General features: G+C 36.2%; 4 protein-coding genes, 1 long non-coding RNA gene, 1 other non-coding gene and 3 pseudogenes across 16 annotated transcripts; 4 read left to right on the top strand and 5 right to left on the bottom strand.

Annotated features, from left to right (window-relative positions):
* The first annotated feature begins 55,315 nt into the window (after window positions 1-55,315).
* On the top strand, window positions 55,316-56,295 carry LOC140529474 (annexin A2-like; annotated as a pseudogene).
* Window positions 56,296-150,594: 94,299 nt separating this feature from the next.
* On the bottom strand, window positions 150,595-152,799 carry SSTR1 (somatostatin receptor 1). The gene is made up of 2 exons (XM_072641197.1): window positions 152,291-152,799; window positions 150,595-152,154 (listed from the first exon to the last, which is right to left on the bottom strand). The coding sequence occupies exon 2, from the start codon at window positions 151,795-151,797 to the stop codon at window positions 150,637-150,639; it is 1,161 nt and encodes a 386-aa protein (XP_072497298.1). The 5' UTR covers window positions 151,798-152,154; window positions 152,291-152,799; the 3' UTR covers window positions 150,595-150,636.
* A 19,049-nt stretch (window positions 152,800-171,848) lies between these two features.
* LOC140517457 (CD99 antigen-like protein 2) lies at window positions 171,849-172,772 on the bottom strand (annotated as a pseudogene).
* A 4,901-nt stretch (window positions 172,773-177,673) lies between these two features.
* TTC6 (tetratricopeptide repeat domain 6) lies at window positions 177,674-477,016 on the bottom strand. Of its 6 annotated transcripts, XM_072629756.1 has the most exons (35): window positions 476,746-477,016; window positions 473,045-473,159; window positions 449,707-449,817; window positions 449,068-449,218; window positions 444,216-445,244; window positions 406,167-406,340; window positions 404,679-404,882; window positions 395,433-395,557; window positions 382,594-382,788; window positions 372,637-372,766; window positions 369,278-369,382; window positions 366,281-366,373; window positions 358,086-358,154; window positions 352,139-352,521; window positions 340,816-341,296; window positions 339,656-339,785; window positions 322,745-322,917; window positions 310,313-310,449; window positions 303,335-303,504; window positions 290,912-291,032; window positions 289,423-289,573; window positions 271,631-271,713; window positions 259,550-259,626; window positions 255,726-255,886; window positions 253,539-253,673; window positions 251,382-251,531; window positions 242,604-242,744; window positions 218,446-218,559; window positions 213,800-213,919; window positions 209,868-209,941; window positions 205,412-205,622; window positions 203,139-203,291; window positions 187,435-187,605; window positions 182,020-182,245; window positions 177,674-179,817 (listed from the first exon to the last, which is right to left on the bottom strand). In XM_072629756.1, the coding sequence occupies exons 5-35, from the start codon at window positions 445,227-445,229 to the stop codon at window positions 179,684-179,686; spliced, it is 5,805 nt and encodes a 1,934-aa protein (XP_072485857.1). In that variant the 5' UTR covers window positions 445,230-445,244; window positions 449,068-449,218; window positions 449,707-449,817; window positions 473,045-473,159; window positions 476,746-477,016; the 3' UTR covers window positions 177,674-179,683. The 6 variants fall into 6 exon arrangements, with proteins under 6 accessions (XP_072485857.1, XP_072485856.1, XP_072485860.1 ...); XM_072629755.1 differs by lacking the exon at window positions 473,045-473,159; XM_072629759.1 differs by lacking the exons at window positions 253,539-253,673; window positions 473,045-473,159.
* Window positions 245,336-246,543, top strand: LOC140529467 (phosphoglycerate kinase 1-like; annotated as a pseudogene).
* LOC140521752 (U6 spliceosomal RNA) lies at window positions 469,722-469,825 on the bottom strand. Its single transcript, XR_011973054.1, has one exon. It is a non-coding gene; the product is annotated as a U6 spliceosomal RNA (small nuclear RNA).
* Window positions 476,995-482,335, top strand: LOC140518034 (uncharacterized). Its single transcript, XR_011971810.1, has 4 exons — window positions 476,995-477,139; window positions 477,627-477,726; window positions 481,028-481,159; window positions 481,956-482,335. It is a non-coding gene; the product is annotated as an uncharacterized lncRNA (long non-coding RNA).
* A 6,172-nt stretch (window positions 482,336-488,507) lies between these two features.
* Window positions 488,508-493,257, top strand: FOXA1 (forkhead box A1). Its single transcript, XM_072629761.1, has 2 exons — window positions 488,508-488,997; window positions 491,565-493,257. The coding sequence occupies exons 1-2, from the start codon at window positions 488,923-488,925 to the stop codon at window positions 492,888-492,890; spliced, it is 1,401 nt and encodes a 466-aa protein (XP_072485862.1). The 5' UTR covers window positions 488,508-488,922; the 3' UTR covers window positions 492,891-493,257.
* Window positions 493,258-599,917: 106,660 nt separating this feature from the next.
* Window positions 599,918-1,139,553, bottom strand: MIPOL1 (mirror-image polydactyly 1). 6 transcript variants are annotated; one of them, XM_072629749.1, is made up of 16 exons: window positions 1,130,981-1,131,104; window positions 1,118,801-1,118,855; window positions 1,110,022-1,110,124; window positions 1,087,267-1,087,325; window positions 1,053,070-1,053,205; window positions 1,051,921-1,052,000; window positions 1,010,899-1,011,130; window positions 1,008,953-1,009,088; window positions 1,006,755-1,006,860; window positions 958,660-958,789; window positions 930,978-931,011; window positions 930,548-930,718; window positions 829,541-829,648; window positions 739,356-739,450; window positions 660,405-660,635; window positions 599,918-601,018 (listed from the first exon to the last, which is right to left on the bottom strand). In XM_072629749.1, exons 4-16 carry the CDS (start codon window positions 1,087,274-1,087,276, stop codon window positions 600,952-600,954), a joined length of 1,536 nt encoding a protein of 511 aa, XP_072485850.1. In that variant the 5' UTR covers window positions 1,087,277-1,087,325; window positions 1,110,022-1,110,124; window positions 1,118,801-1,118,855; window positions 1,130,981-1,131,104; the 3' UTR covers window positions 599,918-600,951. The 6 variants fall into 6 exon arrangements, with proteins under 6 accessions (XP_072485850.1, XP_072485851.1, XP_072485852.1 ...); XM_072629750.1 differs by lacking the exon at window positions 1,130,981-1,131,104 and adding an exon at window positions 1,126,184-1,126,305; XM_072629751.1 differs by lacking the exon at window positions 1,087,267-1,087,325.
* Between the last annotated feature and the right edge of the window lie 1,436 nt (window positions 1,139,554-1,140,989).

Genomic DNA, 1,140,989 nt, shown 5'->3' with positions numbered 1-1,140,989 from the left:
CTACTCTCAAGGCTTGGGTTCAGGGTCCCAGGATATTTTCCATAGCTATTTGAAGGGAGAAGGTGGTGAAGGTGGTGGCTGCTTGATTTTGTCTGGCACTTACTATCATTTTTCCCCTGAAGTGTCCCACTGCTAGACTGGCTTGCCTGCTCCTTAAGTGGCAGTTAGCAATTTGGGGATGGTGGTGAGGCTGTCCACTTTTGCACAGGAGTTGCTTTTCTGAATGATGGCTGAGGGGACTAGGCTAGGAACAGAACTGGCATAAACTACCTTCTTTCCTTCCATCAGGGTGCCTTGAATTGATTAACAGTGTTTAAACTATTGATGACAGATATTCTCACTTAAGACTATTATTTTTTGGAAAATGTGTTCTTTTATGTTCACAGGATAAAAATGGGAAGATGCATATTTACAATTGTAAATAGCTTAACTTTAAATCTTAAATCAACATAGGTAATTTTAGTATTGTATGTAGAATATATTAGCTATGTAACTAGTCTATCAAAAAGTCCTCAACCTTACAAAGAATTTTTTTAAAATAAAAGCACAGTGAAGGAGCCCAGCCAAGATGGTATAGGAGGAAGCAGCTTGTCCAACAGGTCCACTAACAAAGACGTCAGATCAATGCCAGTAGGGATCAAAGAGCTAGGAGGAAACCACAGTGGATCCTCCTTCCAGCACAAGACCACAAGTTTGATCCATATGCAAGTGTCTAGCTTAGGAACTATGGAAAAGGGGAGGATGAGGATCTGAAAACTAGACCCCGAGGATTATGATATCTGATTTAGCACCAGGGAACAGGGGTCACAGCACTGTCATTATAACCCAAGAGTAGAGACCTCAGACTGAATCCTGTAAAAAGAACAGAGCCAGTGCTATCTCAGCTTCTTGGAGGGAAGGTCTAAGATTTGCATCTTACCTTGTGGGTGTAGGAGCTGAAGTCGTACTCATCCCCTAGTGGAGCAAGGGCTCAGCACTGCCCCTCAGATCCCTGTGGGGATCTGAGAGGCCAGTAGCCCTTTAACTGGTGCTAGATCCTTATAGGTTAGTGGGAGAATCTAAGACGGCTCTTGTGTATAGGGGCTTCACTGCTGTTGCTCTGCCTGGCAGAAGATACCTCGAAGCCAAGACTGTGGAGTAGAAGAGGTCTACTCTGACTCCAGCAAGCAGAATGATGGGTAAGACAGGCCAGGACCAAGGTCACAACAGACATACCAGAGTTGCGTAGATTCTTGCCTTAGCACAAAAGTCTGAACCCAGGAAGACTTGGGAGAATGAGTAAATGACAACAGAAGGACTATTATGTTGTCAGAGATGCCCAAAACAAGTCCCCAGAAAGAGAATATTTCCAAAATGCAAAGCTTCAAAGAAAAAAAATGGTCACAATATGAATTAGAATTACCAGAAAAAATTATTCAAGAGATTAAAAAATGTTTTTTAATGATATAAATGAAATGAGGGACTAGAGTAATGAAGTGGAAAATAAAGAACTGTGAAGGAGAGACTTGGAAAGAGAATTAACAACTTAGCACAAAGGGTATACACTTTATCTAATAGGCTCCCTGAAAATTACACTGGACCAAACAGAAGTTAATGACTCCATGAGACAATAAGATACTGAAACAAAATCAAAAGATTGAAAAAAACAGAAGAAAATGTAAGAGTGATTCAAATCAGCAATTTATTAAATACCTACTGAGCTATATGACAGATACTGGGCAAAGAAAGAAAGGCAAAGGCAGTCCCTGCTTGCATGGAGCTCTAATAGGAGAGGGAAGATTTATAGTTAGGTATCCTGTCAAAACAACTGATTTAGGAATGTCAGAGAGAAAATTTAAGAATCCTTTAGCTGACTGGATGCCATAATTTAAAAAAGTTTGATAATATTTCAAGATAAAGCTGGCCAAACATAGTTGAAGAAGAGGGAGAACAAAATAGAATCCCCCAGTCACCTCCTGGTAGACACCCCAAAATGAAAACTCCCGGGAATGTCAGCTAAAATCCAGAACTTAGAAGTAAAGGAAAAAAAATACTGCATGCAGCTGAAAGCAAGGAGTTCATGTACCAAGGAGTCAGTCAAGCCACGCAAGATTTGACTGCTGCCACTATAAAAGAATAGGGAGTCTGGAATGTGATACTCTAAAAGCAGAAGATACAACTTACAACCAAGAATAATTTACCCAGTAAAACTGAGTACAGAGAGGAAATGGTTTTTTGATGAAATAAAGAACTTAACAGCATTCCTGATGAGAAGACAAGAGCTGAAGAAAATTTTCAAATAAAAGCATGGGAATCAGGAAACAAAAAGGTAAATACAAAGAAAACACTCTGGAGGAGTATTATAAGGATAAATTATATTCTAAGGAAGGGAAAGTTAATGGAAGGGCCCTTTGAGAACCCTCATGTCAGGAATCGAAAAATGAGTCAAACACCTGGGAGTAGTTTTATGTTTTGGTGCTCTTGAAACAAGAAAGGAAAAGGGAGGAAATAGACTCGAAAAAAAGGGAAAGGGAACTTTCTCACATGATAGGAGTATGCAAGCAGAAGTCTATTCAAATGTGAAGGGGTTGGGAGAGGGGGATCCATTGGATGCCCTCATCTGAATTGGTCAGAAGAGAATAGAACGCACACACGTGAAGTGTTTGGTGTTGGTAACTAAGCAGGGAAATAGAGAACGGAGATAGGAAGTAAGAGGGCAGATTTAGGGAGGGATTAGTCTTAAGCAAAACAAATTCTAAGGTCAGAAGAGGGATCATAATTATAGAAGGGTTTAAAAGAAAGGGTAAGTACTTGTGATAAAAAAGGGGGCAGAAAGCAAAGAGGAAAAAGTAGAAAAGGATAGGATGGAGGAAATCAACAATCGTGATTGGGATGAACTCATCCGTAAAACAAGGATAACAATGGGTTAAAAAGAACACATCAATGTGTTATTCACCAGAAACATTTCAAAAGTAAAAGGCACACAGTGAAGGGTTGGAGCAAAATTCATTTATTTTATTTTTTGATATTTGAATTCAGCCTCTACCGAAGCAGATTATTGTTCAGATAAAGCAACAACAAAAATGGATTTAATTAAACAGGGAAATTGCAGAAGTTGGAGATGATAGGTCCTTGATGACTTATGTGGAAGTAGGAAAGCATATATATGCAAATGTATATATACCTGTTTGTTCACAATTTCAGTTGTGCTTGGCAACTTTACAAACTACAAAAATCTATCACGTATTAAAGGCATAAAAATGTTAGAGATCCAGAAAAGCAGTTTTAAAACACATTCTTTACCAAGCACAGTGCAATAAAAATTATAGTCAATAAAGGGCTCTTGAAGAAAAGATAAGTCAACCACAGACATAATAATCCTAAAGTACTGATGATTCAAAGAAATGTTAATTTCATTAAAGACAATGAACAGTGAAATGATATACCCAAATTTTTGAGATGCAGCTGAAGCAGTCATTAGAAATTTATATCTCTAAATAATTTCATTGAGAAAAGAAAGAACAAATTAACAAATTGAGCATGCAAATAAATAAAATTAATTAGTAAAATAGAAGTACCAATAATCAAAGAAGAGAATAATAAAACTGGAAACAAAAAAACCCCATTAAATTAATTGATAAAACTAGGAGCTGTTTTTTTTTAAATAATTGAAAAACTTAGATAATTTAGTTTAAAAACAAGAGGAAGACCAAAGTGCCAGTATAACAATGAAAAAAAAAATTCGAAACAAAAGGGATATTTATAGAGACTTTGTCCAACCACATGGCAATAAAACTGGCACTTTAAATGAATAAATATTTACAAAAATGAAAAGTAACCTATATCAGCAGAAGAAAAAATAGAGAATTTAAGCAATCCAATTGCAGGAAAAAAATTGTAGTCGTAAATGAATTCTCAAAGAAAAAATTCCAGGACCAGATGGATTTACAAGTGAATTCTAATCAAACATTTTAAGAACCATTAATTCCAACACTGCACAAAATAGCAAAAAAAGGGGTGCCACCAAATACCTCCTATGATACAAATTTGGCCTTGAAATGTAAAACAAGAGTCCAAATGAGGCAACATAACTATAGACCAATATTTCCAATAAGAATTGCTGAAAAAATTTTAAATAAAATGTTAACAAAGAGGCTATTGCAACATATTACAAAGGCTGGATTTATACAAGGAATGCCTATACATGTAATGATTATACTAAAAAATAAAAATGATATGATCATGTAAATAAATGAAAAAGCTTTTGCAATATAAAATAGCCATTTCTGTTACACACACACACGCACACACGCACACACACACACAAACTCAAGAATCTGTGAACTTTCCTCAAATGATAAATAGTATATCTATATATATCTATATACCTATACATGTATCTAAATCAAGAAGCAAAGCTAATTCAGTTAAAATTTTCACATCTCATTGTCAAGATATATACAACAAATTAATTAAAATTTATTAGAACAAGATCTATTCCTCAATTGATAAATCCAAAAAAAAAAAATGAACAGGAAAGGAAGAAATCCAAGTTATCTATAGCCATATGAAAAATGCCCCAAATAACTATTAGAAAAATGCAAATCAAAGAAAATTTGAGATTTCACCTCATACGCAATAGATTGGAAAAGACAAAAAAAAAAAAGGAAAATGACAAATGTTGGAGTGACTATGGAGGGAAAAGCACATTAATAAACTGGTGATGGAATAGTGAATTGGTCCAGCCATTCTGGAAATCAATTTAGAAATATTCCTCAAAAGTTACTGAACTATGCATGTACAGTCACTATTAGGCCTGTACCTGAAAGAGATCAAAGAAATAAATGATCCATATGTGTAACATTTTTATAGCAACTCTTTGCATAACTTGAAAAGGAAAATTAAGGGAGTACCCACCTATTAGGGAATAGTTAAATAAGCTATTTTTATGTGTGAATATAATGGAATATTATTATGTCCTAAGAAATGGACAGCTTCAGAAGACATTTGGAAGACTTCTATGATCTGAAGTCAGCAGAACTAGGAGCACAATATAGACAGCAGCAACATTATGAGTAAAATGGCTTTGAAAGACACCAGAATTCTAACTAATGCAATAATAAACCATGAGTCCAGAGTACTTAAGATGAATCATACTACCCACCTTCTGCTAGGAAGGTGATGGACTTAAAATCCAGCACAAGACATGCATATTTGGACACGATCAATGTGGGTCTTTGTTTTGATCCATATTTATGGGGGAGATTTTGTTTTTTGAGTTTTAAAATTATTTATAGGTGGGGGAAACAATGGGAGGGAGAAATAATAAAAGATCATAAAAATAAGTATATAATTTTTATATTATGTATATAATATATACTATAATTTATAAATAGAAATAAATATTTAACAATTTAGAAAAACTACTAGTATTGTCCTTCCAAAAGAATATGAATATTAAATTGAAGAATGTAAACGTCCCTAAACTGTGGTGCCTACAATATAGCAATTACTGCTTACCCACCATGCAGTTTTAAAATTAAGTTTTTTTCAATTCTGAAGCATTTATTTTTCTCCCTCGTACCTCCCTCACCTCACTGGAAAAACAAACAAACAACAACTGAAACAAATTCCTATACTGGCCATCCCCAATGTGTCACATTCTAAATATTAGTCCATGACCTCTCTATCATAAGGCAGGTAGCATTCTTCATCATTGGACCTCTTAAATAATAGTTGGTCATTGTTTTGATAGAGGTCCTTCAGAATTCTTCATTTTTACAAGACCTGGGGCCTCTCCTCCCTGGGATATTCAACCATCTTTTTTATTCTTTTCAATATTTTGTAATATCCCTCCAGAAAGACCACCCTTTCTTCCCATTGGCACTCTTCATTCTTTCTTTCCTCTCTTCCTCCCTTTCTTCCTTCCTTCCAAACTTATGTTAAAAACTGTTCTCCTTGTTCTACTTTTTTTACTGTGCATCAGTTGATACAAATCTTTCCAGGTTTCCCTGAAACTCTCTTCATTTTACAGCACAATAGAATTATAATACATTCATATGCCGTATTTTAAAGCTATTTCTCAGTTTATGGACACTCCTTTAATTTCTAGTTCTTTGGTCACTACAAAAAAGAGTTGCTATATCCATTTTTGTACTTATAGAATATTTTCCTCTTTTATTTCTTTGGGGAATAGACCTAGTAGTGGTATAACTTGGTCAAAGAATATTCATATATTTAAGGCATACTTCGAAATTGCTTTCCAGAATTACTAGACTAGTTTATAGTTCTACCATTTGTACATCAGTGTACCTCTTTCCGCATAGCCCCTCCAACATTTGTCATTTTCTTTTTCTATCAACTTTTCCAAATTGATTATTGTGTGATAAGAAACCTCATAGTTGTTTTTATTTAAATTTCTTTATTAGTGATTTGAAGCATTTTTGTATGACTATAGATAGCTTAGATCTCTTCACTTGAGAATGGCTTGTTCAAATTCTTTGATGTTTAATCAATTGGGGAATGACTTTTGTCTTTATAAATATGGTTAAACCAGAGAAAGAGATGGGAAAGGTGTTTTCTTTAGCTGTTTTAACAGATTCTGTAATATTGTAATAAATTGGTATTTAGAATTCATTTGGGAGTTCACTTTTGGCTTGTTTGATTTTCTTTTCAGATATTACATTATTTAAATAACATATATCTTCTTTTGTTAATCAAGATATTTAATATTTCTTCAGCTATTCACAAATTTTCTGTAAATAGTTTTGCTAACATATAAATTGGCAAAATAATGTCTGATAATTTGGCTTTCAAATGTTTTGAATTTCCCCATTTCATTTTTGATACAAGTAATTTTATTTTCCTCTTTATAAAAAGTCAGACAGTTGTTTATATTCTTATTAGTTTCTTTAAAAAAAATAGGTCCTAGGTTTATTAGTAGTTCAATTTTTTTTTGCTTTAAATTTTATTTTTTCCTTCATTTTAGAATTTCTATCTTTTGTTCAATGCTGATGTTAACTGTTTCAAGTAATTTTTTAATTGACTCTTCAGAGTTCTCTAATAAACCATCATGCCATCTGCAAATGGTGACAGTTTTTTCCTTTTTGCCCACATTTATTTATCAATTTATTTTTCTTGTCATTGCTATAGCCAGAATTTTTAGTATGATATTGAAAAGTAATGGCAATAATGAATCTCTTTGCTTCACTTCTGCTCTTATTGGAAAGGCTTCTAGCTTATTCCTGGTATAGATAATTCTTTCTCTTGGTTTTTATCATTTTGGAGAAAGTTTTATTTCTTCCTATGCTTTCTAGTGTTGTTGTTTTTTTAAACAGGAATGGGTGTCATTTTTTGAAAAGTTTTTTCTGCATCCATTTAAATGATCATATTTGTTGATGACATTATTAATATGGTCAATTATGTATGTAGTTTTCCTAATATTGAACCAACTTGCATTCATGGTATAAATACAGCCCAGATATAATGTATGATCTTTTTAACATATTGCCAACTTAAAGGAAAAATTCTGTGAGCAGCCAAAAAGAAAATTCATAAGACTTGAAAGCTGCCATATTAAAGGAGTAGTAAACTTGGAATATGATATTCCAAAATGCAAAAGATAAAGGCTTAACAATCAATAAAAACCTATCTGAAAAATCTGACAGGGAAAAATGGATTTTTATCGAAGTAGAGGACTTCAAATCATTCCTCATGAAAAGAGGCTGGAACTGAATAGACATCTACAATTGTGCAATGCAAATTCAGGAGTCAAGAGAAACATGGAAAGGTTAAAAAAAAAGGTTAATTGGAAGAAACTAGGTGATAACTTTGTGCATGCAAGGGAGATGAATCAATTGCCCTCTCAGAACCTCATTTTCTTCAGGGGTCATAGAGAAAGTTAAAGAAGATAGGGAAGAAGACAGGGGTGATTTTGTTCTGTTTTGAGCAGTTCAATCTGTTTTGGTCTTGGGAGAAGAAGAAAATGATAGAGAAAGGGGACTATAGCAGAAAGAGAAGGTAGCTTACTGTCTCACATAATACAATGCATGAGACAAAGTGAATGCAGACATAAAAGGGATGGGGTTAAAGGGCAAACATCCCATGAAAATTTCATCTGAACCAGGCAAGGAAAGGGCACACACACAGAGTGTGGTGTAGAAATACATTAAATTCAATAGGGAAGTATGTGGGGACAAGGAAAGGGGAGGGAAATTTAAGTGGAAGGACTTGGATGATTAGATTAGAGGGTAGTCATAGACAAAAGACCTGTAACGGAGGAGGAGCAAACGTAAAAGAAGAGGGATCATAGAGATTGTTCCAATTATAGATTGCATTAGGCAAATTCCTTCTCTTTCTCCACTTTTTTTTTTCTAAAGTAGGGGATTAGACAAAGAGTGGAAAGAGTACAAGTGGACAAATTAGACAGAAATAATTTTCTAAAGGGCTTTGTTTTTATCTTTTTTTAGTGGAGAGTGTGGCACAAGGAAGGGAGGGAATAGGGATGGAGTAACAACAAAAATAGAAAACAGGGTCACTGAGATATCTTTTTTAAAAAAAGTACACAGAAAAATATGAAATCCAGAAAAAAATCACAGACAAGCAGGATAATTTGAAAAAAACCAAAATTAATTGGAAAACTCTATAGATTGAATTAATTATAAATTGAAAAAGAAAAGCACGATTTATGTAACAGAGAACTAAAATTTCATGTACAATGTTCTTTTTGTATTATCCTATGTATCTGGCACCACTTTACTTGGTGCTAGTTACATAGCAGAACTAAATTAAAAAGAAAATGGTGGCTTGATAATGGAGTTTGGTAATGGAGATATTTTCCACTCAACTGAGAAGTTGCAGGTTTAACATCAAATCCTCAGGAAATATGATAATATAGGGGAAGAGCATGGACCTCAGTTCTAAAGTCAAACTATTTGTTCTAAGATCACTACAAATCTCAATGGATTTTTTTTCGTTTTGTATAAGATTTATACTTCTAATTTAAGGAGAAGATACTTTGAAAAATATTTTAAAACTACTTAAAGACTAAAAGTAGGATTTTATATCCAAGAGAGGCAGAATTCCCAGGGTTATTGTGTAGTGGGAACTAATTATTCTCCTAAGAAACAAAGTTCTTTGATTTTCTTTTTAGCCACCAGGAGCAACATTACTCACAGACTCTTTCTCTGTTACAGATGTCCTTTATACTGGAATCCAACCTAGATAAAAAAAGAAATTCTGAGTACAGACTACATCTATGGCAGATACTGTACAGTTTTTAGACATAATAAAAAATATAACTTATCTGTATTTTGCCAGAGTTGATATGTCTAAAGAGGGGATGATTGAGCCACTGTCTACATTGTTAGACCCTTTGGCATTTGGAAATCTATCTAGTTTTAGCACAAGGCTCTAGCAAAGTCTGGGTCAATGTCTTGCCAAGATCATAAAGAGGCTGTTACAGGTACATAGTTGCCCAGGAATGGAAATTTAAGACATAGGCTGCTTGGAGGAATTCATGTAGCAACTTAATTCATTATACATAATTCAAAATCTTATGATGGGTACTTGACAGTTTGATAGCTATTCCTTGAGAAAATGGAACTAGAATTCCTAACAAAAGGTGAAAAAACACTGAATAGAGATCAAAGCCTTAAATATCTGTTTTGAACTTTTAAAATTGTCTGCCACTGAAGCTAAGGTTCCAAGGGCAATAAGTTTTCATTGGAGCAAAGGTTCATTCCCTACATTTTTTCAGTATAGGATTGTGTGGGACCTTTGATTTGAAATATTGTGTATCTGATCAGCTGTTCCTTCAACAAGTTATGGTATTGTTGAAAGCAGAACATGCGGATCCTAAAACAAGGATGAGTGCCACGTTGTTCTGAGATCATAGTCATGAACCAGAAGTATGATTTTTATCTGTTCACCATTAGGATACATCTGACTCACATTGACTCTATCAGAGGAAAAAATATTAAAATTATACTCTGTATTGAAGGCACTCTGCTAAGCACTGACGATACAAAGAAAGGCAAAAACACGGACTTTGCCCTCAAGGAGAGTATACTAATAAGGGAGAAAATAGGCAGATAATTATACAGGCAAAACATATATATGCATATATAACATATATATTGCAAATAGAAGATAATCTCAGAAGGCATTGAGGGTAAGGAGGAGGAAAAGTCTCTTACAGAAAATGAAATTTGAGCTAAATCTTGAAGAAATTCAGGGAAGTCAGGAGGTGAAGGAAAACCTTTTCAAAGAAAAGGTACAGAATTAGTAGATGAAATGTAATGTTCAGTGGTTTGGGGAACACAGAGGACAGTAAAATGTAAGAAGACTAGAAAAATAGAAAGGAGTTGAGTTGTGAGAAGTTTTAAAAACCAAATTTTATATTTGATTCTGTAGGTAATACGTAGCCACTTAAAGGTTATCAAAATATTCCAGGAGGGCTGTGCCAAGGTGGGGACCTTGTGAGTGGAGAGTAAGAGACCTATATGAGAAATGTGAAATCAGAAATGACAGTCTTTAAAATCACATTGGATATGAGAGGTGAGTTTGAGTGAGGAGTTGAAAATGACACTGAGGTTTCAAGCCTGGGTGACTAGGAGAATGGTAGCACTGTAACGGGGAAGTTCAGAAGGTTTTTTCAGATAATGACATATTGAGTTTGAGATGTCTATGGGAAATCCTATTTGAAGTGTTCAAAAGGCAATTGGTGAAGACTGGCACTCAGGAGAGAGAAGTTAGATCTGGGAATCATATGCACAAAAATTATCATTGAATTTATGGGATCTGATAAGATCACCAAGAAAAGTAATAGAGAAGGAGAAGAGAAGAGAGGCCAGGACAGAGCCTTGAGAAATAACTGTGGCTCAGTGTCATGTTTTGAATGGAAGGCCCAACGAAGGAGACTGAGAAGGAAAGATTAGACAGGTAAGAGAACAAGACTAGAGCTGTATCACAAAAACCTAGCGAGGGAGAGAATCCAGGCCCATTATCTGTCTTATTCTTCATCAGTAGATGGCTTTGACCTTGGCCTATTTTTTAATCCAGCCAAGATGGTTGAAGACTAGTATGTGTTCAGGCTTCAGAATGTCCACAGGCTTTGGGATATCTACTTGTGCAGTCTTAGACTGCCTGGCAGAGGTCACTAGTGTTTTCCTTTGCTTTTATTTACAGGAATTATATGAAGACAATTATAAAACATTCTTTGCACAGATAAAAACAAATCCAAATAACTGGGGAAATATTAATTGCTCATGAGTAGGCCAAGATAACATAAAAATGATAATACTACTTAAATAAATTTATTTATTTGATGCCATACTGATTAAACTATCAAAGAATTACTTTATAGTAGAAGGAAAATAGCAACAAAATTAATCTGGAGGAACGAAAGATCAAGAACATCATAAAAATGAGAATGGTGCCTAGCAGTACCTGATCTTGAACTATATTACAAAGCAGTAATTACCAAAACTATTTGGTAGTGGTTAAGAAACAGAGAGGCTAATTGGTGGAATGGATTACATACACAATATAAAGGGGTGGGGACAGAGAATAAGCATTATTTATAAACACCTTCTACTATGTTCCAGGCACCATGCTAAGAACTTTACAGTTAGTGCTGGAGGTAAACAGAGGTTAAATGACTTGCCCAGGGTCACACAGCTAGTAAGCATCTGAGACTGGATTTGAACTTAGGTTTTCCTGATTCCAGGTCCAGTCCTCCATCCTCTGCATTACCTAGCTGCATACAGAAACAAACAATCCCAGTAACCTACTGTTTGGTAAACTCCCAAATCCTGGCAATTGGGGCAAGAAGTCCCATTTCAACAAAAAATGTTGGGAAAACTTAAAAAAGTCTGATGGAAGCTCACTCTGTATACCAAGATAATGTGCATATTATGTAGACATAAAGGGTGACATCATAAATAAATTGGTAAAATGTGGGAGAAATTACCTTATATATGGATATAGGAAGAGTTCATGAACAAATAAAAGGTAGAGAGATTCATAGGAGGTAAAATGAAAAATTTTGACTACACAAAATTACAAAGTTTTCACACAAACAAAAACAATGCAGCTAAAATGAAACTAGAAATTGGGGAAATATTTAGAGCAAACTTCTCTGATGAAGGTCTCATTTTTCAGATATATAGGAAACTGAGTCAAATTTGTAAGAATAAGAGCCATTCCCCAATTGATAAATTATCAATGGATATAAATAGCCATTTTTCAGAGGAAGAAATCCAGTTATCAATAAATGAAGGGGATGATTTCAGAAAAACCTGGAAAGCTTACTGAACTGATGCAGAGTGAAATGAGCAAAACCAGGAGAACAATTTCTATAATACCAATAATATTGTAAGTGTAATCAACTAGTGTTAGGAATTTTGATCAACATAATAACCAACCAGAATTCCAAAGGACTCATGATATAACATATTATCCACCTTCAGGTAAAGACATGATGGACTCAGCATATTTTCTTTTTCTTTCTTTGATATAGCTCATATGTGAATTTGTTTTGCATGACTACACATTTTTGTAATGGGACAGAATTTGGAATTGAAAATAAAATTAAACATTTGCAAATCTATCTATCTATCTATATACCATGAGATACACATATAGATATATACTATATATTATATATAATATTGAGGGGTTACTTTGCTTTTCTACATATGTTAATGTTATATTTATAACATTTAATATAACATTATGTATTAACAATATATGTGCAAATTTTTAAAATTAATTTGTTCCCTTTAAATAAAAATAAAATATGATCATGTAATTAGATACTCCCTCCCTTCCACTCCCAACTCTTTTTAGACATAGGTATGGAAAAGGTGGGGTAGTAGAAAATATCAAAACTTATTGCACCAGGAAGTCAGTAGAAGGAGGGAGGGGAGTCACTGACCAGTCTGATCAGTCAATCTCTCCCCTTTTTACTTCTTCTTTTCCCTTTCCCTTCTCCCTGTTCCCATTTTCTTTTTTCCCCAAATTTATTCATTTATTTGTTTTCAGTTTTCAACAATCACTTCCATAAGGTCCAAATTTTCTCCCCCTCCTTCCCTCCCCAAATGGCATGCAATCTTATATGGGTTCTATACCTACATTCCTATTAAACACATTTTCAGATTAGTCATGTTACATAGAAGAATTAAAATGAATGGGAGAAACCTGAGAAAAATAAAACATAACAAAAGAGAAAATAGTTTGCTTCATTCTGTGTTTTGACTCCAGAGTTCTTTCTTTGGATGTGGATGGCATTTTGCATCATGAGTCCTTTGAAAATGTTTTAGGTCCTTGCAATCCTGTGAAAGGCTAAGTCTGTCAAAAACAGTTCTTGAACACTGTGACTGTAACTGTGTATAATGTTCTTCTGTTTTGCTCACTTCACTCAGTATCAGTTCCTATACATCCAAGTTTTTCTGAAGTCTGCCTATTTGTCATTTCTTATAGCATAATAGTATTCCATTACATTCATATACCACAACTTGTTCAGTCATTCCCTAGTTGATGGGCATCCCCTCAATTTCCAATTCTTGGCCACCACAAAAAGAGCTGTTATAAATATTTTTGTACATGTGGGTCCTTTTCCCATTTTTATGATCTCTTTGGGATACAGCCCTAGAAGCGGTATTGCTGGGTCAAAGAGTATGCACATTTTTTAATAGCCCTTTGGACATAGTTCCAAATTGCTCTCCAGAATGGTTGTATCAGCTCATAATTCTACCCACAATGAATTGGTGTTCCAACTCCCCCACATCTTCTCCAACATTTATAATTTTCCTGTTTTGTAATGGTAGCCAGTCTTAAAGGTGTGATGTGGTACCTCAGAGTTGTTTTGATTTGCATCTGCCTAATCAATAGAGCATTTTTTCATATGACTATAGATAGCTTTAATTTCTTCCTCTGAAAACTACCTGTTCATATACTTTGACTATTTATCAATTGGGGAATGACTGGTATTCTTGGAAATTTGACTCAATTTTCTATACATTTTAGAAATGAGGCCTTTATCACATATACTAGTGGTAAAAATTCTCTCCCAGTTTTCTGCTTCCTTCCTAATCTTGGTTGCATTGGCTTTGTTTGTGCAAAAACCCATTTCCCATTTTCTCTTTCAGCTTTTGATCACCTTAAAAGTTATGATCAATAAGAGGCAGCTCACTTAGGGGCTGTTCCAAACAAGATTATCCCCAACACAACATGCCACCTGCCCTGGGCTGATGCCAGGAACATATTCTGAAACCCCCACACTGGAGACCTTTTATGGACTGGGATGACCTTTGGTCTGATCATCATGGTTACGTGGTATTGGTGTACTGATCAGGTAAATGTAAACATGACATTCCTTCCTCCCGTCCCTTATATCAGATATACAACATTTGCAATTCTACCATCCAAAGTCCAAGCAGCAATGGTTTAAAAATACTTGCATTATCAGAGTTTAGTCTCAAGAGTTCCAAAGAAAAGAATGAGTGGTTCTGGGCTGAGCAAGAAAGACCTTGCTGTTTATACATATATATATATGTATATACATGATAACATATATTTATATACAAATTCAAGCAAAACAAATTTCCACATTAGGCAGGTCTCCCCCAAAATATTCCTCAATCTGCACTGAGTCCATTTCCTCTCTATCTGATGATGGGTACCATGTTTCTCAGGAATCCTCTGGAATCATGGTTGGTTATTGTGCTGATGAGTTGCTAAGTCTTTCAAAGGTATTGATCTGTATTACATTGTTGTTATTGTATACATTGTTGTGATTCTGCTCATTTCACTTTCCATTAGTTCATATAGGTCTTCCCAGGTTTCTCTGAAAACTTCCATTTCATCTTCTCTTACAGCACATCTCAGAGAGTTTTTACTTTAATTCTTGGTTAACCAACAATAGATGCATGGGATAGTGGAATGAACATTGGATTAGAAGTCAGAAGGTCTGACTTTGAATCCTAACTCTAACCTTATGTAGCTGTGTGATCTTGGATATATCACTCTCTGGACTTTAGCCTCCTCTTGGTATAGTGAGACTACTGGAATAGATGGTGCCCAATATCCCTTCCAGCTTTATAAGAATGTGTGTGTGTGTGTGTGTGTGTGTGTATGTATACACACATATATATGTATACATATATACATATATATTTCTGAGTTCCATTTTTGTTTTACAGGGAAATTTTCATCTTTTTTTCATAAAAAAACCAAGATAGCTTCATTAAGGGTCAAAAAAGGGATAATCACCATCAATGTGTGAACCGAGCAATCCATGAGCACTTATAAAGCAATATAGAGTATGCTAGACTGGTGATACAAAGATAGAAAATAAGCAATTCCTGCCCTCAAGTAGATTATATTCTATTGGGGTTTTGTGGTTTTCATTGGGAAAGCAGTTATCAAAGCTACTAATGAAACCTACTTGCATTCTCGTCTTGATGAATTTATAATCATAAACACCCTAAATGAGAAGAACTTGAATTTATTTCTTAACTGATATATGATTTCTTGAAACCTTTGCCAGGGAAGGGAAAAGATTATATTGAAAATTCCATTTCCATGAACTACCCCTAAGCTATTTTCACCAGATGATCAGATATTTGCAATATGCAAATATACTGTATAATATCCAAGTTCATTTCTATTTTTTATCCATTCATTTTTATTTTTCTAACTTTTTCTTATAAACTCATTCCACATATATGTGTTTTCAGTGGCTGTCTTCTATGCCTGGAAATCTCTCCCTCCTTATCACTGCCACCTCTTGGCTCCCTGGCTTCTGTTAAGTCTCAGCCAACGTCCTACTTTCTGCAAGAAGTCTTCCCTTTTCTCCTTAATTCTAGTGAATTCCCTGAATTGATTATATGTGTGTGTATACACACACACACACACACACACACACACACACACATTTGTAAATAATTGTTTGCATGTTTTCTCCTCTATTAGACTGGAAACTCCTTGAGAGCAGGGACTGGTTTTGGGCCTTTCTTTGTATCCACAGTGCTAAGTACTGGGGATTATAGGTGATTAACAGGTAATTAATACATAGGTGATTAATAAATAATTGTTGACTTGAATTTACTGCCTACACCCTGCACTCCCACACTAAAAAGGGAATCTTGGTTTGAAACTTGGAAATTCAAAATAAAAAGTCAGGAGAACATGCTTATTATAAGGTTTTTAGGAATAAAACTATTTCATCCAAACATGCAGCCAAAGTGCAAATTTTTAGGGCGATTTGGACACTGTCACAAGGGGAAGGGAATAGGTGAATTTATATTTCTTATAAATTTATTTGTTTTCATTATGAGGTCAACACATTTTCTATATTAAACTCTATTTATCCTGTCACACTGTTAAATTAAAGCATTTGCATAACTAGCTCATTTTCAAGGATGGCCATTACCATTATTAGCTTGAGGAAATTATAAGGATCATACTGATAAAAAGTGTCAAGGGTTTCACTTTTCCAATTTTCAGTGTGACCAATTGCCCAACACTGTGTAGTGTATTAGCAATGAAAGCTACCCTGAGATATGTGTATGAGTGTGGGCTCTAGCACTTGGCTTATGGTAGGTCTGCATTCCCACTTCCAACCTAAGGCATTTCAGGTTTCTGTCACCTTATAGATTTCTTTTCATAGCTGTCTTTCTCAAGAAGAAATTTTTCAGAGGAAATATTATTGTAAAACATCGATAAACGTCAGAGTAATGAAAACAACATCCTATTGGCTTAGATACCTGTCTTCTAGGAAATGGACTGAGATTTCCACAGTTTCATGTTTTTCACTCTCCCAAAGTTTCAATGAGTAAACTAGAGTGACACTCATGGTCAAATGACTGTTTAGTTCTCTAGGAAAACCTCTTTTTTTTTTTTTTTTGAAAATCTTTCATTAAGACATGACTTATTAATAGACTCCTTACAGGAGAGTTAGGGCCTGAAACTGAAGGATACCATGTAGCAAAATTTTCTAAATAACACGAGTGGCCTGAAAGAATTGACGCACCTACAGAAGTGTCTCTGTCCTCAGAAGAAATTCATTCATGAAGGAGATCTAATTGATTAAGACATGAATAGGAAAGAATCATAGAACCTTAAACCTGAGTGGAAACTTAGAGGTAATTTAATAATAGTAATCACCGATATTCATTTACTGCTTTATAGGCTATGAAGTGCTTTCCATTTATCTGGTTGGAACCTTGCAACAAGTGGTCAGTTTCAGACGGTCTGAAATGTGAGAATAAGGCTAATTGTTATTGACTGAGGGCGGAAATAAAAGTATCGGGCTCTCATGAATAATTTTTAATTTTACAGTTCAAGATTGGCTTCCAAAGGTATATGCAAAAATGGAATATCCCCACCCCCTTCAAGAGTTTGAAGCTCTGTGCAACTGGCAGTGAATTCAGTGATGCAAGATACGACATGACCATTAAATCAGTGAAGAAGGACCTGGATAATGAACTTAGAGCAATCTTCCTTTCTCTACGTAGCCCATCACTTTATCTTATTTCACTCCTCTGACCTCTGTATCAGTGATTCATTTTACTAGTAAGTAGAAAATAACTCCAGAGCAGGTTTAACCTTTGGCAGAACATTTTCTATTTTTGTCTGTGCCTAATAGCGTGATGTCTTTCTGCTTTATTCTGAGAAGAAATGGGGAAAAAAAATCTTTTCACTATTCAAAAAAGTGCCTGTATATGTAAGGCATTTTATGTTTACAAAGCACTTTGTAACCATTATCTTTGTAGCTGGAGTTTGGACTGCCCCTTCCCTGAGAAAGGTTGCCATGGAGACTTGGTGTGCTGGGAGAAATATCTGGTAGCAAGTACACATTACGCAGACTTCCCCATATTCCCATGGGCTTTTGACCTTGAAAGAACTTCCTTCTGGGGGGAAGCCAGGTGGAGAGATGGAGAAGGAGGATACGTGAACATATTCTGGTTCCGTGCTTCTCTTGCCAAGCCTAGCAGCAAATTTAGGATGGGCTCTTTCTACTGCTGAAGGCAGGGAATCTGGGGAGATGATCAGTCTGGGAGTGAAAGTGAGCTGCTAACCAGACCAGAGTGAGAGCTGAGAGCAGATGCTTTTTGTGGCAGAGTGGGACCAGTAGAAGAGCAGAGAGCAATCGAAACCAGAACAGCAGATGTGGAGTTGAGGAGGCCACCAGAATGTTAGTCAATAAGCATTATTTGAAGTGTTTGCTATGTTCCAATCACAATGTGAAGCACTGGGAATACAAAGAAAGGTGAAAGAAAGCAGTCCCTGCTCTTAAGGAGCTCCCAGGCTAATAGGGGAGATAATATTCAAAGAATTATTTACTATAGGATAACATACACAATAAATTGGAAAAAATCCCCAAAGGAGGGCACTAGTACTAAAGAGACTAGGGAAAAGCTTCTTGTGGAAAAGGGGATAGCCACCCCAACCCCCTTTCCTTCCTTGGGGCACTGCCCTGGGAAACTCCCTCTCTTTTACCTGCTAGACCATGTTTTTTCAGGTTTCCCCTCTCTGACCAGAGAGAGAGGAGAAAATGACAATGGTAAGAAAGTATACCTGCAAATCCTGTTTTTTTGCCTTATTTTACCTTATTTTATTACCTTTCTTAAAAAGTCCTTTAAACTTAAGAATTGAATAAATATCAACAAACATGAACATTTCTCCCTACAAAGGAAAACAAGAGTATTACATATAAAACTGAGAGATTTTGTTTGTGTTTTGTTCTCTATTCTGTACAGCTTTATTTTTTTTGTATGTGTAATAAAATAAGTCTTGCCCCCACATATAAGCAGAATTAAGGGTTGGTCTTCACTCTTGGACTTCCATGGGAGGTGGCCTCCACTTGTCTGTAAATACTGGTGGTGGGTGTGAGTCCTGAAGGAGGTCCTCATTGTAAATATCCTCTTCCATAGGTAAGGGGAAGGAAGGGGAAACAGGGGAGTCTCAGGTAAGCACTAGAAAGAAATCCAAAAAGGACCAACATATTGTCCATAGAGGATATTCTCCTTCCTTCCCTTCTCTCAGGTTTGCTCACCTGTGCCTAGGCTAGGGGATTTTTGATTTACTCTAGTTTATTAATCTCTGTTTACAATCTCTCCAGTAAATCAACTTTGAGATGACTAATGAATATGATTGCAGAGTGACCATAAAGTTTTGTGATCTTCCTGGGAGAAATTATTACCCTACCACCTCATTGTATGCCTTTGACTAGGCATCTTCTACTTTTCCCAGACTGACCAGTTGTCCAGTATCCATGCACTAACACTGTGAAGGAAACAAGGATTAGTCACTGCCAGTTTCTCACATAAAGACAACATAATAATAGGGGAGTGAATAAAAAAAAATGAGAGACAGTTTATTGGATATACAGTGGCTAGTGGCAAGCACTTATGAAAGCAGAAGCGAGAAGTGGATTTTCTTTTCTTAGATTCCTTTTCTTATCATGAGAAGAACGAAGAAACAGACCACAAAAGAGCTGTTCTGGCATCTTTCCCTGACTCAGGCAGAGAGAAGGAGGTCCTTGCTTGCTCTCTAATCTATTGCTCTCATTTGTGCAGCAAAGCACCCTCATGAGCCTTAGGAGCAAACTTGGTGTATCAGATTGGTGCTTGTAATCTCTGAAAAGAGAGTTGAGGAGGCAGAACTCCTGGGCATCTTAAGGTCTCTCCACATGACTTCAAGGTGGAGGAAAATTTACACTAATTTCAAACCTGCTTCCTTTCTGGTGTCTTCCTCTCAGAATTTTCTTTGAAGAATCTTCCTAGCAGTCCCCATTCCTCATTTTATTATGCACACAAAAATGTATAGAATAGAGAAAAAAAAACACAAACAGAAGCTCTCAGTTTTATATGCAATACCCTTGTTTTCCCTTATGCAAAAATGTTTATGCTTGTTGACATTTATTAAATAACACCACTGACTGATGGATAGGTAGTGGTATCTGCATGGCCAATGTAGCCTGTTAGGCAGGCTGCATTTATATAATTCAAATTTAACACAGTAGTTACAATACTGCCTTGCTTATCTTCACTTTCTGGATTTCCTTGTGCTCTCTACTATCCATTTATTTATTTAGTTTATTCACATTTATTATCTCTCCCTCCTATTCCCTACTATTGAACAATAAAGTGGAAATAAGTACTTTTTATCAACTGTGCATAGCTTACTTAGCAAGACAAATTCCCAATGATCATATAAAAATGTATTTCAAGTTCTGATTCAGAATTTAAGTACCTCACCTCTCTGGCAGGAGGTGAGTAGCACGTTTCACTTTAATCCTCTGACATTGTGATTTATCATTTCATTGATCAGAGTTCTAAAGTCTTTCAAAGTTGATTTTCTTTATAATGTTCTTGTTATTACAGAAATTGTTTTCTCAGTTCTGCTCATTTGGTTATGTATCAGTTGCTAGAAGTCTTTCCAATTTCCCTTCAAACTGTAGATTTCATCATTTCTTATGGCCTAAAAATATGTATTGTAAAAATGATTATTGATGTTCTTTTTCTCTTTTCTCCCATTTTTAGTATCTCTCACAATACCTCATTATCTTCCCCCCTTTCCCTCACAAAAAAAGAAAAAGAAAAACCCAATATAATATGGTATAGTCAAGAAAAATAACATTTCCTACATTAGCTAGTGATAGTTTGTGGGACCAGTAGTATGTAGAAACCACTCTAAGCCCTTTTCCTCCAGCTACTGAGGTGGTATAGGAGTGTGCCCCTGTGGTGTTAGGGGAAATGCTTATATTGCTATTCTTGCACACTTTTCTTGTTTTGTTCTATATCCAATTAGTGTTTACAGAGGGATATTTTATTTAAAACTTGTTTTCAATACAAAAATCTTCTTAGCGGAGAAATCAGCCCAGGGTTCCGTTCTTTGACCTATTTTTAAAAAATTATTTATTTTGTCAAGTATTTCCCAATTATATGTAATTAAAAAAAAAAAGATCATATTTTAGAATTTTGGGTTCCAAATTCTCTCTCTCTCTCTCTCTTTCCTACCTCTCCCCCCTCCTTGAGAAAGCAAGCAATTTGGTCAATTATAGGTGTGAAATCATACAAAACATATTTCTATATTAGCCATGTTGCAAGAGAAAACATAAACAAAATAAAACAATAAAAATAAAATAAAAAATTTTGCTTTAATCTGTCTTCAGAGTTCATCAGTTTTTTCTATGGAGGGAAATAGTATTTTTCATCATGATTCCTTTGCAATTGTCTTGGATCATTGTATTGATTTGAGTAGTTAGGTCTTTCGGCCGATTATCCTAACAATATTGCTATTATTGTGTACAGTGTTCCCTGGTTCTGCTTGTTTCACTTTGTATCAGTTTATATGTTTTCCTAGTTTTTTCTGAAACTATCCCACTCTTCATTTCTTATAGCACAATAGTATTTCATCATAATTATTTACTGTAACTTATTCAGCCATTTCCCATTTGATGGGTATCCCTTCAGTTTCTAATTCTTTGCCACCACAAGAAGAGTTGCTATAATTATTTTTGCACAACTAGGTCTTTCCCCCTTTTCTTTGATCTCTTTTGGATACAGATCTAATAGTGGTATTGCTGGGTCAGAGGGTATGCAAAGATTTTTAGCTCTTTGGGTGTGTCTAAATTGTTCTCCAAAATGGTTGGACTAGCTCATAACTCCACCAACAGTACATGTGTCCCAATTCTTCCACATCCCCTGCAGCATTCATCATTTTCTTTTTCTGTCATTAGTCCAATCTGATAGGTATAAAGTGATATCTCAGAGTTGTTTTATTAGCATTTCTTTTATCAATAGCAATTTAGAGCATTAGTTCATGTGACTATTGATAGCTTTGATTTATTTTTCTGAAAACTGCCTGTTCATATTTTTTGACCACTTATCAACTGGGGAATGGGTCTTATTATTTATAAATTTGGCTCAGTTCCACTGAGTTCCACACACACACACACACACACACACACACACACACACACACATTGAGAAATGAGGCCTTTATCAGAGAAATTTGCTGTAAAATACCCACCCCCTAATTTTCCTGTTTTCCTTTTAATTTTGACTGCATTATTTTTGTTTGTGCAAAAGTTTTTAAATTTCATATAATCAAAAATATCTATTTTATTGCCCATAATCTTCTCTATCTCTTGTTTGGTCATAAACTCTTCCTTTATCCATAGATCTGACAGGTTCATTTTTCCACGCTCTCCTAATTTACTTATGATGATAAACTTTTGTGTCTAGGTCATTTATCCATTTTGACCTTTTCTTGGTATATAGTGTGAAATGTTGGTGTATGCCTAAGTATTTCAAATTACTTTTCAGTTTTCCCAGAAGTTTTTGTCAAATGTTGAGTTCTTACCCTAAAATCTTGGATCTTTGAGTTTATCAAATATTTGATTACTGTAGTTGACATTAGATTATTATGGTCAATACTAGATTTACTACTGTGTACCTAAACAATTCTACTGATCTACCACTCTGTTTCTTAGTTGGTACCAAATTGTTTTGACAATTACCGCTTTGTAACATAGTGTGAAATCTGGAACTGCTAGGCTGTCTACCTTCCCATTTTTTTCATTGATACACTTGATATTCTTGACCTTTTGTTCTTCCAGGTGAATTTTTTAAAATTATTTTTTCTACTTCTATAAAATAATTCTTTGATAGTTTGATAGCTTTTTATGGCACTGAATAATTAAATTAACTTAGAACTGTCATTTTTATTACATTGGCTCAGCCTAGCCATGAGCAATTATTATTTTTCCAATTATTTAGATCTGTCTTTATGTGTGCAAAAAGTGCTTTGTGATTGTGTTCATATAATCCCTAGGTTTTTCTGGGCAGGTAGATGGACAAATATTTTATATTGTTTACAGTTATTTTAAATGAAATTTTTCTTTCTCTATCTTTCTTCTGGGTTTTCTTGGTTGCATATAGAAATGCTGATGATTTATGTTGGGTTTATTTTATGCCCTGAAACTTTGTTGAAATTAATTGTTTCAACCAGTTGTTTGAGCATTCTGATTACACCTAGCAAATATTTTCTTATGAGCCTGATTTTGGTATGCTTCACCTCCGTCCATGAATCTGTCATTCTTGTCGTTTAAACCATGGTTCACAAGTACAAATTATCACCCATTCTCTGATCCCACCTTCTTAGCTAACTATTCACTTACCAAATTAATCTTTCTCTTTTGTATCCTTTGATATTAATGAGGAAAATGCAAGCATTTTCCCTGTGGTCTCCAATTTCTTGCCTAAGACTGCATATGTGTTGACAATGCTTTTTAAACTCCTAACTAATAATAACAGAAGGAAGGCACTAGAATTAAGAAGGGTTGGGAAAGTTTTCATGTAGAAAGTGGGATTTTAGTTGGTACTTAAAGGAAGCAAAGATTTCAGTAGGCTGTGGAGAGATGATACGTAATTTTAGAGTCTGAAAGTAATTGCAGGGAGCAAGAGTATTCCTCCTCCAGGGCCAGTGTGGGTGAAGGTATAGCCACTGGTGAAGATGATGGTGCAAAGTGTAATTGGGATAGGAAGAAATAGGAGGGAGGAGAGTTAGGACAAGAAAGAACAGAATTAAGTAGATTGGAGTACTAGAGTTGCAAGGAAAAGTATAAGAAAAAATTAGAATTTGAGTCAAATGAGAGGGATATCAGGTAGATGATTTGGAGAAGTTCAGACAAGTGAAGTAGGTCAGAAGTTGAACTGGGGAAGGAGAAAACTGGCAAAATTGGGGAGATATTGAGGAAAATTTGAAGGACAATAATCTCCAGGTCCAAATTCTACTTCCAAGTTGAAAGAGAACAGGATCAATGACAAAGAGAATTTGAAGAGAAGGTAGTTGGTTGACAAAGCATGGTAAACAAGGAAAAGTAGAAAACTAGAGGATGAAGTAAATTGATGTATCAGATTGATAGGTGGTAAAGTAACTACTATTTGCCAGAGCTCCTCTGCCCCATATGGGTCAGGCTATTCTTTTTTTTTTTCTTCTTCAAAGAGGACCATTCATTTGCACGTGAATTGGATTTAAGTGAGTCAGAGTTGCACAAAGTTGTTAGCCTCACTCTCTCTTCCAGAGTCATCACAATCCAGTGGCAAGACAAAAGTCAGGATGACTGGTGATACCTAGGGTACAGTGAATGACCTTGGCATCTGTGACATCTAATCAAGTTCTAAGTGTCTCATAGTGCCTGCTTCAGTCACTTTTATGGCTATTGGAACAAATTGCTCTCATATGTCCATCCCACTGGGGAAAGAGGGGGGGGAATCTCCACATGCTACCCCAGGTAGACATTCCCCTAAATCATTGATGGGTTCATTGGTTTTCCCCTGAAAGATAACAAAGCTACTCTCAGGACTTGATTGACCCAGTGCCCAAGGTCCAAGTTGCTTTTCCATTGATGAAGATTTCTAGGGGTCTCTGGACATGTTTACATGGCTTCCTGATCTGTCCGCTAGAAACATTTTTCTGGTGTAAGATGCCGTTGCTGATGGAGAGGTGGGTAGTGTGCCAAGAGTTTTCAGTGTCCTTGCTAGCCACTGAATGAATAAACCAATACAGACTATACACAGACACCTAGGGACACTGCAGCTTATTTATCTACACATAGTAGGTGTCACATAGCGATGATGGACATAAGTACCTCACAATCCCACTGATCACACACACACCCACACCCACACCTACACACACACCCCCTTTTCCTCCTGAGCCACATGACCCAGAAAATTAGGATACAATCAGGTAGAGAATGTAGATAGGAAACTGTTACAAAAGCCTTTAGCGCAGATACTTATACCAGACCAAAGAAAATTGTCTTCTTTATCAGTTAGTTAATTGTCATTGCAAGGCTCCTACTATGTACCTTATTAGATACAATAAAGAGAAGTTGGTGAGTTCCTAGAACTACTCAAAGCCCTGTGAGTTTTCTTTTGCAATTGTAAAGTATTTGGAGGAAAGAAGGTATATACTGAAGGAGACATTCAGTACATTCAATGTCACGGAAAAAGAAAGAACTATAATAACAACAAATAGAACATAAAATAGAGTCAGTTATGTTCTAAAAATCTACTTTCATCAAGTAGGAGAAAGAAATCTCCCCTGGCTTGGGGTAAACAAGTCATTAAGATTTTTGCTGTTGTCGGTCGGTCACCTTAGACTCTGTGGCCCCATTTGGGGTTCTATTGCAAAGATACTGGAGTGATTTGCCATGTTCTTTTCCAGCTCATTTTACAGCTAAAGAAATGAAGGCAAACAGGGTGAAGTGACTTGTCCCAAGTCACACAGCTAGTAAGTGTCTGAGGTTATATTTGAACTCAGGAAGATGAGTCATACTGACTTCAGACCTGGTGCTCTATCCATTTCATCCCTAGGTGCTCTCATTAAGAATGAGGGGCTCTCTTCTCAGCTTAACTATTAGCTTGATATATATGTCCCCACCCAGGAGCAAATTCACAGCATCTGCCAATTTTCAGTCAAATTTCCTGAGTTTTTCATATGCAAATAGAACAAATGCTGAAAGCAGCATACCCTTGCCTGGGTGTAATGCCAGCCAAAGTCTAGGTCTAATGCCAATCAAAGTCTGAGAGGGGGACATTCATATGTATTTTTCTTACTTGCTCCTTTTGTCCTCTAATTTAGTCTGTAGATTTGGGAACTCAATTGATTAGGGGTCCTTGATCAACATCTCGATGCCTCCCACTCACCCCCAACACCTTACAAAGAAAATACAAAGAGTCAGAGGAGATATCTGGAAAGGCCTGTGCAGAAAGTGGTACTTGAAGAAAGCAGGGCTTCCATGAGACAGAAGTGAGGAAGGATTTCAATGACTTGTACCAACACGTGGAGGTAAGATTGTGTACAGGGAATCACCAGCAGATCAACTTGACTGGAATTTATAGTCATTTAACCTCTCTGAGCCTCTGGTTTTTTGTCTGTCAATTGTGGATAATGGTATAATTTGTGACAAATAGCCATTGGAATTTCAAAACCACTATAAAAATGACGTGTGTGTGTGTGTGTATGTGTATGTGTGTGTGTGTGTGTGTGTGTGTGTGTGTGTGTGTGTGTGTGTGTGTGTGTGTGTGTGTTTGAAAGGTGAAGGAAAAGAAATGATAGGGGAATTTAGGGAGGATTGAGGGTTGAATGAAACCTAGACCCAACTACCTTGTAGGATACATGTGATGAGGTTTGTGAGGTTCAGGAGTCATGTTGTCCAGAAAGAATTCAAGAGGCAGATATTCTCCTAGTCAGGAGGGCTTTATTAACACAAAAGCAGTGGACTAGTCCTTAAGGGCATTAGCAGTTTGGAGAAGGACAAGGGATTTTTTTTATACCCTAGTCTTAGGCACTTAGCCAGGAGTCCTGTATGCTCTTGTGTGGGTAGTTACCCACAGGGAAGGATGTCAGGAAAGGGGAAACAAGTGTGTTGGATACTTTTCAAAACAGTTCAGGAATATGGTCACAAAACAGGGAGCTTTGTTTGTACATTCAAGGATATGGTCACAAACCATAGGGGTTAGTAACATATATAACAAGGTTTTCTTGTCAACAGATAGAGATCCCTGTTACTGAGCAGATTTAGATTTAGCCAAGACTGTTATTATTGCTGGGCAGAAGTCAGCCTCATCAGATGGGCAAGACCATAAATAGGCATTTTGGAAAGTTGAAATCACTATATCCTTGTAAGGTATTATTATTATTACTACCAAAAATATTTTGCATGTAAAGAATTTATTATGATGATGATGATGTCATTTTTATTATTAAAGCATCATGAAACATAAAAGAGATGTCCCACCCCTCAAGCAATGAAACTATGTTGAAATTGATGAGTGTATATTCTCTATAGGCTATTTCATTTTTCATATTTGCATTACCAGCACTTAGCACAGTGCCCGATAGAAAGTAGTAGGTGTTTAATAAATGTTTGTTGACTTAAACTCTAGAAATTACTTACAATACATAATCTACCATTTCCAATGCTTTCTAATTTGTTCTTCCTCCCCCACTTTTAGATGTTTGAACAATCGAGTCATGCTATCAAGGTCAAAAGAAGACAAAAGAATGGTATATAAGTAATACTAGTTATATGGCCATTATAAGACCAGATTTCTTAGAAAGTTTGCATCGTTTTAATTTTTTCCTTCATGTATAAGATTGAAATTTCAATGATGTTTGAGGCTATATTCTAATATCTTTCATTCTGTTCTTCAGTGAAATAAGCCCTGTTATAACTGATTCAATTATGTTCTCAAAACACCATAGAACCGATCAATCAATAGCCATTCATTGAACACTTACTACATGCCAGGCATGGAGTTTAGGTTCTAAGGACACAACTACAAGAAATGAAGCAATGCTGCCCCACAAGGAGCTTACATTCTAATGGAGGAGAAATGAGTACATAAAAAAGTATGCATACCATAAACATAAAGTGAATAAACATAAATATAGATGAGGTAGTTAAATATAAGGTACTTCAAGGGGGATAGTACTAGCAGTTGTGGGGACCAGGAAAGACTTCATGAAGAAGTTGGTGCCTAAGCTGCATCTCAAAGATAGAGAGGGATTCTTTGAGGTAGAGGGAATGCATACCAAGGCATGGGAGATGGCCAGTATAACCTTAAGGATGTTATTGCTGAAAAATAAAACTATCCACCTCAATAGTTATCAGTAAATTTTTATTACATCTTTGTTAAATAGTATCTATGCTTATATATATATTAATACATATATATGTAAATACATATATATATACAATATTTATTTATTATTACCTACTCCTACTCCCAGGATTTAAAACAGATATCGGTGCTTGTCACAAAGTGCTTGCCATTTAATTATTTTTGACTCATCTACATAAATTAACAGCTATCCAAACAGATGATTTCATACCCTATATCCACTTAAGAAGAAAAATCAATGAGTCTCTGCTCTATGTTGGTTCAAATTTGTTCTAAGTGGCTTATTGTGTTACTATTTAGTATTTACATACATACATAAATACATATAACTGTCTACCATATATAAAAAACTACTTACATATAACTAACTATGCATATATGTGTGTGGGTGTAATATATGTATGTGTACCTGTGTCTATATCTATATCTATAAACTGTCTACCATGTATATAGGCAGTTTGTAGGTTCCTTTATAATGGGAATGTTTGTCCAGTGAGACCCCATTCCATTGGTGTATACTCTGCCTGATACAATCTCCTGTGAAGGGTAGAGAAAAGGCTACTTATGGAACTTTGTGATGACTTGGTATAAAGGGGCCTGGCTCTCCACTTCTTAATATGAGTAGGTATCTTATGACTGTTTTCAGGTGAATGATGGTGCTGCGAAAAGAAGCCTTTGTTGGCTGCTGGACAGAAATTGGGTTTGTATATAAAAGGCCTACTGATCAGCAAATTGTTCTCTTTCCTTGACTGCTTTCAAGTCAGGAGGATGAACTGCTGTCTTCTCAGGTCTGGAAAGAGGTTTTTTTTTCTCCCTTCCTCCTCTTCCAGGTTACCAATATGTGACCTGTGAGTGCACAACACTGCTGTTGTTTCTGCTTACTGTTTGTGTTCCTTTCCTTTGGAACAGGGTCTTGTGAACTTCAAAACATCAGAAGAATCCTAAAGGTCTAAGAACTGAAGTATATGCCAGAGTTTCCCAAAATCCTAGCATGTAGAGATTGCAAACTTGGGGAATGATCTTTGGAATTCAATCCACCAGTGAACCAACCCTGTAGCCCAAGATGCCATGACTTGTACTAAAAGAACAACTCGTTAATTGGCTAATGAAGTTAACTTGGTGGGGCTAATGCTTTGTAGCAACTGTTTTAAGTTTGAGACTATTGTCTCTAGTTACTGATGTGGTAGAGGAATGAATATTCCCTTAGTTTTGGGTGGAGGTGTTTTTGTGCTTTGGTTCTTTGCTATATATTTTCAGTAAATATCTCTTTGAAAAAATAATTTGTATTAATTATTTAAATGATATTGATGTAGGGATTACTAACAATTTAATTTGGGAGAATGAACACTGGAATGTAGGGGCTCAAGTCTATAGTGTGATAAAGATTATCTCCAGTCTTTTAGGGACATATTTAGAATCCTGAGGTAGAGACATAGCTGGTAACCTACTGGGAACCTGACCTATTATTGTGGGTCTAAAGAATAAGTCTAGAGTCTTAATATACTTTTTTTTTTTTTCAAAGCTTTCATTTTGCAGCCTAAACTTTTCAAAGAACAGAAAATGAAGCACAGTTAGTTGATAGAAATTCTCAGGAACAAGACTCATGTTAGAAGCTCTTTAGTTCAAGATCTCCCTAATTTAAACTATGGCCTCCCACCAGTACTGAGAAAGAAGAAAACTGTGAGTCTTGTATCCATGATATACTTCCCATCCTGAAAGAGATATTCCAGATGAATGCCATTTTATCAGATCATAATAACCACTGATGGCCTAGGGGGATTGGGATATTCTACCCTCTCCCTCATTAATGTAGATCTTCTCTTGTTTCTGGACCCATTCATGCCAATTAAGTTCAATCCTGAACTCAAGAAAAAGAGCACTTAAGAATAAGGGTCAGGCTCTTTTTCTTAAATTCTTTGACTCCTTAAACATCCCTATCCTGGAATTCCTGGGAAAAGAACTTAAAGTTTAGGTTTTAGCTCATGCCTCTTCAAAAAGGATCCAGTAGAAAGGTATTCAATATGCAGTGTAGATTAGATGTAGAACAGCTATTTCTTTCCTTTACATAAAAGAAATGTTAACCATAAAACACTCATAAATGTGCATTGACAGAAAATCTTAAATAATCAGCTATCATATTTTCCAGAAAGTCTGAACTTTAAAACTATCAAAACATAAAGCAGTTTTCAAGGAGGCTAAATTGATATTTTGCAATTCAATTTTGCTCTGTAGCAACCCCCTTCTATTGTTCCATGTTTTGCAGTCAGGCTGAGTTAGAGATTGTCCTTATCTTTCTGGTAATGGTTGTGTTCTGTAAGAAGTACTGTAATGGATGAAGAAAGGGCACCTTCTCCAATGCACTTTGTACTGTCAGCCATTCACAGAATTTGTTCTAAAAAGAGACAAACAAAATTCGGTTGTCCAAGTTCATTTTTTTATTTCTCAAGATGGCTTGCACACATGCAAAACTCCAGTCAAAGACTGAGCTCCTTCAAGGGAGCCAGTTTAAAACTGGACTCGATTTAGGGTTTGAGGTACCAAGTTTATATACCTTTTCAACAGGGGCTTCACCACATCATTGTTTTAGAGGAAATCTCTCTTCTATCAGACCACCCCCAACTATACTAGACTACTTCCTGCCTTGGGCTATCTAGGAAGAAGAATTTGCCTCCACCCACACCTGAGCACAGTGGAGTATTTGATAAAATGATCTTTGATAAAATCAATTCATGCTTGCCTTGGAGTCCGACTATGATAAGGAGATTCAATGCAATCTCATTATCATTAAAGTCTTTCTAAAGAAGAGAATGACCTTTAGAAGAAAGGAGAGAGGCCTGGGGGGTAAATGGGAAGTTCTTAGTCTCCAAGATACTGATTACTAAGAAAAGTCATTTTTCACAGTACCAACTGAAGATCCAGGCTCTCCCAACCTCTCTAACCCATAAGCCTGGCTCCAAGCCTAGATCAGCCATCTGGGATTGTTGCTTATAATCAGGCAAAGAAACGAAAAATAGAAGAGGCAGCCCAAAGCCCAGGCTCAAAATTGTCTGAGTTCCAGTTCTAGCTACTATGTATGAGCAGATGTGATGCTACTGAGGTAGAGAAAGCCACACCTCTCCAATCATCACTATAAGTCCTAAAGTTATATGATGACATCTAGAATATTCAAGGAAGAGAGAGAGCCACAGGGCAAGGTTGTACCTTTTTAAAGGTCCTTTGAGTCAGTGGGTCTTCCTGCTTAATGGCCTATGGGGGATTTGCTTCATCATCTCAAAGTGCCAAATCATTTCAACATTGAGTCTGTTGACCTGAAAACTTGGTTACAAAAAAGGCAACAGGCTAAATGCATACATTTTATGATTTAATTAATTAATTGATCAATTCCCCATAAAGAAAACGGTAACATAATGCATTATGGAGCCAGAAATGTTCTGGCTACCCAGTGCAGAAATCTTCTGGCTTATATACATTTTGCCATGAGAAAGGAACTCTCCTAATTGAGCAAATCATAAATTCAGTAAGACAGGACAATTAACAAAGCAATGTTGGTCAGGCCTTGGGATTCCAGGCTGGATAAACATATGTCTCGGTGATAAGGAAATCCCACCACTAGTGAGTGGCAGGCTTCCTGCCCTAAACAGATAACTGACATAGGAAAGGGTAAACAAAGTTCAGTAGAAATTACGACCTAAGATGTCTATATTTTCTTTACCATTAACATGCCATAACATAGTATATGTCTACAAATATTAAGATATGGAAAATGTCCCATTATTCAAGATAGTGTCTTAGGTTAAAGGTCTCTTAAGGAATGTAGAGTCAGCCTTGGCTGGCTTTGTTGACACAGGAAGAGGCACCCTCTGAGTTTGCTTCAGAGAGAACAAAGAGATTATTCTAAAATTTTATATTAAACATTATCAAGTCATACCCTAAAGTTCAATGAAATTTCTAGGGAAAGTTTTGATACACATTCTCTGGAATGTTCCTTATAGGTCTATTCCCACATATACTCCATGAGGTACAACTCCCAATCCATTTAAAGTGTCACTAATGGAACCGGATTACTGAGTAACAACTTTAGACTATGTTTTGGAGTTTACTGAATCAAGAGAATAGGTAAATAATCCTTGATTTGCACATAAAATGCCAAGGAAATTTAATTTAGGTACTATTTTTGGTCTCTGGTAACCCCTTGTATTAATTTCAATGACAGATCAATATTAAAAATTTCATTAGGAAACCTTAATTTGTTAAGCATTCTTATTCATCTAGGAGTTAGAAGTTGAATACAATGTTTAGATCACAAATTCATAAAAACATAGTACTTCAAGAAATGAGACTTAAAAGGAATTCACTTTTCTTTAAAGATCAAGTATGCAAAGCAAAACAAAAACAAAAGAGTGATTTCAGTGTAAGTCTCAATTGAGCATGGAACCAAGAAATCCAGAAATGTTGTTCCTCTAAAGCAAGTAAAGTCATTATTCAGGAGACTTAAGAGGAACTCTATGAACAAAGGGAAAAATTTGGGAAGAGGAGTTTCATATCCAAAATGAGATGTCCTTAGCAGGGCTAGGGACAGAGAGGAAAGTAGACAGATAATTCTTATCTTGATCTATACTTAAAATAAAAACAACAGGAATAACAACTACCCTCTCAAAGCCCTATCAACTGTTCATGTCATGGGGTAGGATCGGGATGTAAAAATAAAGGAATCTCAGCTAGTGTGATGTATCATTTAGACTTAGTGTGATCTGAAACTGAAATTAGTAGTTGAGAAGGCATGGTAGAGGTCAGTGGCCCATGAATTCAGGAGGGGAGGTTGAGAGTAAGGGATGGAAGGGTGGAGAGCTCCTCTCTCTTTAGTCTCTTCAGGTCTTGTCAGGTTCTTCAAGAATGTTGAATCTCTTCAGGCTCTCTAGTCACTTCAAGTGCTTCTAGCTTCCAGTTTTGACAGGGAAGATGGATGATGCCAAGCCTACTTTAGGTTGCAGAAGGGAGAATAAGACTCTGGGAAAAAGCCTAAATGAGAAGAGGTTGGTAGTCTCCATCATGTTCATATCTCCAATTTGCTACAAAAGAGACTTCAGGGAATTTCCTCTTGGATGAAATCTAGGACTCTTTCTTGGTTGAACTGAGTTGCCTCACTCTCAATGGGAGAACTCCTTCACTTTGTATTGTCTCTAGTATATAGTTTCCTCTGTGTATTTTCTCTAATTTCTTGACTTGGATAAATGGATTTCTTGGCTGCTGCCTATGTGTGTTCATTGTAGAACTGGTATTAGGTGGGAAGGGAGTCAAGCCTTGTACTTAAAGTTTGGAGTCCTTTTTTTCTTGTTAATGATTAGGGATCAGAAGTTTAGCTTGAGTCTAAAAATCATATTCCCTAGATTAATTATATTTAAGGGAGCAGATAGCTACAATTCCAGTCTGTCATCCCTCTCTCTGAGGAGAGCAGAGTGTCCAAAGTTCTGGACCCAATCCCTGGTCTTTCCTCTTGGCAGAAAATGAAGTCTGCCTTGGAAAAAGATGGGAGGAAAAGAGCCTAGAGATGTCTCTTCTGACTCCCTTAAAGACTCACATTATACCCCTATGCTACCTTTGCAGGGGACGGTCCTCACTCCATTGATATAGTCCTAGAAATGCTAGCAATAACAATAAAGCAAGAAAAAGAAATTGAAGAATAAATACAGGCAAAAATGAGATAAAATTATTTTTATTTGCTGATCACATCTGTAAAAGCAAGCACCTTGACATACACAGGAGGGCCTGCTATCACAGGTTCTTTGATCTGCTTTTCTAAAAGGAAAGCAACATTTGAGGGGTCAACAGTCCCTTTAATAAAGAACATATGGGAGAGCAGAGTAATAACACATACTTTCTAGAATACTGTCCCCAAGCCCAGCCAAATACTTGTAAAAATAGCTCTAAACAAATTCTAGAGCTGCAGAACCCACAGAATGATGGAGTGAAGCAAATCTCCAGTCCAAGATAGCCTGGAAGATCTCTGGGAAGTATCTATTGTGCCACACAGGGAGCAGGGGGCAGTCCAGCGTGGGATGCATCGTCACAGACAGAACCTGAGCAGGCGTTGGGGGGACTGAATATCTCACACTTGTGGCAGTTTCCAGACTTCAGGACCCCCCCAAAATGAGGACAAATTGGAACATTAGTGGAAAAAGCTTGTGGGACCAGTGTGGGATAGTGGAGTATTCTGGCCCTAGCCCCAGGGCAGCATTGGGGTAAGGGGGTGGAGGAGTCTGTAGCAGTCACAGCAGCAGCAGGGGCAGAGACAGCTACTGTTTCTAGAACTCTAGGTCCACAGATTGTGGGGGAAGCAAGTGGCTGACAATATACCCCCCACCCCCACTGGAAGCAGAGATTTACCTTGACAAAGAGTTCAAAAGTCAAGTAAATTGCTGGGGAAATGAACAAAAAACCGAAAAAAGAATCAGACTATAGAATCTTACTTTGGTGACAAGGAAGACCAAAACATGCAAACAGAAGACAACAAAGTCAAAGCTCCTCCATCCAAGGCTTCCAAGAAAAATATGAATTGGTCTCAGGCCATGGAAGAGCTTAAAAAGGATTTTGAAAATCAAGTAAGAGAAGTAAAGCAAAAATTGGGAAGAGAAATGAGATCAATGCAAGAAAATTATGAAAAGCAAGTCAGCTGCTTGCTAAAGGAGACCCCAAAAATGCTGAAGAAAATAACACTGTAAAAAATAGGCTAACTCAAATGACAAAAGATATCCAAAAAGTCAATGAAGAGAAGAATGCCCTAAAAAGCAGAATTGGCCAGATGGAAAAGAAAGTCCAAAAGCTCACTGAAGAAAATAATGCCTTAAAGATTAGAATGGAGCAGATGGAAGGTAATGACTTTATGAAAAATCAAGAAATTAAAAAATAAATACAATGGAATGAAATAATAATAGGCAATGTGAAATATCTCATTGGAAAAACAACTGACCTGGAAAATAGATCCAGAAGAGACAATTTAAAAACTATGGTACTACCTGAAAGCCATGATAAAAAAAAAACTGTCCTGATATTCTAGAACCAGAGGGCAAAATAAATATTGAAAGAATCTACTGATAATCTCCTGAAAGAGATCCCAAAAGAAAAACTCCTATGAATATTATAGCCAAATTCTAGAGCTCCCATGTCAAGGAGAAAATATTACAAGCAGCCAGAAAGAAACAATTCAAGTATTATGGAAATACAATCAGGATAACACAAGATCTAGCAGCTTCTACATTAAGAGATCAAAGGGCTTGGAATATGATATTCCAGAAGTCAAAGGAACTAGGATTAAAACCAAGAATCACCTACTCAGCAAAACTGAGTATAATACTTCAGGTGAAAAAATGGTCATTCGATGAAATAGAGGACTTTCGAACACTCTTGATGAAAAGACCAGAGCTGAATAGAAAATTTAATTTTCAAATACAAGAATCAAGAGAAGAATGAAAAATTAGGGAAGAGAAATCATAAGGGACTTACTAAAGTTGAATTGTTTACATTCCTATATGGAAAGATAATATTTATAACTTTTGAGATTTTTCTCGGTACTAGGGTAGTTGGAGAGATTATATACATATAGACAGAGAGCACAGGGTGAGTTGAATAGGAAGAGATGATATCTAAAAAATAAAATTAAGGGGTGAGAGAGGAATATATTGGGAGGAGAAAGGGGAAAATGGAATGGGGCAAATTATCTGTCACATGAAAGAGGCAAGAAAAAACTTTTTCATTGGAAGGGAAGAAAGGGGAGGTGAGAGGGAAAAAGTGAAGCTTACTGTCATCACATTTGGCTTAAGGAGGGGATAACATGCATACTATGCATTTGCTATGAAACTCTGTCTTATGCTCCAGGAAAGTAGGGGAGAAGGGGATAACCAGGGGGTGGAGGGTGATAGAAGGGAGGGCAAATGGGAGGAGGGCATAATTAGAAGTTAATACTTGTGAGTAGGGATAGGGTCAAAAGAAAGAATAGAATAAATGGGGAGTAGGATAGGATGGAGGGAAATATAGTTAGTCTTCCACAACATGACTTTTATGGAAGTCTTTTGCATAATTACACATGTGTAGCATATATGGAATTACTTGCCTTCTCAGTGGTGATGGGTGGCGAGGAAGGAAGAGAGAGAAGTTGGAACTCAAAGTTTTAAAAATGAATATTAACAATTGTTTTTACATGCAACTGGGAAATAAAATATACAGGTAGTGGGGTATAGAAATATCTCTTGTTCTCCAAGAAAATAGAGGGGATGGGGATAAGAGGAGGGAGAGAAGATTGAGGGAAGAGGTAATCAGAATGCACACAATCTTGGGGTGGGTAGAGAGAAGAGATGGGGAGAAAATTTGGAACTTAAAATTTTGTGGAAACGAATGGTGAAAACTAAAAATAAATAAATAAATTAGAATTTAAAAAAACATATTTAGTTCAAGGTGCAAATATAGTGAAATCAAATTCAACAGACAGGGCTTCTAGCTCTCTAACAGATCAACAGACAGATCAAATTGTCTGACCATACATACATACTTATCAGGGAGAGAAGCACCAACATCTTGGTTTTCTAAGCTGAGGGCTGCTTAGCAGCTTCCCAGAGTCTCATCTGGCACACAAGCCTTCTTCCAAAAACAAAACCCTGAAGTAAGATCTCACCTCAGAGTCTTTATGCACTTTTTAGATCCAGAGGGCATCACAACCCTTGAGAACCAGTGCCTCATTAACAAAAGGTGTGGGCCTTTCTACAACTTTCCTAATCAAACTCACCTTAATGGGCAGGTTCATTAAAGGATGGGGAAGGTTTTCTTTATACTGTTTCTAGTTACAGACTCTTGCTTAATTCAATGGAAGACAAGATTAAATCAGAGGACCTTGATTATACTAAAACAAAAACAGCAAAAAATCTTATTTTGCTCGCCATTACAACATGATGGTTTACTTAGAAAATTCTAGGGAATTACTAAAGAAACTAATTGACACAACTAATAGCCTCAGCAAAATTGCAGGCTACAAAATAAACCCACAAAAATATCAACATAATTTCTGTTATAATAGCAAAATATGTAGGAAGAGATGGTCTCATTCAAAATAAGTACAAAATGCATTAAATATTTGGGAACCAGCCTACTAAAGACAATCCACAACAGTTTCTGGGTAATTAATTATTTCATTAATAATGTAAGTATATTATTAATAAAAGGGGCCAATGGCAATCTCCTATGCCAAAGACCCCTTATGGAACACACTCAATCCTTATATGCCCTTAGAAGAGTGGCAACTGACTCTGATTGGTTAACAAGTAATTGGTTGGTTGTTGTCGCTTGTTCTTGAAGAGGATCAAAATGACATCACTATGATAAAAGCCAAGTTTCAGTGTGTTTGACAATGGCTGATCAGAGCGGTACGAGCTCAGAATGCTCTATCGCAAACTGGCCACAAATAGTCCGTGTGAATATTTGGGATGGATTCTCTAAATCTGTGCATCCTGAGTTTCCTTTGAGCTGTTTCAGTTCTGCTTTCATAGCACCTTCTCTGATGTGGGCATGCCATGTTGAGCGATCCTGTGCCAGTGGCTCCCATGCCACACAATCAAATCCAAAGTTCTTGAGAGAGACCTTGAGAGTGTCCTTGTATTGCTTCTTTTGAACACCATGTGATCACCTGCCCCATGTGAGTTCTCCATAAAATAGTCTTCCTGGCAAGCATACATTTTGCATTTGAACAATGTATCCCATCGGACTTTCACTCTCTGAAGCATAATTTGAATGCTTGGTTGTTTAGTTTGAGTAAGGATCTCAGTATTTGGTACCTTATCCTGCCAGGTGATCTTAAGAATCTTCCTAAAACAATTCAAATGGAAAAGATTCAGTTTCCTGGCATGGCACTGGTATACTGTCCAGATTTCATAGGCACACAACAATGAGGTCAGCACAACGACTTTGTAGAACTTCAGTTTGGGAGTCAGTCTAATACCTCTTCTCTCCCATGCTTTCCTTTGGAGCCTCCCAAACACTGAGCTAGCTCTGCCAATGCATGTGTCAACCTCATGAAAACCAATGGTTAACAAGTAATGAGAAGAATGAATACTATATTAAGAGGTAGACGTATTCTTATGAGGGGGTGGAGGAGTGTGTGACTTTGGTTATGTCATTTACTTTCAAACCACCCCCAGCCGTGGGCAATCTGAAAAAAAGAATTTATCCCCACCCAAACCTGAGCAGAACATTTAGAAAAGAGAAAAAAAATATTTCCTTGCCAAAAGAAAAAAAGAAGAAAGATTGATAGAAATTCTTAAAGCATGTGGTAAACAAGTAAAAAATTTATGGGAACAAGTAGTTATTTTACTGAGTAGTAGTAAAGACTAATAATAATTATATGTCATTGGATTTATCAAATATGACTGAAAGTGGTTTACCTACAGGTGGAGCCCATTAAATAACTAAGATCTAAAAATGGAATTGCATGAACTCAGTGAACAATATGGCAACAACAACACAGAAAACATTGCACAAATACCATGAAAATTGCTTTATGAAAACAGATGCTAATTCACGACCCAGGTCCTTGTTATCAGGAACCATAGAAGGGTTATCTTTAAGGGATGTTGATCAGGAAGTGTTATCTTTGAGGAGCCTAGATGTAGTGATCAATGTAGATTATTCAAAGAAATAGTAGAGATTGTGCAGTACATCACTGCAGAATGTAAAAATTCAGTACCTGCCAAATAAATAGAGAGTAATGGCCCAGTTTCTAGAACTATGCATCAGAAGCTTGCTATTTCTTATGCAGTGACAGATGACAAATTTCCATAGTACAAATATAGACCTCAGAATTTCCTTGAGAAATCAGTGACCAAGCTTTACCAGAATCAGAGTATTATTCCAGACAATACTACTGTCTATAATGAACCTGATATAATAAAATCCATAAAAATGCATAGCATCTGTTAAAATAGATTTTGTCATACCCAAACACTTACCATTGCTAAGCTGCATGGATAGAAAAGCTTTCAAAATACCAAGTCCTAGCAGAAATTATCAAAATTATGTGGGAACAAGATGAGATGCCAATCATCCCCATTATTCTGAGGTTATACTTTCAGTGAGTCCACTGAAGATGAGCTTTTAGCCTAAATACTTTTATTCAACTACAAAAAACCCATCATTTAATCGACCTTGCAGCACTAAATTAAAAGAATAATAGGAGAATGATTTGTCCCAGGACCTGAATTCCATTGAACAAGATGAGAATGATTTTTCCCAATAGTAATGATAACAATTACATTTTAGGTTCATATGTCACTTTTGCAGTCATTTGATTTTCAGAATAGACTAGCAACATGTCAGGGAAGCTATTCTTTTTACCTTTTTCAGATGAAAAAATTGAGTTTTGAGTGACTTGGGCAAAATCATACTTCTACTAGGTTAAGTAGTGGAATCACCTGAATCTGGACACATGCTGTCTCACATTCCCTTATCAGTTTAACACATATTTATTGGGTATTTATTACTATATCAGGGGTCAGCAGCCTTTGAAAAGGTGTATGACACAGTTCCTGCAATGGGGGAGCTGGTAATAGTTCAAGCTATATGTACTAATTGCTGAGATTAGAAATACAAACAAAAAGAAAGACAGACCTTGTTCTCAAGAAGTTTACATTTTAACGAGTAAAGACTGAAGCTAAAAAGAAGCTGAATGGGAAAGGAGAGAGAAGAAAGTATCTTCATGGGGGCATAATGGAGAAAGAAGTCTGGAAATCCAGGAATCTAGAAAGTCCAAAGAGGAATGAAATGAAGATGCCTGGCCTAGGTACTGTTCTCAATATGCAAGTTTTGGGAGGTACTGGCCAACCAGAAGAAGAGACTGCAGAGTAGAATGATCTACTAGGGTGAGAAGGCTGCTGGGTTATGATGGAGAAAGAGGTCTGGAGAATCAGGAGCAAAGTCTAGTCTTATTCTTTGTCCTGGGTTTGAAAGGATAATTTCAGAAACTGGAGAGGTGAGAAGTCTCTCTGGCATCTTCTGCAACATTTAGCAGCAAGTACTCTCCAAATGGATAGTTATGTAATAAGTGTTATTTTTGCATCACTAAAAAATGAAAGCACAGTCCATCACATAGCTTCTGTATTCAAAGAGGAGTTTATTAAAAGGCAGAACAACTAGCCAGCTCTCAAGATGATAAAGTATAGTACAGCTATTAACTCAGGTTTCTTCTGTGTTTGTTGTGGGTCTCCATATCTTGTCAGCACTTGTGTATGAAGGGCAAGAAGCAGTTTCTCCTTAGCAGTAGTTATCTTTGGCAACAGTTTACCTTTGGCAGAATGCAATTTGAGATGAATTTGATCTAATGTACAATAAAGCCTTGCATCTTATGCCACTTATTAATGACATCATGTTTTATAATCTGCCTTCAGGATCATAGGATCCAGAACTTGAAGCATTATGGTCCGACTTCATTTAAACAAAAGAGGAAACTGAGTGAATTAAGTGAATTGCCCAAGGCTACCTAGATAATAAATGGCAGAGGCAGGATTCATATTCTGAGAGTCCAAAATAGGCAGCCTTTCTATTAAACCATGTTGCATCCCTTAAAAAGTTTGGGGAGCACTGATTGACCAGGGTGCACATGACTGAGCTCATTGTCTTTCTGAATTTAGGGCTGCTCTTTACAGCTGACTTAATGTCCATTCAAAACCATCAGTGACATTAAACTCAGGTGACCTGCATTCTGGAGGGGACCCTTGTATCTGCCATTTTTTATAAATAGCCTAAGAATGTCACAAATTCACTAACCTTGGGAAGTGGATGCTACCTCAGGGTGCCCAGGGAAGGGGATAATAATTATCCTGAGAATGATCTTCAAAGGACCTGCTACTGTTATCTTAGAGTGGAACTTCTCACAAAAATTGCAATGGCTGGGAAAGTCCTTTGCAATTGTCAAAGGCCAGTAAAGAGGTTGCAAATTTTCTACTTTAAAAACTATAATTCTTCACATGAAAGAAGAAAAAGGCTATGAATGTTTCTTTTACTTGGATTTTTTTAAAAAATTGATTCTGAGATTTTATAGGTTTGGGGAATTCCTACAAATTCAGATTACCACCTGCTCTGAAATTTATAGTCTGAAAGTGCTGCCTAGGGGCACATATATTAAACTATCATTTAAATGATTTATCCAGTGACTTGTTAAACTATTGTTTAAGTGATTTACCTAGGATCTTATGCTCAGTTTGTGTCAGAAGCTGAACTTGAATTTAGGCCTCCCTTATTCCAAAGTCAGGTTTCTATCTACTCTGTTATGTTTCCTCTTCTAATTAGGAAGTGAATTTGTCAAAATTGGGTTACACTAGAAGTTTCAATGTATAATGAGAAATAAATGGATTAAATCCCACACAGTGGCTTCATTTATACTTAGCCTTATTTCATTAATTTAAAAAAAATAAAATTACATTAAATTTTTTTTCAATTCATAAAAAAATTTATTTTCTTTATTACCTTCATGGGGCAAGGGAGGACACGAAACCTGTATAATAAATATGCATTCCAGCAAAACAAAATCCTACACTAGCCATATGCAAAACATAATCTATGCCCTGAGTCCATTAATCTCTCTGACAGGCAGTGAGTAGAATGTTTCAAAATGGGTCTTCTGGAATTGTGGTTGGTCATTGTGTTGATCAGAGTCTTTCAGAGTTGTTTTTCTTTACAATGTTATTATCATATAAATTATTCTTTTTATTCTATTTATTTCATTCTATATCAGTTCATACAAGTCTTTGCAGGTTTCTCTGAAACCATTTCCTTCATCATTTCTTATAGTACAATACTATTTCATCATTTTCCTAGGCCATAACTTGTTCAGCCATTCATCAGTTTATGGGCACCCACTTCAGTCTTATTTCTACAGGTAGAATCTTATCTGAGTATTCTCCCCTAAATAAAAGTTTTCTTCATTTTCCTTAGAGAAATAGAAAAGATCTTTACTGTTGCTGCTGCTCTGAGATATATTTCCTTGTTTCTATTTCTGGATGTCTCAACATGAAATCATAGTTGGGTTTTGACAGATAGAAAAGTGCTCTGGCTCCTGAACTTGCTATAACCTTGACTTACCCTGCATGACCATCCCAGGTCCTAACATAATAGTATAATATCAATAGTAGTTAATGATAAACTGCTTGGAGTCTTGGGGGGGTACCCAAAGTTTAAAAAAGAGTTTTATCTATTTTCATTTCAAAGACTGATTTTTTTCCCTCGTTAATCACAAGTACAACACCCTAGGTCCTTAATAGACAGGGAAAGCATTCACTTCCCAGGGATAAGGTGCAGATTGTTAGTCATAGTGATAACTATTGATCACCAAATGTTTTCCTTTCACTCTTGTTCAGAAATGTTGTGCCCTGTGGAAGCTTTCATATTGTCCATTTCTTTGCATCTGTGAACACAAAATAAGAAAGGATTTAAGGCAACAATGAAAACTCATCTTTTTTTGTGTGTGGCATGTACTGAATGAAGCAACAGAGAAAAAAGATCAAAGGACATACTTTAAATGTTTTCTGGGCATACCAGAAATCCTAGAACTGTTTTACTTAGTGTTAGTTATGACAGCAGTAAATATGAAAAGAGAGACTAGTGGAGAGTAAGCAGGTCACAGCATTATAAATGCATCCAGAGAGTTCAGCAGAGGAGACCAAGGTCTGTTGTTAAGTGACAGTTCTGAATGTCATTATTTTTACCAACCACAAATTTTACTGTTTGCAGATGTTTGACTGCTTTTTTTAAAAAAATATTTTATTTTAAATTTATGGAATAAAACAAGCATTTCTGTAACACAGTATAATAAAAAAAGATGGTTGCACATGAAACTGCAAATCTACCATACATAATTTGCTATTCCTTTTAAATATATAACAAAGTTATCATGTGAATTTTTCCTTTTTTTCTCTTTCTTTCCTCTCCCCCCTTAGCCCTAGAGATGGCCATCATTAGACACAAATGGGTATAAATATGTATGTATGTATATATGTACACATCTATCAATCTATAAAAATATGTGTGTATGTGAAATTATTCTGTTTATCAGTTCTTTTTCTGAATGCAGATAGCATGTTTCTTCATATGTCCTTTATAGTTAATTTGGGTATTTATAATAGTCAAAATAGCTTATTTGCTCAAAGTCATTCTTTAAACAATATTGCTGTTACTTTATACAACGTTTTCTTGGTTTTGCTCATTTCATTCTTCATTATTTTACTCAAGTCTTTCCATGTTTTTTTTTTTTTTAAGATCATTGAGCTCATCATTTCTTATAGAACAGTAATATTCTATCACAATCATATACCACAACTTGTTCAGTCATTCCCTGATTGATGGGCATTCCAGTTCTTTGCCACCACAAAGAGAGCTGCTATAAACATTTTAGAACATATAGGTTTTTTTCCTTTTTCCCTAATCATCTTTGGAAATAGACTGAGTAATGGTATTGCTTGGTCAAATGGTATAAATAGTTTAATAACTCTTTGGGCATAATTCCAGATTGTTCTCCAAAACGGTTGGAATATTTCACAATTCCACTCACAATGAGTTAATGTCTCAATTTTTCCACATTCCCTCCAACATTAATTGCTTCCCCCTTCAAGTACTTTAGCCCACCTGGTAGGTATAAATTAATATCTCAAGGTTGTTTTAGTTTGCATTTCTGTAATCACTAATGATTTAGAGATTTTTTCATGTGACTATAAATTTTTTTCATTTCTTCAGTGGAAAGCTTCCTGTTCATATCCTTTAACCATTTATCAATTGGGGAATGACTTATCTTATAGAGTTGATAAAGTTCTTTATGTATTTTAGATATGAGACCTTTATTTGAGAAACTGTCTATAATTTTTTTCCCTCAATTTTCTACTTTTCTTCTGCTCTTGGCTACATTTGTTTTATTTGTACAAAATCTTTTTAATTTAATGTAATTGAAATTATCCATTTTACATCTAATTTTGCTCTCTATCTCTTGTTTATCCTCAAATTGTTCACCTATTCATAAATCTGATAAGTAATATGTTTCATATTCTTCTAATTTTCTTGCAATCTCTTTCTTTATATTTAGATCATGAGTCCATTTTGGTCTTATCTTTGTAAATAGTGTAAGATTTTGGTTTATGCTCAGTTTCTGCCATACAACTTTCCAATTTTCCCAACAATTTTTACCAAATGATGAATTCTTATCCCAAAGTCCTAAGTCTTTACACTTGTCAAATACAAGGTTATTTTACTTATTTGCTCTTGTAAATTATATGTCTATTCTTTTCCATTGATTTACCTTTCTATTTCTTAGCCAATATCAAGATGATTTTATTATTGTTTATAGTTTAAAATCTGATATTACTAATCTTCCTTCCTTTACATTTTTTCATTATTTCCTTTCACATTCTTAACATTTGTTCTTTCAAATTAATTTTTTTATTTTTTCTAATTCAGTAAAATAATGTTTTGGTAATTTGACTGTTGCTTCTAATCCTTAAAATTCTAGAGACATCCTCACAATACACATAAAGTGGTTCTCTAGCTAACAGTAACCTTGGGCACATACCTTCTCATTTTGGATAAAATGGGAGACTTTCTAAGATGGACCCACTTGTGTCAGAAAAAAAACAAAAACAAAACCAAACCAGCCCCAAAACCAAAACCAAAACCAAAACCAATCTGTAGGGAGTTAGTTACACAGTTGTCTCTTTTTCTGTTCTCCACATTTTCCTCTGCGAAACTATAATAAGCTTTACTCAGAGTTTTCCAACTCCAGAAGTCCCACAAATTTAGAGCCAAGATTTGGAATCTCAAGGACAGAAGCTTGTTGTTGAGCAGTGTTGTTAGTCTTATTATAGCAAAGGTTTCTCAACACACACAATGAAGAATCTGCACACTGCTCAAAACCTTTTACAATACCTACATTGACCAATCCAGAATCATAGAAACCAACCTTCCCATTATCTAGGGCCTCCTACCTTCCTTACACTAGGTGACAACAATAGGCATGAGCTGGACCCTATTCTCTGAGTTCTCTAACTTGTGGATCTCATCCTGGATCCAGGACTGTGGGATGGGGAGAAGAACAAAAGAACAACAGTCATTTAATTTAATATTTGGATGATGTTGCAGACCCAAGGGTCTGCTTGAAGAAAGTGTTGATGGTCCATCCTACTGACAAAATCACAGAATATATGATAAAATACACAGGACAGCACAAAAGAGAGAAAACATTAACTGAATTATGCTTTATTTAGTTCAATTATGCATGCAGTCTTTGGCTCCTAGGCTACTGCCTGGAGACTGTTACTATAGAGATGTCAGACTCTGGAACTGGTGATAGTCTGTCCCAGAGCTCACCAATTTTGTTACATCTTTTTGAACCTTACTTTTAGAGACTTATGGGAAGGATGAGCCAGAAAAGATTGTCTATGTTTGTGGGTGCTGCCTCTGGTTGATGGTCACTTATTCCCTTGCCACCTTTCCTCCTGGATTCTGGAAGACTAGTGTTTTAGGAAGGTGATATTCAAAACTTATGGGATTCTCACTACCACCTCCACCAGATTTCCTGATTAATTAGAGGAAGAAGAGACAGAAGGAAAGACAGAGGTTTGACCCTCTAAGTTGCTAGTCAAAAATGCAACCATTGCTTTTATGTTGTTTACTCCCAGTTGGGTCTTCCCTTGTATTATCATATATGTTCCACATGTTCAGAAGGCAACTGTAGGGTTAATGGAATATAAGATCTTCCTCATCCATTAATAGGTCTAAGTGACCACATGTGTCCCCTTTTGCCTTGGAACAAAAGCAGTGTTCCCAGGTCTAAAGGTACACAGGTATTTCAATCATGCATGTCTTGCTGCTTTGAATTTTGGCTCAGTTCATAGCTGTGATACATTCTGAGTCATGCAGAGCCCTGGCAGGCTGAGGGCTTAGCCAATTAGGCACTGAGTCACATGTGTTGTAATGCCTTCTGGCTCTGAGCCTATTAGTTGAAAACTATATATACTGAGGTTGGTATTTTATTTTGGGCTTCACTCATGGGAAGAATGTGTCTTTGTGATTTCCCAGACCAGATGGTAGGTAGCTATTGTTAAGGGGCCCCTGGGCTTTGTAAACCCAGATGTTAGTGCTCCCTGGTCTGGTGATGTAAATTTCTTTGTTTAGGCAGTTGGAGTCTGTCTCTTGGATTCTTTCTTGGATATTCACTTCTTTCCACTTACATATTTTCATTTTTCTACATTGTTTAATTAAAGTAAGATTATTAACCCTTTTGAAGCTGTCTTTCCTTTAGAAAAGCAGATCAAGAACCTGTGTTAGCAGCCCTCCTGTGTGCTGGTGTTATTGGTCTTATACCTATACAGCAACTGCTAGTATCATTCCCAATACAGCAACACTCCACATGGACATCACCAAATGTTCGATACAGAAATCAGATTGATCACATACGTTGAAGCTAAAGGTGAAAAAGTTCTATACAGTCATGTAAAACATGACTTGGAAGCTGACTGTGGCTCATATCATGAGCTTCTTAGTGCAAAATTCAGACAAATTGAAGAAAGTAGGGAAAAACTTCAGGCAATATAGGCATGGCATAACATCTCTTATTAATATGATGAAGAAGTGAAAAATATATTGAAAAGATCAGATCTGGTAGATAGACTGCCTGAAGAACTATGGACAGAGGTTCACAATAGTGTGTAGGAGTCAGCAACAAAAAAAATCCCAAAGAAAAAGAAAAGCAAAAATGCAAAATGGCTATCTGGTGAGGCTTGACAAAAAATTGAAGAGAAAAGGAAAGCAAAAGGTAAAACAAAAAAAGAAAGATATACCCAAAATGCAGAATTTCAAAGAATACCAAGGAGTTAAGTTTTCTTAAATGAGCAAATGCAAAGAAATAAAATAAAATAATAGAATGGTAAAGGCAAGAGATCTCTTCAAGGAAGTTAGAGATATTGAGGGAATGTTTCTTGCAAAAATAAGGATGATAAAAGACAAAAATGGTAGGGACTTAACAGAAATAGAAGAGATTAAGAAAAGGTGGCAAGAATACACAAAAGAGCTATGCAAGAAAGATCTTGACTTCACTGAATAACCATGATGACATGGTTAGTGATCTAGAGCCAAACATCATGGAGAATGAAATCAAATGGACCTTAGGAAGCACTGTTAACAATAAGTCTGGTGGAGGTGATGGAATTCCAGATGAGCTATTTAAAATCCTAAAAGTTAATGTTGTTAAAGTTCTGCACACAATATGCCAGCAAACTTGGAAAACTTAGCAGTAGTCACTGAATTGGAAAAGATCAATTTTCAGCCCAATTCTAGAGAAGGGCAATGCCAAACAATGTTCAAATTACCAAACAATTGCACTCATTTATATGTCAGAAAGGTTATGCTTAAGATTCTGCAAACTAGGCTTCAGCAATACATGAACCAAGAATTACCTGAAGAGCAGGCTGGTTTTCGATGACACAGAACAACTACAGACCAAATTGCCAACATTCACTGAATTATGGAGAAAGCAAGGGAGTTCCAGAAAAAAACATCTACTTCTGCTTCATTGACTACACTAAAGTCTTTGAGTGTGAATCACAAAAAAATTATAGTACCAAGTATCTTACTTGTCTCCTGAGGAACCTGTTTGTGGTCAAGGCAACAGAACCAAACATGGAATAGCTGGTTGGCTTAAGATTGGAAAAGGAGTACAACAAAGCTGTATGTTGTTACCTTATTTAACCTATAACAAGTGAAATACAAGGCCGGATAAATCAAGAGATGGAATTAAGGTTGTCAGGAGAAATATCAACAATCTCAGATGTGCAGACAATACTACTCTGATGGCAGAAAGTAAAGGAGAATTAAGAAGCCTCTTGATGAGGGTGAAAGAGGAGAGAGGAAAAGCTGACTTGAAGCTTAACATAAAAAAATCTAAGATCTTGGCAACTGGTCCTATCACTTTCTGGCATATAGAGGGAGAAGAAATGGAAGCAGTTTCAGATTTTATATGCTTGGGCTCAAAGATCACTGCAGAGGGTGACTGTAGTCATGAAATTAAAAGATGCTTGCTTCTTGAAAGGAAACTTGAACAGATTTTGAGAGATAGTGGAGGATAGTTGGCCTGGAATGCTATGGTCCATAGGCTCAGGAAGAATCAGACATGACTGAAAAACTAAACAAAAACAACATAATTATAGACAAAAACTCTGACAGTTGCTCAGTCCTATTTATATGTGTAATAGTTGACTGGGCCTGGCCATTGAGCCCAGTCTTTATCTTCATTGCCTCTTAAAGGATCATAGGAGTTTGTACTACAGTGCCAAAAAAGATGGAAAGAACCAGAACCAAGACACTTATCCAGGATGGCTAGTGTCTTTTGAAAGCACCTTAGTTCTGGCCCCACAGATATTCCAAAAGTTTCCTCTTTACCACATGGTTAGCAGTCTGTTACCAGTGGCAGAATGTCTATGCCTGCTCCAAAGTCCCATCAGCTGATTATGGTGCACATGTTTATAAGGACTGGGCTCATTGACCAGGACCAGGCTTTCTTTACATATGTTTAGTGCCAGAATGGATAGAGATTTGAGAAGAGGTTTTGATACCTTTAATTAGATGGGAAACACTATCTCTGACCCAGAGATAATGAATCCAAAGGCATGAGAGGAGGGGTTGACACTGATCACCTTTGGATTGTCCACAAGCAAGAGAAACATTATAATCATACCCCTAAGCAAATGCAAGTTTCCCATAAACACCAGTGTATATAAAGAGACACCATAATTGGTCTGTCTTTAGATTGTAATGGTAATTTTTAATTTTTTTTTAATTTCTCCTCCAATTTTTGGTTAACTGAAAGCCTGTCTTCTCCTAATATTAGCCTCATCTGACCAAAATTGGTCCTGTGGGATGTGAAAACTTACTTAAAGCCTTAGATATTCCTTAGTAAAGAAGTCAGAGGAAGACTCTCAACTGTCCCTGACTTCTTAACTCCTTCCTTGACTCCTAAATATTCCTCTTCCTTTAGTCTATTTGTGAACCCTCTAAATGTAGCTTAATCTGTAACTTGATTTAGTTTACCTATAGAGTTTGTTTGATGAGGTTTGTTTCCTTAGGGATACTTGAAATTATTACTCTTCAACTATGTTTGTTCAACTTTTGTAGCATTGAAGAAAGTGTGGGATTTTGGATATATCTTTTCTTTAATTTTACGGTCTAAGAAAAATATACAAGATTTCTCCATCACTCTGATATAATTTTGCCTGTAAAAGGGCTTGTTAGAATACTAATGACAGTACTCTCTATGGTCTGAATCCATGTTTGAGGATAATAATAAAACCTAGGTTTTTACCTCTATTATTTCTGCATTGTGGTAAACATATTTTTTGGCAGCAGTTACCTACTCCATGAACTAAGAGAGGATATATTTCTCCCACAAGACTTAACATAGATAAACCCTTGAGGCACCCAAAACCCCTGTCAGGAAAAACCTTACAGGGGAGCATTCTGAGCTGACCACCAAGGAATGAGGAAGCTGTCTCGTTCCTCATCCTTATTTCCCTCAGTTCCGTTTATTGCTATTTTTGGAGCACAATGGGATGGAATATCTATAACATATAGAATTCCTAAGGGGTAGGGAAAGATAAAATTTTCATCTAAAATATGATCTAGATACCACTGCTAAGACTATAAGGAACAGGAAAATGAAAAAATCAGGAGTAAACACATGAGTCTTTTGCTCTTCTTTCCTGTAGATGTATAAAGGGCTCCCTTTGGTTGCTAGGGGGCATTGTGGTGTAGAGAAAGGGGCAGGGATGTCCAGGTCCAGAGACAGAAAACTATCTTTGCATCTGAACAGGTCAACATCTGGTGGTCTTGGAAGTCAAACTACCAATTTTTTTCCCTAGTCAGTAAGGTCCAGAATAGACCCTTCCAGGGAGGCTGGAGGAAATTCTTTTATTGATGGACCTCCACAAAGATTCAGTCTTGTGACTGAAGATTGTGGCAGGAAAAATCAAGTGGTCAGGGCAAAATTTCGAATATTTGTTGGTGAATAGACCTAGCAGATTTTATTAGTGCCTTATAATAATTATTTGATTACACTTGTAAGTAGAAGGTCTTTGTGACACAGGGCATCTGGAGATCTGCTGGCCTTCTTGTAGAATGAATGTGAGCCTGAAGTGAAGGAAGAGATAGTGGCAGAAGCCATGCGTGAAGTGAAATGAACAAGTGAGGAGAAGATAGGCAACTCTTATTGAATAGCCTCAGTTTTTTTCAGCAAAATATTAGGCAAATTTCTCATCTAAGAGGGTGGGAAGGGGGAGTCATGGGAGGTTTGAGAAAGGACTGAAAGATTTGAAAGAACTGTGGTCAATGGGATAGTGACTTAATTACAGATATGTAAAAGGATTGCCTTTCAATAGTGAGGTACAGTTGAGGTTATCTAATATAAATTTGTAGTGGACCTAATCAGCACAATTTTGTGTTTCTCTTGATTCATTTAGCAGCACCTACGTAGGAAGAAAATTAGCAAATTGTGGGAGCAATTCAAAGTTGAGGGTTGTCAGGCCAAGATCAGTGAGAGGATAGGGGGTAAGGATGGAAACTCAGGAGGACAATGTAGAGTTTAACTCCTTCACCAAGGAGTCAAGATGGGGAAAGGAGAGGGGGTAATGGCCTGGGAAAGAACTGAGGGATGGAGGGGTTGAAGGTTACAGTGTGAATAGAGAACTTTGAGGTTGCAGGCAGAGGGAGGGGTGGAATGACAACAGATTGTGATCAAGTAAGGGAAATTCAGAGTTCATAAACACGAAAGTGATGTCTTTGGGGGTAATGGCAAGATCAAGGGTATGACTATTTTTTGTGTAGCTAAGGTGGGATAGAGGAGTAGGTCATGTGAGCGTAGGGTGTTTGAGGGAGTATGAAAAGGTAGGTTGTATGCTAATTGCTTTATAAAGCTTCAATTGGGTAACCTGTGAAATACGTGCCACTGTCACGAATCCCAGCAAAACCTATCCTAGCAGGTGCCCCTCTGACCTCTGGTATAGTTACCTATGAGCAAAAGCTACATTTCCTCTCCCCCACCTTTTTTTGGGTAAGACATACAGGATGAGTAAGCATGAATGCATTGTGATTTTCATCAAAGATCTCATATCAACATCTTTTCCCTTCCAAAACCTCTTCTATTCTGAACTTCTTTAGTATAGTTAAGGCCATTAAGGTCCTTCCCATGTGTATAACATAGCTCACAAATTACTTGACTCCTCATAGTCATTCACTCCACATATTTAAGCAATTGCAGATTTTGTTATTTTTCTCTCTATAAAATTGTTCAGATTTGTTTCCTTATCTTCAGTCACCTCCTGGACCATAATCTTAGCCTCTTAATTGGTCTTCCTGCCTCAGGTCTCTCCTCACTCTAATCCAATGAGCCACCTCTATGTCTCAATTGACCATGCTACTCTCTATTTAATAAACCAGTAGGATCAGATAGATACAAACCGTTCAGCATTTAAGTCTTTCACAGTCTGGTCTCAATCTACCTTTTTAGCCTACTTCTTTTTGTACTTGATGGTTCAGCCAAAGTGACCTTCTTGTTGTTCCTTATGCTCATACAAAATACATAAAATACCCAAATGCGAGTAGGAGATTAATGTAAGATAATATCATTAAGCAGAACCCCATCAAACAGAATGGAGTTATATTGAAATCTTTCTGCTGAATTAAAATCAGTGACAATTCACTTTTGCTTACTGCTTTGGCATTGTAGTCAATGCTATATTTTCACACAGAAAGATGTGACTCTTGCTGAGAAGCTGTTATGTTCATTTACTGTTATGACCTATAAGATTATTGTAATTAAATAGGATCTAAAAATAGAAATTCATTTGCTTGGCTAGCTCCACTGATCAAATTAACTGAGTAATTAATTACTAACAATTATAATCTGTAAGTTGGCCCAGTCCCTCAAGACATACACAAAAATTTTTCAGAAATGATGAAACATACTACTCCTTAAAGAACATCAAAATAAAAAAAAAGTTATATTTAAAAATATTTGCTTATGTTTATCTCATTCCTTTAAATATCTATTTTATGTTTAGTAAGATATGTAATGTTAGTATAATAGTACATATATGTCTACAACATATAAATACATTTATTATAAATGTATATTAGAGTACTAGCTCATTTTTTTATTGATAGAAGTTTATAGTCTAAGATGTGTGAGCATAAACTAAAACAAGGATGTTTCATATTGTCATGGAAAAAAATGACAAAAATTTAAAAGAACAAGCACAAGTGAGGAAGATATGTTTCCTCATTTTGGAAGAAATGGAAATGGTTTCTAAGATGGAGTCATTCATGTTATAAACCATTGAGAGTTACTTGGCCCACCACTTTTCTTGACTCTACAGACTAGATGATCTTGAAGTTCCTTTGATAGCTTTAAATTCCATGATCCCTTTTATCTAGTGACATGCATTTCTGCCATATGTGTGAAATGAAAAAGTTTTTTTAATCCCTCTTATACAAACTTAACTGATCTGGAGAGAACCTGAAAGTTCAACTTCACCAACCATCGTGTACTAACCAACTGAATTAACTAGTTTAGTTTATATCAGTTTAATAATCTTCCCTTCCCCAGTCCTCTCCCCTCCCAATTAATTACTCTGATTAGACTGTTCTTTCCTAGGGTGGGGTGGGAGAGAAACTTTAGCTCTCTCCTCTACCTTTTCCCTCCTCCCACACCCTCAGTCTCAGCAGATGAAGTTTTTTTTTTATTGTGTTAAGATGTTAACACCCTCTTCTCCCTTTCAGTCTGAAGGGAGCAACAGCATGAGATAACTAATGATTGGTCCCATCCCTCGCTGACCATTTAAAAGTGTGTCAAATGAGTTAGAGGCAGTTGAAGCAGCAGTCAGGAAAAAGCCTAGTTCTTCATTTCTTGGGGGGGAAAGGGGATTTCCCTTTTCCATTTCTCTCCTCTTCCCCATCAGCAGAACTACTCATTCTGAAGGATATACTTCATCTAGCAGTTAAAAGAGTTAAGAGGACAGTCACATGAAAGAGTCTGAGGCACACAGGTTAAGGAAGGCACATGGATACAGAGAGAAACACTTGTGACTGGAGGAAGCTTAAAGGAGTGTGCCCTCTGGCAGCAGGGAAACAGAGAGCGGGTTAGGGATGCAAGAAGGAGGCTGAGAACCTTGACAAATGAGAGCAGAACTTTGTGAAGATTCCATCAGGAGGGAAAGAAATTCGAAGATCAGCAATACTAGAGTTGTGAGTATCCAGTGAGTATATTTTCCAAAGAAAATAGCTTGAGGATTAGATGGTTTTACAAAAGAATTCTATCAAATATTCAAAAAACAATTCCAATATTACTTAAATGATTTGCAAGAACAGAAAAAGAAGGAATTCCTACCATATTCCTTCTATGATAAAAATATAGGCTTGATACCTAAACAAAGGAGAGAAAAAGTAAAGAAAAAACTGTAGGCTAATATACCTGAGCCACATGGATGCAAAAATTTAATAAAATATTAGCACAAAAGCTATAAAAACATATTAAAAAGATTATATACTATGACCAAGTTGACTTCATACCCGAAACTCAGGGTTAGTTCATTATGCAAATTAAATGTAAAATATCTCTGAGGTTGGCAAAGAAGACAAAAAGGAAAATACTAATTGTTGAAGGGGTTGCAGGAGAATAGGGTGATACTGCTAGTAAAGCTATGAATGCAGTTTTTGTGGAAGGCAATGGGATCTCTGACTCAAAAGTCACTCTGCAATTCCACAACTCAGAATATACCTCAGAGAGATTATAAAAAGAGGGAAAGGACTTGTGTGTACAAAACTATTTATAGTAATACCTTTTACTACAGCAAAGAACAAAGTGAGTGCTGATAAATTGGGGAATGAATGAATGAATTACGGTATATGAATGTAATAAAACATTATTTTGTTGGAAGAACATAATGAATTCAGAAACATCCGGGAAACCTATGTGACCTGATGAAGAGTTCGGCTAGGACAGAGTAATCAGAACTTGGAATCAGGAAGACCTGAATTTGAATTGTGCCTCAACTACTTACTACCTGGGCAAGTCACTTAACCTCTCTCATTTCAAGTTTCCTCATCTGTAAAATGGAAATAATAATAGTACATCCATCACAGATTACTGAGCTTGAATGAGATAATATATGTAAGGCACTTTGCAACCTTAAATCACCATGTATGTTTGCTATTTTCTTTTTCCTTTTCCCCCTCTTTTTCTTTTTCTCTTTTTTTCTTCTCATCCTCCTCTTCCCCTTCCTCTTTGTCCTCCTCCTCTCTCTCCTTCTCCTTCCTCTTCTTTCTTTTTCTTCTTCTTCTTCTTATTGATAATTAACAATTATGTAACAGCTGTTGTTAGTCATTTTTATTAGTGTCCAACTTTTTATGACCTCATTTGAAATTTTCTTGGCAAATATACTGGCCATTTTCTTCTCCAGTTTATTTTATAGATGAGGAAACTGAGGCAAACAGGGTTAAGTACTTGCCTGGGGTCACACAACTAGTATGAATCTGAAGCCACATTTGAACTCAAGAAGACTATCTGAATCTGATGGGGGCTGGAAAGGGGGATGGGATGGATGAAATTCTGAAATCCCCCAAAGACCAGAGGACAGGGGCAGGTCACGTAGAATGAATTTTCAGACTCAAGCATTCTTGAGGCCAAGGTAAAATTTATTACACTTTTCAGTGGGCAAGAGTTCTTAGGGAACCTGTGATTTGAATGGGATACAGGTAAAGTTTATATAGAAGATTCTATAGTAAAACATGTGCCAAGTATGATGACTAGGTAATTCATGGTGGGATTAGAAAGTGGTTAGTTCTTAAAGGAACTTGCACTTTTAGTATATATACTGCATGGGTATTTTACCCAGATTTCATATTCCTAAGGAGGGGCTACATGGAGGTGTGGTTTTAGGCCTGAAAAGTCACTAAGTCAACTAATGGTCAGGACTGACTAAGGAATACCAGGCTGCTCTCATCAATGTCTTGTTAGGCAAAATAAATGTAAGGGAGTATATGTAAGGTAGTCTAGGATACATATGATTAGTCAGTGAGCAATAAATATCTTTATGATCCAGTATACAGTCAGTTCAGCAAGTACACTGCTGATTCAAACTAATAAATCCTATAGGTGCAAGCTGGCTATTGTAGCAGGAAAAGAGATAAAAGTTCTGCTAGGGCAGGCTGTGTCCTTGGGCTGGGAAGAAACTACCTGGGATAGTGTTCTGAGGCTAGAGAGAAATGTGATTTTTTTAGAGAGAAAAGTGATTAAGAATTGAGATGCAAGCACATACCCCATCAAAACCACATTTGAACTCAAGAAGATGAGTTTTCCTGACTCCAGGCCTGGTACTCTGTCTACTGTTCCATTTAGCCATCCTTATATAACAGCTACAACACTGAAAATGAAAACAACTCTAAAAGACTTGTTCCGATCAGTGCAATAACCCATGATGAGCCATGATTTTCGCCACCTGACTGGGAAGTGAGGGGTTTGTCTGCCTGAACAGCTCCACTAGCTCCTTGCTCTCCCAGCTTCTTTCAGGATGTCTACAGTTGATGAAATTTTGTGGAAGCTCAATTTGGAGGGTTATCATTCTGCACCTGCAAGTGCATATGACTCCTTTAAGGCTTATAACAACTTTGATGCTGAGAAGGATGCTAGAGACATTGAGGCAGTTATCAAGACCAAAGGGGTGGATGAAGTTACTGTTATTAACATTATGACGAATTGCAGCAACGATCAGAGGCAGGATGTTGTCTTCACTTGTCAGAGAAGGACCAAAAAGGAACTTGCATCAGCACTGAAATCTGCCTTATCTGGCCACCTGGAGACAGTGATTTTTGGGTCTTTTGAAGGCACCTACTCAGTATGATGCTTCAGAGCTGAAAGTCTCCATGAAGGGCCTGAGTATTGATGAAGATTCCCTCATTGAGATCATTTGTTCATTATGGACAAACCAGGGTCTCTATGGAATTAACAAAGTCTACAGAGAAACATACAAGATGGAGTTGGAGAAAGACATTTCAGACACATCTGGGGACTTCTACAAATTGATGGTTACTCTGGCAAAGGGCAAATGGGCAGTGGATGACTCTGTGATTGATTATGAGCTAATTGATCAAGATACTTGAGAACTCTATGACACAGGAGTGAAAGCGAAGGGATCCGATGCCCCTAAAGAGGAGTGTGTGCCTCCTCCAGAAAGTATCTGATGGTACAAGAGCTACAGCTCTTATGACATGTCAGAGAGTATCAAGAAAGAGGTCAAAGGTTGAAAATGCCTTCCTCAACCTGGTCCAGTGCATTCAGAACAAACCGTGGTATTTTGTTGTCTGACTTTATGATTCCATGAAGGGCAAGGGGACCCATGACAAGGTCCTGATCATGGTCTCCCACAGAGAGACGGTCTTGCTGAAATTTAGATCTGAATTCAAGATGGAATATGGAAAATCTCTGTATTATCTCATCCAGCAAGACACAAAAGGAAAGTACCAGAAGGCATTCCTGCATCTGTGGAGATGAGGAGAGAAATGATCAAATTATTTGTAATAACCAGAAAGAATGCTTTCTGCTGTTCCCCCTTGTAATTTTAGAAAACCAACTTGTGGCAATTTGCAACTAATAGTAACTTGTATTAGTCCTATAGGGTGATGTTTTTTGCTTTCTTGTACTTTTTTTGTACCCTTGGGCTTGTGCTTGGCTTTCCTCAAGTTTTCTTCTTAGCCAAAGGAATGAGCTTTCCAAGGGAGTGGAAATGAAACCTCTGTTATGAAACATGACTTCTTGTGTACTGTGTGACAAATAAACTGAATTTTTACTTAAAAAAAAGAAGTGAGGGGATCAAGGTGTGGGTTTTAACATATTTTGGACATGTCAATGTGTGCATTTGTTTCACCTAACTATGATTATTTGTTGGAAATTTTTTAAAAATTAGGGTGGATTTGAGAGTGAGATGAGGATTATTGATAGTGAAAGGGAGAGAGAGAGAGAGAGAGAGAGAGAGAGAGAGAGAGAGAGAGAGAGAGAGAGAGACAGACAGACAGACAGACAGACAGATAGGCAGGCAGACAGACAGACAGGCAGAAGTGGATCATCAAACGTTAAAAAATGGACAGAAGAGAACAGAGGGAGGGAGAATAGAAAAAGAGGAAGCTTTGAAAATAATGTGTTGAATTTATTATTATGTAATTTTAAAAAAATGTAAGCTGCACACAATGTAAATTTGTGGTTTCATTTTCAATCCTCTTGACAATAGTTAGCAAAAATCTGCCAGACAGAGAGATATAACTACCACATGAAACATCAATTTAGAATGTAAAATTTTGTGAAGAAGGATCATGGGTGATTATTAGTGTCATAGAGCTGAGAGAAGCAGTGGGAAAAGCTTATCAAAATAGTCAATTAAAGAAAGCCATCTAAGAATAAAAATGTAAGGAAGCCTAAAGCATTAAAAATGAAAGGAATTGAAAACATCATTATCATAAATTGTTTTCTCCATCAAGGATTCTACTCTGACCCTAATATCACAGTTTTAGATGTACTTATAGAAAGCATATGTTTGTAGATGGTACCTAAGGCAACAAAAATGGGAAAAGCAGCCAGATTAGACCACATGTATATAGAGGCAATCAAAATCATAAGGTATTATTATTAATAAGAGGTTGAGGGACCAACATGGAAAGTATTTATAGAAGGAAAAATGTTAAAGGCATGGGAAAAAATCAGATCTTTTAATACAGAAAAAGATGTGACTGATTTGAGGACATCAATAACTCCTGATCTATATGTGTACTCTCCTGTGTTCACCACATCTTTTTGAGAGTCTTGTATATACAAATTAGAATTATTCTCAATGAGAGTATTAGAAGGGTACAATGGACTTTTGCAAGTAATACCTAAAAGTGGGCCATATCTTTACCATTAGGTAAGTAACTAAAAAATGTAGAGAATAAAATATCCATTGTTTTTTGATTACGGAAAAGTGAATACAGTAGAACCAAATGCCACTTTACAGGCTTCCTTGCAAGAGAGTATCTCCTATTCATATGTTAAAATTCATTCAAAATTTATTGAAAGATATAAAAATAGACATAATCCTATTCAGTGACCCTCTGATGATAAATATCAGGTAAAGCATAAAACAGAAAGAAAAATGTTCACTAAAGGTACTGCACCACTGTGATGGTGTGTATTCAGGTCAGAGTTCAAGTTGAAGAGGGACCCCCTGTGGGTGAAAACATCCTCCAGATGCTTCTATTGTCAGATAATATTGTGCTAATTGGCTCAAGCTCTAGAACACTGCAGAGTCCCCCCCAGAAGAGATATGTAATCACTCAAGGGAGTTTGACCTGACCATTCATATAGAAAAGATCAAGTGGATGAAGAATGTCTATAGCCCTGATTACAACATGCATTTGGATGGACTACCAGAGGTTGTTCATTAGTGTGTGTGTATGTCTATACATGTACATACATACATATATACACATACATATATAATATACATGCATATATATATGTATATACTGAGTTGACTTGGAGGAAGAGAGCAGCTTGGATTGCCTTAGGGTGGAGGTTCTTAACATAGAAACATTTTTTGACAACTATTTCAATATAATTGATTTCTTCTGTAATCCCATACATTTTTTTTAATGTATTTAAAAACATTATTTTGAGAAGGGGTTCATAGGCCTCACCTACATGATACAAGGTGAACAATTCCTGCCTTAGGGAAATTGCTGAGATTCTTTGATGTCTCTAAACTTCCTATAAAAGTGAAAGTCTATCTTTTCAATTAAAAATGAAAACTTGTCCTTTATGAACTGTCAAATTTGCTAAAGTTTTCCAGTTGTAGTTATAGTCCTTAAGTTAGTCAATGAGCATTGTGATGTTCACTTTTCATTTTTTATTTCCCTTTATTAAATTTTATTATGCCATTCCTCATGGAACATTTTGTCTAATTGAAGTCTGTTTTCTATTAATTAATCTCATCTTGCTAAAACTTGACTCTTGGAATGATAATATTAAGGGAAAACTTTTTGACACACCTCAAAGAAGAAGCCAAAGGGCTTTAATAGGTGATTTAGCTAACTACTTGTGAGAAGATTCTACTGGCTCTTACACTGTGGTTATCTTTGAGGAATAAAAATTTCCCTTCTCAGTCAGCTCATTGCAAATCCTCTAAATGTAATTTAACCCATAACCTGACTTAGTTTACCTGAAGAGTCTGTTTAACTAGGCTTCTTTCTTCAGGGAATGTATGAGATTACTTCCATACATTATGGTTCATTGTATGTCAATTGTATGTACATTATAGATCATTGTATGTCAAAAATTATTTCTCTGTCCTTCTGACATAATTTTTTTCTATAGAAAAGCCTCCTCAGAATCTTAATTTTTTTTCAGGCTTTTTTTTTCTACCTCCTGAACCTGTGCTTAAGCATAATAAAACTTAGGGTTTTTTTACCTTTATAATTTCTGCATTGTGACAGGTTTATTCTGAAGTAATAATCTGCTGTATGAACTCAAAGAAGAGACATGTCTCCCATAACAGTAATTGTTAAGCACCTACTATGTGTCAGGCCCTGTGCTAAGCAGCATATGCAAAAAAAGGCAAAACCAAATACAAACTAGAATAACCAACCCCTTCCTGTTCTTACGGTGCTCATGGTCTAATTGGAGAGATAACATGTAAATATCTATGTACAAACAGGATGTCTACAGAATAAATTGGAGATGAAATTAAAGAGGACTGAGAAAGGCTTCCTGTAGAAGTAAGACCTTTACCTGAGACTTGAAGAAATTCGGGGAAACCAGGAGGGAGAGATGAGGAGAGTGAGAGAGTTCTAGGTATGGGGGACAGCCAGTGAAAATTAGTTACAAAGGAGGGTTTTGGATGGAGAGGGTATATAGGGAAATGATTGTAATATAAAAAATTCATAGAGACATTAAAAATTGAAAATAAACTTAACATGAACTATTTGAGGGTACTGTATTTAGTAAGAGGGGGTTGTTTGAATGTTTGTCAGTAAGAATCTACTATATCAAAACAAAAATTTGGCAGCAAAAGTGATACTTAAAAGAAAATTAGTTAGACACATAAGAAAACAGAAATGTGACAAAAAACTGTTTAGATTGTAAAGCTTACAGATACTTAGAAGGAATCCTGCCTTATACCTTGTTCCTTTAAGTAAAAAATATTTTTTGACAAATTTATTATCTTGTGTCCAACAGGTGATAGATGCTAGTTTTCAATTATAAACCAAAAGGAACCCTAAATCACAAGGGAACAAAACTTAAGAGCTTTATGATCACTTAAAGTATTCTCATATGTTAAAAAGAAAGAAACATATTGAAGCTTCAATACTCTGTAGTTAAAACTGTTAAAAGGAATGTATTTGCTAATTATAGAGATGCTCATAAAATTATTCACATATGCTGAGAGTTTTGAAAAGAGGAACAACATAAGGAGTGAGAGAGGGAAAAAAACCCTCTTGTGAGACCTAGGGTGTGTCAAGCACAACCAACAGATATCTGAAGTGACTAGAACTCATCATCGGGATGATGTCAAATGGGTCAACTTAGAGTTTGTAGGTGAAAGAAGCAGGTATTTAATGCCATCCACATTAAAGGCAGCTCTGTGACCCTGGGCAAGTCACTTAATCCTGTTTGCCCAAGATTTCTAATCTATAAAATGAGCTGGAGGAGGAAATCGGAAATTACTCTAGTAACTTTGCCAAGAAAACTCCAAATAAGGTTATGAAGAGTCAGATGTGACTGAAAATGACTTAACAACAACCTTATAGAGAGCATCCTCTTTGGTATCATCTCCCTATCACCTGCCTAGTTGAGGGTATCATCTAAACACTCTGACTCATTACTAACATTCCTGTTTCAAGGTTTGGCTCCAGAGAAAGTGAAGCTGGTGACTTTGCACAGCATTGCTTCCCTTAAATCCAATTCACTTGCTAGTCAGGCTTTACCTTCCTGATGCCATGGTCTTCTTTGAGAATGAATGACACAACAATTTAAAAGCAGTTCCCACTACATCTTTTAAAATACTTAATACTCTACATTTTTATTTTAACACAAATACCCTCCACCATGGCTAGTTTTCCTCTCCATCAGTCCCTTGTGAGTAGTGTAATAGAGGATCTACTAAGGAAGAATAGAGGGATTGTTATGCAGCAGGGAGGGCTCAGTTGAGCTTATGTAAAAAATTTGTAGTGAATTAATTCAGCATGGTTGTGTGATGTCTCTTGGTCTAGGAGGGGTTAGGATTTGGAAAGGGATAAACAGCAATAGTATAGGAAGGCAAGGAATTCAAGGGCAGAGAATATTATAAAACTGAACTTTTAAACTATAGTGTTAAGCTTCAGAAGAGAGGGAAGTGAGACCAGAACTTTGCTTTCAAAGGGAGGCAATGAGGTAAGGGAAAACAGGGAAGGTTGAAATTACTGAAGCCTGCCTCAGAGATGGAAAAAATATTTAGAAGGGGTGAAACAGGGGAAAATTAAAGAAAAAGAGTCATGACTAGATAGATAAATTACTGAGTTTTGGCTTGCAGAAGTGGAACACTTATAGGTGATGGCTAGATTTGGGTTATTACCATACTTCTATATATCTGAGGTGAAGTAAAGATGCAGGTAATGGGAGCTGAGAATGAGAGTCCGAGAAGAACTGGTGCTTGAGAGGACATCAACAAATGTAGTAAAGTTCCCAAGTATAAGGATATGGGGTAGTGTGAATTTGGTATTGAATTTGAGCAAAAAATATGAGAACCTATGGAGGGAACTTTTCAAAAACTACCATTAGACTCTAGTTAGTGTAAGATACTTCAATGGAGAGAACCTCAAAGGAGGAGATATTGCTGAATGATGGGGTCAGAAAGGAGATCCAGAAGTCCCTCTTCTTGTTTCTGGCCCAGTGCTACACTGGACAGGAGACAAGGTACATCTAGTGTTGGAGAGGGTTGTAGGGTCTTCTTGGATGGGGTCAGGTAGCTTGCTAGTGAGGGGAACAAGATGGTAGTCAGGTGGCAGGAGGCCTGGTGTGTGGACCATCGTCCTAGTCTTGTAGCCAGGTGGCCTAGTTAAAAAAAAGTCAAGAATGTCAAGGGAGCTACGTAATGTCAAGTAAGAAAAGGTATAAATGAAGAGCTCAATATTATCCACTTTCAAGTTACCTTTTAAAGAAGTAATTATTTAAAAAATATTTAAGATTTGCATTTCTCTAATTATTAGTGATTTGGAACTTTTTTCATGTTGACAACTTGAATTTCTTTGAAGGCTGCCTGTACATGATTGGGGAAATGTATCTTATTCTTACAAATTTGAATAAATTTCCCATATATCTTAGAAATGAGACCCATATCACAGAAAGTTACCGTGAAGATTTTTCCCAATTCTTCTAATTTTAGCTAAATTGGTTTTATTTGTGCAAAACTTTTTAATTTCATGTAATCATTTTTATGTAAAAGTTTTATCTTTTGTGATCCTTTCTATCTTTTATTTGGTCATGAACTCTTTCCCTATCCACAGATCTGAAAGGTATTTTCTATCCTTGCTCCTCTAACTTACTTATGATGTCACTTTTTATGTCCAAGCCATTTAAATCTTATTTTAGTGTACATCATGAGTTGTTGGTATATACGTAGTTTATGAAAGACTGATTTTAATTTTTCCTAGTAGTGCTTGTCAATAGTGAGTTCTTATTCTACTAGCTGGGATCTTGGAGTTTATCAAACACTAGGTTTGTTTGCTTTAGTTCATTGTGTTGAATAATCAATCTGCTTTACTGTTAGACTTCTCTATTTCTTAATCAGTACTGAATAATTCTGATGATTACCTTTTTGCAGGGTAGTTTGAGATCTGGTACTGCTAGGTCTCTTTTTTCCCTATTTCTCCCCTACTCTCCCTCTTCCCCCATCTCCCATTATTTCCCTCAAGATTTTTTATGTTTTGTCCCTCTGGCTATATTTTGTTATTGCTTTTTCTAGCTCTATAAAAGTAATCCTTTGGTAGTTTGATTGGTTTGATGATAATGAATAGGGAAATTAATTTAGGTAGAATTGCTGCTTTTATTATGTTGGCTTAGCCTACCCATGAAGAATTAATATTGCTCCAACTATTTAGATTTGCCTTTATTTGTGTAAAGAGTATGTTGTAGTTTTACTTGTATAGTTCCCATGTTTGTCTATGAAGTATTTTATATATTCTGTAGTGATTTTATGTGTAGTTTCTTTTTACATTTCTTCCATCTGGATTTTGTTTGTAATATAGGGAAATGTTGATGATTTATGTAGGTTTATTTTCTATCCTGGGGACTGCTAAAAACTATAATTTCAATTACTTTTTCAGCTGATTCTCTAGAGTTCTCAACAAACATTTTCATATCATTTGCAAAAAATAATACTTTTGTTTCTTTGCCTATACTTATTACATCAATTTTTTTCTTGTCTTACGATTATAATTAGAATTTCTAGTACTATATTAAATAATAATAATGACAATAGACATTCTTCTTTCACTCCTAATCTTCTCAGAAAAGCCTCTACTTTATTTCAAATATAAAAATGTTCGCTTGGTTTTAGATAGACAGTACTTATGTCATAAAAGAAAGATTTGTTTATTCCTATGCTTTCTACTGTTTTTAACAGGAATGGCTGTTATGTGTGTCTCTGTGAGTGTGCGCATGTGTGCATATTGGTAGAATCATATGATCTTTGTTGTTCTTTTTATTAATATGATCAATTTTGGCCCTAATATTGAACCAACCCTACATTCCTGATATAAATCCAACCTTGCCATAGTGAACAATCTTTATGATATGTTGCTTTAGTCTCTTTGTTAAGATTTAACTATTTATTATTTATTTATTTTTGCACTGATATTCATTATGGATGTTGGTCTATTGTTTTCTTTTTTCTGTTTTGACTCTTTCTGGTTTAGATATGAAAACTATATTTATATCATAGAAAGAATATGGTCAGATTCCTCTTCCTATCTTTTCCAATGTCTTATATAATGTTGGAATGAATTTTTCTTTAAAGTTGGAAAGAACCTGCTCATCGATAATCTGGTTCCTGGTTTTTCTGTCCTTTCATAACTCATTTATGGCTTGTTTGATTTCTTTTTCTATTTAATGTTATTGTTAATATGGGCATTTTATGCTTTTGTTAATATTAGTTTCATTTAGATAATTAGTTTTATTGGTTTATAACTGGGTAAAATATTTCTAATAATTTTTTTTTACTTCAGCTTTATTTGTTGAGAATTTAACTTTTTCAGTTTTGGTACTGGCAATTTGATATTACAATATTAGCCTGTGATTAGTTGTTTTTTTTTTTTTAAAGAAAAACAGCTCTGAATTTCATTTATTGATGCTTTTGCTTTCAATTTTGTTAATCTATCCTTTGATTTTTATGAATTTCTATTTTGGTGTTTAATAGGGGTTTTAAAATTGCTTTTCTAGGTTTTTTGGTTGCTTGCCCAACTCAGATCTGTTCTTTTTTATTTTTATGAAAGGATTTGAGATATACATTTTCCCCTGAAGACTGCTTTGGCTGAATCCCCCAAATTTGGGTGTGTTGTCTCATTGTTGTCATCTTCAGTGAAGTTATCTATTGTTTCTATGACTTTTTTTGGACACACTTCTTTATTAGAATTAAGTTACTTAGTCTCAAATTTTAATAGATTGTTCAAAATCTTTATTGAATATAATTTTAATAACTATTCATAAAAGTTATGTTTCATATTGTATCAGCAAAGACCCCAACATACATAGGAAGGTCTGCTCTACAGGTTCTTAGATCTGCTTTTCTAAAAGGAAAGCAACTTTTGAGGGGTCAACAATCTACTTTGATCAAGCACATATATCATTCACTTAGTTCAAGAGTAAAAAATCAGCACCCTGAACTTCTGAGAAAATGCAGAGAAATAAAAATCAACAGACAGGGCTTCCAACTGTCTGACCATAAGCAATACATACATAGTTACCAGAGAGAGCGCACCAACATCTGGGTTTTCAAAGCTGTGGGACTTTTTAGAGGATATCCAGAGTCTTATCTGGCAAACAAACACTTCCAGTAAGTCCCAAAGTAAACCTCACCTCAGAGTATTTATACGCAGGACCCTCTGACCCAGAGCCTCTATAAAAATTTACAAAAGGTATTGAGGCCTATTAATGGACAGGGAATATCTTTAACTCTTCTCCTCCTCCCCATTAACTTTAAATTACAATTACAAATATTTATGCTTTTCTGCATTTGTGAGGATTTTATTCCTTAATAAAAATTTCATAAAAATACAAGCCCAACTGAGAAATAATGTATTATTTTGTATTCTTATTTAATAATCGTTGGAGGTCTATCATATCTTATTTTTCTAAAATCCAATCCACATCCTTAGCTTCTTTCTTGTTTATTTTTTGGTTAGATTTTATCTATGTCTGAAAGGGATATATTGAGTTTCCCCACTATTTATAGTTTTACTATCTATTTCTCCATGTAACTCATTTAACTTGTTCTTTAAGGAGTAAGGTCCCATATCATTACACACACACACACACACACACACACACACATACATACACTGCTTATACTTTCAGTATTTTTGGAAACAAAAGAAAGCAAATGCTCACTAACAGTACAGACAGTATACATGACAATATTCAAAGCACCACCTGACAGAATTCTTCATAGCAACACACCTAAATTGTAGCTATGTGGCAATATGGACCAATCACTCTGCTTGGTGTCCAAAAAGCCCAAGTTCAAGTCTGGTCTCAGACACTAGCTTTGCAATCCTGAGCATATCACTTAACCTCTGTTTGCCTTAGTTTTCTCAACTGTAAAATGAGGATAATAATAGAACTTACCCCCCAAGGTTGTTGTAAGGGTCACATGAGATAATATTTTAAAGCACTTAGCACAGAGTCTGGCATGTATACAGAGCATAGTAAATTCACTTCTCAACAGTACAAGCATAACCATTGCATACAACAATTAATGATAAACTACAAAGCAAAGCTGACTAATTAACAAAGAAAAATTAGCAGCTATAACAATAACACCATTAATTTTTCTAAATACTTTAACTTTAAGGATTAGAATATATACAAATAATGAGCAAAACAATTAAGAAACAGACATTGCTTATAGCATGAACTTAACACTAAACATAGACAACAACAAAATAAGAAACAAGTATACTTAATAGATAGTAATTAACAGCTATTGGTGCGGCAAAAAACACACAATTCATTAGTTGTAAGGCACACTTCTCATGGACAATCTTTAGAATTGTTTCTTATTTCATGTATAACTATTTCTTCATAATATAATAAATATTAAATAATAAATAATAAACATTATTTAGTTTAGTGACTTGTTTGACGTGTCTAGTTTCCCTTGTCACTGACTGAACTCATTGCTTCTATATCTTACCTCACCGATGATATGGGCTGACCATCAAGATCATCATATACCTGGGCTGACAACAAGGGGACATTGGATATCAATGTGTTTGTGTCATCCAAGATTTTTTGTGTGAAAGGAAGAGGACACGCGGCAGGCAGATAGCAAGAGTGAAAGTGAACAGCCAGAGTTTTCAACGGGATCCTCACAAAATCAGGAACAACTAAGGAAGGTCTTCCAGCACATTGGGTGGACCTCCTCTGCGACTTTATGGCAGGACATGGACAAGAGTCACACAGGACACACAAGCGTGGATGGATTGTCTTTTATATCATTGGGGGGAGTTCCAGACCCATTGGAGTATTCAATCATGTTCCCTAACACCACAGGTAATGCTAGAAACAATTCCTTTCAGTTCTTTCTGCTTCATTCTTGCTAAACATGTATAAAAGGCTTATCTTTTTGTCACTGAATTGCCAAACTACTCATAGTTTCTGTAATCTCTTATCCATTTAAATTTTAGACCATCTGTCTTCTTGATTACTCCTGCACGAATTTCCTCTGGTTTACAATAATGTATCAGAGGCTAAAAATGAGCCTCATCAGAATGGTCTGATGCCTGGTATTCAGTCTGAATTCAGTTAAGACTTCATTCTTAAATAATAACAAGCAGTAACAAGAGAAAAGCCCCAGGTCTTGGAAGATTTGCTGCTCATTTAATCTCTTGAAGGTGCATTCTTGCCTCCCAGATTTCTTTCCCATGCCAAAAGTGTCTTTCAAATTAAATTTTCTCCAGGTTTGTTAGTTCCTTTTGTATTGTACTTCAGTGTTGGGCACAATTGAGTGGATTTGAGCTACAGCTGGCTAATGTATTCAGGAAAAATCTGGAATGTGACAAACTGATTACTTTAACTATGTTTCTTTTCTCTTTTTTTGGTAGGTCTGTAGATAAATGCAGCCAAATTGCTTTCTTGGCAGACTCTGCCTAAAATCCCAAAGTCATAGTCAATAGTAGTTTTTTTTTTTTTAATCTCCATATCAATTCCTTCTGTCCAGAGTGGCTTCATATTTGAACTAATTCATTGTCAGGGGCAGCTAGGTGGTGCAATGGATAGAGCACCAGAGCAGGAGTCAGGAGGACCTGACCTCAAATCTCACCTCAGACACTTGACACTCCCTAGCTGTGTGACCTTGGGCAAGTCACTTAACCCCAATTGCCTCATCTTGGGTCATGTCCAGTCATCCTGATGAATATCTGGTCGCTGGATTCAGATGGCTCTGGAGGAGAAGTGAGGCTGGTGACCTGCACAGCCCTCCCTCACTCAAAACAAAGTCAAGTGCAAGTCATGTCATCATTTCTCTGATGTCATGGTCTTCTTCAGCAATGAAGGACAAACACACAGTTCATTGTCATCAGGTAATTTTGACCTAAGCTGCTCAAAGTGAAAGAAGGCCAAGACTGGCCTGTGTCCATGCTCATTCATACAATTATTTTCCCTCCTACATATATTTAATCAATGAGTCAGTTTTTTTTTTTTGAACTGGGCCTTTGATCTCATCAAGGGAGTTTCCAGTGACAGAATTCTTTTCATTGAGTAAGGATAATAATTGGCCTTCAATTTTATAGATGTAGAAAGATGTCTGAGGGCACTGGGAGTTTAAGTGATTTATCCAGCATCATACAAGTATGCGTCAGAGGCAGGATTTGAACCTTGGTTTTCATGGTTCTAAGATGAGCTTTCCACAGCATAATTTTGTCTCTCTTAGTGTTGGAAAGGACTGCAAAGGTCATTTTGTCCCACCCAAACTGAATAGAAATCACCATTGTAATCATCATCTATGCCCCAGGGCTGCACAACCTACAGCTGGCAGGCTACTTACAGCCAGTGGACTTGTAGCGTGCCCCAACATCGGGCAGCCAGTGAAAAATATAGAGGAAAACATCCTTTGTATGTATGTAGAGGAAATCCTTTGCCAAGCTGCAAGCAGCTTGCGGACTGTAATTGACCTTTGGGCCACAGGTTGTGCAGGCCTGATCTGCCTTTTGTTTAAAGATCTTGGAGGTGGGGAACCCATTATCTCCTTATTAGCTCCTTTTTTTCTCCTGTATTTATCTGGTTATATAATTTTTCCCTCACACCTTTTATTTCCTCCCAATCCCTTTTTTCTCCTCCCCCTTCAATTAGCTATTTTCATTAGTTTTAAAAATGTCATTTTTTTTATGCCCCTTTCCAAAAAGAATTTTTCTCACCATAGTCATCATCCACCCTTGATTTCTGTCCACTCCAGAACCTCATCCTCTGATTCATGACACCTACAACGACCTGGTCTCTCTCTAGCCTCAGGAGTCCTTACAATACCAAAACTTCCAAGGTCTTTGGTCGAGGCTCTCCTCTCTAGCTGGTTTCTGCCACTGTTTTGTAGAGTTTATCCTGTGAATTCTCTTTTTCTATTGTCCTAGAATAATGCCAGTTATTGCAGATGTCAAAAAGGACATTGCCCCATGGTAGGGCCCCTCCCCTACCACAACCCTAGTTATGCGGTCCACTACTGATCTGTGCAATCCCCTGATTACCTTTTCCCCACATTGGCCTCAAAATCTCTTCCTTGATTCTATGTTCTTCACCTTCCCCTCATTGCTAACCTTTGATTTGACCCCATCATGCATTCTTTTCTATTCCCTTGCTTTCCTCCCCATCCTCATGTACCCTCCCGTGTTGTAATATAGTCCCACAAAAAAACATCTATTTACCTGTAGATAGGGTGTTGCCATATCTTCACTGTTACTTTTACCAGATATTCCCCTTCAACTCTGTCTCTGTGTACATTTAGAAAGAAGTCTTTTACTGATTGCTCTGATGTCTCTCTGTTGCTGTCCTTGTCTGTTGCATTTATTTACTCGTACATTTTTGTTGTTCGGGGTGTTTGAGAAACAACTAATCTTTTCAATTGTGGTTGTTCTTTTTATAAAAATGTTTCAGATACCTCTTTGTTATTGAATGTCCATCTTTAAATCATTTATTTAAGCTCAGATCTGCAGGGTAGAGATCACCTTGTGTTGCATCCTAAGCTCCATTGCTCTTTGGAATACATTATTTCCTTTCCTCCTACATTTTCAGGTGAGCTCAGAAGAGTCTTTTGTTATTCAAATTTCCTTTCCCTTTTGTCTGAAAGTCTTTCTTCTGATCATTTGCAGAACTTGTTTCTAAATCGAATTGTTACATTTAACCACTATATGTCTTGGAGTTTATAGCCTCGGATTTTTTTTCTGAAGGTCATTTATCACTTCTTTCAATTGATATTTTATTTTCTATATTCAGAAGTTCTGGGCAATTCTATTATTTCTGCATTATGCTGTTAAGGTTATTAAACTGTCATGTTCTTCTGGAAGACCTATGATCTCTACTCATGCTGTCTGAGAGCAGTATGTTTTGCTTGTATAGTGAGCATGCTTTCTTCTAATCTTATTCTTTGTTTCTCTTTTTCTAGATTGTCCTTCATTTTTGTATATTTGATTCTTAATCTATATTCTCTCTTTTGCTCTTTGGTGAGATTTGTCATTGAAGATTCTAGTTTTCCAACTTTACTTATAATTTTTGATATGTAGGCCATACATTCTGATCCCAGAATTCTCATTTTTCTTTTGAACCAGTTTGTTATGTTGTGGTTCTATGGTCTCTTCACATTCCACAGGTCCTCTGTCTCAAATATTGAATTATTTTCCTTTGTTTTATGGTATTTAATAACAGATGCCTGAACTTTTTTTTTACTAGACCTAGAGGCCATGTTTTACTCTGTTATTGTTTTCCTTGTTGATTTATCTGCTAATGTTTAAGATCTTTGAGTGTATTTTTTCCTGAGATCTTTGGTAATTTGTCTCTCCCCCTCCCCCATTTCCCTCTATTATTCATTTTCTGACTTTGTACCCTCTGGTGGTGGTTTCATTGGGGGATGCATCTCAAAGCATCTCAGTCTTCTCCCATGCTGAGCAATTCATAGTTCAGCAGTCTATGCTCCAAGTAACTTTTTGGTTGACAGATCTGGTCACAGCTGGATGTTGTGCTACTTCCCTTAGGTTTAATAGAGTGCTGCCATCTTTCCCCCAACCCCAGTGTTTTGCTCTGGTGTCCTGTCTCCCTTCCTCTGTTCTTAAGTTCTCTGGTCTGACACCAACAGTTCTACTCATACTTACTTCTTCTCTTACCTACAAACCCTACTACACATGAAGTGAGTCAACATATAACTCTACAAAATCCTCCTTAAGGAACTTGATTCCAGACTGTAACCCCTCTGAGTTACCAGCACATAGTGTATTAGAAAGGGTAGGGACTTGGTGTAAGAACACATTCCTTCAAGTGTAGGTTTCATACTAGTTGTGTGATCCTGGGCAATTGACAATCATGGTGAGTGGGATAGATTTAGTGAAGACTTCTCGAGATTGTAGTTCTTCTCCCAGGGGTGAGGTAAGACTGAGAGGCTCAAGGTTACTATATTTTTAGAACAGAATAATTCCATATAAGGATATAAAACTGTGTAGTACATTAAGGTCTCAATGATTGGATAAAGTTTACCTAATTCTTCAATGTCTTCATTTCAAAAGGGATTGGTTAGATTTCGTGTCTAGAATGTAAGATCATATTCTCAGCTAATGAGAATAATGGTCAGTGGGGGGGGGGGGGAGGGACTTGCGTTAGAGTCTATATAAATCACTGCCTTTTCTTTGTCTTCGGCTTTCCTACTCCAGGTGAACTGCTGTAGGATTGTCCAGATTCTCGAGAATCGAATAAATCTCTTTTCTGTCATCACTTTGAGAGGCCTCTGAGTAATTGATTTATGTAGGGACCTGAGCCATCCCACACAGTTTGGGGGCTCGTCCGGGATCTGTGACCTTTCTGAGAGATGGCTGACAGCTCAGTTCAAAGACTGGGCGCCCGTGGGGAGATTTCCCCATCGTCCTTGAAAAGGGCTGCTGGGCCTCCCTCTCTGCAAGGTAACGACCCGAAGCAGAGGAACTCAGTGAAGACAGAAAAGAATAGAGATAGGGACTCCAAAGACTCCGAAGCTGTGACGTGTGTGAAAATGCCAACCGGTTGGTGTTGAAGGTTGCAGTCAGGCAACTTGTACGCATATACGACCCAGCGGTAAGCGCGGGGGGCGGGGCCTGGGGGTCAATTCGTTGAGTCTTAGATAGACTCGGGGAGAAGGTGACAACTCCCAACCAAATTGGTGGACTGCAGGACCCCAGGGTGAAGGGCCCCCCCAAAAAACATTTGCTGGGTGACTGTGGGTGGGTGGGCGACCCCCACTGAGAGCTAGCGAGGGAGCTAGCAAAATTTGTTGAGTCATAGACTCGGAGGTGTTGGTGACAACCCTTGACCAAAAGAATGGGGAAGGGGCAGTCCAAACCCCACCGAGCTTCGGAATGGAGTCAGGAAATACCGGTAAATAGTCCTTTGGGAAATCAATTACAAAAATTGGCACAAATTACCAAATTATAGAGGAAAGGACAAGAAGAAGATGATTAAGTATTGTTGTTTCATATGGGGTGAAAAGATATCAGAGGAGGAGGCACAATCTGGCCCAAATATGGTTCCTCCGAGGATTGGGTTTGCCAAAAATTTAAACCTATATGTACTATTCTATTCTGTTAAATGTTTTGTCTGTATATGTTGTGTTGATATTTCTGTGTGAATGAAAGTCTGTGTGTCTCTGTTTTTATCTGATAAGGTTGTAAATTTAGCCAGCCAGCCAGCCAGCAGGAGCAGAAAGGCTGAGCTGAACTGTCCTTGAAATTCCTGTTACTCCCTTTCTTCTACCCCTCCATACTAGTTTCAGAGGGGCGGAGGGACAAGGAGGGAGAGAAAGGGAGAGAAAAATTATTTTACTGTTCAGTTTATATAGTTGGTAACAGCAAGTAAAAGAATGTAGGAGAAGTAGAAAGAAATAAGTTATGTGCAGTTTCAAAGTGGCTTGAGGGAAAGGCAGGAGAATTTAAGCAGGTAGAAATGATGAGCGGGGGTACTGTGTAATCAGAAGGCTTGGAAGAAGTATAAAAGGGAGGGAGGGAATTTATCTTTTTCCCTCAGATCAAAGAGGCATGTTAGCAACCATTTAACCATTTCCTGCCTCACCCAAAAGAAGAAATTTTAGTGTAATGGGAAATAACAGAAAGTTAATTGAATTCATTCTGGTTGTATTTGGAATTGTGAATAGGTGGAATGTGTCATTGTTAATTTAATGTTTAAGACAGGTTAGAATTTATTAAAGTTTGGTGTAAGTAAGCAGATGATTAGAAAGTAAAAGAAAATCTCAAGTAAGCAACTTAGAGCTGAGAGTTTTGAATTTAGGTTTAATTAGATCAATATATTTGATGCCAGACAATGTATTTAAAGTAAAAAGATAATAAGTTTAGGTTTTTCTTTTTCTTTGCAGAGTGGGAGGGCCAGAAAGGGGTGGCCTTGGGAATCCTGGCACAAATAAGAGGAGGGCAGAGACACCCAGTAGCATTTCTGCCAAAAATGTTAGATCCAGTAACAAAAGGATAGGTATTTGTTAGATGCAACATTAATCTAATGTAACTGTTACACGATTTTAAATTTTGTAATTTATTACATATAGACTGGGGTTTTAAAAAGAAGTGATAGAAATTTGATAATTTGAAACTTATATTTGTCATCAAAAAAAGGAGTTGAATACGTTAATGGCATATTTTAAGTTTTAAGTAAACTTAAATAAGTTTAAATTTTTAGGTAATCCATCTAAATATTGTATTAGAAATTGCATTGTTAAGTTAATTAATGAATTGGTTAAAAAGAGCTGTTATCAATTTTTTTTTTGTAAGAGTTTCCTTGTTGTAGCATTCTTATTAAGAAAATGAGAACACTTTAAAAATGTACATGTATATATATAGGTGTGATTTTTCAGGCCTGTTTCATCTGAGCATGTATTATGTTAAAACTTTATTTCTGCTGTTGAAAAGGAAATTTTAGCTAAAATTGTTTTTGCCATGAATCAAGCATTTACTCTGAAGTTATGTTTGTAAAAGAAAGTTTATGGGCAAATGTGAAAAGGCTTTGGGTTTAGGTCTTTTCTTGTGATTTCTGTCAATTAGTTTCAAGGGGATTGTGATAAATTGTAAACTGTTCATAAGAGAGGAAATATTTGTTGTATTAAGAAATACTTTGTAAAATCTTTTGTATGGGTTTTTGGAAGGCCTACCTATCCAATTTGTATTTGTAAGTTACAAAAGTGGGAAGAATTTAGTTTCTCTAATAGGATATGAAAATGCCATTGATGTCATCTGAAATTTATTGTTCGGATTCATAGCTAAAACAATTTGTTATCACTTATAAAAATTATGTTTGCCATTTGTAATTCTAATGCTAAAACCTAAAGCTGGTACACTGTGTGTATATGTGGGAAAAGAAGCAGTCCTCAGGCTAGTAACAAGTACAGCCCCAGCAGCTGAGGAGATTGTATATAGAACTTGCTTTGGTGAGAATTTGAAAATGTACAAGAAATGATCTTCAGTGATTGGCTCTTTAGGGCAAATTTAAGATCTAAGATGTAAATAAAATCCCTGGGAACATTCTTTCTAAATCTAATGGGAATAAATAGATGTTGTATCATTGTTCCATAGAATAAGATTGGGATTTAAAGTTAACTGTAATTGTATTTTATTTACAGAAGGATTCAGGGAAAGGAATCCCTTACAAAAAAAAAAAAGGGGGTGGTGGCCCCAGGTGGTCTGGGAGCTCCAGGAATGGTCTTGATGGGAGTGGCCAGTAAACTGGAGATTTGGACTGATAGAATTAAGAGTGGGAAGTAGAATAGACTTGGGCATAGTGATAGAGTGGACCTTAGGAGAGCCGGTTCATGTGGAAAAAAAAAAAAACCAAAACAAAAAACCAAGCAGTTTTTAAGGTGAAGTTTTCCAGGGCCTTTAGACAAATGAGACTAAAACTCTTTTGGGGTAATAGACAAAGGTCCCAACTTGGGATAAGATCTTTACAGGTTACAAAATGATGTAAAAGCAATTAGTATTAAAACAATTGACTAAATTAATTACTGAGACTAAATCAGAGACATCTTCAGTTTGGGAAAAAGAATTTCAGTCTAATTTTCTTAGAGGTAGGTAGTCTGGTAATATTTGGCATTGAAAGTTAAACGATTGTTTTGATTTGAATTCATTACGTGAACATAAAAATTCAAGTTAGTGTTTGAACTTATCACATGTGTAGCTCATTCTTTTAGATTGAGCAGGGTTAGAAAGGGATAAAGTAGTTTGGGAAACAGATATAAATCTATTAGAGCAATGACTTATGATTGTTATTCAATCAGGAACTAGAACATGTATAGAAAGGCATGTAGGCTACTTAAGACCTGCTTCAAAAGATGTTCCTTGGCCAATGTGAAATTAGTCATGTCTGAAACTGATTATTGGAGCCTGCTATTTTAAGATTTTTGTGGGACTATTAACTGACTGTTCTTCTGAGTCTAACTCCAGGTGTGGATGGCAAGAGAGGTGGTTTGAGCCACTGATCCATGATGCCAGTAAGCCTGTGAGATGCTGGTATGAACTGCAAAAGGTGATCTCATGGGAAGGTCGGGAGAGTGGCTGTTCAGCCTGAGCTGAGGTAGGATTCTCCTGACTCAATTTCCCCACTGACACCTGGCAGACTTGAAGCCTGGCTGAACGTCAGTTGACAATCTGCTCCTGCCTGGAACTGACGTGAAGTCAGGGAGATGTTGTTTCCCTGCAATGTCCCCACTCTTAGTGGCAAATTCCTAAAATCAGAAGTTTTGTAAGTAATAATACCAGATCTGTTGAATAATAGATTGTTGGTAGGGGAACATCTGAGGTTAAGTCTAAAATTAAGCTAACAGGTTTAGGACTTTAGACCAACAACAATAAGTTAGGGTTCTTTAATTCTTAGTAATAGTGTGGAGATGATTAGGTCAAGGGCTTGTGAGACTAGCATGCATAGTTATTATTTTGTCTCAGTTGGTTAATGTTAAATGAAAAATGGTTTGTGGACTATATTGTAAATTCTTTAAAAGAAGCATCACATGATCAGAAGTTGGAATTGTTTTATGATGTGATATGCACTGTGTTAAAAATGATTATTTATTGTATTTATATAAGTACTGGAGCCTGGTATTGACTTCTTAGTGAAATCTCATCTTCCCAATGAGGGAATGAATAATGACTTACTGTGAAATGTAGAAGCTGCATTTTAATGTGAGTTTTCTTTTCTTTTAAAAAAAATGACAATTTGTCAAAGTTTCAATTTTGATTTTTGTAAGAGTGATAGGAATGGTAATCTAAGATGGTATTAAGTTCAGTTCTGTAGGAGAGTGGACATCTGGATTTCTACAAGAAGATGAAGAGAAGAAGATGCTGAGATGCTGTGCTGAAGACTGTTTGAAGGAGCATCCAGATCAGAAAATTGCATAAGATGATACTTCTCCCCAGACTGCTGTATGAGATGGAACCTCTAAATGGACAATTCATTAATTTACCTTTCAATTTGAATCTCTGTATGAAGGGAAAGATTCATAAGGGAAAGAATGTGAAGGGGTCATGACTATGACTATTTGTAGAGTTGCATATATGTATGAATAGTTCTAAGAATAACACAGAATATAAAGAATGGGTATGGAAGTGGGAGAATGGGACACATAGGATGATGTTTGATACTTTCTGGAGTGTAATCAATAGAACTGGGAAGAATTATCAACATTGTATATGGAAGAGGAAGCAACAACTATGGAGGTGTAAGTCAGAGATCATGAAAGGAGGACCATTAGGCCTGGAAGATGTGAAGTACTTTCTGGCTGTGGATTATAGGGTAAGACTGTTTCTAGAGGAACATCCTGCTTTGAGAGGACATTATTGGATATGTGGACAGACAGCTTATACTCAGCATCCGTTAAACTGGAGGGGTGTTTGTTATATTGGATTGGTGAGACCTAAATACTTTTTCTTGCCTGAATCAGGGAAACGGCATCTGAGGGTTCCTCTATATGATGATCTAGCCAAAAGGAAGAGGAACATTGACACCTCCCTCACTCAAACTGGAAATGCAAATGGGTGGGGTGACACTTGGCCTCCTGAAAGGATTATCAGAGAGTATGGGCCTGCAACTTGGGCTCAAGATGAGAGTTGGGGTTATAGAACCCCTATATATCTATTAAATAGACTAATCAGACTCCAAGCAGTAGTTGAAATTATTACCAATCAAACAGCGGAAGATTTGGACTTATTGGCCGATCAAGCCACACAAACTAGGGAAGCAGTACTGCAACATAGGTTGATCTTAGATTATTTACTTGCAGAAGAACAGGGAGTTTGTGGAAAACTTAATTTATCTACATGTTGCTTAAAAATTGATGATAATGGAAGGATAGTGAAAGAGATCACCAAAAATATCAGGAACGTTACTCATGTTCCTGTACAAACTTGGAACTCCTTTTTCAATACATCTTGGTGGTCCTGTTTTGAAGGGAGCTGGTGGAAGAGATTACTGTGGTTTGGCATCATAGCAATTAGTGGTATCATATTACTTCCTATTTGTTTACCTTGTTTGATTTCACTTATTACTAAAATAGTTAGAAATTCTCTACTAAAACTTGCTAGAGTAGAAGAGAGGACTGAAGGAGCCATTCGGTTGATGATACTAAAGAAGGAAGGTTGGGCACCTGTGGAGGCAAAAGACAGGAATGACCCTGATTGGGATGAGGAGATTAATAGACAGTGTGAGATCATGTTACAGAGCTGTGGTTAAAATATCCGTGAGAAGTCTTCAGGTTAATAAATAAGAGGAGGGATTGAGTGGGATAGGTTTAGTGAAGACTTCTCAAGATTGTAGTTCTTCTCCCAGGGGTGAGGTAAGACTGAGAGGCTCAAGGTTACTATATTTTTAGAACAGAATAATTCCATATAAGGATATAAAACTGTGTAGTACATTAGGGTCTCAATGATTGGATAAAGTTTACCTAATTCTTCAATGTCTTCATTTCAAAAGGGATTGGTTAGATTTCGTGTCTAGAATGTAAGATCATATTCTCAGCTAATGAGAATAATGGTCAGTGGGGGGGGGGGGAGGGACTTGCGTTAGAGTCTATATAAATCACTGCCTTTTCTTTGTCTTCGGCTTTCCTACTCCAGGTGAACTGCTGTAGGATTGTCCAGATTCTCGAGAATCGAATAAATCTCTTTTCTGTCATCACTTTGAGAGGCCTCTGAGTAATTGATTTATGTAGGGACCTGAGCCATTCCACACAATGGTGTCCAAAAAAGATTATTGAGTAAGCAGCTAGAGAACCTCTGTTTGAATTCTAACTTTGCTACTTACTGCCTGTGTGAACTTGGGCAAATTACTGCCATTTTATAGACCTCAGTTTTACCATCTTTAAAATGATGGCAAACTAGACTAGATGATTTCTAAGGCATAAGTATCCAATTCTACTATGTAAACTCTATGAAATTTTATTGCTTGCTACCTCTTTTGTATCTGTACTTTTAAAAACAGGCTGAATTACATCTTCTTCCTATGTCAAGTTGGAAATAAAAAAATAAACTTAACTTAGACTGAAACTAAGCCCAAGAAATGGCAATCTGAAAGGGAGAGATATGAGAAAGGTAATTTAGATGAATTTGTTCCTTGCAGCTGTGTTTACGCTTTTAGCATAATGTTAAGGCTTCCATCAAAGAAATCAGGATAGCTGTAATTCAGACTTTTCTTAAAGTGCCCCAAATCCAAATTTAAGATAAATAGCTATACTTCTCTGCCTCCTTTGGGTTTCATATGTAGGTCTTTGGGAACTAACTAGTATCCTGGAATTCGTAGTTCAGAGGGACAAACATTCCTTCTCAACCCTGAGAGCGATTTGGGAATATCACTATCTGGAAGTAAGATTTGAGTCATATTTGAGACTTTTTAAAGGGACATACAATATTAAAGACAGGGAATGCAAGGAAAGAGTGAGATTTTAAAGAACTGAAAAGCAGCAGGAACAAGGAGACAATACCCAGCTGGACAGAAAAAGAGAAAAGAAGACAAAAGAGAAAGCAAGGCTGGCTGCTGGACCTTTCAAGTATTTCAGAGCAACCATTTTAGGCTGAAGTTACTGGTTGTATCTATTTCTTCAAGGACCAAAGGTCATACACGAAAGATGTTGTGAAGATAGAAATGATAGGATTTGGTAACTGTTTAGATGGGGGTAAGGGGAGGTGAAAGAGAGTGAGGAGTTGAGGATAACATCTAGATTTCCAACCTGGGTAACTGGAAGTATGGTGGTACCCTTTATAGTAATAGAGAAGTTAGGAAGAGAAAAGGTTTTGGGGAAAGATATGAGTTAAAATGAGTTTATTTTTGACCATGTTGATTTTAGGATGTTCATGAGACATTAAAGCTGTCTAATAGGACTAGATAGATATGGGACATCTGTATGGAGATGATAACTGGACCCATGGGAGGTGATGAGAACACCAAGTGAGACTGGTGGTTGTTCTTTGTTCTCGAAGAGGACCAAAATGACATCACTATGATAAAGTCAAGTTTCAATGTGGACAACTGTGGCTAGTCAGACCAATATGAGCTTGGAATGTTCTAGCACAGATTGGACACAGATAGTCCATGTGAACATTTGGGGTGGATACTCCAAATTTGTGTATCCTGTGCTTCCTTTGTGCATCCTATGCTTCCTCTATGCTTTGCTCATAGAGTACAGCACCCTTTCTGATGTGGACACACCATCCTTAGTTGTCCTGTGCCAGTGTTTCCCATGTTGCACAATCAAATCCAAAGTTTTTGAGAGAGACCTTGAGAGTGTCCTTGTATTGCTTCTTCTGACCACCATGCGATTGCCTGCCCATGTGAGTTCTCCATAAAATAATCTTTTTGGCAAGTGTACATTTCACATACAAAAAACATGGTCAGCCCATCTGAGTTCCACTCTCTGAAGCATAGCTTGAATGCTTGGCTGCCAGCAACTGGTGGATAGGAGGCGCCACGGTTATAGAAAAGAAAGAAATAACAGCAGCGGGGGCTGGGCAAGCCTGTACCATCTGTACATAACTAGTACATGACTGATTTATTGATCTGAGGGTCAAGTTTATATACTCTCTCAAGCAAGCAAGGTTATTCCCATGAGAACATTTTTAGTTTACATCTTTTACTTCCGTATCTTAATTCCTTCCGCATAACAACCTCGGGGGTACACAATCAAGGTCAGGACAATCTTGTCCTTGCTTATCAGGAGTGGAATGGTGACCCAATTTCTTGAGAACATCAGCCTTTATGCTAGTACAAGTCTCAAGTATCTCACATTCCGGACTCTATCAGTACTGGCTCTCTACACTTGACAGTTTAGTTTGAGCAAGGAGCTTAGTGTCTCTGGTACCTTATTCTGCCAGGTGATCTTCAGAATCTTCCTAAGACAATTCAAATGGAAGCAATTCAGTTTCCTGACGTGGCGCTGGTAGACTGTCCATGTTTCACAGGCATACAACAATGAGGTCAGCACAACAGTTCTTTAGACCTTCAGTTTGGGAGTCAGTCTAACATCTCTTCTCTCCTATACTTTTCTTTGGAGCCTCCCAAACACCAAGCTAGCTCTGGCATCAACCTCATTATCAATGTGTACATCCCTTGAAAATACACTATCAAGGTAAGTGAACTTATCTACAGCATTCAGAACTTCTCTATTTCTTGTAACTGATGACTCCACATATGGATGTTGTGGTGGTGGTTGATGGAGCACCTGGATTTTCTTGGTGCTAATTATTAGGCCAAAATTAGCACAAGCAGCAGAGAATTGATCCATACTTTGTTGCATTTCAGCTTCAGAGGCTGAATTGAGGGCACAATCATCTGCAAACAGAAAATCATACACCAATACTCCCTCCACATTGGTCTTGGCATGAGAGCATTGTCCATTATCCAGAACCTGGGCAAACATGCCATCATGAAACTGACGTACAATACTGATGAACTTCTCTAGGCAACCAAATTTTGACATAATTTTCCATAAGCCCTCACAACTAACAGTGTCAAAGGCCTTGGTCAGATCTACAAACATTGTGTATAGACTTCTGTTCTGCTCCTGCCATTTCTCCTGGAGTTGTCAGGCAGCAAACACCATATCGACTATTCCTTTCTGAAGCCACATTGGCTCTCAGGTAGATGACCATCTTCCAGTTTATTAAGGAGGACTCTAGCAAGAATCTTGCTAGAAATGACTAAGAGAAGGACGCCCCTGTGATTGTCGTAGGACAATCTATTTCCTCTACCTTTATAGAGAAGGACAATGGAAGCATCCTTGAACTCCTGGTGGATAACCTCCTCTTGCCTGGAAAATCTGGAAAATTTCAGTCAGCTTTTGTATGAGCAATGGTCCCTTTATCTTGTAAATCTCAGCTGAAATAGAATCAGCACCAGGTGCTTTGCCACATGAAAGAAGCCTAATGGCACACAAAACCTCTTCTTCAGTGAAATAGTGTATAAGTAGAAGAAAAGATGTCCCAAGAAAGACTCTTGGGAAATAAATACCAAGAGGATGGTATCCAAAGATCATACTATAAACCACCACCCCTAGAGGAGATAGAGAAGAACTTAAGTTTGTGTCTATTGAAAATAACAAACAAGGGAACTAAATAACAAGTGTTTGATAAACCTAGAAACGTGAATTACTTAGAAAATAACTCCTATTTGATTAAAAAAAACTTTTGGGAAAACTGAAAATCAGTCTGATAGGAATTAGACTTAGATCAATATCTTATTCCAAATTCCACAATAAATTCAAAATGGATATGTGAACTGAATGTTAAAAATCATGTCATAAAAAATTAGAGAAGTAGATCATGTATTTTTCTTAGCTACGAATAGGAGATATATTATTACCTAAACAAAAGAAGGAGGAGTGAGAGGTGGAGGAGAATTGTAATCTATTAACAACCATATGAACGAAATCACTAATGCAAATGGAACCCAAAGATCATTGGTATGGGACTCTATTCAATATCCCAAATCTGTCCTAGGGGTGAGGAGGAATTGTCACAAGAGAATCTAGACTCTTCATTCCCTTTGGGCTCTTCAGTCTCTTCTGACTTCCAGCTTTGAAAGATAGATGGGCAAAGTCAACCCCTCTTCCGATCACTAAAGAGAGAAAAATGCTCTGGAAAGAAGCCAATATGTAGAACTTCAATCATGTCCTGATTTTCAGCTTGCTACACCAGGGATTTGGGGGAATATTTACTTTGGGTAAAATCTGGAACTCTCTCAGTAGAGCTGAGATGTTATGCTCCCCATGGGAGAGTTCCTTTAATCTGTATTGTCTAGTGTATACCTTCTCTTATTCTGTTTGGATGTTGACTTGTGTAATGGTTTTATTTATTTGCTATATATTCACAGTAGAAGTGGCATTTAGTGGGAAGGGAATCAAACTTTGGAAACAAAACTTGGGGTTCTTTTTGCCCCAGTATGGAAGAGCAATCAAGAGTTTATCATGAGGCAAAACAATTTGAGGGATAAGATAGATATAATTCTAAGCCTGTGCCTTCTCTCTCTAAGGAGAGCAGAGGCCAACTGTCTGGTTTTTCTCTAGGTAGAAATTGAAATTTCCTTGGAGAAAGGTTGTGGAAGGAAAAGATAATCTTTCCTCCCCTTGAGGTACACTAAGAATAAGAGAAATGTAAATCAAAACCTTATGACCTACAAATCAACAAAGATGATGAAAGATGAGAATAGTTAATCTTGGAGGGTTATGGGAAGATAGGTACACCAGTGCATTGTTGGTGGGGTTATGAATCAACATAATAATTTGTCAAGACAATTTGGGATTTTTCAAATAAAGTAGCTAAAATGTATATACCCTTTGACCCAGAGATTCCACTATTAGGCTAATACACCATGGAGGTCATTGAAAAGAAAGTCTCCATATACATGAAAATATTTACAGCTGTTCCTTTTGTAGTAGCAAAGAACTGGAGATAAATTATGTCCTCATCAATTGGGAAATAGCTAATCTAATTGTGGTACATGAATGTAATGGGTTATTGTAATGTAATGGCTGCAGTAAGAAAAAACAAAGATGATGAATATAGAGAAGCATAGAAAGCCTTAGAGGAACTAATATAGAGTGAAGTAAGCAAAGCCAAAAAAACCAATATACACAATTATTTGTTCAGTCATTTCAGTGCTGTTTGACTCCTTGTGACTCTGTTTAGGATTTTCTTGGCAAAGATACTGAAGTGGTTTGCCATTTCCTTCTCCAGCTTATTTTATAGATGAGGAAACTGAGGCAAACAGGGTCAAGTAACTTGCCCAGAGCCACACAGTTAGTAAGTGTCTCAGGCCATATTTGAACTCAGGTCTTGACTGACTCTAGGCCTTGCCCTCTATCAACTGCATTACCTGCTCCACACACAATACTACAAAAACGTAAATGGACAGGACAGCAATCCCAAAACAATTAAAAGTGAATTCTGTAGAATCACAAAGAACAAATTCACACCCAAAGAACAGATATGAGTAGATGCCTTCCACCATTTCTTTGCAGAATAGAAGGTCCACAGATATAGGACAGTGCAAAAATTCTCCAGGTTTTTTCATGTTTTGATTAGTTTGGCTGATTTTTCTCTTCTTTATCTTCTCTTTATCCTTTTCCTCCTTCTGGGAGAGTGAAGGAAAAGGTATTGGGAGAAATTTAGATAATGCGAAAACAAAAGATACAAATAAAATTTTAAAAACATAATAAAAATAAAATCTTCCCCTATTCAGCAGGGAGGAAGGAACAGACAGGCAGTCAATCCTTCCTTTCCACAGTTACACCCACTGGTGTTACACATATAAACATGTATTACTCATAAAGCAATTTATGAAAACAGCCTCTTAAAATCAATGAGCCTTCAGTTAATTCCTACCATATTCCAGTAAACAGCTACAGAATCAAGCATTATATGAAAAAACATCCATATATTAATTTTGACTTGCGTGTTCTGGGTTGGAGGGAAAGAATTTGGTGACTTTTTAGCTTGGTTAAGAAGAGTGAATTCTGAAAGATAAAAAGACTAAATCATAGTACCAGGCTTCAAAGGTTATGAAAAAGGCATTTTCAAATGTTTACCCGGAACACTATGAACGATAACTTTTGACAACTCGGATGTTTCAAAAAAGTAATTGGAAGTTCATTATCTGTTTGTTCTAAAGCTTGATGACAGAAAGAACAGCCAAGTGGTGCTAGCCAGTTGCATCCTCTAAAGGCCAGGCACATAACTAACTGTATGCAGGGATTAAGGCTGACCTACACACCAGATGGGTCAAGTCTATACTAGCAAATCAGAGTGTTGCAAGCAGTTATCTAAATAATTCAAGGTCTTTTAGACCTTGCTACATCTGTATGAACAAAATTAAGCATTAAGATGGAAGAGAATTTATATATCATTTAGCTCAATCCCCTCATTTTATTTTGAATCTCCAATGATATCTTGCTTTTGTCACCTTAATTTTCGGCTGCGTCTTTACAGTAAGTCATCCATGGTGACAAATATTTAAAAAATAACAATAACAGCAAAAACAGTTTAACAAAACCAACCAATGCAGCAATCAGATCTGAAAGTATAAGTGATATTCCACACACACAGTACCCCTACCTCTGCAAAGAGGAGAAGGAGGTACATTGTCTAATCTCTTCTTGAAGGGCAAGTTTTAGCCCCCTTATTTTATGGATGAAGAGACTGAGATTGAGAGGTTAAATGACATATGCAACTTCACACAGGTACTAAGTAGCAGATGTCTAACTCCTAATTCAATTCTCTTTTTGCCATCCCACTATGACTCCTGAATACCAATGAATTAGATTAAGTAGACCTAAATAGCTCAGACTACAAACTCTTTCTTAAAGGGCAGGACTTGTCAGGAGGAGACATTGATTCTCAGCTGTCAAATGGATCGTCCTTAAATGCAGGTCTGACCATGTCATCCTTCTCTGCACCACCTCCTTCCCCCTCTCATTCAATAAACTCTAGTGGTTCCCTATTACCTCCAGGATGCAAAAAGAAAATCTGACTTTCAAAGCCTGGTCCCTTCTTATCTTTCCAGTCTTGTACTATATGCCTCTCCATATATTCTATAATTCAGTGATTGAAATCTTCTTAGCGTTCTATGCCCCAAACATTCCACCTCCTACCTCCATGCATTTTCATTGGGAAGATTTGATTTTTATTATGTTTGAAAACTTTTTAAAATAAAAATTTCATTTGTATCTTCTGTTTCTATATCATCTAAATTTCTCCTAATACCTCTTCCTTCCTCCTCTTATGCCAAGAATTCTCTTCCTTCTCATTTCCTCTTCCTGATTTCCCTGACTTTCTTTAAGTTTCAGCAAAAATCCCACCTTATACAAGAAGCCTTTCCTAATACTCTTTAATGCTAATGACTTCTCTCTGTGGTTATCTCCAGTTCATCCTGTATATATCTTGTTTATATACAGTTATTTGCATGTTGACTACCTCATTAGACTGAGGTTCCTTGAGATCAGAAATGGTTTTTTGCCTTTTTTTATGTTGCAATGATTCTCTGGTTCCCACACTGCATGAGAACTAGTTGTGTTACATTTCATCCCTCCCCCATCAAGACTCATTGGCACTCTTAGGGGTTCACGGAATTTCTTGTTCCTGCCATTAGATCAAGCCCCACCGATTGTGTTCTCCCAATTTTTAGGGGTTTGTCCACCCCAGTTGCACCTAAGCATCAGATTTGTGCATTTAAGGAACTATTTACCTGAAAAGTACAGCAAGAACAAATGTATAAATATTTAACACCCCTCCCTCCACCACATCAGGAGCAGGATCCTCCTTCTATCACCTTGGTCACTGGAGAGGAGAAGGGGATTGGGTTAAGATTAGATTAGTTTCCATATAGGATTAGTTCCAACAAGTTCCCGGCCCAAAGTTGCTCCTAGGGCTTGTGTTCTAGGACCTTGGTTTCTCAGGGTTTCCTTGATAGGTTGGTTGTAATATCAGGTCTAGAATCCTAGGCTCCAAGGTCCCCATGGCTCTAGAAGCAATGAGTGAATGTACTCCACTCATTGAATCTTGAGCTGAAGGTCAAAATCTCAATTCCACTTCACAGGACCTACAGGGTGGGGAAGGTGACTCTCAGGCTTTTTCTTTTCTCAGCTTACTGTATAGTGAATGTCTTTTATCCACAAATGCTGCTGGAATGAGAAAATGACTGTGCCTCCGTCAGGTAGATTTAAAGACACACACTGTTCTCTCTACAAGGCCCATTGAAAGAGGCTGCCCTCAGCTATGTGGGGAATCAACACACAATGTCTTCTAGTCCCTGATGTCTCCCAAGTGGGTATCTTCATCTTGGATGACCTGGGCATGTGCCAAAGCCCCATCACACTTTAATCTCCAGCACTCAGCACACTGTCTGGTACACAACAGCTATTTAATAAATACTTATTGACTCGAGTACCCAGTACCTAAAATTTTTACTTTAATTGAAGAGTAGCATGGTGGATAGAGCACTGGATTTAGAGCCAGGAAGACATATTCAAGTCCTGCTTAAAATATCTATCCGCCTATGGGTAAGCCACTTTACCTCTATACGCTAGAAATAACTCATCTGTAAAATGAAGTAAATGGCAGTTACTTCACAGAGTTTTAGGAGGCTTAAATCATGTAAAGAGTTTTGCAAAATTTAAAACATTATATAAATTTAGCTTTATTATTGCTAACACTTGCCTTCTGCACCCCCACTCCATTTGAATTTGTTTTTTTTTTTTTTTGGAAAGGAGACATTGGAGTATGCTAACCTTAATCCCTTAGAATGTCAGACTCATTCTCAGAACATTAACTATGAATTCACATACTTTGTGCAAATTCAGTTGACCACTGGTGAGGTAACGGAGTAGGAGTGGGTTTTCTAGGATATTTTCATTCCTGCACATGTTTTTTGAAGTCATGGAAACTGAGAAGTTCAAAAAACTGGGAAGGTAATTTAAGGAGACAGTGGTTGGATGGAGAAGACTCGAAAACCAGGGTCTCTATATGTTGGGGAGAAGGGAGAGCAACCACAAATGACAGCCACAAGGACCTGTACAGGATGAACATCACTTAGAAACCTCTTTCCCTCAATTCTATACTTCCCAACTTTCCTCAGTTCAAAATCTCTCCTTTTTCTCAGTCCTGCACATACTTCTCCCCTCAGTTCTAGGCTTCCCTCTAGTAACATGCATAAAGAATAATTCCTTGCCCTTTTACCACTTGTACAATGTATAGTTGAGTTAATCAGCTTTACTTGGAGGTCGCCCTTCAGACTCATTCCCATATTTAATCTTATTATCCCAAATTCTGGAGCAGAGGTTGACCCAAAGGCTAAGTCCAGTCTGACACATAGTGCCTGTAAGCTAAGAATGGTTTTGAACACCTCCAGCCATAGTTTGCTGACGCCTGCTCTAGAGTAATCCAGGGCTATATTTGGATGTTATCTGACTGATAAAATTACAACTTCTTTTTCATCAGTTTACCAGTTGGTTAGAACCTCTTACTCCAGGTTATTCAATATAATTTATTAAATAAATTAGAGAAACTTCCTATTTCTCTATCCTTCCCTTAAATTTTTTAGTTTTCTATGATCAAACAAATATAAAAATTCCCAAATATACCATTCATTAACAATCAAATGAATAAGACAAAGAAATAAATAATTATTTAATTTTGCTTTTGAGAAATGTTACAAAATCACCTCAAATCCTCCCACTAATAGCAGACGACTATTTTTCTTCACACTATTTACTTTCTCCCAAAATAGACTCTGACTTTCTTTGATTTTCTTTATGAAATAAATGCAAGAACAGCTCCACCAGAAAAGATCTCGATCTTCTTTCTCTCTACAATCCCCAGCTTCTCTGTAGCCATGACAAAAAAAAGAGACTTTTCACCAGACTGACTTTTCATAGAATTCTACTTATAATATTTTTAAACAATAAAGCAACTAAGGCAGTTATAACAAAAAGGAAGTTTCTCTCACAGTCAGGGGATGAAGTCTCTTCTGCAAGAAACAGCAAGGAAGCTGGTGTCACTGTATCAATTTGTGGAAGGCAGTAAGGTTTAAGAAGACTGGACAGGTAGAATGAGATCAAGTTATTAAAGGCTTTAAAAACCCAAAAGAGTATTTTCTATTGGATCCTGGATAAAAAGAAAGGAGCTGAAGGAATTTACTGAATGAAGTGAAGGGAGTTACATTCTCAGCACTGATTTTTAGGGAGGTCAATTAGACAGCTGAGTGAAAGACAGATAGGAATGGGGAGAGATTTGAGGCAGGTAGACCAACTGGCAGACTACTACAATAGTGTAAGAATGAGGTGAGGAAGGCCTGCACCACAGTGGTGGCAGTGTCAGAGGAGGGAAGGGGACATTCGTCCTATTATGTACAGTTTACAGTTCTTGCTCCAGGTGCAAAGATTCCTAGGTTTTGATCCCTAGAGAGTTTTATTATTTGACACGGTAGATTCTGAGCATTCTGTAGCCTCCAAAAGAAAAAGAAACTGCTAAAGGAAAAGCACTATAGACCCAGAACAATAGCGAGAATGTGTGCATTTGTGGTCTGATTGTAAGACTGTCCCTAAGTCCCAAATAGACAGAAAGGAGGAGGGAGAGAATTCTAGATTGGGAAAACAGCATAAAGAAAGGTTCATTGGTGAGCTTAAATATGTTGAGCCTACGGGTCAGAGAGGAAGCTGGCACAGAGATATGAATATTAAATATTTATGTCCTACTACTTTGAAGCCCTATTCCTTTAATATTGCAGCCCGGGCCTGCTCTCCAGAGCTAAACCGACTCATAGAAACTGTATTCTTTAGGAAAAGGGGCTTATCAGCTTCATCTGGACATATCCTTTGCCAATTCTTTCCAATTTCTGAAGGCCTTATGATCTTCTTGGAGGCTGCTACATTAGGTTAAGAAATCATTACACCCAAGTATAATTATAATTATTTTTGTATTTCTCTCCCTTATCCTGATCTCCCCCTCCTCACCCCTCAAGGCCTCTTAACTTGGTAAAGCAGATATAAAAGCGAGAAGGCAGAACTAGCTTTCTTTATGCAATTCTTAATCCCAAACGATCCATGGTAATCAAATCATCTAATTCTCTGCTTTTTAACACAGGACTCTGCTCTACCATGGCATTTCCTAGTTCTTTAGCCAACCTAATTTCAAATGACATGAATCATTTGTTTCATAATCTCTAACCATTAAAAAGGTCTTTGTCTGTAACATCCTGTTGTGTTTTTTTTAAGAGAAGCCTGAGGTTTAATCAATGGGTTGAAGACTAATTTAATAGACCCACATGTTGCTGCTGAGCTCATGGTTTAAAAGGTATATTCAATAAGTAGTTATTGTATTTGATATTTTCTGTCTTAGTAAATAAATAGCATCAATAAAGTCTATGCTATAGATAACAAGGAGTTTTCTATGCTAAGTGGGTCATGTTATCATAAAAAAACAAGGTCCAGAGGAGTTTGAAACATCTAAAAAGACAAGTCAAACTACCTACAAGAAATCACTTCATCCGCTTTTAGGACAAAGAACTTAGTTCACAGATCTGAACTATAAAAGCACAAGTGACAAGAATAGCAGGCAGAAAGCCCTGTAGGGTATCCTGGACTGATGGTTATCTGCTTTGGTGTGAACATTTACACCACAGAAATGGGCAAATACTACAAACTAGAGCTTGATTTATCGTTTTGTTGATTGTCTGGATGAAGAAAATGTCAGTAATGCAGATTAGACTTTAAAGTGTGTTATAGACACATTTTTAAACTGGAAATTCAGTTAAACATTACCAGCCCACTACTACTAAAGGAAATAGTCAAATGTCAATTATAAACTGCCTACTACCCCTAAAAATATTGCTGCAATGCTCATAGAGGGTAGCTAAGTGGTAGAATGCGAAGTCTGGAGTCAGGAAGACTCATCTTCCTGAGTTCAAATCTGGCCGTAGACTCTTACTAGCTGTGTGACTCTGGGCAAGTCACTTAATGCTGTTTGTCTTGGTTTCCTCGTCTATAAAATAAACAGGAGAAGGAAATGGCAAACCACTCCAGTATCTCTACCAAGAAAACCCAAATGAATGAGGTCACAAAGAGTCAGCCATGACTGAAACAACTGAACAACAAAGGTTCATAGAAGTAAAGAAACAATGGTACTGTATAGCAGAAAGGGTCCCAAATAAAATGGAAAAACCCTTTCCCCTAAGTTCAGCAACTCATGTAAGAATCATTGCAAAGAACTTAAAAAAATTTGCACAGAAAGAGGTAAAAATAAACAACATTTAAATTATTCTTACATCTGCCAAGGAGAGCCTTACTGAGTAACTATTAGCATTTCCATTGATATATAATTGGCTTTGAACAAGATCTTCTGAGTACAAAGCAGCAACGTAATCCCAACAAAAAATGGAAGTTTTTAAGCTCATAGGTCCATTCTGAGTACCTATGCAATATTATATGTTGCAAGCATAGAAGTGTACTTCTTTTTCATTGTTTTGATAACCAAAGATTAAAAAAGAAAAGTAAAAGAACAAATTAATTCCTATGAGTAAAATGGCACTCTCTTCATATACAAATTATATCTGGCTATAATTATTTGATAGTCCTTTTTTCTTTGCTGTGTTTGATAATAATAAAATGGAGTGAGAATATGAAATCAAACACATAGTTTAGAGTCCTTACTTCAGACTATGCTAATTTAAAACATGCCATCATTTGAGCAGTGCTTGATTGAAATTTAGTTTGGAGTAAAGAGGAAGGGTTCAATATCCAAGCTTGAGATGGCAAACAAATTTATAGTAGAAATGTTTAACCTATAAACTATCCAAAGGAGATTAATTCTTCCTATGAAAATGGCTCTGCTAATTGCAAATGAGTTTCATTTACAAAAAAATGTATATATTGTGGAAGTCTACTTCCCTCTACTTTGTTAGTGGTTAGTTCAAGTTATTATAGGTAACTGGCTCTTATTTCTGTGCCAAATCACACAAGATTTAACAGATTCCATATTAAAGGAGCAGAGGGTTTGTAATGTGATATTCTGGAATGCAAAGGAATTAGGATTGCAACCAAGAATAATTTACTCAGCAAAACTTAGTATAATCCTTCAGGGGGAAAAATGGATATTTAATGAAATAGAGGACATTTAAGAATTCCTGATAAAAAAAGTCGAGTTGAATAGAAAATTTGACATTTAAATATTCAAGAAAAGCATAAAAAGGTAAACATGAAAGAGAAATCATAAGTGATTCAATAAAATTAAACTGTTTATATTTCTATATGGAACGATACGTGTAACTCCTAATGGTTGTTAGTCAATTATGTTGGGATTATCTCCAAAAAATATGGAGGGGTAAGGAAGAGTGAGAAATGGGAAGGAAGAGGTAGGATGTAATTTTTTTTCTTTTTACATAAAAGCAGCATCCAAAGAAAAGCTTTTATAGTAGAGGGGAAAATGGGAGTGGATGAGCAATACTTGAACCTCACTCTCATCTAAATTGGTTCAAAGAGGGAAGAATATATACACTCACTGAACTGGGTATAGAAATCTACCTTACCTAACAGGAAAAATGGAAGGAAAGAGGATAAGAAAAAGGGGAAGGGGTGATAAGAGGGATTAGGGGAGGCAGTGGTCAGAAGCAGAATGGACTTTTGAGGAGGGACAGGATAAAAAGAGAGAAAATGATAAACAGAAGAAAATGGGATAGAAAGAAATGCACAGTTGGTTATCATCATTGTGAATGAGAATGTGATGAAATGGAAATGGATAGTAGAATAGATTAAAAACTAGAATCTAATAATATGTTGTTTACAGAAGACACACTTGAAACAGAAAAATACACACACAGAGTTAAAATAAGGACTGGAAGATAATCTATTATGCTTCAACTGAAGTAAAAAGGCAGAGGTAGCAATCATAATCCCAGACAAAACAAAAGTAAAAATAGATCTAACTCAAAGAGGTAATCAGGGAAATGACATTTTGATAAAAGGTACTATAGACAATAAAGTAAATTTTAAAAAGTTTCTATGAGTGGTCTCATTTTTCAAATATATACTGAGCATAGAACTAAGTCAAATTTGTCAAAACAAGAGTCATTCTTTTATTGATAAATGGTCAAAGGATATGAACAGGCAGTTTTCAGAAGAAGAGATCAGAAAGTTATCTATAGTCATATGAAAAAATGCTCTAAATCACTATTCATTAGAGAAATGAAAATTAAAATAGCTCTGAGGTACCATCTCACATCTATCAGAAATGACAAATGCTTAGAGGGGCTAAGGGAAAACAGGTAGAGCTGTGAACTAGTCCAGCCATTCTGGAGAATGCTCAAACTAAGCCCAAAGGACTATAAAATTATGCATTCCCCATGATCCAACAATATCACTATGAACTCTGTATCCCAAAGAGATTAAATCAAAAGGAAAAAGGACCTATCTGTACAAAGATATTTGTAGTAGGTCTTTTTGTGGTAGCAAAGAATTGGAAATTGAGGGGAAGCTTATTAATTGGGTAATGCCTGAAGAAGCTGTAGCATATGATTATGATGGGATAGTGTTGTGCTACAAGGAATGGCAAGGGTGATAGTTTCAGGGAAACATGGGAAGACCTATGTGAACTGACACAAAGTGAAGTGAACAGAACCAGGAGGTCATTGTACACAGAAACAGCAATATTGTAATGTTGATCAATTGTGAAAGACTTTGCTACTACAGTGATCATTTCAGTGTAGGACTCATGACGAAAAAATGCTATACAACTCCAGAGTGAGAACTGACTGCAAATTGAAGTATAATTTTTCTCATTTTCTTTATTTTTCTCTTTTTTTGATAAGGCTAATATGGAAATGTTTTGCATGACTTCACAGGCAAAATTGATATATTATTTGCCTTCTCCATGGGTGGGGAGTGACAAAAGAAAGGGAGAGAATTTGGGATTCAAAATTTAAACAGAATGTTAAAATAAACAATTAGTACCTTTTTAAAAGAAAGAAAGAAATCAACAGCATATAATAGTACATGCCATGAGGCAATTAATAGAAAGGGTAAGCCCATTTCAAATATTTATAAATTGCACACAGTTAAGTGAAATATTTAAGGATCAGACTAACAGAGGACACTAATACTTACACAGATCTAATTACAAAGTGCTCCTTAAAGAAATAAAAAGCAATTTAAATAGCTGGGGAAATATTCAGTCTTTAGATATGGTCTACTTGTTGGTCTGCCTGCCACAAGCCTCTCCTCACTCCAGTACTTCCCTCATAGCTACCAAAGTGGGTAACCATGTCACCTCCCTTTTTCAACAAACTCCAGTGGCTCCCTATCATCTTCAGGATCAAATATAAAATCCTGTTTGGCATTCAAGCTCTTCATCATCCAGGCCTCTGTACTGATAATGCATTTTTGCTTATTGTTAAAGTAAATTTACTCTTGATGGGAAAATTAATATGACTCAGGCCATAGGGTCATTTCTCACTGGAAGCAGCAGTGGGACTCAGCAGCCCATGTGACCTGCTTAAGTCACATGGAAGCCTGAGTCACATGGGTCTAAGTCACATGGAACAGTAAGGGGTGGAGCAGGAAAGGTGGAACAGGAAGAGGCAGAGCTAGAGCAGAGCTGAGAGGAAATTTGATCAGAGCAGTCAGAACTGAGGGAGAGAGAAAGGCAGACAATTAGGCTCATGAGTGTTTGTTTGTGGGAAGGCTTGATAATGTGTATAGACTTCTTTACTATGTTACTATAATGGATTTATTTGTTACTATGATGGATATGGCTTTCTGACGTTGGGATTTGGCTTTCTGATATCTGAATAAATGTTTTGGTTCTGTCTTCCATGTGGAGAGTCTGTTGTATTTCAAGATTCAGAATTGCACCGCAGTATTCATGGCTACCATAGGCACTGTGAATATCACATTGGTGCTATACCCTTCTCCCCTACTTTCCAGTCTTCTTATACCTTTCCACCTCCTGCACCCCTTATCCTTATGACCTCTTTGATCCAGGGACACTGGCTATTCTGCTGTTCCTCAAATAAGACACTCCATCTTCAGACTCCAGACATTTTCACTGGTTGTTCCTCTTCCTCTCCCTCCTCATCTCTACCCTCTGGCCTCTCTGGCTTTCTAAAAGTTCCTTCTAAATTCCCATCTTCTACAGGAAACTTTTCTCAATCTTAAGTCTAGTGCCTTTCCTTTGTTGGTTATTCCTGTTATCTTGTATACAGCTTGTTTGTATATAGTTGTTTGCATATTGTCTCTCTCATTAGACTGTGAGCTCCTTGAATGCAGAGACTGTCTTTCAGCCTTCTTTGTAGCCCCAGGCCTTAGCACAGGGCTCGGCACATAGTAGGTGCTTATAAATTTTTATTAACTAGCTGATAGAATTGGCCAAAAGATTCAGTTCAACATGCACTTATTAAATGCCAGGGGTTTATTATAAATATTTCAGATATACAACCTCTTTGGCCTTAGTATTTTATTCCTCTCTTACTAGAATGAAAATTTTTCTTTTTTTTTTTTCTTTGACTTCATCAGGGTTTGTCATGGTTGGAGCATAGGCACTGATGGTGGTGGCATGGTGTTTTCCTGAGAATGGCAATTGCATTGTCATGAGCTTGTCATTCACTCCTTTTGGCAGGCATGCCAACTTGCTGATTAGATTGGATTTGATTGCAAAACCCACACCAACTTCACAGTGCTCCCCTTCACTGCACCAACTCCAGAAAAAGGTGCATCCAGCTCCAACTTCAGTAAGCTGGCCTTCATTTGCCAACCTTGTTTCACTCAGGGCTGCTATTTGGATGTGATACTTGTTGAGTTCTCTTGCAACAAGAGCAGTTCTTCTTTCAAGTCTACTGGATTTTGTGTTGTCTATTAGTGTGCGCACGTTTCATGAGCCAATGGTGACTAAAATCATCTTTGCAGATGTTTTTGTACATGTTTTTGTTTTTCAACCATGTAGTGGGATTCCCTGCCTGCCACGGTAATCAGGTCAGAGTTGGGTAAGCAGGCAATCTTTAGGGCATCTTTTCTAGCCCCCTTTCTCACATCAGGAGGTGAGCAGTGTGATCCTTAAAAGGCTGCTCAGACACCCAGGGGGCTGCTGAATCCCACTGCTGCTTCCAGTGAGAAATGACCCTATGGCGTGAGTCACCTGTGTGCAGGGTTGTGGCTACAGCTCCCAGTGTACCCGCACCTGCTGCTTCATCACTTGCCTATCACCACAGGACTTTGAGGCATAACAGTGAAATAGTATGGGTGATGTCTTTTGATTAGTGCGTAAATTGGATTTAAGTGAGGCAGAGTTGCACGAAGTCATCAGCCTCACTCTCTCCTCCTGAATCATCATAGTTCAGTGGCAGGACAGAGTCAACATGGCTGGCGATGGCTCAGGATGCAGTGGATGACCTTGGCATCTTCAGTGCCTAACCAAGCTCTAAGCGTTCCACATTGCCTACTTCATCTGCCTTCATGGCCATTGGAACAAATTGTTCTCATCCGCCCATTGCATCAGAGGAAGTCTTCACATGCTTGGGGTAGACACCCCCCTAACTCACCAATGAGTGTGAGAACCCTTGGTTACCCTTAACCTGCCTGTCTGCCAAAATGGTTTACTGGGGTGTGGCTGCTGCACATGCTGCAGCTTCTTGGAGCCACAGGTGAGAGTTAGGTGGAACAGGTGGACAACAAAGGTGGAAGAGCCCTGAGAAGGACAATATTGTATGTCAATTTCATGATGGCATGTTTGCCTGGGTTCTGGATAATGGACAAAGCTCTTGTGCCTTCCCAGTCACCAACGGAGTGAAACAGGGCTGTGTGCTTGCTCCCATGCTTTTTAGCACGATGTTTTCAGCCATGTTGAAAAATGCTTTCAATGAGGATGAACACAGCATCAAGGTCAACTACTGTACTGATGGTAAGTTCTTCAATTTGGAAAGGCTACAAGCCAAGACCAAAGTGGAGGGAGTGTTGGTGCATGATTTTCTGTTTGTAGATGGTTGTACATTCAATGGAGCCTCTGAAGCTGAGATGCAACAAAGTATGGATCAATTCTCTGCTGCCTGTGCTAATTTTGGCCTAATAGTTAACACCAAGAAGACACAGGTGCTCCATCAGCCACCACCACACCATCCATACATGGAGCCATCAGTTACAACAAATAGAGAAGTTCTGAATGCTGTGGAGAAGTTCACTTACCTTGGTAGCATACTTTTCAGGGAGGTACACATTGACAATGCGGTTGAAGCACACATTGCCAGAGCTAGCTATGTGTGGGAGGCTCAGAAGAAAAGTTTGGGAGAGAAGAGGTATTAGACTGACTACCAAACTGAAGGTTTACAGAACTGTTGTGCTGACTTCATTGTTGTATGCCTGTGAAACATGGACAGTCTACCAGCACCATGCCAGGAAACTGAATCATTTCCATTTGAACTGTCTTAAGAAGATTCTGAGGATCACCAGGCAGGATAAGGTACCAGACACTGAAGTCCTGGCTTGAGCTGAACTGCCAAGTATTCAAACTATGCTTCAGAGAGCACAACTCTGATGGGCTGACCACATTGTTCGAATGCAAAATGTATGCTTGCCAAAAAGACTATTTTATGGAGACCTTGCATGGGGCAGGCGAGCACATGGTGACCAGAAGAAATGATACAAGGACACTCTCAAGGTCTATCTCAAGAACTTTGGATTTGACTGTGCAACATGGGATACACTGGCACAGGACAGCTTAGCATGGCGTGCCCACATAAGAAAAGGTGCTGTGCTCTTTGAGCAAAGCAGAATTGAGATAACACAAAGTAAGCGCAGGATGTGCAAATTTGGGATATTCACCCCAAATGTTCACATGGACTATCTGTGCCCAACCTGTGGTAGAGCATTCCGAGCTTGTATTGGTCTGATCAGCCACAGTTGGACACAATGAAATTTCACTTTACAACGGTGACGTCATTTTGGTCCTCTTCGAAGACAAAGGACAACAACCAACCAGCTAGAATGAAATATCAATTAACTAGCATATATTGAAATTGCCCCTAGCACAGTGTTTGACATATAGTAGACACTTAACAAATGCTTGTTTACTTGACTATGTTCTGCTAAAGTCTAGCCCTGTAATTTATCCAGACCTAGGTTAATTATGGTGTCATGTATGCTGCAATGAAAGAATGTTGTTTTTCAGTTGTACTCAACTCTTTATGATGTCATTTTAGGGGCTTTCTTGGCAAAAATAATTGAATAGTTTACCATTTCCTTCTATAGCTCATTTTACAGATGAGGAACTGTGGCAAACAGGGTTAAATGACCTGCCCACTGGTCACATAGCTAGTAAGTGTCTGAGGCTGGATTTGTACGCATGAGGATATTTCCTAATTCCAAGCCCATTGATCTATTCACTGCACCATCTAGCCGCACACAATGAAAGAACAGAAAACGTATTTCTGGAATCCCAAGGCCCACTTTATGCCCTCCAGAAATGTGGAACAATTTAGCAGAGCTCCTTGAAAGTAAATTCAACATTTACCTGAAATTCTGGGTAGTCTTAACTTTAGAAAAACACAAATGTTTAAGTACTTTTTTTCTTCAACCTATTTTTCAGTACTTCCAAATGCAAAATCAATAGTTATTTAAGTTTTTTTTTTGTACTGTTATTGAACATCCTCAGAATAACTGATTTGTTTTTGGGTGATTAAAGTTCTTGCTACTAAACAGCTATTAAATGTGCATACATAAGTAACAGTGTTTGGGGACTAATTTTGTACTTTTCATTTAGGAATGCTGAAGTCACTCTAGCCTTGAAGATTATTTTAACCTGTTCTGCTCAGTTGCTTGTATCTCATTAAAAATGTTTTAAAATTTATCTTTAAATACCTCTTGTTCACTCACTTCGCAGAAATTGTTTGATCCAATGACTTTGACCTCCTTGTTCTTTCTCTCACTAGACTGAGCATTTTCTCTGGCTATCCCCCATGACGAGAATTCTCTCCCTCCTCTTCTCCATCATCTGGGTTCTTTGGCTTCCTTCAAGTCTCAGTTAAAATCTTACCTCCTCTAAGAAGCTTTTCTCAATTTCCTTAATGCTATTGCCTTCCCTCAATTGTTTACTCTACAAGTTATCCTGTATATCATTGACTATGCCAAAACCTTTGATGGCATGGGTGACAAGAAGTGATGGCAGAAAGTCCTCAAGGAGATGGGAGTAGCAGATCATCTTACTTGTCTCCTGATGAACCTGTTAGGCCCCAAAAGCAACAATTGGAACAAAACATGGAATAACTGATTGGTTTCAGATTGGAAAAAGAGTATGAAAGACTGTATATTGCATGAATAAAAAGCTGGAATTAAGGTTGCCAGGAGACAACAACAGTCATCACCAGGAGACATCAACAATCTCAGATGCACAGATGATGCCATTTTGATGGCAGAAAGTGAGGAGGAATTAAGAAGTCTCTTGATGAGGGTGAATGAGGAGAGTGGAAAAGCTGGCTTGAAGCTTAACATAAAAAAATCTCTAAAATCTTGGCAACTGATCCCATCACTTCCTGGCAAATGGAGGGAGAAGAAGTGGAAGCAACATCAGATTTTATATTCTGGACTCAAAGATTACTACAGATGACAACTGTAGTTTTGAAATTAAAAGATGCTTGTTCCTTGGAAGGAAAGCTAAAGGCAAATCTGGACAGCATACCAAAAAGTGAAGATATTACCATGTTGACAGAAGTCCATATAGTCAAAGCAATGATTTTTTTCCAGCAGCAATGTATAGCTGTGAGAATTGAACTATAAGGAAAGCTGAGCACCACAGAATCAATCCCTAAAAATTGTGATGCTGGAGAAGACTTTTGAGAGTCCATTGGACAGCAAGGAAGTCAAATCAATTAATACTTAAAGAAATTAATTCAGGTTATTCACTGGAAGATCAGATACAGAAACTGAAGCAAATACTTTGGTCAAATAATGAGAAAATCTTAATGTTGGGAAAGATTGAAGGCAAAAGGAAAAGGGGATGGCAGAAGATGAGATGGATAGATGTGTCATAGAAACAATGAACATGAATTTGGACAGACTTAAAGAGATAACAGAAGATTGAAGTCTGGTGTGCTATGGTCAATGGGGGCATGAAGAGACTGGACAACAACAAACATCTTGTTTTTCCATAGTTCTTTTTACATGTCTTCTTCATTAGATTGTGAGCTCCTTGATCAAGGACAGTTTTTTTGCCTTTTTTTTTTTTTGGTATCCCTGGTGTTTAGTACAGTTCCTGGCACATATTAGATGCCTAACTGTTCCTACAAAACCAAGATTAAGATGTTTACTGAGAAAATGAACAAAAACCATTTTATAATATATGAAGAGCCAGCCAAGTCTTTAACCTAAAAAGCCTAAAGCTGACTGTGTCCATTTTTATCACTCTTTCAGCTTAGATCTCAGAAAACTCACATACAAATATTTTTTGTTTTGTCTACTAATCTATCAAATAACAAGCATTTATTTAGTTCCTACTGCATGCCGAGCATTGTAGTAGGTCCTGAAAAGAGAAAGACAAAAATAAAAGTCTTTGCCTTCGAGTTTTTGTTCTATAGGAGGAAAATATGCATCCACAAGTACATACAAAACACGCACTGAGCAAATACAACAGAACTATAATACCTGCGGGATCAAGAAGCATATTAGAGATAACCCTAATCTCTCTCCTAACATCTCTGACTGTTACACATATCAAACTGGACATTCCTTAGACATTTTAAACCCAACATGTTCAAAACTAAATTCATTATCTTTCCTCCCAAATCCTCCTCTCTTCCAAACTTCCCTATTTCTGTCAAGATCACTATCATTTTCCCAGTCACCCAGGCTAGACACCTAGTTGTTATTCTCAACTCCTCATTCTCTCTGATATTATTCAAACTATTGTGAGGTCCCATCGATTTTACCTTCATAACATCTCTCATATATGCCCCCTTCTCTTCTCTGACAATGCCACCATCTTGGCATAGGTTCTTATCTCTTTATACTGGATTACTCAAGTAGCTTGCTGGTTAGTCTCCTTGCCTCAAGTGTCTCCCCACTTCAGCCCAACCTCCTTTCAGCTGTTCAATTAATGTTCATGTCACTCCACTCCAGCGACTCCCTATTATTGCCAAGATCATATATAAGATTCTCTATTTGGAAAACAAAGTCCTTCAAAACCATACTTCCTCTTACCTTTCTAGGCTTTTTATGTATTACTCCTCATACACTTCCACACACTTTTGGATCAAGAGACACTGGTCTTTTTACTGTTTCTTTCAGAAGCCACTCTTTCTCCAGACTCTAAACATTTTCACTGGCTATTCCCCAGATCTGGAATATTCTCCCTCCTCATCTTTGCCTCCTAAATGCTTTTTGACAGACTGACATAATATTAACAATTATAATCGATATTTAAATATATTTTTTTAAAGTTTATAACATGTATTGTATAAAGCATCTCTTTTCAATCTAGCAACAATCTAAATGTAACAATATAAAGTAAGTACTATACATGTTATTGTTCCCCATTACATAAATTAAGAAACTGAGACTCAGAGGTTAGGTGATTAGCTATGGTTATATAGATGATGTCAAAAGCAGGAATGGTAATCTAGGTCCTACAGATACCAAGTAAACGCTCTATCCACTAACCACCAGCAGAGTATTCCCTGGAAAGTTGATTGTGTAAAACATTTGACTGCCCTAGCGAATTATAACTAATTTACTGAAACCATCATAAATATCATAATTAAGAAATCTCTCAAGGAAAAAGAACTTTTGTGTTATTTTAAAAATGAATGATGAAGTAAATCTGCCAGGTTGACTAATAGTTTGGAAAGAATATAACACCATTTAATGAAAATGAGGGGCAACTGATTTTCTAATAAAAAATGATTGTTGTTGATTTTGCACAGCTGGAAACACCTGCTTAGGCAAGAATATCTTCAAACATCCTAAAAAACTAAAAATTAAAACTAAAGGTGATCAATGAAACATAAAAATAATCCATAGTTTCCCAAGCAAATATTATACTTACCACCAATTCTCATAAATGTTTTAAGGGGGTGTTGAAAAATTGTTATAGTCTTTTCAACTCACAATACTGAAAATAAGATCTTTAGCATTAACATTATTTGGCTATTCATATGCGGCTCCAATAGTGGCTGTATGGACAAAGACATAGGTCCAGGACAAAGAGTACCATCACAAATAGTTGCAAAGGTAGGACCAGTTTAATCACCCTCTATTTTATTTTTATTATAATTTGGAACATTGTTACCATGTCATGAGGCAACTCTACTTCAGGAAGTGCTTACAGGATCAAAGGGATGGCTTTGTTGGGAGGTGGTTTGCTTTCTGGTGATGTGGGATAAAGGAAACTGTCTATTCAGTCCCTGTGGAGAAAGTGGGGCCTTCTCTTGAAAGAGGACTATAATAAGGCAAAGATTTGGTGTCCCGCTTCCCCATGATGTCCCCCGGGGAGAGTTCCTTACCATTGGGCTGGGGAACATTAAGAGGATGATGGGGATGATAAAGCAGCTCTTAGTATCAATCTTGGACTAGTACAGGCTATGTATGACTTCTTAGTTACTTTTTTACAGCTAACTCTGACCTGTGATAAAATTTTATGATTGTACAAGAAGTGAAATCATCCTTATTGTGTTCTTACTTTTTCACCTGCTCATTATCACTTCTTTACAGCGGGGAAACTCATAATAAACTATATTTTGCATCACCCTCAATGTGGACCAGATCATCTAGATTTAGGACTTAGTCCTTTTGAAATCAAAATCAAAATCCTGTGATTCCTGCTGCTAATTTCTCATATTCCATTATTCTTTTGGAGGTGGGAGACTCTTTGCAGGAATTTCATTATTATCCTTTGTTTCAATTTATTTTTGTTATCATTTTGATTTAATTTTTCTTCTTCTAAGGCTACGTGTGCCAGACTCTTCATATTCCCAATGTCAGGCTTATTGAATAACAACTCTAAAACTATGTAAGGGGTGGAATATTCTCTAGAACTAACCTTGTAACCTTGCCAATATGTCATGGAGTATGGTGGAAATAACATACTCAGGTCCATTCCATGCAAGGCAGGTTCATTTCTTCTTAAGACGTATTGGAGTACTTCCTGCCAAGATAGATGCTTCCACATATCTACTCCAAAAAAACTCTGAAGTTTATACTATATTGAATAATGATCAAGAAGTCAATAGTAGATGATGTTTTCCACCTCAGAACAGTACAAAAAGCCAGAAAGAAGTCCAACAATTAAGGAACTCCTCTAGCAAACCAGTGCCAGTACTGAGAAGCCTGCCAGGATGACTGGGGATGGAATATCTACAGGGTGAAAGACTATGTTTGTTTCTTTTAATTCTTGTGATCTTTGACAATATGGAATGTGAAGGAAAAACCTCGTAATTTTTTAAATTTGCATTTCCCTTATTCTTAATAATTTGGAGCATTCACCTATGGTTTATTCTTCTTTTGATAATTGTTTGTTCTTAAAATGGTCAATTTTTGACCACATATCCATTAAGGAGTGACTTTCTGTCATATATTTATCTTAATCCTCTATATATCTTGTATATTAAGACCTTATCAGAGAATTTGACACAAAGGTTTTTTCCCCAAGTTGAGCATTTTCCTTAATGGGATGAGTTGCTGTTCTAACCCTAATTTCTGTCAAACAGATGTCCAGTTTTCCCAGAAATTCTTTTCAAATAAAGTTCTTCTGTAAATAATTTGTGTCTACTTTTATGTTTCTTAAACTAATACCAAACAGTTTAGATGATTATTGCTTCATAATATAATGAGACCCAGAAACCTTCTCTAACACTTAATGTCTTAGAGACTTGCCTAGAGTACTTAGAGTTTAAGGGATTTTTCCAAGGGTTATGTAGTTAGTAGGGATCATAAATAGGATCTGAATCTAGGTTGTGCTGATTCATAGGATACCTTTCTATCTGCTGTGCCATGAATCCTTTCAATGTAATGAAATACTTTAATGCATTTAAGTTGGACAAATATGAAGAAGAATATAAAGACATCTAGGAAAGGCTTTGTGAAAAAATTGGATATCCAAGAAAAAGCATAATCAGAAGAATGTTATATATACTATAATCACACAGTGTGAGAAAAAGTGAATGAGGATAAAGAATCAGGATGGAAACAGAGAAAAAGGCTGAAAAAATATTATGAAACATTATGCATTGAAATTAATATAAATAAAAGTCATTGCTAGTTAAGTTTAGGTATTTGTATTGATACTTAAGGTTACATTTCTAATAAAATATTTAATTTTGGTAAAAAACATGAATAACTTTTTTTTGGTAAAACAACTAAAATATATCCCTGACTCTAAATTTTCTATTGTCCTCTCATCTATGATTCAGAGCTTTTTGACCTCCTACTTATTTTTAGGTTCTAGCATGGCACAATTAAATATCTTATACTAGCTATGATTCCTAAAAAGAGCCTTTTCATTTCCATCCACTCTACAACTTAAGGTTAATAACATTCAAGGGCTTTTTCATTTTAACAGTTTGAAAAAAGTGCATTTTTCTGATAATCAGAGTACTCATCAGACATTTTGTCATTCAGGATAAGAAATAAAAAATGGTGTTTTAGGAGAAACTGCACTAAATTCACCCTCAGATTTTCTGTGTGTGGGAAAACTGACATTAGTCCCATTGGAAAAGAGAGGTGGTTTCTGGAAAAGCTGCTACCAGAAGAAGAATAGGGAAGGATAGGTCAGGGAGCTCCACGGTCAGTATAGCCTTGGTACAGCTCTATGGAAAGACACTCAAGTCATCAAAGTTCAGTTTTTGCCCATCTCCTTACAAGATCTATTTATCCAGGCTTTAAAGGAAAAATATAGAGATAATTTCATGTATTCTGCCTCTTAGAGGGCCTGACCTTAATATATACAAAAATCTTGAAGATCATTTGACCTTTAGTACACTGTTTCTCATTTTGAAAGCAAAACAGTCTTTTATGTGAAAACATAGGTCATTTATAAGTGTTGAAGTTCATGGAATGTTGGCTAAAAATATTAGTTTATAAATAAAATTCTCTAGACGTGCTTTATTTTCTTTAATACAAAAATCTACCCTAACCAGAGTTTTGCTGAGTAAAAAAAAAAAAAAAAGCAATAAAATGAAACAGTTCCCAGATTTTTTGAAAGTATTTAAAATGGACAATAAAACATGAGAAGAATAAAAAAGTATGAAATGGATCATTGATTCATATAATTGAAATAAAGATTTCTCTCTCCAAATATTGTTAACATGAGCCATTAGCTTGTGTGATTGTCAAATGATGACAACTTCAATGGAATACTTTCCGCATAAACAGGTTGGAGTTCAATGAAGCTAGGAAGAAATCTGAATTATTTCTAGCTATATTCTACATGACTTGAAAAAAATATTTTTTTAAGAGAATGAGGTTTTCTATTCAATTAGATTGTGGTCTTAGACATTAACATTTAGCTGTGTTTATTAGATGGCACAAAAGACCAATGGGGATTTAAATGTCCTCAATACTTCAAGGATCAGTAATTTCATTAAGGTGACATAAATTGCAATTCCTTTATACCTTAGCAATTGTTCTCTGAGAATTGCTACAATCAAAAAATTTATTACCCAGTGGCCAATTCACTGATAATCTTCTCTGAACTTAACTGGACTAGTCCTCAGAAAAAGAGACATAAGGTCGATACTTAAAGGTTTTCCAGATTAGTGTTTTCTGTCAGACCTTGAGCTCCATTCACAATGTCTACCAAAGGTGTAAAAAAGATCTAACCACACATAGATTTTGAAAAGGCAACATAGAGAACATCGATAATTACCAATTTATATGCCTACCTTCCTATTAATATCAAAACTTTATGAAATTCATCCAAACATACATCAAATATATCTATAATAAGAGTATTAGTAGGAACAGGTAAACTTTCATAAGTTGTAGTATACAATGAATTATACAGTAACCATTGTGGTATTGATTGAAAGATACAGGATTATTATTGTCTATTAGTTATGAAAAAAATATTTGATTCAGTGGAACAAAAAACTTTCTTAAAGGCTCTCTTCCAACAAGGAATTTTCTAAGTATATATTAGAGTTATTCATGAGCTCTTGAAAGATAGAACAGAATTAACTTTGTTTAATGGCCTATCGTACAGAAACATTAGATGAGGCATAAAACAGCAAAGATTGTGTTTGTCCTTCATCCTCAAAAAGGACCATGACATCAAGATGATGACATGACTTGCAGGTGACTTTGATTTGAGTTAGGAAGTGCTGTGCAAGGTCACCAGTCTCACTTTCTTCATCTGAGCTGTCTGGATCCAGTGGTTTGATATTCATCTGGACAACTGGAGATGGCCCAGTATGTAATATGAGACCCTGGCTATTTTAGGCTAAGGTCATCACATTCTCGCTTTAAGAGAGATGCCCTCATTCAATGAATAGGACTCTTTAAGTAGTTACTCAAGGGATGGCCCCTTTTAATTAAATTTTTTAAATTAAAAAATATAATGTGATCCTCTCTCCTCCCCTCCCCTTTCCTCCCCTCTCCTCTCTTCCTTTCCTGGAGTGCTCTACCTAGGGGAAGGTACACTTCCATGGCCAAAAACTGCCTTTTTCCTTTGGGTTTACTGGCTAAATTTCTTGTTCAAAGACCAAGCTTTAAACCCAATTCACTCTGGAGCTCATAGATTGGACAACAGGTCCCTGCCCACTTAGCACAGAGTGAAGACAGAGAAGATATATGTTCTCCAAAGGTATTTTCAACTGTGGTGGAGGATATCTAGTAGAGAGTTCGAGTTTAAGAAGGATTCATTGTGATTGATGTTGTCCTTCAAATGTTGCTGTTAGCACATTATTTTGATCGCGTCAAGCTCCAGGATATTGCTGTCTCATGGAAAAGATCTGTAACCCATTCAAAAGAATTTGGTTTGGCCAGTCACAAAGGGAAAACCAAATGAGTGAAAAATGCTCATTGCCTAGATTATAACATGCAACTGGACAGTCAACCTATAGAGCTTGTCCATTAGTATAAGTATTTAGGACAGACAGAACCAATAAACAAGTTGGGTCCAGAATTAAACAGGTGGAGAACATGCAAGTGCCTTCAGGAAACTGCAAGTTCCGTTAGTGATACCAAGCTTTTCCTGGAAACAAAAGCCCACCTTTTTAATATCATGCTTCTACCAGCATTTTCGTGTCTGGCTATTATTCATGGAACATAATAGATTTGGAAGAAGTGAAAATGAATACCACACAGAAGGCAGGGAGAGGAGCATGTTGGGTGTGAGCAGACTGCAACATATAACCATAAGGAACTTAGAAGAATAGGAGCGAAAGATAACATCAGAGAAATGTATAATAGGGGAAGATTGGCTGGTCATATGGCAACAGCGACAAGAAATGGGGAACCCAAGTGCCCCAATGGTGTCCTTGATTTGTCAGGAAGAAATAACGCAGGCCTACAGTACGTTGGGTGGATGCCCTGTTTTAAATATAGGAGAAGGCATGGATAAGACCTGCAACAGGATAGGTGGACATGGATGGGCTATAATTTGTATCACTGGAGAAAACATTCAGAGCAAGGAGACTGCAGATCACTTTGAATATTTGAGTAATATTTTTTGTTGCTGCTTTTTGGGGGAGCAAAAAAGGAAAAGGTGCACACATCTTTTAGTTCTTGGTACTAAAAGGACATGATATGTTAGTTATGGCATATGGGTTGAGTATTGAACTAGGAGTGAGAGCTCTTTGAGTATGCAACTTTAGGTGATTCAGTAACTTTTCTGAGCCTCCGTTCTTTTTCTGGCTGAGAAGGGAGTTAGACTAATTCCTTCCAACAAGAAAATTTTGTGATTCCATGAAAGCAGAGATGAAAGCAGCCATATCTCAAATTCTCAAGGAAAGGTTATTTATTTGTTGGATTATGCATATATTTTTATTGTTACCTTTGCAATCCAAGTCACTTATTTGTCAGCTGACTCTTCACAAAAGGCAGGGTCCCAAAAGGGGTGGGGATTTAGATTGATGACTAGGCAGTGAAAGGGTGTATGTTAGGGGGTGGGGGTAGGGTGGGGAGGTGTGAGGTGTGGGGAAGTGTTGGGAAGACTTCCACAATTTCACCTTTCTTCTTAATTGTTTTCTTTTTAAGAGGAGCTTATGAGAAGAATTTGCCCAGATCAGGGCAATTAGAATTAAGTGGAATTTTATGATTATAATGCACATAAGGGTTAAACTGAATCAGGGAAGGAAGCAGAAGAGAACAATCCATTTTGAAACAGACTGTATGATTAAGGGCTATCCCTGGTTAGATACTTAGGCAGAGCTATATGGAGCCTGAAACTGGAAAAAAAAAAATAAACTAGTGTAAGCTATGCGTGTGGGTTTTCTGAGTATATAGATAGAAGTGACTGGTGGGTGGCATTGGTGGTTATGATTTGGAGTCTGGCCTGACTTTCAAAAGAGTAGAAGGGCTGTGCTTGTACTGCCAGTATGGTAGTTGGGGGAGGGGCAGGCAAAGTCAGGAATAGCTGAAACTGGTAACCACTCCTTCAGTCTCCAATAGAGATATTGGACCAGAATTATATGCATCTGCTATCTCTCAGATATCTCTGGTATTGGCCTATGTGTTTGGGTTCAGAGGGAAACCTATTTCCTTTATGACTTTTAAGGGAAGGGTAGCTCTTAGCTTATACTTGTCAACATAGCTTCTTTTCACAAATGCTAGTTGCACAACAGACTATCACAAATAGCAAAAAGAAAGTAAACCCATTTATCTAAGCATAGCAACAAGTAGAACTTCTGCACATAAGAATATAGCAGGAAATATACAAGAGTAAATCTACTTATCATCTGGGAGCAAGATAAGATCTTAGCTCAAACCAGGAGAGAGAATGATCTATTTCATCCAATGATTTTGTTCCTCTTTCATTAAGTTGTCTCTAGAATAGAAAGGTATGGACGTCAGTGCTGGGGTTCAGACTCTGGGAACTTCCTTGAGCTCCCCTGGAATCTCCTCACTTAACCTGGCTTTTCATACTCAAATTGAGCTCTCCTTGTATCTCCTCACAGAATCTGGCTTTTCATACTCAAATCTGCGACCATTGTCTGTTATCTCTTGATTGCCCTACCTGCTTCTCACCTAGGCACCCCCTAGTCTGATATCTCCTGACAGCCTCTAGCTGTTTCCAGCCTTTGACCCTACTTGGACTTCTCCTCAAGACCCTTCCTAAACCCCTCCTCCCATCACCCTCAACTACGGGACGACTCCCCAGATCCCTCCTATACTCTTTTCTGCATTTAAGTTCCATCTTGCCTCCATGAAGGCGCTCAGATTCAATCCAGCTTAGACTCTGTCTAGCTGTGATGGTATCTGGCCCACTTGTGAATACAAGCATCACAAATGCTTAGGCTCCCTAAGAGGCAACCCAATTTGGCAAATCTTTAATAAACTTTGTTTTCTTTGGCTTTAAGAAGGCTTGATTCGAATTCATTCGAGCACGACCCAGACCGTCGGTATTTTGGGGTCCCCTATCACCCCTCAACCTCATCATCAGGAACATGATAGGGACAGCTTCCATACCTGTCTATGGCTTGGAGGGCTGTGGTTCACCATTAAAATCTTTCTCCAGTAATTATCAGATCTTTTCACTTTATGTCTCTCACAAGTCTGGAATCACCTGAAGTCCTTTAAAGCAGGTGTGTAGCATTACAGTCAGCATTCTTTCAGGCAATGAGGAGTCATATCTTATACAATATGCATCACCCCAAACTACCTCAGACTTTGGTGGAATCTGGGTTACGTCAGGACTGTGAGTTTTTCAGGGATGAAAGCTCCTTCAATTTACCCTATAATATCTCATATTAATGAAGACCAGCAGAGAGGGGCATAAATACCTAGTAAAGAGCAGTGTGGCAGAGAAACAGAGAAGCTAAAGAACCTAGCTCAGTGGAGAAAGCAGCTCTCCTAATGACATCATCAGAGGTCATCCAGGGGTCTGCAGAGGGAGGTATGGGTTGCCCAAGCCTTGGTCACACATATTTCTTCCCTGGGTGGGCTTTGGCTATGTGTGTTCTCTGCTATGTGTTGTCCTGGGCACATGTATTTACTATCTTTGTCCCTTCTCCAGTGGGTTGGGAGAGTGTGTCCCTGTACGTATAGACAAAATCTTTCTTGTAACATCTTGAAAATTGAATTTATTGAAATTAATTAAATGTTTCATATATTTTGACTTAGGTAACATTGACTCAGAAAAGAAACACTTCGGTGGGGGATCACAATAAATGGTTTTGAGTGGATATTGACCACCCTCTCACCCCCAATCACAATACATCATGATCCTAGGACAACATTAGGAGGGATTCATTTGTAAGGGGTGTGATTGGAGTAGGATCTATATATCCCTGGATCTCCAAAATGTCCTCTAAAGTGTTTGGAGGCCTCTAGACTACCTAATGATCCAGTTCCATGTTGAAATAACTTTCAGTTTTGTTTGACTTCCCCATTTAAAAATGCATATGTATAAGCATAAAATAAAATATCAATTGTAATGAATATTATTGTGCTGTCATATTTTCAAATTCTGTATAACTTCTTTTTTATAGTTTGAAAGTAATATGTAGGAAGTCTGAACAATCTTATCTCCTGCACTGACCACTAAGTATTACATAATGTATTTTTTCTTCAAAAAAACAAACTGGAGAGAAATGAACTTCTTATTTGGAGAATAACTGTCACCCCCTCAAGGAATCACCTAGAGAGACATATACATTTCCTTTATGGGCAGTGATATCTTAATCATGCACCTTAATATGTGAAAATGATTTATAATTAAATAATTCATCACTCATCTTCTCATTTTCATAAGGAAATTCACTGAAATACCATGATCATTGTGCAGAAATCAGAATCAAAGACTTTGTTTTGAAAGGGATTGTATTATTATAGTTCTATTTTAGTTCAATATTAACTGTAATAGTTGATGTAATTTCATCTTACTTTGGTTTCTTCATTTATAAATGTCAATTGCCTGTTGTAGTTTGTAGTTTCATAGTTTCTTTGATGGTATTATTATTACTGTCCTTTAATCTTTGACATTACCTTTCATCATTATGCAAATAAGAAAAAGAGATGATCATAACACAGTCCAGAGAGAAGAAATCCCTATAAAGGATGACGTCCTCCAGATGCACTTGTTTGTGGATGACATTGGTGTTGATTATATCAAGACTTAGAACATTACATAACTTCTTAAAATGAGACCCAAGATCATTTAACAAATATTGCCTTACCTATCCACCCTGCAAAAAAACTAAGTGGATGAAGAATGTCTATTATTAAGATGACAGTAGGTATTTGGATACATGGCTTATATAGATCTGACTTATCATTATAAAAGGGTATGGATAGACAGGTATTTCTGACTTCAGCTTCAGTATCACCTAGCTTCCTAGAACATCTTCCTGTCATAGCTTGGCCTCCAAGAATCTCCAGGTTCCTTCCATATAAAGTTTAAGTACCACATCCTGTATGTTAGTGCCTTCCCCTCTAAGGTAGCCCTGTATTTGATGTCTTGTATATACCTCTGTAGGCATGTACCATCTTTCCTATTTGAAAGTGAGCTTTCTTCGAAGAAGAGACTTTCATTTTTATCTTTGAATCCTCAGCACTTAGCACATTGTCTTGAACAGCACATGCTTGTTGGTTGATTGCAACATATTAACAATGAAGAACTGTGCAGGAGAAGTAGTATAAAAGACATTATCAGAAAGATGTTTGAGTGGAAAAGAAGGGAGGACAAACATGTTGTGAGAACAAGGGATAACTGATGGACCATCCACATATTCTACAAAACTTGAGAGGCTTCTTGCACTCCTAGGTCAAGGGGTCTCTGTTCTTTCTGAGTGAGTATAGCAGTGCCCTGGATAAAGTCAACAGATGTAACTGAAGTTGAAGGTGGTGGAGACTAGAACTGACCTTTGAGAATCAAGCCCAGTGAATCTAGTAGATCAAACAGTCCAGTGGAGAAACTGAGGAGCAAATCCAGTCTAGTAGCAAAGAGACTCACCATGCCCAGACATAAATTTGTGAGGAGTCTACGAAGGAAGAAAGGACATTGAGGTTCTGCAGTTCCAGAGATAGAAAGGATAATAACACTATGGTAAGAGGAATATGAATATCTGTCAGCATTTCCAGGTATGTGGGATGAACTAGTTTTTTTCTTCAAAAGCAATAAGGTTTTCCTTAAGTTTTAATTGTTGAAAGTGTGCCCGGGGCGACTCCCGGGCCTTCGCCTTCTACTTACCTATCCCCGGTCCTCAGACGTCTCTGGCCCTCCTCCTGGTTCGGGGGAGGGGAATTCCCTCTCCCTGTTGGGGGAGGGGAATAAACAGGCAGAGCACCCGAAAGGAGTTGCAGCCAGCAAGCTTTATGGCGTTTCTTCTCCTCGAGCTCTCGTGGTCATCCCCTTTTATTATCCCCTGTCTCCTCCCCCGTACCTCCCATGGGCAGGCGAGCTCCTCCCAAGTGCCTCCCCGTGGGTGGAGCCAGCCTGTTACCAGGGCCATCCCAGTACCCCACAAGGGGGCAGGTTTGGACCCTCAGGCGTCTCACGGTCCTCACGGGGGACCCTGGTCCAGAGCTGTCCCCCAACAAAAGTGGTCACTGATGAGGTTTCCTGGTCTCTTAAATACAAAAAGAGATAGAGTTGTGAGGTATTCTGCCTCCTCCTTCAAGTGGCTGACTATAGGCTATCATGGGACAACACAGAGGCAAGGCAACTGTGCTGCACAGTTAGGACTGAATCCTTTTTGAGTATCCTTTCTGTGCTGTGAAAGTCCTTCCCTAACTATGCCTAAGTAAAGTTCCTTTTGTTAACCATTAGAAGGGTATGAATATTTCACACCATTCCCAAAACTGAGAGTATAGGACTGAAGTACTGAAGTACAGGACTGGCCTGAGTCAGTCTACTACAGAACCTCTCCAGATTGGCCTGTCCAGCCAAGATACCACCCCCTAAGAGGGAGAAACCCAACTGAGATAGTCCATTAGAAATACTGTGCCCTGCAAAGATCCAGTCCTCAGGAGAGGTAATCCAGATGAGCAGTAGAGTGACTTGTAGTAAGCTTTGTAAGGACTCTTGGGAGAGGGAAAGGCATCGAGACTGTAGTATTGGAGTTGTGACTTGCCTTGGCTACATGTGTTACCTGCTTACTATTGTATTTTTGTGAGTGTACCCCAGGTTTATGGTGGGATAATTTGTAACAACTGTTCTTGTTATGCCATTTGAGTAAATGCCTTTGTTATAAGAGCTAACTGAATCCGTTATCTGATTAGTAATGGGTAGGCTTTGAGCTATAATAGTAGAAGTCTGAACCCATAGGGTTAGCCCTAGAGCCCAAGGTTGCATATCCTCTTTGGAGATTTAACCCTAGAATACAAGTACAAGTTGGGAGAGTAATCCAGAGGTAGTGCTACACTGTAAATCCCAACCTCCTCTTTCCACCCTGATCTCCAGCCCTCTACCCCCCATTCAAAGTATTTCTTGGATGTTTAAAATAACTGCTGGGAACTTAGATTTGTGTGAGCCCTGATAAATTACATCAGTTGTTTTATCATGCTGTTGTGCCATGTGTCAGTTACCATTTTTCATATCCACTTTAATTCAAAACATTAGAATTCTGTTTCTTCTAAAGCACTCTTATGTGAGTACTTTGCATCCTGAAAATTCTAATGATCATTTTTGGAGCACCATACAAATTTCTAAATGGCTGTCAAGTGCTGATGCACATTTCTCCTTTCAAACTGTTGATGATATGAATGAAAATTCAATCAAATTGAAGCAGTGAATAGTAAATGTAGTGTTCCCAGAAGGAAACTTTCTAGCAGATGATGCAGGACATCGAAATCCTTGTTCTCCCTTTCACAAGTGAGACAGTGCATAGGAATGATTATTATATTGGTTTGGAGAACATGGTATATAATGAAGATATGCTTCCAAAGTAAGAAAATGATGATCTACACAGAGGTCTCACACAGTTGCATCATATTTGTTTTTGTTTTTACTATGAAGGAATTAGTATACCCATAGGGTAATGACCATCTGGCTAATGTACTTCAAGACCCTTTGAGATCACTAAAACAACATTATATGAACCAGCATTCTTCATACACCCAGATGCTTCTATAAACCTTCAAAAAAGAGAAAACCAAGTGGACCCTAAAATACATAATCAAAAAAGTATAAATATGCAAGTTTAGTACTGAACTTTCATTGGGTGACTCTGAACTTCTAAAATTTATTCCCAAATTTTTTGGCTCTTTATGATTTAGCATCTAAACTTAATTTGTCATTTTCATAATCACATTTTAAAAAGTAGACTAAATTTGCCATTTTAACATGCATATTTTGAAAACATGGCCAAAACATTGCTTTCCATCTTTATAGTCACGTCCCTATAGTATTTTTAGCCTGATAGCATTTTAACCCTACATGGCCTGCAAAGAAAATAGTCGCAGCTGTCCTGAGCCTCAGGGGGTGACCATTAATTTCAAACCTTCCTTAATTATAGTCATTTCTGGTTCCTCTCATTATACTGACTAGCTCAATGTTCCAGCTGAAACTCTGCCATCCCTAATATACACTCTCCATTATATCCTTGAATTCATAATAAAGTAAATTCTCTTCTCCCAATATTCTTGCCAAGACCTAACCACATTGACAAATTAACACTCAATTTATGTTATAAACATTTGTAATTTGGCCATGGACTTTCCCCCCGTACATAACTTATTCTCCTCATTTTATTGATGTTCTCTTATTCAATCTTGTCCCATTCAGATATCTTCTATGTTACATAGGTGTCAGTATTACAAGGACCTGAGTTCAGAAGCTCTACACCATTGCCATTATCAGGTTTATATTGTAGTGCTTCTCTACCTTCAAATGTTAGTGACAAGATGCTAATTGAATATGTTTTGTCAAAGAAGTAGAAAGATGATTTAAGAGGCAAAATTTCATGTGTTGATCACTAAGAACATAATTAGGCATAAAACTGGAAGGATCTCAAGACATCAGTTGGTTTGGCTATCAGCCAACTTCTTCAAGATTTTCAGCGATAGAAACTATACCAGTATTTCATCAAAGAATGAGTTCTTGCTTATATTGAACTGTAGTCTTTCATGCTTTAAATTAAATCCATTTTCTCTAATTAAGTTTTCCACAGACTTAGAGAACAGATGGTTGGCAATTCCATCATAAAAAAACCCTTCATATACCAGAAGACTGTAATCAAATCATCCATTAATCTTCTTTTCTCTAGGCTCACCATTCTCAATCATATAACTTTTCCCCATAGGAAATGTTTTCCACCCTTTTATTCATTTCTGATGTATTTTACTCTATCATCTCTATATTTTCCAGTGTCATATTTAGAGTAGGTGATATAGCATGGACCAAAGCAAAATTCTGTCCTGGTTTGATAAGGTGGAAGAGTAAAGCACATGTGTAGCACCTACTATTTTCCAGGCACAGTGCTAAATACTTTACAAATATAATCTATCCTAATAGCCCTGCCTCACCCCCTCCCCAAGAGTGGCACAGTGTTGATTCATTTTTATCTTGTGGTTGACTATAACTTCGACATCTTTTACATCTGTACTTGTGTTGAACCAATGATTGTTCATCCTGGATTTGGATTATTGAGTTGTTGTGCCTAATTGTTTCACTTTTATATGTTGCTACATAATTTTTTCCTGTTATAGGAAATTTTTCAAATGGTCAAAGTAGTATTAAATTTTATTTCTCTTTTTCAAGGTATAGAACCTCCACCTAATTTATATCTGCAGTGTGTCATGTGAAATTATTTCGAGAAATTGAAGTTATTTTTATGTACAAATAAACACAAATATTTGGTTTTAATGAGCTAGTAATTTGCTTGACAATTTATATGATTGCTACTTCTCATCAATTATCCCTTCTCCCTCTCTTCTATGCCATTCCCTTCCTTCCCACCTTCCCTCTTTCTCTCTCCCCTTCCTTCCCTCCCTTTTTGCCTGCTTACCCTCTCCTCCACCTATCTGTTCTCTCTCTCTCTCTCTCTCTCTCTCTCTCTCTCTCTCTCTCTCTCTCTCTCTCTCTCTCTCTCTCTCTCTCTCTCTCCCCTTTCTCCCTCTCTCCCTCTCTCTCTCTCTCAGAATATTGGGTCTCTTTTAATTGAACTTAAGCCCACCCAAAGCAGTCCAGTAGCCAAAGAAGAGATAATACCAATGTGAACTCAGCTGTAACCTCAGTCCCTGACCAGAGCAATATTTTTAAAACTGAACTTTAAACATATCCTTAAAATATGAGGCAGCCCTTAAAATTCCAGACCAGAGGAGCTGGGCTCCTCCATCTAGTTCTTGTATATACCAACACAGAAATGAAGACATTAATGTCATGGTATAGGAGAAGAATAGAACTGGAATCAGAGGATCTGCTACATTTATCATCTTCATGACCTGGGGCAAGCCACTCCTTTCAGGTCCTTAGTATTATCCTTATCTATAAAATAAAAGGATTAGTCTAGATGAATGTTCCCGTCCATCTTCAGATCCTCACATCCTAGGATTATGCCTTCTTTTCTCTCTTTCCTGAATAAATTAAGCCCTTCTAGGGTGCACATGAAGACTATTTTAACTGATCTCAAATATTATTATAATATCATGACTGTAGTCTTAAGCTCAAGATCCCTGGTTCATGCTACTTATTGCATGATCCTCATGTTTGTTTATATTCATTTAAGGAAGACATAATGTTGTGAGCAGGGTCAAATGGAGGTTTATCTTATTTAGGCTAAAAATTGGATTGAAATGTGGCACCCATAGTCCATCTAACAGTTAACAAAAGGAAGTTTACTTTGCTATAGCGAAGAAGGGCATCCAGAGAGGGAAGGGAAGTTCATTAGAATTTACCCTTAATTTAGCTGAGCACAGATCTCCTGCATTGATCATCCTACTATACTTCTATCAGATGCCTGAGGGAGGAGCTCCTCCTCCCCCTTCCTGCCTCTCTTTGTACTCAAGCAAACAGTAAGTCACATCAACGACTTTGACCTTAATCCTTTTAACCAATTACTTCTTAAGAACAGTTTCAATATCTTTTAAGGAAAAGCTAACCTAACTTGGGTGTGAAGGTGTGTGGGTAGGATGGTTCATAAAATAGATGAATGAAAAATTCTAGCCAAACCATGCTACCTACACTTTCGCCTCTCATAATGTAAGAAAGATGCAGAACAATCAAAAGAAGTTCACCCATGGTAATCTCATTAAAACAATATCAATTTAGTATCAGCTGCATATTTTACTCTCTCCAACCCCCCACCTAATTCTTTTGCATGTACTTTTGGAGAAGCAGGTCCCTGCTCCACAGCTCAAGACTGGGCCAAGAGCCTGGGCTCAAATATATCAGTTAATAAACCAAAGAAAGATTGAAGCTAGCTGTGGTTGGGGTGGATAATCACAAACATCCTTTACCAGCTATGCCTAAACATCCCCTCTAGGCAATGATTCAACAAGAGTCCTCCACCTCTTAATATGGAGAAGTTCAAGAATGAAGCTTCTGGTTGGTTGTTGTTCTGCGTTCTCAAAGAGGACCAAAATGACATCACTATGATAATGTCAAGTTTCAGTGTGTCCGACTGTGTTTAATCAGACTGATATGAGCTTGGAATGCTCTACCACAGACTGGGCAAAAATAGTTCATGTGAATATTTGGGATGAATACTCTAAAAAATGTACAAAAATGTCAAGAATGAAGCTTCTAAGGAAATGCTCAAGGAATGGAAAACTAGTGGGTTGCAGAGATACGACAGAATATGATGGTCCCAAGATATAGTTTCAGAAAAAAAGATAATAATTCTGAAGTAATTACAACTAGAAGCAAAAGACAGTGTAATGGCAGGAAGGACTATGAGAGAAGTTGGAAGAGCTAATGTAAAACTCAAGGAAGAGGGTAAGGAGTGGACTAAATAGCTTAGGATAGAATCTGGGAAACCTCAATGTGCTCCCTGAAAAAAAAGAATAGAGGAGGAAGACACAAAAATGCAATGACACAAAATGAAGTATTATAGCACAATCAAAAGACAGAAAATTTAGAACATGTGAGGCTTTTACTATCAGAACAACTAACTTGGAAAACAGTGAGTGAGGAGATTATATGCTCATAGAGGTGGAAGGGATTTTTGAGGCTGTGATAGCAACAATATCCACTTAAGTAGGCAAGGCTAGTTTTTTCCTCAAAAAGTCAATGAAACTTAATTGATCCAGATGATTAAGGCTCATATCATTGGCATAGCTTCCTGGTACCTTACGGCATAAAAAAAAGCACAGGAAGAGAAGGAGCTTCTCAGTCTTGAGAAGGAGGGAGGAGGAGTCCTACCACCCTGTGAGTCAATACACCCACCTGACAGTTGGCCTGAATTAATGTTATAAATATCTTTCCATGCCACTGTTAAGTAAGTTTCTTGTGTTATATACTATCTGGTCTACATATGTCTCATTTCATCCCATTCCCAAGTCTGAACCACCAGACTAGCCTGAGTCATGCCTCAGTCATCCCAAGTGAGGTATTTCTGTCTTTAATTGTATACCTAAAATGATAGAGTGGCTTTCCTAAGAATGTATTGTTGAGCATGCAATTCAGTTTGGTTAACATTCATTAATTATCTGCTTTGTACTACACACTGTGTTAGACCTGGGAATAAAAATACAAAAGCTAAAAATTATAAGCTCAAGGGGCTTATGTCCTGTTGGAGAGATATGATACGTACACAAATAAAGGAGGTAGCAAATGAAATATTCTTCAAAGGAAGCTGGGGATTCTATGAAGTAGAGTTAAGTAAGGAGTGCATTCCATATACAGGGGGACCATTTGTACAAAGACATGGAAGAAAGAGAAGAAATGTTGTATATGAGTAAGAGGTAGAAGACTGCTTTGGCTTGAATGGAGATGAGGTGGGGAGACGGTAGGGAGGAGAAGGGAATGAGTGATGGGGTGCTTGGGTGCCTGTGCTTGGACTCCAATTCTAAAATCACATTTCTCTCTAAAAATCACATTTCTCCCTAGACTTAAAACACTGTCTCAGGAAGTTTCTTCTCAGTCCAAGGACAACCTGCCCCAGATGTACCTATAGAATTTATTAGTTTGAACCAGCTGTGTACTGGCTGAACTGGCTGTGTACTGGGTCATAATGACATTTACTACTCACTAACCTACAAAGTGTCTGATTTGTGCAGAGGATTTCTGACAATCCTGTCTGAGCTTTTGAATGTTTCTTCTTATTGTCTGTATATGTTATGTCTCTATATGTTCTGTCTGTGTCTGTGTAAATGAAGTTTGTGTCTGTGTCTTTAATCTAACATCCTGTAAGGTTGAAAATGCAGCCAGCCAGCTACACTATCCTTGGAATGCAGCTATTTCTTTCCCTCCCCCTCTCTCCCTGTCTGATTACAGCATCAGAGGAGTGGATGGGTAGGAGAGAGAAAGAGAGAGAAAAATCTTTTACTGTTTAATTTATATGATTGCTAAAGGTAGTATCAGTCAATAAATAGAAAGGAATAAAATATGTGCAGTTTTAAAGGGGCTTTAATCAAAGCCCACCAGAAGGAATAAGTAGATAGAAAGAAAGACAAGAAAGTTTAAGGAAAGGATAAAAGGTTTGAAAATTTATGGAAAGTTGTTGGTAAAAATTCTCTGTCTTTTTCTATCTTCTAACTCTGGACAAGTTTTGAAGATGGAGGGAGAGACAAAAAAGAAAGCAGGAAACTTTACCCCTCACATCAAAGAGAGGCACACTGACTAGCATTTAACCATTTCCTGTCTCCTCTAAAAGAAAAGATTTTGTACAACAGGATACAATCAAAAGGTAATTGAATTCATTCTGGTCATATTTTAAGTGAAATATGTCACTCTTAATTTGGTGTTTAAGATAGGTTAGAATTTATTATGCCATTTGGCATTAAGGTAAATTGGGAAAATGCATAGATTTGAAAAAGAGACAAAGCTTTGAACTCTCCAGTACAGGAGAGAAGGGAACTAGGTGCCAATGAATCTCTTTCCAGAATCTCACTCACCTTGACTGGCAGACTCACAGTGCTCAATTTCTTTCTTTTTTTTTAAGGTTTGTTTATTTATTTTTAGTTTTCAACATTCATTTCCACAAAATTATGAGCTCCAAATTTTTTCCCCATCTCTCCTCTTCCTCTACCCCAAAATGCTATGCATTCTGATTACCCCTTCCTCCAAGCTGCCCTCCCTTCTATCACACCCCTCCCTTCCCTTATCCCCATCTTCTCTCTTTTCTTGTAGGGCAAGATAGATTTCTATACCCCATTGCCTGTATTTCTTATTTCCAGGTTGCATGCAAAAACAATTCTGAATCTTCATTCCTAAAATTTTGAATTCCAACTTCTTTCCCTTCCTCCCTCCCCACCCATCCTCACTGAGAAGACAAGCAATTCAATATATGCTATATTTGTGTAGTTTTGCAAAAACTTCCATAATATTAATGTTGTGTAAGGCTCCCTATATTTCCCTCCATCCTATCCTACCCCCCCATTTATTCTATTCTCTCTTTTGACCTTGTCCCTCCCCAAAAGTGTTTACTTCTAATTGCTCCCTCCTCCCATTTGCCCTCCCTTCTATCATCCCCCCTATCCTTTTTATCCCCTTCTCCCGTACTTTCCTGTAGTGTAAGATAGATTTTCATATCAAATTGAGTGTGCATGTTATTCCCTCCTTAAGCCAAATGTGATGAGAGTAAGCTTCACTTTTTCCCTTTTCCCTTCCCCTTTTCCTCTCCATTGAAAAAGCTTTTTCTTGCCTCTTTCATGAGAGGTAACCTGCCTTATTCCATTTCTCCCTTTCTCCTCTCAATATATTCCTCCCTCACCCCTTGATTTTATTTTTTTAGATATCATCCCTTCCTATTCAACTCACCCTGTGCTCTCTGTCTATATGTGTGTGTGCGTGTGCATGTGTGTGTGTGTGTGTGTGTGTGTGTGTGTGTGTGTGTGTGTGTAATCCTTCCAATTACCCAAATACTGAGAAAAGTTTCAAGAGTTACAAATACAATCTTTCTGTGTAGGAATGTAAACAGTTCAACTTTAGTAAGTCCCTTATGATTTCTCTTTCCTGTTTACCTTTTCATGCTTCTCTTGATTCTTGTGTTTGAAAGTCAAATTTTATATTCAGCTCTGATCTTTTCATCAAGAATGCTTGAAAGTCCTCTATTTCATTGAATTACCATTTTTTTCCCCTGAAGTATTACACTCAGTTTGGCTGGGCAGATGATTCTTGGTTTTAATCCTAGTTCTTTTGACTTCTGGAATATCATATTCCAAGCCCTTTGATCCCTTAATGTAGAAGCTGCTAGATCTTGTGTTATTCTGATAGTATTTCCACAATATCCAAATAGTTTCCTTCCAGCAGCTTGCAATATTTTCTCCTTGACCTGGGAACTGTGGAATTTGGCTACAATATTCCCAGGAGTTTCTCTTTTCAGATTTCTTTCAGGAGGTGATTAGTGGATTCTTTCAATATTTATTTTGCCCTCTGATTCTAGAATATCAGGGCAGTTTTCCTTGACAATTTTATGAAAGATAATGTGTAGGCTGTTTTTTTGATCATGGCTTTCAGGTAGTCCCATAATTTTAAAATTGCCTCTCCTGGATCTACTTTCCAGGTCAGTTGTTTTTCCAGTGAGATATTTCACATTATCTTCTATTTTTTCATTCTTTTGGTTTTGTTTTGTAATTTCTTGATTTCTCATAAAGTCATTAGTTTCCATCTGCTCCATTCTAATTTTTAAAGAATTGTTTTCTTCAGTGAACTTTTGAATCTCCTTTTCCATTTGGCTAATTCTGCTTTTTAAAGCACTCTTCTCTTCATTGGCTTTTTGGATCTCTTCTGTCAGTTGAATTAGCCTATTTTTAAAGGTTTTATTTTCTTCAGCATTTTTTTTGGGTCTCCTTTAGTAAGCTATTGACTTGCTTTTCATGATTTTTTTGCATTGCTTTCATTTCTCTTCTCAATTTTTCCTCTACCTCTCTTACTTGATTTTCAAAATCCTTTTTGAACTCTTCTGTGACCTGAGACCATTGCATATTTATTTTCGAGGTTTTGGATGCAGAAGCCTCGAGTTTTAGGTTTTCCTCTGATGGTATATACTGTTCTTCATCATCTGAAAGGATGGAATAAAATACCTGTTCACCAAGAAAGTAACCTTCTATAGTCTTAATTTTTTCTTTTTGGAGGGGGCATTTTTCCAGCCAATTACTTGACTTTTGAGTCCTTTGTCAAGAGGAAGGTATACTCTGGGGACCTGTAAGTTCTCAGTTCCTCCAAGGTGGCACAATCAAGGGAGAGGAGTTTACTCCTCTCCTGGCCTGTGCTCTTATCTGTGAGCAATTACCAGCACTCTGTTCTGCCCAGGATCTGTGAGTACAATTCACTCTCCACAACCACCTCCAGCTCCACCATGCCAGCACTCTTCTTCAACCCAGGAGAGCCACTCAGGGCTGAGATCTAGATCAGTTGTTCAATTCCCCTAGGGGCTTTAGGCTAAGGATTCTAAAAATGGACTGATGTTGCTGTTGCTGCTGCTGGTGGGCCAGGCCTCGTTCTATTCTCACACAGGTGAAATAGCTTTCTCATTGACTTTTGAAGCTGTCTTTGGTGTTTGTGAGTTGAGCAATCTGGAAACTGCAGCTGCTTCAGGGTATTCTGCCCCCTGAAGCCTGTTTTGGTTCTCTTCTTCCCGTGCAATTCCACAGTCAAGTCAGACTGCACTCTTCTCTGCACCTGGTGCGATAGACCTTTCCTGTTGGCCTTCCAGGCTGTCTTGGTCTGGAAATCTCTTTCACTCTGTCATTTTGTGGTTTCTGCTGTTCTAGAATTTGTTTAGAGTCATTTTTTACAGGTATTTTATGGGCTATGGAAGGGAGCTTCTACAGGTCTGTTGTTCTAATCTGCCATCCTGGCTCCCCCCCCTCACTCCCCACATAGTGCTCACTCTCAAACAAATTTTTAAGGAGTGGACAGAGAAGTGAAGTTTACTTGAGTAAAAGTTAGAACCATTAAGATCCTTTACCCTGTAGTCTTTACTCTGACCACTGAGCTAGGGCTGTAGTGAATAGTTAGAACAGCTAAAAACATTTTAGCAGATTCTGTTAACTCCTCTCAATCCAGATCAGATTAAGGGAAGAGAGTGCTAAAGAATAGTAGGGAATTTGAATTACCCTACCCTACCTGGCAAAAAGAAGGAGGGGGGAGGCATTACAGCTATTTCAGGGCCCCACTGGCAATGGCCCTGAGTTCCTGGGTACCCTGAAGCCTACCTCTCTAGGTAAGAAGAGGAACCTCTCCTGTCAAATCCCCCAGTCTTTAGTCCCACACCACCAGAACTGGAGTTTTTGCTCCAAGTTCCCCAAAGCTGAGCACCCTGTATCAGGACACTCATAGGTTCCTCAAGGACTATCCTCCATATCCACCAAATCCTCCTCTCAATCACCCCTAGACATCTAATTTAGGTGCTGGACTCCACAATCTCCCAGCACTTCCTGGTCCTTAGTCCCTCTTTCTCCCCCTTCCCAAATCCCTGGCTCGATAATCCTCATAACCAGGCTCTGCAACTATGGGAAGAGGAGGGAATGGGCCAGGACAATATGAGTTCACAAGCCAACCAGCCTCTGCATTTGGTAAGCCCAGTCTTCTATCAATAATTTTTATATGTGATGGTTTGGAAATGCAATTATTATCATCTAAAGTTTATTATTTATGTTACTATTGTATTTCCAAATTGAGGTAAGATTGTCTTATGTTGTAAAAATGTAGTGACCTTTGTGGGCCAGGATGGGTGTTAGACAAAGCAATTTTAATCTGAATTTTGTTGAAGGTAAAAGATTTTGGAAAAATTGTGTAAAACCAGTTATGTTATTTTATCAGTCCTGCTAGACCTGTCTTATAAAGTTTTATAACTGCCATTTAGGAAACCATGTATTTCCATCTTTGCCTGTTGTTAAAGAGGTTACAGTTCAACCAATTTGGCTACCACTTATGAAAATTGGAAGATTGTTAATTAAGTTATTTGAGGTTACTCTTTTAATGCTAAACCCTAAAATTGTTTATTGATTACTATGTATGGAAAGGAGGGAATTGGGTGAAAACTTTATTTGGATTGGTTCTGCCCATTCAGAACAGTCCTCCTCTATGTTTGGAGGTTGACAGAGAGGGGCAACAGTATCATTCCCTTCGTGGGGTCCATGCCTATTTCCCTTATTTTGCAAAATTGCCAAGGCCCCTGGAAACCATTTGTATGGGTAAGGTCATCAGCCCCAGGAAAAGAACTTGTTTCGGTTATGTATTCCTAAACAATGAAAGGATTTTTAACAATTGGTTTTTACACGAGGACAAGTTAAAATTTGAGACGGAAAGATGTTAAATGGAATCCCTTATGTATATGAGTTCTGGTAAATCTTTATTGCTTATTGCAACTCCATGAGAATAAAAATAACTGTATCTGCCTCTGAGCTGTGATTAGTGAAACTTGCTGTTTAAGGTAAAAGGCACTTGGGACCATAACTAATTATGTTTTGAGTTTGAATTTGGGCATAGTTGTCTGCATTAAATCAGTATCTGAGAGAAATGCCAGTAGCTACTCAGAGAGAATGTGATCCTGTACTGTTAACAGATGGAAGTTTGCATCTGGGAAAGAAACACCGACGGGATAATCCTAGTCTCAATCTAGGATAGGGTTCTTCTGGTTCAGTTTCCCCATTGTGTACCTTTAAAAAGGAATGTTTTCTACCTGATAATTCCTGAGTCTGGCTATGAAACAGATACTGTATGATTGGAGAATTTCACTCTTATCCAAATTCAAACAGAGTCAAGGATGTTTTATCTTGTCATATTTGGTATATCACACATTGCTGCTTTTTTCCTTCTGTAGCAAATTTCTGTGATCAAGAACAAGTGGCTAGAAAAAATATGAGCTGTTTTGTGTAATCTTACTGGGAAACCTAATATTAATTTTTAATCTAGAATTAGAACATGTGCAAAATTTTATATAAATTACTTAAAACTCACCTTAAGATGCTCTGAATACCTTAAAGGATTCTAAAAGAAGTATCTTTTAAAAGTAATGGTATTTTCCTGTGATCAGTCTCTTACTGTTACCAATGTGAGATTCCATTACAATACCTTTTTGACTAAGAAATTTTGTGATATCAAGGAATTCTGCAATAACTAAGAATTTAGTTTGTTATAATACTTTAGGAATGTATGTTACCTAAGGACATTTTTACACAGCTTAGTTTTAATGAATTTCCATCAGGTTTATTTTTTTGCTTTAAGGTGAAAAGAGAGCTATTATTTTAAAGGTTTTAACTAATTTTTCTTTATAAAAATTTAGTGACTCAACATCAGGATAAATTTTAAACTGTTTTAAAAGATAAGGAAATGTTTAAAAATAATTTCTCTTGTAAGGCCTACTAAATTTTCATTTTCAAGACAATTTATTGCTAAATTAATGTAATGATCTATAAAGCAGAAAAGATCTTGCTATTTTTATCTGAATTTGTAGTCATTTCATGGTCTAAGCAAGAATTAAAATTAGTGTTTGAACTTATCATATGTAAAAAAAAAATTCTAAAGTTTCTCTTCCAGAGTGAATATGATCAGAGAAGGATAAACAAGCTTGTGAAACAAGGATGCATGTCTATTTAGTTGTGAGTTTCAAGTTAGAAACCGCTTTTGTTTAAGGCAGTACAGTTATGCTACTGAAGAGTCTTGTCTATGGTAGAGTACTTGTCTATGGTAGAAATATAAAGGCAGTCTGAATAATGGGTTCAGAAGATTTGCAAAGATAAATAAAGACTTGATTAAAAAATATAGAAGGTAGATAAGAAAGGTGGGGACAAATGGGGGTCATTCAAGTCCCTCTTGAATCTGATAGTTACTAAGTGTATTGAGAGGATGTGAGGAAGTTTGACATCACCCTCATATCCACCCCACTTCTAGTCATTTTCTTCCTACTCCTTTTTGGTCCTTGTTTATTTAAGCTCTTTGCCAGATTTGTGGCTCAGCATCCTCCACTTGCAGATGACAGCTTGGGCTGAGTACCAATTCTTGTTCAAGACCATGACTCATTACCCCCTGAACCTGGTGACGGCCAAGTTGTGGACACTGGTTACAAACCCAACCCCTCTAATGGTGGGACCCTGTGGGGCAGGGACAGTTCTACATCCTCTCTTAGCAGGAAGCAGTTTCAGAAGCCTAGATCTTCATCCCTTTTCCCAAAAGATTTTGGGCCTCATCTGTTTAAGGGAGGAATGATGGGATGCTTGGGTGCCTATGCTTGGACCCCAATTCTAAAATCACATTTCCCTCTAAAAAATCACATTTCTCCCTAGCCTTAAAACACTGTCTCAAGCAGTTTCTCCCTAGCCCAAGGAGAGCCTGCAGCAACAAAAACTGTTATCTCTCTCCCTGATATAGTAGGTAGCCAGCTGTACCTATAGAATTTATTAGTTTGAACCATCTGTGTACTGGGTCATAATCACATTTACCACTCACTAACTTATCATATGTAACCTAGACTTAGATGTGTGTATGCTCCCTCACATTTATCTTATCTAACAAGACATTGATGAGAGCAGTTTGGGTATTACTTAGTCAGTCCTGACCATTAGTTGACTTAGTGATGTTTCAGGCCTAAAACCACAGCTCCATGTAACCCCTCCTTGGACTATTTCCCAATAAACTCTGGTAAAATACCTGTGCAGCAGATACTAAAAGTGCATGTTTCTTTAAGAACTAATCACTCCTTAACCACTTCCTAATCCCACCCTGAATCACCTAGCAAGCATACTAGGCACATATTTTACTATAGTAAGTATAATCTATATAAACTTTACCTATAACCCCTTTAAAGCACAGGTTCCCTAAGAACTCTTGCCCACTGAAAAGCATAATAAATCTTTATCTGAATGTCAAGAATACTTGAGTCCACAAATTTATTCCAGACGGTCTACAACCTGCCTCTGTGCTCCAGTCTTCAGGGGATTTCAGAATTTCATCCATCCCATCCCCCTTTCCAGCCCTCATTGTGAGCATATATTAAGTGCTGACTATGTGCCAGGCATTGTGTTCCAATATTAGATTGGACAGCTAGGTAGCAGTACGTATGAATAATGATCACATAATTTTAGAGCACATAATTTTGATCAGACTGACAAGTCATTCCCCAAATTGGATCAGCATTCATCATTAAAAACTTTATGAAAAGCAATATAAAATTGATGATTAAAACATTAAAAACTAATGATATAGTTTTTTTTGTCAGAGAATATGAGTTAATCCTCACCTTACCCCAGCTGTTAAACTTGTTAAACATACATCCTTTTCTCCTGGGAACCCAGGAGGACTTTAAGATGTATCTTGAAAAGACAGAGGAATTCCCCTTTTCCCTAACCTCATAGAACATTTATTTTGTAAAAATTCACTTTAACTATTGCATCTTTAACCAAATATCTAGCTTCTAGGACTCTCACTGAGTGTGTACTGGTATGTGTTGCATGTTCAGATGATTAGAAAAATGAAGGAAAAGATAATGAGATACCTGATTGAAGGATTCATTGCCTCTCCATTTCTTGAACACCTGATAGAGATTCAATAAAAGGCTATTTTAGAAAACAATTCATTTTCTTATTTCAAATTTAACTGATCAACTAAAACTTTGGGCTTATATGGATCTTGGTTTAATTTTAAGAACTTCTCAGGAGTTTAAATATTCCCTTATAGCTATGCATCTAGAACCAAGGTTCTTATCCCAAGAGTCTGTAGATAGATTTCAGGGAATCAGTGATCTTGAATGGGAAAAAAAATGCATCTTTAATTCAATGTAATTATTTTATTTTGCAATTCTATGTATTTAATTTTATACCTTTAAAAACATTATTCTGGAAAGGGGTACACAAGCTTCATTGGACTGCCAAGGAGTCCATGACACAAAAAAGGTTTAAGCACCCCTGGTGTTGAGCATCAGAATATGCTTCATTTTTAACTCTCCCTTAAAGATATGCAATTTCTGTCTGGAAGGCAATTATGATAGGGGTAATCAGGGAAGCCCTTGATCAGTGAGAGTCTTGAAGTCAATATGATGAGATAATAGGGCATAGATTTTTCAGTCAGTCTGAAAGAAGCCTCTCATACAGGTAGACATATGCTGTGACTTCTTGCATTGATATCCAGGGACTGGGGCTGCCTTCGAGATAATTAAAGAGTGAGAGTCAGGAGGGATGGGACTATCATTTGAAGACTTGCTGTTTCCCCAGACCCTGTAAGAGTGAACTAGCTGTGAGATGGCTTATTTTCTTTTTTATTTCTTCCTTTCCTTTCTCCCAGATCAGAGGTGATAAAGAAGGGGAGGTGATTTCTCCCTCCCATGCTACAAAAACAGAAAATGAGCTTGCTCAGGAAAGCTTGAGAGGAAATTTCCTGAACCTAAGGCGACCTTCTTGCTTTCTGCTTACTTTTCTGAACACAGATAAGAAACTAGTTGAATTTCCAGTCTTGGGGGTTACCTTGTACTGAGTTTAAGAGTTCCTAAAAGATCAAGAGTTGCTGAATTTGAGAATTGGGCACTAACTTCCTGGAGAAAAATTTCCTTAACAGCATGCGTTTTGCATTTTGGAGAAGGATAAGAAGATATTTTACAGAGAATTACCTTTCAGCTGATGTACTAAAGTCATTCCAAGAGGGGGGCCCCAGAGACTGGTATCTTGACAGCCCTCCATGATGTTGAGTTTCTCGGATAATGCAGAGCAAAGTTAAATGGCAAGTATTTCTTCAGAAGCCCCACCAAGAGGAAGACAGTAGAAGTGAGTCTAGTCAGTTATTTGAGTGTTTTATGTTTCTCTATTTGTTTATGGACTCCTCTGAGTTCCTTTCATCCTAGACATTTTTTGTGGTAGAGGAAATAAAGGCTATCTCATACCCAACATCTCTATTACACATTAAATTCCTGGGTAGGAGTTAGAACGTTGTCTATATTTGGAGAAACCATACCTAATCAGTTTTATTCTAATTTCTCTGGAGTTTTTCTTTGGAGTGAGATCAGGGAGTCAAAGATAAATAATTACACCTTCGGGGCAAGACCCCTAAGATTAGACCCAGGCCAAAAATTTCCATCCTACCCCGCTCTGGTTACAGTTCTGAATGTGGTGAATCAGAATGAAAGTTGCCCAAAAGAAAAATTCCCTTCCTTTGCTATCATAAGTACTCAGAATTTAGAAATAAAGTTTTAAAAAAATGGTCTTATAGTGTGTTGTCAAGACGGAATTGTCATCTCTTCCTCTATCTTTGTGGGTTTTTTGTATGTATTTCATTAAGTCTGATGTGCTTATTTTATTCTAAAGGGTACAAAGGCTCTTTAGTGTATTTGTATTTTTTTTAGATTAACTAATTGAGATTTGGACAATTTCTCTAGTTGCCTGTTCTTTAACTCAGAATTAATTTGCTTTTAGACATCGAATCAAATAGAATGATTAATTCTCTGGTCTCTTATGTTCAGATAGTTTGGAGTTTTAAAGTGTACATAGTTCAATACACAGATGAGAATCAGCCTTCTTGCCCTCTGTAGCATTTGGCACTGTTGACTTCCATCTCCTAGATGCTCTCTTATTTCTGGGTTTTTAAGACCCTGCTCTCTCCTGATTCTCTTCTGACCTGTCTGACCTCTCTTTTGTCCATGTAATGCTCCCTAGCTGAGAGGAGAACTCAAATTCTGTCCTGAAGTAGCAGCCATCAGCAAAATTCTTTCATTGTCTTGACTTCAAAGTGGAGAACCTTTGTCCAGTTATGTTTACTCCAGATCCGAACTGCTTGGCCAGATCTGTTATGATCTTCCAGAAACTGGTGTAGATGAAGATCTTCTCTCTCCCTTTGCTCAAGGCTCCCTCACATGCCAGCCATGAAGCCTGAAGGTCAGTCCAGTGGGAGAAATTGCCAGGACCCCTATTCCACAGAGCATATCCTCTGTCACCAGATTAGTGGCCTCTGAACTCTAGTTGTAAAACCTCTCGTCGTAGATGGAGGCATTGGTAAGATGGGCAAAACAGCCTTCTTCAAGAGCCAGGTCCTTATAGGTGAAGACCATTAGGTTAACAGATGAGGTAGGGTTCTAGAGCATAAACTGGAAGCCTCAGTCTCTGACATAGTAGTCACCTGCTTATGAAGGGTATTAGCATTGGAGGCATTCTGTGCCCTGTCAATTTTGTTAGAGGGGACAGTTTGCATTATTCAGTTTGTAATAGGTGACTAAATGAAGGGTGATAGTATGACTTTATGCCACTTGTACAATAGCAACCAAGATCCAGTAACTGGTGAGCAGCTACTCTCCAAAAGTGGTGTATAGTGAATGACTGCTGTTAGACAGGGCTTGCAGGTCAGTTAGCCTAGAAGTCAGTGATTCTGGCTGCTTCTTGGAACTTGCCAAAGTCTCCATTCAGTCTGGTATTTATGGATATAGTTAACATTTACATAATGCCTATGTTCCAGACTCTGTGCTAAGTGTTTTACAAATATTATGTCATTTGATCTTTACAACAACCCTGGGAAGTAGGTTTCAATATTACCCCCATTTTACTGAAGAGGAAACTGAAACAAACCAAGGTTAAATGACTTGCCCAGGGTCACAGCCAGTAAGTGTCTGAGGTGGAATTTGAACTCAAATCTTTTTGACTTCAGGTCCACCACTTTATCCACTGCACCACCTTGCTGGTCTTCTAGAAATATGGACCCTGCAGGATCATATCGGACCTAGGGAAGAGATGACTAGATAGTCTCTTTTAGATTTTCCTGTTTTGGGCCCCATTGAAAGACACAGCATTATAGGGGACTTGGTAAATGGGGGTCATTGAAACCACTCAAAGGGGCAATGTGAATTCTCCAAAATTCAGAGTCCAATAAGGCTCTGGGTCTAGATCCTGGGGAAATGAGTGTTAATGGCTTATTCTGAATACTCAGAATCTTCCAGGTTTTCTCCATCTACAGTATTCTTAAAAACTTGACTGAGAGGGATCGCATTTTTTTAAGGTTTATTTTCTATTCATTGTCTACCATCTGATATATGGTTTCAGTCACTGTGGACTCATCCAGGGCAGTCAACATTATATCATCAATGAAGCAGAGTGCATCAATGTCTTCAGGAAGGGGAAAATATAGCGGTCTGAGGGAGAGTTCAGGTAGCTCCAGGTAAGATCACTAAAAGCCTACAGGACTACTTCCTAGGTGAAGGAAAACTGCTCCTAACTTGCCTCAGTCACAGGAACAGAGAAACAAACATGAGAGGAGGGGGTATCAATAATCCCACATCACATCTAAGAATAGCTGGCATAATAAAGTTCCCCCATTCCATGACTAGAGAAGAAATAGTTTTTAAGTCCCTGAGAACCTGATGATATATGGTGTTAACTTGGGATGACTTGGGTAACGCCAAGGTTTTCCATTTGACCCTATTCACAATAACACAGTAGATGTTGCTAACAGGCATTCTATACATACTGACTCCCAAGAGCTAATGATACCCTTTTCCTCTATGGTCTGCTCTCTATAATTTCTCCAGATGATCTAAATATGGTCAGGGGTTTAGGATGGAGTGGTGCTGGGCCCCTGTTGCCCTGGTATTGAATTTCCCTGCGCAGTTTTACTAGTACCCCCATAGGTTGGCCATCACTTGCTTTCTTTCTTTCATGGAATCAGTCTCATGTATTAGGAATCACACCCAATGTTTCCTCAAGGAGAAGGTGTTATGGTGGTAGGTTCTGTGCCTCCTCATCCCATTCTCAGAGTACCTATTCACATTGACCAGTAGTGTTTGCTCAAGCTGTAGTCATGTCATTCTCCTGTTCAAATTTCACCAATTCATCAGGGTCCCAACCTGAATCAGATCCACCCCTAACAGTTTGCATTGGGCCACAATGGCATTATGGTTCACTTTGTAGTTGAAGTGGGGGAAAGATGCTGCAAATATGTCTAGGAGGTAACCTTTGGGGTTTGAAAGGTCGAGAGATTCAAGAGTGTGGTGGCAGTAATATCCATCAGAGCTATGGCTTGAGACAGTAGCAGAGCAGAGATGTTGACTATAGAAGTGGTTGAGTATAAAGTTCAGAGAGGTTCCAGATTAGAGGGAAGTAACAATGCAGAGCCTACTCAGAAATCTCATAAATTACTTTTTATTTAGATGAACAATGCTCTTAGCAGATTATACCAGTAATTATGTTGAAGTAATGAATCCTATTCTGCTAATGTGTGCTTGTGAGTTCTTTATGTTTAGCTTCTCTTGTGTGAGTAGGAAAAAAATTAACTATATACCCAGTTTATATCATTTGCTGAATTTATTTTTTTACTTTCTCCTATTTTGTGGAACTCCTAGACTTGTGAGTCAAACCAGGAAGTTATAATAGGAAACTTAATAGACCAATTAGAGTGAAAAAAGGAAACTGCTCATTGAAGGAAGGCTCCCTGAATGCTTGGGTACAGAGAAGGAAGGTGGTGCAGTACTCCAGTCCTGTGGGTCCAGCAACTGTTTCTTAAGGCCAGACTATGCACAGGCATGGGGGCATGAAACGGAATGCAGAGTTTAGGGAAGAGTGAGTAGATCCATTTGAATGAGATGGCTAAGATAGTACGTGAAGAGTAGAAATGTAAAATAACTCTGGAGAAAGTGACCAAAGTCAGAGAATGGAAGATGCACTATCTTATATGCTCAAATCCCTAGCTCTTTTGTTCTATTACTGATCATTCCTTGCCAAACTCCCACCTTCCTGCTGAAGACAGCTCTAGGAAATTACAAAACTGTGCTGACTGGGTCCATTACAAATTTATATTACAAGGCAATCCTTTTTATACTTCCCTAATTCATTCACTATTCTCTATCCACTATCATCATAGAGGTGATTCCAAACTTTTTCATCCCTGCTGAAGCCCTCCCATGGCACTCATTGTTCTGGTCATGAAACCTTGAAGTTTTGTTTTAGGTTTTAAATACATGATGTTATTTGTGTTATTTTTGTATTTCTAAATTCTCTAATATTGTGAAATTCGAGAGACCATTGTAATAGAAATGCTGTTAGACAAAATAAATTTTAAATTTTGATGCTGTTACACATGAATTCAGCTTTTAAAAGGATGTGATAAAAATAGATATTTGAAAACTATTAAACACTTAATGAGGTATATTTTGTTAAATGTGGATGATATATAATAATAATAAAGTAGATTATATATAATAGTGAATTTTCATTTAAAATTCTTGGCTATTATGAAAGTTTATAGGGTGATTTAAAGATATAACTTCAACATATTGATGATGAATGAACTATCAGGTATTTGCTGTATGTCTGAAACCTCAGAATATGGTTAGTTTTAATTTATAAGTAAAGGATTAATGAAATGATAACTGTTAGGGAAACATCAAGAAAGATATTAAAGGTTGTGGTTAGTGACATTTTGCTATTTAAGGTAAAAATTCCGGGGATTGTAATTCACTATGGTTCTGAGTTTTGGTTACAGGGATAGTCATCTGAATTGTCATGAAACCAATAGTAGAAAATAGAATGTGCTGCAGTCTGGAAACTGCTAAAGGTGGATGTCTGTGCCTGGGAAAAGTTTTGGGGATGGCCTTAGGAAGGCCAAAGTAGGATCCTCCTGACTCTGTTTCCCCATTGTGCTTTTTTCTTTCTGAAAAAGAAATTTCCCTACCTGGTTAATCCTGAGCCTTGTTTTTGATCCACTAGGATTATATGTTTGTCAGTTATGACTCATGTCTGGAATAAAACAGAGCTAAGGGATTTTTCCCTCCATTACGATACATGATATTGTTATAACTATGTCCCTCTTTTCCCTTTTACAGTATATTTCTATAATCAAGAAGTTTTGTAAGTACAATACTAAATCTACTAAGTAATAGATTGACACTAGAACATCTCTGAGTTACCATAATAGGATGCAAGTATGAACATCTTACAATTTTAACCTGTATTTGTTATCAAATTATAATATATGGATGACATCTTCCTAAAGGAGAAATGATTAGATAAGAATAAGATAAAGATGTAATATAAAATTTCTCTAAATACATGGAATAGTAAATTTTGAAAAAGCAACAGGATTATATGATTGACTTCCAAATTTATTTTTGAGTATGTTGTAGTAATAAATTTAGTAATAAATTCCCTAAATTAAGCATTTATTAGTTAAGGATTAAGGAAGGTATACAGAAATTGTGTTGATAATAGTAGAGAGTGAAATTATTTTCCCATTATTAAAGTATCTGTCTGACAATTTTAAAAGGCAGAAGAGTTCATTTTATGGTTGAACCCTCATAAATTTTTAAAGATCCTTATATTAGGTACAGGATTTAGGTAAAGTTAGAAAGAGGAAATGGAATATAAACTAAAATTCTCAGAAGTTTTAAGGTTGGAGAACCAAATTTACTAAATTATATTAAATGATATTACCAGAAGAATTATCTAGGAACCTCTAGATTTGGAACCAGAGAAGCAGAGCCCCTTTAGAGCTGTCCTGAGAATAAGCCTATTGTCCAAGAAAAAACATCCTTGGACCAGATAACTACATGAACCATTTGGGACTCAAAATGTGCTGGTTAAATGGATATTGAGAATGGGTTATTAGAATATAAGGAGACTTGATTTTAGTTATATTTAAGTTTTATTGATTACCTTAGTGGCATGTAAATCTCTTTTCTCAGAACTAGTCCATTGGGAGCCCTCTAAGTAGTTTGATCTGTACCTGATTTAATGAAACTATGCAATTATGGGAATTGTGAGAAAAAATTTATTGCATTGTTTGAATCTAGCCCTGTGAGGCTGGGAAACTGGATCATCTCTGTGCTGTTTAGAAACTCTTAAATTAGGACCTATGTTATCCTTACCAGAAACTCAGATCCAAAGATTTATATGACGAGTTTTCTCACAATTGTCAACCCATATGTCTTCTAAGGTCCCCTACCAGGTCCTTTTGACTACTCCCACAGCTGCCAACTTTGTGGATGTGGACTCCTGGATTATCAGAAGAAATGCCTTGCTCTTGAGTGGATCTTCAAACCCTCCAGGGACTTCAAGGTTTGTCTAGTATGGACCCAGAAGCAGCTAACATTCAGATGAGACAGCTGTCCTAAGATACTGGATGAGACTGAATATACTGTCCTCTTCCCTTTTGCTATATGTCCAAGCACCAAGACCCTGATTCAAGCCAGTGCTGCCATTATCTCCCTCTACATTCTTGCCCCCTCTTTTCTGCTTAAAAACAAACAATGGCTAGCAATGATACCCGGGACACACTTTCCCAACAGGTCTCAGGGAAGTGACTTCCTGGGATAAAAGTGCTTGTCCTAGTCCAACTGGCCTCTTATGGCCTCTTGGTTTATACCTGCCTCTCCTTTATTGGATGGAAGGATAAGGGTTCTTTGAGAACCTCCACTGTTTGTCCAAAAGAGTAAAATGTCAAGATAATAGGAGACATACTGTTTCCCAGAGCTAAAGCCCAGCAAGCAAGCTGTGCCCTGAGTTTGGCATAACAACAATCCTTTGTACTCACTCACTGGCAAAGTCATATAACTATTGTATTGCCTTGAGCAGGTGTTCTCTGAGCTTGGACAAGTACCTGCTGTATCCATGTTCCTGTCATGAAGCCCTGTTATGAATCAAACTTGTCACATTGTTGCTGTTATCCTTCATTGTCTAGGTGATAGTTCACTGTGTAGTGATTGGTATAAATACTGAGATTTGCCTACACTAACGTGGGTCCCCCCACTAGATGCTGGGTTCTGACACATGTGTCCTTGCTTGTAAGCTGTTTCCCTCACTTTGAAATTAAACTTCTTTTTGATTCCTGACTCTTCTGTGTCTAGCCTGCTCTGTTTGACTTTCACTACCCACAGGTTAGAGGCTGGTTCTGTCTGATTGACTGTTGACTGACTCTTCTGGGGCTTTGTCCTAGGGTGTCAATATCTTTTGGGCTTTGGTCCACCATTCACATAACCAAGGACCCATTATTGTAGAGTTCCACTTTTGAGACATGCTTCTCTCTACTTCCTTCTGAGAGATTGGGGGTTAGGTATTTTACTAAGACATAGGCTAAATTTTTTGGCAAATGAGATACCTCCTCTTCCAGTACGGTTGCACCCAACATTGGAAGAGTAGTAAAGAATATTTAGAGGAAGAGGGTGGTCAATAGTATCAAATGCAGTAGAAAGGTCAAGAAGGATGAAAGTTAAGAAAAGACTATCTGATTTGACAATTAACAGATCACTGGTGACTTTGGAGGGAGTGTTTTCAGTTGAGTGATAAGAGTCAAAAGCCATACTTCAAAAGGGTGAATGAGAAGTATGGCTATGAAGACAATCAGTATTGGTTGGATGGAGGTTGGACCTCCATCCCTGGAATGTAGTTCCCTCACCTGTACCTCTCAGAATTAACCACAACTGAGAAAATGAAAAGGGATGTAGCATGATCACCAGAGGGTCTAGTGAAGAATTTTTTTTAAGGGCAAGGGGAATTTTGATATATTTGGAATGCTTGATGTGTTGAAGGCAGTAGGAAAAGGACTAATGGAAAAGGAGAAATTGAAAATTAAAGGCAGGGGATTATTGGTAATCTGATAGAGAACAGGAGGGAATCAAAAGCAAATGTAGAGGGTGTGAGCTCAGCAAGGGAAGGGCCATCTCATAATCAGGGCCTGGAGGAAAGGAGAGAGTAGCGGCTGATGTGAAGAGATTTTGAGGTGAAGAGGAAAGAGAAGGAAGAGCTCTTGATCAGTGGCCCCAATTTTCTCAATAAAGTGAGCAGTGGAGTTTTCAGCTGAGGACTGGAGCAGGGAGGGGAAGAAGAGCTGTGGAAGCCTTGAGGAGAGTCACTAAATTGTGATCCTTTATCAAATCACATCATTACCTGGTATATACTCCAAGGGAAAGAACCCAAGTGTATGACACTATTTATGGCAACATATTTTTGGTGTGACAAAGAATTGGAAATGTAGTGAATACTAGAAGTGATATTGAACAAATGATACTATGTTAATGTAATATAATATGATCCCATAAAAAATGACTGAAAGGGTGGATTCAGAGAGACCTTGTATGAACTGATGAAGAATGAAGAGAGGAGAACCAGGAGAACAATTCACATGATAACTACAATACTGTAAAGGAAAACAACTTGGAAAGTATTAGGAACTGATTAAGACAATGACCAATCATGACTTCAGAAAACTAATGAGGCATACTTCTACCTCTTGTCAGAGGAGTGATGAATCAGAGGTGCAGAATGAGACACACATGGCCAATGTGTAATTTCATTTTGCTTGAGTATACTTATTTGATACAAGAGAAGGTTTTTTTGGTAGGGGTGAGTGGGTAAGGAGATAGAGTTGTGGAGGAGAGTGGGTGGATAGTGATAGTGAAACCAAAAAAAAGCAGAGGAGAAAGAAAAATGAGCCAAAGAAGCATTAAAAAATACAGAAAGCAGAAGGAAATTCAGAAAGGAACACAGACGAGTAGGACAATTTTGTTATTACATTAAGCTTATTATACACTTAAAAAACAAATTATGCAGCAGACATACAATTCCATATATAGTCCTCTTTTTCTATTCTTTTTTGTATATTGAAATGTTTATGTTTTTTGACGTTTATAAAGTTCGTAATACAAATGAATGTTTTCAAAAAAGATTTTTCACTAACTGTTTCCTAAGATAAGATTTAAATTCCTCAGCTTGGCATTTAAAGTCCTTCACAGTCTGAATCCTGTCCACCTTTTAAGGCTTATTTCACACTTCTCCCCCTCATGTACTCTATGTTCTAACCAAAGTGGCCAACACAAAGTTTCCTGAACTTGGAATTCCATCTCATGCTAATCTGCTTTTGCTCAGGTTGAATCTCCCCATCCCTGGAATGTAATTCCCTCATCTGTACCTCTCAGAATTAACACACCTTCTTTCAAGATAGCTTGAATGACTTTTCTTGCTAGAAGTCTTCCTAAGCCCCTTATTTGTTAGTGCTGTCTTCCCCTCCTCAAGCCATCAAGTATGTACCTATCTCATTTCATGTTATATCCACCCAGTAGTCCTTGAGGGATTTTTATCCCCAGCACCTATAATGTGCTTTACACATTGAAAATTCTTAGTAAAAATCTTGTTTTGGACAGTAAGCCCTCAGATGATTTGCAGGATTGAGCTCCTTGCACTCTCTACTTTTGCACTCATGTCCAATAGATTCCTCTCAACCCTATCCCTTACCGATTGAGGGCACCCTTCCTGATCCTTGGCCCAGGTGCCAAAAAAAAATCTTAGTTGTAATTTTGCTAATAATTTTTTTTTCTTCAATTTCATAGACTCATCTTCCTGAATTCATATCTGGCCTCAGATACTACTAGCTGTGTGGCCCTGGGCAACTTACTTAACCCTGTTTGCTTCAGTTTCCTCATCTGTAAAATGATCTGGAGAAGAAAATGGCAAACCACTCCAGTATCTTTGCAAAGAATACTCCAAATAGGGTCCTGAAAAGTCACACGCAGCTGAAATGACCAAACAAGAAGAAGCAGAAACAGATATAGTAATATATGAGTCTTGTCTTTACCATAGAAATTCAAATATATGAGGAAATTTTATATGTATAGATTCACACTTTTTTGACTGATATCTTAAAATGTACACAGACTTACTAAGTAATCATCTCATAACATTTTTTGGTTGAATAAAGAGAATTAGTGACTTCCTTATGCTTGATAGCAAGGTAGTACAAACTAGATCCTTCTGAATCACTTTTGGATGACTTCTTGTTTATTATTTATTTATTTTTATTGATTATTGTTGCTTTGTGTAGGGCAGGCCTGCACAGCCTGCAGCCTGCCAAAGAATTTCTTCTACATATAAAGGATATTTTCCTTTGCATTTTTTTTTGCGGACTACCCCAAATCCTTTGGCCTGCCCAAGGGCTATCAGCAGCCTGTCAGACACAGGGTGTGCAGGCCTAGTCTAGGGCTTTCTCTTTTTGATTACAAACTACAAACCCAGTGCAATTGATAATACAATACTATTACCTGATACCAAATTAGTTTTCTCTGCATTAATGTTGCATGGTTCTGTGACAAATGTAATTATGGGTGCTATCAGTATCTCCTTCTAGAAAATAACTTTGGAACAAAGACAAAGCATGGGAGAGTTTGGGAAGCAGAGTGAAATCTTGAGTGAAGGTAAAGGGAATATGGTCCTTCTTCATTTTGGTTGTTCACAAGTTTGACCTAAGGAGAGACTGTTGGTCCCCCATTTCATTTATTCCATGAAGTGTGGAATAGAAAAGGGGAGGAGAGAATTCTGGTTGGCAGAGATGTCACTTGCATCTTGAGGGTACAGAGGCACTGAATGAGGAAAATAAAGCTGGGACAGATAACTAAGGAGCTATTGATGTCCAAATCAGAAAACTTAGGCTGATGAAGACAAACCAGCAACTAGAAATAGAGGTGGAGTGGGACTAGAATGACCTTTGCTGTGAAGCCTTAACCACTGATAAAATGAGGCTATGAGACCCAATTACCCTTCTCCTTTCCCATGTGCTACTAGCTGGGAGGAGATTTGGTTGGAGATGATCAGGCTTGGCAATTCTTTTATCATTTTTAACTTGACTATGCTTTAATAAACTATGTGACCACTGAGAACACCATGAGTCTTATGAATGATGATCAATGGAGACAGGAAATTTCTTAGATAATTAGGGAAGCTAGGATGAGCCAGATGGAGAATTTCATAATTGTCATAATTCTTGGCAATATTCCAGTTTCCTTTTCAATATATGATCTTGTGGTGATAGAAAGGGTAGGAGTCGAGAAACTTAAAGATGAGCATCTTTTGGTGAGCAATGGGTATACTAAAAATTTTGGGGAAGTCAACACATGCACAATAAATATGCTCTAAGACAACTGCTTGGCTCAATGGTAACACCATGTGGTGGCCAAATTATATACTACGTTTTCTAGGTGGTTAGTTCACTGATTAACCAACTGGTTCATTAAAGTGAAAACTTGTTTTTCTATAGCCTTTCTTCAGAAGGCAGGACATAAACCAATAGTGGGTTCCTATTGTTAATGTGTCACCTCAAGTGACATCTGGAACACACACCAGGTGTATAGGTAGCAGGGTGCTGCCACAATACACTGGGTTTGTCATTTGAAAAATTTTGGATTATATATTTTTTTCTCTAAGATTTTTGTTATTGTTTTCTTTTTAGCAGGACTTATTTTAGTGACATAAGAATCATGATTGAGGAAGCTCACTCTGGTATTTTTTTTATGATTCTGAATTTTGAGCACAATTTTATTATACACATATGTCATATATATACATGCACATATACACACATATATGTGTATACACATGTATATGTATATATGTATACATGTGTGTATACACACATATTTCTGTCTCTATTGCTATCTCTAACTCTTTTTTTCTCTTTATTCCTCTCTCCCTCTCTCTTTTCCATCCCATCTCTTTCTCTTTCTTTGTTAAACTTCAGAGAGAGTGGGAAGCAGTGCAGGAACTGCCCAGGCCCCTGAACTGACAGCAAATCCAAGTCCTTAGTGTAATCTGTAACTAATGGGTTTTCATTGATACTAATGCCAGTACAGTAAGCAGAGGCCATTGGGTTTGGCAATTATTCCGTATAGGTACTGAAATCATCCACAAGGTTTAATTGGCTTAGGGGACTAAGGCTCCAGCTATAGCAATTGATCTTCCTAGTGGGCTAGGTACAAAAAAGTCAAGGTGGGAAGTCAGTAGCTCCTCACTCAAGCTTTAAATTAGAAGACAAAGACAGGGAGTTATGCCCAAATGAATCAATGCTGTGTTGACTATCCATTTTCTCCTCTGAACATCCTTTTCCGGCAATGGCTAAATAATCCTTCTTTTGATAATTGTTAGATGGATTATAACTATCTAATTGTGTTTCAATTTCAAATGTAAACTTCCAAAATGGCTTGAGTCAGACCTGACCCATTACAAAGAAAAGCTACCTTTTACTGGAATGACTATAAGAAAAACAATTTGGTTCTTTCTTGGATTGGTTTGGTTGAGTTTGACAACACTAAACCAGTGGAGTTATATTGAAAGGGATCCCTTAAGACTGCACATTGACTTGGAATACCACAAGTTAACATTATCTGTGTTGTATTATATTTTCATTTATTTTGATAAAATTGTCTATTACATTTTAATCTGTTTGGTGGCTGCCAAAGGAGTTTTACAGACTACAGTCAGGTCAATGAGTTTGACACCACTGCTCTAAACAGTAAGTTCAGTGAAATACTTTGTTTTAACAGAAAAAAACTCCCCAACAACTATATGGATTCTTAAACTGTAGTTAATGTGGAAATATTTAAAGTTTATTTTGGTATGAATTGATATTTTCTGTTATAATAACTTTTTAAACTATAGGATTTCATTTTACCTTTATTCCATTTAAAAATGATTACACACATTCGACGTCAAAATTTTTTTTATTATGTAATTTAGAAAATAAGGAATTGGAAAGATGCATTTTTGTGGTCCAAAAGATGGAGTAGTCAAGGTTTTCCTTTTTGTAATCACTATTTTAGTGATACCAGTTAAGGAGATTAGCCTTAACTAAGGATAATGCAACTAAGCTGATGCAACTTAGATTGCTTTGGGAATTGTACTGTTTTGAAAATCCAGCAAATTACAGTTATCTACATAGACATATTAGATAATTTATGACCATGCTAAAGAACAAACTTGTGTGTTGTTTTGTTTTTGCACTTATGATTAAGTGATACAATGTGCCTTTTCTATGAAAGACTGCATTCTCTTGATCATTTACCAACAGAGCATTTAATTTTGTCCTTATAGGGTAACAAAGAATAACAGATAGATAACATGTGTGTTCCATTGGTATCCATCCAAGAGATACAGAGGAAGTCACTGAGCATGTTGTGTAAACCCCCTGAGAAAGATTTATGGGAAAACCTGGATTAGATTGCATATAAGAATGTAGAGAGAGTACCTACTCTGATAGATTACAGATCCATTAATGTATCAGACTATTAAAGAAATATAGGTACAAACTAAAACTATGGTGATTGTTTCTGTTCCCTACTGACTTATGCAAAAATAAAATAGCCTTCAAAGTTTTTATAATTGATACTCATGTTGGGCATTCAAGGGCTAGTGGAACATACACTGGAGCAGGCATTGGCTGAATCCCAGCCTTGTCACAGTCTTGAACACCATCCTTTGACAACAGTCTTTACATCTCTGGCCTCCATTTCTTCGCCTATAAAATGGAGAATAGATTCATCCTATTTCCTTTACAAGGATGTATGGATCTAAAGATAGATAAAGCGTTTCTTAAGCACTTGTTATGTGCCAGGCATTGTACTAAGACGGGAAAGTGTTTTGAGAAGCACAAAACACCGCAGAAATGTAAGTTTCACATCACTGAAAAAAAAAAGGAGTGATTTCAATATAAGTGTTTTAAGGGTTCAATAAAGGGAAGACTTTAATAATGAAAGGTGTAAAAAATGTCTACTTTATGAAATACTGTTTCCCACAAAGGGGACAAGTGTTCACTTGGGTTCAAAGACAGGTTAGATAAACACTTCTCAGGGCTGCCCCTTATTGATGGATGAGGTAACTCAAAGATTCTATAACTTTATATAATCAGTTCTTCTATAATCCTGGACCAAAGTTCCTTTAATATCTATGTAGAACCCCCCCAGGCTCACTTTTCCAACACCCACTCCCACTGGCAAGTTGGGTCCGCAGAGAGCAGACCTACTTCTCCCTTTAAGATTTTAGGTGTAACACAAGAGGGATGATATATTCTAATACTACCATTCCTGAGCCCCCATCTGTTATCTCTGATATCAATTATCTTGATTTTGCTCAGTTTTTTTAGTCGTGCTCAACTTTTCATGATTCCATTTTAGACTATTCTTGGCAAAGCTACTGGAATGGTTTGTCATTTTCCTTCTCCTTCTGAGAACTGAGGCAAACAGGGTTAAGTGATTTGCCCAGGGTTCCATCACTAGTAAATGTGTGAGGCCAGATGTTTTTTGACTCTAGGTCCAACAGTCTATCTGCTGTGCTGTCTACATCAATTAGCTCTTGCAAAGGAATATTAACTGAGAAAGTATAGTAAGGACTGAAGTACAGAAATGTTCCTTCAAATCAAGAGAGGATCTATTATTCCTTCCTGTTCATACTTGATCTTTAGTTAGATCAGGTTAAAACCTAAAGTAGTTGGTATAAAACATGTACACCCTCTTTACCCTCCTTTCCATTTAATGACAGACTTTCCTTTCTGAAAGCAGTCCCTGTGGAGAGTGGACTGGAACTTGGAGCACAAAAATACTGAAATGCACATGTAGGGAAACCATGAGGCTAAAGGGTACCTTGAGACTCCTGGCCACAGCAGTCCTTTTCTATCTTCAAGGAATCCCTATTAAGTTCTCTTCAGGCTGAGATACTTCCTTCCTCAGCTGGGCTGACACCAATAGCAGCTTTGACACACTGTTAATTATGAGGGCTTATGGAAAATTATGTCAAAATTTGGTTGTCCAGAGAAGTTCATCAATATTGTACGTCAGCAGCAACTAAATACCTGATAAACCACATTCATGCAAAAGGGTTTGCTTGAATTACAAAGATTTTGTTTCTAATCTTTTCTTTCAGTGTACATATATCACTAAAAAAATTGATAAAAGTCAGTCTTTGAAAGTCACTTCACCCTACAAATATGATTTTTAAAATAATAAATAAGAACAATACTTTTTTTTCAGTTAAGAAACTCAGAATGATTTGTGATATAATTTGGAATTGGATGAATTTCAAGCATTCTTGGAAGTGCGTCTTAGTGATTCTTTCACCTGGGCACAAATGTCTAAACCCCATAATTATAATTCAATGTCTGTCATGGTACTTGTCACAAAGCAAGCACTTAATAAATATTTTTATGTTGATTGATAGGCATATTTTTCCACAGATAAGTCTTTTATCGTGTCAATAACTTGCTTATACTACCAATGGCAGGACTATTGAGTTAACTTTTGCAACTTTTTGGTCATAATGTTGCATGACTTAAGACATTTTTTTAATCCTGAATTTAAATACAAAAAAAATCAAACATTTTCACCTGTACAGTAGAAGACAAACAGTATCTTCATTTCCAATCATGTATTTTTTAAAGTGTAAAATAAATTCTGCATGTTATTTCTAAAACTGTCCCTCCTTAAAAAAAAAGTTTCCATGCCCCCCCCCCCCCATTTTATTTTTTGAGGAGAGGCATCGCGATCATTAGCTTGACTTTCCCTAAACCCTTCTCCCATTAAAAAAAAGGGAACAAAATACTCCTTTGTAACAAATAGCCACAATGGAAATGTCCAGAATTTTTTTTTTTGCCCCTTACGTCCATCACCAATCTGTCAAGACTGTATCATGCTTTATTTTAGGTCCTTGAGATATGTTTGGTCTTTGCTTTGGAGTTAAGTCTTCCAAAGCTGTTTTTTTTTTACAATGTTGTTGTCCTTGTGTAAATAATTCTCATATTCACTTCAATCTGCATCAGTTCATATATACTACCCAGGATTCTCTGAAGTAGTCTTTCATGTTTTATAAAATTACACAATGCTGTTCTATTGCATTTATATACCATAGTTTATCCGGCCATTCCCTAATTGATGGGCATGCCCTTTGATTTTAGTTTTATCCTTTTTCTCCTTTTAACCCTCTTGCCCTGCTATGGATCAGGAAGTTGTTTTGCTTGTGACTCATCCTTCCCCAATATTATGCTCTTTTCCCTGAAGTATTATACTCAGTTTTGCTGGGTAGATGATTCTTGATTTTAATCCTAATTTCTTTGACTTCTGGAATATCATATACCAAGTCTTGTGATCCCTTAATGTAGAAGCTGCCAGATCTTGTGTTATCCTGGTTGTATTTTCACAATACTCGAGATGTTTCTTTCTGGCTGCTTGCAATATTTTCTCCTTGACCTGAGAGCTCTGGAATTTGGCTACAATATTCCTAAGAGTTTTTCTTTTGGGATCTCTTTCAGGAGGTGATCAGTAGATTCTTTCAATATTTATTTCACTCTCTGGTTCTAGAATATCGGGGCAATTGTCCTGGATAATTTCTTGAAATAAGAAAGAATTAGTCTAGGCACTTTTTTTGATCATGGCTTTCAGGTAGTCCCATAATTTTAAAATTGTCTCTCCTGGATCTATTTTCCAGGTCAGTTATTTTTCCAACAAGATATTTCAAATTGTCTGCTATTATTTCATTCCTTTGGTTTTGTTTTATAATTTCTTGGTTTCTCATAAAGTCATTAGCTTCCATCTGCTCCATTCTAATTTTTAAAGAACTATTTTCTTCAACAAGCTTTTGAACCTCCTTTTCCATTTGGCCTATTCTGCTTTTTAAAGCATTCTTCTCCCCATTGGCTTTTTGGACCTCTTTTGCCATTTGGGTTAGTCTGTTTTTAAAGGTGTTATTTTCTTCAGCAATTTTTGGGTCTCCTTTAGCAAGCTGTTGACTCGCTTTTCATGATTTTCTTGCATCACTCTCATTTCTCTTCCTAATTTTTCTTCCACCTCTCTTACTGGATTTTCTAAATCCCTTTTGAGCTCTTCCATGGCCTGAGACCACTCCCTATTTTTTTTTGGAGGTTTTGGAAGTAGAAGCCTTGGCTTTTATGTCTTCCTCTGATGGTATGCTTTGTTCTTCCTCATTGGAAAGGATGGAAGTAAAAAAGTTCACCAAGAAAGTGACTTTCTATAGTCTTATTTTTTTCCCTTTTTGGGGGCATTTTCCCAGCCAGTTACTTGACTTTTGAGTCCTTTGTCAAGTGGAGGGTATATTCTAGGGACCTGTAAGTTCTCAGTTCCTCCAAGGTGGCATAATCAAGGGAGAGGAGTTTATTCTTCTCTTGGCCTGTGCTCTGATCTGGGAGCAACCACAAGCTTTTCTGCCCAGGATCTGTGAGTAGGATTCCTTCTCCAGAGACTCCACCAGCTCCACCATCAGTGCTTCTCCTCTCCCCAGAGCCACCACTCAGAACTGAGACCCCTAATGGTTGTTTCCCCAGGGTCTTTAGGCCAAGGGCTCAAAAAATGGATGCTGCCCCCTGAGGCTGGGGCTAGAGCAGGACCCTGCTGCCTTCTCACTCAGTTGAAAGAGCTTTTTTGCTGACCTTTGAAGCTGTTTTTGGCATCTGTGGTTTGAGTAATCTGGGAAACACAGCTGCAACCTGTGATTCCATGCCCTAAAGCCTGCTCCAGTCCTGTTCGAGTGGTGCAATGTAGCCCAAGCTGGGCTGCGCTCCACTTTGAACCTGGTGCAATAGACCTTTCCTGTTGGCCTTCCAGGCTATCTTGGGCTGGAAATCTTTCACTTTATCGTTTTGTGGCTTTTACTGCTATAGAATTTGTTTAGAGTCATTTTTCACAGATATTTTATGGGCTATGGGGATAGAGCTAGAGCAGGCCGTCCTTCTACTCTGCCATCTTGACTTCACCCTTCTCTATGATTTCTTTCAATATAGCATCTAGAATTTTTTAAAATCATAGTTTTCAGGAAGTCCAATGATTCTTAAAGGATACCTTTTTGACCAGTTTTCAGCTTTTAAAAAAAATATTCAATATCTTACATTATTGTGATTTCATTCTAACACTTCCAGCTGTTTCATAGATTCATTAATTTTTATTTGGTTTATTCTAGTATTCAAGGTGTCTTTTACTTGGGTAAAATTTAACCACTTTCTCTTCTAAGCTATTTATTCTCTTTCCAATGCTTTCCCAATGTGCCTTTATTTAATTTTTAAAAAATCAATAGCTTCAATTCTTTTAGTTTTTTAAAAAAATGTAATTCTTTTGGAAAATCCATTTTTTCTTTGAGTCTTGGCTAGATGATTTTATGAATTAATTTCTTCATTATGAAGATCTCTAAATTTATAATGATTTTTACAGTGGTTGGTATAACCTTACTTTCTGAAATGGGGTTTCATGTCAGGGCCAAGCCCAGGCCAGGGACTGTTGTTGCACTCTAGTGTGGGGTGGTTGGCTTTACTTGGCCTTTCCTTGGGTCCCCTGGGTTCCTACACTGATCTTTATGTCCTGAGGTTAGGCCCAGTATCTCTGAGTTTCAGAGTAGTCAATTACATCATAGGCCAAATTTTAGCAATCTGAGAGTATCTGGGTATTTGGCTGCTCTGGGTTTAGTGCTGTTTCATGGCACTGATTGTTACTACTCTCTGGGCTTCTAGGGGCTGGTTTCCTGTTTTCTGACTTCCTCATGGGGGTCCTGTATTCTGAGGAAAACAGAGCCTTGAAAGCTCCACATATCTGTGCTACTGGCTTGTTTGCCTATGTAGTTAGTGGCTTTGCTGGTACTGCCCTTTCTTATTGTTTTTGGGTTTCTGACTAAATTTTTGTCAGATTCTAGAGTAGAAGAAATCACTGTAGATGCTCATTGGTTTTCTTGATCATTACTTTGTCTGAGGAGAATTTTAGGTTTTTGCTGCAGTCAGAACTGGGCTACTATCTTGACTGGAAGTGTCTGTAATATTCTTTTCAATAGAGTTTAACCCACAGATAGCATACATAAACAGTCATATCATATCCCAGTATCCTAAATTGATTAGTCTGAACCTACCAGCTACTTTTATAGTTGATACCTCTTTCTAATGTTCACTGGAGAAATATTAATTTAATTAAATTAAATTTTTCTTCCTACCATGGTATGTTAGAAGTCAGAAGCTGTGCCGTATCTTTAAATTCCTAAAAAAGCACCTGATGATATATATATATATATATATATATATATATATATATATATATATATATATGCTCATATTGAATGGCACAAAAACATGATGAATTAGTACCACAGTATTAATTAAAGTCTGTCATGTTGGAAGGGGAATTAATTTATTCTGGTTGGTCCCAGAAGGAAGAATTAGGAGCCTGGATTACCACTTGTCAGGTATGTTGGAGAGAGGATGCTTTTTCCCAGTGATCAATTGACCAAGATGTCTGCTCGGGTTCCTATCAAATCTTAAATTATGTGATTTGCATGGTCCTTGGGGAATTACACCTCAATGTCTGCTCTATATAGCTTCCTTCAAAGCCAAATTGGCTAGAATTTGAGGCAGCCAAGTGGTGCTATGGAAAGTGTGCAAGACTTGGATTCAGGAAGACCTGAGTTTAAACCCTGCCTCATACACTTACTAACTGTATGTGATGTAACCTCTTTCAATCTCAGTTTCCTTTTCAGCAAATGAAGATCATAGTAGTAGGTACCATAAAGGGTTGTTGTGAGGATCACATGAGGTAATAGGTGTAAAAACACTTCACAAATCTTAAAGTATTGTATAAATACTAGCTATTAATACAGAATAAAATACTCATGTAAGAATAAAATATCATCTCTAACTACAAAGGTCTCCAGTTTATTGGGGGACCAAATAGTATTCTGTAATGCTGTAGGCATATTGTATATTTTAAAGTCCCACCATCAAATGTACTCATGGTGTACATTCTAATCTACACCAGCTCTGCTCTGATTCAAATTAGGTTCAATGGATTTTTTTTTTAGAAGTTAATCATCAAGTCTCCAGTCAAATAATTCCATCATTAATCAGCCTCATTACCTTCACCACCCTGTAAAAAAGGTATTTATATGAAATATTTCTATGAAAGCTTGAGCAAAATAAAACATTTTCTCCGAGCTTCAACAATAGACCAGGAGAACCTGGTCTCTCTTAGGTTATAACCATCCCATAAGCAAGTTATGATGTTCTGCTCTCAAAGTGAATGGGAGGATGAGGCCATAGAAATATCTTTTAGTAAATAGGGTTATGCAAGAACAAGGCTAGAAAACACTTTGATCATCAAAGATACTTTTAAAGCAAAATTTTAAAAATGAAGAAAAATATGGATACTTATATTCCATTTATCTTGAAATACCTTTATAATGCAGTAGGCAGTCATTTTTCTCCTACTACCTTTTCCTCATTTACCTGTGTATATGAATCAGTGGTTAGTTGTCTTTCACAACAAGGTTCTAGCACCAGAAGCTTGATTTCTAATTTAAAAAGGCAAAGCCAGGGACCCCTAGTTAATCTGGTAATGACAATAGAGAATAAGAATAGTTATATACTTATAAATAATAATTTATAATACAATAACAAAGTAAATATCTTACATGAATAATCATTCAATAATTTTTGGAAACATTAAAGGATTCTTTTTTCTAATGGTAAAATAATAGAGTATATTTCTGATGGTAATCCAAATCCATCTAGTCAAAACCCACGTTAATTTCCATAGCCTATGAGGTACATGCTTCTGAGTAGTTGATTACAGCAATAAATTTAATTTTGTAAAATTACACATATCCAATCCAATCTGACAAACATTTATTAAATACCTACTATGTACAAGGCACTGTGCTAGGCACTGGGGACACAAAGACTGAAACAGTCTTTGCCCTCAAGAAGGTTACATTTACTAGGGGTATGCAACATGTAAACAGATTAGAATACAATAATATGACTTTTATTAAGTTAACACCATAGTTATATTAATTAGAATGACACAATAAGAAGACCAAAGTGGCATCTTAAGACAATTATAATCAAGATTTTTTTATATGTAAACTTCACTGTTTTTAACAATTCAATTCTATTTAACAAATAAAGATATTTGGGTCAAAATTTTATCTTAATTACAACCAAAAGCAACACTTCATTTTTAAAAGGGACCTTTTTTTTTTAAACATTGCTATTTTAAAAGCAAAACCTTTTGCTAAGGAAAGGTAATTATTCTTGAATCATTGGGTTTTTTTCACATAGTGGCTGGAATTTCTATTTTGCTTCATCTGTTATCAATGGAAGAATATGAGGGTTTGTTTTCTATACTTTTTATTTAATATTTATACCTGCCTACTTTCAAAAGTGATTATGGTTGAGAATTTCTAATGATGTGACTTTGTAACAAGGCTCCGTCTTACCACTCATTAATATAGATTTATGTAATGCTTACTATGAGCTAGACTGAGTTCTTCCAGCTCCAATTTAGTTAGGGAGAATGGAATACAAAGCAATATATTCTTCCCATGTTCTCCACGAGCTAAGAAGATTTCATAAGATAACCTCTGCTTGAACTAAGTCAAAGCCCAGGAAACACAACGTTAAATGTTTCTTGGTCTTACAGTACTAAGTATTTTATAAATTTCTGAGCTTTTAGCTTGAGTCTTTTTGAGTGGTGTATGTTAGGTTTTCTGTTAGCTGTATTTGGCATTGTTTCACTGGCACAGAAATATATACGTATATATGCATATATATATACACATACATACATATTACACATTATATTTATAAATACATACATTTAAGTCTGCTCAAATATGACACAGTATCATGCTTGAAATGCTAAGAACTGGGACCTATCACTGTACATTGCAGGGTGCTGATTGATATAATTTGTCATATTACAGACAGGAGACCATAATAAGAAATGAAAAACTTCTAAAAAAATTACTAGGCAAACATCAAAAAGTGGAAAGAGAAAAGAAGGAAAAGTGAGAGAAAAGGGGGAAAAGAACCCCCAACGAGTGAAAGATATGAGAAGGAACCTTCTAGACTAGATCACCTTCTCTCTACCAGATTTTCTTGAATGCAATTCAAAGACCTGGGGAGGGGAGGGAAGATAATTTTCAAATACAGTCTGTGAGTGAATAAATGAATAAGGAAATCAATGAATGAATGCACAAACACATGCAGCTAAGTTAGAAGGACTCATTTGTCATACTATTATAAAAATAGCAGCCCTTGAAAGTTAAACTTCTGGGATCCTGAAGGGTGGGGTAGAATGGGGGGACATTGGAAGAGGGTAAGTAGGCAAACATCAGAACAACCCTTGCAGCCACAGATTCATAAAAATCTTTTATCTGCTCTGGTCTGGTCCCACTTAATATCCCACAGGTGGACTGGTCTTACTTAATATCCCACATTGCACCCCATCGTTGTATTTTAGAAGTAAAGACTGGAAGATAATGTGGAGAGGGCGATGGGGATTACCAGGGGACTAACACCTATAAAATCAAACCTGATTTCCCCCGGGGAATTGCACTCTCTTTGCCTAAATTTTCTTGGTGTATGATGTTAGCTGGATGGAGTGACAGCAAAAAGAAATGTTAGAAACCAGTGCTAGGGAGTAGGTGGTGATAAGTAGAAGAAAAAGGAGGGAATCACCCCAAACTTGGGATTTTAGGCTCTTGGATGACTAAGCTAATGCTGGTGCTAGTGTCATAAGTAAATTCCCATAGTTCTAAGCACCCAGCTCCCTCTGGGCGAGGACTGGATGTGGATAATTTCTTTCAGTATTCTCCCAGAAAAGTTTTCTTTTTTTGTTTGGGAGAGTAAATTTGCTTTCTATGATCTTAAACTTGGTTAAAGGTCCCATATTATTCATGTGTCTTTCTACCGAGTCCCTAAAAAACAGATGAAAGGAGGGAGTGGTTTTTTTGAGGGTACCGAAGTGTTTTTCCTTCTCTAAGACGAGTAGACTAGTGTATGAAAAATGGCAGCAGAGAATGAGAGTTCTGGGCCCAGCTACTCGTCCTTACCTAGATGAGTCTGGAACGGGGAGGAGGGCAGGGTCAGGAGATGGAGAAGAAATACAAAGGGAAAATGACATTTTTAACAATGGAATTTGCCAGCTCCCCTTGTTTGACCAAACAGAGAGGTGGAGTAGCTGAACAGAGGGACCCAAGGTCCACTGCGAGGTTGAATAAGGTAACAACCACAAATCATCAGCTAGAAACTGACACAGCGAGCCGCAGAGAAATTTTGAGAGGGTTAAAAGGGTGGGGAGGGAGATGGTAAGAATAGGGACACTATAGAAAAGAAGACTGGAGAAAGCATAGTATGCAGTCCTGAACGCCATCCCAGTTTCAGTGCCCCTGCTCATTTCAGCAACTTATTCCTTTCTTTCAACACTACAGTTCTCCCATCTTTTCCTTTGATTCCTTTGTACAACTTTCTGGTATGCCCTTTCCTCCTTCAACTCGACTCACAATCTATGGTATGCTTCAAGGAAATGTCCCAGTATTGTGATATCCCCTTCAGTCCATTAGAGTACATCCCACCCCCCACTCCCCCCGCCGCCCCCACCATCTCTGAGCCCAATTCACCACCCAGCATTGTTTCCCCAATAGTCCCTTCAAAGGGTGCTAATCCTGGAGGTGCAGGTTCCGTTGCCATAGACGCCTCTGGATTCCACATTATCTGGTTGGTAGTCCTCCACGCTGTACCCCCGACTTTTGAGTGCGGTGGCGTAGTAGTCAAGCGGTTCCTCTGTATTTTCCATCCAGCTAAGGCAAAGGATGCGCTGGAAGGAGCGCTTGAAGTTGTCCGAGAGGAAGCCGTAGAGAATAGGGTTGGCACAGCTGTTAGCGTAGCCCAGGATGACTGAGAGCTGGCTCACAGTGGCATCGTCCTGTTCAGCAAAGACATTAACCAGTTGCACCACATAGAAGGGCATCCAGCAGATGACAAAGACCATCACCACCATCATCACCATCAGGGTGATTTTGCGCTCTGAGCGCTTGCGTTGCTGCCAGCCGGCTTTGAGGGCTACCATGCGTATCTTGGCAATGATGAGCACATAACACAAACAGATGGCCCCGACTGGGAGGAGAAATCCCATGAGGAAAGTATACAGGACGAAACCTACAAGCCAGCTCTGAGCCGGCTCTGGCATGAGCATATTGCAGGCCACCGTGCCGTCGCTGTTGGCAGCCGTGCGGGAGAAGACGATAATGGGCAGGATGACCACTAGCGAGAGCACCCACACCCCCAAGTTCACCACCTTGGCCACGGTGGGCCGACGGTAGCGGGCGGCCTTGATAGGGTGCACCACAGCCACATAGCGGTCCACACTGAGCACAGTGAGGCAGTAGATGCTAGTGAACATGTTGACTGCGTCCACACTGAGCACCAGGCGGCAGAGCAGGGCGCCGAAGGGCCAGTGGTGCAGCAGCGTGGAGGTGACTAGGAAGGGGACGCTCAGCATGAGAAGCTCATCTGCGATGGCCAGGTTAAGGATGTAGATGTTGGTGGCCGTCTTCATTTTGGCGTAGCGCAGGATCACATAGATAACCATGGAGTTGCCGCAGAGCCCCACAAGACAAACCACGGAATAGATAAAGGAAATGAGGATGGCGCTCCCTTGCCCCTCGCTCAAGGTCCCATTCTGACTAGCGTTGCGCCCTGGCTCCTCAGTGCCTTCAGGAGCTATGGACCCTGGGCCCGGGCCGCCGCTGCTACTGCTGGGGTTGCTGCTAGAGGAGGAAGGAAACGAGGCAGTATCGTTGGGAAACATTTCGCCCTGGGGGGCAGGAGGGGTCTGAGACGCGCTCTCCCGCTCTGGTCCGGCCCTTGTGCTCCGCAGTCTGTCCCGGGGGCTCCCACTTCTCAGATTGCTCCTTCACCTCTTTCAGGTTACCGCTGTAGGGCACGGTGCGAGAGACTGCAGCTTGGAAGGTTGCTCAGTCTCGGGAGGGCGGCTGGGCGCATTGCCGGAGTCTTGTCCGCCCGCTGCTGACCGATTTTCTGGGTCTTTGGGGAGCAGAATAGCTTGGGGAGGGGAAGAAGGCTGGCTGAAGGACCAAGCTGCGGAAGATTAATTGGAGCGGCTCTGGTGCTGGTGAATGATTAATAAGCTCTAGCACGTCAGCAGCTACGAAAAGGAAAAGAAAAAAAGAGGGTGGAGGTCGATATAGTTGTATCCCTTTCCCACTCAGTTTCCCCGCTTCTCTCCCCTCCGCCTTATTTTTTCTTCCCAGCCCCAGAGATAGATCTACATGAAGTGAGACCTTGTTTCTGTTACTGTCCCACAGAGGGATGGCACCTGGCTAAAACTTAATTCTATCTTCACTTCTCCCTTCTCAATCTCGAATCGAAATTGGGAAGTTTTCCCGCAGTACTGGAGAGCTACCGATGGCTCAGACAGAGACACTGCAAGACCTCAAACCTAGCTCCTGTGCCAAGGGCTCTAGTGACAAAGTTCCCAGGGACGGATCTCTAGAGCTCCACCAAATGTCCCCCAGATTTTTCTTGGTCTGGCTTGTGACTCAGAGTGGAACCTCGGATATAGTCACTGCGCTGTACTTGGTGACAGAATCTTTAGTCCTGCCCCTCCTCACTGCCCCCTCTCTACTTATTTTTCTCTCTGAACCTCACCTACAATAGCCCGCTAAGAGCAACATCCTAGTCCTCCTTACCTTCTTAAGCGCTGCTGGGATACGGACACTCAGGTGTTCAGTCCAAAAGGCATGTGCTGCCTTTAAGCTTTCAGATCCATAATACTATACAATCTAAACCTAAACCTAAACCCTTTCTTTTCTCCTCCCCGCCTCCTCCCTCCCTGCAATTCTTATGCAGTTTGGTAGGCCCCAGTTGGCGCGCGCACACACACACACACACACACACACACACACACACACACACACACACACACACACACACAATTTGCATAAGATCCAGCGTTATGTAAAGCCAAAAATATTGATTTTTTTTTTTAAAGAATAAACATTTTCAATAATAGGAATCACCTACCTGGCCATATACTTAGGAATAAACAGAACAACAAATAAAATAACCAAAAATCCTGTTTGTTCAAATCTCTCCAAGTCTCCAAGGCGCACATTTGTGGCTGAAGTAGGACCTACGGCTCCCTCTGGAGTATGCTGGGTGCTACTGGAAATCCATGCTGGCTTTCAATGAAATTTAGAGGGAACATGCTGCTTGTGCCCTGACTACACTTGGTCGCACAATAAAGACTGTGGACTTCAGTTCAAGAAATATTTATTAACCTCATGCTTTGGACTTGATTTTGTGCATACAAACTGTAAAGCAAAGCCCTTTCTGCTCTCAAGAAACTTAAATTCTTTTAGAGAGATACAATATGCCCTCAATAAGACAAGGCAATTTGAAGATCAGTAGCTTTACATAGCAGGTGGTCCCCCAGCTGAATGTGGGTAGGGTGATGAGTGTAAAGATAGGCAAGAAAAAAAAAACCAATTGCTCTATGGAGCAGGGAGTAGAGGGTGACAGATTTGGGAAAACCTCAAGGATAGTTTCATGCAACATTTCATGAATACATTTTAAGAATTCATATCATGAAACTATCTGGAACCTCAGACTTCCATGTATTTTGGACAAAACCAAGACGGGGAAACATTAGATGGAGAACTTTGATGCCAATAATGATGAGGACATTCTGATAAAGTGCTTTGCATACATTGCTACATAAATTATCACATTTGATCAAGGATACAGAAGTCTCAGGGAAGTGTTACACTAAATTTGTATTCACGTGGCTCTTTGTGGAAGAAAGATTATATAGCAGAGGCAATGTGGTGCAGTAAAAAGTGTGATGAACTTTGGAGTGCTGAACTTGGAGTCCGTGAGGTCTGAATTCAAATCCCAGCTCAACCATTTAATCCTGCGTGATCTTAAGCAAGTCACTTAACTTAATTCCTCATCTATAACATGAAGTTCTTTTCTGATTCTATAGTGTCCCCAAAGTTTCAAGATACTCTGCATATGGTGGTGCAATCCTATGAGCAACTAAATGAATTAAAGGGACTCTTGAATGTTTCCAGCCTCATTTGTCTCAAATTTACCTAGTTTTCTTCCAATGGCTGGTGGCAAAGGGAGGTCCAAACTCCTCTAGCTCTTCTGTTTCCTATGAATTTTGACTTTTACAACACTTCAATGTCTTTACCACAAAGACTTCCAATTCAGACAGGCTCCGTTAAGGCTTTTTGCTTGATTTTTCTTTCTCTCCTTTTGGCAGTCATTGAGACATAGCTGAGGTTGTTGGTTTCTCTTGGAACTTAGCCCACTTCATGAGAGGTGTCAATCTCAATAAACTCCTATATTTGAATTAGAGGTGGGTGGTCTGACTGAATTCTTTGAGATGGTTTTACCACCACACATCATGAAACCTCTAACAGTTTTTGGCTTCCCTAGGTTTCAACCACAGCACTACTGTCAAAGTGGTTGCATTTTAACAAAGAAGTAAGAGGCCATCAGAGTTTTCACTTTTTAAAAATCAAACGTATAGATAGAGAATATGGAGAAGAAGATTCCTTTAGGAGGCTAACAATTCGAATAAATGCTGCATTTGGCTAGCAACTAGGAGGGTCAGAGCTCTGTATCTTCCATCTTATCTTCCTTGATTGGGCACAGAGCAAGTGTCCCATATTTCAAAAGGCCATATGGTCCTGTAGCTGGAGCCTATCAGACATGAAGGAAGGAAGGGTTAGGAATCAGCACCCAGAGGTCAAGCACACCCGCTTAACCCAGTCTATATCACTTTCTACCTGGCAGCATGCAAGATTTCAGATCGCTTCTGGCTTCTCTTTTCCTACAATTTCAAAGTCAAGTTTAAACATGTTTCTAAACCAATAAACTCTAGGACCATCTATTTTTCTGTTTCTGGAGACTAAAATCTTTGGGGCAATGTTCTGATAGCAACACAGTAGTTAAGGTTGACATCTATATTACCCTTGGCTTGAATATCTTTCACTTGGCAAGAAAGTTGTGTTTATTCACTAAGGTGCTTTTTGTACTCCTCTGCTCTCCTTGATACAGCAATTGACATATCTCAGTTCAGCAAAATTGTTGTGACAGTGTTAATAGCGTTTCCTCCAGGTCCCTTTAACTTCCAGTACTTTCTTAGGCCCCTGTACTAGTCTCTCTTTTGTCAAATCTGAAAAGAAATGACCAAAGTGTCACAGAGGTTATGAAATTGCTGTTAACTATGAAAATACCAAAGAGTTCACAACCACAGTTAACTCTAAGAAATAAAAAAAAACAAACAAACCAAAGAGTTAACCATTCATAAACAAAAACCTTTATTCTGTTAGAGAGGGAAACTAGAGAATGTGCTGGGGCTTCCTACAGGAGACCACCTTTAGTGAGTCAGATCCTTAATATGTATAGCAATGGCCATGCAGTGAGATGTAGTCTTGACAATGAAGGGTTACAGCAGCAATGAGACAAGTTTGATTCATGGCAAGGCTTCAAGACCTGAACATGGTTCCTGCAAGGTGTTTGTCTGAGCTCAGAGACCATCTAGAGTTGGTGGGAAACAATTTTGGGATTTTGCTGTGACAGAGTTTATCCAGAGGATGAGCAAAGGATTGTTGTTATGCCAAGCTCAGGGCACAGGCTGCTTGCTGGGTATTAGCTCTGGAAAACAGGGTGTCTCCTAATAATAAAAAAGAGAGGAGTAAAAAGAGAAGTGAGGTCTTGGCATGGGAATTCTGATGCTATTTTCCCCCAACTTGACCCCTTGATGAAATAGTTAAATTCTGTGTTATCCTTTATTCTTGAGTCCCTAGAACCCTTATCATATTATTGATTATACACTGCCAAGCCTCAGCCTTGTATTGTTCTTCCAGTCTGCTGCCTTCACTCCTACATATATATTGCTGAGCAAAGGTGGAGCTCTGACTGGGTCTACTACAAATTTGTTACACAGCCTCAACTGGCTCCTCACTGCTGCTAGGCAATCCTTCTTCCTTATGAACTCATTATCTCACAATTCATGATGATTCTTTCAAATATTTTCACCCCTCCTCGAAACTCATGGGTTCTCCCCATCTCAGCTGAGAATTTTACTTCATATGTTATAGAAAAAATTAAAACCATTTGTTGTGAGCTCCCTCTTCTCTTCTCTTCCTTATCTCTTATTACCCAGATACCTTCTACCACTTTTTCCTCCTCCTATCTTCAGTGAAGAGGTTACCCTACTCTTTACTCAAGATAACCCTACACAAGGATTCCATTCCAGCCCACCTCCTCCAAAAGATTGCCTTTTCTGTCATCCCTACTCTCTCACTTATCTTCAGTTTCATCCTGTCTCCTGGATTTTCCCCTGCTGCCTACAGAAATGCCCAAGTCTTTCCATCTTCAAAATACTTCATATATATATATATATATATATATATATATATATATATATATATATATATATATATATATATATATATATATATATATATATATATATATCACTTGATCTTTCCATCTCTGCTATTATCTAATTATCTCTTCTGCCGTTTGTGGCTTGAGATGGCCATCTACAATAGGTGCCTCCATTTTCTTTCCTCTCAGTTTCTTCTTAACCTTCCACAATTCAGTTTCTGAGTTCTGTTCCACAGGTTCTGCTCTCTCCAAATTACCAGTGATCTCTTAATTGCCAAATCCTATGGCCTTTTCTCAATTCTCATTCTCCTTGACACTGTTGATCACTCTCTTCTCTCTCAATTTTTGGGACACCATTGTCTCCTGGTTTTTCTCCTACCTATCAGCACACTTCTTCTTAGTCTTCTTTGCTGGATCTCCAACCAGGTCATGCCCTCTAATCATAGGTGTCCCACAGAACCCTGCCCTGGGTCCTCTTCTCTTTTCCCTTATATTATTTCATTTGGTTGTCTTACCAGCTGTATGCTAATTGTTTTCTGTATTATCTATATTATCATCTGTATGCTGATTATTTTCAAATTTATCTATCTTGCCCTAACTTCCATACTGACTTCCATTCTTGTTCCTCCAATTGCCTTTCAGATATCTTGAACTGGGTGTCCAGTGGACATCTTAAACTCAGTATGTTCCAAACTGAACTCGTCATCTTTCCCCCTAAACCTTCCCCCCTCCAAAATTCCCACTTACTGCCAAGGGTATCACTTTTCTCCTATTCCCTCAGGCCTGCAGTCTAGATATTATCTTCAACTCCTCACTGTATCTCATCCCCAATTACCAATTTTAACCTGTTGCCAATACCTGTAGATTTCACTCTTGTAAAATCTTTCAAATACATCCCTGTTCTCCTCTGATACTGTCCCCCTCATCACCTATTGCAATAGTCTGTTGATGGGTCCACTTGCTTCAAGCTCTTCCTCTCTCAAATCCATTCAAGCCACTAAAATGGTTTTCCTAAAGTGAAAGGGTCACCACACTACCCCACCCCCCAGTTTCCCACTCCATAGACTCCAGTGGTTCTCTATCACCTCCAGGACCAAATACAAAATCCTCAATTTGGCATTCAAAGCCCTTCATAATCTACTTAACCCTCCATACCGTTCCATTCTTCTTATAACTTGCTCTCCACCTTGTACTCTTTGATCTAATGACACTTGCTCTTACCTCTTTGATCTTCCTTAAACAAGATACTCCATCTCTGTGGTCAGGACATTTCCTCTGGCTGTCCTCCATTCCTAGAATGCTCTTCCTCCTCATCTCTACCTCCGGGCTTTATTGACTTCCTTCAAATTCCAACTAAATGGAGCTTAGAGAAGTTGTGTCCTTCAAATCCCCAAAATATGGGGCATAGAGAGGTTAAGTGACTTGTCCAGGTCTATATAGCAAGTGTCTAAGGTAGGATTTGAACTAAAGTTTTCCTGACCCCAAGAGCAGCACTCTATGAACTGAGCCAACCAGTAGATTTGGTTTCAGGAGACCTATGTTTAAATCTAAGCTCTACCAGATATATGACCTTGACAAATCACTATTTGGGCCTATTTCCTCATGGGTAAAATGACTGGACTTGATAACTTTTGAGTTACCTTCCAGTTCTAAATCTATGACACTATGATCCTAGTGTGTTCTAACTTTGCTACTGCAAAAGTGTAAATATTTTGGTGGGTGTGGGAATTTCTTTTTAACTTTAACCTTTTGGGGATATGTGCCTAATAATAGAATCTCTGTGTTAAAGAGTATGGATATTTAGTCATTTTTAAAATCATAATTCCAAATTCTTTTCCAGATTGATTGGAATAATTCATGGCTCTGCCAACAGCAGAATTGTTTATAATTCTTCTTTAGAGAACTATTTATTTATATTATTTGGACAATTATTTATTGGAGAATGTCTTTAGGCATTATATATTTGCATTAATTCTCTATTATCAGAGACATTAGATGCAAAAGGTTTCCCCCTCAACCATCAGCCTCCTATCTTATTCTAGCTACATTAATTTGGTTTGTGTGAAAACTTTGCAATTTCAAGTGATTGAAATTAAGTTTTTTCTTTTGTGGTCACCTTTATCCTTTATTTAGTTGAGAATTATTTTCTTAGCTCTAGCTGTGAAAGGAACCTGGTTTGATTCTCCTGGCTTCTTTTAGGACCTGGCAGCCTAGCACAGGATACCTGTCACCTGTGTCTCCCAACTTCGTCTTAAGATCATCTGTAGTGCCCAGTCCAAGCAGCATTACTCTCCTGGACTTTTTCCGGGCTTGTACCAACCTATACAAGCCCCTTGACATTTCCCATCCCCAGGGCCTTCCCCAGGCACCACTTCCTTCTGACACAACTCCCATAACTCCTCCTATTCCTGTCTGCTGTGAAACAGGTCTGCTGAGGTCTCACGGGATAAAACATTATCAACTATGGGGAGGATAGACCTCCAACAGTCTAATCACATGCCTTTTTCAACAGACCTCTCTCAAACCACTGTCAAGGTACTCGGTCTGTTAAGGTAGTGAATATTCCAGTAATTCTGAGCCTCTAGCTACTGATATGCAAGTCTGTGCCCCATTCCCAACTCCCCACTGCACTGCTCACATCTATCTCAACCTTATTTTCCCAATATCTCATTCCAGATCAGCCCACCCCTCCCACTGTTGCTCTCTCTAATGCTTGCTCTATAAGGAACTCCCTTTCTCCTTAGAATTCTTACTTTCTTACTGTTTTCATTAGCTGGTACTCACTGAGGCCTGGCTCCATCTAGCCTCATCACCTTTTCCAATAATAGCTATACTTCTCCAGACTCCTTCCCACTCCTCAGTGGTTGTAGTTGGGGAATTGGAATATGACTTGTTCCACATCGCCATTTTCAGACTTTTCATTTACTATTATTTAATCTACCTCTTTTTCGATACTCTCTTTTCTGGATGATATATTTTATTCTACATCTAATAGCAGTATTTTTCTACGGCTTGCTTATAACTATCATGAGTCTTGTCATTGCCTCAGGCTCATTGGTTTACCTCTACTTTCACTTCTTTAAGGATTATGTTCAATTATTCATGACCACATAAGTTTTTTGGGAGATTACTGTTAAAAAGTTTCCAAAATCTCAAAATGCTCTGCAAAAAAAGGAAAACAAACAAAAAAAACTGTTTTGCAATATTATAGGTAGAGCAACACTTAGCTTCTCTGGACATGACCCTCTTTGTCTCCATATGGAAAATTGTCTTGTCACCAGGGCAGGGTGAGGCAACTCCTGTGATCTTACACCCATCAAGTCTGAAAGGCCTAGAGTCCACATGATTGGGACTTTTTAGGTCAGGAAGTTGCATTAGGGAAATACTGATCTTATCACAGGGCTCAAGTCTAGAAAATACAATCAAGCAAAGGAATAACTCATAGCTCCTAGTTTCTAGAAGTCCTTTTTTCTCCACCCTAAGGCATGAAACTTCTTGCTAGGCTCTATCTGAAGTCTTGAAGCTGCCTTTCCTAGGTAAGTTTAGTTTGTTCTCATCTCCCAAGGCAGACACTACCAACAGCTATTGTTGATCCAGCCACGCTGCTAAAATTAGGATGCCAATGGGAAGTTCAAATCCTCTGGATCCTTTGAAGTTCATAAGGTCCTCCTCCAACCAAGAATGGTGTGGAGAAGAGGGAAAGAAGAAACTGATATTGAGGTCAAAATAAAGATTAGGGTTCTTCCTTTCCCTCCTTGAAGCCATCAAGTGACATCTTCATGAAGTGACATCTCACTCCTTTCACTGCTAGGCATTCAAATCTTTGATCTCCAATGATTTTACAAATAACTATCAGGGCATAGCAAGTTTCTTTAACCAATTTAAATATGCATTCTGTGTACCATTACTCCAATTCACTGAATAGCTTTTAAAGATATCTTAAAAAAGCTCTTTTTTTCTTCCACTTAGTCAACAATCAGTGATAGATTGATTTATTCAGAAAAATATTCTCACCTCGTTGAGGCCATAAGAGTATAGTTTATTGTCAGTCTTTTTAGCCACTTTACTTTCCATTCCTGGCTCCCTAGACTTTACCACCATGCCACATCTGCCTTTTCATCCTGGAACATGCTATATGACTTTCTTTTTCCACTGGGGAGTGGCTTTGACTACGAGGTGATAAAATCATAAATCATGACAAACCAAGAAATAATTAATCCTTCCCTCCTAATATTTGACTCTCATATATGATTACTCCCACATTCCTTTTTTTAAGGGTGCACTTGTAGAAACATTTAGTCTCCATTTTGTAGCAGACAAAAAAATGTAAATTCAAAGCAAAGAAAGAAACAGAGGTTTGTAGGAGACAGGGAGAAGGGGGCCATAAAAATAGCTTCTTATATGCTTTTAAGAGAGAAAAAATAAAAAAAGTGAGTAATACAATAGGAAATTGTAATGAAAAGAATGCTACATTCACAGTCAGAAGACCAGAGTTTTCATCCTCCATCTCCCACTTAAGCTTTTGCCTAGTAAGTGGTCCTCAGAAAAGAAAAATTCAGTCTCTTACTGGGCACATACTCAAAGTCTTTTCAACATAGTAGGACCTTCCAGAAGTTGTATTCATCTGACACAGCTCTTTAGAACCCAGGGTCACCTCCAAGTCACAATGAGGCATTACAAGAGGAATCTAACAAACTAAGTTTAGTTAGTTCCTTTTAGACAGTAGACCCAAAGATTCTTATGGTAACTCAGTCACGAAAGTGGTAAACATGCATCTTCACACTTCATACATCTAAAAATATTCCTATATCTCCAGAGAGAAATTTAAATTGCAAAACCAAACTAGTTTCCCAAAGATTCTCTAGACCTAGAAGGTTAATTTTGGACCAGTTCAAATTTCAGAGGAAAACTAGCAACAATGTGGAGCTGTCAAACCTAAGTTAGGTTTCTAAGTTAAACCTGCTATATTACAAAATAATACAAGACACTAGATCATTCTTCAAGGTAGCATGAAAGAGCTTCTTAGTAAACTAACAGGGTTGTCATGGTCATGTCAGCTACCTGAGCAATCATTTATTTTATTGAAATTACTTTTGGTCAGAGATTAGAAGGACTGAATGGTCTGTTACTTTCAGCCTTGAAAATGGCAAAAAATAATTTGAAAACCTCTTATGGTATTGAGATTACATCATTAAAATATTTTAAATGCACATTTTAAATTTACTTGGCAGTTATTGCTTTAACTATGGTAACAATGGAACAAAAATAGCTGAGAAGGAGTTTTGAGAAGTTGGGGGAAAATATTGTAGGGAATGGCATGTACAGTATATAAAAATTCTTCATGTTCTATGCACTATATGGGAGTAATTACACTAAGCTAGATTTAAATCTGAATAATAAAATAGGCCACTTCCTCCCAGACTCAATGTATTCAAAGTTCTGTGACTTCCAGGTCTGCCTTTGACCTAAAATATTGAAAATCCTCCCAGACTACAACTAGGAAACAGTCTAATTTAGTAGTAAAGTACGAATATTGGAGAGTGGAAAGAAAAAAATCTATGCAAAGAAGTATAGAGAAGGTTAGCAAAAGATGGGAATTATTTCTGATGGACTATAATGAATTAATTTTTAACTTATGGCAAATAGTATGGAAGTTATTGGACACTTCTGATTTTCACATATAAGCCTGAGTGTTGACTGAGTCAAACTACCTAGTCAGTCTACCTCACTTAACATCTTCAACCCTTTGAGTGTTTCTGTAGAAGTAGAGTAAAAAAGGTATCTGAGTTCTGGGGAGCCAGCCTGCTATTTGGAGTAGAGTTTGGGAGAGAAAATTTAGATTATAAGTTACAAATAGAAAGTAGGGTAGGGGAAAGAGACAAGATTGCAAAGTGAGTGGTTGTGTTGGAGCCCAGCTCTTTCACATCACCTCAAAAGTAGGAATATGTGCCAATGTAAAAAACAATGAAATGAAAAATGAAAACCCTAACAAGAAAAGTCACTTTATCAAAAAGAAAAACAATCAGCCAAAGAAATAAATGGACCAAAAAATTCCTCTTTTCCCTCAACTAAGATGAACCAAACCAAACCAAACCAAAACCCCCCAACAAATGTAGGACTCCAACATAATGAGGAAGTAGGGATAAAAGAAATGAGGAGTGGATACCAGAAGGCAAAACTAAGTCCCAGAAGGGAGTGTGTGATATACCCTCCCCCATATAAATATGTGTGTGTGAGTGTGTATATATATATATATATATATATATATATATATATATATATATATATATATATATATATATATATATATATATATATATATATATATATATATATATAATATTAATATACTCTTTTCAGAATGGTTAATAAACTTAATAAAATAAATTAAGGAAGATCAGGCATTTACACAGATAGAATTAAAATCAATCAAAGAAGAACAAAGATAGATGAGATTCAACAGTCTGGAAATTTCTGTGAAGATTCTGAAAACCCTCCCAACAGAATTTGGGAAGAAGAGAAAAGACTCAGAAAAAAAAAAAACTTAGTAAATAAGATTAAAGAGCAGTAGAAGAATGCTATAGGTGAAAGTAGCTAGAGGGTAGTGGTTGGAGATACAAGTCTAAAATTATTGTTTTCCTTTCTTATACTTTTCAGTTAAAATTTATTTTCTCTTCCTTTATGAGTAGAGGAAAAAAAAGAAAAACAAACCCTCATGGTAAATATGCACAGTTGAACAAAACATATTCCCAGATTGGTCATGTTAAAAAATATGTCTCATTCTGCATTTTGAGTTCATAACCTTTCTGCCAGGAGTGGAGTGGGTAGCATGATTGATTTACTGTCAGTCCTCTGAAATCATGGTTAGTCATTGCAGAGTTCTTAAGTCTTTCAAAGTTATTTTCATTTTCAATTTTGTAGTCACCGTTTTTATTCTTCTGGTTTGTTTTACTTCACTGTGCATCAGTTCATATAAATCTTCACAGAATTCTCTGAAACTATTCCTTTTGTCATTTCTTGAGCAAAATAGTATTCCATCATATCATAAACTGTTATTTCCTCAGTGATTTGCCAATTGATGGGCATTCCCTTAGTCTCTGGTTCTTTACTATTACAAAAGTGCTGATATAAATATTATTGGACATATGATCTTTTTGAGAAATACACCTTGTAGTGTTATTCTGGGATGAAAGGGTATGTACATAATTTAGTGTGTGGGGGGGAGGAGGGAGAGTTAATTCCAAATTGTCTTTCAGGATGATTGGAGCAATTCATATTTCTACCAAAACTTAAAATATGAATTAATGTGCTGTTTTCCCAAGCTTCTCTAATATTTCTCATTTTCCCTTTTTGTAGTCTTTATCAATTTGATGTGTGAGGTGTTTTACATTTTTCTTAATTAGTGATTTGGAGCACTTTTCCCACATTTGTTGATAGCTTTATTTCTTCAAGAATTGCCTGTTCATATTCTTTGATCAATTGGATAAAATCTCTCATTCTTATAAATTAGAATCAATTCCTTTTTTTATCTTGGAAAGGAGAATTTTATTAGGAAAATTGCTATGAAGAATTTTTTTTCACACTTAAATCCCTTATGATTTTAGCTGAATTGATTTTTGGTTTTGCAAATTTTTAAAATTTTATGTAATCACAATTGTCCATTTTATCTCCTCTGATCCTCTCTGTCCTTTGGTTATGAACTCTCCTTCTATACGTATATATGAAAAGTAATTTCTTCTTTTTTCCTTTAATTTCTCTATGTTGTGACATTTTATATATCAGCTATGTATTCATTTAGAGCTGATCTTGGTATACGATGAGATATGTTGGTTTAAAACTACTTTCTGCCAGACAGCTTTTCAGTTTTCCCAGAATTTTTTCTTTTGTCAAATAGGGATTTCATAGCTCATTATCTGGGGTTTACCTAAGTTACTATGTTTATTGTGCATCTAGTCTGTTCCACTAATCCACTTATTTATTTTTAACTTGTACAAAATTGTTTTTATTATTACTCCTTTGTAACATGGAAGAATTTATACCTGGGCTAAAACACTGTAAAAGGGGAGAAACTTCAAAGACTTAAGAAGCCTGATTAATTCAATAACCAATCATAGTTCCAGAAGACTGATGATAAAGCATACTTCCCACCTCTTGATGGAGAATCGGTAGAATGTAAGTATAGAATGAGACATACATTGCCAGTCACTTGATGTATCCTAAATTTGTTTTGTTTGCCTATTGTGGCGTTATTCTAAATTCAATTTCTTTTTTATGATAAAGTTAAATACAAAAAAAGAAGAAAAGCATTGTCATGTGCACAGCAGAATGCAAGAAAGAATTCAAAATATACAGCAATAAATTTCCTTTTCAAGAAAGTCTATATAATAAATACTACTCACTGTGTTCAGAGCTGTCCACTTTTCTTTGCTTCTTTGTAAGTTTTCTTTTGTTCTCTGCTATGCACTTTTTACTTTGTTCTGTTTGCCTCCTTCCTCCTTCAATAAGGTGACAATTAAGTGTGGACACAGGCACACATACACATATACATACATGCATACATACATAAGTACACACATATATACACATATACACACAAAGATATCTACGTACATATACCCATACATACATATACTTATGTACACATTACACACATATACTTAGGTATCTATAATCATACTCATATATAGACATATACATTTATATACATCTATGTAAAACCATACTATACTTATTTATCTTCTGTTTCTCTGAGAGTAGATAACTTCTTCCTTCATAAGTCTGAATATTTTCATATTTTTCTAAGTCTACCAACTCATCATTTCCTACACCACAGTAATATTCCAACCTTATACTGTCTAGTTATTTTTAAAATAGTCTAAAACAATATTGATTAATATGGCTGACATACGGTGGTTTCCTTATTTTTCTCTTTAAATCTATTATAGCTTTAACTTTGTCTGAGATCATGAATAACTACTCTTGCTTTTTTTCCCTAATAAATTCTACTCCTAATCTTTATTTTATGTTTTTGTATTTTTTTAATTTCCTATCCTTTCTGACTCCTCTACTTCTACCTGTTACATTGCCCTCTTATTACTTAACTTAACCCTCTCCAAAGATCCCTCCCTTATTTTCCCAATCCCGTTAATCTAAACAGCCTTCCATATTCCATCCCTTATCTTATTCCCTCATCCTCATTTCTTTGTAAATTTAGAAGGCTTGTATTCCCTTTTAAATGTATATATTGTTCTCTCTTTAACCCAGATCTGATATAAGTAGGGCTCCCTGTAAAAATCCCTCTCTTGTCTTCTCCCCTCTCCCTATGCCCTTAGCTTTTTATTTATTTCTGAATTTAAAAACTTTCATACATATGTATATGTGTGTATATATGTGTATATATTGTGTGTATATGTATGTCTGTATGTATATATGCATTGTCCCCTCTTTAGCCCATTCCCGATGAAGTAGGCTTCCAGAACTCCCAGCCCTCCTCCCCCATCTAATTCCTCTGGGTCAGTTCTTCCTCTCGCACTTCATTTATATAAGATAATTACTCTTTTTACCTTTTCCTAAATGGTTACTTTTTAGAATCATATCATACCGAGGTCTACCCCAATTTTTATTTTGAATATCCAGTTACTAATAACAATCTTAGACATACTTTTACATTTCCTCATATAAAAAGTAAACAGTCTGATCTTATTGAGTCCCTTGTGATTAGTCTTTGATGTGTACCTAGTTCTCTTGGATCTTATATGTCAATTTTCTATTGAGTTCAGTTTTTTTTTTTTTTTGCAACAAAATCCTGAAAGTCTAGCAATTCACAAAATGTCCAATTTTTAAAATTTGGGATTATGCTTAACTTTGCTGGATATATTTTTGACTGCAACCCTAGTTCTTTTGCATATATATATATATATAGATAGATAGATAGATAGATAGATAGATAGATAGATAGATAGATATATACACATATAAATTCACTTTCCTAGAGCAGGGTTGGCTACATCTTCCCTCCTGGTTCTGAGTATGGCCTGAAGAGGTGTAATGCTATTGGTTCAAGTTTCCACTGGTGTTAGTCAGCCATCCCTAAGTAGCTTTTAGAGAGGAATATTTAGTAAAGTGGTACGTTAAGAACACCTGGTACAAAATGTCCCCCAAAAGTCTATACAGTTTTGTATAGTGACATATTGTACAAGTATTTACAGAGTCCAGTGGAAAATGGCCTCAAGTTATGAAAGCAAATATGACAAAAGAATTACTCATAACTCATGGTTCTTGGAAGTCTTCATGAATGAGGTACTCAAAAAGTTCCCTTTAGGCATGGTATAATTTCTTTGCAGGGCTTCTTATAAGAGCTGCTGAGTCTAGTCTGTGCTTGGCTTCCAATGCAGACACCACTTACCAAGTACTGATGTCCTAGGTGGAGGAGGCAATTCTAAGATACAGAGAAGATGGAAAGTCTAAAATGTTTTAGACTCTATGAAGCATATGAGGTTCTCCTCTAAAGGGAGGGGAGTAAAGGAGACTTCTTTTTCTCCTCACTTCCCCTCAAGGTGGTTCCTCTTTAGAGATATGAGAAGAAGCCACATTTGTTCCAGGTTCTGGAATTTCACCCCTTCTCAATTTGCTTAGTAACTTAGAAATGATCTCTGGCTTGTGGCCAAGCTTTGCTTGTCTGTCTAGCCATGATTCTCAAGCAAAACTATTACAGCTTCAGTTTGAAAACCTTTTGCTACTTAGTCTAAGTGTATTGCTGAAATTGACTGAAATACGTTTTTACCTTTACACTGCATTTATTTCTGTTATTGTTGAGAACAACAACAAAAATTACACTGCATTTATTCCTAGGGAAGTCTGTTATTGAGGGTAGAGCAGTTTTCTGGATGAAAGTGAGGTATAATAAGTGATTAAAAAAAGAAAAGAGCATAAATAAAGTATATTAACAATTATACAGAAAAAAGCATAAGCACATTCACAAAGGAAGTGGGATAGAAGAAGCAATGTTGGCACTGCTAGTTTACTTTTTCTTTATAACTTGCTTCTGACTGTTAATTAAAAATGATTTTTTAAAAAAATTCTAATTTATTTATTTATTTTTAGTTTTCAACATTCATTGCCACAAGATTTTGAGTTTCAAATTTTCTCCCCATCTCTCTGCTCTGCCCACCGCAAGACAGTGTGCATTCTGATGACTCCTTCCCCCAATCTGTACTTCCTTCTATCACACCCCTCCCTTCTCCCCATCTCCTCTATTTTATTGTAGGGTAAGATAGATTTGTATACCCCATTACCTGTATATTATATTTCCCAGTTGCATGTAAAAATGATTTTTAACATTTGTTTTTAAAACTTTGAGTTCCAACTTCTCTCCCTCCCTCCTGCCTCACCCATCCCCACTGAGAAGGCAAGCTATTTGTTATATGTTATGCATGTGTAGTTTTGCAAAAGATGTCCATAAAAATCATGCTGTGAAAGACTAACTATATTTCCCTCCATGCTATCCTACCCCCCATTTATTCTATTCTCTTTTGACCCTATCCCTCCTCAAAAGTGTTTACTTCTAATTACACCCTCCTCCCATTTGGCCTCCCTTCTATCATCCCTCACTCCCCACCTATCCCCTTTTCCTCTTCTTTCCTGCAGTGTAAGATAGATTTTCATAGCAAATTGAATATGCATGTTATTTCTTCCTTAAGCTAAATGTGATGAGAGTAATCTTCACTTTTTCCCTCTCAGCTCCCCTCTCTTTCCTTCCATTGAAAAAGCTTTTTCTTGCCTCTTTTATGTGAGAGATAATTTGCTCCATTCTATTTTTCCCTTTCTCCTCCCAATATATTTCCTCTCTTATCCCTTAATTTTATTTTTTTAGATATCATCCCTTCCTATTCAATTCACTCTGTGCTCTCTGTCTATATGTATATAATCCCTCCAGCTATGCTAGTACTGAGAAAAGTCTCCATGTAGGAATATAAACACTTCAACTTTAGTAAGTCCCTTATGATTTTTCTTTCCTGTTTACCTTTTCATGCTTCTCTTGATTCATGTATCTGAAAATCAAATTTTCTAGTCAGCTCTGGTCTTTTAATCAAGAATGCTTCAAAGTCCTCCATTTCATTGAATGATCATTTCTTTCCCCTGAAGTATTATACTCAGTTTTTCTGGATAGGTGATTCTTGATTTTAATTCTGGTGCCTTTGACTTCTGGAATATCATATTCCAAGTCCTGTGATTCCTTAATGTAGAAGCTACTAGAGCTTGTATTATCCTGATTGGATTTCCACAATACTTGAATTGTTTTTTTTTTTTGGCTGCTTGCAATATTTTCTCCTTGACCTGAGAGCTCTGCAATATTCCTAGGTGTTTTTCTTTTGGGATCTCTTTCAAGAGGTGATCTGTGGATTCTTTCAATATTTATTTCACCCTCTGGTTCTAGAATATCAGGGCAGTTTTCCTTGATAATTACTTGAAAGATGATGTCTAGGCTCTTTTTTTGATCACAGCTTTCATAGTCCTGTAATTTTAAAATTGTTTCTTCTGGATCTATTTTCCAGGTCAGTTGTTTTTCCAATGAGGTATTTCACATTGTCTGCTATTTTTAAATTCCTTTGGTTTTGTTTTATAATTTCTTGATTTTTCACAAAGTCATTAGCTTCCATCTGCTCCATTATAATCTTTAAGGAATTATTTTCTTCACTGAGTTTTTGGATCTCCTTTTCCATCTGGCCAATTCTGCTTTTTAGGGCATTCTTCTCTTTGTTGGCTTTTTGGATTTCATTTGTCATTTGGGTTAGTCTATTTTTAAAGGTGTTATTTTCTTTAGCATTTTTTTGGGTCTCCTTTAGCAAGCAGTTGACTTGTTTTTCACAATTTTCTTGCATCACTTTAATTTCTCTTCCCAGTTTTTGTTCTTTTTCTCTTAATTTTCAAAATCCTTTTTGAGCTCTTCTATGGCCTGAGACCAATTCATATTTTTCTTGGAGGCTTTGGATGGAGGAGCTTTGAATTTGTTGTCTTCAGTTTGCATGTTTTGGTCTTCCCTGTCACCAAAGTAAGTTTCTATAATCTGATTCTTTTTTCATTTTTTGCTCATTTCCTCAGCCATTTACTTGCCTTTCAAGCTCTTTGTCAGGATATATGTCTGCTTCCAGTGGGTTTGGGGTGTGTACTGTCAGTAGCTCAATTCCCTCACAGTCTGTGGGCCTACAGCACCAGAGCCAATCTCTGTCTCTGCCCCTGCTGCTTCTGTGGCTGCTGTGCATTCCTCTGCCCCCTTCCTCTTCTGCCACCCTGGGGCTGGGGTCAGACCACTCTACTTTCCCACACTGGTCCCACAGGCTTTTTCCACTGACCTTCCAATTTGTCCTCAGTGTTTTGGCAACCTGAAGTCTGGAAGCTGCTACATGTGTGAGAGATTCAGTCTTCCCAGTGCCTGCTCAGGTCCTGTCCTGTGCCAGTATGGCACACAGTGAACTGTGCCCTGCTCCCTGCCCCCTGTTCCTTGCCCCCTGTGTGGCATGACAGACACTTCCCAGCAACCTTCCAGGCTATCTTGGGCTGGAGATTTGCTTTACTCTGTCATTCTGAGGGTTATGAAGCTCCAGAATTTGTCCAGAGCCATTTTTTACAGGCGTTTGGCTGAGCTTGGGGGCAGCACTCTAGAAAGTGCTTGCTGTTACTCTGCAGTCTTGGCTCTGTCCCTCCAAAATGATTTTTTAAAACATAGCTTTAAAACTAAGAAAGTACTTCAAAAAAGTTTCACAAGACATTTGTTATATGAGAATATTGAGGATAGAACTAATTTAAAAATATTTACAGGAAAGCAGAGTGGTTCATTTGCATGGGAATTGGCATGGCAATCCAGGTAAGCATGGCTAGAATGTTATTTGCAGTTGAATGATTCTGTGCAAATAGAATTCTATTACTCCGATGAAATGTTTTTTATTTTTACTTCTAAAATAGCTCTTGATGGTTTAATTTTAAGCTACTTTGTTGCAATTCTTAATAGATTTCAGACTTTGAGTGGCAAGAATTTTTAGTGATTGGTTAAATCTTTTATTTTATGGAGAATGAAACAGAAACAATGACCTTTGCCCCAAGTCACATTAGGCCCAGTAGGGACCAGTAATAAAAATGATCTTTCACCAGTGAACGCACCAAGTTTCTTTCAGCTTGACAAATACATAAAAAAGATTTTTGTATCTTGCCCCTTGGACAAGTACTCAAGGACCAAGATTGAATTTTTAATTCTCGTGTTACCAATGCTTTCAGTTTTCTAAGTGATGGCCAAGAGAACTGTTTCTTTTAGTTCATTTTCATAAGCTTAAGGATGTGCTCTCCATAATAGAACAATAATCTTCCTTTTCTGTCAAAAAAATTTTTTTTTGAAAACAAATCAGGAGGGGATCAAAACATGTAAGCATGTATTTTCTATTCTATGTTTTTCTATCCAGTATCCAATGTCTAATTCAATGTCTACATATGTATTTTCAATCATGCTCTTTTGCAGATATATAAATACATTCCCACATACTGACGGTAAAGACATCAATCTTTAAGTCACAAGCTCTTGCCACAAGATAATAATATAAGTAAATAAATAAAAATTGCTATCCTATATACTATTTTCTACAACTGTGAGTTTTCCAGGCTGCATTTCCCATTTTGAGAGAGCAGAGGAGGAGTAGGGTTGCATACTCTGAAGACCGTCTCATCAGCCAAAGTTTCAGGAAAAAAAAGTCCAGGTTTGGATTCCCTAAGACATAGTATTACCATGACATGGATTTTTCTGCCTCTACTCTGACCTTGGTGTTCATTTGCATCTCTTTCTCATGCTTAGTTTCTGTGTTTTTTTCCTTTGTTCTATTTCTATATCACCTAACCTTGCCTTATTTCACTTTTCCAAATGGAATAGAGAAGCATTGGCCTGAATTTCTGTGGGAGAATTTCTGTCCAGGACAGGGGGAAGCCTGCAGTCTCAAGGCCACATGTGGCCTTCTAGGTCCTCAAGGGCAGCCCTTTGACTGGACTCAAACTTCACAGAATAGTCAAAAGGCTGCCCTTAAGGACTTAGAGGACCACATGTGCCCTCGAGGCTGCAGGTTTCCCACCCCTGGTCTAGCAGTACAAGGAAGTCAGAGGTACCTAGTAAATCTCCTGGATTTTCATCACCTTCATCTCAGATACTTCTATTCCAAAAGGCCTTAAACCAGTTATCTCATAGCAGATTAGAGTGAATTCTACTTTTCAGACTCCAAGCACTTTTAAATGCATTGCATCTAAGGTTTTTCAGCCCTGTATAATCAAATCACTTCAAAAAAGCTTATACCATTAAGAGGTCAGTTATTCCATAGAGCTGGAGAACAGTTTTCAATTCAAATTAAATAAGCAAAATTACAAGCATTTGAAATGTGTATATGTGCATTTGCTGAGGACTTAGATCTTTGGAATCTCTTGGGAAGGTTTCTCTGCAGATTGGGTTTGCAATGCTGAATATTTAACTTGAAGTATCTCAGGGCTCACATCTTCCAGTTTTTTCCCTTTGACATAGCCTGAACTAAGACCCTGTGGAATGTTAAAGCAAAATTTCTTTTGTTGATAAGGAAATATAACTGGAGACTGTTCCAATGAGTGCTACTGTAAGGGCACTGGCTATGCCGGCAATTGTCCCAGTTTCTGCTGTTCCAGTCCCAAGGGTCACCGTTGCTATCATTCCTGCCATCACCTTTGCTCTGATCAAGTTTGTAGCCACTCCCTATTATCTGTCCTCCACCAGGTTTTACATTGAGCCTGCCTCCACCACCATTGAATCCATAATTTCCATCATCCAAGGCATAAACCAAGTCAAAACCAGGAAATTCAGAATCTGTTTTCTTTGGAGAGAATTTAGTGGTTGTCTAAAGATCTAAGGCATCTCTCAAGCAAAATCTACGATAGGATTTTCATTAGGCTTACTGCTTCCATGTTTGAATTATTCAATTTGCTCATACAAGGAATCAGTCCAGTGAAATATTAAATTTTTGGCAACTTCTCTGCCACTGACTAGTTGAGTGATCATGGATGAGCCACTTCCTTCTCTGAGACTCCCTGTCTTCATTCATAAAATGTTGGGGCTGGGTCATCTTATTTTTAAGACTCCTTCCAGCTGTAGGAATAAATGTGTCTATGACTGTTGTCCATTCTTTTAGTTTCACCCAGCCCATCTTCCAGACTCTTCCCAGCTCCAAAATTATTTGCCACTATGATGAAGATCCAGCACAGAGTGATGGTCAAGGGAGGATTCCCTGTGGATGGTGAGTTCCTTCAGATGCTACTCCATGCAACAGGAGTGCCCAGGTAAAAGCCAGAGCTAGGAAGCATGCTGAGCCCCTGTGGAGCACTGCAGGAGAACAAGTGGCAAGGAGGGAGGGCCCCAGGGGACTCTCTCTCTCTTTCTCCACATATTGTATATTTTCAATACACTTCACCTTTTCTGTCCTTTATACATGGAAATGTTTATGATTTCTTAATAGGTGTTATTTTTATAATAAAAATATTTATTTAAATAAGAACAATAAAAAGTAAACAATAAAGAGAGATACTATCTTAGATATATTGACCAAAAAAAGGAGTTTGTTGTTGAAGTTGGGCAACTACGATGCACAGTGGCTAGAGTACTGGGCCTGAAACCAGGAAGACTCATCTTTATGAGTTCAAATCTGGCCTCAGACACTTACCAGCTGTGTGAATCCAGGCAAGTCACTTAACCCTGCTTGCCTCAGTTTACTCAATTGTAAAATGAACTGGAGAAGGAAATGGCAAACTGTGGAGTCACAAAGAGTCGGACATGACTCAACAACAACAAAAGTTACTGAAGTAGAAGTGATGGGAACCTTGGGAAGAAATGACCCACTGCATCTTAGGTGTTTTGACAGGTAAAGAAGGAAACAAGTATTCGTTAAGTGACTACTCTGTGCCAGACATGATGAGACAAATATTATCTCAATTGATTCTTATAACAGTTTTGAGAAATAGATGTTACCATTTTTATCCCCACTTTATAGTTGAGGCAGTTAAGGCTTTGAGAAGGTAAGTGACTTGCCCAGGGTCACACAGATAGTCTGAGGATGACTTTGAACTCAGGTCTTCCTAATTCCAGGACCAGTGCTCTATTCCCTGTGCCACCTAGGAACGGAAGAGGGAAAATGGGCATAATCTGATGAGTACCACAAATTTTAGAAGAGTAGATTTTAAGGAAATCAAAGGAAACACAAACAGTTCCAAGAAAGAAGAAAACAGGGGGCTGTCTAAAAAGATGGTTCTGGATGTGCAGGTAACTCTCTACGTTAAATCCTTTTGTATCCCACTGAATAGTTTTTTATCCCCTTAGAGGTTTCCTTCTAAGCTCCTAGTACTTATTTTTGAATACTCTAGGAGAGCCATAAGTAAAACATAGCTGGCATCTTTTATCATGTTCAATTGTGTGTAATTCTTCATGACCCCATGGACCTCTGTCCATGAGGTTTTCTTGGCAAAGATACTAGAGTGGTTTGTCATTTCCTTCTCCAATGGATCACCAGTCCATAGGCAAGCAGAGGCTAAGTGATTTGCCTACAGTCATACAGTTTGGAAGTTTCTGAGGTTGGATTTGAACTTAGGTCTTCCTGACTGAGCCTAGCACTACTTGCTCTGCCACTTAACTGCTTCATAGGCATCTTATAGACATTCCAACAATTATATACATGTGGCCATAGAGTACTGTTCATTGCATGTTATCAAAGGGACTTATGTCTTTCTTCACTAATAATTTCTCTCTACCTTTCCAAGAGGGCAAATAAAGTTTAAAGATACTGTTAGCTATTTCCCAGCTCTTCTATTTTTAGTAAGTACCATGAATATTAAAAAGAACCTCAAATCTAATCAGATAAATGATCAAAGGAGATGGAAAACAGTATACATAGAAAGGGCAATGAGTTGATGTGGTAGATAAAGTGCAGGCCTTGGAGTCAGGAGGTTTCTTTCCCTGGGCAAGTCACTTAACTGTGTTTGCCTCAGTAAAATGATATGGAGAAGGAAATGGCAAAACACTCCAGTCTTTGCAGAGAAAACCTCAAATGCAGTCACGAAGACTCAGACACTACTGAATAACAAATACATAGAAAGGAAAATAAAGACAGCAACTTATGTCTTGGAAAATTGCCTTGTTTCACTAGTAATTAAAATTAAATTAATTCAAAATGAATACCATGAACCTTACTAATATCCCCTTATGATATTTTATTATGAGATGGATTCAAACTTTGATTCTCAAAAGCTATGGTAGTGGAGCCCCAAATCTGATAGACTCCAACAAGCTAGAAAAACTTGAAGTACTTGCCTGGTAACAGATTATCACATGGAGACAAATCTGGATAAATTCAAGGAGGATTACCAGAAGATTGACACTTAGTTGATGAATTTTTTTTTCAGGCCAAAGCAACTTATGAAGGCATTTATTGAGACTTGTAAGTCTGTATTTTTCATTTTTACTATTCAGCTAAATGATGGGTTGGAGTGGCTAAGTAGATGGAGTCAGGCCTGAGCCAGGGAAATGGGTCTTTCTGAATTCAAATCTGGCCTCAGACACTGTGATCTTGGGAAAGTCATTTAACGCTGCTTGCTTAAGTTTCCTCATCTGCAAAATGAGTTGGAGAAGGAAATGGCAAACCACTTCCAGTATCTTTGCTAAGAAAACCCCAAATGGGGTCACAAAGAGTTGGATATGACTGGAAAAATGACTGAATAACAAAAAACTGAATGCAATTTTCATGAGAAGAAAAAGTAGAAGTAGAAACTTTTCTCCAACACTGTGGAACATATTCTCTCATGACCACACAGACCATCCACTGGAAGAAATAAATCCACTTAGGGAAAAAGTAATGATGGGCAAACATAGAGGGAATGTGTATGGAAGGGAAACACTTATGATATTATAGGTCTAATGATGTTTTCTGGGGATTTTATCATGGTGTTTTTCATTGGTTTAGCACAATGTGCTCTTTCTGCCAGGTCTCTGAGGGCATGGCATTAATGACATGTCTGTCAGGTTTGGCTTCCTATTGGTCTTGAGTAGATACTGTTTGCTTATGTACTTCTGGTTGTGTGATTACTTTTAGTCATTTTGAGGTATAATACCAATAGGAATGAAATGCCTCCCTCCCTCCCTCCCTCTCTCCCTCTCTTCCTTCCTTCCTTCCTTTCTTCCTTCCTTCCTTCCTTCCTTCCTTCCTTCCTTCCTTCCTTCCTTCCTTCCTTCCTTCCTTCCTTCCTTCCTTCCTTCCTTCCTTTTCTTTTGCTTCTGCCACCCTCAGCTGGAGGGGAGGGGTGTTAAACTCTGTCATTCCTGTTTTATCTTAAAGCTAATTGGATCAACTAAGCTTCAGTCTTTTTCAGACAGGGAACTCATATACCCAGTTATCAGACTAAGGAAAAATCTTTAGCTATTTTTGTCTGTCAGTCCAAAAAATAATTTTGATGGGAAACAACAGAACACAACATAATGTGTACACACAGATTAAAAAAAAAAGTAAAATGGGGCAGTCTGTCAGTTTTCAGAGTTTTGGTTATGCTAGACTTTTCCTCTTGAAAAGAAGAACTTTGTCTCCAGAGGGCAAGTACTTAGTCAACTAAGTAATGACCACAGCTAATAAATTTATGTTAAAACCTCTACTATCTCATCAAAGTTTCTGTCTAATTTAGGATTAGAAAGTCCTTGTAATGCCCACTAAATATCCAATTGTTAAACTGTGCCCATTCAAAATCATTTTATGGGCTATGCTTTCAATAAAACATCAAGGGCTATTTGAGTCTGAGGCTACCCAGTTTTCTTAACCATAAGATTCTTTTGTGTTGCCTATGCAAATGAGTGGAATTGGGGTGAGCGGGATGGAGGCCAAAGAAGCCAAAAACTTCTAGGTGTACATGCTTCAAGGCACCATTTTTCACTTCTATCCCTTCAATCCTTTGTTCCAAATTCCAACCTTTAGTATGTATATATGATTATCAATTAAGTTGTTGGACCTTTAGGGAAAGATAGAAGGCATCATGAATCAGGCAATTTAAAACTACTGCCATCATGCTAACCATCACCTCTCCTCAGACCTCAACTGAATCAGCCCAGGACCCTGGGCCCAAGTGTCCTGGAAAGATCAATACCTCTCACACTACAGGCCCTACTTCCATTTTCACCATTGTAGCCATCATCAAGGAGAGCACTGACCTCAACTTCATGTGTGGCAATGCCAACATGAGAAGCAGACATGATTTTATCAGAGGAAACAGTATTGCTGTTATACCCTAAGGACCATGGGTCCTTTCCATCTTACTTGCAGATGAAATACCCTTTACATTTATCTTTCCCATTAGAATATGAGCTCCTTGAGAGCAGGGACTGTCTTTTCTATTTGGATCCCAAATACTTAGCACAGTGCCAGGTATATAATGATTGGCACTTAGCAAAATAAATGATAAAACCTCAGGTTGGTGGGAATGTAGGGAAACACACACTTTAGTACTTGTATTGTTAATTAGATCAGTCTTTCTATAGAATTGTCTGGCAATATGTGAAAGAACTACAAATTCCACTTTGAGGATATATTCTCCAAATAATTGAAACAAAAACCAATGTAATTCTTATAGATATTTTCATAGTACCATTTATAACAGTTACAAATTGGAAACGATCCAAATGCCCCACAACAGGGGAAGGTCAAGAAAACTATGATGTTATATAGTTATTATAATGATACCTTAACATTATGATATAGCTATTAAAATGAAAGATATGTGGGCTTTGAAAAGTCAATACCTTTAAAAATCATATTTCATCCTTGTGGTACTCCCTTCAAAAAAGACAAATTATAACTCCTGTTGCCATAGTAGATGGCTCATTGTGAATTTCTGTGGCCAACAAAATTCCATTTTCTCATGGCCAACTTGTTGGCACTGAGCCTATCCATTCTTAGTGAGGTTGGTCCTAGGGCAGCCAGACATAGAGTCTATTGTTGAACTTATACCTGAAGTCCTTGCCAGAGTCTGTGCTCAGCCAGCATAGCTTTCAAGGTCATCTACATGCAACAATGAGATATCAACATAGGACATGATTTGGACTATAAGAAACATGGAATTTTTTTCCTTAATAAATAAGGTTAATAGAAAACAGCAGAACATAAGATTATTTGTACAGACATTTAAAAAATGTAAAATTGCATTATATGCATTAAGAAAGACTAGAAGAGAATATGAATGTTGAAAATAGTTTAATGCTTTTTATTTGCTCTTTTCTGAGAAGTGGTTTAAATTTACATGTTTTAAAAACTATCAGAAAAAAAGTGATCTTTCTTTGCCAGTTCATCAACTGAGCAAAACTTTTGCTTTTCCTCACTTTTCCATTAAATCTGTAATCCTAAAATGACATTAATATAGTTGATTTGAATTTATTTGAGTTCCAAGGCTCAAGTAAAGGCAAAAATGATGTGCAGGATGGAACCAAAATTCAAGGTTTGAAGATTCACTTGGTGTAAATCTTAGCCACGGAAGCTAGTTCAGGTTTAATCCAACACATTTCTGAGTATTATGAGTATCTTAGCTGCCTACTGAATTTTAATATATATGTATAAAAATAACCCACCAGAAAATGGATGTTTGACATTACAAGACAGATTCAGAATCAGGGTCTCGTGGATGCATTTCACCTCTGCCAAGAATCCAAATAACCCAGACAAATTTAGCTAGCACCTTAGCAAATAAATGACAAATCTGAAATCATTTAGGGAGTTATTAAAGTGGATGTTGAAGGTCACAGGAAAGGGATAGGATCTGTTGGCTACAACTGAGACAGTCATCAGATATCTATTTCCTAAAAAAGCCATGATTGGGTATTTTCTTACAGCTTGAACACTCTTCTTTTACAACATAGCTTGAGTCATAATCCTTATCTTTCAGCAGTTAAAGTAAAAGTTATACTACTTGCAAATAACAATTGCTTATCTTTATGTAATGCCTTGCCAACTTAATCAACTATAAAATCACACTCCTGGAAATCAGCAGTTAAGGAATGGAGTTGAGTGACTCCTTCTAGCAAGAAATTGATAACCTGTTACTGATCTGATAGGAAATACTAAGACAAGAAACTTAAAACAAGAAGTATCTCCCCAAAGGAGAAAAATTAAAATCTATTTTCTCATGTTGCCACCTGGTATGATCAACTAATTAGTATGGGAAGTGGGTGAGCATCAATTACTTTAAGAATATTGATGAGTTGAAGTGAGATCAGGCACTTGAGTTGGGGAGGATATAAGTCAGTAGAAATGAAAGTGGGAGGTAGAAAAGGAATTTTCGCATCCATCTCATTCTTCACTGACTCCATGAGGGTTGAAGTAAAATTCACTGCAATACTAGCAATTTGTTATCATCAATAAGGCGAAATGAAGGAAGTTCCTAGAAGATTTTGGGGAAGCTCTCAGGGACTCATTACAGAAAAGATTTTCTAAGTGAAAGAAATGGATCACTGTGGCTAAGTACTTGTTCTGATGCAATATGTATACTTAAGCCAGGGAGACAGAGTGTTGATACTGACTATATCTCTCATGGTCCTAGGATATCTGAAAGAAATAGGGTATGTGCACCCTTAAGAAGTGTATGTGGATCAGGAGAATGCCTTCATAAACTAGTATGTTCAAGGAAAAAAATTGTTTACAGCAGTAATACAATTGGAGAATACATATGCCATTGAAAGGATGCATATAATGCACATTATTGTGGGCAGTAAGAAAAAAAACAATTTCCCCAAACTCATACTTCTTTTTGTAGTCAGAATGTTCATTTTTCTTAAAAAAATTGAAGTCTACTGAAAAGATTAATATTTGGCCCTTTAAGATATGTCACTTTTTTCTTGTATCCACATGGTAGGTATTATTACTATTTCAAAAAGAAATTCTTTTTAAAGAGACTACTTCAATAATTTTAGTATTCTTTAAGGGACACCAGCAATTCAATATCACCAAGAACTTCAATTATTTCAATTGAAATATTCAATTACTTGGACTGGCCAAACATAGATAGCTGATAATCTAGTAATCTGAAAATCACCTGATGGAATAAATATTAAACTGCTAATTGTTTTGGTAATTATACGAAAGTTGAATAATCATTCAACAGTGATACTAATCCATTCTTTTCAAAAAACAGATTTCAATTTAGAGAAGAAAGGCTATTGTTTCTCTGCAGTACTTTGCTTTGATATCTAATCTAATCTAAACTTTAGAAAATTCTTGAAGGTCCAAAGATCGGTTATAGTCCTTCAGAGCTTCTTCAATCAAACCCATTTTTCCACGAACATCTGCTCTTAGTTTATATGCCAGATGATCATTAGGTTGTAATGACAAGGCTGCAAAAGACAATAATACATTTCAAGATTTATTATATTCCATTCATTTTAAAATTGTATCATTTTTTGGGTTATACATTTCTTAAAAACTTAAATATCACTAATATTGAAATCACATTCCAATAAATCATCTATGGTGTCAAAATTATTTTACTATGTCACTATATATGCATTCTTCCTAATATACCTTAACTGGCAAAATGAGAGTTTACAAACTTTTAAAACCTAACATTTGATTTAGGATGAAGATACCTGATTCTTGAGCAAATGAGTAAATTTTAAAGAGATGTACTTGGAGGGATGAAAAACATGGAGAGGTTTAAAAAACAGCTTAAAGGATAAAGCATGCTTATCTCTAAATTCAAGTCTGAATTATTTTGTAAATTATATTATTATTTATTATTAACATTTTAATATTAATTATTAATGAAATTGTTTACATTACTATATTAAATAATATTATGTAAATATTATCATGTGAATAAAGGAAATACTTTAAAAAACAAATTAAGTTTATATAGAACCTAAGCACTCTCTATATTTACTTACACATTATTTTACTTTCAAAAAGGTATTTTTATTTTTTAAAGGAATGGCCTATACTAGGTCTAAAATGGGCCCAGTGTAGCATCCTATGCAATTTGCTAATGGAATGTATGGTGACATGACTAATCTAAAAACCATTTGTATTTTCTTTTGAATTTTTTTCTCCTTAAATTTGAATATTTGTATATCTATTTTGGAAATTCACAATCATTCAAAATAAATAATGAAAATGACTGTGAAGGTCCCTTCCCATGCATGTTAAGTTAATACAAAAAGCTACCACTGGGGAAAACCAGAACATTTCTTTTAGGTATCCTAGCTCTCCTCATCCTATCCCCTCCCCAAATTTCCCTATTTCTAAATCCACTGGTAACTATACTTCTCAACAAATAAAAGGCATCAACCTAAATAGAGTTGCTCTCTGAGTTTGTTGATTTATTTAAGTTTTCCCAAAGCTAACGGGGATACATTAATTATTCTGGCTTAAAATGTCTTTCCTTCTACATCCTAGGAAAGCTGCATGTGGAAATAAGAGTCAATCCTAATGTAAACAGAAGGTACTATGTAGACAAGGAGTAATGCCATCAATAGATTTTTAGGAAAAAAAGACAAATTCTTCATATCATTTCTATACCTTCTCATCCACTGCAATATAAATAACGATGCATAAGATGCCATGATATTGGTGTATAACTGCCATTTCCATGCAGTCTTCTTGCAAATTGTTTATCATGAACAATACAAGATGGTGAATTGTTTAATGAAATACTATTTCTTGAATTTTGTAATAGTTATACCAGTTCCTTTATTTGCTTATTTCTAAGGAGAAGCTCTGATACCTCCTTCTATTTAGCTATGATTTTGTTTTGTTTTCTGGTTTCACTTGTAGTGGGATTGCCAAAATTTATAAGCTGTTGGTCTTTGGTTACTGGACAAAGATCTAATATGTAGTTCTCACTAATAGTTTAAAGAAGGTGATTTTTTGCCCTATTTGCCCCACTTTCTGCCACTTTGATATAACCAATGCAAAAACAAAATAGGAATACAAAAGTTTGAGGGCACTTCTGTATTTTCAGTGGGTTGTCATTACCATAGAATTCCATAACCAAGTTGACAGCCATTAGAGATGAGTGTCTGCACATTTCATGATAGTAGTCTTTGGGAAGCATACTTGGGGCTGTAGGCAAAACTTTTCTTACATGGTAGAACCAATGAGAGCTTAGGTTCTGTTAGAATACTTTGAGAGCTCAGAATTATCACAACGCCATGATGAGACATCAAAGCAAGAATTTATGGAAGCTTAATTATTAACCATAATATAACTCTTTCTATATAAAACTATAATAATTATTAACTAAATGTTTCATCATGTTGACTCTTTGAATTAAGAAGTTAATATGAAAGAGATCTGTTGATATAATTTTTGAACTAATACTATTTATACTTCTAAGTTTTATTTTTGTTTCTTTGGGTAATTATGTGATTTTCTTGTTTTTCACCTAATTTCCAATTAGGAATTATGGAATCTGAATGAAGATGAAAGCAGATTAAAGCATACTATTCTCTCTTTTTTGTTAATTCATGTTTTGTGTTTTCTTTCTCCAATTTCTCTTTCTCTCAATTTCACCAGGAAATAAAAAGTGTGAATATATATACCTGTACTAAGGTCCTCATCAGCTGTCTCATATTGTCGTAAAATGTAGTATAAGTGTGCCTTGTTATAATATACTGCGGCCCAAAAAGGACAGAGATGAACGGCCTTTATAAAATCTTCTTCTGCTTCTTCAAATTTCTGTAATATTAGATTTGTGATAGCCCGATTCAAGAGTGCAGAATCATTTAGTGGGTCAAATTGCAATGCCTTGGAGTAGAATTCATTAGCCTACAAAATAAACAGATAAAAAAAGCTGTGAAGCATTTTCTCTCTTAAAGAGAACCTCCAGAAAGTAAGGAAAACATACCTTTTGCAAACGAAGACAATTTTCAAGTGAGAGAAAAATATTGCAACTTAGGTTCTAAACCACATAGCTAGGTATAACTCAGCTATATTTTGCAATGACAAATAGGTTAAAAAAAGAATAAAAATGCTGAGGAAGCTCACATTTCTGGAACATTCAGAATCACAGAACTTTAGAGTTGCAAAGCATCTTGGAAAGTTTTTCATGTAAATATAGTAGGGATATGATTAGGAGATCCCTGGTTAGTTGAGTTCCCTCAAGCCTAACGATGAAAATACAGGATGAAAAGGGAGCAGCAAACAGCAACACTTAACTATTAAGATTTTGTCCATTTCAGGTGTTGAGTGGCTGCCTTCACAACTTGGTAATTGTGTGAAACCTGTTATTGAATTGTATTGACTTTACTTGAATTGCAGATTCATAAAAAAGGAAAGAAAAGGGAACAAGCATTTATTAAGTGCTTTGCAAATATTATCTCATTTGATCTTCACGTCAGCTGTTGTAGATAGGTGATATTCTGATCCCCATTTTATAGTTGAGGATACTGGAGCAGAATGAAATATCTTGTCCAGGGTCATACAGCTAATAAGTACATGTCTGAGACTGGATTTGAATTCAAGTCATCCAGCTTTTAGGCAAAGAATTTTCTCCACTGTGCTACTTATCTAGAAGAATCCAGCACTTAAAAAAATTGGATTTTTTCTTCAATGAACAAAAGTCTATTTTTTTCTCTCTCTCATCTCCTCCCTCCATAAGAAAAAAGAAAAAGAAAATCCTTTTAACAAACAGACACAATTTCATCATCTATGCTTATTCCTTCAATTTCTGTTTCTTTGTTTTTTCCCCCTGCATTAGTCATCTTGTGAATGAAGAATCAGAACAAAAAGGGATAACTAGGAGAAAGAAAAAACAAAACATGAATTAACGAAAAAGAGAGAATAGTATGCTTTAATCTGCTTTCATCTTCATTCATATTCCGTAGGTCTCTCTCTGGGTGTGAACAGTATTTTCCATCATGAATCTTGGAATTGTCTTAGATCACTGTATTGCTGAGAAGTGCTAAGTCTATCAAAGCTGGTCATCGCACAATGTTGCTGTTACTGTGTATAATGTTCTCCTGGCTCTGCTCACTTCAGTTAGCATCAGCTCATGCAAATCTTTCCAGGTTTTTCTGAAATCTACCTGCTTATCATTTCTTATGGAGCAATAGTATCCCATTATATTCATATACCACAACTTGTTCAGCCATTCCCTAAATGACCAAAAAGAGCTGCTATAAATATTTTTGTACACATGGGTACTTTTCCATTTTTTATGATCTCTTTGGGATATAGACTTAGTAATGGTATTGCTGGATCAAAGGGTGTGCACAGTTTAATTGCCCTTTGCACATAGTTCCAAATTGCTCTCCAGAATGGTTGGATCAGTTCACAAGTTCACCAACAATGAATTAGTGCTCCTATTTTCCCACACCTTCTCTAACATTTATCATTTTCCTCTTCTGTCATATTAACCAATTTGATAGGTGTGAGGTGGTACCTCAGAGTTGTTTTAATTTGCATTTCTCTAATCAATAGCAATTTAGGGCAATTTTCATATGATTATAGATAGTTTTAATATCTTTCTTTGAAAACTGCCTATTCATATTCTTTGACCATTTATCAATTGGGGAATCTTCAATTTCTTTTTTTTGTGTGTGTGTATTGTTGCTATAGATAGCATTTCTAGTATGACGTTGAATATTAATGGTGATGATGCACATCCTTACTTTACTCCTATAAGGTTTATAGCTTGAATGCATTACAGATAATGCACTGGTTTTAGATAAATATCATTATCATTTAATGGAAAACTTTGTTTATTTCCGTGTTTTCCTATTTTTTTAAAAATTGGAATGGATGTATTTTGCTAAAAACTTTTTCTTGCCTCTATTGAAATAATCATATGATTTTTTGGATATTTTAATTATGCTTATAGTTTTCCTTATCTTGAATCAGCTCTGCATTCTTGGTATAAATTCATTCTGGTTATAGTGTATGATCTTTGTGATATATTGCTGTAATTTCTTTGTTAGTATTTATTAATTGTTCTTTAAATGTTTGATAGAGTTGATTTGTAACTCTGTCTGGTCCTTTTCTTTCCCCCTTTGGGAGTTCATTTATTTGTTCAATTTATTTTCCATAGATAGGGTTGTAATGTTGGTATAATGATAGGTATAATGTTTAATTTGAGCAATTTACATTTTTATAAATATTCATCCCTTTCACGTATATTGTCAGTTTTATTGGTATATAGTTAAAAATCACTTTTAATAATTGCTTTTATTTCTTCTTCATCACTTGTGAATTCACCTTTTCATTTTTTGATGTTGGTAATTTGGTTTTCTTCTTTAAAAAACCAGATTAGCCAATGGCTTGTCTATTTTATTGTTTTGTTTCTTCAAAAAAAAAACCACAGCTCCTAGTTCTATTTGTTCAACAGATTTTTAACTTTCAATTTTTAAATATTTTCTTTTGATTTTCAGTATTTATATTATGAGGTTTAATTGTTGTTAATTATTATAAAGTTTAATTTTTGGCTTTCTAGTATTTTTTAGTTCCATGCCCAATTCATGCATATGTTCTTTCTCTCTTTTATTGATTTGTGTATTTAAAGATACACATTTCTTCCTAAATACTTCTGTGCCTTCACCCCAGGAATTTTGGTATGTTGTCTCATTGTTGTCATCATCTTTGATGAAATTATTGACTATTTCTATGACTTATTCTTTGACTTACCTATTCTGTAGGATTAGTTTATTTAGTTTCCAATTAATATTTTTTTGTGTATTTCAAAGGTCATTTATTCCATCTAATTTTTATATATATTATGGTCAGAAAAAGATGCATTTACTATTTCTGTTTTTCTGCATTTATGAGGTTTTTATACTTTAATACCTGGTCACTTTTTGAGAAGGTGCTATGTACAGCAAGGAAAGGTATGTTTCTTTTTATTTTCATCAATATTCTCCAAACGTCTATCATAAACATTTATAAAATTCTATTCTTCTTAACTTCTTTCTTGTTTATTTTGTACATGCATAGCCTGCATAAAATTGCTTCCATTCTCAATGAGGGGGGAGAGAAAGGAGAAAAAATTTGGAACTCAAAGTAAAGAAATGTTAAAAATTATTTTTACATGTAATTGAGGGAAAAGAAAATATTAATTTTTTAAAAAAAGAAAATGGTCCAGAAGTAAACAATGAAATTGATAAAATTCTCAGATGATACCAGCACACTACAACATCAAAATATATCTGGAGTAACTCCAGATACAAAATATCCAGATTGCCAAGATTCAGAACAAAATTGAGATTTAAACAATTGAAAAGATGTTTCTTTGTTCATGGTTGGATTAAAAATAAATGGCAGTACTTAAATAAATTTGGAGTGGACTCTATGCTTTTTTGTTCTGTTTGTATGACATCCAGAGAACCTTCCAGGAATGACTTTCTAGGAAGGATGGGATGGCCTAAGACTACACAATCAGCTCTGGAGCTTTTGCTTATTCCCTAGGTGGAATATGCCTAGCTTTAGGATGGAATTCATTATTAATAAAATGCCTTGAAGATAGAGATATATAATGCACATAATGAACAGTGCACATCTATGAAAGGATAATACCTAGGAAGCCTAACTATTGCTCCTTTGCCATTCCTATCTACCTCCTCCTTGCCCTTGCTCTTTGCAAATAATCTTTCTGTAATTGCAAGATTATGTCAACAGTATTTCCTTCTCTCTTTTTATGAAGCTCGCCTAAATTCTTAGGAGCTTCATCCCAATTCCCACAGAGGAATTTCAAGTCCTAGAGCAAGGTTACACCTCTTCAAGGTGTATCCTGGAGTAGTTCAGGAGAATGTCTCTTCAGGAGAATATGTAGGGGATATCCCTAAGTATTCTTTAATGCCACTGGCTTGAATCCACATTGATGTGCCTAAATGTTATTTTATTTTAGCTATCAGGCAACTCCAAGTAGTTTTTTTTAGAAAAGGAGCATTCATTAAAGTGGTACAGTAAGAACAATTGGTACAAAACATCCTTCCAAAAGTCTGTAATCTGTTCTTCCACAAGTAAGTAGATACAGAGTCCAGCTTGAGCTAAACTGGTGACAAATAGATAATTCACAGCGTCTGGTTGTTACAAATTGTTTTGCCCATTTGTGGTAATGCTCAATAAATTCCCGTTAGGCATGCTGTAGGTTTGTTTGGTTTTTTTTGCTTGGTTTCCTTGTGGAGCAAAGGATCCATATCCAGTCTCTCCTTGGTTCCCACGCAGACTTTGCAGTTGGATGATTGGGAAATGCCATGAGGACACTGATAGGAAGAGAGTAAGTCCAACATCCTCTCTATGTTTCAAAGCTTGTAAAGTCTTCCTCTGACCAGAAGAGGGTGGGATGAGGAAGACCTAAGTCAAGACTAAAGACCAAACCTTTCCTTTCCTTCTTTGCCCCCCACCCCAGGAAATTCTTCCTTATGTGTTTGCTGGAATGCTCTATCTTGGCTTGTCACTTGCTTGAACTCTTAATTCAGCTAACTTGATGCTTTTATATTGGACTCAGAAAGCAGGATGAAATCCCTCAGAGTTCTGGTCTGGCATCATTTCATTTTGTTAATTGACTTGCAAAGACTTTGTACACATAGTCTAAGGTTTATTAGTGAGACTGAACATCTTATCACTTATTTCAAATGGGGTGGATTGAGTAAATCAATCAACCCCACCCTTACATTTAAATATTTAAGATAATGTAGATAATACAGCCCAGAGAGGAAACACCAGCTGGCTTACCACAGGGTACCCACTTGGGCTAACGGAACAATTAAGAATGAAATGTTATTATTAACAGAAATACAGAAGTCACTCTGTGGACAAAACAGAGAACCCATCCTCATCAAATAGGTTCTCATCTTTGTCTTATAACAATTCTCTGGCTTTGGAAGGGTGACATGGCAAATAAAGTTGAAAAAAGTAAGTGGTAACCAGATTGTGAAAATAGAATGGTTAAAGAATGAATCCATCTTTGATAAGAAAATAGTTATTTTTGAGGGGTAGAGGTGGTCAAGTAATGATCATCTTACCTGGGAAAATTGCCTGTGGTGTAAATAGATATTTCCTGCATTAAAGTAAGCCAGAGAATACTCAGGGTTTATCGTAAGAGCAGTCTGATAGTCCTTCATAGCAATGTGCCGTTCACCCATAAATTCATGAATCACACCACGATTTGTTAAAAATTCTGCTGAAGTACTGATCTGAAAGACAAGAGTAGGAGTATTTCACATTTAAGAATGACATTTTCACCCTTTCACCCTTTCATTCTTTGTAAAGACAAGTCCTGTGAGAGATATTAAAAAAAAAGAAAAAGATGACTAGGAAGTAAAATTGTTGGAACAAGTGTTCCAACCTTTATTCAAAGAACTCTAGTGAAGGGGAGCTGATGACTGCCTGAGTTAGTCAATTCCACTTTTGAAGAGCTCTGTTAGGAAGTTTTCTTTACATCAAGCTTAAATTTGCCTTTACCGTTTCCACTCTTTGCTCTTGCTTCTGCTCTGTGCTGCCAAGACAAATGTCTTTCACGTATCCTTGAAGACAGCTATCATCTTTTCCCTAAATCTTCTCTTTTCTGGGCTAAAAACACCTTCCTGTTGTTTATAGTGGTTCCCCTTTTCTGGATGTTCTTCAGTTTGTCCTGAAAAAGTAGTGTCTGGAATAGAATCTTCAGATTTGGTCTGACTACGGCAGAGCACAATGGGACTATTATCTCCTATTTATGAAAGCTAAACCTCTTTTTATTGGAATCTAATACTATATCCAAGCCAATAAACATTTATTAAACATTTAGTATGTGCCAGGTACTGTGCTAAGCTCAGGAATACAATTAATAAAAAGAAGTCTTTGCCTTCAATGAGCCTTTAATCTAAAGGGGGAGACAACACACAAAAGGAGATGGGTTTGTGGGGGAGAGGAACAAGACACTGGGGGTAACCAAGACAGTGGCATCTTGTTCCATTTATACCAGGCAGGGCAGCAGATGCAGAGTGGAGTGAGCTGAGAGTCCAGTTTCTGCCTTCTATAAAGGCATTAGGAAAAGTTTATTACTCCACTCTCCAGCCCTCCAATCAGAGGGAAAAGAGGCTGAGGGAGGTGGTGTCCATAAAAGCTTGAGTTAGCAGCACGCTGGCAAGTTTAGAAGTGATGTGCTTATTTTAGGATGTCCATCTTGTTCCCTGGAGTTGAAACCAGGCAGGACAACAGATGCACAGTGGATTAACCTTCCAGGGTGCCAAATCATACTACTGACTCAAACTGAGCTTGCAGTTCATTAAAATCTCCAGACCTTTTTCAGATGAAATTCTGACTAGCCATGACTCTACATCTAATTACATACTATAGACAATAGTTTAGTCTCTGTCTCTCCATCTTGTTTAGATAAATGGTGTGAGGGACTGTTAAGTATTTCAAATTTCTCTGAGTAGCCATTTTAGTAATTCCATATAAAAAATAAGTTAATCTGGAACAACCAATTCTTAATGGAATATGTGTGTGTGTTTGTATGTATATAGATAGATATAGAAACATGTGTTTAGATATATATGCATATATATATATATATATCTAAATACACACACACACATTTTCTTTCCAAGATCTTCACTAATCATCCCTTTAGTACTATGCATTAGGGGCAGCTAGATGGCTCATTGGATAGAGCATCAGCCCTAGAGTCAAGAAGACCTGAGTTCAAACCTGGCCTCAGACACTTGACAATTACTGACTGTGTCACCTTGGGAATGTGACTTAAGCCTGATTGCCTTGCCAAATATGTATGCACACATGTGCATACATGCATACATGCATAGATGTTAGAATTTTGTTAAGAATCTAGCTCAGAAATCATTGTCCTATATTTTGAGGACATCATTTGTCTTTTTGTGACAATTATCTGGTCCTGTGGCACCTTTTCTGTTTTTCACAATTTCTCAAACATCACCAACAATGGGTCAATAATTATAGAATTCTTCTAGAACCTTGGGATGTAGACTCAGGGGTGTGCTGGAACCAGAGAGCCAACTGTTAAATTGTAAATCAGCAAATGCCACAAATCAAGACTTTGTTTTTCTGATTGCCTAGATTTAAAAGTGATGAAGAAAAGATTCACAATGCAGAAAGTATGTCAGTCCTCAGTATATTTTCCTCTCCCTTTCCTTTTCCTCCCCCCTTCCATGCTGAATATTTATCTGCACAACCCTGGATGTTGTTCAAGTTGCTCTGGTAATTTGAACTAATCAGGGTAAGTAAGTTCTCTCTTGCTAGCTTGCTTGAACTTTTTCTTGAGTTTCACCTCTACATTTATAATTTTTGTTCTGTTCTTTCCACTTCAAAGATCATTCTACTTGCCAGGGAGAAAATGAAGTTAAAAGCTGATGTTCAGCTTCACCTTCTCCGTCACAATCCCATCCACCCCCAAGCAATGGTCCTAATATAATCCTCCTATTTTCCCCAACATAGTACCTAAAATAACCCCCTCAAACTCTCTTGTTGTTGCTGCTCGCCATCCTCATTAGTTTCAATTCATTTCATACTATATTTCTTACAATACTATTTTTGTAGGATTGTGATGTTTTTCTCTTTTACCATCCCTTCTTTCCATCTTATGTGTATATAAATATATATGTATATACGTAGATATGTCTTTTTAAAATCCAGGCTGGCCTGGAATCCCTGGGCATCCAAACTGGTGTCTTCTCTTCGTGAGGGTTATTTCTCTTTGTATCTTTAGAAACTCATTCTTGAAAGATTCCCATTCCTAATTGACTAACTTCATCAAAATTTATTCCATGGTACCTGTCATGCCCTACATGTGAATCCTTTTATAGCTGCATTCGTGTAATGTCAATTATGCTAATGAGAGTTAAAGACCTTCCCTATCCATTAGTCCGCCTGCCCATTAAGGGAAGCTTGATTAGGGGAGATTTGTTTTGTAGGAAGACCCATACCTTTTGTTAATTTCTAATGAGGCACTGGTTCTCAAGGGCTGTGATGCTCCCTGGTTCTGAAAAGTGTATATATACATATATATATACATATACATACATATACATATACATACATATAAACATATATATGTACATACATATATAAACACATACATATACATACATACATACATACATACATATGTATATATATATATATATATACACATATATTCTCATACTCCCTGAGGTGTGGTTTTGTTTTGGGGCTTACTCATTGAAAGTGTTTCTTTGGCCAATTGAGACACTGGGTAGCCATAAGGAGTTCTGTGGCTTTGAAAACAGATGCTGATGCTTCTCTCTCTGGTAACTATGTATGTACGTAATGGTCAGACAGTTGGATCTGTCTGTTAATCTGTGATGTATGTTTTGCTTATGGTCAGACAGTTGGAAGTCCTGCCTGTTGGTACTTATTTCTCTGCTTGTATTTTCTCTGTTGGTATATATGTTTGATTAAAGTGATTGTTGACCCCTCAAAAGTTGCTTTCCTTTTAGAAAAGCAGATCTAAGAACCTATACAGCAGGCCCTCCTGTGTATGCCAGTGTCCTTGCTATTACAATTCTCCAATCTAAAGTACATGTTAGTGTAACCAGAAGGTGGCACTATGGAGCAAAGCTGGCATGACACTCTCTTCTTAATCTTATTTTTCATTTCTTTGTTATCTCCTGGTTTAGTACAGTGCCTCACATGTAGCAGATGCTTAATAATATATTATGTTTGCTGACTGATTCCCTCCTTTCTTAAGAATTTGAGGAGATGATTCATCCCAGAGCACATTTTTCTCTGCTCACTAGGTGTATCTAGGTGCCCTCCCTTGTGGTTTCCCCCAAACTCTGAATCATTGCATCAGAGGTTGGAGATTTGTTTAATGCACCTATAATCTGAGCCACCTCACCTAGCTAACACACTGTCTTGCTTATTAGCTTAGGACTTCAACAAATCAATTCAGAGAGCTTAAAAATATATTTTACTAATAAAAAGAATCACTACAAAATTCTCTCATGCATATAGCTCTATAGCCCCCAGGTTGGAACCAAATTCTAGTTCTCGTTCTCTGTAGTGTGTAGTCCAGTTAGTCATTGATGTCCATTTCCCCTATTATCACATAGAAAAATATAGATATTCAGTATATGATCATGATTCATGATCAGTTATGGATTTTATACTAAGAAGAATCAAGATAAAGAACTGGTTAAAGGAATACTGAGAAAAGTGACATAAAAGCAGAGAAATGGGAAGAAGGGATTAAAACCTTTCCCACAGCTTTCTTCAGTTCTAAAAGGACAATTGGACATCCCCAAAGGTTCAGCCTGAGCTGATACATGAAAGAAAATCTTGCTTAAGTCTCTACACAGGTTGCCTTTCTCCTCTGCAGACAAGTTCAAAGTTTCCATTTTCTATGAGAAGTTCACTTCTCCTAGCTCAAAGACTGTGCTAATTCCAGTCCCTCTTTGGACAGGCAGAAAATGCTCTCTCTCACTGCCTCCTTCTCTTCCTTCACTTTCCCCGCTCTTATCTCAATTTCGTTTCTCTCTCCAAATCCCCGAATTCCAGGCAAGTTTCAATCCTTACCCCAACTGCAAAGCAATGAGTTCAAAAACTTCTTTATACTGAAGCAACTGGCATGAGGGCTGCTTGAGTTTGAGGAATTTGGAAAGAAAAAGAGGACACTTGATCTGTTTTGTTCTGCCCATTTTATTTTTTTCCATTTGGTGGCAAATGCCTCTCTAAGCATAAAATATGGTAATCCTGCATCATCATGGGGGTAGGGAAAAGGAAACCCATATGAAAGACTTACATGTCCAAAGGTGATTTATTTAAAATAGTTTTTACAGTTATCTAGAGATGGGAGTTGGTTACTATGGGTTTCCAAATTTACATTTAGATTGGGATGAGGATGTGGGAACTCCTCATGGTAGGACAGCTCCATGATGGATTCTTAGCTTTTCCATTTTCTAGAGGAAGACTTCATCTCTAATATTTGTTAAAGATGCTCTCTTTTTGGAGAGGATTCCAGGATGGGTTATCTGTTATCTCTGTTTTAAGATGTATAATTTAGGATCTTAGTGTGGGGATTGTTTCAGTTGGGGAAGGCAGAGAGAAGATAATAGTATGGCACTGAAATGTTCTTTGATAACTCCAGGCTAACTAATGAGAGGATCATGGAGAGTCTTTTCTTTCCTTTTCTTTTTCTTTTTAAAATTGTTATTTTAATTTTCAACATTCATGTCTACACAATTTTGAGTTCTAAATTTTCTCCCCATCTCTCCCCTCCACCCATCCAAAGAGAGCATGCATTCCAATTACCCCTTCCCCAAATCTGACTTCCCTTCTGTCACACCCTTCCTTTCTTTTATCTCCACCCCCTTTATTTTCTTGTAGGGCAAGATAGATTTCCATACCCCACTGCTTGTATGTCTTATTTCCCAGCTGCATTTAAAAATGATTTTTAACATTTGTTTTTAAAACTTTGAGTTTAGGGATGAAGCCAAGATGGTGGAATAAGAGCATGGACTCAATTTAATTCTACTACAAATTCCTTCAGATACTTCTTAACAGAAAATCTGAACAAATTTTGGAGTGGCATAATCCAGTAGGAGACAGTGTGGAATACTTTTAGCCTAGCACAGCCCAGAAGGTCAGCAGGAAAGATTGTTATGCAGGGCTGGAGGAGCTCAGAGCACACAGGCTGCACTAGTGCAAATTCTGCCATAGCAGAGTAGAGGGGAGCAGGAACTGCCACGGTGTACTGAAGCAGAAGCAACAGTGTGGATTCTCCAATATGTCAGCACAGGAAGGGAGCCCAGTGGAACTGGGAGAGAGAAAAACAGGACTCTCGGTAATAGTAGCAGCCACTCTTGTTTCAAAGTCACCTACTTGAACTTCCAGGAGCCAAGATGGCAGAGTAAATGATAAGTGCTTTCACCCTCCCCTTGCTGTCCTTGAAAAACCCAGAGAATAATGCCCCAGGAAAAATCCTGGAGTAGTAGGATCAGCTAAAGAGATAAACAGTCTCTCAGCTTGGGAAGATAGGGGGATCATCACAGACAGGTTCTCTTGCTGTGGCTGCCAAAGACCAGTGCAAGAACAGAGCAGTCCCAGACAGCTCCACTTCAGCAAACCAGGAAGAGATCCTTATCCCCAGGGGGGTGGAGCCTGTAAGCACCAACACCAGGATCCCAGGCATGCCTTAGCACAGGCAGAGGAATTGGGCAGATACCAGAAGAGAAGGGGATTCACCAGCCTCTGGGCCTGCCTGTGCACTAGCTTAGGGGAGTCACTCTTGTGACTGACCACTCCTGCTGGGGATGGAAGCTCAATTCCATGTGGACAGTCTCGGGTGGGTAAAGGTGGGAACTTTTAAATCTTAGAGTTCTCATGAGGCCCCCCAGAAAACAGCAGGGAATCGAGGAGTGAGACCGAGCAATCTCGTGGATTTCCGCCTCTTCCCGTGAGAAACGTGATGGGAGGAGCATCTCCGCCCTCGAGACTGTCCCAGGTCTGAGCACACCTATTGTTATCTAACAGGCATGGTATTCAGGTGCAAACTATGCAGCCAGAGAGCTTAATTAGGATCAGGAAAGCCTGAAGGCGCTCTTAGCTCGGGAGGGGTCGTTACAGGACAGAAGGCTCTGTTTTTCCTCTCTTCGCTCTCCCCTCCCCCTCTCTCCCCACTTACACTTCTGCTTCCAATCTCTTACTGCAAGATCTTTGCCTCCTTGGGAGATTCCTCGCTCCCTCCTAAGGAAGAATTCCCCCTGCACTTGTAACCAGGACCCTGAATAAAAGCTTAACCCTTGTTCGACTCCGGAAAGTCTCTTCTCTCATACGTTTATCCAGTTTGGCCAACCGAAGACCTGCGATAGAGGTAAGGTAAGACTGGGGTAGCCCTCAGGCCTCTAGGCCTGGCACACCCCTCTCCCAAATCTCACATAGTGAGCTTCAGGGTAGCCTTGGGGAAACTAAAAAAGACTTCACTTGACCTCTGCCTTGGCACAACAGCTAGCTCAGCACCAGGTAAGCTGCAGCATTCTAGCTTCTAGCTGAAAGAACCGGAGGCCACCACACACAAAGCCTCAAGTTCTCAGCACAAGAAATGTGGGACAGAGCCCCATGTGCCCTAGAAGCAGAGATTCACTTTAAAAGCCAGGAAAAAGACAATTATCATGAGCAAGAAGCAAACCAGAAAAGCAAAGACCATAGAATCTTACTATTGGTACAAAGACCAAAATACGAATACAGAAGTCAGCATTGAGACTGTACTCATATCTAAAACCTTAGAAGGGAATATAAACTGGTCTCAAGTACAAAGAGCATTCTTGGAAGAGCTCAAGAAAAATTTAAAAGTCAAACTAGAGAGGTAGAAGAAAAATTGGCCAATGATTTTGAAGGCATGGAAAAATAATTCACAGAAGAATTGAAAAGGAAATTGGGCAAATAGATAAGGGAATATAAAACCTAACTGGAACAATTAGACATATGGAAAAGGAAGTACAAAACTTAACTGGAGAAAAATAACTCCTTAAAAAGGAACAATTGGACAAATGGAAAAGGAGGTGCAAAAGTTAACTGAAGATAATAATATATTAAAAATTAGAATTGGGCAAGTAGAAGCTAATGACTCTGAGACATCAAGAATCAATCAAACAAAATTGAAAGAATGAAAAAATAGAAGAAAATATAAATGTCTCATTGGAAAAAACAACTGACCTGGAAAATAGATCCAGGCGAGAAAAATCTAAGAATTATTGTTCTCCCAGAAAGCCATGATGAAAAAAAGAGCCTGGACAATATCTTCCAAGAAATCATTAAGGAAAACTGCCCTGAGGTCCTAGATGTAGAGGGCAAAATAGTCATCAAAAGAATCCAACAATCACCTGAAAGAGATCCCAAATTGAAAATGCCAAGGAATATTGTTGCCAAATTCCATAACTATCAAATTATGAAGAAAATACTTCAAGCAGCCAGAAAGAAACACATCAAATGTCAAAGGTCTACATTCAGGATCACACAAGAACTTGGAGCTTCTACATTAAAAGACTGGAGGAATTAGAATATGATATTCCATAAAGCAAAGGAACTGGGACTACAAGCAAGGATCAATTGCACAGCAAAATTGAGCAAAATATTTCAGGCAAAAAGATAAGCATTCAATGAAATAAGGGATTTCCAGACCTTCCTGATGAAAAGTCCAGAGTTCAATAGAAAATTTGATCTTCAAACAGAAGACTCAAGAGAGGCATAAAAAGGTAAATGGGAAAAACAAAACATATTCAATATGGGCAAATTATTTATATCCCTATATGGGAGGATGAAGTTACTCTTGAGAAATGTATATTTATTATGACATTTAAAAGGGATATTCATAAACAAAGTGAGTGAGTAAAAATTAACTGATGCGATTATAAAAAACTTGATTAAAAGGAGCAAAGGGATTGGAATGGGAGAAGAGAAAAGGAGGAAGCAGAAAAATGCAAATTACATCACAGAACGAGGCACAGAAACATATTACAGTAGAGGGAAAGAGGAGAGGGAGATGAGGCTTGCTTGAGATTTACTCTCATCTGATTTGATTCAAGGAGGGAACAACATATTCAGTTATGTACAGAAATCTAACTTGCCCAGTAAGTAGTAGGAGGGGAAAGGGGAAAGAAAAGAGAGGGGAATTTAAAAGGGAGAGGGGAAGAAGTAGTAAGGGTAAAGGGGAATAAAAGGAAGGGAGGCTGATAGAAGGGAGGGAAGATTGAGGGAGGCAGTGGTCAAAAAACTAAACTCTATTGTGGAGGGAAAGGGAGAAGAGAGAAATTCAAGCACAAACTGGGGGAAATAGGATGGAGAGAAAGACACAGATAGTAATGGTAACTGTGCATGTGAATGACATGACCTCTCCTATAAAATGGAGGCAGATAGCAGAATGAATTAAAAACCATAATTCTACAATATGTTGTTTACAAGAAACACATTTAAAGAGAGGGGATACACACAGGGTAAAGGTAAAAGGTTGGAGCAGAATATATTATGTGTCAGCTGATGTAAAAAAAAGCAGGTGTAGCAATCTTAATCTCAGACAAAGCAAAATCTCTAATAGATCTAATCAAAAGAGATAACGAAGGAAACTATATCCTGCTAAAAGGCACCATAGATAATGAAGCAATATCATACTAAACATATATGCACCAAGTGGCATAGCATCCAAATTCTTAGAGGAGAAGTTAAGGGAGTTACAGGAAGAATTAGAAGACAAAACTATAGTAGTGGGGGATTTCAACCTCCCCCTCAGGAGATGAGTAGAACTCTGCATAAGGTAGATATGATAGATCTCTGGAGAAAATTGAATGGGGATAGAAAGGGATATGCCTTTTTGTCAGCAGTAAGTGGCACATACACAAAAATCAACCATTTATTAGGGCATAAAAGTCTCACAATCCAGCACAGAAAGGCAGAGATAGACAATGCATCCTATTCAGACCATAATGCAATACAAATTTTAAAAAATAGAGGGCCATGGAAAGAAAGACCAAAAAGTCATTGGAAACTAAATAATCTAATCCTACAGAATGAGTGAGTTAAACAACAAATCATAGAAACAACCAATAACTTCATTCAAGAAAATGAAAATAATGAGACAACCTACCAAAACTTATGGGATGCTGTGAAAGCAGTTCTTAGGGGAAGTTTTATATCAATGAATGCCTATGGGAATAAAATAGAGAAAGAAGATATCAATGAATTGGGCATGCAGTTGAAAAAGTTAGAAAAAGAACAAATTGAAAATCCCCAAGTAAATATCAAATCAGAAATAGTGAAAACCAAAGGAGAGATTAATAAAATTGAAATTAAGAAAACTATTGGACTAATAAATAAAACTAAGAGTTGGCTTTATGAAAAAACTAATAAAATGGATAAATATTTGGTCAATTTGATTTAAAAAAAAGAAAGAAGGAAACCAAATTAGCAATATCAAAAATGAAAAGGGTGAACTCACCTCCAATGAGAAGGAAGTTACAACAATACTTAGAAATTACTCTGTCCAACTGTATGCCCATAAATTTGACAATCTAAGTGAAATGGATGACTAATTTAAAAAATAAAAAAAATGCCCACATTAACAGAAGAGGAAGTTAAATACTTAAATAACCCCATCTCAGAAAAAAGAAATTGAACAAGCCATCAATGAACTCCCTAGGGAAAAAATCTCCAAGGCCAGATGGATTTATAAGTGAATTCTATCAAACATTTAAAAAACAGTTAATTACCATACTATATAGACTATTTGGGAAAGTTGGTGAAGAAGGAGTCCTACCAAATTCTTTTTATGATACAAATATGGTTCTGGTACCTAACCCAGGAAGAGCCAAAACAGAAAAAAATTATAGACCAATTTCTCTAATAAATATAGATGCTAAAGTTTTAAACAAGATATTAGCAAAAAGATTACAGTAACTTAACATGAGAATAATACATCATGATCAGGTAGGATTTATACCAGGCATGCAGGGCTGGTTCAATATTAGGAAACTCTCAATATTATTGATCATATCAACAACAAAACTAACAGGAATCATATGATTATACCAATAGATGCACAGAAAGCTTTTGACAAAATAGAACACATATTCCTATTGAAAACACTGGAGATCATAGGAATAAATGGAGTCTTCCTTAAAATAATGACTAGTATCTACCTAAAACCATCAGCAAGCATTATATGCAATGGGGACAAGCCAGACGCATTTCCAGTGTGATCAAGGGTGAAACAAGGATGTTCATTATCACCACTGTTATTCAATATGATACTAGAAATGTTAACTTTAGCAATAAGAGAAGAAAAAAGAAATGGAAGGTATTAGACTAGGCAAAGAAGAAACTAAGTTATCATTCTTTGCAGATGATATACTTAGAGAACCCTAGAGGATCAAGTAAAAAAACTACTCGAAATAATAAACAACTGCAGCAAAGTTGCAGGTTACAAAATAAACTGACATAAATCATCTGCATTTTCTTGTATTTCCAACAAAGCCCAACAACAAGAGATAGAAAGAAAATTCCCATTTAAAGGTATGGTAGACATGATGAAATATTTGGGAGTCTACCTGCCTAAACAAACTCAGGGACTATATGGACAGAATTACAAAATGCTTTTCGTACAAAGGCAGATCTAAGCATTTGGAAAAACATTAGTTGCTTGTGGATAGGCTGAACTATTAAAATCAAAATGACAATTCTGCCTAAATTAAGTTACTTATTCAGTGCCAAACCAATCAAAGTACCAGAAAATTATTTTCTAGAGCTAGAAAAAATAATATCCAAATTCATCTGGAAGAACAAAATGTCCAGAATATCAGGGGAATTAATGAAAAGAAATGTTAGGGAAGGTGGCCTAGCTGTACTAGATCTCAAATTGTATTATAAAGCAACAATCATCAAAACCACTATTACTGGCTAACAAATAGAGGGATAGATCAGTGGAATAAGCTAGGTACTCAAGATGCAGAGGTAAATGAATATATCAGTCTTCTGTTTGATAAACCTAAGGACCTGAACTTCTGGGATAAGAACTCAATGTCTGACAAAAATTACTAGGAAAACTGCATAATAGTGTGGCATAAACTAGGCATAGACCACTGCCTGACACTGTACAAAAGAATAAATTCCAAATGGGTACATGATCTAGTTATAAAGGCAGATACAATAAACAAATTAGGGGAGCAAGGAAAAGTGTATTTCTCAGATTGATGGAGAAATTTAACAAGAGACAGAGAACATTATGAAGTGCAAAATGGATAATTTTGATTATATTGAATTGAAAAGTTTTTGCACAAACAAACCCAACACAACCAAGATTAGGAGGGAAGCAGAAAACTGGGAAAGAATTTTTGCAACTAGTATCTGTGATAAATACCGCATTTCTAAAATATATAGAGAATGGAGTCAAATGTACAAGAATACAAGTCTTTCCTCAATAGGAGAATGATTTGTATTCTTGTACATTTGATTCATTTCTCTACATATTTTAGAAATGAAATCTTACCTCCCTCATTTTCCCCTCCATTGAAAAAGTTTTTTCTTGCCTCTTTTATGTGAGAGATAATTTACCCCATTCTATTTCTCCCTTTCTTCTTCTCCCAACATATTCCTCTCTCACCCCTTAATTTTATATTTTAGATATTCTTTCATATTCAATTCACCCTGCACCCTCTGTCTACATATATAATCCCTCCATTTATCCTAATACTGAGAAAACACTCAAGGATTATAAATATTATCTTTCCATGTAAGAATGTAAACAGTTCAACTTTAGTAAGTACCTTATGATTTCTCTTTCCTCTTTACCTTTTCATGCTTCTCTTGATTCTTATATTTGAAATTCACATTTTCTATTCAGCTCTGATCTTTTCATCAGGAAGGCTTGAAAGCCCTCTATTTCATTTGATGACTACTTTTCCCCCTGGAGTATGATACTCAGTTTTGCTTAGTAGGTGCTTCTTGGTTTTAATCCTATCTCCTTTGATGTCTGGAATATCATATTCCAAGTCCTCTGATCCCTTAGTATATAAGCTACTAGATCTTATGTTATCCTGATTGTGTTTCTATAGTACTCAAATTGTTTCTTTCTAGTGGCTTGCAATATTTTCTCCTTGACCTGGGATCTCTGGAATTTGGCTACAATATTCCTAGGAATTTTCCTTTTGGAATCTTTTTCAGGAGGTGATTGGTGGATTCTTTCCATTTCTATTTTACTCTCTGTTTCTAGAATACCAGTTTTCCTTGATAATTTCTTGAAAGATGATGTCTAGGCACTTTTTTTGATCGTGGCTTTCAAGTAATCCAATAACTTTAAATTGTCTCTCCTGGATCTACTTTTGAAGTCAGTTGCTTTTTCAATGAGATATTTCACATTGTGTGTTATTTTTTTTCATTCCTGTGGAAGCTTGATTTTTCATAAAGTCATTAGCTTCCATCTGCTTCATTCAAAACTTTAAGGAATTATTTTCTTCAGTGAACTCCTTCTCCATCTGACCAATTTTGCTTTTTAAGGCATTCTTCTCCTCATTGGGTTTTTGGATCTCTTTTGTCATTTGGGTTAGTCTATTTTTTTAAAGTGTTATTTTCTTCAGCATTTTTTCAAGTCTCTGTTAGCAAGCAGTTGACTCATTTTTCATGATTTTCTTGCGTCACTCTCATTTTTCTTCCCAGTTTTTCCTCTATTTCTCTTACTTGATTTTCAAAACCCTTTTTGAACTCTTCCATGGCCTGCAACCAATTCATATTTCTCTTGGAGGCTTTGGATGCAGGAGCTTTGGCTTTATTGTTTTCTTCTGTTTGTATATTTTGGTCTTCCTTGTCACCAAAGTAAGATTCTATAGTCTGATTCTTTTTCTGGTTTTTGCTCATTTCCCTAGCCATTTATTTGGCTTTGAGTTCTTTGTCAAGGTGGTTCTCTATTTCCAGTTGGAGTGATGGGGTGTACTTTTAGCCCCTCGATCCCCCCACAATCTGTGGGCCTGGCACTCCAAAAACAGCTATTGCCGCTGCCCTTGCTGCTGCTACAGATCCTGTGGGCTCCTTCTACCCTCTCTGCCACCCTTGGCCTGCGGTTGGATCATTTTGCTCTCTCAGGTCTGACAGTTTTTTTTCCACTGACCTTCCAATGTGTTCTTAGCATTTTGGGGTCATGAAGTCTGGAAACCACCACAGGTGCCAGAGATTCAGTCATTCCTAGGTCCATGCAGGAATGTGTTCTGCTCCTAGTGCAACCTGATAGCTCCCATTGACTTTCCAGGCAGTCTTGAGCTAGAAATTTGTTCATTTTGTCATTCTGTGTGTTCTGTAGCTCCAGAATTTGTTTAGAGTCACTTTTATAGGTATTTGGATGGATTTTATGGGGAAAGCTCTAGCAAGTCCCTTCTTTTACTCTACCATCTTGGCTCTGCCCCAAGAATCTTTTCTATGATACATGGGAGCATGGGACAGAGAAAAATTTATTCATGAGGTTATTATTGAGCAAACAAGGAGAGATACTCAGCTTGTTTTATAGGGTAAAATAGTAAGAAAGGGCAATTAACATATAAGGAATTGTTAGCTTTAGTCAACAAATATTTATTAATCACATAATATGTGTCAGATACTGTGCTAAGCTCTGGGAACACAAAGAAAGAGGCAAAAGACAGTCTGTGCCCTCAAGGAACTTACAGAGTAATGGGGGAGACAAGAAACAACCAAATATGTACAAATAAATTATATACAGGATAAATGGGAATTAAAACAGAGAGGGAAGGCACTAAAATTAAGAAGAGTTGGGAAAGGCTTTCTGTAAAAGATGGAATTTTAGTTAGGACTTAAAGAAAGTTGTTGGAGATGAGGAGGGATAACATTCAAGGTAAAGGAGACAAACAGAGAAAATGCTGGGAATCAAGAGATGCAGTGTCTTGTTCATTAAATAGCCAAGAGAAGAGTGTCTGGATTAAAGACAAGAGTATGTGGTAGAGTAAGGTGTGGGAATACTGGAAAGGTAGGAGAAGGCTAGGTTATAAAGGACTTTGAACACCAAACAGAAGATTTTGTATTTGATCTTCGAGATGGTAGGGACTGGAGTTTATTGAGAAGGGGTGGGTGAGTGACATGGTTACATCTGTGCTTTGGGAAAATCACTTTAGTGGCTGGAGGATGGATTGCAGTGGGGAGAGACTTGATGCAGGCAGACCCACCAGCAGGCTAAAGTAATAATTCAGGCATGAGATAATGAGAGCCTGCATCACAGTGGTGGCAATGTCTAAGGAAAGAAGGAAGTTTATTGAAGAAATGTTGCAAAGATGAAATCATTAAGCCTTGGTAACACATTGGATGTGAGGGGTGAGAGATAGTGAGGAGTTCAGAATGACTCCTACGTTATGAGCCTGAGAGACTGGGAAAATGGTGTTACTTTCCGTGATATATGTCAATTATCCACAAATGCTAAATGCTAAACTAGATTCCATAAGGATGAGAAAATAAACTTACAACCTATAGCAAGTGTATTAGTGGGGAAAAGTCTTATTTATCAATGTGGCTATATATTCTACAAGCAACATTAATTCAAAGGGAGAAAGGGTAGTATTCAGTTAAAAAATCCCAAAAAGCAAAACCATATCCTTTTACACATAACAAACTACAGATAATGGTTGGTTGGTTTTTGTCCTTCATTCTCAAAGAGGACCAAAATGACCTCATTGGAAAGCATCATAGTTGTTAAAAATTTGATGGTCCTAGCGCAAAACTATGAAGGACCAGCCTACACACAGGTATACGAGTAGGTGAGGAAATGAGGTAACATGGAAATAAGAAACAGGCCAGTTTGGCTGGGATATAGCATGAATGAAAAGAAACAATGGAAATGTCAGAAAAGTAGCTGATTGAAAAGGATTTTAATTACTCAATTGAAGCATCTATGTTTTATTTTAGAGGCAATAGGGATCTAGATCATATTCTTGAGCAGGCGAATGATATAGGTATGTGTTTTAGGAAGGTTATTTTGGCAGTTTTGAAGAATGTGGACTGCAAAGGGGAGAGACTGGAAATGAGAATAATTAGAAAGTTATTATAGTAGTCCACATAATTAGTCCAGGTGATTAGAGGTCAGAGTAGGTTGGTGATTATATGAGAACAGAGATGTGAAGGTTCTTCTGCTTAAATCCTTTCTCCACTGTTTCTGTCACTCAACCTTGTCCCACCAAATTTACATTAATACATTTTTATGTTCTTATCTTACTTTTACAGCAGCATTTATATCTTGAATAGCAGCAAAATTATCTCCCATCTGAAGACACACCACTGCTCTTCCTTCATATGCCTGGCAGTTTCCTAGATCGATATCCATACAAATGGTAAAGTGATTCCAAGCTTTCTGAAATTTTCCTAGAGCCTGGAATGATATGTCATACACATATGGTGAGAAATAGTCCTTAATATGAAAATAAGCCAAATATTAGAGTATAAATGCTTAAAATTCTACCTCAATCAAATAAAAACACACACATATATGTGTGTGTGTATGTGTATGTGTATAAAAGATATTTGGTATAATTTTATCCTACCTTTTTAAATGAGACTAAACAGTTCAGAGAATACCATATTTCACTGCATCATCATCACCACCACATAATCATCGTGGCCTGTTTCTTTAGTCCAAAAATTGGATTATATCATGTAATTGTCACATGGTATGATTTCGTTCTTCACACCATTTAAAAGGTAAACAGAATAGCAATATATTCACCAGTGGCATATGGAAATGCATTTCTCTTGCACATGTTGTGAGTATATTTCCAAAGGCTGACTTGTGTGGTTTGTTTAGAGCACTGTAGTACAGATGGTATTGGCACTCAACCCAGTGAAGAGCCTTAGGTGCAAGGGGAGAGGGTGAGCAGGTGAACTTGCCATGAATAAGTCACTTGATATGGTAAGACTTTCATCTTTCTGAGCTAACTAAACTGTGCAGTTCATCTGCCAGTAATGCATTAACAAGTGAAACATTTCTTTATGATTATGTATTATGGGTAAATATAAAAACTATCTTGCAGGTTTCAAGCTGAAAGTGATTGTGTTTGTTGAACAGTGTGAAAACAGAGTTGAAGAAAGAGTTTTCAGTGAATTAAAAGTTGTGAGAACTGGTGGAAACTAAAGGACAAGTAATGTTGGCACAATTCTGAAAAAACTTCACATAATGGTCTGCTTTTTTGCAAAAAATTTGTCATGAAATCTGTGATGATTATGTGGTGAAATATGGTGAGTTAAACTGACTGGTCACATCTGAAAAAGTGTTAAAATTTGAATCAATTAAAATAAATTTTGTTGTACAATTTCCATTTACACATATGCCTTTGGATAATATTTTAAAATCCCAGACACTAGATGGTAGGGGGAGACCCTCCAATATTATTACTGGGACAATATACACTGTTTCAAATGTATACTTTGAAAGAAAAAATCCAAGTAAGAGAAGAAAAATGTCAATAAAATTATACATGTTCATTTAGCTTCAAGAGTGCTCTCCTTCCCTAAACTATTACTGTATTGTATTAATTTTATATGTATTCTGTATGTGATATGTGTACATAAAAGTATATATATGTGTATATATATACGCATGCATACATACATACATACATACACATACTCCATTAGATCATAAACTTCTTGAGGGCAGATAGCCCTTAACACAGCGCTTCACATATAGTCAGCACTTAATAAATGCTTGCTAATTGCTGAAATAACCTCTTCTGGCTGCCATATCAGAATGTTAACAATGAAACTCTATATTAAATGCAGAGATTTTTCAGGTGAACTCTCTAACCCTGACTCTTTCTTCTGGTCTTGGGATGGGGGGGCTGATTTTTTTTCTTTTTACTGCAACATAACAATCCCTATTTACTTTCACCTTATCCCATAGTTCTAGCCTTTCAAGTTCCTTTTGGATCTTGATTCTGTAATGCAAAATATTAAATATATGTCCCAGCTTTTTATAATCTGCATATTTGATAAGTATGCTAATCATCTCTTTATCCTATCATTGATTTAAAAAAAAAACTACTAAACAGTTCCAGGTTAAACACAGATTCCTGTGACACTCCATTAGAGTTAATATTAAATCATTAAAATTCTAGTCTGCTTTAACCTGTAGAAGAAAGGGCTTGGAAACTGAAAATTAGCAAGTTTCTTTTATATGACATAAATCCTTTGTTTGTAGGGACAGAAGGGCCAACTTAAAAAAGAAACCAAAAAATGACCCACCCAACAACAAAAAGACAGAAAAAACAGAGGAAAGAAAATTCAGGCTTGTGAGAACCAGGCTTGAATTAAAGGCAGCTGGTTCTTAGCTGTCATGAGAATACTAAATCACTAATTTGTGATCCTATACTATATATAAAGAAGTTGAGGAGATGGTAAGTCTTTCATAACCAAAGAAAATACATTTACTATACCTCATTTGCAGCCATATCCAGTGAAAAAGTTTAATGAGAAAGCATCCCTTTGTTTAATTACCTGTAAATTATATCCCAAACTAATTCTGGCTTTTGAGTATGCTGGATTGAAGTGTAAGGCTTTTATAAATTCCTTTTGGGCTTGTTTATCAGCTTCTTTATGACCATATTCCATGTAAGAATTTCCTCGACCAACATACGCATCCACAAAAAAAGGATTGAGTTCAATAACACGAGTGAATGAATAGACAGCTTCTTCAAACTCGCCCATTCTGAAAATAAATTTGTAGCATGAACATTTTATTTTCCAACCTTTCCCTAACCCCACAAACCATAACATTTTGATACTGATATTTGTTGGCCTTTTAAAATATTCTTCATTAAAAAAAAACAAACACAAAACTTGGTATGAATCTTAGGAGGTAAGTACTATACCAATGCATCCTTTTTTGGATAGATAAGGCCTCATAATTTCCTTTCAGTTTCCTAGGTAGTTTGATGAATTTCAATGTGATTGTTACCTAAAGTTACCACTATCTTACCACACTCCTCAAATTGGTACCTTATATGTTGTTATTATTGTTTGTTCTTTATACTCGAAGACCATAACATCATGGAGGTGATACTATGACATACAAGTGAACTGGATTTAAGTGAAAGACAGGGGCAGAGGAGACAGTGGATGCTAGTATTTCACATTATGGCATTTTTTTCATCTCATGACACAATGGACTACAAATTCCTATCACCACATTCCCAGTGTCACCCTGAAAGACAATTTTGAGTCATGTCTAAGTGATAAGTATGGCAGTCCCTGATGAAAAAACTATTGGCCAATCCCAATTAGAAAGTCAAGTGCATTGCAAAAAGGTCACATGGCAAGTCAATTTCAAGTCACAATTAATATAACTCGTCCTTTGAGATTTCAGACTGGTAGCATCTGACACACATATTAGTCAGTTGACAGCTGTTGAATTCTGGTTGTAGGCAAGTAACAAAGAACAGGCATGGCTCTTACGCAGCTTAAAATCATGCCTACCTTCCCTACACAATTTGGTATTATTTGAGAAACAACAATCCACAATACATTTTACAATTTTCACTTTATTATTATTGCAGAAAAAGATCTCAAGGCATAATTTGAAGAATTCTTTATAGAACATACTTGTTATTTTTCCCCTTGGAAATGTGCTTATGGGTCAGATCTTTGTATTTATTATGACTAGTTCTATCAATAAGAAAAGAATTGCTAACTGAAATCTTCTTTTTTCTCTGGAATATTAGAAAAAATGGCAAACTGAAGCACTGTTAGTTCCCATTAAACTGACTACTTACTAGAGTTGGTAGTATTTATTGAGTACCTACTATATGAGAATATATTGAATAAATCTTTACTTAGAGAATTTTAGAATTGGACAGAATCTTAGAGAACATGTTATCACAACCTCTTTATTTTATAGATGGAATAAATTGAATGGAAAGAGGATAACTTGCCTTGTCAGAAAGCTAGTTAGTGGCATAGTCAGAAACAGAACTAAGATTTCAGGGTCATCAGACCAGTATTCCTTCTTTTGTATCACATTATTTCTTGTAACAAAAAGTAGAGGTGAACTTGGGGTGTACGTAAAGAGGGACGGGGATATAGATCATTATTACTAACAATTATCAAATATTTCTTATTGTAATATTTTCTTGTTTTAGAACACAAAACTGGCAAAAATGAACTTTTAACTGAATTTTTAATCCATCAATCAATTAGCATTTATTAAACACCCATCATGTACCAGGCACTATGGTAAATTTAGAAATTTAGGATTTTATCTTTAATGCTAGATAATCTAGACTAGCAAATGCAAAGCAATGCCAGTTTAAAGACATTTTATCATATGGTTGCAACTACATTTCAATAAAATAGAATATGATCATATCTATACAAAAATCTCCAGATCAAAACAGCTGCTAAATATGAAAAAGAGTTTTTGAAAGTGGAATTGTCAGGTCCCCCCTCTTTGAGAAAGTCGTCACTTCAGTCACTTTAGCTTCCTCTATATATAGACCCTAAACTGTTCTCTGCTCGTTATTGCAGCTGCATTTAACAATGCTCAGTTTTGAGCTCAATAATGGTAAGAATTGTACAAAGATAATTAGAAAGCAATATAGTTGAATGCAGGCAAATGGGAGAAGGAGATGACTCATTTCGCTTCGGGATAGAAGAACCCACTAGTGATATTCACCAACCGTCAAGTTGAATCTATCTCTCAATCCCAAACTATTCCTTGATGGATTAATATGCAAACTGGTGATGATGCGATGTTGGGCAATTACAACTTCTCTGGGCTTCAGTTTTCTCATCTAAAAATGAGAGGATTGGACTAGATATCTTCTAAGGTCCTGTCCAGTTTAAAATCTACCATCCCTATGACTTTTGAAGCGCTTATTTTGATATAATTTTTAAAAGTGTTCTTTTCCCCCAAATATATTATGCTCAAATGTTTATAAAATCACAGATTTATGTAAATCAAGTCAATCTAAATGGTATATTATATTAGCATATGGCCAAAATGAATAGGAAATTATGCAGAAAATGTTATGCTTCTTTTTTTTCTTTAAAATCCTTTGGTCTGATTCTAAGAATCAGGAAGACCTGAGTTCAAATTCTATCCCAGACACTCGCTAGCCATGTAACCCTTGGGCAAGTCTCTTTGCTTCTATCTGCTTTCAGTATTCTAAATGAAAAATGGGTATAGGAATAGTACCTTCCTCACAGAGTTGTTGTGAGGATCAAATGAGAAAATATTAAGTGCTTAGCATAATGCCTAACACATAACAGATCAATAATAAATGTTTGTTTCCTTTTTTTTCATAGTTAAGGGAATTAAAAGCTTTCTGAGGTTCCTTTCATAAACAACATTTTTGTAGACTGTACTAATATCTATAATCAGGATAGGAGCCTTCACTTACAGAAATCATTGGCCTGTTAGAACAAAGATTTAAAGTACACTTTACTTGTTCATTCCACTTACTTATCCTCTTCCTCCACTTGAAATGTATAATAAAAAAATTAGAAAGCTCTGGAAATATTTGCCTTACTGAAATTTGGAGATATAAACCTGAATGTGTTCATTCTTTAAATAAAAAAATTTCCTTTTTAATTAATTAATTTAGCTAATAATTAAAAATGATATCCTAGGAACTCTAAACGTTGTAAAATAAACATTTGTTTTCACTACAAAATAAAAAAAAGATTAAGAAATCACAAATTTGTTTAATTCTCTGCCCACCTATTTTAATATTTGGAAAGAGATTCAGTCATATAACCAAGAGCAACTTTAACCACTTATTTGAAAAAGTATTTTGTGCCCATATTCCACCAAGGTAAAGAATAATTTTGACTTAATACTTTACTTAAGTAATAATTTAAGTATTATATAATTGCAATTTATTTTTATTGCTTATTATGTGGTGAAGACAATTGACTTGGACTTCCCAAATTATTCAAACTTTTTTTAGTTCTATAAATGTCACAGTTATTTAGTTCCTCCCCCTGTATAATTATGGTCTGAGCTCCAAATTGTCTCCTCTAAATTAATGGTGTCAAACTCAAATAGAAACAGGACCACTAAGCTGTACATAAGGATCCCTGTGGACTTAGAAAACCACATATTAACATTATGTTCTATAGTATTCTTACTTATTTTGTTAAGTATTTCCTAATTACATTTTAATTGGATTTGCTGCCTGCAGTGTTTGACACTTTTGCTCTAAATTATGGCTATGTAAAGTTTAAAAAAATGTACTGTTCAATTTGGGGAAGGAGTGGTGTGAAGACAGAGGAGCACTCAACCAAAGTGTGGAATTTCTTCTATACTTTCAAAACTTAAGTGAGTACTAATTAACTTGAGAAGATAAATCTTATTTTTAGAAAACTAAAAATACCAGAAAGTTGTCTTGTGAGTAAACAATATCACAATGTATAATAAGCTCATGATTCTTATAAAACAAAAGAAATACTACATATCGTAGAGGGTTGACCTGATATCTATTATTTTTCATTCAAATTAATTTGTCATTTTATCCTATTTACTTATTTCAATTAACTCACAAATCAATTGAACTTATGATATGCCTAAAAATGGAGAAAAATGCTTAGCACAAAAATGGTATAGGTTACACCTGATATTTAAAAACTTTTCTGTGTCATTAAAAACGTTTTTAGAATTAAAATTAATTTCAAAAAGGTTAAAAAGTAACATCTAGCTTTCCTAAAAATAAATGATGTCTTCCAATCTCTGGATTTAAAAAGTTATCTTCTATTTTAACGTTAATTTTATGTGTAGTTGGTATTAAATAAATATTTATTATCTGAATCAATGAATGAAGCCTTAAGATAAATATACTATACTATACATATTTCCCAACTTATATACAAATATAACTGTATATAACTTATATGCAAATATCATTAGGTAATATTGGCTAACTTCACTTCCTAGTTCAACACAAATCACTTTGATTACCTGTGATGGCAAATTCCAGCAGCTAGGAACAGGTTAGCATCATTTTTATTTATCTGCACTGCTTCCCTAAAATCCTGAAAAGATTTCACATTTTCATTATTTTTGCAACATTACTTTGATTACCTGCATGTACCATAAATACATACTTTCCCATGGAATCAAAAATTTTAAATTCCTGATTCAACAGCTAAAATATTTAGTAAATTTGAATTTAAATAAAGAATAAAGAATAAAAATTAAATGAATTTAAATATTTTAGGAGTCCTGGGAATTTTCTTTATTGCAATTTATCCATGTCTTCTTATCCTATACAGTTATTGTCCATATTCTACGGATGATCTAGAGAACATGCCAATTACTTTCTTTCCAATCTTGTGGCCTTTTGTGGCTACCAGTGAAGCCCTTGTGCTGCCCATCTATTGAACCATCTCCTTTCCAATCATGCATTTTTTCAATGTTGTCCTTTATAACACTTCTGAGCATAGATCATCATTGCACATTGTTACAAGCTATTAGAGTCCACCCTAAGCTCTCTGTTGTCTGCAGGTGAACTAAGAGTGGTGGTTTTTTGATCATGGCTTTTGGGTAGTTCAATAATTTTTAAATTATTTCTCCTGATAGAATTGCTTCTATTTTCCTGATCAGTTGTTTTTCCAATGAGATACTTCAAACTGTCTTCTATTTTTTCATTCTTTTGGTTTTGTTGGGTAATTTCTTGATTTCTCATAAAGCCATTAGCTTCCACTTGCTCCATTCTAATTTTTTAGAAATTATTTTCTTCAGTGAGCTTTTGGACTTCTTTTTCCACTTGGACCATTCTGCTCTTTAAAGCATTCTTGTCTTCATTGGCTTTTTGGACCTTTTTTTGGCATTTGGGTTAGTATAATTTTAAAGTTGTTATTTTCTTCAGCATTTTTGAGGAGCTCCTTTAGCAAACTGTTGACTCATTTGTTGTCTTCTTCTGGTTGTATGTTTTGATCTTTCTCATCACATAAAAAATAAAGAAGTAAGAATCTATAATGTGTTTTTTTTCTCATTTGCTCATTTTCCTAGCCAATGACTTGAATTTTGAGCTCTTTGTTAAGTGAAGGGCTCCAGAAGCAGATGCATCTTCCACAGTGGTTGCTGCCACCCTGGACCTAGGGCTGGGGCTGGGGCTGGACCATGCCCCCCTCTCAGTCAAGTGAGAGACCCTTCCTACTGACCTTCAAAGTTGTCTTTGGCTTTTGTGGGTTGAGAAGTCAGGAAACTGCTGCAGACACCAATGATTCAGTCCCCTAAGGTCTGCTCCAGCTCCATCCATGCCAGCATGGCCCACAACTAATTGTGCTCTGCTCCCAGCCCAGTGTGATAGACCTTTCCTGGCAATGTTCTAGGTTGTCTTGGGCTGGAAATTGACTTCAGTCTGTCATTTTTTGGCTTCTGCTGCTCTGGAATTTGTTTAGAGTCTTTTTTTTTTTTTTACAGGTTTTTTGAAGGTTTAAGGGGAAAGCTCAAGCAGGTCTCTGTTTCTACTCCACCATCTTGTCTCTGCCCCTGAGATTTATGATTCTTAAATACTCTTTTAGCATCCTACCTTCAAGATTATATAATGGGTTATGTAAATTTTGGCTTATATAAATATCATATGTTCTCTTAACAAACATTAACTTGTTTCTCTTCTGTCAAACTTTTCTTCAGAATTTTTGTATTCCAAATATTCTATTCTCTCCTTTTTACCTTTAGAGAAGTTTTCTACCATGAATATAATTTTTCTACTCTAATTGAGTTGAAAAACAAACTCTGCTTTGATAGTGACAAATTCTGGCATTTGTTTCTTTTCTTGTCTTCTCTTGATCCTAGTAGAGGATACAGATATGGATGTGGCCAATGGTCTCTATGTGTAGGAGGCAATCCCAGCATGGGTTCCAGGCATAAGCCCACAGGTCAGCTTGGGATGTTTCCTGTATCCCTACTAGAAGCAGATACTGGAGGAGGGGTATAAAATGAATACTTTACGGATTAGTGTTCTCTGGTGTTAATTTATAAGTTTTTACTTTGTCAGGGCTTTTCCTTCCTTTTTAAAAAATCCTGTCACTTCTGGTGTAATTGCTCTATTTCCAGAACATAATTCCTCTTTTTGGAGAGTTTTGAGACAGTGAAGTCTTACTTTGCCACCCAGTCACATGACTTGGACATCTAGAATATTGTGCAGAAATATCTGCTTGTTTCCTGCTTGGTTTTTCATCAGGGATATCTATACACATGTAGATAATTTTTATAAAGTTTTTATAAAGATGAGAATGGCATATAGATCCATAGTTGCTGACATCTCTTGATTACCTTTTTTGTGTGTCAAAATTATTTGTGGTTTTTTCATTCTTTTGGTTTCTTTCCCTGCTGAGATATCTTGTAAAACTAAATGTTCCTAAGTTTCCCATCATTTCTAGCAAATATCTCCTCAGCATATACATGATCCATATGGTCCAGACAATCTTCTGAACTCCATTTTCTTGAGTACCATTTGTACTTTTTCATTTTTCCATTACTGATGATGAATATGGGTTATTAAAGAAATACTGAAGAATTTTTTCCATTTTGTGCTTTTTTGGTTATCCCACTATTTAAAAATCTATGAATCCTTTTGTGATGATACAGCTCATGTAAGTGGGTCTCATTTGAAGCTTTCTGTACAGTTTTTTTGCTTCCACTGTTTTTCACTTTTTAAGAGGTGAAAATACTCAGTCTTCTACTATCTTCCTTTGTAGTGTTTTACAAATGACTTTGTTTTTTAAACTAGCATTCTCTGTATGAAAATGAAACAACTAAGAGCAATGGAATAAATCATACAAAAAGGGCTTTGTTATTTGTCAAGGAATTGGATATGCGGTATAGTTTAAATGCTGTCTTGGTAAGATGGTAGCTTTGAAATTTTATATATATGTACATATATATATTTCAGGCATATTAAATAAAGCATTTTTCTTTATTTAAAAATCATGCTGCACTACAAGTGAAGAACTATGCAGGAGAAGTGGTATAAAGAATGTTGGATGAGAATTTTATGAAAAGAAAAAGCAGATGAACTGATGAAAAACCAATGGATAGTCTTCATACTCCACTGATATCTAACAAACACTAAGTACTCAAAGTAGATTTTCAACATGTGGAGTAGATCTCCCATGGTGAATTTATAGGAAGACAGAGATGAAAAGTCATATAAAGATGGGCAGACAAGGATGGGCTGAGGTGTCTATTATTGAAACAACACACACATTGATGAAAGCACGAATTCATTGATGTATTGGAATAATAAGTACCTAAAGCATATTGTTATAGATAATAACGAATTAATTTTGTGTCTTTGTCATTAGGTTCACAATCTAAAAGAAGTCATATATTTGGGTATCTTCAGCCTATCTTAAAGTATACTGCATTTGGAAATAGTTATTTTAGCAAATGAGTAACATAACAAAAGCTTTACTTCAAATGTAGTGTGAAATTGAGACCTTGAATATAGTCTAATGATCATTTCAACTTGTATTTTAACATTTCTTCCCAATATCTCTGAATTACTTATAAGACAAAATATACCTTCAAACTAAGTAAGAGGCATATACCAAACAATTTTGAAATTTCAGTGGACAGTTTTCTTAAATGTACATAAATGTATTCCAATTTTCATTGTAGTCATGTGTAGTCTCTCTCTGTCTCTGTCTCTGTCTCTGTCTGTCTGTCTCTCTCTCTCTCTATATATATATCCAACACATAACATTAAATGTGTTGGATAAATAATAAAATAATTATATTAAATATAAAATAATAAAATAGTTATATTAAATCTTAAGACAATTGAATTTCCACATCTTCTTTAATATTGCCATTTTATGTGCATTGCTCTTCAGAAGTAGATAAACAATATCAAATAAGCAAATTTCATAAGATCCATTTACCTCTAATGCATTGGCAGTCATTTTTAGTTCCGTGTAGATCAGGCCACGATTTATTAAAGTTTTTGCTTTAATGTCATCTCCCACATTGAGAAGAAGAACAATTCCATAATCCTTTAAAGCCTATAAAATTTAGACAGTCATTATTCCCATTGCCCCATGCACACAAACAATTGAAATGTCTTACCCTGAGCTCTTTACTGTTCATTTGAATTAATGTATACTTCAAGGCCCACCACAGATCCCAACTCCTTTGTGAAGTCTTGCCAGACCATCAACCATCCCAGCATTTAATGATCACTTTCTTCTATTAATTTCCTTAGCAAATTAACTTTTTGCCATCTGATCATTTATGATATACTACCTTGTATCAGTCACCTTTTTGTGTATTTACTCAACTACATTATAAGCTCTCTAAGGGCAGCAATCATGTTGATCTCCCTTACAACATTGAGAAAACAGATTTTTAGTCCCAATCAATCTCAAATCTGGCTCATTCCCCTGGGAAGAGCAATAGTCTATTCTCTTCAGACAGCTTCTGTATTAGGAATAACCATACCAGAGCAATGGGTTTGAGTCAGAAGACCTGGATCTTCTACCTACTAGCTTTGTGACCTTAGGGAAGTTGTATCATTACTTTGTGCTTCACTTTCCTCATCTATAAAGTGAGGCAGGTCATACTAGATGGTCCCTAAAGACCCTTCCAACTTTAAATCTTATACTCCTTTGTATGAGTCTTACTTAACAGGAGTCAGCCTTATTTATTTTAGTAAATGAATTAGATAATTAATGTAAATAAATAATGTAAGCAATGACAGTTGTTCTAAAAGGAATTGTATGACTTAAGCTACTAAATCAAAATCTTTCAGAAAAGAACTTAAAAACAGGATCTTAATTAATCAATGTTAATATGTGTTTTTTGAACAAAGACATTAACTGGAATTGCTTTAGACAGGGTGAATAAAATGCTGAACCAGTGGCAATGTGTAAAAGCTGCAAAGGTTTGCAAATTTACTTTGGTATTAGGAAAAACTTCCTAATAAATCAGAGCTGTTTAATTGTGCAATGCCCTATCTCAAGAGATCATGGGCACCTCTTCCTTGAAGGTATTTATAATCAGTGCTAGGATTGCCATTTGTCAGGTATGTTGGAGATTCCTTGGATGTAGAAGTTGGACTAGATAGGTGGCCATTGAAGTCTTTTCTAACCCTTAAGTTCTGTGATTCTATGTCAAATCGGGATCTAGCACAATTCTCCATTTTCTTTACCTATATTTCATTCTACAGCATAGATTGGAGCCATGTCTTCATTCAAGATGAAGCCACATCTACCCATGGAGTTCTCCGCAAAGAAATGACCACAGCTCCAAATGCTTTTATAATACTAAAGCACAAAAATAACATGGAAGCTGTGATAATATAGCTTGAGAACAAGATAATATAATCTTTAAAAGCTATTTACAATAAGCATCCAGAGAAAATCATTGCAGCTATAGCCAGGATGCCCATGAAAATTCTGCCTTGAAGCCTTTAAAATTTGGAATAGCTCATTTAAATCAAGTTGTAGATACTGAAAAAAATCAAGTTATAGACATCAAAAAATTAAGTGGTAGGACTAGAAACACATTTAGCATCAACTTTCATGGAACTTTTCATAAGAACATTAGGGTTGGAAAGGATGTTTGAGATCATCTAATCTAGCAGTTCTCAACTGTTTTTGTCTTAGGATCTTTTCATACTTTTGAAAATTATTGAGTGCTCCTTTGCTCCCCAAATTTCTGTTTATGTGAGTTATGTTATCAATAATTTACTATATTAGAAATTAAACATTTTTGTATTATTATGAAAATGATTTTGACTGCTCTGACCCCTAGAAAAAGTCTCAGAGAATTCCAAAGGTCCCTGGCATACACTTTGAAAACCACTGGTTTAACCCTTATATTATAGGGTAGGAAATGGAAACCTTGGGAGGTTTTGTGACTGTTTAAGGTAGTTAGTGGTAGAGCAGGACCAAAGCTTTCCCTCAGTGTGGTTTTCATATACTTTATTTGTTGGACAAGCCTACATCATTTTGGGCAGTTTTGTTATTCTACTAATATGGAGCAGTGATAGGATGAAAATAGAGGGGCAGAGTTTCACAAGAAACTGTCAACCAATCTGAATTTTGGAGGTAAAATGTTTTTTTAAAGTTATTAGTCCAGGCTATATTAATCCTGGGGGTGGGGCTAGGGGTAAGAGAACAACCCAAACCTCCACTATAAATACAGCAAATTGAACAAGGTGGTCTTTAAAGTTCTTTTGGTACTAGAAGTCTAGCATTTGAAACAAATCTCACTTTAAGTATTTTTTACTTAAGGTCATTTGATCACGTAAGTAGGTTAATTATCTTAAATATCATATCATTAATAATAATAATATTCACATTCATATTGCCCTTGAAGGTTCTGAAAAACATTTTAGATGCATTTTTTTGATCCCAACAGCAATCCTGTGAGGTAGGTTGCTGTAAAATGGAGATAACCTTTATGTATGAAGACTGAGCTTTGGAGGCTTAATCATGTTCACACAGATATAAAGTTTTAGAAACGGGATTCAGACCCAGACATTCTTGACTAAATGCTTAGGGCTCTCTGAAACCCTCTTCTCAGTGAGGTCTAGCAATTTCTAGAGAAGCAAAACTGTCTTTTTTAAAAGAACAAACAACAAAACTGTTAGGCAGTTACAAACATCACATATTTTAATCAGTCTTCAGATGCTGAAGGACTTCCAGTCCTTCATTAGGTCAACAATATTTATTTTAACAAAGCAAGGCTGCCATGAATCCACAATTAAAATTAGAGTAATTTTTTAACACTAAAGCAATGCTTTCCCGAATCTTTTTATTAGCTACTCATTTATAAATGTCTGAAATTTTCCATACGTAACCTCGTTTTACAACAGAAGAGAACTGATGAAAGAGATTAAGAAGGTTATCCTTTTAAACAAAGAAGTTTAATGTAGAAAGTGTGAAGGAAAGGAAAGAAAAAAGACAATAAGGGAAAAGATAGGAGGAGAGAAGAGAGAGAGGCAAAGTTGTGCAGCAGGGAGGCAAGGGCAACAAAAGCTTTTTTTGTGGAGGGGTCCAGAAACTGAGGACTATTTACTTCTCTGACAAGGAATTCTGATACTGAAAGGTCTTTTCTGAAAGGGGAGAGATCAAAGTTTAGCAAGGAACCAAATCATCTGGGTGGGGACAAGTTAGAGAAAGGAAAAATCACAGGGCTTGCTAGGTGGCACAGTGCATAGAGTGCTGGCCCTGGAGTCAGGAAGAGTCAAATCTACTGAGTGACCCTAGGTGAGTCACTTAACTCCAATTGCCTCAAAAACAAAAAAGTGACTCCTTTCATTATGTGATGGAATCCTTGTCATCATCAGGGAGTTTTTGACACCAGGGAATAGGTGAAAAAAAGGCATTATACCTTTAGAGATGGAAGAGCTCTAGTTCAATAAGTCTTATTTTATAGATGAAGAAACAAAATACTAGAAATAATAATAATTGATATTTAGATGGTGCTTTAAAATTTCCAAAGTGCTTAAAATACAATATTTCCCTCTGATCTCATAACAACTCTATGAGGCAGGTACTACAGGTACTGTTGATCCCATTTTATAGAGGAGTCATTAGAAACACTGAGTCTCTGGTCACATTAATAACAATAATAATTATTAAAAATAATAGCAGCCACCATTTATTTATATAGCACTCTAAGGTTTACAAAGTGCTTTACAAATATTATCTCATTTGGCCCTCACAACTACTCTGGGAGATGTTATCATTATACCCATTTTACAGAAGAAGAAACTGAGGCACACAGAGTTTAAGTGATTTGCCTAGGGTCACATAGCTAGAGAGTGCCCAAGGCAGGATTTGAACCTGACTTTATGTCTACTGCTCCACCTAAATGATTTTTAAACATTAGATGCAGGAATTGAACCAAAGTCTTTCTGATTTCAAGTCCATGGCTCTATGCAACATTGCCTCACTAAACCAAGGCCCAGAAAAGGGAGATGACGGGTCCAAAGTTGCCTTCCTAGAACTAGGTCTTGAGCCCAGGTCTTCTGTTTTTAAAATCCAAAGTTCTTTCTGTTCCATTATATGGGACTGCTGAGAGTTCCATCTCCACAAAGAGGAGTGAGAATGAAAATTTAAGAGAAATGACTTTTAATATCAATTAGATGTTTGCACTGTATTTGTATTTGTCCTGGTCTATCGCAGTTGAGAAAGGTACACAAAGAGGATACAAATGGGTCCCAGGGTCTCAGGCAACTCCTGCTCCTTTCTCTTATACTACAGTGCTTACTTTGCCCAGTCTCCCTCTCAAGAAATATCTCATTAAATTCTTGAAGTAATGGAAGAGACAATTTGTTTGCTTAAATATGCAAGTCCCACAGAGTCAATAAAAGCTCCTAATGAAACTGGAATTGCCTGCATACTGAATTTTAATTTATGTATGCTTTTAAATGGGAGTGTAAAGGTCATGGCATTGACCTTCCTTTTAACCTCTTACCAGAGCAGTGTTTAGTGTAAAAGTGTGCTTGAGCAGTTTTGTTCAATAAGAAGGGATCTATTCACTTTCTATTTAGTTAAAAAAGAGATGTTTGTTGTCTTACCATAAAAAATTCCTTTATTTTGCTGTAGCATATTGCTCTGTTATAAAATGCTAGAAAACAGGCTTTGTCCATGGAGACAGCGATAGTTAAATCTGTAATTGCAAGCTTATAAGTCTGCAAAGAAGAAACACGTATATAAGTACTAAAAACTAGTCATTAAATCTTGGCTCTCTGACAGATTTTGGACAACAATAATATTTAGCATTTACATAGCACTTCAAAATTTGTGAAGCGCACAACCCTTGGAAGTAGGCGCTATTATCACCCCCATTTTACAGATGAGTAAACTGAGGCAGACAGAGGTTAAGTGATTTGCCCAGGGTCACTCATCTAGGAAGTGATTAAAGTCACATTTGAACTCCAGCCTTTCTCTGAATTCCATTCACTGTGCCATTTGTTTTACCATATGAAAAATGAAGACGATCACAATAGTTGTTATAGAGTTGTTGAAAGTAACTCCTTGTAGAAATTATTATAACTTTTTATTTTATTGCAAGTATCTATGAGGTGGTAGAGAGGCAGTTTCTGAGACAAAGACTTAGGTTTAAGTTTGCCTCTAATAATAAATGACTCTCCGACCTTAGGCACTCTCTCAATGACCCCAAGCAAACTTCTTACTGGAGAACAGTTACCATTTCCATTGGCAAAGAGAATTTCCTCACTGAGAGTTCCTATCTCCAATGACATAACAAGTGCAAAGGAAAAAACAAAAAACAAAAATCTAAATAAAACTCTACTCCAAGATTTCACTGATGTGGCAACAATTCCACCTGCGTAGATTATACAACTCCTCAGTACCTTAGGAGAAAGTATTTATAAGTTGATATGGCTAAAAAAGTCATCACCTACCAACTTATCTGTAATAAGCTTCTTCAAACTTAGGGAAGATAGACCTCCATTCCTACCCTGGAGCCTGCATAGGATTCTTTCTAGCTTAGTAGGACATGCCAGAACCCGAGATGGGATGAATATTCTTTTTTTTTCTGTTCCAGTTTTTTTCTTTTTCTTTTTAAAATTAATTTTATTTATTTTCAGTGTTCTACAGTCACTACGATTTTTCCCTTTCCTCCCCCTCCCTCCCCTCTGCCTCCTCCCTCCCTCCTCACTCCCTCCCTGAGACGGCATACAATTTTATATAGGTTCTACACATATATTCCTATTAAATACATTTTCACTGTAGTCATGCTGTGTAGGAGAATTAAAATGAATGGGAGAAATCATATTACAAACCAAAAAGTAACACACACACACAAAATGATCTGCTACAATCTGTGATTGAATTCCATAGTTCTTTCTCTGGATGTGGAAGGTATTTTGCCTTAAAAGACCATTGGGAATTTTTTTAAGACCTTGCATTGCAGTGAAGTTCCAAGTCTACCAGAAAAACTCTCGTACACTGTGGTCGTTGATGTGCACAAAGTTCTCCTGGTTCTGCTCCTTTCAGTCAGCATCAGATCATATAAGTCTTTCCAGGCCTCTCTGAAGTCTTCCTGTTCATCATTTCTTATAGCACAATACTATTCCATTACATTCATATACCACAACTTGTTCAGCCATTCCTCAATTGATGGGCATCCCCTTGATTTCCAGTTTTTGGCCACCACAAAGAGAGCTGCTATAAATATTTTTGTATATGTGGAACCCTTTCCTATTTTTATGACCTCCTGAGGATACAGTCCTAGAAGCAATATTGCTGGATCAAAGGCTATGCATATTTTTGTGGCCCTTTGGGCATAGCTCCAAATTGCTCTCCAGAATGGTTGGATGAGCTCACAGCTCTACCAACAATGAATTGGTGTTCCGACTCTCCCACATCTTCTCCAGCATTTGTCATCTTCTTATTCTGTCATGTTAGCCAATCTGCTAGATGTGATGTGGTACCTCAGAGTTGTTTTGATTTGCCTCTCTCTAATCAATAGTGATTTAGAGCATTTTTCCGTATGATTATAGATATCTTTAATTTCTTCCTGTGATGAATATTTTTAAAAGACCCAGACTCAACTTCATACCACAATAATAATAATGAATAGTAAGTTATTATCATAGTTGACATTTGTATTTTGCTTTAAGGTTTACAAGGTGCTTCACATATATTATGTCACTCAATGCTCACAATAGCTTTGTGGGGTAGGTACAATGGGCATCATTCATTCTTTTTTTAAGAGAAAGAAAAGGTTTAGAGAGTTGAATGAGTTGTCCATGATCATGCCACTAATATTAGTCAGTGGTGGTTATAGAATCTCTCCTGACTTCAAGTTCAATATTCTTTCCATTATATTGAGGCGTGTAAATTGGACTTTAATGAAGGATTATTTAAATTATATAAATTAAAACAAAGTTTCAAGTAAAATTTACTTATACGAGAGTAGTCACATTTCCCCCAAATATTCCCCAATAATGAGAAATTAAATGACCAATTCCACCTTTCACTGAATAAAAGGAGGCTTTAAGGAATTTTTAGCAAGCTAGCAAAATCAAAATTTGTATATGAATCTAACTCCCCTTCATAATCTCAAACAACCAATAAATGTACCTTCACCCAAAATTTAAAAATACTAAGAAAAGAAATCGACATAAGCAAACCTCCACCTAAAACACCAGTTGAGATCCTAAGGAATTGAGCAAGCAGATAAAAACTTCCAGTACATTTTCAGACGTGGCAGTGTTGACTTGATTTACTTGGATTATTAAGAATTAAGTGTGGATAGTTAAGAATTGATATAATCAACTCCATTTTTGGGGCTAATTTATCATTTTTTATGTGTAGCCTCAGTACATACTGCAGGATTAGCTTACAGCAGCTATTTTCCTTCTGTGTTGTCTTTCGACTTTTAATTCCTGCAAAGGACTTTTCTGCTCTTCATCTTGTCAAAAATGATGAACACTCTTTTAATCTCATGTGAATAGCTATACTTTAACAAGCACACATTCCTTCTTTATCTCCTCTAATTAGTGCTATACATCCTCTTTAAAAAGCATACCTTTCTTTTTTTTAATGTAACATTTTGCTTTGTAAAAAGTAGCCATCCTCCACTTTGTTTGTGAAACAGAATCTGTCTCCTCTCTCTCTCTCTCTCTCTCTCTCTCTCTCTCTCTCTCTCTCTCTCTCTCTCTCTCTCTCTCTCTCTCTCTGTCTCCCTCCTTCCCTCCCACCATCTCCCTATCCCTCCCTCTTGCTTTCTCTCTTTGTCTCTGTCTCTCTCTGTCTCCCTCCTTCCCTCCCACCATCTCCCTATCCCTCCCTCTTGCTTTCTCTCTTTGTCTCTGTCTCTCTCCCTCCCTCCTGCTCTGTCTCTCTCTCTCTGTCCCTCTCTCTGTCTCTGTCTGTCTCCTTCCCTCTCACTGTCTCTGTCTCTATCTACCTGCCTGTCTGTCTGTCTTTCTGTCTGTCTGTCTGTCTGTCTCTCTCTCTCTCTCACTCTCACACACACACACACACACACACACACACACACACAAGTAGGTAAATTGTAAATGATGTGCATTTCCATTCAGTGAATGGTGAAGAACAGTTTCCCTCTGAGTGAATAAAAGTTACAGTGACCCATCTCACAGGTCTGGTACCCAGGGAGGACTGCTACTCCTAGGTACTAGCATCTGTATTCTTAATACTCATGTCTCTCTATTGGTGTGCTTCTCATTAACAGTCATCTACTGGACTAAATTAGCTCCAAAGCAAAGGCATTTATTAAGATATCACAGTAAAACAGTAGCTATAAAACACTGGCCTTTCTCCATAAATCTATAGTGAACTCTCTCAAAATACACACAAAATCTTTGGGCAGAATGGGTCATAAACTTAGAGTATAATGATAGTAAAGTATACATGTGGCCAAGGAAATTCACTGCTCCCATTACTGCTGAGTCTTGGAATTCTTCTTCACCTGTGTATTACTTATGAAGTCCTCTTGGCCCCTCCCCAACCTTGGCACTACATTTCCTCTGGATGGATACATCAGTTGGGTTTCTAGGGTCTGCTTTGCACAGGACATAACAACTCTCATGAGTCCATAGTTGGCTGTCTTCTTGGTTGCCAGGAACCATGCTCTTTGAAGTTGTTTTCATGGATGAATGACTGCCTCTCGTGTTCTGTGTGCCCCTCTCTCCATTCAAACAGCCACCCATCCTAGTTCAGACCCTCATCATCTCTTGTCTAGACTATTTCAAGAGTCTCCTTGTATCTAATCTTTCTCCTTTCCAAACCAAGCATTCACACATGTCATTACCATCACCAAAAAATTCTAATTGCTTCCTATTTCCTTGAGGATAAAATTGAAATATCTCTTTTTGACATTTAAAGTCCTTCACAATTTTAGTTTAACTTATCTTTCCAGGCTCATTGCATGTTAATGTCTTTCATTGTTAGGTTTCTGAAAAACTGGCTTACTTGCTATTAACTATACATAACACTCCATCTCTTTTTTATGTTACATTTAATTTAGTTTACTTTTCTGTGTACATGTTATTGTCCCCTCACAATAGGACAGGAATGGGTTAATTTTTTTCCAGCATCCCCATAATACCTGGAACTTAGTAGGCATTTAAAAAATTTATACTGAATCAATGAACAAAGATAAGAAGATGATTTAATTTAAAGCAAGAAAATGCATTAAATATTTGGAAATTACTATACCAAGACCCACACATAGAGGCTTGATAGAAATAAACTATGAAACAAATTTTATGTTAATAAATAATCATATGCTATTCAATCTCATGGATGAACTGTGCCAATATGCAATCACTTCTTAGCATTCACCTGTTTAACTTTTAAGACTTCATTCAGTGATTTTTATTAGTAACACTTTCACATTGGCAACACCCATTCACTGCTACGTGCAGCAGAGGAAAAATGAGAAGTGCAATGCTAAGTGATGACTGGTGTCCTCTTAGGCACTTCACTGGCCATGGTCCCCACTACTGCCACAGTAGAGTTCCCTGTGCATTTGTTTGTCTTTAAAACTCAAATTCTGTGTTTCAATTATGTCCCCCAATATAGTTCAAGTCCTTTGGACTCTAAGTCCAAGTGTGTAAAGTGATGTGGCTTATAAAGGTGCTAGATAAACTTTGTGCCAGAATGTCTGCAGTCACTGTTTGTCTTGAGTTTGGTGTGACAAATCAGTAAATCTGCAAAAAGGAGGAAAGTATTCATAGGAGTGTTTGTGAATATGTTCTGGAAAGTCCTAAAGTAACCTCTTAAGTGTGCAATGAGGGAACTGAAAAGAAGGAAAAGTAGCTGTTTGTAGGTAAATGAGATGGTGGAAGAATAAAAAGTGTGGCTGATAACAGCAACCATCCTCTTGAAGGTCTAACAAATCTATAAGCATGTAATAAAAGACCAAGGAAATGTGAAGCCTTTTATAGCTAGCCAAGTGTGGGTTTATTGTTTTGAGTTTGGTATGAAAATTTCTGGCAAAGCTGGTTCTGCTGCTGCTGTGGCTGCCACTAAGTTTCAGATTATGTTGAACGTGCTGATTGAGAAAAAAGGTCACAGACCTGAATAAGTGTTTATGCTGAGGAGACCAGTTTGTTTATGAAACATGTAGAAAAATGCACATATATAACAAACCATCACCAAAGCCCCTGGTTCAATGCTTTTAAGGATTGTTTGACCCTACAATGCCAGTGGAGACTTCCAGTATAAGCCGCTGATGATCCACCATGAACCAAATACCAGGTTCTTGCAAAAAACAAGGCCAGAATGCTAGTACATTGATGCTGAAATAGAAAAGGATGGATGATTGCTGAGATCTTCTGGGACTGGTTCAACTACTCCTTCATTCCAGAAGCAGAATGGTATCCTCAAGGAAAGAACCTTCCATTCCAGGTTCTTTTAATATTTGACAATGTGCCAGTTCATATTCATGAGCAGATGGAAAATGCCCATGAAAATGTAGAAGTTGTTTTAGGCCACGTAACAGCACATCTTTCATCCAGCCTACGGATCAGAGAATCATAAAAGCCTCCAAGTTCCATTTTATCAGAGAAATCTACTGCCATGCCTGCAACTATTTGGAAGTGAACTTGGAAACCACCATGATGGATTTCTGGAAATGTGTTACTGTGCTTCAAGTCACAGCTTGGGGAGATGTTTCACAGGCTATCTTGGACAACTGTTGGAAAAAAGTGTGGTCTGCTTGTATCTGGGGTTTTGATGTCTTTAAAGGTATTGATGAAACAGTAAGGGAGAATGTTGAAGCAATCATATTAGTGCACACCACTGGAGGTGAAGGTTCTGAGAATATGGGAGGAAATGTCTCTAACATCCTGCAGGAGCAACCCCAGGAGCTGATGAATGAGGAGTTAGATGAGATAGTTCAGGAAGTTCATCACATCACAAGACAATGATAACGAATAGGTGCCCAAGATTGTGCTCGCAGTTTCCAGACTTAAAAGGTGACTTGGAATAATTGACCAGCTGACTAGAGACAGCCAGGCTGCTGATCTCATCATCAATCACAGCCTCACAGTTAAATGTCAACTCACCTCTGCTACGCTCTCATACACTGAGACTACTAAGGATCTCAAATAACGTATTAAGCAGACACCACCAGTGGGTTATTTCAAGATGGTGCATCCTTCACTATCTCCTTGCCATTCACCAGCTGTGAGGGACAGAGTGTTGGAGGTGATGTTGAGACCTCACCAGTCTGGGTATTTTCCAACAGCAATGACTGAAGTGCCAGCAACCTTTCCATTGGTTTTCAGAGGGTGACCAAGATAGAGAGGTTTACAGCACTATAGTATATAGTATAACGCCCTCACATAACCACCTGAAACTGTGGAAGGTAAGATTCAGATTAAAAAACGTTTTACTTTTAAGAATTTTACTTGTTGCACAGTATTTATGACTGTAGATTTCAAGTACATTGAAAAGTGAATGTTGTCTGAAATCAATATTTTTTTAAATAAATTGATATGTTAGCACAAAAGGTCAAAGGATTCTAGGGAATTACTAGCAAAAAAAATGTTTTGCATGTTATCAATTTTATTTGGTAATCTGTATTTTAAGGGTTATGGTTACTATATTAGGAAATGTGTATGTTATCAGAACTAATGTGTTTTTTTTTTTAAATAAAGAATTGTATGTAGGAAAGTGTATTTTCAGTAATGTCTAGTGAGTGATTATGGTTTTTGATGTTCACAGGAACCTAACTCCCTATTTCCCATAATTTAATATATCAACATTCATGCTTTTTACTTTTGCACTATTTTCTAGGAATGTTACCCACATGGAAGTTGAGGATTGACTGTAATAAAAACTGAGAATACTACTCATAATATTAGACAAGGTCTTGCTATACCAGCTAAGTTGCCAAAAGGATATTTTAGAGAATTAGAAAAAATAATGAAAGTCATTTTAAAAAAAGGCCAAGAATATTGAGATAATGGAAAAAAAACAGGGGAACCTGGTGCTGCTAGATATCAAACTATTAATATTATCTAGGATAGGATAAAACTTCTTTTTTAAAAAAAAGTTATTCAATGGACCAGAATAAATGAAAAAGACCTGAAACCTAAATATCCACCAGTCTAGTGTTTGGTTAAGCTAAGAACAATAACTACTGGGGAAAGGATTTCTTGAACTGCTTGAAAAAACTGAAAAGCAGTTTGCTGAAGAATACATTTAGTTTGGCATATCACACCTTACACTACAATAAATTACAAAAAGATAAATCATTTGAATATTTCTAAAAATTGTATCTCAAAAAGTTACAGAATATTTGGGAAATAACCTTATAATTACAAAGGGGAAAATATCATAACCAAATATTGTGTAGAAAAGAAAAAGATAATCTTGATTATATAAAATTAAATGTATTTGTAAAAACAAAATTAATGTAGCTAAAATTAGAAAAAAGATACTGACTGGGGAAAATCTTTGAATCAAATAACTGATAATAGTTTGATATCTAAAATCTTTAGAAAATTGATAAAAATATAAGAGTAAGAGTCAATTGCTAATAGACAAAGAGTCAAAGGATATGAACAATTTTCATGAGAAATGTAAACTAAACAACTGAAAAACATTCAAAATCATTAATAAATAGAGAAAGGTAAATCAATACAACTTCAACACACTTCTTTTTACTTTCTAAGCTAGCAAAGATATTGACGGATGGGAAAATTCACTTTTGTAGGAACTGTGAGTTGTAAATGATTCACATATTCAGGAAAACAGTTTATAACTATGCAAGAAAAGTTATTAAATTGTTAATACCTTTTAGTCCAGATCTTCTAATACTGAGATGAAGAAAAAGCTATTAAATATATGCATTTACAGTAACAATGTTAATATGTAAAAGCAACAAATTCTAGTCAATTATTGTTGACTATATTCTAGTTCAATATTAGTACCATATTACCAAAATTGAAGGACACTTCTCTTCTTTCTTTGAACAATTAACTGTTTTCCAAGGAATTTACTTTATATGAGGAGGAGGTTGGTTGGGTGTTAGAATATGTCTGTCTTGTCTAAATAAAATGTTATCAATAATCTTTTAAAAAGAGAAGCTTTAAACCCAGCAAACTGGCAAAGATGACAGTAGATGTATCAACCTGAAATAAAGAAGGATGCCAAACAGCAAAACAATAAAGATCAAGGTCCTTTAACTGAGGCAAGGAAATTGCAATCTGGGGCTACCATGCAGCATCAGGGTACAGGAGTGCCCAAGAAGGGCAGAGGGGGACAGTGTTAGCTATGTTTCAACAAGGAGAGGCCCCCGTGGGAGGCAACAACCTTCAGAAGCTGTTTCATAAGCTGTTTTACATAAAAACCAAAAGTCTATAGAGAAGGCTGAGGGAGGCTGAGTGGAGGGGAGGTGACATCTGGTTACAACATCAGGCTCAGACTCCAGGTGAAGCAATAGGAAAAACAGTTGGGATCAGTTGGGATCAAAGTCAGACAGCTCCTTCTGATGTTTGCACTCAACATTCTTTTTTTAAAAACTGGTTTCAATAGCCCTCAAAGCAATTCACAGGTCTAGGATTGGGCAGCTGCATTCAATACACGCTGTTAGTCAACAGAGGAAGGGACATATAAAGATGAGAACACCAATTCACTTTAAGTGGAATTGTGAATTAGTTCAACCATTCTGTGAACCAATTTGTAATTATGAAGAATGGGTTTAAAATGCCCATGCACTTTTATTCCACTGTTAGGTACACACTGCAAGGTCAATGACAAAATGCCTGAGCCTGCTGTTCTAACCAGATTTAAATAAGCGTTCCTTAATGCAAATTTGCTCCTACCCACCCACTTCACTTATCAAAGGCATTTTCACATAACAAAGGCATACACAAACTAATACCTTTATGCAATCATAAAATGTACTAAAATGCAGACATAATAAATCCTGTACCATAATAATAAACAGAATCATGAAATGATAATAGAGTATACATAGTAGTGTTGCTGTTTGGTCTTTTATTTTGAAGAGAATCAATGATGTCACAGGGTGATATCTTGACCCTTGCATTAATTGGATTTAAGTGAGGCAGAGTTGCACAAAAAAAAATCAACCTCACTATCTCTTCCAGAGTCATTGAAGTCTAATGGCAAGACAAAAGTCAGGATGACTGGTGATGGATGAGATGCAGAGGATGACCTTGGTATCTTAGATGCCTGACCAAGCTCTGCGTTCTTCTAAGTTCTGCTTCAGCCACCTTTTTTTAGGGCCATATTCCAATAGGTGAAGTCTTTACATGCTTGAAGTAGACCTCCCCCAATTCACTGATGAGTTTGAGGTCTGTTAGTTACCCTCAACCTGGTTTAACCTGTTGGTGTGGATGCTGCACTTGCTACAGCTTCCTGGAGCCACACATGAGTTGAGTGCCAGGTGGACACCAAAGGTAGATGAGCAGTCTTGAAAAGGTCTCAGTAAGCCCTCACACCAGAGGGGCCATTCCTCCTTGCATACTCATAGTCCCCACAGTAGTGTCTAGTAAAGTTAACACAGGTGTGCAGTATATTGTCCCTTCCCTATCCACTGCACCTAACCTTTATCACTAGTGGTTGACTCTGCAACTTTTTTAATGAAGCTGTCAACAGATGTTTGGACAGTGGCTCTCTTTTTCTCCTCATATATTTGATGATAGTGAGTAATATTATACTCAATTATACTTTCAACTTTTAAAAATCCCTCAAATAATGAAATGCTTCTTCCAAATGTTTCATCATGAACTTTTTTGGTTCAACCTAGCTTCTGAAGCATCCCTTTCTTCTTCTCTAATCTCTGCAGCTAGCAGCTCAATCAGATTCTCATTCAATAGTTCATCTCCGTGAGACTCACAACTCTTACATATCTTTCTCATCCATTTCTAGTTTCAGTTCTTGTGTTAATTTTACAATTTTGTTACTCATGAAAAATGGGATCAAACTGTGGGCACATTTTCCCCAAACTCTCTTCATACGTCTTCCTTTTACATCTTCCCATGCCTTGGCAATACTCTAGATTGAATGGAATATATTATTAGGACTCCCAGAAACCTTTCAATGTCAAGGCCTCTCTGCATTCAAAGCTGCAATTGTCTGGACAAATGTGAAAAAGGAATTTATAATTTTCATATTAATCAAAATGATATGTGTAATGAATAAACTAACAATTTAGTTTTCTCAAGAAATTCCTTTTTCAGCTCGTGAGTCAGATTCACAACGCAGCTTGAACTGATCAATCAAACCTTGACAAGGCTCACAAACATTGGCATTCTTCTGCCTGCATACCTGTGAAGTGAATCAAGGGCTGTAGAAACTGTTCCCATCACAGAACTGTGGAGAGGTGGTCACAAACCCCAAAGACTTGACTCCAGAATTGCTGTATTGTGACTTATGGGTTTCTCATGAGAAACCACTAAATGATTGCTTGTAATATAGCTTTCACTCTCCTTCCCCAGTTGTGATTTAGGTATATAAACTGTGCTTTTACTCCAGCTCAGAGAACATTTCTCATTCTGAAACTGATTAATTAAACTACTTGATTACTGGCACTTCCATGTCTGGGCCTCCTTTGTGTAGCTCTGAGCAGTCTCAGGTTAGAGATGGGCTCAGTAAAAATTCTGTTAACAAATATAATGTGTAAATAATTTGCCTTGAAATTCACAATCTCTCCCTGATCCATAGGTTGTGCTGATTCCTTTCAATGCTCTGGGATTTTCTGTGGTGCGCAAGATCAGGTTTTAATTTCCAAGTTCCAGATGGATTTCCTCCAAGAAAAGTAACTATTTTTTGGAACTTAATGCCCTGACATAGTTTTTTTCTCTACTGAGATGTAGGTTCCAAATGGCATTCTTTGATAAAAACAATTTTGTCCACATTAAACATATGCTCCAACAAATGGGGACATTCATCTATTATTTCTTGCAGGAATTCTGGGAACTTCTTTGGTGTTTCAAAATCTGTACTAACAGCCTCTCCTGACACTTGTACATTATGAAATTCTGCACAATTTTCAAATGGTGCAAGCTAAATACTGTAAATATTTGTGTTTCTTCAAGGTACTTTACCTTTAAATCTTCAAGTAGTCTTTGAGCATTGGCTTGAATTGTCATCAAGCTTAAAGGAATATTTTTCTGAGTCTGGTTTTCTATCCACAGAGTTAATAGCTTCTCTATCTCTAGAAAGCAGTTCTCTCTCTCTCTCTCTCTCTCTCTCTCTCTCTCTCTCTCTCTCTCTCCCTCTCGGACCCTTTTGCTTGCTCCTTTATCTGGCCAGCATCCTTCAGTGTAGGGTTCATAGTCCATACACTACAAGACTAAATTCATGTGCTATCAATTATCATTTCCAAATCTATTGGCTTACACTTATGAGATGGTCCACTTTTCCCCTCAGGAGCACATTTGCTGGGGGGTGGAGCCAAGATGATGGAGTAGAAAGATGGACCTATAGAAGCTCCCCCCACAGCCCATAAAATACCTGTAAAAAATGACTCCAAAAAATTCTAGAGTAGCAGAAGCCACAAAACAACAGAGTGAAAGAGATTTCCAACCCAAGACAGTCTGGAAGGCTGACAGGAAAGGTCTATCATGCTGGGCTCAGAGAGTAACACAGCCCATTGTGGGGTGTGTGGCAGGGCAGGGACAAGACCAGAGAAGGCTTCAGGGCACCACTGGCAGCAGCAGTTCTTAGACTGCTCAAGACACAAATGCCAAAGACAGCTTGAAAGGTCAATGAGAAAGCTCTTTCACCTGGGTGAGAAGGGAACATGGTCCAGCCCTGCCAGCAGCAGCTACTGCAATGGCAGCATCCACTTTTGGAGACCTCGGCTTAAAGACCCTGGGGGAATTGAGCACCTGATATGGGTCTCAGCCTTGGGTGGCAACCCTGGGTTGAGAAGGAACGCTGTCTTGGTGGATCTGGTAGAGGCTCTAGGGAGGAAATTCCACTTGCAGATCTGGGGAACAAGAGTGCTTGTGGTTGTTCCCAGACCAGAGTGCAGGGCAGGAGAGGAAGAAACTCCTCTCCCTTGATTTTGCCACCTTGGATGAACTGAGAACTTACAGGTCCTCAGAGTATACCTTTTCTTGACAAAGGACTCAAAAGTCAAGTAACTGACTGGGAAAATGCCACCAAAAGGGAAAAATATAAGACTATAGAAGGCTACTTTCTTGGTGAGCAGGTACTTTCTTCCATCCTTTCTGATGAGGAAGAACAATGAATACCACCAGAGAAAGACCTAAAAGTCAAGGCTTCTGCATCCAAAACCTTCAAAATAAATATGCAATAGACTCAGGCCATGGAAGACCTCAAAAAGGATTTTTAAAATCAAGTAAGAGAGGTGGAGGAAAATTGGGAAGAGAAATGAGATGATGCAAGAAAATCATGAAAAGTGAACCAACAGCTTGCTAAAGGAGACCCCCAAAATGCAAAAATGCTGAAGAAAATAACACTTTTAAAGACAGGCTAACTCAACTGGCAAAAGAGGTCCAAAAAGCCAATGAGGAGAAGAATGCTTTAAAAAGCAGAATTGGTTAAATGGAAAAGGAGGTTCAAAAGCTCACTGAAGAAAATTGTTCTTTAAAAATTAGAATGGAGCAGATGGAAACTAATGACTCTATAAGAAACCAAGAAATTACAAAACAAAACCAAAATAATTTAAAAAATAGAAGATAATGTGAAATATCTCATTGGAAAAACAACTGACATGGAAAGTAGATCCAGGAGAGGCAATTTAAAAATTATGGGACTACCTGAAAGCCATGATCAAAAAAAGAGCCTAGACATCATCTTTCATGAAATTATCAAGGAAAACTGCCCTGATATTCTAGAACCAGAGCGCAAAATAAATATTGAAAGAATATATCAATCATCTCCTGAAAGAGAACTGAAAAGAGAAACTCCTAGGAATATTGTAGCCAAATTCCAGAGTTCCCAGGTCAAGCAGAAAATATTGCAAGTAGCCAGAAAGAAACAATTTGAGTACTGTGGAAATACAATCAGGATAACACAAGATCTAGCACCTTCTACATTAAGGGATTGAAGGACTTAGAATATGATATTCCAGAAGTCAAAAGAAGCAGGATTAAAACGAAGAATCACCTACCCAGCAAAACTGAGTATGATATTTCCGGGGAAAAAATGGTCATTCAAGAGGACTTTCAAGCATTCTTGATGAAAAGACTAGAGCTGAATAGAAAATTTGACTTTCAAACACAAGAATCAAGAGAAGCAAGAAAAGGTAAACAGGAAAGAGAGAAATCATAAGGAACTTACTAAAGTTGAACTGCTTACATTCCTATATGGAAAGATAATATTTGTAATTCTTAAAACTTTTCTCAGTATTTGGGTAGTTGGTGGGATTACACACACACACACACACACACACACACACACACACACACACACACATATAGACAGAGGACACAGGGTGAATTGAATAGGAAGGGATGATATCTAAAAAAATAAAATTAAGGGGTGAGAGAGGAATATATAGGGAGGAGAAAGGGAGAAATACAATGGGGGAAATTATCTCTCATAAAAGAGGCATGAAAAATTTTTCTCAATAGAGGGGAAAAGGGGGGAGGTGAGAGGGAAAAAGTAAAGCTTATGCTCATCACATTTGGCTTAAGAAAGGAATAACTTGCACAGTCAATTTGGTATGAAAATCTCTCTTACACTACAGGAAAGTAGGGAAGAAGGGGACAAGTGGGGTTGGGGGGATGATAGAAAGGAAGGCAAATGGGAGGAGAGAATAATTAGAAGAAAACATGTTTGGGGATGGACAAGGTCAAAACAGAGTACAGAATAATTGAGGGGCAGGATAAGATGAAAGGAAATACAGTTAGCCTTACACAACATGACTACTATGAAAGTCTTTTGCAAAACTACACATATATAGCTTATATTGCATTGCTTGTCTACTCAGTGGGAATAAGGGGGGAGACAGAAAGGAAAGGAGAGAAGTTGGAACTCAAAGTTTTAGGAATGAATGTTGAGAATTGTTTTTGAATACAACTGAGAAATAAGAAATACAGGTAATGAGGTATAGAAATCTATCTTGCCCTACAAGTAAAGAGAGAAGGTGGGGATAAGGGAAGGGAGGGGTGTGATAGAAAGGAGGGCAGATTGGGGGAAGGAGTAATCAGAATACATGGTGTTTTGGGGTGAGGGGAGGGGAGAGATGGGGAGAAAATTTGAAACTCAAAATTTTGTGGAAATGAATGTTGAAAACTAAAAATAAATAAACAAACAAAAAAGAGCACATTTGCTGTTAGCCATGGTGAAAATATAATGATCATTAATGAGCACAGGATGAGGCACAGTGTCATGCACTGTTTCCAGACATACTGGAACTAAGAGATGCTTCTCAACTTTCTACCACTGTTTATGCTACCTGGATCATACAGCATTTTATTGCACAGGATCTGCTTTATGTAAGGAATTTTGTAATTTTTTCTGAATGCATATTTCTTTTAGAATTTTTTCTATAATGTGAATTTACATAAAGGGAAGATTGAGTATATTGCAAATATTTTTAGCAGCACTTTTTATAGTAGCAAAGAATTGGAAACAAAGTGGATTCCCATTCATTAATAAATGGCTAAAAAAACTGGAACATGTACATAATGGAATATATTATTGTAATGTAAGAAAAAATGAATATCGTGAATACAAAAACACACAGGAAGACATAAACTAAAGTAAAGTGAAGTAAAGAGAACCAGGAAAATAATATACATAACTAAAATAATATAAATAAAAGGATCAAGACAACAAAACAATCAAAACCAAATATTGTAAAATAATAACCAAGTTGGGTCCCAATGAAGAGCTATAAGAAGATAATCTACTCCTCCCCCTCTTCTTGGCAGAGACAGGTGGAATATTATATATAATGCCAGACGTTCTGATATGTCAACAAATTCTTTTCTTTTTTTATCCTTCTTATTCCATGTTATAAGAAATAGCTGTTTGGGAGAGTGATAGGAAATATAGGTGATGTAAAAGCAAAAGAAACAGGTTAGTAAGACAATATATTAATATTAATATAAAGTAATGTGAACAAATCCAGAATCAGAGTAGAGAAGCATGGGAGAGAGTATCTGGAGGCAGAAAGAGAAACAATTTTGTAATTGTAATATACTGGCAGACTACTTGGACCGAAAGAGGAAATATATGACTAATTTAGTTAACACATGATAAGCCTGGCATAGAGCATAATGGGAGACTTCAATTATCCTCACATCAGTTGGAATTCTTTCTCAGCCAAAAGCAGAACAGCAAACAACATCTTGATCTGCCTTGATATTTTAATTATTTAAAGATGGAGGAACTGGCAATGGTAAATTCTATTGTGATTCCATTCTATTCTGATTTTCTCCAATAGGAAGACACTGGTTGGTGAGATGTAAATGTTGAGACCTGGAGTTAGAGTTAGGGGAGATTGGCTACTTCATCTTAGGCTTTGTGATAGAGAAGGAAAGGAAAGGAAAACCAAACATAGTATAATTTGGGAGAGTAGATTTTGAAGGGTTCAGATACTAGATAAATAGAATCCCTCATTTTTGGCAAAGATGATGATATAAAAAGCCTATCTCTGTTTAAAACCATGTCAGCAATTATGACAAAATAGAAGGGAACAAGTATTTATTAGGTACCAATTATGTACCAGGCACTGTGCCAGGACTTTGAAAATATTATTTCATTTGATCTTTTCAACCACCCTGGAAGCTGGGTGCTATTATTATCCTCACTTACAATTGAGGAAACCAAGGCAGACAGAAGTGAAGTGAATTGCCAAGGGTCACACAGAGAGTAAGTGTCAGAGACTAAATCTGAATTCAGTTTTCCCTGACTCCAAGTCCACGGCTCTATTCACTGTTCTACCCAGTTGTATTTAAGTAGGTTTCATTTCATTCTTTGTGTTTGTATTCCTAGTGCCTGAACATAGTCAGAATTTAACAAATCTCTATTGATTGATTGATTAAACAAAGAAGTGACAGACAAAAAAAAATAGAAACCAATATCTTATTGAAGACTGTAGCAGGAGACAAAGCTCAAAGTTGATGGGCTTCTCAATTGGCTACCATGTAAGGAAAGTGGGTCTGAAGCCAGTGAGATCTCCTGGTTAGGGAGTGTTCCAAGAAATGGGCAAACACCTTCTATCTGCTAGCTAGGGGAAATACCAGGTCAAAAGGGACAAGGTCAAAGAATAAGACTGTCAAGGACTGTGCTAAAATAAAAGACCCGAAGCCAGTGCAGCTAGAGACTGAGAATAGGGCCTGATGACTTGTCTTTTAGCAACTACATTAGGGAGATCCAACTATAGCAAGTCATCCACACTGCAACGGGGGACATGACCTAGCTCCAGTTCTACAGCATCTGTCTCCAAATTCTGCTCCAATCTGTTCTCAAAGTGGGAAGTAGGACTTTAATATAGCCATTTCATTCCAGATTGTTGGAAGGCATGGATTCTGAACTTGGCACAAAGCCCCAATTAAGGGAACTAAAACTGGAGACATGAATAAATAGAAGAATACTGCTTATACAAAGAAGAAAAAATTGGGTGTGAGAGACTGTCAATGTGAAATTCAAGAATAAGAAAACAATTCAGTAGTAATTATAAGTAAAACTTCAGAAAAAAAAGGACATATTGGTCACCAAGACTATAAGAGTGAATGCAAGAAATGAGGGGAAAGTTGAAATATGAGATAAAGAATGTAATTGCAATACTTGGAAGAGAATAAAATATCTCAGACTAGAAAGTAGAAAACTTTACCCAAATAGTGGAATACCAAAAAATAGAATACGGTCATCAGAAATTGAAAATTTAGTGATGTAGTAATACATATTTGAACAAAATCAAAACACTGAAAAATTAGAATACGTGAAGAAGCTAATATAAAAAAGTAACACCCTGTGAACAGAATGAGGAGAGATGATTTAGGAATCATTTTAATACCTGAAAATCTTGACTGTACAAAAGAATCCAAATACCATACTTCAAGAAATCATAAATGAAACTGCCCTAGATTTTTGGAACCAGAGGGTAAAATGAAAATAGAAAGAATAAAAAAAAAATCCCCTACTAAAAGAAACCCTCAGTTGAAAATATCTGTTTCACTGCCAAACTCCAAAGCTTCCACATTAAATTAAAAATTACTTGCAAGCTACAAAGAAGAAAGAACTCAAGTACCAAGTAACTAGAAAGGATCACACAAGATTATGTAGATATTACTATAAAGTAAAGTCTGGGAAATGTCATCTAAAAGGTGAAAGAAAAAGGCTTCTATCCAACATACTGAAAAACAGTGAGATTTTACTGGGGGTAAAAAAGTAGACTTTTAATTCAAGAAATTACTTTTAAATCTTCCTGCTGAGAAAATCAGAGCTCAGCAGTATCCTTGAAACAAAAGAGAAGAAAAACCTTGAAAATACATTTGAGTACATTGAAAGAGTTAAATGCTTACATCCTAGTAGGGGAAAGAGACTACTATGTCTTCAGAATCTTACTATATTCACAGGTTAAAGCGGGAACAAGAAAAAAAATTCAGGGCCTGGGTATAGTTTTCCTCCATTTTACTTTGAGAGAGGCAAAAGAATACATGCGGGAAGAAATGAGGAAAAAAGGGGAGGAACTTATTTCTCATAATTAGAATGCATCAGAAGGAGCATATATAAAAATCATAGAGGTGAGGTTGAGGGGAACAGGCATCTCATGAATCTCATTCTCTTCTCCACTGAGCCTAGCAAGGCTGAAGACACTGCATACAGAATGAATATAATCTAAAAGTGAAATTAAACAGGGAAATAGAAACAGAGAGAAGGAGGAGAGGGGTTAAAGAAAGATGGTAGAGCTGCTGGGTGAAAGTCAAAAGGAAAACACTCTTTAGTGACTAAAGGCTGATTTTACAGAGAGGAATACAAGTACAGAGAAAGGCTAAGATCCAGAGATTTGGCTATCAGCTGAGTAAGGAGGAAACAAGTAAGTCTTCCTATTTTTTCCCCCAGCAGTTGTTCAAGGTAGCCTGTAAAACATTTCCCCGGGTTATATTAATGTAGTCTATGACTTAAAGCAATGACAAATTTCCAGAAATCCATAATGGTGATTTCCAGGTTCACTTCCAAGTAATTGTAAGCATGGCATATAATGGAACTTAGAGGCTTTTATGATTTCCTTATCTATAGGCACTGTCAAAGTTTCATCATTGAACAACTTAAAAAGGAAAATAAAATAAAGTTTCTTATCTCAAAAGGTAAGCTTAGTCACTACAGAAATCCCAGAGTATGTGGGACTCATCTGAGAGCATGGAGGACTCATTCCATGGGTATTAGGACTTGGAGTTGACTGGAAATCACTTTCTCACCTTTGGGTGAGAAACTAAACCAGTTTGCTTTTGGTGCTGGCAGACTATCTCCAGGCTGCAGGGAGGCTGGGGAATTTCACCCTTTTCCTCTTCCACTAATCTCTTTCATCCTTCATTCCCTTCCTCTAGACCCACATTCAAAGAGTGACTTAAAGACTGTATAATTGGTCTGTGCCCCTAATAGCAAAAGCTAGCCCAAATTTTCTCTAGGGATTCATGAAACATATAGGGAATTCAGCACAAATCAATAGGAATTCAACAGGAAGTCTGGACAAAATCTCCTATGGTCCCTTTTCACAAGGACACACTAAAAGTTCTCAAGAGATGATCTTAGAAAGAGAAATTTCCCAATGGATTCTTTCCACTTCAAAGGCAATGGAAACAAATCAAAACACTCCAAAATAGGACAAATAGCTTTAGCTGGGGAAATAGGATCAGTTAAACTCTGAACAAGTGAGAGGTTCCCAAGAAAAGAGTTTAAGCATTTAGGGTGGATCACTCTGGGTTTCTAGGCCAATAGGCAAACTTGACCCTATGGATCTGCAGTAGTTAAGGACCTCATAATCTAGGATTGTCCAAAAGCAAAAGAAAGATGAACATTTATCAGCTAGACACTGCATGTTAGAGATGCAAAATACATACTTCTTGAATTATCTGCAATAATCAAATAGTGTGGCGTAATACAATTGCTATAGGTATACAGACATTCAGGTAAACAAGGGTTGTCTCAAAAGAACTGGTCTATTTTACAAAGAGAAAACAGATTGGTCAATTACAGTCTAAAAGAGAAAAAAAATTGCTATTTTTTTCTCTGGTCGATCCTGAAACTAAGGAACCCAATAATTAAAATTTCTAGTTGGAGAATTACTCCAGGAATCCCTACAAATGTGAAGGGACCAGTATTTATACTGAAAATGCTTCACATGTAGCATATATAGGCTCTGGGGGCTGTCTCAGCTTCCACTTTAATTGATAAATCAAATCCTCTGAGTTGACTGAGAGTGTTTCTGAGGAGCTGGAGATACCTTTTTAAGGTCATCAACTTGAGCCCCCATTCTGGTGTTTTCTCCCCAATAATAGTAGTTGATATAAATTAGTCAGACAGACCTAATTAGCATTTAGAAAGGGGGTAATTTAGTATAGTGGCAAAGTTGGTGTCATTGATACAAAATGCCCTCAAGATGTTTACAATCTAATGGAGGAAGAAAACACACAAAAGGAAACTGAAAAATAGTGGTGGAGAGAATGGATGTGAGGTTGGGGAAAGCAAGGTAACTCATGGTAGAGAAGTTCAAAGGAGTGCAGTTGGATGGGAAATGAAAAGAGGCACCTCTTTAAATGAAGGCTATAAAGGAACATTTGTGGCCATGGATCTTTTAAACATTTTTTTTTTGCTACATAGTAAAGGATATTTTTGGAGGATCTTTTCTTGGATTCTGTCTCCTGTGAGCATATGAATATCTATCTTAATAGCAATTTTTCCTACATTGTAATTCTCTCTAGGGTCTCTAGTTTGATGGAAGTGCTTCCACAGTTTTCTCCTTTCTTCATCTTAAGTTTTTTTTAAAAATAGATTTGTAAGACAAAAGGGAAATAAAGGTAAGACTTACAAACCTTGGTTGCATTCCATTCCTGTCCAGGAGCCTACCATTTCTGTATTTTGAGCTGTGGTCTAGAAATTCACCGTCATTTTCAGATGGCACTTTTAAAATTCACCTCTCATGTCAGATTTTTGTGCATATGTGCTTTGACTTCGTTGATCAATGAAGGAAAACACTACTCATATCTTTATGGACTTACTGCCATGTGCGAATTGGTGCTGAAAGGTTTGTTGCTTTGAGATGTAGGTCCTCTGCTTACTGGTCACCGAGTGGGAAGAGTGAATATTAAAAAGGAGACATCATCCTCAATATTCTCTTCCCTTCTGAACTCAGATCCTGTTTGGATGGAGTTGCTTTTCTTTGATGGACCTCCACTCCATCCATGAATTGTTCAGGTGTTCATAGCTCTGATAAGGTAAACCTGAGCATGGATTTTGGACTTTCTCTTTGGTTTTTTCCTTAGGTGAATGAGTATTTATGGATATATCCAGAGATGGATGTGTCCGGGCATGGAGGCTACCTTAGGAGTCTGAGAAGAGCCTGGTTGAGCTTGTGAAGCTTATTTTCAACAAGAGATATTCAATGGAAAAAAAAATGACCACAGACAGGGAGTTGTTTGCACAGTGTAGAGCCAAGGTGAAACGTGGAATGCCTCTTTAGTAGTTCTCCCCACTACTTTATGTTCTGATGAGATTTAAGTGTTAGCTTTAGGAAAGATGGTAGTGTGTTATGTTACTTGTCAGTGAGTACTTATGAATGGTTTTGTGTTAAGAATTTCTTTTATGCATAGAAATAAATATCTCTCTCATATTAATTAACATTGTACAATGAATATTTTTCTACTCCCCACTGTTTTGGAGAGCCCTTAGATAGGAGCCTTAAAGCACTTTCCCCTCCAGAGTTGGAGTTTAACAAAGAGAACAGAGAGTTGATACCTCACTCCTTTTCTTTAGAGACCAGACTTTCTTAGGAATGAACCCATTATAGACCATGTTGTTGGGTCTTCAGAAGAAGGGTCCCTTATTTGCCCACCTCCTCTCGGTCCAGCAGTCATTTCTCAGTGTTAGAACTGAAAACCTGAAGTGCTAAGAGGCATTTCTCCAGTTCTCTCACCTTCTCTTCTGAGGAGAGGAGCTTGCAGTTTTTGCATCTGGCCATAGCAGAAACATAAATATTAAATATCCAACTAAAATTCTTCCCATTTTTAATAGTCACTTATGTCTTTTCTTCACCTCTTTGCACATTTAATCTTTTTGTTACCTTGTTTGATTCCTTTATAGCTCTATTCCTCTTCATTCTCTTTCTAGGTTTACTTATATTTCTCTTTTTAAAATCTATTCCCTTTAGTGACTTATTCCTTTTATAATCTATTCCCTTTAATGACTCCTTAACAATTGGCTAGCCACACTCCATATCTTTTTCCTTCTCTTACTAGATTCTTATCTTGTCTTATTAATTTGTTTTATTTTTCTTGCCCTACCAAATAAGGCTCTTTCTCCTTAAGTTCTTTACTTCACCACTGGGTCTTTTCCCTCACGACTTTTTCTCTTTTCAGTTGAGTTTTCTCCTCCAACTTGAGTCAGTCTCTCAATTTTTCTTCAATTTTTTTTTTTTTACTTAACAGAGTATTTCCTAGTAGTTGAAGCTATCTAAGGATGGGTAGGTAGTGTACAAGAGATGACTACATAATTACATGTTGAGGCTGTATTAGAGTCTTTTTCTCTGAGATAATTTCCATTTGAAGTTTTATAGCTTTAATTTTTTTTAAACTAAGGTAGCATGTAATACTATATACTGCATGCGAGAGGGCAGAAAATTTAAGGAAGCCTATAACTATGTATTCTTTAGTAGAGACATTGTTTTAATATCTACAATAAATAATATAATTAAAATAAATAATGCTGCAAGCACTCATATTAAAAACCATGACTTTAAACATGATTTAAATACATAAATGTATTTTATTATGAAAATATTTTCAAAGTGTAAATCAGACACAACATAAGAAAAGAAATTCTATGGTGGCCAAAAAATGGAAATCAAGGGGATGCCCATCAATTGGGGAATGGCTGAATAAATTGTGCTATATGGAATACTCTTGTGCTATAAGAAATGATGAACAGGAAGACTTCAGAGAGGCCTGGAAAGACTTATATGAACTGATGCTGAGTGAAAAGAGCAGAACCAGGAGAACTTTGTACACAGCAACAACCACAGCGTGTGAGGAATTTTTCTGGTAGACTTAGTATGTCATTACAATGTAAGGACTTAAAAAATTCCCAATGGACTCTTGAGGCAAAACGCCTTTCACATCCAGAGAAAGAGCTATGGAATTTGATTGCAAAATGAAGGAGACTATTTTCTTTTGTATTATGTTTTGTTTAGTTTTATGATTTCTCCCATTCATTTTAATTCTTCTATGCAACATGACTAAGGTGAAAATTTATTTAATAAGAATGTATGTGTAGAACCTATAGAAGACAGTAAGCCATTTCAGGTAGGGAGTCGGGATGGAGAGGGGGAAGGAGAGAGAGGCAGGGGGAAAAAATCTAAGATACATGGAAGTGTTTGTAGAACACTGGAAACAAATAAAATAATTTAATAAAAAAAGAAAAAAATTCTCTTTGTTACTGAAATGATGATTGTAATTATCAAAGTACAAATCTTAATGAAGCCTTGATTTACCTACAGCTATTAATCTAATTCATATTATATTCTATACATCAATAAATCTGTGATGACATCAGTATGTTCCTTCCACTGTCACATATCAAAACCAATAAATGTCTGTCTGTCCTGCTCCAAAGCCTTAGTGTGGCATGAAGGAGATTCTGGGTTTTTGAATGATATGATAGCAGAGTGCTAGAAAGATTTCAAAGTCAAACTTAGCAACAGATTGTATCTACTTTTTGAGGACCATGAAGAGGTTTATCACTCATGCTACACACTGATGAATTCCTTTGGCTATAACCCAGCAAAATCCATAGTATATTAAAATAACATATCAATTGCCACAAATTAACAGAATACATAGATAACTAAGATATTCTTCCACTTATCAATAATAAAAATACCTTTCATAATTAATTTTAATTTACTAAATATATTTTCTGAACTTGTCCCACTGATTGGCAGGACCATGTGATAAATCCACTACATGTGACAAATATATCCTAAGATTTGTTCCTGTTCATACAGTCTTATATACTAAATAAGAAATTAATTACTTCTTATTTCATAAAAAAATCCAAGATGCAGTTATTCCTTTATGGTAATTAGTGACAGGTGAAATAATTTTAGAAAACCATTGTATGCAGAACTCTCTGAGATGTATATATGCACTCTCAAATACTTCACTTAATCGCTCAGTGATTAATAAGAAATAGAAAGAAAAAATGATTTGGAATTCCATATTTTATCAACTTGCTAAAAATTACCTACATTCTTTCATATAATTTTCGGAGATATTTTCTAGAATTATATCACGTTTTTGTAGAATACTATGAATGAAAAGGGTTTTTTTTTCCTGCATTTAAATAGAGTATTGTTCAATTCTATACTCTACAGTCAAGAAGGTACTCCAAAGACCAAAAGTAAAAGTTACTTTTGGTTACCTCTGCTACCCCACTCATTCATTATTTTCTTGAGATAGAGTCATATTTGGTTAAAGAGAAAACATGACAAAGCAACAGTCAGCATTTTGAGTATCCTTCAGCTTCTCTATCTTAAAAAAAACAAAACCCAACACAATCTTACCTTGTTGTAGAATTTCAAAACTCCTCTGTAAAGAAAGGCTCTCACACTGTTAGGATAAATTCTGATTGCTTCATTACAGTTCAAAATTGCCTTGGAGTATCTTCCTTTCATTCCATAGTAAGCTGCACGACTTATATATGCCTTTTTAGAAAAGGAAAGGTACACACTGCAATAATGTTGATTCTTAAAAAAATCAAGATTCTGTATTTTAGGTCCCAGAGGTGTCAAACTCATATGCGGGCAACAAACTCCCACAGATCTCCCTAATAGGGCCCAAACCAGATTGGGAAGTGTTTAGCAAAATAAATAAAAATACAATACCAGAGATAATGTTAATTTGTGGTTTTCTAAGTCAATATGCAATCCACAGTAATCTATTTTTATCTGTTTGAATCCACTAACATCTAAGACTCAAAATATGCTAGCTTGAAAATATATAGCACTTTTAAAAAGCAGGCATCAATATAGCAGCACTTAAAACAAGAACAGAAAAATGAGTTTGGAACTCGTGGAGCTAAACTTTAGTTATGAAGCACCATCTAAAGAAAAGGGAACTGAATGGACAAAGTGTGGTGTTAAATTAATTATCTGAAATAGAAAAAAGAATCTGAGGCATAAGACTTCTGAGTATTGATTTAATTTGCAAAGCTAGCATTTGCATCTCAAATCAAGTCATCTGACCCCTCAGATGTCAGAGACAAAGGAGTGATCTACAGAGTTTATTTTCAAAGCAGAAAAGAGGAATTAAAAATTACAGCAATCTTAGGAATCTTGTTTTGAACATAATTCAATTGGACAAGGCAGGTCATCTAACTAGTTCATTTTCCCCAGGCTTTCTTAATCTAAATTTCTACAATTGGCAACATTTAGAGCCTGGACATGTCAGGGCGCATAATGGGAAGTTTCTCGAGTGGGACAACTATTAAATCTTATATTCTATTGGGTTAGTCCCTGTCTATCAGTCTGTCAAAGTGAGGTTGCCTTAGGAATTTCTGCCCTGCACTTTAGCATTATGCAATTAAAAGGCTTACTGATAGGGGGCTGTAATTATAACTTACTTCAGGGAATTCAAGAAAAGGAGAACTAGAATAGGAAAGAGGAACATGTGATTTGTAGTTGGTAAATTAGCAATCTAATGCCCCACCCCATCACCTACCTCCAGATGCCTGAGAGGGAAATTTAGCCTTTAAAAAAATCTTATAATCCTATGGTTATTTTATTCCTACAAAGATATACATCTTACTCTAAATTATCTGCTACTAAATAATGAAGTCTTACCAATCTATTTCCTAAATCTATTGGTTTTAGGCTAAATGGAATGTCTATGTTGGCTTAGCTATTAGGGTTAGTTTTTTTTTTTTTTTTTAAAGAAGGAGACTTAATTTTTCAATCAAGTTGAAAATAAATCAAAGTAATCAATACTAATTGATTTAAAGGCTCCTCCTTTTCAGTGCAGAGGAAGCAGCTGCTTGCCCCCTAAGGCATGGTGATGTGGAGGTGACAGAGGAAATAGCATCTAGTAAGAGAGGAGGAAAAGACAAGCAGTTGTGTTGCCTACACAAATAGTTGTGTAGCCCTTTTGAGAGCTAGTGAGGAAGCTACTTATCAGTCTGGCAATAGTTTGCTGCCCTCCTGGGACAAGTATTTATGACTTCAAAAGGAACTTCTCAAGAAATATTTACTTCTGGTAAATTACAAGGGCAAAAAAAAAAAAAAAGTTATTCCCTAAAGAATCTAGAAATAATTACTTGGGATTATCACCTTTGTCCTTAAGAGGCAAGGGCTTCAAAAGAAAAATAACAGTTTCGGGGCAAATGTCTTAGCTATCTTTAAAAAACCCTCACTTGATCCAACCATCCCCAATAGCTATTCCCTCTTTTTCCCAGCTAAATTGCTTGAGAAAGCTACCTACAATCAATGCCTCTGCTTCTTTTCCTTTCCTTCTCTTCTAAACCCTCTGCAATCTGACTTTAGCTCTTAACATTTGACTGAAATGGCTCCTTCCAGAGCTAATACTGATCTCTTTATTGAAACCTCATGTCCTTTTCTCAGTCCCCATCCTTCTTTTGAAACCTGTGACATAGTCAAAATCCCTTTTCTCCTGGATGCTACCTCCTCTTTAGGTTTACCTGACACTGGTTCTCTTTCCATGTGCAGGTCTTATAGTTTCTCATCTGACCTCTCGTTAGTCTCTTTGCTGGATGCTCCTACTTACACCTACTAACCATAAGTTTTCTCCAAGGTTTTGTCCAGGGTCTTCTTCTTTTCTTCCCTTATGCTATCTTACTTGTTGAACTCAACATAAATTCAATGATAATATCTATGCAGATGATTCCCAGACCTATATATATTCAGACCTAAGCTCATCCTGAGCTCCATTCTCACTTCACCAGCTGAACTGGATGTCCCCATAGGCATCTCAGAGTCAACATATCCAAAACAGAATCCATTGTCTTTCCCCTAAAACTCTCCTTATTGGTTGGGTGGTTGTTGTCCTTTGTTCTTGAAGAGGACCAAAATGACATCACTATGCTAGAGTCAAGTTTCAATGTGTCTGACTGTGGCTGATCAGACCAATAAGAACTTGGGATGCTCTACCACAGGTCGGACACAAATAGCCTGTGTGGGCAGTAGGTGCTGACCCCGGTGTGCAGAGCACTTTCTAACTCTGGCAAGCTGAGCTCCAGCCACCACTGCTGCCACCACACCCCCGCCATCTCCTCACTGTCAACATGTCTCTTTCCAGCAAATTGACCTTGGACAAGGTGGACCTGAAGGGGAAAGGGGTCATTATGAGGGTGAATTTTAATGTTCCCATGAAGAACAAAGAGATAACTAACAACCAGAGAATCAAGGCTGCTCTTCCTAGTATCAATTACTGCTTGGATAATGGAGCCAAGTCTGTTGTTCTGATGAGCCAATGGGCCGACCTGATGGTGTCCCCATTCCTGACAAATACTCCTTGGAGTCTGTGGCTGCAGAGCTCAAATCCTGCTGGGCAAAGATGTTTTGTTCCTGAAGGATTGTGTGGGTCCAGAAGTGGAGCAAGCCTGTGCTAACCCACCTAAAGGTTCTATCATTTTGCTGGAGAAGAAGAAGGAAAAAGCAAAGATGCTTCTGGGAACAAGATCAAAGCTGAGCCAGCCAAAATGGAAGCCTTCCAAGCATCCCTCTCCAAGCTGGGGGATATCTATGTCAATTATGCCTTTGGAACTGTTCACCGTGCCCACAGTTCCATGGTGGGAGTGAATCTGCCCCAGAAGGCATGTGGTTTCTTCATGAAAAAGGAGCTGACCTACTTTGCCAAGGCTCTGGAGACCCTGGGAGGCCCTTCCTGGCCATCTTGGACAGAGTTAAAGTTGATGACAAAATCCAGTTGATCAACAATATGCTAGACAAAGTCAATGAGATGATCATTGCTATTGGGATGGATTTCACCTCAAGGTGCTCAACAACATGAAGATCGGAACTTCTCTTTTTGATGAAGAAGGGGCCAAGATTGTCAAAGACCTCGTGGCCAAGGCTGAGAAAAATGGAGTCAAGATCATGTTGCCTGTTGACTTTGTCACAGCAGACAAGTTTGATGAGAATGCCAAGACTGGCCAAGCCACATTGGCCTCTGGCATCCCTGCTGGATGCATGGGTTTAGACTGTGGCCCTGAGAGCAGCAAGAGCACCAAACAGATGGTGTGGAACGGACCTGTTGGAGTATTTGAGTGAGAAACCTTTGCTCAAGGAACCAAAGAGCTAATGAACGATGTGGTGGAGGCCACCAAGAGGGGCTTCATCACTATCATAGGAGATGGGGATACTGCCACTTGCTGTGCCAAATGGAATGCTGAGGACAAAGTCAGCCATGTGAGCGCTGGGGGTGGTTCCAGTCTGGAGCTGCTGGAGGGGCAAATTCCTTCCTGGGGTGGCCGTCCTGAGCAATGCCTAATGGATACCACTTTCCTGCCTGCAGATTCCTGGGCACAGCCCTTCCATTGTGACCCTGCAGTGCTTCCAATACCTTTCCTTGGCATTAGGCAAGTTTAAGCTGCTGTTGGCCATACTCTCTTGAAATAGTTTGTTTTGTTCAGCTTTCTCAACAGCTGTTTTTGTCATTACCCACACACAGTATGGAAACAAGAAGAAACTCCAGTTTGGGCTGGGGGGGAAGGTTGACCTGTTAAATAAACATTTCAAAAAAGAAAAAAAAACAAAAACAAATAGCCTGTGTGAACATTTGGGGTGGATTCCTTTGAGCTGCTTCAATTCGGCTTTGCTCACAGAGCACAGTACCTTCTCTGATGTGGGCACACCACCATCTTTGTAGTCATCCAGGCTTGCAACTGTGACATCATCTTCAACTTCTCACTCTCATACCATCTCACACATTCAAACCTGTTGCCAAGTCTTATTATTTCCACCTTCACAATCTTACCTTTCCAATCTACCTTACATCTCTCATGTAGCCCCCTTGTCTTCACTCACATAGCCCTCATTCTGGAGCAGATCCTCATCATCTCTCAGCTGCCCTATTTCTGGTTGATGTCTCTGCCTCACAACTCTCTCTATTCTTGTCCATCCTCCTCTCAGTTGCCAAAGCAATTATTCTAATTTTAGCACAGGTCTGACCAGGTCACCAAACTTCTCCTCCACTCAGTAAACTCCTCTGGCTTCCTTCAGGATCAAATATAAAATCCTTTATTTGACATTTATTATCCTTCACAATCTGGCCCTTTCCTACCTTTCCAATGTTTTTTTCCAAGTTTTTCCCAAAACTTTACTCACCTAAATATATTACATAATCCAGTGGTACTGACCTTGATATTTTATTTTGCATACAATATTCCATCTCCCTACTCCAAGCCTTTTCAATCACTGTGGCCCATGCCTTGAATACTCTCCTTTACCTGCCCCTCCTCCCTTTTGATTTTATTAGCTTCCTTCAAAGGCTCAGTTCAAGTTCCAATTTCATCAGGATGCTCTTCTAGATCTATTGCCTCTACTTTTCCTACCATACACACTGCTATTTCCTCTACTCTGAAATTATCTTGCACTCTGTGGATCTTTTATATACAATTTCCTGCATGTTGTCTCTCCCGTTAGAACGTGAGTTACTTAAGGGCAGGGACTATATTTTTGTCTTTCTTTGAATCCCCAGCACTTATCATAGTATCTGGGATCAAGTGCTTAATCAATGCTTGTTGACTGGTTAAAATGATATTGACAGTTAAGACCTTTTACGTTTCTAGGCTACCAATTAAAATATAATTTTTGGCTCCTGCTCAGGGATACACTGATTCTAACAAGAATAAATGATTTGATTCTGTTCTTACAAATCTAATTTAAAAAGAAACTATAAACTAAAAAGAGAGAGGGAGAAACTACCAAGATGGACACCATAAAAATAGCTACTATATAAGATGAATAAATATAAAATAAATATAAAAATGAATCAATAGTAGAAATATCCAAAAATCCTCAGGAAGGAAAATTTAAGAAAAATAGCAACAATAGAAGTGATGACCTCATAGTTCTATATACAAGTGCACAAAATGTAGGGTAAGAATAAGATGATCCTAAAACAAAGAGGCAAATTTGAAACCACAGGTATGACTGAGATTTGGGGGAAATGGGACTTGTGATCAGGATGTGGCTCCAGAATGGTGTGCCACATTCAAAAGAAATAGCATAGGTAATGTTTGAACAGAATGGCATTGTATGATGACGAAGAAGTCCAGAAAACAGAGTGAATAAGTATGATGGAGAACTTTGGGGCTAAAGTCAATAAAGACAAAAATAGAAGTGATATTATCATCCACACTTCTTAGATATAAGGGGAAATAGATGAGATATCTTGAAATCCAGGAAACATGATATAGTTGTGATAAGGAATTTCAATTTAGGGAATCTAGACCAGTGGTCTCCAAAGGGGGTGGAGGTGGGGAGGAATGTTTAATATAGTGCTCTGGGGTATAGAAAAAAAATTAGAACTTCCATGTCTGTTAATTGTTTATAAAAGAAAATAAACTTTATAGGGTTTAACATATTGATTGATACTGATATCCTCATGTTAGTTACATTACAGGAGACATCCTAAGAAAAGTATAAGAGTAATGCAACAGAGAGGAGTTAACAGTGGTGCCCTCACTCGTTCATTTGTGTTGCATATTTTAATACATTTTACATGTGCCTGGTTAAATGGATTTACACCTAGTATTATCTAGTTTTAACTAAACAAACTCACAAAATAGAGAAGTGACTTAAAAAGATTCCTGAAAAGAAAACAGTTGAATAAAGACAATATAACTCTGGCATATGTCCCCTTCTCTTCACCTAATTCAGGTCCTCATTGCCTTTCATCTGTACTAACAGCCCTTTAATTGATCTCCTTTCCTCAGATCTCTTGCTCTTGGTACTTAGGTGCCTAGTTGATTTTTCTAACATATAGGTCTATGTCAGCTCTCTTCTCTGTTACTTCTTATCTCCAGAACCAAAGATAAAAGTCCTATGTTTGGCATTTAATATGTCTGATATTTAATGCTCTTCATAACCTAATCCCTTCCTACCTTTCTAAGCTTTTAATTTCTTCCCCCTCCCCATATATACATTAAGATACCGCAAAAGACTCCAGCTCCCAACTCTGTTAATTTTTGCTTATTGGTTATCTTGCTAGCCAGAAAATATTTTCCTTTCTTACATCTGTCTCCTGGCTTCCTTGGCTTACTAAAGTATCAGCTAAAATTTTACCTTGGCAAGAAGTCTTTCCTTTTTCTCTTTAACCTTGGTGTCCTGCCTCTGAGATGGTCTGTAATTTATTCCAATATTCTATCTATCTATCTATCTATCTATCTATCTATCTATCTATCTATCTATCTATCTATCTATCTATCTGTCTGTCTGTCTGTCTGTCTGTCTGTCTGTCTGTCTGTCTGTCCGTCCATCTGTCTGTCTGTCTGTCTCTCTGTCTCTCTGTCTCTTGTTTGTACATAGTTGTTTGCGTGTTGCTTATCCCTGTTGGATTGTAGACTCCTTGAAGACAGGGACAGGTTTTGCCTTTCTTTTCATTTTCAGTGCTTAGCAAAATGACTGCCACATAGTACGCATTTCGTAAATGCCTCTTGACTTGCCTAATAGTTTGTCTATTTTGTTGTCCCATCCCCCCAAACTCATAGTTTTATTTATTAATTCAATGGTTTCCTCGCTTTCATTTTTGTTAAATTTCTTCTTTGGTTTCCAAAATTTTCATTTTAGTTAGGAGATCTCTCTCCCAGGATCACATGGTAAATACTTGAGGTGATATGAACCCAAATTTCCCAAGTCAGAGCTCTATTCAGTATATTAGGTTTCCACTTTGGGGATAAGTGACTATTATATCTCTTATAATTTGTGATAAAGTAGGAGAACAAAGCTGAGTAAGATCCTCAGATATCCTAGATCTTAGGAAAATAAGTTTGAAAATAATATTAAAAAGAATTGGTAGTGTACCATGGACTAAAATTCTTAAGAAGTCAGCTCAAGAAGGATGGAAAGCTCTATGAATGAAATTCTGAAAACACAAAGAAAAATAGAACTCTTGTCACCTTTGTCTGGAAGGTTCTTTCTACATACCTCTAATTCTCTTTAGTTTCCCTGGCTTCTTTTAAGTCTCAACTTAAATGCCACTCTCTTCAAGAGATCTTTCCTAGGACCTAATCTCTCCTTGTCCCAGCTGTGATCGATTTGAACTTTAAGATTACACCCAATCTACTTTGTACATATCTTGTATGTACCTACTTATTTTCATGATGATTCTCCCATTAAAATGGGTTATTCTTGAGGGTCAGTACCATGTTTTTGCCTTTTTTGGGGGGGTGGGTGGTGGTATCCTCAATTAAGGCCAGGGCCTTAATAAGTACTAAATAATTCCTTTCTAAAAATTGATTGATTGATTAAATCCAGGGCACCACATTTGAGGAAGATAGTGGGAAGTTGGAGTATGTTCAAAGGAAGGAAACCAACATTACAGAAGGCCTCATCTTCATGCCTCTTCAATTGAAAAACCAATTGAGAATCAATTGAAAGAATGGTTAGCTTAGAGAAGATGTAGGTGTGGCATAAGTGTCTTTAAATATCTGAAGGATTTTCATGCAAAAGGAGGATTAAAGTTGCCCTGCTTATCCTCACAAGGACAATATTGAAATAATGGTTAGAAAGAAACTACAAAGAACTAGAGTAAGCCTTGATGTAAAAGGAAAAAAAATATTTAATATATAATATATAATATAATATATAATAATATTTAAGCTATCTAAAAACTAATATGTAAAACTAATGGTTTCCTTCTCACATCAAGTAAAGCTGATGAATAACCATTTGCTAGACAAGATGTAGAGGAGATTCTCATTCAGGTGTGAGATGGCCTGGAAACCAATAGAACCACTCTCAGAATATTTTTAAATGCATAAGATAAAATACGTAATATTACAAAGGAAATGTTTTGAAATACAACTATCCATTTTTTTTTTAAGCTTACACATTCTAGATTAAGAACCCCTGACCTAGATGGTCTCTAAAGATACTACTAATTCTAGGATTTTGATTTAGTTTGAGCAAAAAATAATGTATAAGTAGCACATAGAGTGAAGAAAGGCAAAATTTGTTTCCTTAAGAAAAAAGTTAATAACGATTTACATGAACTGTGGTTATTGATCACATTAAATAAGAATGGCAAATTAAGGATCAAAGGATTTAGATCTAGAAAGAGTTTTAGGATTTCATTAACTTTTTAACTATTTAACAACATAATACCTGATAATGTTGTGGATTGATGGTAATTGCTCTATTGAAATCCAGCACACATCTTTCCTTCTGGAGTTTCACTTTACAAAGACCTCGTTGATAAAAGGCCTCAGCATATTCAGGATATGCTTTTACTGCTTTGTTAAAACAGTCAAAGGCCTAGAAAGGTTCCATAATAGAAAAGAAACAACTTGGATCAATGAAACATATGCCATCACTTCTGAAAGGCCAGCAAAATTGTATGTGAATTTTAAAACAATAACTGTCCCTATGGATACTTGTATTGCTCTTTTTAAACAACATTATAAAAAGCAAATAGAAGTGAAAATTTATAAATAAGAAACATTCTGTAATTATTTACAAACCTATTTTACTATATGTTACTTTGCAAAATATTTGCAATTGAGCTAAAGAATACTAAGCAATGATTACCATGTTTAGAAAAATAATTGTTCCTCGCTTGAATGGTATGGATAATAACAATAATAAAGTTGGATTATTATCAATTTCTATTTTCATAGTACTTTACGGTTACAAAAACTTTTCCTACACATATTATTTAATATTATATTTAAAATAATGTGTGTGAGGGATGCAGAACAAAAAAAACCTATTTTTTACAGATTTCGAAAATCAACTAAATGACATGACTTTTTCATATTGACATAGTTTACCATGTGACAAAGCTGGAACTTGTACCCACATCCTTCACCATTACTAGCTTTATCATAGTTACCAATATACTAACTTCAATTTTTGCTTACAACAAGGAGGAATACCAGGTTAATTTTCAGTGGAGCCCTCTTAAATCTCTATTAATGTTTTTCAAGAATCAGGAATGAAATTTCAATTATTATGCTTCAAAAGTATTTATTTTTTTAAGCTCTTATAATCCCAATATATGTAAGGTTTTTCAAGGACAGGAAGTAAGAGTTGTATTTCATCTTTGTAATCCCAGTGCTTAGCTGTCTAATAGGCAGTGGATATTTAGGAAGTGTGTGTGTGTGTGTGTGTGTGTGTGTGTGTGTGTGTGTGTGTGTGTGTGTGTGTATGCTTAAATTAAAATTGGGCTCTGGCCATCCAGAAGAAACAAACAACCAAATCAAAAAAAAATCAGGAGGGCAAGGAATGAACCTTAGATTCTTTGGAATTTCTTGTTAGAACAACTAACATGCAGTCCTGTTAAGTACTAATGTGATCTTTGGGCCAAAATATACAAAAGTCAGTGCAAGAGCATAGCAAAATGTCACATACAACATAAAGATTACCCATGGATCCTTCTGTTTAGCTGTAAATTTAGAACACTGACCAACTCCACAGATATTGGCCCATGAAACTACAAATGTTCATGAGTTTTTTTTCATTTAAGGATGAAAGAGTTATCCATTGCAATTATTTGCATATTGTTGTATACTATTTTTATTTTTAATGTGAAAGATAATGGTCACAATATTAAAGTGTGAATTTTATTATGTGCTCTCAAGGTTGTTCATACAGCATCCCTAAAATCTTGGTGCACCTTTAAACTATCAATAGCTTTTATTTTTAATAAAAGAACACCCAGTATTAGCTGCAGAATCACGTGCTAGACTACTGATGTTAATGACTAAGGTTACACAATTTGATCAGCCACTATAATTGCCAGTACAGAGCAGCTAATTGGTTACTATCTAGTCTGGTGTTTTTCATCACACTGAGACGTGTTTCAGGAAAAAAATTGCTTCATAAAACACATTTGGATTATTTTATGAGAACATTTTCTAGAATTAGACTTGTTGAATATATTGTGAATATTTTTAACTAAGATACCAGTCATGAAATAGACATGAAGAATCATTATTGAATGATGACATCATAATAATAATAAATCGTTACAATGAATAATGTCAAGTCTCATTACCGAGTAATCATATCTGGATATGGTGGAACCAGGATTAAGTGAGTTGGCTCAATAATGTTTACATCATTTTCTTGAGCTTGACTTATCACAGAATCTGTATCAATGTTGATATTATACATCAATAAGTCATAAAAGTAGTCTTAGACTACTTTGGGGGAGACATAACCTTTGTAAGTAGGATTCTTGTATATAACCGAAAGATGCTATGTTCCTTAACAGTTTCTAAAAGTACCAAATACATTTATCTTAAAAATCTCAGAAAATACCAAATAGAGACTCCCATCTTGCATGTAACAAAGACCTAAGTAATAGTAACATTCTGCAGCCTGAAATGATCCCTTTGGTGTCTTCTCTGTAGGAGTTATGGAATCCAAAGCCCTTTTAAAACTTATCACAGCATTCTACAATGACAAAAAAGTGAAACTTTTTATTGTTTATTTAGGATCATAGAATTTTAGAACTTAAAGAAATATTAAAGATCATCCAGTCTAACTTTGTCATTTAAAAAAGAGGTTCAGAGAAGTTAAGTAACTTGTATCATGAAGTTAGTCACTCACCTGGGCAGCATCAGACCAAGAACTAAAAGCTAAGCTTCCTGACCCTCCATCTAATATTCTTTCTACAACAACATACAAACTATTGTAGTATGTTTATGGTAAATACGTTGGGTGAATTTTTTTTTAGAAAATTAAAATTTAGAAGTATTAGCTTAAGGAGTTCCTGAAAATATTAAAGAATTATATCCTTGAAGTTCAAGTAAGATATTCATTCTTTTTCAAGCTACCTTCTCTAGTGGATTTGTGGAGGCAAAATATTATGTCTAATTAATAGCAAAGGAGTACTCATGAAAAAAATCTGATATAACTTTAATTTTTAATCAATTTTATTTTGCTTTAGAAAAATAAAAGTACACTACTAATATTTGAAACTAAACTACTAACAAATCATTTTTTAGCTGTTGAGTAAATACCAGATGAACAGATTAATGAAAAAAAGTCAATTTCTTGAATTCCTAAAACCAACTCCATAATAAAAAAAATGAATTTTATATGGATCTTCAGATTTTTAAGTTCATTGGGATCTGTTTTAAAATAGCTCTTTAATTTTGCCTGTATTTTTTTTTTTTTACTGTTTTAGAAACTAGAACAGTTGAAGGAAAGTTTAGTTTCTGTAAAGTGCAACCTTGAATACCTGGTTTAGTTTGGACTGCAAATCTAATTAGTCCAGAGTTCCCTTTCTGTCTTCTACTCCCACCGCAGTAAAACATTCTCAACCTGTCTTATTCCTCCTATTCAACCTTCAGGAAGCTCAACCAAGTACCTGGTGCTATGCCCTTCTCACAGGCTTCAATTTATATTATACTCACATCTCAAATTGGTCCAGACAAGTTTAATGTTTGATTGGCTTATATCCATTGTATCTGATTCTGAACATTCAAACTCAACCAAATAGAAGATACCTTCATTCCTAAATCCACCCTACCTCCAGAATTCTTCTCTTTTTTCTCTATTGAATTCACTGTCAACTTTGCAAACATTCAGGTTTGCAGTTATAGCATCGTTTTTGGTTCTTCCTTCCTTCTTCCCACCCCCCGCCTCACCACTTCCCCTCACCCACCAGCTCTCCAATTTAATTAGTAGCAAAATCTTAAGTCTACCTACACAATATCTTTTGTATCTATTCCCTTCTCTTCTCCAGCGTAGCTACTTCACCTACTATTAGAGCCTCCTAATTGAGCATCCCACCTCCAGTCTGTCCCTTCTCCAAACTAAGGATGCCAATGAAACTGTTATCAACCAGATTAGGAGGTCGGCAAATCATGACCTAGGGCCAAATCCATCTCACTATCTGTTTTTGTATAGCCTTCAAGGTAAGAATGAGTGTAAAAACCATTATTCAGCAGGCCAGATTTAGCCAGTGGGTCATAGTTTGCTTATCCCTTATCTAGACTAGTTATCATTAGCTCTCATACTTATAAAGCAAGAGTACAAGAGCTGATAAAAATAGCTCCTGCTTCAATACTCCAAGGATTGGTGATTTTTGTCAGCATTCCTTTCATAAGCTCAGATCATATTCCCTCCTCATCTTAAGGTAAATAATCATTATAAATTATAGGACTGAAAAATAAATCCCTTGAAACCAATGTACTGATGATGAATCTTGAATTGAATTAGAGTGATCTTCAGATGGGTCTGCCATTGGGCTTGTATTCAGATCCTTTCTAGTTTGGTAAGATCTAAAAAATCTTGTGCTCTACCTCTAAGAGTCCAAAGTTACCTCCATGCCATCAGGATCCATCTTTGTAAGACTTCCTATAACAGTTTTTCAAGTCCCATAAAGTAAGGCATTATATGGAAAGAGAAAACTCTGCTATAAATTTAAAGGCAATGTTATATGCAGCACATTGATTCCATCAACTCATTTATTAAAATTTCTAAATTAAATTCTCTCACCTGTATTTTTTTGGCCTTCATTTGGGCTTTTCCTAATAGCATGTACATGGCAGGTTCTGGCTTAGATAATGTAACTGAAAATAAGAGTTTTATAGCTTCTTTATGATTATCACAAAATGAAAAAACCAGTGATTGCTGAATAGGAGACAACTCGAAGGAGCCTAAAAGTGAAGGAAATTTTCTGTAAATGTTTCATGTCACCTTCTTTCAATTCATGTAATATAAAAAAGGTATTTAGTTTTTAGAGATTGCGTTGAGAAAATCTTGTAATTCAAGAACTGTATAGTACAACCATACCAACTAATTCATAAGTGTTATATTAAGACCTTAAACAACTAGTAAACAGTGCCCAGCTATGCTAACAAAAGAGAAAGGATTTCTATAATCTATATTAGATGGGAATTGGGGCTACCAGAAGCACCAGGCAACCATCAGTTTGTTGACTTCTGTGTTACTTGTACTCAGAAATTGTGTTCACTTAAGAGCAGTACTGATTGATTGGCCCTTGGAGGGAGAGGGAACCTAGTGAGTGAGTACTGGCACAAGAACAGTTCCAGGTTTAAGCTACTTTGTGAGTTTAACTCATGAGCCCCCACCAATAGTTAGGCAAAGAACACAGTCAAGCAACCAAACCATCAATCAGCAAACCAGGTGGCACAGTGAATAGAATATTAGATTTGGAGTCAATAAAAATTGAATTGGAATCTGGCTTCAGATACTTACTGTGTGACCCTGGCCAAGCCAATTAATCTGACTTAGCTTCAGTTTCCTCTTCATAAAATGGGAGTAGTAACCTACCTTGTTGGAAGGATCAAATAGAAACTACGTGTAAAGCACTTTGCAAACCTTAAAGCACTTTATAAACATTAGGAATGAGTTATTATATGTGAGACATTGGAGATACAAAGACAAAAAACCCCCAAGGGGTCCCTGTGCTCAAGGAACTTGTATACTTCTTGGGAAAACAATATGTAGAAAAATGAGCAAATACAAAATAGAAACATAGTAATTTGGGGAAACATTCTTAAGGGGATGAAGAAAGGTCTCAAGTAGGAGAGGGCACTTGTACAAAGCTTTGAAAGAAGTGAGGGATTCTAATAGATGAAGGTCTGGAGTGAGCATATTCCAGGCATGAACTTTATATAGCTTATGTAAAGGCATACAGATGGGAAGTAGAATGTCATTACATGAGGAACAGTAAGCAGGTCAATTTGGCTAGAAATAAGAGTGCATGAAGCGTAGTAATATAAGAAGTTTAGAAAAGTAGCCTGGAGCCAGAGTGTGAAGGACTTTACATATCAAACTAAGGAGTTCAGATTTTCTCCCAGAGGCAGCTAGGGGTTCTGGGACTTTTTGAACAGGAGAATGATGTCATATAAACTATGCTTTCAGAATATCACTTTTCAGTGGTGGAGGGGACAGATGAGGGAAGTGATTTGTAGCAGGGAGTCCAATTAATAGGCTCATGACATCACCTTTGCAAGAGGTAATGAAAGCCTGAATCATATGGTCCTTGGTGCTATGTGTGGAGACAAGGGGACGATGTGAAGGATGTTGTGGAGATAGGACTTAGAAGGTTTGTCAAGTGACTAGAGACAGGTATGGAGTGCCAGTGAAGCATCAACGATACCTCCCAGGTTGCAGACCTGGGAGACTGGAAGAAGAGTGGTAATAGGGGAGAGAGGTGGGCTTTGGGAGGGAAGATAGGAGTTTTCTGTTATGATGTTTGACTTGAGATGTATTTAGTTCAAAGAAAAAGAATAGTAAGAAAATTAATAATGAACATTTCCCCCATAAAACTGACTCTTACTCCTTTGCAAATACACCCCATCGACAGTTCTATAGCAGGAATGGAGGGATACACATTTGGAAGTTACACATATGACATATTCTGTTGGGGAAAACACCACATAGACAAATAAGTAAATACCAACTTCATAGGAAACAAATATAAAGTGATTTGGGACTCATCTTCCTGAGTTCAAATCTGGCCTCAGATACTTGCTAGCTGTGTGACCCTGGGCAAGTCACTTAACTCTATTTGCCTCAGTTTCTTCATCTGTAAAATAAGCTAGAGAAGGAAAACTCCAAAATGGGATCATGAAGAGTCAGACATGTCTAAAACAACTGAAGAACAACAATAACTGTTTATTCACATTTCCAGCCTCGGTTCTTGGATTCATATTTTGTATTGGATCACTCAACATTTTAGGATGGGTTGAGTAGGGCTTGTTTAGTTCTACCCCCTCTATATTCTGGATGCCACTACTGTTGTTGATCTACATGGAGTGACTGGCATTAAGCCCACCCTCTTCCTCAGTTCTTGCTTTCTGTCTCTGCCTTGGGCTTTGACCTTGGAGGGTTTCTGTCTTCTTTTTCTTGAAGGATCATTCCATTCCTGCTGTAGCTCTGACACGGATTTTGGAGTTTATGGTGTTCTCAACAGCCCCTTGGCAATGATGCCCAGACACTTGTCTTCTGCTATGACTACCAGTGCCAAGACATGATTCTCTGAGTAGCCTACGGTGACCCAAGTAGCCTCTATTTCTCTTCTAATAGACTAGGGCTGAGATGTGACTTCAGGTCCTCCATTACTGGAGATTGTGTTGGTTTGTATTTAGTAGTGGAGGCTCACAGCTTTGCTATTACTAAAGACATATCATTGTCTTATCAGGGAAATGCTTTCTAGTCTTAGTACCTTAGCAGTTGCGAACAAAAGTGGCCAACAGATGCTCTGAAGGGGTCAAACTCAAACTCTATTAACAGATAGAAACTCAGCACTAACAGATAAATGGTGACAAATAGCCACAAGATCAGAAAACTGTCCCCCACCATCTGTAAGAGACCATCAGGGAGCAGGACCAGCAGAGACAGCACCTTTAAAAGCAGAATTATTGCCCACAACCAGCTTGACATGACCGTGATTCAGAAAAGATTAAGTACAAAATCCTTAATAGATGTTCTCATACCAAATATTCATAACCTGAAAACTACATAGAATAAAAGACTAGTTTTTAAAATATAGAGACCTCCTAGAAGAAACTAAAACCATGTGGAAATGGACCAATGTCCATGTCATCCCTGCCAATCTAGTTGCTACCATATTTGTTCTAAGGAAGTCTCTAGCAGAGAAAGATAAATTTCAATCTTATTCAGTTATGCAAAGCAGTTATTTTATCCACCTGCACAATAGTTAGCAGAAAATAAGTATAAAAGAATAATACCAGGATAGCAAAATGGTCTGAGATTGTTTCTATCTGAAATCCACTCAGAAAGGTGAGAATGAAGTAATAACAGTCAAATGGTAAACAAATATTTATTAAGTACTTAGTATATGCCAGACACAGAGGTAAGTGCCAGGGAAACAACTATAAGCAAAAAGAATAAGGAACCCTGTGTTCAAGAAGCTTCTGTACCATAACAATAATATCTTTGAACTTGGTTATCATCTTAAAGTACTCTCCCACGACATAATTTTATCTGATCCTCACCACACTCCTGTGCAAAACCAGGCATTATTTATTTCATTTTACAGATGAAAAAAGCTGAAATTCAGACAGATTAAGTGTCTAAGGTTATGCAGAGAGTAAACAACAGAATCCGTTTAAGACAAAGGTCTTTTGACTTTTTTCCCCTTCTGTTACCTACTCTTCCTTTTCACATCGCTTTTCTTCTCCAAGACTACCATTTTTTATGTTCTCTAATTCCTTCATTGTTTTCCTCTCATGAAGCATCAGAAAAGGGGCACAGAAATATTTTCTCTTGTATTATTTGTTTAAAAACTGTAATGTAGTCCTATAGCTATAGTTATAAGGAAAACTTACCTTTGTTCATTTTTGCTACTTGGAGAATAGCGGACTTTGCAAGATCATACCGCTTCATCTCAAGTAGATAGCGTCCTCTGTAAGGGAAAAGAAAAGTTTTCACACTAAATGAGGAAAAAAAGGCAAATTTAAGGAGTAACTTAATGGATAGTCATTATGAGCAAATACACACATATGTATACATATTCATAAGAGCATTATATGTTTATATATGATGTAAGTTTAGAACAGCACTTCTTAAAACTGTGGGTCACAACCCCATATGGAGTCATGGAACTGAATGTGGGAGTCACGAAAAATTTGGCAACAGTAAAAGGTTTCTGAATGCGCAACAACCAAAATTAATTCAAAATCTAACGCATAATGACCCTGAGGTATTTTTGGCAGTGCTTGCCTGTGTTGCATTGTATGACTTCACGGCAGCCTTGGTTCTGAACACACAACATAATGCAATTTGCATTATGCATGCTGTCACGCTACGCAATCTCAATGCATGCTGCCAGAAATACCTTGGCTAAGATTCAAGACTATTGCTATGAATTGCAGTGTTTTTACTGTACATACAAAATTTTCTGCTCTTACAGAAACATCATAGTTTAATTATGGAAAATAAAGACTTTTAATATTTTCCTGTCATTCCTTAGCATGTATCAAATTAGTATATCTTTGGATTGTATTGTGTTAGAATGTTTGATTTTTAAAATTGCTGTTATCTCCTTCTTTTACAGAAACATAAGTGTTTAATTGCAGCTAGTAAAGACAAAATCCCTGTAATGATATTTCTCCATCATCACCACTGTATGTGTATGTAAGTGTGAATTTTTTAAATCAATTTTTAAACTTAAGCACAAACATATGTAATTTGTTTGTAGTATTTTGCAACAAACCAAAGGAATATTTTGAATGACTTTTAAAATCTTCAAATAAACCAATGTTTTGAGAAATTTGTTATTGTCAATGTAAAGTATTTACATCTTATGAAATTTATTTAGTTGCAAAAACACAAAAAGTCCTATGCAAAGGAGATCTTGTGTTACTGCTGCTCTTAAAATGTCAGAAATAGTTCACGGGAAAAAGTATGGGGATGAAATTTGTAAAATTCCTTTATCAGATAATACCATTTCCAAAAGAACTTTTGAAATTAGTAATGACAAGTTCTAGCAGCTTATTACCAGGCTCAAGGGTAGCTAAAAGTTTGCAATTCAATTTGATGAAACAACTGATACTTCTAACATGGCACAGTTGTTACTTTATGTAAGATATGTTTATAAAGTATTGTTTTGTGACCATTTGGAAGGGCACACAAGAGGGGAATATATATATATATATATATATATATATATATATATACACACATATATATATAATATGCATGATCCATTGGGAGGCACTTGTAGCCAAAAAATATCACCAGCCTTAGATGTTGTACTTTGCAATATTATTAAAATCATTAACTTGATTAAAAGTCATGACCTTAACCATCACTTGCTTTCAAACTTTTGGAAAGATATGGATTACATGTCTTTTGATTACAAAACCTTATTAGTACATGCAGAGGTAAGGTGGCTCTCAAGAGGGTGAGGTTTAAACAGATTATTGAAACTGAAACATGAAGTTGTTATATTTTTGATTGAGTAGGAATCCAATTTTGTTATTTTTTTTCTAATGACTTACAGCTTTCAAAACTGTGTTATCTGTTGGTTATTTTCTTTTTGTTTTAAGATTTTTAAAAATTTTAGACTCAAATACCAGAACTCAAATACAGAATAGAGAAAAGAGAAAGAAACATATTATGAACTCAAATGCAAAGTAAGAAAAGAAAAAAAAGCATGTCACGTACATAGCAGAACATAAGAGAGGATTCAAAATATATAACAATAAATTTTCATTTCAAGAAAGCCTGCATAAGTACTACATATTGTGTTGAGAGCCGACCATCTTTTCTTTATTTCCTCGAAAGTTTTCTTTTGTTCTCTGCTGTGCACTTAAGTGCAGATATATCTATGTATAGATATATACATACACATATGCATATGTAAACATAAATGCATATATAGACATATACTTTCCCTAACAAATTCTATACTTGATCTTTGTTTTTATGTTTGTGTGTATCTCTTATTTTCTATTCCTTCTGACTCCTCTAGTTTACTTCTACCCACTACCTTGCCCCCCTACTATTTGGCCTCCCCCCCCAAGGATCCCTCCCTTATCTTCCCATTCTCATTGATCTCAATACCTTTCTACACCCACTTTTAATCTATTCCCTCATCCTTCCACCTAGAGACCGTTCCCTTATCCTCTTCCCCCACTCTATTTCCTTATCATTTCATTTCTTTTGAAGTTAGAAGATTTTCATATATGTATATATAAATACAAATATATACATATATATATATACACATACATATGCAGTGTCCCCTCTTGAACACATTCCTGATGAAAGCAGGTTACCCGAACTACTAGTCCTCCTCCCCCATCTAATTACTTTGTGTCAATTCTTCCTCTTGCACCCCATTTGTATAAAATAATTGCTTTTCAGCTGTTCCTAAATGACTTTACTTTTTAAACTTATAGCATATGCAGGTCTACCCCAATCTTTCTTATAAACTACCAATTGCTAATGACACTCTTAGATATATATTTTACATTTTAAATACATAAAAGGTTAATGGTCTATCCTTATTGAATCCCTTTTGCTATGTACCTTTCGTTTCTCTTGGCTCTTGTATGTCAAATCTATTAAGTTCAGGTTTTTGTTTTTGTTTTTGTTTTTTAATGCAGTCCTGGAAATCTAACAGTTCATCAAATATCCATTTTTTTCAATCTGAATTATGTTTTACCTTGCTGGGTGCAATATTTTTGGCCAAAACCCCAGTTCTTTTGCTCTTTAATATATGGTGTTCCAAGACCTACAGTCCATTAGTGTCTCTGCTGCTAGGTCTTGTGCGATTCTAATTGTGGCACCATCATATTCAAATTGTTTTTTTTTTTTCTTGTTGCTCTCTTAATATTTTATGCTTGAGCTAGGAGTCTTGGAATTTGAATATTTCCATGATTTTTCCTCATAAAATCTCATTCAAGTGGTGATATGGATTTTTTTTTCTATTTCTACTTTCCCCCCTTGTCCTAACACTTCAGGATAATTTTCTTTAATTATTTCTTGTATAATTGTATCAAGGTTCTTGTTTTGATCATAGCTTTCAGGTTCTTATGTTTTCTCTTCTCGATCTGTTCTTTTTAATTCTTTTTCTTGTAAGATGTTTCACTTTCTTTTCCATTTTTTCATTCTTTATAATTTGTTTTATTATTTCTTGCTGTCTTATAACTTCATTGGCTTTCTTTTGCCCAATTCTCATTTTCAAGGTGTCATTTTCTTCCTTAGGATTCTGGACCTCTTTTTCCAGTTGGTTGACTTTCTTTTAATAACCTTTTGAGTTTTTTTTGGATTTTTCTTTTGTTGTTGTTTTTAATCTCTCACATTTGACTTTTAAAGTCTTTTTAAAGTTCTTCTATAAATTCCTTTTGGGTAGGTGACCATTTGACATTACTCTTTGGAGTAGAAGATGGTTTCTTTGCTTCAATATCCTCCTCTAAGATGAACCTCTGTCTCCTCTATTCCCATAATAACTTTCTATGGTTGGATTCTTTCTCCTTTTCCTGTGCATTTTTTGGAAGTAATAGCTTAATTTTTAATCACCTCTAGTCCTGGGGCTTGGGGGCTGGTGCCTCTAGCCTTAGATCTTCAGTTTTCCCCTCTAGCCTAGAACCAAAGCCAAACCTCCAGTCTCCTGTAAGTATCCACAGCCAGGGGAATCCTGCTGCACTGCTTCTGCACTCACCACTTCTGCTCTCACTGGGTGAATGCTGGTTTCTTCACTCCTCTCTGTAGCACAGCTGGACGTGGCATTCCTTGTCAGCAGATGTTCTCTTGATCTTCTCTGGCTCTGATAACTCCCTTCATTGTTCCTGAAGTAAAAGTTCCTGTGGCTGGGGCTGATGCAGTCTCTCATGCCAGCTAACCACCATGTTTGTTGTTTAAGCAGGCCTGAGCCTGGAGGCTAGGGACCAAACCTTGTGTTGGAATTTTCCTTCAGATCTTCTTAGATTGTCACAAGAGGACCTCTGTTGTGCCCATATTCTTATTTATTTTTACCCACATTTTGTGGGTACTACTTTATCTCTTTTGTGGGGGAAAATCTTGAGAACTTGGAATTTTCTGACATACTCTGCCATCATCTTCCCAGAATCTTCTCTGTTGGATATTTTAAAAAACCTCAATGATTTAAACATGTTGCTTCAAGGAATGGAAAATTTTACTAAAAAAGTTAACATAAGGAAGAATAGGGTGGAAAAAAGTTTCTTTAGAAATGTTTACAGCTACAGATGGCTTTATGATTGAAAATAATCTTCCCAAAGATTTAATTGTAAGAGTTATAATTGATCATCTGAAGTGCCTCAAATACTTCCCTTCAAATTTTGATTCTAAAAAACCAAGTTTGGTTTATAAACTATACACAATTGAAATAAAAAACACCGGTCATCTGTCAATAAAAGTTCAAGAAGAATTGGCCAAGATATCAAGAGACACAGGTTTAAAACTTGAGTTTCTTAAAAAGTCATTAAATGAGTTTTGGCTTGGAATTGGGACAGAATTTCCAACAGTTTCTGAAATGGTTTTAAACATACTCCTACCATTTTGTAATATATATTCATGTGAAGCAGCTTTCTCAGCATTGAAAATTATAAAATCAAAATATCAATCAATTCTGAAAAAATATTGAAGATGCTCTGTGTTTTTCAGTATCAAATATTCCACCAAGATCTAAATCTTTATGTAAAATAAACAAGAACCTGCATCTCATTAGTATGCAAATTTGCTTTCATCTATAAATGGTAAAATTATATATAGGCAAAAGAATTCTTTTAAAATAAATTTCTTTATGATTTATTATCAGGAAATGTTCAGTTTTTATATCTATTTTGTATACTCATATTCCCAGGGCTGCATAAAGTTTCTCAGGTGAAAAGAGGTTGTGAGTGGAAAAAGTTTAAGAAGCCCTGGTTTAGACAGTGCAATTTACTTGAATGGAGAAATAGTAATAAAAGGAAATATTTATGACTATTTATGAAGACATGATATCAAAATTTTAAATCTAACTTTAATTTTAAAAATAATTTTTTGGGGGTGGAGCCAAGACAGTGGAATAGAAAGATGCACATACTTTAGTTCTTCCCCTGCAGCCCATAAAATACCTGTAAAGAAAGACTCTCAAAAAATTGTAGAGCAGCAGAAGCCACAGGACAACAGAGTGGATTTTCAGCCCAGGGTGATCTGGAAAGCTGACAGGAAAGGTCTGTTGCACCAGGTGTGAAGCAAAGTGCAGTCCCACCTTGGCCCATGGTGCTGGTAGGAGCAGGACCAGAGCAGGCTGTGGGGGCAGAATCCCCAGCAGCAGCAGTGGTTCGCAGATCCCTCAACCCACAAACACGAGAGGCAGCTTAAAGGTCAGTGAGAGGGCTTTTTCACCTCAGTGACAAGGGAGCAGGGTCCTCCCCCAGCCCCAGCCCTAGGTAGCAAAGGCAGTGGAGGCAGCAGCAGGTGCCTGTGGTGGTGGCAGTGCCCTCAGCAGGCATTGTTGGAGCCTCAGATTAAAGCCCTGGGGGTATTGAGCAGCTGATCTGAATCTCAGCTGTAGGCCAGGCAAGGAAGTAAACTCTTCTCCCTTGATTGTGTCACCTTGGAGGAACTGAGAACTTACAGGACCCCAGAGTACACCCTACTCTTGACAAAGGACCTAAAAGTCAAGTAACTAGTTGGGAAAATGGCCAAAAAATGGGAAAAAATAAGACTATAGAAGGTTACTTTCTTGGTGAACAGGTATTCTCTCCCATCCTTTCAGATAAGGAAGAACAATGTTTAGCATCAGGGGAAGACATAAAAGTCAAGGCTTCTGCATCCAAAACCTCCAACATAAATATGCAACAGGCTCAGACCATGGAAGAGCTCAAAAAGGATTTTGAGAATCAAGTAAGAGTGGTAGAGGAAAAATTGGGAAGAGAAATGAGAGAGATGCAAGAACAGCATGAAAAGCGGGTCAACAGCTTGCTAAAGAGACCCCAAAAAATGCTGAAGAAAATAACACCTTTAAAAATAGGCTAACTCAATTGGCAAAAGAGGTCCAAAAAGCCAATGAGGAGAAGAATGCTTTACAAAGCAGAATCAGTCAAATGGAAAAGGAGGTTCAAAAACTCACTGAAGAAAATAGTTCCTTAAAAATTAGAATGGAACAGATTGAAGTTAATGACTTTTCATGTAAAATATCTCATTGGAAAAACAACTGACCTGGAAAATAGTTTAAACATTTAAAAATTTAAATTATGGAGAGACAATTTAAAAATTATGAGACTACTTGAAAGCCATGATCCAAAAAAGAGCCTAGATATCACTTTTCATGAAATTATCAAGGAAAACTGCCCTGATATTCTAGAACCAGAGGACAAAACAAATATTGAAAGAATCCACGGATCTCTTCCTGAAAGAGATCCCCAAAGAGAAACTCTTAGGAATATTGTGGCCAAATTCCAGAGTTCCCAGGTCAAGGAGAAAATATTGCAAGCTGCTAGAAAGAAACAATTCAAGTATTGTGGAAATACAATCAGGATAACACAAGATCTAGCACCTTCTCCATTAAAGGATCGAAGGGCTTAGAATATGATATTCCAGAAGTCAAAGGAACTAGGGCTAAAACCAAGAATCACTTACCCAGCAAAACTGAGTATAGTACTTCAGGGGAAAAATGGTCATTCAGTGAAATAGAGGATTTTCAAGCATTCTTGATGGAAACACCAGAGCTGAAAAGAAAATTTGACTCTCAAACATAAGAATCAAGAGAAGCATGAGATGGTAAATTGGAAAAAGAAATCACAAGGGACTTACTAAAGTTGAACTGTTTGCATTCCTACATGGAAATATAATATTTGTAACTCTTAAACATAATTTTCAACATTCTATTTCATTTATAGTAAAATTATTTTTGAAAAAGCAAAAACATTCAATTTTTCTACTCAAGGAGAGACAGCTTTGATGCACTGAAAAAACTATTTCAGTTGTAACATACTTATGAAGGAAATTTTCCCCACACAGGAAATAACATGCTTTGTTAAATGTTCTAAACCAGTATTGTGAACTGAATTAATGAAATGAAACTATTTAGGAAAGCCAAGCTAGTTCTACTTCAGCATCTCTTGCATTCATCCCCTTTTGTCTACTCACAAGGCCACTGCTCTAGTTTAGGTCTTTCATATGGTTTATTGCAAGAGCATCCAAATTGACCTCCCTGTCTAAAGTCTTTCTTCTCTTCAATTAATATTCTATACAGATGCAAAAATGATATTACTAGAGCATAAGTCTGGTTCCAACACTTTCTTGGCTCAGAAAGCTCTAGTTCTAGAAAGCTTCACTGGCTCTATAACAAAACACTCTTCTGTTTGATATTTAATGCCAATGCAAATCTGTTTACAATGTACCTTCTAGACTTATTACATATTATTTTCCTTCACACACTCTAGTGGTAGAGGAAGAGTATGCTCCATGTTCAGAAGAAAGGAGATTTCTTTTTGTGTTTTGGCTCTTGCTATATCTTTTTAGGAACTATCATTTTATATAAATTAATTGTTAAATGGTTAAAGGAAACCAGCACACTAATCGCCTGGTAAATCAATGATATAAGTGACACTACCTATAACTGGTGCTTAATATTGAGAGAGCACAATAGAATGGGGGCATTGTAAGATGCATATAAATTCTCAGTAGTATCCCTAGAAAGGATAGGTTGAGGGGGAAATGTAGCCATTCACCATGGACCAAATTTGTCAGTGCAACTAAGAGCTGGAATAAAGACTCTCCAGAGCTTAAAAATGGTACATAAGATTATGCCCTTGTCAGAATGATTAAATATCATCAGCATAGCATCAGAAATGGCATTTGACTACTTGTGAGAAGATTCTGAATTCTAGTCCCAATTCTTCCATTAACTTGCCATTTGATTTCCTAAGGTTTTAGTTTCCTTATCAATAAAATGAGAAAATTCTAGTTGTCATCCTTCATACTTGAAGATGATCAAAATGACATCACCATGTTGGGGTCAGGGTACAATGAGACTGACTATGACTGATCAAACTAATATAAGCTTAAAAGGCTCTACCATAGGTTAGGCACAAATAGTCCATATGAACATTTGGGATACAGATGGTTTTAAATTTGCACATCTCATGTTTCTTTTGAGCTACTGCAATTCTGTTTTGCTCATAGAGCACAGCACCTACTTTGATGTGGGCAGCTGCTGACTGTGGGCACTTGTGTAAGATCACAGTCCCCGATTTCAGCTCCAGGGCAGAGAGGATAGTGTAATTTGCAGCCACCTGAGGGACTGCAGGGAATAAGATCATTTGTGGGATGGTGTGACCAGAGACTCTAGCCATCACTTAAGAGTGGAAAGGAGAGCCCAAAGTTGAACTCCAGGAGAGACCTAAGAAAATAATAGGAAAAAGGACCTGAGACTTGGGACATCATTCCCCATACTATAACTTGATAACACTAGTAAATGCTAAGAACAAAATAAACCAAAAAAAATGAGTAAGCAAAGGAGAAAGAACCCAAATGTAGACAGCTACTATGGTGATACAGAAGATCTAGGTTCAAGTTCAGAGGAATATAATGGAGCAAAGAAAGCCACTCCTTTTTCAATGAGAAACGTCAAATGGTCCCAAGCACAAAAAGAGTTTTGGGAAGAACTTAAAAAAGGATTTAAGAATCACATAAGAGACACTGAGGAAAAATTAGAAAAAAATAAGAGCACTTCAAGACAATCAAGAAAAGAAAGTCAACCAACTTGAAAAAAAGAATCAAAAACCTAAGGAAGAAAATAATTCCTTGAAAACTAGAATTGGGCAAAAGTAAGTTAATGACATTCTAAGCTATGAATATTTTTGTACATGTGAGGAGAAACCCCTTTTTTATGATCTCTTTGGCATACAGCCCTAGTAGTGGGATTGCTGAATCAAAGAGTATGCATTGGCTACATTTTCACTCATTACTCTTGACTCAAATGATTGAGGAAAGAGAATTAGACTATTCCTTGCTCCCCTTTGCCACTTCTAGGTTCTTCTCTACCACCATCACTTTTCATTTGAGGTTCATGCACTACACATCTACCACCAATCAGTCTACCACTAATCAAAATTCTAGTAGCTGTTGTCTACAGACCTCAAAGATACTCACATTCCTTCTTCAATGATTTCAGTCCCCAGCTCACATTCTTTCTTTCCTCCTCAACCTCTGCCCTTATACTGGGTATCTTCAACATACATTTCTCAAATACCCTTCCAATTCCTCAGTTTACTAAATTCCCGTGATGTTCATCCATTTTATCTCAGCCACACAAAAATATGGCCATACCCTTGATCAAAATATCACCACAAATGCACTACTTCCATGTTCATGAACTCTGAAATTTGCTTATCTAGTCACTGACTTTTCTGTTCTCCCTTGCCCTTTTAACATAATTGCTTATTATGGCCTGCCAAGCCTCAGCCTTGGGTCACTTTCGTGATCTGCTGCCTTCAATTCTATATATGTGCTGTTGAATGAAAATGAAGAAAAGTCATAAACCCATTCAAACTGGGTACACTACAAATTTATGTTACATAACTGCAACTGGGTCCTTACTGCTATTGGGCAATTCTTTTAAACTTCTCTAATTAACTCACTATCTCATTTGCCACAGCAGCTTTTCCAAATCTTTTCATTCCTTCCTAAACCTCCCATGAATGTCCCTCCCTCAGCCTGACAGCTGAGAGACCTGCATTATATTTTATTGAACAAGTAGAGGTCATTCACCAAGAGCCTTCTGTCTCCCTTCTTCCTTGTCTCATGTCACTCAGATGCCTTCTGCCACTATCTCCTCCTTCATCCCTGTTTCACATGAAGAGGTGGCCCTTCTCCTTGTTAAAACAAACTTCTCTACCTGCCCAAGTGATATCATTTCATTTCATATTCAGCAGATTGCCTCTATCATACTCACTTTCTCTCATTTATCTACAATCTTTCCCTGTTTACTGGCTGCTTCCCTATTGCCTACAAACATAGTCTTGAATGCCCCATCGTCAAAGTAGCCCTCATTTGATCCATCCATTCCTGCTAGCTATCAACCCATATCTTACCTGCCTTTTGCAGCTAAATCCCTTGAGAAGGCAATCTATAAGCAGTGCCTTTATTTCCTTTCCTTTCACTCTTTTGTTAACTCTTGGTAGTCTATTTTCTGGCAGTTTCATCCAACTGAAACTTCTCTTTCCACAGATCTCTTAGTTTCTGAATCCAAAAGCCTTTTCTCAATCATCCTCTGTCTTGACCTCTCTGTGGCCTTTGACATTGTTGATCACTCTCTTCTCCTTGATAATCTCTTCTCTCAAGGTTTTTAGGACTCTACTCTCCTGGCTAATGTGATCACTCTTCAGTCTCCTTTTCTGGATCTTCACCCAGGTCAGGTCCACCAAGTGTGATTGTTTCACAGGGCTCTATCCCGGGCCTTCTTCTTTTCTTCCTTTATGCTATTTCAATTGATGATCTCATAAGCTGCCATGGATTCAATTATCACCTCTATTTTTATGATTCTCAAATCTACTTGTCCAGTCCTAACCTTACTGTTGACCTCTGGTCTCATATTTCCAACATCTCAGACTGGATGTCTTGTAGACTAAAGGTGCCAATCTCATGGCCAGAACTTCAAATGGCCCACAAAACTCCCAAGATAATTGGGAAGTGATTAACAAAACAACTAAGAATACAATATAACAGATAATGTTAATTTGTGATTTTTCCACATCAATATGTGGACTACAGGAATCAGTTTCTATTTGAGTTTGATACCACTGCTACAGACAATTTAAACTCAATATGTCCAAAATGGAACTCACTATGCTATACCCTCGCACCCTTCAAAACTTCCCTATTGAAGGTACCACCAGCCTCACAACCTAAGAATGAACATTGACTCTTTATTATCTCTTACTTCTCCCCACCCCCATATCCAATCTGTTGCCAAGGCCTGTCAATTTCATCTTTGCAGCATCTTTCATATACATCCCCTTCTCTCCTGCGACAGTGCCATAAATCTGGCACAGGCCTTCATCTTTTCATTCCTTGACTATTGCAATAATCTTATGGTGTGTCTTCCTGCCACAAGTCTTTCCCCACTTCAATCTATCTTCCACTCAGCTGCCAAAGTGATCTTCCTAAAGCACAGGTCCAATTTTATCTCTTCCCTACTCAATAAACTACACTGGCTTCCTGTGACCTCTAGAATCAAATATAAAATGCTCTATTTAGCACTCAAAGCCTTTTACAACCTAGCCCCCTCCTACCTTTGCAGTTTTTTACACCTTATGTGCCTCCATTTACTCTTCAATCTAGTGAAATTGTCCTTGCTGTTGCTCAAACAAGATGCTACATCTCTCAGCTCCAGTCATTTTCTCTCACTGGAACCCATGCCTCGAATACTCTTGCTCTTCGTCTTCACCTCTGGCTTCTCTGACTTTCTTTAGGTCTCAGCTAAAATCTCACTCTTTATAAGAAGCCTTTCCCAATCCCTCTTAATTTTAATGCCTTCTCTCTGTTGATTGTGATCTCCTTCAAAGCAGGAACTGCCTTTCTTTGTATCCCTAACACTTAGGACACTAGGCACAGAGTGGTTTCTTAATAAATAGTTACTGATTCACTAATTGGTGGAAATAATGACAAAAATGAATGTAAAAATCTTACTAACGTGTTAAGTAATGAAATTTGTTGTTTTCCTAAACTAAATAATATAGAATGTATGTATGTGAGTGTATATACATAATATATACTCACATAATACATACCAGTATATGTCAGCACATATGTATACATGCATATTCATGTATAAATGCATTTACATATTATATAATCATATACATATTATTTACATCAATGTATATGTGCCACTTTGGTCCTTATCTTGATGTAATGAGGGTAGAACAAAGTTCTTTTTGTGTACTTACCTCATTATATACAACTGGATTCCATCTGGCTGGAGGTGGATGGCTCGAGACAAATCCTTCACTGCTTCTGGCAATTTATGGATCTGTTGAATTATGAATAGGAGCTTAGTGTTTAATATTAGTAACTGCTTCCTTTCAATAATTTTGTACAGTCCCTTGAAAATAAAAATTTTGGGAATATATTTGAAAATTTTGTTTCATGGGTTCTACAAGGTATTAAGATACAGAAACATAAGAAAAGAGATAATTATATAAATGGCCTTTCTTAGGAATTGAAACTTTTCCTTTCTCCTGAGCTTAGTCAAAGGACTGCAACTCAGATGAACTTCAGAGATAATGTCCCTGTGGTCCATGTCAACACTGTCATGATTAATTTTACACTTTGGTATGTCTTTCTTACTGCCTAAAAACCTTCCTATCCTACCCTGTGTCTTTCACTGACCATCAGATTACCGTACCCCATATACCTTTCAAACAAGCAGAAAGCCCCACATCTTCCACAAGCCAGTGAAAATTCCTATTTTCTTTCAAGTTGACAAAAACAGCCTCAACTTGTTCAGTTGCTGAACACCTAATTTGTTCTCATCAGATAAACTGGGAGGGTAACTCAAACAATATGCAAATAGAGTATACTATTCTTTAGGATCTTCAGGTACAAATGAGCAAACTTCTACTATATATTATACCAATAAACTTTATACATATACACATGTGTCCTCTTCAGGAACGAAGGACAAACATAACAACCTGGAGAAGCAGTTTGGCATAGGACAGAGTGCCTGGCTTGGAGTCAGGAAAATCTAGGTTTAAATCCGAAGTCTAACACTTAATAGTCATACTGAGCAAACGTACTTCAAATAACTCCCTAAGACTGATTCATTAAGTTATAGATGCATGCAAACCACCTTGGTGGAAGGAAGCCCCATGATGGAAATTCTCCTCGGCTGGAAAATATTACATATCCATTGTGTGTATGCATATGTATGTATGCACATCAATGACAAAGATTATATATTGGATTTATTTTTAATCAATAGCCTAAGAATAATTATCTTTTAAATATTCAACAAAATGGTAATATCTTGAAATACTATTCAATTCTTCCAAGTCCATATACCCTGAAGTAGCTCAGTCAGTCTCTCAAAGATTGTAGCAGCCTATTATTTGACTTCAGGTCCAATCTGCTTCAGGATACATAGATGTGTGATTCCTTCTGAAAGTGTCAAGAACCAGAACCATTTTTCTGACTGTTTCAACTTGATTACACCTAGTTGGTGGGGGAGAATTCAAATTACACTTATTAAACAGTCACCTTAAAAGGATGGTTTGTGTGACACACAAGCTTCCTGTCAATCAACCAAGCAAGAAGGACATTTGTGGATCAGATGGGGTTCCTTGTATTACTATGCAGAAGTGATCATGGAATACATAGAGAATTCATTAGTCAAATGGAGAAAAAGAGGACATTGGACTCTTAGGTAGTATGAAGAATGGGGAAATTCATTGTCAGGGAGAGTAAATGATAAATTAGGGATGCAAAAAAGGACAGAAGGATAGAATTTATGTCTATGGAAGAAAGAACAAGTAATCAAAATATTTGTATTTTTTTTGACCACAAATTAACTGACTTGGGTGGGAAAAAATATCCAAAGCACAAGTGAATATAATTAACATGAATATCATCACACAAATATCTCACTACTTCCCAAGATGATCGTTCCATTATATTTAGTTTTCTATTCACTGTTCCACAAAAATTGTTTGCACATTATTTCCTCTACATCTGTTCTGCAATTTCTTCACAGAGCTCTGAAATGTCCTTCCTTCCATACTCAGCTTCACATCTCACCTCTTTTTCAAGAGCCATCTGAAATCTCACCTCCTCTTCAAATACACTCACCTAGTAGGTAATCTCTAAAAGATTTTCCCTGTTAACTACCTTTGTTTGGTCAGTGCTGTATCCTTTCTTTTCTCAAGCTAAACATGTCCCTCTCCAGCCTACATCTTGCCTCCATACTCTTTATTATCTAGAAACACACCTTGTTACTCCTCTTTCTAGACCTTGTTTATCCCTCTACTAGTTATTTCCATTACATTAGCTCTCAGCTTCATACATGCTTGATACTTTTCTCTTGAACTCTTTTCATTAATTCTATTTACTTGAAATCTGTCTATTCTCCTGAGGATACAGATCTGACAAAGTTTTCTAATTATGGTTGCTATTAGATACTCATTTTTCCAAACTCACAAGATTAGAAAGAGGTGTTACTATATTAAGTATTTCTCATTGCTTTTACTGGACCATCACTCCCTATCTCCCCATCCAACACTGTCATCTATGAGTCTCCAGATTACTCTCATACCTTCCTCCAAAACTTTGACATTTGGGTGACATTTTCTCTTTCTACTCCTATCTCTTCTTAAATTCAGCATCCAGGTTGATGACTCTTTAAGACCTTGATCTAACTCCCTATAACCTAGATAGTTATATTTTAGTTCTCATCAATATTCAAGGATTCTTTACTCCCCAAACCTTCAAATAAGCTCTTCTGATTATAATTACTTTCTTTTCAATTATATAATACTCTCACATCTATTAATTCATTTCTATACATGATGACCTTTGATTTCTCAATCTTTACCTATTCTCCCATTTCATCATACCTGGTTCTGCCATTATACCCAATTTGACCCAATAGTTATCAATTTCTAAGAAGCATTTGCTTCCATCCTTGAATATCTTTTCCTCTTAACATTCTGACTATAATACCCTAATGATTTCCAGTCTTGGATAACCTATACCATTCACCTTTTTCAACAAGAGAAAGTCACAAAATGGTATTGACTTGATCCAATGCAAATTTATACTATCTGACATCTGCTAGAGCCCCATTGCTGCTTAACAATTTTTATATTAGTCTCTAACCAATCCACTATGGCAGTCCACACAGAACTGTTTCCAAGTTTTTCTGCTCTTTCTCATACAACTTGAACACAGTAGGTATTTAATAAATGTTTCTTTTTTTGAGATTAAGATCATCCAGCATGAGTCCTTTTGATTTCCTTCTTCCACTTCTTAAAAACATTCTAGAGAGCAAGTAACTAAGTCAGAAATGTGTCTTTGCTGCCTTTCCCCTTCTGATTCAAATGAAGAGATAGCCCTTTTCCTTGCCCAAATTAGCCCATTTATCTATTGCCCTTGCCTTGCTACACCAATCATTATTTTTTCTTTCTGGAGTATCATTAATCTCTCCTTTATGAATCCTTTCTTTCTCTGAGCATTCCCTCTGCTTTACTATCACCTTATCATTCTCATTTCCTTCTCTGTCAATGTCTTAGTTTACATTCAGTGATTTCATTGCTTCACCATTCACTCATTTTCTTCTCTTGCACTCTGGTTTCTATTCTCATGAATCTTAGAAAAATGTTTTCTTCAAGATCATTAATGATCTTTTCATCACCAGATCCAAAAGGTTTTTCTCAATCTTTCTGCTCAATTACCTTTGTGAAATGTTTGTGACGACTCCCTCCTTAGCATTTCCCCCTTTTTGTTTCTGTGTATTTTCATAGTTCTCCTTCTACCTCTCTAACTACTTTCCATTTCCTTTCCCCTTTACCCTTTAAGTGTGGCATCCCTATAGCTTTATCCTCCACAATCTTGCTTGGCTATCTTATCCACTCCTGGAGCTTCAATTTGTCACGTCCTAGAAATGGTTCCCCAAACTAGATCTCAAGCCCAGAAATCTAGATGTGTTCCCTTAGCTCAACACCTTACATTTTCCAATTGCCTGCTAAGTATCTCCACTTAGATATTAAAGTGGCACCTCAAATTTAAACTGTCCAAAATTGAATAAATTCAACATATGTATCCCTCCTTCTAATTTCCTTATTATATTTAATGGTGATTCCTAGATATCCTAAAACACAGGCCTGAGTATCACAGCTCAAAAAGCTGCAGTGACTTTCTATTATGTCAAGGAAAAAATATGAACTTCTGTCTTCAGCATTTGAAGTCCTCCACAGTTGAGCTCCAGTCTCCCTTTCTAGCTTTATTACATATTATTTCCCTTCACGTACTCTGTGATTCAGTTTGCTCTTCACACACATCATTGCATCTCTGTGTCCTCATACCCTCAGTTCCCCAGTCTGGAATGCAAGTCCTTTTCATGTCTGCCTCTTAGACTTCCAGGTTTCCTTCAAACTCAGTTCAAATTTCCCTTACTACATGAGACCTGTTCAGATCTCTGCTCCCCTCTCTGCTAATACCTGTCCCACCTCGAAGATATCTTGCATTTATTTCAATATATTTTAATTTACTTACATGTGTACACATTGTTTTTCTCCATAAAATATAAACTTCTTCAGGGCCATTACTTTCACTTTTGTTTTCATAGTGCTTCAGGTCCTTGAAAAGTGCTTAGCCTATGTAAGCACTTTAATCAATGCTTAAATGATTATTGATTGATTATCATGCTTCAAAACCATAAAGATATTTTTTATTCTTTTTTCCTTCCATCCCTCCCAAATGTAATGACTAAGTCCTATCAGTTCTTCTGTGACAATAGTACTACCTTCTTCTTTCTGATTCTCCTAGTCTAGCTCAGGGCTAAAGACCCCCAACTGGTATCCTGACTCTGGTACTTTTATATTTCAACATATCCTTGTAATTCATCATAGTTTGTCAAAGACTTGATAACTGATCAATATAATGATCCATCACAGTTCCAAAGGACTCTTGATGAAAAATACTATCCACCTCCAAATAGAGAACTGATGAACTCAGACTACAGGTTGAAGCATATTTTTTTCTTCATTTTATCTTTTCTTTTGGAATATGGCTAATGCAGAAATATATTTTGAATGATTTCGTATGTTAAATGGATATTGCATTTCCTGCCTTCTCAATAGGGGGTAAAAGAAGGAAAAGAATTCACAAGTTAAAATTTTAAAAAAACAATGAAAATAATTCATCACAGTTCAATTTGTATTATGGTTATTTCTGCATATGTCCTTTTCTCCCCATTAGATTGTTAAGCTCCTTGAGGGCAAGAGATGTCAAAGGTCAACTTCTCTGTTTGCACAACTGATTTCAATCCCTCCCGTTTCTTCTAGGAGTTTGTTCCTTCAGTTATTCCCTTTTCTCACCTTCAATCCTTACCTACCACTTCTTTCCCCAGAAGGCTGAAAAATATGCCCAGAACTTTTTATCCTTGGAAACATTCTTAGAATGTTGTATCCTTAGAAACATTGACCCTGCCAGTCCTTCAAGCAATTGTCCAAAAACCTGCACATGTTCAGAGCAAAATTAGAAAAAAAAACGTTTGTACTTACTGCCTTTGTTTTCTTACTCTTATGTTTTCTCATGCTCTCTCCAAAGTTACAAATTGCTTTGTAACTGTTAAATTCACTGGCTTTTTCTCAGTTTTCATATTGAGTTACCTTTCAGCAGTTTCTGACATTTTCAACTACCTTTTCTTCCCTGACATGTCTTCCTCCTCTGACTTCTGTGACATCATTATCTGGATTTTTTTCCAAATTGGTATGTCAGTCATCTTTGATCCTTTCCTCTGCCTTGCTATCCATAATCGATTGTCCAGTCTTGTCCATTTTCCCTCCACAACATCTCTCTAATTAGTTACTAACCTCTTCATTCTCTCACCTCTCTAATCCATCCCAATATTATCTTTCTAAGATTCAGTTCTTCCTTCAGCTGAGGAAGAAAATATCTTGTATTTGAAGTCAGACAACTAGGTTTGAGTCCTGGATTTGCCTTTTACTAGCTATGTGACCTTGGGCAAATCATTTAGTTTTGCAAGGTCCAATTTTCCTCATATCTAAAAATGAGGGTGCTGCATTATATGTCCTTTAAGATCTCCTGAAGCTTTAAATCTATGATCCTATGAGATCCATAAGCAGCTCCCTATTGCCTCTAAGATGAAATAATTTTTTCAGATTGCCATTTAAAATATTTGAGAGGGGTGAGAAAACTGGGCGATGGAATGGTGGAGGGACTTTGAACAGGATGTGTAGAATAAGTTTAGGAGAATAGGGGGAGAAGATAAGGGAGGGAGTTTTAGCAACAAGGGCAAGTGGAAAAGATGAAGTAACATCAATAGGGTAAAAATAGAGACTGAGGAGGAAAATAGGGAGTAAAAACAAGATGCAGAGAAATTCATAAATAATCATTATGATATAATATAATATAATTAATATAATAATGATATAATATAATATTATAATTAATATAATAATTAGAATTCATAAATAATAATTAGAATAATTATTAGAATAAGTCAAATCTAGAAGAGTCATTCCCTTACTGATAAATGGTCAAAGGATATGAACAGGCAGTTTTCCAATGAAAAAATCAAGACAATTTATAAACATATAAAAGTGTTCTAAATCATTATTGATTAGAGAAATGCAGATTATTTCTTTAGATATCATTTTACATCTACCAGATTTACCAAAATGATAGAAGGGAAAAGTGACAAATGTTGGAGAGGATGTGGAAAAATTGGGAAACATTCATTGTGTGTGGGATTATAAAATGATCCAACCATTTTGGAGAACAATCTGGAATTGTGCTCAAATAGTTATTAAACTACCTATACTCTTTGGACATAATAAGAGAACATTGTATACAGTAACAGCAATATTGTTTTAAGAACAATTTTTAGCAAATAAGTTATTTTGTCTATTTATTAATACCTGAATTTACTATAGAGGACATATGAAGAAAGACACAATCTGCATTCAGAGAAAGAACTGAAAAACAGAAGTATGTGTAGAATAACCTTACTATAAATATGTATGTGTGTATGTATATATATATATATATATAAAATACACACAGATGTGTATATATGTATTTATATACACAATATAGATGTGTATATATATATATATATGTACACACATACACACATATATATATACACACCTACTCATGTATGAATGGTAGCCAACTCTGTGATGGGGGTGGGGGAAGGGAAGAAAAAAAGAAAAAAATTTACACGATAATTTTGTTGTATATTTGAAAGGAATAGAAAGTTGCACAAAAGTAGATGTGCAGTTTCATACACAATCATCTTTTTTTTATTGTACTACATTGTAGAAATGTTTGTTTCATTCCATAAATTAAAAATAAAATTAAAAAAAAATCTTCCATCATTTGACTTCAAGCTACCTTTCCAGACATTTCACAATATCTTTTCCCCCATTACACTCTCTTTTTTTCCAGAAAAAACCTGGCCTAATAGTTATTCCCTGAATTAGGGACGTTGTCTCTCAGGGCCTTCATAAAGATTATTCCACATCTGTTATCTCCTTACCTCTGCCTGTTAGAATTAGTTTCCTTAAATCAATCGATTAACCATCTACTAGGTGCCAGGCACTGTGTTAATATCTGGTTGGTAACATAGTGTGGGTACAAAATAAAAGCTACTGTGGGAACAAAATACAAAGAATGAAATGTAAGAGTGGGGTCAAAACTATCGCACCCCATTTGCTATCTTAACTAGGTGAGAACACATCTCAAGAAATCCGTCAAAAACATAGGTTGCTACACACCATAAAATATTTAGGAGTCTACTTGCCAAAACAAACCCAGGGACTACAAAAACACAATTACAAAACACTTTTTGCACAAATTAAGTCAGACCTAATTAACTGGAAAAAACATCAGTTGCTCGTGGATAGGCAGAGCTAATATAATAAAAGTGACAATTCTACCTAAATTAATTTACTTATTCAGTACCATACCAATCATACTACCAGAAAATTATTTTCTAGAGCTAGAAAAAATAATATCAAAATTCATCTGGAAGAACAAAAGGTCTAGAATATCAAGGGAACTCATGAAAAGAAATGCTAGGAAAGGTGGCCTAGCTGTACCAGATCTCAAATTGTATAAAGCAGCAATCATCAAAACCACTTGGCACTGGCTAAGAAATAGAGGGGTAGATCAGTGGAATAGATTAAGTATACAAGATGCAGTGGTCAATGATTATAGCCGTCTACTGTTTGATACACCCAAGGACCTCAGCTTTTGGGTTAAGAACTCAGTTGACAAAAAACTTCTGGAAAAACTGGATAATAATATGGAAAAAACTGTGTGTAGACCAATGCCTGACACTGTACACAAGAATAAAATCCAAATGGGTGCACAATCTAAGTATAAAGACTGATACTATAAACAAATTAGGGGAGCAAGGGATAGTTTATTTGTCAGATTTATGGAGAATGGAGAAATTTATGACCAAATAAGAGACAGATAACAATATGAAATGCAAAATGGATAATTTTGATTACATTAAATTGAAAAGTTTTTACACAAACAAACCCAATGCAACCAGGATTAGGAGGAAAGCAGAAAACTGGGAAAGAATTTTTATAATTAGTGTGATAAATATCTCATTTCTAAAATACGTAGAGAACTGAGTCAAATTTACAAGAATACAACTCATTCCCCAATTGATAAATGGTCAAAGGATAGGAAGAGGCAGTTTTCAGAGGAAGAAATTAAAGCTATTTATAGTCATATGAAAAAGTGTACCGAATCACTATTGAGTAGAGAGATGTAAATCAAAACACCACCTCACACCTATCAGATTGGCTAATATAACAGAAAAGGAAAGTGTTGGAGAAGATGTGGGAGAGTTGGAATATTAATTCATTCTTGGTGGAGCTGTGAGCTGATCCAATCATTCTGGAGAGCAATTTGGAACTATGCCCAAAGGGCTGTAAACATGCATACCCTTCGATCCAGCAATATTGCTTCTAGGGCTGTATTCCAAAGGGATCATAAAAGTGGGAGAATGGTCCCACATGTACAAAAATATTTATAGCAGCACTTTTTGTGTTGGCCAAGAACTGGAAATTGAGGGAATGCCCATCAATCTGGGAATGGCTAAACAAGTTGTGATATATGAATGTAATGAAATACTATTGTACTGTAAGAAATGACAAACAGGTGGACTTCAGAAAAATCTGGAAAGACTCATATGAACTGATACTGAGTGAAATGAGCAGAACCAGAAGAATATTATACACAGTAGTAGCCACAGTGTGTGAGGACTGTTTCTGACAGATTTAGCCCTTCACAGCACTGCAAGGACCTAAAGGATTCTTGATGCAGAATACCATCCACATCTAGAGAAAGAACTATGGAACTGGAACACAGAATGAAGCATATTATTTTCTCTTGTGTTATGTTTGGTTTGGTTTTTCTCATGGTTTCTCCCACTCATTTTAATTCTTCTATGCCACATGACTAATGTGAAAATTTGTTTAATAAGAATGTATGTGTAGAATTCATATAAGACTGTATGCTGCTTCGAGGAGGGAGGGGCAGAAAATTTAAAACTTATGGAAGTGACTGTTGAAAGCTGGAAATAAATTAAATTTAAAGAAACATAGATTGTGTGAAGATTTTTGAAAGCCAAGATGAAGTGAACCCCTTTGATGAACCACTCACTTTGTAGCATGAGTTCTCTAAACCTGAGCCTATCTTCCCATAGATTCTGTATGTACCTATGAGTGTGTCACAAAGTTTTTGGAAGATACCATCTGTTCTTGTTGTAGTTTTTTTTTTTGAGGCAATCACTGTTGAGTGATTTGCTCAGGGTCACACAACTACTAAACGTTTGAGTCAGGTCCTCTTGACTCCAAGGCTGGTGCTCTATCTATTGCACCACCAACCTGCTCCTTGTACTGTTCTTGTAAATACCAAGTTGGGGCTCACAATCTACATAGTATTAGTTAGACAACTTGACCTCTCAGAGATATCCCTAGAACCTAGAGAGAATGGAGTAGCTGTATTCTAGGAGTCTGACTCATCAGTGGGAACTGGAGCTGGGAGAGTAACCTCAGAGTGTGTTATAAAAAATTCCCACTATTAAAGCCATTGGGCAGTCAGGTGTCAAAGTGGATAGAGTGCCAGGCCTAAAGTCAGGAAGACTTGTCTTTCTGAGTTCAAATCTGGCCTCAGATAGTTACTGTGTGACTCCATGCAAGTCACTTAAACCTGCTTGCCTTGGTTTCCTCATCTGTAAAATGAGCTGGTGATGGCAGATCACCCCAGATGAGGTCAGAAAGAGTCAGACAAAATTGAAATGACTAAACAACAACAATCCCTTTCCAAGTTGTTCGTACTCTTTCCAGCCTCAATTGCCTTCTATTTATCTGTGTACAAGTTTTATACCTAATGTAAATTCCTTTAGGTTAGCAATTACTTCATTTCTGTTACTGTATTCTCTAGTACTTAATAAAGTGCCTTCCATATTGCGTGACATTTAATAATTTCTTTTTTGAATTAGGTTTCTATTTACCCCTTCACCTGCTATCTGATAATGTGATTTCCTAACAGCTTTCCAAAAGCCCTCATAATGGTAGAACTTAACTAGCCAATAATAAAAGTGTCAAATTTAAGATTCCTATGAATTCATACTCAACGTGTCCAGGATTGCTCTTTCTGATATGATGACATGACTTTTCTTGTAAGGAAAACAATCTCCTAAAAAGCTACAGAGTTCACTGATACTACTAATAACCAGGCCACATGTAAAGGCAAGGTGAACTAAATATGTCTTTTTTAATTATAAAAGCTTTAATCATTCACTTTTTTCTGACTTTATGATTTTTCTTCTTTATATATGCTCTCAAAATTCATGCTGGATAAAGGAGAATGAACAAGATTGCAAATTTAAACATACTTATCTGAGAAAAAGCAGATTTATAACCATATAATTATTTGCTTTGCCTGCTCAATGGTTGCTATTTAAAAATTTAATTCAACAAATATTTATTAAGGACTGTGCTAGGTACTGTGGATACAAAGATGAAAAGGAAGATAATATTACTCTCAAGGACACAAAATAGTATTAAAAATTTGGGAAAGGAGAAATTAATTTTAGCATCAAGGAAGTCTTCAGGAGGTGGCAACTGAACTGAGCCTTAAAGAAAAGCATAGAAGGTCTGTGCTGCATGTACTAGAGCAAGGGAGGTGAGGAGGGAGAACTTGCTTGAATGGATGAAAGTGGAAAGGGCAAGACAAGATCTGGCAAAAGCTAATCTTGCTATTTGATTGGAAGGTAGAGAATATGGAAAGTAGTTCTAAATGGAACTGAGAGGGTAAGGTAGAGCCAGACAACAAAGTGTCTTAAAGGATAGGATAAAGGGGCTTTTGTTTTGCTCTATAAACAATGTGGAGACATTGACAGTTTTTAATAAGTGAGTGAAAGGGTCAGATATGAATTAGGAATTTGGCAGTTGTTTGAAGGGAACTCAATTAAGTTAAATCATTAGTCCAGACAAGAAATAGTGAGGGCTTGAACTAGAGTGGTGACAAGGTAAGCAGAGAGATGTGAGAAATATTACAGATGGAATATGTGGAGGAGGGGAGAATCAAAAATGACTTTGAGGTTTTGAACCTGGGTGATGAGGGAGAAAGCAGTGCCATTAATAGAAATAGGGAAGTTGAGAAGAAAGGAAGGTTTGGGGGTAAAAATAACGGACTTCATTTTGGTTGGACATGTTGAATTTCAGGTACTTTTGGGGTATCCAGGCAGAAATGTCCAACAAGAAGGGGAAATGTGGAATTTAATCTGAAGGGAGAGACTGTTACAGGATTACAGAATTATAGAATGTTAGAAGCAAAGGGGATCCTCATCTGGGTCAGGCAATCCTACTAGGAAATTTTCGTATTAGGAAAATGAGGCTCATGGAGTTGGGGTTATTTGGTCAAAATCAAAAGAAGCTGAGTCAGAACTAGGAACTTAGGTTTCCTGATTCTCAAGCTGATGTTTTTTTCCACTCTCATTTGTCAGCAACTATCACAAAAAGAGCTTGTTTCCTCTCAATCTAGAGTTCTAGAAGGGGATGACTTTTAACGGCACCTCTTAGTAAGGCAGTGAACAAAATAACAGCTGCTATTATTCTTCACTTGCCAAAATTACCTTAACGATGAGGAGCTCAGACCCTCTTCTATCTAACTTCTTCCCTCCCCTGTCTGTATGTCACATGGACTCCTATTCTTCTCAACCTACCAACACTGATTTCCTGTTACTGCCACTGCTTCCATATTCTTATGCAGGTTTGAATTAAGGTATGGGTTGTTGTCCTTTGTTTTGGAGAGGACCAAAATGCCATCACCATGATAAAGTGAAGTTTCAGTGTACTGTGGATGATCAGACCAATACGAGGTCGGAATGTTCTACCACAGGTTGGGCACAGATAATTGGTATGAATTTTTGGGGTGGATACTCCAAATTTGTGCATCCTACGTTTACTTTGTGCTGTCTCAATTCTGCTGTGCTCATAGAGCACAACACCCTTTCTGATGTGGGCATGCCATGCTGAGCAGTCCTGTGCCAATGTCTCCCATGTTGCACAGTCAAATCCAAAGTTCTTGAGGAAGACCTCTCTGTATCTCTGTCTCACATGGATTCCTTCTTCTTCTTAACCTACCAACCCTGATTTCCTGTTATTGCCACTGCTTCCATATGCTTATGCAAGTTCTCATTATAGAAGCCTGTAGAAGAGTCTCCTGTAGGCACACTAACCTCTCCTCTTTTCTGCAGGAATTGAGAATTTACTTATCATCTGAATAAAATTCAATAAGGATTTATTAGGCACATACTACATGTAAGGCACTGTACTAGGCACTGGGGGTAAAAAGACAAAGCAAAAAACAATCCCTGCCCTCAAGAAGCTTATATTCTACTGGAGAGGAGATACAACATTTAAACAAGTGCAATATGATTTTAGGAGAGATACAGCATGAATAACCAAGGGGATAAGGAAAGGATTCCTTTAGGAGATAGCGGTCAAGTAGTACTTTGAAAAGAAGCTAGCAAAGGGAGTGTGCATTTTAGGTATAGGGAATTGTCTGTACAGTGGAGGAGGTAGGAAATGGTATGCTGGATTCTGGGGAAAATCAGGCCAGTTTGGATAGAAGAGAGATGAGGGAGAAGATGAAATACATCTGAAAAGATATGGATATGATATGAAATATCTGGAAAGATAGATTAACAACAGTCTGTGATGGTCTTTAGATGCCAAGTTGAGAAATTTGCATATTATTATAGAGTTATTAGGAAGCCACTGAAGATTCTTTGGTGGGAGGTGACATGGTCAGACTTTAATTTTAGGAAGATTATTGTTTGGGGGATGAAGGGAAAAAAAGAGACACTAGAAATAGGGAGACCACTTAGGATGCTATAGTAATAGTCTAGCAAAGAAGTAATAAAAACTGAATGAGTAGAAGCAAAGAAATGATCCTAAGAAGTATCATCTTATATTTTGAAAATAAAAATCAGTAAGATTTGAAATCTGATTGGATAGAGAGGTGAGTTTTGAGGGAAAGTCAAGAATACAATATTATTCTGAGGTTATGTATCTGGATCCCAGGAATGATGGTGATGCCTTTAAACAGAGACAGTAGGCATCATGTAGGACATAATGTCATATCTGTGATAAATCAAATATCCGATTTTGCCTTGGTCTTCTTTTCTTGTCTCTTGTCATTTCAATGACTTTTGTCATTGGCAATCACTCCTATGATTCAAACTTCCCCTCCTCTATTCTCTAATGGGGTATCCATTACAAGAGCACCCCAGACTCAAAATGTGTGTAACAAAATTTCTTCTCTTTATCCCCTAAAATTCCTCTTCATGATTATTTTTATACTTGGTACTGCTATTTATCCAGTTTCCCCTATTTACAAACTTCTCCGTCCTTCACCTTGTGTCTTCATGACCACATTTTTTGGGTTTTCTTGGCAAAGATAATGAAGTGGTTTACCGTTTCCTTCTCCAGTTCATTTTACAGATAAGGAAACTGAGGCAAACAGTAAGGGCCGGAGGCCAGATTTGAACTCAGGAAGACAAATCTTTCTGACTTCAGGCCCAGCACTCTATCTACTATGCCACCTAACTACCTCTCTTTTGTTGGTGTTGTTCAGTTGTTGTGAGTCATTTTCAGCCTTTCTTATACAGCTGCCAATTCTTATCAATTATACCTTTGCAAAATCTAACATCTATCTTGTCTGTTCTCTCTGCCATCCTTTGTTACCACAGCCCTGAACTATTGTAAGAGATCCCTAATAGATCTTCCCACTTCCACTCTTGATATTTTCTAACCCACTCTTTACACCATTGCTAAAATAACGTCCTTTACCCAATCCTCCTCTTTTCATAAACCTTCAAATGTCTCTACCTGGCATTTATGGCCTTGCACAATCTAGCATAATGAGGCTTTTTTTTCTAAGACCTCCAGGCAGTAACTGGGATCAATGAGGTTTAGGGGAAGCTGGTAAATGTGTGTAGGCATACACTTCCAGAGTCCTTAGGTTTCAGTTTCTTTTATCCTTAAGGACACTTCTTGCTGTGAGTCTCATAGGTTTAGAGTGGAAAAAAAAAGTGGCACCTGTCCAAGATCTGTTTTGAGTTTTCCTTTTGAGTGCTGCTGCAGTTGAAGGCCATTTCCTTGCTCCTTCCCTCCTTCTCTTCCTCTCTCTTCCCTAAGCCATTGCTGAGGAAACCTTGATGAATTCTAAAGCTTGCCAAATCCTTCCCTCTTCTACTTACTGGAAGGAAGTGTAGGAGGGAGGGAAAGAAAGGGGAGTCAATACAAGCTGCAAAGAATCCTGCAGCTTGCTCTTTCAAAGCCTTTTATAGCTAATTTTTTTTATGATGGATGATTGTTTAAATAAAGCATGTAGCCATTAAGAAAGGAAACAACAAACTGTTTAAATCTATGAATGTCAGCTAGCATATGAGGAACAGAGATGAACGTTTCCTGTTTGGAGTAATTTTTATAGCAAATTCTAGATCTTAAAGAACCTGAGGCCAGCTGCAGCTGAACAACATAGGAGAGAGATCAGGCAGATGAAAGGGGAATTAGGCTGAGTGTGTGGTTGGAGTGCCACTTGATGGCCAAATAATATATTACACTTCTTTGATTAGTGAATTTCAACAAAGCTCACTATTTTCTCTAAGTCAAGGTGGGGACTGATCAAATTCTGAAAACATTTTTATTCAATCAGTCAGTTAAAGACATCTTAATGACAATTTAGAAGGAATGGTTGGTTGAAATGAAATGACACTGCAAAAGAAGTGGATTGTGATTAGTTGATGATATTCATTTGTACCTTGTGAGACTTGGATAAAATAGCAAGTCAGTCTGGAACTTGACCTGAAGTTAGCCCAGTAGTGGAAACAGTTTTAACCAAGGTCCTCAAAAGGGAATTGTATGGGGTTGGAAGTCAGGGGAGACCTTCTGTTTCTTCATCTTCCCTATCCACAGGATGACCCTGTAAATTTCTAAAAGTTAGAAAATTTCAGACTTCTCGTGAGCATCCCTAACAGTGTTCTCAGAACAATGATAGCAACATCTGCATTAGGAAGCAAAAATATATTAGATGCCCTGAGAAAAGACAACTTCATAACTCTACTAGAACCCAGCAGAAACCTGCTCCCTGCTCAAGGGGAACTTCATGAGTACCTTACAAAAAGGAAAAAAGGACTTCCAGAAACTAAGAGGTCTGAGTTACCCTGTCTCCACATGTACTCTCTAAGCTTGAGCCCACTTTCCCCTGCGTGCTCTATGCACTTGTGAGTGAATATACCCCTGGTTTAGGGAAATGTTTGTACCAACTATTTATACTATACCAACTTAGTAAATTGCCGTTTTAAAAAGATAATTAAATCTGTGCTGCAGTCTGACAATACAGGAGAGAAATCAGGCAGATGATTAGGGAAAAAGAAAAGAACCTATATCTTCTGAAATATTTATTGCAGCTCTCTTTGTGGTGGCAAAGAACTTCTGATGGGATGCTTGGGTGCATGTGCTTGGACCCCAATTCTAAAATCACATTTCTCTTTAAAAATCACATTTCTCCCTAGCCTCATAACACTATCTCAGGCAGTTTCTCCCCAGCCCAAGGTCACAGCCTGCCCCAGCAACAACTGTTATTTCCCTTTCTGATACAGTAGCCAGCTGCACCTATAGAACTTATTAGTTTGAACCGGCTGTGTGCTGGCTGAGCTGGCTGTGTAATGGGTTATAACAACATTTACTACTCACTGACCAATTATATGTACCCTAGACTTAGGCATATATGTACTCCCTTACATTGATCTTGTCTAAGAAGACATTGATAAGAGCAGCCTGGTATTCCTTAGACAGCCTTGATCATTAGTTGACTTAGTGACGTTTCAAGCCTAAAACCAGACCTCCATGTAGCGCCCCCTTCTACTATTTTCTGATGAACTCTGGGTAAAATACCTGTGCAGTAGATACTAAAAGTGCATGTTCCTTTAAGAACTAACCATTCCTTAACTAGTCCCTAATCCCACCCTGAATCACTTAGTATATTTGGCACATATTTTACTATAGAATATCCTGTATAAACTTTCCCTACACCCCTCTAAGGTTGCAGGTTCCCTAAGAACTCTTGCCTGCTGAAAACTGTAATAAATCTTTACCTTGACCTTAAGACGTATCTTAATACCTCTTGAGTCCGGCAATTCATTCCAGGTGACCTGCCCCTATGATCCGGTCTTTGTGTGGGTCTCACCCTTCCCCTTTTCCAGCCCTCATCATTTCCAGTTTAAATCTGTAATTTCAGGGATGCCTGTCATATGGGGAAGGGCTGAACAAGTTGTGGTATATGATTGTGATGGAATACTACTGTGCTATAAGAAATGATGAGCTTGCTGATTTTAGAAAAACATGGATAGACTTGTATGACATAATGAAGAGCAAAATGAGCAGAACGAAGAGAAAGTTGTATACATTAATAGCAATATGGTTTTAAGAACAACTTTGAATGACTAAGTAATTTTTACTTTTATAAATACCCAAATGAACTAAAAAAGGAATTATGAAGGAAGAAGCTATCTGCATCCAGAGAAAGAACTGATGAATAAAAGTATGTATAGAATGATTTTACACATATGTACATATTTGTGTCTAATGGTAGCCATCTCAAGGGTAGAGAAGGGAGAGAGGGAAGGAAAAAAAAGAAAGTTACACGATAACCATTATATATTTAAAAGGGATGGCAAGATGTATATATACTAGATTTGCAGTTTCATGTGCAATCACTTTTCTTTTTGTTCTACTATGTTATGGAAATGCTTGTTTTATTTCATAAATTAAAAACAAAATAAATAGATATTAAAAAAAAATCTGGCTTACTAATTGATGTCAACTGACATAATAACAGTGGAGGAGTCACACTAATGGGGGCTCATGAGCTATAGTACTATAAAACTATCCCCCAAACCCTCAATTATCCCTGAGGGAGAAGTAGCCAGCTCTTCTTGAGTGTTCTTTTTCAGTAGAAAAATTAGTAGATTAGATAGCTGAGAGGAAAGCCTAGAGAAAACAATGTCAGAAAAGACAGAGGAGATAGTATTAAGAAGGAAGGAATAGTTAGTAGTGTCATTTTTTGCAGAAAGATCTAGAAAGATGAGGAAGAGAAAAAGTCACTGGACTTAGCAACTAAAAGGTCACTCACTTGTGACCTTGGGAAAGAATTATCAGTCAATGGGGTAAGAAGCCACATTTTAAGGGGGTGAGGGTTTGAGGAGCAAGGGATTGAGATATAATTGGGGAAGGAGAAGTTATAGTCTAAAAAAGTTTTATTTTGTAATAGTTCATTAAAGGGAACATGCGTCAATATATCATGTTTTTAATAATGCTGAGGAGAAAAGATTTGATATGTTAAAAATAACTTCATAATGGTTCAACAAATTTTTAACTGTTTTAAGTAACAAACTCAATACCTTACGATAAGTTTCTGCTCGACAAAGATAGCTTTGAATATACAAAGGATCAACTTTTATAGCCTCTGTAAACTGCTGGATTGCTTCAAAGTACTTGTCCATATGCAACAGGTATATGATGCCAATATTTATAAAAGCAAAAGATATGCTTCTAAAAAGAAAGGAATACAAAATTCATCAATTTGGTTATTAATAGTATCTGTTACACCAAGTTGCCTCCATAATCCTATATGCAATAAGATGTTTTTCATATCCATGTAACACAATATTGTTTTAAATGCTTAAATTTTGGAAAAGATTATATACATTAACATGACAAAAATTCCATTCAAGGTAAAGGAATGAAAGAGCCCTTTCTAATGTAATAAAGACTCTATGCTACTATTTGCTACCTAAATATAAAGGTTAAGAAATTGCCACAAGAGCTGTTCATGTGCCCTTGTGGGAGCTCAAGGGCCTTCCCTCCCCTAATTACCATCATATGGGAAAACATATGGGAAATCAGAAATAGAGACAGCAAGAAAGGTATCAAGATTTTATGGATAAGGGAAGACTTTATGACCAAAGAAGACACAGAAAGCATTACAAAATATAAAATAGATCATTTTGATTATATAAACTTAAAAAGTTTTTTCATAAAGAAAATTAATGCAACCAAATCTTAAGGAAAACAGAAAAGGCCTCATTTTTCAAATATAGAGAACTGAGTAAATTTATAAGAATACACGTCATTCCCCAACTGATAAATGGTCAAAGGATATGAACAGGCAGTTTTCAGACAAAGGAATGAAAGCTATCTACATTCATATGAAAAAAAAAAGCTCTAAATCACTATTGATCAGAGAAATGTAAATTAAAACAACGCTGAGGAACCACTTCACACCTATCAGAGTGGCTAATATGACAAAAAAGGAAAATGTTGGATGCTGAAGGGAATATGAGAAAACTGAGACACTAATGCACTGATGGTGGAGTTGTGAACTGATCCAACTGTTCTGGAAAGTAATTTGGAACTATGCCCTAAAGCATAAATCCAGCAATACACTGCTAGATCTATATCTCAAAGACATCTAGTAAAAGAGAAAATGACCTATTTGTACAAAAATATTTATAGCAGTTCTTCTGTGGTAGCTAAGAATTGGAGGTTGAAGCGTTCATCCAACCTAGCATTTTTATCTTTGACACTAACACCATGGGATATTTTGTGATAAAACATGGTAACTGTTTTTTAACTATATTTAACCTTAAAAAGATTATAACCCAAAAATCTTTTTAATAATTTTTGCAATCTATGCAACTTTAAAAATATATTAAATAAAAAACATTAAAGTTAAGGATATCTTACTTTTACAAGTATTATCATAATCTAATAATTCTATAACTGCCTCTTTTCCTTGTGTTTAATAATCTTTGATAAATATAAAACAAAGTAGTCATAACTTATTTATTCTATCCTCACTTAATCTTCATATAAGAAGAGAAAAAGGACCTGTCTAGTTCAAGTACACTTTCAAAGTCAGCAACTGCCAGCCCCCAGCAACTCATTTCTGTATACAAGATGCCACGGTGTAGAAAAGCAGGAAGATTCTCAATAGAATCATTGATGAGCACTAAAAAAACAAACAAACAAACCCATGTATTTTGATTATTTAAATCCTAAGTAATCATATGTGAATGACATTTTACTTTAAGCTTTTTCATATTCTTTTAAATTTTTAATCAGTAAGAATAAAGATACCACACCCAATTTATAGTACCCAAAATGGATCTAACCAAAATGTTATTTAGCAAGAAAACAAATCAAGATAATACCTAGGAATAGCTTTTCTTACCTGAAATGGAGGAGGCAGAAGAGAAAGGTCTGAACATGAGATTTTCTGAGTGTGAGGAATTCCCAGTGTGGGAACTTCTTCCACTGATGCAAATCAGCAATTTGCCAATAAGCTCATAGTGCTAAGAAATATGTTGGGGCAAGTTTTGAATCCAAACCATCTTGACTCCCTTGCCCTCAGGACAAATATAGAGCTATTAATAAAGTATTTCTAGATTCAGTGGATTGTATAGTTAGAAGGGATCTTGGAACTCATTGAGTTAAATGCCTTCATTTTACAGATGAGGAAATTAGCTATTGTTGCTCCTGGTTGAACATATCCCAACATGCTATAGTCAGGGTAGTCTACAGTGCCATTGTGTTGACCTCATTGTTGTATGCCGATGAAACATGGACAGTCTACCAGCTCCATGTCAGGAAACTCAATTGCTTCCATTTGAACTGTCTTAGGAAGACTCTGAGGATCACCTGGCAGGATAAGGTCATTGACTGAACTAAACTGCCAAGCATTCATACTATGCTTCAGAGAGCACAACTCCAATGGGCTGGCCACGTTGTTCGAATGCAAAATGCATGCTTGCCAAAAGCGATATTTTATGGAGAACTTGCATGGGGCAGGTGATCACATGGTGGTCAGAAAAAGTGATACAAGGACACTCTCAAGATCTCTCTCAAGAACTTTGGATTGTGCAACATGGGAGACACTGGCACAGCACTGCTCAGCATGGCGTGCCCACATCAGAAAGGATGTTGTGTTCTATGAGCAAAGCAGAATTGAAATAGCACAAAAGGAAATGTAGGATGTGCAAATTTGGAATAACCACCCCAAATGTTCACACAGACTATCTGTGCCCAATCTGTGGTAGAGCATTCCAAGCTTGTATTGGTCTGATCAGCTACAGTCATACACCTTGAAACTTCACTTTATCATGGTGATGTGATTCTGGTCCTCCTCCAGAATGAAGGAGAACAACTAACCAGCCCAACACCTCCTCATTCATGGGCCAAGGGAATGTTATTCCAGCTTCTTTGTGGATCAGATAACTCTCCAAATCATTTCTCATAAGCTCTCCCAGTATATTTACTTTGACTAGTTAGCCAGAGGACACACTGAGTTCAAAGCAAAGGCATTTCATAAAACAGAATAGTAATAAAACTCACAACAAAATTTTCTCTGCATTAACCCCAAACCTGTTATCTCCTAAATGCACACATCAATTGGAATACGTAAGTGGGAAGCAATGTGGTGAGGGCAGCCATGTAGAAAATATATGTGCCCAAAGAACATGCATAAAGGCAACTCATGACTCTTACACTTCAAAGTTATTGCAAGTACTTTTCTCTTTTTATACTCATTAGATCTATTTGTTTAACCTTAAGCAAGAAAGGAATAAATTATTAAGATGACCTCACAATAGGTCTAATCTAAAGAGAGTTAGTGTGCAAGGAGGCCACTTCCTCAGATTTTTGTGCTGGTACAGAAGGGAAATTAGAAATTCCTGGGGCAACTAATATCCAGAAGGATAGGAGGAAAGGCATCTAGAGAGGAAAATATGTGGCAAATGGGAAAGAAAATGATTATGGGAAAGACAGAGGGTAGAACCATACTACATGATTTGGGACACAGAGAATTTTCTGCCATGAAGCAATATCCTCATTATATCTCTTAACAAATTCATACATCTAAGAGTGATGCTCAACAGAAAAAACAAAGGATAAAAAGAACATATTTGCAAGGCAATGATATAGAAACTGATTAGAAGAGGGAACCCAATCTAGGCACTATGAAAGCTTTAATTTCATGAGAAATATAGAGAAGGTAAAGAAAGAGTAAATAAGTGTAATGGTGCCATTGAAACCATCACCTCCCACTGTAGCCTCAATTATTTATCCAGGTGAGATCATCTATCAGTCAACTAGTTACTCATAGGCCTTGGGCCACAGGTTCCCAACCTGAGGTCCATAAACTAGGAGTAAAAAAAATTTTGATAACTATATTATTATACTTAACTATAATTAGTTTCCTCTGCAATCCTATTCGCGCATTTAAATCATTATTCTGAGAAGGGTCCATTGATTTTATCAGACTGTCAAAACAAAAATGGCGGTGTAACCCTTGCCTTAGTGCTAAAAGGGACTGGAATTAAATTACAAAAGAATCATATTTGGACAGGCTAAACCTAACCATGCCCCAGGGACCATCTGCAAATTATCAAATAAATTAATAAAGTATTTATTTCTACAAATTGGAGCAAGTGTGACTTTCCAACACATTCCTGAAGAGGAACTGGTGGGATGAGTGGTAGCAAAGGCACCAGTGGGGAGCTTCAGCTTCAGCTTTGACCAAGTGTCTTCCCTGAGAATGCGATAAGGCTTACCCTGAAAGGACCAGGGTCTCACATGGCAACCTGGGCCATCTCCAGTCATCCTGATGAATATCAGGCCACTGGCCCCAGATGGCTCAGGAGGAGAAAGTGAGGTTGGTGACTTTGCACAGGCCTCCCTCAGTCAAATCAAAGTCAACTGCAAGTCATGTCATCTTCTTGCTGTCATAGTCCTCTTCCAGAACGATGGACAAACACAACAACAATCCCTGTCCTTTACAGATGGATAATTCTGCAAGTTTTGCAGTAACAGGAGGATTTTGAACTTCCTATCTTTTCTTCATTGCCTTAGCTATATCTCTAGCAGTGTCTGTGTCAGGATTCAACAACAGGTGACTGAAGACTCACCACATGTAGGGGGAATTTCTTCAGCAAGAGAAAAATATTTCCCACACCCAGGTGCTGTAAATTACCCCTCTGTCACACATATTCCCTAAGCTTGAGTCCACTTTCTGTTGAACTCTGTAGGTACTTGTGGAAGAGCATGTCACTGATTTTTTTTGAGGGAGAGGAGGAATATTTTATACCAACTATTCTTACTGTACCACCTTTCTAAAAGTTACATAAGATTGGTTTATAAAAATGATTCTTAACTGATTTAGAGGGAAGCTCACCAGTGGGAGTTCATAATGATGGCTTTAGTGAATTATCTCTTACCCCTCAGTAGCATTCCTAGTACCCTGAGGGAATATAGATAAATTCTAAGAACCCAAATCTTCTGCAGGAGTGGGAGTGGGAGTTGGGATAAAGAACCTCAGAGTTTACATTAATGACATGAGAATATAGACCATGAATTAAAAAATCAATGTTTGGGACTATTAACAAAGAAAAGTTGTAGAGGAAAAGAGGAGAGAGAATTTTGAATGAACTATTTAACTGATAGGGGAAAAATAAGGAGAAAAAGAAAATTCAATAAATAAGTTAAAGAAAGATAAGTCAACAAATTAAGAAAATTCTAAAACCAGGGAAAGGATTGACAAATAAGAAAGGGAGCAGTTGAGAGTGAGAGGAAGAGAGTCTGTAGGAACAGGGTTGCCTTAAAGTAGGCTAATCAAAACTCCTCATAGGAACAAGGTACTGAATTGAAAGAAAAAAAAAATCCTAATTCACAAAAACCCTTCTAATACTAGAGACACAAATGGAGGAAAATATGAGCTAAACTCTAACAAACCTCCATAACTAACATGGGGTCTGCCTCCATACTCTAGGACCAAACAATATCCAACGTGGACTGGTAATGTTTAGCCACCAATTCCCTGTTTAACTCACTTTTAAGTTTAACTTGTATTATTAATGTTTTAAGTTTAATTTGTATTATTAACATTTTCTACATCATTTTTTTCGGCCTAAACATTCAAGAAAACAATAAATTAAGCCATGGTTTGTAAGATTTGCTGATTTCTGAGATGTAAATGCTCACGGTGAAATTTAACAATAAGTTCTTATAAGCCAATATGAATTAGCCCTAGCACACTCCTGGTCAAATTGTTCTTCAGGATATTCAGATATACCCTGAGAAGCTGATGAGTATTCTTTTCTCTATTGCAGTTGGCTTGAGTCCTTACAATTGTGTTTATCCTATTTTTAAGGACTAACACTCTGGTTCCATTTAAGCACATAACACCCATTAGCTTTTACAAAGGAATATTTACTTCAAATATAAAAAATAAACATTTTCCATAATATCTTTGGAGCATACTCTCCCCTATACCATCAGGTTGTCTGGGGGAGTAGGTTTAAAAATTAGCTCAGTTTCTACAAACGTTGGTTCCACCAAGGTTAGGTCCAGATATGCTATTCCTACTGGGTGAGTCTTCTGGATGCTCTAAAATTTCCTCTTCCCAAAGAGGAAAAGGTCACTCTAGGCTCCTTGATGCTGCACTGGCTACAAAGGTGACCTATCTTCCAATTTCTGGATTTCTATAGTTTGCTCTCTCTATTTGTGAAACCCCCAAGGTCAAAGATTCCTCTCCCATCACTAGAATGAAGAATAAGAAACAAAAGGCCAAGAACCAAGGCCTGTTTCTCAGGGGCAAATGGCCTCAGAAGGGAAGATGGCTTTAAAGACTTATCCTTTACTGCTCTGTTTTTGTGTTTCCTCTGATGTGAACAAAGGGAAAGCAGCTGAAGCTCATGTATTTTTGAATGCCTTTGTATACTGTCAAAGAGCCTCCCACTCATCACATGGCTACTAACCCAGAACAGTTGCCAATGTCTGCAGAACAGTTCTTTTATGTATCATCATAATTCACCTTGAAGCTTAGTGTCCTCTATGTGGAAAGGTTGCATCAGCAGAGTAAGCTGATGGGGTCTGTACATGCATTAGGCTCCATTACAACTCTACATATAATGGTCTAAATAATCTAATAAAAGGAAAGTATGACTTATCAGTTAAGAACATAATCTGTTACTTATAAGAAATAATCTTAAAAGCAAAGATGTCCACAGAAAAAAACAGAGAGAAAAAAAACCCCAAATTTACTATGCATAAGCTGAATCACAAAGAAAGTAGGAATTGCAATCATGTTATCAGACAAAGCAAAAAGAAAAATTAAAAATATAAACAGAGACAAACAAGGAAATGACAATGTTGAAAGGAATCAAAGACAAATAAATCAATATTAATATTAAATTTATATGTTCCAAATGACAGCATCTAAAGTCACAAATAAAAAAAAATTGAAAGAAGACATAGATAATCATATGATAATAGCAGAAGACTGTTTCTCTTACAGTGTTGGACGAATCTAACAAAAACATTAACAAAAGGAAAAATACAGAATTGAACAAATTGCTGAAGAAATTAGATGAAAGACGTGATGTCTTTTGAATGGGACTGCTGTAGAAGATGATTTAAATTTTTTTTTACTTTGAATTTAAAACACCAAAAAAAAAAAAAAAAGGGAGGGGGAGTATTTCCATATATTCAACAGAGCATGAAAAGATTTCACATGAAACCATAAATATCCACTTCATACATGTTTTTTTAAAAAAGTTCATAATAAATTCTAAGCATTACTTTTAAAACTGTCCTGCTTGTCTATGCTTTCTTCTGAATTTCCTTCTTTTCTCTTCTGTGAATATTAAAAAATAGTTCAATGCTCCTTTTTAATCATTATTGCTAACCCTTTCCCTCATAATCCTTACTCCATTTTACTAAGGAAAAATGTGTATAGGAGTGACCCTTGTAAAAAATAAGCATTGTCAAGTAAAAGAAATCCACATAGACACCATATTCAAAAATATATGCCTTTGTTTTTCTTTATCCTGTTGTTTTTATATATTCTCCTGATTCTGCTCATTTCACTTTGTGTCATTTCATACTATCTACTGAAAAAAATTAATATTGTGGTGTCTCATTTGATAATTAATGTTATTGTAATATACATTTTTTTTTTCAAAACCCCCATCTCTTAACTCAAAAGGAGACCTCTCCCAGCCCCAGCTATGGCATGGTTGAGGAATGTGATGGCATCTACTCCCCCAAGGCATTTGCTCCTTCACCAGCTTTGGGCTGGGTCCCTCCAAATGGACCCCTTAATTCTGTTTTCTGTAGACAGAGAACCAGCTGCCTCTAACCGTGGGACAAGCCTCCTGTCCTTGCATTTTAATCAAGATTTCAGGCAACTTCCTCTGCAATGGGAAGCCAAAACCAGGTGTGAGTTAGTCAAGTCAAGATTACTAGAGGAAGCTTTCTCTCATGGAGCAACTGGCATTCCTAGAGTGTCAAAGAGGGTATAATCAGCCATACCTGGGATCAACTCACATACCAAACAGGATCGTCTTCCTTTTGTTGGAGGGGTCCCAGTGATGTACTGTCAGATCAATCAGAAGGAAGACACTCTGGATTTAAAGGCCTACTGACCCTCAGTTGGGGTCTTTGATAACTGAGACATACCAATGACCTAAATTTATTGGTTATTGCTAGCCTAACTTATAAATTGATTGGTCATGCTTGAATATTGTGTCTTGGAATTTCGTTTGACATTACAAGTCTCTGAAATAACTTCTTTCATCATATCTTATAGCAAATAACTTTCCATTACATGAATGTACTACAATTTGTCCAGACATTTCTTAATTTTCCAAGAGAATTCAATTACTCTGACTTAAATGTTGATTCTTTAATCTTCTTTAATCTTTCCTTCAGAATCAAGAAATTTGTTTTGCTTGTGACTGCCTGGTATTATTTTCCCTCTTAACTCTTCCATTCCTGCTTGTTTTCTTGGTGAGTTTAAGGTATTTCTATACTTGTGTGTATGTGTGTGTGTTTAACTCCTCTTTTTCTATTTCATGAAATAGTGAGATTCATCTGATATCATCCACTTCTTTCTCCCTATTTGTGTAATTCTTTTACTCTCTGTTTCTCATCTATAAATTCTCATTAACAGAACCAATCTATCTGCATGGTCTGTTTTTCTTATTTAACTTCCTAAACAGTCTTCAAAGACATGAAAATTCTAAAGGAACACCTGCTACTTTTCTTTCTACTAGAATGTTAGTATACATCATCACACTTCTAGTTTATTTTTCTGCATTTCTCTGGACTCTTGTTTACATTTTAAATTTACTACTTAGATTTGATCTTTTCATTAGAAATGTCTGAAAGTTGTCTGTTCCATTATAGGCACATATTTTCCCTGTACGATTAAATAAGCTTTTCTGGGTAAATTATTCTTGTTCGTAAACCTATAACTTTTGACTTTTTGAATGTTGTATTCTTAGAGCTCTTCAACTTCTAGTAGTTTTCAGATGTTGTCTGATTCTGACTGTAGTTACTTGGTACTTGAACTGCTTGTTTCTAGATGCTTGTAACATTTTTTCTTTGATGTGGGATCTCTGGATTTTGACTTGGACATTCCTGGGACACTTCTTTTTGGGGTTCTTTTCAAGAGGTAATTGGTAGACCCTTTCCTTACTTTGCCCTTTGATTTTAATAGATCTGAACAGTTTTCATTGGTGATTTGTTGACATTTAATATTCAGGCATCAAAAAAATTGATTTTCATGGAATCCAATAAACTGAAAGACTATGTTTTTAATGGACAGAACAATTACCACAAGACAATAGAAATGAATGCTGAAAAATTACAAAAAAAAAGTTTGATCACAAAGAAAAGATATGAGAAGACAATTCCCTCCATTCCTTTGCAAAATAGAGGTGTCCGTAGGTGTAGAACATTGCATATGTTGTCAAATTTCTCAAAGTGTATAAGTTTTGCTCATTTTCTGTTCCTTTTTTTCTTAAAAGTGTTTTTATTGTTATAAAGAATGGTTCTCTGGAGAGACTAAAGGTAAGAATACAGACAGAAGTTTAGAAAACATAAAATCAAAAGATATCAGTAAAAATCTATTTTTCAAAAAATCATATGAACTTTAATTCAGATCTTAAAGATATGATGCACAACTACTAAATTAAAAAAATAATAAAGCAAAGCAGGGAATGATACAAAAAAGTCCAAAATTTCAAAACAGAAACAAAAAAGCATTGAATGAGAGAAGCCACAAATCACCACAACAGTAATCAAGGAAATATTAAGTAATGGAAGAAGATGATGGGTAACTCATCTAAGAAGCATGAAGAAAAGGGAGACACAGAAAACGTTCTCAAAGGAGAGGAGGTATATACATCTGCAGTAAGAGAAGTGAGTATAGGAGACCACTTTTATTGTAGCTCTATAGATAATATCTCACTCCAGGAAAAGGGATGTATGACTTCCAAAGGGCTGCCAGCACCCATCTTGACAGGGGGGACACACAACAAAAGAGAGAATAGCATGGCTTAGGAATTGAGATAAATGACCAAAGAAGGTGATAGGAATAGGCTTCACAATATGGAATACAGATTGATCCCTCTAACATGACACAGTTTACACTTAAAGAAAACAAAAACATGATAATGGCAGGATAAAGGAAGGATTTTGGGGATGATAAGGGAGGGATCTTTATGGGAATGAGAGGATTGGGGAAGGTTCCATGGAGGGAGGGCAAGGTGGCTGGTAGAAATGAATTAGAGGAGTCAGGAGGGATAGGAAGGAAGAGATATGCACAAGCATAAAAACAAGGATCAGGTCTAGAATTTGTTAGGGAAAGTATATGTTTGTATATGTACATATGTGCGTATGTATGTATGTATATTCATGTACATGTGTATGTATATATTTATATAGAAATATATGTGCACTTTAGTTGTAAGCTTTTTGTGATGGGAGGGAAGGGAGAAAAAAGAACAAAGAAAAAGTGTACAGCAGAGAACAGAAGAAAACTTAGAAGGAAGGAAAGAAAAGATGGTCAGCTCTCAACACAACATGTAGTATTTGTCATACAGGCTTTCTTGAAATGAAAATTTATTGCTATACATTTTCAATGCTCTCTTATGTTCTGCTGTGCACATGATGTACTTTTTTCCCTCTTCTCACTTTGGAGAGCCTGCTGTATAGATTCTTCGATCTGCTTTTCTAAAAGGAAAGCAAATCTTTAGGGGTCAACAACCACTTTAATCAAAAAAACAAATCATTCCTGTAGTTCAGGGGGAAAAGTCAGAACCCTGAACCTCAGAGAAAATAAAGAGAAATCAAAGATCAACGGACATGGCTTCCACCAGTCTGACATAAGCAATACATACATCACAGATCAACAGACATATCCAGCTGTCTGACCATTACCTACATACATAGTTACCAGAGAGAGAAGCACCAACATCTGGGTTTTCAAAGCTGGGGTAGGGTGGGGATGGGGCTTGGGGGGGGCGCTGCTTAATGGCTTCCTACACTGTCATCTGGCACATAAACCTTCTTCCAAAGACTAAGCCCCAAAGTAAAATCTTACCTGAGAGTTCTTACACATTTTTCAGAGCCAGAGAGCTTCACAACCCTAGAGAACCAGTGCCTCATTAACAAAAGATGTAGTCCTTCCTACAAATCTTCCCAGGCCCATTAATGGGTGGAGAAGATCTTCTTTAATCACATTATTCAATCAAAGGTACTTGATTATACTAAAACAAAGACAGCAAAAGATCCTACTTTGCTTGCCATTACAGTATTTAAGCTTATAAAATTTCTTTTATTTTTTTCTATTCAGTATTTGAGTTCTGGTGTTTGAGCCTAAAGTTAAAAAAAAAGAAAACATAAACAATGAACAAAGTAAAGTTAGTATATGCATGAAATGGCATAACACCCAAATTAACAAAGGAAAACAAGTGAATTGCAAAAATGATACCGATAGTAATGCAATAATATTTAGAGACATGTCTCCTAAATGGGAATCTTAAAAAATATGTGTGTGTGTGTGTGTGTGTGTGTGTGTGTTAATCTCAAAAGGCAGAAAAAAATAGATCATATACTGGGAGACAAATGTTGAAAAAGCAGAAACTCTAAATATATAATTTATAAATGGTAACTTAATAAAAATAATAACTACTACATGGAACACAAGTAAAGGATATCAATCTAAATGGAGACATAATGACATCTTGAATAATGTATAGGTAAAAACATCATAGAAACAATGAATAACTGTGAAATGGAATGATGAGATAATATGCTAAAGTTTCTGGGATGCAATTAAGCTAATTTTCAGAGGAAAAAGTATGTCTTCAAAAGCAGATAAAAATAGGAAAAATGAGGATTAGTCGACAATATAAAATATTTTAAAAATTAGATCAATAAACCCCCCAAAAATATAAAAAGGAAAATCTTGAAATTAGAGAATTGAAAATCATTTCCTACTGCCTACAAACATGCCCATGTCTCCCAAAGTCTGAATAACACTCATTTGATCCTTTGAAGCATCCCTAATATCAGACTATTATGCTATATCTCTTCTGTAGGTATACCCCTCAAAAAGGTCATCTACAATAGGTACCTCTACTTTCTCCTTACTCTCTTCTTATCCCCTTACTTACAACATTATCATTCCAACAAAACCGCTCTCTTCAAAGTCACTAAGGATCTTTTACTTGCTGAAATCAATGACTCTCTACTCTCATTCTCCTTGATCTCCTTTGACGTTGTTGATTGATTTCTCCTCCTTGATATTCTCCTCCTCTCTAGGCTTTGTCAACACCACTCTCTCTTGGTTTTTCTCCAACCTATCTAAGTGCTCATTCCGTCTCCTTTGTTGAATCCTCCTCTAGATCATGCCCTCTAACTGTAGGTGTCCCTCAGGGTTCTGTCCTTCTCTTCTCTCTCTACACTATTTCACTTGGTAATCTCAACAGCTCCTATAGTTTAATTACCATCTCTATGCTGATGTTTCACAAATCAACCTTTCCTGTTCCAGTCTTCCTGCTAACAGCCAATCTTTCATCTCCAACTACCTTTCAGATATCTCTAACTGGATGTATCGTAGACATCTTTTATTTTCTTTCTAATTTATTTATTTATTTTTAGTTTTCAACATTCATTTCCACAAGATTTTGAGTTCCAATTTTCTCCCCATCTCTCCCTTCACCCACCCCAAGACACTGTACATTCTGATTCCCCCTTACCCCCAATATGCCCTCCTTTCTATCACACCCTTCCCTTCTCTTATCCCCATCCCCTCTATGTTCTTGGAGGGCAATATAGATTTCTATACCCCATTGCCTGTATATCTTATTTCCCAGTTGCATGTAAAAACAATTTTAAGCATTTGTTTTTAAAACTTTGAGTTCCAACTTCTCTCCCTTCCTCCCTCCCCACCCATCCCCACTGAGAAGGCAAGCAATTTGATATATGTCATACATTTGTATTTATGCAAAAGACTTCCATAAAAGTCATGTTGTGCAAGACTAATTGTATTTCCCTCCATGCTATCCTGCCCCTCATTTATACTATTATCTCTTTTGACTTCGTCCCTCCCCTAAAGCGTTTACTTCTAATTACCTCTGCCCCTCTTTTGCCCTCCCTTCTGTCACTCAGTGAGATTGTTCTTTATTCTGGTTAGAGGTCCTATGTATTCTTTAATCTATTTTAATCTATATAACTTCCCCAATGTTTGTTTCTTGATTTTCTTTTTTAAACTGTTACTTTGATAAAAAATGTGAACTAGCTATTCATGAGATGGTTTTTCCTATGATTAGTATGTGTTTGAAGGGAACTAAGCTTCTCTATATAAAAGCTAATATTATCCCCTCCCTTTGAGTGATAAGGGAAAGTGACATTGACCCTGACCCAAAGCATTGGACCCCTAGACTCCAACACATGAAGTGTGGAAAATAGATAATTCTAGCTTTATACCCCTCTTGGAACTAGGTGAAGGACCTAGTCGGAAGAATCCTCCTTCTCCCAACAAAAGTAGAAATCATAATCCCTTGGGAATGGAGTGGGCAAGATACCCAATCAAATAAACCATTCGTGCTACACTTGAGTCAAATGCTTTATATTTAGACAGCAACTACAAATATGTTACACTAGGTTGTAAGCAAGCTATGCAATACAGAAAATTGTTTTGTGAATTACCATTTTACTGATTTAGTTGACAGTAAATTATAAAATAATTCATAATACCACATACCTAGAGTTAGTGCCTCCAACTTTTAGAATACGAATTAGAAAACTGACCTGACCTAATGATGTTAATATTAAAAGTATAATCTGGCCACTTTATGTTAGCATCCTCCTAAATGAAAATAAAGAGCTAGACAACAACAAATTATTCTATTTTGGTCAACTAAGCTTTATATTAACATAATGCAAGTAAAAGTGAAGAAATAATACCTGATACACTGAAATCCTGAAGAGATTTATTTTGGTTACTTCTTCGCAATATACAGCCTCTATAATAGAATGCCACCCAATTATTAGGATCTAAATGAATTGCAGCTGAAAGGTCTTCAGTTGCTTCTCTATAGTGGCCTTTTTTAAAAAAAGCTCTTCCACGATATGTCCTAGAGTTATGGAATAAAAGTTATATTTTAATATATATTTCTCCATTTTAGAAGATTGTGATTTCTTTTGCATGTAGAATATTTTTTGTTTCTGCATTTTTCTCACGAGCTTTTCAATATTTTATTGATAACTTTTGTTTTTACATTGCAATCATTTCTGGATTTACTGTTCCCCAAACTCATCCTCCCACCCAGACAACCAACACAAATCATTTGTGATTGGATATGCAATATTCTGCCCACTTCCCATACACATAGATATACACACATCCCTGTCTGTGTATACACCCCCCCATATACACATATGTATATGTGTGTGTGTATGTGCATGCGTGCGTGTGTGTGTGTGTGTATGGGGACAGGCAGGCAATGGAAGACTGAAATGGAAGAGTAGGAGGGAGATCTTTCCCTAGAATGTAAATGCATATTTGCATTTTGTGTGTAAATGTGTATATACACATTCAAGACCCATTCTCTAATAGACTGGAGTTCAAAAGATATGAATAGACAATTTTCAAAAGAAAAAAAATCTAAGGTTATCAATAGCCATATGAAAATAAAGCTCCAAATCACAACTCTGGGATTCCACACTGGGAAAAATGAAGCAGAGAAAAAACTATAGACTAACATGTCTATAATAATAGACTAATATGTACACAGATATGTGTATATATACATGTATGTATATGTATGTATATAGTATAATAGCTAGATCAACAGAAAAATTGCTCTATAGATCAATAGATAGTACCCTTCTGAGATCATTCCCCCAACCTGTGCTCACAGGACTGGGATTGGATCTCCAGAGGGCTGCTGCTAAAGGTTCTAAAGTTAACCCTATAGGCTATACTCATGCTCCTGAGCATCCGCCAGCGTTCTTCCTTTTAACCATCAATCACTACCTTTTGGAATTTACTAAAATGGTATAGCAAATAAGATAGGGAATAGATTTGTGATTTCATTGGTGAAAACTCCCTCTCACTTATCTGAAACTTACAGTCTTAAAGAGTTGATTAGAGCAATGGTGTCAAAATCAAATAGAACTGATTTTGTGGACCACATATTGACTATGTCAAACAGTCAATCAATAAACATTTATTTATCACCAACTATATGTCAAGCCCTGTGCCTAGTGCTGGGGTTACAAAAAGAGTCAAAAGATAGTCTCTGCCCTTAAGGAACTCGCAATCTAATGAAGAAGGCAAAAAGCAAACAAATATGTACAAACACGCTCTTTACAGGAGAAATAGGAAGTATATAAAAGAGGAAAGGCACTAGAATGAAGTGATTGGAGGGGCTGGAAAAAACTTCATGTAGAAGATGAGATTTTAGTTGAGGAAAAAGGAAACCGTGGAAACTAGTAGATAGAGATGAGGAGGGAGAGCATTCCAGACATGAAGGATAACCAGGGAAAATGCCCAGAGTTAAGAGAGAGAATGTTTTGTTTGATAAATAACAAATTAACAATATTAATATTTATAATATTTTTATTTATTTTGTTAAAAACTTTCCATCTACATTTTAAATCTGGTTCTGAGCGTGCTAAGGAATTCTGGTTGTGAGTTTAACACCTCTGACCTAAAGCGCTCAGGACTTAAGTTGCCCAAGGTAAGACAGCAGATATGTATCAGAGATAAAATGTGAATCTAGGTTTTCATGACTTTGAGGCCAGCTCTCTCTCTACTACGACATGCTGCCTATTGTGAAAACAGTTGGTACAAAATCTTTGACTTCAAATCCTAGAGTATATTCTCCCCTAAATACATATATAGAAATAGAGGGATCAAACTTAAAGTACAATGTAATAAGGCACATATGTAGGCAACACTGTGGCAAAGGGGTAACTCACGCTGCCTGGTACTGGAAATTCTTTCTTCTTTTGTAAGAGTACTCATTCTGCCCTCTTCTGAGTGAGTCACTCAGTTGGGCTCTTTGAAATAGATAGAATAGAAATTCCTTCTTTGGGTGACCATCTGCCCACATCCATTTATCATCTATGTATCTCATGACTAATGACTGGGTATGCTATTGACTATGCAGTCTCTCCAGTGGTTATAGTTCTTAAGTCTTTCAAAGTTTTTTTTTACATTATTATAAGTGTTATAGAATTTGTTTTACTACTTATGTTCACTTCACTCTGCATCCATTCATATAAATCCTTTCAGGTTTTTCTATATTTATCCCTCTCAATATTTCTTACAGAACAGTCATATTTCATTACATTCATAAGCTAATAACTCAGCCATTCCTCAGTGGATGAATGCCTACTTTGCTTTCAGCTGCTTGATACAACAAAAAGTCCTGCTATAAATATCTTTACAAATATGCCTTCTTTCTCTGATCACTTTGGGATAAAGTCTAGTAGAAGTATTGCTGAGAAATATGGAGTATGAATACAGATTGAGGCACACTATTTTCTTTCTTTTCCCCCTTTCTTACGTTTTTTTCCCTTTTGTTCTGATTCTTCTTTCACAAAATGACTAATGTGGAAATATGTTTAATATGAATGTACATTTATAGCCTATATCAGATAGTTTGCCATCTTGGGGGTGGAGGAGGGAAAGGAAGGAAGAAAGAAGAAAAATTTGGAACTCAAAATATAAAAATGAATGTTGAAAACTATCTTTACATGTAATTGGAAAAAATAGAATACTATTAAGTGGAAAAAATATTGCTGAGTCAAAAGATAGGGACAATTTAATTACTTTTTGGATATAATTCAAAAGTATTGTCCTAAGTGGCTGAACAAATTTCCGGTACTACCAACAGTATATTAATATACTTGTCTTTTGACAGTTCTTCCAACAACTGACATTTTCTTTTTTATTATCTTTGCAGATTTCATAGTATGCAAAAGCACTTTTAATGCATTAAATCTACATTTCTTTTATTATTGTTTTGCATCCTTTTAAAATATATGGTTATTGGTAGTGAGTACCACTTTTAAGAATTGCCATTTCATATACTTCGACCAGGTAGAAAGAGGTTACATGACTTGCCCAGGGTCACACAGACAATAAGTGACTGAGGTTAAATTTGAGCTGAGGTCTTATTTTTCTCTGATTTGCTGTGAATACATTTTATTTTTGATATTTAGAATTTGACAAACCTTTTTTTTTTTATTAAATTGGCTGGCAATTTATCTATTTGATTAATTTTTTAAGGCTCTTAGTTTTATCAGTTCAATGTTTTTTCTCTTTGTTATTTTCAATTTTGATTATATGTTCTGTAATTTTTAGAATTATTTTTTTTGTTTCATTGAACATTGGAATTTGTCACATTTCTGTTTTAGTTGCGTGCCTAATTGCTTTGTTCTCTTTTATTGTGTTACAGATATTACTTTTCTCTAAGGATTGCTTACACATTGCATCAGAATGCTTTATGTTTCCTCATTGCCTTTTTCTTTAATGAAGTAATCTGTTGTGTCTATGACTTGTTCTCTGTTCCATCAATTCTTTAAGATTAAATTGCTTAGTGTCTACTTGTTTCTGTTCTTTCTTCTAAGTCCCATTTTAGAATTTAATTTTTGTTGTGTTGTGATCAGCAAAGGATATGCTTAATATTTCTACCTCGTTTATTTATTAAGTATTTATTACTCAGTACATGGTGAGATTTTGTAATTATGCCACGCTTAGCTGAGAAATTCTTCTTTAATCTTCTCTATTCTCACATTCTTTTCTATTTTTATGCATTACTCACTAGAGAGCTATCACAGCTAACCTTCCTAAAACTGCATTCAGATTCTTAAATTCTTTGTTTTTTTCTTAAATTTTTCCATCTGAGTTGGAGCACAGAAATTTCCAACCTTTATGATAGTTTTGATGTCCATATACCCATGTAATTTTATAAACTTTTTCTTCAAGTATTTATAAACCATTAAGTATATATAATATTAATTATTGATGTTTATTTATCTATTATGCCTTTAAACATAAGTGTAACTTCTAAGCTTAGCTTTAAAAAAAAAATCTATTTTTTGCTGTCTCCTTGTCTGAGATCATCATTGCTACCCCTATTATTAATTTGCTTCAAGTGTAATTGATTTTTTAGCCTTTACTTTTAACTCTATCTGAATATCTGAAGTGTGTGCATGTCTTTTTTTTGGGTAAATATGTTGTATTCTGCTTTTGAATTTATTCTATTTCCTTTCTCTGTTTTATGGGTGAATTAATCATGCTCATATTCACTCTTCTGATAGTTAATTCTGCATTTCCCTCTATCATAAACTGATAGTTTTCCATTTCCTCCTCCCAGCTCCCTCCTTAAAAAACAGAATGGGTTGGAAACAGAGAAGGAATCTAATCAATAATAGTAATGTTATTGAATTTGTCTGTTTCTTCTCCTTTATCCCCACTTTCTTCAAAACAATTTCAGTTTATTATGCTTCCTTTCTCCCTTTTACATTTTTCCTCCATGATACATCTTCAAACTACTTTGTTTTGCTTATTACTTATTTGCTTATTACTTCCTTAAATCTACTGTATTATATTGCTTTCCCCTTTACCTGACCTCAGTTGAGTCTCTGTTGGACTTAATATATCTCTACACCAAACTGTATGTCTGTCATGAATATACACACACTCCTTTATCCACGTTAGAAAAGAGATAAGATGATCATTACCTAACATCATCCTCCATTTTTGTATATTCTTCTACTTTGTGCACCCCATTATTTGAAATAGTAACTTCCTCTTCTTTCTCAAAATTCTCAGTTCATCCCAAATATATTCCTTTTCCTCATTAATTCTCTCCTACCTTAAAAATAACAAAACAGAACAAAACCTTTCTCCTGCTCTCTAGTTCTCTTTAAATGGTGGTGAGGAGACTGTTTCGAATAGTTTGGATTTGATGTTGGGTTAGACATTTCCCTATAGTATATTTTAAAGAAACTTATGTGATTGTTGTGTGGTATGGAAATAACATTTGAAGGGCTTTTTTCCTTCTTTATTCAGTGCTAAAGTAAATTGCATGAAATAACTTAAGGACATATATTGATTCAAATTTGATTGATTTAATCATTGAGTGTCTTACCTTTCCTTAGAAGATATGTTCTTAGTTTTAGAAGCATTTTTCACATAATGCCTTCATTTTTTCTTTATGTAATTTTTACTCAAGAAGTCAATTTAAAAACTAGTTAATGTCAACAGAAACAGAGATTCTATCTTTGGAAATAATTTATATCTAAATTCCATATTATTTCTTTCCTATTCTGAATTTGAAAATTCTTATTTCTACCCTAATTTCATATTTTCTTCTTCCAGTTTTATATTTCCTTTGAATAATCTGGAGCTGCTTGTTGCTTTTCTGAGATATATGACCTCTGCAGAGTCCACACAAGTCCTTTCTTTTCATCTGGGAGCTTTAATTCACTTTCTTTCAAATATGAAACTTTTTAACAGTGTTTTGGACTTTCTTTGTATTTTTACTCATTTTTCTTTCTATCTATGAATTTATTTTTGTTTTCTTTCTCTAACACTTTTTAATGGATGGTGTGTATATTTTTTAGCATAGAAGTAGCTATGCAGCTCAATGGATAGAGTGTTGGAAGACCTGAGTTCAAATGTGGCCTTAGACACTAATTCGCTGTGTGACACTGAGCAAGTCACTTAACCGCTGTTTGCTTTAATCCACTGGTGAAGGAAATGGCAAAACACACCAGCATTTTTGCCAAGAAAACTGCATGGACATATTGGCAAGCTTCTATCAGTGTGTGGGTTGATTAGCAGAATCAATTACTCACTTATGGCTGACCCTTACCCTCATGTGGGTGGCACCTCTGGTTTCCAACTCCTACCTTCGTGCTTGACTTTTTAGTTACTGCTCTCAGCACCCTTCTGTCCCCCCACCCCCAAAGAACGACTTCCTTACAAGAAAGGAGTAAAAGAACAAAGGTGTGCTGAAGCAACTGATTTCAGAAGAGTTTACTTATCTCTCTTACCTCACAACCTAGAAGCTCAGTTGTGACTTAAGTTTCTTTCAATCTTTATTCACTTGATCTTTTTTTTTTTTTTTTTACTTTTCTGAAGTTCTAAATATACGAATCAATAAAATCTCCTTTTTGTCTGACTCTGAGTCCCTGTGCTGGGAATGTTCCCAACAGTTATAAATTTCTTTGAATATCTCTACTTCTGTTTTTTCTGTCTCAGTCTTTCTATCTGTCTGTCTCCCTCTGACAGCAGCTGGATTTCTAGTCTCCTTTCCTTTGAGAAGTTCTTTCCTATCTAGCCTGCGACTATGGGCAGCACTCTTCACTGCCCTAATTTTCTTTTCCTTACTCTTTTCCTTATTTCTAGTTCTTCTCCCTTTTCCTTCTGTGGCTAGGTAGAACCAATCTATTGTATCTTATAGGGTGGTAGTTAAGTCGAGTCCCTGCCTTTGGGGGTGAGGAGTCCAACAACCAGAACTTGAAATGAAAACTTGAGTGACTGCTTAAGCCTCCCCACACCAAGTGTACTTTGAATAGATCTGAGAGTTAGGATCCTGAGTGGGAGCTGTCATGTATTTAAATTGTTTCATGAGATTTTTACAATGTGTGATATTTTTGTCTTATCTTATAGGATCAGTTTTAGATACTCTATATCTTGCACATAATTCTTTTTTTTAAGGTTTGAGTCTAGAGAAGTTTGCACAAAACAGCCGTTTTGCCAGTCATGAACCTATATGAACCCTTTTAATAAGTTACAAGCAAATTTGCATATTGTCTGGATATTGTATTGTATCGTATATTATTCAGTAAGTAGCAAGTTAATATAATTGTGAGTGTTATCTTTAATTTTTTTGTCCAGAAAATTGTTATATTAGCTTTTACCTTGCTTGAACATTTTTGCTGTCAAATTTTAACAAAGAGGAAAAATCTTGAATAGCTGAATTCCAATTGGCACCTTCAAAATGATACAGGCCACGTTTTAATAATGCATCTGTTCTTTCTGGGTTAAAATATATACACTACATTGAAAAGGAAGAAGAAAGGACATAAAACACTAGTCATTATGAAAACCCTTTAAAAAAGCAAAAGCTAAAAATAATTCTCTTTTGCATTAAAAAAAAAAAACCTTTTAAAAGGGCATTTAAAAATAATTCTCCCTGGAGTTATTTATTATTATATCTAAATAAATAAATCAATATTTTGTCAATACTTGAAGAACATAAGGGCACAAGATCTCAAACATCCTGCTCAACTTTTGATTAAGATCAAACCTGTAAAAATACCATTCTTTGGGTAAGTTCTAGAAATGGAAAGGCTTTAAGGTGGGAAAACTCATGTACAAATGTGTAATTGCTTTAAAGGAGGTTGTCCTTGACCATTCTCTCTATCTGTGCCTTTAATCCCAACTCATCCTATCTTCTAGATAGGATGCCCCTATCCCTAGAGGCAAATTATCTCCCTTCTCTAATCTTCAATGCTTCTTTATCTACTGCCTCCTTCTCTGCTGCCAAAAAACTTTCCCAGGTCTTCCCAAGCCTAAAAATCTTCACTTGACCATGTCATCCCATCAACCTATCATCCCATATCTCTCCTTCCTTTCACTCTACTCTCTCCAGAATAACACTCTCTTAATTGCCAAATCCAGTGGCCTTTTCTCAGTCATCCTTCATGATCTGTCTTCAGCTCTTGACACTGCTGACCACCCCTCCTTTTTCCCCTTTTAATTCCCCTTTTCCCTTTCCTCTTTTCCTTCCCCTCTTCCTCCCTTTCTTTCTCCCCATTCTCCTATTGTCCTTCCCCTTTTTTCCTTTTCTCCCCTTCCTTCCTCCCCTCTTCCTCCTCCTCCTCTTCCTCCCCCTCCCCAATCCTAACATTTATATAGTGCTTACTATGTTCCAAACACTGTTTGAAGTGCTACACACAAAAGCCCTGGGAGGTAGGTGCTAATGTAGCTGCTAAGACATATATTTCTACACCTCAGTTTCCTTTGCTGGATCATCATCCATGTTCTACCCTTTAAGTGTGGGCGAACTACAGGTTCTCTTCTCTTTTTTCACCATACCCAGTCTCTTACATGGAATAATGTGTTCAATGTTCACCTTTGTGTAGATATAATGGGCAGGCCAGACTCAGACAAATTCTCTGTTAGTTTAGGTTTAATAGCTGAATGACACAAGACACTCACACTATAAAAGTTAACAGAAAGAGGCTTCCTTAGCTATTGTATAGAAAGAATACTAAACAACATTTAGCTCAGGTAAACTTTTATTCTACCCTACCCTTCAAGAAGCATCTGGTTCAGCCCAACAAAGGTCAGCCAAAAAACTCAGCCAAGAAAGATTCTCCAAATTTGAATGGCATGGAGTTCAGGTAGGTGGGCCTTTGTACTCCCTTAGACAAACAGAAAGATACATCGATACTGTCAAGCAAAGTTCAGCTTGACCCTTCTTGGTCTCTTGATCAAATCAAGCAGGTGCACAGGTTTTAGTTCCTTACAGAAAAAAAAAACCCCATAAAAATCTGGTCTAACTCATATGGAAGAGGCAGGGCAGGGGGAAAGAAGTATTGAAAATCTGGAAATTAGACTGGCATTTGATCATTGGTAACTTTGGAAAGTGCAGTTTCAGGTGAATGAAGAGTTTAGAAACCAGATTGCAAAGGATTTAGAAGAGAGTGGGAGGAAAAAAATTAAGGCCACAGATTGGAGACAGTTTTCTCAAGAAGCTAAGCACAAGGAGAGAAACAATGCAGGATAATATCTTCTGAGGGATGGATGGATTAAATGAGGGATGTCTTTTTAATGGGGAAGACACTGGTATGTTTGTAGGGAAGAAGCTGAGGAGGAGGAGGAGGAGGAGAGAGAGAGAGAGAGAGAGAGAGAGAGAGAGAGAGAGAGAGAGAGAGAGAGAGAGAGAGAGAAGAAGGAGAAGAAGAAGAGAAAGAAGAAGGAGAAGAATAAGGAGAAGAATAAGGAGGAGAAAAAGAGGAAGAAGGAGAAGGAGAAAAAGGAGGAGGAGGAGGAGAAAAAGAAGAAGAGGAAGAAAAGAGAGAAAGTGGGAATGATTTTTCTTTGAGAAACCTGGAGGAGCTGGGCAGAAAGAATAGTCCTGGCAAGGGGAAGAGCTCATTTAGTAGCTAAAGCTCTTGATTTTTAAGGACTATGCAATGAAAGCCAAAGGGTAGCTAACTGTACAGATGTAAAATGTGCCACGGTGATGGGGAAGAGCCCTACCGGCAGCAGCTGGGAACTAGGAATGCAAACTGTGATTTCAAACCAAGCAGTTTTTCTTCATTCCACTGAGATCACAGTCATACAACATGAGCTTGAGAGAAATATTGAAGATGAGACTTGGAAATCCCTCACTGGTGGTAAGAAAGTCTTAGGCTTATCTTAATACTATACCCACAGATAACCTTTGCTTGTTTGGATACTTAAATATTAGTATCTATTGTATAGTTATACTCATCAATATGGAAGCAATGAGTTGTGTGGTTTTGGGTTATTTTCTTTTTTTTGCCTGCCTAAAAATCTGTTCCTAGAAATTCATCTAAGATGCACTGTGATAGCTCAGAAATGTTGTTTTTTTTTTCTTTTTACTTTTAAGTAGACCTAGAATCCTGACTTGTTTTTGATATGAGTGCAGACAGCTTTTCTGAGATTCTTATGGATCCATCCACAGGATAAGATTTACCTGCTGGTCTAAAAATCTGAGTAAACAACCTTAAGTGTTAAATCCCTTTTTCTACTCCTTGGGACTTTTAATTTCCTTCAAGTTATCCTGCTTGTCCTAGGTAGGGGAAGAGAATGAAGGTAAAGGGAGGGAGGGAGGGAGAGAGGGGGAGAGAGAGAGAGAGAGAGAGAGAGAGAGAGAGAGAGAGAGAGAGAGAGTGTTGAGGGTAACTCTGAACCTGGGAGACTGAAAGGATGGTGGTGCCTTCAACAGAAATAGAGAAATTTGAAGAAGGGGCGGGTTTAGGGAGAAAAATAATGACATATCAGTCACCTGATCTTTACTGTCCCAACTAGGTAGTGCAGTGGATAGAGCTAGTACTGGAGTCAAGGAGACCTGAGTTTTTCCTTAGACATTTACTTACTAGCTATGTCACACCGAGCAAATCACTTTCAGTTACTCATCTGTAAAATGAACTAGAGAAGGAAATGGTAAATCACTCCAGTATCTTTGCCAAGCAAACTTTAAATAGAGCCACAAAGAATTGGATATGATTGAAATGACTGAACAACAAGAAGGAATGATGGGCTCAAGTCTAAAGTAGTTGGGTCAAAATTATTTCCTCCAACTCCTGAGCATACTCTTCTGCCTCCCTCAGTGCCCTCTTCCCCCACCATGCACAGTCTGTTCAGAGAAAAGTAATCATGAACTAAAAGTGCTATGGTAATGGGACATATGTGCACACATGTAATAAAGAGGAAACTCCCAGCTCCAGCCAGGTTATGGCAAGTCCTCTTCTGCTTTTGTATCGTTTTGTATTGTTCCCCTTAGATGTAGTTCTCTGCTGTGCTTGAAGAATCAGTGCTCTTATAGAATTCTGAAGATGCCTTTCCTTGGTCCAGTCTCTTTTGTCCTTAGTGTATGTCAGCTCATAAGGCCAAGATTTGCTTTGGTCACTGAAGTTCTGGGGACACTATTCTGGTGGACACTGCAAAATCCTGAGCTGGTCAATGGAGCATGCAGGGAGTTAGGGTGGGGGTGGTGGAGTTTAACCTTCCACCGAGGCTCACTGCATAAACCCCTTTTTCCTTTGTTGTATAGGTACAGGCAGAAAGGGCCTGCGTCCCCAAGATGTTTCTGAGCTTGGAAGCTCCTGATGGAAAGGAAACTTGTGAAATAGCTTGCTGCACTATACACAACCCCTCAGGGCTCTCTTTAACCAATTATAAAATATTTTTTGTGAGGTTTCATATGCTCTCATAAAAGGATCAAAGCACTTTGCTCCTTTCATATTGATTCAGGAAATGTCCAGATCTAGTTTATACCTCTGACTGACTAATTGATTGATTCAACTGAGAGGTTTGGGGTCAGAGAGGTTAGGGGATTTCTATCCCTGTCTTTATACTAATTACTCTCTGATCTATGGTTCTCTTTACCAACTTCCCAGTTAAACTCTAGTCCATAGTATAGGTAGTTGATCAAAATTTAACTTGATGAGCTTTCTTTTATTCAAAAAGGATGTGGATATACCCATTTGTGATTTGTTGAGCTTCCAAAAGATAGCTTCTGGTTAGTTCTAAGTGACTGGGATTGAGTTCAAGATAAATTAGTTAGCTTGGGACAAGTGAATCATAGGTGAGGCTTCCCCTTTGTTTTGGTCCAAAGAATTAAGCCAATATACCACTTTGGCCTTTTGCCCTTTCTATGCTTTTATCCAGAGCAATCCTAAGGTTGTAGCAGGGGTGGTGATGGAAGAAAGATCACAAATGTCTGTCTTATAGAAGAAGCAGGCATTTGGTCCAAATGGGGAGTTGCTAGACAATGTGATTTCAAGATAATGTCATTCCTGAATGATATTTGGAATGATTTCCAAAAAGAGTAGGAATTTCTATGGGAAGCCTTAGCCTCAGGAGTTACCTTATGATAACTCCTTAGAATTAGGAGATCTGGTCTTGTATCAAGAGAAAGAGAATGACTCTTGGCACAAGAAGAGATTCATATACTTGGACCCTCTATGGCAAGGGGCTGAAGTCAGGATGTGGAAGAACAATGAACAAACAAACAAAAAGGTGAAAAGGTTTGGGATAAAAATACAAGCTAGCAAACTTTCAAAAGCTTATATTCTAATGGAGGATAACAGCATATAGATAGCAGAGGAAGATTAGATAGCAGAGGATGGGAGTCAGGGCATAGTCACATGTAAGAATGCTTTATAAATGGCCACAAAGTAAGGTAAAGGACTTTTTTGGGGATATGCGTAAAAAATCCTCACCTTTCAGAGCCAGCAGAGGCCAGGTTCTGGTTTTATGAAGTTGAAAAAGATAGCTGAGGTTCATATGGCACGGTTTAGAAGTGATATGAAGACTGAGGCTCTGTATATTTATAATGGTAAGGGAATTTGAAGATCTTCCCTACACTTTAATAGGCCCATCTGACCTGCGTTGAGCTTTGGCTCAGCCCACAGTTTGAGTCACATGGAACTCATGGCGAGAGGAGTAGAGAGGAAAGGGGATTTATGGACTTCAGGTCTTTTAAATATTTAAATTTATTTTAAGCAAATTTAGTTTTGTGACTTTTGAACAATGGATTTTTCATTTCAATTTTGGCAAAACAAGGCATCTGTCATTATGCATTTTGTGTGGGACAGTTTCTGGATGACAGTTTCAGACTGGTGGATCAGAAGAGGAGGTCCTCTTGCTCCGACACCTCAGTTGCTTGGTCAGTCTCCATTGACTTTATGTATGGATAAAAATCTCATTCTTTGGATAATCCTGAGACTAGTATTACAAATACAATCCTTTAGGTCACTAAGAAGCAGCTGATGAAAATTTTTACAAAGTTAAATAACTGGGGGGAGGGAAGTGGGACCAAGATGGCAAAATAAATGTTCAAGATCAGTGCCACCAAGTCCTGCCAAATACCTGTAAAAAATGACTCTAAACAAATTCTGGAGCTGCACAACTTACAGAATGACAGAGTGAAGCAAATCTCCAGACCAAGATAGTCTGGAAGGTCACAGGAAAGTGTCTATTACACTGCTGGGCACAGGGCATGTCCAATGTGGGTTGTAAGTACACAGAGGGGACCTGAGCAGGCCTTGGGGAGACTGAATTTGTGGTGGTTTCCAGACTTCATGACCCCAAAATGCTAAGGATAAATTGGAAGGTCAGTGGAAAAGTCTGTGGGACCAGTACAGGAGAGTGGAGAGGTTCAGCCCCAGCCCCAGGGCAGCTGAGGGAGGAGGGGGACAGAGGAGCCGTTGGCAGCCACAGCAGCAGCAGGGGCAGCAGCAGTCACAGTTTCTGGAGCTCCAGACCCACAGATTGTGGGGAGATTGAGTATCTGACAGTACACCCTCCCTCACACACACACTCATTTGAAGCAGAGAACTACCTTGAGAAAGAGCTCCAAAGGCAAGTAAATGGCTGGGGAAATGAGCAAAAACCAAAAAAAGAACCAGACTATATTAATCTTACTTTGGTGACAAGGAAGACCAAAGCATGCAAACTGAAGAAAAGAAAGTCAAAGCTCTTCCATCCAAAACCTCCAAGAAAAATGTAAATTGGTCTCAGGCCATGGAAGAACTCAAAAAGAATTTTGAAAATCAAGTAAGAGAAGTAGAGCAAAAATTGGAAAGAGAAATGAGAGTGATGCAAGAAAATCATGAAAAACAAGTCAACTGCTTGCTAAAGGGGATCCAGAAAAATGCTGAAGAAAATAACATTTAAAAAAATAGAGTAACCCAAATGGCAAAAGAGATCCAAAAAGTCAATGAGGAGAAGAAGGCCCTAAAAAGCAGAATTGGTCAGATGGAAAAGGAGATCTAAAAGCTCACTGAAGAAAATAATTCCTTAAAGATAAAAATGGAGCAGATGGAAGCTAATGACTCTGAAAAATCAAGAAATTATAAAACAAAACCAAAGGAATGAAAAAATAGACAATGTGAAATATCTCACTGGAAAAACTACTGATCTGGAAAATAGATCTGGGAGAGATAATTCAAAAATTATGGGATTACCTGAAAACCATGATAAAAAAGAAAGCCTAGACAACATCTTTCAAGAAATTATGAAGGAAAACTGGCCTGATATTCTAGAACCATAGAGCAAAATAAATATTGAAAGAATCCACCAATCACCTATTGAAAGAGAACCCAAAAGAAAAAACTCCAAGGAATGTTGTAGTTAAATTGCAGAGTTCCCAGGTCAAGGAAAAAATATTGAAAGCAACCAGAAAGAAACAATTTGAGTATTGTGAAATACAATCAGGATAACACAAGATCTAGCAGCTTCTACATTAAGGGATTGAAGGGCTTGGAATATGATATTCCAGAAGTCAAAGGAGCTAGGATTAAAATCAAGAATCATCTACCCAGCAAAACTGAGTATAATATTTCAGGGGAAAAAATGGCCATTCAATGAAATAGAAGCCTTTCAAGCATTCTTGATGAAAATTGCAGAGCTGAATACAAAATTTGACTTTCAAACACAAGAATCAAGAGAAGCACGAAAAGGTAAACAGGAAAGAAAAATCATAGGGGATTTACTAAAGTTGAACTGTTTACATTCCTACATGGAAAGATAATACTTGTACCTCTTGAGACTTTTCTCAGTATTTGGGTAGTTGGAGGGATTATATACATATAGACAGAGGGCACAGGGTGAGATGAATAAGAAGGGATGATATCTAAAAAAATAAAATTAAGAGGTGAGAGAGGAATATATTGGGAGAAGAAAGTGAGAAACTGAATGGGGCAAATTATCTCTCATAAAAGAGGCAAGAAAAAGTTTTTTCAATGGAGAGGAAAAATGGGGAAGTGAGAGGAAAAAAGGGAAGCTTACTTTCTTCACATTTGGCTTAAGGAGGAAATAACATGCACACTCAATTTGGCATGAAAATCTATCTTACACTAGAGAAAAGTAGGGGAGAAAGGGAGAAGTGGGGTGTTGGGGGGTTGATAGGTGGGAGGGCAAAAGGGAGGAGGAGGTAATTAGAAGTAAACGCTTTTGGGGAGGGACAAGGTCAAAAAGAAAATAGAATAAATGGGGGCCAGGATAAGATGGAGAGAAATATAGTTTTTCTTTCACAACATGACTTTTATGGAAGCCTTTTGCATAACTATACACGTATAACCTATATTGAATTGCTTGCCTTCTCAGTGGGGATGAGTGAGGAGGGAGGAAGGAAGAAAAGTTGGAACTCAAAGTTTTAAAAACAAATGTTAAAAATTGTTTTGACCTGCAGTTGGGAAATACAATATACAGGTAACAGGGCATAGAAATCTATCTTACCCTAAAAGAAGATAGAGGAGATGGGAATAAGGAAGGGAGGGATGTGATAGAAGGGAGTGTAGACTGGGGAAAGGAGTAATCAGAATGCATGATATCTTGGGGTGGGGGGAGGGGAGAGATGAGGAGAAAATTTGGAACTCAATATTTTGTGGAAATGAATGTTTAAAACTAAAACAAACAAACAAATATATTTTTAAAAAAAAGTTAAATAACTGACCAGAGTGATACATAGCATGAAATGGGATTGTGTTGATATTTAGCTAAAACATATAAATATTTTAAAATTTTAAATAATTAACCTTTCAAATGTTTTAGGAAATGTGTAGCATTTATACTTCTGAAATTGTTGAAGTTTAAAACTGCACTGAAACTTTAAAACTAAAACATGATTTCCTAAAGAAAAAGGATATGAAGAGTTGGAGTCCCATTGTTACTTATGGGTGTGTTAAAGGGAGAGATGCAGAATAAGGCAATATTGACCCAAATCAGTGTTTCAGCATGACTACTTCAATATGCTTAATTTTGTATTTCAGACAATGGTTGACAATGATGAATGAAAGAACTTCATTCCAATGAATTGTTCTTTCTAGCCTAGAATTCTAATAACCTGACTTCCTTGAGCAAAGTGGCAGGGTAACCCCCAAACTGTGGTTCCCACCTATTCATAGTAATATCCAGGTTCCATTCATACCCTAGTACTTGTTTATAACAAAATAAGTCCTGCTGATTTGGATGTAGCAAGAGCAAATTATGATTGATGTCTGTATATATTTAGGAATGATTTTAAATGCTAGCAAAAATAAATTTAAAAAAAATTAGCTGTAGAAATATTTAACCTATGGATTGATACTGACACCCTTACTGTGTCCACTTATTCTAACAATAGGAAAAGTAACATGAAGGAAGAGTGGGGATTTCACAACATAGATGGGTTGACAGTTGAAGCTATCTGCAGCATTTGAGCAGCCTCTCCTTATACAATTTTTGTGACGTTGCTCCCTTTTGGTCTTCCACCTGCTCTTTAATCAGACTGCTTTTCCTCAATCTCCTCTGTTAGATTATCATTCATATCCCACCACACAACAGTGTAGGTATACCTCAGTACTGTCCCAGGCTTTCTTTATAGAGAATGGCAGCACCATTCTTTCAGTCATCCAGGTCTGGAATCAGCATTATATATTCAACTCCTCATTCCCTTTCATCCCAACCAGTTGGCAAATCTTGTTTCTTTTATATCTACAATATATTTTGCATCTTCCTCTTTCTTACATGGGCACCACCTGAGCTCAAACCTACAAAACCCTTTACCTAAACTATTACAAGACATCTCATTGTTCTTACTGTCTTAAGTATCCCTCTATTCCAGTCTATGTTCCATAATGCTGGTAAGTAATTTTCTTAAAGTGCAGGTCTGAAAATATCTTTCCTCTTTTTTAGTAAATCCCAATGGCTCCCTCTTGGCTTTAGGTTCAAACATAAACTTTGCTGTTTGACTTTTAAAGTCCTTCAAAACTTGCCCAAATCTACCTTTCCCATTTTATTAAGTATTACTCCCCATCACATTTAAGAACCTGTACAGCAGGCCCTTCTGTGTATGCTGGGGTCCTTGTTGTTACAGAAAGCAAAGGTTGACAAAATAACAACAAGCAAAATAAAAACAAATAAGTTATACTGAGGCAAAGAGAAGCATAAAAAGAGACCAGGGAGTGTAAGGCAAGGATACTGACAACAGAGATAAGGACAATTTCCATAATTCATATGGAGAGGTAGTGCTGGAGTAGAAATGATGAAATTTAGCCTTAAAATTAGGGAGATCTAAGTTTAAGTTCTAACTCTGACATATAATGGCCGTGTGGCTTTGGGCAAGTCATTTAAATGGTGTGAGCAGCTGCCTAAGACTATGACAGTGCCAGCCTGTATTGGTAAATGGAGCTTTGTCAGTCAGGAGTTTCCTATACCAGTGAACTCACAGATCCAGTCCTTATGTCAATCTGTTCTTTCTCTGTCAAGGAGACTGACCTTTGGACTAGAAATGAAAAAAACAGACAAGGCCAATAGTTGATGCTCAAGATAAATAAAGAACTATTAAATGAGCACCTTCATGAATTAAAGTCACCTGATTCAGATAAACCATATCCTATATTAATGGAAGAATTGACAGACATGATTATCGAGTCACTGTCAGTGACATGTGAAAAAGAATGAAGTTTTGTAAAGGTACTGCATGACTAGTTAGTGAACCTAACTTTAGTTGTTGAGAAATTTGTAAGAAATTATTAAGGACATAGTTACAATCACAACAGAAAGCAATGATTACACAGAATCAGACATGGCTTAATTAAGAACAACTCATGAAAGATAACCTTCTGGGTTCCTAAACTGGTAGACCAGATGGTTAAATGATTTGACCATGTAGCTAGTAAGTATCTGATGCCAGATTCAAACTCAGATCTTCCTAACTCTAGGATTAGCATTCTTAGCACTACCACCTACCTATATATGAATAAGTTAAAGGAATTAAAGATGTTTAGCCTGTAGAAGACTCAGAAGGAATATTTTAGAGCTATCTTATGAAAGAGAACTTAAGACTTTTTAAAGATGATTTGTTCTTAGACCTAGAAAGTAAAACCAGAAGCAAAGAGTGGTTTTATTTCAGTTTGTTGACAAGAAAATCTTTCTAACACTCAAAGCTATTCAAAAATATTATTGATTGCCTAGTAAAGAAGTAAGTTTCCCATCACTGGAGGTTGTCAATTAAAAGCCTTATGGCCACTCATCTGTGGCTCTGTAACACATAAAATACAGGTAGACAGAGAGACAGACAGACACACACACACACACACATGCAAGCATGCATGTAAACTTGTATAGTAGCATAATGAAGAGAAAGCAGGCCTTTGGGCCAAAAAGACAGGAGTTCAAGTCCCAGCTTTCGTACATACAGTCTATATGACTGTGGGCAAGTTAGTTAACTCTCAGAGCCCTCAGGCAACTCTCTATGGCTTTAAATTGCAAAACAGTGACCAGGCCACATTAGTAGAGGTAGTTTCCTCACCAAGAGTTTCCCATAGCAATAAAATCAGGGTCTGGTCCAAAATATATGACTTATTCCTGAGCAGTCTGAGAGGCCTCTTATCCTAATGAATCACCACCTGAAATGCCATTAAGCAAGCCTCTATCTCTGTGCAGTATATGAAAAGTTTGTGTAGGCACCCCCGAGCTGAGCCACCTTCTCCACTAATTATAATGCCCCAAGACCCGAAGGTACAGATCTTAAAGCAAGATGACGAAGATGATTCAATAGAAAAAAGACCTCCTCCAACAACTGTGGTACATAAAATATAAATCTTGAAATAAGAAATTAAAAAAACAGTACTTTACTTCAGATTTTCTGAAGTAAAAAAAAAACAAAAACAAAACACAATGATGAAGTCACTTTGTGTACCATTTTTACTTATAGATGTCCTTGCTTTACAATGGCATGGGGTTCCACAGGCCTGGAGAGAGCATGCTCTGTTAGAAAAATCAAAGGGCATATATAGGGAAGCCTTATCCTAAATGATGGAGAAGTGATTTGGGGAGTGCATCATGAATGAGCTGTTAAACTAAAGTAAACTTTACTTAAGTAAAGTAACTTAAAGTAAACTAAAGTTAAACTTAAGTAAACTACATAAATGTTTGTGAATAGTGTCATTCATGTGATAAAGAAAAACCAAGGTTTTTTCACTGAGTCTTAGAATTCAGAGCTGGAAAGAGATTGACTACCACATTCCCTTCTCTCACTCTCTTACTTGTCAAAGACTGAAAACAGTGCCTGTTAGTTTGTGTGTGGGATTTGTTTTTTGTTTTTCATAATAGAGGCAGAAGGCAGCAGGGATGAGGGGTTAGAAAGGGTAGGGTGGAGCAGGGAGGGGAAAGTGACTTTCTATAGATAAAATACATCTGTGAATGGATCTCACCAAGATTCCTGGCTGTGAAGCCACTGACAATAGTGAAGAGAATGAGAATTTTTATGTTTCTTTTACAATCAGCCTGTAATTCTAGGAGAAAGGAAAAAAGAAGGTAAAATTCTTTGAAATTGCCTTCAGTTATAAAACCCTACACAATGATTCAACATCAATATGCTGAAAGATAAGCAACTAACTACAAAAAATAACTATTAAGTCATTAATTCGTCTAATGACAAAAAAACCCCAAACTCCAAACCTTTCAACCTACAAAGTACCTATTTCACACATAGATTTTCAGAAAGTGTCCCAAGGTCTTATCATGACAATACTATATAAAGAAGGAAAAGATGACATAAAGACAAAAAAGAGAAAAATAATAACATGATATGAAATAAAACTTACTTTAGAATAATCATCAATGGCCAAAAATTTGTTCCCAACATCAAGTATCTGAGCTCTCTTGAAATAGATGTCATCATCTGTAGGTCTACACTTAATTGCTTGGCTATAATTTAGCAGTGCCAATGTATTATTACCTCTTTTGTTGAAAATTTCAGCCTTTGATAAATAAACATCTAAAGAAAATAAAATGAGATGAAATTCAGTGTTTCAATAGTTTATTCACCAGTAAAAACAATTTCCTCAAAATAAAATCCTTAGTTATTTCTCCTTAAAAGGTCTTAAATATGGGGGGGGAGGGTGGTGGAGCCAAGATGGCAGAGTGAAAGCAGGGATGAACCTGAGCTCATCCACAAACTCTTTCAGATATCTCTAAAAAATCTGAATCTGAACAAGTTTTAGAGTGGCAGAATCCACTAGGAGACACAGTGTGGCAGATTTCCAGTCCAGGACAGCCAAGAAAGTTGATGGGAAGGATGTACTACACAGAGGTGGGGAAGCACAGAGTGTGTGGGCTGCACCAGGGCAGACTCCATGATAGTGTAGAGGAATGACCCAGGACAGATTGAATCAGAAGCAGCAGTGTGGATTCTCAAACCTCTCATCTCAGGACTGGAGAACAGCAGGACTGAGTGAGAAAGAAGTACAGGACCCTGGACAACAGCTCCTCAGTCTATCAGTCCACAGACTAAATGTTTGAAAGTTATCTACTTGAAGTGCCAGGAGCCAAGATGGCAGAGTAAACTGCAAGTGTTCCCATTCTCCCAGGTTAACTTTGAAAAATCCAGAGAATATTCCCCCAGGAAAAATCCTGGAATAGTGAAACCAGCAGAAGGCGAAGGGGGGGTTGGGTATGATCGATGGGAAGGGTACTTCTTGCTGTGGCTGAGGGGACCAGTGCAGGACCAGAGGAATCCCAGCAATCCTCAACTCCAAGGAACAGGAGGAGATTCTGAGCCCCAAGGGGATGGAGCCCATAAACACCAACACCAGGACACCAGGTGTGCCTTAGCACAGCCAGGGGAATTGGGCAGACACTAGCATAGATGGGGGTTCATCAGCCTCTAAGCCTGCCTCTTCTCTAGTTCAGTCCTGAGGGAAGAGGACTCCTCCAATGGCCAGATCACCCCTCCCCCAACCTTACCCAGTGAGTTTCAGTGGAACCCAGGGAAACTCAGAAAGAGTTCACCTGGCCTCAACCTCAGCCCACACTAGCCAGCTCAGCACCAAGTAAGCTGCGGCATTATACAACTTTTAGTTGAAAGAATCAGAGGCCACAACACACAATAGCCAGTAAATAGGTCTTGAGCTCCCAGCACAAGAAACGTGGGACTAATTTCCCTATGTCCCAGAAGCAGAGATTCCCCTTTCAAAGCCAGGAAAAAGGAAATCACCATTAAAATCAAATCAGAAAAGCAAAGACCATAAAATCTTACTATGGGGAAAGGGAAGATCAAAATATAAATTCAGAAGAAGATAGCACTGACAATATACCCATGGTAGAAACCTCACAAGCAAATATGAACTGATCTCAAGCCCAAAGAGCAGTCTTGGAAGAGCTCAAGAAGGATTTTAAAAGCCAAATTACAGAGGTAGAAGAAAAATTGGCCAATAATTTAAAAAATACAATTGATGAAATGAAAAAAAGATTCACTGAAGAGAACAGCTCCTTAAAAAGGAAAATTAGACAAATGGAAAAGGAGGTACAAAACCTAACTGAAGAAAATAATTCCTTAAAAGGAACAATTGGGCAAATGGAAAAGAAGATGCAAAAGTTAACTGAAGAAAATAATCTATTAAAAATAGAATTTAGCAAGTAGAAGCTAATGAATCTATGAGAAATCAAGAATCAGTCAAACAGAATCTAAAGAATTAAAAAAATAGAAGAAAATGTAAAATGTCTCATTGGAAAAACAACTGACTTGGAAAATACATCTAAGAGAAAAAATCTAAGAATTATTGATCTACCAGAAAGCCATGGTAAAAAAAAAAAAACAAAACCAACAGCCTGGAAAATATTTTCCAAGAAATCATCAAGGACACCTGCTCCAAGGTCCTAGATCCAGAGGGCAAAATAGTCACCAAAACAATCCACCAATTACCTCCTGAAAGAGATCCCAAACTGAAAACACCAAGGAATATTGTTGTCAAATTCCAGAACTATTAAGTTAAGGAGAAAACACTGCAAGCAGGGAGAAAGAAACAATTGAAATATCTAGGAACTACAGTCAGGATCACACAGGACCTTGCAGCTTCTACATTAAAAGATCTGAGTGATTGGAATATGATATTCTATGAGGCAAAGGAGCTTGCAATACAACCAAGGATCCTTTGCCCATCAAAATTGAACACAATATTTCAAGGAAGGAGATGGACATTCAATGAAATAAGGGATTTCCAGACCTTCTTGATGACAAGGCCAGAGTGCAATAAAAAAATTGATCTTGAAATTTCAAGAGAGGCATAAAAAGGTAAATAGGAAGAAAAAAAACTTGTTATTCAATTTGGGCAAACTGTTCACATCCCTATAAGGGAAGATGATACTTGCTCATCTTGAGAATTATATATTTATTGTGATATTTAAAAGGGATATACATAGAGAGAGGGAGTGGGTATAAATTAAACGATGTGATGACAAAAATGTGATTTAAGGGTGTGAAGGAACTGTAATGGGAGATGTGAAAAGAAGGAGGCAGAAAAATATAAACTACATGAAAGGAAGAAGCACCAAAACATATTATAGTGGAGGGAGAGAGAGGAGGGAGAGGAGCATTGTTTTAGATTTACTTTTATCTGATTTGGTTCAAGGAGGGAACAACAAATTCAGTTAAGTACAGACATCTAACTTGCCCTATAGGCAGTCGGAAGGGAAAGGAGAAAGAAAATGGAAGGGAGATAACAGAAGGAAGGGAAGACTGAGGGAGCTGGTGGTCAAAAATTAAAACTCTATTGTGGAGGGGAAGGGAGAAGGGAGAACTAAAACCATAAATAGTGGGAAATAAAATGGAGGGAAAGACAAAGCTAGTAATCATAACTGTGAATGTGAATGGGATGAATTCTCCCATGAGACAGAGGTGGACAGTAGAATAGAATAAAAACCATAATCCAACAATATGTTGTTTATAAGAAACACATTTGAAACAAAGGGATACACACAGGGTAAAGGTAAATGGTTGGAGAAGAATATATTGTGCTTCAATTGATGTAAGAAAAAATAGGGGTAGTGATCCTGATCATGGACAAAGAAAAAGCAGAAATAGATCTAATCAAAAGAGATAAGGAAGGACATTATATCCTGCTAAAAGACACCACAGACAACGAAGAAATATCATTATTAAACATATATACACCAAGTGGTATAGTATCCAGTTTTTCAGAGGAGAAGTTAAGAGAGTTACAGGAAGAAATAGACAGCAAAACTATACTAGTGGAGGACCTCAACCTCCCCCTCTCTGAACTTGATAAATCTAACCTCAAAATAAACAATAAAGAAGTTAAGAAAATTAACAGAACCCTAGATGAGGTAGATATCATAGATCTCTGGAGAAAATTGAAGGGGAATAGAATATACCTTTTTCTCAGCAGTACATTCCGCATGTACAAAAATTGCCCATGTACTAGGGCATTAAAAACCTTACAATCCAGTTCAGAATGTCAGAGATAGTAAGTGTATCCTTCTCAGATCATGATGAAATAAAAATTATATGTAATAAAAGGCCATGGAAAGATAAACTAAAAATTAATTGGAAACTAAACAATCTAATCCTAAAGAATGAGTGGGTCAAACAACAAATCATAGAAAACAATCAATAATGTCATTCAAGAGAATGACAATAATGAGACAACCTACCAAAACTTATGGAGTGCTGCAAAAGCAGTTCTTGGGGGAAATTTTATATCATTGAACACCTACATGAATAAAATAGAGAAAAAGGAAATCAATGAATTGGACATGCAGCTGAAAAAGCTTGAAAAAGAACAAATTGAAAACCTGCAAGTAAATACCAAATTAGAAATACTGAAAACCAAAGGAGAGATTAAAAAATTGCAATTAAGAAAACTATTGAACTAATAAATACAATTTTGAGTTGGTTTTATGAAAAAACCTATAAAATTGATAAGCCCTTGGTCAATTTGATTAAAAAAAAAGAAAGAAGAAAGACAAATCACCAATATCAAAAATGAAAGGAGTGAACTCACCACCAATGAAGAGGAAATTAAAATAATAATTAGAAATTACTTTGGCCAACTATATACTGATAAATTTGACAATCTAAGTGAGATGGATGAATATTTAAAAAAAACATAAATTAACCAGATTGACAGAAAAGGAAGTTATATACTTAAATAACACCATCTCAGAAAAAGAAATTGAACAAGTCATCAATGAACTCTCTAGGAAAAATTTCCAGGGCCAGATGGATTTACAAGTGAATTCTATCAAACATTTAAAGAACAGTTAATTCCAATACTACATAGACTATTTGGGAAAATTGGTGAAGGAGTCCTACCAAATTCTTTTTATGATACAAATATGGTTCTGATACTTAAACCAGGAAGAGTCAAAACAGAGAAGGAAAATTATAGACCAATTTCCCTAATGAATATAGATGCAAAAATTTTAAATAAGATATTAGCAAAAAGAATACAGCAACTTATCACAAGAATAGTACATCATGACCAGGTAGGATTTATACCAGGAATGCAGGGTTGGTTCAATATTAGGAAAACTCTCAGTTTTATTGATCATATCAACAACAAAACTAACAGAAACCATATGATTATCTCAATAGATGCAGAAAAAGATTTTGACAAAATACAACACCCATTCCTGTTGAAAACACTGGAGGGCACAGGAATAAATGGAGTCTGCCATAAAATAATAAGCAGTACCTGCCTAAAACCATCAGCAAGCATTATATGCAATGTGGATAAGCTAGATGTATTTCCAATAGATCAGAGGTGAAACAAGGATGTCCATTATCACCTCTGTTATTCAACATGGTACTAGAAATATTAGCTTCAACAGTAAGAGAAGAAAAATAAATTGAAGGAATTAGAATAGGCAAAGAAGAAACTAAGTTATCACTTTTTGCAGATGGTATAATGATATACTTAGAGAATCCTAGAGAATCAAGTAAAAAACTACTGGAAATAATAAACAACTTTAACAAAGTTGCATGATACAAAATAAACCTAAATGAATCATCTGTATTTCTGTATATTACTAACAAAGCTGAACAGCAAGAGATAGAAAGAGAAATCCCATTTAAAGCTTTGGTAGACACTATAAAATATCTGAGAGTGTACCTGCCAAAACAAACCCAGGGACTATATTAACACAATTACAAAACACTTTTCACACAAATAAAGTCAGATCTAAGTAAGTGGGAAAACACCAGCTGCTCATGTGTAGGCTGAGCTAATATAATAAAAATGAAAAATTTATTTACTTATTATTTACTTATTCAGTGACATACCAATCAAACTACCAAAAAATTATTTTATAGAGCACAAAAAAAGTATCAAAATTCATCTGGAAGAACAAAAAGTCCAGAAAATCAAGGGAGCTAATGAAAAGAAATGCTAGGGATGGTGGCCTAGCCTTACCAGATCTCAAATCGTATTATAAAGCAGTAATACTCAAAACCACTTGGTACTGGCTAAGAAACAGTGAGGGAGACCAGTAGAATAGCTCAGGTACACAAGCCATAGTGGTCAATGATTATAATAATCTACTGTTTGATAAACCCAAGCACCTTAGATTCTGGAATAAGAACTCACTGTTTGACAAAAACTGCTGTGAAAACTGGAAAATAGTGTGGTGGAAACTGGGCATAGATTGATGACTGACATCCTATACTAGAATAAAGTCCAAATGGGTACATGATCTAGACATAAAGGCTGATACTATGAACAAATTAAGAGAGCAAGGAATAGTTTGCCAGATTTATGGAGAATGGAGAGATTTATGACCAAACAGGAGACAGAGAACATTATGAAGTACAAAATGGATAATTTTGATTACATTAAATTGAAAAGTTTTCCCACAAATGAACCCAATGAAACCAAGATTAGGAGGGAAGCATAAAACTGGGAAAGAATTTTTATACTTGTGTTGTGATAAAGGCCTCATTTCTAAAATATAGAGAGAACTGAGTCAAATGTACAAGAATACAAGTCATTCCCCAACTGATAAATGGTCAAAGGATATCAACAGGCAGTTTTCAGATGAAGAAATTAAAGCTATCTATAGTCATACGAAAAACTGTTCTAAGGCACTATTCATTAGAGAGATGCAAATGAAAACAACCCTGAGATACCACCTCACAGCTATCATATTGGATAATATGACATAAAAGGAAAATGATAAATATTGGATAAGGTGTGGGAGAATTGGAACACTAATTCATTGTTGGTGGAGCTGCGAGCTGATCCAACTATTCTGGAGAGCAATTTGGAACTATGTCTAGAAGGCTATAAAAATGCTTCTAGGGCTGTATCCCAAAGAGATCATAAAAATGGGTAAAGGACCTACATGTTCAAAAATATTTATAGCAGCTTTCTTTGTGGTGACCAAGAACTGGAAATCAAGGGAATGCCCATCAATTGGGGAATGACTGAACAAGTTGTGGTATATGAATGTAATGGAATACTATTGTGCTATAAGAAATGACTAACAGGTAGATTTCAGAAAAACCTGGAAAGACATATATGACCTGATGCTGAGGAAAGTGAGCAGAACCAGAACATTATATGCTAATAATCACAGTGTGCAAGGACTGTTTCCAGTGGACTTAGCCTTTCACAGCAATGCAAAGACCTAAAATATTTCCAAAAGAATCTTGATGCAAAATCCCATCCCCATCCAGAGAAAGAACTATAGAATCAGAACGCAGAATGAAGTAGGCTATTTCATCTTTTGTTATGTTTTGTTTTTTCTCATGTTTCTCCCATTTGTTTTAATTCTTCTGTGCAACATGACTAATGTCAAAATGTGTTTAATAAGAATGTATGTGCATAACCCATATAAGATTGCATGCTGTCTTAGGGAGGGAGGGGGGAGGAAAGGGGAGAAAATTTAAAACTTATGGATATGATTGCTAAAAACAAATAAATTATTTTTTAAAAAAATCTTTAGATTTTTTTAAAGCAGTGAAAGATGCCTGATTTGTCTCCTGTGTTTAATAAACTACTCACTAATATAATTTAAAAGTTCAGTTGTTTGTTATATATTTCAAAGAGTAGCCCAATTTTGAAGTCATAAAATATAGCCTTATGATGAAATATAAATGTAATGTTGGTGAGACATCATGTTTATAAGACTAATGTCATGAGTTTGATTCCTATTATGGGGTGTTTTAAGGCTGTCTTCAAACCTATATCTAATCTGTTGTTTCTCAAATTGATGTCATTAAACACAAGAAGGAATGGCCGAGGGATAAGTGCCATTGCACTATCACTATTAGAAAAATAACTCAAAAAGCATTTAAACCAAGAGTTGGGTAGAGGAATGGAATAACTTTTATTTATATTGTGGACAAAATGTAATTCAAAATATAGTTAATATTTAAACAGAAGCTCAGTTATGTTTCAGAACCTTGTAGGGAAAATCATTATGTTGATCAGAAAATACTTTTTAAATCCATTCTTATGTGGTAAAAGGTTATCAGCATCCAGAATGACTCCTGACCTCAGTAACTCTCTATAAATGTTGGAGATGGCAACAAAGTATCTTGGATTACCCCAGGTCCTGGATTCACTCAGAGCATTCTTGTTTTATGTTACCCTCTCCCAGAACTTGTTTAAGGTTTCCCCAAACTTGTGTTTTGGGTTTCCTTCAGTAGGTGATTGTGTTTAATAAGTTTGTCAGATGATTTGTATGTGACCCCTCTACAGAAACCTTCATCTAAATCCCGTATAATGTGAACCTTTCAGCACCTAGATAAGAGGGAAATGCACCCCCTTTCCAGGTCACTTTCCTTTACCAAATGACCTAATATACTTCTTTCTAAAACTATTTTCAGAAATTAAGAGGGTAGAGTGTAGGCTGGGACCCAGGTGAACTCTCCCACAATTCCCTTCCAAACAACTTTAGGACAATGTCTCAAATCAAATTTTGGAGCAGCAGAGAAAACAAAAGGTCAGAGGGAGACATTTTTTCATACAAAGACAACTTAGGAGGTCTGCAAGAGACATTTGTAACAGTGGGTTGGGTGCAGGTCTGGAGTGTGCCAGGAGCACCAGCAGTGGGCTTTAGAGTCAGCAGTGACAGCAGCAGCAGCAGCCTCTGCAGTTCCCAGTTTAGATACAGTAAGGGGACTGGACAACTGGTCAGAAAGAGACAACAGAGAACTCTTTGCTGGCACCAGGTGTAGCTAGCACTGATTGGCAACATTATTGCCCATAAGTTGTTCTGAATCACAGTTGCAAGACAGAGAAAAATATTTGTGATTCATTCCAAGGGATACATTTCCCAGGTCAAGAGGACAGAAAACACTTATGACTGAAGGAGAGTAGCGTACCTGGTCACAGTTCCAAAGCTAAGAGGAGCACTAGTATTTGTGGTTTTAGGAGACTGAGACCCTTTATGGGTAAAGACCAGAGCACAGAACAGGAGGGCAGTAGTCACATCTTTCCCAGGATAACACTATCTTAGAAGCATACCCCTAGAAATAGCTCTGAAAACAGCAGGAAAAAGACTAAATTTTAGAACAAATGAGTAATGCCCAACATTAACATAAAGTTCAGAGTCAAGAAATAAGCTGGAAAAATGAGCATACAACAACAAAAGAGACCTTCACCATAAAAGGCTACTATGGTAGCAGGAAAGACCAAGACATAAACTTAGAAGAAGGAAACAATATGAAAAAAGCTAAGCAAAGCTTCAAAGTAAAATGTCAATTGAACCCAAGGCCAACAAGAATTCCTAGAAGAATTAAAGAAAGATAAGAGTGGTAAAGGAAAAAACTGGGAAAAGAAGTAAGTGTGAAGCAAGCAAATTATGAAAAGAGAATTAACATTTTGGTAAAAGAGATACAGAAAAACATACTGAAGAAACTATCAGCTTAAAAATTAGAGTTCGCCTAATAGCAAAAGAAGAACAAAAGTTCCTTTTAAAAAAACAATAAACTAAATGGGAAAAGGAGGTACAAAAATTCACTAAATAGAAGGACTCCTCCTGGGAATTGTGGAAAGATGTCAGACAAAAAACGGTAGAAAATTACCTGGCTCTCTCAAATTCCTTTCCTCACCCCTCTCATCCCCATCAATAACTTAAAATAATGTTCAAACTGAATGTTAGTGTGGTAGAAATAATTTAAAGTTGGGGTAAAGCAGTTGTTCAGCCTGACAATCTGGGAGGATGTTAAGAAAAATCTGACCTGTCAGGGTGGTGGTCTGTCCAGAGTAAAGGGTATTGTGAATAAACAGCAAGTTCTGGGAGCAGCAGTGGTGGGGCAGCACCCTTGGCTTCAGGAACTTTTCCCTGATGGTGATGTTGGAATCAGGCAGCTGATTAGGGTAAGATTGTGAGGCCCTCTTCTGGCACTGGATGTGAGACCATATTGCTAGCTAGATACAGTCCCAGACTGTAGGGTAAATGCAGTTGCAGAGGAATGGGGGCTCTGTTAGTTGTGGTCACTCACAGAAAAGCAGAGTCTATCTGTTCCTTTTTTGGATCTATCAAAGATGGGCAAAGTGATGCTTGTTGCTGGGCAGGCCTGTGACATATACTGGATTGCAGGGAGTGAAAGTGTTTGAAGTGGCAGTGGTTTGGGAGCCCTCATAGTAGTTCAGTGGTGAAGAGAAGCACCTGATGTCACTAAAATACCAAGGTGTGGACAAAAGAACTAATGACCTCATCTGGTTTTGGATCATAGCACATTGGAAGAATCAAAAAAGTCAGACACCTTCCCCGATATAGCTCTAAAAACAATAGCAAAAAAATCTGAAGCCTGAGACATTACCCCTACACCCAAGGAGCAGAGCCTGACATTAACATAAACTTAGGTAGGTTAATGGTAAAAAATGAGTAAACAACAAAAAGAACTTGACCATAGATAGTTACTATGGTGACAAGAGAGGATCAAGGTGCAGTGTCACAAGTCAAAAGAGCTACTTGTAAAGTGTCAAAGAAGGATGAAAAAAGCCCAAAAAGAGTTCTTGGAAAGACTTAAAAAGGACTTTAAAAATCAAATAAGAGATGTAGATTACAAATTGGCAAAAGAAGAGCAATGCAAGAAAATCAAGAAATTATGAAAAGAAAGTCAACTCCACAGAATCAGAGATTTGAAAACTTACTGAAGAAAATAATACTTTAAAAACGAGAATTGGACAAGAAGAAACTAATGGCTTCATAAGACACTAAGAAATAATAAAACAAAATCAAAAGAATAAAAAAATTGAAGAGATCCTTCAACCTACACATGCCAAAGGCAGCTTCAAAGGTCAGTAAGAAAGCTCTTTCACCTGCATGAGAAGGGAACATGGTCTGTCTCAGGCAGCCCTAGGGTGGCAGCAGTTGTTGTGGCACAGCGTGCATTTTAGGAGTCTTCAACCTAAAGCCCCTGGGGTAATTGCGTGGCTGCTCTGGACCTCAGGACTGAGTGGCAGCCCTGGGGTGAGGAAGAGCTCTGGCTGGCCTGGTGGAGCTGGTGGAGGCTCTGGAGAAGGAATATTACTCACAGATCCTGGGCAGAAAAGAATGCTTGTGGTTGCTCCCAGACCAGAGCGTAGGCCAGGAGAGGAGGAAACTCCTCTCCCTTGATTGTGCTACCTTGGAGCAACTGAGAACTTACAGGTCCCCAGAATATACCCGCCTCTTGATAAAGGACTCAAAAGTCAAATAACTGGCTGGGAAAATGCCCCCCAAAGGGGAAAAAAATAAGACTGTAGAAGGCTACTTTCTTGATAAATAGGTGTTTCTTCCATCCTTTCAGATGAGGAAGAACAATGCATACCATCAGAAGAAAACCTACAAGTCAAGACTTCTGCAGCCAAAACCTCCAAAATAAATATGCAATAGACTCAGGTCATGGAAGAGCTCAAAAAGGATTTTGAAAATCAAATGAGAGAGGCAGAGGAATAATTGGGAAGAGAAATGAGAGTGATGCAAGAAAATCATGAAAGCATGTCAACAGCTTGCTAAAGGAGACCCAAAAAATGCTGAAGAAGATAATACCTTTAAAAATAGGCTAACTCAATTGCCAAAAGAGGTCCAAAAAAGCCAATGAGAAGAATGCTTTAAAAAGCAGAATTAGCTAATTGGAAAAGGAGAATCCAAAGTTCAGTGAAGAAAATAGTTATTTAAAATTAGAATGTAGCAGATGGAAGCTAATGACTTTATGAGAAATCAAGAAATTGCAAAACAAAACCAAAAGAATGAAAAAATAGAAGATAATGTGAAATATATCATTGGAAAAACAACTAACCAGGAAAATAGATCCAGGAGAGACAATCTGAAAATTATAGGACTACCTGAAAGCTATGATCAAAAAAGAGCCTAGACATCATCTTCCATGAAATTATCAAGGAAAACTGCCCTGATATTCTAGAATCAGAGGGCAAAATAAATATTGAAAGAATCCACTGGTCATCTCCTGACTTCAAATTGGAAATTCTGAACACTAAAGGTGAAACTAATAAAATTTCATTAACAAAATAAAAACTATCAAGGTAATAAATAAAACTAGGAGTTGGTTTTAAAAAAAGAAACCAATAAAATAGATAAACCATTCATTAATGTGATTATTTTAAAAAGAGAAGAAAACCAAGTTAATAGTATTAAAAATGAAAAGGATGAAAAGACAGCTAATGAAGACAAAATTAAAGGAATTATTGAGTTACTTTACCAACTTACATGCCAATAAATTTAACAATTTAAGTGAAATGAAAGAATACTCACAAAAATATAAATTGCTCAGATTAACAGAAGAAGAAATAGAATATCTAAATAAATCTGCTTTAGAAAAAGAAATTGAACAAACCATAAATGAGCTTCCTAGGAAAAAGCATCAGGACCAGATGGATTAAAAGGGAATTTTATCAAACATTTAAAGATTATCAAACATTAATTCTGATATTAACTAAATTATTTGGAATAATTGGTAAAGAAGGAGTTCTACCAAACTCCTTATGAAACAAATGTGGTGTTGATACTTAAACTGGAAAGAGCAAACACAGATGAGAAAATTATAGACCAATTTCACTAATGAATATTGATGCAAAAATCCTTAGTAAAATACTAGCTGGGAGATGATAGCAATATATTACAAAAATTATTCAAAGTCATCAAGTGGGATTTATACCAGGAATGCAGAGCTCTTCAATATGAAGAAAACTATTAATATAATTGATTTTATCAATAACAAAAAGAACAGAAATCACATATTAACAGATGTGGAAAAAACTTTTGGCAAGATGCAACACTCATTCCTATTAAAAACACTTGATCCCTAATTGATAAATGGTCAAAGGGTATGAACAGGCAATTTTCAGAGGAGGAAATTAAAGATATCTTTATTCACATGAAAAAATGCTCTAAATCACTATTGATTATTAGAGAGATGCAAATCAAAACAACTCTGAGGTACCATATCACACCTATCAGATAGGTTAACATGACAGAACAGGAAGATGATAAATGTTGGAGAGGATGTGGGAGAGTTGGAACACTAATTCATTGCTGGTGGAGCTGTGAGCTGATCCAACCATTCTGGAGGGCAGTTTGGAACTATGCCCAAAGAACTACAAAAATATGCATACCCTTTGACCCAGCAATATCACTTCTAGGACTGTATCCCTAAGAGATCATAAAAATGGGAAAGCGTCCCACATGTACAAAAATATTTATAGCAGCACTCTTTGTGGTGACCAAAAACTGGAAATCAAGGGGATCCCCATCAATTGGGGAATGGCTAAATACATTATGGTATATGAAATGTAATGGAATACTATTGCACTAAAAGGAATGATGAACAGGAAGTCTTCAAAGAGACCTGGAAAGACTTATATGATCTGATGCTGAGTGAAAGGAGCAGAACCAAGAGACTTTATGCTCAGCAATGACCACAGCATGCAAAAGTATTTTCTGGTAGATTTGGAACTTCATTGCAATGCAAGGATTAAAAAAAATTTCCAATGGTTTTTTTAGGCAAAATACCTTCCACATCCAGAGAAAGAATTATGGAATTCAATAGCAAAATGTAGCAGATCATTTTCTTTTTTATTACGTTTTGGTTTGTTATATGATTTCTCCCATTCATTTTAATTCTTCTATCATGACTATGGTGAAAATATATTTAATAGGAATGCATGTAAAATTGTGTGCTGTCTCAGGCAGGGAGGGGGAAAGTAGGGTAGAAGGAGAGGGAAAAATCTAAGTTATATGGTAGTGATTGTAGAACACTGAAAAGAAATAAAATTAATATAAAAAATAAAAAAATACAATAGCATAGAGATAAGTGAAGACTACTGAACCAGTGTAATGGTCACAAAAATGGAGAGAAGGGAATGGATATGAACAATATTGTGATGTCAAAACTGACAGGAAGCAGCATGCTGGTTCTGAAGTCAAGAGAAGCTAGGTTTGAGTTCTGCTTCTTCCTATGTGTGTATAACCATGTACAAATCATTTAGGCTTGGTGAAATGAGGGAAATTATGCTACTGGGTCCTACTTCACTGTTATTGTAATAAAATGAGTTTCTGGCTTAAAAAAATAAAAACACTTGAAGGTATAGACATAAATGATTTTTTACCTAAAATTATAAGAACCATCTTCCTAAAACCACCAGCAAGCATTATCTGTAATGGGGATAAGTTAGAAGCCTCCGCAAGAAGATCAGGAGTAAAACAAGAATGCCATTATCACCCATGTTATTTAACATTATACTAGAAATGCTAGTGATAGCAATAAAAGAAGAAAAAGAAATGGAAGGAATAAGAATGGGCAATGAGGAAATAATACCTCTTTTTGCACACAATATTATGATATACTTGGAAAATTCTAGAGATTCAACTGAAAAATTAATTGAAACAATAATTTTAGCAATGTAGCAGGATATAAAAGAAATCCACATGAATCATCAGCATTTCTACATTTCACCAACAAAGCCCTGCAAAAAGAAATAGTAAAAGATATTTCATTTAAAATATCCATAGACAATTGTGGCAGTAAACACTTCAACAAACACGGGGAGGGGCTTCTATCACATCTGCATTCATAACAGGAAAGTCAACTTTTGAGGGGTTAACAATCACTTTAATCAAACATCTGTAGCATTCCTTTAACCAAATACATATATGATTCAGTTAGTTCAGGGAATCAGAACCCTGAATTTCAAGGAAAATACAGAGAAATCAAAAAAATCAACAGAGATGGCTTCCTCTGCCTGAATTCGACAGACAATTGGACCCCACTGATTGACCATTGCTACCAGAAAGGAAAGCACAACACCTGGGTTCCTAAAGCTGGGCAGCTTCTTTAGCAGCTTCTCAGAGTCCTCATCTGGCACTCAAACCTTCTTACCAAAAACTAAGCTCCGAAGTAAAACCTAGTAAAGACTCTTGATCGATAAAGGCAAAATTCAATCAGGCACTTGATTATATGAAAACAAAAACAGCAAAAGATCCTAATTTTACTTGCCATTACAACAATATAAAATACCTGGGAGTATACCTGCCAAGACAAACCCAGAAATTATGTGAACATAATCATAAAACACTTTTTATACAACTGTAGCAGATTTTAAAAGTTGGAGAAATATTAATTATTCATGAGTGGGTAGAGCCAATATAATAAAAATGGCAATTATATCTAATACACTTATTTTGTGCTGTCCCAATTAAACTATCAAAAATTATTTTATCATGCTAGAAATAATAATAAAATTTGTTTGCAAGAACAAAACATCAAGAATATCAAAGGAATTAATGAAAAGAAATGAAAAGGAAATAGTCTAGCAGAACCAGCTCTTAAACTGTACTATGCAGTAGTAATTACTAAAACTATCTGGTATTGCTAAGAAATAGAATGGTGGATCAGTGGAACAGAGTAGGAATACAATATACAGTAGCAAATTATTATAGTAACCCTGTATTTGATAAATGTAAAAATCTAATGGGATAAGAACTCATTATTTGTTTAAAAAAATACAAGGAAAGTTCTCTGCAGAGGAAGTCTGCCAGAAACTAGATATAGATCTTACACCATTTTACCAAGATAAGGTCAAAATGGATACATGACCTAGACATAAAGGGAGATATAAATAAATTAGAACACGGATATATGACCTGTCAGATTTATGTACAGGAGAATAATTCATGAATAAACAGAGAGCAATAAGGAATATAAAGTGGATGATGTTATTACATTTTATTAAAAAGTTGTACAAATAATACCATTGTAACCAAGATTAGAAGGAAAGCAGAAAATGGGGAGGGGGGGATTATAGACATTTTCTTGGATACAGGCTTCAAATATATAGAAAACTGAAAAAAATTATTTAAACTTATAAGAATATCAGTCATTCCCCACTTGATAAATGGTCATAGGATATGAACAGGTAGTTTTTGGAAGAACTCAAAACTATATATGGTCACATGAAAAAATGCTCTAAATCATTATTGATTAGAGAAATACAAATTAAAACAACATTAAGGTACCATTTATACTTATCAGATTGGCTAAAATGATAGGAGAAAATGACAAATGTTGGAAGGTATGTGAAAAAATTGGGACACATACACTATTGGTGGAATTGTGACCTAATTTAACCATTCTGGATAACAATCTGGAACTATACCAAAAGGGCTATAAAACTGTGCCTACCCTTTTACTCAACAATACCACTATGAGGTCTGCATTCCAAAGAGATCAAAGAAAAAGGAAAAGGACTTATGTGGGAAAAAAAATATTTATAGTAGCTCTTTTGTGCTGGCAAAGAATTAGAAATTCGGGGAATGTTCATCAATTTAGGAATGGCTGAACAAGTTGTGGCATACGAGTGTACTAATAGCATTATTGTGCTATAAGAAATTACAAGGGATGTGGTTTCAGCAAGATCTATATGAACTGACGCAAAGTGAAGTGAGCAGAACCAAAAGAGCATTGCACAGAGTAACAGTAATGTTGCAATGATGATCAACTGAGAAAGACTTGACTACTCAGATCAATACAATGATCCAAGACAGTTCCAAAAGACTCATAACAAAAAAATGCTGTCCACCACCAGAGAGAGAACTGATGAACTCTCAGTGCAAACTCTCTAAGGTTACTATGGAAATGTTTGGAATGATTTCACATGTATAATCGATATATTGTTTACCTTCTCAGTGGATTTGGGAGGGGGTTGGAGGGAGGAGAGATTGTGGAACTCAAAATTTAAGAAGAAAAAATGCTAATAAATAAAAATTTTTAAAGGAAAAAAACTTTTCAGATTTTAGCCTCTGTATTTGTGAACAACAACCCTGAACATGAAAATGTACGTAGATAGAAAAATCCATTTCATAACATTTACTTGTTTTTAAAAATTACAGTAATGACAATAATGACAGCATTTATGTAGTACCTACTATGTGCCAGGCATTGTACTAAGCACTTACAAATACTATCTCATTTGATCCTCACAACAACAATAGAAAAGAGCTGCTATTATTATCCTCATTTGACAGTTGAGGAAACCAAGGTAAATACATGTTAAGTGGCTTGGCCAACATTAAACAGCTAAAGTGTGGGGCAGAATTTGAGCTTGTGTCTTTCTGAGTCCAGACTCAGCATTCTATCTAGTGTGTTATCTAGCTCTCTCCCAAAACATGGTTTTAACAGTGACTGTAAGAGGAAGGAAAAGGCAAAATTCTAGGTAAATATATATATATATATGTATATATATATAATATCTCTATAGAAAACCTACCTGCATTATTTCTATTATATTTAGTTATATAATTTAAGTCATCTAAAGCAAAACCCGTTTTGTCTAGGAAAAGGTATATGAAATGCCGGTGCCAATAGGCGTTAAGCAATTGAGGTTCTAAGAATATAGCCTAGGAGGGAAAAAAAAAGTATATTAAATTCAGTTTTACTTGGTAAGTGTTCATATATAAAAAATAAAACTTGCAAAGCACTTTATTGTGAATAACTACTTATTCAAGGAATAAATTTTAATATTAATGAACTATGAGAATAAAATTATAACATCCAGTGCTAGAAGGGAAATCAACTACATCCACTGGGAAAGAACATCAGAGGCCATCCTTCTACAACAACACTGACAAGGGAGCATCCAGATTCCACTTAAAATGCTACAGGAAAGGGGAACCCACTTCCCCAGACCCTCAGGACTAACACTGATGCCCAGAATGGAATGCAATATTCCAGATGTGGTCTGCCCAGACTGTAACAAAGTGATTACATCCCATGTTTTGGAAACTATGCTGTTGTGAAAACCACCCAGGAAAGCATGAGGTTTTTGGTTTTTTTTTTTTAATGAAGAAATTTAAGCTCAAGTTCAGAATGCTAGGAATTATTAAAGCTTGTATTTGAACCTGAGATCTTTGACCAAAATTTTGGCGTATTTGTTATGATAGGCTGCCTCTCAAGTGTAGTCTTTTAAATATCGGTCTTCATCTGGAAAGATGAAAACTTGTATTTCCTTCATTCATTTCATTAGTATGTCAACTCAGTTGTTGGACAAGGATCATACAATTGTAGTACCAATAGTTAGAGTGATGAGTATAGAAGCTCTAAAAATTTTATGATTTGGGACATCTATGCTCTTCCTCTCACTTTTTTTCTTTTTACCTTTCCACCACTGTTTAACAGAAAAAGTGGAATGGTCTAGGTATCACATCTTAAATTTTCTTAGGCTACTACAGCCAAACAGCTCACTACTAAATTTGTAACCAGTCTATTGATATTCAAGAAGGTTGGTCCTTAGGCAGAACCTATGGACAATATAGGACATTCAATATGCCCTCATACTAGACATTAAAACATTTCTCAAAGTGACAAACTGCCATCATGATAAAAGTCAAGCATAAATGATGATATGCATTTCACCTGGATGAAATTTACCTCTTGTAGATCATTCATGGCCTTCTTTAGTTTGCCTAGTTTTCTATAAATAGCTCCACGTCGGCAATACAGGAAGGCAACTATTCTCTTTCTCTCTTTAATTTCTTTTGTCAGCCTCTCGATTTCAGTCTCCAAATATTTCTTAACAATCTCAGAGAGATTTGGATTTGAGAAATCCTCTAATTCTATTTTTGGTAGTTTTTTTACTTCTGCAGGTTGGACGGGCTCAGCAGTAGTTTGAACTATTTCCTCCTCAACATGTTCTGGCTCTTGAGCGAGAGGAGTGTCTTGTAACTCTTTGGTCCAGAAGTCCAAAACCCATTGCTGAGAAGTGGTATTTTGTGGAATTCCACCATGCTTCTGGGCAAATTCATGAAAATTTAACACAGCAGGCAGACTTGGGCACCGACTTCGACGGACATATATAGGTACACGAAGAAAATATTTTTTCTGTTCCCGAAGAATGACAAGAGATGCCGACCTAAATTTTTTAAAAAATAATTTTATTCAAACATTTCATTTTACTACAAATGGTCAATTAATCTATTTGAAGTATATACTAATTTTTCTTAGTTGCTATTTATCAAAGCTGAATTATATAAACATCATTTATACAAGCCATAACACTCCACCATTTGCATTAAGTAAAAGAAAATTTCATATATATATATACATACATGTATGTATATATGTACATATATACATCTACACATAAATATATATATATGTGATGCAAAGTCCATGAATATAGATATGTTATGAAAAAATTGTATACAATAAGTATGAAGTATTGAGGTACAGAAATCAGTACTCCTTTCAAGTCTGATTTCTAATGCCATGCCAGAAGGCATTTTATTTTAGCACAGTGGCAAAGTTAAAACTAGACTTGAGAAGACCACTGACTTTAGGAGATAATTAGACTTATGAAAGAGTGTATGCCTACTGAAGAGTTGGGAAGAGTATAATGAGTTGGTTGGTTGGTTGGTTGATTGGTTGGTTGGTTGGTTATTGTCCTTCATTCTCAAAGAGAACCAAAATGACATCACTATGCTAGAGTCAAGTTTCAGTGTGTCTGATGTGACTGATCAGACCAACAGAAGCTTGAAATGTTCTACCACAAGTTGGGCACAAATAGTCTGCATGAACATTTGGGGTGTATACTCTAAACTTACACATGCTGCATTTCCTTTAAGCTGTTTCAATTCTCTTTTGCTCATAGAGCAAAGTACTTTCTCTAATGTGGGCACATCATGCTGAGTGGTCCTGTGCCAGTGTCTCCCATGTCCCACAATCAATTCCAAAGTTCTTAAGAGAGACCTTGAGAGTATCCTTGTATTGCTTCTTTTTTTTAAAATTTATTTATTTATTTAACTTTTAACATTCATTTTCACAGAATTTTGGGTTCTAAATTTTCTCCCCCCTTGTCCCCTCCCCCCACCTCAAAACACCGAGCATTCCAATTGCCCCCATCACCAATCTGCTCTCTCCTCTATCATCCCTCTCTGCCCTTGTCTCCATCCTCTCCTCTGTCCTGTAGGGCCAAATAACTTTCTATACCCCTTTACCTGTATTTCTTATTTCCTAGTAGCAAGAACAGTACTCAACAGTTGTTCCTAAAACTTTGAGTTCCAACTTCTTTTCCTCCCTCCCTAACCACCCACTCCCTTTGGAAGGCAAGCAATTCAATATAGGCCAAATCTGTGTAGTTTTGCAAATGACTTCCATAATAGTCGTGTTGTATAAGACTAACTATATTTCCCTCCATCCTATCCTGCCCCCAATTACTTCTATTCTCTCTTTTGATCCTGTCCCTCCCCATGAGTGTCGACCTCAAATTGCACCCTCCTCCCCATGCCCTCCCTTCCATCGTCCCCCCCACCCTGTTTATCCCCTTATCCCCCACTTTCCTGTATTGTAAGATAGGTTTTCATACCAAAATGAGTGTGCATTTTATTCCTTCCTTTAGTGGAATGTGATGAGAGTAAACTTCATGTTTTTCTCTCCCCTCCCCTCTTTTTCCCTAAACTAAAAAAAGTCTTTTGCTTGCCTCTTTTATGAGAGATAATTTGCCCCATTCCATTTCTCCCTTTCTTCTCCCATTTATTTCTTTCTCACTGCTTGATTTCATTTTTTTTAAAGATATGATCCCATCCTCTTCAATTCACTCTGTGCACTCTGTCTCTATGTGTGTGTGTGTGTGTGCATGTGTGTGTGTGTAATCCCACCCAGTACCCAGATACTGAATAGTTTCAAGAGTTACAAATATTGTCTTTCCATGTAGGAATGTAAACAGTTCAACTTTTATAAGTCCCTTATGACTTCTCTTTGCTGTTTACCTTTTCATGCTTCTCTTCATTCTTGTGTTTGAAAGTCAAATTTTCTTTTCAGCTCTGATCTTTTCATCAAGAATGCTTGAAAGTCCTCTATTTCACTGAAAGACCAATTTTTCCCCTGAAGTATTATACTCAGTTTTGCTGGGTAGGTGATTCTTGGTTTTAGTCCTAGTTCCTTTGACTTCTGAAATATCCTGTTCCATGCCCTTCGATCCCTTAATGTAGAAGTTGCTAGATCTTGTGTGATCCTGATTGTATTTCCACAATACTTGAATTGTTTCTTTCTAGCTGCTTGCAATATTGTCTCCTTGACCTGGGAACTCTGGAATTTGGCCACAATATTCCTAAGAGTTTCTCTTTTTGGATCTTTTTCAGGTGGTGATTGGTGGATTCTTTCAATATTTATTTTGCCCTCTGGTTCGAGAATATTAGGGCAGTTTTCCTTGATAATTTCATGAAAGATGATGTCTAGGCTCTTTTTTTGATCATGGCTTTCAGGCAGTCCCATAATTTTTAAATTGTCTCTCCTGGATCTATTTTCCAGGTCAGTTGTTTTTCCAATGAGATATTTCACATTATCTTCCATTTTTTCCTTCTTTTGGTTTTGTTTTGTGATTTCTTGGTTTCTCATAAAGTCATTAGCCTCCATCTGTTCCATTCTAATTTTGAAAGAACTATTTTCATCAGTGAGCTTTTGCATTTCCTTTTCCATTTGGCTAATTCTGCTTTTGAAAGCATTCTTCTCCTCATTAGCTTTTTGAACCTCTTTTGCCAATTGAGTTAGCCTATTTTTCAGAGTGTCATTTTCTTCAGAATTTTTTTGGGTCTCCTTTAGCAGGGTGCTGCCCTGTTGTTCATACTTTGCTTGCATGTCTCTCATTGCTCTTCCCAGTTTTTCCTCCACCTCTCTAACTTGATTTTCAAAATTTTTTGAGCTCTTTTTGAGCTCTTCCATGGTCTGAGCCCATTGAGTGGGCTGGGATACAGAAGCCTTGACTTCTGTGTCTTTCCCTGATGGTGAACATTGTTCTTCCTCATCAGAAAGGAAGGGAGGAAAAACCTGTTCACCAAGAAAGTAACCTTCTATAGTCTTATTTTTTTTCCCTTTTCTGGGCATTTTCCCAGCCAGTGACTTGACTTCTGAGTGTCCTCTCCACCCCCACCTCGCCTCCAGATCTGCCCAGCCAGCACTTGGGGTCTGAGATTCAAATGCTGCTCCCCAGACTCAGGGCTTTGGGTGGGGGCAGGACAGCTGTTCAGTGTGAGATTAAGTTCAGGTGCTCAAGTCAGGGCAGGGCCACCTCACGGGCTCAGTTCCCTCAGGGGGTTTATGCAGAGACCTTCAACAATGGATCCAGGCTCCTGCCTGCTTGGGGAGCCCAGGTCTGCTCCCACCTCCGCTGCTGCCTCCTGAGGGGGCCTGAGTTATGGGGGCACCCCACTCCCCTCTCGACCTGCCAAAGAGACCCTCTCACCGACCCTTGTCACCTGTGGGTGGAGGGACCCGCGTGGCTGCTGGAGATTCTGTCCCTGAAGCCTGCTCGGATCTTCTCCCTGCTCGGATCTGCTCCTCTTGGTGCTGGGAGGCCAATGCAGGGCTGGGCTCTGCTCCGCGTCCACAGAGCGAAGAACCTTTTGCGAGAGGTTTTCAGGCTCTCTGGAACAGAAATCTCATCCGCTCTGCTGTTCTGTGGCTTCTGCTGTTCCAGAATTTATTGGCAGTTCTTTTTTACAGATATTTTATGGGCTGTGGGTTTGGAGCTAGTGTATGTGTGTGTTTCTACTCCGCCATCTTGGCTCCGCCCCTGTATTGCTTCTCCTGCATTCAAATAATGTGGCCAGCCCCGCTGGAGTTGTACTCTCTGAAGCAGAGTTTGAATACTTTGGCAGTTTAGTTCAAGTAAGGACTTCAGTGTCTGGTACCTTATCCTGTCGGGTGATCTTCAGAATCTTCCTAAGACAATTCAAATGGAAACGATTCAGTTTCCTGGCATGGTGCTGGTATACTCTCCAGGTTTCAGAGATGTACAACAATGAGGTCAGCATGATAGTTCTACCATTGGTAGTCAGTCTAATAACTCTTCTGTCCCATAGTTTTCTTTAGAGCCTCCCAAACAATGAGCTAGCTCTGGTAATGTGTGCATCAACCTCATTATCAATGAGTACATCCCTGGAAATTACACTACCAAGGTAAGTGAACTTATCCATAGCATTCAAAACTCCATTTGCTGTAATCAATGCTTCCACATATGGATGGTGTCGTGGTGGCTGATGGAACATCTGAGTTTTCTTGGCTTTGATTGTTAGGCCAAAATCAGCATAAGCAGCATAGAATTGATTCATACTTTGCTGCATCTCAGCTTCAGAGGCTGCATTAATTGCACAGTCATCCACAAACAGAAAATCATGTACCAATACTCCCTGCACTTTGGCCTTGACTTGTAGGCTTTTCAAGTTGAAGAATTTATTATCAGTGCAGTGTTGATGATCTTGATGCCATGTCCATCCTCAATGAAAGCATTTGACAACATGTTGGCTGAAAACTTCATGCTAAAAAGCATGGGAGCAAGCACACAGCCTTGTTTCACTTCATTGGTGATTGAGAAGGCATGAGAGCATTGTCTATTATCTAGAATCTGGACTAGCACACTGTCATGAAATTGATGTACAATGCTGATGAACTTCTCCAGGCAACCAAATTTTGACATAATTTTCCATAAGCCCTCATGACTAACAATATCAAAGGCCTTGGTCAGGTACAAACTACAAACATTGTATGCAAATGTCTGCTCTGTTCCTGGCATTTCTCCTGGAGTTGTCAGTTAGCAAACACCATATTGACTATTGCTAGGCCCTTTCTAAAGCCACCCTGCCTCTCAGGTAGATAACATTTTCCAGGTGAAAGATCAGCCTATTAAGGAGGGCTCTGGCAAGAATCTTGCCAGCATTGACTAAGAGAGAGACCCCCCCATGTGATTTCACAGGACAATCTATTTCCTTTTCCTTTACAGAGACGGGCAATGGAAGCAACCTTGAAGTCCTGAGGAATAACCTCCTCTTGCCATAAAACCTGGAAAATTTCAGTCAGCAATGGTCCCCCTACCTTGTAAATCTCAGCTGGAATAGAATCAGCACCAGGTGCTTTGCCACATGAAAGGAGCCTAATGGCCCTCAAAATCTCTTCTTCAGTTGGAACTTCAGCTAGGGAGCGACTGACTTCAACCATGTGCCAATAGTGAGTGGAATCGCGTTGCAGACATTTTTGTACATTTTTTGTGTGTTTCAACCACAGAGTGGGATTCTCCACCTGCTATGGTAATCATGCCAGGGCTGGGTAAACAAACAATTTTAGGGCACCTTTTCTAGCCCCTTCCTCACACGAGGAGGTGAGCAGTGCAATCCTTAAAAGGCTGCTCAGACACCCATGGGGCTCCCAAATCCCATTGCTGCTTCCAGTGAGAAACGACCCTATGGCCTGGGCTACCTGTATACAGGGTCATGCCTACAGCTCCCAGTGTATCTGCACCTGCTGCTTCATCACTTGCCCTGTTACCACAGGACTTTGAGATAGGTATGTTGGTAAAATGGTATGGGTGATGTCATTTGATTTGTGGGTAAATTGGATTTAAGTGAGGCAGAGTTGCATGAAGTCATCAGCATCAATCCTCCATGGTCATCACTGACCAGTGGCAGGTCAGAATCAAGATGACTGGTGATGGCTCAAGATGCAGACCTTGGCATCTTTGATGTTTAACCAAGCTCTAAGTGCTCCACAGAGCCTGCTTCAACTGCCTTTATGGTCACTGGAACAAACTGTTCTTATCCACCTATTCCACCAGGAGAAGTCTTCACATGCTTGAGGTATGCACCACCTTAACTCACCAATCGGTTTGAGACCTCTTGGTTACCCTCAACCTGGTTTAGCCTGTGTGCGAAAATGATTTACCAGGATGTGGCCAGTGAATTGCACATACTACAGCTTCTTGGAGCCACAGGTGAGAGTTGGGTGGAACAGGTGGACATCAAAGGCAGAAAGTATAATGAGCAATATTAGACTTAAGGATGAGAAAGAGAATTTGTCATTCCATTAACAGAGTGATGACAAGAGCAATTTTAATCAAATTGGATTACCAGTAAGATTCATTTAGATTTTAAGATCTTACTATTTTTCTCCAGCCTTCATCCTTTCCCATAAAGCGAAACATTTCCTGGGAAGAGTGGTAAGAATTTTTGGTTGCTTTCTAAGTAAATTAAGTCACTTTCTTAACTCCAAGAGATATAGCATATTAGAAACATTTGCAGGGTATTTATAGTAAAATACTAGCTGTAAAATGTTATGTCTATTTAAATGCATTTTCATAAGTTATATTTTAGAAGGCTTAGACTTATACCTGGAAAGGGTCTATAGAACCTTTAAAAGAAGGCAACCAGTATCACAACGCAGTTTTTTTAAAGGCAAAAAGAGAGGAACCCTGTATGTTTACTTTTATTGAATGAGAATTGTGAAAACTCTATTCCACACAAAGTAAGAAGGCATGTTTGTCTTTGTATCAATTCTCTTAATCTCTTCCCACTTCTGCTGTTGCTTCTAGCTAATAAAACAGACAATTCTATTTTCGGCTGAAATGCAAAATAGCCCATCTACAAAGCTAATGCTGTTTAGAAGGAGGCTGCTTCTCAACTGTGTTTGTGTCTGTCATGAAATTAAGTTTCTACTGACTTGGCTTAGATGTATTTTTTTTACTGCAAAAATAGTTTATCATGAATTAAAGTCACTACAAATTGAATAAGATAATAGATGTGAAGTATTTTACCAGCTGTGAAGTGGTTAATAAGTATCTGCTTTTGCTTTTAGTAAGACAACTTTATATTAATCAGTGAACCCTGGCAGCTAAGAATTGCTGTTCAAGAGGGGCTCTCTCCTTGGAAAGGAGAAAATTACTTTTTTCTGATTAAAAGAGAGGTGGATTTTAAGTGAGATCGTGCTACTGTGGAACTGTTTCTGCTTTTTAATAAGGCATTAGATAAAGGAGAATATAAAAGAGAAGAAACATAGCAATAATCTAATAAATGAGAAATAAATGATAGGAACACCAACTATAGGTCCCTTTCATTAATTTTTAAAGCTCAAGAAGAAAAATGATCAAATAATGAATAGAGGTGATCATAGAAGATAAAACTGATCATTTATATTACAAAAGTAAACATTTTAGTTTAAGGAAAACCAAAGAAGCTGGATGAGGAAGAGAAATTGGGCAAAAATTCTTCATAGCAAATATCTCTGATAAAGGTCTGATATAAAAATAGAGAATTCATGCAAAACTATAAGAACAAAGCCATTTAACAATAGATATCAACAAAGGAAGTTAAAGAGAGAATTTTCCAAAGAAGAAATGCAAGTTATCAAAAACTGTACTAAAGGATGTTTTAAATCATTGATAACAAGGGAAATACAAATTAAACATTGAGGTTTTACCTTAAAAGTGGTAAGTTATATATGTGTGTGTTCATCCTTCGTTGCCAAAGAAGACCATGCCATCAGAGAAATAATGACATGACTTGCGCTTCACTTTGTTTTGAGTGAGGGACAGCTGTGCAGGTCACCAGCCTCACTTCTCCTCCAGAGCCATCTGAATCCAGTTACCAGATATTCATCAGGATGACTGAAGATGACCCTGGATGAGGCAATTGGGGTTAAGTGACTTGCCCAAGGTCACACAGCTAGTGAGTATCAAATGTCTGAAGTGAGATTTGAACTCAAGTCCTCCTGACTCCTGCACTGGTACTCTATCCACTACACTACCTAGCTACCTTTGCTGTTAGTGTATACGGTAAGTTAAATAGAGGATAATGGAGCTATGAATTAGTCTAATAATACTGAAAAATAATTTGGAATTATGCTAGAAAACTCATGACTTCACAAACCCTTCAACCCCGCAATACTACCACTGGGCACATACCCTGAAGAGCTCAAAATAAAAGAGTAGAAATATTAATTATAACTGTAAGAGATAGCATGATATAACAGACAAACTTGCCTTGGAGTCAAGATAATGGGGGTTCACGTGTCACTTCTCACACATTGTGTCTAAATAAAAGCCTTGAGAAGGTTTTCTTCCCATATTAAGAAATTTGGGATTGGTTGAAAAAACATTCTACTTAAGTCTAAGGGAAAACCATGGTCAGCACAAACACAGGGAATGCTTGGTAGGACCTAGGATTCTTCTACATCTTGCTCTTAATCTTTTTTTTTAAATAGTGTAGGTTATTGTATCTCACTATAAATGGTCATCCAGACTTTGCTTGATGCCCTCCAAGAAGGAGGAAACCCACTACTTCTGCTTTTGAAGAACTCTACTTCTCAGGAAGTTTTTCCTAATAGTAGTCTTAACTTCACCTCTTTGCAACTTTTTCCCATTGATACTGACTCTGCCTTCTAGGGCCAAACAGAACAAACCTAATAACTCTACTTCACACATACCTTAAGACTGCCATCATATTCCCCTTGAGTTCTCCCTTTTCCAGGCTACACATAGAAAGTTCCTTCAACTAATCCTCATGTGAAAAAAGACAGGGGCAGGGGTGGGGGGGACTCAAACACTTCAGGGCACATTTGAAATTCTTGTCTGTATACCTTCCCCTACATAACAATATCAAACTACTAGGCATATTCACCACTATTTTTCTTCCTGTGACATACCTACTGCTCTCTGTGGTCTGTAGTCACAGGAACGCTAATGTTATCCTAGGGCTGTGTTTGCAGGGCCGTCTAGATTTGTTGAGAGAAAGGTTGTACCAACCAGAGTACATGAACATGGATAACTGATTCCTGACAATGTTTCTTATGATAATAACTCAGGTAAAACATATAATGGAATAGGTATGTAATGGGTATAGAAAGAAGTCCAGAATTTATTGGACATACATCAAACTCTTATTTGGACATACATCAAACATTTGTTCATGATAATCAGGAGGGCTGGTATGAGATAAACATATAGATCTATGGCCCTAGGGTAGAAGAGGATTATCACTGGATGTTAAAAGTATCTTGGAGAGACTTGGACACAATATATGATAGGGATTTCCAGTTAATATGGTGACAGGAAGAGACATAAAGAAATTCATCTCTTCCACTTCAACTCCAAAAAAAATCTAGAGTCACAGAAAGACCAATGATAAAGGGGAAAAAATACCTTTTCTTTCTTTATCTAATCCAGAACTGTAGAACAATTCTGGAAATCAATCTGGAACTATACCCCAAAAAGTCACTAAGTTGTTAGGGTGCAACAAGCTTATACCCTAAATAAGTCAAAAAAAAGAAGGAATGGACTCATGCACAAAAATACTTAAAGTGTGTGTCTATCATCTGAGGAATGGCTAAACAAATTATGCATGTAGAATATTGCTGTGCCTTAAAAAATAATGAAAGAGATAGATTTGGAGAAACCTGAGAGGATTTGAATGAACTGATGCAAAGTGAAGCAAGTGGAACTAGAAGAACAATTTATACAAGAATTACAATGTTGTAAAGGAATACAACTTTGAAAGACTTAAGAACTATGAACCATGTAATCACATCTATGGAAGACTGATAAGCATGTCTCCCACCTCTTGCAAAGGAGGTAATGAACTAGAGGTGTAGAACAAAATATATGCTTTTAGACAAAGCCAGTGTGTGGATTTGTTTGTATGTCTATACTTGTTACAAAAAATGCACATATTTCTTTGGGAAGATTTAGAAGGACAGCAGGGGTCAATGGAAATGATATTATAAAGGAAGAAAAGATTTGTACTGAATCATTTTTTAAAGGAGAAAGCAAGAGAGAACAGAAGGAAGTCCAAAAGACGACAGATAAGAAGGGCAGTATTGGAACTAACTTGTTAAATTAAAAATAATTAAATATATATGTGCATATGTGCTTGTTTAGATATATATTTATTTAAAAACAAGCTATATGGAATGGAGATGTACAGTTTTGCACACAGTCTTTTCTGATCTTTTGTATAAAGAAATGTTCATGTTTACTGATGTTTGTCAGAGTCATAAGAAAAGGAAAAATCTTTTAAAAAGTAGAATTGATAATATAAGTGATAATCAACACTTACACAAAAAATTATCTAATTTTTTTTGTAGTTTACCCTTATTATGGTAGACAGCTACTAACTGGTTTCACTGGTCACTATCTTTAAATCGTCTATAATTTATATGTTTTCATATGATTTTTGTGCTTACTACTTTTTCTTTTTCAATCAATCATGTTCTTTACTTTTAAGTGGTGTGTGTTGGACTTTGGCCCTTTCGAGAAACATCTGCAGACAGAGAGAGCCTTATTTTAAAAATCTTTCCTCTATCTGCTTAACATTCATATATTACTACAATTTTAGCTCCTTGTTATAATAAGCCAATTTATGTTTGTAAGCATAGTAGTTTTGTGTACTATTAACAAAAATAAAGTAAGAAAAACTTACCACAGGACAATTTGTTAATAAAAAAGAAGCAAAATACTCAATTAAATTCAGTCAATTGACCTAGGTTTGATTGGGTTTAATTTTTTTTTCTCTAAAGGGTGCAAAATGTCTCTTTTGTCTTCTTCCCTCATCCACCTGTTTTTCTTCTAATGTAACCAGGCACTTTCAAAACAGATAGAAACCTTTCTTGTATCTTCCTCTGTAAACTCAAGGGGCATATATTTAAACTATGCTATTAATTAACCATGCTATTGGTTTCCAAATATTGGAAAAATAAAATTATTTTAATTAAACTAATATCTATCTAACTCTTAAATTTACAAAGTGTTTCATATATTATCTCATTTAATAAAAGATTTCCCTTTAACAAAAAGTTACACATAATATACTTTATCAATATAAACATTATATCTTATGATCATATGCATATATGTAGCATTAACACCTTTAGAATGTGAAATTCTAAGATTTAAAGTGTATTCTTTTAAAAAGTAATGATAATTTGAAAAAAACCCAACCTTTCAAGAGTCCTTGGAGGTTTTGATAATTCTTTAAGCACTGACTTCATTTTTTCAGTATTCAACTTTTTCTTAAATCTCTTTCTTTTCCTCTTAGGAAAAATAATGTAACTGGTTTTTGCTTTTCGAGCTTGTGGAGGACAAGTTTCCTTTTGTTCACTGTGCTCAATTGTCTCTTCTTGTACACTAGTAGATACAGTCACATTCAAATTTTCATCAGTCTCAATGCCTTTTTCGTTTTCCTTAGCCTTTATCTTTAAAACATGTTCTTTCTGAATCATTATTTCTTTCAGGTTACTTCGTAGATCGTCAGGCACCATTGGTGATAGTGAATCACTTTCCATAGAAAAACTAGATATACATGATGATCTCCTAAGACTTTTCTAAAAAGATTAAGAAAAAGAAATCTGATTTAATTGTTCATATACAATGCAGGGAACTACAAATTTTATTAGTTTCTAAAAATTCACCTAATTTTAAATATGCAAAGTTAAAATGTAAGCATACTATTCAAATATAAGTTTAGCAATATTAGTTACCCAGAAATTATACTATTAAAATAGTTGATTAAAGAATACATTTTAGACAATTGTGACCACTATATAAGGTACATAAGAGAAGACAACAATATTGGAAAAAATTGAGGAGCAGTCACCACCACAAAACTAAAAAATATTGTCAAGAGAAAACAAAAACCATTCAAAAAAACCTATCAACTTTTAAGAAAGATTCATCTACTGCTGTAGTTAAAGAAACTCCCAGGTAGCTTAACAATTTCTCAACTGTGCTGTAGCTATTTCTCCAAGAATGAAGGAGGCCAGAGGAGCAAAGAAGTTGTCAGTGGTCCAGAGGAGGAATAGGGATTGCTGCTCTCAGCCAAGAACTTGCCTAGTATTGTGGTATACATGGCCAAAAGAATGAAGTCTCTGTTCCTCCTAGGATCAAGGGCTAGGGAGAGGAAAAGAGAGCTAAACACTACGAAGAAAAAAAAGAAGGCAAAAGCCAGTCTGCCATTCTAAGCTCTTTAAGAGCAGGGATGGCCTTTGCCTCTTTTTTTTTTTTGTCTCCCCAGTGCTTATCGCAATACCTGACACCTAGTAGGCACTTAATGAATGTTCATCGATTGACTGTTGATGAATTGATTGTAATCAGAAAAATGTATGAGCAGAAAAAAAGATTGGCCAGTCCTATTGAAAAAGCAAATGATAACTGATAGACAGCCTGCATGTCCCACTGGAATCCATTCAATGTTGAGAGAACTAAAAGAAGGTCCTTAGGACATTTGCTGATTTATGGTAGAGAACGAACAAGAATCACACAAGGTATTGCACAGATAGGTTGCAATTTGTATCATTTGAAGAAGTGTACTCCCTTAGATAACACATCCACCCAAGAAGATAGAAAATGTGTTCTTTTTTACTGGAATGAGACTTAGCCCTAGATTATAGAATACCTGGAGTTTCATAATGACAAAAAAACACCTCCTATCTTCTCCACCCCATCTCCTGCCACTTTTCAAAAAGAGGCAGGTATTGATTTAACCTAGCCACGAGGAGGAAAGTGGGAGAGACAAGGGAAGAATTAGGGTAAAAGACTAGCATATATGCCCATGATAGCTTACAGAAATGGTAAATGAAATCCAGATGGAGTCAATTCTTTCCCCTCACAGAATATTCAAATTAAGGTTATAGGCCAGAGAATACTCCAATCTGTAGGGGCTGAGACAGCTTTCAACCCAGCCTCCAGGTTGCACAAACCAGAAAAGATGAGAGTAATCAAAAAGTAGCAGGGAAATATAAAAAGTCTGAGACATCAAAGATTTTCAAAAGACTAAGTCTTCAATAAAAATCTAGAGCACAGGTACATAAATCAATTTGTTGTTGTTCAGTCATTTTTCAATCCTGTATGACTCTTTGTGGCCTCATTTGGTATTTTCATGACAAATATATTAGAGTGCTTTGCCATTTCCTTCTCCAGCTTATTTTATAGATGAGGAAACTAAGGCAAATAGAGTTAAGTGACTAGTCCAGGATTACACAGCTAAGAAGTGTCTGAGACCAGATTTGAACTCAGGAAGATGAGTCTTTCAGACTCTAGGTCTGACACTCTATCCACTGTACCATCTAGCTGCCAATGTAAATCAGTACAGTGAAACAAAAAACCAGAAAGGACAAATAATAATTCTTCGAAAAGATCAAAAAACTCTCATAACAAATATTACAAGACAAAAATAAATGAGCCAATGTCTGATGGAATGCAGATTCTGATGAACTCCCAAGAGATCGTAAAACAATAACAAATAATTGCATAAAGGTTCAAAAAAGAAAAGAGGTTGATAAAAAGAAATTAGAACAATAATAGTTCATTTATTAAGTGTGTGCCAAGTAACATGCTAAGCATTTTACAATTGTTTTCTCATTTGATCCTCACAACAACCTTGAGAGGTAGGTGCTACTATTATCCCCATTTTACAGATGAAGGAACTGAGACAAATAAAGGCTAGGGTCACACAGCTAGTAAGTATCTGAGGTCAGATGTAAACTTAGGTCTTCCTGACTCCAGACCCAGCACTCTATCCACTGTGCCACCTAGCTAGTCAAAACTTGAGAGTGCCAGGAAAACAATTTGTAGAATAACAACATTTAAAGAGAAACAACTTTGAAAGACTTATAAATTCTAATTAATATAATGACTAACCACAATTTCAGAGGAATGATGATGAAGCATGCACCCATTTTCTGAAAGATGAACTCAAGATGCAGAATAAAATACTTACTTACAGAAACGGCCAAATCAGGGATCTGGTTTACTTGACTACATGTATTTGTTAGAATTCATTTTCCTTCAAAACATTTAGGGAGGGAAAGATGTGAGAGAAATGGAAGTTAGGGATAGAGTTGTCAAAACAAAGAAAGAAAATGAAAAAAAAGAAAAAAGAGTCAATGAAACACTTTTTAAAAGAACCAAAGGAATTACAGACAAGTAGGAACACATGACAGACAGTATATTACAAATAATAGAACCAGAAAGCCATAACATAGGAAATTATCAAAGAAAATGGACTAGAACTTCAGAATGCAAGAAAACATAGTATTAAATGAGAAAATCTGCAGGCTGTCTCCAGGAAAACAAAACCACAACCTGCTCTTCAAACTCTAAGACCACTCTAGTGGCCAAATTTAATAGTTTCGATAGCAACAAATTCTGAAAGAGGCCAGGAAAAAAGACGTTTAACTAACTATAAAGGAAAGGAGACAAATAGTACAAAATTGTGTGTGTGCGTCCGTTTTCAAACAGGACCACAGTATCAGAGAAATGATGACATGACTTGTACTTGACTTTGTTTTGAGTGAGGGAGGTCTGTGCAAAGTCACCAGTCTCACTTTCTCCTCCTGAGCCGTCTGAATCCAATGATCAGATATTCATCAGGATGACTGGATACAGCCCAGAAAGCAATGGGAGACCTTGGCCTTTTAGGTTAAGGCCTTTTCAGGTACTCATTTAAAGTGAGGTAATGCCCATTCAGGACACAGGCCTCTTTAAAAAGTAGTCAGAGGAATGGCCCCTTTAAATAGAAAAGTAAAATAAATCAATACATCAAGCTGGGAGGGGCAGTACAAAAACAGCACAAAGAAATCATAGGGAGGAATGAAATAGTAAATCCTGCTAAAGTAAAGATGCTCAACTTGTGTACTCAAATGACATACTATATACTCTATAAACTTCAACAATCAATGAACAATCAATGAAAAAAGATGGACATTCAACAAAAGAGAAACATTTGAGGCACTCCTGCAACAATGGCATTCTTGTTTTTCCTCCCACGTGATCCTTCATCTTTAGTCACTGAATCATTTCACTGGCTCTGTCCCATGTCTGGAATGATCTTCCTCTTCACTTGTTAAGCCTCTTGGTTTCCCTGATTTTCTTGAAGATTCAGCTCACATCCTTCCTCCTTTAAGAACCCTTTCCCTTTCCCAATCTTCACCCCCTCTCCCCCAAAAAAACTTGAGTCCATCCCTCTGAGACTCTGAGATTATCCTCCAATTTATCCTGTATATATTCTGTTTGTACATAGTGTTCACATTAGAACCTGAGCTCCTGGAGGGCAGCACATATCTCCAGCATTTAGAACAGTGTCTGGCACCTAGCAAACGCTCAATAAATGCTCGTTGATTGATTGACAGGAACAAACCATTATCTAAGAAAAATCAGATTTATAAAATATTCTCAAAATATCATAGGGAAATTGAAAATGTATTTTTTTTGCTTCATCTGAAAGAATGTAGAGAGAAAAAGGAGAGGAAAACCCTGGTTGTTTTCCCAGATTTGCAGGAAGAGACCATTCAGTTCATTTAGACTAATATTTCTCTTTCATTCACTTGTTCTGTTTTCTTGTTTGCTCATCAGGCACTGGGAAAGTGAAATATTTCTGAATTGCTTCTCTCTATCCACCTCATAATGCTGCTGTTGCTACTAGTGAGAAGAAAGCCCAACACTTGCTCCTTCTCTTTTTTTGCTCATTCTCTTTCTTTCTCTCTTTCAATTCCATCTTTCCTGGACTTTGTGCTCCAAATACACTACAAAATATACAATACAATACAAACGATTTTGAACAATACAAAAATATACAATATTTCCTTAGCTGGGAAAGTAAGCCCAAACTACAAACCCCATAATTCTCATAGAGAAAACAGAATCTTTCCCTGAGAGGACTGATCACAATAGAATCAAAGACTCCTGTTGTTCTGTGAAATAATGGTCAGAGAATAAAATTTCAAAATATACTGTAAAGGAAAAGAATAAAGAGATCAAAGAAAAGAACTTTTAAGAAGAAGATGTGGTTTTTACCACATAAGAAACATAAGATAACAAACATAAATTTCAAGGACAGAAATAAGGGAAGATTTTGAATGAATTTCATAATTGAAAAAGGGTAGGAATAGAAAGAAGAAAGGGGGGAGAAGGAAAGGAGAAAGAAAGAAAAAAGAGAAGAAGGGAAAGAGGGAAGGAAGGATAATCAATAATTTAGGCAAATCTCAAAACTAGAGCTAGGGTAGACAAACAGGAGTTAGGGTGGGTGGGAAGGAAGAGAGCCTGTAGAAAGAGAGTTGCATCAAAACAGTCTAAGCAAAGCTATCACAGGGGTAAAGCATTGACCTCAGCAGAAGAAAACTTTTTAAATTAAAAAAAAGTACTAAGGAAATAAATAGAAAGAGGGAAAAACACTGAACTATCATTAACTGTGAATGGACTAAACATGTTGACCTTGTGATACCATTGCTAGCTGTACACCCCAAAAGGACCAAAGACAGAGAAAAGAAATCATATATTTTCAAAAAAATGTATAAAGCTCTTTTTGAGATGGTCAAGAACTAGAAACTAAAAGGGTTCTCATTAATTGGGGGATAGTTAAAAATGTGGTATATAATTATATTAGGATATTATTATCTTTTAAGAAATGATGAAAAGGAAGATTTGAGGAAAACCTGGGAGGACTTACATGAACTGGAAAAGAGGGAAGTGATCAGAATTGGAGAACAGTTAACGCAATAACAACATGATAAAGACAAACAACTCAGAATGAATTAATTCTTACATTAATTCTTAATTAATTTTTAAATACAATGTCAGAGGAAAGATGATGAAGAACAGTATTCTCTCCTGACAGAGAGGTGATCGATTCAGGGTGAAGCAGATAATATAATGGAGCATATAATTTTTGGATATGGCCAATGCAAGAATATGTTTTCCTTCAGTCTTCACATAAGTTACAGGGATTTTGCTTTTCTTTCTTACTTTCATTCTTTGTTTCTCTTACTGAGGAAGAAAGAATTGGAGGGGAGAGGAAATGAGATGGAGAGAAAATGAGTTTTTGTCAACTGAAAAAATAAAAATAAACTTAAAAACACATGGAAAAATTATGAAGCAATAAAATGTACAGCACCTCATCTCTTGTTCTGGTAATCTTCTGCAAATCTGACAGAGATTTGCTTTTTCTGACTTTTATCTTTGGCTGTAAAAATATAAAATGAAAAAAAATAAGGTGACTGATAAAACTGAATCTCACATGTAACTTGATACTTAACAAGGACTGGATCTGTGATTTCACTGATATAAGGAAAACCCTGGTGAGGAAACTACCAAAACAGGTTAACATTTTCTGTATAATTTTAAATTTTAAAAAGTTGCCTAGAATACCGAGACTAAATGACTTGCCCAGGGTAGTCACACAACAAAAATGTTTTAGAGATAGAACTTGAACCCAGTTTTTATTGTCTCCAAGGTCAGTTTTCTATTTTCTACACTACAATTTTCTCTTATATATATACTTAATATATAGATTCTAATTACAAATGGAATATTTAATAATAAAAATAGTTAACATTTATATAGGACCTACTGTGTTCCAGACACTATGCCAAATGCTCTGCAAATATTGTCTCATGTAATATTTTCCAGAACATACTTCTTGTGGATGATCCCAAACAGCATTATAAAAATATTTAAACTTTAAAAATTTACTTTAGCATTCAGAAAGATACCTGCTAAAAGAATCAAAATATTTCACTTACTTAAGAAACAAATTATTATTAATTTCTAGGTCCTATGGAGGGAAAAATGTTTCACAGCATAAAGGTATTAAACCAGCAAGGACACACTAATCCAAACTAAGATTTAGAATGCTAAAATTATGATTTAAAATTTAATTGTAATTCAGATATGCACATTCAATTATTCAAATAAAAGTTCATGAATTATATCAAAAGTGTTCGTTCTAAAGGCTGGTAATGTAAGTAAAGGGAAGACAGGTCAGCAGTTATACAGAACTGAAGGAAGAAAGGGTGCCTTATGATAGTACTTCAAGATCAAGTCATTGCCACTAAAAATGAGAGAAAGTTTATTTCTTAGGAGCCCAGACTTACTGATTGATACAGATTATGCAAAGAAAAGGTGGTAACTATACAACATAACACTAAAGGATGTAAAATGTTAGCATCTACTGGATATTTCAAAAGATACAATTAGATGGCTATGATCACATATTAGAAGCTACTCTTTCTGAATTTAAAGATGATAAATTCTCATACTACTATACAGTCCCCTAAATTTCCTCAAGAATTCAACAAGCTGTGGCACAAGTAGAGCATCGTTACAGAAGGAATTGTTTTTTCACAACTGTCTGATTATAATATCACAAAAATTTAACAACTTTTGCTTTGTCTTTGTAGGTTGTAAGTCTTTCTTGCTGCTACTGTTGTTGTTTTGGACAAACTTGTGATTACAATAGAGTAGGAAGAAAAGAGAATTATTCTGAGTGATGAGAGATCCAGTGATCCCACAGATAGTAATGTGTCAGGGGCAGGGTCTGAAACAAAACTATTCTTTCTGAACTAACAGATGATAAATTTCCAGACTAACAATACAAACCACTAAATTGCCTTGAGAATTCAATAAACACAAGTTTGTTCAAACACAAGTAGAGCATCATTATAGAAGCAATTATTTCAGGTAGATGTTAGTATTATCCCAATTTTACAGATGAGAGAAATAATACTGAGAGAATTTGCCAAGGTCACACAGCTAGTAAGTATCTGAGTTGGGACTGGAATTCAGGTTTTTCTAACTTCAAGTTCAGTATGCTATCCATTAAACCACAAAGCTGCAGTCTTCTGAAATTGTGATTAATCATTGTATTGATTAAAGTTCTTAAGTCTTTCACAGTCATTTTCCTTTACAGCTTTGTAGTCAATGTATATAAATTGTCCTCCTGGTTCTGCTTACTTCACAGCTCCAACAATGTGCAAACTGGGTTTCAAACCAATCTATGAGCATTTTGCAGGCTGCATATGTATGACTTCAGAATGGTGGAGAGAATACTGAGTGACATTATATGTGAGGGTTTGAGTTGATATGAGAAATTTGGAAAGAAGAAACATTCTTCATTCCTTCTTTAAGAGACAAATCTGTGATTCTAGATTCTCTCAGGGATTATATCCAGACACGTCAATGGAGAGACACAGACTAACATGTCTCCAGTTTCCAAGTTGTCTTCCTTGAGACTTCAAGGAATTTCTACTTTGGTGAAATCAAGATCCCTCTCTTGGCTGAGCTGAAATCTCATCTTTTTCTGTGATAAAGAGCTCATTTACTTTGGGTATTTTCTGATATATTCTAATTTTTGTAAGTTCTCATTTCTATTTGTTATTTTCTTGGGAAAATGGGTTTATTTACTATTTATAGTGGTCTTTTGCATAACTATACTTGGTAGAACAGAGCCTGCAAGTATAAGATTGAGATAACCCTTCCCCCTTAGGCTGATCAAGGGATTAGCTTTCTGTTATGAATTAATAGTGCCCTGGTTCAACAACATTTAGTAGATGCAAACAGATATAATTCCAATCCAGTGGTACTCTCAGAGACTGGAGACCAGAGTGGCCCACATAAAGGTTCCTCCCCCCATCCTCAAGTCAAGAATCACAGTATCCTTTGAAGATAGGTAGGTTCCAGAAATATCTATTAATACCTATCAATAAGCTGCATTTAGATGTGGCCAAATGTGGTTATATAAAACCTGAAGAGTCAGCACACACATTATAAGTGCATTAGTGTGCCTGTCCTCCCACAGTCCTTTTGATCTTTTCATTTTCATTTTTTTGGTCAGTTTTGCCAATCTTATAGGTGTGATGAGGAACCTCATAGTGTTAATTTGCATTTCTCTTATTAGCGATTGGTAGATTTTTTTCTATATAGTTGTAGAGAGTTTGTCTTTTTTCTTTTGAAAACTACTTATATCCTTTGACTATCTTTCTATTAAGGAATAAACTCTTATTCTTAGATATTTGTATCAATTTCCTATATGTCTTGGATATTGAGCATTTATCAGAGAAATTTACCATAAAGATATGTTTTCCAGTTTGCTATCCTTTTACTTTCCCTTCCAAATGATTCCTGTTGGGATTGGAAGCTCAATTCCGTGTGGACAGTCTCGGGAGGGTAAAGGTGGGAGCTTCTAAATCTTAGAGCTCTCACGAGACCCCCCCCCAGGAAACGGCAGGGAATCGAGGTGAACCGAGCTATCTCGAGTAATTCCTCCTCTTCCCGTGAGAAACGTGATGGGAGAGAGATCTCCCCGCCCTCGAGATTGTCCCGGATCTGGGCACACCTAGTTACCTAACAGCACGGTATTCAGATGCAAACTATGCGGCTGAAGGTTAAGTAGGATTGAGGAAGCCTGAAAGCTCTCTTAGCACGTGAGGAGCCAAGAGGACAGTAGGCTCCGCTTCTCTTCTTTCCTCTCTCCCCTCCCCCTCTCTCCCCGCTTGTACTTCTACTTCCAATCCCTTAAGACCTTAGCCTCCTTAGGAAATCTCCCCCTCTTCCTCCTAAGGAAGACCTCCCCTGCACTTGTAACCGAGACCCTGAAATAAAGCTCAACCCTTGTTCAACTCTGGAACGTCCTTTCTCTCATATGAGCATCCGGTTTTGGCCAACTGAAGACCTCGGAGGTGAGGTAAGAAGACTCGGGTAGCCCACACAAGCCTCTAGGCCTGGCAGATTCCCTTCATTGATTTTGTTGCAATAACTTTTTAGTTCTGTAATCAGCACTGTCCATTTTATGCCAGGTGATCCTTCCCATTCTTTGTTTGATCCTGAACACTTTCTCTAAATGTTGTAAAGGTTATCTCCTTCCCTGCTTTTCTAATTTGTTCATAGCATGCTTTTTATATATTGGTAATGCATCCATTTTTGTCATATTGGAATAGTTCAAACACATGCAACTAATATCTCTCCAATTATTTAATGTGGAATTTTGTAGCTGCATTTGTATAATTTGAGTTAGTAGCTTAACTTCCAAATATTACATAGATTCTCTATTATTTAAAATGGAACTGTTTTTTTTTTAAATCTCTGGCTTGTGGGGTTTGTACATAATATATAGAAATCCTTACAGGCTTTTTGGTTAAGTTTATTTTAAATTCTGCTACTTTCTCAAGTCAATGTTTTCAACTAATTTTTTAGTTGACTCGCTAGGGTTTTCTAGTTAAATCATCAGATCATCTGCAAAAAAAAAAAAAAAAAAAAAAGGTAGTTGTGTTTCCTCTGTGCCAATGCTTATTTGCCCAAGTTCTTTTTCTTGTTTTATTACTACAGTTAGAATTATAATACTATATTAAAAAATAGTGGTGAAAAGTAACAATTACTCCTGATCTTAATGAAAGACTTCTAGAGTTACTTCATTGAAGACAGTATACATTCTTGGTTTTAGATGAATACTACTTATCATATTAAATGATATCATACTTATTCCAATGCTTTTAGTGACTTTTTTACATGAAAGGGTGTTACATTTTCTTAAAAAAAAACTTTTTCTACAATTAGTGACTTAATAGTTGTAGATTTTTTATTGTTTGTTATTAACATGTATATTATATTTATAGTATTACCAACATTGGACCAATTCTGCATACCTAGTAAAGGATTAACCTAGTAATAATGAATAATTGTTTAAAAATATTGGGAGATGTCCCCTTGACTAATATTTTGTCAAATATTATTGTATTATTATTTCTGCAGATATTGGTCTATAGTTTTTCTTCTCTGCTTTGTTTTTTCATGGTTTAGATATCAAGATGCTATTTGGCTCATAGTTTTATAGAATCCCTTCTCTCCCCATTTTTGAAAGCAATTTATGTAATGCTGGAAGAAATTTTATTCTGAATATTTGATAGAAGTCACTTATAAATCAATCTGGTCCTACAGTATTTTTCTCTGGGAATACATTTATGTTTTGTTCAATTACCCTTTTCTGAGATTGTTATTTGGTGCAAATATATTAAGCATTGATTCTATTTTCTTATCTTTTATACTTTTAAGGATATTTTATCTATGTTTTAACAATATCTATTTTTATAATTGCTTCTCCTTTTTTTCGCATTTGCCTAAAGAAGAATAGATTTAATTCCAGACTCTCGTTCTAATTCTTTGTGAATCTTTGTTCCAAGTGCATTTCTGATAAACATTATAGAGAATGAAGCAGAAGAAATCTGGTCCACACTGGTAGTATATAATTGATATATTGGATACATCAGTATGCAATGGATAGAATCGTGGAGCTGGAGTCAGGATGATTGGAGTTCAAATTTGGCCTCAGATATTTACTAGTTGGGTGACCTTGGGCAAGTCACTAAACTTCTCTCTGCCTCAGCTGTAAAATGGTGCTAATAATAGCACTATATTGAAAGGTTGTTGTAAGGGTCAAATAAGACAATATTTCTTTGTAAAGTACTTAGCACAGTGCCTGGCACACAGTAGGTGCTATATAAATGCTTATTCCCTTCCCTTCTTTCTGTTCTTTTCCCCTAACTTGTCAAGACCACAACCTCTGGTTCTTTTGCTTTTTTTCTCTTTATTATTCCCCTCTTATTGATGAAGTCTCTGAATTTTAAGCTTATTTTAGTTGTGAATATTTCCTCTATGACTCTATTCTGGGGTGTGTGTGTGTGTGTGTGTGTGTGTGTGTGTGTGTGTGTGTGTGTGTGTGTGTGTGACCTTCCTAAAGGACTCAGATAGGAGTGAGATTCTTACATGTCCATTCCTCCATCCCCTCCATGTTTATATACTCTTTATTTCAAGCACCTCATTTATGTGAAATAGTTAAGTTCTTCCACCTTCTTCCTCTTCTCTTCCCTAGTGGTTTTCCTTTTTCCATATCTTTTTTTCTTTAAAACAACAAATCCAAACAAAATCACATCCTCATCATGTGTCTGTCTTTTTTTAAACTGTCTCTGACTGAAGGAGTAAATTCTCTTTTCTTACTAGAATGTAAGCACTAAGTCACTGCTTATCTTCTTCTAATTGCTAAACAGTGTTTAAATTTCTAGGTTTCTTTCCATTTCTTTCTTTGAATTTCAATATTTTCACTCAGCTCAGGTCTTTTCATTAGGTATGCCTGAAAATCCTCTAATCTATCAGGAGATGCATTTTTCTTCTGTTAGATTCAGTTTCATAGGATACGTTATTCTTGACATTTAAAACTTTATCATTTTACCTTTTAGAATGTCACATTCCAAGAGTTTCTATCCTTTATAGGATATAGTTTTCCTCTGACTTGGAAGTTTTGGATATTGGCTATGATAGTCCTAGGTGTTTTATTTTGGGACTTCTTTAAGGAGGTGATTGGTAACTTCAATCTCCATTTTTCCCTATGGTTCTTAAGCGATTTCTCAAAATGATTTTTTCATAAAAGTGTCTAGGAGAAATGTGAGCATGCATAACCTTGGGAACTTTAGGAAATGGTGGTCCTAGGCAGGAGCTCATTGATCAAAGGTCATAGAGGCACCTCCAAGGTAAGAAGGCTGCTAGGAGGTGAGAAAGTCTAGAGAGTCAGGAGTGAAAGTGGGAAACAAGTAGAGATAAGACATGTTCTAATTTTTCAGTCTTTTTACACGTTCTGATATTTTTTGTCTCATAGAGTAATTGAGTTCTATTTGCTCCTACTCTATTTTTTATGGAGTCCTATATTTGTATGAGGTTTTCCACTTCCTGTTCTAAGCTATTTATTCTCATTTCAATTTTTCTCCTCAACTTATTTCATTGTTTATCTCTCTTCATTTATTTTAACTATTCTTTTAGTCTTTATGATCAAAGCCATTTCCCCCTTCTGGGCTTCTACTTACAGTTATTGTAGAACCATGCTTTTCTCTTGGATTTATCTCATTGATTTCTCTTATCTTATACCATTTCTTCACTGTGTTGGGTATTTCATTGTTTACTCGCATTTTCAGTTTCAGTTCTTGGTTTCCAATTTTGTTCTTAGACTGGTCCCCTCCAGTATTCTTAAGTGAATTAGATAGTCTTTGGGTCTGGAGAGAACTGAAGAATTTACTCCTGTTTCTTTTCATTTTTTTTAAAGTTCGGGGGTCTTTTCCAGGTATTTTATGAAGTTTCTATGAGGAATCTGAACTACTCTATGACCTATAACATTACCATATTAACTGGGATATGAAGAACAATGTTTTGATAGATATTGACATAATACATTCTCAATCTCCAATGACAAGGAATATAAAGTTTTTGAAATACATAAAACTACTAGAAGAAATTAAAACCACATAGAAACAGAGGTAATCCCTGTGATCCTTTCTACTGCTGAAGTTGTCCTGAAGATGACTTGAGTAAATCTACTGAAGATAAGCCTGCAAAGCGTTAAATGTAAAAGGATAACAGGATGGTTCCTTATTTCTGAACTCCATCAAAAAAGGTGAGAAGAATAAGATAATGCTAATAATAGACATATCGTGTTCATCCTTTGTGGCCAAAGAAGATCATGCCATCAGAGAAATGATGACATGACTTGCACTTGACTTTGTTTTTTGAGTGAGGGAAGGCTGTGCAGGTCACCAGCCCCACTTGTCCTCCAGAGCCATCTGGATCCAGTGACCAGATATTCATCAGGATGACTGTAGATGATCCAGGATGCACTAGGAGACCTTGGGCTCACTTAGGGTGAGGTAACACCCATTCATTAAATACTGTTTAAGCAGTACCCAGGACATGGCCCCTTTAATGAGACCAAGAAAAAGAAAGACATCAGGCTGGGAGGAAAACAGCAACTGTTACTATTGATAATCACTCTAAAGCTAGGAGGGCCCAGAAGAGCCCTTAGGCAGGGGCCTATTGGTGTCCCAGCTTCAAAGTGCGGTAGGTTTAAGGTTTGGGGAAAGGAAAAGGAAGGGAAGGGAAGGGAAGGGAAGGAAAGGGTAAAGAGAAGGAAAGGGTAAAGGCAAGGGAAGGCAAGGGAAGGCAAGGGTAAAGAGAAGGCAAGGGTAAAGAGAAGGCAAGGGTAAAGAGAAGGCAAGGGTAAAGAGAAGGCAAGGGTAAAGGCAAGGCAAGGCAAGGCAAGGTAAGGCAAGGCAAGGCAAGGGAAGGAAAGGAAACTGGCCAGTAAAACCCAAGTCCAATAGCCATATTAATAACAGCAACAATAATAACTGTCACTTAAACAGTTTAGGATTTAACAGCAGCAACCAGAAGTTTCTGGAAAATGTAGACAATCTATTTTGAATAGTAAGAAATTAAACTGTATATGAAATATTTCTACAAATGATTTAAATAATTTGCTTCCAAACTTATACATACCAGTTCTAACTTTTTATGTTTTTCCCTTGCGATAACACTGTCTTGACTCTCAGAAAACTGCTTTTCCACAACATATTTAAATGTACAGCTACTCTGTAATAAAGAGAAAAGGTGATTTAATTTATTTTATGGTTCATTGTAAAATTGTTCTAATTTGTATCATTTTAATAAATGAGTTCATTATTTCTTCATCTTAATAACTCAAAAATTGTCAGAAAACTACATGGCTCCTAGTTTAACAGGACACAATTACAACCAAAAGTCAAGAAACAGAAAGAATATAAATGAGTAAGCTGAAATGGCAAAGTTTTTATGGGTTTGGGAGGAAGGAATGGAATAGGGTAAAAAAATGATGTGGTGTTACATGTGTAAATAATTAACAAAATGACACTTTCTAAATGAAAACACTACATCAGAATAACAGAACTAATTTTTTTTGGAAGGGAAAAAGTCCTCTATGAAAGGAGAAGTTTTATTTACAGTAAGGGAACAGCTTTTGGGTGGGGAGATCTCCTGAATTTGCCTACACTATTTATAATCTTCTGCCTATGATTTCCCATTTAGAATGATCTTGAAAATTCAGCAGTCCTTCAAATTCCAAACTTGTTTTTAAGGGATTCCTTGAAACTATACTTAAACTTTGATACTGATGTTTCTTTTGATTTTTCCTCAAAGGCTGCAATTTCCTGTGTTTTCAAAGATAATCCAAACTTCCTCATGCTTCTCTTCCCCCTCTTATAGAGGTGACAAGATATATAAACATGAAAGAAAAATAACTAAGGAGATGGGAGCTAGAGTTTCAATTTTTAGATTTTTTTCCCTTTTATATTTCTCTAGTTTCTTAATAGTTTAACTGTGAGAAACCAAACAGAGCTACAAATTTGAGTCTCCCCAATCTCTGCCTGTCACATCCTATAAGCCAGAGGATGTGACCTCCTCCATGTATTTCTCTTTAATCCCCAGTAATGTTTGCTGAATAAATGTTTGCTGAATTAATGAATCTGTGAGGTATTAATATCTTCCTTATTACTTTCTAAAATAAAACATGAAACACCTTTCTAAAATAATCTAATAAAGCCCAGATATGTATGACCAATCTGAACATGGTTTTCTATTTTTAAATTTTTCTTACAAGTTATTTTAATAATTTTATCTGTTAGATAATCATAACATAATTACCATAAAGCAATTCTTTAAGTGGAGATCATTATGAAGATTGTAAATGTTTAGTCAAGGATGCTTTTAATAGCATCTTTTTCAATTCACTACTTTAAAACTTCAAGATATACTTACTGATTATATATGAAATTCTTATTAAAGCACCTGCTTAATGGATTTAAATGTAATACTAATAAAAAACTTGCCTGATACAACATAGGAAATCTAAATTTAAAATTTTGAATCTAAATTTAAAAGTTGATTTTAAAAATTAACTGAAGATAATAAAAGTTAAAGAGTATTTAGGAGTTGGATTTTTTCTCTTCCAAATCGTACCAAAACTTGGTATGGTATTAGGAATCTAGGCCTGTCTTAATTTGTTGTGCTTTGAGAGCACTTGATGTTACTTCAAAGGCAGACTAGCTGTCACTAACCAGAAGAAACTAATAGGGAATAGATTTCCATGGAAAAGTATGCCATCTCTAGGTAGATGAATGAAAAACACCTTCTCAACTTGCAGAACTTGTTTCCAAAATGTTCTAATCATAATTCATATTCTACCCAACTGTACCTTCATTAATCTCCTAACTTTATACCATTCTCTCCAAGCATTATAATTATTCTCCATATGTCTTTCAATTCTGTATCACCCTCAACTTATTCTTTATCTGTTCAATCCAGTATGCATTGACTAGCCATAGTTAGAGAATATACTCAGCCTTGAAGACTGGAACTTTCTTACACATCTATGGTTTTGCTCTCCATTGCCCAAGTAATAGAATATCTTGGTTAGGTCAGAAATGCAGAGTACTGAATCAATTATTCAGCATGACTATTCCAATAATTTCTGCTACATTAATGATCAATGTCAGTTGAATTTATGTTGAATATTATCAGTTGAATGTTGTTTAACTGATCATGTTTCAATAATCTATTGAAAAGACTATAAGAGTAAATAGGCTGGTCATATGATGTTCTCACTTATACGCACTTTACTCATGTAAAATGTCCCAAAATATTATCTTGGGTCACAAAAAGATTACACATCAATTATAATTAGATATCATGTCAATTTCATCAGTGTTCATTGTTTTCCTATGCTAACATGCTTCAGGATCAAAATATTACTAACCTACCAGTAATGAGTATGTAGTTTTCTCATAAGGCTTCCCCAAAGCTTTTGAATTTTTACTTTTGAAAAATGTAGGATTATCAGAAATAGAAATAATTCCTAAATGGCACTTCAAGGCAAACTGAACCTTCTCATAGGTGATTATGGATTTCAATTTGACTGGCCATTTGACAAATTTTTACCTTTTCTTCTATAGTAGTAATTTTACATTATTATAAAACTTCAAACAATTAAACACTGAATAGTAGCTAACCTAAATTTTAACAAATTTCTTTTTTAATGCAATTTGTGGGTTGTCTACTCCACATACAAATAAAATAATTAGTTTAGAAGTGCACAGGATTTTATGAAGACTATCTTAGCATATAGCTTAGGAAAACTACTAAGATGGTTGAATATTTTTAACTAAACATCTCAAAAAAAGTATTTTTTCCATAAAAACCCTAACATCTTTATCCTCGTAATTTAGATAAGGTAAAAACAGATAAAATGTCAACATTCAAGAGAAGCATTATTTTTAAAAAATCATCAACTGTCACAGTTCCCTACCTTTTACTTTTTAATTGTGATAGATTATTGTTTCTTATTTGTTGATTTACAATAAAATCATCTAGAAACAACACAAAGTTCATATCCAACAATGATGTTTTAACTCATTAGGGGCATAAATACTTTTAAGCATTAACGGAATTTATTTAGTAGATTACCTCATATTGTGGATATAAGGTTTGCCTTATGAGAGATACTGGAGCAGAGAATTTGGGGGGAGCTGGAGCCCAAAACATTTTCACAGATCCTGGGTGAAAGAATACCTTTGAAATAAAACAAAATACAGTTGAAAAGGTATATCTAACAAATAACTGTATACAGTCAAACATTTTTGTCATTATTTCTCCAACTCACAAAGGGGAGACAAGGCCAGATTCAACTGATCCCATGACCTCTGAAGGGCCTTTTTAAGTACTCAAATCCATGACTTCTGTGAAAATACCAACTATCAATTCACTTATTTCTGCTGGTCAGTTACAAAGTTCTTAAGTTTATCAGTTCCAAGAACCCAGGCATGGAGATGTAGGTGGTTTCACACCATAGGTTGGTTCCCTCTGTGATCCAAGGTGAATATACACCCAGTTTGCTTCCACAAAGTAAAAGCAAATGTCATGTACTTCAAACTCCATTGGGAAAAAAATCCCAATTTTTGTTTAAATTCACTCACATGCAAAGACCAAAAAAGACAGAGTTCCAAGATCATTGCTAGTTATAGGAATTTTCATCAAGCTGTACCCCTATCTCAATGGGTCTCGTTAGAATAATTATTCTGACTTTCGCAGAACTAAGCATGATAGAATAATATTCACTAACATCCAACCTCACCCTCATTTGGCCCTTCTCATACCAAAACCCTACTCTTGAGGAGTAATTCAGAACAGCTAGCTATGGTTCATTATTGTACCTTCATCCCAGAATTTTCTCTCTATACACAAGGGGTATTTCCAACCTTTCCTCCTCCTGCAGAGGGTAGCAGCTTCCACTCATTAGTGGATCTCCCCTACTCTCTCTACCCTCTTCACTGCTGCTATTACAGTGTTTATTTTTCCATTCTGTAAGAACCCCACTCTCTTTGGTGGGGAAATAAAATATTAAATTTTTTAAAAAAAGAACTCCACTCTCTTTTCTGTAATACCAGTGGATTTCTCCCCCTCTGCTTCCTCCTGCCTTGGTATATCATTTCCCTTGAGTCTGGGTTAAGCACAGGGGCCACCAGATTGCAATCTGTTATTTTATCTCTTCTCAATCACTAACATCAACCAGCTAAAAAACGTTAAAGTCATTATCATCTAATATCCAGATGAAGACTGGAGTGTTCAGTCAATAATTCACACATTTTCAAATATCCTTATGTTCAGTGAATACACACAAACTCTTGGATACTTAATTGAATTTTAAAATTTCCATTGTAATGTTTGATATTATGTAGATATAACATATGGTTGTACCTGTATTGTCACAGAAAAGCATATTAAATGCAAAACATTTAAAATTCCAATGCCTGGGCAGAACAGAAAAATCTTCATAAATGGAACTATGGTTGATTTTTGTCAAGGAAGAAACCGTGGTATAGAATTTTTTTATAATTAATAATATTAGGCATTTCCAATATTAAGCAAATCCAGTCCATCCTATTGAAATGTTTCCTCTACTAAAAAAAATTTAGTTAAGCAATTTTTGGAGCAGACTATTTAGCTCTACATACATTACTCTTACTTTAACAAATGAATTCTAACAGTGGTATTGCCTGCTATGTGAGGTTCCAGTCAAAAGCAAAAAATACAAATTATGAACTGGAACATAATCTAAAATACTTTACTCAGTTTTTCTCTATATTTCTGTGTAAGAGCACACCTAAATTATCCCATACAGATACTATTTATCTGATCCTTATAAATCTTCTCATGGAACACATCTTCTTTCTATCCAGTATTTAGCTAAGTGAAGAACTGACATTTAACTACTTTAATCCGATCATAAGACAGGCAAGGGTAATGTTTTACCTGACATATTGCTTGGCTATCAACTTTGATTAAACTAGCTAGATAAATACCAAATTTCTCTCCCACTTTGTGTCATACAATATGGTATAGAAGAAATGTTTCAAATCAGTTTGTAATTCTTCCATAGATGGAGACCTTCAAGAACATAGTGATTTAGGATTATGTGACATATAAAACAATTCTATAAACTATCTGGAAAAGATCTGAGGGTTTTCATGAATTTGCAAGCAATGTCATATGGCAACTTAGAAAGATAATGCAATCTTAGGCAACATTAAGACAGGTGTAGCTTCTAAGAACAAGAGTCTGTCTTCTGTCTTCTGTCTGTCTTCTGCCCTACATAGTATATTCAATTCTGAGAATCACCTTTCCTGCAGGCTGTTGATTAGCTGGAAAGTATACAGAGGAGGGCAAATAGTGTGGTTGAGATTGAAGGCTGATGGAGGGTTGATTGAAGTAAAGGAGGTACAACCATAGATTATTCCTACCCAATATCAAACTGGAGAACAGAAAACTTAAGGGAAACATTTTCCCTACCTTCAGATATTTAAAGAGATGTCTCACTGAAAAGGGATTGGATTTATTCTATTTGGCTCCAGAGTACAAATGTAGAAATGGTGGGTAGAAAAGCAAATTTAAGCTTGATATTTGGAAAAGCTTTCTAATTAGAGTTATTCAAAAGTGGAATGAGCTGTCTCAAAAAGTAGAGGACTCCCTTTCTTTGGAAGTGTTTATATAAAAAGTGTTTTAGACTTGTTTAGGTATGATGCATTAGAAATTAGTTTTTCAAGTATAGATTGGACTAAATGGGTAATTAAAGACTTTTCCAACTCTGAAATTCCATAATTTCTGAGGTCTAATTATCCACACACAAAAAATGGATGGAAAGCATGTAATATCCAAACTACACGTAAGCTGATATATCTAGGATAGATCCTAGCTGGGCCCAGAACTTGCATTTAGGAAAATGCAGAGCACTTTTAATGATCCCAAGATGTTTCCCAAAACAAAACCCCATCTTTTTTTATATCTATGTTCTTCTAACTTTTCTGTATGGCTGCAAATCATATAACACCACACTAGGCAAAGAATCTAATATACGTGTCCCAAAGGGAAACGGAAACACATGAGATGGATATAAGTAGGCTGACAAACATTTCCAATGATGACCTATGAACAAGAAATGGATATAGGATATTACACAGGAAATGTATAACTGGAAAAGGAGGTAAGCTGGTCACAGGAGCAGTAACAGTAATAATAACTAATATTTATATAGAACTTTGAAGTTTGCAAAACACTTCTCAAATATTATCTCAAAAGACAAATAATCCATGACTACTAATAATGAGACCTACATAATATTAAAAAAAAAAAACTTAGAAGAAGGTCTCCGGCAGACTGAGTAAATATTCAGTGGAGGATCTACGGGAGAACATAAGAATTACATAGCCTAAGAAGGCATGAATGGGTTAAATGAAGCATTACATAAAGTTATCAAAAGCAGTTCTTACTTCTTCTCCTGAGAGTTGAAGAGCTGGTTTTTCCTCTGGTTTTTTCAATTCAACTAAAGGTGTTGATGTTTCTAGGGAAATAATTTCATTTTTGTCCTCAGGTTTTGAAGTGGGAATTCCATAGAGTATTCTGTAATGAATTTTCAGAAATTAAGCTAGTTCTAAAAATAATTGCTAATCTGACAATATGGATAAAATTCATTACTATTTTAAATTATGTAAAACTAGATGCACTCAACTCTTGAATGTAGTAAAAAGATATATTCTAATAGTCATATTTGAATATCACTCTAGAATACCTCAAACTAAAGAGGCCTGGAGGTATAGAGGCAACACTATCAAATACCTCAAACCAACAATAAAGTCATCTAAATCAATTAAGCAGAATAAGCAATAAAATACCATCCACTTAGGGAAAAAATGACACAGAGAACGCATATTGCCTAGATTATGACAGTGGGCAATCCCCTGAGTTAGTCCACATTTGAAGGACACAGACTCGGTAAATGAAAGAAAAAAATTAGGATGCACTTGGGAGACTTAAAGTGCTTTTTGGTTGATCTCAAAGTGCTTATGCACAAAAGTCCATTTTAACATGAGATATTTTCCCAGTTATGGCAGTGATTCAGAATGAATGAAAACTGAAAATGAATGAAAAAATATTTATTAAGCACTTATCAAAATACTTTATTATGACTGCATACATATAGCCTATATCAAATTTGCTTTTTCAATGAGGAAGAGAATTTACAACTCAAAATTTTTAAAAATAAATGTTAAAAATTTTTAAGTGTAATTAAAACAAAAATTTGAAAAAACCCACTGTGATAAACACTGCCACACACAAAGAGAAAAAAAAGACATTCTCTTCCTCTAGAGGAACCCACAGTCTAATGAGGAAAATGTCATATATCAGAGGTTGCCATTGCAAGGTCCAAAGTAACAAGGCAGATGATGATAGAGTTTCTTTAATTTGATTTCCATTAATAAAATCTGTTTATGATGTTGAAGCATTCTACAGTTGCAAGGACTTTGGTGGTAAGTACTTCTCCCTGCTTAGGTCTTCAGTAGCTAGGAGGTGGGAGCTGTCAGTTGTCAGCTTACATCTCTACAATCTGGATGATAGCTGTATGGGCTGGTCTTGAAACAGGGCCAGTGGTCTAGTGGGCACTGTTACTCCTAATATCTTGGGTTTACTTCCTCACCAATGGCACTTGGCTGGCCATTGGTGTTGGTGGTGGTCAGGAGTGGCGGTTCCCTTCTAAAGGGGTTACTCCTCTGGATGATGGTTCTGAGTGGCTGGGCTTGAGGCAAGACCAGTAGCTTAGGGAGCTTGCTGGTATTCCTTGGAACACTTACGACCTCAGAACAAGTTTTCAGCACATTTGCCCTCTTGAAGTTATTTGATATTGTATAAATGTTTTATCTACTTATTTGTTTACCTGTGGTATCCCCAATAGTTCCTTGAAATCAAGGGACTAATTCATTTTTTTCTTTGCTGTTTTTTGCTTTCTTTGTACCTAGAACCGTGCCTGGTACATAGTAAACACTTAATATTTGCACTTATTGACTGATTATGTAAACACCAGGGTGCCTCTTTTTTACTATATGTATGTGTGTATTTGTGTGTGTGTGTATATGTATATATGTATGTATGTAGTCAGGATCTAAAGGTAGGGCAGCAAATATAAAGGTAAGGAAGATTTTCTTATTCTTTTTCCCCTCAACTAGTACATAGCAGAAGCTCCTTCCCAAATCCTGATAGCTGCCAGAAAATGCATGTCTGTGTCAATCAGAGATATTTATGGGAAGGAAAACAAGGGGAGTAAAAAAAAAATGTAACAGAGTAAATGAACAGTAATGCTCAGTTGAAGCAGGACAGACAAACATCTGATGAACAAAGACCATCGTTTCCCTCCACATTCCCAGAACACATATGCTTTAATCCAGCCACAAGGGTGAGCAGCCAAGATTACAAGCAGTTTTATACCTTGCTGCTTGTCCCTTTGGCTTCTATTTGGAGAAACTGCATCTAAGTCACTCTCCTTGGCACTGATGCTGTTACGAAATTACTCTCACTATTTCTACATACACTCCTTTCCTACTGCCCCTGCCTTTCAGTAAGGGAACCACCTACTTTCTGTTTCCCTCTCAGCTTCCTTACTCTTTCCCATGGGCCCCTTCAAATCCCACCTCTGTCCCCAAACTGTGGTATTTCCTTCACTCAGGAGATAAGCAAAAACTGAAAAACCCAGAAAACCATATGGGTACAGGTCATTCTTCCCTCTTGAGGAGGCAGAATCTCTGCCTCCCAAATTTTCAAGAGGGTTGTTACCATTGAATGATTGAATCAAAACTTGGTGATTTTAGGCAAATGATATATGGAGGTTAAAAACAGGCCCAGGCACACCGCCAAAAACATTGTGTGCAAAAAGTGGCCTAGAAACTTTAGTGAAGACATACATGACCAGAAAAGCCAAAGTGGTGATCATGGAATAAGTGTGAAGGATAGCAGTTGGACTGACCAAAGACTGAATGTGGCTTTGGTTGAATCTTTTAATGTTTTTCTGTTAAAATACTCCTGGTGTGGAAATTCCTTCAGCTGAAGCAGATCAGCAGCTCAGCAGCCAATAAGCATTTACTTAAGGCAATGCCTTCCATGTGGCAGGCCCTGTGAGGGAGGGATAGGGACAAGATAGAGAGTGGTGGCTTTGGAGCACAGGACATTTCTTGAGAGAGAAAAGTCATTGGGAGAATATTATCTCATAGAAACTTTAATTAGTCAGAGGGCAGCAAAAGAATATTAGATGCCTGAGCAGGGGAAGGTATTGGGAGCTTAAAGGATATCAAATACAAGCCATCTACACTGTCATCTTTTCAGTCAGCTCTACTGTTTCTTCTTCCAGAGATTAAAAAAACAACACCCAGATCCTCATCAGCGGGGCCTGATGGAATTTCTCAGTCAATGTGGATTCTAATTTTGACAAAAAGAAATACCACCCCCCCCAGCCCACCTGAGGACCCAGTCAGTTGTGGGGGAGGGGTAGCCAAGTTCTGTAGTCCTAACCTCTGAGCCTTCCACAGACAAAAGCATCTCTTCTCTGTGGGACAGGGAGCTTACCCACCAAAAACCTCTGACTACAAATGAAAAGCTCCTCTCCACTATCCTCCTGTCAGCTTGTTCACCTGCCTGTCCTTCCCTCTTCAAACATATTTTAGGCAATGTGTTTAGCTTAATAGCTTGAAATGACAGCACCAGAAATTATTTTAAAAGGTCATATTGTCACAAAGTAGAGATTTGACTATGTGTGTGCGTGTGCGTGTGCGTGTGTGTGTGTGCGCACGCGTGTGATGAAGGTATTCAATGGGTGGGTAGAAATGAACTTTTTTAAAAAAAAAAATGTGATGACAAGGACCTTTCTTTTCTTAAGATGAACATTAACTTCATCACCACATGCTAACAGTGACATCTGGTGGCACGATATTGTTTTACTCCTTTAAAACACTTCCAGAGCTCAAGTATTTGTTTTCCCGTTAATTTGCATTCAATCCTAATTGTATTCTGTATTAAAGTTTCCCTTAAAAATAAGGGATGATACTGGAACAAAAATGGGTAAAAAGATATAGGAGGAAAATTCTGAGAAAGTTATGATCTTGAACAAGTTCCAAATTAATATTAATATCTAAAATGAGAAATGATCCCAATTATGATTACATGAGATGTACTATATTAGAAACGAGTTATCTAGTACCTACATACAAAGGCATAGTACAGACAGGAGATATAAGGAAAAATAAGATATGACTCTGCCTGAAACTTACATTCTACTATAAATCCATGCATGGCATCCCCACATTAGTTAATTTGTGGAAGCTGAAGCAGCCAGCCTTTGTCAATTGTCTATATATCATGGTTTTATTGAACCTTTCTCAGAAGTATCTAATGTGAAGAATTTTCCCCAGTTGATCATTTCCCTTCTTATTCTAGTTGCCTTAATTTTGTTAAAGTCAGTGTTTTTCAATGTTATGTAAAATTATTTATTTTAGCTTCTGTAATCACGTCTATCCCTTCTTTGGTTAGGAATTCACTTCTTCATCAGTAGTTGCAAAAGGCATATAATCAGCTCCTCTTCTAATTTCTTTAATGTTCTGATCTTTAATATTCAAGCTCACATATCTATTTTGAATTTATTATGGAATATGATATAAGAAATCATAAATTTAATTTGTCTGACTTTTCTATGTTTCCCAGAAATTCTTGTCAAAGAAGGAGTTCTTTCCTAGGTAACTGATGTTTTTTGTTTTTTGAATGTTTTTTGAACATTGGGTTTTCATGTTCAATTACATCTGATTTGTCTTTGCCTAGACTGTTCCAGGGATCTGCTTTTTAGACTTTTTAACCAGTATAAAATAGATAAATGATTACTGCTTTATAATATAGTTTGTTGTCTAGAAGTGCTATTTCTCCTTCATTTGAACCCTTTCCTCCTAATTATTTCCCCATATAGTCTAGATTTTTTATTGTTCCAAATGAATTGTTACTATAAAAGCCCCAAAAGTAGACCGTTGGTAGTTTTAAAGGCATAGCACCAAGTCTGTAAATTAACTTCAGAAACTCTGTACTTTCATTTTTCTTATACTGACATAGCTCATTTATAAGCTGAGTTAAGTTAGGCCTATTTATAATCTTTAATTATTTAAATTGTTCTTTATTTCTTTAAGAAGCATGTTGTAATTAAGAATGATTTGGTAAATTGACTCCTAGATATTTTATGCATTTTGGGGCTAATATGGATTGGACTTCCTTTTTTATTATTTTCTCCTGAACTTTGTTATTGCTATATAGAAATGTCATTTTTGTGTGTATGTCTATTTTTGTAGCCTAAATATTTATTGAAGTTATTATCTTAAGTTAATTTTTTTGTGGATTCTAGGACTTTTTTTTATTAGTTTTCAGTTTTCAACAATCACACCCATAAGTTTTAAATTTTCTTTCCCTCCCTTCCCCACTCCCTGAAACAGAATGCAGTCTTATATGGGTTCTACACATATATTCTTATTAAACACATTTTCACGTTTGTTATATTGCAAAGAAGAATTAAAACAAATGGGAGAAACCATGAGAAAAACAAAACAAAACACAAGAGAAAATAGTCTGCTTCATTCTGTGTTCTGATTCCACAGTTCTTTCTCTGAATGTGGATGGCATTTTGCATCAAGAGTCCTTTGGGAAGGTTTTAGGTCCTTGCACTGTTGTGAAGAACTAAATCTATCAGAAACAGTCCTCGCATACTGTGGCTGCTACTGTGTATAAGGTTCTCCTGGCTCTGCTCATTTCACTCAGCATCAGTTCATATAAGTCTTTCCAGGTTTTTCTGAAGTCCACCTGTTCATTATTTCTTATAGCACAATAGTATTCCATTATGTTCATATACCACAACTTGTTTAGTCATTCCCCAGTTGATGGGCATTCCTTTGATTTCCAGTTCTTGGCCACCACAAAAATAAATACTACTGTACTATTTTGTGATAAATATTTTTGTACATGTGAGACCTTTTCCCATTTTTATGGTCTCTTTGGGATACAGCCCTAGATACAATATTGCTGGGTCAATGGGTATGTACATTTTTATAGCCCTTTGGGCATAGTTCCAAATTGCTCTCCAGAATGGTTGGATCAGCTCACAGCTTCACCAACAATGAATTAGTGTTCCAGCTCTCCCACATCTTCTCCAACATTTACCATCTTCTTGTTTGTCATGTTAGCCAGTCTGATAGGTGTGATGTGGTACTTCAGAGTTATTTCAATAATCACTAATCAATAGTGATTTAGAACATTTTTTCATATGACTATAGATAACATTAATTTCTTCCTCTGAAAACTGCCTGTTCATATCTTTTGACCATTTATCAACTGGGGAATGACTTATATTCTTGTACATTTGACTTAGTTCTCTACATGTTCTAGAAATGAGGCCTCTATCACAGACACTAGTTGGAAAAATTCTTTCCCACTTTTCTGCTTCCTTCTTAATCCTGACAGTATTGGCTTTGTTTGTGGAAAACCTTTTTAATTTAATGTAATCAAAATGACCCATTTTGCATTTCATAATGTTCTCTATCTCTTGTTTGGTCATAAATTTCTCATTCTCCATAAATCTGACAAATAATCTATCCCTTGCTTGCCTAATTTGTTTATCGTATCCGCCTTTTTACCTGGTTCATGTACCAATTTGGACTTTATTCTTGTGTATGGTGTCAGGCATTGGTTTATGCTCAGTTTCTGCCACAGTATTATACAATTTTCTCAGCAGTTTTTGTCAAACAGTGAGTTCTTATCCCAGAAGCTGAGGTCTTTGGATTTATCAAACGGTATACTGCTATATTCATTGACTATTGTGTCTTGTGTACCTAACCTATTCCACCGATCTATTTTTTTTCTCTATTTCTTAGCCAGTACCAAGTGGTTTTGATGATTGCTGCTTTATAATACAATTTGAGATCTGGTAGGGCTAGGTCACCTTCCCTAGCATTTCTTTTCCTTAGTTCCCTTGATATTATGGACCTTTTTTTGATATTTGAATTTTGGTATTATTTTTTCTAGCTCTAGAAAATAATTTTCTGGTACTATGATTGTAGGGCAGATTCCTAGGACTTTTTAAGCAAACCATCATGTCATCATGAATTAATGGATAGTGTGCTAAGCCTAGAGTCAGGAAGACCTGAGTTCAAATATGTCCCCAGACACTTATTAACCGTGTTATCCTGGTCAAATCATTTAACTTCTGTTTGCAACAGTTCCATCAACTGTAAAATGGGGAAATAATATTAGTACTTCATAAGGTTCTTGTGAGGATCAAATGAGATTATATTTTTAAAAGCACTTAGCACAATGCCGCGCAACATAGTAAGTGCTATCTAAATGCTTGTTCCTTTCCCTTCCCTACTTCTCACACTCATTTGCTAACAGTGATAGTTTTTTCTCCTCTTTCTCTTCATGCAACAAGAGATACAGCATACACAATGGTGCTGTGTGCTGGTAACCACCAGCAATAAATAATTATCACTACCTTTCCTCTCTGTGCCCTTTGTTTCTGGAAATTTAATCAGCCAAACCCTGTGACAACATTCAGCTCATTTTTTTGCCTAGGGGCAAAGACCCTAAAAACCACATGGTTCACTACTTTGCTGCTTTAGGGAGTTCTTATTAAATGAAATGTTAGGATTAGTATCACAATCAGATAGACCTAAGTTAGAAAAATTCGTAACATTTTAGGCAGAAATTTGGTTCTCTGCTTTAATTTAAATTTATATTTTTGTCTACCTATCCCCAGATACATATGTGGTTGTGGTAAAATAAAGTTAACAGAAATGTTTGAGTAAAGAAGTCCTATTTTTCTTTGTTCCTTATCCTATTGTGTCTATATTGACTATTATTTCTGGTTCAGTTGCTTAAATTCTAAGTGGGTCTTTGGAAGGCAAGAAGGGAAAGTAGAAAACTTTAAACATTAAAGGAGAAATAGATCAGTTGGAAACCAGAGAAACTACAGAGCTGATAAGGAGAATGAAAAGCTAGTCCTCTGAAAAGACTAACTAAATTGATAAACTTGTAGCAACAAATTGGGAAGAAATTAAAAATAAGTGGATTGTTGTAATGTTACCTTATTTGTTTTCCTGACTTATTTTCATTTTTTTTAAATTTATTGATTTTCTAATTGAGGGATATAATTTTTCCTCTGAGGACTACTTAAGCTATACCTCAAAAATTTTGGTATGTTATCCCATCATTATTGTGTTCTTTCACCTATTTATTAATTATTTCTATGGGTTTTTTTTCCCTTTATGCCACTTACTATTTAGAATTTTGTTAATTTTCTATAGGAAATTAGTCAATAAAGAATTAGAGGAAAAAAAAGAAAATATTTGTATCAAATATCATTAATACACAAAATACACTGGAAATTGACAAAAATCACTAATAATGAGGAATGAATATTAAAATGACTCTGAGGTTTTTGCCATATACTTTAGCAAAGATACTATAAAACAGAAATCATATTTATCAATTGTGGGAAAACAGGCACACTAACATATTACTGGTGGATCTGTCAATTTGCCCAACCATTATAGAAACTAATTTGGAATTATGTGAGAAATGTCATTAAATTATTCACAGGCTTTGACTCAGAGCTTTTATGTCTACCCAAAAGTATATATAGTTTAAGGAGGTCAATGACAGAATGATCCCATATGTTATTACAATATGTTCATTGCAACAATCTTTGTTGTAGGCGGGGAAAATCTGGAAACCAAGTGGATGGCCATCAATTGAAAAATAGCTGAACATTGTTGCATATTAATTTAATGGAATATTGTTATGCCAAAAGAAATGACAAATGTGAATAATTAAGAGAATCTGGAAAAGTTTGTATAAACTTATACAAATTAAAATAGAACTAATGTAACAATATATACATTGACCATAAAATTGTAAAGGAAAACAACTCTAAAACCATCAGAACTTGGATCAATTTAATGAATAATCATGATTCCAAAGGTCTGATGATGAAATATGCTTCTCTCCCCTTGGTAGAGAGGTGGTGGACTGCAGGTGCATAATAAGACACATGCTGTCAGATGTAGACAGTGTATCAGTTTATTTGCTTAGTAGTACTTTTGCTACAATGGTGGGTTCTACTGACAATGTGGTATTGGTAAGTGTAAGCAATATTTTTTAAAAGTATCAATAAAACATTTTAAATTAAAATAAGTTGTTGAATTAAAAATTGAAAGGGGTACTAGAATAAATTTGGAAATAGTGTTCCACAATTAATTAAGCTGAGAAGTAATTGCAATCAGGTTTGTTTTGGGAGTGTCTAGTCTAAATGGTCTGAAATAAAATATATAAAGTCAAAGTACTTGAATAGCTACAAGGGAATGGTCATTTTACAATACTATTTGTACTAAAACATTACATAATTTCTAAAGGACAGTTCAACATGAAGGAAAGTTGTTCAGTACTTGGGATGATGAGATAGAGCTGAAATATCCAAAGTGCTTCCCATAAGAATTTTTTTTAATATTTAGCTAAGACAAAACATTTAAATAATGATTAGCTAATGACTGATACAAATATATTCCCCCCAAAAGTGCATCAATAATGTGAATTCCAGAGTTTAAAGCAACTATGAAACAGGAAACTAAAATGTACATTTTATGTCTATCATCTTATCACCCTTTAAAGATCCATTGAGCTACCTTTCCTCTGAATTCATTTTGTTGTTGTTTGCGAAATTATAATTTATCATCATCCCTATTCCCATAGATACATCATTAGAAATATAAACAGATCCCTAGGAAGTTAGGAAGTCCTGAATTCAAAGTCAATCTTAGACACTTAATAGCTATGTAACCCTGGATAAATCACTTAACCCTTGCATCCTCAAATGCAAAATAGGGATGATGATAGCACTTGTTCCTAGTGTTGTATTGTGGATCAAATAAGAGAATATGTGCTTAGCACAGAGCTTGGCAGATAGTAGGTGCTTAATAAATTTTCCTCCTGTGCTCTTGTCCTATGGACAAAGCTAGAAAATTGCTCACTGCACCTCTAGAAGAACTCCAGGGTACCAAAGGAATGCTGGGCAAAAGGTCAAGTGATGCTGATTTTTCTATTTTTCTATGGGTTGCCCAGACTTTGATGGTATACCTTACACAAGACCATATCTTCTCCCCTAGTTTTCTACATAATCATCTATAGTTCACAGTAATAATGGCAGAGAATAGACAGGTCAATCTTCATGAATTCTATAGATAAAATAAAATGTGGAGCACCAAAATGAGTATCTCTGAGAAGCTAGTATGAAGTCAAGCCCCCTCAACCCAACTTTCAAAGAAAATTGATTTATACTGGTAATATTTTTAAACATAGTACTTTAGAAAATGAGAAATTCATACCTGTTTTTTTCTTTTTCATCCCTAACATGATCATCTATAGAGTCTCTTTTATCACTTCTCAGAAAAGTATCATGACCTGTTTTGTCTATAGTGTGACATATTCTAGAAGCAAGTTGTAAATCAATAGGCAATACAAATTCTGGAGTTGCAGTACATAGCTTATGAAGGGTGTAAGTAGGCTGCTGATATGGAATCCTAAAAAAAGAAAAAAGAATATGTTAGTCTATTTCAGCACTTTATGATCTACAATAAAAGAAATTACTAGTTCATATTAATAAATAGTTTGGAGTGAGAAAGGAGTCAGAAATGTAGGAGGTCAGATTTTAAATATTAGTAAAGATACTTAATATATATAATATCACAATCAGGAGGTTTATCCCACTAATGTGAAGTTGAGGGCAATGAGAAAGTTAATTCAAGACAACCTAAAAAGTAAAAACTGCTTTTGGCTAAAATAACCTGATCATTCTTAGATTTCTCCCAAGTGATCAGAAAGTCATGTCACTTTCTTTTTCAGCGACTTTATAGACATCATCTGGGCTGGGAGTTTTTGCTGTTGTTTTAAGAAATGAAAATTCATACCAAATTGTTGAGTTTGAATTACAGTTTTAAATAGGGATATGTATTTTACACATGAGAATAAGTTCATCATAACCAATTATTTTTGCTATGTAAAACAAAGAATTTTCAACTAAGTGCTAAACGATGGGTCAATGGCATCATTTTATAGTTACATAATATGGAAGCAGCACGATATAGTGGCAACTCCTATAACATGGAGTCAAGGAGACCTAGGTTGGAAATCTGTCTACACCTACTAGTTGCATGACCCACAGATAACTAACTTTGCCTCTCTAGGCCTCCGTTTCCTAATCTTTAAAAATGCAGTGATAGCACCTGAAGTGCCAGCTTCACTGGGTTGCTGTGAGAAGAGGATAATGAATTTCAAGCAATTTGAAAACTGTAAAAAATTGTATAATTATCAGCTATGATTATGTGTATATGTTGAAAGAGACCCTCTAAAAAGGCATTTTTCACTACCAAATGAAATGCTTTAAAAAAAATAACCAATAAACTATGAATACAATGAGAGCTTTCATTCACTACAACTTTGAGTAGAATGTGTGATGATAAAGATGTAGTCATCTGTGGAATACTCCTTGCCAACCCTGCCTGTTCCCTACTAATATTTTCATCAAGGATTCTCTGTGTGTAAATTAATCTCATATAATTTTCCCAGGATGGAAGGAAAGATTATAGGCCTATAGGTCAATAGTCTCTGATGCTCTCCCAGTCACCTTTTTTCAGTCCAAGGTCCGTAAGTTCCAAGACTTTGTCAAGACTTTTTGTATTTCTCCCTACTTCCAATATCTCATAAATTAATCCCTTAAGAGTCACAAAATTGTGTCACTTCCAACTGGGAGCTCCTTTATGTACACTAAACCTAAAGCAGATATTTTTCCCATCCTGATTCTCTTGAATATCACTTCTACCATTTGAAAACACAGGCAGAGAATTATGATATTAGTTTCCAAGTATTCCAAGTAAGTTTCCAAAATAATACTTGACCAAGTATTATTTCCCAGTGTCATGGTTCAACCGTTCTTGATAATGAAGTTCTATTTTTCTTCTGTTTGTCCTGTTTTCATCCTTAGATGTCCTCAGGGTGACTCTTAGTTGTGTATTTCACTAAAACTTCTTTAAACTTATTTTTCTCTTTTATTGCTCCTCTGTTTTATGAGGCAGTACTGCTTATAGGCCTTGATCATCTACCCTATAGCAGTTGAGTTTATATTCTAACCCAATATTGCCCTGACTAATTGTATCTTTACACTTAAATAAGTAAATCAATGGTTTGTTCACTAAGAAACTTTTTACACTTCTTTTATCTCCTTGTTATGGTGATTTATTTTCATCTGTTAAATTCCTGTATATTATTATAATCTGTGTCTATATCCTTTTTTCTGTGCATATCAAATTTTTCATCATCAATAACAACAAAAAAAATGAAAAGGAGGTTATTTCAAATGTAAGCACATCTTTTTCTCACCCCCATCTTTATATACATTTTTATTTTTGTTCTTATGAATTCGTGATCTGACTACACAAAGACAGTTGATTCGAGAATGATTCCCATATCATTAATGAGGCATCTTTAGGCATCTAGCTGGACAGAGTATTGGAACTTGAATCAAGAAAATAAGATTGAATTTTGAGTGTTATAAAGCCCTAATTTCCTAAGTGCTATTATTACAGTTTCCCTTCTATCAAATTCATTTTTGTTACATTATTCAGTTGTTCATCTCCCAATTCTTTTCTAAAGAAAAACATGAATGAGTCTTCTGTTTAATTATTTGTTTGTTTATATGCTTATTTATTTTGCCCAGTGAAATTCTAAGGGAAAAAAATGACAAGAAAAAACTCAGGAAAATCTTGTTCTTACTGGTAGATAAACTTGTAAAACCAGCTTGAGAGAAAGAGTTCTTTAGTTTCCCATTGTGTTAGCAAGGACAGAATTTGTTCAGGGACAGAAAAGAAATTATACATGTGATGTTAGTATCTATATATTACATACAAATTTTTCAAATTTTTGGCCAATGTTTCATTCAGATAATACAGAAATACCTAAAATACGCACCTAGTATGTAATTACATACTAGAATTTCCTTCCATTTCATTAGAAATTTATTTTGTTTTCACCTAAAACTAACTCTGTTGTGGTGAAATAGAATTACAATAGCTAAGATTTATATAACACTTTAAGGCATGCAAAGCACTTATATATGATATATGTATATATATATATATATATATATATATATATATATATATACACACACACACATATATATATATATATATATATATATATACATGATCTTAATGGATCTTAACAACAACCCTATAAGGTAGAAGCTGTTATGATCCTCATTTTACAGATGAGGAAACTGAGGTCAGCAGAGGTTCAGTGACTTACCCTAAATCACATAAATGTTTGAGGTAGGATTTTAGGATTCCAAGCCCAGCACTCTATCCTGATACATTACCTATCTGCCTCAAGTTATGCGTAGACCTTTGGCAATTACTGAATAAAAATAGAACAAAATACTCCTATTTCTCAGCTGTGCAAGGTGCCTTTACATAAAATGGACCAACTACCAGGGCATACAAGCTATATGGAGAAAAGTAGACATAGTAAACATAGGCTTTCCTGACCACAACTCAATAAAAAAAAAATTATAATCAATACAAGGTCTTTGAATAAGGGATTCAAATTTAAATGGAGACTAACAATCCTAAAAAATTGAGAGATCAAAGAACAAATCATAAAAACAATAAATATTTTTATCAAAAAAAAATTATAAAACCAAATACCGTGCCCTCGGGACATAGCCAAAGCAGTTCTTGAGGGAAAATTTATATCATCATCATCAACAAAAGTGAAAAAGAACAGATCAATGAACTGAACATGCAACTAAAAAAAATTAGATAAGCAACAAGTCAAAAAACACAAAAATAGAAATTCTGAGAATCAGAGATCAAATAAAAAACAAAAAAGTTATTTCATTGATAAATAAAGCTAGAAGCTATTTTTTAAAAAACCAATAAAATAGAATATACACCTAGCTAACCTGAGGTTTTTAAAAAGAAGAAAATCAAATTGCCAATATCAAAAAGTGAAAAAGGAAAATTCAGATAGATATAGATTCTGGAATCTAGATTTAGCATGTAAATGTCACCATTATCACTGCTTTATTTTTATTGGTCAACCAATGGTGAAAGCTCATATTGTTGCCTTGATAGCAAGCCCTGCCTTCTGGTGTAATGGTATGACTGGTCATTCACTACGGAATAAATTATTAGGGGCAGCAAGCAAGAGTCACACTCTTCATGAATGAATTCCAAGTCCATACTCTTCTCATCATTAGAAGAGGTTGCTTCATTACTTCATTGAGGACAAAGGCACCATCCTCATTTCCATAATTTATTCATCAGTTCTTCATCATATTCCTATTCTGTTCCCTAGAGTGTTGTTCAGGTGAGAAAGGTGAAGGTGCAAATGAGTTCCTGCGGAATCTTTTTTTGCAAGGACTGTACTTTGTGATTACAGCCATGGTTGAAAATTTGCACACAGTTGCTCAAGTACTCTTTGCAAGTAATGTTATGGTTATTGCCACGGTTACCATTCAGTGGTTGGAGTAGCTGTGACACTTTTGTACCCATGGCATGACTCAGAAATGCCTCTGTTGAGTGACATAGAAACGTTTATAGCTCTGCTAGTGAAGAGAAGCACACGGTCTGGAACAATTTTTCCAATCCTGACTCGTACTGGTAGTCTGGGTCCCCAGACCAAAGATGCTACAGATCCCCACAGAGTCTAACAGTCGAGTAATAGTCCTAAGGAATTGGGGGTGTTTTTATGATGGGATATTCCATGAGCCTCAACAAGGGTGCTTCTACCTTATGAATACCAGTTGATATCAATTAGGAAGCCAGACTTGTTTAGCTTTTAGAAACCACATAATGTGGTTAGTAAGAACAGTTGGTTTAAAGCATCTCCTCAAAAATCCGGGACACACTTACCCATGAGTACATACAGAATCTGGGGCCACGTGGACTCATGCTTAGAGATTACATGTGGCAAGCATGGGGTGGGGAGCCTGTGGCCTCGAGGCCACATGTGGCTTTCTAAGTCCTTGGGTGCAGTCTTGTGACTGAGACCAAATTTTATAGAACAAATCCTTTTATTAAGAGGATTTGTTCTGTGAAGTTTGAATTCAGTCAAAGGGCCACACTTGAGGGCCTAGAGGGCCACATGTGGCCTTGAGGCTGTAGGTTTCCCACCCCTGGACAAAGGCACATCTCCTGGTTGCTAGAAAAAAATCTTTTTTTCTCCTTTGTGAGGAAAATGTGAGGAAAACTTGTGAAATTTCCCTTGGGAATGGTTTAGCTTTTCTGCTGAACTCCTTGTAGAGCTTAAAAGCTTTCTTTCCTTGATTTATTTAGTTTGTCCTTGGCTCCCAATACAAACAAGACCACCAGTCATTGCTGTTCTGAAAACACTGTTAACAGGTCAATAATTTAAAAATAGAGATCCTCTGGTCCTTCTAAGGTTTATTAAATCCTCTTTGGGTCAAGGGATGGGGAGAGTAAACCAAGACACTCTCCCTCCATGCAAGAGATTCCTTCTCTTGAGACTTGGCTAAAGGCTTCTACAACTAAGCTGCCAGATTCTCAAAAGCCAAACTAGCTTCTTGAGCTTATTATACAAGCCCCACTAGGTATGACTAAATCCCTCAGCCAATCAGAACAGACTTCCTATCTAACCTAGTTGAAATATATGTAATTGAGTGATTCAGCTCTAGGCCTTGATAAACTTCTGACTCATTAAATGGACTCACTTGAAAAAGGTATCAAGAATAAATGGGGTAGAGTGAATGATCTGATTCAATCAACTTCTGCCTTTACAAAGGGAAAATATGGACTGTTTTAAACCACCATTATAGTAATTCCACATCCTTCAAAGGAGGCTCTATGAGCCTATAAAGTAACATCCAGAATATAAAGCCAGATGCTTTCCCTGAACCAATGGGAACTATATATACTTTTGCCACTACAACATCATACATACAACTTATGAACAGACATTTTTTGTAAACCTTCTTCTAGAAGACACATGGAAAATAAACATAAATATTCCCTAAGAAGAACTGAAAAGTTTAAGGAGATATGGCATGATCATGCTAATGTTGATATAAATGTCTAAATGCCAGTAGTCAGAGAAGAGCTATTATCCCTGCATGACCTACACTCTGGGTAATTCATTGGATTTGCTCTCATCTCTTTCCACTGCTTTCCCAGCTTCCTTCAAGCCCCAGAAAAAATCCCACCTTCTACAAGAAGCTTTACCCAATCCCTTTAATGATTGTGCCTTCCTTCTGTTGATCATCTCAAATTTGTCCAGAACACACACACACACACACACACGCACACACACATACACATATACACAGAGAGAGCTCATAGACAGTTGTCCATAGTTGTTTGCATGTTACTTCTCTACCACTTCCCTCACATTTTTTTTTTTACCTTTCCTTGTATCCCCAATACTTAGCACTATACATGGAACATAGTAGGAGTTTAATAAATGCCTAGTAACTTGGCACTCAAAGGAGAATGTTGCGCTCTCTTCTTTTTCCAAAGAGTATGTTACATCAGTAAATCACTTTCTAGAAGGTCTAGGGCACAAATTCTCTATTTGGAGACACTGAACTGGTGGTCATTCACAAGACAATTCTCAAAACCAGTTCTATCCAAAAAACATCCCTTCTCTGTCACAAAGCTAGATTTCAAGGTCATGCTGCCTAGGGAATTCAAAATCCTCCCCTTCTTGACTCAGGAGGTTGTGGTTCAAGAAGACTGTTGTAGAACTCCCCTCTCAGGCTATGCTTTTTTTTTCTGTTGTGTTTCTCCTGTAAGTCACTGTTATTGCTCCTAATAGGAGGAGAGAGCAAAATCTGCTCCCTTACCTCTTACTACATTTTAGAAGAAGACACAAAGGAAGGAAGGAGCAAAGTACAAGTCCTCAAGAGATCACCATCTAAAATTATTTGAATGGCTATCTAATTACATGTAAAGATAGTTTTCAACATTCATTTTTGTAAAATTTCGAGTTTCAAGTTTTTCTCCCTCCCTCCTTCTCCTCCTTCCTCCCCAAGACAGCAAGCAATTTGATATAGGCTATACATGTACAATCATGTTAAACATATTTCCACATTAATCATGTTGTAGAAGAAGAATTAGAACAAAAGGGAAAAAACCACAAAAAAGGTGTAAATAGTATGTTTTGATCTGCATTCAGCCTTCACCGTTCTTTCTCCAGATGTGGTTAGCACTTTCCACCATGAGTCTTTTGCAATTGTCTTGGATCATTGCATTGCTTGGAAGAGCTAAGTCTAACAAAGTAGTAAGCTGACTGGTCATTACATTGATCAGAGTTTATTAGTCTTTCAAAGTTGTTAATCTTTACAATGTTGATATTCTTGTATTGTTTTCCTATTTCTTCTCACTTGACTCTGTATCAGCTTATACAAGTCTTCCTGGGATTCTCCAAAACCATCACTTTTATTTTTTCTTATAGCTCAATATTTTATTCCATTCACATACCATAATTTGCCCCAATATTCCTCAATTATTGGGCAATCCATTAGTTTCTAGGATTTTGCCATTACCAAAAAAAAGAGGCTATTATATTTTTATTTTGCATATTTGGGTTTTTTTCCCTATTTCTTGGAACTTGTGGGAGTACAGTATGTACTTTTGTGTCTTTTGAGTCTTTTGAGACATAGTTCAAAATTGTTTTCCAGAATTGTTGGACTAATTCACAGCTTTACCAACAGAGGATTAATGTGTGTCTTTTCCTATAGCTTTTCCAACTCTTTTTTTTCATTTTTCTTTTGTGTCATCTTTGCCAATCTGATGGTATGAGTTAGAATCCTAGAGCTGCTTTAATTTTCATTTCTCTACTTATTAGTGATTTATAATATTTTTTCACATGGCTAATGCTAGTTTTTTCTTTTCTCTAAGAACTACCTGTTCATATTCTTTGCTTATATATTATATATTGCTCCTTATCCATTCTGGAAATGAATTATTTGTCCAAGAAGTTGTTTCAGAGATATATTTCCAGGAAATTGTTTCCCTTCTATATTTAGCTTCATTGGTTTTGTTTGTGTAAGAACTTTTCAATCATGTAATTAAAAGTTTTCCTATTTATCCTCTGAGATTCTCTGTGTCCCTTGTTTGGTCATCAATTCCTCTATCCTTCCTAGTCTCAAAAGGCAATTTCTTCCTTGTTCTTTGAATTTGTTAATTATTTATTTTACATTTTATATCCAAATCATAAATCCATTTGAATCTTGTACAGGTCATCTACTATATCTGCAATGTAAGTCTTCCTTTACTTCAGCCTCATAAAGTCTCTCTTTTCAGCACTATCTTCTGTATGAAGCCTTTCCCAATTCTCCCACTTTCTAGCGCTCTCCCACTTACCTTGTATTTAACTACTTTGTATATCTTTATATTTGTGTTATATGTTTTTGTATGTACTTATTGCCTCTCTCATTAGAATTCCTGTATAGCAGAAATTGTGTTATTCTTTTGTATTTGTATCCCTAAATAAGAATAAAAAGAACAAGGCTGAACCAATATGCCAAGCCAAGAGTTCAAGATGCCCTTAATTGTCAGCTAGTGGTTTTAATATTCAGTGAGTCAGTCAATAAGAATTTATTAACTACTTAATATGGGCCACCTACTAAGACAGGCTCTGGCCTCATGGAGCTTAAATTCTAATGAGGGAAGGCAAAACATAAAAAGTTGAAAGGGGTAAGGAGTAGGGAACAAAGGTACCAAGGGAGAGGGGTATGGTAGAGTAAACCCAGAGGACTTGGAAAGGATATCCTGAGCACCTTCCTTAAGGGTAAGTTCTGGGCAGAACCATCCAAACAGAGGGAGGGTCCACACGGGTGGAGAGTACTTCCACTATGTGAATTCAAAGGCTGAAGTGATGCTTCAATATAAAGAGCTGGGGCATGGTAGAAAAAGTTTTTAGAGCAGCTTGAAGTGGTTATTACTGGATTCACAAGGCAGATGAAGACAAAAAGATAACCATTTTCATCTGTCCAGCTGTATCAAGGTATCACAGAAGCACCTGTGACTTTCTAGAGATTGAAGACATAAACACCTTGATGACATCATCCCAAAAGGAAACACAAGCAAAAAACTGATGAAAATGTTGAATTGGCTAGAGGAAAATGGCCTAAAACTCTCTATTGATTAAAAAAAAGATTTTTTAGAACCTCTGTCAAGTATATGTGTCACACTGTATCTCAAAAGGTTCAGCCTCAGAAAAAAATAGAAGCATGCAATTTGGCAACACTGAAAGGACCTTAAAGATCTAAGCTCTTTTCCAGAATTTGGCAAGTACTATTAAAATTTTGTTTTAAAACTATGCTATTGCTTCCTAAACCACTGAATGACTTCACTCTGGCATATATGATTGAGGAGGCAAAGAAACAGAAAAATAACAGACATAGAAATGACTTAAAGCCAATGCGGAGCAAGCCTTTGGTTTTGCATACAAATGTCAACTTTGAAGGACTTAAAGGTCTTATGAAAGCAACTACATTTTCCCTCAGATACATGAGCAACAGTGAGATCTATTACTTCCTTCACAAGCTTCACTTCACCAAGAAATTCAAAGACTGTGCATATGGAGCAAAGTTGTAGTGAGGACTGCCACTTGCCAGAGATAGATGGCAGTGCTGGGAAACTATGAATTTTAGCATTTACTACCAAACAAGGAACACTAATATAGATTGTAAATGCCCTTTATAGAAGTCCATGGGTCACTGAAGCTATAGTGATATTGGAAAGAAGGACTGAAAGTTATATATGTCAGCTCCCAAGAAGCTGGATCACAAGAAGAAGGTAATACAGCTTAAAGTATGGGATTTCCACCAGATAGTATGTCAGCAGCTTTTCAAACAAAAGGTTTGCTCAGCTACAGCATAGAAGGGAAGAAACATTTATCAAGCATCTACTACATGCCAAGCACTATGTTAAGTGTTACATAAATATATCATTTGATCCTCACAACCTTATGAGGAAACTGAGGCAGGCTGAAGTCAAGTGACTTGTCCAAGGTAATAATTGTCTGAGGCCAAATTTGAACTCCAGACCCAGCACTTTATCCACTGTTCTACCTAGCTGCCTCTACAAAAGATAATCGACAATAATACAGCACTTAGCTCAAGTAGATGCAGCTCCTCACCTCAACTCCCACTGCCTTCATGAGAAAACGTTCTGGTTAGCAGGAAAGGATTTGGTGAATCCAACAACCTTGGGACATCTCTCAGGTCTGAAGCCTCTACTCCACATGAATGAGTGTCTTTCACACCGTTATATCACCGGGAAGCCATGTCAATACCCAAGCCTTTGTCACCTGAACCAATCAAATCTCAAGAAGTTTCAATACCTTTAACTATCCCTACATGCTTAGCATGGGTTGTCAGAAGATAATATTCCAACTCATTCTCCAGGCTCAGAACTTAGCAGAATTCTCTCTCCTTCGTTCCTCATATTGAAAGTTACCAAATTTCTCTGTATCTTTCTTCACAATATCTCTTAGATTCATTCCTTCTTGTCCATCTCAGCAGGTTATTGTTGTTATTGTTCAGCCTTCATTTTCTAAAAGGACCGATGACATCAAGGGGTGATATCTGAACTCACATGTGAATTGGCTTTAAGTGAGGCAGAGTTGCACAAAATTATCAACCTCACTCTGTCTTCCTGAGTCATTGAAGTTCAGTGGCAGGATTTCAGTCAAGATGACTGGTAATGGCCCAGGATGCAGTGGATGACCTTGGTATCTTCGATGCCTGATCAGGCTCTAAGCCCTCCTCCACAACATGTGCTTCAGCTGCCTTCATGACTGTTGGAATATATTATTCTCATCTACCCGTTCTACTGGATGAAGTCTTCACATGCTTGGGGTGGACATCCTCCTAATTGATGGGTTTTAGGCCTATTGGTTACCCTCAATCAGGTTTAGGGGTGTATGGGGTGTTCAGGGAGAACTAGTGCCTCTGGTATGCAACCCTTCCAAGACTTTTTCAGGGCTGTTCATCCATCTTTGGTGTTCACCCCCAACTTTCATCTGTAGCTCCAAGAAACTATAGCATGTGCAATGATCACACCTGGTAATTCATCTCAGCAGATGGGCTAAATCTCAATAAATCAACCCATGGAAGGCCTTTATCATCTCATGCCAGGATTATTATAATTGGCTTTTTATTGGTGTCCCTGTATCCTGTCTCTTCCCTCATCAATTCATCCTCAATCATTGAGAAAGATGTTCAGATCAGAGAGGAAAAGTTCACTCCTGGGTTTTCCCTCATACTGTGCCTAATAATTCACATAGCAATACTTGTCAATTTACATCTTAGCATAGATTCATTTGCAATGTGACAATTAGCTGAGGGCAGAGTTCTATAGAAATGGGAACCAGGATAGATTAAATTTTTAGAACAGGGAGAAAAAACGGGTATAACTGGAGCATGGATAATTACCATTAGAGGCTCTGGGCAGCATGAATTTGGCTAGGGTTTAAGAAAGTGATATAAAAAGACAGAAGATAAAAGTACTCTGAAGACAAACATCTCTACTTTGTGATTTTGCCAAAGACCGGACCTGGTTAGGGGCATAAATCACATGCTATGCTTTCTGTATAAAACAATAAAACCTGAACTCCTTCTCTCTCCTGATCATACTGATAATTTATATGGCAGCAAAGGATTCTCAATTAATGATTTTATTATTATTGTTAGTTATAGAAAACAATTTTGACTACCAGAATTGTCACTGATGAGAGAGGTTGAACATAAATTTGCTTAAAGAAAAAGTGAAAGCAGTTGTCTATAATACTAATAAAACAAGAAAGAAAGAAATTGAGCCTTTATTTCTACAGATCTCATTCTTGTTCCTGCATGGAAAAATATTAATTCATTTAAAAAATGAAAATAATACTGCACATCAATAAACTCTACAAATATTTTTGGCATGCTCTAAGAAAAGCTATATGTTTTTACAGCATAGTCTCTTTAAACAGACTATTTATCATTCCTTGAAAAACTAAGACAAACACACACACACACACACACAAAATAGTTCTGTGTGTGGTCACACTATTTTACTTAATTCACTAAGTGCAGGTGTGTGGTTTTATTTTTTTTATCATGAAGTTTCTGCACCATTGATAATCTGACAGTAACTATTTATTGAAGGCAAAATACTCTTTGTCTACTGTCACTATTTGTTTTAATATATAATCTTGTTAACTAAATGAACTTAAAGCAATGCAGATAAGCATTGGCATGTACAGGGTCACTTAGATGCCAATTTGTTTCATAAACTTTGGAATTCTTTTACCATGAGTACACTCTCAACTAGTAAATTGTGAGCAATATCCGTTTACAAACTTTAGGTCTGCCATAAAAAGGCTCTCTCCCAGATCCAGTACACCTTTCAAGGCCCCCAGCAACAACAAAAGCTAATAATTAAAGCTTCTTTAAGCCCTTATAAAGAGTGAAATGAAGAAGAATCTAAAATAAACATTGTCATAAAAAATGCATTGACAAAACCAAGTAAATCAGGGCTTCCACAAAATGACTGGCAGAAGACAAAGCCTATACTTGTAAATATATACTTATCACATTATTATTGTATTAAGTCTTTAGCTTATAATATACTAAGACGACATTTTGAAACATTAAGGCCTTAACAATACAAAATTACCAAAAGCATTGCAACATGGCCAACTTCTTTTTTCTACCATAGTAACAACCAAGTTTCTAAAAAAAAAAAAATCAAAACAAAATCACATCACAATGACTGATGATATTGAATCAAATACTATTGTATGGCTATTTCTTTAGTCCATAAGATAGCCTTTGGGCACTTTTACATTAGCAAAATAAAATGGATGGATAGAACAGAAGTGGGTCCATGAGATTAGACAGACCCTGGTAGTGGAGCTGGAGAGGAACTATGATGGCTTGCCACCTAAAGTCACTGTCAGCCCTTTTCTACACAAATCTTCTAAATGAGTTTTGTATCTCTGACAATTTATGTGATTTATGTGAATATAGGTTCTAAATCACTTGCTTTATTTTTCTACAATAAGCCTCCCTCCCTGCGAATCTCCATTTTCTAATGATATTTTTTTTAGAAAAATACTTTTCCTAAGACTTTTCTTATAATGAATTTAAAATTTAAGTTACTTTGAAGTTGTTTTGGGAATCTGTGAGGTCTCAGCATGGAATCTTCTCATATGACATTTTGGTTTGACTCTTGAGGAGGCTGCAGCTGTCTTTCCTGTTATTTGCAAAGATTCCAAACTGGAAACCTAAATAAAAAAGTACTAATATAAAAACTAATTGTTTTTTTTTTTAAGGAGAAAAGCTGTGTACAATCAGTCTTTAATTTTATTTCCACTTCTATGCAAAACCTTTAAGGGGACTACAATTTTTCTTATTAGTTAATATTTAGCTTCAAATCCACTGTTAGACTATCAAATGTTATGAAATCATGAATTCAGAAAATCACAAGTGTTAAAGCTGAAAGAAACCTCAGAGATTATTTAGTCCAACCTCCTCATTATAGAAAGGAGGAAAGTGAGACCTAAAGAGGGTCTCACTTTGAAATGACTTGACAACGGTCATATAGAGTCACACTTTTGATATAGAGAGCATATGATGTTGGAGCCAGGACCAGAAATTCAGGTCTCCCATCTCTAAATCTAGGCTTCTTTTTCATGAAACACATTAGACGATCATAACCATACTTTTACAAGTAAAAGTATTAATACCATATTTGCTCACATTATTACCCTGGGGAGGAAGCATGCATGGTGTACAGAACTGGAGACTCTGAGTTCAAGTCTTGTCCCTTTCACCATCCATGACCCTGAACAAGTCAATGCCCCTGGTAACTTTCAAAAATTATAAGCTGCAAAGTAGTTGCTAATTTGCATAGAGAAAGTTCCTCACCTAAATCCCCAGCATAGATATAATTTTAAAAATCCACCTTACCTATATTCCTCAAAAAATATTTTGAAGAGTAAAAATGCAATTTTTAAAAACAGCAGATTATTGCTTTAAAATTTCAAATCCCAAATTATTCCAAATCTCTGATAAGATTGATTTCAATCTCAAAGCACAATTTTTAGCACCTTAATGTAAATTCAGATAACATTTACAAATTTGCATGTTTTACAGGATTATTACTTACTGGGGATAAAGTAAGTAATCTGTCTGCCTGACAAGGTTTTCATTAGTAATGACACTGACATTTTCACAGTTGTAAGGATGCTTATGTACGAATGCAGATGAAGTCTGCATTCTGAAGAGGTTTTCCTATTTCTCATCATTTTGGGGCCCAGCTCACAGCAGAGTAACAATAACAATAACTCACATTTATATACCATCTTTTAGATTTACAAAGCAGCTTCCCCTCAAAATAACTGTGTAAAGTAATCAGTTAGTCAACAAGCAATTTATTGAGCAGTTAGCTTGTGCCAAGTATTGTGCTAAGTGCTAGGAATACAAAAGGAAAGGCAAAAACATGTTCCGCATCCTCAAGAAGGTTACATTTTAACAGAGAAGACAGCATGCGAATATATATATATATATATATATTGCATATATATATGCATATATAGACATTTACAGAGTAAATGGAAGACAATTTTAGGAGAAAGAGCCTAGCCACTGGGGTAGGAGAGAGAGGAAAGGCCTCCTGCAGAAGGTGAGATATTAGCTGAGTCTTGAAGGAAATCAAAAAAATTATTCGTCAGTATTGAGGAGAGATCATTCCAAGCATGGGGACAGCTGTGCAGAGGCATACACATACTAGGTCGAGCTTAATAAATGCTTTTTGACTAACTGACTGATTGAGTTGTGAGACACTCCATGTGTCTTATTTGAGGAAATGCAAATAGGCCAGTATTGGACTCAAAAAGTGTGGAGGGGAGACTAAAGTGTAAGACTGGAAAAGTAGGAAGGGAGGATTAGAGAATGACTGGGAATCATAGGGGGAGTAAATCCACTGGAGAACACAAAAGAGGATAGGATTCAAGGGGCATGTAGTAGGGCTGGCCTTGGCAAGGAGGAGGACTCTCTCTTCAAGCAAGATGGAGTGAAAGAGGAGATACTGGAAGAAGATATCTGAGTGATGTATTAAAAAGTAGGGAGAAGAGGGAGCTTTTAGGGAATGGCCTCCATTTTTTCAGGTAAGTTATGAATTAAGGTCCTCAGCTAAAAGTGTGAGGGGAAGGTATGCTGGGAAAAGCTTGAGGAAGTATGAAAAGGTTTTGAATAGTCAATGGGATGGAGGAGATAGTTAGTCAATTTTTGGGTGGGGGACAGTGTAAAAGAATTGCCTTGATTCAGAGACAGGCCAGATTGTGTAGTATCAATGTGTCATCAGCATTTTTCTGTTATTTCTTCTCACTCCATTCAGCATTATATAAATAAGAATGAAGAAGGCAGAAGGTAGACATAATCCAAGGATGGGTGAGCACATGTGTTATTATCTTTATTTTCCATTTCAAGAAGCTAAACCTCTCCAAGAGTTTACCTCATTTGCCCACGATGACACAGCTGGGAAATATAAGAACAGGAATTTAGACCCAGTCTCCTCAGTCTAAAGCAACTGCTTTTTTCACTATCCTCTTTTGACTTCACAGGGTAGAGCCAAATTATGGAGGACTTCGAAAACTAATCCAAACAGATTTGACGAGGTAAGAAACAATGTAGTATAATAGAGTATCATTAGTAGACATGGGTTCTAATTCCACCTCCATCACTGATTCAATTCAGGAAGCATTTTATAAGTAGCTGTTATGTCCTACTATGCTAGGGTCCAGGGTTATAAAGAGAAAAGTGAAAACCATTCCTACCTTCAAAGTGCTTATATTCAGTCATCTAGTCAGTTAACTGGCATTTATTAAATGCCTACAATGTGCCAGGCACTCTGCTAAGCACTGGGGATACAAGAAAAGGCAAATGCCAGTGCGTACTCTTAAAGAGCTCACTGACTAAGGGGGATAGAAGTTGGAAGACTATATGTAAACAGCTATGTACTAACAGAATAGATAGCAAATTGGAGATCATCTCAGAAGGAAGGCACTTCAAGATTAATAAGGACTGGGGGAATAAGAGGAAGGAAGAATTCAACATGTACCAGATAAAAATAGATACAAGATAATTTAATGAGCATCAGTAGCTAGAAGGATCCAGAAAGACTGGAAAGTGAAAAGAAAATGCTAGAAGTGAAACTTGAGCTGAGTGTTGGGGAAAAACCAAGGATTCTAAAAGGTTTTCATCTTTTAGGGAGGGAGTATATTTCATACATGGAGGACAGAGTCTATGAAAAAGCATGAAGGAAGAAGAAGCAAAGCCAAGTTCTAGGAATGTCAAGTAAGCCAGTTTGGCAAGAACACATGGAGGGGAGTGATATAAAATAAGCAAGGAAAAAGTAGGATAATGCAAGATTGTGAAAGGCTTTATGTGCCCAGCTGAGGTGGTAAACTGCCTTAGAAGCATCCTGAGTGGGAGAGCAAAATGGTCAAACCTGTATTTTAGGAAAATTATTTTTACAACTGTACGAAGGACAAATTGGATAGGGGGGAGCCTAGATTGCTAATAATAGGGTATGATAAAAACCTGAACTAAGGTAGTGGGTGTGTAAGTGGGAGTGAGAGGAGGTAATGGATGGAAAACTGACAAGACTTGGCAACTGATTAGATTTGGCAGGAGAGAATGAGGAAGGGAAAGAGTTGAGAATTAATTACCTCAAGGTTGCAGACCTGAAGTGACTAAATTTAAGGGAAGATATTGAGTTTAATTTTGGACATGCTGAATTTGAGATGCCTACAGAACACTCATAAGGACAAGTACATTAGGCAGTTAGTGATATGGAGACAGTTTTTTCCACCTTTCTTTGTATCCCAAGTGCTGCTTAACATATAGCAGGTGCTATATTTATTAAAAATGCTTGTTGATATGTAATTGAAACATCAACTCATGAGAGAGACTAAAGATGAGTATATAGACTTGAAGGTGATCTGCATAGAGATGAGAATTGAACTCAATCCTCTGGGACCTGGGTCAAGTCCCTTAATATCACTGGCATTTCTCATGTGTAAAATGAAAATGTAGGCTATACCTTCTGAGGTCATTTCCAAGTCTGAGATTCAATGATTTGATTAAGCAAGAATCCAACTAGATTATCTCTAAAGAACTTTATAGACATAAAGCTATGATCCCCGATGATTACTAGAGGTGGAGTCAAATGATCAGAGTTTGAATAACAACTCTGACACTATATGTTTGATTATGTCAAATCACTTATAATCTGGGCTGCCTTATCGGCAAGATGGAGATCATTATATTTAAACTGTGTACCTCACAGGGTAGTTGTGAAGGAAAGACTTCAGAAACCTTCAAAATGTTATATTAAGTTCTCCTCTAGCTCTAAAATTCTATAACTCAATGAAAAAGCCATGATAGGTTCTTGAGCAGGGGAATAACACACAACAAAGTAGTATTTTTAGGAAGTGTGATATGGTAATGACATTCAGAATGGATTGAAGGAAAGAGAGATTTGCTATAGTAGAACCAGTAGTACCATAACAGTATGTATTCTAAGGTTAGGTGGAAAAGAGCTAAATAAGCGTGGTGGGAATATGAACAGAGAAGAAGGAAATAGAAAAGATGTGGCAGGATGACTCAGTGAAGCATGATTAAGTCCAGTTCTCCTCTGCACACTTTTTACTCCTTTGTATTCCCCTTTTCTTCCCAAAGCAGTAATAAAAGTACTAACTCATTTTTTAAAGAGGAAGAAGAAAAGAAAACCTCATGGGAAACAGTGCACATTAACACTAAAAGACACTGAAGAAATGGGCAAGCAAAAGAGATTTTCTAATATAGTGAAAAAGTATGATGAGTATTTCTTTTAAAGGTGAAATCTTCAGGAGGAAAAAAAGACAAAACAGCAACAAGGAACATTTATATAGTGCTTCCATAATTTAGATCAACTTGAGGCACAGGGTTTAAACCAGGGCATAAGGAATCAGGCAGCCCATGTAAGCAGGGATATAGTTAGGTAAATATAATCTCCAGATCACGTGACCCATCTCATCTCTGGGAAAACTTTGATTTCCTATTTTGTGAAGAGTAGGAGGAGAGCTGTGTCTATATTGCTAATAATTAAGAAGAGGCAGGCAAGATGCAGGGCAGCCATGTCTAGGCAATCATTCAGCTCTCCTATCTCCAAGAAGGGTATTGGATTGTATCTAGTTGCTACACATCACATATTCAAGGATAGTCTAGACATCAGATAATCTAGGGATACAATATTCTTTTAGATTTTCAGAATAAAAACAACATTACCAGATCACTCTAAAGGAAAAGCAAATTGAGCTTACTCTTGGCCAGCCAAGTTTTCCTCCCACCAAATTCTTCATGCCCACAAAAGACAGTCATGGGCAGCAAAGAAATGTATTGGAGTAGACAATAGAACACTTCAGAAATAATGGGCTTTCAACATGGAAGTGAAATAAAATTTCAGCTCAACTAAGGAAAAAACAATCTCCCTGGAGAAACCCATTCTTAGATATCTCTGGGGTATAGGCAGTGGGAATCAAGAGACATGATGGGGAAAGGGGGAATGATTCCCCCATATACCCGTGACCCTATGGAGTTTTCTGCCATTCAAAGTTTCAAAGTCTTTTCTCTCGCTCCTGTATTTCAAACTTGTACTAATATCTCGAAGTCTTTCCACCCAATCTCAAGTCACATCTCCTTTATGTATATTAAACACAATGTCATGGGTTCTGAAGTCTTTCAGTCAAATATCCCCCCCTGCATAGGCAACATGCATCTTAGGACTGTCCTTCAATGAATTCCCAAACCACTGGGGCCAGGAGTTTGTAAAGTACTTGACAAACACAGTGGAAGTAGTATAATCCCCGCCCCCCTTTTCTTTCAGATTAGCAACCTGAAGCTCAGGGGCATCTAACGATTTTCCCCAAAAGCTCTTACAATTCATAAATGTCAGAGGTGGGAATTTCAATTCAATACTCTACCTAGCTGACTCTAGGTGGGCCCTGAAGTGGGGAGAATTTCAGTCTTGTTTCATTTTTAAAACTATGTAGAATAGAAAGAGCACTAGGTTTAGAATCAGAGGACCTCAGTTCAAATTCTGCCTCTGTCATACAATCTTGGTGACCTTGACAAATCACTTCACTTTACCTAACCTCTGTTTTCCCATATGTAACATGAAGGAATTAATATAAATTGCCTCTATTGTCCTTTCCAGTTCTGGATGTGTGGTTCTATGATACCATGCAATATTATATGCAGAATCAAGACAGGAAAGTGCTTTAAGCCTCATTAAAAAATGTAAAGAAGGATCTGGTATCTATAAAAATAAGTAGGGAGAGAAAGAAGGAAAAGAGTAAGAGGAGGAGAAAAGGGAAGAAGAGAGAAAAAAGAGAAGGAAAATATAGCAGTAGAAAGAGAAGGGGAAGGAGAAAGAGAATTGAAATAAATAAAAAGATGAACATGACTCTTTACTCAGAACATTAGCTTAAAATGCAATGTTTTTTTTCTGAAGAATGACTGAGATGAGTATAAAGAGATGAAATAATGAAACAAAAAATTTGAAAATAGCAGAACTACTATAGCAGAAGACTTGGGATCCCTAAAAAGTAAAACAACAAATTTAGAAGAGAGAACTCAGCAAGACAATGTGAGAATTATTGGTATTCAAAGAAAAATATAAAGGAGCAAAACTCCTGAATACTATATTCTGGGAAATCTAACAAGAAAACAGTGTGGAAATATTAAAAACAAAGGGCAAAGTTCAGAGAAAAAATAAGCTCCCATCAAAGAGGAGCAGAAAATTTAACTCATCCAGAAAATTTATCATTAAAATGCAAAGTTCCAGTACCAGATAAGATATGACAGGAAGCCAGAAAGAGTCAAATCACATATAAAAAAACTCCAGTAATTCAAATCACAGAATATTACTCAGTGAGAATGCGGAGGCAAAGAAGATGGAATGTGATATAATGAAATCAACTGCCCCACAAACATTTATTAAGGGCCAGGCATTGGAGATACAAATGTAATGAATGAAATAATTCCTACCGAAATCAGCAAAGAAAATAAGCTCTAACTCCTAAATCACCTATCCTGAAAAATCGTGTACAATTTGTTCATGAGGGAAAAAATGCTAATACTTAGGTTTCCATTCCTTTCTGAAGAAAAAGTTAAGGCCATAGGATGCTTTTGACAAGATGAGTCTTCTTGACTACAGATCTACGGCCTCTATCCACTGAACTACTTAGCGGCCCCCAAGACAGCCTTGACTTCATGCCATATGAGGATTAGTTTAAAGGAATAGAGGGTGGATTAGTTTAGTGAAAAGTGTTATGGGAAGGGTTAAATATTTCAAGAGATGTCAAAAGTAACACTTCAGAATTGTTTTAGTGATCATTAGTGACTGATTTCTTTTTGTAAGGGATAGGCATCGTTTGTTTCTTCTGATTTTTCCTATCATTTAATGAGTAATCCATTTGGGAATGACCCTTTATCTGGTGGATTTGTGTCAATTCCTCCCCTAACCCTACTTTTAAAAATTTCATCTGTGATACCATTGATATTTAATTGCATGTGTACGTTCTTATGTTTTTTCCTCTAATATCTTGTTGATTTTAATCTTTGCTCTAACGAGTTGATGGTTTAACCATGCTCACGTAGCTGATTTTGATAAGACTCCCATTCCTTGTTTGTTAAGATATAGGGAATTTCAGGTTTGTAATGCTGGGTGTTTATTGTGTCCAGACTCACTTCTTGAAGAAAATATTCATGACAAGCATCTCAAGTTTAGGTTCTCAAAGTGGACAGCAAGCTCTGGTAGGCTCAGCTATTCTGTGTCTATCTTCAAAGGACCAATCTAGCTAAGCACAGATAGGCTCATCACCATACATTCTTCCTCCCCAGTAATCTATGAAAAAAAAAAATGAAACCACTCTCCTTCCTGTGTTTCTACAGAAATGGTTGCAGAATGGTGGAGTGTGTTTTTAATTATTTTAATTTCTTTTAACAATTGATAAATAACAATAAAAACTACAAAAAGATTGCTTCTGCTACAATCACCTCTTTATGAAGCTTTGCCTAAATGTTTTCAGGGATTATTGAGGGACTACCTTGCATTAGAGATTTGTGCTTTTGTTTTAGGCTTGTCAAAATAAATATTAATATATATTATATATGTTAATAATATGTATATATAAATTAAATATATATGACACATTTATATATATAAATAAAAATTATTAATTTAAAAAAGAGGGAGAATGCCTAATCTGACAGGCTTTTAGAAGGCAGAATCATCAGGAAATGGTGACTAACTGTATTTGTTGGGGGAGGGGGTCAAAGAAGAGAAAGGAAAGGAAGGGTCTAAGATGACAGAACTTCATCAGTGGAAGAACTCTCAAAAGTTTCTTAGTCCAACTTGAAGCTAAGCAAGAATCCTCTCTATAAAATGCCCCTTAAGTGATTATCCAGCTTATGAGGAATTCCATCCAGTAAGGGAGACCAAAGTGTTAGAATGGAGACATTTAGAATGGAAGCCATTGTTGGGCAGGGAAGAGGAGGTGACAAGTTTGAGTTTTATAGATGGTGGATTTGAGGTGGTAATGGAGCATGTATGTAGAAGTTAGAATTAGACTAAGACATATGGAAGTGATTGTAAAAAACTAAAAACAAATAAATTAATTTTAAAAAAGTTAGGAATAGAAAAAGAAAAACAAGCAGTTAGACGTTGTGGACTGGATTTTGGGAGAGAATGTAAAGGTTGTGCTGACAGAAATGAAGGAGATTATTTGTACAGTACCATTTACTTTGTAAGAGGAAGAAAAAACTCATAGTTGAGTAAAATTATGCTTTAGTGATTTAGGCATGGTTACACAATTCTATGTTCTGTATATTGGAAGCAGACAGAGGGAATTCTATGCACAGAATGAGGCACTAGGCTATATATCCGATACCCAATATAAAAACTGGGATACAAGGGGGAATGAAAGTAAAACTTCAGATTATCTGCCTTTTCAGATATGCCCAGAGGAAGGAAATTTCAACAACATGAAAATATGAGTAAAACTCTCCAGTTTAAAAAAAAAAGAAACATTAATGATAACTGGAGTAAACTAAGGTATAAACAGGTAGGCTATACATTTTAAGTGTATGCATGTCCTGCATTTTTGCCTCAGATGAGAGAAAACATGTAATGTTCTCTTTTGTAGTTAAAGATATTGAGAGTAAATGGAAAATTTATTATTTCAGCTTTTCTCTAGAGGGAAATTTCACCTTCTGGAGAAAACAATTTAGCTGTTTGAAATTTATCCTCGTTTTCCACATCCTCATTTTTTGTTTCAGTAAGAATAAATTGATTTTTACCTGGAAAGGACCAGGTGTCCGTATTGGCAATTTGTTCTGAGTAGTATCCAAGAGTGTAGGGAGTTCACTCAAAATCTTGGTATCCAAAACAGTCTGAAGAAGTTCCACATTTGTGCGCTCAGTTTGTGGCTCTTCCATGTCATGTTCACCGACAGTTTGTACATGACTTCGCTCATCTTGAGTCATTTTTTCAATTTCCTCTGGCTATAAATATACATATATATGAACACTTAGTTTTTTCTTTGTCTTCCCAACATTGTAAATCATACAACTTCTTAATACCTCCTAACAAAATCACCACTGAGCTATAAATAATGTCTTGTAACTGAACAAAGAAAGCTAGACTGCCTAAAAATTTAGAAAGGGTCAAAACTGGCTCAAGAAAAACAAAGGCATGCAAATGAACCTTGTACTCTTAATTGTATTTGTTACTGCTGAAGTTATTACATCTCGACTCTAGTAAAGCCAGCTTAATACTGACTTCCCTCACTCAACAAACACTTATTGTCAACCTTCGGGCCTTGTAATAGTGTTGTGCCACAGAAAGAGCACTGGATTTGGGGTCAAAGGACTTAGGTCTGAATACAGGCCCTCTTACTTGGGCAAGTCACAACCTTCTCTCAGCCTTAGTTTCCTCAGCTGTAAGACAAGAAGGTTGGGCTATGATGACTGTGATCCCATAATGACTGACTGCTCCCAATTAACACTGCCATTAATTGATTTGATTTATAATATATTGCCTGAGTAATTAGTTCCAAACTACAGAGAGGTAGAGGAGCCAGTACCTCTGTAGCATAAAAGGTAAAGTCTTGTCTCAGGAGATTAGCAGAGGTAAGAGCATTATGGTAGTTTGGTTATAATGCCTTAGACAACATTAGAGGAAGATAATAGCGTCTGGGACGATTAAACCTTGCTCCTCATTAAACAATGCTCTCTCTTCACTCTAGGGTCATCCAAACCAACCTCTGTTCCTCACACAGGATACTTCATCCACCATCCTTGTCCCTGAAATGCCCACCTCTTCATCTCTGACTCATATAATTCCTCACTTCCTTCAAGATGTTATTCAAACACTTTTCTTCTGACCCGTGTGAATGACTCCCAGCTATTAATGGCCTTCTTCCCTAACTTTCTTATATTTAATTCCCTTATGCTTTCTTTGCATTTATTCTGTATAATCTTATTTATTTAGGTATAAATTGGTTCCCACGATGAATAAAATTCCCTTGAGGAATTATTTGATTTTTTGGATCCCCACTGCCCAGCACAATGGCTATCACATAGTAGCAGCTTAATTGTTGCTTGTTGATATTTCTCGTATCCTTTTCACATCATGAATTATGATTTGCAATTGTGTTGTTCACAGCTACCGCCTGAGACACAAAAATATTTAAAGCTGATTTCACAAATATGAAATGCTAGATTTGCTTGAATCTAGCACAAGAATGTTTCTAGAAGGGAAAAAAAAATGAAAATCACTAATTTTACCCCTGGAACTTGTCCAGCACTTTCCTTGTCTTCTGGCTTTTCTTCTTCTTCTTCTTCTTCCTCTTCCTCTTCTTCCTCTTCTTCTTCCTCTTCTGCTTCTTCTTCTTCTTCTCCTTTTTCTTCTCCTTCTTCAACCTTTTTCTGATACTTTAAATGTGTGATTAAAGATACCTCCTTCAAGAGAAAAAAAGAAAGGATATTTAAAACCAGTAAGATGAATTCTGTGGAACAAATAATGAGTCAATGTGTACTATAATAGAAAATATAGAATATGCAAGTAAAATATTATTATTTGTTGATTTCAAATTTACAGCACATAAAATTATTTATAAATTATAAGGATAAGTTGATTACCTAAAATCTCATCATCACAAAGAAGTACTCAGATTTGGATATCTACCTTCTCAACTCATTACCTCTCCTCCTGGAGGGCTGGAGGGTGGGGCACTAAACTCTTCCTAAAGCCTTCCTTCATAGAGAGCTCACAACCTTCCTTCTGGCTCTTCAGCTTCCTTTTGGGTATCACCTTTCCCTATTAGATTGTAAACACCTTACGGATAGGAACTCTCTCTTTTTTATTTATTTAACTTAATTTTTATTTTATTTTTTATTTATTATTTTTATTTTATTTTTTATTTATTTTATTTTTGTCCCAAGTACTTAGCACAGTGCCTGGCACACATTGATAAATGCTTATTGAATTGAAATATTGAAAATTATAAATTAAAATAAGAAAATGTTACTTTATAACATTGTGTTTATAAATTTATTGTGTGAAGAAGATGAAATAAAAACCACTATGAATTTAGGCTATAGCAAGTAAAATTTTAATAAACTTGAAAGAATGACTTATATTTTTTCAGGTTACAAATGCCCAGCATCACTATATGTACGCTTATTTAATTCAGTAATAAGAAAGCCTTATTATCTATAAAAATAATGGATATGAAGGACAATCCAATGCATGGAGATAAGCTTTGACCCATTGCTAAAGGATATATACATATGTGTGTGTGTGTGTGTGTATAGATGTGTATATGTGATATATAGGTAGATATAGATATCACATACTCATATCACACATACATATACTATACATACACATACATATGTATACACATATATGTGTGTTTGTGTGTGCATGTAATATGTGTGTGTATCCACAGACTTCTAGTTATTTTCCAGTTATTTCCATGATTGGAAAGGGGAAGGGTCTCCCAAAGAAGACTGCAGACTGAGCAGGGAAGATTTGCCCATTGACTATAAAAGGATAATACCTCTAGCTCTCTCTCTCTCTCTCCCTCTCTATCTCTCTCTCTCTCTCTCTCTCTCTCTCTCTCTCTCTCTCTCTCTCTCTCTCTCTCTCTCTCTCTCACACACACACACACACACACACACACACACACACACACACACACACTTTATCTCTACCTCTATCTCCCTTTGTATATCTTTCTATCTCTATCTCCATTTCTGTCTCTGTTGATCTATCTTTTCCTCTCTTTTCCATATGTCATTGAAGATTATGCCAATTTTCTCTTCTACTTCTTGAAAAAGGAGGGAGATTCTCTCCATTCCCTATTCCTTCTTCAGATATGGTGGCTACAAGCACATGGCAGTGAGAATATGTGCTTGCCTAGGCAAGTCTGAGAATGGATCTCAAGTACCTGGCTGTTTTTGTTTTGTTTCTTCTGCTAAGTACAGGTAACTGAACAGCAATGTCAAGGGATGGACATTTCCAAATTTGGCAGCTACCTCTTGAGTTGAAGAGACCAGGAATTTCAGTCATGTGTTGGTTACCAAGTAAGGAATGATTGCTCCAAATATACACCTTTTTGGACGAAGGATTTTAGTATTGGCTTTGACATTTACTGTGTGACTAGAGAGAAGTATATTGAAATTAAGACTACTTTCAGTTGTACTTTTCTTTTTAAAAAATATTCTCTATTACAAGGGATTACTCACTAGATAGGGAAGACATATTTAGAAATGGAGGTTATGTAAAAACAAAAGATATCAATAAAATTTAACTTTTTAAAGTTTTATTCCAAGATATAGGGACATCACATCCCCATACCTCATTCTCTTTTCTGTTGCTCTAGTTTCTCATGAAGAAATGGAACAAACAAAACCCTCACCAAAACCAATCTCTCCACTTGTGCCCTTGATCGTATCTCTTATCATATCTTCCAGGAGGTTGCCCCTAAAATCATCCCCTCTTTTAAATTTTCAGCCTCTCCCTGTCTACTGGCTTTGTTCATGATGCTTACAAAAATATGTCCAAGGTTCTCCCATCTTTATTCAATATAGGGTTGCACAGACCATTCCCAGAGTTTTCCTGCCTGATTCTTGCTAATAACATAGGTTAGTGTAGCACCCCTTCTGGGCTCACTCTCTCAACTTCCACTGGTTGGTTGGATCCCCAGGGGAAAGCTGACTACTTTTCCCCTCAGGATTCTAAAGATAACTTGAAGGCTAGTTTTTTTTTTTCTTTTAGTGTTATCACTCATGAGCCCCCATCTGTTATGCTCCTTATTGGTTGTTAATTATACAGCCACAGTTAATTAGCTTGAACAAGGGAATATTTACTAAGGTAGTCTAGTAAGAACAGTTGTTACAAAACAGATTTCCCCAAAGTCTGAATGCAAAGAGTCCAGGAGAAAGTGAATTCAAGCTTAGAGAGCCCTTGTGGCCAAAGGTTGACTCATATCTCCCTGTAATGAAAGTGCTTTTTCTCCCTTCATGTAATTTTCATGAGCTTCCCTAAGATGCAGCTCTGCTAGGTTCTGAGGATCCATAAAAATACTTTGTAGAGTCTATAAATGCACTCCTCTCCATCTTAAAGAGCTCACATTTCCTTCACAGATCCAGTTTATCCTTTCTCAGTTCTAGATGGATGTATTACTTTTTACTGGTCCAAACTCTCTGATGTCACAGTCATTATGAAGTGTGTAAGTGAAGTGTGACATTTTCCTCTGGGCTTACTCTGAACACAACTTCCTCCCCACCCTCCCCACCCCCAACCCTTTACTATACTCTGGTTTTAGTAGGCACAGGATCTGGCTCTTTAAAGCACTCCTAAAACTTGACTGCCTTCTTCTGAAGTCTCTCCTCAGATAGACATAGCCCATGGTTGTGTCTAATTCTATCAACCAATCCCCACACATTTCCTGTGCAGCTTTATCTCATATCATTCAATGGTTCAGAGAACTTCATTTCTCCCGAATTGACTATAATAACACAAACAAAATCACTAATATGCTATCAGCTTCAGGTTAATTGCAATAACCATCTGTTCCAAGAGAACAGATTAAACCCATTTTGTTTTACTCCGTTGGGAAAGGTACATAATGCTGTTTATGTCATCAGGCTGGATTGCTTTAATGACTGGTATTTGCTTAAGTTTCTCTATGTTACAACTGATGATTCATTGAAGATGAGGTGGTGGTGGTGGTGGTGGTGGTGATAGATGGGACTCTAGATCAATAGAATTTTTAAAATAATGTCCTATCTCCCATGTCTTTCCATAATATGTCTGTTGACAAACAATGAGGAAACAGCCTGCTGGAGAAGAACTACTGGAATCTCAGATATGCGTCAGTAGTGGGTAACACTGGAAAACTGTAGAAAATGCTGGCTTGCCATTCTGTGTATTGAGGTCTGCCTACCCATTATATTTCATTCTTGGGGGATAAATACATTCTTATTATTCTTTTAAGTAAATAAAAAATTCAAACCAGTTTACTCCATTTCCAAAAAGAATGTGAAACAAAAATAGAATTTTTCTTTTTAAAAAATTTTATTTGTTTTTAATTTTCAGCATTCACTTCTATAAGATTTTGATTCCTAAGTTTTCTCTCCCTCCCTCCCTCCCAACTGCTTCCTCAAGGTGGCATGAAATCTGATATAGGCTATACATGTACAATCATATTAAACATATTTCTACATTAGTCATGCTGTAAAGAAGGATTAGGACCAAAGGGAAAAACTATGAGAAAAAAGAAACAAAAAAAAGAGAGAGAAAGAAAATAATATGCTTTGATCTGCATTCAGACTCCATAGTTCTTTCTCTGGATGTGGGTAGCATTTTCCCTCACGTGACTAAAAACAGAATTTTTAAAAACTATGTGGATTTAATATACTAATGACTATAATTCAAGACCTCATTCTGACTGCTCACACAGTAGCAGCAATCCTGTGGCAAAGGAAACACCACTCTCAGTACTCATCAGATGAGAAGTCCAAAGTCAATTTAGTTTGAACATCAAAGAAATGATCTTAAAAATTCATGGATTACTAAATCAAGGTAATATGTGGAATAGGCAAGGGGAAGGTTTTGAAATGCAATGGATTCTTTTACAAGGGCAATCTGTTATTTCTTTTCATAAGACCTTTATCTGGTAGAGAATTTTCATAGAAATTTACTGTTATACAAAAATCAGGCAGCTAGATAGCACAGTGGATAGAATGTTGGACCTCAAGTCAGAAAGTCTCAATTTCCTGAGTACAAATTTGGCCTCAGACACTTACTAGCTGTGAGATCATGGGCAAGTCACTTCACCCTGTTTGCCTCAGTTCCTCATCTATAAAATTAGCTGGAGAAGAAAGTGGCAAACCACTCCTCTACCTTTGCCAGGAAAACCCCAAAATGGGGTCACAAAGAATCAGACAATGACTGGAAACAACTGAACAAAAACAATTCAAAAATATACTCACTTGAAAACTATTGTCCTATATCATTTTGTTTCAAAATGACTGACTAAAACTCATATCAGATTAAAAGTGCATATTGACACTATCACACCTATGGACTGGGAGAACTCCATGGACCCTACCCACAAAAACTTTGGAGACAAGCAGTTATTGAGATTGGGTGATTTAAAACAGGAATATGAGAGAGAAACTTGAAGAAATGTTGACTGGCTAAGTCAGAGCTGTACATTTTCCCACTCTAGCTTCCTTGACAGGAATAAGAAAGAGATCAAGGTCCTTTATGGTCTATACAAAGAAATCCTGGGTGGAACCAAGATGGTAGAGTAGAAGGATGGACCTGCTCTAGTTCTCCCTCCATAGACCTTAAAATACCTGTAACAAATGACTCTAAACAAATTGTAGAACAGCAAAAGCCACAAAATGAACGAGTGAAGCAAATCTCCAGCCCAAGATAGCCTGGAAGGCTGATAGGAAAGATGTATCGCACCAGCATTCCGAGAGGAATGCAGCCCAGCAGGGACCGTGTGGAGGCACAGACAGGATTGGAGCAGGCTTCATGGCACTGAATCACAGTTAGCTACTATGGTTTCTAGATTTGTCAACTCACAAATGCCAAAGACAGCTTCAAAGCTCAGTAAGAGAGCTCTTTCACCTGAGTGAGAGGAGAGGACAGCCCAGCCTGGCCTCAGCCCCAGCTCCAGCCTCAGGATGGTGGCAGCCACTACAGCAGCAGCACTCACTTTTGGAGACCTTGGCCTAAAGACCCTGGGAAAATCGAGCAGCTAATCTGGTCTCAGTCCTGCGTGGAGGTCCTGGGGTCCTGAGGAGGAGCACCAGTGGCTGAGTTGGTGGCAGCTATGGAGAAGGACTGCTACTCACAGTTCCAGGGCAGAAAAGAGTGCTTTTGGTTGCTCACAGACCAGAGCACAGGCCAGGAGAGAAGTAAATTCCTCTCATTTGATTATGCTTGGAGGAACTGAGAACTTACAGGTCCCTAGAGATATCTCAGAGAATAGCTACACAAAGCCTCTGAAGCCTAGGGTAGTAAACCTTCCACTTGACAGAGGACTCAAAAATCAAGTAACTGGCTGGGGAAATGCCCCAAAAGGGGAAAAAAAATAAGACTATAGAAGATTACTTTCTTGGTGAAAAGGTATTTTCTTCCATCCTTTTCGATGAGGAAGAGCAAAGCATACAATCAGAGGAAGACAGCAAGTTCAAGGCTTCTACATCCAAAGCCTCCAAAAAATATGCAATGGTCTCAGGCCATGAGAGAGCTCAAAAAGGATTTTGAAAACCAAGTAAGAAAGGTGGAGGAAAAGTTGGGAAGAGAAATGAATGTGATGCAAGAAAATCATGAAAAGTGAGTCAACAGCTTGTTAAAGCAGACCCAAAGAAATCCCCCATCTAATCTTGGCTATTACTACAGGTTCAAGGAATCTGATCTTCCTGGTACTACCCTTCTTTTTCAAACTAGATCATTCTCAGGAAAGTCAGAATCTAACTAGAGTACTCTGAGATTCACCCCAGACAAAAGACACTGAGTTGCCAGAAAGTTTTGCTATGGCGATAACAATTCCAGTGCGAATACCTGCTAGTTCTCTGGAAGAAGAAAGAGAAACTGAATTCTTAGGTTTTTAGGAAGCCCATCCCTTATCTACACATCCTTTCCATTTTTTTATTCCCTCTGAACAATCAAAATCAGATTTTAACTTTTTTTTTTTAAATTCTTAAAATACCTACTGCATACAAGGCACTGTGCTAGGTACTGAGGATACAAAAAGGAAAAAACCAATACCCTGCCTGCCCTCAAAAAGCATATCTATGTTGTTGTTGAGGTCTAGGGGTGCTAGGAACCCCAAAATGCAAGGGTACAGAGTGTGGTCTGCCTCAAAAGAATTCGACCACTCAAGCCTTCTTTCAGTACAAGTAGCAAGTTCATTATGACACCAGTTGGGTAGGTGAGGTTCCTAGTGAGTCTGAGGTATTTGTGACTCCAATATGAGTTCAGCCAGATTTTAAGAATCTGTGCATCTGATGAGGAAAAAATTGGTACTTTTATATACAAAAAGACTATAAGAAAATCTGAATAGGGTCAAGGAGTAACAAGTAGCCTGGGGTGGTTCAGAAATGAAAGAGAGAAAGGGAGAGAAAGACAGAGACAGAGACACAGAGAGAGACTGAGAGAGACACAGAGAGAGAGACAGAGACAGACAGACAGAGAGACAGAAACAGAGACAGATTGAGAGAGAGAGGCCTGGATGAGATTAAGGAGTGGCAAGTAAACTGTTTCACAAATAAAGCACAGGAGGCAGTGGAGTTTTTGGACTTAAGCCTCTAACAGGTACACTCTTGATCTGATCAGACAGGAAGGACAGGAAGATAGCTTCAGAGGGGCTAATGATCTTACCTTATCTTAGTCTAGTCTTATTAAAAAGGTTGCTGATTAAGGGAGCACCAATTCCTTCTATAAGGGCCAGCATGAAGGGGGTAGCAACTACCCCTATGTTTCGATGGGGTCAATAGAGACATGGCACAATTTATACACTCTCCTAAATCCCCTCAAGCTTCAATGGGGGACAGTTGAGGCAGGTACATGCATTCCTCTATGCATTACCCGTGGTTTCCCCCCACTCACTGACCAGTGTTTATAGGGCAACAGACAAAGAAGGCATCTTGCCAACATTAAGTTCACAGGTTAGCTTTAGCAATATTGTCATTCTGTGCAGGAGTAGTAAATATCACATTATGTCACCCCTTATCTCATTGTGCAGTCTCAGTAGGACTGCCTATCACTATGATTCTAGGAGTTACTATCTAGGATCCTTGGGGCTATTCTGGGAGTTATTATTAATACTTGGAAACAAGACATTGCCATGGCCATAGATCCAGAGAAACTAAACTCTAAAAAGGATAAATAAAATCCTCTTTACTTACATAAGCTAATTAAGTAATTAAGGTGGGTTTGGGGTGGGCCAGATGCCTCAGAGGAATACCAGGGACTAGGCCATGTGGGAAAGTCTGGGCCTTTTAGGGGACCATCATCGTGACTATCAAAGTATAGGATCATAGATTTTTGAACTGTAAGTGACAGTGCTTTTGGCGTATAAGTTAAATTTCTTCTCTAATTACTGATAACTATAATAAATTTATTAGGTAACAGCTCATCTTTTCCCTCTCCCTCTCTTCCCTCTCCCTCTCCATTTTCCTCTCTCTCTCTCCTCTCCAAAGGAAGGCAAATTTGATGGCCAAAAGCTGCCTAGTTCACTTGGGGTTTGCTGGCTAGATTTTTTTCTCAAAAACCAAACTTTAAACCCAATTCACTCTGGAGCTCACAGATAGAGGAACAATAGGTCTACCCCAGCCCCACTTAATGGCTGTTTTTGGACCCTCTTGGCTCAGAGTGATTGTAAATAGTAACTGCTTCTCTTTGGGCCAGCAGCCCTGAGGGTCTTCTCCTCCCAGTTTGATTTTTTTTTTTTTTTATTAAAGGGGCCATCCCTTGACTGATTTTTTAAAGAGGCCACTGAGTGGGTATTACCTCACTCAAAGTGAGAACCTGAGAAGGTCTTAGTTTAAAGGGTCAGGGTCTCCCATTGCATCCTGGACATTCTTCAGTCGTTCTGATGAATATCTAACCTCTGGATCCAGATGACTGGTGACCTTGCACAGCCTACCCTCACTGAATCCAAGCCAACTACACGTCATGTCACCATCTCCCTGATGTCATGGGCCTGTTCCAGAATGAAGGACAAACTTAAACAACTATAAAGATGCAAAAGGCTTCATGAAAGATTAATGTGGTATTGTTTTATATTCTATACAAAAATATAGGTTAGTATTATATGACCAAAAGTGATAAAACTTCTATTTTGGATTACCACTTGGCAAGCTGTGTTTATTTGGACAAGTTATATCATTTAAATGAGCTTCATCTTTCCAAATTTTTAAAAATATAAATATCTTCTCTACCTCCCTTACAGGGTTGTTATGAGAACGAAATGAAATAATATATATGGAAAGTATTTTTTAAACTGATAGGCAATATATAAATAGAAGTTAATAACAATGTGTTACCATTATTATTATCCAAAATATTTGATCCACTAGCAGTTGTTTTTCTGAGCATGGTAATCACTGAATAGTATCAAATGCTTCACAATGTAAAATATAGTAAATAGGCATTACATAATTATATTTTTTTTTCATTTGCTTTAATGGTGCTTTAAAAACAGTAAAAATGTTGATAAAATAATAATATGGTCTTAAATTTTGCATGCTACATTTGATTAATATGTAAAAATTAATTGATCTAAATTGTTTCCTTTTCATGATGTGGCTTTACTGGTCTTTGATGTTTTTAGCAAAGCTGGAAGAGCATAACCTGAATTTTCTGAGACCTTGTATCAACAAGGGTTTGCAGGATGTAACTCTAGAAGGTGACAGTGTAGGAGTGCAATGGAACAATTACCATAAATCCAAAACAATCTCAGGCATTTGGATTTTCAGTACTAATAATGTGGATGATTAAGAATTTTACCAAATATTTAAAAGATCGTTGAAATCCTAAGGCCCCTTCCAGCTCTAAATCCTTTGATCCTTTATTTGCCATTCTAATCATAATTCATGCAATTTTTTGCCAATTATGTTTTAATAAAACTAACATTTTTCTCTTCTTCATTAGATGTGTTATTCATAGATTGACTTTTTCTTTATTGAATAAAAATCTCAGAGTGGAAAGGGACCGTAGAGGCCACACAGACTAACTCATACCTAAATAAGAATCCTTACTACATCATGCCTAACAAATAGACATTCATTCAGCTTTTACTTGATGTTTCCAGTGAGTGCGAACCCAAATGCTTCCAAAACACCCTAGTCTACTTTTGTATGGCTAGAATGGTGAAAGTTTTTTCTTACATCAAGCCAAAATATTTTTATATCTTCCATTCATTGTTCCTCGATCATTCGTGTGAGGTTAAAGATGTGATTATTAAATAATTAACTGTTAGTATTGGGGAGATACAGGAGTTATCCCTCTCTAAAGCCTTATTCTCTACAAGGCAAGCCAACATCTGAAGCACCTTGCTGAAAATGAGATTGAATTAACTTTCTTCTCAATCTTGTTCAGCTCCCACTCAGGTAGGGAAGCCCATTGTGTTCTACTCAGGTTTGGGTGGGGATAAATTCTTTGATTAGATTGTCCAGGGCAGCATGATTTGGAAGTAAATGTCATGCTTAAAGTCAGAGATCCCTCAGCCCCTCATTAAAGTAGGTCGGGGGGGGGGGGGGGAGAGTCGAAGGGGGAAAAAATAATAAAGTAAAAAGCGCTCAGCAGAGAACAAAAGAAAACTTGGAAGCAAAGAAAATATGGACAGTTTTCAACATAACATATAGTGTTTATTATATAGGCTTTCTTGCAATGGAAATTTATCACTATATATTCTGAATCTTCTCTTATGTTCTACTGTGCACATGACGTGCTTTTTTCCTCCTTTTCTTATTTTGTATTTGTTTCAATATTTAAGTTTATAATATGTTTCTATTTCTTTTCTTTAAGTTTTATTATTTAAGTCTAAAATGAAAAAAATAAAATGAAATAGGTTCATCTCTCATTATAATATTCATTCTCTCCGTTTACTTAGTCCTAAATTCTGGTGCCATACTTGGTTACAACTACTTCTCTCCATACTGGATCTGTGACTGAGATCCAGGTGATGTGTAACAGGGCTACCAGATGACTCCTCCTAGAATTAATTTAGGGGTCCCTGGAATCTCTTTCTGCCCCAGAGCTTTTTGCTCTAGTGCCCTTTCAGTTCCCTTTCCATCCTGACCCCATCACTACTGCTGATGCTACCACCATGCTGTATTCCTGGCCAGTTCCTCCAAATGTCCCTAGGCCTCTCTGACTGTCTGCCCAAGCTGCTCTTGCCTGGAAAAAATGACTCAGTTTAACTTTTTTCTTGACTTTCTCAATCAAAATTCAGTCTGTCATATTTTCTAGGTGTCTGTAGAGGAGATGTGTTGGGCAAAAATGTGCTAGGCAAAAATGCTGATTCTCTCTCTATTCTGACTCTGTCCCTAAACTCATATGTTTTCAGAAGGATGTAACTCAGGCAAGTTCCTAGGCCACTGATGCATGTTTATTTCCATCTATCAATTTCTCAATCCTTCAGGTTCAGAGACATGGATTTCTGACAACAGCTTTTGATATACCCTTGAAAGAAAAAGTGAGTTTCATCAGTTACAAAATCACCTTTTCCCAGTTTTCAGTACATCATTCTTTGTATTGTCTTGTCCATGACAAGAGGGTTTTTTTTTAATAGCAATGTTTAGCAGCAATTTTTTCTTACTGGTGTTCTCACTGTTCTTCCACCTTCAAGAAGTCTATGCTACACTTTAGCTGCAGGTGACCGTTCACTGTGAAGATCTCTGCTTGATTTTAGTGAATTGGTTAAGCTGTTTTATAGCAATAATTTGTTAATTCTTGGTATTTTTAAAATTTTCAACCATATTTTGCACTTTGATGCAATTGATCCTTCTTCTTGTGACTTTTGAATCATCTTTGAAACACTCAACTTTCCCATACCAACATCTGCTTCAATATCTCTAACAGTCATTGAATTTGTTGTGTCCCAACTAAGCCTTCTTGACTTCAAACTGGATATTCTCAACTCCTCTAGTTGATCTTGATATGCCATGATGCTGAGGCCCTGCATCACAATGGTCAATTTAACCTTGATACAGTCCAGCTGATCTCTGTCCTTCCTTCAATATGGTACCCTAAACTAACCATTAGATTATAAGCTCCATAAGGGCAAGGATTGTCTTTTGCCCCCCTTTTTTTATCCCAAGCACTTAGCATAGTGCCTGAAATGTTGTAGGTGGTTCATAAATATTTAGTAGTTATTGACTAATTGACAATAATACTCTAGGTATGGTCTTACTAAGGCTGAATACAAGTGGGACTATCATCACTTCATTTGTCTTAGACAACATGCCTCAGTTAATGCTGTCTGAGGTCTCATAAGCATTTTTTGGCTACCGTGTCACACTTGGTTTATAAGAGTTTGAAGTTCACTAAAACCCATCAATCTTTTCTCAGATGAATTGATTTCTACTTATGAAATGTCCACAATCTGTACTTTGATATTATAGGATCATAGATTTAGAGCTCAGTAGGACCTCAAAGAACATCTAGGCCAACTCTATTTTATAGACAAGGAAACCAAAGCCCAGAAAAGCAAGGACTTGCTCCAAGTGATATAACAAAAAGTGTCAGAAACAAAATCTTAACCCCAGGTTTTGGTTCTCACATCACCAATTTGAGAACCTCCTCCATTCTTATTCACAAGTCACTGAAAGAAGCTGGAGAAATTTCTATACAGGGAGGGAAGAGAAGATGTGTATATGTGTGTGTGTGTGTTTATATGTGTATGTATGTATCTTGTATATGCATTATGTATCTACATATATTAAAATATATCCACATGTATTCAAATATATTTCATATTTGTGTATGTACACACATACACACACATATATATGTTAATACACATATACATACACATACACAATTATACTTCCTCTCCCCCTCCCCTTAGCTAAGGATCTTATTCTTATTTTACTGGAAAAAAATTGAGGACATTTAAAATTAACTCCATTTTCTCCCTTTTTCTTCATCCCCAAACCCCTTGACATTATCTCACATTCTCTCCTCCTCTATTTCAGTCTCTGACATAAAGGTGGCTCTTCACCTTGCCAAGACCAACTCCTTGACATGAGCACTTGGCACCATTATCTTCCTTGTCTTCTCCACAGATTACATCATCAATCATCCCCTCTCTCAAAGCTTTAATCTCTTCCTATCAACTGGCTCCTTTCCTGCCACCTTCAAAAGAATGTTTCCTGCCACTTACTCCTCAAACCTTTGAGATTCAGCTTTTGAATTCATCATTTAACTGAATCTGCTCTCTCCAAAATTACCGATGATTTCTTAATTTTCAAGCCTGATGGTCTTTTCTTGGTCCCAATCTTTCTTATTTGCTGCATTTGACATTTTTGACAATCTTCTTCACCTAGATTTTTATTCTCTCTAGGTTTTTATGACATCAGTTCTCTCTTAACACATCTTCTATCCTCTGAGAACTCAGTTTCTTTTGTTGTTTCATTTTCCACATCACATCTACCTGTGAGTATTTCCTCAGTTCTATCCTGGACCTTCTCTCCTCCCCTCTAACCAAAGGTTCTTAACCTTTTTTCTATCATGGGTTTCTCGGGCAATCTGCCGAACCTCAGAATAATTGGTTTTTGGTTTAAAAAAATCACAAGTGAAGAAAATGCTAAATTTTAGTTTGAAGTGAACGAAAATAAATGTGTAATTTTTCTCACTCGAGGTCACAGACCCCCTGAAATCTATTTACAATGCTCCTCTTCACCTAGATTAAGAATATCTGCTCTATATTATCTGACTCTGTCTTTGTTTCTATCTCTCTGTGTTTCTCTGTTTCTACCTCTCTTCTTCCCCCTGACTTCCAGTCACCTCCTCAATTCCCTTGGATTTAACTATCATCCCTATACAATGATTACCAAATCTATATATTGAGTCTGAGTTTCTCTTCCAAGCTTCAATCCTAAATCAACAGTTGGATTGTACATGTCAAACTGCAGGTCCCAGAGACATGTCTCAACATGTCTAGAAATGAATCATCTTTTCTACTAAAACCATTCTCTCCCAAACTTCCTTATTTCTATCAAAGGCACCACCATCCTTCCAATGTCTTATGTCAACATTCTTGGTATTATTCTAGACTCTTCACTCTTTCTAACCCTCTAAATCTCTCCATCAGAACATCTCCACATCTGAATCCTTATGTACCCTCACACAGGATCACATCATTTAATAACTAAATTATTCCAACAGCCTCCTAATTTGTCTCCCTGTCTCAAGTCTTTCCCTGCTCCTGTTCATCCATGACCCTGCTACCTAAGCAATTTTTCCTTTAAGTGCAAGGTAGGGAGATTCAAATGAAACAAATGCACCACTGACTTTACTTGCTAAATCATGATATTTATCATTCAATCCGATCTTTCAACTACGCAACAATTTTTGTTAAACTCAACAAATTTTCCTCTTTCCTAATATCAATCAATTGCATTTGCAAACTAAATTGAAAGGTTAGTGTTTGTGTTTTTTTTAAACAAGTTCAAAACTCACTGAAATCCTTTATTTGGAAAATTTTTAAAAAGATTAAACTATTCTGTTGCTAAGTTATTTGTGGGGGTTTATATGAGTGTTTTTATAAGGGAGATATATCAAGTCATTTTCAACAATCAAAGCTTAGCTTTTATATGTTTGAGTTTTTAGTCCTATTATCATTACTTAATGTCTCAGATCACAATATATATTTAAAGGAAAAGTTCACTGCTAACAATAGTGGGCTTAAAATCATATTTCAATAATTTTGAATTTTTTATGCATTTGTCCATCTTTTGAAGACTAACTTAATTAAAATTGGGCAATAGAATCCACAGATCCACTAAACTGGGCTCATACAAGATAAAATACATAGTATTGTGTTCAGAAATGTGTTTGCCAATGTTTAACAATTGGTTCCCCAAAGAAAGGTACACATAACAGGCTTTTAAGTTTAATCTGCATTATTAATATCTTCTGCATTACTTTCTTAACTCTTAACAATCAACAAAATAATAAACCAAGTTCTGAGTTGTTTCCAAGGTATAACATTGTTACACTGAAAATTTAACAAGCTGATCCCCTAAGTCTGATTCTAGAAGACCAGTAAACAAACAAGTATGTCACTGTCAAACTAATCTCCTTGCTCCTGCCTCCCCCCTTGAACTATAATACTTTCAATACTTGGTGTCACATAGAATATGTGACCAAGTGAGGATGCCACCCTATACCAAGATAAGGTTGAAATGGGTACATGACTTAGACATAAGGGATAATACCATAAGTAAATTAGGAGAGCAAGGAATTTTATGTAGATTTAGGGAGAAGGGAAGAATTTATGACCAGACAAGAGATAGAGAACATTATGAAATGCAAAATAGCTCATTTTGATTACATTTAATTAAAAAGGTTTTCACAAACAAAACCAATGCAAACAAGATTAGAAGGAAAGCTGAAAGCTGGGAAAAAATTTTTTATCATCAATGTTCCTGATAAAGGCCTCATTCCTCAAATATATAGAGAACTGAATCAAATTCATAAGAATACTAGTCATTCCCCAATTGATAAATGGTCAAAGATTTGAACAGGCAGTCTTCAGAGGAAGAAATTAAATCTATCTAAACTCATATGAAAAAATGATCTAAGTCACTTGATTAGAGAGATGCAAATCAAAACAACTCTGAGGTACCACATCACATCTATCAGATTGGCTAACATGACAAAACAGGAAAATGATAAATGTTAGTGAAGATGTGGGAGAGTTGGAAGATTAATTCATTGTTGTTGGAGTTGTGAGCTGATCCAACTATTCTGTAGAGCAATTTGGAACTATGCCCAGAGGATTATAAAAAATGTGCGTACTCTTTGAGCCATCAATACTGCTTGCTTCTAGGGCTATATCCCAAAGAGATCATACAAATAGGAGCATACAAAAATACTACGTGTACAAAAATATTTATACTAGTTCTTTTTGTGGTGGCCAAGAAATAGAAATCGAGGGGATGCCCATCCATTGAGGAATGACTGAACAAGTTGCGGTATTCACATAATAATGGAGGAGTGTGTTGCAGAGACTCTGCTCACACAAAGTGAGGGAGAATAAAGAAACTACTTGCTTGCTTCTCACTCCTTCCCCACCCCCCTCCGCCAAGTATTACAAGTAGGAGATGTTCTGAAGATTTTTTTATTTTCTATTTTTCTCTTTTTTATGAATTTGTCATTTTGAATATTTTAATTCTTCTTCATAGTTTTTTTTAATTATCCAGAGATACAAGCACTAGAGATACTCTCAGTCTGATAGACAGACAGACAGACAGACAGACAGATAGATAGATAGATAGATAGACAGACAGATAGAGGGATAGAGGGATAGATGATAGATAGACACATACATTTTTTTTCCCTTTGGACATTTTTGAGTTTTGAGCTGAGTACAGTCTGGCTTTTCTCACTGTTTCATGGAATATTTTCTTTAAAATTTCAGAAAAGTTTTGGAGTATCCTTTGTTCTTTCACTAATGTTTTATAGCCTGATTTATTTCAATTCTGTTTCTTATTTTAATTGAGCCAAGTATATTCCTCTAGGATAAAATATGAATTCCACTGTTTCTCTTTTAAAGCCCTACACACAACTTGATCCCAACTTATCTTTCCATGCTCATGAGGCATTAATTCTCCTCCTGCACTCAGCAATTCAGCCAAACTGACCTTTGTCTCTTTTCTTAATATACAACATTCTATCTCCCATCTCCACATTTTTGCTTTGGCCATTTATTCTCCTTTCCCAGAATGCATTTCCTCTTCACCTCAGGTAAGGAATATAGTAGTCTCCCAAACTCTCTAAATGAAGAAGGCCTCAAGGAAGTGTGAAAAGACAGAAGAAAAGAAAAGGCAAGGGGAAGAGAAGAGAGACCCATCATTTCTCTCCTGAATCTCTTTAGCTTCAGCCAGCAACTTCTTCTGAAACTTTCTTGTTCTATGCCTCATGTTCAAATATCCTACTTCTGGTCTGCTCCTAATGACTGGCCCTAGTGGATCCAGATTAAGATTTGACAATAAAACATCCTCCTGTATTTATGTTGGGCATTTAGCTGCAACCAGACTTCAAAGATTAGCTGGTATGCATGTACTTTCTGATCCCCTTTCCACTGGGGGATTATTCACCTCCTCTCCTCCATAAACTTCACTTATTTTATCTCATTGTCCGCTCCTGTCATTCTGCATATTTACATGTTGTACTGTCCCTCTCAGCATAGGCAGTGTGAGCCATTTGCCCAGAGTTGGTTGATTTCTAGCAGAAGCCAACTGTATTCCAAGTTAAGGAATGTAGAAAGCGAGGATTGAATCAGGAACTATCTAGCCTCTATGACCTGGCTGTTCTCCTCCCAACACCGGGATTGTGTCTAGAGGCCTGTCTCAATCAGTGCCCTTCCAGCTTTTCCTCTGGCAACATCAATGGCAGATAAGAGAAACTGAGACTTCCATTTTCCAAATGTCTTTGAATCTGGGTTAGCACCTCTATACCTTACAACATACTTCTCTTCCTTCACAACTCAGTGCAAACATTACCTGCTACATGAAGCTTTTCCAGATCTCTTCAACTGCTAGTACCCTTTTTCCTAAACTATCTAGTATTTTTCTTTGTATTCATTCTCATATTCTCTCTGTCCTTGTATTCTTTCCCATTAGAACATAAACTCCTTGTACAAGGAGGGATTGTTTCATTCCTTGTATTTTTTATCCTCAGTGCCTACCAATCGTGTCTAGTACATAGCAGGTACTTAATAAATGCTTGGTGATTAATTAGCTGCCTGGGTTTTTATTTTGTTTTAATATTGGTTACATTTGTTCTACTATCTTGTGGTCCTTTCCCTCTATCACAGTCGTTTGCATTTCCATAATGAATAAAGTTTGCTATTCAATGTTGCTAATAATGCAATAATGAAATTATGTATCTGTGCTTTGATTTTGACTTTGATTTGAATGCTAGGAATAAGAATGCAATTCTCTATTGCTGTCTTATTGGCTAGATGTTTAGTGTGCATTCCATGATTCATTGAATCTCTGTCACTGCATATACAATAAATATCTAGCACTTAGAATAACATCCATTTCTTAAATACTGTCATCATGGAGCAATCATTTGAAAATGTAGATATTGCCCAAAGGGCTATACAAATGTGCATACTTTTTGACCCAGAAATACCACTTCTAGGGTTGTATTCCAAAGAGATCATAAAAATGGGAAAAGGACCCACCCCACATGTACAAAAATATGTATTAGCAGCTCTTTTTGTGGTTGCTAAGAACTAGAAATCGAGGGAATGCCCATCAATTGGCTGAGCAAGTTGTGGTATATCAGTGTAATAGAATACTATAGTGCTATAAGAAATGATGAACAAGCGGACTTCAGAAATACTTGGATAGACTTATATGAACTGATGCTGAGTGAAGCAAGCAGAACCAGGAGAATATTATACAAAGTAATAGCCATAGCGTAAGAGGGCTGCTTTTCATAGACTTAGTCCTCCACAGCAATGCAGGACCTAAAACATTTCCAAAGGACTCATGATGCAAAATGTCATCCACATCCAGAGGAAAAAAAACTATGTAGTCAGAATGCAGAATGAAGCAGACTATTTTCTCTTTCATTATGTTTAGTTTTTCTCATGCTTTCTCCCATTCATTTTAATTCTTCTATGCAACATGACTAATGTGAAAATGTGTTTGATAAAAATGTATGTATAGAATCCATATAAGATTGCAGGCTATCTCGGGGGGGGGAGGGGAGAAAATTTAAGACTTATGGAAGTGATTGTTGAAAACTGAAAACAAATAAATTAAAAAAAGAAAAAGACATAAGAAAAAGAAGTTCTGTCTGGAGGATGGCAGGAAATTGAATATTGGTTTCCTTTTCTACTCTATTGTCCTCATATTGGACATCTCTTATAATTTCAAATAGTCTTTCAGGAGTTTTTTTTTTCCATATTTCATTTGGCTATAGTAGTGTTTTTATTATGTGAAGTAATGCTGCTGAGAAAAGGAAGTTCATTGTATTTGGTTTATGGTGGAAAAAATGCAGCTTGTGAGTGAGTGATCACCTCATTATTAACGCCTCCTAACTAAAGCACTGGTTAAAAGGCAAAAAGAAAAAAAAAAAAAAGTAATAGATTCATGGGCACTCATTGATAAAGACTTAAACCTGAAGTAGTAATTTACAACTTCTATTATGTTTATCCAATAAAGTGGATACTTTAAGCATTTCCCCTTCACTTCAGTTCTGTCTTGACTCATTCTAAGTTCATATCTTCTGATTAGACCAGCTAGAGGTTAGGTTCCTCTTCTTATCGTGGATTATCTTCACTCCGAAGAAAGTTGTAGTTGCAGAAAATTCTCCTGCTGCCAGTAAGTTCCAAAAGAGGAATCCAGGACTTCTAACCTCTGAGAAAATACATTATTGCTGCCAAGGCTAGGCATATCTATTTAAGGATCACTGTTCAATCACCTAGAGAAGGTCAAAGAAACAAAATAGTAGAGGTCGCCTCAAGGACCAAGATAATGACTCAGTTTCACCTGAATGAGTGCTTCCTAGCTTTAGCAGCCATATATGAGCAATAGCCATTTATGCTGAGAGGGGTGACGTATTACAGGAAGTCTCATAGAAAGAGTTACCTATATTTAAAAAAAAAACAACACAGACATACCCTGGCAAGGGGAATGACTGGCCAAAAGACCCTTGGGAGTTGTAGTTCTTGCTAATTTGGAAAGAAAGGAAACTAAGGTGAGATCAGGTCATGTGGACAGGGCTAGTGGAGGTTATTCATATGTAGATACAGGTAAAGATGGGGGTTTGAGTCATCTCAAGGAGAACAAGGGGGCATCTAGGGGGTGTAGTGGATAGAACACTGGACTGGAAATCGGGAAGACTCATTTTCCTAAGTTTAAATCCGGACTGAGACACTTATAAACTGTGTGAACCTGGGTTATCCTGTTTGCCTCAGTTCCTCCTCTAAAATGAGCTGTAGAAACAAATGGCAAGTCACTCCAGTATCTGTGCCAAGAAAATCTCAAATGGAGTCAAGAAGAGTAAGACGTGACTGAAATGACTGAACAACAAGGGGGAGAAAAGAGAGCTATTTGTTGTCTCATGGCAGCAGCACAACGATGGCAACTGATATTTGTCATACTGAGTTTCTTTCTTTATGACAGATGTCTTCTATATGGCTAAGTGGAGAGGTTTGACTGTATTTTTTTTTAATTGCAGACATTTACTGTACTTTTTAATTGTGTTTTAAAAATTCTGTTAAAGAATGTATTTGCCAGATTTGACACTTCTCACAAACATCTGTGGTTGACTTTATTCTTCCGTTACCTGATTTCCCTTTGTGACATGAGACTGCAGTGGGAACCACACAGGAGAAGGATTTTTACTAGTACAAAGTTGAACTCCTCCAGCTCATTGTTAGAAAGTTTTGCTCTCTAACTGGGGATATAAGCATGAGTCATGTAACTATACTTCCCCAATGCAGAATTACTACAAAAGTGGGCCATGTTAAAATAAATCTAAAATGAAAACCCTAAAGACAAGAGTCTAAGAGTAAATGGATGTTACACATGCCTGAAGACAGTAAGGAATATAGCATGTCAACACAGAAATGTCTTTTAAGGTCTCTGAAGCGCTAGCTCTTGTTGGCTCAGTGGTCAATCCTCTCTGAGACAGCTTTGATACAACACCTCACTCTTATCATCAATATGTGAGGAAAGGAACACATGGAATGCAACCAGAAACTGATGGCACACATCTTTGGCCTATCGGAAAGCACCAGGGCAAATATGTCACCAGAAGGGGACCATCTCCAAGGACAGCACTTGTGGTGCTAGAAGATATCCAGATATAGGTATGCTACATTAGGAAGTCTTGGTAGAGCCCATGGAGGAGAGAGAGGTGGGTTCTAGAGGTTCCCCTCATTATACATATTGTATGTATTAATCTTGTCACTCCAGTTAGATTCTAAGATACTTGAGTAAAGGAAGCAGATCCTCTACAGTATTTAGCATGGTACTAAGGAAGATTCTTTTGTTTTTTAATGACTGAAAACTCACTAAATATCTTTAAGAACTATTGGTCAGCGTTATCATCAGAGTCAAATAGCTCATATGCATTCACTTTAGGCACTCACTTGATCGACCAAACTAGAGTTTAATTTCAATTACTGGATTTTCTCTTTAACCTTCATCCAAGAAAAAGCACACAACAGTAGCACCCATCACAGAATTTAATTAGGAAAAAGCCTCAAAGGTCATCTAGGCTGACCCCCTCATTTTCAGATGAAGAAATTGAGGCCAGTGACTTGACCAAGGTGATATGGGTAATAAGTAGCACAACTGGGATAATTGGGCTTCAAATTCAGGTCCTCTGATTCCAAATGTCCATTATACCAATTCATACCATGTTAATGCCAGAAAGAAACTTCGAAGTCAATTAGATCAATCTCTTCATTTTTCGGGTGAATGTGAATGGATAACTAGTCCTTGCTCTCAAACTCTAAAACTTTTTAAAGTCTTCTATTAACAATAGCATCACTGTTCTTTCCATGCTTTAATCCATTCCAAATTTTTGCTAACTCTCCCCTCCCCCCACCTTAGCACTTCAGACACAGTCTTTTTTCATGACAGCAGCATTTACTTCAGTATATACTGCCTTAATGTCTAACTGAAGATGAAGCTAAAATTTGAATAAGCTAGGTTATTTCGTGAGTTCTAAACAAGTGCTTGTTCCTACAGGTAACCTTCTTGAGAAACTTCCACGATTTGCATTGCTTTTCAATAGCTTCCTGCAGGCAAACCCTAAAGGCATTCACCTGTAGAAGTCAGTTTGCAGGAAAGAGAATATATATATATCTACTTTACATATTTTCTTACTAGTATAGCACCTGCACTGCTAAGTGCTGTTATAGATTTGGGAAACTCAAGCTATTGTTACCACTGAGTTCAATAGTTTAGCCTTCTGGGACTGGTTTTAGAGGCTTCTGGGAGGAAGGAGCTGGAAAAAGGAAGTTAGACCACGTATTGTATTCACATCATGTGAGAGGAAGTGTGGCAAGCAGGTCAAGCAAGTGGAGTGTACGATTTCTGAACACCTGGTACTCCTCTGTCCCCATCCTCCTTAACCCTGTGAGTTCCAGGTGGATGTGGAAGTGGTTAGGAGCCGAGGAGTAACCCTTTCCCCTCGATGAGAATGGGTAAAATATGCCAGTTAGCTTGCAGAGCTGCCAGAGCCAGTCTCCCTCTGTACCTTGACTATTAAAGAGGAATTAACTCAAAGCTCATATTTCCATGAAGCTGCTGGACAATCTCTTTCTTGGGCTTCTACAGGAGAAAGGGAAGCTACAGGGAAGAAGCCAATTCTATTCCCTATCACAGACAGCTCACGCAACTGTTTCCTTACAGACAGTTTCCTCCATAATTGTTCACCATTATTACTTATGAATGTTTCCCTTCCATAAAAGAAAAATCAGATTATTGTAAATCCCTATCTGGGATAATTAATGAAGCAAATGAGAGAGATTCAGGAAAAGGTTTTGTTCCCCCAAAACAGGAGACACATTCAGCTTCAGCATGGCTAAAACATAAGGAGGGAAGTCATTGATCCCATTAGGAAGTGCCACAAGAAAGGGAGGAATGCTAATATATCCCCAAATACTCAGGAGAGACCCTTGAAAAAGTGCTCTGTGAATTACCACACTCATTTGATCATTCAAATATTCCTACTGTACTGACAGTAAGAGAGAGTAGTTAGGAATTAATATGTAAGCCACTTGGGGAGGAAGAGAAGGAGGAGGAAAAACTACTTTTAAAAAAAGAAATCTATTATGAGAAAAAGAAAAAGGCCTGCCCACGGAAAAATTGAAAACTATCCTTACTTCTGAGAAGGACACTTACACTACAGGGAAGACCAAGGCCAGAACCTTCTATGTCAGAGAGATATTATAGAAACAAGTTGGAGATTTTCTCAGGACAAAAATCATCTCTCCAGGAAAACAACAATGGAAGTGTTGGACTAACCAGGTGTCAGGTACATCATCATGCTGGCAGTCTCTTAGAGGCAGAAAATAAGAGTGGATTGATGGTGACCTTCAAAGGAATAACATTTGACCTTTTACAGGGCTAGATGAGGAAGACACTCAGGAAGAGGACAACCCTATTCTCATTGCGGGAGTGGAATGTGTGTTGTTCTCAAAGAATGATCCACAGAATCCATCTCACCAACACTCAACCATTCCCAGAATGGTCTGAAGAAATCAGATTGAAATCCACAGAAAACTTCTTTATGAATTACCCCTGGTCAGTGTCATCATCATAGAATCAAATAGCTCATATGTAATAACTACAGTGCTGATATGAAGAAGCATGGAAAGATTGTGTAGTAACCAGACTTTGAACAAAATGTGTTAAAACCCACAAAGCTATTTGGACCAACGTTAACAAAGCAAGCATTCAAATACCTGGTCAACTGCCTTGGTTCATGAACTAGAGTTGTCTATTTAGCTCCAAGAATGTCTTTTGTCCTTTATGCAGATGTTATCCTGAGGGCTTGAGAGCTGTCCTATACCAAGAAAGTTATGCTCACCAGAAACCAACTGCATTCTCCAGCACATGTTTAACTAACAGCAAAACTGTCATTGAAAAGTTCAGAGAGCATGGGTGTGGAACAAAATGCCAAGTGTAGACAGACAGTAATCAGTTAACATATTTTGATATGTTAGTTATATCAGTGCTAAATTAGATATTATATTCCAAAGAGAGAGTGGCACTAGCCAACTATGAACTAACTCAGTACATACTACAGGACAGGGAAGACTAATGGATATGCAGGTGCTTTGTCCTAAAGGCCTCATGACAACAAAACTATAATACCAAAGAAAATGTGAAAGCTATATGTGATGCTCAGGTTGCTGAGTTGTAACCAAATGGAAGTGTTGCTAAGAGTTGGGGACTTCTACCAAATAGCATGACAGCAATATACGTGAACCTTGTTTCACTGAATCAGTATTCTTTCTCTCATTTATCTATATATTACTGACAGTGAGAGCAGATAGCAGATAAAAAACTTAGAAACGATAGAGGCAAAGAAGCAAAGAAATGATAATGAGACTCAAGTTCTGGTGTCTTTGTTGTGCTGTCTTCAGCATGGCTAAAACATGAGTATAAGTTGTGCTTTTTTGAGACAATGGCAGAGGTTGGAGCTACGTAATGGAGAGCCATACTACACTATGACTAATCACATTCATGGTACCGTAAAGTAGTTGATGCTACCAAGAACATATTATTCTATGGCCATGAAAATACTACATGATGACTGGACATATGTGTCAAGAAGGGACTCTGCAGCTAATAAATAACAGAATTTATTGGCTCAAGATGGCAGCAGATGTCATCAAGAAGTGTGAGATTTGTGTTCAGTGATAACAAAGAAACATGCTATCAACTTGTTCTGAATGTTTGGAAAACATAAGCACTAGCAAACTTTTGAAAGCTGTCAGTATTGTTATCTCACACCTTTTAGATTAGCAAAGAAGACAAAAAAGGAAAATGGCAGTTGTTGGAGAGGAAGTAAGAGGACAGGCACATTAATGGAGCATTAGAGGATTCGTGAAGTGGTCCAACTATTTTGGTGAGCAATTTGAAATTCTAACATAAAAGTCACTAAAACTGTGTTTGACTACATTTATTTATCACAAAGGAGGACTTTTATTTTGTGTTTATGTGGGGAAGGGAAGTGGAGATGTGGAGTGGGGAAATAGTGATGGAGATTTTAAAAAAATGAAACTGTAAATTAAACATTTAAAAATACACAGAAAAGAGAAATTTAGCAGTGGGCACAGACAAGCAAGGTAGTATTAGTATTACTATGTTAAATGTATATATATTATCAAAAAAGAAGCAATATATACATAACAGAAATTCATGTTTTCATATATAATCTTTTTTCTGCATTTCTTTGCACGTAGAAATGTTCATGTTTGTATTTGTCAAGATCATAATAGAAAATGAGGGAGAGGGAGGGAGAGAGGAGAAGAAAGAGAGAGAGAGAGAGAGAGAGAGAGAGGGAGGGAGAGAGAGAGAGAGAGAGAGAGAGAGAGAGAGAGAGAGAGAGAGAGAGAGAAACTGACAACCTTCTATAAACTCAGGTTTAGGAAATGTGACCAATAGCTATGATACTGATGATGTCCAGTCCATACCATTGACCAGCTCAGGTAGGAACAGAGAGGTCAAGTAGTCACAAAAGAGCTGAACCTATTTGAACTGTGAGAAGACTAACTTATGATATTATAGGAAAACTGAAATAATGTTATACATATAGATAGGTGACAAGAATAGATATTTCCCATGTAAAAATATTTTAAGTATAAGTGGATAGATTTATTGAAGGCTTCCAGTTTTCCAGGACTATTCCAAGTGTTGGGTCACCCTCTGGAGATGAGTTCTTTCATCTCTGACCCACCAAGGCCTTCTCCAGAGCAAGCAGGCACCCGTGCCTCCTTACTATCAGGTATACCTCTGCCTACTCCTCCCTTCTTTGAGATGGACCTCTAGGGGCCTCATAAGATGCACTATATGCCAGGAAGTTGAACCTCAAGGGAGGATCTTGAATATTTTAATTTCATACTTCATTTCAGTGGACCTCCCTCCAATCACTGATAATCTGGCTCGAGTCATTCCTCACTGGTGAGCATATTCTCATCCTTTATATTCTCAAAATCCCAATGATTCTGTACTGCTGGCTGATAACGTATAAATCCTCTTCCCCATCCACCTATCCCACCTCAACCTTACTTTCCCAGTGTTGCATTCTAGATCTGCCCATGCCCCTTACATTGGTCCCTCTATAGTGCCAACCCCATAATTAACAAAATTCCTTTCACCATAAACTTTTTCCTTCCTCATCCTTCCATCTTCTAGATCCTACTGGTTTCACTTTCTTTCCTCCCCCTAAATTTTCTGGTTATGATGGGGGAAATGAAATACTCATTGTTTTCCATAGCCACTTCCAGATTCTTCCTCTATCACCTTCCCCAAGCAACCTCTCCTGTTTTGAGGTTTCTGCTATTGAAATTTATCACCTAATCCAAATCTTGGTGGCTATTATGTATCAATCACCCCTTGCCCCGGCCAAATTCCTTTCTTCCCCTAATGAATTCAGTGGCTAGCTTCCAGTCTTTCTCTCCTCTCCTCATATTAGGGGACTTAAACGTATATACTGATGTAGTCAAATACCCTTATTTCCAGTTCTTCAAACTACTCAGTTCCCATGACCTATTTCTCCACTCCACCTCAGCTATACACAAAGATGGTCATGTGCTTAATCTTGCCATCTCAAACAAGTGTTCCACTTCCTTGTTCACAAACTCTGAAATTCCTTTTTATGATCATAATCTTTTATCATTCTATCTTTCCCTATGCCTTACGACCCCAAGTTCTTTGTCCTCATTATGACCTCCATTCCATCCACCCCTTAGTTCTTTCTCAGAACATCACCTATGCACTGACGACATTCTCCTCCCTTCTTAATTACCTGGTGATCCAGTTCAATCCTACACTATAAAATTCTACTCTCAGATCAACTGGCCTCCTGTTCTGTCACCATCTGTGCCTTCCTAAACTGTAACCCTGAATTATTCCATCCATCCCCCACCTTTCTTCTGATTCACATGCTGCTGAATTGAGCTAGAGGAAATTATGAAACTGGGCTGACTGGGTCCGCTACAAATTTATATTATCTAATCTCTGAGTACTTTCTACAGAAGGCAAACATTCTAGTTCCTCCTATTCAATTTACTATTCTACTCTCTGTAGGAGCTCTTCCAAACCTTATCTCATTTCTCTTCAGGTTTCCAATAGCACTATCCTCTTAGCTGAGGGCTTTGCCTCATACTTCAACAAAAAAAAAAAATTGAGTCAATTGGAGAAGAGCTCCCTCTTCTTCTCTCCTCACATTATTCATGTTCCCCCACTATCTCCTCCTTCACTCCAGCCTCAGCCCTTCTCTCTGCCAAGGAAATCCCTTTATATATATCCGTGATCTCACACCTTCCTGCATAGAGGGAAAGGGGTCAAGCCTTGGATAAAGCTTAGGATGGTCCTTCTTCACCCATTAATGAAGTCAGATGTCAGCTTAAACCTGAAAATCTCATCTCCTAGACTAACAATATTTGAGGCAGCAAAGAGATATAATTCTAGGCTGGTGCTCCCTCTCTGAGGTCAGCAGAGTGGCCAAACTTCTGGCCACAACTTCCTGCTCCTCCTCTTGGTGGGAATTAAAGTCTCCTTTGGAGAAGGGTCTGGATGGAAAAGGATAGAGATGTCTCTTCTGCCTCCCTTCAAGGTACACAATAATACTTCCATGCTACATGTGCTCATTACATCATCCTTGACTCCTCATTCTCAATCACCCCTCAAATCCAATTTGTTGCAAAATCTTGTCATTTCTACCTCTCTCTCATAAATGTCTCCTCTTCATGCACCACAACACAACCTTTTTGGACCTGTACCACCTCTCAACTGAACTACTGCAATAGCGTTCTATTGGAGTCCCTCCCTTAAGATTTTTCCAAATGGTGGGTCTGACCATGCCATCACCTGCTCACTGAATTCCAGTGGTTTCCTTTAACCTCCAGGATCAAATATAAACTCCTCTCTTTGGCACTTAAATTCTTTATAATCTGACCCTTTCTACCTTTTCAGTCTTCACAGACTTTACTTCCCAATCACACACTCTACAAATACAGCTACACTGGCTTTCTTACACTTTTCCTCAGACATCACATTCTGCCTCCCGTATTCATGATTTTGTAATGGCTGTCATACCTGGAATGCACTGCCCCCTCATTTCTGACTCCGTTTCCCTGGCTTCCTTCAACAAGGTTCCTCTCAAATCCTACCGTCTGCAAGATGCCTTTCCCAGTCCCTAGTTATTTACGTATGGTTCCTTGTTAGAACTTGAGCCCCTCAAAGGCAAAGATTGGTTTTGTCTTTCTTTGTATGCCCAGCAATTAGCAGAGTGATTGGCACATACTAAGCACTTTAAAACAAGACTGTTGACTGACTGGTGCAAATTATTTCATGTTTGAGTTATGCTTTTATTTATTATTTTGCTATCATGTCTATTTACTTACATATGCATGTTATGCTTATAAGATAATAACTGTTTGTTAGCTATGCACTATTTTGCTCATTGTTTGCATATACACCAATGATTCCACTCTTGTTTATTTTTTACATGCCTATTGGTATTGTTATATTGAGCTAGATTTCTTGGGTTATATATAATTTTTTCTTATATGGTGGCTGTGCATCTATTCTTAGAGCATGTATGAATTATGTCTTCTATGTAATTTATATATGTAGTTGCTGAAGCACCCTATCAAGGAGTGTTTATACTGTCTTGTGCCTATATGAATGTATTGTTAATGTGCATATGTTTTCAACAATGCTTTAGGATTGTTACTTGCAATGCTGGGATAACCACTCTTGGTATTTTAAAGTGTCAATATTTCTTTTGATACTTACGCTGTAGGACTGCAGATTGTAAGTGATTTTTTGCCAGGGACTATAAAATTTCTGACTCTAGAGAAAACATGGGAAATGAACCCAAGTGGATGCTATTCCCAGGTTCACTGGTTTGGTGACGTCTTGGAATGTGGCTTTATGGAATTGATTCCGATGGCTTCTGGGAGAAACCTTCCACCTACCACACGTGAGGAAGTATGGCAGATAGGACTGAATGGCAGGATGCCCACTGCTGCCCTGCCCTTTCTTCTACCACTCTACAAGTTCTGTTTTAAGCAATGGAGGTGACCTTCTCAACCAAGAACTGATAGATCATGTTGTTGAGACTGCACAGCAGCCAGAGGGAAATTCAGATCAAAGTCTTTCCCTTGATCTTTCCTGTTGAAGGAAATTTAGCTCAAAAGTCATATCTTCATTAAGCTGATGAATAATCTTTTTCTGGACTACCCTCACCACTATCCCAAGAGAGGGCAAGCTAGGAAAAGAAGACAATTTTATTCCCCATCACCGGCAGCTTAGAAAGCTATTTAAATGCAATTAATTTATTCCTCAATTGTTAATTATTATTATTATCATTATTTCTTATTAATCCTTGTCCTTGTTTTCATATAAAAGAAAGGTCAGATGGTGGCCAAATCTTAATCTAGTGTGCTTAAAGATGGCAATGGGTAAGAAATTCAGGAGGAAGTTTGGATCCCTAGAGGGAGAAGGGAGACACACCTTTACCCACACAGTATGCCACAAGCAAAGTATAAGGAGGACTGGACACTGATTCCATATGGAAGCTCCACAAGCAAAGGAAACATACTAATGTCATACCACAAGCTCAGATTTTTAAAAATGGAAACTATAAGAGAGGAAATGATATAGATATATACAAGTATCTCCAAAATTTTAGTTGTTTTAAATGTTTATAGCTTTAATATGTTCATATATTAATACATATTTAATTTTAATTTATTTAATTTTATTTAAAACTGAATTAAGATATGTAAGTATGTGTGTATATGCATATGTGCAGATATGTATGTATACATATGTGTATATGTGTGTGTTCATCCTTCATTGCCAAAGAAGACCATACCATCAGAGAAATGATGACATGACATGCACTTGACTTTGTTTTGAGTGAGGGAGGGCTGTGCACGTCACCAGCCTCACTTCTCCTCCAGAGCCATCTGAATCCAGTGACCAGATATTCAGCAGGATGACTGGAGATGACCCAGGATGAGGCAATTGGGGTTAAGTGACTTGCCCAAGGTCACACAGCTAATGAGTGTCAAGTGTCTGAGGTGAGATTTGAACTCAGGTCCTTCTGACTCCTGCACTACCTAGCTGCCTCATGTATGTATGTATACATGTATCCCAAACACATCTACTACTCTTGGAGCACCTACCCCTTAAACAAGCTACAAGGTAACCAATTAAATCCTATAAGCAGGAACCCACAATACATATCCTTATGCATGACAGGCTGAGGCTCTCTTTTAAACTCAAAAGTTGTCTATGACAATCAGATGCCTGCATTAAGTAAAGTATCAGTGTGGTGAGCTCTCAGGTAGTGCAGGATTCCACTGGGTGGCCTAGGAAGGGATTGAGCTGGTCCAGGTGGTCCAAGTCAGGATCAGAGCAAGCAAAAGCTCCTGTGACCACCAATGACAGGATTTAGCCTGCGAGTAGCCACTGTACCTCTAGCTTAGATCAGAAGGAGAGAGACCCAGTCTTTAAAAATAAAAATAATAATAGCAATGAGTCTCTCATTCCTGATTAGAATTAAATGTTTTTATGCCCTTTCTGAGACATAAAATGGAGTAAAAGTCACTTCTGAAAAAATGTAAGTTGAATGGAAACATTATCTTGAATGACTGGCATACCAGTTCAAACTGCAAACAAGTTACTGTGCCTGCGTATATCCAAACATGAATGGCATCTTGTCAATACAGATTCCAAGTGCTGTACAAATAGAAGAGAGTCCTGCTGCTCAGCCCCTTTTCAGGAAACAATTTCACTATGAATAAACTGTTTATATAACAACTGCTCTTCTGTCAAGACGTCCATCTTTGCAGTCATTAGAAGCATCTATTGGAGAGCTTACAAAACTATGTTGTGCTTTTAGATAAAACTACTGAAGCATTAGTAAAGGGTTTGTTCAAGCCAAGTCATCTACATTGCTAAAAGAGAATGCAATTATCATAACATTAAGTCTAATCAGGCACAGGCTTGTATAATACTGTAGTGATCAATTCAGAATATTAAGCATTTTTACTGACTTTAAGCATTTTTACTAAAGAAGATATAATACAAACTCAAATTTCTCCTTTCAGCGATACATAGATTTCAGATGTCTCATACGTATTAAGCTGTAAGAGTTATTGTGCCAAATATGGTATTCTACATTAATCTGAAAGTATTTTAGTTCCTTTGTAGGCTGCTTTGCTACAGTGTTAGAGGATAAAAGAGAGGTTAGGACAAAATTCTGCCTCCAATTCTAGTTGATGGAAACTAGATTAACAACCAAAAAATTAGCAAGGAAGACAAGATATTATTATAATGAAGTGGTAAGCAATATAGTGTAGACTATAAATACAACAAGAGCTTCAATACAGGATGAGATTTGGGACAGAGGACAGACATTCAGAAATTAGTGCACTTAAAATTTGCCAAAGAAAACTGTATTTACAGGTATGAAAAGATCGTAAGAAGAAGTAATTTTTCTTAATCTACATATCAAAATAGCACATCTACAGACAACTATGTATAAACATTAAAATTTAATCTGAAAATTCCTCAGATTATGCAGCCAAACATAATTCTCTTACTATCTAATTTCAAAATGGCATAGGAACTTGTCTTCATTGTTACTTTTTCTTCAATACCAAAACTATATCCAGATACCTGTTTCAGAGTTTTTACCATCTATAGCAATTTTACCAACTATAGCAGTAAGACAAAAATAAATTGAGAAAAGAAGCATAGGCAAATCATTTTGCCTTTTTGGAGAACCCTAGAGATTCACCTAAAAATTAATAGAAACAATTAAGAACTCCAGTGAAGTTACAGGATATAAAATAAAAGTACAAAAAAAAATCAGCCATTCTGTATATTATCAACAGAATCCAGAGAGAAATAGAAGAATAAGAAATTCCATTCAAAATAAATAGAGAATAAGTAAAATGTCTGAGGGTCACACGCAGGAATTAAATGAATACATCCAGGAGTATCTATTCCCCATTCACCTTCTCATCACTCTCCACAACTGAAGTCCTCCCCCTATCCTGTCCTCCAACAAAGAAACTCATGTGTAGTTAAACTAGTATTATTACTATAATACTTCAGGGGCATCTTAGACTAGGTCATCAATGACTTCTGCAGTTAAATCACATAGGATCTTAGTGTTTTAAGGAACCTTAGGGTTCATTCAGCATATCTAACAAATAGCTTACAAATAGAGATCTTTAGCCCTAGAGAGACACTACCCACTGGCTCCCAGTGCATCTTGTGCTACTTTTAGATAGTTTCATTGTTGGGAAGTTTATCCTAATACCAAGCTAAATTGACTTCTTTTGTAACTTCTACCCATTATTTCTAGTTCTATTAAGTCTAATCCTTCTTCCATATTATAACCTTTAAAATATTTGAAAACAGCTATCGTGCCCCTCTATCCTTTTTAGGCTAAACATCCCCAATTCTTTCAACCAATTCTCATGTGGCATGAACTTGAGGTCCCTTACCAGTCTGATTGCTATCCTCGGGGCACTCTCAAATCTAATTATGTCCTTCTAAAAATTTGTCAAAACCAGAACTAAACACAATATACAACACAGATTCCAAGCATGATACCAAGAAGCAGTTGATGCTACTCAAAGCATTTTACTTTATGATCCTTACTTTATGAAGGCACAACATGAAGACCTGGAGTACTTGGGGCCAGAGAAAATGTTAGAATAGACACAAAACAGATTCTACTGACCCAAAACTTACTCAAAGGTAAGTATTACCAACTGGCATTATACACTCAGAGAGTATAAGTAGCTAGCCTTTTAAACTTGTGTTGGTCCTAAATGCTGTAAAAATGAATCCCTTAAAGTAGTCCTATGTATTTGAATTTGTACTATTCAAAATCATGATTATGTAAAATATGGTCATTGGTTCCAACCCAAAGAAAATGTGCAGTGTAAATTTTAATAAAAGGACCACATCAAGGGATTCAATATTCTCACTAATCTGGACCAAGCTGTATAAAATTGTTGTTGTTTTTAACACAGGAAGAATGTGAGTAATATCCCAATGATGCCAGACCACTTCATACACTATACATATATATGTATATATGTACACACACACACACACACACACAGAAGCCAGAGAGCTTCTATGATTGCCAAAGTACTCTGGAATAAGTATTCATCTACATATACCTTTCCCACCAAGATCCCCGCTGTTCAAGTCTGAAATTTTGAGAACAAATTATTTAAATAAGTGCTGACCTTGACCAGAATTCAGAAGTCTAGGATTTTATACCTTATCATCATCTTACAACTTGAAATCATTAACTCAGTACTGGACATGTTCAGTATGAGGGAATGCTCTTATAGTCTATTGAACAACCATTAATTTCTAAATAAACTTGCCATAAGAGGTGGCATATGCTTGTAGCTCCCACTGCTAGGGAGACTATGGCTAATAGACCGCTTATACTTGGGGATTCTGAGCTGTAGTGGGTAGGACAGGACATCAAGGGGTACTCCCCATTCTACCCTAAATAAAGGCACAATCTGTCCAATTTGCACACTTCTCATAGCCTAAAAGATTTTTGACCTCCATGGTGAAAGGAAAAACCACCTTTCTCTTTAAGACTTATAATCCCTCTTCTGACCGTGGATTATAATAGATAAATAATTCTCATCCCTGCCAACAGAATTTCATTCCCCAGTCAACGTTTTCTCCTAATCAAAGAACTACCAAAGGTTATATTCAGAACATCTACTGGGCAAACGACCATTTTAACAGTCTTGAATTCATTCATAAGATAACTGTTTCTTCAAATATTATAGGAGAAACCCAAAGTTTACTTAAGCTCATGGGATAAAGGACATTACTAAGTTTTATGTGAAATCATTTATAACTTATTCATACTTAACATTGTCATCATTACAAAGAATTAAGAGTCATGTTAACTAAAAATAAAGATAACAGGTATGACAACTCATGTTACACATTCACTAGTCTGGGAATAGCAAGAGCATTGCTGAACCATCTAAGTCTAAGGTATGAAGAAAGACTTTAAAAAATTTTTACTTTGCAGTGGGCTGAGAAAATTTGGCTAACTAAAAAGAAATATTCAAAAATCAAGTGTATATACCTTACTCAGCTAAATATTATGCATTGCATTCCACACATACATTGTTTTAATTTGGTAGGAAATTTAGAGATAGGATCGTAATGGGCTGGTTTTAAAAATTTGGCTTTACTGCTAAAATTGTTATCTGCCAATCCATGTTGCTGTTGTTGTTGAGTCATGGCCAACTCTTGGTGGCTCCACTTGGGGTTTTCTTGGCAAAGATATGGAGTGGTTTGCCATTTCCTTCTCCAACTCATTTAACAGTTAAGGAACAGAGACAAGCAATGTTAAGTGGATTGCCCTGAGTTACATAGCTAATAAGTATATGAGGCTGGATTTGAACTCAGGAAGGTGAATCTGCCTGACTCCAGGTCCCTAGTCACTGTGTCATCTAGTGGCCTTGCCAATCCTTAGACCCCATATAATGATTAGTCTTGGACTACAGGAATGAATATTGGCTGATACTTAGAACCCATATTTATCTCTACTGTGCAAGACTAATCATTATACAGCTTTAGGCTGTTGACGGCTGTGTGCTGGACACATACACAACAAAACAAAACATATACCTGTCTACAATTAAAATAAACTCCATGTCTATCCATGACATGGATTTAATATTTAAGCTATTATTTGAGCTGATTACCATGCTTCACTGATGAATTAGTTGTCAAAGTAACCAAATCATTACATTCCTCATTATTCAAATTTAAATTAAAATTACATTAAGTGGGATCTGTTTTAAAATTCATAAGTAAACCCTTAGCTCTGGGATCATACAAAGAAAAACAAAACCTTGGTGATATAACTCAATTACCCACAATGTGGGTCTGCACTAATTGGCAATAATTTTGTGAATTTGAACTGAGTAGGTCATGAATTCTAGTTAATAATGGTAGAAAGTGAGAGGCAATGTGGCATTAGCGGGAAAAGGGCCAGCCATGGAGTCACCAGAAGTTATGAGCGAAAAAAGTCACCAAATTACTTCCATGAGGAAGAAGTGACATATAAGGCCTTTTTGAATGCTTAGTTAGTGTATGGTTAGGCACCTGGAACCATGTCCCTCCATGCTTTAAAGTCTCTTCTAAAAACATTTTCATTTCACATTATCATAACTCTCCTGGAGGCATGCTCCTTAAAATTTTATGACACAGTCTGGAGAGATCCTTGTTAAAATTAAAATTTCCTTTAAACATTGCTCAGAATAGAGTGAAAAACTGCTAATTATTATCAGGAAATGAAACCCAAGATAAAAGCACACAAAGCAAATAGACAAGATTTACCAGTAAATTATACTGGATACTTACTCACCAGTAACAGCCATGAATCAGGGAGGGAGTGGAGAGTGGATAACACCACCAGTAGCAGTCAAAGTTAGGAAAAGCAGGAAATTCTGTCCTAGCAGTTCTCTCCTTAAGAGGGTCAGTGAACCACACAAGCATTCAACCACTCATGATGACATTCAGTACCAGAGAGCAGCACCTTTCATTTACAAGAGGTTGCTGCTGGCTCTGGAATGCATACACATCTTCATCCTACTGCTCCATTTGTTTTCTGTGGAGTTCTTAAATTCCCAGGGTTACTGCCTCCATACTTCTAAGTGGCTTCTCTCTCTCATCATCCTTTAGTCGCTTCTTTCAAATGAGAAAAACTACACCTCCCATCTTTCTAATAAGGGACTACACTAAGGAATCACAGCTTCTCACTCTATGGGATCATCTATATATACTATATAGTATACTACAGTGCCTACTATGTGCCAGGCACTGTCTTATATGCTTTACAAATATTATTTGATTTGATTTTTACAACAACCCTAGAAGGAAGGTGTTTCATTCACATTTTACAGATGAAGAAACTGAGGCAAACAGAGGTTAAGTGACTTGTCCAGGGTAATACAGCTATTAAGTATCTAAGGTTGGATTTAAACTCAGGTTTTCTTTAGTCCAGGCCCAGGGCTCTCTCCACCTTGCTGCCTCTAAACTAGATCTTCTCAAATATGCCTGTATTCACCTTTTCAAAACACATTGTAGTGGAAGTTCATGGCTGTGAATATAAGGCCTTGTTTTCTGAAAACAGGATCAGGAAAACCTGGGTGCATATCTTACCTCTCATATATACTGCTTGTGTGACCCTGGGGAACTAAAAGTGCTCCAATAAACTCTCTAAAACTATAAAGTACCCATATATCTCCACTGGTAGAAAGAGCTTTTCATTGGGCCGATTTCATAGGTATAGGGAGGGTCCAGTGAAAAACTCCTTTCACTAACTGAGATTGATGAGTATTATATGGTTTTAGGGAATATATATACACATAGTGCACATAGAGAAACCTCTATTCCAAATGGGGGGGTGGGGGGTAGGGAGGAAGGGGGAAACAATCTCATTTTTAAAAAAAATTTGTGTGGTTTCATCATATTCGTCTCTTATGGAAAGTAAACTTTTGATCAGATTCACTGCTTCATGTAGATTACTGAACTGACTGCTATGCTATAAGACTCGGATTCTAACAACCACCATAATAACAATAATTAACTAAATTTACATGGTCTTTTATGGTTGACAAAGTCCTTTACTCACAACAATCTTGTGAGAAAATAGTATGGGAATTATCTCCATTTTAAAAATGATAAATGTTGGAGATGTGGGGCAGCTGGAACATTAGTTTATTGTTGTTGGAGCTGTGAGCTGACCCAACCATTCTGGTGAGCAATTTGGAACTATGCCCAAAGGGCTATAAAAATGTGCATACCCTATGACCCAACAATACTGCTGCTAGGGTTGTATCCCAAAGAGATCGTAAAAATGGGAAAAGGACCTGCATGTACAAAAATATTTATAGCAGCTCTTTTTGTGGTGTCCAAGAAGTGGAAATCAAGGAAATGCCCATCAATTTGTGAATGGTTGAACAAGTTGTGGTATATGAATGTAATGGAATACTATTGTGCTATAAGAAATGAAGAACAGGTGGACTTCAGAAAAACCTGGAAAGACTTATATGAATTGATGGTGAGTGAAATGAGCAGAACCAGGAGAACATTATACACAGTAATAGCCAGAGCGTGTGAGGACTGTTTTTGATAGAACTTAGCCTTCACAGCAATGCAAAGACCTAAAACATTTCCCACTCACATCCAGAGAAAGAACTATGGAGTTGGAACGCAGAATGAAGCAGATTTTTTTCTCTTTTGTTTTGTTTAGTTTTTCTCATGGTTTCTCCCATTCGTTTTAATTCTTCCAGGCAACATGACTAATGTGAAAATGTGTTTAATAGGAATGTTATATGTAGAGGTCATATCAGCTTGCATGCCATCTTGGGGAGAGGAGGTAAAGGAAGGGTAGAGAATTTGGTATTTATGGAAGTTGAAAACTGAAAACAAATAAAGTAACAAATTTTGGGGGAAAAAGAATTATCTCCATTTTATAAATGAGAAAATTGAGTGTCAGCGAGATTAAATACCTTGTTCAAGGTCATTTAACTAGTAAGTGCTAGAACAGGGATCTCAACCCAGGTCTCCTTCCTCCAAGACCATTACTATTTCCACTATACTACTTTACTTTTAAAAATTTTTCCCAAATCTCAATGTAAACCTAATGAACAATGGTTAACAAAGGTGCAGTATAATGAAAACAGTGATTAAGTTATTTCCGAATTACAATTCCATACATTTGGGGAGACTGGAGAAGATCCACTTTTGTAAAATCACTGTTAAATCATGCAGTTAAATGATGGAAGCTACCCTTTGTCCTTTTTAGGTGACTAAGATGGGAAGTTGTGAACTGTTGCAGCTAGTTTCTAATGGACATCTGCAAAGAGGATGAGATTCCTGAAAGAGGTGGGTTTGGTAGCCTGAATTTATGCCTCTCCCCCTACTCTGTCCAGCTAGTGTCCTATCCATAGTCCCACCTAGCTGCCCCCCACAGGATTCATAAATTCAACATATTAAAATAATGTTAATCAGCTAAATTTTGGGCATCTAGATAGTGCAGTGGATAGAGTGTTAGACCTGAAGTTAGAAAGACTTGTCTTCCTAAGTCCAATTCTGACCTCAGAAACTTCCCAGCAATGTGACCCTGACCAAGACACTTAACCCTGCTTGCCTCAGTTTCGACTATGTAAAATGAGCTGGAGAAGGAAATGGCAAATCATTCCAGTATCTTTGCCAAGAAAAGCCCAAATGAGGTCACAAAGAGTAGGACACAATTGAAATGACTAAACAACAAAATAAGCTAATTTTCTTGTGATTTCAAAATGCTTTCTGGAAATTACTAACACAGTACTAGACTTTAAAACTGAAGAACTTTTTCCAAATTCAAAGCCTTTCTTTGGTGTGGAGGGATTCCTCTTACCAAGACTATGACTAAGACTTAGCTTCTAGGAACTTGCTTGAGGCACATGGAAGATAAGTGACTTAAAGCCAAGCGGACTCTATTTAAAGTGCAAAACCCCCAACAAAACCACACACCCTTTAAAAAGTGCGCGAGTTAAAAGGAGAAGACCATAAAAGACATTGTATTGTTTGGGTTCAGAAATACCGCGCTTTAAGCCAATTTTTAAAAATTATTTCACTTTGGAAAAACCATGCATGTACCCTGGGTGAAAAGGTCAAGACTCACGGGTGTGTGTGTGTGACCCTTTTGTGTCTTGCCTGACTGCGGGCTCTGAAAAGAAAAATTGCACTATGGTAATACGTATCCAACAGAAACTCTAACTCTTCTGGTTCACCTACTTCCATTTTAATGTCGTAGTTCTGGCCAAGGACACTCTCTATGAGATCTTTGATCATCTTGTCCACCGCTGACTGACGTTCAGACTGAAGGGAAACAATTATTTCCTCAATAGACCTTGGGACGTCTCTGGAGGGCAAAGGCATTGCGGGTGCTTTTTGCTCCGGTTCCTGGGCTTGCGATTCTTCCTTTATTACTGTCGGAACTTCTGTCGCTTGCTCTTTTCGTATTTTGAAGTCTGTGACAGGGCTAGAGATGGAACTTTTTTTCCTTTTCTTTTCAGCCTGAAAACTATAAGAAATACCTTCTCTGCGGAGTCCCACCCATCTCCTTTTTCTCAGCAAGATCTTTTCAGTCTCCTGTTCACTTCTTGCAGTTTCCTTACTTCGGACTCCTTCAGCACGATACGATTCTGGGAGAGGAGAAGGTTCACTTTTCCTGTCTCGTTTATCTAACGGAAGAGGGAACTGGGGAGTTGGCAACCTTCGCCGAAGAATAACTCGGCGGTACCTAGACTTGTGAGGAGGAGCCGGCTGTTTAAATAAAACAGCTTGTTTAGAAGTGCCTGCTAAGGAGGCAATCACTGGTTTTTCCTTTCCACGCTGATAAATATACGCTGTATTTTTCAAATAAAATTCTTTGAGACAAAACGGCTGATTTCTAGGTCTATCAGCAAGTGCTGTCTTCCTCTTCCCTTTGAATGGAAATTTACTTTCTTGAATCTTCTTTCTGGGATCATAACTTTCTGTGACTTGAAGTGCAGAACACGTGTCAGATGGGACAATGTTGTCTGTAGCGAAGGTTTCGTATGAACTTTCCGAACTCCGAGAAGAGTAATCCTTATAATTTCTTGGTAGAGGTGAGAAGGCTCGCGGACTCCGCTTTGATTTCGATTCCTGCACCAGCTTGAATTTAAGGAAATCTTTCTTAGTTTGTTTTCGGACCTTCTCAAGTTCCTTCAGCATCTTCAATTCTTCGTCATAACTTAGTCCAAAATGCTTCGGGACCCTAGCCATTTTGTTATATGTGCCCTGTAAAATAAACAAAAATGCACAGCTCTTAAAAACATTTCTATATTTTTACAGATATGAAAAGCATATTAAGGTAGAATTCTCCAATATTCTTTGAGGCACACGTTTGTATTCCATTAAATTTATATTGTTTTTATTGTATAATTATGTAAGATTCTCATTGTTGACCTCCTTCACAAGAACTTTGGCAGACTTAATTCAATGGACATTACCCTTATTTTGTCCTTACGTTTCTTTTGATATTTGCAAAACTGAATTGTAAATGACTTCCCATCAAATGGAACTGCCTCCCTAGGTCCCTACCTGTTCTTGATTTACCCGAGATTATCAGAATAAATAAATATAATAAGGAATAAAATGTATCATTTTTTCAGGAAGGGTGAAGCTGAAACACTGCTGCAAGTTTTCTTAACCTCTCCACTTTATACAATCATTTCAATAACAACTTGTGAGAATGTGATTTCTAAAGAACACTATAGGTTTGAGGTTTCTTATTTTCTTTGGGTACAAGAAGTTTCTGCAGTTGGGTTCACTTTTTCTATAAAAACAAGTTTCCACTGATACTTCAAGGGAATGATTTATTTCCTATTTACCCTCTAGATAGCTTGCTGTGTGTGTGTGTGTGTGTGTGTGTGTGTGTGTGTGTGTATGTTTGCATGTAGTCTCCCCAACTGGACTGTGAGCACCTTGAGGGAAAGGACTGTCTTTTGCCTCTTTTTGTGTCCCTACAGTTGGCACACTGTCTGACCCTTAGTAGGTACTGAATTAATTAATTGATTGATTGATAAGAAATCAAAGTAGAATTGTTTTATTATTGTTTTTTTTTTCTAAAAAGATTTTTCCAGATTTATTTGTATTGAGCAAGCCAACCCCTTTTGTATTGTATGGGTTCTTTTATACTCAGTCAGGACTTAACATTAACTAATGAAAGTGCTACCAAACCAATAAGATTAATAACATCAATTCAACTTAGTAGTGAAAAGAAAAAAATCAATTTACCTTCTAAACATGTTCATATAACTTTTTATTTTGAAATACTCCCTTTCATTCTTGAAAAAAAAAATATTATGTGCCAGGTACTATCCTAAACATTTTACATCCTCACAACAACCTTGGGAGATAGGTGCCATTATTATCATGTTTTACAGATGAGGAAACTGAGATGGATTAAGTGACTTGCTCAAAGTCACACAACTAGTCAGTCTAAGGCTGGATTTAAGCTCAGACCTTCCTGACTCCGGGTCTACTGCCCTATCCACTGTGCCACCTCATTTGCCCTCTAAAAGATTAAGATGGGATTGTAGAGTGAGGGAATGAGAGTAATACAAAACAAAGCTGGAAAAATAGGTTGTGGCTAAGTTATAAATTGCTTTAACAACCAAGCAGAGGAATTTATATTTGATCATAGAAGGAATTGGGAGGCACTGGAATTTATTAGGCAAGAGAACAACATGGTCAAGAGACATTCACTTAAACTACTTGGTCAGCTGACAGGAGGATGATGTGAATGACGTGGCAACTGTGGGGTAAGGAAGCGTAACAAGTTGGGGACAAAGTCAAAGTTATGAACCTGGGAGACTAGAAGAATAGTGGTGCCCTTAGACATAAATAGTGAAATTTGGGGAAAGGGAGGTTTAGGGACAAAGAAAATATTTAGGACATTTTGAGATTAAGATGTTTCTGGGACACCCAGTTTGAAATGTTCAATAGGCACTTGGTGATGTTTGACTGAACCTCAGGAGAGGTACTGGAGCTGGATATGTAGATATGTAAGTTATTTGCATTGAGATGATAATTAAACCCATGAGAACGATGAACATTTTCTTGACACTAGGACTAGCTCTGGATCCCTTTCTCTTCCTTGGTAGCAAATGGTCATCCTAAATTTAACTTTCAGGCATTGATGGAAGATGTTATCCTATCCTCTTAAAAGGCGATGATTTTTAAAACTTTAAAGGTTTTTATACAATATTTCACAAACCAACTCATGCCTCTAAGGTTGCATACCCCAGCAAAACATTTAATACTTTGTGGGAAAATAAACTTTTATTTAAAAAATATAGCATGATATTTGAAAATAAAAACAGAGAAGTTGGCTGCCAAAATCTGATGCAGTGTAGTTCAGTAGATCAAGCTTGGACTTGGAATCAGAGGAAATGAATTCAAATCTCAGCTCTGCTACTTAATACCAATGTATTCTTCAGTAAGACCCTTATATCTCTGGGTCTCAGCTTTCTCATCTACAAATTAGCTTTCTCATACAAAATCTACAATTAGTCCAAATGACTAATTATTACCAAGGCCTCTTTTTTTGCTTCAAAATCTATGGCTATAATTAAAAAACTATTTCAAAAGGGAAGTTTCTAAAAGATTTATTATTTATTATTTATTATAACTATTATTCATTAATTATTACTCAATTTGCCATCCAAATCTCAAGTGCTGTTGCAAGGTCCAACAAAAGTAGCCCCCAGAGACCTCATCCTCCCTGTCCTCTGATTGGTTCTCCATTTTTCTGTTTCTCTCATCCTCAACTGTATCTACATCTTTTAACTTTCATCCACTTTGACCCTAACATGAATGAGAAGCAGCATGACAGCCAGCCTTTGGAGTAAGGAAGATTTGGGTTCAAGATCTTCCTTTGACACATACATACATAACCAGCTAAATGACCATGGGGCAGGCAAGTCACTTGTACTCCCATGCATCTAAGACAAGCCGTCCATCTTTTTTAGATGGATAAAATTAACACACTGGGAAATCTTTAGACCAATGAAATCATAGTTCTGCTCGTTTTTAACCCCCATGCAAGTACAATTTATTATTGTCATCATATTTAATGACATTTTAATATTTTTAATTTCAAATAGTTTGCACATTACATACTTCTTTTGTGGGGAAAGAAAAAACTCTGTTGAGTTGCTTTTATAGGGTCTCAAACTTTGTGGTGCGTGTGTCTGTCTGTCTTTCCCTTTTAGGTCAAAATGAGAACTCAGGAAAAAAAATGGATACCCATCCCACCCCCACTGTTTGCAGTCACTGGCTGGCTATCAACTCTAAAACTGGGTACTTTGTATTTGGACTGCTAGATATGTTTCAGTTCTGTACAAACTTACGTAAATAATGTTAATGTAGAGGGAAAAGAAATTTAAAATCTCACAGTGCGTTATTCCCACGACTTTTGGCCCGTTTCCAAAACATCCTTTTCCTCATTTCTCCCACTGCAGTCCTTTCTCCCTTTCCCAGGTCCCCCTACCCCTCTCTGCCTCAGTCCCCACCCCTGCCACCCCCTTCCTTTTCCCAGCTCCATCTCTGCTCCACTCTGCCCGAGTGGGAGAGAATGGTTGAGCTTGACATTTGATTTGTCTGGTTCCCCTCCCCGTCCTTTCATTCCCTCACCCTTCTCGGGTGGTTTCTTTCCTCCTGGTGTCTCGTAGTAACAACTCGATTTGACCTCTGGAGGGTTCCCCGCCCCCCGGCCTTTCAAGTTGAAGGATGAGGTTGTAGGAAAGAGAGGACGCTCTCCGTTACCTAGCAACCAGGTACGGTCACCTGGCAACCAGGTACGCCGCCAGCCTTCGTCCTCCCTCCAATTAGAAGACTGCTTTTCCCCTTTCCTCTTTCTCTAACCTATGGGCCCTGAGCACTGTGGGTCGGGAGAGGGGCTTCTACAGTTCAACTCGTGTGCTCCAGAGGCAATGTGGTAAACTTCAGAACAAAGCCCAAGTAGGAAAAGCGAAGGTTTTTCCTCCATCTCCCGCTAACGAGAATGTGCTGTAAAAATGGAATACATATATGTGTATGTGTATATGAACATACATACCTATATGAAAGGAGGGTAAGAGAGAGAAAGGGCACTGCTGGTGAACTTTGGTTGTGTAGTACTTCGTTTGCTGTTAGACACAGTGATGTATTGGTTGGTTTTGCTGAACAGCTTTTTTCCTTCTTTAATCCTTTGCTTTAATCTGTGATAGCTGTGTAAGGATGGGAGAGCAATGTATTCTGAATTGAGGATAATGTAAAAACAAAAGATATCAAAAAAATTTTAAAAAAATACTGAAATGTGGGGAGAGGAGGGAAGAATTAAGAGCTTTGGCCCAGAGTTAGGAATACTGACAGCTGATATTTTAATACAACATTAGAGTCTTGTATATACTCTTATCTCATTTGATCCTCACAAAACCCCGAGAAATAGAACCTCCCTTACATTGGTGCAGAAACTGAGGCTCACTGAAATTAAATAACTTTGCCCTAGTCAAAGACGTTATTTGAACCCAGTCTCCTGAGGACAGAGTAAAGAAAATCAGTTAAAATCAAGAGGATTAGAGTCTGATTACTTGACCTCCTAGCCTACTGCTTACTGGTAGGCTTTTTAAAAAAATGAATATTAGGTCAGGAGACATTGGTTCAAATCTTACTTCTGATGTCTTTTAGCTATGTGACTTTGAGTAAATTATTTTACCTCTGTGGTCCTCATTTTCCTCATCTGTAAAAGCAGGGTGATGGACTAGATGACCTGAGGTCCCTTCCAGCGCTATGGTCCTAGGATCTTTCTTCATCCTCATCTCCTTTGCTTTAAAAGACCAATTCAAAGCATAGTTATAATTAGATTTGTATCAATTTGTAGAAAAGTCTCAATGGAGTGCCCAAGTGATCTATCTTTGACTGCTATTTCATATTTTTATCAATATCTTAGATGGAAGGCACAGAAAGCATACTTATTAAATTTTTTACATTAACTGATAAAATCAGGATAAAAAAATCTCAAAAGGCTAGAAAACTGAGCCTAGTCTTACAAAATGAAATTAAATATAATGTACATTTGCGTAGGGGGAGGGGAAATGTGTTCCTCCTACACATCCCTCAAAGTGTGGCCACAGATAATGAGGTATTGAAGTGCTAACAAGGTGTTTGAAACAAAGGATACATTTACAAAATAGGAACATCTCTCTCTCTGAGTCAGAGGGTACAAGCAGTTTTTGGGCTTTTGAGCCCAAGAGTTCAGAGCAGTTGAGTAAGGAGCCAGCATTCAGGGAAGAACCCAACTTGTTTACCTCTTGATGGGGGAGGAGAATTTCTCTCCTTCCTCCCTCTCCATGCTCCCTTTAGCCATGGTATCTAGCAGCCAGAAGAAAGCACCCCATCTATAGTCAATAATCAATAAACTTTTACTAAGTACCAACTATCTACCAGTTGTTGTTCAGTTATTTTCAGTCATGTTTGACTCTTGTGACCTCATTTGGGATTTTCTTGGCAAAGATACTGGAGTGGTTTGCCCTTTCCTTCTCCAACTCATTTTACAGTGAAAACTGAAGCAGAGTTAAATGACTTGTTCAGTCACCTAGCTAGGAAATGTCTGAGACTAGATTCAAACTCAGGAAGATGAGACTTCCAGATTCTGGGCCTGACACTCTATCTACTACATCACCTACTTACCCTACTATGTGAAATGCTGGAGCTGTCAGTTTCAGAGAAGCCTGGGCTAGTTGAAAGAAAGAGAAACCTAGTTCAGACAGATATTTATACAGAGGAGAAAAAATTTACTGAAAGCCATAAAGAGCTGCAAGGACATCTGGCAGCAAAGAAGAGAGTCAGCTATGGACTCAAGTAGTTTTGGCCATCAAGAACCGGACTTCAAAGAGGAGCAGACCCTGGGAGTCCAACTAAACAACCTAGCCAGAAAAATCACAGTCCCCAGGGGGTAGTGATGATTTTACTAGGAGAGAAAAGAGATTGAGTTGGAGTGCCACCTGGTGATCAAAAAATAAACTACATCCATCTCCCCCTCCCCCACCCCAACACTCCACCAGGCAAGTAAATGACAAATCATATGTTAGCCTTTTCTACCTCTTTCACTCTACCAGTAGAGTCCATGGGAATCAGCCAGGAATTGTTGCAATATTTGCTTGGTGTGCTTTTTAGCATTGGGTCTAGCACTTTCACAATATCAGTTAGAGAAACTGGGAATGATTAGCTTTAGGAAACCTCAGGGGGTACATATTATCTGACTTCTGGTATTTGAAGGTCTGTCTTGTGAAAAAGGGATTATCAAAATTGTTCTGTTTTGCCCATGCATGGTAGAATTAGGAACAATGGGTGTAAATTCCAAAGAGGCAGATTTCAGTTCCATGTAAAGAAAAAGTAATCATGGGAGCTGTCCAAAAGGGGAATTAATCAGCCAATCAAGCATTTACTAAAGTGCCTCCAGGCACTGTGCTAAAGTGCTGAGACAAAAGTGAAGCAACCCCTACCCTCAAGAAGCTCAACAATGAATCTGAAAGACAAGACCATATATAAATTAATACAAAATACAAGATGATATGGAGTGGGGAGGCATGGGAAAGATTGGTCAGAAGAAGGATACCAGTAGCTAGGAGTTGGTAATGAAGCTCATTCTTGAAAGAAACTGGAAATTCCGGGAAGTTAAGATGAGGGTGTGTGTGGGTGGGGGAGAGGGAGGGGGAAATGGGGAAATCCAATGCAAAGGCACAGAAATAGGTCATCTATGAGAAATAGTAAGAAAGTCAGAATGACTGAACCATAGAAGGTATGAAGTATGTGTAATATGGCTAGATTAGGGCCAGATTGTGAAACATTTTAAATTACAGGGGACTTTTAAATTTGCTTCTAGAGTTGATAGCAAGGCACTGGAGCTTATTAACTAGATGAATGACAGTCATATTTTAGGAAAATTACTTTGGCAGATATGTGGAAAATGGAGTGGAATATGGAGAGATCTAAGGCTGAAAGACTAATGGGAAAGCTATTGAAATAGCAAGATGTAATGAGTACCTGATCATATGGGTAAAGAAAATAGAAAGGATATAAAAGTTACTTTATAGGTAGAAATAACAAGCTTTGGCAACTGAGTCTATATGTGGGGTGAGTGTGAGTGAGGAATCAAGGCTGGTACAAAGACTGGGATCTGGTTGCCTGGAAAGAGGGTGGTTTCCTTGAGTAAAAGGGAAGTTTGGAAGTTTGGATGAGATGGGGGGATGGAGACAAAATATCCAAAAGGGAGTTGGTCATGCAGGACTGGAGTTCAGAAGAAAAGTGAGGGATGGATATATAGATCTAGGAGAGTTAGCTACAGAGAAGATAGTTAAACTCTTGGGAGCTGATGAGGTTTCCTAGCATGAGTGAAAAAAGAAAGAACAAGCATTCATCAAGCACTGTTGTGTGCCAAGAACTGTGCTGAATGCTTTACAAATATTATTCCATTTGATCCTCATAACAACTCTGAAAAGTAGGTGCTATTATCTCTATGTTATAATTAAGGAAACTGAGGTAGACAGAGGTTAAGTTGCTTGTCTAAGGTCACACAACTAGTAAGGTATTAGGCCAGATTGGACTGAGGTCATCTTTACTCAGGCCCCACATTCTAATCTCTGAGCCACCTATCTTCATCTAAGATGAAGAGAAGGCAGAAATTAGGACAATGAGGAATACTCATAGTTAGATATGTGACAGGGATGATGATTCCATAAAGGAGAATGGTCAAAGGGGTAAGAGGGGAGAAAGAGTAAGTCATGAAAACCCAGAGAAGAGAATATGGAGAGGGTAGTAGCTCAATAATGTTTAATATTAAATGGAATAATGTTTTCCAAAGAACAATGGTGCTCAAGATGCAATTGAGCCATTTGAAACATTCTTAGAAAAAAAAATGAGACCTGAAGAGATTGTTTGCTTTGCAAATACCCCAGACAACAGAAATGCAAGAGGCGTGAACAAATGCAGTAGCCAAAGACAGCAACAGCAGCACCAATGAAGTGACAGCAAGGAGACCAGTAAGAAACTTCTTAAACGTCCACAAAGAGACAGGGGTAAAGATGGAAGTCAAGAGAAGAGTGAGCTGGGATGATTATGACAGAACCTGGTGAAACTCTCCCTGCAGATGAATCAATATTTTTTTTTTTATGGGACAACTTTACAAAATGGGAGGACAAATGAAAGGGGAGGAGAAGAACAAGGGAATAGGGGAGAACATGTGATGTGCATTGTGAAATGAAGGGTTAGCAAGGAGGGTTAGATGACCCTTATGGTTTCAGGGAAAGAAGAATCTGTAGAAGAGTGGATGAGGAGGTGAGAGAAGGACTAAAAATAGTGGAGAAAAAAGGAAGCCTTGCTTTCATGGTGGGAGGGGGATGTCACTGATGAAGACTCCTATGGATGAAGAGAAATGTTTTATGAGAGAGATGGGGACCTTGAACTAAATGTTGTGGGGTGCATAGAAGCACTGCATCTAACCTCAAGAAGAAGGGGATTGGATATCCTGGGGGTTTCTTGACATCTGGGAGAGTAAGAGGTCATGGACCCAGGAAGATGTTGAGACGAGTGGAGAAAAAGGTTACCAAGGAAAGGATATAAACCAGTGGTGGGCTACATAATCAGAGATGGGGCAGGTATCCTGCCACAGGCCAATGTCTTCTCTACCACCTGAAGGAGTGGGTCTTTTTCTGAGAGTGAGGTAAGGAGAATTAATGGGGCAAACCCTACACTGGCAGACACTGCCAAGAGGGGACAGTATAGAATGGATACCTCAGAGGTTTTATTCCATGAAAAATACAGAGAATAGAGAGAGGCTAGATAATTATAAGGGCCAGAAGCCAAAGAATGTGGATACAGAGTAGGCAAAAAGAGAAGATGGATAATGGAAAGAGTGAAGCCCACTCTGGAAAGGTGAAAAAAATTAAAATTTAGAAATTAATGAACAGTATTAGCAGAAGGGGAATAGAGAAAGAGGGTTTCCTCTATTTGGCTGAGAAGGAAAGAAAAAAGGAAGAATTAAATAACCAGAAAAACACAGGAAAGGAAAAGGAACTAATAAGCAACCCTCAAAGGAAAAAGAGCAACTAACAGGAGGAGGGGATCAAGGAGAAGGGGAAGAGCACCACTGTGAGTAGGACCACCTTTAAAAAAAAGAATAAGCTAAAGAAACTTAGACAACAAGATACTGTGTTTATAACAAAGCAATATTAGAGACAAATGGAGGAAAATATAAACACAACGCTAGGTGTGAATGAATTAAACAATCCAATAAGATTTAAAAGTGTGATAGATTAGATAAGAAAACAAAACCCCACAATCTGTTCCTTACAAGAAATGTATTTTAAAAACAAAGACAAATATAAACAAAATTGAGGGAATGAGAGGAAAAAAGTACTATGCATCAGGTAAATAAAACAAAAGTGAGAGTTGCAATCATGCTATCTGATAAAGCAAAAACAAATATTCAAAAAACCAAAAAAGATTTTTAAAAAATTACATTATACTGAAAGAAATCATAAAAACAAACCAATGTCCATAATAAATTTGTGCTCCAAATGCCTTAGTATCCAAATCATAAAGGAAACATTAACTAAGATACAAGAAGACAGAAACAGTACATAATAGTGACAGGAGACTCCAGCATCCCTCTTTCAGTTTTAGATAAGTCTAACAGAAAGATAAACAAAAGAGAAAACAAAGAACTGAACAAATTGTTAGAGAAAATAAAATCCACAAAAGAATATATATATTTCTGAACCATATGGAAATTTGTAAAAAAATGGCCCATATATGAGGGAATAGAAATATTGCAAAAAAAAAATGTTTAAAAAAAGTAGAAATAGTTAATACAACCTTTACAAACCACAGTGCAATAAAAATATCCTTTATATACAGATCAAAAAAAAAACCATAAAGCCACCAAATGGAGATTTAATAATGAAATCCTAAAGGAGTGAGTCAAAGAGCAAATCATAGAAGTAATTATAGGAAAAATTATGATAATAAAATAACATACTAAAATTTCTGAGATGCAGCTAAAGTAATCTTGAAAGGAAAAATATTTCTCCAAACATACAGAAAAAAATAGAAGAGAGAATTAATGAACTGAATATGCATTTTACGAGCTTAAAAAGTCAGCAAATAAACAAATCTAAAAAAAATCACAAGAGAAAATATTAAAGGTTAGAGGAGAAATAGATTAGAAACAAAAACATTAAAATGCTAAGTAAAATTAAAAGCTGGTTCTTTGAAAAGGCTAATCAAATTGATAAACTTTTATCTAATCTAATTAGAAAAAAGATGGCAGAAAATCAATGAAAGAGCAAATGAGTAAAGTGAAATCACAACAAAACTAGAAGAAATAAAGAGAATAATTTGAACACGTTAGGCATGTGTTAACAGCATTGAAAACACAAAAGAAACAGAGTAATATCTTCAAAAATATAAAATACCCAGACTACCAAAAGGTCAAATAAAGATCTTAAATAACTCAATCTCAGAAAAGGAACTAGATCTAGCTGCAAAGGAACTAGTAGTAGTAGTAATTGTTGCCCTTTGTACTCCAAGAGGACCAAAATGACATCACAGAGTCAGGGTCAAAGTACAATGTGTCCATTTGTGACTGATCAGACCACCAAGAGCTCAGAAGGTTCTACCACATGTTGGGCACAAATAGTCCATTTGAACACTTAAGATAGAGATGTCTTTAAATTTTTCTTTTTGTTTCTTTTGAGGTACTGCACTTCTGCTTTGTTCATAGAGCACAAAGCTTCCTTTGATGTGGATACACCATGCTATATGGTCCTGTGCCAGTGTGTCCTATGTTTCACAATTGATACCAAAGTTCTTCAGAGAGACCTTGAGAGTGTTCTTGTATTGCTTCTTCTGAGTTCTGTATGAACACTGGCCTTGTGTGAGTTCTCCATAAAATGATCTTTTAGGCAAATACACTTGACATTTGAACAATGTGGCCAGCCCATCGGAGTGCTGTTTTCTATAGTACAGTTTGAATGCTTGGCAGTTTAAGAGAGGACCTCAGTGTCCAGTACCTTATCTCACCAAGTGATCTTCAGAGTATTCTTGTGACAATTCAGATGCAAATAGTTCAGTTTCCTGATGTGGTACTGGTAGATTGTCCAGGTTTCACAGGTGCACAACAATGAAGTTAGCAAAACAGTTTTGTAAACCTTCAGTTTAGTAGGCAGCCTTATTCCTCTTCTCTCCCATGCTTTCTTTTGGAGCCTCTCAAAGGTTGATTTAGCTCTGGCAATGCATGCCAATGAATGACAACCTCATCACATATGGGTATATCACTAGAAAGTATAAAGTAAAAAACTTATCCACAGAATTCAAAATTTCTCCGTCTGCTATACTCAGTGGTTGGTTACACATGGCTGGTGTGGTGTTGGTTGGTGGAGAACTCTTTTCTTGGTGTTAATTGTCAGGCCAAAATTAGCACAAGTGGCAGAAAATCAATCCAGACTCTGCTGCATCTCAGCCTCAGAGGCTGCATTGAGTGAACCTTTACCTGTGAACAAAAAGTTGAGCACCAACTCTGTCCATTTAAGTTTTGGCTTGTAGCTTTTTAAAGTTAAATCATTTACTGTCAGTACAATAGCTGACCTTGATGCTGTTTTCATCCTCATTGAAGGCGTCAGACAACATCTTGGAAGACATCATACTAAAAAGCACGGGAGCAAACACTCAGAGTCAGATACAACTGAATGAATGAACAAGACAACATGGTCCTAATGGCTAAAGCAGGGAAACATAAAGCACAGAAGGAAAACTATAGGCTAACATCATTAATTTAGTCTCAAAAATTTTAAACAAACTACTCCCTAATAGATTACATCAATTTATCCAAGAAATCAAGTGCAATTTATACCAGAGATACAAGGACAGTTCAACATCAGGAAAGTAATCAACATAATTAATCATATAAAAATAAAAATATATGAAACGACATTATTATCTAAGTAGATGCAGAAAAAGCCTTTGACAAAGTGAAATATTCTTTTATGCTTAAAAACCCTACAAAGTATAGAAATAGACCCTTTTTTAAAAAAAATCATAAAAAACATCTTTCTAAAACCAACAGCAAGCGTCATATATAATGGGAATACATTAGAGTTTTTCCCAATAAATATGGGAATAAAGCAAGGATGCCCACTCTTCCCATTCCTATTTGCTAAAGTGCTAGAAATGCTAGCAACATCAGTAAGAGAAAGAAATTGAGGAGATAAAGATAGGTAAAGAGATAAAACTATCCCTGTCTTGCTGATGATTTACTTGGAAAATCCTGGGAACTTAGCAAATTTGGACCTTTGAAAGCTTTAGCAAAGTCTCAAACTACAAAATTAAACCTCAAAAATCAACAGCATTTCTATGTAATATTAACAAAACCCAAGAAGCAAAAATAGAAAGGGAAATCCCATTCCAAGTAACTACAAAATTCATAAAACATCTGGGGAACTGACCTACCAAAGCACATAAAAAATTGTATATATTCAATTACAAAGTGCCCTTTAAAGAAATAAAGAACTTAAATAACTGGAACAATATTTAATGCTTGTGGCTAGGCCATGCAATATAATAAAAATGACAATACTTCCAAAGTTAATGTATACTTTTAATGCTATATGAATCAAATTGCCAGGGGAATACTTTATATAATTTGATAAAATAATAATAAAATTAATTTGGAAAAACAAAAGATGTAGGATATCAAGAGAATTTATGAAAGGAAGTAGGGATGAAGTGGGAAAAACATCTCCAGACTTCAAATTATATTATAAAGCAGCTGTCATTACAACCATTTGGTATTGGCTAAAATATAGATAGATTATTGAAACAGTCTAGACAAGGGAGAATCAAAAATAATGGAATTCAATAACTCAGTGTTTGATAAAGAGGAAACATGAATTACCTAGGGAAAAAAAAACTCCTTATTTGATAAAAATTTTTTTTTAAGCTGCTGGGAAAACTAGAAAGCAGTATGGCAGAAATTAGGCTTAGCCCATCCCATTACGCCATATTCTGCAACATATTCTAAGAAGATATGCAACCTTTAATATTAATGATCAGACTATAATAAATGAGAAGAGGAGCAGATCATATACCTCTCATAGCTACGGGTAGGAGATGTATCCTTAACTAAACAATACAGTCCTTTGCAAAAGATAAAATAGATCATTTTGATTCCATAAAATTGAAAAACTTCAGCACAAGCAAAAGTATATTCCTAGGATAAGAAGGGAAATAGTTAAATGAGGAAAAAAAAGTCTTTGAATTAAATTCTCTGACAAGGGTTTAGCATCCAAGATATATAAACAATAAATATGTATAGGACAGTCATTCTCTCATAGATAAACGGTCAAAGGATGTAAACAAACAATTCTCAAAAGAAGAATTGCAAAGAATTCACAACCCATCCAATCCAATAAACACACCTCCTATGTGCTATGATCCAGGCTTCCTATGTGCTAAGGATACAATTAATAAATAGAAAAATAGTCCGTCTCCTCAAGAAAATTCCAGTTTAATAGTGAGAGACAAACATACAAAAGAAGGCAGGAAAGTGAGGAGAGGGAAGACCAAGAATATGGCAAGGAGGCATCTTGCTCCACGCAGTTGAAGCCAGGTAGAGCAGTAGGGACAGAGTAGAGTGAGCCCAAATGTCCAGACTTTGGGAGGAATTTGGTACTTGACCCTCCAATTAGAGAGAAGAGGTTAAGGGAAATGGTATCTATCAAGGCTTGTGTTAGTTGCATGGCTGTGAGATTAGACATGAAGTGCCTAACCTGAGAGGATCATCTTGTTCTATGGAGTAGAAACCTGGCAGAGCAGAAGACGATGAGTGGAGAACCACAAAAAAGAATGCTTGAAATCACCAATAAGAATAGAAATGCAAACCAAAATAGTTCTGAGACTTCACCTCATGCTCTTCAAACAGTGAAAAATGACCAAAAAAAGGTAATTTTTTTGTCATTTTTGTCCAGCTCCTTTCCAGGTTTTTTTTTTTAATCAAATAAGAAGTTTTTTTCCCGAGGTAATCTCAGTGTTGGAGGGGTTGTGTAATGAATGATAGGCCCTCTAATACATTGTCTGTGAAGTGTGAAATGGTACAACTATTTTGGAAAACAATTAGGAAATATGCAAATAAAGTAACTATGCTGTCCATACTCTTGGACCCAGAGACTCTGTTGAGGGTTTATACCTCAAGAAAGCTATCGATAAGAATAATGAGCACCCACATACACCAAAATATTCATAGCAACACATTTTGTGTGCTAGCAAAGAACTGAAAACAAGGTAAAGGATCATATATTGGGGAATAACTAAACAAATTGTGGTACCTGGATGTAATGGAATACTATTGTGCTGTAAGAAATGGTGTATATGACAAATACAAAGAAGCACCAAAAGATTTACATGAACTGGTACATGAGCAAAGACAAGAAAAGAATAGACATATTAACTACAACAATATAAATAGAAAGAACAGCCACAACAAAAAAAATACAATATAGATGTAACAAAATTAAAAATATCAAGCAGATGTTGAATAAATTGATATGAGAAGATGTTTTCCCAACGTACCCATCTGTGGAGGTGAAACATCCACAAGAACTACACATTGCCTAGGTTTTCATACTTTATCAATTTATTGATCAGTTGTGCTGATATTATTTTTCCTTTGAAAAAATATGATTTGTTATAAAGGAAGGCTCTCTGGAAGGGGAAGGGATACTAGGAATAACTGTGATGATGTATGAAACAGAAGACATCACTAAAAACATTTTGAGAAAAAGGTTTAAAAAAATCCTACATGAAAGTCCTACATAAAAACATACAGTTAGCTGGAAACAGGGAATTCCACTAAATATTCTGAGCCAAGAGAGATAATATTCCAGCAACCCCTTGCAGTATTACCTGGGAGTTTGGGAATGGAAAGGAGGGATTTTGGCTTTGGCCTTCACCTAGGTTTCCTTCCCCCTCTCCCCTCCTCTCTCCATTTTGGCCAGAGGACACTGAGAAGCTTTGAAAGGTCAAGTTAATACTGGACCTCTCATCTTTCTTTTGCTGTCCTTATGGTATTGAATTAGATAATAGCAGAGTTAAATCAGACAGACGATGTAAATTCATGATTCCACAAGAAGTCCAACGATAAAATGACATTATGCCTGTGGGGAAGTTCTTTAACACTTCCTCAAATGGGAAAAAAGGACTTTCAGCAATCAGGATGGCTAAAGGTTATACCTTTGCTATGTATGCATTCTTTCTAAGCTTGAACGTACTTTTCCCTGGACTCTGTATATACTCATGAAAGAGTATGAATAGGCTCTTGGGGGGATGTTTTATACCAAATGTTTTGTGCTACCTTAGTAAATACTCCTGTCCAAAAACTGCGTAAGGCTGACTGACTAAATAGATTCTCAAATTATAATCATGGTAGGAGCATATTAGTAAGGGCTTGAACATCTGCGTTAGGGAATATCCCCTTATTCTTTGGACATACCCCTAGATCCCTGATGGGAAAGTTGTTGTACAGTAGTCTTTTGGTAGAACCCAAGACTCATCTGTGAGAATGATTGTTTGGCATAAGTGTTTTCAGAGCTTTAAGGGGCTACATGTATAAGAATATATTTGCTGCTTTTGATATTTGTAATTAATGACAAATACCATCCTTCCTTTATAAATGTAAATAAATTAAAGTGCATAATATACATACACACATTAGTAGTTGCCTCATAGATGCAAGGCACTTCAATATATGAGGTATATTGTTCAATATATGAACAAAATTTTGACCCTTAGTGAATGTTGCACCTCTAGTGTGCCTTATATTCTATAGACTGGTTCAGGAAAGTTGAATTAAATTATAACTTCAGGTCATGAACAACTTTGGCTCCTGTTTGTTATTTCGCCCTGGAGTCCCTTGTGAGTTCATGACCACATGTGCAGAGAAATGGACTCTTGGACTTCGGAAAAGTTTCTTGAAACTAAGTCAAGTCCATGAAATCAGGCCCTTCCTGCTGTGAGACTATGCCCCCAACAAAATTTCAGATTCTCCCCCTTACTTTTATTCTTCTTTTGTTGCCTCAACCCATTATAATACTCAAACATTCTAAAATTTACATCTGGGAGCAGAGATCACAGAAAACATCTCGGCTCCCCACCAATCAGGGCCTTGGAGACCCTAATGTGGAAAATTATTGAAACATTACTGATATATCTGGGATATGGGACTATCATAAAAAAGGGAAAGTTTAGAAACCTTCTTTGCAACTATCCTACCCCACTATGAGTTGATTTTTGCATCACCAATAACCATTCTAGACTGCTAATAGAGGCTAAGATGCAAATATTTGCAACATACCCTGTCTCTAGCACTCGACCAAACACTGCCCATGTTCCCTGTCCACTTTCTCCCCACTACTTTCCAGCTCCACTTTAGATGTTGTCATCCTCCACTGGAATGTAAGTTCTTTGAAGACAGGGGCTGTCTTGCTTCCTTGTTTTTGTATTCTGAGGATTTAGCATGGTGCCAAGAACATAGCAAGTCCTTAATAAATTATTTGATGGCAGAGAAATCTGAAATCATAGATATTTATACCTGTCATATTCAAAATGTTTTTTTAAAAACATGCCCTTTAAATCATGCCTTTTAGGATGATACTTTCTACCAGTCACTGTCATAAGCGTATTTTTTTTAAAAGATAGCTATTTTAACACCTGCTAATGGGCAGCAGAAATACAGTTTCTATAGGTTTAGAAAGTAATTACCCTATGAGAGTAGGTTAGATACTCTGGAAACTCACTTTTATCCCTTCATAGCATTAATAACATTGATATGGTATATGAAATAACTATCATCAACACGGTGTCCAATTGTGCCCAGCATAGTGCTAGATGGAGGCACGAGTTCATGTACTCTTTCAAATGTGTCTAACCACCAGAAAATAATGAGCAGTAGGAGAATCTTAGTCATTAATGCTCATTATTATCAAATAATAGTTATCTCATTAGTATCCATTGCACTGAGCTGAGCACCTAAAAATTGACTTCTACACATTTAATTTTCTTTTTTTAGTTTTTAAAAACATCTCTTGTAGTTAACATCATTGCTATGTACCTCAGCCTATGGAAAGAGAGGGAAAGACATAATAGATCAGGGAAATATCTCTGTAAGTCAAAACCCTGAGTCACTCAGTCAATAAACATTTCTTAAGTGCCAAGCATTGTGTTAAACAGTGGAGATACAAAGAGAGGCAAAAGATAGTCTCCGTCCTCAAGGAAACAAGCTATGTACAGGACAAGGAGGAACTAATTTTCAGAGAGAAGGCAATGGAATTAAGAGGCGTTGGGAAAGACTTCCTATAGAAGACGGGATTTTAGAAGGGACTTGAAGGAAACCAGGGAGGGAGAGCATTCCAGGCATGGGGGACAGCCAAAGAAAAAACTAGAGCTGAAAGATGGAGTGTCATGTTTAAGAAATAGCCAGGAGCTATGCTTCTGCGACTTTTGAACCCTCCAATATATGGTTCAACCTTGAGCATAGTCATTATTTTAAAGTTATAGCAGTAGTGAAACTATCAGTTACTTTATAGAGATTAATTCATGTTCAGGAGGGGTTAAGGTTAAGTTATATTTCTAGGCAGCTACTTGCCAGGAGAAAACAAAAGAAAATGTAGAGTTCCACATCTATCTCCTAGGGAGAAAGAATTGTGTTCATCTGTAGTTACTGACCTCAATTGGTTATTTCTAGGAAGAATATGTAAATAACTAGCATTTCTATAGCTCTAGGGTCACACAGAGCCTCTCAGTTTGGAGAATCCAGGGCCAGCACCCTTCTTTACTATACCTACATGTTAGTTGCCACAAAGCTCCCAGTCTTTCTATCTTTTTTTTAAACAACAGCAGTTGAATTCAAGAACGGAACAATTTAAATACCATTAACATTAGGCTCCCCCACTGACCTCCATAGTGATTAAGAAAAAAAAAAAATCTGCCTTCCTAAAAGTCTAAGGTGGCTAGAATGTAGTGAAATGAAACAAAAATAGCATCCTGAAAGCTTCCTCCTTGGCCTAGACTTATTGGAGCTTAGTTTATGGGGAGGGGCCAAAAGGACGGCAACCCAGAACTCCCATTGTGGCAGGAAGAGAGTTGTCTTGCCTAATATTTTCCCATGTTAGTCTAATATTCTTTCCAGAGGGGAGGCATGAAATTTTAGCATGGTTTAATTAGGACACAGTTCATTCAGTTTGTAATTTAAAAATTATAATATGTAATAACTAGCTAAAATCTGCCCAGCCCTTAGCTCTAAAACGGGTTATCCTCATCTTTTAAAATTCCTTGATAACCCAGCTTCAGAGTGGAATGTTTTGAGTAATCGTCTTTAGGCAAACACAGCTCATGGCTCCATCCAGGGCATCATTGGCAGGAATTTTCATTGCTCCTAAGCAGGTGGTGGTGGTTGTGGTGGTGGCTAGAGGAAGAGTAAATAAATGCTTCTTAATTGACAACTAGATGACGCTGTGGGTACAGTCCTGGACCTGGAGTCAGGAAAACCTGAGTTCAAATCCTATTTAAGACCCTTACTAGCTGTGTGACCCTGGGCAAGTCTTTTATCTACCTTTATCTACCTCAGTTTCTTCATCTTTGAAGTGGGAATAATAATAGCACCTATCTACCTCCAAGGCTTATTGTGACAATCAAATGAGGTAACATTTGTAAAGTGCATTACAAACCACAAAGCACTATATAACTGCTAGCTACCATTGCTATTATTATTATTTTTCATTATTTATTTATTTATTTTTAGTTTACAATCTTTAGTTCCACAAACTTTTGAGTTTTGAATTTTCTTCCCCTCCCTCCTCTCTCCCCTCCCCAAGATGGCATGCAATCTGATATAGACTCTACATATATGCTTATATTAAACATATTTTCACATTAGTCATGTTGTAAAGAAGAATTATAACCAATGGAATGAACCACAAGAAAGAAGAATCAAAACAAAAAAGAGAGAGTCAATACTCTGCTTCGCTCTGCATTCAGACTCCATAGTTCTTTTTCTGGAATTGGATGGCATTTTCCATCATGAGCCTTTTGAGTTATTATTATTATTTGAAGTTCATTCTGTTAACCTTTTTTCATGGTTTTCCCTAGACTCATTGCTTTGGGACTGTCTCTCTCCTCACTAGCAGAGTTAAGCTCGACAGTACAGCAAAGTCAGAAGTCTCCTCATGCCTGGGATGCACTCCCTTCTCACCTCTACCTCAGGAATCCCTCACTTCCTTCAGTGCTCAGCTCAAGCTTCAGAGCCCTTCCTGATCCCCCAACTTACAGTGTACTCCTCTAACTACCTCTGTATTTATTCTGTATACACCTATATAATAGGGGACTGGCTGGCCTGTATACAGAATAATTTTAATGCAATTCCCCTAGCAGAAGTTCTACAGCCTGTTCTGGGCAAGTTGCCATGATGTACGATGAAAGTTCTTCAGAGAAACTTTGGACTATGCAAAGATATTCTGGTCAGCTAACCACCCGGTAGACAATAGTTTCTTTGGTTGGCTTAGAGCCAGGAACCAGGACTGGGAGTGTATATTAGCAATCACACTAGCACACAGGGTGACTAGCTAGCACAGGTTCTTTGACCTGCTTTTCTAAAAGAAAGACAATTTTAAAAGGGTCAACAATCTTACTTTAATTACAGATAAGTAGAAAGAAGTAAGTACAGAAAATACAAGCAGGGAAATTAGCACAGAGATTCCACAGATAGGGCTCCAAGTATCTGAACAAAATAATACAACCATCCACATACACCACCAGAGTAGGAGAGCACAAACCTCTGAGTAGTCCTGGGGGAGGGGGTGAGGAGATGGGAGTGGGCTTTTAACAAACAGCTACTCAGAGTCTTGTCCAGGGAATCAAAAGGTCATTTTCATGACCCTAATGCAAAATGCCAACTTCCCAATATATATAGTTTTCAACTAATAGGCTCAAAGCCAGAAGGCATCACAACCCACATGACTCAGCACAGCTGTGAATTACCAAGGTGGTCCTTCAGATATTTACAATTTGGCCTGAGCCTAGGAAACTGAACTCTAGAAAAAAAAATCCCACTCTGCTTACACTTACAGAGTACTTTCAAAAAGGTATTTGTCAAGGTGGCAGAGCCAAGATAACAGAGTAGAAGAATGGACCTGCTCTAGTTCTTCCTCCATAGCCCATAAAATACCTGTAAAAAATGACTCTAAAATTCTAGAGCAACAGAAGCCACAAAATAACAGAGTGAAACAAATTTCCAGCCCAAGACAGCAGCCTAGAAGGCCAACGGGAAAGGTCTATCACACCTGACTCAGAGCAGAGACAGTGGGCAGCGCAACACGGACAGGACTGGAGCAGGCTTCAGGGAGCAGAATCAGGGGGAACAGCTGCAGTTCCCAGATTTCTCAAACCACAAATGCCAAAGACAGCTTTAAAGGTCAGTAGGAAAACTCTTTCACCTGGGTGAGAGGTGAATGTGGTCTGGCCCCAGCCACAGGGTGACAGCATCCACTGAGGCAGCAGTGTCCACTTTTGGAGCCAGGTCTCAGTCCTGAGTGGTGGTCCTGGGATGAGGAGGAGCGCTGGCATGATGGAACTGATGGTGGCTGTGGAGAGGGAACTCTACTTGCAGTTCCAGGGCAGAAAAGAGTGCTTGTAGTAGCTCACAGACCAGAGTGTAGGTCTTGATTGTGCCAGCTTGGGGGAACAGAATTTACAGGCTCCTAGAGATATCTCAGAGAAAAGCTGCACAAAACCTATGAAGCCTAAGGTAGTATACCCTCCACTTGACAAAGGACTCAGAAGCCAAGTAACTGGCTGGGAAAATGCCCAAAAAAGGGGAAAAAATAAGACTATAGAAGGTTACTTTCTTGGTGAAAAGGTGTTTTCTTCCATCCTTTTGGGTGAGGAAGAACAAAGCATACCATCAGAGGAAGACATCAAAGTCAAGGTTTCTACATCCAAAACTTCCAAAAAAATATGCAATGGTTTCAGGTCATGGAAAAGCCCAAAATGGATTTTGAAAATCAAGGAAGAAAGGTGGAGGAAAAATTGGGGAGAGAAATGAGAGATATGCAAGAAAATCATGAAAAGTGAGTCAACAGCTTGCTAAAGGAGACCCAAAGAAATACTGAAGAAAATAGACTAACCCAAATGGCAAAAGAGATTCAAAAGCCAAATGAGGAGAAGAATGCTTTAAAAAGCAGAATTTGCCAAATGAAAAAGGAGGTTCAAAAGTTCACTGAAAGAAAGAGTTCCTTAAAAATTAGAATGAAGCAGATGGAAGCTAGTGATTTTGTGAGAAACCAAGAAATTATAAAACAAATCCAAAAGAGTGAAAAAATAGAAGACGATGTGAAATATCTCATTGGAAAAACAACTGACCTGGAAAATATACCCAGGAGAGATAGTTTAAAAATTGATCATGAAAACCATGATCAAAAAAAGAGCCTAGACATCATCTTCCAAGAAATTATCAAGGATAACTGCCTTGATATTCTAGAACCAGAAGGTAAAATAGAAATGGAAAAAATTCACCAATCACCTCCTGAAAGAGATCTGAAAAGGAACACTCCTAGGAATATTGTAGCCAGCTTCCAGAGTTCCCAGATCAAGGAGAAAATATTGCAAGCAGTTAGAAAGAAACAAATTCAAGTATTGTGGAAAAACAATCAAGATAACACAGGAGTAGCCTCTTCTACATTAAGGGATTGAAGGGCTTGGAATATGATATTCCAGAGGTCAAAGGGGATAGGATTAAAACCAAGAATCACCTACCCAGCAAAAATGAGTATAACACTTCAGGGGAAAAGATGGAATTTCAATGAAATAGAGGACTTCTTGTTGAATAGAGCATTCTTGTTGAAAAGACCATAGCTGAATGGAAAATTTGACTTTCAAATATAAGAGGCAAGAGAAACATGGAAAGGTAAACAGGAAATAGAAGCCTTAAGGAACTCATTAAAGTTGAACTGTTTACATTCCTATATGGAGAGATGTTATTTGTAACTCATGAGACCTTTTTCAATATTAGTGTAGTTGGGGGAATATGTATGTAGGCATGTATGAGTATGTGTGTAAGTGTATATTATATGTGTGTACGTATGTATATGTACATGTGCATGTGTATGTGCATATGTGTATGTATATATACACATGTGTACGTGTATATATATATATATATACACATACATACATACATAGGGGGCACAGGGTAAGCTGAATATGAAGGGAGAATACCTAAAAAATAAAATTCACGGTTGAATGGAATGTACTAGGAGTAACAGAAAGAGAGAGGTAGAATGTACTAAATCATCTCACATAAAAGAAGAAAGAAAGAGCTTTTACAATGGAAGGGAAGAGGGAGGAGATGAAAGGAAATAATTGAGCCTTACTTTCATGGGATTTGGCTTAAGGAGGGAATAACACACACTCAGTTGGATATGGAGATCTATTTTACCCTGCAGGAAGGCAAGGGGAAAGGGATAGGAGAGGGAAGATAATAGAAGGAACAGCAAATGGGGGAAAGGGATAACCAGAAGAAAACACTATTGTGGGAGGACAGGTCAAGGGAAAGAATGGAATAAATTGAAGGCAGCACAACACTGAGGGAAATGTGGTTAGTCTTTTACAACATAACTATTATGGAAGTTCTTTGCATTGTTACACATGTATGACCTATATCGAATTGCTTGTTTTCTCAATGAGTGGGTGGAGAGGGAAGGAGACAATATGGAACTCAAAGCTTTAAGGATGAATGTTCAAAATTGTTTTAGCATGCAACTGGAAACTAAGATATACAGGTAGTGGAATATAGAAATCTATTTTGCCCTACAGGAAAATAGAGGGAAAGGGGAATGGAAGAAGGGTGGGTAATATAAGGGAGTACAGACTGGAGGAAAAAGTGAATGGGGTGCATGCTGTCCTAGGGTAGGAGGTGGGGAGAGATGGGGAGAAAATTTTGAATTCAAATTCTTGTGAAAGTGAATGTTGAGAATTGAAAAATAAATAAGTTCTATATTATAAAATCCCCCCTCCCCCCCCCAAAAAAGAGGCATCTGTCAGACTTGGTGTCTACCTTGGTTAGATCTAATCTAATCCAATCTCTTTTACTGAGTTCTTCGTGCTAGATGTCATCCATTAAGACCAATTTGGAAAGGATGATGCCCCTTGGGCCTTTTCCTTCTTTGATGCCAACAAGTGGCCCTATAAAAATGACCCTTGGTCCTTTGTCTGCCTCTGCATTTGTTCTTTTGTTTCAGGTGAAGGAAGTTCACCCAAATTAGGGAGTGTAATGGTAATTTAAATGGGAACATCTTTCCCATTCATTAATAGGCCCATGTGACCTGCTTGGATAACATGAAAGCCTAAGTCACATGTAGTGGGAAGAGCTTACTGAGTGGGTGGAACAGGAAGAGGTGGAGCAAAGCTGAGAGGAAATTGGTCAGAGCAATCAGAACTGAGGGAGAGAAAGAAAAGCTGGTAGCTGGCTAATGTGAGTGAAAGAGTTTGTTTGTGATTTTGTTTAAGGGAGCTGGTTTGTGGGAAACCTAACAGAGGAAAGGCTTAGGGATGGTGTTGCCCTCTGCGTTGTTATTCTGAATAGATTTTTGTTACTATGATGCATTTGGCTTTCTGGTGTTGAAATTTGGCTTTCTGGTGTCTGAATAAGTGTTTTGGTTCTGTCTTCCATGTGGAGAGTCTGCTGTATTTCATGATTCAGAATTGCACTGGCATATTCACGTGTACTGTAGGCGCTATGAATATCACGTTGGCACTACAGAGAGTCTGGGAGTTAAGTCCACACTGGCTTTTGCAAACATCAGTGCACCAAGAAATGAGGAATGAGATCAGGCTCCTAGGTAAATAAGATGAGTACTCATTTGGCAGTCATTCTATATTTGGGTGTGAACTTTGTGGGATCAGTAGTATGTAGAATATCCATTAAGTCTGAACCCACTCTTCCTAGGAACTGAGATGCTACAAAGAAGAGTGTGCCACTATGGTACTGGAGGAGAAATGTTTATGCTTTAGTTTAACTTTAATATAACTTTGTATTAAATATTCCTTTGTAAAAGCTAATCAATACTAAATGACTAAATGGAAGTTCATGACTAACACTGAAGGAACACATCTAGAATAGGACCTTGAACTGGTGACATTAGAGAGGAATTACTTCAATCCCTCTGGGTGTGCCTCTAGAGCCCCAGTGAGGAGATAAAGGTGGACTTGCTCTGAGAAAGTGAGGCTAGAGAAACTGATAAAATGTAAGTACCTTGAGGGTAGGGATCATTTTATTTATTTTTGTCTGTTTGTGTCCTCAGCACCTAGCACAGTACCTGGTATATAAATTAGCGCTTAATACATTTTTGTTGATTTATTGAACCATAAATGAATTAGTAAAACACTTATAATTAGGACAGAATAGCAAAGTCAATAACAAGGGAAAGTCAAATACAGTACAATCATTCTTAGCCCCATGCATGAAGGAGCACAATTTCCCATAAGATTCCTACACTGATGGGGAAGGGAGCACCACCAGAAAAATACATGTTCCTAGGTAAGGGAGCATCACATTGGTTCTAGAACAGGTCTTTTAGCTCAGGTCCTTGGCAATCATCTCTGTCTCTTTGGTCCTTTAAAGAAAAAGTAAATAATATGAAGCTCTTCACAAATTTGTATGTCATCCTTGTGCAGGAATCATGCTAATCTCTGTATTATTCCCATTTTAATACATGTGCTGCCAAATCAAGCACTCTCACTGCTTCTTGATTCCATCTAATACAGTTCTCTTGTATGACTCCATCCCTCAACATTCCTCACCATTTCCATTCCATTCTGCCTCCAAAAGGAAAAATCCACTTAATTTCCACCATATGCCATTTCTGTGTCTCTACGGCTGCCATTCATTGCTTTTCTGCTAAGCTTCTACAGTCATCTGGTAGTCCTCATCTACTTTTGTGGTTTCCTCTACCTTAGGGGTTGAGGGAGGGCTTTGATTTGGTCCTTTATTTTTTTATACCTCACAATAATTTCCTGATATATGCCTTCCCCTTGTAATAAAGGAAAACAGTTAAGCAAAACTGACAAAATGACAATGCTTGACAGCATTTGCAACTTTCTGCCCTCACTACTCTACTCAGATGAGATAATTGTGTCTCATCATCTGTTCTCTGGGACTAAAGTTGATCATTTATATTGGATCTGACTTCAGCTATCTGTTGCTAGTCTTTCCATTTCCATTATCATGATCATCATGAATTGTGTTATGATTTTGCTTTTGCACTCTACATTCCATGTTTCTCTGAATTCTTCATATTTATTATTCCTGATGTGACAATAATATTATGTTGCATTCATGAACTATGACATGTTCAGCCAGTCCCAGATATAGATATCTACTTTGTTACCTATGTGTTGCCACTACAAAATTTACTCATACATAAATACTTTAGCGTAAATACTTACCTTTTTGTGGTTATTATTTAGTTAGAGCAGTGGAATCACTGGGTCAAAGGTATATATAGTTGAGTGAGTTTTCTCCCATAGTTTCAACTTGTTTTCCAGAATGATCAGATCATTTCACAACTAAAGCAACTGTGTCTCTGTGTTTGTGTGTGTATTCAAAAGATTTCCATTTCTTTACTTCATCATCTTTGGTAGTTCAATATGTGAATAAAACCTCACAGGTATTTTAATTTGCATTTCTCTTAATATTAGGGAGCCAGAGCATTTTATATGGTTACTGAGAGTTTATATTTCTTCTTTTGAAATGAACAAATACTTACAACTTTTGACCATTTATCTATTAGAAAATTACTCTTTCTCATATATATTCCCATTAATTTCCTATATATCTTGGGATAGCAAATCTTTATCAGAGACATTTTATGCAGAGATTTTTTTTCCTAATGAACATTTCTTTCCATTCTACCTGAACTGATTTTATCATGTAAGAGTTATTTAATTTTATATAATCAAAATTGACTCTCTTATCCTTGATGATGTTTCATATTTGCAAAAAGACTTCCTTCTCAGCCATAACTGAGAATCACCTCCTTCCATTCTTCTCTACTTTATGTTATGATATGTAGTACATACATTTGTAGTAGTAAAGCTTAGCTAAAATGAGTGTTGCATAGCTAGATGGATATCTTATCTGAGATTTGGCTCAACCCATTTCACAGAGAAATCATGGTAATGGAGAGTAAGAAGTAAGAAGAGGGCCTTAGCTGTACTGCCAGGATCCTAGTGGAGGAGAGCCAGCAGACTCTAGCACAATTTCTCCCTTGCTCTCCAAGGATGATATTTGAGCTAGAATTGTATTTATTTACTAAAAATCAAATGTTGATAGTCCAGGTATGTTCTTTTTAAAGGATTCAAAATAATAAATTCTTGCCCCAATATCTGACTGTGATCTTTGGGTTTATCAAACACTAAGCTACCATGCTCACTAGCTTCTACATATTGTGTACCCAGTCTTTTCCATTTATCAATCACTCTTTCTTATCCAATACCAAATTGTTTTGAAGATTACCAGTTTTTAATATATTTTGAGATCTGGTACTTCTAGGTTGCCTTCCTTCACATTTTTTCCATTGATCCCTTTGCTAGTCATGACCTTTTGTTCCTCCAGATGAATTTTATTATTTTTTTAGCTTTATAAAATAATCCTTTGCTGGTTTGATTGATATAACACTGAATAAGTAAATGAATTTAGGTGATATTGTCATTTTTATTATATTAGTTCTGTCTACCCATGAACAATTAATATTTCTCCAACTATTTAGATCTGTCTTTGTGTAGAATGTTTTGTAATTGTTCATGTAATTCCTGTATGTGACTTGGAAAATAAAATCTCAAGTATTTTGTGCTATCTTCAACTACTTTTCATGGAGTTTTTCTTTCTTTTTCTTCATGCTGGGTTTTGTTGGTAATAAATAGAAATGTTGATGATTTCCATGGGCTTACTTTATATTCTGAAACTTTGCTAAAGTCGTTAATTATTTCAAATAGTTTTTTTAGTTTATTCTCTAAGTTTTTTAAGTAGAGAGGGGGCCTTCAGAGTCCTAGAGAAGTCAGTTTACACATAGCCTCCAATTACACATGGCCTGTGTCAGGCCTGGAGCCACCTCCTGTTTGGTATTCATTTTCCTTTAGTACAGAACTTCAAGAGATCTCAAAATACCAGAAACCCAAACAGGAGTTTGCTGGCAGTAGAATCTGGTGAAAAACCTTCACAACATTAAGAGGGACTTGCTTGATTCAGTGGATTGATGGCAGCGAAGACCCCAAGACCTATAGCAAGAAAAGACCTTGTCCAGTGACTATGTTGTGTTTGGAAACAAAGTTAGTGGGGCAAATATTCTATCACAACTTCCTTTAAATTTGAGCCCACTCTCACCAGGGAACAAGGTGGCAAAGGAAGAAATTCACACCTGATATTAGGGGAAATGTTTTCTTTTGGGGAAAATATATTTCTCTTCTTACTATTTCTTCTTAGTAAGTATCCCTTTGTAAAAGCTAAATAATACCAATTTTTAAAAGTTATACTGAGACACTAATTACTGGGTTAATCAACGTACCAGGTAAATACTAACTGTAACTAGTGTTTGACATTGAAAAGAACACCTAGGAATGAGGTCTCAAACTAACAGCATTAGAGAACATTTCAGTTCCATGAGGGAACTGAATCCTAGGGAACTAGGATCCTGAGAAAGTCATATAGCTGGCCACAATCTGGGACTTTATCCTTCAGTGTCTGTGGGGGTTGGGATAAGGGCCCCCAGTGTCTAGAAGGCTGCATTTGCAACAACTTTAAGAACAATAATAGCCAGTCACCTTGTGGTAGAAGCAATATTCTTCTCCTCCCCAACCCCTAAGTAAGTTAGGCTAGCTTTCCCTTAAAGAACATTCCTTGAGGCTAGATTGGCTCAAGAGACTAAAGTAGGCTTAGACTGTTAAGTGTCACTTACTCATTGATGGGGGTGCTCTGGATGCTTGACTGGTGCATTATGATAATGTTCAACTGAATCAACTCAGAGTATCCTTGATGCTTATCCTTTCTTGAATAGCCTTCTTCTTCTATGGCTAAATAAACATGTTTTCTTAATTGTTGAATGACCTCATTTTGTTCCAATATTGAGCCTAAACTACTAGAGGACCCACCTGAGTTTGGCCCAACCCAGAACACACCTCTAACCACCTCTGAAATTATAAATGCCTTCTCTTTGCTTCTGGAAACAAAGATCCACAACTCAGTTTACTCAAGATAATAAGCCAACTCTTTTCAATATTTCTCTTCCACTTTCCCAAATAGAGGTTATGATAGGTTATTAAAGACAGACAATATCTTGAACTTCTTTCTCTCATCTCTCTTAGTCTTTATCTAGATATGACAGGTAAATAATAAGATTTTCTCAAGTCCTCATTCTTAATAGACTCTCTCCAGACTTATGTTTCATAAAATTGTCTTTATAATATTTCTTCATAAAATAATAGTTGATAGTTTGAACAAGAAAGAAGTTTCTTCACAAGCTTTCCATAGATCCTCAGAGAACAAAAATGAATTCACAAACATTCTCCCTTACTCCATAAGGAAACGCACCTCAAAAAAAGTTAAAATTATAATTTTTAGCATTTGCTCTTAAAAAGACAATAACAGTTCCTATATCCTCTGTAAGAAAGGCTGTTGGACCAGATGTTATGTATACAAGAGCACAAGGCAAATTTTATTTGGAGGGTAAAAGACAGAAATAGCTTGGGGAAATTAAGAAAGGCTTAATGTAGAAAGTGGAACTTGAACAATGTTTTGAAGGAAACAAAGATTTCTAAGATGAAAAGGATTTCACAGGTCTTCCTAACTCCAACTCCAACAGTAACTATAATGTCATTCCTGGGATGGTATATAAAATGGTTTGCATAGGAAATTGTTAAAAATTTCCTCCTCACCAAAAAAGAAAAAAAGGTAACAAGTTCTTACTTCTGGCTGGGTCACAGTGAACAAATTCCTTTTACTTTTTCCTTGAACCACAGCCTACGCTGTCTGTCCTTGCCCCTCCTCCAATCCAGTCCAAAATATTTAAACACCTGTTCTGCTTTTTGTTTGCCCCTTCTGTGATGCCTAAGCATCTAGCTCCCAGACCAGGCAAATTGTCTTGATGTTTTGCTATTATAAAGAGGCATTTAGTAATACTGGAGGGAGGGGTGGGTAGAGTTGGCCAACCTTTGCCATGTTCAGGCTATCTCAGCAAAAAGTCTCTGGCCCCTTTTCATAAAGAAACAAGGTCTCTAGATCCATTCAAAGGACAAAGGAATGAGGAGTAAAGGATAAAGGAAGCAAGATCTTGGGCTCCCCTCACCCTCTCCTCCTCTCCCCCTCCCCGAAAAGTAAGTAGCCTAAACTAAATTAGCCATAAGGCCTAGAATGAAAAGTTATTTTGCCTGGAGTTAGTTACTAGTATTTAGCATTCCAATCACACTTAGCAATTGAAAAGGGTTTTACTTTGGTATTTCTTGAACTATGGGTAATGCACAGAAGGTTTTAGTTATTCTGAAGGCAGAACAATTTCTTTTCTAAAGATAATTATGTATGAAAGTTGCCTGGACTTTGTAGCCCAAACATTGGGCTTAGAGTACCAATGCCCTGTTTACTCTTAGCCAAACTAAAGGTTATCCCTAAGTATACTGTAAAATCTGAGCTTGCATTAAGTGATGATAACTGCCTGCATATATAGGCTTCTTAGATCTGACCCCACTAATATAAATCCCTACACATGCAAGAAAAAATTAATAAGCAGCAAAATTCCTTCTCTTCTCCTGGGAAATAAAAATAATTTTATTCTAACTACTTAAATTTTGATTACTATTTAAAGCAGAATTTTCAAAAATAGCACATTATTTTGAAGCTTTCTTTAATCATGCAAGTATCTTAAAAAAATTTACAGGGTATTTTGAAATAAGGTAGTTAGTTGCACTGCCTGCTAATGTTAGCATGCTTATTTAGTACAAGAATTTTAATCAGTTGATGCAACGTCATCTTCAGCAGATGAATCCATATCTAGCAAAAAGTCTTGCATGATTTAGTCACTCAGTACACTTTATTATTTTTCTAAATTAGATTTCAAGATCACCTGAGTTTTTTCCTGTACCTAGGTAATACTTTGAAATAGAAAGAAACCAAGAATTAAAGCAGTGTCCTATTTAAGTCCAGCTAGACTTGGACTCCGAGAAAGAAACATTCTGAAGAAATTTAATATTTCCTTTCCCAAAGATGTCAACTCAATTTTTTCTTTGCTTTTAATGTTCTTTTATTATTATTATTTTTGAGTGGCAGCTCACAGTTCTCCCAGAAAGAGCTAGGGGACATAGGGACTCATTTTTGCCTTTGGCTTTCTGAAGAAAAGAGGGAGGAGATGAATTATTTTGGAAATCATCTGGTAATTCTTTTCATTTTACAGAAAAGAAGAATAAGAGACCGTCTCACTAGAGAAGACCGTAACCAGTCAGGATTCAAACACGGATCTCTTGACTTCACAGCCAATTTGATGCCTTTACTGCCTTTCGCCTAGGTGAAAAAGATCCTGAGTAAGCTCTAATTTACTTTAAACATTTCCTCTAAATCTCCACTCAGTGTTTCTTTGCTTTCCCAAATCCTCCTAGTTCAATTTCTCCTTCCCCATTTTCTTCAGGTAGTCCTTAGACTGGGCACTCTGACTGGGCTCTAGGATATGAGAGGATAAGACATAATATGATCTGTTTGCATCTTGCATTTAACCATTTTTGTTTTGTTTTGTCTTAAAGGGAGGAGGGTGGAAGGACCAGCACCTCCTCAGCCTCTGTAAGGCATTTTCATTCATTGCCTTCTGATTTCCTCTCTTCCTTCCCCCACAACTTTCGAGCTTGACTGTGAGATGTTAGGGTAGGGACCCAGCAACTCAACCGTGTGATGGAGTAGTGCTAAGCATTGTTCTCGTAAGTAAGCCAACTCTCAAGCGGCAGAGATTTTTTAAAAGCGGGAAGGCAGTGCACCTCTACCGTGCACCCCTCAGAGAAGTGCTCCAGAACTCGCAACCAGTGACCCTCAGCCACTAGGGGCCAGCGCAGCGCAATTCAAGATCGGTGTGGGCGGGATGTGGGATGCTGGTTATCCAGAACGCAGACTCTAAATCGGGAGATTCTGAACCTACAGTCTGAGAATTCGGTTTGGGGGGGGTGGGGGTTGGGGTGGAGGGGAAGTTTTGAAAACTACTTCAATTCCTTTGGGATCTTATATATTTTATTCATTTAAAAATCTTATTTTGAGAAATGGGTGTCCGTAGGCTTCAACACAAGGTCAGAGGGGTCTATGACGCGCAAAAAGTTTAAGACTCACTGCTCCAGATCTTTACCTTGCCTTTTAGGAACTCATTGTTTTAAAGCCCCACAAGAGGCTAAATAAAGGTTGTTGCTAAAGTTAAGTCGAACTGGCAAATACTGCAAAGTGGAAGAGAGAGCTCTGGGTGGAAAGAAAACTTCCTTCCTTTGCTCTCTCTTCAACTTTCATAGGTCAAAAGTAGCCGTAATTTGTTGAATAAGTGGGTGCATCCGATCCCTTTAGATGGTACCTTTTGCTCTCATCAAGAAAAAAAGTGTTAAAACTCGAGTACTCTCTAATTGGATTACAAGATCAGCTTACCCTAAAACAGTGTGGTTTAGTGGAAAGTGCTGTAGACTCATTGTCAAATCTGGGTTCCCATGGTTGTTCCTGCTGTCACTATGAGCAAAGAAAGTCATTTCAGCTCCCTCGGCCTCTCGTTTCGTCATACCGAAAATGAAGATAATAATGCTTGCACTATCACCTCACAAAGTCTTAAGGAAAGCACTTTAAAGACCTTAAAGCAGCATACAAACGTTTATTTACAATGGCTGTGGCAAAATTTTCTTTTAAAAAACAATAAATCTTGATTACACTTAAATGAAAGTAAGTGAATGCATCCAAACATGCCATGCCTTCATTAGCCCCGATACAAATCAGAAAATGACATCAAGGAATTCGATAAAAGAAGACGTCATGATTGGCACAACTTAAGGTAAAAGGATGGATGGGGAGTAAATGCCCTTACTAAAAACAGTGAAAGAGACCCGCAACAATCGATGTTGTTCAGTTTTGTCTGGGAGACATAGTGGAAAGAGCCGGCTTCAGAACCCACCAACACCTGCTTCTGACACGTGTGTGACAGGCTGTGTGACTAAGGAAGACACAACCTTTTAGTACTCTAGAGACTACAAGTTGCAGAGAAGGTGCTGACTGGCATTGATAGAGGGAAAGTCTTCAATAGCTAGTTTCTTATTGTACTGAAATCACACAAGATCAATCCCTATTCCCTTAATATTAGATGAATTTTTGAAAATGATAATCTTAGGAGCTCTGTTGCAAGGACAATTCTAAAAATATTCAAGGAATGATCAGTCATATTCATCACGGAGTTTTAAAATGTGCAAAGGAATTAAGAGTACAGGCTTCAATTTTTTCCTAGAAAAAATACTAACATTTTGATGTTGCTTCCTTTTTCCCAGTCAAGGAAGTTCAGGAGGGAGAAAGAAGATATTTGAAAAGACGTCATGATTGTCTCGGTACAGATTTTGGCAGAGGAGAAAGCTGACTGGAGGTGATGGTGTAAGGAAGATCTTCATTTGAATACCACCTTGGATTACTGCTTACGTAGCCATGGGCATCATTTAAATTCTTTGAACTTCAATTTTCTCATCTATAAAATGAGGATTACACCTCCATCACTGGAGTGTGGTGGAAGCTCAAGTGAAAACTTAGGCAAAGTGTTTTGCAATCCTTAAATCTCCATATAAATACCAGTCATTATTGTATCTTTAAGAAAAGTAGTTTAGAGGAAGAAAACTAAGGATTCAATTAAAATAGGAAATCCATTCCTGTGGCTTTTTATACTGATGCTTTTTGGAAAGGCTTTCTCACCAAAGAAATGTATTACTATTTCAGTGTCGGTGTTCTTTCTCTTGTTTTATCTCTCTCTTGTTTTCACACTCTTCCTTGTGTCCATGGCATGAGTCCATGTCCATGCCCAATGAAGTTCACTCCTGTAATTAAAAACTGATTTTGTGATGGCTCTTTCTACTTCATTTTCCCTCTCTGGCGAATCTTATTTTCTTATCCCCTTGGTACTTTGAATTAGTTGTAAGGCTTCTGCCAGTGCTATTTTATAGGTCCAGAAGGCCTTTTGTAAAAAATTTTTTTAAATGTTCATCTAAATTCATGTTACTTCTAGGGTCAAAAATATGCCTTCTATACCTGCTCCTCTTTGGCTCTGACACAAGGGTCTGGAATGTCTTGGGAATATGAAATATCTTTCCAGTCTCCCACTGAGCAGATGCTTAAGGGACCTCTGGATCTAGAATTTTGGCCTGAAAGCTGGGAGACTACAGTGATGATGAATCTATGTTAAAGTTGACTGTTGCATAGTTAGAAATTCTGAGGTAGGAACCCTATTTGCTGCAGTCTAGAAAGCAGGAACTATGTAAGAGATACAAGGTCTTGATTGATGGATTGTAACTTTGGTGGAGTCGCTCAAGCTCTCGGTAGTCTAGGCAACTCTCTAAAGACTCTAAGTTACAGAGAAGGTGATGACCTGAATTAGTAGAGGGAGTACCTCACCGGGGAAGTCTATATCATTTAAATCACAGCTTTAGTCTCTTTTCCTATTCCTAATTGACATTATGCTTTGGTTTTTGCAGCTTTTCTGTCTGTGACACTTTTTCCACTGCTGCTTTATAGTGCAACCAACAGCTAGAAAAAAAGAAAATGAGCCCTATTTGTCAGAGATTTGCTTTTGTCTTCTAGTGAATCTCCTAATACTATTTTCATGGCAAATAAACCTTCAGGAAGAAAGGTTGACACTTTGGGTCTCTGATTAATACCTTGCAACAACACAGCAGGTTCTGGCAGGGATTTGGTGGTGCCCTGAAATGATTAAATTACACAGAGATAGGCTGTAAAATAAAAGTATTTGCATCCTAAAAGTCAGAGTAGTATTTAATTTAAATGATCTAATTTAAGGAGCACTGTTAGTTACCCTCATAGAGCTCAGCTGCTCAGCAAACTGTCAGTGTCAGTAACCAGGGCATCATATCTGTGACCCTTAGCAAATATACACACATTGGCTCCCCTAAGCTCCATGTGTGTGAACTCTGCATGGCTGTTTGCAAGATGTCTGTGCTTGCCAATCTTATGCCAACAGAAATAATTTTGTAGTTACAAGTCTTTTCCTTCTAAATTTGTAAGCTTTGCTTTATTTGTTTGCCAATTTAAACACGTAATTTAAACACAGGGATTTCCTTTACTACTAAAGTTTAGCACTTTGGTTGATGGAAAGTTGATGGGTTATTTAACTTTTAATCAATATCTATTGAAAAGCCAAAGGGTCATCTTTTTATTTGTGGAATAAAGTGAACAAATGGGCAATGTGAAGAATGCGATTACCCCTAGAGGCCAAGGAAAAGGAGAACAATTTTCTCACATTTTCTTTTGGAATTTTTGTCACAACAGTAGTTGTATCTGATGTGACAGTTATATAACTTTCACTTGCTGGGTGTAAACTTTATACAAGTAAACTCAGCAAGGCAATAAATGTTAAAAAGGAAAATCATAGAGATACAAGTAGAATGTTGTAAGCATGTGAGTATGCACAGTTTTATACATACAGCTTCCCTCTTGCTTTCTTTTCTTACCTACTCCCCCAAATTAGATTACATGAAATTGATATTGCTAATAAATACACATTCTGCTGTTGGAGAATGCCTCCAATTTCCTGACTAATGTCTGGATACCAAGATGCGAATAGAGTTTACAATCAGAATTGACTTCCTTTGACACTTTGTAGCCGAGTGGACCTAAGTAAGTCACTTAACCTCTAAGTCCCTAAGGTACCTCTTTAATTCGTTGATGGGTTGAGATCTGCTGATGCTAGGAGCTGCTCATGCTGATGAAACCACAGATGTTCCCAGTATATCCAGGTAGCCAGCGTACTGGAATTAGTGGATCAACAAAAATCATCATTCTTGAAAGTCATCATGTGGCCAAATAGACTACTTAATATCATTATTTCAGATGTAAATTCAGTTTCAATCTAAAGCTCTGCATTCATGTTTTGGTATATGTGCCCTACTAGATGTGTAACAAACCACAAAGGTTTGAACACTTGCCCTTTTATTTTTAAAACTTGCCTTTTTTCAGAGTTCCTTTCAAAATGACTGCACAAACCTTAATAAAAAATAGTAATCAGAAAGTACATTATTATTGAAAAAATATCCCACTCTTTAGTGCTCTATTAATGAGTTAATGGTTCTTATATGGAAAACATTAACACAAGAATAGAGACTCAACCTGCAATTTCATTAGTATAGAGAGTTCCAGGATAAAGAAACTCCCTCTACAAATGAAGATTAATACCTTCTCTGCAACTTAGACAATGAGAAATTATGTGACTTGTCCAGGGTCACATAATCAGTATAGCTGAATGGTAAGAGTTGAACACAGGTCTCCCTGGTTCCAGGGTTGCTCTCTATCCATATTCTTCCTTTTAAAATTATGATTACTGATAGAAAGCTTATGAAATGCTATTTTTTAAAAAAAGCTGGCTATGCTGTAACTTTAAAATTTTCTAAACTAAAGATTTTTCAAGAATAGTACATAATGCATAGTTGCTAAAATATGCAATGTTTTATTATTCTATTGTCCAATATCCCATTATTATCCCAAGAATCTAAAGGATAGTGGAAACTATTATCAAGGAAATCTCTGAGTTCCTTTCCTGTAGTCTGGATCAATTTAAGGAAACCATAAACCTATACCCTTATCTTTTGTTCCCTTTTGCTTTGAAAAGGGATTGGATGACTTCTTGAAGATGTTTCCAATTCTAATATTTTGTAAATGACTCCTCCACTCTTAGGTGAGTGTCAGGGAAGACGACATCTTACAGAACTTGCTGAGAAGATGGTGTGTGGAAAGAGACCTGAATCTGGATTCAAAGAACTTGGATTCAAATCCTGCCTCTGACCCTTACTACTTGTGTGACTATTGGGTAAGTTGAACATGTAAATTTTCTTCACATAAAATAGAGTGGGGTAAGGGTGGACTAGGTGATCTCTAAGATCACTTTCAGCTGGAGATCTCTCACCAAAGCTCACCTGTTTAAGACAAAGGTAACTCTTTCAGGAAAGGGGAAATGTATAGATTGAGAATTCAACTAGTCCACTTCCCTCATTTTATGAAAGAGGAAATTAGGACCTGGAAAGGCTGTGATTTATCCAAGACCACACACAAGATAGGGGCAGAACCGGAGACCTGAACCCAAAACTTTTGACTTTAAAACTAATGATCTTTCCACTGCACCATAATACCTCCCACTTAAAAAAAAAGTTTACAAACTCCTTTTCTCAAACAACCCTGTGATGGAGAACATTGCTTTTAAGAATGTTATACCATTTCACAGATGAAGAAACCCAGATGCTCAACAGTTCAGTAACTTTTCTGAGAGGGAAGGCAACTGGCCTCTCCATGTAAAGCCATGGGTTCTAACTAACCACATAATTGAAGAATTTGGCCATCTTTATTCAATTCTAAAAGTAGCCATACAATCACACTTTTTCCTACTTCGTGGACAATGGAAATAATCACAGAGAAAAATAAGATGTGTATGTGGGGGTGAGCGTCACTACAGTGAAGGTCAGTCTTGACACTTTACAAGGGGCTTTAAATTTAGTTCAGAATGAGGAGAGATCTTTTGTTCCTTTGGAAGGAGGAGGATGTGTGTTGTCCTATAATTTCCATATACTTGATAACTGCCTCCTTTCTAACACTGACTTACGTTTGCATAGAGCTGATAACAACAAAGGTAAAGCTGCAGAGAAATGAACAGCCAGTGAACTCCTGTCAGGGGACTTAACTCCTGAACATTTCCAGACTCCAACACATGCTCATAGCTCAACCAGTTCACCAGAATTCGACTTCTGGTGGCAAGGATTTCCATTCTTCCTCACTCCCTTGGAGAAGTTTCTCTTTCCGACAGTATTTGTTTGGCAGTTACCAAGATAGAAAGTCGCCGTTTAAATCCTAGCTCGTTTGAAGAGATCAAAATACTGGCTGACTAGGGAACAACGGCTGTTACCTGCAAAAAGGGTTTTGTAGCCTACGGCTAAAGGGAGGAGGGGGAGCAGGTCCGGGTTTGACATCCTGCTCTCCCTGTATTGAATAAATTCCCCGCGCATAAAATGTTCTTTTTTTTTTTCCTTTTTCCTTTCCTTTTTTTTTTTTTTTTTTAAGGTTTGGAGGAAGGGTGGCAAGATTGAAGAGTGAGGGGCTGGGTGGTGCAAAAATGCAGGGGGGAAGGGCTAATGGGGCTAGTGGGAAAGAAAAGGAGGAGACAGGCGGGGCGGAAGAGAGGAGCTTGCCAGGTGAATGAGAAGGGAGAAGGATGGAGAGGAAGGGAGGAGGGACAGGAAGAAGAACGAGGTGGTGGGGGAGGGAAGCGGGTCTAGATGCAGGGGCGGGGGAGGGGGTAGGGGGGAGGGAGGGAGGAGCAGTAGGGAGGAGATCCCCAGCAGGTTATACCTGTATTTTTTATCATCGACTTTGTACAAATGGGTACTACTCAGATTAAAATACTTTTCAAGTAAAGTAGGTGAAAGAGGGGGAGAAAGGAAAGCCCTAGAGACACTGCAGAAAACATAGTTGACCCTAACCCCACCTCCCAAAAGCATCTTCCGAGGGGTGCATAATGCCCAGTGCCCCTGTTTTTCTCCAGAGCCTGTGATACTACTCCCTAGGTTTGCAGTTTCGCACAGGCTTTGTGAATAGATCTGCTAACCAAGTCTTCTCAGCAGCTGGCTGGTGGGGAACAATACTACCCTGGGAGAGCTACAGCAGACCCACACCCTACAGGTCAACTGAGCCTAGCCTTTGACATGCCTGAAGAGTTAGACGAAACCACCGCGCACTTGAAGGTTTCTGGCCTTCACTTTCAATAACGTGCTGGATATGGGAAAATGGTGGGTATAGAGCCCGCTACTCATTAGATTTAAGGATTGCCGTTGTTTCTAGATCCTAATAACACCGACGGCACCCGGAGGAAGTCATTTTTACCACATCAAGAGGCAAACCTCGATTTCATTAGGACTACTGAGTTCTTTCCTTGCTACTGGGGAGACTTAAGCTTCTTATCTAAGGAATGGAGATAGACACCAGACCATACCACAACGGTCTTACAAAGAAGAAAACTATCTGGCAAATTCCGCTAGGGATCCACGGAGTAAACATCGTATTTAGTTGGCTGGGAAATCCTGCCTGATAATGACCAAATATAATGAACGGAACAGGTCAGCAAATAAATGAGGGGAGTGGGCAGGGGGGGAAGGAAACAATTCCCTAGAGGGGGCTGGTTCCATCTCATTGGAACCAAACTAGAGACTCCCTCACCCAGTGTGGTGGTGTCCCCGCCCAACACTTGTAGATTTCTAGGTTTCTGTGCTGACAGATAATGTTGTGCTAAATCTCAGCTAAGTAGAAGCAAGGGATAATCAAAGGAGCACAACAAAACCCTTTACCTAAAAAGGCAGAATATTAGATAGCAGAAGACTATGTGATGTAGTGTATGTTGAACCTGGAGTTAGGGGAGAAATATGGAGGACTGAATCTTATCATTGACATTTATTAGGTGACCATGGGAAAATTACTTAACCTCTTTGAGCCTCAGTTTCCTCATCTGTAAAGCAGGATTGGATCTTAATAATACCTGCAACTGACTACCTTTAAAAACCATACATCATACCTTCCTATCTCTTGCTTTTCCTTGACTGTGAAGTGTCTCAGAGCACTTCTGAATGGAATAATATTAAGAGAGAAAAATGAGTATAGAACGAAGGTTTTGGTACTTGAATTGCCTTAAAGTAAAGTAGCCTGTTAAGGCTGAAGAAAAGAGGTAGTAATTCCATCTTAAGAAGTTGTCTAAGATAGAGGAAGTGTCTCTCTTACCCTCTTCTGCCCTACGTTTTATGTACACCAAGATTAGCTTTTTCCCTTTCGACCTTTGGTATTGAGTACTTCATTAGGACCTTTTTTTTCGTTCCCACCGATCATTGGTTTATCAAATTTCAAAAAGATGGAATCACAGATTCAGAGAATTTCAGAGCTGGAAAGGATCTCAGTTTCCACCTAGCCTAACTTACACATGAAAGGAATACTCACCATAATTCAGGTCATGACTCTGCTTGAAGACTTCCAAGAAGGGAAAAGTCACCATCTAAGGAAGCAACCCATCGTACTTTTGGGTAGCTCTGATTGGTCGGAAGATTTTCCAGATATCCAGCTTAAATTTGCCTATTTGAAAATAACTTAATCTTTCCTCATCACAACAGCCCTTCAAATACTTGAAGGCTGATCAAATTCTCCTTGAGTCTTCTCCAAGCTAAATATGTCCAGTTCCTTAAACCGATGCTCATGTCATGAACTCAAGACCATTCACTGGTTCCACTCCTCTGGACTCCCTGAAGCTTATCAATGTCCTTCTTAAACTTTGGTGCCCAGAGCTGAACTTAATACTCCAGATGAGGTCTGATGGTAGTGAATTCTAGTGAGACCATCACCTCCTTATTCCTGCCTCCCTTAATGTACCCCAAGATTAGCTTTTTTTAGCTGCCACTTCACTGTGCTGACTCCTGTTGAGCTTGAAATTCATTAAAAGCCCTATTTCTTTTGCAGAATAACTGCTGCCCAATCATACCACACTGATTATTCACAGAAAAGTAGTGTATACTGATACTGCCCTTGCCTCATACTAATTCCCAACTAAAGCATTGGGTTGACTCAGCTAGCCTAGGTCTTAGCTTTTCTTTAGATCACCTGGTCCTGATCTTACACACAAGAAACAACATTTTGAAACTTAAATGACATCTTCCTAGAATCAGACAATTTTAGCCTAAGTATAGGACTAAGAAACAATTTCTCTTTTCAGTAAAGATTTTTAGAAAATTCCTTAAAAATAAGAAATGGGGAAGAAAAGATGTGAAAGAGGATATCTAAGGGATCCAAAAGGGTGAGTCTGGCAGGAAGATTTAGGGAACTTTTCCAGAACATCTTCTGGGTACATACAAGCTAACTGAAGATCAGTGCAGATGAGATGCTTTCCATGATTTAGGAAATTGACTTTCTTTGTATTCATTGTGCTTAGTACAGTATTGGGGGGAGGGGAATTAAGACCTCAAAAGACAATAAGTGATTATAAATTATGAAGACTCATTTTCAAGACCCTGGAAGGTTCATTTAGTTGATAATTAAGGTACAGTTACCCTTAAGCTCTATTATACCTAATGATCCTGAAAGCCATTCTTCAAGAAAGAACATCACGGAGACAGCTGTACTTCTAGTGGTTTCACATCTATGAAATCAATTTTGGGCCTTAGGCAACTATACTTAGAAACCACAATCAATCAGAAAGTCCCCCAAAGCAGGAAATATGTTACTGTTTAAATGCAGGATCCCTATACCACTAATACATTACTGGCACACTGATGGAGAATGTATGTTGCACAATAGAGAAACAACAGGAGGCGCTATGACTGTTGTAATCTGAAGTTTCCAAACCAAAAAGAAAACAAAGACAGGGTATATAACTTAGTAGTCAAAATAGTTTATGTTTTAGCTCCTAAAGACAGTGTTAAGAAATTTATTTGAATTGTTATTCAGGTTTTGTAGGCAAATAAGGACCGCTGTCTCTGCCTGCCTGCCTTCTTTCTTTCCTTTTTTCCTTCCTTCCTTCCTTTTAAACAAATAGTGCCTCAGGAGGTAGTGAGTTCCCTCTTACTGGAGGTCCTTAAGCTAAATAATCACTTGCTGGATGTTTTGTAGGATGTTTCTTTTTCACCTATGGGTTTCCCTAGATGATTCTATAGTTCTGTCAAGTTAATTTTCTTGGACCAGTCAAGTCTAGGAAGTTTTGGAAAGTAAACTAGGAACTTGTTTGTTATATTATCATTATTACATTATATATTATTATATTATACATATAATATTGTTATGTTATATAAAACTTGGCATTTTAGCTCAAAATTGGTTTTCTTTACAAACATCCCATTTCACAAACTTTCACCCCCAAAGGTATTACCAGATTTCAATAGAATAACTTTGAAAAATACTCAAATAATTAAAAAAAATTGATGGCCAAAGAGAGCAACAAAGTCACTCACAGTACTCAGAATGAATAAGAAAAGCTTTATTTAATAATGTGCCTGAAGTTAACATCCCTATGCCTTTTAAGTGAAATTCAAATTCTGCTTGTGACATGAAGTCACACAAAAGAATATTTATTTAATAAATTTGTATGTCTCCTTCCAGATTTTAATGAAGACTTTAAAGGACAATGAGCAGAAATAATTATTATTATTAGCTATATATGTATGTATGTATGTATAAAACGTACTTATTTAGAAAGGTCTAAACAAGTCTCTTAAAATAAGATTAGCAAGATAAAAACCTATGAAAACTCAGGGTTGTTTTGTTTATTCAGAATCATTTTTGCCAGAAGCTCAATCAAGGAACAGTAGAATAAAAAAGGAAAAACCTCTTTAACTTTAGTAACATCACAGAATCAGAGCCAAAAGGGACCTAAAAGATCACATAGTCCAATTTCCTTATTTTACAACTGAGGGAAATGAGGGCCACATAGAGAAGTTAGGTGACTTACCTGGCATCACAGGCAGGAAGTAGCTGAGCCACTATTTGAACCCAGGTCTTCTGATTTCAGGACAAGTGCTTTCCATTGTGAGTGGAGAACTGGACTCCAAGACAAAATGCCTTGGGTTCTAATCCCTTTTTAGACACTTTATAGACACCAGGGCAAGCCACTTAAGTTATATCTGGGATGTTACTAGAAGTCCTCTAAGATTCCTTCTAGCTCTAAATCTCTGAATCAACGACACAACTAGCTTGGACACACACACACACACACACACACACACACACACACACACACACACACACACACACACCCTCTTCTATTATCATCCATGGAGTTGATACCACCTTAGACCTAGACTCAAGCAAAAAGAAAAAAATTGCTTTCCCTATTGCATAAGTTCTGTCGGCACCATTATTTTATGATGTTCAAGAGATTTTTTTTTTTATGGAATTTTTCTCACCTCTAATCTGTAGTAGTCATGGTAGACAATAAGGCAGGAGATTGGAATTGTCTTACCAATTATCGTTTAAATAAGTTATAGATGAAAATGAAGTAATGGTGGAGGTGGGGGGCAGTTGAGGGAACAGTGCTTTTTCCAGTTCAGAGATGGACTCTGAGAGGATCTTTCTCTTTCAAATGAGTTAGATGATTTAGGGAATTTCAGTTGCCTCGCCTCCCCCCAGAATCTCCAACCTTACTCTGACCTTTCTCTGTTAAGGAAAGCTATATAACATGCCTCCAACCCCTTTCCAAAGGGCAGAGGAAAAGGAGGGAGAGAGGTGAGGAAGCAAAAATAACTGCTTCCTACTGCCTGCCCTAGCACACAGGCATCTGTCTCATTTTCTTTTTTCTTTTTATGATTGCTTCAGATGACAAGGGGAGTGGACAACTCAGTCAAGAAAAAATGTCATAAAGATATAAAATTATTACAATGACTCACCTGCTGTAGCCGCAGGTACGGGTTATATTTCAGTGCATCCCGGTCTGCTGCTAGCCTGGGTGTTCTGGGGTTGGCTTTAACGTCATTTTGGGGTGACTCAGATGACTGGATTTCCAGTGACAGAGCAAAAACTATTATTATTTTTCTAATGAGGCGGAAGCTGGGGCGAAAAAAAAGAAAGTCCTGGGTTTGGAACACGTCAGCCTCCTAGACCCTTCTCACTATAGAAAATCCCAGGTTTGAACTTTGGGAAGTTGAACAAGGAAAAGAGGCTTGAGGGAAGGCGATGTAGAATTGGGGGGAGGAGAGTGAGAATAGTGGGCGTAAAAAAAAGACTCTAAGCTGGCATTACTAGGCTCTGTGATGGCAGCCGTTCCCAAGCAGCCATCTGGAAAACAGTAGGGTGCCCAAGTAAGGGGAACCTCGATTACAGTTTAGTGAACACAGTCTTCTAATCTCCAGGCTTTGACGCCGGCTGTCCTTTGACTTTCAATTCAAACAGAGCCTTCCCCGCCACTAGCGCCTCAGCCCCAGAATTCATTTAGGGAGATCTGCTATCCTGAGGCCGGCCCCACTTTTTTCTTTCCAAAGGAGAGTATTTTCCTTTTTGTTTTCTTCCCACTTCCCTCTTTTCTCTCCCTCCAAGCTTAAACCAATTACGTTGCTTTGCAAATAAAGTGACGCCTTAGTTTGGGGGAGGGGGCGGTACGAGAAGGAAAGAAGGGAGTTAGGGTGACCGTAAGGGAGACTAGGTGGGGGGGAACTGCGAGTGGCTGGTGCCCGTTTGTTTGCAGGTGCATCTTTGGCTTTGTAGGTGCAAGCGTCTTTGTGCAGCGGACAAATGGGGAGAGGAGAAGGAGGTGGGCACTTGGGCGACGTAAGATCCACATCAGCTCAACTCCACTCGCATCCCAGCCGGCACTTCCTCACTTTCTCAAGTGTCTCTCACCCACGCCGCTCTACGCCCGCCTTTCCCTCTCTCCAACCCTCCCCCCACCAGCTGCAATAAAGCATACACCGGGAATTGGCTTCCTCCTAGGTGGGGTGCTCGTTTGGTTGATGACCAGGGCTTTTTGTAGTTATTATTGTTGCTGGTCCTTTCTCCCCCTTCTCCCTTCCTTGCTGCCCGCCGCTTTGCAAAGGGCTGGATGATTACACCGGGCAGGTTGGCTCCATGATGTTAGGTACGGTGAAAATGGAAGGGCACGAAACTAGCGACTGGAACAGCTACTACGCGGAATCTCAGGAGGTGAGTGAAGCTGGGAGATCTGTGGTTGGTGCTCATGAAGGGGAGGAAAAGACGATGGGGCCACAAGGAATCGGGGGAGGACAAACTAATTCGTGGGACTGGGGAGCTTTTACGTACTGCGACGACTGCCAACCATGCCTAGTCTTGAAAGAACGAAAACAAACCATAATCTAAGGACTGAGATTTGGGGTCAGATGGATCAGGAGGCGGAGAGATGTCACTTGGTTTAGAAAAAGGGCTTAGACCTTTTGAGGAGCAGGAGCTTGGGATTTTGTAGGTTTTCTACTTTGGGGAAGCACTTGCCTCCACGAAGCGGAAAGCTGGAACACAAGCCCTTCCACAGTGTAGGCAGGCAGGAACATGGGCAAGTTGAAATGAACCCCTTGAGAAACCAGAGCTTCGCTGCAAGGCTGATGTTGCCATCCTCACTCCCTCCCCCACCCCCTTTTCATTTCCAAATATCTCTCCGACCAGAGTAGCTGAGTAACTAATGGACCCAAGGGACTCAGTTGTTCATTCAAAAGCAAAACAAAAACAAAACAAAAACTTAATCTTTTAGAAAGATCTTTGAGGAAAAGGCGAACTCTCTTAGGTAGAACCACTGGGTGGCGATGGTGAGAGATGAATCGACCCAAATACAGACCGAGAGAGCCTGTTTCTCTTCATTGTGGGACTTCTTTTCCCCCTTACCTCTTCCTCCCCCCCCCCCTCCCCATTCCCCTTTGCGTGACTTTGGATGACTTTTTGATTTTTATTTTACAATAAGCACAAAAGAATATTGAGAAAGAGTAGATAGGCCTAACCACCTACTAAAACTCATTTTCTCTTGAAATCACCCTGTGATTACTCAGAAGATTTATTATACTGGCACTTCCTGGACACATCCATTCAACCTGCATTTGCTGAGAATTGTGTGTCCCTGTGTAAAAAGTAATAAGAATATCTAAACGCCACAGACAGCTTAGTATGGCAACAGAAACTATTTTCATAGATACTATAGTTGGATTCCTTTAACATATATATCTATCTGTATACAATGTGCACATGTGCATGGTGAATTTAAAAACGAGTAAATGTAACCTTTTAATCTTTAATTCCCTTTTATTTTCTAGAGTAAGAAGAAGATAAAACATAACTGTATGACACTTGCTTATAGGAATTCAGTATTCTCCAATATTCTCTTAAATTAGCAATTTGAAAAATTATGATTGTTATTCAGGATACACTTTCAAAACGCTACTGTGAAATGCTTTAATTTTAGGATAATTTTTAAAAGAATGCAAACTCTTTCAGCTACTTAGCTGTCTCAGTCATACAGAAATTCCTATTTCTGGTTAAAGAGCTCCTATACAGATTTAGGCTGTGAATATGAATCAATAAAGTGATGCATGTCTTAAGTGGAGTTTTAAATGGATAGAATTAGCATCTGAGAAATTTTAAGTGGCTGAAACTGTTCTTTTCCCAGCTTCTCTGATACATCATCAAGTTTGTAGCTAACTGATAAAGCTCTCTGCTTTGAGGTCACATTTTACAAAGATCAAAGTGTACATTTTAGTATGTCAATAAATATTACAACTGAGATGTGTTGTATTAGTGTATTCTGGAATACATCAAAGGTATTATTAGAGAAAAAGGGGAAATTATTACAAATATGAACATTTTCAAAGGTGTGTTATATACTTGTAATAAACCTAAATGTGTACATTGGGATCTCTATTCTCCCCCCGCCAAATTTACTTTAAATATTAATTTACACAAACCTAAGTTAAATTTGATGGTGATTTTGTAATGCTATATGGGAATTTTTAAAAAAATACACAAAACTACTGTTTGCATAAGATTTCTGAAGGCCAATTATGCTCTACATTAGGAAAATTAATCACTCTTTCCTTCATATGAATTAGGCAATTTCTGGTAAGAAAGAGTATAGAAACAGTGTATAGAGACAGAGGAAACTGAAGGAGAGAGTGTTGGTTAAAAAGCCTGTTGCAACTCCAGCCTCAGGCCTTGCAAATTACACTTGTTAAGTAACAAAAGGAGTTTTCACTCTTTGGTTTTTTTTTTTCTTGAATAGAGATCTTTTTGAAAGTTGATTTTAGTAAATAGAATAGGAAGAAATGTGTTCTTTTAGGGGCAACAATAATCGATAAGAAAGGTCTTTAGTTTCCAGAGGGTTTTTTTTGGGGGGGGGGAGGGAGGGGAACATTTTCTAAAAGAAATCAGATTTAGGATAACAGAATAGAGGGAGACACAAGGAAAGTGAATTTTGCCTAACTTCTTGTATTAATAAGGTTCATATCCCTCTTTCTGGGTCATGTTTCATGTTAGTATTTCCTCTATGTGGACATTTGAATTTGTTTTTTCCTTTTTTTCCCCCTCCTTGTTCCTCTGGGTGCACATTCTTTGCTGAGTGTAGGGCAGTCTATAGATTATTTATATGGTAGGAGTAGTCCTTTGGATTAGAGGGCAATGCAGGTGGCTTTAGGTCAACCCATTGCCCATCCATCACTCATCCCCCTCTATACCAACTCACCCCTCTTTATCTTCTTTTACTCTCCCTACTGCAGGCCTATTCCTCAGTGCCCGTCAGCAACATGAATTCGGGCCTAGGCTCAATGAACACCATGAATACCTACATGACTATGAACACCATGACCACCAGCGGCAACATGACTCCAGCTTCTTTCAACATGTCCTATGCCAACCCAGGCCTAGGGGCCGGACTAAGCCCAGGTGCAGTGGCTGGAATGCCGGGAGGTTCAGCCAGTGCCATGAACAGCATGACTGCAGCAGGGGTGACCGCCATGGGAGCAGCCCTGAGTCCTGGGGGCATGAATGCCATGGGAGCTCCACAGGCTGCCTCCATGAATGGACTGGGTCCCTACACTGGGTCTATGAACCCCTGCATGAGCCCTATGGCATATGCCCCTTCCAACCTGAGCCGCAGCAGAGGGGACGCCAAAACCTTCAAGCGAAGCTACCCGCATGCCAAGCCCCCCTACTCCTATATTTCCCTCATCACCATGGCCATCCAACAAGCTCCCAGCAAGATGTTGACCCTGAGTGAAATCTACCAGTGGATTATGGACTTATTTCCCTACTACCGACAGAATCAACAGCGCTGGCAGAATTCCATTCGCCATTCGCTCTCGTTCAATGACTGCTTTGTCAAGGTGGCTCGCTCTCCCGACAAGCCCGGCAAGGGCTCTTATTGGACCTTGCACCCGGACTCTGGTAACATGTTCGAGAATGGCTGCTACCTGCGCCGTCAGAAGCGCTTCAAGTGCGAGAAGCAAGCTGGGGCGGGAGGCGGCGGCGGCGGCGGGGGCGGAGGCGTGGGTGTGGGCAAAGGAGGTCCAGAAAGCAGGAAGGAGCCCCCGGGAGGCTCCGGCACGAGCTCCAACTCCCCGTTACATCGCGGGGTGCACGGCAAATCCTCCCAGCTGGAGGGCGCCCAGGCATCAGGTCCTGCGGCCAGCCCCCAGCCTCTGGACCACGGTGGGGCAGGGGCGACAGGGGGCGCCCAGGAGCTAAAGACAGCGGTCTCCTCTTCGGCCCCGCCAATCACCTCTGGGCCCGTGGCGCTAGCCTCCGTGCCCCCCTCCCACCCAGCACACGTCTTGACACCCCACGAGTCCCAGTTGCACCTGAAAGGGGACCCCCACTACTCCTTCAACCATCCCTTCTCTATCAACAACCTTATGTCCTCCTCCGAGCAGCAGCACAAGCTGGACTTCAAGGCCTATGAGCAGGCTCTGCAGTACTCACCCTATGGAGCGGGGCTGCCCCTGAGCAGTGCCTCCATGGCCGGGAGGAGCACCATTGAGCCTTCAGCTCTGGAGCCTTCTTACTATCAAGGTGTGTATTCCAGACCGGTCCTAAATACTTCTTAGCTCCTGTGACTGGTGTTTTTTCTGGGATGGCCATTCTGGGAACAGGAGGAATTATTAAAAACAAAAACAAAAACAAAAAACAACCATTCATGAGACCCCAATAAACTTTTTATTTTACGTTTTTGCACAATCTCTTCCCCCTCCAGTGCAAAGGACTGTTACTTTATTATTGTATTCAAGACGCGTTGTGTATGTTATTATAAAGCAATCCAAATAACCAAACACAAACTAAAATCCTTCCTGCAAAGTTTAGTGATCCACAATTGTATATAAGAAGATATTTCCTCTTGTTCTTCCCTCCCTCTAGTCCTATCTCTTTCCCTGTGTATTTAAAAAAAAACAAAGAGGTGGTCAAACTTGTAAAATATTTGTGTGTTTTTTTTTCACTCTCTTTACTGTCCAGCTTCCCAAAAGTTTACAAGTATGTGGCAATGCTCTTAATGTTAAGAACCCAGATAAGTAAGCAAGTAGATTTGGGGGCTCTTTAAAAATTATTGAAGGAGAGTATTGTTCTTAATGTAGCAAAATACAAACAGAATCCAAGAATCAAAGGTACTTTTTTTAAAAAAAAAAAAAGATCATCTTTTTATACATTCAGATAACTGTTGACTTAAAAGGATATATGTATATTATGTATAATTTCTCAATACATATGTACACATACATGTATATCCTCTCTGCTTGCCTATGTATATGTGGCCTACATATACCTAGGTAATATACATATCACATCTTCAAAAGTTGCCTGGCCAAGTGATGTTACAAGGACCACTGCTCATTTGGTACACCAATCCCTTTTCTTCTCACTACCGTATAGATCTGAGAAAAATTGCTAAAAAAATGCCCACATGTAGATCTCTACTCTTTGATTTGCAGACTAGCAATCACTCAATGAGCATCAACCATGTGCTTGGCACAGTGGGAATATGAAGACAAAAATAAAAGAGATTGTGGTCATTTTATTCTGGGGTCACTTAACATATAAAAAATAAACCTGTGTGTTATGCCATTATAGAAATGTGATTTTTCCGGGGGGAAAAATGAGCTATTACAACATTAGGAGAGAGACAAGGTATAGGGTGTCTCATTTTGAAATCTGGTCCAAGATCCCAAAATTATTTTTATTGTGTCGCTTATTGCCATTGTTCACTTGTTTCATCCAGTGTTAATGCACCTTCCACAGGTTGATGTGGTGTTAGCATAGCCAGATGGATTTTTATTATTATTCCTGTTTGCTTCCTCAGTGTTCTTAATTTATTGCATGGTTTATATTTCTTTCTTTTACAGATGATATTGCTTTAAATGATGGTTAAAATAACAAATTAAAAGGTTAATTTTTATAAATGTGATTGTAATGGGAAATATTTTCATTTAATTAGCAAAAAAAATAATTGCGATTTAAAGCTGTGGAGTATGTTTTTGATCACTTGCAGTTAAGGCCTTTAAATAAAACAAATGTTACCAAATGAGGATTTCTGCTTTCTTACTATTGCATGCTGGTAAAATATCAGACAAATATTTTCAAAACAAAGAGTTGAATATAAGAGAAGAAGCACTCTCAACAATGAAAACTGGTGTATTTATTCAATAAGAATGTCTCTAACATAAGTAAAGTCAGTTTTCCCAAAGAAAAACGGCTGCAGGCAGAACTGGCATATGCAGGCCGATATAGGAGACTTAGTAGAGGAATTCTGGGAATCAAGGTTATAAAGATTATTTTGTTCTGAGAAATGCTGATTTCCATTTTAAGAAATGGAGGTATGCCACGATGTTTGCTTTATACAGCAAAATTTAGTATCGTATATTTAAATCATTTTCACCCTGAGCCGAACTCATCCGGCGTTTTCCTCTTTATTTGAGATATGTGCGAACATAGTGAGATCTAATTGGACATAATTAAAATGACAAAATTAACAGAGCTGGTTAATACTGTTCTTACTATTCTTATTTTAAAACAAACCTTAAACAGAGAATAGTCCTAGCTGCAGCGGACTCCAAGTGGAGAACACAGAATAAGAGCGTTCGTTTCTATGCCTAATCAGTGATGTGTCTTGGTTTTCCAAGGTATTTGTGATTCTGTATATTGTAGTGATTTTCAGTGTCGTCGTTTCTAAAATTATAGTCGCCAGGATTCCGAACTGGTGATTTCTATTGAACTCTAAGAAGCTTAAGCGTAATTTCACAGCAATAGTTATCCATAATCACAAAATCATTAATCTCCTCTAATAGCAGGCTCGCTTTCCAGTCCACCTATTTCTTTGTCAGTCTTATGCAGATTGACATCAACAGCAGCCCAAGAAAAAGCTGATCTTGGGCGAGGATGTTGTGTGAACTCCGTCCTGTAGAAAGGTTTGAACTTGAACAACTCTTACTTTGATCATTCGCACTCCGCACCGGAGAGCAAGATAAGAAAAATTGTGTAATTCTCTTAATTATAGCATAATTGATTTTCCAGGTGAAAGAAGGGAAGATTACTTCCCTATTTAAATATCTAGAGCTCCCAATCACCTTTCTTCAAACTATTGTCCATCTGAGGGCAAGAAAACAAAAGACTTATTTGAGTAACCTAACAACTTATACAAGACAACTAAGGTGTAGAAGGAATGCGTAAAGACCTAGACAAAGGGGTGGGGGAAAACCTGTAAGTCCCAATTCTCCACGTTTGTAGTCGTAAAATTCTAATTCCAAGTATGATACAAACGCGTGGCAAGAAGTCAGCTGCGTTAGAGGTTCTTGCAGGCCACGGCATTTCATTTTGCTGCTGGTCTCATTTTTTTAAGGGCTAACTCTTTTGTTTTCTTGTCTGTCTCACCTCCTCAACAAATCATTAAATTAATTTCTTGTTCCTTTCTGCAGCAACTGAATCTGTCTTCTACAATTCTTGCTGTTCTGTTTAGTAAGCACTTTAATTTGAAGGTGGAGAGAATCCCTCCATTCTACTGGTGGTGTTTTGCGGCGGATGCAGCAGATTTTAGCGATAGAACTTGGGCGATTTTCACTTCTCTAGGAGTCGGGGATTGAACAAGGAAGGCTGCTCAGTGAGGAGTTGGGGAAGGAGCCCTGTCTTCACTCAGTGCCTTCTGAAAGGTTATGAAAAGCCAAAATAGTAAAACTTTAATAAGAAAATAGAAGCCGCAAAACATTCACCCAGTCAGATCATCTAAATCAGGGCACGAGAGCTTCAGCGGCCTACCCCAGAGCTCTTTAAAGCTATTTCAGCATCTTTGCACTTTTTCTGGCTCTAGGGACAACTGTGCAGTGGGGGGATTGTTAGGGGCGGCAGGGCAGGGAGTGACTGTGGCGAAATTGTCTGCACCTCCGAGGAAGAAGTGTAGTTTTTCATTGTTCGCCGCCCCACCCCCAGCGAATAACGCTTTTGTTTGGCCCGAGACCTAAAAGTCAACAACAAAAAAAGAGGAAAGTCGCCTATTTACTGCTCCTGTAAGCACAACTGTGCCTATTTGCTGCGGAGGCTCTGACTGTTAATCCTCTCCTTGGAAGCCTGCAACAACAAGAAAAAAAAACATCCCTGTTCTTCTGCGTTACGGAACTTGGTGCAAAGCACCAAGCTCTAGCTAGAACAGTTGTGAGCGGGGAAGCAGGGAGAACGTTTGTGGATTTAATGAGTTGGTTTAAAACAATATTGCTTTCCTGACACCCTCTTTTCCGGTGCGGAAACATCTACTTTTTGCTACCCAGGACTTACTAGAACTTCAAGTTTCGGGATAAATTCTAATGACCTTTCAATGGAGATGTTGAAGGCTCAGCTTCGTTCCTGTACAGTTTCCTGGGTCTTAACAATTTCTTTTTGGTAGTTCTGCATCTCCCCCCTCTCCCGCCCTTTTTGGTGGAGAAGGAAAACGAAACATACTTCTCATGTAACAAAAACGTAAAAGTATTTAACTGAACCATAAGGTCCCTAAGATTCTATGGGACAAGGAATTCGAATCATTAGGAAAATTTTCCAAATTTTCACCAAGCACAAGTAGTAATGTGGTGGAGACATGGGCACTTTAAACCTTTTAACTCCTTGAGGTCAGGGACTTCTTTTTCACCTGTGTATTCCTAGCACCTAGCACATAATAGCCGCTTAATAAATGTTTGTTGAATTGAACTGAAAGAAAACTGGACACTAGGGAGTGGGGGGGAGATAAGAAGAGGCCAATTCTAGCAGTCAAACACTGAGAAACTAAGTAACGCTCTTAAGACAGATGCGAGTTCAGTTACAACATAATGTTTACTACAAGATTGTAAACTAAATAGAAATCTTAATGTGTCATTCATTGCCCGTGGTTCCTTGCTTTCCTATACAGGAGAATGAACTTATAATTATCAACAGAAACTAAGAAATATAAAGCAAAATCTCCAAGAAAAAAACAACACAATTTCCAGTTTCATTTTTTTCTAATTGATACATGCTCAAGACAGATTTTCTTGAGAAGAAAATTAGATATTACATGATTTTAAAAACCATATGGCCCCTCATATTTTCTATTTGAACCAAGTACAAGAACAATTTCTGAAGAGAAATACTTTTAGAAAATCATACTTTAGCATTTTGCAAATTGACCTCCATCTCTGTGTAAATTAAAGTAAAACTTTTTTTCAAAAAAGTTGAGTAACCAGTCCTCTAAATGAATCCTGAATGAAGTGAACTATACCCAAATTTAGTTAACATTTTCTAAAAATCAGTCTTCTTTGGATTTAGCAGTAATACTGTAGACTAAGATGGTATTGCAGTGATAATGTACTTAGTAAACTACATAGCATTTTCATTTGTGATAAACCAGAATGTTGAGAAGGAAAAAATTTCATAGAAATTATGTAATTAGCATTTAATAAAATTGTATTTGCATTACTTGCCCTCATAACTTTAATTGAAAACTATTTTAATATTAATTCATGCTGAATAATATATATTTTTTCACTAAAAAGAGTAAAGGGACAAAACCTTGTAATATACTGGATTACAAAGATGTTGGCTTGTGTGTATCTCTATGTGGTTAGGACTTGCCTAGAAACTGATATTTATATTACAGGGAAAAGCCAAAACCACCTGACTCAATATTGGAAATTATGCAATAATTTAAAATTCAGTGTTCCCTAAATGAGAAGTTGGGTTATATACAAGACAGCCACGCAAGTAAACATAAGAAAAATTATATAGAATTAAAAGTTGTTTTATCACATACCAGGTTTAAAAATAATTCCCTTTAAAAATGTGAGATTAAAAACGATTCCCTGAGTGTTTTTATATTTTATTTCCAATCGATTGTAGAAAGTATTCAACATCATACCAACATTTAACAATAGATTAGTAGAGGTCGTCTTGCGTTTCGCTCCAAATAAATGCCCTTCTAGGCTAAAGCAGTTCTGTTTGTATTTCTCTTCTTAGTCTCCAACAGAGACTCACTGGGATTTTAGATCTCTGAACTTTGGACAGCTCAACTGCGTCCCTCACCTTTGTTTCCAGCTACCACCCGAGCAAACAATTTTGGGCTCCCCAAAAAGTCCATGTGGCTTCATCTTAAGACGTCAAATGTATTTATTTCTTCTACTAAAAAGATCTTTTTTTAAGCCGGGGAAAAAGGGGGAGGAGGAGGATGTCTTGCTGCCTCAGTTTAATGTTTTAAGGTACTGGCTCTTTTTTGTGAGAAAAGAAGCTCTGAGTTCACATTGAAAATGTGTAGTTTTTCATATATGAGAAAATACATCCCCATCCCAGCCTCCTCAAACAAATTCATTTTTCCTCTGCCCCTCCCACTTCTCCAAAATAGTTTTGAGGCTCTTTGTGTAAGTTCCTTATTAGCTATGACTAGACATGTGTTTTCTGCTGTTCAGTCTGGAAAATGGATCGTTCTGGAGTGGAAGAGGCATTCCCAACCTGGAGAATACTGACGGAATGTTGGTTATGTCACCAAGAGCAAACTCAAAAGCCAAACGAATGGATTCGATGGCTAGTTTTAAACATATTTAGCTATTGTGGATGTTAAATTGACTTAGGGCTAATGGAGCTGCAGCCTAATTCATCTTTCCCCTTCATTCGCCCCTTCCCATTTAAAAATATTTGTGGAAAGTTTCCTATTTCTGAAATTAGGAAATATTACATGGAAAACCCCTTAGAATACCTTGCTTGAAAACGGACTGCACATGCAAGTATAAATCTCACCAATGTTGGTTGGGCTTTCCCCCCTTGGGTTTTTAGCTACATATCTGCTTGCAAGATCATGTTCTGGATCATCTATTTCACAGCAAGGAGACGATGTATAATTAGTTATTTTAAAACACAAACGCTTTAATAAGAAAAGTGTACAAGACTTTTTTTTTTTTTTAAAGAAACCGTCGTACATGTCACACGTAGCCCAAATGGGAGTCTATCCGTTTGAGTCTATTGACACTGGAGATTTGCTGCTCTTGAAGGTGATTCAGGTTGCTGGGGATGGCTTTAGAAAGTTCCCACTGCTCTTTCCTGCATACGTACACGCCCAGAGCTTGTGAGCCTGCGTATTTCATTACTACAGCCTGAGAGGAAAAAAAAATGGTACAGTCCAGTAACAACAGAGCAACCCATGCGGCTCAGATCCAGCCCCGGAACACCAGTTCTCAGAGCTTCCCCCTGCCAGTATATTCCCCTTGGAGGCCTCCGATTTACTAGCTAAAATTGAAATGAACCGTGCTGCATTTCAAATACTTCTTCCTGATTTTTTCCTTTCTCTCAGGAATCAAACCTTATCATGCCTGACAATAATCAACTGATAGGGTCTTTAAAAGTAGGTGGAAGGGAGAGTGGGTCACTTCTATGGGTGTCCTTCAGAGGAAACCCTAACCTAAACACATCTCTGGTAGGCCCTGTGGTTGACGAGCCTTGAAATTAAGGGCTGGGGAATGGAAAGAGGTAGTGTAATTCCATATTGGGGGAGCAGGAAATTAAATTGAATATATTCAACAAACTTTCCAGATGACCTGATGTTAAGGAGCAGTCCTCAGTTTAGTTCTGGTCCATACATTCTAGGAAGCTCTCAATAAATCGATATCGATGAAGATAATGATCTCATTGTAAAGTGTCTAACTTTTAATGAGCTTGAGTCTGTGGTCATAATCTCCCACCTCTGTTGAGTTTCAAATGAATAATTTTGATTTTTCATTTTATATTCCAGGGAAGTCCAAAAGCAAGGTGAATTTTCATGTTACAGAGATATTTAAGGATACCTTAAAGTGCTTCTACATGCTCTTATTATGTGTGAATTATTATGTCTTGAATACATAACTCTCGGTTCCTGTAGTAATTTTGTTGTTTCTGAAATAAACAGTTTTGAAGATTTGATTAAATGTACCTTTCCCTTAATGACTGAATGACTATTCCCTTCTTTGCATGCACTATTATGGGCACCACATCTGTCTATAATTAGGCTAGCCATTTGAGATATGTAAAGAACTTTAATGGCTAAATTAAAAAAAAATATTAGTGAATGTTCCATTCCTAATAGAGTTGCAAGAAGTTACCCTGAGTCCTAAAAAAAAAAAAAGTATTGGATCTGTAAATTTGAGTTTCTCTTCTGAAGTCTCAACATATTTTAAGCACCAATCATTAAACGGAAGCCCCAGTATATGCTAAGAGATAAACCACCGTAACCACAGTGAAAGCAATCTTTGTGACTTCAAGTTGCCCTATCGGGGTTCCCCAGTCTCGTCTTTAAAGCTGAGATCAGCTTCTACCGGACATTTCGGAACCCTTAGGGCATTTGTGGCACGGGCCAGTTTCTTCATCACCCCTCCCCTATGCAACTTCTTGCTGGCCACCATCATCCCCTCTGTTCCCTGGGTAGCCCCCATCGTCTCCTTTCCCGTCCAATTGTTCTCCCACCCTCCCAATTAATGCGGGACATATGTTATCCACAGGCATCAGGGCAGTTGGAGAGGCTCAGGCAGCCCGACTTGTTGCTCAATTGCATCGCCTCATCAAAAGCTGCCGGGCTTTCTTCAGCCTTATGGGCCGCGATGTGAACAACAATGCCCTGTCCCTCTCACTTCAAAAGCGGCGATCAGGGGAAAGGCTACCCCAGAGAATTTTTTTCTCCTTAGCTTTTCATTCCCGGTTTACACTCCCCCCCCCCCCCAACTCCTTGTCCTAGGGGGAAAAAAAAGAAGGAAAAAGAAAAAAAAAAGTAGCAGCCACTACAGGGCTCAGGCAAGCCTAATGCCCTTTGATGGGGATTGAATTCATTATCTCCAATAACACAATTGTGCTTGGCCAACGAAAAGAGCAAAGTAATACTCCCTAGCCCCGGCCGGAGAGGGAGAGGGAGAGCCTTGGAGGCCTGGACACAGGGGGTGATGATGGGAGTTTCTTAAGGACCGCTGGGGGAGGAAGACGTGCACACCTCCCCCACCTCTGAGGAGGGACTAGGAAGCTCTATCCAGATAGCACCAGGAGCGTGGGTGTGTCTCTGGCCAGTCCAGGAGGCGGCCTCTCTTACTCTCTCTCCCAAGGCTGTTGAGCTGGTCGGACTTTTGCTCCTAGCTAGATGGAAGAGTAGACCAAGGAGGGAAGCTTTAATTTGTGCATTATTTTTATTTTATATTTTGCCCCCAAGTCCACCCCCATTTCCTCTCTCTTTTGCAAACTGTGCAACCAAGCAAGGCAAGCAGGGTGTTTACGGTTCCCGCGTCTCTTGGTCCCAGCCTCCAAGAGGGCGCTGGTGATAAATCCTGTCCTCTCTGCGAGCCTGCAACAGAACCCCACGGACCCTGCCCCCCAGGGCTACAGCTGAACCATCTTCTTTGCCTCTTGACCCGGGATTATTAACACCTGTAGACAAGCCCTAAAACATCCTCTCTCCAAGTATTCCAGCCCTCTACTCTCTTCCTTCACTCAAAACCTACCCCAACTCCAGTCAGTCATCTCCCTCCCCCTCACGGTTAAAAGTAGGGGAGCTGTCTCCTACTGAACTAATCACATCAAATACCAACGAGCCTAGCTCTTGGGTACTACTAGGCCCTCGCCCCTCCGCAAATTCTGCTTTCCATTTCTGATCTCTCAAATTATGGGTAAGGTGAATGAAAAGAGTTGGCCAAGTCGAATTTGACGCAAATACTCCCCCCTCAGAAATTTTGCTTCATTCTCAATCTCTTTCTCCTACCCCGATCCTAGCACCATTTAACTCAGGAATAGAAATGAAAAATTAAAGCGTTAACCAAATTGTGCTTGGATCTTGTATCTCCCACTCTCAGTTATGATGAAAGAAGGATCCTTCACTATGCCTCTCTAGAGCATCTTATTAAATACTCATTTTATGCTCCACTCCTACAAACCCATTTTCTTCTCACCCAATACTTGGGTCAAAAAGCAAACAAATCTTTTATCTAAGAGCTTTCAAACATCCTTCAGTTTCATAGAGAATAATTAGAGAAACAAAAGTTATAAACAAAAAGAATGAGTCCTTATGCTACTTTTAATACTTATGAAATGCTATTTGGTATGTAACCTTATGAACTACACACTTCTCATAGATTGGTAATAGTCGTTGTAACCTTAAATACACACACCTATTCATCTTTTTTAGAGAAAGGTCTAACAAAACTCTGAAGGTATATGTTGAGCAGATTTCATCAAAGCAAAAAATAAATAAATAAATTAGTGAGCTGATTTTGTCTAAGTCAACAGGAGCTTTTCAAAGTTACGAGTTTTTAGCTATGCTCATCAGGTCATATGGGGTGCTTGAATCTCTTCAGTATTAAAGGGAATTACTTTTGCAAATTCTGTCCATTGAAATGAAACGGATACCCTTCAGTTTTTAGGCTTAGGCATTTGTGAAAAGAAAAAAAACTTTCACTGTAGTAGGTAAGATCAAAGAGAATGATCACCCTTTTTCCCCGTATATAGAAGGTGAATACAATTTGTGATTTGAAATTCCTGTATCAAAATTCATTGAATTTTTTTATTTTTAAACTTTCCCTTTGAAGGTCATTTAAAAATATTTTACTAGAAATGCCCTGAGTTTTTCATAATCATCTCTGTAGGGTGGAAAATATTCCTTATACTAGACATAAAACCCCAGGTCCTGAAATGCATAGAATACGTTACTTCTCTCTTCCTTTTTTCCTTCCTTTCTCTCCTGTCCTCTACTTTCTTTTTTTCTTGTTGAACAGTAGAGGTAGATAGATCCTGGTGTCCCAAATCAAGTCCATTTTACAGACAGTTCTGCTTTGATTAAATCAATTGACAGCACCAAATGGATTTTAAATTCCTGCTCAAATTGTGGTACAAGTTCAGAAGCTTTCCACTTTGGGCAGGTTGCTGTGTATCCGTTGCACGTGTAATTTCATGCTTAGAGAAACGTGGGAAGGGTTGTCAATAAATATTCAATGGCATAAAGATAAAAGTTATCTATATAACTTACCTGTGTAGATTATCTACACAAGTATAATTAGATTTCAGCATCACATCTATGATGAAAAGATGTCATCCTAATATATCTATCTGGCTAATAACTTAGACTCATACATGGTACTAATTCTCTCATAAACACAATTCCTTTTGCAACGTCATGAATATTTAAGGAAGAAAAAACCCCCACTACAGTAAGTAATAGGAATTTCCTGAGTTTCAATATATAAGTTTTAAAAATGAATTTAATTGCCATTTATTCACTAGACTATCTATTTTGGGGATGTACTTTTTTTTTATTCTATCAGTAATTTGTATTGTGCAATAGTAGAAATATAGAATTGTACCTTCAGGTAAGAAATTTACCATAGGATGAATAAATTTCCAATAAATAAGAATCGTGTTTTCCTGTAAGTGTCTATATACATAAATGGCCCCCAAAAAAATAAAAGAAGGAGAAAATATTAAACACTTGAGCTGAGTTGAGGAATCAATGTCTCTTTAAATTGCTACCCCAAAGCAAAGCATATTTAAATGGCATTAAGGTTCACTGAATAATAGAACCATAGAAAATAGAGATGGAATGTCTTCTAGTCCATCCACCTGCAGGATTAGTGCAGGATTATTCTCCACAGAATATTTTCTAGCCTTGTCCAGTCAAGATTTAAATGTCAAGAGCAGCAGGATTTCCACCTCTTCAGAGGGAAGACTAATAGATCTATGTTATGTAGCCCTACCTATTTCTCTATCATCTATATACTAAAGACAATTTATGCTTACAATAAACTGAAATTTATCAAATGACAATTTTCCATAATATTAAACCTAATGTTTTATTTCATTTTGAGTATACTCTGAAATCATCTGCCACTTGTGTCTATCTACTTCAGACACCTAAATTTATGTTTCTTTTACTTTTCACACATAGTTAATTCAAAACACATTTTTATTTAATTGATTCATTTTATTATTACTGCCCTATGACAATATGAGCAAATTCAGAAATTTATTCACAGATCTATTAATTGAATAGCAGTGAGGGAGCAGTGGGAGGGGGAAGAAAAGAAAAAGGGGAAACAGAAAATGGGGCAGAAATGAGGAATTACAAAGTTGAGTAGAGTTTTTTTTTAAACATCAACTGTAGATTTTCTCTGGGTCATAATTATAAAATACAAGATTTATCCCACAAGCATGCAACTTCTTTGATGCTTAAAGGTGTTTCCAAGAAATTTTATGCAGTCTTAAGAATTTGTCTTTGCAGCTGCTTACATTATAAGAAATTTGTGTGTGTGTGTGTGTGTTAACATAAAAGAAAAAAGATTCATTGCCCTTCTATTGGGCATATTAGAGTATATTTATTACAAGCATAATAGATGATGATGATGCTAGGGTTTTGTGTACTATTGAATAAAAATATTTAGGGAGCAATTCATATTGTATTATAGTTATACACTTGCATTATAGTTATTTAAGCAAATTTTTAAGAACCCCAAATGACCTAACATTGCTAATAAGGTAGAAAGAATTTTGAAAATATTTGAAGGGAGACAAATCTTTGGTATCCTTATTTATCAGAAAGTTGAAACAAGAAAATTATACTGAGGTTTAAAACAAGGTTGGAACTAAAATTGAATGTCCAGGCTTCCAGGCCTTTATTTTAACTGCTAAATCATGGAGTGTGACTTTCAGTGAACTGCAGATCTACAGGACTATGCCACTGTATGGGTTAAGCTCACCACATCATTCTTATCTGATAAATTATAATCTCTAACCTGAATCAGACAAAGGTGAAACAAACACTTATTTAATTTGATCATCAATCCATACTATAGCTATGGTTATCATAGATCAACAGATTTGATCTGTCAGGGGCACCAGATTGTGTCTTCATGCAAAATAGTGGGAGCAGTTGAAATACAACTATCCTGGAAAAAATCCCATTACTTAAATTATCTTTATCTTATGAAATAGAAAGAACAAGAAAAATTGAAGGGCAAAAAGCTGGAATTGTTAACAAAATGAGAGTTTCTCAAAGACATTTTTGTTTCTTTGAAAAGTAATACAAGCAATAAAATTAGCAAACTTTTTATGTCTACAGTTTCATGTGATGTTAAATAGTATAGGTACTTGTTTTCCCATAGCTGCCATATCTGAATCCCTTTCAAATGGAAAGATCAATTAAGTCTGTACTTGATTCAGATGACATGTGAAATGACAATAGGTTTTAATTGTGTACATGTATTAGAATAATAGCATTTAAAACTTAGATGGGGGCATTAGAAATCATCTAGTCTATCTCACGCATTGTACAGAAGAAAAATCAGCATGGCACTGGCCAAATGACTTGATCAAGGTCATACAAATATTGAGTGACAGAACCGGCTTTTAAATCAAGGTCATCTGACACCAAACCCAGTGAAATTTCTATCATACACACACACACACACACACACACACACACACACACACACACACACAAAACACCTTTATAAATGTAGTATCTCAAAATTCCCTAACCAAAAAAAAAAAAAAGGCTATTTCTCAAGCAATCTTAACTATATATTTTAAATTAACTTTAGATTCATTTAAAATTCTTAGGGTAAAATTATTTCTGCTCATGGAAGAAACTGAGATTTCAAGGGAAAATATTAAACACAAGAATTCTTCATTCTCCACAGCAGTTTAGAGCATCTTTAAGTGACGTATCATTCCTTTCTGTATCTGCATTTGCTTTAGCAGCAAGAAGAGAGAGCAGAATTCTCTGTCAGGAAACCTAAAAAGAGGGAGAAGACAGTGAAGTACTTTAGGAATACACTCAAGGTCTCTGGGGTGAAAATGTTTTAGGATAAAGCGGAAAGACAAGGTAAAATGGAAGCCATATTAAGAAAGAATAGGAAATTTATTTCAGAATTCAGAAGAATAAATCTGTTTATAAGAAGAAAGATTTTGCCAGGGAGAAATAACAACTTAAAATCATTGAATAGGAGAATGAAGAAAGAAATGGAAAGAGGAAAAAGTACACCAGCAGAAGCAGCAGCAGCAGGTGTTGGATAATGTGTAGACACATGGACAGAGGGATTGAAGGATTGAGAGATGGGGCACAGTCAAATTAATGGCTGGAGAGATCTAGTCAGAATGTACTGAGGAAAGACAAGGAGTGAAAAGATTTGGTGTCGTCATAGCAACGGACTCAGCCCTGCTCCCCCTGAAGCCCATTCATCTCTGAGCTGCCGGAACACGTTTTTAATTAAAGCGTATAAAAAGTTGTTTTGTAAGGACTTCTCATCCGATTGGTTTCAAAATGGTTAATCAGGCTTCATCCCCTTTTGATGCTCAGAAGAGCATGGGATGCAGCATGGACAGAAACTGCTGCTATGGCTGTGGGAGTTATCTCTCAATCACACCTAATACCAGGAGAGGGAATGCATCTAGTTAGTTAGTGATACATAAACACTAGGGTTAAAACTAAGGTGGGGGTTGGGAAATAGATTTTGTAGATTCCCTGGCTTTGACCAAACTCATTCCCGAACTCATCCTGCTAGGAGTATCTGCTATAACTGGCTCACAAATTTAACTTTGGAAGCATCAGGATTTTTCCTTGGAAGATATTTCACCAAAACTTAAGAACTAAGACTCCAATTATTTTGATCAAATACTACTCAACCTAAGTATGCCTATTGTAAGAAAAGATTTGCTGTGCTATTACTATAGAGACTAACCAATAATTTGCACCTTTTGCTTGTGAAAATGAAAGGATTTCATCTCCAAATCCTCCACAGTTTCAGCATATGTAGATGCATTTGTAAATGTACACACATACATATATACACACATATGTATACACACGTATCACTAGCATTTTGTCCCATGAATGAAATCAACAGAAGAAAAGGAAGGAAAAATAGATCATCTCTTATTGATTACATACTGAAATACCTCTAATAAGAGGCATCCTGAACTTTTTTCCGCTCTCATTAAATCTTCCCTCTCAGTCTGGGAAAATAACTTAATCTCAATTCCACCTAGAGAATTGAGACTATTATTTGCCAGCTACCTCAGTATATCTCTATGTTTATACCTATGTTCTTTTCCTTTCAGAGTTCTAACCAAAAATCTAGGGAGAGAAAGGGAGGAAGCTGACTTCAGAGAGAAACCACTGGTAGGCAGGCCAGGCCTGAAGGAGGGAGTAGGGTGGAGGGAATAGGCCAGGTTAGGAAGGAACTCATCTGAGGTTTAGGAAGGTCTTAAAGGAAGGATAGGAAAGGAATCAGAGGAAAAAGAACAAAGAAGGAAGGGAACAAGAATCTATTAACAACAATCCTGAGATAGGTGCTATAATGATTCCCATTTTGTAGGTGAGGGAACTAAGGCAGTTAAAGGTTAAGGGACTTATCCAGGGTCATACAACTAGTTAAGCTAGTTAAGTATCTGAAGTTGGATTTGAACTCAAATCTTCCTGACTCCAAGCTTAGCTGAAACTTTGCTTCAACCACCTAGTCATCTTGTGATTCCAACCCTATTGGTCGTGGCCTTCATGCCTGCTGTACTACAAGAGATTTTCATGCAATCTGCAGTTTATGAGCCAACAGTACAGTTATGGACTACTAACTTCCTAGGGCCCAGGAGGGTATGTGGGTAAGATGAATGTGGGGGAGGACATAAACATCTGTCCTCCTCAACCCTGGGATTTGTAGGAGAGAGTCAGCTGACCCTGGGAAAGGGACAAGAGAGTAACAAGCCAGGGTCTCAGAAAAGAAGAAAAGGTGGTTGCGTTGTGAATGTGGGTTAGAGGGCCATTGAAAAAGGAAGTATGCCCTCTAAATTTCAGTGCATTAGGGAAAACCTCAATTGTCCCCATCCTAATTATTTATCACTTTGTATTCTTTCCTATTTCAGTGTCTTGTGTCCAAGACTAATTTGACCTATGGATTCATTCCTCTCATCCTCTCTTTCAATTTTATTGCCTATTTTTCTAATATTTTAAATCTCTATCTTTCTTGTAGTTCTTTCCCTTCTGCCTTCAAACCATAATCACTTTGTCTTTAAAAAAAAATCCACTTTGTTAATAATTTCTATTGCTTTTTCTAGTTATTTTTCTTCTTATCTTTGTTAAACTTTTCAAATGAACAATCTAGAGATCCAGAACCCCAGAGGCAGAGGCAGCAGAAAGTACGTGTTTCTGAGGATTCAGAGATTGGGAATGATTGATTGTTCTACCTGTAGTGTGTCTTCTGAATGTTCCCTGACACCTTGGGAAAAGACTATGGGTCCATGAATCTAGCCCCTAGGGACTCAATCATCACTTTAATTATCTGTCTTGGAGTTGTAGTTCTTAGTTCATAGATTTTTAACTGGAAGATAACATGTCAACTAGTCTAATCCCATCATTTTATAAATAAGGAAACTAAGGTTCAAGCGACAATGCTAACTATTTAGACATCTCCACTAGGATCAGTATCTCAAATTCAACCTGATTAAAACTGAACTTTTTACAAAATAATGGGGGTGATGGTCTTGTGAGTTCATTGATAAAGATAGCCTCCAGATAAAGGAAACTCTCCAACTTCTTGTCTTAAAGCTAAGAATTTTTATTTTGAGGCAATGGGAGTTAAAATGACTTGCCCGGGGTCACATAGCTAGTAAATGTCTGAGGTTGGATTTGAACTCGGGTCATCCTGATTCCAGGGCCAGAGCTAATATTCTTAACCAGAAGTTCATGGAGAGATTTCAAGGGTTCTATGAATTTGAATGGAAGACAAAATTACACCTTAGTTTCACTAACCTCTACTGGAATTTCTTTCTGCATTTCCTTTATATTCCTTTATAAATATTGCATTTCCTTCCATTATTAATATAGTTCACAAACTTTATTCTGAGAAGAGTTCTGTAGTTTTTAAAAGACTGCCAAAGGGATCTATAACACAAAAAAAGGTTAAAGATCCATGTGAGAGATGCCTTGAGCACTAAAAGATTAATTGACTCCCAGATTCAGACAGTATTTTCAGACTTGGACCCAGATTTTCCTGGTTGTGAGATCAGTTATCTGACACTATGCCATGCTACCTCTCAATTAACCAGTTTTATTTCACCCCAAACTCCTCCCTCTTTCAAACTTTCATAATTCTGTAGAAAACACTGCCATACTTTTTGTCACTATCTTCCCAACCTCAAAGGTGTCCTTGAACTTTCAATTTCCTTGACCCCCTCACATCCAATCAATGTCACCACATTTCTCAAATCCATTCACTTTTCTTCGCTCACATTGACACAACCTTAGTTCAGGTCTCCATTATCTCTTACCTTAATTGTTTGGGGTGGGGGGGATGGAAACAAATTAGCCTAATTATCCCTACTTCATTTCATTCCCCACATACTGCCAAACTAACATTCCTGCAAGTTTGACCAATGTCATGCTCAGGGGCTCCCTGTTGCCCTGAAGACAAAATACAAATACCTCAAACTATGTTTTTAGGTCACTCACTTTCTGTTTTCCATCTGTCTTTCCAGATTATTTCCCATTATTCTCTTCCAATAAAATTAGCTTGGTACCTGTTCCATAAAGTATACATGCCATTTCCTTTGCTTTGCCTTTGCAAAAATTTCCCTGATGCCTGGAATTCACTGCTTTTTCACTTCCACTTTTAAAGTTCATAGCTTCTTCCAAGATTTGGCTCAGGAGTAACAGGAAGCCTTTCCTGTTCATCAGTTAATATTACTCCATTCCTCCTAAAATTACTTTCTATATAATTATCATCCAGTAGAATGTAAGCTCTTGAGAGAAAGAACAGTTTCATTTTTCTCTTTCTGTTCCCAGCACCTGGCATAATCCCTTGCATACAACAGTTACTTATGAACCAATTGATTTAATTGATTTTCCCTCTTTATCAGTTATCTTTCCTTATCCTCGTGCAATATGTTCTTTTTACTGAAGTGAACTTTCCATCACCTCACAGAATTATAGATTTTGAGAATTGTCAGAAACATTGGTGACCATCTAGTTTAACCTATAAATGAAAAAAATTCCCATTATAACATGACAGACAAATGATCCTCTAACCTGTTTTTGAAAGACCTCCAACGGAGAAAACCCACCACCTCTGATGTAATCTATTCCACTTTGGGATAGCTCTTATTATCAGGTTTTCTGACATTAAGCCTACTTGTTCCTCTTTGTATCATATCTTTGGTATCTCATTCTGCATTCTGGGACCAAACAGAAGAGACAGGAATGTTAACTTATCAGTACCCTTTCTAAAATGTGCACTCAGAATTTAAAACAATACTCTGGAGCACAGGACATTCCAGTACAATACAGTGGTACAATCACTTCCTTATTTCTGGAACTTCTGCCTTTCTCAAAGTAATCTAATATAGCACTAAACTTGTTTCACATGGCTGACTCATGGTGAGATTGTAGTCAATTAAGAGCCCTAGAAATTCTTGAGATAAACTGTTGTCTAATCATGCCTCCACCATCTTTTATTTTATAAATATATATTTATATAAACATATAAAATTATAGATATATGTATTATACATATATATATATTTGCTCAATTATACAGATTATATTTATCCCTAATGGACTTCAGATTTAACCCAATGCTCAAGTCTGTCATGGTTTTGTGTGTGTATGATTCTCACCTATACAGTTTTTTTTTGGTTTCTAGGTTACTTTTGCCTTCTATTTTTGTGTTTGAAGATTCTACCTAGCTCTAAACTTTTCATCAGGAAATCTTCAAAGTTCTCTATTCAATTAAAGGCATTTTTTTCTCTAGTGGAATTATATTCAGTTTCACATAATAAATTCATTCTTTGTTCTAAAGCTTTTTATCTTTTGCCTCTTGCAATATATTGTACAATCTCTTTATATTGAGTATTCTTGTGTGATTCTCACTTGGTTCCTTGGTACTTAAATTCTTTCAGGCTTCTTGCAATGTTTTTTATTCTTTCTTCTGGAAACTGGATTTTGTATCATACTACTGGGGGTTTTCAATTTAGGATTCCTCTCAGGAGATAGTAGATTCTATTTTCACTTTGTACTATGCTTCTAACTGATCTATTCATTTTTCTTTTATGAATTGTTGAAATATAGTATGCCGATTTTTTTGTGTAATCATGGCTTTGAAGAAGTGTAAAAATTTTCCAATTTTATCTCCTCAACCTCTTTTTTTAAGGTAAGTTATCTTTAATAATCTATTCCTCATCCCCTCCCTCCCAAATTATTGACTGGATAATTAGAACATTGCCCTGCTTATCTGTGTCCTCTTCTGAAACTCCTAATACTGCTATCCTATGGATAATTGGGGGGCAGGGAGGGGAAGATGTGAGAAGTCTACTCACAGAAACAACTGACCTAAACAAAAAGTTAAGGAGGTATAATTGAAAAATGTTCTAATATCATCTTGTGGAATCATTGAATTCTGTTCAACTTTCTGAATTGAATTCTGTATTCTATTTTTCATGAAACTCACTATTTGGATCCTGCTTTCTATTTGTCTTCTGAGCTATTTATTCTCCTTTAAAGTTTTTCTTCAACAGCTCTAATTTCATTTTCAAAAATAAATCTCATGTGATTTCTTTTATCTACTCTTCTAATTCTTGTAGCCAAGTCATTCTTTTCTTTTTCCCTAAAGATTTACTTACGCTTATTGTAAAGTTATTCTCTTTTGGGTTTTGCTCTTGGAAAATCTGCATAGGCTTGGGATGCCAAGATGATGGAGTACAGACAGTAACCCAGCTGAACTCTCCCAATAGTTCCCTCTAAGCAACTTTAAAATAAATCCTCACATCAAATTTTGGAGTGGCACAGCTAACAAAAGGTCAGAGTAAGACATTTTTTCAGCATAAGACAACTTAGGAAGTTGATGGGAGAAGTCTGTGACACTAGGGTGGGGACCAACCCAGAGTGGGCAGCAACACAAGTATTGGGCCTTGGAGGTGGTCACCACAGTGGCAACAGCAACAGAAGCAGCATTGGGAGCATCTCAGGTCAGAGATAGTAAGGAGATGGGAAAATGGTCAGAAAGAGATTACAGGGGATCTTTTGCTGTAACAGGATGCAGCTAGTGTTGATTAGCAACTCTATTGCTGTAAGCTCTTATGGATCTCAATTCAATGGTGGAGAGGAAAACTTGTGGTTGGTCACAAGGGAGCAGGGGCCCCAGCCACAGTTGTAAGACAGAGAGGAGCACTAGCACTTTTGACTTCGGGAAAGCAAAGGACTTGGTCACAATTTGAAAGCCAAGAGGAGTGTTAGCACTTGTGGCTGTAGAGAAAAAGGGATTCTTCTTGGGTGAAAACCTTCCTGGATAAAAACTAGAGTGTAGATCAAGAGAAGAGGAAGAGAACACCTCTTCCAGGATCCACCACCTTCCAAAAACTTTGCAAAACTAGAAATAGCTCTGAAAATAGCAGTATGAAAAAGCTTGAAGCTTGGGACAGTGCCTCCCACTCCCAGGCAAGCAGATTTCAATTTTAATAAAAAGTTCAAAGTAAAAAAATAGGTCAGAAAAATGGACAAACAACAACAAAAATAACTTGACCATTAGAAGCCTCTCTTGTGGCAGGGAAGACCAAGATATTAACTCAGAAGACAATAATCATTTGAAAACAGCTATAAGCAAAACCTCAAAGGAAAATACTAATAAAATAAGTCTTAAAAATAAGCTCAATAGGAATTCCAAGAAGAGTTAAAGAGATGAGTGGTAGAAAAAAAATTGAGAAAACAAATGAGAGTGATGTAAGAAAATGAAAAAAAGAGAATTAACTGTTTGGTAAAAGAGGCACAAAAATACTGAAGAAAATAACACCTTAAAAGACAGAATTGATCTAGTAGTAAAAGAGGCACAAAAACTCATTGAAGGAAAGAATTCCTTAAAAAGGAAATTGGCCCAATGCAAAAGGATGTAGAAAAATTCATTAAGAAAATAATTCCTTAAATGTTAGCACTGAGCAAGGAGAATCTGATGACTACAAGAAATAATAAAACAAAGTCAAAAGAATATGTGAAATATTTCATTGGAAAAGCAACAGACCTGGAAAATTGGTTGAGGAGAGATAATTCAATCTACCTGAAAGCCATGATCAAAAAAAGAGCCTAGATATCACATTGCAAGAAATTATGGAGGAAAACTGCCCTGATATCCTACAACCAGAGGGTAAGATAGAAATTGAACAATCCACAAATCACCTCATAAAAGAGATCTCAAAATAAAAACTCCCAGGAATATTATAGCTAAATCACAGTGCTCCCAGGTCACAGAGGAAATAATTCAAGCAGCCAGAAAGAAACAATTCAAATATCATAGAATGACAGTCAAAATGACATAAGATTTAACAGCTTCCATGTTAAAAGAGTGGAGGGCTTGAGATATGACATTCCAAAGGGCAAAAGAACTAGGATTACATCCAAGAATAACCTACCCAGCAAAACTGAGTATAATCCTTCATGGGGAAAGTGGATATTTAATGAAACAGAGGACTTTCAGGCATTCCTGACAAAAAGACCAGAACTGAATAAAGAACTTGACATTCAAACACAAGACTCAAGGGAAGCATAAAAAAAGTAAACATGAAAGAGTAATCATAAGAGACTCAATAAAGTTAAACTGTTTACTTTCCTATATGGGAAGATGATACATGTAATTCCTAAGAACTTATCATAATTAGGGCAGTTAGAAGGAGTTTATGGGATGATCTCAAAAAAAAAAGAAAATGAAGGAGTGAGAAAGAGGATTGCACTGGGAAAAGGGGGAAGGAAAGGTAGAATGGGGAAAATTTACTCACATAGAAGAGGTTTGTAAGGAAGACCTTTTATAATGGGGAAGAAAATGGGGGCAGAGGGAGGTGGGCATTACTTCAACCTCATTCTCATCAGAATTGTTTTAAAGAGGGATGAACATACATATTCATCTGGGTATAAAAATCTATTTTACCTGATAGGGAAATAGGGAAAGGGAATAAGAGATACAGGGAAGGTGGGTGACAAAAAGGAGGGATGACTAGGGGAGGCACTGTTCAAAAGCAAAACAGACTTCTGAGTAAGTACAGGATAAAAAGAGAGAGAGAAAGATAAACAGGAGAAAATAAGATGGAGGGAAATACACAGTAATCATAACTATGAATGTAAATGGGATGAGCTCATCCATAAAACAGAAGCAGATAGCAGAATGGATTAGAAACAAGAATCCAACAATCTGTTGTTTCTGAGAGACATACTTGAAACAGAAAAATACACACATTTAAAATAAAAAGCTGGAGCAGAATCTATTATGCTTCATCTCAAGTAAAAAAGTCCAAAGTAGCAATTGTGTTCTCAGACAAAGTAAAGTTAAAAGACCTAATTAAAAGACATAATTAGGGAATCTACATTTTGCTGAAAAGTATCATAGACAATGAGGTAATATAAAAATAATTTATAACAAACTTCTCTGATAAAGACCTCATTTCACAAATGTATAGAACACTGAGTCAAATTTACAAAAAAAGAGAGCCACTCTCCAATTGATAAGTGGTCAAAGGATATGAACAGGTAATTTTCAAAAGAAATCAAAGTAATTTATAGGCATATGAAAAACCTCTCTAAATCACTATGCAAATTAATGCAAATTAAACGACTCTGAGGCATCTCCTCATACCTATTAGAAACGACAAATTTCGGAGGAGATGAGGGAAAATAGGTACATGAGTGAACTATTGGTGAAGTTGTGAACTGATCCAATAAGTCTGGAGAACAATTTGGAACTATACCTGAAGGGCTATAAAACTGCATACTCTTTGACCCAGCAGAAGCACTACTAAATCTGTACCTCAAAGAGATAAAAGGAAAAGGAAGAGGATCTATATAGATAAAAATATTTATAGGAAAATTTGCATAGTATTTCTTTATTGTATTCTGAGGATTTTTTTTCTGTTTAGTCATATCTCCAGAATAATTTTCTGGATGCTGACTTTGTGACAGGTTTGAGCTCTCCTTACTTTTGCAGGCTTTGACACAGTGATCCTACATTGCCTTCATGAACTTTGGATGCACTGCCAAGACTCTGCAGTAATTCTGGATGGAGTGGTTGGGACCAAGTTCCACTCCCTGCCACTCTGGCTCCAGTCTACATCTCCAGCTAGCCCAATGTTGGTGTTGACCTTGACCCTATACCTGTCTTCTTCATCAACTGGAACTTTATGAAATGCTTTATGAAACACTTTGCTGAGACCTAGGTAAATTATATTTAAAATATTAATGACAATGACTCAGTTAACACATCAGTCAGTTCTTTCAGAACTCAGAGATGTAGTTAAGTTGGGCTAGATGACTTGAATATATGAAGGACAACCAATTGCTCTTTGATTCTCATTCTTTACTTTTATCTTTGGTATCAACTCTTTGTTAGACATTTTGGTTCTGTCAGTAAAAAAAATCTATTTGAGAGAGAAAATAGAAGCAAAAAAAAAGAATTAAGCTGAACTATTTGTCATCAGTCATCATCATCCTATTCATGCCAAGCAAAGTTTCATATCTATATTTGATTTTTAGTTTTCTTCAAATCTAGCATTAAAAAAAAACCCAATCCCTTTTTTCCCATTCATATCTAGTCAAACTTGGCTCATTCTGTTTTAGCATTTCTTACTCTTTTATTGTCTTATTTATTAATTTTTGAAATTCTGAACTTAGAAAGTATCAGATAAGATGGGTATTTCTGTATACAAAATAGAATAGAAAAAAGAGGATTATACATGTAGCTATGAATGTGTACTAAACAAAGCTTGTTTTTTTCTTTTTGAGCATAGGTAAGAGCTCTTCTGGTAAAACTGGATCACTTGCCTTCAAGAAGACCCAAGTTGATGATTTTTCAAGCTTGAGCAGAAGAATTTTTATCTTAGGGTCAGAAATGGAGTGTGGGTTTTCCAGAACTTTGGGCACAGGAAAAGTTTGAAAGTTTCTCTGGAGAGGGTCAGGGGAGGAGTCAAAGACAGAAACCCTAAAAAGTGGCAGCAGAAGATGCTGACTCTTCCTGGGAGATTTAGAAGCCTCAAAGGGGCTTTTCCTGACCTGTAGTTTGGCTTAGTAAAAGAATTCAGCAGAGTAAATGAATTCTGGCTCTTTGAAGAAACTGCTAGGACAATAGTGAATCTGCTCCCCTCTACTTCTCCCTTTGTTCTGTTGTCCCAAAGGCAAGATTGATTGCCAAAGATTTCTTTGCTATTTAAACATTTTGCCGACTGGTTCTTTACTTTTTAAAAACGGGTTGATACTCAAAGGAACATAATTATAAAGGCTTTTTTAGTTTGTATTCTTGCTCTAGAGACTGAAAGAAGGAAAGACAACTTGTATGCGTTTAAAGACCTGCTCTTCTAATGGCTGAGAGATTATGATCCCAGCTTAATGATCAATGGATTGACTGGAGGCTTGAATCAGTTTATGAATTAGTTGGTTTTTTGTTTTAAGCTTTGAGAAAAGTGAAGCCATGTGGAACTAGGACCTTCTCCCTACCCCTCACCTAAAACACTTTTGAGTTAATATTGTTATTTCCAAGCAGACTGTGGTTTTTCTCCACCCACAAGAAAGATGGAAAGAGAAGAAGAGGGCTCCATGACCCTCTCATGCCTTGAGTCAACTACAATGATCTCTTCTGGACAACATATATAACAAATTCAACATGGTATTTTCAACACTATTCTTCCTGCCTGTGTTTCTAACATTCTTGTGCTATTCTCTTCTGTGTGTTTTTGAAAATTGTTTCAATGACCCTCTTTTCTAACTCTTCTTTAAAAAAAAAAAAAAAGATAATCATGTCATTAACTTTCCTTGCCTTTCACAACAGCCCTCACCCTAAATCAAAAGAAAAAAATATACATAGTAAAACAAAACAAATCTCCACATTGAACTTGTCTAGTTCTTTTTCTTTACTTTGAGCTAATTACCTTTTTTCACTAGTCCTCTAGAGTTTCATTATCATTCTCTAGGTTATGCTCATTTCATTCAGTATCAGTTTATACAAATATCCCTAGGTTTGTCTGAAACATTTTTCTTCATTACTAATAGCATAAAAATGTTCCATTACTTTCACATATCATAATTTGTTTAGTCATTTCCCCATTTGATGGTCACCCCCTTAATTTTCAGTTCTTTGTCACCAGAAGAATTCCAATGAATACTATTGTACAAGTGAGTCTTTTTTCTCTTTTAAAAAAATCTCTTTGGGTGTAACTAATGATAATATTGATGAGTTAGTGAGTATGCATAGTTTTGTGACTTTTGGGGCAGATTTTAAAATTATTTTTCATAATGGTTGGACCAAATCTCAGTTTTGCCAACATTGTGTTAGTGTGTTTGTTTTCCCAGCATTGTCATTTTCCTTTTTTTGGCCTTTATTCCTCTAATTATTAAAAATTTGGAGAACTTTACATGGTTGTTAGCTTGAGAACTGTCTCTTTATGTATTTTGACTACTTATCTTTTAGAGAATGGTTCTTATTCTTATAATTTTGAATGGGTTTCTTATATATCTTGGATATCAGATGTTTATTGGTTAAAATTGGTTTCAAAGTGTTTTTTTTTTTTACTCCACATTAACTATTTCCCTCCCAATCTTAATTCATTGTTATTTTGTACAAAAACTTTAAAATTTTATGTAATCAAAATTGTCCATTTCATCTCCTGGGATTCTGTCTCTCACTTGGTTGTGAATTCTTTCCCTCTCCATAGTTGTGATAGCTATTTCTTTCTTGAGACTCCAGTTTATTTATGAGGTGATCTTTTATAGGTAAATCATATATTACTTTGGAAATTATCTTAGTATATGGTATAAGATTTTGTCTAAACCTAATTTCTGCCAAATTTCCTTCTAGTATTCTCAGGAGTTTTTGTCAAATACTGAGTTGTTGTCTTAGTGGTGAGAGACTTTGGGTTTATTAAACATTGAGCTACTGTGGATTTTTTTTTTTTGCTTTTGTATGTTGTATACCTAATCTGTTTCACTACTGACATCTCTATTTTTTAAAAACAGTAACAAATCACTTTGAAGTTGATTGCTATAGCAAAGATTCATTCTCCCAGATGAAGCTTGCTCCTTCCTCAAGATTCCAATGTATATCTGAGAGACAATGGAATTAATTTCTCTAATGGTATCAGCTTGAGTTCGTATTTTGGTGTACTCCTCTAACTGCAGTTGATTAATGTCCCAGTTCCATTCAAACAACTACCATACAAAGGGACATTTACTGCAAAGATACGAAAGCTTAAAACTGCACTAAGACTTTTGAGACACTCTCTATAGCAAAAACATAAGTTCTAACATTTTCCCTCAATACCTGGTACAAGGGAAGAAGGGAGCTTATTCTCTCCTATACCACCTTGCTCTCTGGATCTCTGAAGAGGCTCACACCTAAGGAAGTTTCTACATAGCATTAGCCACATCAAGTTTACTTCCAAAAAGCCCCATAGCTGATGGATGAATGAATTTACATCTCTGCTGTTGCTGGATTTCACTTCTCACTAACTGACTTTCAAAAAAATCTAGGCATGGTCTCCAATGGCCAGACTTCTGGATGCTGGCTCTCTTGACTTTCAATGTTCACGAGGTCATTCACAGTCATCTTCAGTCTTTTCCACCTAAAAAAACAGCAGGAAAGAATAGACACAATAGTGATAGAAGTAATATCAGGTTAATCAGTTAGTCAACTACTGTGTACCAGTTAGTAAGCACTGGGGATGCAGAGAAAGGCAAAAAATATTCCCTATTCTGAAAGAGCTCAGAATCTGATGGGGAGACAATGTGTAAACAGCAATATATAAACAAAATATGTACAGGATAAAATGGAGATAGTCTCAGAGAGAAGGCACCAAGATCAAGGAGGGCTGGCAAAGGTTTCTTGCAGAAGATGAAACTTGAAGAAAGCCAGGCAAGCCAGGTGATGAGATGAAGGAGAGTATTTCAGTCCTGGAAGAAAGCCAGTGAAAATTCCAGAGTCAGGACATGGATTGTAAGAAAAAGTAAGGAGACCAGTGTCATTGGATTATAGAGTATGTGAAGGGGAATAAGGTCTAAGAGAACTAGAAAGTCAAGAAAAGTTCCAAATGGCTACATGACTTAGACGTAAAGGATAATATAAACAAATTAGAGCAGCAAGGCAGAACTTTGGAGATGGTAAAGAGCCACTGGAATTTAGTGAATAGGGGAGGTGATGTGATCATATCTACACTTTGGGAATATCATTCTGACTGTTGAGTAGAGGATGGAGTACAGATGGAATGTGTCCATGCATTCTCAGCTTTATGTCAGCTCTGGGTAAGAGGGGCCCCCCCCTTCTCCACAGGGAGGTGCTCAAAGGCTTTTCCTAGATATAGAATGTCTGCGTATGCTCCAAATTGGGGGGTGGGGAAGGGAACTTTAATCAGCATCATCATGTCTTTTCAGAAGCAAGCCTCTTCCACCTGGGGCTTTCCCCCTGGTATAGTGCTTTTTAGTTTGGGATCTGCTACTGCTAACTTCCCTTCCTTCATATTTTCATTATTTCCCTTGAGATTCTTGACCTTTTGTTCCTTCAGATGAATTTAAAATTATTTTTCCAGCTCAATAATGTAATCCAATGGTAGTTTTATTGGTATGGTGCTGCATAAATAAATTAATTAATTTAGTTCTATCATTTTTGTTATATTTTTATGACTCAATTGTAAGAATTAATATCCCTCCAATTATTTAAGCATTTTTATTTTTAAAGTGTTTTAAAATATGTTCATATACTTTTTTACGTATTTTGGTAGGTAGACTTTTATATATGTTATGGTTATTTAGAATGCATTTTCTTTTTCTTCTTGCTGGGTTTTATAGGTAATATACAAAAAGACTCCAGGGATGTGCTATTAAATGTCTAACGACTGGCTCACCCAAAGAAAACAAAGTCCATTCAATACACTTTTAAATTTAATCTGCATTAATACGTCTTCTTAATCACTTTCTTAATTTTAGGCAATTAATAAAGCAGCAAATTAGGCCGTGATTTGCAGCACTTGCTGATTTCTGCAGTATATATGTTAATGCTGAAAATTTAACAAATGGTTTCTTTGAAGCTGGTTTCAGCTCACTCCTATACACTTCTCAAAAAGTTGATACTTTATATGTTCTGAAACTATTTTCATAGATTGTGCCATACTCTTATTCATCTTTTGATACCAAGCTAACCTTCCATACTTTTCTTTTTAAAACCTAACTTGGTTGGTGAGTTAGTGAGTTCTCTGTGCAACCCCACACATCTTATTTTTCCCCTTCAATGGAATTCTCTTTGTGTCTTCAAATTTTCATGCTTGAACATCTCCATTCTTTCCTGGGCTGACTCTTCCTCTAGAATTTTAGTCTATGAAATATTCTTTCTATCCTTCCTTTGAACCATTTCAAATCTGCTTTCCTAAAACTTTGAGCACATGTCACATCTTCCTAGATTTCTCTCCTTCTCTAACACAAACTTTAGAAGGAAATGACATCTTCCTCCTAGACAATTCCATGATAGGATAATGAATTTTCATAATTTTCCCCTGAAACACCAGTTCCTTTTTGTTAGTGAGAATCAGATCCAGAATAAAATTTCTCCTTGTTAGTTCCTCTACTTTTTGAAGGATGAAATTATCATTAGGGTAAGTCGAGAAGTTTTTAATTAATCTATTTTTGGCAAAAAAGATAGTTCCAGTGGATATAAAAATAATTCAAGTGCCATTTTCACTATTGTAGTGAGGTACATAGTTTACTGGGGCATCATTGATAAATTGACTTACCCCTAACCTAGATGGTGAAATTACAGGAGATAAAGGAATGAGACAACAGAATATTTAGTTCTTACACAAAGTCTAAGACACTCTCCAGTCAAAGCTGATGGAATTAGAGAGAAGCTAGTCATTTTCTGAACAATGCTGAGCCATGCCCCCAGTGGTCCTTTAAAAAGCAAGACATGCTCTCTAATTTGGTAGTAGAAGTAGAATACGGCTCTGAGAAATATGACCTCTGGCAATAGGGAAGAAACAAGTCACAAAAGAACGTAGCTCTTGAGACCAAATTCATCCTTGTCTCTTGGAGAAAGGAGAACAAAAAGTAAAGATTTGGACTCTCTCCCAACCCTATGTCTTACAGGAATTCTTTCCTTCCTCACCACCAGTAAAAAAGAGACCTTGATTTGACTAGTTAGTGCCTGGTGCACTTTGTATGCATCAAAAAGCTTTTGCTCACCATGAAGTAAGTAGACAGAAAACAGACATAATAGATTCTCTAAAGTAGGATTCAGGGCCTTCCATTCTATGTCATACCACCTTCCCAGAAGCAGTTCACCACTCAACCTCCCATCACTATGAGTTGCCAGCAGGCAGAGTCTATTGTACCTGCTCCCCAGGCTAGGCCATAATTTGCAAAGATGAATGTGGATGTGGATGTGGAACAATATAGATAATGTCAGATTTTTTTGATATATAAGTTGCTTTTGCTGCACTTACCCCACTTTTTATTCTTTTGTGTAATGGATGGGTGATAGAAAACCAAAAAATACCAATTAAAATTTTGTTTAAAAAATTTTTCCTGGAACTACTTTCAGGACATTGGATAAGTTATGTAACATCAGTTTTTCAATCTTTAATAATGAGGGAATTAAACTAGATGATTTCTAGAGTACCTTATAGTTCTAAATTTCTATGATATTGTGAGAATGTGTTGTTCAGCAGTTTTGAACAATTTCCCATTACTTCCAGGATAAAATTCAGTAACCTGGTAAAATCCAGTCTCTGAATGATGCTACCACTGGTTACAATATCATCTGCACATATGAAGAATTTGGGAAGAGCGGAGAGCATGGACATATTTAAGCAACATTAAAAAAGAGGGAGGTTGTAGAATAGTTGTGAATTAACTGGCAACTAGAAGTACTTTGGCAGAGAAATAAAGTAGAGTGATTTGATTTATGTTTTATAGAATGAAATGGGAGGATTTGACTGTGGTATGGATAGAGGGTGAAGGATGGAGAGGAAGACAATGAAAGTGAAATATAGGGATAGCTATGGCTGAAGTTAGGTAAGAAGGAGAGTGAAAAACTTATTTTTGATCTGTTCTTTTGCCATGTTAAATTTCAAAATTCCATTTGGAAGTCAAAGAAAAACATCTTTCCACACGTAAAATTTACTAGGACAATAGTTTTGCTATGGAGAAAAATTAGGAGATTTGTGATTGATTGAGGAGAAATGGTTGAGATAGTGTAAGGAAAGAAAAGTAGTGTTATAATATGCGTATGACTGATAACTGATATAAGGAAGGAAGATCTCTGGAGGAGAGTCTTAGTAAAGGGTTGGGGAAAGGATTATGCATTTTAGGTACTCTAAGTGTTAGGGCAGAGGTGGGGAACTGTGGCCTTGAGGCAATAAATGACCCTCAGGTCCTCAAGTGAAGCCCTCTGACTGAATCAAAACTTCACAGAACAAATCCCCTTAATAAAAGGACAAAAATAAAAATTAAAACCCCCTAAATTAGGGTTAACATAGTACATTAGAGCAATGGTGTCTAAAAAGGGGAGGGCAGTAGCCCATCAGAGGGCCATGGCCTGACCCCAATGTGTATGATGAACCAATCAGAGAGTGGAGAGAGGAGTTACATTTCACTTGTCCCATGACAGTCCATCACTTGCTCATCTCTAACAGGACTACATATTAAGTTACCATTATGGCTAAACACATTTTGTTTCATCCCTTACAGTTGTTGACCTCCTGTTGGGCTTTGGTATCAGATCCTCAAAGAAATTATAACCTAATCATCTGGGTGGACAAAATTCCTGATCAGATCATTTCATGACTGTGTCAAGGTTCACACTCCTTGCTAAAAGATAGTGATCAATGAGTAAGTCCCCTCCTGCCTAACTAAATTTAAGTGAGAACAAGTCACTTGAACTGGATAAATAGGTATGAATGGACTGCAATTTGTATAACAGATCTGATTACAATTCTCATTTTTGTTAAGAATGAAAATGTGTCTTTACTGGGATTAGTTAACAAATTGTATTCTTCTAATGCAGTAACCAGTCATCCAGATTTGAAACCTCAATTTTATTTTCAACTCCTAATTCTCCCTTATTCCATATATCTACTCTTGTCATTTCTGCCTACACAATATCTTTTGAATCTATGTACTTCTCTCTACTCACATAGTCACTACCCTAGTTTAGGTTCTTCTTTTCTTTCACCTAGACTATTGAAATAGCTTCTGATTAGTTTTCCTGACTCAAGTCTCATCATCTACATAGCTGGCAAAATAATTTTCCCAAAGCAAGGATTACCCATGTTACTCTCTTACTCAAACTCTAGCGGCTCCTCTTGACTCTAGGACTGAATTCATTTTTCTTACATCTTTTTAATTTCTACTTTTTATGCAGAACATTATTGAATATGATTGTATATTTACAAAATTTACAAATAAAACAAAAAATATTTTGCATTTTTGCTCAAATTTTTTTTTGTTGCATTAGAGGAATATAATTTATTAACCAATCCCAGGAAAAATCCATTGTCATTCATATGTTTAGGAACATTTGTCAATGTGCAATCCAATCTGAAGTTTCATAAAATTAAACCAACCAAGGTTCTGCTATACATACATAAACCTTAAATCCTAGTCTTAGAAGGGGATTTTATTGGTCTTTCCTGTAGCTTGGATAGGTAAGATACCTCTTCTGATTCTTTTAAATCCCTCTTCCAGAAAAACCCAGAAAAATCCCTCTTTCAGAAAAACCTCATAGGGTATTTAGAATTCCCAAAGACCAAAATGCAAATATTTCTATAATGGTGAATTATTCCCATCTAACTTGTCTGTCCTATAAATGATTTGTAAACTATTTAACGATTCATTTGTTGATGAGGCTTAGAGTATGGTAACTATATTTCTTTGTCTCCCATTCTTTATGCCACTTCTAATGGTTATTACCCATCCTCCCTGTTTATTTACCTACCTAATTATCTATTTATCTATCTATATCCAAGTATACGTATACATAGAAACACACACACATCACAACTCATTGAAGTAAATAGATCAAGTTTTCTTGTCCATATTTGACAGATTAGGAACTAAAGCTAACAACAGTTAGGCAATTAATTGATGTCGCATAAATAGTGTCAGAGCCAGGACTCTGAATCCAAATCCACTCCACGTTTCATTACATCATGGCTATCAGCACACCCACTTTAGAATTGTGACAGGGCCACTACACTTTACACTTTTCTTGCATATTGTCTCTTAAATTGCAATCAGGCATTTTACCAAATATTGTGTTTTTTTATATTGATAAGCCCCATGGAGACATAATAGAGAAATTAGACTAAATATTAACTGTCTTCCTTCCTTTTTCCAGCTCGCTTTTGTTTTAATCAACCAACAAGCACTTTTCAGTGTCTATGTGCCAGTTTTCTAACTAGGTACTGGAGGAACAAAGGCAAAACTGAAACAATCCTTGCCCTCAAGAAGCTTATATTTTTTCAGAGAAGACAATGTGTACACCTGTAAATATTTTCAAAATAAATGCAAAGCAATTTTTAAAGCTTTCATAAATTATTTAAAATTTTTTTAAACAAACATCTATTTTCTCTTTCCCTCCTCTTCACTTCCCTCCTTTAATAAAAAGAAAAACAAAACTATTTTTAAACAAATTTTCATAGTCAAAATAAATTCCTACATTGGTCATGTCCAAAAAAAATTGTGTCCAATCTGCACCTTGAATCTATCACCTCACTGTCAGGTGGTAGGTAACATGTTTCATCATGAGTTCTCTAGAATCTTAGAGATCTTAAATCTTTTAAATTTGCTAGTAAGGAGCAATTTTAATAGATATATAAACTACGTCTATGCATACGCACTAAGGAATTACCAAACATCAGTCAATATATCTTCTCAAGATGTAGGGGCAATGTTTTAGTAGGTGAGAGAAGTGCAGTGCTGATTTCATTTATGTTGGTATTGTTTGACTTGGGGTAGAATTGGTCAGTATGAATGTGAAGGTGCTGCTTGGGGATGAGATAAAAGTTGCTAATATCTAGGTTTTCAAAATTCTGGCAAAAACTATAATACAAATAACACAAAAATGATATCAATATCTTTATAACAAAAATGTAAAAGTGGAAAAAAAAACTCTAAAAATAATCATTGCTTTTCACTTTGGATTGGAATATGCTTATAAGAGATCATGGGAATTTCCCTATGAAATGTGTACCTCTTTTGTTCTATTTCTATTGTGTTCATCAGAATGCTTTTCTTTTCTCCAGATAAGATGGACAAAGAACTGGGCTCAGAACTGATTAGGAAGAGATTGAACCAGATTCCATTTTAGGAAATTGCACAGTGCTTTTAATGTTCCTAAGCTGATCACTGGTACAAGAACCCCCTCCTCTTTTTTAAACAGTAGTGTTCTACTAGTCTTGCTCTGAATGCTATGAAGACACAATCTTGCAAGAATAAAAATCACAAGTGATCCAAGGGATAAGGAAAAGAATTATAAAATTTGAAAAGAGGAAGCATAGCCCATAAATGAAATGAACCCACAGAAAAATATCCCAACTAGTCATCGTGCTTAAAAACCTTTGAGGAAGAGGACTCTACCACCTCTTGATGCCGTTCATTCCACTTTTGGACAACTGCAATTGTTAGGAAGTTTTTTCCTTACATTGAGCCTAAATTTTCCTGACTTCCATCTTTTTTTCTCGGGTTTCCCTTCTGGGCACAAATGGATTCCAATTCCTTCTTTATGGGACAAACCTTTCAATACTTAAAAGATACTTATCCATGAGTCTTCTCTTCTTTAAGCTAAACATCCTCAGTTTCTTCAAGTGATCCTCACATGTCATGGTCTAAAATCTTTCATTATCCCAGTTGTCCTCCTCTGGACATCCTGTAGATCTCCTTCATATAGCATGGTTCTCGGAACTGAGCACAATACCACAACAGCTATCTGATGAGATATAATTCAATGGGACTATCATCACCTTAGTCCTGGCAGTTATCCTTCTCCATACAGTCAAAGATTGAATCAGCTTTTTGGGGGAGAGGATGAGGGGTTACTACATAATACTAAAAATGTTAGATAGCACAGAGTACCTGAGATACTCTACTGGAGGCCTCTTACCATGTTGATATTGAACTATTAACAACTACTCTGACTCTGGCCATGCGATCGTTCTGAATTCGACTATATTTTCATCTAATCCATATCCTTCTATATTCTCTACAAAATGCTGTGAGACACTTTATGAAAAACCTTGCAAAGACCCAGGTAAATGTTATCTATGGTATTTCCCTTATCTACTAACTTAATTAACCTTTTAAAAAAGGAAATGAGACATATGGTGGGTATAAGCTATTTATTAGCAAGAATGACTAACGTTAAGTGAGTGGTATAAAATATCATCAAAATCATGTATGACCGGGCAAGGAAGTAGATTTTGTAGTGAAGATGAGAGATAATAGTACTAGTGTGTACAAGTATAAATTAAATATTGAAAAGACCAGATACTCTATGGAAGATTTGTAGAAAGATCTAGAAAAGTATCAGACAGCATGAAAGGAAACGTAGATTTGCATCTGTGCTGATGAAGAAAATACTTCTGTTGATGATACATCCATTAACATTTTGGAGGTTTCCTGAAAGTTACTTAAAACTGGTTTAAAGTTTCCCCAGGGGAAATGAGGACCTTAAATTGGTTATACTATAGGCATAATTTACTAAACTAATTTCAAAACCTGAAATTCTACATTTAAAAAGAAGTGTAAGATAATGGAGACTGTAAAACAAAAGATGTCATGGAGTTCTCTATGGAAGTTTTTGGAATTGGTTTGAATGTAGTTTAGTCCAGTGTCAGATGAAGTGATACTTTCTGATCCAGTTGACACATGTTCTACACTTCTTTCATGATTCTAAGCATATGCTTTGACTCAAATTTTGTTTTTCCTTAATCTGATAAAAGCATTAAATATCTAATTAATATATTTAGTTTTAGATAATTGGATGACATTCTTGTTTATTTTTATCTTTAATAAAAACAGTCTATTCATCTTTCATTTTTAGAAATATTAAATGAAAATCTATTTTTTTTTTTTGCTCTTTAAAAATTCTTTTGTAGTCCCTGCTTTTGTTTTTTTTAACACCAGTGTTTCATGAAGAGAGCTAGGTTATAAGGAATGGCGGTTTTCTATAGTCTTAAAAGGGGCACTGAAACATTTGAATTCTTTAAACACATAAAAAGAATTATAAAGACTTTTCAAACAAACCTAAGAGGTTAGAGTTTGATTCTACTTATAGGACATACCCTACCACTACTTATATTGAATTTTTATTGCTCCTAATTTTCTTATTTTCAAGAATCTCAAAGCGAAAAGCATAAGTAGGAATGGAAATCTGCAGAAATGACATTGTACTTGTAGTGGTGTATCTTATGGTAAATCATCAGGGAATTAAAGATCCCTGACAAGGTATCCTTATCATCTGTCTGTAATCAAAATAACAAACATCAGAGATGTGTAAAAGTATTGACTCTGCCATGGGTTTGTATCTTTAGGGAAGCAATCCTTCGTAGAAAATCATTTATTCTTCTCATGAATAGCGTAACCATTTGAAGTGACAATTTCATCATATTCCAGTTCTAAGATAAAAATTTCAAGCACTGGAAACAGTAGGAGCTTGGAATTGCAAGAGTTACAAAGTTAAGAGGCAGTAGTGACTCCATTTAGATAAGGGGAGAAAAGAGGTGGAGCAGGAGAACAATACACCAAAGTGTTTTCTTTCATACATCTTGGTTCAAAGTAAGGTTAAATTCCAAAGGAGGATGTGTATTTCCCCATATGGAAACTTAAAGGACCTCACCTTTGTTTCCATTTTCCCAGAGAAGATATATGTTAATACAAACAAAGCACTTTATAATAAATTTAACTTTTATATGATGACTAATGCCTTCTATAGAGATAAGGCAGACTCTTAGTTACCTGAGCTGAATCCAGGTTTCAGGAATTATGCCAAGGGTAGGAGGAAATTTTGTTCCTGTGGAGAAGGTAGCAGTAAATTTGGTGGGGAGTAGAAAAAACCTTGGCTTTTAAGATCTCATTGGAAGGAATCTTCACTGCATCATTGTGAACATGATTTGACATTTGTGTACTTTGGAAGGACAAAAAGGAGAGGTAAGCCTGCCAAAATCTGAACCTTTGCTTTTGGGCACCTGTCAATAGGGCAACTGATATTTATACAAGAGGTGAAACTGCAAAGGTTCTGTGAGCAACAAGAGCTTGGGAAACAGGCTACAAATAGTCCAGTTAAATACTAGTGAAGGCAAACCACGAGGTTATTCTAAGTCAAGTCATTCTAACATCTATTCATAAAAAGACTGACCAAACAACCTGCCCTTTAAACAGAAAATATGAAAGAGTGAGCCCCTCTTTCCTGGGGAGGTTTGGCTTATGTTTAAAGCAAAAAATGAGAACTTTGGAAATAGTCCTTGGAAGATTTGTTTAAAGTTAACATTTGTGCTGAGAAAGACATTCATCAAAACTAGGTGTGAACAAGTCTGGATGACTCTGAGGCACAGACGTTTTAAGTGGGGGTGATAGGAAGGATGCTCTGATTGTGGGGGGGGGGACTTGGTAATATCCTGTGGAACCCATATAAAACCAGGGAACTCGTTCAGAACCTCAGAGATTGAAGTGCCCTGCTCATGTCCAGTTCACAGGCAAATCATCCTTGCGATGTCATTGGTTTTCTTTGAGAATGAAGGTCAAAGGAATGCTTGGCAGTAGAAAGGAGAGATCATTCCAGGTAAACTCCTGAGAAGGAAGTTACTAAACAGGGAGCAGAGCCCCCAGCATTGGCCTTTTGTCTCAGTCACCTTCCCACTTTCCCAGTCTTGGACAGAGGAGGAACTGGTTAGAAGATTTGGACTTTTACCTCTGAATCCTAATAATATCCTCTTAATGGTTGAGGGCAGAGTCTGCAAAGCTGGCCAAGGACAGACTGCACTCAATGAGGATGGTGATTCGAGGTTTCTACAAAGGCTTAAGCAGAAAAGTTATATTATTCTGAACAGGGATGTCTTGAAGGATGTCTAGCTAAAGGATTTCTAGAAGTTATAACCCCTTTTCCAGTTCTTTCTAAGCTCAAGTTGAATATTCCTTGGATCCTGTATTACTAGTGAGGAAGTGTGTCACAGAAATTTCAGTGGGATATTTGTGTCAGTTGTACCAATTATATAACCTAATTAAATACTTATTTGTTAAAGGCAATTAAATCTGACCGACTGATATCAACTAATAGCAAACATATTTAATAGGATTTGTGAACTAGGTGTAGTCTACTTTTGTCCACCTATAAATATATACCTGGAGAGGAACAGGAATTTGAAAATGAGACAATTGAACAAGATAGCCATTCCCTAGTTAAAGCTACACTCTTCATCTCTCCTTCTGTGAAAAAAAGAAACTTCACAGCGTGAGATCCACAAACTGGTGGAGGAATCAAATCATGGTAACCATTTATATATTCCAGTCCTAATCTCACAGATCACCTGTTCATTCTGTCCCCTCTGACTGCCAAGAAAGGCCTCTATGTGAGCACATGAGAACACTTAGTACCCACAGTGTCCCAAACATGTCAGGTGCCATAGACTGTCCTTTGGATTGCCCATACTCACACAGACCTAGTAACCATTCATACTGTTCATGTCCTGTGAATCTTCCTTCTCTCACTGCAATGCAGTTGTGGAGAGTTCTACAGGATATCCAAAATTCACAGCAGTTTTTCTCAGTATCCAGTGATGAGAGGACACAATCTTGCTGCTGCTGCCCCATATGCTACTCAGAGATCATCTATTCTACCTCTTTATGAAAATGAATGCTTTTGTTTGTATAATGCAGCAGTGTTCATGGACACTCTGCCTCCTCCTAGCACTAGACAAACAACCTCTCAACCCTTCAAGGCTACTCCTAGAGCCCTGAGGGGCCATAGTAGACTTGCTCAAGAACCTGGGAATGGGGATGGAGAGAGTAAGGCCCCACAGACTGCATTATGGATTGTCTGAGATAAATGTTAGGCTCTTCACAATTTCAGGTGTTCACTGGACAAATTCTTTACCCAAGATTCTTGTTACTAGATATCTTAGTTTTTAGAACATTTTTCTCTACATTTTGTTTTAGACTATAATTGTACAGCAATTAATTTTTTGGTGTGATTCCTTAAAAGTCAGACTAGTTCTTCTTGAGATAACTTTTGCCTAGTTAAATGGTTAAGTATTAATCATTAATGCTGCATTATTAAATTCTCTGTAACTATTGATATTGAGGCTAATATGAGAAGTATAGTTTTCATCTCTAAAATGCTGATGCATAGTTGATAAATGTTCTTGTTTTTCTTTTGCCTTATTGTGAGGTCTTTAAGGACTGAATATCAACATAATGAAACTTGCCTTCTGTTCTACAAAGAGCAGCTAGGTGGCACAGTGGAGGAAAACTCATTTTCCTAATTTCAGGTCCGGCCTTGGACACCGTGTGACCCGGGGTAAGTCACATAACCCTGTTTTCCTCAGTTTCTTCATCTGTAAAATAAGTTGGAGAAGAAAATGGGAAACCATTCCAGTGTCTTTGTCAAGAAAATCCCAAATGAGATTGCAAAGAGTTGGACACAACCGAAAATGACTAAATAACAACAATCTGGTCTATAAAACCCAAGTAATTAACCCCAAGAAATTCATTACTTTTCTTTAGTACTTCATGTTTTTTGGGAGCTTCACTAATCCTATTCTTTAGTGTTCAATAGCGCCTAGGGCTATTTTTGGGTGAATTTGTAGGATTCCAGTAGGATTGCCCTTTCAGTGGCAAGAATTCACTGGGAGAAATTTTGGGAGTTCTTTAGTATAAAGACTCATAAGAAATTTCCCTGGACTTCCAAGGTATCATCTATAGTACAGAGATACTTGGATAAATTTGGTGGGGGATGAGGGGAATGGTGGAAGATGTCCTATGTAGATAAGAACACATAGGACCTCCCTACCCATTAAAATGGTTCTATGGAACAAAGGAATCATGGAAGAACTTGATTCCAGTTCCTCAATTTAGGACCTTATGTCCTAAATCCTTACATTAAAAGCTTTACATTATCAGATTTCCACCTGAGATAGGAGGCTGGGTTTTCTTTTTCTTTCTTTTCCTTTATTGGCTTTAGGCTAAGAAAGGCTACTTCACAACCAAGGTAGGCCAGTAATGTCACAAGGTCAGAGTCTGTCTAGTCCATCCATCCATCCTAAAATCTAATAATCTCAACTCTCCTTTACTTTAGGCAGGAAAGAATGAACGTAACAGGGAAAGAAAGAGCAACAAAGACATTTGCTTGTAGAACTACATGGGGAGGATAGGACACTAGAATTCTCCACACTGTCTCCTCAGTCAAACAAACTACAAAGGAAGGGGAACAAGGTAAGTAAGCAAGAATTTCTGATAAAATTTGTCAAATGTTTTTTGTTGAATTGCATAACTCTGTATTTGAAAACAACTGTGACTTTCACATATATGTGTAGAATTATATAAGATCTCTGCAATGTTGACTGCTTGAGCCTTTTTTCTGTATGACTTTTGTGGGAGAGGGGGAGTGACAAATACTGATATCTCTTGGCAGAGAACTACTCTGCACTGACATGAACAATGTGTTCAAAACTCATGTCAGCCCATTTGACAAAGATGGCAAATTTTTAAAATATGGTAACATAAAGGGGTAGAATATAACTGGAGACCAGCCAAGGAAAGTCCAGCTCTGTATATGAGCATGTACAGTATAATACTTGACCTGATTTAATTACTCATGTCTACTTCAGATCATTTGAAGATATTCTGTGGTATGGATTTTGAAACATGCACAGATGTTCTTTGACTGTTTCTTGTCTGCTTACCATGTACTAAGGAAAGGCTTTTTGATTGGCTCCTCAGCCAGCACTGAATATACATAGAAAAATTCCCAATAACTTAACCTTGTTTTCCTTCCTGCCAGCTTTGAGAGCCAGTGACCTCTTCTCCCCATATAGTTCTGTGTGAAGCCATAAGCAGATGTCTGTTGTTGCTTCTGTCTCTGTTGTGTTCATTCTTTCCTGCCTTAGCTGAAGGAAGGATGGGGTTATTAGATATTAGAGACAGGCTGGACTAGGCTCTGACCTTGTAAGCTTAAAAAGGTTTGAAAAATGTCACAGGTTCTGAAACTGTTATGTATGCCAGACTTTGTGAGCAGCCATGCCTGGTAAGGTGTGAAGCCCTGAGAAATCCATTTGTCCTAGGTCAGCAGTATATGAACGCAGAAATGCTGGTTTCTACAAAGAAGAATATGATTCATTCATTGGCTGTGCTTTAATCATAAGTGAACTTGGTGGGGCTAATGCTTTGTAACAACCACTTTGAGTTTGAACTCACTCTTGCCAGGAACTGAGGTTTTTTAGGTGACGAAGTACTCCCACCTGGAGGAGTTTGTACTTTGATACTTTCTATTATTTTTCAGTAAATACCACTCTGTGGAAACTAATTGATATTAAATGCCTAAATCAAGAGAGAGAGATACCGAAGTACATGTACCAGGATGGGAATTCAAGCATTACCAAAAACACTTGCAACAACTCAGGGATACCTATCAAAATGCTAACGGGGTAGGTAGCCAGCATTATTCTGGTGTACTCTACTTGGCATGAATGAGAGTATGGATAAGGATTCCATAGACTTTATATAGGATACAGAAATATATATGAAAAAAAGTCAAAGTAGCTTAGGGAAATAGAGTGCTAGCAGTAAAAGGTAACTCAAATTAAGTCTTGAGAGAAGAAAGGAAGAAAGGAGGTGAACGTAAGAGAGAATATTCTAGATATGTGAGTTGACCATTTGAAAGTCATACAGCATCATGTGAGATTAATGGCAAGAAAAACAGTTTACCTAAATGGTAGTATGTGGGAAGGGAAATAGCAAATAGTGAGACTGAAAAGGTACATTGGGGTCCAGTTTTGAAATGTTTTAAAAACTAAACAAAAGAGTTTATATTTCATCCTAGAGATATAAGGAACCAAAGTGGTTACCAACTGATACTGGTAGAATTATATGGCCAGACTTATTCTTAAGGAAGATCACTTTGGTAGCTGTGTGTGGGGATTTGGAGTGGGAAGAGACTTGAAGCAGGGAAATGAATTAGGTCAGTGCAACAGTATAGACAAGAAGTGATGAGGGCCTGACCAAAGACAACGACTTTGTGAATATTGAGAAGAGTATGTTTACCATGGATATGGTGGAGATAGAAATGACAATATTTGGCAATTGATTGGATATAAGGGGTAAGAAAGAGTGGGGATTCAGGGATAACACTGAGGTCATGCATCTGAGAGACTAGAAGGATCAAGATGCCCGACAGAAAGAAGGAGTCTTGAAGGAGAAATGAGTTTTTTGGAGAAAGATAAAAAATGGTGTTTTGTATAGTTTGAATTTTAGATGTTGTCAGAATCCCTATACCAAGACCACTGCTCAGTTTTCATGCTTCTCTTTTTGCTAGTAGGAGACACCCTTTTTCCATAGCTAAGGCCCCACAAACTGTACCCTGAGCTTGGCATAACAGCAATCCTTTGCACTTACCCTCTGCATGAATTCTGCTGTAACTAAATCACAGAATTGATTCATACCAGCCTCAGGTGGTTGCTGAGTTTGGACAAGCACCTCCAGGAACTATATTATAGTCACGAAGCCCTACTATGAATCATACTTGTCTCATTTTTGCTGTGATCCCTCATTGCCACATCTATATCTCACTGCTCAGTTCTTTATCTAGGCACAACTATATATACCACGGCTTAGCCTCACTGCCTTGAGGAGACCCCAGTATAAGTGTCTAGTTTCCTTCCTCCAACAGAATAAAGAAGGGTTTTTGTCCATAACTTGTACGAGCTCTTTGGTATTTTCAGAGGCAACAGTTGTTGCATAACTTCTGTGGCTCTTTGGTTATTTTCCGGGTTTGACAATGTCATTGAGGCATCCAGTTTGTAATGGTGAATAGGGAGTAGGTGATTTGGGAGTAGAGCTTAAAAGAGATTTTAGATATGTAGATTTGGGAATCATCTGAAGTGAGATAATAATTGAACCCATGGGAGGACTCAGGTCAAAACCTTGGTCACATTGGCAGTGTGGGGCCATGATTTTGTTGAAGTGCTAATTTAACACTCTGCATTTTCCTGCCTTAAGCCATGGAATTTTTACTACTTGTATATATGAGGAAAATTAGATCAGGGATATGCAAGTAGATTTTCCAGTCATGTTCTCCCCTATATAGACTTAAAACTTGTTTGAGAAAAAGAATAAATTGGGAGTGATACAGAGTTAAAAGCTGAATGAGAGGGGGACATTACAATGTTGAGAGAGACAAATACAGTTAGGAGAGCGATAAAAGTGTGGTTAACAAGATACAGTGACCAAGCTGGGATCCAACTTTTTCAGAATCAGTATTACAAGTTAATCAGAAGTATATATAGAGTAATTTTACATATATTTATATGCATAGATACCTTGAATTTTAGATGTTGTCAGGATTCCCATGCCAAGACCAGCCCTCTGTTTTCACACCTCTCTTTTTACTATTAGGAGACACCCTTTTTCTAGAGCTAAGGCCCCACAAGCAAGCTGTGCCCTGAGCTTGACATAACGAGGGGGGAGTGTGGAAGAAAAAAAAGAAATTTATATGACAATTTTATTGTATATTTTAAAGGAATAGCAAGCTAGGTATAGTAGATTTGCAGTTTCATGTGCAATCATCGTTTTTTATTGTATTATGTCATGGAAATACTTGTTTTATTCTATAAATGAAAATAAAATAAATTTTTAAAAAAGTCACAACAAATTAGATTGGTCTAGGGTCCTGCTTTCACATTCCCTACTTCTGTAGGGAATCACAAAGGAAATCAGCTTGGATATTAGGGCCTTCTTCAGAATCTATGAAGCTAAGATCCAGCTGTGGACAGGTGATCCTTACAATGATCAAGGACATTAAAAGGACTTCCAACTGACGTGGAGGGAGTAACAGGATGGTTGCTTGGTAGAGGGTAGAAGAGAAGTAACAACCAAAGACAAAAGATTGCCTAAGATAATGATATGGGTAAGAAAATACGAACATCTCCCAAGGACCACTATCCAAATTTACCAAGGTCTATTCAGCTACCTATCAGATTGGACAGATTGTTTCCTTATTTTGGGTCAGTAAGCATTTTAACTATATTTGTATTTAATTAATATCTAATAACCTGTTAGGGGAGTCAGGGATGTGAATATGACAATTTTCTCCTCTTATGGCACAGATTTCCCTTGATAGCTAGAATATAACCTGCCTAATCTTCAGGGTGCTTAAGGGGTATAGCACTGGTATCACTGTCCCAATTCCTAACTCCTATGCAAAGTCCCATGTTCACAGAAATAGGTCAGAAATAGATCTTGGATAATTTGGTAGGAGACAGAGGTGTAATCATTCCAAGGTCCCCAAGTTCACTTGTGTCTCTGAAGTGACAGTTTTTCTTCATGCTGGTCATTTTGCCACTGCTGGACTTGTCCCTTGCTTCTGTGCACTGAAGTTTTCGAAAGACTTAAATTGAAGTGACGGTAGAGTTGCTGATACCTCAAAATGGAGACAAAGTTGTTCATATTCATATAGGGAGATCTTGTTACTTCATGGAAGTTTTGATATTGAGAAGAATCTGGTATGGAACAGGATTCTACAAAAGTCTTATAATCATTTTATCCTTGTTCTTTCTCACCCCCTACATCCATGTCAGATCTTGCCTTTTCTACCACTACAGTATCTCTGCTATCTATCTTCTTCTCAATATTTGCAAAGCCATCACATTAGGTCAAGTTCTCTTCACCTCTTTCCTAAACTGTAGCATTGACCTCGTAATCATCTGGACCCAATCACCAAGCGAGATGGGATATCAGAGTTCCTCTGGCTCTTTGAACAAGGGTGTTCCCATTTGGATATATTTCATTAATATCTTATTAATCACTTAATTTGTCAATCATGGCTAGATCAGAAAATTGTCTGCCCATTAAAATTTTATTCCATAGAGATAGTTTCCCTGTTGGTGGTGGACCTTGAACTCATGAGGAAGTATGAGTAAAGCATAAGTAAAATCATTTACATTGTATTTTAACTATTTTGTTTCTATTCCAACTTGTCACTTTATCGTTTCTGTAAGACAGAGTGATAGGTACAGTGAATATGTAGTTGGGCTTATATTGTCTTGCAGATATCCTTTATAGTTCATCCTATAAAGTAGCTTCTGAAATTGCTATTGATAGAGGAGTACCAAATTAAGAATTAATTCTTAATTAAGTATTTTGCTGACTTTAATAGAATCATGTTTTCGTGTAAGGATGGCCTTCTACCCACTCTACATAACAACATACCCATCCTGCATACCAACATACAACATTACTCTATAATAATAATATATATATACTTGAATAAATCTACTCATGTATTTTTAAGAGTTCTCCCTGGTGGTGTGAGCTAGCTTTTCTACATTATAGGACTAGACAAATAGTCAGCTCAGATATTATATTTGTGGTCTCTGTGGGAAAATTTGGAGCAAACCAATTTTTGTAACTATTCTAATAATCTTTCTCTCATGTATTCTATGCTTCAGAGCATGTGTTCAGGGTATAAAAGATACTCCTTCAGTCTTGAAAATATTTTTCTTGATTTCTAACTTGGAGGATAAGAACATTCTCAAGAATTGCCTAGAGAATTACTGGTCTTTAAAGAGGGAAACAAACAAAGATGTGGCATATTCCATGCTTTAATTGATGTGCTCATCTCATAAAGCCAGTTACAGTGTGGTTATCTGAGACCACACCAGGCTGTTTACAAGGAAGTGATTTTGGCCCTCTTGCCCTGTTAGGCTGAAATTTCTTAAGTATTGAGGAACAAGGCTCCCTCAGCTTTATTTGTTCCTGGGTAAGGGTTGCATCATTTGCTCATATTGTTCAAGGAGTCTAAGAGCTAGGTTTGGGATCTGACAAATCAGAAACCTTCCATTTATAGAAATATCTAACTAGAAATGGTTTGGAGATTTGCCATTGAGCATTTTCCAGTATTTTCATCTAAAACAGTGGTGATTTGTCAACATTATCATGTTCACTGAAATAAATGGAAACATTAAGTTAAATTTGAAGTCCAAGATATTTCTCCTTATGTCTTATGATTAATTGAAATCACCTTTTAGAAAGTTGGAAGACCATTATGCCTTATCATATGTTCTGCCATTTTGTCCTAATGTCCTCCAAGCTTTATCATCTGCCCCACTTCTCACACCCTCCAGACCTGATTTGCCTTAAAGATTTTTAAGTCTGTGTTCACTCACTTTTAAGTCTGTATTCACTCACTTTAGAATACACTAAATTCTCTTTTACCTGATGTCTCCCCATATTAGAGTGTGATTTCCTGAAGAGCAGGAACTTGCATTTTTCTACATATATTCCCAGGGACTGGCTCATGGAAAGTTCTAAAAAAGTATTTTTTCATTAATTTGTTCATTCATTAATTTATTAAAAGCAAAGTAAAATTGCCTTCACAAATAACAACAATACATACTTATACTGAGATTTGTTTATAATTGTAGCAAATACTTGACAAACACATTAGCATTCAGGTTTACAAGGAAAAAAAAATCTTCAAATTCATTATTTAAATATAGAGTAGGCAGCTTATTTAACCTTTTGATAACATTCAGGATTTTCCTAGTCGTGTGAAATGCACTCTTGTGTTCCTAAAATGGCATTGTCTACTTGCATTAAACTCCTTAATAAATTGCTTGTAGAAGCACCATTTTACTATCTGTTCAGGAAGGCAGAAAGAGGACTGAGATACACCTAGATATTGTAGAGATATCTTGTGCCCAGATGTATAAATTTTATAAAACACATGTAACTTTTTGGTCATAATTAAATTGAATTTTTCCAAGTTCAATCCCAATTCTTTAATTACTCTGTTCAGAGGAATTCCAATGTCCATTCATTTCTGATTACAACTTATACTTAGCCTTAAAATTTACAATTCTTCCACCCCGTTTTTAAAGCTGAAAAATCCAGGAACATATTTCTGGTAACTGTCTTCTAGTCAGTGTACTAGCTATCAAGACTTATTTCTTCTTCCTGCCATTGGAGAATCAAAGACTGAAGCCCCAAGTTTCGAATCATAATTTGTATCTGTTACACACTTAATTGTACTCTTAATTTTTTGTTTTAGCTCTTAAGCTATTTGCAAAAACTAAATTAACTTTTGGTGTACTAGTATACACGTATTTTACTTGCTTAAGCAGTCACTGGCTAAAAGACATTCTATGTCTCCTGGCAATTTTTTCCTATTCTGTGAACCCTCAAGTCTAATGGAATAGTCTAGATACCATTTCCAAGAATTTACTGTATAACTTTTTGATACTTTCTTTACTTAGAGTAAAGTAATCCATATACATAGCATTAACATAAAGCAATCTTACAAACAATGCATAAAACACAAAATAGAACTTATTGTCATCAGTTTAATAACCTTCGTCCAGCAAGGTAAATCTCCAAGTTATTGACACAAAGTAAGAAAAATTCTGCATCTTTATCTCCCAGTTTTGATGTTACATGCTGGAATGCCACACCAGTTACCCTCGGAATTACTTCACAGTTAGAAAAGTAGAATATTATGATTCATCACACTATCTACAACTTAGAGCAACTATGCTATATAGATGACAATTATCACCAACTGTGTAATTGTCCCATTTTAAAATTGTTTCATGATTCCTGCTTTCTTTTCCAGATCTATACAATTATCAACATATATGAAGTTAAGCTTGAAATAATTTGAAATCACCCTTAACTATCCAAAGAGGAATTTTTTCCCAGTGTCCTATTCTAACAGAAAGATGCTTTTCTATGAATTTTTTTCATCTAGTTTTCTAAATTTCCACTGGGTTGCAAGTGTCTTGCACTTTAACCTTACTCTCTAAGTTGCTGTGCATTTTTTCTCACAGAATGTTTATAATTACTTTTTAAGCATGCCATTGTTAATTTCTCAATCTTAACCTCTTCTACTTTCAAAACATATTTCATGTTTTTTATTTTGTTGTTAGTTTTCCTTTTCCTATTATTTCTGTCTCTTTTCTATATAGCATCATCTCAGTGTATTGAATTAATTAGCTCTTTAAAAAAATTTTTTTCTTTACGTGCTAAGATCAGTATAAATAGATCCTGGCAAAATTCCTTCAATTTGACAAACAACTGACATAAACCAAATCATTTATTCAGATTGGTTCCTGTGGGCAAAGAAACTTTTCCCAGGGGAAATAGTTTCTCTTTCAGTAGCAGTAGTTACTAAGGGAGAGGGTTTAAATTAATTTCAGTAATAAATGAAGCCAGTACAAGGGTTTCATAAAAGAGAGTATAAAGAATGAAGTTGGTTGAAGATATTAAAGCTTCTTCAATTTCAATTTAATGATCTGTAGTAAATTCAAAAATATTTCACTATGAAATTTAGTATGAACTCAGTTTTGTTCCCATTATAATTTGCATGATTTTTCTCTGTTCCATGATTGGCTAGATGAGAGGAAAAGAAAATCAGTGTTCAAACTGGGAATATTCTCATTTTCTTTCTAAACTAACTCCATTTAAAAAAAAAAATCTGTTCTCAATTAAGAGTTAACCATATATTATTGAAAGAGAAAAAAAGATCAAACTCTTGTCAGCATTATACAATAGGTTATCAGCCTTTTCTAGGATCCATTCCACTTATAGTTTTGACGTACCTTTGGCACTGATTGCTTGAGATCAACTTTTTTTTGGCTATAGAGATTTAACTTTCCTTTTTAATTTTTCCTCTCATTTTCTAACAGGGGGAAACATTTCTGGGTCACCTCCTATTTTCATAACTAATTTAAAGAAACTTCTTAATGTGACCTAGAGGAAAGAGTTAACTTGATATTCATTCAACTACTAGGAACAGTTTCTAGTTACAAATCACTTTAAATACACTTTCTACGCTAAGAACATACAAGCTGAGAAAACACCCCTTTTATGCTGGAACTTAGTTCACACACAAGAAGCAAAGTTGGGATAGATGTCTCTATAACAACAGACAGTAGACATAACAACATAAAATAGACACTTTTAAGCTTACTGAGAATCAAGGCAAAGTAAACCAGAAATAGATGTGGCAACAACAACTAGACACATACAAAAAGTTAACTACCAAGACCAGAAAGGGGGGAGAAAAGCTCTCAGAAGAATGATCAGAAACCTCCCTCCTACCACTTGGGATTTCTTAGGGAGAAACTTCTCCCATAGCTGAGGGTTATTAGAGAGAACCTTCCTGACAGCTATGGAATTATTAAAAAGAAACTCACCCAATATCTCCCTCCCACTCCCCCACCAATAGCTGGGAGATTACCAAGAAAAGTAGCAGCTACCAAGCCTTCCAAGAAGACCACATTGAGTAGTTTGGATAATGGCAAAGAAAATTAAACACTCACCTGTTGGAATCCCTTTCAAAACAATATGTTGGAAAAACCATATCTTTGCTTCTTCCCCTCCTCATCCAATAAAGGTATTCTAAGAAAGAAGTCAACCTTCACCTAATCCCTATTTAGAGATTTCAAAAGGTCATTGTACCTAAGGGAGGCCAGGAGTCTGAAAGCAGACTTCCCTGTCAAACATACTGAAGTTAGAAAGAAGTACTTTTTCTGGGGCATAGGACCAGAATTGTCAAAGAATTAATCTAGTAGTTTGCATTTTCCTGACTGAGCCAGGGAACTTTTTCTGACTGTGTACATAAAAAGAGAATCAAACCATGGACACAGAAACTGGTCCAACAGCCACATTCTTCCCTTCAGACTTACTAATTAAACAATCATTGGTAATTTTATACAGAGCAATTTCAGTTGAGTGATGAGGTCAGAAGACAGATTACAAAAGGCTGACAAATAAATAAGAGAGGAAGTGGAGGTAATGAATATTGATAACTTTTTCAAGGAACTTGGCTAATAAAGGGAGGAAAGAGACAGGGTGATTGTATGAGGGGATGGCAGAGTCTAGTTAGAGTTTTTATGGATGGTGGAGAGAAAAGGAAAAGAGGGAGCTCAGAGGGAATGGTTTCCATTTTCTTAGTAAATTAGGAATAATGGTCCTCAGCTAAAAAGATATGGCAGAAAAGGGTGTTGAAGTTTTGAGGAGAGAAGACAATGTTTAAATCAGCCACTGCAAGAAATAGGAAAGAGAATCAATTTGGGAAGAGTAAAAAGATTTCCCTGTGAATTGAGGACCCAGATGAGATTAGAAAACAAAAATTTTGGGATCCAGTCAGCTCATATAGGAAACTTACTTCAGGTCTATCCAGCAGAAGCAGAGGAGGCAAATGGTGGGAGTAATGTAGGGTTGGGATTTGGCAAGACCTGAAAAGAAATAAGAGGAAGGGCCAAGGAACTTGACAAAGAAATTAGGTCATGCCTAAGGACAACTTCTTGAGTACTCCAACAATGAGAGAAAAGGACTTCTGGTAATGCCCAGGGGGCAAGTTACTCCTTTGCCACATAGGCTTTCTAAGTTTGATCCCACTTTCCACTGGACTTTGGGTATTTGTGGAAAATTATGTTGCAGACTTTGGGAGGGGGGTGTTTTGTTTCATCTGTTCTTTTATACAACCTCAGCAAAGTTTAAAACCTATTTAAGGCTGGGTGACCAAAGATATTCTCCATTGATAATATGGGAGAGAAGAAAACAATGAAAGCTCAGGATGAAAGCCTAAAAAAGTAACCACTGATTTCTAACGGGTACCCCTAGAACCGTGAAATGGGGCTATAGCCTTGATCTGGGACCTGAAACTAGTCTATGAGACTAGGAGTGATGATACGAATCCCTAGAGCTTAACTAGATTACACATTTCTTCAGATTAGCATCAATAGGTCAGCAATGCCAAGCCCAAGTAAAATCAACTACAACTTTAATATTTTTCCAAAGTTCATTTCTTCACCATCCTATCTTATATACACAAAAATGCAATACATACACACTTATACATGTGTGTATATACACACAGCACATATACATACATGTATACACACGTGTGCACACAATACATGCATGTGCACACATGTACTTAAGCACCATGTCTACAATACACAAGCATGTGTATGTATACATACTATATAGATTTCTATATACACACATACCCACATGTGTGTGTGCGTGCACGTGTGTAGGCAGTGAGTGGATGAGGCATGATATGAGACAATGGAGGCCCCTCCACAAGGCTGAGAGATCACTTCAGCTACCAAGTCACATAACATCTGTCTGCCTTAGTTTCCTCAATTATAAAATGGGGATAGTAACAACACCTGCCTCCTAGGGTTGTAGTGAGGATCAAATAAAGTAATATTTCTCAATTGCTCAGCATAATCTCTAGCTCAATAAATGCTTGTTCCCTTCCACTCTTTGTTAATGCAGTTAACCTTCCTTCTTGGGTCCAGAAATTTTAGAGCCCCTTGTAAAAATCAGTCAAACTTGCTTGAAATATGAAATTAAACTACGAAATTTTGAATTTACTCTTAATGGATTCAGTGTTTTGTATCTTTTAATGGCATTCAGTTATGTTTTCTTTCTCAATAGAACTCTCACTTGTAAAAATATATCCCTAAAGTTAGGTGAGAACAAAGTATGGCTCACTGATTACTTTGACACACCTTCAAGGTAATATATCACTTTATAGGGTAGTTCAGTGGTTAAATGTGCCAACGATAAGCAGAACAGAGTACATGCACATCCTAAGAGTATGTGAATATTTATAAATAGAAAACAAAACAAAAAGCTAGCTAACTATAACAATATCAACAGGCCTAAAAAGAATAAATATAACTAACTTCTAGCACACATACATAAATATTTATGCATAGAGCATGAGTAAAAAAATAGACTTTGCCATACTAAAACGCAGCAAGGCAAGTAAACGTAATAAAATAAAAGCACAGCTCAAAACGTAGTAACTGAATGTGCAGCAATAAATATCCAATTGCACATGTAGTAAGTAGGCCATGGGCTCATTCTACCATGGTCAGCCTGGTAACAGCTGCCCTTCAGGATGCTAGGGTAACCAGAGAGGATTGGAATTTCTATTTTCTAATGCCATTGGTTTAAGTCCCCACTGGCTATGTTCCCCTTACTCCTAGGTGCCAGTGAGTAGTGCCCCAGTTCCATGTAAATGCTCCACATTAATTAGATTTTAGAAAATTATATATAATATATATACACATACACACATGCATACATATGTATGTATATAATCAAGGAGACACATTTCCCCATTCTCCCTAACCTCATCTTAGTCTCCAGGAAGAGTGGAATCACTCCTCTTAGGACGGTTACTATATAACACTGGCAAGGTCAGGTCTAGATGTAATATGACTGTTGGATGAGTCCTTATGACAGATATCATGAACTGGATCCTGGAGGTGAGTCCTTGCTCCTTGGATCATTGATGCTGACCTACCTGCAAAAACCCAGCTGCTGAGACACTGCTGTCCGTTCACTTAAAGTGAAAAAAAACAAATATTGAGGTAGGCAAAGAACCCAGGCCTGTAGCCCCATGGGAACATGGCAGTCTTGGTGAAGAGGGCCCAAAGTCTCTCCCCTTACAGCATTGTCCCTTTCTGGATACCATCAGAAAAACAGCCCTGAAGATTCACCAAGAGCGCAGTAGAAGAGAAAATGTTCAAATGACCACCTTTTCATCACATAGTCAGCTGGAACTGGTTCCACAATGATTCTTCAAATCATTTCCATTATATGTTATCATGAATCTCCAGGAAAGAGACTCTCAGGCCTCCCCTAGGTAAAAAATTTGCATCGACTAAGCATGCTGAACTCTGCACATGTGCCAGTTTACCATTACAAATGCAAAATACACTTCACATAGGCAATCTGTACCATTGCCTGGATATACATGTAACTATTCATTGTAGTCTGTTTGTAATCTTAGTTAGTCTAGTGACCATTTGATTAAGTCTAGTTCTTCTGTAACCTGTCAACATGAGGAGACTAGCAAAGCCATGCTGCTTCGACCCTGGTGTAGGGCTGAGGAAGGATAGAGTTTGGAACTTGCAACCATGTAGTAGCACAGGAAGTTCAAAGCAGAGAGGAGTCTACAGCTATTTCCCTGACTTTGAGCAACATCACAGAGGGTGCCCATTGACCAAGACTGAGGTTTTCAGTTGAATGTGAAGTATGAACTAGGAGAGAATTTGCAGTTCCGTCACTCTGAACCTTCAGAGAATTCTAGTTAGCTGACAGTGGTTGGTGTCTATTAGAGCTCCAACCAGAGGCAAAACGGTGGTTTTATTACTCAGACAAAACTACTCTAGTGTTGATAGCTTTGGCAGCCTTCAAAGTTCAGACTGAGAGGGCAATGATCAGATCATTTAGGGCATGCTGAAAGTTTGGAGTTCGTTGGCCTGAGCCACTCTTGAGATCCTTGAAGAAAGCAGCAGTTAATACCTAGAGAAAGTAGTCTCAGGGCAACCAGTATATAATACATATCAAGACTGAACAATGCCACAATATTCCTCCCACAAGTTTACAGAATTTGTTCCTGATGTAAGTTTTAATTCAGGAAGCAAATTTGGAAGAATGAGGAAAAAAACCATTTATGAGTTATTAAGAAACCAGACCTACCCAAGACAAAAAACTGAGAAGAGGAGAATAACATCATGAGCAAAGCCTCAAAGAAAAATATAGCTTGCTCATGAGGCCAAATAGAGTTATTGAAGTAAATGAAGCAAGACTTTTTCCAAAAAATAGTATTATAAATGAGATATATGTAGAGGAAAAAATTGGAACATTTAAGAGAGCTCTAGAGAAAAAAAAAACTTGTAACAAGAATTAGCAGCCTAGTACATGAGGTATAAAACCTTATCTAATTTACAGACTCCTTGAAAATTAGAATGGTCCGAAAAGAAGCTAATGACTATATGAGACAGTAAGAAGTGCTAAAAACAAAAACAAAAGATTGAAAAAATGCAAGAAAATGTAAATAACTGACGTCAGAAATATAAGGCCTGGAAAACAGGTCAAGGAGAAAAAACAATTATAAGAATCACTGGACTATCTGAAAGTGATGATGAAAAAAAGAGCCTGGTTGCCACATTTAATGAAATTATGAATGAAAACTGCTCTGACCTATCTTAACTAAAGGTCAAAGTAAAAATAGAAATGGTCAACCAATAGCTTACTGAAAGAATTCCTCAAATGAAAACTCCCAGGGATTCCATAGCTAAAAGCCAGAGTCAATGGAAAAATAATGCAAGCATCTAGAAATAAAGAGTTCAAGTACTGAGGAGCCAGTCAAGATCAAATGAGATTTGGTGGCAACCATAATAATGGAAAAGAGAGGATGGAGTAAGATATTCCAAAAGTCAAGATATAGGCTTATTACCAAGAATAATTTACCCATAAGAAAGCAGAGAATAGATTTTAATGAAATAGAATACTTCTAAGCATTCATGATGAAAAGACCAAGGCTGAGTAGAAACTTTGAAATGTAAATGCAGGCATCAAAAGAGAGATAAAAAGGTAAATATGTTTGAGCCTCTGGAAGGGACAATCCAAGGATTAAATATTTACATTCTAAGAGCAAAAGAAGAAACTAGTGTTCCCTCAGAACCCTAATGTCATCAAAGGTCATAGAAGGAGTTAAATAAGACAGAAATCTTGGACTTTTTTTATTATGTTTTGATGACTTTAAAAGAATGAAGAAAAGGGAGGGGGAAAGGAATATTCCAGGGGAAAAAGAGCAGAAAAGGGAAAGAATTTACTATTTCACATAATTAGGGTGTAGAAGTAGAAGAGTGTATAAACAAAGAGAAAGACAAGGAGGAAGTATCACTTGAACCTCACTTTCATCTGCACCAGCAAACGAATGGCAGAACACACACACACACACACACACACACACACACACACACACACACATTCCTGTGCTTATGCATAATGATTTTGGTATAACAATACATTTAACACAACAGGAAAACAGAATGGAACTGGGAGATGAAAGACAGGGGAACAGGAGGAATGGTAGATTCAGGGAATATTTAGTAACAAGCAAAACAAACTCCAACCTCAAAAAGTGGATTGTGAAGAAGGATTTAAAAGGAAAGAAAGGGCAAGAATGTTTTATTGGAGTCATGATGAAGCGGGGAAAAGAGAGATGGTGGAGCAGAGGCAGATCAAGCACAGATCATTAGTGCTGAGAAAACTCACTATTGTTTCCTTTGTAAAGAGAGGAGGGAAATGAGGTAAAGAGAGGAAAATAACATACAATTAGTATCAGTACTCACAAATTATTATGAAAATGGAAAAAAGCACCTCATCAAGCTTTTCTTATGAGACAAATATAGTCCTAAATATAGTGCAGAGAAAGATAAAGCAAATAAAAAGAATAATAGATCAATGTAATTAGTTAAAATCACTTCAAAAATTAAAATAAAATCTTACAGACTACAGCAATTAATACATGAAATAATTGTGTTCACATCGAATTTATACTATGCATTCAGAAACTGTTTAACATTAGGAAAACAATCAAAATATTTAGCCCAATTTAAAACAAAAAATGACTAAAACTACATGATTATCTCAATAGTTATAGTAAAAGCTTCAGAAAAAGACAACATTCCTTTGTAGTTAAAAAAAAAAAAAAAGCCCATACAACAAAACTCTACCAAGTATGGTCAGAGACAGATTTTTAAGATAATAAAAATATCTATCTAAAACCAAGCAAGCATAATATGCAGTGGTGATACACTAGAAATTCTTGGTGAATATAGGAGTAATGCAAGGATGCCTACTCTTCCTCATATCATTTGGTAATTTTCTAGAAATGCTACTAATATCAACGATATAAGAGAGATAAATTAAATATTTAAAGATAGACAAGAAGGAGCTGAAACTATCTTTGGTTGTTGTTGACATGATGATCAACTTAGAAAATCCTAGGAAATCAGGAAAGGTAGTAATTGGGATGATTAAGTTGAGGACTATAAAATAAAGGTACAAAATCATTATCATTTCTGTATAACAATAATAATGAGATCCAAGAAGTAATAATAGAAAGGGAAATCCCATTAAAAATAACTACAAAATGAATAGAATATTTGGAGATCAACCAGAAGCCATACAATACTTGTATAGATTCAAATACAAGGTGCTCCTTAAAGAAATTAAAAAAAAAAATACCTTATAGAAGCTAGAGGAACATTCTTTGCTTATTCTTTAGTTGGGTCAATATAATAACAATATTAGTAAAGTTGACTTACAGTTTTATTGCCATACCAATCAGACTGTGAAAAGAATACTTTATATAGATAAAATAATAACCAAATTTATCTGGAGCAGCAAAAGATTTATACTACCAATCTAAATAATTTTAAGAGATAGGAATGAAAAGGGAAATAGTATGACCATACCTCAAACTATATTATAAAGCAGTTCATCAAATCAAAATAAAGAACTAGATCAATGGAATAGAATAGATAAGGGAGAATCACAAATAATGGAGTTCAATAAACTAAAAATGTAAAATAATTCCTTACGTGATAAGAACTCAGAAAAGTAAAAAGTAGTCTTCCAGAAATTAGTTATAAACTAGCATCTTATACCATATTCCACAATAAATACAAAATGGATATATGATCTTATTACTAAAGATTATATCATAAAACATCGGAAGAGACACAAATCATATTACTTTCATAGCTATGGGTGAAAGATGTATTCTTAACCAGAACTACAAAGGATAAAATATGCAATTTTGATTAAATGAAATTAAAAAGATCCTAGGAAGACAAAATTAATTGATTTAGCATAAGGAATGCAGTAGAATGGGGAAAAAACTCTGTATCAAAATTGTCCACAGATGAGGGTTTAGTATCCAAAATACACAGAAAACTAAGAAATCATCAATCAGACCAAATTCATTTCCAATAGATAAGTGATCAAAGAATATGAAGAGTTCTCAAAAGAAGTATTGTAAATTATTAACAACCATGTGAAAGTATGCTCCAAATCACAAATAATAAGAGAAATGCTAGTACAAACAAATTTGAGGTTTTACTTCACATTCTACAAATTAGTAAAGATGACAAAAGATGGAAATAGCCAATATTAGAAAGGTAGTTGGAAGCAGACGCACTAGTGCATTGTTGGTACAACCATTTTGGAAATCACGTGAATTGGATTATGTGATTTGGTATTATGTGAATAAAGTGAATAAAATGTCCACATCCTTTGACCCAGAGGTTCTACTATTAGGCATATACCCAAAGAGATCATTATTAAAAAAGAAGTTCCTATAGACACCAAAATATTTATAATAGCATTTTTAGTTACAGCGAAGAATTTGAAACAAGTAGATGTCCAAAGTTGGTTGAGGAATGGCTAAACATGTTGTGATGAATAAATACACACATGTATGTAATGAAATATTGTTGTGCTATAGGAAGTGATGAACATGATTAATACAGAAAAATATATCTAGAATTAAATGAACTGATGAGGAGTGAAGTAATCAGAACCAAGACAACAATAAACAGAACGAATGCAACAATGAAAAGGAAAAAACCATCAACTACAAAACAATTGAAAATTAATACAGCAAAATCACAAAAAGGAAACATCCCCAAAGACCTTTGCCCCTACTCCTTTGCAGAGGTAGAAGGTCCACAAGTGTGAGACATTGTACATAACTTTATATATTTTCAGTGTATTGATTGATTTTGTTGATTTTTTTTCTCTTCTTCCTCTTTCTCTTTAAAAAATATTCTTTATCATATGGAAAGGTTCTTTAGGAGGAGGATATAAAGGGATTCAATGGGAAATTTAGTCAACATAAAGACAAAAGATATCAATAAAATTAATCTTTAAGAAAGTCATTGCAAACAAATTACAAAGGTTTGCAGGTACTTATATTCTCTAAGCATGCAACATGAGTTGGCATTTCTTTTCTTTTCACACATGGTGGTGCATTAAGTTCTGTACTTGATAATATTTGTTGCCTTCTTGGGTCAATACAATGTGATTTTTCCCAGATCTAATTTCCACTCCAGATTTATAAACTCAAAGTCATTATGTAAATTTTTCACGGCTATAGAGCAATATGATCTGGTACCACTACTTCTTGCTACCATAGATGGGATTTTAATTTCTGCCATCTTATCAATAGTGAGGTATGTTCTGACACTCAGAACCTTGAGTACTGTTTCTTTCCTTCTTAGCTTTTATCTCATGCCCCTTTTTAATCGAGGGTTCCCACTGCAAGTTGTTCATGGACTGTTGAGGCAAGGAAGGTTGGTCCATGTATGCAGTTGACATACCGTCTGATGGAAATTTCAAGTAACAGGTCCCTTTGAGTGTAGCACAGCTCCATGGATATCACATATAACTTTTACACCAGAATTCAACATCATTATAGCCTTTAGGAGAGGACATCTGCATCCACAATAGTTTTTTCTGACCTGCATTGTATACTGAAATTAAAATTGTGAAGTGTTGCTACCCATCCCTGATTTACATCATTCAATTTTGCACTAGTCAAAATGTAAGTTAGTTGACTATGTCAATCCATACTTGGAATATTGGTTTGTACACATAGTCCTGAAGTGATAGTCTACCTCAAAGTCAAGAACTTCAACCTGTGATTGAGATAACAAGCCTCACGGTCAAATTCCAGTCAACAAATATAATTGTTCTATAGAGGCCATCATTCTCTTGGTAAAGGACATCAATTCATACCTCCCAAGTTGGCTCCCATCTGGAGGACAAAAAACCTATTTGGATCTGCACAGTCCAGCACTGATACATATGCAGAGCGGATGATTAAGGCTTTGAGGACTTTTTCGGTATCTATCGCTATTGTCCCAGTGTTGTAGCTTTCTAAAGGCAATGATGTCACCAAGGTAACCTAACACTTCTTGGAAGTTCATGTCTCCAACTACTTTCTCCAGTAACTGGTGGAAAATGGCAGGTGCCTCCAAGATGCCTTGATTCATGTGCTCATATTGGTAAAAGAATAGCTAGTCAGCTTGCCTCTACCAAAAGAACCTAATAGTATTCATTATATAAATTCAAGAACCATTAGCTATCTAGCAGATAATTCAGGGCAACCTGAGCCAGCATTATGGTGTATCAATTCATTGTAGTTCTTTTATTTAAAGAAAAACATTCAAAGAAAAAAAATAATCCTGTACTCTGCGTTACATAAGCTTGCCAGAAAGAATTTTAATAGTCAGATTAAAGCTAAACATTGTACTGCTTAGAGAAAGAAATGTCCATACTTATAGAATCTCTTCATGCTCTCAGACATTTCTTTATTGTCATTTTGAAGTTTCATTCTATGAAGTACTTAGAATGTATTTCACAGTTAGTATTGCAAAGGGTTTAAAGCCTTTGTTGCTATAGTCATGCCCAATTCTTTGTGACATGAAAATCCCATTTGGGATTTTCTTGGCAAAGATATTGAAGTAGTTTTCCAGTTCATTTCACAGATGAGGAAACTGAGGCAAACAGGGTTAAATGACTTGCCCAGGGTCACATAACTAGTAAATGTCTGAGACCAGATTTGAACTCAGGAAGCTCAGTCTTCTTGACTTCAGGCTTGGCACTCTACACACTGGGCCACTTAGCTGACCCTTAGGGTTTAAGTAACTTTAGAGAACAGGTAACTTTACTTAATAGTTTACTTCATCAAACAGACTATTGGCACTTAACTTTTTAATACAAACTTGGACAGTCATCTTCCTAAAACCATTAACACCTCAATGACTACTCTTTTAAGGTTTCTCTTCACCAGCTGATCAAAAGAGGCATTTCCATCAATTGAAGCCATTAAGGTGATTTCTTTCTTCTCTTAGATGGATCAGTCAAAATCTCTTCTGCCACCACCACAATTACTTCAGGGAATAATCTTTCCTGGGTTAATCTGGGGAGAAAGGAGCTAGGCATTTCTTTGAAACTGATAGTTTAAATATATATATATATATATATATACATATATATATATATATATATACACACATATATATGTATATATATAAAGTTCTCATATAGATTAGCCTCCATACTTCAGACTAGGAGGATTTTTAAATGCTTTATTATATTTCTTGAAGGGGGAGGGGCAGGGATTTTGTCTGATTCCAAATAACCAAAAAATTGGTATTTTTCTATTCTTTTTCAATACTATCACTATAAGCAGTATATTTGACTTCTGGACTTGGTGATGTTGCCATGGACTATCATTTCTTTTTTTTTTGAGATGCCTTTTGAGGCTTTCCATAACAAATCAAGGAATCTTCCTAGATCATCCCTCATATGGTTGTGAATTGGAGAGTTGGATTTTGTAGGTGACCCCATGGCATATTCTACGGCCCATTCAAGCAATAAGAAAATGACTGCTTTTTTGCTGAGCTTTCACCTCAAATAATCTTTCCATTCTTCTGGTATTGTGCTATCACCAAAATCAAAACTTCTGAACACTCCTGAGTTGAAAAGTCAGTGCTTTTGTGGTTCATTGTCACGTCTTTACTCTTCTATTGGCCTTTGTACAGACTGCATGAATGATCAAGATATAAGGGCACTAGGTCCTAATATGCTGTTTATAGCACACTACTAGTGTTTTGTGTAGATTAGAATTGGTTTCAATCAGTGCTGAAACTTCAGTGAGTGTTGGTGGGTGGGTGTGTGCACGTAGTTGGGTCACAGCATCCACTTTCCTACTGACATTCACAACTTCTTTGGGGAACTTTAAGCTTGAGCATCCCAGATAAAGGTCATTTTAACACTCAGTCTACCAAGTCTAGTCCTTAAAGGTACTTTTCTAAAGAACTCTTGTAAAATTATTGAAAATGGTGGCAACTTGAGATCCATTTTCCTAGGTAGTGTTGACATTCTGAATCTTTATCATCATCTCTGTGTGGAGTCCTATGTATTCAAGTGGAATAGACTCATATAGAACTGATGATGAGGGCAGTTACCTCCCTCAGGTTCAAGGGTCACCTCTCTTCCCTTCCCTGGTTTCCTAAAACTGGTTCAGAAAACTTTAGCATCTATTCTACTACGGCTGCATTCTCCTCATTATTATATCTGACATATACATGTTTGTCTTATATGTGTGTGTGTATATATATATGCACCCAACATATATATGCAGTATATTGCCATATATGTGTGTATATATATGTATATGTGTATATATACATGGCAATCTAATCAACAATTTTAACAGCAGAGAGATCTGCTTCTCTGATCATTTCCTGATGGAAGTGTTCTTGTATCAGGTATTTGATTGCCTCCATTATCTTGGTCCATTATCTTTCTAAAAACATTGGCATTTGTCCACTACTACCTCTCTTATCCGATCTTTTCTGGGCTTCTGACTTAAGCTCTGCATCTGCAGATGCTTATATGGCCCACACTCAAGATATTCCTAAGGCAGTGGTCATTGAATCTTTCTTTCTAGGGATAATGTGATGCTCCATCTCTATTAGAAATGTTTCAGCATCCCTCTAAACTGTATGTCAGTACAGTTTTATGTGTTTGCTGAAGTTTGACCTTACCCACTTTCTCAAGTGTCTCTGCAACCAAGCATCTGACTACAAAGCTGGACCTTTCTCCTTTATGCTGAATAGTAAAAGGTTAAATGCAGTAAGCCCTTCTGTGATATCTCACAACTACCAATTTGTCTTGAGATTTTGTAAACAAATCTTTCAGGTGATTCCAGGCCATTTGGTCTTAAGGCCCTATACAAAGCCAAGTGCTGTCCCTTTGAGACCCTCCATCATTCTGCTCATCTTTTATGACTCTAGTGCCAGACCAACATTGGCCTCATTCCTGACATATGACATCTATGTTCCTTTGAACTGGCTCCCATGTCTGTAATGCTCTTCCTTCTGACTTTTCATTACCTGTACTTCCTTCAAGATTTAGCTCCAATCCCATCTTCTATACGAAGCCTTTCCTAGTCTTTCCCATGACCCCTACCCCTGCTCCACCTCCTAATACATTCACCTTTCAGATTACTTTCATCGGTTCTGTATGTACTTTGTATATACCTAATTATTTCTACGTTGCCTTTCCCCTTATAACATATGTTCCTTGAGATTAGGCATTGTGTTCACTTTGTGATTGTTTTTGCCTTTCTTTTTATCTCTATAACTTATCACAGTGTCTGGAACATAGTAAATGCTTAACAAATGCTTTTTGATTGCCTGTGCCTTAGAATATCTTACACCTAGATGATTCATGCCTCCTAATGTACTCCTGGGGAGCATGGTTGATTTCTTGAAAAGATCTAAAATGGAGGCCCATGGTATTTCTCTGCTGTCGGAGAAATTCTGACCTCACAGCCTTAGCTATAGGGGAAATTTAACTTTCATACTTGAATGTGACTGTCAGTTTCTCTGTAGGAAAGCTTAGTACAGCTACCATTTTTCCTAAGCATTTCTTTTTCTACAAAGGATGACTTGCTAATTTACTCTTGCTAATTTATCTCCTACTTCTAATACATTAGGAATATTTGAATGACCAACATGAAGCCAATTATTTGAATAATCAAATAAATCAGTTAATTCAGAAAGCACTTTCTGAGTGACCTCATGTGGCATTGTGCTAGTATACTCTGAAATGTTTTGCAATAATTATTGCAATACACACACACAGATATACAGACACATACATACATACATACATATATACATACATATATATATATATATATATATATAATCTGGGTCTACTCTTAATATTAAGAGGATTTTATTATTTTTAATTTCTATAACATGATAATACCTTGTAACCACTTCTGTACACACCTTTTCAAAGGACTGCTTCATGTATGACCAAGACCAAAAATACTAACTTACGTAAAAAACAAACATAGTTCAAGATTATGCCCAATGGCTGGTTAGCTTCCATTTTCCAAAAGGACCAAAATGACATCACTATGTTGGGGTTAAGCTACAGTGTGTCCAGTTGTGGCTGATCAGATCAGTCTCAGCTTAGAAAGCTCTAGCACAGGCCAGGTACAAATAATCCATATGAATATTTGGAGTAGAGATGTCTCTAAATTTCTGCATCTCATGTTTCTTCTGCTACTGAGATTCTGCTTTGCTCAAAAGCATAGTGCCATCTTTGATGTGGCTTGATGATGGTCCTGTGCTACTGTCTCTCATCTCACAATTGATTCCAAAGTTCTTCAGAGAAGAACTTGAGTGTCCTTTTATTGCTTTTTCTGACCTCCATGTAAGTGCTTGCCTAGTCTTTTAGGCAAACATATATTTGGCATTTGAACAACACAGCCAGACTATTACAATAGTTCTGTTGTATTGTATTACATTGACTATTACAAGGTTCTATACAATAAATACATGAAACACAAAAAAATAAAGTAACAGTAATAAAACAGGCATAAACTCAAAATTATGCAACAAAAATAAAATTTTCAAGTACCAACATATTTCAAATAATCATGTAAACATTATGCAGTCAAACCCTGCTTACAATATAGGTCACTAATTAAAATCAATAATAACCATTTTGCATAAAAATATGTTCATACTAGTAAAAGGTAGACTATGGGAGAAAGATTTTCCAATAGTGGATTGGAGATAGCTCCCAAATAAAATGGAAATGAGAATAAATAATACTTTTCTGGAATAAACTTTCTAAATTTTGTAGTAGGTAACTAGAAAGTGTAAAAAAAAAATCTATGCATCCCCAAAAAAATGAAAACCAAGTTAAAGTGAAAATGCAATCAAAAGACTGGAGAAAATATACTCACAATGGAGAGAAAGCAGTCTAAAATGCAGATTTTGAAAACTGGACATTAAAAAACCCCCTTTGGTGGGAAAAAATTTTTAAAGGAAAAAAAAGATTTTTGAAAAATAAGATTTATGTCCCAATCGCTGAAAGAGTAAGTAAGAGTAAGAAGCAACAAAGAAAAGAAACCCACTTTCAAAAATCAATTCCTAAGGACAGAGCTTCAAAAGTGTTTGTGATTTTCAATGTGAGAAAAGGAACAAAAGGTAGAAGAGAAACTATGAGAATAGGGTTGTATCAACGTAGATCAAGTAAAACTAATTGCAGTGGTAAAGTACTGATTTAAAAAAAAAGAAGGTAGAACAAAAATATCCTAATATAATAAAGACAAAGTGTGATTTTCAATGGGAATCATTACCCTACCTTTGCTACCTCCTTATTCCTCATACTTAGGCAGGAAGTTATCACAGTTTATGTTACTAACATTAGCAAATTTACTGTATTTTTTTTTACTTTATTTTACAAGAATAAGGATAGGGATTGTTGTTATTTAGTCATTCATGCATAACTTTGATGTATAACTCTTGTAACCCCATGGACCACAGCACATCAAGCCCTTCTATCCTCTACTGTCTCTCAAAATCTGTACAAGTTCATGTTCATTGTTTCCATGACACTCTTCATCCATCTCATCCTCTGCCATCCCCTTTTTCTTTTGCCTTCAATCTTTCCCAACACCAGGGTCTTTTGCAGTGAGTCTTGTCTTCTCATTATGTGGCCAAAGTAATTAAGCTTCAGCTTAATTACTTTGTGAATAGTCTCAATTAATTTCTTTGATTATTGACTGATTTGATCTCCTTTCTGTCCAAGAAACTCTCAGACAATCTTCTCCAGCACCACAGCTGAAAAGCACTGATTTTATGGTGTTCAGCTTTCCTTAGACTCCAACTCTTACAGTCACACATTACTACTGGAAAAAGTCATAGCTTTGACTGTATGGACCTTTGTCAGCAAGGTAATGTCTCTGCTTTTTAAGATACTGTCCAAATTTGCCATAGCTTTCTTTTCCAAGGAATAAGCATCTTGTACCTTCATGGCTGCAGCCACTGTCTGTAGTGACTGTTGAGTCCAAGAACATAAAAATCTGACAATGCTTCCATTTCTTCTCCCTCAATTTGAATTTTCCAGGAAGTGATGAGACCAGTTGCCAGGATCTTAATTTTTTTTTTGATGTTAAGCTTCAAGCTAGCATTTACACTCTCTTTTCAGTCCAATTTCTGTGAAAGCAGCCTACCTTCTACAAGGTACAGTACAGTCTGAGACCCACCATTATATCTTACTGTGTCTATAACTTTCCCTTTGCATATTTGCTGAAGTCTAAAAGGGGAACACCCTTACCAAAAATATATATATATAATTGAAGGAAAAATTTACAAAAATATATTTAAAAAATTTAAAAATATATAATTGAAGGAAAAAAATTTTAAAAAATATATAATTGAAGGAAATTTACATAATTTAGTGGATACTTTTTGAAAAATTCCATACTCTAAGTGACTCAGTGCAAGGACCTCCAGTGTACAGGCTGATTCAGAAAGACAAAGTGACTTGAAAAGTCAAAGTGACTGTTAAAACTTAAAGCTAGGGATAATAAATTTATCCAAGTGAGTATTATAGATATTTATAAAATAACCTTTTTTATTTATTAATTTAACAAATATCCATCTGCAAAGGAAGTTGGAAAAAATCTTATTAACCATTTGAATGGTGTACAGAAGCATTTCTAGTTTTGTTTTTTAACATCTACATATTTCACAATATGAATAAGTAATCCTTTTCTGTTGCAAAAATGTGACACAATTGCTCTTATTCCATCTGAATGAGAATGACTAACAAGACTTGTATTACAAAATAAGCTTGAACCTAAAAATCTTTTAAAGTTTTGGACATATCTTGGAAAGCAATTTAAAGCAATGTTCAAAGGGCATCTGTGCATACCTTTTGATCCAACAATACCACTAGTCGGTCTGTATCCCAAAAAGATGGGGGAGAGGGAGGAAAAGGATCTATTTGTACAAAAATTGCTACAGCAGTTCTTTTTGTACTGGGAAAGATTTGGAAATTGAGGGAATGCCCATCAGTTGGCATATGAATGGAATGCAATACTATTGTGCTATAAGGTAGATTTCAGAAAAACCTGGAAAACTTACATGAACTGATGCAAAGTAAAGAGAACAGAACCAGGAGAGCATTGTTAACAGTTATAGAAATATAGTGCAATGATCAAATATGAATGACTTAGCTATTGTCAACAATACAATGATCCAAGACAATTCTAAAGGACTCAGGATGAAAAAAATACCATCCATATGCAGAGAAAGAACTGATGGGGTCTGAAAGCTGATTGAAACATACTATTTTTCACCTTTTTTTTGGTCTATTTCTCCTTTCACAACATGACTAATATAGAAATATATTTTACATGATTGCACATAGATAATCTACATGAAATTGATTACTGTCTTAGGGAAAGGAGAGAAGAAGGAAATTTGGAACTCAAAATTTAAAAAAACGAATGTTAAAAATTGTCAACATGTAGTTGGGAAAATAAAATGCTATATTAAAAATGAAAATAAAAAATAAGATTTCAGACCTATGTAAGAATTAACTGATCTATCATATAAAGCAATATAAATTTTATTATCATTCATACCATCTTATTTGTATGAAATAAGATTTTCTGCTATTGTTGTTATAAAGTCAAAATCTCTTTTAACCATTGAAAAGGAACTATAAGTTATCATTCAGTAAACAAGCATTTGAAACATTTAGGAGGTGCCTGGCATTGTGCTAAGTGCTAGGAAGCTATATCATAAATGAAACACTCTGAGAAACTTTGAGCTGACCAACCTATCAATTATATCAATATTCTTATGGTTATTTTTAGAAATTATAAATCTAAAATTATAAAAGATTTTTATCAGTCAATAATATATATATGGTATGTTTTTATTTTTTGTTTAAAATGAGGTTTTGTTATAAAATGGTAATAAATTTGAATTTTATTTTAATAAAATGCAACTTAAACATTTTTTGTAGTTTGTTTTATCAAATGTGCTTGGGGGAGACATGATTTTTTTTTCCAATGAAAAGTTGCAGGGGTGGGGGAAGCTGAAATAGCTTAACAGGTCTTTCAGTCACTATCCTCTCCCCATTCCAATATATGCTCAATATATCTACCACAATTATCTAATGTATATATATACATAGAACATATTAATCCTCAGCTCCAAGATCTTCAGTGGCTCCCTATTCCTTCCTGAACTGGCATATAAGACCTTCTACAATCTGATGTCACTTTACTTTTCCACTTTAATTTCCTCTTATTACTCCCCTCAATGTGCTTCTTCAATACTTTTCTCTAGCTCAACTGGACTCTTTCTTTGCCTCCAAATAAGCAGGACACGCTCCTATCTCTGTACCTTTTCTCTCTGTGTGGAATGTTCTCGTTACTCCTCTCTTTCTGAAGAATTCCTATTCATTCTTCAAAACCTACTTAAAATGGCAATTCCACCAAGATGCCTTTCACAATCTCCAAAGTTCCATATGTGTGTGTATGCATGTATGTGTGTGTGTGTGTGTATTTTTCCCCGTCATATGTTATATAAGGGTTTCCCTTCCTCATAGGATCACTACAGATTAAAAAAAAAGGCAGGGGGTGGAGCTGAGCTACTCAGATACTGTAATCTCTGTGGACACCACCAGGTGGTGCCCTGAGCTCAATCTAGCATCCTTTGTGTAGACAAGTTCCTGTAGGACTTTGACTGAGTCCCCCTTTAATACCTCTTGCACATGGGTAGACACACTTGCCTAGGCTCCACAGCTCCCAGTTTTCTACTCTGGATTTCTAACTCACCTAGTTTAGGGTAGAAAATATGATGAGCTTCAAGAACAATTTATAAATTGGCCAAAATGGCTGATGCCTTCATTCCAGAACTGTGTCTTTTTCTCCTCAACTTTGCATTACCTGGAAGGTCTACACACAGGCATTATGTAGTACATTTACTGAGCAGAATCAAAGTAAAAATATTCGAAATTAAAACTCCTGAGTGACTGAGTTCCAACTGTTCCTAAAAAGATCTCATTTCCCAACTTCTGTCCTCTCAGTCTTCAAACAGGTAAGACTTCCACCACCTTCATTATCTCAAGAGGAAAGTGCTAAAATCTTCTCACTTCTATGAACTCTCCTAGTTCCCGCGACAGTTGGTGGAAGCCCTTTTCTCCTAATGGTCAGGATGGTCAACAGAAGGATGGTCAACAAAGTCCCTTATTGGAATTTCCAAGATCCATGTGGTGCCTTCCCATGAACTCACACTTTGAGCTCAACATCCATGTTGTTCTTCTCCAATTTGAAGTGTTTCCCATGTAATGTACTTTCATCTAGCATGTTTTTTCCATAAAGCAAACAACCCTCTATGTTTTTTTACATGTCTTGATATGTTGTGACATTGAAAGTTTGGTTTGTTTTTTTTTGGTAACTCCATTTAGATTAACTTCAGGAGACAACTCAGACCTCATCCTAGATGAACAATGCAAAGATATATGCTAAAAGAAAGAGGAGGAACCTAGCTCAGCAGGTGTTATGTCAATAAATCACTTTGAAACTCTCAAATGCATCTATATTATATATTGTATATTATTATTAATTATTTTGCTAATTTCTCTATAAACTGTAAACTCTCTGAGAACAGCTGATTCATTTTGTAGACTCTTCACATACAGTTTCTCTCCCCTTATCCCCCTTTTGCCCCTCCCATCATTGTGTTCTATACACGACAGGAATTTAATTTTGTATCAGACCTAACACTGGTAATTTGTATTATGTCTATCATAGAGAAAGACAGTGAATCTCATACAAATAGTATTCCAATTTCATAGTTATATGGCCAGTTTTTTTCAAGTTTTCAAAAGATGTAAGATAGAAATCTTTGATAGTGAGTGATAGTGGGTATTTACATGAATAGAATTATAGATTTAGAGTTGGAAGCTGAGTTGTAACCAGAGCAAGGCAATCCAAGCTTTGCCCCAGGATGTCAAATTTTGTGGACTATATAAGTCCCACTGTGCAAAAGTTTCCAGTAGAGAGACAGATAAAGTCAATGAACTTTTGCATACCTCAGCTGTGATCTGGACATTTTCTACTAGCAATAGTAGTAACTAAGATAAACCCGAGAAAAGACTTAGGATTTGTGGCACACAGAAAGAAAGATGATAGACATCAAAGTATAGGATGAAGGTTGGACTGAAGACCATTCTGAAAGACTATTAGAAGCAAAGTCAATTACTATTAATTTTTTAAAAAAATCACTTCCTGAGATGTTCCTTCTTTATTTCACAAATCAATTAAGGAAAATGTGACTTATTTTTGTTGAAAAAAAGTACACTGAGGACAATATTTTGTTTCTGTGTTTATTTGTTTACAACACATATTTCCTGGAAATAACTACAAAGTGTGTTGCCCTCAGTGATTCTCTATGGTAATATAAAGGTCCAAAATAGTGCTGCAGTCCTGTGTTCACATGAGCACAATTGGTTTATTTTATTTATGTGTTCTTTTAGTTAACACCAGTAAAATCTGTTTCTGGGTTTATAATGGTAAATTTTTAAATATAAAATTTTTTTATTTCTAAAATTCAACTTACAACAAATTTGCAGCATCAAATGGAAAGATTATGGAAACTGACAAAACATTTTATTCTTAGCACCCTTTGCCCTCTTTTCTGGTATGGTTGACCAATCAAAGAACTTGAGATACACATTTGCTGAGGTGGAAGAGATTTACTTTTACTTTATATTTTACTTTTACGTTACATTTGAGATACACATTGCCCAATCAAAGAATTTGAGATACACATTCTCTCATAAATAGTAAATCTCTTCCACCAGCAAATATTTGTCACAATAAAAAAAATCACTTAATTCTTCTTTGCCTCATTTTACCCAGTAGTGGATAGAGAGTCAGGAAGATGTGTTCAAGTCCTGCCTCTGATACATACTGACTGTATGACCCTGGGTCAGTCCCTAAGCCTCTCAATGCCCAAGACAACTCTCTAAGACTGCTTTTCTCACCATATGTCAGTTCTGCATTGGTAATAGAAATTTTCTCATCAAGTGTTTCTTTCCTACATCAGTAAAATCAGAGGTAAGGTTAAAAATACAATTCCTGTAGGCAGTTGGATGCTGAGTTTTAATTACTTAACTTTGCAGTGATTTGAGGTCCTTAGATTGAAGGTACAATTCTAAGAAAAAAGTAAACTTCTGGTGGTTAAGAGAGTGGCTAAGAGTCTGAGGCATTTTCATTTCTTTGGGTATGCATTTCTAGAAAAATTATGTCTGAACACAGGTAGGTTCTTAACCTCTGTGTTACCTCACAAGAATGATGAATCATTTGGCCACGGACCAGCATTTGAGCAGTATTAGTCTTACTTAATTAAAAAGAACTTTACTTTTTCAATATAATATGCAGTGTTAGCAGTTTTTATTATACTGTTCCTTTATGATCTAAGCACCTGTATTCCCTAGAAAACCACAAACAAAATACTATTAATGAAAGTGAAGGATTCTGCTAGTACTAACAGCTTAGCAATCAATGTGAACAACATATTAGAACCAATTTCAAAGACGAATATATTGTATAGAAAAAGAGTAATTTGATTAGTCACAGCTGGGACAGATTTATGAGAAGGAATTCTTATTTAAGTAACTTGGAGTTTTTCAAAGATACCCACTGTCATGGTCACACAAGCAATATGCAGAGGATATTAAGACACCTGAGAGTTTCAAAAGGCCTTTGATACAGACGACCTACTTATCAAAGAACAAGATAATTAGTAAGCTTTGGAGACTTACCTGATTTTTAAGACTAAGCTGAGCTCTGTCATCAGGCATAACATTCAATAGCCCAATGAAGTTTGGAGATTTACAAATCAAAGGTAGACTGCAAGCCAGGCTTCAGTGAGCAAGTCAATGTATACATATGAGACTGAGAAACATGCTTTCTGACATACCAGTAGGAGCAAGAAATAGTGACATGGAAGAAAATGGCTGCTTGACTAGTTCCCCCCCCACCCCCTTCTTTTAAATCTTTTACCTACCATAAGTATTATAGAATTGCAGTTCCTCTGTTTTAGGTCAGCATTCCCAAAGTTTTCAATAAGTAAGGATCCGAACTCAGCTCTTTCCTGACTCCAGGCCCGGTTCTCTATACACTGTACCACTTAGTTGCCCTTTATCTTATTTGGTAGGAGCTAAATAAACTGGGATGTCTGCAGTCCCATTTAAGAGTTTATTAAGTGTCTTTTGGTTGATTTATGAACTTTTCTTATATAATATACACTCTGCTTTTGTTATAGGTATAAGCAGGCTTGCATGTCTGAAGAAAAGCAAACCATTTGGTTTTAATTACAAAGTCGCTGATATTGCCCCCCAGCCCTTTCTTATGCACAGACCTGAGTCAAGTCTGTTAGCTAGAGCTTAACCACACAATGACTGAGAGGTGGGAGTTACTGCCTAAGTGTTTAAATTCCATGCCAGAGTCCCTAGCTACAATCTAGCAGAAAGTTCAGACAACAAAAACAGAGTTGCAAGGTCTGGACTTGTGTGTCACAGATACCCCTGACTTACTCATCATGAGGCAGTTGTTATTTCGTACAGGCAGGCCCTCCTAAGCAACATGGCTAATTGAATGAGGATTCTGAACCTTTTGGTTGCAGATGAAGTAAAGCTGACACGTTTCGCAATTCAGATTTCATTCTAGGCAACTGTCAGTTTTCTTGCCTGTGCTATTTTATAGTGTTCAAACTTCATTTCTTTAAAGAAGAAACTGTTTTGAGTTGCTTATTGGTACAATAATTGCACCAGATGCTGTCAATTGTAAATCCTGTCAGCTTTACAGAGAAACTGATCATTTACCCCTCATCTTCAGGATGTAAATCTTAGTTGTGTTACATGAAAATTTATGTTGTTTTAACATGATTAAAAGATGTGGTTTCCTTTTTATTATTTGAGTAAAATTAGAAGAAAATTCTACAAATCTCTTATCTTTCTTGGTAGATTGAAAACTGACTAAGCTTGAGAATTTACTGCGTTTCTTGCAGTGTATATTGGCAGGGTATAAGAACTGAGAAACTAATTTTAATGATTCCCTATGCTAGTTTATCTTCTATTTGCATTGCCCTCACTTTCTTATTTTCTTTTTTTGGCAAGACAGTCAGTGCTAAGTAACTCGTCCAGGATCATATAGCTAGTAAGTGTCAAGTGTCTGAGATCAGATCTGAGTTCAGATTTGCCTGACTCCAGGACTGGTGCTCTATCCATTGTGCCACCTAGTTTTCCCTTAGTCTCTTATTTTCAAGATTTTATCTTCTAAAAAGTCAAAATTGTATTGATTCCTTTTTATTTTTTACAAGTAGTCATTTCTTGGTGTAAAAGCAAGCAAGGACCCGACATATACAGGAGGACCTGCTATCACAGGTTCTTGGATCTGCGTTTCTAAAACTAAAGCAAGTTTTGAGGGGTCAACAATCACTTAATCAAGCACATGTATCATTCATTTAGTTTGGGGGGAAAAATTAGCACCCTGAACTTCAGAGAGAATACAGAGAAATCAAAATCAACAGTTTCCAAACTGTCTGACCGAAAGCAGTACACAAATCAACCGACAGATGCAACTGCCTAACCATACATACATAGTTACCAGAGAGAGATGTGTAAACATCAGGGTTTTCAGAGCTGGGGCTCTCCTTAATGGCTTCCCAGAGTCTCCTCTGGCATACTAACCTTCTTCCAAAAACTAAGCAACAAAATAAAACCTCATCTGAGAGTACTTATACATTTTTTGGAGTCAGAGGACATCACAACCGTTGAGAACCAATGCCTCATTAACAAAAGGTGTAGGCCTTCCTACAAATCTTCCTAGGTCCATTAATGGGTGGGGAAGATCTTCTTGAATTGTATTAGTCAATCAGAGGCACTTAATTATACTAAAACAAAAAATGCATTATCAATACACTTGGTATATATCAATTTCTTCCCAATTGAATCCTCCACTTGAACAAAGAAGAAGTTAAACAAAGTTATCCAACAAAAAGAAATCTGATGGCATGCAATGTTCCACATCTGTTGTCTCCCGCCTCTCTACTGAGAAGAAAGATGTTCATAGTTAAAAATTATGTTCCCTCGTGAAATTTGAATACGTATTACAGACATTCATTTGTACCACAAACTCTGCTGTCCAGAAAGATAAGTAATGCAATTTCAATTCAACTGCTTTTCAATGTTGTTTCATATAGATAGCTTGATAGACAGACAGACAGACAGGAAGGCAGACAGACAGATAGATAGATAGATAGATAGATAGATAGACAGATATAAAGAGATACCTAGTAAATTTGCATGTCATCCTCCTGGTTCTGTTTGTTTTGCTCTGCTTCAAGTCTTCTCATGTTTCTTTGAATTTCTCACATTTATCCATTCTTTGGCAAAATAAAGCACCATTATCTCCTCATAGCCTGCTTGTAACTTGCTCAACCATTCTAGAGGATCTCTTTTACTTAAACTTGGAACACATTAAATTTGATACTGAGGCAAATTCAGCCAAAGGTTCCACTTATCTTCTTACCTCTTTTCTTTCTTCCTGTGCTAGGACAGTTCACATGACTTTGTAACTGGTCAGGTTGGCCCCATTGGGCTCTCAAAGTTGCAAGGAGGGGCAGGATCCAATAGGAGACAGATTGTAGCAAATTTGCTATGGCAAATTTACAGCCCAGGACAGACTGGAAGGTTGATGGGAAGGATTTGTTGCATGGAGTTGGAGGAACATACAATGCACAGGCTGTTTCCCACTGTGACAGGGCCGAGCAGGAAGCCCCAAATGATCTGAAGCTGCAGACGTGCTGCAGATTCTCAAACATATGAGCTCAGGACAGGAGTCCAGTGGAATTGAGGGAGAGAGAAGTGTAGAACCCCAGGTAATTGCAGCAGCCACTCCTGAGACTATCAGCCCACAGATTAAATGTCTGTAAGTCACCTACTTGAACTTGTGGGAGCCAATATGGCAGAGTGATTGGTAATTGCTATCTTCCTCTCCTTGCTGACCTTGAAGAGCCCAGAGAATATTTCCCCAGGAAAAATCCTGGAACAGTGGGATCAGCCAAAGACGTAAACAGTCTCTTAGCCCATGAGGCTAGGAAAATTGCTAAGGAGGGTCCCTCTTGCTGTGGCTGAAGGGAACCAGTGCAGGTCTGGAGCTGTCCAAGACAGCCCCACCTCAGCAAACCAGGAGGAGATCCTGAGCCCCAGGGTAGTAGACCCTGCATCCACAAATACCAGGAACCCAGGTGTGCCTTAGCACCCCAGGGGAATCGAGAAGACACTAGAGCAGATGGGTTCACCAACCACTGAGTTTGCCTATGCTCTAGCTCAGCAAAGGAGACTTCCTGTGGTCAGACCACCCCTCCCCCACTCCTAACACAGCTAACTACAGGGTAACTCCAGGGAAATACAGAAGGACTTCACCTGGCCTCTGCTTGTGAACACCAACCAGCTCAGCACCAGGTAAGCTGCAGCATTTTAGTTCCTAGATGAAAGAATCAGAGCCACAACACACAAAGCCTCAAGTTCAAGGCACAAGAACTGTAGGACAGAGATCTTTGTGCCCCAGAAGCAGAGATCTACTTTAAAAGCCAGGAAAAGGGTGATCATCATGAGCAAGAAGCAAATCAGAAAAGAAAAGACCACAGAATCTTTCTATGGGGACAAGACCCAAAACACTAATACCAAAGAGGGCATTGAGACTGTACTCCCACCTGAACCTTCAGAAGGGAATATGAACTGGTTTCAAGCCCAAACAGCATTCTTGAAAGAGATAAAGAAGGATTTTAAAAGCCAAGTTAGAGAAATAGAAGAAAAATTGACCAATGATTTTAAAAATATGAAAAAAGAATTCGCTGAAGAGAACAACAGCTCCTTGAAAAGGAAAATTGTGCAAATGGAAAAGAAAGTACAAAAACTAACTAGAGAAAAAAACTCCTTAAAAGGAACAATTGGACAGATGGAAAAGGAATGCAAATGTTAACTGAAGAAAACAATTTGATAAAAAAATCATTTTTATAGTAATAGAGGCAGAGTCAAGATGGCAGAAAAAAAGGTAAGGACTCACTGTGATGGCAAGCAAAATAGGATCTTTTTCTCTTTTTGTTTTAGTATATTCAAGTGCCTCTGATTGAATCTTGCCCTTATCAATCAAGAGTCTTTACTAGGAGTACAGTACAGAAACAAGAGTTTCTTTAACTAGAAACAGTATATGTATTTGCATTGTCAATTATTTTAATGTGATTAAAGATCTTCCCCACATATTAATGGGCCTGTCCAGTAAGGGGAGTTTGATTAAGGAAGATTTGTGGGACAGTCCAAGTCTTTTGTTAATGAGACACTGGTTCTCAAGGAGTGTAATGCCCTCTGGCTTTAAAAAAGGTACAAATACTCTGAGTTGAGGTTTTACTTTGGGGTTTGCTGACTGAAAATATTTGTTTGGCCAGATGAAGATTCTGGGAAACTATTAAAGGAGCCCCCTGGCTTTGAAAACCCAAATGGCAGTGCTTCCCTCTCAGGTAATTATGGTCAGACAGTTGGACCTGTCTGTTGAATTCAGGCAGAGGAAGCCATGTCTGCTGATCTTTGATTTCTCTGTATTTTCTTTGAAGTTCAGGGTGCAGACTCCCCTGAACTAGGTGAATGATATATGTGCTTGGTTAAAGGAATGATACATATGCTTGATTAAAATGATTGTTTATCCTTTGAAAGTTGCTTCCTTTTATGAATGCAGATCCAAGAACCTGTGATAGCAGCACCCCCTGTGTATGTTGGTGTGCTTATTGTTACACTCACCTGAGCTGTTCCCCAAATCTCTCTACACAACTTTAGATAATGCCTCCAAACAAATCTAGAGTGGTAGAACCCACATAAGGACAGAATGAAACAATTTTTCCACCCAAGAAAACTTAGAAAGTTGACAGAAATGGTTTGTGGCACTGAGATGAGAGTGGAGCTCAGTCCAGTGCAGGCTGGGCCAGCACAGAGTGGGCCCCAGTGAACTAGGAGCAGGGAGTGGGAGAAAATGAATCATCATCAGCAGGAACCTCTTCTGGAGCTCTCAGCTCACAAATAGAAAGGGGGATCAAACAACTTATCAGAAGGAGATTACAGAGGTTTCTCTGCTGAAACTGGGGGCAGGACTCTGTCATGTTCCTCATACTTAGATCAAGGTTGCAATCCTGGGTCACTGTCCTAGGTGAGAGGGAGCACTAGCACACCAGAGCTTCTGGCAACAGTGAAGGGTAGGGGACCCTAATCACATTTCCAAGGCAGAAAAGAGTGTTTGTGGTCAGTCACAGAGCAGAGCACAGGGCCAGGAGAGTAGTAAACACACTACTCCTTAGATCCTACAATCCTGGAAAAACTGAAAACTTATAGGTCCCTACAAGTATCTCTGAAAACAGCTGCACAAAAGCCATGAAGTTTGGGACAGTACACCCTCCACCTTGGAAGTAGAGCCCCACTTTAGCAAAGAGTTAAAAGTCAAGAAATAGAAAAAAGTTAGCACACAACAGAAACAAGTCTGATTAAAGAAAGTTACTATGGTTTCAAGGAAAATCAAAACACACACTCAGAAGACAACAAAGTCAAAACTCCTACATCCAAAGCCTCCAAGAAAAATATGGCTATGGAAGAGCTCAAAAATGATTTTAAAAATCAAGTAGGAGAGGCAGAGGAAAAATTGGGAAGATAAATGAGAGGGATAAAAAAAATCATGAAGTCAATAGTTCATTGAAGAAGTAACAAAAAATACTGAAGACAACAACACATTAAAAAAGTAAATGGTAAAAGAGATACAAATACAGAAAAGAATACTTTGAAAAGCAGAATTCGCCAAATGGAAAAAGATATGACAAAATTCACTGAAGAGAAGAATTCCACAAAAAGCAAAATTGGCCAAATGGAAGAAGAGGTACAAAAGCTCACTGGAGAAAATAATTCCTTAAAAATTAGAATCTACTATTAGGCATAGGACTTTAGACCAACAACAAGTTAGGATCCTTTAATTCTTAGTAATACTGTGGAGACAATTAGGTCAAGAGCTTGTGAAGTTAGCAACATAAATATTATTTGTGTCTCAGCTGGTTAATGTTTAAAAAAAAAATTTCTTTTGTGGTCCATATTGTAAATGCTTTAAAAAGAAGTATCACCTGACCAAAAGTTGGAATTGCTTTATCTGTTATATATGTGCTTTATATGTTTAACTGTGTTAAAAATAAATTTAAAAAAATTAGAATTGAGCAAGTTGAAGCTAATGACTCTTTGAGAAATAAAGAAGCAATAAAATAAAACTAAAAGAATGAAAAAATAAAAGACTGTGAAACATCTTATTGGAAAAACAACTGACTTGGAAAATATAGATTCAGGAGAGATAAGTTAAAAATTATTGGCCTACCTGAAAGCCATGATCAAAAATTATCATCTTTCAAGACATTATCAGGGAAAACTGCCCTGATTTTCTGGAACCAGAAGGTAAAATAGTAATTGAAAGACTCCACTGATCACCTCCTTGAAAGAGATCCCAAAATGAAAACTCCAAAGAATATTATAGCCAAATTCCAGAGCTCTCAGGTCAAGGAGAAAATATTGCAAGCAGCCAGAAAGAAACAATTCAAATATCATGGAGCCACAGTCAGGATAATGAAGACATAATAGCTTCCTCATTAAAAAATCAAAAAGCTTGGGACATGAGCAGAGGGCAAAGGAGCTAGAATTATAATCATGAATCATGTACTCAGCTAAACTAAGTATCATGCAGCCCTGCACAACTTGCAGTCTGCAAGCCTCTAACAGCCCTTTGGCCACTTACAGAACACCAAAGGATTCCAGGTAGTCTGCAAAAAATGTAGAGAAAACATCCTTTTTATAGAAACTCTTTTCTGGTGACAAAGAGTTGGAAGTTGAAGGGATATTCATCAACTGAAGAATGGCTGAACAAGTTGTGGTATATGATTGCAAAGGAATATTATTGTGCTATGCGAAATGATGAATAGGATGCTTTCAGAAAAGCCCAGAAAGACTTATATGAACTGATGCCAAGTGAAATGAGTAGAGCCAGGAGAACCCTGTACACAATAACAGCAATATTGTACAATGGTCAACCGTGAATGACTTCACTCTTTTCAACAATACAAGGATCTAAGACAACTCGGAAAGCCTTATGATGATGAAAAATGCTACCTATCCCCAGAGAAAGAACTGATGGGTCTAAATACAGATCAGAGCATACTTTTTAAACTTTATTTTTCTTGTTTTTCTTTGGGAGGGGTCTTTGTTTTCTTTTATAACATGACTAATATGGAAATTTTTATAAACAAATGTTAAAACTTTATATGTAATTGAGGAAAAATGGAATACTAATTTATAAAAAAAAAATTGGATTTCCATATAATTTGTTTCCTTTTTAATCTTACTTTTTTTATTTTACACATTAAAAAACTTTATTTTGAGAAGGAACCCACAGGCCTAATTGGATTTTCATGACACAAAGAGATCCGTGACACAAAGAAATGTTAAGAAATCTAGCTACGTGGTCTCTGTTGGTGAATTCATAAACCTCTATGAGTTAATTAACATCTCCATTTGTGTCTATATCTCCTATATCTATATAGGTCCTTTTTCTATTTCTTTATGGTAGAGGACTAATAGTGGTATATTGGGACAAAAGATAGCTTACTGTATTTGGGGGAACAATTCAAATTGCCTATCAGAATGGATGGACCAAATTATTGTTCTACCAATAACGTAATAATATACTTGTTTTCCCTCCAGCCATTCCAACAATTACTACTTTCCTTTTTTGTTATTTTGCCTCTCTTATTGGTATGAGAATAGTAGTGGTAGGTATTTGAATGATCTGAGAAAAGAAGGAGGGGAGAAGTATGAGATTAATTCCCAACTACTTTATGCATTTTAGAGTTATTTTGAATGAAATTTATTTTTCTGTTATTGCCTCCTGTATTTTATTATTGCTATAATGAAATGCTGTTGATTTTATAGATCTATTTTGTTATTGCTATGGTGAAATACTGTTGATTTTGTAGATGTATTTTTGTGGCCTGTAACTTAACTAAAGCTATTAGTTTCTCAATTAGTATCTCTAAAGATTTCCCATGATTTTCTAATTAAACCATTAAAGTATCAGTAAATAGGGATAATATAGTCCTCATCGCTTATCTTTATCTTTAAGTTAGGGTGTAGTGTGTGTTCAGAGAAGACTAATACCTTTGGTGTGAGGTCTGCTTTCCACCTTTGGTGTCCATCTGATCCACCTCTCATCTGTGGCTCCAAGATGCTGTAGCATGCACAGTGGCCACACTCGAGTAAAGTATTTCAACAGATGGGTTAAACCAGGTTGAGGGTAATTGAGAGGTCTCAAACCTGTGATGGGTTAGGAGGGTATCTGCCCCAAACATGCGAAGACTTCCCCTGGTGGAATGAAGAGATGAGAATAATTTGTTCCAATGTCCATGAAGGCAGCTGAAGCTTTTTTGGTTTACATTTTCAAGATTTCTTATTTTTCTGTTTATTTGGGGTTTGTTTATTTCTCAGCTTTAAAATTTTTTTTTAATGTTTTTCATTTTCTGTTTTGTTCATTTAAGTTGTAAGGGATGCAACTTTTCCTCTAAGGATTGCTTTAGTTATATTTCATAAATTTTCATTTGTTGTCTCATCATTATCACATAATTTGTAACTTTTCTGTGATGCATTCTTTAAGCCACTTCTTATTTAGGATTTTATTATTGTCACTATTTAGGACTCTTTAGGGGTTAATACTCCTTGAATTGACTACAACTTTTATTTCATTATAGAATACAAAGTCAGGTGGTTCTGCCTTTTATGTTTATTGGTAATTTTTCTGTGTCCTAATAGTTGGTATTTTTTGTAAACATGTCATGGTACAAAATATGCATATTTATTAGTTCTCATTCAGAAAGCAAAATAAGCTTTTTAGCTCTGATTTGTTTAGTTCTATAATTTATTTTTGTTTATCTTTTTGTTATATTTGTCTAACTCTGAGAGAGGAACATTAAAATCTCTTATTGTGTTTCTATATATATGCATGTCTTCTTGAAGCTCATTTAATCTTACTTCATGAATTTAGATGGCATTAACTTTAAGAGCAGGTGCTGGAATTAACACTAATTGACTTTCAAGAACTAATTGTGAAATTTTCAATGGGGGCATATACACTTCAGAAATTGGAAAGTAACTTCAAATCAGGCCTTTATTTTATTGATTTTCTAGGCTTAAGAAAATTAACCTTTAAAGTGTGTGTACACATTTTTCAGTCCCGAATGTTTATATTTACTAACACACCTTTGTATTGCCCTATAAACATTGGTCAAGCTCAGGAACAGAATGCTCAGGGGATGGCCATTACCAGATTGTAGGCTTGGTGATTGTAAGCTAATAATAATGATAATAATAATAGGCACTTATTAACTTACACACAGTGCTTTACATCTATTATATCATTTGAGCCTCACTTCACCTTTGATTTAGAAGGGTTATGAAAAGTTTCTTGTAGAAGGTGGAATTTTAGCCAAGAGATGAAGAGGGAAAGGCAGAAAATTCTAGACATGGAGGATAGTTAGTGAGAATGCAGAATCAGGAGATAGAATTATTTCAGTGTAGGGGTGTTGGGAACCCCAAAATTCAAAGTCAAATGACAGGTCCTGCCTTGAATGAATACCACTCAAATCTTCTTTCAGTCAGAGACAGGTTTATTAAAACACCAGTTGGGATGGGCAAGATTTTAAGAATCCACGCTATTTGTGATGCTTGTATTGACAAGAGGCCAGACTCTTAAGGAATCTGAGCACTTTAACGGAGGCAAGATGGACCTTCCATACAGAAGACTGTGGGAAGATCTGGATGTGATGTAGGAATGGCCAAGTAGTCTGGGAACAGAGGAGAGGTCTAGATGAAATTAAGGTTTGGTGGTCTAGGATGGGGCTAGGTGCAGACAATGAGGGCCATAATGAATGAATTAACTGTGAAAGGTCAATTGTCCCAGGGACCTTGGCCATGTGGGAAAGTTCAGGGACTTTATCTTTTTCTGATCCAGATCCCCAAGACATGGTCTTTTCATTTTAGAGGTTCATATCCCATCCCCATCATTATAAGGAATAGCAAAGGGGCCAGTGTCATTGGATTATGGAGTATGTGGAGGGGAGTAAGGTATAAGAAGACTGAAAAAGCAAAAAGATTTTAAAGGACTTTCTTTAAAAGCCAAACAGATGATTTTATGTTTGACATTAGAGATTAAATAGATTTTCCTACCTTTACAATCTTCTTATATCTTACCTCTCTACATGTACTCTGTCATCCAGTGACACTGGACTCCTTGCCTTCCATACATGACACTTCTCCTGACTTTTTATTTTCATTGGTTGTTCTCCCATGTCTAGAATTCTTTCCCTCCTAATATCCTACTGCTTACTTCCCTGTCTTCCTTCAGGTTTCAGAAAGTCCTATCTTCTGCAAGAAGTTTTTCTCAGTCCTCCTTAATCTTAGTGCCTTCCCTCTGAGACTAGCTCTGATATATTGTGTGTGCATTCACAGATGCTTACATCTTGTCTCCCTCTTTAGACTGCACTCCTTAAGAGTAGATTATAAATTTTGCCCCTCTTTGTATCCCAAGCATTTGGGACAGTGTCTAACAAATAGCAAATGCTTAATAAATGCTAGTTAACTGACAGATAACTTACATTCTCACTTCCCACCTCCACCTTGGCTGGACAAAATCAAGGTCTGATACTTGTTGTAAGAGGGTGGGAGGGTATGCAGAGGGTAGAATGTACTGCCAGGACATCTGCAGCAGGAGAGGATTCCTTGTATGAATTCCAAAGCACAAGCTAGTGGGTAGTTTTGTGCACCTGACTGAAGCGTGGAGGCTGGTGAGGGAGGGATGCTATGTAAACACACCAAGGATTGGCATTTTTTCAGTATTAATTCATAAGACTTTTATCTTGTTGGACTTCTTGCTTTCTTGACCTGGGGATTTAGGTGAAATTACTTTGACTCTGGTGCATAATCCCTCTTTTGGGGTTTTTTGAGAATTTGTGGGGAATGGAGAATATTTCTGTTCTTCATCTTGTTGGTTACATCCTTTAACTTGAAAGAAGATAAAGATTCTCATATAAGGTACATATGAAGAAATAATGTATTCTAGTCATGTAGGATAATTTATACAAATGTATGGGGGTAGGAGATGAACTGGTGAGTTCAGAATCATATAGCATATTGATTTGGGCTTTGAAGGATAAGTAGACTTTGAACAGGCAGAAGTGAGGATGGAAGGTATTTCAGGAAAGAGGTAAGGGAATATGGTATTATTAGCATAGATTTAAAGCTGTTATTTCTTGTGAGGTCATCTAGTCCATCTCCCTTATTTGACAGAAGAAGAAACTGAGGTTAAACAGATTCCAGGCAAATTGTTTGTCTTCTAACTGTATGAGTCCTTGTCTTGTCCCTTGCAGACAGGCTACTTTCTCTACTTTATTCTGTATAACATTAGGCTGTCATCGTTTAATGATTTCTCCAGATAGAATGATTCCTCTACTGAAAAGTCATTCAAAAGCTCCTCATATCAAGGAACTCTGATTCATGGGCTTAGACCTTACAGTGTATCCCTACAGACTGCAACTACCAGGATTCTTAGTTAGGGTTTTATTCTTACCCTGTCTATAGGGAAGGCAGTACAAATGCCCTTTTATGTTGGCCAATGAGTAATTAAATCTGCATGCTTAAAACATTTACACTCCTTCCATTTTTTTCTTTTTAAATTCTTATTTTTACTGTTGTTTTGCACTAGACAAACATCACCAAACAACACTTCCATGTACACAAAAGAACAGCAAAAAGAGTTGCACATGAACTTACAAACCTCTATTAGGTACAGCTTGCATTTTTATTTGTTTATTTTCATTTTTTGCTTTTTTATTACTGAAACAAATACATAATAAGAAAAAGAAACATTATTAACTTAAATAATGAAACAAATACAAAATAAGAAAAGAAAAAAAGCATGTCATGTGCACAGCAGAATGTAAGAGAGGATTCAAATGATACATAGCAATGAATTTTCATTTCAAGAAAGCCTATATGATTAACACCATGAGCTGTATTGAGAGCTGTCCATCTTTTCTTTTTGCTTCCTTGTTAGTTTTCTTTTGTTCTCTGCTATGCACTTCTTACTTTGTTCTTTTTTCCTCCTTCCTCCCCACTCCCACCAGAAAGCTACAATTAGGCACAAACATTTATATATAGATACACATATATACACATACATAGATATATGCTTTCTCTAACAAAATCTACTTCTGATCTTTGTTTTTATGGTTGTGCATATCTTTTATTTCCTAATTCCTCTACTGTATTTCTACCCATTACCTTGCTTTTCTATTACTTACCCAGGATCCCTCCCTTATCCTCCCATTACCATAAATCCAAATACCCTTCTATACCTCCCTTTGACCAATTCCCTCATCCTTCCCTCTAGAGAGCCCTCCCTTATCCTCTCCCTCTTCCCTGTCCCCTTAGCATTTTATTTTTTTCTGGATTTAGAAGACTTTTATACTTTTCTAGATATATATGTATTGTTCCCTCTTGAACCTATTCCTGATGAAAGTAGGTTTCCAGAACTAACAGCCCTCCTCTCCCTCCTAATTTCTCTATGATAGTTCTTCCTTTTGCACATCATTTGTATAAAATAATTACTCTTTTTAGCTATTTCTAAATGGTTTTACTTTTTAAAGTCATATCATACTCAGGTCTACCCTATTCTTTCTTGTAAACTACTCAATTACTTAACAATCTTAGACATACATTTTACATTTTATACACATAAAAAGTAAGCAGTCTGTCCTTACTGGGTCCCTTGTAATTAGTTTTTGGTATGTACCTTATATTTCTCTTGACTCTTGCATGTCAAATCTTTTATTAAGTTCATGTTTTTTTTTTAAAGTCCTGAAAATCTGACATATATGTCCATTTTTTCCCCATTCTGGGTTATGTTTAATTTTGTTAAGTATGATATTTTTGGCTGGAACCCCAGTTCTTTTGCTCTTTGATACATACTGTTCCAAGATCTGTGATCTTTGAGTTTCACTGTTGCTAGGTCTTGTGTGATTCTAACTGTGGCATTGTCATATTTACATTTTTTCTTGTTGTTCATAGTATTTTATCCTTGAACTGGGGGTTTCAGAATTTGACTATAATATTTATGTGTTTTCCTCATAGAATCTCTTTCAGGTGATGATCAGTGGATTTTTTCTATTTCTATTTTCCCCTCTTGTTCTAACCTGCTTCAGGACAATTTTCTTTAATTATTTTTTTTATTATTGTATCAAGATTAAGTTTTTCATCAAAGCTTTCAGGTACTCTGATTATCCTTCTGTTTTCTCTTCTTGCTTTGTTCTTCAGATCAGTTGCTTTTCTTATGAGATGTGTCACATTCTCTTCTGTTTTCATTCTTTATGTTTTATTTTATTATTTTTTAGTATCTGCACCCCTCTGCTTCTGCACTCACTGGTCATGTGTTGGTTCCTTCTCACCCCTGCCGCATCTCCTCACCACAGCTAGGTCTGGTGTTCCTTAACAGCAGAGGTTCTCTTATCTTCCCCAGTTCAGTGGCCCAGCTCCCCTCATGTCCTCAGGGTAAAAGTTCCTTGGGCTGTATTCAAGGCATACTCAGCTAACCCCAGGGACTGCCACTTGTTTTTTAAGCAGACCTAGGGCCTGGAGGTATTTACTCTTCAAGGGACCAAATCTCATTCTGGGACTTTTCTGCGGATCTCCAATTGTCCCAGGAGGACCCCTGTTCTTCCCTACTCATTTATTTTTACTGCTGAATATTTGCCCTGAGGCACTATTTCATCTCTTTTGTGGGGGGAAAATCTTGAGAACTTAGGCATATTCCACCATCTTCCCAGAATTCTCTCCCCAGCTTGCATTTTTAAAGTGTCAAAACCATCCTGTTTGTCTATGTCTCTGAATCATGTATTCTTTAGTACATTGAAAAAAATTACAGTGATCTTTTTTCTCTTCTTTCTTTCCTTCCTTCCTCCCTCCCTCCCTCCTTCTCTTCCTTCCTTCTTTCCTTCCTTCCTTCCTTCCTTCCTTCCTTCCTTCCTTCCTTCCTTCCTTCCTTCCTTCCTTCCTTCCTTCCTTCCTTCTTTCCTTCCTTCCTTCCTTCCTTCCAACACATAAGTATAGTCAATCAAATCAAATGTACACAACTGGCTGTTTCTTAAAATGTACATCTCAATTGGTCCCTGGCAATCCTCATCTCTATATTAGGATGAATTTCATCACTGGTCCTTTGGAGTAGTAGTTAGACACTATATTGATTGATTTTTTTCAAAGTTGTTTTTCTTTGCAGTATTGTAGTTGTTATATAAATTGTTCTGATTTTGATCACTTCACTGCATTGGTTCCTACGAGTCTCCCCAGGTTTTTCTGAATTTATCCTTTTTATCATTGTTTATCACATTACATTAATCTACCATAATTTGTTCATCTATTTCCAAATGTATGTGATCCTTTAATTTCTAATTCTTTGCTGCAGGACAATGCTGTTATAAATATTTTTGTATCCACATGTCCCTTCTCTATTTCTATGATCTATTCAGGGATATATGACTAATTGGGTATGGTTGGTTTAAAGAGCATGCACAATTTAATGATGTTTTAGGAATAATTCTAAATTCTTTCTCTTTTTTTTGAGACTAGTTGTCTTTTGACAACTACTCTCAAACTAGTCCACCCAGGCTAGATGTGCAGCAGCCCTTCAAGGGCTTGATCCCACTATTGACAGACATGGGAGCTTTGACCTGCTTTGTTTTTAATTATTAGGTGACCTGTTAGACCTTTGCTCCTTAGGGTTTACCATAATTGGTGCCCAACATAGTTCAGACACATGATTGACTTCTACCTGTAGCTTAGAACTCTGAGCTTAAGTATTCCACCAGCCCCACCTTATGCATAACCCAAATTACTTTCCAGAAAGGTTAGACTAATGTATAATTCCACCAGTAGTACATTAGTGTGGTTGTTTTCCAACATTTCTTCCAACAATCATCATTTTCCTTTTTTGTGAAATAGAGTCTCATAATTATTGTAAAATGCTTTGTTCTTATTATTAGTGATTTAGAGTATTTTTGATTTGGCTATTAATAGCTTGAATTTCTTCCTTTGAGGACAGTTGCCTGGTTATACCCTTTGACCATTTAACTATAGGGAAATAGTTCTTATTCTTATAATTTGTATCAGTTCCTTATTTTTCTTGCCTATTAGAACCTTATGCCAAAGAAACTTGTCAGAAAGATTTCCTCCAATTAATTATTTCCATTCTACACTTTCAATTTCAGGTAATCAAAATTGTTCATTTTATCCCTTGTGATTCTTTCAGCCCTTCTTTGATCACGAGGTCTTTCCCTTTTTTGTTTCCCTAATTTATGATGTAACTTTTTATAAACAGGTCAAGTATCCACTTTTAATTTATAATAGTATATAGTATGAGATGTTGGTCTAACTATAATTTCTTTCAGAATGCATTATAATTTTTCCCAGCAGTTTTTGTCAAATGATGAGTCCTTACTACAGCAGTTAGAATTTCAGTGTTTATTGCACAATATGCTACTATGTTTAATTGCTTGTATAGGCTGTATACTTACATAGTTCTATTAATCAACTTTTTTATTTTTTTAACCAGTGCCAAATAGCATTAGTGATTGCTGCTTTGAAAAATAGTTTCAGATATGGTACTGAGAAGTTTCTTATTTCCCACTTTCCCCCCTATTATTTCCCTTAAGATTCTTGAAAAATATTTATCTGCATGAATTTTATTATAACTTTTTCTAACAAACAATATCTTGATAGTTTGATTGATATGGCACTGAATGAATAATTTGTCATTTTTATTATATAGGAATAATACAACCATGAATGTTTAATTTGTTTTCAATTATCTAGATTTATTTTTATTTCTGTGAAGAATGTTTTACAAAGCTTTTTAAAAACTTTATTTATGTAATTTCTGGGTGTGTCCTGGTAAGGGAATGCCCAAAAATATTTTGCATATTATGTTGTGATTATGAATGGAATTTTCCTATCTTTTCCTAATGAATCTTATTGATAATCTATGGAAAATCTCTTAATTTCTGTGGATTTATTTTATATTCTGCTACTTTGATAAAATTACTTTTAAAATTAATTTTAGTTCAATATCTAGAGTTCTCTAACTCATCGTATTATCTGCAAAATTAGCAATTTGTTTTTTTTTCTGCCTGAGCTTATTCTTAATTTTTTGTATTATTGCTTTAGTTAGCATTTGGAAAATTATATCAAATAATAGTGATGATAATGGCTATTTATTTATACCTTTAATATTATTAGAAAGTCCTCTAGTATTTCTCCATTACAGACAAAGCTGCCTTCTGGTTTTAAATAGAAATTTATCATGCTGAAGAAAGATCCATTTATTCCTATGGTTTTTCAAATGTTTTTAAAAATAGAAGTAGGTATTGTATTTTGATAAAGACTTTTCATCTACTTATGTGATCATGATTTTTTTTTTATTGTTTTTGCTATTAATATGGGCTTTTAGAATTTTCTCCATATTGAACCAACCCCTGCATTTCTGGTATAAATCCAATCTGGTCATAGAGTATAATCTTTTTAGTAGTCTCTAGTCCAGGGATTGGGAACCTGTGGTCTCAAGGCCACATCTGGCTTTCACTATATCTGAACTTCAAAGAACAAACACCCTTGATAAAAGAGTTTGTTTTGTAAAACTTACTCACTCAAAAGGCCACACCCAAGGACCTAGAAAGCCATATCTGGCCTAAAGGCTGCAGGTTCCCCACCTTTGCTCTAGTCTCTTTGGTAACATTTTATTTAATATTTTTGAATCAATATTCATTAGGGATATTGATCTACAATTTATAATTTTCATTCTCTCCTTTTTTCCGGGTTTGTATTTCAGAAACTATGATTGATTTTACACACACACACACACACACACACACACACACACACACACACACACACACACGTACATATATTTATTTGCAGAATGCAATACTAACCTCCTCCCCTCCCACCCCCATCCAAGTCAGGCTACTTTTTCCTTAAAAGGAAATTGAGACCTTCATTAAGACTTGGTTGTTTTAGGGAACTAAAGGCTCAGACTGTTGACATTACTCCTCATTGTCTCAGTACAAAGCAGTCCTAAGAAACTCCAGTGGTGCCATGACAATGGGTTGGCAAGAACATTTTACTCAGCTGAATCAACTTGAGGTGTCCTCAATACCTATCCTGCTATGATTAAGTTAATCTCTTATTTTGTTCAGAGTTGAATGTCACAAAAGTGTATCATTTTGTTCCCATATTGAGTGTAAACTCTCAGGGAATAGGTTTGAATCAGGACCTGCTTAGAAAGAAATCTAGAAGGAATTTATTGGAAATCTTTTCTTTACCTATTTTAGCAAATAGTGTATGTAATGTTAGAATTAAGTTTTCTTTAAATAACTGATATTGTTAAATAATTTAGTTTTGTTTTATGGAGGGGAAGATCACATACGGATAATGTAATTCTTTTTCCTAATTTTTTGGGCTTGTTTTGATAAACTGTATATTTTATATTCCTGTAAATATTCATACATATCTTCAAAATGCTGTTCTATGACATAATTGGGCCAAAACATTACTAATAACTTTCTTCATCTTCCTCTGTTTTGATTTTATTTTTCATTTTCAATGATGCAATTTGGTTTTCCTATCTCTTTAAAACCTATTTACTATTTTATCTATGTTATTATGTCTAAAATTCAACTCCTTTTAAAATTTATCTCTTCATTAGTTTTCTTACTTTCAGTATTACTAATCTCTTCCTTGATTTTTCTGAATTTCAATATTTGCGTTTTGTTGAGATTTTTTGATTTCTTGCTTTTCTAGTTATATGTCTAATTCAGTAGTCTTTTCATCTTTTGTGGGTGAAATTGTTAGTGGTATACATTTTTACCTCAAAATTGCTTTGACTGTACCTTAAAAGTTTTGGAATGTTGTTCAACGTTTTGTTATTTTTTTGTTATTTTCTTTAATTAAGTTATCTATTATTTTTCCTTTAAACAACCAATTCCTTAAGATTAAATTGTATTTAGTTTAAAATTAAGTTTGAATTTGTTCTTCCAATGTTTTACAATGACTATAATTTTTTGCTATTGTAGTCAGTAAAATATGTCTTTAATGTTTATGCTTTTCTGGATTTGTTTATAAGATTTTTGTGTTGTACTACATGGTCAATTTTTGTAAAGGTATCATGAATAATTAAGCAATTTCTATACACCTTTCCATTCCTATTGAGTAACTGGCAAATATCTATCATTCTAAAAATCTATTCAGATGTCTTCTTTCTTTGTTTATCTTTTGGTTAGACTGGTCTAAGTTTAAAAGGGGAACACAGATTTCCAGTGCTCACATTCCTTATGTTTATTTTTCATTTTAATTTGATTGATTTTCCCTCCATATTTAGATGTGGTTTTATTCGGTGCATATATAATTATTGATAATATTTCATTTTCTGTGGTGCCTTAAAGGGCAGCAAGGTGGTGCAATGAATATAGTGCTGGACCTGTAATCAGGAAGACTCATCTACCTGACTTCAAATCTGGTCTCAGACACTGGCTGTGTGATCTTGGGCAAGTCACTTAACCCTGTTTGCCTCAGTTTCCTCATGTGTAAAATGAACTGGGGGAAGGAAATGGCAAACCACTCCATTATCTTAGCCAAAAAAATCCCAAAAGGAGTTGCAATGAATCAGACATGAATGAAATGACTGAAGTTCCCTTTTATCTCTTCCTTATCCATCTTACTTATTTCCTTTAATTATGTTTATTTTATACTTACATAATGCTGGCTACCCTTGCTTTTTCAAGTTTATCTAAGGCATGATATGTTTTGTTCCACACCTTTATGTGTTAATATTTATATATACTTTTAAGCCATGAATTCTTGGATTCTGCTTTTTAATCCATTCTGCTCTGCCCACTCACCTCAATTCTTTAGCAAGTCTCACCCATTCATGTTCATGGTTATTATTGTTCATTGTATATTTCTCTTTGCTCTTTTCTCTTGTACTTTTCACCCTATTTGCCTTTTTTCACTTTTTTGTTTGTTTGTTTAAAGAGAAGGAATGTGATTGACATTAGATATATATAATTGGAGCAGGTTGCTTCAGTTTCATGCTGCTCCTCTCTTCCTTCATATTACTTTTTCCCCTTTCTTCCCTCCTTTTAATCTTCCTTCTACCCTCCCAAGTTGATGTTTGTTTTGCTTGTGAGTCCAGGGCTGTGTTGGAGCCAAATCAAACTGGCTTATGAGAGCTGACTGTCAAATTTTCGGTGTGAGCATTTACACCTTAGAAATTAGCAAATGCTACAAATCAGGGCTTGATTTATTGTTTCATTTATTGTCTAGACATAAGAATGTGATTGAGAAAATGTTATTAATGCAGATTAACCTTGAAACTGTGTTATTTGTACATTTTTTCTTCAACAGTTGATTTTTTAAAGATCTATCAGTGTGCCAATGTGTGTGACTATTTCTTCCCTGACTCTACCCTCCCTTTTAAATGCCCTTTCCCTTCTCTCTTTCCCCACCTGTGTCCCTGGAGAGTTTAATGTGTTTCTACATAAAACGCTCTCTGTAGGTCCAATCCTCCTTTGGATAAGAGTGAGATTCATGTGATATCACTTCCTTCAACATCTTCTTATTCCATATTTGTCTACTCTTTTCACACACTGTCATAGGCTAGACCTCTCTCTCCTTCCTTCTTTCTCTCTCCTCTCTCTCTCTCTCTCTCTCTCTCTCTCTCTCTCTCTCTCTCTCTCTCTCTCTCTCTCTCTCTCCTCCCCTCCCCCCCATCCCTTTCTCCCTCCCTTTACCCCTACCCCCTTTTCCTTCCTAGATCAGAATGCTGGGTGGACATCCTTTCCCCACTGTGAGATTTCTCGAATCAGGGCATGGAGTAGTCTTCAATCCTCCATGAAACTTCCCAAGTTAGTATGTTACTGCTTCAATCCCCACCCCCCAACCTTTGGGATTTCCCGTATCAGGGCTTTAGTTAGTCAATCAAGAAGCATTTATTACTTACCTACTATATACCAGGAACAGTGCTAAATAAACACTGAGGATACAAAGAAAGGCAAAAAGAAAAAAAGAGCAGCCCCTGTTCTCAAGGAGCTCACAGTAAAAAGGAGTAGACAACATGCAAACAACTATGTTCAAATAAGATATATACAGGATAGATTGGAGCTAATATTAGAGGGAGGGCACTAACATTTTGGGACAATTGGAAAGTGTTCTTGTAGAAGGTGAGATTTTAGTTTGTCAACTGGACCAGAACCAGAATCTAACCTGTGTGTGGTCACAGCCATACAGAGTGGGCTAGAGACAGGAGAGTCAGGGATCAAATAGAAGTTCAATTAATTTCAAAGTGAGGAAATGCTTACAAGTGGAAGCTCCCTTCCCCCAACATCCTCCCCCCACCCCAAAAGAAGGGCTTAACATACTGGGGCAAGGCAGTGCTTTATATACATAAGTGGGACTGGACCATGACATTAGTTTGACCAATAATTAGTAACTGTTCACATGGTAGCTTATATGCGGACAATGCAGATATTCCTGGGAACAGTCTTCTCATTGGTTGTTGCACAGACACAAACAGAACCAGAGTTAGCATGGTGGGAAACTTCAGAACCTGGTTTGGTTCACTTAGCTGTTACCCAAGCACAGGGATTGTGAGCATGTCAAGGGAAGTGATGGATGGCTTTAAGTTGCAGCACATTGGCTCTCAGGTCCCTGGAAAATAGGGGGCATCAATCCCTCAGTGAACACCTGGTGCTGGTCAAAGCAATATACCTTGCAAGAGGGTGAGATCATCCAAAGTGCAAAGAATTGTTGAAATGCCAAGTTCAGGGCATAGCCTGCTTGCTGGGGCTTAGCTTTGGGAAACAGGATGTTTCCAAAATATTTTGATAGGGGGCTCAGGGGATAGACATGAGGAAGAGAATTTCAGGCATAGGGGACAGCCAGTGAAAATGCTCTATATAAAGCAGGAAGAAGGGGTATCTTGTTCTAGAAATGGCAAAGAGGCCAGTGTCACTGGATAGCAAATTATGTGGAGGGGAATAAGGTATAAGAAAACTGCAAAGATAGGAGGGGACCAGGCTGTGAAGAACTTCAAAAGACAAGTGACGATTTTATATTTGAGTCTGGAGGTGATAGAGAACCATTGGAGTTTATGAAATAGGGAGTTTATATGGTCAGACATATTCTTTAGGAAGATTATTTTGACTGCTGAGTGGAAGATAGACTGAGAGAAACTTGGGGCAGGAAGGGAAGTCATCCAATAGGTTATTGAAGGGTAAGGTGATAAGGACTTGAACCAGGGTGGTGGCAGTATGAGAGGATAGGAGACATATCCAAGAAATGTTATAAAGTTAGAAACAACAGGATTTGGCAACAGATTGGATATGTGGATGAGGATGAGAAAGAATGAGAAGAAGATACCTAGGTAACAAGTCTGTGTAACTGGGTGGATAGTGGCACTCTGGACATGAGAGGAAAATTAGCAAGAGGGATAGGGTTGGGGGATGAAAGATAATGAATTCAGTTTTGGACGTGTTGAGGTTATGTTTATGGGTTATCCAGTTTGAGATGTCCAATAAGCAGCTGGAGATGAAAAATTGGAGATCAAGAGAGAAGTTAGGGCTGGATATAAGTGGATCTGTAAATCATCAGCATAGGAATGATAATGGAATCTCATCACCTGGAAGCTGATGAGATCACCAGGGAAAGAGTATAAAGGGAAAGAAGAAAGTCCCTGATAGTCTTTGTAAACACCCATGGAGAGTAGGTGTGACCTGGATGAAGATCTAGTAAAAGAGACTTTGGAATAACTAGACAGGGAGGAGAACTAGGAGAGCATAGTCACAAAAACCTGCAGAGAAAAGAGTGTCAAGCAGAAGAGGAAGATCAGCAGCTCCAAAAGTTAGGAAGGATGAGGACTGAGAAGAGGCTGTTACATTTGGCAATTAAGAGATCATTGATACCTTTGGAGAGAGCATTTTCCTTGGAATGATGAAATCAGAAACAAGACTGGAGTTATGGAGAATAAGGAGAAAGGAAGTAAAAAAGTTTTAACTATAGATGACCTCTCAAGGAATTTAGCCACAAAATGGAGCAGAAATATGAGGTGAGAGCTAGAGCGAAAGGACAGAGCAACTGAGTTTCTTTTTTTAGGATGGCGGAGATGGGAATTGACTTATAAGAGGTAACAAACTTTCAGTGTGAAATTTTAAAGCTTTGATATTGACAAATGCTGCAAAACAGGGCTTGGTTTACTGTTTTGTTGATTATCTAGACTCAAGTGACAGAGAAAATAATAATACTGACTAAAATTAAAAAGGATGTCATGAATATATTTTTTTTCTCCTGGAGAGCCAGTTGTTAAACATTTACCAGCACATCACTGGAACTAGTAACCAAAGAGACATTAAAAATTAGTGAGAAAATAAGGATAATGGGAAGGGCAAATCTTTTGGAGAATACAAGGTGGAATAAGGATCATTTGTGTATATAGAGGTGGCAAGAGAAGGGCTACTTCTTAATGTGAAATGTGTAGAGGAAGAGAGAGAGGCAGAAGGTATCTGAGTGAAATGAGATGAGGAGGAGATAGTTATTTCATAAAATGGGCTCTTTTCTCAGTAAAATATGAGGTAAACTTTTATTCAGTCAGTCAACAAGCATTGAAGTGCCTACCATATTCCAGGCACTGTGCTAAGCATTGGAGATATACAGAAAAGCATATAGCAGTCTTTACTCTCAAGGATCATACAGTCAAATGTGGGGAGGAGGAGGTGAACATCATGTAAACAACTATTCCATTAATAACTATGTATAATCGAGAGATATATAGGATAACTTGGATATAATCAACAGAGGGGAAGGCGCTAGAATTAAGAGGGATTGGAAAAGGCTTCCTGTAAAAGATGGGATTTTAGCTGGGACTTGAAGGAAGCCAGGAAAGCCCGGAGGCAGAGATGAGGAGAGAGAGCACTCCAGGTACGGAGGACAGCCCAAGAAATTGCCTGGTGTCCAGATATGATTTGTCTTGTGTGAGGAATAGCAAGGATGCCAATGTTATTAGATCACAGTGTGTGTGTGTGTGTGTGTGTGTGTGTGTGTGTGTGTGTGTGTGTGTGTGTGTGTGTGTGTAAAGAATAAGAAGACTGGAAAGATAAGAAAAGATCAGATTATGAAGGGCTTTAAAAGCCAACCATGGGGTTTTATATTTGATCCTGGATACCTCTGGGAACCTCTGGATTTGATTAAATGGGTAGCATGGTGACATCGTTAAACTTGTGCTTTAGGAAGGTCAATTTCACAGCTGATTGTAGGATGGATTGGAATAGGGAGAGACTTGAGGTAGGGAGACCAGCTAATAATGTTTAAAGCTAAGGGTGGAAAGAGGTGGGGCAATGGAAGTTTTGAGGCAAGATGAAGAGGTTTGGAAAAGCTGCTGTGGTGAGTGGGATAAGGAATTGATTAGTTAAGTGAAAAGATTGTCTTGTTCCAGTAAAGTCCTGGTTGAGATAATATAACATAAATTTGTAGTGGATCCAGTCAACATAATTTCATGATTTTCTCTAGATTTATTTAGCATCGCATGATTTGGGATGTAGGCAGTTAGGCAGTGGATGGTGGGAACAATCCAAGATGGGGGCTAGCCAAGGCAAGATCAGCAATAGTACAAAGGGGCAAAAGATTCAAGATAAGAGGACCATGTTGTGTTGGACCAATTATCCAAGGAGTCAAGATAGGGAAGGGAGGCAAATGCTGTCACTGAAAAGGTGATGGCAGGAATGAATTGAGGGGGTCAAGGGACTGGAGGTCAAAATGAGGATGAAGAACATGATTTGGGTTTGCAAGTTAGAGGGAAATGTGGAATGTCAATAGACTGTGATAAGACAAGTGAATTTCAGAGCTTATGAACATGGAAGTGGAACACTTGGGGATGATGGTATGATCAAGGGCTGTGTGTGGCTGTAGTGGGGGTGGAAGAATAGGTTATGGCGAGTCAGTTGAGGAAATGGGAGGTTAGAGTGAGGAGGAATCAGTATAAGTTCCTTGGTATAAGAGTAAGAATTGGAGACATGAGAGATAGTGAGCCATGCACTGAATCAATGGTCCTTTGTCCCTGTTTGGGTTTCCTTGCTCAGGAGAGTGTGTGATAATTTCCTAGTTTGAGTTCTGTCTTAGATTTTTGTAGGTTTTATGACTGACCACTTGCACTTGCACTTCTTTGGGAGGACTCTGTTTCCAGTTTCCAGTTTCTGACTGTTCATTTGGGAAGTCCTGAGGAGATGAAGGTGATTCATAATGTTTCTCTTTGTATTTCTTGATCATTGTTCAATCTAGTGCTCTTCTTATATGACTGCTGAGATAGAAGTGGGAAAGTCAGGATCCTGTGTGATCAAACATACTGCCATCTTAGACAAACCACTCTGGTTTTCAAAATAAAATACACAGGAGAGTTATGGGTAGGTTGCATGCAACCTATCCAAGCACATGACTATCAAAGCTAAATGATTTCACTCAAGTTCATGAGACTTTTGAAATATATAAAAAAGAGCTATATGCCCATTAGAACAGTCTTCTTAATGGTGTAGAAATTTTAAAAATATATTTATTAGAACTTTTGATTCAAATATAATAATCTTTTATGTCTCTACCCAGCCTAGGTTTTAAACACTAAACATATAGACAAAAATCATGCTTTTGTATGAATAATGAAGTATTCTAAATCCTGTCAAAATTAAATCGCTTATGCTATTGCAATTAATCAATTAAAATAGTATGTATAGAATTGCCTTTGGATGTGAGGTTTAATTTGTGGCTAAATTTAAAGGTTTAGTTCTAATATTAGTTCATTAACATGGACATTAATTTAACTAGACAATTTGAAAACTAGAGCTTCTGATCTCTCTCCAAAAATCTCTCTTCTTTATATTTTATTTCTTTGAAAGAGCACTGGTCAATGTGATTATTGAAGACAATTGTAGATCAAGGAGAATCGAAGAGAAACTGCAGGATGAGAAAGGAGAGAAGAGGAGAGACTAGTATAATTAAAATATTATAAAAAATTAGAAGAGAAACAGATCATATGCCTTTCACAGATATGGACAGGATATGTATTCATAACTAAATAAGAGATAGAGACAATTACAAAAGATAAAATAGATCATTTTGATCACCTGAAACTGAAAAGTTTCTTCATGGACAACATTAATGTACCTAAGATAAGAGGAAAAATGGTTGAATGGGGAAAAAAATCTTTGCGTCAAGTTTCTTTGCTAATAGTTTGGTATTCAAGATATATAAACATATACGTATCTGTATATATGAATAACTAACTAATAGTCATCCCCCAATACATAAATGTTCAAAGGATAGGAAGAGAGAGTTTTCAAAAGAACTGCAAAGTATTTACAACCACATAAGAAATGCTCCAAATCACTAAAAATAAATAAATGCAAATCAAAACAACTCTAAAGTTTCACCCCATACCCTGCAAATGGGCAAAAGTGACAACAAATGGCAACAGTTAATGTCGGAGAGGTAAGACAGTCATACTGACACATTGTTGGTGGAACTGTGGAATGGTACAATCACTTTAGCAAGCAATTTGGAATTATGCAAATAAAACTACTAAGGTATCCACACCCTTTGAACCTGATACTCTATTACTGATCTTACACCCCAATGAAGCTATCAGTAAGAAAGTCCCCACATATACCAAAATATTTCCAGTAGACTTTTTTTGTGATAATAATTGAAAACAAAGTAGATACCATCAATTGGGCAATGGCTAAACAAACCGTAATAGAATGTAAATGTAATATAATAGAATATTACTATGCTGTAAGAAATGACATGTGTGATAAATATAAAGAAGCATGGAAAGATTTTCATAAATGGATGCAGAGTGAAGTAAACAGACAAGAAAACAATATATCAACAGGATACGACAATGTAAACAGAAAGAACAACTACATGCGCAAATCAAAAGGGACTGTTGCAATATTATAAAGATTAAGGAAGAGCTATAAGAAGACTCTCTCAACCTACCCCTTCATCAAGGTAGGAGACCCACAGGTCTTATCATTCCACATTTCTAGACATTTCTCATATATCAATCAGTTGTGTTGACTTTTTTTTCCTCTCCAAAAATGCTATTTTTCATATGAAATGACTTTCAAGGGATGGGGGTAGGCTGGAGGAAGAAGAAGGATCCATGGGATATTAGAGTGACTAAAAGAAGCAGAAAATATCAACTAAAGCTTTTTTTTTTTTTAAATGTATGATCTGAGCAAAAACAAACAAAAAACTAAAAGAATCTGCATAGCTTCATCAACACATCCTTCCAGACTCATCTCATTTCCCTGTTTTGGTAAAATGATTAGACTTGTGCCTAACATGAGTGCTATGGCTCTAACTTAACACAATTCTAGTCAAGCATTTGGCATGGTCTTTCTGGTGGAAAAAAAAAGAGATGAGAGATGTGCTTTACATCAAAGTACTATTAGGGCAACTCAGAACTAGTTGAATGGCCAAACGATTAATAGCTACTAAAAAGTCAATTCGAAAGTTTCTAGCGGAGTGCCTCAGGAATCTGTGCTTGGTCTTATGTTAATTAAGTAACATTAAAGTTTTTTATCTGTTACTTAGATGAAGCATGAATGTCATGGCCTTCAAATTTTCAGATAACATATAACTAGGAGAGCTAGTTAACGTGCTGGATAAAAGAATCAGGACCCATAAAGTTCTCAACAAGACAAAATTGAGTAAGACAAAAGGTAATGAGGTTAAAGTCTTGAATGTGGGTTCAAAAATTCATTTTTATTAATTTATAAAATAGAAGAGGCAAGGATAAACCATTGTTTCACTGGAAAAGAACTTGGAGTTTTCTTGGTCCCTTAAGACTCTGAGTTTCTGTAATAGCTCTTACTTTTATATTGTATCTCAATAGAGCTGAATTTAACTTGTTACAATGTATCTAATAATTTTCATTAATAATCATTGCTTAATTTTTAGCTTTATCAAACTAATCAAAGAAACTATAGGCTGTTTGATGAAGTAATTAGCTACTTCACTTACTTTATGATCAAGTATAGTGACATCATGATTTTGCTTACACACTTACTAACCAGCATATATAATAAATTCCATTGAAGAAAGGTTTGGATTTTTGGGCAAATCACTTAACTTCTTAATTCCCTAGGCAACTTTGTAAAATAAAAGGAAAAGGTTTTGATTGGCATTGTGGAGGGAGTTTCTGCACTTGAAGTTCCCTGTACTAATGAAATTCCAGATCCAGGAAAAAATTAAAGTGTACATATTAAATTTTTGAGAGATATCATGGAACTTTGAATAGGGAACCAACCTTAGAGTAAGGAGGACTTGGGTTCAAATTGTACTTTTCACATATTTTGTCTTTGTGACAATGAACAAATCAATTCACCTCTCAGTTACTTAAATAACTTCCAGGCAACACTAAAACTCTCAAAGTGCCAATCTGCATCGGTGGGGAGAATTTCTACAACTAGGAACTTCTAGGTTTGGACCCAAAATATTAAAATTTACCTTTGTCAACAGCCAACCAGATAATTAAAGAAATGAGCAGATTCCTGATTACTCATGCATCCCAAACTAAGTATGGAAAGTTATGGAATTAAAAATAAAAAAGGAATTTATTTGGAGAAATTTTTAGCAATGTTTTCAAACTTATCAACATTGTTTTATTGTCCAAATGAAATTTATGAAGGTTAAAGTAACACTTTAAAAAATAACAATTTTTAAAGTAATAATTTTAAAGTAACAATATTTTTTCAACTTCTATTCCATCACGAAAAGAAAATAAGCCTTTTAAAAAACTGTTTTAATGAACAGATTACAAAAATGAGAAATAAAGGCTACTAAATTGAGACATGATTCTGAAACGTATGCTATTAGTTCAAATGTACAAGCTTGAACTTAACAAATGTTTAAAATATTTGAGTTTTTTAAACAGTGCCAAAACAAACCACATCTTTTATAAAGATGACATATTTAGCTAGGCATTGGCAATGTAAATCTTTCAACCATTCCAAGTATTTATTTAAAGGCTTCAGAGAACATGTGCACTCCCAACAAAACAAGAATGAAAAGTTTAGACCACTGGAGCCTAACAGCTGACCTACAATCAAGCTTAAACAAGACAAAAACATTTTTGGGGGGAGACTTGCAGATACATTTCAGTTACCAAAGCTGGGCAAAAGATTGAATTTAAAAAAACAGCAACACTCCATATCTTACCTAATGAAATCATGAGTAAGGATTTCTTCATCATACTATAACCACACAGCACAGTATTTGTCAGATGACTATTTCTACATGGAACATTTAAAAAATAATTTTAGTTCATTAAAAAAGAGTGGGTAAACAAGACTAAATTTTTATTTAGAAGGCATTGCTTATTGCTTATTCTGAATTCAACCAACTCTGTGAGTAAACAATTTTATAAAGATATTTAAGGATATTCTGAAGTTTGTTAGAATTCAGACATTTGAGATTAAAGGAAATCTTGCAATCAAATTCTGTCATTTGGAAGGAAACAAGTAAAAGTTTCCCTATCCCAAAGTTAAATGACATGATTAAATGGTATGAGGGCTTACTTATAAAAACAGAACTAATATGGCTCACACATTAGGGATTAGCTATTGAACTTTGCTATTAGTTGAACTCATTTAAAATGCCTTGTAACTGGATTTTTCTAGAGATATTTTGTCTATGAAAAGATTTAACTAAGCTATGAACTTTTCAACTTTTTGTGATGTCATTTTACAAAATGACATTTTTAGGTATTAACTTCAGGCTGAATTAGCAACAGTGCAAAAATAACTAAATCTACATTTCTGTTAAAAAACTGGTTCCATTATTGTTAATTAGTGAAAGCACAATGTAGGCTCACTATGAATATAACTATGGTGCTAAATAATATTCCTATCCTGAAACATTGTGCTATTTATGTATTCTGCTGTGGTGAGAGTTTATAGGGCTGCAAATCACTGAGAGATTTCGGGAGAAAATGCATGACTCTTGATGAGTGTGTAATTTATGCATGCAACTATTGTGTTTTAAAGAAATAGTGAAATAACTCTACAACACACAGTAATTACATTGATCAAAATTTTTGCTTCTATTTCACTGGAATTATGGTCTTCTAGGGAGTAGAAGATCTGGTTTCATGTTTATCTTTCCCAACTAAACTAAATATTCTCTATGGCTCCATTTCCTTAGAGATAACAAAGATTATTTTGGAGAAAAAGGGAAAAAAATTCATTTTTCCTTCACTGTTTTGAATTATTTATAGAAAAGCAAAAAAAACCTTATAGAATACATCTCATCGTTATTATTTATATCTCTATAATGAATTTTTTAATCTTATAAGGTGAAAGTGAGCTCTGACTTCTCCATAAGATTAAGGTGAGTGTTGTTTGAAACAATTACACAATGAAACTTACGAACAATAGGATGATGAACTTGAACAATAATCAATCTATAATGCACTCAGTTCTGATAAGCAAGAGTGCTCTCACACCCCAAAGATATTTATTTGCCTGTAGAAAAAGATGACTATTATGAGTATATATATATACACATGTATATATTGGATAGACAATGCATGGAGCTCATTTATCAGACTAATATGTACAGTGTGTACATACATACATACATACATAGTATCTTGGACAGACACTGCAAATGGGTGCAGAACTGGAGGAGAGTGGGCTAGATTGCATTTGGGATACTGCATAGTTCTTTTGCTGATATGAAGCTTCTCCATGAAACAAATTCCATCTTTTAAACACCAGCATTCTTCCAGTGACATTGTATGGCTCTGATTCATGTGATATTAAAGTCTCCAAAGAATTCAAGAAGATCAATCATAAGGAAATGGAGAGGTGTGGGGTGGACAAATACAGGTTGCAACATATTGCAAATTAATAATTTACAAGAAAAAGCAGAGTAAACACTTTTATCAGAAAAAATATATTAAAAAAAAAAAAGATAGGCCAGTCGCAAGAAAGTGTGAAGGTTAACTAATGGATATTCCATATACTCCATTGGTCTATGTAACATAAAGATAATGTGAGAAAGGACCCTTACACATTGCTTGAACATCTCTTTGGTGGATTTATGGAAATGACGGACAAAATGCAAATATACAGATGTTCCATTCACACATACCCAATCTTCCACAATAAATTCAGCTTGTCTTTGGAGAAGACATCTAAGTGTTCTATGATAAGTATTTAGGCAGTATTTTCCTATATTTAAGAAAAAATATCTTTTGGTAAAGTCAGACTAGTGATATACTAGAAAAAAATTAATAAGAACACCCCCACCACAAGAAAGTGTGAAATGCTAATGATATCTATTTATCCTGAGAGTGTATATATGTGTATGTGTATAAATACTGAAAGGCCTTTTTTTTAAGAGTAAGATTTTTCTCTTTTGCTGATGCTTCTTTTCCCTCCCATCCTCCACCTCCTGAGGGCTAAGAGGCCCAGAAACCATCTTGCTTTTTCAACCTAACCAGGAGTGTCTTTGCACACTAGCAAGAGGGGTCTGTTGGAATCTTGAGAAAGATTGTTTATAGGTAGTAATACCTAGTGAAGAGATATCTACTAGAGTACAGAAACTATTTCATTTATATTCCAAGTGGATTCTGAAGCACTATAGTACTTTAAAGGTACAGGAAAAATTTATTAATCACTATTTTAAATTATATAATAATTCCATTGTAAGACATAGTGACCTTTAAGGTCCTTTTGATATGGGACAGTTTAGTAATAAAACTATAAGAAAAAATGTTTTGTGCAAATTAAAATATTTATGTTAAATGTCAAAGTACATAACATGTTTCAGTTGTTAATAAGTAGTATTTATATAATGCATATTATGTGCAGGAACAGTGCTAAGTGTTTTACAAATATCTCATCTGAGAAAATAGAATATTTTGATACATAAAAGGAGTAAAAAGACTGTTTTAACAAACACTTAATATACATATAAAAATATGGTTTGAACATGATAAGAGAGGAACTGTGATGTTAAAATAAAGACCCAACTCTACTTGTGCACAATGTAGAATGATGCATTTCATCATTCAGATGAATGTTGAAAGCATTCAGAAGCAAAGAAATATGTTTTATTTATTGAAAAGTGGAAACAAAAGTTCCAAGGACACCAAAGCAATGGGCAGAGTATGTTGAAACCTTTAGAGCTGCAAGCAGTTCATTTGCCTATATGTTTATTGACCATAGAGGGTAAAACTAAAAAAATGTTGTTGTTGACTTTGATTTGAGTAAAGGAGGGCTATGCAAGGTCACCAACCTCACTTTCCCCTCCTGAGTCATCTGGGTCCAGTGGCCTGATATTCATCAGGATGACTGGAGATGGCCCAGGAGGACAACTTGGAGACCCAGATATGATTTTAAAAGGACTATAGATTTGATGGGGGCAATTTAGAGAAATTACTACCTTTTACGTGAAAAATGAGGCACTGAAAAATGCCTTCCACACTCAGAGAAAGAAATATGGAAGTCACTCACAAAATGTAGCAGATCATGTTTGTGTATGTGTATGTGTTTGTGTATCATGTTCTTATTTGTTATATGATTTCTTTCATTTATTTTAGTCTGACTACATAGCATGACTATAGTGAAAATATACTCAATAGGAAGGTATATGTAGAATCTATACAGAATTGTATGCAGTCGTGGGGAGGGAGGGGGGTACTGGGGGGTAGGTGGGGGGGGATAAAATCTCAATTGTATGGCAGTGATTGTTAAACATTAAAAAATAAAAAAAAGAAAAAAGAAAAAAAAAAAGAAAAAAACAGAAAAATGAGGCACTGAGAATCAGAAAAACTCATTTAAGACACCAAAGTAGATCAAAACTAGGTATAGGAACCTCAGAAGAACTAAAGATATAGCAGGTGGGGGCTGAAAGTTGCTTTTCTGAAGTTGTGACAGAAACAATCAACTAACATAAAGCTTCAGCTAAGTGGTTCTTAATTGGTGGGATAAAGAATTGACTTCCTTGGCTAAGAACTCCAGGAATAGCTATCATACTCTACTGCTACCTAGAGTTGGAAAGAGGCAAAGCTCATGAGGACCAGTTGATTTCTTTGGTCACTTCGAGAAAGAAAAGCACAGGGGACTTTGTCCTTGCTTCAGTATCCTGGTGAGCTTGCTAGATTTGTTTTCTGGCTGAGGCACGATTTTCTGAATCAGCTGAGTCATTCTGTGAACTTCATTCATACTGGACAAAACACTATCTGTGTGAGTGAATACCTAGCTGCTTTGGTTTGTACAGCTGAACTTTGCATTTCTACAGCTTAAAATGCAACTGCTATTTACATTAAGAGGTAACACTTTCTAAACATCTTTTAGAGTGTAATTATAAATCTACAGAGCTGCTGTTTTTGAATAGGGAATAGAAAATTTGCCCAGCTAAGTGTTCAACAGTCAAGCAAGATAGCAGTTTTGTATGGTGCAAATGTAGCCGAATGAGCTAATGACATTAAAGCCAATCCAGAATTGTGAGTTATTCTAAGCAAATGTGTTTTCCTCCCTAATGTGTCTTCCTGATGGGTTCCTACAAGTGTGTGTCCACTGTTCCCCAGAGAAACTGAGTATATTGGTGAGAGAGTGTGATATATGTTAATACGTGTATTGTGATATATTCTTTTCCGCTTTAATAAATAAAAATTTAATAAAATTTCTTTTCTTTTTATATTTTGAGTTCCAAATTCTCTCCCTCCCTCCCACCCTTTCCCTTGTCCACTGAGAAGGCAAGCAATATGATATCGATTATACATGTGGAATCATGCAAAACATATTCCTATATTAGTCATATTTCCAAAAAAAGCAAGAAAAATAAAGTGAGAAAATTACACTTCAATTTTCACTCAGAGTTCATTACTTCTCTCTCTGGAGGCAGACAGCATTTTTTTCACCACAACTTCTTTCATTGGAATTGTCTTAGATGACTGTATTGATCAGAGCAGCCAAATCTTTCACAGCTGATCATCATTCTGTAATAATATTACTATGCACAATGATCTCCTGATTCTTCTCACTTCACTTTCTGTTAGTTCAATATACATCACACCATGTTGCACTGAAACCACCCCCCTTCTCATTTTGCTGGATAGGTTATTCTTGGTTGAAATTCCAGTTTGTTTGCCTTTCAGAATATAATATTCCAAGCCCTCTGATCCTTTAATATAGAAGCTACTAAATCTTGTGTGATCTTGACTATAGCTCCATGACATTTGAATTGTTTCTTTCTGACTGATTTAAGTATTTTCTCTTTGACTGGGATCTCTGGAATTTGACTATAACATTCCTGGGAGCTTTCATTTTGGGATCTCTCAGATGAGGTGATTGGTGGATTCTTTCCATTTCTATTTTATCCTTTGGATCTAGGATATCAGGGTAGTTTTCCTTGATATTTTCTTGAAATATGATGTTTAGGTTCTTTGTTTGATCAAGTAGTCCAGCAATTCTTAAATTTTCTCTCTTTGTTATACTTTCCAGGTCAGTTGTTTTTTCAGTGAGATAACTCACATTTTATTCTATTTTTACTTCTATTGATTTCATTTGATTATTTCTTGATGTCTTATGGGGTCATTTGCTTCTGCTTGCCCAATTCTAATTTTTAAAGAATTATTTTCTTCAGTGAGATTTTCTACCTCTTTTTTTGTTCGGTCAATGCTGCTTTTTAAGGAGTTCTTTTCTTCAGTGATTTTTTAAAAATTCTTTCTCTCTTTGAACTACTTTGCTTGTTAAGAAATTTTTTCCTTCAGTGAATTTTTGTGCCTCTTTTACCTAGTTCAATTCTGTTATTTTCTTTAGTTTTTTTTTTTTACCACACTGTTAGTTCTCTTTTCATAATTATCTTGCACCACTCTCATTTTCCAATTTTTTCTCTACCACTTTTACCTCTTTCTTTAACTCTTCTAAGAATTTTTGTTGGGATTGGGTCCAATTAACATTTTTTTTGAGATTTTTATTTTTTGAGTTTATGTCTTGGGCTTCCCTGCCCACAGTAGCTTTTGATAGTCAAATTATTTTTTCTTAGTGTGGCTTGCTCATTTTTCCAGCTTATTTCTTAGCTTTGAACTTTATGTTCAAACTGTAGTTGCGTTATGCTCACCTGAGGGTGAGGAGGCCTTGTCCTAAGTTTAAGTCATTTTTGTGCTGTTGTTTTCAGAGCTAATTCTGGGGGTCTGCAAGTTTTTGGTACTTCCAAGTGATGTTGGGAGACATATGGTCCCTGCTCTCCTGATACTGACTCTGTTGTTTACCGAAGAAGGGTCCCTAATGCCTTGCTAGCACTCTTCTCTACCTTAGTACTGTGATTACTCCTGCTCCCTTGTGGTTGACCACCAGCACTCCTCTCTGCCCTGGAACAGTGACCCAGAACTGAATATGGGCAATAGAGTTGTGAATCAGTGCCAGATGTACCCAGTACCAGTGAACGTTCCCTGTAATTTCTTTCTGAGCAGTTGTCTACCCTCTCCCCTCTTCCATCTTTGTGTTGAGAGCTCCTGAAACTGCTGCTGCTATGGCTCCTGTTGCCACAGCCACATATGTTGGCTCAAGATAGACCTCCACCATGGTGTAATAGACCTCCTGCTGACTTTTTAAGCTTTCTTAGGCTGGAAAAAAAATCTCATCTTGATTTTTTTTTGTTGGTTATGCTGTTCCAGTATTTGATTTGAGGTGTTATTTTGAAGTTATTTGGAGGGGAATATTGAATTTAGCTCAGCAGCTGTCCATAATATGCCATCTTGGCTCCATCCTTGTGATGAATTTTTTAAGCATTGATTTTTATATATTATGATGGCAACTGATCATTATTATAAATTACAGATAGTGATGTGTTTGACAGAGCACTCAGCTTAGAGTCAGGCAAACCTGAATTAAAATCCTTGCTCAGATATTTACTAGCTGTGTTACGTGGGCAAGTCACTTAAGCTGTTTGCCTCAGTTTCCTCAGCTATAAAACAGGGATAATAATAGCACTTACCTCATAGGGTTGTTCTGAGGATCAAATGAGATATTTGTAAAGTACTTAGCATAACGACTAGCACATAATAGGTGATATATAAAAATGCTTATTCCCTTCCCATTCCCTTATTTCTTTTGTCTTTTTGTTATAAAAAATAGTTATGTATAAGATCTTGAAGAGCCATTGTTGTTTTTGACTTATAAAATTTTTAGACTGGTTATATTACATTTTAGCCTGGTTATATTACATAATGAGTCTGTGGTTATGTGGGTAGAAAACACATTGAATAGTAGCTAAAGAGCTAGAGTGGCAAATAGGGAAAGTATATTTCCTCTCAAAAGGATTGTCCCTACTATCCTGAGAAAGTTTCAGTGTAACTTTTTAATGATGGTCTGTTGCTGGGAAATCACACCTAGCAAGGTGAGGGTAGGTTGGAGTGACTGAGTCAAATAAAGCATGAACGGGAGCCACCATACTCCATGAAAGAGATCAGTGTTACAGTGGTGGGTAGCTATTTCATGTAACATTACCACACCATCACCTTGCTCTATTTGGGTGGATGTATGTATGGATTGTTTATATCTACTGTGCTCATTGATCTTCATATGACTGTTTTACAGTCTTTGACATTTTGTAGATAATTCATTCTACCTCAATGATATTTGATGTTTCTGACAACTTATTCTAACTGGGGTGTGTATATGTGCAGAAATTTGGAGGGGCTGACTTGCAAAGTGATCTCTTCTTTCTATAAATCTTATAATATTTTGTCTAGATATCTTTATTATCCATATATCTTACCTGGTATCATGCTTATTTGTGATATATTCCCTAAATAGACTATAGGTTTTTTGAGGACAAAGATTGTGTAATTTTTCACCTTTGTCTCCACAGAATATCAGGAGGCAATTAGGTGGCTCAGTAGATAGAGTGTGAGACCTGGAGTCAGAAAGACCTTAACTAAAATCTGGCCTCAGACACTTAGTAACTGTGTGACCATGGGCAAGCTACTTAACCTCTGTTTGCCCTAATCCACTGGAGAAGGAAATGGCAATCCACTGCAGTATCTTTGGCAAGAAAATCCCATTGACAATATAGTACAGTCACAAAGAGCTGAACATGACTGAATGATTGAACAACAACAAATGCACTGAATATATGCTTGTTGAACTGAATTTGTTGACTTAAATGGAAAACAAAATATGGCACTGCAAAGTCACTTCTCCAAAGCCACAATGGTGGAATGAGGAAGAAAACCCTTGTCATCTTTATTAAATCAGTATTACAAATATGAGTTCTACTCATGGTATTTATAGTGAAAGTTCACAAAAGATATGTTGGCACCTTTTTCTTGGCAATTATTTCTCCATTATGGTCACCTAGGTATAGAAAAAGACATCTGAAGAAGAGTGAATTGTTTTCTATACTTTTCTGCAGTCTCTAAAACCCAAAGCAAATAAATCTGAGAAAAAGTTTTACGTCCTTCTAGGAGGTTGATGATGGTGATTTGTGGGTGTCTGGGAGAGGTGGTGGGGATTCTACTTTCCTTCTGATTAAAAATAGGTTTGGTAGGACTTATAAATGCATGTCATCTTCATTACTATGTCATGAGAAGAAATAAATTATTTGACTCTAAGCAAAACTGGTGTTATGTGGGGATTTATAAATTTTTGTCTCTTTACTTTATACCCTTTTTTATAACTTAGGGCACGTGCTATTGCTCTCCCACATAATCATCTTGAGTGAATATGCAGCATTTGAGACTGGAACTCTGTTTGATATAATGGAGAGACCATTGCTAGTCTGAGAAAAGTTCTATTTCTTTCTGATCAGATCTGGTTAGTATGGGCTTGATACCTATTAATAACTCAGGCAACAGGAGTATCATATTAGTTTGGAGTTCCAGGAAAATGCTTCTAATTAACATTTTTTTAAAACAAGGAATAAAGATGGACAAGTAAAGAACTGATTTTGTACTCTCTATACTTCTGTATTCTATGAGAAACCTTTCAGAGCGGTTCAAATGATTTTTCTTCTACAGGACACAGAAGAGTATACAAGTTATATTGCATTTTGATATTTTTAAAAATGTAGTTGGCTTAGAAAATTTCTTACATGCTCACACAATTCTCATTGATTTATCTGAGTTGCTTTATTCATGGCTAGCCATACTCATTCCCGTCTTTTCCCACATGACAAGTATCTATCTAGCCAAAGACAATGCTAACAGGTTCATTTGAAATTACATGAAGCTACTGCTATTCTCTTACAACTGGATTATCAGTTTCAAGAACTGAAAGAGATAATGTATGCAAACCAATTTGTAGAACATCCAGCACTATATAAACATGCACTATTATTATTGTTTTGTTCTCCTTTAAGAGAAATAATTGGTAATTCTTACTTTGCTAATTCAAATTTCATTTTAAAAAGATCTTTTTATTTTAAAATATCATGGTTTTATTAAATATTTCTCATCCCTCCTGCCAAATACAAAGAAAATCTAGTTAAAATTAATAAAAGATTACCTATCATACTCCATGACCTAGTATGTTTTATGCCCAGGCCAAGGAGATGCATGCTAATTTACATGAGACAGACAACAAGCACTGTAGAAAGAAATTTTTTCCTTTTTATATTTTTTTTAACCCAGGCTAGCTCATTGTTATCCATTGCAATTCCTAATAACAACAGTAGTGACAATATACAGCGTTGCGAAGGCATGTTAAAAATAAAACAGTCTTCAAACATGTTCTTAAGACCCTATGATACATTTCTCTGTGAGTGTGTGACTAAAACATGATTCCTTCATGAATGTGACCTTACTGATAGAACTCTTCATAAGGCATCTTTTGCACAACTGCCTCTTGGTGCATAAACTTAATTCCCTTTAATGCTATCAAAGGTTATGTGTAAGCACTGAGAAAAGACTGTATTCTTATGTCTACACAGTAATCATAGTTTGTTCTTAAATCTGCACTTTTTTCATTGATTCAGAAACATATTCAATATTAAAATATGCAGGTATTTGAAATCTTGACCTAACACAGTGGATTTAGATTTGTACAATATTTGCCTTGCTAAGTTTTGATTCTAAAGCAGGCAATATGGGAAGACATGTCCAGATCAGCTGCACCCTATTTCTATGTTGGTTCCTCAGTAGAGAAACACCTTAAAAGAAACTGGGACAAAAGAAATAGTTCCAAAGTATGCTCTAAGCCTTTAGCCACCCATTGGTAAAAGTCTGTGGTTAATACATTTGGATAAATAACCCAAACTCAGCAGCAAAGTGGTTAAACATTTGTGATTTGATTTTATCTCAGCTTGGTATGTCGTTGAAGTGTCCCACTTCTAACAACTGTTTGTTAAGTGAAGGCTTTAGTGTTTACACAGTGTTGAATGAAGCAGCCTGGTCACCAGATGTGATTGCTTCCCCAGACTGAAACTTTCAATCAGATCACCGTCCTAATGGTCCCCGCTCCAACCTTCTTCCTCAGGACGTCCACCAACCTTTCCAACCTGCAGTGGGGGGAGGGGAATGAGGGGAGAAAAAGGGAATTAGTGTTAGGAATGTACTGACTGAAAGGGCCAGTGTTTGCACTGGACCAAGCTGTCCTGGTGGTCATGTCAAGAAACAAAGCATTATTGTAAGGGAGACACACGGGTACAGAATGCCAACAACTTGAGAAAAACTTTAACTGATAGCCTAGATGAAAGGAGAAGTAGTTCAATTCTGATTCTATCTCATGGAATATCAAAGATTTCCATGACAAAGATTTCCAGGGATACATTATAAGTGGCTATGCAAGAATACAATTTACAGATGACTCATTCTGTAACAATAATATAGTAAATGTTGACCGCTCCCTCACTAGAGTTGTGGCTATACCATAGTTCCTTTCAAGACAAGTGCCCATTTTAGCACCCATAGAAGCATTGGAAATCTTGCACCTGTTATTTAGCTCTTAAGGGTTTAGCACATTACATAGCAATTCAATTGCTCTAATACATCTAACTTTTCTTTATTTAAAAATAGACAGTGCTGGCAGTGGACCATTTAATAATCAGAATGAGTGTACTGGTGTGACAGGGAGTGCAAAGAATACAGTTCCATAGCCTTTAAGTCCTGTCCATGTGCAAATTGTATAAAATGATTTGTGAGTAATTCAGTTAATAATTTCAAGAGTAAATAAAACATTTTTATTCCAAACTGCTGCCAAAAAGCTAGGAATCATACATACATTCATACATTTTATAGTCAACAAAAACAAAAGACATAGTCAGTTTATGAGACCATTCTTTGGATGTTATTTAGGCAACTCATTGGGAAGGCAGTCATGTTCTTGTGTACTCAGTGGGAGTTTTCCTTGATGAAAAGACTATACAATTAGGCTATTAATTAGATTTCTTCTTTGGGAGAGAGAGGTTCTTTGCTAAAAGCATAACACCTAGAATCAAAATCCCTTTAGATGTTACACAGAGAAATCCTTCTTTAAAAGTGCAAAATTTTCCCAGAAGTTTTCATTTACACTCATTTTTCCCCCTCAAGGACTTTCCTTGCAACACATTCCAGTTTGCTCCATGGTTTGTCTCCTTTTTACGGGATCCATGCATGGAGGTTCTTTCACAAATAAACACATAGCACAAAGCGAGACACTGAAGGAATGAAGGTATTCTCTGTGCCATGTATGTTGGATTAGATCGTGTGGACATTTAGGGGGAGAGCAAATCTAGTCAATTGCTTATAGCACTGAAAATTAACTCAAAGTTAATCGAGCAATTTATTTTACAGACTTTGTTATGCCAAATAAAATGACTAAACTTTAAGCAGAAAAAGTTTTTGCTTTGAAGAACACAATGATAACCTTAAAGAAAAGCACAATGCTATTTTTTTAATATGCATGATGAGTATGATACAAGTAACCTTAAAATTATCAAAGTAGCCTTCAACAAATGGCAAACATAGCAGCAGCAGCCAGGAGAGTCATTGGAAAATTCATTATATTCACAGATTAGGAAGCATTAGTTAGATTTCCCACAGAGATAAATCCAATGCTTTACCTCTATATATCAGAAGGTATACACATTGAATATTAGCACCCATATTACTATAAATATCTTACAATAGATAGTAAAGCCTCACTAATTAAGGCTGATTGAGAGACAAGGTGATGAGCAATATGAATGAAGTCTGAATATTTTAATATTCTGTTCTGTCATTTTTACTACTTCTTAAAGAAATGGCTAATAAAATGTTTTCAAATAGAGATCTTACTGTCTGCTTTAACAGTTAAATGACATAATTAATAACACTCCATACAATACATTAAAGTACCTAAAACTGTTCTTTTAAATAGGTCAAATATATATATATTGTCATGATATTATATACATGATTAATTTGCCTCAACAAATCCTTCAATCATCGAGCAAAAGTACTGGTCAAGCTATTACAAATTCAGAATCAGAAGAGTCTTAATTAATGAAGTTTGATTAGATCATACTTCCTTTGTTACTTCTTTCAGATTGACCCATATTGTGTTGGGCTCTTAATCATTATAATACCTTTCTCTTTAGAATAATCTTGCTGAGATAAAGGGTTAGTAAAAAGTATTTGTGTATCATGTTTTGCAGTGTCTGGTATTTCAACAACTACCAGAACAACAACATTCTCAATTTATCCTGGTTGAATGATTTGTGAAAATTTGATCTCAGAAATGAGAAAAATGTCAGTTACTTAGCTTCATAAAACCCCACTGACTCTTGAAACACAATTAAGCTACTATCCCTAGAAGGTATGGAAGAGACCCAGGCAAACATGGGATGAGCCAACAGGAAGCTAAATAGTTGTGACTCATACATCTACTGTCTATCCAAGCAGCTTACATGATCAGCCCCCCAGGCCAGTTTGATTAAATAAATCATTAATACTTTAAAAAAAGTGATATAGCTCTTGGGGCAGCTAGGTGGCACAGTAAATAGAGCACTGGCCCTGGAACAGGAAGGTCTGAGTTCAAATCTGACCTCAAACACTTACTAGCTGTGTGACCCTGGGCAAATCATTTAACCCTCATTGCCCCCCTCCAAAAAAAATGATATAGCTCCTTCCAAAAGGCTCCAAGTATTTTATAAATTACCTCACTATGATCTCCACAACTACCTCAATGAGAGAGAAGATAATAATTCTCATTTTAAAGGTAGGAAAATAGGCACAGAAAATTAATTTATATTCCCATTATCATCTCATCAATACGGGTACTTCCTCCAGTGGGGCAAATAATAACTTATCTATGCCTTCTTATCACGATCAACTCTTATGTCATTCCTTACATCCTCTATCCAACATATTGTGGGCCTTCCTTGAGATTCCTTAACCTTATGTAGATACTAGTGGAGGAGGCACACTATCTATTTTATATTCTACCGTGATTACACGACCAGTCCATGTCCTTTTCTAGTTATACATTGATGTAATTGTCAATGTCATCTTTTGTTTACTCATTTTTACAGCCTTATTTCCTGAAGTGTGACTTTGTCTTAGGGCCAAATTCTGTACACTTCTTCAGGGAATAGTTGATCTTATTTGGTTGTGATATGTTTTACCAAGGGTCCTGTCACTGATTCCTTCAGATAATGAGAAATATGTTCTTCAAGGATTTCAGGAGCAGCTCAGGGTAAGGAGCTGCAAACTCTCAGTGCCCTAAGTACTGCCCTTCCACTCACAGCTTTATTGGCTCCTAACTCCAGTTTGAGGTCTGGGTAACACAGCTGCAGGATGGCACTTAGAGCTCTAGCAGAGAGCTGCTGGCTCCAGTTGTTGTGTTAGAAAACTCTCCAGAGGACGAATAGCCTATCTCTGGTATGAACCATGAATAGTTCTTTCTGGTGGGTTGTCCTCCCCAGTACCTTCAGGCCTCTAACTGTTTCCTTGTGCTGACTAGACCTGCAAAAAGGCACTCACTGTAGTTTCTCTGTGGATTTCTTGATTAATACTTGGTCTAGTGTTTTTCTTAAAGCTTTGCTAGAGTCCTTGGCTGTGATGGGCTGGGCTGCTCACTCCTCTTATTCCATTATTTTACCTGTCTCTCAACTCTTTAATATTGTTCTTCTGGCACAGTCTCAAAGAGGAAGCCAAATATCTTCGGCTATGCATTGAAATAGATTTATAGATTATTATTCAAATTTAAGGATAAGTTTAGGGTGAAGTAACTTGGAACCAACAGTCATACTTTTCACAGAATCAGATTAGAACAGAAAGGAACTTGGGATCAGTTTGTTAATAAAATATAGAAGAACCATTCTTTGTCCATTCATTTTAATCCTCTCCTTTGACACTGCTGCCATCCCAGTGAAGGTCCTCATCACTTCATGCCTAGACTAACAGTCTGCTGGTGGGTTTACCTATCCCCACATCAGTCCATACTCCTTTCAGTCACCAAAGTGAAGATCTGACTACGTCAACCCCTACTCAATAAATTCCAGTGGCTTCTTGTTACCTTCAGGATCAAATACAAAATCTTCTATTTGGTGTTCAAAGCCCTTCATAACAGCCTCACCTCCCCTAACTTTCCAGTCTTCTAAAACCTTACGTCCTACCAATGCACTCTTCCATTTAGTGACATTGGCCTTTCTATTTCATGAACAAGGCACTCCATCTCAGCTCCAGGCATTTTCTATGTTTGTCCTTCATGCTTGGAATACTTTCTTATCTCTTCTCTACCTTCTGGCTTCCCTGGAGTCCCAACTAAGATCCCATCTTCTTCAGGAATCCTTTCCTAAAACTCCTTAATTCTAGTGTCCTTCTTCTGTAATTATTTCTTATTTATCCTTTATAAGTTTGTTTATACTTTGTTTATTGTCTCCCATTAGATCGTGAGCTCCTCACGGATAGGGGCTGTCTTTTGCCTTTCTTTTTATCTCTAGTTCTTAGCACAGTAAACTGGCATATAGGGGGCACTTAATAAATGCTTATTTATTGACTTTCTCATTCACTCATAATTAGTGTTGTTTTATTTTGCACAATAAATATCTTTTCAAATTTTTTATATTTATTAATTTTAATTGAATGATATTATCTTGTCACATTAATGTACCACAGCTTAACTACCAAGTATTGTTAGATGTTTAGGTTGCTTCTAACTTTTTATAATCACATATAATTATGCTATTAAAAGTTTTGAAGGTATAGATCTTTTATTTTTAAATTTTTCTTATTTTCTAAAAATAATTTTGTTGATTTTAAAATATTTTATATCACTCTAATTTCTCTTCCCTTTCTGCCTCCCACTTAGCCATCTTCTATCACAAATAATACTTCTAAAGGAAAAAAATGAAAAATAAATTTATTTTAAAAACTCTGAAAATACAAATGATGCATCACTCTCTTTGATCTTTTAATGCTGCAAAAGAGTCATACAGGGTTGTCTGCTTTAGAATCAAGATTATTCTTTGTAATTTTGCAACTTTTACTTTTGCTTGTAGCTCTTCTTTTAACTTTATCATAGTTTTTTATTTTGTTTTCTTGGTTCTGCTTCCTTCACTTCAAATCAGTTTGTGTAAATCTTTATTTTCACTGTATTCATCATACTAATAATTATATCCCATGAAATTCATGTACCACAATTTGTTTATCTATTTCTCAAGTGATAGGCATCTACTTTGTTTCAATTCTTTGCTAACAAAATATGTTCTGCTATATTTGGTGTATATGGAATATACATCAAATGGACTACTTGGGATATTAGCCTAGTAGTGGAATCTCAGTGTCTGGACATTTTTAGCTGCTTTATTTGTAAAATTCCAAATTGCTTTCCAAAATAACTATACCAATTCATAGCTTCTCCAATAATGTGCTGTTGTGTATATCTTCATACAACTCCTCCAGCATTGACTATTCTCAGCAGGGTGTGAGATTCAGCATTATTTTGATTTCTATTTCTATTATTGTGGGTTATTTGGAACATCCTTTCCCATAGTTTTTAAAATAGTTTTCAGTTCTGTAGAGATGTTCATATCCTTTAACAACTTATCTGTTAGGAAATGACTTTTATTTACTATACATCTGCTAGCTGCCTATATAGTCTTGTTTTCTTCATAACACTTTTGGGAAACATTCTTCATAATGGATTATTGGATCAAGGATATTAGTTTTCTTTTAGCATTTTATAAGTTGTCAATTTCATCAGCAATGAATAAGTATGCCTATTTCTCCACAACAGAATAATCAAACAGGTAGCTTAGGGGGAAAATCAAATCATATTAAAATGTAATTGGAAGATTTAGCAAGATATAATGTTAATATATGATTTTCTAAGTCAATATGTGGACCATAAGGATTCTTACCTATGGTATAGTGGCCCCTGCTTCTGTTTGGGTTTGATATCACTGCTCTACCATCTCACCATGATTAAATTTTATTACTTTTAACTATTTTTGCAAAATGATAAGTCTGAAGTAATACCTCCAAGTTCCTTTAATTTGTATCATTTCAAGCACTAATGAAATCGAGTATTTTTCAAAATGACTGTTAATAATGTAAAGTTCCTATTTTTAAAACAAAATTACATCTACTTTCTACTGGACAAGCAATCTCTGGGAAAACTGGAAAGCAGTTTGACCAAAATTAGATTCAGACCACTAACTTATACCATGTACCATAATAAGCTTAAAATTGATATGTGACTTAAGTATTTTAAATCATACAATAAAATATTAGAAGATAACTAGATTAGATACCTTTCATAACTGTGACCCAGGGAGGATTCCTAGTCAAATAAACTATAAAGGCAATCACAAAGATCAAATGGATAATTTGATTACATGAAACTTAAAAAAAAAAAAAAAAACTTTTGCACAAACAAAATCAATGCACCAAAGGTAAAAAGGGAAACTTTCGACTGGGGAAAATCTTTGCATCAATTATTTCAAAATATCTCTGGTAAGCATCTGATATTCAAGATTTATAGGGAACCATACAAATATACAAGACCAAAAGTTATTCCCCAATGAATAAGTAGTTGAAGCATAGAACAATTGCAAACTATTAACAATCATAGGAAAAGCTGATCTAATTTCAAATCAAAACAACTTTGATGTTTTACCTCAAATCCAACAAATAATAAATTAAAACAAATAAGGGAGATAATCCTGTAACTAATACAATATTGGTGGAATTGTGAATTGGTATAACCATTCTGAAAAATGATTTGGAATTATGCTAAGATAGTGACCAGAATGCCCATACTTTTTGACTTAGAAATATTACTGCTAGACATATGCCCCAAATAAAGGCAATAATAAAAAGGACCATATCAAATACATAAGAATATTTATAGCAATGATTTTTAAGTAGCATGGAACTGGAAGCAAAACATATGTCCATTGATTGGAGAATGGCTAATTAAAATGTGGTACATGAATGTGATGAAGTAAGATTATTGAAATGATGAATCTAATATATATACACACAATTGCATATATCTATCTGTGTAGACTTATATGAACTGATACAAAGTGAAGTAAGCAGAACCAGGAAAAGATTACATACAATGACTACAACTATGTAAATGGAAAGAGCAACATGAACCTAACAAATGAAACTAAATGTTAAGAACATTTAATGAGAAAGTTTGGCCCAAAGAAGAGGTATGAGAAAGTTCCTACTCTTCTTTGTAGAGGTAGGAGATTATGGATGGGAAATGCTACATATAACGTTGGACCTGGTTGATATTTGGATTAGTTTTGTCTCTCTTTTTTTGTGTTATAAGTGATGGTGGGGGAGGGAAACAAATTTGCAGTCTTTATATCCCTTCACCATTTTCCTATTAAAGATTAGAAGTCTGAATATACATACACATGTTGTACAGGTTTTTAAAATGTAATTAAGCATATCTATCTTGGCAATGAATTCTCTCACTTGAAGTGATTACAGAGTATGTATCTTTGTTAGACAGAAGCATTTCCTATGGGGCGAGGCATACTCACTCCTTGGTTCCTCTCCAGGCATGCAGCGAACTCTTTTGTTTCCATAGTGAACAGAATGTCCTGATATTTGGTAACTGAGAGCGAGGAGGAATCTTATCAGAGAGATTTTCCTTCTCTATAGTCATTAAGAATGAGGCTCCACTTTATAGGGGGGCCTTTATTCTGCAAGATACCATTTTCTGTTGGGGGAGTGCAGAGTTCTCAAAGTCACAAATCAAAGTAGATTGATTTCTTAAAGATTTATTGTTGATAGTCTCTTCATTAAAAATAACTGGGGGTGCCAATTTACATCTTAAATATTCTACAGAAAGCATCAATTGTTCCTTTATTACTGACTAAAACTCTTTATCCTCAAGAGATACAGTGAATAGAAATTTGAAATATAATCTTCGTCATGATCTTACCCTTTGACCCATTCATCGCCCTGTTCATAATTTTAAGTTGTATGCACTTGTTACTGGATATTTGTTTAGATAGACCACTGAAATTTTTCTTTGAGCAACAAAGCTTCATTTTTCTAACATGAGGAATTTGACAAGTTACAGAAATCTATGTACCTGAGCTTGAGGGTTTACAATGCATACTTAACATTGCCATGGTAAAAGATTTAGAGGCTTGTTGGTGATAAGCCTTTCCATATTTGGCTACACTGGTCCCTAAAGAGCAGTCTGTTTCTGGCACTTCCTGAATGTCTTTCCAACCTGATAGAACTTGCCAGAGCTGAAGAACTTAGGAATATCTCAACAATGGGAGGAGGTGTTACAGCAGAACCTGAAAAACTCATTTTCTTAATACTAGTAATTTTCCAGTGGCGGAATACAATAGTCTTTGAAGAATAAGGTTTGTAGATTGCTCAAAAGACCAAATAACCCAGTGTAGAGGATTTATGTGGTGATATGAATAAAGGTCATGGTGATGATGGAAAGGTGTAGGTGGGTTGCAATCTTTCCCTTACATTGATAAAATTAGTAACTATCAAAGTATGAAGTAAACCACTGAGATAGATTTTATTTAAAAATTACCCCTGAGAGAACATTGCCAAAATGGAAAATAACTGTATCAAACGAAAGGCCTAAAACCACAAATGTTGAAAAAAAAGGAGTTTCTGAATTTGGGATTTCATTAAGTTTACACAAAAGTGCCTATTTCAAACACACATATTTTCTGTGTGCTGGAAAGACCTAGAACAACAGATGTACAGAGAAAATAGCAGTTCTGACCAAATTCCTTTTATATTTGAATTCTGATTTCCATGACACTGGCAATGCAATTTCTTATCTTTAATATCCATGTACTCCACAGCTAATACTTTTCAAGCACTACAGCAGAATTGAAATTAAATTATACATATCTTTCTTTTATGTATTAAAGCTTTTATATTAAGGATTAATGGGTCCTCTTCTCCCCAGTGGCTAAATCCCTCCATGGTAGTAAGTTAGATGCTTAGGGAAGTCCATTAACTCTTTCAGGGTACCAGAATATGACAGTGAACTACAGGAGGTAATTCTGGCACTCAGAAGAAACCAGTTCATCATTTCCTAAGGCCACAGAATATGGCACTGGATCATCAATATTTGTAGACTTCTATATTTCAGAGAATCTATAAAATTTAGCAGCAATGGGAATAAAAAATAACATCGTGATTTTAGGTCATGTGATCAACAAGATGGCAGACTAGATTTTTTTTCTGGAGTCACCATTAACTCCGAACCCACTCCTTTCTAGTCCCTCAAAGGGGAATTGTGAGTCTGATACAGAATTTAGCTGAATATATAGGACAAAAAAAAAGAGAAACCCCTTAACAATATAAACATCTTGCCAAGTAACATTGAAAAATATTAATCATTAAGTTGCTCAGTATCCTTTTCCCATCAGCCCTCATGACATAGGACCACACAAATCAGCAGAAACTGACCTATGGGCTTGTGTCTGGAACCCACACTTGATACTCTTCTGTTGCAGTTTCTGATGGTCTAACACATTCCCTGTCTACAACCAATTCACAAGATATGCACAAATTCTGTTCAGTAACATGGCAGGGAATGCATGCTGCCTTATTACTGAGTTGGTCCTCAGGCCCACTCTTGTTGCAAAGAGTCAATATGGAGCACCCTATCTACCCTTGCCCAGTTTGAAAAGAGGGCAGATATTGATTGAACCTAGCAGAAAATAAAAGAATGAAAGCTAAGGGAAGAACTGGAGCACAGGATTATTGTTAGTGGATAGGCTACACATGGAGAAAAAGGGATTGAAATCTAGATGGGGTTATTTCTGTTGCCTGAGAAGATGCTTCCAATAGGGACTAACGGTGGCAAAACATGAATCTCCCAAGTAGGAGGAGACTAAGGCAGCTCTACAGTCCAGCACCATGTTTATATCCAAGAACAAAGAGGAAGAAGAAAGTGAGTGATGGAGGAAAAAAACCTAACACCAAAAATTTCAAGAGGAAAAAGACAATGAAAACCTAGAGTGCTATGAGCATGCATGCATCCCACCCCCTCCCCCCACTAGAAAGGAACTTAAAGTCAGAAGGAAGTATGAGTACTCAACTCAAAGATATTATAAAGGTCTCTTAATAAATACTAGAAGACAAGGGAAAGTGAACCAATTTCTGATAAAATAGAGGAAGCTAATGGCATAGTGATAATGTGCTGGGCCTAGAGTCAGGAAGACCTGAGTTAAAATCCAGAGCTAGCCATTCACTAGCTATGTCACCTTAGGCAAATCACTTAATTCTGTTTGCCTCAGTTTCCTTAAATATAAACAAGGGATAATGAAAGTACTTACCTTGCAGTGGTGTGTTTAGCACAAAGCCTGGCACACAGTGTTGTTGTTACTGTATAGTCATTTACTTTCATATATGATTCTTCGTGACTCCTTTTGCGACTTTCTTGCAAAGATACTGGAGTGGTTTCTCATTTTCTTCCCCAACTCATTTTTCCAGATGAGGAAACTGAGGCAAACAGGGTTAAGTGACTTGCCCAGGATCACACAGCCAGTAAGTGTCTGAGGCCAGATGTGAACTCAGTCTTCCTGACTCCAGGTGCAGCACTCTATTCATTGTACCTGGGCACATAGTAGGTGCTAAATAAATGCTTATTCCTTCCCCTTCACTCTCTCCCTCTGTCCTTCGTGTGGAATCTCAAGAAAGAATGATATAAGAACAAGAAGTTCCAGAACATTTAGCAGAGAAGTGTAATTTACAGAAGAAATAAGAACTGAATAAATATCAAAATTTATATCTATCAAAGCAGAAAACAAATGGTTGAATTAGCATGTTAGAAAAAAAATTGAATCCACAGTGTTAAGCTTTAAAGAAGGAAAAAAGAAAGAATAACAGATTTGGAAAACAAAAATACTGAATCAGAGGAAATCCTGTCAAAAAATGAAGCAAGAGGCAATGTGAGTTGAAAGTTGAATATTCAAATATTCTCTATGCAAGCCAAAATCACTGACCTTGAAGAAGGGGTACATAGAAATAACTTAAGTATAATAGAGCTCCCAGAACTTGACAATTAAAAAACAAACCCTGAACACTATAATTTATGAAATAACCCAAGAAAACTGCCCCAAACTTCTGAATAAAGAAAACAAAGCACCAATAAATGAACATACACATTTCTCCCCATGCTATGCCCACTCCCCCATCCCCATAAAACTATGAGTAAGATTTCAAGACACAGGATGGTTAAATTGCACAATTCTAATTTCAAACAAGAAATTTTGCAAGCAGCTAGGAGAAAAACTGAGTGTAAAAGAAAGGGAATTCAAGTAACACAAGATATTCTGTACCCATCAGAATCCATAGAAATATATAATGAAAAGCAAAGGAGCTGAAGATGCAACCCTAAATGACAAATCCTGAAAACCTGAGCATAATCATTAATTATAAAAGATGGACATTCATCAAAAGAGAGATATAAGGCATTCCTGCAAAAAAAAATAGATGTAGGCAAAATAATCAATTTTCAAATATCCCAAACAGCAAAACGCAAGAAAGGTATAATGACAAGTAATTATATAAATATTGTATAAATATATTATATCAAAGTATAATTTCCAAGGAAAAATAAGTAACAAAATAAATTTCCTGTTTTTAGAGAGTGTTTAAAGAAAGGGAAATAAAGAGAAAGACTGATTTATGGGGTAAAAAACAATGATCATCATTCAATAAAAAGCAAACAAGGAGATAATAAGCAGAATTTAAAGAAATGGGAGAAGTAACAGCAGAAAAGCAAAACTAAAATACTATTGACTATACCATTATCCACTTTCAGGTGCATCAAAGTTATTTTGTGAGACAAAATTGCAGAGTGGGAGGATGGATAAATGGAGAGATGGAGGTAGAAGACAGTGAAGAATAGGAATGTATGTTTATCATTGCTACACTAAGTGTTTTTAGTAACCACTCAGTAATGTTCCAGCCTCCATATAATAGGGCATAAGAATGTCTGCTATAGAACCTATAGCAGAAATAGTGCTACCAAACAGCAATGGCCAGGACACTTTGTAATAATAGCTGACATTTACTATATTTTGTTTTAATCCCTTTAATTTTCTTTAAGACATATGCGCTATATAGAAGACACTACTCAATGGAGAGCACCTGGGGCTAGTCCATCCCAACGTCTGGGTGGTGGTGAGAAAGAAAAGGGCTATAACTAGCCTTGAAGAACCTCTGCCTCTCAAGGCTGGACTAAGGATAATCAATTTTAAAAAACAGCTCAGTCACGAGGGATGGGTGTGGAGGAGAATATAGAAGAGGTATAGCTTGGGATCTAGGTTCATTTAAAGGACTAAGAAACCTAGGCATCTTCTTTCTCTTGTTTCCCAGGAGACTGGAGTGGGGCATATCCACAAACATGGGATCATCAAAATTCTAGGACCTCAAATTATCTCCCTCTTGAAGGGCCCCTTAATTATTAATCTGTGGGTTTTTCTTTTGCTGAGGCTCTGATATCTATAAAACTTCAAGATCCCAGGACAGACACTGATGTTCTGTCTTTTTAAATTCTAGTTTCTTCTTCCTTAAACTTTGTCATCATCTCTACTGGCCTGTGTTTTAGCTTCAGTGTTGGACGATGGAGGAGATATGTGTACCTTGCAACACTCTTTTCTACTCAGGGGATGTTATTAACTTCTACTTTCTCTTAGCAAGAAGAGGAGAGGCAGGTGAATGAAAGAAGTGGTGGAAAGGAGGAATTGATGTTGAGGAACTCAAAATGGGAGGTCTTAACTGGGTTTGTTTAGAAAATACCAAGCAATTAGTAAAGAAATTGAGATAATCAATAAAGTTTCAGGCTAAAAAATAAATCCACAAAACCCAACAACATTTCAGCATAATAAAATTCAGGAGAAAATAACAGAAAGGGAATTCTCACTTAAAATAGCGACGAAATGCATAAAATATCTGGATGTCAATTTACCTATGAACATGTGCATTGCTAGGCATGCCAGGTGGAATGGTGGGTAGAATGCCAGGTCTGGAGTCAGGAAGACTCATCTTCCCAAGTTCAAATCTGGCCTCAAACACTTACTAGCTGTGGGACCCTGGGCAAGTCAGTTAATCCTCTTTGCTTCAGTTTCTCATTTGTAAAATGAGCAGCAGGAGGAAATGGCAAACTATTCCAGAATCTTTGCAAAGAAAACCCCAAAAGGGATTATAAAGAGTCAGACCCAAGTGAAACTACTGAATAACAACAACCTACATTACTATAATTAGATGTTCATTAAAGAAATTTATAAAACAAATGAATACATATTTATTTCTCGTGACTAGGTCATGCCAGTACAGTATAACAAAAAATGACAATACTATTTGAAGTAATTTATTCTTTTAGGGTCATATCAATTGAACTACAAAGAGGATATTTTACAAAATTAGACAAAAGTATAACAAAATTCATTTGGAAGGGCAAAAAAATCTAGAATATAGAGGGAAATGATGAAAACAGTAAGCATGAAAGAAGAATAGCGCTTCCAGAATTTTCCTCTTTTTCTTATTCTCTGTTACAAAGTATAGCTCCAGGTGGTGGTTAGGGGAGAGTAATATAATAGTGAAGGCAATGTAAAAAAAAAAAGATATCAATTAAATTTATTTTACACAAGACACAATGCCTTTCATTTTTACCATGTAATCATTTTTAAAAAAAAATTCACATTTATTAATATAATAATAATGATTTGCTGAGCAATTGTAGGGCAATTGGTTAACAGCTAAAGGTTTCTTTTTTTTAGCCTAATTGGAAGAACAATTCACAGTAGAGGGCAAAGAGAATAACTTCAAGCCTACCCTCTGATGACAAAAGGATAAAAAGAAAATCCTCGTGGATTTTTCAATGCCATGTAAAGAATGATGCATGAATACTATAAACTCTTATCTTTTCATAGATTAGATTAGGCTTGGGCAACACAGTGGCCTTACATAGCTGCTTTTAAAGGAATATTTTCCTACCCTAAATTTCTAAGAAATATATTTTCTGAATGAATAACTCAAACATTTCTCAGTGGTTTGTGGAAACACTTGTTTTTAACAGAGTAATCTCAGCATATTTTAGAAGCTTGACACATAATCTAGTTTTCCAAAATTTGTAACTTTTTTCAGATGGTGCTTTTAAGCTGCTTATACCTAGTCTTACACATAACTACAAATTAAAGGTAACTCCAGTATTACAGAAACAAAATGACATCATCTCCAAAACAGGTCTGCTGCTTCGATTGATACTTTTTTGGGAAAAATATGTCACTTCAAACTCTAGTTTTGCCCTTTGCTGTATTCTTGAGTGGGATTCAGATACAGGCTTTAAAGGCAATCGTCAAAATTCAGAGTAACTTTGTGAATTCTGACTCTGAGCTTCAAAGTATGTGGAAATAGTGGCTTTTATCCAGCAAAAGGAGTTGTATAATTTAAGTGCTCACAGAGCCAGATAACTACTTATATGTGGTCCCGTTATTACAAGACTGAAGTGCCATTTGGGACACAGAGCCCTTGAGAGTTTTCTACAGGCAGAACTCTGGATGCTCATGCCAGCTTCTGCTCCTCAGTTTCTTAAAGCTCTTTTGTTGCTTGCCACGGAATGGCATTACTTAGGACATCGGTTCTTGTGCTCAAGACTGTGTGATAAGAAGCATTTTGGTGAAGTTGGTTTTCAGAACTGAACCAGATGACCTCTGAATTGAGTGAGATCTGAGTGTGAAAGAGTGAGGTGAAACTAATCATGAAATTTTATTATCCCACAGATCCCTGTAGGTTAATCTACAGGTAAAGAAACTGGGGTTCAGAGAAGTTATGACTTTCCTAAGGTCACAAAGTCCTGGTAGAACTAGGACTTGACCCTGTATCTTTTAGCTCTAAATCTAGCACTCTTTTCACTCTTTTATTCCATCTATCACAGATTTAAAATTTTTAACATATACTAGAAAAGTATTAACAAATATGAATATATATATATAAAGAGTAGAAAACGAGGATTGCATATGAAACTATGAATATACTACCTCAATTGACAAGCATTTATTAAGCTATAAAATTACATAAAGCTTTTTATTTTAAATGTAAATTAAGTTGAACATGGTAAATTCTTCTAAACTTCACAATTACTGTTGAGGGCACCACTCTCCACCTAGGCTCACAATCTTCACATCCTTCTCCACTCTTTTCATTCATCACACATATCCAAACTATTCGATATTCAAAGTGTTGTCAAGTCTTGTTATTTCTACCTTTATATCATCTGTCATATATAGTCTCCTTTTTTCACTCACATAGCTGACATCTTGGTGTCCCTCATCTCCTCAAGGCAGACTACTGTGATAATATTTGCCTTCCAGTCTTGTCTCTCTCTACTCCATTTCACCCTCCACTCAGCTACCAAAATGACTTTCTGACAGCTCAGGTCTGACCATGTCATCTCTGCCCGTGTCCTGCTCCCCCCCTTTATACCAATGATTATTATCTCTAGGATTAAATATATAATCCTCTGGCATTTTAAAAAGAGTTCCCTAACCTATCCCTTTCCTACTTTTTCAGTTGTTTTACATATTACTCTGTGTTCCAGGGACACTAGATTTCTTCCTATTCCTTGCACAGGATACCCAGCTCCCGACTCCATGCTTTTATACTTCATGCTTACAAAGTTCCCCCTCCTTACTTCCACCTCCTGGCTTCCCTGACTTCCTTAAACTTAATTCTCACCTTCTGTACAAGTCTATCCCCCTTCTTCTCCTACCACTGCTAGTACCTTCCCTCTAAGATTACAGTCATCCAGATCAATATCTTGCCACCAAACCTAGATGGCTTCCCGAGAAGAAATTGAGGCTGGTGATTTTGCACAGCCCTCCCTCACTTTAATCCAATTCACTTGCAAGTCATACCGTCACCTTCCTGATGTCATGGTCCTCTTTGAGAAGGAAGGACAAACAAGGACAACAACTTTTCCATCATACTGTACTTATCTTGAAAGAACAATTATCGTCATGTGGTCTCCACAGTAAGAATGTAATCTCTTTGAGGGCAGGGTCTATGTTTTTGATGTTGGTTGTATCTCTAGCACTTAACACTTTGCTTTAGTAAGCTCTTAATGAAAGCTTATTGACTAATGATGGTAAAAATACTGCTCTGCTTGTTTGGGTCCTCTTCTGAACTTTCTTTTGTTCTCTCCTATGTGGTTTCTAAATGTTTCAATGAATTATTTTTTCTTCTTTTGCATCATTATTTTCTTCAGAGTCCTCCCTTTTTATAAATATAGTCAAGAAAAACAATCTGTGTTGTATTGTTCAATTCTTAAAATGTATGTTTGATTCTCTATCTACAGTCTATCATCTCTCCATCAAGAGATGGGAGGCATGCATCACTGTTAGTCTTCTGTAGTCAAAATGGACATTGTTTTGATCAGAATTCTTAAGTCTTTCAAAGTGATATGAACAGTTCTAGTTCTGCTCATTTCACTCTGCATTAGTTCATATACCAATAGGGGCATATGTTTAGCTTGACAATGTTTATCTAATAAAATATTTCTATCTTTTTCTTCTCTCTCTCTTTCTTCCTCCCTCCCTCCCTCCCTCTCCCCACTCTTAGTGGTGAGAGTTGGTCAGAGGCAAAAAGAAAAATGAAATTTTGCTAATGAAAAAATAGAAAGGGAAAAGAATTCATACTTTTTCCACATATGCTTCCCAGGTTTCCCTGAATCCTTTCCTTAACATTATTTCTTATGGCACAATAATAATAATTCCATATGCTTTAGTTTTTTTCAGCTATATCCCATTTGAGGAACAATCCCTGTTTCCAGGTTTTTGCTACAACAAAAAGTGCAATAAATTTTATTGAATGACTGAAGCACTTTTAAGTACTTATTATGTGCAATGTACTATGCTAAGTGATGATGACACAAACAGAAAAGACAGCCCATACTCTAAATGAGCACACCTTCTAGTGGGTAAGATATCATATAATGAAGGTTTTAGCTGCATGTCAGATAGAAAAGCCCCACAGTCATTAGGGAACAAAGATGATGTTAAAGCTTCTTCTTTAATAGACTGATAATGTCCTGCTTTTTTTTTCTTTTCTTGATGTTGAATGATTTGACAAAGCCAATAACTTTCCTTTTTGGAGCTTAAGTTTTGGTTATAGCATCTGCATGAGTAGTTGTCAGATTACATCTCCACAGGACTGGACCCTGGGCAAGTCACTTAATCTCGCTCTGTCTTAGTTTATTCCTCTATAAAATAGGAATAATAATAGCACCTACCTCCCAGTACTGTTGTGAGGATGAAATGAGGTAATATTTGTAAAGCCCTTTGCAAACCTGAAAGTACTACAGAAATGAAAATTATTATCATCAGCAACTATAATTTTCCTTTTTCATGTTTATCATTTTTGCCAATCCAATGAGAGTGAGTCTATCTTAATACTGTTTTAATTTGCATTTACCTTATTAATGATGATTAGAGCAATGTTTCATAAAATTACTGATAGCTTGAATTTTTTCTCATAGGAACTGGCTGTTCAAATACTTTTCATCATTCATCCATTCATGAATGGCTCTGGTGCACATAAAATGTACATGGCACATATATGCACATAAAAATATAAATACCCTATATATTTTGGATATTAGACCTTTAGGAGAGAAAGTGCAGCAAATATTTTTCACAATGAATTATTTCCTTCCTAAGTCTAATTTCATTGCTTTTGTTTAAGCAAAACTTTTCAATTTTATGTAATAAAAATCCATTTTATCTCATGTGATTATTTCTCACCCTTATTTAATAAATATCCCTATCCATAGTTGTGAAAGCTATTGCTTTCCATTCCCCTCTAATCTGCTTATGATATGTCTTTTAGTTATGAATCCATTTGGATCTTATATTTTTGGTGTGAGATGGTGATCTAAGACTAATTTCTCTCAGACCTTCCAATGTTCCAAGCAGCTTCTATAAAACAATGAGTCCTTACCTCCAGAGTTTATATTTTGGATTTACCAAACACCATACTAATACTTTCATTTACTTATACATCTTATGGGCCTTATCCTTTTCATTAATTGTAATTTCACCAGTACTACATGGTTTTATTACTGCACTGTAGTATAGTTTGAGATCTAGTCCTGTTAGATCCCCTCCCTTCTCACTTTTTTCATTATTTCGATGAGATTCTTGACCTTTAGTTCCTCCAGTTGAATTTTGTTATAATTTTGTCAAGTTCTATAAAATAATCCTTTGGTGATTTGATTGGCATGGAACCGAATCTGTAAATTAATTTATGTAGTATTGTCATTTTTATTATATTAGCCTATCAAAAAAACTGATGTCATTCCCTAAGAGCTACCTCTTCTCTCTCCCTTCTCATCTCACATTAATCATACAAACCCCTCAACTTCCACCACTAATCCTATCTTTTCCTGTTTTCTCTGAAAGAATGCCCTCTCTATAATATAAGCACTCTCTAATCTCAAACTCTCTATCTATTGAATATTTCTTTGTTGCCTGCAATTACACCCTAGGTCTCTCCCATGCTTAACGCAACCCTCCCCCCCCCCCCCCCCCAAAAATTCCTACCATCCCTACTAAACCCAATTTATATGTTTCTTTCCCATCTTGGCAATTCGATCTATATTTGGTGCCTCCATTTCCTCTCCAGTCAGTCAGAAGCATTTAAGTACTTACAATATGCTAATACAAATACCACCCCTGCCCTCAAAGAGTGAACAGTCTACTGAGAGAAACGACACATAAACAACTATGTGTAAAGATGTATATAGTGTAAGTGGGAGGGAGTCTCTGAAGGAGGGGAGAGAATTTGGTGGGGGAGGGGAGAAGGACTCCAGGGAAAGATTCTTTCAGAATGTGCCTGAATGACACCTTGTTTTAGTCAATTGTTCAATCGCTTCAGTGAAAAAAAATGAAAAACTTTAAAAGTAAATTAAACATCTTTTTGTTCAGTATCTATAAATAAGAGGACAAGATATTTATCATTTAGTTCACAAGGTAAAGTGTGAAGTCTGAACTTTCTTATGAAGGTTGCACTTGAATATCAAACTATGCCAAGGATAGTTATTAAAGATCTCAGAGCAGCCATTGACTTATACCTAACTCTCTGCCACCATTACCCTCTCCTCTTGTATTCTCCATTCTTAGGAAAACCTAAATTGCTTCCTCCTGTTTTTCCTTCTACCTGTACAACCACTTTCTCAGTCTTTGCTGGTGCCTCATGCCCATTAATTGTGGGTTCCCCCATGGCTCTGTCTAGGACCCACTTCCTTCTATATTATTTTATTTGGCAATTCATCAGCTTCCCATGGGTTCAGCTACTGTCTCTATGTAGATGCATATATCCAACAGTGATCTCTCTTCTGAGCTCCAGGCTCACATCACCAACTGCCTTTTTGGACATCTCAGACCATATATTCAATAGACATCTCAAAATCAACATGTCAAAAACAGAACTCATTAGCTTTCCTCCCAAACTTTCCTTCTTCTCAACTCTTCTTTATCATCAAAGTTTCCACCATTTCCTAAGTCACCTAGGCTCACAACCTCCTCCCTCTCCTTGTCAGCTCCTCACTTCCATTCTCTCCACATATCTAATCTGTTGTCATATTCTATCATTTCCTACCTTTTCAAAATCTCTCATATGCCTCCCCTCTCTCCATTCACACAGTTACCACTCTGGGGCAGGTCCTCATAACTTCTAGATGCAACTGCAATAGCCTTCCGGTTGGTCTTCCTACCTCATATCTCTCTCTACTCCAACGTATCCACCACTTAACTGCCAGTGATTTTCCTAAATTATATGTCTGCCCATTTTGTATCCCTACTTAAAAAACTCAAATGATTATTACTTCAAGGATCAAATATAGAAATCCTGTTTGGCTAAAGCCACAAGCTAGCCAGCCCTTTCCCTTACAATCTCTTCTACCTTACTTTCTATCATGTACTACCACGATCCAAAGACATTGAACGTCTTGCTGGTTCTTGAACAGGATACTTCATCTACTGATTCCATGCCTCTTTCCTTGGCTATCCTCCTTCCTCACCTCTTGGCTTCCCTGGCCTCCTTCAAAATCAGTTCAAACCTCACCATTTGCACTAGACCTTTCCTAGTCCATTCCAAACAATACATATAAAGCTAGTGGGTTCCCTAAGATTATATTCTATTTTCATTGTATATATTATCTATGTACATAGTAATTAGAATGTTTTCTTCACCATTAGAATATGATCTCCCTAGGATCACAGGTATAGTGTCTTTTGCCTTACTTTGTATTTCCAACACTTAGTGTACTGCCTGACATGCAGTAAAAGCACTTGTTGCCTGACTAATCCAGTCCATGAAGAATCTCTCTCCAATTATTTAGCTCTTTCTTTATTATTCTTGTATTTTACACACACACATACACACACACACACACACACTCACTTCAATTGCTTACAGCATTCCACTTTGGTATTTTTTTTGCTGTCTCAAACTCAACATGCATAACGTCATATATCTATCTGCCCCCAAATAGCTTCCTTCCTTAACTTCTCATTTTTTTGGTTAATAACACTAAGATTCCCTCCATTTCCTAGACCCAACAAAAAAGTATTTGTTAGACATCTTCTATGTACTATGTTAGCCATAGTCGGGAAGAAAGTACTGTCATAAATAAACATATGAATGTAAATAAACATTTATATGTATATGTATATGTATATACACACATATATACACATACATTTGTTTATATACAAACATACATGTATATGTGTGTGTAGACATACATATATACGTACATAAATCTGGTGGATATCGATTTTGTGGGAGAAGGTTCAGCTGGGACAGTCTCGTAGTCCTCTACTACTTACTGTCTTTGTTTCTGGAGACTGAACTAACCATATACAACAATTATCTAAATTATACACTATAATTACATATAAAAATTAGTTTATTTAAATAGAAGTCCAGTGTTAATATAAAATAATCTCTGATCCATGAAGTCCTTTGCTCTGCTGCATTATAAAGTGTATATTAAGTTAAAAGTTAGAAATATAAACACAATGGCTCGCATTCCAAGTTTGGAAAATTCTTAATATTTGGGCAGATGTTTGGCTTACTGACTAAATTGACGTATTTTTCTTTTCTTTTTTAAAATTAAGGAGCGTGCATTTTCTCTCCCTTCTATCCTACTCAATTTCAATTTAAAAGAAAAAAATAAAACAAAACCTTTGCAACAAGTATAAATAGTCAAACAAAGCAGATCCCATATTGCCCATGTCCAATAAGGTATGTATTATGCAGGATGTTGAATCCATCACCTCTCTGGCAGGAGGTAGGTAGCAGAGATTAATTTTGTGGAATCCTGAATCAACCACTGGTCAATGGTTTTTGTTCGGCCAATCAAAGCTAATTATCTTTAAAAATGTCATTTATTAATCTCAATTAATTAATTAATTAAATTTGTTCCTGTTTCTGCTCACTTTATTCTGGAACAGTTCATCAAAATTTTCTCAGGTTTCTTTTAAACCATTCCTTTTGCTATTTCTTATTGCACAGTAGCATTCTATTATATGCATATACCATAATTTCTTCAGACACTCATCTACTGATGAGTAGATAAGTTGCCTTAGTTTCAAGTAATTTGCTACAACCCCCAAAGGAGTTACTATAAATGTTTTTATACAGATGGATCTTTTTCCTCCTTTTTGAAAAAAAAAATCCCTTTGAGGGTTTAGGGAGAAAGAAGGAGGAATACAGCACTAAGTGCCAGGCAATGTGCGAAGGATTTTTAAAAATATTATTTTATTTGGTTTTCACAACAATTTCACAAAGAAGGTACTATTATTGTCCTCATTTTCCAGTTAAGGAAACCAAATAGAGTTTAAGTGACTCTTCCGACCTTTTTGTTAGAAACATATAAGTCACTTTTGATAGAGCAGTGAACTGACAGGCCATTTTGGAGTGCAATTTGAAACTAAACCCAAAATATTACCAAATTATCTTTACCCTTTGATCTTCTACTAGGCCTAAACTTAACAATTAGGCAGTTGGTGGCATGTTGACTGAGTGGTGCCCCTAAAGTCCGGAACACCTGAGTTCAAATTTGACTTTAGATACACTTCTGTTTTTCTGAATTTATTTGTGAATTTTTATGCCTTAATAAGTCTTGAATTTTTATAAGAGTGCATAACTGAGATATATGTATGCTCCTTTCTATTCCCATTTAATAATCACCATAGCCACCATACCCAATTTAAAAAAAAAAATCCTATTTACATTCTTAACTTCTTTTTTACTTATTTTAAGATTAATTTTGACTAGGTTGTAAAAGGATATTGAGGGTCCCCACTATTATAGTTTTACTGTCTATGTTTCCCTGTAATTTGTACCTTTACGTAATTATGTGGAATGTCATTTGGTATATATGTCAAGTACTAATATTGTTTCATAGTTTAAGGTATCTTTCAGTGTAGTATAGTTTCCCTATTTATCTCCCTTAATCAAGTCCTTTTTTGCTGTTGTCTTCCCTGAATTCCTAATTGCCATCCATGCTGTTTTCAGTATAGCTATAGCATAATACATTTTCAACATTACTTATTTTAACTTTGTGTGAGTCTGTTTCAAGTGTGTTTCTTTCAAATAACATATTGTTGGATGCTACTTTTTAATCCATTCTGCTATCTTCATCCATTTTATGGGTGCATTCATCCTATTCATATTCACAGTCACGATAATTAAATGTAGATTTCCTTTAATCTTATTCTCTTATACTGTTTAGTTAGTTTTGCTTATTCCCTAAAACCATTCACCCTTTAATTCTTCCCTTTCACACTCCTAATTTCCTCCTATTTCCCTTCTGAGTTAAACATATTTCTAAAACAAGATCTGCATGTGTGCATACACACACACACACACACACACACACACATTTGTATATGTTCTACCCTCCTTTAACAAGATGGGATTAAAGTAAATTTCAAATGAGGTACACTCTTCCCCTTTGTTTGTACATTCTACTTGTATACATCAATTTCTTGAAGTAAATTCTCCACCCCTTTTTTCTCCTAGTATATTCTTTTACTCTCCCATTTTCTTTCTTCTTTTAAGGACATCAAAACAGAACAAAATCACTTCCAGGCCCTCTCTTATTTAATTCATTCTATGAATCCTTATAACATTAGGATTCTGAGAAGGACATATATAAACTCCTATTCAAACACAAACACTTCATTGTTGCAAATATAACATGCTCATTATAATATGCATATATAACAATTGCTCACTCATATCTATATTTTGACTTTTCTCTTGATTCCCATATTTCAAATTGTCTACTCTGTTCTGAACTTTTTGTTAGAAATGTTTGCAAATCCTCTACTTGAATAAAGGTCCTTTTTTTCCCCTGTAGGATTATACTTAGTTTTCCTGGTCAAGTTATGCTAAGCTGTAAAGCCATTATCTTTTGCCTTCTAGAATAATAAATTCTATATTCTACACTCAGAGTGGTAGCTACTAAATCTTGTGTGCTCTTCATTGTGACTCTTCTGTATTCTTTCTGAATGCATGCAGTATTTTTCCTTTGACTTGGAAGGTCTGGAATTTGTCTATGACATTCCTGGAAATTAAGAGTCTGAGGTGAGGTGGCATTGGGACAGACAGGGCAAAGACATGGAGACTGAAGAAAAAAATGTTATATGTGAGGAACATCAAAGAAGTCACTTTGGTTGAACAGTAGAATGTGGGATATAGAGTAATGTGTAAAAAAGGTTGGAAATACAGGCTGAAGTGAGCTGCTAAAGGATTTTGAAAGGTAATCATTGCAAAGAAAGCTTAATTAGTTGTACTAATATTTTATTGGGTTAACGATAAATCATTAAAATATGTTTATGGAATGTAAAGTTAGAAAAAGAGGTGGGCTAGATAACTAGTAAGAATAAGGGATGAGAGGGGATGGAGCCAAGATGGCAGACAGATTGGCCTAACCTGTAAAAAATGACTCTAAACAAGTTCTAAAGCAGGTGAAGCCACAAAATGACAGAGTGACACAGATTCCTAGTCCAAGACAATCTGGAAGGCCAACAGACAGGTTTTATTGCATTGGACCTAAAAAGGAGCACAGCCCAGCATGGGCCACACCAACATAGAACTGGAGCAGACCTCAGGGTACTGAATCATTGCATGGCAGCTTTGAGACTTCTCAACCCACAAATGCCAAAGACAGTTTCAAAGGTCAGTGGGAAAGCTCCTTCACATGGGTGAGAGAACTTCATCAGGACTGAGACCAGGGTAGCAGGAACCACTGCTCCAGCAGCAGGCTGCTTCTGGAGCTCTCAGTGGTCTACATACTGTGGGGGAATAAAATGGCTAATCTGGGTCCCAGTCCTGGGTGGCTGCCCTGGGGCAAGAAAGAGCACTGGCATGGCAGAGCTGGTGGTGGCTGTGGAGAGGGAATCCTACTTGTCAATCCAGGGCAGAAAAGAGTGCTTGTGGCTGCTCACAGATCAGAGTGAAGGCCAGGCCAGGAGAAAACACCCCTTTTTTGATCATACCACTTTGGAGGAGCTGATAATTTATAGGTCCCTGGAGATATCTCTGAAAGCAGTTGCACAAAACCCCTGAAACTTGGGGCAGTACATCCTCCACTTAACAAGGAGTTCAGAGGTCAAGTAATCAGATGGGAAAATGATCAAAAGGGGGAAAAATAAGATTATAGAATGTTATTTTCTTGGTGAAAAGGTACTTTCTTTCAACAAGGAAGATCAAAGCATACAATGGGAGGAAGATCAAAGCATACAACTGGAGGAAGACAGCAAGGTCAAGGCACCTAACTCCAAAGCCTCTGAGAAAAATATGAAATGGTTTCAGGCCATAGAAGAACTCAAAAAGGATTTTGAAAATCAAATAAGAGAAGTAGAGGAAAAATTTGGAAGAGAAATGAGAGTGAAGGAAGAAAATCATGAAAAAAGAGTGAACAGCTTGCTAAAGGAGACTCAAAAATATACTGAAGAAAACAACAGCTTTAACGTTAGACTAACCCAAATGGCAAAAGAGGTCCAAAAAGCCAAAGAAGAGAAGAATGTTTTAAAAAACAGAATTGGCCAAATGGAAAAGGAGGTCCAAAAGTTTGCTTAAGAATATAATTTCTTCAAAATTAGAATGGAGCAAATGGAAGCTAATGACTTTATGAGAAATCAAGAAATTATAAAACAAAACCAAAAGAATTTTAAAAAATAGAAGACAATGTGAAATATCTCACTGGAAAAACAATTGACCTAGAAAATAGACCCAGGAGAGATAATTTAAAAATTATTTGTCTACCTGAAAACCATGATCAAAAAAAGAGCCTAGACATCATCTTTCAAGAAATTATCAAGGAAAACTGCCTTGATAGTCTAGAACCAGAGGGTAAAATAGAAATGGAAAGAATTCATTGATCACCTCCTGAAAGAGATCCCAAAAGGAAAGATCCTAGGAATATTGTAGCCAAATTCCAGAGGTCCCAGGTCAAGGAGAAAATATTATAAGCAGTCAGAAATAAACAATTCAAGTATTGTGGAAACATAATCAGGATAATACAGGATTTAGAAGCTTCTACACTGAGGGAGTGGAGGGCTTGGAATATGATATTCCAGAAGTCAAAGGAGCTAGGATTAAAACCAGGGATCACCTCCCCAGGAAAAGTGAGTGTAATACTTCAGAGAAAAAAAATGGAATTTCAGTGAAGTAGAGGACTTACAAGCATTCTTGTTGGAAAGACTAGAGCTTAATAGAAAATTTGACTTTCAAATACAAGAATCAAGAGAAACATGAAAAGGTAAACAAGAAAGAGAAGCCGCAAATGATTCATTAAAGTTGAAATGTTTACATTCCTACATGGAAAGATGATACTTTAACTCATGAGATCTTTCTCGGTATTAGGGTAGTTCAAAGAAATATATACATATGTGTGTGTGTGTGTGTGTGTGTGTATGTGTGTGTTTGTGTGTGTGTATGTGTATATTTTATATGTGTAGGTATATGTATATATGTGTATGTACACACACACACACACACACACATACAGAGAGCACAAGGTAAGCTGAATGTGAAGGGAGGATACCTAAAAATTAAAATTAAGTGTTGAGAGGAATGCAATGGGAGAGAAAGGGAGGGGTAGAATGTAGTTAAGCATCTGACATAAGAGGCAAAAAAGAGCCTTTACAATGGAGGGGAAGGAGGACAGGTAAGAGGGAATAAATGAGCCTTACTGTCATTGGATTTGGCTTAAGGAGGGAATAACACACATTTAAATGAGAATGGAAATCTATCTTACCCTACAGGATGGGGGGAAGGGGATAGGAGAGGGAGGATAATAGAAGGGATAGCAGATTTGGGGAAGGAGTGATCAGAAGCAAACACTATTTTGGAGGGATAGGTCCAGGGAGAGAATGGAATAAATGGAGGGCAGGACAGGATAGAGGGAAATGTGGTTAGTCTTTCACAACATGACTGTTATGGAAATGTTTTACATGGCTACACATGTATGATCTATATCTAATTGTTTGCTATCTCAATAAGAGGAGGTGGGGAGGGGGGAAGAGAGAGAATGTGGAACTCAAAGATTTAAAAATGAGTGTTAAAAATTGTTTTTGCATGCAACTAGGAAATATATTGTAATGGGATGTAGGAATCTATCTTGCCCTGCAGGAAAATAGAGGGGGGGTGATAGAAAGGAGGGCAGATTGGGGAAAGAAATTGTTGGGGTCCATAATGTCCTGGGGTGCAGAGAGGGGAGAGATGGGAAGAAAATTTGGAATTCAAAATCTTGTGTAAATGAATGTTGAAAACTAAAAATAAATAAATTATATTTTAAAAAAAGAAGGGATGAGATGGAAAATGAGAATGCTGCTAGAATGCTGTTTCCTATGGGTTAAGAGCCTTTGTGGAGGATTTGTAAGAAGACATGGACAAATATCACAGAACATTAGAAGGTGTGACAGTAAGAATATCAAAGATAATACTGACAAATGAAGTACAAATTGCAGTAGTCATGGCTGTGTCTACGGATAGTAATATGAATGGATATGGATACTACTATGAATAATAGTCATGAAACTGCATCTATGGATAAAGCAATTGAATCATGAGGTAAGAACACTTTGGCATGAAAATCTTCTAAGAAAGAAGAGATTTAAATAAGAGGTCAATACAAAGTGATACTGCCAAAAAAGGGGATAAGTTGGGACTATGTTATTTTAAATCTGGGTATTTTGGCAGACTGCTGATGACCTCACAGAACAAGTAAAGATGAATGACTGCACTAGAGCAGCTTTGGAAACTCTCATGGTGAACGATGGGCTTGGAGAATGAGAGAGTGTCATAAAGACTCACATCAGAGATGGAAAGTTTTCTAGTTGGGAAGACAGACTGCACTGACACTTAAACCCTTCCTTACCAGCACATGAATAAGTAGTACAATACATTAATTTGGCAAAAAGGTTCTATGAATGTTCCTAATATTTTATACCTTATGTTTCAATAAAATACATTCATTGATTCTGTGCTGTTATTTGCCTAGATTTTTGTTCTTACAAAATAAGGTTTTTCCTTTTGTGTGGAGAGCAATGAACAATGTCATACAAATTTACCATAAATAACCACTATTTCTACCCTTTTAACATCCCTTTCCCCACCCCCCAAATATATATATAAGTATGATGAGCTGATAGGCTACTGTTGGCTGGTTTAGACAAGATAATAGTAAGATCAGAATGACAAAAACAGAAGTTCCATTTTTAAACGAAATAGCAAAGTGACAATGCACCAGTAGTCAAAGCACAAACTGACCAAAGCACATGTAAGGATTTATGCTATTTATAATAGCTTCAGCTTCCTTGACAAAATTTTTCCATGTGCTTTTTTCTTTTAAGGCTATGTACACATAACTTAGGACTTAAGTCACTCACATGAACCTGTCAAAGGTATTGCACCACCATTTCAACATGCTTACTGAGAACAGAAGGATGGCGAACTATCCTCAAAAGCAAGCTAGGAAATCCCATGTAAACTTCTGTTTTTAAATTGGAGCTACTGTAAAATACCTTCTTAATGGGAAGGTTGTCTGCTTTTTTTCTGTTTCAGACTATACTGCTCGATTATTTACCATTTTCTTTTTGGAATGCTTTAAAAAATTTAGCCATTTTACGCAATGCATTTGTGCCATAAGAAGATTTTTACACATGATTTTAATTTTAGCTATTATTACATATTCCTTTATACTACATTAACACCAATAGATCATTCAGGATCATTCATATTGGAAGGTTTATCCAAAACAATTGTAAAGTCAAAAGACAAGTCAAGCTACATTCTATTTTAAAGAATCTATGAGTAATCAGCATTAATTTTTTTTATATTGACTAGTACATTAGGCTATCATAATATCTTGAATTCTTAGTATTATCTTAAATTTTTCCTAAGAACAGAATATATAGAAAGGGCCATGGTCTGTACCCCATTAAAGAGATATCGCAGCAAGATGGAAGAACTATTGCTCCCTTAAATAAGACAGTATGTCACCATCTTATATATTACTCGACTAAGAATTTAAAGTATTTAGAAGTTTCATTTTATGTGGAAGTGGTGAAAGTTTCTAGTTTACTTGGCAATGGTTCATTTCAGGTATTTCTTTTTCACTCTCTCATGTTCAGTGAGTCCAAATGAGGCTAAACCAGACTCTATATGATCCAAAACTCTTATATTGTTTTTATCCTGTTTATTCTCTGTAGTATATTTGCTTTGGAAGAGATTTATGGTAAAAGAGTGATGACTAAATACCTTATTTCACTGAGTAAACTAAGATGAACCACTACTCTACTATGAAAACTATTACTTTTAAGATGACCTTAATATTAAAAAAAAAAAAAGAAACACTAACCCAGGCTCAGATGGACGTACAACAAAATTCTATCATAGAATGGTTAGCTCAAATATTTCAGAAACTGTTTGCCAAAATAAAGAAGGTAGAAGGCATTCTACCAAACTCTTTTTATGAGATAAATATGGTGTTGATACATAAACCAAAGAGAGATGCAAGAGACATATTCTATAATGAATATTTGACATAAAATATTGAATAAAATTTTAATAAAGAGGCTATAGAAAAATATGATCAAGTTGGATTCAGACCAAGAATTCATGGTTGATTTACTATTAGGAACTATAAGGAAAATAGACCACATTAATAATAAAATAATAAAGTCACATCATTATATCAGCAATAATGACTAATATTGGCAAAATGATTTATATATTTTCTTCTTTAGAAAATAAAAACATTTTAATAGAATACAATATCCTTTTATGTTGAAAACATTAAAATGCATAGCAACAAATGGACTGTCCTTTAATATAAATAGCATCTATGAAAAACAGTCACTATTATTTTAATGGACAAAATCTAGAGGGGATTTTAATAAGATCATTGGTAAAGAAAGGATATCCATTGCCAACATTATCATTTTATATATTTCTAGAAATGCTACTATAATATTGCCTCTGTTATACGTGTGAGTTTGAGAACATTACTTATTCTTTCTACACCTTGTTTACTTATCTGTAGAATGAGTGGATTGAATCAGGTTATCTCTTAAGTCTCTTGCAGCTCTATATCTGTAATTTGATAAAATAAAGAAATTAAACTGGCATAAGTCATGCCAGTCATCATAGTTATTGGAGAGGTTGAGGTAGCTGGATTACTTGAGTCCAGGAGTACTGAGCTGCAGAGAGGCTAAAGTTGATTAGATGCCCTGGTTAAGTATAGCACCAGTGTGGTAAGCTTTACATAAAAATTACTTGTCAATAAAAGGTACAAGAGTACTTGGCAGAAATGAAGAAAGAGATGAAAAAAATAGAATTATAAATGAAACAAGAGTTTTGGAGGAAAGACTTGGAAAGAAAATAAATAGAACAGAATGTGGAAATCAATACTGAAATAATGAGCTCTGAAAATGACAATAAACCAAAGAGAACTGAAGGATTCCATGATCAATCTGAAAATCTCAAGCCATGATAAATTCTTTTTATACATTCACCTTAATCATTCAAATGGACAAACTATAAAGTTACATACTTATAACAACAAGAAAAAACCCATCCTGTTTATGGACTTGACCTAGGCTTTGAAATACTAATCTTTAGTTTGCAAAAAAATCATTTTTTAGCTCTTGAGTAATAGGAAAAGACCATGGAAGAATGCCATGATTGTAATATTACCACATATAGTCAATTTCCTATTTGTGATTAGGGAAAAAAGACTTTCAGGGATTATGAAATCTCAGAATTTTGAGGTATATTGAAAAATCATCACTCTATACTTGTTTTCAAAGAAAGGGACTGGGGAATAATAATAAGAGGATAGGATGTAGGGAAATAAAGTTAAAGTCATAACTGGGAATGTGAATAGGATGCACTGACAGAAAAAAAAAGGGAAGACAGTAGAATGGGTTTTAAAGCAAAATTTAATAATATGTTGTTTACTAGAAACACATGAAACCTAAAGATCCACAGAGTTAAAAAAAATTATGCTTTAGCTGAAGTAAGGGAAAGAATAATCACAAAACCTCAGATAAGGAAAAGCAAAAATATAAATGGCTAAAAAGGGATAAACATGGAAACTAGATTTTGATTATAGGCACCAAAGACAATAAAAAAACCAGTGTTTAATCTATGTTTCCCAAATGGCATGACATCCAAATAATTAGGGAAAAGCTAATGAATTTATTGGGAGAAATAGAAATTAATTGATAATTGTTGGTGACTTTACAGACATAGAGAATTCTAACAAAATGTTCAACAAGAAAGAAGTTAAGGACCTAAATAGAATTTTAGAAAAGTTAGGCATGCTAGAATTCAGGCAATTAATGAATGGGAATAGAAAGGAGTACACATATATCTAAACTGCATATGATACGAATGTAGAAAAGCAGACATATTAAATAGATTCTTTCCTAACTTCCATGAAATAAAAATTATATTCAATAAAGGTTCTTTGGAGAAAGGATTAAAATGTAAATGAAGACTAAATAATTTAATAATTGGTAGGTCAAGGACAAAAATAATTAAATAATTGCATCAAAGAAAATGAAAACAATGAAACAACATGCCAGAACTTTTGAGGCACACCTAAAGCAGTCTCATAAAGAAAAATTTGTTCCTCTAAATAACTTCATCCACAAAATAGGGAAAGAATATATCAATAAATTTGGCATACAACTAAAAAAATCTAGAAAAGGAACAAAATTTAAAAACACAACTAAATGCCAAAAAAGGAATGATGAAAATCAAAGGAGATTCACAAAATTAAAAGCAAAAAAATACTGACTTGATCAATAAAACTAGTAACTTAAAATAGATAAAGCACTAGCAAGTCTGATTCAAAAATGAGAAAGGAAATTCAGATTGCCAATATTAAAAGCTAAAAAAGGAGAATTCACAAAAAAAGAAATAATGGATATTATTGGAAAATATTTTGCCTGCATATGTTAGCAAATTGAACTACTTAGATGAAATAGAAGAATATTCACATTCTTTGCAATCTTTCATGGTTAGTAGTTTTCTTCTTTTTTAAGGAATGAAAAACATTTATTAAGCACTTACTACAAGCCAAGCATTGTGCTGTTGCTAAGTGTTGGAGATGTAAAATGAAACAACTAGCTATTCCTTGCTTTCAAGGATCCCATACTCTAATTATGGGAGAAAACACATGAAACAAAGTCCAATTTCATGATAGATAAAATAGGTCATAGTTACATAAATATGAAATCCCCAAATTAATAGACCATGGAATAAAGAATTTAAACAGATCAATCTCAGAAGAAGGCATTGTAAAAATCATAAACGAGCATTCAAAGGAAAATTATAACAACATCAACAACACATCTTAGAACAGATGAATTTGTAGTGAATTCTATCAAATATTCAAAGAACAATTAATTCCACTATTATACAAACTGTTGACAAAACTAGTAACAAAAGAGATGTCACCAAATTTCTTCCATGACGCAAATATAGTCCTGAGGTGTAAACCAGGGAGAGATAAAGCAGAGAAAGAAAATTATAGACCAGTATCCCTAATGAATATTGACATAGCAATTTCAAATAAAATGTTAGCAAAGAAGATTCAGCAACACATCAATATGGCAATATACTTGATGAAATTTATATACTAGGAATGCAGGATTGCTTCAATATTAGGAAAACTATCTTGTGAATCATATTAAAAATAATAAAGATTGCAAAATTATAGAAATAGATTCAGAATACAGCTTTTGATATGCTATGACAAATATTTGTTAAAAATAATAAAGAGCATAAGAATAAAATGATCATTTATTAGTATGGCAAGGAACCTCTAATTTAAAAAATAAGAGCCAGCATTATATGTAATGAGGATAAACTAGAGACCTTTCCAGTAAGGTCAGAATGTTCATTTTTATTACCATTCCTTGATAAAAGGCTAGACATGCTAGCTATTACTATGAGATAATAAAAAGAAATGGAAGAAGAGAGCATGACCAAAGAGGAAACAAAATTATTGATTTTTGCATATGATAGGATAGTCTACTTGAAAGCTGCTAGAAAATAAAGCAGTGAAATAATTAAAATAATAAATATAGCAAAGTAGTAGGACATAAAATAAATAAAAAAGAATCACAAGCCTTTTAAAATATTTATATCCAGCAGGAAGAGATCAAAGGAGAAATTCCATTAACAAATTATGGAATATATAAAATATTTTGACATCTACCTATCATGGCACACACAGGAATTATATGAATACAACTATAAAATACTCCTTACAAAAATAAAGATAGGCATTTATTGGAGGTTGGGCAATGTCAATATAATAAATATGAAGTATGTCATATAATAAATATAATAAAATGACAATACTAACTAAATTAATTTAGTCATTCAGTGCCAGAGCTATAAAAAAATAATAAACCTCATACAGTAACAAAAGGTAAAAAATTTCAAGGGACATAATGAAAAAAAGTGGAAATGTAGAAAGCCTAATAGTACCAGATCTTTGATTATAATAAAGCAGTTATCATTGATACTATTTAGTAGTGTTTTAAAAGTAGAAAAGTTAGGAGAAAGATTAAACACACACTATCTAGATGTAAACAAAAGCAGTAGCATGGTATTGTATAAACCCAAAGACTCCAAATATTGGAGTAAGGACTATTTTATAAAAACTCTTGGGAGAAACTGATGAGCAGTGTGGTGAAAAATAAATTTAGACCAACAATAAACTCCAAATGGATGCATGATCTAAATATGAGAGGTCACATCATAAAGAAATTAGATAAGCAAGGAAAGTGAAGAAATGTCAGACATGGCTAATGTGTGGATTCATTTTGCTTGACTGTGCTTTTTTGTGATAAAAGTTTTAGTATTGCAATTTTGGTTAAGAGAAGAGTTTATTATCAAGCAAAGGCTTGAAAGCAATGCTGGGGATAAAATGGACATTTTGATCATATGAAATTAAAATATTTTCACAAACAAAATCAATATAGTTAAAAATAAAACAGAAACAGTTAATTGGGAAAAATCTCTGCAGTAAGTTGTTATTATAAAGGTCTGATATACAAAATACCTAAAAAACTGATTCAAATATATAAAAATGATAGTTCATAGATTGGTCAAATGATATGATAGGAAATTCTCAAAGGAAGAAATTCAAGCTATTAACAGCCAGAGGAAATCCAAATATTCATTAATTATAAGGATGCATACTAAAACAACTCCAAGGTTGCACTTCATGTCCCTCAAATTGGCAAAGGCCAATAATGACTAAAGGGAAACTGGCAGTTGTTGGAGGGGTTTTGGCAAGCCAGGCATGCTCATCTACTATTGGTAGGGTTATAAATTGGTCCAGATGCCTGACATCCTTGAAAGAAATTTGGAACTATACTCAAAAAGTCTTGACTATGCTTATCTGTGATAAGCGTTTTGTTTTTCTTTTTCTTAATTAGGAGGGGGCAATAGAAGTTTTGTAAAAAACAAAATAAAAAGATGGTATTTGAATAATTTTAAAGAAAATTAACAACAGAAAACAGAATGTAGTTCAGAAGGAAAGAAAATCAGGAAAATTTTGAATACTCCAAATCACTAATATGAGACAGAAAAGTTAAAATAACTGAAATTTTATCTCACACTCAATCAGATTAGCAAAGATGATAAAAGATGAAATGGGTGATGATTTTGAGGGATGTACGAAAACAGACATTACAATTTTTTTGACCCTGTGAAAATATTAGGCTATATGCTTGTTAGTCCTTGGGGTATGTACTACAAAGGGGTCAAATACAGATGGAAAGGTCCCATATATACAAAACTATTCAAAGCAATACATTATAGAAGAAAAAGACTCAAAACATAGTGAGTACTAATTAACTGAGGAATGGGTAAACAAATTGTGGTATTTGAATGTGATGAAATATTGTTTTGTTATAAGAAATGACAAATATGAAGACTTCAGAGAAATTTTTGAAGACTTATATGAACTGATATAAAGCAAATTAAGCTGAATCAAAAGAAAACATTATTCATTGCCCACAGTAATGTCATAGGAAACAATACTGAAAGGCTCTGATCAATGTAGTGAGTATCCGTGATTTCAGGTTGTGAAGCATGCTCCCAATTGTTGGGAGGCTGTGGATATGGAATGAGGCATATATTTCAGATTTGACCTGTCAATTTGTTTTGCTTATTTTTTTTATTGTTCATTTTTAAAATTCTGAACTTGAGATAAAACAAGCATTTCCATAAAAAAGTAAAATAGAAAAAAGAGGATTGTACATGAAACCGCAAATCTGTTATATACAACTTGTTTTTCCTTTTAAATATATAATAAAATTATGTAACTTGCTCTCTCCTTCCCACCCTCCAGGATCTGCCCTAAAGAAAGTTACCATTAGACACAAATATGTGTGTGTCAATATATAAATATGTACTAATATGTAAATCTATATTATACATACTTCTATTTATGAGTTCTTTCTCTGGATGAGCATAGTTTCTTCTTTCATAGGTCCTTTGTAGTTAGTTTGGGCATTTATAATAGTCAAAATGACTTGGTTGCTCAAAGTTGTTCTTAAAACAATATTGTTATTATCATATACAATGTTCTCTTGGTTCTGCTTGTTTTGCTGTTCATTATTTCATGCAAGTCTTTCCAGGTTTTTCTAAAATCATCAAGCTCACCATTTTATAATGTTCCATAAACATCATATACCACAACTTATTTAGCCATTCCTCAGATGATGGGCATCCGCACAATTTCCAGTTCTTTGACACCATAAAGAGAGCTGCTATAAACACTTTAGAATATATAGGTTCTTTTCCTTTTTCCCAAATCAACTTTCTTGGGGAAAAGACTTAATAGTGGTATTGCTGGGTCAAAAGGCATAGGTGGTTTTAAAACTCTTTGAACATAATTCCCAATTGCTCTCCAAAATGGTTGAATTAGTTCATAGTTCCACCAACAGTGAATGTGTCCCAATTTTTCTTTTTTGCTAAATTTTAAAAGAGAGGATTCCATGGGGGGGAGGGGAGTGGGAAGAGTGAAGTGGGGAGTCACTGGAAAATGACAGAGATGTAAAAAATAAGAGGATCAATAAAACATTCATTATTTTTTTTTTAATGAAGCGAAAGGATAAAGTAAGTAGTAACAACTAGGGGGATTAGGAAAGGCATTCCAAGTAGATGGCACATGAGCTAAGCCTTGAATGCAGGTAATAGACAGGGGTAAGCAAGGAATGCATTCTGGTCATAGAGACAGCCTATGCAAAGGCAGAGAGGCAAAAGGTGGAGGACCAGGCTTGGGGAACAATCATTAGGCCTGCTTGCCTGGAATGTAGGGTGGATGAATGGGAATGTGTAGACTGAAGCCAGATTACAAAGGACTTTACTTGCCAAAATAAAGAATAAATGCTTAGACATTGACATTTCTGTGCAGCAGAGAGATGGAGCTGGATCTACACTTGAATATGATTATTTTGGCAGCTGCGTGAAGGATAGATTTGAGAAAGGAAAGACTAGAAGCCAGGAATCCAATTAGGAGCCTTTTGAAACCATCCAGGTGAAAGGAAAAAAAGGGCTTGGAGCTAGGGTTCTTATTTCCACCAACTCTGCAATTTTTATGTTGCAAGCCAGAAGAAAAACAAAAAAGTTCAGATAGATTAATAATTCACTACTAAAACACCATTACTTTCCTTTAGAAAATCTTTTGGTTAGCTCCTACAAAAGACCACAGACAATTTTGACAAAACGAGATATGTCACTATATTAGGGTGGCTAATAAAGTCTGTTAATAGGGCAGCCTTACACACCATAGAACTTTTGAATGCCCTCTCCCACCCCATATCCAAAGAAACGATTTGGTTAAATATTTGCCTAATCTATATGCGCCCATCTCTTTTTTCATTAAAATGTAAGTTCATTATTAGTTGAAAAATAAATTTTATTTTTTTCTCTTTTAGAAGAGCTCTTGAAGGAAGAGTAGCTAGTTATCGATGTGATGAAAAAAAGCGACTATCAATTTTGGCAGAAAATAAAGTGATATGTGTATATGATGTTTTCCTACAGGATCAAAGAATTCAAAAGGTCCTCAGAAGTCACTCTTTAATCTGGTATATGGAGGAGAGACTTCTTGAAATACTTCACTATCATGGGATCATAGAACCACATTAAGCTTTTGTCTAGTCTTCCCATTCAGCGCAGTGGTGGGGGTTATCTACTTTGGGTTATCCTAAAGAAACCACATACTCCCTGGGGGCTTTTTAGGATACTTATACATTCCTGATAAGACCTCAAGACATTTTCTTTAAGAATATTTACTATTATAGCTTATTCTCTTTTATGTATTCTGAAGAATTCTCTGTTATACGTAAAGGTATGTCTTTGCGAATGTGACATAAAATTTACTAAATTAAAAAACCTAAATGTGTAATATTTTCATTCAGCAATCTATTGTAACTCTAGCAGATTCCTCTCAACCCAATTGAAGTAATTTATACTTAGAAAAAATAATTGAGCCTAGGCATAGTAATATGTCTGTAACCTCATTACTGGGAGGCTGAGGCTGGTAACGTTGGAGTTTTGAACTGCAGTGGGCTACGGGTTCTGTTCAGATATTACTTACAATGTAGCTTGTTACAACTTTTTAAAACACATTCCTAGAATTCACATAAGACTTTTATGATTATCTTATTATTTACCAGCTTCACAATTCAAGAAAGTGTAATTAATGCTACCACTGACTTGTACTACAACAAGAAAGAAAGAAAAATAGGAAGAAAGAAAGAGAAAAAAATCAAAAGGAAAGAAAATAAGAAAAGAAAAAGAAACAAATCTAGGATCACTAAGAAGTAAGACGTAGGCCAGCCAACCAGTGATGAATATTGACTCCTACAAATAACATTTTCTAGAAGTCAAATAGGACTTCTTAGAGTAACATAAAGTCTGTCAGAAAATAAATGTCAACATTAAGTGTATTCATGGAGGTGCACCGTTAGGCAAGCAGTGTGGGTTAGTTTTTTTCAGATCTGGACTAACTCCATTGATGAAGTTTGTTTACTGTAACAGCTGTTTTAAATTAAGCCAGATGCCATGACTCTAAAATCCTATTTGGGTTACTTGGACTATTCAGCACATTTACCCAGTGTAAAGTATACTCTACATTAATGAGACTACAAAAATAATGTAGATGCATTATTTTATAAAGTTTATGTTACAATGTTGGTATCTCATCACAAAATACACTGCATCTTATGGAAGCAATATATGTTAAAAATAAACACGTAATTAACAGTTATACCTTTTGAAACAACTATAATAGGAAAACTGACATTCATTTTGGTTATTCTAGTCAGATACTTCTTATGATGTAACTCATTATAATTCTCCTAAAATGCATTCGTAGGATTCAAATATGCTTTTTGCAATATTCACTAGCATCACAATTCAAGAAAGTGAACTTAATACTATAACCAACTTGCACTACACAATAAAAGATGTATTCTATGAAAGTCAAATGTTTTCAGAGTCAACATAATCACAACATCCCATTTTTTTGACCCATGTGTTCATTTACAGTTTGTTTATAACTGCTTCAGAGAGATGGAAGTTTGTACATTACAACATGGTTTTATTGATTTATCAGTAACAAAATATACTAAGCATACTCAGTAAACTGGAAAAGCCAGCTCTGGGGCTAGGGTTGTAAAACAGCAGCTTGTTGTGGAATACTTCAGAACAAAATCAGTATGTTGGCATAGGAAAGATAAATGGTGTAAGCCAGACTAGCAAAGGCTAATATTTAGTAAGTCCAATAACACAAACAAATTAGGTTTTAGAGTTGTACACTTTGTCCATGACTAAGAAGCATATTTACACAGTATTTTAAAGCATTGAGTCAACTATTCTATAACAAACTATTAAATTACCATTTTTGAAAATGCTTTATTGTTTGCCCAAGTGTAAGGAAAACACTAAAATGTACTTTATAAACTGTAAGACATATTTCTCCTTGCAAGTGATCCCTGCTTTTGACAAATTACATCTAAGCTTAAAAAATATGAATAATTTATAACTTCAATACTTGCTTATTTCATTAGTTCAAAAGAGTTAAGATTATTAAGAAACATATGAGAGAATAAAACTATTACATACCAGTAAATATGTTCCTAAATATTCAAAAGGATAAAAAGAACAAATGGAAATCACACAATGAAATGTTCTAAAACACTGACGAACATTTTAGCTAACTTAAAATTGGAAATGTTTAAATTATTAGTGAGAGAAGTAAGTTTCTGATTTGCTTTATGGTGCCAAATGAAATATGTAGCAAGTTAGGAAAAATTAAAGTATTTTTCTTAAGAAGGCTCATTAAGATACTTTAGCATTTTCACAGGATTTCAATCTGATACTCAAGTCTAAAATGTAGGTTTCTTGCCTTCTTAACCTCCATTAAATTCCTCTGTGTTTTAGAATTAACATTGTAAATAGTAATATTCTAAACTGAACACTTCCTATTGTACCTAATGTCTTTGATTGATTTTTGATTCGTGTGTAAATTGGATTTAAGTGAGGCAGAGTTGCACAAAGACGTCAGCCTCACTCTCTCCTCCTGAGTCATCATAGTCCAGTGGCAGGACAGAGTCAAGATGGCTGGCAATGGCTCAGGATGCAGTGGATGACCTTGGCGTCTTGGGTGTCTAACCAAGCTCTAAGTGCTCCACATTGCCTGCTTCATCTGCCTTCATGGCTATTGGAACAAATTGTTCTCATCTGCCCATTCCACCAGATGAAGTCTTCACATGCTTGGGGTAGACACTCCCCTAACTCATCAATGGGTTTGGGAACCTTTGGTTACCCTCAGCTTGGTTTGGCCCATCTGCCAAAGTGGTTTACCAGGGTGTGGCTGCTGCACATGCTGCAGCTTCTTGGAGCCACAGGTGAGAGTTAGGTGGCACAGGTGGACACCATAGGTGGAAAGAGCCCTAAAGAGGGTTTGGTAGCCATCACACCAAAGGTCCTGATCTTCCCTGAACACACCAATGATTCAGTGAAGATAGACAGGAATATTTGTTCACACCTAGTTCATATCTCTGATTGATTCATTCAACCCAGATGTATTCTCACTTGACAAAAGTATCAGATATAAGTATCTTGTTAAATAGCAATAGTACTAAATTTATTAATAAGTCAAAGGCACAATCATTTTCTCTATGTAGTTTACCCAGGGTTCAAAAGGTCCATAATAGGTGCTGAAGGAGTTACAAAAAATAAATTAGATGGAGAGATCAGGTAGAAGGCCCTGAGGTGCATTTTTGATACTAGTATTATAGCTATAAGTCATTGGACTGGACTTATTATAAGTAGAATATTGAAGTATGTTAGTCAATAAGCATTTACTGAGCACCTACTATGTGTTAAGTACTGGGGTAAGCACTGGGGTAAGCACTGGGGTAGAAAGAAGGGCAAAAGATAGTACCTCCTCTCAAGGAGCTCACAGATTAATGGGGGCAATAATATGAAAACAATTAAGTACAAACAAAGCATATAAAGGATGAATTGGAAATAATCACAGAGGGAAGACATTAGAATTAAAGCAGATCAGGAAAGACTGTTGGTAAAAGGTGAAATTTTAGCTGGAACTTGAAGGAAGCCAAGAGAGTCAGGATAACCTGAAGAGATAAAAGGAGAGCATTCTCAACATGAGGGAAGTAAGTGGAAATGCCCAGAGTAAGGAAATGGAGTGTCTTGAGTGAGGAACAACAAGGAGGCCAATGTCACTGGACTGCAGAGTACATGGGGGTGAGTAAGGTGTAAGAAGATTGGAAAGGTAGCAGGACTAGGTTGTTGGCTTTGGATGCCAAAGAGAGGATTTTATATTTGATCCTGAAGGTGCTAGGAGTCACTTGGGTTTAGTGACTAGGGAGGGGAATGAGACAGTCAGAATTGTACTTTAGAAAAATTAATTTGACAGCTGAGTGGAGAATGGATTTGAGGCCAGGAGGTCAATCAAAAGGTTACTGTCACAGTCCAGATGTGAGGTACTGAGGTTCTGCAGAAGGGTTGTGTGTGAGTTTTGTCCTTCATTGCCAAAGAAGACCATGCCATGAGAGAAATGATGACATGACTTGCACTTGACTTTGTTTTGAGTGAGGGAGGGCTGTGCAGGTCACCAGTCTCACTTCTCCTCCAGAGCCATCTGAATCCAGTGACCAGATATTCATCAGGATGACTGGAGATGATCCAGGATGAGGCAATTGGGGTTAAGTGAATTGCCCAAGGTCACACAGCTAGTGAGTGTCAAGTGTCTGAGGTGAGATTTGAATTCTGGTCCTCCTGACTTCTGCACTGGTGTTCTATCCACTGCACCACCTAGCTGCCCACTGCAGAAGGGTTATGGCACTGTCAGAAGACAGTAAGGGGGATATATGAGAGATGTTATGAAGGTAAAATTGACAGGACTTGGCAATACATTGGATACGGGAGTGTGTGTGAGAGAGAGAAGGAGGAGTCAAAAATGACACTCAGCTTGGTTGAGCCTAGATGACTGGTAAGAGGGTGGTGCCCTCTATTGCAATAGGAAAGAAGTTAGGAAGAGGGGATGGTTTTGGGGGAAAAGAAAGAAAGTTAATTTAATGTCTATAGTACTTCCAGTTGGAGATATCCATTAGGTAGGTGGAGATAAAGGTTTGGAGATTAGGAAAATGACTAAAGTAGGATAAGTAGATCTCAGAATCATCAACATCAAGATGATAAATGAATTCATGGGGAACTGAGGACACCATTGGTAATTTTGGAGAGAGCTCTTTTGGCTGAATGATAAGATCAGAAGTCAGACTTTAGAGAGTTAAGAAGAAAGTGAGAGGAAAGAAGTGGAGGTATTGCTTGTTGCCAGGTTAAAAGAAACTGAGAATGCATTCACTTTGGACATATGAAACATTATAAAATCATGAGGAAGTACATCATTACACAAAGGAGCATAGCAAGCGACCTGAGAGGAACCAAAGACACAGAGACTAACCTGAAATGTTCACAACCCCCTATTTCTAATCTAATTAGATACTGGGTAGCTTTTTTTGGAAAGAGGTATTTCATGGCTTACTAGGTAAGAAGGACCACAAACAACAGTTAGTCCTGCCAATAGCATTAACAATGATCAACTATACTAATTCCACCTGTGCAACAGCAGAAAATATATTTTGTTCAAATGTATACCACAAATATCAGAAGGATAATATTTGAATAACTACAAGACATCATTCTACATAAATTAAATTATAGGTAATAGCCTAATGCTCTTCGACATGAGTGTATAGTATCTCTTCTTTCACAAGATATGTCATCTATATTTGATATTAATATTTTAATGCAATATACACTATCATTTGCATAACCACAGAAAATTTGAATTTGGTGAATTTCTTTAAAAAATTTAACATTAATTACTGAGATGCCTACCATCCTGAGTCATTCCAGCATTCAAGTCCGCCCTAATTTATAAGCTTAAAATTTCTAGGGATGCCAAGAAGGTTTTCCAGAGTATCTAGATAGTTAAGTTGATTCCACAACCAAAACTGCTTCTTGTAACCCAATCTAAAGGGAAATAGGCTTTAGCTGTTAAATTACCCATTTCAAGGAGAAATGACCAGCATAGCATGAATGGAAGAAATTGATATGATAATAAATCATTGTACTTTCTTTATGTGGCTTTTTTAACTTGTAATTTTAAAGGAGAACATAAGGGAGCATTGTATTTCTTGATTCTAGTTTTATACATATTATTCACCTTAACTGGGGCACTCATACAAGAAAAGTAGCTCTCTTAGTATTGGTGGGTTTGGCTTCAACTATCTCTATTGTTGTGACTATGTTGGTTCAATGATTAGCTAAGACTTTATCCCCTAAAGGTTCATTTTTAAATGAGGCAGATACTCAGATTGGGGACACATTTTAAATTTACTGAAACAAAAGAACCATTGATTTGGGCAAGTGTTTCCTGTCCTGAAATGAGGATGTAATGTGACAAGTTAAAAATCTAAGAAAAATTATACCACTTACTTATTATTAACAGGATGGTTCAATACCTTCTATGAACATACAGATTTGAAAAAAAACTTATTAATCTTATTAGAAATTCTGGATTCTACAAAAAGAGGAGAAAGCATTTTTGAATTAACATAGTTCTGAAATATCAACATTTTTAAAAGAGAACAAAAAAGAAAAATAGAAAGAAGGTGAGAATATTAGTGCTTGATCCTGTGTGGGGCTCCAAATAATTTTTTCCAAGAAGGCAATGTACAGTAAATAGAATGACTGGTTTGAAGTTGGGAAGACCTGGAATCAAATTTTGCCTTGGACATTTACTAGTTGTGAGACCATGGGTACTTAAGTTGTGTGACTTAACCTCTATCTACCTCAGTTTCTTCAACTGTAAAATAGGGGTAATGATAACTATAGTACTTAACATATAGGGTTGTTCTGAGCATCAAATCAGGTAATATATCTAAAGTGCTTTGCAATCTTTAAAATATAGCTAAGTTATTATAGAAAGAATGAAGAAAGAGGTTTGTGACTCAGTACAGTTTTAGTTGTGTCATTGAGTAAATTCTCAAGAGGGAGGTTAGCAAGACATGCTAAGTCTCTTTTCTTCCATCAGTCCATCCATTAGTGACTACCTTTATTGTAAAAGGACTGTATTAAACTCTCAGGGAAAAAGACACACACAAAGAGCAAAGTCTGCTTTCATGGAGTTTACTTTCACTCAAGTTAGCCTATTAGGTTATCTTTTGTATTTTATCTTCTGCTAAAGTCCTACTGCAAGGTCTCTTTGTTATCCAGAGATGTCCTTGGGCTCTCAAAGACTGATAAAAGACTGAAAGCTCTTGCAGGTTCTACCAAAGTGAAAAGGCTTTGAGTACAGGCTTGTCAACTGCCTATGTCCAAGGACCATCCAAACTAAACATAAGAGGCTCACCAATAAGAGAATGATCAATAAGGAATCTGTTTTTCAGTCATAGTAGCTCCCCAAACCAGTTGACTACAGTATAGAGAAAGGGACTGCCAGAATGATGATATCATGGAATATTGAAATATTAAGTCTTAGGGTTAATCTATGTAGAGTCAAAATGTAGCTGTTAATAACTATTCAGTGGGTCAACTTTTATTGGCTTTCAAAAGCTGCATTACTGTCAGATTTCCGAGACTATAAGTATTTTTGTCTGGAACCAAAGATATGATTACATAAAGATAAGATACAAAAGATAACCTAAAAGGCTAATATGACTAACAGTAAGTTAGTAGAAGGCAGAGACTGTGGGTTTGGGTTTTTTTTTATTTTTCGTATATTTCTCTGAGAACCTAGCACAGTCCTTTCACAATGAAGGTGATTAATGCATGTCTGCTGAGTGAATGGATGGATGGATGAAAAGAGGGAATTTGCATTAGTATTAGTTAACCCCCCTCTTTACCCAATGACATACCTAAAAACTGTATTGAGTCACAAATCCTTCTTCATGCTTTCTTCATTCTTTCTTTAAAAATAATTAGTAATTTCTATTCTGAAATCTCAATCTCAGAATATAGAGTTGGAAGGGACCTTGGAGACCATCTAGTATAAGAATACCTGAATAAAAATCCCTGTTTCATCACTTCATGGAAATGATCATCCATACGGTTTGAAGATATATATTCAGGGGAAACACTGCCTAAAGAGGCAGTTCATCTTGCCTCTTCACAGCCTGCACTCACTGTTCCTGGTTCTGCCCTCTGGAGTCAAACAGAATAAATCTAATCTCAAATTCAAACGATAGCCTCCAAACATTAGACAGTTACCATTCTTTCCTCCCCCCTTCCCTATCTTCACTTCTCCGAGATAAACATACCCAGTTTCTTGAAGAGATTCTCCTGTCTCATGAATATGAGGTCCTTTATCATTCTTGTTGTACTCCTCTACATGCTTTCCTGTTTATCAATGTCTTTCCTAATCTGTAATACTCAGAAATTACTAGAATATTTCATATGTAATCTGATGAGTTCAGTGCAGAGTGATTCTATCAATTTATTCCTGGAAGCTATGCATTTGAATCTCACATCAGCTTTTTTTAGTCTACCTTACCATACTGTTCACTCATATTGAGTGTATAGTCCACTGAACACCCTAGATCTTTTTCAAATATATGGATTTCTAGCCATCCTATACTTGTGAAATTGTTTTTTGAACCTGAGGATAAGACTTTACATTTATTCCTATTAAAATTAATCTTATAGATTCAGATCAATGTTGTAGATTATCAAAATCTTTATGAAATCATCCTTTGTTATCTGGGTTAGCTCTCCCTTCCAGTTTTGTGTCATCTGAAAATCTGGTGAGCATGCTATCTAGGGTTTTATCTAAGTCATTAATGAAAATGTTAGGCATAATAGGGTCAAGCACAGATCTCTGGGGCACTCCACCTTTCAAAATGACTTCAAGTAAGTAATGGCTAAATGGTTACAAATTCATCTTGCTGTTAAGTCATTTATTTCATTTCTCTATGTTTCTACAAGAATGAGAAATTTATATTTACTGTATTCCTCTTATCAACTAATCTAGTAACTCTGTCAGAAAAGGAAATGAGTTTAGATTGGCACGAGTTGTTCTTGAAGAAGCTATGCTGGGTCTTTTTAATCAATATTCTTAATTGCGTTCTTCAAGAAAAAAGTTAATAGGGGGTGGAGCCAAGATGGCAGAGTAAAAGTAGGGACTTGTTTGAGCTCTCCCACAAAGCCCCCCACATACCTATAAAAAATGACTCTCAACAAATTCTAGAGCTCCAGAACCCACAAAATGACAGAGTGAAACAAATCTCCAGCCCAAGACAACCTGAAAAGTCAACAGGAAGGGTCTATTGCACCAGGCAGGGAGTGGAGCACAGTCCAGCATGGGCCATGCTGGCACAGACTGGCAGAAGCAGGTCTCAGGGGACTGAATCACTAGCAGCTGTGGCAGTTTTCAAACTTCTCAATCCACAAACACCAAAAAGGTCAGTGGGAAAACTTTGTGGAACCTAGGTAAAAAAAGGGGCACATGGTTTGGCTGGGCTCTGGACCCAGCCCTGGGGCAGTGGGGGTGAGGGTGGCAGAGGCTGTTTCCAGAGCTCTGAGCCCACAGACAGTGGGGGATGGAGGAGCTGATACAAAACACCTGAAGTCTGGGACTTCAGACCATAAAATTTTACTTTGGTGAAAAAGAAGGTCAAAACATACAACCAGAAGAAGACAGAAAAGTCAAAGCTCCTACATCAAAAACCTCCAAGAAAAATTTAAATTTGTCACAGGCTACGGAAGAGCCCAAAAAGGATTTTGAAAATCAAGTAAGAGAAGTAGAGGAAAAGTTGGGAAGAGAAATGAGAGTGATGCAAGAAAATCATGAAAAATGAGTCAACAGCTTGCTAAAGGAGACCTAAAAAATACTGAAGAAAATAACACCTTAAAAAATAGACTAACCCAAATGGCAAAAAAAAGTCCAAAAAGTCAATGAGGAGAAGAATGCCTTAAAAAGCAGAACTGGCCAAATGGAAAAGGAGACCAAAAACTTGCTGAAGAAAATAATTCCTTCAAAATTATAATGGAGTTAATGGAAGCCAATGACTTTGTGAGAAATCAAGAAATTATAAAACAAAATCAAAAGAATGAAAAAATAGAAGACAATGTGAAATATCTCACTGAAAAAATGACTGACCTGGAAAATAGATCCAGGAGTGATAATTTAAAAATTATTGAACTATCTGAAAGCCAAGATCAAAAAAAGAGCCTAGACATCAAGACTTTCAAGAAATTATCAAGGAAAACTGCCTTGATATTCTAGAACCAGAGGGTAAAATAGAAATTGAAAGAATTTACCACAAAGAGATCCTAAAAGGAAAATTCCTTGGAACATTGTAGCCAAATTCCAAAGTTCCCAAGTCAAGGAGAAAATATTGTAAGCACCCAGAAGGAAACGATTTGAGTATTGTGGAAATACAATCAGGATAACACAAGATCTAGCAGTTTCAACATTAAGGGATTGAAGGGCCTGGAATATGATATTCCAGCGGTCAGAGAAGCTGGGATTCAAATCAACAATCACCTAACCATCAAAACTGAGTATAATCCTTCAGGGGAAAAAATGGATATTTAGTGAAACAGAGGACTTTCAAGCATTCTTGATGAAAAGACCAGGGCTGAATAGAAAATTTAACTTCCAAATACAAGATTCAAGAGAAGCATGAAAAGGTAAACAGGAAGAGAATCATAAGGGACTTATTGAAATTGAACTGTTTACATTCCTACATGGAAAGATATTTGTAACTCATGAGACCTTTCTCAGTATTAGGGTAGTTGGAGAAATTGGAAAGATAGATAGATAGATAGATAGATAGATAGATAGATGGATGAATGGATGGATGAAGGGCAGAGAGTGAGCTGAATATGAAGGGATATATCTAAAAAATTAAGGGGTGAGAGAGGAACATATTTGAGAGAAAGAGAGAGATAGAATGGGGTAAATTGTCTCACGTAAAAGAGAAACAATGGAGGGGAAGAGGAGGGAGGTGAGAATGAATGAATGAATCTTACTCTCATTGGATTTGGCTTAAGAAAGGAATAAAATACACACTCAATTGAGCATCTTACTCTACAGAAAAGTAGGAGGGAAATGGATGAGAGGGAGATGATAGAAGGAAGGCAGATTGGAGAGGGGTAGTCAGAAGCAAACACTTTTGAAAAGGGACAGGGTCAGAGGAGAAAATAGAGTAAGTGGGGGTGGGATAGGATGGAGGGAAATATAGTTAGTTTTTTACAACATGACTTATGGAAGTGTTTTGCATAACTACATATACATAACCTATACTGAATTTCTTCCCTTCTCAATGACGGTGGGTGGGGAGGGAAGAAGGGAGAAAATTTGGAACTCAAAGTTTTAAAAACAAATGTTAAAAAAAAAATTGTTTTTACATACAACTGGGAAATAAGATATACAGGCAATGGGGCATAGAAATCTATCTTGACCTTGAAGAAAGTAAAGGTGAAGGGGATAAGAGGAGGAGATGATAAAAGAGAGGGCAGACTGGGGGAAGGGGTAAAATGCATGCTATCTCAGGATGGGGGCGGGGAGAGATAGGGAGAAAATCTGGAACTCAAAATCTTGTGGAAATGAACGTTGAAAACTAAAAATAAGTTAATTTTAAAAAGTTAATAAAAATAATTTGAATTTACATAGTACATTATTTTTTCAATCCCCTCAAGTGTCAGTGCCCTCCTTCCCAAAATACTCTGGGAGGTGGTTTAACTCTCTTTAACTATGTTTTTTAAAGAGTAACTTTATATTTAGCTATTTTTAAAGGTTAAACAAATCTGTATTTATTCACTTTATATTTATGCTGCTTACATTTATATGATTATTATTATTAAAATTATAGCTAATATTTACTTACTCTGCTTACTATGTTCCAGTTACTATTGCTAAGTGTTTTACAAATATTACAAGTGTTTTACAAATATTATCTCATTTGATTCTCACAACAACCCTGAGGGATAGGTTCTAATATTATCTCCATTTTACAGATGAGGAAATGACACAAACAGACAGGAAATGACTTGCCCAGAGTCATCCCTAGCATTTGAATTCAGGTATTTCTTACTTCAGGCCCAGCGTTTCATCTACTTCACCGCTTCATGGCCAGTACGCCCTTGTCTCCTCTATTACATAAGCTTTTTGTGGCTCGGGATTGTTTCATTCTCTCCAGCAGTGCTACGCAACTGTCTAGCACTTAATAAATATTTTGGATTGATTCTTTTCAAAGCATTCACATTCTAATTTGATTTGATTCGTGAAAATATTAAAAATCCTGTTTTACAGGTAAGAAGAAACAGAGGTGAAGAAAGAAGAGATGATAAGAAGAAACAGAAGTGACAAATGATTTAAATGATTTGGAACTAGTGTTCTTAATTCTTAATTCAATGTTCTCTCTATACCATATTTCTTTCTATTTAACTTCCAATCCAAAATAATTTCTTTAAAAAATAGGAAATTGTTATAGGTTGCCTATTTAAAGTACTGATAGGTGATCTATACTACACACACGCACACACACACACACACACACACACATATTATAACTAAATTACAGCTATTTGAAGTAAGAAAGATATGTTCATCCTATAGAATTCAGTGAAAAATTCTTTCTTAAGCAGATTCAGGTCAAAAACAGCGTCTCTAATAATTCCTTTGTTTTGTTTAAAACATTAAATTTAACTCAAATGCAAACTTGGTACCTGCTAAAATGACCACATTACTATGGCCTCCTAAGAGTTTTGAAACTGTTTGGCATGAAACAGCCAAAATTTAATTCCCAAGTTTAAAATGAACAAATTTTAAAATAAAAAAATTCCCAAATATTAGTAAATTTCCCCATTCTTCAAAGAGACAATGACTACAAAAAGTATTTCTTTTGCTGGTATCTTTAATTCATTATTTATGTCATTATCTTTAATTAGTTTGGCTCATTCTTGAGAAAGGCAGAAAACATTTAGCTTATTATGTTAACTTTAAGAAAATATTAAGGGATCTAAATAATAGACTATGAATCGAGAGACTATGTAGAAATGACAAATCTGTCAGCATAAGCTTGAATCCTGGTTTTGGTCTCCCTTTCATAAAGTAAATTGTTCTCTACAGCATTCAATCTGCACACTACAGATCTCATTTTGGTTGTTGAAAATATCAAAAAGACTTTAGACCTACATATAAAAGATACTTATTTTATCCTTTTCTGACACACTGACCTGTATACTCATTTAAAAAGGAACACCACATCTTTATGTTATTAAATCTTTGTTTTGATCTATTAGTATTCACCAAAGTGCCATTTTATAAAACCCCACACTGAATAGGCAAGGCTGGAGGTGACCATCTGCAGCTTTGGAGTCTGCATTTGAATTGATGAAAAGAGCTTTGTGTTTTCATTGCCAAGTTTGATTCTTCCAGTCATTAGGCATTCCCCTCAGATTGCATCAATGAAGTGGATGCTCTTACACCAACGTGTTAAATTTTCTTCTCCTCATGGTTTCCTTTGCCAGCTATACTCAAGAATCATTTTTGGGTCTAAGTCACATTTTTCTCAGAGCTATGTTAGAAAAAGGGAGGGGGGGCTATCAGAGCATCTGACTAAAGCACATATGTGTTTCTGGTCAGTCTCCTGGCTGAGAGGTCACCTCACATTGTGGTGTGATTATACAGAGATTCTTTCTTCTTGAACTGTGTTGCTCTGACCATTCTGGGGAAGATTAGACCCTAGTCAGTAGTAGAGAATGTCTTGAGATACTGATGTGAAATGCATAAAACTCAGCCAGGGGAGCAGATTAGTTTGGTTTTGGGGAAGATAGTGGATATGCTTATATGTTCCCTTTATAACTCTGTAACGTATTATATATCAAATGCTAGTATAAAGAGAGATCTATTTTTTCTCTGCTCTTATATTATTACGTGTATTAAATCAGCTCACAAACACTGATGACACTTCAAGCACCATGAGTTTTCATGACAAAGTCGGAGTCTTTTAGAGTCTAAAGACCAGCAGGTTTCAATAATGTCATTAAGTAGGCCATTCTTTTAAATGATCACTTTTGCTTTGTAGAAATAACTCAGTAAAGCCTATTTACTGTAATTCTTCATTTGTATTTTTATTAGGAAGTGGAACACAATATTTCATGTAAATGAGAAGGAAAGACTTTATATACAGCAAAATATTTACAGCAGGAATTTTGTAATAGCAAAGAACTGGAAACATAATAGATGTCCATTAACTGAAGAATGACTAAATAAATTTTGATATATGAATGCAGTGGAATATTACTGTTCCATAAGAAATAATGAATATGGAGAATTCAGAGAAATATACAAAGACGTATGAACTGATGCAAGGGGAAATAAGTATAGCTAAGAAAACAATATATGCAGTGATTATCACAATGGAAACAGATAGACAATACAAAACACAGTATTGTTACAATGACCAAGTTTAGCTCTGAAGATCAGATGAAAAAATATACCTTTCTTCCTATTTTTCCAGAAGTGTAGATCACTTCATATACTGTTCCATTCAATTTCTTTACTGGCTAGTCTTGACGAACTGATTTTTCCCTTCCTTTTCTTGTGCATTGCTATTGAAGATGTTCTCTGCTCAGGGGTTTAGGGAAGAACATATGAAGGCAACGTGAAAGCAAAAGCTATCGTTAAAAATTGTTTTGAGAGAATTGTCCAGAATGGCTTCTGTTGAACTGGTTATGAACTACATGTATAGTCTTCATCTGTCTAAATGAAGAAAAAGAAACAAGGAAACAACAAGCAAATACCTTTTGGACCCTGTTAAAGATGCTAATCTTTAATGGGCATAGTTTTAATGAATTCATTATAATAATCAACAAAGATTTATTAAGTTCCCAACATAGTTATGGGGTTTATTAGGTGGACAAGTAGCATATTGGACATTCAACTACATTTGCTCCTGAGTTCAGGTTTTATTCATCTAGCTTGGGGTTGTAAAATTTGTGCTAGCTAAAGGAACTCTGACTGCAAAATGTCCTCTTAGTTTAAGTATGTAAGTAGAAGCTTGCTATATTCCATATTAAACTGGGACACAGAACTTCCTGAGGAAAAACGTATGTACTCCCAGTCTCGAGAACTGTCATTTTTACCACTGGTATATTAAAATATGTACATATTAGGTAGAACCTATGAGAATGAAAACAAGGAAAAAGAAAGTACTAGGAGAGAAATAAAGTGTGGGAAGGAGGAGCAAATCTAAGTAAGAATCCTAATGAGTCATATATAACCTCCATAATAGCTCATACTTTTCCTTATTCCTTTTCCAAGGATCTCAAGCCATATAAACATTGTTTTATTAATACTTATAATGTTTCATTTAGCTGAAGGTAGACAAAGTCTTCTTTCTACAAGGATGGGTAAAATTAAAACACTCAGAAATAAGGAAACACTGAAATAGCTTAAAAAGGCTATTCAAGGCTAAAGGTTATTGGTTCAGAACTCATTTGACTGTTAGCCAAAAAAGCCCATGTGACTTTTCCAAGGAAACTGGATCTTATACAGGGGTACACAAAGGAAGAAGCTATAAATGTCTATAGGCTACAAAGATTTCTGCTCATAGAAGGCTCATATGCCCTTCCAGGTTCTGATTTAAATGAAAGCTATCTTTGTCTTTGGCTCTTCAGAAAATGTCTGTTTGCCTAAGACAAGGCTTGATAAGCAACAGGAATCATGTTAGAACATTTTATCATAAGAGCACCTAACAGTCTTGCATGTGGTAGGTACTCAATAAAAATATATTGAAAAAGAAAAAAAGGGATGGGATAAAATATTTTAAAAATGGGGCAGAGGAGAATTAGAGGATGGGGAGAGAAAGGGAAAAGGCGGGGGGATAAGATTATGCCAAGGTTAGCTAGTATTGACTTCTTTTCTTCCTTGCACTCTGTTCTATAAGGATCTTTTTCTAATCCTTATGTTTCCTTCCCCCAAATCTTAGTCTTTTGAAATTTCCCTAAGATGACAAAAGTTTGAGGTCTGATCTATATTGCAGCCTTGGATACAAATAAAATATACACAAAATTTGTCTTCTATTGCCTGAGGCTGATACCAAATTCTTCCTTCTTCTCTTCTCATATTCCCTTTATTCTTTCCCCATTAGCTGAAGTGTTCTTGAACACTTAGATTATGCAGGAAGGTGAACTAGTGCAACTCTAGATCATCCTTTGAAAGGCAGCTTTTATAAACAAACATGTTAGCAAGAGGGTCTAGAGTCCAAGTGGCTGCTACATTTCACCTCTCCTCCCCTGCTTCCATGCATTTGGAAGATCATGTCACAATATTATGAGAGATTTTGAAGAAGAAAGCACAGATTCTCCTTCCTCTTTGAGTTTCTAGCTGGCAGCTTTCATCTGAGTATCTCATTCTGTGTTCTATTGGCCCAACTCAAATCCTGGGTTAGTTCCCCAAAGGCAATAACCCTACATTAATCCTCCATTAAAAGCAAGGGACCAGCCAGAGAACTGAAACTGTTTCTTCCATATGTAAAAACAGAACATTCCCAGTAGGTCACTGTGTCAGCCCAAATACTTTGCTTTTAAAAAAGTAAATGAGCACAGTAATTATTTGTCTTCAAAGCCTGGCAGGTATCTCTGTGTACAGTATAGGCTGCTGCTAAAGAAACCTACCTTATGTACCTAGTACAGGAGAGTGGTGATCCACTGTGCAAATATGCACAGGTATTGATAATTTTTATAAAATACATACTTGCCTGACAGACTTGAAAAAGACTTGGATTTCACAAACTAAATATGTATTTAGGTAATTTTTTTAAAAAGCACATACTGCAATTCACAAGCCGAATAGACTGGAGTTGTTTGATCTATTGTTGAAATCTATATTTATACACCTTTGCAAAAAAGCGTATCGTGTCCAAGAAAGCAAATCTAATATGTTAAGATGCTACTCTGTAATGGATACATAGAAGGTATTCAAGCCCATCTTATACACACACAAAGATCTGCTTACTAATGTTACAAATGTAGGATTACAAAATAAAACTAGATATAGCAGGTGCATTTTGAAGCTATTTTTTTTTTTAATTTGTACATACATCTTTGCAACCTAGATGGTGCATGGTTTATCTAGGACAGTTTTATGCTTCATTCTACACCTTGGCCATCCTGTCACAATCTTCCCTACCCACCACACCCCTCCCTCTGAAGCCATAATCAAATAAATATTGCTTTAGTTACTGGAAAAGGATTGTCATTTTACTCTGCTACAACCATTCCTATAACTCTTGAAACCCTGAACATAATACCCCTATGGGTACTGTCTCCCACTATCAGAGTATAGGCTTCTTGAGGGCAGGATTATTTTATATTTGTATCTCCAGTAGTTTGCACACGATAAGCACTTAATTAATATTTTTTAATTCACTCCTTCCTTACTGCAAATGAGGAGAATTTGACTACTGATCAACAATTATTCTCTATTTCACAGTACTTCTAAGTATCATAAACATAAAACCCATACTGAAGGAGTGTTTCAAGAAATATTTTGATCCACCCTCTCCTTTTCTTTACCAATAATATAATAAAGCACAGCAAAACATTCCAAATTTTGATAGAAAATCTGACGTTGAGGTGGAGAATTGATAAAATTTTATTCTTCAGTCACTCAACCCATACAGGAATCAAGCATTTACTGAATGCCTCCTAAAAGTCAGATCTTCGATGAGAGATATGGAAAAGAGCAACAGGTTTGCAGCCAGAGGAACTCGGTTCTGTCCTGGTCAATTAACTGCCTCTATGACCTCAGACACATCACCGAATGTCTCTGAGCTTTAGTTTCTTCATTTATAAAATGAAGAGCTTGGATTAGATGACTTGTAAGATCCCTTGCAGCTCTAGGTCCACAATCCAGTTATCCTTTAGTTATTTTGTCTGAATGTGTAGATGCAGACATAGGAATTGGAACTGAAATGTGGAAAGAAAGAATGATCTTGGCGGAAAGATACTGACATTATGGGAACAATTTCATTAATTTGATACATCTAACAATTGGGGAATAAGTTTTAGTCAGTTAAGGTTGGTTATAGATAACATCAGGCTCATGTGCTAGGAACAAAATTAAACAGTTGGGTAAAGTCTTTGATGACAATAGCATACTCTTTTTATCAAGAAAGTGTGGAAATGCTCTGTTCGCCTTCCCAGAACCCAGAGTCATCCACCCCTATCTTATAATTCAACCTGCAAACAGATTAAGCAGTGGAGTTTGTGGAAAGTGTGTTTGCTCTGAGCTGAGAACCCTTGTGTGACACTATGGTGACTCTCCTGACACGTCTAAGGGAAATATATATGCAGTTCTTACTCATCAGTGGGGAAACCAAGCTGAGAATTCACAATTTCTTTGTAACCTCAAGTATTTCACACAAATCATTATTCGGCTGTGAAGGCAGGAAATGGTTTGTTAGCTATCCTTTCAGTTATTTATTTTTAAAGATGTAGAATGACCTATATTTCATAAAGGAACTAACTATTTTGAAAGCCATCAGTGGAAAGAATTTATACTAGTCTTTGATATTTTTTTATTCCTGAAGGTATTTATTTGGAGTTTTAAATTTTAAAAATGTTAAATGACTTTTCCTCAAAATGAAACTAAAAAAATGGCCACATGTGAAGAACCTGGTATACTCTGTATGGATTGCTCTATTTGAAATGTATCTATACTTTAAAAAAAAAAGAAAAAAGAAAACACCTTTATTTACATAGTTTGATTCTGATCCATGATAATATGGCTCATACTAAAGATGTTCTATCATAACAGTGACTTCACTCAAAAAAGGATTTTTGTGAAGTGATCAACAATCTAATTAAGCTAGGACCTGTGAGGAAGATTAAAACCTTTTGAGACTGTTTAGTTTAGAAAAGAAGAATTTTAAAAAAAGTCTCCAAACATGAATCCAAACATATGCACTGAGATCAGATAAAGAAGAAATGAAGGTAAGCTGAAAAATTTAGTAAATATGAGATTTGTAGCTAGCAAAGCATTATCAAAGGAACTCGGTCATTTTCATTCTGGGAGATTTATTTATTTATTTACAGTTAGGTTTCTATCTATGCTGGCTTAGGGATCTAATAACAAAGAGAGAAATGGTGCATATGACTCAAAGTACCATGTGTCTATAATTTTATTTGTTACTACATATTAATCAACCTAGTTACGTTAACTTAGCTACATGGTGTTTGCTATGTAATCTCAATACTTAAAATAGGAAGAAAGAAAAACAAATAGATTGATACATAAAAATCATTTAGAAAACAACTGCTTTAGGTCAGAAAAGGATAAACAAACAGAGATAAACAAATAGTCATATTCCTTGCCAATTAGCAAATATAATTTGGGAGACCTGTGTTTGTATCCCTGTATGTTCCCCTACAAATAATTCATTAGTTTTGTGACTATTCCCCATTAGTAAAAGAAGGATTAACATGGCCCTAGGTAAAATTTTGAACATTAGTTTCTCTAACAGACCCTTTTACCTTTCAATATTCATTCTTTCCCCTTACCTAACACCTAAAATATCTAGTACTCTCATAATAGTTCTTGTGGGAGACATGTTAAAGTCATTTCTTCTACAGAAGAATATATTCTATAGAATAGAGAGGCAAATGGAAGGGTTAGGGGTAGAAAAGAAACTAAGTCATACTAACATGTTAGTGACTGGATGTGCTATTCTACCAAGGATATGCACTTTTAAAAACAGTGTTTCAACCAAGATAATTTCAGACAGTATGCTTGATTAGGGAAGAATTTGTGAAGAGCAGATTTTTTTTGATACCCTTCCTATGACAACACATCAGTTGAATAAATGATCATTCTATCTGTCCAGAAGACTGATGCTGATGTGGATAACAGAATTGTACAGAATGTCTCCTTCCAGGTATATGTCAAAGAAAAAATGAGAACATATATGTGTACGCATATATACATATATATGCATATACATATACAAATCTTTGGGCTCTCTGGGGAAAAATCATTATGTAAATGCAAAATTTTATAATTATTAAAGATATGAGATTGTCTTTATTCACAAGTTTCCACATTTTTTTACATGTAATTAGATTAGAGCTGATTAAAGGAAGTTCACAGATTAGAGGAGAAAAGATGGTGAATGCTGGAGGGGCAGAGGTCAAAGGGGAGCTGAATGAAAGCTCCTGAACAATTGTAGAATGGCAAGGAATGGATAGGGGAGGGCAGAGCTAGTTAAAGTGTCATAGTTTTCTATGAAGACACTAAGCTGTTTTTGGAGGAGAACTGGCAATCAAATACTAAACAAGAATTGAGCCCAAAGTGAATATTTTCGGCACATGTTAGTGCTATTCCATGTTATTCCCCAGCTCATTGCTCATTTCCAACTAAATCAAATAATTTGATTCTTAGCTTTCTCTTACACAATTTAAATTCAAACTTAGTAAAAGATATAAAGTTCGTTCTTTGAAAACTAGGCTAGTATGCATTCCCTTAACACCTCTCTTATTGTGTTCTCTAACTTTAGAATGTAAGCTCCTATTTGGAAGGGAATACATCTCAGTTTAAATTATTATTATTTGTTTTGCACAACAGCATCTAGCACAACGACGTGGTAAAGTGCTTGCTTTATAAATATTTACTATGGTACCAAGCACAATGCCTTACACGTAGTAGGCACAATATTTGCTGAATGGTATATGGTAGACACTCATTCTGCCTAATTTGGTCTTAAAAGTAGGCTTTTAGAATAACCATCTTATTAAAATTGATGAAGTAGGCATACCAGTTTATATGGGGAAGTACAACTAGGCAGCTAGGTGGAGCATCAGAGAAGAGTGCTTGACCTGCAATCAGGAAGACATCTTACTGAGCTCAAATCTGGCCTCAGACAACTACTTACTAGTTCTGTAATGCTAAGCATATTTACCTCAGTTTCCTCATCTGTAAAATGAGCTGGAGAAGGAAATAATAAACTACTCTAGTATCTTTTCCAAGAAAATCCTAAATGGGGTCACAAAGTGTCAGACATGCTTGACAAATGGCTGAACAACAACACATATTAACAACAAATCCAAAGCTTACTTTGGTCAGCATATGGCAATTACAAATGATCAATAATTGACTATTGTTAAAGAAAGACATTTAGTTATTTAAATTAGATTATGCTGTAGGCAATCAGAAAAAAAATTGAAAAAACACCTTTTGCACCTAACACAATTATGATGCACATAATTAGGGGGTTATGCACATTTCTTTAAGAAAATACAAAAAAAACCCTGAAGATTAAATGAAACACTCTATTGTCTGAGTATATTTAATAGCTCACATTTATGTAGCACTTTAAGGTATATAACACACTCTCCTAATAACCACTCTGGTAGTGTATAAATATCCCCATTTTACGGATGAGGAATGTGAAGGTCAAAGAAAAGAAATTTTTCCAGCTTCACACAGCTGTTCTCTTTTGGAGTCAGGATTAAATCTAGGTTTCCTGACTCTAGACCTAGTCCTCTCTTTCCACTGTGACACAGAGTTTCTCAAAATGCTTTAATTTGTTCTCTTTTATTCATTTGTATTTAATTTCTATTCTAATCTTTCCAACTACATTCAATACAGATTTGATAAAATCTTATCCCTTTCCTTTGCTAACAAGAACTCTGTCAATATAAATATTTTTTCTTCATATTAGGTACATCTGTCCTCATTTGTAAATTTTTCCTTTTTATGTTGCTTATTTATTTACAATAATTTAGCATCCAAAGCTAAATATTGTATAAATTGTAGAAAAACAGCTAAGTTTAGGCCTGGACCAAGGTATAGAAAACTCTAACCATATTTACATTGTCCTCTCAAGTCACGTATGTATTTGTAAATTATTTTACTTTCGATAAACTCATTGCTATTTTTGAAAATTTGGGACAGAGCTTTCACAATCAGCTATCCTTAATGAATGGACCTCAGGGTTTTCTGACCCTGTGGTTGATGAACTTAACCATTAAATTAGAAAAAAACTTACAACACTTAAACAGACAGTTCAAGGCAACCTAGTAGAAGAGATTAAGGAAGCACATAGTGTCTAAGCCTGCTTTATGTGTCTAGACGACAAGCTTGCCTGGATCTAGGGTCATAATAAAAATACGAAATACAGGGAAGCATGATGAGCTTAGAATACAAATAGATAATTTAGTCTCATGGATGGCTTAAACTCCAATAAGAAAGCAAAAAATCTTACACTTAATTAGTATTACTCATTAATAATGTAAAACTGAGGAAGTCATCCAAAAAACTAAGTATGCCTTGGGAGATAAAATGATTTGTCCTTTTACAGTTTGTTAATGTGATGATATTAGCAGTGCATAAAAAAGGATCAGTTAAGTTCCATTATCTTTCAGCTCCTGAAAAAAATCTCGTGTTGCTAAAGAAGTGCCATCCTTTTGTTACATTGTCAACGTTGAGCTATTTTAACCAAGATCAAAGGACTTTGTAATTGTTTTGTTTAAAATATAAATGTAAAGAAAATATCCCAAGCAAATAAATGTAGTTTTATGTGTAAAAAGGTGGATTTGTTTGCAATGAAGTGTCTCATATCTCATTAGTACCAGTCTACCTGCTTTCAGTATAGCATATTGAAATGTAGCATACTGCAAAGTCATAAGTCAGTTTAGCTCCATCAAATTCACCTCTAAACCAAGAGAGTAAAAAACAAAAAGAAACATTTTTTTTGACTGTTGGCTCTTCCCTTATAAGATGGGGTAGGAAGGGGTTAAACAATCCTATAAGGTGTTTCTAGCGCTAGTGATGAAGCTGAGTTGCTTTTTAACCAAGGTGGTAGAATGTATAGAGTGCTGGACCTATAGGCAAGGATGATCTGAGTTCAAATTCAGACTCAGACAGTTAGCCATGTGACACTGGGCAAGTGCCTCACTTTCCCCATCTGCAATATGAGACAATAATAGCATTTAATTCCTAAGGCTGTCGTGAGGATAAAATAAGACAATATTTTCAAAGAACTTTTCAAACATTAAAAAGTGCTATATAAATATTAGTTGTTTTTATTAAAAATGATAACATTATTACAAGATGCCTCATTCTAAATAGTAGTGATGGTTTCCAAAGGGATCCCAAGAGAATATTTTAAAACTTTGAATGGACAAAAGAAATGAACCAGGAAAGCCGACCATTTGGCCCAATCTACCCTTTTTTTAAACAAGGCAAACAGCATGAAGAATACCTTGTCTGACTGCCAAATGACAGCATTTTTTAAAAAGCAAAATCATTTTACTTACTTTTGAACTTTTTCATTGGCCTCGTGGGAGGCCTCTAAAGCTTGCTGAAGCTTTAATTCCGTGTTTGCTCTCTCTGTCAGGGCTTGCTGCAGCTGGATGGCCAATTCTTCATTTTGTTGATGAATGATGGAAACGATATCATCTCTGTTTTTTAAGGCATCCTCATAGGTACTAAGAGTACAGTTAAATTGATCCTTTAGACTTTCTTCTTGGGATAGCGATTTGTGTAAACTATGAAAACAATGAGGGGCAGTAATTAGTTCTAAGCGAAATTGTAAAGACTGTAAATTGTAAAAATTATGAATGGCCTGTTTAAAATTCCTATTTTTCTAAACATTATCAAAATCATTTCAATACATAAACATTGGTATCTGTTTATATATTTCAATAGAGAAAATTATTATTTCACAAAATTAGAATAAACCTTCATGTATTATTTGTCCATTCCATATTTCTTCTTGCAGAATGCTGCTTAAGACATTCAAGGCAGATGATTATCTACCTTGACAACCCAAACATATTAAAATATATCACCATATGTCAATTTAGCGATATCACTATAAACTTTACATTTGATTTTATCTAAAAGGAAAAGCAAAGAACTGGAAAACAAAGTATTTCTACATAAGCAAAAAGAAAATGATAAACTTTCTAAAAGCAAGGCAATGAGAAGTGGAGGACTGAGCCTTAGACTGGGATTTAGTAGAACTAGGGTTTATTCTGCTAATACTTAATGAGTATGAACCAGGACTGTGCAAACATGGATGAACCATATATAAAGCATTTTCTCATTTTCATACCTGAGATGCAGGCAGAGTTAAAATAACCAAAAGACACTCTACAGGGGACAGCAATAAATACCTATAGATATCTTCTTTGTGTTAATAAGTGCTGTGCCAAAAACATATATCCATTAAGTCACATTGCACAAAGGCATACAAATTAAGACTAAATGAACACAGAAGAAATATACAGATGAATAGAACTTTAAAATGCTAAAGGTCAGATCTTTCATAAGTCATTACACCTACCAGCTGAGGTTATTTTGAAATGGCACCAAGAACCTCACTCAATTAAATAAAGACATTTGAAAAATATAAATATTTAATAACAGAAATTCAAAATCCACAGAGGAGATGTACCTTTTTATTAAATAAAATCATTTCAGTATTTGCATACAAAGGAAATGTCAATTGGAGACTTGCAGTAAAGTGGCTTATCCGCATACTATGAATTGAAAATGTGACCAAAAGGTGAATATAATTCTTAAAGCTGGTAAAAAAAAATTTTTTCTTTAAAGTTAGCCTCAGAACTTTAGGATGTTTCCAGATGGAAAATAATATGCAACTCCATACAAGTTTGGCTAAGGATTTAAAGCTGAGATATATATTTTTAAATGTCTATCGTATCATTTTGAAAAAAGTGATGTGGTATCAAGAGAAAAGCAGAAATGGAATAGTAAAGTTTAGCATCTTTGCTAAACTTCTGTATAAGTGTCTGTTGCACATAAAACAGAGATGATACTTCTACATCTGTAAAATGTGGTCAAACATCAGTCTTCAGTGTTTTTTCACCTTATTTCTCTTATCCTTCCTCTTTTCTGTCTCATCTCATATCATTTCCTATAGTCTCCATCTTCTACATATTTTCTTATTATGTTTTCCTTCTTTGATTTTTTTTGTAAAATTGTCATTTCTCTGTATTTGAATCTTCTGTGAAACATCTCATTCCATCATAAACACATGTAGCAAGGATTATGGGGTCTGTCAACCTCACTTATAGACAGATCACACAGCTTTCTGTCTAAATCACTCTCATATTTAGTCTTATCCTGAGTTACAGGATAATTCAGGAATATATCTTTATATTTCCTCATTAATTAATACAATTTCAATATTGGGTTCGTCCTTCGTTGCTGAAGAAGACCAGACAAATGATGACAATATGGCTTTCAATTAATCAAAACCCCTATCCCATTTCACCAAGAGAATGGAGAAACCTCCTCTCCTAACAGTGGTTATTCATATTTCTTTGGAACTCCTTCTACAAGCTTCTAGTGGAGAGAAGAGAATGTTGGGCAAGGGAATACTGACAGTGTTTGGAGCTTGAGACAAAGATACAACATAAAAAGGAGAAGAAAAGTGGGAGATATAGACAGCCATGGGGACTGGGAAAAATGGCAGAGATTTTTCAGTGCGGTGGAAAGCAACCAGCATCTTCCTGGGGAAATGGACTTTATTGTACATGACAGGCTGACAGGTGAGTAGCAAGCCAACTGGAGAAAGGACCAAATCAATAGTTCACTCTCTTCCTCTCTCCTTCCACCTTCCATTTAGCCTGAAAACTGCCCAACTGTGTCCTATCTTCATACCCACCAAGGGTGATGGTATTTTGTAAACCTGATTCTCTTTTTATTAGGTGGTTTTGTTTCCATTGTCTTAGGGTGTGGTGTTACTGGAAATCTGTGGGGAGGGGTGGCAAAAAGAAGGAATAGTTCCTGGATCTATGTTGTATTGACTATGGCACTAATTGGCAGAAGAAAAAAAAGACTTCCATGGGGGCTTTCAAGTCTCTATTTAGTTTTATGAATGATCCAATAACTCTTCCAGATACAGCACTCTAATTTGAATTCGAGGCTCACTTAAATTTCCTGTAGAAAAATGAGAGGACTTGAAACCATGTTTAGTTGAGGGTGTGAATTTCAGGTCCTAGATGCTAAGTACCCTTTATATCTAAAGGGAGGGGGAGATATAGGAGAGCCTAGCAGAAAAATCTTGCCTCTGAGTCAGTCAAGTAGGATGATCTGTGAGGATTTCAACTCAGACCTTTACAGTTGGGAGGAGAAAGGGAGAACACAGACGCCTTGTACTCCATAGCGACACTTAGTGAGAAATTTTTCTATATGAAATCCCTAAATCTTTTGTAATGTGAGAAAGGGACCCCATCATTTTGCTCAGTTGATGTAACCTCTTCACATGGAATGACTCTAGGGAGCTTGCTTCCTCTAGGAGAACTGATGATATATAAGGGAAGTGCCTTGGGGAGACTGTGGAGTATTATTTATACATTGTGTAACTAACATCAGTGAACCATGTGGTTCTTTGATTGTATTGGGAGGAGGGCATTTAAAAAGGTCTGACAGCAGCAGCTTACCTGCTTTGATACAGCAAGTTCTTCACATAGGAATTCCTTTACCAGCAGTTCTCAAAGTGTGGTCTGAGAACCACCAAGGGACCTTAAGACTCTTTCAGTGAGTCCATGCACTAAAAACTATTTTCTTTTTCCTTTTTTTTTTCCTAAATTCAATTTTATTTTAAGTTCCCAAATTTACCCTTCCCCTACCCCCTCTGAAGCTATTGATTGAGAAGGCAAGAAATGAAGAACTCATCACAAATATGAAGTCATGCAAAAGAAATTTCTCCATTAGTCATGTTCCAAAATAAAGGCAAGAAAAAAAAGAAATAAAATGCTGCAATCTGTACTCTGAGTCCATCAGCTCTGTATCTGGAGATGGACAATTCTTTTCATCATGAATTCTTTGGAATGGTGGTGGATTATTGTATTGATAAGTTACTAAGTCTTTCAAAATTTTTAAAATAATATTTATAATATTGTTGTTCTGTATAAATTGTTCTGGTTGTGCTCACTTTATTTTGCATTAGTTCATATAACTTCATATAAGTTTTCCTAAAACCATTCCCTTCATCATTTCTTATAGCACTATTGTGTTCCATGACATTCATATACTATAACTTCTTTTAGCCATTCTCCAACTGATAGATGTCCCCTCAGATTTCAATTCATTGTTACCACAAAAAGAGTTTTTATATATCTATCTTTCTATATATCCCGTATACATAAATACATATGTATATATATAGACACACACACATATATGTATGTATGTATTGTACAGATGAGTCCTTTTTTTCTTTCTTTGATCTTCTTGGGATGTAGAACTAGTATTGGCACTGATGAAAAGTTCAATAGACTTTGAGGTATAATTCCAAATTGATTTCCACAATGGTTGGACTAGCTCACAGCTAGCTATACCAATAGTGTATTAATGTATCTATTTTTCAACATCCTCTCTAGTAGCTATCATTTTCCTTTTTTTGTCACTTTACCCAATCTGATGAGTATGAATGAGGTGGTACTTTAGAACTGTTTTAATTTGCATTTTTCTGTTGGTGATTTAGAGCATTTTTTAATACAATTACTGATTGTTTGGCTTTCTTCCTCTGATACTATCTATTTATATTCTTTGACAATTCATTGATTTAGGAATGGCTCAAATTCTTATAAATTTGACTCAATTCCCTATATATTTTAGAAATGAGAACTTTATTAGAAAAACTTGCTGCAAAGATTTCCTGCCAGTTTTCTGCTTTTCCTCTAATTTTAGCTGTATTATTTTTTTCTTTTTTTTAAATTTTTTTATTTTTAGTTTCCGCAAGATTTTGATTTCCAAATTTCTTCCTATCTCTCCTCTTCCTCCACCCCAAGACCTCATGCATTCTGATTACCCCTTCTCCCAGTCAGCCCTCCCTTCTATCACACCCCTCCCTTCCCTTATACCCATTTCTTCTATTTTCTTGTAGGGTAAGATAGATTTCTATACCCCATTACCTGTATTTCGTATTTCCCAGATACACGTAAAAACAATTTTTAATATTCATTTTTAAAACTTTGAGTTTCAACTGCTCTCCCTTCCTCCCTCCCCACCCATTCCCACTGAGAAGGCAAACAATTCAATATAGGTTACACATGTGTAGTTATGCAAAAAGACTTCTATAAAAGTCATGTTGTGAAAGACTAACTTTGTTTTCCTCCATCCTATCCTGCTCCCCACTTATTCTATTCTCTCTTTTGATCTTGTCTCTCCTCAAAAGTGTGTACTTCTAATTGTCTTCTCCACCCATTTGCCCTCCCCTCTATCATCCTCCTCACACCCCACTTATCCCTTTCTCCCCTGCTTTCCTTTAGTGTAAGATAGATTTTTATGCCAAATTGAGTGTGCATGTTATTCCCTCCTTCAGCCAAATGTAATGAGAGTAAGCTTCACTTTTTCCCTCTCATCTCCCCACTTTTGCCCTCCATTCAAAAAGCTTTGCCTTGTCTCTTTTATGAGAGATAATTTGCCCCATTCCATTTCTCTTTCTCCTCCCAATATATTCCTCTCTCATTGCTTAATTTTATTTTTTTATATATCATTTCTTCTTTTTCAACTCACCCTGTGCCCTCTGTCTATATGTATATGCATTATCCCTTTAACTACCTCAATACTAAGAAATGTCTCAAGAGTTACAAATATTATCTTTCCATGTAGGAATGTAAATAGTTCCACTTTAGTAAGTCCCTTATGATTTCTCTTTTCTGTTTACCTTTTCATGCTTCTCTTGATTCTTGTGTTTGAAAGTCAAATTTTCTTTTCAGCTCTGCTCTTTTCATCACGAATGCTTGAAAGTCCTCTATTTCATTGAAAGACCATTTTCCCCCCTGAAATACTATACTCAGTTTTGCTGGGTAGGTGATTCTTGGTTTTAATTCTTGTTCCTTTGACTTCTGGAATATATTTCAAGTCCTTTGATTGTTTAATGTAGAAGCTGCCAGATCTTGTGTTATGCTAATTGTATTTCCACAATACTCAAACTGTTTATTTCTAGTGGCTTGCAATATTTTCACCTTGACTTGGGAACTCTGGAATTTGGCTACAATATTCCAAGGAGTTCTTCTTTTTAGATCTCTTTCAGGAGGTGATTGGTGGATTCTTTCAATATTTATTTTTCCCTCTGGTTCTAGAATATCAGGACAGTTTTCCTTGATAATTTCATGAAAGATGATATCTAGGCTTTTTTTTGGTCATGGCTTTCAAGTAGTCCCATAATTTTTAAATTGTCTCTCCTGGATCTATTTTCCAGGTAAGTTGTTTTCCAATGAGATATTTCACATTGTCTGCTATTTTTTCATTCCTTTGATTTTGCTTTACAATTTTTTGATTTTTTATAAAGTCATTAGCTTTTATCTGCTGCATTCTAATCTTTAGGGAATTATTTTTTTCAGTGAGCTTTTGGATCTCCTTTTTCATCTGGCCAGTTCTGCTTTTTAGGGCATCCTTTTCTTCATTGATTTTTTTGGATCTCTTTTGCCATTTGGGTTTGTCTATTTTTTAAAGCGTTATTTTCTGCAGCATTTTTTTTTGGGGGGTCTCTTTCAGCAAGCAGTTGACTGGTTTTTCGTGATTTTCTTGCATCACTCTCATTTCTCTTCCCAATTTTTCCTATACTTCTCTTACTTGATTTTCAAAATCCTTTTTGAGCTCTTCCATGGCCTGAGACCATTGCATATTTTTCTTGGAGGCTTTTGATGGAGGAGCTTTGACTTTGTTTTCTTCTGTTTGCATGCTTTGGTCCTCCTTGTCACCAAAGTAAGATTCTGTAGTCTGATTCTTTTTCTGGTTTTTGCTCATTTCCCCAGTTGACTTTTGAGCTCTTTGTCAAGGTAATTCTCTGCTTACAGTGGGGTTGGGAGTGTACCGTTAGCCTCTAGATTCCCCTGTGATCTGTGGGCCTAGAGCTCCAGAAACGGTCTCTTTCTCTGTCCCTGTTGCTGCTGTGGCTGCCACGGGTTCCTTCATCCCTTCCCCCCTCTGCTGCCCTTGGACTGTGGCCCAACCACTCCACTCTCCTGCACTGGTCCCACAGGCTTTTTTCACTGAACTTACAATGCATCCTCAGCATTTTGGGGTCCTGAATTCTAGGAAACTGCCACAGGTGCAAGAGACTCAGTCTCCACAAGGCCTCTTCAGGTCACATCTGTGCTATTCAGCCCACACTGGACTGTGCTCTGCTGCCAGCATGGCTTGATAGATACTTCCTGGTGATCTTCCAGGCTGTCTTCGGCTAGAGATTTGATTCACTCTGTCATTCTGTGGGTTCTGCAGCTCCAGCATTTGTTTAGAGTCATTTTTTACAGGTATTTGACTGGACTTGGCAGGAGCCCTTTAGAAAGTCTGTGCTGTTACTGTGCCATCTTGGCTCTGGCCCTGAAATAGTTTTGTAGATGCAACATACATACATACACACACACACACACATATATATATGTATTAAAAATCAAAATGATCCTTCTTACTGTCTGTAAACTTCTCTTGTTTATCATGAATTCTTCCACTATTCGTCGATCTGATGGGTAATTTCTTTTATGCTCTCCTAATTTGCTTACATCACTATGTCTAAATCATGTACACATTTTGAGCTTATCTTGGACACAGGGTGAGATGCCTATAACCTAGATTGTTTATGCCTAGTTTCTGCTAGACTGTTTTCAAGTTTTCCCAGATAGTGAGCTTTTGCCCCAATAGCTGAAATTTGGGGGTTTGTCAAATACTAGGTTATTCTGCTCCTTTGCTTCTATATATTATGTATCTAATCTCTTCCACTGGTCAACCATTCTATTTCTCATCCAGTACAATTTTATTGGATGATTATAGCTTTATAGTATAGTTTGAGATCTGGCAGTGCTAAACTCCCTTCGTGTTCTTTCCATTTATTTCTTTGATGTTCAATTATGCTTACCATTTTCTCAGCACTGAATCAGTGCACATTCCAGGTATAAAATCCACCCTGGTCAAAGTATATGATCTTTACTATATATTAATGTTATCTTTCTTCTATATTTTATTACATTTTTCTGCATCAATATTCATTAGGAGAATTGGTCTACAATTTTTCCCCTCTCTATTTTGGCTCTTCCTGGTTTAGGAACAAAAACCATAACTGAATCACAGAAGGAATTTGATAGGATTCCTTCTTGACAATTTTTTTGAAACAGTCTATGAAGTATTAGAATCAATGTATTTATAAGGTTTGGTGGATGCTTGTAAATCCATCTAATCCATGGTTTTTTTCCTTAGAGAGTTCATTTATGGCTTGTTCAATTTCTTTATCTAAGCTAGAGTTACTTAAGTGTTCTATTTTTTGTTCTATTAATCTGCGCAATTTAGATTTTTGTAAATATTTAGCTATTTTCATTTGGATTGTTGGTTATATTGGGGAAATAGCTCCTAATTATTGTTTTTATTTCAGCTTCATTGGTTGTGAATTGACCATTTTAATTTTTGATTCTGGTAATTTATTTTTATTATTTATTTTTATCAAATTAGTCAATGATTTATCAATTTCATTGTTTAAAAAGATTCCTAGTTTTATTTGTTAGTTTAATGGATTTTTAAAATTTTCAATTTTATTAATCTCTCATTTGATTTTCAAGGATTCTGTTTTGATGTTTAATTGGGTGCTAAAATTTTCCAGTTTTTTTTTTAGAAGCATGAGCAATTCATTGATCTCTCTTTTTCTCTCTCCCCTTTCTTCCTCTTTCCTTCTCTCTGACATAAGCATTTAGAAACATACATTTTCCCTAAGTACTGCTTTGGCTGCCTCCCACATATATTGTTATATCGTGTCTTTGTTGTCATTATCTTTAATGAAATTATTGATTATTATTATGATTTGTTCCTTGATCCACTACTTCTTTAGGATTAGGTTATATTTAATTTCCAATTAATTTTTAATCTATGCTTCCAAGGTTCTTTTTGTATGAAATTTTTATTGCATCATGATCAGGAAAAGATAAATTTTATATTTCTACTTTTCTTCATTTGTGAGGTTTCTATGTCCCAATACATGGTCAATTTGGAGACGGTACCATGAGAAATATGTATACACTTTTCTATTCCCATTTAGTATTCTCCAAAAGTCTCTCACATCTGAATTTTCTAAAATTCTATCCATCTCTTTAACTTCTTTCTTGTTTATTTTTTAGTTAAATTTATCTACGTCTGAAAAATTCGCTGTTATTATATCTTTTCTTTCTATTTCTGCCTGAAACTTTTTGAACTGTTCCTTCAAGAATTTGGATTCTAAGCTATTTGGCACATATATGTTCAATATTAATATTAATTCATTTTCTATGGTACCATTCAGTAGAATGTAGTTTTCTTGTTTATCTCTTTTAATTAGGTCTATTTTACCTTTTACTTCCTCAGATATCATGATTGCTACCTCTGCCTTACCTGAAACATAATAAAGTCTGCCCTTGCTCCTAATTTTAATTTTATGGTATAGCCTTCTGTTTCAAATGTGTTTCTTGTAAATAACATATTTTTGAATTCTTGTTTTTAATCCACTCTGTTATCTGCTTCCATTTTATTGAGTTCATCTTATTCACATTATTCACAGTTATGATTGTTAACTGTATTTCCCTCTCTCCTACTATATTCTTCTGGGGCAGCTAGGTGGTGCAGTGGATAGAGGACCAGTGCAGGAGTTAGGAGGACCTGAGTTCAAATCTCACCTCAGAAACTTGACATTCACTAGCTGTGTGACCTTGGGCAATTCACTTAACCCCAATTGCCTCATCCTGGGTCATCTCCAGTCATCCTGATGAATATCTGGTCACTGGATTCAGATGGCTCTGGAGGAGAAGTGAGGCTGGTGACCTGCACAGCCCTCCCTCACTCAAAACAAAGTCAAGTGCAAGTCATGTCATCATTTCCCTCATGGCATGGTCTTCGACAATGAAGGATAAAAACACACGCTATGTTCCATTTATCCTTCTCTTTTTTACCTTGTTCCCTTCTCAAAAGTTTGGGTAGTTTTCCCTTCTAATTTCTTAAAATATGATGTCTAGTCTCTTTTTTCTGTTCATGACTTTCTGGCAGTCCAGTGATTCTTAAATTATCTCTCCACAAACCATTTTTCCAGGTCAGTGTTTTTTTCCTGTATCTCACATGTTCTATTTTTTTTTCAATCTTTCAGTTTTGTTGTCTGGATATTTCATTTAGTCATTAGCTTTTACTTGGCAAATTCTAATTTTTAAGGAATTATTTTATTTAGTATTTTTGTACCTCTTTTACCATGCTGTTAATTTTCTTTTCATAATTTTCTTACGTAGCTCTCATTTCTTTTCCCAGTTTTCCTCTGCCACTCTTAATTGATATATCTTTTGCTGTTTTAATCTTTTTCTTTAACTTTTCTAGGAATCCTTGTTGAGCTTTTGTCCAGTTTTCATTTTTTCCCTGGAAGCTTTGTTTGTAGATGTTCTTGAGTGAATGTCTGGAGTTTCCCTGTAGCCATAGTTGATTTTTATGGTTAGGCTATTTTTTTTTTTTGCTTGTTTGTTTGCTCATTTTTCCAGATTGCTTCTTGACCTCAGACTTTATGTTAGCATTGGATTCTGCTCACTTCAAGGGGAGATGTCTGACCTGAACTTCCACCTTTTTATGTCCTTCTGTTGTTTTCATAGTTTAGTATGGGGGCCTTATGAGCTTCCAAAGTAGTGTGATCTGGGGAGAGGTCTGTTCATTGCCCTCTAGATCTGTGTTCTGCAAGTTTCTGGCACAGGTTTGGTTATGTTGGCTTGTATATGACTGAGTTTCTGTAGACTGCTGCTGGATTCAGTCACTATTAGTCTACTGGAAGGTTCTGTAGGTTCAGAGTGACTCAACTGCTGGCTCCCTCTTGGTTTTGGTCTCCTGCCCTAGTTATTTCATTTCCTATCTTATTGTGGGGTATAGGTTAGAGCTGACTCCTTACTCTGCTCTTGGTCTCAGAGTCACATGTTTCTGGAACTTGTTCCTTGATCCTTAAACAGGTAGCACCACTTCTCCCTTGAGACTCTTCCTTTTTGCACTGTAACTGTGGCCTGGCATTGGGTAATGGGTAACAAAGCTGTCAGATGGTAACTATTCTGCTTCTCAGTGCTAGTACAGAAATCCTCTGGAATCTCTTTTTGCCTGGGTTTTTCCTGCCCTCAGTCCTCTCACCAGCCCTTGGTACTGGAGCTTTCCTCCCCACAGCTACCACCTGCTCAAAATTTTTCATAATAATATGGGGCTATTATATTATCCTTTTCAACTATATCCTTATTTTACATCTATTTGTATTGGAAAAGTGTCTAGTGTTTCTGCATTGCAAAAATGCTAGCTCTTGGTTTTAGTTATTTGCTTTAGATCATATTAAAGAAAGTCCCTTCTATGTCTATGCATTTTAGAGTTTTTACTATAAACAAGTACAGTATTTTGTTAATAACTTTTTGCAACTATTTAAATTATGTGATTTTTGCTAATTTTGTTATTTATGATTATGCTAATATTTTCCTAGTGTTGAACCATTCTTGTATTGTTTCATATGATTCATACTTCTTTTAAATTCTTGAAGACTAAGTTTTCTCTACTCTAGGCTAAATTTCCCCAGTTCTTTCATGAAAAATTCATGTGGCATGATCTCAAAGACCTTTACTACCCTGGATGCTTTCTTGATTCTCTTGATAATCTTTTCCAAAATGTGATAACTAAGACTGAATAATACACCATTATGGCCTGACCAGGGCATTGTATTATTATTTGTCTACTCTTGGATAATATACCTCATTAGTGTAGCCCAAGATTGTATCAGCTTTATTGGCTGCTATATACCACTATTGACTCGTAATGAGCTTAAAGACTTCAAATCTTTTTCTAATGAACTATTGTCTAGCTATGCCTCCTATATGTTGTACCTGTGATTTTGTAAAATTCAGGTTTAAGATTTTATGTTTATCTCAGCCTCTGATGAATTCAGTTCTCATCCCATGGTTCTCACAACTTGCCCAGCTTAGATCAGTGACAGAAAATCTCTAAAATTGAAACAAAGGACTAAATGAAGAAGGAATTTCAGATCATAAGGGTAGAGAACCTTTAGAATTCAAGGTTCTGAAGAAGTATTCTTGTTCTTAAATTACAAAGTACTTCTCTGTCCAATAAACATCACTAGCAAATGGGGACACAAGTGACAATTAATTCACCAGCGCTAGACTCCTCTGGGTAACAGACACAACTATCCTGCTTTTAGGTATCAGCATGGGTGAAGCCATAATACCTGGGAGACTTTTTCTCGGTCTGCTCTGCATTTGCACCCTTGGTTTTCAGCTAAAAATTGTTAGTTTATGGGTATGACTCTAATTGAGCTCATACAGATCTATTTACATCCTGTTTTCCAGTGCTTTTGAGCCCTCTGGCATGTGCTGTAAAGCTGTTTCTGTTGTCAGTTGTACTAGTAAGGCAACCAAGAACTTATTTCAAATATTTTTTGATAGAAAAATTTCAGTACAACAAAAGAATTAGAACAGTCTCTTAGACTATTATCAGAGGATTATTTTAATAGGATTTATCTTTTATTTTCAGTTTTTAAAAAACAAGTCAGACAATATTCTTAAATTCAGCAGATGATACTCTACTATTTATACAGCTATGTGTTACAGTGCCCAACAATAAGTATTACCTTAATGGATCTTAGTTCTAGACCTATTTATTTATCAAGATATGTATGTGCATGGCTATAGAAAGTAGTCACAATTTGTTTTTAGACAATTTAGTCAGTTTTAGTAGAGAACCAAAGGCACATCCATATTTATGTTGAAGTGCTGTGCCCTGGGGTCACCACATTGTGCAATATTTAAATAAAGGTTCTGGGGAGTTGTCTACACCTGTTGCTTCCACATTTTCAACTTTTATTCACTTTTCAACTCTATATTTCTGTTGGAGAGCATGAGCATCCTTCAAAACACTGAAGTTCATAACTTTTTCTCCCTCATTCCACACATTGAGTAAGTTGCTAAATGTCATTTCTATCCCCAATATCTCTCATACTTGTCCCTTTCTTCCCACTCATGCAGCCACTATCCTAGCTTAGACCCTCATCATCTCTTGCCTAGACTACTGCGATAACCTCTTACTTGGTCTTGATGCCTCAAAATCTTTCCTCATTCCAATATATTCTCAACAGAGCTGCTAAAGTGATGTTTCCTAATGTATATGTTGGATCATGTCACTCTACGACTCAATAAACTGGTTCCCTATTGCTGGTTTATCTTTTAAAGCCATTTATGACCTAATCAAAACCTGCTTTTTCAAACTTGTTCCATCTTGGTCCATCCAAACAGGCCTTGTTGATGTTGTTTACCTATGACACTATATCTCTTATCTCCCCACCTTTGTCCTGGCCCTCCCCTACTCTTGGAATGCCTCCTCACCTTCCCTTCATTTCTTAGAATCCTTATTTCCTTCAAAACTGCTTTCAAATGACAACTTTTCCATGGAATCTTGGCCCCAAAATTTACCCTCTACTGATTGTGTATATATTTTATAAAGTAATAACAGCTATCATCTGTATAATGCTTTACAATTTCAAAAGTATTTTACACAGTTTAATTCTTTTGATACATACTAAATTACGTACACATTGTCTTCCCCAAAAGAACATGAGCTCTTTGAGTGAAGAGACTATTTGTCTTTGCCAGTGCCTGACACATCGAAGGTGCTCACCAATTATCTGGTTTCCCCTACCATCTTACAGGAATGTTAATTAGTGTAGCAGGGCTATGGGCATCAATTTATTCCTCTTAAGGACTATGGTTAGTTCTGAATCGTCTAGGGAACTGCAGGTTAGGAATAAATCAGATCTTGGTGACACATTAGTGTTCTGGAGAACCTATCCTGAATTACCTTGACCCAAGTATTGGCTATAGAAATGTCTGGGGTCAATAAATTCTAAAGTTGTTCTAATATAATGTAGATTGTGCAAACTCCTATGAATGAAATCAGTACGCTTAGGGACTGACTCATCAGGGAAGTCTTGAGCGGATTTAATGTATTTGTTTGTACTAATCTAGAATACCTTTCTATCTTCTCCCCGTGCTCCCAGAATGATGTTATGTTTTGTGGAGTATATACTATGGCTATCTGATGACTTCAGTTTGTGCATCTAAACTAAGTACATATGAAAGTTTAGTGCTTTTTCTGAGGGTCACTGAACTTTCACTGAAATGAATTTAATCAAATCAAGTTTACTGTGAATTATTCTACTTTAGAGGGGAATTTATTTTCATTGTGACTGAAGCATCATTCTGGATTTCGGCACTTTGAAATATTAACTCAGACGCTGTAAAATCTCTGAACTAGACAAAAGTGTTAGTAGAGGCCCCTTTATATTTGGGTGAACCTTGGCCAGAGGTGAAATAATGTTCCAGTTGGAGAAGTAGTCTACGAATAAGGAAAGCAAAAGTCTGTAGAAAATTTATCCTACGGAAAGTTCTATTTTCCCTAACCTTCAAGCCAGTAATATCATCTATAGTTAGTCACAAAGAAATTCCCACTTTCAACAAAGCTTGATAGTTAATCTTTAACCTACTAGATTTTTTTAAACCATATTTTGTAATGTACATATAGAAATGCTACAACTATGAAATTGAAAGTTTTTTTCCATATTAAACTGAAAAGAAAGTTATAAGAACTAACCTCTTTTCTAACTTAATTTTAACTGGTCTTTATAAAGCTATTGATATAGGCAAGCATTAGTTGCTTAATTTGAGAAAATCATAGCCAAATTATATACCCTTTTCTAAGTAGAAAATTCCATTTGCCATTTTATTCTTTCTTTACACTATAAGGAAGTTTCATTGTATAATGCACATAGACTGAAGACTTGTACAAAATGAACCTTAGCTTCTATCACACTGCTTAACTTGACATGCTTTTGGGATTATGAAAGAGAAAAGCAGCAAAAGTATTGTTTCTTTAACAACTGACACGCTCAGAGAGGTATTCATTCACCTTTTTTTTTTTAAGGGAGTACATACACACACACACACACACAGAGGGCAACAAAGTGGATCAAATCCGAACATATCTTATATCACCATGCCTGTGGATCTGGAGAAAAGTTCTAGCTAAAGACCAGGATGTACGATATTTACTTTTATTTTGGTCTCCAGGGAATACTGTTTATCTTGCTTTAAAATTTATATGAGTCATTTTGTTATGTGCCTTTTTAATTAGCTTGAAGGAAGCAATCATTGTGTAGAAAGTGGAATCAATTTGGATTCAATATTGATAGCTACTGTGCTGCAGATTTCTAATTAAATGCAAACACTTTGCTAAAGTTAAATGTTCTAAAGTCCAGCAGCACTGATAACAGCCACTAGAAAGAATTGCTTAAGCACTGCTCAACTGATTTCTTTTGGCCCGTCTGTCTGTCCGTCTGCTGCTCTTTCACTGAGTTGTGCAATACATAGGGTGAATGCCAGCTGTAACTGATTTTTTTAGGTCATCTTCTGAAAAAAAAAAAAGAATGTTGAGTGCTCTGCACTACCTAGAGTTACTTATTAACCGTGTGCTGATAACTAATCAATGGCACTGCATGGAGCCAAATTTGCCCCACAGAACTTGTCCCCCACTTTACCACCTCCCTAAGCAAAGGCTCTGTAAATACCTAATGGCAGTAAAGGTGTTTTCCAAGATAGCATACTGATATGTTAAAGAGTTTTTAAAAGAAAGTTTATCTGGCTTTCTTCCACACAAATAGATTGCTTGGGGGCAAACCATTATTATTAGCAGTAAAAGCACTTAAATTAAGGCATTTTAACAAATACCTTGCCAGAGGAAAAATGAATTGCTGAAGGAAGAAAATTATGGCAAAAAGTTATTTATTTTAACCAGTTTGTGACACTTAAACAGAAGGAAAAACAAAAGGTTTCTTTCATTGGTAAAATGCCAACCTCAAGCATAAAACCCAAACCCTTTCATTTTACTAAACACTGCACTAGACTTGTTCAAAACCTGTTGTACAGCTGCTGTCACAAGGAATAAAGTTTCTGTTGCTCTAGGGTTGCCATGAGGCCTGTTAGAATCAGAAAAGGTTAGGGTTTTCATTCTTTAACCATAGCAGAGATTAGGCTTTTAAGTCTTTTGCCTCTTTGTAACTGCTGAGTTTTAAGTCTCTATTAATGTATCTGCAACTTTCCTCTCTTCGAACCTTCCATTATGCACGCCTTTTTATTGCTTTTCTTTTTTAAAGGGGAATACCTTCAGCCTTTTAGTATATTTTTCCTGACCTCTTTTTAAAATCAGACAGGCTAAAGGTTTACCAACTTTAATAGTCTTTTCTAAGAACCAGCTTTTTGTCTTATTTATCATTTCTACAGTTTTATTAATTTCCAGTTTATGTATTTCTCTTCTAAGTTTTAATATCTTTTCATTTGTATTTATTCTAAGTTTGTTAGCTTTCTAATTTTTAAAGTACACATTCAGAGCATTAATCTCATTTTTTTTACTTTGTTAATTTATGTTTGTAGAGACAGGATTTTCCCTCTGGGGACTCCTTTAGTTGCATCATTGAAATTTTGGTATGTTGTTTCATCATTAACATTTTCTTTAACAGAATTATTATTTATATGATATATACATTCATCTGATACACTCATTATTTAGGATTTCATTGATAAATCTACTTCATTGATAAGTCTGTGGTTTTTGCTTGTGCTTCCTAAACTGATGATTTTTTATGATGTTATAATTTGTAAAGGATGTTTACTATTTCTGCCTTTTTACATTTGCTTACAATAACTCTGTCCCCAATTCATGGTTAGCTTTTGTAAAAGTTCCATGTAGTACTAAGAAATATGTGTATTCTTATTCTTTTGCAGTACAATTTTGAAGATACCATAGGTCTTTTAGCTATAATTTCTCCAGTAATTTTTTCAATTCTATGTTTTCCCTTTTATTTATCTTTCCATTAGACTAATGAAAAGGGAGAGAAGGATGTTGAAATCTCCAGACATTATTGTATAACTGTCTTTGTCTTGTTGTTCGTGGATTCAGGCATTTAGAACATAAATATTTAATACTGATATTAGATGGTTATCTATGGTTCCTTTCAGCATAATGTAATTTTCTTCTTTTTCACTTGTACGTTTTGAATGTTTTGTTGTTGTTTTTTTTAAATCTGATGGCATAACTGCAACTCTTGCTTTTTTGGATTCACCTGACACATGGTAAATTTTTTTCCCAGTTGCTTGTTTTTATTCTGTGTATATCTTTTCAAAAATGTATAACAGGTCACAGATTATGAGGTGGTGTTTTCTTATTCACATTCTTTTTCACATTTAAAATTATGACTTAGACGGCCATTTTTATCCATTTCTCTTTCATTTTTTTCCAAACTGGGATTTTTAGCCACATCCTTATTATGTATATACTTTATCTCTTCAATTATTTTAGCTTAATTTATTTTAAAGCAACCCTATTCCCACTAGCTTCTCACTCTCATGCTCCCTCCTCTTTCACAATTCCCATCTGTAGTCCTTTCTCCTAGTTTTTGCTTATTAGTTTGCTTTTGTCCTTGTCTTTATCTAGTTATTCCACTTTCTTTTTCTCTCATTTAAGTATTCAAGTGGTATACCACTTCTTTTTCCCTTCAACTTGTTTTATTTTTTTAAATTTCATTTTCTATACCTTTTTCTAAAAAAGATGTTTTTCCCTCATCCTCTTAATTATTTCTCTCTCAGCTCTGACTATTCTAGATTTAGTTTTTCATTCATGGCCTTTGTTTGTACTTAAGCCCTTCTTTAGTCTTTGTATTTCTCAGAATACTGACCATGGGTTCCCTCCCCTAGACAGTTTCTACATTATTACCTTGTAGAGATTAACCCATCTCTTTTTTTCTGTTGTACCTCTAAAATGTACCAATTGCTATAGGTAATGTTAATATCCTACAAGCTAGGCTTCAGCCATGTGTGAACTAGAATTACCAGAAGAGCATGGTGGTTTTGGAAGAGGCAGAGGAACTAGAGACCAAATTGCCAACATTCACTGAATTACGGAGAAAGTAAGAGGGTTTTGGCAAAATATCTACTTCTGCTTTACTGATTGCACTAAAGCCTTTACCTATGTGGATCACAATAAAATGTGGAAAGTCCTCAAAGAGACAAGAGTGCCAGACTCTCTTACTTGTCTCCTGAGGAACTGGTATGCAAGTCAAAAAGCAACAGTTAGAATCAAACATGTAACAACTGATTGGTTTAAGATTGAGAAAGGAGTATGACCAGGCTGCATATTGTCACCTTATTTGTTTAACTTAATGCAGAGTACATCATGTAAAAAAATGCCAAGTTGGATGAATCAAAAGCCAGAATTAAAGTTTCTGGGAGAAATATCAACAATCTCAGATATGCAGATAGTACCACTCTGATGGCAAAAAGTGAAGAATTAAGAAGCCTCTTGAAAAAAGTGAAAGAGGAGATTGTAAAATCCTGCTTTAAGTTTAACATTAAAAAAAAAGACAACCATAAGATCTTGGTCACTGGTCCCTTCACTTACTGGTAAATAGAGAGGAGAAAAGGAAGTAGTGTCAGATTTCATATTCTTGAGCTCAAAGATCACTCGCAGATGGTGACTTTGTTGTTGTTTAGTCATTTTTTAGCCATGTCTGACTCTTTGTGACCCCTTTTTCTTTGTGAACCCTTTTTCTTTGTGAACCCTTTTTGGGGTTTTCTTGGCAAAGATATGGGGGTCATTTGCCACATCCTTGTCCAGCTCATTTTACAAATGAGGAACTGAAGCAAACAGGATTAAGTGACTTGTCCAGTGTCACACACTAGAAAGCATCTAAGGCCAGATTTGAACTCATGATGATGAGTCTTCCTGATTTCAAGTCCAGTACTCTATCCACTGCACCACCTAGTTACTCTGCAGACAGTGACTGCAGCCATGAAATTAAGACACTTGCTCCTTGGAAGGAAAGCTATGGCAAATCTATACAGCATACTGAAATGTAGAGATGTTACCTTGCTGACAAAGGACTGTATAGTCAAAGCTCTGCTTTTTTCAGTAGTAAGGTATGGCTGTGAGAGTTGATGTATAAGAAAAGCTAAGTGCCACAGAATCAATATTTTTGAATTGTGGTGCTAGAGACTTCTGAAAGTTCCTTGGGCAGTAAAGAGATCAAATTAGTCAATACTTGAAGAAATTAATTCAGACTATTCACTGGAAGGTCAAATACTGAAGCTGAAGCTTAAATTCTTTGGCCACATAATGAGAAGACAGGATTCACTGGAAAAGGCCCTGATGTTGGGAAAGATTGAAGGTAAAAGGAAGGGGAAAGCAGAGCATGAGATGGATAGATAGTGTCATGGAGGCAATGAGCATGAGGTTGGACAGACTTCAGGAGATAGTGTAATACAGAAGAGCCTGGAGCGCTGTGGTCCATAAGATCACATAACTGAATGACTGAACAATAACAAGAGAAGAAATTTCTCCATGATAGAAATTTTGCTGTGTCCTTGATTATGGTATCCCCTATTACCCCGAAACAAGATTTTCCCTGTTTTTTCTTCCTTTTACAATCCCTACATTCCTTCCTCACCAATTCTCCTATAGATTCTCTTTCTCCTGAGAGATTATACGGAGTTATTTTTCCTTCATTGGTAAACTTTAATTTGATTTGGGGATATCACCTATTCTCCTCTATTTATTCTTTCTCTCCCCCTTTTATGTGCCCTACCATTCTGTAATTTAGTTCCACAAAGCCATAGATTCACATGTAGGTGTATTGTGAAGTTTATTCCATGATGGTTAAGCCCAGTTTCTTCAGCATCATTTCTATTTGACTTCTGCTTTTACCCTTGTCTGCTCGTGTACTTCTAGAAAGAAATCTCTTTTAATTGTCTCTTTGTTGTTATTGTTGATTGGCATTTTCCTTTCTTTGTTCAAAAGTTCCAGGCAGTTTTCTTGTAGTATTTCTCACATTATGGTGTTCAGATTTTTTTTTGACTTGCTGTATTTCTTTGCAATATTTAATATTACAATATTTAGTAAATATTAAGTATAATATTTAACTTGTCTCTACACATCTTGCGTTTTGAGATCAATATATTTTATTGATGTGGAAATAATTTTCTTTAATTGTTATTGCTTTTTGCTTCTCTTTTTCCAGATTATTCTTCACTTTGGTGTATTTTCATCCTAATCGGCTATTTTCTCCTTTGTTTCTTTGGAGAGATTTGTGACCATGGAACAAGTTTTTCTATTTTGCCAAATACTTCTGCTGTCATTCATTCTGCTTTCACAATTCTTATTTCTTTTTTAAACTATTCAGGAATATCATGTTATGGTTCTATACTCTCTTGATAATCTACAAGGTCTTCTGCCTTATCAAGTGTTAATTAATTTTTCTTTGCTTTGTAAAATATATTGTCAGATGACTGGACTTCCTTAGCTCAACAGGAGACCATATTCCTTTCTGGTATTGGCATCTTTCCTACTGGTTTATATGATCATGTTCAAAATCTTTAGCTGAATGTTCTTCCTCCTGAGATTATTTGCTCACTTTGATTGTGGCTTTCTTGAGGATTGGACCTTGAAGCTTTTGCAGCCTCCTCTCCTGCTGGGCAATTCCCATTTCAACTGCTTTAATTTTTGCTCCAGGTGACTTCTGGGGGGACAAAACTGGCCCCAGCAGAATGCTGAACTCTTTCCCTCAGTTTAAGTGGAGTTCCATGTACCCATATATTTTTTATCTATTTCTTAGTCTTCTGGATGAGTTTGGTTGTTACATAGACCATTGAACCATTGCCATCCCAGCCAGGATGAGTTTCTGTCTTTTTTTTTTTTTTTTTGGTGGTGCTTGGTGGAGAGAAGCAGAGTTGAATTCTCTTGTAAGCCCTGCTGCCCAACAAGGTGGAGGTAGAGGAGGAAGTAGGTGCTGAGTGAGTAGCAGGAGTTATGGATGTCTTTTCTACTTTTTGTTCAGTGGACTCTTCCCTTTTTAGTCTTCTTGGTTCCTGAGTCTGTGGAGGCTGCATAAATGGTTTTATTTCATTTGGATAATTCCTATTTAAAAGTGGTCTGAGAAAAACTCTAGTCCTCCATGTTGTTGGGCATGTGACCTGGAAATCTGTAGTCTGTTTTAGCTTAATCAGAAGGATCTGTAAGAACTTAGGTAGTGATACTCCATAGTTTCTTTAAATTTACAGTATTTGAGTCTGTTTTATTTAATATCTATAAACTTTAATACATAAAATTAAGTATTCTTTCTCAGGGTAGAAGGAAACAATATAGATTATTTCTTTCAGATTTAAAAACACAAATTATTAGTGAATATGTAATTTATTTAAATAATGTATTTAAATATATTTAAATAATATGTATTTATTATACTAATGTATTTAATAGGCATGTATTTAAATAATACAATTATGAGAGAGGCATAGGATAGTAAAAACATAAATGATGATTATTATCATAGTAGTAGCTCATAGATTCATATAGAACTTTTAAGGTTTGCAAAGTGCTTTACCCTATGTCATTCTTTTCATCATCTTTCTAGTCACCCATGTTTGCAATCTGGGCACATTACAAGATGCTACCTCTTCCATCCTGTCTCCTTTTATCACTTTTTCCCACCTATACCCAATCAGTTGCCAGTCTTATTGATTCTAACACAACATCTTTCACATCTGTCTCATTCTCTCCACTCATATGACCACCATGTTAATTCAGATCCTCCTCATCTTTCACCAGGACTATTACAAAGGCCTCTGAATTGGTCTCCCCACCTCTAGTATGGCCTCTCTCTAATCCATCTTTCTCTCAGCTGTCAAATTGATATTTCTAAAGGATATGTGTGACCATATCACACCCTTGTTCAAGCTCTAGTGGCTTTCAAATGTCTCTAGGATAAACAATGAAAACCTCTGTTTGATATTTAAAGTCCTTCTTAGTCTGTCTCCAACCTAACTTTCCAGGTTTATATACTCCCAGTCCTTCATACACTCAACAATCCAGGCAAAATGACCTACCTCCTGATACCTGTACTATAGTTTATATCTCTTGATTTTGCACAGACAATCCCTCCGTACATGGAATAGATTTTCTCCTGACCTATATGCCTTGTAGGCATACTTTAAGGTTCAGTTCAAGTATCATCTTTTTCATAAGATCTGTCCACATCCCTTCAGTTGCTAATATATTTGATCTCCTCATTCACCTTTACAATTATTTTGAACTAATTTATTTGTCAGTATTTGTGTTGTTTCTTTTCATTGGAATACAAGTAAGGACTGTTTAGTTTTTGTATTGGTGTCTCCATCGCCTACATAATTCCTGATACGCAGCAGTCACTTAATAAATGAATCACCTTGAGGTAATCAGCCTTCATAATTAATCTCCTGGAGACAACCAACACTTAACGTTAATTTTTATGATTATGGGTAATAGAAAATTATCACATCTATAGTGGTGTTGAACTGAACAGTAATTGTAATCTTTTATGTGGCAATCTTATTTATGGTACACTTGTATAGCGCCATCTCTAGTGTTGCTTCCCCAATTCCCACGCATACTTAAGAGTCTGAGGTCCTCAAAGGGCAGCTGTTTATTTCTCTTGGGGTTCTAGGGATAATCCTAAGGGAGTATGGTTTTTAGCACTTTTATTCAATGAGAAATGCACCAATGAAGAAATATGAGCAATAACGTTAGTTATCTTTCAGAAAGGGTATTTACTAAGGATAATTCTTACAAAAAATAATCCCCCAAACTAGTCACATGTTCTCCCCTTGTTTACACAAGGTCCCTGGAAAAAGTATCCTCAAACTTAAAATATGATTATAGTAAAGCACTGGTATAGAGAGCACATGGGGCCAAGAGATTGGAATTCTTCTTCTTCCTTTCTAGCATTCTTACTCTAGATCTCTTCTGGACTCCAAGGACTGGTTCTTTGCAGGGTCCAGAACTGACACTTCTCTCCCTCGCAACCTATCCTCCAGTGACTACCTTTTTATATCTATCCACAGGCACTTCCTCTTTCTTCAGCTGTCACATTTCGGGAGGTGGGGGAAGGACACTGCTGCTGTCACCAATGAGAACCTCAGATCGTCCAGTCTTTCAAAGTTTACAATGTCATAACCTGGTCAATGCTGATGGGAAGAGAAGAGAGAGATGAAATTCCCCTATTTCCCAAGGCCAATTCACTGTCAGGAGTTCTTTACCATTAGATTCAACCACCACTTGACTGACTGACTCCAAATTTGGCTTACAGTTTTTATATGTAGCTCAAAAGTATGCTTGATTCTTTCTGCCAATGACAAGATATTTTCTATGTAGCTCATATGCATTTATCCAATGATCAAAAGATTTATTTAATCTAAAATTCATTAAGTAATTAAGCAATCTGATTTTTTCATATGGGATACCCCAATATGGGGTCACAACCCACAGTTTAAGAAGTACTGGAGGAGTCGTGAATGGAAAAAGTTTAAGAAGCCCTGCCTTTATATTATTGACTGATTCAACTGAGCTGTCAGGACCATCTGTAATTAATTGGTATGGGAGAACTTCCCCCTTACATTTGGCATAAATGTATTTTGCTTGATATTGATGGTATGGTTAGGAATCTCTAATAAAGTTTCTTAATTTCAGAAACACATGGAGAATCTTTTTAAAGTAAGAGTATATGGCTACAAATACAAAATTCCTGAAATTTGCCTTTACTGTTCCATCTGGGTAACAGCTGAATCCTATGCCATTTCTACACTTTTGGTGAATACTTCTGGTCTAGTACTAAATAGACCATGCTGCTACAACAGTCTAGCATTGACCTAGTATTAAACTAATTCTTAGGGAGAGGCATCTAGTTCTGACAGATGATCAAGTTGACCAAATGGAGGAAATTCTGGAAAGGATTCCAAATGTTACAGAAATAAAGGAGAAATATTTAAATTCCTATATGGCTATGATATTTATAAAGTTAAGGAGGACAGATTAAATGATGAGGATGATCATATACAATTTTTAATAGTTGGGTGGTTGTTGTCCTTCATGCTGGAAGAGGACCCAAATGACATCGTTATGTTGAGGTCAAGGTACAGGGTCTTCAATTGTGACTGATCAGACCAATATGAGCTCATAAGGTTCTACCACAGACTGGGCTTAAATAGTCCATATGAATATTTGGAGTGGAGATGTCTCTAACTTTCTGCATCTCATGTTTCTTTTCAGCTACTGCAATTTTGCTTTACTCATAGAATACAGTGCCTTCTTTGATGTGGGCATGCCATGCTGGGTAGTTCTGTGGCAACGTCTCATATGTTTCACAGTTAAATTTAAAATTCTTCTTCTATGACCTCTCTGTAAATAGTCTTTTAGGCAAATATATGTTTGGCATGCAAACAATATGGCCAATCCACTGGAATTGTGTTCTCTGCAATATAGTTTGAATGCTTGGCAGTTCAGCTTGAAAAAGAATCTCTGAGTCTGGTACCTTATCTTGCCAGATGATCTTCATAATTGTCCTAAACCATTTCAAGTGGAAGTGACTTATTTTTCTTGCATGGTCCTGGTATGCTGTGTAGGTTTCAGAGGTATACAACAATGAGTTCATCAAAATGGCTCCATAGACCTTCAGTTTGTTAGGCAATCTAGTACCTCTTCTCTCCCATACTTTTCTTTGGAGCCTCCCAAACAATGAACTAGCTCTGCCAATGCATGCATCAACCTCATCATTTATGTGTACATTCCTGTAAAGTATACTTCCAAGGTATTCGCAGTATTCAAAATTTCTCCATTTGTTGGGACTGATGGTTCCACCTACAGATAGTATGGTGTTGGCTGATGAAAAACCTGTGTTTTCTTGATGTTGATTGTTAGGTCAAAATTAGCACAAACAGTAGAGAATCAATCCATACCTTGTATTTCAGCTTTAGAGGCTGCACTGAGTGCATAATCATTCATGAACAAAAACTCATGCACCAATTCTTCTTCCACTTTAGTCTTGGCTTATAGCCTTTTCAAGTTAAATATTTTAGCATTAGTATGGAAGCTGACCTTAATGATATTGTCATCATTGTTGAAGACATACAACATCACTGAAGACATAATGCTAAAAAGCATAAGAGCAGGTATATGGCTCTGCTTCACTCTGTTGGTGACAGGGAAAGTATGAGGGTATTGTCCATTATCCAAAGACCATGCAAACATGTTATGATAAAACTCAAAAGAGTAAAAAAAAATTGTAATAGTAAAATGGGGCCAACATTCTAGCCCAAAACATGAACTACAGGATGAAGCTAGAGTCGTCCATATTTGGGAAGCTTTGGGAACAAAAATGGTTTTCTGACTCTATGGTCTTTTAGAAAGATAAAAACTCAATTTCATTAAGAATCTTATCCTAGGCATTTGAGATGTTGGAGTAGAAAAGGGCTATATTATCCTCAGGGACACAGAAACACTTAAATTATTTATCCCATTGTCTAGTTTTAACAACTTTGTGCCATACAGATATAATATGTATATTGCTATAGCATTAGATGCTTAGAAATAAGGTGACTTTTCTAAGATCATACCATGGTTACAAGCATTACTTTCATAAATCATGCAAAACAGTGTTGCCTTGTGTCATGCACCTTTCTGGCAAGGTTCCCAGTATGTGCATATAGTAAAATACTTCCTTGAATAGTTTTGATTTGTCCACATGCAGTTTAAAGGGAAACTGGGGAGGCCTGTGAAATTCATTTAAGCTCTTTGATTTTTTTCCCCTCCTTGGAAGTGATCCCTTTTTGCCACTAGAGTAGTTCAGCGTTCTCTTGGTCTCTAGTGTTCTCCTCTCCAGAAAAAATGGATAAGGAGAATTTCACAAAGACAAAGAATATCAACAAGTTGGATAACCTCACAGATTATTTTAACTCTGTATTTACCTAAAGAGGAATCTGTTTTACAACAGCCCAGACTCCACTGGAAGATGGCTAGTGAGTGAGAACCTATTACTTCTTGAGTCTGGACTCACTACTACCACTTTTGGACAACTCTGATTCTTAGGAAATTTTTCCTTAAAATAATTCTAAATCTTCCTCTGCAATTTTCACATTACCCCCTAGGATCAAGTACAATAAATCTAATCTTTTCTAAGTGGCAGAAAAATGGCAGCCAAATGACTGCTTGACCTGACCTGCCCTGGCCTTTTGGTTTAGGTTTGCTTAAGTTTGAACCAGTCCTTCCTACTTCCTCCACCATAATGTATGCTTAAGATAGTTTGTGTCATAAAAATTACAGACTTAGACCTGGAGGAAACACTTAAGGTTACAGAATCCAATACCCTTATTTTACAGGTGAAGAAAGTTTAGTTTTCTAAGGTCACACATGTAAGTGACAATGCAGGAATTTGAGCCTAAGTACTCTATCTCCACCACTTTTTCTACTGTATTCTATTCTCACTCACGTATTGGATCGATGAGGTCAGAATCCGAATCTAAATAATTTTTAAAACTCCTCCCAGAAACCTAGATTCTTAAAGTACGGAAATATTAAAGAATGTTTTCCAGTGTAAGTGCAGAAGATTTAAAATGTTTCTACTGTAAGAGTTCTAAAGACATGTAAGCATAGGCCTGGGGTAGGCACACTAGTAGCACTAACAATAAGGCAATTTTGATACTGAGTCAGTCTTATTTACCAGCCAAAAGAACTAATATCCAGTCAATCTGCAATGTAAGAATTTATTACACTGAGTAGATAGTGACACCAAGTTGCTATAATAATATATCATCTTGCCAGAGAGAGAAGATCCCATAAAATAGAAAATTCTCTAAAAGTCATGTCTGAAAAAAATAAGATTCAATATTATTTAATTTGCCATCATTCTTTTATACAGCATTGCATAAAAATATGATCATAACCATACTGAGGAGTAGTGTGGTGAATAGAGAGCCGGCCTCAGAGTCAGGAAAAACTCAGATCCAACTTATGACACATACTGACTGTGTGACTCTATGCAACTCACTTAGCCTTTGAATGCCTCTGGGCACCTCTTTGAAAATACAAATTATGGAGTAGTTGCTGATCTGTAATGGAAGAAGTGTCCTCATAAAAGTTCTCTTACAACAGTGAAATCAATGGTATGGAGGAAAAAAAAGATTAGTTCACATTTACATTGGACTTGAAGTTATACAAAGCACCTCCCTTACAACAACTTTATATCAAAAATGGATAGTACAAGTATTTTTATTCCATTTTACACATGAGGATATATTTCTCAGAAGTAAAAAGACTTTCTCCCTCAATCATGCTATTGTTATTAAATGGCAAATCTGAGTTTTGGATTAAAGTCTCTTGATTTCAAGTTCAGTCCTTTTTCAGCTATGTCATATTGCTTCTCTAAATAGCTCCATATTCTTTTTAAAAAGACCTTTCTTACAGACCAAAGTAAATTGCATTCTGTTTTATATTCCCTAAAGGACTGGTTATAATATACTGAGAAAAATACTTCTACTTTTCCAAACTTCTGAAATGAGGATAATAATTCTTGCTATCTAATTATCTGACAGCATTTTAAATAAAACAATATTTTTGATACTAAACTGGAAGATTCAGTGAGTTGCTTATTAATCTTATTGTTATTATACATTTTAGAATGGAAGTACTTTGAGGGAAGGAAGTTCTTTGTCTTACTTTTGCACTTGTTTTGCCAGAGCTTAGCTTAGTGCCTGGACACATAGTAGGTTCTTAATAAATACTTGTGGATTGATTGACTGACATGAACCAAAGGTGTTTTTTTCCTTATGTTTTAAGTATGCTAATGAGAATCTCCAGAATAAATTTTTAGCATTTGAAAATAAAGTGCAGCCTGAGAACATTATTCCTTATTCAAACCTCTGGAAAGACTGGACAAGGATTCATGAGATTTTGGTACTAGTACCAGACTGCTACTAACACACTGTTACCTTGGGCAGGTAATACCTATTTAGACCCCAATTTTCTCATCTTTAGAAACAGGAAGTTGGAATAGAAAATTTCTAATGTTCCTTTCAGGTCTAAGATTCTGTAGCCATAATACCACTAACATTTCTTTCTCTTTTTTTGGTAGAATTTTAATTTTTTAGCTGTTATAAACTTTATAGATAACATAAACATGAATATTTCAACATATAAAGAACATGAAAAAAGAAGATTATATATGAAACTTTGAGTTTCTATTAAAGTCTTTTTAAAAGTGTGTGTATATATATATATGTATGTATAAAACTAATTTAGTTCCAAAGTTTAATTTTTTTTAGTTAGTTCCACAGCTGTACTACCTGTCTGTGTCTTCCTCTGAACTTTTTTGAGTTCTCTTTTGTGCATTTAAGAAAATTTCCACTGATGCTTTCTTTATTTTGGTGGCACGTTGGTCATGTCTGAAAATGGGTCACATTATTGACCACTAGTCTATCACTGCTCTATCAAGAGGTGGGAAGCATGTTTCTGCACTGGGGAAGAAGCATAGTACGTATCAAAGTTCTTAGATTTTTCTAAGCTGCTTTTCTTTACAATGTAGTCATTTTATTATTCTGTTCATTTAGTATCCATTCATACAAATAAATCAATCAACAAGCATTTATTAAGTACTTACTATGTAACAGGCACTGTGTGAAGTTTGGGGGATATGTAGAAAAAGGCAATAACATGGTCTCTGTCCTTGAACAGGCTAAATTTTAATAGGGGAAAACATAGAAAAAATTGTACATAGGAAAACTGTACAAGGTAATTTCAAAGAGAAAGCATTAGAGGTGGACAGTGGGATCTGGAAAGATCTCTTGCAGAAGGAAGGATTTGAACTGAGTTTTAAAAGAAGGGAATCCAGAAGGGTGGAGCCAAGATTGTGGAGTAGAGGCAGAAACTCAATCAAACTCTCCCAACATTTCCCTCTAAAACAATTTAAAAATAATGCATCAAATCTAATTCTAGAGCAGCATGGCTAACAAAAGGCATTTTTTCTAGCTGAAGACAACTTAGGAGGTTGGAAGGAGAGGTCCATGAGACAGGGTTGGAGGCCAGTTTAAAGGTGGTTGTGACAACAGCAGCAGCAGTTTCTTGAACTAGCACATATGGCTATAGGGGAACAAGGGACCTGGATACAGTTAAAATGTTGAGAGAAGTTCTAGCACTTGCAGCTTCAGGGGATCAGGGCCCTTTCCAATGTAAAGAGCAGAGCCCAAACTAGGACAGAACATATTTCTCAATGGATTATATCACTTTGGAAGCACTGAAAACTTACAGATTCCTTAGAGCTAGCTTTGTAAAGATCAACAAAAAAGGCATGAAGCTTTGGAAAGTCTTCTATCTCTGTCCTCGGGGATCAGAGTCCAACTTTAACAGAAATTTCAAAGTGAAGAAATAGGCCAGAAATGAACAAATAACAACAAAAAGAACTGGGCCATAAAAAGCTATAGTGGTGACTGGAAAGTCAAGACACAAAACCAGAAGATAATGAAATAAAAACATCTACAAGCAAAGCCTCAAAAGGAAAAAAAGGGAACTGGACACAAGCCCAACAAGAATTTCTGAAAGAGCTAAAGAAAGTGATAAGTGATAGAAGAAAGATTAGGAAAAGAATGTTGTAAGAAAATTATGAAGAAAATTAGCATATAATTAAGTTAGAATTAGGTAAAAGAAACACACAAAAATCCCTGAGGAATAGAACATCTTAAAAAAGTGAATTGGCCTAATGGTAAAGGAGTTACAAAAATTCACTAATGAAAAGAACTCAAAGAAGGAGAATTGAGCAAATAGAAAAAAAAAAGGTACAAAAGTTCACAGAAGAAAATAATTCCTTAAAAATTAGAACTGGGAAAGTAGAAGCTAATGACTCCATGAGACATCACGAAATGATAAAACAAAGTCAAAAGAATGAAAAATTAAAAGAAAATGTGAGATATTTCATCAGAAAGACAACTGACCTGGAGGAGAATTATTGGATTACCTGAAAGCCATGACCAAAAAAAGATTCTAGACATCATCTTTCAAGAAATTGTGAAGGAAAATTGTCCTTATATTTTAGAACCAGAGGGTAAAATAGAAATTGAAAGAATCCACCAATCACTCCTTGAAAGAGATCCCAAAATGAAAACTCCCAGGAATATTATAGCCAAACTTCAGAGCTCCCAGACCAAGGAGAAAATATTGCAAGCAGCCAGAATGAAACAATTCAAATATTATGTAATAGCAGTCAAGATTACACACAATTTCTACATTAAAGGAGCAGAGGGCTTGGAATATGACATTATGAAAGGCAAAGGAGCTAAGATTTCAACCAAGAATAACACATCCAGAAAAAATGAATATAATACTTCCAGGGAAAAACAGATATTTAATGAAATAGAGGACTTTCAAGAATTAGTGATGAAAAGACCATAAAGGAAAAGGTCCCAGGTAGGACCGTGATAGATATTCAAGCTTAGTGGACATGACTTGGATGAAGATCCAGCAAAGGAAACTGAGAAAGTAGTTCAACAGGTAGCAGAACCAGGAGATGGCAGTGTCATGAAATCTTAAGGAGTAGAGAGTCTTTAGGAGAAGGGGATGACCAATAGTATCAAAGACTATAGGGAGATAAAGAAGGATAAGAATTCAAAAAGACCTTTAGATCTGAAAATTAAGAGATTACTGGTCATTTTGGAGAGGAAAATGTGTCCTCTAGAAATTGTCACTTTCCTTTTTGTCATCTTTACCAATATGGGTATGAGGTGGAACTTCAGAATTATTTTAATTTGCAATTATCTGATTAATAATTAGGAATATATTTCACATGGTTATTGATAGCTTGTTTTTCTTCAATTGAGAATTGTTTATGTCCTTTGAACATTTATCTACAGTTTATCTACAGTTGGCTCTTATTCTGATATATTTAAATCAATTTCTTATATATCTTGAATATCAAACTTTAATCATAAAAATTCTGAATGCAAAGATCTTTCCTCAGTTGTTTTCCTTCTCCTTCTACCAGTGCTTTGGTCTATCTAAGAACTTTTACATTTAATATAATGAAAACTTTCCATTTTATTTCCCATGATCCTATCTAATTCATTTTTTTAAAAAAAGAACTCTTCCCCTACTCATTATTGTGATGATGAGTTCTTCACTGGTTCTCTAATTTGTTTATTATATGATATTTTGTGTCTTAGTCAAGGTATTCAATTAGAACTTTTAGTGGTATATAGAGTGAAATGTTAATCTATACCTATTTCTGTCAGATTATTTTACAGTTTTCTCAGGAGAATCTGTCAAATTTGATTCACATACCAGATGTGTACTGGAGCCAGCTGGGTCAGAAGAGTTAATTTTTAAATGATCAGTTCAAGCATTTATGCCTCAGAAATCAGCAAACGGTACAAATCAAGACTTGACATTATTGTGTTGATTTTCTAGGGTTAAGGAAGTGACAAAGAAAATATTAATAATGCAGATTAAATTTAAAAGTGTGCCAAACATACAGATTATTTTTTTCTCAGAGAACTGGTTGTTAAATATTTACCAGCACACATCTGGTTCATGTTTTATCAGTTGTAGTCTCTAATTTATTGCTGCTATGTTCAATTGCTTCTGGGTGTTAAATATATATGCTTCACTGATCAAAGTATTAAATCTTGATTCAGGGTCCTGTAATTGTGGTGATTAATGTTACTTTCCTCTCTTTTATGAGTGAGTTTATTCCATTCACCTTCATGGTTAGGAAATAAGCAGGTCAGAGAAAGGGAAGGTTAACGAGGGTAGGTTCAAGCAGGATGTGGTAGCAGCAAAAAACAAACTTCTCCTTCAAAGGTCACATCTCCCCCATTTTAATAGGGAGATTAAAAGAAAAAAAGGAAAGATTATAAGAACCAGTGATTAATGTCTGAAATGAAGGGAGAAAGGTTAGAACAATAGGAGTACATAGTTACTATTTCCTTACTGAGGTTAATGCATTACTATACAAAGCTTCATGAATATGTGCATGTGTATTTTCAAAACCTTCCTTCTGCCAGTTCAGAGAAGAGTTAGATTATATGCTTCCTACACTCTTCACCCCCTCCCATTCATATGAAAGAGTACATTCATTTACCTCTTCCTTATTTCTTCATTTGTGGATTCTTTTTTATGCTTTTTAAATTAATTTATTTGTTTCCAGTTTTCCACAATCACTTCCATAAATCTTAGATTTTCTCCCACTTCTTTCCCTGTCCTCTCAGAGATGGCATGCAATCTTATCTGGGTTCTACACATACATTCTTATTAAACACATTTTCACCTTAGTCATGTTGTATAGAAGAATTAAAATGAATGGCAGAAACCATGAGAAAAACCCAAACAAAACAAACATAACACCATTTGTGTATTCTTTTCCTACTCCCATTTCTTTCTCTCTCTTGAGAGCATCAAAACAGAAGAATAGCCTTCAACCTTGTATTTGTCTTATTTAGTCCCCATTATGACCCTAGATGGTACAGTGGATAGAGTGCAGGTCCTGGAGTCAGGAGGACCTCAGTTCAAAACCAGTCTCAGGTACTTACTAGCTGCCTAGGCAAAACACTTAACCCTGTTTGTCTCAGTTTTCTTATCTGTAAAATGAGCTGGAGAAGGAAATGACAAACCACTCCAGTATCTTTGTCAAGAAAATCCCAAGTAGGGTCATAAAGAGTTGAACCTGATGACTGAACAACAACATGACCCTTGAGGACATAAGGATTTGACAGTTCTTTCTTTTCTCTCTATTAGGATATAAACAATTATAATTCCTTTCTCCTATCTCACTGCTCAACATTCTTTTCATCAGGCATGCATGAAAGTTTTCTATTGCTTTAAAGACCCATTTCCCCCTGTAGGATTATATCCAGATTTTAAGGGTAAATTATTCTTAATTGCAGTCTTTAATTTTGTCTTTTGGAATACAATTTGTATTCCAAATTGATTTATCGTTGTTGCTGCCAAGTATAATGTAGCACAGACTGTGGCTTCTTGGGAGTTTTTCATTGACTTGTAGTTGCTGAGTAGTCAAGTCTTTCACAGTTGATCATCATTACAACCTTGTTATTACTGTGCACAATGATTTCCCAGTTCTTCTCACTTCACTTTGCATTAGTTCATATAGTCCTTGCCCTGTATTTTTTTAAACTACTCCCTTATCATTTCTTACAGTACAATAGTACTCCACCACAATCATATCATTCCTCAACTGATGAACATCCTCTGAATTTCAAATTCTTTGCCACCACAAAAAAAGTTTTGTATAAGTAGGTCCTTTTCCTTTTCCTTTCATCTCTTTGAGATACAGACCTACCAATCATATTGTTGGGTCAAAGGGTATGTACAGTTTTGGACATTGTTCCAAATTGCTCCCCAGAATGGCTGAACCAGTTCATTACTTGACCATATCTATTTTTTCTTCATCCTCTCCAGCATTTGTCATTTCTGATAAATGCGAGGTGGTACTTCAGAGTTATTTTAATTTACATTTCTCTATCAATCATGATTTAAAGTATTTTTATATGACTATAAATAACTGATATCTTCTTCAAAAAACTGTCAGTTCATATCCTTTAATCATTTATAAATTGGGGATAGGCTCTTATTTTAATAAATTTGACTCAGTTCCCAATGTTTGAGAAATGAGGCCTTTATCAGAGAAATATGCTATAAAACTTCTGTTTGGAGTATCTGATACATCCTATTTCTTCATTGTGTTTGGTTTCTCAAGTCTTTTACCAAAATGTAGTTTCCCTGATTATCTTTTCTAATTAGGTCTAATTTTACTTTTACTCTGTCCAAGATCATGATTGCTACTGCTGAAGCATAAGAAATTCTTTTTTTTCTTCAGCTGAAGCATAATAAATCCTGCTCTAGCCCTTTATTTTAACTTTGTGTCTCTTACAAACAACTCTGGTTTCTCATCCATTCTGCTCTATCCACTTCCATTTTATGGGTGAACTCTTCCTATTCTCATTTATAATTATGATTATTGATAATTTCCCTCCATCTTATGTTTATCCTTCTCTCTTTCTTTTTATCACACCCCTCCTCAAAAGCCTGCTATACTTCTTGCCACTGACTCTCTCAATCTGCCCTCCCTTTTCTCACCCTTCCCTCCTGTTATCTCCTTCCTCTCTTTTTTCCTTGTTGGTTAAGACAGATTTCTATGCCCAACTGAGTGAGTATATATATTCTTCCATCTTTAAACCAATTCTGATGAAAGTCAGGTTCAAGCAATGCCCACCACTTCATTCCCATTTTCCCCTCCCCTATAAAAGCTCTTCTTTGCTAGCCTCTTTTTACATGAGAAAAATTTCCCTATTCTACCTCTCCCTTCCCCCTTCTTCTAGAGCATCCCTCTTTCTTAATCTTTCCTTTTTTCGAGGCAATCATCCCAACAAAATTGACTCATATTCATGCCCTCTGTCTATGTAAATTCCTTTTAACTACTCCAACAGGATAAAGTTCTTAGGAGTTACATGTATCACTTTCCCATATAGGAATATAAACAGTTCAACTTTATTGAGTATCTTATGATCACTCTTTCATGTTTACCTTTTTATTCTTCCTTTGAGTCCTATGTCAAATGTTTGAAAGTCCTTTATTTCATTAAATATCTATTTTTCCCCTGAAGGATACTCAGTTTTGCTGAGTAAGTTATTCAGGATAGTAATCCTAGTTCTTTGCCTTCCAGAATATCATATTCCAAGCCCTCTGTTCCTCTAACTTGGAAACTACTAAATCTTATCTTATCCTGACTGTGGCCCCTAGATATTTGAATTATTTTTTTCTGGCTGCTTGCAATATTTCTCCTTGACCTTGGAATCTGGAATTTGGTTATCATATTCTTGGGAGTTTTCATTCTGGGATCTTTTTCAGGTAGGCATCGGTGGATTCTTTAAATTTCTATTTTATCCTCTGGATTAAAGATACAGGCACAGCTTTCCTTGACAATTTCTTGGAATATGATGTCTAGGATGTTTTTTGATTATGGTTTTCAGGTAGTCCAATAATTCTTAAATTCTCTCTCCTTAATCTATTTTCCATGTCAGTTGTTTCTCTGATGTCACATTTTCTTTTATTTTTTTTTCATTGTTCTGACTTTGTTTTATTGTTTCTTGATGTCTCCTGGAATCATCAGCATCCACTTTCCCAAATATCATTTTTTTGTTTTTATTTTTATTTGGAAGGCTATCAGGATTAAGTGACTTGTCTAGGGTCACACAGTGAAGAAGTGTCTGAGGTCAGATTTGAACTCTCCAAATCTCATTTTTAAGGCATTATTTTCTTCAGTGAGCTTTTGAATCTCTTTCCATTTGCTCAATTTTCCTTTTTAAAGCATTCTTTATTTCAGCGAATTTTTGTACCTCTTTTACTAAGTTGTTAATTAATTCTCTCTTCATAATTTTCTTGCATCACTCTCATATTTTTTTCCCCAATTTTCCCTCTACCACTCATCTCTTTAATTCTTCCAGGAATTCTTATTGGGGTTTCATGCAATTAGCATTTTTCTTAGAGACTTTATTTGTAGCTATTTTCAATTTGTTGTCTTTTTCTGAGTTTATCTTGGTCTTCTCTGCCACTGTAGTAGATTTTAATTGTCAAGTTTTTGGTTTTTTTTGTTGGTCATTTGCTCATTTTCCAGCTTATTTTTTGACTTTAATCTTTATGTTAAAATTGCGCTCTGCTCATCTGGAGTTGGGGAAGTACTTCCCAAGCTTCACATTTTTTTGAACTGCTGTTTCTATAGTTAGTTCTAGTTCAAGTTTTCAGAGCTTCCAACGTGTTGTGATTGGGGGAGGAGTTGTGGTCACTTTTCTCTTGGTCTGCACTCTGTAATTTGCCCAGGAATGGCCCCTGCTCTCCTTTAGCTACAAGTAATAGCATCTCTCTCTGCCTTGGAAATGTGGCTGGGGCCCCTGTTGCCTTGTGACTTGTCACAGGCACATTTTGCTGCCCTGAACTTCATATGGGTTAGAGTTACCAATCAGTGCCAGCTGCAGCCAGCAAAAGACTATTGTAAACTCTTTCTGACTAGTTGTCCAACTCCCTTACTTTCTCTTTTTGAAGTTGCTGTTGCCATTGTCATGGCCTCCTCCAAGACCCAATGCTTGTGCTGTTGCAGCATGGTCTGCCGTCTGGGCCAGCGTCTATCCTGATATCACAGGCCTCTCCTGCCAACCTTCTAAGTTGTCTTGAGTTAGAAAAATGTCTTATCTTCACCTTTTGTTGTCTCTGCTGCGCCAAAATATGATTTGAGGAGCTATTTTAAAGTTGTTTGGAGGGGAATGTTGGCAGAGTTTGGTCAGGTTGCTGTCTCTACTCTGCCATCATGGCTTTACCTCCCTTGGAGCATCTCTTCATACATCCTATCTCTTCATTGTGTTTGGTTTCTTAAGCCTCATTTCTTAGTATGAGACTTTGTGCCAAGGCTATAAACTATGCTCTTGGAGAGTATGGTCAGGTCCTATTGAATCCCGATCCCAAATTCCTGGGCTCTTGCTACTAGCTTTCACCTCGCTTGTTGTATTGTGTGCACAAGTTTCAGGCATCTCTAGTTATCCTGGATCAGAGTGCTGTGGTCTTTAGGTCTTCCTGAAACCCCTGCAATTTAAGTGCTGCTTTCATCAGCCCCCTGGAATGGTTTGGTCAGAGTGTTTTCAGTTTCCAATCCTCTTAAAACTTATGCATAAGAATACTTCAGGCTTCTTGCCCCCCAGTTAACATAGTTTAGGTTTCAGGTACCCTCGAGTATCCCTGGTCAGAGTGTTAGCAGGCTTCTGGCTGGCTTGCTTGAGCTCACAACTGGCTTTCTTGATAGGATCTCTCTCACAGTTCCACTACACTTCTGCTACATTTCTGGTGCAGCCCTGAGATTAATGAAGTAGCTTTCTATTGTTTCTATTTTAATTTCTTGATAATTATTGATTCAGTGGCCTATTTAGATCCTTTGCCAGAGTATAGGTATGGGAGCTGGGCTCCTCTATGACCTTTCATATCATCATCTTAACCGGAAGCCCAGTGACTTATTTCTGAATGGAAATTCATTTCAAGGCCTTTTAATTTTTTTTTTAAAGTCTAAGGAATAAGTGTAAAAGAAGAAAGAAAGAACATTCTTGAATTTGACATTAATCTCATTAAGTCATAGTAACCAACAGATGGCTATGGCATTATTCCTCAATAGAAGATACTGAAATTAAAACCTGGGGTTTTAATATTAATGGGACTTACACAAGTGAAATACTGTGTGTCAAGTTGATAATATGCCCCCAAGTTATTATTCATGGAGAGTGTCAGTCCTCTGTTTAATCAGGAGTTAAAGCATGTACAATAATTCCTTATTTTCACAATATTCCTTCTGACAATAAAGATAACACTTATGAGAACAATTTCTAGCTGGCTAAACCTGACATACTGGTTTTGTTAATAAAAAATTCGTGACTTAATTAATGAAATGGATATATTAAGGCCATCCTCCAATGTAGCAGAGCTGCCCCACCTATAACTGAACTTCTTATGACCTATATTATACAGATAGAATTGCAATAAGTTGAACTAAAAATTGTAACATACTTAACAGTTAAAACAAAATCAAAGCACTACTCAAAAACTGGTGTGAAGCTTCAAGTGAAGAATATGTTATGATAATATTTATTTAACACCCTTTTCCTTTACCATAAATATGAAGCAAAATATTACTAGAATTTATGCTTTTCCTCACTAACACTAAATTTGCATAAGTGAAATCTGTACATTTTAAAAGTAAATTTATAAAGAACTAATGACTAACTATTGGCTGAGATTCAAATTTTCATAACCTTTCACTTCAATTATATTTACAAGAGAGAATGTATAGCAGTCATATCTCTTTTCATCTGAAATTATTACTAGTGAAGGACTAGAAACAGATAAAAAAACCTTTAAGTTTCACCATGGTTTGTGGGTTTTAGCTTTCAAACCTCAGTAACAAATGCATTTCATGCTTATTCACGTTCTGAAAAGGCCAGTTTCTCTGTTCAGGTCATCGTCATATTTTCAGAATCTATTCTTGGTTAACAACTACAAATCATATCTTTTCCTAAACTTCTTTTCTTCAAAAAAAGAAACAAAAACCAAACCTGGACACTTCTGACTGAGATGACTGAGTGAATGGTTCAACTACCCAGCTGTCACTCATAAACGCCAGCAAACACCCCCAAATAGTACCCAACCAAATACCCGTCAGGGTATCCAAAGAGAAACTACATTAAACTGCTTGATCCATCCCAGGATTATACAAAAAGAGAGCTAGATGCTTGATATGAGTCCCACCAAGAAAGTTGGTATGAGATAGTTAGCATGGATCCTTTAGGACTCTCTAAACCCTGCAACACTCTGTGACCAGAGGGAGGAAGACCAAGAGGCTTAGATGAGAAAATTCTAGCATTATAAGAGACCTATTGTAGCATGATATTGGACCTGGACCAGGAGCCAGCATCAGCATGACCCCAGAAGTCTCAAAAGGGTCTGGCAGTTATTGTGTTCATCCTTCATAACTGAAGGAGACCATGCCATCAGAGAAATGACGACATGACTTGCACTTGACTTTGTTTTGAGTGAGGAAGGGCTGTGCAGGTCACCAGCCTCACTTCTCCTCCAGAGCCACCTGAATCCAGTGACCTGATATTCATCAGGATGACTGGAGATGACCCAGGGTACACTCATCATAAGGGATTTGGAAGTCCAGTGCACTCTGACCTGAGAAACTCCAGAGGGACTGAATATTCACTATCCTGAATTCAAGTCAATAAGCCTTTATTAAGCACTTACTATGTTCCAAGCACTAGGAATACAAACACAAGCAAGATTATTTGACTTGACTGACCTGAGATTCTTCAGAGGGATTTGATTATTCAGGACTCTAAATCCTTAGAGGAAAGACTCAACTGGGAACATTAGTCAGAAGTATGGACCCAGGAAATCAAGATCGAAAACAAAGAGTGCCCAACCAGTCACCCATAGGTACAGAAGTGGGCAGTGTCAGTCCTGGACACAATGTTCCAGTTCAGGAAAGATATAAATAAACACAAGGAAAATATAGCCAAAATCAAGAAATAAAGATCCAGAGAATTCCAAGTTCAATTCAGAAGAGAAAAATTCCAGAATAACAGCAAGCATAGTCTCAGAGAAGAAAAAGAGTTTGGTCATAAGAATTTCAAGAGTATCTAGAAGAAATGAAGCCAAAGTAAAAAGTGTACGCAGAGAACAAAAGAAAACCTGCAAGGAAGCAAAGAAAAGATGGACAGTTTTCAATAAAATGCACAGTATTTAACATATACACTTTTTTGAAATGATAAATTATTGCTACATATTCTGAATCCTCTCCTATGTTTTGCTGCACACATGATATGTTTTTTCTTTTCTTATTTTATATTTGTTTATAAAGTTTTTTTCTTTCTTATTATGTACTTAAGTTTTTGTACTTGTCTAAATTTTTTTTTAATTTAAAAAAATAAATAAATGATTGATATCAAGAAAAAAAATGGGGCAGCTAGGTGGCATGGTAAATAGAGCACTGGTCTTGGAATCAGGAGAATCTGAGTTAAAATCTAACCTCAGACACTTGACACTTACTAGCTGTGTGATCTTGGGCAGTCACTTAACCCTGATTACTTCATCTCCTCCCTCCAAAAAAAAAAAAAGAAATCAAGACAGAAATTTTTTAAAAAGTTACGAATGAAGTAAGAACTCTGAGGGAAGAATCAGTAGGAGTAAAATAGAAAAGGACTAGTAAACATGACCAAAGTAACATACTCATTCAAAAGAAATATTAAAACCAAAGGATCGAAAAAATAGAGGAAAATTTATGATATACTATCAAAACCAATTGTTCTGGAAAACAGATCAAGAAAAGAATCATCAGATTACCTGAACAGCATGTCTAGAAAAGAAAAAAAGTGAGGATATCACATTTCAAGAAAACCTAAATAAAAACATCCTAGCTATCTTAGAGGGCAGTAAGGTGGCACAGTGGACAGAATGCCAGGCCTGGACTCAGGAAGACAATTACTAGCTGTGTCACCCTGGGCAAGTCACTTAACTCTGCCTCAGTTTCCTCATCTTTAAAATGAGCTGGAGAAGGAAATGGCAAAACACTCAATTATCTTTGCTAAGAAAATGTCAAATGGGACATGAAGAGTCAGACACAATTTAAATGATTGAACAACAACAATAGTTATCTTAGAACCGGAGGACTGAGGGAAAATAGAAAGATTTTACTAGTCACCTCCTGAAGGAACTCCTAAAATGAAAACTTCCAGGAACACCATACCCTGAAAGATAGTACTTGCAGGTCAAAGAAGACATGCTGCTAGTGACCAGAAAGCAAGAATTCAAGAAACCATTGACAGGATAAAACAAGATTTGGCAGGTAGTAAGATAAAGAGATTTTTGAGTAGGATATCCTTATACATATAAACAAGTAAAAAAGCTTACAACACAAGAATAATTTACCCAGCAAGTTTGAGTAAAATCCTACAAAGAAAGAAAATGGCTCTTTAATGTCAAAGAAGACTTTAAAACATTCCTTGAGATACTTGTAAAGGAAGACTCTCAATAAATTCTAGAGCAACAGAAGCCACAGAACTACAGAGTGGAGGAGATTTCCAGCCCAGGGTGACCTGAAAGGCCAATGGGAAAGGTCTGTCGCATAGGACAGGGAGTGGAGCTCAGTCCAGCTTTGGCCAAGCAGCAGGGGGCCAGGAGGCAGACCTGAGGGCCTTGGGGGCGGAATCCCCAGAGGCAGTAGCAGAGGTTTGCTGGTTCCTCAACCCACAGGGCCAAAGGTCAGTGAGAGGGTTTTTTTTCAGCTGACCTAGAGTCTTCCTATACCTCCGGCCTCAGGGGTCTTCCCACAGCTCTGGCCTCAGCAGCTCCCACAGCAGCCAGCAGCCAGTTTTGGATTGTAAAACCCCTGGGGGAATTGAGCAGCTGATCCTTATCTCAGCCCTGTGTGGCTGCCCTGCCCCCACCTAATGCTCCTGGAGGAATTGAGCAGCTGATCTTTATCTCACACGGAATGGCAGGCCTGCTTCTGCCTAAAGTCCCTGGGGCAATTGAGGAGCTTATCTGAATCTCAGCGACCAGTGCTGGCTTGGTGGAACTGGAGACCAGGTGGTTGTAGAGAGGAAACTAATACTCACAGATTCTGGGCACAAATGTTTCTGGTTGCTCCCAGACCAGTGTACATACTTGATTGTGCTACCTTGGAGGAACTGAGATCTTACAGATCCCCAGAGTATACCCTACTCTTGACAAAGGACTCAAAAGTCAAGTAACTGGTTGGGAAAATGCCCAAAAAAGGGGAAAAAAAAAGACTACAGAAGGTTACTTTCTTGGTGAACAGATATCTTCTCCCATCCTTTCAGATGAGGAAGAACAATGCTTACCACCAGAGAAAGACATAAAAGTCAAGACTTCTGTATCCCAAGCATCTAAATAAAATATTCAATGGTCTCAGGCCATGGAAGAGCTCAAAAAGGATTTTGAAAATTAAGTAAGAGAGGTGGAGGAAAAATTGGGAAGAGAAATGAGAGATGCAAGAAAATCATGAAAAGTGAGTCAACAACTTGCTAAAGGAGACCCAAAAAAATGCTGATGAAAATAACATCTTTGAAAATAGGCTAACTCAATTGGAAAAAGAGGGTCAAAAAGCCAATGAGGAGAAGAATGCTTTAAAAAGCAGAATTAGCCAAATGGAAAAGGAGGTTCAAAAGCTCACTGAAGAAAATAGTTCTTTCAAAATTAGAATGGAACAGATGGAGGCTAATGACTTTATGAGAAACCAAGAAATCACAAAACAAGACCAAAAGAATGAAAAATGGAAGATAATGTGAAATATCTCATTGGAAAAACAACTGACCTGGAAAATAGATCCAGGAGAGACAATTTAAAAATTATGGGACTACTGGAAAGCCAAAATGACCAAAAAAGAGCCTAGACATCATCTTTCATGAAATTATCAAGGAAAACAGCTCTGATATTCTAGAACCAAGGGGCAAAATAAATATTGAAAGAATCCACCAATCACCTCCTGAAAGAGATCCAAAAAGAGAAACTCCGAGGAACATTGTAGCCAAATTCCAGAGTTACTAGGTCAAGGAGAAAAATATTGCTAGAAAGAAACAATTTAAATATTGTGGAAATACAATCAGGGTAACATAAGATCTAGCAGCTTCTACATTAAGACCCTATATCGAAGGATGTGGAATATGATATTCCAGAAGTCAAAGGAACTAGGACTAAAACCAAGAATCACCTACCCAGCAAAAATGAGTATAATACTTCAGGGGAAAAAATTATCTTTCAGTGAAATAGAGGACTTTCAAGCATTCTTGATGAAAAGACCAGAGCTGAAAAGAAAATTGACTTTCAAACACAAGAATGAAGAGAAGCATGAAAAGGTAAAGAGGAAAGAGAAATCATAAGGGACTTACTAAAGTTGAACTGTTTACATTTCTACATGGAAAGACAATATTTGTAACTCTTGAAACTTTTTTCAGTATCTGGGTAGTTGGTGGTATTACACACACACATATATATAGAGACAGAGAGCACATGGTGAGTTGAATAGGATGGGATCATATCTAAAAAAATGAAATTAAGGGGTGAGAGAGGAATATATTGGGAGGAGAAAGGGAGAAATGGAATGGGGCAAATTATCTCTCATAAAAGAGGCAAGAAAAGACTTGTCAATGGAGGGAAAAAGGGGGGAGGTAAGAGAGAAAATCTGAAGCTTACTCTCATCACATTTGACTCAAGGAAGGAATAAAACACACTTATTTTGCGGGGGAGAAGAGGATAAGCAGGGTGGGGGGATGATGGAAGGGAGGGCAATGGGAGGAGGGAGCAATTAGAAGTCAATACTCTTGGGAAGGGCCAAGGTCAAAAGAGAGAATAGAAGAAACAGGGGGCAGGATAGGATGAAGGGAAATACAGTTAGTCTTATACAACATGACTATTATGGAAGTCATTTGGAAAACTACACATATATGGCCTATATTGAATTGCTTGCCTTCCCAATGGGGATGGGTGGGAAGAGAGGAAGGAAGAGAAGTTGGAACTCAAAGTTTTAGGAACAACTGTTGAGTATTGTTCTCGCATACAAGAGAAAAAAGAAATACAGGTAATGGGGTATAGAAATTTATCTTGCCGTACAGGACAAAAGAAAAGATGGGGATAAGGGAAGGGAGGAATGTTAGAAGGGAGGCTGATTGATGATAGGGGTAATTAGAATGCTCAGCGTTTGGGGGTGGGGGTAGGGGAGAGATGGGGAGAAAATTTGGAACTCAAAATTTTGTGGAAATGAATGTTGAAAACTTAAAATAAATAAATAAATTTAAAAAAATAATTAAAAATATAAAAAAAATAAAATATTCCTTGAAATACAAATATAGTTTAAAATGAACTCATAATTTTCTTTAAACTCAACCTTACAAAAGCAGGAGGATGATCGTAAAGGGGAACAACCAGCCAAGTTTCCAGAATTTTCCAGGTTGTTGCTTTTTTTAATGGCTAATGAATGTGCACATTATCTTCATGCCTCTTAAAATTTTTATTTTTAAAATCAAATGTGATTAAAATGGACAGCTGAGAAACTGAATTTCATCCCACACCTAACTAGAGGTAGAGAGAGCACCATCCCAGTGGAATAATCCTTTACCCAAGCCTCACAGCCCAGGGAAGAACAACCATTGAAGCCCATGAGTTCTATTCTAGGCACAGTTGCCATTCATAGTCAAGAATCCTTAAGGAAGTTTCTCTGACTGTCCAGGGGCACCAAAGAGACTTTGCTCGGAGAACAAATGTGTGTGTGCGTATGTGTATACATGTCGATACACACACACATGTATATACACATATACATATATACAATTTTATTTTTAGTTTTGTTTTTTTCAATGATAAAACCAACTCTAGCCTTGTCCCTGCCCCTTACTCTGTGCAGTTGCCAAAGGAATAAAACAAATTTCAGAAAAGATATCTTGTGTGTGTGTTTGCATGGCTAGATCTGTGCATAGAATCTTGTGTCACTGAGTGTGCAAAACAATTGGCTGTCTGGTGTCTGCTGAATTCAACTTGTAAATGAGACAACAAAAAAATGAAATATTGTATTTTCCATGGATGATCTGTGACATATAGTTTTGAGGTAGTTTGTGGCAGAGTGGGGAATTTCTTCTCCCAGAATTTATACAGGCCAGTCCACAGAGCAGGAGACTTGTCACACATATTGTATCAAAAGGTGGAAAATATACAGAGGGAATAGTGTAAGTTTTTCATGTAAAGCAACACAACTGGCATTAAACAAATTGTAACTTAGAGAAAAAATTACAAACACAATAATAAGGAGAAGCCTAGAAAGTAACCATATTTGAGCAAATAGAAGGGGCTCAGCAATGATGAAATGCCAATATAGGGAGAAGAAACAAGGGTCCCTGAAAAAACGTAAATGTCTTCAAATGGCACAAATAAACAGAGAATCTGGGAAGAATTTGTTCTCCTTTAATGGTCGTAAACAGGAAGGAAAAGAGAGAAGACAAGGAACACAATAGGAAAGAAGGGTCTGGTTAATTATTTTTCATAATTGGGGATATTACAAGAAGAATTAAGAATAAAGAGGAAGGGGTAGATGGAGTGGGCACTACATGAGTCATACTAATCTTATATGAACAAAAAGAACTGAATATACATATATTCTTAAACACTCACAGAGTTTCACATTGAAATGTGTTAGATTAGGGAAACAGACGGACGGCGAGAAGGCATGGGACTTTAAGAGAGATAGTATCAGGGTGGGAATAATCTCTCACGCACACGTTCACACACACACACACACACACGCACACACACACACCTTCTTCGTCAGAAGTTGGATCATGAAGAAGGGATTAAAAGGAAAAAAAAAACGGGTAAGAACCAGTGACTGGAATCTGGTTTTGCAGAGGAAAGTAGAAGCAGACTGCTGTAATTATAGACCAGTACGAGTGCTGCTCGTATTAATTCTTTCTCACCACTTCCCTATTCTTTATAAGGAGGGGTCTGAGAGGAGAGAGGAAAGAGTATGTGAAGACAGAATGGAAGGATATGCACAATTAAAATCATAACCATAAACATGAATGGGATAAATTCACCCATCAAACAGAAGGGAATTGTAGAATTGATTAGAAAGTATTTGAAATATAACGAGTGATCAGTTACAATAAAAGGCTGGAACAAAATCTATCATGTCTCAAATGAACTCTTAAAAGCAGGGACAATCATCATGATCTCAGACAGGGCAATAGTGAAACAGACATTGTTTTAAAAGAAATTACATCATCCTTAAAGGCAACGTAGATGATGAATATCTGTATTACATACATATAAATGTAAACTGGAAGACATATCATGCATGTACTTATAGGAAATATAAATTATAGGGAAGTATAGATAGCAAAACCATCATAGTAGGCATTTTACTATACTCTTTTCACATGTAGACAAAACTAACATAAAGATGGAGAAGATGAACAACTACCTAACCATATGCGGTCCTCCTCAACCCTTAACAACAAACAAACAAATAAAAGAAGAATTCTGTGCCAGAGAGAAATTATAGCTGTTTCTACAGGACAAGAAACCAAGAGGAAAAAGAAGGTAACAAACTTATAAATCAACAATCAGAAATACTAAATTTGAAGGAATTCACTTAGCCCCTTTCCATAAGCCTCCAACTTCTGTCAGGGTGTACAACCTATGGGCTCATGCTCTGGCACCCAGTTGGATTTTCTTTCTATTGTAGTCTCTGCTGGTACACCTCACTCCTGTCCTTATCAAAGCATTCTATCTCAGTGAGCAGCATGCATTTACTTTGCCCATACACTTGAGGTGCAGGTATAGGATGAGAGTATTGGGATTTCTGTTTCCCGAGGGAACTTCTAATTTAGGAAACTCCAAGTTAGCAAAAACTCTTTATTGAACACCTATATCACCATCATTCAACTCATGAAAAGTAGCAAGCACTGATTTAATCCAGTTAGAGAACTAAAAATTGAAGGGAAATGGGGCAAGAGGACCATTGTGGCCTGGGTCTAAAGGTAAGGTGACTGGAGTACAACTCGAATAAATCCTGTTTTCCTAAGTGAGCAAAAGCTTCTTGGGGCATGGGAAAGGACTAATGAAAAGTAAACTCTCCAGTGCAGGAAGAGGCTGAGATAGTTTTGAGGTCATGTCCCAGGATTAAACCTAAAATCAAAGAGTGGGGAGTCACAAAGGCAACAATAGTAGGAAAGGGAAAAAAAGGCTAAGAGCACATAATATCTCAAGAGGAGGAAATGTCAGTTACAAATGTAAAGAACAAGTACACATGTGTATACACATACATAATACATGTATGCTGATGTGTATGTGTGTATATATATACATGCATATATATATATATATAAAGACAAATTCAAGAGAGAATAATAAAGTTAGAAGAGGAATACCACAACATCTAGAGATTACAAATATCTCTAAATAAATATTGCAAGAAAAAAGATGATGAAATATAGAATTTTGTAGACTTATGACAGAACATGAAGCCACAATAGTATATTCTAGAATGGTTTGAGAGTATAAGATTCTTGAGATAAGACAACAAAAGGGAACAAATAGCACAATTTATAGCCTTCACAGCATAAATAATTAGCATAATGGTCTGGTGCAGGCAAAGAATATCTCAACATTGAGACACTGGGAAACCTGCTTCAAGTAGAATACTAATGGAAATGCTTTGTAGACACTGTGGCACAGACATTCTGTAACTGAAACCTTCTTCAGCTGGCTGCATAAACAGAATTGAGGACATTTTCAAAACTTGAGGGCCAATTAAAAAAAAAAATGGATTACCATATCCAATCTGTCTGAAGTAGTCACAGTCTGTTCTCTTCATATCAGTTCTTTTGACTGTGTTGTTTGTAGTCTGACACCTTTGCTCACATCTTTCATTGAGAGCCAATGCTATAAGGACATAGCTTAGGGTCTTCTCCTTCATAAGACTTTGTGGTCCTGAGAAAAAGGTCTCTGTCCTTGGTAGTTCTGCATTCCAATCTTCCAGAGTCTTAGTACATTAGCAGAATAGAAAAACATGAATCCATTTTGGTGTATCTTTCCAAAGAAGTGAAAGAGAAAGAATGGACTGGGAATGCAAATATACTGAAGTAAAGGACAAGCTGGAAAAAAAGGGAAAAAGCAATCCAAGACAAACAACATGATCCATAGATCAGAAACACTTGAAGATAGGATATCTATATATAACTTAAGGAACATAGCTCTTCCAGAAAAACATGACAATTAAGAAAACTGAACATCATAATGTAAGAAATAACAATTTTTAGAAACACACAGATCTCCTGAATATAGAAAACAAAGCACCAATAGAAAAAAAATGAAAGATCATTTGCAGGGGGAAACATACCTATCCTTCAAACTCCAAGACACATAGTGTGTTAAATTTAGCAATTCTAATAAAAAAAAATTATGTAAGTGACCAGAAGAAAGACCTTCAAATATAAAGGAAAGAAAATTTGTATTACACAGTAACAATCAACTCAAAAGAAACATCAGAAAGGAATAGAATAATAAATTCTGAAAAGCAAAGCTTAAAATGAATACCTAAATTACAAATCCTACAGACTTAGACCTAAGTATCAATGGAAAAAAAGGTATTCAATAAAAGGGGGGAATTTAAAGGAGCTGAAAAAAACAAAAAACAAAATCAGACATGAGCAGATCATTCAACTGCAATCTACACAAAAGAAATAAAAGGAAGGTAAATAAATACAATTACCAAGGAAATAATAGATAAATGTCCCCTTTTCTGGAGACTTTAAGAGAAAACAACTAGAACAGAGAAAGACACACCCAAAGTTAAAACAACAACAGAAATCATTAAGAAATTTCTTTTTAAAAGTACACAAGGTTATTAAGATGAAAGCAGAATAAAATAAATAGAAGTGATGCTTGGAGGAGCAGGCATGAAACACCTGGAACTAAACCTTGCCATACCCCCTACAGGCAAGTCAATATATTTTGCAGGACTCAGTTACAGAATGAGAGTGTTGCCCATAAGTGGGGTAGAGAGAGGAGAATTTGGAGGCCAGGAGAATGTGTGATATATCCCAATCAAGCCCATGGGTAAACAACAAAGAGGTGATAACTCTTGAAGTCCCTCAGCAAGAAGAGAGGCTACAGGAGAACTGGTGGGGTGGCAAAGGAAGGATTGAAACAGTTGGGAAGAAAGGGTAATAAATTCAGTGGGAGGAAGATAACCCATTGAAGAGCACTCTCACAGAGGAAGAGATATATTCTGCAATGGAATACAAAGACCTTAATATGAGTCTAATCTTACACTTTACTCCCTGACATGTTTGATCCAATGACACTGGCTTCCTTGGTTCTAAGTAGAAGATGCTCCATCTCTTAGTTCTGGGCATTATCTCTTCCTTCCTTCCTTCCTTCCTTCCTTCCTTCCTTCCTTCCTTCCTTCCTTCCTTCCTTCCTTCCTTCCTTCCTTCCTTCCATCCTTCCTTCCTTCCTTCCTTCCTTCCTTCCTTCCTTCCTTCCTTCCTTCCTTCCTTCCTTCCTTCCTTCCTTCCTTCCTTCCTTCCTTCCTTCCTCTCTCTCTCTTCCTTCCTTCCAATAATTATTTATTTTTAGTTTTCAACATTCACTTCTATAAAGTTTTGAGTTCTAAACTTTTTCCCCTTACTTCCCTCCCTGATCCCCAAGATGGAATGCAATTTTATATAGGCTATACATATACATTCATATTAAATGCATTTCCACATTAGTCATGCTTTAAAGAAGAATTAGATCCAAAGGGGGAAAACAATCACGAGAAAGAGGGCACAAAAACAAAAAAGAGTATTTCTGATAAAGTATGCTTTGATCTGCACTCAGACTCCATAGTTCTTTCCCTGGATGAGGATAGCATTTTCCATCATGAGTCTTTTGGAATTATCTTAGATCCTCGCATTGAGGAGAAGAGCTAAGTCTATCATAGTTTATCATCATACAATGTTTCTATTACTGTGTACAGTATCTCCCTGGTTCTGGTCACTTCACTCAGCATCAATTCATGCAAGTCTTTTGAGGTTTTTCTGAAGTCCACGTGCTCATCATTTCTTATGGAACAATAGTATTCCATTACATTCATATACCACAGTTTGTTCAGTCATTCCCCAATTGATGGGTATCCCTTCCATTTCCAATTCTTGGCCACTGCAAAAAGAGCTGTTATAAATATTTTTGTACATGTGGGTCCTTTTCCCTTTTTTATGATCTCTTTGGGATACAGACCTAGTGGTAGCATTATTGGTTCAAAGACTATGGATAGTTTTATAGGCCTTTGGGCATGGTTCCAAATTGCTTTTCAGAATGGTTGGATAAGTTCACAACCCCACCACTAATGCATTAGTATTCCAACTTTCCCATATCTTCTCCAACATTTATCATGTTCCTGTTTTGTCATGTTAGCCAGTCTGATAGCTGTGATGTGGTACCTCAGAGCTGTTTTGATTTGCATTTCTCTAATCAACAATGATTTAGAGAATTTTTTTATATGACCATAGATACCTTTAATTTCTTCCTTTGAAAACTGCCTGTTCATATCCTTTGGCTTTTTATCAGTTGAGGAATTGCTTGTAGTCTTCTAAATTTGATTTGGTTCTTTATATACTTGAGAAATGAGGCCTTTATCAGAAATACTATCTGTAAAAATTGTTTCCCACCTTTTTGCTTTCCTACTAATCTTGGTTGCATTGGCTTTGTTTGTGTAAAAATTTTTTATTGTAATCAGAATGATTCATTTTGCATTTTATAATGTTCTTTGTCTCTTCTTGGTCATAAATTCTTCAGTTCTCCATAGATCTGACAGTAAACTATTTCTTGCTCTCTTAATTTGCTTGGAGTATCAGCCTTCATATCTAAATCTCATACCATTTTGACTTTATCTTGGCATATGGTGTAAGTTGTTGGTCTATGTCTAGTTTCTGCCATACTATTTTCCAGTTTTCTTGGTAGTTTTTGTTAAATCATGAGTTCTTACACCAGAAGCTAGAGTCTTTGGGTTTAGTAGATTACTATAGTCATTGACTACTGTGTCTTGTGTACTTAATATGTTCCACTGATCCATCACATATTTCTTAGTCAGTATCAATGTTTGATGTTTTGTAACACAGTTTTGGATCTGGTATAGCTAGGCCATCTTCCCTTGCATTTCTTTTCTTTAATTCCCTTGATATTCTGGATCTTTTATTCTTCCAGATGAGTTTTGTTATTTTTTCTAACTCTATAAAATAATTTGTTGGTATTTTGATTGGTATGTCACTGAAAAAATAAATTAATTTAGGCAGAATTATCATTTTTAATGACAATTTTTATTTGAGTTTCAGAATTTCTAATTTGATATTTAATTGGGGACTGTTAATTTGCTCTTTTTCTAACTTTTTTTAATTGCATGCTCACTTTGTTGATCTCCTCTTTCTCTATTTTATTCATATAAGCATTTAGAGATATAAAAATTTCCCCAAGAACCACTTTCACTGCATCCCATAAATTTTGATATGTTGACTCATTATTGCCATTTTCTTGAATAAAAATTGATTGTGTCTATAATTTCTTGCTTGACTCACTCATTCTTTAGGCTTAGATTATATAGTTTCCAATTAATTTTTATTCTATCTTTCCATGGCCTTGTATTACATGCAATTTTTATTGCATCATGATCTGAAAAGGACACATTTGTATTTCTGCTTTTCTGCATTGGATTGTGAGGTTTTATGCCCTAGTACACAGTCAGTTTTTGTGTAGGTGCCATATACCACTGAGAAAAGGAAAGACTATATTTCCCTCCATTCTGTCCCACTTTCTATTCATTCTATTCTTCCCTTTGACCTGTCCCTCTACCAAAGCGTTTGCATCTGATTACCCCTTCTGCCAATCTGCTGTCCCTTCTATTATTCTCTCTCTCTTATCCCCTTACCCTGTGGTTTCCTGCAGGGTAAGACAAATGTCCATACCCAATTGAGCATGTGCGTTTTTCCCTCCTGAAGCCAAATCCAATGAAGGGAAGGCTCACATATTCCATTTCCTTTTCTTCTTCTTCCCCTCCATTATAAAAGCTCTTTCTTGCCTCATTTATGTGAGATGATTTACTACATTCTACCTCTCCCTTTCTCTTTCTTCTAGTACATTCCTCTCAACATTTAATTTTCTTTTTTTGATATCATCCCTTTATATTCAGCTCACCCTGTGCCCTTTTTCTCTCTCTCACTCTCTCTCTCTGCATACATACATACACACACACACACACACACACACACACACACACACACACATATTCCCTCTGTCCAAATATTGAGAAAGGTCTTATGAGTTACAAACATCATCTTTCCATGCAGGAATGTAAATAGTGCAACTGTAATAAGTCCCTTATGGTTCTCTTTCCTGTTTACCTTTTCATGCTTGTCTTGATTGTTGTATTTGAAAGTCAAATTTTTCTATTCAGCTCTAGTCTTTACAAAAAGAATGCTTGGAAGTCCTCTATTTCACTGAATGTCCATTCCCCCTTCCCCAAAAGTATGATAACCAGTTTTCCTGGGTAGGTGATTCTTGATTTTAATCCTATCTCCTTTGGCTTCTGGAATATATTTTTCCAAGCCCTTCAGTTCCTTAGTGTAGAAGCTGCTAAATCCTGTCTTGTCCTGATTGTGTTTCCACAATACTTGAATTGGCTGCTTGCAATATTTTCTCCTTGACCTGGGAACTCTGGAATTTGGCTACAATATTCCTAAGAGTTTTCCTTTTGGCATCTCTTTCAGGAGGTAATCAGTGGATTCTTTCCATTTCTATTTTACCCTCTAGTTCTAGAATATCAGGGTGGTTTTTCCTTGAGAATTTTTTGAAAAACGTCAAGGATCTTTTTTTTTTTTTTGATCATGACTTTCAGGTAGTCCAATAATTTTTAAATTCTCTCTCCTGGATCCATTTTCCAGGTCAGTTGTTTTTCACATTGTCTTCTATTTTTTCATTCTTTTGGTTTCATTTTACAATTTCTTGATTTCTTATAGTCATTAGCTTCCATTTGCTCCATTCTAATTTTGAAAGAATTATTTTCTTCAGTGAACTTTTGGGTCTCTTTTTCCATTTAACCTATTCTGCTTTGTAAGACATTCTTCTACGCATTGGCTTCTTGTACCTCTTTTGTCACTTGGGTTGGTCTAATTTTAAAGCTATTATTTTTCTCAGCGTTTTTTGGTGGGTTTCCTTTAGCAAGCAGTTGACTCATTTCTCATGATTTTCTTGCATAACTTTCATTTTTCTTTCCAATTTTCCTTCTACATCTCTTACTTGATTTTCAAAATCCTTTTTGAGCTCTTCTATGGCCTAAGACCAATTCATATTTTTCTTGGAGGCTTTGGCAGGAGCTTTGGCTTTGTTGTCTTCTTCTGATTGTATATTTTGATCTTCCTCATCACCAATGATGGAAGAAAATACTTCTTCACCAAGAAAGTAAGAATCTATAGGCTGTTTCTTTGTCCTCCATTTGCTCATTTTTCCGGTCATTTATTTGATTTTTGAGCTCTTTGGTAAGTGTAGGGCTCCAGAAGCAGCCTCTTCCTCAGCAGTGGCTGCCATTGCCCTGGGGTTGGGGATGAGACTGAGGCTGGAGCTGGGGCCAGACCATGCTCCCCTCTTAGCCTGGTAAGAGACCCTTCTCACTGTCTTTGGTATTTGCGGGTTGAGAAGTCTGGAAACTAGAACTTGAACAGCTGCCAGCAATTCAGTCCCCTAAGGCCTTCTCCAGCTCTGTCCATGCTTTTCATGGTCCATGCCAAATTGTGCTCTGCTCCCAGCCCAGTGCAATAAACTCTTCCTATAGATCTTCCAGATCATCTTGGGCTGGAAATTTGTTTCAGTCTGTCCTTTTCTGGCTTCTGCTGCTCCAGAGTTTGTTTAGAGTCATTTTTGACAGATTTTTTTGAGGGGTTTAGGTGGAAAGCTCTAGCAGGTTCTTGCTTCTATGCTGCCATCTTGGTTGTGCCCCTCTCCTCTCCCTTTTCTTCCTCCTTTCCCACACTACTGCTTCTCTTCCTTCTATCTACCCACTCCTTTTCTTTCCCCTTTCCCCTCCTACTTCCTATAGGGTAAAATAGGTTTCCATATCCATTTGAGTGTGTATGCTCTTCCCTCATTGAGCTAAATCTGATGAGAGTAAAGTTCAAACAATTCTTGTTTCCCTCCCTTCTTTCTCTCTACTGTAACAGGTCTTTGTGCCATTTCATGTGATGTTATTTACCCTTTTCTGCCTCCTCCTTTCCTCTTCTCCCAGTACAATCTTTTTTTTTTACTCCTTAGTTTTTTTAAATCATCACATCAAGGTCAACTTACAACTACACCCTCAAGTGCTGGCAGCTGGAGGCTGTAAGGGTCTGATAGCTTACCTGGTGCTGAGGTGGGATTTAAGTAATGGTGTCTGATGTGTGCTGTGGCCAGGGTGGGGTTTTTCTGTGTTTCCCTAGGGCTACACTAAAGTATGTGGAGGTCTGGCCACTGGGGGATTCCTATTAGGCCAGGGTTGCACTGAAGCATGGGGATATCCATTGCTAGAGGACACCTGCCTGCCCTGGGCTGCTCTGGATTATGGGGAGGTTGGGCCACTGGAGGACACCTATCAGCCTAGGGCTGTGTTGAAGCATGAAGTAAGACTGCTGGAGGATGCCTGCAGGCTGGTGCACAGTTGGAGTCTGCAGTTCCCCTGGTTATTCCAAGGCATAGAGGGCGGGGATGTCCTGGTGTTGGTATTTGCTTGCTCTACCATCCTGGGGCTCAGGATCTCCCACTGGTTTGCTGAGGTGTGGTTTGTTGCTAGCTTGCTAGGATGTCTCCTGTCTTGGACAATGCCTCCCTTCCATCAGAGCAAGAGGGGGTCTTTCCCTCTGATCCCCCAAGACTCCTGGGTGTAAAGACGGCTCCATCATGTCTTTCTGTTACATTCACTGTTCCAGGATTTTTCCTGGGGTAAAATTTGAGGGTCAGGAAGAGGAGAATGAGAGTGACTTAGTGCTTACTCTGCCATCTTGGCTCCCAGAAGCCCGTTCTGGGCATTTTCTCTGTCTGCCATGCCTGAAATGTTCTCCCTCCTCTATTCTTACTACTGACTCTTTTTAGTTCCAACTAAAATCCCACCTGATTCAGAAAGCATCCCTCAACTATCTTCCTTCTGTTAATTATTTCCTAGTTATCCTGTATATAGCTTGTTTTGTATATACGTGCTTGCATGCTATCTCCTCCATTAGTCTGTAAGTTTCTTGAAGATAAGGACTCTCTTTTAACTGAGTGCCTGGCACATGGTATGTGCTTAATTAATTGATTTCAGGGAGTTGGGGCACAAGAAGACTATTTCCTTTGAGAGAGTACTATGCTGGCATGGGCAATATCCTGCCTCAGGAAATGGGAAATGAAAGCTCCTTTTTGTCATCTACAAGAGTGGGAAGAAATGAGCTTAGAGAGATCACATGGCAAATGCTGTTGTTCCTGAGTGGTATCAGTCAGGTACAACTTTTAATGGCCACATTTAGGGATTACTTGGCAGATACTGGAGTGGTTTGCCATTTCCTTTCTCCAATGGCAAATATTAAAGAGAATGATTTGGGACACAAAGAGATTTCTGTCAAAGGGTAATGTTTCTATCCTCATTGCTTCCCAAATAAAATGATGCTTCTAAGAGTAAGGGACAATGTAGGAAAAGTGTGAAGGAGAAAGATCCACAAAAATAATAGCAAAGAAACTACTTAAAAGATGTAATTCAAACTTGGTACTTTAGAACACTGGTGTTTAATTCAAATAGAAATTGGGGCCACTAAATCATATATAAGGATTATTTTGGGCTACATATTGACTTACAAAATCATATATTATCACTTTGATTTATTTTATTTTTATTTATTGTGTTAAATATCTCCCAATTACATTTTAATCTGATTTGGATAACAAACAGAGTGTTGTGGACCAGATGTGGACAGCAGGAGGTATATTTGACCCCTCTGTTTTAGAAGACTTAAGAACACAAAGAAGTTGAAGAAAGAATAAATATGTAAATAGATAAAGAATAAAGATTTAAAATAGAAATAGAAGAGAATAAAGAAAAGAATCCTTAGAAAGAGGCAAATAACTAACAAAAGAACAAAGAAAGGAGGTGATGAGGAGGAATTTCAAACTAACACTTTCAACAGTGAAAGGGGAAAATGGAAATTTGGAAAGAATTAGATAACTAAATTGGGAGAAAAAAGAAAAAGGAATTAATAAGTTAAATAAAACTCCAAATTTAGGAAGAGGACTGATGGAAGATAGGGATGGCAATGGGGTGAGGGTGAGGGGAAGAGAGTCTGTGGGAATAAGATTGGTTTTAAGTAGAATAGACAATACTAATCACAGGGATGAAGTACTGACTGAAAAGAAAAATAACTTAAAGATTTTCTTAAAAATTTTAATTTAGACAGACAAATGAAATGAGAGAAATGAAGTGAGACAAACGAAAATATGAATGTCATAGCTTGAAACATAGATGACTAGAAAACCCAATAAAACAAAAAAGAGTAATAGATCAGATAAGAAAACAAAATATAATTTGTTACTTAGAAGAAACATATCTGAAAAACAAAAATATACACAGAACAAAAATGAAAGACTTGAAAAAATTTGTTATGCATCTGGTGAATACAAAAACGCCAGGACTTGCAATCATGGTGACAAACAAAGCAAAAACAAACAAAAAATCTCAATATAAAAATGGATAAACAAGAAAATTACAACTAATATCAATATTAAACATCTATTCCAAAAGGCATAATCTCTAACTTAATAAAGGAAAAATTAAGAGAAAGATAATCAATTGATGTAATTCTTTAAGACATTTGAAACACAAAAATCCTCAAATATTTATACTTCACACTTCATGATTTTTTTCTATATGTTTGCTATCAATATTCCTTAGCAGTCTAAAGAATTTACAAATAGTATAAGAAATGAAACATGTGGTTTTACCTAAAAGAATTAGATGAAATAAATGATATATATACTGAACTGCAGAAATACAAAGATAATAATTCAATAATAGAAGAATTTAATATTCCTCTCTTAGACCTGGACAAGAATAACAAAGATAAACAAAAGCAAACCATAGACCAGAATAAATTACTGGAGAGTTTAGAACTAAAAGAAAAACAAAAATTGATTATTTATTAGGCTTGGAAATAAACGTAAAAAGACTGAAATGCCAAGCATACCCTTATACAGACCACAATGCAATAAAAATAGCAATCAGTTCAGGGAGCACAAACAAAATACACAGACTTAAAGGAAAACCTATTAATGAAATCCTGAATAATGCAGGAGGAAAGTCAGAGAACAAATGAGAGAAACAGCATACCAAAGTTTCTGAGATTCAACTAAAGCAGTCCTCAGAGGAAAACATATCCTTAAAAACACGTATTAGTGATCTAGAAAAGGAGATTAGTGAACTAAACCTGTATTTAAAATGATTAAAAACAACAAATAAACTCCAAAGAAACACAAAATAAGATGATATTATTGTTTATTTAGAATGCTTTAGTGAATCAGCAAAGATGCCAAGACAATAGCATCAGTAATGTTGCAGGCTATAACATAAACCCTCAAAAATCAATTGTATTTCTATACAGTGACGACAAAACCCAAGAGGCAATAATAGGAGAATTCCATATCAAATAACTACAAAATACATGGAATATTTCAGAGTTAATCTACCAAAGCACAATCAGTACTTGAATATATACAATTAGAAAATACTCCTTAAAGAAATAAAAAAAAAAATCTAAATAGCTAGAAAAATATAGATTGTTTGTGACTCAGATTATAATTTATAATTAAATGCCAATCCAATCAAAACTAATTTATAGCTATAATGCTATATATTTATACTATCAAAGGGATACTTTATAGAACTTGGTCAGATAATAACAAATTCATTTGGAGGAATAATCTAGAATATCAAGGAAAATAATGCAGAAATGTAGATATGAAGAGGGAATAGAACTTTAAGACCTCAAACTGTATCATACAACAATAGCCATCAAAACAGTTAAAAAATAGAGAAATAAATGAATGGAACTGATTAGGCCAAGAGAGAATCAGAAATAATGAACCTCAACAATCAAGTGCTCCTTAGTGGATAGAGCTCTAGACATGGAGTCAGAAAGAACTGAGTTAAATTTAGCCTCAGATATTTACTAGCTGTGTGACCCTGGATAAATTACTTAACCTCTGTTTACTTCAGCTTCCTCAACAGCAAAATGGGGATAATAATAACACCTACCTTCTCAGGTTGCTTTGAGGAATAAATAAAGATATTTATAAAGCACTTAGCACAGTGCCAGGCACATAGTAGGCACTTAATAAGTGTTTATTGACTGACAGACTATTCTTGTACTGCTGAATAGTGCTGGAAAAAAATCAATAAATTGTGTTGACGGGGTCCATTACAAATTTTTGTTACATAATCTCAACTGAGACCTCACTGTAGCGAAATTCTTTTATATCATCCTAACCGATTCACTATACCACAGTGACTTTTCTAAATCTTTTTATTCCTCCACCTCCTTCCACACCCTCAGTTCCCTCAGATAAGAACCTTGACTCATAGGTCACTCAAAAAATTGAGGCTAATTGCCAAGAGAGTTCCCTGTTCTCACTTTCTCATTTTTCACCCCACTGTCATTCTCATACAAAGAGGTGGCCCTATTCCTTGTGAAAGCTAACTCCTCTACATGGACCCTTGATTCCATTCTATTTTGTCTTCTCCAACAGATTGCCCCTCAATCATCCCCTATCTGTCATGAATCTTTTTCTAGCTACTGGCTGCTTCCCTAATACCTATAAAGACACCAAAGTTTAACTTATCCTTAAAAAAAAAATCCTCTCATTTAATCCATCCATCTCTGCTCAGTATCATCCCAAGTCTCTACTACCCTTTGTAGTTAAACTTCTTAAGAAAGTAGTCCATAATCAATACCTATATCTCCTCTTTTCTCATGGTCCTTTAAACTCTTTAGTCTATCTTTTTGACCTCATCATTCAACTGAAACTACTCCTTTTGAAGTTGTCAAATAAGTCTCTGTCAAGTCTCATTTTTCTTAATTTTATTACCCACCCCTAACACTGCTGATTAACTTTTTTTGAATAGTTTCTTCTCTCTAGGTAGGCAGCTGGGTGGCACAGGGGATAGGGCACAGCACCTGAGATCAGGAAGACCTGAGTTTAAACCTGGTCTCAGAAACCTACTAGCTGTGTGACCCTTGGCAAGCTACTTAACCCTATTTACCTCAGTTTCTCACCTGGAAAAAGAACTGAAGAAGGAAATGACAAACCATCTACTATCTTTGCCAAGAAAACCCCAAATGGGGTCATGAAAAGTTGGACATGACTGAATGACTGAACAGCAAAATCTCTCTAGGTGTTTGTGACACTGCTTTTTCTTGGTTCTCCTTTTACTTGTCTGACCTCTTCTCTGTCACTTTTGCTGGATCTGTAGCTCTTTCCTAGGCTCCCATCTCTTCTCCTTACTATTTCACTTTGTCATCTCATTGACTCTTATGGATTCAATTATCTCTATGCAGATGATCTTCTGTTCTACTTGTCTAGCTCTGTCCTCTCTCCTGACCTCCAATCTCAAATTTCTAGCTACCTACTGGTAATCTTGAAATGATACCCCATAAACATTTTAAATTACATGTCCAAAACTGAACTAATTATCTTTCCCTTCAAATACCATCTTTTCTGAACATTTCTAGTACTGTCAAAGTTAGTCCCTAATACTGTCACTCAGGCAGACTAGTTGTTAACTCCTTAATCTCTTTTCACCACCTCCCTACTCCATATCCAACCTGCTGCCAAGTGCTGTCAATTTTACTTTCACAACATCTCTCATGTATGCATCTTTCTTTTCTTTGACCTTGCCATCACCTTGGTCCAGGCCCTCATCACCTTATGATGGACTACTGCCATAAAGTGATCTTCCTAAAGCACAGATCTGACTATGCCATCCCCTTACCCCAAAATCTACACTTCAGTCCCTCCAGTGACACTGGCTTTTCTGTTAACTGAACAAGACATTCCAACTTATTCCTGGCATTTTCACTAGCTGTCCATTATGTCTGAAATGCTCTCCTCCTTATTTATGCCTCCTGGCTTCCTTCAAGTCTCATTGAAAAGCACTTTCTATGAGAACTGAAAAATAAATAAATTATATATTAAAAAAAGAAAAGCCACTCTCTGATAGAAGCCTTTCTTGGTACCCATCAATGCTAGTACCTTTCCTCTGGGATTATCTCCACTTACTCTGTATATTTCTAGTATATTCAAAATTATTTAATTATCTTCCCATTGAACTGTAAGCTCCTTGAGGGCAGGGACTATTTTTACTTTCTTTGCATACCCAATCCTCAGCACAGTGCCTAGAACATGGTAAGGACTTAATAAAGGCACCTTGCCTTATTGACTCAAAAGATATGAGCAAATAGTTCTCAAAAGAAAAATTCAGACTACAAACAAGTGTATGAAAGAATGCCCCAAAGAACTAATATAAGGGAAATATAAATCAAAACAACTCTGAGGTTTCTCCTTATACTCAGCAAACTGGCGAAGATGACAAAAGACAGATAAAATCAGTGCTGGAGAGCATATTAATGCATTGCTGGAGAAGATGTGAATTAATAGAAGTATTTAGTAAAGTTATTTGGATACATGCAAATAAAGGGGCTATTCACAGAAATTATACTAGTAGGCATATATGCCAGAGATATACACTTTGTTTACAGGAGAGCACTCATCAAAAGAAAGATCCCAAATATACTTAAATATTTATAGTAATACTTTTTATGGTAGCAAACAATTGAAAACAAAATAGATGTTCATATATTGAAGAAATGTCTAAACAGACTGTGATATGGAAATGTAATGGAATTTTTGGTGTGCTGAAAGAAAGGAAGAACATGATGAATATAGAAATGCGTGGAAAGACTTACGTGAATTGATGTAACTTTCTGCAAAAAGAACTACAAAAATAATATACATAATTATAAGAATATGAATGGAAAGAACAACAATCATAAAAAATGTAAAATTAATTGTTCTGCATTAAGATGCAACATGTACTTTGCAGAATTACAAAGTATAAGTCTGACTTCCAAAGGAGAAATATGAGAAGAAATCTTCTTCCCACTCCTGTGCAAAGGTGAGAAGTACCTGGACATACGGTGTTAGGGTTAGTTTTATTTTTTCTGATATCTTGATTGAGTTTGCTAATTTTTAAAATTATCTTCCTCTTTTTTTAAAAAAAGTTGTTTTATTATCAGGGATGGCTCTTTTGGAGAGGTTGTGGAGAAGGATGAAGAGAGAAATCTAGGTGATATATGATAAAATATTATCAAAAAATCTACATTTAAAATATTTTCAAAAATTCATAGAGGGGCAGAAACAAAAAAGGAAAATTCTGTTATTAACTTAGCATATATTAAGTGCCTATTATGTGCCAGGTACCATACTAAGTGCTTGTTTTCAGCCTTTGTATATATGTGTTTGTGCTTTTTTAAGTGTTAAAATTCATAATAAAATAACAGTTGAGCAATTTTAAATTTAAAAATGGAGTTATATAGGTAAGCCTTCTCAACATGGTCTGTTATCATAATGCCACCCAGGCCCAAATTATAATCCTAACCCTTCTTTCATTCATTTCTTGCTCTAATCATAGCTTCTAAAACAAATCACCTTGTTGTTCCAAGCACTCATCATCAACTTTGGTTCATTCTGAACTTCAACACTCCTGAGGTTATGACCATAGGACTCTATGTTCATTTTTAGTGATTTTACTTCTCTACACATTAAATTAAATAATCTGAGCTGTTCATAGTTCCCTATGCTCTCTTTTTCAGTCCCCCTTGTCAGGATAGTTTCTGCCTGCTTTTAGTTTAATTTTTGAGGGTGTCCTATTTCCTGATGGCCACTGACACCTTATATACGCTTTCTCTGAACTTTTAAAAATCTTCTCTTACAAAACCTATGTTTTCTAGATTCTTGTATCTCTCAAGAAGCACTTTAGCACAGTGCTTACTTAGCACCATAGTGGGCGCTTTATAAATATTTGCTGAACTGAAATGACTATTATTACATGTTTTCTTATTGCTTCTGAACTTATTTCATTGTGTGTAGTCAGTGTTAGAGCAACGATGAGACAGCATGACTGTGACTATTAATGATAATGAGGGGCACAGTAGCATGGGTTAAATTACTTTCAAACACAGTATTTCCCTTTTGCAGCCTGATATATGATATTATACTAAAGCTTAGGGGTTCTCAAAACAATTTTTTTTCAGAAGCAGCCACTCTATTTATACTTCCAGACACAGACTGTGGTTGTAATTTGTACAGTTTGGTTGAACACAAAGACTATTAAACTCCAAAGCAGGTCATATTCTTTTACTGTTTTAACACGTCTCTAACGTGGTCTCATTTGTGAAATAAGCATATTAAGCCTATCCAAATCTGGAAAATAATGCTGAAGTACCAGTTTAGCTGCACTTGTATGTCTGAGGTAAAAGGTGTAGATTAATGTGTTTGGAGTAGGGGGTGGGGAGGGCAGTCTAGCGGATAGAGGAAAGGTCTGGGTTTTAGGCAAATTGGGTTATGTTCTTGGCTCTATCGCTGACCTGGGTGTGACCTTGGGAAAGTCAGTTAATCTCCCAGTGTTTCACTTTCCCTGTTTGTAAAGAGAAGGTAATACCTGTTCCCTAGGGTATTGTGAGGATAAATGAGATAATGTCTGTAAGGAATTCTAAGTGAAGAAATGAAAAGGGTTATAAATGTAAATGCAAAATTACATTTCTATTATTTTTAAGCAAGCTCATAGTATATGGGCAATGAGAAAGCACTAGGCTGAACTTTGACAAGGTCCCTTCAACTGTGGAAATATGCTTAGTAGCAAGACACTGTGCTCTTAACCCTGGTACTTACATGCCCTCTGTTCCACCTTTATTCTCTGATTCCTGCAAGGACATACATTGCACAACTTAAAAGCTTACAAGTATGAGACATGGCAGTATTTGCTCCCAATATTTACCAATTCAGTTCCCTAGTGGATCCATTTTCTGGTCTGTGTTACATGTTGACATGTGTATGGAGATAGAGGTAGTATACCCTAGAGTTGTCTGTTTTTACTTCTCAAGAGCAATCTGTGTTCTCCACTTCTTATTCTTTGAGTTTCTCAGCATTTTAATTGCTAAAGAATCAGGTAAAATCTCTGCTTACTCCTTCTTGACTTTTTTCATTTTAAGGGTTATTGACTTTTTAATTGTTCTTGGTCTTGCTTTATAGGGTAATTCAGTGGAATTTGTTGCATTTACCACATGCAAAACATTTAGTCATTTTATATAGCCTTTTACAGAGCCTCTTATTTGGGTCACATTTATAAAATTCAGAAATAGTGAAAAGTAAATAAAAGCATTACCAATATTTTTGTGCTAATGTCATACAAGCAACGCCCTCCCCCCCCCTCCCCCCCCATTTTTACTGGAGTCAGTAATTGGTATGAAGTGGTTGGAGGATTTGACTCCCAAATGACAATTTGCTGTGTGCTTTCATCAGACATAAACTTTCTTAAATTGTAAGGTTGAGTGCAATGTCTATATAAGCAAGTGGTTACAGGAATTCTAAATTAGGAGGTTTTTTTGAACAAAACTTCCATGACTCCACACTCATTTGCTTCCTCTAAAGCCATTCCAATATAAAGATAGTACAAATTTTGACTAAAAAGGTGGGGAAAGTATATTTAGAATTTATACTCTGTACAGAAGAACTGTAATGTCATGTTTGAGAAATCCTGATCATTGTATTAGCCTATCTATCATAGCAAATACAAATATAATTTTGGGCAAACTCTCTGTAAATTGTTAATCTTAGAGAAGATGAACCAAAGTCTCTAAAGTACCATTTTGACAGCCTAGTGATCTTGGAAAATATATTCTCTTCATACATGCAAATAATTAAACCCCCTAAAACAGCTTACCCTTTCCTTCTCGAGGCCACTTTAATTCATTTGAGCATATAGAATGGGCTAATAGTCTTAATTTGGAAAGGTATTTATTGGAATTTGATGCCAAGTGGAAAAAAGAAAATCCAATCAGAAGTGAAATTTTAAATGACAATTTTTATAAATAAAAAGAAAATCAAATATCCAGTTGGTAATTAGATATTAGGTAATACTTTCCTTTTAGTATATTATCTTTATTATTTTTCATCCAACTTTTCAGCATTTGAATAACTCTTATCAGTCATTATTTAGGTTTCTAAAGGAAGTACTTGAAAAAGACAAGGAACAAAGTGGCAATATGTGACTCAACTGTTAGGCAAATTCTAGTTCAACCTTTCATTTTCAGATAAACATACTAGGCGCAGTCCCTAAAAAGGGTTGCCTTTTGTAGTGGTTCAGTGGTTTAAGTCCTGTCCAAATCTTCATGTCTGCATTTGGAGTTTTCTTGGCAAAGATACTGGAGTGGTTTTCTATCTCCTCCAGTTCATTTTCCAGATGACAAACAGGGTTAAGTGACTTATGCAGGGTCATACAGTGTCTGAGCAAGTATCTGAGAATGGGTTTGATGCAGGAAGATGAGTCTTTCTGACTCCAGGCTTAGCACTCTATCCACAGTGTCACCTCCTGGATCACTACCTTGTTGTGGTAGAAGAAACCATGAGCTGTGCCATGTAGGGTTACCCAAGAGGAACAGGTCATGGAGGAGATTTCTGACAAAAGGGGATCCACTAGAAAAGGAAATAGCAAACCACTCCAGTATCTTTGCCAAAAAGCAAGGCCAAAAATCAACAACAACAAAAACCCCAGGATAGTACTAAAATGATGAAAGATTTGACACTGGAAGATGAACCCCTCAGATTAGATGGGGACAACTACAAGTAGTTTCACTACTAAACTAATGAAGCAGCTGGGTCAAAGCTGAAAGGAAACTTAGCTGCAAATGTGTCTGGTGACAAAAGAAAAGTCTGATTTCATAAAGATCAGTATTGCATAGGAATAAGATTTACAAAAGCTGGATGTAGTCAAACAGGATATGAAAGATTAAACATTAACTTCTTAGGTGAACTTAAATGGATGGATGGGAGCAGGTGAATTTAATTCAGAGATTGTTATATATACTACCGTGGGCAAGAATCCCTTAGAAGAAATGCATTATCCCTCATAGTAATAAAAGGGTGAGAAAAGTAGTACTGGGTTATAGTTTCAAAAATGATATAAACATAGATGTCTGAATCCAAGGCAAACCATTCAACCACACAGCAATTCAAGTCTATGTTCCAACCACTGATGCCAACAAGACCCAAGTTGATCAGTTCTACCAAGACCTATAACATGTTCTAGAAATAACACATAAGCACACATGCACACAGAGACATCACAGTCATCATTGGGGTTTATAATGTTAATGTAAGAAATGAAATGATAATTGGAATAATAGGTAAGTTTAGCCTTGGAGTACAAAATGAACCCAGACAGAGACAAAAAGAGTTTTATCAAGACAACTCACTAGCCATAGCAAACATTCTTTTTTCAACAACACACAAGGTAATTCTACACATGGACATAACCAGGAAGTCAATAAAGAAATCAGATCAATTATATACTTTGCAGCCAAAGGTAGATAAATTCTATACAGTCAGTTAAAACAAGACCTGGAACTGAATAAGAGTCAACTCGTGAGACATTGCAAAATTCAGACTGAAATTGAAGAAAGTAGGGAAAATCATCAGACCATATAAGTATGACCTAAATAATGTCCCTTATGAATATGAAGTGGAAGTGATGAATAGATTTAAGGGATGAGATCTGGTAAGTAAAGTGCTTTAAGAACTATGGACAGACAATCACAATATTGTATAGGAGGCAGGAACAAAAACATTCCAAAGAAAAAGAAAAGCAAGAAAGCAAAATGGCTGTCTGATGAGGCTTTACAAATAGCTGGGAAAAGAAAGTAAAAGGGAAAGGAGAAAGGGAAAGATGTACTGAACTGCATGCAGATTTCCAGAGAATAGCAAGGAGAGGTTAAAAAGGTTTTCTTAAATGAGTAATAAAAAGAAATAGAAGAAAACAATAGAATGTGAAAGACAAGAGATCTCCTCAAGAAAATAAGAGATATCTAAGGAATGTTTAATGCAAAAATGGGCATGATAAAAGACAAAAATAGTAGGGACTTAACAGAAGTAGAAGAAATTAAAAAGAAGTGGCAAGCATATGTAGAAGAACTATACAAGAAAGATTGTAATATCATCAATAACCATAATGGTGTGGTTACTATTGACTACAGGCAGAAATTGTGAAGAATGAAGTTAAGTGGGCCTTAGGAAGCATTGCTAACAATAAGGCTAGTGGAGGTGATGGAATTCCAGGTGAACTATTTAAAATCCTAAAAGACGATGCTGTTAAAATTCTTCACTCTACATACCAAGAAATTTGGAAAACTCAACAATGACTACTAGATTGGAAAAGATAAGTTTATGTACCAATACTAAATAAGACCAATGCCAAAGAATGCTAATTTCTAAATTACTGAACAATTGCAATTATTTCACATGCCAGCAAGGTTATACTGAAGATTCTGCAAGCAAGACTTCAGCAATATGTGAACCAAGAATTACCAGAGGAGCAGGCTTGATATGTATTTATTTATTAACAAATTTATTTATTTTTAGTTTGCAACATTCATTTCTATAAGATTTTGAGTTCTAAATTTTCTTCTCCTCCCCAAGACACCATACAACCTGATACAGGCTATCCATATACATTCATATTAAACATATTTCCACATTAGTCAGGTTATAAAGAAGAATTAGAACCAAAGGGAAAAACCACGAGAAAGAAGAAATAAAAAATAAAGAGAAAATAGTATGCTTCAATCAGGATTCAGGCTCCATAATTCTTTCTCTAGATGTGGAGAGTATTTTCCCTCATGAGTCTTTTGGAATTGTCTTAGATCCTTGAATTCCTGAGAAGAGCTAAATCTATCAAAGTTGGTCATCACACAATGTTGTCATTACTGTGTACAATATTCTTCTAGTTCTGCTCACTTCACTCAGCATCAATTCATGTTAAGTCTTTCCAGGTTTTTCTGAAGTCCACCTGCTGATCATTTCTTATGGAATAATAGTATTCCATTACATTTACATACCACAACTTGTTCAGCCATTCCCCAACTGATGGGCATCCCATCCATTTCCAATTCTTGGCCCCCACAAAAAAGAGCTACTATAAATATTTTCGTACATGTGAGTCCTTTCTCCATTTTTGTGATCTTTCTCCATTTTTGTGATCCCTTTGGGATACAGACCTAGAAGTGGTGTTACTGGTTCAAAGGGTGTGGATAGTTTTATAGACCTTTGGGCATAGTTCCAAATTGCTTTCCAGAATGGTTTGATCAGTTCACAACTCAACCAATAATGCATCAGTGTTCCAACTTTCCCACATCTTCTCCAACATTTATCATTTTCCTGTTTTGTCATGTTAGCCAATTTGATAGGTGTGATGTGGTACCTCAGAGCTGTTTTGATTTGCATTTCTCTAATCAATAGTCATTTAGAGCACTTTTTTATATGGCCATAGATAGCTTTAATTTCTTCCTTTGAAAACTGCTTGTTTGCAACATGACTAAGGTGAAAATGTATTTAATAGGAATGTATGTGTAGAATCTATATAAGATGGTATGTTGTCTCAGGGAGGGAGTGGGGAGGGAGGGGGAGTAAAGTGGAGGGAGGGGAAAAAAATCTAAGATATATGGAAGTGATTGTAGAACACTGAAAGCAAATAAAAAAATTTAATAAAAAAAGGAAAAAAGAAAACTATTTGTTCATATCCTTTGACCATTTATCAATGACTTGTAGTCTTATAAGATTTAGTTCTTTATATATTTGAGGAATGAGGCCTTTATCAGAAATATTGTCTGTAAAAATCGTTTCCTACTTTTTTGCTTTTCTTCTAGTCTTGGTTGCACTGGCTTTGTGCAAAAACTTTTTATTGTAATTATAATGATCCATTTTGCACTTCATAGTGTTCTCTATCTCTTGTTTGGTCACAAATTCTTTAGTTCTCCATAGATTTGACAGGTAAACTATTCCTTGCTCTCCTAATTTGCTTATTTTACCCTTTATATCTAAATTTTGACTTTATCTAGGTATGTGGTACAAGATGTGTCTAGTTTCTGGCATACTATTTTCCAGTTTTCTTGGTAGTTTTTTGTCAAATAATGAGTTCTTCTCCCAGAAGCTGGAGTCTTGGGATTTGTCAAACAGTAGATTTCTGTGGTCATTGAGTATTGTATCTTGTGTACCTAACATATTCCACTGATCCACCACTCTATTTCTTAGTCAGTATCAAATAGCTTTGATGATTAGAGCAGGCCTGATTCTGAAGAGGCAGAGGAACTAGAGTTTTTGCTGGGTTATAGAGAAAGCAAGGGAATTCCACAAAAACATGTACTTCTGCTTCATTGCCTATTAAAACTTTTGACTGTGTGAATCACAACAAGAAAACTAAAATTTTGACAATTGATCCCATTACTTCCTGACAAATAGAGGGAGAAGAAATGGAAGCCATGTCAGATTTTATATTCTTGGGTTCAAAGATCACTGAAGATAGTCACTGGAGCCATGAACTGGACTATCAGGAAAGCTGAGTCCTGCAGAATCAAAACTGAGAGTCCCTTAGACAAGCAAAGACATCATCACCTTGCCAATAAACGTCTATAGATAGTCAAAGCTATGGTTTTTCCAGTAGCAATGTATGGCTGTGAGAACTGGACTATCAGGAAAGCTGAGTCCTGCAGAATCGAAACTTTTGAACTGTGAGTCCCTCAGACACCAAGGAGATCATATCAGTCAATACTTAAAGAAATTAATTCATACTCTTCACTGGAAGGTCAAATACTGAAGCTGAAGCTTAAACACTTTGGCCACATAATGAGAAGATAGGACTCAGTGGAAAAGATACAATTGGGATAGATTGAATGCAAGAGGAGGGGGGGATAGGGAAGGATGAGAGGGATAGATAGTATCATGGAAGCAACCAACATGAGTTTGGACAGACTTCAGGAGATAGTAGAGGATAGAAAGGTCTGGTATGTTACGGTCAATAGGGTCACAAAGAGTGGGACAGAACTGAATGACTTAAAAACAACAACATAACAGGTAGTGCTACTATTTCACTTCTGAGTCATATGAAACTGAAAAACTGCTAGCTTAATACTGAATCAGACACCAGAAAAAACTGATTTCTCACTTTTTTCATTTAATTTGCAAAGCAGATATGTACTTGCAATTCAGAAAAAAATAACTGAACTAGATAGTACAACTCTCCCTTAAACTACAGAAAAGGAAAACCATTTTCAGAGTTGAAATTATTTAATAAAATCAAAATATAAAAATCCATAAGCTTTTGTATTTCTTTTGTCAAAATCAGGGTGGTTATAAAACACGTATAAGGAAATAATGTGACAGAATTAACTCCATCCTTACTGCTGTTAAATCTATGTTGGAAAAAAGGTGTCAATGTCATTGTCCACCAAGGTTTAAAATTTAGAAATAACAGAAAAAGAAATTTAAGACTGATAATTCAGAAGTCATATCATACAACTTTGGTTTAGAGTTTCTGAACTGAATGCAAACTTTTGTATTGGCATGTATTTGTAAAAAATGTTTTATTTGGTATTATGGAAAAAGATAGGATAGATAATTTACTTGGAGATTCAAACATAAGTGAAATGGAACCACTATACATAATACTGGATTGGGGTATTTATACATTTAAATGTCCAACCACAGGTAAACATTTATCTTTTTGGGAGAGGCACAGGTGGAGAGAGGCCGAAGGCAAAGTAACACAGTGGTGGGTCCAGGATCTTTGGCTTCACTGCCAGTGTCATCCAGCCTCAGGAATACTCCTGTATCACATCATCATCATGTCAATATTAACTTAGCGCTCCAGGCCAACAGCGGCAGAAGAGAGAGCAGTGTGAATCTTGAGAAGTCTACAGATACTGGATTTTAATCTGTCTTGTTCTGCACATTCACATTTTTTCATTTTGAAATAAAAAATGTTTTGATGCTAAGATCCTCCAATCATGGCTATTATTTAGGTTTGTCAAATACTTCAAATTAATTTTGAGTATATTTTAAAAAAGATAACTATGTTGTGACAAATGAACTTATTAAGAGGTTAGAGCTAAAGTACCCTTTATATGGAACAATTCCTTTCAGTAGTTAGTGTTCCTTAGAAGGAATTAAAGGAAAAAACAGCAATTGTACTCCCTTTCACATTAGACTTATTCTGAAAGCTTCTATGTAACTGAATGATTTACAACTCAGTACTTCTAATCTGTCCTTCCCATTCACACGAAATATATTGCATTTTTCTAAAATTAAAATTGTTTAAAGAAGGACAAAATCCCTGAGTTTTCTTGAATAAAGAGTGATTTTTCAGTTTTGAGGAACATCTAACTATTACTATATGCAGCTAACACTGTCTATCACTTTCTAGAATTACAGAACTTAAGAGTTGGAAGGTACTTAAACAGCCCCCTAGTTCAATCCATATATGAAAGTAATCTCCACTATACCCTCTGACAGATGGCAATTCAGACTATGCTTAAAGAGTTCCAAGGAGGGATAACCCACTCCCCTTCGAGACAGTCCATTCCACTTTGGGACGGTTCTGATTATTAGGAAGCTTTTCCTGGCAGCAAGCTCAAATGGGCCTCTGTAATTTCCTCCCCAGTGCCCTGGGTTCTTCCTCTGGGGACAAATGGAGTAAGTCTAACAGCTGTCATGCCTCTCCGGAGTCATCTCTTGCATGGGCTAATTGTTCCCAGTGCCTCATAAGAGATGGGAGCAAGGTCTTTTACCCTTCCCTCACAGGGTGACCCTCCTTTGTCTGGATGCTCCCAGGCTTACTGCATGCTGTTTACTGTAGAAGAAGCCTGGAAGGGCAGATGGTATCCAGGGGGCACTCTCCTCCCCAGCCCTGGGGGGCTAAGTTTCTCTATGCAGCCCAAGATCGCATGAGCTACTTTTGGTTACGATATCACCCACCTGACTTATATAAACATTACAGACCATTACAATTTCTACTGCTCTTTCAGAAAAACTTCATTCTAACCATGCTTCTCCCATTGTGAGGGTGATTATTTTGTCCACAAGTGCAAGACATTCCATTACGCCTTAACCAGATTCTCTGCAACTGTCAATTGTTGCTCTTACGCTTGCCCTGTGGGGCCAAGCAGAATAAGTCTAATCCCTCTTCCACAAGAGAACTCTTCAGATACAACGCATGCTGCCTTTCACATCATGAATGCCCAACATACAGGCTTATTGATTATTTGGTTGAAAGAATTGCTCAAATAGAACTATTTTTGCCTCATAAATCTTCTCTTATTAATAAGTCTTTAACTCTTTCAACTGGTCCTTCTGTAGAAATGACTCTCTAGGCCTTCCAAGTACCCCAGCTCCCTCCTCTGGATGCTCTGGAGCTTTATAGCATCTTGTCATGCTGGAATTAGAGAGAAGGGGCCTCAGACGTTATCTAAGCCGAACTTTTCAAAAACAAAGTATATGCATGAGCATATCTTACTTTACTAAACATTAAGTGAGCCAATAGCATAGCTGTTTCACACAGGTGTCAAACTCAGAGCGCACACGCCAGAAGCAGACTAGCAGAACTGAGTACGGCCCAAGCCAGATTAAAATACAATTTGGACAAGTTTAACAACAACAAAAAAATACAATGCAAAACAGAAAATGTGAATTTGTGGGGGTTTTTAATAGTGGTCTGTAGGATCAATCTGGTTCTTTTTTAAGTTTGATACTGCTAGTTTAGAGCATGTATTAATGAAGTCCAAGTAGAATGATTATTTCCTATCCAGACCAGTAAGCTTACAGAGAGAAAAACATCTCAGTTACCAAAAGACTTCTTTCCTTAATTCTGTCTCTTCAACGCATATGTTTGGCTCAGACAGAGTACATAGTTCAGTGCAAATCTGTGCATGTCCTATTGCTTGTGAGTCAACAGTGTCATCTTTATGTAGAGAAGAAAGGGCAAAGTAGGCAAGAAAAGGCTCATATGAGTAAAGGCCTCATCACCTCTTACTTCCCAGCCTCCACTCCCTGTTTTCCTGAAATAATCCAGAATTTGTAGGGAAATTGGAGAATCAAACATAGTTGAAGATTTTAAACATCTCCTTTTGAATGTAATTCCTTTCTTCCCATTCCTCTCATCCGAGGCATTTAGATTGTGAGTCTAGTGTTAAATTCTATGTTCTATATCATATCTTGTGGTTGATAAGTCAACACACAAGGCAAAATTTTATAGTAGACTGACATTCATAAATTCATATAAGCATACACACAAAATCTTGGCAAAGACTGGAAGCAAAGGCAGCAAACACTTGTGAGAAGTCCCGGGGCTCTACAGCAAGCAATAGAAGTGGCCTTGGTTTTCTTTTATTTCTTTCTCCCAATAGTTTGTGAGGAGCAGGGGAAGAAAGTAGGATGGACATAGTAAAGTATGTAGATACATTTGGAAAATACTAGTGAAAGATTATTTGTTGGATGCTGCAGGCTGACAGAGTTGTTAGAAAAGCAAGGACCACTGGAAGAGGAAGAAAGAAGAGGGAATAAGAAGGAACCAGAGAAACTAATGGCAGTGCCATGGAACTAGGAGACTTCAGAAGGGAGAAGGCAGCCAGAGAGCAGATGAAAGGAGATGGCCGTTGTGAGGACAAGAGCCACACGCAGCCAGGGATGCAGCACCTGTACCACCATTGGATTTGTCAAGGTTATTGTGACTCTGACAAGATTTCTCCCACTAGATTTCCTTGTTTTTTCTCGAATAGAGACTAACCATTTTAGGGATAGAGGGCAAGAAATGATAACTGTCAGGAAGGTGGGCTGTAATTACTTCCTACTGTATTAACTAAGGGAGAGTTGGGATATTAGCCCCTTTCTCTTGGTTTCTTTCTCTGCTCCAAGTAATTATTCAATAGTTATGTACTTACTGTTAGTCTTTTGCTTAAAGAAAGGAAACTGAATGTACTGTTAAGGAGAGCTTAGGACTAGTCAGATTTGGATTTTCTCAGAAACATTCTAATTGAGGGCATGAATCAAGGACAGTACTAATTGTTGGGAACCCTACAACGGAGGCTGTATCCATATCAGTTCAGACTCTGGTAACAGGTGACAGGTTACAAACATTAAACCACAAATATCACTGTAACTAAGTCGATTAAATCCTGTTCTCCTGGCAACAAACAACAGGATCCAGTTATCATCTGAACATTTCAATTTACATTTTCTTTAAGCAAAAGGAAATATAAGGAAGTGCTGCAAATCAGCAAACATTAGGACTTGGGCATTTCTTCAATTAGAGAAGAGGATGTCATTATTATGCCTCCTGAACTTTGGAATGTAGCACTACAGGTTTGTAACAACAGGAAGAAAAATCATGTACTAAGTATAACTTTGACCCTCAGAGTTTCAGAATCTTACTTGATGAAACTGTTTAGGGCTAGACTTGGTAATACATTCAGCTCCTTGTAAAAGATACCTTATTTTGAATAGCATTTAAGGGAATAAATTCAATTTATCTTCAAGATAATGAGGCAAATGCCTTGCCTCCTCTTGATTTATTTTAAAATCAGGGAATAAAAAAATTAAAAGGCCAACTATTTCTGTTTCCTGACATGTAGAGTGAAATCCTTGGAAAATTAAAAAGAAGCAAACAGCCCAGAGAAACGAAACTCTCCAAAAGTGTCTCAAATTGTTTAGAGCACCACTAATTTAAGCCAATTCAACAAATAGTAAATTTGGGTCTTTCAAAAACTACTTTTCAAATAACAATATGATTACCAGACTGGTAAAAATTAAAAGAGTATAGAGGCAGATATTGACAGAATAAGCTGCAACTGATTTAAATCAACATGATCTCTATTTGAGTAGTTGAAAGCACATTCTGGCTGAAATACATAACAATATGTATGTACTTTTTGTTTTTACATGAGAAATTAGGAACATTTAAAGATGTTAGTTAATGTATTATGTTAGTCAAAATAATCTCCAAAAAACTTGTTCTTGATTTAAAAAATGGATAAGGCCACACTTGGCATCAGGAAAATCTGAGTTCCTAAGCCATGTCAGATAGTACCGTGTGACCATGTCATTTAGCCTCTCTAAACCAGTTTCCTCATCTATAAAAATGGTAAAAATCATTCATAATTGAGGACATTTCCTTTCTTCCCCTTTACTTCTCAATCCATTCTAATCCTCCATCATACAAGACAATTCTTGTCACCAAAGTCCTTGGCAATACTGAATGATTCAGCATCAGAAACCTGTGTGGTTTTAGTAATGGAGATGACATTATAGATGCATTAATATCTGCTTTGCTGTTGTACCCTAAGGATCACTGGGTCTTCTCATCTGACTTAAAACTCCTTGAAAACAGAGACTGTCTCTTCTTTTCCATTTGTATTCACAGCACTTAGCACAATGCTTTGCAGGAAGTCACTTAATTAGAATTTATAAAGTGTCTGGTAGGTTCAAGCCACTGTGCTAGGTGCTGGCAATTCAAAGAATTGTGAAAAATGGTGCCTGCTCTCAAAAAGCTCAGTCTAAAGGGGAGACAACATGCAAACGATGCACAAACAAGATCTCTATTGGACATGCTGTTTGGGTAGTCCTAGACGGAAGATGAGGTTAAGGAGGACTGGGAAAATCTTCTTGCAAAAGATACTACTTTAGCTGAGACTTCAAGGAAGCCAGGAAGCAGAGATATGGAGGGAGAGTTCTCTACGAGTAGGGAGATAGACAATTGTGTATGAAGAATAGGCAGGACAATGTCACTGGTGCAGAGAATGCTGGGGAGGGAGAGTAAGGTTTATACCTTATAACCAGAGAATTTTATGTTAGATCCTGGAGGAAATAGAGAGTCACTGGAGTTTAGTGAATGGGGTGGGGGAGGTAGAGAGGGAAGGAGGCTTGGTGGCGATTTGATCAGTCCTCTTAGTAAGATTACTTTGATAGCTGAGTAGGGGAAAGCAGTCAGAGAGAAAGAGTGGTGGGATAGATAAGAGCAGAGTGGAGAGAGAACAGTGTCCCAAAAACCTAGAGAGAAGACAAGGAGAAGAGGGTGATCAACAGGGTCAAAGACTGTAGAGAGGGCAAAAAGGGTGAAGACTTTTAAAAGGCCATTGGGTTTGTCAATTAAGAGACCAGTGGTAACTTTAGAGAGAGGAGTTTCAATTGAATGATGAGATCAGAAAGAGTTAAGAAGAGAGCAAGAAGAAAACAAGTAGAAGAACCTCTTGTAGAAGACCTTCTCATGGAGTTTAGTCTCACAAGGGAGGAGAGATATAGGATGACAGCTAGAAAGGATGGGCAGATAAAGTGAGGGTTTTTTAAGAATGAGGGAGACATGGGCATGTTTTGTAGACAGTAGGGAAGCAGCCAGTGGACAAAGAGTGGCTGAATATTAATGAAAGAGCAAGGATGATAGAGGGAGCAATCTGCTATAGAAGATGGTTTAAAATGGGATCCCTTGTACATGCAGGGAGGTTTGCCTTGGTAAAAAGAGCTACCTCTTTGTGTGAAGTAGTCGTGAAGGTGCAAATAGTGATAGGAGGTATCTGAGTTATGTGAGAAGAAGAGGGAGCTCTCAGTCTCAAAGTTTTCAGTGAAATATGAGGCAAGGTTCTCACCTGAAAGGGTAGAGGAAAGGGGAAATGTGGCAAGTTTGAAAAGGGATGGAAAGTTTTGGAAAAGCCACTTGTGGTCAGTGGGATAGTGAACTGGTTAGGGAGGTATAAAAGGATTGTCTTGATAGAATGTGAGAAAACTTGACATTATGTAACACAAACCTGTAAGGGACTCAGAATGATTTCATCATTTTCTCCAGTTTCATTTACACCAATAAATGCTTTTTCATTTGTTCATCATTTAATTAAAGACATTCTCTCCAATGTTACCAAAGATTTCTTAATTGCCACATGCAAAACTTTTAGTCCTCATTCATCTTGACACCTTGGCAGCATTTAACACTATTTGACACTATTGACCTTGGACACACGATTCTCTTGGATATTTTCTCCTCCCTGGGTTTTGTGAAACAGTTCTCCTTGATCCTTGTGGCTTTTCCCTTTAAATTTTCTTTGTAAGATAATCATAGGTACTACTCTATATGCTTAGGTGTAACCCAGGGCTCTATCTTGGGTACTCATTTTCCTTTATACATCCTCACTTTTTGGTAGAGTTTAATTATCATTTTTACAAATATCACTTCAAGATCTATTATATCCAGCCTTAGTCTCTCTCCTGAGCTAACATAGTGTCAACTATCAGACATTCTAAATTGGACATCATCTCTCTCTCTCTGTCTCTCTCTCTGTCTCTGTCTCTGTCTCTGTCTCTGCCTATCTGTGTATCTCAGGCCTTTCTGATTCCAAGGCCAGCAATTTATCACTGTTCCACCTAACTGCTTTAAGTTATCATTATTATTGTTATTAATTGTTCATCATCACCATCATCACCTCAAGACAAAACTGAAAGCAGTGATACTGTAATTTCCAATAAAATAACTTTGTAGTCCAGACAAACTATAAATGGCTCATTACGGGGCTATGATGGAGACTAACTTCTTGTGATCATAGAGTCAGGTGATTCATGAATAAGGACAGTAACCATGAAGATGAAGGAATCAATAAATCAATAAGCATTTATCAAGTACTTACTTTGTGTCAGAAACTCTGCTAAGCTCTGGAGATAAAAACACAAAAATGAAATAATTCCTACCTCAAGGACCTTATACTCTATCTGGGAAGGCAAGACATATATATGTGCACGCACCCACACACAAACACATATACACTCTGTGTGTAGCATATGATTCCCTCATTTCTGAACCTCTAGATATCTCCATGTTCAGTGAGGGAAATAATAATTATGCTAGTATGATCAACTCCCATACTGATATACACTGTACTAAACTGGACCTTTGAATCAAACAGCCAACACATTTAATAGAAATAGAATAGGATGGTGGTAGCCTTGATAGAAGTGGGGAAAGTCTGGAAAGGGAAAAGACAATGTACTCTGTCTCAGAAAGTGGAATTTAAGATGCTATATGTCATAAAGCCTAAAATATCCAATAGGCTGGAGCCCAGGAGAAATACTAGGGTTAATATATAAATTTGTGAGTTTATCTGCATTGAGATCATTAAACATGAGGGTTGTTGATCAAGTACAGAGAGAGTATAAAGAGAGAATAAAAGAGAAGCCATACGGAGGCTTGGAGTACACACACACACTTAGGGGATGTGAAGTAAAAAATGAACCAGGAAACAAGAACTTGAAAAAGAGTAATTAGTTAGTTATGAAGAAAACCAAGAGAGAAGAGTGCCATAAAAACACAGAGAGAAGAATGTACGTAAGAGAAGCTTGCAGAGACCTCAACAAAGGTGAAAATTCTCATTATACTCATCACTATTACACTCAAAAGATCCTCAGAATGGTTAATTAAGAAATCATTGGTAACTGTAGAGAGAGTTGTTTTCAGTTGATTGACTGCTTTACAAGCTAAACTGCAAAGAGTTGATAAATGAGTAAAACTCCTTTCCAAGAAATTTGTGAAAAAAAGAAAAAGATCCAAACTAAAAATGTTTTGATCTACTGAGAGCTTTTTGGAATGGGTGAGGCTTGGTCAAATTTGTAGGCAATGGGGAGGAAAACAGTAGACAAGAAGAAACTGAAGATTAAGGAGGGAGGGAGGAATGAAGGGAAGGAGAGAGAGAGAGAGAGAGAGAGAGAGAGAGAGAGAGAGAGAGAGAGAGAGGGAATGACTGTGGGGACAATATGCTGCAGAAGACAGGAAGGGATGGAATTAAGAACACATGTAGAGGAGATAGCCTTGGTAAGAAAAAGGGTCACCTCTTCATCAAAGACTGGAATGAAGGAAGAGAGAATGAGGAATGATGTTAGAAGATTTTGAGAGGTAGAGAAGAGGGAGCTCACAGTGAACCATTTGCATTTTCTCATTAAAATAAGAGGCCAGATTTGCAGCTGAAAGAAGGGGGCACAGGATAGTATGGGAGAATGAGAGAGAAGAAAGTCTAGAATAGTCTCTGTGGGAAGTGGGACAGAAAATCAATTAGGAATAATAGGACTATCTTGCTGAGGTGAGGGTCTAGTTGAGATTTAATAACAAATTTATAGTGGACTTTGCTCAATTGATCACTTTCAGTTTTATTCCATTCTGTTCAATAAACATTTACTAAGCAGCTACTATGTGCCAGACACCGTACATGTGAGTAGGAGCAAAGGTGGTAGATACTGGGAGTAGGGGATTCAAGATCAGAAGGCAGTATAGAGGTGAACTGGTTAACTGTAGGGTCAGGTTTGGGAAGGGGGGAAAGTGTAGACAGAGCAGAGGTGATAGCCTGGGAGACTGATAATGGATGGAAGGACTGGAGGTTAGTCTGGATAAAGAATAGGTTTAGAAAGAATAAGACACGTGAAGAGATGGAATGTGTGATAGCTGATCATGATCTGATAACAAAATATGAGAGTTTTTATTCACAGAAGTGGAATTAAATTAATGGTGAGATCATCCTTGTGTATAGTCAAGGTGGAGTCAAAGAGTAGGTCATGGGTGTTGAGGAAATGGGAGATTATAATATTTGAGGAGATATTAACATGCACATTGAATTCTTGTACCATAGGAATGGAAAGAAAGACTATGGACCATGTACTGAAATTCTTGAGAAAGGAATTGAAGGAAAAGAAGGACCAGGGAAGCATATACTGCTGCCTTGACTAGGTTATTATCAGTGACTCTCACTGCTGGCTCTTCTTCTGTCAAAGGGCATTTGGGGTCCTAAAAATGCTGTCATTTTATTCCTTAGAAGCAACTGTGGTAGGACTACTTAGATGCTCAGAGAGTATACTGCTGCTGCCCAGCTAGGTTGGTTCTTCTAAAACTGGAAATAGGGAGAAGAGGAAGCTAATTTAATGATCCTAACTCTATTACTTTACAACAGCAAAATGAATCTACAGCCCTAAGAGATCTGACCAGGGCTACCATTATCATTAAGGGAGAATGCGAAGAGAATAGACTTAAGAAATGCAGTACTTACTGCAACAGAAAGAGAAATGGGCAGTCCTGACAGCTGGTGGTAATTTGTTTTCTTGTTTAAAACTGGCAGTTAGATTGCTTCTTGAGAGGCAAGAATTTATGACAAATGGCAAATGTGTTTTAATATCCCCAGAATGTATTGTCACCCTAAATAGTTTCAGTAATAATAAGGTGTTACCAAACCCTGGTCTTTGAAAATCTTTTCCAACTGATGGCATCTGTTAAAGACAAACGGGTAAAAGATCGGATAACAATGCATAAGCTTTGTTACTTCTACAGAAACTTTAATAACAAGATTCATGAAGTCCTAATTAAGAGATTTAATCATAGGGAATAAGTTCTTTCATTTCCCACTTTAGGCATTTGAGCTTTGGTGCAAAGATGCTCACACACTATGTGTCAGACTAATTTTCTTCTATTACAGTTTATTTTCTATTTAATTTTATTTTCAGTTACAATTTCTCTTTTTCCTCCAACTCTTCTCCCTCCTCACCCATTGGGAAGGCAAGAAATACAAAACCATTATAAATCTTTTGTATAATTTTAGAGGCAGAAGTATACATATATAAATATATACACACATATGTATACATGCATGTGTTATACATATATGTATTATTCCATAGCCATAGTCACTTAGACACTTCCCTTAATATATTGTAATGGATCAATACCCAAGATTACTAATAAAATAAACAATACTTGCTCATATAATATCCCTTTAAATGTGCCTTACTTTCAATAGTCAATGGAAATTCTATTAAACAATTAGTTACGAATTATGACATTTCTTTATATTATTGCTGGTAAAACATTTTTTCCTGACTATAGTAATAATACTTAATTAACAGGAAAAAGAAGTTGAAAAGCTGAATGTTTTATGACACAACCTATATTTTCTTTTTATGGCAAAAAATTTAACTAAACAGAGTTTGATTTCATAAGAATACTTCCTTATGATCAGGTTCAACTTTGCCAACACCTTAGGCTAAAATCGATGTAATCTTACCTGTAGTAAATGCGTAGTGTCTGCATTTCTTCTTTTAATTTTTTATACTGTTGCACAGCAGTTTCTCTATCTTGTTGCATAGATAACAACTTTTCCTGCAAATAGATGGTTCAAAATTTATGAAAGGTGCTATTTTCAGTGTTTTTTTAACTTTCCATATAATACTGCTACGTGAATGTCAGAGATAAGGCATGGCCTTTGATTATAGAGAACTCTCTTTGAGGTAACTCTCTGTACCAAACAATACAGATCAGCCCTTTATCTACAATTTATATTTGTGAAATCTGGAACCAATTTTAGCACTATTCCATAGGTTTATCCCATAAAATGCTACAATTCTATATTAATATTGTCATTATTGTTATTACTACCAATAAAACTCAGAAAATTCTGAGTGTGTGGCCAGGCCATTTTCTGGATTCTCCTTGCGGGGACAGGGGAAAGAGCCATGCAATCCAAAGTTGATCTCATTAACTAGTAATTTGGTATTTTAATGTTCTTTTATGACAATCATTTCAAATAAGCACACCACAATATCTAAAGAACCACAAAATTTGACAGTTGGAAGGAACCTCAGTGACTATCGAATCCACCCTATTCATGAAAGGCGTCTCCACTCTTAACATACCCAACAAGTATGCCACAGATTAATTTTTTCCAAATTTATCAATTTATTTGTTTTCAGTTTTCAACAATCATTTTCATAAGTTCCAAATTTTCTCCCTTTTCTCCCCACCCCTCCTCAAAACAGCATCCAATCTTATGTGGGCTCTACACATACATTCCTGTTAAACACATTTTCACCTTAGTCATGCTGCAGTAAAGATTAATTTTTTAAAAGAATAATCATAGACCTACTACTAGCCACAGATGTAGAAATTTGATGAACCTGTTCTTTTCTTCTTTTCTCAGAGTTCAAAAGCAATAGTTTAAAATGAATTCACTTTATCACTGTACACAGGAAGAAGTTACACCTCAGAGTCCCAAACTGGGACCTGAGCTTGAGTCCCAATTCTGACATGTATACTTGACTGACCTTTGGCAAGTCATTTAACTTCTTCAGGTTTGTTATTTCAGCATTAAAAAACAAAAGCAGTTAAATCTGGTCTTCCACACCTATTCTAGTAAAAATCTAAAACTCATATGAGGACAAATAATGTTTAAGAAATCCAGTGAGAAACAATAGTAAGTGACATCTTCCTCTCCCAGAACAGCACACTAAGCCAGCCAGAAACCCACAGGCATAAGAAAAGGGAGCTGCCAGTAAAGCCAACGTAAGGCCATGTAAATGAGCCAGCAATCTCACAGTATAATCAGAGATTGGCCAAGTACAGTTATTGCCTGCGGAGCTCTGTCTTTGAAAGCACAGCAGAAGTTCTGAAGAGAAAGCCTTAGGGGATTCAGAACCCCTTAGAAGCTACATGAAGTATTAGGGACCAGTGTGGCATCATATTACTCAAGATGAGACATCTCTGGGATCTGAGGTCCCCGACAGTACTGAGACTATGGAGGGCAGTGAAACATTCAGCTCTTTGAACCTCAAAGATTCAAGAAACTTAACAAGTTTTAGGTCAGTGCAGAAACCTGGGTGACCAGGGATGAGACCAATTAGGGGTGACCATCCCTTCCAAGAGCACAGTAGGAGATGGAAATTGGATCTTGCCAAAACCCTAAGTGAAGAACTAAGGCTAGTGAGATAAATAAACCAAAGGAAACTTCCACAACTCTAAAGAACTATTTATAGATCCAAAGAAGGGCCCAAATCCAACCCTGGAGAAAGTGATGCCATAACAATTCCAAACATTTTCCATTCATGAAAAATGGATTTTCCCCAAGGATTACATGAATACTGAGAAAAAATAAAGAGACAAGCCCAGAGGTAAACATCAAAATGAGAAAGAGAAGGTGGAACTGAACTATAGCAGAGAAAAGAGATATTAAGGATGGTCATTGGCCCTACAAGCATCTCAGAGCAGAAAACTCAGCCAGATTTCACCAATGTACTCATTGACTATGAGTACTTAGGCAAGATCTGTTTTCCACCCAACTTCTCATTTCTTCTGGTGCCTGACTAGTCTTTCTCTGTCTGTATAAATAATCTGTTGTTTTATTAACTGAACATTTTCAGTAATCTGATTTTTGCCTCAACAAAAGAGGCCAGAGGCAGAGGGCTCAACCTCTGCCTGTTAGGAATTATCTTTAATGGAGTCTCAGAGTGATTGTAATTAAACTCACAAATTTTCATGTAAAATAAACTCTGTGAAAGTTGCAAAGGAGGAAACCATGTAGGTTTTGGGTTGATTATATCACTCCTGGGTATAAAATAAGCAAATTAGCAGATTATTACAATATCATCAAGACTAAATTTGCCTCTCTGCAACTTTCACCTGTTGTTTGAAAACACCAACTTTGCCTCTTGGCTTTCAGTCTCTTTCCAGGGGGCCAGCTAGGTGGTGCTGTGGATAGAGCACTAGTGCAACAGTCAGGAGGACCTGAGTTCAAATATCACCTCAGACACTTGACACTCACTAGCTATGTGACCTTGGACAAGTCACTTACCCCCATTGCCTCATCCTGGGTCATCTCCAGTCATCCTGATGAATATCTGGTTACTGGATTCAGATGGCTCTGGAGGAGAAGTGAGGCTGGTGACCTGCACAGCCCCTCCTCGCTCAAAACAAAGTCAAGTGCAAGTCATGTCACCATTTCTCTGTTGGCATGATCTTCTTTAGCAATGAAAGATGAACACATACACTTTCCAACCTCAACAAGGTGGCCAAATGCATATTGGTAAAACACAAATCTGACCAATCACTCTTATGCTTAACTCAAAATTCTTTAACATCATCCTTTTTCATCTAAACTGAACTAAAAAAACTCTTCAGGCTGGTATTTAAACCCTCAACAATCTGACTCCCTTCTATATTTCCAGGTTTAATATTCTCCTTTTCATGAACTCACTGTTCGAGTCAAAGTGACCTTCAAGCACTTTCCTGTATTTGACCTTTCATCTCTCCCACCCAAGCCTTTGCACACGTGGTTCTCATGTCTGGAATAGATTCTTCTCATCTATGCCTCTTCACATTCCCACCTTCCTTCAAATCATAGTCCAGGTGCCACTTCCTACATGAGAGCTTTCCTGATTACTTATTAGCACTCCTTCCCTCGCAAAATTACTTTGTATTTACTCACTTGTGTACATATTGTTGTCCATTTCCTATTTTTGATTGTCAATTACTTGTTTAAATAGTTCAGGATTAAGTTATTTCAACTGCATAGCATATCTTTTTCTCATTATTATTCGTTCTTCCTGCTTTTTACCAATTCTGATCTTAGCTCTGACAAGTCAGTGGTCTAATTGTATACACACAGCTGATTCGGGGATAACTCCTACATGAATAACAAATATATTCCTGTCTACTGAAATATAATCTATTTCTTTTTGTGGTGTTATTTGGTGCGTGCCATGTCCTGAATATACCAATTCTTTTCTTGAAGAAAGTGTTCATGATAAATGAACATGAATCTTCTGTGTATCTATGTCTTTAACTCCTTTCATTCCTCCTTCATGAACCATACTTTTCCATGCATTTTTATTCCTATTGTCCCCTTTTCCTACCTTTGGAATGAAGTCATCAAGTATCAGAATGTATGTTGGTTTAATTTAAAGGGCATTATCAAGTTTTTTCCATAGAGTTTCTCTACTTTTCATCCTCAGCAACCAATATTGGGGCATGAGCTACAGTTATTTTCCATGATAATCTTTTCCCAATTACTAATAACTGTGATGACAATTATGATGGCAATGTGTGATGACCAAATATCCCATAAAGTAATATTTCTTTTTGTCTTTGAGTGTATAATAAAGTCTTCTCATCTCCATATTTCTTGACTTCTGGTTTCCTTCAAATCCCAGCTGAAATCTCATTTTCTACCACAAGACTTTCCTGAGCTCCCTTAATGTTAGTGCCTTTGTCTATTGATAATTTCCAATTTATCCTATGTATATCTTTTTGGTATATAGTTGTGTGTATGTTGTCTCCTGCATTGGGTTGTGAGCTTCTTGAGAGTAAGATCTGCCTGTTACATCACAGATCCTGGCACACAAGCAGTCACTTAATAGATTGACTTGACTTGATTCATTGTTCATTTTCCCCAAATTACTGATTATGATGGAGGAGTTGTACTATGACATTCCTTCTGCCTTCTTCATTAAGTAACTTCTCCTTTTGTTCAAATGTATTATCCAAACCAGATCCAGGTAGCCTTATCTTATGACACCGTCCCCCGCCCTGCCCCAGCCAAAGACATTCTATTTCTATCTTCAATGAGTTCTGTACCTGCCTCTGAGTTGTTTCCTCTGCCTCAGCTCTTGTCCTCACAAAAGAGGATTTCAACATACATGCTGATGCTCTCTCAATACTGTAATATCTCAGTTCTCATTCTACTCAATTCTCATGACCCACCTCAGTTACACACAGAGATGTAGTAATCTTTGGTCTTGCTATTGCCCTCAAGTGTTCTACTTCCATGTTCATGAATTCTGAGATTCCTTTATTAGATCACAATTTTTTATAATTCCATCTCTTTATAACTTATGACATATACCTCTGTTCTTCATTCTTACCATAATCTACATCTCTTTCACCCTTTAGTTCTTTCCCAAGCCATCATCCCTGCCATAATATCATTCCCATTTTCTAACTAGTCTTTAGTTTAACCCTGTCTACTATGTGGTGGATGCAGTGCTGGAATTCAAGTCAGGAAGAGCTGAGTTCATATCAGACACTACCTGCGTGATCCCGGGCAAGTCACTTACTCTCAGTTGGTCTTCAGTTCTTACAACCATAAAAAGGGGTTATAATAACATCTACCTCTCAATGTTGTTGTGAGGATCAAGTGAGATAATATCTGTAAAGCACTTAGCTTTCCACCTTAAAAATGTGTCTTGTTCATGTTCCTCTTTAATCACATAGCCACCACTCTGGTATAAGCTCTCATCACTTTACACTCAGACTACTATAAGAGCCTTCATGTCTCATGGCTCTGTCTACTCCATCCTTCCTTAATCTGACAAAGGGATCTTCCTTTCAGTGCAGGTCTGACCATGTCATCTTCTACTCAGTAAATTCTAGTGGCTTCTTATTATCTCTAGAGACAAATATAAAATCTTTTGTCTTTATAGCCCTTTATAACCTGGCTCCTTTCTATCTTTCTTCTTTCACTTTATTCCCCTCCATACACAGATCTAGCTACCCTAAACTACTTGCTATTTCTCATACAAAATGCTCCATCTCGTGACACATTTTTAACTGGTCATGGCCCATGACTGCAATCTTCTCCTTCCTTACCTCTTCCTTCTAGCTTCCTTGACTCCTTTCATGATAGCTCAAATCCCATATTTTGTAGGAGGTCCCCTTACTCTTCCTTCTGAAATGACCTTCCATTTATTCTATATAATCTTTATCTATCTATCTATCTATCTATCTATCTATCTATCTATCTATCTATCTATCTAGTATGTAAAATTATTTCATGTTGCTTCCTACATTAGTATATGAGATCTTTGAGAACTAGGACAATGTTTTTGCCTTTCTTTGTTTCTTCACTGCTTAGCACAATTCCTAGTACATAGTCAGGACTCAATAAACATGTATTGACTGAACTGGAAAATGCAGCAGAAACTCAATAGATACTTTTCCTTCCATCTCTTGTCCTCCAGATTGCCTCATGGCTATGACAAGTTACTTCTAAAGGGCCTTCTAGGCCAGTGGCTGGTGAATGAGGGCTCTCCTATTTTTCCTTTTGCATGGCATGAGTCCATATATCATCTCTCATTATGTTTTCTTTCTCCTCAAACTCTGAACTTCTCTATTTCTTTTGAGGGCACCACTACCTTCTTTCTTGGGGCAGGTAGGTGATGCTGTGGATAAAGCACCAGTGCAGGAGTCAGGAAGACCTGAGTTCAAATCTCACCTCAGACCCTTGATACTCACTAGCTATGTGACCTTGGGCAAGTCACTTAACCCCAATTGCCTCATCCTGGGTCATCTCCAGTCATCCTGATGAATGATGGTCAGTGGATTCAGATGGCTCTGGAGGAGAAGTGAGGCTGGTGACCTGCCCAGCTCTCCTCACTCAAAACAAAGTCAAGTGCAAGTCATGTCATTATTTCTCTGATGGCATGGTCTTCTTTGGCAACCAAGGATGAACACAAACACACCTTCTTTCTATTCCTTCATCTAGGCTCATAACCTTGGTATCATCTTTAATTCCTCACTTTTCTTCATTGCACATATCCAATCAGTTATGAAATCGTATCTTTTTTTCTACCATCACAGCATCATTCACATCTGTTCCCTCTTTTTATTCACAAATCTATCACACCAGTAGTTCAGGACCTCTGAACCTCTCATTTACCCTACTGTGACAGCCTTTTGATTAGTGCCCTGCTTAAATCACCCCATCTCTAATTAATCTTCCATGTAGCAGCTAGCCAATGTGAATTTCTTAAAGTTCAGGTTTGACTATATCACTTCTCTATTCAAACTACAGTGGCTTTGATTCTAGAGTCAAATAGCATTTCATTTTTTATCTTTTAAAGAGGTTTATTTTGTGTAAATTTTACAATGTACATAATTATTACTATAGAAGTACTTTCATTAAATTTGTAAAGTACACATATATAATAGGGATAAACATCAAAATTTTTTAATGATGGGGTGGTGATCAAAAAAGTCTGAAAATCACTGTTCTAGATGCCCTCCTTTCTCCAAGTTGGCATTCCTGGGACTCTGCTGGTATTCAGTACTTACACATATGCCCTACTTTAAACTCAAGCAATAAACATTTCTGTACATGCCAATGTCCTTCTCCACTGAGCATTTTAGCCAACGGTGTTTTGTTTGTTTGTTCAAAGGATCTTGTATGCTTTCTGATTGTACTCATGGTACACCCCATAACCTGAACACCTGCTGAACAAAACTTGTCTTGCCAGCAAAAATTTTTAGAATTATGCAATCTCTACACAGTCAATGGCAAGCACTTGGGTAGAATTTCTTCTATACCTTTCAACATACCTAAGAGACAATTAAAGCACTGACTATAAAGAAATATTTGCCAACTGTAATGTTAGTGAAGCAAGTTTAATCAAGTGAACTTGACTAACATTTTCATTAAAGACATCTCAGTTTTTAAGAACTAAACAAGTACTTTAAATATTATTTACCAGATTAACTTTAGTAATTCTACAAGAAAGAACTTTCTTGTATATCTTAATGAAAAGTAGCATGATTGTATATTTATTTTATGATCATAAGATGTAGTTGTTTTCTACTGGTGTACACATAGAAATATTTGATTATAGATTTATAAGTAGGGGATAGGGATAGGAATTAGAATTTTGCTATTTTACTGGTATAGGGATCTCTCAGAGGAGGAAACTTCTATCAAAGCAAATTAGCAATTTTTCTGTCACTTAGAATCTTGAGAGTTCCCTCAAGCACTGAGGGGTTAAGTGAGTTGTATAGAGTCACAAAGTCAGTATGGGTAAAAAGCAAGAATTGAACTACGTAGCTAAAAGGCCAGGTCTATATCTCCTTTACGATGCTGCCTATTTAGATCTAGATCTAGAGCTATTGGCTATTTTAAAAAGCGTAAACAATCATGAAAAATTACACTTAAAAAATCTGTTACTATTGGATCACAGGACTGATGGATTAGATATTTTCTTCAGATGCTCTTACAATCTGAAAAAAAAAGAATTATGAGCTAAATGTAAAACAGTTATAGCAAAATCCACAGGACAAAGATGAAACCACCTTGATGTGGCAGAAATTTTTATGCATGTTACCGGAGAATGTTAATCTTACAGTATTTATTTAGCACCTCTCCACAACCAGCTTCTAGTATATCATCAGAGAGTTATAAACTGACCCATAGGTTTGGGCCTGACACCTATAATGAGATTCTCTCTTGCTAATCAGATTTTTCTGAAACACCCCAGCACTTGCCCTTATTTCCAGCCTATGAAAAGTAGTAGACACTAATTTTGTCTTTTGCTCAGTCACATGGAATGATGGGGTCTGGAAGACACAGGAGGAAGTATTTCACCTAGGTGTGGCCCTCGATTAGGGGACTTTCTACACTACATGAAATATTCTCCATCTCCTTCCTGTTTCCATTCTGTAAAAACCAGGAGATTATTATTCATTCCAATTAGATGAAGAACCAAAGGGAGGAACTGGGCTAGGGGATCAGTATGCACGTAGAGTATGCATGGCCAGTCCTATCCCTCTATGGACTACTTAGGGCAAAACTCCAGACAGATGAACCTGAAGTTCCCCAACTCAGGAACAACTGAAGCAGCTTTGCAGACCAGCTTTGAGGGTACCCAGCAGCCAAGGGGGAGGAGTCAGAAAGTAAATAAAGGGGAAATATAAAAGAAGAAAGTTGAAACACAAAAGATTTCAAGAGAAAAAAATGAAATGAAGTTTCACAGCACAAGCAAATAAACTAATAGAGAGAATCCTAAAATTACAAAGATGCATGAACATTAAACCCTAAGAGAGATCACAAAGCTCTCTTATCGAATATCATAAGATAAATTTAAGTAAACCAAATCTTGAGGCAAGAAAGACAAACAGTAAATTGTAGAATGCTTCAAAAAATGAAAGAAACTAAGAATGAGTATGTCAGAATTTAGAACTCTGGTCACAGAAATAAAACAAACAGCAGGTTAGGGAAAAACAAACAAAAAACCAAAATTTCAAACTGCAAAATATATTATGATTAAATTGAACAATCTCAATGATAAACAACAGATAGTGCAAGTGGCCAGAATTATCTTCAAATCAAAGGAAATTAAAGCCATACAATACTCTTCTGCACATATTAGAAATTGCAGAAAAGAAAAGTATATTCCAAAAAGCAAAGGAGCAAACCCTGCAATCCAAAATGACATATCCTGCAAACCTGAAGTTAATTATCAATGAAAAACAGTGGGCATTCAAGAAACAAGAGGCATTCCAGGTATTCAAACAACAACAAACCAAACAAGAAAAAAGTAGAATATTCAAATTACAAACACCCTAAACAATTAAAATACAAGAAAGCTAAGTAAGTTTAATTACAAAGAAAAAAAAATTACCATGTGTAGAGGCTATATGAAATAGAGATAGAGACAGAGACTTATCTGTAGTATTTTAAAAAGGGGATCATCAAAAGATAAGAAAACATACATAGGCATAAAGCCATATGAAATTGGAGAAATGGATACAAAGGAGAAACACTATAGCACTATGGACTTTAAAACTGCATAACCTCACAAAAAGAGGATCATTATGTAATCTGGGACAAAACTTCAAAGTGGGAGTTCGCATAAATGGAGAGAAGAGGGAGGGAACAGCCTACTATATATACTAGGCATTATGCTAAATATTTTATAGATATCACATTTGAACCCTGCAACCCTGGGAGGTAGCTGCTATTATTATCCCCATTTTACAGTCGAGGAAATAGAGGCAGACAAAGGTTAAGACTTGTCTACAGTCACATAGCAAGTAAATGTCTGATGCCTGATGTGAACTCAAGTCTTCCTGATTCTGGGTCCAGTGCTCTATCCACACCCCAGCTAGCTGCCTGTAGAGATAGAAAGGGGGGAGAGGGTCAAAGGGGAATTCGTTATTCACCTTTACTAAGTTAATGGGTGAACAATGAAAAGATCATTATTTTTTCACTTCTATAGACCATAATACATAATAAGAAGGGCTTTAGTAAAACTGAAGAGACAGAAGAAAAAACAGATCTAATGTGGGGGAATTAAAGAAAGAGGCCTCAACCCAACAGGGGTGAGGGGATCCAACTAAAGGGTACTCCAAAAGCAGAAGAAATATATACCTATAGTGGAGCAGGCCTCATCATGTGTTAATCCAAGAGCAGTTGTTGCACTGAAAGATCACCTTCTCTAGGTAAGTATTATGATTTTCATGGTCAACACCCTGTCCCAAAGGAAGAGATGTGTGAGTTCATAGGAAAAGCTAATCCACAAGGAAGGAGGAAAATGCAATCAGAGATCAGATGATATGACCAACAGGAAAGGAAAATGATCATGCTGAAGCTGGGGGTTGAAAAGAACCACATAATATGTGGTACCTAGAGTACCTCTTTTACTCCACATTACTTCTCTAAGAGTGATGCACAGCAGGAAAAAAAGGGACAAGGGGGCAAATCTAGTACAAATCTACTAACAGAGTTACTTGTTACAAGATAGAGTTGAAACCAGGCACTTTGAAAGCTTGAACCTCATGAGAAACACAGAGAGATTAAAGGAGGAATAAATAAGGGTATGTAGAGACAATGAATCAAAGAGAAATATTCAGAATAGATTGGAATGGGAGAAAATTAATGAAAAGAACAAAAGGAAATATATTTCTTAGAAAGAGGTATAGGAAAAACCTTATCAAACAAAAGAAGTCAGAGGAGGAGAGGTGGGATTTTTTTTTCAACAAATAACCTAAATGAGAGGTGAAAGAGAAAAAAAAAAAGGGAAAGGAAGAAAGAGAGTAAAAGAGAGAATCAATAGCATTTCTACATGACAATAAAAAAAATCCAGGAGGAATAGGGATGTATCCTTCAAAATAACAATAAAATTCATAAAATATATGGGAGTCAATCTGCCAAAGTATACTAAATAGATTCATTTGGAAAATGTTTTTTAAAGAAATAAATAAGTTAAAAGAAAATGGAAGAATATTTAGAGCTTACAACTAGGCCACACCACTAAGTTAAACATGATCAATATATCTTAAAGATTTAGTGCTAGGCCAAGCAAACTAGCAAAGAGGTACTTTATAAAGCTAGAAAAAAATAACAATTCATATGGTGGAAGAAATTATCTAAACTAATATCTAAGGAAATAACGGGGGGAAATGCAGGAATGAAGGGTATCTAGCATACCTGGACCTCAGACTATTTTATAAAGAAGCAAACAGCAAAACTATTCAGTTAAAAAAATCAGTTACTGGAATAAATTAGACAAAAAATAACTGAATTCATTATGCCAGTATTCGATAAACCTAAAAACATAAATTACTTAGGAAAGAACTCCCTGTCTGACAATTATCTGAGAAGAATTGATAGAAAACTTGGAAAGCAGTCTGGCAGAAATTAGGTAGGATCTACTTCGTAAACCATATATGACAATAAATTCAAAATAGGTGGGACATGAATATTTAAAATAATTTTAAAAAACTTAAGAATAAAATCAGATCACATACTTTTCACAGGTATGATTAGGGAATACATTTTTAAAAATGTGAATAGAGGTTATAAAAGAAGAAAAACTAGATAATTTCAACATGAAATTGAAAAAGTTTTTTCATTAATAAAGTTAATATGACTAAAATAAGAAAAGAAAAAGTCATCTCAGGAAAAAAAAACTTTGTATCAAATATCTTTGACAAGGGTATGATATTTCAGACACACAGGCAGAAATTAGAAATATCAAAGGCCAAAATATATTCCTTAATAGATGTCATGAAAGGATTACAAACGATTCTTAAAAGAAAAATTGTAAACTTTTAAAAACTACATGAAAGAAAGTTGCATATCACTAATAAAAGAAATAAAAATTAAAACAACCCTGAGGTTTTACCTCACACAAGCAAATTGGTGAAGAAATGGGCAAAGATGATAAAAGATAGGAATGGTCAATACTGGGTGAATTTTGAGAAAGCAGGTACCTTAATGCATTGTTGGTGGAACCATACATCCATTTTGGAAAGGTATGTGACATTACGCAAAGAAAACAACTAAAATGTCCATACCCTTTGACCCAGAGATTCCAATGGTAAAAACTTACCCTAAGGAGGAAAATGACAAAAAGAAAGGCCTTATATATATTAAAATATTTAAATTGCACTTCTTGTACAAAGAAAGTAAAACTAAGCAGAGGCCAAGCAATTGGTATACGAACAAAACACAACATTACTTTGTTGGAAAAAGCGATGAATAAGCATGGAAAGACCTATATGAATTGATGCAAAGTAGAAAAGAACCGAGGGAAACAATCTATACAACGACTACTACAATGACAATGAAAAGAAAAAAAAAACTAACAAACAATTAAAACTGAATCATAAGCTCTAAAACTGAATGTTAGGAAATTATGACAAGCCTGGTTGGGGAGAGGCGGGACTCTGTGGTTGTAGAATACTGCATATATCAGACTTTTTTTTTCAATAAGTTGGTTAGTTTTGCTCAACTGTCTTTTTCTTTATTCATTATTAGGATGGCTTTTTTGGAGGTGGAGTAGGATGGGATACATTAGGAAATATAGTTGATACAAAAACAAAAAGATATCTGTAAAATGTAAGTAAATGTCAGTCATGGTGTTTTGAATTAGCTGTTGAAAAAAGGAAACTTTAAGCTTTGTTTAGTGATCATTTTGGTGGGTTATCAGAATGTATTGACTGCAGTGATGCAATTAACAAAAGTTTATATATTTATGAATGCATTATATACAAGTATTGAAATCTGTACCAAAAGGTGTCCCAAAAGTCTTAGTATGGTTTTAAGCTTTAATATCTATTAAAGCTATTATATGACTATTGATGAAAGTCTTACTGGCAACAGTCCAATGTAAATATCAACTCAGTGAAAGGTTTTAAATAAAAACATTCCAAATGTCACAAACTTTTTCTCTATGAAATATCTCTGCTCTAATCTGAGATTTAATAGATGCTAATTATCTATTCAGATGTCATATAAAGTAAACAGCAACATTTTTAGCTGAGTGTTTGGCGAATCTTTAAAAAAAATATAATTGCCCTTTAAGAAAAGCAAATGAAACAGAATTTCTTAAATATAATAATTTTAAATTTTAAACTATTGTTGAGTTATATAAAAAAACTAAAGTTAATTACATTGGAACACCAAAATAGGTAAACATTTTTTTAAAAAGACATGACAGTATAAAAAAAATTTTTTTATAGAAGGATAATAGGAACCAACAGTTTTCTTTCTTTTAACCAGGAAAAGAATAAACATATGCATTCAAATTCTGCATACAACCAGTCTTTCTGAATGAGGATGTGCTTTAATTTGGGAGCAGTGCTTAGGCATGTGAAAAAACAATTAGAAAAAAAAAAGCCCCATCTTCTTTTGAGTGCTTCAAAAATTGGTAACGTAATTGCCTAGGGCACATTGCTGAGGATTTTAACTATTGTATGGAAGTACTCACATTGCTTTTGATCCATTTTATTTTGCAATTTAGCAAAGAAATTGTTGCAATGAGAAAAACAACAAAGATCTGAAAAAATTAAACTCTGGATTAGCATATTGTGTTCTCTTGTCATTCAATGCTTCTACAAATATAAGAGAAAGAGAGACAGAGTAACAGAGGCAGACAGAGACAGATAGAAAGACAGAGAAAGGGATAAATTGCTCATGGAAATATTCTTCAACATCTTCCCCTCTTATAAATTGTATGTTTAAAAAAGTTGCTGCAATTATGGTTTTGTTAATTACCAGCTGTTGAAACAGATGTGTTGACTATTCTTATTAGCCAACAGCTGGGCGGGGAGAACAACTGATGCTCTCTAAAACCAGCAACCAGCTGCTCTGTAGTAATTACATCTAATCGATAATACAGGTAATGATAAAAACAACCGCAAAAAAGCTTATAGCCCTGTTTGCAATAACCAAGGTAGTTTTATTATACATTAGTAGTAGATACACTTCTTGAGAAGATGAATAAGATTAATGTATTACAGGAGATTTAACTCTATGACCCAGAAGAATTCTTATTAGCTCTTCATTCATCACCAAGCATCCAGGCAATTTATAGGAATTATAGAAACTTTAAGCAATATACAAATGAATCAAAATGGACAAAAGAAAACATGTTTTTATCACTCAATACCATTTCAAATTTAAGTTTTAAGTTATTTAAGATAAGTAAAATCTGCTTTTTTCTACATTTTATCTCTGATCATAACTATAATTGTCACTTAACTGGTAACAACATTTTTCCTCTTGGTATGCCTCACTGTCAATTGATTTTCTAATGGTTAAAACTCCCAAGTGACTGATAATAGTAATCTCACATTTTAAATTTTAAAACCTGAATGAACAAACCAATTCACAGTTCATTTTAGAATCGTGTTTCCAAGCATCTGAAAAAACCAATTTATATCAGAAGCCATTTTGTAACATAAAAACTTGCAGATTTCTAATAGTGGTGGGCACAAGAATGAATATGAAACATCACAAGGGGTTATATTATGAAAATAATGCCACACTTTTTTTACTTTTATTTGTGTAATGCTTTATACTTCTATATTTTCTTCATTAAACTTTCATTTAAAAAGGCAATGTAAAATAGAGATTTACAATCACTTATACTACTGACAATTCATCTCAGTTCAACAAAAGACAGGTCTACTAGATCCTTCACCCATATCTATTTACTAATTAGTCTCCTCTTAAAGACACTGCCTTACTGAAAACCAGGATTACAGCTGGTTGATTATACTCCTTTCAAGGACTTTCTTTACATCTCTGTTGGGTCATCATAAGTAGCTTGTTCTCTAGGATTTAAGATGTCTACTGAATATTGGTTTTGCATTTATCAACAAGCATCAGATCATTTATAAGGAACTATAAGAAAAATGCAGATAAGTAAAAATGTACAAAAGAAAATCAAAGTATCTAGCATTCAATATACTTTTCCCCTCATTTTGGAGGCATCATGAACTAGGCACTTAGAAAATCTAAAATAAAAATTTATATGTCAAACTCTAGGCTATCTAGGTATGTGATAAAAAAAGCTTTGAGAAATGGGAACATTTTAATATATACATAATTGCCAACTAACAAAAGAGAAAAACACATTATACGAAAAATATCTTTAAATATGAATTAATCCTACCCCTACCATGCTTCCCACCGAGCTCCTAAAATCTAAGACCCTTAAATTTTATATATCTATATCTTTACATATCATCTGTTATGTGGAAGCTTATTGAATTTGTTAACAACTTATACTTAGGTTAATTAAGATGTTAAATCAGGGTAAAATTTTATTATTTATAGATTTGGACTTGTGGGAATTTGAAGATAATGTAGTATCAGTCAATAAGCATTTATTAAGCACTTACTAAGTGCCAGGTAAGGTGTTAAGTTCAAGGGACAGAAAGAAAGGGAAAAAGATGGTCCCTGACCATCAAGGAGGTCACAGTAATGAGGGAGACAACAGCTGTGTACAAACAAGCCATAATCAACAAATGGAACGCACCAGAATTAATGCACTGTCATCAATACCAATTTGCAAGAGTAAGATACAAGTTTTTTGATTTCTGGCCCTGCTTGATTCTTTGCTTTTAGTTAATTTGTCCAAGTAGAGATAATAGAAAAGTAATTATATGATCATAAATCTAGAGCTGAACTTAGAGGCCAGTTAGACTAAAACTCTCACTTTAAAAATAAGGAAACTAAGGACTAGGGAGATAAAGTGATTTACCTGAGGTTACGTAAGTAGGAAGCATCAGAAACTAGATTAGTGACTATGCTGGGCATTGTCTTTGTAGAGATCATTTCTGCAGATCAATCTGCTACTAGGACAGACTCAGTAGGGCACCTGGCTATTGAGGGTTCCTCATTGGTTTTGATTCTTAAGGGTTAGCATGGGAAGATCATAAGGCTTTGAGGCCGCTATTGCTGGAATGGTCAGGTTGGTCACTCAGCTGGCTCTTCACAGGTTAACATGTTCCTGCTACATGGGTCAATTAGATGAACTTCTTGAGTTTGCCCTTCATTGGGAAGCTGCAATCTCTTCCATATTCAGATTCTGACTTGGGGTAGGGCAGGGGGTAGAATCACTGCTTTCTCTTCAGTACTGTTACAGTGTTCTTTTGAACTGGAGTTGTTGTGCTCTTTTGGAAGAGGCAGAAACCCTCATCCTGACCACTTGGCACAAGTTTCTCCTCTTTGATTGCCTCAGGGTTTGTCACCTCCAAGTAGGAGATGGGAGATTTACAGCCTCTCTTATTTAACATTTCTTCCTGATTTCCTTAAGGATTCCCTATGGGGAGGGATCCATTACTTATGTTGACCAGTCAGCTAAATTTCCCAGATTCCTATTTGGAATTTGTTCCCCTACATATCTTTTGAAAATGAGTGATGGAGAACAAAATACTGAGGCAGTCTGAGGTCTCTGTGGAAGGTCCATTTTCTTTGCTGGCATTTTCATATAAAATTGAGGTATTAACAGCCTTAGTCTCCCCCTTTACAGTACAGTATATTTCATTTATCTCTGGAAGAGTCATTAACGTTCCATTGTTTCTGCCCCTGTCCCTTTGCTGGTCTAAACAGAGAAAACACTTTTCTTTTTTCCTATTTGCAAAATTTTCTTATCAGCATATAATAAGATTCATAGTTTCATATATAATACCCTTTTCCTATTTCCTGTGTATGAAAATGTTCACATTTGCTGGTGTTGGTCAAATTCAGACTAACAATTAAAAAACTAATTAGACTAAAGAACCTTAGATGCTTCTATAATAAATAAACAGAAGTAACCCTCCCCAAGAGTGCCAGAATTTCACAAAAAAAGATGGCCAGAAATCAGCAGAGGTTGGGAAAGTGGGCACAGCAGAAAAGTCAGTAAGTTCCCATAAGTGGTTCTGAAACCAACTGGCACTCTGAAGTCAATACAAGCTTCAAAGCTTTTCAGAGGCCTCAGGTCAGATCTTGACCCTGGTCTCCAGGAGAGACAAAGGGGATAGATATAGTATGGTTAGAATATTATTTGTCAAAGGTTATTTATTGCCTTTTCATACTTTTATAAAGAATATCCTTTATGTATATGTAGATCATTTTCATAAAATTTTTGTAGAGATAGGGAAAAAGGCATATAGGCCAGCATTTGATGTTCTCTTTTTCATGCATCTTTAGAAATAATTCTTCCATGTCCTCAAAATTATGTAGCCTCCAACATGGACCTTCTATGTACATACTTGTTCCCATATAGCTTTTACTTCCAATCTTTATTCTCTTGAGATTATTTCTACTTTCACATTGAGGATCTGATGTGAGGTTCCAATGGTCATTGCCACTACACTGTCATTGATGGAGTAAATAGTTTACTATAAAATTATTGTCAGATCTTTCCCATTATAAGTTATTTTTGTTGTTTTCTTTTCTTTCTTTTCTTCTTAAACTCTTGGTATAATCTGGCCCATCTCCTCCACCAGATTTTCCTCACTGTTATTCCTACTCTTTCATTAATATTCAGTCTCTTACCATCTATTGGTTGCTGCCCAAATATATGCGTATCTCTTCCATCTTTAAAGGATCCACACTTGATCTGACCATCAATGCTAGCAATTTGCTCTATATCTCTTTACTCCCCACTTTATTTGTGTCCAAGCTCCTTGAAAAAACTGATTATACATGGTGCCTGCTTCCACTTCTCCTCTCACTCAACTTTAAACTCTATGACATCTGGCTTCCAACCTCAGCATAAACTCAGTTTGCTGCAAAGTTACCAATGACTTTTTAATCTTTTTATTATGTTTATTTATTTTTAGTTTTCAACATTCATTTCCACAAAATTTTGAGTTCCAAATTTTCTCCCCCTCTCTCCCCTCCCCCACCCCCAAATGAGTGCATTCTAATAATCTCTTCCCCCAATCTGCTCTCCCTTCTATCACACCCCTCCCTTCCCTTAACCCCATCTTCTCTCTTTTTTTGTAGGGCAAGATAGATTTCCGTAGCTCATTACCTGTATTTCTTATTTCCCAGTTGCATGCAAAAACAATTCTTAACATTCGTTCCTAAAACTTTGAGTTCCAACTTCTCCTTCCTCTCTCCCCATCCATCCCCACTGAGAAGGCAAGCAATTCAATATAGGCTCTACATATGTAGTTATGCAAAAGACTTCCATAATAGCCATGTTGTGTAAGACTAACTATATTTCCCTCCATCCTATCCTACCCCCCATTTACCAATGACTTCTTAACTGTCAAATCTAATGGACTTTTCTCAGTCCTTAGCCTTCTTGACCTCTCTTCAACCTTTGCAACTGTTACCTTTCTTCTCCTGGATAATCTATTTTCCAGGTTTTTCTAACACTGATCTCTCTGAATACTTCTCACACCTTTCAGATCACTCCTCAGTTTCCCACTAGCAGTGGGCGGCCCCCAAGAATCTGCCATGGGCTTTTTTTCTCTCTGTTCTCTACATAGAATCTCACTTGGTGATCTCATCAACTCCCATAGATTTAACTACTATCACTATGCTGAAGATATTTAGATCTATACATCCAGTCCTAATTCAACATTGTCAACTACTTTTTGAACATGTATATTACAGACATCTTCACCTTAGTATATTTAGCACAGCATTCAATATAATTCTCCCTAAACCCTCCTCTTTAGAAGTTTAGAACTTTCCTATTATTGCCAAGAATACCACTATTGTCCCAAATACCTAGGCTCCCAACCTAGGGATCATCATTAACTCCACACTGTCATGCAGTCTGCTGTCAAGTCTTGTCAGTTCTCTCTTTACAACAAATCTCTTGTGTGTCTGTTTCTCTCCACTCATACAACTGCCACCCTAGTATGAGTCTTCATGACCTTACACCTAGACTAGTGACATAGCATTATCTCCTTTTACAAACTGACCCCCCCTTTCCCTTTCCAGCCCTCTTAGACTTTGTTCCTGTCTACCTACTCTGTGATCCAGCAAAACTGACCATCTTCATTTTCCCCTCTGCTAATGCCTTCTAAAAATACCTTCCATTTATACTGTATACATCTTAGTATTTTTTTTTTATATATACTGCCTACCACTTTAGAATGTGAGGTCCTTAAAGGCAAGGACCAAATTTTATCTTTCTTTATATATCCCCAGTGCTTAGCACAATGATGGAACACAGTAAGCTTGTTGACTTATTTGGTTACTTTTAGCCTTTTTATAGATCTGCTTTTCCCTCTTCACAATAATTTGCAAGCTCAGTAGTACAAGTTTTATCTTCATTTTATGAAAGTCACCCAAATAAATATCAGAACTGAAATCCAGTCTATCTGAATGAATGATGAATGTTCCTTTCATTACAGTCATGTCATATACATCTTATATTGTCTTTTCTCATAATTCCAGTGTTAATTTTTTGTGAACGAACCAATGTCAAAAATAGGAGAAAATGTCAAAGATGACTGATATTAATGACCTTGCTAGATTGTAAAATAATGAATTAACATAACTTTCTCTAATAACAGTTCAAGAGGGCTAAATCATTCTCTTTTCACAGCTGAATTCTTATAAGTGGCCCAAGAAACGTGGCTCATTTAGCTTGTGTTGACTCTGTTTTTCAATTGTTTAGATCATGATCTCTTATTTGCAAACGACATACTTGAGACATTTTACTTATATTTTTCATTCTTACAAATAAAGTGACAAAATGAAAGGATAAAAAAAGAAATGTTGGTATTTCAATCCATGAATTTATAGTGACATTAGAGATACTACCAAAACATGAACTGAACATGTTTGTGAAATTTGAAGGATGAGTTTTTAAACTCAAATAGTGAGAAGAATGCTTTTAGTGACTAAATAATGTTGAGAAACCCCTTATTTAGCCAGTGAATTCCTTATATTTCTTTATCATGTAATTGTGTAAGCCTTGCTAAGAAAAATAAATAAATTAGAAGGCTCTTGCTGATCATCGTTATCTGCTCCCTAATATTTCCACGTGAAGAAAAAAATACTCAGGGACTAGTGACAAATCAACTCCTGTAATATCTAATTGAAGCATAAAGAGAAATACTTAATGACACTTATATATTTGGTAAAGTTGATATAGCTAGTGATTATATCATCACAGGTTACATAAGTGGAAGAAACTAAGAATGCACATAAAGAAATATCAGTTGTCACAAGCAGTTTTGCTTAAATATTCATTAATACAATTTTAAAGTCATGCTTATCTCTTTTCATATGCCCTTTATAATATGTCACAAACACAGGCCAACATTTTTTTCAAGATATCAATAAAATGTGCCTGGCAATGGTTGAGCAAACAAAAGTGCTGCAATTATCATCACTGTCTTCTCCCCGCAGCCACTCTGAAGAAGAAGCAAACGTACTTGCAGCGATATTACCAAAGGTCTAGCAACTTCTGTCTGTTAAGGATGTGGACCAGTACCACCTACCCACTGCCCTACTCCTCCCCTAGTCACCTGGGATAATGAACAGTCAGAGGTGACCTAGATCCAGTGCCCTCTGAGGGGCAAAAGAGCAGAATGAGGGACTGAACTGGGACTCCTCACCCCCTTTTTTGCCTCATATTATGAACAAGAAAGAGTGACAAAGGTCCTCTACTCCCACCCTTGCCCAGAAACAGCATCCCTTGGAAACTATGAACTTTACTTTTTATCTGCTCCTCACTATTGCTTTTTATGACTGACAATTTCCCCACCACCTGCTTCTTTCCTCACCCTTACCTTAGTCAATCACTGGTCATATAGAAGAAAACTATCTCTATCCCCTACCTTTTGTTCTCTCCTCCCAATCCTCCTCCCTACCTCAATCATGACTACTATGTGTAAATGGGAATGGACTCCAGCTAGTGAAAATAGATAAGGCAGAATTTCAAACAAAAGTTGCACAAGAACTTACTCAGCTAAATCCTAAACATACACATATGTGCTTATATATGTATATATACATATACACATACATATATACATATATAAACTTACTGATGTATTTTTTAATACTTTAATATTCCCCAAAGGTAAAGAACAGAATTTCCTTATTTTTACTCTTTGAATAAAAATCAATATTAAATTTCACCCTGCAACAAAAATGAGCATTAAGAATATGTCTTCAAGCAAATTCGTTTTACTGGCCTTTAAAACTCTTTTTTGACCTTCAAATCACTGTCTTCATGTAAGAAAAATTCATGGATGTTGCTAGTTTTAGAATTTTAAAAAATTTACAATGATTTGGACTTAGATAATAAACAGTATATGGAAACATTGAATAGTCTTGAATCTGTTCTTCTAAAAATAAAATACCTTTCTAAATGTCTCCAATTAGGCTCCATGCAGCTATTACTGTTAAGAGTATGCAAGGGCAGGTAGAATTCCTGGGCTTTTGAGTTTTGATGGAGTTGTGTCTAATACTAGACGTCTGGTATTCTAAAAATATTCATTTTAAAAGCATTCACCAGGTTTATAAGATGAAATTCTCATGGTTTAGAATGATGGTCTCCAAAGTTTTTTTTTTTTTTACCATGTCCCTCTAGCAATTAAAAAATAATAATTTCTTATCCCATATTTTCCTTCAAGGTTAGCTAGGCTTCTAGCCCTACCTTTTATATGAACCTTTCCCTAAACTTCTTCGTCACTTTCATGCCTTTTCTCTAAAAGATTTGTTGTTTCTCCCAAAGAGGACCAATGATATGTCGAGGGTGGTCTTGACTTGCAAGTGGATTGGATTTAAGTAAGGCAGAACCATGCAGTCTTTAGCCTCATTCTCTCTTTCAAAGTCATAGGAGCCCATGGCCCATGGCCCCCAAACTGTGGCTCCTTCCTCATGCCCTACTTTAAACCATTTTTTACGTAGAGCAAAAATATGTTAGAGATTATTTACTTCAGTGACCTCATTTTCCCAGAAGAGTAAACTGAGACTAAATGGCAGAGCATGTATTTGATTTGTATCTGCAGATTTCAAATCCAATGGGTTTTTTTCCTACAGTGATAAATCTAATGGTTTCCTCATCAAATCAAATGACTTATTACCAACTCCCCTGATCTTTGTGATATCTGACATCATGAATTACCTTCTCTCTCTTGAGTCTCTATCTGCCCTAGGCTTTTGTGATATTGCATTTTCCTGCTTTTCTTTTTTCCCCCTCTGAGCACACCTTTGCCTCCCTTTTTGGTGAATCTTCACTTAACCTTAAAAGTGAATGTTCAGTCCTTGGATCTTCTCTCTATATTCTCCCACTTAGTGATTTCATCTGCTCCCATGGGTTCAAACCCATATGCAAATGACCCCCAAGTCAAAAACTCATCTCCCAAACTCCTCTTCCACCCCAAGTTTTGCCCTTTATTTCCAACTGCCTACTGGATCTTTTCATTAAGATTTCTACTGATACATAAAACTCAACTCCTCTAAAACTGAACTCATTCTCTCCCTAAAACCTTCATCTTTCTCTAACTTGTCTGTCTGTACTACCCTACTCTGAGGACTCAGGCTTCTAACTCTAGAATGATTTTTGACTGATCCTTTGTTAAGGCTATGTCTTGTGCTTGGCACTGATCCATCCCCTCATTGAAATCTGTCCTTTTCTTCCAGGTCCAACTCAGATACTGCCTCTTCTATGAAACTGTTCTTGACCCTTCTGATAAATGTAATTTTCTTTCTTCAAATTTCTCACAATATTTTGTTTAGGCTTCTTCTTTGCAGTTACATCTCATTCCTTCTCCTATCATTGATGCATTTGACCTTTCCCATATTTGATTACTAAATCATTGTTAAATTACCTTTGTTGTGCCTCTCTTCCTATGATCTCTGCCTTGCACAGTTGGTTTTAAGTGTTTGTTGAATAGAATGGAAAAGGAAATGATGTAATATTATTTTAATGTCCTTTACTTTCTTCATCACAAAGTACTGATTACTTCTGTAGTGAAAGAAAGTGATATTTCATCTAACCAGATATAGGTTTACATATGTGACAGGGCATTCTGATTCACTATTAGTCAACTGACTTAGTAATTGAATTAAAAAAAATCTAGGCAATCTCCTGGTTCATCTGCTTCTGAATCATGAATCACTAGATCAAAGAGTAAAAATCCATATCAAAAAAGTAAAAAGGATGATCTTGCTATAGCTATAAATGAAGAAACCATATATCTACACACCCCAACAAAATAAATATTACATAGAGTGTAAGATTATTAAGCTATGAATCAAAAATTATAGGAATGAATATTGAAATGACCAATTTTGCTTTCTTGTTTCTAGTATTAAAGTCATAACAGTTGAATAGTGGTTTAAACTAGTAGAACTGAGGACTATGAGAAGACTAAGGCATTTAGTAGGGGTATACAAAGTATATTTTGCCATTTACGGGAAAAGTTAAAAAATGACAGTTCAAGGCAATGGCAGTTACATTAGCATACATTATTTTTCTTATCTTCAATATCTAGAAATATATTTATATATACACATACAGATGTTTATACACACATTATACATGTATGTATGCATATATATGTATACACACACATATATCAGCACAGTGCCTGGCACAGAGTAAGTGCTTAATAAATACTAAGTCTGGTGGAAGGAGTTGAAAAGAATATGGAAGTCAGTGAATAATCAAGAGTCAAATTAAAACTATGAAATATAGAGTTATAATGTCAAGCTAAATTAATACTTTAATAGTTATATTTAATAATGTTACTCATGGAGCAAGCTTGGCTTATTCTTTAAAAGATTTCATTGAAGGCCTTACTATGAGTAAAAAGATTTTATCCTTTGTTGAAAGAGAATGAGTCAATAATCTGATTTACCTGAGATGTGCTTTGTGCAGGTTTAGATGATATCCTTTTTAATACCCATTTAAATGAGGGGAAAAGGGTTTTATTCTTTGGTGAACAATATATATATATGGAAAAAACCATACACACACACACATATATGTATGAAGCAAAAATATACTTTTAGTTTGTATTAGGAATAGTATGGAGAATCACCATCATTCTTGAAAAATATTCATTAATCCCTGAGATGAACTGTTTGCTCCTTCCCAGTCCTTGGCTTAAGTTCAATATCTGCATGCGTTTAATGGATATTTATACTTGACTCTTCTTGTTGCCTCAAAATAAATATTTCCAATGACTGACATCTGGTAAGATAAAAGAGTAAATGGTCATTACTAAACTTACCTCCTCTGTACCACCTCAAGACAATGACAAATAAAATAAAGTAAAAGAAAAAGGAAAATCAAAAGAAAAAAAGATGCTTACAGGAAAACAAAAGAAGAGTAAGCCAAAAGAAATCCCAATTGAAAGGCAGCATGATGGAGCAGGAGTATTAGACGTGAAGCCAGGCAAGCCTGAGTTTATATCACACCTCAGACATGCAGTAGTATGTGGCCCTGGGAAACTTAATCTTTCTAAATTTCAATTTCCTCACCTGTGAAAAGGGGACAACAATTGTACTGGCCTCACAGGGTGGTTATGAGGATCGACTGAAATAAAGTATGTAACTTTAAAGCTCTATAGAAATACAAGTGATCATCTATATATTATAATGAATATATTTGACATAGTTACTTCTCAGTCAGCTAGATTATATTTATAATAGTAATATATATATATATGTGTGTTGTGTGTGTGTGTGTGTGTGTATCTGATAGGGCAACTATGCGGTGCAGTAGATACAGCAGGAGTCAGGAGGACCTGAGTACAAATCTCACCTCAGACACTTGACACTCACTAGCTATGTGACCTTGGGCAAGTCATTTAACCTCAATTGCCTCATCCTGGTTCATCTCCTGTCATCCTGATGAATATCTGGTCACTGGATTCAGATGGCTTTGGAGAAGTGAGGCTGGTGACCTGCACAGCTCTCCCTCACTCAAAATAAAGTCAAGTACAAGTCATGTCATCATTTCTCTGATGGCATGGTATTCTTCGGGAGCAAAGGACAAACACACATATATATATCTGACATGTCAGTTATATCTGTTAGCTACACTATGTATGCATATATACTGACACGTCAGCTATTACATTTCAGACATGTATACATATGCACATACACACATATATACAGTTTTAAATTTTGCCAAGTGCTTTAAGAAACAGCAGAAAAAAAATTTGAAAGAGGCAAAATGGAAGATTCCAGAGCACTAAAACCCTAAGCAATGGGGCTAGAGGATAACTTGTGAGACACTCTAAAACTGATTAATTTCTCCTGACCACTCACCCCACCCACTTGTCATTCAACAAAAATTTAATGTTTAAAGTACCAAAAGCTGTTAAAGTTTAGAAATGATCTAAAAATATACTATCTTTAGCACTCTCTGGCACCTTTATTACTATAGTACTGAGAGGCATTTTGTATTTTGTTATTGTGGTTGTTTCATGGGTTTCCTTGGCCATCAAGTGGACAGTCTACTGGTGATATCTTTCTATATTCAACTTTTAAACTAAACAAAATTGTTGACATCAGAGGTGTCTTAGGAAAAGGAAATGAAACTAGTAGGTTTAGTGGATAGCTTTTGGATTTATTGGGATATGCCACTAAATACATGTTCAACTTTGAAGCATGAAACTTCAAGGTTTTCTAAGAAAATGAAGTACAAAGATTAAAAATCTAACAAGAAAAACTGAGACAAGTCTTTGAAACTCTCAAATTACATTAAGAATTCAAATTTTATCCTTGCTTAAAGAAAGTATCTCATGAGGATCCTCCTCTAGAGGAAGAAATCCTAGAATGCAAAGGCCTACCATTTTATTACAAGTCCCCTCAAAGTCTATCCATTAGTTCCTTTGAAGGATCAGTGGAGAAAAGAGTCTCAATTTTGCCTGACAATCCTATTCTTTTAATACCACCTCAAATTATTTCCTAATTTTATAAGTGATTCCTCTGTCCTTGTTCCCCATTTTAGTACAACTGGGAGATAGTTCTCTCAGTAGTATGAGAGATTTAGGATCTTAATTTGCAGGAGAATTATTGTTGTGATATACTTTTCCTGGTCAGCTGATGACCATATTAGTCTGATGGTTCACAAAAATCTCTGAATAAAAATTCCCAATTAAATTTCAGGATCAATTGAGGATTAATCTAGAATGACAATATCTTTGCTTATTAAAATCGAGATTGGCCTGCCTGACTGTAACCCAACTACTGCATTCTGTCCTCTCCAGTGATAAAATGGAAAAAAACCCCAAAAACAACAAATCAAACTCAGAAAAAATGGGGGGGGGAGGGAGAGGGGAGAGAGAGAGACAGAGACACAGAGACAGAGAGAAAGAGGAGAGAGAGAGAGAGAGAAAGAGAGAGAGAGACAGAGAGAAAGAGGAGAGAGAGAGAGAAAGAGAGAGAGAGAGAGACAGAGACAGAGAGAAAGAGGAGAGAGAGAGAGAGAGAGAGAGAGAGAGAGAGAGAGAGAGAGAAGACATAAATAAAATGCTTGCAAAAAAGAAAAGGATGAAAGACTTAGTGGCTTTCTGGACAGAGTCACAAAGATTTTTGAGAAGCATTCAGGCATTGAAAATCCCTTGACAAATGTAAATCTTAATGTTGGAGATGCCTTTGTCAACAGACTCCTCCCCAACATTTAAAAGCATTTGAAGTACATGGCTAGGCTGTGAAAGAGACCTTGAATAAATTAATACAGTTAACAGCCCACTGCACTAGATGCAGTGACAAATCAGAGAGAGGGCAGGTTAGACAAGAAACTACTGGCCTTTATTGGAAATCCTGAGTGGGGGAGGCAGGAAGTGCCCAGATCTTTATGGCCAAAAGTACCTTGGACAGCGTAGAGAGTCATGATGAATTCCCTCAATTTCCAGGAAATTACCTAACCACAGAAGTCATCTGTATTTATCCTTGGGGAATTACTTGTATTGCCAGGAGCCTGAACACTAGAATTCTCAGTTATCCAATTGACTCCACGCCCCCACAAGCAAAACTCCTTCACATGGATAATGAATAGGAGAATGAAGGGGAAGGAGACTTAATCATTGCTTTTGATTTTCCTACCCCCAAAGGAGTCTTTTTTCACTTGCCACATCAATAGAAAGTGTACCTTAGTGAATAAAGATTCTACCTACTCTGTGATATGGCTCTCAGAATTCCCTAATACAGGTTCCATGTGATCAGTGAATACTAGTAGCATTTCCAAACAAACATGTCATAATACCCCCTATACCCAAACTGCTTGACTCCTTGGACCCTGTTTCAAATGACTATGCCTTTTTACTTAGACCTACTTCTTATGTGAATCTTCTAGGGAACAAACTTCTGTGCATACTTATGAGCATTATCACACATAAGATGGGAGTGTTTCTTGAGATTCCCTACTTTGCCAGTAAAAAGGCAAGTATTCTCTTGTCTCTCATAATATCATTGGTTTAATTATTTTGCACACCCCAGAGACCCTTGAGATAGGCCAGGTCCCATTTCAGTTATGAACCATTTAGTCCAATTAATTCAGGCACCTGATGACCAAACTCATCTTATTAAGCTTAACCCAAATTCTCTCCTTCTTACATTTACCCAATAATCCTTTCACACTGATGCCAAAAGGTGGATCTAATCTATTAATTTCCTCACTATTGGTACATGGCAGTTTGGGCTCATGAATTAGTCAATGCAATAGCCCAATGCTCTCTGTAAAGAAGCTAAGAAAGGACATATAGGGTCAACAAGGTTCATCAAGTTACCAACAAGGGAATTCTATCATCTCTGTGTTCCATATTCTAGCAATTATTTCATTCTACAGTCTGGATTAGGCTTCATATTTCACAGCTTTGACCTATATAACTCCTTCTTCAGCATCTTCCTGATTGTCACTTGTTTTCCTTGACTTAAAACCATGTGCAGTGGTAAACATGGCCAAGGCTGTCATTATAAGTGTCCCTTTCTCAAAAGTTTTAAGAGAAAGTGTGGGCCTGAATTAGGTCAGTCTGGTCCTTCAGATTTGTGTTTTAAATAAAATTTGACACTCAGATAATTTAATATTTAACAAAAGGAGGTTTATTTAGTCATAGGAGTGACAGGATATTCATAATACTACAGAGTTGATTCATTTGGGGATAACATCCCTGCCTCAAGGTGGTACATGCTTATCCACTAGTCAGAATATTGAGGGAGAAGACACTCCTGGCTCTTCATAGGATATCCTTTGTACTTGGGTCACCAGGAAGCTATATTCCCCCTTGTTTGTATAGACTTCTATTTGCTCACCCCAATTATGTGAGATAATTTGCCTCATCATTCTTTTCCCTTCCTCGATCCAGTTTATTCCTCTTCCCTTCCATTTCCATTCTTCTTTTAAGATCTTCACACATAATAAAATCATTTCCAGGCCATTTATTTAATTGGACTACATCTATGATCCCTAATAACTATAGAGTTCTGAGGTGAAACATATCATATCCCTGTATTAGAATGTAAACAGTTAATGCTTGCTTAGTTCCTTATAACTGTTTGCTCATGTTCTCCATTTTACGTTTCTGTTGATGCCTATGTTTGCACTTCAAAAGGTCTATGTACCTTTAGTCTTTTCATTGGGAATGTTTGGAAGTACTCTCATTAATAGAAAGGGTCCATTTTTCACACTGCAGTTTTACATTTGGTTTTGTTGGACAAGTTATTCTTGATCATAAGCCTGTATTTTTGGAAATGTTATATTACAAGCTCATTGCTTCCTTATATTGTGGTTAACAAATCATGTGTTATCCCAACTGTGACTCTTTAGTACTTTAATTATTTCTTTCTGATTTCTTACAGTATTATTTTCTTTGACTCACAAGCTCTGTATTTGAGTTGTAACGTTCCTGGCACTTTTCATTTTGGAGTTTTTTCAGGCGGAAACTGGTGAATTCTTTCAATTTTTACCTTACTTTCTGGTCCTAAGAGTTCTGGGCAATTTTCATGGATGATTTATTGAAACATGATGTCTATTTTTGGTCATGGGTATCAGGTAACCCAATAATTCTTAAAGTATGTCTTCTCCATTTGTTTCTAGGTCAGTATTTTTCTACAATGTAATTGTGCCTTCTGTTTTATTCTATTTTTTTCATTCTTTTGACTGTTTTAATATTTCTTATCTCACAGTCACTATTTTCTATTTGATCCACTCTCATTTTCTGAGAGTTTCTTTCTGGAAAAAAGTTTTCTTTGTACCTCTTATCTCAAGCTGTTGTTATTTTCCTTGCAAATGCTTTCTTGCATAGTTCTTATTTTTCTTCTAATTTTTCCTATAGTACTTTCATTTCATTTATTCCTCTTTTTTAAACTTTTGCTCAATCTCTTCCAGGAATTCTAAATGTAATTATGTTCAAGTTACATTTTTCTTTGTGGCTTTGCTTACAGATATTAGAGACATTCTCTTCTTTTGTATCTTGAGTGTCCCTGACACTGACAGTTTTTTTTTTTTTATGGTAGAAATCTTTTCTCCCCATTATTCATCCAGTATGCTTCCTGACTTAGGACTTTATCTTAAGGCTGGCTTCCTCACACTTCTGGAGGGAATCTGGGTTGAACTTCCTTCCTCTAGGGTCCTACTGTTGCTTTCTTGGGGGTATTAAATGTTCCATGATAATAAAGATAACTCAGTAAGGGAACTTACAATCTTTTAGTAATCTTAATGTGATCCATTCAAGGGCAAAGTCTAATTTCAGCATTCCAGTCTGAGCTCTTCAAATTTCTGATCTGGGTTTGGGTCTGAGCAACACACTTGCGGGCTTGCCCCTTTTCAGAGTTCCAGTAGACTAATGCTGTACTCAGTCACTATTGGCTAGATGGAAAGTTATCCAGTTCAGTGACAGAACTACTGACTTTCCATTTGTCTGGGATTCTTGCTTTGGTTATTCCACTGCAGATTTCAGACTGGGACCAGGTTCTGCTTATGTGGTCAGAGACAGTTACTTCTTTCTGAACTTGCTCCTTCTTTAATGGCCTGTAATCCCACCCTAGAATACCTGAGGTGAACATCTTTAGGTGAAGTTCCTATTCTTCTGCTCTAGATCTGTAACCTGGAACTGGGAAATAAGCAACAAACCTGCCAACTGGGATTTATTCTTGTAACCTACATAAGGTCAGTCCCCTTTGTGGCAGATCTGGGACCTCTTCATGCTTGGGGCACAACCTTAACAGGGATTAGAAGGCTCATGTGGAGCTTCCTGGCTAGTCCTTAGGATCAACAGGTCTCTCTCTCCCTACACCAACCTAGGCTGGAAAAGAATATACTCACTATGTTTTTGTTTTTGTTTTTTGCTTTGATTTTCCAATCAAGACCTGGTCTGATACATTACCTACATTTGTGTAAAAGACATTTAGGAAAAGCAAAGCTATATTTTTTCCTGTCATACCACCATCTTGGCTCTGCCCTCAAGCAACTGTTAGTTGGGGGTTTTGTTGAAATGTTCTCTTCATTCATAGTTCAATAGAAGTTGCATTTTGGTATTCAGCAAGTATGGTTTTGTAGAAGACTGAGAGAGCACGCCTCATTCAGTCAATTCAAATATTCTCCTAGGGTGCAATGTTACACCATTTTGTCCAATAGATCAGAGACATCTATGATCAAGGCCCTTTCATACTTAGGTGGAATGTATCTGATTGATTTGATTAAATTAAGATATATTTCTATCAAGTTGAGGTACTAGCATTTTATCCATTTAGGTCTTTACCCATTTAGGTCAAGTGGGATAATTGGATTAATTTAGTCAGTTAATCCCTCTAATCCTTACATAAAAACAAACAGGTTGCACACAAATAAAATAAGCAAAAGAAATGGCAAACCACTCTGATATCTGTTAGATATGACTGAAAGAACTGAAATGACTGAACAGCAACAATGTAGAATGAAAAAGAAAATGTACAGAATGGGAAAATAAAACTTGCATAAAATATCTCTGATAAAATTATGATATCCTACTGATTCAAATCTAAGAGTCATTCCACAATAGACACATGGACAAAAGATATGAACAAATAGTTTTGAAAAGAATATAAACTTATCATTTATATTAAAAATGCTCAAAATCTTTGAGAAACAAAATTTAAAACAATTCTGATATCAACTTATACAGTTAAATGTAGAATAGATATTAATAAATGGAAAATTCAGTGTCGGTGGGGAAGAAGAGAAATAGCACTAATCAGTGATAGAAAACAATTTTGAACTGTGCAAGAAAAGTTTAAAAATTGTTTATGTACTAACATCAAACTACTGAGTTCTTGGTTCAAGGAAGATACTGGCAACAAAAGGTCATATCTTTACCAAATACTTGTGGTATTACTGCATAAAAGAGAAACACATGAACACATGTAATGATGCAAAGTGAACAAAACAGAATATAAAGACACAATTATCATAATGTGTAAACTGAGAGTAAATTTAAATGGCAACAACACACAGATAAAAATAATTGGATGCAAGTCTAACATAAAGGTTTTTTAAAAAATCATATGAGAGATGCTTAGTGATTATCAAATGGAAATCTTATAGACTATATTAATTTTTCAGAACACACAGAATGTTTGTAAAGACTGATCACTCATTTGGGCATAAAGAAACCATGAATCAATTCAGAAAGCCAGATATAATTCTATGATACTATTAATTATCTAGGGAGGTGGTTCAGTAGAGACTGCTGGACGTAGAGTCAGGAAGTCTGAGTTCAAATCCTACCTTACACACTTACTAGAGATATGAACCTGAATTTTCAATTTTGATTTTGATAATTTAGTTTTTCTTGTACATTTAAAGCATCAATTTTAGCTTATATATTTTACTTTTTAGGCATAACATTCCCATAGGCAAGTTGAATGATTCCTTGAAGGACAACCCTGTGAAGTTGTGTCTCCATAAAGTATACAGTGGCATCACAAGTCCAGCCTTCAGGGAAACCTCTTTCTCATCTGGGGCAGGTATGCTCCATAAGTTTTCTACATCTGTACTTGTTTGAGAATTTTTAATTTGATGATTTTTCTATTTTTTTAAAAAATGTTATGCTAGTCACCTCTGTCTACCCCAGTTTCCTCATCTCTAAAATGAGGATAATAATATCACATAGCTTATAGGGAAGTTGTGAGGATAAAATTTTTTAAGGTTTGCTTTGTGCAAACCTTAAAAAATTTATTACTCAATAAATTAATAGTTACTTAAAGCTATTATTACTGCTATGAGTTAATGAAAGATAGAAATGTGAAAGGCATTTTATTAAAAATTATAATAAACAAAGGAAACAGGAAGAAAAACAAATGAAATTGATATATGTTGTTCTGATTAATACAGTACAACAAAGAACAAATCAAATAGATAATAATTATTAAGGGAAATGCTAACAATTATCATAAAATTTGTAGGATGCAGCTAAAGTAGTTATTAGAAGAAAATCTATTTTCTAAACATGTTAATAAAAGAAAGATGAGTCAACCAAGCATGAAAATTTTTTTTTTTAAATCTAGAAAAAATCATCAAATTAAAAATTCTCAAACAAGTACAGATGTAGAAACTTATGGAGCATACCTGCCCCAGATGAGAAGGAGGTTTCCCTGAAGGCTGGACCTGTGATGCCACTGTATACTTTATGGAGACATAGCTTCACAGGGCTGTCCTTCAAGGAATCATTCAACTTGCCTATGGGAATGTTATGCCTAAAAAGTAAAATATATAAGCTAAAATTGGTGCTTTAAATGTACAAGAAAAACCAAATTATCAAAATCAAAATTGAAAATTCACAACAAATGGAGAGAAAATATAGAAAAATTTCAGAAACTATTATACGTAATTATATCCAACCCAAAAAAGCATTTATCAAGCACCTAATATGAATATGTCATTGGCCTAGGCACTGAGTATAAAAAAGAAAAAATGAAAACCAAGCCTTATCCTTAAGGAGTTTATAGTTGCCCAGGGCAATATTTGTGTAAATATGATTATTTGAGAAGAGGTCACTAATAATGAGAGGGATCAGAAAAGTTTTCAATGGAAGGGGGCATATGAACAGAAACTAGGGATTCCAAGAAGTGAAGAGGGACTACGTTACAGGACTATGGATAACCTTCACAAAGGTAAAGAAAGATGTAGATCAGATACCAAGGGTCTTTTTTCCCCTATGGAAGACAATAATGTACAGTAAGTTTACAAAAGTAGATTGGAGCTACTTTGAAGAACTTTATATGAAAAGCTGGTTCTATCTTCGAGTCTTTAAGGAGATTTTATTAACAAGGTTATTCTTAATAAGAATAATTATTATTCTTGATAAGAAGGTTCTTGAGCAAGGGGTGATATGGTAAGATTTGTGATTTAGGAAGATTTGACAACTACAAGGAAGATGGCTTGGATAGGGAGAGACTGAGGACTGAAGTGCAATTTAGATAACAATTTTAATAGTAAATATGAGATGATAATGGCATGAGAAAAAAATGATAGCAGTATGAGAGAGATTTATTGTATAAGTAGAATTGATATGATATGGAAACTGATTAGATATGAAGAAATGAGCAAAAGAAGAAGAGTCAGGGCTAATACCAAGAAATGATAGTGCTCTCAAGAAAAGGATCCAGTTACAGATGTTATAACAGTCAGATGGAACTTGGGTTCAGAATAGTGATTAGGGCTTGACATAGACTTGGGAATCATCTGCATAGACATTAACCCATATGAGACAATTTAATCATGAAAATAAGACATAGAGAAGGAAAAGGGCCCCGGACATTTTTCTAAGGTTGAGAAGAGTACAGAAAGGATAATCCAGAAAAGCAAATTGAGGAGTGTTGGGCAGAGAGAACCAAGGGAACAATTGCATTAAAAATCAAGTGAAAAGAATGAAAGGACAGTCATCAGTATCAAATGATGCTGAGGTCAGGAGAAGTCAAGGACACACAAAGAATCAAGGACTGCATCAAAAGGAAACCAGAAGTTTATGAGCAAGAGGAAAGGGCTCCTGTCAGAAAAGACAACATGAGCATAGGTAAACTCAGTAAAAGTCCAAAAGCATAGGTCAGAAATGTTTCCAGAATCAGAAGCCTGAAATACTCCATACTGGGAAGGGAAAACTAAAGGGCTCAGATGATAAAGGCAAAGGGAGAGCCAGAAATCTATAGCTCTATGCCCATGGATACAGACTGTGAGCTGGCAGTGATTATATCATAATGGAAATAGCCAAATCAGGGTATACCAGATGCTCCAGAATTTTGTAGCATTGAGTGGAGGTGATTCATAATGCTCTTTAGATCCATTGCTGTTAACCATGATATTAGAGAGACCACTGAAAATGACCAGCATTCTGAGGGCAGTTACAAAGCAGAAGTCTAGGTAATCAAGATCAGGGCCAAACAAGTACTGTTCAAGAGTTCAGGAGGGGAAAGTTTACAAGCATATACCCCCAGCCCACCTCTTCCCCCTCAAAAAGGTGATCTTTGGATTCTTTTTTAGTTTCTACATTCAGAAGTTCTGGGCAGTTTACATATACACTCATACACACACACACACACACACACACATTAGTGTTCAGGTTGACTTTTAATATTTTTCTAGGAGACCTAATACAATATTTAACTTGTCTTTATGTATCCTCTCTTTAAAATCAATGGTTTGCTTAAACTATATCATAAAGTGGCAGTTGCCAAAATCATTATCAATAAAAAGAGAGAAATCAGATCAATAGAACTGAGAAGTGAAAATCAGAAAGAGTGGAACTCAATAACAAATGTTCAATAAACCAGAAAACAAAAATCACTTAGGAAGGAATTTCCTATTTAATAAAAATTGCTGAGTTAACTGGAAAGTCATCTAGCAGAAATTAGCCTTAAGCCAACAACTCAAAACCATATTCCACAATAAATCCTAAATGGATAGGTGACCTTAGTATGAAAGATCATACCATAAAAAATGGAATATAAATGTTTGGTTCTTAACAAGAGAGAAGAAATTAGAAAAAAAATCTGAAACTATGTGTAATTTACAAAGTCTGTGGACCTCTTATCTCTGCAGAATGGCATGGAATGAGGATGCCTTCTCACATCTCTTAATTTAAGTTATATTTTGTCTTTGTAATTTTTTTGAATGAATGCTTTATTGAGCACTTCTTAAGTACAATGCATCGGGCTAAGTACTGGGGATACAAACAGAAAAATAAGACAGTCACTGCTCTCAAGGAGTTCACATTCTAACAACATATATGACAAGTTTCAGCTTTAAGTTATATGAACAAGTCTCATGGCGCTCAGAGTGAAGTGGCAAAGCAGATGGTAATACCTCATCTTTACTGTTTATTATCATATCATTATAAAATCTTATCACTTTTTGAGGTTGAATGACTTGACAGTAACAAAGACTATGGTGAGAAGAACTTTCTTTTCTTTTCTGGGAATCCAACAAATGCGGCTACAGCAACTGCAGTAGCAGTCACCTGGCTGAAACTCCACTGCAATTGCTTCCTAGGAAGATGGCTGAAGATATTGAGCTAGAAGAGTTGCTAAACAACCAAGGTTTTTGCATTCAGGATCCTAGGATCTCTCTCCATCAGAGTCTGAAGGGAAATGGTGATTAAGGTGGTGGTAGTGTGACCTGCCTGGCACAAGCGACCTCCTATCTCTCCCTCAGAGTGGCTTGCTGCTTCAGCTTGGCTGGCTTACCTGCTCTGTGGGTAGCAATTGATTGGCAGTTGTATAAGATGTTTGCTTTTGGTTTTAGATAGATGCTTTTTATAATACTTTAAAAGGTCTCTATATGCCTATATATACATACATATATATATATATATGTTAGCATAAAAGAGTGTTGTACTTTGTTAAAGGCTTTTCTGTATCTATTGAGAAGATCATGTGGTTTCAGTTGTCTTGGTTTTTAATGTGATTAATTATGTTGCTTTTTATCCTAATGTTTAATTATTCTCATATCCTTCATATAAATCCCACTTGGTCAAAAAGGAGGCTATCTTGTATAAATTGCTGAAATGTATTTGATAGAATTTCGTTTAAGTTCAGTCAATATTCATTAATGACAGTGGCCTATAGTTGTCTTTCCATGCTTTAGCTTTTCTTGGTTTAGATATTAGCACTATATTTGTCTCATAAAATGATTCTGGGAGGGTGTTTTCATTCTAATTTTTTGATAACAATCCATGAAGGATGGGTGCTAACTCTTCTTTCAAAGTTTGAAAGACTTGTCTTGTGAATCCATCAGATGCAGAATATTTTTTCCCTGGCAGTTCCTTTTCAGCTAGACCTATTTCCTTTTCTGAGACTGGGTTATTTAAGATATAGCAGGTCTTCTGATAATTTGAGTATTTTATATATTTGAAGGCATTAATCTATTTCTTTTCTATTCTCACTGTCATGTATAAGCTTCTGATCATTCTTTTTACTTCATCTAGTTTTGTTGTGATTTCACCTTGTGAATTTATTATTTTACTGATTTGATTTTCTGCTCTGTTATTTTTAATCACTTAAGCTAAGGATTTATCAATTTTATTAATCTTTATAAAAATCAGCATTTAGTTTTATTCATCTTTTTTTCAATTTATTTCCCCTTTAAATTTTCATTTCTCCTCTTTTTAGCTTTTTTTAGGTTTATTTTTTGATTCTCTAATTTTTTTAAAAAAATGCATATTTAGTTCATTAATGCTCCCTTTTTTTCTATTTTGTGAACATATGATTGTAAGCCCATGATTTTCCCCTAATGGACTGTTTTAGCTTTTCCCAGAAATTCTGGTATGATATTTCATCATGATCACTTTCCTTTACATAGTTACCAATTATTTCTATGATCTGTTCTTTAGCTCAGTTATTTAAAATTTTATTGTTAATCCTTTTCTGGGTCTGTGTCTTTTGTTCATAGTCCCTAAACCTATTGCTGTTTTTATTACATTATAGTCTATAAAGGACATATTGACTACTTCCACCTTTTTACACTTATTTGCAATATTTCTTTGCCCAAGCGCATGTTTAATTTATTAACAGATTCATGTGGTGTGGAGAAGTGTACATACACACACACACACACACACACACACACACACACACACACACACACGCACGCACAACATATTCTTTTGTTATCCCATTCAGAGAAGGCTATAAGTTTTTAATGCTAGTTTCTCCAGAAATTTGTTCAGTTCAATATTTTCCCATCTTTCTGCTAGCCTTACCCAAAATTGATAGGATAGTGAAGTCTCCTGATCCTGTTATGTTACTGTCTATATCTTCTTGAAGCTCCTATGTTTCCTTTAGGAATTTTGATGCTAAGGTATTTGGAGAACATACATTTATCACTTATATTGATTTGTTGTCTATGGTTACTTTCAGGATAATAGTTTTCTTGTTGAATCCCTTTTTATTTTTTAGGATGTTTGTTTTTGCTTTATCTGACAGAATGATGACAACTCCCACTTTCTAGGATTCACTTGATGCATAGTAAATCTTTTACTATTCACATAATTATATTTTGTTTGTGTCTGTTTCTTAATTGCATTTCTTACAAGCAACAGATTGTAGGTTTTGCTTTTTTATCTAATCTGTCACTCATTTAATTGGATTATTTAATCCATTTACAATTGAAATCATTAATTGGGTTTATATTTTCTTCCATCTATCTATAAAATTCAGTGTTATGATTCCCCCCAATCCTTACCTCTTCTGCCATAAGAACAGTATTATGTCCATTCAGTTACTTTAATCTTTTTTTTTTTTTTTAAGGTGACTGTTCCTACTGGCTCTCTTCCCCTTACCTTGATCCTATCTTCTCATTTGTTACCACTTTCCTTTTAGGGTTTTGTTTATTAGTCCCTCCCTCTTTTTTTTTTAATTGGCTTATATATTTCTATCTTCTTTTTTTCTCTCGGTCAGTTAGACTCCCTTCCTCCGCTCCTCATCAATGTTCTGTCTAGTAATCTGTCCCACTACCTCTTTTTTCTTAGCTTTTTGGCACAGGCAGTTCAAAACTTGCCTTGCCCAGCACCAGCAGTTTGGAGCTTTGCAACACTGGTGCTCCTGGGTTGGAGTCCCCAATGGGCTTTTGTCCTGAAGGGTAGAGCAAAGCTGGCTATCAAGGCCCAAGAAAACTTCAACAGCCTGGATCTAGGTTCTCCATGGTACTGGAAAGAGGAATTTTTTTTTCTTACAGATTTAATATTTTGGTTTTCCCCAATTACATGTAAAAATAATTTTTAACATTCATTTTTGAAAAGTGTAAGTTCCTGGTTTTATTTATCAACTCAATGAGTTTTTTCACTTTCAATAAACTTCCTTTTATCACATTCCCAGGGAAAAATGCTGAAGATTTTGTGTTTCCAAATAAAAAGCTCTTAGAGATTTGACTGTAAACTGTGATTACCCCTGTGTGGTTTGCATGTAGGAGTACTATAATTGTGTTGCAGAAGTGTATTCTGGAGAAGTTAGTCAAAATGACAGGATGCTTGAGAGATTCGCTAATGAAACAGTATATGCTAAGGTCCTAATGACCTCCTTCAGGCTAGCTATCTTCAACCCTTTATAAACTGTAACTCTTGTGAAGATTTTCATCAGTGTAGCAATACAGTACCTAAACTATTACAATAGCTTGTTAGTTGCTCTTCCTCCCTCACCTCTCCCATCACTCATCTATGAGTGATCTTCCTAGAGTGTAGTCAACAAACTCCACTGGCTCCCTATTACCTGTAGGATCAAATATAAAATCTGTTTAGCTTTTAAAGCCTTTCACAGTTTGAATCTTTCCAATCTTTTTATATACCTTATACCCTCCTTATACACATCATCCTGTGACAACTGGCCTTTGTGATGTTCTTTGCACAAGACACTCCATCTCTTGACTCCATGAATTTTCTTTTCTTTTTTTAATTTATTTTCAATTTTCAACATTCACTTCCACAAGATTTTGAATTCTAAATTTTCTCCCCATCTCTCCCCTTTCCAGGACAATGTGTACTTCAATCACCCCTTTCCCCAATCTGCCCTCCCTTCTATCACCCCCCCCCCCCCCCCCGCTTCTCCCATTCCCCTCTCCTCTATTTTCCTGTAGGGCAACATATATTTCTATATACCATTGCCTGTACAACTTATTTCTCAGTTGCATGCAAAACAACTTTTAACATTCATTTTTAAAGCTTTGAAGTTCCACATTCTCTCCCTTCCTCCCTCCCTACCCACCTTCATTGAGAAAGCAAGCAATTGGATAGAGTTCATACGTGTGTAGCCATGCAAAACACTTCGATAACAATCATGTTGTGAAAGACTAAACACATTTCCCTCTATCCTGTCCTGCCCTCCATTTATTCCATTCTTTCCCTTGACCTGTCCCCCCAAAATAGTGTTTGCTTCTGATTACCCCTTCCCCAATCTGCCATCCCTTCTATTATCTTCCCTCTCCTATCCCTATCCCCCTGCCTTCCTGCAGGGTAAGATAGATTTCCAAACCCAACTGAATGTGTGTTATTCCCTCCTTAAGCCAAATCCAATGAGAATAAGGCTCACTTATTCCCTCTCACCTTCCCTTTCTTCCCCTCAACCTCTTTCTTTGCCTTTTTTATGTGATATGATTTACTACATTCTACTTCTCTCTTTCTGTTTCTCCCAATACCTTCTTCTCAACACTTAATTTTATTTTTTAGGTATCCTCCCTTCATATTCTGCTCACCCTGTGCCCTCGGTCTATACACACACACACACACACACACACACGCACGCACACATGAACACACACACAAATGTACATACATAGTACATATCTACACATATGTAATATGCACATACACACACATATACTCATATATATATATATGTACACACACACATAAAATTCCATCTAACTACCTTAATACTGAGAAAGGTCATGTGTTACAAATATCTTTTCATGTAGAAATATAAATAGTTCAACTTTAGTGAAACCCTTATGGATTTTCTGTCCTGTTTACTTGTTCATGTTTCTCTTGATTCTTATATTTGAAAGTCAAATTTTCTATTCAGCTCTGGTCTTTTCAACAAGAATGCTTCTAAGTCCTCTATTTCATTGAAATTCCATTTTTTCCCCTGAAGTATTATACTCAGTTTTGCTGGGTAGGTGTTTCTTGGTTTTAATACTAGCTCCTTTGACCTCTGGAATATCATATTCCAAGCCCTTCAGTCCTCCAGTGTAGAAGCTGCTAAATCCTGTGTTATCCTGATTGTGTTTCCACAGTACTTGAATTGTTTCTTTTTGGTGACCTGTAATATTTTCCCCTTGACTCCATGTATTTTCTTTTTTTGATCATGGCTTTCAGGTAGTCCCATAATTTTTTAAATTGTCTCTCCTGGATCTATTTTCCAGGCCAGTTGTTTTTCCAATGAGATATTTCACATTATCTTCCATTTTTCCATTCTTTTGGTTTTGTTTTGTGATTTCTTGCTTTCTGATAAAGTCATTAGCCTCCATCTGTGCCATTCTAATTTTGAAAGAACTATTTTCTTCAGTGAGCTTTTGAATCTCCTTTTCCATCTGGCTAATTCTGCTTTTTAAAGCATTCTTCTCCTCATTGGCTTCTTGAACCTCTTTTGCCAATTGAGTTAGCCTATTTTTCAAGGTGTTATTTTCTTCAACATTTTTTTGGGTCTCCTTTAGCAGGGTGCTGACCTGCTGTTCATGCTTTGACTTCATGTCTCTCATTTCTCTTCCCAGCTTTTCCTCCACCTCTCTTGATTTTCAAAATTCTTTTTGAGCTCTTCCATGGCCTGAGCCCATTGGGTGGGCTGGGACACAGAAGCCTTGACTTCTGTGTCTTTGCCTGATGGTAAGCATTGTTCTTCCTCATCAGAAAGGAAGGGAGGAAATGCCTGTTCACCAAGAAAGTAACCTTCTATAGTCTTATTTCTTTTCCCTTTTCTGGGCATTTTCCCAGCCAGTGGCTTGACCTCTGAATATTCTCCTCACACTCACCTCGCCTCCTGATCCTCCCAGCCAGCGTTTGGGGCCTGAAATTCAAATGCTGCTTCCAGCCTCAGGCCTTTGGGCAGGGGCAGGGCTGCTATTCAGTGTGAGGTCAAGTTCAGGTGCTCAGGTGGGGGCAGGGCCACCTCTCAGGCTCAGTTCCCTCAGGGGGTTTATGCACAGACCTTCAACAATGGATCCAGGCTCCTGCCTGCTTGGGGAGCCCCGGTCTGCCGCTGCCCCTCAGCTTCTGCCTCCCGAGGGGGCCCGAGCCATGGGGGCACCCCACTCCCCCCTCGACCCGCCAAAGAGACTCTCTCACCGACCCGTGTCACCTGTGGGTGGAGGGACTTGTGCGGCCTCTGGAGATCCCGTCCCTGAAGCCTGCTTGGATCTGCTTTTCTTGGTGCCCTAGCCGCGGCAGGTCTGGGCTGGGCTCCGCGTCTGCAGTGCGACGGACCTTTTGCGAGAGGTTTGCAGGTCTCTCTGGAACAGAAATCTCCCTCGCTCCAATGTTCTGTGGCCTCTGGGTGCAATGAATTACTTCCCTGTAGCCGTTCTATGGGTTGTGGGTTCGGAGCTATGTGTATGTGTGTCTTTCTACTCTGCCATCTTGGCTCCGCCCGACTCCATGTATTTTCAATATCTATTTCTCATGCCTGGAATACACTACCTCAGTGGTGTCAAATTCAAATAGAAATTGGGGCTCACTAGAGTGAATATAAGGATTCCTATGAGATGCATAATGATTTGGTTTTAAATGTAGCATTATCTATATTTTATTGTATTTTATTTATTTAATTTTCCAATTTCATTTTCAAGTTGGTTCAGGTTGCATTTGGGAGTACATGTTTGACAACTCCACCCCATTCCATGCTCTCTGCTCCATGGTCTTCCTTCAAGTGTCAGCTAAAATCTCACCTTTTGCAAGAAGCCTTTCTCAGTTCCCCTTAATGCTAGCATCTTTACTTTGAGATTGTCCCCATTATACAGTGAATATATGTTGTAGATATTGTAGATATGTTGTTTGTATTTTGTCTCCCCAATTTGAGTGCAAGCTTCTTGAGGGGAGGAACTATTTTCACCTGTCTTTCCATTCCTAGTGCTTAGCACAGTGCCTGGCACACAATAAGTGCTAAATGCTTGCTGACTGATGACAATATTCCTGACAGCATTACCCCGACATATCAGTAGTCTGTACTTTGTCCACAATTCCACACCTTTGTGTGGTCACAATTTGTTCAGAAGTAACAGTGTGTGTGGTTCTCACTCCCTTCCTTCCAATATCAGTGCTTCATAGCTCATGAAGCTTCCTGTGTGACAGTTTCTCATTCCAGAGTGTCCTCTGTGAAAAGTGGGTTTGATGGTATGGGAATTCCCCTGAGATAAAAGTAATTTTATAGCCTCATTTTCATCTTTTCCTTTGGGGACAAAGGAAGAGTCATCTCTGAGGCACAGAGCTCTCTCTTTCCAGAATCGGCTAAATCTGATGGGAATTAAGTATGCCTTTTAAAATCCACCTGGTAGATCATAGCAGTCGTCTTGTTTTCCTCATCAGAAGATTGATCCTCAGTTGTTCTCTTTCATAGTGAAGGATTAAATACAGCATCTCTGAATATCCTATTGATAGTTGGCTAAGAGACCAGCAGCCAGAATAATAGCAAAACTTAATAGAAATCCCAGAAACCCTCTCAGTTGTATTACTATTTGTTAATATGTCGATGTAAAATGCTTCTCTCCCAGGTATTTTATAAATTTGTATCTCCTTTTAAAAACACGTATTGACATTGGTGACAGTGGGATGTCCTTCAAAGTGTGGAGAAGAATTTTTTTATAATTATTTTATTTGTTTTCAGTGTTCTATACTCACATATATATTAAATTTTTTCCCCTCCCTCCTCCTCTTTTCCCTCTCTCTTCCCTCTCTCTCCCCAAGAAGGCTTGCAATCTTATATAGGTTCTACACATACAATTTCACCATAGTCATGTTGAATAGAAGAATTAGAATGAATGGGAGAAGCCATAAAACAAAACAAAACATAACACAAAAGAAAATGATCTGCTTCATTCTGTGATCTAATTCCATAATTCTTTCTCTGGATGTGGAAGGCATTTTTCCTCAAGAGTCCAATAGGAATTTTTTAGGTTCTTGCATTGCTATGAAGGACTATGTCTACCAGAAAAATTCCTTGCACACTGTGGTTGTAGCCGTGTACAAAATTCTCCTGGTTCTGCTCCTCTCACTCAGCATCAGTTCATATAAGTCTTTCCAAGCATCTCCGAAGTCTTCCTGTTCATCATTTCTTATAGCACAATAGTATTCCATTACATTCATATATCACAACTTGTTCAGCCATTTCCCAATTGATTTCCAGTTTTTTGCTACCACAAAGAGAGTTGCTGTAAATATTTTTGTACATGTGGGACTCTTCCCCCTTTTTATGATCTCTTTGGGATACAGTCCTAGAAGCAGTATTGCTGGGTCAAAGGGTATGCACATTTTTGTAGCCCTTCACGCATAGTTTCAAATTGCTCTCCAGAATGGTTGGATCAGCTCACAGCTCCACCAACAATGAATTAGTGTTCCAACTCTCCCACATCTTCATGGAGAACAATTTTTTGCTATGCCTGAAACTAAGGTCATCAGAAGCAGTGAATGGCAAGCATGGCTTCTTTCTTTTAGGGGATAGATAGCACAAGTAATCTTAAAGGTTCATATTTCATTATGTGCACTGAGACATGCTGACTGAAAAGTTGGTGTGTGTGTGTGTGTGTGTGTGTGTGTGTGTGTGTGTGTATAAGAACAGTGCTCTAAATCCTAGGAACTTTATAGAGATTTACCCAGTGTTTCTTCAAGGTGATCTGTCTGTAAAAAGGCTAGTTCCCAAATTATATTCCATTTAAATTTACCAGGAAGTATCCTTAGGGTTTCTTCATGGTGGTATCGCTGGTCTCCAAAAAGAAGTGTGACTGGGTGCGGTACATTTCTCATATATGTATTATGATTTATAACTTGTAGCTTTTAAAAAAAACTATGTTTTTAATGTTTAGATAGAGGATGTAGCTTCTTTTAGCATAATAAGAAACCAAACGGACTGTATAAAGGATGCTAAGACTCTTGAGATGGGCATAATTGGCCATATCATTTTCAAGTTCATTATTGTTACATTTGGTTCATTTAGATCATCCATTATCATCATGTTGACAAGGTTAGTAGTTCATATTTTTAAATATGGTAGGGGAGGTCATCTAAAATTGAACTGCCTGGAAATTGATAATGTAACTCCTGACACAGTGGCCATCAGTAGCAATAGCATCAAATAATGCTCTAAGGACTGAGACAATACATTATCACTGTTTTCTCATTTTTCTTTCAAAAACAGCAGTTAGCCAAATTATATGGTTCCACCAGGATAATGAAAATGGATGTTACCATTGCCCATCAAAAGGTTCAGCAGCCAGAAGGGAGTATTTTTAAATCCTCAATTATAATCCTTCTGTTGTAGACTATTTGTTGTGTGTTTTCCAATGTTTTGGGTTCTATAAGTCAATGTCTCTTATCGCATGCAATACCCTTCTGTTGTACCATGTCATTCTCTCTCTCTCCATGTAATAGTCAAACAGCAGATCCTTTAAGCTGTCAAAATTGACCTCTGTGTTATTCTCAACATTTGATGTAATCCTCTTGACCTTAAAAATAGTCTTCTGACCTGAAGTCTTATAATCATATAATTTGAGGCCAGCTGAAATGAATTCTGTGATGTGTTCCCCTGCTGAGAGTTCCCTGCCAGCTTACCAACATAATCCTCTAAAGGTGCATCCTACTTACCCTCTTGGTTAGTGAAACTCACAGTCAGTATCATGGTAAATTCTAATTTTATCTAATTCTTGTAAACATTTAGCTTCTCAAGTATCAGTTGGTTATAGGAGGCAGTGAAGGATGCTATGAAGATGTCCAAGGCCCACTCTGCTATGTGTTAATCTTTGGCACACTTCTACTTAACCATAGTCACAATATGCTCTATGTGACTTTACCTATGAGAAGGTGAAAGGATATGCTTGAAAAGCTCTAATGGTTTTGTCATGATAGTAGTACTGGGGAGGTTGATCTGCTAGACAAACTCATCCTACAGTGAATTCAAGGACAACTTTGCAATCTTTTTTTCAGGCAAGATTTACTTAGCTGCTTTTGATGGCAAGTTTTATGCTCACTTTTAATGGTCATCATAAAATTAGAGATTTATAACTGGTAGAGGCCAAGCTTTCATTATAGAGATGAGTAATATGAGACTTAGAGAGATTAAGTGACTTGGTTACTATCACATAGCCAGCAAATGTCTCTGATAGAATTTAAATCCACATCTTCTTGACCCCAGATTCAGTACTATAGTCACTATAACAGGATGCCCCAATGAACTTTGCTTCTTGATGTAGTATCTCAAACCTTAAGTTTCTTGTTTTTAGTGCAGATAGAATGACTAAAGATCTGTGTAGAAATTTTAGAAAATGCCACATTTCATACATCTAGTTTACTCGATATTCTTTTTCTAGAGTGAAATTCAATTCCACAATGCCCCCATTAAAAGCATGTCTCTCAAATTCAAGTCTGAAGGATTCTTGAATATGTCTTCCCAAAGGTTATGCATAATATCAACAGTAACTGAGCAATTACTTGGTAGGGCTGGGCATATACCTTTAAGAGGTAAGCAGTTTGGCTACTAAAAGAGGGAAAAAAAGCAATTTTGTGTAAAGAAGAAATAAATCTCCTTGTGAAGAATATTAGATAATGCTCCTTTGGTAGATGAACAGTTTGGTGCTGAAAATGGGTGGAACAAAAACTTTTGTTTAATAAAAAAAATTAAAATTTGTGAGTTAAAAAAGTGGTTTTCAGATGTGATATAAATGTTTCAGTTGCAAAATGAGGCAGAAAATGGACTCAGGCACAAATACAAAGGCTTTGCGAATTTTGTAAAGGATATAAGAGGATGCCTCTTTCATATGTGCAGTTTAGTGGCTGAAAGGGGCAAGGAAAGAACTTTGCTTTAATAAAAATATAGAATGTAAATGGGAAGAAACAGCTTTCAGAGACACAAAATACTGGTTTAAGGACTGAGAAAAGGCAAAGGCTACAAGGTACTGTGGTCCCTCCACTAATATTCACATAGTTTTTAGTCTGAAGAGGTTAAAATGGACACAATTATAATTTACATTTTTTTTTAGAGATTGTGGTTGTATATAAACATAAATCATTTATATAAATATTAAAAAATTTTATATAAAAATAAAATATATAAATAAGAATGCTGCTTTTATAACTAACAGGAAAGAGGACAACATGAGTTGTTTTTTGTTTTTTGTTTTCACTCACAAGGGTTGGAAGAATCACTGAATACCACAGAGCACTAGGTTGAGCAACTGAAAGTGAGGTAAAGCATCCGAATGAGTGGTAAAGAATGGAAAGGAGAGGAGCTGTATGTGGAAAAGCCAACTGGGGTGAAGAAACTTGCAAGTTAGATGAGAGGAAGGCATAAGTTGCTAGTTCCTGATTTGCTAGAGAAGGAAGGATTCTTCTTGGAAGACAGTCCAATTGCCCTTTAGTGCCATCTATGTTATGAAGCAGAGGCAGGGAGGAGGGAATTTTGACACTTCTCAGAAGTGCTTATTGATCTTTTTTGTGAGAATGAAACCCTTTCCCAGGCTACATTGTGAGTGGCCATGCTTAGACATGTCACACCCCTAATGTAGTAGGACAGGAAAAAACAAGCTTAGGGACATTCATACCTATGCTGTTGCCACCCCAAGGCATAGGCTTTTAAGGTCCCCCAAAATGTTGCATTCAATCTCTAATTTGACCAATGGATAGAATATAACACCTTTGCTTATGAATGGATACAGGCTTGCGAAGACTTATTAGAATTTTTCTCTTATTATTAAATGTAATGGGCAAAGATTATATTTGTGTTCTACCCCTCCCCACCAAAAAACGATAATTCCTAGGCTTCACGGCACTGGCATATCATACTTACTGCAGAAACTCTGAAGCAAGGGATATTCCCAAAGCATTTTTTTTATCTGTGTTCTAAGATGAACCTCACTTACAATTTTGTCTCTTGATGTAGTGTACTCATTCATAATTATAAAAGCTCTTCAAACTAGCTTTGGTAATAGGGTTCTTCTCACAATAGCAGGTGAGGCTACTTGGCTGGAGGGGTATCAGTAACAAAAATCAAAGGCAACTGCTCTTTACTTACTATAGCAAAACGACCCAGAAAGTTGAGAAAATTTTGGACTCATGTATTTCTGGTGTTAGGTTTGAAATTTGGGAATATTTTTAGATGAGAATTATAAGTGGGAAAGGACCCTACCTACTTAAATAAAACAGTTTGATTCAAACAATTTTACTTTTTCCTTCTCTTCTGGTCCACTAAAATCCAGTTGACATTTTGTGTGCTGTATGAAATAACATTTTTGGATTACTTTAAATAGTAGTTCAATTTGGTAATGGTACACAATAGAATGATAAATATATTTTAAAGAGGTCATTCATGTTATTATGATAGCTTTTGTAAAAAAAAAAAGTTTTAACATAAGTCAATTCCTTGGCAATGAATATGGTTACAAGAATAATTTTGCCATAAAAATTATTTCTAAACTTCAGTCTGGTTCATTTATTTCTAATAACAATAAAATAATTTGAAATATGCCTTTGATTTTGTTATTATATGATGATATGGCATAAAATAAATGAAAGGGAGATTATTCAAGTGATGGTTTGTACAATAGTCAAGATGCACCATCTTTTCAAGTTTTCAGCAAAGAGCCTTGCTTTTGTTTTAGAAGTTTGTCTATATATACAGGAGTTTCAAATATAAGTTTCAAAACCATGAGAATTTTTAGTGTCTTGTACAACAGTTTTGTTTTTGAAAATGCCTTTAGATATGAACATTTGGAACCTAGTCTTTGGTAACAGTTTGGTTTTAGAGTCTTGTGCAAACACTGAAACTTCCAACTAGTGTCTATAAAAAATTTACCAATGAAAAACAGTTAAATATTGATCAATAAACATAAAATACTATACTGAATGATGATATCTCCATTAACTTGATCAACTACTCCCTTAAAATAGTCAAGCCCACTTACCAGAAGCAACATGACTGAAAAAGAAAAAGGTGGTGATTCTGCCAGGTCATTCAAACTACTGTACCATTCTGACCACTATCTCCCCTGAGACTGTGATGGAAACTGACCATGAAGGATCCTGAACCTAAGAACCCTGGGAAGAACAATGAGGCAGACCACCAGTCCTATTTCTAGCCTTCTCATGGAGTCACTAACAAGGGAAACTTCATCACCACAAACACCAATTACAAACCAACTGCTACCAACGGACAGGTAATCCCAAGAGCCCCAGGAATAGCAGCACTTTCATCTGCCCACCTCACCCCACTGGTCCAGACTACTGCTCTTGCTTCTAGACCATTCCCAAATAGTGGGCATAATTAGAAGAAACCCTAGTGGAGATACTAACCTGTTAACTGCCCCTGAAGATACTTAATGAAGGGGTTTAAGTCTTTGCCTGCTCTGCAGCCACAGCTACAGAAGACCCAGAAAAGAAAGTTCTCATTACCAAAGTCCTTGGCACTGTCAATATCAGAAATAGATATGGTTTTATCAATGGAAATGATATTAAATGATATTAAAGAAAGATGATCATCTGCTTTGCCCCTGCATCTTTAGTGCCATCTGTCCTGCTGCTGAAACCTGTCTAGGCTCTCATCAGCTAATCAGAATGTAAGTTCCTTGACAGCAGGGAATTCTGTGCTTTCCCTTTTTTTATCCTTGTTGCTTAGCACATTTGTATTTAACAAACATTTTTTAGCTCCTTTGATAACTTAGAGATATCATGCCCTGTAAATGTGACTCTGTCTTGTACCTCTTTTCTCTCTTTACACTCTCCCTCAATGACTTCATCAGCTCCCTTGGGTTTAATTATTATCTCTATATAAATAATTCATAGATCAATACAATCACCCCTCCCTCAGACTCTACCTTGAGCTTCAATTACTCATAATCAATTAACTATTGAACATGTTTTTTTTCCTTTGTAAAAAAAGAATGTTTTTATTTTTCTCAATTACATGTAAGTTTTTTTCAGTTTTTATAAATTTTGATGTCCATATTTCCTTCCTCTTGCATTTCCCTCTTCTCTCTGATATAGAGTTTACATGTTAAAACATGAAAAACATATTGCCACATCTTAGCCATACTGCAAAAGTAAACACACACACAAAAAAGGAAAGAAAGCAAAAACAAGTTTCCATCAATTTTTTCCCTAGAGATGGAGAGTATTTTTCATTATAAATCCTTCAGAATTGTCTTGGATCTTTACATTGCTGAGAATAGCTAAGTAATTCACAGCCAATCATTGTACAATATTGCTGTTATGGTGTACAATGATCTTCTGATTCTGCTCACTTCATTTTCATCAGCTTGTACATGTCTGCCCAGGTTTTTCTGAAACCATCCTGCTCATCATTTCTCATGGCACAATAGTATTCTATCACAATCGCATACTACAACTTGTTCAGCTGTTCCTAAATTGATAGACATCCCCTCAATTTCCAATTCTTTGCCACTGGACCTTTTCCTTTTTCATTGATCTCTTTGGAATACAGACATAGTAGTAGAATTGCTAGATCATAAGGTAGACACAGTTTTATAGCCTTTTTAGCAAAATTCCACCAAGAATGCATTATTATCTCAATTTTTCCACATTCCTTCCAACATTTGCTGTTTTCCTTTAGTCATATTATCCAGTCTGATAGGCATAAGGTGGTACCTCAGAGTTGGTTTAAATTGCATTTCTCTAAAAAAACTAAACATTTCAAATTGATTATCCAGGAGAATGCTTAAACATGTCACCATGTCCAAAAGAGAATTCATTATGTTTCCATCCAACCATTTCCCTCCTGCCCAATTTCTAATTTCTGTCAAGAGTACCAATATTCTTCTAGTTTACCAGGCTCAAAATGTTAGTATTATCCTTATGTAGGACATTCTTTGAGGCTACTGTCCCTCCTATCATTTGCATTGATAAGTTTAGTGCCCAGACTTCAACTACTGCATCCTCTTTGGATTCTAGGGATAGCCTTGTGAAGGGTAAGGAAGTTTATATCTAATGCTAATGCCTAACAACCTCCCCCTCTATCACCTTGCTTTCCATAATGATCATCACTTAATAATAATTAATTAGGATTAATTTTCTAACATACACTTTATTTTGCTACTTCCCAATTACATGTAAAAAATTTTCAACTTCATTAAAAAATTTTTGAATTCCAAATTCTATTGCTTATTCCTGTCCCTCTGCTATCCCTTGAGAAGGCAAGCAATATAATATTGAATATACATGTAAAATCACACAAAACATATTTCCAGTAAAAAGAAAACATACACATATAAAACAAAAAAATAGAGAAAGTAAAAAAGGTATACTTCAATCTGCATTCATTCATTATTGTCTCGATCATAGTAGCAAAACATTTCATAGTTGATCATCCTTATGATATCACTGTTACTGTGTTACAATGTTCCCTTGCTTCTGCTCAATTGATTTTACATCAGTTCACATAACACTCCCAGGTTTTTCTGATACCATCCTGCTTGTCTTTCTTTATAGCACAATAGTATTCCATCACAATCATACACCACAAGTTGTTCAACCCTTCCCTAACTGATGGTCATCCTGTCTGTTTCTAATTCTTTGCCACCACAAAAAAAGTGGCTATAAATATTTCTGTACAAATAAGCCCTTTTCCCTTTTCTTTGATTTCTTTGGGACGCAGATCTAGTAGTGGTAGTTTTATAGTCCTTTAATTCCATAATTCCAGATTGTTCTTCAGAATGGTTGAAATAGTTTACAACTCCACCTTCAGTGCACTGGTGTTTGTGTCTTCTCTAGCATTTAACATTTTCCTTTTCTGTCTTATTAGTCAATATGAAAAGAATGAGGTGGTTTCTAGAGTTGTTTTAATTTGTATTTTTCTAATCAATGATGACTTATAGCATTTTTATGTGACAATTGGTAGCTTTGATTTCTTCTGAAAACTGCCTATTCATATCCTTTGACCATTTATCAACTTGGAAATGGCTCTTATTTTCATAATTTTGGCTCAGTTCTCTATATGTTTGTGAAATGAGCCCTTTATCAGAGAAACTTGTTGTGAAATCTCTCCACCCTCCCCTCCCATTCCCTGTTTTCCTTTGGCTGCATTAGTTTAGTTTATGCAAAACCTTTTTAATTTCATGTAATCATTATTATTCATTTTACTTCCCATGACCCTCTCTATCTCTTATTTGGTCATGAACCCTTATGCATAGATTTGATAGGTATCTTTTTCTATGCCCTCCTAGTTTATTTATATCATGCTTTATGTGTAAATCATTTTTCCATTATGACTTTTATTTTGGCAATTAGTATTTCTCCAGTTGTTTAGCTCTGTCTTTATTTGTGTGAACAGTGTTTTGTAGTTGTGTTCATATAGTCCCTGGGGTTGTCCTGCAAGGTAGACTCTGAAGTATTTTATATTATCTGCAATTATTTAATATAGAATTTCTCTTTCTATTTTTTTCTGCTGGGTTTTGTTGGTAGTATATAGATATGCCAATACTTTCTGTGAGTTTGTTTTAGATCCTGAAACTGTGCTAAAGTTATTATTTGATTAGGATTTTAGTTGATTTTCTAGGACTCTCCAAGTATACCATCATATCATCAACAAAGAGTGATATTTTATTTTCTCATTGTCTATTTTTTATCCATTTAATGCCTTTTTCTTATCTTATTTCTATGCCTAGCATTTCTGGTACAAGACTGAATAATAGTGGTGATAATGAACACCAATGCTTCACCCCTGAACTTACTGGGAGGACTTCAGGTTTATCTCTGTTGTAGATAATGCTTATTCCTGATTTTAGTTAGATACTTCTTATTTTAAGAAAAGTTCCATTGACTTCTATGCTTTCAACTGTTTTAAATAATAATGTATGTTGCGTCTTGTCTAAGGAGCGGTTATTTTTGCATCTACTGATGTAATTATATGATTTTTACTGTTATTGTTATTGATAAAATCAATTATACTTCTAGTTTTCCTTATATTGAACCAGTCTTGCATTCTTGTTATACAAGTCACCTGGTCATAGTGTGGGATATTTTGATATACTGGTATAAACTCTTTGCTAGTATTTTATTTAAATATTTTGCATTAGGGAAACTGGCCTATATTTTTCTGTCTCTATTTTTGCTCTTTCTATTTTAGGAAAAAAAACCATATTTGTATCATAAAAGGAATTTGGTAGGTCTCCCTCTTTACCTATTTCCCCAAATTGTTTATATAGTATTAGAACTAATAGTTCTTCAAATGTTTGGTAGCAGTCACCTGTGAAACCATTTGGTCCTGGGGGACTTTTTCTTAACTAATTTATAGTTTGTCCAATTCCCTTTCCTAAGATTATTTATGTATCCTAATTACTCTTCTGTTAATCTAGGCAATTTATATTTTAATAAATATTCATCCATTTAACTTATATACCAGTTTTACTTGTATATAATAGGACAAAGTAACTCCTAATAATTCACCGTTTTAATTTGTGACACTAGCAATTTAATTTTTTCCTTCTTTTTTAAAAAATAAATTAACCAATTTTCATACATTTTATTAGCTTCTCCCCATCCTCTATACAACCAGATCCTAGTTAAATAGTTGTTTACTTTCAATTTTTAAAATCTCTCCTTTGAATTTTTTTTTTTGATGTCCATTTTGATGTTAAATTGGGGAATTTTAATTTGCCCTTTTCTCACTATTATTAGCTCCATGCCCAATTTGTTGAGCTGCTCTTTCTTTCTTTTATTGATGTATGAGTTCAGAGATATAAAATTTCCCTAAGTACTTCTTTGGCTGCATCCCAGAAATTTTGGTATGTTGTCTCATTGTCATTCTCTTTAATGAGATTATTGATTATTTCTATGACTTCCTCTTTGTCCCACTCATTCTTTAAGATTATTTCATCTCCAAATAATTTTCAGTGTTTAGTATTAATATTATTTCATTGTCTAAGCTGTCTTTTAGCAAGACATAGTTTCCCTGCTTAATTCTTTTAATTAATTTTATTATGCTTTTGCTTTGTCAGAGATCATGATTACTGCCCATTTTTTTTACATCAGTTGAAACATGATAGATTCTGCTCCAGCCCCTTATTTTAATTCTATGTGTAGCTCTCTATTTAAAGTGTGTTTCTTGTAAACAGCATATTGTTGGATTCTGTTTTCTAATCCAGTCTGCAGTCTGCTTCCTTTTTATGGGGGAATTCATCCCATTCACAGTTATGATTACTGTGTGCCTCCCTTTATCCTATTTTCTTCTCCTGGGACTGTGGTCCTTACCCAGGAAGGGGCCCTGATCCCTTGTAACTTCCAGTGATACTGCTCCTCATAACTGAAGTGCTCTTTTTCTCCTTCAAACTGTGACCCAGAAGTGAGTATAGGCAATGGAGTTGTCAAACAGCATCCTGTCCCATACCTAGTTCTAGCAGACGGGTCCCCTTGTACTCTCTTTCTGACCAGTTGCCTGATCCACTTAATATCCCTTGCTTAGAAGTTCCTGAAACTGCTGCTGTCATCATTACTAATCCCTACCACTGGTTTTGTGTCCACGTGAACTCTGGGCCAGCTTCAGTGCTCTTGTTAGAGATTTCTCTTTCTGACTTCCCAAGTTGTCTTGGGTTGGAGGAATATCTCACCCTGATGTTTTGTTGGCTCTGCCACTCCAGAATTTGATTTGAGTCATTATTTTAAATTTGCTTAGTGGGATAGGACAGCTCAGCTGTGGTGTTTTCTCTGTTCTACCATTGTGCCTCTATCTACAAAAGTCCCCTTAATTAGCCTTTAGAAAGGGACATTTACTAAAGTGATAGAGCGATAGGAGTTGGTGCAAGAAAATTCTCAAAATCTGTGACATACTCTCCTACAAGTATACAGAGTCCAGGGGAGAGTGGGAACCAGTCTAGCTAGCACATGTGGCAAAAGGTAACTCACAGCTCCTGGAAGTACTGCTGGAATCCTTATGCTGTTTCCCCTAAGTAAGGTATAGTTGTGTTTTTTTTCTGCTACACTCTTTTTAAATCTGTTTTCCTCATCTCATCAAACGCCCAATGCAGAAACTGATATCAGCTTTTCCAGAGAGACTGCTAGAATGTCTTATGAAATCCTCCAGAACTCTGAAGCTCACAACGTCTTCCTTCAGTAAAAGGATAAAGAGAGGAGGCAAAAGCATTCTCCTTCACCCCTCACATGATTACTTCTTAGGGTTTTGCCTGTAATATTTTCTCCTTGCTTACTGCTTGTTGGAATCTCTGATGCCAAGTAGACTGATGGTTTTCTCCCTGCTTCAGAGGGTGTGACCAAGGTCCTCAGTCAATATGAACATACTTCCTGCTTCAGTTAGGGTGGTGTCCAGGCCTTGTTCACACTTAGTGAACAGGAGAAATGTGCTTTGAACTGATAAATATATCAGGGCTAAGTGCTTGGGGAAGGGTGTTTTTTCAACCTCACCCTTACATTTCGCTTCTTTAGTCATGTCTTATATCTAATCAACGGCCAGATCTTTCTGTTTCTGCCTGCACAATATTTACTTATAATGCCCTCTTACATGACTCTTCAGCCTCAACCCTCTCCCCACTCTAGTCCATTCTCCATACTGCTGCCAAAGGAATTTTTCTTAAGTAGAGATCTGGCCATGTTGTGATCCTACTCAATAAACTTCAATGGTTCCGTATTGCTCCTAGGATAAAACTTTTTCAAAAATTATTTTTAAAGACCTTTCCAACTTAGCCTCAACCTACATTTCGTGCCTCTAGAATTCAGTGAAACTGACTTTCTCCCTGTTTCTCATTTGATACTCTATCTCCTGTTTCTGTGCCTCTACAATGACTTTCTCTTATGCCTACAATGCACTTTTCCCTCACCTCTGCCTCATGGACAACCTGTCTTCTTTCAAGACAGGTCAAGCATCATCATGTTTTACATGAAAATTTTCCTTGTCCAACCAATTGCTAGTGTTCTCCCTCAATAACTACCTTATTTCTGTTGTTTATGTTCAGTCATTTTTTCAGTCATGTCTGACTCTTCTTGACTTCATTTGAGATTTTCTTGGCAAAGCTACTGGAGTGATTTGGTGTTTCCTTCTCTAGCTTGTTTTATAGCTGAGGAAAAGCAGTTAAATAGGGTTGAGTGACTTATCCAGGGTCACATACCTAGTAAGTGTCTGAAGCCAAATTTGAACTTGGGAAAATAAGTCTTGCTGACTCCAGGCTTGGTTATCTATCTAGATTATCTATCCACTGTTCCACCTAACTGTCCTGTCTTGGGTCTAACTATTTTCTATTTATTTTTATTTATTCTGTATATACTTACATATGTATACTGAGCCATTTAGTTGCTTCCCTTTCATTTTTCAGTCATTTTCAGTCATGTCCAACTATTCTTGACCTAATCTGGGGTTTTCTTGGAACAGACACTAGAGCAGTTTGTCATTTCCTTCTCCAGCTCATTTTGCAAACTGAGGCAAAGAAGGTGAAGTGACTTGCCTAGGGTCACATATTGTCTGAGATCAGATTTGAACTTAGGAAGGTGAGTTTTCCTGATTTCAGGTCTGGCATTATATGCACTGTGCAACCCTAGACCTTATGTATAACTATCTTCTATTGATTTACATCTATTTTGTATATACTAATATATGTCTACTTGTTGCACAGTAACACAGATACATTAAAGGCTTAATAAATACTTATTGACTGAGTGATAAAACATCAACCCTAATTTCACAAGTGCCATGCACCTAAAGAAGATGAAATCATCTTTGTCTGATTCTACATGATATCCAAATGAATGTTTAAGAAAAAGACAGTAAATCAATCATCTAGATGCTTCCAAATAGTTAAATACAAAGTATATATTTTAAAAAGTTATAGACAAAAATTTTTTAAATTTAAAACAAAAATTTAAGCTAAGTTTATGAAGGTGAATATAGAACACTGAAAACAAATAAAATAATTATAAAAAAATTCTTCTCCACACTTTGCAGGACATCCCACTGTCACCAATGTCAACACTTGTTTTTAAAAGGAGGTGCAAATTTATAAAATATCTGAGAGAGAAGCATATCTGTAGAATGTTAGTCCATTTTATAATATTAAATAAGAGCCCCAAACAAGAAGTATCTTGACTGCATAACAAATTCTTTAGCCATTAAATGTGAACTACTTTAACTATAATTTGTAATCAGCCATTAAAAGTAACCTACTTCAACCTCTATCCCTCCTCTTAGTAAATAATAATAACAATAATGAATATTCATATATCATTTTGAGGTTTTCAAAGACATTTAAACATTATTTGATCCTTATAGCAACTTTTTGAGGCAAATTTTAGGCAAGATTCCCCACATTTTACAGATAAATAAAACTAAGGTGGAGATTGAGATTTGTTTTAGGACAAACTTCTAGGAAGGATCTGAGAGAGGATTTAAAGTCACTTGTTCCTGACCCCAAGCCTGATGCTTTGTCCACTCTATCACATTGTCTTGCAGTTAATTCCAGGGAATTATAATCAAAACCTTACTATAGAGTAGAATTTTGTAAAAGACATTCAAGTGCTGGACAGGGGTACCCCACCTGTACTCAATCTCACCTATTGATAAAGTTCTTATGAGGGAGAGATTCTGAACCTTATTTTAATGTTTACTTTCAATGTCTAACAATTCTTATATGATGTCCTTGTTACTAAGTTTGATTTTTTTTGCCTAGAAATTATTAAAACATTTTTTATAGTCTGACTGAACAGGTAGAGCCTTTTCAATTCTCCAAATAATATTTCCAATACTTAATCTATTTAAAGTCATGCATTAGATTTTTCTTTTCCTGGTTAAATAAATGCCCTTAACACTAATACATTAGTGGTGGATCTGTGAATTGGTACACCTGTTCTGTAAATGAATTGACACTGGATTGAAAAGTTGCTAAAGGTATGAACAGGACATAGGTTGCCCAGAGCCCTGATAACAACACTAGCAAAACCTGAAGCTCTCACTGGACTGAAAAATGACCAAGACGTTCAGTAAAAAATTGATATCCCTTATGCAGACCTGCACAAAAGTCAGAGGGAAGCCCATCAGCAATAGGAAAAATGGCATCTTAAGCAAAGTGAATACCAGTGATTGAAGCCTGGATACATGTGGTCTAAAAGCCTCCTGTGAGGGAGCAATAATGAAGGGCTCTCCTGAAAAAGCCCTATGAGGCAGTATGATCAGGGAATTGCTTACCAGTGGTGTCTATAGGGCTCAGACTGGCATAACAATGGTGTGGGGGCTTGGAAATCCTAACACTCTGCCCAAGATTTCAGAGAAGACCATGAAGATTCAGTATTCTGAACCTCAAAAATCTGAGGCTGAGGGAATACTCTGAGGTGAATGTCAGAACAAGAATCCAGGGTACCAAGGGTAAGGCCAATAAGAATTGACAATACTGATTAAAAGTGCCTCAGAGAGAAGAGTCTGACCCTAGCATAAAACTCCAATTTAGAATCTAATGCTGGGGAAATGAGTAAGTCAAAGAAAATACCAATTAGCATAAATAATTGCAAGTCTAACTCCATAACAACTTCATACAGAAATTTAAAGAAAAAGGGGCTTTTCCACAATGACTACATAATACCTGGAAGAAACAAAGCCAGAGATAAAATATGAAAGAAAAAAAATTAAATCAAAGCTTTGAAGAAAAGAATTGAAAGGAGAATAATTAGCATAGATGAGAAAGTAGTAAATACTGCCCAAGAAATTAAACTCTCTGAAAATTGGAGGAGAACCAACATAAATCAATGACGGTATAGGACAGTAAGACAGAACAACACCAAAAGATTTTTTTTTAAAAGGAAGAAAACATAAGACATTTGATATAAAAAAATGACCTGGAAAATCCGTAAAGGAGAGTTAATTTAAGTACCATTAGACTTCTTGAAAATCATGTGGGAAAATAACCCGGATACTACATTACAATATACCATAAATGAAAAGGCAAAATGAAGATAGAAAGAATTCACCGATCACCTCCTGAAAAGTCATGGGAGTGATAGCCAAAACTCACAGCTTCCACATCAAAGAAAAAATACTACAAAAATCCAGAAAGGGAATGGTTCAGGTATCGAACTACAGTCAGGATCACACAGAACTGGCAGTTTTTACTAAAAATGAAATGAGATCTTAGAATATAATATCGCAAAGGGCAAGAAAGACACAACCAAGAATAACTATCCCTGTAAAGCTGAGTATAACCTTACAGGAGGAAAAATGAAATTTTATTGGAATAAAAGTCTTTCAAGCATTTTGGATGAAAAGATAAGAGCTGAGTAGGAACTTTGAAATATGAATGCAAGAGTCAAGAGAAGCCCAGAAAGGCAAATTTATTTGAGCAACTGGAATTATGTAGTGCTAACATTCTAACAAGGGGAGGAGAAATAAGTGTTCATTCAGAAATTTAATGCCTTAAAAAGACATTTAGGGAGTTAAATAAGAAAAAACAGAGGTCCTGGGAATGGAGAGGGTCTGTTTTAAAATTTTAAGAGAAGAAAGAGAAGGGAGAGCAAAAGGAATATACTAGTATATAAAGGAAAATGAAGAGGTGAGAAACTTGTTTTTAAGCATTCAAGTACAGGAAAAGAAGAGAATATAAAAATGGAGGAAGGATCAGGGGGAATGGGAAAACAGATAAACTTCATGTAACTGAATCTCATTCTGATCCCAGCTAGATGTGTTAACTCATTCTAGTCCAGTTTTGCTGATTCCATTGTCTGATGGAATGACTCAAAACAGAGGGTCAAAGGAAATGGAGAAGGGGAGGAGAAACAAATTCTCCATTCTCAAAGAATAATTTCCTCTCATAGTCCTGGCTCCAACTCTGGAATCCTCAATTCCTTAGCTGCTAGATTACTCCACTTCTGAACTAGTTACTGTTTTTATACACAGACTAAGACACATGTCTTTTTCTTTCATCTGATCACAAGATATTTTCTTGTGTAGCATCATTTGTTTTCACCCAATAATTAGAATCCTATAATCCTTTCAGATTGATAAATGATTTATTCCTACATTATGGTGGGGTTGGAAGAAAACTATGAAGAGTAGGGAGGGAAGGAATAAGAATCTACATAGCACTAACAATTTGCCAGGCACTGTACTAAGCACTTCAAAAATAGTACCTCATGTGGTTCATGCAACAACTTTTGAGGTGGGTGCTGTTATAACCCCCATTTTACAGGTGAGGAAAATGAGGCAGAGGTTAAGTGACTTTCCCAGGTCACATACCTAGTAAAATGTCTGAGGCCAGATTTGAACTGACACATATCCAGGATGACTTGCTGTCACAGGTTCTTAGACCTGCTTTTCTAAGGAAAGCAACTTAAAAGGGGGTCAAATAATCTACTTTAATTACATTCACCAACAGAGAAAATACAAGCATAGAAATAAAGACCAACAGACAGGGCTTCTGTCTGACCATAAGCAATACATATAGCACAGATCAATAGACAGATCCAACTGTTTGACCATTACATACATAGTTACCAGAGAGAGAGAAGCACCAGCATTTGTGTTTTGAAAGGCAGGGGTTGAGGAGATGGGGCAAGTAGGGGAGTGGGGGCTCCATCTGGTACATGAAACTTCTTCCAAAAAGTGAGCTCCAAAGCAAAATGCGAACCTCATAATATATAGAGAGCCAGAAGGCATCACAACCCACATACTTCAGTGAATTACCAAAAGATGTGAAAGACTTCAAGCAAGCAAACTTCCACATAAGCAAACTTTTCCTTTAAAAAAGTTCCTCCTCTGATGGGCTCCACTTGAGACCTTTTATTGGGCAGGAAGATCTTTAACTCCCATTAACATAAATTCCATTAACTTTACAGAGGAATAGAAAGAAGTTTAGTTTGGCAGGACCATAGAAAGAGAAGTAGCAATGATGACACTAGAAAAGATGTTTGGGGACAAGTTATAAAAAGCCTTAAATGCTAGAATTTATATTTTATCCTAGAGACAATTGGGAGCTGTTCAGATTTACTGAACAGGAGAGTGATATGGTCTGATGAAACACATCCTTTCAGTAGAGAAATAGGGATTGTGAATGTGGAATATGATGGAGCCTCAGACATGACCAGTGTATGCATTAGTTTGTTTGAATGCTTTTCTTTGTTACATTATTCTTGGGCTGTTGGGAGTAGGGGTGGGGAAGGGAATTGAATAGACAATGTGGAATGAAAACTAAAGAAAACAACAAAACAGAACAAAACAAAATACAACCCCCTTTTAAAAGTCTTACCTTTTGCCTCAATTTTTTAGAAATTTTCATTCTATATCTTCTATAATTTTCTTTAGAATTAATGCTCACAGTCAATTAAGTAAGAGTCAAGGAACTTTGAAATGCTTATAAGACAAAATGACAAATGAAGATTTCCTAGGGGCATTGTGTACCTTTATAATGGCAGAAATGACAATTTGCATAACACTGGTTAAAAATACACCTGTACAAGGCTGGGGTTATAGATCAGAAGTAGAGCTTTTGACTGCAGATCAAGAAATATATCAGTACAGTCCAATGAGAACTGACACCAGAGAAGACCAATCCTGGTTTCATGGTATATGTTACTATCTGAGTACTATCTGAGTGCCAGTAGAGCCAACTATCTGAGTTGGCACTACTGAAAACAAATGTCCTTGTCAAGGGGACCCCCTTCTACCCCTCCTTTTAAAACTTCCTTACCAGAAGTAATTGGAAATATTGGAAATGTTATATTAAAACTGTTTTATAACTTCATAGTTCATCTGACAAGAACTTTTTCCTTCTGAAATGAAGCATTTTATCAGTAATTTCCAGTGTTGTATTGAATCATTTTTTGTTTACCTAGCATAAAAGGATGATTTACTAAAGTTCTTAGTTTAAGTTTATAATAGGTTTTTCTTGTCATTTCTTCCTTTTTTTCTAACTTCAAGTTGTTAAAACTAACTCAATGATTTTCATCAAAACTTCACTCTTCCAAGTAAGAACCATTATTGTTTTTCTTTAATTCCTTTAAACACTGTCAGCAGCTGAGCCATGGGCATCAAGACAGATGACAACATCAGTATTACATCACCTTAGAAGCTGAATTCCCCCCCTTTTTCCAGCTGCTGTGCTGAAATAATACTTAGACGCTTTCTATGTAGTATAAACATCGCTTGCCTCTGGTCTGATAAACTAAAAGGTCTGTAATTTGATTTTTCAAATCCATGAAGATGCTGTCAGCCTTGGTAAATTGAACCATCATATATAATATGAATTCACCTTTCTTTTTCTCTCCCACATCCATGCATTTCTCTTTTGGTACGCAAAATCAAATACTGTTACATTATAACCCTTTAGAGTACTATCTCATATAGACTATAGATGAAAATACTATAACCTTAAGAATCAAATAATAGAATGTGGAGAAAAGTGGAAAATGGTAGTAAAGAAATATCTTACTATGCAATACTTTTTTCTATAGCATTACAGAGAAGGTATGAGTTTTATCTGTGATATAAGGACATATGAAGAATCTGCATGGAAGACAGAAAAGGAGAAATGGATGCGGAACTTCTTCCTCATCAGAACTAGTGAAAATTATATTTTATACAGAAGACCTACGAGGAGATGACAAATACAGTGTATTTGGAGAAAAAAAACTTCTTCCTTTTATTACTGAAGAGAGGACCATGGAAAAGGATTGATCTCATTTATTTCCCAAGAAACTAAAATGATTACCTTGAGGAGAAATATGAAGATTCCTAAGAGACATTAATCAGTATTTAGAATGAACTGAAGGATGAGAGAAAACTTACAGACAAATGAAGAAGAGACGTACTGTTATACTGAGGCTGAAGGTGACTCATTATGGACAGTCATAAAATCAAAATATCGTAAATAGTTGTATGTATTTGTTTATTATTGATTTACCTTATTAGTAAATTATACTTAGTCATTTTAATATTTATATGGAAATATGTAATGACTAAGGAGGAAAGAATTTCTCCAGTTGGTTAAATATTACATCAAAACGTGTATGAATTGATAAAGAATGCAGTAAGCAGAAACATAGAAGAGCATACTCAATGACTATGATATTTTAAATAACAAAAAATGTCCACTAAACGGCATCTGAAGTTTGATTAACTGGATGATCAATCTTGTTCCAGAGAACAGACAAAAATCAATAACGCATTTATTAAGTGTATACTACGTGGTAGGCTGGAGACACAAAGACAAAAAGGAAACTCCCTGCTCTCAAGGAGCCTAAATTCTATCTAATTACATCCTATGTAAATAATCAGAGAGCAGGATTGAGGCTTGACGTAACTGGTTAGCTAATTGAATAATTAAACGATATGGCCATTTTGTTAATGTAAAGCAAATTATCTCACATACCAATGGATCATTCTTAAAGCTTGGGATGTCAAGCAACTAAAAATAAGACCATGTCAAAAGTAGTAGACTGAATGATGAGTCACTCAATATGGCTCTTTCAACTTGCTACATGTTCCAAGTTTTCAATGTCCAGCACATTGCAAATGATTCACAAATGATTTGAATGTGACTTACTTATTCAGCCTACTTTTATATTTTATATCAAATTCTAAGACAGAATAAAGTTCAGAGAAACAAATGGAATAGTTCTATTTTCAATAACCAAAACTGGACCATTTTTATATTGGCAAGAATGGAACTTGACTGAAGTCTCATAGAAACTATTTGTTGCTTGCCTACTATATAAGGATTTTGTCTATCACAGAGTATCTAATATATGTCTAATGTCTATCAAAATACAGATCTGAAAGCAGTCTGACAATATAAAATTATAAAACCAATATCAAAGACAGTCATTTTGATCAGACAGTTAAGTTGCTGATATTTTTTCATTTTAAGAAGAGGGAACCGAAAGCAGAAATGTATAGATATTGCAAATAATCACAAAATGTAAAACAAATTTAAAACTGAACTAAAGTTAATTCAATGTGATTACTGCGTGACTTTAAATCTTTAGACTAAAATATTTAGGACTGCCTAGATAGGTGATCCTAAATATATAATCTAGATGATATGTAGCTTAATTAGCTACATACAAGTTATTAGTTACAAATAAATTAACTACATATAGCCAGAATAAAAGGCTAGGAAATTATTAGTCTAAAGGGGAATGTACGCTTACAGATACAAATAAAATGTTAAAGAATTAATCATTTCCATAAGGATAAATTTATGTACAGCAGAAAGGATACGGTGATTTTGTATTAGAAACTAAGGAAAATATCACAGGAGACCATCTCAATAAATATTAGGATACATTCTGATGTCAAGTTGGAGCATAAAGTCAGTTCAAATGGTGTGTGTATGGGTGTGTGTGTGTGTAACCACAAAAAGCATTAACACATTTATCTATTACCTTTTCAAGTTTGCACTTGTCCGTATGCACTTATACATATGTATATATGCTATATAGATACAAGGTATTAATTAGAATCCTATTAAGTACTCCAAAAGAAATGTGTTTGAAATTGAGAACAAAAGGATTGTTAATGATTAGCTATCCAAAAAGGTTTAACTTTCCTTCTCTTCTCTGCATTACAGAAGCCGACTAACTATCCTGCAGGTCTGTGCCATTCTTAGGCCACTTTCAGGCAGATTGAGAAAAGCTGGAAAGTAAACACAGGTGTTTTAAAACTGGAGCCTGCTGTCATGGACAACCACAAACACCCTTAACTCTGATGTGGCAACACCCCTTTCCTGCCTTCTGTTTTTTAAGTAATGCCCAAAAAGAAAATGTCAAATGTTTCACCTTTCAACACCTCAAAATAACTTGGAGCTTAAAGTATTGTTTTGCAAATCTCCAGCAAATAGATAAAATTTTCATTCCTTTTCAAATGTAGCCAATTAAACATTACTCATATAAAATAAAATGTAAAACTTTTTTGGGGGGGGGGAGTGGGGAAGAATTCCCCTTACTTAAAAAAAAATTATTTGGTTCCCTTGGGGATTGAATGGATTATTTCTCTATAGCCAGGTTTAAATTACTTGCTTGGTGGTCTAATTTTGCCTAGGAAGTGCCTGAGCTAATTCTTCTAGGTTTAACATAAGTAAATTTGAACCAAACAATAACAGGATAAAGAAAGTTATTTGTATACTTCTCTTCACTGTATTATAAAAGAAAATGCAGATGCTGAGATTCAGATCTCTGAAAATACATAACATAACATACAGAACTTATATAGTAGACAAAACTCAGAAAATCTTGCATTTAATAGATAGCCAGGTAGAGATAGACGCAATAATAAGTTTTTCAGAAAAATGCGGAAAGTATGAAAGAAAACTCCCAAATATCACTTGTCTTTTAAATTTCTGCCTTATTCATGATAAAAAAAAATGGAGTATTGAGTATATGCTTCCCGTGGCCAAAAACAAAAATCTTTTTTAAAATCTGCCCAACATTTATCTAGTTTCAAGTCAACACCATCATTCTCAATCTCAAATCTGCACCTGCTTCATAACTTTGAATATAGAAAGTACAAAAATAAAAATGTATTGAAAATCAAATATAACATATCTATTAGTCATAAAACCAAAAACAAGAAGAGTTCTTTACCTTATTCAAGAAATGAGCACTGCTGAGAAGGCAGTCAAGTCTAAATCAATCTCCAAATCACTTATTTTAAAGGCTGCTTTTATGTGGGAGGGGTATCAGTCTCAACTTCAGAATTCCACAAATGTTTTTCTGTTTCATTCAATACTTACTCATATTTAACATTAAAAAAAAAAAAGCACTATGCATCAGACTCCGTATGCCCTGTGACCTAACATAAATAAACATGGGAATTACTTTGTGAGATCAAACTTCTGTGTATCTTAGGCCACAAGCAGGTTTTTTTTTTAATAGGGAGAAAAGTTTGTTCTTCAATATAGCATATTATTAAGGAAATTAAATAAAAATTAGACAATAAGACAATTAGCATTAATATAGAAAAATATTTTATGCTAATTTGAAGAGAAGGCATAGTTTTACAAATGTCCAGTCAGACATTTTAGAGCTATTTGATTTTTTTTAAAAGTATTTTATTCAAAAGGTAAGTGGTAACATCCATGAAAGAACTACATTCTACTTAGTTAAATATAGACAACCAACTGTGATTTAAAGGGAAGCAAACATACAGCCTATGTCATCTTAATCAGATCCATTGACATATTGCTTCATTTCATATATAAAGGATATTATGTAGAATTGAGATGATGTTCAGATTGTGACATGTCAATAAAACAAGGAAATTCAAAATTAGATTGATAGTCCTTAATTGAGTCTACAATACCTTAGTATTATAACACATTAATATTTAGAGGCATAATAGAATAAGTAAAAGACAATGGGTCAGCTTTGTAAATTATTCTCTATCCTTGTAGTTAGTTTGTGTTACCATTTAATATTACATCAGTATTGCATTTCATATCTATTGTTTCTAGACAGTTTATTTTTGACCAGGCTACATGAGGTTTTCTGAGATCTAATCTGTTGTGTCAATTAGTATAAATCTGAGTATATCAAAATTCAACTGAGTAAAAAAGTATTAAATATTCCAAGTTATATTTTATATAGTACACAAAGAACTCATGGCTTATTAAGTTGATTTTTAAATGCATTTTATTAGCCTAATAGCAAGGCTGTTATTTACATTGGGACCTCTAGGAAGGCATTTGACTCAGAAGAATGTATTGTAAATCATCCCCTTAACTTTGAGTATTCATGGCTTTTAAATATTTTTCTTGTGCTTATTAAAAATGTGTTGATTGCTGAAAGTTTTCAGATACAAATGTGAGATGTATATAATCATAGTGCTCACACTCTCATGCTAATGAATTAAATTTATTAAAAGAAAAAAACAAAATTTGCTTCAAGAGGAAAAGCTTTTGCTGTTACTGTAGGAGTCCTTAAAGCAAAAATAAACTAGAGAAATATTTTAATTAAAATCAAATTCCTATTTGGGTCTAATAGAAACAATGAGAAAAAGACCAGGAGTTTAAATGATTTTGCATAATCAAGAAAAAAAGTATGAGAAATTAAAGCTTTTAAGTCTGTTTTTAAAAGCAGATAAAACAAGGCTAATAAAAATCACAGAAGTGAAATGTGTGAAAATGTTGTTCCTGGGCCTGCTATTCTAAATATTAGGCTGAAGTAAAGATGTCACTGTGGACTTCTGAAAGCCTAAGTTTATAAAAGAAACACTTCCTTGGTGTGCACAGCTACAATAATACCAAAAGTCTTTCAAAATTTTAAGCAAAGACATTATATTTGAAACAAACTAGAGCCAAGCATAGCTGTGATGCTATATGATTCTGAGTTGGATTTTCTAAAAAGGAACTATAAAGTGTCAGTTACCAAAGGCAGAAACTCATCTGAAAAAAATAGACAGTGCAATTTTTCAAGATTTTTGAAGACAATATGAGAAAATGTTGTCATAAAAATAAAACATAGGTATCTAAATTTTTATCTTATATTTTAAATGGTAAACCATAAATCAAGAGAGTTTTTAAAAATGTGTGGTTCCACGCGTCACTAGGAAAGAGTAATTTTTCAGCCCCCCTCCTCTTTTTGTTAAAATTAAAATCCATGCTGTCTAATCCTTGGAGTCAATCTGTAATTAAGGGGATTTGATGAGAGACCAGGCACTGAATTAATGATAAATTTTAATATCTGTTTTAATGCATCAACATAATAAAAAAAAACTAACCAACACTGAACAACACAATTGATTCTTTGTTTTTCATGTATACAGTAGAGAATATGGGGTGCCTACTAGGAAGTTAAACTTGAATATGGCAGGGTTTTTTCATCATTGTTGTTAACAAACTCAGTGTTAGAGGATCTAATATCTGTGCTTCTTAAAACTATCTGAAACTTGACATAGCGCTTAAAAAGACTAAGGGAAAAAAGATTTATTTTGTCTAGAAAGCTACATTATTACATTTAACCACTTTTATTGAAAATTTTCTATTATCAAGGATTCAAGTGCTTTTCTTTCAACATCTAAGCTAACTTTGTCTCAGATCTTGAGATTGAAAGCTATTTCAACCTTCACTTGGCAGGCAGTGGAAGTTGATTAATTCCATTATGATTAATTTTTTAATGGTTAAAATGGTGACTATCTACTTTATTCTTTAAAAACAATCCAATTCAATAAATAGTTGTTAAAATTTCATGTTAGTTAAGTACATTTATGCACAATGTACTATACTACATTGCACTTTATATGTAATATATATGTGTACATATACAGGTATACACACATATGTAACTAGTAGCTCATCTGCATGTGGCATTTACAGATATGTTCTGAGGTCTGATCTACCCCATTTCCAAGAGACCCTGTGATTTTCACCTTTGTGAAGAGCAATAGGAGGACTATGGCTGCACATTTGCTCCTTCACTTATGTATCTTCAAGGGGATTAATGGGCTCAAATTACATCTATCAACTACACCTAAAATATTGGCGGCCTAGCAGTATAATTCCTTGGGGATTCAAGATAAATGCCACTTTCCCTGGTCACTGTAAAGAGGAGGCTAACAGTTTACTCTTATCAGCTTAATTCTACATCAAATGTGTAGTAACACACACACACATACCCCACATACCAAAAAATGGGCAAGCAAAATCATTTATCCAAACAAATACTAAATAGAAATCAGAGGAGTTATTAGAATAGGTGAAAGAATATATAAGAGTAGATGAACACTTCCTCTGGAGTTTGATAAACTCTCCAGAGAAGTCTGCTTTTAGCAGTGTCTAAGCTCGCAGGTGCTGAATGTTAAGGGAAAAGTTAGGGGCTAAGTTTCCCATATGTCTGCAGTTCCAGAGAGATCTCCTATTAGCCACTCAAAAGTTTGCATTTTTCTTTAGCTCTCTTTTGAACTCCACTTGTGAACTCTCTTCTCTGCAACTTATGCAGTCTGAGAACAGAGGTCTCTCAGCCAAACAGGAGTCACATCTACCTCCTTTTATTTAGCAATCAACATCACAGATCTGTCCTTCAGAAAAGTGCCTCCGGGTTAAGGCAGGAGTGAGATTACATATAGAAATAGTTTACTAAGATACTTCAAATCACATCAACTTGAAACTCAGTTTATAATAATAATGACACAAATATGGAAGTTGTTTTAAATAGAAGGAAAAAATATGGTTAACTCACTGTGTACATGATACTGAAGATATTATGGATATTAAAGTCAATTTTTGAAATATAAATCTTGATTGTTTTGAATCATTGCAAAGTTATCAACCTTAAGAATTTTTATCACCAAAAATGTTTACAGTACAAAATTTTTTTGTCTTTGTATCCTGAGTCTGACAACATAGTCCTGATTTAGGTAAAACCTTTGATCAAACCTTGCCTCTAACACAACCTGGCTACGTGATTGTGGGAAAATCATTTATCCTTTCTGTGGCCCAGGCAGTTCTTTAAGATTACAAATCGCATAAGAGTTGCTGACTGACTTTGATAGAGATCTGGACCTATCTACACTGATGAAATCACAATCCTGGAAAACACTAAGCTCATAGAACACTTCCTGAACATGGTCGGCCTTTAACAAACGTATGCTGAGCTGAATTATTTCCTAATGTAATATGATGATATGATGACAAAGTACATGTTGTTATAGCAGGCTACACCTTGGAATATGGTTTTAACATGGTTTTAAGGCTCTCAGTGGAATTGTGTTAATTTTGTATAACAATCAAGTGTAATAAAAAAATTAGTTATTGCTACTGCTGGCATCTTTTTGTCATTTTGTTTTAAGTTGAATTTGATTTTTTAATTTTTTAATAGCATTTTTCTTAACTTAAAAAAATAACAGCATTGGAAGAATTCTAGACCTACTTTATATCAACTACAACAAATTTTCAATTGATAGAGCTCAATGACTGTATTTCACTGTTAAATTTTAAGGATTCATTTTCATATGAACAATTTGACAATCTACACAATTTCTATACGTGTTGGTTAGACTTTGACTATTTTTTATAGGATGATATTTGTTAATATATTTTCCTGTGGAATATGTTCACATGCATCCGTAAACATAATTGTCTAGGATTACAAATTCTTAGACAGCTAGGATTTTCATTTGCCAGAATATAACATCAAAGTAACCAAGCTTTATTGCTGACAGATAGATGTAATAAAGCCAAAGAAAAAGGTTACGTAGAGAACAATGACCTCTCTCATTAGACAGTGAGCTCCTTGAGAAGAGGGGCTGTTTTTGTGTTTTTCTTAGCACAGTGGCTGGCACTTAGTAGGCTCAACAAATGCATGTTGACTTGAATTGACTTGCTCTCCTAGGCTTAATTTTTGTTTTTGCTAAAACTTATTTACCTCTTAAACTAAAGAGAATTTTGAGAATATCTAACCCTAAAACAGGCCAGACATAGGGGATGGAAAGAAAAGACTTACTTTGAGCTTTGAGGCCTCTTCCTGCCTTTTGTTAGCTGGGCAACGTGGCTAAAACTAAAGAGCGGTGAGTCTGATTTTATTAGAGAAAGGTTCTGGCCTAGACTATTCTGAAGATATAAGAGAAACTGGTAGCAGGGAGTAAGAAGCAGAATAGATATTTTCCTTTACTTAAAAAGTTAACTATGTGCCTAATGGTTACCAGGCATTATGGCAACAATGAAGTAATGCCCTGTTGAGATTATGTACCCAGCTGTACGTACCCAGTTACCATTAGTTGTCTGGGACTAGTAGAAAAATTGACCAACAGATATGCTAGATCCTGGGAGCGAAAACAATGAAAAATCTCAGACGATATCACAGGAAGATGAAGGCAGTCCTGAAGGATTAGAGGCACAAGTTGCCCCCTCTACACATGTGTACTGACTACATATGTCCAATATATATACCCTGTAAGTGGATCCTATATGGACCCATATTTTCCACCAAGAGAGTTATATTTGTGAGAAAGTATTCCCTAGGTTTAAAGGGAAGAATAATTTACTGAAATTTTCCTTAGTATTCATTTTTATTATAACCCTTTGCTTTTAACAAACTTTGCTTTTTTGCTAAAGAAAAAAATAAACATGGCATTTGAAGTTTGTGAGTCATGATGTTCATTGAATGCAGACCCACAGAGCATTTTGTACCTGAGGTGGCTATTATACAAATCCTACACATGAGAAGGGAGTAGCCTATATGCTACATTGATACTCCATGTATTTTTATGAATTTTATATATAATAAAGCCCTGAAACAAGATATTAATCACTGCATCTTAATACTCAAAGTAATTTCCCTTGACACATGAGAGGGCATTAATTTTCCTAACAAATATGTTCCCCACTATTACTTGACAGAAGAGGGTTTCTCACTTTTTTTTCAAAAGTGTATTCCTAATGCCATCTGTTATTGTAAATCTCGGGAGGCTATATAATGCGTGTGACAAATGTTTAATATGTATAAAACTTAAACTTCCACTAAAGAGAGACATGAACTATTGTTTTTAAAAAACAAAGATCATTTGAGAAATGAAGTGATGTGAAATTATTCCATTTTTATTTTTTGATTTATTAATTTTTTTTGATGCCTAGATCATATGTATTTGAAGTATGAAAGGAGATAGGTAAAAAGCTTCACACATGCATTTTTCTAGCTTGGACAATGTCTGGTTGCTCACTGATAATCCGAGACTCTTGGAATTCTGCTATAATGAAAATGGAAATCTGAAGTTCCTGGTCCTGGGCTAACTAGCATAATTTGAAAAATATTTCACTGGAAATATAACATTTACGTTCTTTACTTCTACTGACTGAAGTAAGCATATAATCAGGTTAACTGGTAAGTTTGTCTGCAACTTTTTTTTGCAAGTTCTTATATTGCCATTCTATAAATTTTATATAATCCTTCCAAATCATGAATAAAAGAAATTTGATTAAAGTGAATTCAAAAGTGTTAGAAAAGAAAACAACTCTGAAAACAGAGGAGCCACTTCCATGTTTTTGGCCAGTTTAAACAGGCCTATGACACAAAGATAGTAAAGGTAAACAAGGTTTGGTCTCTGTGACTTTGAGAGTGCATTAGGGGCCTTGCCTTCTGTGTTTCTGTTACCTCGGCTCCTAGTCTCTTAGAAGGCTCAAACTACACTAACAATAGCATATAAAACTTGGATAAACAGGAAAGATTTTCAAGCAAAAAGGGCCAAGAGCCCATTTTAGGATATGGGCAGGGAGGGGAAGAATTCATTCTCAACCCATCCCCCAAGTCTCCTCAGTGTCTACCCTAAACCTGAAGTTGTTCTATTGGTAATAGATACACTTAGAGGCTTTTGGAGATAAGCAGGTCATGGGTGGGTCAGTTGAGGAATTTTGCTCTTTAAGATCCATGAAACAGTTTTGTTGGCTTTGTCCATTTTCTTAAAACATTTTGAATTGATTCAACAGCAAAAAGAAATTAATTGGTGAAGCATGAAATTAGATTAGAAAAATAAAATTAAATGTGTCACAGAAAATGAAAATATGAAAAAAATTAGGAAAAACCATGTAGTCTGCTGAGAGTGAAGAAAAAGGAAGCATTGCATCTCCTAGGATTGCATTAAAGTAGTAAAATGTTTAAATATTTTTGCACTATTTTTAATGACTTTCTAACTTGTAACATATTGAAATGAAATCATCATTACTTGAAATCGTTAAAACTTGAAAATTCCAATATATAAACACAAAAACAAGTACCTGGAGTTTTTACATCATTTGAAATAAACCTACTTAACAAAGGAAAAACAGAAACAATAAAAAGCAAACTCAAAAACTTGAACTCCTACACCCACAGTGAAAAACCTTTCCATCTGTGGAATTCAGACATAGGAGCTGCTCAGTATAAGCCTTGATTAATTTTGAAAATATTTCAGGAGAATTCTCTTTCCTCTTGGACCATTTAAAAATGAAAGGAGCAGAAGGGTGAGACTATTAGTAAAAATAATTGCTCTTAAAATATGACATCACAAACATATATTTTTCCCTTTTAAAAGAATATATTTAACATGCATTATTCTTTCTCATCTCTGTTTTTACATGCTTTGACCCTTCTGTTTTCTTATTCCTTTTCTTTAAGCTTTTATATTAATTGTAAGAGAAGCTGATAAGTAATAGTTCACCCAAACAAGTAGGTCATTTTTAATATAGTGGTGAAGTGCTAAGTACAAAGAGAAACTATCGATTTTACTATTTTCATAGTCATTTTTATTATTATTTCATCCTTATCATCTTGTTTGATGAAGTTCAGATAGAAATGGTCCTGGACAAATTGCTTTGATGCAATTACTCTTTTATATTTAATGTTGTGTGGACTATTGCATAGCTGAATAAAATAACTGCATAACAGTATAGTTTTTAAAACAAGTTTTTGATAACATTCACCAAAATCCTAGTATTCTACTTAGATCTTGAAGATTCTTTGGCTATGGCCAAGTCAGAAGTAATTCTACCTTCTCTGGGTCAATGCTTATACTTTGTTGAGATATAACATGATCCATATACTTCAGTAAGGAATTACAAAAATAGCACTTGTCAGTGGAAAGGTTTGAGTCATTTTCCTGGCTTTTATTAATCTTTCTTCATATTCTTTGAAGGTCTTCCCATACACAATAATATGGTCAAGATATATCAACACATGTAAGCTGGCTCACATTTCTAACTACTTTTTCTACCAGCCTTTGGAAAGCAACAGTTGTCCCTATGATACCTTGGAGGAATGAGTTTAAATTGGCAAAACTACCAAGGCAGATAAAAGCAGTCTTTCTCTGACACAGAGATCTCTTAGTAGTCTCTGCACATGCCCAATACAGAAAATTACTGGCTGTCCGACAGACAGTCCCAGTTATTTCAAACTTCTGATAAAGTATATTCATTAGTCTATTTTGACTGCTTTGTTCAAGATGCAGTAGTCAATACACATACTTACCTTTATATTTTTCTTTGGGACAAACACTGTGGGCAACATAGAAGAGTTATTGGGACTATGTGCTGGTGTATTTAGTAACTAATTATTGGAGATGTTCTATGAAATCCAATAAAGCTGACATACTAGGGTCAGAATTTCTATTGCCTTGATACTAGCTATAACTTCATGGAATTCTAAAGTTACTTCATCATAACCCAGTTTGGACAGTTATTGTCACTCAGTTCTCTGAGACCAAAACCTTCAAGAGGCTGTATAATTACTTTCTTCAAATGTTTCTCATAGGATGACCGGAGCATGATGGTCACTTATGCTTCATTCACTATGTTGGACAGTGCAGTATGAAATTTTAGACATCTATGTATTTATAGTCATCTATGTTTGAGAAGCAATGAATCTTGGTAAGGGAGAAAAACATTAAAAAGACTGACAAGGTTATAGGTATTGTTTTAAGAGGACTGAGGTAACTTCTGTCCTTGGGTCCAGTTTATTTCTAAAGCTAGCCCTCAATTCTGTAACAACAGATAACACATTCTCTTCTTGAGAGCATATGGCCTACACAACTGTTAGAAATATTAGAGATTTTTTGCTTTTCCTTCTGATGTTAATATTCCTATATTAAGCCAGTTTGCACTTCTTTTTCTTGTCGTGCTACTTTTCTAAGTGGGGTGAATTTGTCCCAGGGTCTATTTTCCCCTAAAATTTATGAGAGTTCTTTCAACTACAGTGGTTGTCCCCTATTAGTTGTTTCTCTACAATGTTTCTTGATTTACCATCTACATATTCGAATGATTTCACATAATCTATCAGTTCATTACAAGTTAACATTTGTTTCTGTACTATAGCATTCTTTATAGATTCCACTAGGTCAAGCTGGTCCATTAGTCCTGTGGATGCTTAGGTCAAGCTAGTCAAGCCTGCCTCCTCAGAGGGTTACCATCTTTTCTTGCTATTATTCCAGCTAAATGGTTTTCCACACATGATAGGAAGTGGGATGGCAGTTCTCTTCCCTATCTCCTCCCCAAATTCATCTATGCCTCTGCCACTTGGCCAGAAGCACAGAACAATTCTAGTTCATGTATAAATTCTAAGTATGTGATTCCAGCATTTCATTTCCTTATGCTGCAAAATGCTCAAAGCAGAGTCTTTAGGGCTTTCCATCTTATCACAGGGCCCACTAGCCCTTTAAAAATTCTGCTACATACATGGCCAAGTCTTCTATAGTCTTCATCAGGTATTTTCTCTGAAAATGTTCCTAGATTGGATTTATCTTTGGTTTCTGTAACAAAGTGTATGGCTTGTGATCTGTCTCCAGGAAAAGTTTCTCTGTGCCTTTCAGGGCACCTAGCCATAATTTAATGTACTAGTAAAGCAATTTTATCTACCGTGATGGAATTATCTTTGGATTTTCTCTCTAAAGCCACATTGCTATTTGAGTTGGGGAACCTTGCTTTCCATGAAAATCTAGTTGGTTTGGGAGGATCATACTTGGCCCATAGAATATAGACTCAGTGGTATCCTTCAAGCACATTTCTGCCAAGAAAGGTCTTTGTATAACATTTTTAATAAGTGAAATTCTAAAGGATTTTCAAATCCAAACCTCAATTATGGTGCTGAATCATCACTTCTATTTATTAATGCAGCAAGTATATACAATTCCAACTCAAATGGAGGATGGTGAACCAGTTTTGAAATACTGGACCCAACAAGCATTTTTCTATATATTACTGAATGTTTGAAAGATTCTAGTAATTAAAAGAGTGTATTCTTAGGGACTAATCTTCACCTCATTCCCATGTATATACTTATCTATAGTTTCCAATTCTATTTATGGGAAGAAATGATCAAATCACCAAAGTCTGATTCCAACAGTGTAAATCAGAAGAAGTAATAAGTGGCAATCACATTTCTCAACAGATTGTGGTAATCCTAAAACAGTCGGTGCTTTATTAGATAGACCAGAATTAAGATTATTAAATCATAGGTAGTCTCCATAAATAGACAAATAGTAGGAGAGGGAAGTTGGGGAAAAGTAGACCTTTAGTGTTAATATTTCAGCAAGTAAACAATCAGGTAGTTTGAGTCATTCTCTTTTCTTGGATTTTAACTGAAGCTAATCTAAATTAATTACCTTCTTCAAAATATTTCTCCTTCTATTGTTTTTTACCTTGTGCATTTCTGCATTGTATGGTGAACTCTTTTTTTTCCCTTTCACTTGCATTCAGTTTCTTTGCTGGTTTTTCTGTAGTATTTTTCTTGTGAAAATATCTTTTCTTTCCAACTCTTTTTGATGTTCTCTTATTAACCCTTCTGAATTTGCCCATGAATGTTGAGACCATCACCATCCTCTCTGTCTCCAGACTTTTAACCTCAGTGAAATATGAAATTCCTTACTCTCGTACCCCACATATTCAACCTATTACCAAATCTTGCTGTTTCTACCTCTACAACATCTCTTATATACATCCTCTTCTCTCAGCTCAGACAACTACAACCCTAATAAAGGCCAATACTCCTCTAACCTATGCTATTTCAATAATAGACTTCTGACTGGACTCCTTGCCTTATGTCTGTTCCCAATCCAATACAGCATCCACTCAGAGGCCAACATTATTTTTCTAAAGTGAAACTTTGACCATGTATCCCCATCCCTACTCCACCCCTACTCAGTGAACACTTGTTTCTCTATTACTCCCAGGAAAACAAATGTAAATCCCTCCCCTCCCCTCCTCTCTCCTTACCAGAAGGTGCTTTTCCCAAAGGAAGGTACATTTTGATGGCTGAAAATTGCTTTCTTAATTTGGGATTTACTGGCTAGATTTCTTTCTCAAAGACCAACCATTAAACCCAATTCACTCTGGAGCTCACAGATTGGACAACATATAGGTTCCTGCCATCCTAGCTCAGAGTAAATGTAAATCTAAAGTGTTTCTCTTTTGACCAGGAACCCTGAGGATCTTTCCCTTCCAGTTTGATTTTCTTTTAATTAAAGGGGCCATTCCTTGACTTACTTGTCAAAGAGGCCTATTCACTGAATGGGTAATATCTTACTCAAAGCGAGAACCTGAAAAGACTTCTCAGCCTAAAAGGGACAGGGTCTCCTATTGCATGCTGGGCCATCTCCAGTCATCCTGATGAATATCTGGCCCCTGGATGCAGATGGCTCTGGAGGAGAAAGTGAGGCTGGTGACCTTGCACAGCCCTCCCTCACTCAATTCAAAGTTAATAGCAAGTCATGTCATCATGTCAACTGTAGTTGAAATAAGAGGATCTCCCATATGAGCACAAGAAAAACTTTGTTTGAGACTAGACAGAAGACAAGAACGTCAACTGATCAACAAATATCTTATACTCTTCTTCTGGTCAGTTAATTAATTAATTTGTAGTTTGAAGGTACAGTCACTTTTGCTTAGCTTAATTAAGTGGTGCTCCAGCTTTCTGCCACACTACAGAAAGCAGGTTAAAAAGCAGGGATAGATGGATATAGCTGACAACCTCAAAGTGATGTACCTGGCACACACACATACCATCTGTCCCATACCTAAAATCTCATTACAGATATCCATTGCTTGAGAGAAACTCAACAAACAGAGTTTTGCATTTAGATGTCCATTAATTAGAAACTACTGATTCATTCTAAAGAGTAGCACATCAGTCTAGATTACAGAAGTTTATAATGGGATGCTTCCATCTTGCATCTCAGATTATATCCACAGCTTGTCATCAGAAGGAATGTTCTATTTTCTCTGCTACTTACTGTGGTTAAAGTTTGGCAGTCAACTAATTTACAACAACCATAAATATTTTGCTAAGCTAACAGTCCTCAATAATGGTAGCAGTCAAAAGTCAAATAAATGAAACATGACATTGGGGTCAAAAGAATAAACAGAAAGGCCAATGTATGTTTCATTAATCAGCAAATTAACACAGTGCTAATACTTTGAACATTATGGTCTGAAAGTAATAATATAATTCTCTGCCTATCCCAAGGACTCAAAAAATAATGATTCTTAATGGAAGTCATGGGGAAAGTAGACTTTATGTAAAAAAGAAAGGAATTTTAGCAGACTATATCCATTCTGTTAAGAACAAAATGCCAAATTATTTAATTCATTCAGTAAAAAAATTCCATGTACCAGATCCAAATTATCATAATGTATATGAATATAGGAGCTATGTTACTGGTCAGAAGAAACTGTGAAGTCTTTTCCCCTACATCTTGCATATGACCACATAACCTACACCACTTTAGAAGAGATTGAAATTTATTTCTGTAAGCTGAATAATTAACACTAAGTCTAAGAAACTAAACTTTAAACATATTTCTTTCTGGAATGTTACTATAATGAAATAAAACAAAGACAAAGCAGACAGGTCTTCACCCTACACTCAGTGGTTCAAAGAAAACAAAATTGATCATAAGAAAAGTTGTTTGTTTTTTGCTGCATCAAAAGTCCCACAGATCCAGGGACTATACTGTTGTGTTAATCTCTTGAAAGATCATCACGGACAATTTTATTGTTATTTGATCCTGGAATTTCCTCAGAGTAAATCCTAATGTGCAAAATTTCATTACCAAAACCAGCTCTTCTGATCTAGTATGACACTCTGGTATGTAATTTATTGTCCTTCCCAGTTAATTACCTGGGAGGCCTGAGAAATTAGGGACTAACCAACGGTCTTATTGCCAATAGGTGTCAGAGGCAAGATTTGAACCCAGTTCTTCTGGACTCAAAGGCTGGCTCTCTAGGACATGTTGCCATCTTTTGAACATTCAATAAATAATAAATTACTCAACTAATCAACAAATAATATTTCTGAGTAAGTCAGAAAAGGGAAGCCGACTGATTAAAAAGGAGATAACTGGTGTTTACATACAAATACCCTGGCAATCAACTATTATTATTTATAACTTTACAAAATCATACATTATGCATGGTACTATATTACAGAAAGTACAAAATGAAAAACAAAGTTCTAGTTTCTGAAGAATTTAGATTATGGAAGATAGGGGAGAAAAACTTTTTTAAACAACATAATTTAGAATAAAGGGGAAAAATATTATGAAAATATTTTGCATAACAAACTTTGAAGGACTATGGGAACAAATAATATTAGAAGTAATTTTTAGTCAGTGAAGAAGACAAGTTAAAAAAACTTAGCCTGTGTGATGAGATACTGTAAAAGAAAGGACCACAACATACACAGAAGGGCCTGCTATACAGGTTCTCAGATCTGCATTTCTAAAAGGAAGGCAACTTTTGAGAGGGTCAACAGTCACTTTCATCAAGCACATACATCATTCACTTAGTTCAGGAGAAAAACTAAGCACCCTGAACTTCAGAGAAAATACAGAGAAACAAAGATCAACAGACAGGGCTTCCAACAGTCCGACTGCAAGCAATACCTACATAGTTACCAGAGAGAGAAGCACCAACAACTGGGTTATCAAAGGCTCCTTAGTGGCTTCCCAGAGCCTCATCTGGCACACAAACTGTCTTCTAAAAACTAAGACCTAAGGTTAAACTTCACCTCAGAGAATTTATACACTTTTCAGAACCAGAAGGCATCATAACCCTTGAGAATCAGTGCCTCAGTAGAAAATTCACAAAATGTACTTGAGGCCTATTAATGGGCCGGGGAGATCTAATTTACATGACAGATATTCAGAAAATGATGGAGTTATGAAAGGTTTTTTTCAAACTATATTTATTGATACTTCCTGTTTTGACTCAAGATTTCTCAATATCAACAAATCTCATTTAAAAGCACATTTCCCAAGAAAAGTATTAAGCAGTTATTAACAGAAAAGAAAGGTATGTTCTTCATCTCTGTCAGTATGGTGTTTATAGTAACTGTCATATTTTTTTACATTACTGAAAATAATAATGCAGTTATATAGGGCAGTTTACCATATTCCTTGGAAAGTTAAAGAAAGGAGTTAGCTGAGTGGGTCTTATTTTATATTCCAAAGCAACAAGATATATTTTTTCATTGAACATTTGTTAGTCATAGATTGCAGCACTGATAATAAATATTAAGGAAAAAACCACGATGAAAATAATTCTAATATTTTCTGGAGATGATGTGACAGAGAAATATATATAAAGAACTTCATAAACCCCTCCAAATAAAATCAACTTGGTGACTTCAATGTAAAGGTGAGAAAATATGAGAATGGGGAGAAACCCATGGGGAAATATGGCTCCAAAAAAAAATAAAGCAAGTATGGTTCAGAAGAAAAGAAACAAATGATGTCAAAATCATGTACATTATACAGAAGTTTTTAACATTATATCATGAATATTTTCTATAAAAAAGAATTGGTAGGCACTGGAATAGTAAACATGAAATAAAAAGAATTGAAACTGATTATATATTAACAGACATGAAAAATTTATCATGTGAAAGCTATCCTTTATTCATCTGCTTTTCCACAGTCAGACCACTGACTGATCATAGCTAAGATCAGAATTCGTAATAAACAAAAAGAAAGAATAGTAATGAGGAAAAGATAGTGCATGCAATTAAGATTTTAACCCTCAATTATTTAAATGTTATTGAAAAATTTTTTAAAAAGAGAAATGGACACAGAAATCACAACATCAAATGTAAGTTCCTGGGCAGCAGATTGCTTAATTGATAGTATTTGAATCTCCTCTGACAAATACAGTGCATGGCACATAGTAGGCACTTAATCAATGACTGTTGATTAGCTCATTGATAATAATTTCATCCAGAAGTTAAACCAATATAAATTACAAGAGGGTAGCGAAAAGAGCCAATAAAATACCTTAGGTAGTCAAGATCTGACTTATTTGCAAAACTGAGACAGATGGTTATGAAAAAAAAAAACTGTTATAATAAAAATGCTCCAAATAAATACTAATTAGAGATCAATGGACAGTTCCACTAACACTGTATTAATATGTCTATTTTCTTCAGACCTTTCCAACAACTGTCATTTTCCCTTGTGAGACTCATCCTTTCAATAGAAACATTTTGCTAGTGTTATATAGCAGCAAGATATAGAACAGCATTCCTTTAAAGAACTTATAAGAATTAAATGAGCATGCTCCACTGATACCCTATAATGTCAGTGAAAAAGCAAAGGACTCCAGAGTGCTGGGTGGATGCCTTGTTGCAAACTTTTGGCAGGGGATGAATGAGAGCTGTAGAAGAGAAACAGGCATGAATATATTTTAATCCTAATTGAGAGAACTCCCATATTTAATCCTAATTGGGAAAACTCCAAAAAGTGATGAGATGATAAATCCATTTGAGAACAGAGCTGTCATTGTGTATATTGTCTTATTTTGGTTTGGTTTTGGATCTGCTTTCTTCTCTTTGCATCACTTCAAAGAAGTTACATATTTTTCTGATTTTTAATACACCATACTTTATAATACAGCATTATCTGATTACATTTATATAGCATAATTTCTTCATCCATTCTCAAATCGGTGGAAACATTATCTCAACGTTTTGTTTGTCTGCCTTGGGGACTTCTCAGTGAGCACTTCTTTGCCTTTATCTAGCTGCCCCTCAACTTAGACCTATGTCTTTACCTTGGGGACTTCCCTGGGAGCAGCTGCCCTGGAAATCCCAGATTACTTGTGGCCTCTGCCATTGTCTGTGGGACTTCCTAGGGAAACCCAGTTTCAGCTTGTTCTTCTGTGACTCCTGCCTTCATCCTTAATATCAGCCCTGATCCATCCTGCCTTCCTTTGGTCTTCTCTCTACTTTCATATTCAGAAACTCTGAAATTCCTTTATTTGATCATAATCGTTTATCATTCTACCTTCCCTCTGCCTTATTACCACTAACTCTGTAGGACAAAAAGCTTGCTTAGATCTGCATTGACCAAGACTGGTGCATACGGAAGCCAACTAAGTCTCTGAAAGCTCATTCCACCTGCCTGTCTTTTGGTCTACAAAGAATTTTGCAGGTTTTAAGACAACTTTACATTTTTTGACCTTCTGCTTCTGAGTCCCTTCAATTGCATATACACAAGTGATGTTATCCAGTTAATAGTAGGAACGTTTCTAAAATATTTGCAAAAATAGCTGCCAAACATTAGAGAAGTCCTTAGATCTTAAATGTTCTTTGAATGGGGCCAACTCAGAATTGCTTCTTTCTTCTGTATGTCAGTTCACATCCTCAGTGAGATAGCATATAACCTAAATACTTGACAGAGGCTCTACAAAATAGACACTTGTTGACTGAAAGCTGTTAGGCTATTTTCCTTTAACTAAACAATACTTCTACTAGTATTTATTCATAACATAGGATCTTCCCAAAGACAAGGCACACCAGTATTTACAGGGAATTCATGTCTCAATTACTTTTTCCATCAGTATTTTCCATCAGTGTCTGGTATCCCCCAGATTCATTGGGGCATATACTAAAAACGGTAAATACCTGGTCAGATGAAAGTGATCTTCCCCTTGTGTTTCTCTGCCATAGTACTCTGGTAATAGTCATTGTTGAGAACCACTGGATGACACTGCAGGGCAGGCCACCTTGAACTCCTAGCATGATACACTGGTTCACTTGGGTTCTTTAGTTCATTCTGATAAACTTCATAAATATATTTATCTTCCCATTCTTCTTCAGTACCACCCACCACTCTGTGATGATTCCCAATCAGCAAGTTCTTCAGATGGTCTCTGAGGTCCTCCATCACAGAGAAAATAATTTTCTTAGAACTTTCCCAGAATGATCAGGATTGAATTGAATTGCTACTTATGCATATCTCACATTTCACTTGTGTAGTAAGAAAGCATTATCTTATTCCTGAAGTTCTATCTTCAACTTTTACTTCTAGTCTTCTAGTTCTGGGGAACTTGCAGAGTCGAATTTCTCTGGAACCATTTCAGAGAATGAAAAGTCTATGCTCCAGAGATATTTACTGCTTGTCTTTTTCCTCTTATGTGCACAAATCGCTTGAAGAGTTAAAACTGTACAGGTATTGAGTCTCAACTTGTCATTTACAATATTCTGCCAATTCTCTGAAGAGTAGGACTGGCTCCATTTAATGTGGATATTCCATTTATACAAAATGGCCTGCATGCACCATATACAGGTCATCTACTGCCTTAATAACAGAGAGGTCATTTAGAAATTTCAATGTCACTACAATGTATCCCAAGTATGGGTGGTTTTGTCATTCATTCCTCGAAGTTCAAATCTTTCCAGAGGTTGTGAAGGTATTTTCTTCAAATGTCTCTTATTAAATGATTAGAACACAACGGTCCCTTGTGCCCCACTCTCCGAGATAGTAATGTGGCACATCCTCAATATTTCCCTTTGCCTATGCATGGGGTCCTGAGTCCAGTGGAAATAATAGCTGATAAGATCACACTTGTTGATTGGGGCTCTAGGGAGAGCTCTTTGCCTGGCCCCATCTCTCTGGTTAACACTATGGCCCTCAGTTTCTGCACTTCTACGACTTCCTTCTTTTCAGGAGTACACAGGGCCAGTGTAAAGCTATCTCCACAATTGTAACAAAAGGACATTCTGCCTTTTGGCTTTCTCCTTGGTGGTGGCATTCATGTTACATTGCCTTGCCTTCCACTCCATTGTCCAGGTGCGACAGGTCCATTTCTGCAACCACTTCTCAATCATTTCTATCTTCTGAACCTATGCCTCCAGGGCTTTACTTCTTCTGATTATGTAAGAGCAGATGTTTCTGAGGAGGATGGAATGGTATCTCTTAGAGTTGACTTTTTTGTCAGAATTCTTCCATTAGCATATACTTTCAATTAAAAAGCAAAATTGTCACATGACCAACGTCTTCACTTTTCCATGGCATCATCTAGGGATAGTCTTTTGGTTATTTGGTCCAATTTTCTCCTACTTCCTTTTTCGGAAGGAAGCATTCCTTTCTATATATGAGTCAGACTAGATGCCTGTCCATACTTGCCAAAAACTGATATGGTAACTTTCCTTTGTACTGGACACTTTAGTGCTGTAGAATTCCTTTGAAACATTCTAGCAATGTGAATCCAGGTTTTCTATATTTTAGATTCAGCTGACATTCAAAGGCCTTTAGTACTTTCCATTATATAATTCATTTTATTTCTGTCTGATTCCTGCCAGCCTTTTAGTAACTCTATGGCAAAGCAAAACCCAATTTCTACAGAACCTATTACTGGTGAGAAAATACTAATTATGGAAAGCCTCTTTTTTCTACCATGGCAACTTTTCCTGGACCTCATCACAGGTGATGTTTCTTTGTTCATCTCAAAGGACTTACAACTCTATTGATATAATAGTGAACTATCTTTTTTCTAGCATAATGAACCCAGCTTTGGGTTTCCTTACAGATAGGTATGCTGCTATCTTTCTTAGAGGAACAAGCCTTCCCTCTAAGTATTGCTAACTCTTGGTAGAACAAACATTGAACACCGAAGCACAAAACTCTGATCTCAGGGTATAGAGAATGTAAATAACATCACTCACAAATGAGGTTGATCCTGCCCTCCTACACAGGTGAAAGCCCAAGCTTAAGTTGCAGCTTGTGTCTCAGTTACTGTTCTACATCATGACCATCATTTTGTAGAGCTGCAACATTTATACAAGCACTTCTCTACTTTGGGGAAGAGACTAAGACAATTGATACTACCCTTTTATGAATTTGTTCAGGTATTCTAAGTGATTGATTGAGTCTGGCAGTTCACAGAGCACATACTTAGTGGAATCTCCTAATGTGATCCCAATAAACTATTCTATCATCTCCCAACTATTTTACTTTGCATACTAATATTTCTATAATATCCTTAGTGCTACACACAAGGTCTACTCCAAATGTCTGTTATCACTTATGAGTGTTAATATTCATCAACTGACAGTACTGTTCAACTACCACACTCATATTTTTGCATTATTGATTTGCAATGCAAATATTTAACCAATCACCAATGGGCTATCCACTAACTAACCAAACAAGTAAGCCAAGCTCCAAAACAATGGATATTCAGAATCAGAAAGAAGTTACATGCATTAGCAGTAATAACAGCAGTTGAACATCGGCAAAGGAAACATAAAAATAAACAACTTTAACAATGGCATTTCACTTGCACATTGATAGGCAATTGGATATTGGTGATACTGTGGGCATCATCAAATAATAAGCATTACTAATAAACAGATGGAGACATGGGTGGAATAGAACAAGTTCAATGAAAGCTGATACACCAAGAAGAGGAAAAAAAGCAATGGAAAATAAAAAAACCAAAGTGAAAATATTCAAACAAAATCTAACTGATAACATCAGTTAAAGGAAGAAGAACATAAAATATTACAAGAAACAAAAGTGTACTTTAGATGGAAATTGTAATCAAATTTGAAAGAAAAAAATCTAAGAAATTACAAATTAAAATAAGAAAATTCAATATCCAATAATCTTCCTCAAAAGTAGGCAATGTTGGGCTAGATCCAAATTTAAACTCAATTTGTAGAGGCTAAATGAATTAATTAATGAGAGTTTTCAGAAAAATAAAAATTTAAAATATTCGTATAATAGGTATTGTTAATGCATACAACAATTATGTGGGAAATTCTGCTTTAAAAAAAAAAACAAAAGAATTTAAAATGTTTCAAATTCCAGAAGTGGATAAAAGAAAATCATCAAATCAATATCCCAGGTGAGGAAATGGCCCCTAAACTCTGGAAATTTTTTTTGCGGGGGGGGGCAGGTCTTGCCACTCTACCCAGATCGTACCTTCTTCCTCCTTGTAGAAAGCCCATAGGACATGACCTTAATTTCTACTTGCCTCTACTTCAATCCTCACTCTCGAGGCCATAACTGAAACACATGCCACTCTAAGCCACTTGAATCTTGTTTATTCAAAACTCCATGGACTAGGAGAAAATGGTCTCAAGTCACATGGTTAATTTATTTCAGCTATTAAGCAAAATGTATAAATATTAATTAATACAAAATAAAAATCATAAGATTCTGTTTCATTTGCTCAGCCCACAACTAATGGAAAAACAAATCAACAAACAAACAATCCCAGAATTTTGCCAAAGTACTAATTTCTATAACGTTTAACACTGTATTTTCCAAGCTACTCTCTGGCTTCCTTCACTACACTCCTCTGATAAATAATTAATTAAACCACACACACACACACACACACACACACACACACACACACACACACACACACATTGCTGATCATTTATGACATCATAATTTATAAGAGACAAGAACAAGATTTAGAGAAAATAGGGAAGTAAATAAACACCTGCCAGATGTAGGCACCAGGAAAAGGGGAGTTTAACAACTTCGTTGTCCTTTTGTTCATCTTAAAGAATAACAGACTGCAGCTATCTGTCTTTTCCTAATGAGCAGAGGTGGTGGTTGATGAAGCTAAACCTGCACAGTCCAAAGGCTACTCCTGAGCTCATATCACAAAATGTTTTCAGGGAGTTCTTTCTCTTGGAATGCTATCTTGTGACTATCTCTGCCTTCAATCGGCTCCCACAATAGAAATCCAATGGTTCTAGTTCAGCTGCTACATCTGTACTTGCTCATTTCATGCTCAGCTTCCTCTTAACCTGATATATCCGTGGAGAAACTCCTCAGATAATTGCTCAGGTCAGGAAGAATACAACATTGTAAGCCCAGGACTACAATTCCCAGAATTCATAGTAAGGTTTCAAAACTTTTCTCTTTCCACAGGGAAATCTGGGTGACCAGTTACACTAGAAATGAAAGTTCTTTGAGGGTAGGACCCATTTTGTTTTTTGTCTTTGTATCCTGCAGTGCCTAGCACAGTTTCTTATTCTTAGTAGGAACTTAGGAAATGATATTCGATTGGATTCTCTTTTTATAACGCTTTGGTTACTTTTTAACCACTACGAGATGCTTCTTGGTCTAAATTTGTTCAAATTTCATTACCATCTTTAACATGTGAAGCGATTTCTCTTATTGAATAACAGTTGCTAAATGATTAAATTGTAAAGAAATGTAGAAGAAAAATATTAAAAATGGAGATTTGCAAATATGACCTGGGTTAATCAGAGGAATTTTTGTTTAACATATTTACATAAAGATTTTATAATGGATTCAGCTACATATCACATGTAAATAATGAACCTACACTTGTCTTCAAATCATACAACATTGCTCTGTGGCAACTACCTGTAAAGCAAATTTGCTTTCTATTTTGTATATACATTTATATTTTATTAAAACAAAATTCTTACAACATTTATTTACAAAAATATTCACAGACCTTGGGAAAATTTTTTTAAAAAAGAATTGAAACACTTTTCTTCATCTTTCACTTTTTTATGATCATTCTATGGATTATTCAATTCATTCTCATAACTGAGTCAGCACTGACATTCAATTATGGTCTTCATTTGCTTTCTTTTAAAAACAATGAAATCATAGCTAAATATCTAAAAGGCCTTGTAAAACAAAAATTTTAAATACATCAAAAATTCTAGGCTAAAATTAAAGAAAATTGTCTGTTCCTCTAAAGAAAATCCATTTCCTAGGAGGAAAAAGAAAATGGGGACAAAACGTGTTTTCCAGAATGGGACAATGAAACCCTTTTAGGAGAAAGTTAACCATGGTTAACAGCAAAAATTTCTGAATCTCAGAAAGAAAACATAAAATGACCAAGGCTTGAAAAACCCAACTCTTTCTTGCAGAAATAAACAACCAGGGATTATTGTCTTGGAAATGAGCTCCCACATGTAGATGTGTTACGATTCACAAAGGTACATGAGATAGCTCCAAAGTTTCATCAGCTCAAGCTCTCCAAACATTCTTCACCAAAGAGGAGAGTCTAGTGCAAATGAGTTTGAACTCTCAGAATACATTCATAATAAAAAAAAAAACAAAAAACCATATATTCCTTGGATTGATGGTCTCATATTTTCTTTTTTAAGTAGTCTTCAGTTTCTACACAACTAAGTAAAGAACAATGAATTTGTACTCAGAGGGGCTCAGCCAGAGCCTCGGCTTTGCCACTTAAATTACTTGTGTGACCTGGAGTAAATCATTTAACATCTCTGGGCCTCTATATCCTCACCTATAAAACGGAGAGTTGGACAATAAGTTCTCTAAGGGTCCTTTCAGTTTTAAACCTATGATTCCATGTTATTTCTTGGGATTCTTTGAATAATAGTCCCTAATAGATTGGATTAATTACACCCAATATACGTTGATGCTTATTATACCTAATACCTTGTAGCCATTTCACTTCTAGGCAGTATGAAATGTGATTCAAAAAGACTAGGGTCTTTTTCAAAAAGACTAGAGTCTACTATTCACATAACTTTAGAAGGAAGAGCATTTCAGCATCATCAACTGAAGTGGTCAAAATCTCCCAATTAATTAACTAATGTTTCTATTTCTATTCTAAAATTCTAAAAAATGCAATTTGTCCCTTTACACTTGTGGGAAACAACAGCTTAATAAGTAATAAGTACATATCCTCAATTGCGTAAGCTGACGAAAAGAGATCAAATATGTAAACAATTCATGGATCAATGAAAAAATTTATTTCAAGCTCATCTCTAACTAAATTTTTAACCAGAGGTTCTCCTTTTCTAGTCATTCCCTACTTTTGATGGAGGCAATAATAATAAGTAATGGAGGGAGAGGAGGGAACAAGTATTTATTTAGTTTCTTGTATGTGCCAGGCACTATGCTAAATACTTTAAAAAATATTATCTAAATTTAATATAGCTAGCCAAATAGAGAAAAATTCTGCAGGCTATATTCCTCTTTAATAAGTTAATTCATATGCCAAAAAAATCATTATGGAAAGAATGGAAACTATTTAAAACAGAAAAATAAGCATATGTTGAGAATGTTCTTAAATTTTAGGCAATCTAGAATCAAACTACACTTTTTTTTGAGTTCTTTAACAAATGGGGAATTTATATTTTATAGAGCTTAATTACAGTTTAACTTTAAAAAGTGGAAGTAACTCTAAGATACATACTTTTGATCTTCCTTGAAGTATACTTGGATTTTTAAATAAAGGCAAATTGACTAAAGATTATCATCTGAATTCTACTAAACCTCAACCATAGCTTTTGTCTCTCCCAAATGAGGAATTGCCTCAGTCATTCATATCACTAATGAAATGTTATATCTAGTAGTATTGTTCTTGTGTTTTGAATACTACTCTATGACAATTTACTGCATTAGTAAGCTAAACAGAGATAGAATTTTCATGCAGATAAAGAGACAAACAGGAAATAAATTAGTGTGTCTATAGAAAATTATGAAATCCTTAGGAAAACAGTTGAATTAGGAGAATATTAATCATCCAGTGCATAGTAAGGGGCAAAAGCTGTTGAAAATTTGATTTTTTAGATAAGGCATAAATCTTTTATCTTTAAAATACTTTATCTTTAAAAAGGTAATAAAAACAAAACCATGCACACACACACACACACACACACACACACACACACACACACACACACACACACACTTGATTCCTTAAGGAATGAGCTGTTACTTCTGTGTAATTGACAGTCGCTGGCTCAGCTCTATCTTGAATATGATCTCAGTAATACTTGTTGAACTGAAAAGGAATTCCCATAAAAGATCCTGGCAGTATTGAACCAAAGAATTGATCATAGAAACTGAGCTGGAATGGATCTCTGAGGTCGAGTTTAACTCCTCTTTTTACAAATGAGGAAACGAACCTAGTAATTTGTCTGAAGCCACACAGCTATTTAGTGGTAGAGCTGTGAACAGAACTTGTCTTCCATATATTTCTATTATTACTATATGGTTCTTTAATATTATCAGATTAAAATAAATTTTTTTAGGTTTACATAATATACTCAGTCATTTCTAAAAATCTGAGCAGTGAATCATTTGTTATCATTTATGAAAATGTTGTGTATAAATATGGTTATACAGAGCTTAAAAAACTACACCCAAACCCACTAATATATTCCCAGAATTTGAAACAAAAGAAGAGCAAGTAGAATTAAAAAGAAGTCAGAAGGTAATTTTTAATGACGCAGACTACTTAAATTTTTCCCTTATGTTACGGACAAAGATTTTATAATGATGCAAAATGGCTGCAAAATCTCTAATTTACACTTCTGTAAAAAATGTTTGCACTCAAGTAATTTAATTATGTGAATGCAGAAATTTCATCACAAGTGACATAAGTTGAGGACCCAGTAAAGTGCATATGATATTACTTTGGAAATCTGATTATTAAAATGTATACTTTTAGAAATCGTTTTCAAGTAACAATTCTAATATTAATGATATGTTGCAATGATTATGTTCTACTGAAGTATCATTCTAAGATTCTAGTTTAGCTAGGCCATAATTTCAGGTTATACCAATCATTTGTTTACCTTCTGATAAACAATTAATGAAGAATCTTAAACACTTAGGAAATGAATGAGAATGACATCATTACATTCAATTGGGATGGGAAGAAAACATCAGTTAATGAAATTCCTTGTTTCTATTTCTTTCTATCAATAACCTTTACCCAACCTTCCCTTTCTACCCATGCAAATGATCACTGCATCCTTGTAAATGGAACAAGTGTTAAGTGAGGAGTTGGCAATGATATCCATTTCCTCAGTGTTCAATTTTTTTAAATAAAAAGAAAACAATTGAAAGATACACACCAAATATTCTATTTGGATATACAGATAAATGTGTGTATATAAATATATATATATATACATATACACATTCATACACACACATATGTATGTCATTTATGATTTATATGCACACAAATAACAGAAACAGATATATACCTATCTTAAAAATGGAACTGAATACAACTTGTATAATTAATTACATGTCATAATGACAGGGTATGGTTTATAAATATCAGTTGTCAACTTTGTCTTAACCTTTGAAAAAAGTCAAAGTATATTTATTGTCTTTGCTTCTTTTCACCTCTTCTTACCAATAAGACTTGTTGTTGTTCTTTTTAAGATACCCTTTTCAAAAAGAATCAACAATATGCATCGCTAATACAAGTCACGTTATTATTGATCTAGTGAATACTGATGAGAAGAGACCCACATTTAAAGATACATAATTTAATGTGATTAGTCTCATTAAACATAAAAGTAATAAGAGATAGAAGGAAAATAAAACTGATGCCAAAAAGTTGCCATAACACTGCCGTGACAATTCTGAGAATATATCATTCTATGTTGTTTTTGTTCATGCACACACTAATACACATACATACACACACACACACACACACACACACACACAAATAAAATAATACCATAACAGAAGGGTTCTGTATCTGTGTTTAAAGAAGGGGTTGTTGGCAAACACCACAGCTCACTTCTGCTGAAATGTACACAACTGATATATGCAGCACAGAAAGCTGGCACCAAGGGCTTATAACCTTAATTTGCCTGCAAGAAGGAATGGAGATTTACCTTCAGAGCACGTTCTTGATTGTTTTCAGCAGTCAGATGTCTCATGTTGTTTGCTGAAGTCTGGTTCTGCTCTTTCAGATGATGAAGCTCCTGCTCTAGCCGTTTGCACTGCAACGAGAAAAGAATCCCATTAAGTAAAGGAGCTATGGCATATTTTTTTTTTTACAACAAGCCACACGATTTAATGTAAATAACACCATCACTTTTTCTAAAAGAGGAGGCATTTTAGCAAAAGGAAAGCTTCAGCAAAAGCAATGTTTAATCAATGTTTAATGTTTAAAATAATATTGAAGAAATTGTTCTTATAACATTTCATTTTTTCTAATTTCTGTCTAAATCATTAAAATGAACATTTTTATTAGATTAAGTAAAACATGAAAAAGAGTTTAGATTATTTCCTAATTAGATGAGTTGCTTACTATTTATCTGATATTTGGCTAAAATAATAACATATTATCTATATTCCTAAACATTCTTTTATAGAAATTACATCAAAATCTTAATAAAACATGCTATATTCTATCGCTGTCATTCATTGATTTTATTTTTTAACTTCTAAAAATAAAATACATTTATGTGTAATATGCATACTTAGAAACTTTTGTTTATTATGGAGTAAATTCAAGATACATACCTGGGTAAATTATTTTGAATAAATAAATCCATAAGTATCTATAACTTAGATAACATAGATAAATATCTATGACTTAGAAACAGAAAAAGCAAATTCAACGTGATACTCGCCCCTCGTGCACACTTATCTTCACTTCCAAATAGATAAAAAGACACCAAATATCTGTTATTAATACTTCAGATTCTTAATAATTTAAAGGATATCAACAAAAATATCAGGAAATCAAAAGTCATGACTATTAAAAATAAAATATAGCAATTCATACATACGCATAAAGCTACATGTCTTTCTCATCAATGATTATGTTTCTGAAAACTGTATTCAAATTTTCATAAACCACGGCATTTAAAGTATACCATAGGAATAAGCTATTTAAAGAAAAAATTGTGGTGAATTATTTAACAGTGTAGTTTTACAATTCTTGCAGGTATTCAAGTTGACTGACCAATAGCTTGCAAGAATGCATGAATGAATGAATGGAAAAAAGAAACAATACATTTTTTTAGTGCTTACTCTGTGTTAAGCACTTGGGATACGTATAGAAAACAGAGACAATCCCTGCTCTCAAGGAGTTCACATTTAATAGTAAGGGGATAGCACTTAGAGGACATTTCAACTAGAAAGTCAGATGGAGAGGGCAGTAATCCTTGGGATGCAAAGGCAAAGGTTGACCCAAAGGCAAAGGTGATACATCTTCATTATGTCATTTCCATTAATAAAACCATAACAGTTTCCAATGTTGAACCAATTGGCAGTGGCTGGGTGTTAAGAGTATTCTTTTGCGGGTATACAGCAGCCAGTGCCACTGAACGTAGATAACATCTTTTTTTAAAAATGAGAATAGCATCTATTCTTCTCTAGTACTTGTTCCATTCTATATTGCTTTTATTTTTTAAAATGTTTTATTGTTGTATCTTTTAAATTCACCCCCCCAAAAGCTATTCTATATAAAATGTTTTTAAAGAAAAAAGAAGAGAAAACAATCAGTAAAACTGACCAACAAATAGATAAAGACTGAAAATATGTGCAATGTACCACACTTGTGGACTTACCACCTTTACAATGATGTCATAGATAACCTGTCATATTTCTTCTTTGGAATCATATATTTGTTCCTTCTAATTTTGCAACGTACATTTTTGATTGTTTTGTGGCTGTTCTTTTCACTTAAATTGTTGGAGTCATTTATATTGCTTTCTGGGTTCTGCTTACTACAATTTGCATCAGTTAATGTAGATCTTTCCATATTTCTCTGTATTTATCACATTTTTCATTTCTTATAGCATGATAATATTCCATTACATTCATGTACCACAATTTGATTAGCCACTCCTTTATTGACAGACATCTATAGTCTGTGTTTCAAATTTTGCTACTACTAAAAATGCTGCTATGGGTATTTTGGTGAACTGTATAAATATTTTGGCATATTATTTTTCAAAGATTATTGATAGTGAATTAGCAATCTCATTTGCCAGTCTTTTTCATATCCTAGAATGTAGTTAATCTGAGATTGGTGACTTGAACTCATCAAAGACAGTTGGGTGATCTCTCAACACTTTTCTTCAACTCCATATTAGTTAATTTCTATTCTGTCCATTCCTATGACAAATAAATGAAATTCTCCGTCATGGCATGAGAAGAGTAACTGGTTGTTGGCTGGCAGAAGACTAACCATGCCCTTGGTCACTTTTTAAAAGATATCTTGCTAAGGTATATAAAAGGCCAGGATCAGCTTTATGGAATATGAACTCCTGCACCTTTATTAGAGGATATAGGGATATAAAAGCATTGGGGAAGTGACTTTTCTTCCTTCTTTCCCTATTACCATGGCAGCATGGCTACTTGCATAGTAGGAGTTAAAGCTTCCAGCTGGGAGCACAGATGCATAGTCTGCAGACAAACACAAAGAGAGGGAATAAAGTTGACATAACATGAGGTAGAAAGGAGTCAGACCTCTGGCAACAAAAATGAAAGCTAACAATGGGCTCCCGAGAGAACTAGTGCTAGCAATTCAGAGGTGAGATATAAAGAGGAGTAGACCCTAGGAGCTCAGCTAAGCAACAGACCTAGCAAAGATGCTCTGCCTGGGGGTAGGTTGGGAGGCGTATTAAAGTTTGGAGGGGAGCAACAGTATAAGGATTCTATGAGAAAAAAAAGGATATCAAGTCCCTGCAGTAATAGAGGCATGAGCTGCCTTGGCCACCCATGTTCCCTAACTGTGCAGTCCATTACCATTGTACTCTAAGTTTACCCAATCTCTCCACAGATGCTGTGTGTATTCCAGAGAGTACCTCAAATGAATGGGAAGAAGATTTGGTAGCTACTGTACCTACTGTATCAACTTAGTAAATGTATTTGAACCAATTGTATTCATTGGCTAAATACTAAAAGTAAGCTCACCAGCTGGGACTCACGAAGTATAGTTTTAGGAAGAGAGGTACAGAGAGTATCACTATATCTCAAAGTAGTTCATCCCCAAGGATGTAAGCCACCAGAGTGAATGAAAGGTGTAGTGGCATCCTCTGAGGAGAGGCTCTATTATCCTTTCTTTTCATCAGCCCCGTGAACCATTCTGAGTTTTAGCATTCCTAATATTATTCTTAAAGGACCATACTATGCTTTTGTATTTATTTTTTTTCTTTTTTAATTTATTTATTTAACTTTTAACATTCATTTTCACAAAATTTTGGGTTCCAAATTTTCTCCCCATTTGTCCCCTCCCTCCACCCCAAAACACTGAGCATTCTAATTGTCCCTATTACCAATCTGCCCTCTCTTCTATCATCCCTCCCTCCCTTGTCCCCATCTTCTCTTTTGTCCTGTAGGGCCAGATAACTTTCTATACCCCATTACCTGTATTTCTTATTTCCTAGTAGCAAGAACAGTACTCGACAGTTGTTCCTAAAACGTTGAGTTCCAACTTCTCTTCATCCCTCCCTCCCCACCCATTCCCTTTGGGAAGGCAAGCAATTCCCTCCATCCTATCCTGCCCCGCATTGCTTCTATTCTCTCTTTGGATCCTGTCCCTCCCCAAGAGTGCTGACTTCAAATTTCTCCCTCCTCCCATTGCCCTCCCTTCCATCATCCCCCCCACCCTGCTTATCCCCTTCTCCCCCACTTTCCTGTATTGTAAGATAGGTTTTCATACCAAAATGAGTGTTCATTTTATTCCTTCCTTTAGTGGAATGTGATGAGAGTAAACTTTATGTTTTTCCTCTCACCTCTCCTCTTTTTCCCTCCACTAAAAATTCTTTTGCTTGCCTCCTTTATGAGAGATAATTTGCCCCATTCCATTTCTCCTTTTCTACTCCCAATATATTTCTCTCTCACCGCTTAATTTCATTTTTTTTAAGATATGATCCCATCCTATTCAATTCACTCTGTGCTCTCTGTCTCTCTCTCTCTGTGTGTGTGTGTGTGTGTGTGTGTGTGTGTGTGTGTGTGTAATCCCACCCTCTACCCAGATACTGAAAAGTTTCAAGAGTTACAAATATTGTCTTTCCATGTAGGAATGTAAACAGTTCAACTTTAGTAAGTGCCTTATGACTTCTCTTTGCTGTTTACCTTTTCATGCTTCTCTTCATTCTTGTGTTTGAAAGTCAAATTTTCTTTTCAGCTCTGGTCTTTTCATCAAGAATGCTTGAAAGTCCTTGATTTCATTGAAAGACCATTTTCTCCCCTGAAGTATTACACTCAGTGTTGCTGGGTAGGTGATTCTTGGTTTTAGTCCTAGTTCCTTTGACTTCTGGAATATCATATTCCACACCCTTCGATTCCTTAATATAGAAGCTGCTAGATCTTGTGTTATCCTGATTGTATTTCCACAATACTTGAATTGTTTCTTTCTAGCTGCTTGCAATATTTTCTCCTTGACCAGGGAACTCTGGAATTTGGCCACAATGTTCCTAGGAGTTTCTCTTTTTGGATCTCTTTCAGGAGGCGATTGGTGGATTCCTTGAATACTTATTTTGCCCTCTGGTTCTAGAATCTCAGGGCAGTTTTCCTTGATAATTTCATGAAAGATGATGTCTAGGCTCTTTTTTTGATCATGGCTTTCAGGTAGTCCCATAATTTTTAAATTGTCTCTCCTGGATCTATTTTCCAGGTCAGTTGTTTTTCCAATGACATATTTTACATTCTCTTCCATTTTTTCATTCTTTTGGTTTTGTTTTGTGATTTCTTGCTTTCTCATAAAGTCATTAGCCTCCATTTGTTCCATTCTAATTTTGAAATAACTATTTTCTTCAGTGAGCTTCTGAACCTCCTTTTCCATTTGGCTAATTCTGCTTTTGAAAGCATTCTTCTCCTCATTGGCTTTTTGATCCTCTTTTGCCAAATGAGTTAGCCTATTTTTGAAGGTGTTATTTTCTTCAGCATTTTTCTGGGTCTTCTTTAGCAAGGTGTTGACCTGCTTTTCATGCTTTTCTTGCATCTCTCTCATTTCTCTTCGCAGTTTTTCTTCCACCTCTCTAACTTGATTTTCAAAATCCTTTTTGAGCTCTTCCATGGCCTGAACCCACTGAATATTTATTTTGGTGTTTGGGATACAGAAGCCTTGACTTTTATGACTTTCTCTGATGGTAAGCATTGTTCTTCCTCATCTGAAAGGATGGGAGGAGGTATTTGTTCACCAAGAAAGTAACCTTCTATGGTCTTATTTTTTTTTCCCCCTTTTCTAGGCATTTTCCCAGCCAGTTACTTGACTTCTGAGTTTCCTCTCCACACCTATCTCACCTCCAGATCTGCCCAGCTAGCACTTAGGGGCTGAGATTCAAATGCTGCTTCCCAACCTGAGGGCTTTTGGCAGAGGGGGAGGTGCTGCTATTCAGTGTGAGATTAAGTTCAGGTGCTCAGGTGGGGGGCAGGGCCGCTACATGGGGGTCAGTTTCCTCAGGGGGTTTATGTGGAAACCTTCAACAATGGATCCGAGCTCTTGCCTGCTTTGGAAGTCCCTGTGTGCCACTGCCTCTGCTGCTGCCTCCCAAGGGGGCCTGAGTTATGGAGAGACCCTGCTCCCCTCTTGGCAAGCTGAAAAGACCCTCTCACTGACCTTTGGGTCCTGTGGGTGGAGGGACCTGCTTGGCCCCTGGAGATTCTGTCCCTGAAGCCTGCTTTGATCTGCTCCTCTTGGTGCCGCGCAGCCAATGCAGGGCTGGGCTCTGCTCTGGGTCTGGCGCACGATGGACTTTTCGTGTCAGTTTTTCAGGTCTCTCTGGAACAGAAATCTCATCAGCTCCGTTGTTCTGTGGCTTCTGCTGCTCCAGAATTTGTTGGGAGTTCTTCTTTACAGGTATTTTATGGGCTGTGGGTTAGGAGCTAGCATATGTGTATCTTTCTACTCCACCATCTTGGCTTCTCCCCTGTATTTATTTTCTCTTACCTAACTTGGCTTCTATCTTCTATCCTTTCTTTTGGCTTTGTTTCTATTGCTTTGTAAATACACACAGATATTTAGATATCATTTCCTTTTTCTCCTCATCAAAATTGCTTATTGTTACATACTGAACATTTCATTTGTTAAGTATTTCCTCTTCCACTGTAAAATTTCAGGCCACAGGATTCCACCTATCCATTCCTTGAACTCTCTGAAATCTGTTACCTTAAATTCTAAATACTTCTCATAAGCCTGTCTTCTTAATCTATAATCTTACTTTGCTCTTCTCTCGTTTCCTATCCAATTCCACGTTCTAAAAGAGTACCTTGTTCATATGTCCTTGTACAATGTCCAACTTGCATTTGTATTTTTCTGAATAAATACCAAGCAGCTAGGTAGCACAGTGGACAGAGGATTGGACTTGGAGTCAATAGGGCCTGAGACAGTCTGAGACAGTCCTTTCTCATACATTCATTAGCTGGGCAACTTAAATAACTTCTCAGCCCAAATTTCTTCTGCAGTAAAATGAAGATAATATCACTGACCTCAAAGAATTGTTGAGAGGATAAAATAAGATAATATACAATATGCTATTTAAATATTATTATATTAATACTATTATTGACTTCTCCCTTACATTTTATGTCCTGAAAATGTCTTGTCATCTCTATTGTCAGATGCTTATTTCTAAAATATATGTAGAAAAAGGTATATAGTATTTATCTTGGTGGATATATGGAGGCAGGTTTCCCTCTCCCTCTTCTTTACTGTTTAAATACCTTTCTTTGATTAAGTTTATAAGATTCCAGGCAAATATTTCTGTGCCAACCTCTATTAGGTATATTGTATCCCTGAGGAGATAACATGCACCTGAATAAGTCCAGCTTAAATAGCCAGAGATGTTGGTTACTGTTACTATACCTTTAAAAGACAGGGAATAGATTCTTGGGGAAGTGATTGTTAATCACAATTTTTGAGAGAGTTTGAAGATAGGTTCTGAGAGAAATAAGTTTAACTTTTATTCCTTAGAAAAGATATTCTGGGGGGCGGAGCCAAGATGGCGGAGTAGAAAGATGCAAATACACATAGCTCCGAACCCACAACCCATACAACATCTGTATAAAGTAACTCATGGCGAATTCTGGAGCAGTGAGGCCACAGAACAGTGGAGCGAAGGAGATTTCTGTTCCAGAGGGACCTGCAAACCTCTCGCAAATGGTCTGTCACGCTGCGGACGTGGAGCCCAGCCCAGACCTGCCGCGGCCGCGGCACCGAGAGGAACAGATCCGAGCGGGCTTCAGGGACGGGATCTCCAGAGGCCACACAAGTCCCTCCACCCACAGGTGACAGGGGTCGGTGAGACAGTCTCTTTGGCGGGTCAAGAGGGGAGTGGGGTGCCCCCATAACTCAGGCCCCCTCGGGAGTCAGAAGCTGAGAGGCAGCGGCAGACCAGGTCTCCCCAAGCAGGCAGGAGCCTGGATCCATTGTTGAAGGTCTGTGCATAAACCCCCTGAGGGAACTGAGCCTGACAGGCGGCCCTGCCCCCACCTGAGCACCTGAACTTGACCTCACACTGAATAGCAGCCCTGCCCCTGCCCAAAGGCCTGAGGCTGGAAGCAGCATTTGAATTTCAGACCCCAAACGATGGCTGGGAGGATCAGGAGGTGAGGTGGGTGTGAGGAGAATATTCAGAGGTCAAGTCACTGGCTGGGAAAATGCCCAGAAAAGGGAAAAGAAATAAGACTATAGAAGGTTACTTTCTTGGTGAACAGGCATTTCCTCCCTTCCTTTCTGATGAGGAAGAACAATGCTTACCATCAGGCAAAGACACAGAAATCAAGGCTTCTGTGTCCCAGCCCACCCAATGGGCTCAGGCCATGGAAGAGCTCAAAAAGAATTTTGAAAATCAAGTTAGAGAGGTGGAGGAAAAGCTGGGAAGAGAAATGAGAGACATGAAGTCAAAGCATGAACAGCAGGTCAGCACCCTGCTAAAGGAGACCCAAAAAAATGTTGAAGAAAATAACAACTTCAAAAATAGGCTAACTCAATTGGCAAAAGAGGTTCAAGAAGCCAATGAGGAGAAGAATGCTTTCAAAAGCAGAATTAGCCAGATGGAAAAGGAGATTCAAAAGCTCACTGAAGAAAATAGTTCTTTCAAAATTAGAATGGAACAGATGGAGGCTAATGACTTTATGAGAAAGTAAGAAATCACAAAACAAAACCAAAAGAATGGAAAAATGGAAGAGAATGTGAAATATCTCATTGGAGCAACAACTGACCTGGAAAATAGATCCAGGAGAGACAATTTAAAAATTATGGGACTACCTGAAAGCCATGATCAAAAAAAGAGCCTAGACATCATCTTTCATGAAATTATCAAGGAAAACTGCCCTGAGATTCTAGAACCAGAGGGCAAAATAAGTATTCAAGGAATCCACAGAACACTGCCTGAAAGAGATCCAAAAAGAGAAACTCCTAGGAACATTGTGGCCAAATTCCAGAGTTCCCAGGTCATGGAGAAAATGTTGCAAGCAGCTAGAAAGAAACAATTCAAGTATTGTGGAAATACAATCAGGATAACACAAGATCTAGCAGCCTCTACATTAAGGGATCGAAGGGCATGGAACAGGATATTCCAGAAGTCAAAGGAACTAGGACTAAAACCAAGAATCACCTACCCAGAAAAACTGAGTATAATACTTCAGGGGAAAAATTGGTCTTTCAATGAAATAGAGGATTTTCAAGAATTCTTGATGAAAAGACCAGAGCTGAAAAGAAAATTTGACTTTCAAACACAAGAATGAAGAGAACCAGGAAAAGATGAACAGCAAAGAGAAGTCATAAGGGACTTACTAAAGTTGAACTGTTTACATTCCTACATGGAAAGACAATATTTGTAACTCTTGAAACTTTTGAGTATCTGGGTACTGGGTGGGATTACACACACACACACACACACATGCATACACGCACACACACATAGAGACAGAGTGCACAGAGTGAATTGAAGAGGATGGGATCATATCTTAAAAAAAATGAAATCAAGCAGTGAGAGAGAAACATATTGGGAGGAGAAAGGGAGAAATTGAATGGGGCAAATTATCTCTCATAAAGGAGGCAAGCAAAAGACTCATTAGTGGAGGGATAAAGAGGAGAGGTGAGAGAAAAACATGAAGTCTACTCTCATCACATTCCACTAAAGGAAAGAATAAAATGAACACTCATTTTGGTATGAAAACCTATCTTACAATACAGGAAAGTGGGGGATAAGGGGATAAGCAGGGTGGGGGGGATGATAGAAGGGAGGGCATGGGGAGGAGGGTGCAATTTGAGGTTGACACTCAAGGGGAGGGATAGGATCAAAAGAGAATAGAAGTAATGGGGGACAGGATAGGATGGAGGGAAATACAACACAACTATTATGGAAGTCATTTGCAAAACTACACAGATTTGGCCTATATTGAATTGCTTGCCTTCCAAAAGGAAGGGGTGGAGAGGGAGGGAGGTAAAGAAGTTGGATCTCAAAGTGTTAGGATCAACTGTCGAGTAATGTTCTTGCCACTAGGAAATAAGAAATACAGGTAAAGGGGTATAGAAAGCTATCTGGCCCTACAGGACAAAAGAGAAGACAGAGACAAGGGCAGAGAGGGATGATAGAAGAGAGAGCAGATTGGTCATAGAGACAATTAGGATGCTTGGTGTTTGGGGGGGGAGGGGACAAAAGGGGAGAAAATTTATAACCCAAAATTTTGTGAAAATGAATGTTAAAAGTTAAATAAATAATTTTTTTTTTTAAAAAAGAAAATACATTCTGTCTCTAATTGATAAATGGTCAAAGGATATGAACAGGGAATTTTCAGAGGAAGAAATTAAAGGAATAGATAATTATATGAAAAATGTTCTAAATCACTATTGATTAGAGAGATGCAAATCAAGATAACTCTGAGGTACCACATCACACCTATCAGACTGGCTAACATGACAAAACAGGAAGATGATAAATGTTGGAGAAGATGTGGAAGAGTGGGAACACTAGTTCATTGTTGGTGGAGCTGTGAGCTGATCCAACCATTCTGGAGAGCAATTTGGAACTATGCCCAAAGGTCTGCAAAAATGTGCATACCCTTTGACCCAGTAATGTCGCCTCTGGGACTGTATCCCACAGAGATCATAGAAATGGGAAAGGGTCCCACATGTACAAAAATATTTATAGTAGCTCTCTTTGTGGTGGCCAAAAACTGGAAATCAAGGGGATGCCCATCAATTGGGGAATGACGGAACAAGTTGTGGTATATGAATGTAATGAAATACTATTGTGCTATGAGAAATGATGAACAGGAAGACTTCAGAGAAGCCTGGAAAGACTTATATTAACTGATGTTGAGTGAAAGGAGCAGAACCAGGAGAACTTTGTGCACAGAAACAACCACAGTGTATATAGACTTAGTGCTTCATTGAAATGCATGGACTTTAAAAAATTTCCAGTGGACTCTTCAGGCAAAATGTCTTCTACATTCAGATAAAGAACTATGGAACTGGAAAGCAGATAGAAACAGACCATTTTCTTTTGTATTATGTTTTGTATTCTTTTGTTTTATGGTTTTTTCCACTCATTTTAATTCTTCTATGACACATGCATTTAATGCGAATGTACGTGTAAAACCTATATAAGATTGTACGCTGTCTTAGGGAGGGAGTGGGGAGGGAGGGGGAAAAGAGGAGGAGGGAGTGGAAAAAAATGTAAGATACATGGAAGTGATTGTTGAACACTAAAAACAAATAAAATAATTCAATTAAAAAAAGAGAAAAAAAAGAAAGAAAAGATATTCTGTGGCTAAGACATTACAGTGTTCTGGAAACATCAGAAGTTGCAGTTTTTGATATAGTCCATAAAATCTATGAGGATCTTAATCTCAACTCCAGTTCCCTCTCCTATGTAGGAAGTGGTTCCCCAGAACTTGGCTATATCATCACCATCACTACCAGCAGCAGTAGCAGCAACAACAACCATTTATTATGTGTTACTATGTTCCACGAACTGGGATAAGTGCTGGGGATACAACGAAAGTGAAAGAAAACCAAACCTGGCCTTGGCCTTGAGGAGCTCACATTCTAAAGGGAATGACAACGTGCTAACGATGGACACACAAGTAAACAGAAGGTATAAAAGGGAAGTAATTCCAGAATTACAGACCACGAAAGGTCTCTTGCAGAAAGGGGAATTTGAGTTGAGTCTTCAAGGAAGTCATGGGAGTCAGGAGGTAGAGGTAAGAAAGGTATACATACAGATCTAGGACAACAGTGAAAAGGCAGAACTGTGAGACAGAGTGTTACAATCAAGGCACAGCAAGAAAGGGCAGTGTAGATGGGTTTTAGAGTACAAAGAAAAGAATAAAGACAGGAAAAGTAGGAAGGTATGAGGTTATAAAGGGTTTTGAAAGACAAATGTAGAATTATCTATTTGATTCAAGACATAATAGGGAATCTCTAAAGGTTACTAAATTGAGGAGGGGGCAGTGACACAAGGCGACCTGAACTTTAGGAAGATCACTTCCGCAATAATTCAGGGTTGAGGTAACAGCCTGAATCAGGGTGGTGGCTACATGAGTCGAATGTGTGTGTTCTTCCTTCATTGCCAAAGAAGACCATGCCATCAGAGAAATAATGACATGACTTCCACTTGACTTTGCTTTGAGTGAGAGAGGGCTGTGCAGGTCACCAGCCTCATCATTTTATTGTTTTTATTTTATTTATTTTATTATTTTGTTTTAATTATTTATTATGTACTACAGATTTACATGTTCTATTGTGATATATAAATGCATTATGTACTATATACAATTTAGATCTTTACTCACTGAAGTAGTTCGTTAACTCATGCTTTGCATTGTGCTATTTATTGTATATGATATTAACAAGAAATTGATACACTTCAGATTTCACATCCATCCTTTTCTTCTCATAAGTCATAGCTCTAGTTCAGACCCTCACTGCCTCTTCTGGACTACTATAATCACCTCGTAATTGGTCTCCCTGCCTCAAATCTCTCTCCTGTCCGATTAACTCTTTGTACAGTTGCCTAAGTGATTTTTCCATACTGCAGGTCTAATAATCTCACTTCCCCATTCAATAAACTCTAATGCTGTCCTATTGCCTCTAGGATCAACTATAATAAGCTTTTCTGCTTAGGTTTTAAAGCCCTTTATAAGCTGGCCCCAACCTATCTTTCTCTTTCACATACTCTACCCCATCATACTGCTGACTCAGAGAGAGATTACAGTTCACAGAAATACCTAGGCATTTTTCAGAACAATTGCTACCTAACCATTGCCCCCCACCCCCGTATTTTATTTATGAAGTTGTAACAAGTTTAACAATTAAAACCACTGGCCCAGTGGTTTGGGACAGTCACCATACTCATATCCAGAAAAACTGTCCCTCCTTCACATGCTATACTCTGTATGTAAGGAGAATTTTCTTATCCTTTTTAGAATTTAATTTCTCAGGATTCATGGCCATGGGAATAGCTAGTGTCCAGGTGTTGGACAATAAATCCCAGAATAGCCCCAAGGATCCTAGAATCATAGTGATAGGCAGTCCTACTGAGGCTACACCATGAGACATAGGGTGACATAATTGATATTTACTACACTTGTGGAGAAAGACATTATTGCTAAAGTTAACCTGTGAGTTTAATGTTGATAAGATGCCTTTTTTGTCTGTTGCCCTATAAAGCAAGCGGGCACTGATCAGTGAGCGGGAGAACCCATAGAGGTATCCATGTGTGCTTTGATAGGCCCCTATCAAGGCTTGAGGAGATGTAAGGGAGTGTGCATGCTGTTCCTTTCTCAACTGACCCCACTGAGATGAAGGAGTAGCTGCCCCCACTTCTCATTATTAAGGAATACTGTAGGAATTGGTTCTCTCATTATCAGCAACCATTTGAGAAGACTAGATTAGAATAAAGTAAGATTATTAACCCCTCTGAAGCTGTATTCCTTTCCTTCCTGTCTGAGCAGATCAAGCCTGTTAGAGGCTAGAGTCCACAAACTCCAGTGCCTCCCATGTGTCATCTGTGAAATATACTGTATCCCTTATTTGCAACCTTTTGCATTGGTGTCCCTCATGTTTGGAATGCATTCCACTCCCACAATACTTCTACACATTATTTTCCTATAAAAGTATGCTCAAGTGACAACTTCTACATGAAACTTGTTCTGATCCCAAGGACTAGTACTCTTTCTCCTGTAACTTACCTTGAATTTATTTGGTAAATACTTATTTAAATACACATTATCTTCCATGATTGAATGGAAGGTTCTTTAAGGCTGGGACTTTCATTTTCCTCTTTGCATCTTCTGAAGTGTTTAATAAGTGCCTGGCACATAATAGGTGCTTAGTAAACATTTATTGATGGATTAATTCAGAGAAGATGGCAGACATTGTGAAATGTTAAGAGTTCAAGGACTGGAGTTGAGAATTCTTTTATTCTATTACTTTTAATCTAATCCTTTTATCTTTATTGATGAACTCAATTATATTCCTCTCAGCAACAGCGCAAACCTCTATCCTCAAGCTTCTTAAGCTACTTCCTCCCACTCATCAGATGACTTTACATTCTATTACACTGAGAAAAATCAAGATTATACATCATGAGCTCTCCTATCTCCCCTATTTCATAAGTTAAAACATCTTTATATGTCCCTCTCTCTGCCTGCCCCCATTCCCCAAAGAGAACTTCTCTTTGCCCATGCCGGCTCTGCTACCTGCACTGATCTCTTACCCTCCTGTCTCCACCTGGAACTTGCTCCCCTGATTATTCTCTCACTCATTTTCAATCTTTTTGCTATCTATAGCATAGCTATAGATTCTTTTCCCTCTGCATATTCACTTGTTGAGGTCTCTCCATCCTTTCAAATCTTTGAAACTATTATCATATCTTTCTTCCTGTTCAGTCACAGAAACTACTATAAATTGCTGCCTTTACTCCTCCATCATATAATCAAAGACATTTTTATACTTTTTAAAAATTGCACTCATTTTAGATACATGTGTGTATGTACGTATATGTACAAAACACATAAATATAAATATATCCTTCTACTCCCATGAGCCTTCCTTTCTAACAACAGGGGGAAAATACTTAAAGAGAACCAGTCAATAAACCGACAATATTGACAGACAGTTCCTCACAAATAGCCCCCAACATCTCCAATAAAAGGAGTGGGACTAGAATTCAACTCTTTTCTAAGCCCAAGCTTGATTATTATATAATTATAGCATGTTCAGTTGAATTTTGTTCTTCTCTCATTCTTTCATTTACATTACTATATTCCTAACATAATCATAGAATTAGAAAATCTAAGAGAAGGAGGAAACCTCAGAGGCACCACCAGTGCAAAACATACATGAAAGGAATCCCTTTGATAACAGACTCAACAAGTGATCACCCAGTCTCTGCTTGATGACCTCCAAGGAAAGAAAACCTCTTAAGGATCTCCTTCCATTTTTTTGTAGCTATAATTGTTAAAAAAGTTTTCTGACATCAAGCCTATATTGACCTTTTTGCAACTTTTAGTCATTCATACTGTTTCTGCACTCTGGGATCAAACAGATCAAATCTAATCCCCCCTTCACGTGACAGTCTTTCAATACTTAAAGGCAGTTATCATGTCTCCTCTGTGTTTTTTCTTCTCCAGGCTAAACTGACCGAGTTCCTTGAAATAATCTCATATGATAAGGATTAAAGATCCTTTAAATTCCTGATTACTATTTTGTGGACCCTCTCTCTACCTTACCAAAGTTTTCCTTAAACTAAACACAATACTCCAAATGATTCTGACAAGGGCAAAGTAGACTAGGGCTATCACTTTTCTATTCCTGGAAGCTATGCATTTCCTAATTCAGTCCAAGATGACTTTAGCCTTTTTTGGCTACCCCATCACACTGCTGACTCATATGGAACTCGAAGTCCATGGAAACACCTAGATGGTTTTCAGGACTATTGCTGCCTAACCATGCCTCCTCATATTTTACTTATGAAATTATAAATAAGTGCAACACTGGCCCGGTGGGTTTGAGGTACTTGCCTTTTCACTCCAAAATGACTCTTCTTAGTTCTGGATCCAAGGGAGTGTGTTGACTAGGTTTCATGCTGGGATAACTTGGCCCTAAACAGACAGGAATTTTTCTTTCTCTAGCTCTCTAGTTTTTTAGACCTTAGGGCCCTGGGGAAAACTACTTAAAGCATTGGTTAGGCTCATGTCTAGAGTTTTCCCTACAAGGGAGAAGGGGAATAAAAAGTATAGTACATAAGCTACAGAATATCTATTCATGTCTAATCCTACCCCCCCCCCCCCAACAACCTAAATGAGTATGCATTGACTAGAAATCTCAATCAGCGTCAATAACTTTGAAGTTTCTGGAGAAGAAACTGTAAGAGTAGACTAATTCCCAGCACAGCCAATTCTGGGCATCAAATGCTCTCTGTTGACCTGGAGGAACCACCAACAACTGCCTTATCCCTTTCCCAGACATTCTCGAAGGGAAGTAGGTGCACAAACTGGCATGGGATTACTCAGATCCAGGCTTGTTCTAACAATGAACTCTGCTTGCCAGGAAACCACCACCTATGGTTAATGATCTCCAATCTCTTGTTTCTCTCTGTATCCCTATATTAATTAATCCTGGGCCTCTTTTCTCTCATATTTCTTGCATCTACCAGCCTTTACTGAGGGAAAGTCTGGAGGTAGCTGTAGAACAGAGTATTCCAACTCCCCTTCCAAGACCCAAGCATCCAGGGAGATAAGATAAAGCACAATCAGTGCCAGAGTAGACACTTTGAAATACCATAGCATCAAGGGAAACATGTCTCAGTGAAGGTCTAGGTGAGGGTTGGTAGATGCAAGGAGTATGAGAGAAAGAGACCCAGGATGAATGGAAGTTTGCTTAACATAAGTGGGAATTCCAGAAAGGATAATAGAGAGGGTGGAAGGAACTATAGCAAGGACATAGGGATTCAATATGGTTATATTGTTTACATTCCTACAAGGGATGATGATAATTTTAATTCTTAAGAACTTTTTCAGTATTAGGGCAGTTAAAAGGATTGTACATAGAAAGAAGGCATGCAAGTGAGTCAAATATGACAGGATGATTATCTAAAAAAATAAAATTAAGGGGTGAGAAAGAAATGTACTAGGAAAAGAGGGAAAGGAGAGGTACATTGGGGCAAATTATCTCATATAAAAGGAACTTGAAAGAGTTTTTACATGAGGAGAAGATGTGAGAGGTGGTGATAGCACTTTAACCTTACTCTCATTGGAATTGGCTGAGTGAGTAACATACACACTTAGTTGGGTATAGAAATCTATCTATAAAAAAGTAGGACAGGAAGGGGATAAAAGAAGGTGTGGGGGGTGGAGGAGAATAAAAGAGAGGGGCAGGTTAAGGGCAGTAGTAGTCAGAAGCAAAACATTTTTGAGGATAGACAGGGAGAAAAGAGAGAAAGTAGGATAAATAGAGGGTAGTAGGTTGAAGGGAAAGATAGTAAACATAATTGTGAAAAAAATTATAGCAAGTTTCTCTCATACAGGCAAGGAGAACTGAGTCAATTTATAAAAATAAGAGCTATTCCCCAATTGATAAATGAACAAAGGATATGAACAAGCAGTTTTCAGACAAAGTAATAAAAGCTGTCTACAGTCAGATGAAAATGCTCTAAATCACTATTGATAAGAGAAATGAAAATTAAATTAAAATTAAAGAATTAAAATAACTTTGAAGTACCATTCCATACCTATCAGACTGACTAATATGACTGCAATGCCAATGCAATATGCATAGCAGCTGCTATGACTAAGCATATATTTCCAGGATAGATTCACAAAATACAATAAACTCTTTTTCTCAAAGGCAAAACCAAAATATTTATTTTGAACATCACTATTAGGATATCAGAAAAGATTTAGCAAGGTATTCATCACCAGTCCAGATATTGCCAACACCTTAAGTACTTCTTTCCCAAGAAACAAATTCCCCAAGGCAAAATTCCTCCACCTACTCAAACTGGCTTCTCTCTTCCAAAAATTCTATTTCTGTTAAAATTCTGTTGGGCAAACTCCTCCCACAATGATTCCATGTGACCCAGACTGTATCATAGCTGTGAGCTGGGCCAGAGCTCAAAGCAGGTCACATAGACCTATTAATGGAGGAAGAAGATCTTCTTATTCCATTAACATTACAATGACAGAAAAGAAAAATGATAAATTTGAAGGAGATGTGGTAAATTGAGACACTGTACATAGAGTTGTGAACTAAACCAATCTGTAGTGCAATTTGGAACTATGCCCAAAGCAATACAAAACTCTTTAATTTAGCAATACCGCTGTGAGAGCTATATCCTAAAGACGTAAAAAAATGCAAAAAGGAAAAGTATATATCTATATCTATATCTATCTATCTATATATAGATATATATATCAACCAAAACATTTACAGCAGCTCTTTTTGTGGTGGCAAAGAACTGAAAATCCCACCAATTGAGGAATGGCTGAACAAGTATATGTGGTTTATGACTGCAATTGAATACTATTATTCTGTAAGAAATGATGAGCAGGATGCTCCTAGAAAAACTTGGAAAGACATATGAACTGATGCAAAGTGAAATGAGCAGAACCAGGAGAACACTGTATACAGTAACAACTGTACTATATTATGATCACTGTGCAGTCGTGGGAAACATTTCCATATTGGGAAACATTTCACACTGTAAAAAGAAAACACAGATGACAACAAAAACAATAAGAAAAATAAAGAAAGTAAAATTAAAGAGAAGCATGCTTCAATCTGCATACAGATTCCACCAGTTCTTTCTTTGGAGGTAGATAGCATTTTTCATCATGAGTCCTTGGGAACTGTCTTTTATCATTATATTGTTGAGAATAGCTGTTCTCCATAACTGCACGTTTAAAATCTGTATTAAATTGTTTTCCTATTCAAGTACGGGTGTGGGGAAGTAGGGAATATGAGTATTTAGAACTTTTTTTAAAAAAAGTTAAAACTTTTTTCATTTAACTGGAAAAAATATTTAAAAATAAGTGCCACATTCCACTGAATTTTTGATAAATATGAGCTACTAGCTTCTGCAAGGAGTAATTCTATAAATAAGGGTAGTTCATTTGGCTCAGGAATGCATCCCACCTTACCTGGAAACTTATTAGATAATTAAAAAATTATCCGAACATAAGTGTACCTCTCATCAGAATGCAAGACAAAGAACATGCGTTTTTTTTTTTTAGTTCAACTGGGATTAAAAAAAAAATTAAAGAAATGGGAAGACCATCTCTCTCTCTCTCTCTCTCTCTCTCTCTCTCTCTCTCTCTCTCTCTCTCTCTCTCTCGTCCTGGAATGAGGATTTTATGTCTGAGTAAATAATTAGGCAAATCTTGATAATAACTATAGGAAAGATTCAGGGTCTGTGTAGGAAGGAATGGCAAAGTATTTGGGGGTACAGATTCCCTCTTACAGTACTTGCTGTTTTCTATCATGTCAGTCAAATAAGGAGGTCCTATTTATCTCTCAACTTCTTTTAAGCAGCCAGTAAACAGAATGTCCTGTTACTTCCCCTCTTCCTAGATTGGTCACATCTATGATTATTTCTCCCTCCTTTTTTTTCTTCCCTGCCTCCTGTAAGTCTCTATCTCCCAGTACTATCCTTTAAATTAATGGTAGACTGCCATTAGGAAATTTAAAAATTCAGTCCACCTGTGGCCTTTTGGATGGGCTTCTGCTTGTTTATAGTTTGCAATTCTTTTAAAAATTATTCTTTTTACCCTGTGGTTTCACTTAGCAGCCATCAAATTGGTAAAGCCGACAAAAGTAGAGAATAATCAATGTTGGAGTAAGTGCATAAAGACAGACATTTTAATGCATTATTCTGGAGAATACAACAATTCTGGAAAGTTATTTGCAATTATGCAATGAAAGTTACTAAAATGATATACCTTTAAATCTAAGATTCCACTGCTAGGTATATATACCCCAAAGAGGTCATTGACAAAATGAAAAGTTCCATATATACTAAAATATTTATTATAGCAGTACTTTTATTGGTAGCAAAGAACTGGAAATAAAATAGAAAACCATTGATTCATGAATGGCTAAATTAATTGTGGTACATATATGTAATATAATACTACTGTGTCATAAGAAATTATGAATATGATGAATACAGAGAATAATAGGAAGACCTAGCTGATAATAAAGTGAAATAAACAAAGTCAAGAAAACAACAGATATGACTACATTAATATAAATGATGAAAAATAACCAAAAATAACTGAAAATAAATATAAGATTACAAAAATTCAATGTGGTCACAAAGATATCTCTTCTACTCCTTTGCAAAGGCAAGTGATCCATAAGCATGGAACACTGAATGCGATGTCAGATTTTTTTCAATATTTTGATCAGTTTTACTAAAAATATTTTTTCTTAAATTCTTGGGGAACAAAGATTTCTCTTTGGGAAGGGGCAAGAAGAGATATACTGGGAGATTCTAGGTGATATAAAAACAAATAATATCTATATAATCTATTAAATAAATTATTCAGTAGCACCGTGGGAACTGTAGCTTTGTCTGTATTTGATCCCTGTTTTATAAGAAAATAAATATTTATTCTATTTAAAATTACCCCAAAATAGAACACATTAGCTTGGAACAACTAAATTGTTAATTTCTAAAGGTCTTCAATAAGAAGCAGGATGACTTTGTTGAGAATGCTGTAAAGGGAATTAATATTTCAGGTATAGGTTGGACTAGAGAGACTCTGTGATGCCATAAGTGCTTTCTCAGTCAGTATGCAAACAATTCAGAATTCAGCAAGAATTCTCCTCATTACTAATTTGTCTTTCAGCACTCATACTATGCCCAGACTGAGTCTGCAAACGTTTTCTGCACTGAATCAGCATCAAAAGTGATTTTTAACACTTGATTTTGCATCTTATTATTGAACTTGCCTTATAAGTTTGTGAACTATAGTGATCTGCATTTGTATCTAATTTCTGGACTAGAGTGCAAACTCCATGAGAATATGAATTGCTTAATCTAAATGTTATCATCAAAATGCATAGTACAAAATTCTACATAATAAATGCTTAATAAAACAATGAATGTTTATTGAATAACAAAATTAGCTAGGCCTATGTGAGATCCAGAAATGTCACATGGGAAAAGCAAAGAAAAATCTACGTAAAACAATACATTTACTATGTGAATGTGTTCATTCTAAGGCTCAGCAGGATCTGGAGGAAAAGAGAGTTTAGATTGAAGAAAATGAAGAACTTGTAGAAGACATCAAGATAAAGTAATCTTTTATTTAAGTTTCTTTTGTCTAATCTTTAACAAATACATAGACCATAAGGCCTTTGAAGGAAAGTATTGCTTTATTTTTATCTCTTGATTAAGGAAATTCATGCATTATTGTGGGATTGTTAGAAAATTCCTTAACATATCTTTCACACACACATATGGATCAGAGGTCAAATTTAAAATTTAATCATATAGTAGTTCTTGGGACTGGATCCATAAACAAGACTTAATCTGTCCACAAGTCTAGGATGATGGGGGTACCTATTAGATGTAAACTTTATGGGGAGATAATAATAATATATATATATGTCTGTGTATACACACATATTTTACACACACACACACACACACACACACACACACACACACACACACACACACCCTTTATATTTTGCTTTTTGTAAAAACTGCTCCAGTGAAATCTTGTCCCTCCCCGGCCTTCAACTCCTGAACAGTGATTCGGTGATTCTACCTTTGCACACCGTGATTGTTTCAAAAGAACTATATATAAAGTACCCATGTCCTCTCCCATCCTGGACCTATGGACATACAGGACAGGTCTTCCAGTCTTCTGATCAAAGTCTTTCTGTAGATCCTGGCCCAAAGATTACTATAAAGTTAAATTTTAAGTACAACCTCTGAGCCCATGAGTCTCATGTGATATAAATGTTGGAATCAAGGAAAACTGATAGGATCCTCATAGCCCATGTGAGGAAGTAAGACTCTTCATAATGAAAAGGCCCAAAGCCCTACTATTGGACTGTGTCAAACTTTAAGGACCTACTTCCTGGCCATTAGCACCAGCAGACATTAACAGTGTGTCTTAAACCAAAGACTCTTCCCCACTTCTAAGTGTGGAGATAGGTTTTACTAGTTTAACAACTTTGAGGACAGACTCTTTCCCTGTGGGCACTGACTGATCTGAACCCTAGATTGGAATTCTGAGGCTTGTACCATTTGCTCCTTTTTTAAGGCTGGGAAAAGATGGTAGACTTGAAAATAACTGTGTAAAATTATGCAACCCCATGGGGCCTTTGAATGAGGAAATGGAGAAGAAAGTATGCTAAGCAACAGGAGCGAACATGGTTATATTTTCCTTCTGCAGTACTTGGGCAGCAGCAGTGGCAGAAGCAGCTGCCAAGGACTTGGCACTGTAAGGGAGGACAATGGTGGTGATTAGTTTTTTTTACAGGTTATTAGATTGTAAACCACTTGAGGGCAAGGACTATAGTTTACCTCTTTTTGTATCCACTACACCTAAACACACAGTAAGTGTCTAATAAGTGTTTGTCAATTGATAATTGATAGTCACAGAGGCTTAATCCAGTGACTTTAAGCTTCTAAACATTAAGAAATAGCTCTTTGTGGAAGGTGGATGAACTCTTCTCTGAGGAGCTGAGAAAAATCAGCAAGATTTCTAAACTCCCTTCCCCTTTCCCTTTTTATTCTAATTGTTGTTTTTGTTATTCTGAGTCTTTCTCTTTATATAAACATCTAAGTTAGTGCTTTACTGTGGTGGGAGGGTGCAAAAGGGTGCACCTGAGTAAGCTTCCTTCCTTGCTTAGGGCAGAGCTCCCAGTCTTTAACCAGTGGTTAGAGGATCTCTAAATAGGGAAATGTCAACTATTTTAATTTGTTTCATATTTATTAATGATTCGATAAACTAATCTAAAAGTCAATGGATCTCATGTGCCACAAGCAACAAGCACATTGTTGTAAACTGGATACAGCTCACTAGGAGATGTGGTGTCACTGAGACAAAAAAAGTCTCTGTCTTTTACCAAAAGGGGGAAAAAATTGAAGGCGTGAGTGGGTGACCAAAAAGGAAGGCACTGCTTTGAGACAACCCAAATGGATGGAGATAGCAATGGGCTAGAAAGACTCTGTTCCTAGACTTTTTCTGGTTGGAAGGGAAAGTGAAGAGAGCCACCAGTCAGCAAGTTTGCTCTTTACAGCATCACCACACAATAATTACACTAGCTTAGAGGAACAAACATTGAATTGCAAGTATTCTGGAGCTTCTAAGCAGATGTGTCCCTGTACATCTAAGACCATAGACTATTTACTGACTGCATTCCAAAATTTCACTACAATCAATTTGGCTTCAGATACATAAGTCCTATGTCTGTAACATCTATATTGTTCCTCATTTGTCTGGCTGACTGATGACAATACCACTAAAGTCATCCATTTAGAAAACATTTATTGCTAAGTGGTTATTAAGTGATTAGGCAGAATCACAGAACTAAAGAATTTCAGAGTCGGTAGAGATCTTAGGAGTTATCTAGTTCAACTCATACTTCAAAAGTATGGCTCAACACTGAAGGTCTTGATGGTTTGAGATGAAACAGCAAATTCAAGGTGGCCCCTTGGTCCAGCTACCCCACAATGGTTGAAGGGAAGGAAGGATGCATCAAAACTGAATCATAGAGGATTGAACACTGAGTCAGTGTATGTAAGGTGAATTTTAGTATAAATAAGGTGGATTTTAATGTGTAAAGTGAATTTCTGTTATAATTTCTCAGAGTTGTTTCCCAGGATCCATAGCTATAACAATCTCTTGTTCCTAGGTATCAAATATGAGCTCCCACAGTTATGATTCAAAACATCTCCACCAAACTTGTGCAGCATTATATAATGATAAATAATACAAACATCCACTGTGGCTGTGCAGCGAGATACAGGGATGAGGTGATGTAAACTTGTAAGGCTACTGCTGGCAATATGCCTTCTTTGTCTGTTGGTCTACAAAGCAGCTGGTCACTGGTCAGTGAATGGGGAACCTTAGCATTGAATGCACAGATGCTGTGTGTACCTCAACTGACCCCTACTAAGGTTTGGGGGAATCTTAGGGTGGAGTGCACAAACTGGAATACTGTGTGTGCCTTGACTGCTCCCCATCAAGGTTTGGGAGGAATCTGTGTTTGCCTCAAGTGGCCTCCATTGAGACTTGAGGGGATTTAGGGGATGCATAAGTTGTACCTGTCTCTATTGACCTCATCGAGACATAAGGATAGTTGCCCCCGCTTCTCACTGGCCCCTTCGAAAAGGGTGATTAGGGAATGCTGTAGGAGTCTGTGCTCCTGTTACCAGCAATCCTCTTCTAAGAAAACTAGACTAGAACAAAGTAAGATTATTATAACCCCTTTTTAGTGTCTTTCCCGTCTGACCAAATCAAGAGTGAACTGTGCTAGAAGCCATCCTGTTTGCTATGTTTATCTGTCTTACAGCCAGGAAGAACCATTCAGTAAACCTCAGAGGGAAAGAGTAGTTTTGGTTTTCTCTTCTTTGTCCTTCTGGAATATATGAAAACTTTCCTTCTCTCTCTCTTTCTGTCTCTCTCTTCCTCCTTCCCCCCTTTTCTCAGGAAAGTTATAAAAGACTTTACAAAAAAAAAAGTCAGAGAGAACAAAACAAAGGATCTCTCAATTACAGTTACAGTAGTGACCATTGCTATGTCAGTATAACTATCACACCTGGACAGGCAAACAATGGTATGAACCTGGTCAAAGTAGCTCTCTTGCCTTTTCCTATGTCACTAGCTAGGAGATTCCCTAGGCTGCATACAGAAAGGCAATGAAAATAAAAGGCACTACCCTAATTAGACTTGTCACCCCCATTATGATCAAGTTTTAGAAGATGATTTTGTAGAATCTTTAGCAGGACTTTTTCATGCTTCTGTAAATTTGAATTTAACCCTTACATAAAAGGTTTTTGCTTTTTGGCTGCCACACTATGGTTTTCAATACCCAGGTATCTCACATAATTCAAAATTGGCAGAGTAGAAGCAAGATTGTGAGGCTAAAGGTCATTCTATTGTTTGGAGCAAAAAGAGGGGAGAAGGAAAAGGGGACTCTGTATAAATCATAAAAATGTGGGAAGTGATACTCCCTATAAATTATAAAATAGGAAGAGATGACAGAGAGGGGCTGCTGGCTTATGGGTACAGATATTTTGCAACTCTAGGTAACTAGAGACCCCTATACTAGAAACCATGCCTGAACAAAACTATCATATCCTACATACTACATGCACACATACACACACACACACACACACACACACACACACACATACACCTGGAGTAATATGTAGGAGATTGCTGTGCTCTCTGAGTAGTAGTAACTAAGAACATGACTTGCTAATGGAAGAAAGAGCTGCAGGTTAGATAAGTTGTACTAGAAAAGAAGTCAGGCAAAGCCAAAGGAAGAAGAAGATCTGGAATGGGTTCTGATTGTGTACCTTAAAGATAATTTACTCCAAGAAGAGGTTAAAAGCAGAGAGCTGCCAGAAGATATTGATTGTGGGATAGTGAGGAACAAACAAATCATGCATAGGGAGGCTAGGGGGAATGCTGCCATAATAGCTGAAAATGATGCCTTTGCGGTCATTAAAGCAAAGGGACCCCTTAGAGGTCATCCTCCGGCCATGAGGAGAGTCCAGTGCTACACCCAGGCTGAAGCATGACTTGTGTGGGTTTGGGACAGGAGTGGAGAACTGGTGATCCTATCTCCAAGGGAAATGTTATGACTGGGAAAGAATGGAAATTCTTTTCAGCAACCCTCTTGGAGTGCCCTGGCCACCGAGCAACTGCTTTTCTATCTTTGCTGGGTTTTCTGTAGAAACCCCAGCAGGCTGGAGGCTGGGACAGGGGAATGCAACTGTACTTAGTCATAGAGGCAGCCTTTCCATTTATTTCCCTCACCAAGCTACACTTGTATGCCCTAGGACCCTGCTGGGATGGAAAAGAGATATGCTGGCTATGCTTGAAGAGACACCTGCAGAGACACAATTGGAGGCTGTCCTGCAAAATCACTGGTTATGCCTGAAATCCAGCTGTGAATAAAGAGTTTCCAACTAGTCAAAAAAAGTCACTCATATGTAAATGTCTACTCCACAGCAGTCATCTCCCAGGGAATTGGAAACCTGTTAAAGCCTTTTTCGTTCAGGAAATGGATAATAGAAGATAAGGACGTAGTGAAAGATTTTATATGAGAAGACAGAATCAACTAAGATTCTCTCTTCATTCCAGTTATAGTAATGACCACCATCTGACCCCAGTCAGAAGAATTATATTCATCATCTGCTCAGTCCAGGAATGGCATGAACTTAACCAGGTAAACTGCCTTATCTTTAACTGTCTACAGATCTATGTGACCCCCTAGGGACAAACTGAATAAAAGGGACTACCTTAAAAAGGTTGAGTCAGAGTGCCCAGAATGATCCCATACAGACACCTTTTGCAAGGTTTTTACTAAAGCTTCCTCTTGCTTTTTACATGTTATCCCTGTACCTCCAGTTAAAGCTCTTTTTTGTTTGTTTGTATTTTTTTCCCTACCAAAACTGTCCTGGTGCTCCCATAATTCAACTTTGAAAACCTCTACTGGCTAGAAAAGTTGTGGTGGAGCAGCCTTCCCCACAACTAGCAATTAAAGTGGCTTGGAAGACAGGCAGCCCATTCAATTTTGTATTGGGGCATCTGGCTATCTTATTGTCTTTTTATTTCTTTGGCTAAATATAGGTAATCAAAATAATGATCAAAAAGTTTACATTTTCAGGAATCTTTGGGAACTTAGAGTTTTTGACTTCTTCAATGCCAGCTGCATTTCAGGAAGAAGGGTCTCTGCAACTCTTCTTAGAGAAATGACCACCCACAGGAAGAAGAGCCAAACTCCTGGCCTGTTGGACCTTGAGAGGGTTGATAGTAATAGTACAACATGCTATTTCATCAGTCTGACAAAAATATCTCATGTTTAAATATTTTAAAATATCCTCTAAGAATAGTGTAATAGTAGTCTGCTTTATGTTTATGTCACTGTCAGGGTGTGCTTGTGAGCCTTTTGCATTTCTTCTTTGGAGGAAATAAAGAGCTGTTACGTATCTAATGTACATTGTACAGATAGCACATTCCTACTTTCTTTTGAGATTCTGGATATGAGCCAAATCTAAGCTTTTAGTGGTTCTCTCCAGATTGTTTTGGCACAGGTGTAAATAACAAGAAAGTTAGAGAAAAAGAGTCTACCTCCCTCTTTCTCTGGAAGTTAGGCTCCTCAGTAATGAATCCAATGTGGGTTTGAGCTCAAAGCTAATGGTTTCTTAATATAATAGTATGAACCATCCCAGCCTCACTGAGCTTAGCAGAATCTGTTACTGCATAAGGGCTCTTCAAAGTAAGGAACAACTGGTAAATGAATTTTCCCCTCTGTAAACAACCTCCCTAGTTTGTCAATACCTTTCTTCTCATGCCCTTCCTCCAAAAAAATCACTGTCTTAACCTGATAGACCTTTTTGAGGACTATTTACTATTTTTGCTGCTTGTGAGTCAAGAAAAATACAAAAAATCACAGAGGTCAGAGGTACCTTAGGCCATTATGGGTCAGGTTTGGAAAAAGTATAGATAGAGGGAGAAATGCTAATGTACCATTAGCTCTGTGAAGATCACAATTCATGCATGACTGCTCATTTTCTAGGACTCACTCTGTCTCACTTACAGTGAAAAGGGCATAGCAACAAGGTGATCTGGATGATAGAATTTTCCCAACAGTATCTGTCTGATTTCTGCTGGGCACCTGCTAATACCAGCTCAGAATCAGGGGGAGAAAGGTTGATAGTTTGTATAGCAGAGAGAAGGGACCAGAACAGAGAAATGGTAGGAAATAATGGTAGTTATGACCCATGATAGAATATTGCAGTGAAAGTGGGATGTAAACTATTTCTCTATCCCTGAATGGCTGAATAACATACATTTCAAGGTCAGCCTACCCTTTCTCTCTAGAGTAAGGTCCCAACCTCTGTTTTGGAGAAAATTGATCCCCAAACCATAGAGTTATACAATATATGAAGTTAGCTTCTCCAGTAAGTCCAAAATTGCACAAAAATATCGTAGAAGCTGGCAGAGACTCAGAAAGCATTATAAATGGGAAAGTAGCCTGAATTCTAGCAAATGGGTCTGAAGCCTGAGAGTGTTGCAAGGAAGCAAGTGTGAGCTCTGGTAAATGAGCCTGAAGACAGTGGAAAATGAGGGAGGCTTCATATCAGTGAAACCAGAATGGGGTCTGAATGAAGATAATTAGGGTCCTAGGACAGTGTGAGATCCTGTAATCAGGACTTGAAGTCCAATGACAGCCTTAGCCTATCAGAAGAAAAGTGGTCAACAGAACCTTCTTCCAAAATATGTGTGGATGTCTCTGACCCTGCTTTCACTTTTATCTTGGTTTGTTTCTGGAGGCAGAAGCTGAAGAAAATCCTCTACTCTAGGTGCCTTCCCCCAGTGGCAATTTAAGAGGTCAAGTAGTTTCAGAGTAGTAGTAGAGTCAGAAGTAGATTACACAAACCTTGGAGCACCAACAGCCACAGAAAGAGAACAGCTTTAACTCAGACCTTGAGCACCCTGGCACCCTTTAAAGTAATGTGGAATAAAGCCCCCAAAGTTACTAAACTAATGATATCACTATTAGCTCTGTAATTCAAAGAATTCAAAGAAAGAGGAAAAGGTTCCACAGATGTACCAGTACTTTTTGTAGCAGCAAAGAACTGGGAACTAAGAGAGTGCTTCTCAATTAGGGGATGACTGAACAAGTTATGATACATGAATATGACAGAAAACTATTTTGCCAGAAAAAAATTATGAAGAAGAAAGTTTGAGAGAGACCAGGGAAGACATATGCAGAAAGCCTATAAAGAGCAGAAGCAGGGAACAATTTATACAATAATAACAATATTAAAAAGTCAAACAACTTTGAAACACACATACACATAAATATATGTGTATATACATATGAGTATATATTTTTTCTTGATGCCTGTGCTATTATAAATTATATGATGTCACTTATAAATTTGAATGCAAATACTATGGAACCAGAGTCAGCATCATATAAGATTTAGCAGCTATCATTATAAAGAAGTAGAGGGCTTAGAATATGACATTTCAGAAGGCAAAGGACTTAGGACCACAACTAAGGATAACCTACCCAGCAAAACTGAGTATAGTCTTATGGAGGAAAAAAAGTACATTTAATGAAATAGAGGATTTTTAAGCATTCTTAACAAAAAGTCTAGGGCTAAACAGAAAATTCAAACACAAAACACAAGAGAAGCATAAAAAAGGCAAATATGAAGGAGAAATCATAAAGGACTTAATAAGGTTAAACTGTTTCCATTCCTATATGACAAGATAATACATGTAACTCCTAAGAACTTTGTTATTATTAAGTGAGTTATGAGTCTACAGAGACAGGGACCATGGGTAGAATCTATCACATTGTTTTACAGTCATTCATAGTTGTTATGTTTATTCATTTTCTAGCCATGTCCAACTCTTTGTGACTCCTTTTGGGGTTTCCTTAGCAAAGATACTGGAGTGGTTAGCCATTTGCTTCTCCAGCTCATTTTACACATGAGGAAATGGAGGCAAGCAGGATTAAGTGATTTGCCCAGGGTCACATAGTTATTAGTTAGTATGTGAGGCTGGATGGTTTCTTCTTCTTCTCCTTCTTCTTCCCTCCACTCCCCCCTCTTTCGACATATGTGTGCATGCATATTTGTTTTTGTATCTATGTGTATACACACACATATAGTGTTGTATAGAAATTCATCTTACCAATAATGTAAGTAAGAGGGAAAGAGCTAACAGAAAAGGGGAAGGATTGCAAGAGGAAGCGTATATTAAAGGAGGCAGTGATCAGAAGCTAAAGAAAAAGTTCTGAAGAAGGGACAGGGTAAAAAAGAGAAAAGGAAATATACAGTAGATCATAACTATAAATGTAAATGAAATAAATTCACCTAAAAATGAAAGCAGATAGAAAAATATATTAGAAACCAGAATCCAACAATACTTTGTTTAAATAAGAAACACTTGAAACAGAAAGATACACACAGTAAAAATACAGGGACTTAGCAGAATCTAATATGTTTCAGCTGAAGTTGAAATGTAAGGGAAACCAATGATTATCTCAGATAAAGTAAAAGCAAAATTAAACCTAATTAAAAGAAATATTCAGGGAAACTACATTTTGCTAAGAGGTGCCATAGAAATTAATACCAATAGTGAACGTATATGCAATAAATGACATAACAAATTGTTGAAAGAAAAGTTAAATGGGTTCTAGAATGAAAAAGATGGTAAAACCATACTAGTGGGGGGCTCTATGTGCCTCTCTCAGAACTACATAAATCTAATCATAAAATAAGCAAGAGGAAAACTAAAGGGATGAAAAAAATTGGAAAAATTAGATATAATATATTTATGGAAAATACTGTACAGAAATAAAAATGAGTATACCTTTTATTCAACTGTATATGGCAACCTCACAAATGCAGAAATGTTAAATGCACCATTTTCAGACCATAATATAATAGAAATTATATTCAATAAGGGGTCCTGGAAGCACAGATGAAAAATTAATTGGAAACTAAATAATATAATCCTAAAGAATGAGTGAGGTCAAAGAACGCATCACAGAAACAATCAATAATTTAATGAAAGAGAATGACAATAATGAGACAACATAACAAAATTTGTGGGAAGTAGCCAAAGCAGTACTGAGGAGAAATTTTATATCTCTAAACGCTTATATCAGTAAAAAAGAAAAGAGATCAACAAATCAGGATTGCATATTAAAAAAAAAAAAACTAGAAGAATAAATCTAGAATCCCCAAATAAACACAAAAAACAGACATCCTAAAAATCAAAGGTAAGATTTAGAAAATGGAGAGTTAAAAAAACCAAACATTGAAATTTTTTTAAAGGGTTGGTTTTATAAGGGGAAAAAAATGAAATAAATAAACCATTTTAAATCATGATTTAAAAAAAAAGGCAAAGCAAATTACCAGACTTAAAATGAAATGGGTACATACACAACAAATGAAGATAAAATTAAAGCCATTATTAGGAATTATTTTGCCAAAGACCTATGCACCAAGGTAAGCTGGATGTAGTAAAACAGAAGATGGAAAAACTAAACATCGACATCTTGGGTGTCAGTGAACTCAAATGGATGGGAATGGTGGATTTGAATTCAAGTTATCATTAGATACACTACTGTTGGGAAGAATCCCTTAGCAGAAATGGAGTAGCCATAGCCCTCATAATTAATAAAAAAGTGAGAAAAGCTGTACTGATTTATATTCTCCAAAAAATGACCGACTGATATCTGTTTAAACCCAAGGCAAACTGTTCACTGTCACAGTAATACAAGTCTATGCTCAAACCACTGATGACAAAAAGGCCAAAGCTGTTTGTGTCTATGAATACGTATAACATCTACAATAGGCAGCTACATATAGTTATGTGAAAAAATGCTCCAAATAATGATTGAATATAGAAATTAAATTTAACGTAACTCTGAGATATCATTTCACACCTACTGGATTGACCAAAATGACAGAAGGGAAAAATGACAAATGTTGGAGGGGATGTGGAAAAACTGAGATACTAATACACTGTTGGTGGAACTGTGAACTGATCCAACTATTTTGAAGAGAAATCTGGAATTATGCCCAGAGTTCTAAAACTGTATATACCATTTGACCCAGCAACACCACTATTAAGTGTATCCCAAGGTGATCAGGGAAAAAGAGAAAGAATCTTTGTGTTGTAAAATAGTTACAAAAGCTCTTTGTGGTGGCAAAGAACTGGAAATAGAGGGGATGTCCATCAATTGTGAAATGGTGAACAAATTTTGTTATATGATTGTCATGAAATACTATTGTGCTGAAAGAAATGCTCAGCAAGTTGATTTAAAAAAAACAAAAAGACATACGAAATAATGAAGACTGAAATGATCGGAACTGTAAGAAAGTTGTATATAATAAGAGCAATATTGTTCAAAGAATAATTGTGAATGAATAAGTTATTCTATTGTAAATACTCAAATCAGCTACAAAGGACATATGAAGGTAGATGCTATATACCTCTAAAGAAAAAAGTGATAAACAGAAGTATGCATAGGATGCATTCACACACACAGATAAATATATATGTGTGTTAATATGTGTGTATATGTACAGATATACACATGCACATTTGTATAAACATGTACACATATATATGTATTGTGTATTTATATATATATGTTTATATCTGTGTCAAATGGTGGTCTTCTAGTTCAGGGTGGAGGAGGAAGGGAGGATGACAGTAATGTCACCAAAAAACAATTAAATTTTAAAAAGCAACAATGATAAAATGCTACCTTACACCCATCAAATTGTCTGACAGAAAAGGAAAATGACAAGTGCTAGAAGTGTTGAAAATAGATACCCTAATGCATTACTGCAAAGACTGTGCAGGGCCTCCTCCTTAAATGGAGGTTTTAGAGGTCATGGTTCTGCCCTCTAGTCAAAGGATCCATTCAGAAAGTCTGGGTAACTGCGGGACATAGCTCCTAGTTTCATTGGGTTTACCAAACACGAAATTACTATGGTCACTTACTACTGTGTCTTGCATACTTATTGCAATGATCCACCACTGTATTTCTTAGCAAGTATCTGATTATTTTGATGATTATCACTTTATAATACAATTTCAGATGTGGTAGAGCTAGGCCACCTTCCTTCACATTTTTTTTTTCCCTTTAAGCACCTTGATACTCTTGACCATTTGTTCTTCCAGATGAATTTTGTTATTACTTTCTAGCTTATAAAATAATTCTTTGGAAGTTTGATGGGCATGTCATTGAAAAAGTAAATTAATTTAGGTAGAATTATTATTTTTATTTTATTAACTTGGCTTACATATGAGCAATTAATATTTTTTCCATTTGCTTAGATCTGATTTTATTTGTGTGAAGTGTTTTGTAATTGTGTTCATGTAGTTGCTGGGTTTTTCTTGGCAGGTAGGCAATCAAGTATTTTATACTGTCTGACCTTATTTTAAATGGCATTTCTCTTTCTCTTGCTGCTGCACTTTGTTGGTTATATGTAGAAATGCTGATGATTTAGGTGGGTTTGTTTTATATCCTGCAACTTTGCTAATTATTGTTTCAATTAGTTTTTTTAGTTGAAAACTCTTCAAGCATGCCATCATGTCACCTGCAAAGAATAATAGTTTGGTTTCTTCACTGCCAATTCTAATTCTTTAATTTCTTTTTCTTCTCTTATTGCTATAGCTAGGATTTCCAGTATAATATTGAATCACAGAGGTAAAAATGGGCAATATCACTTCACTCCTGATCTTACTGGAAAGTCTTCTAGCTTATCCCATTTACAGATAATGCTTGATGATGTTTTTGGATAGATACCTCTTATCATTTTAAGGCAAGTTCCATTTATTCCTATTCTTTTTGGTGGGTTTTTTTTTTTAAAGAAATACTTGTTATAGTTTGTCAAAAGTTTTTTCTGCATCTTTTGAGATAATCATATGATTTCTGTTGGTTTTGTTACTGATATGGTAAATTATGCTCCTGGTTTTCCTAATACTGAACCAGCCCTGCATTCTTAGTAGAAATATCACCTGATCACAGTGTATGATCCTTGTGGCATATTGCTATAATCTTGCTAGGATTTTATTTAAAACTTTTATATCAACATTCACTAGGGAAATTGGGTCTATAACTTTCTTTCTGTTTTCGCTCTTCCTAGTTTAGTTATCAACATTATCTTTAGGTTGTAAAAGAAATTTGGGAGGATTCCTTTTTTGCCTATTTTCCCAAATAATTTATATAGTAATAGAATTAATGGACCTTTAAATGTTTGGTAGAATCCACTTGTGAATCCATATGCCTTACCTGGGAGAGGGTGGTGGGTTGGTTCTTAGGAACTTCATTGATGGCTTGTTCAATTTCTTTTACTAAGACAGGGCTAAGTATTGTATTTCTTCTTCTGTTAACCTGGGCAGTTTACATTTTTAAAATATTCATTTATGTTGTTTGGATAATCAGCTTTATTGGCATGTAATTGGGCAAAATAGCTCCTAATAATTGCTTAAATTTCCCCTTAAATGCTGGTAAATTCACCTTTTTCATTTTTAATACTGGCAATTTGATTTTATTCTTTATTTTTTAAAAAACCATTAACCAATGGCTTATTTATTTTATTATTTTCATAAAACTAGCCCCTAGTTTTATTAATCATTTTCTTACTTTCAATTTTATTAATCTCTATTTTGATTTTCAGGATTTCCAATTTTGTGTTTAATTGGGGATTTTTAATTTGTTATTTTTCTAGTTCTTTTTCAGTTGCATGCCCAATTCTTTGATCTGTTCTTTCTCTATTTTATTGGTACAAGCATTTAGAGATATAAAATTTCCCCTCAGGTTGCAGTCCACAAATTTTGGCATGTAGTCTAATTGCTATCATTCTCTTTAATGAAATTATTGATTCTATGATTTGTTCTTCGACCCACTCATTCTTTAGGATTAGATTATTGAGTTTCCAATTAATTTTTAATCTATGTCTCCATGGCCCTTTATTGAATGTGACTTTTATTGCATTATAATTTGAATGAACTATGTTTTTCTGCATTTGGTGTAAGGTTTTTATGTCCTACTACATGGTCAATTTTTGTGTATCATGTATCACTGAGAAAAGGTATATTCTTTTACATTCCCATTCATTTTTTCCAAAGGTTTATCACATCTATTATAAAATTCTATTCATCTTCTTAACTTCTTTTTTGTTTATTTTTTGTTAGACATATATTTCTGGGAGGGGAAAGTTGAGATACCCTGCTGGTATAGTTTTATTATCTATTTCCTCCTGTAATTCATTTAAATTCTCCTTTAAAAATACGGATGCTACTTGATGCATATATGTTTAGTATTGATATTAATTCATTTTCTATTCCACCTTATTGTATGATGTAGTTTCCCTACTTATTGCTTTTAATTAGATCCTCTTTTGCTTTGTCTTTGAGATCTTATTTGCTACCCCTACTTTTTCTTACTTCAACTGAAACAGATTCTGCTCTAGGCCATTACCTTTACGTGTGTGTGTGTGTGTGTGTGTGTGTGTGTGTGTGTGTGTGTGTGTGTGTCTGCTTCAAATGTGCTTCTTTTAAACATACTGTAGGATTCTGTTTTTAATCCACTGTGCTATGCACTTTCATGCTATGTGTGAGTTCATACTATTCATATTGACAGTTATGATTACTACCTGTGTATTTCCCCACCCTATTCTTTTCTCCCCTTTTATCTCTTTCTCTCTTTTCACCTTTTCTCTCCTCAGAAGTGTTTTACTTCTGACTAATGCTTCCTCCAACCCTCCTTTCCTTCAATCACTTCCACCTTCTTTTGTTCCCCTCTCTTCCTACTTCCCCTATAGGGTAAGATAGATTTCTGTATCTAAGTAAAGGTACGTGTTATTTTTTAACATATACCTTAAGCCAATTCCAATGAGACTAAGATTAAAATGTTAATTTTGTTTTCTTTGGGTATCATCACATCATAGTCAACTCATACCCATGCCCTCTGTTTATGCATACTTCTTCTAACTATCACAGTTATATAGTATCCTAACAGTAATAAAGTTCTTAAGAGTTATAAATATCATCTTCCCATACAGGAATGCAATCAGTTTAACATTTTTGAATCCTTTATGTTTTCTTTTTCCTGTTTATCTTTATATGCTTCTCTTGAGTCTTGTATTTGAAAATCAAAATTTCTATTCAGCTCTGATCTATTCATCAGTTATGCTTGAAAGTCCTCTATTTTATTAAATATCCACTTTTTTTGGTCTGAAGGGTATAATCAGTTTTGCTGGTAGATGATTCTAGGTTGTAATCCTAGCTCTTTTGCCTTATGGAATATCATATTCCAAACCTTTTAATGAAGAAAATCCTTTAATATAGAAGCTGCTAAATCCTATGTAATCTTGACTGTGACTCCATGATATTTGAATTTTTTATTTCCTTCTGCTTGCAGTATTTCCTTCTTCACCTGGGAGTTCTATAATTTGATTATCATATTCCTGGGAGTTTTCATTTTGGGATCTCTTTCAAGAGGTGATTGATAGATTCTTTCTATTTCTATTTTGCCATCTGGTTCTAGGATATCTGGGTAGATTTCCTTGATAATTTCTTGAAGGATGAGGTCTTTACTCTCTTTTTGATCATGGCTTTCAGGTAGTCTAATAATTCTCAAATTGTCTCTCCTTGATCTATTTTCCAGGTCAGTTGTCTTTCCAATGAGATAGTTCCCATTTTCTTCTATTTTTTCATCTTTTTGATTTTGTTTTATTGTTTCTTGATGTGTCATGGAGTCATTAGTTTCCACTTGTCCAATTCTAATTTTAAAGAATTATTTTCTCCAATGAACTTTTGCATATCCTTTTCCATTTTGGTTGGAAAGAGAAGTCAGAGTTTACTTGAAGGTTTCAAACATGTTTGTCTGGGAGAATGATGGAGTAATTAGGAGAAATAGAGAATTTGGATGAAAGGGGTAGATTTTGGAATTCGGAAGAGGATACGTTCAATTATAGCCATGTTAAGTTTGAGATATCAGCAAGATATTCAGATCACCATCAAGGATCAGTATCCGACTTGACTGTGGGACAATTTTTTTTTTTTTTGGTATTTCATTATGTCTCCTAGTCAGTCAGTCAATAATAGGTCTTTTTTAAGGGTGACAGGCACTGTGGTAATCACTAGGGATACAAAAAGATGGGAGAGATGGCTCTAGTATTCAAGGTATTTACAGTTGAATATTACAAGAAAACATAAAAAGGAGTAAAAAGTTGGTGGGGGGGAGAGAAGAGGAGGGAGAATATGATGAATTTCTGCAGCCAAAATGAATTATGAGGAGCGCAGAGTCAAGATGACAGAGTAAGGCAGGAACTCCTTTAAATTCTCCCAAACTCCCCTCCAAGCAACTTTAAAATAACTCCTCAAAATGAATTCTGGAACAGGAGAACCAAAAAAACGATGGGGTGAAACAATTTTTCAGCCCAAAACAACTTAAAAATTTGTCAGGAAAGATATGTTTCACTGAGTTGACAGCAGAACACAGTCCAGCTCAGAAAGCTGGGGTAAGTTAGCAGCAGGTCCCACTCCAGCAAGCCAGCAGTGAGGGTCCCCACCTTTTGGAAGCCCTGTGACCAGTGCAAACCAGCAGCAAGGCCTGACCCCATACAAACACTCCAGAGCTCCAATGCAAGCCAACAGGAGGCCCCAGCCCAGCAAACTAGTACAGGCCTTGGAGACAATGGGATCAGCAACCACAACTCCCAGAGCTCTCAGGACAAAGAATGTAAGGAGTCTGGACAACAGGTCAGAAGATTACAGAGGATACATTGCTGGTACTGGATGTTGGAAACTATTACATTGCCTAAAAGGGGATTTGGTTCACAGTTCTTGGTCACAATTCCAGGGCAGGGAGGAGCACTAGAACACTAGAGCATGTAGCTGCAGAGAAATAGGATATTCATCAAAGATCCAGGGCAAAAAAGTGTGCTTGTGGTTACTCACAGGCCAGAGCACAGTCCAGAAGAACAGTAACCACACCTCTCCTTAGATTCTGCCTCCTTGGAAAAATCAAAAACCTATAGGTCACCAGAATTAGGTATGAAAATAGCAGCACAAAAATCCAGAAGCTTGAGAAAATGCCCCTTTCACCCCATGAGTAGGGCCCAACGTTTCCATAAAAATCTAACATAAAAGTCATTAAATAGGATAGAAATTGAGCAAAAAAGCAGGAAAAAAACCACAACCACAGAAAGTTACTATGGCTACAGGGAAGATCAAAACACAAACTTCAAAGAAAACAATAATTTCAAAATGCCTACATGCAAAGACTCAAAGAAAGACAGGAGTTTGGGTCAGGCTCAAAAAGAACTCCTAGCAGAGCTCAAAAAGTATTTTAAAAATCAAATTAGAGGTAGAAGAAAAACTGAGAAAAGAAATGAGTGATGCAAAAGAATCATAAAAAAAGGATCAATAGTTCAGTAAAGGAAGCTCAAAAATTGGAAAAGATGCACAAATCACTGAGGAAAAGAAGTCCATAAAATGTAGAATTGGCCAAATGGAAAAGGAGGTAAAAAAGTTCACTGAAGAAAATAATTGGGCAAATGGAAGCTGATGACCCCACGAGATGTTAAAAAACAAACAAAATAAAAAATGAAAAAACAGAAGAAAATATAAAATATCTCATTGCAAAAATGATCCCATCTGATCTTTTTAACAATGTTGTGAGGTAGGTACTATCATATTTCCACGTGATAGTTGAGAAACCTGAGGCAGACAAAGGTTAAGTGACTTGCCTGAGGTCAACCATCTAGTAGATTTCTGAAACTGAATTTGAGCTAAAGTTTTCTGGATTCTAAGTCAAAACTGCTTAAATGAATCAAAGTACTTCAACTATACATCTAAGAAAGGAAACATCATTTCTAAGAGAATAAAGAAAAGCTTCATGGAAAAAGTGGCATTTGATTTGGACTTTGAAGGATAGGGTAGAATTTCAACAAATGGAATAGGAAAAAAAGACCATTCCAGGCATGGGGAACAGTGTCAACAAAAGCAAAAAGGTAGGACAGTGCTAGATAATTATAAGAGGAGACTAACCTATTTGGTTATCAGAACTCACATTTAGGGTAATAGTGTAAGTATATGCCACAAAGTTAAGGAGAGATCAGATTGTGGAGGACCTTGAGCAGCAGGGAAAGAAGCATACATTTTACAAAGTAGCAAAGAGGGGACCATCAAAGGCTCATTTTGATCAAGGGTATAGGTATGGAGTACAGGCTGAGTGTACTGGCATATCCTAGGGAAATGTAAAACTTGTGTAGGATAACTACACCCACATTAGCACCTCACGTTTCTGACACAGAGCATGCTGAGTACTTTACAAAGACCTACTCTCTGGACTGGCTTGCTCATTCTTTCTTTAACACTGGCAGGTATAGCATCCCAGAGAAGAGACGTTACTAAATAATTACATTCAAATTCTTTAAGGATCCTAGAGGTAACCTTGTTGTTGAAGAATATAATCTCTCTTCTCATCATGTTAAGTCTTGAACTTCCACTGGTACAATTCCATCTAAATATATGAGCCACTCACCATGATGACTCTTTCAGATCTTAAATATAATTACTTGCTTAAAAATGAGGCAAATAACATCACAGGTACTCATATTTAAGCAAATGCAAAAATAATAGCTACATTACAATCTATACATAAACATGGGTCTAATACTACAACAAAGGAATTTGTTATCTGTAGGAGAGAGTGGACACACACTTAGAAACCTGGCAAGGAAACCCAGGAGGGGTGAAAACCATATTCTGAGAATAACTCGTAACTCTGGACACCAGGCTTTGCTATCATTGATACACCCAAGAATATCTACACCACACAAAAACACTTCTCCGTAAACTGCTTGTTTGTTGGTCCTAATTGCTTACTAGCTACACATATTTCCTTCCCTTCCTTTCTCAAACTGACAAAGAGTTTACAAGCTCTTTCAATTTAAAATCACTGACAAAAGGGTGTTGGAAAAACTGTTACACTACTGCATTAGCTAACAGATTCTTTTAAGCCAGAGTACTGTGAAACTGATCTGGTTGAATTTTCCTGACAACAGACAAGGCTATCCAGATATTCAGTAAGATGTTAAATCATCTAATCAGGACAGAGGTCACATCCAAACAACTCAGGTTGACTCTGTGAAAAGCAACTCAGGTTGACTCTGTGAAAAGCAGCCCAGCTGAGTCAGCTATCTGAGCACAAGGATTCTGTGTTATGCAAGTAGATCTCAACATCTCTTCCTTTATGTCAACACAGTTGTAAAATTTCTTTCCCCTTTCTGTTTTTCCCTCTCAAACCAAAGAAGGCAGCAAAAATTAATAGTCCCTTCTAGAATCTCCACCTCTCTAAAGTTCTATGTAGTGATGAAGGTTAGGAGCTAGAACTCTTATCTTCATCCAAGCAATCAGGATCCAGAAGCTAAAACTTTCTTGTCATTGGATTGCTCCTTCTGCTGGTTTGTTCAAACATCTCCAAAAAGCTGCTTTTCAATCCCATATTAAACTTTTCACGTTCATTTTTTACCACTCTAGCCTCACCCTCCAGTGCCATCGCTGGCCTAAATCAGAGGCTCCTAATAGTCAGTGACTCATCTTTAACTTTTCAGGTAATAAAATTCACCCAATTTCCCCTATGAAGTTAACAACATCTGTGTAATCATCCATTATTCTTCAAAGAGTTATGTGAGCTCTCATTTTGTAAGTTTTACTCTTTTGAGTCTTAAAACAATCTATATGCCAATGCGCCAAAGGGTTAAAATGTCTGAAGGCACTGTTTTTAAAACAGTCCTCCACATTCTGTATCTTTGAAATTATGTTTCTTCACAGTAATTCTATCAGACTTTAATAAATGGAAATTTTCTCTATCTTTTTAAAGGATTGATCTGGTATCAAAGCTGTAATACTATATCAATGTAAATTGTTATATTTGTGCTACAGATAATATTCTGTCCCAAATTGCTCAAAACACATCATAAAACTATTTCTATATATATATTTTTAGTAATTTTTTTATTACCAAAGTTCTTTTCTTATTCTTTTCAGGCATTAACTGCTTAGCAAGAAAAAAGGCAATACTTTACACTTCTTTTGCCATTTAATTTATATGAACAGAGAAAGTAAGAAAATTCAAACCCAACACAACATTTCAGTGTATTTGTGTTGTTTAGCAAAAAAAAAAAAAAAAAAATGAAGAAAGTAAACTTGGCCCATTAGTGATGAGACAGAAAGAGAGAGAGAGAGAGAAGAAGAAGAAAGGAGAAAAAAAGAAAAGCAAGGAAGGAGAAGAAAGAAATAGAAAAAAGTATCCTTCAATTTGCATTCTGAGTTCATTACTTCTCTATCTGGAAGTGAATAACATGTTACATCATAAGTCCTTTGAATTTGTAGAGGGTCATTGTGTTGACCAGTTACTAAATCTTTTACAACTGATTATCTTTATAATATTGCTGTTACTCTACAAATTGTTTTCTAAGTTCTGTTCAATTTACTCTGCATCAATTCATAAAAGTCCTTATAGGTTTTTCGAAACCATCTCCATCATTTCTTATAGCACAATAATCTTCTATCCTACTTATATATCATAACTTTTTTAGTCATTCCCCAAATGATGGTCATCCATGCAGTTTAAATTCTTTGTCATCACAAAAAGAGCTCCTAAAATATATATGTATCCTTTTCCTCTTTCTTTGATCTCTTTGAGGTGTAGACCTATTGACACTTTTGCTGAGGCAATGAGTACGGATAGTTTAATAGCTTTGGGGACACAGTTCCTAAATGCTTCCCAGTACACTAGTTCACAACTTTAATAGTCCATCAATGTACATATTTTCCCATATTCTCTCCAATATTTCTCATTTTTCTCTTCTATCATGTTAGTCAATCTGATGGGCATGAGGTGGTATTCCAGAGTTGTGTTAATGAGCTTTAATCATTAGTGTTTTAAGCACTTTCTTCATATGACTTAATACTTGCCTTTCATTCTCTGAAAACTATTTGTATACCCTTTGATGATTCATTAATTGGGGAATGGCTCTTATTCTTATAGATTGGACTCAGTGTAATGCCAATGCAACAACCATAGCAGCTGCTATGAATATACATATGTATTCAGAGGGTTTGTTCACAAAATATAACAAACTCTCTTCCTCTAAGAGAAAATAAAAATATTTATTTGAAACATCCCTATTGGAATACCTGAAAGCAAAATTTAGTAAGGTAAAGTTCTTTAGTAAGGCAAGTTCCTCTAGGCAAGTTCTTCCCTCAGTCCATTTCTCTTGGCCTGCTAATCTCTCTGTACCCGCACTTTTCACTTCAAGCAATACAATACATACTGTTTCCAATCAAAGACTCAGCACTTGATTGACTTAGTGCTAAGAAGCGCTTAATGGGCAAGGTAAGGGAATCCCTGTGGCTGGGTGCTTAATTGGCTCTGTGCAAGGACTCCAAGTGAGTCCTATTAATGCGTGAGGAAGATCTTATATCCCATTAACTTTACACTCAGTTATCTATATATTTTAGAAATGAGACAAATTTACTGCAAATATTTTCTCCTAGTTTCCTGCTTTTCATCTAATATTGATTTTCTTTGTGTGAAAACTTTAATTTTGTGCAATGAAAATTATACAGTTTAGCTCCTGTACACCTCTTTATCTCTTATTTGGTCATGAACATTTCCCCTATCCAATGACCTGAGAGAGAATTTTTCCATGCTCCACTAATGTGTTTCTTATATAGTCCTTTATGTCTAAATCATGTACCCATTTTGAGCTTATCTTTGTAAACAGTGTGAGATGGTGGTCCATGCTAGTTTCTGATAATGAGTTCTTGCCTCAATAGCTAGGATCTATGAGTTTGTCAAATAGTAGGATACTAGTCTTATTTGCTTCCATATACTGTGTATCTAATCTATTCTACTGATCAACTTATTTTTTTACTGAGTATCAAATTGTTTTCACAATTAAAGTTTTGCAGTACAGTTTGAGATCTGGTACTGCTGGTCCCCAATTGCCCTTGCCCCACTTTATTTTCATTGATTCTTTTTATGTTTTTGGCCTTTCTTTCTCAGATCAATTTTGTCATAACTTTTTCTAGTTTTGTAAGTTAATTTTCTGGTAATTTGGTTGGTATGGGATGGAACAAGTAAATTAATTTAGGTAGTACTCTCATTTTTATTATTTGGATTGGGCCTATCCATGAGCAATTAGTATTTTCTCTAATTATTTAAATGGGTTCTTATTTTTGTGAAGTGTTTTTAAATTGTGCGAGTCTGTGTGTGTTAGCTGGAAGATTTTCAAATATTTTATATTGGATACAATTATTTTAAACAGAATTTCTGTTTCTATCTCCTCATACTGGGTTTTTGTTGGCAGTATACAGAAATATTGAGGATTTGTGTGGGTTCATTTTATTTTTTTCCTCTACAACTTTGATGTTAATCATTGAAATTAGGCTTTTAGTTGACTCTCTAAGGTTCACTAAGTATACGATCGTATCATTTGTAAAAAATGGAGTTTTATTTCCTTGTTACTTATGCTGTCCATTTCTTTTTCTTGTTATAGTTAGCATTTCTAGTACAATATTGAATATTAATGATAATGAACACCCTTGTTTTACCCCTGATCTTACTGGAAGGGCTTCTAGCTTATCCTCATTAGAGATAATAGTCTTGGTTTTAGATAGATACTACTTATCATTTTAAGGAAAGCTACATTTCTTTCTGTTTTTTTAACAGTATTTTAACAGGAATAAGTGTATTTTGCCTAAAGTTTTTCTGTATCTATTGAAATAATTATTTTTGTTGCTTTTGTTATACAAACACACATACACACAAATATTCTTGTTTGTTTTTATTAGTCAATATGGTCAATTATGCTATTTTCCTAGCATTGCATCAGCCTTGTATAAATTCAGCCTAGTCATGGTGTATAATCATTATGCTATATTGTTGTAATTTACTTGCTAGTACTTTATTTAGAAATTTTACATCAATATCTATTGAAGAAAATGGTTTATTATTTTCTTTTTCTACTTTGACTCTGCCTGGTTTAGGTAGAAAGTATTTAGTATGCATCAAAGAATTTAGTAAAACTCATTTCTTATCTATTTTTTCATACAATTTATGTAGCATTGGAAATAATTATTCTTTAAACATTTGGTAGAATTTACATGTAAATTCATATGACCCTTGGCCTTTTTTTCCCCTTAGGGAGTTTATTTTTGTAAGTTTCTTTTTGTAAGAGAGGGTTATTTAAATATTCCATTTCCCATACTGTTAATTTGGTCAATTATTATATTTGTAAATATTGATCAATTTCATTTAGGTTATCAGTTTTATGGGTATAGTTGGGCAAAAAAGCACCCAATAATTGCTTACTCTTATTTCATCTTCAATTACTGAGTCTACCTTTTTCACTTTTGATATTTGTAATTTGGTTTTATTCTTTCTTTTCTAAGATCAAAGTAACAAACAGTCTGTCAATTTTGTAAGTTTTTTAAAAATGAATCCCTGATATTATTTGTTAGTTAAATTTTTTTTAGTTTTCAATTTTGTTAATCTCTTCTTTCACATTCAGGACTGCTCTTTAGGTGTTTGATTGAAGGTATTTCATTTGTTGATTTTCTAAATTTTTTATTTTCATGCCCAGTTCATCAATGTATTCTTTCTCTTTTACTGATGTAAGCATTTATATACATATTTCTCTTTAGTAATGCAATCCTAGATCCTTTGCCTTCCAGAATATCATATTCCAAATCCTCTGTTCCTTTAGAGTGGTATTTGCTAAATTTTGTGTGACCCTGAATATGGCTCAGGTGTCAGAGTACTTGAATTCTTTATTTCTGGCTGCTTGAAATATTTTCTCCTTGACCAGGGATCTCTGAGTTTTGGTAGTAATATACCTGGGAGTTTTCATTTTGCTATTTCTTTCAGGAGATAATCAGTGGATTCTTTCCATTTCTACTTTTCCCTGTGGTTCTAAAGGTATCTGGGCAGTTTTCCTTGACAATTTCTTTAGATGTGATGTCTAGGCTAGTTTTTTGTTCATGGGTTTCAAGTAGTTTGGTAATTCTTAAGTTATCTCTCTTTGACCTGTTTTTTAATTTAGTTGTTTTTCCTATGAGATAATTGACATTTTTTCCATTTTAAAATATTTAACATATTACTTCCTGATGTCTCATGGATTATTAGCTTCTGTTCAGACAATTCTAATTTTCAAGGAGTTTATTTTCTCACCTCTTTTACAAAACTGTTCGTTCTCTTTTGATATCTTCCTTACATGGTTCTCATTTAATTTTTAAAATCATTTTTAGCTCCTTCTTTAACTCTTCTAGGTATTCTTGTTGAATTTGCTAAATCTTATACATGTTTTGCCATCATTATTTTCTCTGTTTGAGTCTTGAATATCCTTGTCATGATAGTATGTTTGGATTCTTTTTTAAACTTATTTTTAGAGGCCACTTTTTGACTTTGGATTTATGTTAGCACTAGTCTCTGTTCACTTCTGGAGAGGAATAAGGAGAGGGATGTCTGTCCTGAACTTCTGTCAACTTTATGTCCTTCTGCTGCTTTCACATCTCAGTTAGGAACCTGCAGGTTTTCCATGCTTCCTAAATGGCATGATACAGGGGGAGGACTATTCACTGCCTTCCTGGTCTGAGCTTTACAAGTTGGGTTTGTTGGTTTATGTATAACTTGAGTTTCAGTAGATTGCTGCTGATTTATTATTGATTGATTTATTTCAAAGGGATCAGAGAAAGGACAAGTAGGGTCTCAGGAACTAAAATTAAATAGAGGAAGTTATCTCAAAAGGGATGTTAAAGTACCAAGAACGAAATTCTGAAGACAAAATGAAAGACTTTTGGTAAGATGGTAGAATAAAAATTTCTGACTAAATTGAGCTCTCTCTATCACGACCACCACCAAAACAGGAATAAATGAACCAAATGAAATAAGAGAAGAACAATTAAAAGAAAAAAAGGGGGAAAATGTGGAAAGGAAATCACTATTAAAAACCAAGCTAAAAAAGAGAAGAGATAAGAGGATACCTTATAAAATGAGAGAGGAAAAGGAGAAGAAAACTTGTTTTTTCTTGGCATAAAATTTCACAATAGAAATGTATTAAATCTGAGAGGGGTAGAGTTGGGAAGAAAGCATCTCATGAACCTCACCGTTTTCTGGGTTGGTCAAATGAAGGTTTAAACAAGAGTATAATTGTAGAAATACAATAAAAGAAACATGGTACTAGGATGGAAAGGGATAGGATGTGGATAGGGAGAAAGAGTAGATGAGAAAGAGGTTATCTTCTTTCTACAGAATATCTCCTATATACAGAAGATTGAAATCAAGAAATGTTAAAATTTGAATTGCATTATTTCAAGGAATATAAGCCACAGGTATCTAGTACAAATTTTATATCTTTTTTTCCTAAAGATATACTGGAAAAAGATTCCATCTATTGGAAAAAGAGAGATAAAACAAAAATTTATGGAGGAAATAAAAATAAGCATGTGAATTTTGCATTAAATGAAGTGTTGCCAAATGGATTAGAAAGGAAAATTCCTTTCCAGTTGTTTACAAAAAACATTTTAAACATAAGAAATAATACAAGTTAATATAATGGCATAGAAGAATATTTAAAATGCCTCAACAAAATCCCCCAAAAGACATAAATGGCAATTGCAGACAAGACAATAATAATAATAGCTATTCAAAAGAAACAAGAAGAAAAACTACATTATATTTAAAGCACCCTAGATAATGAAACCTTAATATTAAATATACATGCAATTAATTATATTAATACCCCAAAACAAAAAGCTATCAAGTACTGGAGAGTAGGATAGGACAGCAATTACTGGAGACTCTAAAATATCATTATTAGAATCTATTGCACCCTTTTCAGTCATTTTGCCATGGTCACAGCAGAAATGGAAATGGGCCATTCAGGTGTGAGTAATTAAAGAAAACAAAAGTAGAAAAAAAAAATTTCTGATTCTTAACATTCTTTGACTCTTCTTCTGCCACTCTGCCACTTTCAATATAGATAGCACTGGTGAGAATACCATGCTTAAAGCCTACACCTACACTATGATGAAACATGAGCCTAAGATTTTGTAGAATCTCTGAACATGAGAGATATTTCATAAACAAATATTGAGTTAGAATATACTGACAATCAGTTTTATTTTCCTTTTTAAAAATTCATCACTCAACATACTGTTGTTACTATTGTGTTGAATAGGTACTATGTCCAGATCAACAGAAATAGCACATGTAAAATATTATATAAATGTTCATTATTGTCATTACAAAGCATTGTGTAAGTCAATGGTTGAAAGACTGAGAAAATTTTTGAAATAACATGCCCTAAAAAAGCATAAAACAAAAATGCAAATAACTATAATAAAGAATATTTTATAACAGTCATGTAATAAATGCTACCATAGACTAGAAAAATAAAATATAGATTAACTATAGAAACTATTTATAGAAATACAAGGTAATATAAAAATATGGAGATAATCATAATAGAAATTTATAGGAATGAACTTAGAGAAAGGAAAGAAAATTAAATATGATTTAAAGAAAAGTAAGAATAATTTATTTTATATTTTAATAGAATTAAGTATAAAAGGTCCCATGAATAAACTTTTAAAATTCTCTCCTATAAAAAAGCCAGAAGTTCACAGTATTAAATGTATGCATTTAGTTATAAACATCAACAAATCTATTTCTAGTGTTTTTATGTAAACCTATTGAAATAATAGCTTTTCTTATCATTTTTTCACATGAAATTTTCTTTTATTCATAATCTGTGTACAAATTAAGCAAATAAAATTCATCATGTCCATGTAATTTATCTGATTCTGTTTATATAGCTTTATTATTTTAAAGGTTAGAACACTGGAACCAAAAATTTATAATACAGTTTTAGTTTGTGACAGTTCAGTTGTGCTTTTACCATCTGAATAATCTATCCCTTGTTCCAAATTTATATGCTTGCCGAAGAAACAAACATTTGCCTGTTGGATGATACACAACTCTTTCCTCTGCAGACAAAAATAATATCAAACTCTTCCAGTCCAAACACAAATGGTCCTTTGGTATCAATGGGGATTCTGTACTTTGAACTGTAGGTGTCTGGAAACACTTAAGTTTATGAAACAGTATATATACTGTTTTTTACTTAGAAAAACTGAATCAAAGCAACTGAATTAATTTTATATAGAATAACTTGAGGGATTTTTGTATATGACATAATATAAGTTTTCCTCAGAGCTCTGGCAAAAGAAAATCAATAAAGTGATTATTTATACAGTAGTTAGTGTTTTGAGATAAACTGCAGCTACACATGAAACTCTCTAAAATCGTATATTGCTCACTTAAGCACTTGATGCTCTACTGTATATCTAAACATAACAAACATATGTACATACATATACTCACATGTGGATGCCCACAGTCTTTCCTGAGTCACTTACCTCTGTTTCAGAACATGAATTTATTAAAGGATCAGAATTTATACAAATCTCAAAGAATAAAAACAAAAACAATCCAAACTGACCTATTAAACAACTGCGCCCCCCCCCCCCAAGGGGGAATGACAGATAAAGAAATGGATATTGACACAGATTATTTTTAAGTTAATTTAACTGACATAAAACAATTATCACACTGAGGAGATAAAAAGAGCATAAAAACACCTCATCTGGCAAAAACTTGATGTTTTTGCCAAGCAAAGAGATATGACAGCCAAAAACAACATTAGTTTAGAACACAAATTCATTTGTAAAATAATAGAGTGAATGATGGAAAATGATGAGCAATACTGCCTCACAAAACAACAAGAAGTAGTAGAGGGAAAAATAAGATTAGTGAAACCTGGGTAGGAAACTCAATGAAGCAAAGTTATTCTGTGGACATTTAAAAATGAAACAAGAAATTCCAAAGAAGACCAAAAAAAAAAGGAAAATATCAATTTAAAAGTGAAAATATCAGTTTAAAAGGACAAAAATTAGGCAAAAATGATAAATGTCAGTTTAAGAGAGTTCTAGTGATGTATTTTGTTTTTATATTATGTTCACTTTTTCTATAAGGTTGATTTAAAAAGAAAAAAACTTCAGAGAAAAACAAGTAGAACATCAAACATATCTGATAGCATGTTCAACTTTCCAGTTTTTGTTACACAAAAAAGTGCTATAATGAACATTTGAGTTCATACAATAGTTTTCTTTCTGTCTCCAGCTTTCTTGGTATATGTCCCAACACAAAATCTCTGAGTCAAGAGCTATGGGCATTTTAATCACTTTTTTCACATTTTTATCAAAGTTTTCCAGAATAGCTAGAAAATCCATTGCTGAGAGTATATTAGTATTTCAGTCTTCTTGTGTCACCTCTGATACTGAAAATGTTAGTCTTTTGCCCTCTTTGACAAAGCTCTGTGTTCAAAGAAAAAACTCAGAGCTGTTTTATTTTGGAATTTATTAGTGATATGGAGTTACCTTTCATAAGATTAATAATAGTTTCAATTTTGAGAAGGTATGTTCATAATCTTTATCTATTAGACTGTTTTATATCTCTGTATACATATCTTTTGTCTGACATATCTTGTATATCAGACTTTTCTCAGCATTTTTTGATATAACTATTTTCCCCAACTGACAATTCTTGCTCTAGTAGCATTGATTTTTATTCCTTTATGTACAGTTGTAACCTTATAAAGCTGAACCCTGGAGTAATCTGATTGTTGGGAAAACAGAATTCTGTCAACAAGACCATTATAAGAAGTTGTTTCTTAAGTAAGTTTCAACAGATTTTCTTAAACAAACAATAAACTAAATGTTAAGGTGCTAATTATAAAAAACAAACAAAACAAAAAAGAATGGAATTACTTCTTGCTCCCTTTGTCCCAGCCATTGCCTTAATCATAGGAGCCCAGTTATGATTTCAGAAATGCCTTCCTTGTGTTGAAGATATTGTAGAAGACAAGTGAGCTAGTTATTAGCAAAAGACAAAAACGTCTAAAAATTCTAAACTATTTACTCAGCCATATGATTTTTAAAAAATTTACTTTTGTATAGTTCTATATTGTAACCACTTATTAGTCTGGTTAGCATATGAGAAATGTTTAGAACTTTGGTCTTTATTTTCATTATATCACTTTAAAGGCATTATAATAGGTAGTGAGGTATAGTAGGAAAAGCAGTGAAGTCTCAGTCATATGGTTGTTGTCCTTCATTCTCAGAAGGGGACCAAAATGAAATCACCATGAAAAAAGTCAACTTTAAAATGGTTTGAATGATGTCTTTTGATTCCTGCAGAAATTGGATTTAAGTGAGAGTTGCAGGAAGTTGTTAGCCTCATTCTCTCCTATGCCATATAATCACTCTCTCTCAATCATATAATCTAGATTCAAGTCCCACCCCTATTGTTTACAATCTTTATAGCCTTAAGCAAGTCACTTATCTCTCCCCCCCCCCCCCCCCCCCCCCCCCCCCCCCCCCCGTGGCTATTGCCTTATCTACAAAATGAGGAGACTAGATTAGATGGTCTCTGAGATCCCTCAGGAAGTATAATCTCATGATTGTATGACCTAGATACTAATCTCAGCATTGCTCCTTACTATTTGTGTGCCCTTGGGCAAATCATTTTATTTAGGCCTAAATCCATTTTAACCACACCAGAGGAAGGACAGTTCGGAGCCTGGAAGGGATATTTGTGTTCAAGGTACTGGGACAAAAAGAAATGAACATGATCCTGCCTCTAAACCAGGGGATACTTCTTTGACTTAATGAAAACCAGCTAAATACCAACTTATGTTGATTAAATAAAATATATCTGGATATCTTTTCTCCTATTTGGATAACCTCCTGGATAAAAGAATGGTTTGTCAAATCTTAAAAGCGCGCGCGCACGCACACACACACACACACACACACACACACACACACACACACACACACACACACACACACACAAAACATCCTCATCAGTGCCCCAAATTTCATGAGAAGAATTAATGATTTAAAGTTTTGAAAAGCTACTATGCAAATCAGCCTGGAATTAGAGATTTCATTCCTTCTGAAGACAAGTATAAAATGAAGGAGTAGCACCAATGGCACAGAGAGGAGCAGTTCAAGCCCTAGGGAGTGGTAGCAGACAGCATCCAGGGCCCTGGCTACAGCAGAGCTGACAGAGATAAAGGTCACAGGAAGGCCCAGAAGTATAGTCTTTTGTTTATTGTAATCTGGAGCTGACCGGGTGCTTACACATTGTTGTCAGTATAAGACCTCCTAACCATTGAGACATGAAGGACTAGTTCTTCCTAAATCCCCATCCTACACAAACTAGGCTAGTTTTTCTTTAAAAGATATTCAAACTGTCCTCAACTTTGGACTAACTCAGAGGATTAAAGTTCAGGCTGTATTTGATATAGCTTCCTGGCAGAGCTGGAGCTCCTTCCCCCGGCATCTGACCAGAGAACAGCAGGATGACCAAAACTGATGTAAGAAAGGTGTGCTTGGCCAAATCAAGACTATGTTTTAGATGAACATCCTTACCCTGCTGTGAATTTCCTTCCTCTGATATGGACTTAGACCTAAACTTCTAAGAGACTGGTCTAAGACAGGGTTAGCCCTCAACAAACACTTTCTATAAAGTCACATTCTTGAAATGTTATTATGCTTGGACTTTATTTAAGATTTGATTAAATGGTAATGTTTTTATACATGTTGTTCAGAATTAAAAAAAAAATCACGGTAAGAGTGAATAAGTCACTTCCACTTTCTAACTAAAATTTTGCAAATACATGGTGGTGGAAATATATAATTAACTATGCTTTATGAAGTTTTATTTAATAGGATTTAAAAATAGTGGTCTTAACTTACCTGTAAAATTACTACAACTTTATCAATTTTCATATGTTCAAAATGAACAAAATTCTTAAAATGTGTTAATATGTGTTTTGGGAATTTCTTCTGTAAGATGATTATGAAAGAAGCTACTAATAAAAAATATAAATCATTTCCCCTCCTCTTTCAATCCAAGGTTTTGAAATCAAATATTTAAATTCTAGAAAGCGGTTTGAAAATCTGATCTGTGTGAGCTTTGAGCTTAGCATTATAGAAGATAAGTCAAGTAGCAATTAGGCAAGGCTTCATGCAAATATAGAAGCATTATCACAGATGAGATGCAGTCTTGTTGTAGGAAATGTTCACTTTCAAATTTATTGAATCTTTTGGATAAAGACACCTCTAATGTAGAAAAATAATCTATATTCATATATCTTTGAACTCTTCCTGCTTTTTTTTGTATAAGTCGAGATGATTTTATTACTTTACAAAGCAGATCCTTGTGTTTCTAAAGCTATAACTGAATATAATAGTTCAATAAAACAAAGAAACTTATAAAATCAGTAAAATTATAGAAACTTTTTATTTTTTGTTTATCTAAAGCCTATTTGTTTAACACTCACTATGAGGAAATTGGAAAAGATAATCAGTAGAATCACTTAATTGCGTATATGAAGACAAGATAAGATTTCCTTCTTACTAGGAAAGGGTAGTAAGTTTCTTCCTGTGCAAAATTATTAATGATGAATTTTGGGTTCATATAAATTTTTACCTGTTATAAGCATATAGAAAGAGCAAATTTTTACAAAATCAAGAAATACATATTAATTCTATTGTTTTGTAATTCTAACTTAACATTTATTTAGGCAAAGGAGAAATGAGATAAGAGATGAGATAAGGCACAGTGTGCTCATGATTAATATCTAGTAGTAGATTACTATCTAGTAGTCATACTTCAACAGTTTCAAAGGACAGAATTGACCTTGTAGATAATGAAATATTCAAATTCTTTGAAATCAGAAAAAAATGGTAGTATTAAAAAGGGCAACAGAGAATTTAGGAAGAAGTACCAATTTGCAAACAAAATGGGTTAAAGGTCTCTTTTTCACAAGCTTAACAGAGTTTATGATTCCAGTAATGACTCTGGAAATATGAGACTACCAAGAGATCAAGGCTTAGTTTTTTAAACACTAGTGTTTTTTTTTAAAACCATGTCTGGTAAATTTTTTCTTGACTTAAGTTTTGTATTATAAATTCAGTAATGAGCAACAAAATACAAATACAAATATACAAAATACAAATTAAATGACAATCAAATTTCTCACTTTAGCACTTTCTGCCAGTCCTCAGGCCTGACATGCATGGTCACCACCTCCCTTCATCTACTGGTGAATTACTGCAGGACCTCCAGTTTATGAAGAGGTAAGTCTCACTTGCCTTCATTAGCCTCCAGGCCCTGGTCTCAACTTCAAGGATTTAAAAATCATACCGCTGTTGTCATCTCCTGGAACTTTCTTAGCACCTGTGGCCTCCTTACCTTAGAACATCCCATTAGCCTTGTGGCCAGCTTACTTTAGAATATCCCTCCTCAAGGCTCACCCCTCTTCTACTTTTGGTGATTGTCTACTAGAGCCTCCATTTTGTGAAGGAAACAGATCAGTCAGCTTTCATTCCCCTTTATTAACCTTCCCTCTTCCCCTCACTCTTTATGGCTTCCTTTTGTGTATTACCTTATACCATTAGAAAGTAAACCCTTTGAAGGCAGGATCTGTTTCTTTGTTATTATGTCTCTGTCTCTCTCCCTCCCTTTCTTTTCTCTCTCTGTCACTCTCTCCATTTCCTACTTTATTGTCTATAAATTAAATGTCTGTAACTTGTCTATTCTTCTTCTTTGGCCATTGCACCACTGTAGAATGTTCATCATTATCTTATGGATATTTAATTAATAAGTTGTAGACAATGGAGGTTAAACCTTTCTCTAACATATGTACTACAAATATATTTTGCCAATCTTTTTCTTTTCTTTTAGTGATTTAGTCAATATGATATTTTTAGGAGCAGATTTTCTTTCTTTCTGTTATGCTAATTTTTTTGCTTAGAGTTTTTGAAATGTCCCTGTGTAAACTTTTCAATATCTTTTTCATTCTTCAAATGTTGATCGTTTGTCTTCATAGATCATGTGGAATTTTTCTGGGTAAATAATTCTGAGTTCATAGATCATGCTTTTCTCAATTTCTGTGATCCTCTCTTCTTTTCCTTAAAAAGTTCACTTGGATCTGCTTTGATTCACTTTACTAATTATACCTTGGGAAGTGCTTTATTCTGGCAATGGATACACACACACATATACATATATATACACACATACATATATACATTAGGATGGATATGTGTACACGTGTGTGTGTGTATGTGTGTGTATGTGTGTGTGTTTCTCCTTACCAGTAGAGTATTGCAGGAAAAATGTGTCTAGGTGTGCTAAACTGCATTTCTTCCTTGTGGGCATCCTATAGATTCTTTCTAGCTGCAGTTTACCAGTTGTGGAAAACCATTTTGATGATTTCCTGAATTGTGAAGTACTGGTTATTTTGGTTTTTAAATTCTCTCTGATGTCAGCAATCCTAAGATGGCAATAACATGTTGCATTTTTTACATCTTCTAAATGAGTTCAGATTAAACAAGGTTTCGAATAGCAGTGTTATTTTGTTTTCTATGTCCGGCTTTGTATTATGTACAAATCCCTCTTCTGCTGTGTGAATTCTACTGCTTATTGCTTATATTAATTTTCAGAGACTGTTTTATCGTACTCTATGTTGATAATTTTCTTTATACACATTTAATTCTTGCTCTCATTTCATATGATTTTCCTTCTTCAAGGACTCATCTTTTAATTTTTATAACATTGACAATTCTCATTTAAATTCCTATAATAGAACAGTTGAGTATATCTCTGGTGATTTCTTAGATGATTTCCTCTAAATCAATGTTTATGCTTCTTACCTGATGAAGAGTGAATTTTTTGTTTTTTAATTTATAATTAAATTAAAATATATTTTGCCTTTACAGGGCAAACTTGAGACTGAAAAAATCATGAGATAAGCAAGATAGTAGAGGAATTGGCAGTGATTTTCTATTACCTCCAGGATCATATATAAAATCCTCTGTTTGGCTTTTAAAGCCAAGAAAGGCAGCTGGTGGCTCAATGGATGAAATGCTGGGTCTTGGGTGAGTAAGAAGTTAGTTCAAATCTGGTATCTGATGCTAATTAGATATGTGACTCTGAGCTAGTCACCTTATCCTGATTTCTTCAATTTCCTCAACGGTAAAATAGGAATAATAATAGCATATACCTCCCAGGATTGTTGTGCAGATCAAATGAGATAATTGTAAAGTGCTTAGTTCAATGACTGGCACACAATCAGCACTAAATCAATATTAACTCTTTGTTAAACCTTTCACAAATTTTCCCCTTCCTACCTTTCCAGTCTTCTAATACTTTACTCTTCACTCAATACTTTACAATTCAGTGACACTGACCTTACACAAAACAGTATCTCTCAAAACCCTTCATTTTCATTGGCAAGGACTGTTATTGCACCTTTCTTTGTATCCCTGTTTTTTGCATATTGCCTGGAACACTGTAGGTACATAATTAATGCTTATTGATTAACTAACAGTACCTGATTTTTTCAAATTCCTGTAGATCTGAAAAGCTATGTAGATATGCAGTAATTTACAGGAGAACAAACAAGATAAGGAGACAGAACAGCACTAAGTATGAACCTCAAGAATTAATAATAGAGAGGATTCTGGGAAAATGGAGGTCAGAAAACTTTTGGCCCTCCAAATTTCCTCCAGAGAAAACGGCACATCATCATCTCAGAACAACAGAAATAAACACAGGGTAAAGCAGTTGTCCTCTAAGACAATTTGAGAGGATCCTAGGAAAGATGAGACCTTTAGGGGCAAAGGTTCTGTCACAGTGAAGTGCAAATACTTCCAGGCAGACTCTGCAGACTCCACAAACAACAATGCCCTAGGGGCAGCTGGGGTGAGAGGTAGCTTCAGCCTTAGAAACTTTCAACTTGTAGACATTGTGGGGGTCTGACTGCTGAGTAGAAGACTGAAGGACTTTCCACTGTCCAGGGAAAGCCAAGCACAGCTGTGCTGACCAGACACATTATGGGCTGTGGGGAGAAGGAGCTGGCACATACCTGGTGAGTGCAGTAGCAGAGGGGAGGGGACTTTGCTGGCTAAGGGCACTTGCAGGACAGCAGAGTCCCTGGTTTCAGTTCTGGAACAGAGATGACAGCTGTACTTTATAGCCACCTTAGGGACTGCAGGGAGCAAGATCATTTGCAGGACAGTTACTTAGTAGTAAAGCAGAGAGCCCAAAAACATGCCTGATCTTAGAAAATAACAGTAAGGCTTGGGACATCATTCCACATACTTCAGGATTAGAACTTGATTACACTAATAGTTGCTAAAAACAAAATAAAACAATAAATAAATAAAATGAGTAACCAAAGGATAAAGAACTCAAACATGGGTAATTACTAGGGGGATACAGAAGATCTAGGTTCTTATTCAAAGGAATATAATGGAGTTTAAAAAACTACTCCATTTTTTCAAGAAACATCAAATGGTCCCATGCACAAAAAGAGTCCTTGGAAGAAAGTAAAAAAGACTTTAAATCAAATAAGAGAGATTAAGGAAAAATTAGAAAAAAAAAATAAGAATAATCCAAGAAAATCAAGAAAAGTATGAAAAGAGAGTTAACCAACTGGAAATAGAGAATCAAAAATCTAAGAAAAAATAATTCATTTAAAACTAGAATTGGAGAAGGGGAAGCTTCTGATGTTCTAAGACACCAAGAGATAATAAAACAAAATCAAAAGAATAAAAAACTAGAAAACTGGAAAAAATGAAACACCTCATAAGAAAAATAATTGACCTGGGAGAACAGATTGAGGAGAAATAACATAAGAATAGCTAGACTATCTGAAAATTGTTATTAAAAAAAGAATCTTGATATAATATTACAAAAAAATTATCCAGAAAATCACCCTGAAGTTCTAGAATAGGAAGACAAAGCAGAAATATAAAAAAAAAAAAAAAAATTCACCAATTACCACCTGAAAGAGATCCAACCATTCTGGAGAGTAATTTGGAACTATGATCAAAGTGCTATAAAAATGGGCTTCCCCTTTGATCCAGCATTACACTACTAAGTCTGTATCCCAAAGAGAGCATAAAAAAGGGAAAAGGACCCACATGTACAAAAATATGTATAGCAGCTCTTCTTGCAGTGGCCAAGAATTGGAAATTGAGGAGATGCCCATCAATTGGGGAACGGCTGAACAAGTTGTGGTGTATGAACGTAGTGGAATGCTATTGTTCATTAAGAAATAATGAGCAGTTAGATTTCAGAAAAACCTAGAAAGACTTATATGAATTGATGCTGAGTGAAGTGAGCAGAACCAGTAGAACATTGTACACAATAACAACAACTGCATAATGACCAACTTTGATAGACTTAGCTCTTTTCAACAATGCAATGATCTAAGATAATTCCAAAAGACTCAGGAGAGAAACTGCTATCCACCTCCAGAGAAAGAACTATGGAATCTAAATGTAGATCGAAGCATACCATTTCTTTTTTCCCCCATTCTCATGGTTTTTCTCTTTTGTTCTCATTCTTCTTTAACAACATGACTAATGTGGAAATATGTTGACACACGTTTGTACATGGACAGCCTATATCAGATTGCATGCCATCTTGGGGCATGGGGAGGTGAGAGAAGGGGAAATTTTCATAACTTGAATTCTTATGGAAGTGAATGTTGAAAAGTAAAAACAAATAATTAATTTTTTAAAATGAGATGTTCTGAGTTGATCTCCTTTCTTAAATGGAACTTTTGGATTTCACAGATCCATCTTCCAATGAGAGACAAAGAGTCAGGTGATTAGGTAGAATATCAGTTGATAGTATCTAGCAGGATGATGAGCTTTCCCGAATAATGAGCTTCCTGAGTCATGGTGGAAAATTGAGAGAAATCCCAAAGTAGTATTTCCAGGTGAGAAATGAGAGGAGGTAAGATGTTTTCATTGTTTGTTAAATTTTTGCCTAGCTGGGCAGATCATATGAGGATTCTTAACTCTCTGTAAGGTGGTTCAGTCTTTGGTAAAATAGGAAGAATGTAGATTGGGCAAGTTCAAACACATAACTGCAGAAGTCAATTGTGTAAAATGACATTGTTGCTAAAAGATTGTACATTGACAGGTCACACTCGGAGTTGTAAGTTTTAGGAGTAAAGAGATTCTTTTTTATTTATTTTTTAACTTTATGCATTCTTTTTGTACAATGTGTTGATTTATGTTAACCAAGTGTTATTCTATGGAAAGTCACATATTTTATAAATAACTTCACAAAATTTGCAAATGATAGCAGAAATTAGAACCACTATTTCAGGGAAGATAGAGTCACTCAACTCCAAGCACAACAGCTGAATATCAGGAAAAACATGACTCCTGAGATACTGCTAAAATCCTAGTATCTACTGAGGGTTGTCATTAAGAGTATTAAAACTGAATAAATTGTAAAATGTACCTCATTTTACTTGTTATAAAAATTTCTTGAATATCTTACACATTATTTTACATACAAATTATTTCTAAACAGACTTACCAGACAAATCATTTTAGAACAAATAAAATACTGAGTCTCAAAAATATAAATTGAAATGAATATTTTTTAGCTTGATTTGATATTTTCATGGTCCTTAATTAATTCAGAATGTTGAAGAAAACAATGTATGATGAAGACTACATATTATGTGATTATATTTGTACTAATGAATGTGAAGAGACACAAAATCTTACAAGGGTGTTTATACTGAAAATTTTTTACAAATCAAGGTATGAAATCAGCAATACTGAAAATGCACATCATAAAAGTATATCTAAAAATGTACATTCTTTATATGCAAAGAAAACACAATTTAGAAAATCTAGGCCACTTCCAAAACTTGGATTTATCATTTCACAAAATACTACCTTACAAATTTATTTACTGAATTGCCAAACAAAAATATTAGAAACACTTTAGAAAAGCTGTTAACTGAAAATGGTTAAGATGATTTATGGATTTCAATAGAGGAGAAAAAACTATAAACAGTCTCACTGACATATAATGTGTTAGATTCTTACATAATTTATATATTTTAAAAAACATTTTAAAGCAGGTATTCAAAGAATTGACAGCTTCACCATTCCCTTTGGTTTGCAATTGAATGAAACAGTAGACATGTCTTAATGCAGCCAGTTCCTTGCTTTTGTTTGCTACTTGTATAATAACACCATGAAAGAAGAATTCTTATTTTGTGAGTCCTTTTTGGAAAGTATGAAGGCTGTTGATACTTTGGAAATGTTTTTCAAAAAAAGGAAGCTCCTCATGCCACACATTGCTTTTTTTTTTACAGATAAGAAGTGGCAACAAAGACAAATCTGAAAGAAGTTAGTTAACAGTTATAAAAGTTGTCAACTTTATTAGAAGAAGGTCTCTAATCACTGAAAGTTAAAATGATTTTATCAAGAAATGAGACCAGAATACAAAGCATTCTTATGATAACAATACAAAGTATACAAAATAATACCACACAGAAATCTGCTGGCTTTTAAGAGAGCGATTCTTCAAGAACTTGTTCAAAATAAGGGCAAAAGTTTTGCTTTTTCTTAAAGAAAAAGAACACTTACTTTTGGAGCAATTTAAAAGAAGGAATTGTATCCATTGGTTGGATTGCTTGACAAATATTTTTAACCAAGTAAATGAGATAAATCTTTCAATTCAAGTCACCATTCTTGTGCATGTTTGTCCTTTGTCGCTGAGGAAGACCATGCCATCAGAGAAATAATGACATGACTTGCAATTGACTTTGTTCTGAGGGAGGCAGGGCTGTGCAGATCACCAGCCTCACTTCTCCTCCAGAGCCACCTGAATCCAGTGACCAGATATTCATCAGGATGACTGGAGATGGCCCAATATAGCTACTGAAAAGCTACAAGTTTTCTTGAACAAGCTTCCAATATGGAGGATAAAAGTGATGGGGTGCTTGGGTGCCTGTTCTTGGACTCCAATTCTAAAATCACATTTCTCTCTAAAAATCACATTTCTCCCTAGACTCAAAACACTATCCTAGGCAGTTTTTTCCCAGCCGAAAGACAGCCTGTCTTAGATCCCCCTCCCTGACACAGTAGTCAGCTGCACCTATAAGAATTTCTTAGTTTGAACCAGCTGTATACTGGGTCATAAGGATATTTACTACTCACTGACCAATTATATGTATCCCAGACTTAGAAAAAACGTATAGTCTCCTCCTTTATCTTGTCTAACAAGACATTGATGAGAGCAGCCTAGCATTCCTTAGTCAGTCCTGACCATTAGTTGACCTACTATAGTTTCAGGCCTAAAATCACACTTCCATGTAGCTCCTTGCTTGAGCTACTTCCTGATGAACTCTGAGTAAAATACTTGAGCAGTAGATGCTAAAAGTGCGGGTTCCTTTAAGAACTAACCAGTCTTTAACCATTCCCTAATACTGCCCTAAATCACCTAGTAAGCACACTGGGCACATGTTTTACTATAGAATAATCTATGTAAACTTTACTTGTGCTCCTCTAAGGTTGCAGGCTCCCTGAGAACTCTTGTCCACTGAAAAGCATAATAAATCTTTATCACTGTGACCTCAAGAATGCTTGAGTCCGTGAATTCTTTTCCAGATGGTCTATGCAAGGAACTCCAGTCTTGGGGTTCCTCTGTCATTCCTCTATCTTTTCTAGCCATCATCAAAAGAAGAGGACTACATTTTTATAAACTTTCAAATGCTGTTAAGTGCTTTGCCAAGATGAAGGTAAGACAAAGTTTTATGCCAATTTCCTTGAAAGGAGAAATATGTGAACATACCACAGTGCCTAGAACATGGTAAGCACTACATTAGCCATTACTATTACTATTATTATTATTATCATCATTATTATGTAGAAACATTTCTGAATTCTTTCAGAAATTATTTCTATCTAGATGGCATGAAAGTTGAAACTAATCCTTTTCTTTCTGATACAGTCTATCAAAGACACTCACCTAGACAAAGATGAACTTATTGATCTAAGAACAAAAAATTCACTACCTCTGCAGTGAAATTTAAAAAAACTTTACAACTCAAAGAATTATGGTACGCCTTGAAAGAAGTCTATCCCTACCCTATGAAATGAGTTATGATAGTTTTAATTACATTTGCAACAACATGTCTTTGCAAATCAGAATTTTCTATACTTGTAATCATCGACATCAACATAAAAAAAATCAAAACTGATTATTTGGACAACATGAAAAGTATGTTGCCTTATCAAAGTTCATCCCATAGTTTAATATTCTTACTCAAGCTGAGAAAATGCTTATACCTTTAAAAAGTACTTTTTAAAGTACTGAAAAAGAGCAAAGTAATTAGAAGACAAAACCATTTTAACAAATATATGCAGGCAAACAAAACAAATTTCCATATTGGCCATGAACAAAAGCATACATCAAATTGTACTGTGCAAATATTAATATTTTTAAAAAGTACTTTTCAAAGTACAATTTAACAATTTAACTTTAGTTTTAAATTTTAACTTTAATTTTAAATACAATGTCTTGTTTAATGCATCAATGAGTATTTTATCACAGATTTGTTTTTCTTACACTTTGAATATAGTATTTCAATATAATTTATTTTCTTTGCAATCTTTTGTATTCATTTAAAAGTATTCTGAGAAGAGGTCCAAAGGCTTCACAAGATTTCCAAAAGAATGCCAGATACAAAAAAAGGTCAGGAATCTCTGCTCTAAAATTACCTTTCATTAACCCCGCTGATAATGCCTTCTCAGACAACTTTAATTTTTGCTGTATAAATTTTGTATCTAGAGAGATTATATCTGCATATTATCTACCCCATTAAAATTTTATCTCCTTGAGAGCAAGGACTGTTTTTACTTTTCTTTTTTGTCCCCAGACCTTAGCAGGGTGCCTATCCAAGCACTATTAAATGGTTAATAAATGCTTCTTTATGAACTGATGGGGGGGGCGGAGCCAAGATGGTGGAGTAGAAAGACGCACATACACATAGCTCCGAACCCACAACCCATAGAACATCTGTATAAAGTAACTCACGGCGAATTCTGGAGCAGTAGAGGCCACAGAACAGTGGAGCAAAGGAGATTTCTGTTCCAGAGGGACGTGCAAACCTCTCGCAAATGGTCTGTCACGCTGCGGACGCGGAGCCCAGCCCAGACCTGCTGCTGCCGTGGCACCGAGAGGAACAGATACGAGCAGGCTTCAGGGACGGGATCTCCAGAGGCCGCACAGGTCCCTCCACCCACAGGTGATGGGGGTCAGTGAGAGGGTCTCTTTGGCGGGTCGAGAGGAGAGTGGGGTGCCCCCATAACTCAGGCCCCCTTGGGAGGCAGAAGCTGAGGCAGCGGCAGACCAGGGCTCCCCAAGCAGGCAGGAGCCTGGATCCATTGTTGAAGGTCTGTGCATAAACCCCCTGAGGGAACTGAGCCTGAGAGGCGGCCCTGCCCCAACCTGACCACCTGAACTTAATCTCACACTGAATAGCAGCCCTGCCCCTGCCCCTGCCGAAGCCCCGAGGCTGGGGAGCAGCATTTGAATCTCAGACCCCAAGCGCTGGCTGGGAGGATCAGGAGGCGAGGTGGGTGTGAGGAGAATATTCAGAGGTCAAGTCACTGGCTGGGAAAATGCCCAGAAAAGGGAAAAGAAATAAGACTATAGAAGGTTACTTTCTTGGTGAACAGGCATTTCCTCCCTTCCTTTCTGATGAGGAAGAACAATGCTTACCATCAGGCAAAGACACAGAAGTCAAGGCTTCTGTATCCCAGCCCACCCAATGGGCTCAGGCCATGGAAGAGGTCAAAAAGAATTTTGAAAATCAAGTTAGAGAGGTGGAGAAAAAGCTGGGAAGAGAAATGAGAGACATGAAGTCAAAGCATGAACAGCAGGTCAGCACCCTGCTAAAGGAGACCCAAAAAAATGCTGAAGAAAATAACACCTTGAAAAATAGGCTAACTCAATTGGCAAAAGAGGTTCAAAAAGCCAATGAGGAGAAGAATGCTTTCAAAAGCAGAATTAGCCAAATGGAAAAGGAGGTTCAAAAGCTCACTGAAGAAAATAGTTCTTTCCAAAATTAGAATGGAACAGATGGAGGCTAATGACTTTATGAGAAACCAAGAAATCACAAAACAAAACCAAAAGAATGAAAAAATGAAAGATAATGTGAAATATCTCATTGGAAAAACAACTGACCTGGAAAATAGATCCAGGAGAGACAATTTAAAAATTATGGGACTACCTGAAAGCCATGATCAAAAAAAGAGCGTAGACATCATCTTCCATGAAAAAATGAACTGATGGAACTTACTGCTTAGGTATAAATTCTCACCTTCTATTCTTAGCTACTTATTCTATATCAAATATTTTCTAATTTCATTTTTAAAATATTTACTCTGAGTATCACATCACACCTATCAGATTGGCTAACATGACAAAACAGTAAAATTATAAATGTTGGACAAGAAGTGGGAAAATTGGAAAAGTAATGTATTGTTGGTGGAGTTGGAAACTGATCCAACCATTCTGGAAAGTAATTTGGAATTATGCCCAAAAGGCTATAAAAATGTGCCTACACTTTGACCCAGCAATACCACTTCTAGGTCTGTATCCTGAAAGGATCATAAAAACAGGAAAAAGATCCACATGTATAAAAATATTCGTAGCAGTTCTTTTTGTGGTGGCCAAGAATTGGAAATTAAGGGGATGTCCATCAACTGAGAAACAGCTGAACAAGTTGTGGTATATGAATATAATGGAATAGTATTGTGCTATAAGAAATGATGAGCACGCAGTATTCAGAAAAACCTGGATTTATATGAACTGATGTTGAGTGCAATGAGTAGAACCAGGAGAACATTGTACACAGTAACAAACACATTGTGTGATGACTGACTTTGATAGACTTATCTCAGCAATGCAAGGGTCGAAGACAGCTCCAAAAGACTCACAATGGAAAATGCTATCCACATCCAGAGAAAGAACTTTGGAGTCTGAATGTGGATGGAAGAATACTATTTGCTCTCCTCTTCTTTTGTTGTTTTGTTTTGTTTTTCTCTTTCAGTTCTTCCTATTGGTTCTAATTTTTTTTGTATCATGACTAATGTGAAAATATCTTTAATATGAATGCATATGTAGAGCCTATATCAGATTGCATGCTGCCTTGGGGAAGGTAGAGAAGGAGGGAGGGAAAATTTGAAACTCAAAATCTTATGGAAGTGAATGTTGAATACAACAAAAAAATTAAAAATATTTTACTTCTAAAATTTTAATTTAATTTTATCAATTATCAAGCATTTTTTCTCCTCACCTCTTTCCTATCCCTATTACCCCACGGGCAAAAGAAAGTGCAAAACCATTTTTAACAAATATGTGCAGTCAAGCAAAATAAATGTCCATATTGGCCATTTCCAAAAGTGTATATCAAATTCTACATATTAGTCCATCACTTATTTGTCAAGAGGTAGATAGCATTCCTCACAATCAGTCTTGTAAAATTATGTTTGATCACTCTGATGATCAAAGTGCTTCTATCTTTAAAAATCATTCATCTGTACAATGTTGTTAGAGTATAAATTGTCTTCTCCTTACTTTCCTCTTTTTCAGTAAATACATGCCTCCTCAATTCCTTTGAACTCATCTCTTTCATGATTTCTTATACCATGAAATTATCAATTATATTTTTATACCATAATTTATTGCTCCATCTCACAATTGATGGGCATTCACCTTGATTTTACAGGTTTTTGCCACAACAAATAAATGCTATAAATATGTGTGTATGCACATACACACATACATTTATATTTGGGACCCTTTCCTATTTCTTTGATCTCTTTAGAGGTATACATCTAATAGTGGTATTGCTGAATCAATGAGTATGTCACAGTTTAGTAACTTCTGGGGAATAGTTTAAAATTGCTTTCCAAAAGACTAAACTAACTCGTAGCTCTACAAATAGTACATTGATATTCCCTGTTTTCCCAGAGCTGATCTAACATTTGGCATTTTCCTTGTTTGTCAGCTTTGCTAACCTGATAGTATAACAAGGAATCTGCTGTGTTTGTTTGCTAAAGTTGCTTTAATTGGCATTTGTATAATTAGTGATTTGGAAAATATTTTATGTACAGTTATAGTTTAGATTTCTTCCCTTGAGAACTGCTTTTGTTTGTATCCTTTGACCATTTATCATTTAGGTAATGGCTCTTTTTCTTATAAATTTAAATCAGATCCTTATATATCTTGAGAATTTTATTAGAGAAATGTACTGTAAAGATTTTTTTTCCAGTTAACTGCCTCTTTCTAAACTTGGTTAAATTGAATTTGTGCAAAACTTTTAAAATTTTACATATTTAAATTTGTCCATTTTGTCTTCTTTTGGTCCTTCTCTTCTGTTTGGTTATGAATGCTTATTTACTCATGAATTCTTCCCCTATGTATCATTTGAAAGACAATATCTTCTTTGTTCTTCTAATTTGTTTACGATGTAACCTTTTATGTATAGGACATATATCCATTTATAACTTATTTGTTATATGTTGAACTGCTGTCCGATTTTCCTCAGTTATTGTCCCACAGTTAGTCCAAACCCTGGAATAAGAGAAAGCTATGGACTTGGGGTTTATTGAACACTGGACTATTGCATTCTTTTGCTTCTATGTATTATATACCCAATTTGTTCTACTTATTGATCAACCTCTATATTTTTAACAAGTATGAAATCACTTGTTGTTATTTGTAATATTTGCTTGAGATCTGATACTGCTAGGCTTCTCTCATTCTCATTTTTTTTTCATTTCCCTTAAGATTCTTGACTTCTTGTTTCTCCAAGTGAATTTTGTTATTATTTTTTCTAGTTCTATAAAGGAATCCTTTATTAGTCTGATTTATATGATATTAAATAAGTACATTAATCTAGGTAGTATTATAATTTTTATCATGTTGCCTTGGCCTACCTTAGGCAATGAATACTGTTGCAATTTTTTAGGTTGTCCTTATTTCTGTAAATAGAATGTGTCATCAAAAAAAAAAAAAAAAAAGAACTTACTCTTAATCTCCTTGCGGCCAAGTCATTCTTTTTTCTGAGGTTCTACTTTCATTTGTTGTGGAATTACTCGTTTTATGTTCTTACCTTTTGAGCTTCTCTTAATCCATGGTTTTTATTCATTACATTTGAAGTTTTCCTGTTTATTCATCTTTTCAGTCTCAGTTCCTGGACTGGAACCTTTTGCAAGGGCCAGGATCCAGACTCTTCTAGCAGTCTTAAATGAAGTAGAAAAGTTCAACCGAATCTTCTCATCTCTGCACTGGCCTTACCCTGACATATTTTTTGACAGAATGGCTGGTTCCCTTTCTTTCCCTTCTTTGCATCCCAGGCTTGACAGGGAACTGTGTCCATAGGTGGGAGTAGGTCCAACCCTGTGCCTCGACCTCTGGCTTCTATATCTCTTTTCTCATGGTCCAATACAGATGTTAGCTTCAGCATTGTCTCTGTATTTACTCCTATGCATTCTCCCACTGGGAGCTCACTTTGTCCCCTCCTGAGGCTCTAAAAACTTTTTCATTTCTTTTTACTGTACTTATGTGACACATGAGAAACCTGTCTCTTTCCAGTTCTCTTACTTGGATCACTCTCCTAAGGGTAGATGATAGAAATTAATGTTTCATAATAAGAGGGGGGGAAAAGGTATTTCTTCCTAGTACTACTATTATGCCTAATTAGCAACTAAGATGTAAAATTTGATTTTTAAGGGAGTATCTCCTTCCAGAAATTTGTTTCACTCCACTATTTATTCTATTTTACTACTCCCTGTGGTCAAGTCATTTTATTCTATTTTAATTCACAGTTTTCCTGACAAATCACATATCATGATTAGAATACGATAGTATTAGGTACCCAGAAAATGCCAAACATTTTATCTAAGGTTGTATAACAATTAGGGGGAAAATACTTGCATTTATCTTCAAAATAAAAAAGCTAAAAAATCATAGGATCGTAGAATTGGGTTGAAAGGGACTTTAAAAAGTCATTACATCTAATCTCTTCTTTTTACAGATGTGAAAACTGATGCACAGAGAGGTAAAAATGATGTGCTCAGGGTTACTGAGTGAGAAAGTCTCTGAATCACTAGCTGAACCCAAGTCTTCCAGATTCCAAGGCTAGTGCCCTATCTATGAAACCATGCTTATATACTCTGCTTGCACAATCAATGTGAGATTCTTCTTGCCAATAATATGACAGAAAAGGAAAATGAGAAATGTTGCAGAGAGTGTGGGGAAAATCAGGACAATAATGTATTGTCAGAGTCGTGAACTGTTCCAACCACTCTGGTGAGCAACTTGAAGCTATACCCAAAGGGCTATAAAACTGTGCATACCCTTTGAACCAGCCATACCACTACTAGGTCTTTATCCCAAAGAAGGAAATATACCTATATAATATATATATATATTATATATGTATATATATATACTATATAGGAATATATGTAAAACAGCTCTTTTTGTGGTGGCAAAGAATTGGAAATTGAGGAGATGTCCATCAATTGGGGAATGACTGAACAAGTTGTGGCATATGATTGTAATGGAATACTACTCTGCTGTAAGAAATGACTAGCAGGATGATTTCAGAAAAACCTGGAAGGACTTATGTGAACTGACACAAAGTGAAGTGAAGACAACATTATACACAACAACAGCAATATTGTATGATGATCAAGTATGAATGTCTTAGCTATTCTCAGCAATACAAAGATCCAAGACAATTCCAAGGACTCATGATGAAAAATGCTATCTATCTACATCCAGAGAAAGAATTGATGGAGTCTGAATGCAGACTGAAGTATACTGTTTCTCATTTTATTTTTTTTTTCTTTTTTGGTTTGTGTCTTCTTTCACAACATGACTAATATGTTAATATGTTTTGCATGATTGCACATGTATAACATATCAAATTGCTTACCGTCTCAGAGAGAAGGGAGGAAGAGAGAATTTGGCACTCAAACTCAAAAAAAATACTAAATGCTAAAAAATGTCTTTATGTTTAATTGGAAAAAATAAAATGTTATTTTAAAAAATTTTAAAAGAAATTCCTCTTGCCAAACAGGGTATCTGAATGTACTTCACAGATTAACTGGGAAAAGGCCAACCTTGTACATGAGCAGCCATAGGCACGTTTCTGCATAGCAGGATGTGATAAAATCATTAAAAGCTATAAAAGCAGGAGTGCTTGCCAATTGTGTTATTAGTGCAGTAAAGGGTATTAAAGAGACAATAATGTGCCAGTCATAAAATTATTACTTTTTCTTATACAAGGAGCTCAAACTTCACAAAACTACAGCTTGATTACAAAATATCTATTCATGGCAAGTTATAGTTGAAAACATAGTAAACATTTGATCTTCAATCATTTGTACTATAGTTTCAAGAGGAAAAATTAGATCTGAAATTACCTTTATGGCATTTCGTCAATTTGGAGACCAGTAAACATTGTCTCCCCACCCCTTTAAGAATATTCTTGCAGTAGCCTTCCAACTTCCTCATTTTTCAGTGGCATTTCTTTTGTCAAACGTGATTTTGCAAAATGCTATAGGAATATAAAAACTAGTTTCTAACTAAAGGCACTATAACACACTTCTAACTAATAAATTTGGTAACAGATTACTAGTAAAAAAAATATGTTAATTAATTTAAATAACAGGCAAAATGTGCTGGTTGATTTTTATATAAAAACTTTGCCTTCAGGGAAAAATGCTTATTTTTCTCCTCTTTGCATTAAAAAAAGACATAATATAATTACATCTTTTTAGGCAATAATAAAAGCTAAAAAACACTTGAAAATGAAACCTAAATAATATGATGTGATTAGGTAATATGTCTGACATGCATGTTTCTATGAATTACAAAGAGCAAATTATACAAGAAAATCTGCATGAAGACTATTAAAAATAGCAAATATGAACTCCCACATATAACAAGATTCAGAAACAGAAATACATTTAACCTAGTTGTGGGCATGCTGTGCAGGTGGTTAGACTGTGCCATAGACAGGTATATTTAAAGATGTAGGTCCTACACAGCCAATGGACAAAGGTTGCTCTGAACTCCATGATAGGATAGTGCAGAAAGTCTCCCCCAAAAAGCACGCTCTTACCATCTCCTATTTGGATGCCTGCAAATTAGGTGGTCTGGGTATGAGCCAAATCCTCATTACACTCTTAAAAGAAGAGAAATAAACAGTAATTTTCATTATTTAACCAATTAACTCTGAACCCATGCCCCAGTTGATAAGTCACAGAAACCTTCTCCCATAAGCTTTCATTCCTCTCTTGTTTTCTCAATCTTAAATCCTTGGGATTCAGAAGCTCAAATAACATCTATTTCACTGATCACATAATTTGATAAATAATAACAAAAGCACAAATAACTGTTCTATAATGAATCATTAATGAATCAAGTTTACAGTCAGAGTTAATACCATGCTCTCAAAAAGCAGAGGAAATTGGAAATGGAATGGAACAGTCTGACCAGCACTACTTCTGACTCTTCCACTCTAGAAACACAGTTCCCACAGGATAGGAATTCAAGTTTCTCAGGTTTTCTTTTCAAAACTTATTTTCAAGTTCTCTAACAAGATAATGGCTAACTCTTGTTATCCTTTCTCGCATTCTCAATTTCACATTAGCTTAAACTATCCCATCTCTGACAGATGACAGTTAATTCTCAATTTTAAAAGTTCATTGGTCATGTGACCAAAAAGATGATGGACTAGACATTTTCTTTAGGTTCCACTACTTCTCAGGGGGAAAAAAATGTCCAAAAGAGGAATTATGTATGATCTGTAGAATGATTACAGCTGAATCCACAGTTCAAGAAAATAAGAAATCTCAAGGCAAAAACTTCAGAAATTATGACTTGTACAGTTGTTTTAGTTGTGTCACACTCTTCATGACCCCATTTGGAGTTTTCGTGGCAAAGATACTGGAGTAGTTGGCCATTTTCTTCTCTAGCTCATTTTATAGATGAGTAGACTGAGATAAATAGGGTAAAGTTACTTGCCTTAAGTGAGGGTCACAGAGCTGGTAAGTGTCTGAGGCTGGATTCAAACTCAGATCTTTCTACATGCTTTCCAAATATCTCATTTAATCCTCAAAACAAGTGGTATCATCCTCATTTTACTGGTGAAGAAACTGAGGCAAACAGAAGTGAATTACCCAGAGACATGTAGATGGTAAGTATCTGAGGCTGGATTTGAACTCAGGTCTTCCTGATTCCAAGTCTGGCACTCTATTGTGCCACCTAGCTGCTCGCATGAATTATCATTGGAAAGTGCTAATTCTTAAAGTGCGCACTCAGCACTCCTCCCCTATTTGATTCATGCATATGTCGGGGATACACAAAGCCACCCTACAGTGCTGCTGAAGAGTCTATTGGCACTCCCCAGAGCAAATCTTATACCCTGCTGGTTCCCCATCCAGTAATATAGACACTGATTTTGCTCAACCATGTGAGGAGGGAGAGAAACATAAAGCATTTTGCTTATTCAAAATAAGCAAATTATATGAAAAAATAATTACTAAAATATGAAGAGTAAATTATAAAGAATGTCACAAATCATAAGAGAAATGAAAATTAAAACAAATTGGAGCCTTTACTTCAAACTTGGCAACTAACAAACATAATGGAAAATGTTGGGAGTCAATGTTGAAGAGACTGTGGAAGGGCAGGCATACGAATACATTGTTAGTGAAACTGTGAAGTGATATAACCATTCTGGAAAACAAGGTGGAAGTAGGCAAAGAAGGTGATTAAAATGACCTTAGTCTTAGATTCAGAGATTCCACTTTAGGCCCAAAGGCATCAATGACAAAAAGAAAGGCCCTATATACATCAACATATCTATAGAAGATTTTTTTGATAGTCACAAAAAGTTTCTGGAAATAAAATAGATGCCCAATGATTGGAGGAAATATGTATGAATGAAATAGAATTTATTAATTCGTTTCAGTCATATCTGGGGTTTCCTTGGCAAAGATACTGCAGTGATTTGCCATCTCCTCATCCAGTGTATCCATTTTGTCAGGCATCAGAGATTAAGTGACTTGCCCAGGGTCACACAGCTGAGAAGTGTCTGAGGCTAGATTTGAACTCGGGTCTTCCTGACTCCAGACTCAGTACTCTATGGATGTAATAGAGTATTAATATGCTGCAAGAAATAATTAACATAATGAAAACAGAGAGGAATATTAAGACGTAAATGAGCTGATGTTAATTGAAATGGGATTCACAATTAACTCCAACAGTGTAAATGGGAAGAACAACAGAATTGAAATTGAACATATTATATTGAAATAATAATGACTGAAATTGGCCCCAAAGGGGAAAGATGAGAAGAAAACTCGCTTTACCCCACTGTAGAGCGTAGGGAATTACAGGTGTAGGAAACTGCATCAATATCGGAGTTTTTTTGTTATGTTATTTATTTTGTGAAATGTTTTGGTGTGTTTCTTTCTTTCTTCAATCTTCACTCAGAGATACCTCACTCTGAGAAGAAAGAGATGGAAGAATATAGTGGAAACAGAGTTGATATTAAAAAAAACCAATATTTTGTTTAAAAAACTCTCCATTCTTTTTGCTCAGAAAAAAAATGAGATTTTAGAGTAGACAAGTTTGGTGGTCTCATCTGTAATGCAGTGTGTTCGTCCTTCCTTGCCGAAGAAGACCATGCCATCAGAGAAATGATGACATGACTTGCACTTGACTTTGTTTTGAGTGAGGGAGGGCTGTGCAGGTCACCAGCCTCACTTCTCCTCCAGAGTCATCTGAATCCAGTGACCAGATACTCATCAGGATGACTGGAGATGACCCAGGATGAGGCAATTGGTGTTAAGTGACTTGCCCAAGGTCACACAGCTAGTAAGTGACAAGTGTCTGAGGTGAGATTTGAACTCAGGTCCTCCTGACTCCTGCACTGGTGCTCTATCCACTGCACCACCCAGCTGCCTCACAGTAAGTAGCAAGGACAACAGTAAGCACTCCCAGAACAAAAGAGCTATATAAAATCACTGAAGTCATCTCTTTTTGAGACCAATTTTATCCCCTTGAAAGGCAAGATAACCTAACCTCAAAATAAAATATAGTGCAACAAAACTGTATACTATCAGTTGCTAAGATGAGTTGCTATGTAGAGCTATTTACTAACAATGATATTTTGGCCAAATTTTAACTTTTATGTATGTATATATGTATGCATGCATACATTTATCTACTATATCATAAAGATCATGCATGGGGTAGAGGAAGGAAGAAAGGAAGACAAAGGATGGCAGTCAGTATTTAACCATGCTTTACTATTTGCTATTTGTTCACATAGGAAAATATATGCTAAAAGAAATACTAAATATTTGAATTTACACTATTATATTTGTTTGCAAACAAACAAAAAAGTAGTTTGGATGTTTGTTTAGTAATATAATGAATGATTCTGAGATGATGTACGTTGTGCATTTTAATATGGTGAAAATGTGTTCTTGATGTTTAACGAAAATCTTTTGTATTAGTGATCTAAATACAAGAATTGAGATTATATTTAATTGGGGAAAAACAAAACATTTGTGGGAAAGGGTAAAATGAGAGCAGCATAAAGCCAGATACAACAGATGCTCTTGGGATTTTCTTGATGAAGGGAACGACTATAAACCCAGAAAGGGTCAGTTCTCTCCTTAAGACATTAACTCACAAATAGAACATGAGGAAGGCATAATAAGGTAGAAGTTTATGTGAAAAACATACAAAAATATCTGGAAATTCCAAAATGAAGAAAAATTAACATATTTAAGTAAGAACTATTTTTAAGTTTTGTGAACTTCGATTGTGTTTCTTCTTTTGTTATATCTCTTTTGACTTTCTTTTTATTTTGCCATATACACCTTTATCTAAGTCATTTTCAAAATTGTGAAATAATCTAAGGCCAAACATAGACACATAGAGCATTCCATTAGAGACTATTTTCCAAGATGAATCAATAATGACTCTCATTCAAACCCTGTCATTCAACTATTTACAAAGCAATGTAACTATTTTACCATAGAGGGAAAAAACCTGTCTTTTCTACAGGATTAGCATGAGACATTTGATGAAAAGTTTTGCTAAAATTTTGGTAAACTCTTTTCCCCAATCTAATGCCTTAGTGATCCTGTGGGGGAAAAAAATGGAAATGAGATTACTTCAGGTATCATCCATTCTTGATGAAGCCACAATGCTCTTTGTGAATACCACTTTTTTCCTGGCTTTTCACAAATCATGTCTTTTAATAACACAGTGTATAATTTTGTCAAGAATCAAATTTATTAGTCTGTAATTGCCAGATTTGGTTCTTTCTCTATCTTTTTTTAAAGTTGAAACAATTATTTTCCCTTTTCTAGTAAGTTGTACCTCTCCTGTTCTCCAAAAATATTTCAAAGATTAGTCAATCAATAAATAAAATTCCTGACAGAGGCTCAGCCATTAAAATCACTAGGTCTTTCAGTATCTGAGGATATGTCACTATGTGAGGAAATCAAAATTTATCAAAAGCAACTGTATTTCCTTATTTGGGGCACCATCTCCCTATCATGTATTTTTTTCTCCTTTATGCTGAAAAGGTGACTTTTTGGGAGAGAAAACAGAAGCAAAAGAGCAATAGTGTAGTTTTGTCTCTGTTATCAGTAAGGATGGATTTTGTTGGTGCAAATCTGTCATCCCTTAAAAGGACCAGAAAAATTCAGTGTCCCTTAGTTTCAGTGCGTGGGACACAAAAGGTACAATTTTATGTCCAACACTTATGGGTACCGTAAAGCAAGTTACAAAGATCCTACTACAACTAAACCTGAAATCATGGTAACAACTTAAGAAAGCTCATTTCCTCTTCTCTCTCTTCCTTCAAGTAAAAGAAAAAGCATCAGTGTTTTTATTTCATGCTTTCTGTCACTCTGAGTCAGAAGTTGAGAGAACTAGGGTTTCATGAAAAGATGGACTCAACTAGGACTTTAAGAAGTAATCTGATTCAAAGGATCACAAGATTTAGAACGGATAGAAAATCATCTAATACAATCTTTTGATGTTTAAATAAGTTTTTATTGATTTTTTTACTCATCAGAGTTATATTACCCTTCTTTTCCCTCCCAGAAAGCTATCCTATATAAAAGCATTTTTTAAAAAGTAAAAAATTAAAAAAATCAGCACAACTGATCAATACATTAGAAAAGTTAAAAATAAGTACAATGTATCATACTTTTTGATCTCCTACCTTCACAAAGGGGTGATGTGGAAAGGCATCTCACAGCTTTTTATTTGAGTCATATTTAATCTTTATAAAATTTTGCCAGCCATTTTTGATCTTTGTACGTGTCACTGGTCTTTCCATTCACATTGTTGTTCTCATTGCAAATATTATTTTCTTTCCTCACTTCATCCTACATCAGTTGGGATAAATTTTTTTGTTGTTGTTGTTTCTCTGTATTCATCATTACACACAGCACAGTAAAGTTCCATTAATTCATATACTGCAATTTGTTTAGCCTTTGCCCAATCAGTGGGCATCTACTTTGTTCTGAATTCTTTGCTATCATAAAAGGCAATGTTATATATACGGGATATATAGGAAATTTCTTCTAATCAGTAGCTTCTTTGGGGGTATAAAGCAACTCATGGAATCTCTGGGCATTTTAGACCTTATTTTTGGTATAGTTCCAATTATATTCATGTATCAATCATTCCACAACACCATCAACATTGTTAGTAGAGTTGTGCCATTTTTTGTCATATTTATCAACTTGTAGGTTGTGAAGTGAAACTTCCAAGATCGTATTGATTTATAGTTCTTTTATTAGTGATCTGGAGCATGCTTTTATGGGGTTGTGAATATTTTGTAATTCTTCTTTTGAAAATTATTTGTCCATATGTTTTAATCAATTATCAATGGACAAATAGCTATTAGTCATACATATGAATATAGTTTTATTAATTGTTTTATGTATCTCAGATAACAAGTCCTTATGAGAGAAATATGATACAATGCTTTTTTTCATATTTGACAACTTTCCTTTTCATCCACTGGGCATTCATTCTGTCTGTGCAATAACTTTCCAGTTTCATACAGTTAAAATTATTAATTTTATCTTTTGTAACTGAATGTACTTCTTGTCTGGTTAAGAATGCATTTCCTACCTATAACTGTAAGAAGTATATGATCTGCTTTACTTCTAACTTTTTTAGAGTACATAGGTCACATATCCATTTAGAATGTACTGTAAAAATAAGGAAGAATAAGGTATTGGTTTAAGCCTAATTTCTGCCAGCCTACTTTCTACTTTTCCCCAAAGTCTTTGTCAAATATGGAGTTTTTTCCTAGATGAATTATGTTTTTTATATTTTCAAATAATAGACTATTGCATTCTACTGATTCTGATTCTCTCCTTTCTAATCTGTTCCACTGATCTATCACTCTGTTTATAACAGCTGCCTGATGGTGTGGATGACTGCTAGTTTCTACTATAATTTAAGAGCTGAAAGTGCTATTCTCTTTTTGTTTCTACCTCTTTCCATCATTTCACTAGATAGCCTAGATCGTTTTCCTCCCAAAATGAATTCTGCTATTTTATTAAGGTTTATAAAATATCCCCTTGGTAATTTGGTTGGTTTTATCACTGAAAGTATAACTCAACTTGCATAGTTTGTCATTTTTAATATATTGGCACAGATTAGCCATGAGCATGGAATATGCCTCTATTTAAGTTGCTCTTTATTCCTTAAAGGCACGCTTTGTACTGAGTCTGTAGAAGTCTTTTGTGTGCTTTGATAAATCAATTCCAAGATATTTTAGGCATGTTTATAGTTAGTTGGAATGTTTTCCCTTCTACTTTTGCTTCCCCAATTTTGTATTATCATATAGAAAGGAAGTTGATTGTTGAAGGTTTATTTTATAGCTTGAAACTCTGCTGAAGCTATTAATTATCTTGGTTACCATATTTGCTGATTCCTAGTATTTTCAAAGTATGTTATATCAACAGCAAAGACGGATAAGTTTTATATCTTCCCTTTATTTTTCTTTATATCTTTAATATCTTTGCATTTTCTTATTGATACTGCTAACATTTCCAGAATGAGATAATAATGACAATAATTGGGAAATTGAGGAGCCTTTATCTTCTCCTATATTTGCTGAAGAACATTCTAGTGTATCCCAATTGCAGAAGATTCTTAGTTTTGACTTTGGATAGATAATTCTTATAAAATTTTTTAAAAGGTATATCTTTGCCTATAATTTGTAGGGTTTTTTCTTTAAGCACAGAAGAGTGTTGTACTTTGACAAAGGCATTTTCTGCATCTATTGAGATAATCATTTGGTTTGGGATGTTGATTATTTTCCTAATGATGAACCATAATCAAATCTCTCATATACATCCCACTAGATCATAATGAATGATGCTTGGATAAATTGCTATACACCGAGCAGATTGAGTCAATATTCATCAATAATACTGGCCTTTCTACTCTGTTTAATCATTCTCAAGTTCAAATATGAGGACTATATTTGTCTCAGAAAAGGATTCTTTCTTTTTCTCTATTTATCCTCTATTTATAAAGTGCTTTCTTTCTCCATTTTTTGAGAATAATGTATAAAGAATAAATACTAAATATTCTCTGAAATCTTCACAGAATTTTCATATGAAACAATGAGGACCAAGTGTGTGTGTGTGTGTGTGTGTGTGTGTGTGTGTGTGTGTGTGTGTGTGTGTGTGTGTTAGTTCCTTTATATCTATTTAAATTTGATTTTCTGACATTGGGTTACTCAAGATCTTGAACTGGTCTTCTGGTTGGGTGACATATATTTGAAGGAGGAGGAGGTCAGAAAATTCCCAGCTCTCAAGATTTTACCCCACAAAAGAGATAAAATAGCACCACAGGGCAAACATGAGTGGTAAAAATAAATAAGAGTAGGGGCAGAATAGGGGTCTTCCTGGGACAATTGAGGAAGATCTGAAGAAAATCTCAACATTTAAAAATATATATTTTTATTTATTTGATTAAATATTTCCAAATTATATGTTGTAATATTAATGAGAGTTGCTTGACTAGGGGAGGCTTATTTTGTAGAAAGGCAAAAATCTTCCCTGTCCATTAACAGGCTTCAGGTGGAGCCCATTAGGGAAACCTTGATTAGGGAAGGCTTGTTTTGTGGTAAGGCCCACACCTTTTGTAATTTCTAATGAGACACTGAGTCATAAGGGTCGATGCCCTCTGGCTCTGAAAAGTATATACATATTCTGAGGTGAGGTTTTGCTTTGGGGATTTACTCTTTGGAAGAAGGTTCCCCTCTGCCCCCCACTTTGAAAATCCAGATGCTGGTCTTTATTTCTCTGCTTCTATTTTCTCTGTTGGTATATATAATTAAAGAAGATTGTTGACCCCTCAAAGTTGCTTTCTTTTTAGAAAAGCATATCTAAGAACCCATACTAGCAGGCCATCCTGGATGTGTCAGGGTGCTTGTTCTTACACATGTAAAATTTTTTAAGATTTTTTTTTATTTGGAGTTCTAAATTCTTTCCTCCTCCCTCCAACTCTCCTTGAGGAGATAAGCAATTTGTTATGAATTATAAATATGAAATCACACCGAACAAATTTCAATACTAGCCATGTTATAAAAGAAAACACACACAAACCAAAACAAAAAAAATAAAGTTTTAAAAAAGTATCCTTCAATCTACATTCAGTGATCATAAGTTCTCTCTCTGCAGGTGGATAGCATTTTTCATCATGGATCCTTTGGAATTGTCTTAGATCATTGTCTTGATCAGAGTAGCTAAGCCTATCATAGTTGATCATCCTATAATATTGCCATTACTGTGTACAAAGTTTTCCTCATTCTGATCACTTCATTTTGCCTCAATTCAAATAAATCTATCTAGATTGTTCTGAAAACACCCTGTTCATTATTTCTTATAGTACAAAGTGTTCCATCACCATAATATATAACAACTTTTTTGAACATTCCCTAATTGATGGAAATTCAATTTCAATTTCAATTTCAAAATCTTTGACATCCACAAAGAGAATGCTATACATATTTTTGATCAAATAGGTCCTTTTCCCTTTTCTTTGATCCCTATGGGATAACAGGTATAAACAGTTTTGCCCTTTGGGCATAGTTTCAAATTGTTCTCAGGAATGGTCGGATTAGTTCACAAGGGCACCAACAGTGATTTAGTGACCCAACTTTTCCATATCTACTCCAGCATTTGACATTTTCCTTTTTTGTCATCTTATCCAATCTGATAGGTGTGAAGTGGTATCTCAGAGTAGTTTTACAGTGCATTTCTCTAATCAGTATTGATTTCAAACTTTTTTCATGTGACAATTGATAGCTTTGAACTCTTCTATAAAAAGCCTGTTCATATCTTTTGGCCAAATAAATTTGGCTCAATTCTCCACCTGTTTGAGAAACAAAGCTTCTATCAGACAAACATTACATAAAGCTTCCCCTGATTTTCTGTTTTCATTCTGATTTTAGCTACATTTTATTTCTGCAAAAGCTTTTTAATTTCCTTTAAGCAAAACTAATGGAGAGGACTTCTGGAAGCCAAGATGGCAGAGTAAGCAGTAAATTGTCATAATATTCCTATATCCATTTCTAAATAACCACAAAACAGAGCCCCAAAACAAATCCTGCAAGAGCAGAACTAGAAAAATATGAGGTGAAATAATCTTTTATCTCAAGACACTTGGAAGATCAGCAAGAAAGATCTATCTCACTTAGGTAAAAGGGGAACATAGTCCAGGGCAGGAAGCATCTGAGCAAGTCTGAAGAAAGCTCCATCTGAGCAAACCAGTAGTAGTTCCTGAGTCCCAATGCAGTGGAGTAGGCAAACTCCAGTTCAAAGAATCACCATGTGCTTCAGAGTAGCCCCAGGGAAATAGGTAGATGCCAATGCTATGGATGCCTAGCAAAATGGGCAGCGGCCAGTGCTGGACTCCTAGGATGTGCTTTATCATGGCCCTGGGCAAACAGAGGCCAGGCTGTCAAGTGCTTCAGAGTAGACCCAGGAAAGCACAGAAACACCACCACAGGAATGAGTACATGCTAAACATCAGCACTAAGAGCCCAGCTCAGTACCAGGAAAGCCACTAGATTCCTTTGGCCTCTAGCCATACCATCCCACCCCCACATTGTAGCACCAGATATGAGAGTTCCCCTTGGGCCTCAAGGCAATATCACTGCAGCACCAGGTACAATACAAACAGCCAATGTTTACAGCCCCTGGTATAAGAAGCCTGAGAAAGTGTCCCTTCTACTCCAGAAGCAGAGTTCAAATTTAAAAGAAAGGAAAAAAGTAAAAAAAAAATGAGCTGAAAACAACAAAAAAAGAATCTGACCACCGAAAGTAATTATAATAACACAGAAAATCAAGACAAACTCAGAAGAGGACAACAATGTGGAAATATGTGTGGGCAAAACCCCAAAGGAAAATGGAAAGTGGTCTCAAGCCCAGAAAGAACTCATGGAAGAGTGAAAAAGGAACTTAAAAATCATGAGGCAGAAAAAAACTGGGAAAAGAAATTAAAAGTGATGAAAGAGAATTATGAAAAAAGATTCAACAGTCTGGAAAAAGAAAACTGCTTAAAAAGTAAAATTGGCCAAATGGAAAAGGAAGTACAAAAGCTAACTGAGGAAAACATCTCCTAAAAAGTTAGAATTGGGCAAGTGGAAGCTAAATATTCTACGAGACACCAAGAATCAATCAAACAAATTCAAAAGAATGAAAAAATAGAAGAAAATGAAAATATCTCAGAAGAAAAAAATTGACCTGGAAAATAGCCAGGAGAGACAATGTCAGAATCACTGGAGTTCCTGAAAGCCATAATCAAAATAAGGACCTGGACCACCTCTTTCAAGAAATTCTCAAGAAAAATTGCTCTAATATACTAGAACCAGAGAACAAAATAGGCACCAAAAGAATCCACCAATAATCTCCAGAAAGAGATTCCAAAATAAAAACTCCAAGGAACATTATAGCCAAATTATAGAACTATCAGGTCAAGAAAAAAAAAAATACTGCAAGTGGCCAAAAAGAAATGATTCAAATATAGGAGAGTCACAAAGAAGATTACACAGGATTTAATAGTAGCAACATTAAAGGATTGGAGGTCATATTCCAGAAGGCAAAGGAGCTAGGACTGCAATCAAGAATAACTTATCTGGTGAAATTAAGGGAAAAAGAATGGTCATTCAACGAAATAGAAACTTTCATAAGAAGAAGACTCAAATTGAACCAAAAAATTGATCTCCAACATCAAGACCAAGAGAAGTCTGAAAAAGGGAAAAGGGAAAAAAGGAAAAAGGGGGAAAAACAAAGGATTCAAAAGAGCTGAACTGTTTACATCCCTACACGGGAAGATGATAATTGCAATTCTTAAAAACTGTATCACTAATAATATAGCTAGAAGGAATATACATAGACAGAGGGTATGGGTAGAATGACAAATAAGGGATGAGAAAGAGGAACACACTGGTTGAAGAAGAAAGAGGTAGAAAGGGATAAATTATTTCATATGAAGAGACACAAAAAACCTGTTACAGTAGAGGGAAAGATTGGAGGGTGGGTGGAGGGGATCACTTGAACCTTATCATTTTAAGAAAGGTTCCACTGATTCCTATGCTTTGTAGTAGAAATAAGCGGTAGTGTAGTAGGAATGTTTGTATTTTGGCAAAACTTTTTCTGTATTTACTGATAGAATCATGTTTGTTATTGTTTTTGTTAACTGATATCATCATATATCTGTATAATTTTCCTAATATTGAACTAGTCTTATATTCCTGGTACAAATCCATCCCAGTCATAGTGTATGATTTTAATGATATACTGCTGTAATTTGCTTACTAGTATTTTTTTGCAACAATATTTATTAGGAAAATTGGTCTGTAGTTTTCTTTCTCTCTTTCTGCTCTTCCTGACTTAGGTATCAGCATGATATTTGTGTCACAAAAGGAATCTGGAAGGACTCCTTCTTAGCCTGTTTTTCAAAATAGTTTTTATATAGTATTGTAATTAATTATTCTTTAAATGTCTAGTAGAATTCATATGCAAATCCATCTGATCCTCAGGATTTTTTCTTAGGGAGTTCATTGATGATTTGTTCAATTTCTTTTTAAAAGATAACATTATTTATGTATTCTGCTTCCTCTTCTGTTAATCTGAATAGTTCATATTTTTGTAAATATTCATCTATTTCGCTTAGGTTGTCAGTTTTACTGACATATAACTGAGCAAAACCCCTAATAATTGCTTTAATTTTATCTTCATTGTAGTGGATTTACCTTTTCCTTTTTGATACCAGTAATTTGGCTTTCTTTTTAAATCAAATTAGCCAATGGTTCCTAGTTTTATTTATTAGTTCAATGGGCTTTTCTTACTTTGTTTTATTCATCTTTCCTTTAATTTTCAGGATTAGCAATTGGTGTTTAATTGGGGATTTAAAAATTTGTTCTTTTTTTAATTTTTTAGGTGACTGCCCAATTCATCAATCTGCTTGGTTCATCATGATGTTTGCATTTAGAAACATAACATTTCCCCTAAATATTGCTTTGGCCGATTCCCACAAATTCTGTAATTCTTCTTAATAAAATGGATTGTTTCTTGATTTGTTCTTTGACCTATTCATTCTTTAGAATTTGGTTATTTAATTTCAAATTAGCATTTAGTCTATGCTTCAATGGCCCTTTATTAAATGTAATTTTTATTGCATTATGGTCTTAAAAGGGTGTATTTAATGTTTCTGTTTCTCTGCATTTGGTTGTGACCTTTTTATGCTCTAATAGATGGAAAATATTTGTAAAGATGTCATGTACAGCTGAGAAAAAGGTGTATTTCTTTCTATTCCCATTCAGTTTCACCAGAAGTCTTAGCTTTTCTAAGATTCTATCCATCTCCTTGAATTCTGTTTATTAATTTTTGGTTAAATTTATCTGGCTCTGAGTGAAGAATGTTGTGGTCTCCCACTAGTATAGTTTCACTATTTTCTCCTGTAATTAATTTAACTTTTTCTTTAAGAATTTGGATACTACACCGCATGATGCATATATGTTTAATGTTGACATTATTTCATTGTCTGATTCCTTTTAGCAAGATGTAGCTGAACTGCTTATTCTTTTCAATTAGGTCTATTTTTGCTTTTGCTTAGTCATGATTGCTACTCCTATCTTTTTTACTTCAGCTGAAGCAAAATGGATTCTGCTCCAATCATTTATTTTAAGACTGTGTGTGTCTGTTTTAAGTGTTTCCTGTATACAACATATTGTTGGATTCTTGTTTCTAATCCATTTTGCTCTCTGCTTCCATTTTATGGGTAAGTTTATCCCATTCACTTTCAGTTATGATTACTATCTGTTTCCCTTCTATCTTATTTTCTTCTATTTGTCCTTCTCTTTTTTTTCTTACCTTGGCCCTCTTCTAGAGACTGTTTTGGTAGTGACCACTGCCTTCTTTTATCTGCCCTGCTTCGTAGCACTCTTCCCCACTCCCTTTTCTTATTGCCTTATGCTCCTACTCCACCTTTTGGGTAAGACAGATTTCTATAACCAATTGAGTGTGTGTGCGTATTTTTCCTTTTGAAAAACCAATTTAAATTGAGTGACATTCAAGCATTGCTGCACTCTGCACCGCCCTCTCCAATCTTTCTCCCACTATTGTAACAGCTCTTTCTTGAATGGCTTTTTATATTCAATAATTCTCCCCATTCTTCATTTACCTTCCCCCTTCTCCCAAAGCATTCCTCTTTCTTGCCTATCCATTTTTTAAAACACCATACCAATATAATCAACTCCGTCCCTCACCCTTCTCCTTTTACCTAGAATGATTCCAACTGCCCTAATAATGATAAAGTTCTTAGAAGATATGTCTCATCTTCCCATACAGAAAGGTAAATATTTTAGACTTATTGAGTCCCTGATAATTTCCTTTTATTTTTACCTTTCTATGTTTCTCTTGAATCTTGTATATGAAAGTCAAATGTTCTATTCAGTCCAGGATTTTTCATGAAGAATGCTTGAAACTCTTCAATTTCAGGAAATATCTATTTTTTCCCTGGAAGGATTATGTTCAGTTTTGCTAGACAGGTTATTCTTGATTGTAATCCTAGGTCTTTTGCCTACCAGAATATCATGTTCCAATTAATGTGGTAACTACTAAATCTTACTTGATACTGACTATGGCTCCACATTATTTTAATAGTTCCTTTCTGGATGCTTGATGTATTTTCTTTTTGACTTGAGAGCTCTGGGGGTCTTCATTTGAGCTCTCTTGCAGGTGATAATCAGTGAGTTCTTTCAATTTCTATTTTATCCTCTGGATCCAGAATATCTGCCCAGTTTTTTTGGATAGTGGTTAGGTCGGTGGCACAGTAGATAGTGCACTGGGCTTGGAATAAGGAAGATTCTCCATAAGTTCAAATTAGGCCTCAGACACTTATTAGTTGTGTGACCCTGGAAAAGTCACAACCCAGTTTGCCTCAGTTTCCTCATCTATGAAGTGAGCTGGAAGAGGAAATGGTAAACCACTCTAATTTCTTCCAAGAAAACCCAAAAGGGATCACAAAGAGTTGGATATGACTGAAATGACCCAACAAGAAATTTCCTGAATAATTTCTTGAAATTGGATGTCTAGGCTCTTTCTTTTATCATGGCTTACAGGTATTCCAATGATTCTTCCATTAACTGTCCTTGATCTATTTTCTAGGGCAATTGGCTTTCCAAAGAGATGTTTCTTATTTTCTTCTACTTTTTTCATTCTTTTGCTTTCTTTTATTGATTCTTGTTGTCCCATAAATCATTAGCTTCCACTTGCCCAACTGAAATTTTTAAGGAGTTATTTTCACCAGTGAATATTAGTACCTCTTTTTCCACTTGGCCAATCCTTTTTGTTTCTTTTTTAAATAGTACTTCATTTTTTTCAAATTATACATAATAACAATTTTTAGCATTCATTTTTTTAAAATTTGAGTTCCAAATTTTTTCTCTCTCTTCCTCACATTCTTAAGATGATAAGAAAGTTGATATGATAAATGTGCAATCAGGTAAAACATTTACATATTTAATAAAAAACCTTACAACTTCCATATTAGTAATGTTGTGAAAGAAACAAACCAAAAGAAAAAACAAACAAAAAATAAAATGAAAGTAGTATGCTTAGATCTGCATTTAGAGTTCATCAATTCTTACTCTGAATGCGGACAGAATTTTCCAACATGAGTCTTTTGCAATTGTCTTAGATAACTGTGTTGCTGAGAAGAGCTAAATCATTCATAGCTGATCACCACAGCGGCACTGCTACTGTATTCAATGTTCTCCTGGTTCTGCTCACTTCACTTTGTATCAGCTCATGTAAATCTTTCTTTTTGTTAATTTTTATGTATTTAATTTATGGGCTAAATAAGCATTTCCAAAACATAGCAAAAAAATGATTTCACATGAAACTTCAAATTTATTATGTACAACTTGCTATTCCTTTTAAATAAATAATAAAGCTAACATGCAATTTTTTCCCTTTGTCCTTCCTCTGCTCCCCATATCCTAGAGGTGGTTACCATTAAACATATATGTCCATACATATATACATATATATACATATATATGTATATATACATATATGTCCATACATATATACATATATACATATATACATATATGTCCATACATATATACATATATATACATATGTATATATACATATATATATATACATATATACATATATACACGTGTGTATATATATATATATATATATATATATATATATATATATATATATATATATATATGAAAACATTCCATAGATACTTATTTATCAGTTCTTGCTCTGGATGCAGATAGTTTCTTCCTTAATAGGTCCTCTGTTCTTATTTTGGGCATTTATAATAGTCAAAATACCTTATTTGCTCAAAGATGTTCTTAAAACAATATTGCTCTTACTGTATACAATGTTCTCTTAGTTATACTCATTTCACTCTTCATTTCATGCAAGTCTATCCATGTTTTTTAAGATCATCAAGCTCATCATTTCTTATAGCACAGCAGTATTCTATTACAATCACATACCACAATTTGATCAACCATTCCCCAATTGACAGGCATCCCTGAAATTTCCAATTCTTTGTCACCACAAAGAGAATTGCTATAAATATTTTTGAGCATATAGGATCTTTTCCTTTTTCCCTGATCACCTTGGGAAATAGACCTAGTAGTGGTATTGTTAGATCAAAGGGTATATAGACAGTTTAATAACTCTTTGGGCATAATTCCAGATTACTCTCCAAAATGGTTAGATCAGTTCCCAGTTCCACCAACAAAATGGATTAATGTCCCAATTTTTCCACATCCCCTCCAACATTTGTTGCTTTCCCCTTCTATCATTTATCCAATCTGATAGGTATAAAATGACATTTCTCTAATCAATAATTTTTTCATATGACTATAAACTGTTTGGATTTCATCTGAAAGCTGCCTGTTCATATCCTTTGACCATTTAGCAATTGGGGAATGACTCATTCTTATTGATTTGACAAAGTTCTTTATATATTTGAGAAATGAGACTTTTATTTGAGAAACTGTCTATAAACGCCCCCTTCCCAATTTTCTGCTTTCCTTCTGATTGTGGCTACATTTGTTTTATTTGCACTAAACCTTTTTAATTCAATGTAATCAAAATTATCCATTTTACACCTCACAATTCTCTTTATTTCTTCTTTATTCATAAATTGTTTGCTATCCATAAGTCTCATAAATTATATGTTTCATATTTTTCTCATTTGCTTGTAATATCCTCTTTATATCTAGGTCACATATCTATTTTGACCTTATCTTGGTAAGACATTGGTGCATGCCCAGTTTCTGCCCTACTGCTTTCCATTTTTACCAAATAAAATCTCATCCCTAAATCTTAAGTCTTTACACTTGTCAAATAGGTTATTATACTTATTTGCAGCTGCAAATTGTATGTCTACTCTGTTCCACCAATCTACCGTTCTATTTCCTAGCCAGTACCAGAGAGTTTTGATAATTGCCTTACGATAGTTTTAAGATCTCGTAGTGCTAAACCTCCTTCCTTTACATTTTTTATTAGTTCCTTTGTTTTTTGACTTTTTCTTCTTCCAAATTGACTTTATTATTTTTTGAATTCAGTAAATTTTAAGTCTTTTCAGGTTTTTCTGAAATCATCCTGCTGTTAGCACAATAGTATTTCATTATATTCTCATATCATAACTTATTTAGTCAATCATTACCCAATTGACAGGCATCTGCAAATTTCCAGTTCTTTGCTACCACAAAGAGTGCTGGTCCTTTTCCTTTTATTTTTAATAATCTCTTTGGGATATAAACCTAGTAGTGATATTGCTAGATCAAAAAGTATGCACAATTTCCAATCTTTTTATTTTTTAAGGTTTTATTTTATTTTTTTTAGGGGTTGGTCTTTTTAGTTTTTGCTTTGTTTTGCCTCTGTTACCAAGCTGTTAATGGTCTTTTCATAATTTTCTTTGCTTTTTTTACCTACTTTCCCCTACCACTTTGATTCTGAAAATAAGATTTTGATTCTCTTCCAGGAATTCTTTTTGGGCTTCTGTTCAATTCCTATTTTTGGGGGGTAGGCTTTGCTTGGAGCTGTTTTGCCTTCATTATCTTCTTCTAATATTGTGTCTTGTCCTGTCACCATGGTAGATTTTTATTGAGAGGTTCTGTTTTTGCTGTTTGCTCATTTTTCCACCCTATTTCTTGATTTGGAACTTCTGTTCATGTTGAGCTCTCTTCTCAGCATGGTGGGGGTGGAGGGGGAGCTCTCAAGCTTCAGGCTTTTTCCTACTGCTGGTTTAAGAGTTAGTTCAGAGGGTCTGGAAGTTTGCAGTGCTTCCAATGTGGTATATTCTGGGGAGATCAATGATCATTTTGGTCTTGACTCTGTTCCTCACTCAGGAAGGGTCCCTGATCCCTTGGGACTAGAAATGATACTATTCCTCAGTGTCCCTAATTCCTTGGGGCCAGAAGTGATACTGCCCTTCAGTGTTTGTACTCCCTCTTGACTGAAAGTGCCCCTGTCTGCCCTTGAACTATAACTAAGAAATGGTTATAGGCAATGGAGATGCCAAACCATCATCTGTTCCTACATCTAGTACTACCACACTCTCTAATTTCTTTCTAACCAGTTTCTTTCTCTTACCATCTCTGACTTGAGAGCTCCCAAAGTTGTTGATATTTCTGTCTTTACCACCTAATCCTACCACTGGTGTTTTACACAGATGGACTCCAGTTAGAGACTCCTAAAACTCCACCCCCTTACTGTCACAGATCTCTGATTTCAATGCCCTATGCTGTCTTGGGCAGGAAGAATGTCTCATACTGAGACCCTTTTATTGGATCTTCCACTCCAGAATTAGATTTGAAACACTATTTTAAAGTTGATTGGAGGGGAATACTGGGAGAGTTTGACTGAGTGCTTCTCTACTCCACCATCTTGGTTCCACTTGCAGAAGTGTCTCCTTTAATTTTAAATATCTTCTCTTGTGTTTACATAGGTTTGTTGGCTAGCTAAACTGTAAAATGCATATTCAGTTCATTAATCCTCTTTTTTCTATTTTGTTCATATATGTTTGTAGAAATATTATTTTTTGAGTGCTGCTTTAGCTGCATCCTAAAAATTTAAGTACATTGTTTGATTTGTATCATTTTCTTTCACATAATTATTGATTCTACGATTTGTTCTTTGACCCACTTATTTAGTATTTCATTGTTAAGTCTCCATTTGGGCATGTGTCTTTAGTTTCTGGTCCCTGAATCAAGACTATTTTTACTACATTATGGCCTGTAAATGATGTATTTACTATTTCTGCCTCTTCTTTTGTAACTGCGTGCAATATCTTTGTGCCCTAATGCACAGTCAATTTGGGTAAAGATTTCACTTAGTGCTCAGAATACGAATATTCTTTTGCAATCCCTTTATAAAGATTCCTTAAGTCTTTTAGTTGTAGCTCCACCAGTAATTTGCTCAGTTCCATATTTTCCCTTTTGGTTATCTTTCTGGTCCACATCCAAAATTAAAAGAGGGACAATGAAGTCTCCTGCCAACATTGTGTTACTGTTTATGCCTTTTTGTAGTTCAGTAAATTGTTTCCATTATGAATTTGAGTACTAAGTCAAAGAACATACAAGTTTATCACTGATAATTGGTTTATTGTCTGCAGTTCTCAGAATACTGCAATATCCTTGTTTCTTCTCTTTTGTTTTTTGAATGTTTGTTTATTCCATTTACATTTATGCTCATAAATTAAGTTTATGTTTCATTCTGTTTCTAATATTGTTTTTTTCTAAGTTATGATTTTCCCCCCTCCCAATATAACACAGCACTATGTCTTTTTCTCTCCAGTTGCTTAAGCTTACTCTTTTTTAAGGTAAACTTATTCTCACTGGCTCTCTCCGTCCCCCCATTCCCCTTCTCTCTTTTGTTTTCTCTTTCCCTTTGGGTTTCTCTTATTAGTTCTTTTTCTTTCCTGACTTTATCTGGTTATATAATTCTTCTCTTTTTTCCCCTCTCAATCAAGCAGATGCCTTCTTTCTATCCTCCCCTTCAATTAGTCCTGTTCACTCACTTTTTCAAATTTCCAAAGAGGGTTTCTCTAATTCTATTCATTATGTATCCTCTCTTTCTGTCTACTCTAGACCCTCCTTTTTGCCTTCATTACCCTTACATTTATCTACTCCCTCCCTATTCTCTGCACTTATTATGGAGTCAAACTTTCCAAGATATACATTTTGGGTTCTCAGTTTCTACCTCTACCTTCTATTGCTCATGGATGTCCCTTTTCCTTTGAGCCTCATTCTCAGAAAAATACCGATTCTTGCAGGTGACAGAGAAGACACTGCCTCATGGTGAAACTCTGCCCCCATGTCTCTGACTATGCTACCTATTACCTACACTCTTCCTCTGGTCATCTTTCATTCCCATTTGCCTCAAAAATCTCCCCAGGTCCATACTCTCCTACTATCCTAGGCACCAGTTAATGACAGGAATTCCAACTCCCCCCCCCATCACCACCACCCCAGACAGGACACAATTCAAGTATCAAATCCTCTTGGACAATACTGAGCACATGGTCCCCATCTCCTTTCATAAAACATTTCTTCACCCAAAGGATCATTTATCCATGGAATCCCCTCCCACTACTCAAACAAGGTCTTCCTATTTCACCCTCTCACTTTCAGTTCTTCTACCTACTTCCTCACCCACTTTGCTATAGGCTCTTCTCTTCCTGAGAAACCATAGGAATAACTTTCCTGTCATTGTGGCCTTCAATTTGACCTGGGTGTATCTCACACTCCCTTCTATGACCTCTCAACACTTCCCCCTTCTATGCACCTCCCACTTTGTAGTCTAGTCCCACAGATGCTATGGATTCATCTGAACATGGGGTGCGCGTGATTCCATTCATAACACCCCACAATTGCCTCTCTACCACTGCTTCTACCTGACTTCCATCTTTACCTCTGGTCACTCTGAGCACATTTGAAAAAGCGGTCTCTGACTAGTCTCACTGCTGTAACTGTTGCTCTTGCTGTCCTTAGCCACTACATTCATTCACCCCCGTTACATTTTTTTTTTGTTTTCTCTAATGTTTAAGAAACAAATGAAACAGGAAAGAAGGAAGATGGACCTTAAAGGTTTCTTTTAGTTCTAAATATTTCGTTTTAGGCTCTATTAACAGTCACTTTTCATTTCTCTTGCCAGGAAGGTAAGAGGTTCTTAATATCATTCCAAGACTCCATCTCCAGGAAGCCACTTTTATCTGTCTAGGAAAATTGCAGTTCTTGGGCCTGTCTTTGCCCCTTGTCTCAAGTGGTGTGGGTATCAGTGAGTGGGCAGGCTTGTTGACACACTCTTGGTTTGTGTTTGATAGATGCTGATGCCCTTTGCCCTTTCTGATTGGCCAGATCCAGTCTTCCACCAGATTATGGGAGCTCCCAAGAGACTCACAGCAGGGTGTATAATAGCTACTCTTTGGCAGATGCATAGTAATCATCCTGTTGTGGGGAGGTGACTCAGGTAAGGGGCAAAGGACTCCATCACTATCTTTGATCTTGGGCAGGTTTTTTTCACCTCTATGGGCCTCATTCCCCTCATCTGTAAAATGGAGATAGTCATCCTTGCCCTGCTCCTCTGTCCTCTCCCTCCCTGCCCCACTGCCCAATCCCCTGGGATTTGTGAGGTTCAGATGAGGCCATGTATGTGAGGAATACTAACATCTCTGCTGTGTTCATCACTACACTATGAGACAGGAATTGTCTCCTTTCTCCTGAGGAAGAAATGGAAACCCGGAAGTTGTGTTTTCCCTAGTGTTCAGAGAACCATGGGGTTTTAGAATGGAAAGGAGCTTGAAAGTCATAACTCCCTCGTTTTACTTAATTACATAGGATCTTGGCCTAGAGTGTAAGTGACTTGCCCAGTGGTCCACAGCTAGCCAGTGTCCAAGGCAAGATCTGAACCCATGTCTTCCTGATTTCAAGGAATAACATTACCGCAATGCCTCTCATTTCAAATAATTAGTTGTATTAATACTTTTTGTTTTTGCATCTAGTCATTTCTGGAAATACCCTTTCTTCTTCTCCTTTAAAGTTCAACTCTCTCGTGGTACAAAGAAAAACTGTTTTGAAAAAAGAAAGAAAAAAACAGTTTATTAAACACACCTGATACATGCACATACCATTCTACCCTAGCAGTCTCCTGCCTACCAGCATACAGGAGGGGTTATGAATTATCTGTTCTTCAGGATCATTAATCAGTACCCCCCCCCCCCACCTTGATTTTACAGAAAGGGAAACAGGACTAAAGAAGGGTACATTCTCAACCTCTTCATTTTACAGGAGAAGAAATTGAGGCCCATAAAGGGATAGAGGAACAATCCCTTTATTTTACAGAGAAGGAAACTAAAGCCCATAGAGACAGACATAAGATCTTGGGACCACAGAGATCTGGAACTAAAGAAAGACCCCAGAAACTATCAAATCCAACCCTCTTATTATACAAATGAGGCTAGCTTGAGAGTGACTATCAATAGTAACTGTTGCTGTTTCCCACCCAGCCTGATGTCTTTCTTTTTCTTGACCTCATTAAAGGGGCCATGCCCTGACTACTTCTTAAACAGGCCTATTCAAGGTCTCCCAGTGCATCCTAGGTCATCTCCAGTCATCCTGATGAATATCAGGTCTCTAGATTCAGATGGCTCTGGAGGAGAAGTGAAGCTGGTGACCTTGCACAGACCTCCCTCACTCAAAACAAAGTCAAGTGCAAGTCATGTCATCACTTCTCCGATGGCATGGTCTTCTTCGGCAATAAAGGAGGAACACAAGAAATAAATGATCTCTTCAGGTCTGGTTCTTTTCTGAATGTTTTGAACGCTTCTTTATTACTCAATATCCATAGTTTTTCATTTAGGGTGAAGCTCAGATTTGTAGGATAAATCAACCTGTACTGCATATTGAGCTCCTTTTCTCTTTGGAAGACATTATTCTTTTCCCTCTTGCATATTCTAGTGGATGCAGAATAATCTTGTATTATTTGAATTTCCTTTCCTTTGTATTTACTTGAAGGTTGCTTGCTTAAAGAATGTATTGTTTCTATACTGAACTATTAAATTTAACCACCATGTGTCTTCAAATTTGCAGTCTTGGTTTGCTGTTGCTTTTTTTTGTCAAGACACCAGAAGGGACTGAATTTTTTCAATTTCTATTTCTTTTTCTGTGTTCAGAAGTTCTGAGGAGTATTCTTGTATTATATGATGCACTGTGGTGTTCAGAATTTTTGACCTGTGTTCTTCTGGGAGACCTATAATCCTTAGATCGTATCTATCCATCCTGTCTTCAAGATCAATATGTTTTGCTTGAATTGAGAGTATGTTTTCTTTTCTTCTGGATTGTCCTTCACTCCTGAGTATTTGCATTCTCAATCGTCTTCTCTTGTTTCTTTGGTGAGATGTGCCATTGTAGATTGAAGTTTTTCTCTTCTACCTATTATTTCTGCTCTGCAGGTCATAAATTCAGCCCTAATAATTCTTCATTCTTTTTGAATCTATAGCATGTTGTTGTTCCATGTTCTTCTCAAATTCCACAAGTCCTCTGTCTCACCAAGTGCTGAGTTATTTTTCTCTGGTTTGCATAATTTCTTTATAGAGGTTGTAACTCATCTGGATGCTGGGAACTTTCTCTAATGAACTTTATTTTTATTGATTTGTTTATGTTTACTTTTGCAACATGGCTAATATAGAAATATGTTTTGCATGACCATGTGCATAATGATATCAAATTGCTTGCTATGTCAAAGAAGGGTGAAGTAGGGAGAAAATTTGAAGTCAAATATTTAAAAAATCAATGCTGAAATTTTTTACATGTAATTTGGAAATATTTAATGAAATAAACAAAAATTTAAAACAACAACAACAAAAAAAGAAATGGATTTTGGACTTTGCTAAAAACCCAACAATCTAGCATTCCATTGATACCATTATGGGGTGTTGATTAATTTTTAATGGCTCATTTTACTTGTTTTTTCTTACAGTTGAATGAATCTGCATTGCTGGTATAAGTTCAACCTAGGTATAGTTTAAACTGCTGTTGCCCATTTGTTTTTACTTTATTTCACATTTGTGTCAATAATTATTAGATATATTAGTCTAAATATTAGGTACATTAGTCTACAGCTTTCTTTCTCTGCTTGTTCACTCCATCATTTAAGTGGGAAGATTATATTTGCATCAAGAATGAATCCGGAAGGCTCTTTGCTTATCCTACTTTGCAAAAATTTTATGTAATGTTAGAATTAATTGTTCCTTGAATATTTGAGAAAATTCACTTGTAAACTTACTTTTCCTAGAGTTTATGTTGTCTTTAGAATTTATTTATGACTTGGTCAATTTCTTATTTCTGATAAATATTATTAAAATAATCTATTTCTTCTTTAATCTGAATATTTTATATTTTAAAGTATTCATCGATTTCATCTAAGTTATCATTTTGGGAAAACATATATAATTAGGCAGAATAACTTCTGATATTTTCCCTTATTTTAATTGTTGTGAATAGTCTTTTTTCATTTACTAAAATAAACAATTCGATTTTCTGCTATCTTTTAAAAATCAGATTGAATTAGTGCTTATGTGCTTTGTTGCTTTTTCAAAACAAAGTGCTCCTAGTTTTACTTACCAATTTGATAGGTTTTATTTTTGTTTTAATTTTATTAATCTCTCCTGTCTATTTCAAAATTTCTACTTTCAAAATTTCTACTTTGCCATTCAGTTGGGGAATATTTATTGTTTTTCTAGTGTCTTTTTTAGTTGCATATAAAATTCATTGATTCATTTTTTAACGTCATTTGTTAATGAAAGCATTTAGAAGAATCGTTCTTAATCTGAAATTCATGAGCTTTTTTGAAAAAAATCATTGAAAAGTGTTTCAAAGGCATTGGTTTCTTTGGTAATCAAATTTATTTTCATTTTTATGCATTTAATAACATTATTCTGAAAAGATATCTATAAGACTTCACCAGACTAGGAAAGGTGTCCATGGCATAAGAAAGGTGAAGAACTTTTTATTCAGAGACATAAGTTTTCCCCTAAGGATTGCTTTAGCTGAATTCCATAAGTTTTGGTATACTGTTTCATCATTGTCACTTGTTTGATAAAAGTTTCCATTTGTAATGAATTGTTCTTTGACCTACTAATTCTTTAGAAGTTAGTCTCCAGTGAATTTTGTATTCTTTCTTCAAGGGTCTTTATTGACTAAAATTTTTACAATATTGTGTAAATGATTTTCTTAGGTTTTATAGGTTTCTGACCCAAATTCACAATCAATTGTCAAAATGGTGTCAGGCCTAGGTCGGAAAAAATATAAACTCCTTTCTATTTCCATTCAATAATCACCAGAGATCTATTATCTCTAATTTGAAATGTAACTTGGTACTGGAATGATTCTTCTTCCTAAAATATCATTTTTATTATGTTGTTGCTCTAGATCCTTCACTGCCTTTATCATCAACTTTGCAAGACCTCCTGTAAGATGGTCAAACCCTATTATATAAGCATATATCCAAGAAACATCAAAGTATACCTTGCAACATACAATCTGGCCAAGACAGTCTCTTAATGGAGGATTCCGGGAAAATGGCAGGTTAGGTCAGAAAATTCCAAGCTCTCCAGATTTCACCCACTAATGAGATAAAATAGCACCCCAGGGGAAACAGAGAGTGGTTAAAATAAACATAAGTTGGGGCAGAAGAGTGGTCCTCTTGGGATAATCAGGGAAGATCTAAAGAAAAATCCTAAGATATCAAATGGTCACCTGCCCCAAAAGAACTTACAGAACTTTAAAAAGACTTTAAAACTCAAATAGCAGAGATTGGGGAAAAAAAATTAAATAAGAATACTCCAAGAAAAATGAAATTATGAAAAGAAAATAAACCAATTAGAAAAGAAGATCCATAATCATAAGGAAGAAAATGACTCCTTGAAAATCAGATTTGGGCAAGGAGAAGCCAGCAAAGATTAAAGAGACCCACAAATAATAAAATAAAATGCAAAGAATGAACAAATAGAAGAGAATGTGAAACATCTCATAAGAAAACTAATTGATCTGGAAAACAGATCATAAAAACATAAGAATGATCAGGCTACCTGAAACCTACAATAACAAAAAAGAATCTTGATATAATAATACAGGAAATAATTAAAGAAAATTGTCCTGAAGCATTAGAACAAGAAGGAAAAGTAGAAATGGAAAAGATCCACCATACATCACCTGAAGGAGACCCTATGAGGAAAACCTACAGGAATTTTATAGACCAATTCCAAAATGCCCAGCTCAAGGACAAAATATTACAAACAATAAGAAAAAAAAATTTAAATATGGTGGTGCCACAATTATAACTACACAAGACCTAGCAGTGGCAACACTAAAACATGGCAGGTCTTGGAACATTATATATCAAAGAGTAAAAGAACTGGGGTGATGGCTGGAAATGTCATACCCAGTATAATCCTGAATGGAAAAAAAATTGACATTTAATAAATTGTTGGACATTCAGAATTTTGTTAAAAAAAATAAAACCTGAACTTTAACAAAAGATTTAACATACAAGAGTCAAGAGATATATAAGCTATATACCAAAGACTAATTATAAGGGACACAATAAGAATCGACTGTTTCCTTTTTATATGAGGAAATGTAAAACATATGTCTAAGACTGCTATTAGTAAATGGGTAATCCATAAGAAAGATTGGGGTAGACCTGAATATGATAGGATAAAAGTAAAACCATTTAGAAACAGGTAAAAAGAGTAATTATGTTATATAAATGAGAAGTGAGAAGAAAAACTGACATAGAAGAATTAGATGGGAAGGAGGGGTGGGAGTTCTGGGACCCTACTTTCATTGGGAAAAGGTTCAAGAAAGAACAATACATATATACATATGTATGTATATACATACATATGTATACATGGGTATGAAAGTCTTCAAATTCAGAAAGAAATAAAAGGTTAAAGGGACAGGGAGAGGGAGAAAAGGAGGGATTTTTTGAGGGCAGGGTGAGAGAATATGATAAGGGGATAATAGAAGAGTGTTTAGATTAATGGGAATAGGAGGATAAGGGAGGGATTCATGGAAGGCAGGTAGGTTAAGTAATAGGAGGGCAAGGTAGTGGGTAGAAGTAAAGTAGAGGAGTCAGAAAGGATAGGAAATAAGAGATACACACAAATATAAAATAAAGGTCAGGAGTAAAATTTTTTAGGGAAAAAGAAGCAAGGGTGGTAATCATGATTTCAGACAAAATTAAAGCCAAAATAGATTTAATCAAAATAGGGAAACACACTATGTGTCAGCATATTCATCAGTGGTGCTGTGGACTATTTAAAATAACTAGATAGTCTTAAGGATGGAACATTGCTGTGGTGTGGGAAATGAGTTGGTAGACTGAAAAATATGTAAAGACTTGGACTTATGAAGGAAGAGGTTATCCACCCTCAGAGAAACAGGGAACAAATAAATGTAGTACAGTCTTACATAGATGTATATGAAATGTATATGTCTACATATGAATATGATTATAGATACCTAAGTTTATGTATGTAAATGTATGTACGTGTATGCACCTGTATTTGTGTGAATATGTGTATACATGTATATATGTACATATCTGTGTATACATGTGTATGTATGTATGTATAAAAATATACCCATACTTAAATGTAGCCTTCTTCAATAGGATGGGGCAGGGCAGCGGGCAATGGAGAGAACAAAAGAAAACTTAATAAGGAAGCATAGAAAGGATGGACAGCTCTGAACACAATGTGTAGTGTTTATTATATAAAATTTATTGCTATATATTTTGAATCCTCTCTTCTGTTCTTCTGTGCACATGCCAATGCCTTTTTGTCCCCCTTTTCATATTTTGTACTTAAGTTCCAACATTAAAGTTTACACTATGTTCCTTTTTCTTTTCTTATTGTATATTTAAGGTTTTGTATTTAAGTTCAAAAGTTTTAAATAGGTAAAAAAATTTTTTAAAAAGACAGTCACTTAATTATCTCCCAAATGTACCCTGTTCATTCCTACCTCCTTACGTATGTTCTTTGTTTTCTTCTTGCTTATAATTCTTTCTACCCCAGTTTCCATCATGAATAATAATAATAATAACAGCAGCTAGAACATACAAGGCACTTTAAGTACTTTACATTTATCAACACATTTGATTTTCCCATCCCACAACATATTTTCAAAAAAATGCAACACTAATTATGTTATAATGTATAAGGACTAAGTCTGTGATTTCATTGGCGTAAGGAACTCCAAGGTGAGGAAATTCATTCTTTCAATGTAGTTTGATGCATTATCTGCAACTTTTATTCTTAGAAAGCTGCCTACAAACACAGAGAGTTTGGGTCTTGCCTTGACCATCAGGTTGTGTCAGTCAAGACCTGAGACCAGGTCTTCTTGGCTTTAAAGCCATCTTTTTATCACTAAGCAGCATTGAATTTTCATTTGTTCATATTAAATTTAGCCCTTTGTTTTATATAATCTCATCATTCTCTAGTAGCATCACATGTATAAGTCTTGTCTCCCTAACAAGATAATAAACTGCTTACTTGGTGGTAGAGACCACATCATAAAACATTATGTACCTCAGCAGCAAGCACATGTATATCTATGAAGCATTCAAAAAATATCCATTGAGCTGCATTAAGGACTTAAATATTCTATTGAATAACTTGTTGAACTGATTCCAAGTTATTTCAAATACTGTTTCTTCATATTTTTCTGCTTAGCTTTTTTAAATATTTGCCAAAAAGAAATGCTTTTAAAATAATTGTTGGTGGGGGGAGGAAAATGAAAGACTTTTTACAAAGGACCAAAAGTTTCAATAGTTGCCAGTGTCTGGAACATAGTAAGAGCTTAATAAATGTTTGCTGCCTTACACTACTTACAAATTGCATCACTATGATATTTCAGAATAAAGAAAGGGAAGTGGTTAGAAGGATATAAGTGAGAATTAAGGGTGTATTTTAAATATCAGATTAAGTATTAGAACCCAGTTCATACAATAAAAGTAAATTGCAATAAAGGTTAAATTTTCTCCATCCTACACACTACTAGTATAGTTTCGTTTAAACAAACTAATCAAGATAATGGGAACGCATTCCACGTGAAATTATATTGATTCCTAAGAGGTTTCAAATGCCATGAATGAGAAAGAGTCCCACATGTACAAAAATACTTACAGCAGCTCTCTTTGTGGTGGTCAAAAACTGGAAATCAAGGGGATGCCCATCAATTGGAGGAATGGCTGAACAAGTTGTGGTATGTGAATGTAATGGATACTATTGTGCTATGAGAAACAATAAACAGAGAAGCCTGGAAAGACCTATATGAACTGATGCTGAGTGAAAGGAGCAGAACCAGGAGAACTTTGTACACAGCAACAACCACAGCGTGTGAGGAATTTTTCTGGTAGACTTAGTATGTCATTACAATGTAAGGACTTAAAAAATTCCCAATGGACTCTTGAGGCAAAACGCCTTCCACATCCAGAGAAAGAACTATGGAATTGGATTGCACATAGAAACAGATAATTTTATTTTGTATTATGATTTGTTTTGTTTTATGGTTTCTCCCATTCATTTTAATTCTTCTATGCAACATGCATTCAATAGGAATGTATGTGTAAAACCTATATAAGATTGTATGCTGTCTCAGGGAGGGAATAGGGAGGAAGGGGGAAATGAGGGGGAAGGAGTGGGAAAAAAATATAAGATATATGGAAGTGAATATCAAACACCGAAAATAAATTAAAAAATTCAATTAAAAAAATGCCAGGAAACAATAATATAGGAGAAAATTAAGGATACAAAAATAATTCCTCTGAAAAAAATCAGTCAATAAACAATGTACATATATACCCCACACTATAGGTGGAACAAATTAATTTCCTAGAATAAGCATACTTTGAAATTTCCTCTTTTAAGTGAAGATGACTTAAGCAACTCACTTCTGGAAAACATGAGGGAAACCCAAGCATCACTGCAAAACTTACAACCTTCAGAATAACTAATTATGATTTTTATCATCTCAAGTGATGTTTTGACCACAAATTTGCCACAAGAGTAAATTTTATTTTATTTTGGAGGCATTAAAAGCATCTTGTATATGTATATGAAACTAGTAATGGTTACACCATTATATTTTGTTTTAACCGATGAATCAAATTCATTTTATCCATAAACCATTACACAGTCCCCTCAGCCATGTATATCTCCCTTCTCTGAACTATCATCATACTTCACTGCATTATTTACGTCACCTTCCCTTTACATTTCCATCCCTCCACAATGCCAAGAAAACTATCTTGTACACAGTAAGCATTTAATCAATATTTGTTGCAGCCATCTTGACTGAAAAACATTATTAATGTTGACAAACAGTGAAATGAATTTTAAAAAAAAATAAGATTCCTCAGAGAGAAGTACCATAAGTTTGTACGCAAAGTCTTTATCTAAATGTATACAACTACATTAATGGAACAGAAAAAGGCTTTGTAACTATTATATAATAGCTAGATATCATTGCATTGAAGTCCCCTAATTCAGCACATGTGACGAAGTGTTATGAAGGCAGTGATGAAGTTTGCCTTCTCATCATATTCAAAAAGGAGTTTCCCAAGCAAATCAACAGCATAAATAAGGGAAATGTTTGCCCTGTGTAAGAGGGAAGGATAATTTTCTTTGGAGTTCAAATTTACCATTATAATTTGCATTCACTGAATTAAAGAATCTGGGAGTTGGAAGGGATCTCAGAGAGATCTTCTAATACAAACCATGTGAACAGGAATCCTGTCTACAGTACACCTAACAGTATTTAATTCAGCCTCTGCTTAGAAGCAGTTTGAGTTATTAGATGGAGAGCTTTAGTCATTAGAAACCTATTTAACATGAAGTAGTGTGGTGCCATAGAGAGCCACTTTTAGTACCAGAAAGCCCTGTATTCAAGAGCTACTTCTAATATATATTAGCTGTGATTCTAGTTAAATCACTTAATGTCTCAGTGTACTGGGAAATCTTTAAGGTCCATAAGTTGCAGAAAAAGTGCTATCACTGGTAGAGGGAATTTCATCATCCAAAAATTCCAGATAACACTAAAATAACAAGCCTAGTCCCTATTTCTATCCCCTTTGTTATATTAAACCTATGTTTAGCTCATTGAATGAATTGCTTCCAATTTTGTCCCCTGTGGACAAAGTCACAGAGAACAAGAACAGTCTCTTTTTACAGGACTTTCCTTCAAATATAGGTAACATGGTTTCCATAAGCATTCTCTTCTCCAGTTCCTTCAGTCTCATAGTATGAACTCAAGATCCTTCACTATCCTTTTCACCCTCATCTACATGCTCTCCAACTTAAAAAATAAATCTTCCTAAAATGCTATACCCAGAACAGAAGGGAACGCAATATTCCAGGTGTGGTCTGATCAGGGCACAGTTCTCAAAAGGACTGTTACCTGTCACTTCCCTAGGCCTGGATACCATACCATCTTAACGAAAATTATAATAATATTAGCTTTTTACAAGACACTATTTATTGAGTTTGTAGTCCACTTAAAATCTCTGCAGCAGAGTTTCTGTGTCCTTGGATAAGAAAAAAAAAATTAATCTTTATTTCAATATAATTGGTCTTCTTTGTAATGCTTATTTTAATTTTATGCGCTTAAAAACCTTTTCTGAGCAGGCGTCCATAAGTTTCACCAGATAGCTAAAGAATCCATGACCAAACATACACACACAATAAGAACTCCAGCTGTAGATCTTTTATCAGACAAGTTTCTATCTTACTGAATCCCTTCATCTTAATACTTGAGAAGTTGATTTTTTGAATCTAAGTGTAAGACTTTACATATAACCCTATTAAATTTTATATTAAAAGAGTTGGCCTAACATTGCAGCCTGTCAAGATCTACCTGGATCCCAACATTTGGCTATACTTCTAATTTTGAATTATTTACAAATCTGGTAAGCTTTTATAGAAGATATTATTAAAAATGTTAACATAGTACAGGAATAAACAGATCACTGGTATACTCCACCAGAGAACTTCTAAGTTAATCATGAAACCAGTAATGATTGCATTTAAAGTCCAGTTATTCAACCAGTTCCAAATCATCTTAACTATACTATTGTCAAGTCCACATTTCACCATCTTATCCACAAGAATAGCATGATAAGCTTTATTAAATGTTTTGCCACAATCTAACCAAATTCCACATGTGGCATTTTCCAGTCCTACTGAACTACAAACCATAACATAAAAAGAAATCATTTTGGTCTGGCATAATCTCTTCTTAATGAAGCCATTAATAAGGTTAAAGTTTGTGATTACTTCTTACTTTTTCATTTGTTCTCTAAACAATCTTGTAATAATATCTTCTAGAATTTCACTAAGAATCAAAGTTAAATTCAATGGCTTCTAGCCTCTATTTTCTTTGTTCTGTGGAAGTAAGAAAATTTTCCATTCTCTGCTACTGTAGTATTGTTCAGGTTCTCTTTGGTCCTTCAGAGATCACTGATGTATTCAAACCATGGATTTGCTTATTATAGGTGATTCTTACCTACTTTGAAAACACTTAAAAAGATATCCTGAGAAGCCCTTCTCGTCATATCCTAGTCAACTGTGTAGGTCTTGTATGTAATGGAAAGAAACAGAATTATGTCCTTGATTTTTTCCTTTCATTTTTGAATTACTAAATCAAACATACTTTCCCCACAAGGGAAGTAAATTAGCAAATCAAAAGAGGCAGAGATTTAGGGCCAAGAGGGGCCTTAGAGTCTATGTAGTCCATCCCCATTCCCATCCCCACCTTACAGAGAAGAAATGAGGCCAAAAGAGGCTAAATGACCTGTTTAGGGTCACATTGCTAGTAAGTGTTTGTAGTAAGATTTGAATCCACTTCAGGTCAAGTTTTCCTGACTCTTAAGTCCAGCACCGTATCCACTACGTCATGCTGCCAATAGATGTATAGACAGATGAACAGACAGAAAGATAAGTAGCTAGACAGAAGGTGGGTGGATGGATAAATGACAGAAATACATATATATGTTCTAAAGATGTGCTTAGAACATTTTAAAGATAAGCTAATAAAATACTTGGAGTTTTTTTTATATTAAGAGACATTTATACGGCTAGTCTTCTAAAAGTACTTACTAATCACATTCTTATCCTGAACCAACTATGCAAAAGTAGCTGAACATTACTCACAATTTTGGTGACCAAATAAGAAGTGATTCTGAATGTATAGAGAATGCAAAGAGAAAATAAGCTATTGCTTATAAAGTAGTATACACATTTAGCATAGAAAAAAAGGATAGAAAATAGATTAACAAAGAGGAGAGATAATGTATAAACATACATATAGCAGGTCTGTTGCATAAACAAAAGTTATCAGGAAATTTCAAAGTTGTTCAAAACAAAACTGATTTGATTTTCAAATGATTTTTCTTCTTTCTGTCAAAGAGGGAAGAAATTATGATAAACTTTTTCCAGATAAACAGAAACTCACCTTAGACAAAGCAGCATCCCGTTCTTCGATAACTGCATTCATTTCTTCAGTAGTTATTTTCTCTTTACATTCCTTGGTCTTGTATATTCGATCCATAATTACAGCTCCATTACTCTGGATAGCTCTCCCCGTGTCTGCATTGTTTATTCTGTTCAGTAATTCCTGTAATGTCTACCAACAGCATTATATGTTAGTTCTACATGAAGTTTTAATATATTTTATTTAATATAGGGTTTTAATTAATAGGCACATGTGAATGGTAAATTGACGGAGTGAAGTTATTGAATTTTCATACTGCAGCAAAGATGTACATTATTAGTGTGTCAATTCTTCTTTTTCCCACTTCTTAGTTCTTGAAACCCACTCAATTGAACTTAAGCCTCTAAGATATACGACTGACATCAAGAAATCTCCTCAGAGAATGGCTTACCATGTCATTTTCTTCAGGGTTAATATTTTCTAGCCTAGAAAAAAAGGAACACAGAAAGCCTGATCAGTAGCATTTCCTTAGTGCAGCAAAATGAGTTCGCTTTTTAAATCTTTAGAACCTCAAGTAATTTCATTCGACTAGTCTTTAGAGTCAACCATAACACTGAACATATTAAAGTGCCACCTGCTCGACTTCATCTTTCAATAATACTCCATATCTTCAGCACTGACTTCAGACTGTTAAGTTATTAATGTTTACTACTATATATGACTACAAGGATCAATTGTTCATATGTGCTTAGATGAAGAAAGTTCCCTAGCGATAGAAGCACTGGAACTCATCATTATATTTATTCCTGGACTTGTCATTTTTTTCCAGAAACTGTATTCGTTTCCTTTTTCTTTTTGGGCACCTCAAATAAAGCAAGAGAGTGTTTTTATTGTCAAGTTTAATAATATTCTCCCAAAAACTTTACCTGAAAATCTCCTATGAGGTTCTCTTGGTAAAAAAATAAATAAATAAAATGTAAAAAATGTAAAACAAATGTAACAGCTAAAGGAAAGATTTCTATCATTACAGATAACTAACATTATGCTCTCCCCCCCATATCACAACACTGAAAGAATTATATAAAGTAATACAAGGCAGACTTGTTTCCTATATACATCAGTTTTTCTTTGAAATTGACATCCTGATCAACAAATTCCTGGTTTTAAAAAACTGCTCAAGTACAGAAAGGAGAAAATGTGGCTAGATAACAGTTTATTTGGAAAGGAATCGATGGACTAAGATTTTAGAGGACAAAACTAGACCCACAAGATTGTATTCTCTCAAGAACAGCTTTCTCACAATACGAACGCAAAGAATTAAGATGAGGGGGAAATGGTGAATGGGATAAAATAGTAGTTTCTAAATTTAATGTCCCCTTAGTTCCGAAAAAAAAAAAATTGTCACACTTTCCTATAGTTTTTATATAAAAATCTAGGCAAATAATTTCTTTTTATCAGACTTTTTAATTAAGAATTTATTTTAAAGTATATAAGAAATCTCATAATACAATAAATCTATCCACAGAAGCATTTATTGATAAAGTCCTGTAAATTTTCATATTTATAACTCAAAAACACTAACCATATAATATTAATATAATAGGTGGACTTGTTTTGGGGGCACAAAGATTATGTTGCTACTTTCAATTCTTTTTCAATCACTTGTTGAAATCAGTGTTTTGGTCTCTGCAAATAACTAAAGCAAAAAATCTTGTTTCAGACAAAACAGGATAGCAAATTCATAAAATGTGTATTTATTTGTTGAATAAACCAGAACTCTATTTACCCACAGACAAAATGCAACAAATCTTTCAATTTCGCAAGTTTGAACAGATTATCTCAAGATGACACTATTAACTAACTTGCTCAAATGTACTAGGACAAAACTAACATTTGCAAATGGTAAATGGGTGCCTTATTCTATTGTATTTAGAAATGACTAAGACTTTGAAATGAAATAATGTATCCATCTACTTCTGTAGATGGATACATATGTCTTTAGCAGCAAATTAGTGCAGCAGATGAAGTGCTGGAGGTTGAATCAGAGGAACTGAATTCAGTTCTAGTCTCAGATACCTACTAGTTGTGTGATTCAGTCAGGCAATCTCAGTTTGCTTCAGTTTCCCCAACTGCAAAATGGGGATAATAGCACCTACTTCTAAGGAATGCTGTGAGAATGAGATGATTGTAAAGTGCTTAGGATGGTACCCAGCACATAGTAGGTGCTCTATCAATGTTTATTTCCTCTTTTTTACTCTGTTTCATTTGTAGGTAGGGTAGGTGTTGCCAAATTAGAGAAATAAAAAATATTATCTCATGCATTAATTATAGCTCTAACTTTTACCATAAATTTAGACACTTTGCTTCTCTGGATTAGAGTACTAATTTGAGGACCTTGAATTTACAATACTCAAATTTTCAAAAAAATATTTGCTAATATTCAAGTTGCAGTAGGATGGTTTTGTTATCAAATGAATTTGCTTCATATTTATGATAATAAGTATGAAAAACAGTACCATATCATTTCAATTCAAATGTCCTTTAAAATACATTGACACAATAAAGGCAGTATTTCACAATAATACAGAAGTTTTCTATGTTTTTCCTCATACCAGCACACAATTTTTCAAAGAATCTTTCTTATGACTGTCTTTTTAAAAAAATAAATATATTTTTGTAGCAATGTGACAAAATATATTTAGTTCACTCATATTTCTTGATATACTATTGCTTGTGAAGAATAGTGTCTGCAGTGAATGGTGGGGAGGGATGCCACATTTTTAGATGCTCATATGATATCCCAAAATCATCTGAGTTCTATTACTGTAGAGCCCAATATAATTCACCAACACATGATTTTTGTTTAAAAATCTATCAAATATATTGAAAATTTCTCTTGATGTGGTATTGCTATCAATAGGTTTTCAAAGCAATGAATCTTTCCTAATATCAGTTCCAAACACATTGTACAATCAATCAAATATTTACCATTCTCTATGTTATCTTATCCATGTTCAATGCCAAATAGATAGAGTTAAGTTTCTTAATTGATTACAAAAGCCTTCCCATCTACTTTACTCTCCTTCCTACCATAGCATCTGTAAGTGGAACCATTGAAAGTTGTTTTGCATATGATTCAACAAGCAACATTCCAACCACATCAATAACTGCAAGCATCAGCAATGCTTTCCTGGCAAATTAGGATGATTATATTTAGCAATTTCTAAACATTGTTCTAAGGAGGCAGCTAGGTGGCTCAGTGGATAGAGCACCGGGTCTGGAGTCAGGAAGAGCTGCGTTTTAAATCTACCCTTAGATTCTTACTAGTTGTGTGACCCTGGGCAAATCACTTAATCTGGTTTGTCTTATTCTACAGGAAAAAGAAATGGCAAATCATTTTTTGCAAGAAAACCTCATGGAAAGAATAGCCTAAGGAGGTCACCAAGAGTTAGTCATGACTGAATAACTAAACAATAACATAAATACTTAAAAAACTATTTTTATGTCACATAATCCTGGAAGAAAAAAAGGTGTTTTTTTAGAATGAAAAATATCTTATATCCTCTAGAAAAATTCCTTTGTCTCGTCAGCATATTCTGTATATACCTTTTCAAGATTTTATTTCAGTGCTTCATGCTACCTGCACCTAAAGCATCAACACAAAGTGAGTGTAACTTTCCTTTTGATCAATAATTACACTTGTAAATCCAAAAGATAATTACAGTGGATTGTGTTTTCTGAATTTTGAGATCTTACTTTGTGTTTCTGTACTTCTGCTACTTAAATTGACTTATTGTAGATACTTGGATTAGTCACAGTGTTCCAGGGGTTATTTTTCCTTAAATTGGTTCCATATTATTCATCATAAAAATTTATTATTTCACTTGTTAAAAATTAGAGATAACAAAAAAATTAAATTTAATTGTTGAAAAGTTCAAATATTTATACTTATTATTGGATTATTTTTTAAGTTACCAGTATGGAGGAAACTTACTATATGGCACTCACCAAAAAGAATGATAATGAGAAAATTAAATAAGGTACTTTTATCTTCAGCATAAGGATGGTTTAAATCTATACTTCATGTTCAAATGGAGTAAGCAGAATAACACCACAAGTCATCTGTCTTGTGAATTTAAGCTAACTGATAGTTACAGTGGCAAAATACACTCATACTTTGCATCAACAAAACTTTGACCTTGTTTATGCATACAATATTAAATAAAATGGTCCTGCATTCTTGGTCAGTAAGAGTAAATTTATGTAGTTAAGTCTCTTATTGACTTTGAACTTTGTTTTCATTGAAAACAGTGGATGCATTCTTGTGGAAGTTTAACTTGAAAATATACAATAGTTTTTAGCCACTACTCTACCCCTCAGAGGACCATATGCCCTCCTGGCAAGGGAGCTACTACACAGTTTGGTCTCCTTATAAAGATTAACTTTTCTCAGTGTTTTCTTGATCCCATTGTTGCTCACTTTCTCTCTTCTTTCTCTCTCCTTTGTCCTTCTCCCACTGCCTCTTTTTCCTCTTCTTTTCATGCCCAGATTTCCAACATCCTTATTCCACATTCCCACCAACCCACACTCCATAGACCAAATCTGACATAGGTTAGTCATGGTAATTCAGATTCAGAGTGGAGGGAAATCACAGAGTGTGATGACTGATTTTGATAGATTCAGCCCTTCTCAGCAACACAAAGACCTAAAACAATTCCAAGGACTCATGATGGAAAATGCCATCCACATCCAGAAAAAGAAGTATAGAGTCAGAATGCAGAATAAAGGCTATTTTCTTTTTTGTTTTGTTTTCTTTCTCATGGTTTCTCTCATTTATTATAATCTTTTCTACACAATATGATAAATATGAGAATATGTTTAATAGGCATGTATGTGTGTAGAGGCTATAAAACAAATTGCATGCAGTATTAGGAAGGGAATTAGGAGGGAGAGGGAGAAAATGTAAAACTGATAGAAGTGAATGTTGAAAACTAAAAAAAGAAAATAAACTAAATTTTTTTTTAAAAGGAGTGGAGTGAAATGAGTCATACTTAACAAAAGGATGTTTATTTATCCACAGCATGAAAAGGAGAATCAATAAGGACACAGCACTTGAACTGAGGAGATATAATTCCCATCATCTTCATACAGAAATGTGTCTAGTCAGCACAGACATAGGACATCCACCAAATCTTAAGGCAATGACTCCATAGCATCTTTTATACCTTTAGGAAGTCAGGAATCCATGCTAATGGCTACATGGCTTCTTTTAGCTCCCTGGGCCGATAAAGTCTCAGATAAAATTTCCTTGCCTTTTAGGGAAAGAAATGGCCTGGTCTACATATCAAGGAACTCTTTTGTATTATTTCCTCCCTTAGTGGCAAGGTCCTAAAGCTGCTCTAGAAGGCATTCTACCTCTTATGTGGCATTAAGGACATTACTGGAAAACCCTAACCTTGGGTACTCAGGAGGCCTGGAAGAGACAGAACTAAGAGGGAGAAAAATAAACAAAAGTAAACCAGAAATACTGCAAAAACAAAGCAAAAGAAAACTAAAAAGAGAAATAAATTAACATCCAGTTCTTTGAAAGAGCAACTAATTAAGAAAGAGAATGAAGACTACAAGTCCCAGACTTCACTGCTTCCCTTCAGAAAGACTGGGTCCAGATCTCAACAATCACCTGTTCCATGTGATTTGTGATGATAAATCTTTGCAGTTAATAGTGGGTCTTATGATGTAAAGTATTGATAATGAACAAGAACAGCACCAGAGACATAAGAGCCACAATTAGCAGAGCACAAATGATAGAACTTCTAGTAAGGTCACCAATTCTCACCTCTTGCATATAGCCAGTCTTGGTGCTCATGTTGACATGGAGACTCCCTCAATGATTACTGGACGATTCATCTACCTGGGAGGGCCAATGTCAAGGTAATGACAAATTTCTGCTCCTTTAGAGGCTTCTGTTGACGGCTACTCCCTTCTTTCATGGGGGCTGCTAAGGACTTACTTTCATCTTCATCCAGGAACTTAGGATTACCACCAAATAAGCTACAGGACCTCATTTCTTTGAGGTAAATAAACCTTCACCATGGTTATAAACAGACAGTTTCACCCTTCCTGTGCTATTAGATAGCAAGGCGTATCACAACAATACTGCCATTTGGTAAAGATGCATAATGGACTCCTTCCCAGATGAAAGTGAACATCTCTTTGCTCTCAGCCTCAGGAATAGAAGGAGAAAATAGAAAAAATGGAGACAGCTACATAACACTCACCAGGGCCTTGGCTACCTGGGATACTAAATGATGAAGTTAAAAATAGCTGCATGCAGGAGGCAGAGCCCAAGATGGTAGAGACAAGGCAGGGTTGCCTGAATTCTTCCCACTTTCCCTCAAAACAACTTTAAATCAAGCCTCAAAATAAATTCTAGAATGACAGAACCCATAAAAGGACAGGGTGAAACAATTTCCTAAACCAAGATAATTTAGGATTGCAGGAAGGTTCTGTCCCACTTGCATTAAAGAGGAGCACAGCCCAGTATGGGTGGGTGTCCTGCAAGTCAGTATGAGGTCCCTAGCCCCAGTACAGGTTAGCCCCGTGGTACTGACTCAACAGGCCAGCAGCATAGCAGGCCAGCTACGAAGCCACCAGCCCCAGATCACCTCACACAACAGGTGAGTCATTAGTCCCAGAAGCCCTGGCACAGCAAGCCAGTGACCAGGTCCTTGGCCCCTGCCATGAGAAGCTTGAGACAATGTGTGTTTTCTATGCCCTAGGAGCAGAGATCAACTTTAAAGTCACAAAATTGGCTGGAAAATGAGCAAACAGTAATAACAACAACACAAAACCCTGACCATAGAAAGCTACTACGGCAACAGGGAAGATCAAAACAAAAACTCAGAAGAGGACAAGAACATCAAAATCCCTATATGTGAAGCCTAGAAGAGAAATATGAATTGGTCTCAGGACCAAAAAGTACTCCAGGAAGAGCTCAAACATGGTTTTTAAAAAAAGTTAATATTTTATTTTTCCCCAATTATATGTAAAAACAATTTTTAACATTCATTTAAATTTTTTTTTCAATTCCAAACTCTCCCCCTTCTTTTCCCTCCATTGAGAAGGTAAACAATTTGATATGCTACACGTATTCAGGCATGCAAAATATATTTCCATATTAGTCATGCTGTGAAAGAAATACAGACCAAAAACGAGTTTAAAAAAGTATGCTTCAATTTGCACTCAGACTCCATCAGTTCTTTCCCTGAAGATGTATAGCATTTTTCACAATAAGTCCTTCAGAACTGTCTTGGATCTCTGTATTGCTGAGAATAGCTAAGTTATTCAAAACTGATTACTAGACAGTATTACTATTACTGTACACAAGGTTCTCCTGGTTCTGCTCATTTCACTTGCATTAGTTCATGTAAATGTTTCCAGGTTTTCTGAGAATATCCTGTTTGTCATTTATTATAGAGAACATTAGTATTCTATCACAATCATATACAGCAACTTGGTTAGCCATTCCCCCATTGGTTGCTATCCTGTCCACTTCCAATTCTCAAAAAGGAGTTTAAAAAAACAAATAAGAGAAGTAGAAGAATAATTGGAAAAAGAGAAACAAGTTATACAAGAGAATCATGAAAAAGGAGTCAACAACTTGGTAGAGGAAGCACACACACACACACACACACAAAGGAAACATGTACAAAAATTCACTGAAGAAAACAACTCCTTAAAAAACAGAATTGGCCAAATAGAAAGGAGATATAAAAATCGACTGAAGAAAACAATTTCTTAAAAAGTAGAACTGATCAAATGGAAAAGATACAAAAGCTTACTGAAGAAAATAATTCCTTAAAAATTAGAATTGGGCAAATAGAAGCTAATGATTCTATGACACATCAAGAATCAATTAAATAAAATCAAAAGAATGGAAATAATAGAAAAATATGTTAAATACATCATTGGAAAAATTGATATGGAAAAAAGATTCAGTGGAGGTAATTTAAGAATTAGTGGACTACCTGAAATCCATGATAAAAAAAAAAAAAAAAAAGAACCTGGACAGCAACTTTCAAGAAACTATCAAAGAAAACTTCTGCTATCCTAGAACCAAAAGGCAAAATAGTAATTGAAAGAATCCACTGCTCACCACCTGAAAGAGATCTCAAAATGAAAATGCCCAGGAATAGTATAGCAAATTTCCAGAACTCTCAGGTCAAGGAGAAAATACCCCAAACAGCCAGAAAGAAACAATTTAAATATCAAAGAGTCACAGTCAGGATTACACAGAACTTAGCAGTTTTTATGTTAAAGTATCAGAGGACACAGAATATGATATTCCAGAAAGTAAAGGAGCTTGGATTACAACCAAAAATCACTGTCCAGAAAAACTGAGCATTTTATGGAGAAAAAGAACATTCCATGAAATAGGGGACTTTCAAATATTCTTGATGAAAAATCTCAAGTTGAATTTTCAAAAACAAGACTCAACAGAAACATAAAAAGACAAATAGGAAAGAAAAAATGTGCATTATTAAATAAGGCTAAATTGTTTGCATGCCTACATAGGAGGATGATACTTGTAACTCTTAAGAACTATATTTCTATTAGTACAGTTAGAAAGAGTATACATTCACAGAGGATGCAGGAACAGGTTGACTTTGATGGGATGATCTTAAAAAAAATTAAGGGGTGAGAAAGAGGATTGCACTGGGAGAAGAAGGAAGGGAGAGGAAGAATGGGGTAAATTATATCACATGAAAAGGCATGAAAGACCTATTATAGTGGAGAGAAAAAAGGAGGAGAGTAAACATTGTTTGAACCTTACTCTTATTGAATTTGACTCCAAGAAGGAGCAACACACATTTAGTTGGGTAAAGAAATCTATCTTCTACAGAAAAGCAGGAGTGGAGGTGAGCAAGAAAAAAAGGGGTAGACAGAAGGGAAAGCAGACTGAGGAAGGTCATGGTAACAAGCAAAACACTGGTGAGGAGGGCAGGGTGAAAGGAGAAAGAAAAGTATAAACAGGAGGATAATCAGGTAGAGGGAAATACACAGTGATCATGGTTGTGAATGTAAATGGAATGAACTTTCACACAAAACAGAAATAGATAACAGTGGATTAAAAACTAGATATGTTGCTTATTAAGAAACACCTTTGAAGCAGAGAGACACATGCAAAGTAAAAGACTGAGGGACTATATATCTTCTGCTGAATTTTTTTAAAAAGCAGGAGTAGTAATCATGATCTCAGAAGAAGTAAAAAACAAAAATTGAGCTAATTAAAAGAGACAAGGAAGGAAGCTCCATCTTGCAAAGTGAAATGATCCAAACCAGGAGAACATCGTAACAGCAACAACACTCTGTGATAATTAACTATGGTTGACTTAGCTTTTCTCAGTAATACAATGGTACAAGACAATTTCAAAAGATTCATGATGGAAAACTCTATCCACATTCAGAGAAAGAATGAATGACTGAATGAATGAATGCAGATCAAAATTTTCATTTTTTTAATGGTCTTTTCCTTTTGCTCTGTTTCTTCTTTCACAACATGACTAATATGGAAATACATTTTACATGACTGCATATATATATAATCTATATGAAAGTGCTTACCATCTTAGGGAAGGATATGGGAGAAAGGGAGGGAGAAGATTTGGAACTCAAAATTTTATTTAAAAGTGTTAAAACTGTCTTTTTGTGTAATTAGAAAAAAATAAAACACTATTGAAAATGTTAAAAATAGCTAAGTGATAGGTGTAAAAACTTTATTTATCTCCCTTTAGTGTACCAGAGTCTGCCTGATACCTTCTGTGGCATCAATGGTCATATGGCATTGTGGTTTGGCAGTTAGGTAATGTGGATAGAGTGACAGACCCGTATTCCCAAAGACCTTGGTTCAAACCCATCTTCAGACACTTATGAGCTGTGTAACCCTGGAGAAGTCAATTGACCTCTATCTACCTAATCTAGAAAATGGGGATAATAACTACCTTTTTCTCAGGGTTGCTGCAAAAATATAATAAGATGTTGGTAAAGTGTTTTGCAAACATCAAAGCCCTACATCAACATCAGCTATATTGCTGTCACCACCACCACATTATAAAGAGAACTGGCATAGTTGGCATGTTCCAGTCTCTTTTCATCCCTATAACAATGGAGAGAATAGCTTTCACCTCCCAAGGGATCTGATATTGTTTAGTATTAACTAGACAAGATGTCTTGGGGCAATTTCAAATGTTTCAGTTTGTCCCTATCCACAAAAGTATCTAAAAGAGATGACCTAAGGAGTCCGTACAGATACCTAATCTCAAGGGGTTGTTATTTCTCTTTCTTCAGTGGTCTCTCTTCTAACCCTCTCCATAATAGTTTGTGGAAACTGGAGTGTCTTTATGAGTTTGTTGAGGATTCTTTGGTATGACAGTAACCTAACAGCCACTACTCAATGGCAATAATCCCATATGTCCAATTTGGATTGGGTTAACAGGATATTGTAGGGTTTGGTGAGACTGAAAGATCCTTATTGCCCTGTATAGGATTTGTGTGACAGAGCTTTATCCACACCTGATGATCAATTGCTTCCTCATTAATTTAATACTGTAGGAGCCACACCCAAAGATCACTCCAGGATAGGATACCATGTTTCCTCCTACCATCCTTATTCAACCTTATATCTATATTTGCTCAGAGGGCAAATGAAACTGTCCTGATGTCCTACTTTAATTTAACCAGTTGATCTGCCCATGTTTCCATGGTGGTGTGGCAAAGGAGACAAAAAGCTAAAGCTAAAACCATGCAGGCACAGCTACACCCAGAAGGTCAGATCTAATTGCCCTAGAAGCCAGCTATAGGGCATGGCAATTTCTTGTCCTTTCCTCTTCTTTCATTGATTCAATTTATCAAATCCTTCTTTTTAAAAATATCTCATCCCCTTTCTTGTACACTTCCATGAGGGAACTGAAGGCAATGAGAATTCATCTCTGTGAGAGTTAGTCACAACTCCCATCTCAGTGACCTAAACAGAGACGAAAGACATTTTCCCACTAACTATCTTCACAAAACCAAATCCTCTTTAATCTGCCTAATCTGATAGAACTCTGATACAGAAAGGAATCAACTCCATTAAATGACATGCTCATTAACCATTTTCCTGATGACTCATTAGTTTGCTGTTTAAACTCCTGTAACTTCCCCAGGTCCTGCTTGCTGAAAGGCCATCTACCTTCAGATCCCCACCTCCATCACCTGGCGGATGTTGTAATATGGTAAACCAGACTGTGATAGATTTCTGTTTTTCATCTTCATTTCCACTTATAGTGTCTTCCATTACATGCCTTATCTAACATTTTCCAGTGAAACTTCTGGGCTGGAAACCATTATACTTCTATCTATAGTTTATCTGCTGCCTATTGGTCTCTGACATCATTAACAATGTGTTCCAATTCTGCCTCAGATATCACCAAATGTAGGACAAATCTGACATAGGCTAATGTGGTAGTTCAGGTTGGAGTGTAGATGAAAAGAAGCACTCATGAAGGAAAAGAAAATCAACAACTCTATAGAAATGTCCTTGGGTAGACATGGCCCCTTTCATCTTCATACAGAAACACATCTAGTCATGTTGGCAGGATGTGGTAACTTGAACTACAAAGGGACATCAGCAAAATGATAAAAGTTTGAAGGGAACTGAATGTATTTATTCTGGCCTCTTTTGTTTCCTTAGGCAACTAAGAAGCTGTGTTATCAGCAACAAATCATTGGCCTTAGCCTCCTGGGTCAATCAAGTCTCAGTGACAGCTTGCTTTTTAGGGAAAAAACCAGCCCAGCTTACATAGTGGAGGACCCTAGTGGATACTGTTCTTACCATACTGCTCAAGGTGTCATCTCATAGCTCTTCTTTATTAAGTCAAAACCACAGGGGGGGAAATTGCTATTCAATTCCTTATAACCACTTATTTTTGTACTCTTAATATTTTAACTCTGACCTCAATAATCTACTGAAAGTCTCTTCAAAATTACTAAAAGCTTCCAGCCTTTAACTACTAAATCCTATGAACTTTTATTAGTTATCTTGTAGCAGTCAAATCTGCAGCTTTTAACATGAATAACCACCTCATCTTCCAATACACTCACTCCTCCCTTATTATCCATGACATTGCTTGTCCTGAAAATTATCCTGACTTGCTAAGTGTTCCTTTTCTGTCTCCTTCATTTGTTTATCACTTAGCTTTCTTTTCTCAAAGGGTCTTTCCTGGGTCTTCCACTTTACTCCCTCTAAATTCTCTCTTTTAGTTCTCTCATTAACTCCAGTGAATATAATGACCATCTCTATGTAGACGACTTCCAAAAGTATATATCCAATCCTATTGCCTCTATTAAAATCCTGTTCCATATCCCTAGCTATCCAGATGTTGTCACCTAGATATAACAGTGGCATCCAAAATTTAACATGTCCAAAGTTTAACCTCTCATTTTTCCCTTGAAATCTGTTCCTCTACCAACTTTCCCATTTTTGCTGATTACACTACCATCCTCTTAGTCAACTGATTCAAAACTCTGGAGTCATATTTGACACTGCCTTCTTTTCCACCCTCTATTTTAGCAGTTGGAAAGTCTTTTGAATTCACTCTTCTTAATACTTTATCTATCTTTTTTTCTACTTATAGAGTCACTACCCTTATTTAGGTTATTATTACCCCTTCTCTAGAATAATGTAACAGCTTCTTAATTGACTTCCCTATTTTCTATCACGATGGGGTGGGAGGTAATGCAACCCCCCATAATGAAGAGGTTGAGGAGCCTGCTTTTATAAAACCATGAAGACGTGTAATGGAAATGTTCTGTTCTATCAGAGAATGTGTAGATATTCTGTAGTTGGTTCTGGTCTTCCAGCCACCGGATGAGCATACAGGCTATCAATGGTCTACAGAGCCAGAAATAGGATGCATTCAAAAGGCACTAGTCAGCTAGGGTAGACGGTTTAGTTATGGCTCTTTTTTGACTGGCTTTTTTTGAGAAGGATAAGCAACTGTGGGAGGCAGTATTCTCCCACTGAGAGCTGGTAGGAAGCCAAGTGTGCATGACCCTTCTTTTGTTTCTGTATCTGGTATGTCTACACTTCCCTGCTTTCAGATGAAGAAGACTGGAGATGGTTATTATCCTGTGAGCCTTGAAAGGTCAAGAGAACCCACTACCAGGAGAGCTGGTAGAATTTATCCTGAATTTTGTGGCCACTAGGCATAGAAGTGAAGCCCTGGAGAGGAGCCCTCATCCAGTGGTTATGCTGTTTTGGGAACTGAACCTGCTAGGATAAGTGCTATTATGTAGAAACTGTGTTAAATTTGAACCTCTTCTTTCCAAGGATGAGATGGCACATGAGACAGTGTGGTCCCAGTTGTTGGGGGAAATGTTTGTTCTTCTTTGTTTGTTTGTTTTGCTTTTATCTTCTCAGTAAAGACCATTTAGTAAAAACCAGCTGATGCTATTTAGTCAAATGAAACTGGGGCACTAGTTATTCTTCATTAATAGGAGGGTCAAACAAATCAGATTTGGAGTTTAAACGGATGGTATTTGAGAAAGACATGCTCAATTCCTCTGGAGTATGCCTATAACCCTCAGAGGGAAATGTAGCCAACCCTGCTATATCAGAGTGAATGGACCCCTTGGGCAGTCTGGTAAAGCCTAAGAATCCCTTCTTAGAATAATATCTCTAAATGAATAAAATAAAATACATGGAATTACAAAGAAACCAATTTTATAGAAATATCATCATCAACTTTTTTAAAAAAACCAAGTTCCTGGAGCTAGGTTAAAAAATCCTGTTCTAGAGCACTGCTACATAATATTTCTCCTCTTCAGTGACTATTTTCCACACAGTTGCCTAAATAATTTTCCTAAAATGAAAATTTTGTCAATATCATTACCCTCCTCAAAAACTGTGAAGTTTTTCTTATTGCATCTAGGATAAAATATAAACTCCCTGTTAAGCTGCCCACACACACCCTTCCAGAATTCACAGAGTAGACATGCCAGTCAGATTAGATGCTAGTAGACTGGATACTCTATGAATTCAAATACATCATCTCCTGTCTTCATATCTTTGCAAGGCATCACTGGAATGTACTACCTGCCTCTCAGATTCCTTGTTTTCTTTAAGGTAAGTTTGGGTGCCAAATCCTAATGGAATCCTTCTCAGATTCACTCCTATGTCAGTGTTCTCTCCTTTCTCAAAATATCTTGTATTCACTTATTCCTGTACATGTTGAATCCCATCAAAATAATGTAAGCTCCTTGAGGAGCAACTATTTTTTTTGTCTTTATATCCATAGCACTTGGCATAGAGCCCACTGTATAATGTTCAATTAACAAATATTTGAAGTGTCAGAGACACTATTCAAACCCAATTTCCTGACTATGTCCTATGCTTTTTTCCACTGCAATCCATGACTTCTAATCTATTACGGGAAAGAATATTATATGCTTTGTAGATGCCACTATAATCTTAACCAAATTACTAAGCATTTTCGAAAAACTGATAAAGTCCCAGATTTTAATATTTTACAACAGGTATAAAATCTTGTGTACTATGATGTATTTGTGTTGGCAAATTCAATATATGATGAAAACTAACAATCTATATCAAAAGTGAATTTAAAGAGAGATACGTTTAGTTACATGATGTATATCACTTAGAACAATGACATAAGAGCAATAAACCAAAATAAATATTTGTAAAAGTTTAAAAATTAAAATGTAAACATTTGCAATATTCAAGTTCATTGGTTAATTCAACATATTTACTAGTAGTTTTGAGAAATATTGCGAGCAGATTATAATCCTCTCTTTGCAAGGATTTCAAATCTTTAAATAGTAGCTACTTAATGTAGGGTAGTGATAAATCTGTAAATTATCAAATGATAATATAAGATTTACCACATGCAACCTTGTGAATTTTGAATTACTGCTGCATTATTTTAAACTCTACATATTCATGGCAATTAGTAAGAATTTTGCTGAAGCAAACGTCTGTGGGCTCAAGTTTCAATTGATTTCCAATACAGTGCAAATTCTGCCTGACAACCTTATACTCTAAGTCAAGAGACCCTGCATGAAATGTCACATTTCTCGATTTATCACTAAATCAGTCAATACCGGCTTTTTTCTGAACCCACAGTCATTCACCTTGTGTAGTGTGTGTACAGCAGAGCTCTGACCTCAAATAATGAAATGAACTAGTGACCCTTGACCAGAAAAACCCAGAGTACTTGTTTTCATTCTCTGAGCAGCATCTCTGCCACTATCATACATTACAAATAAAACTAAAAGGCATAACATTCCAAAAAGCACTGTAAGTACTTTGGAAGCACTTATATTTTTAATTTGAATCCTATTTAATTTATTTAGATTAAGAGAGAAAAACAAATGTGGGAAGTGGTAAAGAAAGGATAGGCATATAATGGAGTTATAGGAAAGCCAGAAAACCTTATAGGAGAGAAGCTAGATTATAGATGGCAGGACAAATAAGAGAAAGAGAAGAGGACACTGAGAAAAAAAATGAGGATGGGAATCATAAAACTTGGCTTAAAAAATTATTTCTTCTTCATAATAACCTGAATCTTTTTTTAAATCAAGACTTCCTATTAAACTGTACACCTACAGATACACAGCCAAGGACGGACTGTAGAGAGCTAAAAGAGAAGAAAATCTATGAAGCTTTCTGAAACCTGGTAATCTGAACTCCTATGGCACTTACAGTGTGCACATACAAGTTGTGACTATGAATTTTATTATCTTAACATATGCATGTGAGCTGCCTTGGTAGAACAGAGCCTTTAAGGCTTCATTTTGTTCTACTGAGCCAAATGCTTTCTAAAAAAGTAATCAACAAACAGTAAACATAGTGGTGTCCTGTATTCTCTGGACCTTTTAGATATGAAGATATGATCTAGTTTAGAAAACTGTTTGAAAATCTTCCTGTCACATTTTCATCAAGTATTCCCTTGATAGGTATACAGCTTATTCTCATTAAGATTTTTTTGTAGATATGGGAAAGTAGACATATGGTACAGTAATTACTGATGTCCTCTTGACAGAAATTTTTTTTTAGCAATAATACCATCTGTGATTTTTTCTAGTCATTTATCATTCCTTTTTAGCTATCTAAAAAATGAATCTTGAAATCTCAAAAATGTGTCATCTCAAGTATGAATTTCTTTTACATCGATTTGATCTGGTACATCCATTTACTCATTTTTGTCTTCTTCAGTACCTTTCCCAATTCTCTATATAGCTCACTGGGTATTGAGATGATAAGATGCTATGGTTCTGTTATCACTGATGCTGAAAATATTTTGTTAGAGAAATGCAAACATCTGCTTCTTGTTCATTTTGTTTCTTTCCAGCTAATCCTGTCATGAGAGCAAAGGGTATAATTTCGTGTTGGACCTATTTTAATCCTAGGAAAATGACTGTAGATCCACTTCATATATCAAAGAAATATCAGTATTTGAAATACTGAACACAAAGCCCTCAGTGAATGATAACCTGTTCACTGCATGTTTAGATTCTTGCAACTGGCACAGGAAAGTTGGGAGTTAAATGAGAAATTTAGGCCATGAACAAACTTTGAATTTTTGTTCTTTGTATGAGCTTATGACCTTATGCACAAGATAGTTTTTTGGGTGTCTGGCCAAGACCAGGAAAAAAAAAGAAAACCCCTTTATCTCTATGAGAACAGTGATCAGCCTTGGGATAAATCAGATTCTTCCCCACTTCTCCTTCTCTTCTTTCATCCCATCAGCTGATTACAACACTCAAAAAATCTTCAAGTGTATATCTGAAAGATAATGCCTTGCTTTCCTAGCAATTACCAATCTCTAGTCCCAACACAGCAAAGGGGTTACACACATGAGACAAAACTGGAATTTTTGCTGCTTCATTTTTGTAGCTTCCACACTATCGCCCTAAGCTGAATTCAGATTCTGAGGTCCACAGTATTGGTGAGTAGTATCATTTCACAATTTTGTTTGGACAGAAAGTGTTGTCCATGAGTTGTTCTCCTTCTCCCTTTCCTAGGATGCTGTTTTACTACTTAATCAGTCTCTGGAGAGGCTTTTCTCATCAAATGTAGTCAGTGAAATTGGTAGACAAAACTGACCAAGTCTTCTCATTTTTAAATTTCAAGGACTCACAAAACTAGCCGTCATTGAAACCAATACCTTAAGTAGCCCCAATTCAAGTAGATAACCTCTTTGTTGCTTTGGTAACAACATGCAGTAAAAAGATGCAAAAGAGGGCCACAAGTACCTTGGAGGGATTCTTGATGGAGAATTCATGGAAGAAATGGATAAGAGTCACACAGATTAGAAGGCATGGGGTCTATACTACTAAAAAAAGGGAGCTTTTAATTCAAAATTTTTAAAAAAAAAATGTTAAAAATTGTTTCTACATGCAGTTGGAAAAGTATTTTAAAAATAAAATTAAATTAAGTATCACTATAAAGTAATGAGACTGTTTCCTGATATATCTTATCAACTGACTTTAAATGCAATTCCAAAACATCAATATCTCCATCAATGAAATACATTCCTTCCTAAAATGAGAACTTGTAAAAATAATTCAATTCAAACAAGGAGAATGCTTCTCTCTATTCCTGATCCCACTCTCAAAAGTCACAGTCTCTGATCATAAGTAATTTATAATTTAATCAGGAGCATGGATTATATATAGCTGATTAAAATAAATGGTAGAAAACGATTAACTGAAAAAACTAACCAGTACCTGGAAAGATTCAAGAAAAGAAGAATTATTTCTTACTAAGAGAAGCAGAGAGCTTCCTGAAGAAAATGGCAATTTAGAAGGGTCATGATAGAGAGGAAGTCAAAAAGTAGAGATCAACACTTGGCTACGTGCTAAGAATACAAATACAATAGCAAAACAGTCCTTGCCCTCGAAGTGTTTATATTCTAGTAGGAGAAAGCACATAAAAGAGAGGTAGCCAGGGAAAGGAAATGAATGGTGATATAGAATGGTAAGCCTGATCTTAAGTCTGGGATTGGCATAATATAGGAGGCGATGCGTGGATGGACCACCACTCAAAATTAAATGATGAATAGCCCACTCGGATTGGCTAAAGTATAGAGTATGTGGGGAAAAAATGATTTCAAGTCAAATTGGAAAGGAAGATTGGAGTCAGATAGTCCGGAAACATGCTAAAGAATTTACATTATTTATTTGGCAGTGGTGTGCTCTTGAAGGATGGTGACATGGTTAGACTTATCCTTTTGGCAGCAGTATCGTATACATACATACATACATACATACATACAGATATATATATATATATATGTATAGTAAGAATATAATAATCAAAGTGAAAAGAGACAATGACAGAGGCAATAGAAGTAAAAAGGACTGGATGGAGCCAAGAGATCTTTTGAGGTAGACTCAACAAGATTTATCAATTAATTAGATTTTGGGATTAAGAGAAAGGGGAAAGTCAAAAATAACTTAGTTGACTAGAAGAATGGCAAATCATCTTCAGTGAAGCAATAATTAAAACTGAAAGAATATGATACTGGTAAGAGAGAGAATGCAATAGAGGAAAGAGTAAGATGTAAAGGAGTTCACATTTAGGGGGCTGGGGAAAAAAGAAAAGATCAATTAGTGAAGTAGAAAAAAGAGTATAGGACAATATTATAGAAACCAAGGAAGGAGAAAAGATCAAGAAGGAGGGCAAAATCAACAGTATCAAATGCTGCCGAAAGGAAGAGGAGGAGACACACACACAAAGAGAGACAGAGAGAGAGAGAGAGAGAGAGAGAGAGAGAGAGAGAGACTATAGGTGGATAAAAGCCAATGTATGTGGCAATAAGAACGTCAAAAACAACCTTGGAGAGAGCAGTTTCAGTAATGGTATGAAAAAAAGCCATACTAAAAAGACTGAAGGATGAATGGTTTGGTGGTTGTCCTTCGCTGTCAAAGAGGACCAAAATGATATTACCATGTTGTAGTCAAGGTACAGTGTGTCTGACTGTGGCTGATCAGACCAATGTAAGTTCTGAAAATCCTAACACAGACAGAAAACTAATAGTCCACATGAACAGTTGGAGCGAAGATGCCTTTAAATTTGTACAATTCATGTTTCTTTTAAGCTACTGCATTTCTGCTTTGCTCATAGAGAACAGTACCTTCTCTGATGTGGGCATGTCATGCTGGGCAGTCCTTTGCCAGTGTCTCTTGTATGTTACACAATCGATTCCTAAGTTTTTTAGAGAGGACTTGAGAGTGTCAGTGTATCACTTTTTCTGACCTCCATGTGAGCAGTTGTCTTCTGTGATTTCTCTGTGCAAACAGTTTTTTAGCCAAATATTAGGAATTCTAATAAAGTGGCTATCAGCACTGCACTCTCTGCAATAGAGTTTGAATGCTTGGCAGTTTAGCTCAAGAAAGGTCCTCATGTACCTTATCTTGCCAGGTAACCTTAAAAATCTTCCTAAGACGATTCAAATGGAAGCAATTCAGTTTCCTAGAATTTTGCTGGTATACTGGTATATTTCACACTGGTGTATTTCACAGGCACATAACAATGAGATCAGCATAATGGTTCTGCAGATCTTCAGTTTGGTAGGCAATCTAATACCTCATCTCTCCCACATTTTCTTTCAGAGCCTCCCAAACATGAGCTATCTCTGGCAATGAGTGTGTCAACCTCATTATCAATGTGTACATCCCTGGAAAGTATACTGCGTCGGTAAGTGAACTTATCCCCAGCTCCATTTCTGTATGGATAGTGGCATACTGATGGAGAACCTGTGTTTTTTTGGTGTTAGCTGTTAGGCCAAAATTAGAACAAGCAGAAGAAAACTGATCCATACTTTGTTGCTTCTCAGCCTCAGGGGTTGCATAGAGTGTACAACCATTTGTGAACAAAAAGTCATGCACCAACTCTCCCTCCACTTTTGTCTTGTCTGTAACCTTTGCAAGTTAAATAATTTTACCATCAGTGTGTTAGCTGACCTTGATGCTGTTTTCATCCTCATTGAAGGCATCTGACAACATTGTTGAAAACACCATGCTAAAAAGCATGGGAGCAGAACACAAGCTTGTTTCGTTCCATTAGTAACAGAGAAAGTGAGAGGGCATTGTCCATTATACAGAACCTGTACACAATGCCATCATGAAACTGACATACAATATTAATGAACTTCTCCATAATTTTCCACAAATCCTCATGACTGACAGAAACAATGGCCTTGGTCAGACTGACGAATATTGTGAACAGACCTCTGTTCTGCTCTTGGCATTTCTCTTTGAGTTGTCAGGCATTAAACACCATATTGACCATTCCTCACCCTTTTCTGGAGCTACGTTGGCTCTTAGGTAGATGACCATCTTCTGGGTAAAGAATCAGCTTATTAAAAAGGATTCTGGCAAGAATCTTGCCAGCCATGACTAAGAGAGAGACCTCCCTGTGATTGTCATAAGACAATTTATTTCCTTTACCTTTATAGAAGACAATGAAGAAATGAATTCCTGAAGAATAACCTTCTTTTGCCATTTAACCTGGAAATTTTCAGTCAGTTTTTACATGAACACTGGGGCCACCTGCCTTGTAAATCTCAGCGGGGATAGAGTCAGCAGCAGGTGCTTTGCCACACAAAAGGGCTGAATGGCACTTAAAACTTCTGCAGTTGGAAGTTTGGTTAGAGAGATTGATTTTCACATGAGGTATATGGTCAATGACTTCAGCACTGAATGATGACAGTCTGTTGAGAGCACTATGGAAGTGTTCAGGCCACCTCTCTAGGACTATGTCCTTATCACTAATCAATGTGGCTCCATCATCACTGAGTAGATGAGATACACCACATATCTCTGACCCATAAATACTCTTCAGGGCATCATAAAAACACTTTTAATTGTAACTATCAATAGAAAACTAAATTTCATCTGCCAAGAATATAGCATCTCTCTAAGCTTTGACTGCATTTTACTTTTGATAAAATTAAACACTGTCTTCTTAGGAGACAGATGAACTATCCTGAAGATAAACCTTATGGAGTTCCCATTTTTCACTTAGCAGCTTCTGAATTTCCCAATCACTTTAATCAAACCAATCTGGATGTTTGTGTCTGTTCTGGCCCATATAAGTAAATGCAGTGTTATACACCAAATCTCTAAAGCTGCCCACTCCTTTTTGACTCCAAAGTTGCCAACCGTGTGTTGGCTCAGTTTCAGCTTTTCCTCCAAGTTAGTAACAAACTGTTCCTGCTCATTAAAGTGCTTTAATCTGTTGACATTAAGGTCTTCTACTAGTTTTCTTGTTTTGAGGCCTCTGCTTTTGTTGAAAGTGAATATTTAGCCTGGAAAGGAAAAGTCTATAATCAGTCCAGCACTCTGCACCAGACATTACCTTCATCACTCTCACAGTCTGTCTCTTAACAGATACAGTTTGTTAAATGCCAATGTTTGCTGCAAGAGTACATCCATGAAGTTTTATTGCATTTAGAAAAAACAGAAGACAGCATTGGTGATGAAAACGTCATGAGATGCACAAGTCTTCAGGAGAAAGTGACTACTGCTTTTGCTGTTTCCAACTCCATTTCTCCCAAGGACACTCTGTCATGTCTGGTAGTTTTTGCCTACTCTTATATTAAAATCAATCACCAAGATTTATAAACTTGTCCTCTTTTGGCACATTGATGATGAAGGTCTCCAGATCTTCCTAAAATTTTTCTTTGACCTCATCACAATTCATGATGGTGGGAGCATACACACTGATGATAGTGGCATGGCACTTTCCTGCAACTGGCAATTACAATGTCATGAGCCCACTGTTCACTTCTTTGGTAGGCATACAAGCCTGTTGACTAGATTAGTTTTGACTACAAAACCTACACCAGCTTTATGATGCTTCCCTTCACTGCAGACACTCCAAAAAAAGCATATCCAGCTCTGACTTCAATAAGCTGGCCTTCATTTGCCAGCCTTGTTTCACTCAGGGCTGCTATATGGATGTGATACCTGCTGAGTCCTCTCACAAGAAGAGCTGTCTGTCTTTCAGGTGTACCAGATTCTTTGTTGTCCAGAGGTGTGCACACATTCCATATACTGATAGTGAGTAGAATCATCTTCACAAAAGTTTTTGTATGTTACTCTGTGTTTCTACCACAGGGTGGGATCCCTGGTAACATTATTGGTAGAAGGGGTGCAGAGACTACCAAAGGACACCAAAAAGATTAAGAAACCACGAAGGTGAATCCTGAGGAGGTACCTAGGAAGAACTAACACAGATCTTCTCTTATGATACCTCATACAGAACTGGAGAGAGTATAAAGAATGAATAAATTCTTGTTGATAAATAAAATATAGTATTAGAATACTATATTTTATCTTTGTAGAAATACTGTTTTAGAAAATATTAAAACTTCCAGGGGCAAAGGCAAAATGGCAAAGTAGGGAAAGCACTCAGCTGACTTCTCCCAACATTCACTTCCAAACAATTTTAAAAAAATACCTCAAATCAAATTCGAGAGTGGCAGAGACAACAAAAGGTCAAAGTAAGACATTCTTCCACGTGAAGACAATGTGAAAGAACAGAAAAAGACCTTCAACACAGGGATAGAAGCTGGCCCAGAATCCATGTGGATGGAACACCAGTGGTAAGACCAGGTGATGGTGATAGAAGGAGCAGCAGCAGATTTGAGAGCTCTCAAGCTAGAATTGGTAAGGGGACCTGCCAACTGGACAAAAAGAGAATATAGGGGAACCCTGTCTTAGTACAGAATGCTGGATCAGACATTAGTTGGCAAATTCATTGCTTACACCCACTTTAGTTCAATGGTGGAGAGGAGCACTTTCGGTCATGAGGGAGTGGAAACCCTAAGGAGCAGTATCACTTTTGGTCAAAAGGGATCAGGGACACTGAGGGGCAGTATTGCTTTTGGTCCCACAGGATCAGAAACCCTGAAGAAAAAAATATCATTTCTGGTCTCAAAGGAGCAAAGGTGCTGAGGAGCACTATGAATTGCAATCCCAATGAATTAGGGGCTCTTCCTGGGTAAAGACATGTCTCTGTAGATCACACTATCTTGGTAGCACCCAAAACTTCCAAACTCCCTGAAATAGTTCTGAAAAGAACAATATAAAATATCTGAAGCCAGGGACATTGTCTCCCACCCCGACCCCGCCTAATGAAAAGAAGAGTGCAATATTAACGTAAACCTCAAAATCAAGAAACACTGTGGGAGAATGAGCAAAGAACCATAAAAAGCTACTATGGTGACAAGGAAGATCAGGGAATAAACTCAAAAGAATATGATATCAAAACAGCTCATAAGGAGAGCCTCAAAGAAAAAAAAATGTGAATTGGACATAAATCCAAGAATTTCCTAGAAGACAAAAAAATGATTATCAAAATTTCAAAATCAGAGTGATAGAGGAAAAATAGGTAAAGAAATGAAAGCAAAGGAAGAAAATTCTGAAAATAATTAACAGTTTGGTAACAGAGGAACAGAAAATACTGAAGAAAATAACACTTTAAAAAGCAGAATTGACCAAATGGAAAACAGGTACAAAAATTAATTGATCAAATTCTGATCAAACTGATCAAATAGAAAAGGAAGTACAAAATCTAACTGAAGAAAATAATTCTTTAAAAATTAGAAATGGGAAAGTGGACTCCATGAAAAATAAATCAAAGTCAGAAGATTTAAAAAAATAGAAGAAAATGTGAAATATCTTCTTGGGAAAAAAAACTGACCTGGAAAATACTAAGAGGAAACCAAGCATACCCTTTCACTTAGCAATATCAGTACTAGGTCTGTATCCCAAAAGAGATAACAAGAAAAGGACCTATATATACAAAAATATTTATAGTAGCATTTTTCTGGGGGTGAAGAATTAGAAGTTGAGGGGGCAGCCATAAATTGGGGAATGACTGAACAAGTGGTAGTATGAGATTATGATGGAATACTATTGTACTATAAGAAATGATGAGCAGGATGCTCTCAAAAAACCTGAAAAGACTTGCATTGGCTGATGCAAAGTGAAATGTACTGTGTAGCAGTAATATTGGTAAGATGATTAGCTGTGAATGAAAGCTATTCTCAGCAATACAATGATCCAAAACAACTCTGAAGGATGAAAAATGCTATCCATCCCTAGAGAAAGAACTGATGGTGTCTGGTTACAGATTAAAGTACACTTTTTTAAAAAAAAATTTGTTTTGATTTTGTATGTAATTGGGAAAAATTAAAATACTAAATAAAATAAAAAAAAAAAACTCATCCCTCACCCAAAAAAATACACAGAGTAGGGATAATTTAAGAATTACTGAACTACCTAAAAGCCAAGAGAAAAAAACACCTAGTCATCACATTTCAAGAAATCATTTTAGGTAGACCAATGGAACAAAATAGATATACAATTTACAGCAGCAAATATATCTAATAACCTTGTATTTAACAAGTGTAGAGACCTAAGAGTTTTGGACAGGAATTCATCATTTTGTAAAAAATTGTTGGGAAACCTGAAAAGCAGTATCAGAAAATTGGGCATAAACCAGTATCATACTCTATTTACCAAGACAAGGTCAAAATGGATACATGACATAGATATAAAGAGAGATATCACAAGGAAATTAGAAGAACATGGAACATTTTATTTATCCAACTTATGTAAAGGCAAATCACTTAGGAAAAAAAAAAAAGAGACAGAGCATTGTGAGGTGCAAGATGGATAATTTTATTACATTAAATTTAAAAGACTTTGTACAAATAAAATAACTGTAGCTAAGAGCAAAAGGAAAGCAGAAAATTGGGGGAAAATTTTTATAAACAGCTTCTCAGATAAAGGTCTCATATCTCAAAAATAGAGAACTTTGTCAAATAAGAATGAGTCATTTTCCAACTGTTAAGTGGTCAAAGTTTATGAACAGGCAATTTTCCAAAAAAGAAATCAAAACAATTTATAGGCACATGAAAAATACTCTAAATCACTATTGATTAGAGAAATGCAAATTAAAACAACCTTGAGATATCATTTTACACCTATCATACTGACTAAAATGATCTAAGGGGAAAGCAACAAATGTTAGAAGGGATGTAGAAAAACTGAGACACTAATCCATTGCTGGTGGAGCTGTGAACTGATCCAACCATTTTTAAGGGCAATTTGGAATTCTGCCCGAAGATTTATTGTACTGCCTATACCCTTTGATCCAGCAATACCACTGCTAGGTCTATTTCCCAAGGACATCAGGGAAAAAGGAAAGGAACCTACATATTCTAAAATGTTTAAAGCTGCTCTCTTTGTGGTGTCAAAGAATTGGAAATCACAAGAATGCCTGTCAATTGAGGAACAGCTGAACAAGTTGTGGTATGTGATTGCAATGGGATACTAATGTGCTATAGAAATAATAAGCTTGATGATTTCGGAAAATCATGGATAGAATTACACAAAATAATGAAGACTGAAACAAGGACCAAGAAATGCAGTAACAGAAATATTGTTTTAAGAACAACTTTGAATGAATAAGTCATTTTGACTATTATAAATATCCAAATTAACGACAGAGGAACATATGAAGGAGGATGCTATCTATATCTAGAGAAAGAACTGATAAATCAAAGTACGTATAGTGTTTTATGTGTATACGTATGTATACGCATATACGTATACATACACATATATATACATACACACATATTTGTGTCTAATGGTAGGCATTTCTAAGATGAGAAGAGAGAAGAAAACAATTTTGAATATTATGCATTTAAAAGGAATAGCAAGTTGTACATAATAGATTAGTAATTTCATGTGTCATCATTCTTGTCATTATACTATGTTCGGGAAATGCTTATTTTGTTCCACAAATTAAAAATTAAATAAATTTTTTTAAAAAAAGAAAAGAAATCATAAAGGAAAACTGCCATGATATCCTCAAACCAAAAGAATCTACCCGTCACTACCAGCAAAAGATCTTAAAATGAGAACTCCAATATTATTATAGCCAAATTCCAGAGATTTAGGTCAAAGAGAAAATGCTTCAGGCAATCAGAAAGAAACCCAAAGATGCAAACATTGGGGTAAGAACTCAACATCTGATAAAAATTTGTGGAAAAACTTTGGCAGAAACTAGGCATAGATCCAATTCTCATACCATATACCAAAGTAAGGTGAATGATATTATAAATTAGGGGAGCATGGAAAAATGAATATCATCTATGGAAAAGGGAAAAAATTCATGACCAAACAAATGAGAGACAGGTTTACAGTAAGTAAAATAGATTACTTGAAATTTAAAAGCTTTTACAATAACAGAAGTAATATAGCCAAAATTAGAAGGAAACAAGGAAAATAGGGAAAAAATTTAAAGCAAGTTTCTCTAATAAAGGTCTCACTTCTCAAATATGTATGGAACTGAGCCAAAAATATAAAAATAGGAGCCATTCTCTAACTGATAAGTGGTCAAAAGATATGAACCAGAAGTTTTGAGAAAAAGAAATCAAAGCTATCAATAGTCCATAGAAAAATGCTCTAAATCACTATTTATTTGAGAAATTAAAATTAAAACAACTCTGTGACATCATCTCACACCTATCAGATTGCCTAACATGACAGCAAACAAAAGTTACAAATGTTGGAGATGTGGAAAAACTGGAACACCAATGTACTTTTGGTGCAATTGTGAACCAGTACAGACATTCTGGACAACAATTTGAAACTATATCTAATGGACTATAAAACTTTATACACATTAACAGCAAATATCATAAGGATGATCAATTGTGAAAGATGTAATTACTCTTATCAAAACAATAATCCAATGCAATTTCAAAAGACCCATGTTGAAAAATGCTATCCATCTAAAGAGAGAGAACTGATCAACTCTGAATGGAAATAAGATAATTTTTTTAACTTTATTTTTATTTTTTTGTGTTTTTTTTTTAAACAATTCATATGGAAACATGTTTTGCATGATTTTAACATGTAATACTGATATCAATTTGCTTCCTTCTCAAAGAACAGTGAGGGGCAGGACGAAAGGAGAGAATCTGGAACTGAAAATTGTTAAAAATGATTATTAAAAAATTGACTATAAAGAACATATGAAAAAAGACACTATCTGTATACAAAGAAAGAACTGATAAATAGAAGTAGGTATAGAATAATTTTACATATATACCTTTTTGTATTTAATGGTAATCATCTCTGGGATTGGGGTGAGGAAAAGAAGGAAAACAAAGAAAAAAAGAAATTTACATTTTGACATTATTGTATATTTAAAAGTTGTGCATGGTGGATTTGCAGTTTCATATGCAATTATCTTTTTTGTGGTGCTATGTTGTGGAAGCGCTTGTTTTGTTCCATGAATTAAAAATAAAATAAAAATTTTAAAATGTTTTTACATGTAATCTGCAAATAGTTAATGAAATAAATAAAAATAAATCTCAAAGATAAAAAAATATTAAAATATAAATGTCTGAGTAAGATATATTAGAATCTAAGAGAAAAAAATTAAGTGAACAGGAACAAGCAAACTGCTAATCAAGGAACAGGGAAAGTAGGAGTATAGGGCTAAACAGAAGCTGAGCTGGGAGTTAAGAAATAAATATTATTAGAGTTAATGGAAAAAAGAAAAAGAGTCCAAGAGGAAAATAAGGCAAAGAAATTAACGCTAAATCCAGAAAGAAGAAAGAAACTCAAATGCGCCAAAGGCAATAGACTGCTTTTATCTCACTGTCTATCAGGTGAGTGCTGGACCTGAAGTTAGAAAGACTCATCTACCTGAATCCAAATCTAGCCTCAGACACTTACTAGCTGTGTGATCCTGGGTAAGTCACTTAACCCTCTTTGTCTCAGTTACTTGTCTGAAAAATGAGCTGGAGAAGGAAACAGCAAACCACTGCAGAATCCTTGCCAAGAAAACTTCAAAAAGGGTCATGAAGATTTGGACGTGACTAAAAAAATGACTTGACAACAGTTGTTTATCAGCCAAGGAATCAATTATATTGGAGAAGAATTAAATAGGTATACGATTTCATTTTACAATACATAACCATTATATGGTGCCTTGACAAGGTGCTTTTTATAACCTATATTATTTACAAATGTGTACTTACTCTTTCAAAGACGTCTCCAGTTCTCTGGCTCGTGAAATGGCTTCATCTCTCTCCTCGTTGGCTAACTGCAGTCTAGACATGATAGCTTCTTCACGTTCTCTTTGTGCAAAATAGATTTCTTCAACCAGAGCTGTAAAAATAAACAATTTACACTTATCTGGAAACACTGAAAGGGACACGAATATTCAATATAAAAGAAATAGTAAACTCTTTGTTTTAGTGAATGCATGTATGTATCCAGCCAAATTATTCCAAAAATAATTTAATGCCTAGAGAAAGCATCACTGTAAATAACTATTACAATTAATTTTAAAAATGAAGAACTGAAATAATAGGTTACAGATATAGATTTCACACATTCTCTCAATTCAGAAACTCAAGCTCAGAACATAAAACAAATTCCTGAAGGGTCCTTTAAACTGTAAACTTCATATTTCTCCTAAGACAATATTTGGAAAGACATTCTAATTTCTTAAAAAGATGCCTCTAGGCAAATCAAAGGATCAGACTATATCCATGAAATCTTGACTAAATAAATGAAACTTAGATAATTTTCCTTACCAAGACCTTTCTTGACAAGTAATTTACATGTTTCACTTTTCATAAAAGCAGCACTCTTAGTGCCAATACATCCTTTGTATGAATACATAAATTTTTTTAAAGGTACATTGCTGCCAAAATAGTCTCTGAATACATTTTTGGTTTATCAGTTTATCTTTTAAACATGTTTTGTATGTTCCTTGTCCTGAACAATATAGTACTTAAAAACTTAATGATGGAGAAATCTAAATCCTTTCATTTAAATTTCTAAATATTAGAGATTTGGGGAAATTGGCAATATGACACAGTCATTATTTTCAACATATTCCAGCAACTCCAAAATGTGAAGAAATGTCCTCAACAGAGTAATGTAAGCTATTAAAACAGTAGAAAAACGGAAATGCTACCACAAGTTGTGAAGCCTTATGAAATAAAAATGGAGAGCCAAAAGCTCTCATGCAACTACTATCACTACACAAAGCTTCACTGGACACAATCAGCTCAAATAACCTTTCAAAATTTTATTTCAAGCTGTGATGGCTTTTATCCATTTATGTCAATGGGGTGAGACTCAATCTGACCTTTCCCTTTCCCACTCCATAAAAGACAGGAAAAGATGAGTTAATCAGTCATGTGATAGAGAGGGAGTACATCTCAAGGTAGGGGAGGCAGAAGAGAGGAGAAGGAAATCAATGTGTCAAAGACAGCTAGAGAAGAAGTGTCATCTGTGCCTTGTGGAAAGAGATAGAGAAAACTGACTGTGGCCAGTCAGTCATCTCTGCATAGAGATTAGAGAGGGAAAGGATCAAGGAAGATTTCCATATTTCCAATTTGAAGAAACTACGGTTGCTAAACTTTGGGGACTTAGGTAGAAGAAAACATACAGTAGAAGGTAAAGAGGTCAAAAAATGAAGAAAGAAATGTCAGACAAAGTATATGGAAGAAAAAAAGAAAGGGTCAATAGAAGCATGTTACAAACCCAGCTCCTAAGCAAATATACTAAAAGTGGAACTTATAAAGACAGAAGAATATAGGCAAGAATTTCCCTCCACCCCAAAAAAGATAGAAAGTGAAATGAAAAATCTCAATGAAAAAAGAGAGTAGGATAGAGGTAAAGATTCCCGAAAGATCTTGGAATAATAGCAAGAAACTAAAGAATGATTCAAAAAAGAAATAATAATTTTAAATTCACTCTCTCCTTTCTTGCCTTATCATCACCAACAATAGCCTTGCCACCCAAACCCGAGTCCATGCCCTAAAGGAAATTCTGTCTTGAGGCCATACTCTACTGAAGTATCTACTTTTCCTCCATCTTCTCTTGCTCCTCTAGTTCTCTAACCAGAAACAATGATGAAATCAATTCTGCAATAGTCTGTTGGCTGGGTGTGTCAATCTACTCCCCTATGACTCCATTCATTATGCCTATACATTTCCAAATCAATATGCCTTTTCATGGATACGACAGCCCTATATATGTTTTCTCCAACATCAAAATATTGGCTCCTTCAGGGCAGTGATTGTTTTTGTTTTTGTATCTGTATTCTTGTTGGTATATAGTAAATATTTAATAAATTCATTCATTCATATTAAGAAAGAAATCAGATTTGAAATCAGTTCTCTCAAATAAATACATGAGATAAACATAGTTGGCAAATGAAAACAAACTACTGAAGTAGTAGAGGCTCAAGAAAAGAGAACTGTAATTTGGAATTTTGTGCCTAGCATGATTAGTGGCAGCAAATATACTTAAATAATGCGGCAGCCAAAAATAATAAGTGGTACTTTAGCAGTAGCACTACACACATGAAAAACTCAAGCAGATGCTAACTAAGATTTCAAAATGTGATGAGGTATTTTAATTCAATTTCTGGGAACAAGTTTGTGGAAATTGGAAGAAGAAAGCATTTTTCCTGTTATTAGCCATTTGAGCTGAAATGCAGACAAGTTCCATGGGGCACATGATCTCTGTGTAACAGCTCCTCTGCCCATTCCTCCACAACTCAGTGAGCAGAGAATGAGATTTGGAAGGAGAATATAGACGGCTACTCTTTCTCTACTCAAGAAGTAATGAGCATATTATTGGCAAGACTACAGAATGGCTAGCAAGAACTGTGCATTTCTCTCCACTTGTCTACTCACAAGTGATTGTAACAAAGCTCTCATCCTTACCAAACTGGTAGATGATTTTCCCTCCCTTTGGATGAGAGCAGAGCCCAAGTAGAGAAGTAGATTTTTGCCCATGTAGCCAGCAGCATTAAATGCTGACTTAATTCCTATCCTAATGAACTACTTACTCCTTTCCCCATTACTTACTGTCCTTTCACTGCTACTATTTTACTCTTTTATTACAAAGAAAATCCATCATCCACTAATCTATGTTTATGTGATTGTTGTGAGTGTGGTAAGATTCTGAAAGAGGTTTAGAACTTTGGTGAGGGAGAAACATCTCCTCTTCAGTGTGCTAAGGATGAGCAAATAGTGACTCAATTAAAAGACCACAAAAAGAAATGTAAGTAAATTGAAACAAAACTTCTGAACAGAGGTATGTTTCCATAAATAGGAGTATCTACACTTGAAGAAAGATTAAAAACATAAATGTAAATAGACCCTCTACACTTACTAGAGATTTTTATAAATCCTTGAACCAAAAGCAAGACAAGCCAAGGAAAGGGGATCAGTGCCACCAGAGCTGCGTGGGACAACTACACCTTAAATTTGCTAGGGGACAGCCACCCTCTAGATCTTACAAGAAGAAGGCATCCAAAATGAAGGACATATACCGTACATGTTTTAGCCCTATACAAATGAGGACCATGCCCTTAAAAAATGTTACACTTCGGGAACTATCCTGTCTATTCTTTATATGTACTATATGTAGCGTACCTATGCAAGAGTTATATGTAATCATTTTCCCCTCAGAAAATACCATTCTTGGGAACTCTCATATTTTTACAACAGGATTTAAAAGGAAACTCAAAATGAACGGAAGACTATGTAGTGGATACATTATATAGTGACTATTTTTAACTATGTTAAAAGAGCAAGTTGATCTCTAAGGGACTTTTGTAATGTTTTCCCTTTCCCCTTCCCCCTTCCTTTTCTCAAGTAGTAAGGCAAAGAAGCCAGCAAAGAATTCAAGTGAAAAAAATTCTGCAAGCCTGTTTACTGTCAAGTTTAACTATGTCCAAGAAAGTAATAGCTCATGTAACCCCCAATTTGGAGTGAAAGTCTGCCAGAGCCAAACTGTAATATTCAAATTAAGAAAGAACAAAAAATGGTCTCTCTCTTCTCTCTATTAAGGAGTAGAAAAAGCTACAAGATTTGTCACAGTCCCCCAAAAAGCTAGACATGTTATTGCCCATTGCTTGTATGTGAGAATAAGTAATTCATTTTTTTCTGTCTTTTTTATTTCTTTTTACACGTAATGAAACCTAGTGAAAATTAAGAAGATGTTCCCTAAATAAAACTAGAGTTGGCTTAGAAAGAAAATCCTCTGCCAATTAATTGGGGAATGACTGAACAAGCTGTGGTGTATGAATGTAATGGAATACTACTGCTCCATAAGAAATGGTGACCAGGCAGACTTCAGAAAAACCTGGAAAGTCTTGAATAAACTGATGCTGAGGGAAGTGAGCAGAAGCAAGGAAACACCGTACACAGTAATGGGAATATGTTGTTAGATTAAGCTCTTCTGAGCAATGCAATGATCTAAGACAATTACAAAAGATTCATGATGGAAAATGCTATCCAAAGAATTATGGAATCTGAATGCAGATCAAAGCAGACTATTTTCTCTTTTCTGTTGCTTCTTTTGTTCTGATTCTTCTTTCACAACATGACAAAAGTGGAAATATGTTTAATACAATCATACCTGTATAGCCTATTGCCAGGCCTAGAGGCCTGTATGGGCTACCCGAGTCTTCTTACCTCACCTCCGAGGTCTTCGGTTGGCTAAAACCGGATGCTCATATGAGAGAAAGGACGTTCCAGAGTCGAACAAGGGTTGAGCTTTATTTCAGGGTCTCGGTTACAAGTGCAGGGGAGTCTTCCTTAGGAGGAAGAGGGGGAGATTTCCTAAGGAGGCTAAGATCTTAAGGGATTGGAAGTAGAAGTACAAGCGGGGAGAGAGGGGGAGGGGAGAGAGGAAAGAGGAGAAGCGGAGCCTACTGTCCTCTTGGCTCCTCACGTGTTAAGAGCTTTCAGGCTTCCTCAATCCTACTTAACCTTCAGCCGCATAGTTTGCATCTGAATACCGTGCTGTTAGGTAACTAGGTGTGCCCAGATCCGGGACAATCTCGAGGGCGGGGAGATCTCTCTCCCATCACGTTTCTCACGGGAAGAGGCGGAATTACTCGAGATAGCTCGGTTCACCTCGATCCCCTGCCGTTTCCTGGGGGGGTCTCGTGAGAGCTCTAAGATTTAGAAGCTCCCACCTTTACCCGCCCCAGACTGTCCACACGGAATTGAGCTTCCAATCCCAACAGCCTATATCAGATTGCATGCCATCGTGGAGAGGGGGGAATTGGGAGGGGAGATTTAGAACTCAAAGTCTTATAAAAGTGAATGTTGAAAACCAGAAATAAATAAATAATTTTTTGAAAATGAAAAACTGAAAGAAAATTCTCTAAATAAACTGATCTGAATGAGTCTGATTCAAACAGAACTCCCTCTTTTTTTATTCCTTGTCTGGTGAACTGGAAGGAGAAAAACAAAAACCAAAATAAAACAAAAAAGGACAAAAAATGGAAAAGATAGAGAAAAAGAAACACTATCTTGTTCCTTATTTCTTGTATTATTATTTCTTATGGTCAAAAAAGAGAGTGCATTCATGACTTTAAGGAAAATCAGGAGTGGTACTATTGTGATTGTTGTTTTAATTTGATGGATTTAATACAAATTATAATAAAAATAAAATTAAGTTTTGACATCACTATTACGTGACTAAGTCTCCATTAGAGCAAATAGGATTCTATGAAATAGCAGAATTACTTAAATTTGTATTATTTGATGTTATAATGACATGTAAACTATGGAAATTGGTTCCAGCCCAGTGGAAATATACAGCGAAAGTTAGAGTGCAACCACTTCAAGGGAGTCACTGACAGCACTAATTAGGACATTACTGCCTGAATTTCATGAGTTCTCTCTATACTCTGCACCACAAATTGTGCAATTAGGAGCTAAAATTTTAATAATTTGGATGCTTTGAAATACTAAATTCATATTTTTGAGTGAAATACATTCTTATGTTTCCTAACACTAAAACCCTGTACAAACTCTGCTTCTCACCTATGTAATAGAAACACACTTGTGTCTTGAGTATATTTCCTTTTCTGAAAGCTGAGATGTGATAATAGGGAAAGTATTTTTATTCTATTTTATCTCAGTGAAGAACTGTACAGTGTTTGATTTATTGTCAGAAGTTGTTAGTAACACAATTAAGCTAATCCTCATTTTGTTGACCAATTATTTGATATTTTATAAATAGCCACTTCTTCCCCCTCCAGGGGTAGGGAACTTAATGGCCTCAAGAGGATACATGTGGACCTCTAGGTCCTCAAGCGCAACCCTTTGACTGAATCCAAACTTCACAGCACAAATCCCCTTAATAAAAGGATTTGTTCTGTTAAACTTGGGCTCAGTCAAAAGGTCACACCAAGGACCTAGAAGGCACTTGAGGCCTTAGGTTCCTCATCCCTGTGAATAGACAGACGCCTAAGACTAGAAATTATTTAGAAAAATTTGTCATGATACTCCATCACTGAAGCCGAATGAGACTGAACTTATAAGACTCTTGGAATATGTGTGAAAAAGTATATATCTATATATTTTTCTCCAATCACTGTAGACACTATCATGCCTCGATTACCAATAACCTTTTTTCATGTGTAATGTAGAAAAGAATTTTTAATGCATGATTTGGAGTTGTTAAGCTATTATTTTGATATAGGAAAGTAAACAGTTTTCAGACACAAATCAATTTGGGTGGTTGTGCCAGTGAGAGGAGACAAAATATTGTGTGAGAGAAACAGCAAGGATGCCAGTGATGTTAATTAGAGGGTACAAGAAACGTGCAAAGTGTAAAAAAGACTAGAAAGGAAGGAAAGAGCTATGTTCTAAAGGACATTAAGTGCTCACCATACTTTAATTTCAATACTGTACTTATGTGTTACTCATAATTCTAAAATTTCTTTTCATATTTTCCTAAAATCCAAGGGAGTGAACAAAAAATTAATAAATAAAATGACTAACAAGTTAAAAAAACTAACAAAATCAATGAATTCTTGGCTAATCTGAGAGGAAAAATACCAAAAGGCCAATATCAAAAAGTAAAAAAGAAAAGTTTTTCAACAAAGAAGGATAAATAAAGGAGATGACTGGAAACTAATTTGGCCCAATTTTATGTCAAAAAAAACCTGATAAAATAAATTATTGTTTACAAAAAATACAAAATGCCTAGATTAATTACTGTGTGTGATGGATACATAAAAGCATGGAAAGACCTGCACGAACTAATTTAAAACAAAAATTTAGAACAAAAAAAATGAGAAGGCATCTTTAACCTATACCTCTGTGGAGGTGTGATGCCCACAAGTATTACACATTGTATATATTTGCAGACTTTTTCAATGTATTTATCAGTTGTCATAATTTTCTTTTATAAAAGTACTATTTATCATATGGGATGGCCCTCTGGGAAGAGAAGGTGGAGGGATACTTGACATAACCATGGTATTGTAAGAAACAGAATATGTCAATAAAAAACTTATAAAAAACAAAGTGTCTAGATTAACAGAACAAGAAATGGAAATTTTAATCTCAGGAAAAAATTTGAAAAAGCAGTAATAAAACTCTCAAATATAAAAATCCTTGAACCAATGGATTTACAAGTGAGTTCTATCAAACAATTAAAGAAAAATTAATTCCAAGAGTACATAAATTGTCTCCAAAAGTAAGAAAAGAAAGAATACTATCAAATTTCTTCTATCAAACAAGGTCTTAATGTAGAGACAAAATAGAAAAAGAAAAGTACAGCCAATTTCATCTAATAATTATTGACTTAAGGCCACTGCAACATAACAAAAGGATTATGCATTATGACAAAATCAAATTTATACCAAAAATGAGAGAATGGTTCCAAATTAGAAAAGTTATAAATATAATAGATCATACGATGACAAAAAAAAGAAAATTACATGACTATCAAGAGAAGCAGAAAATCTTTTAACAAAACATGAAACCCATTTTATTCTAAAAGCATAAAAAAGCATGTATTTGAAATAAACAGAGCTTTCCTTAACATTATAAATGCTTCTTTAGTCATTTTTCAGTCACTTCCAACTTTGTGAACCCATTTTAGGGTTTTCGTGGCAAAAATACTGAAGTGGTTTACCATTTCCTTTTCTAGCTCATTTTATGAATGAGGAAACTAAGGCAAACAGGGTTAAATGATTTGCCTAGGGTCATACAGCTGATAAGCATCTGAGGCCAGATTTGAATTCAGAAAGATAAATTTTCCTAACTCTAGATCTGGTACTCTATCTAATGCACCACCTGGCTGCCCCAATGTTGTATATAATATCTGCCTATTACCAAGAACCAATAGTATCTATAACCAAGAAATGATAAAGACTTTTGCAGTAAGTTTAGGGGTAAGGTAAGGATGTCCATGCAGAAAACACCAGTCTGATGGCACAAAGTGAAGAAGAATTAAGAAGCCTCTTGATGAGGGTGATGGAAGAAAGCATAAAAGCTAACTTAAAGTTTAACATCAAAAAACTCAAACAAATAAACAACAGCAAAGAAAAACAACCCTAAGACCTTGGCCACTGGTCCCATTACTTTTTGGCAAACTGAGGGAGAAGAAATGGAAGTTGTGTCAGATTTTATATTCTTAGGCTCAAAGATCACTGTAGACAGTGATGGAAGCCATGAAATTAAAAGTCATTTGCTCCTTGAAAGGAAAGGTATGGCAAATCAGGACAGCAGAGACTTCACTTTTCTGACAAAGGTCTGTATGGTTTTTCCAGTAGCAACATGTCTGTAAGTGTTGGACTACAAGGAAAGCTAAGCACTGCAGAATCGATGCTCTTGAATTTTGGTGCTGGAAAAAGATTTTTGAGAGTCCCTCGGACAACAAGGAGATCAAATCAATCAATACTTAAAGAAATTGATTTACACTACTCACTAGAAGGTCACCTACTGAAGCTGAAGCTTAAATACTCCGGCCACATAATGAGAAGACAGGACTCATTTGAAAAGACTGTGATGCTGAGAAAGATTGAAGACAACAGGAAAAGATTACAGCAAAGGATGAGATGGATAAATAGTGTCATGGAAACAATGAAGATGAACTTGGACAGACTTAAAGAGGAAAAAAGGCCTGCCATGCTGTGGTCCATGGGGTCACAAAGAGCTAGACATGACTGACTGACTGAACAACAATAAGGATATCCATTGTTAACACTATTAGGTAATATAAGTGTAGATATGATGTATATTTCAACAAGACTACAGAAAGAAACTGAGGAAAATGAGCATATGCCAAAATGAATTATTGATTTTTATAGATAACATGATGAATCCACGAAAAGAAAATTAAGTATTCAAATATGCATTCAGTTAAGTAGCAATACATAAAAAAAATCCTCAAAATGATATGTTAACAACAAAATTAAGCAAGAAGAGATGGAAAAAGAAATTCAATTTAAAATAACCACAATATACAATATATTGGAGTACATTTATCAATGTACTAATTGATAGGAATGATACAAATGGAACTAGAAAGTACTGTATAAAGAAAAAAAGCTGAACTTGCATCACAGGTAAGATATTAATTGTTCATGGTTCACCTGTACCAACATAATAAAAATGACTATACAAACTAAATTTATCTAAAACTTTAATGCCATGCCAATTAAATAAAGGTCACTTAATAGAACAAGACATAATTATAAGAAACTTATCAAGAGGAAAGAAATGAAAAGATTTTCAGGGTAAATAATGAGCAAAAGTAGAGAGCTAGGAAACCTAGCAGCACCAGATTTCAAACTATATTACAAAACAATAATTATCAAAACTATTTGGTACTAATCAAAAACAATTGAAAAATAGGCCAGTGGTACAGACTAAATATGTGAGAGCCAGAAGTAAACAAAAATTGTAGCATGATTTCCAACAAATGTAAAGACTCAGCATTCAGGAAAAACTGTAGAGGAAAATAGAAAACAGTCCAACAGAAATTAAATTTACAACACCACATACCATAACCTATAATAGTCTTTAAATGAATGTATGACCTAGACATGAAGGGTTCTAATATGAGCAAAGAGAAATGGGGAAGAGGATAGCTGTTATAGTTCTGTATACAAGAGGAGTTCTGAATAACACAAAGAATGGGAAGAAAAAGAGGCGACAGAACAGATCTTTTTGACTTTGTAAAATGTTTTGGACAAACAAAATCCACGCATGTAAAGTTAAAAGACTTTTTGTTGTTAGGTCATTTAGTTGTGTCTAACTCTTCATGAACTCATGGAAAATATCAACTCAATGTCCAAGGGATTTTCTTGGTAAAGATACTGAAGTGGTTTGCCATTTCTTTCCAAAGTAGATTAAGGCAAACAGAGGTTAAGTGACTTGCCCAGGGTCACACAGCAAGGAAGTATCTGAAGCCACATTTGAAGTCAGGACTTCCTGATTCCAGGCCCAGTGAACCTGAACCCTTAGCTGTCTCCAAAGTTAGAAAAGCAACAGTTATCTAGAGAAAAAAATTTGAACTAAAATCTTCTATGATGGAGGTCAAGTACCTAAGATATAATGTATGTATGTATGTATGTATATCTATATATAACTTAAATGCACAAGAACAAGAGTTATTCTCTAATATATAAATGTATGGGGTTTGTGGATAATAGTCAAATTCATTATAACTATAACAGACAGACAGACAGACAGAGAGAGAGAGAGAGAGAGAGAGAGAGAGAGAGAGAGAGATAGATAGATAGAAAGACAGATAGGAAGCAAAGATACATATGTATGTATCTATACCTCTTATCCATCTAGATACATTTAACTTTCAGAGTTTCTTGGGTGTCTATTTCATAGTTTAGACCTACCTCTCTTCTTTTCTTTAGGAATACTGGAAAGTATTCTATTCTATTAAAAGTCTATTTTTTCCCATTTGAGTATACTAAGACTTAAAAGGGTGGTTTATTCTTAGTTGTAAGGCTTTATCTTGTGCTTTTCAGAGTACTGTATTTCAAAATTTTCTCTCCTTTACAATAGTTGCAAGCTGATCTTGAATGTGGTTCCTAGGTGGTTGAACTCTATTTTGCCATTTACAGCATGTTTTTTTGTTGTTGTTTTTTTTTAAATTTAACTTTTAACATTCATTTTCACAAAATTTTGGGTTACAAATTTTCTCCCCTTTTATCCCCTCCCTCCCCCCAAACCCAAGCATTCTAATTGCCCCTGTGACCAATCTGCTCTCTCTTCTATCATCCCTCTCTGCCCTTGTCTCTGTCTTCTCTTTTGTCCTGTAGGGCAGCATTTGTTTTTTTTTTAACTTGAAAGTTCTAGATTTTAGTTGTGACATCTCTGGTATTTATAATATTGAAGTTTCTTTCAAGATATAACTAGTGGATTCTTTCTATTTTCACTTTGCCCTCTGATTCTAATGGAGGTTAATAGTTTTGGAGAGGACTTTTGAAATAAAATCCATGTGGGGGGATGGAGCCAAGATGGCAGAGTAAAAGCAGGGTCTCACCAGAGTTCTCCCATAAACCCCTCCAAATGCCTGTAAAAATGGCTGTAAACAAATTCTAGAGCAGAGGAACCTACAAAAAAACAGTGAAACAAATCTCCAGCCCAGGACAACTTGGAGGGTCAACAGGAAGAGAGATAGCTCCCTCTCCTGAGAGAGAAGCACAATCCAGTGCAGGCCATGGCAACAGACAGTGGGCCCCAGCAAACCCAGATCAGGCCTCAGGGAACTGAATCACTGGCAGATATGGTGGTTTCCAGACTTCTCAATCACAAACACCAAAGACAACTTAGAAGGTCAGTGGGAAGGGGCTGTCAGAGCTAGGGGGACAGAGGAGCACAGTTCAGCCCTGGCACCAGCAGATCCCCTGCCCAGGAAAATCAGGAACAGGCCTGGGGAGTGACTAAATCAGCAGCTGTGGCAATGAAGGTGGAAGTGGCAGTAGCTGTTTCTGGAGCTCTCAGTCCACAGACAAGGGATCTAACAACTACTCAGAAGGAAATTACAGGTGTCTTTTTGCTAATACTGAGGCAAGACTGCTGATTTGCCCATACTTTGATCCTGGTTGCAGTCCTGGGGTGAGGAGGAGTACTGGCATAGCAGAGTTTGTGGCAGCAGTGGAGAGGAAACCCTCCTCATAATTCCAGGGCAGAAAAGAGTGTGTATCATTACTCATTGACCAGAGCACAGGACAAGAAAGGAGTAAACATCTCTCCCTAGATTATACCAACTTGGAAGAAATGAAAACTTCTCTGAAAACAGCTGCACAAAACCCCTGAAGCTTGAAACAGTATGCAGTCCATCCTGGAAGCACAATCCTGCCTTAATAAAGAGTTAAAAAGTCAAGAAAAAGGATGGGGAAATGATCAAACAACAGGAAAAAAAAACCTCAGACTACAGAATCTTACTTTGGTGACAAGGAAGATCAAAACACACACTCAGAAGACAACCAAGTCAAAGCTCCTATATCCAAAGCCTCCAAGAAAAATATGAATTGGTCACAAGCCATGGAAGGGCTCCAAAAATATTTTGAAAATCAAGTAAGAAAAGTAGAGGAAAAACTGAAAAGAGAAATGAGAGTGATGCAAGAAAATTAAGAAAAATGAAATCAACAGCTTGGGAAAGGAGACTCTAAAAATAATGAAGAAACTAACACCCTAAAAGCAGAAATGGAAAAAGATGTCCAAAAGGCCAAAGAGGAAAAGAATGCCTTAAAAACCAGAATTGGCCAAATGGAAAAGGAGATCCAAAAGTTCACTAAGGAAAATAATTCCTTAAAAATTAGAATGGAGTAAATGAAAGTTAATGACTTTATGAGAAATCAAGAAATTATAAAACAGAACCAAAAGAATAAAAAACTAGAAGACAATGTGAAATATCTCATGTGAAAAACCAGTGACCTGGAAAATAGATCCAGGAGAGATAATATAAAAATTATTGGACTACCTGAAGGCCATGATCAAAAAAAGAATCTAGACATCATCTTTCATGAAATTTTCAAGGAAAACTGCCCTGATAATCTAGAACCAGAGGGTACAATAGAGATCATAAAAACAGGAAAAGGACCCACATATACAAAAGTATTTATAGAAGCTGTTGTGGAGAAAAGCTGAAGAAGCTGTGGTACATGAATGCAAAGGAATATAATTGTGCTATAAAAAATGTCACGAGCAGGTAAACTTCAAAAAAAACCAAACAAACCTGGAAATACTAATGTGAACTGTTGGAGAGGATGTGGCAAAATAGGGGCACTAATACATTGTTGGTGGAGTTCTGAATTAATCCCACCATTCTGGAGAGCAATTTGGACCATGCAAAGGTCAACCAAACTGTGCATACCCTTTTATCCTGCAATATCACTACCAGGTCTGTATCCAAAAGAGATCATAAAAAAGGGAAAAGGAACTACATGTGCAAAAATATTTATAGTTGCCTTTCTGTGGTAGTAAAATATTGGAAACTGAAGGAATGCCCATCAATTGGGCTGAACACACAGCTGAATAAGCTGTGGTATATGAATATAATGAAATACTATTGTGCAATAAGAAATGATAAATAGGCATTTTTCAGAGAAACCTGGAAAGATTTGTAGTTACTGATGCAAAGTGAAAAGAACAGAACCAGGAAAACATTGTATACAATGTTAGCAACACTGTGTGAGGATCAACTATAAATGAACTCAGTTCTTCTGAGCAACGTAGTGGTCTAAGACAAGTCCGTAGGACTCACTATGGAAAATGCTATCCACATCCAGATAAAGAACTGACGGACTTTGAATACAGATTGAAGTATTTTTTTCATTTACTTTATTCTTTTTCATGGTTTTTTCCTTTTGATCTTTTTCAATTATGACTAATATGAAAACATGTTTTACATGATAGTACTTGTATAACCTGTATCAAAATGCCTACCATTTTTCCAGAAAAGGTGAGGGAAGGAGAAAAATTTGGGACTGAAAACCTTGCAACAATGAATGTTAAATGGGGTAAGACAAGATGGCAGAGTATAAGCATGGATGTGCTGGAGCTCTTTGCCCAAAGTCCTTAAAATACCTGTAAAAATTTATTCTAAACAAATTCTAGAGCAGTAGAAACTATTAAATGACAAAGTGAAACAGATTCTGAGCCCAAGATAACCTGGAAGGCTCACAGGAAGGGTCTACTGAACCAGACTCAGAGCAGAGCGCAGCAGCATTGGCTGCATGGTATAGACAGGGCTGGAGCAGGCTTCAGGGCACTGAATTACAGGCAGCTGCTATGGTTTTCAGATTTATCAACCCCAAAATGCCAAATACAGCTTCAAAGGTCAGGGAGAAGGCTTTTTCATCCGGGTGAAAGGGGAATCCTTTTACCAGCCCCAGCCCCAGTCCTACTAGCCCCATCCCCAGTGTGGTGGCAGCCACTACCTCAGCAGCAGCAGCTTCTGGAGCTCTGAACCTACAGAAGGTGGTGGGAATCCAGCACTGGGTCTCAGTCCTGAGAGGCAGTCCTGAGGTCAGTAGGAATGCTGGCATGGTGGAGTTGATGATGGTTGTGGAGAGGGAATTTCACTCACAATTCCAGGGCAGAAAAGAATGCTTATGGTTGCTCACAGACCAGAGTGAAAGCCAGGAGAGGAGTAAACACCTCTCCCTTGATTATGCCACCTTGGAAGAAGTTGGAACTTATAGGTCCCTAGAGATATCTCAGAGAAACACTGTACAAAAACCTCTGAAGCCTGGGGCTATATACCCTCCATTTGACAAAGGACTCAAAAGTCAAGTAATTGGCTGGGAAAATGCCAAGAAAGGAGGAAAAAATAAGGCTATAGAAGATACTTTCTTGGTGAAAAGGTATTTTCTTCCATCTTCTCAGATGAGGAAGACCAAGGCATACAACTAGAGGAAGATAGCAAGGTCAAGGTTCCTACATCCAAAGCCTCCGAAGAAAATATGAAATGGTCTCAGGCCATAGAAGAGCTCAACAAGGACTTTGAAAATCAAGTAAGAGAGGTGGATGAAAAACTGGGAAGAAAAATGAGAAGAATGAAAGAAAATAATGAAAAACAAGTTCACCACTTGCTAAATGAGATGCAAAAAAATGCTGAAGAAAATGATACTTTTAAAAACAGACCAACCCCAATGGCAAAAGAAGTCTAAAAAGTCAATAAGGAGAAGACTGCCTTAAAAAAGCAGTATGGCCAAATGGAAAAATATTTTCAAAAGCTCACTGAAGAAAATAGTTCTTTAAAAATTAGAATGAATCAGATGGAAGCTAATGACTTTATGAGAAATCAAGAAATTATAAAAAAAACCCAAAAGAATGAAAAAATAAAAGACGTGAAATATCTCATGGGAAAAACAACTGACCTGGAAAATAGATCTGGGAGAGACAATTTAAAAATTATTGGTCTACCTAAAAATCATGATAAAAAAAGAGCCTAGGCTCAGATGCAATCCAGCTCAGACTCTGTCTAGCTGGGATTCTATCTGGCCTGCTTGTGAATACAAGCGTTACAAATGCTTAGGCTCCTTCAGAGGCAACCCAATTTGGCGAATCTTTAATAAACTTTGTTTTCTTTGGCTTTAAGAAGTCTTGAGTCGAATTCATTCGAGCACAACCCAGACTGTCGGTATTTTGGGGTCCCCAGCACCCCTCAACCTCTTTATTTTTGGTTCCCTGACTGGGAAAAGCTGCTAATCTCAAGTTCTGCTCAAACTGGAAGGTATGTAAGCCTCCCCCTCTCCCTATCCCCTACTTGCTCTCCAAGCACCTTGGAAGTGGATTTTCTGGGACCTGGCTTCAGGTCCCAGTATCAGGCTAAGTCTTTGAACTTTCTGGGTACTAGAGAGTTAGAGACTCAGGTTGTCAGTCCAGTGGCTGTGTTTGAGGCCATGGACCTGGGCATACCCTCCAAAGCACAATTCTCTGAACTTTCTGGCTAGAATGTTAGAGAAACGTCAGTTAAGTGGGTGTCCAATTCTCTGGATTTCCTGGATGCAAGGAAATCAGAGAAAACTTGATTATTTTTGTCCTCTTGTTTTTTTCTCAAGGCTTACTTCCACGTCCTCCTTTATCACCTGGAGGACAACAAAGTGTGGCCCATATTTGGGACCTTACAATGTAATATCCTTTTACAATTACAATTATATTGCCTCCACAAGGGAAAATGGATAGAAATACCTTACATAAGGGCTTTTGTCGAACTCTCTCAGGACCCCATTCTCAGAACAGATTGTAAGATGCTTGTAGCTAGAGCTGTCCCACAAAAGGGAAATGGGAGTGAACTGAATGTTTTGGATGACCCCCTGTTTATGGTTTCTAGGGTCTCGACCTCACCTCCTTCTCTACCTCCGTTATCGCCATCCCAACCTCCTCCCTTCCCCCTCCCCAACCCCTCCTGAGCCCTCCTCCAGCTCCCCCCCCCCCGAGTACTTCCACCTCCCCCTCAGTCACCTCTACCCCAGCCTTTCCTTTACCCCAAACCCCCCCAATTCCTGCCTCATTTGCCTATCCTGTATCTCCTCCCATGACTCCTCCCCCCCTCAGTAACCCCCAATCAGTTCCCAGCCACTGGGTTTGCTGTGGTGCCTCCCTCTGCAGCCCCTCTTGCTGGGGCAATATTCACTCAGGCCTTAGATCCCGCTCCTGTGGCATTCTCTGGGGCATCTCCCCCTTTGATCCCTACTCTTCCTCAAGTACCAGCAGATCTTTCCCCTTGCCAGCCAGATCCCCTGGCCCTGCAACCTAATCCAGTCTGGCAGACATTCTCCAGCCCCTCCCTCACAAGAAGTGGGATTTCCTATCTTCCTCCACAAGCCCCTGTCCCCACTGGGCCGTCACGGCTGTTTCCTTTGAGAGAAGTGCCTACCCCACCCAGTGGGACAACCAGGGTGCATGTTCCCCTCTCTCTATTGGATCTCACCCAGATTAAAGAGAAACTGGGGAGCTACTCAGAAGACCCCACTACGTTTACTGAGGGTTTTAGGGACATATTCCTACAATTTGAACTTTCTTGGAAGGATCTGCATATTCTTTTCTCTGTCTGTTGTACCATTGAGGAGAAGGGGAAAATTTGGGAACATGCCCAAAAGTTTGGGGATCATGTGGCTAGCAATAATCCCATAAAATACCCCCCAGGAACAGCTGCTGCTCCCATGAGTGACCCCAGATGGGACTATCAAAAGAGTGAGGACAGGGAAAGGAGAGACTTTATGGTAATTTGCCTCTTAGAAGGCCTAAAAACTGCATTTCAAAAACAAGTAAATTTTCAAAAAAATAGGGAAATTAGGGAGAAAAGGAAAACCTTGCCCTTTTTCAAAACTGGCTAGTAGAAGCTATTAAAAAGCATACAAATTTGGATCCTTACTCCATAGAAGGGGCAGTAATCCTTAGCATGTATTTTATTAAACAGTCTGCCCCAGATATTCGGACGAAACTGCAGAAATTGGCAATGGGACACCAAACACCTCAGGCCCAGTTACTGGAGATGGCCTTCGGAGTCTTTAACAAGAGAGACCTCACTGCAGGAGAGGAAAGAGAACGAAGGAGAAGGGCAGGGCCAGGGAGCATGCTCAATTCTTGGCTGCTGCCTTGGCCAGGAAAAGACCCAGGGAGCACCCCTCCAGGGCACCCCACTGGAGGAAGGCTGGCTATTTGGGCAGTGGGGAAGCCTGCTTTCATTGCCACAAGGAGGGTCACTGGTCCAAGGAGTGCCCCTCCAGGGCGCCCCCCCAGAGGGAGCCCCAGGAACCAATGCCTGTGGAACCGTGCCCATGTGACCACAAGGGACATTGGAGGATTGTCCCGAGGTTGGAAAAGTGGTGGAGCCACCCCCCAGTACCCTGTCCTCCAGGCCTCTCAAGACTTGGAACGACGGGAAAGCCTAGGTGCTGGCAGTGCTCCTATTTTCTCCACCTCTCTCTTCAAGCCCTGGGCAAAAACGAAGGCTGAAGGTAAGGTTACCCACTTTAACATGGCTAAGTTCTCTGCTTTAACCAGTTACTTTGGCCCTACCTGTCCCTTGACCCCTCGGGTCATAGGCATTGAAGGGGAAACTAAGGAATGTCTCCAGACATATCCCCTCCCCAGCCTACTTGAGGATCTGTTGTTTAAACACTCCTTCCTTATGCCCTCCTCTTACCCTGCCCCCTTGTTGGGAAGGGACCTGATGGTGAAATTGGGGAGCCAATTTTCTCTAGTTAAACCTCCCATCTCCCTTTTGCCTCTGTTCACTACATCTTCCCTGGTTTGCTTAAGAGTGTGGGAGACAGTCAGGCCAAATATTTGGGACACTGAAATTCCAGAGAGAGCTACTTCTGTCACCCCAGCCACTGTTAGTCTCCCAGATCCTAAAGTGCTCCCCCATCTCAGTCAATATCTGATTAAGCCTGAGACCTGGGAAGGACTACAACCTTTAATTGAAAATTCCTTAAGTATAAAAAAGAGCCTAAACATCATCTTCCAAGAAATTATCAAGGAAAATTGCCCTGATATTCTAGAACCAGAAGGTAAAATAGAAATTGAAAGAATTCACCAATCACCTCCTGAAAAAGATCCCAAAATGAAAACTTCTAGGAATTTTGTAGTCCAATTCCAGAGTTCCCAGGTCAAGGAAAAAATATAAAAAGCAGCCTGAAAGAAACAATTCAAGTATTGTGGAAATACAATCAGAATAACACAGGATTTAGCAGCTTCTACTAAGGGATCACAGGACTTGGAATACAATATTCCATAGGTCAAAGGCAGTAGGATTAAAACCAAGAATCACCTAACCAGTAAAATTGAGTATAAAAATGGAATTTCAATGAAATAGAGAACTTCCAAGCATTATTGTTGAAAAATACCAGAGATGAATAGAAAATTTGACTTTCAAATATAAAAATCAAGAGAAACATGAAAAGGTAAACAGGAAAGAGAACCCTTAAGGAACTCATTAAAGTTGAACTGTTTACATTCCTACATGGAAAGATGCTATTTGTAACTCATGAGACCTTTACCAGTATTAGGATAATTAGAGGGAATACACACACACACACACACACACATATATATATACATGTGTATGAGTATGCATGTATGTGTATATTATATATGTGTATGCTTATGTGTAGGTAGGTATATGAATATATGTGTTTGTGTGTGTGTATGTGTATACACATGCACATAGAGGGCACAGGGTGATATTAATATGAAGAAAGAATACATAAAAAATAAAATTTACTGTTGAGTGGAATGTACTAGGATTAAGAGAAAGGGAGAGGTAGAATATAACAAATTATCTCATATAAAACAGACAAGAAAGAGCTTTTACAATGGAGGGGAAGAGGGGGGAGATGAAAGGAAATAAGTGAGTCTTACTTTCATGGGATTTGGCCTAAGGAGGGCACAACACATACTCAGTTGGGTATGGAAATCTATTTTACCCTACAGGAAAGCAGAAGGGAAGGCAATAGCAGAGGGAAGATAATAGAGGGGACAGCAAATTGAGGAAAGGAATAATCAGAAGCAAACACTATTGTGAAGGAATAGGTCAAGGGAGAGAATGGAATAAATGGAGGGCAGGATAAGACAGGGAAATGTGATTAGTCTTTCTCAACATAACTGTTATGGAAGGGTTTTGCATGGCTACACACATATGACATCAAATTGCTTGCTTTCTCAATGAAAGTGGGTGGGGAGGGAGAAAGGGAGAGAATAAGGAACTCAAAGCTGTAAAAATGAATGTTAAAAATTGTTTTTGCATGCAACTGGGAAATAAGATGTACAGGCACTGGTGTACAGAAATCTATTTTGTCCTACAGGAAAATAGAAGGAGGGGGATAGGAAAAGAGAAGGGTAATAGAAGAGAAGATAGACTGGGTAAAGGGGTAGATGGGTACATGCTTTCTTAAGGTAGGGGGTGGGAGAGTTAGGGAGAAAATTTGGAATTCAAATTCTTGTAGAAGTCAATGTTGAAAACTGAAAAAATAAATCATATGTTTAAAAATTTTATTAAATTAAAAATTAAAAAAAATTTTAATGAATTTTAAAAATTGTCTTTACATGTAATTGGGAAAAATAAAATACTGTTAGAAAAAGAACAAAATGTGAAAATGGCATGATGCTTTTTGCCTCTTTTTTTGCATTGCTGAAGTTCTTTTCAGCCCCCTATTAAAAATCAAGAGAAAGAGAAAAAAAATGTAACAAATAAGCATTGCTAAGCAGTCAAGCAAAACAAATCTCAAAATGTCCATGTCTAAAAATGTGTCTCTGTACCTTGTATCTACAATCCTTCTTTCAAGCGGTAGGTAACATAATTCATCACAGGCCCAATGAAGACATGACTAATCATTGTACTGTCAGAATACTTAGTTCTCTCAAAGTTTTTTTTCTTTTTCTTTCCAGTGTTGTTGTCCTTCTATAAATTATTCTCCTCGTTTTACTTACTTTATTCCGTGTCAATTCATACTAACTAGGATTCTCTAAAATCTTCTCTTACATCAATTCTCTTACATCAATGGAAATAGTATTCCATTACAATGAAACACCACAATATGTTCAGAAATTTCCCATTTTTCTAAGAGACAATTTAAGACACTCCCTTCTCTTCTAGTTCTCTTAATGTTTCCCTTGCACTCCCCAGTTTCTCTCCTTCAAGGGGGATTAGGAAGTTTGACTTTCTTTTCTTTTGTGCTTGCAACCATTCCCTTCCTGGTATCACCATTCCTCTAAACCCCACCCTTCCTAATGCTGCTTATTTCCCTGTTGAGACTGATATATTTACATACATGCTCACAACTGCCTCTGTATCTATCCAACCCTTCTTTGACCATTTCAAGTCAAAGAGAATGCTCACAAATTTACAGAGTGTCAGGCAGATAGGAATAAGGTTCATTGAATGCCCACTACCCCTATCCCTTTCTCTCTATGTTTATATTTTATTCTTATATACCTTGATAATGAGAAATAATAAGATCCACCACCTACTTCCTTCCTTCCACAATTCTTCTATCCTCTCTTTGCTTCCCTCTTAAAATCTTCAATTTCTGCTACACAAGACCAAGAAAAAGAAAGTTCTTACCACTAAAGTTCTTGGCATTGTTAAATAATTCAACATCTGAAACTGACACAATTTTGCCAGTGGGAATGATATTAAAGAAGAGGCATTGCTATCTGCTTTGCTACTAGACTCTATAAACTATAGGGCATTTTAACTTGATTTATAGCTGAAGCCTCCTCTTTGTTGTCTCCTCTATTAAAATGTGAGTTCTTATTGGATTTCTGGGAACCAAGATGAGGGAGTAAGCAGTAAACTACCATAACTCTCCATATTCACCTCCAAACCATGAAATAACTCCCCGAAACAAATTCTGGAATAGCAAAACCAGCAAGAAGACGGGGTGAAACAATCGTTGAGTCCAAGGAACTTTTAAGATTGGCAGGAAAAGTGTGTCTCAATCAAACAAAAGGAGAGCACATTCCAGGACGGGAAGTTTCCCAGTAAACCAGCAGCAAGCCCCACTTCAGCAAGGCAAGAGTAGGTCCTGAGCCCCAGTGCAGTGGGGATCAGGTAAAGCCAATACCAGGACCCTACCATGTACCCCAGCATAGTCAGGGAAACTGGGAGACTCCAATAATGAACACTTCCATATGCTTCAGCATACCCCTGGGCAAACAGGCATCTTCCAGTGGTCAGACACATCGTCCCCACCACATGCTTCAGTGTAGTCCCAGGGAAATGCAGAAACATCCCACCCAGACTCAGCACATGCCAGAAACTAGCATTAGGACCCAGGTTCAGCACCAAGCAAGCTGTCAGATTCCTCCAGCCTGAATGGTTGAATAAGTTATGGTATATGAATGTAATGGAACACTATTGTGCTATAAGAAATGATGAACAGGAAGACTTCAGAGAGGTCTGGCAAGACTTATATGATCTGATGCTGAGTGAAAGGAGCAGAACCAGGAGAACTTTGTGCACAGCAACAACCAGGGTGTGAGAGCTTTTTCTGGTAGACTTGAAACTTCATTGCAGTGCAAGAACTTAAAAAAAAAATTCCCAATGGTCTTGAAAGGCAAAATGCCTTCCATATCCAGAGAAAGAACTATGGAATTCAATCACAGAATGTAGCAGATCATCTGTGTGTGTGTGTGTGTGTGTGTGTGTGTGTGTGTGTGTGTGTGTATGTGTGTATTGCATTTTGGTTTGTTAGATGATTTCTCCCACTCATTTAATTCTTCAACACTGCATGACAATAATGAAAATGTATTTAATAGGAATGTATGTGTAGAACCAATACAAAAATTGTACGCTGTCTCAGGGAGGGAGGAGGGAGATAAAAGTGGGAGGGGAAAATAATAATCTAAGTTATATGGTAGTTACTGTAGAACACTGAAAATAAAATTAATTAATAAAAAAAAATAGATCCCTCCAGCCTTCAGCAGGCCAGCCACCTGAAACTCCAAATCTCAGTGCAGTACCAGACATGAGAGTCCCCCAGGAGCCTCAGGGCAACATCAGTGCAGCACGAGATAAATAGCCAGCCAATGCAGCTCCTGGCACAATAAGCCTGAGACAATGCCCCTTTCATCCCAGGAGCAGAGCTCAAATTTAAAAGAAAGAGAAAGGGCCAAAAAACATGAGCAAAAAAAGGAGAAAAAAGAATCTGACCACAAACAGTTATTATGGTGATAGGAAAGATTTTTCAGGACACAAACTCAGAGGAGGACAACAATGTGAAAACACCTATGGGCAAAACCCCAATGAAAAGTAGGAAATGGTCTCAAGCCCAATAAAAACTCGTGTGTATGTTACACACATGAGCTTAAAAATCATATAGGAGAGGTAGAAGAAAAATTGGGAAAAGAAACGAGAGTGGTGCAGGAGAAATATGAAAAAAGAGACAAGAGCTTGGAAAGAGAAAACAACTGGTTAAAAAACAGAATCAGCCAAATGGAAAAGGAGACACAAAAATCCACTGAATAAAACAAATCCTTAAAAAGTACAGCTGGCAAAATGGTAAAGAGTACAAACGCTAAGTGAGGAAAACAACACCTTAAAAATCAAAATTGGGCAAGTGAAGCTAATGACTCTATGAGACATCAAGAATCAAATTCAAAAGAATTAAAAAATGGAAGAAAATGTAAAATACCTCATGGGAAAAACAAGTGATCTGGAAAATAAATCCAGGAGATACAATGTCAAAATCACTGGACTACCTGGAAGCCATAATCCAAAGGAAGACCTGGACAGTATCTTAAAAGAAATCATCAAGGAAAACCACCCTGATATACGGGAACCAGAGAGTAAACATAGGCATTGAAAGAATCCAGCCATCACCTCAGGAAAGAGAGCTCAAAATAAAAACTTCAAGGTGATAGCCAAATTTCAGAACTATTGCATCAAGTAGGAAATAGAGGCCAGAAAGAAACAAGTCAAATATCAGGGCACCTCAATCAGGTTTACATAGAACTTAGTAGCTATAACATTAAAAGATCAGAGGTCACGGAACATTATATTCCAGAAGGCAAAAAAGTTAGGACTACAATCATGATTCAGTGACCCAGACAAAATTAATCACAATACATCAAGGGGAAAAAAATGATCATTTAATGGAATAGAAGGATTACAAGCTTTCAAAAGGAGAAGACCAGAATTAAAGCAAAATTTTGATCTTTAATATTGAGACCCAAGAATCAGGAAAAGAAAACAAAAGGGATTCAATAGAGCTAAACTTTTTACATCACCACTTAGAAAGATGATACTTGTAATTCTTAAAAATTGTATCACAAATAGTACTGCTAGAAGGAACATACATACACCGAAGGTACAGGTATAAGATGAGTTTGAAGGAATAACAGTAAAAAATAATTAAGAAATGAAAAAGAGGAGTACACTGGGTGCAGAAGGGAGAAATAGAATGGAGGGTATTATTTTACATGAAGAAATATGAAAGACATATTGCAGTGGAGGAGAAGGTAGCAGGGTGGGCAATGGGCATCACTTCAATCTTACTCTCATCAGTACTGACATAAAGAGGTAATCATATACACAACGAGTTGGACATAGAAATTTATCTTACCTGACAGGGAAATAGGGAAGAAGGAGAATAAGTAAAGGTGGGTATAGTGACTGAAAAAGGGAGGCAAATCAGGGGATGTAGTAGATAGAAGCAAAACACTGATGAGGAGGGAAAGGGTGAAAAGAGAGAGGGGACAAAGAGGAGGAAAAATAGGATGGAGGGAAATAGTTAGTAATCATAACTGTGAATGTGAATAGGATGAAATCTCCCATCAAAAACCAAATGAATAGCAAAGGGGATCAAAAACCAAAATCCGACTATATTGTTTACAAGAAATACACTTGAAGTAGAGAGATACACACAGCGAGGGGTGGAGCAGAATCTACTATGTTTCAGCTGAAGTAAAAAAAAGTAGGGGTAGCAATTATGATCTCAGAGAAAGTAAAAGCAAAAATAGACCTAATTAAAACATTTAAGGAAGGAAATTACATCTTGCTAAAAGGTATCACAGAAAATGAAGCAATATCATTATTAAACATATGTGTGTTCATCTGCTGCCACAGAAGACCATGCCATCAGAGAAATAATGACATGACTTGTACTCGACTTTGTTTTGAGTGAGGGAGGGCTGTGCAAGTCACCAGCCTCACTTCTCCTCCAGAGTCATCTGAATCCAGTGACCAGATATTCATCAGGATGACTGGAGATGACCCAGGATGAGGCAAATTGGGGTTAAATAACTTGTCCAAGGTCACACAGCTAGTGGGTGTTAAGTGTCTGAGGTGAGATTTGAACTCAGGTCCTCCTGACTCCTGCAGTGGTGCTCTATCCACTGTACCACCTAGCTGCCCCCACTAAACGTATATGCACCAAGTGATATATCGTCCAAATTCTTAAAGGAAAAGTTAAGTATGTTACAGCAAGAAATACAGAGCAAAACTATACTAGTGGGGTACCTTAACTGTCCCCCTTTCAGAACTGAATAAATCCAACCAAAAAATAAGCAAGAAAAAAACTAAATGGGTAAATAGAATACTAGAAAAGTTAGATATGATAAACCTTAGGAGAAAAATGAATGGGAACAGAAAGAAATATGCCTTTTTTCTCAGTAGCACATGATAGTTATATAAAAATTAACCAAGGCACAAAAATCTCACAATCAAATGGAGAAAGGTAAAAATATTAAATGTGCTTTTTTTCAGATCATAATGCAATAAAAATTACATTTAACAAGAGGTAATGGAAAGATAAATTAAAAATTAACTAGAAACTAAATAATCTAATCCTAAAGAATAAGTGGGTCAAAGAACAAATCATGGAAACAATCAATAATTTCATTAAACAGAATGACAATAATGGGACAATATACTAAAATTTATGGGATACAGCCAAACCAATATTTAGAGGTATTTTTATTTCTTTAAATTCTTACATTAACAAAATAGAAAAAGAATAGATCAATGAATTGGACATGCAACTGAAAAACTAGAAAAAAGATAAATTAAATATCTCCAATTGAGCACCAAATTGGAAATTCTGGAAATCAAAGGTGAGATTAATAAAACTGAAAGTAAAAAAAAAAAAATTTAAAAAATACTATAGACTTAATAAATAAAACTCAGAACTCGTTTTATGAAAAAAAACCCCAATAAGATAGATAAGCCATTAGTTAATTTGATTAAAAAAAAAGTCAAATATCCAGTATCAAAAATGAAAAGGATGAAATCATCACAAATGAAGATTAAAGCAGTCATTAGGAAATACTATGCCCAAATTATATGTCAATAAATCTGACAATCTGGGTGAAACTGAAGGATAATTATGAAAATATAAATTAATCAGAACAACAGATCAGTAAATAAAATGCCCAAATAACTCTGTCTTAGAAAAAGAAACTCAACAAGCCATTAACGAACTCCCTAAGAAAAAAAATCCCCAGATCAGATGAGTTCACAAGTGAATTCTACAAAACATTTTAAAAAACAACTAATCCCAATATTATATAAGCTATTTCAGGAATGGGGAACCTACAGCCTCAAGGCCACATGTGTCCCTCTAGGTCCTCAAGTTTGGCCCTTTGACTGAATCCAAACTTCACAGAACAAATTCTCTGAATAAAAGGGTTTGTTCTCTAAAATTTGGACTCAGTCAAAAGGCCACACATAAAAACCCAGATAAAACATGTCACACACAGCAGAATGAAAGAGAAAATTCAAAATATATAGTAATAAATTTCCATTTCAAGAAAGCCTATATAAGTACCATGCGTTGTGTTGAGAGCTGTCCATCTTTTCTTTGCTTCCTTGCTAGTTTTCCTTGGTTCTCTGCTGCATACTTTTTATTCTTTTTCTTCCTTCTTCCACCCACCCCCAGAAGCTTACGATAAAGCACGAATATATTTAGATATACACATACACATATACTTATACACACTTACATAGATATATACATACACCTATACTTTCCCTAACAAATTCTACTCCTGGGCTTTGTTTTTATGTTTGTGTGAATAGGTTCCTGACTGCTATACTTTCTTCTAACCTCTACCTTTCACTCTTATTACTTAACCTACCCACCCCACAAGAATCCCTTCCTTATCCTCCCATTCCCTTAAATCTAAACATCCTTTTATACTCCACTTTGAACTGTTTCCTCAACCCTACCCTCTAAAGATCCCTCCCTTATACTCTCAAGGATCCCTCCCTTGTCCTCCCATTCCCATAAATCTAAATGCACCTCTATATGCCCCCTTTAACTTATTCCCTGTAGAGATTCCTATCTTATACACTCCCCCATCTCCTTTTTATACTTTTATAACTCTTCTAGATATGTATTGTTCCCTCTTGAACACAATCCCAATGAAAGTAGGTTTCCAGAACTACTAGTCCTTCACTCACATCCAGTTCTTCAGTGTTGGTTCTTCCTCTTGTACCTCATTTGTATGAAATAACTACTCTTTTTAGCTGTTCCTAAACAGTTTTATTTTTTAAAATCATATCATACTCAGGTCTACCACAACCTTTCTTATGAACTATTCAATTACTAATAACAATCGTAGACATACATTCTACATTTTACTTACATAAAAGGTAAACTGTCTGTCTTTACTGGGTCTCTTGTAATTAGTCTTTGGAATGTACCTTACATTTATCTTAGCTCTTGTATGCTGAATCTTGTATTAAATTCAGGGTTTGGTTTGGTTTTTTTTTTAACAAAGTCCTTAAAGTCTGACAGTTCATTAAATGTCCAGCTTTTTTTTTCCATTCAGCATTATGCATATCTTTGCTGGGTATGATAATTTTGGCTGGAACCCCAGTTTTTTTACTTGATATATACTGTTTCAAGACCTGTGATCTTTTAGTGTCACCTCTGCTAAGTCTTATGTGATTCTATTTGTGGCAGTACCATATTTAAATTGCTTTTTTTCCCTTTCTGCTTATAATATTTTATCCTTGAGCTGGAGGTTTCAGAATTAGAATATAAGATTCCTATGGATTTTCCTCATAGGGTCTCTTTCAGGTGATAATCACTAGATTTTTTTTCTACTTCTACTTTCCCCTCTTGCTCTAATGCTTCAGGACAATTTTCTTTAATTATTTCTTGTATTACTCTATCAAGATTCTTTTCTTTTAATCATTGCTTTCAGGTAGCCCAGTTATTCTTATGTTTTCTCTTCATTTCCAGATCAGTTGTTTTTCTTATGAGATATTTCATATTCCTTTCTACTTTTTTCATTCTTTATATTGTTTCATTATTTCTTGATCTCTTATAATTTGGCTGGCTTCCTCTTGCCCAATTCTGATTTTCAAGGAGTCATTTTCTTCCTTAAGATTCAGAATATGGGAGCAGAGTCAAGATGGTGGGCAGGGACTTGCTTGAGTTCTCCTGCAAACCGCTCCGAATATCTGTAAAAAATGACTCTAAACAAATTCTAGAGCAGCAGAACCCACAAAAAGGCAATGGAACAACTTTCCAGTGCAAAATAACCTGGAAGTTTGATAGAATAAGTCTGTTGTACCAATCTGAGAAAAGAGCACAGTCCAATGTGGGCTGCCCCAGGGCAGATGGGGCCACAGCAGGCCTCAGATACCTGAATCAGTGGCAGCTGTGGTGGTTTCCAGACTTCTCAACCCACAAACACCAAAGATAACTTAGAAGATGAGCAGGAAAAGTCTATCAGATCTGGATGAGAGAAGAGCATGGTCTAGTCCAGCCCTAGGGCAGTGGAAGTGGCAGAAGCTTCTTCTGGAGCTCTAGGCCCACAGACAATGAGGAGCAGTTGATCACAGGGGGATTGCAGGAATCTCTTTGGGAGTGCTGAGGATTCTTTTGCTTTGCCTGTGATTCAATCTGGGTCTCAATCCTGGGTGGGTGTCTTGGGACAAGGAGCAGCATGTAACAGAGCTTATGGTGGTGGTAGAGAGGGAATTCTACTCACAGTTCCAAGGCAGAAAAGAGTTTGTAGTCACTCACAGACAAAAGGATAGAATAAGAGAGGAGTTAACACCTCTCCTTTGGTCATATCACCATAGAAGAACTGAAAAGGTACAGGTTCCTAGAAGTATCTCTGAAAAGAACTGCAAAAAACTCTTGAAGCCTGGGTCAATAAAACCTTCACAATGGAAGCAGAGACTTACCTTAAAAAGGAGCCAAAAAATCAAGCAATTGGCTGGGAAAATGAGCAAACAGTGGGAAAAAAATCAGACTACGGAATCTAACTTTGGTGACAAAGAAGATCAAAACATACAAACAGAAGAAAGTCAAAGCTCCTACATCCAAAGCCTCTAAGAAAAATATGCATTGGTCCCGGGTCATGGAAGAGCTCACAAAGGATTTTGAAAATCAAGTAAGAGGAGCAGAGGAAATACTGGGAAGAGAAATGAGAAAGATGCAAAAAAAATCAAGAAAAATGAATCAACAGCTTGGGAAAGGAGACCCAATTAAAAATTAAAATGGAACAAATGGAAGCTAATGACTTTATGAGAAATCAAGAAATTATAAAACAGAACCAAAAGAAGGAAAAGCTAGAAGACAATGTGAAATATCTCATGTGAAAAACCACTGACTTGGAAAACAGATCCTTGAGACATAATTTAAAAATTATTGGACTACATGAAAGCCATGATCAAAAAAAAGAATCTACACATCATCTTTCATGAAATTTTCAAGGAAAACTGCCTTGATATTCTAGAACCAGAGGGAAAAACAGAAAGTGAAAGAATCTGCCAATCATCTCCTGAAAGAAATCCCAAAAGGAAAACTCCTACAAATACTGTAGCCAAATTCCAGAGTTCCCAGGTCAAGGGGAAAATATTGCCAGCAGTCAGAAAGAAACAATTCAAGTACTGTGGAAACACAATCAGGAAAACACAAGATTTAGGAATTTCTACATTAAGGGATCCAGAGGGCTTGGAACATGATACTGCAGAGGTAAAAGGAACTAGCATTAAAACCAAGAATCATCTACCCAGCAAAACTGAATATAATACTTCAGGGGGAAAAGTTGAAATTCAATGAAATAGAGGACTTTCAAGCATTTTTGCATCACTCTCATTTCTCTTCCCAATTCTTCTTCTACTTCTCTAACTTGACTTTCAAAATCATTTTTGATTTCCTTCATGGCCTGCAATCAATTTATATAACTCTTGGAGGTTTTTGATGTAGGCGCTTTGACTCTGCTGTCCTCCTCTGGTTGTATGCCTTGATCTTCCTTGTCACAAAAGTAAGATTCTATAGTTTGAGTTCTTTTTGATGTTTACACATCTTCCCAGCCAAATACTTGTCTTTCTAACTCTTTGTCAAAGTAGGATTCAGCTTCCAGTGGGGGTACAGATATGGGTGGATGTACTGTCCCAGACTTCAGGGACTTTGTATCAGCTTCTCAACTCCCAACCATCTGTTGGCCCAGAGCTGCAGAAGCAGCCTCTGATGCTGCTGCTGCTGCCACCACTTATAGCACTCTAAGGCTTGGGCTGGACCTGACCAGACCATGTACTCCTCTTTCACCCAGGACCCTCAGAGTTTTCCCACTGACCTTTTTGGCATTTGTGGGTTGAGAAGTCTGGAAGCTGCTACAGCTGCCAATGATTCAGTCCCCTGAGGTCTACTCCAGCCTATCTGTGCAAGTGCAGCCCATGCAGGACTGTGCTCCGCTCCCTGCCTAATGTGAAAGAACCTTCCAGTAGACTTTCCAGGTTGTCTTAGGCTGGGGATTTGTTTCACTCTGTTATTTTGTGGGTTCTGTAACTCTAGAATTTGTTAGTTTTTATAGGTATTTGGAGAACACTGCAGGAGAGCTCAGGGAAGTCCCTGTTTTTATACCACCATCTTGGGTCTTCTCCTATTTCAAGTATTCTTGATGAAAAGACCAGAGATCAACATAAAATTTGACTTTCAAATACAAGAATCAAGAGAAGCATCAAAAGGTGAACAGGAAAGAGAAATTATTGGGGACTTATTAAAGTGGAACTGCTTACATTCCTACATGAAATGATGATATTTCTAACTCATGAGACTGTTAGGGTAGCTGTAGGGAACATATTATATACATATATATGTATATATATACACATACATACATACATATATACACACACACACATACACACATACAGAGAGAGACAGAAAGCACAGGGTGAGTTGAAAAATAAGGGATGATATCTAAAAAATAAAATTAAGGGGTGAGAGAGGAATGTACTGGGAGCAGAGAAAAGAGAAAGGTAAAATGGGGAAAATTATCTCACATAAAAGAGACAAGAAAAAGCTTTTGCAATGGAGGAAGAGGGAGAAGGTTAGAGGAATGAGTGAACCTTACTCTCATCAGATTTGACTCAAGGAGGGAATAACATACACACTCAATTGGGTATGAAAATCTATCTTATCCTATAGGAAAATAGGGAGGAAGGGAATAAGGAGAGTTGGGTGATAGAAGGGAAGGGAAATGGGAGGAGGGGCTAATCAGAAGCTAACACTTTTGAGGAGGGACAACAAAAAAGGAGAGAATACATTAAATATGGGATGGGCTAGGATGGAGGGAAATATAGTTAGTCTTTCACATCATGACTATAACAACATGACGTAACACTTCTAAGTGTTTTGCATGATTACACATGTATAATTTATATTAAATTGTTTGCCTTCTCAATGAGGGTAGGTGGGAAGGGAAGAAGGGAGAGAATATGGAACTCAAAGTTTTAAAAACAAATGTAAAAAATTATTTTTTCATGCAACTGACAAAGAAGACATACAGGCAATGAGGTACAGAAATTTATCTTGCCCTGCAGGAACTCAGAAAGGAAGGAGATAAGAGAAGGTGGAGGAGAGGTGATGAAAAGGATGTCAGACTGGGGAAAGAGGTAATCAGAATGCACAGTCTTGGGGCACAGAGAGAGGAGAGCTGGGGAGAAAATTTGGAACTCAAAATCTTGCTGAAGTGAATGCTGAAATTAATTAATTATTGGGGGGAAAAGGTTCTCGTTCTCCTTTTCTAATTGGTTGACTTTTTTCATAATCTTGTTTTTCAAGAATTGTTTCTTTTATTTTCTCCTCAATCTCTCTCATTTGATTTTTAGTCTTTTGAAAGTTCTTCTATGAATTCTTTTTGAGCAGGTGATAATTTGGTGTTACTCCTTGGGGTAGAAGAGGGTTTCTTTGCTTTAAGTATCCTCCTCTGAAGACAAACCCCCAGTCTTCTCTATTCCCATAGTAACTTGGTAAAATGGGTAAATTATCTCACGTAAAAGAAGTTGAATTTTTCTCTCCTTTGCCTATACATTTTTTTAAAAAAACTGTAGTAGCTCAGTTTTTATAATCACTTGTGGTCCTGGGATATGTGGGATGGAGCCTCTGGCCTCAGATCCTCCATCGGTTTTCACCTTTGTCTTGGAAATTTAGCCAAGATTTCCAGTTTCCCATAAGTGCCCACAGGCAATAGCAGCCCTGCCCCTCAGCTTTTGCACTCACCAGGCACGTACTGGTTTCTTCTTGCCCCCAGAATATAGACCCAGTATAGTTGGGTCTGGTGTTCCTTGTCAGCAGAGATTCCCAGGATCTTCCCTGGCTCAGATGCCCAACACCCCTTACTGTTCCAGTGGTAAAATTTCCTATGGCTGAGGCTGAGGCAGCCTCCCAACCAAGCTAACCCTAGGAATTCACACTTGTTGTTTAAGTGGACCTAGGATGTAGCTTGGAGGTGTTTACTCTTCAAATGAACCTAACCTCATCCTGGGACGTTTCTTCAGATCATCTGATTGTCACAGGAGGACCCCTGCTCTGTTCCTACTTATTTATTTTTACTGCTCAAAATTCTCACTGAGGCCCTATTTCATCTTTTTTTGTGAGGAAAATCTTGAGAGTTTGGAATTTTATGACCTACTCTTCCATATTCCCAGAATCCTCTCATCAACATTTCTTTATATGACTAAAAAGCCCAGTGGAAAGAGATAGAGAAATTCCACTTAAAATAACCATAAATGATATAAAATACTTGGGAGTCTACCTGTCAAGACAAACCCAGGAACTACATAAATACAATTACAAAACATTTTTCTCACAAATAAAGTCAGATATAAATAAGTGGAAAAATATCACTTGCTCATGGGTAGGCCAAGCCAATACAATAAAAATGACCATTTTGCCTAAACTAGTTTACTTACTCAGTGCCATACCAATCAAAGTATCAAAAAAAATTATTTTATACAGCTAGAAACAATAACAATAGAATTATTATGAAAGAACAAAAAGTTACAAATAGTAGGAGAATTACTGGAAAAAAATACAAAAGAAGGTGGCATAGCAATACCAGATCTCAAACTATATCATAAAGTAGTAATCATCAAAAGTATTCGCTACTGGCTAAGAGATAGAGTGCTGGATCAGTGGAATAGATTAGGTACACAAGTCACAGTAGTCAATGATCATAGTAGCATAGTGTTTGAAAAACCCAAAGACACCAGTCTTTAGGATAAGAACTTAACTATTTGACAAAACTGCTGGGAAAACAGGAAAACAATAGGACGTAAACTAAGTATGGACCAACATCTCATACTATATACCAAAGATAAGGTCAAAATGGATGCATAATTTAGACATAAAGGGTGACACAATAAGAAACTAAAAGAGCAAGGAATAGTTATCTGTCAGATCTATGGGAAAGGGAAAAATTCATGATTAAACAAGAGATAGCATTGCAAAATGTAAAGTAGATCATTTTGATTATATTAAAATATAAAAAAGTTTTATAATAAACTACAACAATGTAACCAATATTAGAAGGAAAGTAGAAAGTTGGGAAATAATCTTTATAGCAAATATCTCTGATAAAGGCCTTGTTTCTCAAACATATGGAGAACCAAGTAAACCATTCCCCAATTAATAAATGGTCAAAGAATATGAACAGGCAGTTTTCAGATGAACTCAAAGCTATCTAAAGGCATATAAAGGAGTGCTCTAAATCACTTTGGATTAGAGAAATGCAAATTGAAACAACTTTAAAGTACCACCTCACTTCTATCAGATTGGCTAATATGACAAAATGATAAATGCTGGAGAGGATGTGGGAAAATTTGGACACTAATGTTCTGTTGGTGGAGTTGTGAACTGATTCAATCATTCTGGAAAGCAATTTGGAACTTTACACAAAGGGCTATAAAACTGTGTATACCCTTTGATCCAGCAATACCAATGTAAGGCATATATCCCAAAGAGATCATAAAAAAGGGGAAAGGATCTACATAATGTAAAATATTTATTGAAGTCCATTTTATGGTGGCAAAATATTGGACATTGAGGGGATGCCCAACAATTGGGGAATGGCTGAACGAGGCATTATGTGAATATATATGCATATGAATATAATGGAATATTATTGTCCAATAAGAAATGAATCCAGCAGATTTCAAAAAAACCTGAAAAGACTTGTACAAACTGATGAAAAGTGAAATATGCAGAAGTAGGAAAACATTACACAGTATAAGCAACATTGTATGACAATCAATTATGAATGACTCAGCTCTTCTCACCAGCACAATGATCCTTGTTGTTGTTTCTCCTTCATTCTTGAAGAGGACCATGGACCAAGGTGGTGATGCCATGACTTGCAAGTGATGGGAGTTAAGTGAAGGAGGGCTGAGCAAAGTCACCAGCATCACTTTCTCTTCAGTAGCCATCTGGGCTCAGTGGCAAAATATAGATCAGGAAGACTGGAGAGGGTCCTAGATTCAGTGACCTTGACCTTTTTATCCTAATGTCTTTCCCAGGGCTCAACCTGACTGAGGCAATGCCCATTCAGTGATTAAGGCTAGATAACACAGAAGGCAAAGAATGATCTCTCTTGCTAGTCAAAAAAAAAAAAAAAATGGAAGGGTTTTGGCCAGGGGTTTCTGGCCAAAACAGAAACAGTAGCTATTTATATTCACTCTGAGCCATCAGGACAAATGACTAGGCAGGACTTGGGCTGGGACCTATTGTTGGCCAATCAGTCTAATCAGTCTAATACCTTTTCTCTCTCAAATTTTTCTTTGCAGCATCCCAAACACTGAGCTAGCTCTGGCAATGCATGCATCAACCTCAATGTCAATGTGTACATCCCTGGAAAGCACACTACCAAGGTAAGTGAACTTATCCATAGCATTCAAAACTTCTCCATTTGTTATAATCGCTAGTTCCATGTATGGATAGTATGGTGGTGGCTGATGGAGCACCTGTGTTTTCTTGGTGTTAATTTTTAGGCCAAAATTAGCACTGGCAGCAGAGAATTGATCCATACTTTGTGGCATCTCAGCTTCAGAGGCTGCACTGAATGCGTAATTATCTGCAAAGAGAAAATCATGCATGAACACTCCCTCCATTTTGGTCTTAGCTTGTAGTGTTTTCAAATTGAAGAAATCAGTACGGTAGTTGACCTTGATGCCGTGTTCATCCTCATTGAAAGCATTTGACAACATGGCTGAAAACATCATGCTAAAAAGCATGGGAGCAAGCACACAGCCCTGTTTCACTTGACTGGTGACTGGGAAGGCATGAGAGTATTGTCCACTATCCAGAACCCGGGCAAACATGCCATCATGAAATTGATGTGCAATACTGATGAACTTCTCTGGGCAACCAAATTTTCACATAATTTGGTAGACTGATTACCAAATTGAAGGTCTACAGAGTGCCTGTGAAACATGGACAATCTTCCAGCGCCATGCCAGGGAACTGAATTGCCTCCACTTGAACTGTCTTAGAAAGATTATGAAGATCACCTGGCAGGATAAGGTACCAGACACTGAAGTCCTTGCTCAAGCTGAACTGCCAAGCATTCAAACTATGCTTCAGAGAGCACAACTCCTATGGGCTGGCCATGTTGTTCCAATGCAAAATGTACACTTGCCACAAAGACTATTTTATGGGGAACTCACATGGGGCAGGCAATTACATGGTGGTCAGAAGAAGAGATACAAGGACATACTTTGTTCACTAACTTTATTCTTTTTTTATCTGTTTCTTGTGACCTGACAACAGGAAGGTGATACCATGATATCAGGAAGATGATGCCATGACTTGCAAGTGAACTGGATTTAAGTCAGAGAGGGCTGTGCAAAGTGACCAACCTCACTTTTTTCTCAAGAGTTATTTGGGTCCAGTGGGAAAATATAGATTAGGACAACTGCAGATGACTCCAGATGACACAATGATCCATGACAAGTATATAGGATTCACAAAGGAAAATACTATCTACATCTAGATAAAGAACTGATTTGTTCTGAATGTAGATCAAAGCATACTTTTTTCACTAACTTTATTCTTTTTTTATCTATTTCTTGTTTCACAACTGTGACTAATATGGAACCATGTTTTACATGATAGCACATATATAACCTATATCAAATTGCCTACCATTTTCAGAAGAGCAGAGGGAAAAAAATGAGGAACTCAAAATCTTGTAAAAATGAATGCTAAAAAATTGTCTTGATGTATAATTAGGAAAAATACTATTAAAAATAAAAGAAAAAAATAAAATGTGAGTTCATTACAAAGAAGGATTCTCATTTTTTTATATCCCAGTGCTTAGAACATAGCAATTAATAAATGTTTTGTTCACTCTTTCATTCACAATGACTACAATCATGTAAATGAAAAGAATAATAAAAGGAAACTCAACATAATATAATTATTATTACCATTGTGAACCAAGATATGTTGTGAAATTATTCTTTCTTCTCTTCACTGTGTAAGAAGGGTATATAAATTATTGCATAAACTCTCAGATTTGGTTGATGTGTTGGTTGGTTTTTACTGAATGCATTTTTCTTTCTCTCTGAATTTTTATTATAAGAAAAGGTTCACTGAGTTTAAGAGGGATATATGTAGATATATGTAGATATACACATACATACATATATATCTATATAACATCTACAGATATAAATATCTCTTAAAACAGCCATATACTGTATATAAAATTACATTACACTATTATATATTATGTAATATACCATTAATTCACAATAAGTAATTTTATTACAGACATAATATAAAATGTATCAATAAATGAGAATTTAAGAAAATAAAAATAAACAAAATAACTCATTGTAAATTAATAGTATATGGCTGCTTTAAAAGACTGAAATGTATAACCTAGCATGAAGTCCACAAAAATACCTGTTAGTCATTTCTATGTACTCTCAGCTGAGGGAACCCAAACAGCTTAGAGATACAAGGGAAGCCTTTCACTCAATCCTTAATTTGACCTTACATATTATCATGTTCCCTAAAGACAAATTCATATTTGTTTCTTCCATTAAAATAATCAAACATTAGGACTAGACAGGATCATAAATGTCATCTCGGCCGAATTCTTTCCTTTTATAGGTGAGGAAACTAAGTCTCAGAGATGCTAGCTAATTTGTCCAAAATCACATGACCAGGAGCTCAAATCACAGACTTCTCATTGTTTGAAAAGAGTTGGTCATCACAACTTAAACAGGAATCCCTCCCCATAATCTGAACCTAAGTCTCCTCACTGGCAGTCTAATCATCTGTTTACCAGAAGATGCTTCCAAAACAGCTTTATTCCAAATCCAAGAAAGAAACACATAAATTTTTTAATTGAAAAAAATCAAAGTTGAGAAAATACTTGAATTCATCATATATTCTTCAATGTTTAAACAGATGAATTGGGGAAATTATTATTAATTTACATTTTAGAAGCACAGTTCCTGAGTGAAAAAAAGTATTAACAAAAATTTCAAGGCATGATGTTATAATATCTGTTTAAAACAGTTAAATTATAGAAATGCATTTATATCTTGGGTGTAGCTGTAGCAGAAGAAAAATTCAAACAATCAGTTAAAGCTACTATTAAAAATTTCTTAAGTTTTGTAGGAAATGAAGGTCATTAAAAACTTTTTTTCCAGGGCTCAGTACTTTTGAAGAGATCAATATGTAACTCTCAAACATTTTTAGTTTTTAGTAAAGAAAACTTAATTGTAAACACTGAGCTTTTTGAAGGTGGATGACTATTACAAAGTTCACTAGAAAATCAATATAGCATTTTAGTTGGAATTTGCTCATTAAACACTCACAGCTCTAATGCAAATTATGATGGAATGAATAAAGCAAATACGCATGCTTCTTTCTTTTTATTAAATGTAAAATCTACTGTTAATTACATCTGGTATGTCATACAAACTTTTCTCCTTAACTATTAAATAGAAGCTTTTACAAAAGTCATTAGAGATTCTCTTTCTTTGACTTGTATAAATTTCAATATTTGTTCAGTAAAGGTTCACAGCAGTTAAATTACATTAACAAATATTATTAGCTACTATGTAAGCCAACCAAGTAAAATACTTATATTGTAGGTAAAACAAACCATTGGGTGTTTACAATAATATTTGGATATCTCCATTTTTAAACATGCTTATCAAATATCCTATAATTCTTAATCAAATGAGAGAGACTCAAGGTAGATTTTTTTCCAAATACTCAAATTTATTTAGTAAGCTAATTGTTTTCTAATGCAGACAAAAGTAAATATGAAGAAGCTGAACTATAATGAGCATGAGTTTACTGAGTCAAAGCAGAGTACATATTTTCTTAGTAAAACCTGATTTTTTTTTATTTTTGGCAAACCCATCTCACACACTTTTAAAGCTACCTTTAGAATATAGTAGCAAAGAGACATGTTGAAAATTATTCTAGTTTAAATACTGGTTTATGATTGTCCAGACAACACAACTTTGGGGGAGGGCGGGGCATTTTCTAGGAATAAGAATCTGTTTGCTGACAACCTAAACGTTGCCTGAGTAAATAGAAATAAAGCCAAATGGAAGAGGAAAGGAAAGAAATAATTAGAATTTGAAACACCTACCTCAATACCCCTGGTACAATATTCTAAACAAATACAAACATCAAAAAAGGATTTTTTTTCAAAAAATAAACACAACTGTCACAGTTTACTGAACTACTTCTACACTTGTTAATTCTCCAAATTTAATGCTTTTCAACAAAAATGAATAAATATGAGGCAAAAACGTTTTTCCAAATTTAAAAGTCTTTCATAATATCAAATATTTTCCCTATAAAGAGGAAATAATAGAATTTTTTTCCAAAATTTCCAGTGAAATCCTAGACAGTATAGCCCAATATACATTGTCTCTAAATTTTTTCTTTAAAACAATTATTTCAACTCTTTGTTGAAATTTGTTACTGGACTTTTCATGGCAATAGCATAAGCATTCTTTTCATGTAAGTTTAAATTTCAAGATCAGTGGGTTTTTTTGAACCACTTGTGATCTAAGATCTCCCTCCATATAAATGATGAGTTGATTACAGATAGTCCTTTCATAGTTTAGCCCAGGTGGGGAGGTTTGTTTCTTGTTTGTTTGCTTGCTTGTTTGTTTTTCAGTTTGATCCATATGGTGTTAAAAAGAGAAAGAATTATATTAGAATATAAAAAGTATTCTTAAATAAAAATTCATTCCAGGAATAAAAGTGGCTATAGGATTTATATGTAATTTTAGTGTAACATTTCTGTAATATAGACATAATTTCTTTCTTTTTTAAAAATCTAGGATAATTTTGTAATTTCAGATTACTCTCAATCATGTAACTTAAGTGGAAGAATCAACATGTTGAGCACTGTCTTTGTATTTCATTTTGGATTTCCTTGGGAGTTTCCCCTTGGTTCACAGTTTTTCCAAGGAAGGATCTAAAAGCTGAAATTTGAGGAAACCAATCAAGTAGTAGAGATTTTTCTTCTTTACAAAATAAATATTCAAAAGAAAATATATTTATTAAGTAATTTTACTATTAATTCATATCTTTTTCCCATTTTTCAAAAGATAAACAACAAAAAAGATATGAACCAAGATGCTTTATGCTACTCTTTCTATAGCTTAATAAAATCATGCTATAGAATATAGTATATTATTTCAAAGAAATATAAAACATGCTATTTTCCAGAAATCCATATTCTTCCTTTTCAACAAATCACTAGGTTATTATATTAGATCAATAATAAAAAAACAGAAAAGGATAAGGCCATTTTACAAACTACACATAAAGAGATTTCACAATTTAAAATGGAAAAAAAAGAAATTTCAAAAATCATTTGAGTGATATTAATTTGTGTCCATTACAGATTAATGTAAGACATCAGATTATATGTAGATTTTAAATTTAGGAATTTAATGTTTTTATTTCAGTTTTTTAAAATATTGGTATGAATTTCAGAAGTAAAACAGATGAGGTAAGCTGTCTTGGAAATTTTGAAACAGGTACCAGAATAAAAAAATCCATGTTTCAAAAGTACTAAAATACTCTTGGCTTAGATTTTATGGAGATTATTTGAATCATGTTTTGCTTGACAAATAATGATCTTTAAAACAACAAAGAAGTACACTCAAAAATTAGGTTGCTATAAAAATTTCAAAGGAGGGGTTCTTAAAAATTGTTTTCAAATGACATTTTTTTGGTAAAACATTTAGTTGGTAGTATATCTTTGAAATTGAAATACATTAATTACATGAATTACTTCTGACCATCTGACATTAGTTTAAATTCAAAAGCAAAACTGCTTAGTTTCTAAGATTTGAATTTAGCTGTCCATAACAAATTCAATTAATAGCCAAGTTTTTATCCAGAAAAAAAATGGCTTTTCCCCCTTTGGCTGAAGAATTTCCAGTCTCTGTTCAGACACTGTGTGATATGGCACTTGCCATAATTAATCCAAATTCATGTCCACAGATTTCAAGAACTGAAGAAGAAAAGTAATGACAGCATTCTAATGATCAGGTATTTGAAAATCTTGAATTGTAAACAGATGATTTTTTCCAAAGCTCTAGTTATCTTCTTTTAGCCTCAAAGGCACAGTAATATTTTTTATTTTAAAAAATCTCTATATTTTGTAAGCTTAAAAATGTATATGATCAGTCTAAGCTTACCATTTTAGACTAAAAATTAATTAAAAAGAGAAATGCAGTCCAGTATGCATTTTTCCAAAAAAAATGGACTGCATTTAAGATCAGCTTAATTTTTGATAATAATCATCTGAAATAGAGTAAATAATAAACACTAACATTTTGCTATAAGAAAAATGCAGACTTCCACTATAAAACTCTTTTATTTTGTGTAATGCTTATGCTCTAAAGTCTTGATGCTGATTTAATATAAACTATATGCCCATTCTTTTAATATTTACTTAAATTGAAATATATAAATTTGAGCTACATATTTGAGGAATATTTTCCCTTGCTCCTTTGTATCATAGATATTAATCAAAATATTCCTGTCTTTTTATAGCAATCTTCTACAAATTAATAACTGTTCGAAGATTTAACATTTTTAGAAGCAACATTAAATATCAAAGGTTTAAAACTGGATCTGTGAAGAAACTGAGAAATAATGGATTTCATAATGAACAATATACAACATGAATCTTACTTAGTGAATATATATAACAATGAATACAACTTAAAATTTAGGTAGATATAGATACAGTGTGTATATCAGATTTCTGAATACATACTACCAATTAAATGTTTATACATATGTACTATATACGAATGTGTGTATATATTTTAGAAACTCGTGTGTGTGTGTGTGTGTGTGTATATGTGTGTGTGTGTGTGTGTGTGAGTGTGAGTGTGTGTGTGTGTATATGTGTGTGTGTGTGTATATGTGTGTGTGTGTGTGTGTGTGTATATGTGTGTGTGTGTGTGTGTATATGTGTGTGTGTGTGTGTGTGTGTGAGTGTGTGTGTGTGTGTGTGTGTGAGTGTGTGTGTGTGTGTGTGTGTGTGTGTGTGAGTGTGTGTGTGTCTAGTTTATAAACAAGAGGTGGGGACTATGAAGTTGTTTTGGCTAAAGCCCAATATTGGCCTTATTTCAGTTTAATTGGAAGAGGATCTCAAATTCATCTTCTCCATGAGATATCAGGAACCTGGATTTCTCTTTGTACCAAAGGTTAATAAGAAATGTGTCTGCAAAAGTCAAACAGCATTAAATACCAAAAACTGATTATTATTCCACAGGAGTTGTTCTGTCACTCGTAATCTCTTCATGCTTCAACCTTCCTCAGCTAATCTTTAATGGATGACATGGAAGGAGGAAAAATAACTAACATGTAGAGCAGGGACTCTGAAGGGAGCTTTTCAGGAAATGGGAAAGTAAGCTTTCTTAAAAAACTGAAATGCAGCTTAACACGACATTAAGGTGTAAAAAGACTCTTTAATCATGAATCAATAAATACTATTGTTTAAAAATCTAAATATTACCTGCATCATAGGGGGAATTCAGGGAAAGGACCCAAAGGAGGGAATAAGCATTAATACAATACCTACTATGTGTCAGGCACTATTACATAACAAAATCTCTAAAATTAAGATGAATTACCCTCAAAATAAGTTGTAATTTATGAAACTAAGGCTATTTAGGATAAATGAAATAACTAACTGAACATGTATATGTGTGTGTAAACTCCAATGAACTATCAGAAGTGAAGGGATATAAATAAACTATTTTGTAAACCTTAAAGCATTACAAAAATTTGTTGTTAAGATGATGAAATTAAGCATTAAAGAGCTGAAAGCAAGGAACATTTGAATATCTAAAACATCAAAGGTTTCCACTTAAAAATGTGTGTGTGTGTATATACATACACACACACATATATATATACATATATATATACACACACACATACACACACATATTTTGGAGTATGCTGTTCTAAAACTAAATCAAAACACATCAAACTGTATAATAATGCAACACCATTCTTATATTCATAGAACTGGATAATTAACAAAATTTTAGACTCGCAAGTGACCACAGAGACTATCTGATTTTAACTATAAAGGAATATAGACATGTTTGTGCTTCACACTTGATTATTTTATTTTGGGGAAAAGACAGTGATTCAAAGCATAAAATCTTCATAATTTTATCTACCACAGTATTCTAAGGTATTGCAAAATGGTTAAAATGTAATAACCTGCCAACCATCATTCAAAAAAAATGTTCATCTCTATAATTTATAAGTCAATGCATAACTAATACCTTTTGCACTGACAAATTAAGCCATATCTCAGTCCTGTTATACACACTAGGAAGCACCTAGGCACTTTTAGAAGCTCCATTAACTCTTTTCAGAACACTAATATATTTTTAGTATAGGGCAATAGTAACCAATCATATAGTATCCTGAAAGCCTGAAAAAACAAAAGCAATTTTCAAATAATATAGGTCCTTAGAAGAACTATATAAACTGACACTTCTTTTGTTTTTTGCTTTTGATAACACAGCAAAAAGCCTTATTTTAACTCACTACTTCATTACATTTTGATATTGAAAAAAATGAGAATCACAATGCAATGTTCATTGCGCATTTACCACTTGAAATATTTGCTAACAATTTCATATTTAGATTGTCTATTCAGATTACAATAACTAGCACATATTTTGAGCCAGGCAAGGACTACATACTTTATACCTTTAGGATGCTATTGCATTTATAATCTCTAAAAATTGAATGACAATTACATTATGATTTCATAAATTAATTTTTATATTTTTCAGATTATTTAACTATACATTTGTGGGCTCAAGTTGTTTTCAAATTGGAAAGTAAATTGCAGTCCCGTATTTGATGTTTTCTATTATATTCAAATTCTCTAAAAGTTAGCTGTGCAAAGATGGAAATCAATAACAATGCATGGCACTTCTATTCTACTTATTTCAAATTGGAAATAAGAGCTGTATATTCTACCACTTATTTTGATGGCATGCAAATAATGACATTAAAATATTTTGATATTAGGAGCTAAAAGAGAAAAAAAGTTAAAGAACCCAACAATTAAAGATATTTCAAACTGACCTAGACAAAGTCAATTTTTTGAGGAAATCACAGGATGGCATAAATACATGCTATGATTATATTAATCAATTATTAGCAATGCTTGAAGTGAAGGGGAACATAGCAAGAACTCAAAGGAACCAGTATGTATGGGACCAAGCACAAGGTTAACTACTTCTAACTGTCCTAATTACTACTTCCTCTTCCACATATCAAGCTAGAGAAGAAATGAAAAGGAAGATGGAATACATATACCCACCTACTTCCCACTTCTGACATACAAACATACATATCAGGACAGCATAATTTGGAGTCATATATATGAATGCGTGTGTACATATATGTGTGCACATATATGTATACACACATGTATACATGTATGTGTGTGTGCACATACATGTGTGTCTGTGTGTGTGTATGTATCATGGAGGGCATCTGCTCCATGTTTGAACTTGGGAAAATCAAATACTGCAACAGTACAGGAAAATCTATAGTAGAAAGAACCCTGGGATAGGAATCAAGATACTTGTTTCAAATCAAAGTACTAATTAGTATTGGTATTAATTGTGTGACCCTAGACCAGTCATTTGTCCCATCTCTAATTGGAGGAGACAGGAGGAGAGGGGGAGAAAGAGGAAGAAAAGAGAGAGGAAGTGAGGAGGAAGAGGGGGAGGAAAAGAAGGAGAAGAAGGAGAAAGGGGAAGGGAAGAGAAAGGGGAAGGAGAAAGAAGAGGAAGAAGAAGGAAGTGGAAAAGGAGGAGGAAGAAGAAAAAGGAGAAAAAGAAGCAAGAAACTAAATTGATACAATGTACAGATTATTTTGATCACACTAAATTCTTAGAAAGAAAAAGGGAATGTCTGCAATCTTATGGTAATACTGAGATCTGATTAGCAAAGAGGGGCAAAAGGAAGTAAGACCAACTAATTCACACTGGGTAAAAATCAATGGGATGAGCCGCAAAGCAGAATTGAAAATTAATCTCTATCAGCCAGGATTAAATTGCAGAAATGTTGGCATATATGGAAAACGTTCAGTTTCTCTCCTCTGAACTATGTCTGCTACTCAACTTGATAACGTGTATTATAATTATTTGTATACATGTTTTATATCTTCTCACTGAGGACTCAGATCACTCTGTTTTCCTTATTCTGCCATTCTATTCCATTACTGCAGCTCTGATTTTACTTTCAGTCCTTCCTAATCTTGACCGCATAGATAACCTGTTCAACTGCCTCATTGTCTTCCTTCTCCTGTAACTTCATGCTGCTGAGCACTGATGGAAGAAGTCTTCACTGATGAATAATAATGCTGTGATTCTTCCCTAATTCATTTCTTTACCATCACTCCAACCTTGTTCTCCTCAGTCTTCATCTCTTATTTTACTAAGAAAACTTAAGACCATTTGTCCTGAGCTTCCATTTTCCCCTGCTTTACAATTCTATTCCCTTCCTCTGGTCTCAGAGAAAGAGCTGGCCATTTTCTTTGCTCAAGCCAACCTCAGATCAAAGCTCAGATTCTAAGCTCTCTCTCCTTCCCAACCTCCCTCCATTTCCCTCCCTCCCTTATGGATAAATAAGTGGCTAACACCACTGTAGTATTAAATCTCTCTCTCTCTCTCTCTCTCTCTCTCTCTCTCTCTCTCTCTCTCTCTCTCTCTCTCTCTCTCTCTCATATCCATGTCTTGTCAATTCTATCTCACATTCCTTTCTCTTCCCTCAACTCACTGTTCAACTGGGCCACTGAAATAACCTTCAAATTATTCTTTCCTCTCTTGAATCTATTCTCCAAGAACAAAAGAACACAAAATTGTCCCAAAACACAAGTCTGATTATGTCACTCCTATCTCAAAAACCGTCAATGGTTCCCTATTGCCTCTAGTATGAAAACTTAGCATTTAAAACCATTTATGATGTGGCACAATCCTATACATCCACCTTTATTGTAAGAGCTCCTAAATAGGGAAAAAGGCAAGCGTATAATCCAGTGGAATATACCTCAATGAAGGCAAGAAGTATTTTCTGGTTTGGGTTTTTGGCTTTGTATTCCCAATATGAAACAGAGTCCCTTGCACATAAGAGGTGCTTAATAAATGTCTTCTGAATTTTAATAAAATTTCTGTTGAGTACTACCACAATAATGCAAATAAATACAAAGGTAACATATAAGGGTTTGTTTGATTTTAGAACTCTTGCACAGGAAAACAAGGCAAGATTTGGCAATCTCAACATTACAAATTTCATAAAGTTTTGACATTTCTTGTCCTATATATAAAAGGTTATCCTAGAGCTAAGGTACTTTGACACCAAAACACAGGCAAAAACAAAAAAATAACCAAAAATGTTATACTTAGTATTTTCCACAATATTTTAATTTTTTAACAATTTAGATATTTGTAAAGCCCTAAGAATGAATAGTCAAAGAAGTCTGAGTTTTACAATTCTTGCTCTTTCTTTTAAGTGAGATTTTCCTTTCCTGGTGAAGAAGGTTAATTTGTAATGTATTTATATACTCCCAAAATATACACTAACATTTTTATTTTATAAATACATGTGTTTAAGATGGGCTCTTCTGTAGCTACTTTCTTAGTTTGGCAGAAAAAAAACTAAGCATTATGAACATAAACATCCATCTTTATAGATTCAATTTGCTGTCTCATTATGTACTAGTGAAATAAAATATTAGTTGTAACTCAGTCACCATTTTGTGCTTTTTCTCCTTCCTTTTCAAAATCCTGACACACACAAAAATGCAATAGTTTTGCACACAGGCAAATGCAGAGCTAGTATAAGGTAGTTTATAATTGGACAATATGTAAAGGTTCAAAAGTTCACTTGAGGATCAGTTTTATTGAACTTCTTGAGCCACTGAAGAAAGCCTCAAGGCTTTCTTGAGGATTTTATTACTCTCTGTTTCGAGTAGACTATACAACACTCTCTCACATTTTAAGTAGAACGTTCTCATTTTTGTCAGACTCAGAGAAGCCAGGCATGAAAATAAATATGTATGAATAAATACTTTAGAAAATAGTGTTTTTATTTCTAAAATTTTGTTTTTGCCTTCACTTTAAAAAAGTGAAAAAGAGGGAGTAATTAGAAAATTAATTAAAATGTATCATTTTTCCTAAGGAGGTTATTTTATTTATACAAAATCAATTGAGTCAGAGAATGTATGAAAGAAATCTTTTCAAATAATTTAATTTCATTAATATAAATTAATATTTAATTTTGATATATTACTTAAGATGATTTGTATAAATCATGCACTAACTTAAAAACAAATTAAATATTTTAGGATTTTACAACAAGCAAAACAATATTTAGCCTAAAACTTAGCCCTGGTTCCTCACATAAATAACTGTGCATAACCATTTGGATAAAATGCCTAGTCTTAGCTAAACGGCATATGTCAGGTAATTATCACCTGTTGAGTTTTTGCTCTATATCTGAAAAATTGGCTTTTAGTTCTACTGAGTACTAGGAAGGGACAGCAATTTCCCATAATTTTCAGGTAGAATGGTGTAATGAAAGGAATACTAGTTTTGGAGGTAGAAAATGTAGATTCAAGCTGTAACCATATCAATTATGTAAACTGTGGCAAATTATTTAACCTCTTTGGGATTTAATTTTCTCATCTGTCAAAAGGGGGATAATGAGGATTGTAGTGAGGAAAGCATTCTGTAAATGTTAAAGCGCTATATAAACGCGAGCTGTTATTCTTACTTCCATAACACACACACAGGGATAAACAACATCTCAAAATAAACATATGGCTTGGAATAAAATCAAAGTTATTGGCATGAATGATTGGGGGCCAGAGTGCCAAGAAATTAGTGTGTAACCATATTTTTAAACCCCTCATTTTCACAAGAACGTTGTTTTTTGTATATGTGTAATTCCCATATTCCCATCATCAGACAAAAAATCAAATTCATGGGAGTTTGACATTAAGGGAAAAGCCAACCATCTGGTATTCGGCTGGAGAATTTACTTATAGTCATCTTTGTTTTATTTTCCTAGTGATATTTCCTTTCTAGCAATATTTTACAGGCAAGATATTCCTCTTACCTAAAAAATGACATTAAGCAATGCAATCCCACATTATGTGCTCAAATTAGATTGAGTGAGAATTTCCTACAATACAATTATATCCTTGTGTTCTCTTTATAATTACTTTTACAGACATCCTAATTAAAATGAGAATGTTAACCTAAACTATATGCAATTTGCCTTCCAGTTCTTAAAGTCTATGTATTTATATGCTTGTATGAAAAAGCTTAATAACTTTGTAGGATTATCTAACTATTACAGTGAGTAAAAATAATTCTTTTTACAATATATTTTATATCTTTTTAAAAGATATCTCCTTGTATGAACCCACTTAATGAAGTTATGCACTAACTCCCTTAAAGCAATAATTTCCAATCATAATCTTTCACTTTTACAATCACATTTTAATCTTCTTTTAGAAAAGCATTATCTCCTTCTTTATCACCAGATGAAAATTCATTAACTACAGAAAACAAATTTTTGATCAACTAAAGGTTTCATTTGGCAAAGAATGTGACTATCTCCATACAAAGGAGAAATATTTCTCTGAACATGCTAAAACAATAAATGGTATTTGAACTGCTGGTTGAAAGGTAGAGGCACTGGTAATCATTATTTCGTCTTGTTTGTTCAGGCCTTTCCAACAAAACAAACAACCTTTTTGTGATTGGATTGACATGGTGTTAACAATGCATTTAATGCCCAAATCAGTATGAATACAGGTAAAGCTCTCACTAATACCAGTACCAGGATGTTAAAGCCACCTATTTTCTAAGCAACTCTAAACAGCCAAAAAAAAAAAAAGCCCAGTCGTCCAATCTCCCCTCCTTCGGCAAACAAGCTAACGCTCACTGAGCCACGTCATATAACATCCTCGAGTATGATCCATAAGGCTATCTGTCAAATACTTATCTACTATACCTGCTGTCTTTTCAGCAATTTTAGCTTCTGTTGCTCTCTCCAGGAGTTCCAGCTCAAGCTTTAATGTCTTCACTTCTTTACCTTCTTGAGCCAGTTTTTCTTGAAGCTGAAAACATGTTGAAATGAAGTTTCTTATCTGATTGGCTTTCAGGACATAGGCAACTTCAAAAGAAAACTTTATATTTTCTCTCAATTGTATTGTTTAATTATGTATGTTTTTGTAAAGATGATCATAAGAAATATCACAAGAATTTTATCATACTTGATATTAATAAAAAATTCTTTATATATTCATTATAAAAAGTCTGAACAAAACCTTTTGAAATTTTTTGTCAAGGAAAAAATTATATTAAAATGAACAAGTACTATAAAGAATCATGTTGCTAAAGAATCTAAAAGAATCATAAACATAATAGGTACTGAATAAATGTTTTATTTAACTGAACTCAGGAGCTAATCTAAGTTATTTTCCTGCTTCTATAAGACTATCCACTAACTATGGTACAGACTATATTTTCAAAAATGAGAAAGTGACTTTTACAGTCTCACTTATTAGTTCATTCCAATATCCCATAACTCTTAAAGTTAGAAAGATAATCCTGAAGTCTAATCTAAATCTTTACTGCTTCTATTCAAAGATCTTTTTGTCCTATCCCAAATGGAAATACTAGAACAATGCCTGCTACATAGCAGACACACAATAAATATTTGTAGATTGACTCAAAGAATGAGCTGCTTTTCTCTCTCTCTGTCATATAAAATTGCTCCATATATTTCAAGCCTCTTATTGAATTCTCCCTTAGCATTTATTTTTTTTTTGTCGACCTTGATCAGTTCTGTTATTCTGTTATAACAGAATTTGTTAAGTTTATTTTTGTCATGGATCTCTCTTGCAGTTTACTGAAGCTTGTAGATCCTTTTCTCAGAATAATGCTTTCAAATGCACAAAATAAAATACATAGGATTACAAAGGAAACAAATTATGTTTAAATATAGTTCTCAAAATAGTAAAGGAAACAGTATGATATAGTTCATGGACTACCTGAAATTTATCCATATATCTCATTCTTTATAGAAAATCTCAAATTCTCTCATAATGTGCATTGGGTTAAAAAGACATGAATGGAATATAGTATTCTAAAACATGCATGACTAATTCTAAGAATGCTAAGTGGCATCATGGAGTAGTGGATAAGGAGCTACCATCACAGTCAAGAAGATCAAAGCTGAAATCCCACTTCTGACACTTAGTGCCTCTGTGATCCTGGCTAAGTCACTTGATTTCTTAGTGGCCCTACACAATTTTCTAAGACTCTAAATTTCAGAGTAATTACAAGTCACATTAGTGTTCCTCACTAGGAAGGATTCCTCAATAGGAATTGTCTATATCAATGAAATCACAAGTCCATTAAAAAAAGATGCTGAATATAAAAAATACATAAGTTGAAAATTTTCCTTCCATAGTATTTTATAAGTGGGTTCTATAAAAGTAAAGTAATATAGATTTATAGATCAGAAATGCCATTGCCCTGATAAAGACATGACTGATACAACAAAATAAAAATGATTAAGTACAGCAAATAGAAATATATATATAATATAAAGGATGTGTAGGAGCAGTAAATAAGATCAAGAAGGCCATTATGGTCAAAGGGATTAAAAACTAGCATAAAATTCAAAGAAGCTAGTGAAAAAACATGATAATTTTCTTTAATTTTGGAACGATGAAACTGCCTAAGGAAAAACAAAGAAAGAAAAGGAAAAACTTGCCAAATCTCAATACATTGAAGTTCAGTTACAAATACGAGAGAGGTAAAATACAGGGCAGAAACTCATAAAAAGGAAAAAAATACTTTATAAAAAGTAATTTGAAACTAGTCTTTTGTACTTCTCACACTGTACAGTTCTGAAAGAAGCACAGGAATGTATCAAAGAATTTTTTTTTAGTTAGATATTTAGAGTACTTTATATCTTTATGAAAGGTATGACATCAATGGTTGGAAAGACACAAAAGATGAAAAAAAAAATTCCCCTTAGCCAATCCCTTAACTTAAACATATGCTAACAGGCCAAAAAATAAAGCTATTGTTAAAGTGTTAATAAAAAACAAACAACAAAACTAAGTTATAAGGGGTGAAAAGACAGACGGAAAGTTAAAAGTTATATATCATACAGTTATCAGACTTCCTATAATGTACCTTTTTATTGCTTGTCTGGTGAATATTCAGTTCTTTTAGGAGTAGTGATATAGTCTTGTCTTTATCCACATTTTCTGTAGTTTGACAAGGGGCCATAAATTCACAGAGAAGATCACTGCTTCTACATTCTATAGTACTACAATAAAGAAAAAAAGTTAAAAGATGCATGATTACCACTATCGTCATAAAGATTATAATAGAAATGCTTTAATTTTTCTAATGGGGAAAGTATTTGATGAAAAAATCATAAAAGATATAAAACTTTTTAATAAATTTATATTAGCTGTGAACTTTTCTTATGGCATATATTGTAAACTAAGTATAAATTTGGCTTAATCTAGGAGGTTCAAGGTTTTGTTGCTGCTATTATTTGAAATATACTAGTCACTGATAAAATATAAAAATCAAATTAAAATTACTTTAATAACTGAAATTTAAAATGCATGATACAGAAAGGAAAAGGACCTAAAATATAACTCTCCCTCAGTACTGACTAAGTTACAAAATGAAGGAAGCATGCTATAAGTAGTTCCATCTCAGGAAAACATTTAATGACAATATTCAATGGTTTCAGATGAATTTGTTTATAATTCTAACCATCAGGCTTGCCTGCCAGGTGGGATTAAACCAAGGGGTGGGAGAGAAGATAAACTATGGCCACAAAAGTTGCAATGGCCATAGGAGTTCTATTCAAGATCCCACTATATCCCATCCCTTAGTGACAGGTTCCCTCAAATTTTCCAGGATACCTTTCAAATAATCTCAAAATAGCCCTAAAAAAAAGGAAGGATTTTAAAATAAATAAAATATATAGCAATGCAAACAATCATTTTTAAATGGTCTGAAAATGATTTCATGAGAAATTCATAAAAAGTTTTCTGGAATGAGATAATTGTGAAGGCCAGGAGTGGTACTAGGAACATCAGGTTCACTGACTGGATAATATGTCCAAAATTGGCAAAGGTTCCCTTCATAGGTTTGGACCATGCAAATAAAAATAACTAAAAATATGAATGTCTCATGTGCAATCTATCCCAGGGCTCAACTGGTAGCACCACTAATTCAGTGTTTTCAGTCCCATCAGTTAAAAATCCCGCCTCTAGGAGCCCTATCATGGGGCTCTAATGAAGGCCTACAATCTTCTTTTACATAGATAGGATAAAAGCACCCTTTCCCCTTTATCCAACAGCCTAGATTCACTATTAAACAAGTCAAAGGATCCCCTTTTCTGCAAATAAATTCCCCATCACAACAATTATAGTAAAAGATAATTTTATCATCCTTATATCATTAAAAAGCAAAACCCTTCCCCAAAATTCAACCTCTTTGTACCTCAAACCATCCTGGGAAAGGAAACTTGCCAATGAAGATAAAATCAGTGAATCCATCAATGAAGAGGGAACTTGAACTACTTGCCCAGATTATACAGAAATTTGGGGTGGAGGGAGGTGGGGAGCAGGGAGAGGGGTTAGAATCCATTCTGTAGATATACATCTAGATTTATATTGATTTGTTTTCTAAGAAAAAAATACCTAATAATGTTTCATACATAAATAATTTTTTAATGTTTGCAAAGAATTTTATGTATATTACCTCATTCGATCCTCATAACAGCCCTATAAGGAAAGGGTTTACAAGCATCTTCACTTTACAAATTAAGGAACTGATCATCAGAGTGTAAGCACATTACCTACAGTCACACTGCTAGAAAGTTCCAAAGCATGATGTAAACTTAGGTATTCTTGACACCAAAGAACTGGAAACCATTAGGCCTCACTACCATTCAACAACATGGAAGAGAAATGATAGGGTACCATTCCAGAGACCCCAAATACAATTACATAAATAAAAAATGCAATGTTAGAAATATAGCTCAAATGGAACAGAGCACACATTTCTCCCCATTCTTGCCTTCTCATCTTACAGTTAAAGTTTTTAATACAAACTTGGATTTTTCAGGAGTAGAGTAGGTAGAATCATCCTCTGGGTGGAAGTCAGTGACCTGGAAGCAACTTGAGTTATCCATCAGAAGTTCTGTCTCCTCAAACATGGTCTGTTTTACAAGTTCATTATATTCATGTTGCATGCATCCAGCAGAATTGGTAACAACTTGCTCTTCTGATTGCGAATTTTTCTTCTTCAATATGGTCTCTTGCTCGTGGTAACTCTGAACTATGTCTGTATATTAAAAATACTTGAATTAAAAATACAATTTGATTTTAATTTATGATTTAAAAAATGAATGCATCTGATTTTTAGAGAAATTCTCTTTCAGCTTTGCATACAATGCATGTTTATGATATAGCAGTCTATCCAAGTATTGGATATTGCTATTAAGTAGGCAAATCTATCCTGTAGTGATTGCAACTAGGATTCAATTCAATGAAAAAACGGTTAGGGAGAGCATTTTTAGAGCATTTCTTCTTTCTCAGTTCTTCCTTTCATTGGTCAGACAAATAGAACACAAGTAATAAACAATGATTTTTTTTATTCACAAAGGACTAGTAAGCATTGGATTATAAGTCAGAAAGTGTGAACTTTACTCCTTGCTTTATATTAATGAAAGTACCTCACTATTTTTTTTTGCCTAGATACTTAGTAGATACTAACTATATTATAAGCATTTTCTAAAGATTTAATGTTAAATTCTTAGAAGAAAATTCACTATAAATATGAAATTCAAAAAGCAAACATTTCCATCAGCAAATCAAATAAGCATGCATAAGTGCTAACTGCAAAGATAGCTTATGTGATTCTAATACAAATGATCCTTGGCTTTCAAATGGTGGCTAAAACTTTCCTAATTCCTGTGATAGCAGAGCTGTGGGATAAAACTAAGTTGAGGAAAACATGAAAATAGAATTCCAATCTTCTATACAAAGAACAATATATCTCATTGGGAAATCTCCCAATAAGAATACACTGAAATAAATGTAAGCTTAACATTATAATTTTCAGGTGTTTGATACTATTTCAACAACATTTAAAGCACTATGTTGGAATTATAGATGGCATGAAGACAATTGATGTTGCCCTCAAGAAAGTTTGTAGGGAAGATACAAATATCAAAATAACAAGTCACATTTAAGAGAATTATAAAAAAAACTTTTCCTCAGTAAAAAATAAACTTTGTGTAAGGGGGATCAAAGAAAACTAGTCTAGGAAGGTGCAACCCTTTCAATATTTCTCTTGAAATGTGTGTTTCTGCTGGAAGTTAAAAGATAAGAGAAATTTTTAAAATTATTTTTGATTTCAGAGTAATTTAGTGAAAGGGAAGTAGAATTTCATCATCTTAATTAAGTGTTATGACATGTCTATATCAAAATCTGTTATAAATTGCAGTTTTAGAAATCATGAATCTGAAGACTGCTTTGTTCCATTACAAGAGCACTAACTCTTCTTTACCTAAAAGACTTTCATCCTCTCCTATTTCCCACACAATCTGACCATGGCAGCATACAATCAGTATGTTTCACTAGAGTATTTTTTAACTGAAGTTTAATATATTCTTAACAAAAGAAATAATTTATCATTGAAATGTAGTTCTGTAAATTAATTTCTATTAAAAGCAACTACAAAACTACAAAATACAACTATAAATGTTATTTATGAAACATGCATACTTAACAGTCATATAAATAAAAATGACCTATACTGAAATTGCAATTTTATCTAAAAACTTCCTTAAGTGATCGCAGAACTCAAGAGCTAGAAGGGACCTTAGAGATCATTTAGTGCAACTCACTCATTTTATAAATGAGGAAACTGAGACCTAGAGAGATTAAGAAGGCACCTTTGCTGATCATTCATCTATGTCATGTTTCCAAAGCTCTGTCTGGAGCCTTCTTCTTTGTGTACTATCTCTCTTGATAACTCCACCAGCTTCCATAACTCTTTTTATGCAGATAACAGACAAATTTATATATCTAAACCCTGTCTCATTATTGAACATCTCTGCATCAATAAATGTTTGTTGGATTTTTCAAATTGGATGTCCTAGACACATTTGAAAATCAATATGACCAAAACAGAAACTCATTTTCCCCCAGCTCCTCCCCTCTTTCAAACTTCCTTATTTTTATCAAGGATGCCCTATTCTTCCATTATCTCAGGTTCATAACCTTGGCATTCTCCTAAATAGCACAGTCTGGATCACTCCATTTTTCAATCATTTGCCAAATATTGTATTTCCTTCATCAGTGATATCTTTCATCTTTTGTCTACTCACATAACAACTATCATAATTGAAACTATTATGATCTCTCACCCCAACCAATGTAATGGCCTCCTGACGGATATCCTGCCTCAAGTCTCCCCAACACCAAATCTTCCATAGACTTGTCAAAGTATTTCTTACAAATGCAGATCTAACTGTATCACATTCCTACTCAAAAAATAAACTGCAGTAGTTCCTTGTTATCTCTGGGATAAAATATAAACTCCAGTGTTTGGTTTTTTAATCTTTCAAAATTTTGTCCCTATTCTCTAGAGTTACTGCACATTATCCCATACTCTGTGATTCACTCATTGATGACATTCTGCTTGTAAAAGAATGTCTCCAAAATGGTAAGGTTCTGCAAAATATGTCAGATTTGAAACTCAAATATACAGAACTAGAAAATCTGACAGAACAGAATCAAAAGAAAATGACAATAGTAGATCATAAGAATACTATATAAAACAGACTGATCTGATACATACGTTACTGAAGTAGAAGAGACTTCCCAGGAAAAATATGAATTAAGAAGTCTGAAAATTATATTTTTGTTATAATAAAAAAAGCCTAGAATTACTCAAAATTGAAGGCAAAGATTGATGTAATCTGCAAATTGCTGACACAGGAAAACCCTGATTTTAAGTACCTAAGAAAAGTAGTGGTTAAACTTCAGAATTTCATTATCAAACAAAATATATTAAAGGCTGTCAAGATCAAAGCCATAATATATGAAGTATAATGAACAGAATACTTCAAGACTAATCCTCACCTATGAGAAATCAAAGATACTAGAATGTGCTATTCTGAAAATCAGAGACCACATTATACTCTCAAAGCTGTGTGTAATCATGAATGATAAAACATGACTTTCAAAAAATGAGTGGAATTCAAGTCATTCTTTCAAAAGAAACTAGAATATAATAACCATCTCAAACAAGAGAAATGTATTAGGTAAGTAAAGTTAAAAAGAAAAGACTAAGCAATGAAATCAATTTTGTTTTCTTTAATTGACACTGAGGGCCAAAAAGAGAATATCAAAAGACAAAAAAAAAAAAAAAAAAGATGTTATCTAAGGATCCAAGGCATTAAAGATTTAAGAGACTTTAAAAAGATGGAAAAACAAAGAATGGATTTTATATTCCATGGATTAAAATCCTTCACAAGCAAATTATTCTTTGTGTTGGTGGTTGTTACTGTTGTTGCTGGTGCTGCTGCATCAGCTGAGAGAATAACAGAGAGGGAAAAAATTCAGATAAGAAATGAGCAAGTAACACATAGATAAACGTTAGAATTATATTCTAGGCCTGAATTCAAGAATAGAGGGGAAAATAATTTCTTTTGTCTCTGATCCTGCCTGAGTATCTGTGTAAAAAAAAGGATGGAATAGTTGAAGAAAAGGGACGTGGGTGAAGGCAATAGGAGACAGATCCCATTCTAGGGTGGTAAACGATAGGACAGTAAGGAAAATTTGTAGAGGTAGGGATGGAGAGAGGGGGGGATATGGGAACACTAGAGGCCTGCAACAAGCTTCATTACAGGGAGTAGGCATCTCAGCAAAGCATGGATTATTCTTCCCATTACATTTCAGGGAATTAAGATTGTGTCCCATCCCAGGGAATCTGAGATGTATCCAGAATCACAGGTAGAGTGAAGAAGGAAGTGACATTTCAAAAGTAGGACTACTTGGACTGAGAATGAGTAGATGTGGAATATAAGGGAATGTATGGATCAGGGTCTGGTTCTGTGAAGTGATAAAATGATAGCGCATTCATTGTGATTTATTTTTTCTCAAAGCAATGCTCTTGAGAAAAAGACCTTCAAAAATTTTTTAAACAATAAAAAGCACAGTAAAGAGGAGGATACATCAACAATTAAACTAACAAATGATTATCAGAAGACAAAAACAAAGATTTTATCCTATAAAAGTCAAATTTTATATAAGAACCATCAAAAGAACAGATAAACATCGTATAAGACTAAAATGATGAGAGATTAGATTTCATTATACTATTTAAATGGAAAAGAATAAGAAGGGTGAAGTAAACAAAAAGCAAATAAACACTTCTCAGAAAAGTGTCATAAAAAATGCTACTCAAAGTAAGAGTCGAGTGAGTAAAATCAAGAGAACAACTTATGGAATAATATTCCAAAGTTAAATACCTTTCAAACAGTTAAGAAATTTTATCAATGAAAGGACCAATCATGATACTAGTAGACCAATGATGAAGAAAGCTATCCATGTTCTGAAAGAGAAGTGGTAGACTCAAGAAGAACACTGAAACATACACTGTTGATATGATATGCATAACTATGAATACTTATTAAAAGGGATTGGGTTTTTATTTCTTATTTTTTACTGGGGAAAGGGAGCAAAAGGGACATTAGAGGAAAAGAAAATAAACTCTTAAAAATCAGAAATAATGGGAGTTTTTTAAACAATAAAAAAATAAAAATAAAAGAATGGATAGGGTAGGAGCAGCACCAGAAAGGATTTTAAACATGATTTTTATCTTGCTGGGAAAGAGAAAGCTACAAAGAGGAGAAAGATTAATTAAAAGAAAACCTAATAATAAACATAAACATAAGAAACAGGACTGAACAGGGCAAGAGGATAAAGCAAAGAAAGTATGTGGAAGAAAACTGGCAGAAAATTTAGTGCAAGTAAAGCTACTTCTAGGGACGTCCAAAGGAAAGAGAAAAAAGGGGAAAAAATGATGCATAAGAAAGGAAACAAATACAAACCTAACAATTATGACCTTAAATACGAACAAATTGAGTTCATAGATAAAACAAGACAAATGAAGGGAAGAACGTGAATGTAAAAATCAACAACTTCCTACATACAGAAAATATATTTTAAAAAACAAAAACATAATGAGTAGGAAAAGATATTAGAACAACATTTACTTTACATTAAGAGACTCCCACCAAAAGAAGGAGTTAAATGTGATTTCAAAGAAGGGAACAAGAGACTGTACTTTGAGACAACACTAGGTGGGGGAAAAAAGGTTACCATAAAAAGTTCAGGCATCAAAAGATATAGATAATAGCAAAATAATTATTAGAGACCTTAAGTATCTTTTACAGAGCTGGATAAATTTGACAGAAAAAAGAAATTAAAAGTAAAACACAGAGCTAGGAAAAGAAAAAAGGCAAATCGATGGCTCACTGAATAACTGGGGGGGGGGGGGCGGGCAGAAACAAGATGGCAGAGTAGAAAGATGCACATAGTATAGTTCTTCCCCCACCGCCCACAAAATACCTGTAAAAATGACTCTCAACAAATTCTAGGGCAGCAGAAGCCACAGAATGACAGAGTGAAGGAGATTTCCAGCCAAAGGTAAACTGGAAGGCCAACAGGAAGTTCGATCCCATGGAACGCTGAGCAGAGTAGAGCCCAGCACTGGCTACATGGCACAGGGAGGAACAGGACCAGAACAGGCTTCTGGGGCAGAATCTCCAGCAGGGAGGGTCTCAGATCCCTCAATCCACAAGTGCCTAAGAAAGCTTCAAAGATCAGTGAGAGGGCTTTCCCAGCTGGGCGAGAGGGGAGCAGGGTCTCGCACAGCACAGGCCCCAGGCAGCAACAGAAAGGCAGCATGGTGTAGCAGTGACCAAGTTGGTGGCAGCTTCCATCTCGAGAGTGGCTCAGCTTAAAGCCCCAGGGGAATCAAGCAGCTGATCTGAACCTCAGCCCTGAGCATGGTCCTGGGGGGAGGAGGAGCACTAGAACGCTCCTCTTGACAAAAGACTCAGAAGTCAAGTAACTGGCTGGGAAAATGCCCAAAAAGGGGGAGAAAAAGGCCATAGAACGTTACTTTCTTGGTGAACAGGTACTTCCTTCCATCATTCCAGATGAGGAAGAACAGTGCATACTGTCAGAGGAAGTCAAGGCTTCTGCATCTAGTACTTACAAAATGAATATGCAATGGGCTCAGGGCATTGGAAGAGCTTGAAAAGCAAGTCAACAGCTTGCTAAAGGAGATGCAAAAAAAAAATGCTGAAGAAAACAACATCTTTAAAAATAGGCTAACTCGGGGCAGAGCCAAGATGGAGGAGTAGAAAGACGCACAAACACTAGCTCTTCCCCCACAGCCCATAAAATACCTGTAAAGAAAGATTCTCAACAAATTCTAGAGCAGCAGAAGCCACAGAACAACAGAGTGGAGGAGACTGCCAGCCCAGGATAACTTGAAAGGCCAACGGGAAAGGTCTGTCACACCGGACATGGAGTGGAACACAGCCCAGCCTTGGCTGTGTGGCACTGTGCCAGGATGAGGACCTGAGCAAGCCTTGGGGGCAGAATCCCCAGCTGCAGTAGCAGCGATTTGCAGATTTCACAACCCACAGGCAGCAAAGGTCAGTGAGAGGGTTTTTTCAGCTGGCCCAGAAGGGAGTAGGATCTTCCCATAGCTCTGGGATCACACAGCAGGCTCCTACAGCAGCCAGCATCCATTGTTGGATGGTAAAACCCCTGGGGGAACTCAGCATCTGATCCTTACCTCAGCCCTGTGTGGCTGCCCTGCCCCCACCGAAAGCCCCTGGGGCAACTGAGCAGCTTATCTGAATCTCAGCCACCAGTGCTGGCTTGGTGGAACTGCAGACGAGGTGGTTGTGGAGAGGAAATTAATACTCACAGATTCTGGGCACTAAAGTTTCTTGTTGCTCCCAGACCAGTGTACACACTTGATTGTGCCACCTTTGAGGAACTGAGATCTTACAGATCCCCAGAGTATACCCTACTCTTGAGAAAGGACCCAAAAGTCAAGTAACTGGTTGGGAAAATGCCCGAAAAAGGAAAAAAAAATAAGACTATAGAAGGTTACTTTCTTGGTGAACAGATATCTTCTCCCATCCTTTCAGATGAGGAAGAACAACACTTACCATCAGAGAAAGACATAAAAGTCAAGGCTTCTGTATCCCAAGCCTCTAAAATATTCAATGGTCTCAGGTCATGGAAGAGCTCAAAAAGGATTTTGAAAATCAAGTAAGAGAGGTGGAGGAAAAATTGGGAAGACAAATGAGAGAGATGCAAGAAAATCATGAAAAGCTAATCAACAATTTGCTAAAGGAGACCGAAAAAAATGTTGAAGAAAATAACACCTTGAAAAATAGGCTAACTCAATTGGCAAAAGAGGTTCAAAAAGCCAATGAGGAGAAGGAAGCATTAAAAAGCAGAATTACTCAAATGGAAAAGGAGATTCAAAAGCTCACCGAAGAAAATAATTCTTTAAAAATTAGAATGGAATAGATAAAGGCTAATGACTTTATGACAAACCAAGAAATCACAAAACAAAACCAAAAGAATAAAAAAGTGGAAGATAATGTGAAAGAATTCATTGGAAAAACAACTGACCTAAAAAATAGATCCAGGAGAGATAATTTAAAAATTATGGGACTACCTGAAAACCATCATCAAAAAAAGAGCCTAAACATTATCTTTCATGGTATTTTCACAGAAAACTGCCCTGTTATTCTAGAACCAGAGGGCAAAACAAATACTGAAAGAACCTACCAATCATCTCCTGAAAGAGATCTGAAAAGAGAAACCCTTAGGAATACTGTGGCCAAATTTCAGGGTTCCAGGGTCAAGGAGAAAATATTGCAAGCAGCTAGAAAGAAACAATTCGAGTATTATGGAAATACAATCAGGATAACACAGGATTTGGCAGCTTCTACATTAAGGGATTAAAGGGCTTGGAATAGGATATTCCAGAAGTCAAAGAAACTGGGATTAAAGCCAAGAATCACCAACCCAGCAAAACTGAACATAATACTTCAAGGGAAAAAATGGTCATTCAATGATATAGAGGACTTTCAAGCATTCTTGATGAAAAGATCAGAACTGAAGAGAAAATCTGACTTTCAAACACAAGCATCAATAGAAGCATGAGAGGGGAAGGAGGCAAGATGGTGGAGTAGAAAGATGCATATACTCTAGCGCTTCCCCCACAGCCCACAAAATACCTGTAAAAATAACTCTCAACAAAGTCTAGAGCAGCAGAAGCCACAAAACAAGAGAGCAAAAGAGGTTTCCAACCAAAGGTAACCTGGAGGGCTGACAGGAAAGGTCTATCTCACTGGACACTTAGTGGAGGAGAGCACAGCCCTGGCCATGTGGCACTGGGAGTAACAGGACCTGAACAGACCTCCAGGCAGAGTTCCTAGCAGGGCAGGTCCCAGATACCTCAACCCACAAGTGACAAAGAAAGCTCCAAAAGTCAGTGAGGGAGGTCTTTCCCAGTTGGGCAAGAGGGGGGCCCCAGGTGACGGCAGAGGCTGCAGCAGCAGACTGCAGGCAGCTACAGTGGCTGGGAAGCAACCAGGGTCCATTGTTCAGGCAGCTCAGGTTACAGCCTCTGGAAGTAGGAAGCAGCTGATCTAAACCTCAGCCCTGAATGACAGCCCCACCCCCACCCAAAGCCCAGGGGAACCAAACAGCTGAGTCTAATCTCTTGACAAAGAATTCAGAAGTCAAGTAACTGGCTGGGAAAATGCTCAAAAAAGGGGAAAAAAAAATACGACCACAGAAGTTTACTTTCTTGGTGAACAGGTGTCTCCTTCCATCCTTTGGGATGAGGAAGAACAAGGCTTATTGTCACAGGAAGTTAAGACCCATGTCTCCAGAGCCTCCAAATTGAACTTAAGCTGGGCTCAGGTAATAGAAGAGCTTGAAAAGTGAGTTAGCAGCTTGCTAAAGGAGAACCAAAAAAATGCTGAGGAAAATAACATCTTTAAAAAGAGGCTAACTCATTTAGAAAAAGAGGTCCAAAAAACCAATGAGGAGAAAGAGACATTAAAAAGCAGAATTAGCCAAATGGAGGAAAAGGTTCAAAATCTCACTGAACAAAATAGATCTCTGAAAGAGAGAATTGAGTTCAGGGAAATGAATGACTATGAGATATACCAACCAGTTAGAAAACAAAACCAAAAGTTTGAAAAAATAGAAGATAATGTGAAACATCTCATTGGAAAAACAACTGACTGGAAAATAGATGCGGGAGAGACAATTTAAAAATTATGGGACTACCTGAAAGCCATGATCAAAACAAGAGCCTAGATATTATCTTCCATGAAATTATCAAGGAAAACTGTCCTGATATTGTATAACGATCACCTCCTGAAAGAGACTCAAAAAGAAATTCCTAGGAATATTGATGCCAAATTTCAGAGTTCCCAAATCAAGGAGAAAATACTGCAAGCAGCTAAAAAAAAACAGTTCGAGTATTGTGGAAATACAATCAGGATAACACAGGATCTGGCAGCTTCAACATTAAGGGATTGTAGGGTTTAGAATATGATGTTGCACAAGACAAAGGAACTGGGATTAAAACCAAGAATCCCCTACCCAGCAAAACTGAGTATAATACTTCAAGGGAATAAATGGTTATTCAATGATATAGAGGACTTTCAAGTATTGATATTGAAAAGACCAGAACTGTATAGAAAATTTGACTTTCAAACACAAGAATCAAGAGAAGCTTGAAAAGGTAAACAGGAAAGAGAAATCATAAAAGACTTTCTAAAGCTGAACTATTTACATTCCTACATGGAAAGAAAATATTTATAACTCTCGAGACTTTTCTCAGTATTTGGGTAGGTGGAGGGATTGTACATACATACACACTCACACACACACACACACACACACACACACACATAGACAGAGAGTACAGGCTATGTTGAATCAGAAGAGATGATATCCACACGCAAAAAAGATATAAAAATTAAGGGGTGAAGGAAGAAAATATTGGGAGGAGAAAGGGAGCAATGGAATGGGGCAGGCTATAACTCATAAAAGAGATAAAGAAAAATCTTGTTCAATGGAGGAGAAAAGGGAGAAGGGGAGAGGGGAAAAGTGAAGCTACTCTCTCCACATATGGCTTAAGGAGGGAATAAAATGCTCACTAAATTTGGTATGAAAATCTATCTTATACTACAGGAAAGTAGGGGAGAAGGGGACAACTGGGATGAGGGGAATGATAGAAGGGAGGGCAAATGGAAGAAGGGAGTAGCTAGAAATAAACACTTTCAAGAAGCGACAAGGTTAAATGAGGGAATGAAACAATAAGGGGGGATAGGGCAAGATAGAGGGCAATAAAGTTAGTATTACACAACATGATTATTATGGAAGTTTTTTTGCAAAACGACACATACATAGCCTGTATTGAATTGCTTGCCTTCTTAGTGGGGATGGGTAGGGAGGGAAAGAAGGTAGAATTCAAAGTATTAGAAATAAATGTTGAGAACTGTTATTCTATATAACTGGGAAATAAGAAATATAGGTAATGGGGTATAGAAATCTATCTTTCCCTACAAGAAAAGAGAGAAGATGGGGATAAGGGAAGGGTGGGGTGTGATAGAAGGGAGGGCACATTGAAGGAAGGGGTAATCATAATGCAAGGTGTTATGGGGTGGGGGGAATGGGAGAGATGGGGAGAAAAATTGGAACTCAAAATTTTGTGGAAATGAATGTTGTAATCTAAAAATAAATAAATAAAAATGAAAAAAATAACTGTGTGTGGAGGCAGGAAGACCTGATTCAAATCCAGCTTCAGGCACTGGCTGTGTAACCATGGACAAGTCACTTAACATATGTTTGCCTTAATCCCCCTGAGAAGGAAATGGCAAACCACTCCAATATCTTTGCCAAATACCCCATAGGAGAAGTCAGAAATGATTGAACGGCTAAACAACAACAACAAAAAACAACTAACAAAGAAACAAACAAAAAACATACAGCTAAATAAATCATAGGAAAAATAAGAGGTAGAAAGATCAGATATTTAAAGAATACACATTTTCTAAACATCGTACATTTATTTACAAATTAATTTATATATATATATATACACAAATATTCATCATATGCTAGGACAAATTATTACTAAAAATAAAAATACAGAAATATTTAAAATGTCCTTTACATATCGTAATATAACAAAACATCATTTAGTGTAGGGAACATTAACAAAAGAAGGCCAATTAAATGAATACTAAGTAATAACATCCTAAATAATGAACAAGGGGGCAGGGGGTGGGAAGGAAAGGAGTCAAGATGGCAGAGTGAACTGAGCATTTTTATCTAGCTCTTGCAACATACCCATCTAAACAACTTCAAAAACTGCATCAAACTGAATTCTGAGCAGGAAAACCAAGAAAAGGTCACAGAGAGTTTTTTGTTTGCTTGTTTGTTTGTCTGTTTATTTAGCTCAGGGAAGGTTAGGAAGACAGAAAGAGAAGACTATGGACACTGGGGTGGGGACGGGCTGTAGTACTGCAGGAGGGGCACCAGTTACCAGTCTTAAGAGGTTACTGCAGCAGGAGCAGCAGCAGTGGGAGCATCCAATATACAGAAGGTGGTAGGTAGAACGAATACCGAATCATAAAGAAATTCCAGGGAATAACAGGGTTGGCACTGGGTGTAAGATAAGGCACTTTTGGCAACATTGCAGTTTGTTACCCAGTTCCGAATCATAGTTCCATGGCAGAGAGGAGGAGGTTGTAATCAAGGAAGAAAAGAGGTTGCAGTCAAGAGATAGAAAGGGCCCTAACTGGATAAGGACTAGAGTGCAGACCAGGAGAGCAATGACCAGAAATCTCTCCAGATCACACCACCTTGGAAGCACTTCAAACTTACAGGTCCCCAGACATAGCTGAGAAAATAGCAGGACAAATAAAGTCAGAAAGTCAGGCCAGACACTGCCCTCCCCTTACCCCAGATGAGAGGAACCCTCATAAAGTCAAAAATCAAGAAATAGGATGGACAAAACAACAACAACAACAACAACAAAAAACCTAACCATACAATGCTACTATAGTGATAGGGAAGCTCAAAACACAAATTCAAAAGAAAATGACTCAAAAATATATAGAACCAAAGCCTCAAATAAAAATGTAGATTATACACAAGTCCAAAAAGAATTACCAGAAGAGTTAAAGAGATAAAGAACAAAAAAAAAAAAAGATTTTAAAAATCAAATAAGAAAAGTAAGAAAAAGAAATGAGAGTAATACGAGAAAACTATGAAAAGAGGATCAACAGCTTGGTAAATGAGGCACAAAAAATGCTAAAATAATTCCTTAAAAATGGTAATTGGCAAAATACTAAAAGATTTTTAAAACCTGAAGAAAATAACTCCTTAAAAGTCAGAATTCCCCAAACAGTAAAAGAGGTACAAAACCTGAGTGAAGAAAATAACTTCCTAAAAATCATAACTGGTCAAGTGCAGTAATGGCTCCATTAGACATCAAGAAAATAAACTCAAAATACTGCAAAATAGAAGAAAAGGTCAAATGTCTCATAAGAAAAACAAGTGACCTGGAAAATGGATCAAAGGGAGAAAATTTAAAAATTAATGCACTACCTGAAAGCCATGATAAAAAAAAAATAGCTTAAACATGATATTTCAAGAAATAATATAGGTAAATTGCCCAGATATCATAGAACTATTGTGCTTGTCCTTTGTTCTTGAAGAGGACCATGACATCAAGATGATGACATGACTTGCAGGTGATTTTGATTTGAGTGAGGGAGGGCTGTGCAAGGTCACCAGCCTCACTTTCTTCTCCTGAATCACTTGGGTACAGTGGTCTGATATTCATCAGAATGACTCAAGATGGCCCAGGATGCAATGTGAGACCCTGGCCCTTTCAGTCTAAGATCTTATCACATTCTCACTTTGAATGAGTTACATCCATTCAATGAATAGGTTTCTTTATGTTACTCAAGGGAAGGTCCCTTTATTCAAAAAAAAAAAAAAATCCAACTGGGAGGGGAAGACCCTTAGCATTCCTGGGTAAAAGAGAAATAATTACTATTTAGAAATTACATACAGCAATTATATTAATTGCTAATTAACTACAATTAATTAATTGCTAATTGCTCATAAAACCACAGGCCAAAGTAGAAAGAAATCTACTGAACCCCTCCTGAGGGAGATTCCAAAATGAAAAATCCTGGAAATATTCCAAATTCCAGAACTCCCAGGTGAAGGAGGAAATACTGAAATTTTTCAGAAATATTTCTGAAATACAGAAAAAAGAATTCAAATACTGTAGAATCACATTCAGGATCACACAAGATACAGCAGCTACCACTAAAAAGGACTAGAGGGCTTGCAATATAATATTCCAGAAAGCAAAGGAGCTGGGATTAGAATCAAGAATAACTTAGCAAGTAAAACTGAGTGTAATGCTATAGGGGGAAAAATAGATATTTAACGAAATAGATTCAATCCTGATGAAAATTAGTGAGCTGGATAGAAAATCTGATATTTAAACACGAGATTCAAGAGAAGCAGAAATTGTTTGTATAACTTCATATGCATAATGGATATAGTATTTCTTGTCTCCTCAATGGATGGGAAAGGTGCTGGAGGAAGGAAGAGAATTCTGGACTAAAAATACAAATTTTAATTAAAGAAATAAGTAAATAAAACATGGAAAAATAAATAAAGAATAACAACAAGGGTGTATACCTAAATTTGGGGGAGTGCCTAAAGCAGCACTTAAAGAAAAAAATATATATATATATATATATCTGAAAACATATCTCAACAAAATAAAAGAGACAAGTGAACAGACCATGCAATTAAAACTAAACAGAAAATAACAAATTAAGAAACTCAAAGGGAGGGAAAGAGAAATATTGCCATGACAGAAACAGCCTTGACATTCTTAAACATTCATGTAGAAATACTATTCCTATAAGGCATTTTCAAGGATACACTTTCTTATTTTCTACATGGTGTAAAAATATTGGTAAATGTGTTATCTTATGTCACTGCTGAAAATTTTTTGCACTAAAATAAAAGAGAATTTTGTTCCAAAAAAGGAAACTCAAAGGAAGCACAAAATACCCAGAAAATGAGAGAAATAAAAAATAAAATTGATAATTAAAGACTAATTTTATTGTTTAGTTGCTTCAGTTGTGTCTCTCTTCTGTGACCCTAATGGGGATTTTCTTGGCAAAGATTCTGAGTGGTTTGCCATTTCCTTCTCCAGGTCATTTTACAGATGAAGAAGCTGAGGCAAATAAGGTTAAATGACTTGCTCACAATCACACAGCTAGTAAATTCTGAGACCAGATCTGAACTCAGGTCTTCATGACTCCAGGCCCAGTGCTCTATCCACTGTATCCCTTCACTGGCCTAAAAGACTAGAGAAAAGACCAAAGTAATCAAGAGTTTTTCTGGAAAAGATTAACATAATTTAATCATAATTTGAACCCCCTCCCCCCCAAAAAACCCAACACCTCAACATCTTTACAAATAATTTTCCCTAAATTAACCAAGTGCACCAAGGTCCAAGAGAAGCGTAAACAGGTAAAAAGGGAAAAGAAAACATAAGGGATTCAATGGAGCTGAACTGTTTACATCCCTACAGAGGAAGAGGATACTAGTAATTCTTAAAAATTGTACAGCTAGAAGGAATATACACATACAGAGGGTAAGATGAATTTGAGCGAATTACATAAATAATTAAGGAATGAGAAATGAGCACACTGGATGTAAAAGGAAGTGAGAGGCAAAATGGGGTAAATTATTTCACATAAACAGATGTGAAAGACACATTACAGAGGAGGGGAAAATAGGAGGGTGGGTGACAAGCATTGCTTGAACCTTGTTGGCTCAAAGAGGGAAACATATACACAATCAGTTGAATATAGAAATCTATCTTACCTGATAGGGAAGTAGAAGAAGACCAATTAAAGGGGGGATAGGAATTGACAGAAGGGAGGTTGTTCCAGGGGAGGTAGCACACAGAAGCAAAACACTGGTGAGGAGGGAAAGGTGAAAATAGGAAGAAGAATAGGATGGGGGTAAATACATAGGTAGTAATCATAACTGTAATATGAAGGGGATGAACTCTCCCATAAAACAGAAATGGATAGCAGAGTAAATGAAAAAACAGAATCTTACAATATGCTGTTTACAAAAAAATACACTTGAAGCAGAGAGACACATACAGAGAAAATGTAAGGGGCTGGGGGAGAATCTATTTTGCTTCAGTTGATTTTAAAAAACAGGGGTAGCAATCCTGATCTCACACAAAGTAAAAGCAAAATTAGACCTAATTAAAAAGAGATAAGGAAGGAAACTACATCTTGCTAAAAGGTACCAATAACAATGAAGCAACTTTAATACTAAACATATATGCACCAAGTGGTATAGTATCCAGATTTGTAAATATGTTAAGTGACTTACGGGAAGAAATAGACAGCAAAACTATACTATTGGGGGAATACAAATCTTCCATCTCAGAACTCAATAAATCCAACCAAAAATTAAACAAGAAAGAAATTAAGGAGGCAAATAGAATATTAGAACAGTTAGATATGACAGACCTTTGACATGTTTTAGACATAAAGGGTGGCATCATAAGCATATTAGAAGAGCATGGAATAGTCTGGCTGTCAGATCTATGGGGAAGGGAAGAATTCATGACTAAACAAGAGATTGAGAGCATTACAAAATGTAAAATAGAAAATTTTGATTATATTAAATTAAAACACTTTTGTACAAAATCAATGCAAACAGGATTAAAAGGAAAGCAGATATATGGGAAACAATCTTTACAGCAAGTGTCTCTGAAAAAGGTCTCATTTCTCAAATATATGGAGAATTAAGTCAAATTTACAAGAATAGAAGTCATTCTGCAATTGATAAACAGTCAAAGGAGATGAACAGGCAGTTTTCAGAGAAGACATCAAAGATATCTATAAGCACAAGAAGTCCTCTAAATCACTTCTGACTAGAAAAATGCAAATTAAATCAACTCTGAAGTACCACTTCACAACTATCAGATTGGCTAATATGACGTAAATGAGAAAATAAGTGCTGGGGAGGACATGGGAAAATTGGGACCCTAATGTACTTCTGGTAGAGTTGTGAACTGATCCCACCATTTTGCAGAGCAATTTGGAGCTATGCCCCAAAGGCAACCAAACTGTGCACATCCTTTCATCCAGCAAAACCACTACTAGCACTGTATCCCAACAGATAATAAAAAAGGGAAAAGAACCTACATGTGAAAAAATATTTATAGCAGCCCTTTTCCTGATGGTAAAATATTGGAAATTGAGGGGATGCCCTTCAATTGAGGAATGGTTGAACAAACTGTGGTATATGAATGTAATGAAATATTGTTGCGAAATAAAAATGATGAAAAGGCAGATTTCAGAAAAACCTGTAAAGACTTATATGAACTGGTGCAAAGTGAAATGAGCAGAACCAGGAAAACATTGTACACAATATCAGCAACACTGTGTGATGATCGACTGTGAAAGACTCAGTTCTTCTCAGTAACACAATGATCCAAGACAAGTACAAAGAACTTTTGAAGGAAAATGCTATCCATATCCAGAAAAAGAACTGATGAATGCTGAATGAAGATTGAAGGATTATTTTTTTCACTTATTCTTCTTTGTGTTTTTTTTCCTTTTGATCTATTTCTTCTTTCACAACTGCGACTAATTTGGAAATATTTTTACATTAAAACACACCTATAAACTGTATCAAATTGCTTACTATTTTCAGACAAGGGAAAAGGAAGGAGGAAGAAAATTTAGAACTCAAAATCTTGTACAAATGAATGCTAAAAATTTTCTTGACATGTAACTGGGGAAAAATAAAATGTTATTTAAAAAAGTCACTGATATTACGAGAAGAATGGTACTTCTAAACTTTATCCCTATTAACCAGTTCACAAGCTCTGTTGACTCATAGTGGCAGAACTGTAGGCTTCCTTTTAGTCTCACTCAACTTGTCCCAAGTGTCCACAGATATCTTTGTTTGTCTCTCTAGGCAGAGCAGAGCTAGACAAATGACTAACATTTTCTGGATTTGGTCTAGTGCATTCTATTTAGAGAAGTCTGTGGAGATAAGCTTGACTGTACTGCTTCCTATAGTTTTGCCATCTTTCCCCTAGAGCTCTCATTTCACTTGTTCATTTGTAGTCCAAGCTTTGTTTTTATTTTGAGACTTTGCATTTAGATGACTAGGAGTTCTTTTCTTCTGAATTTGCACCATAATGGCTCTTTGTATTTGGAGTAATTTTTTTCTGTTTGTTTACTCACTCTTTCAGTTTTACTTTCTAAATTGAAATTTTATGTTAGGGTCAGGCTCTGAGAACTGAAGAACAGAATTTTGAGGCTTTGTTTGGTCCTCATTTGTATTGTCTGGAATCCTGCTACATTCTCTAAGAATTGAGTACTTCTTCAAGAAACTCAGGAACAGTTCAGTTTAGAGCTGTCTACTTCCAGTGCTCCCTCAGCAGAATGATCTAGGATGAAATCTGATTCTAGTCTGAGTTTTGAAAGTTCTTAAACCAGGTTTTGGTCTGTGTAACAGAACAACAGGTTTGCTCCTGGCTGAAAGTCCAGCAAATACCTGTGCCCAAATCATCACCTAACTGAAAGGATTTATGAATTTCGAATAATAGAACTTTAGGCTTGTCCTTGATTTTAAAACACCTTCCCCTTAGGTTATTCACCTGTAGGCTGAGACAGGGTAGGGCTGAGCCAGGCTGAATCTATGATGTGGCGCCAGGTTCAGACACCATAAAACTGCTATTCATTTCTGTACCGGATCCTTCCCCAAAACAGTTTCAGGTCAAATCTGAGCTGGATCCATAACTATTCCTTGCCCTGGTAAATACAACCTTAGGTTACAGAGCACCAAGCTGCAGGTCCACTCTTCATCTAAAAGTGGTAGCCTCAAATAACTTCAAGAGTTGGAGGAAGATAATTGCTGGTTGGTGTTTGTTCCTGTTTCTGGGACATTAGGTTCTTGTCTCAGTAGGATCTATGACCTTTCTTTACGCTAGCAGATAACAGCAAGATCTGTACTCTGTCCAGTGTTCCCAGGCTATCTTCCTATGGTAACCTACATCAATAAACTTTTCTCCTTGGATTTTTCAATTAACAATTGGTTTGATTCTGTGTAATGTTAATTTAAACAGGAAGATCTTTTCCATTCAAATAGACCCATATGACCTGCCTGGCTCGCATGGAAGCCTGAGTCACATGATGGGAGGAGTTTGTTGAATGGGTGGAATAGGAAGAGGCAGGGCTACAACAGAGCTGAGGGGAAATTGGTTAGAGTCTGGTCAAAGCTAGGAAGGATGCAGGCAACCAGGCAGCTGGCTAGCATGAGTGGAAGAGCTTGTTTGTGTTTTTGTTTGAGAGCCTGCTTATGATTTGTTTAATGGAGTTTATTTGTGGGAAGTCTAGCAGGGGGAAGGCTTGGCAGTGGTGGTCTCCTCTGCACTGTTATTGTGTGTAGATTTTTGTTGCTATGATGAATTGGGCTTTCTGGTGTATGAATAAATGTTTTGGTTCTGCCTTCCATGTGGTGAGTCTACTGAATTTTGTGATTTAGAATTACGCCAGGATATCCATGGAAGCCATAGGTGCTATCAATATCGCTTACTAGAGAATTCTCTTACTTCTGCTGGAATAGTTGTAGAGTAAATCAGGGCTGTACTTCTTTCTCCTTTTCTATCTTCCTTCTTTATTTCCTGTTTTTTGTTTCATTTATTCCATTTTCTCTTCTAGTCCTAATTGCTAAAATAATTCTTTTCTCTCATGATTTGCTTTTTGTGTATTCACCCCTTAGGCTTCTGTCAATGCAAAGTATCACTTCATTTATCTAGTTCTGTTTACTCATTATCTCCAACCATACTTTCTGGATCATGGGCTTATGCTTGAGTTAAACTTCATTCCCCATAGTTCTGGAAGGTATCAGTAGGCCTGAGTTTGTTGGCTAAGACTCAGTCTCAACTTTTGTGAAAACTAGCATGTGCTTCATGCCTAGACTGCCTGGATTCTGGGTAGCAAAAAGGCTGCCTGCTTGATAGATTGAGCATATAGAAGCTGGTATAAGCACCCAAGTCCCTCTTCTGAGATCTGCATCCCCATAATTTCATTGTCTTATGGTTGTCCCATTCTTTGATGGAATTATCAAATATGCCTATGATTTGTTCTTTCACACGTGAAATCCTTTGGAAGGTTTTTACACTCCAATGATCCTCTTTCAAATATAGCTTTATTAGACCACGGTCAGGAAAGGTTGGATTAATCATTTGTGTTTTTCTGAATTTCTGAGATTTGTTTTTATACTCTAATAAATGGCCAGTGTCTGTAAAGCTGCCATATGGTTAAGAATGATGCATTCTACTTCATATTTCTGTTCAATAGTCCAAGATATATCATATCTAAGTTTTCTCAAATTCTATTCACATTCTTAAGTTTCTTGTTGTGCATGTATCCCTCTGTGTGTATTAGATTTATATATGTCCAAAAGGGGCACAATGATGATTCCAAATATTAGGGTTTTACTACTTACTGCTGTTTTTCTATAATTTTGGTGTGAGTGCACAGACACATGTATATACATACATATTTTTGGGGTACACTGTAATAAACAGACATTTTATTTATTTACTTAGCTCTATGGAATCTTTAAGCATGATGAAATTTGCCAATTTATCTTTTTTAATTGTCTGTGTTTGATGATGTCTTCTCTGGAGATATGATAACTATTTTTCTTCTTATGCATTTAGCTGAAGCATAAAGAATTTTTCTCTAGCCTCTTATTTTAATTCCATGACAATTTTTATATTTCAAATGTGTTTCCTGTACTTACTGTTGGATTCTGCTTTCTAATCCACTCTGCAACCTTTCATTTTACAGGTGTTAATCTCATTCACATTCACAGTAATGTTAATTGTATATTTTCCTCCATTATGTTCTGGAATAATTCCTCCTGTCTTCCACCTTGCCTCCTCTATTCAAAGGAAAAAGAGTGTGTTGAGAGAAGTATGCTCTGGATAAGTGATTTATGCCTCATGCAATCTACTTCCACTTTACTCCACTTTCCATTTTCTTTATTTCTTGCACAGATGCCAAACATAGATACTTTTTCTTTCTTTCCTTTTAAATCTCCATTTCAGAAACATCCTCAGAAGCTGGAATTTGCTTTACTTGAATCCACCCTCCTTATTGTCCCCTTTTCCTATTTCCTCCTCTTCCTTTGCTTAGGTGAATATATTTTTACACTCAGTTCTTCATGAATTTCTGCATCCTACCTTCTTTTGACAGATTCAGATGAAAATGAGGTTCAAGAATTGTCCACTTCCTCCTTTGCTTGTTGTCTTCTTACATTACCCCAATTACATGAGCTACTAAGTCCCTCCCCACTCTCTTCTTACCTAGCATATTACTTTTTTTCTCCTTCCTTTTCTTTGAAATAATCAAAATATTAAAAAAAAATACTCCTAGGCTACAGTGTTATATTTAATTCCCTCTTTGGCATCTTCCGATATTTTCTGACTCAGAGACAATCTTTTCTAGGATTCTTCCAGATTCAATCTCTCCTTCAGTTACATTATTTTGTTTTGGTTGTTTCTCTTTTAGTTTTAATCTTACAACGTCAGTGCTTCTTGTATAAGATTTCAGGGATTCAGGGTTGATCAGTAACAACCTTAAAGTTATTTCAGTGATGAAAGACTGCATAGAAAATCCTAAGGACCTTACCCCAAGAAATAGAGTGTGACAGGAGCACTGTTCTAACCCCTCCACTCCACTTTCTTCCCACATGGGAAGTTTTCATTCATGATTTATTTGAAATATGACATCCAAATTTTTATCACAGTTTTCAGATTCTTAAATTATTTTGTTTTGATAGGTTTTCCAAGTCAGATTTTTTTTTATGATACCATGTATTTTCTTCTGTTTTGTTTTCTTCAGCTTTTTGACTGTTAAGATTTTTTCTTTTGTCATGGAGAATTAACTGTTGTTTGATCCATTCTAATTTTCATGGAGTGTTTTTACTTGTGTAAGGCTTATACCTCTTATACAAAGGTACTAATTCTCCCTCTAAGACTTTACTTCTGGAACTGTCATTTAAATATGATTTTAAAACTATTGTCTGATTCCTTCCAAGAATCCAAATTGTTCTTGTGGCCAAGTTGTTTTATTAGAGGCTTTACTTGTAGATGTTGTAGAGTTATTCTGTTTTTCTGGGCTTATCTTAAAAATCCTTTGCTCCATAACAGTTCTGTACTATTGATGTCTTTTTTGTTTACTCACTTTTCTCAGCCTTACTTCTTGAATTGGGGCTCTGTGTTAGGTCCAGGCTCACTGCATTAAGAGGAAGGAATTTTACAGCCTTATTTGATCCTGATGAGCATTCTCTAGCATCTTCTCCCCAGGTATTAAGAGTTTATTTTTCAAGAATCTTAGGGGCAACTTTGACCAGAGAGTGCAAATTTTCAGCACACCCTAAGCCTAAACCATTTGTCTAGGATGATGTCTGATTTATGTCATAAAGGTCAGTTTTACAAGCTCCTGACCCTGGTTTGGGTCTGGACAACTGTAGGCTTACTCCTGGTTGGAGCTCATACAAAACAGGTATTGTACCCAGTCTATGAGCAAGCTGGAAAACTTTACACATTCAGAGCGATAAAACTGTAGGCTTTCCTTCGTCTGAGCTCCCTGTCTCAGTTACTCAGGTACAAGCCCAAATTAGGTCTGTGGGCTTAATCTGAGAACTTGCTATGGAATCAGAGTGATACAGCTGCTACCTTATTCTTGTATGTAATTTCTGGCACAGGTCATTTTGGACCTCTGGCCTTCTTTATTACATAGGTAAAAAGCCACAGACTCTGACCTCAGTCCATGCAGGATCTGGGACTCCACTCAAGAATCAAAATAACACAGCTGCCAGAATATTTCTCACTAGGTATGAAATTCAGGCCCCAAATCTGCAACTACTCTTTCTCCTGCATAGTTATAGGGCCCAGTTCCTTCAACCACATTCTGGGTTAAGAGTGACATGAACAACAATCTGTTTCTATTCCTAGTCTCCATTTTGTACACAGCCTAAGGTCCCAAACACGCAGCATTCCTTAGCCTTAATTCAAACTGGATCTGCAACCCTGCTCCAAAATCAAAGCAACACTGCTGCCAGCTATCTTTTGTTCTCCACAATGGATCTATGACTACTCTTTGTCCTGGTAGATGGTCATAAGTTTCAGCCCACCCCCCCTGTACAAGATTTCCTGGTTGGATCTCAATGCTAGCATCCACATCCTTCTTGTATCTTCTGATTCTAAACTAGAATAAAAATGACTCACAAATTTTTCCCTGTATTTCCTGATTTCCTCAGTCTGCTAGTACTGTCAACAAACAAGTGATATCTGGTGATGTTTATAAGCCCATAATAATAAGAAAGAAATGTTTAAAAAAATATATACAAGTGGCAAAGAAGTAAGGAAAAAGACTATTTTAATATTTTTCTTTTTTCACTTTGAACACTATGTGGGGTAAGAAAAGTATTTGATTGTGGAGTGGAAATACCTAAGAAAATAAATTAGAGAAACAGATCCAAAAGTTTATTATCAGGAGGAAAGAATGGGGCTAAAGCCAACAAAATAATATTTACTTCAATACTCAAAGTATTTTCAATATATCCTACACTGAGAAAGATAACACACTGTGACTTAATACATAGCTTTTCAGAATTGTAGAGAACTGGCCATCAAAAAACAGATTTATTATTTTACTGCCATCAGTGGAGCTATACTTGAAGTGTCTCCACCTTCATCTGGTCTACCAAAGTTTATACTCTACTGGCATAGCATTGAAGAACAAATCAATCCATAAACTGATAAGACTTTATTAAGTATCTGCTATGGGCTAGGCAATGTGCTGGGTACTAGGATTATTAAGAAAAATGAATAAACAGTTCCTTCCATAAAGGAGTATATATATTTTCAAATGTGTTATTGATCTTCTTATTTACATTAACTCTTGTATTCTTTCCTTTCTCCTCCCAGAGAGTCATCTCTTATAACTAAGAATTAACCAAAAAGAAAAAAAGAGAAAAAAATACAGTAAAACCATTAAATACATCAAAAAACAAAATCTACCATTATACACAATATTCCATATTCACAGACTCCTTCACCTTTGTAATAGTTTGAGGGAGGTATCTTCCCATATCTCTTAATTTTTTAGTGTTTCTCTCAATTTACTATAAAAATTTTATTTATGGTTTCCCTGACTATCTTTCACTTTGCATCAAGTCATGTCAATCTTTCTGTGCTTCTGGGCATTCTTTAGGTTTATCGTTTCTTTTTTAAAAAAGTACTTTTTCATGATAAATGTTGGAGAAGATGGAAAATTGAAGACTAGTGCATTGTTGGTGGAGTTGTGAACTGATCCAACCATTCTGGGGAGTAATTTGGAATTATGCCCAAAGGGCTATAAAAATATGCATACCCTTTGACCTAAAAACACTACTACTAGGTCTGTATCCCAAAGAGACCCATAAAAATGCTCCTTTATGGCAGGAATTGTTTTTTTTTTCATTTTTCTTTATAATCCTAGTGCCCCACAACAAATGCTTAAGGACCCACATATACAAAATTATGGTGTGGTGATCAAGAATTGAAAATTGAGGGGCTGCCTATCAGTTGGGAATCGCTGAACAAGTTGTGGTATATGAATGTAATGCAATACTATTGTTCCGTAAAAATAATGAGCAGGCAGATTTCAGAAAAACCTGAACTCACATGAACTAATGCTGAGTGAAATGAACAGAACCAGAAGAACACTGTACACAGTAACAGCAACATTGTGTGATAACTAACTTTGAGGGACTTAGCTCTTCTCAGCAATGCAAGGATCTAAGACAACTCCAAAAGACCCATGGTGAAAAACGCTACCCACATGCAAAAAGAGAACTATGAAGAATGAATGCAGATCAAAGCATACTATTTGCTCTTTTTTTGTTTGTTTGTTTCTTCTTTCTTGTGGTTCCTCTCATTGGTTCTAATACTTCTTTACAACATAACTAATGTGAAAATATGTTTAACATAAATGTGTAGAGTCTATATCAGATTGCACACCACTTTGAGAAGAGGGGAAGGACAGAAAGGGGAGAAAATTTGGAACTGAAAAGCTTCTAGAACTGAAATGTTGTAAACTAAAAACAAATACATTAATTAATAAAAAATTATTTTTTCAATTAACAAAAATCTATTTTATCTCTCTCCTACCTTCTAACCCACCAGAAGAAAAAAAAACATACCCTGCAACAAATAAGCTTAATCAAGCAAAACAAATTCCTGTGTTGGCCATGTCCAAAAATAATTATGTCTCAATAGGTACTCTACTCCATCACTTCTCTGCATTAGTAGCTGGGAGAATAAGGAAAGGCCTCATGAAGAAGATGTTACTCAAAGAATACAACATTGAAGGGACTCAGAGATTAAAGCAGAGGCAAGAAGAATGAGAAATAGCTTATTCAAAGATATGGAGACAGAAATGAAGCATGTGAGGAACATGACCAGTTTAGATTGTTAAAGGATATGGAGAGGAATCCTGTCATATTAGGTTAGAAAGGCATAATGAGTCTAGTTTGTGAAAACTCCATTTGCCAGAGAAGTTTATATTTGATCCTAGAGGCAATAGGGAGCTTACTGAAGATTACTGAGTAATGCCATGTTTAGATCTGAACTCTAGAGAAATCACTTTGGTGACCATATGGAAGATGGACTAAAATGGGGAAAGATTTGAGAAAGGTCGACCAACTAGGTGGCTATTGCAGTTAGTATAGGTAAAAAAATGATAAGAGTTTGACTCAGAGTTAGGGACATTTTGGAGGTAAAAAAGAAAAAGCTAACAAGATTTGGCAACTGGAAATAAGGAGTGAGTATGAAGGAGAAGTTGAAAAGGACATTGGAGCTGCAAAACTAGATGACTGGGAGGACAGTGGTATCTACAATTTAAAAATGTTCATTTCAAAAAGGAAAAGGATTAGATTTGGGCAGAAAAATTATGAGTAGTTTTTTGGACCATGTTGAATCTGACATGGTCATAGCACAGTCAGTTTCAAATATCAAATATGCAGTGACAGAAGATTGGAACGTGGGAGAAAGATTATGTCTGGATGTAAAGATCTAGGAATCATCTGTATAGATATGATAACTAAATCCATGAGAGTTTATGGGAGTCATCAAGTAAGAGAGTATGGAGTACACTATATATAGTATGAAGTATTAAGTATAATACAAAGCCTTTGGGTACACACAAAATTCCTTAGTTAGCTGCGATGCAATTTGGATCCAGCAAAGCAGCTTGAGTAATGGTCAAGCAAGAAAGGGAAATTCAGTTCATTCTCCTTCCCTTCTCTTGATTTTCCCCTCACAAAACTATGACTTCATGCTGAGGAATGTTCTGGCAAGGTCTCCCTACCAATACAGACACCAAATTGCAACATATATTTCTTAGAGAGTTATCTGGGCCATTAAGAGATTAAGTGACTTTTCCATGGTCACAAAGCTAGTAGGGGAAAGAGGCAAGGCTTGAACTCAGGTCATCCAGCACTACATTCACCTTGACTCGTTTATTCTTACCTCCTTAGGTGTCCTCTCCTTGTACATCTATCATTATAAGAATATTTGAGAAAATGTCCTTATCTAGCCCTGAAATCACAATGACTTCGTTATCCAGGCTTTTCATATTAACTATACTTATTTACCATTTTTGTTGTCTGATTTGCACTGTTTGCATGTTAATCAGAATTCACTTGGAGGAATGTTCCAAATGCTTGTCTCCTCCCCATGCACTTCCATCATGGATAAAGTTCCTTTTATTATCTTTCAACTTTGGAGAACATATTATTTTAGAGGTAGATCATGATCATCTTTGTTCTTCAGAACATCATACTGTCACAGTCTTTGTTTTTTTCATAGTAGTCCTAGGTTATTTAAGTTGATTTTCAATGAGAGCTAAATATGTTTCTCTTAGCTACTAGGAAAAATTTGTTGTTTGACCTTAAACTCCTAAATTTTTCCACTTGGTTGCATTTGGCAATACGTCCTAGGATTCTGACGTCTGAAGTTCCCCTTAATCCACTGAGTGTATCAACCGATAACATGTTCTGTTTTCAATAATTCTAGATAATTTTTTAAAACTTCCCTGCAGTACAATATGTATATTTTTGCATATTTTTCTGGGAGATTTATGATGCTCCTATTGTCTCTGCACATTCTGTCCTCAAGGTCAGTCTCTTTGATTTGTTAAGAACTTATGTACTTTCACTACTTTAGTTCTTTGGCTCTGGTTTGTCGATTTTCCTTTCAAATTTTTGGAGCTCCCTATTTTCTTTTTTAGAGCCTCTACTATCTTGGAAAAACTGTCATTGATTCATTCTAAACTGGCTACTATCTGCTTTACTGAATTCTTTGAAAGCTTCAATTTCCATCCTAATTTCAGACGTAATTTTCCCTTTTATTCTCTTAACCCTTTCCTAATTCTCTTGAAGCATTCCAGAGTTTCTTGCTATTGACTAATTCGTTATTTTTCTTTTTTCACTGGGGACTTTTAATTCATTTGTACTGAACCAACTCAACTACTAACTCTCCAAACTAGTTATCCAACTAGACTCCAGCAGCCTTCTCACATTACAAATATCTCCATTTCTATAGCCTCACCTTCTTTTTTGTTTTTTTTAGTTAATTTATTTTTAGTTTTCAACATTCACTTACGTAAGTTTTAAATTTTCTCCACCTTCCTTCCCTCTCCCATCACCAAGATGGAAGCAATCTGATATAGGCTCTACATATACGTTCCTCTTAAGCATATTTTCACATTAGTCATGTTGTATAGAAAAATTAGAACAAATGGAAGGAACAATGAGAAAGAAAAAACAAAACAAAACAAAAAAGAAAAGTCTGCTTCACTCTGCATTCAGACTCCACAGTTCCTTCTCTGGATGTGGATGGCATTTTCCATCATGAGTCCTTTGGAACTGTTATAGGACCTTGCACTGCTGAGAAGGGCTAAGTCTACCAAAGGCAGTCATTGCACACTGTGGCTTTTACTGTGTACAATGTTCTCCTGGTTCTGCTTGCTTCACTCAGCATCAGTTCACGTCTTTCCAAGTTTTTCTGAAGTCCACCTCTTCATCATTTCTTATAGCACAAGAGTATTCCACTACATTCATATATAACAACTTGTTCAGTCATTCCCCAAACGATAGGCATCCCTTAAATTTCCACTTCTTGGTCACCACAAAAAGAGCTGCTATTAATGTTGTGGAGCATATGGGTCCTTTTCTCATCTTTATCATCTCTTTGGAATACAGGCCTAGACATGGTATTGCTGTGTCAAAGGGTATGCACATTTTTTTAGCCTGTTAGGCACAGTTCCAAATTGCTCTCCAGAATGGTTGGATCAGCTCACAGCTCCACCAATAAAGAATTAACATTCGAACTTTCTCACATCTTCTCTAACACTTAGCATTTTCCTGTTTTGTCATGCTAGTCAGTGTGATAGGTGTGATATTGTACCTCAGAGTTGTTTTGATTTGTATCTCGCTAATCAGTAGTGATATAGAGCTTTTTTTCCACATAAATAGCTTTAATTTCTTTCTCTGAAAATTGCCTGTTCATATCCATTGACCATTTATCAATTAGGGAATGACTTATATTCTTGGAAATTTGTCTCACTCCTCTATATATTTTAGAAATGAGGCCTTCAATATTGCTTCTAGGACTGTATCCCCAAGAAATCATAAGTATAGGAAAGGGCCCCACATGTACAACACTTTTTATAGCACCACTCTTTATGGTGGTCAAAAACTGGAAATCAAGGGGATGCCCATCAATTGGGGAATGGTTAAATAAATCATGGTATATGAATGTAATGGCATACTATTGTGCTAAAAGAAATTATGAACAGGAAGACTTCAGAGAGGCCTGGAAAGACTTATATGATCTAATGCTGAGCAAAAGGAGCAGAGCCAGGAGAACCTTGTGCATAGCAATGACCACAGTGCGCAAGAGCTTTTTCTGGTAGATTTGGATCTTCATAGCAATGCAAGGACTTAAAAAAATTCCCAATGGTCTTTTAAGGCAAAATGCCTTCAACATCTAGAGAAAGAACTATGGAATTCAATTGCAGAACACAGATCATTTTTGTGTGTGCGTATGTGTATTACATTTTGGTTTATTATAAGATTTCTCCCATTCATTATAATTCTTCTACATAGCATGACTATAGTGAAAATGTATTTAATAGGGATGCATGTTAAGAACCTATATAAAACTGTATGCTGTCTCAGGGAGGGAGGGGGAAGATATGGGGAAAGTAGGGGAAAAAAATCTAAGTTATATGGTAGTGATTGTAGAACACTGAAAATAAATAAAATTAATTATTTAAAAAAGTTAAAAAAAAATGAGGCCTTCAAAAGAGTTGTAAAAATTCTTTCCCATTTTCTGCTTCCCTTCTAATCTTGACGGCCTTGGCTTTGTGAAAAAACTTTTCTATTTAAGGTAACCAAAATTATCCATTTGGCATTTCATGATGTTCTCTATCTCTTGCTTGGTCATAAATTTCTCCATTCCCCATAAATTTGACACATAAACAATTCTTTGCTCCCCTAATTTGTTTATAGTATCAGCCTTCATAACTAAATCATGTGCTCACTTGGACTTTATTTTGGCATACAGTGTGAGTCATTGATCTATGGCTACTTTCTGCCATACTATTTTCCAGTTTTCCTAGCAGTTTTTGTAAAATGGTTAGTTCTTATCCCAAAAGCTGAGGTCTTTGGATTTGTCAAACAGTAGATTGCTGTAATCATCAACTACTGTGTCTTGTGTACTTAACCTATTCTACACTGATCTACCCCTCTATTTCTTAGCCAGTACCAAATAGTTTTGATGACTGTTACTTTATAATACAATTTAAGATCTGGTTAGGTATGGCTAGGCCACCTTCCCTAGCATTTCTTTTCATCAGTTTCCCTGATATTCTGGACCTTCTGTTCTTCCAGATGATTTCTGATATTTTTTCTAGCTCTAGAAAATATTTTTTTGGTTATAGCCTCATCTTCTAATTAGTGAGTTCCTTTTCAGAAGCTCCATTTGATGAAGCACCTATCCCATCCATGCTCATATCTAATCAGGATCAGCTCCTGACTCTTAAGACTGTTCTTGCAATATCACACTAGCTCACTTGATTGAAAGGATATCTTCCCCTCCATATATAGAGCTCCAAAGGGAGATTAGTGAAGGCACAATGTTCTGGGAAGGGTCTGACTCAAGCCAGCTTCCTATTAGTTTATGTTCAGTATTAGTACAAATGAGTCATGAGGCCATTCAACAGTTGGTAAAAGATTTACTTACTTATTGCAAGAAAAGGGTATGCATTAAGGCCACCTTAATTGATACAGTTGAGCAACACCTGCCTTGGTGTTGTCCATGGTGGTCTGCCAGCCAAATATAAGAGAAAACATGGAGGTCTTCCTTGCTGTTTCATACTCAGGCAAATAGGAAGTGATATCGATAGCCTAAGTTATTAATAATCAAAGCTAATTAAGTCTCAAGGATGATTCCAGTACCTCTTTAGAAAAAACTAACCAAACTCGCATGGGAATGGGAGATTAGGCTATTATTTCTACCTTACATGCAAAATATGGCATAGGACCAGCAGTGAAAGAAGCATAAATTCATAACTCAGACCAGCACTGCTACTTCAAATTAGAAAGCTTTTATATTTGGGAGAGGTATTTGCCATCATCTTTATTTTTTTTGCTGAACTCTTAATATCTATGTAACTAGTCCATTAACTGTTTGCAATGATGGGTTCTGAGAGTGAGCAGTATCCTTTCTTACTTTTCCTTCTCTAAGAGCTTTTTGCTCTTGTTTCTGCTTGACCCACATGTACTAACTCTTGCTTTATACTAAGGAGCTTTCTTTAAAAGGAGACGTTAATTTTTAAGCTTGATCTATTTAGAGACCAAGGGTTCTTAATTGCTTTTGTGTCATGAACCCCTTCTCAGAACAATCATTTCAAAATGTGTAAAATAAAATATATGGGATTACAAAGAGAATCCATTATATTAAAATAGAATTATCAAAATATCTTTAACAACAAGTTTATGGACCCCAAGTGAAGAACCCTTGATCTAAACAATATATTTTTTAAAGTGACTGGTTTTCATCTTGTTTTGATTAGAAAATCTAGGAGTCATATCTCACATGCCTCATTTTACCCACAGATCCTTTTATTATACTATTCCAATGTAATTATTTGCTAATTTATGGGTGAATAAAATGTACTCCATTGCAATTATTCATGTGTGATACCGTTTTTAAGATGCTTTACTAACTGGCATTTGCATTTGAATTCATAGTCTGGATCCCTAGAGGAGAGGTCCTGTGGGTGGCTACTCCCACTACAAGAGCTCCCTAGACCCTACTGCCATGTTTCCCTTTAGGAAAGGCACTTAATAAGATGGTAATGACAATAAGTATAAAACATTCCCCCAAAACACACACAACATCCATGGAAAGCAATAGTATATATGTATATATGTGTATGTGTGCACACGCATGCATGCATGTGTGCATGTATGGCAATGGGTAACTCATAATACCCGATACTACAAGACCTAAAAGCCTTTTCTCCCTTTAGAGTAAGAGTTCTTAATCGAGGGTCCAGAGGTTTTTTGAAATCATATTTAGTTTGATCACTGTACTTCAGTATACAGACACTTCTTGCTTTACTTTAAGGGGATCATTCCATAGATCTCTATGTGATTTGTGCAGTAATGTGAATTTACCTGGAGGTAGTGAAGGGAGAGAAGGAGAGAGGCAGGAAGGGGGTCAATACATGGTATAAGCACATGAAACCAGGGATAGACATGCATACCAGAGCAAAGACTGACAGAAGACAAGTGCTAGTGGGTAGGAGGGGTGGGGCTTTCACTTCGAGGATTTTCTAAGGGTTTGGGGTGTTTTTTTGTCTTCTGTGGGAGCGTGGGGGACCCCAGAATGCCAAGCTGAAGGGTAGGAGGAGAAGTTAACATAGGTGTTTAGTTTTTGTTTTGGTTTGGTTTTTTGGTATATAGATTTCTTTAATTTCATTAGTTATTCATTTATTATTTCATTAATTAATAATTTCATTATATTTTCATTATTCCTTACCTAAAGTCCAATGCACATAATGTGAATTTATACAAAGTGAGAACGGTCTGTAATTGGTTTCTTTTGTTATTGTATGCTTTTACAAACATTCTGAGAAAAAATCTACTTGTTCCTCATAACAACCCTGTGAGGTAGACACTATAATTATCCTTATTTTACAGTTGAAGAAATTGAGGCAGGAAGATGTTAAATTACTTGCCCAGAATTGCACAACTAGTAAGTGTTTGTGGTCTTACTTGAATTCAGATTTTCTTAATTCCAATCTCAGCCCTCTATTTTATTGTGCCACCCAGCTGTCTGTCTAAGAACTTCTGCTTTATTGAGTCTTCAAAAAGAGTCCTCATGATGTATCATCTCTGATGGACAAAAGGCTCAGTTCCTTTCTTATGTCCTTAATGAGGACTTCTTTCTGTGACCAGAGGTTACATTCTAAAACTACCTCCTCACATAAGTGATGGTCTCTTTGCATCCTTATTTGTCTTAGGGAGTATGTCTCTCCACAAAGCAAAACTTGGATTTTTTTCATCTGAAAGATTTATTTCTTTTATATATAGGCCAATCATAAGATGTTTCTGGTATAGTGTCAATTACCTTTATCTACAGCCAAGGCCATATTATCCTTTCAAATTCACTAAAGCCTTCTTCGCATAATGTTGTGTGGTTGTAGGATAAGTAATTACTCAAATAACTACTTTATTCTTTGTGATTGTATTCTGGGTGTTTCCTGACCACATCAATTGAGATTTCAGCCCTGTAATCCCAGCTACAAGGAAGGCTGAAGCTGGTGGATCACTTGAGTTTGTGAGTTCTGAGCTGCGGCAAACTAAGCCAAATGGGTATTTCAACTAAACCTGGCACCAAAATGGTGAACTCTGGAAGGGTCATGGGTGGGAGAAGGGTGGGGATAGAAGGGGCACCACTAGGCTGCCTAAGGAAAAGTGAACTAGCCCAAGCCAGAAAAATGTAATGGGTTAAAGCTCTTGTGCTGATCAGGCCCATGAGTGGCTGCTTCACTTTAGGCTAGGGAAAGAGAGAGTCCCAGTCTCAAAAAAAAAAAACAAAAAAACATTTTATTTAAATACATACAAGTGTGTGTGTGTTGGAGTCAAACCACCACCAACATTTTGATCATTACTTCCACTCCTACTCTGATGGAGACAGCACAGGACCACTTAACCCAAGAGCCCTGGGAATAGCAGTGCCTTCCTCCTAAGAATTTGGAACTCAAAAAAATTTTTGATGACTTAAATTTTTTTTACATGGAACTGGGAAATACTTAACAAAAATAAACAATTCTAAGCCCAGTCCTCAAAGTTAACAGTAACAGAATAGAGCAAATTTAGGAGGTTTTAAAAATATTTTAGATAGGTAAATAAATCCAAGGGCCCAGGAAACAGCAGTGCTCTTCATATCACCAACACTATTTCAAGTCCATCCCAACAACTATCATCTAGGGGAACAACCCACACCAATTACTAACCAACTGCCACCAGTGGTAGGAAAGCCAGCCTAACTGAAGCAGCAAGGCACCCTGAAGGTAGTACTGACCAGACAAGTCAAATCATCCTAACATCTTGAGGTCCACTTACATTCAGACAGTGTAAGAGCCCCCAGAACGGCAGCACCTTGCAGTCCTCATACTAGCCCAGTATGTGTATCTGTTATCCATGAAATCAAATCTTATGGGAATGTAACCTACCAACTTCTGGCAACTGTTTTGCATGTACTGAATGCTTTTATGACTACCTATTACTCCTCCCCACATGTCACCCCACAGATAACACCTCCTCAGCAGCCATGACTACTGAAAACTCAGAAACTCAGAAAAGAGAGCTTTTGGCACTATCAAATGATTCAATTATCAGAAGTAAATATGGTTTTAACGATGGAAATAATATTGAAGAAAACACATCTGGATATGAAGAGGCAGTTTTCAAAAGACATCAAAGCTACATCACAACTGATTAGAGAAATGAAACTTAAAACAACTGAGGTATCACCTCACACCTATCAGACTGGCTAAAATGACAGAAAAGGAAAATGACAGAAGTTGGAAGGGACGTGGAAAATTTGGGACACTAATGCACTGTTGTCAGAGTTGTAAACTAGTCCAACTATTCTGGAAAACAATTTGGAACAATGCCCAAAGGGCTATAAAACTGTGCATACCCTTTAACCCAACAATACCACTACCAGATCTGTGCCCCAGAGAGATCAAAGTAAAAGGACCTATATGTATCAAAATACTTATAGCAGCTCTTTTTGTGGTGGCAAAGAATTTGAAACTGAGTGGATACCCATCAATTGGAGACTGGATGAAGAAGTTGTGCTACATAATTATAATATAATACTATCATACTATATGAAATGACAAGTAGAAAGATTTTCAAAAAAAACTGGGAAGTCTTATATGAACTGATACAAAGTGAAGTGAGCAAAAGTAGAACTTGATACACAGTAATAATAATGTAAGGATAATCAACTGAGAAAAATTTAGCTATTCTGATCAAGACAATGATCCAAAACAATTCCAAATGACCTATGATGAAAAATTGTACCAACCTCCAAAGAAAGAACTAATAAACTCTGAATTCAGGTTGAAAAATACTTATAAAAAACTTTTTATTGTTTTATTTTGTTTGCCACATGGCTAATATGGAAATAACATTTAGCAAGACTTCACATGTATAATCAATATCATATTGCTTGCCTTTTCAAAGGAGATAGGAGGGAAAGAATTTGGAACTAAAAATTTTTTTAAATGATTGTTAAAAAATTTCTTACATGGTATTGGGAAATATTTAACAAAATAAACAAAAATAATTTTTAAAAAGCACATTTGCTTTGCCACTGCATTCTAAGTTCCATGGTGCTTTTCCATCTGTCCTATAGCTAAAACCTCCTATGTGGGATATCTTCCCCTATTAAAATGTGAACTTCTTGAGAGAAGAGACTGTCTTGTTCTTCTATTTGTATCACAAGCACTTAACATATGGCATTGCACATAGTAAGTGCTTAATATGTTTTTTTCATTAATTCATTCATAGACTTATTAAGCATATTATATAAGTGCTTTATGTGTTAAGGTGATTGGTTAAATAGGAGTAAATAAAACCAGAATGCTTGAATTAAGCTGGGTCACATGTATTTTAAGACAATGTAACTTTCTAGCATAAGATCTACTTTAAAAAGTAGTTAATATTCTTTCCTCACTTTCATAAAAATGATTTCATATTTATTTTGTATAAACTCATCTGTGGACATTTCTTTCCAGTAGAAAGTAACCTCCGTGAGGGCAGGAATTGTTTGTCTTTTGCCTTTGATCCCTAGGACTGTGTCACGTGTCAGAGTAGATGTTTAGTAAATTTTATTGAACTGATTTTAGTAGTAATAAAACAGAGCAAATTTAAGAGGATTTGAAATATTTTTTCATGAAGTTTCCAGAATTGAAGTAGGTCAAAATTCAGTCTTATTTAAATTTTGTCATCTTATAAAATATGTATTACCATAAATACTTTTAAATTGGTTATATCAAAAGTAAAATATATACATTACATTTTTAACTCTTTCAATATTTCCCCATTTTTCTTATTATAAGCATAATTAATATATACATATGTATATATATTTATTTAACAGAGTATATGAACTTTTAAAAAGTACAACACCCTAAATATAACTGGTTAATTTTTTTAAAACAATAAATTCTTAAAATAAGTACTAATGTTAATCATAATGTTTGTAAGTAATTCATTGTATGTGTATGTGTCTGAACATACGCATTTTCTCTGGTATTAAAAAGCAATTTCACAATTCATTACTGAAAGGCTACCTCCACCACCCTCCCCCCATATTAGCTATAGAGAAAACCCCAGATCTTCTTTATACATGTCTCTCTCAGTTCTACTTTAAAAGCATCTTTAGATTCTGAACACATCAAAATAAAAGAATCACTAGTCAGATACTAAGTGGGATTCACTGAAACACAATGTTAGTTCTAATGGGTGGATGATTGTGTTTGGTCTTTTGAAACTTTGAAGTATAGGTAAGTCTTGATCACACAAATTAATAAATCCTAAAGCTGGAGTTAACAATAACCATTACACCCAAATTCTGCAGCTTAGCCCAGCCAATTTTTCAAAAGGTCAGGTTGTGAACTGGAGAAGATCAGGGAGGTCCACCGCATAGCTTTGTTGCCAGGCATCTCTCGTCTGGATTGTTGCAGGCATTTATTAGTATTCGTCAGCAGACTCAACAAAGCAAACAAGAAATTCAAGCACGAATAATAAAATGAAATGCTGCTATATAACCCTTTGTCATTCAGCAAATATGGGACTTTTTAGCTACATTGTTCCTAAACCTGGGTTACTACTTTAATTTTTCTCCACAGTGCTGCTGAATGAGTATGCATGTGTGTTAAATGCAGAACTCCCCTAACAACTGCAGGACTGCCATTTAATCTGTTGGTGGATGGACCATTTCCTGTGGGAACCCTAGCTATGATTTCAAGACCCACCAAATAAATCTCAGATTAAGATTCCAAATGAAACCTGCCTTTGGAAGATAAAAAAATGTCAAGATGGCTATAGACAGTAAAATTATACATTATCTAGGTGTTGCATGATGACTCAGATGTCCTCTTTTTTTGTTTACATATTCCCAGATATCACAACTATACAAAGTATTCATCAAATGTCACACTTTCATAATATTAGAGGCATCATTAAAACTGTTTGGCTAAGGACCTAAAAGTGTTTAAGCAGTAGCTCAAAAGTGTATTTGTGCAAAGTCAAAGAATAAATTTACATATCAGCAGCAGATCATAAGGGATAGGTAAATATTCTGTTTATCACTCATAATTAAGGTTAGTTTAAATATAGGGTTTCACACTATCAATACAGTTTATGTAGAATTATTAAATAATTTTCAAATTGAAAACTGGTTGTTTTATTCAAATTTACCCTTTTCTCCATAAAACAAATGAATAAAAGGGAACAGTACCTTCTCTTTCACTAGTTAGGCTTTTAGTAAAATGTTGCACACTGTGATAAGTATACTGTTATGTCAAATATTTTGAAATGTGAAAGTGCCGAAATTTTTTGGCAGAATAGTCTTAGTTTTTTAAATTAATTGTTCATTTTAGATGACCACTATTGGAAAGGGGGAAAAAAAGGAAAAGGTCACTCATGGTAATAAGGGGCCAACAAAAAAATTCACACAGGGCAAATGGTCTATTAAAGATGCAAGTGAACCCTCTGACGATATTCCCCAGAGATCAAGGACTGCTTTTTTAATGAAATTTTTTTGTTGTGTATTTGCTCATCTTACCTGTCCTAATGCAGCTCTGTCCTGATCTTAAGCTCTGTACTAGTGGATAATAAAATACAAGCAATGGTTTCTATATAGAAACAATCACATTTCTTATACTGTAAATATTGTTAATTACAATTCTTCTGAAAATGGCAGAGAAAGGAGGACTATGATCACCATTTGTTCTATCATGACTAACATTTACTTAAAATATAATGGAGTACAATAAAAATGAGAAGTTTCAAATTATAAAAATTCTTCATACCAATTTTACTTGATAGTCTATAGTATACTTCATACTATTCTACTTACGGATCTATGTTCATACAATGTATGCAAGTTGAAACATTTGTGCACACAAAGGGAATAAGCCCCGAACCCTGGGGTAGGAAATATTTGCTCTGTTTTTTCCAATCTTATTATAGTCACTGTATTTTGGTTAGTTCAACAAAACTAATAGTAAATGTGATCTCACTGTCATAAAGAGGCAAGACTTGATGTTTCTGAACTTTTGAAAGAAAAGAAGAGAATATGATTTAAAGAAGAAAATTTGAATATATACTTAATGTTTATAATATTATAAAAGGTTTTTACATTCATTTAATTCTTAGATGTTAAGTAAGATACTACATACCAGCTATCTATACTTAAAATAACTATGCTAGCTAATTAAATAGCAATAAATATAATACTGAAATAAGTTTAACTTAATATTCCTTGTTGCTAAAAATTATAGACTTTCCAAAACAAAGCTGATCACTATGAACCTAACTTTAATATGAAAAATCCAACATACGTTTTAATCATTTTCTGGGCCTTTTCAAATATAATAGTGGCATTTACAAAGAAGCAAAAATTCTCCAAATTGCAGATTAAAACATGGAACTACAAAATAAGTTTTATCATTAAAATTTCAAGGTATAAGTTCATCTGATCTACATTTATTTTCCAAAAGTAACAAAAAATATCTTCTGGAAACTATCACTCAAAAACTTGATACAGATAAATTTTTTAAAGCAAAATGACAATACAAATTCATTAAGTGACTTTAAAAAGCACTGATGCAATATTACAAGTTCTATAAAATTCTTTTTCAATTTTGATACTTTATAAAAATTATTAAGCACGTAAATTAACAAACAAACCTTGAGATAAAAATCTACTGCTTTGATTTTATTAGGAGTAGTAACATTAGTACAGGGATTCTCCAGAGAACCCTCCAAGAATCCATGCGCTCGGAAATGGGAGAGAAGGGGGAGGAATATGTATTTTTATTTAAATATAATTGTTTTTTCTAATCCTATATATTTCATTTAGTGGTTTAAAAACCATTATTCTGAAAGAGGATCCATAGGTTTCACCACATTACCAAAGTGATTTATGACACAAAAATGGTTAAGACTCACTACATTAGCATAATTTCAACTAATAGAAGTTTGGACTAAAACCCTTAATAAACTTAAACATGTGAACCAACTTTTGTGAATTCAAAGCTCTGAAATCAAAACCAGGTTCCTAGAGAGGAGTTTCCGAACCATCAATTATACTGTGTAATTTTAGGAGAACAATGAGCAAAATGTTTGCTGATTTAAACATTGTTTAAAATTAAAATGGCACTACTTTTTCTTATAAAAATTTTCCCACTAATCAGCACAAATTATTAATAACAGAAATTATTGCTTCAACATAAAGTTTATCACAACTTTATATATTCCAAAATTTAGTCTTTGAAATGCAGGTTTCTATTCTGATTTGTCTTGGTCAGTTTTTGTATTTAGGCCTAAAAGGTAATATCATAGTTAAAGGAGGTATAAAATCAGATATCCCTAGAAGCCAACTTGATTTAATAAATGTATTTAAAGGAATGGATTTCTTTTCCATAATGGACTATATCCTCAATCGTTTTTCAATTGGAGTCTGCACATTTCCTCTGGAAATGAATCACTCTTTTTTGGCTAGCTGCCAATGGTCCTGAACCACTCTCTCAAGTATTCTTAGATGGTAATGTGTGAGAAGCCACTATCACTCTATTAAACTAGGTCCTGTGGAGATAAACAGTAAATTTAATCAGCCCTAAGACATGTCTTTTTTAACCTCTCCTAAGGCACATGGATAATGAAATATAATCAAATTCATATTTGCTATAAAATGCATATAAAATCTTCTAGGATACCATTAGCGTTGAGATTTTGAATTGAAATAGAAATTTCAATACTGGCAAAAGTTTGTTTTACCCTAAATGAATACCATTAGTTCTATATGCTATCATCTATAATAATAAAATATGTGCTGCATCAAGTACTTATGAATTTTAAAGGCATTCCTGTTTTATGAACACGATCATATGAAGAGCACCTCTATAGAATTTAAATAAATTTCAAATATTTCTCTTTAATAATATTAACACATCTAAGTCATTTAGGGATAGATAGATGTTATTCCACTTCTCACATTTACTATTATTTTCATGTTCTATTTTCACAGGAATTTAAAATAAGAGGATTATCATGAAATACCCCACTTTGAAGACTTAAAATTGTAACATTATAAGTGAAAAATTACCCACAAGTGGCATAAAATATATCACTGAAGAGGTATACTGAAAAAAAGAAAAAGGAGATGGACCATTCATGAAGTCAGGGCAAGGAAGAATGAGTGCATAAACCACAAACTCTAGCAGCACCATGAGCAATGCTCTTCCAGAGGGTTTGTAAGAAGATGTGTCCAAGAGTCACACGAGAGGAGAAGGCCGAGAGAGAGTTCCAACCTTGAATGGAAGACCCACAACTGAGAAGATCACAGACCCATTGAAATGAAGTTTATAAAAGACAGAGTTTGGGGTTCTTTTTATTGCTTACTTACAGAGATGATGCTGTTACTATGTTCACTGAAAACAATTTAGTAAAATCAGCTTTTACTTTAAGGTCATTCATTCAGCAAAAGCAGGTGAATCTAAGTATTGCTTTCAATGTAATCACAAAGCAGTAATTTATTTCCTGAAACAATTTAGTCACACATAATTACTACTAATTATTTTTTCTTGAGTCTAGAAACCTAAAGTATTTTCAACATCCTTTTTCCTATTTCCCTCCAGTCTGACTTAAAAATTATAAAGTAATTATTTATTCTTATGAAGAGTATACTACATGCATACCACATTTTTAGATTCAAAACCCATTTTTTAAGTCATCTAACGCATGACAACTGAAATGTGATTACTAGCAGAAAAGCATTATAGAGGGGGCAGTGCAGAAAATAACTGTCATGTAAAGACGAAAAGACCCAATTAAACACATTTTAAATAATATTTAATAACAAAGCAACATTGCTCTTTACATGTACATTATGAAATAATAAAAGCTAGAAATTATCTTAAAGAAAGAAACTCAGGAAATTAAAATATTGTCTAAAGCTTCTCTAGGCTTTGAAAAACTCATCATATCTTTGCTATTTTTTAACAGATAGAAAATATTTAATGTATAGCTGACAACAATTTGTTTTGGTTAGTCACTATGACACAGTTAACCTTTTCAACCTTTCTTAGTATATACTGACCCCTAAAGGTTCTAAATTTTAATAAGCTACATACTTTTAAAATCCCTTAAAATGAGAACAACTAATTTCTGACCTCACTATCAACTCCCGAAATAGAAACCCATTCATTATCAGAGATGTCTATTCAAAAATTTTATTAGCAATTTCCACAGGACTGTAGAATGATGAACTTCAAAACGTTTACAAAAAAATCAAGACCTAAAAAAAAAAACCTCTGAAATTCATAAAAGCCAGGAACTTCTACTGATCTATGATGACACTTCCTTCAATGACAGAACATTTATACCTTTTATTATAAAATATATTTCAAAGTTATACCTTATAATCCTTTTGACTCAAAAATTTTCATTTATGTTCTATGTAGTCTAAATTTGTGAAGTGATAGTCTTTGTTATTTATAATATATTTTATAAGACAACTATATGCTGTATTCATCTATGTCAAAGTTTTGGTCAGCTTAATTTTCTGAAAAAGAGGAAGCAGAAACTACTCTGATGAAGAGTCATTAGAGAAATCTTTAAAACAGCATTATATGTAAGGAAAAGTTACCTAACCATGTCAGACCACATTGCTAGAAGGGAGAACTAGACAACAAAAGTTTCATATAGTAATATATAATAAGCATCACTTTAAAAATACTGAGATTCATATTTTTCTTAATATATACTCTAAGGTTTCTATTTTGAAAATATTAAATGTTATCTCCCCCTCACCAGTTTTGCCATGCACAAGGTAAAATGAATATTCCCCCTAATTTTGCACACACACACATACACACACACACAAACACAGTCTTTAATATATCAGCAAGAACAAACATATTCCACAATCCTTGCACAAGTACAACACCTGGGGTTACATATTAATACCTTAAAAGTTCTTACCTTTTGACCAGTTCTCCATTTGTACTTCTGAACTTGTTTGATCTGGCACAGTCACTGATTGTTGCTCCAAGATTTTAAAGCTAAAGTAAAGCCAACTCTAGATAAATAAACTTAAAACAATATATTAGAACAAGCCTATTCCTTAGCTTTGTTTAACACAGAATTTATAAGACAAATGGCTTTCTAAAATATTTTTACTAGGGCAGTAAATTGGGGTTTTTTTACATTTGATGTTAAATAGTTTTTCCAGGAAAAAGGTTATTTTCTTTATAACTATATTTAGTCAATAGTAATTGTTCAGTTTTTTAATGAACTCATTACCTTAGTTGGAATATGTTTTAATTTACCAAATGATTTAGTGGGGGGGTAGAAGGGGTTAATAAGAGTTACAAATTTGCAAAAAACTCCCCTTTTAAACCTTTAACTTAAAATATATAGATTAAAAATTACTATAGGTATTTTAAGGTATTTCATATTTATTTTAAAATTTTGGACAACTAAAAAAGAAATTTTATACATCAAGTATTTTCATATACCTTTAGAACTTCAAGATATAAAAAAATAACTTTTTACATGATCATAGTAATATAGAATGGAAATTTAAAATGTACATAAATAAAACTCAATATAGTATCCAGTATTACACATCATAAACATGACTAACTTTTGTTTTATCCAAACCTAAAAATCTAACCTGGAACCTATTACAACTTTCCAAGAAAAATGTCCCATATGTTCAAAAGCTGAGAATGTTAATAGATCACTAGTGCATGAGAACTAAAACATCCATTCTCCCACAAAGTCATTTTGAATAGTGTTTAAAGTTTAAATTTTAACTCATGCTTACATGTTTAACGTATCATTGCACGGTGGCAATGAAGAATCAATTATGCAGGCTTCTTTTATAATTCTAGGAGTAGAAACAATCTGCCCACTCACCTTCCTAAAACAAAAACTGAACAATCTTTGATTTCTAAACTTCTGATTTAAAATAAAAATCATGAAGATTATTGACAAGATTTCTTTAGGCCACCTTTTATTGTAAACATATAGGAATTATCTTTTAGTAATATTTTTTAAAATGTGTATATATGACAAAAGCTATTTAAAAATGTTTTAGTTTTTAACAGTGAAAAAAATAGCAGTTACCTCATATATCGTACACAGAGCTCTTTACAAAAGTCCTCAAATGAAGCTGTAAGCTTTTCCTTTTCTAATTCTCTGTAACTGTGTTGATTTGGAGTTGGCAATCTTTTTCTAAGTTCCACATTTGCTTTTGGATTAGCTGAAAATATATAAGGTTATTAATATCAAAGAAATGTTTCAGTCAATGAAGCCATTTCCCTACATATTGCCCAAAAGGTTAATAATAATTGGACTCTTTTAATAATAGATTCATATAGCAAGACATGAAGAAAATACAGTATTTAATAACCTCTGGAGTATTTAAAAACATGTCTTAGGGGCCTTAATGTGCTAGTAATATACTATTTAAAACCATAATTTTATCCTTCTACAATATACAGTCATTATTCCTTGCCATTTACCCAGCTAATGAATGCCAGCAATTAGTAAAATGTAATCCCATTGCACAATCATTTTAATGCTTTTAGCACTCAGAAAAGTAAACACCAAATTAATACTGCTCAAGCCATATCAGATCCTAGTTGGAAGCAAGCAATTATAGTTCAGCTCCTCAGGTGTAATTAAATGATTGGAATGATTTAGTTCCATAAATGCAAGTTAATTCATAAGCAAGCAACAAATATACTGGGAGTAATTATAAGAAACACTGACAGTGTAAGCAGGGCATGTTCTTTTACAGTACGTACCTGGTATAGGAAAATGCTGCCCTCTCCTGGACATATTAGTGAACGTCACTGAACCATGAAAAAAACTACTTGTGGAGCCATCACCCTCACTGTAGTGTGAGAATATGCTTAACATAATATGTTTAATTTGCCAATGGCACATAGCTTTGATAACATCATGGAGAACTTCCTGAAGTCCAATAAAAATGCTATGTAATGTTGAATATAAAAATATTTATTAAAATATTTTACAATTCCACATGTAAGACTGGAAAGTAGCTGAAAAGGGAAAATTTTAAGAGAAATTGTTGACTCACTGGGCATTCTAATTCATGCCCAAGTGGTTGTACAGAAGATAATTCAGTTTTAAAGTTAAATTCTATGTTCCTTCATAAGCAAGATCCAATTAATAATAAAATGAATTTTAATTTTAAGAATAAAAATTGTGCAATAGAAAACCACCTCCAGGAAAATAGTCTACAAACTGGAATTTGTAATAAGTTTCAGTTCAAAATAATTTCTTGCACATTAAGCACAAATACAGTATACAACTGGGAAATACTAAAGCCCAATTTGGAAATCTGGGAAGAAAATAGATTAATATTAGAAATTATATGTAATACACAACTGGACCCTCAGAAGGAATATGCTTGCTAGAAATAGAGTATTACAAAATTAACTGCACAGGACTGGAGAGTTTATGTTGTAAACACTGAAAACATGATATTCTACTATTGTTTTAAAAAATTGGAAACAAACTATGAAGCTGCATTGATAGTTACTGTATTTAGCATTACAACAAATCACGTTACCTCTGACTTACCTCAGAAGATGCTCTCTAATAATATTCATTGTAAAAAAAGTATGGCAAATGTTCAGATCTTTACCAGAACTGTTGCCACAAATGTTTAGCTTTACTAGGATTCAAGGGGCATCACACTATTCTTATCTAATTATTTTTCTCATACATAAACATAAATATACTTGATAACAGGTACAGCACAAACTAAAAATCAAATAGGTCAAATTACTTTAAAGTCCTGTCACTAAGTTTAAAGCTCCTTTGATGTCAAAGGCTTATTTTCCTATTAAAATCTTGTACACTGTAAGTTAATTGCTTTTGGAAACTACTTATTATTCATGCAAAAATTAATGTGCCAATGTATTTAAATCCTCTTAAATGACCATTCGTGCATCTTTGTACTTTTACTACCAATGAAATTTGTCAAATAGTATCAATGTAAAATGATCTTAAAGAAAGTTCTATAAAGATTTTTTACTGTTAACTAGATTTTCATATCCAACAAATTTACTTATATTCCATTAATTTTTTAAGCTGCTTTTAATAAATTCACCAAGTTAAAAAAAATAGACTCCATAGTCTGTCATTTGTGTTCCAGCTGACTTGATGAATATTAATAACAGTGTTACCCTGATTAAATAGGCTTCGTATGAAATCCCTGTGAATCCTATAGCTCAGACGTCTCATTTTTCCAACTCTTTATGAATTTGGATTTAGACATTAAACTGGAAAAAACTCCTTAAAAAGATTTAATGGCACATTTTCATATTCTTTAAAATACTTATGATTCAAACAATTAAAATGCATACTTATTATATAAATACCATATTACTGTTCTACGCTTTGAGTAAACAGGTAAATATTAAAATGTTTATTTTAAACATCAACAATTTCAAGAACAAAGGAATTAAAATCCATCATAAAGTATTGTCTGCCCTTATGGTAACCTTAAACAGTGCATGACAAAAGCTTAAATTTGTAGAAGTTTTTAAAATGTGCTTTTCAAAACTAAAAAAACTATCATTTTTATCTTATTCTTCTCAAATAAAAAGGCATTAGTGTACTTTAACATTAAGATGATTAAATATACACATAATCATATGAATAAGGTTTTTAAAAGTAAAACACTTTTTTAAAATGTCAAAGAATATAACTGTTTAAAATTTCCAAGCATATGCTGAATATCAAAACTGGTGGGTTTTTCCACCACCAGAAAAAGAACACTTGTTTGGAAAATTTTCAAAGAAAAATTCACTTCTATACTTTATTTTAAAATTTTCTAAATATGAATACAAATCATTCTACAAAGGTATGTTAGATTAAACTTCTTTCGTACCTATGAACCTTCAAATTAGTCTTAATTTGCAAATAAAGCACTTGTTAATATAAAAATATTAATCATGACTATTAGGAAACTATGACGACTTCTCACTATAGGAAGAAGTTAAATTCAGAGTAAAAAAATAAATCTGAACATTTATCCATTTATCACACACATGTGCAAGTGCACACACGCGCACACACACACACACACACCAAGAGTTATAAACATTAAAAAAAAAACCAAACCTCCCTGTTGTTCCTTCCTGCTTTGGAACACTGAAAAATTTTTAAGTTCCAATTGACTCAAATCTCCCTAAATCTTACCCACCTTTCCAGTTAGGCCTTTGCTAATTAACAATATATTCCTTTGTAAAAAAAATAATGTCTATTTTCAATACATATGTAGTCTGACATTTTAAGCTCTTATGGTAATGTCAACCAGCTAATTATTTTTAAAAAGGTAAATACCTTTTGCACCTTTCCTCTATGAAATGTGCATCTTGGCAAATGTTTTTGGCTAACAAGGTTGGATAGCATTTTCTTCCAGGTTTCTTTTTAGTTTAGTTATTTGAGTTTGTGTATATTGGCTCCAAAAGTGTCAAGCTGGGAAAAGGGTCCGGGTCAGTTACAGTACTTGTGATACAGAGGTATCTGTAATATAAATAATCTGTATGTATATGTACAAGTGACTCTAAAATCAAATGAAATTTTGACATTCCTTATAGCCTGAGAAATGTTAATAATTTCTTCATTAAAATTTTTTTTATTAAACCTGTATTTTTAAAAAAAAACCCTGTATTTTGTAGAATGAAAAGTTTCATTTTATATATATAACTGTGTAATCTACATTAGATCAATGATTATTGGACATTTCCAAGCCATGATATACTTCCAAAAGACTACTGTGGATGATTCTTAAAGCACTTCTTATTAAAAGAAAATCAGAAGAAATGTAACTGCTACTACAATTAGCATGAATACCTCTCAGCAAGCATAGGGTTAGCCCTAGAAAGCAGAGAACAGAGTACAGAAGAATGCTTTGTGATCAACAGGACACTCACTCTATAGGAGGTCCACCTGGTACCAGAGGGAAGGGAGTAATTCGTGAGGGCAGTTCCCTGTGACTCTTTGCAATTTTCTTTTAATATTATTTTGAGAAACAGTGCATTAATCTGTTCCTGTTTGAATAAGCTTCTGTGACTACACCTTTGACCTACATAACATACATCAAATAGTTAAGCATATATTTTTCTAATAATTCTTAAATAAAAATGATGAGAAATGTCTAGATTGAAAAATTATGAGTGTAAGTAGCTCAACATAAAAAAAAAGATTTGGTGAAGATTGCAATGGCTTTAAAATATTTAATAAGAATTTAAAATTTGAGAGCCCAAATGTAAGCTAACTGTAACTTTGCTTAGTAAGCAAATACTGTTTAGTATTTCACCCACAACTGCTTGACTGCAACAGTTCATAGCAAAATTCCTTATTTTCCAGAAATTTATGATCTAAAAAAAAAACTCCTTAGGAATCATTTTATTTTGTGTAATAATTACAGGATAGCTACCACTCAAATGTATTAAATTCATTATTTATCAAAAATCAGTTTTAATATTCACTACCATAAATACATACATATCTTTGGAAAGAGGGAGAGAGAAAGGAAAGGTTTGTACTGTCTACTGATATGGAAGAAGAGCTTGAAAACTAAAGTATTTTCTGACGGTAAATTAGATACCAGGATCTTCTAAAATATCCTGAAACGTTTTGCCTCAGGCCAACCTAACCCAAATCACTTAATCTAGGAGGATACAGTACATAAAAACAAAATTAGCTTTTAGAATAGTTTCCCCAGGGAACAAACAGCCTGTTTTCTTAAGATTCGATGTGGATGCCAAGTTCTGATGCAAGGGCACACTTCTTCAAACAAAGATTTACATTTCCACACAACCAATAAAAACTGTTGGCAAATCTAAAGTCCACAAGTGTTCAAAGCAAGTTAAATCTACTCTATAAGGCCAATTGGTAGGAACAGTCATTTCAATTAAAAAAAAACAATTACCACAAAAATTTTTTCTTAAATACTTCTTTTAATGGAGCATCATCATAATAACTGAAACTCAATACTTCTACCTCATAACGCTTTTGTAAAACAAGGTTTCCTTAGAGCAAAAAAGTCACTTAATGATTTTTTCCTACAGTCTACTGTAAAAAACCACATAACATAGAAAGTTTAGGGGAGAGTGAACAGGTCTCCACTTTTCAAATGGGCTAGTTACCAGTGGTAGCAAACATGCTATGTTTTGAAAACCCAAGTCCATTCTTAAAGCACTTCATATTCTGTCCATTTTTATCATTCATTCAAAATAGGGCATATAACAAAAGCATAACTATAAAAGTTTCATAGAAACAGTTTTCAGACAAAATAATTAAATGTGGATTTGATTTTAGTACTACTAAAAGTATTCATGACCAATTAATCATACTCAGAGTGTGGGCTAAATGATCAACACCAATTTAGATGGTGACCTCTAGTGGTATGTTACACAACTCTGTCAAGAGCAATTTTATCAGCGACTAAGAAATGTGCACTAACACACACAAAAATGAAAAATTAGAAGCCGATCATTTTTTTTGGAAGAACGTTTTCAACTAGTCTGCAGATTGATAAAAGGGACTAACGTGCCTGGACTAAAATAGAGCAGAAAGCAACACATAGGTGAAGATATTAATGGATAGATTATTCATGTTATGTCTAATGCTGTCCTGTCTGAAACAAAAGTTTACAATATGAATTTGTGATACAAATCATCTAATAACTTTGAAATGAAAAGCAAATAAAAAAAGAATCTAACCACACAAAACTACTACAATGACAGGGAAGCTCACGACACAAACACAGAAAACAATGACCTGAAAACAATTATAAACAAACTCAAAGAAAAAATGCAGAATGGACACAAAATGAACAAGAATTGAAGGGAGAAATTAAAAAACTAAGAGCAAAAAAAAAAAGATTTTTTTAAAAAATAAAAGCAGTAGAGAACAAATTGGGAAAGAAATTGAGAGCTATGCCAGAAAATTATGTTAAGAGAATTAACTGCATAGTAAGAGGTAATAATAATAATGATGATGAAGAAGAAAATAATTCCTAAAAAACCAGAACTGGTCTAGTGAAAGCTAATGACTCCAAGAGACATCAAGAAATAATAAAGCAGTCAAAAGACTGAAAAAAATGTAAGAAAATATGAAATATCTCATAGGAAAATCAACTGGTTGAAAAATAGATCTAGAGTAAGAATTTAAAAATCATTGGACTGCCTGAAGGCCATAAAAAAAAGGCTAGAGATAATATTTCAAGAACTTATAAAGGAAAACTGACCAGATCTTAGAACCAGAGGGCAAAATAAAAATGAAAAGAATCCACCAGTCACCTCCTGAAAGAAATCCCAAAATGAAAACGTTATTGCCAAAATCCAGAATTCTCTGATAAACGAGAAAATACTGCAGTCAGAATAAACAATTCAAATACCATGGAACTACAGTCAGGATCACAAATGATTGCATGAGAAAAGACAGTAACATTTGGAACATGATAGTCTGGAAGGCAAAGGAGCTAAGATTACAACCAGGCATAACTAACTAGAAAAACTGAGTATAATCCTTCAAAATGGAAAAAGGGGATATGTAATGAAACACAGAACTTTAAAGTATTCTTGAGAATACACCAGACCTGAATAGAAAATCTGACATTTAAATACAAGTCCCAAGGAAGCATAAAAAAGATAAGCATGAAGGAGAAATCACAAAATAAACAAGACTAAACTGTTTATATCTCTATACAGGATGATGATACAATAGCCACCCCTCAGAATTTCATCATCACCAGGACTGTCAGGGGGAGTGAAAGTATGGAGGTAATCCTATTATGTTGGGGAGAGGGAGGAAGGGAGAGAAAATATGATTTACAGGAAAAAGAATAATAATGGACTTGGAGTTAACTTACTAGGTTCCTTTCCCAAATCTATCATTATATCAAGAAACAAGAAGGACTTGAGCAAGTCTCTTAATTTTTCTGGGCTTTGTTTGCCTTATCTATAAAATGAGAAGTTTGGATTAAAAGTTCTGGAAGGCTATTGTTATGAGGCAGTCTATTCGACTTGAGTTCAAGACCTGCCACTGACATACTAGCTATATAGTGAGTCTAGGAAAGTTATTTAGCCTCTCAGGGCCTCAGATAACTCTCTAAGACTGTAATTTTAAGAGAAATAGTAGACCTTCATTGGCAGAGGATGTTTCCTGAACTAGAGCTTCCTACATTGATGAAGAAGAAAAATCTAATCCATTTTTCCCACACCAAAAAAGTTAAAATAAAATAAATACAAACTCAACTTTGGCAGTTGAAGCCCTTTGCAATCTGACTCCAGACACGAAATCTGTAGTTCTGTCAATCTGACCTATGTCCTGTTCCCCGACACAGAACATTTCACTTGTCTCCTCACATCTGCATAGGGTGTTCCCATGGCTGGAATGAGTTCTTGTTTTATCGCTGCCTCTCAAAATTTTTAGCTTCCTCATAAGCTCAGCTCAAGTCCAATCTTTTCTCATCAGGCATTTTCTGACTTATTCTTTCAGATGTTTTAATTACCTTGCACTGTTCTATATTGTTTCCTCTGATAGAATATAAACTACTTGAGGCAATGCTTCTTCTTTTGCATCCCCAATACTTAGCACAGCATCCGACAGTGGATGCTTAATAAACACTTCCTGATTAACTGGCTACATACGAATGAGTAAAGTTAAAATAAAGTTCTTGATTTTACTTTGGAATTTTCAAAAAACTTCAACAGTATACAGTGACTTGAGAAAGCATAGGAAAAGTAAACCAGAAAAAAATATAAATTCTTTGAAGAATAGCTAATTTTTAAATGTAAGAATTATAGAGGAAATATTTCTTTTTTCTAAATTTTTTTTCAACTAAAATGCTAAACATCGTACCATGCCTGCTTCTGGTTTAAGAACGATATGAAGCATAGTCTTGTTAATCATTTAGAATCCAAATTTATGGTTGATGAGCAGGCAGTTAAGTGGCATAATGGATAAAATGCTAGGCATGGAGTCAGGAAGACCTGAGTTCAAATCTGGGCTCCAATACTTACTTGCTCTGTAACCCTGGGAAAGTCCCTTAATCTCTCTCAGTCTCAGCGTACTCATCTGTAAAATGTATTTACAATACCTCCCAGGATTGTTGTGAGAATAAAAGGAGATCATACTTGAATGCTTTGCAAACTTTAAAGCACTACATAACTGCTAGCTATTATCATGAACAATACTAATCATCATTACCTTATTAATCACTGTATCCTAATTTCTCATTCCCACGTTAGATTAGCTTCTGTTTTTCTTTAAGATACTGAAAACATCACTCAGCTTGAGTCTAGCTCATGGCGCCTTCCAAGCATGTCCTTGTTGAGTATCTTCCCCTGCTACAGCTAAGTGAGTCTCCTTTGGTAACTGTTAAATGACCAACAAGTACCTCATTTCATCCCCTACATCAGACTTAAGTTACCATGATATTGGCCCGAGTCAGGACCAGCCCAGAACATATGGGAAACAAGCCACACTATGTTACCCATGGCAAATATCTTTATTACATTTTTCCAGATACCAACTGACACAGCCTGAAGTAAAAGTCTTCCTATTCCTTTGCTTAGGACATTCATATATTAGTTAGGGAAATTTAAACTGCCAGACTGAACAAACAGGGACAATAATGTATTCTTGGTGGAGTTTTGAACTGGTCCAGCCATTCTGCAGAACAATCTGGAGCTATAAAACTGCATACCCTTTGACCCAGCCATACACACTATTAAGTACATATCCCCAAAAGATGAAAGAAAAAAGAAAAGGACGCATTCATGCAAAAAATATGTATAGCAGGTTTTTTTGTGATGGCAAAGAATTAGAAATTGAGGGGATGCTCATCACTTGGGGTGTGGTTGAACAAGCAGTGGTATATAATCGTATATAATGCTATTGTGCTATAGGAAATGATGAACAGGATATTTTCTGAACAACCTGGGGAGGGAATTTGGAACTCAAATTAAAAAAAAACAAAATGAATGTTAAAACATTTTGTAAGTAAAATTGGGAAATATTTAATGAACTAAAAATATATTTTTTAAAAATAGCTATAATTTTCACAGTACTTCAAGGCAGAGGGTTTTGTTAGGATTTTTTTGAAATTTATCATGGTCTGTTTTGCAGTTCTATTACATTAAATAGTACATACTGACATTGGTATTATGTAGGTGTTCATTTTTATTATGTGTTCCTCCCATTCAAGCTTTGACTTCACATTTCAGCATATTTAGGAAAGTATTCTCCTTTATATTTTATGTTTAATGTGTCTTGCCTAGAAGAGAATAAATTTGTAAGTATTGCCTTTGTCCATTGGTTCAATTTGACTTCCACACTTGAACTCAAAGCCTTCAGTCTATCTTTCGTTGGTGAGTATTAAGAAATTTATACTTACTGAGTTCAAGTCATTTTGGTATCATCAGAGAAAGATACCATAAGGTGAAGGAGCTATTCAATTTGTTTTTGAGAAGAACTCAAGAGGGAGCTTGATGTCAACCATGTGCATTAATTTGCTAATAAGACATTTTGGTTCAACTTGCTTTCTTACTGGGAAAACATACTTAGTTCTATTTTGAAGAGATAATAATGAATTTAAGGCTAAACAGACCAAATTGGTCTTCAATAGTTTTCCTGAAAAATACTGCACTTTAAAGTAATTGTGTATTACTGTGCTGATGGCATGTTTTGAATAAAGGATAGTTTTCTATTTGTATATAAAATATTCAATATAGCATCCTCAGTAAAAATAGATCTAATTTTGAATATTTATAGTACATGAAGAAGCCATGAGTGCACAACTGAATCAAAGACTTCACAATAAAAATAGCAGTATAAATACTATGGTGCTTTGAGATGGCTTTCTTCAATAATTACTGAATCAAAAGTAAGCTATTTTGCATACCCTTGGAACTTTCTGTCATATCCTTTTCATCCCTCAACCAATACGTTGCTTTACTGTAAGAAATTATATGTATTACAAACTTGGAATGTTTTACATAAAGGGCATAAACACATTCGGTCTATATTTGAATGGGTGACTGCTGTTCAAAAATTTTAGTATTAGATATGTGATGTCACGTGTTAAAAAATGTGGAATCAAACTTAAATATGAGAGGAAGCTTGTAAAATGCTTTGCTAATAATAATTCATAAGACTCTGTGAAGCATTAGAGCCTGCGAATCTTCTCTGACACCACTACTTTCCAATTTTACTGAGAAACTAATGTTTGGTAATGCACATGATGTAAATGTTCTGTTATTCATTATGTTAATGATATGTAAGCTTTCCGTTTCTCATTTAATACAATTTGCATCTTTGTCTTGGGCAAGAAATAGAAGGTCATAAGGGCACAGAATGTGTTTTTCCCCCTTCAATTTTGCATCTTGAAAGCAAGAGATACAGAAGAAAAAGCAATAATTTGGGAAGTGAAAGGTTGGCCAAGAAGCAAGTTTCTGTAATGGAATCTGGATTTCTGGATCACCTCCCTCAGCAGGGAGCTAACATATTCCTGGCCAGTCACCTAACAAAGAAGAGAAAATTCTTGCAAATATAAGCAAAGTGTCTTACAAATATAAGCAAAATACTTTCAATCTTTAAAAAAATGGAAAAGGAGAATGACAAAATACAGCCTCCAACTCAGATACTATAGAAAGTAGCCTACACAGAAAGAATAGTAGCTAGACTCTGCAGTAGATAGAGTGCTGGACCTCAAGTCATGAAGCCCTGAGTTCAGTTCCAGTCTCAGATACTTACTAGCTATGAGACCCTAGAAAAGTTACAATTTGTTTCTCCCAGTTTCCTAGTCTATAAAATGAGGAAATAACAATACCGTTTACTTTCCAGGGTTGTTGTGAAAACGAGATATTTGCAAATAGTAGGCACTATATAAACGTTAGCTATTTTTATTATTATTGCTGTCATAAACATTACAAAAAGAAGGTGAAGAAGAGCCACAAATTCATAGGAGAAAAAATCCAGGAAAGGAGCCTTTGTACAACCTATGGCCTTACATGTCTATGGACAAATGTCAAAGGTTTTAGCAACTAATGAAACATAAGAAGATCTAAGGCCAATCTGGTCTCATATGTATCATTTTGACTTACTGGTGTGAAATCTGTAACTGAACTATAGCAATCTGCATGTTATATTCAAAAGAAATAGGATAAGTAAAAAGGGGATTGGAATAGGGAAGCTTTGTAGTTGGTGCAATGGATCTGGAGTCAAGAACACCTACATTCAAATCCAGTCGCAAATATTTATTAGCTGTGTGAACCTGGGCAAGTCACTTAACCTCTATCTACCTACGTTTCCTCATCTATGAAATGGGGATAATAATAGCACCTATTTCAAAGAGTCATTCTGAAGATAAAATAACACTTGGAAAGCACTTTGAAAACCTTAACATACTATATAAAGATTAATCAGCTATTACATTAAGAAGATATATTCTTGTGAGGAAATCCAGGAACCAGAAGAGAGAGATATGATATACATTTTTCGGGTGAAGATTCAAAGGAGAGGAAAATCGAAGCAATTTTGTCCTTTGAATATACAATAGATCACCTAAATAAGATGAAGAGTTTGGGAAACAGATCATAAGCCTGTCACAAAGGAATGATATAGTAGAAATAGGAACTTTCAGCTATCCAGATCTCTCTCTCTCTCTCTGTCTCTCTCTCCCTCTCTCTCTCATACACACACACACACACACACACACACACACACACACACACACACAAGAGAGAGAGAACATTTAATAACTGCTTGAATTATCTAATGATAATTTCATCTTTTAAAAGATGAAACAATACAACTATAGGAAATTCTATTCTGGAGCTGATTTGGGTTACTGGGATGGAAATAATGGAAAACTTAAGGCAAAGTAGTCATTCCAGTCTAGGGTTTATGACAGAGAAAGAATGAATGGAAAGAATAAAAAAGGAAAAGTACTGTTATGTACAGAAATATTTCTAGAAACTCTTTTTGTTGTGGTAAAGAGTTGGAAGCTGAAAGGTCACCTGTACCCCTCCATTGGAAAATGGCTACACAAGTGGTGGTATATGATCGTGATGAAATACTTTTGTGCTGTAAGGAAAGACAAAGCGGATAGTTTCAGAAGAATCTGGGAAGACATATGAATGATGCAAAGTGAAGTGAACAGAACCATTAGTAGCAATATTGTAATAATAACTGACTGTCAAAGACTTAATAATTCTGAACAATTCAATGATCCATGACCATGCCAAAAGTCCATCTACCTCCTGAGAGAAAACTGATGAACTCTGAGCAAACTGGAGAATACTTTTTACTTTATTTTTCTTGGGTTTGTTTTTGGTTTTTTTGTTTGTTTGTTTGTTTTTTTGGTAACACAGTTAATGTGAAACTGTTTTATATGACTTCATATGTATAATGTACAGTATAATATTTCTTATCTTCTCAATGAGCATGGAAGAGGTGGAGAGAGGGAAAGAATTTGGAACTGAAAATAAGTATATCATACACACATATACCCTGCTCCTAAAAAAAATAGGATAAATCATACAGAATAAATTATTTCAGGCAAAGACAGCCCAAGAAAGATGAGATACTCAAGAATAAATTTGTGAAGACAGCAAACCAATTTTAATGAGAAGGAAAAAATGGTATTTGATGACAGCAATGTGGATTCAACACAAAAAATTAGATTTTTTTAAAAGAAATGCATAAAAGACATAATGAAACAAGGACAAGTAACAAGATGAATGTAAGTGTGTGGCATGGCCCTACAAAAACAAAGCAAAGGATGGTAAAACTCAGAATGAGCTAAGGCTGACAAGGCAAGCTAAAAACAACCAAAAAAGGACAATGAGTGAAGGAATTAAACATTTTGAACTGAGTGAGACAATCACTGACAACTGAGGGAAGGTAAGGTTGTACAATTTTTGTTTTGCCTGTTTTCTCTTTCAATGAGAATGATCTTAGCCCTGATAATGACAGAACAAAAGGGCTGAATGGTGAGTTGATCTCCAAGATAAGTCAGGAAGCAATAAGACAGCACCTAGCTGCCTTGAATGAATTTAAAGGCAAATGGTCAGCCAGTGTCAAGGATAGGTGAAATATCACAGAAAACAACAAAAAAAGGGCAAATGTACTGATTTTCAAATAGGAAAAACAACAAAGTCTACAAAACTATCAGCAAGCCAGTGAGTTTTTCAATTCCATGGAAAATCTAGAATAGATCATTAAAGAGATAGCTAGCAAACATCTGGAAAGGGAAGCAGTGATTACGAGCAGCAAAACTTCAAGAATAGGTTGTGCCTGACTAACCTCACTTCCTTTTTTGACAGGATTATCAAACTAGTAGAAGAGAGAAATACTACGGACATGGTTTGCCTAGATTTGGTCAAAACTTCAGTTAAAGTCTATAATACTATTCTCATTGATAAGATGGATAGATATGAACTATACAATGATCCAGTCAGATAGCTTTTAAGCTGGTTGCATAGCTAGACTCAAGTAGAAGACCCAAAATGGAGTTCTGCCTCAGACACTTATTAAAATGTACAATTCTCAACAAGTCACTAACCTGCTTCAGCCTCAATTTCCTAATCTGTAAAATAAGGATTAATAACACCTATTTCAGAGTTGTGAGGATCAAATGGGACAACATATATGAAGTGCCTTGCAAACCTTAAAGTGTTATATAAATACTACTACTGCTATTATTATTACTACCAAAAAAACCTCTTCATAAGTATAAGATAATGGAGGCATCATTAAACAGCAACTTTTATGAAAAAGACTTAGGGGTTTTAGTGATCTGAAAGCTTAATATCAGGCAGTAATGTGATATGGTAGCCAAAAAAAGTTCATTCAATCTTGGAAAGCATTTAAAAAGGTGTGACTTCCAAGAATGGGGAGATGACAGTCTCACTGTATGCTCCCCTTGTCAGAACTCCTCTGGAGTTCTGAATCCACAGCTCTTTTAATAAAAAAAATTATATCTTTAATTATTTATTTATTATATTTTATTAGCTGGGACTCCTTATCTTATCCACGCTAGAAGTGTGATGGCCTCTCGTGGGTCCAATCCCTTTAATAATGATCAACGTGGAAGTTTTTGTCTTCTCCATTTTTCTGACTTAGGCTAGTTCATTTCTACTAAGGCAGCCTGGTAGTTCTCTGTTCCTCAGTGGATTCACCATATTAGTATGGTGTCACCAAGTCTGCCAGACTTAATGCAGTCATGCAATTGGTTTTGGTCCTAGTGTAACTCAGACCCCTCAAAATCAAGCAATTCACCAACCCCAGTCATCTGAACAGAAGGGACTGCAGGCAATATGCCACCACACCTTGCCACACCACAATTTAAACAGGACATTGATAGGCTGGAAAATATCCAGAGAAGGACAACTAAGATGGTGAAGAACCTTGGTTCCATGTTATATGGGGTTTGGATGAAGAAATGGAGTATTTTGTATATTTAGACTCTGTTTTCAAGAATTTAAAGGGCTGTCAAATACAGGAGAGACAAAATTTATTCCATTTGGTTCCAGAAAGCAGAACCAGTAACAATGTGTGGGAACTGCAGAGGCACACTATTCAATGAACTCCAGGAGTCTCTTATTATTTCTAGGATCAAATTAACTCCTTTATCACGTACAACTTTATATAACCTTGACCCTTCCGATTTTTTTAGTGATACATTGCTACCGTCCACAACGTTTTGAGTTTCAATCATACTGGCCTCCTTGCTGTTCCTCATACAAAACTCTTGGTCTTCTTTCTCTAGATATTTGGACTGTCTTCCACATCTAAAATGTTCGCTCCTCACCTCTGTCTCTTAGAAGTCTTATATTTCTTCAAGATGTCTCTTGTCATCTTCTCCAGGAGTCCTTTCCCAGTTCCTGCTGCTACTGATGTCTTCCCTACAAGATTACTCTCCCTCTGCTCTGTATATATATTGTGTGTACTTAATATGCTATGAACCTCATTGGAATGTGAGCTCCCTGAGGTCAGTGGCAGTATTTTTACCTTTCCTTATACCCTCAGCTCCTAGGACAGTATCTGACCCATAGTAAGGACTTAATAGGATCATTATTGTTATAGCAAATTCTACTTTTTTAACAGAATTACTATGTTAAAGTATAGTTGGTCTGCTGATCAAATTCACATCACAAAACACAAAAGACACTTTTCAAAATTCATGTTGAGTATTGCATTCTTTGTCAAAAATCACAAGACATTTACATTATTCTTTTCATCTTTTTTTGTATTTCTGGAGTTAGCATTAAGTTAAATTTTCAATGACTTCAGATTCTTCAACTTTTCCCTCTTTTGATTTTTGTGACATCTTGATTTCATCTCCTTTATTTCATGTAAGTTTAGATATAAAGTGATTTTTTTATGATTGCCCTGGCAATACACTGTTGCATGATTAACAAAAAGCAGTTGGAAAACCCTTGTCTATAACCAGTAAGGTTTGTTTCCAATTCTGTCATGATACAATATGCATATATAATAAAAGTATTCACGTCTTCAGTCCATTTCATGTAAACTTATGATTAATGCATTTCAGTGGTCAGCACCATTTCTATTCCAGCAGGTGAGAGTATTCGCATTTCTGGTTTGTTCTGGTGTATCTAGCCTTGTTGTGGAACCAGAAGATAAAGGAATGCTTTTTGCTCTGTTATTTAACCTGTTAATCATGAGAGAAAGGTTAGTCCACAATTCCATGCTCATTCTTAGGAGGAATCATATCACACCAAAAGGGATGGAAAGTCAATCAATGTATTATCAGAGCTCAATTCACTAGCATTTCCGGGTTCCTGTCAAGTCTTCATATCTACTTATCTTCATAACTGTAGCAGTTTAAGAGCACACAAATCTCCAATTGTCATGACCCTCGCTGGAATTCCTTTTTTTCTCTGTTGCATAGCATCTCTTCAAATTATGAATGAACAGTTAGACTTTTTAAGAAAATCATCATCATCATCATCATCATTACACAGATTTGTAGGGGATTTGTGACCTTCTCCAGAAGTATATTCAACAACATGTGAGTAGGAGTGGTGAAGTAGTATAAGCCAAATGGTGGAAACAGCATGAATGGTGATCAAACAAGGGGGTAACGTATTCAAGGGAAAAGGACAGTGTAAAGATTAAATGGTTAACTACAGGGTCAAGATTGGGAAGGAAAAGAAAGGTCAGGACAATGGTGACAGGCTGTGAGAAAAGCATGGAGTAATCAGAGGTCATAGAGTAGGCACAGAGTGAATTAAGTTTAAGTAAGTTAAGGACAATTCAGACACAAGAAATCTTCTATTCTAATCCCTTCATTTGATTAATGATGAAATTGAAAATCAAAGAGGCTAAGTGATTTGCTCAAAAGCATACCACTAAACTAGTCAGCGGCAGAGCTAGCCAGTGTTACATTAGAACCCTGGGCTCCTAAGCTCCAATCTAGACATCTACCCTGTGTCCGAAAGAGGAGAAATGTCATTACATCATGCCAGATCTCCTGACTAGGTCTCCAACTTCCATCACACACCAGTCTCCTGCCTTGGGGTAAGAGAAGAAAATGCCATTCCGTCAAGCAAGGTTTCTGCCTGATGTCTTGCCTCCTGCTGGAAGAAGATAAACACTGCTCCATCTAGCACCAGACTTGTCCCTTAGAGTGAAGAGGAGAAAATCCATTTCATCTAGTTTCCAGAGTGCTCACCTGCTTTGATAGGAGGGAAGTAACACTGTTTCTTTAAATCCAAGCAGTTATCTCCTCCCTAAATTTCTGAGAAGGCTCCACTCTACGGCTAAATAATTCTGAATGATGAAAATCAACCTAACCTCATTCGTTCATGATTAACAAACTAGATATCTCCTCCCCAACCCAAGGATTCTGAAAACCCAGCTGTCATAATTCAAACCCTGTTCCCTGTTCTCCACTGCTGGATCTATTATTCTTATTCCCTTCAACTGTACCCTCCTTGCTCCCAACGTCCCACTCTAAAGCTACCCAGTGCTCCCAGTGTCCTCTAGAGAGCTTATTCCATAAGAAATTTGCTTTTGTCTTAAATCTTTTCCTTTCCCACTCCTTTTCAATGTTCTGCCTCTCAGTGAGACCTGACTCCATTCTGATGACACAGCCTTCTTGGCCTCCCTTTCTAGCACTGGCTGAACTTTCACTCAGGCCCCAAGACTCACTGGTCCAGGTAGGCGGAATTACTTCTCCTTGCTGCTTTCAAATTCTCCATCTACCACCAACATTCAGTAACTTCCTTGAGACTGATTTACTTCATATCTACCACCCAATCAAAATTCTGGCAGCTGTTGTCCATCTCCTTACAAAGTCACTTTTTTTTTTCAATGAGTTCAATACTTGGCTCACAGTCTTTTTCTCCTCATCTCCTGCTTCAACATACTTCACATTTCAACATACATATTGACACTACTTCTAACACCCCAACCTCACAGTTCTCAACTTACTCATTTCATATGACCTACTCCTCCACCTAGATACAAATACCCTTGATCTTGCCATCACCCACAAATACACTCCCCTTTCATGGTTATGAACTCTGGAAGTCGCTTATTAGATCACAATCCATTGTCATCCTACTTCTCCCTCAGCCTTGTGATCCTAACCCCTGTTCTTCAGCTACATCATGATGTCCAGTCCCTCAATCCCTCATTTTTTCCCAGTCATCACTTTTACACTATCTATACCATCTTCTCTTGAACCCCTGATAAATCAGCTTAACTCTACATTATCCTCTTCACTTGAATCCCTTGACCTTCTTGTTATATTGCCAACCTTGCTCTATAAACCTCAGCCTTGGATCATTCCCACCATTCACTGCCTTTGCTCCTATACACATGCTGCTGAATAAAAAGGGAAAAATCATGAAACTATGTTACCTGGACCCTCTACAAATTTATATTACATAACCTCAATTGGACCCTCACTGCTGCAAGGTAATCTTTTTGCATTTCCCTAATTAACTTGCTATCCCAACTATCTACAGCCATTCTTCCAAACCTTTTCATCCCTCCTCAAACCTTCCATGGGTCTCCCTCCTCACCCCATCTAAGAACCTTGGTTCATATGTTCCTGACTTTCATTAAGTTCCAGTGCACATTTCTAAGTGCCTGTTAAACTTCCTTATCATGATACAATTAAATTTCAGTTTAATTTAGCAATGATTTGTTAAGCATCTAATACCATGGGTCTCAACACCATGTGGGGTTTGTTTACGCACTGAAGGAGTCACAAGCAGAAAAAATTTAAGAAGTCCTATACCAATAGACTAAGCTAGATGAAAAATCAAACAGTCCCTGCATCCTATATTCTCTTGGGAAGAAAAACAATACGTACACCAAAAATTAAATACAAAATATGTATGAAGGTACTTCCAAGTAAACTGGGAAGATTTGGAAAAGCTTCCTGTGGGAAGGGGCCCTACATTAATTTTTGAAGGAAAATAGGGTTTCTATGACAATAAGAATGGACCAAAAAAAGACTCCATGAGACAAAAATAGGAAAGAAAAAGGAAAAAAAAAAACTTCCAGGACCAGTTGGACTTGCAAGTTGAATTCTACCAAACATTTAAAAAACAATGAATTCCAATACTATAGAAAATGTTTTTAAAAAATACCTGATACTTGAACTAGGGAAAGCCAAAACACAGAAATAAAACTATAGATCGATATCCCAAATGTGGGAAACAAAAGGAGGAATTCTGCTTCCATAGGATTAAAACTCCTCCGAGCTTTGAGTAATAATAGAAGATAACTCAGAGGTGACTGGTTCTAATCAGAGTTGTAACCTAACAATCAAGCTTCTGATCAGGTAGAAGGTCAGAAGTTTGTACATGTTTAACAAGCTGTTTGAAGGGGAACCTATCAAGGAGGAGAACATGAAGTGGGAGGTTCAGGAGGCTGCATCTAGCTAATGGAGATCAAGGTAAGAAATTCAAATTGGGAACAACATAAAAACAAATAAAAAAAATGCTGCATTTGTCTGAGCAAGCATACTGATCATTAGGGAGGAACCCATTCATTAGGAATGTAGTTATTTTAAATGGAATACAATAAGCGGTATTTACTTATAACCAAGAGTCAGCATTATCTGTAAATGAGGATAAACCAGAGGTTTTTCCACAGGATCAAGAGTAATGTCCACTGTCATCGTTACTATTTAATATAGTGCAAGAAATGTTAGCTCTACTTATAAGACAAGAAAAAGAATATATACACTTGGCATAGGCAAAGAAGAAATAAAATATCACTTTTTTTTTTTTGAAGATAGCATGAGAGTTTAGAGATCCTTGGAAAGTTAACTAAAAAAAGCATTGAAACAAATTCAGCAAAGTTGCAGCATATAAAATAAACCTACATAAATCACCAGTATTTCCATATATTAACAACAAAATACAAAATAAATTTCATTTAAAATAACTACAGGATGTGTAAGATATTTGAGAATCTACTTGAAAATGCACACACAACAACTTCAAGATTTATAAAACACTTTACAAAAATAAAGCAGGCCTAAATAACTGGAGAAATAATAATTGCTCATGGGTATAATGCAAAACTACCTAAATTAATTTACTTTTCCAGTACCATGGCAAACTAACGAAGGATTATTTTATGGAGTCAGGGAAAAAATAACAAATTTCATCCAGAGAAAAAAATAAAACAAGAACCTTAAGGGAAATAATGAAAAAAGGTAGAAGGAAAGGTGCCATCCTAGATCTGGCCTATATAACCTCGAACATGGACTACTGAAATAGGTTTCTATTTGACATTCCTTTCTCAAGTTTCACTCCATTCCTATTTATGCAATATGGATTTGCCAAAATAATTTTCTAAAGTGCATGTTTTATGTCATCCATCAATTAACTCAAAAATTTCCCTACTATCTCTGAGATCAAATATAAACTTTTGGCATTTAAGCTCTTCCCAACCTGTCCCCTTTCCACCTTTACCCAAACAACTAATCAATAAATATTTATTAAATGACTTTTATGTGCTAGGCACTGGGGATACAAGTACAAAGAATGAAATAATCATAATTGCAAGGAGATTACATTCCAACCTTAGAGACAGGTACAAATAAAAACACATATGTAACAAATATAAAGATAACATATATCAAGTAGTTTGGAAGGGAGGGCACTAAGATGTCGGAGGATAAAGAAAAGCTCAATTCAGAGGACGATGTTTAAACTGAATCTTAAAAGACGGGGCCTCTCCTTACATTTCCTACTGTCCTACTCGTATGTAAATCTCCTTGCATTATATAAAGGCCACACATTGTACTGCACATACCATTTCCCATGTCCATGCAGTTACATCCATGCCTATGATACACGCCACTCTCTCCTCACCTTTGCCTCCAAATCCCCGGTTTCCTTCAAAAGTCAGCTGAAGCCTAACCTCCTATAGGAAATACTTCCTAATTCCCCTAGCTGCTAGTCCATTTCCTCCACAAAAGGATATTTATTTTGTATGTATTTGTATATAAATACTTTGAAGGAAGGAACTGTTTCTCTTCTGTCTTATCCTTCCCAAAGATTAGTACAGTACCTGGCACTTCTTCCCAAGAAATTTATATGTAAATCCCATAAAAAAAAATGATGAGAACAAGATGAGTAATAATAATAATGATACATTCATATAACATTTTAAATATCTTCACAGTACATTACATAAATTCATCTGATCCTTAAGATGGTGCTATTGTCAGATATGTCAGTTAATAGGTAAATAAACATTTATTCAACACCAATATGTACCAGCTAAGCACTGGGGATGCAAAGAAAGGCAAAAGATAGTCCCTGTCTTTGAGGAAGTCCCAATCTAATGGGAGCATGAAAACAAACAAGCTACGTAATATATAAATAGGAAATGATCAACAAGAGGAAAGCACACTAAAAGGAATTGGCAAAGGTTTCCTGTACAGGTGGGATTTTAATTGGAACTTGAAGTAAGCCAGGGAAGCCAGGAGACAGATATCAAAAGGGAGAGCAGTTCATGGATGAGAGATAGTCAATGAAAATGGCTAGAATCAGGATATTGAGTGCTTTCTTCAAGGAATAGCAAAGAGGCCAGTGTCACTGTGTCAAAAAGTGACAGAGGAAAGGAGGGAAAAGGAGAAGAGAGAAGAGAAGGAGAGGAGAGGGGAGGGGAGGAAAGGGAAGGGGAGAGACAGTGTGTTTGTGTGTGAATTGGGCAGGGGGAGTGTAAAATATAAGATTAGAAAGTGGTGGGGTAGGGAAAAATTATGAAATGCTTTGAGCCTTTACAACCTTTGAAGGGTATTAAAGGGAGCTGAATAAGAAAAACAGAGGTACTGAAGGTAAATCAGTTCAATTTTGATGTTTTGAAGAGAAAGAAAAGGGAGGGTAAAAGGAAGAACAGTACAGGAAGGAGGAAAGAGGTGTGTGGTGTTGCAGGTAGGGAGAGTGCTTGCCAAGAGGGGGAGGGGGACGAGAGATATAGCAAGAATGGTCAGACCAAGTGTGGGATTTTTAAAGAAAGGAGGAGACACACGCATGTTTACATTGGGAAACAGGTAAGGAGCCAATAGATAGGGGGAGATTGAAGATAAGAGAGAAAGCCCAACAGACTAGTCTAATCTCCCTTACCAATGACAGTATGTCAATGATAAAGACAAGTCATATTCTCCAGGTTAATGCTTCCATGTTCCTTCATGAAATTTTCACATGGAATGAACTTGAGGTCCTTCACAATCCTGGAAACGCCATTCTGGAGAGTGTGCAATTTATAGCTGTCCTTTCTAAAGCATGCCTCCCACAGTGGAATACAGAAGGGCTATGACGCTCTTATTCTTTAAAACAATGATGCTTTGAACAAAGACAAATACTGCACTAGCTTTCTTGGCTATCTAGTACAACTCCTTTGCTTTACAGGTGACAAAATTGACATGGAGTATCACATTCCCAGGTCACACTCCAAATATATAATTCCAACTTACACGTTCTGATTCTTATAGGTTCTTGATCTTTGCGCTATATTCCAACATGTAGTTATGAACCAATGAGAATAAAGCAAACAGCTGAGGGGCAAGTTTTTTTCTTAAAGTTTTGGTTTTTCTTTAACTTACACATGCAAATTATATGATGAATACCAAAGCTATGTCAAGACCAGCTAAACTATGACTGCCACAATTCATTCCCTAATGTCTGTTTTGTGGCTGCTAGAACCCTTTACGAAAGAATGTAGGAGTTTTATAATAGCAAGTACCATCCTAACTTTGTGAATGTAAATAAAATGAATAATCCTGTTTGACAAACCGTTCACAGAGCTCCCTCAGCTCCCCTCCTCCTCACCTGAGATCACTTGGATGCCTTCTGTCATACCTCCATCTTTAATCCTATTTTATGTGAAGAAGTGGTTCTCCTTATGAAGGCAAACCCCTCTACCTGCATTAGTGATCTCATTCCATTGTCTCCTCCCGTAGATTGCCCCCTCTATCATTCCCATTCTCTCATTTATCTTCAGTCTCTCTATATCTACAGGTCCCTATGCCCATCTTCCAAAACTCCTCCTTTGAACCAATGGAAAAAAAAAAGTGAAGCAAAGTAGCCTAGCAGAACCAGATTTCAAACTACATATACAAAGCAGTAATAACAAAACAATCTCACACTGACGAAGAAACTGATAGGAGTGGTGAACCAATGGAAACGATTGAAAAGTGCATAATACAAAGTAGCAAATGGCCACAGTAATCTAGTGTTTGATAAACCCAAAGATCCAAGCTTTTGAGACCAGAACTCATCATTTGACAAAAATTGATAGGGAAACTGGAAAGCATTTTAGAAGAAAATAGGTGTTTTTCAACATTTTACAACATATAATATGCCAAAATAAGGTCAAAATGGATAAATGATTGAGACATAAAGGATGATTTCATTAGTAAATTAGGGGAGCATGGAAAAGTTTACCTGAAAGATATATAGATAAGGGAAAATTTCATAACAAACAAGAAATAGAGGATCAAAGGAAGTAAAATGGACAATTTTTTATTACATGAATTTAAAATGTTTTGCAGAAACAAAACTAATGCAGCCAAAAATTAGAGGGAAAGCAGAAAACTGGGGGGTGGGGAGGAATTTTATAGGAAGTTTCTCTGATAAAGCCCTCATTTTTCAAACATAGACAACTGAGTCAAATTTATAAGAATATAAGCCATTCCCCAATTGATAAACTATCAAGTCACCTAAATAAAACACCCTAAATCACAACTGATAAGAGAAATACAAATTAAAACAATTCTGTGTTACCACCTCATACCTAATCAGATGGACTAACATGACTAAATAATGCACTGGTGGTGGAATCTTGAACTGGCTCAACCATTCTGGAAAACAATCTGAACTATGCCCAAAAGGCTATAAAACTTGTTTATGGGGGGTGGAGCCAAGATGGCAGAGTAACAGCATGAACTTGCTAGTGCTGTCCCCCTAAACCCAGCCAAATGCCTATAATAAATTACTCTTAACAAACTCTGGAGCTGCAGAACCCACAGAATGACACAGTGAAGCAAATTTCCAGCCCAAGACAGCCTGGAAGGTCATTGGGAAGAGTATCGCACCCCAAGAGTATCGCACCCCACTGGGAGCAGAGCACGGTCCAGTGTGGACCATGCCAAGACAGAGAGGACCTAAGCAGGCCTTGGGGATACTGAATCTCAGGCACCTTTGGTGGTTTCCAGACTTTAGGACCTCCAAAGACCGAGGACAAATTGGAAGGTCAGTGGAAAAAACCTGTGGGACCTGTGTGAGAGAATAGAGCAGTCAGACCCCATTCCCAAGGTAGTAGAGAGGAGGAGAAACCCATGGAGGAGGAGCCCACAGCAGCAGCAGCAGGAGCAAGGGCAGCAGCAGCAGCAACTGTTTCTGGAGCTCTAGGCCCACAGATTGCAGGGGAATTGAGCGACTGACAGTACATCCTCCACCCCCACTGGAAGCAGAGAACTACCTTGACAAAGAGCTCAAAAGTCAAGTAAATAGCTGGGAAAATGAGCAAAAACCAGAAAAAAGAATAAGACTATAGAATCTTACTTTGGTGACAAGGAAGACCAAAGGATACCAACAGAAGAAGACAACAAAGTCAAAGCACCTATGTCAAAAGCTGCCAAGAAAAGTATCAATGGGTCTCAAGCCATGGAAGAGCTCAAAAAGGATTTTGAAAATCAAGTAAGAGAAGTAGAGCAAAAATTGGGAAAAGAAATGAGAGTGATGTAAGGAAATCACGGAAAACAAGTCAACTACTTGCTAAAGGAGACTCAAAAAAACGCTGAAGAAAATCACACTTTAAAAAATAGACTAACCCAAATGGCAAAAGAGATCCAAAAAAGTCAGGAAGGAGAAGAATGACCTAAAAAGCAGAATTGGCCAGATGGAAAAGGAGGACCAAAAGCTCATTGACAAAAATAATTCCTTAAAGATTAGAATGGAGCACTAATGACATTATGAAAAAATCAAGAAATTATAAAACAAAGCCAAAGCAATGAAAAAATAGCAATGTGAAATATCTCATTGGAAAAACTGACCTGGAAAGTAGATCCAGGAGAGACAATTTAAAAATTATGGGACTACCTGAAAGCCATGAACAAAAAAAGAACCTAGACATCATCTTTCAAGAAATTATCCAAGAAAACTGCCCTGATATTATAGAACCAAAGGGCAAAATAGATATTGAAAGAATCCCCTGATCACCTCCTGAAAGAAATCCCAAAAGGAAAAAGTCAAATTCCAGAGTTCCCAGGACAAAGAGAAAATATTGCAAGCAGCCAGAAAGAAACAACTCAAGTGTTGTGGAAATACAATCAGGATAACACAAGATCTAGCAGCTTCTATATTAAGGAATTGCAGGGCTTGGAATATGATATTCCAGAGGTCAAAGGACATAGGATTAAAACCAAGAATCACCTACCCAGCAAAACTGAGTATAATATTTCAAGGGAAGAAATGGTCACTCAATGAAATAGAGGACTTTCAAGCATTCTTGATGAAAAGACCAGAGCTAAATAGAAAATCTGACTTTCAAACACAAGAATCAAGAGAAGCATGAAAAGGTAAACAGGAAAGAGAAATCATAAGGGACTTACTAAAGTTCAACTGTTTACATTCCTACATAGAAAGAAATTATTTGTAATTCTTGAGACTTTTCTCAGTATCAGGGTAGTCGGAGGAATTATAAACATATAGACAGAGGGCACAGGGTGAGTTGAACAGGTAGGGATAATATCTAAAAAAATAAAATTAAGGGGTGAGAGAGGAATATATTGGGAGGAGAAAGGGAGAAATAGAACGGAGCAAATTATCTCACATAAAAGAGGCAAGAAAAAGCTTTTTCAATGGAGGGGAAGAGAGGAGAGATGAGAGGGAAAGAGTGAACCTTACTCTAATTGCATTTGGCTTAAGGAGGAAATAACATGCACACTCAATTTGGTATGAAAATTTATCTTACACTACAGGAAAGTAAGGGGGAAGGAGATAAGCGGGGGTGAGGGGATGACCGAAGGGAGGGCAAATGGAAGGAGGGGGTAATTAGAAGTACAGACTTTTGAGGAGGGATAGGATCAAAAAAGAGAATAGAATAAATGGGGGGGCAGGATAGTTTGGAGAGAAATATAGTTTGTCTTTCACAATACGATTGTTACGGAAGTGTTTTGCATAACTACACATGAACTCAACATTTCAAAAACAAATATAAAAAATTGTTTTTACATGCAACTGGGAAAAAAAAATACAGGCAATGGGGTATAAAACTCTTTCTTGCCCTACAAGAAAACAGAGGGGATGGGGTTCTCTTATCAGAAGGAAGGGGAGTGATAGGAAGGCAGATTAGGGGAAAGTGGTAATCAGAATACACACTGTCTTGGGGTAGGCAGAGGGGAGAGATGGGAAGAAAATTTTGAACTTAAAATTTTGTGGAACTGTCTGCTGAAAACTACAAACAAACAAATAAATATAATAAAATAATATATAGAACTGAAAAAAAAAACTATGCATACACTTTGTCCCAGCAATACCACCTCTACATCTATATTCCAAAGAGATCAAAGAAAAGGGAAATGGACCTAATTATACTAAAGTATTTATAACAATTCTTTTTGTGGTGGCAAAAATTGGAAATTGAGGGCATACCCAACAACTGAAGAATGACTAAACAAGATGTTATATGAGTGTGATGGGATACTATTTTGCTATAAGAAATAATAAGCAGGTTGGTTTCAGAAAAACCTGGGAACACATATATAAACTGATTCAAAGTGGCATGATTGGGACCAGGAAAAACTGTAGAAAGTAACAGCAGCATTGTAAGGATGATCAACTGTGAAAGAATTAGTTACTCTTATCAAGACAATGGTCCAAGACAATTTCAAAGAACCCATGATGAAAAATGCTATCCACTTCTGGAGAGGGAACTGATGAACTCTGAGTACAGACTAAAGTTTATACTTATTCATTTTCTTTATCTTTCTTGGGTTTTTTGTGTTTTCTTTTATAACATGGTTATCATGGAAATGTTTTGCGTATTACTAACATTGCTTACTTTCTCAAGGGATAGAGAAGGGGCAGGAGGGAGAAAATTTGAAACTCAAAAATTTTAAAAATGAATGTTAAAACATTTTAATATAATTGGGAAATATTTAATAAAATAAATGAAAAAGTTTCAAAAAATTTTCCCTTGATCCTTCCATCCTAACTAATTATTGTCCTATAATCTCTCCTGATTTTTATAGCTAAACTCTTTGAGAAGGTGTTTCCACTTCCTCATCACTCTCTCTTCTTAATTGCACAGTTCAGCTTCTGACATTATTCTGTCAAATTGCTCATTCCAAAGTTACCAGTGATCTCTTATTTACCAAATCCAAAGAGTTTTTTCTTAACCATTATTCTTGGCCTCTCAGTAGCCTTTAACACAGTCAATCTTACTGTTCTCCCTCATCTTGACCTTTTCTCTAGGTTTTTCGGACTCTTCTCTGTCCTGATTCTCCTCCTATCTGACAATTCTTTTTCATTTTTCCTTTGAAAACAAGATCTGTTTCTGGCCCATTAGCTTTGAGTGTCCCATAGGGCTTTGTCTTGAGAACTCTTGCCTCTTGTACAATTTCACTTGGTGATTTCATTAGCTCCAAAAGATTCAATTACCATTGCTATGCTAATGATCTTCTAATCTATTTATCCAAGTCTCAAAAGGTCTGCAGACCTTCTCTCTCACAATCTCTGCCTTTCAGATATCTGGAACTGGATGCCCAGCAGATATATTAAACACTACATAAGCAAAATGAAACACATTATCTTTCCCCCTAAACTCTCCCCACCTCCTAACTTCCCTATATTACTGTAAAAGGAACCACCATTCTCCCAGTCCACCAGGCTCACAACCTAGGTGTCATTCTTGACTCCTCATTATCTCTTACCCCCTATATCCAATCAGTTCTCCAGGCTTGTCAAGATCTTTGCAAGATCTTTGCAATATCTCTCAAATATGCCCCCTTCTCTCTACTGACATTGTTACCACCCTGCTGGCCCTATCACCACATACCTGAACTACTGCAACAGGTTGCGGGTGGTTCTGTCTGCCACAAATCTCTCTTTACTCCTGTCCATTCTCCAATCAGTTGCCAAAGTGATTTTCATAAGTTGCAGGTCCAATTATGTCACCCCATTCAATAAACTCCAGTGGCTTTCACATCAGGATCAAATACAAAGGCATTCAAAGCCCTTCCTAACCTTTCCAGTCTTCTTACCTATCACATACCTCTCCCACTCAATCCGCTCCTCCCCACTCTACTCAGTACTCTGTAATCCAGTGGAATTGGTGTCCTTAATGTCTTTCTAACAAAATACTCCATCCAATTCCTGGACTTTTCACTGATTGTCCCACAAATACAAAATGCTGTCTCTTCTTATCTCTGTCTCCTGGCTTCCTTCAAATGCCAGCTAAAATTCTGCCTTCTCTAAGTCTTTCCCAATCACTCTTAATTCTAGTGCCTTCCCCTTCTTGATTATTTTCTATTTTCTATTATTATCACGTATGTAGTTAGTTTGCACAGTTTTTTGTATATTGTCTCCTCCATTAGATTGCCCACCTCTTTTGTATCTTTTGTCTTTCTTTTTGTCCCCAGCCCTTGGTTCCTGATAATATAGTAGACACATAATAAATGCTTGATTGATTGACAGAAATTTTATATGTGCACATACACAGCATAATGCCCACTGACTTACCCTGTACATGCAAGATACCACAATAGATCAATTACTGAATAAAAGTCCTTGTTAACTGTGCAACAGCATGCTTTTTAGCTTCTGGAATCTGGCACAGAAAAAATGAGAGTTAAGTAAAAAATTCAGGCCATTTACAAACCTGATCTGTTTTTTCTTGAAATTTCTTATGAGTTCTTAGACAACAGTACCCCTGAGCTCTGATATGTTTTACAGTGTCCACCCAAGGGCATAAGAGCCAAGGCTCCAATTTCCATAAGAACAGGCCCCAAATCAGCTATGGTTAATGAAAATCTCATTCCAGCTCCATCTCCATTTCCAACCTTCCTATTCTTACTTCCTTAACCATCCACTTATTATAATTCTCAACAATTCTAACTATATAGCATTGTGACTAGAGATCAAAAAAAGCAAATGCCTTGTTTCCCCACCAATAGCTTCCCTATAAGGACCAGTAAAATATAAACTCCAAGACACCAGAGGCTGTTTCAATCCCCAGATCTTAGCACAGAACTTTGAATGTAATAGGCGACCAGCTGGTCCTGGAGTCAGGAAGAACTGAGTTCAAATCCAGCTTTGTCACTTAGTAGATGTGTGACCCTGAGAAAGTCAGATAACTTCTGTTTGCCTCAGTTTCCTCAACTGCAAAATAGGGATAATAGTATGTATTTCAGAGTGTTGGATGTGAGGATCAAATGAGATATTTGTAAAGGATTTAGCACAGTGCCTAGCACACAGTAGATGCTTAATAAATGCTTGTTCCTTTCTTGTTCCTCTTTCCAATCAGCATTAACCTGAAGCTTATAAAAGTGAAGAATGTTAATTGAATGGTTCATAATCAAGCTTGCTTACACTGTTAAATCTTTGTTAATGTAATCAAGCCTCAAATGACCTGAAGTTCATAAAATTGTTATTAGTAATGAAAAAATACTCAGAAAATTACTTAGTCTCTCCCATAAAGTATAAATCAAGAGGTTTACATAAGAAGCAAATATTATAACCATAACATTCACCATTTTCATTATTGTAGAGACAGGTCACCTTTAGAGGCAGCAATGATTTATCTATTTGATCCTATTCAATTAACTTGCCATAGATTTATAAGGAGCATCTGGTTCCAAGGGAAAAAACAAAGACAAGTATAGTTCTCCAGTCCTTACCTTTACCTCCTAGTTATCAAGGAAAACAGTTCCTGTTTAGAGTTCCAGAAAATCTACCCTTTGTCTCAGTAACCCTACTACCATTCAAAGTAGTACCCTTGGAATTTTTCATTTCTCAGAGTAACAAAGTGCTGCATAACCATTTAGGGGAATCCAGAGTTTTGATGGTATAAGTTGTTTATTAGAATCCATCTAAGAATCTTCTCTCCTCATTCTAGGCAATCAAACCTTTCCTAAAGAAAAGGGAAATGGAAGTAAAGAAAACACCTGTCCATGTTTAAGGAAGCTACTTTAATGAATAAAAATCTTTGGTTTGGCTCAACTACCCTCTAATTCTCCAGCCCACATTTTAGTCTCTTTTCTCTCAGTCCCTAATTGTCTTAAGTATAATGGCTTAAAGTTGATTTAGGGATCACTGGCAACAGTTATTACCTTTTTAAATTTCACTGGTCTGACTTAGTAATTTGACACAGGAGACATTTAGGAGACAATTTTTAAATGATCTCTAATTTAAGCTATTATAGGCAACTCAACAATAAGCAACTCAATTGTTTACGACTCATAAAGCACTAATTTTAAGGAGAACAGATTTTAGGAGAGATAAATGTGATTTGCAATCAACAACAAAATACCTCTCTCTATTATATACTGTCAATCTTTTTAATTCCTCTTGCTTAAAACTACTAAACTATAATCTTTCTCATTTTTAGAATATTTCCTTGAACACAAACATGAGGCCTAATAAAGCAAAGGAAACTATTACTCTGACATTTGAAATCTCAGCTAAGGAATTTGTGCCTAAGGAGTGTAAGCTAAAAGGTCTCTGTTTCTTTAGGTTCTCAATGCTGTGAAAAAGGTATAATAAATAGCTTAGTTCAAGTCATCTATCTTCAAGTTTTCTTTAATCTGATATGCTTTGCTTCATGGCTGCATCACAAATATAAATTTGTAATAAGAGAATGGAGCTATTATGCAATAGTTTTCCTGAAGTAAAAAACAGCAAGTAACAAATATAAATGTCATAAAAAGTGAAAATCATACCTGGAAATATTTTTAGAATAGTGTCCAAAACAACAACAAAAAACCTAATTAATCTTGGAACAGGGGAAAAAAATTAGAAAAGTCATAAAAGTTTCAGTGTAAATAAGAAAACCCTTTCTCTTCAAAAGGAGAGGTAGAATGGGTAAATTATCTCACATAAAAGAGGTAAGAAAAAGCTTTTACAGTGGAGGAGAAGTGGGAAGGAGGTGAGGGGGAGTCAGTGAACCTTATTATCATGAGAGGGAATAACATACACACTAAATTAGGTATAGAAACCTATCTTACTTACCCTACATGAAAGTAGGAAGGAAAAGGACAAGGCAGGGAGTGGGGGGCTGATAGAAGGGAGTGCAGATTGGACAAGGGGGTAGTCAGAAGCAAAACACTTTTGAGGGGAGACTGAGTGCAAGAGAAAGAATAGAATAACCAAGGTGGGGGGAAGAGGATGAAGGGAAATACAGTTAGCAATAGAAACTGTGAAAAAAATTTTGAAGCAAATTTCTCCGATAAAGGTCTCATTTCTCAAACATACAGACAACTGAGTCCAAATTTATAAAAATAAGAGCCATTTCCCAATTGATAAGTGATCAAAAGATATGATCAGTTTTCAGATGAAATAATCAAAACTATCTACAATCACATGAAAAAATGCTCTAACTCATAAATGACTAGAGAAATGCAAATTAAAACAATTCTGAGGTACTACATCAACCTGTTAGAATGGTTAACATGTTGGAGGGGAAGTGGGAAAAATGAGACATTAATGCACTGTTGGTAGAGTTGTGAACTGATTCAATCATTCTGTAGAACAATTTGGAACTACACCTAAAAGGCTATAAAATCATACACACCCCCTGACCTAGCAATATCACTACTAGGTCAGTATCTCAAAAGATTAAAAAAAACAACAAAAAGGAAAAGGCCTTAGATGTACAAAAAATATTGATAGCAGCTTTGTTCTTGGGGTAAAGAATTAGACACTGAGGGGATGTCCATTGGGGAATGGCTGAACAAGTTGTATGTAATTACGATGGAATACTATTATACTATAAAAAGTGATAAGCAGGATGATCTCAGAAAAACCTGGAAAGACTTGTATGAGCTGATGCAAAGTGAAATATACAGCATACAAGATAACAGCAATGTTGTAAGAATGATCAGCTGTGAATGACTTAACTATTGTCAGCAATACAATGATCCAAGACAACTCTGCAAGATTTATGATGAAAAATGTTGTCTGTCCCCAGAAAACGAACTGATGGCGTCTAAATGCAGATTGAAGTATACTTTTTTTTTAACTTTATTTTTCTTGAGTTTTTCTCTTGTGTATGTTTTCTTTCACAACATGATTATTATGGATATGTTTTGCATGACCACACATATGTAACCTATATTGAATTGCTTGTCTTCTTAATGAGGGGAGGTAGGGAGGGAAGAAGGGAGAAAATGAGGGACTCATTTAAAAAGGAAGGATAAATTGTTTTTTACATGTAACTGGGTAAAAATAAAATGCTAAATAAAACAAAAGAAAAGAAAACCTTTCTCTTTTAAAAGAATTATTTTAGTCAAAATTTGACCATGGAATTTCTATATTAAACCAGTGAATCCTTCGATAAATATATGCTTAGCTTTCATGGGATAAATAGCCAGTCTTCCAGTCTCCACTCTTTCTTTAATACACTACCAAATTATGCCGTGGACAAATAGGAAAGCCCAAGATAATCAAGAAATGAAGTGTCTTCCAGACCACTGGTCTTGCTTGCATCCCATGCAGCTATTATCCATAGAGATCCCAAGGAAGCAAAGATTATGGAAAAAGAAGTCTAACTTTCTCACCAAATATCACTTAAATGTCACTTACAGAACAAAAAACCAGACTAATTGAAGCAACAAAGTATCATCAGGAAGAGAAAGAAGCCACATGTGCCAGGAAAGTCAACCTACCTTCAAATCTTTCTTCAAACCCTGATAGAGAAACCTTGAGACCAAGAGACCCTGTAATAGCAGACTTTGCTACAAATCCAGTCCCTGCTACCATCATCCAGAGAATGAATCATTGTGGAGTTCTTACTTGTCAATTGCTACTACAAGTACTGCAGCTCCTGTCACCTCAGTGTCATAACTATTAAAGGCACAGAAAAGAAAATTCTCACTACCAAAGTCTTTGGCATTGTCAACTTGTGCAAAATCTGAAACAGGGGGTGGAGCCAAAATGGTGAAGTGAGAGCAAGGACTCACCTAAGCTCTTAAACAAACTCCTTCAGATATACCTCTAAGGAGAGAATCTGACCAAACTTTGGAGGTGCAGAATCTAACAGGAGGCAGACTGTGGCAGATTCATAGCCCAGGACAGACTGGAAGGTCGACGGGAAGGATCCGTTCCGTGGAGGTGAGCCCACAGCACAGAGTGCAGCACATCCAGTGCAGTGGAGTGGGAGGGCCCCTGGGAGACCTGAGACAGCAGCAGGCAGAACCGTGGAGTGGCAGCCCAGGGCGAGAGCAACAGAGCCGAGTGACAGCTGCTCAGCCCCAGATATCAGTCGCAGCAGCTCCTGAGACCTTCAGCCCGCAGATAAAACATCTGTAAGTCACCTACTTCAACTTCCGGGAGCCATGATGGCAGAGTGATCAGTAAATGCTCTCTCTTCCCCCCTTAATGACCTTGAAAGAACCATAAAATATTTCCCCAGAAAAATCCTGAATCAGTGAGAACAGCAGAGGGGGCAAATAGTCTCATAACACCTGAGGCTAGGAAAACAGCTAAAGGGGATTCCTCCTACTGTGGCAGAGGCAAACAAGATGGAGAGCAGACCCAGGGCAGTGGAAACTCCCACTAGGACCCAGGCAATCCTCAGCGCCAGAAGAGGAGCCACAGGAAGGGTGCAAACTCACACTAGGATCTAGGCATGGTGGTGAAAAGTGAAAACTATTGAGGGGGGAAGTGAGACCAGAGAGCTAAAAGCACAAACGGTTGGAAAGAGGATGGAAGGAAATACACAGATTGTAATCATAACTGTGAATGTGAATGGAATGAACTCTCCCATAAAACAGAGACAGATAGTAGAATGGATTAAAAAACACAATCCAACAATATGTTGCTTACAAGAAACACATTTGAAATGGGGGATACACACAGGGTAAAGGTCAAAGGTTGGAGTAGAATATATTGTGCTTCAGCTGATGTAAGAAAAGCAGGAGTAGCAATCCTAATCTCAGACAAAGCAAAAGCAGAAACAGATCTAATCAAAAGAGATAAGGAAGGAAACCATATCCTGCTGAAAGGCACCATAGACAATGAAGTAATATCATTACTAAACATGTATGCTCCAAGTGGTATAGCATCCAGATTCTTAGAGGAGAGGTTGGGGGAGTTGAAGGAAGAAATAGCAAAACTATACTACTGGGGGACCTGAACCTTACCCTTTCTGAATTTGATAAATCTAACCTTAAAAATAAACAAGGAAGAAGTTAAGGAGGTGAATAAAACTCTGGATAAAGTGCATGTGATAGATCTCTGGAGAAAATTGAATGGGAATAGAAAGGAATATACCTTTTTCTCAGCAGTACATGGCACATATACAAAAACTGACCATATACTAGAACATAAAAATCTCACAATCCAGTGCAGAAAGGCAGAGATAGTCAATGCATCCTTCTCTGATCATAATGCAATAAAAAATAAATGTATTAAAAGGCCATGGAAACATAAACCAAAAATCAATTGTAAACTAAATAGTCTAATCCTAAAGAAGGAGTGGGTTAAACAATAAATCATAGAAGCAATCAAAAACTCCATCCAAGAGAATAACAATAATGAGATAACCTACCAGATCTCATGGGATACTGCAAAAGCAGTTCTTAGGGGAAGTTTTATATCTTTGAATGCCTACATAAATAAAATAGAGAAAGAGGAGATCAATGACTTGGACATGCAGCTGAAAAAGTTAGAAAAAGAACAAATTGAAAATCCCCAAGTAAATACCAAATTAGAAATACTGAAAACAAAAGGAGAGATTAATAAAGCTGAAATTAAGATAACTACTGAATTAATAAAATCACTAGCTGGTTTAGTGAAAAAACTAATGATAAACCTTTGGCCAATTTGATTAAAAAAAAGAAGAAAATCATATTACTAATATCAAAAATGATAGGGGTGAACCCACCTCCAATGAGGAGGAAATTAGAACAATCATTAGAAATTACTTTGCCCAACTTTATGCCCATAAATTCGACAATCTAAATGAGATAGATGAGTATTTTAAAAAATACAAATTGCCCAGATTGACAGAAGAGGAAGTTGAATACTTAAACAACCCCATCTCAAAAAAAGAAATTGAACAAGCCATCAATGAACTCCCTAGGAAAAAATCTCCAGGACCAGATGGATTTACAAGTGAATTCTATCAAACATTTAAAGAACAGTTAATTCCAATACTATATTGACTATTTTTGAAAATTGGGGAGGAAGGAATCCTCCCAAATTCTTTTTATGACACAAATATGGTTTTGATACCTAAACCAGGAAGAGACAAAACAAGAGAAAGAAAATTATGGACCACTTTCTGTAATGAATATAGATGCAAATATTTTAAATAAGTTTTTAGCAAAACAAATACAGCATCTTATCACGAGAATAATACACTATGATCAGGCAGAATTCATACCAGGAATGCAGGGCTGGTTCAATATTAGGAAAACTATTGGCATTATTGATCACATCAACAACAAAGCTAACAGAAACCACACGATTATCTCAATAGATGCAGAAAAAGCTTTCAACAAAATACAACACCCATTCCTATTAAAAACACTGGAGAACATAAAAATAAAGGGAACTTTCCATAAAATAATAAGCAGTATCTACCTAAAACCTTCAGCAAGCATTATATGCAATGGAGATAAGCTAGATGTTTTTCCAATTAAGATCAGGGGTGAAACAAGGATGTCCATTATCACCACTATTATTCAATGTGGTACTAGAAATGTTAGCTGTAGCAATTAGACAAGATAAAGAAATTGAAGAAATAAGAATAGGCAAAGAAACTAAGTTATCACTCTTTGCAGATGATATGGTGATATACTTAGAGAATCCCAGAGATTCAAGTAAAAAACTACCTGAAATAATAAACAACTTTGGCAAAGTTGCAGTTTACAAAATAAACCCACACAAATCTTCTGCATTTCTATATATTAGTAACAAAGTCCAATAGCAAGAGATAGAAAGAGAAATCCCATTTAAAGTTAGGATAGACACTATAAAATACTTGGGAGTTTACCTGCCAAAACAAACCCAGGGACTATATGAACACAATTACAAGACACTTTTTGCACAAATAAAGTCAGATCTAAGTAAGTGGAAAAACATCACTTGGTCATGGGTAGGCTGAGCCAATATAATAAAAATGACAATTCTACTTAAATTGATTTACTTATTTAGTGCCATACCAATTAAACTACTAGATAATTATTTTCTAGAGCTGGATAAAATAATATCAAAATTCATCTAGAAAAACAAAAGGTCCAGAATATCAAAGGGACTAATGAAAAGAAATGCTAGGGAAAGTGGCCTAGCTCTACCAGATCTCAAATTGTATTATAAAGCAGCAATTATCAAAACCACTTGGTACTGACTAAGAAACAGAAGGGTAGACAAGTGGAATATGCTAGACACTCAAGACACAGTAGGCAATGAATATAACAATCTCCTGTTAGATAAACCCAAGGACCCCAGCTTCTGGGATAAGAACTCACTGTTCAACAAAAATTGCTGGGAAAACTAGATAACAGTGTGGCAGAAACTAGGAATAGACAAATGCCTGACACCATACACAAGAATAAAGTCCAAATGGGTACACGATCTAGGTATAAAGACTGATACTGCGGACAAACTGGAGGAGCAAGGAAGTGTATTTATCAGATTGATGGAGAAGGGAAGAATTTTTCACTAAAGAAGAGATAGAAAGCATTATGAAGTGCAAGATGGATAATTTTAATTACATTAAACTGAAACATTTTTCCACAACCAAACCCAATGCAAGCAAAATTCGGAGGGATGTAATATATTGGGAAAAATTTTTTACAGCTAATCTTGGGAATAAAGGCCTCATCTCTAGAATATATAGAGAACTGAGTCAATGTACAAAAACACAAGTCATTTCCCAATTGATAAATGGTCAAAGGATATGAACAGGCAATTTTCAGAGGAAGAAATTAAAGATATCTATAATCATATGAAAAAATGCTCTAAATCACTTCTGATTAGAGAGATGCAAATTAAAACCACTCTGAGGTACCACATCACACCTATCAGAGTGGAATACATGACAGAACAGGAAAATGATAAATGTTGGAGAGGACATGGGAAAGTTGGAACATTAATTACTAGCTGGTGGAGCTGTTAGTTCATCCAACCATTCTGGAGAGCTATTTGGAACTATGGCCAAAGGGCTACAAAAATATGCATACTCTTTGACCCAGCAATATGGCTTCTAGGACTGTATCCCCAAGAGATCATAAAAATGGGAAAGGGTCCCACATGTACAAAAATATTTATAGCAGCACTCTTTGTAGTGGCCAAGAACTGGAAATCAAGGGGATGCCCATCAACTGAGGAATGGCTGAATAAATTATGGTATATGAATGTAATGGCATACTATTGAGCTATAAGAAATAATGAATAAGAAGATTTCAGAAAGGCCTGGAAAGACTTATATGATCTGATGCTGAGTGAAAGGAGCAGAATCAAGAGAACTTTGTGCACAGCAACAACCAGTGTGGAAGAATTTTTTCTGGTAGATTTGCATCTTCATAGCAATGCAAGGACTTAAAAAAAAAAATTCCAATGATCTTCTAAGGCAAAATGTCTTCCACATCCAGAGAAAGAACTATGGAGTTCAATCGCAGAATGTAGTAGATCATTTTTTTGTGTGTGTATTTAATGTTTTGGTTTGTTGGATGATTTCTCCGATTCATGTTAATTCTTCTACACAGCATGACTATAGTGAAAATGTATTCAATAGGAATGTATGTGTAGATCCTATATAGAATTGTATGCTGTCTCAGGGAGGGAGAGGGGTGGGGGAGGTAGGTGGAGGGGGAAATCTAAATTTTATGGTAGTGATTGTAGAACACTAAAAATAGATAAAATTAATATAAAAAAATCTGAAACAGATACAGCAGAGAATCCTAGAGAGTAAACTAAAAAACTAATTGAAACAATTAACTTCAGAAAAGCTGTAGAATATAAAATAAACCCACGCAAATTATCAGCAATAAAATTCAGCAGACAGAAACAGAGAAATTCCACTCAAAATAATTACAGATAGCATAAAATGCTTGGGACTCTACTTTCAAAGCACACACAGGAACTATATGAATACTATTCCAAAATATTCTTCACAAATAGGGATCTAGATAACTGGAGCAATATGAATTGCTCATGGACAGGCAAAACTTGTATAATAAAAACAACAATATCTAAATTAATTTACTTATTCAGTTCCATTACAATCAAATTACCAAATGATTACTTTATAGAACTAGAAAAAAATTGTAACAAAAAACTCATCTGGAAGAACAGAAGGGAAATAATGAAAAAAAAGTGAGAAGGAAACAAGTCCAGAAATATCAGATCTTCTTAAACTATACTACAAAGTTATAAACATCAAAGCAATTTGGTATTTGTATGAAACAAAAAAAATGGAACAAGAACTGATTCACAATACAGAAGCAAACAAGAACAGCAATCTAGTGTTTGATAAGCACAAAAATCCCATAGAGCAAGAATTCATTATCTGCCAAAACTCACTGGAAAAAGTGGAAAGCAGTCTAGAAGAAATGAGGCATAGATCAAGATCTCACCCTGAATACCAAGACAAAGTCTAAATGGGTACATGATTTAGATACAAACAGTGATATCATAAAAAAAAAAAAAAAAAATAGAACAGCAGACCTAAACAAAGAGGAAGAGTACATGGCAAAACAAGAGATAAGATTCACCCAAGAAAAAATGAACAACCTTGGTTACATAAAATTAAAAAGCTTATGCACAAGCAAAAACAATTTAGGTAAAATTAGAAGAGAAGCAAGAAATCAGGGGGGAAAATCTTTATAGCAAGTTTCTCTGATAAAGGCCTCATTTCTAACATATATAGGGAACTAATGACAAATGGTCAAGGGATGTAAACGGACATGTTTCAGAGGAAGAAATTCAAGCTATCTATAGCCTTATGAAAAAAATGTTCTAAATCACTAATAATTAGAGAAATGAAAATTAAAACGTTAAAATATCACCATGACAAAAAAAAGGAAAACAAAAATGCAGAAGAGGCTGTGGGAAAGTAGGTATTAATTAGCACACTGCTGATTTTTAAGAATGGAAAACCCTGAGACACAGAGTTTCTGGCTAATTAATAATCAATTAGGCTAGCTAATAATTAATAAATTTATGATCAGTAGTTTCTATCAGCAATCAAAGACAAAACACATGGAGCACCTGAAAGTTTTAAATAATCCTTGAAAGGGAATTCAAGAGAAAGTTCCTATGTTACAAGCATTATCTTTCCATGTAGGAATGCAAACAGCTTAACCTTATTAAGTCCCTTATGGTTTCCCTTTTCTGTTTATCATTTTTTGCTTCTCTGGAGTTTTGTATTTGAAAATCAAATTTTCTATTCAGCTCTAGTCTTTTCATCATGAATGCTTGAAAATCCTCTATTTCATGGAATGTCCATGTTTTCCCCTGAAGAATTTTGCTCAGTTTTGCTGGGTAGGTCATTCTTGGTTATAATCCTAGCTCCTTTGCTCTCTGCAATATCATATTCCAAGTCCTCTGATCCTTTAATGCAGAAGTTGCTAAACCTTGTATTATCTCTGACTCCATGATACTTGAATTATTTCTTTCTGTATGCTTGCAATATTTTCTCCTTGATCTGGAAGCTCTGAAATTTGGTTATAATATCCCTGATAATTTTCCTTTAGGGATCTCTTTCAGGAGGTGATTGGTAGAGTCTTGTGATTTCTATTTTACCCTCTGATTCTAGAATATCAAGGCAATTATCCTTCAAAATTTCTTGAAAGATGATGTCTAGGGTCATTTTTTATCATGGCTTTCAGGTAATAGGATAATTTTAAAATTATCTCTCCTGGATCTATTTTCCAGGTCAGTTCCTTTTCCAATGAAATATTTCAAATTGCCTTCTATTTTTTTCTTTCTTTTATAATTTCTTGATTTCTCATAGATTCTTAAGATCCTCTGTCTTAAGTATTAAGTCATTTTCCTCTGTTTTTCAGGGTTTATTCATATATGCCTAACTCATTTACTAGATATTAAGGTCGTACATCCTTCTGCTGCTAATACTTTCCCTGGTGATTTATCTGCTTGTGCTCAATGTATTTAAGCTCTCTTCTTCCTGAGATCTTTGTTATTTGATATTACAACAGTCTTTTTACCTCCTTCTTTTCCCCCTATTGCTCACTTTCTGACTCTCTCTTAGATAGTGGTTTCCCTGGGGACTAGATCTAGTTGTCTCTGCCTCCTCCCATGCTAGATAACTTACAGTTCACCAACAAAGGTCTCTGCCCCAAATGACTTTTGGGTATACAGAACTGGCCCTCTTAGGGGTAAGGCACTTTCTCTCAGGTTTAGTGGACAGCAGACAATGCCACAAAGTTCCCTTATTACCCCCATGGAGTCTTGTTCCATTGTCTTTGTTCCTCAGTTCCCTGGCCCAGAGGTTCAGAGCACTGACACTCTGGTGATTTGATAGTCAGAAACTCATTACTGTCAGCTGGCATTTAGATTTCTGATGCTCAGCAGAGGTAGGGCAAGAGATGTTAAACTGTGAGGTTGAGCTCTATTTCAAGCCCAGCCACGTACCTTGCCCCCTTCCTTTTGCTGTTCTGCTCTACTAAAGAGAACTTTGCAGTACAAAATGCTTCCGCAGCACTGGCCACCGGGGCCTCTGCATACTTGTGCGGGCTGGAGTCCAGATCTCTAAGACAATGGAAAGAGGGATGAAGGACTAGAGTAAGAGTGTAGGGTTGAATTTTTTTGCAAGTACATGGATTCCAGCAGCATGGTAGACAATAGTGGAAAGAATGCTGAATGAGCTCAAGGTAGAGGTAGCTTGAGGTTTCATGGGTTTTTTTTTTTTGTTTGGTTGGCTTGATTTAGTTTCTTGTAAACCTTCTTTTGAGTTCCTGGTGTGCTAGATTATGGAAATAGCTAATGTTGTTTCACCTTTGGTACATAATTTCTATACTGGAGAGGTCTGAGAAGTAATGGGAATCAGAGAAAATATGTGGTCCTCCATCTTATTGGGCTTATGACCTGCAAATCCCAACTATGATTGTGTTAGTCACTTTTTTTTAGCACAGTTGAAAATTGTTTTCAAGAATGGCTGGACCAATTTATAGTTCCACAATGTTTTAGCATAATCTGCCTTTCCATAACCCCATCCAGTGCTATTGCCTGATCTGTTATCTCTCCCAATTTGTTGGATATGAGGTAAAACCAGAGTTATTCTGACTTGCATTTTTCCTTTTATTATTGACTTTGGGTATATGACTGATAATGGTCATCTGGCCTCCATTTGATATTTGTTTGGTTACTTAGTTGGTTTTTAAAACTAGATCTCTCCACCTGACCACAGCTAGAAATGCAGCAGCCACATATCAGCCCACTTATGATTAGTGCAGAAGTTTTGAACTGATGCATTTCTGACTTGGGCTCATTTACCCCTCCTTACAGTGTCTGGGGCTTCCCTCACATTTCAGGGGCTAACTATTTTAATGCCAGACTTAATGTAGACATCTAATTGGCATCAGCCATATAACTTAGAATTCCCAAACTCAAAAGATCTACAGGCCTCAGCTTCTTCAATAAGATGAATCACACCACAGCCTGTTCCACTCTTCAGACAACATATTTTTTTAGTAACTTAACCTTAGGCTGAGCCAAAAATCTATCCTGCTATTACTTTTACCTAATTAATAGGACCAGATTGTTGGACTGATTATTACAGCTTTAAATTTACACGTGAAAAGACTGAGATTACAGGAAGTGAAGTCAATTGCCCAGTAACACAAAGAACTTGATAACGGAAATGAACCTGGAATCTGGGTCTCCTGCCCAGTAAGTGGCCAGAAGCTATAGGAAGTCAAACTCACATCCCTGGCACCTACCCAAGAGTCTAGGTTTGTCTCTGTATTTATGAAGCAAAGTTTCTGAAACCGAATTGTTCTAAGAGTAGAAAGAACTTCAAACTATTCTGTCGGATATAACGCAAACAGACAGCAACTCTAAGAGATATTCGTTGTATTGATTTCTATCACTTCACTTACTACTGAATAGTCAAATATAGAAGTCTCTTGTAATAACATGATATCTATCCATTTCCTAGCTTCTGTCATATAAAAAAATCCTAATAAGGTCAGAACATATACAAAAGCATTAATATGCCCCATCTATATATTCTTACATACTTGAGTATTAACTACCTTCAGAAGGAGGGAAGGAAAATACAAATACTCTGGAATGATATAGTTGAGTTGATTCAATGAAAAGTTCATGGCAAATTTTAGCATAATTTCTTCATTCACTGATTTATATATAAAAAAGCTGTTAGGCCATTACTGCGGGCTAGGTACTGAGGGAGAATTAAGGGTACCCAATGTGGTTTCTGCTTTCAAGGAGCTTGTAATCTAGAATCTATAGTTGTATACATGTATGAAATATCTAATATTTCAGATCATTTGCAAATCTATTTTCTTAGTTGATGGAGTTATTCTATCTCTATATCTCAGTTTCTTTATCAATAAAATGGGGATTTATATCCCTTGAAATTTTAAAGTATGAGAAAAGATGTGGAAATTGTTTGAAATATTAGAAATGTCATATATATAAAGGCATAATTAGCTACAAGACTGTATGCCACTTGAAGACAGTGATCCAGGCTACCTCGTTCCCTGGAAGGAATTCTATGGAAGAGAAACACAGTTTTTCATAGAAACATGTTTATTAATATGGAACTAACACTAATGTAGAGATACATCCCAAAGGTTATTGCTGTCATGGGACAGTGATATACCTACTGTGTCTGTCTACTGACTGCAGAATAGCATTATTCTTCATGCCTGCTTTCTTTTTCCACCTATTTGTCTAGCTAGAAGATGAATGAATTCTATAAACAGTGGTACCCCAAGGGAACACTGTCAAGGAAACTGGACTGAGTAAGCTTGAAAGAAATAAAATGTCAGCCCTTCAGGCAAAAGTACAGTGAACCTGTCTAAGATGACTTGGATCAAGATTAGACATGCTTAGGTAAAAAGGAAAAATGCCCCCTTGCAAGTCAGGGTACTTGAGATAAGGAGGAGGTGGGGAAGGAAGGAGGGGTATGGAGAGAAGGAGGGAGGAAGGGAAGAAGGAAGAAGGAGGAAGAGGGGAGAGGAAGAGAGAGAGAGAGAGAGAGAGAAAAGAAGAAGAAGGAGAAAAGGAACTGGAAATAAACAGCAATGTTTTCAAACAAAAGCTTAAAACATGGAATGCTGCTTCTGGGGCGTGTGTGTGTGTGTGTGTGTGTGTGTGTGTGTGTGTGTGTGTGTGTGTGTGTATTGGTGGGATAACCGTCTTCTTGAGAGGAAAGCTTTAAGATTCTTGGTTGCTTGACTAGATAAGCTATAAGACTGAATGAAAAGGACTAGAATGTGTCTTATGAGTAATGTATGACAGAATTTAACAAGCTGGATGCCAGGAAGGACATACGGATGGAAGGAAGGAAGGGAGGAACGAAGGAAGGAGGGAGGGAGGAAGGGAGGAAGGAAGAAAAGAGGGAGGGAGGGAGGGAGGGAGGAGAGTGTCTGAGGCTAGATTTGAACTCAGACCTTCTTAACTCCAAGCCTGGTGCACCATCCAGGTTATATATGGAAATGCTTATTTTATATGGTATTTGTAAAGTTCACAATTAAAAAAAAATTAATCTGACAAACTATCATTTATACAGTATCTCTTTACATATTTTATACATATTCTTTTTATACATTTATAGAGATTTTTTGTACAATGTTCTAAGTATAAATTTTCCATTACCTTAAACTGATAAAAATGATTCTCCATACAGCATAACTATTGATTATTAAGACAAAGCTTTAGTTCATGCCCTTTTAAATTTTTTGTCTTTTACTGTGAATTTAGCAATCAATCATAAATATTTCAATATACAAAGAACATAAAAAGGATTGCACATAAGATCATTAACCTCTTCTACGTATCTATTTAAATATATATTAAATTTAACAAAGTGATAACAAAATTGTCCTGTTAGTGTTCTCTTCTGAACTGTTTTATTTTCCATTTTAATGGCATAATTCTCTTTCCTTTTTTAAAATCTGTCTCTACCCAGTAACTCCCTTCCAGAAGAACTACCATCTCCCTTGCCTAAGCCACTTAGCAATCAATGAGCATAATCAAAGAAAAAAGCGAAACAAATCAAAACAATATGACCATGTCTGAATATGCATATCTCATTCTGAATCTCTCTGCCAAAAGGCAAGAAACACATTTTATCATTTGTCATCCAATGGTCACTTCAGAATTCTGAAGTATTTCAAATTATTTTTCTTGCCTGGTTGTGGTCCATACCACCTTCAATTACAAGAAAAACACAAAACAGTTAATCATTTTAATTCTTTAAAAAGCAGGTGTGAATTTGACTTATAACTTTCTGAATACCATTTTATCACTCTATATTTTGTACTGCACTAAAAATATCACTCTAAAATTAAAAGGATATGATCCCCATTGATTAACCATTGGGGAAACAAATAATTATTCACATATCAGGAGAGGTAGACCAAAGTATTAACATTCTAGAGCAAAATCAAACTGTCTGCTCATATACAATTTTCATCAAATGTTTTGTCAACTAAAAAGGTCAATCCTCATAAAAGTCCCCTTCAACAAATTTTAGGTATTCCTTAGGGATAAATATAATATGCCTGATATCGAGTTTTTTATTTTTAACCTCTGAACTACTAACGTAGAGGCAATTCAAATGTCTCTTTAGGAAATCAACAATTTGCAGAACTCTACAAGGCACAAAAGAATTAAGCAGGAGATACGGTACTTGCTGACAAGCTGAGTATATGGCCATGTACACCATATTCTAAGAAACACAGTCAAAAAAGTAAAAAAAAAAAAACAAAACATCTTTGATTTACTCTAGCATAGGAATAATGCCAGAATCAGGTGATTTTCCTTGATAGCAATAGCAGATTGTGTATGACAGAATTTATGTATGACCTCTCCATAAAGGAGAGGTTTAAAAAAAAAAGCTAGAAAGCAAAGTTTGTTAGTTGCCATCACTAGAAAAAAAACAATTTAGTACAGGAAAATGAAATAATATGATATTAAAAATATCACCAATATCTAGAATTCCTTTATAATTTATAGTTTCACATATATTAACTCTTTTGATGTACCAACCTATAAGACAGGTAGAGAAAGTATTACATTTTATAGATGTGGAAACTAGTTGTGGAGCAGGATTAAAATTCAGAAATAGTGACTTGAGTCACATCATTGTGGAGTCAGTTCACTCTGCTATATCACAAAATTAAAAACAAAACCTTCAACTTCCCCCCAAAATATTTTATATGTGATGTATGTATAAGGGGAGCAAGGATCTCAATCATAGCGGTGGAAAGACAAGACAAAAGTTGCCTTCAGTCCCTGCCACTCCAGAGTTGCTAGGTGTCTCTTTGAGGAACTTAATGAAGATTCAAGGAAATTATCACATCCCAATAACATGAAAAACACTGAAAGAATTCACTCATTCAGGTTGGACGAATAGTTAGGGAAGAGATGAAGGAAAATTCTCCAAGGACCCAGAGACTAGCGCAGGCTAACACAGTCAAAAGCTAAATCAACTATCTTCAACAGTTTTATATCAAGCCCAGTAAACACTTTCAGTTTTTCTATAGCTCCATGTCAAAATTATAAAAGCCTTTCTTATGGCCTTATATGCCTTTTTTTTTTTCATTTTTTGGTCAAACTGCTTTCCAGTTTCCTCAGCAGAACTTGTAAAATAAGGAGTTCTTCCTCAAGTAGATTGCGGATAACAATGAGAAATGGGGGTTTGCTTTAACTGAATTTATTGAGCAAGTTTCTCCTATCTGTCCTTTGCAAATTATTCTACTTGCTGGTTTACATCATTTTCATCATATTTTAACTGCTTCTCTGTGCCTATGCATTTTGGGGTTTTGAGAAGAAGAGAAGGGAAGGTGCATTTATACAGCTAGACACTGTACTAAGCACTTTTACAAATATTCTCATTTGAGCCTCACAATAACCCTTCAAGGCAAATGCTAACATTATCCCTATTTTACAGCTAAGGAAATTGAGGAAAACAAAGGTTAAGAAACTTGCCCAGGGTAACACAGATACTAAGTATCTGAGATTGGATTTGAATTCAAGTCTTCCCAACTCCAGACCCAATAGACTCTCCACTGCACCACCAGCTTTTTTGTGTAAATGAGTGCTGTATTTTGTCAAGTGCTTTTCTACATCTATTGCTATAATCATGATTTGGTATGTTTAACTTTTGGAAGGCAAATGGATAGGAAAAGTTTGTGCCTTTTCTTTCAGTTTCGTAGAACACATAGTATTGTGCATTGAGCTATAAATGACTTAGCATCTGCTCACTTAGAAGGGTGGAAAATTAGTTTCACCTATACCTGAATAACTGGTGTGGTATATATATTTTTATATTATATTTTAGGATCAACATAAAGTGTTCTATTCAGTTGGAATCAATGCTTCCAATAAAAGCTAAGTGTTAGTCCATACTGAACCAAACATAAATGTGTGGAATATATCACTGAATTAGAAATTTATATACTTTGATAAGCTGAATAAAATCATAGCTACTTAACTAGCTTTTGAAATGTGTATATATATACATATACTTTTTTTAAATTTAAATATCAAATAAAACAAGCATTTATACACATACATAAAAAGGGATGCAAAGAGAAATGTATATGAATAAGTGAATCTATTACAAAGAACTTGTTTTTCTTTGTCCTGTAACTTTCAAAACTTTTCTATTCATCTGTAATTTCTTCAGGCCTACTTCTTATACTCTGTTCTCTTCTCCTGGTGGATGGTTTGGCAGAAGGAGGGAGGAGGGAACAGAGAGGTGAGGGGAACCCTATCACTATCACCCCACATTCTCTCCTCAATTGACATTAAAAGAAAATACTTATAGCAAATATGCATAATCAAGCCAAATAAATTTCCACACTGCTCATATTATTTGGCATTATTTGGGTCATATTATTTTGGCAATATGATCACATTGTTTTCTTCAAGTTGAACCATTTTTGTACTTTGTGTGGTACAGTATGTACCACACATACTTTGGTTGCTGGGATTTTATTTTTAAAAGCTTGTGCCCATATTTTCTTTCCCTGGGTTAGACCATATTTTATAATAAAAGAAATTTGGGAGAATACTTTACCATTCATTAGGAATAATATGTGTAGCATATATACTGATTCTCTTTAAATGTTTTATAGAACTCTTCTGTAAATCCAACTGGATCAAGTGTTTATTATTTTAATTAATTCCTTTAATGAAAGACAATGAGTCAAAATGGATAAAAGATAAGCCTAAGAGATAAGGGCTCAAGTTTTCCCTCTGACTGTACAATCCTAATCAAATCACTGAACTTCTTCACGTTCCCAGATAAGTTACAGAAAAGTTTCCCATCTGCATCAATGCCTGTCATTTTTTCCCCACTAATTCTTTACACTGAAGAATTCACAGTCCCAGAAGAATAATTTTTAAAAAAATACTTTTAGGGATAGGTCAAATTCACTTCATAAAAATTATATTAAGATCTCTTTCTTGCTTAGATAATTTGGTTGGTCAATATTCATTTATTAGGTACCTGTTATGTGTCAAAGTCATTTCTAAACACTGGATACAAAGAAAGACAAAAACATGGTACTTGACCTCAAGAAGTTCACATTCTAATGGAGAAGACAACGTGCAAACAATCACACATATAAAAGATATATACAGTGTAAATGGGAAGAAATTTCAAAGAAATGCAGGAGGGGGACCAGGAAAAACTTCTTACAGAAGATGAGATTTGAGAAGAAAATCACAGAAGCCAAGAAGCAGAAGTAAAAAAGGAAAGATTTCCAGGGATGGGGGAGGACTAGTAAAAAGGCAGAGTCAGGAGATAGAGCGGCATATGCAAGCAACAGTCAGGTCACTGTTGCTAGATTGCAAAATATATGAAAGGGAGCACAGTATAGGAAGGCTGGAAAGACAGGAAAGGACCAGGATGGGAAGGGCTTTAAAAACCAGAAGATTTTATATTTGATCCTGGAGGCAACAGGGAGAAGCTGTAGTTAATGGAATAGGAAGGAAATATGGTCAGACTCCTGTTTTAGGAAGCTCACTAGCTGATCAGAGGACAGTCCAGAGTAAAGAAAGGCATAAGGCAGAAACCAACTAGAAAGCTATATAGTCTAGGTATGAGGTGATATGACCTCTGGATGCCAGCTGTGGTAGTGGGGAAGAAAGGGATATAAAGAAGATATATTGTAAAGATAAAAATAATAAAGGTGATTCTGAATCTGGTAGGATCCCTTCTTTCATGATTTTTGTAAACATAATATGAGAATTAATTATTCTTTGCCTGACAGAATTCTCTTATGAATCTATCACATCCTGGTGTTTTTTTTTTCCCCTGAAAGTTCATTACCAGTATCAAAAATGAAAAGGGTGAATGCACCTTTAATGGGGAGGAAATTAAAACAATAACTAGAAATTATTATGCCCATACATTTGACAATTTTAGTGAAATGGAAGAATATTTACAAAAATATAAATTGCCCTGATTAATGGAAGGGGAAATAAAATACTTAAATAAACCCATCTCAGAAGAAGAAACTGAACAAGTCATCAATGTTTGGAAAAATCTAGGGAAAAATCTTCAGAGTCAGATGGATTTAAAAGTGAATTCTATCAAACATTTAAAAAACAGTTAATTCCAATACCATATAGACTACTTGGGAAAACTGGCAAAGAAAAAGTCCTACCAAATTCTTTTTATGATGCAAATATGGTGCTGATACCTAAACTGGGAAAAGCCAAAACAGAAAAAGAATATTATAGACCAATTTCTCTACGGAATATAGATGCAAGAATTTTAAATAAGATATTAACAAAAACATTATAGCAACTTATCACGAGAATAGTACACTTTGATCATGTAGGATTTATAGTAGGAATGTAGGGCTGATTCAATATTAGGAAAACTATCAGCATAACTGAACATATCAATAACAAAACTAACAGAAACAATATGATTATCTCCATAGATGCAGAAAAAACTTTTGACAAAATACAACACCCATTCCTACTGAAAACACTGGAGAACATAGGAGCAAATGGAACCTTCCTTAAAATAATAAGTAGTATAAGCAAGCATTACATGTAATGGGGATAAGCTAGATGCATTTCCAATAAGAAGGGGGGTGAAACATAGATTTCCATTATCACCACTCTTATTCAATATGGTACTAGAAATGTTAGCTTTAGCAATAAGAGAAGAAAACCAAATAGAAGGAATTAGTATTCCTATTGGCAAAGAAGAAACTAATTTATCACTCTTTGCAGACGATACGATGACATACTTAGGGAATCCCAGAGAATCAAGTAAAAAACTACTTGAAAATGAAATAACTTTAGCAAAGTTGCAGGATACAAAATAAACCCACATAAATCATCTGCATTTCTACATATTACTAACAAAGTCCAACAGCAGAAGATAGAAAGAGAAATCCCATTTAAATTTACTATTGACTGTATGAAATATTTGGGAGTCTACCTGCCAAAACAAACCCAGGGGACTATACAAACAGAATTACAAAACACTTTTTGCACAAATAAAGTCAGATCTAAATAACTGGAAAAACATCAGTTGCTCATGGTTAAGGCCAAGCTAAAATAATAAAAATAAGAAGTCCACCTAAATTAATTTACTTACTCAGTGCCATACCAATCAAACTACCAAAAACATATTTTATACAGCTAGAAAAAATAATATTGAAATTCATCTGGAAGAACAAAAGGTTCAGAATGTCAAGGGAATTAATGAAAAGAAACAATAGGAAAGCTGGTCCAGACATACCAGATCTTAAATAGAATTATAAAGCAGCAATCATCAAAACTTCTTTGTACTGGCTAAGAAATAGAGGGGTAGATCAGTGCAATAGGTTCCATACACAAGACACAGTAGTCAATGAATATAGCAGTATACTGTTTGATAAATCCAAGGACCCCAGCTTCTGGGATAACAACTTACTATTTGACAAAGACTGCTGGGAAAACTGAAAAATAGTGTGGCTGAAACTGGGCATAGACCAATGCCTGACGTATACCAGAATAAAGTCCAAATGGGTACCTGACCTAGGTATAAAGGCTGATACTATAAACAAACTAGGGGAGCAAGAAATAGTTTATTTGTCAGATTTATGGAGAATGGAGGAATTTATAACCAAACAAGAGATAGAGAACATTATGAAATGCAAAATGGATAACTCTGATTACATGAAATTGAAAAGTTTCTGCACAAAGTCAATGCAACCAGGATTGGGAGGGAAACAGAAAACTGGGAAAGAATTTTTATAACCATTGTCTCTGATAAAAGCCTCATTTCTAAAACACATAGAGAACTGATTCAAATTTATAAGAATACAAGTCATTCCCCAATTGATAAATGGTCAAAGCATATGAACAGGTAGCTTTCAGAGAAAGAAATTAAAGCTATCTATAGTCATATGAGAAAATGCTCTAAATCACTATTAGAGAGATGCAAACCAAAACAACCCTGAGGTACCACATCACACCTATCGGACTGGATAGCATGACAAACTAGGAAGATGACAAATGTTGGAGAAGACGTGGGAGAGTTGGAACACTAATTCACTGTTGGTGGAGCTGTGAGCTGATCCAACCATTCTGAAGAGCAATTTCAAACTATGTCCAAAGGACTATAAAAATGTGCATACCCTTTGCCCCAACAACACCACTTGCTTCTAGGGCTGTATCCCGAAGAGATCATAAAAATGGGAAAAGGACCCACATGTAAGAGTAAAAGTCTAAGTAAAACTATTTCCATAGGCTTTCTATACCCCCCCATACATCCACCTCTTATCTGCCTTATTCCAAGTACCTTGAATTTATTTACACTATTAATTTTCTTTCTGTGTTATGTGTCGATGCATCCCCCACTTTCCTTAATTTTTTACTTTCTTCACTCAGGGGTATGGTTTTACACTATCTCACCCTACCTAATTCAATTGTGCCCTCACAAACTGCTTTTATATTATTTATTCCATTCACCTTGTATTTTCTGTGTACAAGTTGTTCCCTCCTCCTCCCCCGTAAAAAATAAGCTACCTTAGGGCAGAGACAGTTTTGTGTTTGTCTTTGTACCCCGAGCACCCAGGAGAGTTTCAGGGGCACATAGCAGGCTCTTAATAAATGCCTGTTGAATTGAATTGAAATGGTCCAAAATCCTTCCTTTCCCCCAATATTCTCCAAGTTCAACTAACATTTTATTTTGTCATCACTTTCTAAGAAGCTTTAACTTATTTCTTCTTTATATTTATCTCCTAATCTATTGTGAATTCTACTCTCCCATTTAATGTTACATATTTCTTCTTTATTCCCTTTCAATCCATCAGAAGGGAGAAAATTTCTGAAGTAATAAATGTCAGCTACATCCTCTATACTATTTCTATGTTAATGCATTTACAGATATCAGTCAAACTTCTTTTCCCTTTATGAACTTATTAATAGAGTGTTTTAGGGAAAGGTCTTCTACTATGGCTCACTCACTGAAGTAGCAATTCATGAAGGAAACAATGACATAAGGAAGAAATCCATTTATCTTCAGTCAAGTGTAGCACCCTCCCTTTAAAATAACCACACATGACTCTTAAAGAGGGCATATCTTACCTCTGGATATATATTCAATCCACACATCTCCTTTCTTGGGGGTGGGATGAAATGCAGAAAAAGATGGCATTCCCTCAGAGAAGGTAGTCTACTATGTTTGTCAATCACCACCAACATATACTACAAACCAAAGACCTCTCTCAGGGAAGCTTACAAAAGAAGTGTGTGTGTATGTGTGTGTTTTGAAGGGACAGAGGAAGGTGAAATAGACAATAAAATACAAGCTTAGCGTCTCAAACCTAGGGTTTTATCACTATGTGGTAATTTGCTCTTGGTCTTCCATGCTCATAAGTTCTAGGGAGTCTTCTTTAATTATTTCTAAAGAACTATTTTCTTCAGCGTGCTTTTGAACCTTGTTTTCCATTTGACTAACTCTGCTTTTAAAGCATTCTTCTCCTCACTGGCTTTTTGTTTTGAGCTAGCCTATTTTTAAAGGTGTTATTTTCTTCAGCATATTTTTGAGTCTCCTTTAGCAAGGTATTGACCCGCTTTTCATGCTTTTCTTGCATCTCTCTCATCCTTCCACCTCTCTTACTTGATCTTCAAAATCCTTTTTGAGTTCTTCATTGGCCTGAGACCATTGAATATTTATTTTGGATGTTTGGGTAACAGAAGCCTTGACTTTTATGTCTTTCCCTGATGGTAAACATTGTTCTTCCTCATCTGAAAGGATGGAAGAAGATATCTGTTCACCAAGAAAGTAACCTTCTATAGTCTTATATTTTTTCCCTTTTTTGGGCATTTTCCCAACCAGTTACTTGACTTTTGGGTCCTTTGTCAAGAGTAGGGTATACTCTGGGAATCTGTAAGATCTCAGTTCCTTCAAGGTGGCACAATCAAGCGTGTACACTGATCTGGAAGCAGAAAGAGATTTTTGTGTCCAGAATCTTAGCAGTTTCCTCTCCACAGCCACCTGGCCTCCAGTTCCTCCAAGTCAGCACTGGGGGCTGATTTTCAGATAAGCTGGATGGCCAGGGCTGTCATTCAGTATGAGACAAAGACCAGCTCCCTCAGGGCCTCTACACAGGGCTGAGGTAATATTCAGCTCCTCAGTGCCCCCAGGGGTTTTTATGATCCAACAATGGATGCGGGCTGCTATACAGGCTGCCATAAGAACTGCTGCCACCTGCCCAATGTGGCCGCTGCAGGCCGCTGCCTGAGGCCAGAGCTATGGGAAGGCCCTTCTCCCTTCCCGGCCAGCTGAAAAAACCCCATCACTGACCTTTGGTGCCTGTGGGTTGAGGGATCTGCAGACCTGCTGATGCTGGCACTGGGGATTCGCTGCTACTGTTACTGCCACTGGAGATTCCATCCCCGAGGTGTCCTCCTCCCAGAGTCACTCCATGCCCTGCAGCCAAGGCTGGGCTGGGCTCCGCACTCCGCGTCAGGTGCAACCGATGTTTCCCATGGGCCTTTCAGGTCACCCTGGGCTGGAAATCTCCTCTACTCTGTTGTTCTCCACTTCTGCTGCTCCAAAATTTGTTGAGAGTCCCTCTCTACAGGTATTTTATGGGCTATATGGGGAGACCCTGCGTATATGTGTCTTTCTACTCTGCCATCTTGGCTCCGCTCTCTTCTTTAATTATTTCTGCAGTATAGTATTCATTGATTCAATTTATTCTTTTTTTTCTGGAAGTCTTTAAGTTATCTCTTCTCATCCATCTTCAAAGTCAGGAACTATGACTTCTAGAGAATTCATCCATCCTTTAAGTTGCTACATTTACTTTTCTTTTGCCAAATTATCATCTACATCTTTCTTTTTGATCTCCAAATCATTATGGTTTTTCAGGTGCTGCTGGAGGCAGCTCTAATGCCAGTATACTTTTAGTTCAAGTTCAATGTTGGATAAATGAGATACACATAAATCATTGAAAAGTTAAAAAAAAAAAGTTGTTTACTTTGCCCTAACATAGCAATGACATGTAACAAAGATAGAATGGCATTAGTTTCTCTGGTCATAGTCCCCTTTGTCAACATGTGGAAAAGCATCTGGTCATCAGGGCAAGATATACTAAAGGACATGATGACTTACAAGATATTTAAAAAGCCATCAAGTTGGAAGGCTCTTGATTATACCTGAAGGGACTTTTTTATGCTTTTTCTGAAAGGAGAAGCTGCAAAAAAGGCAGGAGTCAATCAAGTGTAAGGCACAGCTTTGTTATTTTTTAGGAATAACCCTGGTCAGACCACATACTACCCCAACGGTGACAAGGTCTTTTAGTATCTTCTGAGGACTTTCCATCATTTAACTGCTTTCAGAGATTTTACAATCCTCCTTATATGGGAAATTCTCACTTTTGTTCAGTCATTTCAGTCATGTCTGACTCTTTGTAAACTCCATTTGGTGTTTTCTTGGCAAAGACAATGGAGTGGCTAGCCATTTCCTTCTCCAGCTCATTTTAGAAATGAGGAACTGAAGCAAACAAGGTTAAGTGACTTGCCCAGGTGACACAGCTAGTATTTGAACTCAGGAGGATGAGGCTTTCTGACTCCAGGGCCAGTACTCTATATACTGCACCACTTAACTGCCCCCATATAGGCAATACTAAGGGAAAAAGAGAGGGAAAGAAAAAAGAAAACAATACAACTCATGTGCATTCACACACACACACACACACACACAATATTCTTTACTGTTACCACGAGAAATCACCATAATGGAAGGAAAAATGTGGAGAACAAAGCCAGAGATCCTAGGCTTCTACTCCCCTCTTTGGTAGAACCCAGTATCAATAGTCTCCATGTGGTGGGAGACACCAAATCTCTGAAATTCATGGCGGTTGTCTTAATGTAAGGCAAACCAATGTAGCACCAGGAATGAGTCACGGAACAGGTGATAATATTCCTTGTATAGTCACAGATTTCTTCTCCAGTTGCAAGGTGCTGTCAAGGAGTGGGAGCAGCTCTACAAACAACAAGGCCACAGCACAGACATTTCTGGCACAGACAACAATTCTTTTTCCTACATCAGGGCTCCGGAGTAGTGACTAAGAAGTGATATGCTTGTCCTGAGACATAAGATACTGAGGCTTTCCCTGTCCCGCCACTTAATCACACTTCCTTGACCAGCTCCCCTTCCCTGCGAATTACTTGTGGGAAATGATAGTAATTTATTCAGAGTGAAGTAAGCATAACTAGGAAAATAATATGTAGATAACGACTATATTTATGTAAATGAATACTGAAATGAAGTTGAACAGTATGTAACAAATGACCAATCTTGGCATTGGAAAACAGATAAAAGAAATATACCTCTGATGCATTCCCAATAAGATCAGGGGTGAAACAAGGTTGTCCATTATCACCACTATTATTCAATATGGTACTAGAAATGTTAGCTGTAGCAATTAGACAAGATAAAGATATTCAAGGAATAAGAATAGCCAAAGAAGAAACTAAGTTATCACTCTTTGCAGATGATATGATGATATACTTAGAAAATCCCAGAGATTCAAATAAAAAGCTATTTGAAATAATAAACAACTTTGGCAAAGTTGCAGGTTACAAAACAAACTCACACAAATCTACATTTCTATATATTAGTAACAAAGTCCAACAGCAAGAGATAGAAAAAGAAATCTCATTTAAAGCTAGGGTAGACAGTATAAAATACTTAGGAGTTTACCTGCCAAAACAAACCCAGGGATTATATGAACACAATTACAAGACACTTTTTGCACAAATAAAGTCAGATTTAAGTAAGTGGAAAAACATTAGTTGCTCATGGGTAGGCCTTGCTAATATAATAAAAATGACAATTCTACCTAAATTAATATACTTATTTAGTGCCATACCAATTAAACTATCAGACAATTATTTTCTAGAGCTGGATAAAATAATATCAAAATTCATTTGGAAAAACAAAAGGTCCAGAATATCAAAGGGACTAATGAAAAGAAATGCTTGGGAAGGTGGCCTAGGGCTACCAGACCTCAAACTGTACTATAAAGCAGCAATTATCAAAACCACTTGGTATTGGCTAAGAAACAGAGAGGTAGACAAGTGGAATAGACTTGGCACTCAAGATGCAGTAGGCAAGGAATATAGCAACCTTCTGTTTGATAAACCCAAGGACCCCAGCTTCTGGGATAAGAACTCATTGTTTGACAAAAATTGCTGGGAAAACTGGATAACAGTGTGGCGGAAATTAGGCATAGACCCATACCTGACACCGTACACAAGAATAAAGTCCAAATGGGTACATGATTTAGGTATAAAGATTGATACCATGAATAAACTGGAGAAGCAAGGAATAGTGTATTTATCAGATCTATGGAGAAGGGAAGAATTCTTTACTAAAGGAGAGATAGAAAGCATTATGAAATGCAAAATGGATAACTTTGATTACATTAAACTGAGAAGTTTTTGCACAACCAAACCCAATGCAACCAAAATCCAGAGGGATGTAGTAAATTGGGAAAGAATTTTTACAGCTAAGCTTGGGGATAAAGGCCTCATTTCTAGAATATATAGAGAACTGACTCATATGTATAATCATACAAGTCATTCCCCAATTGATAAATGGTCAAAGGATATGAACAGGCAATTTTCAGAGGAAGAAATTAAAGATATCTATAATCATATGAAAAAATGCTCTAAATCACTATTGATTAGAGAGATACAAATCAAAACAACTCTGAGGTACCACATCACACCTATAAGATTGGCAAACATGACAGAACAAGAGAATGATAAATGCTGGAGAGGATGTGGGAGAGTTGGAACACTAATTCATTGTTGGTGGAGCTGCGAGCGCATCCAACCATTCTGGAGAGCAATTTGGAACTATGCCCAAAGGGCTACAAAAATGTGCATACCCTTTGACCCAGCAATATCGCTACTAGGACTATATCCCCAAGAGGTCATAAAAATGGGAAAGGGTCCCACATGTACAAAAATATTTATAGCAGCACTCTATGTAGTTGCCAAAAACTGGAAGTCAAGGGGATGTCCATCAATTGGGGAATGGCTGAATAAATTATGGTATATGAATGTAATGGAGTACTATTGTGCCATAAGAAATGATGAACAAGAAGACTTCAGAGAGGCCTGGAAGGACTTATATGACCTGATGCTGAGTGAAAGGAGCAGAACCAGGAGAACTTTGTGCACAGCAACGACCACAGTGTGCGAGAGTTTTTTCTGGTAGACTTGGAATTTTGTAATAACGCAAAAACTTCTTATAAAAAAAAAAAAATCCCAAAGGTGGTTCTCAAGGCAAAATGCCTTCCACACTCAGAGAAAGAAATATGGAAGTCATTCACAAAATGTAGCAGATCATGTTTGTGTATGTGTATGTGTTTGTGTATCATGTTTTGATTTGTTATATGATTTCTTTCATTTATTTTAGTCTGACTACATAGCATGACTACGGTGAAAATATACTCAATAGGAAAGTATACGTAGAACCTATACAGAATTGTATGCAGTCGTGGGGAGGGAGGGGGGTAGTGGGGGGTAGGTGTGGGGGGTATAAAATCTCAATTGTATGGCAGTGATTGTTAAACATTAAAAAATAAAAAATTAAAAAAAAAAAGAAATATACCTCTGTCCTTTCCAAGGAAAGGAGGATGACTACAGGGACAGGATGTTATGTTGTCTGATGCAGTCACTGTCACTTGGTTTTGCTGAACTTTTTTCTGTGTTATCTGTATATAATTGTTAAGTAAAAACAAAGAATTGAAAGCATAAGTAAAACATTAGTTAAAAAAAGATGTGGGCTTTTATATGAAATTATGAAGAAAGTATTTACACAAATGAAATAATAAATCCTCCAAAATATCAAAGTAAACCTTAGACAGTTGTTGGGGCATGATGTAAAAAGGGCTATGATCATGGCTTCTATCCTCCTAAGTACCACTAAATTTTGTTCAGTCAACCCCATAGCCTCAGCTTCTACCCTAACTCCAGCTTCATTTCTTGAGAATGCATATGATTGCTCACAATGAGGACAGAAAAACAGAGCGGACAGATCTATGCAAAATCGTTATCATTAAGGCACACATCCTAGTAAAGGTGAGTTAACAGTACAACTATTGTATACAAAGGACAAGGCATTAATTAGCTTGAATTGTAGCTAAATTATAAATGGAAAAGATTTGGGTTTTTATTTTTTTTAATTGTATTTTGGGGTTATATTTAGCCTCAGCATATTGACATCAGTTACAACATAATAGTAAAATTCTTGAGTTGAGGTCTATAGATAAAACTCATTTGCATGCAGCTCCATCTAGTGGCTAAACATACTAGGGTCTCTTCCAAAGTGTATGATCTAGTCACAATAAATGTGGCAAAGAAAAGGCAATGAAGAAAAGAACAATTTTACATTCATAATACATAATCACCCACACTGCCTTAACCAACAGTCCTACTAAATTACTGAAACTTTCACTGATATTATCATTGCTATTCATAGGAATTTGAAAAATCAAAATTCTTTACTTTCATAGGAATACAGCAAATAACAAGTGTTCGAGGTTTGATTTTGATTTTGTTTTTTGCTAATTTACATGGTAAAACTAAAGACAAAAAAACTAAATGTCTTGCCAAGTAACTGAAATCAAATTAAAGACAACACTGAGATGTCTAAAACTCTTCCATAAAATTTTCCTGTTCTCCCTCACAGCTGAAAGTAATTCTTCTCTCATAAGATCTTATAGTACTTTATATTCCTCTTATATACTCATATTCTGTCATATCTTTTCTATGATCTACTGTAACCTCCTTGAACAAAAATCAAGTCTTATTCATATTCTCATTTTTTTAAATGTATATTTGGTGAGGTAGGGGCTTAAATATTGAATGAATTCATTTAATCATGTTATCTCTATAATAAAATTCTAAGGTATACTAGTCAACATTAAAATATATTATCAAACCTGCCAAAAAAAACTTTTTTCTAAATTGTATGAGAAAATTTTGGCTATCATATTTTCTTTTCTGAGAAAAATAGAAATATTACCAAATAAAATTTTATTTTTAAAAAAGGAGTAATACTATCATCATTCATTTAATGTTACATGTCCTCACTCAACATTATTAAATTGGCTCAAGTCTCTTATTAAACCTCACCCTGACAACTGAACAAACCATATTTTCTCGCATGAGCCCCTTAGAATTTTATAGTAAAATGAACAAATATTGACCAAAACAAGGACTTTTCTGTGATAAGCTACCGCTCTCCAGTATAAAACTTTGTTCCACAAAGAACAATATAATAATTTGAGTTTAAGAAAGGATCTATGTTACACTTCTTTTTCAACTTTCAAGAGAACCCTGGGGTCATTCATAACACTAAACTTTAACACTGAATTTTCAGTTGTCACATACAGCAGTCTTGTAAAAATTCGCTTTTCACTAACCAACTTTAAATAAGCAAAAGGGCAGTGTAAGAAGCTACACAAAGGAGTTAGAATAACATACTGTTTCTTTAAGGAATAAGGTGAAATAAACAGAAGCTACAGCAGATTAAGGTGTGGTGAAAGATCCTCCTTTGTAACGTACAGGCAGGTGCCAATATAAAACTTTAGATTTAAAGATACTGTGGCTGAATAAACAACTTTGGAGATAAGAGCCAAGAATGTAGATCCATTTAAAACAGTTTGTTGACTTTGCTCCCACTGATCATATACACTGTAAACTGTAAAAATGTTTAATGATGTGTTGATTTTTAATCTGGATTTATATACATCATATATGTATATACTACACACGCATATGTTATGTTAAGCCTAAATGATGACAACAAATGTTGATTCCCTTGATATTATTTTTCAACAGACTTTCTAGACAATGATGTTAGTGACTTTCCAATCAGAATATTTTTGGATAATGACTCAAAATATACATAAATTTTACTTTTAACAAAAGATAAGAAAAAATATAGCCACTTTTAAATTATCTACGTATTATTTGAAAAAGGATAAAAATCCTAGATAACAGAGAAACATCTTCTTTCTGCCTTGGTGCTAATTTATTCTACCCCTGTATCTCTGGACATATCATTACACAGAATGCCGTAGAAGTACCATTTTCCACCACTAGTATTTAAGTCTTCTTGCTCTTGCTCTTTCAAAATCTGACTCAAAACTTAAACCTTTTCCAGCACTCTTTCCTCACCATCTCTCAAATTCCCTTATATCTCTCATTTCCTGAACTCCACTCCAGACTAATGAATCCTCTCCTGAGCTCAATTCTTTATCACCAGCTCTCTGCTGGACACATGGACATTGAGCTCCCAGTGGTATCTCAAATTCAATGTCAAAGACCCACTCCACCCTCTTAATGTCCACATTAATTTCAAGGATACCACTATCCATATAATCTTCCAGGTTTGTAACCTCAGCGTTATTCTCAACTCTTCACTGTTCCTCACCCTCCATATCTAATCAGTTGTCAGGTCTTGTCAATTCTACCTCCAAAACTCCATTCATACAGCTACCATCCAGTTCAATCCATCTCTTGCCTGGATTATTACAATAGCTACCTAACTGATTTCCTTGCTTCCAACTTCTCTCCGTTCTGATCCATCCTCTACACAGCCACCAAATTGATATTCCAAAAGCACATATATGGTCATGTCATTCACGTGCTCAAGGAGTTTCAAGAGTTCCCTAAAGCCTGTAGGATAAAATACGACTGCTCTGTTTGGCATGTAATAATCTTCATAATCTAGTTCCAGCCTATCTTTTCAGGTTTATTTCATATTATTCTACCTCACACGCTTTGTGCTTCAAAGTATTCTATTTGCTGTTCTTTCTACAAGGTATTCCATCCATCATTTCTGTGTCTTTACATAAGCTGCTACCAATGGTTGGAATACCCTCCCTCAGGATTTCATACAACAAAAGAAAAAACTTAAAAAGGATATAACAGATGTCTCTAAGTATCTGAAGGGCTATCACATGACAAAGGGGATTGGGATCATTGTTCAAAGAAAGAAAGAAACAAGTGCCTACCATGGAGTAGGCACTGTGCTAAGTGTCTTATAAATATTATCTCATATGATCCTCACAACAACCCCGAGAAGTAGGTGCATTCCCATTTTACAGCTGACAAAACTGAGCCAAGTACAGGTTTATTGACATGTCTGGGGTCACACATCTAGGTAGTGTCAGAAGCCACATTTCAACCTATTTTCCTGACTCTAGGCCCAGCACTCTGTCCACTGAGCCACTTACCTGCCAAAGCACATTTATTTTAAAGCTAGAATGAACCTTAGACATACTGAGTTTAAGCTCATTTTATTTTATTATTTAAGGTTTTTAAAATTAATTTATTTTAATTTTTATTTTATTTATTTTGTTTTTTATATTCATTATCTCAGTTAACAAGTATTTCAGTTAACAAGTATTTATTTTCCCTCCCACTCACTCCCCCAATTTATGGAGACCCCCTTAGATTCCAGTTCTTTGCTTCTACAAAAAGAGCTATTATAAACATTCTCTCCCTTCTCATCAATTTCCAGGTTAAAACCCCATCTTCTACAAGAAGCTTTTCCCATTTCCCTTGAAGGCCAGTGGTTTAGTTGGTTATCTTCAATTTATCTTTTGTCTTCTTTGTATATGGTTGTTTGCATGTAGCCTTCCCCATCACTCTTTGAAAAACTTTTCTTTATATATTTCCAGGACTTACCACAATGCCTGGAACTGAACTGGAGGAATGGGAAAGAAAAGGGGTAGGGAACAGTCATTTATATAGTGCCTACTATGTACCAGACAACATACAAAGAGCTTTACAAATATCTCCTTTGATCCTAACAACAACGCTATAATATAGGTGCTATTATTATTCCCAGTTTTATAGTTGAGAATTTGAGGCAAATGGAGGTTACATGATTTGCTCAGAGTTGCAACTGCAGACAGAATTGAAAACAGTCTTTCTGACTTCCAACCAAGACACATTCTAACCACTATGCTACCTAGCTGTCTCTAGTAAAAGGCACTTAATAAATGCATGTTGATTTGACTTGTACATATGAGTCATTTTTTTTGTTCTCTTTAGGATATCTTTAGTAATAGTACCACCGAGTCAAATAATGCATAATGATTAGTAACTTTGGGGGCATAGTTCCAAATTGCTTGGACAAATTCAAAGCTTCAAATGATCATACCCTACAGTCTCTCCAACATTTGTCATTTTTCTTTTTTTAAACAACTTTTCCAATATGACAGATGTTAGGCTCATGCTCAGAAGGGCCATAATTTGCATTTCTCAAATTATTAGTAATTTGAAGCATTTTTTATATGGCTATTGACAGCTTGGATGCTTCCTCTAAAACTACCTATTCATATGCTCTGACCATTCATTGAGGAATAGTTCTCATTCATAAAAATTGAAATCAGTTTCTTATATATCTTAGAAATAAAATCCATATCAAGGAAATTTAACTGAACAACAATTTTCTTTCTAATTTTGGCTACGTTGGCTTTGTGAAAAAAACGTTTAATTTTATATAAACAAAACAGTTAATTTGATCTGTTATATTCTCTATCCCTTGTCTGATCATGTCCATGATCAAACATAATCATGAAAGGAAATGGCTCCCTTGATCCTCTGTTTATGATACAACTCTTTATGTCTAAATCATATGTCATTTGAAACTTATCTTGGTATATGGTGTCAGATGTTGGTGGAAACCTGAGTATCTGCTAGATTGCTTTCCCATTCCTTAGTTCTTATGTTATCAAGTAGTGAGTTCTTTACCCCATTTAAATGCTATTCCATTTGCGTCACTATGTTGCATACCTCATCAGTTCAGGTAATCAACTTATTTCTGAGCCAACACTAAATCATTCAGGTCACTACTGCCTTGCAGTATAGTTTGATATCTGGTACAACTAAACCCATTTACTTCCCACTTTTTTTCATTATTTCTCTTTAGATTCTTGCCTTTTTGTCCCCTATATGAATCCTGTGATTTTTCTAATGCCAGAAAATAAACCATTGGAACTTTGGTATGCCCACAAATGAGTAAATTAATTCAGGTAGTATTGTCAGTTATTAGAATGACCCATCCATATTAATATTGCTTCAATTTTTTAAGTCCATAAAAAATATTTCATAGTTGTAGTCATAGGATTCCTGTGAGTATACCAAATATTTTATTCATTCCATAGTAATTTTAAAAGGAAATTCCATTTCTAACTCTTCCTGCTGGGTTTTGTTGGCAATTTACAGAAATACTCAGAATTTCCATAGTTTGCTTTTATAGCCTATAACTTTGCTAAAGCTATTATTTCAATTAATTTTTATACCTAACTTCTTCTAGGTCAACTATCATGTAATCAGCAAAAGAAATAATTTTGTTTCCTCTTTGCCTATACTTATTTCCTCAATTTCTTTTTCTTGACTTATTTCTATAGACAGCCATCTTAACACATGTGCTATCTGATTTCCAACAACTTAATTCCCCTGCCGCAAACATCCCACTCTAAAGCTACCCACTGTATTCAGTAGAATGCCTACTCCTTAAACAACAAATTTGCTGTCATTTTAAATCTTTTCCTCTCCCATTCCTTCATTCTTCTGGATCTCACTGAGACCACCCCTTTCAACAATGGCAGTACTTTCAGCCATTCCTACCAAAGAAAGTGGTTGTGTGGAGAAGTTGGAATATTCATTGCTCCTCAATGTCACTTCCAGATCCTCCCTCAGTAACCTCTCCTCCTCTGAGGGTCATTCAATCTATATCTACCACCCAATCAAAATCCTAGTAGCTATTGTCTACTGACCTTGAGGACAAAATGAGTTTAGTCTGTTTCTCCTCCCCAGCTTCTGCCTTCTATAACAGTAAGCACCCCAACATATACAGGGAGACCTGCTAAGACAGGTTCTTAGATCTGTATTCATAAAAGGAAAGGCAACTTTTGAGGGGTTAACAATCACTTTAATCAAGCACATATATCATTCACCTAGTTCAGGGGAGTCAATGCCCTGAACTTCAAAGAAAATACAAAGAAATTAAAGATCAACAGACATGGCTTCCTCTGCCTGACCATAATTCGACAGACAGTCCAACTGTCTAACCATGGTTACCAAAGAGGGAAGTACCAACATCTGGGTTCTCAAAGCTAGGGGGCTCCTTTAGCAGCTTCCCAGAGTCCTCATCTGGTCAAACAAATACTTCCAGTCAGTAAGCACCAAAATAAAACCCGCACCTCAGAGTGTTTATATACTTTTTAGAGCCAGAGGGCATCACATCCCTTGAGAACCAGTGCTTCATTAACAAAAGGCATGGACCTTTCTACAAATCTTCCCAGGCCTGACAATGGGTAGGAAAGATCCTCCTTAATCACATTATTCAGAGGCATGTTTAGTAAAACAAAAAACAGCAAAAGATTCTAATTTGATTGCCATTATACCTTCATACTAGGGAACTTCAATATGCATACTGATTCTCCCTCTAACATCCTAACCTCCCACAGCAGACACAAACAAAAATGATCATACCCTTGATCTTGCTATCACCCACAAAAACACAACTTTCATGTTCATGAACTCTGAAATTCCCACTCTCTATTTTGCAAAAAAAAAAAAAAAAGTACTGTATTAGTAGAAGGAATTTCATCACTCAGGAAACCACATGATTGAATCCCTATCCCTTATTTTTCCATCTTTCCTTATGTCCATTTTCACAATGAAGTCATCAAGTATCAAAGCATATTTTGATTATGCAGATTTTGTGTGTCTCTTCATCTTTTATGAGAGATCTTAACAAGAAGACTGCAATTGTCTTCCTGGTGATCTCTTACTCATGATCACCATGAGTAGTGCAAAGTGAGACACCTAAATGTCACATAAAATGATGTGTTATATTACTGGTAAGCCCTTATTTAAATCAATTCTGCTACCTATTTTGTCTCTCGGAAGAACCCATATGCCATTGTTCCACTGAATTTTTTGTCTTCTGGTTTTGTTAACTGTGAGACTATCAATATCAATATTAGTTCCTTCATTCACATGTAAAATTCACAGATATTTCATATTTGAAGAACCTGTCAGTTAAACCTATCAGTTAAAGTTTGTCAACCTTCTAAACTGGAGTCATTCTTAGCAAAGAATATTTGATACATAACTCTATGAAGAAAATATTTAATGGTCTCAGAAACAAAATGAATGAGTCTTGCATTCAAATGCAGCAGATCTTAATGAGGGGTCCATGATTCCGTGATTTTTTTTTCAGTATTTTGCCCCATCATTAAAACATTAAAATTCATTTCCCTTGTGTGTATGTGGGTAATTTTATGCATTTAGAAACATTATTCTGACAAGGTATCCAGAGAATTCACCTGATTGCCAAAGAAATCCATGACACAAAAAAAAGGCAAAGAAAACCAGCCTTCGTGCACTCTACATTAAAGAATTTCATATGTTCAAATAGTAAGAGCAACAAGTGGAAAGCAGGAAAAAAATAAAAGAAAAAATCTGGGTGAAATTTATGATCTTAGAAAAAAAATGGAGACTGTATGTTTAAAGATGAGTGTTCAAGATCAGATACAGTTTTGTGAACCAATCCATTCATTAGTAATAAGATTTTTTCATACATTATATTTGACAACAAAGTGATTTAGTAGCGATCAAAATGGGTGCTTTTTGCATAAAATTTAATTTAAATTTCACATACCATGGAAAATCAATAAGGACTAGTATATATTTCAGAGAAATAATATGCTATACAAATTAATTGTATTTTTTACACAACACAAAAAGTTTCAAAGACAATGCAACATTGAGCCTAGGGCCTCTTACAAGAATCACAAAGGATCAATGACACTGAATTTTTATGAATAAACCCCCTAAGCAGCATCTCACTTATCAAAATGAATTAAAGTAATCTTACCTACTGTGCCAGCTCATGCCATTGAATAAAATGTATTACTTTGGAAACTAATAACTTATAACATATAAAATATGCAGCATCTAGGCTGGTAATCGGTTAAACATAAATTATAGCCACTGCATAAATTTCTGTTAAACTTCTAAAGTAATTCATATTCCTTGCCCTAATTCTTCAAAAAATATCACATTACTAATTAGTTTAGAGATTTATGGGAGGGGGAGAGAGAGATGTAATTAGTACTCAAAAACTACTTTGGAGAAACTACACAATACAGAGGGATTCTAAATACCTTTGGATTATAATATATATAGACCACTGGATCTAAATATCCATGGAAATTAATGCAGAAACATGCAATTGCAATACTTAACAAAAAAAGAAAAAAGTACCATTCAAATGACATTCAAGAAAACAAGTTCCTTCTATAATTGTTAAATTCTGTTAAACAACATACTCCTTTTAAAGATAAAAAATGCCAGCTTACCTTAATACAGTGTTACTAAGATCCTTTCAGGGTGCACTTGATAGGGCATTATATCCTACAAAATAAAACTACTTTGAATTTTCCAGCATAAAAAAAAAAACTACAATTCATGCACCTAACTTGTGTACACAAACACATACACACACACACACACACACGTACCATGTACAAATCACTCTCATAAGCAAAAACTTTCCATTAGAGTGAAATAGCCTCGTAAAACAGGGAAACCCTCAATTTGTACAAGTTGTTGAATATGTGATATAGCCAAATTTGTTGGGGTTCAGGATTCCTGGGGTCATTTCCTAGCAAGTCTAAAGAGTTAAACTCCAGAAAATAATTGTACAATTTTCCTCAGGGCAGAAATTTCAAGGTAACTATCAACATATAAATTATATGCTTACTTCTGCATGAATCTTATATGAGATAAACTACCAAGCACATGGACTACCAATTCAGCAATCAATTTACCAATTTAACAAAAATGAATCCCTATATAATGAAAATAGAAACTTTAATAATAATCCTAAGCATATGAGAGGTAAAGTATTAATAGATCAATACATTTCCTCAGCTGACTGGAGTCTACTTGAACCAAATTGACACATTAAGAGATAATATAAGGAATACAAAGAAAAACACAACTTAAAAAAAATCAACTACCACATTGCAGGCTTATTCAAGAAAACTTCCTTCAAGTATTAGAACTACAGATGAAGCAAATGCATAGATTAAAAAAAGAAAGTTTAATTCACCAAGAAACATGGACTTCAAAACTAAATTGCCAAATAATATATGTTGAGTTGGGACTCAACTCAAGCATTTCAGGGTTATTAGCAATCCTTCACAGCTTTTATCAGTTATAAATCTGATAAGGATTCCATTTGTGCTTCTATTCAAGAATTTCATGGTCACAAAGCACCAGCATCAAGACTTAAATAAAGGCTTCCCTGAATCCAAGGGCAGCCTTTAAATCTTCTATTCTGCACTGCTTCCTCAGACTAGTAACTTCATCAAAGGAATGAGGTTAAGTCTAGCATGAGCCATTCTTCACAAAGGCATGTTCATCTTTGTGATCATGGTTTCCTTTCCTAAATATTCACCATCTTTACCTTTAATAAGACATTAGAGAATTTAGCGAGGATTCAAAATGAAGCTCAATGGCCTATAGTTTCAAGACTTTATTCTTTTCCCTTTAACAATCACAAATATATTTTCCTATCTCCAATCACATCACATTCTCCCATCCTCCACGATCTTGAAAATGTCACTCACAGTAGCTCAGAAACAGCACTAAATGGTTCTTTTAGAATTTTCAAGTATTATTCCCCAGACTCCTCTCCTTTGCTTTAGTCTTAAAAGATGAGGTGACCCTTGGTAAAGTCAACCCTTCTACTTGTGTCTATGTTCTCATACGATTCATTCAGGAGATAGCCTTTTTGATTGCCTTCTCTCCATCCCAATCTAATTTTCAGCCTTTCTATATATACTGGTTCCTTCTCTAGTGACTTCAAACATGCTGGCTCTTCTCTATGCCTTTAAATTTTTTTTTATTCTTCACATGACCCTACCATCCCTTCAATATCTTCCTATATTTCTCCTCCATTATATATAGCCAATATCCTAAAAAAAGAGTCATTTCCTTTCTCCCTCCCACTCAACTTTCCAGGCCCCTACAATTTGGCTTCTTTGTGAAGTCATTCCAAATTTCCAATGATCTTCTCAGTCCTCTGACTATGTCATCTACAAACAGATGGCTCCTTATTGCCTAAAGAATCAAATAAAACTCCTCTGTTTTGGCATATAAAGCTCTTTACAACCTGGCCCATTTGTTTCAGCTAATTTGTTTTTCTCTTTTTTTCCAATAGGATAGCATTGGGAAGGAAAGAATTAATAATTAAAAAAGACAACACTCAACACCAACAAAACTCAGGTTAAACACAATAGACAAGCTAATGGTACTGATTAGCACAATCTTCTTTCAACAAACACTGATGTATCATCAATTGTTGTTACTCTTTGGTATAATTTTGCTTAAATGTTTTCAGAGAGCATGACAAACTGATGTATATCACTGTGTTAAACCAAATTTTATCAATTAAAAACAAGATAAAATTTTTAAAAGAAAGAAAAAAATTAAAGCACAATGATACATTGAACTATAAGAACCAAAACACAGAAGAAATGAAAGCAGTAAAGAACAAACTTCAAGTTGGAAAGAGAACTAACTCATCAGGGTAGCAGTGTCACTCTGTGCTGTTAGAAACTAAGGATAAAAAGATTAAAGTTCTGAAGATGATATTCCAAAGAACAAAGAGCAACAGCTAATACCCAAATAGCTGTTTAGGATGCCAAACCCAGCCTAAATAGTAAAGAAAAAAAAAAAACATTCACTCAAAACCATTCACTCATAGTGAAGTAATCTTTCCTTTAAAAGAAAGCATATTTAACAAAGCATATTTAAAAGGGCATATTTAACAATTAAATGAATCAAACACTAGAAAGTCAAATCCTGGAAGATAGTAATGAAATACTAAAAATGAATCCTTTACTTTCAAGAGACTAAAGCTAAAAAGGGCATCACCATGGAGGTGGGGGATCATCTATATTTGTCAAGTGACTTAAAAAATATTCAGACATCTGAGAGACAATGAGATAAGGTGGAAATCAATGACACAAGAGAATCTAAAGGTATAATGAGTTAAAAGAATCAATAGTATAACGAGAAAAATTAAGACAGGAGAAAATGAATTAACATTTCATTTAATTAACTTAGCATTTAAAATGTCATTACTTCCTTATTAAACCATTATGAGAGATGGTGAGATAATACAGAAGAATGCCATCTCATGGATAAGAATAGAGGAGGATGAAGCAGAACATTGTACATAGTTATAGCCACGTTGCGCAATGACTAACTGACAGACTTATCTCTTCTTAGCAATGCAAGGTTTTGAGACTACTCCAAAAGGCTCATGATGGAAAATGCTGTCCACATCCAGAGAAAGAACTTCAGAGTCTGAATGCAGAACCAAGAATTTTATTTGCTCTCTCTCTTTTTGTTTTGTTTCTTCTTTCTTGTGGTTCCTCCCATTGGTTCTAATTCTTCTTTACAACAAGACTAATGTGAAAATAGGTTTAATATGAATGAATATGTACAGCCCATATTGGGGGAAGAAGGGAAGGAGGAAAGGAAAGAAATTTAAAACTCAAAAGCTCATAGAACTGAATGCTGAGAACTAAAAGTAAATTAATTAAAAAAAAAAAGAATAGAAGAGGATGGTACAGGGCCCAGGTTTTAAGAGTATGGCTGATGCTTTCAGTTTCTCGCCATCTCTAAATGGTGAAAGATTAAGACTAGATCACAAAGGGAAAAATGGGATTTGGGCATAACCAGCAGAAAGAGAGCAGCATGAAACTACTCCACAGAGGATTCAAGGTGAGACCAAGGTCTTGCAAGGAATTTTGATCACAGGGCAGGAATAGAAAACTCTTAACTTCTGGAAATCAGAACAGATCAAGTATCCCAGTATCAAATTCCACCAGGGGAATACAAGAGTGGGTATCCAGGAAAGTATATCTGAAACAGGATAAAATAGTGGTCCACTAGTTCAAAAAGAGACTAGCATATCACCAAAGGGATGAGATGAAGGAAAATATAAAGAAATAATCTCAGAGTGCCCTTCCCCCACCCCTCAGAATAGGGTTTTAGATAACATTCTACTGCACCTAATAAAGAAAGATTTGAACTTATGAAGGAAGATGTTATTTACCTTAAGAGAAACAAATATGGTACAGTCTTATATAAATGCATATGAATGTATATGTTTATGACTATAGGTATCTATCTATATGTATGTGTATATGTGTGCATATGCATATAAGTATACGTATGTCATACATGTGTGTATGTGTATATACAAATCTGTATACATTATATACATACACACACATATGAATGTGTATATATACATATATATTTGTGCTTAATTGTAGATTTCTTGGGAGAGGAGGAGGAAAGGGGAAAAAAAGAACAAAGTAAAAAGTGCACAGCAGATGACAAAATAAAATCTACAAGGAAGTAAAGAAAAGATGGATAGCTCTGAACATAATGTGTAGTATTTATTACGTAGGCTTTCTTTGGTTTGTGGGTTCGGAGCTGTGTGTATGTGCGTCTTTCTACTTCGCCATCTTGGCTCCGCCTGTAGGCTTTCTTAAAATAGAAATTTATTGCTTTATATTTTGAATCCCTCTTATGTTCTGCGGAGCACATGGCAATTTTTTTCCTTTTTTATTTTGTATTTAAGTCTGTTTCTTTTCTTATTTTGTATTTAAGTTTATAATTTTTAAAATGACCAAAAAATAAAAAAGAATTAGCATTCCTTAGAATAAATTCTTGAGGACACTTAAAGTTGTAAGGAGTAAGATAAAAATGATACTTCATAGAAAGGAGTACTACAAATTAGGTCTTCTTGACTCCCTGTTCAGTGCACTATACACTGCACCACTGACAGGAATCATCAAGAATAATCAGGGCAGGGAGTTAAGACCTAAGAGCCTGCCTCCCAGTTATCTGATGGTGATTAATTCCAATAGTAGTCAAATGGAATCTAACCAGGGGGTGTCTACAGTTTTGCTTCCTAGACCCAAACCTGGGTCATGAGCTTACAAAACTCAAACCAGTAGGGTAATTATTAGACTTTACCCAGATCAGACTTACTTACGGCCCACTGAAAGCTTGCAAGTCCCCCAGCCTGAGCTGCCTCCAAGATCCTTAAGGAAGGCAGATACTCAAAAAGAGCAGGGGCTTCCCCAACTGATAAATGGTCAAAGGATATGAACAGGCAATTTTCAGAAGAAGAAATTAAAGCTATCTACAGTCATATGAAAAAAATGCTCTAAATCACTACTGATTAGAGAGATGCAAATCAAAACAATCCTGAGGTACACCATATCACACCTATCATAATGGCTAACATGACAAAAACAGGAAGATGATAAAAGTTGGAGAAGATGTGGAAGAGTTGGAACACTAATTCATTATTGGTAGAGCTACGAGCTGATCCAACCATTCTGGAGAGCAATTTGGAACTATGCCCAAAGGGCTACAAAAATGTACACACTCTTTGACCTAGCAATATTGCTTCTAGGAGTGTATCCCAAAGAGATCATAAAAATGGGAAAGGGTCCCATATGTACAAAAATGTTTACAGCAGCTCTCTTTGTGGTGGCCAAGAACTGGAAATCAAGAGGATGTCCATCAATTGGGAAATGGCTGAACAAGTTATGGTATATGAATATAATGGAATACTACTGTGCTACAAGAAACGATAAACAGGAAGACTTCAGAGAGGCCTGGAAGGACTTACATGAACTGACACTGAGTGAAAGGAGCAGAACCAGGAGAACTTTGTTCACAGTAATAACCACAGTGTGTGAGGAATTTTTCTGGTAGACTTAGCCCTTCACAGCAATGCAAGAACCTAAAAACTTCCCAATGGACTCTTGAGGCAAAATGCCTTCTACATCCAGAGAAAGAACTGTGGAATTGGATCACAAAATGAAAGACTATTTTTTCTTGTGTTTATGTTTTGGTTTGGTTTGGTTTTTTTCATGGTTTCTCCCATTCATTTTAATTCTTCTATGCAACATGACTAAAGTGAAAGTGTATTGATAAGAATGTATGTGTAGAACCAATATAAGATAAGATTGCACACTGTCTCAGGGAAGGAGGAAGGGAGGGGGTAAGGAAGGAGGGAAAGAGAGAAAATCTAAGATTTATGGAAGTGATTGTAGAAAACTGAAAACAAATAAAGTAATTTAAAAAAAAAAGCAGCAGCAAGACAGAAGAAAATACAAAACAAACCAAGTAAGTCCCAGGCATTCCCTCTAAAAGTGTGCCGGGCCTGATACTAGAAAAACGTCCAAATTCTGGAAGTAAGGCTTGATATATGAATCAATAACAGCAATCAAAAACTCCTCCCATGAAGAACTATTTTGGTGACAGAGATGCCCAAAACACAAACCCAAAAAGAGAATGACTCCAAATTATGTGGGGTAAACCCTTAAAGAAAAAACATAGCATGGGCAAAAGGTTAACTAGGATTCTTGGAAGAAATAAAGCAAGAGATATTTTTTAAACAGAATTATCCTTTAAATGAGAAAGCTGGAGGGCAAAACTGGAAAACAAATGAGATCCATGGAAGAAAGACTTGGAAAGAAAATTAATAACTGAACACAAGAAACAGACAGTCTTACCCAAGCAAAAGACTCTTTGAGCATCAGAATGGAACAAACAGAAGTCAATGACCCCATGAGGCAACAAGATGATATTAAAGCAAAGTCAAAAGACTAAAAAAATAGAAGAAAATCTAAGGTATCTCATATCAGAGATAACTAAGGTAGAAATTTAAGAATCACCAAACTAACAAAAAGTCATCACACACACAAACACACATGCACATATACATGCACACACATACATATATGTGTATGTCTTAATGTTATTAATGTTATTGAAAGAAATCATGAAAGAAAACTGCCTAGATTTCTTAGAACCACAGGACAACGGAAATAAAAAAGAATCAATAAGTAATCTCCTCATAAAAACCTCAAAATGAAAACTCTCAAGAACATTACAGATAAAATCCAGAGGTTCTGGATAAAAGAAATAATTCTTCAAGCAAGCTGAAAAAGAGCAAAAGTACCAAGAAAGCACTGTAACTATCAAAGAAAATTTATCAGCCACCTCGATAACAAAGGAGAGCAGTAGGAACAGAATATGCCAAAAGGCAAAAACATAGACTCATTCACATTCTAATAGAGAAAAAGGATACCAATATCCTTCAGATATCTAATAACAGGATGATGTCGTTCAGTCATGTCCAACTCTTCATGGCCCCATTTGGGGTTTTCTTGGCCAAGATACTGGAATGCTTTGCCATTTCCTTCTCCAGATAATTTTAAAGATAACGAACTGAGGCAAATAGGGTTAAGTAACTTGCCCAGGGACACACAGAGATACTAAGTGTCTAAGGCCAGATTTGAACTTATAAAGACCAGTCTTTCTAACTCCAGGGCCACCACTCTATCCACTGAACCACCTAGCTGCCAAGAGGATTATGGAGGGAGTCAAATAAGGCAGAAAGCGTTGAATGTTGAGAGGAGAGGAAGAGAGAAATTTACCTCATATAATCAGGATACACAAGTAGAAGACTATACAGTTATCCCACTATAACTATACAATAACTTTACAGTTATTCCACATCACCAGGGTTAGTGGCACAGAGCCCCACAATTAGGAAAATTCAAGTAAAACGTTTTGGCCCTCCTTTCATACTAGTCTGATTTTTTTCTTTTTCTTTTATGGGATGTTTACAGTACCTCATTGTAAAAATTGAGTTAAGTATTTTGTCATAGTCTCTTTCTCCTCTCCTAGTCTTCACATTTTGTTTGCAGCTTCCATAAAACTCCTCAAAAATTTACATTTAACTTCTTATGCCAACCTGTGATATATCAAAATTGTGATGGGGAAAGTTACAATGTGAAAGGTATAATTATATAAATAAGGAAGAAGGGATGGGGAGAGCATGTGACACTTGAATCTCACTTTCATCTGAAGGTCAAAGGGGAAAAGAATACACATACATTCACACACACACTCTCTCTCTCTCTCTCTCTGATTTGAAGGAGAAATGCATTTCACTCAATATGAGAACAGGAGGGGGGAGGGAATAAGAGGAAAAGCAGATTCAAGTGTGGATTAACCATAAGTAAAATAAACCTTAACCAAGGAGTATGGATTGCAAAGAGGGATTTACAAGGAAGAAAAGGTGGAAGTGGATGAGAAAGCAGAGACAGAAAATGTTATCAACTTTTTCAAGGAATATGGCTGAGAAAAGAAGGAAGGATATAACACAACAGTCTGAAGGGTTGGAAGGATACTATGAAGATTTTTTTTTTAAATGGGGAAGACTTAGGCAAGTTTGAAGTCAGTTGGGAATGAACCTAAATAGGGAGAGGTTAAAGACTCAAGAGAGAAGGGAAAATATTGAGGATACAATTCAACAGAGAAGACAGGAGGGAAAAGGTTCATGTATAGGAGATCACATCAGCAAAGAGAAGGAATACATTATTGCCAGTGACTACAGAAAAGGAGGAAAGACTAGAGATGATGTCAAGGGCCTTTGAGATGTTTTAAAATTTTTTTTCACTAAAGAAAGAGGCAAGTTCCTCAGCTGAAAGTGGGGATCACTGTGACATATAGGGGGCTTGAGGAGGGAAGAGGTTTGGAATCACTTCTGTGGGGAATGAGATAGTAAATCAACTTTTCAACCATGTACAACTCTGTGACTCCTTTGTGACTTTCTTGGCAAAGACAGTGATTTGCCATTCCTTCTCCAGCTTCTTCAGCTCATTTTACAGATGAGGAACTGAGGTAGACAGGGTTAAAAGACTTAGCCATACAGCTACTAAGTGCATTCTGCTACATTTGAACTCAGGAAGATGACTTCCTGACTTGATGCCTGGCATTCTATCCACTGAAACACCTAGCTGCCCATGAAAATGATTAGGAATGAATGAAAAAAAATTTTTTTTAATTGTCTTGCTGCAGAGAGAATCCAACCAGTTGAGGCTCGATAACATTTTATAACTGACCTGGTTATCAGTTGTGCAACTATAATGGAAAATAATTCTTATCCAGGTTACTCCCTAGATCTATACACTAGTTATTTCCCCTTATCCAGATAGACTGGAACAACAAATTAATGTAAATTTTTCTTCATAGATGATATTGATGAAGCTGTTTGGAAAATTGCTAAATCCAATTATGTGGTACTCTCTCCAAAGGAATATAAATTTTGATTGCTTATACTTCACAAGATATCTTAGGGTTTGGGGGCTAGATTTTTTTTTTATTTTTTATTTATTCCCCCCCCCCCAAACCTGGGACAATTAATTCTTTTGTCTCAACAAGTTTTCATTTGATTTTTTGAAATATAGTTCTGAAAAACAAGGCTTTGATAAAGCCCATTGGGATTCAAATGAAACTACTTGACTGTGTCTTAAACTCAAATCACTCAGGCTCTCACTGATTGGCCAATAATAGATCCCAGCTCAAGCCTCACTTGGTTATTGCCTGGTTTCAGAGGGCTCAAAGTGAGTGGAAACAGTAATTGTTGTCGTTACTGGCCAGAAGCCCTAAGGGTCCTCTTCTCACAGAACGATTCTTTTGAGAAGGCAAACTAGGTGATCTTTGGCCTCATTTCCTACAAGCTTTAAGCACTGAAGGGGTGTTGCCTGAGACAAACTGAGACCAAGAAAAGACCATGGTTTAAAAAGGTCAAACTCTCCCACACCCTCCTGAGAGGAGGGTCCTTTGAGAACAAAGGACAGAACAAATCTAGTTACTGATCCCACTAAAAATCATTATTATACTCAAAAACTCATAGGTCATTTGGAATATAGTGTAAAACAGCACAGAAAGTGGCACAGATTTGGTGCTAGGGATCCTGTGTTCAAATATTGGCTTTGTAACCTCTCCTGGACCTCAGTTCCCTTATCTCTAAAATGAAGGATTTAGAGAAGACCTCTAAGGTTCCTTCCAACTCAAAATCTATAATGCTTTTGACGAGGTGCTTGGTCCCCAATTCTAAAATCACATTTCTCTCCAAAATTACATTTCTCCCTATCGTCGAAACACTATCCCAGGCAGTTTCTCCTCAGTCCAAGGACATTGCACCCTAGATCTCTCTTCCTGATACAGTAGCCAGTTGCACCTACAGTTTCTATTAGTTTGAACCAGCTGTGTTCTGCTGGCTGAATTGGCCGTGAACTGGGTCCTAAAGATATTTACTACTCACTAACCAACCACAGGTGTCCTAGACTTAGACACAGGTACACTCTCTTACATTTATCTCGTCTAACAAGACATTGATGGGAGCATCCTGAGTATTTCTCAGTCAGCCCTGACCATTAGTGGACTTAGTGATGTTTCAGGCCTAAAACCACACCTCCATGTAGCCCTCCCCTCTTTGGGCTATTTCCCAATGAACTCTGGGTAAAGTACCAGTGAAGTAGATACTAAAAGTGCATGTTCCTTTTAAGAACTAACCACTCCTGAACCACTCCCTAATCCTGCCCTGAATCACCTAGTTAGCATATTTGGCAGGTTATACTATAGAATATACTATATAAACTTGAACTGGACCCTTTTTGGGTTGCAGGTTCCCTAACAACTCTTGCCCGCTGAAAAGCTTAATAAATCTTTACTACCTTGACCTCAAGAATGCTGGAGTTTGAGAATTCTTTTCCAGATGGCCCACACAGGGAACTTAGTCTTGGTGCTCAGGTATCTTCTTAGCTCTCACTCTAATCTCACTTTCCCCAATTCTAAAGTTAGGGATTTCAACTAAAATGAGGTTACAGAAACATAAAATCCAAAAGTTAGAAAAGACCTCAAAGAGGACCTAGTCCAACCCTATACTCAAACAAGAATCCCTTTCTTGACAAACTCACTGCTCATTCATCCTTTACCTGACAATTTTCATTGAGGAAGAATACCCGTCAAGGAAATCCATTTGACTTTTGGATAGTTCTAATTGACAGGAAATTTTTCCTAACACCAAACCAAAATTTAAAGCTTAACAGCTTCCACGTAGTTTACCGATGGGGCCAAAGGGAACAGCTCTATTCCCTTCTAGAGGCAAGAGAGACTATATAGAGCCCTGGACCTGGAGTCAGGAAGATGAGTTCAAAATCAACCTCAGACACTTATGTGACCCTCAGGACACATGTGACCCCAGGCCAAATCACTTATCCAGTCTCCTTAACTCCTCTCAACTGGGAGCAAGCTTAATGCTCACTGAATGATTGATTCAAATCAATGATAAAAATGTTAAATAGCACAGGACCAATCACTCCATCCATCCACTGGAGAACCCTCTCTGAGTTGATACCAAACCATTAATAACTACTTTTTGAATAAGCCCTTCAACTAATTACAAATCCACCTGAAGGTAAAATTATCTAAACAAAATTTCTCTACCTCTTCCTAGAGAACAGCAAAAAGCATTTGATCCTATAATCCTAAATAGTCACCATATATACCTAAAATCTTAGCTATACCTTTATTATTCTCTGATACACAAAATATGTCATCCTAAAAGCTGTGAAGGCCAGAAGGGGGAGGAGGGATAACAGTAAAAAAAAAAAAAAAAAAAAATACAGCATTATTTTAGAGCCAAATGTCCAATAATATAACTAGACTAGAGATTCCCAAGCAACAATAAAGAAAGGTGATGGTAAAATTGTGATTTCAGAATCTCAATTCATGATCTTGTTTCAAATAATAGCTAGCCTTTGTTATCATCGTGTAGCTTAAATAACACTCCCACACATACAGAAAAGTGCTTTAGGCACATTTTCACAAAAAAATAGGTTACAAAGTTGCACCACATTGTCATGACTGTAACATTGTAACACTATGTCTTTCTGTTTTGTTCGGTTGATTCATGGACCAAAAGGTAATTCACCAACAGAGCTGGGTTATCGCTACTTTCTAGATGAAGAACCCTAGGAAAACGATGTTCAAAACATTACTCCTGTTCACACGGCTCCCTTCATCCAAGTAAAGTCAACGTCCTTGAGTTCACCTCCTTAACCAGTTGGACAAGAGGGCTTTCTGATAGTTCTCCAACAAATGAGAGAAATGTTGCACGGGGAGAGATTAAATAATTTGCTCGAGAACGCAGCACTGTCAATGGAAGAATTAGCCTCGAAGCTCGAATCCCTCAAGGGCCCGCTTTATTAAGCAAGCGTCCGCCTAAAGCACCCCAACTTTTAAAATTCTGGGTCGGTTCCCCGCTGCCAAATGCCACTTAACGGGGTGCGAGGCGGGGAAAGAAGGGCGGAAGACTGTGCAATCTCTAATCTCTGTCTTCACGCAGATCGCCGCACGAGGGAGGACTCCCAGAGTCCCCCCTATCCCAGCCCTCTCCTCCTCCCCATCCTCCCCAAAGCCCGGCGGCAAATGAGAACAAGCAGGATGAACTAAGTGCCAGAGGACGTGGCAGCGGCTGCCTCCAGTCCCATCTTCTCGGAGGGACGACGAGAGGCCAGAATCAAGCCTCCTCCCTCTGGTCCCACCACCGCCGCCCAGCCCCGGTGCTAACCCTTTACCTGCGCTCCGCCCGGCACCTCCCCCAGCCCCGTGAGTTGCGCGCACTCAAGAGTTTTTCTACTCCGGACGTGTCGTCGCCCAGTTGACCAATCGCGGCTCGAGAAATGGTCAGCGCCCCGCCTCCTTCTCTTCCCTCCTCCCGCAATTCTACTCCCTCGCCCAGCGGCAAAAAAAAAAAAAAAAAAATCTAAGGTCGGCTGAAAGTGGAGCGCGCGCGCTCCCGGAAAGCACCGAAGAGAAGAGCCAAAGGAATTTTGCTCGAGCACGCGCCAGGCCCGGAAGGGGCGGGATCTAGAGGCTGCGTAGAGGGGCGTGGTCGGGGAATGGGAGGGATTGACAGAACATGCGCGAATCGGGGTGCGGGACTGTGTTCTTGGCAAGGGCCGGGACCTGGGAGGTGTGGAACGTGCAGAGAACTTTGAAAGCCAGGAGAAATGTGGTGATAGGGACCAGAGGAGCGAGCCCTATTTGGTCTGACCCTTGAGTGGGTTAAAAAGCAGGAGGAAATCTACAATGGAAAACCCATCCTGAGGGCCTGCTAAGGAGTGGGGTGTGCTTTTGTTTTTCTCGGGGACGAGGTCTGGGAGCGGTTTCGGAAAACAGATCTATGACTGGGTGGAGCCTCTCATGATCTTAACACTAGGTGGCGCCTTTTTAATTCTCTCCTGCTTATTCCCGTTGAATGGGAATTGATTGTAAAAAAAAAAAAATCATTTGAGCCGTAAGATTTTGATTGGTTACACTGTAAGGTAGGTGTTATGGGGGACAATTAGCCAAGGATAGTTAAGCAGCTTGTAGGCGTGGGCGGGGCCAAGTCCTTCCTTGGGCGGGGCCTCCCCTTTGACCACACCTCCCCCTCCACCCCTTTTCTCTTCTCTTACACTGGATTTGGGGGGAACTTAGCTTCAGCTGCTGGCCCTGGCTGTGAAACAATAACTTGCGTTGTGCTGAGACAGAAGAGAAAACTCCCAAGTTCAGTTTAAGATTCTGGCCTTTGGGAATGCAGCAGGAAGACAACATAGCTGTCCCAGAGCCAGGCTTCTCATGTCATCCCCTCAGGGTTCTTTGGGATCCTGATGGACTCCATAACCACCTGGCAGAATCCTGAACCGGTGGAGTTCCCCCCTCTCTCCAGGTTGGGCAGCAATTCTATTTAACCACTTAATATCAATTAACTTTTAGCACGGGGCATTTACCCCAAAGACAATAGCTGGAACCAAAGTGTAAATATTTCCCCCTTAAAACTCAGTTCCTACAGAGCATTGGCCCTGTCAAGTTCTTGTCCAGATGCAGCATAATTTACCTTTTGAGTCCTCCCTTCCCCAGAAACTGGAAATTGGGCTTTGCTTCTAAAGAAGCCCAACAAGGCTGGTTGGCAATAAACAAAAAATGAGCCTAGACTCCAACTCCAGGATTTCTGGAGTTAATTTGAAATTAACCATCCACCTTTGTGGTTGTTCTTCATTCCTTAAGTCCATGCTTCTCTTCCTGTGATCCCATGGACCACAGCACTCTACAAGCCCCTCTGTCATCCCCTCTCAGGGGATGTCCAGGTTCATGTTCCGTGTTTCTGATGAGTTGTTTGGGTGCATGTACTTGGGCCCCAATTCTAAAATCACATTTCTCTTTAAAAATCACATTTCTCCCTAGTCTCAAAATACTATCTCAGGCAGTTTCTCCCGAGCCCAAGGACACAGCCTGCCCTAAAACAACAGCCTGTTATCTCCCTTCCTGCTATGGTAGCCAGATGCACCTATAGAACTGATTAGTTTGAACCAGCTGTGTACTGAACGGACTGTGCCCTGGGTCATAACGACATTTACTACTCACTGACCAATCATATGTATTCTAGACTTGGACATTCCTATACTCCCTTGCATTAATCTTGTCTAACAAGTCATTGACGAGAGAAACCTGGTTATTTCTGGTCAGCCTTGACTGATGGTTGACTTGCTGACGTTTCAGGCCTGCTATTTCCTGATGAATTCTGGGTAAAATACCTGCACAGTAGATATCAAAAGTGCATGTTCCTTTAAGAACTGACCACTCCTTAACCACTCCCTAATCCTACCCCAAAATACCTAGTTAGCATATTTGGCACAAGTGATACTATAGAACATGCTATATAAACTTTCCCTGTACCCCTTTAAGGTTGCAGGTTGTCTAAGAACTCTTGCCTGCTGAAAAGTGTAATAAATCTTTACCTTGATTTCAACAGTACTTGAGTTTGTGAATTCTTCTCCAGATGACTTGCCCCTGATACTCTGGTCTTTGTGGGGGTCTCACACCCCCTTTCCAGCCCTCATCATTTCCATGGCACTGTCTGTGTGACTCTGAGCTTAACTTTGTTTGCTTCAATTTACTCATCTGCAAAATGAGCTGGAGAAGGAAATGACCAACTACTGCAGTATCTCTGCCAAGAAAGCCTCAAATGTCAGAAGAGTCAGACACAACTGAAAAACCCTTCAACTAAGAATACCTTTTAAGCTTGTATTTATGATTGCACTTTAAAGCTTGCAACATTCTTTACAAGTATAAGATTATATATCCTCAAAACCTTAGAAGTAGATTTTATTATCTTCATTTTACAGATGAGGAAACTGAGACACTCAGTGGTTGAAGGACTTGTCTAGGGTCACCCAGCTAGCTTCATAGGCAGTATTCAGGTCTTGATGGCTCCCAGACACAGCATTCTGCTACTAGCTACCTGCTGGAAAATTTCAGATGCAAAAGGCAAAGAACAGGGGCAGGTAGGTGGCACAGTAGATAGAGCACAAGCATGGAGTCAGAAAACCTTGCTTCCTTATCTGTAAAAATGAGCTAGAAAAGGAAATGACAAAACACTTCACCATCTTTGCCAAGAAAACCCCCAAATGGGGTCATGAATGTTGAAGTTTAGTGGTTCTGGGACACCAAAATGGTGGCATGCAGGTCCTGCCCAAATGAATTCAACCCATGCCTTCTTTCAGCCAAAGAAAAATAAAGTTTATTAAAAATCTGTCATATTGGCCAGACTCTTAAGGAAGCTGAGACTACAACATCTACAATGGCAAGTGAGTCAGACTGAATTTGAGCACATTCATGAAGGCCTAGATGGATCTTATATACAGAAAGACTGTGGGAGAGATCTAGGGTTGGCAAAGTAGGGGTTTAGGGAAGGTCTTGAGGAGAGTGGCCAGTAGTCTCCAGTGACTAGTGGTCGGAGGCCTAGAACCAAGATAAGATTAAGGGTGGGAAATAGCCTCAGGTGATCTGAATGTAATAGGTAACGGAAGACTAGGCTAGGTTTAAGTGTTGTAGAGCTTTGGGCAGAGGGATAATGAAAGGCTTGTAGCCTCAGGCAAACCAGATCAAGTGGGAAGATCCAAGGAGAGTTCAAGGGGGTTTCCAGAGCTTGTAGACAAATGGGACCTAAATTCTTTTGGAGTAAGGGGGAAAGGTCTCAACTTGGGCCTATACCCAGTCAATGAAAAGTAGGGCTCTGCTGAAACCAATGAACAATAGCAATAACAAAGAACAGAGGTCTGTTATTCACAGCCACAAGCCCTTAGACAGGAAATCAAAGCAGATCAGAATAGGTTACTTTATGTCTTCATATGCTCCATAATCTTGTCAAATCATGTCTCTTACATATCATCATGACTCTCCAGGATACAGATAATCTCCAGTCTCTTCACCTGGCACATCATCCCAAAGCATTCTGCACATATTCCAGATCCCCATTACAGGAAGTTTATCTAAATGTATGAATTATTAAAATCACAATAGTTCATGGTAGTCAGAGCACTGGACTTGGAGACTAGAAGGCCTGTTAAAATTCTGCCCTCGAATAATACCTGTGTAACTCTGACCAAGTGACTTAATCTCTCTGGTCCTCAGTTTCCTTATCTGTAAAATGAGGAGGTTGACCTCTGAAGTCTTTTCCAGATCCAAGTACATGATAAGCACTTAGGCAATCTCTAGACTGCAAGCTGTAAAGAAAACTTCACAGCAGCTTAAGTTCTTAGTAATCAAGCTGCACCTGACTTTCCCATAGCTGAATGAATTTTGGAGGGTGAAGAGTGGTCTGTTGGGAGATGACCTAATTACATTTTTTCTATAGATGCCATTTTATTATCTTATCTTTACTGTAGGCTGACTTCCCTTTCTACATCTAATTGTTGTAAAAGGATTTGTTTGTTTTTTGCAAAGGAGGACTTTGGTAGCTGAAGGAATTCTGTCCCTTTTCTCTATCTTGTCTATCAGGTATAGGTGGTTCCCTTTGATCTCATGTGAACAGCTATACTAACAAAGACACATTCCTTCTTGTGTAATAAGTGATAAGCATCCTTTTTTTGTTGTTGTAACAAATAGATATTACCTCTACTGTGACCAGCAAGTCTCATCTAAGGAATGATGAAATTGGTATAAATTACACTAGTCAAAATGTAACAGACATACATGTTCATCATTTACTGATGTGTGTCTCACTCTGAGTGAATAAACTACAGTTGTTCCTGTGTCTGTATCTGTATCTGTGTCCTGGGATGGCTTTTTTGCAATGGCTAGACAGGCTAGATCATTCATGTAACCATCATCTCTGATCATCTGGTAAGCTACAAACATACACGTACAACTTTTCATGGGCAAGCATTGATTTCACGTGAAAATAAGAATCAGTATAAAAGAAGAAATTAAAGGATAATGAAGAAATTAATTTAAAAAATGGAAGGTAGATTGTAACCAGTTGTGAGGAACTCTGAGGAAGCTAAGTAAGTTATGCTAAAGCCAACTATTCACTACTATAGTTCTTAATCTGAGTTCATTAACTAGTTTTTTTAAATATTTATTTTGATAACTTGTTATTGAATCATTTTAGTCATGTCCAACTCTTTGTGACTAAGATACTTTCTTGACTAAGATACTGGAGTGGTTTGCCATTTCCTTCTCCAGCTCATTTTACAGATGAGCAACTGAGGTAAACAGGATTGAATTACTTGCCCAAGGTCACACAGCTAGTAAGTGTCTGAGGCCAGATTTGAACCCAGATCTTCCTGACTCCACATCTGCCACTTTATCTACTGTGCCACCTAACTGATAACTGTATTTCAGTATAATTAGTTTCCTTTATGTATTTTATTAATGCATTTAAAAACATTCTCAAAAGTCCATTGGTTTCCCCATACTTCCAGAGAGGTCCATGGCACAAAAAAAGGTTAAGAATTTTTGTTCTGCACTTAGTCCCAGTCACAAGTAACATTACAGGCAATTGGCTTCCCTGCTGTAACTCAACTCCTCAGATTCTTTTCTTTTAAAATCTCCTCTTGCTTACTTAGCTTTGGCATTCAGTCTCTGTGATAATGTCTCAGGCTGTCCCAGGAGAGTGAACTTCAACTCTCAAAATGCTGACTAGGGCATAGTCACTGAACCACAGTTGAGGCAAAAACAAAACAACTAAACAAACAAAAACCAATCTAATTCATTTTTAGCCTGGACAAAGAAAAAAAATCTGGATCCATCTAAGCAAAGGGAGGAGGCTGGAGAGGAAGGATAATACCAGGGAGAAAATAGTCCCAAGCAAACTTCATGATACTGAAAGGATTAAAATGGGAAAAAAAATAAAAACAAATATTTGGATCTAAGAGGGTTCTCATCAACTGCAGAACTGAAAGTAATGGAATATTATTGAGCTGTAAGATGACAAAAGAGATGATTTCATGCTATCCAAGATTTTCTGAATGATGGACAACAGCAATGTAAAGAAAAACAATTTTGAAAGACTTAAGAACTCTAATTAAGCAATGACCAGCCATGTCTCCAGGGGTCCTATGACAAAGAATGTTATCCACCTTCTGACAGAAAAAGAAGGAAATAAAGATTTATTAAAATGCCTAATATGTGTCAGGCACTGATGGGGTACAAGCCCAAGCTGAGACCTTTGTCCCTTGGACCAGGAAGGTTTTGTTCCATTTGTCTGAAGGTCCCCCCCTCTCCCCCACCAAAGCCTGGCCTTGGGCAGGAGAGGGGGGGCTCCTTGGATTCCCCTTACTCAGTTTAGCATTCTTTTGATATTTCTCCCTTCCTGTCACTTCTTAGCATTCTCTTAACTTCCCAGTCACCTAGCCAGGATTGTGGATTGTCTGGACTACCAGTCACTCCCATCACGATCCTCCCTGGGTTTGATCTACATTCCAGGCTGACCTCTTGTATCAAGACCATCCCTGAGACCCCAGGCTACTTGGTGACACCTGGATTCTTTCCTCAATCTTTTTCTGTATTTAAGTTCCATCTCACCTCCATGAAGGTGCTCAGATTCAGTCCATCTCAGACTCCGTCTAGCTGAGATTCAATCTGACCCACTTGTGAATACAAGCGTTACAAATGCTTAGGCTCCTTAAGAGTCAACCCGGTATGGCGAATCTTCAATAAACTGTGTTTCTCTTTGACTTTAAGAAGGCTTGTGTCGAACTCATTTGAGCAGGACCCTGTGTGTTGGTATTTTGGGGTCCCCCACCACTCCAAACCTCAACAGCACTGTGCTAAGCACTTTACAAATATTATCTTATTTGATACTGACAACAGCCCTGGGAGGTCAGTGTTACTATTTACCCTATTTTATAGTAGAAAAGAGGAAAACAGAAGTGAAGTGATTTGTCCTGGGTTACACAGCTAATAACTGTCTGAGACTGAATTTGATCATAGGTCTTCCTGATTGTAGGTCCAGCACCACTGAGTTATCTAACTCCCCCAGAGTATAGAAAGAAATATACATTTTTGGACATGGCCACAGCATGAATTTGTTTTGATCGTGACTAGGCTTATTTGTTACAGTGCTTTGCTCCTCTTTGGCTTTTAATTGGATTCGAGGAATAACAAGTTAAGAAATAAGTGGGAAATAAAGTGAAGGAACAAGATTTTCCTAGGAATTTGGCTATGAAAAGGAGAGATAATAGAAAAGTTTAAGAGAATGTCAGAGTCAGAGATCCTAATATATTTGTAAGTAGTAATGAAAAAGACACCAGATAAAAAGAGCTAAGAATAAATGAATGGAGCATTTATTAGACACTTATGATATACAAAACACTGTGATAAGCACTGGGAATACAAATACAAAAGTAAGATGGTCCATACTCTCAAGGATTTCACAATCTAATGGGGGAGACAACATGTATGAAAGGTTTCAGCTACAAGTCATATGGAAAGGTTCCATGGGCCTCAGGTTGCAGTGGCAAAGCAGATGATAATACCTTTTATTTAACATCATTTCTTCTGATAAAAGTAAAGAAAAGGCCAATGTCTCCCACTGCATCCAGGGCCATCTCTAGTCATCCTGACCTGTGTCTTGCCACTAGACTCGGAATGACTCTGAGGGAAAGAGTGAACCTAATAACTTTGCACTGCTCTGCTTCACTTAAATCCAATTCACTTGCTAGGCAAGACATCACCCTTCTGACATCACTGGCTGTCTTCAAAAACAAAGGACAAACAACAATCTGTGGGTAGTAGTAGCTGCCCCACTGGGGACCTGACTAGTTCCAGCTGGGCAATGCTCCTTTCCTTCCTTCCTTCCTTCCTTCCTTCCTTCCTTCCTTCCTTCCTTCCTTCCTTCCTTCCTTCCTTCCTTCCTTCTTTCCTCCTCTCTCTTTCCCTCCCTCCTTCTTTCCCCTCCCTCTGTCCACATAGGGAATCATGCCCTTACATGTGGGTGCTCTGCCCAAAGGAATATAAATTTTGATTGCTTAAATCTTTCAAGATATCTTGGGGTTTGGGGCTGGATTGTTTTCTCTTTCCTACTTTTGTTTACTCTTTTTTTTCTTCAAAAAACTAGGACAATTAACCCTTTTGGCCCATGTAGCTGCATTTATGATTTCTTGAAAAAGAGCTCTGGAAAACCAGGGTTGTATAAAGCCCACTGGCATTCAAATAGAGCTACTTGACTATGTCTAAAACCCAAATCACCAAATCACACTGGCTCTCACTGATTGGCCAATAATAGGTCCCAGCCCAAACCTCACTTGGTCATTGTTTGGCTTTTGATGGCACTGAGTGGAAATAGCAAGTGCTTCTGTTCTAGCTAGAAGCCCTAAGGGTCTTTTCCTCCCAGATTGATTTTTTTTTTTTTTTGAGTAGGCAAACAAAGCCATCTTTTGCCTCATTTCTTACCTAACCTTTAATCACTGAATGGGTGTTGCCTTGGAGAAACAAATCTGGGAAAGATCTTAACTTAAAAAAGTCAGTCTCCTACTGTATTGGGGGCCACCTCTAGTCAGTCCTGAAGTGTGTCTTACCACTAGACTCCTAATGACTCTGGAGAGAGTGAGACTGATGACTTTGCACAGCCCTGAATCACTTTAAATCCAATTCACTTGCAAGTCATGACATCACCCTCCTGATGTTACTGGTCCTCTGACAAATAACAACTAAAAAATCATATCAATATTTAATGTTTGGTTATTTAATAGTACCAAGGATTTTAGTGTCAAAAACTTTCTTTTTTAAGTCTTCAAAGGATGCTAATATTGCTCCTTCAGGACCACTTACCAGGTTACATCTTCACAGGTATTGCTTCTGAGAATGATGCCTCCAAGTATTGGGCGTGAAGCACTGCTGTTCCCAAGGGTCTTTGGTTCAAATCCTGAGCTGTCTCCATCAAGATCTGAGGAGAAATAGTGGTCAAGTTAATAGTGGTGATTTAACTTGCTTGGCACTTTATGCTTCCCATTTCCCAAAGGTGTCCTGGTGCTTAAATTACAGAGATGAAAAGATTATCCAAAGCATAAATAGCTTTCAGGTGAGAGGTGATGCAATCAAGGGCACAGGTAGAAGAGTTGGACTTGGCATCAGTAAAGGTCACCTATTCATGAGAGACTCCCTTATTTCTCTTCCTTTTCATAGCTAAGTTCCTTAAAAGAAGGTCACATACTTCAATTCATTTCATCTTCCACTCACTTATCAATCTATGGTAATTAGTCTTTAGTAAGTCTGGGAAAAGTAAAAGAATACAACCTAGTTGAAGCTAGACAACAGACATAAATGTGTAGGGGACCTCAGGCTGTACAATACTGTACAGTGTTGTGATTTCCTGTAGCTTCACTCAACAGTATGCAAGTAGGAGGTGGCTGATAATAAGCTAACTAAGGATTGATTTTGGCATGAATGGAGATATAAATGGACAAGGAATTTTTAAGACAAAGGACAGTGCCATATTGAAACTGTTAAAGATTGTCAAGTGTTTGGGAGGTGAGACCAGGGAGGAGAGGGATGATGGTTGAGGTAAATTTGAAGAACAGATTTAGGAGTGAGACACTGGAAGAGATGAAAGGATTAGGTTGCTAGTTTAAAGCTGCATGAATTGTCTTTTGTCTTCCCATCTTTAGAACTATTTTCTTTTAAGAAGAGAGGAAAAAATAGTAAAAACTCTTCAGGGCAAATATTTCAAAGAAAACAGTATTTCTTTCAGAGCAGTTATGCAACTTTCATCTTCCTACTTCCTCATACCCATTGCCCAAGGGTTTATATCATATCTCTCTTCTTCCAGTAAGGCATTCTTTATCAGAGAAATGCCTAATCTTTCCACTTGAGGGTAGATACATAATGAATTTGTAAAAGATAATATGGCAGCACTTTATGCAGCCTTGACAGAAAATGATGTACTACAGATTTTCCATCTAATTGAAGCTGATCTTTTTAAGTAACAATTTCAAAAAAAAAGAATTTTAATCATTTTTATGAGAATTATCTAACATACATTATGCTACATTTTAAAATATAAAAGTGTACATGATACAATTTTTCTTAATGTCTATTACTATCTTTAAGTTATAATTATGAACAATGATTATCACACTGACCAGTAATATTGTGATATTTTCAGGAGTTATTGAAGCTATTTGCTCCTACCCTAATTATTCCACATTATTATATTTTTTGAGTTCTCTCAGTTTTTTATAGTTTTCCAGTTTCTTCTGTTACAGGCAGACCTGATCAGGCTAGAAAGTCAAGGTAAGAATAAAACAAAATAAACACATC

Source organism: Notamacropus eugenii, chromosome 1 (assembly GCF_028372415.1).
Source record: "Notamacropus eugenii isolate mMacEug1 chromosome 1, mMacEug1.pri_v2, whole genome shotgun sequence".
NCBI classification, from domain to species: domain Eukaryota; kingdom Metazoa; phylum Chordata; class Mammalia; order Diprotodontia; family Macropodidae; genus Notamacropus; species Notamacropus eugenii.
Note: the sequence above shows the minus strand (reverse complement) of the source record. Positions and strands in the feature narration are given on the sequence as shown.

Excerpts from the sequence above, each read along its gene's own strand:
- SSTR1 (XM_072641197.1), bottom strand. The coding sequence starts at position 151,797 with ATGTTTCCCAACGATACTGCCTCGTTTCCTTCCTCCTCTAGCAGCAAC.
- TTC6 (XM_072629756.1), bottom strand. The coding sequence starts at position 445,229 with ATGGCTAGGGTCCCGAAGCATTTTGGACTAAGTTATGACGAAGAATTG. Across the intron at positions 382,789-395,432 it reads ATTCCCAAAACAACTTCAAA|GATTCCATATCAGCAGCCTA; the intron begins GTAACTTAAATT and ends TTCTTTTTTTAG. Across the intron at positions 369,383-372,636 it reads TTCAACTCTCAGGAGAAGAA|GTATTCTTTCACCCAGGATC; the intron begins GTAAGAACTGCT and ends TTTATTTCAAAG.
- FOXA1 (XM_072629761.1), top strand. The coding sequence starts at position 488,923 with ATGATGTTAGGTACGGTGAAAATGGAAGGGCACGAAACTAGCGACTGG. Across the intron at positions 488,998-491,564 it reads ACTACGCGGAATCTCAGGAG|GCCTATTCCTCAGTGCCCGT; the intron begins GTGAGTGAAGCT and ends TCCCTACTGCAG.
- MIPOL1 (XM_072629749.1), bottom strand. Across the intron at positions 1,052,001-1,053,069 it reads CTCTGTGTACGATATATGAG|CTTTAAAATCTTGGAGCAAC; the intron begins GTAACTGCTATT and ends GCTTTACTTTAG. Across the intron at positions 660,636-739,355 it reads ACACTACGCATTTACTACAG|TTTACACAAATCGCTATCCC; the intron begins GTAAGATTACAT and ends TTGTTTTCATAG.